The 1,153,433-nt window shown below is 36.9% G+C and overlaps 1 protein-coding gene and 1 long non-coding RNA gene across 16 annotated transcripts; one reads left to right on the top strand and one right to left on the bottom strand.

The window, feature by feature from the left end:
• Nucleotides 1-139,799: 139,799 nt before the first annotated feature.
• Nucleotides 139,800-149,840, top strand: LOC125327008. Its single transcript, XR_007204104.1, has 2 exons — nt 139,800-139,874; nt 149,412-149,840. It is a non-coding gene; the product is annotated as an uncharacterized LOC125327008 (long non-coding RNA).
• A 313,293-nt stretch (nt 149,841-463,133) lies between these two features.
• LRRC4C (leucine rich repeat containing 4C) lies at nt 463,134-961,398 on the bottom strand. 15 transcript variants are annotated; one of them, XM_048306071.1, is made up of 9 exons: nt 960,767-961,398; nt 753,332-753,421; nt 674,874-675,011; nt 566,956-567,041; nt 565,659-565,796; nt 518,480-518,612; nt 480,446-480,493; nt 469,973-470,036; nt 463,134-468,891 (listed from the first exon to the last, which is right to left on the bottom strand). In XM_048306071.1, the coding sequence occupies exon 9, from the start codon at nt 468,847-468,849 to the stop codon at nt 466,933-466,935; it is 1,917 nt and encodes a 638-aa protein (XP_048162028.1). In that variant the 5' UTR covers nt 468,850-468,891; nt 469,973-470,036; nt 480,446-480,493; nt 518,480-518,612; nt 565,659-565,796; nt 566,956-567,041; nt 674,874-675,011; nt 753,332-753,421; nt 960,767-961,398; the 3' UTR covers nt 463,134-466,932. The 15 variants fall into 15 exon arrangements, with proteins under 15 accessions (XP_048162028.1, XP_048162031.1, XP_048162030.1 ...); XM_048306074.1 differs by lacking the exon at nt 469,973-470,036; XM_048306073.1 differs by lacking the exon at nt 480,446-480,493.
• Nucleotides 961,399-1,153,433: the final 192,035 nt, after the last annotated feature.

Here is a 1,153,433-nt window from a genome sequence, read left to right as displayed (position 1 = left end):
GCATGTTGGGGATTCAACAGAAATGAGTTATGACCCATTAGGGATATCAGTCCTGCTAAAATGAATCAACACATTAATAAATGGCTAATAAATGGCAAGGACCTGAGAAAACAGTTTCCTAAAAAAGCCCAGTGAAGGATAAAACTTTAGAGATTTTCTCCTTGAATAATGAAAAGAATATCCTATGTGGGCTTAATTATTTCTACTCCCTGTCTTTATCGGTTGCCAGAAAAATTTAATTAAATCAGAATAAGAGTTCCTCCTGATATGACAACTACATAACAGCTCACAATGTTATTTTTAATGGCTTGAATATAGATGACATAGCAGAGGCAAAGCTTATTCAGCTGTACCCGGCAGTGTCCTAATGATGCCTAATGCTGGAGCTTCTAGGATCCTTTGCCTTGTAGAAAGGGCATGCATTTTTCCTGTTAAAGCAGTGGCTATGCATGCCATGGGCAAATACAGTTTAAGCAGCATTTGTAAAATTGGGATTCAATAGCTCAAAATTTGCAGCAAAAGAGAGGGACAGATGCATCTGGGGTGTCATGAATCCCTTTTTTTTCATGTTGCCAGGGTTGATAATATCCAAATAAAATAAAGTAAAAACTCAAATTCACAACGTAAATTAAAGCAAATATTTTTAACATTTGACAAACTGTACTGCTGTGAATTGGTGGTGTTGCAAGTTTAAAAACCAGATTTGTCATAACAGTTAGAAGACAAATTAGAGGATCACTTTTCTATTTAAAAAATTGCATCTCCCCAATATCTAGAAGAAGACCTGCAGTATATCAGCCATTTGATGTGTATTCAATCATACTACTTATATTTATTGCTTTAACATTCTTTTCGTTTATATTAGTGTTCTTTACATGTACCTTGATATTGCGCTGCCTGTCATACATAATACTTGGTTGCATAGTAAATTCCAGCAAATTATTTTGCTGATAGAAAAACTTTTGAAAAAGACACTTCTAAGCAGTGGAACAGAATGGTAGAAGAAAACTAGTTTGAAGTCAGTCATCATATATTCATACTGAAGTAAAATACCTTCGACACATATCCAGATATCTATTGGACAAAACAGCAAGCATGCAAACCCCTAAAGATCCTTTCCAAACCAACGGGCAAATCAGAAAAGCACAACTGAATTGATGCATTACAAATTATTTGTTGGGCTGTAATCAAATAGATTTCAAGTATGGATTATCATGTAAGAGTTCATAATCCTTTTGGTAGCTACAATCTTCATTATAAATCTGCAGGATATCTCCGGTCAAGACTGTGAGAGTTGCTTTCCTTGTACATTTTTGTTGGAAGTAATTTTACTGCTTCTGTGAATTCCAAGCTACTATGAATAATGTTTTGTATGCATGTTTTTAATTAGCTAGGAATAAGGGGAAAACATTAGAATCTAAACCAACACCTTGTCAAATATTTTCAGAGCTATCTAAGAATCCTTAATACTTTAAAACTAATGACAAGGAAAATTTAAGCTGTGTCTGCTGTGGTGGTTTAAGACATCCTTACAATGCTTAAGTACAGACTGCAACTGTATAGGATGCCCACATCAAAATGTATACGAAAACTTTCAGTAGCTAAAGCAGGTAATTGGAAGAAAAGAGTGCTAGCTTAATTATATTACTGAGTTTTCTGCTGAAGATAATTTTCTCCTAAAATGTTAAAAGCCATGGGGTTTTTTGCTTGTTCTATGCTTGAGGTCCCAGTCATGCCACAGTTTTATTATAATAACTTTGTTTTCTTTACTTCATGTAAATAGAGACAATTACAAATACTATTGTATATGTGTTAGACAATGTTTTCAGTAGTTATTATGACAAATTCAGATGCTGCAGGGCTGTGGGCAACAGAAAAACAAATCTATCTCTCAGGAGTCAGAAGGCTAAAGAGCTTTGCTAAGTTGTGTAAAGCAGCCCAATATTCTGCAGTAAAGCAACATTTATTCCCTAAAAGCAAATTTTGGTTAAAAGCTTTGACTGTCATATAAACTGAGCAGGTGCAGCTCTGATAAAGATATTCCTTGTATTGTTTTGGGTTACATAAAACTCAGATTTAGGGTTTTTTTTAACTTGGTGTCTAAGTAACATGACTGTTCTTTCCTGCACTGTGATGGCATATTAAATACCATGTGGAGTTATTCTTAGAAACTTAAGGAGTCATGCCCAGAATAACTGACAGGAGAATCGTTATCCTGATGGACCAACACTCCTCATTAGCTGTGTGTCCCCTCGTCTCCACTTCATCTTGAATTACTGAAATTGTACTAAGTAGGCTTAATGCTCATTTGGCAAGAAAATGAAATTATGGTTGCTTGTTGCATGTAGGCTTCGTACTCAGCAGCCCTGTGTTTCTGAGTCACTGATGCTCACCAGACCATAAGCAATGGTGTGAAGCTTTCTGCAAATGATGAAATGGCTTTGAAGGTTAAGAGCTTTTCTCTGAACTTGAGTAAAGTGATTCATATGCTAATTTATGCTTCTCTGGGTGCTAATTTTAAAGCATATTTGTTGGTTAAAAAAAGTGTTTTTAACTGAGTACTGAAAAATGTAAAACCATGATTGTACAATATGCAAATTTCCTCTGTGGAGAGAACCTCTGCAAGGTCTAAGCACTGACTGGTGTCTCATTGAAGCACTTTCAAATGAGTTTTGAAGCAGGACATGATAAGATTTGCGCGGGCCTCTCTTCAGTGAAACTTATTTCAGTACCTCCTCTGTACAACTCCAGGCTACAGTGAAAGGTCTAACTCCATAGATGAAAGGATAGCTCCCTGCTGGAACTACAGGAAGACAACCATGGAGGCCAGTTGTGATTCTGCCTATATGCATTCATATCCTGTCTTCTGAGACAAAGTCCTTTTCTTCTTTTGTCCCTCCACCCCACTCCCTTACCCAATTAACACGTCACTGGGTTGCATGTCTTGTCAGCCTGCACCAGTCACACTGCATTACATGGGCAGTCCAGTGCTGCAGATGTGACCTGACATAACTTACCAACTGATTTCTCAGCAGAAAAGGTAAAGATTTTTATTTTAAATTGTAATTTTTTTCATTAATACATTAATGTTTTCAATAATTTTGAGAAAGCACTATGAAACAAACCCACAGGAACTATTTTCTAAAACATTAGTGAAGAAAGCACACAATGACTTGTCTTTTAAAACCATCACCTAATATTTTGACCACTTTCTTGCTTCCAGAAGACATAAATTTTCAAATCAAGTGTATAAATATTAAGAATGCATTGACTTTTTTATTACCAAGAAAATGTATATAGAAAATATATGAGCATATCTCTTGCCAAATATAGATTATGCACATATACATTTATAAAAGAATTACAAATCCCCTTTCAGTGTATAATTTTAGATTTTTACCTATTTATTTTTTATGGTGTGTTGTTAGTTGGGTTTTTTTTCAAAAACATTGCAGTGAAATTATGTACCATTGTTAAAGTTTCCTCAATTGACCTCTGAAAAGGTTTTAAATCCAGCCAACTTTACTGACATTCTAAAGTACATTTGCAGATCTGAAGATTGCCTAAGAAGAGTAAATTTACCACTCTAACTTCTAGGTGTTATACCATTTTAATAGCTTAGGATTTTAAACTTCTCTATGAAAGATGTGAGTATTCTTACTCGCAATAGCTTGGTGTTACATCCTGATCTCAGCAGGCAGAGACAGTATATTTAGTACGCAGGACTCTTTTACATCTTTTCTGATGTAAAGTTATGTGCTGTGCTGCAGTAGAGCTGGGGTCTGAGTTTGGGGCTTGATGGCTCCATTGGTGGTATGCCTTTCTTTCCCCACTGCCTCTCCATAGCAGACTATATTCAGCTCTTGCTTTTTTTTTCTGGCTCAGCTTACTTTTTACATCAGAAAGGGGAAATAGGGGACAAATCACTGATTCAATGTGTAAGCAGAGAATTAGGAACCATAAGCAAACACCTAAAAGGAAATTTGGGCAGGAGAGAACTATTTAATTAGCAATATATGCTACAGAAGTAAGAAGATTTACTACCAGCTATATTGTATCAAACACTGAGAGATTAGTGTTATGTATTGAAACTCCATAGCATATGTAGAAATCATTCAAAGAAATTAATCCTCAGTCTCCTCCATGAGTGTCAATATTTATTGTTTCTAAGTCTGCTCTTTCTGCAACATAAGCCACAATAAAAGAAAATGTCACTGTTTTACAGAAACTGTCAAGAACTTTTCAATGATTAAGCATACTTGGAACTTCTTATTCAAAAAAGTAATGCTAAGAGGGAACTAAAAATAAAATAAAACAAAGATCTAAGTAGGGAGGAATTTAAATAAATCAGCTAACCCCAAAGTGTCAGGTTCTGTTTCTTTCTGTGCTTAGATAGCAGGTAGAATAAATTAATAAATGAACTAACAAGATTGGCACTGTTCCTGTATCATTGCTCCAGCATGCTAGGGGACATGAACGTCCTGGGTGCATTAACAGGATACATCCTAGGAAGCATAAAAATGGGATTGTGTGCTCTGCAATGGGAGTTTTTTGTAGTGGTCTCTCTTTAATTTTACTATTACCTATTCCCATTCGCAGAACCATTCAAAATCCTTCCTCATGTGGGTTTGGCAACTATTTGCTTACAGTACTTACTCTGCTTTCAACTCCTTCTAGGCCCCAGTGTTATGAATCCTAAATAAATTTATAAAAAGGGACATTTTTCTTTTTGCCAAGGAAGCAAAAACATATTAGTTGGCTATGCTAAAGATTTACACAGTGTTTATAAACCCTTTCAGCTTGAGCAGGGAGCTTACAAATTAAGGGAGAGCAAATCAGCAGTAAAGTAACTTTTGATTGGGTAAAGTAAGTTTATCATGAGAATGGGAAGTAACACTAGTAAATAACAGGCTGCTTAAAAGAAAGACATGATAATCCAAATAATACAGCAATGTGTTTGATGCAGAATAAAGGTCCAGGGAAATTAAACAAAATGTACCAGTGTTCTATAATTAAGGTAACTTCAAAATCTTTAATCTATCACATGAACAGGGGAAAAGGAGCTTTTTTCCCAATTCTTTCTCTCAGGATACAGTTATTAAATATATCTTCAGAGATGAAAAACACCAGTAGTATTAACTTTGAGGGTCAGGCTCAGTTCTGAAATCTCAATCAGGGCAACTGGTAGGAGGATTTGCAAAGGAGTTTGCGTGCAGGCAATTTTTGCCACATTAACTGTGCTTCTGGTAATTTCGTATGTGTATTTACAAACATAGGTGTATCAACTGTTCTGGTTGACACAAACAAGCAGTTTGGACTGCTAGCAATGTGCTTAGTATTGAATAGGATACAGTAACAAAACCATGATTGTGCTTCCCCAGCCTGTTTTGCTTATCCAATGATGTGATAGTCACAGCACTCATACTGTGATGCTGAAGTGTTTTGGTCTTTTTAATAGTTACAGGACTAGAGAGAGGCACTACAATCAGGAGGCAGGGTGATACAAAGTAGTTAAATAATGTAAAACAATCAGGAATTTAGGATGAATTACAGAACAAAGACACAAGCTTAACATTTCACTTCCATTTCCCTCCATTTTCCCTGAAAATAATATTTCCACAAAAGCAGGTATGTAAATCCTTAGATTAAATATACTTTGTGTATTGTATCTCAGTAATCTGAGGCAAATTTTTGTCATTCTATGGGGTTTGAAAACCAAAAAGTAATCTGATATTTTAATTGGCTCAAATATCTTCATAGTGACTCAGTGGATAGATATTCTGCTCTATTTCTTAAAACAATTTGTTTTATTTACCATGGGGAAATACCACAAATGCAATGGTTCGGAACATTAATGATTTCAGAGAAATTGCACAGTGCAATTTGTGTTGAAGAATCTGTTCAAACCAGATGAACTCAAAAGTGGGTAGAATAGAGAGATAGAAGTTCCCAATGTAATTTCCCTTGTTTTCCTGAAAAGCATGTACTTATTGACCCCAGCATTTCAGTCCTGTGTAGTACTTACATTGTATTGGAGCCACACAGGCTCTGCATCCTACTGGACTGTTGTTGTCCAGTAGGGAGGAAAATCTCTTACAGAATAACCACAGCACTTCCAGCACAATTTAGCCATGCTTCATTTTGTACACATAAAAGAGATTTAATATGTTAGAGTTTTTTTCTTAAAAAAACTGCAAAAATTCACAGAGTACTCATAGATTTGAATAAATTGCAATAATTGCCTTGCTGCATAAATTGTGATATTGTGTTAGTAAAACACTGACTAAATTCACCCACATCTGGGAATTGGCACTGTCAAACTAATCTTCAGTAAGATCTTAACCTTTTCTTTATGTTATTTCTTTCACTAGATGGCACTTTGTCTCTTCATCACACTGCTAAAATAAGAACTCCTTAGTTCAAACAAATAACCTCTTCAGATCTTAGTATTTCTGTTGACAGACATTTAATGATGTAGTAAAATCTGAAAAATAAAGTTTTTTCAAATGAAAATGCACATAGTGGGAAATCTTTGCAGTGCAGCCTACATATCGCCTGTAAAGAAATGGAGGACACCTTGACCAGGATTACATAGGAAAAATAATCATGGACAGGATTTTTTTCTCTCTCTGAAGGATTGAGGGAAGTGAGTGTATTGTCTCTAAAGGTATTTGGAGACTGGTGGTATTTCTAACAAGGGTGTTAGACAAATATTAGAGTGCAGCTAAGGCAGTCTAACACTGTCACAGTTTAACCCCAGCTGGCAACTAAGCACTGCACAGCTGCTTACTCACTCCTGCACAAGGGGATGGGGATGGGAAGAAAAGAGGTTACAAAGAAAACTTGTGAGCTGAGATAAAAAGAGTTTGATATAATCTTAATAATAATAATAGTAGCAATAATAATAATATTGTAATGAAAAGGAAAATAACAAAGAGAAAGTCAAAACTCAAGAAAAACAAGTGATGCAAACGAAAACCAAATGCTCACCATCAACTAAGTGATGCCCAGCCTATTCCTGAGCAGCAGTCCCCCAGGCACTTTACCCCTCGTTTATATGCTGAGCATGATGTCACACAGTATAAAACACTCCTTTGGCTCTGTTGTCTTCCAGCTTCTTCTGTCAGGGCAGCGTGAGAAGCTGAAAACTCTTTGACTTAGTGTAAACATTGCTTAGTAAAAACTAGAACGTCAGTGTATTCTCATAATTATTCTTGTCCATAAATCAAAAACTCAGTACTATACCGGCTACGAGGAAGAAAATTAAACTCTGTCACTTCAAAAATCAGGACAATATTCAGCCCTCACTTTATACCATTTACATCATGCCCTGGTCCCACACTTTCCAAAAGATCCCAGTTAATCACCACCACCTTTCCTGTCTTTAATTTATACCCACAGATATCACTCCTATAGTCTACAGGCCATCCCTCTAAAATGTCTGTTGAATTATTCCATAACTTACAATCATATTTTCTTTCTGGGCAGCCTCTCCAACAGCTCAGAAGGCTTTGCCTCTGCACTGCCAGTTCCTCTGCAGTCATTGCTGCAGCCACCCCCACCAGGCATTTGCCACCACTCCCAAGTCAGTACAGACCCAGAGCACTGGCCTCTGTTCTTCGTCAGCAATGTCTAAGGGCAGTTGGAGAGCATTCGCTTCTGCAAAATGGATGCAATGTTCACCAGGTTAAAAAAAAAGGCAATTACATCCAGCAAAAATAAAAATAAATTAAAAACATATTCAGTCAGAACTGTTCTTATACTTATCCTCCAGGTATTGGCAGCTACATGACTATTTTGTCCTTCATCATTTTAACTTTTGTCGTGATGCTGTAAACAACTTTCACAGAGCTTGTGGTGTCAGCAGGGAGAACCTCACTTGCATTTGCAATAAAATTAAGTTACAGTATCTGTGTAGGAAAAAAATAATTTATGTTCATAAACCATCCATTCCTCCATTTGAGGGCATTTTCCAAGAAACTGAATAATTTCTTACTATATGTGGTGCATATTGCTTTCTCAAGGGAAAGTAATTCCTTGGGATTTCTTGTAGGTTGGCATATAAGCACGAACAAACATTTCATCTTATATTACTTATTCATATGGCAGGGCAGGCAAAAGTTTGCCTGCAGAGCATTGCAAAATATCACAGGTAAATATTTTAGCCAATTATATTCAGTTATACTCCTTTTCATAACAACTATTTAAAATATCTGTGTTCTTTAAGAGCTTCTTCAGGAACAACAGGAAGGACCTGGAATTAGTATCTGTACTTACCATTTAAAAAATATACTTCCTCTACTGCTCAAATAAATAATGAGTATAACATAAGCACCATAAGAATATTTGTGTTCATATGAAACAAAATATGATTTTATAATAATCAGTGTTCTGTAAAAATTAGCATGGTAACATAAAACAAACCAATGTCTCTTCATTATTTCTGTCACATTGATTTCCTAGTGGCTTCCATATAAAGAACAGTAACTGTATTTCAAAATATTATGCTGTTGTATAACTGCTGTATGTTGGAATCTGTCAAGTCAATGAGTAAACTGTTTACCTTCCTGGTTTTTAGTCATTACTGGCTGTATACATTTGCATATATTATTACATAAAATTAGTACAGTCGTCCAAAATTTTCTTTATGGAACACTGCCAAGTTTTACACTCTAGGGATAAAATTTTCTATGACGAATGTGTATTTGTGTTGGAAAACCAGCAGTTTTTCCAGTCTTAAAATCCAAAACATTATTCTGACCAAACTGGCATTTCAAGTGGCAGATGAAATTTAGCTTGGAGTCATCTCTGTGTTAGGGATGTGTCTTTTGCTATTTCATGACAGTTTACTCCAATGTTTTATTTTGAAAGCCAGCCTTCAACAGCTGCTTCTTAGTATTTAGGAGCCAAAATTATTTCCCTGCAATTATAGTTCCATATTAAATTTCCCTGAGACAGTACTGACAATAAGAATGGGCACCAGGGCAGCATTTAGTTTAAGTCCCAAGTGTTTGGCTGGGAAGAGCAGGAATTTGAAGACAGCAATGTTAGTGTCTTATCCTGATAACACCACATGATGACATCTGTTGTCAATACACTGGGGTTTTTTAATTGTTTTATGTTTTTCAAGCCCAAAGAATTTCATATCGCATCACAGTCCTTGCAGCACAGCTCTGTGGAAAAGTGCAACTGTATAGCAAGGCTTCATTATGATGTGTGGGACCAGTGAATACAATGAGCACTCATTCTGGCAACTTTTAAATCATCAGCACTGCAACCTTAGTCTCTTTAATGTAAGGCAAGTGTTTGTATGCATAATTTGGTATAAAATGAATGAAAACTGCATATGACACTTCAGTGGTACCAGGTTGACATCCACTGAGAAGCCAATTAACATTCACGACATTCTGGAGTTAAGGAAGAGCAGATGAGTCTTTCTTAAGGGCTTTAGGACCCATTAAAAGTAAGATTTAAACTTAGCCTGAAGAGACTGCTTTTGTGCGTTTGTTTTCTGCAAGAGAAACTTTTTAAAATTTATGCATGAAATCGATTTCTCAAAGCAGTGAATCCAGTCTTTGACAGATTTGTGACACAGAATGAACATTTCAGGGGAGACTATAATCTCCTTTGGGCAAAAACTAGGCTGAACACTTCTGAGGATGTGACTGTGGAAGAACACAACCTGGAAAACAACAAAGGAACAGTTGCTGTGTCTGTGCTTCATGAGTTTGGCTAGTTATGTGGGTTTTTTAAAACTTTTATTTTTTACACATTATAACACTGTTCTACTGTGTAGCTGAGTGATGGGGGACAAAAAAAACCCCTTTTCTTTTGCTTATTTTAAATTAAATACCAGGTAATTTAATGAGGTGACCACCAGTTTTAGTCTTAAGGGAAACTGAATAGCTCTTCTCTCTTCATCTTCTCCATATCATTCATATCTCTCTTCATGCCTTTTCCAAAATGAAGAATCCTAATATATGTGGTTTGCCCCAAATCAATATAATTTTCTCCACTGTATATCTTTGTTGCTTTTTTTCTGTATTTTTCTTAGTTCAAATCAGTTCTGTTAAAATGAACTTTAGGAGCTACTAAACTTTCATAGGGTTTATAATTAGCAGTATATAAAGGATTTACGGAGTGACTTTTTTTTTGTCAACTTTTTTTGCCTACTAAGTCTCAACATCCATGTCTTTTGACTACAAATGCATATTGATTGACACTTTCAGAGAACTATCCATGAGTTCCAAATCCCTTTCCTGAGTATCAGTACATTATTCAGAGCCATAACTGTATGCATTTCATTAGAGATATTTTCTCCACATGAAGTCAATTCACACTTGATTTTATCTGCCATTTTATCACTGATTCATTAAGTGCTTTGAAATCTTCCTGCTTCACTTCATGGTCACCTCTGGGTTTGACTGTTTTAAAGTTGAAGAACAGAGGTCCCAGTGCAGATTTCTATGGGCAGTCTAATGGCTTAATTTGTTTCTTTTGTTTCTGATGATAGCCATACACAGACAAGATCCTCAGGCATGCAAGAAAACAGGAGGGACAGAATCTATGCATGGCTTTAGCTATATCCTAATGATTAGAGTTTTTATATGAGTAGAAAATTCATCCAAAATAAAAAAGTGCTAGGATTGAATCCAACAGCTGGAGCATCCCTATATATATTTTGTGTATTTGGTAGCAAGGGGGTGTGGCTGTTTCCTTCAGGACTTTGGTTATGTATCACCACCAAGAGGGCTAACAACTGAAACTTGAGCAAAAGCAGGTGATCAACACTGAAGTTCCTGAAATTGCTTGAGATGTGAAACTTTATCAGTTACTTTTGTTTAGCCATAGTCACGTAACAAATAGTTCACGGATGCTGCTGTGTTCCTCTTCTACGTTTGCTGCTGTGTTACTTTTGCTGCTCAATGCTGCATTAGTATGACAACTCACATAGTAAAGGGTTTCCAGGTAAAGAGCCTGTTTAATGTATTTGACCTCAAATCTGTTAATAAAGCCACATTAATAACATGATTATCTTTAAAACTAATACAGGAGAAATAGGAGTCCTTTTAAATGACAGACAAATACTATTCAATTAAATAGTAATAAAAAAAAGGAGATAATGAATAGCAAAATAATGCTACATGATTTTGAGAGAAGGAATTATATTTGGACTAGTCTTATGAAAATACATTTTTTCAGTTGTATTTCAATGCTTGAGACTAGTTTTCAGCCATTCTAGTGCTCAGTCTTTTTCTTCTTTTTTTTTTTTAACAACTCTTTTTCAACAGCATATTATATTAATAAGCATGATCTTGCCCTGGAGACTATGGAAAAGAGGTAAATTCCAACTTTTGTTCTCAGTTATGCAAATTCAGCTTCAATTGGTAGAGCTCCATAGCGTTATTTCTGGCACACTCTGACATATGAGAGATGTGAATATGGCATCTGTAACTCTGAATATTTGTATGTACTTATTTTCCAATTCTTGTGGAACATAAAGAGTACTCTGTATAGATGAATTTATGTAAATATATATTATGTAACATAGATTGTATGCAAAATTCTGTATAATTCTATGATTAGACTTCAAAAATCTATAAACAAGAGAGCTCAAATCATAATATAAAACACTATGCTCATGCAGGCAGACAGACATGCAGACCAAATACCACCAGTACTCCCTGCATATGTGCTGTAACACAGCACCTGAGTAAGAGACAAAACCCAGTGCTTCATGGAGACTTGCTCACACCTTGCATTTATAAAGATGTTAGTGGAAAATCCCACTGAAGCTTAGGTCACAATAACATGCACCTGTTTTCCCTTGTTAAACCTAAAGAAATTTGTTCATGGGAACTTTGTGGTGCCCCAGCTTTCAGAAGCCGTTGTTCCAATCCATATTCCTCATCCATGCCTATCCCTTAGGAAATGTGAATAGAATTGAACATAATCTGAGGAAACATAGTTACAGTATTCCCTCAGCATCAGAGAAGCTACCTGTGGGAGACATTTATGATCAGGTGTTTTCAGAATACCCATTTGAAAAATCCCATAAGATCTTGGAAATGACTTTTCTAGTCCCTGCTAGCACAGGCCAGAAGACGACAGTGGGGTCAATATCCACCTCATGACCCTTAATTACAAACAGGTGTGTGAATTAGGAAACGGGACTTCCACAGCTGCAAGCAATTAGAGAGGTCCAAGTAAAATCTCACAGTATAAAGCACATTTCACACAATAAAGCACAGAGAAATTTGGGCTAGGAAAAAAAAAAGATAGAAGCAGAATAAAAAAACCCAAATAAAATAACACATTTTTTTAAAAAAATCAAGTGTTAAATATGGGCAGGATGATTTCTAACTAGAATGATCTCTCCTAAATGATAAATTTACAGAATAAAGGTGTTCAACAATACTTCAGTTATTTAACCTTGCAGAAGCAATAGTGTAAACTGTACTTTTTGGAATACATCATTCCAATATTACTTTGTATTTATAATGAAGATACAAATATATTGTATAAACAGAAATACAAGGAAATCAACAGTTCTAAAAGGGGAGCAGCATAATCAAATGCCTGAGTAAGAAAACGAGGCACTTTATATTTTGTTGTGTTTTCCAATTTGTACAGTCAGTTAACTGCTCTCCTTTTTTCCCCCTGCCTCATCAGGATGTTAAAAATATGCAGCTGCCTGCTCAGTGGAGTTAATGAATCCCAGCACAGGTGCTCTTGATTGTATTGCATAATGGAAATCCTTTTTCTTCCTCCTATCCCTCTCTTTGTAAAAGGCTAATAAGGTTATTGTAACAGTGATGAGTTTGAAGCAGGTAAACGTTGGAGCAAACAGATTCAGAGCAGAAACTCAGTTTTGCAGATATGCTATGCTATCGTTTGCAACTTGTAATTTGAGATTTTCTAGCATGTCTGTATTTTTGGGATAAACTTTTCTGAGTCTTTGAAGCATCTTGAACATATGACATGCTAAGAACAAAATATAGAAAAGGGAATACTGAAGGTTAAAACACTGAGATCTATCATTAAAAACAAATCCTAGCCCTACTCAAGCTGTCACAAACTTCCCAGCAACTTAGATAAAGCCAGGAAATAATAAATTTGTTTTCAAGGTAGGTAGAGTTTAATTTTTTGCTCAGCTTTGCAGGACTCAGTGTTGCCATTAAATATATTCAGGATAAAAGTAATCTTTTATTGTTTGAACAAAGAAGATTCTGGTTCAGGCTCCTCTGTCAGAGAAATAAAATCTTAGGCGTTCTTTTCAAGTAATGTTGTGGTATTAGTCTCTCTGAATTTTTGGGACGTATGAACAGAATAAAAGAAATTTCAACTATATAGTGAGTCCGTACAAGGACATGTAGAAAGCTTGCTTTGTGAGAGCAGAGCATGGGTGATAAATGTCAGCAGACAAATGCTTTTTCTAGGATATGAAAAATGCATTAGAACTGACTAGGCCCTGTGCATTTGGTTGGCATCAGATCAAAGGAAAAAAAGCCAACAAATTAGAGATTGTTTTGATTTACTGTCAAGAAATGCCATTTATATGAATCAGGATTCACAGTAGAGAGTCATGCAGAAGCTCCCTGCTGTCAACACATTAACTAACAAAATGCAGCATGGAACAGCAATAAAATAGTTTAGTACCTCCCAGTTAAAAAAAACCAACCAAACAAAGAACCCACTACAAACAAACAAACAACACACAAATTTTGAAAAGCAAATAGAAAAGTTCCAGTCGAGAAGTTCCAAAAGTACATTGTCTTGTACTTTCCAGTCACAAGCTGATAACAAAGAAAAATTATTTTTATTGAAAAAGATGTGAAATTTCAGAAATGCTACATTATGATTTGTTCTGAAATGCTAACTTAATAAGACATACCAAAGGAGAGACTAGAACTAAAATTGTTGTTTAAGAGTTGGTAAAGCATCACAACGCTAGCAACTCATTCTATTGTGTGCTTCAACAGATCGAAAAAGGTCGGTTAAAAATATAAAAAAGAAGAGGGGATAAGATGGTTTAGCTAATAATTAATAATTCATAAGGAATTTTTTCTAAATGCAATTTTCCAATAGCAGGAGTTACAACTCTAATGAGATTAATATATACAAGAGAAACAAGGTGAATAAATCCTGTCCTCAGCTAATAGCTGAATGAACAATGCTCTCTCTTCAAGCTTTCATTTTCAGGTCATACCACCTGTGCTATCTATATAACATGGCAGAGGCTCACGAATCAACCAACCTCAGGTGGGTGGCATGTAGAAAAATGCCTAGGCAATGGGGAACATAGGTGACATGGGAACTGATTTAACTCTTGTAATACATTCCCAGCTTATTATTGGCATAAGAGGAATCCAGGAGCTGAATTAGATGAAAGACTTAATGCATTTAATATTCCAGAGGAAAGGCGTACTGAATAAAGTAAACTGAAAATTGAGGCAGTGGCACTGAGGCATCTTGGCTTGTTGGTTAGCCTTGTATTATTTCAGAGATACCATTATTCCAATCCATAATGTGTGATTTCTTTTGTTGCTTCACAGCATGCCAACAAGTAAAACATCTACTGTCTAATGAGTGTAATATGATAGTGCCCAGCCTTTCATATTTCTCTCCATATATCAGCACACTCTCCTACAGGTCAAGAAAAGAAAATCTGTAGGAAAAAAAAAAAATCTGTTTTTGCTTAATTTGTTATTATTCATAAATAAAGGTATCAGTTTTCCCAAAGCTCAGGAGGAACCATATCTAAGGAACAGAGTTTACAGACAAGCCCTGTGCTGAGCACTGCCAAGTTCAGTTTACTTTTCTTAGTGTCTTATTTCCCGTAGAAGGAGTCACAAGAAAACAACATGGTTTTCCTCTGGTAAATAACAGTTGCAGTGCCTCTAATGCCTGTTCCTTTCCACCCCTTCCTTTTATCTTTTTAATAGAGACTGTCTCACACAGCTCTTTGTTTGCTTATTTGTTGCTATTTGTTTGCTGCTGTCCATTACGGTATCACCAGGCTTGCCGGAAGAGCCCGGGGCAATGTTATTGTTCTGTAAGTAATTGCAATGTCCTCAAGGCTATGCAAAATAGGATGAAAATTATCTTTCTGCCCCATGACTCCTAATCATAGAAGACAGTTAAGCAGCTATTTTCTCACAAGAGCTCCTGATGCCCTCATACTGCAACTGCAAATTGAGACCTGTTCAAGAGCAGTGTTAAAATGTCTTATTGCACAGGAGTGGTAAAATAGAGCTATTATCTTCATTCTTAAAGTAAGAAGAGAATAGAAATATAACTTATATAACTTAAGCTCAGATTCCCAGATCTGATGCTGCTGTTATGTTATCTGTATGTGAGTTAGTTTTACCTGAATTAATTAGGTCATCTGATCTCAGAGAGACTTTTTAATGCATAGAGTGGCAATTTGGGAGAGTGCTAGCTGTTCAGTCTATTTTCAAATTGAGACTAAGAGGAACTACCTGCCAAATTTCATGTTTATGTCCCTATCAAAAGAGATTTTAATGTTTCAAATCAAACATAAGTACCCTAGGACTGAACGAAATGAGAACTCTGGATACATACTGTGATCATTAAGCTTAGCCACTGGCTAATCAAAGCTGTGGATTTCTGTAAATACGCAGACATACCAATTTTCATGTGCAAGAGCAGCTCAGAAATTAATGTCCACCTAAGCTTATCAGGAACAAGAGAAATCTCAGTGTCTGGAGGGAGTTCATAGTTTTCTAGCAAGCCTCATATGCACAAGTTCTTTTTACTCCCTGTGAAACCCAGTGACAGATTTCTGCTTCATTTTAAACATGTGAGTGGAAATGAAGTTACTGAGTAGTGCAGACAAGTTACATCTGTATTTCCAGGCAAATGCTTATTTTGCACAAACTCTGGAGTAGGCTTTCAGGGAAAGCATACTGAAAAGGGAACATATATTAAGATGAATGGAGCATACAATGCCAGTAACCTTGAAACATGTAAAGATCTTGCAGTTCTCTCCAGGCTAACAGTTTTAAATTCAAGAAAATCAAATATATGTGTAAAAGAAGGGAGAAAAAAAGAGCTTATATGCAATGACTGTTAATACAAATGCATATTCAGAGTAACAAAAGATTAAACTACAACCCAACAAGTATTTAGTTCCCCCCATTGCATTTTCTGATTTACATTTCTGCTGGTGAAAGTGGGTAAAGTGATTAAATTAGGAGGAGAATTCTGGAACAGTAACACCTAAGTATTCTCCCGACTCAAACAATACTCTTCCTTTTAGAAACCATTTCCATGTGCTCCCCTAGCAGTAGCTCATTTTTTGTAACCAAAGTATTCTTTTTCTCTTTATAAATTGATTTGTGTAGATGCACGAAATGAATCAACACATGCTATAAATAACTGAGCTGTTTGAACAGATCACATAGCAGACTGTTTCAGAGAATCATATATATAATTATTCTGGAAACTGAAACTGTGTTTGTAAATTGCTCTTTGCTATATAGATATTTTTAAATACCACCACTACAACATCTTTGGAGAGGAAAAGAACCCCAAAACAGTCCACCGAAATGAATGACTAAGAAAGAGTGGCTACTTCTGTATGCCCATAACTGTTGCTGTTTTTTTTAACAGCTGTAACTGAATTTGCTTGTATTTATTGTTTGCTTTAAATACTATCATATTCTCATTAATAAAAATGTCTTTTTGAAACAACCGAAAAAGCATATGAAAATTTACTGGAAATATAACTTTCCTGCTGTATTTGATTTTTCCCAATATAATTCGTAATTTTTACTGAAATTTTTAAAAATAGATGATTTTAATAATTAGAATACAATATTACATACATTAAAACCAACCTCTCATGCCTTGAATAATTTTTTTTTTTTTTGTGGGAGTAAACTAGGAATGTCAGGAAGGAGAAAGAAAAGAAATATGATCTCTTTGAACTTTTCTTTCTGCTCATGCTGGTAATGCAATGCCATGAAGTTTGTAAGATGTCTTTCCATAACACATTTCTCACAGACATTAAAGGCAGTCAATTGTGGCTGTCCCACACCAGAAGTTCTCTGTCTGTCTGCAGAGTATGAACAAGCAGTATTTCATTCACAGAGTGGCTTGCTTAAATCATTCTTCTCTGGATTTCAGTGACTGTGAAACAGATTTCCAGAGTTGAGGCTGAATGTGATTATATGAATAGTCTTATCACATCAATTTCCTATTTTGGATAAAATCACAATGAAAAGAACTGTTAAGAAGGCGTAAATTATAAAGACAATTATTAAGCTACTGTAACACAAAACAACAAATGAAAGGTTGGCTTAAAATTTGACTTTTAAATGCTTACATTTTAATGGCATTGAAGAACTTCCATTTAAAAATTAAAAAAAGAGAAAATCTGCTTTTTGTGCTAGTGTTTATGTGCAGCATTTTCTTTGCAGCAATATGCAAATTAATCTCCCATTTAAGGTTTCTCTGTGGTGGTGTAGCTTTTTATTTGATTCAGAGATTACTAGGCATTACCTGGCATTTCTCCAACAGGTATCTTCAATAAGTGATGGGGGTCCAAATTCCTTTCTGATTCTCTTGTCACCAGTCTTTCATTTTACCTGTCAAACAGAGAGCAAACCCAAGTAAGTGCAGTTATTTCGTAATAGTTGGAGCTAAGAAACTTTATGATTTCCTAAGTAGCCTTAGTTTTGTTTCCTAAATATGTTATAGCTGAGATTTTCTTCTTGAGCCTTCTTTTTCCAACACGTTTTTATTTGCATGGTATCTTGTCTGGGGGGCAGAAAAAAGGGAAAGAAGTTGTATAATTGTTTTGAGTAGGTTTTTAGTGTTAGTTCTAACTGTCTGCATAATTTATTTTCTTCCCCAAGTCAATGAATCCTGATCAATATATGAGCCTTCAACAAAATTAATGTAGTTCAACAGGCTGAATTTTTGGATGTTGACTGATGTCTTATTTTCCTTGAGGTGATTTCGGAAGGTTTCTTGAAAAATAAAAGTCTCTAAAACTCCTTTGATGGAGAGAACCACAGAATTAGAAGATGTGGCAGTCCTAGTTTTACTTGTTAATGAGATTTCATGGGTGTGTGTGAGAGAAAACCTTTGGTCTGAAGGGTTGCATGAGCTCTAGGAAAACATCTTTTCTTCCACACTTCTGTAAGATAGGTGAACCTGCATAATTTGCAAATAGTAAATTATAATTGTATTAAGAATACACAACCAATACTTAATATTGCCATGAGATGGAATATAAGTAATTGCAAAATTTAATGTCAAAAGACTGTAATTATAGTAAGAAAGCATCAGAATGGAAATCAAGCAATTAGGGACACAAACTGATGGCTGTCAAGAATTTCTGGGACTTGGAAAACTGCTTAAAAAAATGCAGAGATAATAAGTAGTTTGGGAATTAAGAAAAGAAATTATTTCAAAGCTGCAAAAAAATAATCCGGCCATCTTCTCCTCACTGTTTTCAGCCACAGGAAGAGGCTGAGCAGTCATGCCATTAGATCAGATTGCTGCAAAGCAACAAACTATTTAAAACCCTCGCTCTCCCACATCTCAGGCATCTGCTTCTCTATTAAGAAAGCTGGACATGGCGGCTCTTGAATGATTGAGTGAGAACCTTCTCTTTTCCTCTTCCATTTTTCTGTGTAGGTGGATGGAATAACTCCAGCTCAAAAGTGTTACAGAGACAGAACAGGCTGCCAACTGGCTAGAAAGGGGAGATACATTTGCCAGGCTAATGGAAGAAACCTCCAGGTTGTTGAGAGGTGTCCAAGGAATGGGCTGCACATGCTCCACAGGGAGTGGGAGCAGTGCAACTCATCAACTTAGTTCACCATTGGATTTGTTTAATTATTTAAATCCTGGGTAGGAAAGAGGCTTTTATTGACTTCCCTCCCTCTCTTAAATTTCTCCGTATTTCTTTAAACCCGTGCTGGGGTCGAGTGGGAGAAGCTCCCCAGAGTGTCATAGCAACCCACAGATATTATGCTCTGGGCCCCAGCTCAAGCAAGATCAGAAGCAGAGAAGCCAAACTATCCCAACAAAAGGATTACTTGCCTGAATGAAAGTAATGATAATTAAAATACTATAATTTTTGAGATGAAGTGGAAAACTGCAAATCAATAACATCACAATATTTCAAGCTCTGGTGTATGGATGCAGAAGGCATAGAAACAATGATGGTGAAGACCAGAATCTGGAGAGATGCTTCAGTTTTCTGAAGGTTGATTTCTTGGTTTTGTTTTGGTGTAGGTTTTTTTTTTCCTGTCATGTTTTTAACACATGAGCGTTTGTGTTGCTCATTTCTGCAAGGCACAGTAAAAATAACATCAAACTACTGGTCTCTCCATTGGATATGGAAATGGCAACTGAAGCACAACACTACACCTTTAGTCCACTGAATACAAAAAGCTTCTGGGGGAAATCCCATGGAGAATCCCCTATGTTAAAGAAAAACTGAACTCATCACAGAGATAATCATTGTCCGATATCAAATGCAATTACCGAGATGCTTTGTAAAACAGGATGAAGCTTCTCATCTATTTTTATGAGAACAGGTTGCTTTTCCCAGTCCTTGGCAACTCAGACTGCTGGCCTGCAGCAAAATTTTTACTGTGTGTATCCAGATAAATTGCATATGTGAAGTAGAGATAACACTGTTATCAGAAGTTAATCTGCATGAGTGGAATGTGCTCATTGCCTCAGACATGAAAAGTTTTATGTGTTGTAGTTGCTTTCTGTGACTGTGGGTATGGTTTATGTAGAATTGTGCCAGCGTTCAATACTTAAAAAGTGTCATCTGTAATGTCACAATGGAAGAAAGATGAAAGAGGCTCTGCTACAATCGATTTGCTGCTGGCACAGGATATGTTAGTGACGTTATGTGAACATCATATATTAAAATTGCTTTCTACACATCAGTTGAAGGCATGTTCATGTCAGTGAGAGCAGAATCTGGATGCTTCAAGCTGTCCTTCTTCCCTCCTTGCCTATTGACTGCAATGAGTATCAGTGCACAAGCAGGATTGCTACCACCTTCTAATCACGAGTTAGAATTGCTCAATTCAGGTACGAAGTCCCATTTTAAAAGAGTCACCCCTTCTTATTATGGATCAGCACATAGGTAGTCAGAAGAGGTTGGAGAATCCTGTTTGCAAGTGAAAATTCTAAGAAATTTTATACACAAGAAATTATTTAGGAATGAATACTAGCTGGATAAATGTCCTAATTGAAATGATATTCTAAAATCCCAGATTTAAGAGAAAAAATTCAAATGCAGAATCTGTAGTTAAATAGGTAATTAATACCTGACTTTACATGTAACATCTTCATGTGAAAGGTGGTCAGGCTGAGCAGAATGAGACTGAACAACCTTAATCAACTAAGACCTGGTAAGAGTACCACCACATTAGAGTGATGAGAAGTATAAGGGGGAATTTTGTAGTGTAAGGTTTGAGAGTGCATTGTGTAAGATGGAATGATGTACACAGAAATATGAGCAACAACAAAAGCATTACAATAAGACATTTATTTTCTGCCCTCCCATATTTGGCAGGTGACTTTAAGAAGAAGGGGAATGCTTTCAGATGATGGACAATTCAGTTATTCAACAAAACACCATTTCTCTCAAACAAATTAATGGAAGAAAGTAAGTTAAACACAAAATTGCTAATTTTCCTTTCATATTAATATTTGTGTTGAGACAGGGCTAGATTAAAAATGCAGTCAATTATTCACTTCAGTTACAGATTATAAATTCAGGACATTTGCACTACTGTAACCTGAAAGTTGTCCAAACCAATTCCTGCACAAACCTTCTGGGGTTTTTTGTGTTGGGTTGGGTTTTTTTTAAGCAAAATGGAAGGGTATTATATATCAGAGACCTGGTTTTTACACTGTAAAATAAGTTAGAAAAGTGAAGCAGAAGAAAATGTTTCACAGCTTGCAGTCACATTGTGTTAAGAATCACTGAGCAGAAGGATTAAGTTGAAAGCTTCAAATTGGATAAACCAGTGTGACTCACCTGTGAAGACTTTCTAAGTTGTCATGGCACCTGGTTATTCTACCTAGCAACCTTCTACTTCAGTTCAAATTTGCAGAAGTAAGGAAAAAACTATTTCCCCACTAGGCCTTTGCAAGTCTGGCATTCTTCTATATGTATAAACACAAGGGTCTACTTCTGCTTCTTTGCAAAGGTTAAAGTTGGTGATTAAACTATCTAAGGCGAAATAAAAAATAAGAATAGGTCTACTAGTGAGTCCATGGCAACTATAATTCTTTCTTTACCCTTGCCTTTGCAGCTAATCCAACCCCTCTCTACTCTGCAATTGGTGCAGAGCACGAGTGTGCACATCTGTTCCAAGGGGATTGATTCATCTTGTAGAACAGACATTACAACAGGCACTTTGATGAGGAAGAATAAACATGAGGATGTCTAAGCCACATAGTCAGTGTGACTGACTACAGCTGGAAGTCAGTTAGCAGCATTCAAGATCAGGCAATAACCTAGTGGGCCTTAAGTCTTCTGTGAAAGGGAAGGTTTATGAATAATTATAGATTTAGAGCTGTGTCTTGCAGCTATTTTTGTGTTTTTATGTTTTCACAAGAATCTGGTGATGCACATGGAAAGACTTATCAACTTGAAATTTATACTGGATTTCCACCCATGCTTTCTTGACTATTTCTTCTCAAATAAAATTAGGATTTTATTCTTAATTAAAAGACATGCAAAATTGCAAACAAGGTTGTGGTGTCTTGTCATCTTTGACAACATTGCTAATTTTCTTCAATTTTTTAAAACCAAACAGGCCTTTATCTAATACTCCTATAATACTAAGATCTGGAATATATAAGAATTCAGTTTCCTGCTCTTGTTTTTAGTTATGAAAAAGACTTACTCATTTGTTTTATGGTATTTGTTGCAATCTTCCTGCTACCTTACTGAAGGTTAGCAATTTTCCTCTTTCTGCAGCATGATAAACTCTGCGACTAGTATAACTATCAACACATTACTGTTTTGTGATAGTTGGACATCTTCTCTGAAATCTAGCACGATAGCAAACAGCACAAACATATCTGCTTTGAAAAGAAACGAAAAATAATAGTTACTAGTGTCGATGTAAATAGTAATATGGACTACTCTCAGAGTAGTAAATTTGAAAAAAACAGCTCAAATTTGAAAGTGTTTGGAAAAAGCAAAACACAAATCCAATCTGCCTCAAGTTTCCAAAGAAAAGCTGAATTAACTACTATGTGCTTGCCATTTACAGTTGTATCACCAAATATTGTACATCATGTTTTCACCTTTTGAAGAAGCCCAGTTGTCTAGAAGCCCAGAATTCTGTGCATCCTAGAACTTGACTCTGAATCCTTATGGCTAATCCATGCTGTTGATATAATACATGAGATATAAAAATATTTTAGTAATAAGCAACTAGCACTAACAGCATTTCTCACTTGCAAACTCCAGCTTCAAGCAGATCTCACTGATTCCTTTGCTGCTGATCTATTCCAAGAAAATCTCAAGTTATTCTTAGCTAAACACAGAGAAATTGTCCAGAGACGATAGCTCAGTTTGAAATCAAAGGACACTGAATAAACGATGTGAAAAAATGAAATATGGTAACTGTAATTACATTTTGGCTAGATAACTGTGGTGGGATACTGTTTTTATTTAGACATTTATGGGGTGATTAAAAAGATTTACTGTAAGTTATACTAAAAATTGAAGCGCTAACTCCAAATAAGTGTAATTGACTTTAGAATCCCACATTTCAGGGTACCTTCCCTCCTAATAAAAGAAGAAACAAATACCAAAAACCTTGCTATGATTTCCAGACAAAGAAGTAAGGTTTTGTAAAAACCCATGTGTACTGAAAACAGCAGGAATAACACATTTGGCAAAACAACTTTGCTGTATTTTCTAATGACAACATGGTAAATACCCTGTGACAAATTTTGCTGATTTCTTTTTCATTAGGTAACACAATTTTATCATTTTCAACTACCTCTCCAGGGATACAGGAGTTTTGGGAAAGATAGATTTTATATTTTAATATCTTTTTCTGAACAGCACATAAAGAGTAATTTTACCTCAATTTGAAGTGTTCTGGCAAATTCTGGCAGGTACATTTTCAGAAATTTACTTCAAAACTTGTTATTCATGGGTCTATCTGTCTATGAAAAAGAAGCTTTCTTATATTCACAGGGATTTACTTCTTCATTTTTTTTGAAGGGAAAACAAGGGAGGAAAAGTAAAATGCAATTGAAGCACACCAAAGTGCAGTATTAACAGAAGACAGGTTACATTCACTGGTTTTGCACTTCTAAGCTCTTTGGAGCAGAATGCACAGTGTTACAAAGAGTACCTAAACTCCCCAGTGTTTAAATTGCAAGCCTGCTGAGAACTACAGACAGGGTGGCAGCTTCCCTTAACCAGCTTGCTCAGCAGGGATTATACGTTTAGGGACTATCTTCAGCACAGAAAGTCTTTATACATATAAGTCCTATTGAAACAGCCAGCCTAGGATAAAAGTTCTGTTTATGAAATCCTTTGGTTTAAAAAAAGTGCTTGGACCTTCTTCGAATTCTTTATAAAGCTGAGTTTGCACTGTGTATCTCAGTGAAGCCAAAGAAAAATTGGAAGTCATTTGAGGAGACCAGGATTACCCCCTGCATATGCAGGACTTTTGGCTTGCTTAAAAGTCTGGCTGAGTTTATTTTCCTGACCAATTTTAAAGACTGTTTCTTCACCTTGCACTTCCACTTTCTGGGATATTAACCTCAGAGACTTGCTTAAAGCATTGTCTGAAACCAAGGGCTAAGGGAACCAGCTCCAGGGAAAAAGTTTTTCTAATTTACCCTAAGAAAGATGAAGCCTTGCATATGAAAACTCTTTTTTCTACTTTATGTATTCTAAAGTCCCCCATGAAAAAAACGCCAGCCTTACTCTGTCTAAAAATGACTGAGCAATCTCTTGTAGCCACATACTTGAAAGCTTTACTTAAATAAGCCTTTTGGAACTCTTGGTAAGAAATTACAGGCATATCAACAAATAAAATATTGTTACAATAATATGGATGAACAGATGTGACTGTTTGGAATTTCCCAACAAAGCATCTTTTCACTGGACACTGCAAAGTTCCTTAGGATTGAAAACTCATTAATCCTTTTGATTTTGCTAAATAGTTTTAAGCCTGCTCTAGACTTTTAAACTAAAGTTGATTCCAAAGCAGCTAGTATAGAAAATGTGCTATATTTGTTTGTGTTCAAATATCTGTTTGTGATTTAATATACTTTTGAGATCTTTCCTACATCTTATTGATTGATACATCTCATATTTTAAAAACCCATACTTTCTGTAATGGACATTGCCAAATAACCAAGTTCTTGTTTTGAGTGAGCCCTAAATTACAAGTACAGTTATATATAGAACCCAGTAAGTAGGACCATAATAAACTAAACCAATCTTTTAATTTCATTTTCTTTTAACATGATTAAAAAAACAAAAAAAAACCCAAAAAATCCAAAAAACCCCAACGCTTTGCAGTTTTAATTTTATATTTTGATTTATTTGAAAAAACCAAATGAGTTAATTGAATAATTACATTTGAAAAGTTAAAACATTAGAAAAGTTGAGACATTTCAAAACTAAATGACATTTAATATCAAAAAAGTATCCTTCTTTTAAATGGTTTTGGTTTTGAAACAGTACTGTATTTGAAAGTGTGGAAAGGACAATAGAAAACATGTTAATATGACAAAGATTTCATATATCAGAGAAAACATTTTTGAACCACAGGCATTGAAATTCATGCAGTCATTTTAATTAAATTTTGTAGGTCAAGATAAAATTATTCTCATTCCATTTTTCTACTGCCAGAGCTAGTTCTCTGGTGTTTATTGCTCTCTCCAAGGTTTATTCCTCCCCCCTGTACAATACAGCCCTCAAACTATTCCATTTTTCTGACTGCTATGTAGTACGAAGATACCAAAGTAGATTTAAATTACCTTTCTCTAATGGTAGTTATATCCTAAATGGAACGACACTACAAGTTGATTAGAACTAGATTTTAATACATTCATTAAAATAATAGTGAAGTCTAGAAGCAATAGCACCACAAATAGTTCTAATAATTCTAACTCTGCTAGACTCTCCTAGAAGGAGCTGACAAGATCTGCCAATTCAAAGCAAACATTGATGTGTGAATGCAGAAAGACTTAGGTTTACTTGTTTTAAGGTATCACCACCACTCATTCATCCTCATGGGGCTTACTGTGAGGCCAGATGCATCACACTAACACTAACAACACCAAGTGAAATCTGTACTGCTTAGAGGTAATATACCAGAAGGCTGTGCTGCCATTCAGAAGGATCTGGATAGGTTGGAGAGTGGGGCAAAAAGGAATGTAAGGAAGTTCAAGAAAGGCAAATGTAGAGCCCTGCACCTGGAGAAGAATAACCCCATGCACCAGGACAGGCTGGGGGCTGAGCTGCTGGAAATTAGCTCTGCAGAGAATGGTCCTGGTGGACAGCAGGAAAGCCATTTGTATCCTGGGACGCATTATGAAAAGCACTGCCAGCAGGTCAAGGAAGGTGATCCTGCACCTCTACTCAGCCCTGGTGAATGTTGTGTCCAGTTCTGGGCTCCTCAGTACAAGAGAGACATGGAACTTCTGGAGTGGATCCAGTGGAAGGCTACAAGGATGATTAAAGGGATGGAGCATCTCTCTTACAAGGAGCTGGACCTGTTCAGCCTCAAGAAGGGATGACTGAGCAGGGATCTTGTCAATGTACACAAATATCTGAAGGGGAGGTGTCAAGAGGATGGAGCCAGTCTCTTTTCAGAGATGCTCAGCTACAGAATAAGGGGCAGTGGGCAAAAAAAGTGTGCAGCATATGGGAAACATAGATATTTCATCTAAATATGAGGAGAAAAGTCCTTGAGGGTGACAGAGCACTGGAACAGGCTGCCCAGGGAGGTTGTGGAATCTCCTTCTCTGGAAATATTCAGTCTCACCTGGACACAATCCTGTACAACCTGTTCTAGATGAACCTGCTTTAAAAATGGGGTTGGACTAGATGGTCTCCAGAGGTACGTTCAAATCCCAGCCGTTCTGTGGTTCTGCGATAACTAAAACTGTAAAAGCTGCATGTTTCTAAGAAGAGAAACAGGGACAAGAATCTGACAGACCATAATCTACCAGACAGAATTTTTCTAGTTCCTTTGTTTTCTTTCTTTCTGTACTGTCTCCTAGGCTTTTTTTTCAGCATGCATCTCTTTGTCTCACAATAAATACTTGAAATGATGCTTAACTACAAGAATAAAGGAGAGTTTAATCTAACTAAATTGCAAATGATTTACAAAAAAGCATTTTCCCACCTTCTTTACAGTGGGAGAGAATTGCTGCTTTAACATTTAGCACATGGCATTTAGGAGTACATTAAAACCAACTACAAACCTATGTTTCAGCTGGGAAAATGGGAATAATTAGCATGCCCATACACTGATATATTTTAAGTGTCTCAGGGCATTTAAAGATGCTGGTTTTTTGGTTTTTTTTTTACTTTTACAGAGAGAATTTAAAAAAAAGGGAAAATATGACTGAGAAAGTAAGTAAAATTCTTATTTAATGATGTCTTTGGGTAGCTAGCAGCAAATTAATTACAGAGGTACAGAGGTGGGTGTTTTGTGTTTTCCCATTTACACACTTATAAAAATAAGGATTTTGTTGAGTAGCATGCAGTTCCCTTACTGGAAATTGTGTCCTAATGTATGTGAAAAAAGGAAAAAGTGGGGGTTATCATAATTTCTTCATTTCCTGATTTTAATAATTTCGATTTGTAGTCATTGGTCTTTTAAAGGCATTGTTTTGTATGAATAGCAAATATCTTACCCAGTTCTCTTGATTTATTACAAAGATAACACTTCTAATTAAACCCTATAACAGAAATCCCTTTTCTAGACATGCCAAATGCTATTCTAATCCACTCCTTAATGAGGACCATGCTTAATTTAGATCACCTAGATTTATTAATTTTTCTAACTGGAATTCTAAAACCAAACATAATTTCACTTAGCTAGTCCATATCATACCAATAAAACTGAGATTTCAACACAGGAGTTCATGGCTCCCCCTCACAAATTGCAGTGGACTAAAAGAAGACATTTATACATGAAGATAGGCGATTTCTGTGTTCTTTTTCTTTTTAACTGAAACAAAGCTGGTAATGTCACCAGTGTGGTTGTCAGCCGAGCTATGTATTTGTGAAATGAGAACCATTTGAAAGGCACAATCCTGTAAGAGGTCATTCCAATTATCTGTAGCACACAATCAGTAAATTAACATTTTCTGTTTGCAGCTGCAGTTGGTGATGATCACAAAGGCAAGGCTTTTTTACCTGATGGCCACCTCTTGTGCTGCTGACAGAGCATTTCAGTGTAGCAGCTGTTCAATGCGCAGGTTCCTAAAGTCGGTGTCTGAAGTGGTAGGAAAAAAGGTGCTCTTCATATTCTTGTTACCTAACTGTATGAACCACATTTATATATTTACTGAGCATTTAATATTAATGTACCCTTAGTTGTGGCTTATTTGGGTAAACAATTTGAAACTTCCAGGTATTATTTCATGGCTAGTATGTTATAGTAAAAACATATGGGTGCAGGTATAGCAGCCAATGACATGTGTGTATAAAATAAAATAAATATATGTATAAAAATTAACAAATTTATAATAACAAAATCCAGATAATACATATATAAATAACAGAAAAGGGATAAATAATAAATAAATTCATGTATAAAATAAATGTATGTATAAAATATATGTATGGAACAAGAGGTGAAAAAGGCAGTATTTCAATATCATGTATATTATTGTCAAAACTAATTGCAATAAGCAAAAACTGCTTTATCTTTGTATGTACTTTCCAAAATATTACAATTGTGTTTATTTTCTGGTATTCACAAATTAAATCAGTATTCGATGCTCTTACTGATCCCTTTCTAAAATAATTTGTGTCAGGTAAGAAGCATGGAAATTAGATAATTTGTGAATTTAGTGTGTACAGCACCAGTTTTTACTTTTATTATCAGCAATTCTTCATTACAAAAACTTATTGAAACTATTTACTTGGACTGTATTCTATATATTAGCATTAGGCCTGTTCTGTATCATTTAACATATTGAACATAAAACTCAGTCTTTTGCAAAGGGAGGAAAATTACCTTGGTGAGTTTAGTTAAATTAGCATGGTTTATAATGGTTTCAAGTTCCTTTGAAAATTGTTGATCTATACATGAAAGATACTAACTTTTTAACTCCTTAGCATTTGGTGAAGTATATGAATTCTGTATTCAAGAAATATCAACAGTAATATATGTAAAAATAAAATAAATATATAAGAAAATAATTAAAGACATGACCAGTGCTTACATAACTGGGAACAGTGTTTGCACATACTACCAAACTTTGAAAGTTCATGGTTGGTTTACCTTATTTAAGTTGGTATTAAATAAATGCAAACTCACAAAAATAAGTGTGCTCTCCCCCTCTCCTGCTTTAAGCCATAAGCACCAGTGCATCCAGACACAATACAATACTTTAGTAGACCTTGCCACTGAATCTTGTTAAACCACAGTCACATTTAACACTGAATTTTGTTAACACACTGGTTTATATCAATAATGTACATTGTCACTCCTCTCTCATTAGTGGAGTGCATCACTGCATTTGCAACACACCCCCTGTCTGTATGTAGCAAAGCATGTATGATTACAACAAGCCTGTCTTTTCTTTGTTATTATTTGGAGAGGGCTTTTAAAACTTGCTCCACGGATATGTCCCTTAAATAAAATTTTCTTATTTTCTCTTCAGGTGTATTTCTTCTCAGCCTCTGCGAGTCTCAGTTACCCTAATAGCACTTAACATGTCTGTTCCAGGTTGAGCTCATCTTTTTTTATTACAGTAATCACAGGTGCACACAGCCTTCCACATGAGGTCTTGCTGACGATATTGTACAACAACACTTCTGTTTTCCTATCTGTACTTTGCCTCAAGCATCTCAGAAGTAGATTGACCTTTTTCTCAGGTATATCACATTTATAACTCATAATCATCTTCTGGTAAATTAATACACCTATCTCTTTCTGCCCTTCTCTTTTTCAACTAAAGAGGCTGCAGCTTAGAATAGAACTTTTTCTGTTATCTTATAACTTGATGCATTAAATCTCTACATTTTCATTATTACAGTATTTTTTACCATTCATTTTTTGTGTAATGTTACAGCACTCTCCTGTAGCTCAGGATCATAGGTCTTAATCTTCCTTTATCCTTGGAAAAACCTCAAGCTAATAGCAAGAAGTTGAATGTTTACATGTTATTATTAGATTTTTTTCTTGTCCAAGAGAGATGTATTTGAGATTATCAGTAAGATGAATTCAGCTATAAATGGAAATGCAGACTGAAAGGTTTACCAAGAGTCTGCATCAATTGAAATGAGATGTTCAGACTGAATACAAGGAGAAACTTTCCCCATGTAGAATGTAAGAACCTTGAAACATGTTGCCCAGAGAAGTTCTGCAGCCTCTATCCTCAGAGGATTTCAGGAATTATCTGTATAAAACCCTGAGAAATTTGCTCTGACCTCATAGCTGACCCTGCTTTTAGTTGGAGGTTAAACTAGATGACATTCTGAAGTCTCTCACAGCCTGAATTATGTTATGGTCCTATGTTTTTTATCATAGAAATGTGTCTTTCTATTTTAATTTCAGTCCTGATCTACTGAGTCTCTTCTGGTTAAGTACAAATGTCACAAAAAACACCTCATGAAGCCAAGCTTTGGTAATCTACGTTCAGTCTGTTGCAATCTTCTTTAGAAACATCCTAAGGAAAGGTTTTATACTACAGGAAGGTGTAGAGAAACAGAAATGAAGGGAACAAAATGTCTCAATGAATGTGTCTAGGACAATTCTTACCATGCCAGCTGCTCCAAGGTAGAAAAATCTTGAACTCATAAAATTTTTGGTATGGATTTATATTTGAATCAGAGGGAGGATCAGATGGACAAGTCCTGAATTGAACTTTATAAGAAACGTTTACACTGGAAAAAATTTGCTTTTAATCATTCCCATAGATTAAATGTATATGGTTAATAAATATTTTCTAGCTCCCAGGCCATTTATTCAAATCTAGGGTGCTACATGGTACTAAATAAATATTTTCACACCAAATATTCTTTTGCTGCATACCTCCTTGCTTTTCTTTGTTTACTATGTTACATTGTAAGGTGCAGTCATTAATTATATTAACAAAAATGAAACATGAAGAAACATTACTTTTAAAACCAATTCATTATTTCCTGTGATTAAAAATCATCAAACAGTTTAATGTCGAGGTAGTTACTGCCTTAATGAAAATGTTCTAATCTTCATTCTTGGCTTCAAAAACTTATGTCAGGGAAATATAATTTTTTAAAATTTGGTTTGGTTCCTTTTAGTTCCATATTAAATTTTTTATACTAGGATATACCTTTTTGCTACTCTGTGAATTAAATACTCACTGAAATTGTTTACTACTCTGGGATTATAAACAGGATATATAACTTGCACTTACACCAAAGTCAGTATGCTGCTACTTGAAAGAGATAGGAAGAAATTGATTTACTTTGAATTATTTTTGTTCGAATAAGTTAATTTTGAATTCATTTGGAATAATTTCTCAGCAGCAACCTCAAAAAATAAGCTAATACCAGAAAAACTTTTTTATAAATATGCTTTGGTGTAAGGATGCCAGCAGCCACCTTGTGTTTAAAAATGAGAGCATCGGCCATGTTGAGTAAGTTGATTTTATATCCTGAGTACCAAACAGCGTCCCAGTTCACACAGCATACCCAATGGATGTTCCCCAGAGGAAAATAAATAGGAAAGATAACCCATATACATGGATATATATTTCTGCTATAAATATGAACCAAGCTTCTCTTGCAGGTCTTGTTATTCATACACGCATTTCACTGCGTCTGGTATACCCTGCAATGAAATACCATGAAACACACATTTGGAAGATTCAGGCATTTTATGAGTAGTATGCTAGGTGGATGACAAGCCTGAAATTATTCTGTTCCACAGTGATCACAACAATCAGCCACAACTCAATCAGTGTTGACCTCCAAAAAGTTAGAGGCAATATAAATATGAAAATGGTCCAAGGCTCTTATGGTTTCCAAGGGAAGGAGAACATAAGAACTGCACTAACAAGCAGAAAAACAGAAAACGAGTTCAGACTCCCAGCTGTGATCAGCATCACCATTTTAGTGAGACTCCATGGGTTTAGACTGAGATTGAGAAACTTTTCAAGGACTAAACTTTCCCATGGTTTGAGATTCTGTGAGAAATATTTAATGCAGGCCTTACTGAGAAATTTAGCTAAAAAGTTGTTTTTCTGGGTGCTCACCCAGTCTCCAAGCTGAGAAGGAAATTTTATGTTTGACTTCTTTTCTTTCCCATGTATGCTTTTTTATGTATTTACTGTATACAGCTTTATAATAGTTCTAGTTTTACAAGCATATGTTGTAAAGCATAAAGCAGTAATGTATGCATGTTTATAGTCAGCAATTTCAACTTTATCTGTGTTTTTTAATAATGCTCACATTTGTCGTTGGTGATTTTTTTGCTTAACAATTTGATGGAGCCAGGGCACTAAACTGAAGGATGATCAGGAGTCCAAATGAAGCCCACAAGCACTAACATATCAGTTCCCCCTACATTGCCATATGCACGCTGTCTCCCAGATTTTTCTGCCATCTGCATTTTTCACTCTTGAGTCTTTGATCTTCCTTCCAAAGAAAGAATCTCAGCCCATCACCCCAAGCTTCTGGCCAGCTGCAATTGCATGGACACAATGCCACTTCTCACTCAGATTGCTGCCATTTTTAGCATAGAGATTTCAATATCAAACTTATTCATTAATTCAGCCCTGCTTCTCTTTTAAAAACTTTGTAAAGGTATGTTTTTTAACAGAAAGGAATATAAGAGACTCTTAAAAAATGTGTCTGTCGATGTCTTACTATCTCATTAAAGTAAGCTTTAATAAATGCCTCTTTTTTGGCGATGAAATAAAACCTTACTTTTTGGACAGCAAAACGGATTATAAACATAACTGAGAGAGAAAAGTAATTATGGAGGGGATTCCAATTTGGCACAAGAAATGCAGCACATCCAGGGGACTGTGCCAGTGGGCAATGAAAGTACTGGTGCCAATGAATCTTGTAATGTTGTCATTAAGCCTACTTGTTATTGTTTATCTTCTGGTTGATCATCATCATTTGTCATCCAATTCCTAGCAAAGCATCACATCGCACTCCTAAGTTGATTTCTCACTGTATGATTACTCAGTGCTGGGATTGCTGAGTGCCTGTCTGCTTATGGCTGGATGCAGGCTGAAAGGTTGGCTGCTGTGTAAAGCTTTAAATAACTGCCAAAATATGTAATTACTACCAGTTTGGTCCTCATAGAGGTTTTTGAGATTTCTTTAGTTTTCACATTTGCTTGCCCTCAGGAGTCTCTTTATAGGCACCATTTTTTCTTTCTGTTTGTTTCTAGTGAAGCTTTGGCTTAAGTCAAAAGAGAGAAGTGTGACACCAGTGCTTGCTGGTGAACCATTCTATGGTTGCCTCTATGTGATACTCTCTTTCTCCTATGAGATAATGTTGCTTCTTTGCATCTATATATGTGCTCAAGTTGGTCTTATGTTTTCAGGTGAAAAAAATCCAGCCCATCCGGGAAGACGCATTGCTGTAAATGAACAGTGAACTTCTCAAAAAATTTTACAGAAGGGCAGAGAGTGACCCTTAAAAATACATTCCCTGAAAACCCCAAGCCTCCACTAGCATTCAGCCTTCACTATTGGAAGTTGTGCTTGTGAATCCCTTTAGAACTGAAAGAGAAAAGAAGGTACTTTTCCTCACGTAGTCCCTGGTAGTAAAATGTTCCACGGCTGCTGTGTTGGTCTCAGAGCTAGAGTCACTCCAGAAATGGAATGGCAATGAGTACACATACACACACACTTGCACTTAAATATATTAGTAATAAACCTAATATCACCTCTGCTTTAGAATTCCCTTTTGCACCGTGGTTCGGAAAAAACGCAGAGGATTTTCTGCTACTCCACAGATGCTCAGTTGCTATTTTTAAGTAAAAAGATGGCTGAAGCATTTCATCCATACTTACACCAATAAAAATTTGTTCTTCAGTATACATATTATAGAGGCTTCAACAGAATCCCAGAAATTAAAAATGATTAGAAGAACCACCCTGTGTAACAGTAATATTGAATTGTCTCTTCACAGGGATTGCAAAGAACAAATCAATGATTTTTGCCCCCAATAAATCAGTGACAGGTAGAGGAAAATTGCAGGAAATGGAAATGAGTACACATAGGCAAAACCCATGGTGCAGAGATAGTCCATTGACAAGAGTAGCACGATTCTAGAAAAATGGGAGGACTTTTGGAGCAAGACATAAAGCGAAATAATGAAGAGAGATGGAAAGTGTCATGGGAAACTGATGTTGGACCTAAATATTAGAGGGTTTTTTTAGGAATCATGATTGGATTTGGAAAATTTCTCATAATAATGAAGATTTCATTATATTCTCAAGATTTTTTAAAAGAAAATAAGAGTTATTTCTTGACTTCCTAGTTTGTGAGGTTTTGAAGTGTACTAGAATCAATTTTCCCAGCCTTTTAATACTACTGGCATCTGATTTTTTTTTCTTACAGCACATATGCTGATTTAAATTTATTTCGTCAGGAGTTCAAAATTGTAAAAATTGTTAGAAGAATTTTATAAAAAATTATTTACATCTTCTGATTAATTTATTCTTCTGCATTTGCAGTTAAAAATCAGTAATCTTTTCTCACCTAATTGCAAATGTATTAATTAGTTATCTTGCTTAGAGAAGTTTGTTAAATATAAATTATGAGATATAGGATTATTCTGAAAATTGTCTTTGACATAGTATTGTAGCCTGAAGTCTCAGCTTTGCATCACAAAGCATTTGTTGAGCCAATATTCCATTATCCACACACAAATAATTTTTATGAATGCTGATCTTTACAAGGACATCCAGTTCCTCTAATAATGAATTATACACATTTTGTTATCAATTGTGATTTAATTTTACAGTCATCATATTAGGACCTACTAGTTTTAGTACTCAGAGGATTGGCATTCTCTAACTGACTTCTTGTCATGTTTATGAACTTCAGAACAAATATGTTGTGTAAGAAAATTCTGCAGTTGATATATTTTTTATAATTCATTGTTAAAAAAAATATGATGCTACATTTGCAAAAAGTTGATTCCTTTCATTGAAGTGCAAGTACTTCACTGAATCACATATTCATAGGATCTTTTAGGATGGAACTAGGATTGGTAAAGTGAAAATTCTCACTTTAGATTATAATCCCAAGGGCTGTTCCATTTAAACCTGAATTAAGCCTTAAAACTAAATTTTAATTTAACATACTTCTAAGTAGAGTATGAACAAGCCATGAATATGGGGCTGCTTCCACAAAGAACGTCCATGGAGAACTCTTTTGGACAGAATTACATCCAACAAGGTTGTTTGACAAGGTAGATGATATAATGAGCTATAGACCCATAAGATGTTAAGAATGTAGCATAGTGGGGTTTTTTCATAGACACACACAATCCTCTTAACTCATCTCTGTTTGCAACTCCATTATCCTTTCTCCAAGGAGCTCGTGTTTTCTTCCTGTCATTACTAGCAAGTAAGCGGCCCCAAGGTGCCTTCTGCCTAATGGCAGAAAGATAAAGAGAAAGCACATCCACTAAATTTCATTCTCTTTTTCATGTAAAATAGGAAATATATATACAAGGGTCGGTTTTGTGTGTAGATAGATGTGCTTATGTGGAAGTCAAGAAAAAGAATAAAGAAAATAATGTCTCTTGGACATTTAATTTGCTAACTGCCTGCTAAATTCTTATAATCAATATATATGTGTTTAGGAATAACTTTTAAAACATAAAAGCTTTGTTTCTTGTCCTATTCTCTAGGTTATAAACTTTACTCATTGTACATATTATTATTCCTATAGCAGTAGTCGTAACCTGGTTCAGTAAGAATCACCTAAAATTAAGGAGAAAACGAGAGCCACTGTTCCTGTCATATATTCAGCAGGAAAGGACTGGAGTTCTCAGAAGAAAATAAGTCCACTCTAAGTTTTAATTAGAGAGACCTGTGAGGTCCAAATGGTTCAAATAAGCTGCACCAAATCCAGCTGGACTTCTAAACCAATACTAATTTGAAGACTTAATCGTCAGTAAATTACCATCCTTTTATGCTGGCTGAAGGAAAATAACATATGGATCAATGTATCATAATGTCTATCAGTATATTTAAAGAAGAGGGAAAAGGAAGGCTTATAAAACAGAATGAAAAAAGTCTTTGCCAAGCTTCTGGAGTTTCTCTCCCTCCTTTCCCTTCCTGCAATGCTTAAGAGAAAAAAAGGATTCCTTAAATCAAAGTTATTATCTTTTGAACAGCCTACTGAGTCTAGATACTTTGATGTATTATACATTTGTAGCATATTACATCATAGCATATATTTAAATGCAGCATTTTATTGTACTAGACAAAGAAGACGTGGCTATTATAGCAAATAAAATGCATTTAGTTCTGCTGTGCATTGAAGCTTGGGAACAAAGTAACACACTGCAGTGCTTTTCCTTCCCTTCTTTGTACACCTTTCCTTGCATCTACCAATACTTTATCTGGCATTTATTATCTCAAACATTCTGTATGGCATCTTCTGAGCTACTTTAATCAACAGTTTAATAAGCGTATTCAAATCCTAACATAAATAGCAGTGTGTGTGCATTATTGGTTTTCCAGTACTACATAAGCTGTCCTTATTTGCTCTTTGGATCCCATCTGACACATAAACCATAACTAGGTTGCATATATATTTAGATTTACAAGCAGGCTATAGAGTGCACAGGCATGTTGAAATTGATTTATGATCTGTTTTAAGAAATAAAATATTTATTCAAGCAGCTGGAATTAAGTTTCTCATTTATAATTTAAGCACATCACTAGCAAGACTGCTCAAAATTTCGATGGGAAGCAGAACAATTTAATGAACTATACTCCCTGATAAGTACTAGATAACTACTTTTTATGGATTTGTCTCACTATTGTGGAGGTTTCTCATTTATAAGTAGTTCCATCTCCTTACACAGCAACCTGTTGTCATTCCTGATACCTGAGATCTCCCAAATTGTTTGCTTCTTACAGGTAAGTTTTTTACCTAGAATTTTTCCCCATGTTAGTGTGACTTGCATTCCCATGGAATAGGGGGTGTATGTCACATTCTTCCTGAAACACAGTATTGTGGTTTAGGAATGGAGTTCACCAGTTTAGAGTACTTATGAAAATCAAAGGCAAACAACCATCTCATAATATCTTTGCCTTTTATTACCAGGATAGATATAACTCTGCTGAACCAGTTTCTGTGCCACTGTTATTGTGGCAGTAATGAAAAATGTGAAGTTTCCAAGTGTAATACTTGGGGGTACACCACTCCCCATCCCATTTGCTCATGGAAATTTCAGGTACTCAGAAGAAGGAGGATTTGGACAGATCTTTTTTATTCCATGGTCTACAAGGCACTTCCTTCTCTCAGGAAGCATCCAGAGTCATTTTGTGTCAGGGGAATGGTAAGAATCAGTATTAGGAAATCTTGCAAAGTCTTCTAAGCGTTGGGATGACAGCTGTTCAACTGCATGCCATAATTCCTATTTCTACAAATTCTTTTAGCTTAGAGTCAGGTACATTTAAAAACTGATTCTACTGTTCCACCACTGCTGCTTGTGATGTTCCCAAGTGCTATGACTTGCAGCAAGTGACAACCACAAAGCCCCCTCTGTCTGCAGATTTGTTATAACACATTACCTTTACATTTATCCCAAAGGATACCATGGTGTATTATACAGCAGGCACACAGAGGTCTCTTCATCTACTGGTGAATCAAACACCACTGGGGTGGAATACAGCAGATGTTTAACAGCATAAAGCAGTGTTGCACAACAGTTTTAAGACTGAAAGTGAAAAATGGCTTACCAAAATGACACTACAGAAGGAATTTAGGAAGACAGAATGTAATTAAGCTAACTGCAGTTTATACAAGAAACTGATGGTAAAATATTATTCTTGCAAAACGATGCTGTGAGATCTTCAGCAGGCAAGAGAGATAAGTTTTCACTTTTACATTTTACCTGCAAAGCCAAACATTCAGGAATGCAATGGCCCTTAATACAATGCTAGATATAGATAAATGTCAGTATTTATAAGATACAATTAATGCAATATAGCCAACTACTGAGAAGAATAAAACTAAATATCTAAAAAGATGATAATAAAATCGACCCTGATCAATAGAAGAGCCCGACACTAAACAGAGGTATCAGCACAAGTCTGGGAGAATTCTTTTAGTCTCAGTGAAATTACTGTGGATTTTAAAATTATTAATCTTGTGAACTATCCTAGAACAGAGAATGAAATACGATCTCTTACTGGAAGGAAGATTCGCAACAGTGGAGCAGAATAGTTGCAGCTTCAAATAACCTAACTCTCTGGTCAATATGATAATTTTACTTCATAGACTTGTGGGGGGAGGATAGGTATAATTAAAGGAAGTTATAACTTCAACAGATGATGCAAATGAGGAGGCCCTGTCAAATAGTCTAGTATAACTGCAGCTGCTATAACTGGAAAATATGTAGAAGCAGCCCAGGAGATCTTGTAAGGAGTCAGCCAGGAAGCCAATCATATACCCAGATGCTACACTGGAAACACAAATTTGAGAGCTTTCCATCTGGGATCTTGCATCTGCCAAATTTGTCACATAAGTGGTCACAGCAGTTAGGTTCTGTGTTCCAGATGAGAGGAAAAGGCACCAAAGGGAGCTGTTTACCACCCTGCAATCAACAAGAAAATGCTGTGCCAACTGAAAGTGTAATCATATCTACAGCAATGTGCTAATGAGCTCTGAAAATGTTTAGTAGAATAAAAGAAGCCTCTAGAATATAGAGAAATCTGACACCCTCTACACAGACATCAAATTACATGGTAATATTTATGATTAAAAATCTTCATTAGCCATAAGTTGTCTATAAAAACAATTAAATCGAGCCAATAGTAGAACTGTGCTGAATTGCTTTGCTTGATTACATATCTGTGGTTCTTTCTTCACAGGTAGCTCAATCACTAGGAAAAGCATTCACTCTTCCTGAACTGATTCCAACTCTTTCCTGAGAGAGGGTAAATATAAGTTGATTTTTATAGTTAAATATTAGAAGGTGGGTTGGTCAGCAAAAAAAACCCCAAAACCAAGCAACCAAACCGCATCTCCTTAATTAAACAGCAAAAAACCAAACGAAGCAGTCAATCAAACAAACAAATGCCTGGAACTCACAAAACAAAGAAAAACCAAAAAGAGACATTTCAACCACTTGATCATTTTGGGTTAAAAATTGTGAGTGCTTCATTCAAAAATTTTCTCCTGCAGGTTAGCAATGCAGCAAGTAAAACTGTCTTGTGTTCTGAGGGGACACTGAGCTGCATATGTACGTGGTAAGATGGAGCCTTTTCTCTGTCTTTTCCCTAGATTACAAACTGAGCTAAAGCCTGTCTCGCAGTGCTTCTGTGCAGCACCTAGTACAGTAAACATGACTACATAGCATAGAATCTACAAACAAACAAACAAACAAGCAAATAAACAAAAACGCCAGCGCAGAAACAGGGAGACCTATGGATACTATAAACTGAAAGAACAGCATGTAAACTCCAGTAGTCAGGAAACCCATTCTGCCCAAAAGTGATAGACAATCTACTGTATTTCTAAACAGCATAATTAGAAAATACAAATTATATATAAGTTTCATAGGGTGTAGCCATTTGACAAAGGTGGTAAGTAAAATGAATTTCATGGGCAAGTGAATCGGTTGAACTTGTTTTACAATTTAACAAGAAATCGAAAACAAACTGAAAAGCTTTCTCTTTGGAGGTGTCAGTTATTTGTTAGTTGTCTTTAAGGAAGACAAAGATTGCCTGAAGATATGGAGGTTCTCCTGAACTGACCCTAGTAAGCCACGAGGCACACTCTGATACAGCTAATGCATGTTAATAAGGGAGCCATGTGAATTCCATTTGTTATTCTTGGTAATGTATAGCCTTGGGAAGATAGCAAATTGGGGAAGCTACAAAGTGACAAATCATCCCACTCCTTCTGGCTGTTTGCTCCAGTAGTTCATTAATTTATATAACAAATGTGGGAAATATCAATACATCATCAATATTAATGTAGTACCACTATGAGTGTAAATATTTATCTGGGACAGCTGGTAACAATGTGCTCTCTGTCACTGTCCTTTATGTCAGTCATCTGAGCCGGAGATAATTTTTCCTCAAATAACCATGTACTTGCCTTCTTTTTCCCCTAACAACATGCTCTGCCTGTGCACTGCTCAGAGGTCTCACATGGGTACAGCATATCTTTACAGTATAAAACCCCTTCAAAACTGAGGAGGTCGATCATGCAGTACAACTGGCATAATTGCACAAGTGACTTCTGAATGTGGAGAACAAAAGTCTCCTGTGTTTCCCTGGATGAGGGACTGAAACCTGAAGTCTAGGGACTTGACAGACAGATGTCATTGAAGGGTGATACTATCCAGCCCATTTCTTTTGACAGTTTATCCAAATACTTCCTTATTTTCCATGGAGGCTATTAAATAAATGAGGCTGAATTACAATATGTTCTAACGCTAGTTATTGCTTTAAATTTCAGCTAATGAAGCAGGGCAATAATACAAGGCATGCTTCTTATTAACACACAGCGAATTACCTGTGGAAATACCATGCCTGTTTCCTACAAGGATTTTCTTTAGAAGAATATCAAGTAATAGCTAAAGAGGATGGTAACAAATCAAACCATTTCATTCTGTAATAATTGATTAATGAATAATAGATTTGACTGAGATGACTGTACACCTTCCTCTTGAATGCTCTTGAATGTCCATTTCTTTTAGACAGGACTCGTTTTACTGCATTCCATGAGTAAACTAGGCAGTCTCTTACAAAGTTCAGAGTCGTTAAATTTATTTAGGAAGATAGCAAAAATTCCACACTTCTTTGCTGAAAACAAACAGGAATTTTCCTCCATCTCTGACACCTCAGAAAGTTTTGCTTTGAACTCTTTCTCTTCCTCCTCCATCACCTTTCAAAATATAATGATCTGTAAATTAAAATGATGCACAGAAAAAAGGGGTTTACTGTTTGTTGTGTTATGCAAAGCAGTGGCTCATGCAATATTCATTTGCCAATTGCTAACAGAACTTTTTCAAGCACCAACAGATTGCAATAGGTCCATTACCTCAGAGAAATTCTTCGTAGGAGCCATGAACCAGCACTCAGCAGAAGATGAGTAAACTCTCAGTCAGAAATGTTTCAAATGTAGTTGCAAACAGATGCACGGTACTAGACATCACGATTTTGAAAAAACTCATAGGCAGGAAAAGATAACAAAGAGTTCTTCAATCTATAGCATAAATCAAAAGGTGTCATAAATATCACAAACTTGAAGAAAAATTCATCTTGTAATAGTGCAGCAGGAAGGACAACTTTAAAGAGAATGATGTGCTTGGTCTTGTAAACTGAATACATTCATAAGAAAACTGCCAGAGAGCTAGAGAAGATACTGAACATTATAGAAAAGATGTAATAGAACAGAAATGGCACTGCTCATGAGAGTCTGCATCACCCTATGTCAGAGGCTCGGAGAGGACCATTTTGGATGTTACAGAAGACATAAAGGAAAACATGAGGAAATACACTCAACGGTAATTGTGCATTAATGTGTTTGTTGGCTAATTTTTATCATATTTTTTTTCTCTAAGTAGGAGCTTATTTAACTTGGGACCTGTATATAAAGTGGAAAGGCTGTATTTTCCTCACTTAAAATCAGTGATTATTCTGGAAAGACACTGAGATAACATTTTGTGCTTGATGTGTTAAGGGTTTTCCCTAAGGAGGAATAAAGAAACACACAGTAAACTTTTATGCAAATTTTACTTTGTCTTTTGGGAGATGTTTTCTTAGATGGGCATTTGATTTTAGCTCATTATCTTGAGACGTTTGAGTTGAAACTACAGCTATTTTGAGATTGATATTCCAGGTTCTCTACATATCATTTTTTAGGAAAGGGGGAAAAAAAAAGAGCATGACCAGAGGCTTTGAACTATTTTGCAAATGAAATGAAACAACCAACTCAGAGGTCGAGGAAGTAAAAATAATATATTCAACATACAAATACTTAAATCAATACTAAAAATAGAACATAATTGCTGATGGAATCAGTAACCTGTTTACCTACAGACAAAGGAATCTGGAGTGAAATAGAGGGGGCTGGGATGAGAGGGCAATGAAGAAGAACTTTACCTAGTACAGCTGACAAAACCAGAAATGTCATAATCGTATGTAGACAGAACTGTTAAATGAAAAATGGATTCAAATCTTGATAGAAACCTTAAAAAAAAGAGTATTTCTAAGTTCATGTCTCACTTCTAAGACTGCTTCACTTGAACATCCTGTGAGTAGCATATCTTAAAATTTTACCTCTGGTCATCATTTTACAGGCACATAGAGTGACACAGAATGCTAAGGACAGGTCTTGAAAGCTTATCTTGTAATCCTAATGGGACTAAGTTCAGTGTCTGTGTGACCTACACAGATTTATATGTGAACTGCAAGATCCTTAAAAGCATTTTCTGAATATGAAAAAAATTCAAAGCTTCAAATATGGATTGAACCAAGTCCTGGCAATCCAAAGATGGAGGAATATAGGAAGTATTAAATCATCAGACTCTTATCTGAAAATTTCACATGACAGTGATGACAACAGTTTGAGATTGCTCAGTTCATAGACTGTATACTTTAAATGATGATGCAGGTGTCTGAGGAGATAGACACATCTCAGAGACTGATTAAACCATATGGGTTTTATGTATATGGACTCTAGAGTTGGTGTCAATAGTCAGTGTTTTTGAGATTAGCTGCAGAGAAAGAAATAGGAAACCTATTTTGAAGTGCTCTCATTATTTTATTGTGTAACTTGTTCAAAAAAATTCTAGCATTCAACACATTCAGGCAACAAATGAAGCAAGCCTTTGTGTAAAAAACTCGTTTTCAAATTATTTTAAACACATTGTGTTCCCTGTTTTAGTTAATTTTAATTATTTCTTAAAGCTTTTCCTTTTTTAGCCAACACAAGTTCAGTAAAAGATTCAGTCCTACACCCTAAAAGCAATTCCATGTGTGTGTGTCAACACAGGCAGCCAGACAGAACAACCACAAATCCATGCCTGAAACACAAAGAATAAATTTATTTCCATTATCTCGCTAACGTCACATCACACTGACTATTTCTGGATTATCTTTAAGGAAACCATGCTCATCAATTTGTGAGTAGGAAGAATAGAAATCATTCTTGCAGATTTTTAAGCTAATAGGAAAACTAATAAGAAGACAATTGATTTTCTTCTGTATTCTGGATGTAAAGACCTCCCAGTATTCAACCTGGAGTTGTTTTGACAATGAATGGTACAGGCACTGTTGAAAGTGGTAGAACACAGCATGCTAACATGATAGTGCAAAATTTCTAGAGCACTCAGCTCAGCAGGCAGACTCCACAGGACTGTAGTCAAAGATTCCTGAGTAACTCATCACAATGAGTAAAATTTTATAGTCAAACCCTACTGCAAATCTTATAAATATTTTTCCATTAAAACATTAAAATTATAAAATTCCTTCTACAGGAAGTCTATAAGACAATAAAAATTTTCTGGAGTCAGAAGTTCAGAACCCTTGATCATCTCTATAAAGAAATATACACTTAAATTCTTCCAAAGCTAGTGAGACTTGTCTCTATTGAGTCAAGATGAGCTGAAGAATGAATATAGAGCAAACACCAACCTGGTTACTGCAGGTGAAGAGGAAAGGTAGCATTCATTCCATTCCTTCTCTTGAAATTGTTTATTTTTGCTGTGTGCCACTTGAGGTACTCAAAGCTCCTTGTTCTGGTGTTAATTGACAGCAGCAGCACTACTGTTATGCTTAAGATCATCTCTGCCTGGAATTCAGTGACAGGCTTATTTGAGGTTGCAAACAAAAGTCAGGCCTGCTGTATTTCCCAAACTAACTTAATACAGAATCACAGAATATCCTGAATTAGAAGGGACCCACAAGGATCGAGTACAAGTCTTACCCATGCGAAGGACATTCCCAAGAGTCCTAGCATGTGCCTGAGAACACAGTCAGAACAATCCCTGAGAATCACATGGTGTGCCTGGGAGCGCTGCTATTTTATGAGAAATATGAGGTATCAAATATGATTGTACTTTCATATTATAAAGCATTGGTTGTAAAGTGGTTGTCCTATAATGATAGATTGCAAAAGCCTTTTTCAGTAAATATTCCAACACATAAACCCATTTGTGAAATATACTTCAAGATAATGCAAAGGAAAAAAAAAAATATAGCCAAAACAAAGATAGTTAATTTTGGAATAAATATTTACATAATGTTGTTAGCATAATTTTATTAAAATTAATTTATGGGGTTTTTTTCAGTATTCATAAGGAAACTATTGCTATCTGTTCACAGTGCCTATAACTTCCTAAATTAAAAGTATGGAATTCACCTAGTTATTTCCTCAGTTTCTTTAATAGAAAAACGGAAGACAAAAAGCCAGATAGGCTTTATAACATGTCTAGATTTCTAAAAAACTGAATCCCAGATCAATTAATTGATAAGGAAGTTAATTTCCAAATCGAGGACCCTCACAGATAATCTGCCAGCCACCTTGCCGTTTACAGAGAGGGCGTTAAGGTCAGGTGCCTGCTGCTGCTTGCAAGTGTCCAAGTCTTAAAACATTAGGGGATTTACAGGCTAAACCAAACAACATTCATTTAATCAGGAAACACGTACAAAACCAGTGTAGATCATACAACTTGCACTCTGAATATACAACCTATCTTTAAAATGAGGTTTTTGAAGATAAATTAGCCAGTGATGTAAAGCACTGCAACAGCAGTAACGAAGACCACAAAAATTCCATTTAAATAACCATACATTTTGTATCCAGAACAAGTTTTCTACAGAATCAAGTGTAGCTTCAGGCTTAATTTTCATTGAACAACTACCCGCTTTTAAATTTTCTTTCAGTGTTCATTTAGCAAACACTGACCACGAATTCCTCTGAAGAAATGTTATGTGGATAGTAACAAAGTTGTCATGTTGAACACCAAATACAAGTGATGTTTATTCCACTTTTCCTTAATGACCTTGCATTTCTGCTCTCTTTAACATTAATTTTTTGTATGAAATCATAAATTACATATAGTTTTTATTGTGTGTTGGATTTTTCTAAGTCTACCAAACATCATAAAGTCTAGTAATGACCTGAGAGTAAAATGAAGAAATAACAGCTCTACCTGGAGATTAAAACTCAAAATGAGGATGAACCCAGCAACAGTAAATGAAAGGGACTAGTGGCATAAATCTGACATGGTAAAGGAAGGTGGCAGTGAGAGTGGTGCCAAAATCCTCATGATGTCAGAGAAATGGTTCTGGTAGATCTTGCTTCTCTGAGGAACTGTGTAGACACAAATTCTCCTACACAGCTTTGGGTAGGGCCTGTAGGTAGTATGTACTGGTCCTGTTTGGGTGAGATGTGTAGATGTTTGTGTTTGAACAGTTGTTATTTTTTTGTTTAAAAGTGCTTTTGTGTATTATAATTTCTAATTTTAGTTCTTGGTTCCTTGACGTTAATTGTCTGAATTAGCATTTGAACTAATCTAGGCCTTATGTATGTCCCTGGCCCATTTGTACACAGTAACTGATCAGTTCTCACAACCACCCTTGTGAAACTGGTGTGTGGTGTGCTGTCTGAAGATGTAAAAGGTGTCAACATCTGCACACTGATTATTGTGCTCCAGTGCCATGGCTGTCCTGAGACAAATCAGTAAAGAATGCAGGCAGCTCCTACTTCTCTCATTGACACTTACATTTTCCTCTTCATCTCTAAAGGCAGACTTATGTACAAGAAAGGTCAAAATACAATAGCTTAGAAGGAAATAAAACAGGTTGTGCCCCATATAATCACAACGAGTCTTTGGAAGAATTTCTTGCAAAGGAATTCAAGGTGAGAAAGCCAATAAATAACATTGGGGATGGACAATGTCAAGGGTATTTTCAAGGAAAGGGTCATTACTTCACGGCAAGCACTGACTTAAGAGATGGACAAGCCAGTTCTGCCTCACATCAAGCAGCAAAAGACAAAAATTACAAAAAGGATGGCAGTAGTTATCAGAGTAGTCAGTGTTAAATATCAGTCAGACAGTGATTTTAATCACATCTGGTACTAATTCTTGCAACTGTCCTCACAGCTTTAAAACTCAATGCTCATCTTTCCTGCACAATCTATCCCTGTTAATTATGTTACATGATTTGTTGACTCCAGCATGTGCCAGCAGCCAATCCTTCTTCTTGACTGCAGCAGCCAGGCCTGTGGCACGCTGAGGTTTAGGAGGTCTCTCTTTCCAGCCTGATTGATGCAGCTGCTTTTCAAGTTTGCAGGTTCAGTCAGCAGCAAAGTTGAATGAGTGTTCCAGAAGGATACATCACACACAATCACACAACATTTAACACGCCTAGCCACACAGGCCACCACAGACAGAGCAGGGCCTTTGTCAGCACCAATGTAAACATCAGCAGCACTAACACAAACAAGTGCTGTTGTCCAGCAGGTCAGTGTCAGTATTCACTAAAGAAAACACACCTTCTCTTGCTCTCTACACTCACAAGCACACTCATGTTCACCTATGAATCCTTGCAATGTTAACACAGGCTCTAAGTCGTTAACATTTATGTTACAGAATATGCAAGGAGCACCTTACTGTTATTAAGATCCCACTTGAGGCCAAAAAGTCTACATAGTTATAAATAACACTATTTAAAATTAGTTCTCATTTCTTTCTTTTCCAGCACTGTTTGCCTTTGCAGAATGCATTCATTGTATTGCTTGTTAGATTCCACTATTTCAGTTGACAAAGTTATCTGTATTCCCTACCTAAAAAAAAAATCAGAATGTTCTTTTAATACTTATGCAAAAACTAGCTGCTGATAGATGAAAAATTTTCAAGAGTCTTCTACCTGCAGTAGAATTTAGATCAATAAATAAATTAAAAAAAAAAATGTATAAATAATTTTTCCGGTCTCGGGAATTTCTCCCTGTTTAGGCTTAATCTGCCTTGAAAGGTTTTTTCTTTTGATACTCAGTTCCTGAATAGCACCTAAATTAACTATATTATGAGATCTCATATTTTTTTTTTAATCTCCATATTTCCAAAATTCTGGTTTTTAATACTCCTTCTTATTTCAGGTGTTCATTGAGTTTATTTCATCAAAGGTTGATGAAACAAATTTTAGTTGTTTTCTGGTGCACTTTGCCCTGCATTATCTTAATCTGTTTATCCACATTCAACAATACTTATATGTTTGACACTAAACTGACTAAAGCAAGGAAGTAAGAGAGAGCTCTGATAATGTCATGTTCTGTCAGGGTCTGAAGTATGTTATTGTGATGAAATTTCATCTTCCATTTTCAGAAGACTAAACTCTGTGTCCATATTTTTCCCTTGCAATTCCATTGTAAGGAGTATCTGTTCAACTCTTTCAAGCTAGAAACAACTTCATCTAAAATGGTATCAGACATTTCAGCCAAAGAAATCCCATTGTGGGCACACCAGATACATCTACACATTTTGATGTTTGCTGCTTGGGGAATGAAGTTCCTGACAGCAAAGGCAGTTATTGTTACCTGACAATGCATTGTGTACAAACTGAGTTTCTTGGAAACCCTTTCAGCAGATCTACTTTCCAGCTTCAGGGCATAACTTCTCTTAAAACTTGGTTTTTTTATAAAGCCTTATTTTATCCAGGTCTGTTGAGCAGTAAGACATTCAGCAGTCTCTATTCAACCTGTTCCTATGAGCCTGGAACTACAGCTATATGCTACAATTTTTTCCTGAGAGCCTGAAGGCAGTTACAGGACTGTCAACAGAAATACAGAACTTGGACATACCTTTGGAAATACACAAAGTTTTGATCAAGACCAGTGACTCTCACCTGAATAGTTCTATACTGTGTTTTTACAAAATGGCAAGTTTTATGAGTAAAAGATACACAAGAAACTGATTCTGCGAACCAGAAAACTAAAAATATGTAACCTTGCACACATAATCAAACAGAAAGAAAATGTTGAATGTGTATTTCCAAATTTCTGGCAGCTGAATGATTCAATGAATTATATTAATATCTTGTATTTTGGTGCATATATGATGAAGAATATTATATTTTATGAAAATCTCACTGACATTTTATACTTTATGTCAATTATTTTCTTCGAAGGTCATTATCTGTGATCAGGGTTTTAAAACTCTTCTGAAGAATGTGTCTAACATACAAGCCAGAATAGGGATCGAATATATGCTCAGTGATTTTAATTGTACTCCTTCTGACTTTAGGATAACAGTTTTCATTGCAGTTAAAAAAATTTACTCAAAAGTTAAATAATGTAAGAGAAAAAATTCTGCAGAGGTCAGTTACTGGATGTTTTAAAAACATCTATTAGTAGTAAGTAATAATACACAATTTAAAAAAATCTAAAGCATTTTTCCTTGGAAAAGGTTGTATTTAGTTCTGTAGTGTCACAAATGGACAAATAAAATAATGATCATTGCAAACAATTGATCCCTCATTTCCAACTACTTTTAATTATACTTTCTGAGTACTACCATAGTCTGAAGAACTCTGCATAAAAATTAACTAATCATAATCAGAAACTGCTCTTTACCAGTAAATGCAGCTTATTATTATTAGCTGTGTTAACTGGTCACACAATAAGCAACATAAAAGGACCCTTGGAAACTCGTGTTAATTCAGTTGAGATAACCTTAAAAGAGTTCTTTTCAATGTGAAGGAGAGCTGGGGAAAGGGAGCTGTCTGCCACAGGCTGCAGGGGATGATAAGACGAGAAAGCATATTCTTTTTACAGGAATGGCATAAATGTAATATCAATAAGTACTAATAAGATGGTTAGGAAATTTCCAGCCTTGGAAATTTTGAAGATTATGTTAAATAAAAAGCCATCCTGAGCAGTGCAAGTAAATTTAGTTCATTCTGGGGTATAGAGGGCTATGTGACCTGCAGATTACCTTCACAACTCCCCAGAAAAAATAAAAATTATGTCAATTGAAGGTCTAACAAATCCTGCCTCTTCCTTCATTCATATAAACTGCTTCATATAAACCCTCTTATGATGAGACCTTTTCCTTCCATTCATCAGCACTAGACTAATAAAACAGCAAATGTCAAAGCTGGAATGTGCAGTCAACTAAAAGTGCTGGCATTCAGGAAATATATTGCTATTTAACAGCTCTACATTACTACTTATAAGCAAGTACAACTGTTTTCAGGAAAGATATGTGTACCTTAAATCAGGAACTGGCCTTGTCTAATCAAGACTATATTTCAACAGAAAGATTTTTAGCAATAAAAAGGATGATGTCGTTTCTCCATTCAAAGATAATAGATGTAAGGAGTTCAGAAAAAAAAAAAAAGTTAAATTTAGGTAAAAATAATATTCACAGTTTTATGTTATGTGAGTAAGTTTTAGACTTGTGTAACACATTAGTTGTTCACAGAATTATAGAATTTATCCCTAGTTGAAAAGGACCCCCAAAAATCATCAAGTCCAACTCCTGGTCCTGCACAGCACACCTCAAGAATCACAGCATGTGTCTGACAACATTGTCCAAACACTTCTTGCTTTCTGTCAGGCTTGGTGCTGTGACCACTTCCCTGGGGAGCCTGTTCCAGTGCCCAGCCACCCTCTGGGTGAAGAACCTCTTCCAAGTATCCAGCCTAAACTGCCCCTAACACAGCTTGATGTCGTTCCTTTCGCTCCTGTCGCTGGTCACCAGGGAGAAGAGATCAGTGCCCCTTGTGAGGAAGCCGTAGACCACGATGAGGTCTCCCCTCCATCTCCTCTTCTTCAGGTTGAACCAGCCAAGTGACCTCAGCTGCGTCTTGCCTGGCTTCCTCTCTAAACCCTTCACCATCTTTGTAGTTCTCTTTTGGACATTCTCTAACGCCTTTATATCATTTTTATATTGTGGCACCCAAAACTGCCCCAGCACTCGAGGTGAGGCCGCCCCAGTGCAGAGCAGAGCAGGACAGTCCCCTCCCTTGCCCAGCTGGCCATGCTGTGCCTGATGTACCCCAGGGCACGGGTGGCCCTCCTGGCTGCCAGGGCACTGCTGACTCAGATTCAACTTGCCACTGACCAGGACCCCCAGGTCCCTTTCCACAGCACTGCTCTCAGCCGCTTACTCCCCAGTCTGTCCATACATACAGGGTTGCCCTGTCCCAGGTGTAGAATCTGGCACTTTGTTGAACTTTCTATGCTTAGTATACTTTCAGGTCCTCCATCCAAGTCACTTATAAATTTGTTGAAGAGCTCATATATAGGTATATATATTTAACTGTAGATACCCCATAAAGGCTTTCACTTAATATTACTACTAGGGGAAAAGAAAAGAAAAGAAAAAAAAATTTCTTTCTTCCTTTATGAAAGCCTATCTGGATTCATGCTCATGAATTTCAAATTTCTAAGATGTAACTTAGATTCTGCAGATAATCCACACTTTGAACTAGAATTTCAGTACTCAGTATAATTGCACAATTTTCAGTTTCACGGGAAGTACTCCACATGGTTTATGAATGTTTGCGGGGGTTTTTTGTTATATGTTCTGTCTCAAAGGAAAAATGGAAACTTATTTTCTAAATGTCAGTTAATAAGTTTTACAGAAATGAATGCTCATTGAATGCTCAGGGAATTTGTCTGGGAAGAAAAAGAGAGCTCAATCTGCTACACATGCACTGAATGGGAAAACATGTAGTCGTATGGTTACACTTTCTTTCAACCCTACAAGATTTACATAGTCTAAGTGAAAGGCACAACTAGCAAGCATTTAGAACACCAGCTCTGACACGGATTCTGCATCCAGAATATCTGTAGATATGTAGAAAATATAAGAATGGGATCTATTACATAGTCTTATTGCTGCTCTCTCTTTTACCAGTGGTCAAATTCTCAATTTTCCTGCCTGCACTTGGACCTTTCTGTGCAGTCACTGAAGTATGAGAAAAGTTTGAAGAGAGGAAGAATAAAATTCTGCAGCACTGTTCACAGGTTGAGGAGGACACCTTTGCCTAGCCAAAGAAGTACCCTGGCTATACCAAAGAAGTACCTATGGATAGTTCAGGCTTTGTAAATTGAAATGACAATTTTCAATTTTTAATTATTTTGTTTTCCTTCCCTTAGTAGGGGCTTCCTGCTTTAATCATTTACTTACCTGGATTTGTAGGTGAAAATGTAGCACTCAATTAACCACTCAGGTTGTTTAAGTCATTTTCACAGGTGTTTGCGTAAGGGCTCAAAAAATATTACAAAACATCTCATAAACTGAAGTCTTGCTTTTCTTATTGTCAGTCATTGAATGTATATAACCCTATTGCCAATCAATCAAAGTGAAGGGTAATACATAAGTAACTCAATACACCTAACTGCAGTCACTGGAAGAGCTATTGTAGGAGATGAATATTTTTTAAATCTTGCTGTAGCAAGAAGATAGATGTCCCATTTTCTCTGTATGTCAGAGTGAGTCTGAACACACATTAGGATCTTTTCTCCAGAGAGAAATACAGTGTCATCTGCTGGAAAAAACTGTGATCATGTGTTTCAGGAGCAAGTTTCTTCCAAATTCTAACTTCTAATTAATAGAAGTACTTGGAGTTACAGCACGGGCATATTTTCTTTGGCATTCTGACCAGGATTTTGTTGGAATACAGTAAGCATTTTGTCATTAATAGAGTAATTATGGAATTTCCCCAACTCCAGGCATTAAAAAGGAACTGTAATAGAAGACATCTGAGGAATTTTTTTTCTGAAAATTTCATAAGGAACTCTGCCTTCAAACAAAATTTTTTATTCTTTCTTCATTGACAATATCAGACTAGTTTGTACTGGATCTTTGCTCAGCCACACAGGGATGGACAGAAGACCAGAAGTCATCTTTAACCTTCTTTCTTTTTCTGAGAAATGTACAAGTACAATCTCACAACTCTTTACTCCTAAATGCAAAAGTTTGTTTTGGGAGGGTGTGCCATCTCAGTTCTCCCTTAATAACAGATACAGACTAAAAGAGCACTTTTTCACACTGCTTATCAATTTATTTCAGCTAAAATACTAGTAAGAGATTACATTAACTAAGCTTTACACACTATTTGATTGAAGAGAAACATGGTATCAAAGATTCAAAGTCCAATTAAACCACTCTAACAGATCTTACCACTCTCTACAAGTACCTGAAAGGAGGTTGTAGCAAGGTGAGGGTTGGTCTCTTCTCCCTGGCAATGAGTGGCAGGACCAGAGAAAGTGACATCAAGTTTCACCAGGGAGTTTTAGATTAGATATTAGAAAAAAAAAATTCTTCACTGAAAGAGTGGTGAAGCATTGGAACAGGCTGCTCAGGGAAGTGATTGAGTCACCATCTCTGGAAGTGTTAAAAAATCACGTGAAAATGGCACTTGGGGGCATGGTTTAGTGATCAACATGGAAATGCGGGTTAATGATTGGACTCCCTGATCTTAAAGGTCTTTTCCAAACTTAAAAATTCTATGATTTTAGGATAAGTATTTAAATCCAATATTCTTTAAATGGAGGGATGTTTGGATTTGGAATTGGTTCCTACATAGCAGTGAATTTGAATACAGAATCAATTTTTGCAGATTTTTTTGAGAAAAACCCCCCCTACTATATTTGAAAGAAGTGTCATCAGTAATATCACGAATAGCATTTCACTGAATAGGAATTTTAAAATAATTTCAGGGGTACCCATTTCAGTGATCCTTAGATGTGTAAACTGCTCCTTTTTTGATTGAATTTCAAACATTGCAGATTAAATGCCGACAGTTTCAACTAGGATGTTATTGAAGGACCTTTTTGAAAACTGGTGTTGCTTCCTGCTTCGTAAGACACTTCTCAAATTTGTTAGTAACACATTACAGAAATAGTCTTGTCTCTCTACAGATTGTTTGTATCTGCTTTCAACATTAGCTTTGCTGTACAGGAAAGTTTCTGATTTTCGTGGGGGAAAAGTCTTTTCTGCATCAAATAATGAGAAAGGAGCTGTGTAACATTTATGCTCAGGATTTATAATGGACCATCATAGCTCATTGTTTAAACCTCAGATCGAGAAAACAGCAAAAAATTGTAATTACAATTAAGTTAAAGATCTACATGTAAAATAGCATAACCCTATGGTGAGACGAATTGTTTTAATTTGGGATTTGGACAGGGATGTCAAGTTTTATGTAATTAGCTGTTCATCATCGGAACTCACATTCCTGATATAAACATGCTGTTAGCACATGCAAGGGAAGGACGAAACAAATACAAATTCTAAATTAAAACAGCAGTGGTAACCATTACATTGCAATCATAATATGCTGCCTTCAGCTAACATGCAACATTGGCCATAGAACACTCCTCAGGAATTCACACAAAAGAATAAAAAGCAACCAGCCTTTACCAAGATGTGGAATCTTGGTGTCCTCTACAGAGTTTCAGCTGAGGAACTGTTTCACCAATGCCATAAAGAACAGTAATTTCTTTTTTCAAGAAGGAAGAAAGTAGGGGACAGTCATATGTATGTCCAATAGTGTGGTGCACCTGACCAGGTGCTAAGAAAGGGAAGAGTGCTCAGCTGAGCTGAACCAGTCACTGTGTCCCATGGCTTTAGAGAAACTCAGGCACAGCATGTGACGTTTAGTTCACACATCTGCTTCCCACATTTTGATGGCCCCTGTTCTTCATCCTTCCTGATCTTGCTTCTGTCACATAACAGCTACCCTTCATGGCATTCTAACATTTTTGGCAGTGGCACTTAAAATGTTCTGCTGCAACTAGACTATTTCTCTTTATTAGCCAACAGCTGTTAGATGTTTTAAAATAATTTTCACAGGGTTTGTGAAAGTGTGTCAGCTAATTACTTATAATTTCACTTCAATTTACTAATTTCTAGACCAACAGGATGTCCTTTTTCATAGATATGCCCAGATTGGTTTTTAATGGCCTGAACACAGCTGGCTGTTATTCCTTTCCAGCTTTCCTTACCTGTATGGGTTCTGAAAAATGCATTTAAAACAAAATAGAATGAAATTATGAACCTTTCAAAATGGTTTCAAAAAAGAAGCCTTCAATATTCTTACCTTCACCCACCCTAGAAATGGACTAAGTAGGGCACATTTAGAAGAGGTAGATTTTGAAAAGCTTTGTCTTTTTTCCCGTCATTAAACAGTTTGGAAGCTTTAGCTGTTCTACTGAATATCTCAGACCTTTTAGCCTTCATCAGCCTCAAAAGCCATTGGAGTTGATTCTGCTTTTTGATATGCTAAATCAGAATTACAGGAAGATTAATTTATGTTGCTTTCCCCAAATTAAAACAGGAATGGAACAGTTTATGGGTGTCTTAGTATGATTTTGGATATTTGAAATTTCAATTTGAGCTTTTATTTGCTGCTTGAACCTCTTCTCCATAGAGAATATTAATAAAAGTATGAGTTTGTTTACAAGAAATATTTAGGACCTAGAGAATTCACCAACTAATTTTTTATCATATTATTATTATATCTGTACTAATAGGACAGTAACACTTGGAGGCTGTAGTACCATCACATTAAATATTATATAAAACCATAAATGATCCACAAAAGAAGTCCAACCAGGCAATCATTTCCACTTTTATACAAACCTTGAATGACAACACTTTGAAATTAAAATGCTTAAACTACTTACAAGGTTCATCTCTTTCTTTCTCCTTCTCTCTTCACACTATATTAAATACATACAACTCAGTATAACATTTCAAACAAGACATTCCCTAAATTAATTAGAAACAGAAACTTTTTTTCACATTGAAAATGGAAAGCTCATACATATGGAAACCTGCCACCCGAGATTAAAGTCAGCAGTAAAAGCATCACTAATTTAGAGAGGAATAATTGTTCTCATAAAATACTAATTTCAGATTTGAGATTGTTCTTCCATGAGATGTGTTTGGGACTTCTGCTTGCCTATTTAGCTGAGTATTAGTGGGTTTTTTCCTCCAACATCAGTGTCAAATCTTCCTATTTGCAGTAACTCCTTTTAAGATTCTATTTTAATATACAATATTAAGGTAATATATAAGCGAATGTGCTACAGCTTTTTCTGAGGTGTCTCTGCAAATGCACTTGTGCATTTTACTGTTAACACATTAACACAGCAAAATGTGTATTCAAACACCAAAGCATCTATGAATTTAGAACAAGTAGTTTTACTTCCAATTGCTTTTCTTGTCCTTGTAGAGATGAGCACAAGTAAGGATTGCAGATGTGACTTCTGGTTTCCTAGCAGTATTTGGATCTAAGATTCTGATTCAAGCAAATCTTTGCTAAAAGTTTTTAATGGTTAGCAAAACCATTAAGTGCATGTTTTTGAAGTCCTCATCTCATATTTTGCTGTAAGGCATTATAGCAAATACTAAATGCATCTACTCTTTCTTTACGATTGCACCAAAGCCTTAACTAATGAAGAAATGGATGAGAAATAAATAAATACTAAATTGTGTAACTAGAATCCCTGTTTCTTGTAGACCACAGAACAAAAAGATCAAAGAAGCTGTTTCAAGAAGGTCAATCTTTTTTTATTTTAAGATATCAAGAAGCCCCCAAAATCCTCATACGGAAGAAGAACAGTAATGTCTGCTCAACCTTGTGCATTTGAAAAGTAATCAGCCCTGGTTAGTAGCAGAGCAACTTCAGTGAGGCCTGGCCTGTAAATCAATAGGCTGAATTCTCCTGGCCCTTTCCAAATTCCATTTCCAGTTCTACAGTAGGGATTAGTGTAGATTTAGCCCCGATAGACAGATAAAACTAGCAGTATGGGCAGATTTACTATTTAATAGACTGGATCTAAGGTATCAGTGGTTGCTGAAATGGACTGTCAGCTAATGTAGATAGGGAAAAGATGGGGAAAAGAGGAGAAATATCCTGCTGCCCCTTAAAGCAATAATGCCCTTTTTGTCTTCAGTCCCCAGTCAGAAGATTTCTGCTTGGTTCCTGCCTTTAATATGTACTTCACATACTAAAAAGTTTAGCAAACCTAATTACAAGAGTAGCCCATATGAAGAACGTTCACAAATTTTAAATTCTGAAGTTTTTTTTAATGAATCTGGAATCTGTTTTTTAATATTATTATTAATTTTTAATGTCCATTGTTGCAAACCTAGTTACTATTGCTTAGTGTTACTTACTGTTACTTGGCTTAAAAAAAACCAAAAATCCCCAAGCTGGAATAAACCAGTAAAAGCTGATAATACAGGAACATGTGACCAAACACTCTGGGAACAATGGTGTAGCCTTTGAACAATGAACACTGCTTGGACTTAAACTTGCTTACACAGTACTTTAAATTCTTTTATATTTAGCAGCAACAGGAGCCTTATAAATTGCAGTTCTGGGGGTACAAGTCTTTGTACTAAAATATTATCTTTTTTGAGTCAGTATAGCTGTATTTTAGGACTACATGTTCATAAATATTTTCACTCTGCCTATTTTTTTTTTAATGTCAAGAGAGTTTAGACAAATGAAATTACTTTGTCCTTTTGGGGTGTGAGCTGCCTTTTATGATGTCTTTGAGTATATCACAGAATAACCAGGGAGAATCTCCATGAGTTAATTAACATTGGACAAACATGGAAAACAAGAATATAATTATGTTATTTCTCCAACATATTCAAGGCTATTCCATTCCTTGATCTTCAAGAAAGAGGACAAATAAATATTTTTCCCTCTTTTTTTTTTTCTCATTATCAGGGAAAAAAGAAAAATTTTAAGACTGTAATAACAGTCATCATGAAATAATGATTCTGAAATTGTTAGTAGAAAAAGGAATCTATAACCTGTCATGAACAGGTTTCTCTAACATGCCTCTGAAAATCATACAAGCTTATAACTTGGTGGCATGAAGGCTGATGTAGTAAATGTGTTTACACAGTTTATATGGTATAAAATCAGTACAAAAATATTTTTAAGGAAGAGGCAAGTGAGAAGATGCTTCACGTGGTGAAAGGAATGATGGTTCATTATCCCTGTTCAGGTCTCCAGAGCTTCTACTGTTAAATAGCTTTTCATGGTCTTCTCACTCATTCATGAATTTTTCAACCTGATCTATTCAATCATTCTCCCTACAGAACATGCTAAATACTTTTGCTTAGACTTGGCATTTTCTTTAAATCCTTTGTAGCTTTACTGCACCTTTCTTGAGATACAGGAAGGGAAATTTACATATGTTTCATGGACTCAATCTATTTATCCAGCTGCATAATAATGATCTTATTTTATTTCCCTATTTCTTTCCCAATAGTTTCTAGGATTCAGTTTGTTCTGGCTGCTCACAATTGGGTATTTTCATAGAACTACTTACCATAACTGAAATGTCTCATTCCTGAGCGGTGAGACTTAGGCTTTGAGCCCATTATGATGTGTGTAAACTTAAAATTGATGGAGTGGAGAGAGGGGCACTTTGTATTTAACTACAGTCAATTTTCACATTGATATTATATTAATTAACAACTGAGTAGTGTAAGGAGATACTTCAGTTCTTCAGGTTCTGCCTCCACCCTCCCAAATAATTCAAAATCATAGGTAAATTCTGTCTCTGCTATTCACAGCATTTTTCATATTGTGAATGTGTGCCTTTCACAATATAGATCTGTTGGAAGTTCATGAGTGACCTTCACTATGGGAGCACTGTGGGATCATCATTATTCAATATGTCTTCTTTTTCTCTTTGGTAATGAGAGCCATATCAAAAGTCAACTCATACTTCAAACAGTGATATTTTTAACTGGTTTCACTTGTTCATACATTTGCTATAGTTCTTGGAAGGGACTGAAGAAGACTTATGAGACAGCTTTTAAAATCCTGATAAATCTTGCTTAGTATGCTGTTCATTTATGAGTACCCCAACTCTGTTCTTTATTATGTAGCCCATTAACTTCCTGATAGAAATATCAGCCTTTTCAGTTACACTTATTCAGACTTACAGAACCTTAGAAAAACAATTGTTTCATTTTACATAATAGTGTATCATCTATTTTATAGTCAGTTCCTTTACAGCATGGGTAAAATACTGCCTAGTCCTGGCACCCATTTATTTACTACTGTTTCTACATTTGTCTGTCTGCTCTGTAGCTGTACCTACTGACTTTATTTAGAAGGGATCAGCTAATGAGTCCTTCATGAAGACTGGCGAATCTCTTTGAAGCTCTTGAACCATAAATAAACATATAAGCAGCTCATTTGCATTTTTCTTCCACAGTAGTACATTTATTTTATATCTGGATTGTCTGCTGGCTTCACACAAACTCTCTGGAAGGCTTCTTGCTTTAACACTTGCTTTATCATATTTCAGAAAGACATTTTTATTAGGTTTTATGCTTCATCTTATTTGTTCCCCAAACAGGTTTGGGCCTGACTTTTATGTGTTTGCGTTTAACTTTTCTGAATTTAGAACAAGTTATTTGCTTCTTTGTTTGTTTAATTTAGATATTCAGTAAAGGATTTCTTCCCCACATTTTTTTTTTACTTTGCCTTGCTCTTTGGCTAAGCCACATTCCTTTGAGTTTTTTTTTTGTTGTATTTTCTCTGTATTTCCTACGTTGTTTAATACAGATCCTTAATTGCACTTGCAATTATTTATTTCTTTTTAATGCAGCTCTTACTTTTAATGCCACAAATTTACCTGCTCGTATGTAGACCCTCTCTTCAAATTAGGCAAAATAGTAATGAAACAGAGCTAAAATCTGAATGTGCTATGAAACATCCTATTAAAGAACACAACCAACTGTTAATAGAAATTGTATTAAAGAACTAGAGTAAAATAATTTATTTCATATGTAATATTTTCATTTTTAAAACATTCCACAATGAATTAATCTGCAGAATCAATTATGTGGCTGTGGATTTGAGTATTTTTATTAGCTAACATGCACAGCGTCCATGTATGCTCTGTTCTCCATATTTTTACATATAAAATTCCAGATAAGCAATGGGAGAAAAAATGAGGTTAAAATGATCAGTTTTCCAATTGAAATTGGGAAATAAGGTCAGTAGTTTCTCTGCTGCAAGCTAGCAACAGTTCCAACAAATAAACATGATTTCCACATTACCCAACAACGTGCCTTCCATCTTTGAATCCAAATCACAGCATTCTCCAAGACAATATGCTGTTAAGTAACAATTCAATTAAACAGGCAAACCATCTATCATCAGCACTCAGTGATTAAAATGTCCTTGTTATCAGCACTATCATCCACTAATTAAATGCCAGATCTGTTTCAACAGAGGAAAATCTGCAAAATGAGTTGCAGCACATTTGATAAATCAACTCCTAATTAACAAATGCTGACAGATTTCTTTTTATTTTATCCTATTTTGTTTTGCTTCAAAATCAGATCATATGGAAATGCCTGAAGATGAAAATAATAGAAAACTGGCAATAACGTGCTCACTGTTCAATTTTTAAACTTATCATCTCCTGTGGCTTGGCAATGTTAGATATACTGGCCTTTTCTTAGCATTTTGTGGAAATCTTGAGATGTGCACTTTGCCTGAGATTAAAAAATTGCTTTCTTCACTCAACTAAATCATCATGGATGTAGAAGAGCAGGCTATCTGGGAATAATACCCTAAACAGGAACAGTAGTATCCAAAACCCAGAAGACTTTTAAAGACAGTAAAATTGGTTTAGAATAGCGTCTTGAGATTTCCTCACTGCTGCAATGTACAGAAGAAACCAAGGAAGGTGCAAATCCACTGGACATAGCATCTATGAAGGGGAACAAAGTACAAGGAAAATGATTTTTTCCTTTTTTTTCACCTCCTATGTCATGACAGTCTTTTTACATTGTACACAAAGGAAAATACTTGGATGTGTAGCATAAGCTCTTTTCATACCTGTATGTAATCACAGTAAACACAGGAAAAAAGCACCCTGCAGGTTTAGAGGAAGACAGTGATGCCATCCAAGTTCATCATCTAGGACTTTTTGGGTTCTCACAGAAGTGAAAGAAAGGTTAAATTACTCAGTCTCAGTTAACATCAATTTCTGATTTGCTTTTGAAATTTTCTCTTTTTCTCAACATCAGCAATTCAGTGAGGCCAGAGAAGTCATCTTAATCAATTCAAGTTCAATAGTTGAAGATTAGAATAGAACAAACAATATCTCTATTTCCTTACACTTTTAAAGCCCCTTATTTTTCCAAATTTTTTATCAGTCTTTAGACTTTATTTTGTTTGAAGACAAGACTTTTATTTCTATCCAGAGACACACAAATAAAACTAGCAAAGTTTTTGATAAATCAGCACTCGAAATAGGAATCTATCATCAACATAAATCAAATTTTGATCAAATGATAATGATTAAATACTGTCAACTGTGTTACATGTTCCCATATTTGGACTTCTAATCTTAGATGTGGGTGTCATTTGCAGCATAATGAAAATCTAGTTCCAAAATCTTTGTCTTAATTTCCAAGTTAGCTTTGAATGTTATGGCTAGCTCACATCTAATTCAAATTAATAAGTGATTAGATGTAAGGGAGATCAGCTGCAACACTGACTTGAGTGAACTGTATTACTATGAAGACTTTTCTTGCTTTAAACAACAACAGATTTACCTGAAGAGTACTTCAAGCATACATATTTTAAAAACTTCATAAACTTCTTACACTGAATTATTATGTCGAGGAAGACAGGGCTTTGTCTTCCATGATGGATTACTTTCCACATTTGTGAACTTGTGCATAATTTTATTAAAATACATAAATAAAGCTGAAATATATGCATCCTTGCTGAATATATTTCCTGTTTAAATAAGTACATTGCCTTAATCTTGCATTTATTTAGTGTCTTAATGTCCAGGAATTTGATGTGAAATGCCTACAATTACAAGCACTTGCAAACAGATCAGGTTTTCCTTCCTAATTGCATGCTCATTACTTATCCTTACTCTAAGAGCAACTGCGTTCTACCTGAAATGCTAATAATATACCAATTATTAAAAACTCTTCTGTGAAAAAATATGTCTGTGTCTATTGATTAATGACAAAATGATGGACTTCTGCTTTTCAGTATGATCTGTAATGAGCAACCAAAACAAATTTGCCTGCCTAGGAGTTCTAGCACTGGATTTTCTTCTCCTTCCTTTCTCCATTGCTCTCTCTTTCCCTTTCCAACTATTATTTGCAGTGTCAGATAATTTTATTTCCTAACTGTAAATGACACTGAAAAGGAAGGTTCAACAAAAAGAAATTGCTCTGGCTTTGGTGGAAAGAGGATATACTCTTACAACTTCATAAATATAGGGAACTACTTCTAGTGATGTAGAATACCCTATTTCTCATTCCCACTGCCTTGACTCCCCAGGAGGCATGTCTCACATAGTTGTCATGTATGTCACTCTTACTGCAGATATCTCACTGTAGGTAGCATTTAATGTTAATCACAACATCTCCCTCTCCATTAGAGTAATTGTTTGTCTCTCCCTCCCTCCTGTGGCTGTTTATTATGCCTACAGTCTATCTACATAATTGTTATGGGTTGTAAATGAACATCTTCTCACTTGGTGGCAATTATATGTGTAATTCTTTACCTTGTTTTCATCACGCTTATGACTGGATGATGCTTTTGACCAGAAAATCTTGGTGCAAAAATAAAAAAGAAAAAAAGAAAAAGAGAAAAAGGAAAAATATTATTGATAGAAAAGTTACATCAGATACTTTGTTTGGCCTTTTGTGGTTGCTTCTGTCAAAGCAAGCAAGTTGGTCCTAGGCATGCATCCTTCCTTGGCTTATTTAATTCCTTTAGAGAAATTGTTTCAATTTATGCATATTTTATAAGAGCCTGTTTACACTTCCTTTTTCATAACATTATTAGGAAAGGGTTATATATTTTTGTTTCATTACAAATATCATTGCTACTTTATGAAAGAGACATTGTAAACTAAGACACAAATCTCTTTGATATAATCACTGATTCAAATCCATCAAGTTGAAAAGTCATAATTATAATAAAGCTATGGAATATGATTTTATGGACATTCATTAAATACTATATAAATTTCACATAAATTTTTCACATAGATGATCACATTAGTAAAAAGAAAAAAAAAAAAAATCACCTTAGCTTTAAGTGTTTGCTAGCTGGCATGTTAACAGAAGTCACAGCTAAAGAAGAAGAGAAAGCGATCAAAACACTTATCTGTAGAGAAAGAAAAACCTCCACACCTATGTAGGTACAGTTCTGTCAGAGTTTGCCAAGATTTGTAGTAATGGAAGTAATTGTAGACATAACTATGTAGAAAAATGGGACCACAAATCAAACAGAACTTTTACTATAAAGCATATTCTAATAATTAAATTTTTTGATTTTAAATAATCTGACTAGAGGCAAAGAGAGAGAAAGAAAGAACCAGTTTATAAGTAACTTAGCAATTACCTTCTGTACTCTTTCAGAATAAGTCCTTGTTTTTAAACTTGATTTCAGCCAGCTCTGACTTCCTGAGCATCAAGAACTTTTGCCCAATACTTTGGGAATTTCCTTTACATCCCTTCTGCACCCTGTCCTATTGGTTTTCTCCAAAACCTGCCTCACTATGAGCTTCAGACTTCCAGCTCCTTTATGTGAGTTATTTATTCTTACTTATGAGAGTCCTGTATCTCCAAAACTTCCCTCATCAAGATGTGCAGCTACCCTCAAAAGAAGAAGCAGAAACCCTCATTTCAGAAGTACCAATCCGACCTAACAATTCACCTTTCCAGAGGAATTTGACAATACCTTGAACAAAACACTCACCAAACAACAAAAAAAGCCCCCTTGTTCTTCACACTGGTCGAATAAGCTTTTAGATGTTAAATCTTTCTAGTTTTTTGACTAAGCAAGTTGTCCCACAATCCTTTTTTTTTTCTTAACTTTAAATTTTACCACTTCCATTTGTACACACATATGTGTGTATGGGTATATGTTTCCTTTTTACTTAAGCCCTTGCTTTATCTCTGTCCTTTAAATGCAATATTTCTTCCTTTTACAAAGTACACAGCTTTTCAATGACAAGGACTGATAGCTCAAAATATGTGACTGACATATAAAGAGGTGGTGGAACACGACATGTAGTCGCCGTTGCAGTGTTTCTGAAGAAGTCATTAGTATATAGACTGTCAATCCCACATTACATTAATTGAAAGCACGTTTAAGTAAATAAAATCTCAATTTGGTAATGTACACTGTAAATATGAAGCTAAATTAGAATTGTAGTCTGTATTTTAGATCTGTGTTCTCTAGCTAAGCTTATTTTCACTTGCAAGAGTACATAAAAATATAGAACTCGTAGTCTATGTCTCTGCTATGGAAATCTTTGCTTTGTAACCTCTCATATCCCTCTTCCATCCTACAAATTCACTAAAAACTAGTTCAGGTTCACTGCCAAAGGCATCTATAAAAAAATAATATTATTGAAAATTTTATGGGATTATGAATAGATCCATAAGGTAAGGAATATAAGACCATAATAAGAAATAAAAAAATAATGTAAATTCTACTTGTCTCTATATTGCTTTAAAAATCCCAGTTTTGCCCCCTTGATCTTGACAACATTTTTTAAAATATTAAGTTGTATTAAGGTACTTCATACTTGCAGAAGTGGTGTAGGGGGAAAAAAGAGAGGGATGGTGAAAGGAAGAAAACAACCATACCCCAAGTCTTCATTGTCAATATCGTACAATTTTTAAGGTTTGTGGAATGTAAGAGTTTGTCAGCATGAAAATATGTGCTGTATCTAATTTTACCCTTGCACATATTAGTAGTCTAAAGATAGTGCTAAAACTGAATGTGTTTAGTCAAAATTTTAAATATAAATTATTCAAATCAGCTTTTGTGTTCCAAAATGAAATCAGAATGGCATTGGTTAGAGGACCTGAAGGGGTAAGATGAAATAAAAGCATGAATTTCAGTTTTACATTCAGGAATTAGATGTTCTAGGTGAGTCGCTCCTCATTGAGACATTAAAATGGAGAACTTCAAAATAGTGCTGACATGTTGGCTTCCTTAGCTTAACAAGAATTTTCTTTTGTATTCACATATAGCAATACATACATATATAATTATTTTCCATTCTAAAACTTACTTATATATCATTAATGACAGACACATAAAGCATTTATCACGTACCATGATAGGTTTTCCACATGCTGATATTAATTAAAAGTCAAATCTGCCTAAGGAACTTCATAAATATTTTGCAGTCCTGCCTGAAAGAAAGCTCAGTGCAATACATTAGTATTGGTCTCTATATTGGAACAAAATGAGCATTCTATAAAAATAGCTGTACAAAATTATTAAAAAAAAAATATATATCAGATACCTAATTCCTCATGAACTACAAAAAGTAAGAACAAAAGACAATAATTACTTATGTAGATATTGTTGTTTTTGTTTAAAGTATTTTTGAGAAGATTAGAAAAACAATTTCTGTCTTTCATTCTATAAATTATTCTGAAGAGGAAAAAAAATATTAAATTTTACAACTTCTTATGATTTTTCATTTACAGTTGTCAGAAATGTTTAACTTTTTTCTTTGCTTCACATTATTTTATACTGAAAAAAAAAAAAAAATTGCCACAAGATGATCAGACACATATTCAAAGGCTAAAAGAATTTGGTTTGTTCAACATGGAGAAGACAAGGCTTCAGGGTAACCTTATTGTGGCCTTCCAGTACCTAAAGGGAGCCTACGAGACAGATGGAAAGAGATTATTTGCAGGAGCATGTAGAACAGGACAAGTGGGAATGGCTTTTAACTGAAAGAGGTCAGCTTTAGATTAGATATTAGGAAAAACTTTACTGTGAGGGTGGTGAGGCACTGGAACAGGTTTCCCAGATAAGTTATGGCTGCCCCATCCCTGGAAGTGTTCGAGGACACGTTGGATGGGGCCCTGAGCAACCTACTCCAGTAAAAGATGCTCCTGGCCATGGCAGGGTTTGGGAGTCTTCCAACCCAGGCCATTCTGTGATTCTATAACATTTAAGTCCAAGACTCAAAATAGCAAGCTTACAACACTGTCTGCAGTCCTGAAGAGATTAGATACCATTATCTACAAAATAATCTCCAACAGAAGTCTACCAGATCTTCATTTCCATAAAGGAAATTGTGTAGTATATTAAAGTTAATAAGAAAACTGCCACACAGAGTCTCAGATGATCCCTATCAGGCTCTGTCATTCCATATATTTTGTGATCCAGCAAAGTTTGCAAACACCTATGTTTTAAACGTGTGGAAAACTTTATAAAACAGGACACAAACAGTACTTTGTTTATGGAAATTCTCCATCCTCCTGCCCTGTGCTCTATTCAAACAAACAAGCCAATGTGTTAACAATCTTGGCTCTGACATCTGTGCAAAACTATTTAATATTCTTTTCATGTGGAAGCTGTTGTCTGATCATTAGTCATGTTTAGTTGCACCTGCAATTATTTTTTCATATATTTAATATGCCAATTTTATTGCAGTGACTGCTCTCAGGAGGTTTATAATAGTGATTAAAGCAATGTTAATTGTTGCGTTCAATTCAGGATTGCTTCAATGTCAACGTGATCAATGGTGATATTGGGAAATGTCAAAGTTTCCACAAGTTTAGAAAGCTTTAATTAGAATTTCTTAACCTTTTTAAAACTTTAATTTCCAGAATTCAGACTCTATTTTTCTCCAGGCCTCCCCAGAATATCCTTTCATTAACATCTGGTGGTTTTTTTGCAGTGTAAAAAATTTCCAAAGCTTCACATTTTGTATAGGTTTATAGGTGAGTGCATATGTCCAAGGACATTGTCTATCCTTGCTCTTACCTTGACATCTTCTCTATTTCTTTAGAAGTCTGCCTCTTTTTCACTTGCAGGTTTCTTTACTGATAACATCTGAGTGTACCCAGTGGCTGACATAGCAAAATAATTGATTGCATTTGGAACTCAGGCATCTAGTGTTGAAAAAAAAAACCATTGAGGGGAGAGTGGGATGCGAGAAAGTATTAGCTTTACACTGCATGTCGACTATTTCTCATAACATCAGAGCATCAAAGGATTTTTTTGCTTTTTCCTGAGCAGGCCTCAAACTTCTTGCCAGCTGTGTAAGTCAGCACACTTACCTTCAAAGAAAGAATCACTCGGTCTAGGTGATTGCTACAGTATATAATAGATCTCTCAAAAGTGGCATTTGAAAATGGAAACAAATATTCATGAGCACTCTTGTTCCAGGCAGGCTGCGCAGAACCATTGTTCTATAACATTTTATAATACTGTGCAGTATAGATGTGTCAGTTCACTGAGGACCTCTCTGCAATCTGTCCTGCTCTGAAACTCAAGAGTCTGATTTATAGGGGTTTTGTGGTGGCAGTCTGAATTTTATTTCAGCTTCTAACAGACAATCATTGTGCTATGGGATGATGGTCACAAGGACTTAGGAATTTCCTAAAAAGTCACTGTCCATTGCCTCAGTTAAGGGCATTTTTTGGAATTTGTGTCTAGAGCAGGTCAATATTAACGGCAGATTAATGTTCTTTCAGATTGGGCAGTTAGAATGGAAAGTGCAGAGGATGATCTCCCACATTATTTTTAGCTCTGACCAGAGAAAATGAAAGGCTTGAAAGAAATGAATTTGTTAGATTGGTAGCATAGACAGCTTTATCGCTAGTGCACAATGTAATAAAGGATAATTCTTAACAAAGTCTGTAGATAAAATGAAATTAATTATCCTAGTCATCTATTTAGGGAGCCTGATGAGGATATTTCAGTAGACCTGATTTAGTTTCTCTTTGTTTAGGTTCTTCAAGGCACAGTTTGTCTGTTTAATTGACAAATTTCACTCAATTTACATCCATATGAGAACAGCATTTATTGAATTGATTATACTTAACTGTCTTTCCCTGAAGAGGACTAAAGTCCCACAGATCCTTCATTCCCATTAGATTTTTCTCTGAGGCTAGCAAGTACCTGTGTCCAGTAAATGACTGTCTTCTGGAGTTATGATAGCAATTTTATGATCTATTTACAAAATGGTCTATTTAAAAAAATCTTGTGTGGCAAAATTTTGGCAGCAGTAAGGGCTACAGGGGTGTTTTCCATGAGAAAATGTCAGAAGCATCCACTGTGTTCAGTAGAGACAAGACCAGCCAGGACCAAGAGGAACTGGTCACTGGACAAGGCTGAGCCCAGCAGTGATGGTGGTATAAGAAGGGGATAAGTATTTAAGAAGGGGAAAAAATGCTACACAACAGCAGGCAGGAGAGAGGAGTGAGAATATGTGAAGGAAACAGCTCTGCAATCACCAACATCAATGAAGAAGGAGGTGGAGGAGGTCTCCCAGATGCCAGAGCAGAGATTGCCCTGCAGGCTGTGGGGAAGGGCATGGTGATGCAGCTGTGTCAGTGTGTCAGTGACATTGAGCCTGGGAAGAACAGAGAGATGAAGGGAAAGTGGTTTAAGATTTGTTTTTACTTCCTATTACCCTTTTCTAATATTTTTTGCAATAAATTAAATTCTCTGAGCTGAGTCTGTTTTTGCCCAATCAGTGAGTGATCTCACCCTGTCCTTATCTTGGCCCTCAAACCTTTTCTCATGGTTTCTCTCCCCTGCCCAGTTTCAGAAAGAGAATGACAGAGTAGCTTGGTGGTACCTGGAATCCAGTCAAGGTCAGCCCAGCACAATGAAAAAAAATATTTTATCTTCCTTTTAAATGTTAAAATGCATAGTGGTTTAGAAAATAAAATTTGGTTGGTAGGTTACCTGGTGTAGCTGATTTGTCCAGGTAGCTGGGACATAAAAATCCACTAAGAATCAGGAGTATTTGTTTTGTTTTTCACTCCTAAGTCTTAATATGCTTAAAATCAGATTGTATGAACTGGTTGCTTGAAAAGGCAGCCAAATGTAATCTTTCAGCCTGTTGATTCCTCTTAGATTTTATAACTATGTCAACTAACGGTGTGTCTTGTCTTGGAGATAAAAACTAGAAGTAAAGAGGATGAGTTGGAAGAATGAGAACAGGGTACAAATACGGACATGGTGGTTCAATGGTGGTTTGTATTTTGATCATGCAGACACTCTTTTCTTCATATGCTTACACACACAATGTATGAAAATTTTCTAGGAGCTCGGTGACAAGCATATGGATATCTTTGGCCAAACCACCGTGTGAAATGTAAGGAAAAGGTCTGCCTTCACCAAGAAAGGTGCAGGCCACAAAAAAATGGCTCCAGGGGTCATTGTCCTTGTAGGCATCTTCACAGCATACATCGCGTTCCCCAAGAAAGGAATGTGCTAATATTTCTTGCCAAAGGTAATTTTGAAAAAATTTATGGACTTTTAACATCTTCAAGTGCTTTTTTTTTCTTTTCGCTTATTTGGTTGGGTTTTTGTTGTTGTTGTTGTTGTTGTTGTTTTTTGGGCTTTATTTTTTGTTTATTTTTCAAGTAAATTAAATACATTTAGTGCAACATGAATATTTACTGACAGAGTTGTGTCTGACAACAAAAATTTTAACTTATAGAGATCATTCTGAATGTGAAACTACCCTAACCTGTAATCTTTTGAGGAGTCCTTATTGTAAACTAATGTAACAATTGTAAGGGAGAGAAGAAAATGTCACCATATTTTATACTGAATGTACGCATGTGTCCCTTCCCCTACAGGCTCACTGCAAACATGTTTTGAATTTAGGCTGTGAAATAGTTCCACTGGAGATGTGCTTCTGCTCCTCAGTTACCTCTTGTCTAAACTTCAGAATAGATCTTTATAGCTGACACAGAAGTATTTCTAGCTCTAAAATACTGATGATTTTAATATAGACAAATATATGATGTAATTTGAACCTTACACTTTGTCAAATTTTATCTGATTGACAACTATCTGAATACATTCAGACATATTTCTTCCATGCAAACTCCCTGACTGAAGCCAGAAATTAATTCCCTCTGAGAAATGCTAAAACTGGATATTTATAACACAGCTTTATTGAAATCCCATGCTGGTGTCAAGAAATTATTATTAAAAACCTAAAATAGGAGGTTCCCTTGGTAGTTGGGTTTGTCTCAAACACAAACAAGTCTTTTTTTTCTAGTCTCAGAAAAGCTGGTCATCTGCTCTTTAGGCTTTTATATGAACCCATAATGTCAGAGTACACTCTTAGACTGAGTAGAAATTCACTTAGCACAAGTAGAATAAATATCTTCTGGAAGCTACAACACAATAACAGGATGTACTCGATTTCCTTTTAAGCTAAGCAATGGAATCTATATTTTGGATTGTACAGAAATAATAACATAAAGAGGAAGAGTATTAAAAGTCTAATTATTTACAAATGCATGTGATGATCTTAAGTGAAGCATCTTGACCCCTTTCTGCAGTTTGCTGCTCCTTCTCTATTTTTCTGATTTCTTGTCTTCATAACAGAAAACAGCAATATTATGAGCTTAAAACTGTGACTGGACAGTAATTGCATCTGAGCAGTTAATCTATCCAGTTAATAATCCAGCAAGTTAAGGAGGTTAACTATTTTTAGCAATAAACCGAATATGATTCTCATTTTTTTTCTCATCACTGAAAGAGCAAGACTACCCTTAATTGCTCAGTTTCCCCCCCCATCCTCTTGAAGAATGACTAATTTACTGTTGTCTTCACAGGTGCTTTTAGCAGGGAAATGTATCTCATTTGCAAACTCTCTGAGGCTCTTGATGCAATGACAGTCAGCTGCCACCGTCAAACCCAGCCTTTATGGTGAGAGAGAAGTTACAGTTGCCTTCAGGCTCAGCTTCATTTAATATGAAATTTGTGATGGTGGAGGTTGGAAGAAAGTATTAGATTTGTTTTTGATTAACTCAGTAACTTTAAATTTCTGTATTTCATATTGTAATTGAACGTTTTGTTTGAGCTGGTCAGGAATGAGCAATTCTAACCTTTTGATCAAGTTCTGTATAAATACTTGATCTTAAATGAATATATACAGATAGAGGATGTCATGTTACATGTAGAAGACTCCTTGGTCTCCTTGTTAGCTTGCTTAGGGAATGAATGAATTGCAGTTCTGGAACTTTGAAGTGAGTATGGCTAGAACTCCTGGGAAACAATTATAAAATGTTGATAGCTGTCATCTATCCTTGGAATTGTATCACTGGTTAACTGAAGGTAGGTTTAAAACATCTTCAGCCTTCACTAGTTTGTTAGGGAAATTAAAGAAGACATGAAAGTTCTATAGATATTAATTTATTTGGATGGTCTTATTAAGTTTAGAAGACAAAGAAACTTGAAGAAATGCTTTAGAAAAATTCAGACTGGCCGGAGCCCTACAGAGGAAAGCTCTTAAGTCATAAATGTGTACTTTACAGGATATATGGCTCTGTAAAATATGCAGGAGGTGTAAATGCATCCTTTGATAAAATAGAACAGTTACCAACACAATACAGATTTCAGAGTTAAATAGTCTGTTTCTCAATAGTGGTGCCTGAGTTGGCCACCTAAAAACAGAGGTTAGACAAGAATAAGAGAATAAATGTATGTATTTATTTGAAGGGCCTTCAAAGGTACACCCTGGGCAGTCAAAGGGCTGCACCCAAGATGGACCCTGGGTTACGGGTTCTTCACCCTTTTATAAGGTTGGTCCATTTGCACAACAGTGTTAATTCTCCAATTATAACTTCAGCTAATGATGTAATTACCCCAAGTTTGCCCACCTCTCAGAGGCTTTTAGTTTACACGTTTTGGGGCCTGGTGCCCTTGAGGTGGAAACCTAGAGAGGCTTTGTTATGTCTAACCAGCATGAGAGAGCAGTAGTTAACAGGCCACAAGAAACTTCAGAGTTACACACTAGGCAGTGCAGGATTTGAAAAATATAAAAGTTAAAACCTAAGGCATCAATAGTGCTAATTATTTTTAAAGTTAGTTAATTTAAGTGAGTATCAGCCCAGTAAGCAGCAAAGAAAATGGATGGTATCTGGAAGAGAAAATAAAATCATAAACAGAAATATCAGGGATCATTGGCATAAGACTGTGACAAGGCCATTTATTAAATTATTAATTGTTTCTATCAATCATAGTATTGTCTGGCTCTTTGCTGTTGTCTTCTGAGTTTTTTCTTGCTACAGAACCCTCTATGATATAAAATCCATTGTCAACATTATATTTTATCACTGAGTTTCCCTTGCCATCTCTCATTGCTAGGTCCGCACAAGAAGATATCTAAAATTGTGAAGAATCCCATTTTGCTTCTAGCTTGTAAAATAATTTTTATAAGAAAATAAGTGTTCTTGCTCCTCATGACTGTCAATTGTCTTCTCAAAATCAATTTTCTTATCATACCAGGTACCTGAGAAGCATAAGCAAATGTGAACAAATTGATACAGAGGATATGCAGAAGTAATTTTATTTGTGTATGTACCTGTTGAGTTTATATAACAAATATTTTGATGGGTAATACATTAGTTTGCAAAGAGCTTTAAGAAAAAAACAGCAGAAATGCAATGTACTGTCACTGTTCAGCTGTGTTGGTATTAAAAAAGAACAGGAAAGACATGCTCAGACTCATAGCTTATCTTTGATTGTAATTGTGACTGCATTGCTCAGTATTTCCAAGAGTTTTAGCTTGCTTAGGAAATATCTGTTTCTAATAAACAATGACATACCACATAGTATATATCTTCAGCTATGCTTGATAATAACTTCTTGTCTCTGCTTGGATAATGATTAATTTATAAAAAAGAAAAGCTATAACTCAGGATTTTTGAATACTTTCACTGTAAAGCACTGTGATGAGCCCTCATTTCAAGTAAAACACCTCAGTAAGAGTCTACATGATGGCAAATATGTTTCCTCCTTTTATTTCTCCTTAGCAGTAACAATGAGTGTTAATTGTTCCTAATTTGATTTTTGATGGGTCCTTACCTAATTATCACTTAAAGAGCTTTTACAAACGTAAAAGGATACCCTTATGCAGAGACAGAAGATGACTCATTGCCATTTTTAGATATCAGCACAAAGGCTTTGTAGTAACAAAAAAATACATTTTCATATTCTTGTCTGACCTATCAAGCATTGTGATTTGCTGTATTTGAAAGCTTCATTCTTGGAACCTGATACATTGTTAATGTAAGATATGTGGTACTATTGTTCTGACTACTAATTAATCTTTATAATGATAGTATCTTTCAAATAATAATCATGATGATAAGCTGAGTAATAACAGTTGAAAGGAAAGAAGTGCCTTCATCTGCACTTTGGATTGAAAGGCCCTCACTTGATGGGCATTGGTGAAAGAGAGATATCAATTTATGATGATGGACTTATACTACAAAGAATAAAGTGTGACTTAACATGTTTTTTCTTGTTCTCTCTCCAGCTTTTTCAGTGAAAACGTGAATGCCTTATTATGACAAATCAGCTGGAGAAATTATTTTAAATTGAATTCTTGACATATACTACATGACAGTATTACTTTTCTTTCTGGAGAGAGAACAAGAAAAAGAAAAAAGTCAGTATGTCAGTAAAAAGACAGTAAAAATTCCAATAAAAAGACAGTTAGTACTAATGGTCATTCATATATCCATTTAAAATAGCAAATCCTTTTTATATCAACTACTGTGCCAGCCTATAAGGCATCAGACTTGCTTAAGTTAATTTTTTCTTTTCTTTTTCTGATGACAAGTCTATTAATTCAGGTGCTCCTGTATATCTTTGGCAGATAGTTCTGTCTCCATCCGTCCACATCATATTTAGTAATTTTCATATTTTTAAGCTTGTATTATATTTGATCAGACTGGAATTTATTCCTTACCTGAGAAACATAATTAATGTAGATTTTGGCTATTTAAGTCTTGCTAAGTACCACAGCTGAAGGCAATACTTGGAAAATTGTGTAGCTTTATCTCCAGTAACACAGTTAAGAAAGTGTGACAACTCCCCACTGTTAGACACAGATTAAGCATTGGGAAGGATTTGATACAATGTATTATGTTGCTTAAAACTTCTTCAAGTAGGGAAATAAAGTATATTTAGACTGATATAACTGAGACTGTTATATTTCATATAACTACTCAGATAATATAGATTAATGTATAATAATTTATACCTTTTAAAATGTATAAATCCCTATTGAGTCAATAAGGAATTGTAAACATGTGTGTATATATATATATACACACACACATATATGTATGTTATCGTGATCTTTCCTTTGCATTCTCCAGCCCTTAACTAATAACTATAGCAGTTGAAAATTTCTTTACATATTGGGTTTAATCTTCAGCGTTGTAAATGCTACTCAAGTTGGAACCACAACTTAGGATGAACTACAAATTCTGCTAAAGCACTCGATTTTCTGTTCTGTGTTTTGTGTTATCCTCTACATAAGGCTCCTAAAAAATGCCAGCATTTTTCTTCTCACTCATTCCAAAAGTAGTTAAAGTTTTTGGCATGAGTTTTAACTTTTGATGTTTATCTCTGTGTTTAAATGATATTTTTGTGGTGTGAAGCACTAATACTGTGCCCAAGGAAGTGAGAAGAGGGTAGGAGATAGACTTATGTAAACAGGAAAATAGCCATTCCGTTTTTCCAGGTTGCTCAGGGAAAAAAATTTAGACCTTCAGCACAGTGTACAAAACCAAAAGCTCTACAAGAGTTACCATTTTGCAGAAATTATCCAGCTTTGCAAAGAGAAGGTATCATGCTGTCTTCTGGCTTAATATTGTACACTTAAGAATACATTAAGAGACTTAAGAATACATTAGCAAGCAGTTGCACAAACTAAGGCCTGAAAGTCCCTAGTAGGACTTGTGGTCATTTATATAACCACAAATTTAAAGTGTTTAACTCCTACTGAAGGAAATTATAATGACAATTTACTTGTGGACTAAAGAAATTGAATTGCAAAACACCAGATTTCAAAACACTATTAGAAAAAGAATGCTTTTATCAAATAATAGCGATGTGAAAACTCTGAATTTATAAACTCTAGGGTTTTATGTTGCCTTTTTTGTGTTGAGCAAGGTTAGTATCAGAGACAGGAAAGATTCTTTCTTTTTTTTTTTTTAAATGCCTTACTTTAAAAAGATGTTTTCATATAACTGATTCTATTCACAGTTTGACAAAAAATGTTGGAGGTTGGGTAGTTTAAACATTTGCTGTTTCTTACAGTTTCAAAAGGTATTTCATTCTAATTGAGCTGGGTTCTTACAAATATTCACAAAAAATCCCCAACTGTCTAATGATAGCTGAAGCTGCTTAGGCATTTCATTTCTCAGTGACTCAGAGCAAACAAGTGATCTGTGGCAGTCGCCCATGTGATGTGCAATAACTTATTTTGTCACAATAATATATTGTTTGTACTCACACAAGCTACCAATAGTCTTTGTTTTAAAAAGTTGCAGTGAAAGAACAAGTAACTTTTGAATCAAGGTGCCATTTATAGAAAATTCCATGTTTGATGTTTTTCTACAGGCAATTATTTAACTATAAATGCCACAAGCATTTATTCTTCTTGAAAAAGTGAGAAAGCAACAAACTGCTGAGAAAATGAATATATGTTTCAGTTATCCTTAAGCATCTGAATCTCACTGTGTTTCCTACTTTACATTGTGCTGTTTAGTTTTTGTTCCCTATTTAAAGTTACACTTAGTTATATTATCATTCATATAATGGAGAGACATCAACTGATATGGGAAGGAGTTTCATCTATATCATAGTTTTATACTCGGTCACTTAAAACTACAATGTAATGTTTTTAGGTATCATTCTTGGCCAAGGAACATTCATTTTAATCCTAGTGGAGTCTGCCTTTTATTTTATTTCATTACTTCATCCTATTTTGGAAGATGATTTGGAATATAGTTACTTTTCAAAAGACATATAAGACAAATGTCAACAATTTTGCTATCACAACAGTTTAACATGTGTTCCTAATTAATTCTTAAGCAGATAATCAGCTACAACTATGTTGTGAAACCAGATGGTCTAAGATTTCCAAGATATCTGGCAGGAAAGACTGCTTCATTATAAATCCTGTGTTGAATCCAGGCCTGCTCATGGGCATGCAGTGTGTGTTCTAATTGAAGGTGAACTAAATAACTTTGAACATGAAAAATGGAGAAAAACAGGTTTCATTTTTCAAAGCTTTTATTCTCAAGCAGGTTGCTCTTCACTGTCTTTTTCCCTTAGATAAAGTATGAAAAGATTGCAAGGTTTTTCTAGTACGCCAAAACATTTTTACATGTGTTTTTCAGGAATGCTAAATGCATCCTCCGTAATAATAATATTCCACATATTCTGCAAATATATCCAAAGATAATATTTCTGCCTTTAAAATTTAAGAAACTGTACACACCTGGCAAATCAAAGCACAACACAACTGACAAGAAAACAATTATATCAATTTACTATAAATGAATATAAACATCTACTTGTTACTAGCTAGGAAGAAACTGGAATAGGCAAGAATTATACTTTTTTAATAGATTTCCTTTTCTCTCTTTTTTTACTATAAAAATACATCTGCATATTGAGAAAAAAAGTCTTCAGATTTTATGGGAATTGCTGACAAAAAAAGAGCAGTGAATAAGAAAAACTTGTAAAAAATAGCTATATAAAAGTGAAAGACATTTTGTTGCAGAGTAATACAGAACAATGAATGAATTCTTACTCTGCTTAACCAAAAAGAGAGGTGGAGCTATTGCTGATTTAGCATTTAAAACAATTTCTTATGTCATACTGTCTCTAATTTAAAAATCTGATATAATATATCCTCTATAAATTTACTTCCATTTGAAGTAGTCAGATAACTGAAAATGCAGCAGTATTTAACAGTTTTTAGTTTATGGGTAAAGTCTTTCTTCATGTGGTTTATTGGAAGCAGAGGTCTTTACTGGCAATTATTTTGGAGAGCAAATGAATGAAAAAAGATTAAGTGAATTTACTACAAAAATAAAATATAAATGGAGATACTGTTGTACAAATACATTATATTATTGTTACTTCTACAGCTCAATTAACTTCAATCAGTTTCATATTTAAACAAAATTACCTGTTTGCAGCTGGTGTATCACATAACTTGAACATTAAGCATTACTAATAATCTATCAGTCACAGAAGAATTAAAATAGAAACCTAAATATTCAAGAATGTGTAAGGTAAAAGGTTATATTTCAGTTCTCAAGGGCATTATGTTATGCTAAGAAAAGGCAGATTTATGTACTAAAATCTTGGTACCTCTAACAAGGTGAGTGACATGCCTAATACTTACTGAAATGGCAGGAGTGTGGGTTCCTGCAACTTGGACCTTAAACACTGTATTTAAAGAAAAGCACTCAAATTATTTCTATTTTGACTCTAATTTTACCCCAGATAAAATAAGAAGGATAATAATCAATATTTATGGAAATTGTTTCCTCATGATTATTGCATTGCATTTAATCTCACAAATGTTGAGGGTATAATTCAAAAAGAAAATCTGAGCTGGGAGCAGGTCTGTGTGTACCTTGGAATTTGCAATAGCTGAGGCATTTTGAAGTCTTTCATTTCCTAAATTAATGTTTTAATTGCAGAACTGTCCCATATGGGGATAACTGTCCTAAAGGCCTGAATACTGACATGACAAAACCATAAAATTCCATTTTGAAAATGAGGCAGCCCCAAAAGCCAACCACATCCTGGTCTGCATCAAAAGAAGTGTGGCCAGCAGCTCAAGGGAGGTGATTCTCTCCATCTACCGCCTCTCATGAGACCCCATCTGGAGTGCTGTGTCCAGCTCTGGGGTTCCCAAAACTAGAAGGATGTGGACCTGCTGGACTGAGTGCAGAGGCCAGGAAGATGATCACAGGGCTGGAGCAGCTCTCCTGTGAGGACAAGCTGAGAGAGCTGGGTGCGGTCATTCAACCTGGAGAAGAGGAGGCTCTGGGGAAACCTCACTGTGGCCTTTCAGGCTTTAAGGGGGGGCCTACAAATAAGACAGAGAGGGACTTTTTACAAGGGTGTGTAGGGGTAAGGGAGAATGGCTTTAAACTGAAGGAGGGCAGGTTTACTTTAGATGTTTGGAAGAAATTATTTACAGTGAGAGCGGGTGAAGCACTGGAACAGGTTTACCAGAGAAGTTGTAGATGTCCCGTTCCTGGAAGTGTTCAGTGACATGTTGGATGGAGCTTTGAGTGACCTGATCTAGTGGGTGGTATCCCTGTCTCTGACAGAAGACTAGAACCAGACAATCTTTAAGGTCCCTCCCAACTCAAACCATTCTTTGATTCGGTGAACTTCAGCAGCACAGTGATATAAAAGCAAATTAAAGCAGTGGTTGAGAGTTCAGACATCTGGTTCAGGCATCTGTCTGCAGGATCAGCTGCCATCTGAATGGACAGTTACTAAGTTCTAAAATGTTTTAAGACTATGTGTAGCAGCAGCTAAGAACAAAATGACATCTGAAGAAATCTGTTTATTCAGAAGAAATAAAGAAGAGAGAAACTCTAAGAGTTCCCATGCTTGCAAAACTGAAATTGCCTACAAATGCAAAAAGGGACTTGTCTCCTTCCTCAATGCTTCTCCGTGTAGTATCTGGTTTTCAATGGAAACAAGATGAGTTAGTGTATTTCCTAATATTTGTGCTGTTTGTATGAGCATCACAAATTCATCGCATTAAATAAATGTTCAGTATGGCAGTGGAAAGATACTGAGGATCACTGCTTCTCAAGACATAGGCTAAGATCCCTTTTTATGCTGTGTGTAATGTGAAGAAAATGTAAGATACTGGTTTCAGAAATATAGTCTCCACTGTGTTTCCACATCTCAAAATTTGACAGTGAAAACACTTAGCTATTCATAGGTAGAGGAAACCAGTTATTTTATCTGGCTGATTTCTGACACTGGCCAATGACAGATATTTCAGAGAAAAGCATAAATTGTAACATGTAAAATACTTGCAGTTTAAGTTTGAACAAAAAGAGAAACATTTAGTTCCCAGTCAGTTGGTAACCAGATGAAACAAGATACTGAAACTTATTGCTATGCTTTGCCATTTAAGAAGCATAATTTTAAAAGAGCTCTATTAATTCATGAATAGGAAATATAAACTGTTATATAAAACTTCTGACCATAGTTATGTGCCATATCAACAATGCAAATTTCAAGAGGAGAAGTTTTTTGTCATTAAATCTACTGATTTAAACACAAAAATAAACAATTTTCTGGTTCCTGATCTAATATTCCTTCCTTTAATTTTAATCTTGGAAAAATCACTTTGTATCATCCCTTCGTCACCAGCTGGGAAAGGGAAGTGGCTGTCCTGCTTTGCTCTGCACTGATGCCACTTCACTGTGAGTAGTGCGTGCAGTTTTGGGCACTGTAATGTAAGAAAGATATTCAACTATTAGAGACCATCCATAACAGGGGCAATGAAGATGGCGAAGGGCCTTGAGGGGAAGCTGTACAAGGAGCGGCTGGGGTCATTTGGTCTGTTCAGCCTGAGGGAGACTGACAGGAGACCTCACTGCAGTTACAACTTCCTTGTGAGGGGAAGAGGAGGGGCAGGTATTGTTCTGCGGGGTGAGCAGTGGCAGGACCCAGGGGAATGGCCTGAAGTTGTGTTAGAGCAGGTTTAGGTTGGGTATTAGAAAAAGATTCTTCACCCAGAGGGTGGCTGGGCACTGGAACAGGCTCCCCAGGGAAGTGGTCACAGCACCAGGCTGGCAGAGTTGGAGTGTTTGGACAATGCTCTCAGGCACATGGTGTGACTCCTGGGGTGTCCTGTGCAGGGCCAGGAGTTGGACTTGATGATCCTTGTGGGTCCCTTCCAACTCAGCATATTCTGGGATTCTATGTGATTCCTCTGCATCACTTGCAGAACATAAAATTATTTTGAGATTAAAGACCTATCGTGTTGATTTTTCATCCATTTTGAACATCTGCAGTACAAATTTCAAAATACCTCAAAGAAAAAACATAATGAAGAATGTTTGTCCTTGATACATATTCACAGTATGGATAATAAGGTAGGGATGATAACAGTAGTTAACTATTTATCCATTTGTCAGAGTAGAATCACCCTTTTTCAGATTTTCCAGAATCTTTTTGCCACCTTACCTTTTGCCTGTTTATACTCTGATACCTCAGTATATCCTCCAAATAAAGCCTTACCTTCATTACTTTATTCCTTTATTGCTCTGGATTCCTCAATCATGTGTTACAGTGTTGACTACAGATAATTTTTTATTCTATGATTTTTACAAGCTGCTACAGCTTTCCACAAGATTGAGGCTCAAGAACTACCTTGGCAATGAATGCACCACCTTTCTGGATTGCTGCCACTGCAGTGCATTTGTGTCACTTCAGTTCTGACAAAGATTTACAAGTACTTGACCTTTTCAGCTGGGAAAAAAACTTCCATTTCTGAATGCTTTTGCACATATGCTAATTTCAAATTCTGTTTCTTAACAGAATATGAAATTATATGACAGAAACGAATGACATTAGCAGTACTGTTTGTATGAGATGAAATCTAGACTCTAACTGAATAAATAGAGTACGATACATGAAAAAGAAAGAAATAAGCATGAACTTGTACTTTCTGACAAAATTTTTAATTTTTTGACAAAAATTAAAAAAAGGACCCCTGAGTAACTGTGACTGGAAATTACACTCTGAATACATTTGAGATATTTGTTACTTTTTTTGGTAATGAATATACAAAACACCTTTCATGCTTGCAAATGCATTTGATACATAAATATTCTCAAAAAGGCTTGGATATGCAACTGTGGTTGTGTGAAAATTTACACAATATTTAGTGTAGTGATTTTCTACTGATTTTTTTTGTATGAGTACGTAGATATCTCAGAGAGTGTATACTTATTCTCCTTCTTCTGGATTTGCTTAAAGGCAGAATTATTAACAACAAAATTATCTCAGAGGGTTACTTTTGTTCCCAACTGCACACAAGGAATTCACATAATTTCAGAAGGAAACTTTAGTATTTGGGACCTGTGGAGCTGTATAAAGTGCATGGAGGGTAAAATGCAAATGTCTGATTAAATGCAACACTGAACACAACCTCTGGATTGCTAGAAGTGTTACTCAGAGGAACAAGCAGAAGGGGTGCTGAGGCAAAATGCTGGAAGTCATCAAACTGTTTCTGCTGCAGCCACTGTTGTCATCCACAAAGAGGAGCTGGAGACCCATGACAGTGGGGTGTATATGGTGGTGTCTACCACAAGCTGCCCAAAAAAAACCAAGCAAGGTATTGTGGATATTAAAGTATTTTCTGCAGCTCTTCCTGTAACTGCAGCAGTGTTAATATCACATTATCCAAGTACAGATTATCTTCCCATACAGAGGGCATAAAGCCTTTCGAGGAATTCAGAACTGACTGCATAGGCAATAAGCCCACTCACTGTGGTAACCTGATTGAAGGAATGTTGACAGGAGTATGTTGGTTTAGAAATATTACAGCATGGCTGTGCTTCAAACTGCAGTGCAAAAAAAGTGTTTCATAAAGTTGCCCTGTCTTCCATCGCAGCTAAATCAGCTCCTCATACCCTAAGGGTGGGAATAATTTTCTCTCTGTCCCTGAACTGGGCCCTGAATTTCTTATATGAAATAAAAATAATACTATCAGAAATATTTTAGTGAAGAGATGGCTCCTTTTTCAATAGGTGAATAGATTTTTTTCCTAATCTCTTTTCCTGACTAAAGAGGAAAGAAGAAATCTCTTGCCTCATATGAGACCTAATAAAATGATATCAGCCTTGTAACTTCTTAGCTGCATCCTGAATAGATTTTTTCCTATTCTCTTTTCCTGACTAAAGAGGAAAGAAGAAATCTCTTGCCTCATATGAGACCTAATAAAATGATATCAGCCTTGTAACTTCTTAGATGCATCCTCTGATTTTTATCTTGCTTTCGTACGCCATTTGTGTGTATGTGGTAACCCCCAAAACACAGATTTTTGATGAGTAGAAAAGTGGACTTTCGTTAGTAAGAATGCTTTTTTTTTCCCTTTCAAAATACTTCCTTTCCCATCTAATAAAAATTCATGCTATATCGGTGTTCATATTATGATGATTTTATCTCCAATAACTGGTTTCTAAATGGCCAGAGATCACAAGTTTTGGAAAGAGCTGTCACACTCTCTTATTTCCTTTCATTTCAGTGTCATTGTTATTCTGAGCCTTTTGCTTGGTTAGCACACTGAATATAAGCAAATGCTCCTAAGCACAATCACACAGATTCATAGGTTAATAACAGTAATATATTAGTCTTTAGTGGTAATTACATAGTTCAAGAACTAAAATTGTTTAGCAAACATTATATTAACAATAGACTCTGCAAAACTTGCTGAGTATGAAGCATGAGACCTTTTCAGTAAAATCTACAATAATAAAATCTACAATAATGCTGAGCATTATTTGATTTTCTGTGTTGTTGTACTTAAGCTTGTAAAGAACCTGTAAATAACACTGAGTAATTCTACACAGAAATGTGAGCTAAAACAACATTTAAAATCAATTATCAATTATAAAATTCAGAAAAATTGCGGGGACTCTTGGAAGCATCTGTTATAATAGTCTTGGTATCTTTTAATCATCTGGGTCTTGAAAAGAAAGTCATAAATTGGAGGATGATCTATTTGTTTACTTAGAATATATATGAAATTATTTCATTTGTGTATAGAAAAGGTTAGCTCCATCTGGGGAAAAAAAAAATCTAAAATATTTCCTAAAATGCATGGCAGATAATTCACACCAGGATCTTTGTGAATAAGAGACTCACTTCCTACTACCTCCAAACCAGAAGATTATCTTATTTTTGGGACATAGCATTCACTATTTGTCTTTCCTACATAACTTATCTGTGAGTTACTACCAGATGCTTAATCTTCGCATTCTGCTACAACTGTGTGAGAGTTTGTTTTGAATGAATTCTGTTACTGCAGCTATAATTATCCTGTGTTCTGCTTTTTTTTCTAAGAGTCTTAATTAAGTTCTTTAGATGTAATTTTATCTCAGACAGGTGCTTCCTTCAAGAAGAGGGGGTTGTCAGTTTCTTAAAGATTCCAAATGTTTAGGAAAATTTGCAGCATCAATGTAATAGCTACAGAGGGAGAAGAAAGAGAAGAGAGGCAAAAAACTGAAGGCAGAAGAAGAGAGAAGAGGAAGGAGAGAAGACTGCAAGGGTGAGGGGAGGAAAATGCTAAGGAGAGGTTAGAATGGAAGGTTAAGAGGATGAGAGCACAGGGGAAGGGAAGGGAAAAGGGAAGAAGCTCAGTATTGACTTTCTAAATATTCCTACATTCCCTGAGTTTGATTTTGGAAATATAAAACTATTAAAAATTTGTGAAACTCAGGTGGTATACACTTGAGAAATAAACATAATGGCATTTTAAATGTTGTAAAGAATCTTATTTTTGGGAATCCTAGCTGGATTTTGACCTATCTAAAACCCATACAGCATGAAGACCAATTTGCAAACTTACCTTGCCTATCTTGGAGCTCAAAATGCCACAAAACTGATTGAGATGCCAGGTGAAATATTTTATCATATTGGCTTAAAAAAAATATTAAGATAACATTTCACAGTCTGGAGTTTCTTGAAGAAATCATATGAGCAGCATTTAGTCTCTAAACAGAAAACCCCTATTTGAAGAAGATGAAACAGACGATCACTTGGAAGATAAAACCTGCGGAAGGCGGAACCTATGAGAAAGGGGACCAGACTGGTCTCAGTTCACGGAACAGTTTCATATAAACACTGAGGATACAGAGTGGGACTTGGGGAAGAAAGAATAGAGAACTTTGGTTTTAACTACCCCCTTTGAAGATGAGTTGAATGAAACATCTCAGTCACAGGATGAGATCATCAAAGACTGTGGGTATCAGAGTCTGTTGGAAGCAAAAACCATGTAATTTTTCCAAGGCTCTATTAGTACGTTGGATTTATGTATGATTTTCAATCGTTGATCGAGTACCTGGTAAATATAAATATAAATAAATGCATGTCTAAAGTTTTAAAATTTGCTTGGTGTTTCAGTCTCCAAATACTCCCATCACAGCAGCTTCCAGTTCATGGCAGAATGATATGGCTGTAGTCTGCTGTGTTTCATTCCAGGGACAGCTGCATCCATGGCAGCTATTGTGTGGCTGCGTTTGGATTTGCGCTAGAAACGGTGTTGATAACAACACAGGGATGTTTTCATTATTGATGACCAGTGCTTGCACAGAATCAAAATCTTTTCACCTGTCCTGTCAGTGAGGACACTAGGAGGGGATGACAAGAAGCTGGGAGGGGGCACAGCCAGGACAGCTGACCCCAGCTGACCAAAGGTCCATTCCATGCCATATGGCACCATGCTCAGCATATAAAGCTGAAGGAACACGATGGAAAGAAGGACCTTAGAAGCTTTGTTGTTTGTCTTCCCAAGCAGACATTACACATTCCAGGGGATGACTGAATGCCTGCCTGCCAATGGGAAGTGGTAAATTAATTCCATATTTTACTTTGCTTGGGTGCATTTTTTCCTTTACGTATTAAACTGTCTTTATCTCAACTCATGACTTTTCTCACTTTTATTCTTCTGATTCCCTTCTGGTTCTTTCCCCCATCCCCGTGGCAGGGAGTGAGCAGGTGGCTGTGTGGAACTTCATTGTGGGCTGGGGTTAAACCACCTTGACCAATTGCTGCTTTAGACAGTTATATGCTTTAAAAATCACGTACAATTCTGATTGGAAACCATCCAGGAGAAGCCGGCCCAATAATATGGAAAAAGTCACACCATATTTTTCTCACCATATTTTTTTCTTTTATTCTTTTTACTCATTTTCTGTATCTATTAAAGCTTAGGAGGAATTCCTCAAAAGAAAAAGCTTCTTTGCTTTTATTAAAACCTAAAAAATTGGTCTCACTGTAAGTATAAAGGTTCTATTGATATTACATTTTGGGCTGCTTGAAAAGAAAAAAAAATGCTGAGATAACACAGTAGATGCTCTAGAAGCAATTAGGATTAAAATAAAAGTTAATTAAATCTGTCCTGAGATTTCCGACATCGATGAGCATCTGTTGTCGGTTCAACCATTCTGGCTGAGCAAACACAGGCCTAAATTTCTTTGGAGTATTAATTGATTTGAGATTGTAAATTTTTACCATTCTTCTTTTCTCATCCACTAGTTCTTACTTAAAAGACCCGAGCATAAGATGAGTCATTACAAAAAATGTAAACAAAAATGAGATCCTTACCAACAGTAAAAAAATCTATCAGGTTACTTGACTGAGAGCCAAATGAGTACTTAATAAGGTAATCCATGCAAGTCTTTTAGTCAGCAGTGAATATCAGTGCACAGTAGTTTCTAACTTTCATCTGAAAACCAAATCTGTTTGTCTTCTTTCCAGCTGTATTGGCACCTAATCATCTCTGACAGTGAGAGCTGAGAAACACAAAATATCTCTGCACATCTGAGCTGAGGAGGCCCAGTGCTGCCTCAGCCCATTACAGAAACAATGGCAGTATGTAAAGACTATCTGGGGACTTTACCAAATTTAGATCCAATTATCTGATTCTAGCAGTTGCATATTACCACTAATTAGATTGAAGTAAATACTGTACTGAGGGTCACGGCATATGTGTTTTATTTAACATACGTTTTCTAGCAAAGCCGAAAAGCCTGGGAAATGTGCAGAACGAAGAGAGAAGTTTTGTCTTTAAGACAGGTAAATTCCAAAACCAGCACTACAAAGAGCTGGACATGTGTCAAATAATGACCAACCATAGCCAAATTGCTCAAAAAGCAAAACACTGCAAAAGATAAAACACACTTTCTAAATTGATTTAATATTCAGCTAACATTGGAGGAAAATTTTTATTCTCATATGGCTCGCATCCCAAATGGTCTCATTACTTAATAAGATAACAGTTAATAGCAGTAGGTTGTAAAAGGACAGATTTTAGATTAATTCATGGCTAGGTAGTACTTGGCAGGAAATTGGGTCCTTTTTCTTTAGGCATTAAAGACAGCCCACTCCTTTAAAATCTGATCTTGCCATAGAGGGTATTTCACAAACTGGAGAGCAAAGTGGTCAGACTCGTCAGCTTCCCATATGATTTTGTACCAGAGAAAAATATGCCAGTTGCTACTAACTGGCATCTTTACAGGCACTGTTAGAAAAAACTAAAACTATGCCTTTTGCAGAAGCATCAAAGCTTCTTGAAGATAAAGCTTATGTTGAACAAGCCTAAGACTAGGTAACAGTGGAAAAATTTGTTACGTGGGTCCCTGAGACTTAACTGGGAGTTGGACTAATGCAGTGCAAAGATTATCCAAAAGATAATTACAGTTATATTTAAATATTTTGTTTGAACATTATGATACATACCGGTGTTTGCAACTGGAAGACTCATCAAAAGCTAAAGAGGGCTGAAAGGTATTATTTGGTGTTTATTTTGCCCTTCCAACAAAGTAAAGCTAAAATTAATGGTTTCATGATCTGTAAAATGATCTTCATCTCTAAAAAAGGCAGCAAAATGGAACATGTTGTAAAATATCTACATCCACTTGGTGAAGGACTTTAATTCCTGTTTTTGCCAATTCAGCATGTTTTAGCAGTACCAAATTAATTTGATTGCTGGGAAATTAATGAGTTAATTGATATTAAAAATTCCACTTGCAAATCCATTTCTTAATTTCCTCAATGAAAGATGCTTTCTTTTGTGCAAATCTCCAGACAGATAGCTGAGTACACTAGAAGCTATTTCCTTTTAATACATGTTTATACTGTATTAGTTTCAGATGGCTAAACAGGTAGTACAGTATTTTGAGCAGCCATTTGTGCATTTATGCATATGCTAAATTCTGTGTCCAACATAACCTAAAATAGTGTGCACATTTTTGAGCTGTCTGATCTCTTGCTTCCTGGTGCTTCTCTGTATCTTTTAAACAGGAACTGCTGATTTAGAAGAATGACACTTGCTCTTTTTAGTTGGTTCTGAAGGAATTATAGTATATTCTGGCAGTAGCAAATGATAAAAGAAAGTCTTTAGTGCACATTACAGATAAATATCACAAATTCCACAGTTTGTTCATGGCAGAGCTATCAAATCTCCTGATTTACTGACAATGGTGTTGAATTTGTTGTGCAAATTCATTCAATTTTGTATTTAAAACCAATTTTCATTTGGTAAAAGTTAGTGGCAATTATATGGTCAAATTAGTAAAATTCTGCATAAACTTATATAATTTTATTAATGAAACATGCACAGGAGGAAAAAAGCTACAGATGGTGCAGATGAGATTTTCTATACACCCTTTTTACTAGTTATTCATGCAGCAATGATTTACAATTGGACCTACTGTGCTCAGTGATGTGTTGTTATGTCACCAACACATGGTTGCAGGAATGACAAATGTATTTTATACAATGACTACATTGAACAAAGTTGTTCTGTAGAAAACTAATAAAAAACACATCTCTATGCCTGTGATAATCTGTGTAGAAGGGATGTTTCAGCTTGTCCCAAAAGTAGGGAAATGCATAGAGTTCTTAAATTTTTAGTTTACTGTATTACGTTGCTAGAAGCTACATGTACATCCCTTCTTTTACAAGTGGCAAAACACAATTTTTTTCCTCAGAAAGCTAATAGATGTCATACAAGCTAAATCCAAAAAAATACACCATTTGACACTTCCTAGACTTTTAAAGCATAATTGGATACTGCCCACAAAACTTCCAGTCATTTGTTTTAAGAGCTGCTGCTTTCCACTAAAAGTGTAAGAAGCAGCTATACATACATACCAATGATCATCCTGCTTTAAATAATGATAGATGTTCCATTTTCCATGCAAACAATCCCAGGAAGCCATGTGTCAAAAAAACCCTCAAAAATCCAAACTGTGCAGTGCTCTGTACAAGTGAGAGAGTTGGTTCTTGTACATATCTACTCTGAATATCCACCTGTTTCAAATTCCTGTCTGCAGCTTTCTCAACCACAATATATGGCTGTTGAGGAATTCTGTCACCAGTCCCAAATCAAGAACTACAAGGGCTGCAACACAGGAGAATTGTACTTCCACTTCTGTGGTTAGAGTGCCTTGCTGTGCCAAGGTCTCATGCTTATGGTGAGGAAAATAAGTGGCTCCCTGGCTTTGGACTCATGCTATCAATGCAAGGGCTGCCCCCATGTACGGCCGTACCAGCCTTGGTCAGCACTTGCTCAAGGATCTTTGTGCAGTGAAGGCATGTCCTAGTTATGATCCTATTCCAATTTTAAGCAAGCAACATTAAAGGCTAATGAGCATTTTTTGTAATGTAGATTGTTAAAATGTTAAAGCTTCAAGGCCGAGCTGTCACTAAAAGTCAGCTTCCAATTTTCCAATTTTTACTGTATCAGCCTTATCTTTCCTTGATTCTAGTGGTTCAAGCTCTTCATAAATCCAGCTAGTCTTTGGCTTTCTTTTTTGCATATGCCTAGATGGATAGGACCAGTAGGATTTTGAAGCAGTGCTGATCCCATTTTTGATGCCTTAAAAGCATTTCCATACTCTGCAAGAAATACCTTCAAGTATAAAGGGACTGTGTTCAGCAGTACGTTGGTGATGTGCTGGCTCATGTTAAAATAGAAGAATCATTGTTCTTGAGTGTCACTGTGTTTTATTCCTAGGTTTTTCTTTGGTTTTGCATTCTCTCTTCTAGTACTCATGTTGTACTTCCAGGTTTCATTTTCCTTTCTTCATTTTCGGGCTCTTCGTATTCCAGTTTCCTACCCAAGGATTTTCTCTTTCTCTTTTGTACTCTCCCCTCCAACCTAAAACCTGCTGTCCTACCACTTCTTTCTAAGAAGCTAAGATAAATTTGAAAACCTTTCAAATGAAAAAGACTTACAATTTATAATCATGTAGACACCTTATAAGTGAAGCATAACAGCTTTTATTATAATTTACCAGGATGAATTAATTATGGAGAATCAGAATAGTATTATAAAAAAACCATTTTCCTGGGAGGACAGTACCCTGAGAGCAAAGTTTCAGATTCATCATGTTAATTGCTTTTGATGTAAAAATATTGACTTTTAATTTTATGTACATGCAATATCATTTAACTCTGTGAGCTTAAGATGGTGAAGTCTGGCACTTCTAGGAAAACCCTTACCCAAAGAGCAATAATCTGTGTGTTGGGGTCCTAGCCTTTGATATAAAATTCTGTAGTACTTACATCACCTACCTGAAAGTGCCACTCACCTATATATTTTTGAGGCAACCTCACCACTAAAATAACTCCAAAGATATGTTTTATAAAGTTGTTTTGTTTAAGACCAAAGAGCAAAACCAAGAGCAGGCACCTACAGGCAATATAATATTTTCTAACAGCATGATAATTTATATAAGAAGGAGAAAAAATATTTATTACCCAAAATTGAGAGCAACTTTTGAAATTAGAAACAAATATGTGTTCAGTTATGAATATATTAATTTTATGAAATTGACTACTGTTTCTGACTTTAACAAGAAATTTAAGCTTTTCATTTTTTGATTCCTTGCTTAGAAGCAGTTTTTTTGTTTAAAAACAATTTTCAATCTCTTTTTGAAGATACTGGAATGGACTATATTCTGATCTTTACCCTAATAAGCAGATATCTATTCTGTATAACAACATAGCTGAATATTATATTACTTAATACTCCTATTAACCTCTTATTAACCTCTTTGTTTCTGAATATCTGATAATTTCTAATTATCTGTTAATCTTTCTCTGAAGGGAGTCACTTTCCAAATATTATTGACTGAAATTTGTATTTATGCTATTTGTGGGTGAAAAGACCTACAGGAAGAAAATAGTATTCTTAGAAATAAAATTGCATAGAGAAAGTTAAAAAATTAAAAAGTTAAAAATTAAAATATTGTGTAATTATTTTTAGATCAAATGGTTACCTTGTCTTAGAATGTGTCTCTAACTGGAGTCATTAGTGGATTGGGAACACTTCCTTTGAACAGAATGTATTTAATGTGATCCTTCCTCTGACGTACTAACTCCAGTTAGAGTCATAATTTTGACCTGTAAATGGATTGATGTCTTTAATAGTCAGTGGAGAACCATAGAGGATGTTTTTTCTGTGAATTTGCTAATCCCATTTTGAAATCACTTATGGTTCTGGCCTATACAAATTCCTGAAGTAATTGAATTCTTCAAAAAATTATATGTATTATAAAAAAAAAAATTCTTTGCTTTGCAACTACTTGAATTCAAATACATGCCGGGTCCATGATACAGCTGATTAACTTAAATTGAGATATGAAATCAAATATTTAAAAGTAGGGTGATTCATGAGACAACTCCTACTCCTTTCAAATACCTGCTCTATGTTTGGAATCTAGGTCTTGTAAAGTGGTCAGGAATAGTGGCTGCCTTTGAAAGATTTCGTGACTCTTCTATTCGTGCTGTTTTGTTTAATAGCCTTGGGTCCTGGCTCAGTGTTAAAGGTGGGACTATTCATCATCATACGCTGAGGCATAAGACCTTTGTAATGTAATAACTCAGAACAAAAATCATATGTACAGGAATAGGAATTGGCAGGATTTGAATCCTAATTTGTGTAAATCATGAGATTTAGTTTATATTCATATATATGATACATGAATATATTTTATTCATATGTATTACATAATTAGTTTATATTCATAAAGGTATTTAAACACTAAGTTTAACTTGATGTGAAAACGTAGATCATACTTAGATTGACTTGAATTAAAAAATACATTTTTTCTTTAGATCATGTACAGTACACAATATTGTTGACAGCAGAATTGCTGCACTACATGTCTTCTTCAACAAAAGTTTCATCAAACTTTAAGAGCTCAGTTGTTAGATACAAAGAAACGGCTGCCTGGTCTATTAAATGCATTCTCTGTAGTGCTGTAGATTTTCCTAAAGCCTTAAAAAGTCATCTGTGTGGCAAGATGCATAGAGGTTCCTCCAAATCAGTGTCAAGAATATCAGTAAGCCATAAAATACAGGAAATAATTACATATATCCTCTGAAATTATCTTAATGACCTTTTCAGCTGAGGAAACATAGCATAACAGTATTGAATAAAGGAACTGCATCTCGATGTAAGCAAATTAAGACACAGTTATCAAATTCTTGTTAATAAACCTGAACGCTTTCTAAGTTCATTAGTAACTGCAATTAGATGGAACTTTTTTCTCTTGTCCTCTTTGTTCTTTCCTTCTCCTTTGTCAACTGGCCACCTTATGAAACAAAATGGACAATCAAATGACTGCTCTTATCTCAGCATACCTTTGTAACAGATTCAGTTTTGGCTTGTTCAAACAAGCATTTCTTGCTCTTAAACAAAAAAGTTTATTCAGAAATCCAGGGTAAGATACTTAGCCCAAATTTGGCCATTTTGACATATACCTGTCAGATTTCAAAGCTACTTCAATATTGAAAACCTTTCTCTGGTCCTTGTAAAGTCATAGCTTGTGAGAGGTGTGTAGAGCTACAGATATATGTATACATAGTATAGTTCGGTATTACTTCCTCTGTTAAAGCTATCATCTGGAAAGTGGCTGGGGAAAGGTACTTACCAGAAACACACATTTGCTCAGGGCATAGATGGTCACTAAACTGGTAAAATTTTTGGAATACAGCTTAAGAAATAAATACAGCTTAAGAATAAATTTCAAAAACATGAGACATTGGGCTTAATAATTTCTAAGACGGACCTATGTTATTCTCACTCCTCATATTTTGCATACTGAAATATTTGCTCTGCAATAGTGAAACGATTGCACAAATAGTGAAATATTTTTTTCTGATCTACCAGGAAAGGCCGTACAGCAGCAGCATAAACAGAGTCTCAATATCACCTGATATATTTGTCTGTCACTGGGCCTGCTGGCACAGTTTCATTGACAGACTTGTGGACTTGATTTGTCAGAGAGGGGCTTGAAAGAAATTTCATCTGCTTAGAAATACAGCAGGCCGAGACCCAGTCTCCCTTCTGAGAACAAGCTTTAGCTTGAGCACACAACTGAGTTTGAAAGATTCAGACTAATCTCAAAAACAGGGTTCTGTTTCAGACTTATCCCATTTCCAGTTAGACTGGAAATACTGTGAGATTATACCTTTGTTCAACAGTAATCTTTTGAGTGACAGTAAATGAAAATGCAGTAACATAAGGTTCATTATAAGGATTCTGATGAGACTTTCTCACCAAGTTCTGAAAACTTAACAAACTGCAAAGGACGGTAACTTTTCAGTGAAGCCCTTAGCAAAATTAGAGTTTGCTTGTGATTAATGTGCAAATGTGCAAAAGTATCTCTGGAGTTACAATTCAGCGAATCATCTTCTTTGCTTCCTTTATTACTTGATTTTATTTTAAAAAGTATATCATCACTACTAACCTTAATAACCAGATATCTGTAACAGTTTATTATGCCTCCAAGGAAGATCACCTTTTTGACCCACAAATCTTCTCAGCACTCTTTGATAGCAATGTCATTCATGTTTCAGAATTTTAACTTTTGTTTTATCTTGAATGTCAAAGAGCAGATTATTAGCCATGCACTTCAAGAAATGAAAAGAGGGGAGGGTAAGGGAGGTGAGCAGATGAGAGAAGTATAACATATATAAAAAAAGTACTTGAGTTTCCTAATTTTACTTAAAACTTGTTTAGTTTCACAACCAGATAGGAAAGCTCTTATTCTGCATTATTCTCGTCTGTAGCCTAGCCTTATTAAAACTTTTCCCTTTATTTTTTTAAAATAAGCAATTACTGAAAGAGTTGATGCTAAATGCGATTTTTATCAGTGCAGAACTTGTAGAGATCTGTGCAATTAACTATATTTTTTCCTCTCTCATGTTGATGATGTGTACAAAGTAGAACTTGCTATTTCTGCATATTCTACATTTTTAGGCTTTTTCTTTGTTTCTGACAACGGAAACACACCAGTTTTTGTGCAGCTGATTCTTCCCCGAAAAGTGCAAAGCTTCATGGGCAGAAATGTTGAAGTATCCCTCTCCAGGCATGACCTTTTTATGATGTACTCTTCATGTAGAAAGTGATTGCTGTCCAGAACTCTTGAAAGAACATAGAATAATTAAAAACATAGGATTAACAACATATAAAAAATTATGTTTGAAATTATGAGAGAATTCCTGCAAGTGGAGCACAGATTTAATACTTTTATTCAGTTAAAATTTACATTTTAAAATACATATTCGTTGGAATAATATGTGTTATAGAGCTAGTTTCCAGGGTATTGGACAGAAATCTCTTATGGTTGATAATGACCTCTTACATCACTTTTACACCAAACAAAGAAGGGAAAAAATAATGATAAATGAGCTCTTTTAGTTGCAAAGAAAACACACACCTATTTTTGATACAAGTACAGGTCTGTCAAAAAATACTAAAACAAAATATTTGACTCTCATACTGCATAGGTGGAAGTAACAGACACTGCAAATTTTACCTTGACAAATGGTATTTTTGAAAGAAAAATGGAGACACTTCCCTTAAAGTATTAGGAAAGGATAATCACCAAGTTCTAAAGAACATGAGTAAGTGTTCAGTACACCCTGACCAATAAGACATGTTGGATTTGAATTACGGAGCATAGAATAGTATAGAAATATAAGAAAAGACATTGTGGAGTGTAAACATGGTAGTTCTACCACAATTAAGGATCATATCTTTTTCTTTTAATGAAGAGAAAGCTTTTTTCAGTATGCTGTAGAAAATGAGGGAGATGCACAATATCCAACCATTTCAACACACCACAGAGAAGAGATCAGTGTCTGCTCCTCCTCTTCCCCTCACGAGGAAGTTGTAGACTGAAATTAGGTCTCCTGTTAGTCTCCTTCTCAAGGCTGAACAAACCAAGTGACCTCAGCCATTCCTGTGGCACCTCCTCCAGACCCTTCACCATCTTTGTTGTCCTCCTTTGGACAGTCTCTATTATCTTTATATCCTTATAGCCAAAATTGCACACAGTTATGATTTTCCTGTTCCTGATTTTCACTTCAGGCAACTGATATAACCAAAAATAGCTTTGTTTAGAATCTATTTTACATCTTTTCTCTTTGATGTTTTTATCACAATGCCATGTGTTTACCAGATGCACACTCTAAAGCTTTGCTTCTGTCCAAAAGGAAAACCACAAGATATAAATATGTACAATACTCTATAGTTCTGAAACAGTGTGTCCTTAACATTTTTGGTGCTCATTCTCTTTTAATGCATAATCTAAATTTTCGGGTAAGACACAGTGTACTGCATAAAAAGAATAGGAGATGAAGCTGAGAAAAAAAAAATAAAGAAGTATGGCTAACTTACAGTTTGCGCCAAATAAAAACGCAGAAAATGAGGCAGGTAAAGCAATAGTGAATTTTGATTATAAGGAGTTGAATATTTCTTCTTGTTTATATGTTTCCTGTTTTAAATCCTCCACAGCAAAAAGATTATTTCATTTTCAAATGCCCTCCAGACATCCTTTTAACCCTCTTAGCTTTCCTGTAGGTTCTGGAAGAGCTTAGAAAGAATTAGCGGATATGGCTAATTCAGATGAAATGGAAACCAGAGGGAACTCCACCCCTTGGGAGTGGTGGTGAACCCGGCTCGGCAGGAAACAATTTCTTGGCAGTCGAATCTTATAGAAACATGTATTTCATGGGAGGATGGACTTGCTTTGCCACATTCTCAGCATCAAAAATCATCCTATATAGATTTCCAAGGGAAAGAATTAAAAAGAAAAGGTATTCTTTACATTTGCAAATTTTTAAGGGAAGGATGAAAATGAAAGTTGAAGTTTAAGAAAATGAAGGATGGCCTGAATATTCTAAAATTTTTAAATTTAAATGGAAGAGGAATTTTCTTCAAGCCAAAATTTAATATACAAGCCATGGGAAATATATTGGCTGCTGACATTCTTCTGAGACTGAATAACATGCCAGACTGTGGAGAACTGTGAAGATTTTATAAGGTCTGGAACTGCAATAAGTTCTGGTAAAGGTTTAACCATTCACATATTGATCAGTGTGGTGGAGTGGTTGACTCAAGTATCAGGTTTTGTAGACAGCGACACACTGTTTTAATTGAAGGATCTCAAAGCACATTATGAACATTCACTATTTGAGACTAAAAATACTGGGAGTTCAGAAAGCAGAATTGTCTGTCTTGAGAAATAAACTTTTCCTTCTGCAAATAAAACTTCCTTCAGTTTCCATGTCTGTATACTCCACCTGCACAACTGGATCATGCATCTCTAAATTAATTCCCATAAACCTTTTTGCTTCGGTTTCAAAATTACACAATGAAGAACATCTATTTTGGGGGGTAGGGGAGAAGATGATCATTGTCTGCAGTAATTTTGAGCTTCCTACATTTTGCTGGTTTTATCTAATCAGGTGTGAATTTTATCCACAGAACCATAATACTCATAATTCAAAATCAGAACACTGAAAAAGGATTATATACTAGGATGGAAAAATTTCTTAAAGGAAAATTAAATAAAATACAACCCCCTCGTGTTTCTTATACTTGATATACAGAGAGCTGACACAGCTTAATCTTGCTCATTTATATAGTTGGATGAGTTTTCTTCAGAGACTGTATGAAGCACAAATTGCACAATGGAATTTTGGTTTTCACAAAGCATGATAATAAAACAAAACAATGTCTCTCAGAGAGTCTTGATAGTTTTCACATGATGTTATAAAAACTTTCCATCCTTGCCTTGCCTCTTGACATATTCTTCTCTTGCTAAAGTTTGGTCTGCTATTTATATTAGTGGTCCCAAGTTTTTGTCTCTGCAAGAGAAGGCTGAGCTTTCAGAGAAGCCTTTGGAGACTAAAGGGCTTAAGAGTTTTGACAGTGACAGAATGCCCCAGGGTGCCTACAGTTCTGCCACAATAAAGAGCCTGCTACTGCAATCAGTGAGTGGCTTCATAGTTATCTATTCATTACACAGAGAAGACAGATAGTATATGTGTGCACTCATTGCTTCTTTGCTGGAGACTAAGAACCTATTCAAAAACATGGACGTGATTTTTTCTTGTTTTACTCTCCTGAGATTTGAAAAGTATAAACAGTTGACTTTTGCTCTTTTTCTCCATTTTTCCACTCTCTCCTCATCTCTCTTGTTAAAATGATTTATAAATGAGCTCATTAATTTATTTTAAAGAAAAAAGTACTTTCCTTCAGTGTTCCCCTATGAACACGTGTTGTGACTGGGATACTAATTACTATGCAATATTTATTGTGAAAGACCCCAGATAACACTACAGTTCAGAGATAGCAACAACAGGTAGGGGAAAGAAAGAGGCAGAGGCAGACTTTAAAACCCTCTAGATCCATAAAAAACTCTCATGAAGTATGGTCAGTCCTGCGGGAGATGAAGAAAATAGGCTCTGAAATGAGAGGAATGTGCTATAACTGGCAACAGCACTGAAACAGGTAAGGATGGTGGGAGGAGAAGGAAAATTCTTTTTTGTATTGGTAGTAGGACTCAATGCCAAGAAATTGATAAAACAATATGACTCAATTTAGAAAAGATGGGAGAGAAATAATACAATGCATATACAGAATAAATCAGTAGAAAAGTTATAGACTGCATAAAAAGAAGAAAGTGATAAATGCCTGCGGAGCACATAGAGATATAGATTTCAAATTCAAGGTATGAGAGTATTTACTAGACTGAAGTCTACTACTTGTGTAAAGTTCATGTTGCAGGCCTACATTTTGTGTGTTTGGTGTCTGCAAGGAAAAGGAAAGAAAGACTTTTGAAAATTTGATGATTTATGACACATAATTGTTCACTTTTATAATCTGTGAAGCCCTAGATCACTGAACCGATCCTTTACCAGAATTTCCCAAATATGAAGCACCCAAACTTGCAGATAAAGACTGATGACTTACATTTCAAATTTGATCCTGCTCATGGGAATGCTGTTTAACTCCAGCTCATGTATCTGAAGATACCCCTTTAGCTTGCAGAGGAAATTTTTGGCATCTCAAACATTTGGTATAAATGTGGGGTAGTGTTAAAAAGCCATTCAGTCAGTACTGTGACACTCTAGGAAGCCACAAAAATGCTTTAGTTTTAGAAAATTGGGTACACGTTTCAGAATCCTGTTGAGCACTCATACTTTTGGTTTTTTTCAAAAAAACAAATATTAATATTATTAAAACAATGAACATTGGCAAGATAAAGTGCAAGTAAAATCTGAGAATATTCGACCCAAGGCCTGTAAACTGGATGAACAAAACATATGGAGCAAGAAAATAGTAAAATTGAAAATTTTTGTTGAGGTACAAGGAGCAGACCCAGGAATAAGTCTCACAGTGCCCACACAAAACCTCCTTAATCAAAATATTTCAGTTTATACTTCAGCTTCTAAATAAATTTCTTCTTTTTTTTTTTCTTTTTCTTTTTCCCCATTCTACTCACTGTTCACTGATAGTGCCCTCTCCATTCTTAAGGTAATTGAAAATTCAGTCATAATGTGCAATTTGATAATAACTATTAGATGAAGCAATGGCTATAACTTCTGGTGAGGCCTGATCCTGCAGGTGACTTAAATCAAGTGAAAAGGGAAACAAATTAGCTTGTCTAACTGTTCAGTTGTCAGTAATGTGTGCAGCAAATCAAAATAGATATTCATACATATTTTGAAAGACAGTAATAACTTTATTGTCATTTGTACATCAAATGCGTATTCATGACAAAGTCCTATGAACTGTGAAGATTCCTTAACATCTGGATTTCATGAACCATTTTGTTTAAAGACAGACAAGTGGAAATTTGTTCTACCAGTTGTATCTGACCAGTCATATATGAAATTATGTAAACAGACATTACAGAATTCATCTCATAAATTATTTTGATATGATCACCTACCTTGTTTCAGCAAGTTGCTAGCAATCTTTCAAGATAGTAACACAGTACTCAAACAGTAGAAACTGGATCCTTAGAAAACCCAGGATATTTCAGCTGAAGACTGCTGATAAGTTTCTTTTCCTATAAACACAGTGTGCTGACTATCTGTGTATATGGGTGGGTGGTAGATTGGTTTGTCATTAATCAGCACAGGAAAGCTGAAGAAACTCTGTTGCAAACAGCTTTTGACATGAGAAGGCAGCAAGAAGCATGAAACCTCTGAGAACACTTAACATTCAAATATGTGAAAGCATTCTTACAGCAAATGAAAATAAATTGAAAATTTAAAATATACTCTACAGATCTGCCTGTGTGGTTTTTTGCTTCATATTTTGAAAATTGAAAAAAAAAAAAAGAAGTTTTCAAAATGCAAGGTTCTAAAGTACGTGCCCAAATATTAGTACATTCTTTTTAGGAAATAAGTTAAAAATCTAAACACATCTCTACATCAGCAAAATTTCTGTATGTGGAGGTTTTTTCAATAACATTCTCCACTGAGTGGTGAATAACTGGATGTGGAAACAGAATAATGTTCTTTGTGGCTGGTGAGAAATTCATATACTCTCCAAACAGCCTCCAGCCCTTATAGCTGATCTATATTAAATGTGCTTTGACCTACAACTGTGGCAGCAAGGATATGAGTCTTCTCTGTATCAAGCTCATTAGAAATAGAGAAAAGAATGATGCTTACCCTACAATTTATTTAAAATGTATATGTGCTGACTAAACTGACTGCTGGCAATTAATCGATATAGTGACAGGATGAAGGGTCAATCTAGTTGAGATCAAGACAGACCATTAGCACTTTATCACTGGTTGACTACTATGTTTATTTTTGCCCAACATTATCAGTGCCTTCATTCACCTGCTCCATTTGAATTTTTTGCCCACCTCCTGAATAGGATATTTAATTGAGTAATAACTGCACATCCCTAGATATATCTATTTTAGATTTTAAAATGTCCTAATAAAAACATTTCTTTCATATCTGAAATAGAGGAAGTCTTACTGGAAGAACATACCGTAGCAGCCCCAGTTCAAAAAAGAAGACAATTTTCTCCAAGGCTGCCCAGGAGCCAAGCTGCCACAAAAGAAAGGGAGAATTTGCTTAGTGTAAACTGTACATCTAAAACTGTACTTTAGTCTTCTATCAACATTTTTAGATCTGCGTTTTCTGCTTTTCCAGGAAAATTTGTGGGCTTGCTGTTACTCATGACCTTTTAAAATAAACAAATATTAATTTTGTCTGTTCCTCATTTTTTTCTTACCTAGTTGAAGGTTCTTGTGACAATTGTATCTGGAATTTTGCCATCCAAAATCAGAGATTTTAGTGGCCTTTGATTTGGCTTCTCTAAGCCATATGTTGATAGAAATTTCTGGTGAAACATCACTGAATCTGATGGTTTTCTCTTCATAAATAGACTTGTTCAGTAGGATTCTTTTTCCAAATAGTTTATATTTACAATTTGAATGTGATTGACATAGTTTTAAAAGAAAAGGAAAAAAGATTTTGCTATGGAATTAATAAGACATTTTCTTCTTTGGACTCTGAATATATATTGCAAGGAGAATAGGATTGAGTAAATGGCTGTGGAATACTTTGGTTTATGATCACTTACAGAAAAAGGGACCTGGGAAAGACAGATGTGTTTCTGATCAGATTTTGCAAATGAAATGCTGCAAGACAATTGTCCTGGTTTCAGCTGGGGTGGAATTAATTTCTTCTCAGTAGCTGTCACAGTGGTGTGGCTTGGATTTAGAAAGAGAATGATGTTGATAACACATGGACGTTTTGGCTTTTTGCTACGTCATGTTGATCCTAAGTCATTTTTTCCCTTCTTCTTTCCTATCTTTATTTTCCCTCCTTGTCTCATGCTTTGCCAAGTGAGGAGGTCCACAAAAGAAACTGGGAGAGAGTATAGCCAGGAAATGTGCCACAAACTGACCAAAGGGATATTCCAAACCACAGAGTGTCATGCCCTGTGCATAACCTGGGGAGAGTCACCCAAAATCAAGGCCAGTCTGAGTTCAGGAAGGGTGGTCTGGCATCAGTCAGCGGGTGGTGAGCAATTGCATTATACATCACTTGTTTTTTCAATAATAACAATAATAATATAGTTATTGTTTTGTTATTGTTATTGTTATTATTAACCATTATTATTATATTTTATTTTATTTTTAATTATTAAACTATTCTTATGGCAACAGATAAGTTTTACTTTGACTCTCCTCCCCATTCCACTGGGTTGCGGAGTTGTTGAGCAAGGAGGTGCACGGTGTTTTATCTCCAGCTGGGCTTAAAACTATGACAAGATGTTTGATATAAGGGACAATATGGATTTTCACCTTCCAAACAATTACAGCTGAGAGAATAATGCATGTATTTTTGGAATGAAGTAGGACACGTGGCCTTATGGTTAGTGCAGAAAGCCCACATAGTGAGGGCTCCCAGAGAAGTCATGTTCAGTTGCAATCTGCAGGAATTTTGCCATCAAGTTCAGTAAGACAAAGATTTCGTTCTAGGAACCTCAAGTCCTAAAATACCTTCTTATTTCTAATGTGATTTCTTGTGGCTGAGTTGAGTTCATAGACTTGTGATACACAAATATCTTCCTGGCTTAAAAATGATAGTTACGCACTCTTTGCATTTCCCCACTGCGGAAGTAGAAAGAACAGAAATTTTACTTTGAAATTACAATAAGCAAGAACAGTTCTGTCAGTCTGAAAGATGGCTGGGCTTTTTACTTCCTTTGATAACAAACCTGAACCCCAAGTGATTGCAAATTTTCTTATGAAAACTGGGCAGTGGACTCAAAGAAGTTGTTGATACAGTTGTCTCTCAACAGGACATCCAAGTATGACAAGATATGTAGGATCTTTTCTAGGTTTCATGTATGCATAAGCAAGGCAGATTTGTATCCTCTGTTTGCTTCAGCTTCCATTACTTACATTGAAAAATGAATGTTTATAACTTGTCCAAAGATATTTAAAAGATGCCTTCACAGGAAATGTAGGATTATTTTCAATATTTAGTTACCTATACTGAGCTAAGATTTCTAGGATTGACTTTTCTGAAATCCAAGAAAAATTATGCATGAACTGATTAACAGTTATCTAACTGTTAGAATAGAACAATTTAGAAAAAATAACATAATTCAGTGGTTTTTGCGAGTTATAAACATCTGTCGTAATCATAATTGCTATGAATTTCTGAATTTAGGATTATTCAACACTGAGCAACATTATCAGAATAGGTTTATATTTCAAATGATGGTAAATTCGGGTGTAAGCTGCTTACCAGAGTAGAGTTATAATGAGATCTACTCTGGAAAGATGCATACAGTCCTAGCACTAATAAATTCTATTTTCAGGCTTCCTATGCCAAAGAACAAACAAAACAACTGCTATCCTGCAGTGATGGAAATAAGTAGCTTTCTGCTCCATATGAGGCCATTTTCCAAAGTCAGGATGTTTTTTAGCTTATGATAGAGAAAATATTTAGTGGTTATATGCCCATATATAAGGCTGCCATGAAAGATGAAACGTAAAAACCCTCACACTAGTTACCCACACAGTCTTGACAGTGAAGAACTGCAATCACTTCTCCCTTGGTAAGTTTAATATAGAAATTTGCTGAACAGGAAGAAAATTGACAACCTTGTGAAAAAGATGGAAACAAAGACACCAAGTGATCAAGATAGATAACTGACAGCGTGAGCAGCAACAAGCAAGCATACTGTACATATTTGTATTGCTCAATAAGAAATACTATCACCCTCAAGAATAAATATCTAGAAGCTTGGCACTACATCAAAATAAGAAAATATGGCATTCACTTGTATGTGTTAAATGGAGGTATTACCAACCGCAAGCAGGTTACTCCACCTGCTCACAATAAAGCACTGCTAAGCAAGAAAGGAGGCTTGCAGGGTTTGTGCAGGGGAGATTTGTGACTTGGGTAAGGCTGCAGCTGACTGAAAACCTACTAGAAACAGAAGTGTAATACAGTAGTCTGCCTTATCATAAGGAGAAAGACCGGGCCCTTTGGTGGAATGAGGAAAGGGGGCCTTCAGAAAGGTGAGTTTCAGGCTTTCTCTGCTGTAAATCTTTACAGGCAGATGGTTTTCTATCTCTCTGGGTGTCTGCAGTGATCTATTTATATCTAAGGGAGAGAAAAGCTCTTTGAAGTTAAAGGGGAGGATTGGCAGCTTCGTCTCAGAGAAAAGTCTCTGAGGGGTAATGACACTCAGTAGGCTAAATAGTTAAAAGCCCTTGCTTTTTATCATTATACTTTTATTTTAAACTTTTATGCAAAGAGTTTGGATTTCCTTAGAATCTTTACTACCCAGGAAACTGGACTAAGAAGGAAGATCTGAGATTTCCCTTCAATTAGAGTTAATTGAGGCAGATAGATTCACACATCCTGGGGTAGCAGGTCCTGGAAGGCATTCTTCTAAGCCTCCTATGGAAATTTAGTTGGTCTAGGAGCAGTAGAAGCAAGCAGGTCATTCTTTTTTTAAGAAGTTCTTTAGAAATGCACATTTCTAGAGGGAAATCAGTCCAAAGAAGAAAATTTGTATTTTGACTAGTGATCACTTCAAAACTGCACATTGCTACTAGATCTTGTGGTATTTGCTTGCATTTTGATTGCTTCTCTGAGATACTCCATAGCATTGCATTAACTCAAAAAGAAAGAGTCCCTACAAACAGCTGAAACTGATCATACATTGTCAGTTTGCATTTTTAGTGAAAACATCTAATAACAATTCTTGCTTTCTCTTTGCTAAAATTTCATGAAGAAATGAAGGATGAGGAAACAAAAGTTGCTGATATCTATTAATTGGATAGTGACTGATGCTCCTAATCTGTCTCACCTGTGCTATAAATGCATATAATAATTTCTTTTTTTTTTTTTTTTTTTTTTCTTGCTGGATTGCCAAATGCATGTAGCTGAAACCAGAAGGTTCCTAACCTTCAAATGTGTTGTTTAGATAGCAAATTAAAAAAAACCAAACAAACAACCCTTTTTATTTTTTCATTCGTTCTATAACCTCATAAGATAGTGACTACAGGAAGCAAATATCTTCCCTTTGATCTAAGGCATGTTTTAAAGCACAGATGGACCTTTAATTTCCCTACAATGCAACAATAGTAAACACTGATAAATTATACAGCACTGGCAAAAAATAGTAAGATGTCTGACGGGACAGTGATCCATGTATATTGTTTGATCTCCAGGGATGGATTCCTAGAACATCAGCTCATCCCTGTTGGTGACATGTGCATAAAATTGTGGATTAATGCCTTATCTAGCACACTTAATGTTGTAAAGTTTGCACTTGGAGGAATAGAAAATATCTATTTTCACTGACTCTATAGAAATGTTCCTTTCATGCTCAGCAAATGGCAAAAATATTACTTGAGTTATTAAGAAGTTATTCAATACTGCTCTTTCTTATTTTCTTCCTTAATTTTCAGTGGAAAACCATAAGGAATTATTAAGCATATTTCTTGTAGATTTTAGAGTCTGTGTGTATGATTTGAAAGGAAAAGTGCATATTTGTTTACCTAAACCTTATGTGGTCTAAAGAGTTGTGCGCTTAGGTAACATTGCTCATGGGAGTCTTTTGGGGAGTGAATAGATGCTCAACCAAGTACTTTTGTAATGTTCAGGGTTATCTCTTACACCCCAATCTGCAGGATAGCCAGATGTCTTTGTAATACCGTACAGGAGTTACTGTAGTCTATAGTCATGAATCATTGTCCTCTGCTGACTCACATTCTCTCATTTAAGCACTTAAAGAGACCAAGTCTTACAAAAGAGACATTGATATTTACACAAGGACCATTTAGTTAGCTTCTTTCATCTTTGGGACCCACAGGCCAAGAATCAAATTTGATAATGGTACTGTATTTGAAGTCACTGAAAAAAAGTAGACCCACGTTAAAGACATATTAGAAACACCAAATTGTATGAAAACAGAATGCCAACAGTGTAACTGTCAGGAGAAAAGCAAGAAAAGGTGGTGGATAAAATAGTAAGCAGTACCTGAAGTATTTGAATGTCAGCACATACATGAAAAATCATGAACACTTTGTTACGTATTGCAATATTTATACTGCAACTAATACAAGTTTTCATCTGTTGGCTGGCTATTCCCTTCCACTCTGAAGTGATATTAATAGTGAATAGACTACAGACTTCTCTGGATTTTCTTAAGAAAAATCTCTCACCAAACTATTTCAAAATACCTTTGTTTAATCTATAAATTTTGAGGAGTATATAAACGCATCATCTTGACTTGGAGAAATATCAGTGGGACCTGAAATACTAGTTAAAATAGTGTAGAAAAAAAGTTTATGTGTTCATGGCTAAGTAGTTTGACTTTAAAAAAAAAAAAATTAAAAATTCTTGTTCAGATATTACATTAAGATTGATTTTTTTTAATAACAGAAAAATAATATTTTTAAACTCTTTGCAAGCTATTTGTTACTTATTTAGATTTTTTTTTTAGCTACGTTCCAATCAAATATAATAAAGAAAGTATAGAGAGCCTTCACTGACATATAACTTTATGAAAAATAATTCTGCGTCTATCGATCCTAGGTCATATACATTTGGAGGACTTCAGAGTTTAAAAAACTGTCTGACAATATCTGGGAGTAAGCCCCTAATACCTAAAGCACTATACTGGTACTTTTAGTCAACAAGAGAATTTTTAGCTACTTGTGGACTAACTGGCATCTTAAAAAGTGAAAACAAAGGATTTGTCACAACCCAAAGGCTATTTTTTTTTAGCTATGTCTAGACAGCATGTTAATTTTCTAAGACAGTTTTTCTTGTTTCACAGATATCCTTTCCTAAATCGGGATCGTTAATCAGCTGTAGCAGGACCCTTACTTTCTAAGACAAATTTTGGTAATGGAGGATTTTTAGGCATTGAATTTAAAACAAATAATAAGGTTTTAGTGAGATTGTTTTAACTAGTACATTGTTGAAAAGAGGAACCACTAAGCTCATGAGTGTGTTGAGAAATAAACTTGTTTCTTATCTCTAGTTTCTTATCTCTTAAGATAAGTTTAAGTTCTTAAACTGGATTCTTATCATTGTTTACCTGGAGAGTACCTGAAGAGTCACTGGAATTAACATAATTAATGGCTACGAAGTGAAAACAACACTGTAGATTTCTGTGGTGGACAGTGGGCCTGTGGTATCAAGGGACAAACAGTCTACTGGTGGGACAGCCTCTAGTACCAAAAGATCCTCCCCACGTTAGGGTGAACAGAAAAAGCTTCCCCCCCAGGGCGCTCTGCTTTGGTATGTTAATGTACCCCAGTTCTGCTTCCCTGGTTGGCTGTTGGTGTCCCCGCCCCTTTGTACCTTATATGTCCCTGCCCTAGAAGGTTCTCCACTCCCTGTTCCCCCATTGGCCTTTGCTCCATCGCCACTCCCCCAGAGTTTCCCTATTAGTTCCTATACTAGTCCTGCCTGTGTACCACCCCTGTGCCCTAAGATCATTGGTCCCTGATGCTCCATCCGCTCCCATACTTAAACCTGAACCCTCCATTGTTCTTCATCTTCGTGCCTGGAACCCTTCACGCGTGTGGCTGCAATAAACCTCGTCCGTGGAAGCCCATAGGAGGACCCTTCCTGGCTCTTTGTCGTTGATCCATTCCTGGAGCTATCTGTGTGTGAGTGCACGTGTGTGTGCGTGTGTACTCGCTAAGGAGACGCTTTTAGGAAGGTCACGGCACCTCGCGCTCCGGCACCGACGGGCCTTGCAGTCCGTGACAGATTTCCATGTTTGTTCATTTTCATCACCAATGTTGTGGTTTTTAAAGGGCACCAACACAAAGAGAAGTCAAAGATACACTAGTACATGTAGTGGTGCATTAAACTGAAGGTGTTAGATTAGGAAGACTCAGATCACTTAGATTCTTTCTACCTTGCAATTTGTCTTGCGGCACCCACCTGCTGTACAGAACAGTGCCCAAGTTTCAGTCATACATCTTCTTGTTCTACCAGTCAAGCCTTTGAAGCTAGTTTGTGTCATTAAACTGAATCAGAGTTGTGTCCACTAAATTAGGTATACATTGCATGGCAAATACAGTAGCTGAGATCTTAGGAAGCTGTTCATACTCATCCTCTATTTGCTAATTATTGTCATTTAACTGATAGAGTACTTTTCTATCCAGTGACAGAATAAAAGATGAGACTAGCTCTGAAATAAACTCCAGTCTTAGCTAAAGTTTGCACTTGCCTGTGAAGAGATTGTCAAAACTTGAGACTTTCTGGGTTAAAATTCAAGAAGCACATTGTTCTTCTACCATTAATTTGAAATTCCAAGAAGGTGAAGGACATGATTCTATAACTACCCTCTAGACAAAAACTTATTTGTTTTTTTGAGGGCCTAGAGTAATAAACAATCTAAAAAAGAATTTGCTTGTTTGTTTCCAGAGCTCATTGAAATGAATTAAACACTGGTTGCTAGGTCATATATGTTGTGGGATCAAAACAGAAATCTGGATACTTAATTGTTGTTTTGGTTTTTTTTTAATGTAACAGGGTGGTGCAAAGCAGAGCGATTAAGTATGCTGAAATTGCTTTTTAAAGAATCTTCCTGTCTGGTTTACAGAGGACTTGCTCAATCTAAAGGTTCTAGAACAACAGATGTGTTTCTAATTACATTCTTAAAATGAAATGCTGTTATTCAGTGTCTGCAGCACAGGAAATATCCTTCAGCGAAGGGCAACAGCTGCAAAACAATAAGATGAGCTTTAAACATTTATCCAGTGATTGGCAGGTTTTTCGCCCCCTTAGGCCTTATAAAGTTTATATTTATTCATGTAAAATGTAAAAGAGGATTTTTAGCTGCTTTAAAATACACTAAGCCATTTTGCCTATTCATGTAGTGTAAGTGGCCTGAAATGAAAGACTCTGGGTACCTGCAGTACAAGCTGTTGTGATTTAAACGAGCAGTGTATTTGCAGGTAATAAATGTCTCAGTCACCCAAATACTCCTGAAAACATATGCTGTTTTTTTGATATGCTGACATTATTTATCTGAAGAGATTCAGTGTTTCTGTATAGATAATTTAACTTTTTAATGCATCCATAGTGCTCATTGATTTTGAACAAAAAAGACAAAAATATTAGTAGAACTAGAGACTAGCCAAAAAAGTATACGCACCAAATTTACATGTGTGACTGGTTATGTAACCAAGAGAAAATCTTTTGTGCAAACTCTTGATATTTCTTGGTCATTATAATAAATACTCCCTTCCAGTTTGAGAAAATAAAGGGTTTTCTGTATCAAACAAAACACCAGTTTTCCTATCAACTATAATTTCTGCTCACTGCTTCATGGTTTTGTTTTACTCTCTTTTTCTGTGTTTTGTGAAAGGGAAAGAAACATATCTATGTGAAGGAAACATTCTCTTTCTCTATTGTTAAAACGAATAGATGCTGAACTAATTCCTTCAAGAACCAGGTTCTTACCTGTGTTCTCTGGAATGTCATTGTTTAAGGGTTGTTTAAGACACTATTTGTTGTTACTTGGGAAAGTTAAGTATTATAAACCCAGACCATGGTGATAATCTAGTCTGACGAAACACAGATTATGTAGAATCTGATATCATTTCTAATAATACTTCATTGAAGATTTGTGGCATAAAAGGTACTGGAATTATAATAGAATTATTATTAACTCTATTGAAGCAGATCACTTCTTTTCATGACGTCATAAACATTTCTCTCCCCCAGCTCAGAAGAAAGGGAGATTTTGGAGACTATTCTAAGGCAGAAATTTGCAAGACACACAAGCTGTATTTTCAGTGTTTGCAAAGCTAATTCAACTACATATGTTTTATAGCTGTACAAATTACATAGCAGCAATATCTAGTCTTAAGAATTTTCCATGCGAATGGTTTATTAACTTTCTTATGCACACGTGTGACATATACTTCCTATATTTTCCTAAATACATATTATTGAGGATTCAATGGCTACAAGACGTAGAGAGATCGCATGGTTTTTCTCATTCATGTCTTCTGCCAGGAAAGGACCACATTAATATCTTTTGTAAATTTGCCATTTCTTCATCTGTAAAGAATTCCTTCCCCTTGCAACTTCATTTGTGCTCTGCCATCAAAGGATTAGAAATGTTGGACTATTCAAAAAAATACATAAGAGATTTGTGATTTCTGCTTCAGTGGACTGAAATTATATCTTACACAATCCATTTTTGTGAAGCAGATAAAGAGTATCAACTAGTTTTATTGGGAAAAATGCGGAGAGATCAAGTGACCTACAGAAACTATTAATTCCTTTCTAAATTTAGAATATAGTGTCTGTGTTCCAAAAAATCCCTTGAAAACCCACCCACTTAATAAAAGAAGCCTGAGGAACAGATGTTGTCACTGTTTTGCAAAAAAACATAAGGAAATGGAAGAGTCTCAGTTAAAAAGGATGTAGAAAGGATGTATTCATGTTCCTCTGTAAAACTCATAATTTAAAAAAAAGATACTTTCTCAGTATCTAATTTCAAAATTTAATCTTCTGCCTGCATAGGATTACATTGGCACCAACTTTTAGGAGAGGTGGTTGGACAAATGCATGATGCTGGAGAGAAAGAAATAAAATCTGTTCTCTCCAAAGAGAATCTTAATGCCAGTGATGTCTTGCAGAAAGTACAGGATAGTCACTGGTGAATAGCTAGACCAGACACAAACTGTAGCCCAAAGCACTGGTCCCCTGTTTCTCATTCCTTTACCCTGCTCTCCTGGGTCAGAGAGTCATGGGGGCAGGTCTTGCCAATGAAAGTAATGCAAAGGAGGTGCTCAGTACCTCTGCCTTACCTGCACCCACCAACACCAGGTCCCTCTTCATTTATTAATTATCCTTAGTTTTCCTTTTGATACTGGTGTATTGGAAGAAGCCCTTCTGGCTGTCTTTGACAGCCTTGGCCAGATTTAATTCCAAATGAGTCTTTGTTTTTCTTGTCTTATTTCTACTTTGAAAACATCTCTATGTTCATTCCAAGTTGCCTGTCCCTGCTTCCACCTTCTGTGTATCTGCTGCTTGTGTTTGAGTAATGACAGGAGTGTTTCTTTTTCATCCAAACAGGTCTGTTTCCTTGTTTTACACTCCGGTGTTTCACTGATATGCAATATCATGGAATTACAAACTCCTGTGCTGGCTCACCTTTAAAGCTAACAGAGGCCTAGAAATAAATATCTGGGGGCAGGCAAAACAGAATTCTTTAAGACAGAACTATCACCAAGAAAGCAATTTGTAGAATTATCCACTGATTTCCCTCATAAGAGTTCAGGATTTTATTGACCACTATATCACAGGTGAAATTTAGCACTAAATTTTGAAGGAAGTGACTTACAGTATGTTTGGGAATATTTCTCCTTTTGTCAACATACGTAATATTATTAAGTATATGAAATCAGAGACAGTACATATACAGTGCATATACAGTCTTCCCGTGGTGCTGATTCTTTCTTTAGAAGTCACTTTAAATTATAAGGGTGAATATTAAATTTTGTTCTCTGTATTGCCTTATTAGATGCCACAAATTCCTATAATGTTTTGCAGTGATGATTCATACTATTAAATTAAAACAGGAAAAAAAAATTCTCCATTCTGCCTGGAATTCTGGTAATTTGGTTATGATATAGTCTGTTTGGCCAATGCCTATAAATGTTTATGTTTCATTGCATCCACCAAAAGATCTTTTTTTTTTTGAGACGTCACCACCTGCCATTTATTCTCAAGACATCTTTTTTCACCTCTTTTTTTATACTCAGAGAGAAGTGTCAGTGGAACCAAATAATCAGTGAGTATCATTGGTGTATTTGTGGTTTTGTGAGGCTTCTGCTCAGATCACTGCTGATGAGTTAAAATGCCATCAGCCATCTGAATAGCACAGTACATAGGAGCAGCCAGAAATTTGAGTAATCATAATTCCTTATGCAGCAGATGAATAATTTTGGTGACAAAGGGCAAAGAAGTTGGTCATAACTCCCTTCATTTTAGGCTAGTTTAAAGGGGTGACTAGAAATATTTTGAAAAAATGTGCTTGTTTTCTTGAAGGAAAAATTTCTTCAGAAGATCTAAGATTCTTTTGACTTTTTTGCTTTGGTGTCAATTCAAAAAGGGAGTTTTATTAAAATGTGTGCATTTATACATTGTAGAACAAAAATATTTCCCCATTATACTGAAAATCCAAATAAAATAATCATGACTTTGTGTAAGGATGAGAAACTGCTGATAAACAAAAATATAAAGTGATAAACAAAATGATAAAATAATAAACAAAAGAAAGAGGCTTGCCCCTTTCCACTGTCTCATCTGTGGGAGTGCTGAAGTGGGTGCAGAGGGTGAGAAGGAGAATATTCAACATCAGTATTAAAGTGCTATATTACTGTAAGCAAGTTCTCCAGAGTAATGATGATCTCACACATGATTTATAAAGCATGTTTCATCCCTATATCTCCTGTATTGCTTCTTTTTATGAGGAAAAGGACAAGAACATAATCTGCAAATGACATATAGTGAAAGGATACAAAACAGTAGTAGCAAAAAATAGTAGCTGTAAATCTTACAGTCTGTGAGCACAGTTCTTTTCTTCAAAAGAGAAATTAGAAGTTGAAAAAAACCAACTTACTTTAAATTTGTGATAACTACGGATCCTATATTTCCCCAAACTCTCCTGAAATGCATGTATGTTTTGTTTACTTTATTCTGTGTTTTAGTAACAAGTGTTCCCTCCACTTGCTCTTTTACAGTGCCATTATGTATTCTTAGGTCTTGCACCTAAGTGGTACAAGTGGAACCCAGTGGAACTAAACACCATAAAATTAAAAGGCTTGATAGGCTCAATATAGCAATCAGTGCAATTGCAAATGTGATAGAACTGACTTATCATATTTTCCTTAGGTTCAATGGTTCAAAAAATATTTCCATTCATGGGTGGCTGGACCATTGAAATGATGAAGAAAATAAAAAATATTTCCATTCCTGGGTGGCTGGACCATTGAAATTATGAAGAAAATAAAAAGTCATCACTAGTTGCAGGCAAAGGCAAGAAAATTCTCATTTTTTCAAGGAAGGTTCCTATCTTACATTTTGGAACAATTACTTGCTCAACCTCCATTTTATCTCTTTCAATTGCTGCTGGAATCCACAGATGCCCATTATTTTAGCTATCTCCCAGTAGCCTGGAAGATTAAATCCTTTTTCTTTTACAGTATAGTCCAATATATAATTTTGGGGGGTTTCCATGCCATTAACCAACCTGTGTGGGAAAAGCAGAGAATGCTAAGTCTCAGTAATCTCTTTGTACTGTCACCTATAGCTAATTTTTCTTGAACAAGCTAAAGTCAATAATTAGTGTTTCATCCTACATGTTCAAAAAGTAGTTAGCTGTTCTGGAATCCTAATTTTTTATGCCAAAATTGTGGTGTCTTCTCTAGATATGACATTCATAAAATGATTAAGATTTAGATCTTTCAAAATTGCCTCCCCATCAGCACCTCGATACTAAAGAGTGTTCATCATTTCTATTTCCTTTCCTAGTGTTTCTAAATTTCATATTTCAATGGAGTTAGAGTAACGTTAGTCATTAGCATAGGGAGGGACATGAAAAGTAATATATATTTTTGAGTTAATGAAGCAAAGTTCATCTTCTGAATACCATCTATCAACCTCAACCTCCCCTGACACAACTTCAGGCCATTCCCTCGGGTCCTGTCAGAAAAGAGAAACCATCCATTTTATTTTGAAATGTAAACGGAACAATTTTCATCAAGTGAAAATTATTTAAATTTGTTCTGATTTTGCCTATGTGTAAAAATGCGTTTTTCTTTGGGTTTATCTGAAGAACTAAACCTATCCTTATCAGAAGATTAAAAGGAGAGATGAGTCAGCTGGCAAATTCTGCATATAGGGACATAGTTATGTATGTATTTCTATGAATACACATGTATATATGTCTATGGTTATTATTTTCCTGAAAAGGTGCCAAATATTTATAAATATTCAATATTAAATAATTATTACTATATATAGTGAAAAACAAGTCTGTGAGAAATCTCATTTCTGTTTCTTCATTATCGTGTCTTGAGGTTTTTATGAGCAGGATGGAAAAGAGGAGGTTGTCATTGTAAATATTAATTATATGTAGCTCACAATTAATTAAAACTTTACTGTGTGTCTGTATGCAGGGAGATTTTTAAAGACATTTTCTTACTTTTGGGGATTATAATTAATGAAAAATATGTTATCTAATTTTTGTGTTACCTGATTTTTCATTGCAGCATTGGATCTCACTAATAATGTCTCAGCTTGCTCCAGTCATGGGAGATAATCTGTTGCTGAGTTGTGTGGAACTGGAATGTGTGGGTTCTATCCTACTGTCTCTGAGCATAAGCCCAATTTAAATGTTAACTAAATCTGTCTTCTGAATGTTATGCTTTGTAATACTTAACAGTAAATAAATATTTTTTGAAAACTCTCCTACATTATGTTAAATGACCAAGGCTCTACACAAAGTTTCATATTAAAGAGTTATATTCTGCTGTTTCAATGTAAATTTCTTCTACAGAGACCTTAATGTCAGACACAATTTTATTTCTCACTTCGAGAGAAATGTAGATGCACTTTGAATTGGTTTTGCGTAACAACAGTGTCTCGGTTTTGAAAGACAGGTGTCTGCTAAGGAAGGCAGAGGCCCCCCTTGAAGTGGCAGATATAACCCCTTTTCCCTCCAAGTTATTATATTTTGAAATCAAGGGCCTTTAGGCAAAGATGTGGGAAATAGGAATAACAGTTCTTTACTATATATATATATATGTATATAACCAGTCAAACAAAACAACAACAACTATGGCAGTAACAGCAATCACAAACCCAGTGCCAGCCTTCTCGGCTGTCAGGCTATTTCCCCTCGGGTGCAGTTCCGCTCGCAGCCGGCAGGGATCGCTGGCGGCTCCCGGTGAGCAGGGCAGGTGCGATGGTTCCCCCGCGGCTGCAGGGGGCGCTCCGGAGCGAGCTCGGGAAACCCGCGGCTCTGGTGCCCTGGGATCCTGGGAAGGGATGGAACAAAGGCTTCACAAACCGCTGGGCAGCTGATCCCGGGCTCTCAGGAACAGCAGGCTGGAATGGCAGGGACGAACGCAAATCCCGGGTGGCAGGCGAGATGTATCCAGATGGGAAAACGGAGGCCCAGGCAGGCAGGGCGAGCAGGGCTACAGCGTAGCGAAAGCTCGAAGCAGCAGCGGGGCAGGGCAGCCACAGCTCGGTCTCCAGCAGGGCAGGGAAAGCGGCTTTTGGGGTCCCGGCGTTGCTTCCAGCAGGAAGAAAGAACGGCCAAAAAGAAAGCAGCAGCAGCTCCTTTCTCTGCAGCTTCTCTCTCCGGACGCTCAGAGCGAACTGTCCCCACACCCAGGTGTAGACAAAAGAGTAGCCAGGCCCGCCCCACTCCCCTTTTTGTCTTTCTTAAGTACAGCTATTTGTCCCCTAGCAACATGCATATGGGAGAAAATTCCTTTAACAGGAAAACCTAAGACTAAACTAAAACCTCAACATTATCCACCCCGAATTTTTTCCCATACTAACATGTTACATGAAACTTAACTTTTTTTTAACCATATAAATCTATGCATTACCCAAATTATATACAAATATACATGCTGATATTGATACAAGTACAGAGCCATGGGTAGTTCACCCTAAAACAAGGTCCTCTTGAGGTAAGCATCGGGTCTCTCCATCCTTTTGCATCACCCACCAGGTGCAACCTGGTCCCTGAGCAAAAACAACCCCACGGATGGGTTTGTCTTTGCTCAAGGCAGACTTTACCCAAACAGTTTTTCCAAGCATACCTCTCATGTGCACCACTGGAACCTTATCTCCATCTGTTGTTTGTAGGGGTTCAGATTGGGCAGGGCCTGCTCGGCTGGTGGAACCTCGAGTGTTAACTAACCAGGTGGCTCTTGCTAAATGCATCTCCCAGTTTTTGAAAGTCCCCCCACCCAGTGCCTTCAAGGTGGTTTTAAGCAGTCCATTACACCGCTCAACCTTCCTAGCTGCTGGTGCATGGTAAGGGATGTGGTACACCCACTCAATGCCATGTTCTCTAGCCCAGGTGTTTATAAGGCTGTTCTTGAAATGAGTCCCATTGTCAGACTCGATTCTCTCAGGGGTGCCATGCCTCCAAAGGACTTGCTTTTCCAGGCCCAGGATGGTGTTCCGGGCAGTAGCATGAGGCACAGGGTAGGTCTCCAGCCACCCAGTGGTGGCTTCTACCATTGTGAGCACATAGCGCTTGCCTTGGCGGGTTTGAGGCAGTGTGATGTAATCAATCTGCCAGGCCTCCCCATACTTGTATTTGGACCATCGCCCGCCATACCACAGAGGCTTCACCCGCTTGGCCTGCTTGATCGCAGCGCATGTCTCACAGTCATGGATAACCTGGGAGATACTGTCCATGGTTAGATCCACCCCTCGGTCTCGTGCCCACTTATAGGTGGCATCTCTGCCCTGATGGCCTGAGGCATCATGGGCCCATCGAGCTAGGAACAGTTCTCCTTTATGTTGCCAATCCAAGTCTATCTGGGACACCTCTATTTTTGCAGCCTGATCTACCTGTTTGTTGTTACGATGTTCTTCATTAGCCCGGCTCTTGGGGATGTGAGCATCTACATGACGGACCTTCACGGATAGCTTCTCTACCCGAGTGGCAATGTCTTTCCACTCTTCAGCAGCCCAGATTGGTTTTCCTCTGCGCTGCCAGTTTGCCTTCTTCCACCTTTCCAGCCAACCCCACAGAGCATTGGCTACCATCCATGAATCGGTGTAGAGGTAGAGCTTTGGCCACTTCTCTCTTTCAGCTATGTCCAGAGCTAATTGGACAGCTTTGAGCTCAGCAAATTGGCTCGATCCACCTTCTCCTTCAGTGGCCTGTGCAACTTGTCGTGTGGGGCTCCATACAGCGGCTTTCCATTTCCGGCTAGCGCCTACAATTCGGCAGGAGCCATCAGTGAAGAGGGCGTATTGTCTTTCACTCTCTGGTAGCTCGTTATATGGTGGGGCTTCTTCGGCACGTGTCACCTGCTCCTCTTCTTCTTCAGAAGATAACCCAAAAGTCTCACCTTCTGGCCAGTTTGTAATTATTTCCAAGATCCCAGGGCGACTTGGGTTTCCAATTCGGGCGCGCTGCGTGATGAGGGCAATCCATTTGCTCCAAGTAGCGTCGGTGGCGTGATGCGTGGAGGGAACCTTTCCTTTGAACATCCACCCCAGCACCGGTAGTCGGGGTGCCAGGAGGAGTTGTGCCTCTGTGCCGATTACTTCTGAGGCAGCCTGGACTCCTTCATAAGCTGCCAGGATTTCCTTCTCGGTGGGAGTGTAGTTGGCTTCAGACCCTCTGTAGCTTCGGCTCCAGAATCCCAGTGGTCGGCCCCGAGTCTCACCAGGCACCTTCTGCCAGAGGCTCCAGGACAGACCATTGTTCCCGGCTGCAGAGTAGAGCACGTTCTTCACCTCTGGTCCTGTCCTGACTGGGCCAAGGGCTACGGCGTGAGCAATTTCCTGTTTGATCTGGGCGAAGGCTTGCTGCTGTTCAGGGCCCCAGTGGAAATCATTCTTCTTGCGGGTAACCAGGTAGAGAGGACTCACGATCTGGCTGTACTCGGGAATGTGCATCCTCCAGAAACCTATAGCACCTAGGAAAGCTTGTGTTTCCTTCTTGTTGGTCGGCGGAGACATTGCTGTGATCTTATTGATGACCTCAGTGGGAATCTGACGTCGTCCATCTTGCCACTTTACTCCCAGGAACTGGATCTCTCGGGCAGGTCCCTTGACCTTGCTCTTCTTGATGGCAAAACCAGCTTGCAGGAGAATTTGAATTATTCTCTCTCCTTTCTCAAACACTTCGGTTGCAGTGTTCCCCCACACAATGATGTCATCAATGTACTGCAGATGTTCTGGAGCCTCACTCTTTTCTAGTGCAGTCTGGATCAGTCCATGACAGATGGTGGGACTGTGCTTCCACCCCTGGGGCAGTCGGTTCCAGGTGTACTGCACGCCCCTCCAGGTGAAGGCAAACTGAGGCCTGCACTCTGCTGCCAGAGGAATGGAGAAGAATGCATTGGCAATGTCAATAGTGGTGTACCACTTTGCTGCTTTGGACTCCAGCTCATACTGGAGCTCCAACATGTCTGGCACGGCAGCGCTCAATGGTGGAGTCACTTCATTCAGGGCACGATAGTCCACAGTCAATCTCCATTCCCCGTCAGACTTGCGCACAGGCCAGATGGGGCTGTTGAAGGGTGAGTGGGTCTTGTTGACCACCCCTTGACTCTCCAGCTCGCGGATCATCTTGTGGATGGGGATCACAGCATCTCGATTTGTCCGATACTGCCGGCGGTGCACTGTCGAGGTGGCAATTGGCACTCGTTGCTCTTCCACTTTCAGGAGCCCAACTGCAGAAAGATTCTCAGATAGTCCAGGCAGGGTGTTCAATTGCCTAATGCCCTCTGCCTCCACAGCAGCAATCCCAAATGCCCACCTGAGTCCTTTTGGGTCTTTGTAGTAGCCATTCCGGAGGAAGTCTATGCCCAGAATACACGGGGCCTCTGGGCCGGTCACAATCGGATGCTTTTGCCACTCCTTCCCAGTCAGGCTCACCTCAGCTTCCAAAAGGGTCAACTGCTGTGATCCCCCGGTCACCCCAGCGATGGATACAGGTTCTGCCCCCACATGTCCCGATGGCATTAAAGTACACTGTGCCCCAGTATCAACCAATGCATCATATTTTTGTGGCTCTGATGTGCCAGGCCATCGGACCCACACCGTCCAGAAAACTCAGTTCTCCCGTGCCTCTTCCTGGCTAGAGGCAGGGCCCCTCTAGCCCTGGTTATCATTCTTTCCCTGGGCGTACATGCTCGAGGTACCTTCAAGGGGATCCGACATATCATCCTCCCTTCTGTAATACCTGGCAGCTCGGTCACGGGAGGCTGAGGCTACCTTCACCTTAGCGGAACCCCCTCGGTTAGTGCCTCCCTCCTTGAGTTCACGCACCCGCACTGCCAGGGCAGAGGTGGGTTTCCCATCCCACCTTCTCATGTCTTCCCCATGCTCACACAGGAAAAACCACAGCTCAGCTCGTGGGGTGTACCCTCTCTCTCTAGCAGGGGGACGACGGGCTCTGACTTGGGGGCCTGTGACTCGCACTGGTGCCACACTGACCCTCCTCATCTCCTCCCTCATCTCCTCCCTCATCTCCTCCCTTGTTGGGGAAGATGAAACAGGAAAGCCTTGGAAATATGATTGCCTGACAAAAGATTTTGGGAATATGAAAACTACAGGCAACATCGAAATGAAAGCCACTTTTGAAATACCAGGTCTTAGTTACTGAACAACTAGAAAACAATGGTATGGCCGACTGAAGTAATCCCCTCTTGATGGAACAATACCCTCTGCTTGCAAACAGGTCCAAGGGTCAGAGCAGACCCTACTAGCTCAGCAGAAGGGGTCCAAAGAGTAGTTTTTAGAAGTTAAGATGTAACACTCTATGGTAATATAAGAACTCTTATAGGCTGTATGTAAATGCTATAGGATTTGTATCTTGTATTAGATTGGTTAGTGACAATTAGAATATTCAGTACAGAAGATGATTTATTGTATTGTAACCAGGACTTCAGACATTCTCACTCTCTCTCTTCTTCTCATTCTCATTCTCATTCTCTCATTCTCATTCTCTCACTCTCTCTCTTCTTCTCATTCTCATTCTCAATTCTCTCTCTCTCTCTCTCTCACCCGTTCACTCTCTTGCTCTCTTGGGCCTGCTCAGAGCTGAGTCTACCAGCTCTGAGCAGTGCCCCAATACCCACGCCCTTTACAATAAACCGGCTGTGTCCCAAGACCTGCCTATAGAGATCTCTCGTCTCCATCCGTCACCGTCTACGTCCTGCCGTCCCGACTGGACCCCAGAACCCCCGCAACCTACAGTCTGGCGCCCAACGTGATTGCCGAGCCCACACCCATAACCTACAGTCTGGCGCCCAACGTGATTGCCGAACCCACACCCAGCACCTGCAGCCTGGCACACAACGTGAATGAACGCCCGGTTCAGCTTTCTCCATCTGTAGGACTTTTCTCCATGGACGGTAACTAAAAGACCAGTTATAGCCACCTAGAACGTGTCGTGAGCACGGCATACCGATGCTGCGCATCGTAATAGCTGGAGCTCTGTAATTCTGCTGAGGCAGCCTTCGAGCACGGGGTTTACCTGGAGCTCTTGGAGGGAATTGCCTGGCAGTCCTCGAGCACGGGCCGCCACTGCTGCGCAGCGGCTCCCTGGAGCTCTTTGAGGAGGTCTGCCGTATCACCCCTCGAGCACGGACACGCTGCTAAGCAGTACTGACCGGAGCTCTGCGGAGGGAAATCTGCCGCACGCCCCGAGCACAGGCGAGTAGTGCTGAGCACCGCCCGCACTGGAGCTCAGTGCGGACCCACCCGTGAGGTCCTGAGCACGGAAAGCCGTTGCCAAGCGACGCCTGAAACCGGAGCTCTGGGAAAGGACCGAAAAGCGGCGTCCTGAGTGCTGAGTGGAGTGCCTGGCCAGCCCCGCACGACAGACATCTGAGTAAGGACGCTGCTCCTGCGACATCATCTAAGTGAGTATCATACTGGTCTAAAAAATGGGACAAACCCACTCTGCCCATGACAGAGATCTCTATAAGCAACTTAAGCATTTACTTATAAGCTCTGGTCCAAGTCAGTTGCCTAAACACGAGCTAAAAAATCTTTTAGAATGGACCCGACTTAATTTCCCAAATGCTGACCGTTCAGCCGTCTTTACAAGAGACTTTTGGGACACAGTTGGAGTTAAGCTCTTTAATAATATCTCCTACCGGGATATGGCAGCTGCGCAGCTGCTCCCAGCTTGCAGAGCGCTGGTAGAGCTGTTTGCTGCGGTGGCGCCGCCCGCAGCAGTCACCCCGCCGAGCCTGGTTCCAGCTGCGAGTCCGCCCCTTGCCATCGCGAGCCCGCAGCGGAGCATGGCCCCCGCCCCTCCGCCGGACCCCGTGGCTCCGATACCCGCGGTCCGGCTGACTCGCGCCGCCCCGCCCCCCGCGCTCGCGGCCCCCGCACCCCTTACCCCGGCCCCAGCCACCCCACCGGACCCTACGGCCCCTCCCGCCATCCCCGCCATCCCGCGCGTCCCCGCTGCCCCATCCCCCGCGGCCCCCGCCCTCAGTGCCAGCGTCTCCGCGGCCCCGCCCCTTGCCCCTGCCCCCCCGTGCCCCCCCCCCGGTCCCGTCACCGCGGCTTCACCCCCCCCTGCTGCCGTCATTGCTACCCCACCCCCCGCTGCTGACATCATGGTGGCCCCGCCCCCCGGCGGTACCCCGGCGGGGCCAGCGCCTACCCCCCTGCTACCTACGGGTGTTACCCCTCCCCCAGCCGCGCCGGTTATGGCCATGGCTGCCATTATAGCCGGCCCCCCCCAAAGCCAAGCGGCGACCCTTCTTCCAGCCCCCCAGGTCCCCCCCCCCCCCCACGGCGCCGATGATAGCCATTGTTCCATCCGCGTCCGCCGCTGCTGCGTCTTCACAGTCCCCTGCCGCTCCCGAAACACTAGTGCCTACAGCGCCGGCCACGGCTGTCCTGCTGTCTCCGGCACCCCCTCTGCACGTTACCACAGGAACCCTACCCCCCCACCCTGCCGTTCAAGCGCGCACAGCACGCCCCGAGCGGTCCCCCGGCCCCGTGGCGGCACAGCAGCTGCCTGTGTCTACTCCCGCTCCTCCTGCCGTTTCTGTGCGGTTCCCCAATCCCGGCACACCATCGCTTGCGCTGGGAGGGCCCCAGCTCCGCGAGCCACTTGATGCCGGTGCCGCGCTGCCTGCACGGATGTCTGCAGTCTCCCCCGTACCTGCCCCTGCTCCAGCTACGTCTCCCGGCACTGCAGCCCCGTCTCCCGCGGCACCACCACCCACCCCAGCCCAGCCTACAAGCTTCCAGCAGCAGCACGCCGCCATCCAGCCACCAGCCCTCCTGCCTCCCGCGACCGCAGCCCCAGCCCCTGGTTCTGCAGTCCTGCCATCTTTCGCTCCGCCCGAACCGCCCGCCACACGGACTGCTGCCCTTACAGCCTACCGCGCGGACCTGATGACGCAACATACGCATGCGCAATTGCTGCAACTCCCGGACCAGTGGTATCAGTCCGCTCAGACTTCTCCAACCTCAGCACCGCTCCCGGAACCATCCGCGCATCCTCCCGCGACTCCGCCGCGCAGCTCCACCCCGCCTCCTCGCCCGCCGCCACCGAGATCGGCTGCACCACTCCCGAACTCTGCCATGCCATCATCAGCCCCACCGGGTCCCATCCCCGCGCCGCAGCCGCCCCCGCCGGGGTCCCCCGACACCGTACAGCCGTATCCCTCCGCGCAGCGCAGCCTTGCCTCAGAAGCTGCGAGCAGGGGGGGAACCGAGAGCAATAATGCAGCTCCAGTGGCAGGGGAAACGGAGAGCCCCTCTGCCGGAGCTGATGCTTTAAATCTAACACAAGTAAACTCTGAAAAGCAGCCAGATTTGTTTGCAGTAAGCCCCAGAGTCCCGCCGGCAAGCGGCGGGGATCTTGCAACCCAGAAAGAGAAAACGAGTTCTGAAAGTTTGTCAGCACTACCTTCTGAATCAAAAAATCCTCCAAAGTGCTCAGATTATTCTAAATTAACAGATTGCCATGAAATAAGACCCCAAATCTATAAAGATGAAAGTCTTAGTCTATTAACTAAGCCTGTGATAGCTAGCCAACAGCCTGACAGTCCTAAAATGTGGGCTCCCATCTCCACTCTCCAAATTAAAGAACTAAAAAGTGCTGTAAGATACAGTGGCATTTGCTCACCGTATCTTAAACAACTGCCAAAAAGTACCCTAAAAGGAACACATCAAACTTTAAAACGCATTTTAAATCAACAGAAAAGGGGAAAAGCCCAGGCTACACCTCAAAGAAGGTTGAATAAAGCCTTGTATGTTTTTAATTTCTTGAACAGCTCTGCAGAAGAGCCTGAACCCCCCATCTTCAGACATTTCTTAAACAACAAAAAAGCAAAACTGAAAGAGCACCCTCCAGTTTTAATTAAGAATTTAGCATCAGGAAAAATAGAAAGACCTTATGATCTTATAATGTGGGGAAAGGGATTTGCATGTCTCTCCACAGGTGAAGGAACCAAGTGGATTCCAGCAAAGAACGTGAAGCTGTACCACGCATCAAAGCCCACTGTCTGTTCCACACCAGCCAGTGACCCCGCGAGTAGAAGCCGAGAAGCCGGCACTGAAATGTGAACTCGGCAGAACCACTGAGAGAAGATTGTCTGCCAGAAACAGCTCGAGAAAAGAATGGAGTTTTAGCATTATTTGTGTAGATGCATGTTGCTTTTAACCTTTTGTTTTTGTTTTTATAATGAAGCTTTACCTGTAAATCAACCAAAGACAAAACCTAAGGGACCTAGCTAACCAAATTACAACAGATAACTCGTCTTGGCTAGACAGTTTGTTTGATGGTTGGAGCTTTGCACCCTGGCTAAGGGAACTCTGTAAAATAGGCTTGATTATTCTAGTAGTAATAATTATAGTTTTAGTAGCAGTACCTTGTATACTTCAGTGTGTGCAAAAAATGACGAGTAAGACTATGTCTAATATCTTAATTGTCCGTCGAAAAGGGGGAGATGTTGGGGAAGATGAAACAGGAAAGCCTTGGAAATATGATTGCCTGACAAAAGATTTTGGGAATATGAAAACTACAGGCAACATCGAAATGAAAGCCACTTTTGAAATACCAGGTCTTAGTTACTGAACAACTAGAAAACAATGGTATGGCCGACTGAAGTAATCCCCTCTTGATGGAACAATACCCTCTGCTTGCAAACAGGTCCAAGGGTCAGAGCAGACCCTACTAGCTCAGCAGAAGGGGTCCAAAGAGTAGTTTTTAGAAGTTAAGATGTAACACTCTATGGTAATATAAGAACTCTTATAGGCTGTATGTAAATGCTATAGGATTTGTATCTTGTATTAGATTGGTTAGTGACAATTAGAATATTCAGTACAGAAGATGATTTATTGTATTGTAACCAGGACTTCAGACATTCCTCACTTCCACTTCTATTCTTGCTCTTACTCTTGCTCTTACACTCTCTCTCTCTCACCCGTTTACTCTCTTGCTCTCTTGGGCCTGCTCAGAGCTGAGTCTACCAGCTCTGAGCAGTGCCCCAATACCCAAGCCTTTTACAATAAACCGGCTGTGTCCCAAGACCTGCCTATAGAGATCTCTCGTCTCCATCCGTCACCGTCTACGTCCGGCCGTCCCGACTGGACCCCCAGAACCCCCGCAACCTACACTCCCTCATTTCCTTCCTCATCTCCTTCATGTCCTCTTTGAGGTCCTGGACCACAGCAGAGACATGAGCTTTCAGCGGGCCATTGATCATGCTGTCATAATGCCTGAGCCTGTTGGCAACGGAGCCCACTGTTTCTCGGGTATTGTCAGCATCAATCGTTGCAATGAAGGTGGTGTATTGTGATGGCCCTAGCCTTGCCAGGTTCCACATCATCTGTCCTGTGCACCTGACCTTATCGGGGTCATTATCATGCTGTCCATCCTTCCCAAAGAGTACCTCTAATATTGCCACCTCTCTTAGCTGTTGGATCCCTTGCTCGAGTGTCTTCCACTGCATTCTATGATGATACTCCTGCATTCTTTCTTTGTGAATGAACCTTTCTCTCACACTCATTAAGAGCCGCTCCCAGAGAGAGAGAGGCCCTGGCTCCCTCACAAATATCTGGTCCACACCTGGGTCCTGGGTCAACGATCCCAGATACCTTGCCTCACCACTATCCAGTTGCACACTTGTGCCCATAAGGTCCCAAACCCGAAGCAGCCAGGTGGTATAAGGCTCACGCCCCCTTCGCACAATGTCGTTTCGCATAGCACGGAGACTGTCGTGCGACAGGGACTCAGTGATGACTTCTGGCTCTGGCTCTCCTGCTGGTTGTGAGGGCCCTGGTTGCCCATCATCATTAACTGGTCGTACTGATTTGGTCTTATACTTCCTCCTTTGCACAGGGGCGACTGCTGCTGGCTGTGGTTGTCCTTGTGGTTCAGCTGAAGCCTGGACGGTTGTAACATCCGTGGGTTCCACTGCTGCACCATCGGACTCACCCTCTTTGGGGCAGGGAGAGGGTTTTTCACTAGCTGAGGAGGTGTATTCCCTTAGCAATTGGCATATCTCCTGGCGCACCTGGCCCATCTCCTGGCACATCTCCTTGCGCACCTGGCCCATCTCCTGGCATATCTCCTGGCGCACCTGACCCATCTCCTGGCATATCCCCTGGCGCACCTGGCCCATCTCTTGGCACATCTCCTGCATCCCTTTTGCCAGTACCCCCACCCAATTTGGGTAGTCCATTTCTGAGGTGGACTGTTGGGCAGTATCAGTCTGTGGGGCGGGATCTCTAGTGTCTGGGGCTGTGGCAGGCTCTGGCTCTGGGGTAGGATCTCTAGTGTCTGGGGCCGTGTCAGGCTCTGGGGCAGGATCAGGCTCTGGGGTAGGAACTCTACTCTCTGGGGCCATGTCAGGTTCTGGGGCAGGATCTCTAGTCTCTGGGGCTGGTGTCCGGGTAGATATCCAAGCCAATCTCAACTTATCCTTGAATGCTAAATAGAGTAGGCCTATCAGCAGCAGATGGTTAGTATTCAGAGGGAATTTAAACCCTTCGAAAATTGATGGGGTGGGCCCAAAGAACTGGTTGAGGGGTTGGGAGAAAACTTCCCCTGGTGTCATTTCCTCACAGAAGGTACCATTGTTAACATAACCCCAAAAACATGTGCTCAGTGTGTGATAGCTGTTTATCCATGTGCCCACATTCCGGAGGAAGTTAAAAACCCATGAATTCCTCACCTTCTCGACCCATAACGCAAGCTGGATAACAGCAATGGTAGCCTTAGTCAGAGGACCCATATTCAAGTAAGGAGCTGCAAAGGGGAAGAATATAGCCACGGCTACATGCCACCCAAACCAGGGTAAACTAGACCACATAGTGCTGCCTAACAAGGTTCCAATATCCAGCACACAAAATAAAGTTATCGAGGAACTGTTATTCCTTTTTCACCTCTATCTCTTAATGCCCTCAGGCCCCACGTTGGGCGCCAAGATCTGTCTCGGTTTTGAAAGACAGGTGTCTGCTAAGGAAGGCAGAGGCCCCCCTTGAAGTGGCAGATATAACCCCTTTTCCCTCCAAGTTATTATATTTTGAAATCAAGGGCCTTTAGGCAAAGATGTGGGAAATAGGAATAACAGTTCTTTACTATATATATATATATGTATATAACCAGTCAAACAAAACAACAACAACTATGGCAGTAACAGCAATCACAAACCCAGTGCCAGCCTTCTCGGCTGTCAGGCCCTTTCCCCTCGGGTGCAGTTCCGCTCGCAGCCGGCAGGGATCGCTGGCGGCTCCCGGTGAGCAGGGCAGGTGCGATGGTTCCCCCGCGGCTGCAGGGGGCGCTCCGGAGCGAGCTCGGGAAACCCGCGGCTCTGGTGCCCTGGGATCCTGGGAAGGGATGGAACAAAGGCTTCACAAACCGCTGGGCAGCTGATCCCGGGCTCTCAGGAACAGCAGGCTGGAATGGCAGGGACGAACGCAAATCCCGGGTGGCAGGCGAGATGTATCCAGATGGGAAAACGGAGGCCCAGGCAGGCAGGGCGAGCAGGGCTACAGCGTAGCGAAAGCTCGAAGCAGCAGCGGGGCAGGGCAGCCACAGCTCGGTCTCCAGCAGGGCAGGGAAAGCGGCTTTTGGGGTCCCGGCGTTGCTTCCAGCAGGAAGAAAGAACGGCCAAAAAGAAAGCAGCAGCAGCTCCTTTCTCTGCAGCTTCTCTCTCCGGACGCTCAGAGCGAACTGTCCCCACACCCAGGTGTAGACAAAAGAGTAGCCAGGCCCGCCCCACTCCCCTTTTTGTCTTTCTTAAGTACAGCTATTTGTCCCCTAGCAACATGCATATGGGAGAAAATTCCTTTAACAGGAAAACTTAAGACTAAACTAAAACCCCAACAAACAGTCAGTGCTTTGTTACTGCTGGTGCTGCTGAAAAGACTGGATTTATTCTGTTGTTTCACCTCCTGAAGCCCTCAAGGGGTTTCTGCATTTGTTTTTAAATACCTAGCATTTATAAAACATAAACTGTAATACAAAAGAGTATTAATATGAATATAAACAAGATTCGTAGCTAAGTTCTAGAGATGAAATCACATCAGGGATTTGGAGGGGCAGTCTAACATATGGTAACTACATGAACCTCCAGGAACTGGAAAGTTTTGAAAGACCAGGAAGAGAATTTAAAAGTTCAGCACTTACAAGTGAGGTTGAATTTTGAATATATCAACTCCTGTTTCAGCATTTAGTCAGTTTTCTATAACAACTAAAGGAAAAGGTAATGAGTGAAAAGACGTTAGGCTTTGCAAACATCTCTGTCATTTCAGAAACAATTCTGTATTATATGCCCATTTCTCTCAGGATCCTGAAAAGGGCTGCTCTGGTCTAGGCATTTATTTACTTATTTATTCCCATACAAATGTGTAAGAGGGGCAGTGGAAAACTGGTGCCATGAAATAGCTATTTATTTCTTTGTTTTTACTTAGGACAGAATAAGTTACATGAAGTACTGAGGGAAAGAAGGAAAACCGTAACCAGGGCATAAGCAAGAAAGGGATGTGTGTGAGAGATAGGAAAAGGCAAGATTATAGAAAACAACCAAACCCTAGAGAGCAGGCAACATTACAGAGAATTCTCTGAAAAGCTGAAAGCCCTTCAATTGGCCATAGCTACATATTCTCAGACTGAGGATCTAACTGTATTTTTGAAGCTCTTTTTTCTCTTCTATTTTCTCCTTTTGTTTTCTCCCCCAAAAATTATGTTTAGCATCTTTTGCAAGATAAAATAAACCCTTCAATCTGTGCTTCTTGGGAAAATAAAGTTGCTCTGAATTTTAAAGACTACGCTATTTCTTATAAATGAGGCTAATAGTTTTGTGATTGTGATTTAAGTGACAAAACATTGCAAGTAGTCATCCCAGAGTATTAGGATCACCCTGTACGTTTTACCCCTGGGCCATTAGCAGAGTTTTAAAATGTTTTATCCCATAATTAAGAAACTGCATTTGAATTTCTACATATACTGGATGTATTCATTATCATATTATGCTTTTCATATACCTTTTCTTTATAAAATGCAGAGCTGATGAAAACAAGCTGCTGTTTTTTGGCTTTCCTATATACTCACTTTCTTGATCCTTTTTTTCTATTATATTTTATCTGTTTTCCAGGCTCAAATCTTATAGTCACTATATTAATACAGCTGCCCCAATTCTTACAGCTCTTGAAAAAAATGAGCAAAGAATATTAATTTTATTTCCTCTGCTCTTTATTTCTACAAGGGAAAAATTCAAGTGATCTGTTCCATTCCATTCAAAATGCTAAACTAGCTCTTACTCAAATTAAATGTCAGCAGAGATATATAACAGCTATATGTTAGAAAATTATGCTTTTGCACTTTTGTTTTGTAAGTATTTAAATATATTTTTATAAAAGATGCAATAATCTAAATAAATGAACACATATGAGATGCTGCTAAGTGTGATGGCCATACCTGCCTCTGAGTTACAAAGTTCTGTTTCATTGATGAATGAGGACCCATCCTTTCTTTTAGATTTAAACTTTTACTGTTAGGATAGATTTGTTTTATGTAACAATTTTGTTTAGCATTTTTTCTTGTGTGTGTGTGAGAACACAAGTGCTCTGAATAGAGGAAGAAAACTCCATAAAATTCCTTAATGAATGTTGTGTGTATTTTATTGAAATGTATTGCTGTACTTATTAAGTGCTCTAGTAAGTGAGTGAAACATTGCGCTGATGGCATTCAGACTTCAATTTTGGTTACTTGGCTTTATAAAACTTGTGCAAACAAATTACTGGATGCAAAGCCACGATGCATTTTATTTAAATGCTTTCTGAATTTCTGAGTTTTAGTGGTTTATGGACTCATGATGGATATTGCTGCATTATGACTGATTCTGAACCCCCAACAGCGCCTTGGCAAGAAAAAAACTCCATTCCCCATGCTCATAATGGGAGCATACTAAAAGCTAGAATCTCTTTCCTCCTCTCAGTAGAACCAGACTAATATTAAAGAAGCTGTAAGTGTTTAATAGGGAAGGAAAGCTGTTAACATCTACATCTTAAATTGTTGCTATGTTTTACTAAGGGGAAATGATCTCCCACACTCTTTGCTCTTAGTGCCTTGTCTGTCCTGCATCTGGAAAACTGTTACGGCTCGTAGGTGTCAGTGGCACAGAGAATGAAATGGAATGTACGAGAACAGAAATTAAAATAAGGAACTTTTCTAAATATTAATTCAGAGCAGAGGAGGGTCATTGTATTGCCATTTCTGGTTTCATTATTGGATTATACTTTCAGCAGTGAAATTGATTTTTATTTTTTCTGCTGTTAAGATTAGGGACAATTTGTACCTTAGTGTTCCTGTAAACAAATTTTTATTTCTATCCTGTATATGTTCTGTCCAGTACATTTCCTGTGACAATTATATTTAGTGGTATGATTTTATTTATCAAAGTTTATGGATATGATGTAATTCAAGAATGGCACTCTTATATTAGTGTGTATAATAAAGACCCAGAGAGACAAATACTGTTGTTACTAGTGCTGCAAAGTGACCTGTGTAAATGGAATAGAGAAAACCAGCTCTTTAAAGCTGGGGATTTGTATATCATTCATGTAGCCTTTGTGTCTGAATTAAATTCCGATGGATCTAGACTTTCTAAATGGATTCCGTGCACACAGTTCTGCCCACTCAGAAGCCACACCATACCATGAGAGAGTGGCAAGTGCAATGAACACAGCCAAACCCACTTGTCTGCGCAAGTTATCTGTCCTTTCCATGTGGCCTTTTGAGACAAAAAAAAAATAGCCCTTGAAGTTCTGTCTCTGTTCACATGTAAGATATTGTCATGTATTCTAAGTCATCTCCCACGCATGGTAATTTTCTTGAAAAAAGGCTGTTGGCTCTAGTCATCAGTAAGAGGAAGAACAACTTCTATTTAAAATCAATGTTCTCTTTGGAAAACCTGATAAATATATTTGAAACAAACTAGAGGAAATTAATAAGGCCCTCTGGTTGTCAGGAAAAGTAAGGAGTTTACAAGTAAGGTTTTATGTCCAGGTGGGTAGTTTGCTTTCAAACCCTACTGCCATAAATTACGAATTATCTGAATACTTTATCATAATATCTCAAGGAAACAATTGGAACTGTGAATATGTTTTTATAAACATTGAAAAATTGCCTTTTGTTAGCTCAATAGCTCCATTAAAGTGGGAATTGTGAAACTAAAGTTATTTGCTTACTCATTTACTAGCAAATGTATCAACTTAATAGCTATGATGCTTTTCCATAAGTTAAAAGACAGCTCAATTCATTTACATACTTTTCAAATCTTGATTCTGCAGTACCCATAATCAGTCTGTTATAAAACCTGTTCGGAGTCCCGAATGACATTAAGGAGTTTGTCACAAGAGAGACATATGTAATGAGCAGTATACAAGGTAGCAATTCTAATGAACTTTTTGCAAGGAGCATGTAGACATCACCAGGACATTACTGGGGAAAAAAAGAAGAAAATTTAGAGCAGCGTTTATGATTGCTCAGTAATTTAACGACAGAGGGTTTGGGGTTTTTTCTTGTTCATCATCTATTTTATATATGTGGAGGTTTGGTGCATTTCAGGATATTTTTTTTTAAGTAAATGAGATTTTATGACTAAGTGAAAGAGACAAATACCATGGTCTTCTCTTCTATCCCTACACCATACTTGTACCCTCAAAAAATTCTAGTCTGGTGGTATTGACCATGTTTACCAAAGAGAGAGGGGTTAAAAATTTATATTTCTTCAAATATGATGAAGCTGATAGCTGGTTAGATATGATGTCCAGTTCCTAAGTTCATACATAATTCTTAAGTTAGCTAAAGCACATACTTCATACTTGCATACTTGAATATGTATGAAACAAGAAGAGACAAGTAAAAACTTGTGAAGTGTATATAGGAGTGAACTGGGTGAAAAATGCTTGGCACACAGGGACACAAACCTACAGGAAAACTAAGTTTTGTTCATTCTGCTGTTGCAACAGAATGACTTCTGTGTCTTTATTTATTTATTTATTTATTTATTTAAAGAATGAAGAATACGAATAACCATCCAAACTATGCTTCAAGAAGTACCAGAGATGAGCCATATATGCATGATGGTGCTTCTAGAAGAAGGTATTATGGCAAGGTTTATCTAATTTTGCATCCCAGATTCTTTAAATAATTACTACTATGTATAAAATATTTTACTACCAATATAAGGATCAAAGTTGAGCATTTTTCTCAATATGCAGATATTGTGAGACAATTTTTATAGCTTGTATTATGTGCATATGTCCATCACTTAATGGAAAAAAACTTGCCTCATGGTATTTCCTCTGTTTTCTGACTGAAGTCTGTCTTGTGCATTCAGAAAGATTTTTAAACCTCACTTATTCCAGAAGAGAGCTTGTGCTAACAAGAAGAGTTTACATATCCAAATCTAACTGGAAATTCTAGACTTTGTGGATTTTACCTGTGGGATGAAAGCATGTTTTCTTTTTAAGCTGGTGGGTTTTTTTGGTTTTTTTTTAGTTATGTACCAACTGGACTGCATAAATGCATTCCTCCATCTTTATAACAAAGCAAGGAAGTCTGGTTGTGTTGGTTGTAAGCACAAAGTGAATTTGACATCATGGCAAGGCAGCTTACAAATTAGTCTGCTTTTATCTGTGCTAATTTTCAGTTTGCTGTTGTTTCTTCTACATTAGGCAAGTGAATCTCAGGCAAGTGAATATAGTAGGGTATAAATCATAGAGTGTTTGCTTCCCACTTGCATTTATCTTGGAAGAGCTACAATAATATTGGAGGAAGAGATTGGGACAGATTACTATTCTATTTGAGCAAGTAGGAATATCTTGCCTTTCGTGCAGAATGACTTTAATCAGGCATTAGGTGAAAAAAAAATAGATTAAGTACCTTTAAATGTAGTGAGGATCTTTGTTGCTTGTGCAGAATTTTCCTGCTATTGGCAGAAGTTTCATATTAGCCTTTGTTTCAACAATAAATCATGTTCCAGACTATCTTCCCTCCAGACAGTGCTGGAGTCTTTTGTGCTCATGCAGGAGTGCAGCTCATGGCTGGCTGTCCTTTTATCTATGACACCATCCTCTGGTTCACTGAGAACCAGGATAAGCTTTGACATTAAGTTTGTAACTCACGCAAGAGGAGGGTAAATATTTCTTTAGACAGATGTTAAGGGACCAAGAAGTCTCATTCACATGGAGATGAGAATTTAGCCAATGGCTATTTAAAACTAGAAGTGTGAGGAAAGAGGATTGTTTTCCTGTCATCAGTAATAAAGGAAATGCAGGACCAAAAGACTAGGAAAAGTGAACACAAAAACTTGAAAGACTACAGTCTAAACTCAAATACCTTTTATTTCCATTTGATTTTATATTATTAAGGTACAATGTACTGTATGAAAGCAGCCACATTGTTCCTCCATATTTTAGTTTTATTTTTCTCGTTCTTCTAAGTTCACTGTAAGAGGGAGCAAAACCTTTTGAAAATGGAGAACTATGCTGAAACAGGAAATCCTTCATTGCTTTTTTCCTGTTTTAAGCCAGCTGTTCTAGTGACAATAGAAATATGCTCAATAGATCTAGTGGGCTAATCCATGTCTTAATCCATATGTAAATTCTTAGATGAGTGTATAGTGAGAGATTTAAAAAATCATTTGAAACAAAATGTATTTACAAATATAATTTTTACTGAATTACCGTATTTTTTACCATTATTAATTTTGGTTTTTTAAGTGGATTTTTCTTTTTGGTAATGTAGAAATAGAGGGTGAGAAAATAGTTATGAAACATAGTCAAGTATATTTTGGTTTCTTTGTGTTTAGGCCTTTTACATATGCATACAGACCTATTGACTCCTGAAGATAAATTTGTTTAAGATATCATTTCATGTCACAAGGACTAAAACAAACAGTACTAGAACTTTAGTCATAAGAAAGGTTTTAAAAATATTAGCTTTTGGCTCCATTCCTCATGCACTATGAAAAGGTGAATTATCTCACAGTGCAGACACAATATTACTTTCTGGAATATAAATATATTTAGGTTAAAATGACCATTAAATCACAAATCTTGATGGATTTTGTATGGCCCTCACCAGTTACCTTTATATTACTGCGTTCAACTTTGGTGAATATGTATCATCGATTTTGAAATTCCAAGAACAGATAATTTACCTCAGAAGTTAGTTCTGATGTAATTTCACATCTATTTACTCATACAGCATGAGGTCATGACAGAACTACCTTCATCATTACAGAATTTGAAGATGTTTATTACCTTGGGATTTTGAAAGTGACAGGTATTTGTTTTTTCTTACTTATTTTATTTGAGTGGTCAGGCTGAATTGGAAATAAAAACCATCTGGAATATTCCTGGGTTTTCTCAGCCAGGGATAAAGTGAAACCGCATTTATGTGTAAAATATAAAAATATGTTTATACAATCCCTCAAAGGTTTATAACTTATTAGAGAATGTAAGCCTTCCATTTTGCCTTAACTAATTTTTAAAGCCTAGCTTCATTTTAAAAATGTCTTTGTGTTTATATTAGTTATTTATATATATATTAGTTATTGGGATTATACAATGAGAAAGCAATGAAAGCTTAGAAAGCAAAATTTGTTCTGAGCTGAAGATGACCAGCAAGAAAACTCTTTAAAACCAAAATTTAATCAGTAAGATGTCATATATTTAAAGAATTAATATTTAATAAGAAAATGAGCTGAAATGCCATTTGATGGTGTCACATTTGGAAAGTGCAGTCCTTTAGACCTTTTTGAAGCAGATTTTAATTTCTGTTAAGCTCTAAAGGATCTAAGAAATTGTATTCCAGAAAATCTTAGTTTTTATGGTTGATTTTGTTTTTTATTTCACTCACAGCTTTAAAAATGCATGAAATAAATAGGCATTACTATACCAAAGTATATTTTCACACCTACAAAGTTCTTGAATGTGGTGGGGTGACCTTGGCTGGATACCAGATGCCTACCAAACAACTCTACGACCCCTTCCTCACAGGAAGGCAGGGAGCAGAAAATAAGATGGAAAAAAACACACATGGGTCAAGATAAAGGCAGTTTAATAAAGCAAAAGCAAAGGTTGCATGCGTGAAAGGAAAACAAAAGATTTTATTCCCTACTTCTGATCAGCAGGCGATGTCCAGCCACTTTCTGGGAATTTGGGCTTCAGCACACATAGTGGTTGCTCTGGAAGAAAGACATCATAAATAATGAATATCCTCTTTCTTAGTTTTTATTGCTGAGCACATGGAATATCCCTTTGGTTGGTTTTGTGTCACATGTCCCGGCTGTGTCCCCTCCCAAGCTGTTGCCCATACTCAGCCTAGTGGTGTGTGTGAGATGAATGTTGGGAGAACAGTGCTGCTCAGGAGCAGCCAAAACACTGGGTTATTATCAACACCTTTCCAGCCAGCAACACACAACACAGCACTATGAGGGTTGCTACGGGGAAAATGAACTCCATCTCAGCCAGACCCAATACGCCAAACCAACAAAGAGGGAACATTCAACAGCAAAGCACAGAGTAGTCTGAAAGACACAATTTCCTCCATTTAGAAACTTTTGAGAAGGGAGAGAGCTGAATGTCCCTGAACAAATGGTTTCATAATTTCTGACTACTCTTTCCTGCACCTTTGCATCATTTCTTGCAGTTGGTATTTCTGCAAGCAAAATACTTGAGAAAGACATACATACACAGGAGAATCAAGAAAAACACCATTTTCTTATTGAGAAACCACATCATGATATAGGAACTTTATGGTACTGTTGGCAAGAGGTATTTGTCAAGCAGCACCAAGAATCTGGAGTATTGTTCTTTATTTTTAAAAAGCTGCTGAAATGCTATTGTGGCTCAAAGGAGCAATCACGTTAAGTACAATGTTGTTTGCCCTTGGAAATTCCAGCCTCATCTTGATGGCAAAAGGAGAGCACATAGAATGAAAGCTTGTTGAATCAAGTACTTCACTTGTCATTTGTGTATTCTCATTTCTAGAAAAGGATTCAAAAATTCCTAATCTTAATGGGCAAAGAGAGACTCTGTGACAGTATAAAATGAAGACTCATATCTCTGAGTTTAAATGAAAAGGGCAAATTGCTAAAACATATCCAAATGTCATTGAATATTAAAATTTTACAGTATTGTTGCTGGCTTGCTATAAATTCTTTTGTTTGTTTGTTTTAGCTAGATCCTTTCATCAGATTAATGACATATTTTGTATGCCATCATTTTCTTGTCTTTGAAGTCAAATTGTCAACCTGCTATAGTCCAAGATAAAAAATTATAATACCTGACTTCTGTTAAAAAAAAAAAAATGAAAACTAAATTAGTTTTCATTCTGAAAAGTGAGATTTAAGTACAGGCGGTATTTTCATCAAAACTTGTATTCTCTATAGTTCTGCATTTCTCTGATAGCATTTTCACAAGAACAAACTGAAATCTCATATGTGAAGAGCATGCCTCTGTGTCAGTAACTTCTGTTTGTGTGGGAGGAGATAATTAAAACTTGATGCATAAAATTATTAATGAGCATCCTGAAAGTTACAAAACTTTCTGTGGTCTTACATGCTGTCGTAAAGCTTCATGGTATTTTGTAGGTCCCAAAACTTGAGGTCATGTAGTGGGCAAAAAGAAAAGAAAATATCCCTGAAAATTTTAGCTTGCACTTTTTATCACAGCATTTTGAAAAACAGACATATTCTATTTCAAATAATTCTAAATCCTTGGCTACAAATAAATTAGCTTAATATATGTATTTGGACAAATTAGTGAGAGAAGGTAACATAGACATTACATTTCAGATTACAAAGCAGAAAAGAAGAATATGATAAATAAAACACTGCTGCGCTATTTTTTTAGTGATTTAATTATTGCAGTGTTGCTTAATGCTCAAGTGTCAAAGCTTTAAATTAACATGTAAAATTAAATCCAGCAAAACAAAATTCAGCAAACTGGATAAACCCTCCTCTCTTGGTAGAGATTGTTTTCCATTTTAAAGTACACAGGTTGTCAGAAAATCAAGGAGTTGGGACTTTAATTTAGTTATTCTAGCTTATTTAGTTTAGAACTTAAAGTGAAAAAAACACACTTTTGTGTCTCCAAATGGGTTTTTTGTGTGAAATAGACTTCTAATAAATTTTGATTTTGTAATTCTGACCAATAGTGTTAGCAGTGCAGAATATGCTCCCAAAACTCTCCAGCAATGCTATATGATATCAATGTTCTTCCTGTCAGAGCTATTACTCACTGCCACTGAAAAATAGTCAAGAAATTGAGAAGTGATTCCTTAAACCACTGATCTGAAAAACTTGCAGATTCTATCACCCAAAAGTCTGGCTTTCATAGAAGGACATACATTTTTCTTTTAAAAAATATTTTTCTTAGCAGGAAAATGCAGTTTTAGGTCACCAAAATGACATTCATTATGTAGATTTCTCTAGAAACCCTACGAAAGGAGGTTGGAAATTTTCCTACATTGTTTATTGATGCACTTGGTATTCCAAATTGAGATCTTAGTTGAACTAGATTTGTTTGTATCCTTGTTAAAGAGGTAGAAAAATGTCAAAAAATGCAGAAAAACACCCCAGACTTGTAAGATTTTAGAAGGACTTTCTTAACAGTCTCCTCATTTAAGCCACCAAATAGCAAATTAACCAGTGTTCCCTCAGTTGTACCTTAAATGCTTTAGAGTTTTCAGTACATTATTTTTCCAAAGCCTATGCAAATCCTGAAGGTACCTGTAAGAGAAGTAGCCCAGATCTGTATTGTAGAGCAGGGAGCAGAGAGATCAAAAAGATAATAGTCATAAATTCAGGAAATAAAAGCCATTATCTCTGGATTTCCATCACAAACATGATTTTAGCTTATACTTCCACTTTTTCTTTAGCAACTTTGTCTCAGATTTGTTTGTATTTTATTTTCTCAGCACAAAACTCGGTCCATTTTCCCAGCAGTGGTTTTTTCCCTTCCCTTTTGTACCTCCCTGTTGACAGGTTAATCAGGTTACTTACATTAGCTGTGCTAGCATTCCACCCCATTTGACTATGTTCAGCCTTCTGCAAGTACCTAAGCTGGATTTTTCAAAATTACTCAACGTCAGCCTCATTCCTCTTCTGAAACCAGCAGATAATTGCAATAGTGTGCTCAGTGGAGCAGATCTGAGCCAAAGTGCCTAGAGTTTCTGAATAAAATATTCTTGATATTGAGCAAGTCTAATGCCACATTACAAATTCTCCACTGATACATCATTTCATTTAGATCACTCTTTCCATGCCAGAAACACAATGTTGATTCTTACTCTATTTCTTTAAAAGCTCTTCCTCTCAAGATTTTGCTGATGTTTTTCCTTTCTTTCCCCTTACCACTTCTGGTACTTGTGAGAGCTTTCCAGAAGAGAACACTGTGACTGCAGCACAGCAGCAACCCTCAGAGACAATGACTGTCTTTGACAGTTTTCACTCTGCCCAACGCTTGATTGTCTGTTTCTCTAAGTATACAGCAAATTGAATCTTACTAAACCAAGCCAGTTTTACTTGGAATATCAATTCAAGAGAAAGAGCTGGAGAAGTGTGTTCGCAGGTTCTAATGTGAGGGTTATATAAAAGTAGCCTACCACTCATTTCTCTTCCTTTCAACCTTTAAGCATTGCTACTTGTAAATGAATCTAAAAACTAGACTGTAAAAATGGCATTAGAGGAAAATATTGCAGTAAATGAGAGTCATTCTTTTTACTGCTTGAATTGCAAAAGTGTGCAAAGTGTCTCAAATTGCAACTCCCAAGTATCATTCCAACCACCACTTAGCAATGGAAAACTTCCATAAATACCTGTGCTATCACACAGGTATTTGCTGCAACAAAAATCTCATATGACCTGCAACAGGAAACTTTCTAAACTTGCTTACTCTTAGAAACCTCTTTAAATTATATATATTTTATTTTATACTCACTACAGTCTTTTGGTTTCTGTAAAAATCACAGAAATTTTGGATCGTATTTAGTCCCTATTTGATCTCAGATTTTTAAAATTATGGTTAACAAAAACTTAAATGTGTAAAAAGAAAGGGTGTCTAAAGTGTTATGAAATTAAAAAAAAAAAAAAAATCACCCAAGAAGACATTTTGTTTTATGTAAAACTGAAAAACAAGGTGGGAAAGATTCAAGAAATTGAAAATATGACATGGTATTGAATGCTGTCATATTGCATTAGTATTACATAAGCATTACTGATATATTTTCATTAAAAATGATTTAATTGATTTTATTTTTAACAGATTCTGATAGAGTTAGAATTTTTAAGATTACCATTCTATTAAAAAAATTGCTTTTCAAGTTAGCAAATTTTTCAACACCTTTTTCTTTTCTTTTTATTCTTTCCCAAAGATGGGAAGAAGGATTTTTTTCTAGAATACAGTTAATAAATTTTCTAAACTGGAGAGTTAGGATTTAAATCATTTTGCTACTGAGCATTTTTTCAGAATCCAATTACAGAAAAAACTGAGAAAAATTATACTTGTTCTTGTCCAAGGGTCTCTTTTCATTCTGCAGCTTTAGCTTCTATTTTCTTTAACTTTAGTCCTGAGTTTAAATACTGTCATCTGTGTCCACAGGGCACCAGAAGACAATGACATTAAGGTAAGTAGAAAAATGCTCTTTAATTTATGAAAATGGAGATCTGGTGATTGCTAAGGAAACAAAAAAGCCCACAACTTTGACCATGCACTTGAGGCATTATCAAATCATTACAGACCAGAAAAGGAGATAAATATAAATTTTTCAGTACTATGATGGGAATTTTCCACCCTTTTCTGGAATCTTTTGTATGCACCTCTGATGGGATTTTTAATACTAAGGCCTACTTTGTGACAGAAGCATGTCTCTGGTACATAGTCACCAACTTTTTGATAAATAGCCACACAGATTTATTAGTGGATTTTTTAATGTCTCTGCCAATGTGGAGTATGTCATACTTCATTGCCAATAATAGATTTAAAGCTCATGAATATCCCATGAAACAGTGGGAGATCTATCAGAAATATTATGATGTACAACTAGAGTAAACCCCTCAGGAGAGCTGGTTTGTTTTTGTTTTGCTTTAGTTCCATCACCTCATAGAGAAATAGCAAGTAGTGAGAATTGTTCTAATTTGTAACTTTCATTCAAAGGAAATTACAGGGATGCACAGCATGTCAGCTTTGATGTTCTTTTTGGTTCTTTTTCCCCAGCTCCTAAAATGCTTCTTTCTTGCCTGCTTCAGAAATCCCTTATTAAGAACCTGATGATACTGAGTTTGTTCTCTTAAGGAAGTTTTGGATACGATTAAGCCCACTTAGCAAGGGAAAGAACTGGCTGCTAACAGTGACATACAATCCTCATTTCCTAGATAATCATCTGTAAGGGAGTTGTTTCAGAGCTATGAGGATTACAAAAGTGCACATATTTATTAACATTTATGTCAAATTAGTGAGAAGCTTGGAAGATATACCTACCTTATCAATTTTGAACACAAATTAACCATTAATATGTTCAACTAAGTTAATATTAAAAGTTACAGACTTCATGTTCAAAGTTCTTGCCACCTGTTTTGTTTTTCCCTTCAGCTCTTTGCTAGTATCTATTTCATTATTTCCAAATAATTTAATGAATTTCACATCGAATTGAAACACCTACTATGTCCTTGCTGATATTGTAGTGAAAAAGAAGCAGGCCTGACAAAACATTCTAAACATGTATGGAACACACAAAACAAGCCAAACATATAAGCCTACTGCTTTCACTTCATATTTGAAGGACCATCTCCTTATTATGGTACAAAAAATCATCAGTTTATTTTTATTATATCCATGGAACAAGAAAACTGTTGTTTTGGCGCACTCTAAAGTGTAAATACAATAAATACTTGTTAATCACTGGACCAGGTTTTAAGACTAGACCACAGGAATTGCTCTAAATCATAAAGACCTCATTAAAATACTGATTAAATAGAAGGGGAAACTGTTCCTCACAAAGGGCTCAAGTTTTCTTTTTGACCAATGACAAATGATTACACTTATTTTTTCCAAGCTTAAAAACTTAGTTTTGTGATTTTGTTAATTTTTGGTTTTGTTTTCTCTTTGTTTTCATTGCATGCAGATGTGTCTAATATTCTTCTGAACAATGAAAAAATTAAAACCTGGTCGGTGGAAGACCTGCAATATGTTGCAGATCTAATAAGCACATATACAACTTCTGTGTATGAAAAAAATCAAGTAAATCTTACAGATTACATTTCAATCAATATGAGAGGTCAAATTCTGTTACCTATATAAGATCTGCTTGTGTCAGCTGAGAAATCCTTGTTCCTGAACTGTGTTTTGGATCTACCTCAGGAAAAAAAAAGTGACCTAAAAGTGTATCAGTTTTATCAGATGAATTCAAAATTCTTTAATAATTTATGAAAAAGGGAACAAATAAAATCATATTTTAAAAAAAAGTTAAAACCTTGAAGTACACAATCTTAGTTTTTCCATTCTGCACCCTTACCTTTGTGTAGAAATAATCTAAAACTCATTGCAAAGTCATGACAATCTTTACCTCTTATTTTTTACCTCAGTCTATACTAAATAAACATACAGGTGAATGCTAGAATTTATTTTTTAATGTATTCTCCTGTGTTCCATAAACCTGAATGCATTGAAATTCCAGGCTCATATGGTGTAATCTTATCAAGAGAAATTCTGGAAGTTCATTGCACTGTTATGCTTTTTTAGATAAAAGAATTGAAATATTTTCATTTCTTTTTCTTTATTTTTATTAATTTGAGACAATAATTAAGCTGTCAATATAAACACTAAGTAATGACCCTAAATTAACAGTGCATACCACATGCAATAAAAGAATCACAGTTTACCATTTCAAATCCATTGCAGGATTGCTTAGGTCAAAGTGACCTAGAGAGGAGCTAGATTTTGATCAGGCAAATATATCAGAATGGGCTCTAAACTCAGTACTTTCACTGACCATTATGAAGACCCACTTATTCAAAAGTAATTATAAGTAGTCATTAATTAATGCAACGTAGGATACCTGCTCAGTATTTTATGAGTCATATGGTCAAACTAATCAGAAGCTTTACTATTCTTGTAGAAGTGACCAAGAAGATCAAAGACTATCTCAAAAACCAGATGGATAAGAATGAGCAGGGTAAATGTAATTATAAATAGTATAAAGAATGTAGACTAAAAAAATTATAGCATAAAATGTCAAAACAACATTAAAAAATTCAAGAGGCAACTATAAATCCTGCTAAGACACACTGGTCCCAAGTCATGTGAAAATATGGAACTTTTTGGTACATCCTGATTACTGAAAATTAAATTTAGAAAGATTTAAATAACCATTTAACATTTTGAAAGACTGTTTGGTACTATTGGGAATTAACAGGCAAAAGGGAAGAGTGAATTTTCCTATTTTTAACTTCATCTACATTCTCCAGAAGCATCTGTCTGGAGGCCAACACAATGGATGGGCAATGGGTATAATTGCTACATGAACAATGGCAGATGCCTTACAATCCAGCACTGTTTCTAGCAATGATTATTAATAGATGATTCAAAGGAGATACAAAAAATCCTATTTAATCACCACGAGTAAGTATGAGTAAAAATTTTTTAATATGACAGTTATGTGTATATATAGTGTTGGAACATACATTTGTGGAAAAAAAGGTAGAATTATATTTAAAAATAACCCATCTCCCAATGATTTAATCCCACTGATCAATTTTTTTTATTCCTGTGAACAGAAATAGGTTTAAGCAAAAAAAAAAGGTACTCTATTTCATATAGTGCAGCACTTCATTTAACTCATTTTTGTTAAAATAAAAAAATGTTACAAAGTGTATATAAGAAGAGAAATGAAAACCTGGTCCTGAGACAATGGAGGTTGTGGAGGCTTATAAAATTCAGATGAATAAATTATCCAAACAAGATTTATTTTATAAGTCATCACTGACTTATATACCAGATAAACCAGTTAAACCAATTAAAGCTTCACCGACACTTGAATCTTGGGGTCAAATGGAATTGACAGTACGTGATGGAGATAAGAATTCTCAAGATTTTAGAAAAGGTACCCCAGAATGTGCAGTGTCCCACGTGATCAGGTGAGGCTCTCAGCCTTGAGGAGCTCCCAAGGGCAGCATCCTGACCCAAGGGGAGAAGGGGAGAGTCCCCGACTGCAGCCCTGCTGCTCTGAGGAGGAACGGCACAACTGACCCCCCAGCAGGGCTCCATTCAAACACAGCCACATCTCATCTGGTGTGGTCCTGTTGGTCCCCATTTACCCAGGGGCCTGCAGACACGATGGGGTGGCCTGCACAGGGGGGTCAGCACCACACACCTGAAGCATTGGCATGGCTGGGGTCAGTCACAGATCACCCACTGGAGAGCCTTGGTCCCTGCTGGGCAGGTGGACCTGCCACAGACCACCTGCCTGTGAGGAAGGCTGCCCATCTGTACCTATGGCCTGCAAACCCTACTTCCTCTCTTTTCAAGTTCGCTACTGCTTGGCTGCTGTGCCCAAAAAAAACCAAAATAGATTTTGGAACACACTGTCCTCTCTCAGCGCTTCATGGAGCTGGGAAAGATTCTGTTGCAAATCAGCATATTACACACACACAAAATTTTACTTCAGGTAACAGTATGTTCAACATCTCCCTATTAATGTGGCTTATAGCCTTTAAAAATCAGCAGAAAGGCTTTTTCTTTTTGTTCTTTCAATGAGAAAAAATAGGAAGTCAAGGGGAAATGCAGCCATGATAATCGAATAAAATGTGCTACTGTTAAAATAAATTCTGATCCAACATGGATTAGTACAGATAAGTAGTGTTTTTGTGGTCCATGGGGATGTCTGTTGCCACCACTATCCTCACTAGCCTGTAGATTTCTGCTTTCAGTTGACTGAGCCAACTGAAAGACAAACAGCTAGCTCCTTTGGCCCTTAAAATTACAGGTGATTTGATCTAAGGAACAAAAATAATTGCTTTCCAAAACAAATAGGCTAAGCTATTCCACAGGTTTATGACAGTCTGTTTACTTTGATTTATAATCAAGATGTTCTTATTACCTTCATGCTTACTTTCTTTCTTTCTTTTATGCTCCAGTTTGGATTATGACCAAGAGTGGAAGGGAAAGATACAATGAAAGGCTAAAGCCTGAAGAAGATTGAACTATTTGATTTCCATGGATGGCAAAGAAAGAAAATGTTCTTATAAAGTGAGTGAGGCAAATGCACTGATTATTTTATTTATATTTTTTACCTATGTGTTTGTTTTGGTCAGTCCTAAATTAGGAGCAATTACACAGTAAGCCTAAGGTCACTGAAAAACAATATTATGTATTCAAAAGCATAAAGTGTTATTGTGAGCAGAACCCAAAAGAGCATAAAAGAAAAGTCATAGTGAAATTTCTTCGTGCTGTAAAGCAGAGTAGTGTAAGTGAGAAAGCCGTGCCATTTGGCTCTCTTTGCTTTGGTACTGTAGGAAAATACAGGCAAATGGCATGGAATTCAGTAGCTGTCAGGAAGGCTGGAGACCAGATATGAACGTGTACCAGATGACAACAAGGAAAGTTATAGTTCATACCGGGGATTAGAGAATAAGCTGCTATTAACACATTCCTCCTCAGGCCTACTCCTCCCCCTGAAACACCGGTGAGCTGACTGCTAATGTTGCTCTTAGCCTGTATGTAACAAGGCTAATAACATCGGGGTGCACTGCAATGTATGTTAGGTATGTGCTTACCCTGTCAACAAAATGTCACTGAGCTGGGACTTTCTGAACAGCACAGTGGTGATCAGCAATAATCAAATATTTTCAGTCCTTTGGAAAGGTGCTTTGTGTTTTAAATGTGTAAGGCAACATAAAATCATAAATCCCACCGTGTTTTCTATACAATGTCTTATTTTGAAAATAGGAAAATGCAAACAGAGGTAGAAACAAAGATATGCACACAAAGATAGAAACAAAACATTATCCCTAATATTGTAGGGCTGTATTCCCTTTCATGATCTAACCTGAAACAAGATTTATGTATCCAGCCATCATAAAAGTACAAGAAACTCATGATTATGGTGGATAAGTTGTATGCACAAAGAAAAGATGTAACAGAACACACTCCTTCCTGCAGATCACAGTGATTTTACTACTTTGAGGAAAGGCGTAATGATCATGTTATAGAAATACTGTAACTGTACCAAAATCAGAGACTGTACTCCAGTGTTCATCCCCCAAAGGGTGGACTTTCATTTCTCATGAGCAGCATAGGCTGACACTCTTGGACTGATGCCTTGAACTTATTAAGCCAAGAAAGTCAAGCTGGTGACATTCAGTTTTGCTTTGGAATCATAGAAACTAATGGATTTCACTGATTAGACATTGAGATTCTTTTTTCCACTGTTTTTTTAATACTCACTGGTATACATCCATGAGGATTTTGTTTTCTGATTTTAAATCTGGATGCCTACTAGCAAGTCTCTTAAAAGAATGGATTGATTTTGAGGGGATCTAAATACTCAGAAATTAACATAAAAAGTAAATTGCCTTTTTGAGTCATGCTCCTCTTCTTAAATAAGTATTTGAATATGATGAGGTTTTATCTATGTTTTTATGAGGTTATGTCTCTTTTAACAAGTTTGATCTTAAGTATGGGATTCTAAAAACACTCTCAAAATATAAGATAGCAAGAAAGTCTAGGTTATGCCTATTAGCTAAATTAGTTACATGACTTATGTTGGAGTATGGTTAGAAATATAGCAAACACCATATATCACAAATATTGCACTGGAAAAAGATGCAGGATCAAACCCATAAAAAAAGATGTGTGAAATTTATTAAATTTAAAAATAAAGCATAAATACATCTTTTCAATTCTGATTTTATGAAAGATACAAATACAGCAAGATGAACTAAAGGCAGTTTACAGTGACAGGCCCAATCGTGTGCCTAAAGACAGTGTTGTTCCATCAGAAAGAAGGATGAATAGAAAAACTGAAGTCACAGCAAGCTTAATGACACAAGCTCATTAACCACCATGGCTCAAATATCCCGTGTACTTCAAAGTGCTCACTCTGCCATGCACAGAAGCATTGTGAGATCAGAGAACAAACAAGTCAAGGTCTAAACCAAAAGTTTTTCCAAGAATTATGACCTGAGTGCCTGATGGGGCTCTCCTTTAAAGCTTTCTGTGTCTGGGATGATGAGAAACAGAAATGTGGTAGCATTGAGGTCCAACTTATACCATTTAGCTGAAAAGTTATCTATTAAACTTTTCTCCAGTTTATCAAAACCAAAACAATATCTACATGTAAAAACAAAGAAATTGTACATTGTTTTGGTCATAAGAGATTATATTGGTTTGTAAGAAGCAAGAAAACTACTCTCATTGTAACTGGATCAATAGCCTAATAAACAACTCAGTAACTTAGAAGGTAAATAAAGATCTTTTTAGGAATCAGCTGTTTTCTGAAAGATTACATCTGTGTACAGGAAACAATAATTGTCCATAGAATCAAAAGTGAAAAGAAATAATCCTATTTTTAATTGAAAGGACAGCAAACACAAAAATTCAAATGTAAAGTAAAAGTAGATAATTTGTAAATCTCAGATCTTTGTTCATGTTGTCTATTAATTTAATTTCCTAATTCATGTAGACATTGAAGAAAAAGTTATGTTTTTCCATCTCATTTGATTAAGAGAGGAAATCCAGGCCATTTCTAAATTGCTTGTTTTGGTGGGGGTTTTTTTTGGGGGTTGATTTTTGGTTGCTTAAGGGTTTTTTTTCTTTTGGGAAATATTGCAGCATTCTTGAAAGGATTGTAACAAGAGAAGAATATGGCTCTGATAATCACCTACATATCAAGACTGCTGTTCAATGAATAAGGTTTTCAGCTTTCCTTGCAGTTCAGCTATTTGTTAACTGCATGTGTGACATTTCCTTAAAATCTGTAAAGACACCCATTAATTCCCTTTGTTTTAATGTATGTGCTCTGGGGGGTAGAGAGGAAAGAGTAAACCTTAGATTTGTTCATTGTTTCAGGTATAAACTGAAAATTTAACTTTGAATGGAAGATACAATATTTACATTTTCAAATTCATATCTAGTTTGACACCCTCTGGGCCATGACACGTACCAGAGTCTGTCAATACAAATTACAACACTTACATAATACTATGATATACTTGAGTGAATGCAAGCATTCATCTCTACTCACTGCCTCTTACAAGGGCAACCACTTTTCACATCTGTCCTGTCCCTTCTCATATTATCACCCCCTTTGTTTAGAAAAAATAAATTATTGTATTACCTGTGAAAATCCCTTTTCTGGAATGTAGTAGACAAGTACCTTTGCTTTCTCCTAGAAGTTCTGTGTATGAAAACTCTTTATCCAGAAACTTATGGATTTTGATCCTAAAGGCGACCATGCCGAGAGAGTGGTACACTTCAGTCTTGCCTTTAGAATCCATTTATTTTACTGAGAACTTTTCCTTTTCTCTGCTTTTTCAGCCGTTTAACTCAGTAGTGCATTCTGATCATACCTATTTGCCAGAAATAATATGATGGTGTTTTGCTGGGCTTGGAATGATATACAAGAAAATAGGTACCTTTCCTTACTATTTCATTTGAAACAAAATTCAAAAGAGACTAACAGAACAAAAGGAAAAATATAAACATCAAGTGATGTAACTTTTTGCACAGTACTTTTATATTCAATTATAGATCATGAGAAGAGTACCATTAAACTATCAGCAATAATCAGGATGATGACTACGGTGGGAGGTTTTTGGCTCCCTTATGGGAGTAGTACTGAGCTCAGGTTGAATTAAATACAAGAGAGGGATAAAAAATGGAGTGACTTTCATGACAGGGTCTGGAACTTACATGTATTCTCCAACTTCTTCTTATCTTAAATAGCTAATATCAGTCCCTCCAAATGGCTTACCTTAACCAGTGCAAGACTGTCCCAAGACACTTGTTCCAAATTTTTGAAATCATTGGCCAATAAAAGAAAAACTCTGTTAAGACAGATGGTTAAATGTGCCTGAGGAATATAAGTGGAATTGAATACCATTATTTTGAAATTCATTAGTCTAAATGGCTTTGTTGGTTTGGGGGTTTTGTTTGTTTGGTTGGTTTGTTTAGATTTAATTCAAAGAAAGTGATAATAGTATATCTGAAAAATATATATTTATCTTAGGAGCCCCACCAGTACTCTGTGATAGATGTTATATAATTCCATCAGGAATTTTAAACATTAACATCAGAAGCATCTTTGAAATTATTTTTTCAATTATTCACTTTTCCTACAAGTGTATGGACATAAGACATATGCAGATAATTACTCACATGGATGCAAGATACACGCAAGCCCTGTCAACCAGGTGTTCAGCTGAAGTTTTTGGAAGCAGCTGCTAGAACTTATCTACAGCATCAGGTCCATGATAATAATGCAAATTGGGTAAGGGAAGCAGTTAGAAACTAGGATACCAAGGCTCCTCAAACAAAAGGAATAAAAATATAAAATACAGCTGCTGCTGAAGGGCAACTTTGTTCCAATATTCCCACTCTTTTGCATAAAGAACAGATGTAATTTATCGCAAATCATTCCAGGAGTGTTAAGCCCAGGTGGTTAAAGAATTCTGGTCTTAAAAACTGTTGTCAATTATGGGGAAATGAAAAAAAACTCTCTCAGTGAATAGTATTCAAAGGATAACATACAGGATTATTTTCATTTCTTTGTTTATCAAGTTTTGAATTTTTCATGTCTGTCAAATGATCTCTGGACCACTGGAGGATTTGGAAACTTGCTGCAGAACTTTCTTGTTTATGTAAGTCTGCATAAGTAGAATCACCAGTCACACCAAATATCCCTGTTGGAAACAACTCGAGCATCTTCTAGAGGCAATGTATGTTCTTCTTTAACTAGCCAGGAATACTTCATTTGGAAACTCCTCCTCAGAAATTTTTTTTCTCTCACTAGCTTTGTTGTTTTTCAATATACTTTTGTTCTGTTCACAAGTCTCTTTGGCTCTGTTTCTGTATTTCCTGTCCAGGTACAGGAAATATCCCATATTGTTTCAGGATCTTCTTACCAGTTTTGAGAAAATGTAAAGAATATGTAAGTTCTCATCTGATATGAAGTCTGAGCAGGCTATAGAAATTATTTGGGTTTTTTTTAATGGAAGCAGGTATTTTCTAACCACTTTTACATCAGCTCACTTTTACATCAATTCACATTTAATATCACCAGGAGCACACTCTGGAGCAGCATTATGGTTGAGTAATAACTCACTATAGGAGCCTTGTCTTTACTAAATTCTTTCAGTACATATTTTTTTCTTTCCTTATACTACAAGACCTATTATTGTAAAACACAAGTAATTACAGTCCAAATTCTCATGTCAAGTGCTCCCAAAGTAAATATTCATTAGTAATGGGTTCTTAACCACAAAAAAAAAAATAGTATACATAATAAAATTAATATGGGCTTATAATTTAGGCAATGGCACCTAAAATTATTGTGGTCAATTTTCATACAAGAATTGCAGACACTTAAAGTCCTCCTAAAATACAGCCTGGCAAAGACAGCACACAGTTAGCCATTAAATGGCACTCTGTAGGGCTATACAGCATAGTGGGAGACAAGTCATCCCAAAACAGTATTCAGTGCCAGTGACTTCCATCTCATTCATGGAGAGCCAAGCTTTGAAAGGGCTGAAAACCACGGAGTATCATCTTTCAGAGAGACAAACTACCACAGAATATTACCAGGAGAAACTTGTCTCTTTGAAAGGCAGCATTTCTTAGACCTGACTGTGTTTCTGTTGTCTTACAGAAACCCTGTAATCTGGAAAAGACAAAAATCAGTCTGGCAAGCTCTCTGTGAACGGTTATCAACCCCTATACTAATCTGGACACACAGAGAAAACCTGACACAAAAAAGAATGTTAACTACCTGACACTTTTTTTTGCTAAAAAAGCTGTAACGTTTGACATCAAGAACTATCATTATTTCAGATTGTTTTCTGCAGTATTATCTCCAAACATGCCTTAACTGAGACATATAAAAGTGAAAGTGAGTTAATTATAACCACCTAACTATTCACAGTATTAAATTTCTAATGTATTTTCAACATATTTGGTCACTGGTTTAATTTTTCCTGCATTCCCATTTTCTGTTTACACAGAAATATGTGTTTTAATGGCAGAAAATAAATTTGGTTGTTACATTCTAAATAGTTAGAAAGGGATATATTGGACTAATGAAAATATTTCCTTTGTGATAGTGGTTCTTTTGTATCAGCATTGGTATTCAGAGGGCGTATTTCTCCACCACCATCAATATTCTTTTCCCCTATTGATAATTGTATCATTCCTTCACCTTTTTCTGTGTAATCCACTTCAATGATATGGTCTGTGATGTTCCATATTACAGAAATTCCTCTTATTTCACATACTTAAAGTTCAGCACATCCAGTCTTTTCTTCAACACCTCCGGGAATGATGACACCACCCCCATATACCTGGGCAGCCTGCTCCAATGATTAAAAACACTTTCCATGAAGGAATTCTTCCTGATGTTCAATCTGAACTTCTAGTTGCCTGGGAGAAGAGGCCAACCCTCACTTTGCTACAACCTCCTTTCAGGTAGTTTTAGAGGGTGATAAGGTCACCCCTGAGCCTTCTTCTCTCCAGGATAAACACCCCCAGCTCCCTCACCCATTCCTCATATGACTTACTATCTAGATGCTGCAGAAGGTGGGCTCTTATTAAAAATTTGATATTAGTTTATGAATCTACATATGCCTAGTAGCTTCTTAGTTCTGCATGTTACTACTTTTTCACATACATTTGATTGTTCCTGCTTCCAAACTTCTAAAACTAAAACTAAGACTAAAAAGCTAGCCAGCTCCTATGTTTTCCCTCTGCTAATGGAAAATAAAACATATCTGAATATAGAAGATAAGAGAGTTCAAAAAACAATGAGATTATATACAGAAGTGCTTCAAACAGTCAAAATGCCAATGAAGGTCATATTTTGAGCAGAATAAATAAAAGGACAAAAATATGTCTGCAGTCTGCTTGACGGTGTCTTTCCATTTTGCAGAACATACCTGCTCAGTTCTCTTGCTCTTTTGAGATGATAAAATCCAATATGTTTGGTATTTATTTTTCTGAAGAGACTGGGAGCACTAATATTCTTAAACCTTATTATGAATCCACACTGATTTGCTGCTCAGGCCTCAGTTTCAATAGATATAAGCTGAAATCATCATTTGCATTGTACAAGAAATTTGACCATGGAGGGCTGTTTTTTTAAATATGAAGCCTAGAATTCAATGATCACTCAATTCGGTGATAACTTAAATACAGCATTAAGAATTTTAAAAGCCCATCCTACAAATCTCTATGTGTGTCTTAATAATAACATATATTCTTGCATTATTGAAGCAATATTGTGAACTCTATTGGATATCAGTTGGAAATAATGGCAAAAGAAATGGATATTTGCTTTGAAATATGAATGTGTTATCACGTGGTTTTCTGTGACAGCTCTATCTGTATCTAATATAGCTGCTATTTTAGTATCAGCATTTTCTCTACATAGTTCTGGAGGTGCAACAAGGTATTATAGTACATTCAAACACGTGCATTTCTGGTACTCTTTGGAATCATTTAATATTAAAAAACATTTGAGGTGCTAAAATCAAAGCTAGGTGTAGATCTCTCACTTCACTCTGGAAATTTTCATACATCTTGACTAAGGCTACTTTCATCCTCCTCCAGGTTAAAATTTCTAGATGTTAATCTCCTTATGTACCTTAATATGCATACCTAATAGCAACTTTGATTTAAATGGATGCATTTTGTGGAGATTAATGTCTCCAACAGCCCAATAACTTCCAAGTGTAAGCTGCTGTTTCTGCAAACAAAGGCTTAAGTCTTGTTCAGCACTATGATAAATAACTCATAAAGAGCTTGAAGAGAAAACCCACTGATTACACATTTTTCCCACTCTTTTGTGGATGACTGCTCATTCTGTTTCAGGGCAAGACATGATTATTCTGACCAAACATTTTCAGGTTTTGGCTTTACGCTGACAAGCTTTCCCAAGTTTCATTAAAGTGTAGCCAAAAGCTTATTAAAACACATGGATAACAACAATTAACTTCCGTGTGGTTTCAGGCAAGGTTGGTACTGGATTTCAATTGTGAAGCTATCAAAGCAGCTGAACTGGGAGTTGCCTATAATGCACATCAGAAATGGAAATGTGCTTCACGGAATTCTATGAAATAGCCACATTATTTGTCACATTTAATGCATTTTAAGGTCATAGAAAAATATAGCAGCAATAAAAAGTCATAAAGTGGTGAGATACAGTGCACTCTATATTGCACAGTATATTGTTCAGAATGACTCCAAGAAGCTAGCAATAAGTCATAAGGAGGAATAGGCTAAATGATCCAGAAAAATTAAGTTAGTGGTGCCCATCAACTCAAGTACTTCATTCTCAGAAACAAATGTTAAATCTTCCCAGAAGTCACTCTAAACCAAACTTTTCAGAAAGAATAAATTCTGAGTCACTTTATCAATTTTTTTCTCCCTATACTCTGAGGCATAATCTTTATTCTGCACTATGATACAAGTGTTATGCCATACCCTGAGCTGACAAACTTGAGTTTTTTCATGTGTTCCCTATCCAGATTGATTTCCTGTTGCATTTAATATTCAGAAAATGGATCCTGAAAGTAGAGATGTCACAATGCAGTATTGTGCATTCGTATTTGTTTAGTAGCCTTTAATTTGCATCACTTAGGAAAGAATAAAAGGGGTTAAACTGTATGGTAAATTTTAAAATATACAACTTTTCAATTTTATAAAAAAGCAAATTAAAGGACCAGTAATTAAAATTCCAATCCATGTTATATTTTGCAAAGCATCCAGAAGGAAAAAAAAAAACCCATCCCTATATTTTGGCAATTATCCATAGTATACTTAGGGTTTTTTTATCCATCTTCACTTAACAACCAGCAGATACACTGTTCCTCACCACTGGGTTGCTCTGTGCAGTGACTAAGACAGGGTCAGGTTGCAGCCAGACTGCAGAAACCCTTGGGGGCCAGGAGCAGTTGGGGCTCCCCACAGCAGCTGCACGGGGACTCACCTTCCAGGACCTGTCCCACTGTCATACTATAGAGAACAAGACTCTCCTAGCATAAGAATTCCAACGTGGAATATATATGCCTATAATGAGAATTCGGTATAGCAGGCTTGTTGGTAATATTTTAGAGTAATAACAGTGAATTTATTAATCTATTAAATTGTGCTTGATGTTATTTGCAGTTTATGGCAGAATCCTTGGTTCTTATTACCATGAGTACTTCTTTTATTAGCTGTAGTTAGAGGAATTATTTTTAAAATTAATATTAAGAAAACTGCAAGCAGAATGGAATTTTAATTATTTATAATTAATAGCTTGTGTAGTTAATAGTTTATACAGTTAATAATTATTAGTTAATTGTTCATAGTTTAGAGTTGGCAACATGGACAGTGGCACCCTCAGCAGGGCTGCTGACGCACCAAAGCTGTGTGGTATGGTCGACACACTGGAGGGAAGGGATGCCATCTGTGGGGACCTTGGCAGGCTGGAGAGGTGGGCTCGTGCAAACCTCGTGGAGTTCATTGAAAACTTTGTTGAAATTAAATATAGTTCTGCATTTAACCTACTGATGCTTTATTTCATTTTATTTTCAGGTACATTTCAGAATTGGGTTTCCAGCTCAAAACAAGCAGCAATGGGTGTCCTGTGATATTGTGCAGCTCATCACTGATGAGTAAATGGCAAGTTACTGAAAATAGTCATCATTGTACTCCCTTTATAGCACGCCTTTGCTTTGAATGTCATCTAGCATTCTTAGCAGGAGCATCCTGTATGTCTTGATTTAAGATAGCAGAGCTCAATTGTGCTGAATGACCTTTTGAAAATAATGATTTGCTGCTTATTCATGGTGCATGTTGCTCTTAAAATTACTGTTAATATTTGTATTGTCTCTGAGCCTCCAAAATTGCACTCATAAGTGTTCAAAGTTGTACTGAGAATATTTCTTCCTGAACTCTGGGGCACCCCAAAGTGATAGCAGATTGTGTAGGTAGAATTAGAAATAATAAAGAGAAGGTCAGAAATTCACCTGCCTCTTTTCCCTTACTTGCCACAACCAGATATTACATTCCTCTTTTTCCTGAATCAGCTACTCTTGCCCTCAGTTGATGGATACTTTTCAAAAGAAATAAAAATTTCAATCTCTTTAAAGAAAGCCAAGGAAGAGAGTCATAATATCTGTTATCTGAGAGAACTGGATGGTTTGGGAAGAAACAAAGTAAAACAAACACCTCTAAAGACCACTCCCAATGCATGCAAATCTGTATTCAGGAGAAAATTGGCCATTGTAACAGAAAATATGACCCTGATGTCCATCTTGCATGGCAGCATTTGTCAAAGATGCAATTCTCAATGATGCAATGATTTTGAAACAATATATTTTGTTGGTTTTTGTTGCTATTTTCATTCCTATTTATGACATTTTTCTGCTCTTCCTTTTTCTTCAGTAGGAGGAGTTACGTGATTCATTATACAGATGGTGGGGTGAAGTAGTGCATTAGATTTGTTTGGGATGGGAATGATTCTATTCATTCCCATTTGCATAAAACTCTTATCCCAAATGCAGACATTTTCTTCAGTGGTCAACATCAGAGTTATTTTCTCTTTAAATACAATTATATGCGCAAGGAATAAAAACTTACTATGTAACGCACATCATTTTAAATGGCACCATTTACTATTAAGACTTTGGATCTCCTGATTTAGAGAATAATATTCTACTATTCTACATAATATTATTTCATTATTGCCCCAAGGAATTTTGTTATTTGTGCTTTTGAACTTGCTTTTGTACAGTATCTTACCGCCACTTGTTAAGGTTTTACATAAGACAACATCTAGAAGATACTTCTTGGCATGGTGACTACACAAAGCAGCAATAAATTAAATGAAAATATATATCCAGAACTTTGGGGCTACCTATATATAAGTTAATGGATGAAAATCCCTATAATAAACCCCCTGAAAGGAGTTATTTCCACTGAATCAGTATTTCGAGTTTGGCCAAATGAAGAAAATGGTATATAAAGAAATACACTCAAAACTAGGTTGCAATTTGGGGGAATTCTGTGGCCTAATCTCTAAATTCATTGCTATTTCTTGGGTGATGAGTGTCTCTTTGCTTAAATCATCTTTAAGACTCAAGACTAAATTTAAATTGCCATAAGAAACTGCTCACTTTCTATCAATGTGTAATAAAAATTACAGTTTTTAAACTTTGATCCAGAAGTTTCCTTAAGCACTGTGTGTTGAATGGGACACTTCAACTTATATAAATTTAGGAACAATTTTTCTGTGTATTGAGAAATACACAGGAAAGTTCAAATTAGATGCATTCCCTTATCCAAGCAATGTTGCTCTTCCGCTCCTCTTTAAGGTTTCAGCTAAAGGAAGAAAATATGCTTGACCCCAAATTTAGGCTTTTGTAATAGGTAACAGCTCCCAGAAGCAGCCCACAGATTGCAGTGGTTTGCACAGAAGTTTCTGGGCTCTGCTTCTTTCAGATTTTCTTGAGATCTTGTCAAGATTTCTGGGCACCTTGCCTGGCATTTGGGAACTCCTGGGAATCCTCTGAGTATTTCTGCTGCTAAGGCTAAAAATAAAGTAAGGGTAGCCCTGGCAGCTTCTAATGAACTCTGTCAGCTGTCCTTGATTCAAAGCTTTGTTCCAGCTAACCCCAGACTGGGCAGGATCAAGCACTTGTATCCTGTATCAGCACCAGGCTGTTGATGCAGCAGGGTGCTTGTCAGGGTTTAACCCCAGCTGGCAGCTAAGCTGCACACAGCCTCTCACTCACTCACTCACCCACCCCTGGTGGGATGGGGGAGACAATCAGAAGGGAAAACATAGGAATGGAGATAAAGACAGTTCTACAGGTAAAGCAAAAGCCACACACACACAAGCAAAGTAAAATAAGGACTATTACTATTAACAATACTAGATGGAAAATCTGATGGTTTTCTCCCCTCAATCAATTAAGTGAAATACCTGTCACAATAATACAGGCTGTTTTGTAACAAGTCTTTTAGGGTGTTTGAATGGATTTATTACAGTCCCTTGCTTCGGTGTAACACAGAATACATAGTAAATGTCATGGGTTTCAAGTAAATGTTTTGTGAAATACTGTTCCTTGGATACTTGTAGATGGACCTGTAAATGAAAGAGAAGATAATCTGGAATTACCTGTAAGTATGGACAGTGAAATAGCATATCTTTACTTGCAGTTCCATTTCAGTGTGACTTATACCAGTGTCATTTTATACATGTGGTCTGTGTAGTGTAGACCCTTCTCTAGGGTACAGAATCAATATGGTGCATTATTGCAAATCAAGATGTCCAGGATGGTTCTGGGTTTTGCTTGAGACCATATATAAAAACGTGGAGTGACTGGCATGATAAAGTTTGGTTCTTTGTCTGTTGCATCCTCCCTCTCCCCATTTGGCTGCTACTTGAGATTATCACTTCCATTATCTGACAATAGCAATGTCTAGGAAAAAGAATGTAAGTGAACTCAGACTTCTACAGGCATTTTATCCTAACTTCACAGCTAGCATGAAAGTAGTTTCAGATAAAATGGGAATGTGTTAAGAAAATGAGGCTTGAGGCCTAAGACATCTGATATTGTAGGAAGGAGATATAAAATTATGCATTTTGCCTTATCCTTTGGTCAAAAGGAAGTCAATCACACTATTTAAAAAACTGAGTCCTAAAGAAGATAATTGTTAAATTTCTAAACCAATTTATGTGCTTGATATAATTTATTCCTGGTAATATTTAGTTGCTAGAGGCCAAAATTAGACCATTTTTAGAGTAACTTATGTAAATTTGCAGGCTTTTTAACGACATGCTCTGAGTGTACATCTGTGTGACATATTCATGAAGCACACCCAACTATCTTAATGAGCACTTGTCTTACTGTCAGCATGTCTGTATCTCTAAAGACAAGCTGATGTTGTAGATGCTGCTTCCAGGAATCCAAACCCCAATTTTAACAAGTGCAGTGAATGACTTCATGTCTTCTGAGTTGAAATTTGTGAAGCAAACCCACATCCCTAAAACACTACTTTAGTTTATAGCAAATTGGCCCTACTGTGAAATGGTAAATTCAAGTCCTCCATCTTCTGAATTCTCAATGGGCCATGTGAGTTAGATAATGGATACAAAATTGTTTTTAAGGATTCTGTTAGATGTCATCCTGCCATTCTTCCTGTTTGTTCAAAATAAACAGACTTTCAAGCAGAAGGGAAAATCTATATCTGAATCCATTTCAGAATAAACTATACTCCCTTCTATGAAAACCAACTTTTTAGTTTATTTCTAGAAACTTATATTGCTCCACAACTACTCTTAGAGAGCCTAACTACAATAACAGTTTCTTGCTATGTTTGTTTCTACATCTTTTCATTCTCTCCTTCTTTGAGTAGTTTTACTTCTTATGCCTGAAAAAAACTACTGAAAAAGGTAAATTTTAAAACAATTCAGATGATATAAAATGTTTCATAATGAAAATATAAATATAATTACTTTGAAAATATTTTTTCCAACATTATGATGAAAATAATTTCTTGATGCTTAAAATATAACCCTTAAAATAACACTCAAGACATCAGTGCTATATAGGGAGAGTATATATATGTCATTTAATCTTCTTTACCCCAAAGGGATTAAAATATTTATAACCTTAAATATATAATCTAAGAATGATTTACCACAGTTATTAAAATATTTCCTGGAGTTGAGACATTATACTGTATTCCAAATCACACTTTTAGCCAAAATGTCCATACCAAAAATGAATAAAATGTAGAAAGAAGATTTTTTTATTAATAATAATTTTCCATTTTAATAAAGTATCAACTGTTAAAAAAAAACACCAACAAACTCAAAGGCTAAACTTCTGTCTTAAGCTGTGCTCAGTCAAAACCCATCAAAATCAATGTACTATGAAGTAATTGAGACAGTCATTTTTCTTATCTGCTTATCCTTGTTTTATGAGTCTCCATTAGTTCATGTGCATGTGTTCTTCTCTGGGAAAATGTTCTAAATGTAGCACTATGGAGTGTTGATGTATTGATTAACTGAATACAAGAGGCAACATAGTTCCAGGAAGAAGGAAAGTGTGCAGGGGTATAGGAAGTACAGGCTTCATTGTTTGCTGAGACTGGGGTGCTGTGTAACCCTGGCACTCATTTGGCTGTTCCATGCCTCTTGCTCTCCTTAGCATGATCATACTTTATTATGGTTTCAAAGTTATTATAAAAAACCACCAGAACATAGAAACAGGAAATGCATTGATTTTGTTTTAGTTTTAATATAACTCTGAACCCACAGTATTTTGTCTAGTGATTGTCTTTTGATTCAGTGGTTGTAAACATGATTCTTCAAAGTTCACTGGAGAAATAATTGCCAAGGTTTTAATTTTCTTAATAGAGAGAGAAGTTCGTGAAGGCATAATTTAAATAAGTCAAAATATACACAAAAGTTCTTTCTACAGAAATTGTCATATTTATTTGATTCTTAGCTATAATATGTCATTAAGGTGGTTTATACTGAAGTTTTGGAATACTGTTAAAATTGAGGGTGCTAGATATTGTGTAAAGAGCAAGAAATTTATCTGACATCAAAAACTCTGCACACTGATGACTGATGAATTTCTAAAATTTTTGATTCTGTCTATGGTGGACTGGAAACTTGTCTGCTTAGGTCCTTCTAATGTATTATTGGAGACCAATTTTTGTCTTCATTTTTGCACAGTCATGTATCAAAACTTGATTTCATGTGAAATGTAAGTTAAACACCAAATATTTCAAGAAAGCAGTTGGCTGTTTCTTGAAGCATTAAGTTGTGCCAATAAAAAAATTATAACTTGGGCTATTGTCTTAAGATTCAGTTTCTCAGGTAAAGTAAGTACAGTTTAACAGAAGTTCTTATTCTCACTGGATGATAAATGAGACAGGCCAACATAACACATATTCACTCAGGTACTGCCAATATTTTATTCATGACTCTACAGGTTAGGGAATTGCATAATTTACTGTGTTTATTAGTAACTTAATTATGAATGTGTTTATTTAGTTGGGTGCCTAAATGTAGCACATCTAGGTGTCCTTCACTAAACCAGAATTTTATTTTTGTGGACTCCCCACCCCTTGAGGTGTTCAAGACCAGGCTGGATGGGGCTCTCAGCCATCTTGTCTGGTGAAAGGAATCCCTGTCCATGACAAGGGGGGTTGGAATTAAATTTTTTTAATTAATTTTTTAAAATTAAATTCTTTATGGCCCAGCCCAGGCCATTCTCCGGTTCTCTGATTTCATATGCTCTTCTACATATTAAAGTTACATCAGGAATAAAAAGTTCACAAAACTCTGTAGATGACAATGGTTCAAATTTCAGGTAAAAGTTAAATATTTCCTCCAGCCTTCTCTCCATGTTGCACTCAATGACTTGCTGAAAGGTGCCAGCAGAGGTTGTCAGTGCCCTGAAAGTAGGAGGGGAAAATCAGATTGCAGGGCAGGAAGGAAAAAGGAATTGTAAATGCTTTTCTTCAAAGACAGTTGACAGAGAACTTTGATCTAGTTTATACATAAATGGAGCTTTGAAGAGCTTAGATACTCCCTATTTAATTGAGTGCCAAAGTCCATTATCGTTCTTACAGTCCCTGACTATTCCAAAATTTGATATTTTTTTCCTAACGTTGATTTTTATCTAAAAAGAGCTGCAACGACTTTCCCAGAGGCAAGTTCCACCTTCTGGAGTACAAAGCATTATTTTTGATTTCTAAAAGTTGTAGAATGCAGTATCTTTTTCTCTTTGTCATTGTAAGCTTTGGGTTTGTTGTTTTATAGTTTTTATTTTTTTTTTTTTCTCTAGTGAGATATCATTTGAATTATGTTTTAAGTCTGAAATGCTAGGGGAACTACTGGGATATGATTGTGTTTGCAACGTATTTTCCACCTGAGAACGTGAGGTGGGGTGGCAAGTTGTAGTTCACAGTGTCTGCTATGGAACTTGGACTTCAGTTCTGCTATAATTGTATTAAATATAAATTAAAATTAATACCTTGTAGTTTTAGGTGTCTCTCATCTGGGGACCGCATGGAAATACCATCTCTCGTCCAAAGGCTGCAGGAGAATCTCTGCTCTGCCTGGAGCACCTCATCCCCCTTCCCACTCCTTTTCTGACCTTGGTGTTCACACTGCTTTTTCTGTCATTATTTTTTGCCTCTCTGCTTGGCTTTCTGACATTTTTGCATTTTTTTAAATATGTTCATACAGAGAGGTTTTTTCCTCCGCTCCTTTGGGAGTTGCTTTTTATTTTGCAGGCTTACAACCACAGTTATTTTCCTTGTCTTTTTTATTTCCTGAAGTTGTTTTGGGTCTTTTTTTGACATCATTCTCTTAGTTACTTATTCTTCAACCTCCACAATATTGTACCATCTTGTCCATCAGAAACTATTTTTCCCAGTCAGTTCTGACTTTATCCTCTTTCCTTTGGCCTCGTCAGTTAAAATCTAAATGCATTTCCCATATTCACCTTTTGAATTATCTTCGAGATCATCTGTGCATTTCATTCCACCAGAAATAATGTCTTCCTTTCAAATGTGCTTTCTCTTACATCTCTGTGAGGGAGGATATTCTCTGTAATACCCTGTTTGCTAACTCTCATGCTTAGTGTGTTGTTTCTACATGACACCATAAAAACTGGAGTGTGCTTCCAGACTGAACGTATAGAGACAGAGGAGGAAGACAGCCTCCAAAGCTATTGTGGTTATTCAGAAAATATCTCTGCATAACCCTATGATTATTTATAGTATTTGTTAATCTTCCATTCTGATATTCAGTCACCCCTGCCAAATAACAGCATTTCGAGAAGGCACATATAAGTCGTTTGCTCAAACTCAGACAGGACTGGAATAATATTTTAAATTTCTTATTTTGAACCAAGAAAGATGCTGTTATCTTTCAGAGTAATTTTTTGAAAACATAGAAGTAAATTAATTCAGAAAACTTGCTTGTTTCCCTAAAGTAAATATCAATGGTTGTTTAAGAAAACTTCCATTCAGGGCAAATGAGTAAACAGTCCCGTTTCAAAACTACTCATTAGTGGTTGTGATTAATTAGTGTGAGGCATAATGAGGTATCTGAACTAAGAGTACTAATAATTAAATTGATTGCATGAATTCTTGGATTAAGAAAATCCAATTATTCTCATATGTAATTGGCACAAATTTTATTTGTACCTCCTTTATAATATGTTTGCTAATTCCATCAGAAAGTAAAATAAAACAAACTAATTGTAAATTAATATGAAGTTCAATTAAACCTCCAAACCCTGCCAAGCCAGCTTTGTGTACAGATTAGTTCAAAGACCTTATTTATCCATGAATGCATTCAAAGCTAATGGACACAATACTCATTTGTGAGTGCATGACATGGAGAAATTGGAACAGCATCTTTCATGTCTGTGGAGACAGCTAGGTTTCTGGGTTTTGTAATGGTGCACATTTTCCAGGTTGTGAGATCACAAAATTTTACTTGCCATATGAGGAATTATAGTTGATTTATTGAATACATAAGATTGATTGCCAGGAGCTGAAGCCAGTTTACAATATTCCAAGAAAGCAGGGGATATTTTTATTTTGATTTCAAGAAGACTATTAAATCAATTCCCCTTCATTTCTGCCAACAGATTCTGTTTTGTTAACCATCATTGGAGAATGAGAATGATCAAGGAACATTTATAACAAGAACGGTCTGACCTAGAATGAAAAAATATCTCAAAAAATATAGATATGGAAGAGAAAACAAAAAGTCATGCTCAGCTCTCTCACTGTGATGGTAATGAAGGAAAAGGAGGATATAATGATAAGTTCTATTAAAGAGATATCTCTTCAGGAAAGAGCTGAATAATGTGTTTGAGTTTTTCTTCTAAACAACTACAAAAATTATTCACAAAGTAGGATGTGGTAATAACAGCAAATTTTAATTATAGAATATCTGATAGCAAAGCAAGGTTCAGATAACTTGAGATGATCCTGGAAAATCTTGGGATCAGCATTATCACAAGCTGTAGAAAATTATGAAAAGATTAAATATTTTATATTAAATTTTGATCAAAAGGGCTAGAATAACAGTAGAAATTATATTCAATAGTGTTTCTGGTACTATGGCTAGAAAGAAATGATGGTGAAATGAAGACAATGGAGAAAAAGTAGACCCCAAATACCTGAGGAAACTCATTGTTAGGGACATGGGACACTATTGTCAGGGATAAAGTGTTGTAGCAGACCTGACAGATATTGAAAGGAACCATATTAATTCAGCAACGGCAGACTGTCCCACATTAGGAGGGAGACAAGGGTCCTAGTAAGAGATCAATAGGGCTGCATTAGGAAATCTTGAGCTTTCTGAAGTTAAAGACTGAGAAAACACATTAAAAAAAGGGAAAAAGGGTTCAACGAAGTGACTCAGGCTTATAGGAAGGAAATAAGAAAAAAAACCTCCATCCCTAAGACATGAATTTACATCCAAGAAAGGATTTAAAATAAAAAAATAAGATGTATAGAAAATAAAGAAAATATTCCTAGGTGAGAGGATAATATACTGATGAAGAGAAGGGTTAAAAGATTCAACTCTTTCTTAACTTCATTCCTGTCAAAATATGTTAATTATAACCACAAAATTAATGGAATTAATTTTATTAGAATAATACAGGATGAAAATGCTTATTATTTTTCTTAATTTATTTGAAACTCAGGTTTTATTAACCAGTATTACAAAAATGTAGCAGCCTGTTTACAGCAAGAAAGGCTCTTCCATTTTGCAGTTTTATGGTATGTTTTATTTTTAAAAAGCCCTTTTTAAATTTGCTTTCTAACAGACTAATGCTTATGTCCTATTTGAGGGTATCCAGTTGTAGTGCACACTATTATAAACTGAATTAGGAGTTACCATTTTTTTGCATGTCGGATAAAATGCCTATTATTATGTGATTGTTTTGTTCTTATTCAGTATTTGTGTAGGTGGCAAACAATAAGGGGCTCCATTTTACCTTTCTAAACAAGAAATATCTAAACACAGTCCTCTGAAAATTTTTACTTTTTAGTCATTTGGCAAGTTCATTGCACTCATATGAATAAATACACATAAATATAAAAGTTATTGCTAAAAAACTAAGAATGAAGGAAAAAAAGAAATACCACCTTTTTTGAGATGAAGAATATAAAGACAAAAGTATACATAGGTAACTTTTCAGGTACTAGAAAACAATGCCCCTTCAGGATCTTTAAGGTTTTTTTAAAGTACTTTAAGTCAGTGTGAAATATCTGTGATTAAAAATAAAAATATCTGCTCTAAGAAACTGCATGTCCAAACTGTCTGGGACTTTTCCCAATGAACTTTGATGAAACAGCAACCACAGATGTTTTGGTCTGTTCTTGCTTTGTCTACTGCTTTATTAATCCATAGATAGTATACCATGATTTTGTTGTTTTGCCACTGCTGCTGTTCAAATAAATTCATTCCTTTTTCAGATTTACTTTCTAATATAGAAAAATAGTGAGTTTCTAAAGTTGTCACAAATACACAAGCCTTATGCCTTCCTGATCACTCAGAGTCCATGGCAAAAACCCCATAATCCTAAATAGAGATGGTCTGATACCATGCCAGAAGATATTACTGTTTCTAAGTTTAATAAAATAAGATTGACTTGCTCTCTTTATCATGATCAAGATCACATTCTTATAACAGTCCAAAATGACACACTAAAACCTGCTACTGAAATGCAGAACTTGGAGACTCAATCCTCAGGTCAGTAAAAACCCTTCTGCTGAGAGCCATTTGCTCCTCTGCTGCACTCAGAGCACAAACTTTCTTTTCCAACTCTTTGAAATAGTCCTCAGCGTAACGTCAGCATCAGAGAAAGCCCCCTTGGTTTCTTCCTGTCTGACGCTGTACCTTCAGTAATTGTGACCTTGTCTCAATTCTCCAAAGAGTCCATAGAAACTGTGCTAAAATTCCTAGAGTTTCTGAAGAAATAATATGACCAAAAAAATTACACTGATTCATGAAACCTTACCAAACCAAAGCAATGTTTATTAGTGAACTGAAATACACTGTACAAAGTCCTGCTGTTTACAGAATCAAGCCCTGCCTTAATTTGGACTCACTTAGCAAAGCTGTCTGCTTTTCTTACCAAAAATTATCTTCCTTTCTCTGTTCTTATTACTGTAAAAATTAATAGCTATGATGTTCACACTTGGATCCCAGGCTTCCAGTTGTTAAAATCATGATGTCCACTCATTGGTCCCCAAGATGGGTGGGTACCTCTTCAGCTCCATTCAGAGCAACAGAAAAACCAACATGCTATTTCTCAGTTTTTAACTTTTCTCATACTTTTAAGAAAAGGGATGCTGTCCAAGAAATATTTAAGTCATTCAGCTCAGGTAGGTAATTTTAAAGGCAGGTGAGTACATTCAGTCAAGGATCTTGTTCAGAAAAAACATTATAAAACCTCTCCATATTGCACATAAGAATTTTCATTCTCCCTACAGAAAGGAAGCAGTAAATAACCTGTGTTACAGAGAAAACTTAAAAAATGAGAGTTCTAGAAATTCAGTCATTAAAGGAGCTTCTAAAAGTTTAAAGGACACACTATATTTAACTTCTTGAAATATCTTGTAACCTGAAAAATGTCTTGGGAAATCAGGGAGATTGATTTTTTATTTTGTATCATTTTCAGTGAAAGCTGAATTTCTCATATCAAACTTGAGCACAGCTTTTAAACTTATAGAAAGTAAAAATTAACTTAAAGTCACAAATTGAATGTTGACAACATTCAGCCATTATTTCCCTCTGGTTTTTTGTTTAAGATTTACTCAGATGAGTCATACAGAAGGTTTCTCATGAAAGTTTATTCTCCTGGTGATGTATTCTTGTGGAGGCACAAAGATGTCTATGCAGCCATCTGTAACCAAAGCAATATTAATGGGACATTAGTAACACAGTACATCTGAAAAACTGAGGCAGAGTTTATCACAAGTTGCCATGAATTTGGCAAATTCTTTGTCTTCCATTTAAACGAGGTAAAAATAATTCATAGGGGCATATGATAAATAAGTAATTATTCAAAAGCCCAAAAGATTTCTTTTTTATCTGTTATTTTCCACTTACTAAAAGGAAGCTGCCTTAGGAATATATCATTTATTCATTTTAAAAACTGTTCTGATCATCTATTATACTCTCAGGTTGGCCACATATGCACAAATTCTTTCTCCCCACGCTGCAACCACTGAACTTGCAGTAGTTCTTTGAAGTTGTTATAGCTGTATAAAGCCAAGGTTTATCAGTTATAATTCATGAAGTCTCTTCTACAGTGCTGTGCTAAGGATGCAGAGTCTCAAGTAGAAAAGTATAAAGAAAACACAGTTTGCAAACAGAATGCTTTTTTTAATAAAGGATGCCAAAGATAATATACCAATGATGAGAACATCATTTTTCTACTGAAATCCTGGCCTTACACTTTTCTTGTCACTCTTCTGTTCCCAATCCATGCAGCTTTTCAATGAGCATTTGTTTAGCTCCGAACACTGAAAATAACATGCTAATTGCAGCATGCCAATTATCAGCTCCTCTTCAGTTCTAAAATCAGGATGCAAGCTCTTATCTTCAAGATCCCACTAGGACCAGCTCCATTGTGAAAAGTAGGGTTTTAAGCATTATAAGAAACCTGCTTTGTAGCTAGCATGTAACCAAAGACCGGATCTAAGTAGGCTCAATGATATTCTGGTGTTGATTTACTGTCAGAACAATAAAACTTAACATCATACACATATATAAATTAGTCATTTAGGCCGAATTTTCCACTGATATCCAGAAACAGGAATAGGGGACATATACTGTGGAACCTTTTGACAGAACCCTCAAAATATCCTATTCTGCACTGCTTATTGTATCATCATCTGCAGTGAAGTGTGACTTAAACTAGAGTCTATGGCTTAGATCACCCTTTTTTCACCAAAATCTGATCAGATAAGCCTTTTGACACATTATTGAAAACGTAGCAAATAAAATAATATTATTTTATATGCTCTAGTAATATGCTTTAAAATTAAATGCCAAGAATAACATTATTCCTCCTCCATACCTTGCTCCTTCCCTCCCACAAGCCTGCCACTTATTTTTATTTACTTATTTACACACACACAGAGACTTGATATTCCACAGAGTAGGGCTCTGCAGGAGTTACATTGCATTAAAATATCCGATAATTGCATGTTTTATTTTCTTCAGTCATTCAAGGAGTTCACAAGGTCTGATGAGAAGCACAAAAAATTTACTGTGATGTTTTGATATTAGACCAAATAACAGGAGAGAAAAAGCATTAGTTTCTAATTAGAATAGTGTTAACAGACACAAGGCAGTGGCTGAAATAGTCAGTCACCTTACAGTTACCTGTTCAGGCTACTAACCAAATGATCAAAAAGTCTCAAAATAAACAAAACGCAGACAAGGAGCCCTCTAAGACAGCTGTTATCCTGATGTCTAAATGAAACCACAGAAGTTGAAGGTTTGAGAAAATTGTGTTGTGCAATGTCTGAGTTGTTGTTAAGGGAGGCCAGAATTAGAATTTAGATTAGTGTTATCTTCTTTTGATAATACAGCAGAATGTTTGTCAAGTCGTAAACCAGACCCTGATCCTCCTACAGTAACTCTCAATTAATACTAGTGGGAGGATAGCAAGTCCATTTGTTTTCATTCAGGATAAATTGCTAAAAGGCAGATTAAAAAAAAACCAACAAAACAAGTTTTTCTGTATTTGAGATGAGATACACTTTACTCTTCTACCTGAAAGTTTCTCTTTTCTTCTTACCTAAGCTTATAAAAGTTAGAGTGAGTCATGAGGACTTTCTCTGTAAATATTCTGGTTTGGGAATATTTTTCTAGGAACTAACAGACACCAGTTCTAAACTTTCCTCATTAAGTACATATGCAGTGCTTCCCACATGATCACATCTACCTTTCCTTCCTGAAAGGGATGTTCAGTTAAAATGTAGATATGTTGGACTAAGGTACATTCACAGGATCCTGACTTAGATTTATAACTTTCAGGTTCACAAGGTTATATACAGACCTAACCTCTTAAAGCAATGACTGTGTTCCTCAAGGAGTGAAAACTCACATCTTTTATTCAAAAATTATTTTCTGTCATCATAGAATGGTTTGTGTTGGAGAAGACCTTAAATATCACTCAGTTCAACCCCTTCCATGGGCAAGGACACCTTTCACTAGACCAGGTTGCTCAAAGCCCCATCCAGCCTGGTCTTGGACACTGACAGGGATGGGGCATTTACAGCTTCCCTGGGCAACCTGTTCCAGTTCCTCACCACCCTCACAGTAAAGAATAATGAAAACAAACATGAAAACATGTTTTTTATCATGAAAACAAGCATAATGTTTTAACACATAGAGCCAGCATACAGAATGTGTGCTGTAACTACATTGGCACATATTCATAACCTATTCCATACCTTTATGTTTATGTTGGCACAGCACACTTGACAACAAAGTGAGTATTTCAAACAGAGCTGTTAACAGAATTTATGACAAGACAAAAGTTAGCAATAAGTTACTAAAATATAGCAATGAAAAGATGAAGACTTTAGCTAGATGACCTGTATAGCACTAAATCTGCAATCCCCAAATCTTCTGTCTGAGATAACAGATTCCTCTAAATCAACAGGACAGGAAAGCATGCAAACATGATGTGCATTACAACACAGACACATCCTCTCTGCTATCTTCAAATCTTCTATAAAAGGAAGGGAGGGGAAAAAAGGATCAAGCACACTAACTGCCTTTATTTCTACTTCCAGCACTTGGAACAGACATTAATATTAAAGCCCCGATGAAACATTGATGTGTTAACGCCACTATAAACTGTTCCTTATTAGCAGCATGGTCTTTCGTTACATTTCAATAAGCTTTCCAAATCAATAGTAGTCCATTGCACCAGTGGAAGTTATATTAAAATTTATCTGGTGTGTTCCTTTTACATACTGTGAAAGAACTCTGTAGTGTTTCAACAAAATCCTTTGCTTGTTTTCTGTTGAACAGATATTGGTGTCCTCTACAGAGGGGAAATCTCATATCCATCACATTGCCACAGTATGTTATTGTGGGTTAGTTCACAGCTGAATAATTCAGTAGAACTTAAACCTGTCATTTTATCCTGAGTTACCCCAAATATGCTCATCTTAAATAAATGGAGTACTGGGTGGAAAATAAGCATTTTTCCTCATCTAGTGCAGTCACAATTTCTCTAACAGCAAGGACAGGGAGACATGACATAATCTGGCACTAAAATGTATACAGCAGGTGCTTTCACCCATGCTTCTCAAAGGTGTTAGACTTTGCATTCAGTTTTTAGAGCCCATGAACACATCATTTGGAGGAATAGCACAGATCATCTTGTTACCTCTTGTACACCTATGCATAGTAGATTTCACTGTTCCCTGGAAAGGATGCAGCTGAAGTGTTCCACGGTGCTTCAGAGACATAGGGTAAGGATAATCCATACAAAATATCAAGATATTATTTAAACAGAGTATTCTAAATTACATTACCAACTACACCCTGACAGCATTTGTCTCTGAAGAGATGATATCCTATACCTGCGGTAAAAAAAACCCCCTTAGACCAGAACAGTTTTGGGGCTAATCTGTGCCCAACTCATTAATTAACTGTACCAAATTTTAGCCAAGACATCAACTATGACAAGTCTGAAAAATGGCTACGTATAGTTAAAAAGATCAGAAACATGAAGTGACCAGAATCCTGAATGACTTGTGTATGTAAAGTTATGTTGAAGTCCTTTGGGTCCCTCTGAAAGGTTTTCATGTATGATCTTCCGGGACCTCTTTCCTGTCCTTGTCTTAGTGTCTTACATTTTTTGTATTATACCATATAGATATGTAACCTAAGTTGATTACAGGATATCCCCCTTTCCTTATTACCAATTTCTGCTTGTTACTGTGCTTTCTGTTCAATTACTAGAGAAGACAGGTTCCTTTCTAGTCAATATTTGGAAGTTTAAAATGAAGGTTGTTGCTTATTGGAATCACCAACATAAAGAATATTAGGAGATTTTTGCCTATGTAGGGAAAAAGAAATTACTTCTTCACATGCAAAGTCGAAACCTTTGTTTTAACTACACAAGACTCCACCAAATAAAGACCTGACACTGGCTGATCTTTTATAGCCACTTCTGACTTTTTCACAGAAAGAATTGAAATGAATTCATTTTGCATTTTCTGTCAGGAAGAGACTATCAGCATCCAACCCACACACCAGAAAAATCTCTCAGAAAACACCAAATCTTTCATGGGGAAAGAACAGCATGGATATAAGCCAGGGGAAAATTTACTGACTATCTTGCTTCTGTCCTCTGCCATAAATCCCCATTACTTGCAGAAAGGTAAAGAGCATCTCATTTGATGTAATGAGGAGTGTTCACAGAACCATCATTCCTGAAGTGCAATCAAATACAATTGTATTTATTGCAACATTTGGCTTTACAAGTCTCTCTTCTGTTTTTTTACTGACTGTACTGTAAATCTTGGAGCCAAAAAAAAATCTTTTTTTTTTTTTTTAATTTGCTTGGTTGATAAATTTGAATTTAAAAAATGGGAATAGGAGACAAAAGAGGTGTCCGTGGGCTTTGTGCTGCTGCTGTAACTACATCCAGTTGCAGCTAAAGTATCTAAAGTATTTCCTTTGGTATATCCTAGTCATAGTATAATATTATATATATGCATAGATATATTATATAATTTATATTATCTAATAACATAACTGTATTGCTTAATTAATTAATAGATTATTATAATATGTAACACAATTGTATATATTTATATATAAAACATAAAATATAATATATGTATGTCCTGGTCATAATATAGTGTACAGACAGGGGAAAAAAAATTACCTGAGTGAAACAGTCCCTGTTTTCAGAGATTGTGAGCCTCTTCACTCCTTTTGACAATGATTGAAATTGTGATTCCTCAAGAGTCTCTGAAAATCAAAGTTTAAGCACAAGAGGAATAACTGATCTTTTACTTAGGTCTTTAACAAAAGTCCTACTAATTCCAGCAAGAGCAGAATTTGGCTTTCAATCAGCAGGTTTTGTCCATCTGTAAATAGTCCAATTCCTCCTGTTTAATACTTTCAAATAAAAGGCTAGTCATGCTCCAAAAATAATGTAAATGCAACTAAAGGTTAGTCTTCCTCTCAGGACTGCATTGCCTTAAGGTTACACATGTAATTTCTTTAAAGAAGATGTGTTCAGGCATATGTAACCTGGCTGTGCTTGGAAAAACATCTGGAAATAGTGATCCAAAGTGGGTAATGCATTATTAATTCCAGAGAATAAAATAGAAGAAATAAGGTAGCTTCCTGACAAATTAAGCTGAGACATGACTTGTCTTCTGTACTTTGTTTAAAAGATCTAAGAGAAATTGGCCAGTGATGTGTAGCTCTAGCATTTATATAGACAAAACTATCATTAAGCTACATTGTGTTCCTTGGAAACTATTCTTAATAAAGGATAAAATGTTGCTGTTCAGCTCCCAGATTGCTGCTGGAGAATTATTTATTGTTGTCACGTGTCCCCTTTACTACTTCAAAATGGCAGTTTAGCAAAACTGAAAGGGATTTGAAACCAGCTGTCATTTCTTCTTACAGTTCCTCTCTATCCACTACTGTGTGCTCAGGATTGCCTTATATACTGAGACAAGGACTTTGGTGTGAAGGAGTCTTTTCTTAAATAGTAGAAAAGGTGTCTGCAATATACCATGTAACTTTCTCACAGGGTTTCTGAAAGTTAAACATTTTTCAAAGTATTTTGAGATTCTTGACGTATAGTTTCCTTGGAACTACGGCACTTTCATTGTCACATTAAAGCCTTCATTACCTTTTGTTCCCTTGTAAATGCTTTTCTGTTATTTAAAATATTTGAGGTGGATTATGAGCACTATGTAAAACAACGTCTGTCTGTCAGTATCTGCAACTTGATAGTAATGTCTGTATCAGCTGCACAGAAAGCATTTTGCAGGTGGCTGTGTGAAATCCTGCTATCCAAAAGCGAGCAGAGTCCTCCCTGGTTTCAGTGTTCTTGCACAGCTGATTTCAGCTACACCATTTAAGCAAGGCTCACAACATCAGACCATATGTTTGATAACTGAAACATTTGCAGCAGGGCAAAGCCTGGGCGTGTGTTGATCACTTGGCTGCTGGGTTCTACATCTGCTGTAACAAAGAAAATGCACGACTAATGCTGCACCTCATCTAAAAGGAAAATTAGTACTTCTGAAGTGGTAACAGCCTGACAGATTGCCAGATATTTCAAGGGATGCTGCCAAAATCTGGTCAGCAGAGGATCAGAAGGAAGGATCAGCTTTAATGGTGTTGAAGTTCCTTGTTTTGCTGAATAGGAAAATATTGCAGCTCTGTATGTCTTTGAGCACACAAAATTGCTATAATGTTCATTTGTAAAAAAAGAGGAAGTACATGGCACATTATGAAAAAATAACAATGCTTTGCCTCTTATAGCCCCTTCCTTCTAAGAATTGAAGTACGTTTTTATGATCAATACTGAAATTTCACAATACCCTACCTGGAGTCAGGTATATAAGGAACAGAAGGAGAAGAAAGTAAAAATACTTGCAAAACTGCATCAGGGACAAAGCAAAGATACTGGGAAACCTGAATCAGCACTTTCAGGGTATAGGAGTTTGATGTTGGGTTTTTGGTTTTTGTTGTTATTTGGTTTGGTTGGTTTTTGCTGATTTTTTTAATTAGAAAAATCTTAATACAGTGCTTTTACTTTTTTCATTATTAAAACAAATAAAATAATAAAGTAAAAATGAGATTTGATTTGATTTGATGACTAGTTTTATGACTTTCTGTTCATTTTGAAATGCATGCTTTCAACAGCTTTAAGTCTTTTTCTTTTTTCTTTCTTTTTTAAGTAATTCAGATTTTGTTAATAAGGTAAATGAATCTAAACTGTACAGTTATGGCTCTTTCTTCTTTCATTTATAACAAATGCAATTGCCATGTGGACTTAAATTTTTATGATGTTCCAGAGATTCCAGAATACAAGTTCAAGCCTATTTCAATGTACTTGATTTTACTTAAATTCTCTGACACAGTAAAAGAATACTTCTGACCAGAGGATGATACTGTAAACTAGTGCTGGAAAGAACTAAGAAACACTTGCTTAAAAAGTAGAAGTACCAGTTCACACCAAGGAAAACAATTTTAAATCACTAGTTTGTTTTGCATAAGAAATAATATTGCAAACGTTATAGATAATATAATATAGGTGATATTCTTGTCTAAGATGAACAAACCCATAGCCCTTAAGGACTTTAAAAATATTAAGCACTTGATATTTTTGAACATCTACTAATTTTTCTCTGTGTCTCTAAGGAAATTGTTAGCTTAAATATGGGTTTTAAGAAAGGAAAGAAATCCCTCTCCTTCTTCAATATTACAAAGTTAGAGCACTAGGCTGGAGCAGAGTTTAGAAGCCTAGATCACTTTTTTTACCAAAGACACATTAATTTTTTGGGCTTTGTTAGATATTTGCCTAACAACTCGTAAATTTCTCCAGTCACAGTGTTTGCGTTTCTTCCAGGAATTTGTTTCCTTACTAAAAAAAAAAAAAATAGTGAACAACAACCAAACCTCCTATTAAAGACTAAGTGTAAATCTCATCATATTTACTGTGAGCTACAGCTTGCTCCCCTCTTGGCTAACAGTGGAGTGTGTGCACCTATTACATCTGTGTTTAATCTTCTCATCCTTAGGCTTAGAAGCTGCCCCTCTTTTGATCCCTCCCTGAGCATCATCCTTGCTAGACTTGTGCATCGTGTGCTCCTCTGTCCTCACTAACCCTTCTTGAAGTGCTGCTCTAAAACCAGGATTTACAGCTGAGATTTTGTGACTACTCATAGAAACTGTACTTTGTTTCAAATCGGTCACATGCTTCTTCTTTTCATGAAAAGCCCAATGCTGTGGTCAGCCTGTGGACAACAAAATCTCCTAAATTTCCCTCTTCAAGGCAGCTGCCTATTCAGCTGTTCTCATATACTGCTTCTCCTCTACACATGAGGCTTTTTACTTTGTCAGAGGAGGAAATAAGACTAATCAAATATTTGCCATCAACCATTTCCTTTTTTTGTTATGAGGAAGTGGTTTTCTTTTTAGAATGTTTGCTATGCAATTTATCAAGGGTAGCAATGCAGTACCAAGAAGGACTTACTTTTGATGAAAATTTTCCTTATGTCTATATATGAAGTCTGGTAGTACTAACACAGGCACACCACTGGTGAGCTTGAATCAACTTCCCTTTCAGGGAACACAGATCAAAATCACACACTGAAGTACCAGGTAGATGCTGCACTTGCAATGAGGGCACAAGGTCCCTCAATACCTTCAAATCTTTTCTTACTAAAATTTAATTTCTTTGTGTCTGGCATTACTTGTGCTGCTCACCATCTCTGGTGAATATGCAGCCAGTTTTGAATCTCTTCATTGCAGAACACCAAGAAAAGGGGCAGTTTGTGAAATGTTTGGCTCAAACTGCACGTCGTTCCACAAGACAGGTGACCAGTGGGATCCTATTTGGATCTGTGCTAGAATATATATTGCTCACTAAAAAGGAATAATAGTGAACTGACAAAGTTTGATGATGACAAAAAATGATTCACAATAGCCAAAACTGAAACTGTCACAAATTAGTCTTGTACTGCCTGAGGTGGCAATGAAATGGCAAGTGAAATCCAGTGTTGTAAGTGCAAAATAAGGCACACAGGTGAAAAAAATTCTGTGAAGCAGTAAAATAGTTGGATTTTTTTCACTTGCTTAAGAAAGTGATTTGATGTGTCACTCTCAGCTGAAAATTCAGCAATATTAAAAAAAAAAAAGAAAGAAACCCCAGACTGAGCATCAGCAATTACTAGCAAAGGAATTGAGAAATGAACAACAGAAGTGCACTTCTGACTGAAGCAAAATCCAGGGTATTGCTTTCAGTTCTTTCAAAACAGATAAAATACAGCCAGAAAGATATGGAAAAACCAGTAAAATGCTGAACTTATGGAAATTCTGATGTATGAATTAAGAGCTATTTAACAGATGGGAGAGAGGGAGACTAGTCATTAATAACTTGTAAAAATAATATATTTTCCCAAAACAGAAGCTGCAGGGAGAAGGGTGGAAGCATAAAAGTTTAGTGTTTCTTTTAGAAGTTTAAAGGAGTTTTGTTTTTTTCCAACAATATGTAACAGTGTTTACTGCAAATCACTGACACAAACATGGTGTTCATGCTTACATGAATGAGTTAAAAACCCCAAATAGACAATCTTCTTGAGGGAAAGTAAGTAGGGATTATGATGTGCAAGATGCACTGATGGGGATATGACCTTCCTTCAGGAAAATTCATGTGATCCATATCTCTGGCAGCTGGCAAGGTATAGAAAGTCAGTTGCACACTTTATGTACCTTTCTGAACCATCAGCTTCTGACTACTGCCAATGCCAGCACACCAGGTTAGATGGATTGTCTTTCACACAGCACTGCGTATTCATGGCTATTTTTAACTGATAGTCAAAATATTTTGTAATTTGTAGATTTCTCTAGGTAAAAAAAGAGATGATGATATTCAAGTTTTTCAGAATATTTGACTAATTAATCTTATTTGTCTGAAGGGAGTTTAATATATACAGGGGAAAAGAAAGCATGTTGCCTATTTTCATGGGAGCAATAGGCATTTGTAATGAATGATAGCATGAGACAGAAAAAGAGAAAACTCTTTCTCTAGGTTCTTCCTCCCAAAAGATGGTCTAAACCTGAATCAGGTACCCTGTATCAAGAATTTATGGCCAGATCATATACAGGTTACGATAAGCAGAAAACTGCAGGAGAATCAGAGGAAAGACATATGGGTCATATTTACCTGAGGGAAGGGAAGGAAAATGAAGGGATTCAGAAAATATTTTTGATTTTTGACATCTCCAGGTATACTGCCATAGGTACTACTGATAATAAAATTCAACCAAATGCATTTTAAGAGGGACAGTTTAATGCCTATAGAAATTCCTTAGTCTATTAATAACAAATAAATCTTATCCCAATTGCAGAAGGTCTCACATTAATGCAAAGGAAAAAAAAATGCTTTGTCCTGTCGATAGCTAACTTCTTCTCTTCTCTAATCACCTTCATATTACACATATAGTATTGGATTCATTCTGTCAGAGCAAGTGAAATATTCCCCAATTACTGCATATGTCACCAGGGCCAAGAGCAATGGTACAACTTGTCTGATGGAGCTGAAAGTGTTTTGCAGAAACCTGCTTGGCCAGCAAGAGCTCTTTCTCTCTTTATAGCTTGCTAAGCTTATTATGTAAAGATGCTGAATGATATTAAGTAAAGAAATTTAAGACTGAAACTAAGAAAAATTTCCTGTGATGATGATTTTGTTAACTTCCTGAGAGAAATATAAAATATGTACAACTGGACTAGATAAAAGATTGGTAAATGTGACACGGGAACATGTGTCCATCTCTCTGGTATTGAAAGATGATAAGATACTCTGAAGGGTCTTCTTCTCTTTTTTCTTGATCACAAGAAACCAATGGAACAATTCTCCTGAACCATTGTTCACACACCCTGAGCTACTGCAAAGTGCTTTTTTGTTATCTGAGTGAATGTTTGGTGCCCATGTTACCACACATTAATCCGTTGTTGTGGTAAATGCCAAAGGATATTAAGGCAGTTTGAGGGGAAACAAGACAGGCAGCAATAAAGCTCAGTATAAACCATGCCTGCCTGATGTGCTAAGCCCAGCCTGCTCAGGAGAGCTTCTGCATCTCCCTCTGCTCAGGAGAGGCAGCATGGCAAGAGACAGAATGGCTGTGTGGTGGTGTGAGCACAGCCTGAGTGACAGTGAGAAGAACATTTTACGGTGGAGAACGTCCACATCTTTTTCTGTCATGGTTTTGGTAGCTAAGCACTTAGCAATGAGGGACCTTTTGGAGGTAATGGATGAACTCATCGTGCCAGCTTATACATGGAAATTCCAGTGGGAATTATCTGTGGGAGAAGACCGTAGGACATGAGAGGGGTGGTCTGGAAAGTTCAGAGAGAGATTAATAAAGGGAAAGGTTTTGGTAAGGAAACTGCAAAGGAGAAGGGCTAAGTCCTCCTGTGACCATGAAATCCTTATTGTGGACATGTAACCAAGCAAGCTAAGGCTGCTGGCATCTTGTTCTAGAACCTGATAAATTATGAGATGCAAAACTTGCAGAAAATATTTTTGTTTGAGGCCTAATTTCTAAGTTGGGAGTTTATTTAATTTCATCCTTGCGATAGATGTTGTCCAAGCTTAGAATTGGCAAGGAATGAAATCCCTTTCAGCAATTTTTTATATAGTTTTTTTTCAGAGGATTAGATAGAATTCTGTCACCCTCACCCTCATACCTATTAGCATATCCTGGGAAATTAGTCTCACCAAATCTGCCCTCCCCATTATGTTTTTCCATTTCTTTGATGTAGGATTTTACCCCTTTATTCCCATGAGCAGTGTCTGCAAGGAGGTCATGGACTTCCATGAGTAATTTTTTTATTTTCTGTGCCATACATATAATCAGATCTTAGCTATCTCAAGACATCTGGTTTACTGTGGCACAGTTTTCTAATGGGTTACAGTTATGTAAATGAGAGCACACAACTTGTGTAATCTGGCTTGATTTCTTCCTCCCAGATCAGTTTAGAATAATAGAAGTAAGCTGCTCATTTTGCATCCACTAGATGCCTCATGATAAGTTAACACCAGGACTTTTTACATTTGAAATTCATTATTGTGTCAAGCAGAAGGATGCTTTTATTTAACACAGGGAAACAATTGGATGCCTGAGGGACCTGTGTTCTATTTTCTCATCTGTCATTAATTCACTATGTGTCTTAAGCAGTTCACTGAGACCAAGCTGTTTACATTCACTCAGCTAAATACACCTGAATAAACAGCATGATTTAATGATTTTTTAGTGTATCAAAAAATTACACTTCACCATTAAGTGCTTTCATATGAATTTAAATTTTTAACTTTTCACAAATTTGAAATGTTTAGAATGACAATGATTTTTCCCTTGATTTCAACATATGTTTCATGGATATGAAACATCTACATTATAGGATGCTTTAAGAAATGCTTGGCTTTCTAAGGGGATTTAATATTTTCAGATAAAAATATTATCTAGAAATAAAGTACAGTAATATTCATGGAGAGGGAAAAAAAAATAGAATGTAGGAAAATGTTGGGAATTAGTAGGAAATGTCACTGAGTTCTCTTTCTCCCTGAGCCATCTACCTCCCTCCTACAAAACCAGGAACTCATATCCTGTTTCCTAATCGCTATTATTCTCATCAGGAATCAAGCTCACCAATGATTTTTTGTTCAGCAATGTTGAATGTTGCATGAGGGCACCATGATCTGGATAATTTTCAGCCAATTCAGTTGCTTATTATGCATTTCTCCCTTATTTGCATTTGACCAATCAATATGCCTAAAATTCAGCACAAGTTACTGGGGTTTTTTAATGAAATCTAAAAATTTCTAAAACCTATTTTTGGATCAGAGAATAGGCTTTGGTCTGGGCTGAGACATGGGGTAGTATATTCAGATTCTGCTTGCAACCTCATAGTCTGCATGCATTTGAAAATATTTTCTAAGCTCAGCTATATTTTAAATGAGGATAGTAAAAGTCAAGAATATCTTTAAAGCTTGGATTCATTCTGCTGATGTTACAAAAATATGAAATAAAACCACCAAACTTGAATTACACTTGTGTCAAGAGAAGCCAGTTACTAAGTGCTGATCATACAACCTGTGCTCTGGCTACCACAAACAGATGGGATTAAAAAGCCTCTATATATACCCCAAGGAACAGATGGATATGAGCTCTCAGATCCCGTTTTCCCTGACCCATCAGCAATTTCTCATCTCCTACCATGAAATTAAACTGACACGACCTTTTGGGTTTGACCCATACGTCTGCAAGTCACTATTTGTATGCTGTGTCTTGAAAATGTTTTCTGGCATAGCAACAAGTGTTACAAAGAAAGGTGTTTCCACAGGCAGGAATTTTTAAAGCACATTTCTCTATATTATGGAAGTGTTTTTATATTGTTATATCTCCAGATGGCAAGTTAAAATAGTCTACCAAAACCTGAAACTGTAAAAAATATTTGTCCCTTTTATTTCATTTTTACATTTGCTCTAAGTTTTGTAATTTCTTTTTTATTTCTTTGAGCTAGTTTATCAAGCCTCCTAGTCCATGTATTTTATTTACAAAATCAGATTGCCCAAGACCAATATAGATATGTCAGATGTAGCTCCAGTGAAATGACTGTGAGAATCTGTTACACAAAATAATATATATATAATAATATATATATATTTAATAAAGAATATATTTTCTTCTTAATCAAACCTTGTCCAAAATCCTAACTAGGGAACTTTAATTTTATTTTGTATCTATTTCTATTTTATCTGCCACACCAAGTCTGATTTCTGTTATAAAGAGAAGAGAAAATTTAATCGTATTCTACCTGTGACCTTTAGAATAGATGTCTCAAAACCACAAGCTGCTTCTTGTCCACTGCCCATTATATTGCTTATTTCATTAGGAATCCCTTCAAGACTAATTCTTTTCCTTTTTTACAAGAACATGTCTTTTAAGTCATCAGGTGCAGGTATTTCTGTTGATTTTTTCTGAAGTCAATATTTCTCTACTTCTCAGTTTCTCTTTTCCAAAAACCTCTTTAGTCTGAACTTGTTAATCCTTCTAGGCCCATTGTGTTTGAAATATTTTCAAGTCCTTCTTAATGTAATGGTATTGTTTACATCTTCATTCATTGTTTCCTTTTTCCAAAAGCCAAATCTCCAAAAATTCCAGGAACCATAAAGCTTACCTCATATATTCCAGCCTAATAATTCCTTTGAAAACCATAATTGATCAATTAAAACCCAGAAATTTTTTAGATCAAATAAAGATCAAATAAATTAACACGTTCAGCCTTTGAATACTTAATTATGTGTAGGCATCTTTGTGGTTTTTGTTAATTTCAGTGTAGACTGAACTAGCACTTCATGTACTTGTTACATAAGTCATTTCTCTTTGATTTGGAGAATGAGGCTATTAGTCTGCTTCATTATGCAATCTGAAGAGCGTGGAAAAGAAAATTCTGAAAAAACATAAACAAAGAGTCATGATTATGCACTTAAGATATGTTGCAATATGCTATGTCAGACAAAAGGGGTTTATGTCCTGAAGTTATGTACATGTAAACTGGAGAAGTCTTACGGCTGAGCACACACCGTCCCCACTGGGGAATTCATAACTTCCATAGCGCCTTCCCAACATCAGACATGTATCACCAAGGTAAGCTTTATTGGCTTTTCATGCCTTTAAAATGATCCTTCAAAACCTCTTTTCTTCAAGTACATTCTGTTTTCCATAACAAAGGGAGACTTCTGCTGTGACTTTTCCTTTTTTCCCTTCTGATTTATAAGCTAGATGATTGCCTCTGATTTAACCCTAGCTGACCTTTAGAGTTACCCACACTCAACTGGCAACTTAGAAGTCAACCAGACAAGCACTAGAGAGATGTGTGACCTGAACATTAGCATGCAACACAGTTATCCATTTCTGCCTCTTGGTGGGTACAAATAGAGCACTAACGCTTTTGCTTCTGAGAAGCTTAGACAAAGATTTGGGAGGATTTTTTTGTTCTTGGCTACATTCCACCTAAAATTAGTCATCAATCTTTAAGGAGTATCACAAGGTATTTTATAGTAGTATACTCACAACATTTACCAGCTAATTCTAAATGTTTAGACAATTCTACAGTGGCTTCTTTATTTCTGTAATATACTGTTCCAACTGAGGCAATTTCAGTTAAAATGTCATGTAAAAAAAATGTGTTGCCTCCTAACTTTGTGAGTTAAAGCTCAGGGCTCTAAGTGGGTCACACATGGAATCTGGAGAAGGTATTGGAAACCAACCCAAGAAATCACGGCATCCATGTTGAATGACTTATTATCCTTCTATATTTCTAGTATGTTCATGTTTTGAGTGACTCTGAAATAAAAGCACTATTTCCCAATACTGCTATCTCTGGTTGGTTGAGATCATCAGGTTTATTTCCTAACTGATAATAAACCTGAAGGACATGCTCTGGCTGATACAGCATGGAGTCAGATAAGGATGAGATCAGTCAGTAGCAGCACCAGAGAAACATGAAGTTCCTCTGAAAATCTTCAGCATATTTGTATCTTGAATCTTCAGCAAAATTTTATCTTAAATCTTCAACAAATTTCTGACTTAAACTTCCTTAACCAGAAAGTTTCACATCTTTATATGGGGATATTGATATAAAACAAAAATAAAAAACCAAACAAACAAAACCCAAAGGAATTGTGCATATGTTAATAAGGCTCTGGAATGATCTCACATGAGTTTGTGAAAGGCATGATATATATATGTGGGAGGCCTAGGAAGTGCCAGATTGTTTTATGGTTTTATTTACCACACAATTAACAGCTAGTGTTTTCACTTTATAGACTTGGTTTGTTATTCTTCTGCAGTGATTACGTACTGTATAAACTGCAGGAGGAAATGATCTTTGATAGATGATTGCAATCAGGATGATAATATATAATTTTGATTAACCAAGGGAGTTTGATTAATTTTGATGTTAGAATTAGAATAATCCTATGCTAGAAGAAAGCGCTGCTTTCTGTCATTTAAGAAGAGTAATAACATAGATAGAGGTTGTTTATTTACAACTCATCCAAATAGTGAGCTGCAGCTTTCCTAAGTTTTGTCAGGAAAAGGTAAACAAGACAATGCTGTAAAGTGAATTCAATATCAGTGATGTATTTACAAGAATATACATTGTATGCATTGTCTGTTGCCTGAGATCTTCAGAATAACCCTCATTTATTTATGTGCTTCATTTCTTAAAAGAATACAGTGACAATTACGTTCAATATCTTCCTTTCTACATTTTTGCCTGTGCTACCTATGGTGCCATTCCCACAAAAGTGCAACAACACTGTGTGTTGGCCTCTTTATGATCTGTTATATTTTGTATGCATACATGAGAGTCAGTTTTAACTGGAAGTCAGTTCTCTGTATTCATTTTTGTAGGTTCTCCTTGGAATTGTTAAGGGTCATATTGCATATTTATCTGATTAATCTTTTTTTGACATAATTCCATAATATGAACTTTCTACTTCTTTAACAAATAAGATATCTACATGTAGCATGGAAGACCAGGAGAAACAGTATTGGACAATGCACACTATGTTATGATCAAAAAGATAAAGGAAAGGAACCCAAAAATTGTGGTGGGCTGCTGGCTATCCTTAAAATCAAAACAAGACCTTTGCATTCCTATTAATTTGAGAACAAGTAGTAGAATAAGTGGTTATTCAAATAAGACAGCAGAGGTCCCCAACTTTGGAGGTGACACAGATTGTGGTGGAGTAAAGGGCTACAATTTTAATTGCAGCATGTGTTAAACTCACGTTATGGATTGCCTTTGTTTCTCCTGTATTCTCCTGAATTAATTCTGTGACAATAATTAACTTTATTTAAAAGATCAATATTCCAGTGTCAAGCAGAATCACATCTACTATCCCAGAAAGACACTTATAATGAATTGCATTCTGTTTTATTGATTTAGTTGGTGTTTTCTACTGTAAATTTAAGCAGAACTGCCAGGGTTACAGAGACTAGGAAAAGTGATAAAGATACCTTTCAATCACTTTCTGTGCATGCCTGGATGGATTCAGGACACAGAGCATATGTTCTAAGCCAGATAGACACAAAGTCTATTATAAAACACAACCTAATACTCCCTTCTGGCCTCAGTGTTTGGTCTGGCATATAGACATTCTCATCTCTATTACATATAGCTGGGAAAAGTACACTGAAAATCTGTTATGGTAATATCACCATTTGCACTTGCAGCTTATTGGAAACCTGCTAAATGTTGTGCTTTAAGGTTAGCATACAGTGATAAATAGAAACATGTTTTCACTGCTATTGCTCCATACACAACCAAAGAACATTGAAGGTTAAATACAAGTTGAACCACAGACATGAGATATGAAATGCATTACAAGTTTTATTAGTACTGTAATAGCGGCGAGGAACATTCCAGTTAAAGTGGATAAGAAACACTTCAAACAGTTGAGAAGATGCTCCTAGGGATAAATTCTAAATTAATTTGCTCATAGCTCTTGGCTGCAACACCTGCATGTAAATACAGAGGCTTGCAGCAAAAAAAATGAGTCTGCATTAGAAAAATTTAAAACCTAAGTAGTAAATTGTTATTATGAATCTTTAAGTATTCTTTTGAATGCCTCTTTATGGCTCATTCTGAGGCTTGCTTACATTCCTGCCTGCCCTCGGGTGCACGATATGAGGATGGCTAAAACCAACATTCCCCTTGGAAATAAGAAGCTTGGATTGCAAGGTCTGTGTCAATGCCTTCACTCCTTAGAGTTCTGTGAACTCTCAGAGGTGCTTTTCAGTATAAGCAAACAACACAAAGCTCTAGACTGATGAACACAGCACACAGATAAACCAGAGAACAATTTTCTAATTTAGATGCAAGAAAAAGCATCTCATTTTTGTTCTGGTTCCAAAGAAAAGTTCTACAGTTCATTTTTTATAGTTTATAAAAATTAAAAGATATTTGGACCAGACTACATAAATTTAAAATGCTAAAATCAGGAGCTTAGAGACTGTGCAAACTAGAACAGTTTAAATACTTCCTAAAAGCAAACTAGAATAGTTTAAATGCTTCACAATCCAGCATAGCTATACATACTCTGAAACTGAAAAATCTCTCTTAGCTCCTTTATCAAATCAGTATAGTTTGTGAGGGAGTTAAAAGTGAACTGATTAAAGACAAATATAACCCAGTAGTAATCATACAATGAATTTGAACAACATTTCTTGAAAATTTGACCTGTAATAGCAGGAATTTTGAAGGAAAAAAAACCAACCAACCAAAACAAAATGAAGAAAAGCTGGTTTATTTTTTCCTTTTCTCTTTCCTTTTTTTTCTTAATTTTTTTTTAAACCCCCCAAACTAACAAACACACAAACAAAAAAACCAAAAGAACCCACAAAAAATGCCCCCACAAACCCAAAACCCAGGGAACACCCATATTGCTACAACTTAAAATAGAAGTATAAAGTTTTTATGGTTTAACTCTCAGTATCGTATTCCTGATTTAAGCATAGTTTAGGTATGAAATCTAAAAGTATTGTGACTGTTCTGTTCCTCAGCAATTGCTGATTCATATAAACTAAAAACCACCACAAACCACCATGCTGCCTGCATTTTCTGCCTATTCTGTTATAGCAGGAACTAAAGGCTGTTTTGGCAAGAAAATTTTCTACTGTTTGAAGAAATTTGCACATTTGAGTTTCTTTAATCTGAATGCTATCAGCGTATCATGTCTCTGAGTAGCCAAAAGACCTCATATAAAAACATTAGGAGAAAAGGTGATTTGAAGGTTTTTTAATAAAACACATCCAATCAGATTCAAGTTACTGAATTTCAAGGCGAGAGTATGTTCATTTATTCTTTCTTGCTGGTTCAACAAAGTTCTAAACTTCCATTTTTCTGTTGTGCATTTGCATGTTTTAAAGGAAAGAAAATAATTTTTATATAATATGGCACAAAAAAGGTCTAAGCTCCCTTTGCTAGTCCAATGAGCTGCCTTGAAATGTACAGAAGTCAATGCAAACATTGACAGAGACCTCCTAGGCTTATAAGCCACCCACAGAGCATGGAAAGCTTTTCTTCTAAGAATGCCCAAATGAGTTATAAAGGAATACTTTATTTTTATGTTCTCATGGGCCATTAAATCTTTTTTAAAGCAGTATTATTTTGAATGAGTAAGTTTTGAATGTATGAAAGTACAATAAGCTGCAGTTTATACTGAAAAAAGCACTTATTATTCAGATGTCTTTACTTCATAATTCATTCACTAAAGAGTATTAACCTTGGTCTTAAAACTGTGGACTATGCTTCTACAATTTATGCAGGCAAATAGACCTTTCAGGTTCTGGATGCAGTCTTTAACACAATTTATCCATGCAGGAATTGTTATTAGACTCCTGTCGTTTAATATAGTGCTGGTGAACTTTTCCTCCTTTTGCTCCATTTTTTAACACAGTTTCTGAAATGAATATATTCTTGCACTATTCTCAGTGAGAGACCACAACTGCAAACTCTGTTTTGGGTCTAAACACTGCAGAAGAAATAATTGCAGTGGAAATAATTTCAATACAGATTTACTTTTTCTGACAAAACTATTGTGGTTTTAAATCTATTACTCTTGGAAGATAACAGTGAGCTGCTCCTGACTTCCAGATCCTGCAGCACTGAGAAATCAGAATCACCTGGTTCCCACCTATTACTGAAGTCTAAATCAGCAGTAAAACCTTCTTTGTACAATTGCATAATTTTGTCACCATGAAAGTTTGCTGCTCTAGCTGAATTCAGAACAAAAAATGAGCTGTAATGACCAAATTTTTCTTCCTCATACATAGACAAGGTACCTGCAATCATCTGAAAGAGCTTCTTGTAGCAATGGCTTAAAGGTGTTATAGTAGTGGCTAAAATATTATGACATGAGACAAGCAAGAGAGCTTACATTCTAAAAAGATTTATTTGAGAAGGCACAGAAGAAATAAGTGTTATTTCTTACATGTGCTGAACCAGGGGAAAGAGTTTTAGTTAGAACCTTGCTCAGAATGACACTTTATGCTGTTAGCTAAAATTTGTGCCAGAACTGGGATGTGCAACCAGTACTCTCAAGGTCTCCTTTTGACATTTAAACCGCAAGGATAACCTTTGTTTTATTCTATACCATGCTAGAAGGAATTTATTTACTGGAAGCAAAACCTTATTCTCCTGTTAAGGCTTGGGGCAGCTAGTGTGGTTTCACATTACAGAAAAGAAGAGCAGTAGGATTTTTTCATCAAAAGGTACACACATTTTCCTCTGTACCCCAGAAGTGCAGTACAGACTTCTCATGGTATTACACTTCACTTGTAGCAGGGGTGGTCTGGGAAGGAATCAGGAGCATAATTTGTGGTGTTGCCTTGGTTGTCAGCTGAACACAGCTGGCAATGAAGCATCAAACAGACCCTTGCTCATTGCCTTCCCAGCCCTCTGCCCTTTTTGCCCCCAGCAGGATGGGGAGGAGAACTGCAAGTGCAGATGTGAGGAAAAAATTGTGGTTCAAGATAAAGACTTTTTAACTAATACAGGAAAGTGACAAAAAACAAGCGATGCAAGGGCATCGCTCACCACCTTCCACAAGCAGGCCCATGTCCAGCCAGCCTTAATGAAATGGTTCCTTTAAAAAGATTAGCCCCTATTTTTCTGCTCTAAAGATGAAAAACAAAGATCAACTACCACTAACAAGCTCTGCCACCTTCCTTGTTTTTTGGGGGTTTTAAATTTTTTTATTATTGGTATATTCATCTGCCCCCCTAATCCTTCTCCAAAGGACTTATATTAATAAAATAAAATCTGACCTTATAAATCTCGTATTCAGTTTTACAGGTCATGAGATTTGAGTTATTGAGATAATGTCAGCAGCTGTTCTTAGCATTTATTTTACCCAGTGTGAACTGACCCTGAACTGAATGCTTTTCACTAAGAAAGTTCTAATGAGTTTAGTATTCATTGTTAAAATTTTTCTTTTTGGAATTTTTTTCATACACATGCATGAGAATATTTTGCAACACAGTAACTCAGAATGCACAGGAGGGGTCAGTTTCTGTTCTATTAGCTAGTGTCATGCAAAATACTTTATTTCAGGTCCTTTTTAAGTGCAGGAAGGGTTGTAGCTGAAACAGATTTTAACTTTTGCCATCTAGGACTACTTCACCTCGTTAGTTTAGCCACTTGACGCAGGAAGCCTGAACATATTTACAGAGATCATAAAATTTAAATAAACATTCTTAGGGGTGTTTAGTGTTCTGGATTACTGACGTCTCACTTAGCCTGAGAGTTTAAACAGGCCACCTTTTCATTGTTAATTTTCTAAAAGATGGTTAAAAACCCATATACCTGAATGTATTGACAGATGTCTACCTCAGGCACGTAAGTTTTATGTTCTAAGGTTTTTATGTTCTAAAGCATTTGGTTTTAATTCGTTTCCCAAAACAGTTAGGCACATTAGAATTTTCTTGGCCTAAAACTCGTGTGACAATTTCACTTTCAAAATGCCAGTTATTAGCCTTAAGCAATAAAAATGTAGCTGTCTGTATACGCTAGATTTTAAGATACGAAACCATTATTTTATGCTTACTGGCCAAAGACTCAGGCAAGAACAGCAATTGTTTTCATAGCTTTACCTTGCAGCTGTCTGTAGGTCTCCTTTTTGTCTCTCAAAATTATGATGCAGGAGGCTTTTGCCAGGGAGCAGCAAAAGTGGCTGCTCTGGGAAGAAAATTGAGGTGGAAGCCAAGGATGAGAGACAGGAGCATTGCCCTCCCAGGTGAGGAATGCAACCCTGTGTACCTGACAAGAAGAGCAGAGCAGATCTGGAGATCACCCAACACCTCAGTGCTCAGTGGACAAATCTGCAGTGATAGAGCAAATACAAGATCAGGCACAAAGCTGAGCACAAACACACCTGCCACACGTAAGGATGACCCTTCAGAAGGGGCAAGGGCAAAGGCCTGAGTTTAATGCAGCTCTCAAACAGGACAGCATGGGAGAATGTAGACAAGGCTCCTATAGCTCTTTTGATGGAAGCATCTTCCAAGGTCTCACAGCTGCACCATATCAGACCAAGACCCAGAGGGAGGAGAGGCTGCAGGGCCTGCTGATGTGAGGGACAGTGAGTCTTACTTAGGAAGTGTAGAACTGGTGGAGGCTTCTCATCTGTTTAGGCAAATTTCAGGCTCGCTAAAGTGCTGTAGAGGATTTGGGTGGCAGAAGATGGATGAGTGAAAGTTTGAGGTAAGGTAATGTAGCTCGCAGGAGCCAGCAGTGAGATGTTCTTTACTTCTTGCACTATCTCCAGCTATTCTGCCACATTTCTTGGTCTGGGCCATTTGCTTTCATTCTGGATTTAAATATGCAACTGTGAACAATTGAAGATTTTGTGCATTGAAAATGAGCAGCACCTGGTTATGCTGCATCATTTAGCAAAGCCATTTCTACTCAAAGATTACTTTCAGTTGTAAACACATGAAGAATTCATGAAGCAAGTGTTACAGAAAAAAAATTCTTCGTGAAGATGTTATTCTGACAAGGCTCTGTGTGCAGTACCTAGTCCTTGCTTGCTTACATATAAATTCTAACTTCAAAAGATGTAAGTTCAGTGGATTTGGAGATTGTTTGCCTTTTGTTTATAAGAATCAAAGTACTACATTCTAAACAAAACCTTGCTGTATCAAATACAATGTGAACTGCATTTGGTCTAATACTCCTTTTTTTTTTTTTTTTTTTTTTTTTTGTTTAAATTCACTGCAGTGGAGTAACATTACTGCATCTTCAAATGCAGAGTAAGTTCAAAACTCTTGCCTGGACCACAGGTGGCAGTGCATGTTTAAATATGAACATATATAAGCATCTCATATCTGTACAGAAAGAAACTTGATTGTTGCTTGTTCTGGTTCAGCTAAGTGAGATCAAATATTGTATTTCTTAGACTGCGTGAAAACAAACCTGAGCTTAAAAGGTTGGAATATGTGTAGTAAAGTAACATTGCAGCATGTGAGAATGTCCTAAAGTAACTGCGATTACAAGGAATGACACTGTAGAATAGGAAAAGGTGCTGGATGTTGTCTGTTTTGAGTTCTGATTGGCTTTTTTTAGGCAGATGAATTAGTTTATCAAAGATAGACGTGGATGGATTTATGAGTGGCTACATTCCTACATATACCTGTATGAGCTCAAGTACTTTTCTCATCTGCTTTGGATTTGTTTACTTTGTTCTAGAAATAGATAGTGATTGCTAACAGCTTTTATGACAACTACCAGAGGCTGACTCAAGCTTTCAAGAGACAATTATTCTAAATTAAATTATGCTAGAAAAAGTTAGGAAGCTATCTGTGACGAATAACAAAACATTATTTTCGTCATCTGTAATACTTAAATAATATATCTGCACTAATTAAATACTTTCATTATTGTAACACCTTTTTCTACAGATGTCTGATAAATTCTGAGTTATAAAGTGGTTAAAACATTCATAGTAAAATCACAAAATTAAAAAAAAGGTGCTAAGTGAACAGCTTTTAGGCTTTATTTTTACATTTGAGATTTATCCTTCATTAGCAGCACCTAAGCATTCAGGAAGAGTGATCCATTACTTCCTTTTACCTGCTGATCTTGCTAAATGGCCAGAGAGCAGTATGGAGGGGAGAGCATTCGAAAAATTATGTAGCTACTACACTGTTATCCCATATTCTTCCAGATACTATTTACTATTTCTTTTAATATTGTCAGAAAAGAAGGGAAAAAAACGGTTATGATTACACGTATGAAAATAGCTGTAGTAAAATTTCTTGTCTCTAGAAGGAAAGGACCTTGAATTCAATTTCTGCAAAATACTTAAATATCATTTTATTGCAAAAGGTTTTGTCTTTTCAGTTATGTAAAGGGAGGCCTTTTCCAATGTAAAGAGAATATCTGGCTTGTAGATCTATTTATAAAATGCCATCATGTCACTATTTTCTGACTCCAGTGACTAGTTTACTAAAAAATTGCATTTAGAAAGAGTTTAAAGAGGTTTTGTACATTTGTTATTGAATTATGAAAGATTTTTTTCCCTGTACATTTATACAGAAAAGTCCAGTCCTCTTCTGTCTTTATTTTTCAAGGTTAACAAAAAATGAGTGATGTTTTAAATGAGCAGCTCTCCAAGGACTGTATTTAGAAGTCTTAGCATTCTCTCGATTACTTCCTTTTTCTTAAAGGTATGCATATATTATATGCTTGTGTATATAAGTATACATACATAAGTTGAATACAGTATTACATAAAAACTCCTGCCAATTCTCTGTACAATGAAATTATCAACTTACTTCCTTTGGTGAAAATATCTTACTAGAAAATGCACAGTACATCCTAGGTTTACATGTACATTCTCCATGAAGCTCAACATTCAGCCACTGATTAACCGGTATCCTCATGTTTTTTCTTTTTTTTTCTGGCTCTTTCACTTCAAATTCTTCAATTTAGCTGTAGTATCTTCAGGTGCTGAACTTTGAATGTGATATCACTACATTTTTAACCTTTGTCTCTGTAGTATCAAGTAACCTCAAAGTTAACTAATTTTGGGGGGGTTTATTGCTAGTTTTTTTTTGTTTTCCAGTAACAGTGCTCCTTCTGTTTGTAATCCTAATATATCTCAGTAGTACTCCTGGCCTTTATGCAAACGCCATTAATGAAAATGTGATTTAAAAAAAAAAAGGATATCTCCAGGTAGAAGGTAAAGATCTTGTGTGGATGGGGTGTTGAGGTGTTGTAGATGCTTAGACCCCCAAAGAAGAAGAGTAGTGTGAACTTGTATTTAGCCACACTGATATGTTGTACATAAAGTCTCCACAAATTTGTGTATACTTCAAACAGTGTATCATTAAAAACAGAAGGGGTTTTTTTTGGCACTGGGAAAGGTTAAAAAAATGTTTGAAATACCCAGTCCTACTGTTCCATCTGCAAATATCTGTGTGCAAGTTTAAGCGGCTTTGACCTCTACTTACCGTTTCCCTAATTTTCTCAGCAAACTGAAACTTCTGGCAAGGCAATATATAGAACTCCTCCATATGTGTGATAGAGATTTTATTACAGCATAAAGCCACTCTTGCAGTATAAGATCATCTCTTTTGAACACTATGTACCTGTGAAACTATTTTCCTTTTACTCCAGAGATTTCCTATGAACTAAGGAAATATTCCACATCTCCACAAATCACAGGACTTTAATATATTTTATTAGTGTAACATTCTATATTATTAAGCTATCATTAAAAATGTATGTTCAGTTTATTAATAGAAAAGGTGCAATAGGTGTAAAGCATTTGATATCACAGTTTAATTGAGAAAAGAATGGAATAGTCTGGCAATTAAAAAAATGTGTCTTTAGAGTTTGACCTAATGTTAGTAAGGGTGGTTTACAATACTGGGATTTTAGAACTTCATTAATGTTGTGCCCCACTTCAGATAGTATGAGAAAAGAATCAATAGTCTTGACTAGTGTGAAGGACTCAGACACTTGCATATATCTAAGAAGCCTGCTCCAGGGGATTCAGTCACATTTAGATTTTATTCATATTGTCACATCATCAAAGCCTAAAACGAAAAACCTTTCCATCAGCTTGAACTTACAGTCTGGAGTTGTTTTTATTATTATAGCATTTCACTTGATGATTGCAAATACAGGAGGGCTGAGAAGCCTCTACAGCCAAACAAGTAGTAGTACATCTTGAAGGGAGCTTTGATAAAAAAATTCATAATAAAGGCCCAGTAGAAGAAAATTTTATAATTGAAAAGTATCTGCCAATAATAGGATATTATTTAGTTCCTTTTATTTTTAAAATTAAATTTGAACCTAATAAACATAGAGAGAGAATTTAGGTTGGTTTAGATCTACATTTTGAAACTGTTGGATGTTCACTCAGTAGCAGTACCTTATGGTATTTCATGACTAATATTTCAGCTTCCTAATTCTGAATTATCTTCCTTTGGAAAACTAAACTAAAATTTTTTTTTCATTCATTTTACAAATGAAATATTACATAAATGCAACACACTGTAATGATGGACCACAAAATCCTGTCTTCATAGATGCTAGAAAAGCTCCTTGAGGCACCTACAAATCCACTTACATGAAACCCCAAAGCTGTCATAATCACGCAGCCTGTGCAGGTGCCTGAAATTTCAGCCTGTTGGAGCCAGAAACTGTCCATTCTTCTACTTTATTAACCTGAGAGGACTCTCAATGCCGTGTAAAGGTGGTTTGAGCATCGCTGATGATACTCCTGTGCGATTCAGTTTAGCACAAGCACTTGCCCTGTAATCAATACGTGTGCTGACCTGCGTTGCAGTCAAAGGAGCTGATGGTGGTGATTGCGGAGGTGGGGCCAGGCATCCCGCACCTCTCCGAGGGGTTGGCTGCTCCAGGGAGGAGCACAAAAACAGTGCTGGCAGCTGGCATAAACCGCAAAATGCTTGGAATTGATCTTTTAGCTGAAAATCTCCACTGAAATTAGTAAAAATTGAAATTGTAATGGCTTCTATTAATAATGAAATGATAATTACAGATATGCTTTTTCTTTCTAGAAATAATTTCTAAATGAAACCTCTTTGATTTAGTTAAGTGCCTTACACATATGGTTAAGGGCCTAAATCATTAAAATGCATGACTTCTTTCTCTACACCCATAGAGGTACTGCACGGAAGCTCTGATGTTTCACTGATTAAAAATAAAAAAGGAAAGAAAAAGAAAATGTTGGAAAAGAAAATGTTAGACTATTTCATACACAATTTTTGCTCTGTGTGCATCAGTGTTTTCCCCTGACATCCTAATTTTGAGCAACATCATTAATGTCCTATTTCTGAAGCACAAACTTGACAAAAAGCAATATAAGGTATTGAACCAGGAATACAGTTTACTGTATTATTTTTGTAACCATTTGTAAAGAGGTTATTGGTGACTGAGCTCAAACATCTCTTACACTTGTAAAAACAAAAAAATAAAACCAGAGAGCCGATGTGAAACAAAATACTTCAGGGGTCAATGCATAGGAGCTCTTCTCCTGCATGTTTTATAGTTCCCTTCATGATTCAATGAAAGAGTGAAAAAGATCAGCACAGGGGAAAAATAGGAGACTTAAATATACAGCATTCTTCTTCTCCTACTTGGTACACCTTGTTAACTTTTTGCCCTGTTGATGCTTCTGCTGATAGAAGGCACAGTTTCTCTGTGGTATCCTATTTTATTTAAAATGTACTGCATTTTAAGTTATTGTTTCCTCTGCTGAACCTTGTTACCTCTCACCCTCTCTGCCCTTCAAGTGAGAGACTGTAATTCATTAAACATAACTGTGATACACTATTATGCAAAGTAACTTCCCCTATCAGTGAAATCCCCTTCCACAGAGGTGCTTCCAGGGCAACTTTTTTTGGGTGACAGCAGAATACTCAACCAGATAGAAAAACACAGTTACATGCTGTAGCTTAACATGCAATTTTAATATAGTAACAGCTTGCAGAAGGAGTGTTGTTTTCCAAAATTAGCTGGTTTTATCACTTATTAGGATCTAATTGTACCTTCCTACCTCATGAGATTCAGATGCGGCACCCCACCACCCCACCGTATTGCCTATTATTTCTAATTCTTGATTTGAATCTCAAATACAGAGCATGGAGAATTTTATGGCTTTTAAGTCATGCTGCTTTTGAAAATGCTAACTCAGGCAACTGAACTGCACTCTCCTTTAGCTCTTCTTTCTGGGGCTGGAAGCTGATACTGAGTAAAAGCTGCATGAAGGAGAAACCATCACAGCTCTCCACTGTATTACTGACGCAAGGAACGGCAGAGCAGCTAATCACGCAATGGAAGTGATGGCACTATTCTGTAACAGCAGGCTGATGAAGCTGCTCAACTTCAAATTGCAAAAAGTAAGTCTGATCACCCCAAAACAACTTTTAATCAATTTTTAACATCAAGTGTCCTGAAAACAACAGGTGTCAGTCCGTATTTAGAATGTCAGCAATCTCCAGGGTCAGCAAACGGTGTGACAGTGAGGTGTGGGCTACTCTAACAGAGACACGACTGAATGACTGAGAATGAAGAATGGAATCAGCTGTCAGCATCCTGCCAACATGTAGCACAGAAATACTGCTGTCTACTTGTGAATTTGTATCCTGACGTCTCAGACACTGAATACAAGGTAGTGTTTTCACCATAATTCTAAAACAAGAAGGAACAAAAAGCTTTTTCTTTCCCAAATTGTCGCACAGCACCACTGCCTCTGGACAGAAAGTAATAGGGATGTGTGGTGTTTGAAATTCATACCTCTCTTTCAGGGAAGCACAAATTCTGCTCCTCACTGTTGTGGTGTCACTTAAGAGTGAAAACTTTGCAGCACATTTTGTACATTTTCACTTCCTTTAAATGATAATCAATGTCAATTGCCAGCTCATTACAAACCTTTTTCATGGATCATCGGAAATGCAGTACCTGAGGGGGGATGGCCTTTCTTATTCCACTGAAAACCAATTGTACCTGCTATTTACTTTGAGGTACAAAATGTAGTCTACAAACTAACAGACCAAAACAATGACTACATCAGACTCTAATTATTTCTGTAGGGAAATCTTACTTTCTCTATGGGCATAAAATTCTCTAATGATCTTTAGTAAGAACGAATTTAGCAATGACAGTCTATCTAAAGGAACATCATGTTTAGATTTATGGGGTTTTTTTCTTTACATCACGAAACTCAAATAAAGGAAGAACATTGCCTTCTCTTTCAAACTCATGCCATCCTCAAAAATTACAGCATGAAAATTGGACACCTTCACTATGAACAGTTTCCTGCTTAATACATTTTGCATAGGTTCATGGGTTTCTTGGTTTTGAGTGATGAATTTTTTGTTCATTTGTAGTTTTATTGTTGTTTTAGGGGATTTAAATTTGTTTATTTATTAGTTGTCTTGATGAAAATTGAGGCCAGTTCTTTAGACTGTGCCTTTGAGCAGCCAAGAAGTTCAGATGTAGTTTCAGAAAAGAAACAAAAGTGCCTTTATGAACAGTCTATGTGGTTGTCCCCATATTGTAAATCAAAACAGTTCTATGATTTACTCTGGCTTACACAGCCTAAGCCAATTCACTGTGGAGTTGTCTAGCAGTGAAGTGCTCAGTCATGGTTACAAAATACCTGCTTCAGCCTTAGGTATTTTTGAGAGATTTAGATGTTGATAGTTTGCAGTTGTTCTGCTAGTTCATTGATATATGAGGAACTGAATTGCACTGTGAGAAATTCCCAAGCTGAGGGACCTAAAACTGTTAGGGTATTTTGTGTTTTGTTTTGGTTTTTTTTCTGGTGTAAGAGCAAATCTGTGTCTCAGATACAGTACGTGTTCATTTATCACAGTGGAGGTCCGAGATTTAGGGAGCCTGGGTTCTGAGAAAGAAAATATTCCTGTTCTATGACAGTTTTGTGAGACAAGCAGGTTGTCATGCATTATTACTGAACTCTGCTTTAGTTCAACATGAACACCATAACCCAGGCCACTCACTCAAATATATCAATGGGTAGAGTTGTTGTTTTCTGACTGTCGCCCTCTTTGTGGAAATATTCCTCTTGTTACTGAGATTTTGAAGCAGAAAATAGCTGTGCTGATAACTGGAGCAGAATAGAAATTAAACAAGTAAAAATAATCATTTTCATATATTTTCCTTATTTCTTCTCCCCCCTTCCTTTAATTTATTTTCTCTCTCTCTTGAGGCAGGAAGAAAGTGAAGCTGAGTACTATTAAGCAGAGGACATAGTGGGTCCTGACAGTCAAAGGGATTAAAATTCACCCTCTGCTCTAAATATGTGACATTGCAAACACCAATCTCTTTTGCTCATTTCACAGTGTAAATTCATCCTTCTAATTACTTACCATATGTTCTTCTGCTAAGCCAGAACTGTGTATTCCTTTTATAAGAAATACACACAAATACATACATGTCAATTGAAAAATATCACCAGTGGGGGTTTTATGATCATCTTAGTTTTATTTTTGTTTGGCTTCTTTTTTTAGTGGAGGGGTGTTGGTGGTTTTGGGGATTTTGTTACTGTTCTTTTGTTTGTTCGGGGTTCTTTAAAGAAACATCCAAGTCTTAAAACTTGGATGAGAAATAAAATTTAAATTGAATAAAAACATGTGGTTGTACTTGTATGTGGAGTATAGATGTGTATGATAAAGCTTTGTTGCAAGCAGTTTTAATAGCAGTTAAATGACAAAACTGTGAAATTTATTCTTAGTTTTTTTGATCTGTGTAATGAGTGGTAATTCAATTCATGTTTTTAACCACTCAATTTTGAAGTGTTTATTCTCTAGATGTCTCTTAACAGTAGTTATGTCCTATAATTCCCCACAGATTAATAATTAAGACTTTATATGACATCATAAACCAGAGTTCAAGAAATAACAAAGGGCAGTTAAAAATCTAGAAGGCAGATATAAGGGCAACATGAAATGAACAAGCACGTATTAGTTATAGTTTTATAAAATTAAATCATATTCCATGTGATAGCAGTGACTTTTCAAAGCCTATTGCTCAAACTACCAGATAAACTGAAAATCTATAAAACCTCACTTGAATTGCTCTGTTTTTAAAGGGTACTTTTCAAGGGGACTCTCCTAATATTTCAAGCCCTGTAATGATTTTCTTCACAGTCCTCAACAAATTAGCCTGTTCTTTGATAAGTAATCAATGGTTCTTGCATTTATTGTACAAATAGAAAAAAATACTGTTTGATTACAGGAAAGGTGATCATTGTTTGGGGTTTTTTTGTTTGGGTTTTTTCATTTCCTTTTAGACTTTAAAAAAGATCCCATGATAGCAGGATTCCCTTTAGCTTATGAATTAATTCCATAACATATTAAAATATCTAGAAAAGAATCAGTTAGTATTCCCTGGGATATTTAACAGTGTTCTGCTTCCAGTAGCACCTTCACAGGTGTGCAGAACTTTGGTGCAGTCATTAGAATGTGCTGTTTGATAGATCACCTGACCTGGTTGTGCCAAAGGAGACATCTCTGGTTATACCCATCTATGAATTAGAAAATGCTTGAACACTGAACAGAGATCCCTGTGAACTCAGTGAATGTTTTCTGCTTGTTCATACAATATATTCATATTGATATGTTCTGTGTGCAATTGCAGATAACTCTTGGAAAATGAATTCTCCTCTGCTTTTTGCTTCCCACTCTTCTAATCTCACTGGGCCTCTATGTGCTCCTTCAATATATTCTTGCTTCCTGGTGACTGGAGTCTTGGCCTCTGGTCAGAACTGCAAAGCGGTGATTCTGAAACTGAATTGAATGCTACAGCCAAAGGTGATGGCATTTGCATTTTCAGATTTGATGTACCTCCTAAGATGTCCCTACCCTGCTTCCATTTCAGTTATTGCTTCTATTGTACTTGTGAGTTAAAGGAAAAAAATGAAGAAAGAGGACAATATATTCAGGAGACAAGAAAATAGTGTGAATTCTACAAAGTGTTATTGTAGCTTTTCTGTTCTTTATTTTCAATTCTACCATTAATAAGGTTTGATATTTCGTTTAGGCAACAATTTGACATAAATCAAAAGAATTTAATTACTCTAAGAGAGACGATTGATAAGAGCAACTTTTTCGTTAATTCCATGTTTGTTCATTTAGAATTTAATGCAAATTTTTATTTTAATTACCTAATGTTTAACTGGTTTTAGAGGAAGGCAATGAGAACACTAGAAATCAATATCTGTTTTACAGGTATACAACATACACAGTCTGCGAGCAATCCTTTAGCCTCATTTTGAAGTTTTTACTACATTTTTATTAGATAAAAGGTATTTAATATTTTGCCATAAATAATTTTTCTTCTTGAAGGTCAATTTGAAATGGAACTTTTGGCTTCAGTGGACCAAGTTACAAAACCTGGGACAAAACGTGAGGCCTCCTTTTCAGGTACATCTATATGCTACAATATTGTAATTAGAAAACAAAACTGTTCCTCAAACGTACAAACTGGTAAATGTGATAAGAAAACAATTTAAAACATGCACATAGCTACACACACACACATATATATGTGTATATACAGTAACACCTGATGTCTGCTGCTAAAACTATCATTGTGAGTGAGATTTGGAAACCTCCAAAAAGAGCCCACTGTGGCAGGATTATGAAATGTTCTAACTATAAAAGATTTTTAAAAAAATGTATTGGAAGTTTTTGTTAAACCTAATATTTTGTTAAGGAAATATAGTGAACATTGACCCAGAGCCACAAAGAATGTTTAATTTATGGAGGTATTGAACTGGAACTTAAGAGTTTTGGGCTTTGATTTTTGGTTTCTTAATGTAATTTTTGCTCTTTCTTCTGTACTAGACCAGTAGTTGCAGTCGTCAATATAGACAGTACTTAAGAAGGCATTGAACTATTTTCTACTTTATATTGTAGCTCTGAAAGAACTTTTATTTTTGATGTGGTTAATTCCCATGTTTTAATGATTTAATTTCATTACAGATATGACTAATGAAACTCAGGATCTTGTATTTCATATTTAGAGACAACTATCAGTTGAAATGAAAGAGTTTTTCTAGTTACTTCCACATTATATATGAGGAGCTTTATTTATCTGATAGTATTTGAGACAGTTAAAAAAAGTAATATTTTTCTGCAGGCAAAATCAGTCATGTGGCTTTTCAGCCATGGGCTAGTCAATTGGGTCAAAAAAAATTTACCAGCATTGTTGGGAAAAAAACTCAAAGGAGAAGCACTAGATGGACCATTATTCTGGCAGATATCAATAGAACCAAAAAATGATAAGGGAGAAAAAAACACATCAGGATCAACACTACCATGGAAGTCCATAGTTCATGTGGAATAGTGTAGAAAGCAAGGTTGGTTTTGAGAATGAAAGAGATTGAATATGTCCTCAAAAACTGAGTTTACAAGTAAATACCATTGGTAATTCATAGTGAAGTCACATTAACTCCAAATTAATTCATCTTGATTAATGTTGCTATGATGAATATCAAAGACATTAAAAATGATTAACCTATTTATTGCAGCATCTTGCTGACTGGAATAATGTTTTGTAGAACTGGCACTAGCGCTGTGCATCTGTCTTTGCTATTTATGTAGACCTAGATGCAGAATAATTTATAGGACAACTGCTATACTCCTAAAAATGTAGGCTTCATGAGCCTGGCTGTTTCCAGGCCTGATTGCAAATTCACTGACACATGCCAACAGGCTTAGTGAATAGCAGATGTGTTTCTGTTTCTTTGTTTTGTAAGCTTGTGGTGTTACGTATCAATATGTTTTTACTCTTGACTGCTCAAAAGTGATGGGCTTAACTTACATGCTTCAGGTTTCTTTTCCAAGAGTCATATATTTAAACAAAAATAAAAAGGTACATGGAAACCAAGAATTCCTTTATACCCATTGCTCACCATTGGACTTCAAAAGATACTTTAACCTCTTTGAAGTTATCTAACCCACTCAGTAGGATGACTAGATACAGAAGAAGTTAGATATACATACAAGTCTGCAAGAATGATGTTTGAAACCCAAAGGTACTATTTTATATGATGTCAAAAGTCTAATTATTTCCCAAAAGTTCCACTTGGGGGAGAAAAAGTTAATGTAGTTTTTCAATTGTCATAATACCTAGGAACAGCTGACACTTTTCCTTTTTGGGAGATTGTACAAATATTAAGGACTTACATCTATTAACACATTTCTAACAGAAATTAGTCCAGGAGACATGATTTTGCTAAAATAAATAGATGTGAAGATCAAAATATTTTTCTCTCTGTTCTTAAAAAAAAAAAACTTATAAGGATTTGGCATAGAAACAAACCAATCTCATTCATGAATAAAAGAATAATTCAGAATAAAGCTAACAAATGTCTGATCACTAAGCAGACGAACTCTAATAATCACAATGAAATTGTTTCTGTTGGACATCAGGAACAACATTACATATATTTTGCTTTACCATTTCTATAATTAAATGTGTTTTGGAGGTGAGGATGTAGTGCCATACGGCAGAGGAATACGTAGAAATGTGCTCTAGACAACTGTGAAAGTTGCAGGGCAAGGAGGGTTGTTTGTTCATTTGTTTCTTAATACAGGATGCTGAATTTGGCAAATATATTGTTTAAAGAAAGGATTACTTATTTTCTTCAGCTTTAACTCGAGCACATAATAATAGCATGTTAGAGATAATGTGTGTTGCATGAAACAATTACAGTACTTTGCAGTGGGAGGAGTTATATATTTACATGTTCAGTTTTAAGGATTTCTTCTGCTAGGGCCTGGTGTTTTAAATCTGCAGTCTAAATTTTTCAGGAAAAACAAATTCCTGAAAGACTGTAGAGCTCATTAGTGTCCTTGAGTGCATCCTTCCAGTATTAGGTGAATAATCCCTTCACACTACTCCCACAAACCACCCAGCACTGGATATGAGAAAGCACAGAAGACACTGAAATTTCTTTCTGTTATGACATTATTATGCCACTGAAAGAAGCATGAAGGTAATCCATGTCTCAGAGGTGTCTCGCAGCATTACTATTCATGTCGTCTCTCTAGAGCTTAGTTAGCCTCACTGTTTTGGGGGAGGCCTTTTTAGATAACTTAGCAGTAGATATTTATTTATATTCTTTTTTTGGGGGGGGGCATGGGGGGTAGGACAGGACAACGGAACATTTTAAGATTGTGAAAGGAAAGAATTCCCTTACCCACCTCAGAATCAGCTGCGCCGTAGGCACTGTGTACATGTTCAACAGCAAAAACTTTAAGTGGAAAATAAGAAACACCAAGGTTCTTTTAATTAATTTCTTTCACCTGTTAGATTGCCTTTTGGTAATTCTCACTTTGAGGAGAGGCCTATAACCCACAATTCCCCTTTCACTGATGCTTTTCTGTACTGTACGGAGGGGGAGGCACTGTGAGGAGAAGTGGGAGATGGTATAGGGCTGTCTCCAGATTTCAATAAGAGAGACCTGGCAACAAATGCTTTAATAAAATTACTCCTTTAATAAAAAAAATAATTAGAAGAATAATAAAGATAGTGAGCAAATGTTGCATTCTTCCAAAGCATAAGCATCTCCTATTTGTGCAGCATCAGGCAAATCCTGGATGAATTTTCCCAGGGTGTGCTGCACTAAGGGCATGCTTGGAGAAAAGCTGTCCCTTGCGGTTATGTGAGCTATTATACAATTACCTTACAAGAAATCTATTCCTGAATGATGTTCTTACAAGAACTTCTCGTTGCCCTTCAAAACAAAGGTAAGGCCATGGCTGGTACCAGGTGGGAGCTGCCTGCTGGCTCCTCTCTTACAACGAGCTGACTGAGGTTATTCTGCAGCCAAATCATTTGTGCAGCACATGACAGGCCTGAAAGCCACCCTGCATGTGCAGCTCAGGTTAGATTTTATGTAGATCACCAGCTCTTAAACCTGCAACAGTCTTCTAGTCAGGATCAATACTGTATCCATTGTTAAGGGAGTAAAACGTTGTCAATATCGTAAAATCAGTGAGAAAGGTGAAAATATGTGGGGTTTGGATAACTTTAAAGTTGTGCACATGGTGCTATGAAAATCTGTAGTGCTCATAGGACCTGATCTCGTTCTGAATAGGCCTGCAGTCCTGTAGAGACAGAGATAGACAAGGCTGGAGAACAATTGTGATATGTGTGTAATAATGTGTTCTAGAGTGCCTGGAGGCAGAAGAAAAAAATAAAAGCTTACTTTTCTGAGAGCATTTTTTTCTACCATCTAAAAAGGGGCTGCAAAAGGTAGTAGAAAAGAAATCCACCTGATTCATATTATATTTGTGCCATGGGACGCTGCAACTTTTCATTGACTGCTTCTCCTATTAAATCTTTCTCTAGTTTGTCTAACATGCTTTTTGGCAAGCTCTTATTGATAAAAATATGTAAACCAAAAGGGGCTTTCTTAGATAGATATAGCAGGTACAGAACTGAGGTGCAGAGCTTTCTTCTGTTTGCACAGTCCAGGATTGTTTCCTTTTCAGTCATTAGTGCTGGAGGTAGAGATGGATACACAGGCACAAGGTGTGATTCATGGGGATGTCCTCTGCAGGGCCAGGAGCTGGACTTAGTTGATCCTTGTGGGCCCCTTCCAACTCAGGATATTCTATCATTCTATGATACAGTTTACTGTTAGCAAGAATATGGGCATCTCAGGAAAACAGGCAATTACATAGAGCTTTTGCTGAGATATAAATAAAGATAGGCATTGCTTTAGAACTTGTTTCATTTTCAGTTGCTTTAATCAATGGAATCAGTGCTCTATGCAAAGTAATGCACTTTATTTTTTGTTTACTTTTGCTTCATCTTTTAATGAATCTGAATGGATTCCTGTTTGAACTGGAGTTTCTTTTAGACCACCATAACAACAACCAATTTTTCTAATAGCTAATTTGCACTTTAAACAAGGGGTGTTTTTATCTAGTCTGTACTAACCAATCTACTTTAAGTAGAACAAAGATAACCTGGTTGATAGCTACCAGATCAGGAAGCTTTCTCTTAGTTTTCATTTCCAAATTTATGTTCTTTTTAGGATGCTACAGTAGCTCCTTGAACTTCTTTTATTGTAAGGTTCTCTTCACATTACCAACATTCACTCTGATTTATTAACAACATTGCTACAGTACTAGTCAACACATGTCAAATGAGAGATTATATGTTCCCCTTAATCTTACTCAGTGTTCTCCTTTTTGCTTATTCAAGGATACAATTTTTTATTTTGGGCACAGCATAGCACTGAGAGTTCATTTATCATCTGTGAATCCTTTCCAGAATCATTGTTTCTCTCAGCAAATTTTACCATGAGAGGTTTTGTGATTATGACTTTTTTATTTTTTAAATTTCTGTTATATGACCGAAAATACGAATGTGTCATAACTTTCATTTATTAGTCTGTTTTTTTATGCTTATCTTTCCAAGACAATCTGCAGAAAGGCTCTGAGAGACAACATCCTCTAATTTAGAGCATGATCCTTGCTAATTCTCTCAATAAACAAGAAGTTCTATTCTGTATTTCTCAGGCATCATCCCAGAAACCTCTTCTGACTTCAGCCAGACTTGGTACCTGGAGCTTCAGTGCAACATTGATAGAAGCCAGAGAATCTGTTAACATATTTCTGACAATAATCCATCCCCTACATTTAAAAATCTTGTCAGCAGGTGGTATGGCCAATAAGGAAAATATTTGTAAGAATAAAATGGTTGGTGATAAGGACCTGGCATCCGTAAGGCAAGTGCTTGGGTGCAATCTATTTCAAGTTTGCTGATGTACCATGTGACTCTGATAAAGACATGCTATTTAAGAAGAAAAAAGTTCTACATTTTCCTACTTTTTCAGTAACCTGTGGATAACCATGACTATTAAAGATTTAACATTATAATAATGCAAATCTTCCCAAGATCTACCAATAATATAGACTAGAATAAATTGAGCATTCCAAAGCTTTATATCATCTTTAGGTGAATAAGTGGACCATTATTTTCTTCTTAGTTCTTTATTCTGGTTCTTACAGAATGTACACTAAATTAAGTTTAAACATTTTTTCTGAATATTTGGAGGTATTTACTTAATGTGCTTGATTCTCATATGCTGTGGACTGAGCAATAGATTTGCTAGGTGAATATTTTCACTAGTGTCTATTCCATTCAAACAACTGAAATGGTAAAAATGTCTGCAGTTTCTGTAATGAAAGATGCTAATGGCTGGGTAGCTTCTGAGCATTATAGTGTCCCCATCCTAATGTCACCTTCACATCTCTCATGCTGCTGGAAATTACTGACTGACAGGCAATCTCCATTTCTATTTGACCTTTTGGGTATTTTCATTTTTCCTTGAATCACAAGTACTAATGTTCCTCAAGCTACTCCGAGGTTTCAAGGACAGGAGTTGATCAATAGAGTTATTGCTACAATCAATCTGTGGGTTATCAAATTCATCTCCCTCTGGTAAAGTTTAGGCCTCCCACTCTCCTGCCCACTGACTGGCAGAGCTACATCTGGGATAACCTTCAATCCTGAGTGTGTGTTTGAGCTAGGAACAGTTTTTCAGCACTGAAGCAGGAGAGTTTGGGTCTCACCAGAGCTCAGCACAGGTTTGTTTTTGTTATGAGGAGGTGCACTGTAGGCATCTGTCAGACACTGGTCTTTGCATGTACAGCAGCTTTCCAGTCTAATTCTCCAAACATCTATGTAATAGAAATGCCAGGAAATCACAACGTGGCTTAAAAATAGGAATGTGGAAATACATTCATTCCTCATAAAAATGAAATATGATGGTGCCCAAGGCAGTGTTTCATTTGCAGTTTTTTTAATGTTCTCTGAGGGTGAAATTTTTCTAAGAGATCCAAGGTGCTTTTATCTTACCTTTCAACTATTTAAAGCAAAACCTACATCACCTTGCATGTGCTCTTCTATAGTCTTATATGGTGTATGGTTATTCTTCCCTAAACCCTATCTTTGTAAATTCTTCTTCGAACACACTAATTATTAGATTACATAAACCAAAATATTTCTCTAATTGCATCCATATCTGGCAAAGGTACATCACCTTCTTACAATGCTGGTGCTTGATGATGTGCTCTCATACCTCATTTCTTCTATTTCTTGCACTTTTAAAGGATGTAAATAGCATAAGTCAACAACATCATGAAACAGGGTAGGTGGAGAGAGGAAGAGGGAAGCAGTGTGACAATCTAAGACATAAAAATTTGCTAGTCCAGTGTTCTTATTCACAGAATTATACAGATCAGATTAGCATCTTATTGTGTGTCTATTTGGTGGTTGTCTTTCTCAGATCATCATTTCTGTTTTTATTTATACTACTTGTGAGCCATCATAAGCTTTGGGGAAAATTAATAACATTCAATAATATGATTATATTTTCTGTAAAATAAATTGTGCTAGCCAATTTTGAAATGTCAGGGTAGGAATTCACCTTTCCTGTTCATGTGTGTTACAGAGCATAATTCATCTCTTGAATATTTGCAGGTTTAAAAGTGTATTGTTCAAAAATAAGCTGAATTTTTATACCTCCTCCATGTTCAGTGGAGAGATATCTAATGATCTTAAATACTTGGAATGAGCTATCCTCTGGAACTACCCATTTCACATCATTAATTATAAAGGGAGACAAAGCAAATGGCTGTCCTTTATACAACTAACTTTCATATATTTGATCTCTTTTTATACTGTGAAAGGTTTTGGGCTTTTTTTTTCTTCTGAAAAACTAAATATATCATGACCTACATCAGCTGTTTTGGAGGTATATGTGTATAAGTCAGAGGATTGTAGTTTTTCAGTGTTAGAGATGCTGATTTGAGTTTATAAGTGATTTTAATTTCCTTAATTATTGTTCTAATACTTTTTTGTTTTTCATCTGAAGAAAACAGTGTTTTGAAAACCCCCAAATCTTTATAGTGCCTCTCTAGAAGAGACCTTATCCTTCTCTGGTATGGTTGGTGATTTAAGAGTGTCTGTCTCTTGTCAGCAGTGCAGAATTCACAAAGGCACAATGTACGGAAATAAAGGGCTGCTGACTCCCTCTTAAACCATTCAGATAGTATAAAATAACAAATAATTGGCTTAGCCAAATACTTGGCACCACATATACAAATGAACTATTTTATGATGTCTAGTCCTGCTATGTTTTCAGAAAAATGAATAAAAAATATTTTGAAAGCAATTATATCTTGAGGCTTAATTTCAGTATTAACTATTTTCTCTCCAAATACAAAAACTTTTTACTTTACAGTTTCTTATGAAACTGGGATGTTGTTTCATGTTGGATGCTGTTTTCTATTTAACTTCAACATCTTTACTGAATCTCATTTAAAGTATGATAATGTGAGATGAGAAAAAAAGTATTTTCCTCTTTCTTTAAAATGTTTTAGGCATATTTCTTATCACCATTTTACTATTTTTCTTGGTGCTAAACCCAGTCTTTTAAAGTGTGAAGCCAAATAAATCCAATTATTACACATGCCCAACATCAGTTACCAATAATTGAAGTCCATGTTTGTTTAACTTAGTCCTTTTCTGTGTGAGATGTTTACAGTGAATATGACAAGGCATAAATTTCTAAAGTCAGATTAATTCTCTTCACCTTTTCTAGAACTGCAGCCTTATCTGCGCAAAGTCTGATTCACTAGATTTGAACCTTTTTCAGTTCTTTAATATCCTCTTATTCTAGAAAAATATTAAGAGCATAGCCTTTGAGATCTTTTAACATTTCAAAACATTTGGGAGTGCTGTTTTGATAATAAACGAAAATTCATCCTCCTAAGTTAACCCACATCCTGAATAACCAGTGCATTTGTTATGGACTTTCTATTGCCTATTTTACTTGATAATTGACCTTGGGGTCCATTAGCACTGCTTAGCAGACCTGCATAATAGTGTGTTAATAGATAATACATAATAGTAAATTAACTGATTATGAAATAGGTGAGTTGAAGCACACTTAGAATGGCTTGAGATCAGCATTTGAATGCTTTTGGAAGTTTTGTCTTCACACCTGTTGAATATATACTGATTTCCTTAAAGTTTTAAAAATATATATCTAAGACATATATATATCTAATACTTCAAACATTTTTTCAACAAAAAGGCATCGATTATTCTAACTTTAAAACAGCCTAAAAATTCAGATAAAATTATTTAAATAAAATTTTGGGTACCATGAAGGCAAAAAAATTAGGCTTTTTGCTGAATTCCAAATTTTGGACATCTCTAGCAAGAGCCAGGAAGAGAAGTCAAGAAACCATTTTCCTACATAATTAAATAATTGTGTAATAATACTGCTGCTGCCAAACATGATCTGCCAAATCTTTTTTTTTTTCCCTAAAGCTTCTGAATGAATGGCTTGTCTCAAACAAACAAATAAACAAAAAAGTTTTTCATTCCACAGGCTACAAGAAACAGCTGTGATTAATATATCTTCTGCAGCTCCCAGTAGCTTCATATAGCATTCCAGGGAAAAATAAAAAAATCTTAATGCCTGAGGTCATGTAGAAAACAAGGTCCTTTGAGAGGAGCAAGTGAGCTCGGTAATGACTGAGGAAAGCTGTTTCTGACTGGAGTGGAAGCAACAATGTAGAGTGCAAAGATGAGAGAAAGATATTACTGATTTTCATACTGCTTTTATTCCCTTTCTGTCTGACATCCAATCCTGAGTTTGCACCTCTGTCTCTCTTGTATATATGTGTGTGTGATGGGGGGCATGTGTGATGGACTTTTTTTCATCTTTTTAAGATCAGTACATTTTTATTTTGTTGTAATGTATTTTTGGCCAGCCATCAGCTTGATGCACCAACTGGTAAAGGCCAAGTGTGAACTTGCTTGCCAACAGAGCTTATGTATTTCTGTCAATTTTTGTCTGCTGAAAACACTTCTTTCTGCAGCAGCCAGCAATAGTGAGAACAGAAGCCAAGAATCAGTGATCAGATCTTTCTTTCCAAATTGTATCATGTAGCACAGTTAGAACCTGGAGGGGAGGCAGATTATGTATCTCCATTTTTAAAAGACGCTGAGATTTATTTGAATTATTTTAGTTTTATTTCTGATTATTTCAAAATTTATAAGCAGAATACAAATTTCACTGCCATGAACATGATGGCAAACAAATCACAATCTGAACATACTAAAACATATCTTTTTCTTTGTCTCCCAATAAGCCATTCAGATGAGATTTAGAGCTTTGAAATGTCAACTTTGCAAAGTTAATAAATATTCTCATCTTCTTATCACAGAGTAGATTGAGGTACGTCCAACCTAAATGCAAAAACATAAGATGAAGTTCTGAATTTGAATGAAGCATTGTTTGAAAATACTCATGAAAAAAAAGATTTCTAAATCCATAGAAGCATTTGCACAGATTTCTGTGAATCAGGAGTTCTGTATCTGGTGTCCTCAAGAAGCCATTTTGTGTTATAATACAACACCTGTTAGAGACGTTGCTTCTTTGGAAAACTGTCTTCTAAATATGAGATGAAGAATAAATATATGTTATTTAATACTGATGACAAGAAAGTTGATAATTTTTCCCTTTATTCTGGAAAGTGGGATTTTTTGACTTTCAAGAAGACACCAAGCAGGTTAGGTCAAACCCCCTAAATCACTTACATTATCATATTGTTTGGAATATATCCATTCGATTCTAAAACAACTTAAAGAGAAGATAAAGTAGTAGTACTTTGATTTTGAAGAAAATTGTCATAAAAATTGCCCAGAAAGTATAAAATATGTGTTTATCTTCCCTTTTTTGTCTGAGATGGCTTAGAACAAAGCTTGTCTTTCTCATGAGACACTTCATCCCAGTGAGTTAAATGATGTGAGATGATGTTGGTTTCCATCCCTCCTGTTTAAACTGTGCTACAGGACAGTCAGGATTACAGGTTTCCTGGGACTCAGAGTGTGCTCATGGGAGCTGAGGTTCATAGCTAATCTGAGACCCTCCTTTGAGGGTTCTTGTCCTCTTCCTGGTTATATGTGTTTTACCTAATAACAATTTAATGCAAACACATAATTGAGACTCTAGAATTTACGGTAATCAAATGAGATTTTTACAGTTAACTTTTATAGCTCTCCATGAAAAGCCAAGCTACAGTCTAGTGCTTCCCCTGGGCCCAATTAATCTTGGTTCCCTTTTTAGCAAGTGAACAGCTCCAACAAGAGAGGTGCATATAGGTTGTTTGTAATGGTCCTCTCAGGGGAGGTAGGAGACGCAGGTTCAACTCTCTTGGGCAGGAAAGAAAACAACCTAAAAATCTGCTACATCCTACACACACTTGAACTGCCAAACAACTATAAAAAGGTCAAAACCATCACTAGCAATTTCCTTCTTAAAGAACTTACACAGCAATTGCCTGGCTTCATGATCTTGCTAATGATTACATATGAGTTTAGAACTAAGATAATTAGCCAAGTCAAAGCTACTGCAGTTAGAAGCAAGATGGAGGCATCATTGTAGGTGGTAAATCTTAATACTTACCTTAACAAGGTTTTTCAGCCTTTATATTTTATTTTATTTTTAAAATTCCATGCAGATCCTATTCTTGGCTAATTTGTATGTTTAAATCTACTCCTAATAAAAAGAAATGACGAAATGAAGTTATAATTTAACCAGCTGGACTGTTTTTAAATCAATTCCGTTTAACACATTTAAGTCTTCTGTGATTATGTTCCTTAACCTGTACACTACAATGCATATGTATGTGGAAGTTCTAAGAAAACTATGAAGTAAAATTTTTATTCTACAAGAGGAATAAAAGAAAAAATAGAAATTAAAAAAAAGAAAAAAAGAAAAATAGCAAAGGTCATCTCCTCAGTCCCAATGGAAAATGCTGCAAAGCTCAATGTTGAATATTTAAAAGTAAACCAAAATTTGGAAACTTTTGCCCTTCTCAAAACGCTCATAAGTATAAATGATTCATTAACACAATTCACTTATTAAGATTTATTTTCTAATAGAGAAAACACTTCTGCAGCATTACTAGCTGGAGGCCCACATCTAAGATTAGATGGATGTGGGATAATAACCCATAGGGCCCACTTGTTTAGGAGTTTAAAACAACATGCATCTATAAGTGACAGATACAGGAGAGCTAAGGCATGAGTAATGAGCAGAAGCAGAGTACATGCAAATGCTGTAATTTTCATAAAGATCAGATTAATAAAAATATTTTAACTGTCATTACTCTAAAAACAAACAAAAATACTGCTAAACATTTGAAGAAAGCAATTTTTAGATAAATTAACTTTCCAACTAATAGATATTATTGCTTTCTAATTTCTATTGCCAACTGCTTAGCAGCATGCTGTTTATTACTTATCATAAATAACAATATTTTACTAATAGCTTTTTAATGAGCAATAAATAATTGCTCTATTAATACAAAGTGCTATAATTTGTTCTATTCTTGGATTCATTTCTCTCCCGCTTGCTATGCAAATATTTTTTTTAAAAGTGATGTTTGTATTATTTTTAAAAATGCAAGCAGTTCTGAAACAGCTAACTGATAGATACTAGCTGACAGACTGATACTTTAAGGACATAAAGATGATGCCAAGTTCTTCTTCCAGTTTATGACTTTGCTTATGAAATTGCTTACTTTTTTTTTTTTTTTTTTTTTTTTTTTTTTTTTGATTGAATTTTATTTGCCACATTCATTTGGAGGGAAATAAAAAAAAATGGAGGCCAAAATATCTACTTATTAAGTCAGTTCTCAATGGATGCTTCACTTGAATAAAAGCTACCATTCCATGAAAATTATTACGTGTATGGGGAGAAATTGCAGATCAAAATCCATAAAATTCTGAGGTAATTACCTAGTAGTTAAAATATCTAGGAAAAGAAATTCAAGCTAAAATTACTGTTATCATAATGAAAACCACATAAAATATGCCGAGTTTATTCTTTCTTTCCCCTCCCCATTGTGTCCCTCTCCATTTTCAATCAGTCCTGCCTCCGAAACAGGGCCCAATCATTTTGCATTTTATGTACAATTCCACTAATTTTTCCTCCAGTACATGAACATATTCAGAAAGATTTTATATCCTTTAACTGCAGCTGACATACTGGCTGAGTGAAAGCTGTGAATAAATGGAATAAATACTTCAGATCCTAGTTCATGAACAGGATTTTCTCCCTAAAGTAGAGGAGAATCTGGGTGCATATTTTATGTGAGATTAAACTTGAAATTTCAGTGGTCTTAACTGGAACACAATTTTTGATTAAGCTCTATGAAGAGATAAGGCTCTTACAGGAATATATTTTAAGGTGCACTTGAGATGCAGATATAGAATTCTCTTCAGTTTTAAGCTCTGAAAACATCATATAAGATGCACGTTTGTGCTGCAGTTGCATTAATATTGTCTTGTTAAATTGGTAGATGTCCTCAGTGGTTCAGGATAATGACATGCAAAGCTTTGTGTGTATTCTTGTTGCTTTCTGATGAGATACTGTGTCTCCTATGGGAATTCATTTTCCAGTATTTTTATGCCTATAGAATTCTTTTGTCTCTAGATAAATTCTCTTTGTGACACCAAATGCCAATTTAAGAATGAATGTAAGCCTATGATGATAATTCTGGGGTTTTTTAGGAACCTTCTGTGGATGTTTTTCCCTGCTCATTTCTGGGATTTTTTAGGTTGTTGTTGTTTAAAATAATATACTATTTTCTTTTTGTTTCTAATACAATGCCCCTATCTCACCCTAAATTATATTGTTGAAATCCAACTTATTTCTTCTGCTGATTGAATTCTTCTGATCTATATTGACAAAAGTCTGTATATCTAAAACTACCCTCTCGGGTGCATAGGCATTTTGACAGATTTACAAAGTGAAGGCCCTGATTCTGCCAGCTGTTTTGTACCTCGCTCTAGCTAAATAAAAACAAAGTCCAGTGGAGGGCCACAGAGGTGACTAAGGGACTAAAGTGTCTCTCTTATGAGGAGAGATTGCAAGAGCTGGGCCTGTTTAATCTAGAGAAGACTGAGGAGGGATCTAATTAATGCATATAAATATCTCAAAGTCAGGTGCCAAGGGGATGGTGCATCCAGTTTTTGTGGTTTGAAAATCTCAGTGATGCAAATACTGACAAAGAAAGAATGCCATATATATCTGTAGATGTTATACATAAAGAAATTTGCGGGCTTTATTTCAAAATGTGGCAGTATGTGAAGAGAGATGCTCAGGGCTTAAAATATCCACTGGAATAAGGAGATCTGCAAATCCCATATATTTGAACCATGGTTTCCTATATTTTAGGTGAGTAGCCTAACCATCATTAGCTATTTCTGTTTAATTATATCCTATCAAACATTTTTTCAGCAAAAATTCTGTTCAGAGTATAAAATAAAGTGATGCAGCCCAAGAAAAATAAGGCAACCCTTAATATCCTAAAAATACTTAGTGATCAGAAAACTATTTTCTACATGTTTTCTTATCATCCTTCTTATTATTGTCCTGAGAGATGCCTTAAAAGAAAGTTGCTATAGAACATGCAATTCAAATTCTCTGTGCACACTTAGCATGGCTTTGTGATTGCCTAGGTACTGTCACAGATGGGCAAAGTGCCAGACTGCAGTGCGGGCAGCAGAGGAAGCAGTAGGAGGCCAAATATTCAGACTTATAAAGTTCAGGATATTCACTGAATTGACACCCTTTTTTTAGTGTCTCTAACTATTAAATATATAGCACCTGGAGGGGAAAAGAACATAAGTAAACTTATCAGTGTTTACCCTGGTGTCAAGAAGTGGTGTTTTTTTTGTTTAAATTTCCACACAATCTCTTTCCAATTATTTAGTTTAGATTGCTGGTGTCAATGAGTAAAATATGAGAAACTGGAGCACTATTATGTTGTTATCAGATTAATTTAGATGTTTAATGATAAATATTCAATTATATTACATCTCCACTTCCCCCCTCTTCCCATTTAATCTTGTCTTTAAGAGTAGATAAAGTAAAGTTTATTGGCATCTTACTTCTGAGACTACTCTGCAAATATAATTTCCCTCAATATAGAGTGAAATGAGATCACCCACGTGCTTCGTTGAGTATTTGACTGAGGTAATTTGATTTTAGATTGTCACTTTTAATATAGACTATATTGTTTTCTATTAAATTGTATTATTAATAAACTGTAGCACACAAACAGAATAGTGGATACAATTCCTGGATCTTCTGTGTGAAAGTGTATAATCTCAACACCTGGCATGCAGAATTCAAACTAACTTTCCCAAAGTCTTTCCTGTGACTTTTTCAGGCATTCCAAAAAAGAGCACCGTAGCTCTTTAACCAAGGTACCATATATTCTATGTATATTATCATGTTTACTCAACAATAACTGCGTTAAAATTCCAGGCATGCAAGATTCTTTAATCATCAGTTCAAACCTTTCTAATTAGAATATTCTAATTAAAATAATTAGTCCCTCTCCTCAAGGGCTCATCCATTGATCTACGTTACTTTTATGTAAAGCCTTGAACTAATGCCCTTCCCAAGATGAAGACCTATCAATAATAAAAGACCAAGAATTAAATGCTGATTAAAGAGGTTTCTAGTTCTACATGTAATTTTATTAGCAGGTGTTTGTATTAATAACATTCTGTGGTTATTGTATTTTTCATACCTATAACCTTCTCTGTGTCTGTATCTACCTAATGGTTCATGACATACCTGTTTTATTTGATGCACAGGAGTGTGTCATAATGAGAATATCTCCCATTTTCTTTCTCCTCCTCCTCCTCTTTCAAAATCCCACTAGCCTGAAGGAGAATTTCCAAAATGGAAAGTGTCAGGAGAAAATTTCAGGCTGAACAATTATTGTTTGGGAACTGAAAACTATACAGCTAATGTTAGGCAAATTTAATTAAAGACAGAGCTTGCCCTTCAGCATTTGTGTACTGTGGGCTGAGCCACCATCAAAGGTTACATTTCTACTCATTGCACATATATTAAATCAAGTAATAATGAATAAAACAACTGTAATATTGGGGGTTGGGGGTGGGTGGGTTTCTCTCTGCTTCTCCAAAAGTAGTTGAACATGAATTTTTTTCCAAAAAAAAGAGGGAATATTCAACCATGCTCAGCTCTGCTCATTGCTTTTTTACATATGAACATTAGAAAATGCTGATCTGTGCAGGCTTAACACACTTTTAACAGCATATTTATAAATGTCTTTATCTAAATGTCAACATCAATTTCAGTGAAACGTTATTGCGATTTTTAAGTCTTAACCCTGGGTGTCTGGTACATTGTGTCTATTTTTGTTTTTCTGCAGACTTGCTTCCTGGCTTGTGCTCACTCTTTTGAACAAAATATTTAGTAACATCATCTATATTCCTAAATTCTAGGGTAAGCAACTCACTGTAGAATTTCCAAAAAAACCTTACAGACCTGAATCTTCTCTAATGAACCTGGAAAATATTCTACAACTTCTTCAGGTGTCAACACTTGTAAAGGGAGAACAGTAAGGTTTTTTCTGTATTTTTCTAGTATATCATAGGACACTCCACTTTACTAAGGAAGGTAAAAAATGCTTTTATCTTTTTTGATAAACACTGGCCAGTTCCTTTTTTCTGATTATCAGTATACCTGAGGCAGATGTGTTTTTTCCGACTAAAAATTATTTTATCACAGGATTCTTTTATGCTATGAAACACACACTTTTCTTAAATTCAATACAGGGGTATTGCAAACAATAATTTCTATCAGTAAGAGCAGCCAGGACAATAGGACTCCACTATAATAAAGCAACAATTATGGAATTTGTCTTTAAAATCTAAATAATAATTCTGCTGTTTGAAAAGGAACACTGCCACCCTCTGTGCATATTAGCTAGAGAAAAAAAGCTAGTGTATTTTTCCCATACACAATCAGAAGCACACAGTAGAGGAAAAGCAGCAGAATGAAAGCAATTCAGGTCAGAGAGTGAATATAAAGAAAATATGGGGAAGTATTAAACAGGGAATTTGTACAGAAAATTCCACCATAAGCAAGAAAAGAATTAGCTTTTTTCTTTCATTCTGAATCTACTCTGCTAGTCCTTGTCTAATGACATAAACATTGTCATGTAGGTTTGCCTTGCAAAATTATGCAGAAGATTCCATGTAAATCTGCAAGAGAATTCAACAGAGAAATTCAGATTCTGTTCACCTACAGCTTCAGGTGGTAGGATTCCTTCCAGAACCAAGGAATCATCAGCACTTAAAATGTTATAGTAGCAGCTGAAACAAATTTCTTCAACTTTACTGAATTGTATTTTTTCAAACGGCATCACTCTTTACTGTTCCTTGTGTTGCAATAGCAGAAAAACATCCTGAGTGCTTTTAAAATTAATGCAAATTTCAGGCTGTGCAGAGGTTCTGTCATGCTGGTTGTACGTGGGTGATTAGTGAACAACTATCTTAAATGCACTGAGTCCAGTTATATATTTCTGATTGGAAGTGAGCAAAACAAATTAATATTTTTAATTCTGTAACAAAGTATTAACAAATCTCTGAAATGTTTAGGAGCCTAAACTTCAATTGACATGGTTAATACATGTATTATTCTTTGAATATTTGTATCTATACAGTTTAGAAGAAAAATGAAAGTTACAGATAATATTTACCTTAGACACCTTGTCATGCTCCTAAACAACCACTTGTTCTCTGATATCTCAGAATCAGTATTATGCTGCAAATATTTAGTAAGAGACATCTTTAGAAATTCCTTTCCTCATGCTGTAATACATAGTTTGCCAGTAGCCTTGCAAAAGGAAGAAGAAATCAGAATACCTTACATTAGAGCAAACGTGTGAACAAAAGAATAAAATATTTCATGTAGGAATATTTCCATATGTAGGACATTATTAAAGTCAAAACTGAAGGACACTTAGAACTATAATTCAAAATTTCTACAGACCTGAATGGGAAAAACACAAATTCATAGGATCAGTATTTTCTGGTAATTTTAAAAATTTCTTTCATGATTTCTTTTATGCACTGGTTAGATGTGTCTAGACTTTACCTTTAGAGTTATATTAGGGTAAGATTTAATTTAGAAACAAAAGTTGTTTTGAAATGAAAATTTGAAAGAAATGATTCTGAGATGAAAACACACTATATTCATGGAGATTTTTCTCGGTAAGAGTTTCATGTTATTATTGTTAAAAATTAAAATTCTTAACATAAAAGCTTGATAGAGCAAAGTTAGATTTTATTAAACATTTTATGGAAAAAAATGTTTCTTCCCTGTCATGACAATCACTAAAGAAACCCCTTGTGAATCTTTAAGACAGTTTTTCATAGAGTACACCTAGAAAAAGGTGTGCTAAATTGAATTCTTGTCTCATGTGGAAATAAAATATCTCAAAGGGGAATAAGTCTATGTAGTACACAGCATTTTTACAAGAATGAGCTGAAATCCCCTGCCATTATGAGAACAAGGCTTACATAGAACCACTTCTGCTTCAGACAGTCCAATTTTGCAAAATTTCAGAAAATATGCAGGTAACAGCAGAGCAATAGCATAACTTATAGCAACATAAAATCCAGGGCAAATATGCCTTCACTGAGATTAAAGGTGGTATTTGTGATTAGCTCTGGAGTTATGCTGCACAGAAGTATGTGTAGTCACAGCTAGAGTTCTCTTCTGTCAGGGGCACAGGCAGTGTTCTCTTACATCCTCCCACTTGGAAACTGGGACCCAGGAAGAAGGAGATGAACAGAACAAGTAAATGACTGGCTGTGTGGGGGGTGCCACACTGAGGGCTTTGGATTCTGTCATCTGGGACACACCTTAGATAGACCAGGCATGCTGACATCAGATGGGCCACGCCTGACCACGTGGGATCAGGTTGTTCTAGGTAGCAACCTGGCGGGGTTTATTAGCAGGAATCTAAGCTAGATTTGGTGAGGGAAGAGGATGTTATTGCGAGTGTCAGACAGGAACCAGGAATCAGCAGGGAAGTACCTGTAAATTGTCCCAAAGGAATTAAGAGAGGGCTCATCCCATGAGGTGAAGAGGTCGATCCCAGCTGAAGTGCCTCTACACCAGTGCACACAGAGGGTGGACTCCTGCCCAGGGCAGCTGGAACTAGGTTTTACAGGTCTCTTCCAACCCACACCACGATCCTAATCACACCATTGTAAATCTGTCTATTTATATCACTATTTCTGCAGGATTTTTCTTCTGCAGTATCACAAATATTGGAAGATCCTCAACCCATAGTTTAGCAACTGGAAAGTTGTAGTACATTAATAACTAAATTCTGTTTAGTGGTGACACTGCTGTCATTACACAGGGAAATTGTGACTCATGGTTGTCCATGACTTGGCATCTATTCTAGCAGCACATGTTCCCCAGTGTGGTAGCTCATCTCTCCTGCCTGTGTGCTGTCAGTTTATTACCATTTCAGCCTGATGAAGGCTACAAAAGACATGATTAGATGCCCTTTGTGCATCTGGGAGCAATACTATATAGCAATAATTCTGTTAATAGAACATATTTTCTATTAATTTGTTTTCATTTTTAACACATGTAACTATATTAAAAAATGACAGCAATAAAAGAGGAAGAAGAATAATTTCATGTGGGTAAAAGTGCAGCTTAGTCAGAAATTAAAACCATCATATTGAAAACATAGCTGGATAAAAGCAGTGGTTATTGCTTCCTTTATTCTAGCTTAAGTAATTTATCAGCTCTGTATCCTATTTATTGATTCTCTGAGCATGCCACAGGAAAAGGAATTGAAAATATTTGATGCACTTTTCTCCATTTTTATCAAATTCATGATATGTAATTGATTCATTATTTCAAACACTAGAAGCAAATGATGTTTGCTGCTTCTCCCTGCTGGAAAGACTACAGAGTACATCAATACATTTTTTTAGGAAACCTGGCATTCTTCAGAAGATAATTAATTTTTCAGATAAGACGTGGAATTTGTACTGTCCTTTAGCCTAGATTGAGTCTTCAGGAACATCATGAATATGTTCTGCCACAGTAGGCATGACATTGTTATTCTAAAATAGAGTTCTTTCTATATTGCAAAAGAGAAGTATTATATCTTTTTTCTTCCCTTGAGTTACCTCATTACCATTTTCTAGACCAGCAGACACAATAATGTGGAAAAAAGTATTAAAAAAACAACAAAAATCCACAGCAATTATTCCCACACTTCCTCTCTTCTGATCTTTTTAGGCTGTTTGATTCTTTCTTAGCTTTTCATAAGAGGGAGTGTGTCAGACGCTTCCCTAACAGAGGACATGCCTAATATAGTGGTGCACAGCAGATGAGATGGATCTTACTATTCTCTATTTCCTCAGCAGTGCCTTAAAGAGAATCACAGCCAATTTATCAGGTTGCTGTTTGCAACAGTTGGACTTTAACCTAACTATCTTCTTCAAAATTACATTTCAGTGTTTCTAAAGTCTCTGTTTACATTTAAGCATCTTGTCTGTCTTACTGAAAACAAGCCTCCTTCTACTATAAAACTGCATGCCTTTGCTTGGAAATGCAGCAGTGATAGAAGAATTCCCATGCAGACAAACAAAAAACTCCAGATTTAGGGACAAACGGAAAAAATTACACATTAGTTTGGTGTCTTTACGAGATTTGAACATTGATATAACAGAAAAAATATTCTTATTGTACTCACCCTTGCTAAAGTAAAAGTTTTCAGGTGGGAACTAAATCATTGGATATTATATATCAATTGCACTGATTGTAAAGGAACTACTCTGATGTACACTAGCTGGAGGTGTTATCCCAATGATTTCAACAGAAATGGGAGAGGTCTCTCATCATCACCATAGATGAGCAATTTTTCTTTTTGTGTCACAGTTTACCAAATTGGAAGAATAACAATATTGGCCATCTTACAGATAGAGTGAGACAGGTCCTAGTTACCTTTTGCAGAAGTTCCACCAGCCTTGAATACATTATGCATGTGTCACCATCACCATAACAACAGAAACAAATGAAGGCAGGTAGCAATATGGCAGTTTTCTCTGTCTGAAGGAAACACAAGGCACATTTCAGAGGATACAGCTAAAGCCTTGGTAGGCAAAAAAAAAAAAAAAATCCACATCTACTTAGAGCTTACTTTAACAAACAACAGACTCAGTTATTAGCTAAGACAAGTTTTTTGGAAGACCTGAAGAGGAAAAGTGGCTTACTTTTAAGCCATTTTATTGGTCCCCCAATACTGTAAATTGCAGCACTGTGCGTGGAGTGCCAATTTAGCTTCAAAGAAACCAGGTATCACATCAAAAGCACTGTAGTCATAGCAGCACAGCAATTGGCGCAGAAAAACCCTGGTAAGTAGCTTATATCAAGGTAAGAAGAGCACAAAGAAGTGTTTCTGTGCTTCTGTCCACTAAGGAGATGCCTCTTGGTTTGGGTCAAAACTACACCTGAGAATGTTTTCTGTAGGAGTGGGGCTCTGGTGTGTGATGGAGACTGTAACCTTTTTGTGACACCTTCTCATTCCCTTCACATACTTGACATTCTGTGTATAACATAAAAGTTGGAATTAGAGTACTTGCATTTTAAGAGCTAACGTTTCACTTCCTGGAACATTTTGGTACAGAGAGAAAAACTTCTTCTGTTAAAACCTTTTTCCTCTAGTATTTGTTATCCTATAATTTTATTGTTTAAGACTCCTCACAGCTCTAACTCAGATTTTCCATTGATAAGCACCAAATAACATATGTTGGAAGTCATTATATAAGCTTTTTCTCACCCCTAAATTATTCTTCTGAAGTGAAATTTTTCAGATATCTTCTCAAGGCGGCTTAGGTTCCTTTTACGCCTAAAAGCGCTAAGCAGCTGGGGCATGGATCAAAGACTACGTAAAAGCACATTTCTTATTGTATTGTCTAAACAATATATAAAACTTAGACATTCACATGTCCTGCAAATAAATATGTGCAGTTTTGATGTTCTCTCTTACGTATATTGTGTTAAAATTTTCTCCAGTTACATTGAAATATAAGATTTCAAGACCCATGTACAAGCTTTGGGCACTGTAGAACACTGTAGATCATATTGACTCCCCTTGGGAAGCCAGGAAAAAAAAATTCTTTCAGGTAGAATATTTTTGCTGCTATTTTATAGACTAGAAGCACTTCCGTATTTTTTTCAAATGGTTCTATCAATTCAAATTTAGATTTTCTCACAAGAAATCATAAATTTTAACTATGGAGAACTTTTCTGAAATATCCTTTTAGCCTGTCAGATGTCAAAGAAGAAAATAAATTGACATGACTTTAATTCCAGTGAGACTAAATTAAGTCAGTAGTGCGCCATCACTAAAGACTCAAATTATACATCAGATGATTTAAACATACAAATGGCAAGTCCAGCACTACTTTTCTTTTTTATTAAAAAAATCCAGAACCCAAAAAAACCCCACAAAACAAAACCAAATAAACAAAACCAAAAAAGCATATATTTTTTCATTCTTCTTTCTCATTTTCAAGGAGAAACAAAAAAAACCCCTTCCTTTACCTCCCTATACATCTTTACCATCATGGAATTGGAACAAAAACCCAATAAGAATAAAAATAAACCAAATAAAAACTACATCTATTGCTTCTCAGAGATGTCAAAGTTAGTACAAGAGTTATAGACTGAACAGAATAGTAAATGTTAACTTTAATTTTTAACTTCATTCTTTCAACTGCATTCTTTCTCCATATACTTTGTATACCTGAAGGAGGTTAGGAGAGAAACCACAGCTGTGTCTTTTTGTTAGGGACAAACCATTTTTATTCAACTTGTATGAAAAGAGAAGTAAAATCTTCATGTCACTCAAATAATTTCACTAGTCAAACTAGACGCTCATAAAAGTCAATCCTCCTGCCGAAATTTTTAAAGCACCTTTTCATTTTGTTTAATATAATTTTTGTTTTATGGAGCCTTATAACTATAAAAAGTACATGTAGTTTTTATTATTGAATCTTGAGATGTTTTAAATTAATGAATTCTTACAGCACTAACCTCTTTACAAGACTGGAAGTTTTCCTCTGTGTCAGTATGGGTTTCTTTTCTGCTTGCTTATATACTGATTTATCAAGAAATAATACTCAAGGAGCTTTTCTTGTTAATTAAAATAAATTGACACATGACTATTAGTTTCTTTTAATAAGGATGTGACTGTAAATTTTTTCAGGTGATAACATTTTGAGCAGCACAAACCTTCTAAATTAATTTCTTCATTAATAACTGAGAGAGAGGAAATGGTGTGCAGGTCTGTTAGATGTGACATTATCAACTTGCTGACTAATCTTGAGAGGCATTTACAGTGTGTTCCTGGAAACCTTTCATCCCATGAGTATTTTTTACTCAAAACTTGCTGTATTAGAAATACCCCATTTAAGAACTAGATTGCAACTGGCTCGAGTGCATTTGGGAAAAAAACAGGATCCATTGCATGAGTTAAACTAATTGGATCTTTGTGTCATAGATAAGATTGTCTTCTGTATCTTATTTGCCCCTCAGGGATTAAATATGTAAGAAGAATGAGGAGAGATGAATCTATTACTTTTAAGAGACAAAACACTGAAAGTAGTTAAGTAAGTTTTTTGTTAGTTAATTAGTTAATTTTATGTGTGGCAGAGGGTTCCAGAAGAAGTTTATTGCTATCTTAGGATTTGAGGATCATGCCCCAAGCTGCTGAATCTCAGCTATTTGCACAGAGAGAAGGTGTGCAATTAGTTATTTAATAAATATATTTAAAGCATATTGAAAACCTCAAATGAGGGATGATTCTGTTACCTTGGGTAGACAAAAATGCAATTCTCTTCACTGCTTCACTTTCTTTTTCTAACTGTAATATTTGTTGTGTGGACCATAATATTTTTAAGCATCTGGCAAATCACAGTTAGTGATTACAGTATGGTACATACATATAATTCAGCTCAAAATATTATCAACACATCTTGCCCTGTGTGAACCTTAACCTGCCAAAAAGGTTAATGCTTGTTCCATAGTTATGGCTAAGTAATTTTAGCTCATGGAAAAGGAATGTCACCTAAAATGGAAGGGTTCAGAGTGCAATGAAATCTAGGTCAATCCAATGAATGGGGTGAATTTGAGTGTTAGGTTGATCTCTGTGCTGGTACTGATGTGAGACAAAGGAGAAATGCATTTGCTACACAGGATGATTTAGCAATACACAATAAGGTTATTGGCGGTGAATATCTCAGAATGCAAGCCTCCTTCTCAGCCCCATGATGGCTCCAGCAAAGACTTTAAACTGGGACTGTTGGGTCACAGAACTCCAAGTATCTCACAGGTATCTCATATCTCGTTTACCTCAATATGGATTTTCCCCCACACCAACTCTGTCTCTTGCTTATTCTAGAATGTGTGCTATCTGCATATTTTGGTTGGAGCCTATAAAGTTTGGGAACATAAATATTTTTCTCAGAATTAATCTCAAAATTACTACACAGAAAGATGATGTTTCTCACTCTGGAAAGAAAGAGGTACATTATTTAGGAGTAGGACCTTTAAGAAAAGGGTTTTTTATGAGTCAGATGTTTCAGAATATGGTATAAGTTTCCATTTTCACAGCAATTATTCTCTCTGTAATTTTTTACCTGATCTAACTATCAGTTCGAGGTTCATTGATTACCCGTTTCATTTTGGTGTGTTTTAATTATATTGTATTTAGCATAATACTAGTTTAAATAGACAAAGATCTTTTGGCTCTTTCCCTTTATCTTTTTTAGGCATTTGGATTTAGACCTTCAATCTTGACCCATTTCAGTAAACCTTTGTTCACAGGCAAGGTGCAAATATGGCTTAGAATGAGGTCTGACATTCAAATGAAGCCAATGAAAATACTTTGAGACATGAGTAAGAGTAAATTCTTGTCATTGTGTTTCTTCATGGTTGGTTCTTTAGGTCCAAAATAGCATGGTGACTTTGTGGCAACTAAAACATAATGGACATTATTTTGCATTAAAGGAGCTGCTGGATTTTACTGTCCTCTCTGCTAAGTAATCAAGGGTAAATCATGATTGCTAAGTTCTTAGCTATAATATAGGTTCTTGCTATATACAAGAAATTAGACACATTGAGTACTTAGAAAAAAGAGGACATTAAATTAGGAGTTATGTAATTTTTAGAAAAAAGATGCCACTTTAGTCAGACATAAAAGTGCTTAAGCCAGCTCAGTTCCTCCTTGCAAGGCCTAAAGATCCCCATGCAGCAGCACTTCTGATTGTGCACAAACCAGCACAGTTTAGTTTTAACATTCCAGGCTGTAGTCAAAACACCCCTATGTTTCCTGTGCTGTATTGGAATGGGAATTTTTAATATTTTTTAGTATGGTCTTCTGGTGGTTTGATGTTGTCTGGATGCCAGGTGCCCACCAAGGCCACTCCCTCCCTCCCCTCCTCAGCTGCACGGGGGAGAGAAAATATAACAAAAGGTCCATGAGTTAAGGACAGAGATTATTCAGCAATTACCATCACAGGCAAAACTGACTCAAATTAGGGAAATTAATTGAATTTATTGCAAATCACATTAGAGCAGAATAATGAGAAACAAAAATAATAATGAAAACAAAATGTTAAAAGCACCTTCCCCCCACTGCTCCCTACTTTCCAGGCTTAACTTTATTCTAATTCTCTCTCCCGTCCCTTCAAGTGGTGCAGGGACACAGGGAATGGGTATTGCAATCAGTTCCTCACACATGATTTCTGCCACTCCTTCCTCCTCAGGGGGACAGCTCCTTCCCCTGCTTCAGAGTGCAGTTCATCCCATGAGACACAGTCCTCCATGGACTTCTCCAGCTTGGGTCCTTTCCATGGGTGCAGTCCTTCAGGAACAGGCTGCTCTAGTGCAGGTCCCACCATCGATGATGGGCTCAGGAGCAGGTCTGGCTTGGAGCCAGCTAGCATTGGCTCTGTCAGACATAGGGAGAGCTTCTTTCAGCTTCTCACAGAAGCCATTCCTGCATCTCCTGGCTGCCAAAACCTTGCCATGCAAACCAGTACTGCTTTGCATTGATTGAGTCTGTCATTCACAAAAAAATAATTGTAGATATTTGCCTTCTAGAAACCAAAAGAAGAGGAGTGTTGTAGGGAAAAGCACAACAATGTTAAAAAATTATCTTCTATTCTATAAATGCTGCAGAAGTGCTACTCCTCTGTACGTAGGAATATTATTTCTCTTATTGCTAGTAATATGTATCTAAATAACATGTCAAAAGCTGATTTTTGAATGGAAACCATTTCCCATTCAGAAGTACTTCAGAAGTAATTCCATTGCAATTAGCCAAAGCTTTTCTCTTCTCTGGGAAGTCTACAGTTGATAAAAGCCTAGATACCAGGGAAAAAATATTTTGATTTTGAAAGAAAAAGTAGTTTTAAGCAGCCACTGTGAAACAGTACAAACCGGATTGTCAGGTTTTGGGACTGCACACTTTGTGCTTTCTTGCAATTGGCAAATGACTGCTAACCCTTAGTGGCACCTCTTCAGTGAGTACCTGACACTTAGAGCTTGAAGAACCTGCACTCAATAAGCAGCTATTGGATTTCAGAAAGTATTAGAAAGTGAGGGCTGAGATTGATTTTTATTTTTATGGGAGTGTGCACGTGTTTGTGTTTATTAGAGATTATAATGACTCGAATGATTTCTGACTCGGGGAAAGCTTGTGTTGAAATTGGAAAAAAAATCAAGAGGGGCTGGAGAACTATTTTTCAGCCATATTAAATTCTTCAGAAGGACTGTCTTCCTTAGACAGCAATCAGGTTCAATGGGTTCAGCTTTTATTTTGAAAATAAAAAGCTTTTCTGGAGTAAATAATGTTTTTAAGCTACACAAGCAAGGTTAGAGTAATGCATCCAGAGCTAGCACATGTATTTTAAAGGCAGAATTTATTACAGAAATAAAAGAGGAATCCTTTAGAAAATAGGAAATAAAAATCTTACACTACTGAAGCTCTGAACTCTCCTTGGAGCTGAACATATTTTGGGCCTCTATATACTCTTCTTGGTTCTTAGGTCTTGAAAAAGCTAGAGATTGAAACTGACAGCTGTAGGTAAAGGGAAAAAAGTTTGACACCTTGTGTTCATGAAAAACAGCTTTCCTATAGTTTTCTCATTTAAAAAAGAGTGCTTTTCATTAGTGAGCATATGGTCTTACTAATGTGAGTATGGTCATGTGCTATTGTGCTCATTTTAAGTATGTTTTCATGCCAAGGTCAAAATTAACATCTTTAAATCAAATTCAACAGCCATCAGGCAGGCAGTACAGAACAGCCATAACAGCAAGACAACAATTTGCTATATAGTTTGTAAACCAGTAATACTATGTTTCAAGTATTATCACCTATTATGGAGTTGAGGAAAATGACTATAGAAGGTTTGTAGAAAAGTTTTATATCTCACAGTTCCTGATGACAGATTTTTACTAAAAAATCTATTAAATCTATTAAATATATTTAGTTACTAAACTAAATCTATTAAACTTTAGTCGCTCTGTACTCATATTCTGTTGATGGTATACCTTCAGTTCTTTGAAAAAAGAAAAAAAAAGAAAAAAATCTCAGCTACTGGATGACAAATAAATGCTCCCTCTGAAGAGATTCAGCATATATGGTCCTGAACATAGGATACAATTCTGTGCACACCCTTGTCATTCTTTTCACAAAAGTTTTTAATCAATATGCTGGTGATGATCTCCATGCCAATAGTAGCAAATTTCCAGAAAATTCACAAGAGAAAATTGTAGGTCACAACCCTGGTTCCCATGTTTTTGTCTTAAACCCATCACATAGCATGAAATATTAAAGTTGATGGAATCACAAAACCAGAAGAAGTAGAAACCAGGTCTGTGATGAGTAAAAAAATACTGTTCTGACTCTAAATAGGTCTTTTACATAACTATTAAAAAACATAGCTCCTGATGACTATAGTCTACTGTATGAGAGAGTAGATGTTTCCAGTTGTTAGTAGTGAGAAAACAGCTGTGATACAAGAGCAGGTTAGAGCAGGTTAGAGCAGGTGCAGCAGGAGGTTAAATGCAATTTAGTGGATTCTGACAAGCAATCCATAAGAACAGCACAGAAGCACAATTGGATATACACAATATATGCAAACTTGCAGGAAACTAAATTTGCAAAACTAATTTTGCTGTATAATTCTATTGCAAGAACTATCATAATGAATGTGGACAACATTTCAGTTCCTGACTGACATTCTATGGAGAAAGATACTCTGCATGAGTGATGAGGTTACAATCATGCTTTTATGAGAAAAGTGGCATCACAGCTAAAGCAACTACTAATGCTCTGTGCAGATATTCCCTTTTCATATCTACAGTAACCAGCATAAATAGTGTTAAAATATTAAAATGCACATAAGAATTTGAAATATGAAAGAGAATCTGAATCTGCTTTTTGAGAAGTTGGTGGGTACTATTCAGGTTGCTGGAACTAGAATGATTTGGTGGATTATGGAAAACAAAATGAGACACTTTGGTTTAAATAGATCCTAGCCAGTGTGATTTTAGGCTGGAGATCATGAGGATTATGCATAATTCAAAGACACAGTTCAAGCAGTGCATAGGATTCTAGCACTGTCCACAGTATCACCCAATATATCTTATATGTTGTAGAATGTTTTTAATGTTTCTGTTACATTAAAAATAAATATCCTTAACAATGAAGGCAAGATAGCAGAACTTTGAATTAAGATCAGGTTTTGCATTACCTATAAAATAGATTTAAAATTTGATTATCAGTGTTTGCTTAATCTAAAGGATTTTATTTGAATTGAAATTCAAACAAAATTACAGATCTGTACATATATTTCTGTAAGCAACAAACCAAACCAATTAATTGACTCAATTTTCAGCATGGCAAGTTATTAAGAAAAAGAAAAAGCTGAAAAGGAAAGGAAAAGGTAGCATTGGATGAAGTGGAGACCATATTTTGACTTTCATAGACATTACTTCTGTTTGAGTTTGAAATCTGTCCTGCAATTCTACCAAAAAACTCCTTGTGTTCAAACAAAACTTTGAGATGCCAAGACCATGTTTATATACTGCGTTTATTTATACATAAGAGGGCTGAACCTGACATCTGAATAGTCTGGCTATGTCCAGCTCAGCAACTGGTGCTTCACTATGTCACATTTGCTCTCATGAGCTGGGTCTTTAGATGCCCCTAGTCTTGCTGTGTGTTTTATTTTGTGCTGAGTTAAAGAAATGTGATGGCTTCCATCTGATTTTGTGGAAGACCAAACAAGGAGATAAAACCACAGGATATTATATTTCACAGACTACTGAGTCTGGCATCATAATCATCATGAACATCAAACAAAGAAAAACATCTTGCATTTCAGTAGGGTAGTGATACTTTGACAGGGCTCCATCGATCTCTAGCTCTCTTCAATACAGTCTGTGCTTTAGAAGTGAGTGTTGAGCTGATGAGGACTTCTCTCTCAAGCCTGCATTCAGATGGCTGATACCATCACGGGTTCACGTGGGTGTGCAAACAGATCTACAAGTGAGCTGGCATCTTATTAAGTCTCAGATTTACACTGCTCTTCTGCTGGCAGCATTTCCAAGGTGTGGACCTTGGCCTCAACTTGCCAAAAGCATAAAGAGAAGCAAATACACGCCCCTAAGCATGTAATGAATATTTAAAGTAGAATGTACAATAGCCATAGTGGAGGATCAGAAAGGCAGTTTCTGTCATTTGGTTCAAATGCTCAAAGGTATGATATGATTCATCTGGATAAAACTGTAAACCAAAGGTGAAGTTTGATAGACTTTTGATATACTCTTGTGAAAGTAAGTTTTCTTTGCATGTTTAGATCTAAGTCCACATTCACCCTTTACTCTGGCTTTATATCAACATTTTTGACTGTAGTAAATGCTTTAAGGGAGACCACTTTTACTTAGGTTTTGGTTGGTACTACTACAGACTACAGATAAAGACATAAAAACCTTACAGTTCTTCCATGGACATGAATCACAATTATTTTCAAAATCTGGATATATTGTAATGAATAAATATTTAATTTTGAAAAATTCTTTTAATTACCACTGTGCCAAATGTTTATTGTCACTGGCCAAAACGAATTTTAAACTGATTTAAAACAGTATTTTGAAATTTTAAATCTCAAAAACTGTTGAGTTTAAGCTACACAAATTTTGTAATAAAGAAGTTGTACCTCTGGAACTGTTTAATATTAGCATGAAGGAGAAACTTGACAAGTTACTCATGAAAAATTCCTACTTGAATAAATATTCAATAATGCTAATAATAATGAGTCAAATCTTAATTTAAAAAATATTTCTGAACTTCCTTTGATTTTTTTTTTCCTTGATGAAGTGGTGAAAGGATAATTAATTTTTGGGAAGTGTTCTTTGTTCAGTTTGTTGGTTTGGGGTATTTTCCACCCTCTTTGGAACTTACTGGCATAAGTAGTTTTGCTGCTCTCTATAAAAATTATTTGTCCTCACTTCACAAAATAGAACAGAGTGCTATTGAGAAAACAGATTTTACGAGATCACAGACTGCTATTTTATACATTCATATTAAGCTTCAGAAAAGCAAGTGGCCATTGTAAGCATCACAGTACACCTCCGTTACTTTATTCTCTATTTTTTTTTCAATGAACATAAGAAGATTGCCTTGTGCAGGGAAGATTCAAGAAGAAAATTCCTAATTAAACTACATCACCAGTGACAGTCTTTTTAAGAAAATTAGCATTGAATCATTAACTTCCATAATTTTTTCACTGTCATGTTAGTTAAATTGGCTAATATTTATTTTCAATTACCTTGGTGGCAGTAAAGAGAAAACCCTGACAGACCTGAATCTAACTAGGAGTAATTTTTGGTAAGGTTAATTTAGAGCAGAGTTTCATTTATTTTGAAGAACATGTATTGCTATCTGAATTTGCTGGTAATATTATTTATGAATTGATTTTCATCAGTAAAATTTTATTAACTGAGGTTGCCATAAAAGCAACCTCAAAGATAGGGGGTTTTTCATAAACATTTGCAATTGTTACTGCATTTTTCTTTTCTGCCTCTATTTTGCCAGCCCAAACCTGTCCCAGTGTTGTCAGAGTGATGCCTTAGGTTTTAGCTTTCATATTTTTCAAATCCTGTACTGCCTAGTGTGGAACTCTGAAGTTTCTTGTAGCCTGTTAACTTCTGCTCTCTGGTGCTAGGTAAACATAACAAAGCCTCTCCAAGCCTGCTCTCCAAGGACACTCAGACTGTCCTAGGCCCAAAATGTGTAGACCAATATCTTAAGAGGGGGGTGAGCTTGGGGAAACTACATCATTAACTGAAGCTTTAATTGGAGAATTAACCCTGATATGCAAATGAACCAAACCTATAAAAGTGTGAAGAACTTGTGACCCATCATCCATTTTGGGGTCCATCTTGGCAGTAGCCTCTGGCTATCCCAGGGGGTACCTTTGAAGGCCTTTCAAATAAATACCTACCTTTATTCCCTTTTTCTTGTCTAGTCTCTGTTTTTAGGTGGCCTCTCAAGGCATCAAGAGCACATTCAGAATTGTCTGAACTAAGACATGATAGCAGTTTTCTCCATCACAAAATGCTACATGATAGAATATACACATGGCACATACCTAAAGGGATCAAAAATCTAAAGTAAACAGTAAACAAAAGTAAACATGAAATGCCAATACCACTTACACTTAGGAAATATTCTAGAAATTGTAGTGTCAAATTAATTTCAGTACCTAAGAAAATCTGGTACTTGTTTCACTGGAAACATCAATTTGCTATGGGGAGATACTGGCTTCTGTGAAACAGACTGAGGAGCTAATCAACATATTGTCTCCATGGGACTTGCAAAATGTTGTTTTTGCAAACAAACAAACAAATTGTCTTTGCTTCCTCTGTCACAGTCAGTACATTTTCCATAGGGTTATAGTTAACTGGGTGAGTTTCTTTAAACAAGTTTTGACTAGTATTTTCTACAGAGGCTGCAATGTTTGCCATCACTACCACTGATCATGATCAGTTGAAATCCTGCCACTGAAAGAGATGAAGCCATGTCTGTCCCTGGATAGGAGAACTCGAGCTGCCACCTCCCTGTTACAGCATCTGAATACCTCTGACTGAGAATATGACATTCTTTTGTTTGGCTTGTAGGTGAATGTTTAGTTAACGGCCAAAATATACCTGGAATTGCAGATTTTTGGATGAGACATAACGAGATTTTTTTAAAAATTCCTCTCTGCTTTTCTTTTCAGAGTAGACATTTAAAACCAGTTGTCTGGCTAATTCAGGAGGTTCCACTGACCTAATATTTTTTTTCCCTTTAGAGTCTCTACCAGAATTGTCAGTAGTTAGTAACATAGTAAAGGTGCTATGTCATTTGTGGGTCCAAACTCTTAACTAATTCCTGACTTCCTGCTGTAATAAAAGCTGCATTCCAACTTGAAATGCCTGTTTAACACTAATGGTTGGAGTTATACCTAATATAGATTTGCACACAAAGTGTTTTGGCCAAATATCATAGCTGGTTATGATTCAATTTCATGTATATATTAAAAATATTAAAAATGCATTGTACTTTTATTCATTCATATTTGCAATGGAGTGCCAATGAAAAGAAGCTTAAGGAAAAAGACACTTCAGAGATTAACCAATGCAGTATAACAAATATTACATAAGAAGGTAATAAGTTTAACTCAAATACATAGCTGCTCTATTACCAGGCTGTTTTGTGACCTCCATGAAATGAAAGTCATGTTGTCCTAGTTTGGTGTCTACACCCCAGTAGTACACCAGATTTCACTAACTGGGCTCTACTTTTTGCAGGCCCAGATGATAACTTGGCTTTTACTGTAAATAACTGGCCCATTTTCTGGACATCTATAGTAAATACCTCCAGAACCAATGAGGTTTTGTTTGAAACTACAATTTGCAGTGATGTAATTTAATAGGTGTTGAGTTATTGAATAAATTATTGAATATCTGAGCAAAGCATCACACCTTGCATTGGCTCTAAATGTATAAAGGATTTAAAAAATGTTACTACTTCATAATCTTTTTTCCTTTAACCTTTATAAGTCATTTAAACAATGGCAATTGCAACTAAATACTTATTTGCTCTTGATACCAAAGTTCTATCTGTAATCCTGCTCAAAGTCTCTGGTGAGACACATTTGATATTTTCCCATGGCTCTCATCAAGTTTGAAACTTGTTCCAAACTTATGCCCTTAATGCGTTTTCGTTTTTTTTTTCTGTCATTATTCCTCTTCTCAGCCCTTGGTGCCAATGAGTAATTGGCAGGGTTTATTGGTCTCCTGCACTAGTAGTTACAGGGTTTGCTTTCCCAAAGTGCTTTATTCCTCTCTTGGCACAGGACAGTGTGTACCCTTGGCCCTTCATACAAAAGCATGGAACAGCACCAACAGCAGACGACGAGGTGATAGCAGCCGGTTTGGCACCAGGAGAGGCAGCATCAGGAGCCTCAGCAGGAGCAGAGAACACTTTTTGTGTTCTCACTGCGTCACAAAGCCAACAAGCTCGCGGCTTTCTTGTGCGAAGGAGGTTCTTCTGGTTTGATTAACTCTGTTTCAATTTCTCTCCATGGAAATTCTTATTTAAAGAAGGGAAAGAGGATGAAAGCTATTTTTTATGTCTTTTTTTAAATGTATTTGAGTCCTGCTATGCAGGTTTCTGTTACAGAAGTACTTTGTAAATGGAACCCACACACTTCTTTATATAGATCAACCACAGTAAATGAAATTAATAAAGTAGAACAGTATAAAAGCAAAAACTGGAGATGAAAATAACAGTGTAAAGTACTTAGTGCTTTCTTTTAATGAAAGAAAATATTACAGTGGTTTTTCCAAGCCACTTAAAATCTGCCAAGTGAAACAACTCATGGCATTTCCCTAGTGAGATTGTTCTGTTATTTAATAGATCTCAGGAAATGTGTATTTGATATTCACTTTGTATTTTCAGCCTCAATTTTACCATAAGGAGTGCTTTTACCAGCTAATAATGTTCCTATGTGGAGTGAACCATTTAAAAATTTAAAACATTTGCCTCATTCTTTTTAGAAAAATTATTTTATTACAGGAAAATTGAATCAAATTTTGATTGAATCAAACTCCTCCTGTAATAAATTCATATGAGTCAGAAAAATAATGAAGATGGCTGATGACATAATGCCATCAATTTGTTCAAAACAGTCGTCATTTTAAAAAAACTCAAGGAAAGTATCGCATATTATGGTTATGTTGTGAATTATTCACACAGTGATGTCTTTGGTCTTTCACCAGATCTAGATATTTTTACCTTCAGAATTCTTCAAAACAATTTCCAACACTTCTACTTCCATAAAATAAGTACACATTCATATGAGTTAAACAGTTTGAATCCAAGTGTGAAATAGCTGAAATGCCTTCAATATCTTGTCTCCCAGTTCAGTCTGAAATCACTCCTACCTATAATTAATCACAGATCTATGGCAAATGGTACTGGTTATCATGCAATTCAAACAAATAGGATGGAGTAGTATAGTAAGAATTAATAACTTTTATTGCATTTCACTATTAATAAAACTGGAAATAAAAGTCTGCCATTGATTTCCTTCATATGCTTGTATTTTCCTACAGTAGCACTTCTAACAAAAAAGACATTCCTAACAGTTTCTTTTCTAAGCAAGGAAAATTGGCTATGTAGAACGTCAGCAAATGAGAAAAAGATGGAATTATGTACATTTTACAAAGTAATTTCTCTTATGGCTTTATTGTATTATTCCTTCATTCTAGCACTGATACAGGTTGAGCAAGTTCCCATTGAGAATTTATAAGAAAAAAGCTTTATAAATCACTATAACAGAATCAAAGGTTTCTGTAAGTGAGAATAAATGAATTCTATCTCAGCATCAGCATAATTTCTACAACATTACTTAAGGTGTGTTAGGGTGTGAGAGAGGTGGCTTTTTCTCTTACAACACAAAAAGTAGTTGCCACCTGTGTCTTGCAACATATCTGTAAATAACAGATTGCAGCAATTATGTTGGTGTTCTACTGCCATGCAATAAAATGAAATGCAGCAGTGAGTATGATTTATAGCAGAAAACACCGTTTTGGTTTCCACAGCTGATAAGCAGAGAAGCATCAATTATTAAACTGTGTCTCAGCTTTATGAAGAGGCAAATAATCAGGATTTGCTTGCACAAAACAAGAAAGCAGTGGCTAATTTTATATGATGATATTTGCGTAACAAAATGATATGTTTAAAGGTCAGCTTAGTAATGGAAATAAGATTTCAAGAGAAAGGTGTTCCTTTGTCTGTGTTGTACCCGCAAATATGTAGCAGAGTATTGAGTTTTGAGCAAAATCTTACCATTATCATTTCTTAAAATATTAGTTAAAAAAAACCCCAACAAATAAATCAAACCAAACCAAAAGAATTCTTTAACATGTATTCTAGAGAAAAAGTAATTAAAAATCAACAGTTTTGGGAGGGTGACTTTGCAAAGATGACAAAAATGATAAGGAATCAGGTCATATACGAAGTCCTAAGTGTGTCTTTTAGTACTGAATTTACAAATCATAGTAAATCAGGATTGACTTCTGGTACTTCTTTTTTTTTTGTTAGGTTGAAATTAACTTAAAGAGTATCTGTATTTTGCTCCATGCTTCTGCCCTCCCCTTGCCCTGTCTTCAGTTCATTGGAAGAAAAAATCAGAGATGAGTATATATGAAAATTTCCAGAACGAAAAAAACCCTTTTTTTTTTGTCAAGACAGATGTTTTGTCTTTAACTCAGTTCCTATGGTTACAAAATTCTTCAGTACCTTCTGTACCAAACCAATATCAACTGTGAAATTCTCAAAAACAAAGTACTTGACTGAAAAGAAATAACACAGAAACATGCCTAGGGGCATATCTAGAGCTACAATTTTAGGGGAATAATTTCTTGAGGTTTACAAAATTAACCTGAAACCTCTAGGTACAGCAAGCAAAACAAATAAAGGCAAGGGGGAATAAAATCAGTGACTCTGCACCTGCTGTAAGATGTTCACTCTTGTCCTGTATTTCATCCTATAAGAATGCAGAGTGTTATCATATGAAAGCAATGAAGGATACTGGATCTAAGATGGATCGGGAAAGCTTCTCCATTTTCACAAAGCTGGTAGTAGTCTGGTCTGTACTTTCATGCTGATCCCTGGGAAAGAACTTGTCTCACCCTACTTCTTGAGGATTTCTTTGCGATTGCTTTACTGTCTGGAGCACTAGGATTTCACTGAGTTTTCTCTGTGCTTTTCCCTTCGACATTTTGTCTTTGTAAGCATCCCCAGTGCTGATGTCTCTTCCTGGAAATACCCTTGCTGAATTTCTCCTGCTTACAAAAGGTTTTTTCCCCTCTCTTATCTAATCTTGACATGTTTTTCTTTAGCATAGGGGTCATTTCATCCACTGTAAGACACTTTTAGTCAGCCTTTAATAGGAACACAACTCTTCATTCCATGTTACCATCTCCCAAGCTTTCCTTCAGTGCTATCACTTCTTTCCCTTACTCCTTTGTTTTGTCTAAGCACAAGATGATCGGTTCCTTTTTGCTTTATCAAGATCCTGAAGTTCCAAAGGAAGGAGAACACAACTATTTCAGCACTTTCACAAAGACTGCAGTCATCTTACTTAATGATGACAGCGCCAGTTCTTTCTGATGGCTTTTCACTACTTACAGAATTTGCATCAAACATTTGCAAATCTTCAGAAACAGATTTAAAATATTTACAAGGCTTTGAGTGTTTTACATTTACTGTCACCTTGTAACATTATTGATCTTGAATGTGGGTGCTTGCCTTGACTTAACAAAGCTTAAAATATTTAATGTCTATAGTTTACTTTGAGTATAACAAAATGCAAGAAAGACTCATAAAGGAATAAAGAGTAAATCAACATGTTTCTAAAGAAAAATAACTTATAGCATTTAATAGAGTCTCACATAAAGCTCACTGAATAAGCCTTTAGAAAGACTTCTTGGGGAGATAAATTCAGGAGCACAAAATGAAGGAAGGATATGTTAAGAAAGCAGAAAGTCTCTTCCAGTAAGCAATGGACAAGAGAAGTAAAATATAAAGGATGCTAAAGGGTCTTGTAGTAGTTGTGCTTTCATTAAATCAGAGTTCTTAAAGATCACAGTCATAGGCTTCCCTCATTGATTCTATTACTACTGCTTCTCTATATTTATACAGTAAGGATAAGATTGTTGCCCATGAAATATCTGCCAGACAGATACACAGGTCAGCTCTGCAGTACTGTCTGCATATGAGACACACCAGGTACTAAATCTGGAACCAGTTTGTGCATTAAGCCCTTCATAAATTGCAGAAGAGAGTAGATTAGGCTGTGGAGAGTACCTTCATCAAAGTATTCCTCTACTCTAAACCCTAGCAATTAAGGTAACCCATTGCTTCTTATTTAATTATGAATATAGGAATGAAGGTCCGAAACCTTTCATTTTGGTATTTATATGGATGTTAAAATTGAGCATCCCTGCATAATTTGGAACCTGAAACCATATTTGCTACACCAGAGCAATTGAACTTGAATACCTACACTCTCCCTCCCTTCTCCTTTCATGTCATGTGTAGACCTGAGGAAAAAGTGATCACTGCAAACAGAGAACTACCAGACCTTGGATCCCACCATAATTCAATACATGCTACTATAACACCTCCCAGTTGCATGATTTTTCACTATAGTTTTCATGTGTGGCATATACAAAGCAGAAGTTCAACTTCATAGTGCTTAAATCAATGGTTTATTATCCAGTTGTTAACAGTGATTGCAGCTGTGATGGTTTTTTTCTTCTAAATTTGGAAAACTTTGAGTTTATACCCATGATGACAAACAAAAATAATGAAAGTGGCAAAACCTTCCATGAGGTATCTCTTCCCAAATTTGATTTGTCAATCTGTCTTCTCAGGGTTCACTTGAACCTCTTAGAAAGAAATTGTAATATTTAGTGTGTGGTAAAAAACAGGCTATAAAACTAAGTAGTTAGGAAAAACTTTATTTTCTGTGAGCTTGTAGATCATTCAATTTCATTATTCCTCTCATTCTTCCAGTATCCACAAATGGTGAGCTGTGGCAACTACAGGTATGATCTTAGAACTTTTGTTATAATGTTTTCAGCATATGTTTAAAAGCACAAAACTGTAATAATAATGTTTTAAGAACATAGGCAGCTTAAAATGGTTCTTATTGTCTTTAGAATGTTATAACTTTCTGAAATGAAAATCAGGCATAAGAAAAAAGTGAACAAATAAATAAATAAATAAATGACACTACAGTTAGTACAGCCAGGATCCCAAAACTGGTGTTTTGCTATCCAGTGTATCAATCTACAACTACAGCCTAGCAGAAAGTAGCTGGATTCATATTTCCAAGTGTTTCTAAACAAGCAGGTTTGAACAAGCTGGTTTGATGAAACTTTCCTACAACAAGTTTATTAATTTCTGAGTGATAATGTATCAATTCAAACTAATCTATCATCAGAGTAGGAAGAGCTGATACTTCTTTTATCCTCTGGAAGGGTATGCATGAATCAATAATTACAAAGCATTGCTCAGCTCCTCCATTTGCTTTCATCTTGTGAAGAGATTAATAGCCATCCTTGAGATACCACCTGCTTCCCATTTATCAAAAGGATGCCAGGGGCTGGAAGTTCTGCTGGATGACTAAGGGCAAGGCAGGGTTTGATGAGCTAGCAGCACCTTTGTGCTCAGGGAGGAGGAGGAGGAGAAACAAGTGCTAGTTTGTACACCGGCTCCTCCCAGGCATTCCACCCACTCCTTGTTCAGACACAGTTTTCTTGTTATCCTTCTCAGCTTAGCTGGTTGCCCAGACCTGAGGCAAAGAGACTGTGATGTTTCAAAGAAATGTAGCTTAATTTCGTTTGAATGTCTCTCCCTTTGCTCACTTGTCACACCTCAACAAACAACAAGTAAAACTTATTGTGACTAGAGTATTGTGAGTCATGGAATTTAAATTTGGAGAGCCATTTTGCATTTCATATCTCATTTTCTATGACTGCATCAGATTCATGCATCTTTCCATTTCATTTTAGCTTTAAACATGACATACTTCTATGTCTTTGTCTTCTGTTTGAAGTCTCCCCAAAGTCAAAAAAATATTTAAGTACCGTGAGGCATTTCCTTTGGATTTTTTTTTTTAAATTTTATTTGTTGTTGATGTTTCTTTTTCACCATTTCTTCTCAAGCATGAGTAAAAGACTGAATATCTTGGGTAACATATTAAGTGATTAATCTACAGTTCATCTGTAATTTTTATTTCTCCAGACTATTGCAAAGATTGTTCTTCATTATCTTAATAGCACCTGAGAACTCTGTTCTCAGCCGCAGTGAAGATGGTGGCATTGGATCGAATAACTTAAAAATTATGAAAAAAAGATTCACACTTGCAGAATATTGAAATTACTATGGTTTACAGTCAATATTAATAATATAGATAAAAGATTTTAAAATTTACATTTACATACTAAGAGAAACCCACATGGCTTAATATGCTTGAGATTGTATTGAGTTTTCTATATATATTCAGTAAGTTGTACAAAATAATGTTTTGAATATTTTTTCCAAATTTCCCTGTTTGCATTCCTTAGTTACTTTTCAGCTACCAGGGTTGAGCACCACATAATCCTTTATATATTCCCAAAGAAGAATTTAACAATGATGGCTAAAATTTATCTTTTGAAGTTCATCTATCTCACTATTTTAATTCATTAATGGGGGAAAAGTTGAGAAAATAATGTATATGTTAACTTGATACGCAGTTAACAAAATATTATTTTCAAGTTCTTATAGTATTTTTCACAAATGAAATTTGCATTGTGTTATTCCAGTCACAGTATGAAAGGAACATTTCTCTGCACTGTGGAAACTGTTATCTGTTACTTCAACTGAAACAGAATAATTTTCAAAATATAATTACTGAATATTTTCTGCAAGCAGCCTACAGTGAAAATTACTTACAGAAATTATCTGGCAAGATAGAAAAATAGATAGTTTGTTTCATAAGATGAGAAATAATCATAAGTAGCAGAATAAGTAAAAATAATTAGTATTACACTTTTCAAGATTAGTCCAGTCCTAAAGAAACTAGCTTTTTTTTTTTTTCACATTGTAAAACTTGACATGCAATAATATCTTAAGATTCTCCAAAGGTAGGCAATTTGGAGTAGTAAAGTTTTGCAAGATTCTTTGTAAATTATTGTTGCTCCATTAAGGCCTGAACTAATATAAAGACACCTTTTATTCCAAAGGTATTATTGTGAGGTTAAGAATCTTAGGAACTAATATATGATTATCCATAAAATCATTAACATTAGAAATGCTCCTCTCTCTCTTCCATGGCATATAAGATCATTGATGTAAAGCAATATAATAGAGAGTGGGTCTCTGAAATATACCTTTTTTTCCTCCCGATGAGTAACCATATCATTAGACATGACACAGCTCTTGTTTATGTATCTTTAAATGGCTCTTAGCTGTGACAGCAAACTTAACAATAGGGAAGACTAATTTTTTTCCTATGTTCTGGTCATGCACCATTCACTGGAGGCACAGTGTATTTCTTCTAGAGCCTTCCTCATGCCAGGAGTTTTCTCATGTTGATGACTTCCAACATGTTTCACAGAGGTTTAGGTTTTAGGGTTTTTTATCTAGTATACTTTCTTCTTGGAAATAAAAAGACAAATGAGATAATAATGTATAATTTTGCTTTTATTGTTATCCATATTACATTATAGTACATCCCTGGGCAATACAAGTACTTAAGTCATGTGGATAATATTGCAATGAACTTTCCTGGGTGAAGCAGAGATATAATTTTCATTACAGTTAACGAAAATATTACAGACTAATGGTTTGGTCAGGGAAATCTGAGACAAAAGATTCCTGCTTTGAGTGAAAAAAAGTCAAAGCATAAATTTGCAGACAACTGATTTAGTGCATTTAGATTTTATCTTTTCTTGTAATATGTGGGAAAACTTCATTATTTCGTCTCCTCTTGTACACAACTACTCACAAATATTTTGTATGAAGCTGTTCCTATGAGCTGAATGAAGTAACTGCAGAGAAGTTGTATGTGCTTAATTTCCTTTGGCTATGTCTCTGGCGACTGTAACATCAATAATCTGTTTATTGGGTGTGTGGGTACTAATATTTATTTTCCTTATTTAATTCAGAGATTAGTGTTTTCAGTTTAGACACATTAAAATCACTGGTTTTGCCTCTCTTTCCAGAGTTATTAATTATTCAGATGTGCATCCCAAGCAAGAACTCCACATAAAACTAAATGTCACTGAAATCCTGAAATTTCATTTGCTCATTAATATTTAACATATTAAAATAAAAATATTTAGGGAAGAAAAGGACCTAAAGAAGAAGTGAAAAGAGATCTGGAGCCTAGATATAGAGTACCATGATCTTTTTGTGCAGTTTTCCTTCTGGACCAGATCACCAATGATGTGATCCAGACTTTGAATTTGTGTAAACTCTTGGCTTTAAAGCATTTTGAAGCACTTTATTCAACATAAAAACAGAATTTTAAAGTACAGGTGAAGAGTTAAGAGAAATTTTTCAAATTTCATTCTAAACAAAAATGACACAATAGCTGTAAAAGCAACATAGAAAAAAATCAGCATGTTGCAAAATTAGTTATTTGCTATCCTTTTGTTTCAGGTCATTTCTCTCAAAAGACAAATAAATAAGCAGTTATATCACAAATTATAAAGATTAATAGAATGTGATGATCTTTATTCAATAGACTTTGAATGCTCAATAAAAATGTCTGAAGACTGAAGAAATATTTACTGTATATCCCTAGAGGAGTTTGCAAGTAATCCTTCTACAGAGCTGATATTGTCCAATATAAAAATATATATAGTGCTTAAAATATTAATTAGGTTTCAGAAGTTAGCTAAGAAATGTAATCACTCTAACATGCAGTGATAAGATGCTCACACTGAATAAATGTGCTTTTGGTTAAACTCTCCTCTTTCTCAGAATCAGTGGAATTTGGCTTTTCATACTTGTACAGCTGCTCTTTTTGCCTTCTCGTGTCAAGGTTGCAACCACACAACATGAGCAGGATAGCACAACAATCACAAGCAATAGGTGGCTCGGCCAGATCCAAACAATGCAGGAATATTCCCCTTTTTAAATTACAAGCTCATTATTACAAGTGTATGTGATAACAGTGTGTGCCCAGTTTTGAATGAACATGATTGCCCAACTAATAGATTTTTTTGCAGGTTTCTATATGTGTAAAGACAGTCTGGCCTATGCTATTATTTTTGGGTAGTTTTTACATGTTGTTACACAATTCTAAACAAGGCCAAATTTTGTGGCCCCTACACAATAGAATGCCTTTCCCCAATAGCAAGGTCCTTTTTCTTTTCAACATTTGTAAGGGTGCAGCTTTCTAATATGTAACTAAAGGCTTCACTAGCACAGCTGAGCCAGGGATCTGTCCTTGTGGGGTGGGCTGACCTTGGATGGATGCCATGTGCCCACCAAGCTCCTCTATCATTTCCCCTCCTCAGCTGGACAGGGGAGACAAAAGAAGATTGAAAACAACTTGTAGGTTGAGATAAGGAAATATACTTTTACTATAGCAAAAGCAAAAGATTGTGTTAGATGTTAGTTTATTCTTTGAACAGTGAGTCTTTTCTGTGCACTCTTGCCTAAATATTTCTAGGTTTTTTTTTTTTCAAGTCAAATATTATATTCAGTCCAAAACACAATGTTTAAGTTTTTCATTCATGCAGGAAGAAAACAAGCCAAAGTGAGCAATGTGATTCATGTTTTATAATTTAAAATTGGTTATTTTTGAGGTTTACAATGAGTGTTCTAGTCACGTAAGTTTGATTTTGTTGGTGCTCTTACCAATTATTTTTTCATGAGGATCCTCCACAAACAGTTGCAATGACTTTGTCATGGGCAACTAAATTTCTACATTGTTCTCTCTGCCAAAGAAAAAAATCTTGACCCTATAACTAAAAATTAAATTAGTTCAGAGCTAATTAATTTTTTTTCATAGATAAGAGCTACTTATTATTTTTAATAACATTTATAAAGACTAGTTACAAAGAAGCACAGATTCTAGTGCAGTAAAACCCTTTCACGGAATTTGGGGGTGGGGAGTAACAGAACCTGTAAGTATACATTAGAGGTTCTTTCTGCACTAGGTACCAGTTAAAATCCTCTCCTGAATTTTCCAGTAGGAGGAAATTGTGATCATCAGGTTTTTGATCACATTAAAAAATTCTTCTATGGAAGGCAAGCTGAAGATGTTCATTATAGTGCCACAGAAATTGTATGGAGAGAAAAAGGAGAATTTTTTCTACATTCCCATTGAGCAGACTCTGTCTATTGATTGCAATTACTGCATTTAAGAGAGTGCAAAACCTGGTTTCGCTACTGCCCATTTCAATGATCTTGCACTTTTTTGGCATAGCAAAGCAGATACGCCCCTTTTCTGACAGATGCACTTTGTCTTTCTGACTATTCAGATATGTCAGACTTCATTTAAAAATACATTATCATATGCATATAAATTTTCCTGAGAAAAGCTTAGGAGAGGAATGCAGAATATTCTACTATGAAAAAGAGAATTTGGGGAAAAATATTCAGAGATAAAATTAATAAAAAATTACTGCTTTTTGTAAATCTCTCCTCTCTTACGGTTCTTATATCCTCATGACAATAGCAACACTTTTTTTAATTAGTAAGTTGTATGTCTCTAATTTTGCCCTTTCATAGAGAAAAGCTGGCATGTTTGTATCACTTCAATTTTGGTGATAAGAACCCTTATTGTGTGGACTTTTTCCCTTTGTTTTTCATCTTGCAGCCTTCTGGGAAATATATTAATACATGAAGCACTTGGATTAAGGCAGCTGAATTCTGTCTTTTGACTTTCTGCCAGAGTTTAAGTCCTAGAGTCCACAGAATAGCAGTCTGTCATATGAGAATAAGGCCACTATTCCAGAGGAAGGATGATTAATGTCCCTACACTGCTGCCCCAAGAAACTGACCTTTGCACGGGTGAATCCTGGTTCAGTGCAGAATGCCTAACTCATCTTTCATTGAAATTACCCCTCAAGGCCGCAGTGTGGCCACAATATTGAATGGTTAAGTGAATCACAAAATGATCATTTTATGAGTAAGTGTAAGCTCTCCATGCATAGTTTTTACAAACAGGAGCTCTGTAGGAACTGAGGCATTGTTGCTGCCTGTTTTGAGCTTCCCATCCCCCCTCCCAAAGACATGTGCTCCGAGTTCTTTTGTTCCAAGCGCGGGCAAAGCCAAATGTAACTCAGACTCTTCAGCAGTGTCTGATTGGCCGCTCACCCCGGGTCCGCCCCCAGTCATCCCCTTGCCCCTTCTCCGAATAAAAAGATGGTCGAGGGGAGGCAAAGGCCCTCTCTCAGCTCAGCTACCTTCCTGTAAACATCTCTGGTCGTCTGTCTCATTTGAAGGCTTCTAACTGCAGGGAATTGAGCGAGCAGGGAGCTATATTTCTCCCTCTTTGCTTCTGCTGATGGTATTTGCTCTGCAGCTGATTCAGGTACCGATTTTAGAGCTACTAAAGTGCTAGATCGCCCGTGCTACCTCTCAAGGCTGCTCGAGGCTTTCTAAGGCATTGAAATACAAGCGCTAGCCGGTATAAAGCTGAAAAGATACCGTTTACATTTGGCGCCCAGCGTGCTATCTCTGAACTCCGGTTCTGAGAGACTTTCAGGGTGTCCCGGCAGCTGTGTGTCTGCTGGAGTTAGCTCTGCACGTCCTGCTGTGCCAGCTCTGTGTGGCGAGGTGTTACTTTTTGTGTAACATCGAGCCCAGAGCCTCAGCCTGTACCCTCCCCCACGCCACGTGGCGAGGGAACGGCTGGAAAGCAGAAGACCCTTCTCGCGTTTTTTTTTCTCCGGACCTGCTTTCCTGTGATAAATCCAGAATTCTGGTGAGTATTTCCCTGCTGGTTTAGGGGCTCCTGTCTTAAGCTGGTGCCGGTGTAAACTTTCTCTTTTTTTCCTCCTTTTTCGTGAGTAAGGGGTTGAGGTTTCGTGTGCATTCATAATGGGATCTGAAGTTTCTGCACACCATAGAGAAATATACCACCAAGTTCAAAGTTACCTTTCTTTAACTGGGCATAAATACCCTAAAAATCTAGTTCAATCTTTTGTACAATGGCTTTTTCAGTACTTTCCTAATCTGACCTCCGAAGACATAAGATCTGCTGAATTTTGGGATAAGGTGGGGAGAAAACTCTCCTCTCTGAGGCGTGCAGGAGATGAAACAGTTTCAAAATTCTTTCCTCTCCTGTTACTAAGTTATGCTTTGCCGGAGAAAAAGGCAGTACATGAAAAGCCACTGCAAAACCCCCCTGTTAATTCCCTTATACCCTCTTCCAACCCCTGTGTCCCGGACCCCTCTTCCCCTACGCTGGAAAACACAGCTAGAGCAGACTGCTTCTCAGCACAGGAGAGCTATCGTCCTCCTGGCTCACCCGTGTTTCTTCAGCACCCTGCCTTGGATGGGAATCCGGAGCCCATCCCAGGACCTTCCCAACCCCTCTTCTCCACTCCCTTTTCCCCAGTTTCTAGCCCTCATGTTTCAAGCGCGCGAAAAAACCCCTTCTCCCCTGATCTCTTTGTTCCCAGGGACGGCCATTGCCATGTGCTCGCAGCCCGGGAAAAAACCCCTCCCCCCAACCGCTTTTCTCCCAGTTTGTTTGTCTCCAGTAATGGCGGACGCAATGGTCCTTCCTCTCCAAACTACACCTCCCACAATCCCTTTCTCCCCCATCCCACAAATCCCTTCTTGTCCCCATCCCCTCCCACTCCTGCGTCACACCCTGACCCCGCCCCCAACCCCGTCCCCACAGCATCGTGTTTCACCCCTCCCTCTGTTCCCGCCCATGGCTCAAGTGCCGCCCCTGCCTCCCACAACCCCGCCCCCGACCCCTCCCCTCCGCCGGCCGTGTCCCCGCCTCCACTCCCCGCCCCTGCCCCTCCACTCCTCGCCCCTGCCTCCCATTGTCCCGCCCCAGGTTCCCACAGTCCTGTGACTGCCCCTCTGAATCCGAGAACCCATGGCTACCAGGAAGTAACTCCAACTGCTTCTACTACACTCTCTTGTACTAGCAATGGAGCTAACCCTGACTGGAAACCCCTTTCTTATTCTGATATTAAGGATTTGTGCAAGGCAATTAAGGAGTTTGGAATGCATAGTAATTATTTTAAGAGCCTTTTAAGTGCTACTTTTGCAACTCACTTACTTGTACCTCATGATTTACTTACATTAATGCAAACTCTTCTCACACCTGGTGATTTTATGGTGTGGAAAAAGCAATGGAAAATAATTTTATCTGATTTATTGAAAATTTTGTGGCAAACTCCAGATAATTACCTGGATTTTGAAAACAATTATATCACATTAGACCTTTTATCTGGTGACAATAATATGGCAAATCCTCAAAAACAAGCAATGCTTATCCCTCGTCCAGTTCTTACTGAAATCACACGTGCTGCTGAAAAGGCCTTAACATTATTACCATCTCAAACTCCTAATTCTCATTATACCACCATTAAGCAATTGCCAAATGAAAATATTATTCACTTTTATAACCGTTTGTACGAAGCTGTCTCTTCCCAGGTCCCTAATCCTGACCTCCAACAAGCACTCCTACTCGAACTTCTCCAAGTTAATACGAATGATGCTTGCAAACAAGTCATTCTCACTCTCCCGCTGTATCCTCCTCCTACTGTTGAATCCATCCTCGAAGTCTGTACGAAGAAGGTGCAGCTGAACACAGCTGCTCCCTTTTTGAAAAAAGTGGGGATGGTTGGGGAGGTTGTGGAGAATGTTACAGGTACAGGAGAAACTCAATCGCGCGGTAACTTTGTATGCTATCGTTGTCAGAAAAAGGGACATGTAGCTCGCAATTGCAGAGCAATTATAACTGCTGATAAAAACTCTCCAAAGACTGTTTCCCCAGGTCAACAGCAGGGAAACTAGCGACTCAACGCGTCCTAACAGCTCCGCGTTCAGACATAAATAGGGCTGCAGACAAAGCAACTTGGACTTCTGGACTCAGGTTTAAGGTAACCTGTGATAAAGCACACCATTTCAACAACAACAAACAGACTGTAATACCCATTTCATTCCAGAATTTGGACCACATGCCAGAATTTACATACCTTTTTGTTATTGGGGATACTCGAGAAACACCTGCTGGGATAGAGGTTACACCCACACTCATGAAAATGGATCAGAACGGGTGTTCTAACCTAGTGGTACAATGTATATATCCACCGTACTTTATGCCAAAGGGTCAAGTCATTGCACAGGCCTTTCCACTGCCCAAATACCTGCCCACAGATGGTCATATCCCAGCCATCTGTTGGACTGAGGTTTTGGGAAATGACAAACCTGTAATAGAATGTAAGCTCCGTTACAAATCACATAAAATCAGTATCATGGGAATGTTAGACACAGGTGCTGATGTGTCTGTCATTCCATTTGATAAGTGGCCTACGCAATGGGAATTGCAATCTCAGGGCATCATACAAGGGATTGGAGGTACCCAAATTGCAAAGCAGTCCAAACACACCATCCAAATTGAAGGTCCTGAAGGACAAATAGCGACACTTCGTCCGTATGTCCTAGACACCAAATTCACCCTGTGGGGAAGGGATGCCATGTCTCAGTGGGGAACAAAAATTGATATCACCCCTAGACATCAAAATTTTCCCTTGCAGGCCACTGAAGCAGAGTGCCATCCACATAAATTAACTTGGAAAACAGATGAACCCGTGTGGGTTAACCAGTGGTCGTTAAAAAAAGAAAACTTAGAGGCACTCAAAACATTAGTAGCTGAACAATTGGCTAAAGGAAATATAGTTCCAACTAACAGCCCATGGAACACACCCGTGTTTGTAATACAAAAACCGGGAAAGAACAAATATAGGCTACTCCAAGATCTTAGAGAAGTTAATAAGGTTATTGAAGACATGGGACCCCTTCAACCAGGTATGCCATCACCTTCAATGCTCCCACAACATTGGCATTTAGCTGTTCTTGACATTAAAGATTGCTTCTTTCATATTCCACTCCACCCTGCAGATGCCCCCCGATTTGCATTTTCTGTACCATCTCTTAATCATGAAACTCCCATGGAACGTTATCATTGGCTTGTGCTTCCCCAAGGTATGAAAAATTCCCCAACTCTCTGCCAAGAGTATATTGCTAAAATTCTATCTCCCATCCGTGCCAAAGCAGAGAAAGCCATCATCCTGCATTACATGGATGATGTGCTGGTGTGTGCTCCCAATAATCAGTATCTCGAGCAGACACTTAACATGGTGGTTGAGGCCCTTGAGGCCAAGGGCTTTGAATTACAACCTGAAAAAATGCAGAGAACAAGCCCTTGGAAATACCTCGGACTCAAAATCACAGAAACCTCTATCACCCCAACACCTGTCACCATTAATAATAACCCAAAAACATTAGAGGAAGTGCAACAGATCTGTGGGACACTGAAGTATTTAAGGTCCTGGTTAGGACTCACCACAGAGGATGTAGCTCCTATTGCAAACCTAATAAAAGGGGAAGGCGGTCCAGCATCCCCTAGATCCCTGACAGAAGAGGCAAGGCAGTCTCTCAAAAAGATACAAGAGCTCATTTCCACCAGACAAGCACACAGGTATCAGCCCTCCCTACCCTTTAAGCTTGTCATTCTAGGGAAGGTACCACGCTTTCATGGCCTCATATTTCAGTGGGACAAAGAGCAGAAGGAACCCCTCATCATAATTGAATGGGTATTCCTTCCACTCCAACCTCCTAAAACCATCACACAGCCACAAGAACTAATGGCAAAAATTATCATGAAGGGTAGAGCAAGGCTCCGCACCCTGGCAGGATGTGACTTTGCATGCATCTACTTACCTGTAACAACTGACGCATTAGATCACCTGCTCCAAAATAATATAAATTTACAATTTGCATTAGATAGTTACTCAGGCCAAATCTCAAATCATTACCCAAAACATGACATGTTTAATCTGCCATTCTCTTTCATCCCTCGAGAGATTCAAAGTAGAAAACCCCTCGATGCGATTACCGTTTTTACTGATGCCTCAGGAAAAAGTAAAAAGTCCGTGGTCACATGGAAAAATCCAAAGACGCAAAAGTGGGAATCTGACATCGAGGTAATCCAGGGATCACCACAAGTAGCTGAATTAGCAGCTGTTGTTAGAGCATTTGAGAGGTTCAAAGAGCCCTTTAATTTGGTCACAGACTCAGCATATGTAGCTGGAGTAACTGTTAGAGCTGAGCATGCTCTCCTAAAAGAAATCTCAAACAAGAAAATTTATGATTTACTCTCAAAATTAATTTATCTGGTTTCCCACAGAGAGCATCCCTATTTTGTCATGCATGTGAGGTCACATACAAACCTGCCAGGATTTATTGCAGAAGGTAATCGTAGAGCTGATGCTCTGGCTATGCCAGCAGACATAGTTCTATCAGCCGACTTACCAAAGCTCCCCCAAGTTTTTGAACAAGCAAAATTGAGCCATGCCATGTACCATCAAAATATTCCCGCTCTTATCCGCATGTTCCATCTGTCGCGGACACAGGCAAAAGCAATAGTGGCAACGTGTCCCAACTGCCAGAAGCTACAGCTTCCATCACTGGGCATGGGGGTCAATCCCAGAGGTATTAATAGCGGTGAAGTGTGGCAAATGGACGTCACACATTTCCCTGAATTTGGGAGATTAAAATACGTTCATGTTTCTATTGATACCTTCTCTGGTGCTATGTATGCCTCTGCACATGCAGGTGAAAAGGCTAAGGACGTTGAAAAACATCTTGTCCAAGCTTTTGCTGTGCTCGGTATACCTGAGGAGATAAAAACTGATAATGGACCTGCCTACACCTCCCAGGAGTTTAAAAACTTTCGTCAGCAGTGGGGATTTCGACATGTTACAGGTATTCCTCACTCCCCAACTGGACAAGGCATTGTTGAACGTGCCCATCAAACCCTCAAGCGAATGCTGCTACAACAATCAGGGACCACCAAACTCAACTCACCTGTCCTCAGACTCAGCAAAGCACTGTTTACCATAAACTTCCTGAATGGCACCTTTGAGGATCCAAACCCTCCCATCTATCGTCATTTCCAGAACACCAGGAGACAGAAACTGCAGGAAAATCCAGAAGTCCTGATCCGGGACCCAGAGACTCAAAAAATCCAAGGACCGTACAAACTTGTGACTTGGGGACGTGGGTATGCCAGTGTATCTACCCCTCAAGGACTGAGATGGATCCCAGGGAAGTGGGTAAAACCTTATGTCACTTCCTCAAAAGTTAAGGAGGTTAAAACTGCCTCCTGGAAGAGACGCCGTAAAAAGAATCCTGATTTTGCACCTTCATGTAAACCCCCTACTGCAGATCTTTATGTTAATCCCTTAAGTTAAGTTGCACTGTTTCGCACTCAGGTTTTTTGCACTGTATTTTGTAAATCTTTGTCCTGATACTCCATACCATAGATGTCCTGACTAAACCCCTGAGTTTTGACTGGGGAACTAGTTTAAAGGCATCCTAGGTACTGTCGAGTTGTAGGGACGATAGATTACAATTATATTTTGCACTGTTGTTTTGTTACTGTTCTATGCACTTTTAAGTTACTAAGAGTTACAACCCAGCTTTAAAGAAAAAAAAATAGGGAATTGTTGCTGCCTGTTTTGAGCTTCCCATCCCCCCTCCCAAAGACATGTGCTCCGAGTTCTTTTGTTCCAAGCGCGGGCAAAGCCAAATGTAACTCAGACTCTTCAGCAGTGTCTGATTGGCCGCTCACCCCGGGTCCGCCCCCAGTCATCCCCTTGCCCCTTCTCCGAATAAAAAGATGGTCGAGGGGAGGCAAAGGCCCTCTCTCAGCTCAGCTACCTTCCTGTAAACATCTCTGGTCGTCTGTCTCATTTGAAGGCTTCTAACTGCAGGGAATTGAGCGAGCAGGGAGCTATATTTCTCCCTCTTTGCTTCTGCTGATGGTATTTGCTCTGCAGCTGATTCAGGTACCGATTTTAGAGCTACTAAAGTGCTAGATCGCCCGTGCTACCTCTCAAGGCTGCTCGAGGCTTTCTAAGGCATTGAAATACAAGCGCTAGCCGGTATAAAGCTGAAAAGATACCTTTACAAGGCAATGTGTGTGTGTACGAGGAGAAGAACAATGCATAATGTATGGTTATTTTTCCTTTCTCTCACAAATGTTCTTAAATTGCTCAGGTGTAATATTAGCAATTACATGAATCATGCTACTTGATTTTAACCTTCTCAGTTGTTATATAACAATAGTTTAGGAGCTTTATAAATCACTTTCTTTATGGCTTTGAAACTGTTCAATTACTCAATTTTTTAAGAACTAACTATGTTCTCGGCCTTCTTGCTATTGCTTTCAGCAAATCATGCCAGCAAATCTATCTGTCATACTCTACATCTTAACAATAATGCAATTAGAGCTTGTTAATTTTTTTTTTTTTTTAATTCTGTGTTATGTTTATACCTCATTGCCTAAGCATCCACTCTATGGACTTCCTCATAAGCAAACTCTATGTAAGCAGTTTCTGCATCCAGTATTTTCAGGAGTTATTTGTTTCTTCTGTCATTTCTGGGAAAGTTTCTATCATCTGAAGTCAATGGGGAAAAAAATTATGCAATAAAACAGCCTGTCAGGTTAGGTTAGCCTATCAGGTTTAGTCAATACCAGAACAGCCAATGGCAGAAAATATTAATGAATTTCATTGTACAAATGGAATCCCTAAAGGCAGATATGGTATCAATCAATTACTCCACATAGAATAGACATATAGAAAGGCCAGCAATTAGTAGTGAGGTTTAATTGCTACAGAGGAAACTTTTTCTCCATTCAGAAACCTCTATTTGATAAAATGGAATTTCAATATAGTGAATTTTAAGTTTCCAATTTAAGGAAGCCTTGAGTCCCTGTATTCTTATAGATATGTGTCATAATAGTCAGGCATAGAAAAGGAAGAAGCTCTATAGCTATTTAGGTTCTAAGTACTGATGGAAGCTTGCATGAATTTCTCAACTCTGTTTTCAACAGTATATTAACATTTGTATCATAATGCAAAAATAAGGGGCAAAGAATTTGCCTATTTGTATTTAGGAGAATAAAAAATATATACCAAAGTCGTTCAAACTGCATTTTTAAACTAGAACTGGGCTAACTGAAATTCCAAAGGAATAAATAAACACCTATATCAAAAAGCATGAAATCTTAAGGAACTGAAAAAGTATAGCCTCAGAAGACTTCTGAGGGAGGTCGTGCTGCTTTTTGGGACTTATATTGAAATTCTGATAGCTTTCTTTTTCTGATAAATATTCTGTAAGGTTTGCTTCTTTCTTGCTACAGGAAAGTTAGTAACTTTTTTTTCAGTACTTTTGAGTGTCATGACCACTTGTGTTCCAAACTGTAAATGTTCTTTCTAAGACGGCTGCAACAACTGTGACAGATATTTTAAATTAATTTAAATTAATTTAGATTAAAAGGAAATTGTGTGGATTTAGATTTGATATAAGGAAGAGCCTTTTTTTTGTTTGGTTTGGTTTGGTTTGGTTTTGGTTGGTTGGTTGGTTGGTTTTTTATGAGAAAATCCTTGGATATTCCATTCTTTGTCTACTTTATCTCATCCAGAGATTTTAGGAAGACACACAAGTGTTCCATCTTTTCCAGAAGGTCTACATAATCATTTACCTCATTCCATGTTGATCATTAATTAACACTAGAGTGAGCTCAAGAAAAGAGAGACATTGAAGTAAGAAGACAGATGGCTGTGCTGCTTTGCAGCTCAGAATTATGAGTTCAGTGCCTAAACTGCTGCTCTGAACTGTCCCTGGGCTTTGATTAAGTACTTAGGCTATTCACTTACTTGCTTTTCTGTAATACCTTTTTGAAAAACTGTGCCTTTGTTTCAGAAAAAATAATTTCTTCCGACAAAACATTTTTCTCAGTCTTCTTTACATAATAACTGCTTGGCTGCAGATCTATGTCAGGGTCTGTGCAGCAAGATCCATCACAGGGCAAGGACAAGGGCAAGGGCAAGGGAAGGCTGAGGATCTCCTGGGGAAGATCTGTGCACAGATCTGTGCTGGCAGAGGCTCCTGGAAAGCTGCCTTCTCAGGAGCACAGCTACACTCTCACAGCTGTACCCTCTGTCAGCAGCCAGGTCTTCAGGAGAGCAAGGATCCCTGTCAGTCACTGGAATCCCTGAAGGAATTTAGCTAGATTTCTTCTGTGTTAGTTATGTTTGAAACTAGCTTCCAACAGTTTTTGCTGAATTTCAGGTATGAAGAGAGCCAGAACCTCCTCTGAGCCAGTAAGTTCCAGCTCTGCCTTGTTATCACGCCTTCCACATCTACAAACTACACTTACTTTAGAAACCTAGTCCTTCACTGCCCCTTCTTGTTTTCTCCCAAGTTGAACAATCATTCCCTCTTTGATGAAAGAAGAAACAACAGTCATAAAATTTGGTTTGTAATTTGACATTGGTACTGACATTGTGTCTTCACATTGCAAATAATAGTACTAAATAAACTGCTTAATTAGTCACGAAAACTAAAGGTCTCTCCAGGAACTTCACTCCCTATCAATTGTTTATAGTCACATTTATTCACACTAGTCTATGTGAAATAGACAGTTACAACCATTATCCAAAACTCAGGAAGCATATTTATTTTTCAAATGAGTATTTCGTAATTTAACAGTACTCTAAAAATGAATTTAACACTCAAAAAAAGTGTTGACAGCCTTAGAAATTGATTTGTGTCTTTATCTACAGAGGCCACATCCCCAACAGAAGTACAAGTTACATCATAGTTCTCTAAAAATAAGGCAGCTGAATTATTTGCTCTGCTCCCTTACTGGTCTTTAATTAGAAAATTATACAGGAAGAAAGATTATGCAGCTTAAAGCTTCATGAAATGAGAAAGCAGAGATGGAGGGGAAGAAGGAAAGATAACTGAGAACACTTTCTTAATGATTAGATTTCATAATTATGATAAATTTTGTGGGTTTATGGATATACGAATGAGTTAATGAAATAGCTTAATGAAACACACAAGATAAAATAATTTAAACAGTCTTAAATTTTTATTTTATTTTAGTGGAACATTACTTTTGCCACTAAATGTTTTTCTTTACTGATATGGAGACAATTCCATCCATCTTGTTTACTTGCCTCTCAGGCCATCTATATTAAAATATTTTTCAGAAATCCAAGATCTGGATATTTTGACTCTGGAGACAGCACAGCATTAACTGGATATGTGTTCCCCTGAGTTTCAAACTAGCAAACTGTTGCTTTATTTTTCAATATAAACCACAGCAGACAATATAATAATTTCTATAATAGCTAAGAAAACTTTGGTCTTTACTATTAAAACCAGTGATTTGCATTGGAACAATCTAGTTGGTAGCAATGCAGTATTGAGCAGAACCCCAGCTCCAGAACTTGCATTCCGAAGGATTATCCAGTGATTGCTCTGACCATAACAGGCTGCTGTGGTAGGACAAAGTTTAAAATTTTTAAGGATGAGTCAGAGCTTCCAAGACCTATTTCCCCCAAAAACAACTTCAAAAGCCATCCAACAGTAACAGTTTTTATTCACTGCCAAGCCAAGAGTACATATTCTTAAAAAAAAATCCCAATTAATTTATTTGGCTGTAATAAATTCACTTAATGGTGAAATATAAATACACTTAGAAAAACAATTAACCATTTAGAGATCTTGCTTCACAATTTGAAATATTAAAATTACAGAATTATCCAACCAATCATTTAGGTAATTATTTTGACCTATGTAATTATTGCATTAAAAAAAGGATTTATGCAAAAATTCCTCGAGCATTTTAGTTTTAACAGTGTTACATAATAAAGTAATCAGAGATGGTAACAGCAGCAGTGACTTTTTCACTTAAAGCAAATAAAACAGACCTTTTAAAAGTATATAAAAATACATAGTTAGCATTTATGATTATGAAAAATGAATTATAGTTAAGAGTCATATAAGAATAAACATATGCTTCCAACACACATTTATCTTGTACTCCTTTAAGCCTGTGGTGGTGGTTTGAAAAATAACAGCAGTACTTCTGTGAGACATGCTGTGGGCCATGGGAAAGTTAGGACGAGTTCTGGAGTTTTGAAGGATGGGAGGTGGTAGGCTGTAATACGGGAACAGGAATTCATCTGGTTTTTTTGTGTGGTGATTATGCAAGTATAAATATAAAAGATTCACAATTTACTGTAGAAAAAAAATCTTATTAATCATTCTTTCATTGCTTAATTTTCATTTAATTGAGTTTTTTTCAAAATTAGTTCCTCTACCTCTTCTGTGAATTTTTTGATTCTGCTCCTTCTGGAGAGCAGTGGAGAACATATGACTTTAGAGCACATAGACTCATCAGAGGTCACAGAGGAAAATATTCCAATCTACACATTGTAGCTGCCCAGCAAAGTAAAGAGTAAGAGCTGAATACTGTAAAGAGCTTTGCTTTGTCCAGAAGAGTTCAGGTCTGGAAAAACAACTTTATATGTTTTGCATAAAAAAATGAATGTAAACTGTAAATGCATGTACAAATGTGGCCACAGAAAAACTACTTGGTAGAAAAGCTGTTTTGTTGTGCTGGTGAATGCAACTAATAATAGTAATTTGTTTTAGAATAAAGCTGTTGATAAAGTAGTATATTAAGGGGTCTAACTCTACCAGCTTTCTCTCAATCTCAATTTTTACTCTAATACTGATTCCTCCAGTGTCACAGTGAATAGAAACAGAATGCATTCAGAGACTGCCTTTTTTTCTATTCGTTGCAAATGCTGATACTTTCTATTTGAAGTAAAATTTCAGAGCAGCCTCTGCCATTTTCGTTTTCATACTTAGCTTTTCACTGCTAAAGTACTGTGCAAATTTATGGTAAAATCTGTTAATGTTCCCAAAAGGAAATTTTTCACTTTAGGGAAGCAAAATATTCTTCATCTAGGGACTGACTGATTGATATCTCCTGGTGCTTTATTTACGAGCTGGAAAAGACAACACTTTTCCCTCCAAAGAATCCTTGTTTTCACTTTTAAAAGTAGCCATTAACTTGTAAAAAGAGCTGTCACTGATGAAGACAAGATGTCCTACAAATATTAGGGAAGTATTTGTAGGGTATCTTGTAAAGGAATATCACAAATATTAAAGACAAAGCAAGACCTGAAACAGCAGATAAATAGCAGGAGACAGTTTCATTCAAAGTAGACTTTTCATGAGTGATGAGCTCACTTTTAGGTACAAGTCCTCATATGTAAAAAGCTCCCTTTTATTGTAACAAACAGTGGTAGCCTGTCTGCCCAGTCCATCTGAGGAAGTGGGTTCACAGGGATTTCAGATTCCAAAAGATATTGAGGTTCCCACATACCTTTGTACGGAGTGGGAAGATTTCATATAGCCTGTGCTATCTATCCTTGAGGAGTGATGACTACTCCAGACAAGACAGATTATCTCTATAAAAGTTAATTTGGGACAGTTCTCCTTTTGGAGATCCATGTCAACACAATTTGGGGACTGGGAGACAATAGAGAAGACAATAAGCTGGTTCTGGAGGGAAAAAAAACCCCAACAAATTAAAACATAAAACCAGTTCTGGTAGAAAAGCAGTCTCCTGTATAGCATACTGGGAATGATTCATAGGAAAATAGACACTGATTCTGCTAATTGATTCCATTCATATCTAGCTATACTTCCATGCACATTGCCTGTGTGCAGTCTATATAAAACCAGCTTGGCTTTTTGGGTTGCTTTTGCATTACACTCCTTACAGAAGCCACAACTGAAGATACAACTATGTGTGGGATCTCAAAGGCTGACTTGGTATCACATTTTTTAAGTCGGCAAAGGTTGAATAGTTCTGCAGAGGAGTAACCATTGAAATTGTAAGTAAACAAAGGAGGAAATGACATGGCAGACTGATTGGAGAATTGCATCACTGTTTCCATGGTTTGTGGTTTTGTAACATGAAAAGGCATGGAACGCCTTCTAGGTATGAAATAATAATCTGTTACAACATGGTTTCTGGAGTGCTTTGACTTATCTGAAGAAATGAAATATAATATAGTGCTGTGTACTTAATGACGAGCTCCTGGGGATAGAGATGTAGCTTTTTTAGATCTCTTGTGCTTTGTAATGCTATAATAAAAAAAAATCAATAGAACTAATAAAATCATGTGCTATTTTACATGATTTCATAGTCCCATATATGTAAAAAATAGAATGGCATAATTTTCTTGTCTCCCTGTTAGCTGAGAAATACATAAACTACTCTGTACTGATATATTACAAACTGTCTAGAAGAATAGGGAAACCATATTTACAATGGTTTCTGAGGCAACATAACTAATTTTTAAAGATAAGCTTAGTGATTTATTGTCTGCCCTGTCTACCTATTATGTTCAGTGCACTTCCACACCATTAACTCATTTCTTGAAAAATCTATACAAGCTCCATGTTAAAATGAATTATAACCAGTCTGCCACACAGAAAGCAATCCTGTAAACCCTTTCTGTTTTTATTTTCATTTTTAATGTATTACAAAGGAATAACAAAAATTAACAATAGTGTTTCTCCATTAGATTAAGTGAAAAGAAATATTACATTTAACCTATTATATATTTTTAAAATTTGAGAGAGTGGTATTTTGTTTTTAACCTAAGAGAAAAATAGTTTCAAAGTAGAGTTATTTTGCTTTTCATAAGTAATTTTAAAAATAATGGTAAGTATGCAAAGTGAAAGAAATCTAAGTAGGTTTGTCATGGATTGAAAACACTATTGTTTAGAACATGTTTTGTAAAGTATGTCCTTAATTGTTTGCTCTATCATAAACAAACAGCTTAGAATTCTTTTCAGTTTTTAGAGAGAATTTTCTCTGTTTCAGCAAGAAAGTAATATACTATGTGGTTTCAGAATCAATGCATCTCTGGTTGCAATTCTGAAGACCTCTGTGCTGGTTTCCATGAAGATCTTTGTACTCCAAATAAAAAATAAAAATAAAAATAAAAATAAAAATAAAAATAAAGACTATAAAGAGAATGGTAAAAGAAGAAGAATGGAGATTTATTTTTCTTTTTGCCATGGTTAAGAGTGGACATTGAAAGAGATTTGAAATTATAGGAATTCCTAGAACACCTTGACAAGATCCCCCCCTAACACACAAACACCTAGAGAATAAAATCCTGGGTATTTGCCTAGGAAGGTACAGTGGAATTAAGAAATGCGAAAAAGAATAGAAGGGACGAAGAAAAGCAGACTAGGCTTCCTCTTTCCAAAAAATACTTAAAATAGGGGAGATATGATGGAAATCCCTATAGTGAATAATAAGAAGGTAAAAGAGTTTTTACTTTTGTATTGTAAGAAATTGAAGTTACTCAGTAATGTAATATGGTTTAAAAAAAAAATTAAAAATCATTGCTTTTCTTTGTTTCTGCCTTAGAAACTCATTGCTATGGGCTCTTTGGAGTCCCAAAGTACAAACAGACACAAGGAAGGCTTAGGCAAGGCTACAAAAGGCACAAACATTGATCAGTACAAAGCAGAACAATATGGATACTATCACAGTCAAGGAATTTCTAATCAGGGATTAATGGAAGAGTATACCCTAGTAAATATGATACTTCATATGTTTTGGGGTTTTTATCTATTTAACCATCTTGTCTTCCTTGGTATAAGGTTCCAGAATAGCAGACTAGTCTGTAATGAAATTTTATTTGACTAAGAGCGTAAGTTCTAAACTTCATGTGCCTTCTACTATATTTTTCTGAGATATGACTATGCCTCGTGATTATGTGGGAAATTCCCTGAATATAAATCCACTGCTTATAACAGTTGTCTATGTCCATGATTCATTCAAATCTTTTCTTTTAAACTAATAGTGTGTGCTTCAAATACCTAAGGATTCATTTATTCAATGAGAACTGAAATTGCTGGGCACTGTACAGACAGTAACTAAGCATGGAGGTGGTGTTTCTTTTCATTCTCTTCTCAGACTCTTGGCTGGGAATCAGTACATTCAGAAGATCTCTTGTAGCCATCACACCAGAGAGGAAGTTTTCTTACATCATTGGTTTCTTACAGCAGATGCTCATGGTACTTTGTAGAGATTCTAAGAGATCTGTGGGGTATAAAGTAAACCCAAAGCGAAATTGAAGAAAATCAAGAGCCTTTCCTAAGGAAAAAAAAGGTGGCTAGATCGTTTTCTGAATAAAGAATTTGAAAAGTCTTTTCCTGTGAAGAACAGTCCTTGTCTGTAACTTCTTCAGCACTGAGGACATCCAGTAATGAGTAAGAAAAAACTAAGAGGACTTTGCTTGTAGAGTTTGCTGGTGTTTCAACATTTCCTTGTAAACAGCTAGGCTATTCATTGCATCTATCATCTGGAAAAAGCTGCAGCTGATATCTTCTGCTTTTTTTCACCTTCCGAGAGGAAGGAAGTTTGCATATACCCCTTTTGTAGAGGATGGATTTTGCCTGTGTGTTTTCTTCCTCATCTTCTAAATTTTTCCATCTGAGAAGCCCATCTACTAAAACTGCAGTTATGACTGACAGGAGAGGGACCTGCATATGCTCCTGCTGGTCTTAAATGTTGAAGGTTCTGATTTATTTTGCACACCAAACAAGTTGTTTGTAGAGCCAAAAGATGAGTAAAATGAGACCAGGCCATCACCCGGTAGTTGTTGCTCGGGTTTGAGGGAAACATGCTCCCTCAAGAAGTACAGCAGAATAAATACACAGAAGTCTGCTTCTGTATTTGTATGGGAATTTTAAACTATGCTAATTTTATACATAACAGTTGTGCCAGGCAGACTCTATTTACATTATTCCTCTAGTTAGCAAGACATTGATATTTGCTGGCAATGAGTGTTTCCAGAAGAAAACCTGCTATTGTGGTGCCTCATTCCAATGCATCAGTCATATGTTATTATGGTTTGGGAATATCAATTAAATACAAGAACTGAAATTATAACAAATTACTGATCTTTTTCATTACTTGAAGCTAGAAATTTGCAAAGAGAAGGATAAAACAAAGCATGGTAAAAGGAGCTAATACATAACATTCAGAACTTATGAGCCTGAACAGTTTACAGTGTGGCTGTTCATGATCGTAAGCTGATCTTTCTGCCACATGAAAGAGAAATGGAGACACTGATTCTACAAGTCTGATCCTTTCGAGTCCTAACAATAGACTAAATTAAAAGAAATCTTTAAAATTTATGCTACAATAACATGATGAAGAGATGGTGCTTATTCTTTATAATCAAGTCCTGGATTTGATTGCATTTGGCTCCCTGTGTTTGTCAGAGACATTCTTCTTCTGGTCCTTCATTGCACAAAGACAGTGTTTTGCAAAGTTCCTGCTACTCTTATAAAAAACTTAAGAAATTTATTAGTTCATCAATGCAGATTAAGCTATATGCAAATGTGGTGTCATTAGATACAAACAGGAAAATGCAAAAGTTCAAAAGGAAAGAATACAAAGATCACACAATAGGAGGAAAGTGTATCTGAAAGCTACAAAGAGATGTATCATGGCACCAGATTTTAGTTGTGTAGTTATATCAAGACTTGCTGACAATTTAAATCTGTGGAGTGAGACATTTTCAAAATATAATTAGGATCTCAGGTTGAATGAGTCTGGGTACTAAAATCATCATTCAGAGCTCTCATTTACACATGTGCACCACAGACCGTTTAGAGAAACACAGAATGTTAAAAGCCTATTTTATCTGAAATGGTGCAAATCTGGAATTCTTCATGAAAAAATGAAACTTCATATCCTTTTTCTTACTATTACAGGTGTGGATATACCTTTTTTTCTAGCATAGGGGTCTAACTTTTTTCATGTACAGAAGGACAAACATGCCTCTTGGCATGTTCTCACCACATTGCTAACTGCATGTTTAGCTTGGATTAACCACAGATTTCACATTTTAAAGAAAATTTTCTTTCTCTTATTTATATTTCAATACAGTTGTTCAGATTCAACCAAGAACTAGGTTTTGATCCAGAGATGAGAAAATCATTGGAGGTTTTTACCCTCAATGACTGCAACTCAACGTTCTGTGATTTTGTGATTCTGAGATTGCATTTCTGAATGGTGTTTAAAAAGCTCGCATAGAACCACTAAAGCTTCAGGACAAGCATAACCTCATTATAAGGGTTGAAAAAATGTTGAGAGTTATTAGAATTATCCAGATAAAGCAGAAGCTGGGAAGACAGTTGCTGGAACAATGGCAGGAGGGCTGAGAATTGCCTGCAGTATCTAGGCAGAGACTGGTAAAGGCAGGACAGCTTTCCCAAAGGCTATTTATCAGTTTATTCACTTAAAGAGGATTCGCTGTGGAGTAGATGGGGAATAAAAAGTCTTAGGATGCAGAAAGAAGTCAGCAGGGCTGAGCCATGGAGAATAACCAGAAGACTATTATGACACAAAGGTAGGAAGAACCATGCAGAGATTAAATATGCAGGTAGAGATATCTTGTGCACAGATGTGCGAAGATGTACCCTGGTGAATTATTCATAGGAAGAAAAAGTACTGCACAGCTTATCCGCCTTTGATATGGGGAAAATGATCCATTATTGGATCTGTGGATAATGGAATACCTCATGAGGTGAGACTGGGCATACGTGTGAGTTGTCTTCTATGAAAGTGTTTACATTTTGTCACGTGACTACAGTATTATACCAATGTTCTACACAACAGCTGTTCTAAGTACATGATATTTGCAAGACTCTACTTTTAGTACTACGAATTATATTGTTCACTCACTACTTGTTGTTAAAAGACAGTATTGTCTCAGTTTCCTTATAGTGTTTCAATAATGTACAATAGTTTCCACAAGTCACTGAAAAACAGTTCAAACAATCATTAGTAGGAAAATTGTTAGTTCAGCTAAGATGTAACCTTTTTAATATGAATTTCTAATTTGATTTAGGGAAATGGGAAGGCTACAGCTAAAAACTAAAAAAAAAATTGCATTCATTTTCTGAAAATTTAATGCAAGTACATTTATTGAGAAGACATGATGGTGTGAAAAACACCCTCCAGTTAGAATATGCAATAAACTGAGAGAGAATATTATGCCTAACTTCATTCTGAAAATTTACTCTCATGATGAGCATAATGCAGACTTTCAATAGCTAAGAGTAATTTTTGTTTATGCATATTTTGTGCATTTCTATGATACTGCTTTTATTTATTTATGAATAATCTATGTTTTCTGGCAATATTGTTAAAATACAACCAAATAAAATTCTCTCTTAGCACTTATTCTAGACTTTGGAAATAACCTGGCTGTATTTTATGAAGCTGGATAGTATTAAATTAATTGTAGTCCAGTAGATATGGCATTTTATAAAAGCAGCTTATGTAATTTTCTTTTCTTGCCACAGAGTGACTGAGTATCCTGTAATACCACTAAACTGTCCTGTGTCTCATAACAGAAAGTTAATTGTGTAGCAACTTTATACTTATTTGTACTTTAACTATTCAACTGTGAAGTGACTCAGAAAATTTCTTCAATTTAGCAATCCTCCTGTCTGACATAGAAATCTCAGCGGACAGACAAAGGGTGTAAGGTTAATTCACTTTCATATGTGAATGGGAATTCTCCCTTTATCCTCAGTGATACAGTTAAAAAGAAAACCCACATAATTTCAACAGCTGTAAATAGATGTTGTAGTTGTAACATATTCATTGAATTGTTTATAACCAAAATAACTTGCTTTAAACTCTGTGAGAGCACTTTGACAAAGGCCTCCTTGGATTTATAATAAACACATTTGCTTTCTACAACTACATTTAAAAAAATAAGTAAAATTATCTGTGATATTGAGTAAATGCCCCTAGTGTTATCTTCTTATTGGGGGACGACAGTCACTGAGGTGTCATTTCTGACTGTTTCTAAGGTGTGGTCTTATAAGGCATTTAGGAAAATATATACATGAAAAAAAAAATTCCTGAGAGTTTCTGAAACCACTGATATGTTGTGCTGAGCTCAGCTTTCTGAGGTTGCTTGCACTGACTCTACAGATTCTTTATGGCATCAGATGGCATTTGAAATGTGGTTGGAATTAATAACCATTGCAGGGATAGTTTCCATGTTCCTTACAAATTGTCTATAGTCACCAAATTTATTTTCCAGGTGACTATTTTATAGTCACCTGGAATTTATTTTTTTTAGCTGGAATCAATTAATTCATGCTGACATAAAAAAGCCAGAAATACAATTCATCTTTGGAGAAGGTATGTTCCTTTGGAAACATACAGTGTATGAAATCCTACTATTTTTCAGAGAATCTTGGTAAAAGCTCCAAGATACCTCATTCATGAACCCAAAGGGGAATGCAATTAAAGGCTGAAATTCCTATAGAATAAGGCTATCATGGGATGATGCAAGAAGCAAGAATAACTTGGGATGGCCTTTGATTGGTCTGGAGCAGACTTGGTTGTTAAAGATAGATCTTAATAACTTTTTCTCTTGCAAATTTTTTAAGTCATAATTTGCAAATACTGAGCAAAACTGTCGGGGTCTTGTGCTTGGAGACTGTGTTACTAAAGGAAATCTTTTCTTAAATCCTTGGCTGCATTTCCTAACACCTTTTAGTGGCATTTCCTCATGAATTATCAGTACTATGACTTTTTGTTGAGAAGTGCTACCTTCCAAGTACTCTCAAGTTACTGATGATCTGAGAATTATTCATCCACCAGTCCCGGATTCATTCATTCACTAATATAGACATACGACAAGGTAGCAGTTTCAAGACCTTTCATATTTATTTTTTAATTATTATTATCACTCAAGTAAACTTTTTAATTTGTTCTTCATAGTTTACCTCATGTTTCCAAGACCCAGGCAATAGGGTCTAAAGACTATGGCAGTGCTTCTTGAGTTGTTTGGAACAGCACTTCAGGCTGTCTACCATAGTCAGAAGTCCTGGAAAACATCACAGATGGAAGGGCAGATGTAGCATGCAGTCTCCTGTCCAGAGGTATTTTTCTCATGATAATGTCCACTGTATCAAGTAGAAAATCTCCAGCAGTATTAGGTGTCCATTAGCATAACCTCTGAGATAAATAAGGTAGGCTTTTACAACAAGCATGGTTTGTCCAAAGGCATAGAAATGCCCTTTCTGATGACATCTGTTTGCTGATACATTTTGCTGCATCTTCCAAGTGGGCAATATTGTCAAAATAATTATTGTTTAGGCAAAGAAGAAACTACTTCCATGCTAATCTAAGAATTATTTCATACTTTATTTTGTGGAGGCTGACTGAACTGGCCCTCAATTACCCTTAGATGGTTTGTTGATGCCCTTTCAAATCTGCAATTAGTAACTGTATCTGCTGCAAAGCATAAACTACTTCATATCATTGGTTAAGCAAGAGCTCAGCACCAGCTAAGAAATATCAGCTAAGAAACTGATATTTTGACCTCCATCTTGGAAGAAAATATGTAATACGGAAAGGTTATCACACTTAAAAAAAATTACTTAAATCAGTTTTAGTGGATTGAGACCAGCCCTGAGGAGAAGGAGAAGTTGGTTGACGAGAAGCTCAACATAATCGACAATGTCTGCTTACAGGCCAGAGAACCAACCAGACCCCAGGCTGCATCAAAAGAAGTGTAGACATGAGGTCAAGGAAGGTGACTTTACCTCTCAACTCTGCTCTTGTGAGACCTCACCTGGAGTGCTGTGTCCACCTCTGAGGCCCCCAACCGATGCAAGCCACTGTATCTGGGAGAGGACCGGTGCTGTGCCTTCCCCGAGTGTCTGCCGCAGATCTGGAGACCTCTGGAGTCCCTATCAGTGGCTGGTGACCCTCAGGAGGGGCCGTAGAGCCGCTATGCAAACACCCACAGTCCCAGGAGCGATGACAGGCCCAAATGCAGCTATTTCCAGGCTTGCACACAGAAGATGAAGAGACAGAGAGGGGTCTTTTGTATGGGTTCTGAAGGGTTTATTCCAGCAGAGGGTCCCGTGACAAAAGACATTAACAGGAGCGGGTCCAGGGGTTTTATAGGGGTGCAACTAACCAATCAGGTTTAGGCAAAGGGGAGGGGAGAGTGCAAATGGACCAACCAGATACAAGGTGGGAGGGAGCAGTGAGGGGGGAACCAATGGGGTATCGAACACCAGAGAACTTTCTAGAACTTATACATATTCAACAGGATGATGCATATTCAAGAGGTCGTACATGAAATGGGGCAGGGAAATGATGAACCAGTTGTAGCTGAGTGGTTAACAGAAGGGTCTGTGGGTGCTCACCTTAACCACCAAGGGAGATATCAGACCTCTGAGCCGGCCCACCATGAGTTTAATGCTGTGTTTCAGCCCTGTGGCTCGCCAGCAACTTGGGCAGCAGCAGCCACCACTGCAACACCCAACTTAAGAAAAACATGGACCTGTTAAGAGAGTCCAGGGAAGAGTGACAAAGGGGATCCAAGGGCTGGAGCATATCTCCTATACAGACAGGTAGAGAGAGCTGGGGTGGTTCAGCCTGGAAAAGAGAAGGCTCTATAACACCTTAGAGCAGCCTTCCAGTATCCAAAGGAGGCCCTCAAGGAATCTGGAAGGGGAATTTGCACAAGGATATGAAGTGGCAGGACAAGGGGGAATGGCTTTAAACTGAGAGTAGGTTTGTATTAGATATTAAGAAGAATTTTTTTTACTATGAGGGTGGTGAGACAATGGCATGGGTTGCCCAGAGGAAGCTGGTGATGCTCCTTCCTTGGGAGTGGGCAAGGCTGGTACTCAAGGCTTTGAGCAACCTGTCTAGTGGAAGGTATCCCTGCCCATGGCAGGGGGGTTGGAACTAGATGATATTTAAGGTCCCTTCCAACCCAAACCATTCCATGATTCTTTGATTCTAAGTCAGCTCTAAATATGACCAGGTATGTCCCAGGCATGGCCCCCTCCACAGAAAATTTTCCTCAAATTTTCCTGTCTCAAACTAAAAGCAGCACTTACAAGAAAAGCCATTGTGTAGAAGGATGCGAGCAGAGGTTGTAAAAGAAGGCATTAAGTATCTCATCCTGTTCCTCATTCTTTGTCACTATTTCCTGCCTGCCCCTTCCAGGATGGAGAGTTTTCTTAACCCTCTTTTTGTTGCTAACATATTTATAGAAACATTTTTTTGATTGTCTTTTAGGGCAGTAGCCAGATTAAGTTCCAGTATTATTAACATAATGCTTACGTTCTGCTGTCTCCAGCCCATTTGTGTCCTGGCTGGAATTTTTAACTTTTCATAATTTGATAAGTCATGATTTTTCTCATATTTGATGGTGTTGCACTTCCATTAAAATTGAATATTCTGAAAGAAGTCAGAACTGAAACTTAACAAAAAGTCTCTATCAACAAAAGCAAAGCATGCTCCTTTTTTTTTTTTTTTACATGTGATTAACTTTGAAATGGTTGTCTTTATTTTGCCTTAAGTACAAACAGAATTTTTATGATTGTTGAGACTGAGAAAGCTCAGGGACACCTACCTTAGCAAATATGCCATCTAGAGTCAGTCAGCATGCAGCTTGCAGGTGGATGTGCCCTCTTGCATTTGTAGTTGTGTTTTCTGAGCTAAGAAAATTTTTTTCTATCAATGCAAGTAGACCAGTAAATAATAGTAGGTATATTTCTTTGTAACTAGGAAGCAAGGAAGAGTTTGCAGCATCTAATCATAAGCTGTGAAATTCTTTGCTGCAAGGATTCAATAATTGACACTCATATTTTTCTCACAAAATAATTTTAATAGCATTGGGTAATTTCAGGTCTTATACAAAATGTATTTTATGCATGATTAGATAAAGATAGTCAAATTTTGTGCTTCTGGATGTAGGCAGAGCAGTGTAAGAGCTGAAAAATATACATACCTCTCTCTCCTCTCATGATAGATACCTTAGTGTCTATCACACTACTGGTGTCCCATTTTATTTTGATAAAATTAGGGTGAGGGGAAGACGGAGGGATGGATATTTCCCTCTTTCTGTATTGGGTATTGGCTTGTGGAGGAATTATTTCAGGTACTAAATTAGTTGTCAAGATATTGTGGCATATATTGTGTTAGCACTGGAAAATAAAGGCAAAAGTATAAATAAAATGACAAGTTTGATTAGGCAAAAGCTTAATACAGTACAAATAAAACACAAAAGCATAGTTTCTGACATTTGATTCTATTTTAAATATTTTAACTACTTAAAAGTCATATTGCCTTTCAACTACATTATCTTCCCTAATGTACAGGAAAAATGAGTGTCTGTCTTTTGCAATAATGGTAGGAAATCTGCCTTCTCCTCAGATTATCATATTCTAGCAGTACTTGGGGGAATGTTATCAGTAAAAGAGTGTTTAATGATCTGAATTCATCTATGTTTTCTGTTCAAATTAATGCAGTGTTGGAGGAAGCAACCAACTTAAAAAGTACCAACTCAAATCCCAGCCTGTTGTTTCTTCCTTTGAGCCCGAAGGTGTTATATGTTACTCCCCCGCTTCTTGCAGCTTCAGTGATGTGAAGAAATGTATTTTCATATAGAGAACACAGGATCCCAATTATGTCAGTCAGCTGAGGTAGTATAAAGCCTTGAGTCCGTTGCAAATAACGGATAATAACATTAAAGTCAGTTTGTCTCATTACTCCATGAACATATGATGTGTTCCCATTCTTGTAATTACATTTCTTCCTATACAATATTCCCTGAGATCTTTCAGTGGCATCCTCCTTTGACAAGATAAAACCTGCGTGGTCAGAGTATCCTAAAGTATCTTTAGACTTTTTTGCATAACTTTGTAAAACTCTTCTACTGAAAGGAAGAAAAAAAAAAGATTGTTCCAGTTTCTGTAGCTCTTACTGCTCTAATTAGAAGGCAGTGCTCCAAGACTTCTGATGCTATTGCAATTAAGGTTCTGGACTTATACTGAGGAAATCTGAGTTCATTTCTAGCTTTTCAAGGCACTCTTTCTAACCTTGTCCTCAGATTATGTCTAATTTTTTACATTTATATGGTAGAGAATGATTGCTCTTCCGAAATCTCAGATGATTCAAACTTTCATGTACTCATGCTGTTCAGACAACACTGGTTGAAGTTATAGAACATCATATCTGTTAAAAACAAAATTTATATGTTGTAGAGAAGTTTAAACAGCCTTGCGTGGTGGGAGGGTGGCGCCTAAACTGAAACCAGTATTGCCTGTTGTTTGTAATCCCAACCCTCAAAATTTCTGGGCATGTTGAGCTGTCCTCAGAATTAAGCACTTATTACCTTGTTTTACCTCTTCTACTTAACAGCCTATATATCTGACCACAGCTACAGGCTTTCCAAAATCCATAGTGAATGATAGCTTTTTTTCTCTTTGACATATGACACTCTTAGAGTTGAAACATCACTGCAGCGATGCTGAGTTTATGCATGGGGGGGATGAAGAAAGTGAAGATTATTTTTTACTATGGAAATATATGATACGTATGTGTGGCATTTAAGTAAAACCTTATAAAATGAAGGCCTTGTTGCCTTTGTAAAATTATGGCTCAGACCTGTTACTTTGGCTAGAGAAGGACTGTGAGAAAAGTCCGTGAGATGAAAAACAATTAGTTTTTACCCATGAGAATGTAGTATCAACAGAAGCATGAAAGTTAAACAGTAGAAGGAGAAAACAGCAACAGATCTGCACCTGTTACTTTTCTGAAAGCCTGAATGCTGATGCTATAGGTAGCCAATGGTAGTATATTGAAGTTAGTAATAGCCAGTGAGTCTATTGTAGTGAATATGTAACACAAATGGTAACGTACAAAAGATGTATAAAAGAGGCTGCTTTGGTTAATAAATGGCTTTTTGGCCCTTGAAAGAGGCACTGTCTCTGTGTGTCGTGATCGTCCCAACAGCGGCACATATGGAAATATATGATACAGTAAAAAGTTCACAAGACAGCCCTGTGTAAATATTCAGTTTGAAAGTACTTTTTTATAATCTTTTATCAATGCTTGATCAAGTTTCCCTTAAATACACAGTGGTATATAAAGACTCTACCAAAACTGCTCAGGATCCCAGCATCTCTGCTAAAGCAGCATTTCAAGAGAGATGGTAGCCACAGCTAGTTGATGGCTAAATGCCAGTTTGAAAATTTTATTATGAAAATGCACTTCACAGTTCATTTCATAACTGTGGACAGACATGCCTCTTGCCTCCAGAGTCAAAAAAATTTCTAGGCTAAGAAAATGGGAACTATTCTTTTAAAGGGAGATGAAAACCTTTTTTTCCTTTTTTCAATAATTATTGCTCTTATTGGTGCAAAAATCTCTACAGATAAATTTTGGAGCACCTTTATTCCACGCAGGTCTACATTACATAATATGTAGATTACAATTGCTGTAACTCCCTTTATTTAGAATACTTTTTTTTTCCCTTGTCACTTTCTCTCCCTTTTTTTCTTTGTTCTGCTTTCATTTTCTTCTTTCTTTCTTTGCTGAATATGCATACTGTTCATAATGTTGTCTATACATATGGTTTTAAAAAACAGGTTAAATGCTGCCAAAAGTCTAAACACTTACCAAAGGCTTACTGTAAGACAAGTGCTACAGATATCCCAAATCATTATGTTCATACGTACAGTTAAACATTGTAACACACAAAATTAAATGAAGTTGACGTTGAATTCCAAGTATTGTAAGAATGCTCTTTTCTATATCTGGCTTTTTCTGAAAGTATCAAGAGATGGATCACACCTAGCAAAATCCAGATCTGTTTAAATTTCATCTTAAAATTACACTAGCTCTGAGTTTCAAAGGCACAGCTGTATTTCTGTGGCAGTCAATGAATGCGTGAAGTGAGGAGAAAGAACCAGGATTTCTGTGTCTGTCATTAGAATTTCCCGTTGAAGATGGCGGGAGAAATAGAGCAGTGATTTTACTTCTTTATGCTGAAATAAAATAAATAAATAAATATAGAGAAAATAAGATGGACAGAAAGAAAGAATGAAAGTGAGCAGCTTACTCAAGAGTGAAGCTGACACTATTCTTTTTTTGCCCTCTCTAACCTTTGTTCAGCACTGTGGGAGCATTTCAGCTTTTACAGCCTGTGCCCAGGCTGCCAGCCCCAGCTCAGTTCAATGCTTCCATCTGCTAGCAGTCCGTGGGTTTTCCACATCTCTATATGTGGTACTTTTCAGCTGAGTTTTGCTACAGTGTAGCCTGCTTTTATTCTCTTTTGTGCACTGACTGAGGAGGAAAATGGGTCTGCTTAATTAATTTATTTATTTAGATTAAAAAGCAGTAGAATTAATTTATTAATTAATTATAGAATTAATTAATTAATTAGAATTTATTTATTTATTTATTTTGATTAAAAGGCAAAAGAAACCCCAAAGCTTTGACTCCTATTATTAGGTGGAAATCACCTGTGTCCTGCTCTCTACCTGGTCCTTTTATTAAGGTCAAATGAACGTCTACATCCAAGTCCTTCTGAACTTCACTCTCAGGAGGTTAGACCTCTCTCTAATAAAACCAGCTTTTTTTTTGTTTGGTTCTTTAATACACAGAAGGAGAAAATATAATCTCCTTGAATAGAAAATATCATGCTTGACAGAACTTTTTTTATGTTACAGAACAGGCTGCTGTGACTACTAAAGAAATCCAGTTTCATGTGCTGTAAGTACGGCCAAGAGAGATCCTGAAATAGGATATGCTCAATAGGGCAGTCCCACTGCACTGAATTTCTGTTGTGCCACAGTGTGTATTATCAAAAGGCTTAGTGGTTTCCTTTGAAAATATAGTAAGCCCTGCATGGGTTTCATCACTCTCATTCCTTTACAAAAAAAACCAAAAAAACCCCAAGCCCAACCCCTCCTTTCTTCTGCCATCACAGAATACTTTAGGGAAAGAAAATGCCCCTGTTATTTTCATGCACTGCAGAGTTTATTAACAAAAAAACCAATTCCTACCACCATGGCACCTTTAAAATCTTAATAAATTACAGCAATAATTTTCTGTTAGCCATGCTACTGATCCCATTTGGATTTAAAGTTATGGCTCATTATGTTTAGCATCTGCTTTATGCGCACTGTTTTCTCATTATGAATAAATCAATAAATCAATTAGGGGCAGTGAGCTTTGCAGAGGCTTGCAGTAGAAAAATTGAAGATTATGTTAGTTAACCCATGATGCATCAAGTAACCATTTTCCTACTACAGGCCTATCCAGAAAAGAGACAATACTGATAGTGTCAGGATATGGAAAATAAGGTATCCCACACAACAGGGGAAGAGTTTGGCATCCCTCTGAATTAGACTTTCAGGCTACCTGCAGGCTTAAGGTAAATATGTTTAGGGATAGGGATCCTGAGATGGTTAACTCTGTTCTAAGTCCGTGCTGCTTTCACCATTTATACGGATAAAAAAGTATGGGAAGAAGATGACATTCCCCATCCTTACAGAGTACTGATTCCCCCTTCGTTGCTATCAGATTCTCAGGATTATTCTGGCTTCTGTAGATGCCTATGTGATGGGAGAAAACTGGAGTAATAATAATAAGAATTTTTGTACTTGTCACATTTCCAGGGATACAAAATTCTCCCAAAATTAGTTTGTAAGTTGCTTCTCCCTCCTTACCTCCTACCTCACAGACAAAATTTGGGTTTTTTCCCTAAAACCCATTTACAATATCAAAGAAACACAGTTATAATTTCAGGACATTTTTATACTCATAAAATGAAATTATGTTTGAAATCCACATTAAAAAAATATCACAAATAACGCATTAAAAACCCTTATAGTTGAAATTGAACAGTCCCCTGACATTTTTCTGTACTGTCACTATCACTTCTTCCTTCTGCTCAGGTGACATTGTGTTTCCTTGGAATCAAGAAGATCAAAGCAACTTCTGACCTCGGGTGGTTCGTGTGCTGTGAATTATGGAAACAACTGCAGCTGCCTTGGAGACTTCCACGTTGCCTGGAGTTTCAGCTGTAAATTTAGCAGAATAGCAGGAACATGAGAGTCAAGGAAGGAAGAGTACTTATGGGAAGAAGGGAGGCTGTGAATTTGTAAATTGTCTAGAATGAACTAACACATTTAATAACTCATGAAAGCTTGTCCTAGAGCTAATTTTTTCTAGGTTTTTCTTTATATGAAATAAAATGTATTATGCTGTTCTTCACAGAGGGAACAAGAAAGTGAGTTGTCTAATTTCCTTCTGTTCTTCCTGTTCTGTCTTTCATGTAAAAACCAGAAAATAATTCTTTTGATGTTGGTTTTTGGTTGTCTAGAAATGTTCTTCCTACAATTTCCTGAAGTTGATAGTTGCTTCTCAACTCCTAATCTAATACATTGTATGCTCCTACCTTAGAATAATAAAGAAAAAACAGCCTACAAACAAACAAACAAACAAACAAACCCCAAAACCAAAATAAACCAAAAAAACCCCAATCCCAAATCTCAAAACATTATTTCATTTGGAAATAATTTCTCTCTATAGTATTAGGTGGTGAGCCACTGGGACAGAATGCCTGGAGAAGTTGTGGATGCCCCATCCTTGGAAGTGTTGAAGGTTGGATGGGGCTTTGAGTAACTGAGTCTGGTGGATGGTGTCCCTGTCCATGGCAGTGGGGTTAGAACAAGATGGTCTTTGAGGTCCTGTCCAACCTAAACTATTCTGTGATTATCAACAAGAATTTGGCATAATTTTTTTTTCAAACAAAAGCAAAAGTAAATAATTGAAGGCAAAGGAAACTTTACCCATGACATCTGGTTTTGCTAGAATTATTATTTTTTTATCAATGACAATCTGCCATTTTAAAATACAGTAATATTTTGCATATTCTTTGGATGTCAACCTTTGACTTCCACAAACTATGACAACTTTCTCCAGAACAATAGCTTCTCTGAAAGCTTCATTTATTGTCAAAAATATTTTGTGTAAATATGAAAGTCTCCATCTGTAATATCACTTAATTTTTACGTTTATTTGTCTTTTTGTCTTTTAGTGTTAACTTTTATTCAGGACTTACTTTGACCATGTAATAAAATATTGAGCAGAACTGGATATTTGTCAGTTCTGCTCCTTCTATTCATACACCTTAAGAATTTAGCTTCAGTTCCTCGGTGTCTTTGTGGGGGAAAAAAAAAATCTTTACACATTTTTGCAGATTTTGTGCACTTTTAAAAAAATTATTCTTAATGGTAATTAAGGTGCAGGGTCCTCAAGGCTTTGAAGATTTGGTCAGGGGCTGGACTAAAAGGTTCATTTGTAGATTTCTTCAATTAATCAAGAACAAAATCTCTTGCAGGCAAATCTCTAAAGATCATGGTTTGTTTCTAAAACAAGTTGTACACCATTGTCTTTCGTGCTCCTGAAATCAAAGCTTTAGTAGCCCAATTCAAATAAAACAGTTGAAGAACCAGAAGAGAAGTAAGACAAGTTTTGTATTAGAATGTTCTTTGGAAATATGTGGTTAATGTGTGGCCCCAAATTTAGCTGCTTTGGGATGCTATTGCTCCCAAAGCTGGGATGGCTGTGTCGAAGTGTTCCTGCTGAGATTTGTCTGTCATGTCTTTGATAGAGCCAGGCTAATATTCAAATACATTTCCTACCAGTACTAGTTCACATTTTAAGCAGTATAAATCCTAGCCATTCTTTAGTCCCAGATGTTTGCTTCTCATTGCAACTCAAACAGTTGTAGCTTCTTAGACAAGCAAAGAAAAATTTAATTATAAAACTGGAAATATTTTTAACATATTTTTGAAAACACACAAACAAACAAGCAAAACCAAAACCAAACTGCAAGCCAAAAACTTCTGACTTTCGATTGAATGATGTGCATTTGTGCTCCTGAAATGCCATTTTTTCTGCAATTTTTTTCTGAAAATTGGGAAACTCCCACGAGTGTCTGGGATTCAAAGTTTTCTCTTTGGAGGGTGAAAAAATGTATTGTCTGTCCATCTGTACTAGCAAATCTTGGACCTCTAGAGGTAAAAAGAATAAAAAGTCTTTTATTAAGACTTTCTGTTCAGACTGGAGGGATCAGACCCCCTTCCAGATTTAAGCTGCCATGGTGCAGCAGAGCTCTGTAGCAGATGACCATGAGAATTACAAAAAGAGAATCTGGTGTATGTATATATATATATATATATATATATATGTATAAAACCAATTTTCAGTGAAGTTTAGCAAAGGTGCCAGGACTACAGAGACAATTAGGAATCTGAGATATAAGTGTAACTCTGTCAAGGCTTACAGTGACATGTCAAAATTGAAGTCATCAAATTTATAAATCTTTTAGCTTTTTGGTCAGCACTAAGATGCTTTCAAAGGACAGAACCAATACAGTTAACTCCTCAATATTGCTGTTTAGAGAAAGGTAACAAAGAATTTGTTCAAGCCCAGTCAACATTTTTTAAGTAAACTCTGCCCTGCTCTCAATATATTGTGGCTAAAACTACAGATAAATGGACGCAGTCTTTTGAAAATAACAAATCCAACCATCTAATCTTTATGTAACTGTTTTGTTTTCTTGAAATGCAGCATCTTGGGAAAGAAGTGCTAATTAGGCAGGTGAGCATAACTTAGAAAAAATTCTAAGGCTCTCTCATGTGATGTTCTGTACTCTTGGCCTTCTTCAGCCTTATCTCACTTTTAAAAGCTGAGGGTATTCAGTTTTCTGAAAGACAATGCTTGGTAAAAAAGGCACCATGTCACCTATTTTCTAGTTTTATTTTTTATCAAGTACTTGAGAAATAGAACAAACAGTCCATGATGTGTCAAAAAAATTGCCCTTGAGTTTATTTTTCAAATCAATTTGCCCAAGAGATTTTGCATGAGTTAATTTGAGAAAACTTGTATAAATTTTGACACTAAGAAATAGAATGCTACTAAATTAATTGCATAAAAGTCATCTAATTTTCATACTAGAGTTATTTCACATTTTAATTTTTTCTGGGTCAGAGTTAGAGGTGGAAATCTGCTGCAAAATCTTTCTTTAATTTTTTTAAATTATTGTTCATCTTCATGGATTGCTTTGATTCACTCTTTCTGCCTGTAAAAATGTGACAGCCATATTTTTATCTGATTGTGGCTATAAAATCAAAGAAATTATATATCTCTCTGAGCAGTCTAAGTAGCATGAGAAAAATGTTATGTTTAAAATAATAATAATAATAATAATAATAATAATAATTGGCCTGGATTTTTTTTACCAATATATCTGATATGGGTTATGACTTTCTTCACTTCCATAGTCTGAGTGATACCCATGAAATATTAATCAGTAGCTCTGCGTACTGATGAATAATAATCATCTTTCCCTTAGGATATGCTCATTCATTTCTTCACGCTGTCTTGATGCTGACATGAATCAGTTTGTTTAGAAAAGAAAGGCACTACAGGAACCAACACTTCCGATTGTTGAGACACACATTCCAAATTAGTGCGTGCACTTTTCACAACAATGGCTATTAAATTTTGCAATATCTACAAAGAGAAGTAGTGGATGCAGCACCTTTTCAGGTCTTTTCAAGCCTGGATACTTTTCTGAATATTTCAGTATCAGGGACAGTTAAGTGGAAACATATTGGTCTGTGCAGTAGAAAAGTCCACAGCAGGCAATTCAGGAATTTCTTCCAGCTTTTTTTGGCAGAAAATGTGTCCTGTGCTTTATCACATGGAATTTTCATTGCCCTGTTTCATAGCCTAAATGGAATCATTGGTGAAATTCTGGCAACACTAGCATTCCTGAAGCTGAAGTCACCATATTTTTGGAATAACAATTGTTTAAGGCTTGCTGTATTTCTACTTAAAATCCTACTGTTATTCCGAATTCACTTTTGTTCCCTACATCACCAGCTCAGAAGGAATTGGAAATTCTCAAGGAAAATAAGTCTACAAACTTGCTAACCTTGTAGTCACTAAAATTTTAATAAATAGCATGACCAGAATTTAATTTCCTCCCAGAATTGTTATATACATTATTTATTTCTAAATAAATCAAGCTCAAAGTTTGTAAGAGACAAAACATTTGAAGCATCAATATTTGATATTAAACAGGACATAGACTAATAAGTTCTGACCCTTTTTGAACAGCAATGCCCACAGACCTCTTGGTTATGTCTGGAAATTTCAATATCCATTGACACCTGAGGATCTGGTAATGTTGGCTGAAACTGAATGAAAACAAGACCATTATGATATTATATGTATAACCATATTAATGTATTTATTAAGTAAATACAATTTTTAGTAATATTCTTACAAGAACATTTCCTAGATTTTTTGCTTGTTTGTTTTGCCTTTTCTTTTTGTAAAGTGCCTTACAAGATAACCTAAATTCAAGATATTCAGTATCTACTTCTTTCCCTTTTCAAGATTGTCATTACAATAATACCTCACTTTTTGGAATTGCTTGGCTCTAGTCAGCCAAGCAGAGAAGGATCTTCTCTCCATTATTTTTATTCCTTGGAATCTTAAAGCAGCCTACATAGAAATCTCAAAAATCAGAATCTTTCTTGGATCTCTAAAGTAATTCTAAATCTTTAAAATCCTCCTAACCCATTTCTCCTCTTCTTCAGGCACCATTTAGCTGTCAAGTTATTTATAGCACATCTCCTGACAGGAGCTCAGAAGCAGTTGTCTGTCATAAACCATTGGGAGACTCTCGAGAAGCTGTAGAGATTGGACTTGTAATAAAGCTTCTGTTTTGGTGACAGCAAATTTGGCTCCAACACTGAGCAGCCCGGCCAGGCTGTGACTGCTCCCATGGCTGTGCAGCCACCTCCTCCTGAGGGATCGGGGCACTGGCTGCACAAACACTCCAGCAGTGACACACAAGGGGACAGAAGGGGTCACTTCACAGCTCTGCACACAGAAGGAACAAGCCAGGCAGACACCTTCAGACTGACACCTTCTCAAGAGAACCTGGCCCTCAAAAAGTACATAAGTGTCAGTGCTACGCTGTGAATCACAGAATTCCCCTCTCCTGCTCTCTGTGAAGTCAGAAAATAGTGCTTTGCTCTGGCTTTGGCTCAGCTCAGCCAAAGGAATTTCTCATTTAAATCAAAGCAATAAGGTGCCAGTAATTGACTGCAGAAATCATGAAATAAAATTCATTGCCTCTATTGAAAACACAGGAATCAAAAAAGAAAAGTTGATTTAAAAAATATTAAAAAAGAAAAAAAAAAATCAAAGAAAAGAAAGGCACAAGTTTTTTCTCCATCTATTTCAACAAGGCATTGAATTCCATTTTCTCAATGACTGGATAGTAAAAGTGATATAGAATTAGAACCAAGAATTTGTTATTAGAATAACTGAAATCTTACAATTCTAACAAGTTACAGTTTCAAATTCAGCATTATCTTTCCCTAGGAATTATCATGGAATGAGATAGAGCCTGTTTATATATATATGAAAAGTAAATAGTTCTTTCCACATGTGCATAATTTTCTATTTATTTTCATGGTCATTTTTGATGGAAAGTTACTGTTACATTTTTATGCTTGCCCGCCTCACGTGCTTCATAATGCTTTAGCTGACATTCTGTGTAAACCTGTTTATTATACAACCCTTAGCTCTGTCACTGATGTACATTGTGCAAGCTCACTGAGAAGTAAGGCAAGTTAAAGCAAGGGAACTGCCACACTGTACATTTGCAATATGCTTCTCTTTTCTTGTGCTGATGCTGTTCAGAAAAAAACTACTCCAACACCTAAATCTGTTATTGGTCAGACTAATTTCCCATATTAATAAATATTAATTTTCCCTGAAATGAGAATGGAGTGAAAAATGGTAGTAAAACTGTTTAAATTGAACAAAACAAAAATTACATGATATCTCTGCCTGTTTTCATATACTAATTTGGTCTCTGCTTGACAAAAATTAAAAAAGAGCATGGCAACTGTTTAAGTTTAGCAGATGTGATATACACAGACACTGTTACTGAGCCTTAGGCTTGATAAGCTCAAAAAGTTCTTTTATTTTCCTTAAGACCATTTTTATGCATTTCTTAATTTCTTTCAGTCGCTCAGAAGAAGACACATAATTACAAGTCTCCTCCTCTGATTTTGATTTGGAAAGGGAACACTAGGCCTCCTGTACCACAGGAAGATTTTCTCTCCTGATAAGGAATTTTAGAGTTCACCAGGTCAGTTTTATTTGCCAAGGAAGTATTGAGGTGCTGTAGAGCAAATTACAAGAAAATTACAAGTTTAATTTATATGTGACAGAAAGCTGATTTCCACAGAAATAATTTTCATACAGTGTGACCAATGTTTAAACACTACTACATGAAAGTTTTTTTCAGTTTGATTGGAAAGACTATAATGAAATGCTCATTTCAGTAGAGCTCTACAAAGTCCAGTTATATCAATTTTTCTTGTTGCCATCAATGATTTTTTGACCTTGTAAAAACAATTCTGAAGTTCAGGAACTTATTGACTTAAAATGATACAATTTTGTAAAACTCAAGGTAAACCTTGAATTTTACAGAAAGTAAATAACCTGAGAGTGTGAAATGGGTAAGCAACAGTCATCATATAGACTAATTTTGTTGGGGTTTGAAAAAGTCTACTGAGTTTTAGCTAGTTTGTTTGTATGTTTGGATTTTTTTGCTAAATAGAGAAGCACCTATTACCTTACTGGTGCCAGCTGAACGGGAAAGCATTTAAGCTTCAGCTCCTCTGACATTTGGAAAATTAATGGAAGTTTCAACACATCATTTCTGCTGGTTTAGATGTGGTTGTTTGCATAGTCTAGATAAATTTCAGATGAGCTCCCCGATCTCTAACATCTATCAATATCTGTCAACAACCCAAACTTTCAGCATGCTTCATTTCATTTATACAGCTGTTTTGGAGCACCAGTGTTTGTTTGATCCATATGTTCTCTGAGTGTTGTAATCTATGTTTTCATCACAAGGTTGAGCATTTTATTACGTTGAACGCTCAACAGAATGGAATACTAGTGAAGTTGAAAAAGAAATGCCCTGCTGTATTACATTTGTCAAAAGAAATCTGTTTTGATGATGGAACTGAATCTATAGCCCTTGTTTGTTGTTTAGTTGACTTAATAGAGTTTTCATATGGAAGAGAGTGTGTACTGAAAAATGCTGATTTCAAAAAGACCCTCAAAATAATTTCAGGAGTGTGCTAATGGTTTTGGGTTTTTGTTTTAGTTTTTGTCCAGGGGTTTTGTTTGTTTGGTTTGGTTCAGTTTTTCGACAGTGATAAGAAGTTACTTTTGGAAATTCCCCTGGCTTCTTTGCCATGTATGTCAGCCTGAAAAAACCGGTCAACACAATCCCCAGCTCTCTCCTAATCTGCAGCCCCAGAGCGGTAAATGGCCAGAGAGTGCTGAGCTCATGGTTTAGGCTGTCCCTAAGCATTGGCATTTGAACTACTCATGTGGTGTGGCTTAGAATTAAGAAATCCAGACCTTAAAGGACTTTCACCATACTCTGGTACAGAAATAAAATTTTGAAAGACCTACAAATAGTAAATTCTTTCAGGTCCATACTGTTGCAAACCTCCTAGGGAATTCTGATGTTTGGTTGGATTTCTGTGGCAGTTGGAAAGCAAATGATGAAATCATCTTCAGTAAAGAATGAACAGCCTGTCAATTCACAAAAGATCATTGTTTAATGATGAAGCTTAAAAAACAATCTAAACCAAACACTTGTAATTTATTGTCAGCTGTAAACCAAAATCTGATTTTTTTTTTTTTAATCAGGTTTTTCAAAGTAGATATAGTGCACCGTATGGTCAGATGAAATCACAGATCTAGGAGAGGGAAACATTAAAAGCAGGAGGTATGTCCAGGAACAGCAGAGACTTTCCAAGGCAGTATATACAGTATTGTAAGAGGGCAAAGATACAAACGTAGGGAAATACAGATTTTAAGGAGAGAGAAAGTATTTTTGGGCAGAGAAAGAAAGGATGAAGAAAAGAACAAAATAAATGAGAGTTATTTCAGAATGGAGATAGGTAGATAATACTCAAAAAAAATGCCTCTAGTATTTTCCTGTGAGCTCTGTAATCCATGGGATATTATTATTTATGGAAATTCATTAAAAAGTAATCAAATGGAACACCAATTATGGATGTTAAAAGCCAAGCCCCAATAGTTCAATTGCGTTAAAATTTTCTGCAGAGTTCCTTTAAGACTTTGGACTCTCTGTATGAACTTTGGGAAATGTGGTGAAGCTGCCACTATCATCTGTTGACATTTAAAACCAAAATATTCTGTGTCAATTTGGGATTTGACAGCAACAGACTAGAAACATTAGTTATCTTAAGGAAAGCTAGATTTGACATTATTGATAATCCTCTTCTTTGAATTAATGATAGATACTATTAACTGCAGAATAAACAAACAGGAAATGGCTCATTTGGAAAAGACAAAGCTCTTCAAACACAAACATTTAATTTGCTAGAAAAGGCCAGAAAAATATCCCAAATTACCATATGACATTTGTTTGAGTGAGGAGTGTGTGTGTGTCCTGGTGCCCGTTTCATCTTCACTGTTGCATGAAAGGAGGTTGTAAAGTGTCACACCAATGGACATGTAATACAATGAAAAATAATTTTTTTTTAAATCAGTTGTACTCATTGAAGTTTCAAGACATAACAACCTTTAAAAAGAAAACAAAATAGTCTGGTCCTCCTGTCTGTTTTGTAACTTGATCCTTTTCTTCTAACTACGGAAGTTCTTGGGATCCTCTTTAGGGGATTGTCTTTAGAGGATCCCACAGTTTATTTAGCCAAAAGTCTTTGCTAAATGGTGACTCATTTCCCAAGGTACGCCACTCTTTCAGAAATTGCTGCAGGGCCATTGATTTGGCACTCAAAGCCCTTAGTATTTAGGTAAAGGAAATAGTTTTCTAACTTTGCAACCTTTAGGGCAAGCAACTGTTTTCCAGGGTACATCTGAACAACATACTCACTGTTGTGAATCAGTTCTCCAATATTATCTGACATCTACTGTGCTTGTTAAATCAGCTCTTCATCAGGAGGACAATCAATCCAACTAAAAACAAGGAGACAAAAAACAACTCTTAGAAATTAAAACAGGTAAAAATCATAGCCTTCTCTGCTTAACTTGAGGTCTAATGGAGCTGTGGGAATTGATGAGCATAAACAACACTACATGAACAAGCTACTGGTGCTGCAGAACTGCCTGCTAAAGTTTCATAGATGGAGAACGTTTTGGAGTAAAAAACCAGAGGCACACAGATGCATCTTCTTCATTTTCTTTAATTTAATTAATTTGAAGTGCTATGTTAGCTAAAAGGGATGACCTATCTTGCTGAAGTAGATGGGAAAGTAGTTAGTGCTAGGCAGAAAGACCAGGAAGCAGCTATGTGTTTAATTTTAAAGCACTAAAGTGGTTAAATAATGTGATAAAGTGTTTGGGGGGTTTATGTGTTTTCTTTTCTAATGTGAACAGTTGCAAGCATTCAAATTGGTCCAATACAAAGAAGGTAGAAACAAAAATTTTCTTGATAAATTTCAACTGATATAGGCAACTGCTAAAATTTTTGATAGCAGGTAAGCATGAAGGGGTCTGTTGTTTTGTCCAGTATGAGAATTATCCTTCCTTTCCACTTCTCAAACATTAAGGGGAATGTCTAGTGTTCTGGCCTCTGTAAGATAAGTGAAATGTTTCAATGGTATCATCACTGGCTCGGCTATACTGGACAGAGCATGGCATGTTAACATTGCCCACTGCAGAGTTAAAGGCTCGCAGCATCTGTCTGACAGGTGGAAAGGCTTTGCCAACACTGGGGGAAAGGATAAAACTGGACAGTGAGTCTGAATGGATTTTTATTTCATTTTAGGCATACTGAAGAGGTTTAACTGCATACAGCAAGTACGGCTTTCAAGAGCAAATCTTTTGGAAGAGACTCCTCCAGTCTCACCTGCAGTGACTTTTCAATGCAACAATACTGTTGCTGTTGGCAAGACAGCTGTATCAGTATTAACAATTTTGGGAGCTTTGCTAAGATGACATTTTCAGCATGCAAAGTTAAGGGGCAGAGGTTAGAAAGCAACCAGCAGGAACAGAAAGCTACTTTGACTACCAGTGGTGGTATTTACAGAGCGGGAGAACCTGCATGGTAACTTGGTTATACAAGTTGACCTATACCTGCACTTTAAATGGCCTTTATTTCAGATTATGGAATGGAAGAGCACAGGGTTGATGATTCATATAATGAATAAATTCTAGAAGTACCAAACATTGCTTCCCTGTCATAGGTGCAGGATAAAATTAGTTGGTATTCTAAATTCAGCTAGTAATGGAAAATACAATATTAAATGACTAGCAGCTGGGCTGGCAGACTCTAAACAGGTGAAAAACCTGAATGGTTAATGACAGATGAGATGTCCTTTAACTTGCTGAGTTGATTTTCAAGGTAGTCTTAAAGAAGTTTGGAGAGACATGGTGGAAACTGACTTGTCATTTTCTACTTCTTCCCTGTGGAGAGAAAGTTTTCAATCTGGCACTTTTACAAACTCTCATGTAAAAATCTTTCAAAGCTGCAGTCCTGTGACATTCCTAACTTTTTGACATTGATAAAAGGAAGCACTTTCTTAATTATTTATCCATATGTCAGAAATATGCAGAAAAGTACAGAATTATCATTTCCCGTAGAGACTGTTTTATTCCAGTGATCAAAAAAGAAAAAGATAAATAAGAATTTTTCCATCTCCTGGCACTGCAATTAGTATATAGACAAAGAGAGCACCTACCATGCCTTTACAATAGTTTTCATGCATTAGATGTTAGGCATCAGTGACAGGATGCTGCTGCCTTCTTGAGCAGGGACACTGGCAGTTGGGACAAGGCATTTTTCTTTCACAATGTTTCCCACTTTTCTTTATTCTCTTATAACATCAGATATTAACTGAATATTAAAAAATCCAGTTTAATTTCATGATGCGTGATAACACTGAAAACTTAAGATAAATGTGTTAAAAAGGACAAATGTGAATTTTTCCAAGTGCTACTGTTCAGCCTCTGGTGCTCTGAGCATAAAATTTCTTTTGAGACTCTCCCCTCTCTCTCTCTGCCTTCTTATTCTCATTCTTGCAAGCACACAATATGTTCTTCCCTGGCTAATCTACTTAAAGTGTTATCAAATTTATTCCACTTACTGTAGCTGTTTCTGCCTATTATTTGTAACATTAGAGATATATGACCCATTTTCAATGTATGGAAGTCATCTTTATTAATTTAAAATAAGTTCTTAACAATGCCTTTTGGATTTTTCTCCCCTTCAAGCTTTAATGAGAAGGAAAGGAACAGAAAGACATTGCCATCCCACTGCTCACAGAAAGCTTAAGCTGCAGAGCTGGGTGCAGGCTAAGATGGGTTTTCCAGGCGGCTGAATGAGTTCATCAGGGCCCCAGGGACACCATCAGTCCCTGCAACATCTCCCCCTGCCCCTTCTATGGACAGAGCTGCATGTGCTACCCCATGCATGTACTAAGCCATCACAGCTCAGTAAACAGCAGAACTCTGATGAGCTGGTTGAGGGAAAGCTGTGAGGAGTCTTGCTGGGGGCTGCTGCCCAGTCCCTCTCCTCCAGAGCAACACTTAGTTCACCCCTGAGTGTCATGGTGGATTTTTTGTGCCCAGCTGTGTCTCTTGCACCTTACACTGAATCACAAAACTATAGAATGGCTTTGTTGGAAGAAACAGTAAGGATCACCTGGTTCCAGCCCCGTTGCCATAGACAGGTACACCTTCTGCTAGACCAGGTTGCTCAAAGCTGGACCAGAGAAGGCTCAGGTGTGACCCCGACACTCTCTTCAACTGCCCAACAGGAGGTTGTAGCCAAGTGGAGGTGAGCCTCTTCTCCCAAGCAACCAGCAACAGGATGAGAGGATATAGTCTCAAGCTGCACCAGGAGAGATTTAGGTTGGGCATTAGGAGGAATTTCTTCGCAGAAAATGTGATTAGACAGTGCAATGGACTGCTCGAAGAGGTGGTGGAATCACTGGAATCACCATCTTTAGAGGTATTTAAGAAAAGACTGGGCACTCAATGCCATGGTCTGGTTGACGAGGTTGTGCTTGGTCACAGGCTGGCCTTCAAGATCTCAGAGGTCTTTTCCAACCTAATTGATTCTATGAAAGCTTTCTTCTTGTCCTGGGTAAGCAGGCGTCCTGTTTCCTTCTGTAGAGGGCCTCCATTTTCCCTACCCTTTCTTTTATCACCAATGTACCTATGGAAGTTTCTTGCTTTGCCCTTGACATCCTTGGCCTGATTTAATTCTGTGTTGTCCAGACATAGAAGCCATTCTACCACGTTTCTGTGATGTCAATAAGATCACAGCCCTATAGGCACACACATCTCCTACTCCTCCAATTCTCGTTTCTATGTACATCTGCATAGAGGCATTTAAGTTGGATCCCAGTGAAGCTGACTTACTGGCTGGAGTGACTGGAATTCCTTTGTTGTTTTCTTCAGATGATCTCCTGCTGACCTACAATCCCTCTCCAGGTTCTGGGCATCTCTTGCTGGCCCTGGTACCAAATCAGTAGGAGAGGGATGCATTGAGGTTTCCCTCTGCTGTCAAGTGACCCTGGGACCATCTGGGTGCTGAACTAAAGCCAAGGGTATTTGCCTGCCTCTAGCCTCAGCACTCTGCTCCAGAAAGGCTTTTCTGTATGCCTGTTTCTGGCAGCAGCAACCCCCAAGGCTGAGGCCAGAAACGATGGCAAATGAATGGCTACAGTGATGCTAGATGTGTGGAATTCCCTTTGGCAGACAAAGTCCTTGGGGACTAGTTGTGAAACCTCTGTGTCTCTGTTCTTGATGGCAGGACCTCTGGCCCTAGGTTTTGAATATCATTAGGAGGCTTGGGTTTGTTTTTTTGTTTGTGTAATTATTTATTTATTTTCCCTACAGAAGCTGTATGAGGCTCTGAAACAGAAATATTTGGTGTGCACACTAATATAAATAATAGTGCATACCACCATGCATAAATGTTATACTCCAATTGGTTAATTGCTATTCTTTACTTATATAGTGGTAATAGAAGGGTAATCTTTTTCCCCATTCAGTGATAAGGGGGAGCTGTCTGAATCCAGTGGCAAAAATAAGAGAATGGGATTTACTGTTACCAGAGGCTACTTCTGAGAGGCTGACTGTGTTTTTTTTTTTCTTATTTCTGTTTTTGCAATGTAATGGAGAACTACTGAAATGAGAGGGACACTGCTTCAAGGTCATTGTAAGAGGAGTAAACTTGATACTAATTTTGAATGTATATTGCACACATTTGAACAGTTAGGGATAACAAGCATTCAGAACTGTCTCAGCTGACAATTCACTTGACAACACAAACCACAGGTTTGTTTTGCTTCTGTGTGGCATTCTTATGGATTTTCTGATTTTGATTAGAATAGCTAGATGTGGTGTGTCACACCTTGAGCTGATATGAGTACTTGAACTGGCTACTGTTTGAAGTAACCTTTAATAGCTGACACCACCTGGTGGTTTAAAGATCTAGTCTGTGCACTTCTAGCTTTCTATGAAAATGACATGGATTATTTATTTCAAGAGACTGAAGAAAGCCATGTTCAGCCTTGGTTTTTCAAAACTATCCAGCTCTGAAGACCAGTAATGAGCTAAACCTCCATTTAAGGTCAAATTTTAAAGCTTTCCAAAGCCTTTAAAAACAGACCCATCATCTTATGATTTTTTTCTGTGTTTTGTGCTTAATTAGCTTTAAACTAGAGTCATGTAATCTTCTGGCAAAAAAAACCCCCAAAAAATAAAAAAAACCTGCAAAAAACATTATAAATGTCTGTGTCAAAAGAAGTGTTAAAGGGTAATATCTCTGTGAATGAAGGAAAATATTCTGAAATACACTTAATTATGTACACCACAAAAATATCACCATTATTGTTATCAAAGCTCAGTGAACACAAGTTTATCAAAGACCTGAATACCTCTTGCAAAGCTCAGCATAGCTACTTTTGAAATATTCTTGACAAAAATTTCTGGAGATAAAAAAATATCTCTGTCTAAAACTATCTGTTTTGCACCTGTTTTGAATTCTGATTTTACTTATTCATTTGCTTGTTTGTTGCAGAGGGTTTTTTTCTGTTTGTTTCTAAATAAATCTTAAAAAGAAGATGCATTAAAATTTTACATTTATATAATCAACCTGGAACTACAGAATTGAGGGTCAAACCCTAAAATTGCTACATCCCTATTATTTCTCAGAAAGCATTTTTTAAATTTCAAATCATTATCTTAGGTGTAGAAACTTCTTTAGCTTACTGATGCTTGGTAATACGTGGCAATGAGCTTGTTTTGGGAGTTTTAAAAAACAAAAATCACCTTTTAATCTTAAACTAATTAGCACATATGAAACACCTCCTCCAGACAGAGCCTTGATAGAGGTCACCAAACCTTTCTAGTTTGCTTGTGATAAAACTGAAAAGTATTACATTCAGTTTGGCTTTATTCCTCAGAATTACACGCTGACATTGAAATAGATATTATATATGTGTTGTTGCAAATGTATTTAGCACACAGTTTTGTGTTCAGATACATTTGTACACATATTCAGTACACTTCTGCTAGTAAAGACAAAACCATTTCTGAAATGGAGAAACAGGACTGTAACCCACAGTGCACATGCTCAGGTTATGCTTTGATTCTTATAATCATATTTCTACAACAGCCTGAAATAATGAATGTCAAAAAGGTCATTAAAAAACTACCAAGTCTTAGTTTAAATATCATGGAAAATAACTTGAATTTAATTGCTACACATATTTAATTTGAAGTATGTATTCCTAAATTTTTATTATTTTTAGAAATCAGAGATACAACAGCAACTCATAAACATATAAATAAAATTAAAGTATCTGAAAGAAGTATTGGATATATACAACTTATAGGGTGATCAGTACAACCTGAGTGAATAGAAGAACATCCCAGAATTTAAGTTAGTTTTGCACAGGAAATCAATATGGTACAGAGGATATTAAACAATATTGTTGTTGTTTTTTTGGGGGGTTTTTTGTGTATTAGATGCAGGCAAGTCCTTTAATGAAAAAGATCCAAAAGTGGGAGTGGAGAGAGAGGGAAGAGCACTTTAGTTTTTTTCCAAGCTATTGTCTTGGACTTTCTACAACTAGTTTTTCCAAATTGTGAATATTAGATTTTCTTCATTTGGTTATACCCATGCATTTGTCAGTGATAGATAGGAAACATAAACTCTGTAAACTTCAGTGAAGAAAGTTCATTGTCTCCATCCGACAAGTGTTATATTCAATGAACTAGCTAGCAAAACTCAAATTTAATGATTCACCTTAGAGATTAATTTTCCTTACAATTTCAAAAACCGTTAAACTGGATGAAGTTTTAATAGGAAGCTCTTTTCCTACAAAACATGTAATATGTTTTTGTGGTGGGTTGACCTTCAGTGGCTGTCACATGCCCACCAATCCACTCTATTACTTCCCCCTCCGCAGGGCAGGGGAGAAGAAAATAAGATGAAAATGAACTCACAGGTCAAGAAAATGGCAATTTAATAAAGAAAAGACAAAGCTGCACACAAAACAAAGGGGAAAAAAAGAAGACTTATTCTCAACTTCCCATGAGCAGGCACTGTCCAGTGACTTCATGGGAGGTAGAGCCTCAGTACATGTAACAGTTGCTCTGCAAGACAAAAGTCTTAAAAACAAATGCCCCCCCTCCTCATCCTTGCTCTCAGCTTTTATTGCTGAGCACGTTATGGCATGGAGTATTACTTTGGTCAGTTTGGATCAGCTGTTCTGGCTATGTTCCCTCCCAGCCTCTTGTCCCCCCCCCCCCAGTCTCCTGACCTTTGGAATAGAGGTGGGATGGGGAGGCAGAAGTTGGAGGGACAGCAAAGAGATGCTGTGTGAGCACTGCTCAGCAGTAGCCCAAACACTGGTTTGTTATCAATGCCTTTCTAGCTGCCAATACAAACCACAGCACTGTGAGGGCTGCTCTGGGGAAGGAAACAAGGCAGCTGATACCTTTTATTTCATACGTTTTTTATGAAACATTAGACATTCCCTTAAGATTGTGATCTGTGTGATTTAAACTATAGGATCAATACAATTCAGGAGACATACTTGGAGACTGGCTTTGTTAACAGTGATGTTTTTGTAAGCATTAAAATATTCATCTGACATTCCAAAACAAGTTAAAAAGTTCAACAGGGAACAAATGGATCCTAGAAACTAATAACACTCAATATATTCTGAAATAAGGAATGTTCAAAACTAGTATTTGCCTCTTTCCATGTGCAAGCAATTGTATTAAAGATCTAGGCTAGCAGAGGTAATGACTTGCTACACCCTAATTTGACAGCTTTCCCTTTCTGTGTGTATCTTGGTTGGTCTTCTAAAGTAGAAAGATGGTGAAGCAAACTTTTCTTGGTATTCAATTTAGTATTTTATTGAGGGCATTCCAATGAGGTTACAGTTAACAATATGAGTCAGTGATTGGTTTCAGAGCTTTGTTTTAATGTATTTTTCTCTTGCTTGTTGAAGGTTCTTATGTGCTTTCCCCTGGTTTGGGGTTTGTTTTATTAGATTTATTTATTTAGAAAGCCTTAGCCATTTATCATTTTTATACTATTTATATAGTGTAAAAATTTACCTAGAGATAGATGAGATTTCTATTTGTGTTTAGTGCTTGTATTTTCAGCCAGTACTTCAAGAATTTGAAGTGTCACCACTTCCTTGATCTTCTCATGAGACAAATTTACCTTAAAATTTATCTGAGCTTACAAATTTTCAGACTCATGAATTCTGGAGCTCACAACTGTTTTCTCTGCATTTTCTATGCATTCCATGTTTAAATATGTGTTTCATGTAAATTATTCAGTCTAAGAGTCTTCATACAAGAGTCTATGAAAGTCTTGGGTTAAGCTAATATCAAACCCTTTTGCAAAGTAAGCCAGAGGTTGTGGAAATATTGACACAGATGGATAGATTTTTATCAACTGTATTTTTAGTCCCTTAAAAATAAAAATCTGATGGGAAGAAAGCTCTTTCTAAGAATAAATTCTTGCAAAATGAGGAAGTAAAAAAAAAACCAAAACAACAAACCAAAGAAAACCCAAAAAACCCGCCCAAAAAAACCCAAAAAAACCCCAAAACAACCCACAAAAAAAACCCACAAACACACCACACACAAAAAAACTCCCAACAAAACCCAAGGTTTTTCATTAAATATGACTTTTCTGCAGATCATATAACATGTTAACTCAAATAATGAAAATTAAATACAGAGGAACAGTGCAAATATAGTGAGGACTCCCTAACCAGACATAATGGAATTAATATTTCCTGTATGGCTTGGCAGAGGCTATCTTTTGACCTTTACAAGACAGCAAAACACTTATCTATTCTTTAAAGTACTTTTTTGAAGAAGTGGCTCATGTTTTGATGGTGAAAGGACTGCTAGCTCGGGGTTTTTTTCCCGTCCTCTACTGGAACAGAAGACAAAAGTATAAATTTTTGTACTTTTGTGTATATTGTACATTTTTTGAGTGTAAGATGGTAGAAATACAATAGATCTCAGAGCTCCCTTGGATTTTTTTTTTAAAGTTTACTTTGAGACAAAATCTAATTCACAGAATCAAATGTTTAAACTGCTGCTGTTGCATTCACCTACTGTCAGCATTTATAGAGGTGCAAAGGACATATAAAAGGTTGTTATTCAGCTTTTGTTCTACATAACTTTCGTATTCACATTGTATAATGTTGTAAAAGTGAAAAAACCCATGAAAATAAACAATAGAAAGAAAATATGAAGAAAATATTTAGAAAAATACTTTTTTTATTCCTCTAACCTAGAATCAAATGTTGGACCACACTTATGAGGCAACAGAATTTCTAGTTAAATTGAATGTTTGCATTTGTTTAGTAGAGAACTTTGAAAAAAGAGTGAGAAAGCTATAGGAATATAAAGGTAATTCAGAACAACCTTCTCAGAATCACAATTTTCATCCCTGGAGTAAACAAGAGGAAAAGAATTGCCACGATACTCTTGCTCAGTAAAAATGGTTCTGAAAAAGATGTTCTATGGAAGGAGAAAAAGCAACCTCATCTGTTTAAAATAAATAAAAAATTGGTACTGTCTATTACTAGGGGCTATGAAATGACTAATCAGCCCTAAAATTTGTAGCATAGTGTTTTGCTTGATAATGCCATCTCATGTTTGCATGCATTTATTTAAAAACAACCCTCTTTTGATACAGCATTAAAATAACACTAGGTGTTATGAAGATATAGTTTGAAAAACAATATGTAATTGAAATCAGTGTTGACTCAGTGAACCTCTGTTAATGTATACATCAATTAGATAATTTATTTGCCAAGCCACTACTGCTGAGAGGGAGGGAGGGAGGGAGGAAGGGAGGAAGGAAGGAAGGAAGGAAGGAAGGAAGGAAGGAAGGAAGGAAGGAAGGAAGGAAGGAAGGAAGGAAGGAAGGAAGGAAGGAAGGAAGGAAGGAAGGAAGGAAGGAAGGAAGGAAGGAAGGAAGGGTTTCTTTAAACATTCTGAGAAAAATATTATGACTATTTTACATTTAATTATGCAATTAATTCCTTAAAGAGACAGAGACCTCCTACTGTCTGTTGGAAAGCAGGTGATTTACTACTTTAAATATTCACAATATTCATAGACAAAATTACAAATATTTCACTTAAATTCAGAGACTTGGAAAAGATATGAGTTAAGCAAAAGAGCTTGAAGAATAAATTCTCAACTGATAACCTGTAAAATACTATTCATCATTATGTGTATCTACAGTTTATGTTTCTCTTGCACGTCAGACCTTAGGGCTTAGGGACATAGGAAAGCACCAAAGCCCAAATGAAGGCTATTTCTTTCAATCTGAACTAACTATTCAACCTCCACTGAAGGCACATCCACTTAACCAGCATATTTGACTTTTTTTTTGTGGCTGAACAAGGCTCCAAAAGACAGAATAAAACTGACAGAAAAGCACTGGGTAAAATATGACCACAAGTATGTAGCAGCACCACAATTCATGAAGGCCTGAAGCTGGTGCCTCTTTGGTTTTGTATCAGTAGGAATGAATTAATATTTTCAGTTTTTAAATTCATACACACTTTTTACTGCTGAGAAATTTCCCCACCTTTATCTTTATCCAAGGGTTATGTCTTGAAAACAACAAAACAACTCTTTGGGTCACAGAGATGTGCCAATCAGAAAGACAGAATCCCTGACTCGGCTCTGTGCTCGTCTGAGGCATCCCTGATCCTTGGCAAGCCAAGTAAGTGCTGATGTACATCTGACTTCTTTCCTTCATAAAGAAAAGCATAAAGAAAAGTGGGGCCTTATTTATTTCAAGAAGGACATGTAAGAGCAAAAGACACCTTTTTGTAAAAAGACTCTGTAAAAATGGGATAGAGACATTAATAAATGTATGATGGATCAGTGAATGGAAATTTTTTATGCCAGAAATTTTACAGAAAACATTTCCACAGCAGATAAAGTGTCAAATAGCTTTACCTCATTTTCCCCCGATATATTAGTGCAGTATTTGATATGGTTTTTTTCCCTGAAAAAAAGGGCAATTAACAATTGTTAAAGAAAAAAACGATTGCTATAATCACAAGCTTCCTAGAGAAAACCAGAAAGTTTTATTTAGAATTTTTTCGTAATGAAACTAAAATAGAATTCACTAACGATAAAATATAATTATAGAAGTCTTTGTTTCACAATAAAAAATTATAGTTCTTGGTAAATATAATTTATTGATGGAGACTATATCTCATAAGAAGCCCAAACTAGCGTCTTGGAATCTCTACAGAATTCAAAAACTAAGTGTCTGACCTTAAAGAATTGCTCTTAACTTATCCAGAGTTCAAAAATCTGAACTAAACTCTGTGGGCTCTTTTAATAAGAGAAGAATTTTTTCATCTATGTTATTTTGAGTCACTTATTTTCTTTTTTGTGTGTGTGTTTTTTTTTTTTTGAACAATGCTGATGAGATAATTTTTTACATACTTCTAGTGATTCCAAATTATTGTAATAATTTGACTTGTTGTGTCCTCCAATAACATCTGTAAGGCCTAAATATACAGTCAGGTTGATCACCAGCAGCAATAAAGTATAGAAGATGCAGTCAGTGTACACTAAAAAAAAAAATTAAATTTGTATTCACATAGAATGATTACTTGGGAAGACAAACGACATCACTCCAAACACCCCCCCTTTCTCCTTCTTCTCCCCTCTTTACATACTGAGCATGATATCATGTGGACTGGAAAATCCCTTTGGTCAGTTGGGGTCACCTGTCCTGGCTGTGTCTCCTCCCAACCTCCCATGCACCCCCAACTCCCTCACCACCGTGGCAGTCTGGAAAGCAGAAAAGGCCTTGGCTCTGTGTGAGCTCTGGTCAGCAATGACAAAAACATCTTAATATTATCAGCCTTGTGTTCAGCACAAATCCAAAACACAGCCCCATACCAGTCACGGTGAAGGAAATTAACTCTACCCCAGCTGAAACTGGCATAAGCCGTTAAACTGCATCTGCTGTGAAGACCCTCAGAATTCCCATGCACATGAATAGAGGTGTCAAGGTCAAAATTTGTCCTTTAAATAGATACAGAGCTGGCAGTGTGCTTGCTGATAACAGAAGGTAGGCTTCTCATGACAATCATGTTTGAAAGTCCCAGCGTCCTACTTTGAAAATTACTTTTCTATCTGAATTTCCTTCAACTAAGAGATTTAAATGGACAGTATGATAAAAGCTTGTTTTCTAATTTCTTTTTAAAGTAAATCTTAATACGAAGAAAGTTAATCACCGCAAGTAAAAGTTACTAGTTTGAAATAATCATAAGAATCAAAGCAAGAACAAAAAGAAGTGTTGACGAGGTTCTTAGTAAATATTCTGCCATTTTCAAGGAAGTGAACTGGCTGTGGCTATTCCAGTGTGTCCAGCTTAGAGCACATTGGGCTAGAACAGGAAATGATCCTGAATGCTGTTCCATCCAACAAATCTGGAAGACTGGAATTTCCACATGTTTTTTAAAATTATTCTCTTATGACAGAAGATGGAAGAGGTTTTAGTTTTCATTGGCACTCCGGAGTATCTCACAGAAGTAGAAGTCATTTAAGGAAGACATTGATTCCTAGAAAAGTTAATACTATATAATTAAGGAAATGGCGAATGGGGGATAATTTATTAGCTACAATATTTTCATAAATGCTATCTGTAAATGAAAAGGAGTTGCCTGACAGAGTTTAAAAGGGACTTGAACAATGCTCTTAGTAATATGATTAACTTTTGCTCAGCCGTGAAGTGGTCAGGAAGTTGAAATAGATGATAGTTGTAGGTCCATTTCAACTGAAAATAAACAAATAATTAATTAAATAAATAAAATATAGAAATATTTATGTTATTTGCTTAAATTCAGTTTGGTGTGATTGAGTTCCATACTATATCTTACCCTGTTATATATACTATTTTTATACTGATTCTGATTTTTCAAGGAACAGTATCATTTACAGTGATCACCTTTTTGCCATTTTGGTTTTCTTTAGCTTCTGTGGAAAGCACCCCATTCTTCATTTAACCATATATAGATGTCTTCTTGCACACAGACCTCTTCTGTACCAACACAGCAGAATTGAAATCTTAATTTGCTTTTTTTTTAACAGATCTATATATGTCAGAATGAGAATGCCAGAGATAGAAGCCAGTCTACATAAAATGTCTTTCCAAAATCTTTTTCAGATGACCCTCACAGATTTCAAACAGTGAGGTTTCCATTGATTCACTGAAAGACAATACTACAGACTGTTAAAAGTCACCACAATAAATTAAGGATTTTATATGCTTTGTAGATTACCTTCCAAAATTGTATGTGTTTGTACCTAAATCAAAAGATGGTCTTCTCTAATGGCAATCAGATGGTTTTCTTTAGCTTTTTTATCAGAAGCCAAAATAGAGATATTAATTTTAACCACCAATTAATATGCTAACCATTTGTCAGGAAGACCTAATGACCTAATCACTGGACCATAATTCTTTAATTTATCACCTCCTTCCCTGCAGCTGTTCTCTGCAGTCGTGCAGTCTGCTAGCAAGGCACACACAGACTGCTGCCAGAGGCCGGCTCTCCGCAGCAGGGGAAGGCCCTGGGGCCAGGCACCACAGAGTTCACAGGCAGAGGACACAGTCCTCCAGACATTTCTCTAGCACTTTTGAGATTTTTTGCATGTGTGTAGTACAAAGCTCCTTATTTGCTTATATTTACACAGTGATTTGCAATGTGAGAGTTTAAAAGCATTTCATATTTTCAAGGAGTGCCCTTAGCGAGACACCTTGTATGGCTGCATTTTACAGATTTAGAATCAAAACAAAACCCAAGTGTCCTCTGCCATATCTGATTCCAAATTATGTTCCAGATTATATTTCTTAAGACCCAATACCTATTTCTGCTCTATTTAGAGTTTATTCTGATGAGGTAATAACTGTTTATGGTTCAAGGACAGAAAATTGGTGCTCCTGTTAATTTTACTGAAGTGATCTATAAAACCTAACTGGTTGTGGGCATTACTGGACTGACAAAACATACTCTACAGTATTAATATTCATTGAATGTAGATACTGGAGACTTCGGTAATGTCCAAATTATTAAGCAAATTAAAATTTATACCATCAAAAATGAAAAAAATATAAAAATGAATTGCTTTATGGTTATTGTTTTGAAGTTAAAAAATCAACAAATGAAAGAAATGTCTATCGAGAGCTATTAAACACAAAGTTGAAGACAGAGTTTGACATAAGATATTAAATTCCAGGTTGTTGGAAGTCTTAAAGTATAAATTTCTCAGTTCTGATACATTTTTTTTTCCTAAGCGTTCACAACTGTCTATTTTCAGAAACAAGATGCTAGGCTGAAGGGATTGTGAATAGCTTTTCCTTACATTCTCTGGCAGAATAAATCAGTCTTAAAGAGAAAATTTTAAGCATATCTAAAATGAAGCCTTCCCCACCATTAGCTATGCAATTGATACAATAAATGAAAGCAACTGCTTAGTTTGAATCTACAGAAGAATGTAAATGAACGTGATTTTTTTGGATTAATTCAGCCTGAGTTTTAATCAGCACATCAGATTAAAAAATATTCTTCGTCAAACACACAAACAACAGAAAAAAAAGAAGAAAGAGAAAAAAGTGTATTCTGTCCTTATCATTCCCACTTTTTTAAAATAGTATGAATGCTAAATTGCAGAGTTGTCCCCTTCTGGTGACAATAGTCATATTTTACAAGTCAATAGTCATATTTTACAAGTGAGAACATTGCAGAACAGACTCAACCTCCTTCCATTTGATAGTGGTGGTAAGAGATGATGGAGTGTGTTTATATTCTTTCCCTCTACTTTCAACCTTGCATCTTTGACAAATGTGAACATCCCAGAGGGCACACAGTTCTTGCAGACTTGCTATGATTTTCCACATAACCTAGAGCAGTAATACTCTAAATACTATGTGAAGCACTTACCAAGATTCAGAAGTGAATAATATAGGAGAGGTTATGGGATAGGAGTTGAAGAGCATAGATTCTTGGGTACCTCTGAATGATAGTACGTACATGAATATCCTGTGGCACAGGTAGAAAGTGTTTGTTAAATCCTGAATACTGCTGTAACTTAAGCTGTAGTTTTGTTCCTCATTCCCAGCAAACAATTTGCCTATTGTTGATATGGCATTCTGTTTCTTTGCAAATTTTTCCAAATGTCTTTTAAAATTTGCATGCATTGTCTTACTGACCTCGAGGTACTATTCACTTTTTGAATTAGCAAACTACAGAGATTCAATTGGCAAACCAAGGCCACATGAAATAAAAAACTCAGCTATGTCTTCTATGTTCAAGTAGTATTTAGACATCATTGCAGAACAGATCTTATCATCTATATATTGGATGAGTGGGTATCAAAAAGTATGAATTCAAAGAATTTAAACCGAGCAAAACAGCTTATCACTTTCACTCTATCATCTGTATAGTCAAAGACTACTGTGAGAAACCTTAAATGAAAACAGGAAATGCCACCTGAATTTACCACTGATGATGATGCTTTACAAATCAATCTCCACTGTTCAACTGCATAAGCTTTAGCAAGTCCAAACTTCGTTTCTTAATTAATTCAGCTCTCCTGCCAATGTAATTTGCATTGTATTCAAATATTACTTTTTTAATGTATCCTCTAAGATTTATTCTATGTTTATTATGACTGCAAATCTCATATCATTGTGATTATCTTTTGCTATACTATAAGCATATGGTTTCATAAGGAGATAGAATTTTTTTTATATTTTCCCTTTGGTTTTATGGTTTGATGATTTGTGTTTCCAAAACCCTGCTGGAATACCCTTATTCCTTTCCTCTAACCATTCTGCTTTTCAAAATGCACATTATAATCTATACTTTCCCCCTTTAAAAATGTAAAAACATCATTTTAATTCCTGTAAACAAAATTGAATTTGCACTTCGAAATGTAAACATCACAAAATCTTTCAACAAATGTTGGTTAAGAACAGCTGAATAGTGTATTTCTGAACATTTCCTTTCACTAGTCAAGTACTTAAAAGTAAACAGCTGAAAATAAGAGTTTGAAAATATTTGTTAAGTATTTGGTTAACTTATTCCTGGAACAATTTACTGTTTAACTGCTGTTATGTTTCTCTTCTCTTTTCTTTGATTACAAGCAGGCATGAAACATGGGATTTGTCTTGTCTCGTTTCAAAAGTCTTGAAGATTGTCTCAATCTAAGCTAGTTGTATAAGCTCTCATTATTGAGAGAACTAGACGTTGTAGGCAGACAATTTGTCTAAGCTGTCTCAGATGCTCATCTTCAATGAGATGAATCACTCCCTAAAGGTGTTTATTCTCTCCATTGACTAAAGAGAAGACTAGATGACTAGTTTAGATGACAACTTTTAGTTGTCTGATGTTTACTGAGACAGATCCAACACAAAGTGCCCCGAAGCATTCTGGTTTATGAGGCACTGGAGTATTACTTCTTAGAATACCAGATTTCTAACAAAAAGAGTCTACGTTTCCTGAGACAGACCAACCTCCCCCTGCATTCCTTCAAAACTGATTTTTAGAACTAAAAAAAAAAATTACAAAATGACTATGGCACAAAAAGTGGAATTTTGCACAAGAGTTTGGATTCAGTATTCTTAAGCCATGTTGTAGAGAAATGTTATGTAAATAGAAACAAATGCAAATATGATAAGAATACTGTCTCATATTATAAGAAAGTTGTCATATTTTCTTGATGATAGTCCCCTTTTGGCTCAGGGTTATGATAATACCGATTAGATCAAAACTGCCTTACTGATTTATTATTTGTCACCAACTCACACTTAATCTTAGGTTTCAGTCACCTACAAATCACCTTGTTATATGCAGCTTTTAAAGTTCACACCTCATCTTTCTTGTAAAAGTGCTGGGTTATAATATAAATCCATAGAAGTAACCAAAATTTCATTATTTTTTTGTCAGTGTTACAAGGTTTAAATATTTTTCCTGTAAGTCCTTATAATTGAGATGATATCCTCATGGACAATATCGGAGTGCAGATCCACTGCTGGCATGAGGCAGCTTCAGGAAAGCTTACATGGGTCTCTGGCAGAACACACACTTCATGATGTATGCAGGAAGTGCTGGAGGCTGATGGAACTCACAGAGCTGTTGCAAAGGGCCGCGGAACTTGAATTTCAAACGCTGTTAAAAAAACAAAAGAAAACAAAACCAACCAACCAACCAAACAAACAAAAATACTACAGAAAAAGGTCAAATGCAAACAAACCAAACCAAAACAAATCCCAATCTCTTGAGTGGTTGTTTTTATTTTAACAGGTTTCATATCTGCCTATGTTTACATTAGTGCAACTTTTCAAGTGTCAACCGCCACCTTCTATCAAGAATAAATTAACTGCACACACTGGCTCATTTGACAGAATTATTTCTCTATTCCAGATTCCAGGTCAAATCAGTTTTACCTGGTGGTCCAGTAACAGAGATTGATACACCATTATTAGTCATTTTAGATATTAATGTAAGTAAAATCATGACCTTAAATTTATCTTCTTAGGGTGTAGAAGACTCGTCCGCATCAATGTTTGTCATTTGACTCATAACAGTGTTAAATTTTGTTCCTTTTGCAGAAATACCAGAGAATGAGCTAAGGAAAATAAATGTCCCCCAGAGCAGAGCAGGGGATTGTGGCCTACAAGGAGGTTTCCTGAAATGGGGAGCTGCTGCAGAGGGACAGCCAGGGCCTGACAGGACAGCAGCCATCCCCACTCTGATAAGAGGTGTCCCTGGGGAACCTGGTGTGGCAGCTTTCATGGAAGGAGGATGGGGAGGATGCTTCTCTGAAGGTGGGGTGTTGCTTTGCCTGACTGCAGAGGCTTGAAGCACATGCAGCCCAGCAACTGGGCACTCCTCCTACCTGACCCGCAAGGCAGAATGGTGGGCACCTGACACAACTGTTAGAAGAAGTGCCTACACTATCCATCCTATTTGAGAAAGTCATAGAGTCCAGTGAAGTTCTCACTGACTGGAGAAGGGGAAATATAACCCCTATTTTAAAAAGAGAAATAAGGAAGACCAGGGTAAAGATATAGGCTGGTCAGCCTCACCTCAGTGCCTGTCAAAATCATGGAGCTGATCGCCCTGGAAACTGATCCATGATGGGGTAAACATGGCAAACTAGGTGACTGGTGACAGGCAACAGGGCTTCACTAAGGGCAAATCATGCCTGACAAAATTGGTGGTCTTCTATGACAAGGTTACAGTAATAGTGAATGAGGGAAGAAAGATTGACATCGTCTACCTGGATTTGTGCAGAGCATTTGACACTGTCCCACATGATATCCTTGCCTCTAACCTGGAGAGACATGGATTTAATAGATGGACCACCCAGTAGACAAGGAATTGCCTTGGAATTGCCTCTGGAAAAGAGTAGGGTCAATATCTCAGTGTCCAAGTGGAGATGAGTGATGAGTAGTATTCCTCAGGGATCAGGACTGGAACTGGTGCTGTTTAGCATCTTTGTCATTGACATGGACAGCGGGACTGACTGCATCCCCAGCAAGTTTGCTGACATCAAGCTGTGTGGTGTGGTCAACATGCTGGAAGGAAGCAGTGCCATCCAGATGGACCAAGATAGGCTTGAGAGTTGGGGCCATAAGAACCTGTTGAAGTAGTTAGAAGTTTTAGGAGCCTTTTCAGCTCTAGGTAATACTCTTGTGCCATTTTTTACATTGGTATTTCTGTTCGCTGGTCTGATAGGACTGAAATGAATAACATATATGTTTTGATTTCATCAATTTGTCACCTTTCTCTGAAAAGAAAATAAGCCAAAATAACCTAAATGAAGGTATCACAAGCTGAAGGCCTTCTATGCACTCCTGAAATGTTTAATATTCACCAATTATTATCAAGGTTATTGATTTTCATGCTAGTAAAAAGGCATAGCACTTTGATATAATGATGGGAAACTTGATGCATGCAGTATTAGAAAATTAAAAACAGTGTTCTTGTACATGAACTGTACTCTTATTGCATACTTCAGTTAATTGAAGGGTAGTAATGGCACTCAGAATAGCTCATTTGTTAACAAGCTACTAAATAAGTTATCAACTCTGACGACCATTCAATGTAATGTCTCAATAAAACATTGTTACTTTGATTTGGTTAATTATATAAAATCAAATTTGCAATCCAAGTCTCTGGAGGCATTCCTATTTTTTTAGGTACAGAAGGATAGAGGTTGCTATTATATTTTCCTCAGAACCCTGCAAACAGCAGTTTATCAGGACTGACCTTTAAGTTATGAGATGAAATAGATTGCACCCACTGTCATTTCAAAAGCAATATGAGCAGGTGATATTCTCTGTTATGCAACTGTAAAAAAAACCAAGTCAGCATCTCCTCAAATGCTTTAATAATTACATTTGAAGCACTTGTTTAAAAATATATATCTGTACAACATACTAAATCAAATTGTACAAGTTCTGTCTTCACCCAAAACAATGAGGTGACTCATCAGTAGTCCTATGGGTGAAAAATGTGAAAATTCATCATAACCCACAAAGATTATAAAATACAGTTCAGAAGATCACCTTTTAAGCACTATTTTTCTATTTCTATCCTCTACAGGGAAATAACTTGAGCATTATTTAATACAATTCTGAGAGATCATTTTTGGTGTCCCAGGGGAAAAAACATTCTGCAATTGAACCAAATAGATTTATTTTAGGCCTGTCATACTATATTTGGGGTGTGGCCTGTCAAGTAGGTGAAACCAACATTCTGATCAATGTTTACCTGCTGTCATGAGGTAGAATATATCTCATTTTTGCACAGGGAGATTGTTGGTTTTAAGCACTGAATACATGGCGATAACAGTGCATACATACACGCATATATGTACAGAACATCACATATGTATATGAAGGCTCACAACATAGACCTAAAACACTCTGTGATGGTGCATGCTCTTATGCATACTTGTAGAGCATTTAAAAGTCTATTTGCACAGTCCTTAGGTGAGTATGTTCCAACATTATTGCAGAATTGCAATAAAAGTCTCTGCAACAGAAAATGTTCTGCTTAAGATCCACCTCAGCCTTTCTGTACAGCTGCACTCTGGAGAGATCCTCTCCATTGTGGTGGAAAGTGGACAAAGTTTCACTTCCTTTGCGTGAAGCTGCCTGAGGAGTCTTTACCTTGTTCCCATCACAAAGCCTACAGATGCACTGACTGGATATGCAACCTTGAAAAGCACAAATGTAGCTGCTTGGTATTTAAAATTGAGTCACAGGAGAAGGAAAAGGTGGTCGTGCTTCACCGCTGTTCTTTTCTAGGGATTCTAGTAATCAGTCCAGTCTGTCACTCCAGTTCATTTATATGACATTCATATGTCTTGCCTCACTGATTAACAAGTTGCTAAAATCCTAAAATTGTGGGCTGGCTCTCCTCCCTTCAAGGGAACTTAAACCTGAAAAGGGGCCACTTGAACTCTCTTCCCAGTCACAGTGGAACACCTTCAAGAGCACAATCTAAAAGTAGTTTCAATATGTATATCTCAGTCTTTCTCTTGATCAAGCCCAGCTAGTCAGATGTGGCTTTTTTTCCCCAGAATGAAACTCTGAATAAGCATGAGTGACAAATCAGAATAAGGTGTCCCAGATAACTGTATAAAGAGGAATTTCTGTGGAGTATTATCCAGGAATAACAGAGGAGAAAAAAAATCTGAATAAAACTGCTGCTTATAGAACCGAAATTTATTTTTTTCAAGATACCTGTTATGCAGATCCACATTATAATTGCACAAACTTTAAACATTTTTGCATTCAGTCAATCAACACCCTGTGAGGTAAGGGACTATTGCTATCCTAAGTTGATAGACAAGGAAATTGAAGCTCAGAGAGGACAAATGTTTTGTTCAAGCTTACATAGCCCTGTTAGAGAGGCTCAGATCTTGAGTTTGGCTTTTTGCCATCTTCTAAATTTTCCTGATAAAGAAAAAATTACTGGTGAAACATTAGATATTCTGAAGAGTGACAGTCAAAATATTTTTCCAAATTATTCATTTTTCCCTAGAATGAGGGGCATGGGTCAATCTCTGTTATGGTAATACTGGTATACCTACATCTTCCAAAACAGTTCTTTTTTCTCCCAGAACCTGACTGCTGCTTGTCAAACTGACTTTTTTCCACTTACCAGTGAAACTCTACCAAATTTCCTCAGAAGTTTATATGTATATTTATTTTTGAAGGGCAGTAATCTTCAGAATGACAGAAATCACATTGTTTCAGCACTTGGAAAAAGGGAGACAGTCCTATCATAGTCCTTGTCATTTCTGATGATAACACGAAGTATAACATGCTGAAAGAGAGGACTGCACTATTGGCCTTTGTATCTGCTACTGTCATCCTAAATTCCTCTGAGACCACCACAGACATGATGTTTTGTATGGCTGACAATACAAGAACAGAAATATTCTGGGTATTGGAAGTCAGATATGGAGACTTTAATTTTGTTACGTTAATAATTTCAGATAAAGTTCATAGTGATTAAAATACATTATTACTTGTAGACTGCTCTTTCATCATGAAATTGGTGTATATCCATTTCTTAATAGAAAAATATTAATATAATTTGAAAAAAAAAGTCATTAAAATTGGCATTAAGTAGCCCTTTTTCATTAAATCTTTTCAAAGCTGGAATCACCATAGTAGAAAGACATGACAAATACATTTGTTCCTGACAACAGGAAAGGTTGAGGTGTTTTAACACGTCCTTAGGATACCTGGAATTGGTAATACACCTTTAATAGAATGAAAGGAAAAGAAAAAAGAATACAAAGATCCACCATGCCATCTCAAACTGTGCTTTTCATAGACACAGACTCAATTCTCCTCTTTTGAAACATAATCAATTTCTTGTTAATAGCGTGCAAATACAGTAAATACAGCTGCTAATGTGTTATTCTCAAGTCATTTGTTGCATCTGATTAGGGAGAGAAATGTAAAAGGTTAATTTTCTAATTGCATACTCCCCCTAGGTTAATTATGCATGTTATCACATCCATTGACACTCTATAATGGGCACTTTTTATTGCAGTGTGATTTTCTATGAAAATGTGTATCTTCATATGTTTTATTTTTAGTAAGCAAGAAGATGGAAGGAAGGAAAAAAGAATATCCATCCTATCAAAATTTCTTAACTCTGTCTGGAAAGCTTGCTGACAGGATATTAAAGCATACCAAAAAAAGCTCTTCTCCCTTTCTTCTCACAGCTCATTTGTAATTTCCATAAAACTGTAATAAATTGAAGAGGAAGAATGAGACCAAGCTAAAAGACACAGTAATGCTGGGTACCTCTCCATAACAGTTTTGAAAAGCAGCAACATCTGAAATGCATATTAAACAAGAATTTCCTCTGGATACAAATGCATGTCCTCCACAACAGAGCTGCCTGAACTCACCAATTATAAGATCTTTTAATTGCCAACCAGGTGCTGACCACACCTAATCTAAAAGCTTTCTTTCAGACTCCTTGTGCTTTCTAAAAAGGGTCAGTGCAATAAGATCAGTTGTCCCCCAAAGATGAAAAAAGGTTGTTTTGTTAGGTTACCTAACTTTCAATTACTATCTCAAATGGTGAAAGTGAAAAGGTGATCACTAATCATTTAAGATGTCAGCCTCGTTTCAGTCTAAAAAGAAGGAGTTTATACTTGATAACTTTTTAATGTACTAAAGAGAATAAACAGTGGGAAAAACAAACCTAAAAAGGGAGAAAAATGAGATAAAAAATTATGAAGAAGTTTCTTTGTATTTTTCCCTATCTCAGAAGTATATGTTAAAAGAGTAGAGCAAGGCAATGCTATGCTTTCATATAATTTGAGTCAAATTCAATCATAATTATATGTGTATATACATCTGAATATATAGTTATATTTTTTGTCAAAAAAAAATTTACAAGCCAAAATTGTTTCAATAAAAATGGTCAACTATCTCTAATGAACATATTAGCATAAAGTAGAAATATTTAATGATCATATGATCCAAAGCTGTATTGTTCTAAAAACTTGCTAAACAAAATCCAGAGGACTGAAAGTAATATAAAACTTTAAACTGGCAGATTAGACAGAGGAAAAAAAGCTGGAAAAGAACTTTGAATTAGTGGAGATCATGATCTAGTTTCATTCCCACTGACAATAATCCATTTTTCATGCAGCACGGGCACAGTAGCAGTTCTGTTCTCCTTCCCAGCCTCTAATATAAAGAGGGTTTATGGTCCTTTGCTGCTATGTAACCTCTGTATCTCTTCAAACTTTATCACTATGAACTGTGTCTCGTGTAGGCTGTGTACTACATCTAGTGCATGAAACTAAAGCAGAATAAACAAAGCATTTAGTGTGTCTGAAATGTAGGTACTATTAATGGATACAGAGAGCTCTACTGAAATTTAGTTGAGTTATACCAATAAAATATTTGGCCCTTTCATACTTTTAACATCAAGCTAAATCTCTGCTTTCTCTCCTTTCCCTTTTCCTCTTCAAAAAGGAATTCTGAAGAGTAAGCTCAGAAGTTTCATTTACTTTGTTTCTGCCATGTCAATTTACCATAACTTTAATACAGGAACAAAACTATTTCTTTCCAACTTTTGATATTTTATCTTGTGAAAGTCAGCCAATATCCCTCTCTCTGCCTTCTGGTGCGTAATCCTCAGAATAGTCAGCCAATGGAAAAAAGGTGATAGTTCCAAGCTAGTAATAACTGATGGAGGTAAAAGGACAGATCTCTTTAAGGTATAGTAGATCAGCAGCTCAGATGAGAAAGAAGCCAAAGGGGTTTTTGTTTGTTTTAATTAAATTAAGGTTACATGAAATGCAAGTGTCAAAGCCTAAGCGGGGCTTAATAATAAGAACTCTCTGGAGCCTGTTTAAAGGGTTATGGAATGTTTCTACTCTATGACACTTATCGGTTGTCTAATTAATCCCAGTTGAGATGAGCAGTTTTTTCATAAGTTTGGGTCTGATCCAGTCTTTCATTATATGAGCGTTCTCCTGCGAGTCCAACACATTTTGAGTCAAGCTAATACAGAAGCAAGCAGAGGTCAGGCTGCAGCTGCAAGGTAAGAGATGGCCACAGAGAACAGTCAAGACTCCAGCACATACACCTGGAGCTTTACAAGACATCCAGATGTGGAGGCAAAGAACAGTGTGGACTGCTGATGTGTCATGAAGTTGAGACAGGACAAACACACCAATCACCATCAGCTCCAAAATGGTACAAAAAGACACATCCTGTACCTGCGCATAGTCACCAACCCTAAAGTACATAGGGCATGTGAGCACAAAAAAGCTTTGTCCTTGCTGTCATTTCAATAGATCCTGGATCCCAAAAGTGAACACTGGCATTATTCTGCCTGACTGCTCCTGGAAAGACTGAATACCCCTGCCATGGCACCTGGCAGCAGGACAGACTTTTTGGATACCACACACACTTCTGGTGTTTATGAGAATGAAACAGTGAGGGAGAGCATGAGTAAGGGAAGCCTGGTTTACTTCAGTTTTAATTTCAAATAAAATCACTGTCATCTCCTTTAAGGTCTTGCCTTGATATTCACTATACTGTTGGTAAAATGCTCCAACAGTAGGTCCTATACATATATATATATATATATATATATATATTTGCACATATACGTATACATATATGTATATGTATATAACAGAAAGTTCCTGAAATGGGAACCGCATCAAAAGCTACATGGATTTATAGAATTATTAACTGAGTTAATGAGACCAAAGTCTCAGGGAAAGTTGCTTGCTTTTTAATGTTCAAGATTATTTGTTATAGTTTGGCTAGGTTGTGTGAGTTTAATACCAAAATTGTCTGATAACAGGTAAACCCAATGACGTGCATTCAAGGAAAACACTTTTTGATGGTGATAGCTCCTGTGATTATGGTTTTATTGTTCCTTTTTTGTTTCAAGAATGAAATTGGTATTGTATTTCTGAAGAAAAAAAGGCTGAAACAAAACATAAATACCTACATTTGTCCTAAGCAGTGTCAAAAAGAACACTTTACAATTACTGAATGTCTAGTTAATTCTTTATAGATCAAAATTCTCCCCGCTCCCTACCACCCTGGCCATGAAATATCTTTGTATTTCACATTTTACATCTTCCAGGAAGGAAGACACCACCATAATTTACTGCCCTTGTGCACACTCACCCACCAACTACTTTGATCCCTGGAGTAAGCACATTCATTCTAATGGAATTAGACAAAGCATGAATTTGGCCTGCGTTATTTATTCATGCAGTAAATGCTATGACTGTTCACCCATCAAATCAAACCCAATATTCATGTACCCTCCATTCTCAGTGCAAAGATTACTGAGCAGCTGGTGCAACAGTGGTGACTGAAGGCCAAGAACCTCTGATATAGCATAGTTGATATGCAGTCTCCCGTGACTTGTATAGATTAGCTAGAAAATCTTAGAAAGCAATAATCAGCTGCGGAAGATGTCACAAGAATGGGTATCAGTACAGAGGAGAAACTGATGTCTTTTTTTTTTAATCTCTTGGCATTACTTTTAAATAAATAAAAGAAATCTGGTATAATGCAAATGTGGATTGCATACAGCTAGTTGCATTGCTCTATTAGATTTCACAGTATAAGATTTATTGCTTGTATTTTACTATTAAAGATGTTTTGAAAAACTTAATGTTTGTACCAACCTATTTTAAATGGACTTTAATTCTAATAAAGCCCATTTTATGCTTGTAGCAAAGCATACCTTATAATTTACTGTTTGAAGTTAATCTAAAATGATGTAAGAAAAAAATTAATCCAAATGAGAAATAGAGGTTTTTTAATTTAGCTAAAGCTGTGGGTCACAGTAATGTAAGTTTCCAATGCTGTCTCTTCACTTAAGGTTCAGCATTTTTTTTTCATATCTAAAAAATTGTTGGGCTTTTAAAATAAGATTATATGATTATTAGTGTTGGTTTTAATTGGTATAGTCATCACTCAAAAGAATCAGAAATCAGCCTCATTCTAATGCTAATTTAATCTCTCATGAGTTTAAAATTGGCTGAGGATTTCAGATTTTGTCATCCAAAATTTAAATCTTCTCACAGGATTATATTCAGCAAATATACATTAATGATGCATCACTTTATCAAAACTGGCTTGAAACTTACTGCTCATCAGTCTTGCATAAAACTTCAACTTATGTTCTCTGGGCCATCAACCAGCATAATCATTTTGATGCTGTTAGAGTATAAGTGCAATCTGTTGAACAGTTTTAGGGTTTAAATTATTTAATTATATTTTTTTTCATTTAGGGATTTTTGTACATGAGTTGGACTGATGCACAGTAATTTTGCTTCCTTTGCATTAAAGCTTTTAGTGACTAAGCAGCGGTTCATTTCCTTGGTAACTTTGATCACATAATCATATACCTGTAAAAGCTCTAACATAGTTTGCTGCACTTAAAAAGACAAAAACTGGGCATAATTTTACACAATCCTTTTAAGACTAGATAAAAAAAAAAAAAAAAAGAAAAGGAAGAAATAATTACTTTTTTTTTTTTTCTGCAGACTTAATCAGAGTAGATGATAAAAGTGGCAACTTTCAGGAGCAAAGAGATTTACATCAGAATTTAACAAAAATTCCCAGAAATGTATAGCAATAGTAAGGAAATTTAAGCTGTGTCGTATATGTGTTTCCATTACAAGAGAAATAATTTTTGCAGTAGTACAGCACAGTGTGTTATGGTTATCAGCTGCTACATGCGCCTGGGGAAAGAAAGTTAAACTATATTGGAACTTAATGGAAAATGTGTTTAAAGACTTGTAATACTGCAGAAAGAGCAACCCTTGGATGGGCTTTTTTTTTTTAAATGAGTCATAGGCAGCTTTTGTTTAAGAAATGTTTTGGATAAGCCATGGAAAATGTTGCTGAAGTTTATTCAATACCAGAGTGATTTAAATGGCTAAATCCAACACAGTGGTCTCTTAAAACCTCTGCTGATGAATATTCTCTGGGTGGTGAATCTCCTATGCATTTGCTTTGTGTTTCTTGCCAGCTACCAGAAAGTTTTGCATCTTTCATTACTGCATGGTTATCCAAATTTGTTTGGGTTTGAAACTCAGAGGGGCAATGAGGAATACATTTCTCTTTAATTCCAACAAGCAAACATTGCTCTTTGGGATTATACAATGATGGTCAAGTAGTTATTGACATTTCAGCAGTGTTCAGTATTTTGAAGATTTTTTTTTTTTAAATTTGTGTGGAGAAAGTTGGTTGTTTATTTTATTTCCATGTTTAGAAACAAAAATTAGTATCAATTGTACTGTTTGGTTAGTGTTTGATCTAGTTCAGATTTACACCCATTTCATTCTGGAAAGGAGATCTGCTGAGCCAGAAGATACCTGAAGATATATGTCATCCCAGTTCAATCTATTTTGAAAATGAAGTAAGAGATTACACTCATTTAATAATAATCTAATTATACATTTGGCTTGATTTGTAAAATGCAAGAACAAAAATACATTGTAAATAAATTTACTAAACTTTTAAAATCCTTGAAAGTCTTCAATGTTTATTTCAACTTTTTCTTCAGACTCAGTTGACTCTGAAGCACTCCACTTACTTTCAGTCTTCTTTTAACTAAAATGCTTCCTAAATATAGAACTGCTGGCAGGAATCTCATGGTAAAATGTCCAGTATGTCTTTAAATATCATGGAGATATTCTTTGCTTAGCCCTGCCAAGTGGCTGATTGCTGGCAGCTGAAACAAGGGACAGATGGCCATCCAGCACTATCTGCACCCTATTGAGATGAATAAGTGACAATCTGCAAAACACTCAGAACTAATGTAAACTGGTTTAACCTCCAGAAACCCAAGGGCCTCTTAGGTTTCTTTGGTGATGTGCAGGCAGATTTTGTGCTTTTTGATGCGACGTACTTTGACAAAGATCTCAGAGCTCCTCACACAAATGCAGCCCACTATGGCCCGAGCACAAACACAGCAAACTGCTACGAAAAACCTGCAAGGGCATTCGGTCAGTGCCATGCAAGTGATGCTGAGCACAGTGCAGTTTGAGACTGCACCCATTCAAGGGCATTCACCAAACACATTGGTTTAAGATGGCACGGTACTGGTACCTTCTGAGGCCGTATGTGGAACCAATCCCTGAAAGTTTTCAGGCCATTTTCCTAGGTATCTCAGAAGAAGAGATGGAAGTGGAAGACCAAGGGATAACTAAAAGAAAACCCAGTGATATTAATGAGATTAGGTGTATCAAATTTGAACTCAGAATTATTTAACAAAATGCTTCTAACAATGGATTGGCATAATTCCATGCACAAATAAAGGCTGGGCCAAGAATAGATTAATAGGAGCCCTGAAGACAAGGATTTGGAGTTTTGGTGGAGGACAAGCTTGACATGACCTGGGAATCTATGCTTAGAGTCCAAAAAGCCAGCCACACCCTGGGCTGCATCAAAAAAAGCAGGACCAGCAAGTTGAGGGATGTGATTCTCCTTGTCTACTCCATGCTTGTGAGAACGGACCTGGAGTTTGGTATGATAGAGTGTACATCCGTGTTTATTTGTTTTATTACTCTTAAATCCTGCACCAGTCTGTACTCCTGAAAATGAGGCTTCTTTGCTGGTAAAGTAGGAGTATTAAATTCCAATTGACACTCTCTAAGCAATCCATACTTCTCGAAAGTATTTATCAAGACCTCCAATCCTTTACGTACTTCCAGTCTAATAGGATATTGATTTACCCTCACTGGCTTTGCTAGCAGTTTGAGTTTCCTTTTAGGTGAAGTCACATTCTCTGCTTTACCTGGTTTCTTTGAAGCCCACAGCAGGGAATTACCACATTCAACACCGCATCAGGGATATCCTTCTCAGGTTCTTCCAAGGTCTGGCCCATTGGTCAGTAGATTTGAACCTTCCGTTGGATTTCTTTTGGGATGTGTAGCTGTACAGAGTTTTCACAAGATATTTGAGAATATCACTTGCATAATAAATTCCATCTTAACAATGGAAGAGGACATTCTGGCATATATAGAATGTAGAAACTCATAAATCAGTTTAATATCTCCAATGGTACATTCTATAGGTTATAAGAATGGCTACAAAGTTCTTATTCCCATCACTGAAAAAATTGGTATTGTGTGGTATTTACTTAGTGCACCCTTACAACTATTTATTACTGGCTCTGCTATCTATATAAAAAAATAAATCTATTGTTTCATTCCCCAGCTTTATTGGAATTAGAGGTTCAACTGGGGATGCCTTCATATTTTCCCTTGGTCTTCGTCAGTCATTGTCAGAATCCTCCAGCACCATAACATTAATTTCCTCTGATTGATCCTTCCCTTCCCTACTACAGCATTAATTTTTCGAATGTCCTTGCTGCCTGCAAAGACCACATTCCTTCAGGTCAAAAGGGTCTTTCAGACCCCAAAATCTCTGTCTATCTTTTCACCTTATCTAATACCATTTTTTTTCTTCTGTGGTAAAAAAGCATTCAATATAGCCTGCATTTCCCCTCAATTAGGGTTATGAGGCGGCATGATAGTTTCCAAAAGTTGATACTTTCCTCCAGGATTCTCTCCATGTGAACCAACACGTCATTTCCAATTCAACAAGTCTGAAATAGTAAATGGAACATGTACAAAAAGTAGTCAACCCTCTGACCTCACTGCTTGGCTTAAAGGCACATGTATTTTTTCTGTGTATATACATATATGTATGTATGCATGTATATATATACACTTTATATCACACTCAGCTCCTAATTCATCAGCAAAGGTGCATGCTCGCTCAGGACTGAGCATCTAGGAAACAGGTCTTTCACCACTCAGTACACACTCTGCTCTGATGCCTCAACAAAGATACCTTTTCCCCAGATGTCATGCATCTACCTGCAAGAAAAAATTTCCTTATACCACTTTTCCTTGTGCATACCACTGATTATTTCCCATGAAAGAAATGAAATATGATACTTACCAGTCAAGGAATTCACAGCTCTTTTGTCCTTGCTCATATCTCTGGAGCACTGCACTTTTGAGTCACTTACCACCTGGACACTGGAGAGAATGAGGTGGAGTACCTGATAAACTGATTGGTGTGCTCTCAAATCCTGTCTGATCTGATTCTCCATTGCTGGGGGCAGCAAGATGATCTGGGCAAGACTTTACAGCTGTACAATCTGGGTCACCAAAACTGTTGTCCCTAAAGCAGGGTTCTTTCACATGATGTGCAAGAGCCAGTCAGCACCCTGAGTCCCTGGCAGTCTTGGTCCAGCATATTATAATATCATTTACACACACAAATTTCCCTTCAGGGTATGTTTTTTAACATTATAATGATCTAAGGTAATCCAAGGTGGTATTTTCATCCTATCAGCCACCACCAAGTGATTATCTAACCGTATACTTTATTGGAGTTTCTGCTTGAATATTTTTGAAGAATTAATCGTCAACAAAATAAAAACTTTATGTTATTTTTTTATCCTGGGACCTCTTCACTGCTCCATTGCTCCGGCACCCTTTTATCATTACTTCAAGACCAACCCATCACTGCTGTGAAACTTTTTAAGTTCTTCTGACATCAACGCCACAGGCAAAACCCACCATTAGCCATACAACTGACCAATTTATCTGTTTATACCTTGGTTTGTCAATAAAGCATTAGTACAGAAAAATCTACTTAATACATGTGGGTTGCACCATGAAAAGTTATTAGCATTGGGAATTTCAGTGAGTATAATTGAACATTTTATAAATGCCCAATTCATCATCATTGCAGAAAAAACACTTAGAATAATAATCGCTTAAAGTTTTCTGAATATATTTTGTCCTTGAACAAACTTGATCACTTGTTGCTGACAACCAACATTAGCACAAATAAAACCACAGGAAAATACACCTGAATGTGAGATAAAACATTTTTACTATAAGGGGGATTGAGCACTGAGAAAGGTCCAGGGAGGTTTTGGAATTTACATCCATGGAGATATTCTAAACTTGACTGGACAGTCTTTGGCAACATGCTGTAAATGACCCTGCTTTATCAGGGGTCTGGAAAAGATGAGTTCAAGGCGTCCCTTCCAACCTCAATCATTCTGTGTTTAGTAACAAATAATGGCCTTTTCATTGTTAGTTACACAAGCAAAAAGCTATTTGGCAAAAGAAATCATATTGGTTGCGAACTTTGACTACCAGGCTTACTCCTTAGAACTCCTTGTTCATATGAAGGGAAAAACCAAATCAATCATTTTTTTGTAGACACCTGAAATACATGGATAAGTACAAGCATTTCAGAAAGGATTCATGTTCCCAGAGCAGTAATAAAAGCTAAGGATCTTATATAATTTAGGTCATTAAGTTTCTCTAAAAACAGTGGGGAATGCTTTTAAAGTGAAATTAATGCCAATATAGATGGGATTGGAAATAGGAATAAAGGTAAATAAGTCTCCAGGTTTGCTGATCTCTGCTTGCTGTGGAAAGAGAAAAGACCAGAAAAGAGAAAATATATCATCTTTAAATTTTAATGCTTTTAGATAACAGATGGTATGTCTAAATTTTCACCCTACTGACCCCCTCCAAAATTCCTAGATGTTGCTGGGGTTTCTTTGTTGTTTGGATTTTTAATGTCTTTTAACAATTAAAAAATCAGAGCAGTCCTGATCATATTCAGGCCCTGTATAAATATAAAATTTTTATCCAAACCCTATGAGTGTGTTTTCTCCTTTAAGACTTCTATTTGTCTTAAAGGGTTTCTCAATATGATTATACAGTCTATTGTTTTTAATGTGTGGAATGCCTGGGAGTATATTCAGCCCAAACCCTTTGAATACACAAATAGCAGGGACAATATTTTTATAATCCTTCAGTACTGAAAACCACCTTTCGACTTTCTGGGAGAGTGAGTGTGCTAGTGTCTAATATTAGGGACAGGACTTCTAATACTGCTCAAAAAATGTTTTAGGTACACAAGTAGATATAAGTAGAAAAAGTATTTTTTATTAAATAATTTTGATGAAGCAAGAAGTCCCAAAATATTTCATGCATTCAGCTTGAGTTTATCCAATCATTAACATGGAAAACTAGAATGAAATTATAAAAGCTTTAAATTGTTCAAGTGTGTCATGTTAAATGGTTAGATTTTGACTAGTGTTCAAATTACTTAAGTATTGTTTTAAAGCTTTCAAGTTTGACACAGTTTCTAATTAGAAAGTCTTGGAATTGTAAGCGAAACTTTTGAGAGTTTTTTTTATTACTATTGGTATAAACATGTATTTTAGACTTTAAGTATCAAATAATGGTTTAAATAGAAATTTACCTGAAATATACTGTTTATGCAATCTCACCATCCACAACTTTACCATAATTGTCAGCAAACCTGAAATAAATATTATTTACATAGCTTTATTATTCTGGATCTTTAAGAGTCCTCTGGAAAATGCTATGATGAGTTAATTGATGATTTGCAAGGAAATGACTCGTTAAGATTTCATTTCACTTATAACAAGAGGGTAAGCGATTACATTGGTATTGCTTCTAAACAATGGATAAATGCCGTGCCTAGCATTGTGTGCAAGCTTATTCAGAGTAATTAACAGGTGTGAATTGTTGTTTGCTGGGATAAGCCTCCCACTGCGCAGCACTTTTTTTGGCTGCAGGCTGCTTGCCTGCTGTATTACTGCTTCTAAACGAGTCAATCGCACTTTAATGTAAGATTTTACATATGTAAATTCTTTGTACACTTGTCTATTTTTATAGTAGTTGAGGCAATAACAGTGAATCTTTTCAAAAAGCCTGTATTTCTGCAAGCTTCTGTTTACTTTGCATATCTCCAACCTGTTTTGTCTCTCTCTTTTCGGCAGGCTCTCATTCAATTAAAAGGAATTATTGTAGTAATTTGTAGGAATATCAGTGTGTCTCCTTAACTGTCAGACCAAAGCCTGTTCTGTGGTTTATAGAATCAAAATCTTCTGCACTGGATTCTTAACCATGAGTTATATAAGAAAATTACAGGGATTACATACAAGCCTACAGACTTCTGTATCTAGGGGCTCTCAAATGGAATTTTTAATTTTGGCTTTGAAATTCTCATACTTCTTTGCAAATTCTGATTGGGTTCATCTGTAAAGACATAAAAGTAGTCTTGAGTTGTAAAAAGTTTGATGGTTTAGAAATGGTCTCAACGTTTTTGCAGCTTTGACATGAATTATTTCTCTATAAATAATCTGTATCTTAATTCTATCCATGATTTCTTTATTTAAAACTCAGATTCAAACTTGTCCATAATGATTTTCTACTGTTTGTGTTCTAAATTTAGTTGAGGAATGGCAGGTCCAGACATAGAAATCACATGAACTAGTAACTTTCCCCACGTACCTCTTTCACATAATAATTGTCACAGAATTGTTTTAAATGGTTTTACATTTTATAATTCCATCAGAAGAAAAATTAAAGTGTCATACTAGTTGAATCTGTTTTTTCATTTAATACAACCAAGGTGACAAGTCATTGTAAAAATAACACCTTTACCATATTTTATATTTTTTGTCTTGTTAATGTAGGTCTGAACAATTCTAGAGATTATAGTTCATATGTTTATAACCAAGGAAACAGTTAGATAATCTGATCACTTTTATACCATCAACCTCAGAACTGGAAAGTTGGCCTAATTAGGAGAAGATGGGTGTAAACTTCTTTTAATGAGATCTTGAGACAACCCCTTTTCCTTGAACTTTGTGACTGGCTCATTGTGCTGATGACTTTTTCTGCCACTTTGGAAAATACAGTTTGAAACTTAGAAGTACAGATAAGAGGTATTATTTGGTTTTGGTTGTTTTTTCCTTCAAGCTAATCGAAGACCAGTAATTTATTGTGGCTGAAAGCCTGATGTTTTTGCTGATGTGTGGGCAGATCCCAGGGCATCTGTTTTCCACTAGTATCTCTGGAATCCAGGAAATACTGTTTTCCTGATTTTAAACTGTATGTGTTTTTTCTGTACTCTAGTGTAGTCAAAAGGCTTTTTCCTTTCCCCTTTCTCCACACAAGAACTCTTGTTATCTCTGTATTCTCTGAGAAATGTCAGAACAACTTAAATACATTGTCTATTCTCATATTTTATTTTAGATGTTATTATTTGCCAAGTTTTGGAAAACTAGAGCTGTTTCGTATAAGAAAGGGCAAATCTAAATTACTACTACCCTGAGATTCCTTTTTCTGGAGAGAAAAATATATTTATGACACATTATCTTTTTTCATTTTTAATGAAGTACCATTTATCAGTGGTCATCACACATTTTAGAGATACATTTGCTAGAAGACTTTAATCTGGACAAAACATCCAAAGCTCCTTAGAACGACAGTTAAAGTGTTGATCTAAATGAAGCCAAAAATATCCAATTAGGCTGTTGAACTTCACTTAAAAGAGAAAATTCTGCCTGCATAGTAAAAAGACTTTTTTTTACTATGTTTTTGTCAGATGAGTGCAATTGTATTGTTGGACTATTTAATTATTTGATAATATAGAAACTAATTTAAAAATGCATAGGATATCTGCTTCCCCATCACCTCCATTCCAGAGTTCAGTTTAGTAACTAACATTACTCTTTAGTTTTTCCTAACTACATCTCACAGTAATTCATCTATTCTTACCTGAATTCTGTGGGCAGTTATTTTGTATATTGTGTTTCAGCATTAGAAGATTAACACGTCTCAACAATTTCACACTTGCACTGGTAGCATTGAGTTATGAAAAGAGCTGTTTTTTATTTTACAGGGTTGAGATCTGTAGCAATCCACTAAGTTTGGAAAAGGGAATGCAGCAAACCTCTCTGCAGAAGCTACCAAAACCTCTGCAGGTGTTGTCCCAGCTGTGGGCTCCCAGTGTGCAGCACCAAGTCACACACCAAGGCGGGATATTTCTATTTGTAATTTCAGTTTGCACAAAGTGGGCAGCTGGGTGGGAAAATCGAAGCAGAAAATCTAAGTCAGTCTGCTACATTCTTACATTAAAGGCATCAACCAATGCTGGAGGCAGAAACTGAAGGGCTAGTCAGTTCAGGATTTTTGCTTTTTCTGGCTTCTGTGGTTTTTAATATGGCTGTCAGGTATCATGCTGATGAGTTCATTAAAGAGAGAAGGAGAGGATGAATTATTACTCTATCTACTAAAATCCCTTGACATTAGATGGAAATCTCTACTTTTCATCAAACAGCTTTACTAATATTTTTGGACAGTGAAATATAAAATCCTTATTTATAACACCAGAAAGAGCTCAACGTGTGACTGATGCTACACATGTACTCCTCACCTTTTCAAATTGCCTGGTTACTTTTTTTACTGGTTTACTGGTTCTAAATAAGAATACCCAATAAATGCAGTCACTGCTACTGTGTGAATTCTGCATGTTAGTAATCATTTTTGGAGGAAAAAGTCCTCCTTGACACCCACTGAAATGCCTTCATTATAAATTGAGAACATAACTTATGCCTTTTGCTATCTTGCTATATGGAGAAAGCAAACTTCCATGTGTTTCTGTGTCTCTTTTTGCATACATATACTCCATAATGAGCTACCTGCATGTTCTTTCAGGCCAAATGTTTTGAACTCCTGAAGGGTTTTTATACTGAATAGATTTTATAATCCCTTGAAAAGTTCTATCTTTTGAAGAATATCGATCAAAGCTTTTGTAAATGTGCCTTTAGTCCACACAGAGATTCTGTATGTAGATTTATTATTATCCTTCATTTAGTGTTAATAATACTTCATATATTTTTCAGACAATATACCCATGCTGATAATTTATACAAGCAGGGTAGAAAAAAATAGGAAAGAAAGTTATCAGAAGTATGTTTCTTCTCTTCTTTTTCACTTACCTTACTCTTTCAGTCCCTTACTTCACCTGTTTATAAATGTGAATATTACATGCCAATTATTGCAGAAGAGATTATCAATATTGGCTGATGTACATTAAAATTATTTAGTCTGTCTTGATCTGTATATTGGTTGGGATCACCATGAGGAAATATTTAATTAAATTATTTCACTGCCTGAAATATTTTGGAACAAGTCATCTGTAGTCAAAGTCATACTGAATATTCCAAAATGTTTAAGTAAACAATAATTCAATCATTAGACATTTTTTTCCAATGTGCTCTCTCTCTCACTCACTCTAATGGCAATTCCTTCTTGCTGATATTAATTACCCAAGAGAAAAACAGAACAAATACCTTTGTTTAGAGCAGAATAGATTGCTTTTACATTTATTTGTGTATTGATAAACGTTTAGGTGGTTTTGCAGGTTTTGAAAGGGAAAATGCGTGCATTGGGAAATGGATCCTCTTAGTTGTGTGTGCAAAAAATACATGTTGCATAGTAAAATACTGGCACTAAGCAAAAATATCCCGCATTTCATTGTTATCATATTGCATTATCAACATATACTATTTAATTTTAAATCTCATTCTCAATTTTTATTCTCATTTTCTCATCATGTTTTAATCCTACTGCACCCTGAAAGACAAGACAAAGGTTGCTGCCAAGTACAGTCATTAAAAGTGAGAAGGGATTGAGAAATTTTATCTTTCATTAAGAGTATTTTCCCAATATTTAATAATGTCCTTTATATCCATCATAATACATAACTTCTAAGACTGGACACATCTATTGGCAAATAGCTAATAGCTGGATTTAGAATATGATATTGAGGGAGAGTGGAAATAGGCTAGCTGGAACATATCTCTGTAAAGACTGAAAATCCTTTCAAGAAACTCAGTAAGTTACCAGCTTGTTGTCATATTTGTAAATAAACAGAATTATTTTTATAATAATTCAGCAGTGTGTGACATTTATTTTAGCTAGAGATCTGAAGAACAGCTTTAGGGCTGAGCAGTGACTATATAAATATAAACACTGAGACAAGCAGACAGATTTCCTCTCTATATCATAAGAGCACATGTTGTATCAATGCCAAACCAGCAAGCTTTATATACAAGAGAATGTCTTTTTAAAAAAAAAAAAAAAAAAAAAAAAAAAGCAGCACTGACCTTATGAGCTTCTGGCATTCTCTCTTCTCTGATGAAGAGATGTTTCCTATCTGGACTGCACAGAAGAATGTTTTATGAGTAATTGCTTGGCACACCCATTCTTTAAAGCTGCCATGTTGTGCTGGGGTAATCAAGTGTCCCATTTCAACTTAGTTGGATTTATTGGGATAAGCAGAATTATTGACTGTAGGAAGAAAAAGCTTATATTTTCCACTACTATGAATGTAAATAAATTTAATTTTAGAATGTGTTTTGAATGAAATTTTGGGTTGGGGGAGTTTTTTGTTTTCTGTATTATGGCAGGGATGTGTTCTCCAACAAATTTAATATTTCAGACCCTGAGTCCCGTAATTATTGAATTATTGAATCCTGAATACTGTGGAAAAACTCTGAACTCAGTCCTGTTTCTGGATCAGTGTATTGTTTGGACACTGGCAGAGCTAAAACGAGCTTGAGCAAATCGTAAGATGCTCGACCCATTTCTACTGTAAGATTGATTTTAATGATTATTGTTTATTAAAATATCAATGTAAGTTTTAAGAAGCACTCTTGGCTTTTATAACCATGCATAGTCATACCAGGGAAAAGTGTGTATAGTACGTTTGATATAAAGTGAGTGGTTATAAGAGTAACGGGAAAGTCGTCTAGGTGCCAAGCCCTTCATGAATAAACCTCAGAGTATACTTCAGACAGAGTGGAAGCACTTAGCAAGTTGTTGAAACTCCTAGTCTGGAACACCCCATATGTGTCTGTTATCTAGCTGTAGAACTGCTCCAGGCACATTCGCTTCCCAGGCTGACTGCTACCTTGTCAAAGCATGTAGATACCTTTATAAATTATGTCACAAAATGCTACTCCCATAGGAGAACCCTGAGGGCAGCAAAGCTTGAAAATAAAATCAAAATGTAAAGGCAGCCCCAGCATTGGAAGATCAAAATCAACATTAATGGATTTGTAGAGATCTGAACAGAATTGTTTTATGGCTTTTCTCAATCTGTTTGGTTTTGCTTTTTTTTTTGGTCTCTGTGAATGCTCACTGGTGTGTGTCTAATAAATACCTCTTGTACTCAGTCAAAAATGGGAAACAGTTTGTGACAGGATGGGCCACAATACAGCTTCTTTCTTAGGAAGGTTTATTGGTTTATTGACTCAGGACTTGCTTGATTTTTTTGCACGGGGGCAATTGATTGTTAGAAAGGCTGAAGATCTATGCTCCAGTCATATCTAGATATATTCTCTAACATAAAAGCAATCAGATAGGAAAAAAAATATGTTCATCCTGGGCCTAGAGACATACATTTCTAATCAGTATTCTGTAGCCAACATGCTCCACATAAATCGCAGGATGTCCTGGTTTCAGATGGGACAGACTTTATTTTATTCTTAGTAGCTTGTATAATGTGTTTTTTGGACTTAGTATGAAAGTAATGCTGATTACACACTGGTGTTTTGGTTGCTGCTAAGTAGTGCTTATCCTAAGTCAAGGACTATTCAGTGTCTTGTGCTCTGACAGTGAGGAGTTGCACAAAAAGCTGGGAGGCAGCACAGACAGGACAGGTGACACAAACAGGGCAAAGGGATATTCTGTAACATAAATGTCATGCCCAGTATATAGATTGGGGGAGTTACCCAAAAAGGGGAAAATTGCTGCTAGGTAGTGGACTGAGTGTCAGTCAGGGGGTGATGGGCAATTGTATTGTGCATCACTAGTTTCTCTTGGGTTCTGCTACTGTCTCTCTCTTCAGTATTACAATTATTATTGTCATTATTGGTATGATAATATTATTATTATTAATTATTATTATTGATGTTATTACATTTTGTTTCAATTATGAAACTGCTCTTCTCTCAAACCATGAGCTTTACCCTTTCTTTCCAATTCTCCTCCCCACCAGGGCAAGGGGAAGTGGAGTGAGTGAGCAGCTGCCTGGTACTTGGTTGCTGCGTGGGGTTAAAGCACGACATAAGGAAAACCCTAAGAGGAATGATTGAGTTGTGATACCAAATAGAAAGATTTAACACATGAGCAAATTTCTGTTCATACCATCTGCTGAAAAGGACCCAACAACCTCAGAATTTGCAGTAGACTCAAAACTGCTGTTCAGGAAACTGCTTTTCCATAGGACTCAGGGAGCTGAGCTAAGAACAGTGAAGCAGGATCTGTATAAAAAATTAATTACAGAGCAGCCTTGCTTTCTCTGCAGACTATAATTCCTACATACTTATAGTAATAAAAAATTAACATAAGAATGTTTCTGGTGCCTTATGATTTAAATTGGTACCCTTCTTTGGTGGGGGGAGGGAAGTATGGCACTGCTCAAAAATGTAGGATTGCTACTGCAAGGCAATGAAACTACAGTTTTGCATTTACCATATCCAGACAGCATCTAGTGACACAATTTTTTTCACGACAAAATGATTATTGGCATTAAATCTTCATAATTTAGCATAGTGACCAGAAAACCAAGCCCTTGCTTTCTACCAGAAAATAGAATTTTGAGGAGTCAACTGAACTGATGTTGTACCTCAAAAACTTGGAGTTTTTATTTGCACTGTTTGACTTGCAGTGCAGCCAAGGAGACCTATGGCATCTATCAATTGTAAGAATTTCCACTAAGGAAAAAACTACTATTAATGGGCTTTGAACCTAAATATAAGCATGCTAAAGTAGTTTTAACTAACAACTATATACAAGTACTTCATAAAACTGTCATAACATAACCAGACACAATGGATAAATGTTTTAAGTGAGCATATGAGCAGTGTAAACACCGGCAAGTGTGAATCATCAAGGACCACACATCTGGTCATATAGCACTCTATACTCCCAACTACTTCAGCATATAAATGTTTTCTAATGAATTAACTTGGTAAATTTTATTTTAAAATATGATAATAATGTGATGTATAAGTCCTCTACACTTCCACCACAGTGATATCTAATTTCCTGGTGCATACATTACCAAACATATTTGCTTGCAACAAGAATGTCACGAGACATTTTGTTCCCTGCCTCCTGTTTAAGCTACTTAATACATGAACCAGTTATCCTTATTTTCAAACCAGGAGATTAATGTGAACAGAACTTAGTTGTGGCCTTTTGGCCTGGCCTTCCCATTTCTTTATGGCAAATGGATGTTTCCATCCCTTTCAGTAACACAGTTAACTAAAATAATAGGCTTTACCAAAGCCAGAGGAGTGCAGCAAAAATTGTAGTCTCTTATCTCTCCTGCAGTGTGATGATAATAAGACAGAAAAAATTGTTAATTAGTAACGCTTCAGTCACAGGTCATCTGGGTCAGGTTAGTGGTGCTGTCAGATTTCTTCTAGAAAGGGTACCTTTGAGTAAAGGAAGAGCTTTTATTCCTGCACGTAGTAAGGGAGATGACTGTTTCTTGCATCTCTGTGTTAGCAGCTATGAATGATCACAGAGCATGAAGGCAAACAAATAGGAAAGTGACTATTTTGTAAACACTAGGGATGTGGAACACTCTCCCTCTAGAGCTGCAATTGTTTGAAAAATGTGTTTAATAAAGCCTCACACATTTTTAAACTGACTAGTATTTTAAGGCACAACTCAACAGCAAGGTCCAGATCACTGAGCTGTATGTTCAGCTTCTTAACTAAGACATCAGTTGCTTTAGAAAAGCTGTTGGAAGGCTGTATAAAACAAGAATGTACTGGTTTTGTGCCTCTTTGTCTTCCTCAAAATATGTGTATGCCTTTGTGTATCTCATTACCTTCTACTGAAGAGCATGGCCATCCTATCAATGGTATCATTTTACCACATGCTTCCTTATGACCAGTTTATTGACACTTTAAGCCTAGGCTCTGTGGTTTAAGTTTGTTATTTTGCAATATGCAGTAATCCAGTAATCCATGTTTCAGAAATGTGGCTTTCCAAGTACCCAATGGTTAAAAAAAAAAAAAAAAAAGAAGAAAAAAAAAAAAAAAAGAGGAAGAGTTCCAGGCAATTTATTCTTTCTCTTGTGATTTTCCTTAGTTAGAAAGGCCTGACATTTTTATGCTATTTGCTCTCTGCTCCCAAAACATGGGTTCTCTTTTTCGCCCCACACCACTTATCACTCTCAGTTTTTTCAGGTAGAAGTCCCACCAATTTGCAATTCATTATCTTTTCCTTTGTTTGGCAACTTTTGTCACTTGCATGCCTTCTGTATACAAATACACCTGTCTTTCTTTGCCCATTTGTTGGTCACATGCTCACAGATAACTAACAAAATGCTAATAGATTCTGCATAGCTATGCCATCACAGTGTTGCAAAATATCTTTATAGACTTATTTGCAATCTATATTTATCTTTGTGTTCAAGGTTCAGTAATACCAATATCACCCTACCTAATGCACTTCAAATTTATACGTGTCACAAGTCAGCTTTGGATGCACTCCTGAGGCCTTGTCACTTCAAAAGGTGTTAAGATGCCTAATATCTGCTGAGAGATGTATTTTAAACATATGTCTCCTGTGCTCAGTTTTTCCAATATGACTTCTTTTTTTCAAGCACTAAATGATACTATATATTTAGGTAGTTATCCTAGGATTCCTCTGGCCTAACTTTAGCTTAGATTAGATGTCTTATTTTTAGATGAATATTCCCTTATGCTTTATCCATAGTCAAGAGAAAGAGAGGCACAACAAGAAGTGATTCATCTCTTCCTAAAATAGATGTTTCAAGTAGGTGGGCTTCATCACAAGCAACCAGCACTTCAGCTGTAAAAAATTAAATCTAAATTTGATTTAAAAAAAAGAGACATGGATATCCATAAAAGGGAATTTGTAAGGTTTCTATCCCTTCCCATGCAAACCATAAAAACTATAAAATTAGACTTTGGTCATATCATTCTCTATCATTCAATGTATGCTAATGCTCAATTTTCATTTTTGCACTGAATAAATTAACTGCTATTGCAAGAAGCAGATGAATGATGCTGCTTTTTGGGGCCTATAAAATGGATCCATAATTAACCCTTACAGAAGGTATAGACAACTTGCTAGGTAAAAAGGGAATTACTATTGAACTGGTTCAAATTTCACACTAATGCAGAGATTGAAGAAGTTTGATTCTTTTGCTGTCTTGCCAGAACCGCTGTTGCTACAGCTACTGGTATTTTTGATAATCTGAAATATTTAGAAAAGGTTTCACAGGACCTCTTTTTCACTTAATGATTATCATGAAGTCTTTCTAGCATTGCATAGGGGTGACAGAAAAGGAGTATATTAATTCGTATCCAAAGTAGCTTAGGACAGATGATTCATGCTGTATCAGGATGAAAGTATTTATGCTATTACTGTCTTTTAAAACTTGAATAAGAAAAATTTGTAGGTTCTATTATCCCATCATGCAGTTTTGTAGTTCAGCTACTGCATTATAGAACCTGAATTCTGCACATTTCATATGGTATTCAGCTATCAGCATAACATATCAGAAAGAAAAGCAAATATCTAATTTTCATCTTTGGGGATGATGGCAAAACTTCAGTTATTCAGATTCTCTTTGCACTCCCTGACTACAGTCCTTTCAGATTACAACAGGAATGTTTTTCCACGCGAGAGCAAGTGAAGATTTTTTAGGTGGTACTCTGAAAGTATTGCAAGCTGCCATTTCCACATTGTGCTTTCAAACAGGAGAGAATTCTTCAGTTCTTCACAACAGTTTGACATTTTTGAGTTGTTGTTCTGTTTTACTTTTTCTAATGACAAATCCTCAGTGCATGAGAGTCTCCATTGAATCTATTTTGTGTATTGCAGGCATTTGATGATCAAGTGTGGTGACTTCCCTACCTGGTGATAAAATCCTCTTTGGGAGGTGTTTATTCTTGACTTCGATATGAATCTGTTTTGTGTATTGCAGGCATTTGATGATCAAGTGTGGTGACTTCCCTACCTGGTGATAAAATCCTCTTTGGGAGGTGTTTATTCTTGACTTTGATACGAATTTTATCCTTTTAGCTCATATTGGCATAGAGATTTGTAGTATAACCACTGGGGACAGTATGAACAGAGAACAAATTGGAATAGCAGGGCATAAAAGCACAAGGACAAATGCCAGAAGGCTTTGCTGGAACCCATGCTAACAGGGTAGTAGGGGCACAGGATATGCACAGGCAGCTCCTGAGGACATACAGTTCTAAAGAACAGGAGGGAAACCCAAAACAAGGGACAGCCTTTACTGTGCATTTTGTTTCTTTCACCTAAGAGTCTTCTCTCTGAAAGTCTCGTAAAGATTTTGAGATTATTTTTATTATTTTTATTTTTTTAAGGTGACAATTTTATTTTTCCTTCTGTTTGAATTTTTTATAGTCAGATAAGGCTTGCACTAATCCCAGACAAGCAAATTTAAAATCACATTTAAATATGAAATAAAACTAATCTTCTTTTTCTATCAGTATTATTAGCTATATTGCCTATGACTTCTCAGGAATTAATAATGACCAAATTATATATCTTGTGTCTGTATAATTACCCAAACTGCCTCAAATTCTGTGGCTTAAATATATGACCAAATTGAAAGTCCTGAAGGCAGTTTTAGAGTAATGTAACTGCATTACAGTTTTTCACAATTTCTTACTGCCATTGTAATTCATGTAGTAAAAGCTGCCTTTTTATCTCCACTGAAAAGAACCAGCAACATGAACACAATGCACACGGAGCTGACAAGTGCAGATTCAGCCTTGTCTTTTTGTTCAGGGCAAAAGCATTTAGTAGAATGAATTTGGTGGTGGTTTGAAGTGTATAAACCCTGTTTCATTTTATTTCAGTGTCTGAAATGCCAAATTTCTAATGACCTACTTGATAGTCACAAGAATATTCATTCTATTTAGAAAACAAGGGTAGTGTCCATAGTATTAGGTAGCAGAAGTGGACAAGTCAAGTAGTTTAGTCTTATATAGGCAGTGCACCTCCTACTGTTACAGAACCTGTTGATTCCAATCCAGATTCCTGTTTTATTGAGGCTGCAGAAAATTTGGAACAGTGTATATGAAGAATTCTTGGAAGGCGCTGCAAGAGTACAAATGGGTCAGTATGCTGCTAGATGGGTCTGAATTAAACTGGAGAGATCAGCTATCTCTCCCTGCCACCTACTTACCTTTTAGATGCTGAGAACACCTTCCTCAAAGCTCAGAAACTTAACGCAGAGTTTCTAGTCTCCTGTTTGAGTAGGAAGATAATCCGTGAAAAAGGATAGCATGGAGGGATTGAGAAGAGGTTCACCTACAGGCAATAGAGTGGAGGGATGGACAAATTCACATTACAAAACAAGATAAGTAGGTATGTGTCAAGTTTTTAAGCTGATGTTTACACTCATCTTATGAAAGAAGTATGAGAAGCAGAAATTATAAAAAGCTGTTTTTTTCTGACCAGAACATGATCCATATGGTGGCTCTTCCTTTGCCTTTTCTTCCAATGTTTCAGATGACTGAATACTTTCATCTTATTTTAAAATTTTGACATTTGAACAGTTCAAAACATAAAATAAAAAAAAAAAAATCTGTATTTAGTGTTTAAATAAATGTTCTTACTTATATCACTTTCTCACATAAAAAAAAAAAAAGAAAGAGAAAAAACTTTATGAAAATATTACATCCAGTTACCACAGCAACAAAAGTTGCTCAAACCATAGGAGTTTCTGTTATAATCTTAAAAATATATAATTTTTATCTCTGGCCAAGGCTCTTTACATATCAGTTTTAGTATAAAGAGATTATTCTCTCTCCAGTATTACAAGAGTAATAAACTGAGATTTACCACTAATGTGTACTGAAAAACTGAGCATACTATATAAACTTAAAGAAAAAAAAAGGAAGAAAACAAGCTACTGTGTCACAACCTCACATAAAGTGTTGGCTATCTTACCTAGTAAATGGTTTTAAATATCCCAGCAACTTTCTATAAAAATAAGAATTGGCATGCTACCAGACAGGTGTTGGAAATTTAGGCCTCATCCCCAAACCACTGACATATATTGCATTTCTGAATCATTGTTTCTAAGATCCATACAGTATTATGGCATAGCACTTTAAAAGTATATTCTAGTAAGCCTGATATTTTATTTGTTTTTACCAAAACTTTTTCCAAGACTTTGCCAAATCCTGTTTTTCAGTAATTCTCTCATAACACATATCTTTCCTATCAGGCTGAGCAACTCTACTGTCACACAAATATTTTCAGTCTAGAAAAATTTGGTATCTTTCCACAGTTTATCTCATCCAGTCTGGGACACTGAGAAGAAGATTCTGATTTTGGTTTAGTTCTTACAACAAATATTTACGATACAAATGAATTTCAGATATGCACACTAAATGCTAAGATTAGGAACATTCATAAAATGATAGGTATCACAGATGAGGATTTGCTTGCACGACAGCTTGTGGATTTGAAGTAAAAGGGAAAGAAAGAAATACTGCCTTGCAACAGCAAAGCAGAGGTAATATTGTCCTTCACATTTAGATTGCCTATCTGTCAAGTTTAGAGGTAAAAATATGAAGTGAGCTAGATGATCTACTAAAGTTTCTTCTAAACTTATTTTCTGTGATTGATCTGCTTTAAGATTTTCTTTCTGTTCTGTTCATCTAACACTTCCCTGTAAGTGTTCTACATACCTTGTTTCTTATTCCCTTGGATGTTCCAAAGGAAAAAATATAGTCTACTCAAACAAGAAGAAAAGTTACCACCCATTCAACTAAAAGTGTGGTTGAATATAAGTTAGGCAACAGGTTTTGCCCTTCTTCAGCTGAGAACAAGACATAGCTGAAAAGTTCATTACGAAATTGTCATATTAATGATGTCCTTGTTCCATGTATATTTTAAAAGCTAGAAAGACAAAACCTCTGACAACATAATTCCATCAGAAAATAGCTTAAAAGAATTTTTATCCTCCACCCACACCTCTAAGAGAATGAATCTTTCTTTACCAAAAGGGCTTGTTCTACACAGTAATATTATCTTTGTCCCCAGGGTAGTCTCTGACTTTCAGAGCCTGACAGCTTCATCAAAGTTTTCAAAATACATTTTTTTCTCTGTTTCAAAGCAGAAGATTTTTTCTAACCTCTAACCGAAATCCAGTCACCAGCAGTTCTCAGCCACTGGGCCCTGGTGCTGATGAAGTCTTTGTGCTAACCCTTCCACATCAGTATTTTGTATTGTCCTCATTTTTAAACCATATTCATTACAATAGACGTAGGTGTTTGAGTCAGAATGACTGTGTAGGCTTGGGTGGGATAAAAATGAAAACCATGTGGTTAAATAATGGTATTTGGAGAATTCACTGTTGCATATAATGTGCTAGACACAGACAAAGATGCTGCTGTTACTTTAGAGTATATGTAATAACTTCTGATTGTTTTGTGTCTGTGTGTGCATGGAAATGACACCAATATGACTAAGCCTTTCAGTGAATTTTTGGTGCTTGTGTTCCACTGCATAGACAAAATATTAAAAGATGTAATTGGAAAAAAAACTTCAGTTTTTCAAAGTCACGGAAATTAGACACACTTGGACATTGTGGCTGTTGTTTCTTGCCCAGGTAACCTGAAAGAGATATGTTGCAATTAAAGAAAAGTGTTGTGTTTTTCATGACAAAAGTCATGTGGAACAACTGCAACAGAAATTAACTTGGGTCAGACCAGGATCCATAGTCCAGAACTTGGCTGTTCCTGGAACTTAACATTAATGAAGTAAAATGGGGCAGGAGCAGAAACACCATGTCAGTCCACTTACAAGACTGTTCACACTTCCTGCCAATATCCATGACAGGTAATTTGTGCTAAACAAGCTACACATCATTAGAAAGGTTCAGAACAAACTATTACAGTACAAACCAGACAGTCTTTCATTCATGAAGAGTGTAGATATTCACGTCTTTTTTTTTTTTTTCAAGCCCCGTCTTTTGCAAGTGTTGGAAAGCTATTGTTTTCTGTCACATCTGCAGGCACAGTTAAGAAACACTTTGAATGCACAAGTCTGAACATATTCCATATGAACTTTTTCTATATTGGGCATCATTATAATATGCACGTGAAAAATAATGAAAATTACTACACACATTTACAATAAAAACCCTGTATGCTCAAAGTAGGAGGCAAATATTTGAAAATAAAACTTCTTGGTATTTGTAATAATTTTCTTCTCCTATCAATCATTAGCTATAAATTCATTCTTGTAATTCCTTTCTTAATTTCCTTCTTTGCCATCATATTAAAGTTCTCATTCTCACCTGCAAAGCTCTGCAGAATTATATGTAACCTTATATCTCAGATATCAGTATATCCCTCTTCCTTTTGTTTGTGCTGCTGTAGTTACTGATGCCAATACTCCTTATTTTCAAGTTTTCTACCATGTATTTCCATGTATAGAAAACAATCAACAAAATTCAAACTTTGCACAGAGACTCAAACTCTGTTTCAAAGATGTACAAACTCTGTTTCTACATGTAGGTATTTTAAAAGGAAAATGTGATTACTAATAAATCTCAACTCCAAGTTGACAAATGTCTCAGTGTGTTCATATTTTTTAAATTTATATCTTTTAGGTTGAATTTTTTTTGTGTAAAACGTAATATATACTTGAGAGCACATGTGTACCAATTGGAAGTTAAATTTCCATAGCTGAAAAATAAGGCCTTTTTACCAAAATGTCAAAGCCAAATTTTTGTGCATTTTACTAATACAGCAACTGGTGTGCCTGGCTTTTTAACACAGGCAGAACAGCTCTTACACATTATTGACTTATTCTTTGTGGTGACCAATGGTGAAATACAGTTTTAAAAACAGAGAACATTATGTTGTATTTTAATGTGGGAAAATATGACCACAAGAGTCTGGATGGGTGGCATGTAGAATGGTCACCCTTAGGTCATCAATTCTAATGTAAGGCAGCAGCTACCAGTGGCTAAGGGTAGGTGTTACCAAAGGACCACCACATGGACCATGTAAAACTACTTAAATCTCAACCTAGATGTTAACTGACAGGTGTCCACTTCCCCTCCCCAAAAAAACCCCAGAACTCTGCTGCTGAATTTTCCAATACTTTTCAATTGATATTCTCAGAAGATAGACCAAGGCTGAAAAGAGAAGCCCAGAAAGCATTACAATTTTTTCATTAGCAGTGCAGTACTTCAGTCAGGACTGAAACACAGTTTTGGATTCCAGTGCCCCTTACACATGTATGTGATGCAGTGGGGTATTACCTTTGTCTCTGGACCTACAGGTTGCTCCTGATTGTATAACTGCTCTTGATTTAGTGGTGTGGCTATAGGTAAAAATCACATGCTGTGGAGTTTTCTTGTGTTAAACCCAGATTAGGAGATTAATCTACATATATAATTTCTGTCATGAGTAAAAGGGAGAGTTCAAATTCAGAGTAAATAAATAAGTTTCTGGAGGGATTTAACTTTCTCTTTGCTGCAGAGGGAACATATAGCATTACCAGGCTAAAATAGACTCACTAAGTAAGGAGTTTAATATTAAAACCTTCTGATTTTCCACCAGAATTGCTATTTTAATTAATAAAGTTAACAGCTAACATATTTTCATATTTCTTTTAAACCAGATCCCACAGAATACACAGACATTCCATTCTGATAACAGTGTGTCAAAAAGGCTTTACATTGCTAGCTTTAGATTGTGAGTGGTAGCTTGTCTAAAATTAGTGCAACTGTCGCTCATAAATGTTCCAAGATTTTAGGGGAGTGGAAAAGTCAGGATGAAATTGGGTTAAGATTCAATAGGAAGTATCAATTATGTATGTCAATGGTGTCTTTTTATAAGCTGAATAAAGCTGGGCATTTATTTTAGTTCATTTGTGTGCTGTTTAGCTGGTCACAAATCAGAAGTGGTAGAACAAGAACCACCGTTCTTTTCTGCAGAGACAATAACCTCTACTTCTCCATTCTTGGAAAATGTGCATCATAATACAAAACACCAATAAATAGTAAAAAGAAACTCTAAGTCACTTTAGTTACTTATTCTTCATCCTTTCCAGAAGACCTCAAGTACCAATCCATCATCTGAATCATCAGGTGCCTTTTTCCTTTGTAGCACTAACTCAATAACTTGAAATGGTTCAGTGATCTGTAGCAGTACTTATACTATTCAGCTGCAAACACTAATTACCTCATTAGTAATGATGAAACCAAGACTAAACTGAAGTTTGGTGTGTATTCTGCTGCCAGTCCTTTATGGTATAGCAATTTGGTTGATTTCAGTCATTACAAGTAATGTAGGAGTTTACATACTTTGCCAAGCCGTTGATGTATTAGACTCAGTTTGTACCTGACCAGCTTAGCATCAGACTAGAAAGCCTGGACTATCAGAGCACACCCAGAACACAGAGCACAGTGCAGCCTGCTGGTTCCTACTTCTAGAAGTCCAGCAGAAAGTGGAGGGCACAGGCATAGAAGGAAATTATGACGATTATGTCTGCATGATGATAGGATCTGTTTCTGGCAATCAAACATGAAAACACCTGGACCACTAGGTTCAAACCCTATGGAAAACTGACAGTTTCTTACACACAGTCTTTCTGGTAAGTCTCTGAAGTTATTCCCTGCAAAAAACCCCTACCACCCTAACCCTAAACATTAATGATAAATCTGGGTGCCCCATGGCCACACCGGCTGCCCCACAACCATTCCAAGTGCCCCATAGCAGCACCCTCTATGCTATGACTATGTTGGATGTCCCACAACCATGCCAGGCGACCCACAGCAGCACTCTCTACCCCATAACCATGTCAGGTGCCCATGACAACAGCCATTCCAGGGATACACCTCTGTATAGGAAAGCAGTCTGGGGTGGGAAAAGAAACTAAACCCTTTCCACACAAATTTTCTTGTTGAAATCGTATTTTGACTTCTTCATTCATTACATGTTACACCATTTCAGGGTTGCCAGGGAAAAAAAATACCACCACAGGATTGTGATATATCCTTAATATCCAAAGGGCAATTACACATGGTATGTTTCATGTTTTTCTCACAGATAGCATCAATTGCTGTGGTGTTTTTAAAAAATCCCTGAGGTGAAAATGGATGACAGCATCATCCTTTTAACCTGTCAGAAGGAGAAAATTCAGCACATTTATGATAAGTGGATGAGAACTTTCTTATTTGTTGAGCTGTTGAAATTTGGTTTATCTAATTTCAACCATACAGTCATCAGTGGGACCAACTCATGACATTATCTGCATTGTCCTCCTGTGCCCAAAGCTGAACCCAATTAGAGAGTTTTGATTTAAGGGGCTTTTTACAGGACATTTGATTCTAGTTTCTCAGTCTCCATGTTATCAAAAAATTCATATTCAGATTAATCTGAAATTACCTCTATAGCTCTAATACTCTGGTCCCAAGAAATCTGGCAAATTTTTAAGTCGGAACTATGTATTTCAAGATTGCTAGCCTGCTACAATCATGAGTGTTGATGAGATATTAGATTAGACTAGGTGGAATGATAGATTCACTGAATTCACATTAGGTTTATGTTGCAAAAATTTTACATGCCTGCAGTACGACCATCTCATATTTTTTAATTATAAATGGTGCAATCTTTTAACTTATATATGTATTACATTATTTGCTTTTCTTATTTTTTTCTCATTCCCCTCTGCATTCTGTTGAACAAAGATCTTATCAGTCAATTTGCTTTTCTTTCTTTTGTGATTACTGTTAGTGCTGATACTAAAAGACTCAGTTGTTATGACTGACATTGACTCCTTCCTATTGTTCTCAACCAGTTTGTACATAGCTCTACAAAACAGCCCTAGAATTGATTGTGACCACTACTATTACTATGATGGGAATATTCAGCATATTTAAGATTTGTAGAGCTATAGAAGAAGTCAGTTTTGAGGGATTTTTTGTTTGGTCTTGTTGATGGTTTTGTGTGTTTGTTTGTTCATTTGTTTGTTTCTGGATTGCTGACTGAACAAGACAAACAAAAAAAGAGAAGGGGTGGAGGGGAAATGAGGGGTGTTTCAGGCAAAACAATGCAACCTGAGACTCAAATGCTTAGACTGAGCAACATGTGCTCCATGTACAATCACTGGAAACAGGTTTATTCAAAAGATGATTCATCCTACTTCTGTGAACAGCTATACAAAGATGAAAAATATTTAAGAATAAGTCTCTCACTTTTCAGTTGCTTCAGGGCTAGAAACAAAAAAGAAGTGCTCTTAGAGATGCAGACAGACTAGATATCTGAACATTATTATTTGTTTGGCCAAAGCTAAATGCAGTAAATCCCATTTTAAATACCTGCCTTAAAGGGTGTGGACATAATCTAAATTTCTAAATAAAATACTGTTTGAGTAGAAAACCATCTTTATTTTTTGGCCAAACTGATTTGATTAAAAAAACCCAAAACCAAAAACAAACCCTGAATTCATATTTTATGTGGATCAGAGGAAAATTTTATCCAACTCTACTGGTTGTTATAATTGCTGTCTTATTGCAGGTGTTCAATTTGTTCTAGCTGATTGATTGATTCTTTCAAAATAGGATTCCATTTGCTCGTATATCATTACCCTCACGACATTTACATAATAGAGCCCAAGTATTTATACATGTGTGGCAGGCTACTGAAGAAACAAAGATGGTATGTGGAATGAACAAGGTGTATGTCTGGTATAGTGCTGAATTTTCAAGACAATTTTAACCAGCACTGCTCACAAGTGTGTGAGCTATGTGTTTTTGAAAATCTGGGGTCTTATACCTGTCTTCAAAAACATTTGGAGAAAAGTAGTGCTGGTGGCAGCAGTCCATATATGGCTATTTTAAGCTATCAGAAAGCTAAGTTCTTATTTGAAAGTCCATTTCTACCTATAACAGTAATTGGACAAGGGGGATTTATGCACAGATTGCCAGGGTGGCAATAGTTTCAACAGAAGGGCTTCCCAAGTTCCAAGTATAATACCCCACAGACCAGATGCAGTTTGCCCTAGATCTCAGATACAAAGTCTCCTCAAGGCTGCTGATATATGGATGCCCAGGGAAAAAGGAAGTAAAATCAGCTTTCAGCTATAAAGCCCTATTGTCTGCCTGCACAAGAATGATAGAAAGGGTTGACATCATTGCTTTTTCAATGGCATCTACCTCTGCCTTCAAAATAGCATTGCAAAGTCTGGAAGCAAAGCACAAAGGGACCAGCAACAATACAAATGATGGTGCACAGACGACCACATGGTATTTATGCAATTTTCTCTGTACTTTGTAGTTGTTTGAACTGATAGCAGCTACCAAAACTTGGTGTTCAGCTTGGACAATCATCCAGACCAGACACAGCAACTTCAAGGCCAACTTAGTGTTTTTGGCATTGAAATACAGCAGAGGAATTAGATGGTGTCTTGGGGTGACTTTATGATGTGTATCCCATATCGCTGCCGTATGCCCAGAAATTAATTCTTGTGCTTTTCTGTGCCTTTAAACTGATGGTTTGCTTTAAAAGTATTCCACAAACTGCCTGAGCACTTCAAAGATCCCTTTTTTGTCAGAAAATATTACAGCAATAGAGAGAGAAAAATTGAAAGTGCTTAAGATAAACCTTTAGGATCTGGAAAAAGGCATTTTCCTGTGAGAATGTGCTTGCACATCTCACATTATTTTTCAAAGGAGAAAAGAAGCAACAATTAGATTACAGTATTCTAGACTGGTCTCTCATGGAGGCATCAGCATAGCTTCTGAGCTTTGGGCTCATCTTTCTAGAAAATTATGTCTATTTTAGTATTTAGGTAATTAGGACTATCATGAGCACTGACTAAGAACTAAAGAACATAATATCTTATGGAAATTAACTTGTGACAGCTTCCTCCTCATTACATTTTTCATTCTGTGTTGTCAGAGCACAAGACAAACTGCATGAATACGTTTAATCACAATCCCTGCTCCTTGCGGTTACTGGTGACCAGGTGGCAATGAACATGAGGACTTTACCAAACAGTTATAAAGAAGGAGCAAACAAGAGTCTTGAGAAAATTCTATATTCAATTACTCATATTTCCTGGACAGTTGTATTACAAGATCACAACAAAACCAGCACTCTTATGGTATTTTTATTTTCTTAAAGGGTCTGGGATATACCCTTAACAGTGGCACTATCAATGAAAGCCAGGGAAAGGCACTGGCATTGGAGCCAACTTAACTGGCTTTCTTAAAGGCGGCTCACTAAAGGTAGGAGGGTCTCTCCTAAGGCCTGAATAACTCTGCCAGCAGAATTGCTCTCAGCAATACCAGGGTTCATGATGCAAACATAAACATTTATTTACTTTTTATTCTTGAAAAAAAGCTAAAATGGTTGTTTTCTAAAGGGAGCAAAAAGCATCACAACATATCTAGTACCTAGTTTACAAGATAGAAATTATCATATTGATAAAGTATAAAGAAGCTGGAAGAACAATATGATAGAAGTAATTGCATAAGTGTATATGCAGTACAGCAAAAGCATTAAGAGAACTGTTACTGATCACAATCCTGAATAACATGGCTATGAATTATGTAAGCCAGTCCAATGTCATTGCATTTGAACTCTGTCATTGCTCAGGTACCTGCTAGAGCAGAATAGAACAGGTACATTTATCTCACCAGGCCTCAAAAAACAAAACAACTCACAGCTCTCAAAAGCAAATTTGAACAATTTGGTGATTTTTCTCTTTTTTTTACCAAGGATTTCTCCTTCCAATTCCTTTAGCTGCACAGCCAGATTCCAGAACGCACAATCCAACTTGGTTCCAAAGTAAATGTTCTATTTTCAAAGAGGTGAATTCCATAGTCTTTAGAAGCTAGTTAAGGAACTGTTCACTCTTATTATATGTAATTTGTGCTAAGTCTTTAGAAGCTAGTTAAGGAACTGTTCAGTCTTATTATATGTAATTTGTGCTAAGTAGCAAACTTAAAGCAGATTTCAGCTTTCTCTGAGTAGAGGTCAACATCCTACCTTGGTTAATTTGGTGTGATGCTGAAGACAATTAGAGTTAGGCTAGAGTTTACTTAAATTGGTGTTTCCAAGATAGAAATTTGATCCTAATATATTCTCCATAGAATTTGCTTAAGCAGGAAGATTTCATAGTATAAATGAAAATTTCTACACAAAGGAGTTGATCATGTAAATAAGAGGTTTAAGATACAGTCCTCAAACTGTAATCACCTGGTCTCTCAGAAAGAAATACTTTGTAACTGATGACCTTCTAAATTTAGAGGACTTTTTTTATCTTTTAATAATCTCCTAAGCTTTAATGAGTAAAGTATAACAAATGCCATTTTGGTTGCTATAGCGACATAATTTTTCTTATATGTTCCCAGGCTGAATGCCTTTTTCTTTTCCTTGTGCTTTGTTTTAGCAGGATAAAGGCTACAGCTATAATAAATTCAACTTCATTATTCTCTATTACAAATAAATGAAAGAAAAAGGATATATGCTCTAATAATAGAATATGTTCATACTTAATTATTGGGTGCCATTATTTTGAAGGCGTAATGTTGCTGACAAACAGAGTGGCTCACCGCTCCACAGAGTAATTAATAGCGTTGTTTATTGTACTATAGGTTTTTCTCTTTTGTCAGACACAATTTGTTAAGTAAATTAGATACTGAAATTTATGTGGATTTAAAAGATAGTGAATAATAAAATATTAGCAAGGATTTAATGATACTGAAATATCTGGAGAGAAAAGTAGTAATCTGATGCAAACAGTTTCCATGGTAATGACTTAAATCTTTCAATACTGAAGGAAAAAAATATCATCATTTAAAACCTGTGTGCTCATGTATACATTTTTTAAACAGGCATGTATCGAGCATGCATCAGCACTCTATTTCAGACAAAATCTTTCATCTTAAGAATTACTGCAGTCCAAAGCATCAGTGGACAGACACTTCTGTCACAGAAGATCTGTCACCTCTGCAAGAGCCAACATGTTTCGCTCTTCAGCAGAACTGAGACTGTTTGACTAAAATCTTTTAAATATAAGAAAAAAAATCCACTATAGGAATTTATTCTGTCTATATTAAGCCTAATTACATGTCACCACCTAGCTATAAACAGATGAATCTTTTCACAGTTTTTGCTGTCTAAATTTGTTAGCCCATCAAACCATAGCTATGAGTCATGTGAAATGCTTCTGCATCACTGACATTTTCTTCCCTTGGAGTACTTCTCAGTACACCAAACTGATAGAGAATAATTAATAATAAAAGAGACAAAGATTATAGACTTCAGCTTCCCAAATTAGGTCTTAAAATGTCTCTTCCAGTTATTAGAAAATCAGCACCTACATTTGTTACTGTTTTTGAGAATAAGTACACCCTTGACAAAATTTCTTTCCCATTTATGGCCGATTAATTTAAAAGTTTAAAAAAATATATAAGTTTTAGTTTATAAATTGTTCTTTCAGTTTGCAAGGACTGTAAACATACTGTTTACATCTTTTCTGTTTACACCTTTTCTATCCTAGATAAAACTTTGATTTTCATGTCCAAAGAATTTTGTTGTTTCAACATTCGTGTAAAAGGAAACACAACATGTTGATTCAGAAGATATTGATTATAAATACTTATGACCAGGAATATTCCTGGCTGAAATTTTGTTTCCAAAGGCTATATGGAAAAGACATTTTTCTTTTGACTAGAGACAGAAAAGTCCACCTAATGACTTAAAAAGTGTATACATGGTCTCTTGACATTTTACAACTCCTTGTGTTCCTCACACAAAGGGCATGGCAACAATTTATTCCCTTACTTTGTGGCTTTTCTTTCAAGAACAAAGCCATCCAACTATTAAGTTTCTCTGGAGAACCTCTAATTATTCAGCTGAATAAGTGGCAATGCTCATTATACAAATAAGAGAAAGCACATAAAATCCTTAATTATCTATTTTCTTTGGTCAGCAAGTGAATTTGTGATCCTTTCTATTAAAAAAAAAATATATATATATATATATATATATATATATATACATATATAGATGAAGTTGTTCTAAGCCTGCCCCAAGATCAACTACCCACCACAGCAGAAACCTCATAATGGACTAGGAACACCAGAAATGAAAAATTTAAATTGCTGCTAATAAACTAAGATTAGAACAGGGTTTACATTATGAGCTGACTCAAAATCAAAAGCCTGTGAGGTTCTGTAGACTGGATATCAAGGAAAATTAATTTTTTTTGTAATGTTGTATTTCAAATACTTTTAAATGCTAGAAACATGTAGAACTATGTGATTTTGAACAAATCAATTGTTCATTAATTTTAGCTAATGACAGTGATATCTGTTGAAACACAACTACAAATATAGAAATGTAGATTGGGGGAGGAAGGTGTTCTAACTAATCTCCAAATCAAAAACAGAGTCAAGTTTGTATTGAAATTATACTTCAGGTTATTGAAGGTGAAGATCAGGAGTCAGAAAGAATTAGACTGAGCTCAGCCATTCTGTAATTAAATTTATCATTTATACAATTTACATTGCAATGCTCTTCGGTGTAAATTATCAAATACTTATATATTACAGAAATGTTATTTCCATATGAAGAGTTGCTTTTGAAAAAATGAATTATTTCAGTCATGTATGACAGCATTAAAACATCTTCATTAAATAGATGCCTTTATAAAATAAATGAAACGAATAAAAGGGCTTTCTTTTACGTACACTGATTTGTAGAAAGGGACTTCAGCATGCAGAGGTTGAAGATCAGAGAGAGATTATGTTATGGGAACCCTCCTTCTCTGGAAGGAGGCTCTACTGTTCAGTTTTACTCCTTTTCAAGCCCTACCTTAATGAACAAGTTTAAGTAACGGAAAGGGAGTGAAAACAGAGATCTATTGATTCTCTAGGATGGCTTCTACGCCTTGTTTGCAAGTATTTACTGCAAGTGCTATATTGGCACAGTACTGAGAGGGTCTACTGCAGATCAGAGTCTTTAATGTATCCTATAAGGAAGTCTCACCCACACAGAATTCAGTCATATAGCCAAATTTGTGCAGAAATAATGAAAATAATCAAATCTTGCAGATAAATGCTCTGATAATTGCCAAGGACAAAAGGATCACAGCAGTTTTGATGCTTATTTGACTTGTGAAATGTATGAAAGTATTGAATGTATGAATGTGTAGAAGTACACTCTTTTTTAATAATCATGCCCTTTTCAGACTTACCAGTTAGACTGGGGCTAGAGAGTTTGTTGGGGATTTAGCTGATTTCTGCCAGGAAATTCACAAGAGAAGGTTTTAGCATCTAGATTATTAAAAGCTAACAGATTCTTTTCTTCTTTTACATGTTCCTGTAATTCTGTTCATCCATACCACACAAGTTTTTTTGCAACAATGAAATGTCTGCCCCGGAGAACTCATCAAATGTCAGATGCTGCATTGTACATCCTCATCTAGAAGCAAAGCAAGCCAATGTTCACATGTGCTGACTTTAGTCAACCACTGTAGCCACTGAGTTATGTGTGTAAAGCTGGATTGGCTGAGTATTTCTCCATGATGAGCCTTCAAGGCAGTTTAGAGTAATAACACCTACCAGAAGAAGATAACTCTGTCTTGGTTCATACAGAAAAAAGGCTTTCTCTTGAGGACAGGTTTCTAAATTTGCCTGCATGAAATGAGACGTACTTTTAGCAGAATAAGCCTTGGAAAAGGGAAGGAAATGGACCTGAAATTTTTGATAAATAAATAAAGATGTAAACTTCTTGATGCTATAAGTAGACAAGTTGTTCCGAATTTAGATAGCAAAAAACCAAATACCTTACATGCTTAAAGAATAGGTCTCATGTCTGATATTTATTTATGAGCTGGACCCTGCTGCTGGGTGAAAAGGGAATGAGCTGTTCTTCCCTCATTCAACCAGCCTATAAACTTCTGCATTCTATGCACTTAAGTTCAGAAGGAAACATTAGATCTCTTAGTTTCACCATAAATGATCACTTATTGTATATAGTCCAATTTATTAAGTATAAAATTTTTAATCAAGCTAGGTTTTCACTAGACAAAATATAAAGTAAACACCTGGAACACCTGTGACATTATTACCTATATTTGGTTGGTGTTATGTTAAGAAACAAACATACTTATTACCAAAAGTCACACCAACAGCTTATTTCTTTCATTTACTACAATGTTGGTTATATTTCTTATGACTCAGAGGCTTGTGCTTTCGTATTCTTAGTAGGTTGTGAGGGAAAATCAGCAGAAAAAAAGCCTGAGGTGTTCTCAAGAGATGATATCGAAACAATCATAAAAAATATGCTATATATTTTACAGAAAGATTGGAAAGTGAAAGCAAAACCAGCATTAGAAATTTATCAGTTTAATCAAGAAGGAAGTTCCTGTCTGACTCTAAATTAAGTGAACAATATAATCCTGAGCATATAAGTAAGGCAAATGAATTGACACTCTAGAGAGATTTTCATATGATATCTAAAAACTCACCTACCATATTATCGTATTTCCTTCTCTGACTTACTGAGTAAAGAACTAGCTAATGCTTCACACCATGATACAACAATATAATCAATACAACTTCATTTATTTCATCCTAGTTGCTATCTCATAGCTCATAGCCACCACTCATTGCTCTCCGAGGCAAATCACTAATACAATACATATTTGCTGTGCTCATTCAGGTTTGGCTAAAAACAAAAGAAAAAGATAAAAAAAATATGATTTTGAACAACAAAACTTTGTGGAGTTTTACTCTCTTTACTTCCGTTCTATCTTTATAGTAAACCGAGACATGACCTATTAAGAAAAAAAAAAAACAACCCTGCCAAAGTTCCAGAAACAAACACCTTATTTGGTACTCTGATTTTAAACTCCACAGAAATGCCATTGCATGTCTTTACCCCTGTGGGACTGGGTTTTGATAAACATGACATTATGTGCTTCACATACACCACACACACACACAAACACAGATGTCTGTAGGGACTATACACAGGTCCATTGTGATCTGTATTGCGTGTACCTTACGTGTGTATAGGTTATATAATGGAAATGGCCAAAATAAATTTCATCTTTCTTTTCTCAGTGCTCAAACTTAAAGGTCAATTTTTTTGACCCCAAAGCTATAAATTTTTAGGATTCAGATATTTATCTTCCTTAGAGCATATAAAACTGGCCAGAGACTATTTAAAACGTACTGAAACACAGACTTAAATCTTGGGTTTCTATCCTTTGTTACTTACTGGTTTTTTAAACAATTTTTCATTTTCTCCCTTTTATTTCTTTAGTTTCTCCACTGTCTTCGTTGCCTAAAAGAAACAGGAGGTAAAAGGTGCCTGATGTGAATAGAGATTTGTCAATCTAGTAATTTTTCCGTGACTAATCATTGTTTTAATAACATTTAAGTGATTGTTCTTTCTATAGCTACAATTATTTCTCTGTTGTATTTAATGCACTGGTTTAATAAAACTGAGATGTCTCTAGGATGAATTTAACATTCTCACTGTTCTAATGATAAATGATGGTTCCTTTTGCTTCAACAGTTGCTCATTATGTTGATTCATTCAACAGGAAAGGACAATTGTCAATGGATTCTTTGGTGACAAGCAGTGGTTAAATCACCTTTGATTAGATATATTGGTTTTAAATATTTATTCCTGTTAAATAATGTATTTCAGGTCAATTATTCAAGCTACTCTTAATGAATAATTTCATGACTGTAACACCCCTGTTTTGATAAATAAATTGTTTGAAAAGCAGCCTTGTTTAGCACCTATTTCTTATATATTTGTATGTAATCAATAAGTTGATTGAGAGTTGTTAATCAAAAGCTGTGAAATACTTTGCTGAATGCACATTAAGCAAGGTAGCATTCAGCACTTCAGATGTGCTTGGTTACTTGGGTTATGCATCTTCATTTTGGATACTTGGAACAAGTAAATACTGAATGATGAATCTCAAGTATTACATTACAGAGAGAAATTCTCAGATGAAAGGAGTCATCAAAAACTCAAAGCTCATAGTTTCATTGTATGTATTTTTCTAGACCTTAACCAAAGACTTCTCAGTAACAAATTATTATTATAAAATGAAACCAAATATTACTTAATTTAGTAGTTTTCCTAAGAAATATTCACTCAGCAGTACTTTCCCTTCATTGCAACTCAGGATTTGTACCTCTAATGTAAAATTAAAACTGATTAGGTATAAAGTGTAGGTTTATCTCAAACTTGTCCATATTTAGTACTTCTGTCAAACTGAAGAGTTGAACTTTTCTATATTGGAACTCAGCTTCTTTTATGAACATAATATTTCAAATATTTTTCTCCACCTCATCATAAAGTGTACTATGTTCATACATTCTTTATGCTGTGTTCATACATGTACATACACATAAAGTGTGTGTTCATCTATTACGACTTCTGTATTTGAACCACCTGAAGATGCCATAAATCCAGATTACTTTGCTTTAAAGTAATTTTTTTCTCTTTCTTTGTTCAGAAAAAGTTTTAAATAGCATTGGGGTCTGGCCAGGTTGCCTTCCTGGCTACTGTAATAAGGAACCCTGTCCTGACTGAAAGTAGAACAGCTATGTATGTACCTTTAAGTTGCCTGAATTTCTATGTATTGGAGGAGCATGACTGTCTTGCAAATTTCACAATTCAGCAAGACAAAAAAGTTCTCCATGGCAACCCAAGAACAGAAAATTAAAATGTTCAGGTGTGAGCTGTTAGTGCTGCAATGGGCATCCTGTTGATTGAAGTTGTATGTGAAACTTTTTGATGGCATCATGCAACAGAGGAAGTCACTTCTTTTAATCTTGGAAAGATTGCTAGGGACTAAATCAAGTAACTTAAAAGTTTCTATCTGTATTTGTCATAACACTACAGTTTTTCCATGATTCACTCTTGCCCTGATGGTGCTGGAGGGCAGATGTTGAAGTAGAACAGGTGTGGGTGGGAGATATGAACTTAGAATAAGTATAATTTACAATTTTATTGCTTCTTTTGCAGACTTTACACGTTTAGTTCCTTGAAATATGAGTAGAGGCGATAAGAGATTAAAGTGATGCATTGGAGAAACTAAACTCTGGACAAAAAAATACTCTTGTAATTCTTTCCTATGATATGAATAGCTTTATCTAGGGGGAGGGGAGGGGAAGGGAGGAAGGGAGGAAGGGAGGAAGGGAGGAAGGGAGGAAGGAAGGAAGGAAGGAAGGAAGGGAGAAAGGAATTCGGAAGGAAGGAATTCGGAAGGAAGGAATTCGGAAGGAAGGAAGGAATTCGGAAGGAAGGAATTCGGAAGGAATTTGGAAGGAAGGAAGGAATTCGGAAGGAAGGAAGGAATTCAGAAGGAAGGAATTCGGAAGGAAGGAATTCGGAAGGAAGGAAGGAATTCGGAAGGAAGGAAGGAATTCGGAAGGAAGGAAGGTTATAGTAATCTAATTTATATCAGAAATGAGGAAATGAAACAGGAAGAAAAACAAAAAATCAAGTATAAACAGATGGTGGTAATGACAGGCAAAGTCAGTGGTTCAAAGCATGTTTTCCTAGAACACAGTGATACATATATACAACCTCATTAAAGATGACGTAAGAATCAGATTATGGTTTTCAGTGCTGTTGGTAAGCCAATTATTGTTGAAAGAGCTAATAAGTAACTTCTGTTCCCAGCTCTGACTTTCACTGAGTGGATTGGGAAAAATTACTATGCTGCTTCTTGTCTTGCTAAAAACTGGATCAGTCAGAATTAGATGATAAAGATTTTATTTGCATATTTAAAACAATGAATAGATACTGTGCAAGGTTTAGGCTGAACTAAAGACCCATATTTTAAATGCAAAAGTCATATTTTTGTAGCCTGTGGTTGTGCCATGTAGATAGTAGTAAGTCCTCTTAGTTTCAGCTAGTGAACATAATAGCACTGCAGAATGCTTTTATTAAAATATAGATCAATCTTCTCAGTTTAATTTCTCTAGAACTCATTTAAACTGATTTGACTCTCATCCTTCAGGAATTACCTTAATTAAGTTCACATTTTCCAAGGAAAACATTTTGTCAAACAACCCTCCTTGTCCAAATCCAAAAACCCAAGAGTAGTGTACATTGCCAAAGATTCATTTTTTCCAACACTGCTATCTTCTTGATTAATCAAGGTAAACAAATCCCCCAAAATATTTTATTCAGCTATCTGCTCTAAAATAATTTAGAGATACAAAATAAACTGTAGTAAGGGAAAATCCTGACTGATTTTCTGACAGTAATACTAGCTGAAGTCCTATGTCAAGGAATATTTCTGCCTCTCACAGGCACAAAGATTCTTGTGTAATGAAGTAAATATCATTGAAATATATGCAATGTTTAAATCACACATTTCTGAAATAGTGGTTGTTTTTTGTACGCACACTTAATACAGTCTAGTCTGCAGCTCTGCCACTTCTGCTTCCTGTTAGTTCATAAGGCTGTCAGCCGCAGAGACTAAGAGCTAACATGATCTAGCAAAGTATTTTGTGTCATAAACATTGCTCTGACTTTCTTAAATGTCCTTGGTCCAAATCACCGAACTTTGCTGTCCACATTTTCCCTTGACCTTAATGGGACTAGTAACATTTGGGTACTTATGTGACGGAATGAATCAGCTGAAGTTACAATTAGTATACAATTGATCTGATTGTCAACAGCAGCATATGGGCTGGAGCAAAGCAGGCTTCCATGCTTCCTGAGTTAGCACTGCCTGCAGAGGATCCCTGGTTATCTGCACCTCCACAGCACACCACACCATGGATCCCATATGTACCCCTGAGCTACCTTCAACTGAACAGACATATCTATATGGTCCAATACACATTCAAACACGAAGAGCTTTCTCCAACTCCATCAAAAATGCATAGTCTTCATAAGAAGATTATTCTACCGTGTGGCTACACTGTTGGTTCCAGGGTGAGTTTGCTTGAGGTACTCTGAATGGTGATCTGCCAAGTAACACAAAGCTCTCTTCTGCCAGCTGAAATTTCCTGTTATATCTTACTGTTTCTGAACCCTATGCAGCTCCTGAGAGGGACAGAAAAATCTTAAATATGGGTTTGGTAATGTGTCACATTAGATCAAAGATCACAGCTGAATTCAGTGCAAGCTGTCTTTAATTGATAAGAAAAGGAGAGTGGATATGGCTTCGATATGAGGGTGGTGTCAACTAAAATACCTCCTCCTAGTGCACCTCTTTTCCCCTAAGGAATTTCAGACACATAATTAGTGGAAAACATAAATTGTTTAAATTGTTTGTTCCTTTAATATTTTTATTCCCCATGCTTATCTGCCAGATCTTTCCACACATAACAATAATAACAATATTGCATATATAATACAGAGGACTAGTTGATGGGAATAAAACTCCCTCCCAGAGGGGTTTGCTGCACCAAATCCCTGTTGACTATTAAATTTTCCGGTTCTCTGAAGCCCTTCAGAACAATAATCAAAGAAAAGCAAGCACGGACAGGATATGGGGAGTGAGGATCACTTTTTGTTTGTATGTCTTGTCTTGTCTTGTTTTTCCTTTATAGTGAGAGATTACTGAGCCAGAGAAAGCTATTAGGACCCAAACAGGGAGGTTTCATGTCTCCTACTTACTTGGTGGGGCCATGACTGTATCTCATTCATATTCTAGTGGATTGGCCTTTTGTGGCCTGCTGAAAAGCCATAAAGGCAATGACAGCAAGAATGACTGCATTGCAAGTGCACCCTTTCTCATTTCCATCTCTCCTCTCCTCTGAGACTGACATTATTAGAAAGTCAAATGCAATGGCTGCAGGTATTCCTGCTTCCTTTTTTCTTTCCCTTTTTTTCCTTTTAGATTTTACTTCTTTATTTCATGCCACAACCCAGGCTCACTGCATTCCTGTTCACAGTCCAACCACTCCCCAGTGGGCACACACCCATCAGTGAAGTCTGTCTCTCTTGTTTATTTTTTAATTTACATATTCAAATCTCAGCTACTTTTGTTGTATGGCATTTAAGCTTGAGAGAGATAATTCTCTAATGATCTCATTCACAAAAAAAAGCTCTAAGTTTAAAAAAAAAAAGTTAAAGAAAAAAGTGGAAAAAAATCTATAACTATCCATACATTGAATTAACTCTGATGATGACTCTAAAAATGTATTTACACACTAATGCTTTCATAAGGACTGAGGCTTAATAGAATTATAAGCTTATCAAAGGACACCACTTGACTCAGGAAGATTATTTAACACTAATTATAACATGCAACTCAAGAGTGTAATGAGAATAAGTGGACAAAACATGCAAGAGAGATCTAACACTAACAGAAACATGATTACATGAACAGATCTCATTTGAAGATTTTGAGACAAATCTTATTTTGAACATGTGTATGAAATATTAACCTAGCTCTTTAGGCACAAGACCAATGCTTCCTGACTTGTTTTCTATAATAGGTGTCACAGTAGAAATAGGGGAATAGAGGTAGTGGATAGGCTAGTTAGTGACCTTTGCTGACTGACTGGACACCTTTTATAAGAAAACAGCTAAAAAGTTCTAAAGCCGTATGTGAAAGAAATAGGTAAAAGAATGATGTGGACAATTGACATGCAAATGAAAAAGAAAATATCTCTGCACTAGAATGGTGAATGAAGAACACTGTTGGAAAGGTTGTTTCATGGTAAGCATTTAAACAGTATATAAGGAGCAAATAAATGGAATGCCATGGCATTTACTACGCTTTGGTCTTTCTATGCTGCATGGACATTAAATAGCCTACGGCAATTTCACTGTCAGCAGAATTTGTCCCTGAGTCCTTGACCAAAATTTTTCTTCGTTTCTCTTGCTGGGCTGCATGCTGATTTTCCCTGATCTGTCTGTTTGCCAATACCTATCGCAGAGCTAAATTTATTTCAATGATGTCTGTGGATACAGAGCTGTAGGACAAAATGTTATACAGAAATTATGAATGAAAATGTTATTATTATTGTTATTATTATGTTATAAATACAGAATTTGGAATTCCAGCTAGCATTACTTAAGTTTTTATATCCAGTGTCTGAGATTCAGTGTTCTTGTCCTGCTTCCTAAAGTTACCCTCTTAGTAAACAGAATCAAAGCTTTCCTATTTCCAGATGCATGGCCAACTTTCCATTGTGCAACAATTCTGATTTCTCTCCTCATTAGAAGGTAGAACATTAAAAAGAAAAAAAGTAATTTTTAATTATAGATAATAGAACTGCATTGGACCAATGCTAATTACATAAACTTGTTTAGACAATATAACATAATGGGTAATACACCACCACTGAGCAAAATCTCACTTTGTGAGAGAAGTTCCTGGCACAAAAATTATTGACCTGCAACAAGTCATATCTTCTGTGATGGTCTTTAACCATGATCTTTAATAAACACTTATCACCAGGCTTTCACTTCCCAACTCAGAAAGGTGTTTACCAGCAGGTAGTCAAAAGAATTCTTGTCAGTTTCCATGAGACTTGGTGAAACAGAGGACTTTTATTTCCTCTGTATATGTTTAGCTCCTTCTTCCATCAAAAGCCTAAAGTGGGAAAGATTCTGTCTCTGTACACTTGACTTTCAAGGTACATCAGAGCAGAGCATTGTGTCTCTTTGGGGATTTGTAGATTGTTGCTGTAAGTAGTATGACTACTGCCTGGAGACGCTGCAAACCACATCATCCTCAGCAGCGACATGCCTCTTCTCCCAGTTTCAAAAAGAGGATACTCCTGCTTCTAGGGACTCATATGGTGCATTTTATGTCTTGAGCTGGTTGCTGCCTGCACAAATGAACTCTCATGCATTTAATCCCTCTGCCTAAGGTACAAAGGTTAAAAAAGCACCTGTCCTTGTCCTCAGCACCTGTCATCATAAACTACCCCCAGCCAAAAGAAATAGCAGCGTACACACAGCCTTGCAGCCAAGGGTGTCTAACAGGTGTTGGCTCTTCAGACACAGGGAGAGCTGCTGGTGGGTGATGCTGTAGCATCCAAGCCCCAGGAGGGCTGGCTGAGTGGTTCCCTGGGCAAAGGAAGCTTCCAAAATATGCAGTAGTAGCAGCAATATCCCAGAGCTGCTGTTACCGTGGAGACAGCCAGAGAGAGAGAGAGAGAGAGCATGCAAATGTGTGGTGGGGTGGGGTGGGGGGGAGGGGGTGGATCAAGGAAGGAAAATTGGGAGGAACTACAGGAACAAGCATTTTCTGGCCTATTTTACATCTAGAGTTACCAGTTCATTCTTTACCCAGTCTTGCTGCAATTCCCCATCCTTCAAATGGGTAATGGCAACAGTTCCAGCAGTGGCTCTGTACAAAAGGTCATATTTTTACTATTTTTATTGTATTTGCCCCTTTATAAACAGATCATCATGGGGAGGTTTTAGTGCTGTCTTGCAGAGGTACTAGAAAAAGTGCAATTCAAAAGACTCACTGATTGCAGCTTAATTAGTCATTATAATTTACCAAAAGTAACTTATGATGTATTATTGTTTCACATTATATATTTATGATATAAATATTTCTGAACACTTCTTTAGCAGCTGTATGAACTCTCAGTAAAACTAAGGACTCTGCAAAGGTCGTTACTGAAGGAGGCTGAGTAGAAATTCCTCTCTGCACTGTCCTTTCACAGTTCATTTCTGTTCTTTATGTGCTGTATTCTGTCCCTGTGATGTCTTTGCCATTATGTTAAATGGATGATCTTTGTATTCAGACCTTAGAAAAGGTTAATGGTTATTACTGCTATATGGTCCAGGAGGTAGAGTTCAGAATGATAATTCCAATTCATGCCCATGCCTATTTATGTAGACGTTTGTCTGAATAACAGCTGAGTCTCAACTGCCTCCCTTTATCAACCCAGCTCAGCCCTGATTTTTCCCTGCTTGTTCATACACAGGGCTGTAATGCCACAAGACTTTTGTACCTGCTAAACCTTCCATGTTCGGGGCTTCATTGCTCTTGGTGGAAAGCAGCCAGTACATCTCCAAGGATGGACATTCTATCCCAAATACTTTCCATGTTATGGTTGTTTAATATGTCAGATTAAATCAGGATTAGCACGAAAATGTCCAAATGAAAAAAACCACATCATTCCCACCCCGTGGTTGACATACTCTTTTCCAAATATTCTAACTTTGAAAGAACTTAGATGCATTTTATATTAGAGAACTACATGGGAGACAGGTATACTAGCTGACTTAGAATGGCACAACTGGCCCTATCCAGTTATAGTTGCTCAGGAATTTATTTAGCAAAAAATCCTGTTTTCAGTTGTCAACACTATTGTTGATTTTAATATTTTGGGCTGAGAGTTTCTATTTAACATTCTGTTAACAGGCTAACTCATCTGGAACCTCATTTGAAATAAGATAATCTGGTGCTTTATGAGCATATATTTATTTTGTTCAGATAAAACACTATTCCATCTTTGAACTTGTAGTGTCTTGTTGCAGGCTTGAGAAAAACTTTCACTTTGGGGTTGGAGGTTTCTTGGCTTTTTTTGTTGTAGTTATGGCTGGGATTTTGTTATTATTGTTGGTTTTGGTTTTTTCTCAATTAGAAAAGTCTTCTTATTTTTAGAAAAATCACAAAAACCTCTGGAAAAATATTTCTTAGTAAAGCATCAATTTCTCAGAAAAAGCAGTTCTGAAAAGACATATCAAACCATTTTTAGGAACTGTGTTTGTTAGCCAGGAGGGAAAAGGAAAGTGAAAGGGAGGGAGAAACAAAAAACATAGTGAAGGGAATTCAGAAAGCTAAAATATTTCCCTCAGCTGAGAACACTGATCAACATCTTGAGATGGATTCTCCAGTACAGTCTGGTTGTATTGTCCAGGGATGCTTAAATAATGAATTTTTCTTATAGATCATCCAGTTTTAGACAGGAATATTTTCCTTTTTGCTGGGTACCTGTGACTGCAGTAATTTAAGAAGTTTTCCTTGATAGTACAGATGGATGGATCTCTTTTATCTACCACTAGATGTCATGCCCTGATACCTGTCCCAACAGCGTAGGCCAGGATTACAGATACAGACACAGAAATGTAGGAAAATTCTTCCCCTTAAGCCTTTTTCACTTTTTGCTGTAATTTAAAATATGAGAAACATGAAAACCCCATATCAATTGATTGCAGATTTTTTGGTCATATTTTCTGCTTTTCTGATATTTGAAAATTGTCTGCCCAAGTATAAATTGGCTATCTGAATTTTTATTATACAATGTCTACAAATGTTCATTGGTGATGTTCATGCTTCTGTAAGCCAGACATAAATATTATGACAAATTGGCAAGTGAGTAGAGAGAATCTTAGCGATCAGTTGGACCATTAAAACTTTTCTTTCCCTTAACATTCAACAATAGCCCAACAGCATTCTAGTTTACATCTAGCATAATTTATCCCATCTCCCACCTGCCCACATTTTACTTTAGGCTGCCTGTTTTGGTAAGATATCTCAGACATTCAGTACCAGAACTGATAAAAAAACTTCCTTCAAAGCATCTTTTCCCTAGCAGAAAATAGTTTATCCATCCCTAGAAGTACCTTTTTACTGGGAAATAAGGATTTTTTTCAGTTTCAAGCCAACTTTTTGGCAGTAAAAGGCATTTCGATTTTGCTTTTACCAAACAAAGGAAAACCAACTATTTTCAAAGTACAATTTCTACAAGAAAAGAAAATAATTCACCATATGCATGAAATCTGCATGAAGAAATAGTGTTTTGCTGATGGCTCTGCAAAAGCCTTTTGAGATAAATTCTACTGTGCCATTTTTTAATGAGGTAGAGTGATTTGCCTCAGTTCATAGAATGCCTTGGTGATAGAAGCAAAAATAGACTCCTAGCATCCAGATTCCCAGTCTTTTAGCTGATTATTCCAGGTTAAACAGGTAGCAATATAATCTTAAGGCCCCAGCTCTCTCAGTTTCTGTTTGTGATTGCCTGATAATTCCTCCTCCTAAAGATATGTGTAACACCCGGTTTAAAAACAGACTAGATGTGTGGAGAACAAGAGAAAACCATGGAAACAAGATGAGGTTAGTGGCATAAGTCCATGCACTATATATATTGAATGTTGCAGTTACTTCACTAAGCAACAGCTTAATGCAGGGTATAAAAATAAATGTTAGAACATTTTAAAATTCTAGATTAAGCCAAAATGACATATAAAAGCACAAAATCTTACTGGCAGTAACAGTACTACATTGATAAAAATCTTTGCTGCTGACAGAGTGGGACCTGATGCTGTTTGTTAGATTCTCAAGTGGCTCTAAAGGTCGTGAAAGCCTCTCTATATAACATGATTATAGCATAATAGAAAAAGGTAACAGACTCAATCCCCCAGTTACTGCTTGCTTTTATTGAATTTCTGTACTCATTTCTGCTTAATTAGAAACAAAATTAAATTTATTTCAATGCCAAGTTGTCACTGCTGTTTTTTCAAACCACATTAAAAAACAAGACGAATATTTGCAGATAATATTTATATTTTGTAAGAAAATATGTCTGCCTGGGTTTTGCTGTCTGAGAAAATTCAATAATTGGGATTGATGTCCCAATCCACTCCTGGTGAGTAATGGTGAAAATTAAATGATGTACACTTAAACTGAACAGAGGTACGCTGTGAGTTAGAGCAGACTGCGATTTTAAATGCTGTGCTACCATCTCTCACTATAAAGGAACAAATTTCTTGCTAGTAAAAATGAGGCACATCATGACACTGAGTTGAGCCATATGTGTCAGAACTAGTAGGAGAGCTGCTGAAAGGTCAAATATGCCAAGAACAGGAAAGTTTGTTAGAACTTGACAGAAATTTTTCAGCTGAAAAATCATCTGTTGGAGAATGTAGATTCCTCAAAATCAAATATTTAACAAACCACATTTCAACATTACCAAAGTCCTGACAGAAAGTCAGGAAAGCCCTGAATAAATCCTGCCTGCCAAAAACCTGTCAATTCCTGGCTGCTCTGCACTCACCCATTTCCTTGGGAGCTACTTTGGCCAGGGTGGATGGGGCTGAAGGGCTCTTTTAACCAAGCTTTAGATTTAAAACCTGGTGCCAAAAAACTGCCTTTCTGTCTAACTTCTTCCCTCAAGAGGATTGTGGTCCCTGGCTTCTCTCGCTGAAGCCTTCAGGTTCAGCAGTCCTTCCAATCAGGATTTTCGCTGCTTTTGAGGTCCTGAGCTGGAGCTCTGCTCTGCCATGCCATGCTACCCCCAAAATGCTACAGGAAGATGCTGTTTGCAAGTGCACCAGCTGGTGAACACCCGGCTGGTTTGGCACAGGAAGTGCTGCCAAAACACTGCTGCCTTTGCTCTGCTGCATTGAGCCCATGCACTCACAATGCTCTGAAGATACACCTTGGTCTGTCAGAGACACTGAAGTGATTCACTCCTTGATGAGCTTGGATAAGACAACACAGCTGTGACACATTATATGATATTTAACTTGTCACTACTGCCTTAAATGTGCTTAACCAGGCACTTTGTATGGAAAAGAGAGAAAGTCTTCCTGAGAAAGATAATTGAAGATCCTATAGCTATGTTCTTTTGAAACCTTTGAAGAGGTTTATACAAACTGAGTGATATCTAATAGATAGCTTGAAGCTGCTATCTGTAATTTAACATTCATCATCCCTGCACTTACCACAGTAACTTCATTGCATATGTAGAATAAAATAAGCCTGTTTCTAGAAAGAGAGAAAATATTTTGGTCTTGGCCTCTGACTATCTTGAAACTCTTTATTATGCAGCCCCCTCCTATCTCTGATCACCTTTCTATTAGACTCCATGAGGTCCTAAGTGTGTCCCCAAACAAGAACAGTCTCACAGGAAGAAAAACATCTGCTGTAGAGAGCAAGTAATAATTTAACATGAGATGACAGGGAAGATTTTTGGTTATGTTTCTGCAACAAATGTATTTCATTAAAGTTAATATTTATAGCTATACTCTTGTTGATAATGGTAAAAGGAAATAAAATGCTGTAGGCTAAGATTTATGCTTATGCAAAAGAGCAAGGCATGCCAGTAGGTTCTCAGCATGCTATGGAGAAACAGAACTGGAGCATCTTAGGCATAATAATATTCTGGCAAAGCCACAATTATCTCCTATTAGCATTTTTAAATTTTATTAATCCAAAAATAGTCTGTATATATTGAATTATGAGCATTATGAATGCTGAAAATTAGTTTTGATCTTAATCATTTTAGGTAGAAACAAGGAATGCTATCCCTCTTTCCTTTCATCAAATGAAACTGTTTATAAAGCTACTCTTTAAAAATTACTCTCAGTCATTAGATGTTGTATGATACCAAGGAAAGTATTAAGAAGTTATGAGGTAGAGTGCTTAGGCCACTGGCACTTTTCAGTGAGAAGTATTTGGACAGCAAGCAAAAGTGAAAATGTCATGCTTTGAAAAATAACAGTTTCTATTTTTATGGTAAAGCATTCCATCAATCTCCTCAAGTGCTAAATATTACTGTGGAGAAAGGACATATTTACTGATTACTGTATCTAGACATCTCACATTGTTCTTCTGAACTTTGTGAAAATACACTGTTTTGCTATACCTTGGTGAAGATATTGGCTAAAAGCCAAAGGAATCACGTGAAATGGGTTAAGTGAGCATAGACAATTATGGGAATAGGATATTCCAGTAAGCACTGCAGCCCTACTTAACAGGTGCCAGAGTTAAGGAAACTGCATACAAAGGCTTCTTTATTGATTGAATGACAAAATCTATAGGCATAGATAGTGCAACGGCCTCTGAACTGCAGAGGTACTGTCAACAAGCGTGAGAAGCTTTCATGATGTTTTTAGAAGTTACAAAGAAGCAGTGAGTGGATTCCTACATCTCAAATTACACATGGATATGTACCTAATTACTTGTCTTATTCTGCCGGAAATTGCAGGTGTGCTAAATTATCCATGCCTTGTGCGATTCAAGGAAGAGCCCTGACATCTACTTTCTTGCTATCGCCCCCTGGGTTTGTTGTTTTTTCTTTTTACCTTTCTAAATTTCTCCCTTAAAGGGATTGACAGCTTTGAACTATCTTCCCAGAGATCTAAAGAATCCAAAGAACAGCGGTTTCTCTAATAAATAATGTCACAGATCCCTACTGGTTTAAAGCGCTGCAGAAAGCAACCACAGAGGACTAGGGCAACTAGAATCAAAGTCACCTTGATAGCAAAGCTGTTTTTAACAGCATGAGAGCATATGGTCTTTGAAAACACATGAAGAGACAAAAGTCAATAGCTCTATCCATTTCTCTAACTTCCCTTCCTCCTTACAATTGCAGCAATGCATACGATAACTGGGCACTTTAACCTAAATTTTCAGATGTTATTGCTGTCCTTTACATTCAGCTCACATGTGGTGAAGTCACCTCTGGTCTCTGTGCTTCACAGTCTGGCTATGCTACCTGGACAACATCTTAAGATGGTGATTAACCTACAAGCTCTCCAGAATGCAAGAGAATTCAAAAATTTCCCTCTCATGCTGAGTTCTGACTGTCAATCTCTTTCTCATAAGAACTGCTAGAGGAAACATTTTCCAGATGGAGTGAATGCACCAAAATCATCTTGAACTCTGTTTACTCTCTGCTAGGAAACACCTCATGTGTAATGCTTATATTATTTTGGCTATTTGACTATAACTTTAAAAAAAAAAAGAGGCTAGATTATGAACAGAAATTATCATCGTAGCTCTACAGAAAATACAGATTTCCACTACTGAGTATATAACCTAAAAATAGTCATCTGTGATGACAGTATGTTGCTTAGAAGTACAACTTACACTTTTTTTCAAGGATAAAAGCCCAACACCATTATCATGGTCTGTATACATACATTAGATGTGCTCTTTACTGATGTTGTGATGTGCTAGCTAAGTGACAAGAACTAAGAATTCAGCTGTATGTCCCTAAAAGGCCTTCTGTCTGTGACTTTTCCTCACAGCTGCTTTATCTGAGATTAGTCTCTATGCTTGAGTAATTCCCATTGGCACAGTTGCAGGCAAAGCGTTACTGTCTGCCAAGCTTCTGAACTAATCATTGGTGAGTGTAGTACCCCAGGAGTGAGAACCTGGAGGCTGAAAATTTACATGAATCCATTTTTACTTTTCGTAGCTCTGGCACTGAGCAAAGTGCATTAGAACATGATCTGTTGCATCAGCCTTGCTTTTTAAAAAATGGAAAAAATAAAACATTTATTGTTTTCATTTCTTTCCTATAGTGTGTATTTTGTTTTTTTCCTTTTGTAGTTTAGTTGCTCCAATTGTTATTTTTCACCATTTTTTATGAAGTCTGCTATTTCATGTGAGCACTTTTGTCTGTCAATAGCTGTCTAAAAATAGATATCCCTAAATGAGTTCTGAAGTTCTCTCTCACTTCTATAGACAAACAGAACAACAGAAGAAAATGTTGCAGGCGAGTGCTGAGGGTTTCAGTGAAAGACATGGAGACTGAGCAAAGTCAGATACACCTTTCTTCACTTGATATAGTGACTATCCTGCAAAAATTAAGGCAGAAGTTTAATTTGTGTAAACCTTAGGTTTAAGAAATTGTTTATCTTACAAAAAGAATAAGCATCTTAGAATTGCTGATAGCCTGGGCTGGAGGAAGGGAGGGTTTAGGGCATCTGCCAGGGATGATTTGAAACACAGGCTGTGACTATTAGCTGAGTCAGGAAGAAGTGGGGTGAGGCAAAGGATAGCTTTAAATTCAATTGACTGCTATAATCACCAGTCCGTTCTGAAGCAGACCTGATTTCCAGCTCAGTTCCAGAAAATATTCCCATGAACACTTTGGTTCCTTTGCTGAACCTATTCTTTTCCTAGAAAAAATATTCTGAAGACAAATTTCCAGTGAGGTCTATCTAGTGTGCTTTTGCATTAGTCACTGAGTCTTAGACAGATACATGAGTAGTTTAGGGAAAGAAAACCCCACCTCTCATCCTTTTCATGGATGGAAAATAAATTGAATCTTGTAGCAGTATTAAGGAACAATGCTGAGGCATCTAGTGTCTTATATTTTTAATATGTAATTGGAATAAGAGGACTTGATCTGCATAGTAAGGCTATACAGCATCCAGTATATACTGAATATTCTTAAATGCTGTCAGATGAAGACAGAGAGATTTTATCTCTCCAGCTTCTCAGCACCTCAGATTCTGTTGACTTTACTGTATTTAATTTTGCCCCAGACCTGTCCAACATCTTGCAGAAAATGAGCTTTATTTCTTCTTTGTGCTCCCTAGCACTTTCTCCATAAGGTGATTTTTTTCAATTATTGATTTATTCTAGTTAGCTTTTCTGGAATGCCTTCTATTTTTTTGTCATTTATGTAAAGAGTGGACCATTATTTTTATGAGAATTATAATAATCTGTCTTATTAAAAATCATTCATGTACATATATTCAATTTCCTGTAAGTATCAATGAAGCTTTTGACTATCCCAGCCTTCATTGCCGAAAACAACATTTCATATTAAAAATGTTCCAAATTTCCCTCCTTATGTATTCCCAACCACTCCTCTTTATTCGGTCTACTAGACTTCCTAAACAACTCTATTGAATATTAGCAGTACCTGTTAGAAAGATTTGATATACTTCTATCAAGTGGTGTACCTGGGAGTTTGTCATGTTGCATGGACTTCCTAATTACTTTCAAAGATGGTTGATTACTTTCAAATTGTTCTCCAATAATCTATGTCTAGAAATTTCCACTAAATACATCTAAAACATGTAAAACAGCATGCCAGATGTTATGGCATGTGAAAAATATAACAAACTGAGCTGCCGAGGAGTTTCACTGAAATTGATATTGCCTCTGTAGCTCAAAGTCCCAAATTTTGAAAGCATGCACCTACACTGTAATATTTAAAATGTTTTGGTGTACTTTTTATAATAAAATTATTGTATATGAGAAGAATGTCACATTTCTAAGAACAATATTGGCAGTATTAGTCAGAAATAACCTTTTGAAACATGAAGCTTTTTCCTACGCTGTTATTCTTGATTGGAGCGCTGATACCAAACTTCAACATGACTTATTTAAAAAACAAATCCTTGTATCACTGTAAGTATAGAGACAGACATATTGTGTGTGCAAATGGGAAAATTGCAAGATCTTTTTGTCAAAAGACAGGTAGAAAACTGCCTTTTGACAAACTGTTGTTTAAAATCAGACAATAAGGTAGCAAATGAACCACAAGTAACATGCAGGGTATTTCAATAGCGTGTTCTCACCTTTAACCACTTCTTTCTTTTGATCTCTTTTGCCAGGTTTAGTTTATATTCTGTAGAAAGAAATGTTACCTTTGTTCCATTAGCACCTTGTACTTTCTTAATTGATTCTAGTGCTCTTTGACCTTTTTTTTGAGAATTTATTTTCAGTGAAAAGAACACTTGACCTTGAGATCATTGTTTTGAATTCTAGCTTCTTCTGGTAAAGTTATCAAAACACTCAGAAGAGGAAAACTTTTATGATAACATGCTAAGTACCATATTATTAGACTAATTTTGTTACCATCTAATAGGGCTTAGCTGTTTATAAACCAATGGATTCATTTCAGTGGTAAGAAATAGGTAAAGTAACAAGAACTATCATGGCAGTCCTGATAGTGGTGTCAGCAGCTGAGCTAACATTGCTCACTTGAGTGCAACTCTTGCTCTTTGGTGTTGATCTTCTGGTATGGATTGCAGGCTACCTGGCACAATTTCAGTGTGCACATGCTCCGTTTCCCTTTTGAAGAGACACTGTAAAAAACATCGCTTACAGCTTTGAGATCTTAATCATTCCTACAAGAATGATATTGGCTGGAATTTTTGTGTATGGATGGAGTTTTGAGTTTTAAAAAAGCAAAAGGTAATGCTGAAGCTTTTTCAGCTTTGCCTTACATTGAAGAAAATCCATCAAAGCCTTGGCCATAAAAAAAAGGAAGTTATTAATAAGAAAAAAATGCAATTAGTATTTTAGATAAATACTATAAAGTCAGAGTCATGAGATTGAAGTTTAATTGTCTAAAATCAATGAAAACCAAAATCCTTACCATTTGGTCCAACCCAAAGAAACATCTTTATGCAAAATACTAATATTTAATATTTTAAATATGATATTTTTGGTGGGGATGGATTTTAAGATCTTAATTCTTCACTCATAGAGGTTTACATAGGTGCTAAATTAAGCAAGATCTACATGTCTTTCTGTGCCTCAGTAAATCAAAGGAAATAATGCTTCTATTGTAACTCAGATGATCTGAGTATAAATCCACTGCTGATTATAAGAACTCAGACGCTAATATGATTAACACCTCTCATAAGCTGTTAAATACAGAAATTAATTTACAATTAATGAGTTGCCAGCTCACTCTCACAACAGTTATTGCTCCTCTTCCTTCAATTTCAGGCCCTGTCATGAAACTCTCTCAACTACCTATACAGCCTAAGGTTTAAACTTTAGATTTCTCATAAGTTCCAGTGACATTTGTTCTGTTATTGCCATCCCTACCATCTCCTATTTATGTTTATGTACGATTACCACCAGTAGACAAAGCAAACAGCGGTCAGGGCTATCTGTTAGGCCAACTGTGAGAGGCATTATTATGGTTGCTTAGCAGCCAAGAAGACAAGATAATACATAACTTTCCTACAGGGAATTAAAGAGAAAGCAAATTTAGGCAGTTAGAATATTAATAACCAGTTAAGGCCCGAGTATGAAAAGTCTGAATCATTAATTATCCTGAGAGATCAGAATAAAAACTTTGTTTCAGGTTAAAAATATCTATACACTCTGTATGAATTTTATTTCCTGCAACTATGGCTTAATTTCACAGAGGGCTTTAACATCACGACACCATGCTTTTAAGCTCTGTCCTTCCCTGGCCTCCTAGGCTCCCTAATTTATCTGCAGATGCGTAAATCTGATATCTTTACCATGTAAATTGATAGAATGCTTTCTAAAAATGAAATTGAGGAGCCACATGGATTAAAAATTATATATTGGTAAAGAATGAGCATGATTCATGTCACAAAAATCCAATGAAATTCATTGAACAAGATGATAAGCATACTGGCAAGAGACATTTAGCTGGTGTAGTCTGCTTTGATTTTCAAATAACATTTTGCAAAGTCTTTCATCCAAGCCTCTTAAAGAAATTACGCTGTCAGAATAAAAAGAAATGTTTCACATGGATAAAAATTCTGTAACATATAGGAAGTATGGTGAGAGTAGTCAGATTTTAAAGCAGAGGAACGTCTCACATGCGGCTCTGCATTGGTATCTGTGATGTTTCACATAACCACAAATTAATCAGAAAAGGAGATGAAATGAGGGAGGTGACCAAATTTTGGTAACAAATAAATCACCAAAGGAAAGAAATATGACAGTCTGCAGCGAAGTAGGACTTCATAATACTGAGTAACTTCATAATAAAAGGGCAGACAAAATTAAATATTAATAAATATTAAGCAATGCATAAAGAGAAAACCATATTCTTAGTTTACTTGTGTATAAGTGGGATCTAAACAAATTATTACTATTCATGATTGTGATATGGATTTATAATCATGACTTCCAGAAAGTATAAAGCTATGAATAATTATTGAGAAAGCAAATAGAAGGCCAGGAACTATTTCAAAAGGAACAGAAATCAAAAGAGGAAGCCTTGGCATGCCATAGTTAAATCCATGGTACATCTGAATCTTGGATACCTATTCAGCTCTATCCTTTCTATTTCAGAAGAATATGGTACAATGGAAAAGATACAGAGAAATCTGGAAGTGATGTTCAAAGATATGGTATGGCTTTTGTATGATGAAAAAATAGGTAATTTATAGCTTTCAGCCTGGATGAGAAGGATGAGCAGGGAACATGATGAAGGTCTGTAAAATTGGAGGTGGCATGGAAAAAATAAATAGGAGTCATCTCCTAAAGAAAAAAAAAGATCATCATAGAAGGTTCAAAATGAATGAATGGAAATACTCCTTGATACAACAGCTTTTTAATCTGTGCAATAGTTTAACAGTAATATTTTGAGTGCTAAAACTCTTCAAAGGCTTTTTTAAAAATTCTGGAAGGAAAACATGCACATCAAGAGCTATTTAATACAAGACAAGATTAAATTCAGGATGTCTCTGAACCTCAAATTGCTGAAGAACTGGGGAGTGTTGCTGGAAAGTAGGTGGCAATGCCCACTTCTCTAAAGTGTAGAGGCTCTCCTAGGCAGTCATAGCTGAAGACAGACTGGGTGATCCCCACATAAGGCAGAAGAATTCTTTTCCTACCCAAGAAAATGTGCAAGCATGAATTCATCCTTAGATGGTTAGCATGGTACAGACTGAGTTACTCTTGGGAGCGTTCAGAAGGAGATTTTTAGGTGCTCAAGGAACTTTACTAAAAGGAAAAGGAGATACTGTTGGTATATTAGAATATAGGCATTTGCCAGGGCCACATAGCAGCTAAACTGGGAACTGACCAATATCTCAGGTTTAGGAGCCTAAATCTTTTTGTGGGCATAGCTCAGAATATTTAATTCATGTATTATTTTAAGACATTAAATGCCTTGAATACTGAAGGTATCCATATCAAAGCAAATATTTTAATCCACCTCAATTCAATTTAAATTCTAGCATAGTAGAATGTGCCTCTTCCCCCTCCCTCCTCTGCCACCTACCCCCAATCTGGTCACATAAGAATTTCCAAAGCAAAGCAAGCATTAGGGAAAAAAAGTATTTTTAATTTTAGCTGCTGAAATCCTTACTATGTTTATGCATTTCTTTTTGGCAAATATGCAGCAAAATATATAGTAGCACAACCCTTAACAGCTTCATTGCTCCTTAATACTTTAATAAATGTTCACCATAAATCTTAGCAGCAGACTATGCACATGTCAAATACCTTTATATAGTGGTTGAGTAGATTCAAAGTCCAAAGATATTATGTTGATAGCATCACTTTGCTGGTTGTAAACAAATATAAAGAAAGGTGGGATCCATTATGAGTCTTTTCTTACTTTCCAAATCTCACCAAAAAACCCCTAAACAAACATCACCCCCCTACCCCCAAAAACCAAAACCAAAAAAACATTGATTTCTGATAAGACTGACTAAAAGTTATTTCTCTTTTTTTTTTTTAATTTTTTTTATTCATTGTCAGTTTGATCTGTCAGTCCACATCCATCCCCCCATCCCCATTTCTGGTATTATTTTTTGTGATTTAACATCAAAAAATATAGGAATATACAGAAATGTTAAATTACAGAGCCGTTTACTTCACAACACAAACATATTAACTTCCAAAAAACCTGAAGTTTTTTTAACTACTATAGCTCTCAAGACACACTTTAGACCTTAAGGATTCACCCTTCTCGAGAAAGAATTCAGTAGTTAGATAATACCATGAATACAATTAGAAGCAGATGAAAGACCCTAGAATTTAGAGGTTTAAGAGAGTTTTCCTCACTATAATTCAATGTTAAAATTTGTGTTAATTTTAAGGCGAGATGATTTTGCTCCAAACCTTCGAAGAAAAAAGTGCATTATTGTCACGTTTTACTAGTGATAGCTCTGACAAAGAAGCCATGCTATATATAGAACTGAAATTTGGCTTTCATTCTTCACATTAAGAGGCAATTTGAAAATAAAATGAAGTAATCTGGGAACTGGGCATTTGTGTACGTGGTATGAAACTCCTGGAAAAGCATATTGTGAAAGTGTTGGTTTTAAGTCTATTGCAGAACTTGTTTCTTATGTAAATTAAAAAAAAAAAAAATAGGACTTATATGGGGAAATATACCATTATAATTAGATTGGTATCATTACACCAGTGTAATTGCCTGTTAGGATTATTTTTAAACTTAATTCATTTGCATTTTTAACTGCACTAATACTGCATTAGTTATATATTACAGGGGTTAGGGGTTAGATTAAAAACTATTCTGTGCATGTGAACCCTTAAACACAGCCAGAGCCTGTTTTTGATTTCTTTTACATCAGAAAGCCGGTGTTCAACATCTGAGATTCTATCACATGAAATGACAGATAAATGTGACAAAGTTGGACTTCAAGATCAGATAGCTATGTATCTCTCTGTAGCATGCAGCACCTGAAACAGAGGTCTTGCTGACATGCATAATTTGGGTCTGATACTTGTACTCTGATCCTGGAGTCCTGGCCCTACTTTGTTGGGATTAGGGCATGAATAGTGTCTTGAAGGAGAGGTGAAGGGCACTAAGATAGTCTCCCTGTGGGACACCTGGTCCTCTGTGTTCCAGAACAATCAACCAGATCAATGTAAATCACAGATGATTAGGTTAAAATTCTTGATTCCAAAGGGAAACAGAGCAGAATTTGTACGTGACCACTTTCTCACTTCTCTTTACCCATAGTTTAATCTGAGCTGTTTGTCTTTATTCTGGAGCAGAATGGAAAAAGCTCATGCCTGCAAAAAGTGTTAATAAGGATGCACCAACACAGTATCACTTCACTCCTGCTGAGACCAGGATTATTATGCCTGCACCCACATCCCAGCCTTTCACTGACCCAAGCACTACAGAAGTAATGACAGTGAGACAGGATTAGTGCATTGGCTGTGCAAACAGGGAGTAAATTCAGGCACAAACCCAATCTCAACCCTGGTCTGAAAAAACACACTAGAAATATACAGATATTGTATGCCAATAAACACAATAAACACAATGAACACAATCAGTCCAAGGGAAAGCTGCACAATTTTTTGATTTCTGCTTTGCAGCACAGCAGTTTCAGATGAATTCTGATTGAGCTCTTGCTCTAATTAAAACCTTAAATTCAAGTTAGCAGTACAAAAAATGAGATAGAAAAAAAAAAAAAACCCAACTCTACTTACTTGAATTATTTTGCCTGCTGAACTAATTTCTGCCATAAGTATTATCAGGAGTGTCTTCCATGCTGCCTAGTGGGAAAGATGCTTAAGAATCTCTTGGTGGCCATGTAAAACACTAACTTGGGAAAACAAAACCTCTACCATTAATGTCCATATGTCTCTTCTGGCACCGATGTCATCAGACCTCAATGTGCTTTTACATCATCACAGATGCATCTTATTATTAGTTTTAATTGAACAAACACTGTATCATGGCTCAGCAATTCAGTCCTCCAGAGCAATTAAAAAAAACCATTTGGGGTGCTGGTGCCAAAGGATGACATTTTTATTGGTTGTCCTCTGCCAGCTTCAGCAATGTGCCTGATGTTCCTTCATTCCACATCTAGGTTGTGTTTCCTTTCTTCATGCTCCTTTTCCCTTCCCTTATCCTAGGGGACACAAAGCTCTAACCAACAATGTTCTCTGACAATCCCTCTTTTGTCTAAGCCTTAGTACTTTCAAGAATCCAGAGAAAGAAGAGAAGAGAAGAGAAGAGAAGAGAAGAGAAGAGAAGAGAAGAGAAGAGAAGAGAAGAGAAGAGAAGAGAAGAGAAACACAGATCTCAGCAAAGTTTAACATATTTCCCTGACTTCTGAAATAGCATTTTTTTGTAATTTTATATTTGACTGAAGATATTCTGATGCAATGTAATAATTTGGCAGTTCTACTTTCCCATAGCTCTGTCTGGGAGAAAAACACTGCTATAAAAATACACATTCAAGAGTAACAATTTACTTATCAGTTCATTTATTCATTTTTAAGAGCCAAAAATTTTAGAACTGTTTGCATTTCAGAGATACTGAAAGTTCTAATCAAATCAAGTCTTTTATTTAAAAAAAATGTCATCAATCAGCTCAAAAGGTATCTGTAGGTAGGAAAAATGAAATATTATAGGTTTGTATTTGCTTGTTTTGTTTGGTTGATTTTGTTTTTTTTCTTTCCCTGAAAGTGACGCATTCAGTAACAATACACAAAATTTAATATTACAACTGGCAGCCTGTCACCTGATGGAACATGGGTGGAAAATAGTGAATTCCCTTCCAGCAACTACCAAAAATGCTTCTGTATATTTATTAAAAACATTTCTTGTAGCAAAGTCAGATTTACAAATTCCCAATAATCTCACCCCCAACTGTTCAATCCTATCCCAGTATCACTTTATTGCCTCTTTGGCTGTTTCAAGATAACAGTTTTAAGATCCTTTACATAAACCAGATGATTCAAATCATGATCAGAATTAAATAAGCAAACACTTCTGGAGGCTTCTTTTAAACCTGGATCATTTTGTGAATCTTCTTTTCCACACAGTCCCACAAACAGTTATGCTGACACAAGTGTACAGGCTGCAATTTGTGCTGCAGAACCAGAAATAATCAACCAAGCATGAGAACTTCAGTTCCCAAAGCACTTTTTAAAAACAGGCAATTAAATTTCACGTGCTAAGACTCACAGAAAATAAGTTGGCCTCCCACTGGTAGATCTACCAATGAAACTCTGGAGTCCAAAGTTCCACTTTCCTACCCAACTAAATAATTCCTCTGAAAAGAAGTGCTTCAAAATATTTGCTAAAGGGTTTTGCATCAGTATGGAAAACTGAGCTCTCCTTTCTACCCTGAGGATCTAAATCTGAATTTAAGTACACCTTACAGTGATACTCTCTCTACTAAATAAAGTCTGTACTAAATCCTTGTCACAATAATTTCCCTTGCAAAGAATGCATCAAGAAAGAAAAATCCATATTTATATTTGTTTAAATATGTATCCCAAAGCTCAGCACAAACATTGCTCTTGGTTGCAAAGTCAGTCCACATTACCATTGTGAGATTCAACCTTCAAGCTCACAGAAAGTGTAAATGTGATCTCACCATTTGCATGTTCTGATTGGCACTAGCTACACTCAGCCTAAAATTTGGATTATTGTAGGGATGTTTGTTTCTGTTTTCCATAGTGTCTTTCTCCTGATTTATTTTCACATTGGCCTAATTTTAAATATTTTTTTCTCCATTGCTTCTAATTAAGTTGCTGCTACATCTTATGAGCTTTATTAAATTAAATTAATTAAGGAATTAATTTATATAAAAAAAGATAACCGACCTACCAAGCTTGCTTTCCCAGATGCCCACCGCTCTAATAGAAAGAAAATTAAAGGCACCTATTTTAAAATTAAGTACCTGCAGGACCATAGCATTGTGATAAAAGTATCAGAAATGCTTTACAGATTTTAGGGGTTTTTAACACTTTTTTGTCCCCTCAGTGTTTAGAGTATGACTTTAGCAATGATGGTGTAGTAGAAAGTCAGTTGCTCTAAAATGAAAGGAACTAAAGGAACTATTTTTCACCTTCTGGGTTCATAATGTGTGAGTGAGCATTTTTGTTAGAATTACCTAAGATTCATATAGGAAGAGAAATCACATAATAGTAAGGGGTGCAGAAATGATTAAATTTTCTAATATAATTAAGACAGTACTTAAGTTACAATGATGTAAACTCTGATCCCTGGGTGCTCTGTTCAGCAAAAGATTCTCAGTTTTAGCACTGTGCAGTATCCCAGTGTTAGCAAACTTCAATTCTATGCCAAAACTGGAGAACTTTTATTCCACTGTACTTTCAAGTTCTATTTCTTTGAAGTCAGGACATAATCAACTGGTTTGGAGAAAAAAAGCCGCTTCCTATATATGCCTTTCTTGGTAACAGACATCCTACAGCCAGATCTGGATTAATCATTTCCATCATAACTGCAAAAAGTTATTAAGTGTTTGCCAAACAAGCAAGATTTAATTCCTCCAGCTGGATGCTGCCAACCTCTTTACAGCACATTGCTCTTGTCACAGTGGTTGGGCATAGTTTTAAAATACATTTGCTTCAGCCTCAGGCTGGTGTGGAGCCCTTTTGCTTGTTTGCTTTTCTTTCACCTATTTTCTCCCAATACAGTGAAAGGAAGTTGTTGATGAGGAAGACCTTGATAAGCCACGTAAAACCAGCATGGTTTAAGGGTATTGATAAGAATTTATTCATCTTTCCGATTTATTTTTGAGAAATAAGGTTGGGGTTTTTTTTGGGGGGGGAAGGGTGGGTGGTGGGGTAGTGCAATAAGAGCTCATTGCCTGCACTTAGATCATTGCAGTGGACATGCACTGGGACATTAAATACCTGTGCAAACCAAACCTGGATTTCCATGCAATCCTCTCCCCAAAGCCTCTCTTAATCCCCTTCCAACAAAACTACTACCTGCCTCATAATGCCATGTGGACCAAATTGTAGTTACCTATTCTGAGCCATAAATGTGTAGCAACACATAATGCTATTAGAGAATTATAAAATTATAGAATGTCCTGAGCTGGATAAGGATCACAAAGTCCAACTCTGACAGTGGTGGTAAATTTAAGATGTTACATTAAAAATATTTCTATGAAAAGGAAAGACAAGGGAGTTAAAGTAAAATTTCCAACAAGTGAATAACAGGAAGGCTATCTCAAAAATTATGCAATATAATAGTTTCTGATATATGTACCATAACAGTTCTAACAGTTCTGATACATAATTCCCTGCATAGGTACAGTCTCATGGAAATCAGTAACACTATTTTCAGAATAAGGGAACAAATAAGGATTTTGAAATATTACATTGTGCTGCAATTAAAGGCAGAAGTAAACTGGTCAGAAAGTCTATTAAGCTCAGAGACATGATAAGCGGCTGCAAGCATTCTCTCACTTCAGAGACTGACTAAAGACTGATCTATTCATTCTTCTTTTTCTGATCAAGTTCATCTGTACTTGTTTGTTTTCATTAAATGTAATTTTAATCACAAATCATGGGCAACCTCATCTGTTCACTGTGCATTCAGCCATACACCCTGGGCAGTGTTTTCATGAGATATTAAAAATTAAGTTGGGTTGAACTAGGTCACCCCCTAGGTGTAATGAAACCCCAAATGAGAAAGAGACTGAATTATTTCTTCAGCCTACATGTCTGCTTGGAAAATAGCACTTACCTTCAGTAGAATATCTTGACATAAATAATGTAATAAAAATAAATACATAGAAAAGAAAACTTTAAAAAATCAATTACAATTTTTTATAATGACTCCATGCAACATGTACCTCAAGTTTCCTGGAAGTACACTAAAGTACACCATTTGGTTCAGATGTAAAATTGACTGTATATATTTCTTTCTCCTAATAGATTACTTTTCTATATTCTTCATAAGTGAGCAAGTGATTTCTTTAACAACCAGTTTAAAAAACAGATGGAGCATGCATAATTTGTCCCTGAGATCGCAGCTGTATACTCATTTCAGAGTCTGTTTCCTATTTTTCCACTATGTAAAGCAGCAAAACTTTAGTTCCAAGTAACTACAAGCCTGTAAATATGGGATTAGTAGTGTAAAAGTGAGAATATATCTGCAGTGACAAATAAAACAGAGCCAGGCATTATTTCCCAAAGTCCAAGTGGCACAGGCTGTATCTGTCCATGACAGAAGTTATCCCTGGGTCTGCTGTGGCTTTATTTATTATTTATGATTAGCCTTATTTTACTCTTTTAGTCTTGTAGGTGTAGTGATATAAGGGCACTGCCATTGTGCATTAACATATTTTGTAACAGCATGAGCCTAAGGGTTAGTGCTGCTTGCCACTGGTTGTGGTGTGAAGGCTTAGTGTTAGCTGGGGGAAAATTTCCAATAATATTGAATAAAATGTAAGCAAATTAATAACAAAGTAAAAAACCTGCAGTAGTCCTGTTCATACTGCCTGTTCAGAAGGCTTTGTCCTCTCAGCCATACAAAGATCCTGCCGTGAAGGGCATCACTTCACACACAGCAAAGCTACATAGAGAAGGCACTAACAAACAGTAAATAAGCACTAATACTAAATAGCTTGCTAGTACTATGCCCTATTCTCACTTATATTTCACATTTATATGAAATATGTCTATGTCCTGACCTCATGCTAGGCTAGACATGTACAAAAAATACAGCAATTATTTGAATGTAACTTTTTCCCATAAAGACCCTTTAAAATGTGACTATTCTGAAGAGTTTCCAGAACAATTTGCATGAAGTGTCACATGTCTTTTCTAAATATCTGCATTACATGCAATTTGCATAAAGTGTCACATGTCTTTTCTAAATATCTGCATTCAAACTACCAAATATTTTAATGAAGATATTGCTTATCAAGTTGTACATTTGGACTTATGACTACAATTTTTTTTCCATCAAATATCTCCTTAAAATAAATGCAAACAAGTATCTTTTACTGTCTTTACCAAATAATTTTCATGTAAATAATTGCTCAAGTGAATAACAGTTGTGGATTTGGATAATAATTAACATGTCTCTAAGAAAATGAATGTGCCTTCAACTACATCATAGAGCAATGCTTCAACATAAAGTAGAGACAAAACCCAAAGAATTAAAATATTTTATAGAAATTAGCCAAAATTATACTTCTTAATTATGGTGTTTTACAAATACAAGGACATAAATAATATTGGAATTTCTTCTCCGAATTTACAAATGTTTTTACAAACAAGTTTTGCCCACTTTGACAACAATTTGCTTACATTTTTATTCAGTGTCTGTAACCCCTACCTGGTTTATAACCTGAAGGTGAGAGCCTTTGTTGCAGAATGCAGGGTTGCAGAGTTGCAGCACTCAGAGACAATTCAAGGCTCCTTTAACTGGCAACAGGGAATCAATAGATGTCACAGCATCACAATAGCGGGTGTGATGGCATCTCCTTCAAGATGGCATTTCAGACAGTTGTCAGATAAAAAGACCATGCATACTGATGATCCTAAAGTCCCTTGGAATGATTACTATGGCTGTACTATGGAAATTGCAGGCAACCTGGGATTCAGATAGAAACTGAACCAAGGTGAGGCGGGAACCAGTAAAGCTTCAGAATGGGACTGCTTGAGGACACTTAAAGCCAATCAGTGCAATTTTTCATATCAAAGAACATTTTGGCTAAAGCCAAGAGTCTGAGCGTGTTGAAATCTCCCACCAGTAAAACAGGAATGGATGTTTATATACCTGTCTGATCCTCTACATACAAAAGACAACAGCTGCTGTAAGCACGTGTTGACCTACCAAATTAAAAATGTTCCATGTAAGTGTATTTTGAGAAAGACACCCTCTGATGATGCTTCAACAGCAATCACTAAGCATTCCTAGCACACTGGCACAAACAATGCTGACTAAACCCCTGCAACAGCCATGGAAGGAAGAGACACAGAGGCTATTCCAGCCTCTAGTCCTTAGGCTGTTAATGTAAGAGTTACAGAACAAATGCAAGACATTATTTAAAAAAAAATCTCAAGTTTGGAAACTGCTATTGTATCTCTCTGAGATTAAAACATCAAAAGCAATGATAGCACTCACTTTCCTCATAAGATTGTTATAAAATATAACTCTGCTTCCAAAGACTACAAAAACAGTAACACTTTAAACACTGTAACACCATTTTGACAGATGTCCTGTGTACATCCATCTACCTGTAGCAGAAAAACCAATATGCAGGCTTTGCAGAATGATCTGAAATTTTATTACAGTAATACCCAAAGTTATGTTCCTCTATTTTTTATTTATGCATAAATGATGTTCTAGGACAATGCAAAAATTAGACACAAAGAAATGGATTCACCAGTTCTCTCAATGACTTTTTTTCTTTAACATCATATATATTGCACTGTCAGTATCTGCCTCAGGAGTCAAACAAAGAAAAAAAAAAAAACTTGGTGGCTAATACCAGGAAGGAAATCCAACAGCTCTGGAAAGAGTAAAATCTGATAGCAAATGGTCCCAAGATGCCCATTTGTGGTTATGCAACATGACTTTTTTATTACAAAGGTTCTCAGAGTCCATATTTTTACCAGCTACTGCATATATTGCTACTTGGACTTAATAGCCAGGAAAGGTCATGCTGCCCTGGCAAGACTTTGCACTTGTTATCCACCTGTGTAGATGGATGGAGAAGCACAGGCATCAGCTGCCATGCCAGGGTGTATTGCCTGCTGCAGCACAGCTCTGCTTCATCTGCATGTTCCAAAGATTTTCAAATCTTACTTAAGCTACCAGTTCTTTAAACTCCCTAAAAGCCAAGAGTGTAGGTATTGCAGGATCCAGATCTTTGTGCGTTTGAGCTTGAAAGTGAAAATGAATGAAACATCAGCAAACCCAAAAGCTCAGTAAATCAGGCAGGGCACAAGGAGTCCCAGAAGCCCAAGACTGTTAACACAAAGATATCTACTGAGGAGGAACCCAGGCTTCACTCATATCACAGGAAGGCTGCAGTAAATTAGGAATTAATGTTCTGAAGTTAATTAATTTAATTGATTTCAAGCTGAGTAAGGGAGTTAAGGCTGGTATTCAAACAGGGAGAGAGTATTTATATTTAGCTGTCATTAGCAGGCACGCGCTGCATTCACCAAGTATCAGGAATTTTTGCTCTCATAGTATGCATTGAGGCCACTTGAAGTCTTTTACACTTTTTTTTCCTTCAGCAGAATGGGGAATAGACTCATTATTTTCAGACAAGATAACAAACTGGTAACACAAGATGTGCAATTTTAGGAAATAGAGGAGATTATTTGATTGCTCTCCACGGAATCTTATGGTATTGGTTGGGGTCGGGGAGCTGAACCACATTTTATGGCAGATCTCACGCTTTTCAAAACAGGTCTCAGTCCTGAAAAAAATTTTTCTGATACAAAACTATCTTATTTAGGACATGTATTGCTTACTGGCAGCTATGAAGGTACGATTAAACTGAATAAGAAAAGCAAAATATTTTAAGTGTATAAAATGCAAACAAAAAGAAATAAAAAGTCAGAAGAAAAGTCCTATGATAAGCAGGTGCTATTTCATATTCTTTCACTGAAACTATTTTAATGGTTGAAAGTGATTCTGTTTTTCATCTTAGACATAAAAGACTAGATAACCATATTGATTTTCCAATACAGTAATCAAACTCAAGGGCTTTTTTTCTCAACACCACTCGAAACTTCCTACTACTGTCTTTAAATGAAAATGTCATGTGGCAGAATCTGTATTTAAAAAGCTTTCTTGATATTCACTAACAGCAAACAAAAAAGGAAATTAAATAAAATTGAAGCTCTGCAGAAACATGCAACTATAGGAACTGTTAAAAATCAATGCAGTGACTAGGAAATCTCTCTTTCCAAAAGAGAGTTAATATTCATGCATTAATTTGCTTCACATTCTTCATTACATAATTTATGATTAAAAGTATAGTAAAGACAGATGAAATATTATTGATACTAATAATAAAGAACTTACATTTTATTGAAGAGAATTTAGGACTAACAGTTTACATCATTAGATTCCAGTCTTCATATGTTACAGGTTTTCTGTGAAAACTGTACCATTATAAAAAAAATAAGTGGAATCATTGAAATAACAGTGATTCTCAGCCTCAGACAGCACCTTAGAGATGCAGTGCTTTCGTGTCTGTAGAGCATTTAAAGATGTCTGAGAAAAATATACTACGTAAATGCAGACCATTCTTGATGCCCAAGCACCATGTGACAGGTATAAGACAGACAGATTTTCAAATATCAAAGAGAAGTCCTAAAAATTTAAGGATCACAAATATATTCTCTGAAATCTCCTTGCCTATTTTTTCTGTCTTTACTCACCTATGAACGCTTGTGTGAGTGATGTTTCTTTGGTTAAACTTTTGGGAACAATTTTTCTCACTTCAGTCTGTAGCATTCAAATGCACATATCAGGGTATACATGTGGCATCTGTTATTTCATCAGGAAATGCCACAATTAATTCAAAAAATGTTCAACATGCAGTTGTAGAGTAGAATTACATTTTAATCAGTCTGGTTATTTTATTGTGATTACTACTATTTTCATTTTTTTTTCATATTTCTAAAATGTAGTCTTGGATACAAGATACATCATAAGACCTGATTTAATTTCTTACATATAAACATATAATTAATGTTGTTCCCATTCCATGGGCCTTAAAATTAAATCATAAATTCAAAGAGAGAAGATGAATACCAAGAGAACTGAAGGGAAATATTATAGAACTACAGCTGAAGATACAGCTGTAGTGTAGTTTAGCTACAACTCTATACAAGATTTTGTGGCACTGTTCAGCAAGTGCTTCAAGGATAAGAATCATTCAAAAACCATGCCGAAGTCATAAGAGTAGTGCAACATAGTGAGGGCAGACTTGACTTAACCTTTAAATATCTGTTCTGTCTGTAGAGCCTGTGGTTTCACAGCTCTTACCATAAATCAGAATACCTCAAATGCACTAAGGTAGGTTTGCTGGCAGTTGAAAGCTTCCCAATAAAGAAAACTGCATATTTTAACCTACTTGAAGTTTTTGGTTCAGGATTCTATCTTTATTTGAACAGCAAAAGGATTGACAGTTGCTACATATCCACTTTCGTTGCCGTATTTTTCTGCAAAATAGTTGGAATCTGCTTTACTTTACTAATGTAATACTACTACTTTACTAATGTAATATCAAATAACTGATCTGAATATGTTGTATGCCATGATAAATTTAGAGCTTGGAAACTTTGAAAGAAAAATATTAGAAGTGTCAAAGAAACACAGAAGTCACACCTCCAGTCAGGGTGCTAGAGGAAAGGAGAGGACCTTGTAATGTCTGATCAGTTTCATTGAAGTATTTACCAACCCCCAGTTTTTCACATCCATGAAATAATGGAAGAAAAATAACCAAAGTTATCATATCAGTACAGGTATACAGTACTCAGACAAAAGATACATTAACATCAGCCGAATGAAACCAGCAGGAGGGAAAGTACTGAATAAAAAAAAAGTCAAACTCAACGGAATGAAAAGCAATGGAAATAGTGTCAAAGTTATAGATGAGGAATATGTATGATCCATATTCAAGTTGTCACTTTTCAGTTTTATTGAAGGCATAAATCCTTAGTATAAGTGATAAATCAATATTAATTCCTTTGATGGAATCATGTGAAGGAGAAACAAATGTTTTTTGGAGCTTGTAGAACTGTCATGCATAATTCCATAAGCATCATATCCCATAGTGTATATGGCATGGGCAGATGAGGCAAAAATCATAACTCACTTATCAACATCACTACTCTGATACCACAAGGGCAACTAAGCACTGTGTCTTTTTGTAAAATAAAGCTTTAATTTTCCACATTTAATATGCATTTCTGTTTGCTAGGGCTTCTGTACTGGTAGGGTGCACTTCATTTGATTTTTTAAATTAATGACTTGTAATAGCAATTGTAAATTGATATCCATAAACTAACTGTAATTTTATGTACCATATTTTGAAAACAACCTGCAGGGATTTGTATCAAGCTAATAGATTATTTCTTTACCTAAACAATAGTGATTCTAATATATTATTCCTAGTGCAGCCTTTCAAGGTTCTGTGTTAGGAAAAAGTTGATTCATAGTTTATGCCTAGCACAGATTTGTTAAGGCAGATTATACTGGATAAACCGTGGCAATGTCTAAACATGGTCTTGGATATGGATGTTAAAATGGGAGATGAAGATCCTCACGGAATTGGGGTGGGGGGTGGGGGGGGAAGTGTTACTGAAAACTCACCAGGACAACAGTTTTATCATATTTGATCCCTGGCCAGCACTATGTCAATATTTGCCTCTAGCAGGAAATTCTCCAACAGGAATGACAAAGGCACTTCATTCTCTAATTTGGTATTGTTTGGGGGATTTTACTTCCATATAGATCATATGTAGGCCAGTTAAACACTGAAAAATTTTATCATGGAAATAAATAAAAACTAACAAGTCTTTTCCCGTGTTTGATTAAAGAGAAACTTTACTGCTTGCATGGCATTAATAAAGCACAGTTTTGCTTTTACATTAATTAGTAAAATCCTCAGTGAAGTTCTGCAATTATGGAATTGTGTACAAATATATTTGTGCCTAATGTGCTGGAAAGAATTACAATGACCCTCTCAGAATAATGAGATCTTGATTTTTGCCCTCTGTCTTGAGTGCCTGGTGAAAGGGAATGAACTGATCATACCACCAGCACGCAAAAGGAAATAGACTGGAAACACCTTTCTGAAGGCACATTACAAAATCTTAAAAGAGTCTTCTCAGTCCAGATGTTTCCAAATGAAACAAGTAGTAGTGGAACATGATATCTGATTTTCCTCTTCCACTTCCTGTTCTATTATCACTTTCAGCTCTCAGAAATCCATACTTATTTTAGTAATCTGTATTTGGTTTAGTTTCTGTTCTTCCTTTCACCATGGACTAGAGCACAAGTCAGGGCTAAGCCTCCTTCCTCCCCATGTGGCAGGACAGGGACGCTCAGCAGCATTAGTGTGCAGGGTGGGGATGCACTCCTGGAATGCAATTCCCCGCTGTGTCTGCCTCCAGCCCTCCTGACAACAGTAACTCCTTGCCTTCTCTACTTGCCTGTTTGGTTAGTCTTCCTTATTTTCCCAGCATTACTGACGGAAATGATATCTTTCTCTAGTGCTGGTCCATTCCTTACCTTTTGCTCAGGTAGGTTTAGTGCATTTGAGTGGGAACAGATCTGTACATTAATCCCTAATATCAATTTACACAATTTTATTCTGAATAAACTTTATTTTTATCACTGAAGTTCAGGGCAGTTAGTCACCATTTCAACGTTCTTTCCATCCACATGCTTCTCTTAATGAAGGGGAAGGAAGATTAAAATTATTCATTTCTTTAATTATTTCATACATTTTAATTCTTTACTTTGTATTTTACCATTATTTTTTTGATTAGGAGACTGAGTAATTGGTTTGAAAAAATCTTTTTAGACTACTTGTATTTTCCTGGATACTTTCTGGGGAATTTCACATTTTTCCTACAGGAAACATGAGTGAAGAATTAATTTGTCTTATTTGCAATTAGATTGTTTTTCCCTCTAGATGTTTTGTGATTTTAATTTCTTTCTTTTTGAGCTCTCTCAACTAGTAGCTCCAATAACATAGATAAAAATCCTACAGAACTGGACCTTAGCTGTAAAAGTTAGAAAGTACCCTGGAAAAAATAAACCTGCAGCTACTTTAGGAAAATATAAAAAACTTCTAACAGACATTTCCTTGTTTTTAATGCACTGAACATCACTCATATTTGGAGTTGCTTTCATAGGGCATGAATGATCAGCATTTCAAGATACTCAAAACCCTCCAAGTATGTAAAGCTCCAGCTGGGAAAAAAAGGAAAAAAAACCTGAAAAGCTGGTGTGAAGGGCTTGTGCTGCTGCTTATCCTGCTGTCATTGTTGTCTTAAGAATCTACTGGCAGTCTTGCTTTACTTATTACTCCCCCTGTCAAAGTTCCAGTAGCATCCTCCTGCTCATATTTCCCTTTACTGCATTTACTCCTGTAGTCAGACAGAGGGACAGCACAATGGCTCTTTGCAGTATTTGTTTTCATGTATTCCTTCATTATGAAATTCATTTCAGCTGGACCTTTAAATAACTTCTAAGCCACAAGAAAGAGGCAGTACATCCATCACACAGTGAATACAAAGCATTTAATGCAGATCTCAAATCCATTCTTTTGTTCAAATGCTAATTTTTATTTATTTCCCTTCCCCAGGAGGCTTAGCAAGTAAAAATTATATTCATGCCAGTGTGGATTTATAACACAAGGAGGGAGATGAAATAAGAAAGCTGAGCATACTGTATTAGCTATTATTCATATACTATTTCTACTTGTCAGATGTTTGCTAGGAGGCTGAGAATGCAGTACTTCACCTCTCTCTCAGTTTGACCATAGCTGATAAGTTGCTTCAAGTTCACACATCACTACAGCTCAGAATAAATTCCATGACTAAAGAGACTCGTTCCTGTTTCCTGGCATATTCTGTGCCTTCCTCCTAAACAAAGTTTAGTTAGTATTCTAATGGCAGAAACCCAGACAATGTCTTCATAAACATAGAAATTTTAAAAGGAAAAAAATTACTCCCTTCTGGGATTTTGATCTTGATAGTCCTTTTTTGACGTTATTGCTATTGAGAATAAAGCAAAATGGGGCCTAGGGAGACTTCAATCTCAGTTTAGATTTCTCTGTTCCTTTTCTAAGTGAAGTCCTTTTATATTACCAAATTGATTTAATGTCAATATGCTGCCTAAAGTTAAAGTTGGGAAAAAGTGATGTCATATTTTAGAACATTCTAGGTATACTTTCATCTTTTCAAATAACAGACTTTCTCCACCACGCCCTCTTTCTTATCTTCCTCCAAGCCCTCTATCCCCATAAAAACCTCACCAAAAAAATTTGGCTCATGACAGTTTTCAGCTTTTGCCCACGAATAGACCTACACATGGTCCTATGTGTTATTTTCTGCAGACATAATTGTTTTAAAATATCAAGGCATCATAGCTTTTGGCAGTCTCATATGGTTTTTTCTCTCTGCTAGTCATTCTACACATTTTAGCATCTAAAATCTATAGATGAAATTTACATATGACACAGTCTGAAGAAGGGAAAGAGTTTTAATTTGGTTTTAGAGTAATGGTAAAAAAATGTGGGTTTTTATTGACCGTTTGATAATTATCAATCTGTGAATGTGTAAGAAGATAATATTTTGAGTTGAAAATTAGGAGAGATGTATTCCTATGTTTTCATTACTCCTCCATGGGGGTTATTGGCATTTCCAGTAAGTATTCATACCAGCTGGATCTTGAAAATATCTATGCAATAACATCCAGAGATCCTCTGATTTTTTTTAAAAAGAAAAACCTTACCAGATGTCACAATTAAAATGAGATATCAGGAAATTTGCTAATGGTAAGAATCTCTTATGTCAGTGGTTTGGCTTGAAATGTTATAGAATGTCTTTAGTCAGTGGCAGCTGAGTATCAGCTAAGCAGGTTCCAAAATGTTAATCTGTGGATGTATTTTTGACCCATTCATCTTCCACTTTCAGGATTTCCACAGAGTATAAGTGACCTGAGGACAACATATGATTTGGGGAAAAGTGTATGCCAGAAGTGTGTATTATTAACAATCAAAATCCAAGATACAGCTGTTTATATATTGCTGCTTATTGCTGTGTTTTTCTACATGTGCTTTGGAATACCTGCCTTCAGCTTTGTGATTAAAAACACAGAGATTAATCTCTTTAACTGCTCTACTTATTTTACCTAATAGTTGCAAGAGAATATTCTACAAACCACTCCAAGACTCCTAATACTTCTGAGAGAACAAAATAAGTGCAATTTGTTTGATGTTTATAGATATATACCCAGCAAGCCAGAAAACCTGCTGGCGATTACAGGTGAATATCACTGGGAAACTGAAGGAGATCCTCCCAGCTTTTTATGGAAACTGGCCTGTCTGGGAAGGACAGTGGATATAGTTGAGGATTAGGAAGCAAAACATACTTCTCACAAAATTGGCAGTCATGCTTCTGAAAGTGTCAGATTGAATTCCTCTTGTCACCCAAAAATCTGTTGGCAACTGACAATCAGAAGTGGATTCAGCCATCATGGTTTTCCACTTAATGTTACTGTCCAGCTCCTGCAAGCCAGGATTTCATCAGGAAGATAATATCTCCACTGAAAATTTCTCAAAGTTGGATTTGCTTCCTTTCATTTATTCTGTTTGTGTCAGGAGACTCAGGCATAAAACTTTGAGCACGTATCTTTAGCAAAAATACTGGCAACCCAGAAACCTGTCAGAGGTACTTTATTTGATGGCATGGTCTCAAATACTCTGGGGATGTATGTCCTGGTTATTGCTGTGTGCGCAACAGACCCCTCTAAGGGGTCAGTGTGCACCAGTTCTATGCTTAATTCAGCCTTTTCCCTTTTTCTCTCCTGAATGTGTAGAGACTTACACTCACAGCAGGGTAATAGGTATTCCCTTGGGACTGACCTGCTCAGAGAATATCTCTGGTTTTGTGAGTGAGGGTTTCATTTACCTTTCTGAAATTCAGCATGGCTAATTGTTATTGCCACTTTGGCATCTAGTACTTGTTTGCTAGAGGCAAAAGCCTAAAGCCATTTATTTTGTTGGTTTAGGGTCTGTGGGCTTTTGGGGGTTTTGTTTTGGGTTTTTTTTTTTTTTGTTTGTTTGTTTGTTTTTTGGTTTGGTTTGGGTTTTTAATTAATTAATCAGAAAAAAGAATAAGTGTTTTGAATTGATATAGTTTATACTCTGTGAAAGAGCTTTTTCTCCAGGTCATATTCTATGCAAAACAATCCATTCTGACTTAGTAGTGGGAAAACTTATTCCCTTGAGATGGAACAAGGACCCTACCTTTTATGAAGAGGCTATTTGCTGTACTCTCACGTTGAAGGCTGGAGAGCTGTGGTTTGGGATGCTCGGTGAAATAGGGCCAGGGGAACTTGTACAGTAGTTTCTGGCTGAACATTTTGGAAAAACAAAGAAACCAACAAACTCCACAGTACCACTTGTTTCAAGCCTTTGTAAGTTCTCAAAGTTTCTCTTGCTTTCTGAATAGGTTACCTCACCATCATGAAGGTGGCTTGTTCTGTCTATTCTGCAAAATAATCCCTTCCCTGCGTGGCTGGCAATCTCCCAGCAAAAATCTCAAGCTGTTTGTTTCTTGGCACTGGATGAAGATTGAAAACGTGTCTCTGTGATTGGTCCTATCACAGTAAGACAGGATCTATTAAGTCTAGAAGGGATGAAATGCATATATCTACCCTGCTTTTGACATCTTTCATAATACTCCCTTCCTAGATAGGAAAATGCTGCATTTTCATACCCACCAAAAAAACCCCAATACAAACAAAAACAAACAAAAAACCAAAACCAGCCAACCAAAAAAAAAAACACATACCAAAAAACCAAAATCAACCAAACAAAACAAAATCCCAAAACCAAAACAATGAGGCCCTGGGAAAAAGAAGCAACTTTCACTCTTCTTAAGCCTGTGTTTGTTTTCTCTCAGTTTAGAGCCAGACTACAACAAGGTGGGGTTAATCAACTATAAAACTTCACTATTCTTAATGATAATGATCACTTATCTTCCACTATCTAGAATCCACTACTTCTTTTTGACACAGACAATTTGGTTTGTTCCCTTTTTTTCCCCTTTCCAAAAAACTGCTGTCTCATCCTTATAAACAGAGATAAATTAATGAGGAGAAAAGTGGTAGATTTACCCCAAATGATGGAGTTTTGCCTCTGTGTTTCACAGTTCATTAACACTCCTGCTTCCAAGACTGCTTGTAACACTTCACCCAGTGAATGCATCAGCTGACAAGAGGGTAGCTGTTGCAAGTTTGCAAGGAAATAATATTTTTTAAGATCAGAAATTATTTTATTATACAACCACTATTTGATAATAAATATTTCCTATTTGATGATCTGCCTCTGAAAACTAGCTTTAATTTTCATGCTTTCAGGCCTGGACTTCTAGGAAGCATGGGATTCTGCCATCTTTTAGGACAGTAACATTAAGAGGGTTACCAGGGACTAGATGATCTTTAACAGCTGCTTGAGCATGAACTAGTTCACAATAGGAGCCTTTTTACTTGGAGACAGACAAGAGAACATGCATTTTTCTGCATCTGAGTGTCTGACCAGGTGCTTTTGAAGGCTTGTGATGCTCCTGCTCCTCCAACTCAGGAAGACAGTCTCAAAGCTTCAAGAATTCCTTTCCCTCACAGAAATTCACTCAGCTTTCTAGGACTTCCCAATCTGGATTTCCAGAATTGTTACCTTATTTTGTTCTTCATTTTTCTGGATATACTAAAAGTATTCTGAAGACTTGTGCACCCCAGGAGGTTTGTGTAGCTCACTATAATGCAGCAAAAGATTAGAAATGATACCAGCTGTGATGGGGCTTATTTCTTATTGAAAAAAATCAAACATGAACAATATAGTTATTTTCCTCTGCAACACTGTATCAGCTATGTTTGTAAAATAGGTGCCTATTGGTATTAGAGACGGTGGAGAAAAGAAATGAAAAATCCATATAACTGTATTCATCCATTCACATAATATGGATCCCCAATACTGGAAACTGATCACAGTCTCTCAGTGCTCACACATGTTTTAAGTCCATGCTCTCCTTACCATGTAAGGAAGGGATAAAAAAAAAAAAAGGAAAAATCAGCATGACTTCTCTAAAGTTAACTCAAATGTTTATGCAGAGTTTTACTCTATTCCCAGACTGGTAATTTCAATCACCATAGATGATTCATTCATTTGAGAGGAGGGTTGCAATCAAGGGATGAAGTCAACTGAAGAGCTGAAGGTAAATGTGTGCATCTAAACAACAGCTCTGCTGAATACAGTTGGAACAACACATTTTGAAAAGAAACTGGGGTTAATGGATGACCTTGTAAAAGCACTGGAAATATGGGACTACATAATCTGGCAGTGGTTGTACAACACCTAAATAGGTTATGCTCATCCAAGTAATATTTTTAGCTTGTTTTTCCTCTTATTCCAAATGTGCTTTTATGTATTTTTAGTCAAGCTCTCTGTCTCCTCATGCTGAAAAATTGCTGATGTTTTCACTCTGCAGAAATTGAGGACATTTCTGCTCTCTATGCCATATGAATCAGCAAATCTTCCTCTTAAAAAAATTGAACACTTTTGGAACAAAGGAGGAATAAATAGTGATCTTTCAATTATTTTTTTTCTTCTACTTTTGACTTAGCAAAAGAGAGGGGAAATTAATTCAAGAATTATATCTATAACTTCTTTCCAGATATTTCCAAAATTTTCCTTCTAAAGCTTATTCTCCCTCAATTGTTTGCATTTTTGGATTTCGTCCTATTATTATTTTTGACTTGATTATTTATATAGGGGATCAGTACAGAAAACTAAATCTTAGCTTTTGAAGGAAAAAAGCATGCATTTCAGATCCAAAGTTTTTCTGTTAGAAAAGCTTAGGAGTTTATTTTGAGCATACTTTTTCACATGCTTTCAGCATGATTTTTTTTCAGCTCACTTTTCTTCACAGCACACACTTTGGTACTCTGCCTAGTTTGGTTTAGTGTGCCATACATATAAAAGCTCCTTTTCATTTCTTGGTGTTACTTGTAACTATACAGAATGAAAGCAATTAATATTTTCCAATTTTTAGTACAACTTTTTGCTAGTTTTAGTTGTTTTGTTAAGCCAGTAACTACCAAAAAATTGTTCAATTCTTATTTTTTCACATATATATGTCACTATTTATTTGCCAGTAATTACATAAAGCACACCAATGTATAATCTGCAAGCGAACAGGGTGCTAAGACAAGCAGAGAGCAACAACTTCAACAACAAAAAAACCTATTTTTGTCATGCCTTCCTCAATATTTGGTAAAATGTCTAACAGCTCATGGGCTTCTGTGGGGCTGCTGATGAGTATTTTTCTCAAATCAAGTTGCTTTACTATGTTTCTAACTGGTCACTCGAAACATGAGTCAATAAAATTTCATTATTTCATTTGAAAGGAAGGAATCCTGAAATTTCAGTAGTATTCAAACACAGTTAGATAAAAGTCTTGGAAAAGACTAAATCCCAAACTTGTAGAAAACTGCTTTTCACCTTAGTGGAAAGTGGCATTTTGACTTTAAAACTTCAGTGACTTACAGAAGGGAAGGTGGCAGCTGGGGACTGCACAAGGAGTAAGGCTGTACAAGAGCATTATTTCATCCTGAAATTTACAAAGCTTTAACACAAAATTCGCATCTCCATTGTGAATTCTCTGCTCTTTTGACCCATCTTCTGCTTTCCCAAGCAGGAAGAAGTTAGTAAGTAGGATATGTTTATATTTTCACATACGTGAACTACTAATTGATGAACATCATAACTCATTTCACAGAATAGAGGGATTTATTTTTGCTTTGTTTTTTGGTTTTTCATTGTTTTTTTTAAAGATGGCATGGTGATATGTAGCCACTCTCTGATGGCCTGTGAGAGAAGGCCAGTAATTTCTGGGTACCACTTTTACTTTGTGTCCACCTCTGCTTCCGTTTCATAGAAGCAAATACTGTACGGGCCCTATAGCTTCCACTGCTATAAGGTCAAACTCAGTAATTTGCTGAACACCCCTAGTACCTCCTAGAGTTTTAGTGTAGCCATTTCTATCAGAGGTACATCATTTTAAGGATCAGCAAAAGAACCAGGGCTTGTATTGTATCCAAACAGGCGAATGAAAATTACATCTCGCTTGGAAAGTGAGATGCTAAATAGTCTGTGATCCTCCCCGTCAGTGGGTTGTGTTTCCTTCTATGCTCCTTGAGCACAAGCCAGAACACAGCACTAATGATGCCTGAAAGCAAGTAAGAAGATAACAGCTAGATAGCATCCTCACCAATAGCTCATCAGTCTCCTAATTCTGGTAATTTCTCCTTATTAGATTCTTTCTTCATCTACACCATTTAAATCTGCAATTCAATTGGCAGTGGAACCATTTCACTGTTGCTCTGTGTGGTAAAGGAATGAAGAATACGGCCTTTTGCAGCAACAAACTATAAAATGTGCCTCCAAGTCATTGACTAAAGTGTTGTCTCTTTTTTAGGCAACAACAATGATACAAGCTGTGGCTAAGGAAGTACAAATGCAAATATAGTCTTCTGCTTATAAAATACTACAAATAAAAATAGACATAAAAGGATGGATGTAAGAGGAAAGCGAATATTTGAAATTCTTTTATGCTTCTTTGACATGCCTCTTTTTCTCTTCTGTCAAAACACCATGGGAGAGAAGATATTAGGACTACATTTGCTGGAATTGAAGAAAAAGTGAATCCTGAAAGAATTTCAATAACAACTATAGAAACTGCATTTGAGAAATCACTAAATACATTCCAGACAAAGGGGAATAAGCAGTGAGGAGAGAGTGGGCAGTGGACAAGCAGCAGACAGCAGGAAGTATTCACAGGTGGTGTGATTAAGGCACATTCAAGATACTTGTATATTTACAATGTTAGTTATACTAACAAATGTTTTCAAGAATTTGTGTTAGGGACACATGAACTCAAGGTGCTCATATCATTAGTCTCACTCTGAACAGTTCACAGAATCACAGAATATCCTGAACTGGAAGGGATGCACAAGGATCACCAAGTCCAGATTCTGGCCCTGCACCAGACAACCCCAAGAGTCACCCAATATACCTGAGAGTATTATCTCAACATTTCTTGAACTCTGGCAGGCCTGGTGCTGTGACTACTTCCCTGGAGAGCTCTTTTCAGTGTCCAAAGCTTTGTAGTGGTGAGTGTCTGGCATAATTTATTTTCTAAAGGAATATACTTGTAATATGTATTTGCAATATATAAAACAGAAGAAGTCTCTGATTCAACTTATCACTCAGCACTTGGTTTTACTCAATTTTTGCATCAGACTGCTAGTTTGTTTTTAGATTGTGCTGTTTAATCTACTCCCTCCTCCTTTTCACTTTAAGCATTTCAGAGATTTATGATTTTTTCACCCATCTTTCTACTGTAGAAGAAAGTTTAAGCTCCTAAGATTGTTCTCATTTAACAGTCATCTTTGAGAAGCAAAGAATAATTTCACACAAAACCTCTTCCACTGTAAGTCATCCTGCACACAACATTATCTTGCTCCTGCAAAGGGTCACACATAGTGTCTTATCACATTATTGTCACAGAATATTCTGAGTTGGAAGACACCCCCAAAAATCGAGTACAACTCCTAAGTGAATGGCCTATACAGGGATCAAACCCACAACCTTTGCATTAGTAGCACTGTTCTCTAACCAACTGAACTAATCTCAGCGGCATATTTTCTCTTTGGCCTTTTTCTACTATTCACTAGAATTTAGAGTCTCTTTTTTTTATCATTTGGTGGTTACATAGTCAGGTAGCCTTCTTTTAAAAATGTCAAAAATATGCTAGCCAGTGACAATCCCAAAGCCAATCAATTGCTACCTTTTTTTTTGTAATGTGTGTGCCACTTATTCACCAAATGGCTTTTTTTTTTTTTTTTTTTTTTTGAGAGCATTAGAATGTGGTTACCCTGGGATTAGAGTTTTGTGTTTAGATTTCCACCTTTCTAAAAAAACATATAAATGCAAAAAATTGAATTATGATTGATTGTCTACCATTGCTATAGCTGTTTCTCCACAGTTCTTATATCTGAGACATATCCTGGAACTTAATTTTTTAATAGTGCTTCTTCTGTCTAGCATGATAATAATACAGATCAAGTGCACATTTTTGGTTTTGTTTCACTAGCTACTCTAGTTATTTTAAAACTTACTGTTTCTTAGGCTTAAGTTCTTCATTATCATCTTTTTCTCAAAAAAAGATTCATTATCTGATATGCCAACTTTAGCTGACATTCTTTACTTTCTAAAACAATAACAAACTTTTAAAATGTTATTTTACTTAAACACACAGTCTAGGTAATATAATAAAAAATTATTTGCCCAATACATAATCTGTTCTCTTTTTTATGTTCTGTTTCTATTTTCTCCTCATTAGTTTAACTCAGGTATTTATCATGCTGTCTCATGCCTGGTGTCCTGCTCATATGTCCCATTCAGTGAGGTCTGATTCCACTCAAGCTGCCCCTTGAACAGTTTCTAGTAGTTACATATTCCAAAAATAATTCCTCTTGCTCTTCTCTCGTGTACTCTTCTGCTGTTTTTTTCTTTCCTTTATGTGTTGTAAAAGGTTTTTCTTTCTAGGAAGCACACCTGCTTTGTACAGAGGCAGAACATTATTGTTTAGGGCTTCATGAAGAGACAAAAATCTTGTTTCAACATCTTCCATTGCTTCCCACACTTCTAGGAAGTTCAACTTGTATAACTGACTACTGTATTCTCCTCTTACTCTTCTTCTTCCCATGTTGAATTTCAAAGCATACTTTCACCTCATCTTGTTAATTACAGTGTAAGTCCTTCTCTACAAAACAGCTGTCCAGTCTCTCACTGGAGTCAATGCTGACCTAATGCAGTCAGTGTAATCTAAAAACAATTCACCCAGTCCTCAGGAAGACACCAGAACTTGACGTGATTAACCTCCCTCCAAGTTATATGACTGTTCTATTTTTCTCATCTTTTGTAACATTTTAAAATTGCTAAGGGAATATCTTCATAAACAGGAACAGTTATTAATTTGTTAATATTGTTCAATTCTCCATCCAAAATGTTCCAGTAGCTTGGAAAAACTTAATTGTCATTTTAAATTTGAGACAGTAATTTTCATAAACTCTTATGGCCGTTTCAGACTTTCAATTATAATCTAGATTTAAATTAGGAATCCTCCAGATTAATGGTTTCAAAAAATTATGAAAAACTTTTCTACAAGCCTTCTTCCCCCTTATTACCTATGAAGATGGTATTTTAAAAAGGAGAATCTTTCTGGCAGTGCAGTGTTTTCCAAACTTCTGTGTATCATTTTGATAACTGGCCTGTTCTTTCTCCTTGGCCATTAAAAATACTAGAGTTTTCATCACACAAATATTTAAAAAATGGAAGGACATAGTTCATTTTTTTCAGAAGTTCACTTAATTTCATCAAGTGATAAAATTCTCATTATTCTGTTAATATCTTTGCTTTTATTTTAGCAATTTAAACCTTATTAGAGACGGACATACTTCATTCTGGAAGCCTTCTTTTCGTCTGACATGAAACTCTTCTGCCTTTTTGCATTTTTCCTACATATAAGCCTGTAGCTTTGGCTGGGACTTTTTTCCATACAGACAAGATGACATCAGGAAGAACACAAATGAGTACCCAAATCAACAGGTAGAACTGGAGTTTTCAGGACCAACCGATGAAAACAAAGTAAGAGACAGCTTGCTGTCAGGTTATATTGTAAGTTATACACAAATATCTTTTCAGATCCAGACACTGAAGTGTAACTGTCTCAAGAGTCTTATTGACTGGGATCCATTCTTACAGCCAAAGTTTCCTGCCACAGCTGTGACAGCTTATTGCTAAAGCACAGGCCAGTAGATAAATGTTTTCCTGCTTACCAGATTCCAGCTCACAGCACAGGTAAAACCCAGATTCATAAAATTGATATTGTTCTCTTCTCAAAATTGATGTGCTAGTCCAGTTTGTTACTTCTATAGAGATTTATACAAAAGTAACATAGAGGGAGTATTTTAAAAGTTTGAGAATGTCCCAGGAAAAAACTAAAGAGGACCACAGCTAGCAGTTTAGGCTATCTTTAGTTGGGTCTAAAAAATAAAAAAATATTACCTTTGGAACTGCACAGCTATGGGATGCAGAAGGTTTTTCTATAATTCTTTCTCTTTTTAAACTCTCAATGTTCAAAAGACTGCAGCCATTAAAGATTGCAATTTCTCTGCTTCCTTGCAAACTGAACTTGGGGGCAAGGTTTCCATTTCATCTGTAGACCATAAAATCTCCCAACCATTTCTTCCTTTGCTAGCATAAAACTACTTCCAGCATTAAAGTGGAGTTATTTTAAACTTTAAACTATGATTTAAAAAAAGTCATAAAACCAAATCACACTTTCTGGCAAACTGCTGTAAGAATTTCTTTTGAAACTGCAGAGGAAGAAAAGCCAGAAACTGTTTTGATTTTAAGAGGTTTATTTTTAATCAAGCATTTTGCTGTTCATCACTGGTCTGAAATTCTCTTAGAACCTAGAGCACTGTAAATATAAAACACTGAACACTGGAGAATCTTTAAATGCCCATAAACACAGTCATTGAAATTCTTTATAAAAAAACTCCACTCTCAAAAGTATAGACTTCCTTTCTATATACCAGTAACCAGATGCTGGAATATCTCTTCTGTGGCAATAATAACTTTGCATGGTACTGAATTATTTGCATGTTCAGCAAATGAAAAAAAAAATAAATAGACTTTGGCAGATCATTGTTTTTTACCTTTCAATTTCTGTGCAGCAGGTTTTTGAGTGCTGCATTGCTGGTGCCAGTTTTGCAAACTTAAAAAATGGCAGGGGTGCATGTTCATCATGAAATAGAATGTATTCAGAAGATAGGAAGTCAAAGGTGTTTCTTATGTTGTACAGGTATGATGGACACAGGGTAGTCCTGCAAGAATTCTGATGTTGCTAGGATAGCACAGAGAAGCCCACACATCCCAGGCACAGGTTCACAGATTATTCTGAGTTGTAAGGTACCCATGAGGATCATTGAGTCCAACTCTTAAGTAAATGGCCTGTATGGGGATTGAAGCCATAACATTGATGTTATTAGCACCATGACCAATTGAGCTAATTGCAGGGAAGAGTTAGGCCTTCTGTATGGAACATCTCTGCCAGTAGGTACTCTCAGGTGTTTCAGTGCAAAATTTGAAATTGCAGAATCACATGTTGACTATTGCTTGAAACTTTTACAATAACATCAAAAGTAAATTAGCCAGAATTGTAAAAAGAATTTCATACTCATCAGCTTTTATAAATTAAGTTATGCTAGGTCAGCACTTAGAAAGAATAGACAGGGGCTTGAGGAAAAAAACACCTGAAAAAGATTCAGTTCTCAGCATGACACAATTTTTTGTGGTGGTTTTTTTGGTCTTTTTTTTTTTCTTTTTCTTTTTTTTTCTTTTCTTTTTGTCCTTAGGCATAAAGAATTTTGAAAGGTAAAGGTAGATCCTGGTAGCTTTTTGAGAACTTCTCACTCCCTCCCACATTAGTCTCCAATTTCTCTGAAGTGGAGCACAGAAAGCTATGTTAGGCATGTACTTCTCCCTGCATTATGCAAGACATCTCAAAACAAAATCAAAAGGCAATTGGATACTGAAAAGAGACACGTTTAGAACTAGCTGAGTAAAAACTGAGCCATGACCACTTTGGAAAACAAAACCCACCTGACATTCCTCCCCAGACAATTGCCTTCTAAAGCTAAAAGCTTTCAAAGATATATGAAAACGATTTTTGATATTTTAAGCATACAGCATAGGCTGAGAGAAAAGCAGAGAGAAGACAATCAAGTCCTGATATCTAGAGCTCATTCCTAGACTTGATTCTGTATTTCATATCCATGTAAAACTGCTTTTATGCAAAGCTTTGCTGAGTAGTTATTAAGAGCAAAATCTTCCCCAGTTTGAGATAAATTTGTCAGCCACAGGAATCCAACAACTTTTTTTGTGTATTGTTTGCCCAACACTGACACCACTTCAGCAAGAGAGGAGATATTTTCACGCTTTTAATAACAGCCTGCCATTGCTGAGCAGGGCTTGATTGAATGTTACTTTGGTTTCATTAGCACAACACAGAGTCTAGAGTGGCTAAACTAGAATTATTCTAAACTTCCACAAGGGAAGAATAGCAGCAAGCTAACACTGACTAACTTGGGAAAGATCTGTGGGATTAAGAGAACTGACCAAATCACTGTTGGCACAGGAAAGTCTTATTAATATGCCTCTTGTTGTACTTTAATATAATATTCAGAAATCAAGCAAACAAAAAATCCAACAAAGAGAGCTACGGGCACAGACTACTTACTACAAGAGTGTATTTCCTTAAATTTCTCATTGTAAGCTGGCCCCACACAGGTTTATCAGCTGAATGAAGCTGTAACACTAATGTAGCTAAGAAAGAATTATTTAAAGCCTATGCATTTAGTTGCTGAGAAAAATCAACTAAATGCTGAAGATAATTTCTAAATGAGGAAGGAATAAGAAATGCCAGTGCTAAGCATATTGTCTTCATGACAGCATCTAATTGCTGACCCTATAATCCTATTGTGCCAAATGACAGTGGATCTTACTGATGAACTTCCTGACTCTGGAGAGCAGAAATTAAATTAAAACCTTGGATCAGACTGCACTTGGATCAGCGTGCTTACTGATCTTGATGGGCTTCATCCTGGAAGATACTGAGTGCTGCTATGAAGCACGAATTTAGTGCATCTTCCAGCAGAGGGCTGAGCATCTTTCCATAGACCCCCAGGACCATACTGAATGAAGCTTCCTATCCAGGACTTAGAAAATAGCCTTGGGACTAATTACTGTGTATTGTCTCCTTCCTCAGTATTTAGCATTGATGTCATCTGTCTATAAACAGATCAGATCAGTTTCAAACCAAGACCCTGACAAAAACAAGCTCTAAGTGATTGCTTTTGACTGCTGCCTGAAATCTTTCATGTATATAAGACCTGCATGTCATCTGTCTTATATGCAGTGTGATGTCAACACACGTATGGGTTAAATCAGCCTTTGTTCACCTGCTCATATCTGCTGCTTCTGAGTGCACTGTGCAATGGCACTCAGTTGTGGTAATATATATGAATTTGTTAAAAACACAAAAACAATATCTACAGGGCCAGTAAGTCAACTCATTGATGTTAAATGTACCTGAACCTTAATTTTGCCAATGAAAATTAGAGATTCCCACATTCTTCGCCCAAAAATCATTAAAGGCATTAATTGGTGCGAGACAATGTCAGCTATAGTTTAGAACAGCAAGAAAAAACCAGAAAAGTGAATGTTGCTGTTGGGATTACCTGCTTTTGCTTGCTGTAGTGTGCTCCTGTGAATAGTCAGAAAAACAATGATATCTGTAAGTGAACTGAGATTTTACAATTTATACATTAGGCATACATTAGATTATGTAAATTCTCTTTTCTCTTGGCATTTTTTTTCAGGACAAAATTTGGTATCTAATGCAACACAGTTCAGTGACTTTTTCGTGCGCTTCAATTCCCTTTTGCATTTCTTTCCTTGATCTCAAATAGGAGACTGAACTGAAATTTTGCAAATATTTCAAAACTAAACATTTGATCAATTCACGCCTTACCTATTTTTTTTTATTATTATTCTCATGTTTTTAAGATGCTTCATTTGGCTTCACTTTATTTCAATTATTAATTTTCATTCAAATGAAAAACTATTTCTAAGATATGTGAAACTCTTGTTGAAATATGCAGGCTTTGCCTGCTTCAGGACTCTGTCAGAATGTTTTCTAAATGGAAAATTTATCAAAACACATTCCTGGTTTTTGATGAATATGTGTGTTCCATGAAAAAGGTGATCAAAATATTGAGCAGCTCCACTGTGAAGCTTTATTAATGTTTGATCAGCACTTTGAGAGCTTAGCTATAGAAGTGCAAATCACTCTGAATATGATAATTACAATCTCATAGCAAAATAAGGAGACAGGAAAAGTTAAAAAAAAGCAGGAAGGTGAAAGTAAAGATGACTAACTTAGAATAATTTCAGGAGTCTTGAAGAAGGTTTGTTCACAGGGTAGAATTTTGGCCTATCAGGCTCAGCAGGGGAGAAAGAAAACATGGTCAGAATTACTATAAATATAAAAATTAGATTTTAACTGTACTTCTACAAATAACTCTGGTGAACATATACGATGCAATTTAAAAAAATCAACCAGGTGTTATTAAATCCATTGTTCCCAATATCAAATAACCAAATGTCTCAAAGAACTGTTAATGGCACATGTGGATTTCCCATATGTGAAATATTAGTTCCAACTTAACCAGAACATGTCAGGAAATTTCATATAGATCAGTCATTTCTTACTCCACAGAAATTCCTTGTGCTAAGTACTTGAGGTGAGTAAAGGTTTCCTCGTATCATAGGCAACTAAGCCAGTACGGACAGAAAACATGATACCAAATCTATGAAGTGTTCCCTCACACAATCAGGTTGCAGAGATGTTGCGCTTAAAAACAGGTTTGGCTGAAATTGCTGCTTTGCAGGTGTGCAAAACACCAGCAGCACAAGAAATCGAGCACAGGTCCCTTTTGTTCACTGAAGTGACCTGGTGGTAAGAGCTACCAGCATCTCCAGACTAGCAATTCAGTTCTCCAAGCACCAAAGGCAATTGGTCTTTCGTATTCGACACCAGTGAGAAAAGGCTCAAGTTTTGGCCCTAGCTACAAGTGTTTGCCATCTCAATGCCAACTTTAATCCACAGCAGAGAGACACTGCGTTCAAACAACCCCAGCTCCTCTAAGGATTAAACCGTGTAGTATCTAAATGAAGAGCAGGCAGTAATCTCAGCAATCTCAGACATGCAGCTTTTTCAGGAGCACTGTGGTGCCTATCCTAGCAGTAGCCATGCAAGCAGTGTTTTGCAGTATATCCCATTACAGAATACTGGCTGGGTGTATACGGATTGCCAGGGAGATACTGCAGACTGATTTACCTTTCTGCTTGTCCAAATATTTGGAAACTTTTTAATAACCAGAGCAGTCTTTTTTTTTATCTAGTATCTGTGTTTTTACCCAGCATTTTTTTTATACATACAGCAAACCTCTTCCCTCTGAGCTCTGGTGTTCCACTAACAACACATTTAAAGCTAAATTGGAAACTCGTCTCCTGAAAATAACTAGATTAAAGAATTCCCAGTTCAGTTCATTTTTATTTCGTTTTCTACTTTGCCGAAAAAGAACCACAGCAGACAAAATGCTGGAGCATTTACTAACTGACTTTCCAGTAAGAATGACACAGTTTGTCCAGAAATGGCAAGTGCCCCAGTTTGTACTGTAGCTGCAAACCCTCTTTAATATTCAGAGTCTAGTGTCTGCACAGTTATCAAAGGCAGACACTTGTTTCTGTTCACTCAGGCGAAGAAATATTCCAGCTAAAAGTACAGCCTCCTTCCCCTGAGTTTTTAGAAATTCTTCCAAATAAATAAATGTTATTTAAGAAATAAATAAATAAAAAAAATCCCTTAAAAGCTTTTCTCTCTTCTATCGGACAATGCTAGATAAACGGGCTGCTTTATCTTTTTGACACGACCAAAAACATCTAAAGCCATCCTCTAACATTAATTTCTTTTTTGTGAAAAATAGAAATCTCCTCCTGATCAAACACCTGACACTTTGACTAGTGGAGGAAGAAATAAGTGAATATAGATGTCCACAGGAATGAACAAAATAAATTTGTTATCATCCCCATGCACCAATAGGATTAAAATTGCCTTATTTTATTTAAATAATATGAAGGTCAAATTTGAAAAAAGGTCATTTCCTGACCAAAAGAAAGAAGAAAAATCTAAAAATCTAACCTCTGCTGAGCACCGTATGTGATTCCTTAACTTCAGTTTCTACAGCATAAGAGGCAATGATTGTTACTGACCTCAGTGTTTCACCACATATTTATCCAGAGAATTATACTGTAGCTCTCCTGAAAATGTCTCCACGCAATAGGAATTCCTCAGTTGGTTCCCATTGCCTGTAGTTTTATGCTAGCAGTGCAGCACTGATTTTGATTGGACAGAAATGTGAATTTGAAAAATGCAGGTATTCCAGCACAACCTTTGTACATCTATTTAAAAATGGGTAAAATTAAATTATTTAAAATCTGAATATAAAACACTACATTTGTTTCAGAGACAGCTGAGGTAAAAGAATGCATTTTTGTTAATTCATGAGATATTTGGTAAGAAGGAATAACAAAAAAATCTTTTGAGATTCCACTAAGACAGTCAATTAGCTAGATGCTAAAATTCTATCCTGAAAACACTCTAAAATGTCCAGCTTTAATGTTTTTACTGAATTGGAGTACAGTGCCTTACTGAATCTAACCCACCTGTGTTCTCTGGAACTCAAGGGGGTTCAGTGCTCCAGGGATCCGTAAGACCCAGTACATTAATTAAAAATTCTGGAGCATAAATAAAGTCCATTCATACTTGAAGAAAATAAGAAAATGTGTGATAGTCTTATGTGGTCCTGTACATTTTGTCTAAGCACTTCCATGATGTATTATGCTTCTTTCCAGAACTGCATGCATCCATATCTTGATTTTGCTGTTCTTTTAGTGCCAGAAATTTGAAGAAAAACTGAGGCTAAAGAATGATCAGGTTCCAATACCTATAGTTAATCCTTTTTCCCTCTACTCACATTTTCCTGTGGGTTAACAGCTAGGATTTAACTAAGCCTTACATATAGAAAAATGCTATTCCTTTTCAAGATACTAGATTCTAGCCTCAATAAAAATGAGAATAATTGAAGATTTAGCCTATAAATATGATGCTTGTAAGCTCTCTCTTTGAGGAGTAAATTTATTTTTTCATTCATTAAAAAAAAACCCCAAAAACAACAACCAAGTAGTCTTAAGTTAAGAAGAGAGCCCCAAGGATTTTTAAATGGCTTTTGTACTACAATTCAAGATGGAAGTTCCCGAATTTAGGAGAAACAGGTTTCTTGGGAAGTTTCTTCTAATTAAGAGATGAATTACTGAATCCTTTTGGTGTTTTTCAGAGGCATTCATATAAAATGTTGTTTTTTTGCAAAACTGCAGAAAACTAGGGGTTGATAGGACCTATTTCAACCCAAGCTGCAAATACCTGTAGCTGCCAGGAGGCATTTTCCCAACCCTTTCATATTTGGAAATTACAAAATCAACTCCTTGTGGGGATGTATTTATGCTTAAAAAGCACACAATAATCATATTTCTCTCCCTTTTGTACTCAAACCACAGGAATACATTCTGCCAGACAAAGCCAATCCAAGCAGAGGAATGTAAAACTGAGCAGAGCTGCATGGTGCACCACACAGCCATCACACTTTCCTGCGTGGCATCTGAGCTGCATTACTGAATAACTACTTTTTTATTGTTTGATTTGAAATATGGTTTTTGTTTTCCAAAAAGTTGATCCTCTTTATGTTCTTTACATACAGCAAGAAAAAATGGGTCTGATTCTGATACCAGCTACATGGAAATAAGATAAGAAAGTAAGTTAAGCACTATAAGCTTGTATGTTAAGCAATTCTCTTCAGGCTTGCACAGATTTAAGTCATGTAATTCCTTGCAAGTTTAACTTGATCTTCCATATCTACACAGATACCTTGCACAAATTAGTTTTCTGGTGGGAAACACTTGAAAAGTGTTTGTGTGAATACTTGAATACACTTGAAAAAATTGTGTGAATAAGAATTTGTATAAGGAAATTATTAAACTATTTACCACTCAGCTAAGGACCAGACCTTCTTAAAGAAGACTTTTTTTAAGGGATGCTGTGTATTTTGTTTTGACTAACATCATGGCTCTAGCTTTGTATTATCTGGAAAAAATAACCTCTGAGCCTGAAAAAAACCCACAGAATCTGCCTCTTTTTCCATAAAATTAAAACACCTCGGTGATACCCATTTCAGCTTCCCTCCTGCTCATCTTTAAAATTAAACAAAGAAAACAAAAATTATATATTATTAGTTAAAAAAAAAAAACAAAGCGGATTTAGAGTTATCTCAATGCATGAGTTTCAACTAAATATATAAAATACCTACACTGAACTGGTAACCTTTGAGAATGGAGCGAAAGTAAATACTAGTACTGTACTTGATTTTAGGAACTGTTCTTGATCTCATTCATGAATATCTACTGCTCAGTAAAAATTCCCAAAGACTTCTGTTGCCATTAAGTTTATAAATTATTGGGGTTGGGCCTTATGGGGCAGTTTTAGAGTTTCTTTCTGTTTTACATTGATACATGCCAGGCTGAAGAATTCCTAAACTTTCAAGTTTAAATTTTCCCTTAATGGAAATAAAGGCTGATGTAAGGTGAAAAACAGTAATTCCTTTAATTGGGTTGAAGCACATTTTAGGGGGAAAAAAAATAAATAAACAAAAGCAAGGAGAAACTCACAATAACCAACCAAAGATATAAAGTTTATCCATTTATAACACTGGGGCTACATCTGTTACCTTTTAAAAATATACAAATAATTTTGGGGGACAATTCAGATGCTTGCAGCTTCAAAATTCTTTCACTAATGACCTTTAAAGTATAAGAAAAATCCTCCATAAAAATTATTAAGTCTTTAAAAAGCTTCCTTTGCTTTCAGACTCTCATTTCACTACTAAGTGGAAAAGCAATGAAAAAAAAACCGTCAAGGTGAAAAAAACCACAAGATTGCTACTTCTGCTTCCAAAACATACTTAAATGGTCTTTTTCCTCTGCTTGTCAAACCCTTTTGACACAAAGAGTGTAAGCTTTTATTGTTTCCTCTGATGATTGTTTATGAAATCCTTAACATTAAGGGGCGATGCATGAAGTAGGGGTTGTGCTTTGTTCCTACAGCACAATAAACAGCAACGCAGGTGGCTCAATACCTTTTCTTTTTTTCCAAAGGGTCCAGTTGGTAGCATTTAGAGTAGAACACAAAGTCTGAAGACTTTTTTGCTTTATCTCAGGCTCTTATTCAACAAGCCCACGGACTAAATCTTTGGCATTGCTTCCTGAAGTTTCTTGATTTTTTTTGTGGGTGTTGCAGTCAAATGCCAACAAAGTCCACACTTTAGTGTTCTGAGTGAATAGACTTATGTAAATTGACTGATTATTCCACCAGGAGAGATCTGCTTTCTATAGCTGAAATTTTCAATTTTTTCCTAAGGATGACTATTGCAGAACTTTATTAGTTCTCTCTGCTATACTTGTTAGAGAAGAAAAAAAATATTTAAGGCCTCAAGAATTCTTGCTATTTATTCTGAGAGATTTTTTACTTTCTTCAGCCTCAGATCAAGACAGACATCTGTTTGTCTTGGTATACTGCAGTAGTATTCACCCTGAAAATGTTGATCTCCTTTTGCAAATTTATGATTGCCTTTTGTTATTTCAGTGGTGGCTCAGCTATAATATTGAGCTGACTGGAATAAAAAGTTATAAAAATGATTTACTACAAAATACTTCTGTTGCAGGCAATGTCATCACTTTTCCTTTCTTTTCACCTACATTTACTAGACTAATTCAGAGCTTGTTTCAGTTTTAAGTCTTCTGAGCTAGTGATAAAAAAATATGTGAATCTGGAAATACTAACAGGATGAAGTGAAAAAGCTAACAATGGCAAAAAATCTTTTCTTCCCAATGACAGAATAAAAAATTTAAAAAAAAGTAAACAAAATGTTCTATTTTCACAAAACAGAATCTGGTTTTAAGTAACACATTGTTGATGTGACCCTAAAAAATAACCTTTGACAATCAGCAAAGCCAGATTATTTAATAAAACTTCACAGCTGTCCACGCAGGAGACAAAAACCCGCAGATATTTACAGTAGTTACAAACACCTACACTTCCTGAATATTGTACCACCTCCGTGAGGAGAAGGTATGAATAATAATGAGAAGGATGATTTAATATTTTCCTGAGATCTTGGCTATTTCCATTTGATAACTTAATCTAGATCTTGGTGACTAAATTTTATGGCATTTATGTTTAGTGAAGAGGAGGAGTTGCATCTTAGCCTCTAGTATTAAGATATCCACCTTACAAAAAACCAACTTGGCTTTACCACTATTACTAAAGCCTCTGCCACTGGCTGATGGAATATTTGGCAAGAAATTTGTCTTTTCTGCATCATTTCTCCCTTTAAAATAAATAGGAATAATTATTCTAAGAGAACAGCCTTGAAATGCCCAAACAGTTCCTTCAAGGAAATAATATTTTATTTTTGCCAACTCCACAGAAGGAATCCTGCTTTAATATCTAGGTGGTATTAATATCTTCCTTTGCACAGTACAACCATTCATTCATTCTCAGCACTAAAATTTCTTAACTGATATTCTACGCTGATACAGAATAATTCTGGATCTGTTTTCTCATAACCTTTTCATGATCCCTCTTCTTGTCCAGAGGTAGCTCTTACAGGCCTTTCCAAAGGCTTTAGTACAGTCTATGGCAGAAATATTTAGCTGTTCACCATAGATCAGGATTCAGTGGTGAAAGAAATTTGTATCTAATCTGTATAGCTTCTTTGGATTGGAATTAAATTTTGGGTTAAATATCTACTCTACATGTAGTGGTAAATTACTCATGCGCAGGCCTTTGATGAAAGGATGCAAAGAGCTTATCTGCTACCCTGCCTAGGATTGAACTAAGCTTGACAGCGCCTGTGTCTTCATTTTGCATGATTGTAAAGTCAGTTTTGGGACCCTCCAGCCAGCAAGATAATGAAATAAATTTACTCTGCTCTTTCAGTGGTTTTTTTGTTCGCCCTTGGTCACCTGCATGTATTGATTCACACAGTACAATTTTATATTTTACAAGACTCATGAGTTTTTGAAAAAAGAAATCCAAGTTTCAATGTAATTGCTTGCTCCTTTGTACCAATTGGTTGGGAATTTGCACCTCTTATCCAAGGACTCTCCTTGTTATAATAATAGATAAGCAATACATGCAGAGAGCACCTCCTTGAATACCAGCTATTTCAGATTTTCTTAAAACTTGTAACAACAGATGACTCTTGAAAGCTGGAAGTCCAAATTCTTTCAGAGAGAGAGCAGAATATGGGTTTCTTGGCCTCTGCATAAGTATTCCACCCACACAGCTTCTGCTTTCTTCCATAAAAGAAAGAAGGCAATCTCAATACAGAAGTTCATTAGTGGAATTAGCAATTGACTTGTAAACCAAAATTAAATCCTATATCCCAGAGAAAGACAAATTTTTAGGAAACAAGATTCTTTTTTGGTATTTCCTTATTTTAGTGTCTACTATTTTTTGTGATTCTTATGCTTAGATATGTCCCACAACACATGTGGCTTCATTATGAATGTGTACTGAAAAGTATGTTGTATAGAATTTCATGTTTTGAAACACTTCCATAGACTTAATTTTTGAGGTATCAGAAATTATTATTGTCTACAGAATTATCAGATATTTCTTGTCATTCTTACTGTTTGAACATCAAGATGTACAATGTACTGCATATATAACTCCTAAAGAAAATCTGAACATTTATGGACTGACTATACATGACTTAAATCAGAATCCAGCAAAACATTAATAATGAATTGCAGCTTCTATCAAAGATGCCATGAAAGTGTTCTAATTCTCAATAATATGAATGAGACATATTATGCAACACATAATGCAATCACAAATGCCCCTTTACAATGGTTTTTATGTGGTCCCAACACATACAGTCCTTATTTTCCAGAGAATCCTCTATCTCAAAGTGAAATTCACATTTGTGTAGACAGGCAGCATATGGCCTGTGAACTACTTATTTTAACTCAGTTACAAACCTAAATTAAAATATAATTGGAATGTAAGCATTGCATTGGTCTTGTGTTGTTTTAAAGAACAATAGTAAGTCTCACACCTTTAACTCTTTAGTAAGTGTACAGAAAGATTTTTCATGTAATTTGGCTTAGACTTGTCCCCAGTTTCTGTCTTATTATCTGCTACATTTAGGGATCAACTGAAGAAGAAATCATGAGCTGTTGAAGACAGCAATTCAGAAGACAGAAATAAGTTTTTGTTTAGTATCCTGCCAATGCTGCCATTGTGAACACTAGCAATCAGGAATCATCAGTGCCAGAGTCTGCAGTGGATTCAGTCCAGGGCTCCAGATCCAAAATCAGTCTGTCATTGACTCTTTGTTAATATATAAATCATTTGCTGAAGCATAGCCAGTCAAAACAGAATACCATTTGTGTGCACGTGAAGGTCTGGCTGTTCCTGCCAAGAGTGACTCATGTTTAAGGGGCACAAAGAAAATGAAGGCTCAAAATGCATATTTAAGATCTGATTTTTTGTTGCTTGGAACTTGCACCAGCATTTCTACCTGTGCAAAATACTGCTTGATTGTTCAGAAAGTAAAACACTTACTTACATTGAGGTAGGAATAGTACAAATTGTTAAGGAATCCTCAAGTTCACAGATTATACCATGCACGTATAAAAAAACCCCAAAAAACAACCTTATTAAAATAATTAGGATATATAGATGAGGTAAAAATGAATGATTTTTCATTATATTTTTGGTATATCATTGCAGAAAAACCAGATTTTATAAATTGACTCATATACTCATTATTTTTCCTAGATGCTGTACTAACAGAAACGGAACAGAGCAGAACAGAACTGCATTCTGTCATCACCACTTACACATTGGTAAATGCAACCCTTAGCTGTTTATTACATATAGTACTGTAATTGGCAAAAATACCTCTCAAGATCAGAGGTGTATTTGTTACAGCAGCTGTACATGCATAACAAAGACATGACCTCTCTCTGAAGGTTCATCAGCATCTTGGATGCAGATCATTACAAACAATCTTCATTTATGTTTGTAAATCATTAGTATGGCTGCAGCACTGAGAATATTCTGGGTGCTGAAGATGATTGTAAGGTTTCTGTGAATACTCCAATAACATTAAAAAGTCACAAAGTAAAAGTGCACTCTTTTCAGCTATGACACTGCATAATAAAAAAAAAAAAAAAAACAACTAGAAATCAGTTCTGGCATTCTGGCAGCAAAGGAGTGGCTGTGCTCCACTGCAGCCTCAGTGGCATTTCGTTAGCACACAGCAGCACGGACGACAGACTAGAGATGCAGCAGAGAGCAGTCAGTAAAACCACCACTGTATGTCAAGATGCCACCAGTAAATGCCCTCAGGATGATTCTATCTGGGCTGTGCTTTAGGTTAAGCCAGAGAAAATCTAGTTTGGAGTTGTAAAGAGGAAAATCAAATATAAAACCTTACATGACTCCCTATGTTACAGTGACATTAAGTCTTCCCCACCCCATCTAGTAACAATACTGTGGCTGTTCAGGAAACCTGAAATATGAATGAGACCTGCTGGTCTTGTCAACTACATTGACTCAAACTGATGTTGAGTCTTAGTCTGTTCCAAACACTAAGGAGGCAGAGCACTTTTGCAATTAGGTGGCTACAATATTTACAGTATAGATTTTTTTGTTTATCTTGAAACAAACCCTCTGTTAAATTTTAAAGTCAAAACTGGGAAGTTTTCCACAAACATTATCCTTCTTTTTGGGAAGAACAATTTATAAGATCAGTATTCTTTATCCACCTAACCTTGAGCAAATATTTTATCACACTTCAATAAAGTTCATGAGGTGAACATGGAGATACAAACACTGACAGAGAGGAATCTAAGAAAATTAATACACAATCAGTGAAAACTAGTGGTATTTTACTACAGTTTGGGCAGTGCAAGGAGGATAGCCAGTAGAAACCAGGAAGATACAGTAAAAGAATTGAGTGAAAATTACTTCAAAATTTTGTGAAGTCAAATCAAAAGGTACAATCTATTAATTCACAGTCTTAATTTTGAGAATAAAAAGACTAACAAACAAAAAAGAGAAGATGATAATTTGCAAAGATGCCCCAAGAAAGGCAGACAACTGCTACTCTACTCAAGGTTCAGTTCTGATTCTATGCTCTGTCATTAGAATTAAGACTCCCTCTTTAATCCAGAGAGGGAAAGACCTAATGCAAAACAAGACATGGTTTACTTTAAGATTTGTGGTAGAGAAACACCTCTTGAAACCATATAATTATTCTTCCGTCAAGTATCCTCAAACATTCAAACAGAGTTCAATTTAATTTTTATGACTGATTATATATCAAGTCAATTGAAACATTTTATTAATTTTTTTTTGTTTGTTTATCACTTAAGTGAACTTAATATGAAATTCAGGGAAGTGAAAAACTAAATGTGCTAATTTTCTATAATGTATCCATATCTGATTACATAGAAAATATACATATTTGTAGTATTTCCATGGTTTTAGGGTAAAAAGTAATGCAATATATTCCATGAACTCTGAAAAACTGAAACAACCTGTATTGGACTATAAAACACTGGACCTTAACACAGCACAGAACTTCCAAAGAATTATAGAATTGTGGAACGGTTTGAGTTGGAAGGGACTTTAAAGATCATTCAATTCCAACCCTCTTGCCATGGGCACAGACATCTTTCACTAGACCAGGTTGCTCAGAGCTCCACCCAACCTGGCCCTGAACACTTCCAGGAATTTACATATTACATTAACTGATTAAACAGTTCTTTATGCAAATAACTCACATTATCCAATCTTTATCAAAAATTAGTCTCTGAATAAAAACAAAATGTTCCTGAAAAAATACTTTTTCTTTTTTTTCTTTATTCCATAAAAAGAAGTCCATCATTCAATTCATGCATTTAACACCAGAAAAGACTGGTTTGCTTTGTTCAGTGTTACTATCTTAAACATTAATTTAATAAGAAAGAATTTGCCATATCCTGCTTTTAAAAAGTAGCCTTCAATTAATGCATTTTATGCTCAAGCATATCATTAAGTGTATCTCATGCACAGCTGGGCTGGTTTAGTTAAAGGTATATTAAAAGACATTTTTTGGATATTGTGAAATAACTTTTAGACAGATGAAAATATTTGAGAATGTTAGCTAAGCAGCCATGAGAGTCATAATTATATGTACTGTGCTTTATTCTGTTGTACTACGTGTGCGCTGGACATTTAGGTAGGTGAAAACATTCCTTTTCCTTCCTCCTTGCAATAAAAAGGGTGTCATTGCTAAATTCAGAAATACCATTAACAGCTTCATATGGTGATTCACTGTCAATTTTCAAACATTTGACAGCAATTCATGTTTTTAATGCAGCTTCATTTCTGACTCGAAACTACATGGACAATGGGTTGTTTCTTTTTCATAACTTGTAAGAAGCAGCTATTGAAAATATTTTGCTATTTCTATGACTTGAAGGAGGAGTGCTTGCAGAAAAAGATATATTTCCTTATAGAATAAGAAACCATTTCAAAAATAAAAAAAACAACCCAAAACCACACAACCCCTCCCCCAAGCAAACCATTAATGGTTTTCCTTACTAAAGGATATATTTATGTTATATGGGAAATTCAAAGAATTGTTGGATTAACGACTAGTACCAAGATGCTAGAAAAAAGGAAAACAAGAGATCTAAATGGATGATGGCTGATGAAATTGGAAAAAGTTTTTGCTGTTTTTTATTGGCCATCACATATTCTATATTTCTAAATTGTGTCATTTTTAATAACTCATATTTTTGAAGAATCCTATTCCTACAATCTACACCAGAATATTTTAAGATAATTGCATTTTCAGCCTTTAGGTAAATGACAACTTATAAATCTTCTTTAACCTCTTCCCAGTTCTTTGACTAATTGTGGTTCTCCAGGATTGTGTCAGTGGCAATATCTGATTGCAGTGCTACTCAGATTTTATAAGAACAATTTTAAAGTTTGTTTCTTTCTCCAAATTCCTCACCTAGGCAAGAAGAAACTCACAGGTTTTTCCAACTCCCCCAGAAGTTCCAAGGCTGCACTCTGAACTCTCACTGATAGCTCAGAACAGATCAGCACTGCAACATAGCCAAGTCCCCTGCACAAAGTCCTCACCATCAATAAAGATTTCCAGGTGCTCCTGGTAAGGTACTGAGTTCATATGAAAATGAACTGATTTGCATTATTTTTTTAAGGTACTCCCTGGTTTATTGATGGTTTTTTTCCCCCAGCTGAAAATATTATTATCTCCATTTTGAAGGACATGATAATTACTTTTGGTTTTTAATGCTTTGGTTTTTAAGCATTTTCTCTGTTTTTTCCTTTTATATATATATATGGAAATATAAAATTCTAAATTTCATATAATATTTTTAACAACTAAGTGCAGATTTAACTCTTTCAAAGCTCTAAGATTAACATTGTTTTAGTACTGTGTTTCTTTAACTTGACAGTAAAGCAAAACTTACCTCTTAGAGCTGTGCTATATTCTCAGCAGTTATGCTATTGCTCTGCAAAGATGTGCTTAGTGCATTCAGTCTTCACTTTATTCACACAGCAAATGAATTAAATGAGTAATGTATCTTAAATAAGGGGGAGGTTTTCAGCCTGTTTGGACCAGAGTGAGGGTAGCTGGTGCTCAATCATGACCTATGATGAATGCAATTTGACACACATGGGATAGTCATCTTGCCCTTTGACTCTGCCTGCTGGTATGTTTCCTTTTCTCTTTGAGTTTCTTTCCTGAGGGGAGAACAACCAAAGAATAAAAAAGACCTAAACAAACCATGAAGCAGACATTTCTAAAAAAAAAAAAAAAAGCAGTGAGCCTAAATTTAGTCTGTTTTGCAGTTCAGAGCTTCTATCTAGGGTTTATTAGCATATCATAAGATCAGGAATTCTGTTTTTGTCCTTGTTTTGCTTGAACCTTGACCTCATTTTCTGCATTGAACAGTAACAGGATTGCATAAACATCTATGACCCTTTGGTCCAATTCCGTCCAATTAAATTTACATAGTGCTAAAAAATTCTTATTTAGATTTCAGTTGTCTGTCTAAATTTAACAGCACACTTTGCCATCTTTTATGATATAAACATATATCTACTGCCTGCGTGTTGATAATATTAACATAGCAAACTCCACAATTATGTGATACACCACCTTTTTAACATCTGCAGACATTTGTGCATATATTCCACGTGACTTTAAATATGTGTGCCATTTTTTAAAAGCACTTTAAAAACTCTTGTCTCTGTTGCCATGTATTAGGTTCCAAATGGCCATGGTTCCTTACAACCATTAAATACATAACCAGTGATTCAGGTAATGTATTTATTTATTTATACATATACATATATATATATATATACACACACATTGTTATGTATTGTCTAAAACATGAAAATTCAGTATTATGACTCATCAAGAACTAAAACAGAAGGTCTATTGCAGTGGAAAACAAAAGCTCTTTCTCAAGGACAGAAAGAACAGGCACACAGTTTGTAAGTCAGTGAAGTATGCGGAACATTTTGTGATTCAAAGGTTTAAAAAGAGCCTTTAAATATGAAAGATCATCATCATCATTCATGTTCACCTACAAGAAGGGCCAGAAGGAAGATCCAGGGAGCTATAGGTCTGTCAGTCTGACTTTGGCGCTGAGAAGGCTCATGGAGCAGATCATCCTGAATGGCATCACATGGCATGTGCCGGACAGCAAGGAGGTCAGGCCCAGCCAGGATGGGCTCATGAAAGGCAGGTCCTGCTTGACCAACCTGATATCCTTCTATGACAAGGTGACCTGCTTAGTGGATGAAGGAAAAGCTGTGGATGTTTTGGAGGTTGTAGAGGTGGGTCTCTTTTCCCAAGTAACAAGTGATAGTACAAAAGGAAACAGCCTCAAGCTGAGCCAGGGACAGTTTAAACTGGATATTAGGAAAGAATTCTTCACCAAAAGGATTGTTAAGCATTGGAATAGGTTTTCCAGGGAAGTGGTTGAGTCACCATCCCTGGAGGAACTTAAAAGACACATAGACATGGTGCTTAAGGACATGGTTTATACTTTTTGGACTTGACAATCTTAAGGTTGTTTTCCAACCTAGATGATTCCATGTTTTTCTCCTTCATTCAGATAATCCATGCTGTGACTGTGTAGGACTTCAAGACCCAGAAACTAATGCTGTATTCACAGAGAGAGAGAGAGAGAGAAGCACCCTGAAAAGATCATTTTTTTACCATAGCTTTCACTAGGTTTTTGGCCTGCAACAAGTGAAATATTTTAACAATGAAAGCCACAGCAAATGACAGCGTTGGGTTTCAAACCCTCCCCACAACCCTAGAAAAACACAACCCCCTCACAAAACTACTCTCTTTGCATTCCTAGGTCATGAAACATCCATGTTTTAGTCCAATAGTAATTAATAATGGAAGTATATACCATCTAAATGTGTTCATACAAGTATTTATGTAATGTTTATGTCTCTCTTAATTTTTTCAGGATTAACATTTGGTAGATTGGAGTTTATTCTGAATAAATGCAAACCACATAATTTCTTATCACTCAATGCACTTTAGGCACTTAATAGGAACATTTAACCGTGGACGAAAATTGTGCTGTTCCATATTCCAAGGGAAGTCGGGGCAGGGGGCAACAGGGTGGGGAATGTAAACCTCTATTACATTTTAATACTTTTAGCAGATTTAACTAAATTTTTGCAGATTTTAAGCTATATCTCTATGGCTGAGAAAATCTCTGGTAGAGATAAAATTCTGCAAATGTATCTGTTTCTTAAGCAAGATATTTATCTAAACACTCAGTGCAAATATCTGTGAAATGCTAAGCTGTCTCAGGTCCCTTCCATGAAAATGAAGGATACTCAGCACCTCAGAGAATGAGCCTCAAGCTAGTACTATTGATCACCCATTTCTGCTTACATTTCAATGCAATCCTTTAGATAAAATAGAAAGAAAATCTTTAAGAAAACGTTTGGTTGATGGTTTACTGCAAATATTTATATCGAGTTCTTCATTTATCCAAAGATATCTGTACCTCACCTGCTCTTATTTGAAAAGACTAGAGTTAATTAATGATACCTCATATAGATTTCCAAATTACATTCATGTTTATGAAAACAAGAATTACCTGGAAAAAGTGGGAAAGCTAAGCATCAAACTTAAGCCTTTTCATATTCAATTATGTATTCATCTAAGAGTCAGATTTTCTAGTTTCATTATAAAAAACAAGAAAGCAAACCACAGAAACAAGTATAGGATATAATTATGCAGAAAAGAAGTCTTGACAGAAATTTCTAAATCAATAGCTCAAATCTAGGGAGAGCAGAGAGTAATATTTAAAATGAGCTCAAAGTAGTCACAGAATTATTGATTTGATTCCACTACAGCACATTTCCCGCACTTCTATTCTCTGCTAGTCTTATGGGTATAATTATTCTGTCCTTCAGGAACTATATTGGTTAAAGCAAAAATGACAAAACAGAATAAATTTTGTATTATTTTTTTTAGTACCATATTGCCCTTTAATACTGTGTAGGAAGGATTTTTTATCTGTCATTTTTACATACTTAAGAAAGAAGGAATGATTGAAAGTGGGCAGCTCTTGACAATTTTCAGGTAGGCTTATTCTTTCATAAGCTCTGCATCCAATATTCTTACATAAACCTAGTATGCTTTCTGTTGTCAGGGCATCCCCAAAAATAAAGACAACAATGACTTCATTTTCTCTTGTCAGTTTCTCTACTTATAAGAGAGGATAAAAATTATATCTACTAGCTAACAAACCAACCACACAAGATGTATGGGAGGATGAACTTGTTGACAAGCTACGTTCTGGAAGCCTAGTAAAGATCAAACATCTATTTAAATTTGCAATGCATGTAGATTTCTATAAAATTGTATACATGTCAGTCCTCAGTTATAATTTGGAATTAAATAGCTGCTCAAAGTTGAAATTCTCTATCTTTGCTAAACACAAAAGTAGAGGCTTGCATTTCAGAGCTATTGAACAGCTGTGAAAATCAGGACGCCCTGGGAGTGTGCAAGTCTGCTGCTCTATGCATCACTAACACATATTCACAGGATGCACAGTAGCTGTCAGGACATTGCTGATTATACTGCTGATGGGGTGTGCAGGAAATTACATTACTTTATGTGTGGTATACTCATCCAAGGATCGGAAGAGTGGGTTTCATTCTTTCCTTAGGCCAAACAGCACCCAGCTCACATATTTTGTTTGCAGATGCTCTAACCACGAAACTATGCAAGATGCTCTCCTCCTGCTTTAGTTAATACACTTTCCTATAGGGACATAAGATTTATCAGGCCAGTGACAGAAAATGGAAGACAGCTTACGACTACGTTTCCTCTTTAAGACCAACACAGAAGCCCTTAAAAATGTTGCAGTGTTACTCCGTGTTTCTGAGGGAGCTGTAGATTCCCTTGAGCTACACCACATGTATAAGAAGCACGAAACAGAAACGTGAAGCAAATATACAGTATAACAGCAGCAATTTTATACATTGGAAGTTCTCTGGGTTTTAATGGCTTATCCCTTGTTGTACCCCCCGGTGCTGCTTATGGAATTTTCTGCACTGTATGATTTACTGTATGCTGTAAGATTTAAAGTGCACAATACACCAGATTAAGGCAAAAACTTGGATATGTCCTCTGAAATTTTCACCTGGATCTAAGTAAACTGAAATCTCTATGTGAACCATGCTTAACAACCTTGTCAGGAATTTTATTCTCCTTGTCTGAATGAAATTGAAAAGGATTTTCAAAGCAATGTAGTGAAAGTGCAGCATTCATGCTCCTTAAAAATAAATTCTCCTTCACCAAAGTAGATCAATAAGACATAAATACTCTGTAAGATTAACTTTCATAGAAAAACTTTCAGTAATTTTCTATGTATGTGCCAAAAAAACTTAATGCATCTTGATATGTCCATATTCATAAACACATAGACATATATATATCTATTACAATACCTAAAAATCTCACAAAGGCTATATGAAACAGAATGCCATCAGGCAGGGAGCTAAAAGAGAGACTGAGATACATCCAGTAACTATTTCATCCACATAGAAATATATTCCAGTTTCCAGATTGTATTGTTTCTTATCAGCATGCTATGACTTTGTATTCTGATGCATTATAAAAATTGGCTCAGTCTGTGCAATGTGTTAAATGCATTTTAGTTTCACATTTGTAATTATACATGTGAGTATGTGATAGTAAGACTGTTCAAGCTGTCTCTGCCAATTGAGATCATTTATGCCATACATCCCCACTATTCTAGTCCTCAATAATGAAAATGTTTTGCTTTGATTTGCTATTTATATTTTCTACCAATAAAAATCATTCATCTGTCTTGGGAAATACTGATATTTTAGATGTTCTCATTTGTTCAGAAGACCTACTAAGCAGCATTTTTTATTATAGTATTTTCATATTATCTCCACTGTCCAAACCCTATTCCTCCTTAACTAACTTCAAGGATAATTAATCGATATTTCAAACAGGTTTTATTGAGAGTCATCTATGAGTTGGAAAATCACAGTTTCTATATGTTGCAAATACCCACACATTTGCATCTCCTCATTAGGAAAGATCCCAATTCTGCTCTACCTCATAAGGACATATAAAATTATTCTTACAGCAGCTCAAATCAGTTTTAATTTAATGATTCCAGAGACCTCATTTTCTCCTGAACAGTTTAAACTACCATAGATCACAGGAATCACACGCCCTTTCTCATTTATCCCACTAGATTATAAAGTTAGTAAATTATAGTAGCCTGAAATGAGAATTTGGCATGGCTTTATAAAGACAATTGAAAAAGGGGGAAAATCCAATTAGTTTAGGCCCTAATGCAAGCTTTATGAATATACAGAGAACTTCAGAAGAAATAACAATTTTACACTGCTCATAGTCAATCCTGTAATATTTAGATATTTTCAGATTTTGTTGAAGGTGTCCATACTTGCATCTTAGATGTAAGGGTTCAAGATAAATGAGGGTTTCTTCTTTGAATTCAGCATGAAAAACATAAACTTGTTTTTAGACATATCCTTTCAAAATTAATAAGAATTTTATATTCCAAAAAATGTATTTGTATAATGTGTAAAGACTTGAAACTTAGTATTTTACATTCTTATTGGCAGTATTCCCTTAGCAAGGCGTCATACATCACAAAATTCTTTTATTAAAAAATGCTTTAAAATTTAGTATGCGTATAAACTTTTAACAGAAATTACATATCGTTGTAAAGAAATTAAAGTTTTTATCCAACATCTCATGAAGGCAATACAGTATTTACATTCATAATGTGCTTGTGGTGGCTATTTGAGTACTAAAGACTGAAGAAAACTCTCTTCCTAAATTGGCTTAGATTTGCTACAATTAAATAGACAGTAGCTAATGGAGATGATTTTGAAAGAGAATGTAATTAACAAGTTTTATCAAACTTTGGCTCTTTTAGCAGTTAAATAAGTTGGATAAACAGATTTTATCTGAAGTCAGTAACAATGTATATGAGACAAAAAAAAGAACCATGCAGGAAACATTGAGGAAATTACAGTTCAGATCTGGAAAATTAAACATTAAGAATTTGGGGACTGCTTTCATTTTAAGAAAAAAAGTTCTTTTGTATGTTTATTCCAATATAAGCCTCTGAACTGGACATTAAGGGTCTATAGCCTCTTCTCAGGCTAGTAGGAAACAATAGCATACAAACATAGTTAAACTGACAGCATGTTTTAACCTTTGCCTCTGTGTGTGTCTCCATCTCTGTCTCTCCTTGTTTTTCTTATGTCTAGAAACAATAAAAACACCAGTGTAGTTATTCCTATACCTATGAGCACTAAAATGGTTGAATACATCCTTTACAATTTCCACCTGTGTCAGTTTTTTCCTTTATTTACTAGCTTCTTTAACTGGACTCAAATAAAACTGTCTGCATAAAGCTTTCTAGTGAAACCTCTGCATACCACTGCAGTAGTCTTGACCTCCATTTAGTTCCCATTCTTTTTCCTTTCCTAATTCTGCCTGTTCCCTTCTCTTGACAGCTGCTGGATATTCTGCCCTGGCTGCTGTATACTCTTACCTTCTCTCTAATTCTGCTGGAAGGCATAAATGATCATCATCTCCTTCCTACCTGCGCAGAAGAGAGCATCATGCTGGGATGAAGTTATGAAGTCCACTTTCTTCCTAGCAGCCTGTATGGTTCTGTGCCCTGCATTAATGGCTCGAACACGGTTGATAACACACATGGTTGACAACACACCTCTGAGCAGTGCTGGCACAGCAGTGATGCCTCCTGTTTCTCTCTCCACCACTTCTGCCTCACCAAGGTAAGTAGGGAGTGGGCAAGAATTTGGGAGGGAAGAGTCAGCTCAGCTGACCCCTCCTGACCAAAGGGATATTCCACTCCATTTGATATTGTGCTCAGCAGTAAACACTGAGGGAAAGATGGAGAAAGGAAGGGATATTCATGGTTATGGAATTTGTCTTCCCAAGCAGTCATTAGATGTGCTGAGGCCCTCATTGCCAGAAAGCAGATGGAGATCTGCCTGCTGATGGCGAGTAGTGAATCAATTCCTTATTTTGCTTCACTTCCACACACAATTTTTGCTTTCTTTATTAAAGTGTCATTGCCTCAACCTACAATTCCTTTTGCCCGCCTTCATTTTTTTTTTTCTTTCCCATCTCCTGGGGTAGACGAGTGACCTAAAGGCAGGGTGGGAGTTTAGCTGTTGGCAAAGGTCAACTAGCTACATGGTCTGTTGTTTATCCAGTCTGGATTAGTGTCACTTATTGACACAAATTTATCTTCTGTTTCTATATGAATTACCCCCCAGAGTTCAAGTCTTTTTTCCTGTCCAGAAAAAATCTCCAGATTTTAGTCATAAGTTTTCCTCATAGATGTCTATTTGAATATAGCTAAGGTAATTCTCTGACTCCTCCCTTCCATGAAACGTTTCTTGTTACCATCTTCCTTGAAAACTCCAAACACCTGAAATATCTGCCTTTCAGGTCCATAAAAAGAACATTGACTTTGACTACAGTGCTTCATGAATAAACTATGCCAAAATCCTGATCCTTTTCTTTTAAGAGGAATAAGATAAACCCCTTTTTGTCCATTATAACATCCATCTAAGTTGTTATTATTATGCTTCAGTTACCATCACGTCCTTTCTTCAGACCAATTCTGTCTTGACCCAGTTGTATTCATGCTGATGTGAGGATGATTTTCCAAGAAAATTTAGTGTGCACTGTTTAAACACATATAGTCTAATCTACACAAAATATATAATTAGGCAGATTATCACAATTATAACAGACATGCATTTAAGCCTTCATTCAGCAAGGTACATATAGTCAGAGAGATATTTAAGCATGTGCTTAGACAGATGGCAAGACATCAATTAATGAACTGCTGAACAATAAACAACACAATGAGAGAATATTTGCCTGTTATTTCTTCAACTGTCCTGAATGCACACTTTCATAAATAACAAATCAGAGCTATTAACTGATTTTCTGAAGAGATTGCAATATTTTAAAAAATGTCTTGCATCTCCTTCATAGTTCATTTTGATATGGGAGCACTAAGTACAAATCTAGAACCAGTAAGTTATGTGTTATGTGCAGTAAGATAAATGAAGCAGCGTGTTCAGCATGAAGAGAACCTGAGAGTGCAGCAGATAACTCTGAACACTGGACTTGGAACACTGTAAAACATAGTGTATGTATGTTTATTTAAGAGTGATTTGCTGGCTCAACCATATGACTTCTTGTTAAGTCTTATTCATGCACATTTTTGGAGGGTAGTTTTAATTCTCATAAATTTTGAAGAAAGGTTGTCTAGTATATAAGGTCTTATGTTCACAGGTGACCAAAAGCATCTGCGGCACAAAAATTCTTCCCTTGATTAAAAATACTATTATGGTACAGTCAGCAACCATAATATAACAATGATTTAGAAGATGTAGGAAAGAGCCCACAATCTTTAAATAGGATTTCTAGAGAAGAGCATATGTCACACGTCTAGGTTCCAGATAACAGATGATCTCAATGTCCACCTACTTAGAGTTTGAAAATACTTCTAGACACATAGAAGTTCCAGGAAACAGCTTACTATGGAAATAGCTTACACCTTAAATTTGTCTTCCTTTTCGTACAAGTGTAAATTGCTATATCAACAAAAATTAGTGAAGTATGTTCTCAAAGAAGGTTTTTAAAAAAGAGCTCAAATCATGTTGAAAATTCACTATGACTATTTAGTTATCTCATGTCTACAATACAATATTCTGACCCATTTTCAGTATCAACCACTTTCTCTTGTCTGTTGCCAGTCCTTAATGGAGACACAACTCAAATATTAATGGAAAAAGAAAGCTCATATATAATATGACACACATAGTCAACACTAGGTATCTTTCCTGACACAAATGTATTTCCATTGCTGTTAAATACCATTCATACACAGTTAGATGGAAGATACTTAACACTTTTATGAATCAAAGGAGTGGAAAAAGGAAAGGAATGGACTACCTTTAAGAGACCTACTAAATTTTTTACATTATCTCTGCTTTAGATATGTAAATGACTTATGATTTGAAAAATTGTTTAGAGTCAGCAGAAATTACATCTGTGCCTTGAGAGAAGAATAGGCTCGTACTGTTTATAATTGATTCATTAACCATGTGCACAATACTGTGGCCAAATGTTTAATTGCATTAGGTTGTGATGAGAGCCTGTGTCACCATTCCTTACAGTGTTTACATTTTCTTCACCTTGTACAATTAACAATGTGCTTATGTGTGCATCATGCACTTGTGGAAGGACATTTCAGGTTCAGAAGGGATTCTCTCCTGTCACATCAAACTAGAATATCAACAGCTTTCACTCCCTATTTCTCACCTGCCACCCTGCCGGGCTCTTCACACTTCCAAGGTCGACCCCCAGGATCCCCATATAATGCATGGAGTGACTTAACTAAAAAAACCCAACCCAAACCAAACAAACAAACCCCCCTTTTTTGGGGGAAATCACAGGAGTAGTTCCCTAGCACAAAATATCAAGAAAAATAACAGTTCTTTTGCCTCACTTGCTCAACCACTGAGACACTTTCTACCAGTTATTACTCATGGCCACGTCTTTACTGGAGTTAGACATCCAAACTATACATAGCCTATAAAAAGACAGCAATACTGCTGCTTCCTAAATGCTCAACTAGGTCAGAACATTAGCAGATATACACTTTTACTGAGAAGTGTCACTTCCATTGAAACTCTTCTACTTTCTAGAAAATATTTGAATATTCATTGAACCAAGGAGAATGGGGAAATGACTCTGTAGCCAATGAAGCAGCATACTTGGAAGACCTTCAGTCTGCTCCCTGCAACAGTGATTATCTACCTCACTATAACATAATCCCTGTGCTCTTTGCAAATTGTTTTTTTCACAGCTGAACTTTTATTAGAATTAGGCAACTTTCTTTTTCTCATTTACAACCTAAATGGACCATCCCAGGCCTTTTCCAATAATTTCTAGTAAGCACAAAACTCAGCAGGATTGCTTGTGTTACTCAGCAGCTTTCCAGGATAATAAACACAGAACAAGGTGTTTCTAAGACAAAACTAAATTTTTTTTAGCTATTTTTACAGAATAATTTTCCAAATGTTAAGAAGACCACAATCCTATACTAAACATCTACTGCAGAACATTCAAAGGTCCATCTCAGTCCCAAATCAGATATGTATCTGATTTGTTTTCTAAATTGCACCCCATCTATTTTCTAAATTGTGTCACATGCAGCTACCATGGACCTGAAGGAAGAGTACACAGAGATACAAAATGTCCACATTTTAATTTCAGAAACTCAGTCAAGCTAGCAACTAGAAATAAATCCTTGAAAAACTTTTACACAATTCTTCCTTACTATGAACACCCATTTTACCAAATAAATGGTTTTATGTGACCAAAAAGGAGAAAAGACAGGAATCTGGCTACATGTTTTCACCTGCTGTAAAAAACCCAGAAATATTACCAAATAAAAATATATGGGAGAATGTTACCTCTATGTGGTCACACACTGTTTTGGTGTCTGAGACAAGTAAGTAACCTGTACTTTCCTAAATCTAGTGAATCAATCTCCAAATTCATTCAGGAATGCATTTTCTCGTACAAATACAGAATTAAAACACATCACTAAAGCTTGAGACTGAGAGACACTTCTTTTTTCTGGAAAACAATAAAAGTAAAATGCAATGAGCCATGTGTAACCAAGTGATTTGGTGTAACAATGGTTTGATCTCAGTGTTTTTTATCTAAGAAGTATGTAAAATAGTGGTTTGTATCTTTTAATTTCCTATAATATATTTTAGTTTTGGGGATTGATATTACTTGTCTCTTTTATTATCTTTTTCTTTCTCAAAACTTTTCATATGTCTATAAAATCAAATACTTGTATTTGTCATTTCACATATCCATCAACAAACACCTGAAAGAAGCAGAACCTTTTGTGTATGTTGTGCAGGCATATATCATAAAGGAGGAAAAGGTCCTGACAATTCAGTGCCTTCAAAATTTAATGTTTGTCCTCTCTGAAGAAACTCATGATTCTTTGACTTCCTGTGAGATGTTTTTGGGGGCTGAAGCAGCAGTAATACAGACTGCTACACTCTGGGCTTCAGACCCAAGAGTATTATTGTTAGCTGAGACCTGAAGATGTTCTTCTCTGAAAAATACTCCAACAGGGATCACTGTTGGCAAAGATAAACCTGGAGATGCTCTCTACAAAAGACTTTGTCAACATGAATTGGCAAATGTCTTGAGGTTTCAGATACTAATAGTCTAGAAATATTTAAAAGAATTATTACTGAAGCAATAAATTTAATTATTTGTGTCATTGACAGGTTTTTGTGACATCTGAGTCACTCAAGAGCATTGATTTTAGAGAAAAAAATCTGATAACAGGAATATAAAATAATAGTCCTGCTGAGAAAGTATAAAATAGCCTTGACAGGAAGATGCATTCAATTGAACAGTGTGTATGACTGATGTTATTTCTTAACATGTACACAGTTTCTGAAACACAAATTCCTGGTAGAATATACATACATAAAAAAAAATAAATACATTTTTAAAAAAATTGAACTGCTTCTCTGCTTCTGAAGAATAAATATTCTGTAAAATAATATTAAAGTTATCAGATTTAAAGGCCTTTAATTGTTTTGAGTGTTTTAAAGAAGAGATAAAGACATATAAAAAGATTGTGTATAATGTCTAGTCCACTTGCAGCAGTCAATCCCAAAAGATATCATTAAGGCCAAAATTCAGGCTTTAAACAAAAATTAAAAATTGAAGGTTTATATAGCTGGTAATACAAATTTTAAAAGGATGGGGGAAGGGTGAGTGTGAGAGATTGATTTTCAAGGGAATATGTAGAAGTTAAGTGTTTAATTCTCCCTAAAATCTGAGCTCCAGGTTTATATATATTTTATACAGATAGAAATTAAAACTATGAAAACCCTTACAAAATTGGAAATTAAGCACTCTAAAATTAAGTGACATTTTGGAATGATGTACTATGCATAGATAATCTACAGTGTAAAGACCACTTCAAGCATGAGTGAAAAAAGAATTAAACTGAATCAGAGTTGCCACCTCTGAAACACCTAGAAAACCAAGTAGGGTGAAATGATTTCCATTATTTTTCCTTACTTCTTATCATCTCTATTCCCAATTAATAATTTTAAATGATCTAGAGGATATATTCATCTATTTTTACATTTGTGTATAAGATTTACAAAGATTCATTAAAAAAAAAATTCCTATGAGGAGGCAGAAAAAATGGAGCTAAGTTTTTTTGCTAAACTGATCATATTTGTGAATAGTAAACAGCTCACATTAAAACTTTGAAATGTAAATAGGTACTCATAATTACATTTTTAATAATTCATTAACATTCAAATCTGAAACATGAAACCCATTGGTATATGATAAAAAGGGAGGGCAGAAGGGAGGAGACGGGCTGGAAAGTCTGGGAATCATAGCTGTATGACTGCTTTTTGACTGTGGGGAAGGTGAATACTAATGTGCAGCAAACTTTTGTCTCTTAGGACCTTTAGTTAACAAGTCACTCCAACATCAGTTTGTGGAACAGGTACATTACCTGCTTTGTGGTTTTCTTGCAGTGAAGTTACCATCCATGACTTAGAATCAAATAAGCTGAAGCTCTTCATCATGACTGACAAACAAATACTATCCTACTCCCCTTCCCAATCGTATTCTTTGTTTCAAAGAAACATGTGGCATGATTAGAATTTTTCAGCTGTTTTCTAAGATCACAAAAAGAAGGTAAATTCATCCTAATATTGCTCAATACATGTGTATATCCTGGGTAGGATTTGTGATCTCCATTTTGTATTCATAGCCACTGTGAATATCCAAAAATCCACCCACTGACCCAGTTAGATGGTTAGAGTCTATATGAGGTTCATCCATGGCAATTTCCAGAGGCCTGAAGAAAAGATGTTCAGTTCTAGTGACCATAAACTTCAGCTGAAAAATGACCAGTTTCAATGTCTTACACTGATCCACTAACATCCCTCTTTCACTTGCTTCATGGTAGTTAAAAATGTTATGTGTTTTCACGAAAACGACACTCTCTGTAGGCAAATCTTTTAGGTCTGCTTTCAGTATAAGAAGTTTTTTTTTTTTTTTTTTTTGCATATACTCATTTCAATTTGCGAGAGATAATCACATTCTTATGACCCTGAAAAATACAAATAAAAAGGATGCAAAAGTTCAGGAAGGATCACCTCCAGTTACAGAGATTACCCCTTTGAACACTTTAAAATGAAGTGTAACAAGGTTTTAAATCATCCTGTCATCCCTCTGGTATTAATACAGGTTTAGCTACTCAGGGTGCCTTTTTTATTAATGCTTTCCAATTTCCCTTTGATTTGGGAGCAACACAAATATTTCCTCATTATTCACTGTTTTTTTCCATTCCTTAGATGTTGAAAAGTTTATTCTTGTCTTAAGTATCTTTGAAGACAGATTCTCTTGAACATCAGAAATGAAGCAGCCTCGAAGAGAGAGCAAGCACTGACAAATAAAGGAAATTTTCCTTTTTACTCCCTATTTGATAAGTGTTTACTGCAACTTCCGTGTGTTTCAGGTTTTTTGCCCTACCGTGTCAGCGTTACTCCCCCAGTTAAAAACAACATAATGCTCTTTTGGCTTACCACTCCTGTGTTACGTGTGGCTTGTACTATCGTTCAAACACAAAAGGGAACAAAAGCTGTGCCAGCTTGGGAAAGCCTGCTCACTGCTCTTGAGCAGACTGAGAGCACTGTCTTGAAATGATAGATCTGAGCCTGAGGAAGAAAAAAGCAGTACACTGAAGCCTGGGTTTCACACATATGAGTAGTCTAAATGACTTGTGAGGTTCTGGTGGATTGGGTGACCCTTTTATTGCTTCTATGATCAGAGATCTACTGCCACAATGCATACCACAAAGTCAATGAGACTCACCCAATAATTCCTACGTGAGGGATGAAATACCGAGCCTTGAGTGAAGAATGCAATTTTACATCCTTTTACTGCAACAGTTAGAAAATACAGACCTCACTTCAAGTCTAAACTTATAGTGTTTAGACTTCACTCTCCAGAGGCTCCATTTCTTGGTAAGTGAGAAAGCCATGAATTATTAGACAGTCCTTTCCATCACTTTGACTTTATTTTAGATGAAGAGAAAAGATCTTCTTAACTCTTTCTAGAATTCAAAACTTTCTGTAACTGCTCATGTGCACACCAAAACTGATGCTGTGTTTTCATCACAGATAGAGCAGGTCATGACAGAATCGCAGAAGTCCATAGAAATTAACATTTTAGCAAGTGCCTGAAGATTTTTAAGAAGTGCTGAATCAATTAATGAGGGCCATAATGTCTCAAGATGTGTTTTCCTTGACCATGAGAAATTGTAATGTGATCTGGTAAGTTTTATGAAAAATGAATCTGCACATCATTCAAATACAAATATAAACCGATATGCATACTTGTAGAATGATAAACTTGGCTTACAGAAATGACCATGAAATTAAAGAGACGTTTGCAAAGTAAATTCGTTCTTTAACTGAAAATTAATATTCCCAAATACTACTGTTATATTTGTCCAGCACTACTCATTATTGCCCAATGTTGATTCAGCAGTAGATTGCATCTTGATGTGATGCTATCCTGTTCAACTCAAATCTTATCTAAGAAGTTTTGCTTTTCTGTTTTCTTGCAAAGAAGTTTTTGATTATGTCACATAAACTGGAGCAATTAGTTCTATTTTAAATATTGGAGAAGAAAGAACCTCTTCAATTACACTATTGCAGATGTCCTAGGTGGACTTGCATTGTCTTTTGTTTTGCTCCCCACTTCTACCTTTTAGTTAACAATGCTTCATTTGGAAAAAGCTTCTCTCCTTTTTATTTGTGTCATTACAGTGGAATGTGCCATTGAAACTAAATGTGTGAGGCTCGCTTTTGGGATTTACATCAAAGCAGCCTATATCAGGCTCACTTTGGGGATTCATTTCTATTTATCAAAGTATTTGTTATTTTAATATACAGTTTAGTATTTTAAGCATCAGTCAGTTTCATACATGTTCATAATAAAATAAAGACAGCTCAAAAATGCTAGCAGCACCAAGGGCAAAATTTAATTTTCCAACAAGCTGAAAATTTTGGGTTGCAAAATTTTGTGGTGAAGACAGAGTAGGAGGAGAGCTGAGAGAGGTGAGCAAAGTGTGAGGGAACAGGGGGAGGACATGGGGAAAACATATGGGAAGGGCTTTTCTCTCTTTTAACATATTTCTTGTCTCATCCTATCACCACAGTTCCTGACAAAGTAAAATCTGCTGTTGTCACTGTTGGAGGAAGAACAGTGGGCTAGATAGACCTTCAGTCCCACCCAATAGAGCATTTATCATGCTCTCACTTTTTTTCTCACCAGAAATCTAGAAAAAGGAAAATTTTCTGGTAAACATGGTAAAACAGTGAGAAGTGCATACACTTAAACACACAGGTATTGCTTAGACAACTGTCATGCTCAAAGAAAAAGGGCAAATCACAAATAAAAAAGTAAAATTATCAATCAAAGCCAATGATTTATTCAAATGCCAACCTATTGCCACAATCATATTTTAACCACACAATCTATGTTCCCACAACTGTCTGTAGTCATCTCTGGTCTCCAACACAGGACTGTCATGACTGAGGAAACAGACTAAGTAAAATACGAAGGAAGTCAAAAGCAAATCCTAAACTGGAATTAGCACAACATCAGTCTGTAAGAGAACATTCTCTAACCAGCATAACAGGTATGTTTGATTTGAACCTTTTCCAATTTTCATTATTATTCCCAGCCAGCGCACAAGAATTGGATAAAGTATACCAATAGTCGTCATGGCAGCAACATACATAAATATAATCTTCTTGTATGTACTTTATCTAAACATACTGATATGCATTAGTCCTCCCAAGTATAGTTTTGGAGGAAGGCCCATGAGTCTCAGTTTAGGGCCCCCTGCCTAAAAAACACTGCTTACATTCCTGTTCTTTACAAACTCCATTATTTTTCGTAACAATAAAATATTTCATTTAGTTATGCCAATAAAGAAAGGATCCAGATGGGTTTGTGCCAGGGACATGTCTTTCTTATTACTACTTCAGAAACCTCTGTATCACTTTCAAACTTTGCCACGTATGATTTGGTGTGCCTCTTCCAAGCCATGGATATTAAATGTCACATAGGCAATGAGCAATTACTTTGTGTTCTCTCTGAAAATAGAACAACTCAGTCGGTGGTATATTTTTCAGACTTATTACCTTGCTCTTTGATGTGTGCTACATCAATTTTTTGTTATTTTTCCCTCTAAATTAAAAAGTAGTATTATACTATACTAGTACAACTGTGAAAATTCTTTACTCTTAACCAGTTTCTCAAAGATCTGTCATTGAGGGGGGATTTTTCCTTTATTTAATCCATTTTCTGTGAAGCAGTTCTATTACATTAAATGCTTTAATTTTCCTCTTTTCTTGGTTATCCCTTTCCTTCTATTTCTACTCTTAACCAATATACATTTTAAAAAATATTAGTGTTGTCAACTTTTTTTCTTTTATATAGTAAAATGGTCTTATCCCAGAGGCCTTTTGCATTTTCCTCTCTGATACTTTTTCTCTATATTATTTAGCTCACAGTTCTTTTCCATAATGAAATCATACCTAATGAAAACTTTTCCTACACTTCGGACAACCTCTTTTGACTGATGAATATGTAACCTATAATTTCTAGAAATTCTAGCAATACTAACTATTGGTAAATATTCTAGCAAGCCTCTCAGATTAAAGTGCCCTATGATAACAGAGGTGTGTCATTTTCTTTCTAAAATAACAAATATGTCCTTAGGGAGAGAGTCATCATCTTTCAGCCTCACACAGAAAGAGGCCTTTTGCATAAAATGTCTCCTGATTCTTTTCATCCACTAACACAGCGCATCACCACTGATGCTGTCATTCTAGTCATATGAATCACACCATCGAGCTTCATTAACGTCAGATTTCTCATCTCAGAGATGAGTAACTTCTCAGGCTTTGGATTACAGTCACCCCAAGAACTCCACCAGTGAATTAGGGTTCCAGTCCATATAATCTCTGTGTCAAAATTTTGAACTAAATCTTTCATCCTTCACTTTTGCATTTTGCTTCAGTGTCTTCTATCGCTGCAAAGCACTTCAGTATGAAACCACCTCTGGCAAAAAGAAGGCCCTGGGAAGCAGTACTGTGACACTCCTTTTTAATACAGTTTAAGCAATGTTTTGAAGTCTTCCTGTGTGATAATGGACTTCTCACTGGGCTTGCCCAGCACACTAAGTCCAGACTCCCCTTTCTCTTTGTTGCCCTGAACCCATATGTCATTTCAAGATTGCCAATTATATTAATCTTGTTTGGTTCCTATTGGCTTTTTTTTTTTGCTAGGATGCCTACACAGAGCAATACTAAAAGTGTGAAAGGCATCAGAAACTGTGCTAATGTAAGTAGACTCTTAAAACCATATTTTCTTCAGTTCCTTTTCTCCAAAAGTACCTTTCCTTGCTTTCATATTTGTTTTGAAGCTTAAAGTTTAACCTTTTCACACCATGGCCAAGTCAGTCTCTTTGCAGCCTATTTTTACATTTCTGAATTTATTCAACCAAAAGGACACTTGCACTCTATCCTGTAAAGTTTATGCAATCAGAGTGACAGTTTTCAACCAAAGCAGAAGAGAATTCAATCAACCAATTATATCATCCTGATCATGGCTATTCCTTTGATAAACTGTTCACTATGATGGTAAGGGGGAACAATGACCGTTTTTATGTACCTTGCCAAAGTACCTTATGATCTTAATCATAAAGCCTCTAATAATGACATAGTATGTCCTTTTCTTTTTATCTATCCATTTATATTTGGTGTAATAATTATCAATGTACTTCTATAAAAATTAAGTCAAATGCAAATTTGCCACTCTTATTAAATTTATAACTAGTGATATTCCCTAGGATGATGATAAAAACTCTGCTGATTGCCCCATTGCTCAGTGCTGGATTCAATCACCTCTTTTAGCTAAGTAATATTACATGGGATTTGTTCATGCTTAAGGCATGGAGAATACTCCTGGTGCAATATCACCATTTAAAATATCAAATGTCTTTGGTGATAATACAGTTCTAACACTCTGTCCTCTGTAGCTACAGGGATACTTGAAAAGGATGATTTGACATCATGATGTACTGAGAAAAGTGGGATCTAGATTATTAAGTCAACAACTTTTACTTTTTTTTTTTACCAGAATTTTTCAATCAATGTCTGCATTTAATAAAAAATTCGGGCTCTTAAAAGTTCTTTACCAAATTAAGGAAACAGTTTGTGAAGGACAAAGAAAAAAGCCTCCAAATCTGGAAAGAAAGAAAATTTACTGAATAGCTATTAAAGTATAGACAAAATGTCTATATTGAAGTTTGACATTGCAATAATATAGATCAGTATAGAAAATGGTCTTCAGGATCATGGGAAGCTTCCAACCATCATTGTCAGAGAAGATATGTACATCTCCTGATGCCTGCAAAAAGAAACATGGATTTGCAATAACCCATAGTAAATTAATCACAAAACACAAAATGTAATTCACTGCTCTTCTTAGTGACAAGCATCGCACCAAACTTTAACAAGTCAGTCCTTGATCCAATAAGATCCTTCCAAATTTTGATTAAGCACACCCAATGTTTAACTGGTATTATCTCTGACTACATTTTTTTAATGTGGGAGAACATGGTTGTGTGAACTTAATTGAATTTCTGTGCTTAAAAAGAAATTTCATATGATGGTGAAAAATATTTACTTTTCATATCATTCTGTCAAATGCTTTTATTTGGAGATGTAAAAAGGTGAAATAGAACAATCTCATCCAATCAGTAAGTCAGGTTATGTGACGTTGTCAGAGATCACACACTTCTTCATAATATAAAAATAGAGAATTGTCTGTCTTCATCAGACTAAAAGGAAATTCCTACTGTCCCATTCCTAATGGAATTGTACTTATTTTGCTAAGACAAGGGAATTTTAAGCACCCCTGGAGAAGAAATCGGAGAAGCTTATTCTAAGTACCCTTCATCAATTCAAAACCACACTATCTTCACACTGTTTTCTCTCTCTCCTAAACAAAACCACAATGAATAGCCACCAAGTTCCCAATCCTTCTAGACAGCTAGATTGCAGTAACTGAAGTTCACATCCAATCAATGTAAATGTTATTAAGTTGTGTGTTCCATTTTGCCTGTTCTAGCTGACTGGCTTGTTGAGTTAGTGCACAGAAGAGCAGTGTAATTTGGTTTGCTTTCAAGGACCATGGATTACCAAGTGACAGAGTCATTAAAACAATTCCTAAAGAGAAAAAAATACAATTGACACTGACATTAATCTTGGAAAAAACCCATCAAATTAAGTTGTCCAGAGGCACTGATTACATGTATTTTTAAAAATCATTATGAATAGCTCTTGGACTATTTAAAAATCATCCAGGCAGCAGAGAAGCCAAGAAGCAAAAGTCTATGTACAAATGATGGAATGCAGAAGAACGCATGCTGTATTTGGTAGAAGGTAAATCTACTGTGAAATAGTAATGCTACCCATATGGGGGCCAAACATAAAGGGAAGGGAAAGAGAAATGATTTCAACTCTTGAGAGAGGAACAGAAGACATTTTATAGGACAAGATTACAGGATTGAAAAGAGCCCCCAGTTCTACTGTGTATGAAGGAAGGAAATACAGGACAGGTTTGTATCAGACTGTGCATGGTCCAGGGTTACTTTACACCAGAGTCCAGCAAATGCGGGTTCAATGACCCATTTCAGATTTCAAGTCTATCATTTGCCCATCAGTTTTGTTTGATCCTGTGAAGTTCCATACAGTTTCCCTATGGGCCTTCCTGATGAGTTTACCATAGTCCCTTACTTAAGACCACCAGCACTAATAGGTGCACCATCCAAAAAATAAAGAGACAATCCTTATATCAACCCCTATGAAATCCTGACAGTACAACCGTCATAATGAAATAGAAACAATTGCTATTTAAAATTAAAATGAGACTCGTGGACAGCTGCTAAAAAGAATATTTGTAAATGGTACTTTCTCTTCTAGTAAGTTAATATCCAAGATCACACTGGGGATAATCCAAGATTTGAAGACAATTTTCTTTTTAATAAAAAGACAAGAATGAAATATAGCATTTGACCAGATAGTAAAAATGTCTCTGAAAAAAATTATCCACCAATAATCCAATTACGTGTTGCTTGCAGAACTTCAATCTGTTAATTATCTCCATTCATTCTGAGCAACTTCTTCATTAATGAGATTCACTACAGGTCCATTCAGGTCCCTGAAATTATTTAACACCTTTTGTGTCCAAAAAAATAAAGCATCATCAAGCTTTCAAACTTCAAAGGTAGGGTTTTGTCCTTGGATAAATTTATGCATTTCCTATTAGAGTCAAATAAATTGGAACACAATAACTGTTCCGAGAGGGCTTTACTAGTTTTTCACAGTTTAAAAGATTCTTCATGCATTTTTATTATTTCTAATATCAGCTGGAGATTAGAGACAGTTTGATGCCTGTCTACCTGAATACCTGAAAAAACCTCAAATCTAGTATCCACATACAATCAGACCTTTTTGATTTCATTACATTGGCTCCTCAGTGTGGTTCAGTACATATCCAGAACAGTTAAGTTTACGGATAAGATTTTTTTTTGAGAATGTGTATCCATGTAACTTTGTAAAGATTCAGATTTGAGTGGAGGTATTCTAACAGACCCTCAGTATGAAAACTGCACTCAAAGACTACTATCATCATTAGAACTTAAACAAAATGCAAAATTTAGCCATTGAATGTCTAGAAGAGCAGTAGGATATTTCTTGCAACACAACAATTAGGAGCAACAATCAGGCATAAAATAAATAAAATATCTATTCCCACAAAATAGCAAACTGAGCTTTTCAGGAAATATTAAGGTTTGGGAGATGCCCAGGTCTATCCTGTCAAAATCACTGAGAAGCCACAACTGGGTCTAGAAGAAGATGCTGTCTTGGGATTCACAGGAACTGAAACAAATTTAATCACTTTGACTTTGATTAGAGAAGTGAAAACAAATGGCCTTCATTTTTTAATATTTAACACAGTCATCAGGGATGAGGAAAATCAGGGTATTTATTTCGTAAAATGGCAAGTCAATGGTCTATGGGAAGCTGGATATGAGTCAGCAGCGCCCTGGCAGCCAGGAGCACCAGCTGTGTCCTGGGGAGGATCAGGGACAGCATCGCCAGCCAGGCAAGGGAGGGGATTGTCCTGCTCTACTTGTTCAGTCTGGAGAAGAGGATGGAGAAGAAGACCTCACAGCAGCCTACAGCTTCCTCACTGGTGAGGTGACCAGTGACAGGACCTGAGGAAATGTCCTGAAGTTGTGTCAGGGCAGGTTTAGGTTGGATATTAGAAAAAAGTTCAGCACCCAGAGGGTGGCTGGGCGCTTGAATGGGGTTCCCAGGGATGTGGTCACAGCACCAAGCCTGACAGAGCTCAAGAAGAGTTTGGACATCACTCTCAGGCACATGTTGTGACTCTTGGGGTTTCCCTGTGCAGGGCCAGGCATTGATGATCCTTCTGGGTCCTTCTAACTCAGAATATTCTATGATTCTATGATTTATGTGTATATTATATATGCATTTTACTATCAAAGCATGTCTTAATCCTTTCCCTGTGTTTCTGGAGCACATGCAAATCAACATACCCTTCAATGTAGCTCTAGATATTAAATACTTTGAAATACGTGTGGAAACATGTCACCAGTGGATGCATATTAACTCAAAATTGTTCATCTTAAACAGCTAAGCACTGAGAAGAACCCATCATCACCCAATTGTTGGTATGATTTTCTGAGAAGTCTAATGTTATAATCAAATTTGTCTCAGTACTAAAAGACAGATCTGAAAGCCGTTTGTTCATAACACAGATTTACTCTAACCACGGGGATAGATGTTGCATGGAAAGGTAGATGCTGTCTCCTTCACCCACGTGTTGTAAGAACACTCTTCTTTTGAGAAAGTAGACTCAGTAAAATCCCTGTAGTATCTTAGGTTCTCACTAAAGCCAAAAAAACTTTATTCATAAAGCACTCTGCAATGATTAAAATATCTCTTTACATTTTAATAATTAACTTCTTCATACACTCTATAATCTATACGTCTGGAATTGTTTAGGCAGTATAACCTACTCTCCAGTGAGATACTAACAACAATAGTGATACTGTTATTTTCTACCAAACCAACTTAGAAAAAATTTATGCAGGCAAAACAGGCTTCTTTAGTACTATAATTCTCTTACCTCCCAGCTTTTAAAAGCACTGACCCTGCTATTCCAGGTATGCCTGGATTTTTTTTAGCTAACTTATTTCACCTATTCTAGGCTACATTTGAAATAAAGAAAGCTGAATTGCCGTACTTTGTATCTTACTAACACCTATCACATTGTGTTACAGGTTAAATGAAGCCAAAATGGCTAAGACAAGTTTTGCTTTTAGAAATGCACTGCAGAAAAGGGACGTTTCTCTTGTTTACCAGTTTGTCTGCTTTATCTTAACTGACACCAGGTAAGTGGCTTTGCAATGCCCTCTGTGTATTTCAGTGTGAACCTTCTCTTACAGCCCTGCTCACAATCCTTTTTTGCCATATGGTTTTTAAGAGCTTAATAGATGGGAAAATTCATCAGAACTTTTACTACATTTCAGGAGCTCAGAAGAGAAACATTTCTGTGGGAATTTTAACTTCATTAACAAAAAGACATTTTAGAAGGTTTCCAGCTATACATTGTCTGATTCTTCCAAGATCACAATTGAAGGTTTTAGAACTAGCACCTTAGATTTCTCAAACATTAATTCTACTAGAGAAATATTATTTTTCCCATATTTTCATGTGAATTTGTTGAGAAAAATATGTGTTTTACTCTTTAGAGATCAAAGCCTTTTTTTTCCCAATATGCAAAAAGAATTATATAAGTAATAGCTGCTGAAGTATATCTTCCTTAATACTCCTCATCAATGTTACTGTAGGCTATAAGAGAACATTTTTGACTTCCCCCCACTTCCAGGAGAATAAGAAGATTTGTGTAGACATCATGGAAACAGAATTTGGCCACCGAATCTTTGTAGTCAATGAGTGGGAAACAAAACACCCAGTATGAGTAGCTGATCACAAATTACATTTGTAGACTTAAGACTCTTGAAAAAGAAACCCAACTATAATTACTCAAGAAATAAGCTAAAAAAACAGCAGATCCCTCCTTCCCTAGATATTCTTCTAGCCTACAAATTGAAGACATTTGATCTGCAAGCTTTGGAACATATTAAAAAACTTTATATGACTTCCATAGCTGTTTTTACATTTTAGAATAATTACTCTCCCTTAGTGTGCAAAGCTATCGATTACTTCTGACACTGATTTCCACAAGAACCTCAGAAAACATCCAACCCAATATGGACTCAGTCTTTCCTGCAATACTGTCACATAAAAAGCCAGAAAGTTATAAAAGAATTTAAGTGCACCAGAGATACATTCACGCTGCGTTGACAGCCACAAAGATGCCTTTCCAGGACTCTCTTGCTACAGTAAGTTAGGAGGCAGAGCTTACATTTTTCACTTACACTATGGTTTGACAGATATGATAATGGATCCTATTCCAGTGTTTATGAAAAACCTGCAACATGCCAAGGGTGTCTTACAGCTTTGGTTGCATAACAGGCAGCTATGAGCTATTAGTGTGAGCTATACAGAGTACCTTCATGGAGTTAGATAGCTTACTTTAAAAATTATTTATATGGAATAAATACTTCTTTAAGATTGAGGAACTGCTAATATCAAGATGGAAAAATGTTTACTGGAGCAAATGCATTATATTGATATGAGAACAAGCTTCTAAACTTAGGTCCTTGAAAAGGATGTAATTTCCAATAGCTGATCAAATCAAATCTATTTCAAGATATATTAGTCAGCCTTCTTGGAAGTCTGTAATTACTGAATCATTAGTTGGGTTGTCATATGCAAAATCTGATGCTAAATAGTTTGTATTTCTTACATTTAATTTTTTTTTTCTAAGTCATGCTAGGGAACACAAAATGAAATAAAGCAGTGTATGTGAAATAAAAGACTCACTAAAGTTTCAGCTCATTATTTTCAGTGCCAAGAGACAGAAACACAGAGGGTGTAATTTCCAAATGGACATGTCTATATCTATTTAGGAAGAAGGTTATGAATTCACAGGGCGGCAGTGTCAGCCAATAAAACATAGGAAGAAAACCCTATTTATCCTCTTCCAATTTTACCACAGTCCTAAACTCTTTAAGCCATCTACTTCAACGTGCACAACTGATAGCTGCAGCACAGAGATTTGATGTTTAAGTCACTGCAGGTTAAAAGGTGGTAATTAGTCTGAGGGGAACATAAAAAAGAGGGCAATGCAAGGTGTGTAAGGGGAGTTATTGTTGGAAAAGGGCCAATGTGAATTTGTTTAAACTGTATAACCTCAGAGAATGTCAGTCTGAATTTTCTTCATTTGTATGGCTGCCTTGATAAATCCAGAGAGGAAGCCTGACAGCCTCATACCAAGTTACTGGACTGAAGCTGTCCACTGAAGACAGCATAAATGAAAAGAGAAAGCAAAGTAATAAATCCAAATAAAAAATGAAGAATTTCTCAACTATATGTTAAAAAACATCTCTGGGAATCAATAAAAAGTTGAATGTTCAGTGCTAAATCCCTGCCAGAGCATGTTATCCTTGTCAATTTATTAACAGAAGAGCACCAAAGGCATGCACACGTCTACTAGTAAATATTACAAAATATTTAAAGACTCTGCTATTATAATTATAACTTCTAAGCTTATGGGGAAATGGCATTGGCTGGGAATTTTATCAACTGTTAGGTCCGTATCAGTGAAAATCATTCGTATGGGTGTTCCTAACCTTGAGTGTATCAGCAGCCTCTGGCTGTGCTCGGTTTCAAAGGTCCATTGTCCTTCAAGTTACACTTCTAAGCATGCAAAGAAAGGCTCCAGGCTCACAAGTTCCATAGCTGACACCTGAATCTAGCACGGTCACATCTACTTATCTGTTAGCAAATCCTCTCCCTGATTATTCCCAAGAAATGTTTGACCTTGCTGGCATAGATCAAACCCCACTCAGAGAATGTGTTAAAAGCTGTTCCCAGTTGTCACTTTGCATAGCAGAAACGTCATTTTTGGAACAACAAGACAGTTTAGGAATGTAGACAAGAAAAGCCATGCCATTCGACTCAGAGCCAGCAAACCCTTTCTGGACTAAGTTCAAGAAACATCTTCAAATCTGGAGCTTAGTGATTAAGATTGTCTTCTAGGAGACAGATTTTAGCTCCATCAGGCTAACTGAATTTTCATCTTGTTTAACAATTGTTACAATTACTGTTATAATAAGAAAGGTAAGAGAACATCAACTACAACTAGAAAGATTAGCTTGTATCTATGTATAAATGTTTCCTAACTGTACACCAGAAGCAGACTAGCATTTTCTTGCAGATTCCTGAGCTCTGGGGCACAATGAAAAGGAGTGGTTGAATAGGATCATAGGGTTCTGAGCATCTTGCTTAAATTTGGGATTTACTGTTAGTTTATACAGAGGCACTTAAATCTCTTCCTGTACTGTGCTCCCTTTGAATACCAAAAAATTCCTAAGACAGAGTAGGCCTTAGTATGTTTTTGTTGAGAGTCTACTCCAAAGTATTGCAAATGTATTGAATCCTTACTAAATACTGGGTTTGCCTTGAATTTGATTGTGTAGGAATTCACTTATTCAAATTCACTCACCTTGCAGCCAGTACAATTCTTTTATTAAAAAAAAAAAAAATCTATAGATTTAACAGGAAAAAAATTAATAAGATACTTTGAGTTTTTCATTAATATTAGTCTAATCTTGGAGAGTGGCAGAAATGTATTCATTTTAGATTTATAAAAGGCACACACTGGACATAGTGATCTAATTTACTTAACTGAAAAACAAACTAAGTATAAAGATCACTCTAAGCCTTGTCCTCTCATTGTGTTACCTCTGGTGCTTGAATAAAATGGAAATGATACATAAGATCTACAAGATATATCGAATGTAAGGATTAACACAGTCTTCCTTAGACCAACTAGAAAAGCTAATTCCAGCATTAGGGACTCTAAAGCGGGACACTTACAAATTATGCATACTTTCTCAGGATTAACTAATAGATTCATTTTGTTAGCATTCAGTAAAGATACAAATAAATTATGCTTCAGTGAAATTGGGCTGGCAAAAGCAAAATATGTGCAAGAGCCAGAACATACCTTGTTTTCCACTTGTAATTCAAGACTACAAGCTCTTAAACTTTGCAGTCTATGGAATATCTTTCTGCATTATCCATATCTCTGCACTACCTGTCTCTAGAGATGCTTATAAATGTGATATATGAGCTCATAAGGTGGCTGCTTCAGATCCTGTGCAGTTTAGAATCAGTGTAAATGTTGTATAAAGCAGACAGCAAGAATTTGGCGGTCACCTGCATGTGAATAATTTTTAAAATGAGGGTCAAAGGTGTAAAGTAGAAAAAAAGTTATTAGATCATAGTCTCCAACTTAGTGAGTTCTCTGTCCCTGTAACCTTCAGTCCTCAGATTGCTGAGCTGCATGAACAATGTTACTATACAGCAAAACATAATCTTCTAATTCAAATACAATATATGCAGGATATTTCAGCGTAACTAAACTTAACACAACAGGGCATGTTGGCAAACACAGAGCACCAGCTGTCAGCACCCAGAGCTGACATGGTTATTCCTTGTTCAGTTAATTATCTAGGTTGGTTCATTGCTGTATTGCAGCCTAATTAGAGTAGAAGTTATATGATCACTTCTTTCATGAATCCTCTGGCTGTTTGGGTCAAATCTTAGTTTCAGAAGAAAAATTCTCTCATTTGTATAAATTTTGAGCTCTAGATTACAGAGACAAGAACTGAGACTAATTTTCTCATTCTTGTTCATAACCGTAATGACAGAATTTTTTGGGTTTGACACTCTGTAAGACTACCACTTCATTTAAGGTCAACAAAGATATATGTGATAGAAGTGAAAATTACACCTTAGACTTCCTTCTAGAGATCCAAATGCTCTGAAATACTTAGGTCTCAGGAAAGGAGAGATTTTGTAATTGCCTTTTTGAATGTAGGGTTTTGAATGTAGCTCTCAACACAGCAATCACAGATGGGACAACCTCAAACATTTCTTTAAGAGTTTGTTCACAACTGGAATAGTATGCAACAGGCTCTTGAAATTTGACAGGGATTGGAAAGTTTTGAGTCAATAGGATTAAATGAGGTTTTGTGTTATCAAAACCCAACCCAACCCACACAGCCCATTTTTCTCTTCCTACTGAGAAGCAGTGGAAATTTCACAAGAGACTCTACTAATGAAGTAGGATAATAGTGAATATTATTTTGGAATTAAAACCAAGTTCTAATAAAAGCCAATTACATCCATATACTCTATATGAAGAATCCCATCATACATGTTGGTCATGTGGAACTATTAAAGCAAAAGACACAGATTTTTCTTAGATTTGGGCTTTAAGTAATCACTTTTCACCTTCAGATTTCTGTCATTTTGTATGGCTTTCAACACAGTACTGACTGTGTTATTTGGTCTGGAAAGCGCTGGGAAGAAAAATGAACGTGATATACGGTGAAACCACTTTTAAGAAAAGTATTTGCAAGGCACTTTCTAAAAGTATTATGAAAATTTGAATGTTGAACAGAAAGGTCATCACTTGCATCTAGTTTAGCACATGCAAAGAAATGTTACTGAGGCACCTTGGAAACTTGTGTTTGTCCTTAATGAACTAAGAAAAGGCTTTGCTACAGACACTTGTACTGAACTTCTCTCTAATGTGGCAATGCATCACACATCAAGTTGTTATCTCTTCAATTTATAATATAAAAGTCCATTTATAGCACAGAATAATGGGCATATTTTATTTCCAATTAAGATTACTCATCTGTTCACACCCACTAAGATTTCTACTGTGCTTTTAATTTATCATTGCTTACTTTAATGCACCCAGTTTAATCACACTAGCATCAGGAATCAGATCATTATAACCAGAGTTGTACTGAACTAATTTAATCTTTTTGGGGGTGAAAAAAGAGAGCATGAGAGAACATTTTGGATTCAAAGTACCTGGACTTTTCTTTTTGTAACATTACTTACCATCTCCCTCTGTATTTCAAAATTGCTTAAAATGATGAAGCTGATATGCCAGTTTGACAATGCTGACCCCAAAAAAGTGCCAGCTCTCCATCCAGAACCATACAACAGGAGGTAGATATTACAAAGAAAAAGAGTTGATTTGACATGGCGCTCATCATCAGCAAAAACAAGAATGTAAAGACAGGCATAAAGTTTGTCAAAATTCCTTAGAATGTTCATGTTTTCTTTCACACTTTCACATATTTCAAAAGCACCACAGAATTCTTTCAATGTCTATGCATTTCTGTGCAGGAGAGATCCAGATCAAGGCATTGTAGAAGATTGGGACTGAGGTGTTCTGACAAAGCTGCCTCAGGAGTATAAGAAAGTTACTTTAGAAACTTGCTCAAGCCTAGATCAAAATTATATGTTGAAAGAATAGAGAGCTCAGATAAAATTACTGCTGTTTGTGACACACAGGAGAGGTGAAGGAGTAGGAGTCCTGACATTGCAAACACATGAGGGGTTTAGGGCAGCGGTCAATCACAGTAACAGCTGAAGGATTCCCTCTCACAATTTTCTGCTACAAAGGCATTTCCAGGACTTAAGTGTCATGGTTGAAAGATACCATTTTAGAAGTAAACACAATTTAGGGTTAAAACTTTGCTGCTTGCTCATTTAACTCCACATCTTTCACTCAAGGAAACAGAGGACTCAGGCTTGTTTTCTTGGTAAGAGTTATTTTGCACTGTGTAGTAGGCATTTATTCACTATAGCAGTTAGTCAGCAAGAACTTCAATCAGCAGAGAAGAAAGAATGGTTGTTTTCCAAGGTGAATGTTTTAGGCTGTGAATACCCCCTGGCCTAAGAGATGCACTGTTTATTGTAATGAAAAACCTCTTTGCCTACAGTGTTTCAGGTAAGTCCCAGGCAAGGAGCTCAGAGCAAGGAAATACTAATATAGTTACACTTGCCACTCTATCCACTTTGAATGGCAGGCAGCATAAGCACAGCCTTCAGGAGACTAACCCGTGTAAAAATAACCACTGAAGAACAGAAAAATTGTAAACTGGCATGTGATGATGTGCTGATCTCCATCAGTAGTGAAACTGGGAAACCTTAATACAAGTACCAGATTTACTTATATGCATGTCTGTTGAAAAGTCCTAGCAAAGAAAGAAAAAATGTGAAGAAGCCACATGCATGAGCAACGTGTCTCAAAGGCACAGAAACAAAATTTCAGAAAGTGTTTTGAGTCAACAACAAAATGTGGTGTTAGAAGTGGAGATCAATACAAAAAAACCCCAAAAAATTAAGGCATGCCATAAAATGTAGAAATGCCTATTCTTAAATACTTTCAAGGGCCAGAGATAAAGCAATGTGCACAGCACTGCAGCTCATGCCAGGAAATAAGGAAAAAGTACCCATAAACAATTTTCATGAGAAGAAATTGTAGTCTATTCTCACAGGCTTTGTGGCACTAGTTGCTTGCTATATATCAGCTTGTTGCTGTACGGGCAATGAAGCTTTTCCTGTCAAACCCCGTCAGCCTTCATTACTTATGGTAATGAATGACATTGTTTTATCATTTGTCTCTTCTTAATTTCAAATGCTACTGTATAGGAAGTGATATACTTCTTTCTGTAAAGCCCCTGTAATTTTCATGCCAGCTTGAAATACTTTTTCTTGTTCATCTGAAGTAGAGGAAACTAATCTTAATTTTTTCTTGCAGGTGATTTTCAAATAGCATTCTCTTTATGGGTAAAAGGTTGTAGGAATATGGATACACATCTGTCACTCCTACAAACAGTTATCACTAGCAATAAACAAAATACCCCTAAAAATCCTCAGATTATTTCTGTATGGTTTATGGAAGATTCCAATGAACCATACACCGGATATATAAGTGAATGCACTTTCAAATATTTTCTAAAAATATGTCTACCTTCTTAGCAAATGCATGTTAGGAGAGATTTTTTTAGTCTCCTTTCCTACAAAGAAGGTAGAGTCATCATGATCTTTTCTATGTTAAATACACTGCAAGCGTTGAATAGTATCTTCCTGTGCTCCAAACCCATCATTATTCTAACAAAAGAGTTGAAACTTGAAGTTTCCAGAGATATTGTGGAAAGGGAAATCCTATCCAAACACGACAGGAAAGGACTTTGGAAGACAGAGAAAAGAATTAGAAAATAAGAAGAATTTAAATAAGGAAATTCAAGACAAATCAGCATTCTGCAATAATCAGATCCTTCTACATTAATTCTGCTTGAGGTTGGAGCACACTGGTAAGCGTAAGGGAGATATGGGTACCAGGTGGGGGGTCAGTTCAGGGCTGAATAGTGTTATGAATAAAGAGAATTTGATTCTGCAGAATTTCCAATTTGGCCTTTTCACAGAACATGAAATTAATTAAATAACAAGACCAAAGTATTTCTCAGCCTCAATTACTCCATTTTCCCCTGGAAATGATAGAATATAATTATGCTCACATATGTAAGAAGCTCCTGTAAGAAGCAAAATCTATTAATCAGTTAATCAGGCTACTCTTCAGTAGAACCTTTAATGCTGTGCATCCAGGGGTGCTTCACCAAAAGGCAAATTAGAAACTCAATTAATTATGAATTATTTTAATCAATTACATGTAAGCCTGGATTTAAAGGAGATATACATATGCTAATGCATCAAATTATCATGGGTATGGGAACCCCAAATCTAGCATGAGCTGCAGCTGGAAACATCATAGATAGAGGATGATAAGGATTGGTTTAATCTGAATCTAGAAAAAATCTGAAAACTACTGAATTTTGAGGATCCCAATAGAAATCTAACCCTGAAAGTCAAAGAGGAGAAAGAAAGTATAACATAATAACCATGCAAACTTCCTAGTGATTACCAGAATGCCAGATACTTTCAAAGTTCCAAAACTTACAATAAAAGAAAAAAAAAAAAAAAATTGGGGTTTTGTTGCAGTGGGGATACTGCAACATGCATATATCAAACCAGGAGTCCCATGGAAAGGAAATATATATGGACAGACAGATTCTTGCTAGATGTTTCAGAGATGTTTATTTCTCCAGCCGCATGGCCGGAGCTCTGCTGAGGAACTGTTCCAGTCACGGGACCAAGGGTCCTTCTGCCCACGCAGGGAACACAAACCAACCAATGGGAACGAGGCTGAGCAGGGACAGGGAAACCCCGTGTCTGTGCCCTCAGGGCCCCTCTCCCAGGGCTACACGGCAGAGGAGGGACCCCAACACCTCACCCGTTTTATTTTAATAAAAGGAGAATGAAAAACAACTGGATAAACATAACAAGAACAGTTTCAAAACAAAACAAGCCACCCTCCTGAGTCTTTAAATGTCCAAACAGATTCTGTGGAACATCTTAGGGCTGACAGAAGGGAGACAGGACTCTCTGAGCATGCTTTGTGGGGAAACTGAGGCAGGAGAGGGTTTAACTTCTTCCCTCCCCCTTTTCATCCCCCACTCGGCATTGGAAAGGGATTTTTGGGGAAACAATTGGCAAAGGCATGGTTTTGTGAGGGAAACCATGGATGAAAAAACGGATTGGGAATACACTGGGGGTAATAGGACATAGGGTAAAAAGGAAAGGTGGGATTAGGAAAGGGAGACTGTAGGGGGGGCTTACAATGGAGATATTGTCTAACATGACTATGACTTTTAGCATATATACTGCCTTTCACAGAAACACCATCAGGCCCAGTGACCTGCGATGCTTGTAACCCTTTTCTACCTCGTATAATTTTGAATTCCACTACCTCTCCATCTCCCAAGCTTGGGATGCATTTTTCAGGGTTATTCTTTTTAATAGCAGTTCTATGCACGAATATGTCTTGCTGGTTGTCACACCTTGTTATAAAACCATAATTTTGCTTAACATTATACCATTTTACTATCCCTAAGGTCTTAGTTACTATGATCTTTTCCTTTTTCTGAGTGGCTGCTGTTTTCTGTCTCGCTGCGTCTTTGCTCTCTCCTTCGGTCGCTCCCGTGTTGGAGTTGTCGGGGCTGCTGGTGCCTGCGCGCTCTTCCCGGGGTCGCGTTCGGGGCTGCGCGGGCCGGGCCGGGCCACGCCGCTCAGTTCTCCGTGCGTCGCCTCCTCTGGTCGCAGCTTCGCTGCCGATGCCGGGCGCTGCACCCACGTCTCGGCCGGGCCCCCGAGCGACGACCCCCCCGCGCCCTGCTCCAGCGCGCGTCTTGGCTGGGCGCGGCTCCGTTCCACCGCCACTGCCGCCAGCCGCCGCCCGCGTGCCGCCTCTCTCGGCCGGGCGTTCACGGGGCTCGCTCCACCACGCACTGCGTGGGGCCATTCGGGCACCACCGGGTCCCGCCGCTCCCGCCGCGCCTCGCTCCGCCACCGACACTGCGGCTCGCGTGGCTCCGCCCGCGCGCGGGAACTGCCTCGCTGCTGCTCGCAGAGCGCTCGGTGCACGTGGCCTGGGCCGCACGGTCCCTGCGCCACGCCTCCCTTCGCCAGGACACAGCTGACATTGCTCAACAGTCTCGGTAACTAAAAAATATTCACGAAAATATTCTTCCATCGGCATATATTTTGACTCCAGTATTAACTGTGTCCAAACGGTTTTCCAAAAGCCCTTGGTAAGAATTAAATCCCAAGAAACATAGAAAAAGTTCTTAAACAACCATGCCAGGAAGTGTTTCAGTTCTTTTTGAGCTTGAATCAAGCTAAAATTTACAAATCGTTGTTCAAGAATCATTTTAAGTTTAAGATAAATGTCCATATGCGGCTCTGAGAGCCAAGAGTCTTCCCACGGTTCCTCCATAGTTTAGATATGGAATAGCAAAGCAAAACCAAGAAGAGGAATCCAAAGTTTCCAGGGTTTACTCACACAAATCAGTCGCTTAGGGATCGGGGATCGTTCTGCTCTCAAATCTCCACCATTATGTTGCAGTGGGGATCCTGCAATATACATATACCAAACCAGGAGTCCCGTGGAAAGGAAATATATACGGTGGACAGACAGATTCTTGATAGCTGTTTCAGAGATGTTTATTTCTCCAGCCGCATGGCCAGAGCTCTGCCCAGGAACTGTTCCAGTCACGGGACCAAGGGTCCTTCTGCCCGCGCAGGGAACACAAACCAACCAATGGGAACGAGGCTGAGCAGGGGCAGGGAAACCCCGTGTCTGTGCCCTCAGGGCCCCTCTCCCAGGGCTACACGGCAGGGGAGGGACCCCAACAGGGTTTAATGGCTATGAAAAAGAAAATCTTACTACAGGACTGTAGCTAAGTAGGTCACCTCATCTATGCTCTGATATGTACACGAGTGAACATCCAAAACCCCTGCATCCTCCTTTCCAGCTGTGTAATAACTGTGGCACACAGGCATACCCAAAATGTGAAGCTGTTGCAGTACCACATTCCTGAGCAGGACTAATGCAGAGATTTGAATGGTGCCCACAGATTTAATAACAATTTGTTTTTACGTAAGCATACTGTGTTTTCTTCAATGAAATTTAAAAAATTTGGTTTAGACTTTCTATTGCTTGAATACTTACAATTTACTAGAAGCTTTGTTCATTTTACATGAGAAAAAAAAGAAAATTTCTAAACAGCAGTCTTCATAATTCCCTGAAGTACTCAAGAGAGCTATACAGTCAAGGCAATAAAGTATTGTACAATATCATTACTTATATGAGAAAGAAAATAATTTTACTATCTGTGGTACTTGGATATCATCAACTTTGTGTCTTTTGGTTAAATTGGCATCCTCAGCACCATACAGTCTCACTCCTGTCAGCCCTGCTTCTAGCCCTCAGTGTCTCTTAATGACTCTGACACTTTCCCAGTGCTCTACTTTGTCTGATAAGGTGGTGGAAGCAGCCCCAGGCTTGTGACCAGACTTTCAGAACGTAGGAAAGGATGACTCAGGAGATATAACACCATCTTTGGTGGGAAAAAACTGTAGAATGGAGAACAGGAAGGTGAGCAAAATCTGTGACAACTTCATATTTAGTTGGATGTCACAGAGCCATAGAGCCCTCTGTGAGTATTTCTCATCTGAAAGATTTCCAAGGGGAAAATTCTTACAGCAGCTTACATTAAAATATCAGTCTGTCATCTCTGTAGACTGTAGACTCAAGTGAAAAATTATATATTGTCCCACAGTTGTTCCATTGTTTTTGGAAAATATTTTTCCCAAATGCTTTTTTTTTTTTTTTTTTGTCTAGGTAGTTTCATAACATGACACTCCTGTGCTCAACTGAAAGATTTCAAACAATTACCAAAGTAATTGTTTTATTGTTGTAAGTCTGCTAGCCCTGGGTTGCATGTGAAACACATTTTCCTTTTCTACTTTCATTCATGTAATATGTTTTGGTTTTTACTAAGTACCTTACCAAAGGTACTTAAATTCCACTTTTCTCATTCTTTAGATTTTTATCACCAAAATTGCCCATGCAAAGTGGAAAAGATGAGTGAATTATGATCAAAAATCAGAAATAACTAGCAGGCTTTGTGAAAACAAACAGCAGTAGTCTGCTATATTGGTGCCAGCCCAGGAGAGAATTGTTGCACTGTTGGAACAATTCAAGGACTCAAGGGTAGGAGGAGAAAATGAAAACTGCTAAAGGGGTGTAGAAAGAAAACACTTTGGGCATATCAGAAAGCAAGTTACATTTGGAATTTATTATACCCAGCTAGGAAAGGCTAAAGAAGAACTTGTCTAAGTCCTGAAGATTTCCACAGCTTCATTTACAGGGCCATTAAAAGTTTAATTTACCTCAGGCAATGGTTTTTAAATTGCAAATTAGAACAAGACACTGATATTTTAAATTTGTCTCATTGCTTTGCACTCATCAAAGGTGGTGTTAAATCTCCTGAGTCCTTTGCATGGTACAAATACCACCATTTTCACAGAGTATTTTTCAGAAACTTACATGTACTTCTGGTTTGTACCTGACAACATGAAAGATATGAGGATGCATAACACAAAATGTAAACACAAACCTGGATTTCATGTAGATGTCAATCTAGCCCCAAAATCTGAAGTAAGAGTGGTTATCCACTTGAGGCATTCATACCTGGAGATAAAACTTATAGTAAGAGCCAGACTTAATAGCATATACATTATGTCAAAGCACAAAGACATTCAACAGTATGGCTTAAAATCAACAGCTAGCCAAGTTTGTTCTTTCAGAGGCCATTTCTGTCAGTTTCAACACCTGATAATCTATGGTGAACAAAGCACCATGTTAATGGAACATGTTAAAACACTCTGAAATCTCACCAATCTACTGTGAATTCTCTAATTTACTGTTCTTAGTCTGTTCTAGTTCATAAATTATGTAAATCAGCAGCTGCTAAACTGCAGTTCTAAGTCACTAGTGCTTGCAGCAAACTTTGTGCCAGGGTTTACATAATTTTGTGACATTTAGTAGTTTTATTATTTATCATTAGTATTCATTTCTTTGTAGCAGTATTTATTCTACCTTAACTATGGAGTCAGGAGATACTGTTTAAGTCAAAGACAATTATAGGAGAATAGTTACTAGTTTTATGTACAGCTCTGTCTACAAATAGATGCCTTTCCAGCTCTACGTTGATCTTGAAAGCCTAGAAGCACTCACAATCCTTCAGCCTTCTAACCTCCCATCACTGAGGTCCCCAGACACTGTGGTCCGTGCTAGAAAGATCAACATACACAGGACACTGGAACCTGATCAGCTGGTAAAATGTTTTCTGAGAACGTTTTCTCATGCACCTTTTAGCCTGACTAGCAGTCTCCCAAACAGCAAATTGTTGTCAAGTTCTTCTAGTCCCTGTTATGAATGGAGTGATGTACTTCACCCATAAGACAGAAGCAACAATATAAACTTATTTATCCTTATTGATACCAAACAGTGTCGACAAAAATCAGTGGTAAAAGTGGCAGTGGTTTAAAAAGGTACACTTGAGTATTTACTGCACAGAGGACAGGGTCAGATAAAGCTGTCAGGGAGATCAGCCCATTGAGTCACAATGTTCAGAAAGGAATCCCTTGCTTTCTAACCTCCTTTTCAGAGAGGAGCCTGGGTACAGCTGGATCCAGTCTTAGCCGCAGACTTAGTTTATGTCTAAAGACTCATATATGCACAATCAATTCTTCGTATCACCTGGATATGATTTCAAATCTAGTGTGCTACCAATCATGTCCTGACCATGAGTTGCAGCAAGGAATCTCTCAGTCTCAAGGAGTGACCTTGCAAGGTGCTCCTGCTCAAGGGAGATCCTGGCATGCAGCCTGCTGATGTTCAGGGGAGCTCGACAGGCCCTGGGCTGTCTGCTCCTTATAAAGTAAGATGATTCACTCGTATTTGCATAATGGCAAGGCATCTGGGTCGCTCATCCAGACAGCCCCTGCCTACCATGTTGCCATCCATCCTCCAAAGTCCAGAGAAAGCTGGATGCAGCAATCACCATCCTAACTGGTGGTTATGGCTTGAGAAGGGCAGTGGAAGGCAGGGAAGGCACACCATTACTGTGTCCCTCTTCCTGAAGCTGTTCCAAGGATGAATGGGGTAATTACAATTTCAATATCCCACAGAGACTCAGCAAATGAGAGATGATGAATGTGTGGGCCTATATCTGAGGAACAAGGAACTCTCAAGAGAGTGGGAAGCTCTGAACTTCTTACTGTAATTGATATTTCTTATGAAACAGTTTGATAGCTGGAAATGTCAGGAATTTTTCTGCTCTAGAGACCAATACATTAATAGTCCAGGGAAAAAAGGCAGTACAGATTCACCATGCTGCCATGGTTTAGCCCCAGCTGGCAATGGAGCCCCACACAGGCGCTTGCCCATTCCTGTCCCCCTCCAGTCCAGTGAAGGAGAGAATTGCAAGAGCAAAAGTGAGGAAACTCATGGATTTAGATAAAAACAGTTTAATAGGTAAAGGCAAGCAAAGCAAAACAAGGAATTCACTCACCACTTCTTGTGGGCAGGCAGGTTTTCAGCCATTCCCAGGAAAGGGGGATCACATGCAACAGTTCCTGGGGAAGACAGAGTACTATTGCTCTCTGTTGATCCAAGTCCATGGACTCACGTCACAAAATTGATCACAGTATTAAAAAATGAGATTAGTTTCTTTGTTTTTGATATGGTTTATGTTTTCCTCTTGTACTATGACTGTTAATATCATAAATACATTTTCTTCACACCAAAAATGATAAATTAACAAAAAGAAAAAGAAGACATTTGAGAATTAGGAGGTAATGAAAAAGTTCAGAAATTATATACAGTGCAAATAATACTTCTAAATACAGGAACAAACAAGCAGCTCAGTTCTGAAATGCATTTCTACTAAATCCAGTAATCTGAAGGATCCCTTTGGCACCTATTGAAATCAGTATGCATTGGCAAAATTCACATAATGAAAGAATGCTTAAGTAGTCTAAGATCATACTTGCTTTTACTTTACTATAGGATTAAACAGAATAATTTTATACAGTATGAATATTTACCCAAGCAAACTGGAAAGGGTTTTTTTTCTACCATTTACCTTAACTATAGTACAGTTTGGAAAATTGTCGCATGTTCTTATCTCTGCAGAAAATGGGAAATCAAAGTTGAAAAACACCTTAAAAAACCCATTTTTTTTTTCTTATTTCAATACCACAGGATTAAGCTGTGTTACTCACTGAAAATGGGAAACTTATATTCTGTTAAGAATGTAAGACAGGCTGAATATTTTTTAAAAAATCAATGTTATCCTGAATTATAAGAATCAACTTTTAAAAATTTGGAAAGAAAATTATACTTCAAAATAATATGTGATTTATGATGCATCCACACCCTCAAAACAAAGACAAAAAAGGATGTGGAAGTCTTACTCTTTGTCTGAAACACTAGATATAGGATGCTATTTTATTTTTTTGACATTACACACACACACACTCACACAAACAGGGCTAGGGTCTGGTTCCGCACAGGAAACAAAACCCTTGGCTTCTTTTTATTTAAAATGAAATAAAATGTTTTTTATATTCAGTTTTTATAGCAGTTGAAGAGAATTTGAGACTATATACAAGAAAAATAGGAATAGAATAACTAGGACTATTGTATAAAATATATTTTTTAATTTTCTGTAGTTCTATTTTTCCTATACTTTGTGAGATACATATTCTTGCTACAAGCATGGGAATTTTAATTACTTATATTTAAAAAAATATGTACTTAAAATAGCTTTTGGAAGGGAAAAAGCTATAAAAAAAGTAGATATGCAAGATTATTAAAGCAAAGTAAATGGATCCAGGCTTAACTCTTTTTAATTAATTCCTTTCTAATTGGGTGCAATCTACTTGTATTCTCTTCAGGACTGTGATTCAAGATGCATCATTACAGCCTTGCTTAGAAATAAGCACTTGTGTTACCTTCTGATGGGCAGTACAACTTGTTTTTAAAATTTCAGCTTAACTGTATATAATAAGTAATGATCATTGATACGATGATCTCTGGATGCCCATCCATTTTAAAAGCACTTGGATTTCAGAGTTCTGAAATGTCTGTTTAGCTCTTCTCTAACTTCTGAAGCCAGAAACTGGAGAACACTATTTACTTTAGAAAACTGTCTGCCCTCAGTAATGACTTCCACATCAGCGCTCCTCTGTAAAGCACAAAGATTTCTCATTGAAACTCATTACATTAAAAATGTTGTTTAACATCAGGTAATAATAAAATAAATTCACAACCCACAACTTATGTAAAATGAAAAAGATATGATTGCTAGATACAGAAGCACAAGTGCAAAACTGAACACAAAACTTAAGATAATTTTCTTAGATTCCTTGTACTTTCTGTGAGTTTTTAAGCAGAGCAGTTTTAAATTCTTGATTGATATTAAGGTGTTAAAGACATCAAATTATTCACTAATGACTTGATATTCTTTATTGTTGTATTTCTGGAAAAAAAATGAATAGGTAGCAATGAATAGAAAATCATGCTTGAAGCCATCTACTGTGTACTCATCAAAAGATCATTGTTCTAGGAAAATAATGAGAAAAAACATTTGTTCCCCATAGTGGCAGAATTAAAGCCTTTTTTATTTATTTATTTTTTAACTTCCAAGGCACTACTTATAAGCAAAGTAAATAAAGATTAGTAGAACACAGTCAGTAGGTACTTGCTTACTCAGAAACAACAGATACCTTAAAGTGTACTGTGGCTACAATCATTGCTGTCATTTCCTTCATGCGTTTCAAGAATTTTATTTCCTCTCATTCAGCTGTGGAAATTGTTCATCTTGCCTATCAAGGAATTCAATGAGTTAAGTGCTTGGCCTTAAATGTGCTTGGAACTGCAAGGATTAATACAAACTGAAATTATGTGTATACTCTAGCAGTCATACATGAAATACAGAAACACATTTCCTTCATTCTGCCTTGTCCACGATATGTTCAAAACAGATACCTTTCCCTCGAGGCAAAAATTAATACTTGCAAGGAACTGTGTCTATAATTCCGTGAAAATAGTAATTCTTTTTTATTCTACCCCCACTTTATGTGTGTGGAAAAAAAAAAATTTCAGAAGGGCATAACTAGTATAAAATCAATGAACTAGAAAGCTTGATTTGTTTTTGTAGTTTATTTTGTAGAATGTGAGAACACAGGTTCAGAGTCTATTTTTTATTTGGCAGACATAAAGCTCTTGACAATCAACAAAAAATTATTGGAAATTACTCAACTATTAAGAAATATATCAGCTTGTAAGACTAAACCAATTTCAATATTCACTAAACATGAAAGGCAAGTATTTGATTTTTTTAAAATTACTATTACCCCACAAATTTCTAATGGAAAATAATTCAATCCATACAAAACTCCCTTACCATTTCAGGGCAAACCATACCTAATCCTTTGGCTTACTAATATTTTTCTAATTTTCAGCTAACTGGTCATTCCAATGTGTATTCTGCCCCACTATAACCAAAATAAGGAAATTTTCACAAGTAATCTTAATAGAGTGGTAAAAATCAAAGGACAAAGAAACCTGGAATATACTTTAACTATCTTGGCAAAAAAGTGATGTAAGGGTGAGAAAGGATCTCTCCAACCATGGATATTAGATATCTTGTTTTTCAGAAGTTTAATCTTATAATGCAGACTTTCCAGAAGGAAAAAAAAAGCAAAAAACCAAGCAACTGCATATACACAAATACAAAACCAAAAAAAAGGCATTTGACCATGAAAATTTATGAAGACTAGATCTTTCAAAAATCATTAGTAAAAAAATCACTTGAGTTGAACTCCCATGCAGGTCTGAGTAAATCTATATTAGTACAGTCTTGATTACTTAATGCCATTAAATTCAATGAACTTTACATAGTTTTTTCACTGAACCAAGATGCATGAACTTACGTAAATGACCCTGAAACATGTTGCTTTTGATTATACTGGTATAAATCAAGATCAACTTCAGACAATTCAACACCAGGATCAACTTTAGAGAAGTCAGCATCAAATTTATGAAGCTGTTATTAAGAGCAAATTCCTTTACATTTATTGCCGTCATTCTCCATTTAATGTTTTGATGTCATTTACATGCAGAGCTGAGATGCAAGGAAGATGTTCATCACCCTCTTTTTATTATCATGTATTTAATTACCTTTGCTGACAGCTCCAGATGGATATCATAGTCGAATTAAATTTCTTTATAATGATATGGAAATGTTTAGGCCTCTAAAACGTTTAATGCCATCTGCAATTTATTGTCAAAATACATGACACATATAAGTTCAATCATTTTGTTTTCCAGGTTATAGATAGATTTCAGAATCTGTCAGTCCTCAATAAATCCTTTACTTCTCTATGAGGCTGTAAGCAACCTGGTACCAAATTTTATAGAAAAAAAAAAGCATATTTACAATGAAAATTCTGGAAAATTCTGTGAAGATCAATATTGTCCTTATCCTCTTAAGTATAAAGGATGGAAAATTGAAGGTCTCTGAGTGGTCATTTCACTTTGGCTCGTCCTTTGAGTGGTGACATCCTTGTGGGTTCTCATTCATAAATAATTTAAGTTGAATCTTTAAATCACCTTTATAACAAGAGAAAGCCTCATTCCAACCTCCTTATGGGCTAAGTTCACTCCTAGTCTGTTTATCTCCATTTATTCTAGTGCTTAAATTGTCCTTCAGTTTAAGCAGTTTTTTTTCATCTCCAATGTTTATCTTGTGAGACATAGTGAACAATCACCTCGCCTCTCAGTGTTAGTTTTACTCAGTTAAACATCACATTATTCTAGTCCATAAAACAGGTTCTCTCTTCCCTTGATTATTTTATTTGCTCTTGTCTTACCTTCTCTTCTTTGAATCCAGTAGCCATGGACACTTGCTCTGGCTGCATTCTTACTAGTGATTTGTATGGTGGTATCAATGCTTGTTTGCTGGTTCTGAAACTTTTGCTTGTTACAGTCTGAAACCGTATTTGATTTTTGAAGGCAGCTTGCTCTTGACAGATTTTAGTCTTTTCTAGCTGCATTCCCCCATGTTGGAATACACATTGTGGAACAATCTAATCTGACTATGAATTAAAAGTAATAGGTCTGAAATGGTATTAGCACGTGTTTAAATTTATGTAGTATGAAGTTGCTAAACAGATTCTTTTTAGCAGAACAATAATGTACCCAAATTAAAGTGTTTAATATCACTGAGACAAAATTTTCTCAACAAACTTGGCACAGCATGTGTCCAGCCTCAGACAAAACTTTGAGTGGACCTGTTTTTTTTATTTTTGAACGAATATTTTACAGTATTGCTCTTTCCCATAAGGTTTCAACACTTGTGTTAGCTACAGTGCTTTGGAACAAAGTACTGCAACATTTTTTAATGATTAACTGCTAACTTTAAAGGAAGCTTGAGCAATCATGATGATTTTCATTGTCTCAAATATTGTTCATGTGTAGAACATTTTTATCACTCTGCTTAAATCTATTTAAAACTGTGTTAATTCTCTACTCTGTGTGATCTCATCAGGGCTCTCTGGATAAGCTGGCAGAGCAAAACACTTGGTGCTGAGGACTCAGAATCCACAGTGACATTACAAATGGGGTTAACTTTGGGCTGGAAACATTGCAGGATGGCTTGCACAACAGGAGTGCTGCAATGGGTGGCTATAAATAGGGTTGAGGGCTTACGGGTAAGAATCGGGGGAAAGACCAGCAAGACAGGAGTCCCAGGGGGAGTCTGTTATAGACTGCCCAACCAGGATGAGAAGACAGATGAAATACTCTATAGGAAACTGGGAAAAGTCCCACAAATCACTAGCTCTTGCTCTCATGGGGGACTTCAACTTACCAAATGTCTGCTGAAAGTACAAGACAGCAGAGAGAAAGCTGTCTAGGAGGCTCCTGGTGTGTGTGGCAGTCAACTTCCTGTCAGCTGTTGAGTGAACCAATTTGGGAAGGTGTCCCGCTGGACCTGTTGTTTGTGAGCAGGGAAGGACTGCTGGGTGATGTGACAGCTGGAGGCCATCTTGGACACGGTGTTCATTAAATGATAGACTTTTTCCAGACAGCAGACCTTGTCCTGTTTATCAGACTGGCTGAGACAGTCCTTTGGGAGGCAGTCTTGAAGGGCAAAGGAGTCCAGGAAGACTGGACATGCTTCAAGAAGGATATCTTAAAGGTACAGGAGCAGGCTGTCCACACATTCCAAAAGATGAGCCAGTGGGCAAGAAGACAAACCTGTCTGAACAAAGAACTTTCGCTAGAACTCAGGGAAAAAAAAAAGAAGGTTTATAACAGTTGGAAGAAGGGACAGGCAACTCAGGAAGAGTACAAGGATGTTGTGAGGTTGTGGTTGGCCAAAGTCCATCTAGAATTTATTCTGGCTGCTTCTGTAAAGGAAAACAATTTTTTTTTAAGAATACATCAGCAGCAAAAGGAAGTCTAGGGAGAATTTCCATCCTTTATTGGATGAAGGGAAAAACATAGTGATGAAGGATGAGGAAAAGGCTGAGGTACTTAATGCCTTCTTTGCATCAGTTTTAAATAACAAAACCTATTGTCGTCAGGTTCCCAGCCTCCTGAGCTGACAACAGGGAACAGAATGAAACCCCCACAGTCCAGGAGAAAGTGATCAGCAGCCTGCTGCTCCACTTATACATGTACAAGTCTATGGGGTACCGAGGAAGCTGGGGGCAGAGCTCACCAAGCCACTTTCAATCATTTGCCAGCAGTCCTGGCTCACCAGAGAGATCCCAATCGAGTGGAAGTCAGCAAATGTGACACTCATTTACAGGAGATGTTGGAAGGAGGATCCAGGGAACTACGAGCATGTCAGTCTGATTGTGGTGCCAGGGAAGGTCATGGAGCAGATCATCCTGAGTGCCATCACATGGCATGCGCAGGACAGCCAGGAGATCAGGCCCAGCTAGTGCAGGTTTGTGAGACAGGTCCTACGTGAGCAGCCTGATCTCTTTCTTGTGAGAGGGTGACCCATTTAGTGGATGAGGGAAAGGCTGTGGATGTTGTCTACTTGGACATTAGCAAAGCCTTTGACACCATTTCCTGGAGGAAATGGCCTCTAGCTGTGCCAGGGGAAAGTTAGATCGGATATTATGAAAAAATTTCTTCACTGAAAGGGTGTCAAGGCAGTGTAACAGGCTGCCCAGGGAAGTGGTGGAATCACCATTCCTGGAAAGGTGTTTAAAAGACATGTAGATATGGCACTTAGGGACATGGTTTAGTGGTGAGTATGACAGTGCTGGGTTAATGGTTGGACTTGATGATCTTAGAGGTCTTTTCTAAAATTAACTATTCTATCATTCTGTGACCTCAACGAGCTGTATAGGAAAAACTGCAGTTTCTTCTCCACATCACAAGCCCCAGCAATATTGATGATCAATAGTGATTGATTTCAATAACTGTTAGTTAAAGCACCTACTCTGTGTGCTGCAGAAACACTCGCATGGCCTTCTTTGAATTGATTAAATATACCACTGACTCAAACAGATCAGGATCCATATCCTTTTGCCTAAGAGTTGCAGAAGAAAATAGACCTTCCTAGGGAGCCACAAAGCAGGCAAGCCAGGAGACAGGCTTTCCCTTACAAATCATTTACTTAATTTAAACCTGGGGTGAAAGTAAAGCTAATTATCACTACGCCAGCATTTTGTTTACGTGTACCTACATAAACAGATTGCAGTGTTTAATTGCACTGTACGTAATTTATTAAAAGCTTGTATAATAGAGGAACCTGGAAGGGGTTTTTTTTTCAGAGAATGGTTCTTATCTCAGGAAATACTGTCTTATATAGAGATTTATGTATAGATATGTGTGTATATACTTTTAGTATTTAGGTGTAATATATACTTTTGGTGAATATATATATTTGTAGACACACACATCTGTATTGACCCTTGATGAACTTACCATAATCTTTTACCTTATTTCAGCTTGAACTAAGAACATGTGCAGTTTAAGTCACTGACTTACAGTTCTTTTCACCTCCCAAATCTCGGTTTGTCTGTCTCTAAAACTGCATTGCAGGTAGACATGGTCTTTTCATAATAACTTATGGGGCACTTGAGATCTATTTTAGAATCTGTGTATTACTACCTATAAAACGTAGGGGTACATACATTTGAGGACATGCTTTTGGGGGAGAAAAGATTTACAAAATTGGACTGATGCATCAACCATAATAAAAACTTAGCTGAGTAGTGAAATGGCAGATTGTTACAGCCTCCTAGTTTTAACACCTATTAAGAACAATCTCTGATGAATGACAGAAAATACAGTGCAAAATACTAAGCAGTCTCCTGCCACATGAAGCTTGAGTACGAGGGCACTGTTTATTAGTGGGGTCAAGCAGCAAAAGGCAAAGATTTTTTAATAGTGTTGGTAAAACCAAAGCACTTTAAGCCACTGTGTTAACACAGAATGAGTTTGCAGACTCCAATTGCAGTGCAAATTATCACTGCTGGTACCCCTGTGAAAACTGACTTGAAAGATGCTGGCTAGAAAAGGAATTCCAGCATTTTTTCCAAGGCTTCATTCCCTCATAGATAGACAGGGAAATTACTGTAAAACCTTAGAGCCCAATTAAGTTAACAGACTCTTACTTGGAGCACGGGAAGCCGAATAAGGTGGCAGGGTTTGTTCAGAATGAGTATCTCCATAGGATATCATCAGTGGTTGCCACTGCCACGTGGGTCCTTCTGTGCTACACTGTGCCACTGCCTCTATCACCACAGTAAAGCCTGTACATGAGAAAATGGGCTAGCTAAGTAATCACAAATCTTACTAAAACATTAACAAGAAAGAAAAGTCCTGGTGCCACTTCTCAAAAGTCTTAGGCTCTGCCCATTTTATTCTACTTTTTCCTGTCAATTATGAAGCTGTCATTACATAAAGATTTGGAATGAACTAACTCTCATTTACCTCTTCCTACTTCACATTTATCTCACTGTGATGCATTTACTTTGGAAATGGTTGATTACAAATAGATAATCCTGAAACTATAAAATAAACTATCGTGGCTTTATTTTAAACACACATTTTACTTTTTCATGTTTCTAGGTACTTATTTCATAATAATTTCCTCCCTCCCTGTGTATGAATTTCCTTATGCAATTTAGAAGTCTGTTTGGTATAATAAACCCTATTAATCTAAGATAAGTGCAGATAATATCAAATCTACTGAAACAGTGAAATTGCAAGAGAAAAGAAAGAGACAGAGGATTTTTATCAGTCAAAGATGCTGAAGATTACAAGTCCACTCCCTACAAAGATCTCTGAATTCACCCAAAGGAGCCTTTGGGCTTTACAGAAATCATTCATAATTAAAAGACAACCTATCACTTGCAGAGGAGGCTGCAAGACTGAACTACTTTCTTGATCTAGTCTTTACCATTTTTCTATAGTATAGGTATAAAGTTACCAATTCTGATCTCATTGTCAGCTCCAATTTACATTAACTCACCTCAGCTTCGGTGAGAATGCTGACTTTTGCTTAAGGTTTCAGCTACTTACTGAAGGATGTCTGGCCAGCAAGACCAAGTTTGTTGATCCATCTTGTGCTTTACTGGGATGTGCTTGGTCTTTCTTAGCTTTCAGCCAGGGCTGGAGGACAGTCATCCCACAGCGGTGATTTCAGCAGCTTTGGGCAGTCACAGCAGCAGTCTGAGCCCACAGTTTATGTTTCTTGGCATTTTATACTGCTTCACAATAACATTTGTGAAGTGAAAGAAGATAATAAGTCCCTGCCACAGACATTATTTAGGTGCTGTGATATGTCTGGTTCTATAATGATTACCACCAGAAGGATAGATAGTTTGACACCGAGAAGCAGGCAACAGAGTTATTTTTGTTACAGGGTGAACTCAGTACTCTGGAGAATGGTGTCTAGTGCAGAAGAACTTCAGAATTCTGACATGAGTGCTTTAAAAGCAGATAAAGGAGCAAATGCCTAATGCATTTTAATAGGTACTTACATGTTAAATAGTGGCAGTATATTATTCTGAGACATAGCTTTGAATTTATAAATTGTTTGGATTTATATTTTTTAAAAGCTTTTTGATTCTACTTTTTTAAATTAAAGCAATGCAGCCCAAATGCATCTAATAGAAAGTGGGAGAATATGTCAACACACCTTTGGGAACATGATTGTGTGCTACTTCTTGCAGCTTTGTTTAGCCTCAGAAAATTAATGCTAACACTGATAAGCAACACTCAAAAATTCAGGTTGGATGGTGCTGCTTTGTCTCATTTGGAGAAAAAAAAATTTCAAAGACTTACTCTGCTGTGCTTAGGAGCTTAAATAACACCCAGGGCACTCAGACAATGGCCAACAGGGTTTCATCAATGAGCCATCAAATTAAGCTTTATTTTAATGCTAATTTGCATGTGCACATGAAGTTGTGGTGAGAAATGAGTACAGTTTCATTTGACACTTTGGTATCTGTAAATAACAAATGGATTTGTTTCTTGATATCAGGATTGGTGACTTTTTAAAAAAAAAAACTTTAGAACTCACAGTGAAAAATGTATAAATCTCTTATTTGTTTTCAGGCCTATAAGGAGCAGAGCACATGTTTTAAGACAAATAAATTTTGAATCACAAATGAATCTGACTGGGTAAACTCCAGAGACTTCTAACAAGATAAAGAGCATTTCACTCCTATGACACTGGTTTGAAATTAGCCCAGGTGAACAGAGAGCTGGAGTCATTTTCATCTAATGTCTGTTCAGCAGCCTACACAAAATGAGTTGCTGGGGTTTAATGTATGCATCTCCTTGGGGTCACACAGCTGCTTTTTAGAAACCAACATTAATCAGAAGTCAGCCTGAATTATGAATATGCACAGACAAACTAGCAGTAGTATGCGAAGTAATCCACATGGGAAAAGGACTACTCTAACTAAACATACACAGCAGTAGACTCCAAAGGATCTGCTGCTATTCAAGAGAAAAATCTTGATATCAGCACTGGTAATTCTTTGAAATCATCAACTTAAAGCATGAAGGTCAACAGCAATCAAAAAGGCAAACAGATGTTCAAAGTTACTTGGAAATATACAGAGAGAACAGGAAGGGCCATTGTTCCAATGATTAACATCACCACACCTGGAATACTATTTACTTTTTTCATTGCCTCATCTTAAAAATGCTGGAGATCTAGAAGGCTTCCTAAAAACATTCCTATAAAATACAAGACAGCAATGATAATCTGAAGCTTGGCACTGACTGAAAATAGAGAAAGATTAATTAGACAATTCCACAGTTTGGAGGATGGTCAATGAACAGGATATATGTTAAAAAAAGTGATATCATGGATGACATGAACAGAGAGAATAGGCATGTTTATTCCTTTTTTCCACATAAGAGAAAAACTAGGAGGCACTAAATGAAACCACTAGGAAGCAGGTATAAAATAAACCAATGCACGTTTTCATGCCATATGTAACTAAATTATGGAACACATTGCCACAGGGTGTTACAAAACCCAAATATGTTTAGAAAGTGGCTAGAGAGGTTCATGGAAGTAAAGTTCATCAAGGATAATTAACACAATGCCGTTGCAACCTCTTGTACTGGAATGCCCAAGCTGCTGATTACAAGTAGCTTAGAATATAAGCTTGGGGAAGTGCATTTCTATGCTGCCATCTTGTTTTTATGATTTCCAACAAGACATTTCTCCCAGGTATCTACCAGTAGCTCTGCCAAGAGAGGCTTCTAGGTTGAATGGTGTGGCTGTTTCTACAACAGCCTAAAAAGTACTACTTGCCTATTATTTTTGTAAATATACTCAAAGAAAACAACCAATTGTTTATTGTGGCAAATGTATTTAAAAACTATCCAGCATCTGATAAAAATGAGCATAGGAAGCAAATTATTCTTCAAGGGCAAAATACCTCTTAAGGGTTTTTTGTTGGTTGGGGTGTGGGTGCTAAATGCAGCTGTTTTTTTCATCATTAATTCAAAAGTGCTATGATAGTTGAATCTCTAAATATGCAAACTGAAAAATATTTGGTGAATTTACTAAAGCAATAACATTGAGTCCAGGAGAAAATCTGTTTAATACTTCAGGTAAAAAGGGAAATTGTCTTCAGCATCTTTGTAGTTCATAGGAAAAATATTTGTTTCAAATTTAACTCTACTAATGCTGATATTTTATAGACTCCGAAAGAATGAAAGGATTAATTTCAGATTATCTCATGTAGTATCCAGTATATTGTAATTTAGAGATGGATATTAAGTTCTATTCACACCGAAATTATCCTGTTCTTGATATAAATTGGAATTGTGTATTATAACACTTTTTTTACACTGCATTTTCAAAATGAGAGTTGTAGTCAACACAATATTTGTTATAGAGGAAGCTGCCATTTTCTGACTCTGTGGAACCAGCTATGTACATATATATTATATATTCCTTCTGTAGGTACTTTCCCATGACTTTTTAGTTTCTCAATATTAAAAACCCCAACAATTATTTTTATTTCTTTGTGTGCTTTTTTACATAAGTCTATCATATATAAAATGCAACCATCTAGCATTTTCTTCTTTTAGCTCAATAGGTTGTGTTTTAAAATAATTTTCAAGCATCTGGCATAAAAAATGTCTGCATTTTGCTTCCACAAAAAGGACACTGCAGTAAGAGTTGCATAAGGGTCAAAACAATGGCTGGAGAAACAGGACCAGTTTTGTAATTCAATCCATTCTCCAGCACCCTTCTGCATGAAGGCTGCCAACATTCATATACTACAGTTTTTCTCAAAATCTTAAAAAATGTAGAATAACAGCTCTTGTTGAACTCTCATATCCAGAGGAATATTTAACTTAAAAATGTTTAACTTTCTATAGCCAAAATTTTCAAAGGAAAAGAAGAAAAAAATATAGCAGTTTCACATGTTGGTACTAGTTATATCAGGAGAACCTGACGTTGTTGCAGTTATCAAATCTGAATGTCTGGATTATTATCACACATAATGGATGGAAAATTTTTTTAAATGTTATTTCTTTCTATTTGATCTGAAGTACTGTTATGCCTCATGAGAAAGGGTTTTTGAACCTGAAATCTGAAGTCATAAGTCACTGGGAGCTGCTTATCCAGGCCATTAAAATAATTTTTTTTTAAGTACACGCCTGGTTAAATTCAAAGCCAAAATGGAGATTTTAAATCTTCTAGCTGTCGAGAAACAAGGGAGCTTAACCATATTTATGAAAGTCCCCCAAAAAATAGAGTCTCTGTACCAAACTGAAGGCTCTTCCCATAACAATGGGTAGTCATTGACAACTGACAAAACCAATATAAGGCTTCCACACTGAGTAATGAAGTCCTAGCTCAAGGGGAGGAATAGAAACCTTATGCTGACCCCAAATAGCTTAATGAACAAATACCAACACGATAGAGAATAGTTAAACAGCACTATTCCTTCTAAAATATAGAGAGAGCTTCAGTTATCTTCCCAAACTTCTTCTGAGATTAAATTGTTTTAGAAAATGATAAGATGTACTTGAAAATTTTGTGCAATCTTCAAGGAAAAAGATCCAATCTGCTTGACTACAGTGTGAGAAATGCTTTTGAGAAGTCTGGTCACCAGAGGCTGCAGATCTTAAAAAAGAGAATGTAGATATTACTGATATTAAGATGACAGATAATTTTAACCAACGGATATCGAGTACTGAAACTATGAAGACTGTAGAAGAAAAGACCCCAAAAAAGCACATTTCTGTGTGGAATGGCTTTTTACTAAGCAATATTCTACAATCACTGCCTCTCCTTTGTGACCATGCTCTCTCCAGCAAATACACTTTTATTTGAAAACAAATCCCACTCTGTAATTACTTGTGTTCAATTAAATTGTATTTTCACTTGTGATAGGATAAACTTTTCTGGGTCTTCTATTATGATCATATTTATCTAGCAGACTAGCTGAATAATTCATATAAATAATGTAGTTTATTTTTTGTCTTTGCCTTTTTAAAGACAGAAAATATCACCTCATAGACTTCAAGAAATCATTAAGATAGAGAAATGAAATAAATAAAAACATCAGTATTCCACTCAATATATCCCTCTTTCTGGGATGCAGGGGCACTCAGTGGAGAGGGACATATAGCGACAGGACAAGGGGGAATGGCTTCAACTGAAAGATTAGATGCTGGATTTAAATTAGAAGTGTCCAAGGCTAGGTTGGATGGGGCTTTGAGCAACCTGGTGTAGTGCAAGGTGTCTCTGTCCATGGCAGGGGGGTTGGAACTGAGTGATCTTTAAGGTCCCTTCTAACCCAACCCATGCTCTGATTCTGTGATGACTGTACAGCTTTGGTTTTGAGACCTGCTTCTGAAAATGAACAATGCAGCCCAACATCTGAATGTATGACTATGGAACAGGCTGCATCAGTATGCAAGTCTTTCTATATTTCCATATTTTTTTGCCTTCAGTTAATTAAGTTCTCCCTTGAATGTCTGACTATAGCAAGATAATCTCTACTTTGCAGAGATTAACCCCATTAATACCAATTAACACATAACAAAGAAGGCTTTTAATGTTTTACAGCAGCAGGATAAGGAGGATGGTTCTGAGGAGGATTAGAGGGGATCACTTGTATCTGCAGTTTATGACATCTCATTAAATAATTTATAATAACCGTCAAACATTTTATATCAAAGAAGTTGTAAATGTTTAAGCAGTAGGATCCATTACTGCAGTGAAGAAGAGGAATTTCTCTCATACAGATTAATATGTGGGAAAAGAGGAAAAAGACATGTCCTAAAGAAAGCAAGGACTCAAAGATGGTATCATCAGCGTGTGGAGATGCTGGTCACCCTCCTACTCCTGTGACAGACAGTAACAAGTCAGGACCATATTCAGGCAGCAGCTGCATCAGCTGGGACAGGCACCAACTGCATAAACTGGGACAGGCACTGGCCTTGGCCATTTTCCCAAGGATTTTCCAGGAACTCTCATCTTCCACTGATAATACGGGCACATGATGCCATGCCAGCTCCCTGCTGGTCACACTGTCCTATGCTAAAGATGCTTATAAAACAGTTACTTTTGAGAAGTGGCAAATAAATCATCCTGATACAACTTTGTAGACATCAGATTACAAAATTTTAGAAATCCATACTTGTCATCACAGGTGTTCAGAATGAAATCTAGGTTTGTTTCCATGTTATAGAAAAAAAACCAACTCAACAACCCACAAAAAAACCACCCCCAAACAAACAGCCTGCACCCACTTTAAAATACTCCAAGTTCAATGACAATATTGGCTTTTTCCTGATTATGGATAATGACTAAACTGGCTCAGTTTCTTCTTTGCATTTAATCTTAAGAAAATCTCTGACTGTTGTCAGTGAATTTATACATCTTTCAGAATTAGAACATCAAGCACGTTGTATTTTTTCACTGAAAACCTTAAGAGTATCTTTTTAAATAAAAATAATTACATTCTTCCTAACATTCAATTCTTACAAATTTTACTTATTTAACAATAGGATTCTTCTGTACTAGGGATCTCTACAACAATAATAAGGAAGAACCCCTGCTCAGAGGCCTTTACAAGGGACATACAAAAAGCAGATATTAAAATGAGACCTTATCCTACGTTTACTGAATGAATTTGTGAACAGGAAAATTTCATATATTTTTTTCCTCAAACTCTACTGTAATTGTTTCTCTCCTCACTTTCTCATCAATATGCTCAAACTCACATTGGAAAATAACGTGATTGGACATGCTAACATCAGAATTTATTTCATAAACACCAACTGAATCAGTAGTTTGCTGGTTTTTTGGTTTTCTTCCCTTTCAGACACAGAAGTTAAAAATATTTCAATGGATGAATGCATACTAAAATCCTCGGGAAATACTCTTGATATTTTTAGTGCAGACAGAAACTGTAAAAGGATTTTTTTTCCTCTGTACAAGACAGTACCTTTATAGGGCATGAGAAAAATAGAACCTTGCATATTTGATAAGAGCCAATTAATCTTCAGTCTAATGCTCCGTTCTGTTCTGCTTTGCCACCCTCCTCTTGTACTGATATTTTATTCTTCTTCCAAAAATCTGAGAATATATTGGATACAGAAGCTGCCACTGTGGCAGGTTCATGTGAGGAGATGCTACTGTCAGACCATGTCACACTCGCAGCTATTGCATTTCAGTAACTATATTAATTTAACAGAGACACCTATATAAACACAGCAACCTATATAAAGTCTGCTTTGTTGAACTGACACTAATGCTGCCATGTATCGCCTCAGAGCCCTCCTGCTCCCCCACCTCCTTCCTGCTTGTTGCTAGGTAACCAGAAGGATTTCCTAAGCCAGCCCAAAGTGGGTTTTTGGGTTTGGGCATGAACTTCACTAATTTGCTAACTAGCAAATACAGAAATCAGAATTTGCCATCAGAACCTGCTGGCGAAATTACATCTGGAGATTGTGTGTGTTCGTGTGCCCATTGCTGGCCATCAAGGTAGCCTTTTTGTCAGAACAGAGCCATGGTGCCTTTTCCACATATTCCACAGGGATATCAAATGTAGCCATCTGCTAAAAAATTGCATTATCTCCTATCTGAACATGATGTACCTTCTCAGAATTTCAAGGGGCCATTATGAACAGTGTGCTATTCAATAACTGATATGTCAAACATGCTTTAAAACTTCAGATGTAGCAACAGAACTCTCAAGTAAGTGCATATGTTTATGTATATATCTTATTCATACTTTCATTTAAGCGTATCTCAGATTATTGTGGAAATGCAGAAATCATGCATGTGAATGTAGCTTTTCACTTCTAGCAGGATTCAGAAGCATCTTTGAGAAAAGGAAAAAAGACGTACATGTGTATATCAACCTCCCACAACAAATCTGGTTACAGCATATTTTTGCCTTCATGGTATAGCCACAAAGAGTTATAATGGCAATGTCAGAGTTTATTAATCTCTCTGTCACTACAGAAAGGGATATTTTATAGCAATTTGACTACTCAGTTGGACAAGGTATACTTGTATCATGTTCATTATCTTCTGCCTTTTCACAGAAGCACTCCCTTCAAAACTAATTTCTGACTTTTCTTCTACAGTACTTGCCATTTAACTTTCTAATTGACAGCAGTTGAAAGCCTGGAGAGTCTTGTGACTGCTCCAGTCTTCCATGATCTACTTCAGGCATTTACTTTAAAAGATAAATTTTCTAATAGACTAACATCCCAAGGTTACCCTCTTGCTCTTTCACAGAGATACGTTAGAAAATCATATGATAGTGCAAATTAGACAGCTGCCTGCAAATCAAAGATTTTCTAAGAGGTGATAAAATAACACTGTTCACCCGGTCACCTGGCTTTTGCTACATCCAATCACTTTAACATCACATCTCTTTATAAGAAATTGCCTTTGACTCCATTAGACCTCTTTCCTCTGTTCACTGAGAAGACTAGCAGTGACAGAATTCTTCCAAGCCACAAACCAGCACTCAAAACATGACACAAAAATCAGGAACTGGGAAAAAAAATAAATAATAAATGATGCTCCACCTCAGTCCTCTGCATTGTTTGTATCATGTAAATAGTAATTATGCCAAACAATAAACAAGTGCTCTGCAAGTCCTGTGCTCAGGATGACATGTTTGCTTCTAGCTGTTGAAATTGCTGTAAGGAGCTAAAATAACCTTCCTGTACAACTGAAAACAGGAAATATTTTCAACCCCCAGACTTCTGATCACCATGATTTAGCATGAAAACTTACTATTCAACATATTGCATTTTAAATATCCCATGACATGTATGATTTTATTGACCCTATCATCTTGAAGTCCTCAGTGTCTTTGAACTAAAATCAGGAACAGAATTCTCTGTTTACCTAAGAAAACAACCAACAAACAAAGACCAATTCCCCCACACACACTATATTTTCTTGTCCTTGAATATCATTTGAATTCTCTGTGTTTCAGATATGACCCTGAGTAGTAAATGCTGGTCTGGGAATAATGTAAACTATGCACTGTCTAGATGACTGCAGTTGCCAAGGGGATTGTGATGCAGAGTTCTCTTACCCTGGAGGTGTATAATTGCAGGTACTCAGAATAGACATGAATGCCTATCCAGCTTTTGATGATGCTGCATGATCTGCTTTATTATTTCATAGAAATAGAAGAACAGAGCAAAATTTAAAACAAAAATGTACAGTGGGGAGAGTGGCTAGTAATTTATCTGGAATCACACATGAGATATTTGGATTAGATCCTGAAGTGCAGCTCCTGCAAGGTAGGTAGACATACTGAAATCTGATTTTCTGAGGATCTGCACACAAAAATCTGGATCACCATCAAAATATCAGAGAGCAACAGCATAACATTTAGAAATTCCTTGTGCCAAGAACATAAGTACCCATTGCTTCATTGTGAACCGACTTGGTTATCTTTTAGTATTGCCTGTCTCACTCAGCCCAGACAAACCAAACCACCAAGCACCAAACACAGCACGTTACCCCCAGGGGAAGGTTTTGCTCAAATGACAACGTGAAGAGCGACACAAATATGGAAAGGATTATTCATGTATGTAACAAAGTGCTCTCATGTTTGGGACTCACATCAGCACAGGTGTTTCTAACTCTAATGCCGAAACCACAGAAATCAGTCAAGAGAATATGAAAAGCACTGTGTCAACATGGTAATTTCATCATAACCTGAGTTTCCATTTAAAATTTTCTTTCAAACAAAGAAAACTTGATCTAAACAGCGTCAGTGATTCTTTTTTCCAGAAAATCCACAAAGTAATGCGAATGATTGTACACCTCAGCCCAGGGTACTTCCAAAAGACATGATCAAAAAGACTCTGAATATTACATATTTGATCATCTGAAAAAAAAAATAAAAACCTGCATCTCTTTGGGCGCAAATCCCAAGTTATCCCATAATTTTATCTTTAAAACACCACATCTGTATGCTATTTCCCTTAGCAGATTTCTGGAGAAAAAGCACTAATAATTATATTTAAATCATACATCATGTGTGATGCATGAACATTGCTATGTCCACGTACTTAGATGGATATGTATACAGGAGGTGAAATTAATGACTAAATACTGGAACATATTTAAGGGATAAATTGCACATAAATTACTGAAAAAAGTAACTACTTTTAAATTAATACATAGTTCTTAGAGAACAGAATTAACCTTGAAGAGTAAGATCATTAAATCAAAAGAGAGGAGCATTTTATTTGCATGGTAAAGAACTGGAAAACCTATAAAATGGTCAAACCTTACTACAGTCGAAAAAAGACTTCCAGCAAGTTCCACTAAAACACTTGATAGTACCTTTCATAGCTAGGTGTCAAGTTTGAAAAATACTGCATGCTCAAGTACATTTTCTGAAAATGCATATATATGAGAGAAAATATTTTGAATTTCACATTAAGGGTTAAGCCCAAATAATATGTTCCTTTAAACTGAAGCCATTCACTAGTAGAATTGTACAGAAGAAAATAATGGGATTTGATTTAACAACTCGTGATAGAAAAAGCTTGAAAACTGTTCAGTGGATTGTTCAAAGATGAATAATTATTTGTAGCTCAGTGAAAGTGACATTAAGTAGTAACAGAATTTGCCATCGAAAGCAAATATTCTGGGAGACAATTTCATATGCCTCTGTTTACTTTTTTCTGGTATTGGATCCACTGAACTGTAAGAAAAAACTGTAAGAAAAACTGCTTTCCATCGACAACAAAGAAATTAAACCAAAGCAAATTAAAAACAAATAAAGCAAGCATACCACTAAAAATTCCTGATAAGCTTTAAAAGAGTCAACATGGGATGAATTTTGCATGGGGCTTAATGTTTTCCTTTATGATGTATGAAAGGGTTAGCACATCCTTCAGCATGATTCAGCTCCCATCAGGCCATTAAGATATATAAATATTACATCTATTTCATTGCTTCTCTAAGGATATTTGAAGGTACTTGCTTTCTCCCAAGAGTATGCTTTCAAAAAAGAAAAAATGAATAAGCCCAAGCTTTTTTTTTTTTTTTTTTTTATTTACACTTAAAAGTTTGAGCTCACTTAGTGATAAAGGACTACAGATTTTCCCCAAGAGCTTTATAAGCTTATTAAAAGAAAAATGTTGTTCAGTGCACATGCTGCATATGAGAGAGAAGAATGTTCATAAGACTGTTTTTGGTTTCGTTGAAGGCATTTATGAATGCAGTTTGTCACACGCATGTACGTACACCCAGCCTCCTCCCAAAGAGACTCAATCATCAACTTCAAATCAAATAAACATATATTACAAGAGATGAAATCTGTGTGAATGCTCTTAATAGAAGTACTCTTCATTGAAATACTCTAATAATTTTACTCAAACTGACAACTGAAATCAAACACTTTGAAAAGGTTTTTAAAGTCCAGTATTGTGAAAGGTAAATTTACGTTGGCAATGAAAATCATCCCGTCATTCATCTTCATTACGAAGCCAAACTTCCTAATAAGTTGTTAATCTTATGTTAAACCAAAAAGTAATGTTTTTAAATTACTTTTTTTACAACCCACTCTTCCAGTTTTAATCAGTTATGTAAAGGATACCTCACTCCTCTGGAGATCATTGGCTTCCATGTCCCTTTTATGCATCTCCAAGTTTTGGTTACTTGCTTCCTGGAAGAAGTGGAACACCTGACATGATTTCATGCTGTTGGATCTCATCACCTGCTGCAGAATTCTATGTACCCTCTCCTATATTATTACTTCATACTGCAGAAAATGGAGTTAACAAATTGCATACCTTTAAGAATTCTTGCTCGAGTATATTTTTACCCCAGCTCCTTTTCAAAGTTAGGTTAACAATCTTTCCATATTAACCAGCTGAATGCAGAAGTCCTGGCAGGGCTTCTTTCAATTTGGCTGCTGTTTCCTCTTCCTGTTTGGTTGTTACTTCCCAATATTACGCTGTTGTTCTATTTAATACATCATATCCATATTTGTTCTCATGTACTTATGGAAGCTGTGCTCTGCAGTTGACTTTCTAATTTGGGCAGCTCTAATCATAAACACTTCAAACTATTTTAGCTTCAGGAAACTAAATATGCACAAAGGCATGTATAAATGTACACGAATCCATCCATATATATATATTCTTGTATATATACATATTCTTGTATATATATATTCTTGTATGAATATGTAGTTAAACTGGAATTTGAGAGTGGGATGCATGGGAAAGAAACAAAACAACGGACACCCTAGCACCAGTAACTAAAGGAACCAGAATCTTTGTTGCATATCAAAGGTGTATGCTGCGTGGAACAACTTTCTTTCTCTTCTGTAATTCCTTATTTGCAGGGAGAACTTTAAAATTAACAAATCAAACTATTAGAGAACAAACTGTAACCTATTTTCTGCGAAGGGTTGCAATTTTCATGTCTAGCTTTGAAAAGTCCACACTCCTCAATAAAATTTATTATATGCCCTTAAAGATGAATTTTTCTAAATTCTTTGTAGGTAACATTCCCATGCCAAGTTGAACACTGGTAACCTTCCTGTAGACTACACAGCACCTGTGGAATTTCAGAACAGCCCTCATCACAGACCTGGTCTGGCACTACTTTCCTTCAAATTTCAATTGCAAACTGCTCACAGCACAGGGAGGAAAAGTAAATTGAAGACTCAGAAAGATGAAGGAGAACCATTTCAAATATACGAGGCATGCATCTTGCTGTCTGAACTTGAAAGCCACCCTGGTTTTATTACAGCCATTATAAAAGAGAAGGTATAACACTTCTGTATTCAAATAAAGGTACAGATTTAATTTACAGGATTTCAATGAGAAGTGAAAGTGGCTCTTTGCTACACAATTCAGGAACAGCATAATTCAGCTCTTTTTGGTTACAAACATTCTCTGACGGGTGAGTTACGCTCTTTCTTCCACATTGCAGTGGGATTGCTTCATTGGAAAATGGGTGCAATTTAATCACTTCTAGTCTACTTGGCTTACAGCACAAAAGAGGGTTAACAATCTTAGAAGCTTGAACACATTTTAAATACTGTTTATTCAGAAGTGAGATTTCTAGTCTCTTGGGTATTTCCTCACAATTCCTGTCTGTACCCTCAAATAATTACTGTCCAAGATATACTTGAAACTAGCTCAGTCTATTTCTTTATCTACTCTTTTTGACAGCTATTGCATCGAGGGATGCAACATAATTGTGTTATTTCAGGCAATAAAACGGTCATCCCCCACAGACAAATAATCAAGCAATTTAAAATGTGGTCATGGTTGCCTGAGCAGCCAGATTCTGATTTCAAAAGGCCTAGCTACATAGCCCTGAGTACGTTGTGCTTTTTAAGGGAAAATACTTTCACAAAATAAATATTGCCTGGGGCATGAGGGGGAAGGTATACAGAATTTATTGTTTTTGCAAACATCATGTCTGCTCTCTAAGAGCGTGAGAAACTCCTTAAACTTCAGTGTTTTTCTTCTGTCACACACAGAGTTTTCTGTCTGCTTTTCACATACCCACACACAGGTTTGGAGTATTTTTGGGTGGTTTTTTGTTTTGTTTTAGTCTAAGACTTTGAGCTGTGGACATTTTGTTAATTTATTATGATACTGTGAAAACTATGCAAAGCAGTTAATAAATCCTACAGACGAGAAAGTCTTTGGAGAAGTCTGGAAGACAGATGATAGTTACAGTAAGAGGAACATGTTCTTTATAGCATAAAACTCATTTATTCAGCTTTTACAGCCATTCCTGAGGCACTGAATCCAAATGAAATTAACTGCTGTCATAGGTACCAGTCACCAAGTTAGAATCTGCAACTTAATCTACCAAGTATTTGAGGTTCTTTGGTTAAGACTTTGTCTTCTTGAAGAGTTTAAGCCAGAGCCAGTTGTAGCAGTTAACAGGTAATAACATTTTGATTTGGACTCTTTTAAATGAAGTATCAATATCATATCAGGTAGCACAATTCTATTGAGTGTTTTAGAACATAAGACCCATAAGACAAAGGAAGAAGGGGCAGATCTCCTCCTACTCCTTTACTGTTTTCCTTTTGACCATCAAATCTGATTTCTTGCAGGCCTTTTCTCTGTGGAGAGACATATTTTCCAGCTTCCTGAGATGTGCATCCCACTACATTCCAGGACTTGCTCCTTGTGTCTTTCCCTTAAGCCACCAGATCTGCCCTCTCAGTATTCACCCCAGCGTCATTTACGCCTCAGGATACGCAGAGCTTCATTTGAAGGCAAAACCAGTGTGACCCAGCATCACAGGACTGGGCAACCACCAACAAAAGGGAAAAAAAGCAGGACCTCAGACATTCACTGAACAGCTTTGGTATTGTTACCTATCACAAACCTCAGACTGTGATTCTATTAAGGTATGAATACATTGTCCAGCACCAAGAAGTAAAAACCAGCATGAACAGCATGATTATATCAGACTGGTGCTTAATGAGATCACCTATCCCAGTAGCCTACGGCCTGCAGCCCATGACAGCTCTCTCCTTTGCATCAGACCAGCTGCACCACTTGCTCTCAAACCATTTTATAACCTATTCTCTGCAGCTTGCTCCAAGCTAAGGCTTTCCCCTCATATTTCACAGTTGTAATGAAGGCCCCTTTTCTCACAGTTCAGTAACCACAGACAACTGACAACTGCTCAGTCTTCTTCATGGACAGTTTTTCATTAAAATGGTTTTTTAATTAAAAAAAAAATATATTACATCTGAATGCTCTTAAGTCAGCAAAATCCCCAGAAAATCATAACTATAGTGAAAATAAGTCCACTGAGATAGTCTGTAAAATCACATGAAACTTTTCATTTATCTTTAAAAAGAAAGTCCTATTCTTACCCACATTTGTCATTGACATTTCTCTTAACTCACACAGCCATAGACAACAACAAAACCATACTTGCTTACATGTTATTTTTCTAGACAATCATTCATAGGGGCAAAAAAAAGTATTTTTAACCATACATCACATTTCTCCTAAATTAAGAGGCGAAACACCGATGCAAATATTTTGTTAATGACTTTTGATCTGTTCCAAAATTATTTTTCTTCTATGACATTGACCAGAAATTTTTATACTTTGCCTTGGGAAAATAACTTTAGAGCCAGAAAAACTTGTGGCACCTTGGAGAACATCACTGTCCCCCAGATTTTTCTCTGGGTTAAACTTTTTGGTTTATTTTTGGGGGATTTTGTTTGGGTTTTTTTTTTTTTTTTTTTTTTTAGTGAAATAAGGAGCTAGAGAATATAACTTCCCCTTTCCCTGCTCCTGGAAATGAACAATATTAGAAGACAATAAGTCAAATTTCCCCCTCATAACCATGTTAGATTTTTATCATATGCTGGTCTGAGAGAATAAATCATTTATTGTTTTCATGCACAAGTTTGCCTCATTATATCTTCTTGATATTAGAACAATTTGCTAATAGTAGCAATGAGACAAGGTCAATCATCAGGTAAACAAATACACTGAAAATGTTTAACCTATGCTGGTTATGCAAGATTTACTCAGTGACTCTACTGTTGATAATTATTTATTATTAAATTAGGCTTTAAAAATATTTTAAATACAAATGCTGTTCATAATCATTCATACTCTTCAGTGTTTATACTGCTCTTTTATACTTAGCCATTCTATTTTGGAAAAAAAGAAAATATAGGGTTTCTTTTTAGCTTTGCTCTTCAGGTTTCATAAACTGGAGGAATGGAGCAGTGTTTGAGTTCCTGACATTGGAAAAAGAATTCACCTTTGCCTTTGAATGCTGGAGCTAGAAAATATTTGTTTTGCTTCTGAACTCTTTATAAATTGAAAGAACAGCACTGAGTTTTAAAAATAATCATTCTACAGCATTCTGTTGATATGCAATATGTTACTATTATCTGGCAAAGAATCAGGTTGCTTAAATAAATTTGTTATAGAAATGTGTTCAAACCTGATTAAAGGAGTTGAACACCAGGCATTCAAAGAATTATGTTCAGCCTTGAAAAGTAAAATAGAATAATAAATAAACAATAAAACCATCTTTGTGGTGACATAATTTATCAATGTTGAGAGCATGAAGATTTAGTGTCAAGAATAAAGACACAAGCTTTTCCTTCTAAGTATTGATCCTTCTAACTAGTTCTTAGAAAAAATGTTAATGTTAATGCAACAGTAATCACACATTGTAGGACACTTATATAACATATACTACAGCCCAGAAGGAAGTACAGCATTCACACAGTGAGAGGGAAAAGAAGAAAGATAACTTTCTACCTGTGACACACTGTGAGTTAACCAATCTTTGCTCCAGATTGCTCTAATATCTATTACAAAATATATATCATGTTTCACGAATGGGAACCAGAGGCAGCCAGAAGAACATAACAAGGCCATTCCCCACACGGAACTTAAAGGTCTTAAAAAATTATTTTAAATACAAAAGCCAGAGTATGTATTTAAAAATATTCATATAAACTAAAATAATTTGTTTTCTGAACAGATAAAAGGAAACAGAATTGGTAGTAGAATTATTTATAAATCAATATTCTTCCCCTTGCTCACTGTGCCCTTCACTCAACTCACTGCTAGCTGCAAACTCTGCAACACCTCTAAGCTCCTAGCAAATCTGGTTTTCCATCACAGAAGGGCACAGCTCAGCCCAACATCCCTGCAGGGGCTCAGCAGGCTTGTTTCTCTTCCCATCCACGGCCTGCAAATCCCTCCCCTCACCAGGTGTACCCAAATATGTCCTGGGGAAAAGCCCTGGCAGAGGAACTCCTCCAAACCCCAGGCGTACAGCGCACTCACTTCACATTGGGAGGAAACAACACACACTTTATCCAACTCCCTCTAACAGCTGAGGAGGAGGGAAATTGGGAATAAGTATTTGTAAACTGCATGAAAGACTTCTATGGAAAGGTTTAGTGAAGCAGTAAATGACAGCAATTCCTCCTTACCCTGTCAGCATGAATATCCACTCTGTTTACAACACAGAGTTAAGTTCTAGTTTAATGTGTTGTTTCCTTTCCATAAAGGCTTTCTGCCATTTAGTTGAATCAATCTTCCTGAAGATGGAACACTTCTTAGTCCATATTTAAGATAAGATTGAAACAGATAAGGCTGAATGTACTCTTAAAGGGCAAAGGATACCCATGACGATCTGCAAAAGCTTACTTACTCAAGAGAAGCATTATTCTGTGAGCAAGAGGGAAGATAATTCCTACAACTTTTCCCGAATGAAGTACATCCCCCCAGCTCTGTGTCTCTTCTCATTGTTTCATGCGTCTGTGCCTGTACCTTTCTTTCATCCCTTCACTTCCTTCCTAGAGGATGGAATTGCTGACTGCTTTGCCCTTTCTCTCAAAGATAATGTTTGAGAGAGCTACAAGAGAAACAAGGGTGTTGAATTATTTGGTCACATCTCACTCCATATGAATGTACTGTCACTGCCTTTGGCAGTGCTGTCACAGGTGCACAACAGGCACAAACGATGCCATATCCATTAAATAATACCATCAAATTGTGTATTAGTTTTACTTGGAGACAGTGACTCATTGACTCTTCTATTTGAAATTCCCAGAGAGAAGCATTGAATGCTTGGGAAACACAAAAGAAAAGAAAAATAGTCCAACCTCAGCAAAAAGAGCAACAGCAGTAATGAACCAACATTCATACTGCTTTTCGTGTCTGTTTCCCAACACATTTTGCAAATGGGGAAACTGCTACAAAAAGTGAAATGAATAGTTTTTACGTGTTGGTTACAAAGACTACTGGCAAAACTAGAATTACTACAGAAACAGATATCCACTTCTCTCACTTTCAGATACATACACGTGAGTACCCTTTTCCACTGTTTATACATAAGGAACCATACTGTCCTGCAATAGAGCAGACCCTACAGACTCACTGCTCTGTATCCATGGGGTCAACTCTTACCTCAGGGATAGAGAGGTCTGTCCACACCAGAACTTTTGCTTTTGGTGAAAGCCTCTTTGTCTCACTTTCCTCCTCTGCCACAGATGCCAGTGAGCAGCTTAACTACCCAAAGAGAAGTGCACTGCATCTCCACTGCATCTGCATTGCTTTCCAGAGCAGACCTTCTGAAGAGCATCAAAAGTGGATTCATGTGCGTATATATATATGTGTGGGTGGGTGGGTGTCTACAGTAGAGGAAATAATGGATATTTGTTTCTAATCTTTTGTATCTTGACTGATCTATTTCTTGTAGTATTTTTTTTTTCATGGGCACTTTACTCAAATATTGTCCCTGCCTATGGCAGGGGGTTTGGAACTAGATGATCAATAGATCTAGATGATCTATAAGTTCCCTTCCAACCCAAGCCATTCTGGGATTCTATGATTATCTGGATGCACATATGTTCTTGAAGTAAAATCACCAACTTCTTTCTTCTTGCCATTACTTGTGCTATTCCTTGGAAACACCCTGAGAAATGAAATGGAATAAAAATAATTAATCGTGTCAATTAGGATTGCAGAGAAACAAGATTATTGGAAGTTTCCATAAGGGATGGAGAGAGAGCAGCTTGTATCTGAACAACAGACATAGAGTGATGACGCTTCTAATGTTGCATAACTTACCCTGCAAAGACAGGCTCTTAGCTATCAAACACTTTGCAGCTGCACTAAGATAGAGCACTTGATGGAAACTTAAATGAAGATATAGAAATTTAACCCAAGGCCAAACTCAGAAGCAAGAGGTATCAATACTTATTACCTCATGATGAACATACTGCAGCTTATTAGCAATGTGTCTGGTATGTGTCTGATAGAGTTTATATCTCAGAGAAAATGTCCAGACAGAGAACTGCATTTGTCACAGAAGACTGGTTGGAAGAGATGAACACTTCTCATGTGCTTCTGGTATACCCTTAAAATCAAAGCTGCAACACTGTCACAGCAAAGCAATGTGAAAGACGTGGTTCTCAGCCCATCAATTCTCTGAGGACTTAATTAACATTTTAAAAGAACAAAATAATTTCCCCAACTGAACCAATACAGCAACACATGTCAGATCACAACTTTAAAATTAAACTAAAGCAACAGACCACTACCAGTGGGTTAAATGTGATGAATTTGCACAAAATTCTGGCATCATTCCTAGCAATGTGCTTCCATAGTTGTGCTATCGATACTTAAAAGGCATTTAAAAAAAGACCTATAATTATCTGTGATCAGCACAAGGAAAAATCCATTTAGAAATAGGGTGATCCATTTCTTCAGTGATGTCGACTAAATGACAAGTGTTGCGGCCCCTCCACCAACCACACATGAAATATGGTTTCAGAAATCTAAACTTGCAATAGCTTTCTGATATTTTAAATAAATAAAAAACAGAAATCAAAAAAAAGACCAAAAAGCAAACCAAAACAAAGAAAAACCAGCTTTTTTTTCACTCAGGTTTTAAAGCATACTTTAGAGGAGACAGAATATTTTTTTTCTCTTCAGAGGTAACATCTTCCTGTGTTAAGATATGCGCAAGAGCTTGATTGCCTCACTCCAGTCAGGCTGTTCTGCTGACATTCTGCAGCCAAACCACAATTGCCACAGAAACCTGGAAAGTTTGAATTTACCATGTTTTGCTCCTAAGCCCTGAAACAAGTGCTGGGCAGTCATACTGTTCTGCACTTCCATTTACTATCAACACTTGGAGTTGTGTGGAGGAAAAATTCCTGGTGACTGTAGAGACTGACTCTAAATTAGAGACAAAGAGTGATATAACCAAATAATGGTGTGAGGGTACTGAATGAGACCAGATACTACCAGGAAGTTTGGGATGAAACACAGTATCCTACAACCCTGCATCATGGAGAAAATATATAATTAAAAAGACTCAGTTTTTAATTAAAAAAAATATGTTGAGTGAAAACTGAAGGTACAGAAAATGGTTGAAATTGTAAATAGAGACAAAGGAAAAGGCTCCTAATCTGAAACATAATAAAATCCATTGAATATTCATTTGACTAGTGAAGGAAAACAGCATATTCAAAACCTAAAGAATCATGAAAAAAATTATAAGAAAGACTTATTTGCGCTTCCTACCCTTTTGTGCCAGCAAATTAGAATGAAATTAAGAAAATCTTGCATGAAAATAATGATATCTTGCACCTTCCCAAATTTCATCATAGAGATAATTTTTCTATCTTATAATTTCATCCTCTTATTTTGCAAATGCAAGAAAAAGCAATTTAAACAAAACAAAACCAAAAAAGCATGTTACAAAATTACCAGGTGTTTCACAATGCATCTTTCCTTTTATTCCCCAAAATTATAACACCATTTTTATTAGACAGTCTAAAATGCTATCCCCCACTTGAGGAGATAAAGGGGAAAAAATCTACAAAAAGGCCTCTTCTTAGTTCCTAATGAAAAATATTGTATCACTAAAAATAACTTCAAAGGATAAAAACGGAAGGTTCTACTAAATGAATTATTTCATCACTGCCATCTTTGTCCATTCTGTGCATTCTAGTGCTTCTTTCAGGTTGATTTTTAGAAATCCAATTTTTAAATCAGCAGAAGTTAATGTTAAAATGATACATGGAGAAATTCCCAATTGGATTCTTCCAGAATGCAAATTTCTACTTTTTCTTTTGGGAAACAATTTTCTACTTTTAAAGTATGAACAGTTTATTTTTCAGAATTCCAACTTAAATATTTTGCTACAGTAATCTCTTAGTGTCCTAGCAGAACATCATAACAACCGAAATAGTTCCCTGTGGCTTTTTTGACCCATACAAGTTTAAGGAATGTTGCTTTTATTACTTTTAAAATAATCCCTCAAAGAGTTTCCAACGTGATTTATTTAAAATGAATTCATCAATGGGTTCGCCTATGGTCCAGCTATACCAGGAAACACAAAGCACAAAATGAGAAGGAAATAATAGCTTCACAATTTTTTTTCAACTTCCTTCATCTTTTCAATATATTTTTTCTCCTCCTGTAATGTTTGTTTTCTCAGGACTCTTCCCTCACCATTACCACTGCATTTTATTCTTCATTGCCTGGTTCAGCCCTTTATTATTTTATTGTTGTGTTAGGTGGACAAAAGCTTTTTTTGCAGTACAGAATTGATTGCTTCCCCACAGGAGCGTCAGAAATCAGCAGGGAGGTGAAAAAATAAACAACCAGAGCCAGTGTTTCTCCAGATAGAAACAGGAGGGAACAATATTTCCAACAATAATTACTCATGTCCATCTTGATGGAAACACTGCTGACATAGGAAATAGAATTTATTTAAAAAATAAAAATAGGAGAACAGAACAATCTCTGTCAAGGAAGTTTTAGCAAAAGCCATGGAAGTTGTCAATTTCTCTGTTTTATTCAGTCTGTTAAGGTCATGATGACTGTTTGTTTAGGCATTTACTTTCTAGGAATTTTAGAGCATTGTTATTTACTCTTTTTTTTTTTTAAAGTAGTTTTATACAATTTGTAATCCTTTTATAGTCTTAATATTCAAAGACCTTGATATTTTTCCCCAAGTCTTTATAATTTGATCAAATTATTGATTTTGACCTTTCTTCATCACAAAGAAAGGTATATTATATTCCAAAAGAGAAAAGAAGACATGAAAAGACCCTTTCAATGTGGAAGACAGTTAATTAACACATAGCACGTGATCAACAACCTCAATCTTATATACGATGTTCCAAACATATACATTATTCATGGCACTACTTTGCTTTATCGAATAGGAATGAGCTTAGGAGTTAGTGAACTTAAAACACCAAGTACTGCAGAGGCTCTGCTCGGAACACAACACTGACCTTTGTCTCACTGACCACTGGAATTCGCTGCCAGCACAGGCTGCACGGGTGGGTGCCCCAGGAAGGCAGCTTCAGAAAATGATAACTGGACAGCCAAACTGAAGTGGCAAGCCCAGGAGGACAAGGAAAAGGAAAACCTGATTTATACCACATGGGTACTGCCAAGAACAGAACTCAGCTTTCCACCTCCTTTTTTAGACAACTAACTGTCCTTTTAGGAATTAAATGAGCAAATTGAATCAAATTGAATTACATCTTACGGAATTAAATTAATTATAGGGATTGGATTAATTCTGTGGTCCACTAACTCCAGTTCTGTTTTACTAGATTCTCTCTTGGCTCATTTATTCTCTTTTCTTTCTTTTTTGTACATTTCTTCCTTTATTCCTTTAATCTCACCTGTAGAATCACTTTTTAAATTATATACAGACCCATCTGCATGGAGATCATGTCAAGATAGTTTATCTTTTTTAATTTTTTTTTTTTTTGTAATTTAGTTGCACTGAACTGAACTACTGTGAAAGGAACAGAAGTACTTTTTCAATTCAACAGAGTTCAAAATTTTTTACAAAAATAAAATACAATTTCAGTTTATATTTTAAATTTGATGAAAATATAACCCATGCAAAGACTTCTCCAAATGAGGATGTTAATCACATATTGCTGTAGCAGCAGAGAATAGAAGAAATTAAGGAATCTCTCACTGCACAAGTCATTTCAAGTAGATTGAAAAAAGCCTCAGAGAGTACCAGACATGCACCTCCAATAAGTGGAGTTTGGATGACTTAAGAGAATCTCCTTGCATACTCTGTGTGGGAAATAGTTACAGAGCTGAAAGCCCAGATTATATAATACATGTACCGCAAAATACAAGAAGAAAACAGAAAACTATGGATAAGACAGTTAGAATCCTTGCAGAAGCTGCATGATACACAAAAAAAGTAACTAATTTTTGAGCAAATTGTGCTGTTAGAAAATATATAAAGGTTATCTGGGATATATAACTCCCAATTCTTGCTTTAAATGTTACATCTTACTGTTCCTTTGAAGTCCAATAATACTCTAATTTATTCTGGCTCAGGTTTTTTTCTGCTAAGAATTTCTATCTTAACATAAGATTTGCTTTTCAAAGTTCTCAAAAATAATATATTATTTGTCTTTTTTATCTTACAAAAGATGACCATAAAATCATCTGATGATGTAATCATTTCAGTGTCCCCCCCTCATTCTTAAATTTCATACCTCATTGGAGTCACACTACATGAAATATTTGTCTCTTATGAAAGTCAGTCAGAGTTCACTGATTTAGCCCTTTGGAGAGCAACTCTGATTAACAGACAATCTGGATGTACATTTTAAACATGAGAGCAAGGAGTAAAACCAAGACAAACTAAACTAAATATTTTGTTACATATTTCTCACCGAAGAAAATCATGATATATTCTTATTGAAATAAATAGCATGTAACTATTAAAGTACAGATGTCGTTTGTCTCAATAGAGTTAATACTGAAAAAACTATCCTAGAGTCAATCAAACCAGCATTCGTATTTTTTCAAAGCATGACTTTGCCATTTGTGTAAAACTTGTACCGTAAATCTGTGATTTTTTTTAGTCTTCAAGTTTTCCATTGTTTAGCATACATTAAGCCTTACAACCTACTTGTGATTAAATGTGATGAACAACAAAATTTCCTCATTTCTTATAGTATACTGCACATCTGGACCTGAGCTATTAGCTATTATGCTGATTATGCTAATTATTTCTGCATCTATGCTCTTAAGTGGGAAGCAGTCAATGAAGTTATTCCCAACCCAATACTCTTCTGCCCTGCTGTGCTCTTCCAGACCCAAACGAGACACACCCACAGTGTTTTCATGGGGCACTACCATGAGTGAGGTTGCAGGCCAACAGGAATAATAGATTTACCTGGTAGGTTTCCCAGAATCTCCCCAAGCCCATCTCCTGCTCATGAACCTGTGCTGTGTCAGTAGGGGTGGCTTCATGTGTTATTTATAATACTAATATATAACATCACCTCTGTAATAAAATATCCACCACCACCTTCAGTGGTGTTAACTGCAGATCAAATTTTAGAAATGAGATTTTCTTGGCAACACCTGCACAAATGAGAAAAAGAGAAATTAAATGGTTCTACTAAGAAAAATTAAATAGTTCTACTAAGAAAAACAGAAACCCAGGCACCAAAATCTAACAGCTTTTATTACATCTAGAAGATAAGGATAAATTATTTCTTCATTTACTTCTCTTGTTATGAAATTGCATGGTAGCTCCTAACATTTCTTAGACCTTCACCTCCTGGACTTAAAAAAAAAAAACAGTGAGAATTTCAAAAATTATGTACTTAGCTCAGATAAAAAATGGGGTATAACCTTTAGAGAGGGGTGAAAAAGTTGAAGAGATCGTCTGTGCTCCTCGTTGAAAAGATACACTAATGGTCATATCTGACATATAAAAGCTTGTAATAGCTGTTATGAAACATTTTCATAAGACTATGAAGCTGGTATAACAAGGTACAATATTAATTTACTTGTCTTTTCTCTAATTCTGGGATCAACCTGTGATCATTGGGGACAGGGAATCTTGCAATGATTAAATATAATTTTTAATGTGTTAGAATATTTTAGCAAAAAATACAATTAATCTATTACTTTTCATACATTTAGCCCTTTTTGAAGGAAAATAAAATGTCCATCTTCTATGATGAATTGAATGGAACTCACTTGCTTTGCTTTTCCCATTATTTCTGCATATGGCAAGATTCACAAGACTTGATGAAAATTCCAGAAAGAAAATGCTTTGCAGTTTCTATTTGTACAGGACAGCAGATAAACATCTTCAAACTCCATCAAATGAAATGAAGAATCATTCATCACTTCTCATGAGCCCACTAGAAAGCGATGGATCATAATCAAGAACACAATTTTTTTTGCACAATTTTTTTACGTCACACACAATGTGGTCACCTGCAAGAGAAATTTCATTAGAACTTTCTGTCAGTCACATTCTGTCATACAGGAGATACAAGTTTCTTTCTTAACACTGTTGTCTCTGGAGCAGTAACAGGAGCCATTGGCATGTGATTTGAGCATCAAAACAAGAAAGCACAACACTCCTTCCACTTTATTACAGAGCTCAGTTCATAATTTAAACTGTGATCTTCTCCAACTCTAGTATTTAATTAACCTGCAAAAGTACTGAGTGCTTTGTAGAAGTAAGAATGAATCAGAAATAATATCTGTGGTTTCAAGAAAGATAGGGAACATGATGGGGAAATCATAACTAATATGGTTGACATGTAACACATATATACTTACCCAACCAACACACCCAAATCCTTTTCCGTTATGCTTATTATGAGAAAGCAGGAATATCTGCTTTTTTGATCAGCCAATACAACTGGATTAACACTCAATAAGAATGAATATATTGTTTAAAACAGTCACTGATAATATTTTTATTACTGTAAAGATCAAAGATTGTCAATGATCCAGTGTTGCACTTGACAACAACTATACCTGTTTTCTTATGGGCCTCCTCCTAACCTACTTTAGGGGTTAGTAAAAAACTGAATGTTTATAAAACCATGTTGACCATAACTGCTTTCACAAGTATTGGTTAGAGTAGCCATAATTTGTTAACATAAACCCATTAATTACAGATGGCAAATAGTCCAGATTTAGGTTTCCTGAAAGGATTTTTTTTCAATTTTCAGATGAGCATTGGCCACGGACAGAATGTTACTAGCTAGATGGGCAAAGACCTCATAGGAATGTGTAACTGCAGTAGTTTTCTACAGAATCTATCACAATGCTTAAAAAAAATCATGATGAAACATTCTATTGCTCTTTGAAGAAATAGGCAAACGCAGGAGTCACAGCTGCAATATTTTACATTCAGGTCCATCTTTGCCCTCTATTAAAATTCCCTTTGAGTAGATATTATTTTTCATGTAGCACATCAAAGGATAATGCCTTGCCAAATGTTTCTTAGAGATTGCTATAGAACTTTGGGTTTCATTCTGTATTAGACTTATCAGACTCCTTGCAGGGTGTGATTCATTGTCACCTATCTCCACTGTGTCCTCTTTAAATCAGGCCTTCATACTACAATATTCACTTGCAACCTTGAAAACTGTGCATCCAACAGGAGATGTTTACCCCCTCAACCAATCGGAATTCCATCTCAAACTTACAGAATAGAAGTATATTTTTCAGTGGGGTCTTCATCCTACATGCTGTTGCATACTAGAAAGCTCCAAAGAGATTTTGGTAAGAATATTATTCACCTGGCACAAGACCCTAAAAACTCTAAATAAGGGTGGTTAAAAAAGAAAATAGGTGAAAAGACATTCAGGAATTATATATATTTTTTCCCTAATTTAAATCATCTTAAAATGCTTTTATTCAGCTGCCAATGCATAAAGAAGTTTAATTTGGCAGAACTTTTACTTGGAAGAACACAGTGTCCTGAAGCAGGTTTTCTTATGGAAAGCCTTCCTTTTAGCTTTCAGCATGCACAGTATACATCAGTCCTATACCAATAAGCTAAATCCAGAGAATGTATATGAACAGAAAGGCAAAAGGTGTGCATTTCCCATTGGTAAATGAGTCTGAGTTTAAATCAATGTAAACAGGGTACTCTACAGGGAATCTAATTGTCATGCAAATTACAGTAACTTATAATATCCTCTGATTTGTCTGACTTTGTTCTTTCTGTTTTTTAAACCAAAATCCTCAGACTTCTTCCTGTGATTTACTCCACGAACAGCATTTTGATTTGATTTTGCACATAGGGATACAGCTCTTATTACACGTATTATAGACAGCTAAACTTCTTTCATATTTGTGCCTAGAAGTCCCGGGACTGAACTGGAAAGCACTAGCTTTGATATAAAGGTGAATTTTCTTATTGACAATTACAAATAATAAAAAAACCAGAACAAAGTTTTCAGCTTTGTCTAATAAATTCAGTGATAACAGAAGCGCCTTACAAAACTTTTCTGGCATTGTGAAAAGCATCTTGTGATATAACAGCAATAATTGCAAACACCGTTAGAAGGAATGATCTTAATCCTGCATTAGAAATCAAACACCCTTGTTTGCCTGTATGTTGTTTTCATAAACTAAAATAAAAACTGTGCTATTCTTCAGTAATGATCCAAAATGGTTTAATTATTCTCTTTAAAGCGATTGTGTTTTGGACCATCAGAGCAGAGTATCATAGGAATTTTAACAAACTTTTGATGTTTAAAGCCACATTAAGAATGAGCTATATCCGAGTACAGAAAAAAACCAATATTTTATTTATAATCTTAGTTTAGTGTTTGAACTACAAATTCTGGTTCTAGAATTGCTTAAAAGATCATGGGTTTTATAGGTTTTCAGAAGTAAATTAATTTTTTGGCTGATTTTTTTTTTTTACTTTTTTTTCCATTTTTTTCCACAGAATGGTGCTTTCGGTAAATACAGAGCAAATCATTACATGGAGAAAAAAAAGGTTTACTTGTTTGTTTTTCTCACTTGCAAAGTTACTGTTATTATTCCATTCTCTGTTGAATGATTTCAAAAAGAGCATGAGAAAACAAAAGAAAAAAGAGAAAGTGACAAAATAGACCGAATCTCACCACTAGAATTCACCATAAAAATTCCCAAAGTGTAACAGAATTCTTACAAAATTTCCTAGATCAGTTCTTTTAGGGAATCAAGATCTCCTATGAAAAATATGGCAAATGGGAGTCAGGGTAGGTTGGGCAGGAAAACGGGAACGAGGAGGGTAAATAACTGCAGCAAAAACAGGTTCTGAGGAATACACATAATTTTGTCTGCTTTAGATCACAATAGAATTTTTAATAAATAAATTTCTTTTTCTTTGTAAAGACACTTTTGAAACAGTAGATTTAGCCCAGTCATTTGTGTCATTTGTTTTATAAACCATCTTTTGTTGTCCCCCCACCCCACCCCTTAATGTCATAAATGTTTTAGATTTGAGTCTCTTGAACATTGTCTTTCGAGTTCATTCGGATCAATAACGGTTCATGCACTGAACTGTGTATTGAATTTATTGTGTTAACTGTTGTTGTGTGGTTGAAAGGAGATTTATAAGAGTTATAGTGATTTAGGTGCTCATGCTCTATTGCTGGCATGGGCAAATGACTCTCTATGGGTGTGTCACCTGTAAGCTCATCATCCACATTAATGATCTCTACAGTCCGTGTTGGAGCATGATGGTTCTGCCGATGATGCTGTTTCCTCATTTTGTAGAAAATTACCAGCATCACAGCAGCCATGAGAGTGATAGCCACAAAACAACCAATTATGATTTTGGTAGTCTTCATAACCTCATCTATTCCCGGGATCCCGTTGTTTGCGTCCGTCACAGGAATGGTGAACGTTTTTTCTGTTGATCTTGTGCTCTGTGGAGTGAGTGAGGTTGTCATGTTAATGGTTTCCCAGTTGGTAACTGGTGTGGGCCCAACCTGCTCTGTGGTCTGTGCCTCATCCTGAGAAGGTTCCACAGTCTCTACTGTGACGGTTGAAAAGTACGTGTAACCAGGGTTATCCAGGGCAGTCACATTCAGCGTGGCAGAAGCTGTGGTATTCCCAACAGAGTTACTCACCATGCATGTGTACAAACCCGTGTCTTGCACAGTTACCTTTGTAAAATTTAATGTGCCATCGCTGAGCACAGCAATCCGAACTCTGTATGCCCCATGCGTCATTACAGATCCATTTGGAGTAATCCAAGATACAGAGGTCAGGGAGGTTGATGCCCGGCATTTCATCTCTGCAGCCATGCCTTCCGTGACGTTGAGGTCTGCTGGCGGCTCCACTATGACTGGAGCATAACATGTGAAGTAATTCAGGTCCAGCTCACCAATGTACCTTCCTTTTAAACTGGGAGGTGTGTGGCAACGGGCACAGCATGCAGTATTGGAGGGTGCCTTGTCTTTAATCCACCAGCTGAGCCAAAGGATATCACAGTTGCAGTTCCAAGGATTGTGATGCAAGTGGATCCTTTCTAGGCGGAGTGGTGTGAACAGGTCATGAGGCAGTAGTGTTAAATTGTTGTGTGCCAGGTTGATCTCTACAAGTGACTGAAGGTTATCAAAAGCATTCCTTTCTATCACTTGAATCTGGGACTGTATCATCCACAATTTCTGAAGATGCATTAACCCTTGGAAAGAACCTGGCCGGATGGCAGTCAGGTGATTCCCAGAAAGATCTAACTCATCCAGTTTTACAAGCGGAGTAAGGTTAGGAATCTCTCGAAGATTGCACATGGCAAGGTTCAAATACCTCAAGTTGGACAGACCTTCAAAGGCACCTTCTGAGATGTATGAAAGCCTTTTCAATTCCCCCAAATCCAACCTCCGGAGAGAAGGGATTCTGTTAAAAGCATAAGAAGGGATGCTCTCAATGGGGTTGTTTCTCAACCACAGTTCCTTCAGTTTTGACAGGTATACAAAAGCCCCATTTGGGATAGTGGTCAGACGATTGTCAAAGAGTTCCAAAGTGTTGAGATTGGCCAGACCATTGAAAGCCCCTATTTCAATTGTTCTGATGTGATTCCTACTGAGCTGCAGGATTTCTAGGTGCCTCAGATGCTTGAAGCTATTAACTTTAATGATTTGGATCTGGTTCTCATGGAGATTGAGTAGCCGGGTGTTGGTGGAGATGCCGTCTGGCACGTCTCTCAGATTTTTCCGTACACAAATCACTTTACTGAACTGGTTGCTGCAGGAGCAGACAGAAGGGCAAGTCTGAGCCCTCACTAGACCAGCCACCACAAGAAGCTGAAGAGCCAACAGCACCACAAGCAGGGGGTCAAATAGGGCCCTGTTAAACCTAGGACCTATCATTATCTGCTGTGGATGTAAGGTCATCTTGTTCAACATTCATAATTTATTTGGTGTTGGTCCTTCTGGAGTTTGAATCGTCTGAAAGAAAGGAAGAAGGGAGAAGGAGAACATTAAATAAATCTCAAATAAAAGGCTTCTCAAGGCCTTTCAGTCAGCTCTACCAATTTCTTGAAATTTGATAGCTACAGGAGAATCTACAGTGAGAATAGCTACAGGATTTCTAATATTATTTTTCTGTACAGATATGTATATCAGCTGCAACTGGCAGTGAGATAAGAAATAACAAGACATTAACTCTTCCTGAACATTCCAATGTATAATGCACATAGGTGGATGGCAGATAAGAAGTTCAACCACAGTGAATACCTAAAAGAAATATTGTAACTCAAGGGAGAGGTAGAAGAAATGACAAGCATCTCAAAAGGCAAAAGTTAGTAACATAGGAATCTACTAAGATAGGATATCGAAGTATTCAAGGCATTAACCTTTTTTATACATTGCAAGACAAGACAACAGATAACATGAAAAGCGAGTGGAGACTCCTGTCTGATGTGGGTAAAAATCTTTGTCTATACAAACAGGATTCCTGAATCAGCGTTAAACTAGAAGTAAGTCTCTAATACTGAATGTCATGCAGATGACAGTGCAAGATCTTGCCTATAAGAATTAAAAAAAAAAAAAAAAGAAAAGCATGCAGAGCATCAACCAATTTAATGATATTTCCTCTTCAATTCTTTTGTTTGGCACCAGCATCAGAGAAATACTCATTAGCAAATGTGTATGAACACAGAAATAAGAATAGCCATTTAAGTGCTGAAAAATATCCCTGTAGCTTCAGGGTTGGCAGTTTCACCAGCACCTTGAAAAAAACCTCAAAAAATTCTTACTGCAAGGGGAAAAAAGACCCTTACACTACAAATAATCATTACCATTTTAAGAACTTCAGTACTGATTCATTTGTGGCAGTTTTTACAGTCCCCAGCCTTTGGTTCATTTTCAATCTGCTGCTCAGTTCAAGATTCCTCTGTTGCTGAGATTATTGAAATTTCTTATAAATCAGCCAAAAGTGAAATCTTAGAAATTACAGCAAGCTTTAAGCACATTTATAACCTAGAGCACCCAGATGGATAGTACATATATATTCAGTAAAACAAAATACCATAAGGCAACGGTTTTCCACTCCAGGTTCCAAATGGATTCATTTTGTGCAGAAAAAGATCTTTCTTAAAAAAAAAAAAAAAAAAAAAAAACCAGGAAAAATATATTAACTTTCATCTCACAACAATTCATTTAATGAAAGACTTTTTTTCTAATTATATATTCAGACAATGTGGTTTTGAGAATTCATTCCTGCATTTTTAAAAAACCTGCTATAAGGGTTCCGAGCTAGCAAGTGTTCTCATCTCACTTTTAATAATTTACTCCAGAGAAAGCCAATATAATGGTTAAAAAACTGTGAAGGGAACTAGAAAGTCTGGGCTGTATCTGTATGTTTGATCTCTCTGCATATTTATAAAACATCATTCTTGTTATGAAAGATTCATGAAACTAATATGTTTTGCAACCTTGAGCAAGTCACTCAGCTTTTCTCTCTGCAGCTTACACTTCTGTCCCATGTCTCTGGAGAACCCTGTGGCTGTAGTGTTAGACGTTACTGTTGCCACCCCTCCATCCCTTCCCTCTGCCAAAAACTGTACTCCGGAATATCAGCTTCATGGATTTAGGATAATGTACTAGACTAGATGAAGGGTAGCTGCTCTCCACACCTTCCTTTTTACTGCAGGCTGACAAGGTCACTTATCTCTTCAGATGTGCTGAATAGAATGTATGGAGAAACACTCTAATCACTAACATTCAAGTTTGCTTGTATCAAAAATCCAACTGTAGTAAAACTATCTTCAAAAAGCAGGTGAAAAGGCCATAGTTTCCAACTTTCTTAAACAGTTATGAAGAAAAATCTGCCATTGTGGTCAAAAGAATTATATTAGAGCCTAATATCAATTTTAGGGTCCTTAGTAAAGATCTGTCACCCATTAATTTTGCTGTTGAATAGTAATTAACCATCATCTGTGATAGTTAATGTGATTGTCTTAGCATTTTTGTCACCTTTTTTTTTTTTTTTTTTTTTGGTGCTGTAATTTTTTTTTCCTTTCTCATTTTAAAAATTCTTCTAAATCTTATCCCCTAAGGACTTGGACTGAATAATGAATTCCATTAACAAGTAATAAAACAGACACAGAAACACATCAAACCAATTATTTTACCACTGCACTGGTGCAATGTTTTTGTCTTCACTGGAACTTGGATGAGAACTCAGCTTGCTATGTCTGCCTTCAGAGTTGCCAGTTATCCTTGTACAAGGCTGGTGTGGCACAGGCAGCATGTGGGGCTTGCAGAGATGCAGGAATCTTCTTCTCAGACCCATTCACTATTAAAGGCCATCTTTGGAGGATGCCATATGGTTTCTCTACCTTTCTTTTTGTGACTTTCTGCTCTCAGTCCTGTATCCTGGATACCCCGAAGGACCAGGAAAACTATGGCATTTGAAGAACAAAAAAGTGCAGAGAAATAAGAGAGGTCATGGGAGAGCAAGAACCCTCAACATCAGACAGTGTATGCACCAAGTCCCTTCAGCTGCTCTTTTCTAGCCTCCAAAAAGCTGATGATCCCAAGCCATGCTGCAAGCACTCCAAGGCACTTTCCTCCTGTTCCAAGTACTTGAACCTGATGGTATCTCCCACAATTTCCTTTACCTAGTTCTTTATGCAGCAAATTTTCCCTTTTTCATCACTACACATACACTCCATGGGGGAAAAAACTATAATTTTAATCGAATACAGTACATCGTTACAACAAATAAATTATCCAGTTATGAGACTGATCAGCAAATATTGTCTGATCCAAACCAAAATGTTTCCATTGTCTCAGTTGCAAAAAGATTTTTGAAAGAAATGCTTTTACCTTCTTAAAATAAATTCCCTATACTCTTCTTATTTTAGGTTATTGACTGAAACAATGAATCATTCACGTAGAACAGCTTTTTCCTTGTGCTGAAGGCCAAAATTGCGTGTGTCTGTTTCATTTACTGTTCTCCCTAGTCCTGAGCTAGGGATGTCTCAATCAAACATATGCTTCAGCACCACGACCTATCAACGACCTCCAGGGAAATCTGACACTGTCAGGTTTCTGTAAAATTCAAATCTGCGCATTCTTCAAATATAAGTTTGGTTACTGACTAATTGATAGCTTCTCTGAGTCTGTAAGTTTGAAGACAGGATCACCATTTTGTGATATGTGAATACAAAGTCCTAGATATGTTTTCATGTATATTTGTATGTTTGATCTTTCTGTGTCTAAGCCATCTCTTGCTTAATATTTAAGTACAGAATATCTATATTGCCATCCCTCTGCAACATTTTCTGGGAGACAGTGAGAGAAAATCTTAGCTTCTGCAGCCACCATTTGATTTAAATATTGATTTATTTATATTACTCAATTTTTTTCCCTCCTCTTTGGCAATACAGGAAGAAAAATGCCTTTTTTAGGACAAGACCATGGTAACTGTACTTGGTGCTGCTAAAGTACAGGGGAGCTGATGATCCGAAAAAATGACCATGACCAGCAGAAAATATACTAGGCAATACCTTGTTAGTCCTCACTTCCAACCAATGAGCTTTGCATGAGGCTGACATATGGCAGTAAGATTCCTAGTGGAAGGAAGAATGTAGTAAAAAGGTCCTCTCTATTATACCAGTGGTTTTCCAGAGCTCAGAGCTTAAATATTCAGGAAGTCTTAGTGCAGATATTTCATATCAGGTTAATTTTAAATCATAAATATCTTGGAAACACCCTGGAAAGAAAACTAGCCAGCACAAAATCAAAGCGCAAAATTAATTCAAAGCCTCGAAGAATGTTATGGAAATATTTTAATGGGCTTTACATAAAGATCCAGGAGCTCTGTACTAGAGTAATTTGCTATTCAATACCTATTTATGCTAGACACACACGAAGGTTTAGCTTTACAAACCCGCACATGGAACACAGACCATCAACCAGTTTCTTTAGTCTTTGTTGACACCTCTTTGTCTTCTAAGTAATTTTTTTTTCATTTTTATAGTACAAAAATAGCAACTCTATGGTCAATTCAATAACACTAGTGCCCTCTGCTGTATAGACTAAAAATTTAGTTTAAAATGCTAAGAATTTCCTTACTGCACAGTCAGTTCCCCAGACACTACAATTATCAAATGTGTTTCCAAACATGACCTTAAGTCTGTCTGTGGCACAGCTCTAATTACTAAAGCATATATCATCTGTTATTTTACCATGGTAATGTATATTCTTTTTATGGCCATGGACACATTCCCAGACATATATGGAGAGTTGTTTGTTTTGTTTTCTATTTGCACGGAAATAAAAAATCTTTTTTTTTGAAGTTGACATTTGATACGCATGTTCTCCTCTCTATAGCTTATCTGACTCTTTGTTACTCCCGATGTACTACACATTTTCCTCTGAGCAAAAAACATTGTCCTCTTAAGATCCAGTGCGGAAGATGAAGCAAGGAATGACAGAGCTAATCTACCTCTGCAGCTATGCAGAGCACAGCTCTCCTTAGGGACAGCTTGAAGGATGCTGTAGTTACGCTACCGAAATGTAACTTTGCCAAATGTGTGCACAGAGACGCCTTCCCTATGGGCATTGTAATAGTACCCCCAATTCAATTTTGTTTTTTTCTTTTTTTTGATAATTAGGTCTTGGGCCTGATGTGCTTTGTTCTCCCTTTGCTATACTACCAGGAGAAAGTGACTATGTTCACTCTGATTGCTGAAGGATTTTTCTGTAATGGGGGGCTTTGATTACAAAAGAGAATTTCCACACCATCTCCAAAGATCTGCCTAATGAGATATGGCAGGTGGCAAAGATATTTCCCCAAGCTCCAATGACCCTTAGCTGGATCACTGGCAGTTTTGTTGCTGTTGGCAGCTCAGACTTTGCTTTCTATCTTGTCTGTGGGTCTATGAATAACTGTCTCAGCAGCAGAGCTGTGCAGTGCAAAGGCCATGGCTCTATCCCAATATATAATTTAAGATACAGTATGATCTAGCACACTTTGGTTCGTGCTGTACAGCTGCCATGAAAAAAATTGGCATGTGTTGTTACATGTACTGCATTGAAAATATAGACAGAATTTATCAAGTATAGGGTGTTTAAACCATCACAGTAAAATTAAATCATCGCAAATGCATCACAGTTAAGTCTCAGCTGAAAAACACTTAAATCACCAAAACTCTCCCTCAGCCATGTCCCAGAAAATTTCAGGATGAGAAGCATTCAAATCACTTTTTATAATTTTTTCAAGTTGACAAATATGTGGATGCATTCAGAAAATGCATCTTTGCTTCACTCTATATAGCACAGTTATGTATGCTGTACCTCACACGCTGTTAAAGAGGTTTTTTGAGAGAAAAACCCCTTGCAATGATATCTGCATTTTTTCAGAAAACAAGCCACTCTGCAGTTGCAAATTAAATAGCAGATTTCCAAACATGTGAAGAGCAGCTAGGTGCATCAAGCAGCTAATTATGCTGGGAAGTCTCTTCTGGTAGCATCAGCACCAGAGAATTGAAAATAGTCTCTGTATGGAACAGAGCTTGGAGTACAGCAATAAAAATAGGTCTAAATCCCAGGATGACCTTATACAGAAGTGACTCTTTTGACTCTCTTTTCAGGAACTCTGAATGCTCCAAGGGCCTGAGACTGATCCCCTTTTGGCAGTAACGCCAGCAGAAGCAGCCAAGGGAATTTCAGCGTAGAGACAAGCGCACAATATGTTTTAGCTCCACAAAGTACCGAAGCACACAAGGGTTAATCTTTGTCCCAGAGCAGAGACTGAACTGTGGGCAGGGAGTTCCACTGGGGTCAGAAATCCTCTACCAACATCTGCTCTGCAAATGCTCCAGCAGCCTCACATGTGTGTCCCCATATGGCTGTGCAGGGTTGGGCCGATGGAACCACATTGCCAGGGATTCACTCACCATAACCTCCTGCCCACCTCACCTCCCCCCTTTTCTCTCCTGAAATACCTTTCCACCTGGCTGAACCCTCGAGGACTAGAGCTCTCAGTTCAAGAGCAGTGCAAACAGTTTGCGTGCTGTTCCCTGACCCTGCACTGTACAATGACACTGTTCCCTTTCTCAACGAGATGCTTTTGTCAATAACAAAAGAACACATGCAATGGTCTTAACAGAGCACTGCAGTGCATCATCATGCAAAAACAGTGAAATAACAGTTTACAGTAGATCTCATATCTTCCTCTTCCTAATCTTATTTTGTATTTCTTCATGGACTGACTCCTGTCTGAGGTGTTTGGGTTTTTTAAAACAGTTTGGTTTACAACGAAACCCCATGACTGCGACTGTAGAACTGTGTAACTTTATCTACATTCTTAAAAATCAGTTTTCCCTTTTCATTGCTATAGGACTTTAAAAGTCTCAACAACAGTTAAGGGAGCCATTACAATAATCTCTAAAAACCGGGGAGGTTTCAAAGCCCAGCAGTTTTTATCCATTTGTTTTTTATTTTGTTTTTAGTTAAATACAGTGGAGGCCAAAGAAGGCTGGATAGACAGCCCTGCAATGCAAACTGACTACTCATGAGACCAGACAAATCAAAACACAATGTAAATTATTCTTTGCATGTTTCACTGTTTTGCTCTGGGACATAGTTCCGTGGCCCCTTAAAGCATTTAAGTGTAGGAGGCAGAGTGGATATTGCTGTACCCCAGATACTTCCCAGTTCTCTCCTGCAAGCCTTTTAAGACTCAGCTGAATCACTAAGACACTGATCTGAAAGACCTAAATGTGATTGGACACATTCAATCCTCCTGAATCACCATTGACTTCAGGGGAGTTCAATCAAGGATGAGTTTGACCCAGTCTGCCTTTTTCTTCTTTTCTTTCGTTATACAAAAAACAGCTTTATTTCACACACCTCATTTTCCAGCATGATTTCATGTTTTCTCTCTCATTTCTTCCTAAGGTTTAAAATTTTCTCTTTAACATCAGATAACAGATATGAACATGAAATAGATGTCTTAAAAATGAGAATTTGAGTGTACATGGGTCCAAGCAAAAATATTTGCATTTTAGCTAGAACTTAAGATATTTTACAGTGTTTGAATCTCAATCAGTCTGGTATTTCTCTTTATTTTTAAACATTATTTTACTCTTAAGCATCATTCGCAGTTTGTATCTTCAGTAAAACTAATTTCACAGGAAAATCATAGAAAACATCAGATGATATGTAAAGAATATTTCTTTAGGACAAACTTAGTTTTCTTAAGACGAATTTTATGACTTTGTTGTCCTCTCCCTAGACGTCATTCCAAGGGTGACGAGGACAAGACAATCCTAACTTCTCTGTTCAGACTGTTCACAGTGGTATGAATAGGAGCAATCTATGAACTATTCACAATGAACTAAAATTCTTTCATAAAAACCACTGCAATACAGCTTGGTTCTAGTGCACCCAGAAACATTTTAGAATTTTAATTGGAATTAACCTTTAAGTGGGTTAATTCTATTGCATTAAATCTTAGTGTGGACATTCTTATTTAGAATTTAATTTAAGCTAAATTAAATCAAGGCCACTGTAACTTCAATTAAGAGTGTCCATAAAAGGATGTAATGTAGTTTAGCTAGTCCCTTTTCAAAGTTAATTTGAATTCGTTTTCTCGAGACCCCACGTAGACATTAGGAACTTTTGTTCTGTATTGACTTGGGCTTGATTGAAACCAATTACATAAAGGTAAAAAGGTTTTTTACCTCATCACTGATCCCCCTGGGTTACTGGAGTTCCATTTTGCTTCACTAATTCAGTTGATAAAATACATTTTTTCTGACATTTTGTTGTTTGTTTCATCTCATATCTCTTTCTGGACAGAAATTTATGTAGGAAAAACATGGAACAATACAAATTTTACAATAGCCTGATAATAAAATTCTCTTAATTACAGAAGTCTGTCATGGTATCTCATGTGCCTTCCATGATATAAGGGGCTATATATATATATCTATATATCTATCTATATATATCTATATATATCTATATATACAAGCACCTTAAAGATTTCTCTCTCTTATGGCAGAAATACCTCAGTGAGCAATAATTAAACTGCATTATTTCTATAACTATGCTTTCTTAATTCTTTTTTCATTTATTATCAAACTAAAATCACAGATCTATGTTAGGGGCATCTGAGAACCACAACAAAATTAGCATAAAAACAACCTTTAATAGAAAATTATACACTGTTCTAAAATACTGGTCCAAAACATTGCAGTTTTTATTCCTGTCATGCTGGGGTCATTTTTTAAAATACTACAGTAATTTTTTTTGGTTTAACAGTGATTTAACAACATCTATTTAGACATAGTACAGTATACTTTATTTCAAAAATACTAGTTTTGGTCCAGTAGAATATTATCAATTTTTACACATGGAAACATTAAATCATAAATTAACATCCTTTTCAAAAATGTACTAGAACATTTCAAACTGGTAGGGAAAATTCTGCACTTTAAGTATATGTAAGATTAAAGTTGGTATCTGTTCAAAAATGGAAAGGCAAAAATGTGCAAGGCTCATGGAATCCAAGATGTTAGCTCTGATTCCTTCCAGAGTTTTCTAACTACTCACAAACTACAACAACAGATGTGGGAAATGCCAGGTCAGAACAGCCTAAGAATGCATATACGAACATAGCTAGTATAATGAAGAGAAATAACAAACAAAAAACAATTAGAGTATACACCTGCACTTAAGAAAGCTTCATCTGAATCTTAGAAAATTGGAATCTAACTTTTAAAGCCCAGAACATCATTTCCAAAATTACAATATTTGCACTTGTCTACTGAATGTGCTAATACTGAATATTCTTGTACCCATACACACCATCCTCCGAGCTCTTGACCTCAGTAGATGACATAAACTAGAAGACAAATATATTTTACTTTGATGAACATATAATGCAGTAGCAGTTTACTACACTTCTCTACAGTTTGGCAACAGACATGCTCTGGTGAAATCTGAAGTAACTTTGAAAGATTTTACGATTATTTTGACATTTGCAAATGTGAGAATTGTCCATTTCAGTGGCATGAAAAGATCGAGTTTGTACCATAAAAAGTGCTGTTTTTCCACATGCATTTTGTATTATGTAAAACAGAGGAGACTGAGGGATGAAAGGAAATTATATTAAAGCAGCCATGGTAAACCTGCATCAATGTTTTTTGGGGTATGATTTGAAATAGATATCTGCCTAAATACTTCTATGCCATGGTGATGCATCAAGAAGGATGTTTTCCTGTTTTCAAGTGCTGAATTATTTGATGCTGAGTTGGAGAAGTGCTGGGTAGGTATTTCATAAGCTTGATAACTATAGGCTATATTGTTAGTATGTATTATTTCAAAATACCTTCTGGGTAAAACAGACCCAGCTAACAACACACTAAAGCATCAGAGCCCATTTTGCATCATTGCATTTGTAGTGGCTAACTGAGTCCAAATTACTCCCTCATTCTGTTAATAAACAAAGCAACAAAGAGAAAGAGACATGAGTTAAAAAGTTAAGGCTGCAAATAGCCTCAAGTCTGGCAAATGATGGTTAAACTTCTTGTCCTTGTAACTATGGAAACCCCTTAAGGTAAGAGTGGAACACAGGCACTTTGTGGTCTGCAATTTACAAGCTGTTTAATTATGAAGGAATATGAAACTGTTAGGGGCAATGCAATTATCATACTGTGATAGTGTTTTGAAAGAAAAAATAGGTACAGAGAAATATAAGAAGTTAATTTTTTGGAAAATTACTTGTTTTAGGACTTCTATGAAACTGCAGCACATTGTTTTTTACTGAAATCTGTGGGGTTTTTTTTCCCCAAAGAGAGTGAGGAGCCAAAATTAGTAATATGACATTTTTCCATAATATCCCTCGGTAGATTCATAGTAATTATGTCCATTCTATGCTTCATGAACAAAACCAAGGTCAGGGTGTATTTCAATTAAACTCTAGGTGTTACCAAAGTGCAGTACAGCCAGAATAGCAAGCACATTATTACCAGATCTATCACTGCTGGGCAATGAACAGGTCACAGGTGCTCTTGCGTACAGCATTTGTACGCCTTTAAATATTACAAGTGGGAGAACGCTTCAATTCAATTTAGAAGGCAGGTAGTGAAATAAAATTAAGAGTGAAACTATGTGATGACTCAGGGGGACTATAACAACTACTTACAAGTATTTTCCTGGATCTGAACAACAAACTTGGACCTGATAGTTCTGTTATTAGGAATTGCATGAATGTAGTGACCCCAGGGCCCTCTGCATACAATGGGAGTTTTTGGCATCAATCGATCACTCATTGGATTGCCTTAATTAGATGTCAAATATAAACACACCCTCACAAGCCCTCTGGAAAAGAGACAGGTAATATTATTCTCATTCACGGCTGAAGAAACTGAGGCAATAATGGATTAAATCAGTTGCCAAAATTTAGTATGTGTATGTAAGACACTTTACAAACATGATCTTCACACTCCACACTGGCCAGATGCAACACATATATTATCAAGTATCTGCTGAAAGTTGGTGACACTATAGATGGCAAATCTGAAGAAATACTTTGGGAGTTTGAAACTAAAATTTATAACTCTATTCCTACTTGAAACTCATTGGACATCTCTTCTACCCAGAGAACAGACCACAGACATCAGTGTGGATCACTCGAGACCCAGTCCAATCCTTCCAACAACTATAATGATAAAATTACTGCAATGATAAAAACTGAAAGAAAATTCCTTCCATAGGACTGTGTATCTGGCAAAATGTGACATTCATTATAATTTGGGGTCATCCAACTAAGGAGATGTAAAGCCCTTGAAAAAGAACAACAGTTCACCTTCAGGGAACTAGCCTCAGTAGCTGAAGAAGGAAAGGGAAAACCAGCTGGATTTAACTCCATACAGCACCACTCTTTGTGCCCAGCCATCCAACCAGGTTTTTACCCAATGAAGTGTTCACCTGTCCACACCATGGGAAGGTAGTTTCTCCAGGAAAATGCTGTGGAAGATGGTGTCAAAGGCTTTACTAAAGTCCAGGAGGACAACACCCACAGCCTTTCCCTCACCCACTAAGCAGGTCACCTTGTCATAGAAGGAGATCAGGTTGGTCAAGCAAGACCCGCCTTTCTTAAACCCATCCTGGCTGGGCCTGACCCCCTGGTTGTCCTGTACATGCTGCGTGATGACACTCAAGGTAATCTGCTCCATGACCTCCCCTGGCATGAGGTCAGACTGATCTAAACTCTACAAATCAGCATTACCTATATTCTCTTATGTGTCAATTCTTGTCTAACAAATGTATGTTTCTGACCTGGTAAAGGACTGATGTTGTTTCATGTACCACAGCACTGTTCAAAGATAACATTTCAGAAACAGTTCCACTCTACTGTGACTAATTACTACTGTTTTAATTTCTAGATTCCAAGAGCAAGTTCATTAACCCCCAAACATCTTTGTATAAGGCATAATCATAGGGTCAAACATGCACATATAAGATGACATTCGGATTTTACCTTAACAGGGAATAAAGATCCTTCCCCTTTAGCTAGCTTAGTCACGCTCTGGAAGAAAAATTAAAGGTCCAGTTTTATAACTGTGTCAGCTACTTTAATGTGGCAAAATAAAATAATTATGTATTTTTATATATTGGAGCATTGTTTTACTATGTGCGCTGAAATATGACACGAGCAAAATCCCATATCATCCATCCCAATGTGTTTTCTTGAGGTATCCAAGACATAATGCATATCTTTTCAAAATATATCATCTGATTCAAGAATTGATAATATAGATCTGCCTAGAAAGTTATCATTAACAAAGAGAGCTTTGAATGCAGCTTTCTGAAAATCCAAGGCTTTAAAACAATTTGTGAGAAAATTTGGCAAATTATATGAGTTATTTCTGTCCAGACCACCTATAAATCCAAGAAACATAAATTATAAAGATAGAATAGATGCTATCTCTCTGGAACTTTATGCTACAATAAGTCTTACAGAGAAAAATAATAGATTGTTTTTCACATAGACATGGTTTTAAAATTGATGAATACACATTTATTTAATGGAATATCTTCTCTACGTAGGCTGCTTATATCCTGCTTGTCAAAATCACCAACCAAATTCAAAATATTATTACACCAATGTGAAATTCATATCAGAGCCAGGAAATCTAGCTTATAGCACTTTAGCAGAGGATAATTTACACCATAGTGCTGTATATCTGCTTCAAGTTACCAACAGGCTCTAATGCCTAGGATCAGCAGTGCTGCCTGCTTGTTCAGCTGTTCAGACTCTTAAATGCTGATACACTATCCTATATTCATCAGCTCACCACACACTTGCATTTTTACTTAGTTCCATGAGAGAAAATCATAGGTAAAAATTTACTCCTACAGAAACCAAAAGGAGTTTTGCATTTGGTTTCAGTGGAGTCAGGAGTCCATGATGTGTATCAATAAGAATTTGTTATATAGTGCCAATTGCAGATTACTGCTGATGTAAGCACTAGGGCTTTGATGACATTCTTTTAGGACAGTTTTCAGGGAGATGGAAATGTAATTTTCATTTAATTAAAAGTGTCACAGAACATAAAAGGAAAAAATAGTAACTGAGACAGCTAAAAAGAGTTCCTATATATAAAAGTGTGCTATAAAAAACCCAGTAATATAATATTTTATAACGTCAATATATTAATGCAGCTGATTTAAAGCAGCTGTCATACCTTATGGTAACAAATAGCTTCCAGAAAAGGAGAACTTTCCTGATAAAGGCCCGAGTACTGAATTCAGGTTATTTTTTTCATTCTATACACTGAAAGACACAGAGTTACTACAGGAAAAAATACTATCTGGTCAATAGTTAAAGATAGTAATAAAGCATAACACAGCTGGTGAAGCTTTCATTCAAATACATGCATTTCTACATGCATAGCTATATCTAATACACCTAAATAGACCTCAACACTATTTTAAAAAAGCTACTTATTTGTTTCCTATCAAGAAAATACTTTCTGAATTTCTGAATTCTAACTGTTGCTCTAGTCTGAGCACATAAAAACTACAGTTGAAGGACAAAATTGCTAATGCGTCCAGCTCTCTTTGCTCAAAACTCTTTCCTGGATTCGTGTCTATACTTTCTCCTCCAGAAAGATGCATGAGGACAAGGACATGAAATATTTTCAAGGAGTCATTAGCAGGCACACATGCAAGCACTCATAGTGGACATGGATAGTGCAGTCATCCTGTGAAGTATCTGAAGAATTTTTGGCGTCATCAGGCACTCTCTTCCCAGAGTATTTCACACCAGTTCCATGGGATTGTGAGCTACTAAATAAGTGCTAATGTTGCATTTAAATATCAATGATACACAGCATGTATATCCCCAACACTGCCATGCCTTGCAGACCTGCATTATGTAGTGGACTTTTTAGGCTGGAAGATTACACAATTAATTGCAGAGTGGATTTTGCTATTTGCCTATAGGCAAATATAGTTATTTGCCTATTTCCAGATGTATCCACTTGTGCAAGAATGGCTAATGGCAGCTATTACCAAGTAACTGTCTGTCAATGTCTGCCTTTGATCTGCAAGAATGGTTTTAAAACTTGGGTTCAAGCATCTTCAGAAAAGCACCTTAATTTCTTTATTCATATTGCTGTTCATATGCTCAGTACTTAAGAAAGCTCAGAAAGTGACAAGATGTAATCACAGCAACTAGAACCAGCAAAGACTACAGGGAGTTCCATCTCACATTCTTCACATAGCAGCACAGAGATTTCCTTTATTAGACCTGATTTCTGAACTGGGACCTAAATCTCAGAAGAATTTCATGGAAGACAGGACAGCTGCTGTGTATCAGAGATAAGGAATATGCACAGATTTAAGAATTTCCTTTAACACTGCAGTCATAGATCTAAATCTAAGCTATCACTAGCTGGGGGTGGGTGGGGGGGGATGATGGAAAAAAAAAATTTACAGGGAAAAGAAAGTGATATATATAACACTTTCCTGCGGCTGCTCTTTATAATTCTTTTTCCTTTCCAGTAGAGTGAAGGCAATATTTTTCTCTGTAATTCTAGGAAATTGTCTGAATTTAGTCCAATTTCCCAGATGGGATAAACTGGAGTTGTTTCATTCAAGTCACTGAAACCAGATGATTTTTATTCCAGTTGAAGTCTGTGATCCTTGGTACCCTCTAAACTAGACTTATACATTCTTGAAAAATAAGGTCTCTTGGAAGATCTTACAGCACCCTTCCAATACTTAAAGGGGCATACAAGAAAGCTGAAGAGGGACTTTTTACAAGGGCATGCAGTAATAGAACTTGAGAAAATGGCTTTTAAATGAAAGAAGGCAGATATAGATTAGATATTAGGAAGAAATTCTTTACTGTGATGGTGTTGAGGCACTGGAAAAGGTTGCTCAGAGAAGTTGTGGATGCGCCATCCCTGGAGCTGTTCAAGGCCAGGCTGGATAGGGCTCTGAGCAACCTGGTCTAGTAGAAGATGTCCCTGCCCATGGCAGAGGGGGCTGGACTGGATGATCTTTAAGGTCCCATCCAACCCAAACCATTCTATAATTTCATGGGCTTATGAATATCAAGAGGTTCAGACAGCCAACTGCTATGAAAATGGAGGTTTTATAAAATAGGCTTAAAATGGTAAAGATAAGACTAACAGTTTTAACTATGTAATAAAGAATTCTGATTGCTGAATGATGATAGGATAGTAATCACACCTTAAGAGTGGATCTAGTTTTGGTTCTCAAGAAATAAACTTCCCTTTCTCTGAATAATGAGTTATTTCCTTTCTTTTTCTCTTTTTTAATCCTTAGTGACATAAAGTATAGGGTTGCAATGGTAGTTATGAAATAAAAACAGCAGACATAATCCACATTAAAGGAAGACGGGTCCTTATCACCTCCTTTATAATGTGTTATGTCTGGTGTACATGGAATTTAAGAGGTTTTGCATTGACTAATAGATGACAATAGCTTAGAGTTATTTATTGAATTTCATGTAGGTGTTTCCTTGTGAGTTTTAAATCCTACACCAACAAACAACATACATATATATAGATATATATATATATATATCTCACAGTTACTTTATTCTCCACTGAAATCTAAGTATTTCTGGAGAGAATCATAGCAGATTTTTTATAGTTTAACATGTTATATCAAGAAATACTGAAGATTTCTATCTTCAACTGAAATCAAAGGCAAATTTTAGAAATGTGGGCTATATATCTATGCTCAAATTTGACAAAAAACAATTCGGGTAAACTTCCCTAGTGTTTTGGAAAATACATATTTGGAAAAGGATTCAAATATAAGTGGAGTGGATTTCTCATTCATTTCTCTATCATGTCAGAGAACAGTTATTTCTGCCAGAATAGCACTAGAGCACTGCTGCAGAATTAGCTTGGGAGAACAATCTGCTTTTATGAATTTGATAAAATAGCTTCTTGCAACTTTCCATTTCGTTCAGCAGATGCAATGGATCATTTTTGGGAGAGACAGAAAGCTAGGTATCCAATGGGAAGAGACTGGTACCTTACATCGTTTAGATAACAGTAAACTAAGCGTACTGATAATCTTTCTATCAGTATTTGCAGAAGCATGTGCCAGACTCTTTTCCCTCGCATTTGGTCTGAGTGAGACAGGGCATGAGAGATTACTTGGGAAACAGACATGAATTACCTTACCTCTTCCTCAGATAGTAAACCATCATTTTGTGGGATCTATTAACATCCAGTATCTGCTGTCCAGACTGCCCTGAGCAACATTTCTCACTTAGAACAGTAACAAATTAATGTTCAGTGGCAAATACTGGGATTTAAAGTCCACTCTATAGGTATCCACAAGAAGAGAGCAAAGCTGTATTACAATCTTTTCGTAATACTTTACAACTGTTTAAAGAGGGAAAGTTTTCTGCAGCTCCACAAAGCAGCCCAGCAAGACTTCAGTATATCGAAGTCAGAAAAACAGCTTAACTAGTCTCCCCTTAATGTATAAAAGTGGCATAGTAAGTCACCTTTCCGTTTAATTAAGGGTCTTATAAGAACTGAAAAAATTAATTTTTCCTTCTTAAAGAATACTAAATCCTTCTTTTAAAATTTAATTTACCTGCAGCCTGGTGTCCAAGTTGCCAGCAATTTCTTTTTTTCCTTAAGTGTAGTACAAATCGCTAAGTACGTTCAAAATTATATAGCAGCAAAAATAAAAGATTTTTTTTTCTTTTAATGGTTTGGGGTGCTTTTATTCTCTCCAGGATCCCTCACATTTATACTAAACACAGATTCATTTTTCAAAATGAAATTTAACAAGCTGTACTTAAGAGTGAGAAATGCACTTACAAGACCATATGCAATTGCTCTTCGATGTTATTCTTTATCTCCCAGTTTTTACTAAAAGGTAAAGTAAGAACATACTAGGAAATGAGAGGAATCATTTTATTAGTCACTGCTGAACAATACGAACGGACAACGCAGAAACAGCAGACAGTATACCTGGAAGCTGGTACAGAGCCACTGCTGTCTTCATGAAATTCTGATTTTCAGACTGTTGATCCAAGGATTCTGAACTGGGATTTGCTTCACCTTCCTTGCAGACTACAAGGAGCAATGATCAACTCCATTTTCAGTGCAATGATCCTTGGCCATGCCACTCTGCCCATTGTATGGTGGCACAATCATCAAAAACATGAATAAAATTCAAAGATCCATACTTCAGCTAAAATGACCTGACTTTAATCCCCTAAGAAAAAGGTCCTTTTTTTCTGAACACATGCTGAATTTTGCTATTTTTGGAATATTCTCTCAATGGGAAATTTCAATATCAATTCAGTGCATAGCGATCACTTCATTCAACACCAAATTAGTTATGGATGCTGAGCCAGTGCTCTATGTCATGAAGAATGCCTGTAGAAAGCCCTGACTGTGCTGTAATAGTGGTTACTGTCAAAAATAAAATTCACAGGCCAGATCCACAGCTTGTATAAATCAGTGTAGCTTCACTGGCACAGGCTCTGTCTCACTGCATCCATTTAAATAGTTTCTCAAACTCCTGATCCAACATTTTTATCCAAGTGCTGGTTCAGGTAACTGTGGGCCAATGTACATACACTTAAGGAAAACAACAACAACAGCAACAAAGGATACCATCTCTCTTTGTTCACTCTTAATGAGGAAGAATGAAGATTAGTCTTTTATTATTTGTCTGGTAATTAGTTAATTACATTCTCATGGAAATTATATTTAATGCAGTATTTCTCAAATATGTTTCAAACTTATCAACAGCAGGGTCATAAAGATCCTCTACAACAATTTGTGTCTCTGTCCTTTACAATGACAATTGGATTTCTGTCACAAGGAATAAACAAGGGGAGGTTCCTAGTAGATGTGGACAATGGTTAGGAGGAATTCAGTGTTTGATATGCATGAGTCTTTCCTCTGGAATGAAGACATTAAAAGGTTTAGATTATAAGTCCTTAAATTTAATTTTCACTCCTCTCCTGATGAATTATGCCTTGCCAAAGCCATGCCAAAATTAACAAACAAATTCAGAATCAAAAATCCCAAGTTCTAGCTTTCTTTTTCAGTCTAAACAATGTCATTTTCACAATAGTATCAAAAAGATATATACTTTCATCAACAGCTACTAAATAATCAGCTATTTTGAACTGCAGAAACTGAACTAACCACTTTATCTCCCCTATTTTCCCAGTCACCTCACTCAAGGGTAACTCCTGCGCCATTGACCAATCAAGTGATTAAGAGGACTTCAGAAGAGAAGTTGGAATGTTTCTATGACATTGCTGTTTCCCACTTGTCCCTTCAGGCAAATGTCGTACCCCTTAATTGTATCACATTCTCTTATGCAATATGCAAAAATATCACCTTTCTATTTAAAGTTACAGATCTATGTTAAATATGAGTTAACTATTGGAGAAGATAACAACCTTCCATTATTTTGAAAGTTTGATCTTAGTGAGGCCTCACAGCACTTCAGTTGAATTAGAAAAAAAATGCATAAACCTATCAGGACTGCATTAGACAAAAGTACCCATAATCTTTGATGCTGATTCCTTTCTTAGAAGTATGAGCTACTAATTTTTTCCTGTTACTTAAAGCAGCTGGCTGTAAAATCTGGAAAATGTAAAAAGGGTTTGCCAAGAGAATGCACTCCAAAAATTGTTCTGTAGTTTAAGATCAGTAGTTTATTGTCCAAAATGCATCCAAAAGTGCACTTTTGATATACTTTACAGTATCACTCCACATGTTGCTATAGGAAAAAAAAATTATTCTTACTCACTTTGTAGGGTAGAACTCTAGGTTTGCTGGAAATGAAAGTAGCATTTGTCCAAACAAGTCAGTCTTTCAGGGATTTCCCCCCCTATACTGCCTTGCCTACATGTAGTATCAGATTCCTGATGTATCTACAAGATCGGTCGTCACAAGTTAATCTTAAACCTGTTACAGAAAACTAGAATTAAAACTTGGCTTTTGTAAGCAGTTTAGGGATTTTTTACCCTGTCCCTTGCTCACTCACAGTAAAGCTGAGTGGTGTATGCGACATTTGCCATTAGTTGCAACTCTTAGTTGAAGAAAACTATGTCCTGTGCCACATCTAATGGGGTAATTCCTGCAATACATGTAGCAGAACTTTTGTGTTGCAGTACTAAAGATTATAAATTTACACCCTGCTGCTAAAAGATGCTGTTGGGGTCACTACTCAGTCTGAGCTAAAGCTGATTTGATCTTGAAAATCAGCAGAGTAGCTTCCTGACTCAAGATCATAGAGTCATATAGTCTTTCTCAATAAAGGGTCAGATTAAAAAAAAAATAAATGAAAAGAAATCACAGGGGGGGAAAAACCAAGAAGCTCATTTCAGCTAATTACTACCACCATATCTGGCTCATTAGTGCCACTGACTCATGTGGTGTGAAAAACCAACTGAAAAGGTTGCACACCAGCAAACTAAACATGAAAAATACTCTTTTGTAATTATAAATGAAATAGAATAATTGATTTATGGTCAATTAGTCCTCTGACCATCTGATATAACTTAAGTGATAAATAGGTAAATAATGTAAAAAACATAGGACTTGTGAGGAAAAAAATAATTAGAAAACATATCTTCTTAATAAGCTGATTTTTTAAATTTTTTTTTTACTTCATCTCCTCCCCCCATCCAAAACTACTGCCAACAGAACTTACTGAACAATAGCCTGTTATGCAATACCATGAAATGTACACAGTGGTTTTGATGATAATAAACTATTCAAAAGCCTAGAAATATTTTTTGCAGAGCCTGGGGATAAAAATCTAAAGAATTTAATTTCTACTGACTTTACAAGAGAGTTTTATCCATTCTACAAGATAACCCCCAACCACTATCTAAAAGAAATAATTTTAATTAGGTTCTGGGGAGGAAATGCTGGCCCCAGTAAAATAATTAGAAAAACACTTTCTTTCCACAAGAGGTTCATTACACTCCATATGTTTTTAGAAGAAAAGGAATGCAGTCCTGTTCAATTTTTAGAAGATCTCTATTCTTTTCATGCCTGTTAAATGCTACATCGAATCCTCTCTCACTCATATGTATTTTCTTGTGAGTCATTTAGAGATAAGCACAAATACATGGAGATTTAAAGGACTGAAGCCAGCATGCTTCATGATAATTAAATCCTTAATTCCTAAAGTAGGAGTAAGGTATCTACCTAATTTTGAGGCTCTGAGCCAGAGCTACTCTTTGCAGCTTGTTTTTGCATTGCTCATTATAATTTTCCTGGAGTTTTAAAAGCCTTCTTCTCTTGGGTTCACTTGACTAATATATAGATCACCTATTTCTAAGTTAGAAAGAGAATCATGTTGTGATGTCCTCTATCCCTAATTTAGTGTCATCCACCCCTTATTATGTTCTTACTAGTGCCTGCACTCCACATAGAGATAAGAAAAAATGATGGATCTGAGAAAGTGCAAAATTATAGTATGCAGTGGATGTTTATGCAGAGGATATGAAACCATTACCAGTCCTTTGAGACAGTCCTGAGAAACTAGGATTCAACAACCAGAATATTGTGCCATGCAAATGGAACTGAATTGCTTTTGGGGAGAGGTAATGAAATGGGAAGATGAGTGTCTTCGTTACCATTTTCTATTTCATAGAATAATCATGCCTTAAAGCTGCTAAGACCAGTTCCTCACATACTTGTTTGCAGTGTAGGGTTCCAGAGAGATCGCGACATTTACAAGTGCTGTTTCATCCTGCCCAGGATGTTAACCCAGCTGACTGTCTATTCTGTTGTTAGTTGAGAGGTGAATACATAAACATACAAAACCATATATATTTCATAGAGACACATACGTAAAAAAGAGATAGGGACTGGAATTAAGGTCTCAAAAGAGGAAATTAACTCACTTGCCTACTGACTCACCCTAGCCTAGCCTTGTTTGAGGATAGTCACGTGATCCATTAATTTGAAATCTAATTATGGTCTACTACTAAGCACAAATGCAGGGAACTGCATGTACCCAAGGAGACATTTCAAAGAGCTTTCCTCTGTGGAATGTCTGCAATACCTATTTTTAAATCAGGACCCAAGATTTTGCCTTCACTGAAATTAAGATAATCTCTGCACAGTGAACCAAAAGAGCATTCCCTTAATTAGTGGTGTCTGTATTGGGCCAGACACAAACATGAGAGAATTACATTCCAGTGCCCAGAATTACTTAAAATCTCCTTCAAATGTGTCTTGTTGAATTGGCAAATATATGTTCTTATGTGACTAAAAACCTCACTCTTTAAAAAAAACGTTGATAGCTCAGCATTTTAATTACATTAAATTTTCAGTTCTAGTTTAGCCTTTGGACTTGACGCCATAGGGAAGCAATTCTACCAACAGAGGAGCAGATCTTTGTAGTCCATATAAAAATCACCCCAACTTTTTCTAAGATAGATTCACTTGGGAAATCTTTCTTTGTTGAAGACCTGTTTCTTTTAAAAAAACAGTTCTTATGGTGCAATTGGTACCCTTATATCCTTATAAAATACTATAGGTGCTGGATTAGGTGTTTCATTTGAAAACACATGCAGCAGCATAACAGAGATGTACAGCTTACTGCAGCTGGGATTCCGCACGCACTAAGATGACCTCCTAAAACTCTCCATCACCAAAGATTTCATCTAAACATTTGTCACCCAATGTTTTAGTCCTCCTGAAACCTTGAAAATCAAATGACATTAAACAGAACATTTTAGTTATATTATCACTGTCAGCACAAACAATTCAATCAAAATTATCACAGCCAATAAAAATCAACAAAGATCACAGGTTTTAAAAATTATCTGATCACTAGAACAGGGAAATCACTATCAGTTTCTAAAAACAGCTGTGGATGGACTGTGCTTTTATAACCCATTAAAGGTATCTTAATTTTTACAGTTATCAGCGTTCCACTATTTCACATTGGTGCTTCAGAGGAGCTTTATCTGAACACAGTGTTCCATACCAGCAGCCCTGCAATCAGCAATAAAATATAATGAACCAGTGTTAACAGCACGGTGTACTAGCCTTAGCAGTATGTCAGTCAATGTTTTTTTAGTTTGGCCATGAAAATTCCAACTTGCCTGTAAATTCAGATAGAAAATACCTTTTTCACGAAGTCTGTGCTGCAGGTGTCATCTCTGGCTCTCACTACGGTTTTTTTCCCAGACCAATTAAAGACAGCTTGCCATTACTATTAAAGTGTTCCTAAGTCCAGCTCCAGACACAGAAGGGACTCATGGCTTTACAGTTTATTGTAGACGTAGCTGGGTTTTCATTCCATAGGCACCCAGAGCCAGTAAAATAAACTTTTCCCTTCTGCTGCACACAATTCTCCTGTTACATTGTTAGGTGCTTTCAGCTTCATTTGAAACATCAGGTACTGGTCATTGCTTAAAGCAAGATGCTGGATGCCGTGGTTGTGTGACCTGATCAAATATAGTAAAATCTCTCCCTGCAGGAAGCAGACATCTCTCTTGATAACTGCGGCTGCTGCCGTGGTGATCACACTGCATGCAGTGCTGTGTCTGCAGGGGGAATTTATGGGCATACACTGCAGGCAAAGGAGGCTGGAAAGCTGGGGGCAGAGCAGCCGGGGTGCAGAAACATCGTGGATGGCCAGCAGTCCCCATCGGGCTGTACCACAGCAGAAAATGAGAGTGCGAGGGAGCTGTTGACAGCCCACACACTGAATGATGGGTTTCTTTCTGAAATGAGGAAAGTAAAACAACACTCAGCAGTGATGAAAAGAAGTAAAAGAGCAGCCCTGAACTATCACTTCTTTCAGCGTTGCAGGGACTGGCTCTGTGCCCAAAGCAAAATTACATCTAGACTCTCACACGCAGCTGAGCAGCTGAGAGAGAAATGGTGGTGTGTGCAGGGACTATCTGAGTTAAGTTCCCATTTCTAATTGATCCTAAAAGAAGCTGAAGATTCCAACCTCAGGATTCAGCCTAAATGTTATGCATGTCTATTTTTTGCAGTCTTGTGCAGCCAAATGTAGAGTTGTTAAGTGATACTAGAGTGTCCCTATAGGACACATAAAAGTCCTTATTCAGGCAAGTTGCAGCTCACAGAAACACTTTCCCAGTGCTGTGCTCTCACATCTGCACTCCGCTAAAACCAAGGAACCACTACAAACACCGATATCTTCCCCAAAAAAGCAGCTGGTCTCTGCTATTCACTAAGAGGTACCACCAGGGGTAGAGGTTTATCTAGATTTAAATGTGGGGTTGAGGGGTGTTTGTTGGTATTGCAAATATCTCAAGAGGATTAAACCCACAACTTTACTGAACTGAATAAAAGAGCTACAAAGCACTGCAATTCAGAGCAGGTATTGATATATTTATTGAGATGACTTTAAAAGGAAACTTACACACAAGTTATTTTATAACTGCCATCTGTCAAGGAATTCTATATTTTCCACTAGAGCACTTGTACTGCCCGCTCTCAGGGATGGGAAAAATGGATGAAAATAATCTCTAGGTTGAGCCAGTAAGGCAGTTCCTCAACTGTCTCCCTGCATATGAGGGGACATATGAGTGAAGCCACAGATGGGCCAGCTCCAAGACAGACGGCTATTTCATTTTTTAAATGACCAGCAACAGATAAAATTGCCAGCCATCTAAAGCCATGTTGTTAGCTGTTCTTTATGCTAAGTTAGGGTCACTGCCTGTGAAATCAGCTTGTCTGAGAATAATCAACATACTGTTCTCAACTATTTCCAGGGAAAACAGAGCTGGTTTTGTTTCCTGTCATTTCAAGTTTAATTTTCTCTTCTTAATCCGAGTTTTAAAGGATCTCACAGAAGTGTCAACTCTGTGTTGCTTGATGAGGGAATTTCATTAGTCTAAGGTGACATTTTAGGTTTTGTTTAAATCATTTCTAGTGTTATTGCTTCCTGCAGAGAAGGATTCTTTTGAATTACCAACACATTGCTGTGCACAGTAGAGACCTCCTTTGGCAGGATATGAAAGAAAAATCACGTACTGATAGCTTTTCATACTCTAAAAGTGGGCAGAGAGTAATAAGGAAAAAGGCAGTCAGAGAAACTCTGAGCATGGACAATTTTTACAAAAAGAATAATTAGAGGACAAGGCATGTTCCAAAGTTGTTGACGAAAAGCTTTTCACATAAAGATGCAATTAAAACTCCCGTGACCACAGCTCAGAAATAAATCTATGGCATTTCCTTCTGCACCAGACTTAAAACTAAGTATGTATATGCATAATGATAAAATGTGTGTGAATGCCTCTTCATTTGCATCAGCAGTATCCTTTAAAAAGAATTAGAAATATTCAGCAAAATATGATATATAAAAATGTAGAAAATGATCATAAAATTCTTTAGACCACAGCTGTCAAAATCTGTCTCTATATTTTCCAACTTACCTAGCATTTCTACAAATTTACACTTACCCCAGCCAGCTTGACTTCATTAAAATCAATGCCCAGTTCCCAAATACTAAGCTATTAATTGTTCTAAAGTCGACTCTTAGAAACCAAACTCAAATACCTGAACATGCTCAAAATGTATTTTAAAGCTATTTTATTGATGGTGGCTACAAATAAGATTTAAGCATTCAAAAACGTAGCAAAGTTCAGAAATTATTGACAAAATTATTTTTTTTTATATCTGCTAGTTCCCTTTCTATTGAGCTCAAAGACAAAGCATTTTTTTTTAATTACTTGTATTCATAAATCCCTTTAACACTTAAGATCTGTTTAAAATACAGGGTTTTTCCCACATACAAAAAAAATTAAATTTTGTTTATTAGAAAGTTCTTGAAGAGCAATGCCAATCTTAATAATGAGATTATCAAAGCCACTTGACACATATTTAAATGTGAATTCTTTAGTTATTTATCTTTTCCAGTAAAGAAAGAACTATTGCAGGAATGTACTGTCAACAGAAAATTTAATTTTAACACAAGGGATTATTTGCCTCTTTTTCACCTTTTTTTTCTTTGTATTTTAACATTTTCCTGCAGAGCTATGATCACAAATAACAGCATTATGTTGGCACATGAACTGCAGAAACAAAACCTTATTGGAGCTTACTCCTTGTCCAAGCTGAAGAAAGTGCAGACTGCAAAGCACACATGCATTAGCTGTAAAAATTATGTCAGCTTTAATAATTTAAGCTATTATTAGTAACACTGTGTGAGCAGGCATGTTTCCCAGGATTCTCTATACACAAGGCAGAGTTCAAAATTCATGTATTTCCTGTGGTTAGGCTTTATTATTGCACAAAATGTAATAAATTTGCTTAGCACTTAAAAATATGAATGTTTCTATATAGACCTCCTCAAACTTAGCTGATGGTGTTTGTCCTTTCTCAGGATGCCTTAATCTTTTCTCTTTAACAGAGCCACTCCTGTTCTATTTAGGTCATGATAATGAGTTACCTGATTTGGTGAGTCCTGGTGCTGCTATTGACAATTCTTATGATTTATAATGAGGTATTATTTTTAAGAGTCAAATTATTTTACCATCCTGCAGTCAGATATGATACTTTTTGCTCTTTAAAATCACTACCGGCCACATGTATACATACTGGAATTTGCTGCAGAAATTGCTACAGTCCATGTGTAAATATTCACTGGTTTTTTCTGTTTTTTAATAAAATAAAGACAGACTTCCCTGAGAGTTAATGGCCACCTCCAAGTTTTGATTTTATGCTTAGCGGGCTGAATAATAAGACTGGTCAGGAATTTTACAAGACATTATTTTTTTCACAAAATCCTTGGCAATAAGACAAATTTGCCAGAGCTTCCAGTGGAGTGGCAAGTCCAGAAAGCGCATCAGCCCTGTTTAGAGACATTATCTAAGACCATCTCTCTCTGCCTGCTGCAGAGTGAGGGACCTGGTGGTCATGGAGCATGTTCCTTTGAAGTTCCATAAGTCTGGCTTAAGCTGATTCTCCAAAATACTTGTTGCTCATCTTTGCACTTAAGCTTATGCAAGAAGGAATGCAGGTTTCCAGTGTACTGAGGTACATGGACCTCAGGAATCTTAATGTTTTAGTTATTTTTCTCACTTTAGTTAGCTTGAAATAGTATCTTAGACTTCCTAGTAAACATGGAATTTGTGAAGTTTACTCTGCAATTCATTTCTTTTCTCTTATTATTTCTTTTTGAGGTAATGACTTTCATCATCCAGACAGTTTTACTGCAGAAAGGGATAGGCACATGTAGGAAGAATGGGATGGTCAGCGGGATGGCAAGGACAATTCAGATAAATGCATTCTGCAATGCAGGGAAACAGCTCTGCAGAGGAAGATTGTGACATAACAGTGGATAACTCTACGAAAACAATTTTATAGCAGTCAAAAAAGCGTATTAACATCAGGAATTATTAGGGAAAGAATGGAAAACAAAAGCTTTGCCATTCCCTCTTTAAATCCACTACTTCTACAAGGCTTTTGACACTGTGATATTCTCATAGGCAAGCTCAGGAAGTGTGAACTGGATGAGTAGATGGTGAGATGGTTTGAGAACTGACTGAATAGCAGATCTCAGAGGGCTGTGATCAGCAGCACAGGGTCTGGTTGGAGCCCTATCACTGGTGATGTCCCTCAGGGTTCAATACTGGGCTCAGTGTTAACTTCATCACTGACTCGGATGACGGGGAGATGCCTCCTCAGCGAGTTCCCTGCAGACACAAAGCTGGGAGGAGCAGCCCATACCCCAGAGGGCTGTGCAGCCCTTCGGCAGGCCTCAATGGCTGGAGAGATGGGCAGAGAGGGACCTTCTGAAATTCAGCCAAGGCAAGCGCAGCCTCCTGCTCCTGGGCACCAGGACAGGCTGGGGTCTGAGCTCTTGGAAAGCAGCTCTGTGGAGAAGGACCTAGGGGTCCTGGTGGAAAACAAGCCGTCCATGACCCGGAGTAGGCAAAAAGGCCAATAGTTTCCTGAGGCACATTAGGAACAGCACTGCCAGCACGCTGGGAGAGGTGATCCTGCTATTCTGCTCTGCCCTGGTGAGGCCTCACTTGGAGCACTGTGTAAAGGTTTTGCTTCATCTCTCTGTATAAGCATTAGAAAATAAAAAGTGTATGCATCAAGACACAAAAATGAATACTTTTTCAGAAAGCATGTAGTTATACAAATGGATGCTAGACAAGTATTTGGAAGAGTAAACCAATATGATTTATTAAATATAAATCTACTTCAGGCTCAGAAATGAATCTGAACTGAAAAGAGTCAGAGACTGACAAATACCTAGCCAGGGAGGATGCATAAACAGTTGACACACTCTAAGACTCGGGTGTGTTCATATAATTCCTTATAGAAGAAAGAATACCTGAGCCAGTATCACCACCCTTATGTTGGGGCACTCATCATGATAAAAGGAGTTACCTGGATGACCTTGCATCAAAAACTGAGGACACAAGCTAGCAGAATGACAAACTATCAAGAGTATCACAGAAATAGCATCCCAACAAAGTTTTAAGTTGAAAAGAAATACATTAATAATAATAATAATCTTATGTTTTCCTATAAACTTTCCTATAAATCTGCCGTGTGCTACTACAGGAAAAATATACTGAGGTACATGGACCTTTGGTCTGACTTGGAAAGATCATTCTTTTGTTCGTTAGGTAGCTGGAGACCAGGAATATTAACAATATCATACATTATAAGAAATACGTTGACCAGAATTTCCAAAGGACTAATTGTCCTACTGGAATGAAAAAGGGGGTAGCAGATTGATAGGAGAAGAAAAATGGAAAGAACCAACACAAACCAGACTTTGTTAGACATGGGGATTTGCCATTTTGCTTTTCTGCAAGAATTTGGGACTTAAATACGAAAACAAGTGTGTGACTAAAGCACAAAAAAGAAAATGGAGGACACATCCCACAAAGTGTGAGCAACGTTCAAGAAAAAACCTCTTGAAGCCTCAATCATACATTGATGGCAGTGGAGTCAAGAGAACATAGTTAATCTTGTTCTTATTGGATTGATATCTGCATTGGAGTGAGATGTTTTAATGCTAATGGTACCAGTTAGTTACATTTATAATTTCCTTTAAGTCCAATATTTGAAAAAATAAGAACCGCAAACTTCAAGAAATCTCTCTTAATTCAAGCAGTGTATAAATTTGTTGAGTCAGTGGAGGTGTTTTCCAATAAAAGAGCAAAATACTAAACAACTATACAGATTGTCTAGGAGTCTGAAAGAAAAATTCTATCAAGTTTTTCCCCTGGAACTCTACCAGACAATACACCATGCTCTACCACACTACAAGCTAAAGACCTAAGTAATAACAGGATTCCTCACTATTCACCAATAATGCAGACAGAAACACTTCATTTTTCTGGTTTTGAACAGCTTACATACTGCCAATGCTACATGGTAAAATTAGATGAATAGAAAAGAGTGAATACCTTTCCCTACTAAGAGTGCTTCAAAGTTAACATTCATGACAAGAAAACACAACAAACAGAAATATTTGACACAAGAATGCTATAAACAAATCTATTCCAACATGTGCACACATTTGTATGTACACATACAAATTCTTGTTTGTCATTCCCACACCTTCTAGATTGTTTCTCCCTCTTAAATAACTTTGAACAGATGGAAAAAAAAAAAAAAAAATGTTCTTTGTTCCTTGTTTATGTATTTGGCCAAAATTTTGGTGCCGGCATTGGAATTTGATCCATGCTTGAATCCTTGATATAGTCACTATAGCTATTAAAGAATTGACATATTAATTGCCACTGCAACTTCTTTTGCATTAAATACTAATTCTCTACTTATACCCCAAGATTCAATATAGTAGAACATCTTCCAGATGGAGAAGCTGAAGTTGCAAAGCAAAAATATAGAAGCAAAGCAAAACCTAAAGATAGGGAGAGAAGCCAATTCCTGAAAAAACTCACTTTTTTCCCCCCTAGCGTTTATTTTCATTACATGGCGTAATGTGGCCTTCTCATAATCTCACAAGCCAAGAGGAACCTTGATCCATTCTTATTCCAAATTCCACAAATTCAACAAAGTTGACGCAATTTCTGATTGTCTGAAGGGGAACTTCCATCTCTTTCCATCCCACTGTGTCAGAATTTTGCTAGTAAGGGTTTTCTAGTAAATGGTCATGGGTTTTTTGGTTTCGGTTGGGTTGTATTTTTTTCTCATTTTTGTTTTTTTACCTACTACTATTTATTACAAATTCAGAAGGATTTTATGACAGTGCTACATAAGCACGAAACTACACAAAATTTTGACTCAGTATTAGCCTAACTCTGGCGTTAGAAAAATCAATGAAGTGGGAGCAAAGACACTTTCAAATATCTTTCTCTTATTCATCATAGATATAATCAAATGATAAGTCAATTGAAAACCCTGGAGTTTACATTCATTGAACTCAATGTCTTCTATGTTTTAGAGTTCAAAGTATTTTTAGTTTCGTGCTCCAGAGTCATATAGGCATTTGTGTTTGCTCACATCTTAATTACATTGGTTTCTCCTCTTTCCTTTCTCCAGGATCTGTCACTAAGATTAAAATTGTTGTTCAAAGCACATCTAAGCAAGAAGGTGACTTTAGGGTTCATTATCTAATTGATCAAACAACCTGCTAATTAAATGTATCTGGGCCTAAACAAAGTAGAGACATAATGCAGCAACACAGTGAAACTGTCAGCGAGGTGCGTGAGACTCGCACCATCAAGGCGAATGGAGCTCACTATGCTGCTTAATTACATTAAAGCTATGATTTTCCAAGGAGTCTAGCAGAGACTTGGCTGTGTATCTTAAGTTGCTCTGCGTATGTAAGACTGTAATTTGGAAGTGCCTGAGTCTTAGCAATAAGCTCTGCTTCACATGACTGCTCTCGCCAAGCTTGCTCAGCTCCTACAGTCTTGACTCAGCACATTTGAGGCTAGTGTAAAACCTGGGCTGAATGATTCAAATGAATGGCCGCCTTCATGGTTCCATAGTCAAAGCCAGACATATAGATCTGGTATATCTCTAGTGTTCCATAAATCCCCCTTGTTTCTATTGTTTAAAAGTAATGAGCTGCAACAAGATTTACACAAACTACCTTGTGCTCTCCCTTAACTCTAAAGCCAGTAAAATTTTCTTTTTCATTAAGGCCTATCTCTATTCTGAAAATAAAAACAAATACATGACTAATTTCTATAACTCTGGTAATGACTCATCTAACAAGAAAAGAAGATCAGGGAAAACTATTCTCCACAATTTTTCCAATTATAAGAAAAAACAGCAACTGTATCCATTGAGGAAAGATTTAACAGTCTAAATTGATAACATGGTTGGAGACAGATAAACTATATTCTTAGATCTATCTGAACAATAATACATAGGTCTTACTGACTGAAGACTAGTCTCTTCAATCAAGGCTAATGTATACTTTACACTCAATGTTTCTTATGCAATGGTTAACTATGATATTTTTCATCATAGGCATTGCATATATTGCAGTAACATCTGGAAGTCCAAATCATGGTGCTAATGATGAAAGAATCTTACCCCAAAATTGACCTTAAAAGTGAGGACAGAGGCAGGATGATTTGTTTAATCCCATTTAAAAAATCAGGAGCACATCCGTGACCCAAGCTCTCCAGCATGTTTTCTGCTCTAACTTGTGGGCAAAACTCCAGCTGTTTAATGATGTGGATTAAAACTCTAAGGCATGGCTCTGCCTGGTGTCACTCCTAGTTAGTGACCAGTTGTACACTGCTGCAGTATAAATTGCCCTGGAGCCAGCACAGTTTCCCCATTATTTTATAGAGTGGCATCTTAAAAATGGAAGAAATTAGCCACTAATTATGATCACACACTGCTGCCACATATCCCCTAATTGTTTGACTATTTCCAAACTTCTCACTACTGTGAAAGATACATAGCAATAACCTCCAACTGAGAGAAATATCTTCTGCCAAAGAGGACATTTGCAGCCATTTGCCTGGGTAGAGATTTCCAGTGAAAATTCATATGGAAGTATTTCCATAAGTCCAAGTATAATGATTCTCACACTGTGCCTCTAAAGCCAAAACCAGAAACAGAAAATAGGTTTTATAAACCTGAAATAAATAAAAGTAGGTTCTAAAGTAAAGATCTAATGAAATTCACTTCAGCGTGAAGAGAACAGGAGGTAAGACTAGAAGAAAAAAGAAAAATTAAAAGCTTATATTTTTACACAGACTTTTCAGCCAAATCAGTCTTCAGGAGCGCTACCCATAATTATATTCTCAAACTTCATAATTGTTCCTGGGAAGCATCAGTTGGTTTTGAACCATCTTTCTTCTGAGATTAGTTCAATATGTTTACTACTATATCCCCAAACATGACTGACATACTCTAATTTGAATCTTAACCGTTGTGGGTATATCTAGCCCCGGTATCTGAGGTTCCTGTCAAATCCAGTGTGGTTTCATAAGCTCCAAAGGCTGTCACAGCAACAGAAATTACAACACAACCCTTTTAATTGAAAGCATTTTAGCAATCAACAAAAATTTTGATGGAAAGTTAGTGTGTATGTCAGGAAGAAAGCATGCACAAATAGTAATATGTTTGAATTCCTATATGAATTCAAATATGAAATTTCAGTTTTGTTATCAAAGGAATTTCATATCTGACTTGCAGTTTTCAGAGGCAGCAGGCCATTAATCATCAGTGCTACTCAATTCCCAGCAGCCCTTTCAGTTCTTTAGTTTTACTTTTGAGTTATTTGTACAAGGGGATGAACTGACTGGTATTGTCTAAATGCAAAAAAAAAAAAAAAAAAAAAAAAAAAAAAAAGCAACCAAAAAACCCCAAACCAACCACCCAAATCCAAAAACCGTGTCTTAAGAAGGATATACAAAAAAACTTCCAAAAAAAAAAAAAAGTTGCAGCTTTTCTCTAGGTAATAGCCTAACAAAAAGAAGCATTAGTTCAGAGACAGAAGTTGCCTGCTGTTTCAGAAGTTTAGTACAACTAGAAATTTCATTATTGGATGGTGTCAAGGGCACAGATTTGGGGAAGGAGCTTCCTTGGGTAAACCTGTAAAGTTTTAAAGCATTTAAACTGGCAGAAGCTGAGGGGCCTGATGCAGATTCAGCCAAAGGACCCTGTGAGAATTTTTCTTTACTTCACAATTAGGGCAGTCAAGGAAAATTCAAGGAATTGGAAGGGCATGTAAAATAGGCAATAGCACCACCATAAAGAGTCAATTAAGAGTCTTCATATCCTGAACCCTGAGCTACTTCTTTAGCAAGAGCAATGGCTTAACTTTCTAACGTTTTGCTACATATTGGACAGAGGAAACATCTCCATTTTTCTGAATTCTCTAGTGTGCTTCTTTAGGCACTCGGCAACTTGTTCCAGGAACCCCTTCTGCAATGTTTAAAATCTGAGGAGTTCATTAGAAAGAAGCCAAAGAGAAAAATATATTTACCTCATTGTGATTACAAAGGATTGCCATTTTGGGGTTTCTAACTCCCTACAGGCTTTTAGAATTGAATTTTATAACTTTCCTTCCAGAGATTATTTAAGAGAAAAAACATTTAAATCATCAAGTACTCCATAAATATGCTATTTATAATATTATCTTCTATAGAGTGAGAAAGGTTTTTAAAAAAAAAAAAAGAGTTAATATAGACCATGGCTGAGAACTAGCAAAGATGAAGTCTGAGCAGTTTCACTGAAGCCAACAACCTACCAAAGTCATTGTCTAATTAATAAAGACTTTTTATTTGACTTTGTCTAGACTTCCAATAACATACATGAAATCAAGAAGGCAAGAACAGGAGATTTGTCTCTTGCTCATACCCTATGTCTTCGCCAAAATGTCACCTTCCTTCCTGTTATGAAAGGAGACATCAAGCCCTCAAATTCTGTCTTTATTAGATTTTATAGCCTTCAAGTGAGCACAGGTATTTATTGCACTAACATGATAAATGTCTAGCAGCCTGCAAGTACACAGAAAAAGTACATTTACAGGAGCACAGCAATCCTCTTCATGCTTTTCTACGGAAATATGGGCACTGCAGCAGATCATTAATAGTCATATTTTAAAACATACTGGGGATGTTACAAAGGAAAATAACAATAAGAGCTCCTGGAGGTTGGAGGGAACACTTAAGTGATGGAAATAACACATTGTGACTTCAAAATTATTTACTTGGATATTCTTTTGAAAGGGGTCATTGCCTCTCCTGTTTCTAGCAAAAGCAGACCTCAAGCAGGGAAAGGTGGGATGCCTTGACACGGGCACATCAGTGGCAAAACAGGCAGAATTCAGATCTCTGACTGACAGCTCGATTTCTTTCCTCCACAGCAGATGCATTATTTACTAAACGGGGAGTTGATTCATCCAGATCAGTGAGTACTTGGACTCATCTTATTTCAGCAACCTGCATTTTACATTTTTTCACAGTTTTAACAAACACAGTGCAAAATGCCCAGCCAAATGAGAACAGTTTTCTCTCCTTTCGAAGAGCAAATGATGCCTGCATGATTTACAGTTGTTGTATTAATTATGAAAAAATCTATTTACTTACGATTTTTCTAAGCTACTCCAAAAGTAAAACCATTTAAACATTGATTCAGTTTCAGTGCCCAAGAGAACTGCCCCCAAGGGATCCCAGCCACTGAATCATTTGAAAATGCCCTTGTAAATTAGCAAGCATTGCACAAACACTGCTGGCAAATTCAATCATTTCTGTGTCATGCTGCACTGTTATCTCCTGCTCTCTTAGAGAGCTGAAGTTCATTCTGCCTTGATGCCATGTAGGCTAGTGAGATTATACGAATGATTTTGCTTAAGTAGCACTGACTCTATTAATATTTAAATACAGAGAATAATAAAACCAGAGTAGAAAGACTTAGAAATTAAACTACCAATTGCATGGTGTTTCCTCATGTTCTCTATTTTTTTAATATATATCATCTCTTTAGCAGTATTTTTTCCATTTTAAAAAATCTTTTGTATTTAATATAGAGCTATTAGAAGAAAGAAATGCAAAAGATCAAGGTTCAAGCTACAGTATTTCTAATGTCTCTCAATCCCTGCAGGCTTTCACAGAATTAACCAGGGTCAGAATTTTGAAAACAGATGCTTTTTCCTAGGCCCAGCCATCAGCACCCGTTAGAGATGTTACTATATAAGCACTTCCAGAAATCTGAGCCTTGATACAATAAAATCAATCTCTTGTTCATTCTTTGATTGATTGCTTCCTAATTTACAGAAAACTGAGAAAAATATTCAAAACTTTCATATCACATATATTCCTCCAACAACTAATGGAACTATGTGTGGCACTATCATATGAACCCCATGTCGAAAACAATTATATTCTTGCTATAAAACTGAATTACACCTGCAAGTAGCAATGTGTTAGTTGAGACTATTTAGCTAAAGGATAAAAAGCTGAATTTCAGAATTTATTCTAATCTGTTATAAAACACTTCCTAAATTCTAGACTTCATGAATTCATACTTATTTTGATCATGCTATAAACTGATCTCAGTGTTTTACATGGTTACATAAGTAAATGTTTAAAACGCCTGAGGTATTACTGCAAATTAAATATAAATATAGAAAAAAAAAAGACTGTTCTGGTTTTTCTGGGGTTTTTTCCAAGACTAGGAGACAGTTTGAAGTTCTATTAAAAAAATACTGCTACACGAGTTTTCATTTCATCAGGGTTAAAAATGTTAACTCTCAGTGGAGCAGTGAGGATATAATTAAAGTTTGCAGATGCTGTGTTTCCAATATTTGTAAAGGCATGTGAAAGACATGCCGAATAATTCTTACTATAGTATTACAAGTGTTATTCTCTGACAGTCTATTAATATTTTCCCCATTTTATTCCCTAAACTCAAGTAATGTTAATATTGTTCTCAGGCATATTAGGAAGGTTCTGCCTATTCTGTTCTTTTAGTTTCATAAGCACACATAAATTGGTGTCAACTATATTTGTATAGATAATTAAATATTATTTAATCCTTTCTTGACTGATAAATAGAAGTGATTAAGCAGTACTTGAGTAAAGAACTATAGCCTCAGTCGTCTGCCCCTCCTACAGCTAATATTTCAGCCTTAATGAAGTTAGTCATCTTACATTAGGTATAACAGTGCCAGGCAAATTGTCAGTGATGCCAATAACTTGGCAATTTTCTGCAAAGCCACTTCAGCTGTTAAATTGTCCTAGTTCTTCATTCTCATGAACTTGCTAATGGAATAATTTGAAATTAAGGCAAGCTAACAGTCTAAATAAGATATAAATAAAATGCAGTATTTTGCTCTAACACAGGATGAGGATGCCACTCTTGGGTCCTGATCTTAAAAGTACTGAGTACAGCCACATTTTTACTTATTTATGAGATGTCCCTACATTGTGAGATAAGATTCTTGTCTCATACAAAACTGGAGTAGATTTTAATATAGAAAGGAAATTGAAATGGACAATTTGCTGCAGTACTGCATCCATGTGAATCTCATGAAGTTTAACAAGGCCAAGTGGAAGCTCCTGCACTTGAGTAAGGGCAACCCCTGGTGTCAATACATGCTGGGGGATGAAAGGATTGAGAGCAACCCTGCTGAGAAGGGCTGGGGGTACTGGTGGATGAAAAGCTGAACAAGATCCAGCAATGTGCGTGCGCAGCCCAGAAAGCCAAAGATATCCTGGGCTGCATCCAGAGCACTGTGCTCAGCAGGGCAAGGAAGGGGATTCTGCCCCTCTGCTCTGCTCTGATGAGACTCCACCTGGAGTGCTGTATGGTAATATTTTACGGTACCAAACAGTATTAATAACACTCCACGTGTTCAGGCCTCTTTAAGACTCTCAGTGCAGGAAGCATCCCTCACGTGCAAACAGCACATCTTCACTGCATGCTTCTAAACTGCAGACAAGGTTGAAAGGAAAATAGTCTACATTTTTCAAGAGGATTATTTTAGAAAGACTCCAGTGGTTCATATGGAATATGAATAACAAATCTTTAAAATTCTCTTTGATACATCTATGCACAAGAAACAATCATTACATAGAGGTAGATCTGAGATGTGAAAGAACTTAGTTATGACCCATGAAAGGAAGCTCTATGTGGGGGAAGAGTAATACAAAGTAGCATTCCCAAATCCGTAAGATACTGGGTTGAAACCCAGGAAATAAAATAAATTTATTGCTATGACTATTGCATATTTATAAAGAACCTTATAAATGGGAACTTCAAAGGATTTTTCAAAGGATTAATTAACTAGATCACAATAATCCAGTGAATTAAGTATTATGGTACTCAATTTAAACACCATTAAACTTAGGCATGGGCAGCTTAAGTGGCATACTCAAGAGTGCTTGTACAAAACAGTGGTAAAAGAAAAGGTTGGGCCTCTCAGTTCCCTTGAAGACTATGGATTGAGACTTCAACTTTCTTTATGAATAAGACAGTAAGAAAAAATATATGTTCTATCTATGAAAGAGGGTTTTGACCATCACAGATTTAAAAGTAAGTGTAATAAAGGATCAAAACTCGGTGAGGAGTAATGAGCATACTGAGCCTGGAAAACATGGAAATAAATAACAAGTTCTATCTCTGAAGTGTGATTTAGTTATCAACTGAGACAACAGCCTAATGTGAACTGGAGGTGCTGTTGAATCATTACAGGAAATTACATGTATTATTTGGATTATTTTCATAGTAGACATTTGCTTGATAGCCACCTGATCACAAGAGGTAAAATGAGATGGAGATGATAACTGTAATGTAAAACAGGCAGATAAAAAGATGATATAGGTTTCAATCAATGGGAGGCTACAACAGCTGCCCAGACAAATGCTGGAATCCATTAAATTGGATTAAAAAATGTCATCAGTGCAGCAGCCAGTCAGATTCAGTTTCTAGTAGTTTGGCAAAGAGAAAAGATCATGTTTCATTAGGATTATTCCTGTTTCCTTTTAACATAGTTCCCAGAATATCATGGAAGAAGTGATATAGCGATACAGTTCCAATTTTCACAACTTGTCAGGTTTCTTCTGTGCACGCACCACTGTCATTTTAAACACTTATCTACAGCATATATTTTTGCTGCAGTTTTGCTTGCAGCAATGTAATTGCATCTCCCACACTGCATACATCACTTAAGAAAGCAGCTAAAATTTGAAAATTCCAAATCTCTAAAACCTGATTACCACAGAGCTCTTTAACAAACACTACAAATGCTCGTCTTGCTTTCTTCCACTTGCTGTCTTTCCCATTCTTTTCAGTTCTAGATATTCACCATTGAACACTTGCTGCTTACTGTCCAGATAAGTCTGGTCACAGTTTCTCTTCAAAACATCTCACATTTTGAAGACATGCATTAAAGGAAGCTACCGCTAAGATGCCAACATAAAATCAAAGTTTCCATATCAGTTTGTCTTGTGTCATCCAAAAGAAAAAAACAAGGTAAATCACAGTATTTTTAACACTACCTCTTATTTTTTTCATCATTCATCTTAGAGGCTCTAGATCCCCAACAGCCAGCTTTTTGCATGTGAGGGTCATAAGCAAAGCAGCCCTACTGATTAACTTCTCAGTTATGTACATGTCCAGGTAGTTTCTGAGCTCAGAGTGAAAGGGGCTCTATAACCAGAGGGAATGAAATGCATTTGGGAAGATTATTTCAAAATATTTTTCTACAATCTTAGTTTCAGAATGCAGCTAGCTTTTCTCATACATTTATAATATGTCAAATATTTGAGCCTTCAGACATAAAAAGTTACAGCTTGCCACACTAAGTTAGAGATCTGAATTTTGGAAAGCACTGGTCACCCTAAAGCCTCACAACTTGAAACTTAACCTAAAAGTACATAGACCCTCACAGTATCAGTTATTCTTATTACTTGAAGTGGTACAACAAAACTTCTGTGAATGCTCTGGGGGTCATAAAAAACAGGTATTTAATGGAAAGGCACATGAAGTTTTGTCAAAAATGAGGGATGTGTTGGAGTGGTACAATGCCCTGCAGGAGCTGACTTTGGTCTAAGGTTTAATCTTTCTGTCTGATTTTCTTGAGGTTTTCTCCTGTTCCCTCCAAGTTATATTGGAACACTTTTCACATCATATGGATTGTAGTAGCAGAAATTGTCAAATTCATTTGTTATGTGAACATATCATATGAATGAACACAATGACAGAAAAGAAACCAGGAAATAAAACATAAGAGAAGAAAAATCCCTTATAGTCTTTAAAACTGAGAAGGTAAATACTGTATGATTAAACTAATTTCAAATTATAGTTATATCACGTAAGTATCAAATTTTCCCCTACTATAAACGTGAAAAAAAATCAGTGAATATACCTCATTTTACTTCACTATACCAAGCCCACACTCTGATATTGAGGGATGTCTCGCAGCACCTGAAAGAGCTTAAAACTTACTAACAATTTAATTTGATAAGCAATAGCAGTAAGAACATTTGAGATGGAGCCAGATTGGGATCAGCTCCAAAAAGTTGCTGAGAAAAAAATTAAGCATGCTTTTAAACCTATATCCCTCAGTGTGTAATTTGAGTGAAAACAAAGCAAAGCAAAGCAGCTAACCAACAAAAAAAAAAAAAAAAAAGAGAGAGAAAAACTGCAGTCATTTTTGTCCACTGATGGGGAGAGTGCCCATCCTTTGTAAGTAATATGATCACAAACTCTAGATTGGAAACCAAGCCCAACAGTTTTCAGCACCTTACATCATCCCCCCCCAAATATAAAATTCCTGACAAGCCACAATCCTTACAGTGGAACAGGAGCCAGCTCCTCCTCCCACAGTAACACAGGTTTGGCACAATTTTATGAAACATATATCTCTGTCAGTAAAACCCACGGTAAAGATAGCTAAGAGCAAAAACTAGGTAAGAAGACACCATCTTTATGTCATCACTTGTCATTCCTTACTCTGAGGTTCTGTCCGATTTGATCTCATGTCCTTGGCTTCTATCTACTTGTGCCTGGTTAACTTGAACTGCTTAACAAGTTCTGTGCATGTATGGCTTCACATTCCTGCCATAAACCTCCTAGTAATACCGATACTCCAAGGTGCATTTCTCCTGATGGTGCTCCAAAGGAACAGAGGCAGAAGAGCAGATGACACATTTTATTCACAGAAAGGTGACATCTGAGACCAAGTAGGGCACTAGATTAGTACTGTTTTCTCTGACTGGGAGTCATAAATTCCTTGGAGGTCACAGCAAGATTAAAAAAGAGAGCTATCAGTGAGCAACAGCTCAGTCCCTGCAGGGCTATGAAATAAGAGACACTATTATTACTTATTCCAATTTTTACACTTCCCAGAAAACTCAAATTACCTTTAATTGCTGGAAACAGTTCATCTCCAAAATGAAGAAGTCAATAAGCACAGCTGTTTTTCACTACCCTGTCCTGGGGGGACTTGTTAATACTGACTAGTGGAGATCACTCCAAAACAGATGAGCTGAGAAGGTCTTTAACTTTCAGAAAGTTAGCTAAATGTAATCATTAAAGTAAAAGATCTGAGGAGAGATGGCAAGAGAATAGACCATTGTTCCACAGCCATTTCTCTTGGCAACTGTGTCTTTCTCAGGATGATCCTTCCTCCTGTGTCCCCAGCCATGTTTCCATCCCCTGAACACGCATTTGATTGTGCTGGTACAATTCCACTCACTGCAGAGATTTCTGGGAAAACGGGTTATAACTCTCAAGTTAATAACAAGCCTTCCTGTAAAGGCAGAATACTTTTAAAATAGATCTTTCTATTTCATCATGCAACCCCTTAAAATGTCATAGGGGCAAACAACAAGGACAGAATAAACTTAAGCAAAATGTACTACTCTATCAGGATAGAGTGGAAATAGAGCTAGAGGACGCAAGGACAAGGACTAATTAATAACTAGAACACCAGTCTGGAAGACAGAATGACAGAGGGTATATGGAAACCACTGTACACATCTGGAGTAAAGAAGGACAGGGTGAGTCAGTAACATAAGAAATAAAAAAAATCATGATTTTAATGAAGACAAAATCAATTACATGATGGCAGAATTGTTTCCAAGAAGAATTGTTTTCAGTGTTTTCCACGAGGTCTTTAGAAGAACTGAACATGATGAGGCTCTTGAAGATTGCAAGGATAAAACTACAAGACAAAGTGAATAGAGAAGCAGTGATTAAATGCAGAGTAAGAGTACATCAAAGGAGACCGAAAACACCTCATCAGAGTTGCAGAAGGAAAAAAATTGTAAAAAGTTAATCAATTTTCCTTTTAGCTTATATAAACAATACCAAGTTAAACCAAATGTCATATTATAAATGCTTACCTCTTTGTTTTGGAGAGAAACTGACAGAGTGTAAATATGCAAATAGCAGCACAAGTCAGGGCATCTGGAATATTTAGTCCTTGACATCCCTTCTTTTTTGTACTACCTACTGCCAGAGGAAAAAAATCAGGTCTAGGGAAGAACCCTCCTTTTCCAAATGCACTTCTGAGCTCAGCCCAATAGTCTGCTTCCCCTCCGTGTACAGATTGCCAGCTGTTTATACAGAGTTCTAAATATGCACTGAAAGAGTTTTAAATTCCTAATAATAGCAGGAAAAATTGTATTAAATCTAAAACACAAGAAACATGCTTTAACTAAAAAAAAAAAAAAGAGTTGCAAGGATAAGAATTCAAAAAATATCCCAAAATGTCTTTATCTGCAGTTTTCAAGTCATCCTCTGCAAAGAATGGGGCAAGGTCTGAATGGATGGTGAATGTAAGGGAAGGAATGACTAAAACATGACCACGCACTTGAGAATAGTATAACAATATTTATATTGATGCATACAGTATAACCATTCTATCCCTCCCACATTTTACTAGAAATATAAAGGATTTTCTACCATAGCAATCCTTACATATGTACTACCTTCCTTTTGAAGAGGGGAATAAAAGAAGGTGAATGGCAAATTTCTGGTTCAGTCTCAGAAAATGAAGAAAGTTAAAAGTGGAGGTGTTAATGGATTGTGCATGCATACTTTTATTGCAATTTTCATAGCAGTAACACAGCAAAAATCATAAAAAATGATTAAAATTTGAATAAAATAATAAAGCTAAGAAATTCCAATTTAACTTACCATTAATAAGTTTTACAGACCTCATAAATTTAGTTTCATTTTAATGCTCAAAATAATTAATAAAGATATATAGAGAGAAGTGTAAGGATCAGCATAGTTGTCTACATATCCAGTTCAATTCCTTACCTACACTAAATTCATAGGCATGACTAGGGAATACAGAGCCTTTTCAAGTGAAGAACATAACGTATAACAATGAGACTGGATTTGTCCTTTTCATCTGCAGGGCACTGGAGAGAATAACTGTGATGTCTTTGAAGAGACAGTATGGCAGGTGTGGTTCTAAGCACCATACGTCAACAGCTCTGAAACTTCCCTCTGAACTGACGTAATTTAATAATTTTTTTTCCAAATAAAACTTAACTATTCTAGCAAAACCCCATCTCTTCTGCATTCTAAATGAGTCCTTCCTATATTTCACTTCACTTGTTTACAACACTTTTGAAGTTTATGCTTTATCTGTAGGAATGTGGAAATCCTCAAAATCCATGCATACAATTTAATCAACACTCAAGAATTTTCAGTCCAAGCTAGCGTGAAAAAAAAAAATAAACAAAAATTCAAGTGTATATGTATCTGCATATGCCTGAATGGACAGGAAACATATTATAAAGGCAAAGCTCCAACATTCCTCTTGAAAGTCAGAGTGTCTCTTTCCATCAGAATTAAGAGGTTTCAGTTAAGGCTATATTTACTGAAGTTAATTGTTTTCTGAAAATATTCACTTTTTCCTATTCTCTTGTTTGTTCTGTGGTGACTTCAGAGATCAAAAGTAACAAATTCCTAGAAAACACACTGAAATCTGCTTCTGAGACTATAAATGGAGGCTATATCCTTCATTATATTAATAAAAAATTCTCATCTGAGTGATCCCTAAATTAGTTTTAACATGTTCCTTGATTATATTGATAGTTTGAAAATAGAGGGATGAATAACGTGATATCCTGTGAGAACCTAGAATACTTTTTTTCAGGAAGTCAGTTCTAAGTTTGATGGAACAAAGTCTCCTTGATATTCCATTCTGTAGACATCATAGCTTACAGCTTTAACTCTGAAATTCTCACCAAATTCTGCATTAGACTCTACTATAGAAAATTCTCTGTTCACGCTTCACTCAGGAAAATATGAAACTTTGGCAAGCAAGACAAGTAATGTCTAATATTCCATATCTATAAATGAAGGAAGCTGAAGAACACATTTAGCAAAGTGGAACGGAAGATGCATGCCAATAAGTTCAAGAAATAGAAGATTAGGTTTACATTTCTCACACATCAGATTAAATCCCATGAAAATCTGATTTCTCTTTTCACCTTCTAAAACCTTATTCGTATTGTGTTTTTTAATCAAGTAAAAATAGAAAATAAAAAGATAAAAAATATGCCTATTGTGAATGGCTGTACATCTGGTTTATTCACATTTTCTTATTAGCCTTCAGCTGTTGTTTGAATCTCATCAGCCTGTTATACTGGGACAGTGGAAAGGTCATTAGAAACACATTTCTGGTGGCATTTTGACTGAACAGAACCATTAGAAGGAAAAAAGCCTGGGAATGTTACAGAAGAAAATAGCAAGGAAGCCGAACTTCCCAAACATGGAGTTAAGAAAGGATGAAGCCATCATTTGATCTTGACCTACTGTCCAAGAGATTCATTAGCTACACTCTCTGATCACCTGACTCTGACACAGCAGAGGCACAGCAATGGTGTCATTACTTTGCACAAAAACATAAACCCAGTATATACTTTCTACTCTTTTGCTGCTAATCAGGTTAATAAGAATTTTGATGTAAGCAAGTGAATAACCATTGATTTCACTCTGCAACCATCCAGGATGCATAATGTTTATATGCAGTTTGAATTTGTTATTGCTAACACAGATCAATCCAATTCAGTGTGCGAGCCTCATTTTTCACTTTTTGGACCATGAAATTTTTTTTTTTTTTTTTGAAACTATATTTTTAAATGATCAGCAATTCAGTATCAAATGACAATTTCTACTTATAGAGCCCTTGTTCTTCATACTGCTAATTTTAAATTCGACTTTTAGCCGCAGTAAAGGAATAGATTATGGTGGCTCCCACATCTGTCACTAGTGGATATTTGCCAACATTAATCATTACTGTGGAACTCAGCAGCTAGTTGCAATGCTTAATACATACTTCAAATATATACTTAATATATACTTAGAAGAGATCAGGACTGGAGAAATAGGAAGATCTCTTGCTTACAACTCAAAACATAGTGAACTGTGTGGTGCCAAAACTTTAGTATTCCTAGCAAAACTAAATAGGGATACTTATGCAATTGAACAGTATTTCCTAGTTTAGCTATTAATCCCTTGCTGTAAAAAGTGCTACTTTATTTTTAAGGCAGTGTATGGGACTGGAGATAGGACCATCCTTGCCTCTCTGTAATGCCCATGACAAAGCTTTTCTCTGTTTATACATGTTAAGGTAATTTTCAATTGTAGTATCTCAGATCTTCAAAGAGCTATAACGATATGCAATAATAAACCCAAATAGACTAAATGGAGCTTTCTGTGGGGAAAATGGCCCAGGATTCCAGGTCAAAGACAGTAGGGAAGAGGTTCTACCTCCCAATTTTCTTAATGCTGCACCTGTGTCTTCTTTATAAAACTGGAAAAATGATCAAACAGAAGTTGCAAAGATAAACAAATTACCTGCTCTTTTTCACTTCTACTGCTTCTAAACATGAACTTTTGCTATAGAATCACATTTTTGAATGCAATATTCAGAGAAGTTGAGCATGTCTGTGCAGGATTACCCTCAAAATAATTTTAGGGTTTTTTTAAGTCAGTTCAAATATCTGCATGACTGAAACGAACAATGACTTAGTGGATTAAAGCAATCTTCAGACTATAGAGGCACAGAATATCCAGGTCTGCCTGGTGATGTGGGCTTCCTCTTTGCCATCTGCTTCTAAGCAGGAGGAACAGAGAACTGTTCTGCCAGAGGGAATTCCTTCCCAAAGGCTGATACTTGGCATCACAGTTTCCATAACGATGCTTAACAGAGCAGTAGGACACACTCTCAGCACTTGTGTCTCGAGGTGCAGTTCCTTTTCCACATACATATTCTTCTGACCTTTTATCTCTAGCAATGCAGACAGCCCTACCATCTCACTGGGATGCATCTTGCTCCCCAACACAAGGCAGGCCTACATAGAAAAAAGTTATACCCAGCAAAATTTGAGATTAAGACTTTAAGTAATGAAAGGAAACAGAGATTTGTGAGATAAAAATAAACCCCAAAACCCACCATAAAATGCTATTCTAATCAATGCTTACAATTCATTCACATCCCTCATGCATATTCCTTTCAATGTGCTCTGGCTCAAAGGCCTTATAGACATGATTTCTGTCCCTTCCCCTCACTGTATGAGGTTCCACAAGAATAACTTCCATCTGCAGCTACTTTGATATGGATTTAAATGCCCTGGGGAGTTCTGGCTGCAGTCAGACACCTTGCATATGTAAGGTGTATTCACTTTGCTTTGTTAATAATCATATTGCCTAATCCAGACTGTTCACTTGTCAGTTCTTCAATCTTTCAGATTTCAATAACTTCATGATAAATATTACAACAGACACTGGATATAAACTAAAGATGCTTTGCATTTGATTTCTGGTATGTTAACAATTACTCACAGAGATCTCACCTTCTACAGCAGATACAAATGTGACCTCAATAAAAAGTGATCTACTGGATGCATTTGAGAGAAAATTCTTTCCTTCCCCTTCACCCTGCTTTCATATGTTCTCTTTTGCAAGAAAAAGTTTAAAGTAGTTTGGAGCTGATTTTTTGTTATCTGTCAGTTTTATGTTGCAAAACCAACAACTAATGTTTTCCAAATCCCCAATATGTCAAGGAAATAAGGAATTTTTTTTTTTTTTTCTATTTGGTATTCAGATCAACTCTTCCACACCCAGTTTTATGCTACTGTAGTCAAAGCAAAATTTCCACTAAAGTGTTAAAAATTGCAGGACATAATTCTGGAACAGTACAGGAACCAGAATAGTCAGAGGAAGGTGCCTGAACATCCAGTCTTACAAAGAGTAAATACCACAAACTGTTCTCCTTCAGTATCAGGTGACCAGTTTTCTGCCACCTATCACAACAGAACTTGAGAAATGAAATGGGAAATCATAATTTATCAAACTAAGAGGAGCATAATTGGAAAGAAATTAAACAACAACAGAGAAAAAATAATAGAAAAAAAATGGCAGATGAACAAAGCCCAACCCTACAGAGGTAAGAAAGAGAAAGAAGTAAATTGAAAGACTGAATCATTGGCATTTTGACACACTAAGGGCATCAGCTTTTCAACCACTTTTTAATGAAAGAAGGATTTCATTTCTTTAAACAAAAATAATATGAAACATAAGAAATGTATTTTATACAGTGTTATCAGCTGTGGAGAGAGTAATTTAAATGGCATTCAGTAATGCAGGTGAAGGCTGTCTGGTAACCCACCGCTTTCATATTTGATTTCTCAGATAATTTCAGAGATCCAATGGTCTCTCCTTGTCATGTCACAGTCTTTAATGTTTTTGAGAAATACTGAAGGAATTGCTGCTGAGTTGTCCTGCCTCTATTTGAGTCTTAAGAGTTATTGACTTTGGTTTTTTCTAAGGGTTCTTTCTTCTAAGACAAAACCCTCGAGACCTCTTGGTGCCGTCTTGCCTGCTAGCAAGGGGCACTGCCAGTTTTGCATGCTCACACTTTGTGACTGTAGTCTTATTAATCTCCAGCTGTGTAGAGCTAGTTTTGCCCACACAGACATTCAAAAGACAAGCTTTGTTCTAAACATGGTTATGGGAATTGTTGTTACGTGAAAAGAACTTCTGTTTTGATTTGAATGTCTCATTTCTTCTGTTCTGTTTCAAACTCTGGGACATGCCTCATTTTTTGAATGGAGATTTTCATTATGTTTAATTAATTCTGAAGCTGTATACACTTCAGTTAATTTGAAAGGCTTGGGCTTTTCCATAAATCATGGAACACAACTGGTTTCTCAGCTGTTACAAAACAGGAAACAAAACCAAATCCTGCATTGACTACTATGACTTTACTATAAATACCCTTAAAGGGGCACAGCGATTAAAAAATCAGAACCATTCATCTTAAAATGTACCAAAAGAAAATATTGATCAAACAGACCAGCAAAATGCAGCCACTTGTAAACTGACCAGCCAAAGAAACACACAGAAAAAAGCTCTATTTGCTAGGACAATGTGAAACATTTGTCATTCACACCAGAAGCAGAATCTGGTCAGAATTCAAGGATATATACTTAGTTCTGATATCAGATCAATATCGCTAGAGTCCAATGAAGATGAAAGCCTCTTACTGAAAATATAAATTACCTTTTACCATCAAGATTTCAAGTTATATTAAAACAGCACTCTTATCTTCCCCTACCTTCAGTCAAAATGGCATTTCAAAAATAGTTCACATGAAACACAATTTAAGCAGGGAATCAGAGACTGAAACATCAATCCATTAGGCTTGCTATTTCTCAGGAAGTGTTAAGAGTGGAGAAGTTCAAACTTCACTTAATATGTTGCAGATGAAGACATCACAATGTCATCCCCTCTAATTTCAGGTTTTTTTCCATATCTGTCTTGAGGAGTTGTAACTTCTTTTCCCAGTGTAAAGCCTGAAACCCAAATGATTCTCTGTGGCATTGAGGTTGGATTCTTAGAGCCACAGAATGTCTCAAGTTGGAAGGATCAAGTCCAACTCCCTGTTTTTCACAGGATGACCTAAAACTAAATCATATGACTAACAGCATCATCCAGATGCTCCTTGAACTCTCTTGGGCTTAGGGCCATGACCATTTCTCTGGGGAAGCCTGTGCCAGTGACCAACCACCCACTGAGTGAGGAACCTCCAGTCTGAAGTTCCCCTGGTGCAGCTTTATTCCATTTCCATGTGTCCTGTTGCTGGTCACTAGAGAAAGCAGATCAGCACCTTCCCCTTTACTTCCTTGAGGAAGTTGTAGACTGCGATGGGATCACCCCCAGACTTCTCTTCTCCAAGCTGAGCAAACCAAGTGACCTTAGATGCTCCTCACAAGTCTTGCCCTCAAGACCTTTCACCACGTTCGCTGCCCTCCTGGGGACACAGTATAATAGGTGGGTGTACTTCTTTTGAGGGCCCCAAAACTGCACTCAGTACTGGAGGTGGGGCTGCAGTGTAGAGCGGGACCAACCAGCCATGCTGTGCCTCATGCACTCCAGGACACAGTTGGCCCTTCTGGTTACCAGGGCACTGCATATTCAATTTGCCAGTGACCCAGTTCCCCAGATCTCATTCTGCAGGGCTGCTTTCCAGACTCTCTTCCTCTGATTTGAACGTACAACCATATTCACCCATCCCCGGTGGAGAATCCTGCACTTGCTCTTGTGACTGAAACTGCAGACTTTTGTGGACAACTGTTGCCTGTGGGATGGACTCACAATGAAGAAGTTCATAGAGAACTGTCTCCCTTGGGAGGGACCCCGCACTGGAGCAGGGGAAGGACTCCTCTCTCTGAGCAGTGGCAGAAACGACCCAGGATAAACTGATCATAACTCCCATTCCTTGCACTGCTGGATGGGGGGAAGTAGAGCTGGGAACGAGGGAGGGATGGGGGGAGAGCATTTTTAAGATTTATTTTACCTCTCATTATCCTGCTCTGATTTTGTTAGTGAATGAGTTAAGTTAATATCCCCAGTGTGAACCTGTTTTGCCTGTTTTGATGGTATTTGGGGAGTGATCTCTCCCAGTCCTTATCTCAACCAATGAAATGTTCTTTATATTTCCTCTCTTTATCCAGTTGTGGAGGGGATTCACAGAGCCACTTTGCTGGGTGGCTGGCATCTGGCCAGGGTCAACCCCACTACACTGTTCATGCTGTGCATATTAGTATAAAGGCATTTCAAATGAGCTATGGTGTACTCAGCACATTGTTGAGCAGACTGAAGGGTCTGCTAGCACACCATCCCACAAATATTGGCATGCTACCCCAGGCTTTTCTTTAATTAGCCTAGTTTTATCCCTTTCCCCCTTCAAACCTCGTATAAAGTTCTTTCAATGACACCTGTTAAATGCTGGGCAAAGATGCTTTTCCCCCTTCAAGAAAATATTATCACTAAAGCATCAACAAAGGAACATTACAGAAGTTCCATGAGAGTCTGTCCACATTGCAGGTAGAGGAATATAGCCAAGAAGACATCTGAAACACAGTGAGGGACTGATGCTGGATCCTCTGGATCTCAGACCAGTTCCAACCATAAGCAAGCTATTCCTGTCTTTTGTTTACAGTAAAGTACCTAAGACAAATTGGTGCAATTTTTTTGTGAAGACTCCTGGGCTCTCACTAAAAAAAGCCTCACAAACTCATTTCTACTAGATAATAGAAAACCAAATTAGGTCTGGAGCAGCTAGGTTGAATTGATTAGCAACACGTTTGAGTGGAAAATTGCTGAAAAGCAGACCATAAGCTGAAAACTATCACCACACATATAAATGCAGGAGGTACGGCCTCTCTTTGCGATATCAAACCTTTCTTCTCTCACAAATCTATTTATAACTTCTCCTAAGTAAAGAAGTATTTTCTGTTCTTTTCAGAGGGGAGGGCTGGAGGACTCTCCACCACAGCTACAGGTTACACAAAGATGTAACCTTCAGTAATGTCACAAGAATGCAGATTGGTCTGTCCCCTGGTAGCTGTCAAGCCTGGGGGAGCCTGGTGAAGCATAGAAGAAATTTGTGAATTGCAGCAGTGGATTCTCTGAATGGTTTTAATGAATTAATGTCAGGGAGCTGGAGGGAGCTCAGCAGCAACAAAAAGAAAGGTATTTCCCAGACACATTTGAAAGCCTAACCTACTACTCAACCAGCCAAAACATCTATACTGAGCAAAGAAAAAATGTTTCCCCATTAAATGTTCTATGTTTTTTCAGTGTCTCATGAGGTGTAGGAATAGATCCTTAAGAAAGGTTTTGCATCAAAAATCCCTTTATATTTTATACCAGTTTGATTTTCCATTGTTATTTTTCTTGCACTCTGCATACATTAAGGCACATTAATAAAGAAAGAAGCAAGTCAGCCTGTCAGATATTTCAAAATGTACCATGGAAAATGATTGGTTTAGGATGAGTGAACAAAGCCTGTTTGTTCAGCAAACTTAATTTTAGCTGCAGACCAAGAAATGTGTGTATAGCATGGACATATAAGTTAACTGAGCTCAAAAATATACCATATAGCTGGGCTTTTGGGACAGCAGAGAAACATAACGATTTGATGCTTCATGGCTCAACTCTACCTTTTAACATGAAGGAAGAAGCATTACAGTTACTCTGAGGGATGGCAGATTTTAGTTTGCACATTCCCTTGGACTTCTGAAATGCTAGGAAGAAAAACATCCATAGTTAAGGCTTCAGGGTAAGAAGAGAGTCTCCACAAACACAGTAGCTAAGCCTGGAAGGTGAGATTGAAAGAACCCAATAAAACAAGATTACATACTTTTAAAAATCCAACTATTAGCTCTCCATGTGAAACAACATTTTACTCTTCTAAATTGTTATATGGCTTATAAGCTGGCATTTTCAGGGTTTTAATTCCTATAAGGAATGTCTTAGAAAGTTACTGTAAGCTTGTGATTTGTATTCTCTAACAGATCCACAGGAAAACAAGAAAACCCCTGTAAGATACGGCATCCAAATTCTTTCTCACACAAGGATGGGAATTGAAACTCAGCACAGTTTAAGAAGCTCTGGAAAGATATTCATGAGACTCTGTTTGAACAGACAGACAACAACAAAGGTTTGTGCTCCCCTTCCCTACCAGTTTTCTGCCATGCATTCCAGCATATCCATGGGACCTGAAAAGCTGACTTGCATAACAATATCCTAACAAGAATTACCATTACCTTTTCAGTAGGTTTACCGTCTTGGGAGGTGATGTTTCTCCTTGTTTCCCAAACTACCCCTGGACCTTCTCATCCTACTAGCCCATTGGAGACTGTTCCACAGAGCTGCCTGGACCCCCCCACAGCATCCACCCTGTGGAAGAAACAGATATTGAGAAACTATGTTGCAACAATTAAATCTTCTCAAGACATATATTGAAGACATTGAGAGAGAATAACTCTGGTAGACTAAAATATGATCTAGAGCTGTCATTACACAACCTGAGAAAGGAGGGGAATTGTAGGATTACAGTGTGCCCTCAAAGCCCTCAATGTATGTAGATATGACAGAACTGCTGAAGGCACAGTTAATTTCAAGAAGACTTTTAAAGCACTAATATAAACACAGATTTCAAAGGCAGCAATTAGTCAATAATGTGATCACCTAATCTTGCAGATGACAACCTTGCCTCACCTTTATTTTTGCACACTTAGAAGTATTAGGAAGGGGGTGGTTACTTCTGTATTTCTGTAATGAGTAGCTTCATCATATACCATACAAGGCATGGGGGTAGAAATTAGGCGTTTTCCTGTCATTAGCAACAGTGAAACGTGTCTATGGACACCTCTTGAAGGCAAGGCATTCCTTCCAGCCTTGGAAACTTCCTTCTTCTAGAGTCTTACAAGCATACCATAGTAAACATTTAAATTGGAAAAAAGTTTAGAAAAAAATTAATTTGATAAATAATTTTCTATTTATAGCGTTTATATACTTCATCAAATTTCTGTAGCAGTCAATAAATAAGTAAAGATTAGAAATAATAATCATGCTTAAAATTTCATAGCTTCAAAACATGGATAGCAATGAGATATAAAACAGGCTTTTTTTTCAAATATTTTAAAAACATTGTTCATTTACTAAAGAAAAATAAATTCTACTGTCTCTTGTTTATGACAAAAGACAATTGAGTAAATCATGACTTCAGATAACCCATAAGTCACTGATTCTGTTTTTCAAAGACCTGCCTGCTTCCTATTCCTTTGGCCTCGGCTGCCTAGCAACCTCCACAGAGCTTTCTTAGTCTATACTAATTCTGGAGAGTTTTCATTTATATATTTATTTATGAGAACGTCTATAAGGAGGATACAGAAACAAAGAGCTGTTTGTTCCTTCCTTCTAACACTTCCAACATGTCACCTCAGTGTCTCAGTGAAGGACACAGTCCTTGGTTTTGCAGAGAGGTACCTGACTCCTTGATTTTTCTTGGGAACAAGGCAAACCTCAGTTTTTATTAGAAAAAGCTTAGTCTCTTTAGGAAGCTACTGATGTAATAGGCACTGATATTTCTTGCCTTCCCTGTTGATTTGATTCATTGATAAGTTTTTTCACCCTGAAATCCTAGGTGCTTATGTAAGGTTACTGTACTCATGCAGCTTGCAGCTTTTACTTAACATGGAGACAGTTTGTGCTACTGTTCTGGGTCACCAACCGTTCCAGTATCAACCAAGCTCTAGAGGGAAATGGAGATTAAAGCTGATCTGCTGTGTCTATGACTCAAAGCAGGACAATCTGGAAGGTTTGGATGGGACTGCTTGTTATGATAAGTACTTTGAAACAGGATATGGTCTTTCCCTGAGCCAGCCATCAGCGTTGCATGGAAAAGCCTATTTCCTCAGGGGTTTTTTTGCTGGTTGGTTTTTTTTTTTTTTTTTTTTTTTTTCCTTCATTATAAGTGCAAAATTGAGGATGTCACAGAAAATATCCCTATGCTACATCAAGAAAAGGCTTATTCTCTTGCCAATTTATTCGACCAGCACTTTGCAAATACTTTATGCCCTTATCAACACAGCAATCTCCTCCAATCACAAAGAAAGGGGAAAAAAAAAAACCAAAAGAGAAAGAAAGAGATGGTCAAATGTGTGCCATGAAGAGCTTAACAGGCTTTTTCAAACGATGTGGTAAAGACATGCCAAGTATTCATAGCCTGCAGTCACATGGTGGAGATGTGGGGTTTGTGTCTCACTATTTCCAGCCCTGAACTCAGATGGAAGAGTTTGCATTTACTTCTGGATCAAACTGAAGCCAGAAACACAAAAAATCAATATATCTTAAGACATCTCAATATGCCTTAATCACTTCATTCCATTTTTTTCTGATTAAGTTGACCTTTAGCTATGTATTGTCCCTAAAGGACATGCAGGGAATCTGTGACAGAACATAAATCTGCAACCAGATCTTCTAACTTCCACTCAATTTCTTAGCAACAGAGCTATATACATAAAGATTAGGCTGTTGTAATCTTGTAGGATTATGGAAGCATTTTTAAATCTCTATGTTTACATATACTTAGGCATCAAAAACATTTACTCCAAATTCAACAGTAGGAAAAAAATATATTAAAAAAAACATCTCCAATATTGTAACAGGCAATAAAGGATATATGCTGGGTGGGATATCAGTGTCTAATGAAATAAAATAAAAGCAACAACATGAATGATAGAAATTATTCAAAACCAACCTGCTGGTTAAAAGTGTGATATTTTGTAGAGCTACTTAAAAACAGTGAAAATACCCATAGAAAATAAAATGTGCACAATGATTCAATAAACAGGAGGAAGAAATTTACTGGAAGTAAACAGAGATCTGGGATTTCTTTTTTCTATTTGTGGGCTAGCTATAAAAAATTTTCTTAGTTCTTTCCCTCTGTCATTCTACACAGTAATATAAATTTGTAGGTAGCAGCAAATGTCTCAATTTTTATTCTTCTGAGTTATTGTAACACAAATAAATTCCAAATACAATCCAAAACTCAGTTGCTTACTGAAAATGAATTTCCATACGTATGTTCATTTTTCACAGAGCATGATTACTATAGTAAAATTGGAGCATGTGGTGTTTCCTCGCCTTACAAAGTATGATCACAATTACAAATGTTTTCAAATGTTAAGTCAAACTCTGAAAATAAACCTAATGAAGAGTACCAGAAACATAGATTTACATGTCTGTTTTCTCACTTACTTTTGTGAGAAGTTTGCATTTAAGAAGTTCAAGGGCATGTAAATAGACAATAGAGGAAAAGACTTTTTCATGAATTTTTATAAAAAAATTATAATAGGGTTTTCTACAGAATGAATAAGATTCCAAAATGCCAAAGCAGCAGCAAAGGAAATTCAACCAGAGAAAATGAAGTTTCTCAAGGTATATGGAAAAATAAGTTGCAAGCAGTGCCATCCGAAATTTCAGAGACTATAATTAGGTACTAAATCTACTACATTTATGCTGGAAAACCTCACCTGCCATGCACTTAGCTCACAAAAGAAGAGTATACCAAAAAGGTTTTTTTTCAAAAAGAAGAAGAAGAAGGCAAACAAGACAAAGAAGATGAAGATGAAAAAGATGATGATGAAGAAGAAAAAGAAGAAAAAGAAGAAGAAAAAGAAGAAGGAAAAGAAGAAGGAAAAGAAGAAGAAGAAAAAGAAAAAGGAAAAGAAGAAGAAGAAGAAGAAGAAGAAGAAGAAGAAGAAGAAGAAGAAGAAGAAAAAGGAGAAAAAGAAGAAAAAGAAGAAAAAGAAGAAAAAGAAGAAAAAGAAGAAAAAGAAGAAGAAGAAAAAGAAGAAAAAGAAGAAGGAAAAGAAGAAGGAAAAGAAGAAGGAAAAGAAGAAGGAAAAGAAGAAGGAAAAGAAGAAGAAGAAGAAGAAGAAAAAGGAGAAGAAGAAGAAAAAGAAGAAAAAAAAGAAGAAAAAGAAGAAAAAGAAGAAAAAGAAGAAAAAGAAGAAAAAGAAGAAAAAGAAGAAAAAGAAGAAAAAGAAGAAAAAGAAGAAAAAGAAGAAGAAAAAGAAGAAAAGAAGAAAAGAAAAAAATGCCTTAGTTTTCTGGATAATGAAACATTAAGGAGGGTTTGGAAAAAGGTCATTACAAAGGAAATGAAGCTTTAGCAGGAAAAAGAGAGCAAGAAAATTCTCATCAATACGGAAGTATAATCTTTGGTTGAATAACTAATTCACCACAGAGAATTGCGGGAAACCTTTTGAAAACAATCAATAGTATTATTCCAACACTCAGCTCCTCATTTCAAGTGTACTGATTTTACTTCACACTTATGCCAGTAACTGACCAAAATTTGTTCTAAAATATTTAAATGCTTTCTAACAATTTATTATGGCAATAAGTAAGAAAAACCTCATTGAAGCTATAACCGGGCTTTAGTAACTGTTCTCAAAGCAGCTATATTTTTATAGATTTCAAAGGGATGAGAAGAGCTGCAGTAAAAGGAAGATTTATTAAAGAAAGACTAAACATAGTAGCATATGCTACCATGATGACATAGTGAGGAACATAAATAAGCAGAAGAGAAAGAACAGTTACACAGTTCCTGCTATTTTTAATAAATATCACTAACAGGGTAACTTTCAACTGCCAAGAGAAAGGAGGTTGTTATATTCTGTTACTACGTCTGGCCCTGAGTTGCCATTCCAGAAGAGCACAAGTTTCTTGTCGATTCCATGCTTTATCTGCCTGCTACTGAAGTCTTGGATATCCTAGGATGTGTGAAATAGCATTAGATTCTGTTATTCATGAATCTGAATCACTCGCAAGCAGTTAGTAGAAACATGTATGAGCTCTGGGTACTTACATGTTAACTAACAAGAGTAAAATCAATACAATAGAAAATTGTAGTGTACTATGACCACAAAAGACTTTCAACTCAGGGTACAAAGAGAAAATACTACTCCAAAAAGTTCCTTAAAGAAAGATATCTGTATACAAATTCTTTACTAGCAGTAAATATGAAGAACTTAGGGTTAAATCTCACCTCTGACTGCTGACTCACTGTGCAGTAAAACAAGCTACTGGTGTTTTCTTGATGGTTCAAAAAGGTGTTCTTGCCAGATTTCATTCCCTTCACTTTTTGACATATTCTGCTGTTTCAGAGCTCTATCTTATTTTACATGCTTAAGAGAACAGAACTTTTTTTAGACTTCAGAATTGGCCAAACCTCCATAAACCTTGATTATTTATGGCCAAGGTCGTAATTGCATTTTTTCCTGATCTTTTAGCTTAGTTAAACCCTGAGTAAGGATTTTTCTCCTGCATAAAACCTGTAATTTCTGTATATACTGCACTTCTCCTTTTTCTTCTTTCAAGAATGCCAGATGGAAACAAACCAAGGAATAGTTGCATGACTGGTATGCTAATGTTTTTATACCTCTGCATTTGAGTTAAGCAGATGGGGAGTAGGTAATTCTGCATGGCTACCTCTCCAAAACAAGTTCAGATAAGGTATACATTCTAGATTCTAAAATAATTTTCTCAGATTTTCTATGTGATCTGCTGCAGCAAAGATATTCACTCATGCACTATTGATTGGAAATGTTTTTGTACATCTAATCAATAAACGAGTTAATATGTGTTAAACCAATCTTCTAGACTATTTGCCTTGCTCAGCCTAACTAATACAAAGCTGTGAGTGATTCACTTCAGAGCAGCAGTACAGTGTGAAAACCAGACTGGTGTCTTTTTAATGTGAGTGTCTGTGTGTGCTTATAAACACAAAATGTCATTAAAAATATTTTCTCCTGACAATATTTCCCCCATTTTAAGATCAGTTCTATTGACTCGTAATAATGGTCTCCAGATACTCATCTGACAAATGGCTGTTTAATTTATTTTTTACTGTGAAAGATTTGACCTGGTTTGTTCATCTATAAATACATATTTTTGTGCTGTAGACACAAATATGCATTTGTTTTAGCTTTCATCCCTGCTGTGTTTGTACAACACAGTGTGATATTCACAAACAGAAAGAAAAGAGATTGAAGAACATTTGATAGTGTTGTCTAGCATTTTAAATACAGCAAAAAAAATAAATTAGTGCCCACTTCATCAAGTGCTAAATTCAGTATGTCTGAAATGAAACAGAGAGTGGGCCACAGAGAAAAAAAGTCTTCATCTTAGGTGGAAAAACAACTCATGTTGTCAACAAAGCAATAAGAGAGTGCTACTGAATTCTACTGAACTCATAATTTTAAACTTATATTCACCCTTCCTACTAGGGTATCTGATGCAGCTCCAGCTTAGCAATAATTATAAGGAATTTTGCCCTACCATAATGTAATATTGTCAAAGGAGACTGCGAGTATTTTTATCTCTACAAAAAAGGAAGATGATAGTCCTAAAAGAGCTAGAGCCCCAGAAAAATTCAGATAGCAGTTTTGAGTTCCAGAGCCCTATTTTAATCACAGTGAGACACAAATAAATTTTTTTGAAAAGCAGCTAAAACCATTATTTTTTCTTTCCAAAATGAAGGCTGTAATTCTCTGTTATTATTATTATCATCATCATTATTAATGTGAATTATTCCTATCTTCTATTCCTTTGCTGGTATATATGTTGCTTATATCAAAATTTTAGGAACCTTTTACCGACTTAATAGCATTTTGTAGAGTTTTCAATCTTTAATTAGAAGTGAATTTATGTAAACCAGCTTCAAAAACAAAGCATGGAAGACAAGCAGCTGTCACTAAATGACCCTTGAGATCTGTTCTGATCCAAAAAATTTTATAATTCTATTACATGAAAGGAATTACAGGATGCTCCTACTCACTACTTCATATAGATACTTCCTAGTCAATTCATTTCCCTTTTCAGAGAGTTTCCAAATACAGAAAATTTCAATTATATTAATAACACAAAAGAGCTACCCCTTTATTTAATCTATTTTCTGCCCTTTGTACCCTCAAGGTATTGCAAAAGAAAGTAACATCATTTCCTGGTGTTGCACATGAGAAAAACTTATTCCCTGAGTTATCAAAAAGAAAGATTTTGAAAGATTCTTGCTTTGTAACTGAAGAACTACTTTCAGAAGGATTTGAAAAAATATGATTTGTCTAATACTAATGAAGAACATGATTTGTTTTAAAGTATATGTGCATAGTCACATATCATTTTTACTCTTGAGTCAAATGTAAGGTGGAGACTGACAAGCACAGCTATGATTCCCTGAAAGATACTGAGTAGAAATAGCTGAGGCTTGCATTGCTGGAAGGTGGTCTGCACTGTTACCTGCAAAAGAGCAGGGGAAAATCCCCACATTGTTATTGAAAACTGAAGAAACCCCACCAAACAATCAGTGTAGAGCCATTAGAGCTTACAGATCAAAATATTTTCATTGAGTGCTATTTTAAGAGTGTAGTCTACTAGTACAAAGCAAAGCAGTTAAAAATATCAGTTGTTTTCCTATCTGCATATTGTTCATTAATTAGTGAGGTATTTCCCTGATGGTATTTTCAAGAATTTTCAAAAAAAAAAAAAAAATAGCTAAAAGCAATTAAAACTTATAAATTAACAGACTGATTATGTGTGATTGGTCATATAGCACAATGTTGATGGTTCAGACTGGATGATCTAACTTTAACAGATGGAAACAGGCAAAAAAAAAAAAATTTAACATCTTTGGGAAAAGAAACTGAGGCTTTAAACATGAAAAGGATATAAAAATCATATTCTCTCCTTTAAAAAGAAAATGTTTTGGAAATTACCTAACTAGTTCTCTTCCCTCTGAAGAGTGAAAAGGGAATAATCACCACATCTTTACCAGGAACATTTACTTCCTTCCTGTTACACAGATTACCAAGATGTGAAAAATACTATCAGTTCTAGCTCAATACTCCAGTTTTCCAAAACTGTCAAAACCATATTCACACAGAAGAAGTATCCACACAAGCATAATGAAACAAACTGATAGAAAATGGCACAAACATAACCACAGGCAGTGGTGCCCAGCTTATGAGTCCTCATTAAGACATACGAACTCAACTTGTAAGTTTTTCTCTCCAAAACATGCAGTGCCCATTTTCAGACTGCAAATTTGGAATCAAGTAAAGTTAGCATCTAGTAGGCCTTATAAAGTCTCATAGCAGACATAGAATTTGCAAGCTGGTTATCTGGTTCAGTGTTTTAGAAATATTTGCAAGCAGAATTTTATCAGCTCACATATTAATTTATGTAGTCTGGGAATCCCAGCTGTACCTGCATTATCTATACATTAATGCCCCCTTTTTTGATTGCAAATAAAGAACTGTGAAATTTGCAGAATTTTTTTTTCCCCTTTTTTTTTTCTACACTTAAATTTAGTCTACTTTTTTTAGATACAAAGCAATGCATGTTTAACATAAATTAAAATTCTGTTTAACATAAAAGTGTGGAGTACCCACACATCCTAGGGAAAAAACAAAAAAGGTTGGTTATTTAAAAGTCCAGGAGTGCAAACTTTCTTCTTTTGCATATAATCTAGTAGGTAAAGGACTTTCAAGGAAAGAGGGATACTCAGTTCAATTCCTGCTTCAGCTTGAACTGAAAGTCTTCCAGAAAAAAAAGTCTATTTCATAGCATTTCTAAGGTTGAAAACTACCTCTATAATCATCAAGTCTAACCATCAACAAGCACCACCAAAATGTTCAACATTAAACCATGGCCTTAGCTGCCATATCCACATGTTTTTTGAATACTTCCAGGGATGGTGACTTAACCACTTCCCTGGGCAGCCTTATCCAATGCTTGACAACCGCTTCTTTGAATAAATTTTTCTTACTATCCAATCTAAACCTCCCCTGGAACAACTTGAGGCCATTTCTTCTCTTCCTGCCACTTGTTACCTGCAAGAAATGACAAACTCCCACCTCACTACAACCTCTTTCCAGGTAGTTGTTGAAGTGATAACATAGACTTTATGCACCTGAAGCAGAGCCATGCCTGCTAGCCATGTAAATTTTCTGGGGACAGAAGGAAAAGAAGGAGCACACAAGGTGGCAATCCAGACATGGAAAGATAGTACTGGGTTCTGATTCCTTTATTTGGGATTATGGCTATAGCAACCAGACCATATAAAACGTGCCATCAAGATCAGTAATCCAAAGATGGTCTGGAAATCAATTGTAGTCTACCTTAGACATTGTTCACAAGAGTATTACAAAGATCTTAATCTATGGATATTAGATACAATATATTGATGAGTATCTTGGAATACACCCCAGAAAACAAGTTTGTTCTCCATAACAGCATACTCAAAGCATGATTACCCTTTGAACTGAGCTCAAGAGATTTAAGCTCAATGAAATCTACAGTAGACAAAACTCCTGCATGTATTCTTGGTTGCCTAGTCCTATTTCAAGAAGGATGAAGAGAAGACCTCACTGAGCCCTACCATATGTTCAGCCTCCTGAAAAGACTGTTAAAAGTTTTACCTAAATGATTGTAGTCTATAAACTTCGTCCCTTTTCAAATTTTTGTCTTGAACATTCATAACGTTTTGTATGAAGGGTTATTTTTAACCAAGATTAGGGAAATTAAAAAAGGAAGAAAAAAATAATCACACCTTGTGTGACTGCAGTTGTCCAGGGCTGGACTGCACATGAACTTGTGGGGCAGTCTCTGCACAGAACAGGGAATTGCGCTGCAGAACTGCTTAACTTGTCAAGCAGCAGCACACATTGACCAGGGGACCAAGTTCAGGACATGCGGTTTAAAATAAAACCTGGGCCATGTTTTACTCTTGTAGTCAGTAACATGAGGAAACACATAACAGTTGTACTGAACTCCGGTGGGGGGGGGGGGGGGGGGGAAGGGAAAAAAAAGAACACCAAAACGTAAAAGAACAGATCCAGAAACAAATAGTTGCAAAACTTTCCAAACATTTTAAAACACAAATTCAAATGACAATCTACATGCAGCAAAATTTCAGCAGATATCAGCAGGTATCGAAGATGGAACCTAAGTTTTGCTAAAAGAACAAACTCTATAAATGTGAAATTTGATAACATATTTTCATTATTTTCCCCTTTTCTTCAAATACTCTTCTCAAATAAAATTTAATCTTTGGTTGAGATCCAGTATAATGAATCCAACCTTCAACTTGAGAAGCAGATATTGTACCCAAGCAACAAAAAACCCCTAAGAAAACCCACAAACCCAGAAAATTATGCTGCTATCCAACTTCAGAAATTGGCACTCAGGGACCGTCATGTTTGTGACACATCTTTGTCTAAGACTGGTTTTAGTGGTTTAGAGAAATATTAAAATCTCTCATGAAGAATTTCAGACCTCCTTTTTACAGATCACTCTCCATATTTTCCCTGATTTCCCCCAGCCTGTGGCCCAAATCTCACAGCAGCTGAGTACAGCACCCAAGCTCCTGACACAGTCACATGGAGGGAGTGATTCCAACATATCCAGTTCTCCATCTATTCTCTTGGCAGGGGTTACATGTTATTGTCTCCAAAGTCTGCGTTTTCTTAAATTCAAATCACACAATAGAGTCATGAGGTGAAAACTCATATTATGTTGACATGCTAATTAAGAAAGGAGATGGAATACTTGAAACACATATTATTAAACTTTTTTTTTGTTCCTGTCAAGAACTTTAACACAATTTGTGAAAGCTTGGAAATGCTAGCTGTTGCATTTTTACTCATATTTATTCATTAGAAAAATCAAAATTAAGAAAAGAAAATTGGCATACAGTTCTGAAAGCCAGTTCTAGAATGAGATGGAAACTCACAATCCCCTTAATTTCTACGCTTAAAGAATAATCAGCGTAGAGAAAGAATACCTAATTTACAAACATTCATTCAATTCTTTGCTTATCAGCTAAGGTAGTCAACAGAAATGTCATTATACAAAACTGATGTTTGCTTCAGTAGCAGAGGGAATGAGAACAGAACATTTTATAAACACCTCCAAGGAATTGATAAGGGATGACTGTAGTTATTGGCATCAGAGATGTAGACAAGGAGCTTCTCACCCGTTGCTAATGCCACAAGCTACCAAATCACTCCATCTTTAAAGACATCCACAGGAAAATATCTGGGACCATACTCTTCATACTTCCAAAACATCCAGCACGAAGTATTTCTTCCTCTTAAATATATATTGTACAAGAGTTTCTAAGGAACTATCAAATGAATTTATATACTCATAATTCAGCGGGTTCCTGACTGCTGACTTTTTCAATGGCTTAGAGTTGCTAGTACCTAGAAAATGTATTTTACTTCGGGTGAAAGAGTTCTCTGTCTACGTAAAAGGAGGATGCAAATTCTACTTTGTATCTTATTAAGTTCCAGATGGTCACAGACAGCAGCACAGTGACAAACATAACCTTCCTGAGTAATCACAAATATGCTAATAAGTACAGCATATACAGCATACCTGGACTGTTACCTTGACTGTGTGTGAATAACTTCTTCAGAAATTAAATAGTTGTTGAGCTAGCCCATGGGTTCATTGCTTTTCTGAATCACACATGCAGCTAATGGTTCTGATTCCCATCCTAAGAAATATGCACAGCACAGGAAGATTTTGCTGTACTGCAGCCACGGCAGGGCTATTTAAGCAAATGAAAATGTCTCCTTAAGAGCTGGTTTCTTTCGGTGCTTGTTCGCAACAGAGAGAAATAGAGCTAATGCTACGCTCCTACGAGTGCTTTATGCATTCTGACAAACCAAACGAGGTTTGTCAGGAGAGGCTCTAGGCAGCATGGAAGTGCTGCAATTTTACATCTCATTGATTACCACAATGGGAATTGAAAATGGTTCTCTGCTTTCGACATGATATTAAAAATACTGCTGCAGACCTCAGAAAAATATGCAGGTCCTTCAGTGGAGGGAAAACTTTGTACAGCATTGTTTCCTCATGAATTTGAGTCAGGCCCATCTGGCCTTTACGAAGGCTAATAATAAAGCAATAAGGTGGCACGCAGTAAAGCATGTCATTCTGTGACTAGTTCTGCAAGAGGATACATGAAACAAAAGGGCAGTTCAATACCCCGAGGCTTTGGGGATCTGCTTGTTTTGTGGCATGTGCATCCTGTATACGGCTGGCATTACACAGAGTATGTGGGAACACACATGTCACAACAAACAGCGCTAAAAGAACAAGGCTTAAAAACAACTGTAAGAAAATTAAGATTTATTATTACTGTCACACTGCCTTTGTCATTGGCTGGTTTGATGCTCTGGAGAGGTTTTCTATTAAATTTTCAGAAGATTAATTATTTTTATTGCTATTATAAAAAAATCTCAAATCTTTTCTGTTCTCATGTCTTCAGCTGTTTATTTTTGCTGGATCCAGCAGTCCCCATCCACAGAACGTTACCATTTTATGAGGGATAGACTCACATTCTAAGCACAGCAAAACAACCCTAAAAAGCACAGAGAATAATCTATAGTGACAGCAGTAGAAGTTTGTTCTACTCAGAGATTGCAAATGACATATGTAGTACCATGTGCTAAGCAAGCTGTGATAGTCACTAACCCTTGGAGGTGCCTAGCAACCCTTAGCAGCATTCAGTAGGAAGAGAAGATTTTCAGCACTCAACAGAATTAAATTCCTAATAAAACTGTTTACTCAGAATCAACCTTAGCAGCCCTCAGTGGTCCCTAAAATCAGGCAGAGGAAAACACAAGACCAAGTCATTAGTTACTGCAATTGCAGCATCAAAGCCAATTTAATTTAAAAAGGAAATCTCTGTATTTAAAAATAATGTCAGTTTTATAGAACTTCCAGTGGACTGGTCAAACAAACAAACTGGGAATCAGAAGATAAAAGCTCTGAATTTCATCATATCTTTCTGATATTTTAACTATATTGTATCTATAGACAAATACCTACACCAATGCTTTACATGTACATCCAATTCAGATACACTTTTAGCACATCCGCCATATGAACAACAATTAGTATAACAGGCAACCTAATCAAAGGAGTTTGAAAAGATACAAAAATTGAAAACCAAGTTTCAGTAAGTTAATGATATCTCTGATATTTCCACCAGAAGTATCAAGTCACAGGAAGTTAGATGCAAAAATTAAACACAAGCATTTCCAGTGACTCGCATTAGAACATACTGGGATCCATGTATTGGCTAAAACTAAGTCTGCATGATAAAAAACATGCCAATCAACAAAAAAAAAGAAGAAAAAACTCAAATGGCACTCAAATGCTACCAAGTAACCAATAAGAACCAACCTATATGTGAGGACAACTGGTAGTTTGATCAGTAGCAGAACAGGAATAGAAGATCCCTCTCACAGACCAAAGGTAGGTTTTGAAAATTTACAAATATCTTGTCCCTGACTTAGAAGGATACAATAAAGGCAACAGTCTGCCTAGAAATCCAGGAAGTAATCTCAGTCATCATCTTAAGGACATAAAAGAGTAAGAATAAATATGTGTAAAAAATATTGTCTTGGATTTCTTGGTCCTTTGATACAGAGCAAGATAAAGACAAATGAAATAAATCCCAGAGAAATTACACAGTGATGGGACAAGCCTCGTGATTCCACTTGAAAAAACTGATTTTTTCAGAAGAGAAGTCATCCTGTAGCCAAACCCAGCAAACATTTAATTTTTCTGTGACAAGAAACTCTTTCATGAAAAACTTTGTGATGTGTGCACTTGCATCTGTGACAGCTGTTCTCACCTACTGGTTCCTGGCCTGCTGGAAAGGCATTAATTTGAACTTTAACACTAATGGAATCATTACCATCCTTGGGTTACCAATCACGTACTACTTCATATGGTGATGGTGCTTCATAGAACAAAACCCACGACAAACCTTTTAGTATACTGAACACATGCTTTTCTATGTTGTTTGGTTGGTTGGTTGGTTTTTGTACATGCCATATGTCTATATAAGCTAAACCTTATAATACCAACAGCAAATTAAACGTGAGACACAGAGTATTTAAAATTTAAAAAAAACCCAAACCAGAAATAAAGAAGTACCTTATAAATATCAATTAACTATGACAGATTCTAACACCAATAAAGAGTTTTAGATTGGCTATACCTCAGTATAACCGGCTTCAGCTGTTCCAGAAGGTCATCAGCTGCTACAAAGTGCCTGACCTGACGGCCATAGTCAGTGAGAGTTCCATAAAGAAAACAGTGAAATAGGAATTTCATTAGGATAGCTCTTACACAGAGCAGTGTACTGGAATACCATAGATTCACAGAATGGCTGAGGTTGGAAGGGACCTCTGTAAGTCATCTGGTACAAAATCCATGATCAAGCCTGAAGATTCAGTGACCTCTGGCCTTGCATTAGTGCAAGGGGTTGTCCTTCCTCAGGTGCAGAACTTTGCATCACTGAGTATAGAATTTCATGAGGTTCCTGTCAGCCCATTTCTCCAGCCTTTGAAAATCCCTCTGGATGGCAGCACAACACTCCAAATATGCATATATAACACATTCTTGGGTCATTTCTTTAATACACTGCTAATTTTGTGACTTCACTTTTTTTTTTCTTTATTTCCTCCTGTGAAATATAAAAAATATTAACTTTCCCCTTCTTCTTTTGCAATTTACAGAATTGATAATATATGCATTATGTGATTTTTTTTTTAGCAGAGACTGAATTTTTTTCATACTTTCTGGGAAGTATCTATCACATTGCGAATGATGCTACAAGAAAAAAACACTGCAGCTTGGGCCTATTAGCCTCACAATGCATTAAATCATGTTTTTATAAAAAAATGTGATATAATAAATGAAGCATCTGTAATCTTATCTTGGTGCTCTATTGAAAGTCTAGGGGTCTAAAGGGCTGAATTATAGCAAAGGGATTTTATTGTTTGTTTTGGCTGGTAGGGATTATTTTGAAAAAGAAAAGAAATAAACTAAGACACTAAAGTTCTGATTTCGGGTACTCAGTGCTAGAAACCTTATGGCCTGAACTTCAGGGTTACTGAAGTCCCAGTGAATTCAAAGTTAGGCATCATCAAATTTTTGTAAATTCAGAATGTGCAGGTATTTAAACTTGGTTAATTAGATACCAACACATCCACCACGGAATATTAAAACATGCATGGCAATCCACTTCTTTGAAAAATGATTATGTAATTTAAACCACCTTCTAAGAAGTGGAATGATCATAATCAGTGAAAATCAATAAAATATTTCATAAATGGAATGCTACATAATGTCTAAGTTTTATTATGCTATAATTATTTAAAGAAATGAAAATTAAATAAAGCAGGTATGAAGCTATGAATAATTTTGAAACTTTTAACTTTAAACTACATACGCATTCCTAATACAGATATACTGAATCTCATTTATGCTGCATTAGTGGCAGTCTCAGTGGAAAGAAAATCTCTAGAAGAATGTTTCGAAGTTAATTGACAAAAATACAAATTTTCCCTCGAATTTGCCTTCAGGGAAGAGGTAGATTAAATAACTGTCCTTTGCCCCAGCTCTCTTCCACTGACAAGGAATGATGGCATCTGAGGAGGAGATACTGTCAGTCACCACAGCCTTGATCATGTATATGGCTGGCACCTGAAGGAATATTGGATTCAAAGCATTATTGGATGACAAAGAAATTTCACCAGTATATTTCACATTATCTTAGTCCATCATCTCCTTCATACACCTTACAGGAGTCTGATGCAATCATGGGTGCAAAGTCGCCCTAAGTCTAGGCAATCTCATAACCAAAATAATAATGACAAGCAGGATATTCAGAGATGAAAGAGTGACCAGAAAAGCTTATTTTAGAAGGATAGATTAGTCCAACATGACTAAATTAAAAAAAAAAAAAAAGTGATTTTATGAATATCTGAAGGTTACAGATCTTGAGGAAGAAAATTTAGCACGGTACAGCAAGAACGAAATGCCAATAAAACAACAATAGTATGAAATGAAGGTAATAAGCTGAATAGTAGCAAAACACTTCATGAGACTGAAATCTATCCAATAGAGACATAATTCTGTAAGGCAGGAACATTTGGAAATAGAGTAGACAAAGCATGAGACAGTATGAAACAATTGTGTACTGATGACACAGAAGGCTAAATCATCTATATTTGCCTTTTTGTCTTTGAGATTACTTCTTCTAGTCAATCATTCTGGAGCACCACTACATTTCAACACCTCTTTCTTTCATTTTCTTTCTCCCTTCCTCTTCCTTTTGAAAGCACCATCAAAATAGATGTGACCTCATTTCCCCTCTTTTTCCTCCGGCTTTAAAGGAACAATCTGTATAATCACTATGTTTACCCAAATGTTTTCACATTTGGTTCTTTATATCTGAAAACCTATTTTAAGTAACATCTGGACACCGTGTTCAACATTCCTCCCTTAAAACGTAGTTTTCTGTAGTCACATGATTTACATAAGGTCACCTATCACGAAGGTCAGTGACCTTATAAAAAAGTAGATGAATGAGTGAGGAAAGATTTGGGCTGGAGAAAATGTTAAGTATCATGACTGTTTACCACAAGTCTACATCCATATACAAAGTTCATTCACAAAGAATAGACTAAGGCTCCTCCAAAGAGACCAAAAAGCCTAGAAGCCTGCAAGCATTTTAGAGAAAAGATTTAATATTAATACAAGTCTAGAAGGTAGTATTCAAAAGTTCTTGATGACAGAAGAAAATAAATGCTTCTCTCTCCTTGTTTAAAAATAAAAAATCAAGCCAGTTTTGGCTTTATTGGCAAACTATTTTAAATACAAGAATATCTGTACATGTTTGTTGAAATGCTCTATATTTCTAAAGCGGAAGAGTAATGAATTTCTAGGATGTTTTTAGTAATATTCAATTTTTTCCAAGAATTTTTTTTCAAACACTTTTAAATGTCAAAGGCAAAAGAAGGAAAAACACAGTTAGTCACTAGTACCCTAATAGCATATTTTTTGTCAGTAGCTGCTAATATTTTTCTTTTAAAGAAATTGTGCCTCTTATAAAATGCTTATATTATCACTTTTTCAATACAAAAATCATTATCTACTTTGAGTCCCTTGTAACAAGTATCTGAAGTATAAGATTTTTGTACCTCAATCCCCTCAACATTGTCACTATTACACTCAATGTTAAGATAAGGAAATTTCATGTCATTCAATAAAATGCCAAAGTTTTTAGTCCCAATGAAAGAAATGAAAAATAAAAAATATTAAAATTATTTTCACATTTTATTTAGTTTGATTAACTTCATTTTTATGTGTGGTCTGCAATTGGGCAATTATCCAAGAGCTTCTACTGCCTTTTGGTGGGGTACATTCAGTAGAAAAATCTTTATCTACAGAGGTGTTTAACTAACTTGATGGTGTTTGGTGTGTAAGAGCAGGATCTTTTAAAGGAAGTAAATCTGTCCCCACTTGTTTCTTCACATACAATAAAAAATGAGGCATAATTTAAACTTTTTATTTTTTTTTTAAATTCTCAGCAGCTCTTATCGTCCTTCTCCTTTCAACTCAAGGGAAAATAATACTTTTTGCTTGATAGTCTGAAAGTATGATTTAAACTCATATTTCCACACCTTCTATTAAACTAGTCTTAAATGCTGGTGAAATTCAACAGTTGGCAGAGTGCACCGAAGATGCACAAGGATGGAATAAATGGGGTTCTACATATCTGGGACCGTGTGGGAAAGACGATGTGATAGAAAAGGTTTACTAAATAAAATATTAAAACGTAAATAAATAAGTAATAAGTAAATACATAAATAAATAATAATGAAGTAAGAATAGAGTAAGACTAAAATAAATAATAAATAAATAAGTAATAACAAAGTAAAACATAAATAACCTGTGGTACTATAATCTCATGGCCCACTGATACTTTGTATATCATAGGAACTTGAGGAATGCGGGAACTCTAGGCAGAAGAACATACAAAAAGTACTTGAAATAAAATTTACCTGTGTATCCCTGAAAAACTATATATACTGAGCCAAGTTTGGAAAAAAAACATCACAAAGAATATTACTGAAGTATTGCTAGTTCCCACTAAACACTAATCTGGTTTAAATTCCAAGGAGATCTTAGAGTTTTTGTTCTCTTATTTGTAATACAATGAAAGGAAACTTTGAAATTAAAAGTCATTTCAAGAAGAAAAAAAAACAGAAAAAAAAACCCCATAACCCAACCACAATATTTGTATCCATTTCTGATGAACAGGAGAAAATGTTATGGCAGTCTATTGCAGTCAAGTAGAACCTGGTGGGTTTCTTGCCTTGGTACCCTTACCACCTCTTGGGATAGCTATTGTGAATAAGTAAATGATTGCCTTGGAAGAACAAATGATTTAGCCTAACTGGACTCAAAGTCTCTGTCATTTGTAAAGGACAGTTAAATAAGAAATTATCCCCTCCATCCAAGCTCATTTTAGGGCAATTATAAGAAGCATAATACATAGTGATATGTTATGTCTACTGTGTATAAATAAGGAGGAGTTTTTCTGAACATTCCATATTTTATTATAGGAAAAGGTTTCTATGTTATCTTTAAAGAACACTGAGAACAGCTAAAAAACCTGTTTTACAGTAAGTCCAAACCCAAAAGATTTTGGGGTTTTGTTGTTTTTTTGGTTTTTGGGGTTTTTTTTTTTTTGGATCAGGTTATTCTCAACATGTTCTGGAAACCAGGAGCCAGTCCTCTGAGCAAAATATGAGTGGCAAAACTGGAGTTATGATTGAAATCTAGCCTTGCCCTAATAGAGCTATGGAGCCAAATAACCACAGCAACACTTGGATCCTTTTGCTGCCATGTACTCAGTTCTGGCTGAAAATGGAAGTGTATCCACAGTATTTGCCTTCGATGCTTGTAGTATGATCAGTCATATCAAAATACTGTATCTTTATCATACATCTGCAAACCAGAGAAATTATGTGAGTCTACCAAGGAACACAGAGAAAAGAATATATTTTAAAAGACAGTTATTTTTTTTCTTTAATGAAAAAGTGAAGTGACCTCTAATCTCTGGAATCCAGAAAGAAGCAACCTAAACCCAGAACCATATTTTCAGATACCATTACAGAGTTAATTTCCTGAAAGGAGGGCATTTTGAGAAACTTAAGGACTGAGTCAACAGAAATATCTGAAAGATCAAGAAGTGCAAATGTCTGCAAGCAGCATGGCTCGATACAGGCATAGTGACTGTTCAAGTAGAAACTCTGAGGGATAGAACTGGGAGGTCCTACTGAATGATGCCAGGTTGAGCACAAGCATTTCCACTGAGCGCTTTGGGAGTACAAATGGTCATGATGATTTCTAATAGTCCTTTCCATACAATAATTTCCTGATTCTCTTTAATTATAAAAGTGGCAACACTTGCACAGACATATTCACAAATATTTTCTGTTAAATACACAATAAAATTAATTAACAACTTAAAATATGCAAGAATTAAGTAAGTAGAAGTTTAACAATTTTATGCAGTTTGAAGGGTTATTTTAGGCACTTGAGTTTGAAAACAAGTCCAGAAATCTTAGAAAAAAAGTAGAAAAAATAAGCTTTTTGTTATCTAAACTGCCAGCTGACAGAAACAGACATAGGGGGAAAAAAAACCAATCATGGTTTGTTTTTTGTTACATAATGGATATACTTTTATAGGTGTCATAAATTAAATTTTATTAGAGATCAAATCCAATATTATGCACAATAATTAAAATTTTAGAAGAAATAACCACTATTTTGAAGGAACAGAATACTTAGTTCTAAACCCACTTTCGTTTGTTTCCCAAGGATCTAAAAGGTGCTGAACAACCACAGCCTCTAATGAGTTTGTAATCCTATTTTGCACTTGGCTTATTATAGCAACTTGCATTTCTCTTCTATGGCTCAATCCTGCACGGTAGAGAGATCTAGTCCTGATCCGGTAAAGCATCCTGAGTGCTGCAAGCTGTATCCAGATCACACAGTCTCCAGATATTTCCTTTTCAGTAAGGATGATAGATGAAGTAGAAGGGAGACTCTTTGCCAACACAGAAGAAAGCTGAAAAAGGCTTACGTAAAAAAGGTGGTATTGCAATAAATTGTTTTCCTTATGAATCAAGGCATTGTCTGATTTGGAACTGTAACTAAATCACAATTCCCTTCCTGGGATTCTTCTTGGATATTCCTTTCCCTACTGGAGGAGTTGAACAACTGTTCAGTCTGGCTTTTCATTTACTCTCATCTGTATTGTCATCTCATGCACTATAAAATAACTTGAATTTTCAAGCTGTGTTTTTCAGATAGGTGTGAGTCTTATGTTCATAAACTAATTATACTTTTTAATATATTTTTTTGCTTTTATATTTGAGTTACCATTATTTGTTAGAGTTTGTTTTTACTCCATTTGTTATTAATTAATATGTTGCCAACCAAACAATGATCTATAATATTTACAGCTGCTAAATTTTGCTGCACTTACTCTGCCCTACACAAAAGCAAGCATAAAATAACTGCCTTTTAGGAAAAGGGCTCCATTTAATATTAATACCTCTAGGTTACTGTCTCTTGATCACTCTGGAATTCCTTCCATCCATTTTACCTCCACTACAACTCAGAACAGTGGTAGAAGCACGGAAAAAGATTTACAGGAAATGAAAATTTCTTTTAAGAATTAATGATGTATTAAATGTCTTTGGATGAAGGAGGGATGAAAGGGGCAAATGGTTCTTTTAGTGATTGAGACACTTTATTTGGACTTAGATAGGATCTAATGTATCAATAAGAACAATGAGCATAATTACTCAAAGACTTTTGATTTAATTTTCTTGGCCAGCTCTGGAACACTGCAAAAGGAACCCAGTTGTGCCTTGATTGCACATTTGATATTAAATGATGTTATATTTTCCTCAGTGCAGTGCAGAGAGTTACTAACACAGTAAGTCAGTTACTACGCATGTTCTCTGTAATACTCTGGTCTTAGCAAAATGAAAATACATTTTATAAAAGAATCAGGTAAGGAATAAAGACAACGCTCACCATGGAAATGCTGTACATGTGACTGATATACCTACAGCAGGACTGGACTTAGGATGCCTGTGTTGTATATACATAGAGACTGGATCGAGCAATAAATGCAATTGCACAGTTAAGCTAAACTACATTTATCAGTCCGATTTAATAAGTGTTTCCATAGCCTGTACCATAGCACTGTGATCATTCATCTTCCAGTCTATTCAAGTACACTGACATAATCTAACAACATAAGCTTTGAAAAAATAAACATAAAACCAAACTACACTAATTCTTTTTTATTTGAAAGATAGGTCTGATTAAAAACATGATTTACTTTATGTTAGAAGTCAACTGTTTCTAATGGTATCATAGGAGCTGAAATCCATGAGAACTGCAGCTTTTGAGGTTCTTTGACATGGCAAACTGTGTATGCAAAGTGTTCAGATATAGGTTGTTGTCTTACCCAAAGAACTGATGTTTGAGGGCTTCAGTTTATACCCTCTGCTATCACAGATAATGGTGGTAGCTAATTCCCATGCCTTCTGGAATAGCAGTGGTAAAGAAACTAGAAACACAAAGTATGTAAAATTTAAATTGAGGATTCTTTGTCCCAAGGCATTAGTATTGTGTATGCTTGTTGTTTGACGACAATTCACCCCAGACCATCACTTCTTGCTTTTTAGTCATGGTGCATAACAACTGTCTCTCATTTACTCTAGTCTCATTCACATTTATTCAAGAAGAATGAAACTAACTAGGAAGAGCTATTTACACTGTTTGGGTAAGTTTACGGGTAGCATGAGCCAAAATACAATGATCTTTAAAAGGAACTTACATTTTAGAAAATGGGATTTTTTTTTAATTTCAACTCTCAAAATATTGTAGATTAGTATTTTAAAAATATTTCTACTTTTGTACCTACTGCCTGAAGAATGAGAAATGCTCAGTTTATTTTCCAGCTGTTAAGAGGCATTTACTTCCTTCTAAAGATGACTGATGCGCTGATCACATTTCAATGCAAGAAAGTATCACCAAATAAGGCCAGAATTTTCCATTCGCTTCTGTTGTATTTAGGCAATACTTGTTCAGAAGAATGTTCTAGTTTTTCACCCATATTTAGAAAGCGTATTGTGTACCATGGTGAGATAGTCTGATTCTTGCCAGATTTGAACAAAAAGGCAACACAACGTTAGATAATTTTAGTCATAATGATACCATTCAGTGGAATCACAGTTATGCAATGCTATGTTTTCACAGCATTGTGGAGTTGTGTTAGGATACTAATTTCTTGGCATTGTAGCCCAATTATTTTCATTTATGAACTCAGAGGGTGGAGGGAAATATGCCATGCTAAAATTTGAAGCAGTCCTTTAACTTTCTACTGTGAGTCCATTGCTGCACATACTCTATTACCATAAGAGTGGAACAACTCTGCTATTACAGAAGAGGCAAATCAGACGGATTTAAAAAACAGAGGAACACTGTCAGTAATTTTTTGATGAACAGCAAAGGAGAGGAGTATAATATGTAGAAAAGTCAAGTATGAAGCAGGTCTCCTTTGTGCAATGTAAACCAAAGCAAAATGCAAAAAAAAAGTACCATCTTTTTCTCTTCATCAACTGAAGTGTATGCAGACATCTCTTAACCTAACATCCACCACAAAAATAAAGAAAAATACAGTATGTTTGGGAGACAAAAGTGTCAATTCTTTTCTTTAAATTCCTAGAAAGTCATGGCTCTGACTCATCCAATTTTCTCAGTTTAATAAAATACGACCCTGTGGGAGTAGCCTATTGTAAAATTTACCATAACTATCTTCTGTCTCCAATGTGAGAAATGAATTCTGAATATGTGGACAATTTCTCCTTTATTTGGGTAGTTAACTGTTGATGTACCTCTGTGTAACTTCTACCCTGATCATTCTCGCAACATGAAATGTACACAACGCACAAAACTTTGATAAGGACCTCTGAATTAATGTAAACTTTTCCCAGAATTTTTAAAAGAGGATGAAGTTAAGAGGGGGAGAAAAAAGAATAAGACCCATAAAAATTAGGAAATCAATAAACAATTCAGGAATTCACCAATGCTACTCCAAGTACTCCAGCACCAAAAGAAAAAGACTCTGTGTTAAACTCAATTCATAAAGGATACTTAATGTGCCAAGCAAAGGCAAGCATGCAGGTGATATCCATTTCAGTGTTTTGTGTTGTTACCTCCACAGTCAGTCATAAGGAAAAATAAAAACAAAACCAAAATTAAAAGTGAAAAGAAGAGGAAGGAACCTAACACTACATTTTTCCCTTTCCCAAAGTCTGTTAAAATTTTATTTTACTGAACTTGCAATTTATAAGCAGTAATTTATATATAGGCACAGTACACTGGAAACCTTACATTCAGCCAAACTTCTGATCTTGAAAACTCCCTCTCAAATGAACAGTTTTTTACACATCAGAGTATTTCTAATTCAGTAGCAGACATGCCTTCCTGTGCAAACTCATGGCAACTGACAATGTGAGAAATCGAGACATGACCAAGCCCTTTGGCTGTGCTGGGAGTTTCCTGGGGGTAGGTTGGTCACAGTAAATTGTCCTTAGCTGTGAATTTCACTTTCCTCCCAAGACTCTAAATCTCTTGACCTCTGAGTCACATTTCAAAGTCCACATACTCTCCATCTGTTTATTTGCAAAGAAGGGAGAGGATGAGTGTCTGCAGAACTAGAGAGTAGGTTGAAAGGAGATGATTTAGTATCAGAGATTACACCACCATTTCAATAACAATGCACAACTCCAGTTGCTGACTTTATACCTTTTCATGCATGTTTGCTATGAATCAATAAGCAAATGCTGTCATGACTAAATACCTCTGACAAAAAATAAGGTTGTCTACATCAGGTCCTAGGCCTTACCACAGCCAAAACTTTTATAGGCTTTTGCAGATATATATTATACTTGGCAATTAGCTGCCTAGATCTTTGTCATTGATTTGGTCCTAACCTTCCAGTAAGACAAAGTAAAGAAATCAGTGTCCTGGGTTCAAGGAAAAAGGGACATCTCTATATTAATGGAGTACTACAGAAACTTGTCATCCATCAGTAGGAAGTGGTTCATCTACTAAATGCATAACAAGCTGACACATCATTTCAAATGGAAGCAACCAACCTTATGAATTATGACAAAAAGAACTTTATATCTTTAGTGCTTGTGAAAATTGACAATTGGCAGAGTAGATAAAATTTCACAGTGTCCAGGGAAAAAAGAGTTTGTGTTTTTCAACCATTGTATTGTATGAACTGAAAATAAATGAATAATATTTTTGGTGTAAAATATGTAGAAATCCTGATAAGGTTTTGCTTGAATACTCCTTATTTACTTATTTAGAGCTAGAATATCAAAGCTATATTTAAATAAGCTTATGTTTGCAATTATCTACTCTTAAGAGTAAGAACTGGTAGGCTTGTGATCTTGCTTAATTTCAGGGAAGGAATTTTTTTGTTGTTGTTTTTTTGTGCAATTCAATTTATGCCCAGAGTACAGTAAGTCAGTAGGAAAAAGGTCACTAAGAGTCTAAATATAAAACAGGGCAGATCAAGAAAAACCTTTCTTAACAATTGAAATACAAGAAAAGAAATTGACCAGTGTCTCCAGAATTATTTAATGAATAGAATATTTATGATAATAGATGCATATATTTTTTTGTTTTAATCTCTTACTCTGCACTGAAACACTGGTTTATATATGGTGATACAGATTTCAATAAAAAATGTGCTTACAAAATGCCTTTTACTCAAGTACCTTTCACCCAATTTAAATCTTACATTCACAAAATCTCTTCTTAAATCCCACTCCCACTTCTTAAATTACATTAAATTTGTTTTGATGTCTGAACTATTATAAATAGATAGTGTTGGCTGCATACATTGTGGAAAAATCTGTCCTGCAATATGCGAATGCAATTTCTCTTAAGTTCCAGAGAGGTAAAAAGGAGCACATAGAGTCTGTGTGGTTTGTTTCAAACAATGAGTAAGAGGCCACAGAAAGGTCAGAGTCAAGAAATCTCTAGTGGTGCTCACTGCAGTACACAAGACTTACCATTCCACTATATTTAAATGTATCACCCAATTGCATTTTCCTTTCAAAAGGTATAATTTGAAATGATAGAGGGGAGAAAGATGTGAAACGAGCCCTGTTTTCTTGCTTTTGGGAAGGGGGGGTGATAGTTTCATTACTTGTTTTCGGAAAAACTCATTCTTAAACCTTTCTGAAAGCAGTTCTTTTTTTACCTAACTGCCATGTAATCAGTGTTGGAAACCATCTAAGATCTACATGACTAATGTGTGCAGATTTATATCCCACTCCTACCAAAAAAAATACATATATGGAAGCTGGTGCTTTGCTAAAGTTATATAAAAAATACTATTTCCCTGCTACTTTTCTACAATGCAACCAGAGTTGCAAAGAATCATCACTTTAATATGTCATAAGGCCAAATACACTCCAAAAGTTTCAAGAGCAATCTATCCACTTAAACACACATACATACACTTACAGAAATATATAGCTTTAGCAGTGAAAGTAGTTCAGCTCATACCAGTGAAATTAAGCTGACAGCTGCTCTAGTACATTTTTGCCTCAATATAGAATCTGTTTTAGTTTCAGTGAGGTTTCATTTTGGTCCATAGCTCCATCTGCATAGAAAAGCTGACAAGAACAGTGTTGTATCCTATCCTAGGAGCTTTTAAATTTTCATTAAAAAGAGCTACAGAAATGTTCAAATTCGGGCAACAGTTTGCTTTCCCCCAGTCTCCTCAGACACCTCTCCCCAGTGCCATGATCATTCAATGATAGTTCTAGTCTTCCAGAGACCTCTGGCAGCAAAGTACTCTTTGGAAGCACAACATGAGAGAAAGAGCTTCGGAACTCTGCTCCCACTGGGAGGAGATGAGCTGTTGACAGACAATATTCATAAGTAACTCTAGTCAAGAACTGAGGAGCAGTCCTATCAAAGTTAGATTTCCTAGGAAGTAATCCAAGTCCATGTTGGCCTCTGTAACCACGAGGCTGGTCCCAAGCTAGGTCAATGGTTTGAGAAGCAGTTACAAGAACCTCTGACAAGAGAATTTGGAGAAGGGACTGGGAGGGAAGTAAGAGAAAAGGACCATCCCAAACAGGATTTCAGTAGTAAGGAAATTTACTGTTTCTGTTGTAAGGAAGCAGTAAAGGATATTTAGCCACCTTCCTTGAAAATCCAGGACTACAATATATGGAACACATGTTGCAATAATGCATAAGGATTAAGATGGGGTATGAATTTTCAAACTGCTGATTACTACGCTGGCTACCTAGACAGATATTCTCAGTCATTATTAACAGTGCTTTTGGATAATATAACCTACCATGCACTAGCTATGCCAGCAATCTTAGTGCAAGCTCAGTGCAGTTTAGTGTTTTATACTCATGTGATGCACACTGTTTTCTCCTATAAACAAGCACATGACAACACCTAATTTGTTTTTATAATTCCTGCAGAAGTAGTGTTATCTATCCAAATGCAGGGTGCAGTAAAGGGTGTGAAAAAGGAGAACAGTACAGAAAAGAGTATCATGGTTAGAAGTATAACTTTGTCTCTAACCTCACCCAGAGCTTCCTAATATTAGGAATGCCCTTTGTTACCTCAGAGAATATGTTCCCACATTCCACTACCTTTTGGACTAGCTACACTCAGCCATAACAATGAAATTGTACACTACTCCAGGAAGGCTCATGAATGGAGGAAACCCAATTTATATGAAAAAATTGACTTGGACTAAAGAATTCTAAACAGAGAATGTGAACACCTATCTCACCAGTAAGTATGAAATATGTATATTGACTTTAGATTTCCATCAGCAATTTTTTTCAGAAGTGTTTAGAACAGTGTCCAAGGAAGGTGAAGAGTAACTAGAAATATGAGAAGATAGCCCATTGAGACTGCATGTAATTTCAACCTACACTACCAGAGGCTTTTATGCAGAGACGCAAGGGAAAGTTCACTTAATTCTTTCTTCCTCTCTGTCTTCCCAAACCTAAGACACGAATTAGCAAAAGAAATAAGTAAAATAAATAAAGTCCACAAATGGAATTATTTTATGAAGACAGAAAAACACGTTTCTAGTCTGAAATGCTTAGCAGCTATTCACAGCAAGAAAAGGATGTGTTCAAAGCAATCTTTAGTGTCCTTAAGCAGAGAGCATGTTGAATATACCAGCTTTGATACCTCTTTATTTAGTCCATTTCAGACTATTTCTATTGCAAAATAGATACTATCTGACCAACTATTGCAGAAGTTCATGTCTGGATTCATATCAGAAGCCTAAGCTGGATACAAGCTCAGAGACAATAATTTTGGTTGGTTTTGATTTAGATGTTGAACACCTGGATCAGCCTAAACAAATGGACCTCTTCAGGCTGGAGGCTCAGGTTGTTGTAAAGACAGTGTTTCAGAAGTACAACACCTAAATGCTTGCTAACTTCTAAATTATGAAGAGAACTCCAAAGGAGGTAGAAGCTTAGTCACATAAGTTAGTGGATTGGGTACCAAGCGAACAAGTAAATACACACATTTGTTCACCCTCAGCACAGCCTTCAAAATTCATCATTATGGAACACTTCAGATTTGACAAATTCACAGACTTCAAAGGACATTTTTCCAGTCAAGCTAAAGTCTGAGGTACTGAGTCAGAGTACTGTCATAAAGATGACCGAAAACCTTCTTTGGTGTTCTGATAGCAATCTCAGCAGAGAGGGAATGATGGACTGCAGAGTGGAATCCTTTGGGGTCTTTTGCTCATAGCAAGCTACACATACTTGTGGACGACAGGACTGGAAACCTAGTTATAGATGCCCAGGTTCCTTTTACTGGCAGATCACAGGCTGAGGGTACAGGGACCTCAGAATCATCTACTCTGCCTTTCTGAATTATCAAAATATACAAAACACTATAAGGCATATTTCACTACAACTGTCTTCCACAAAGAGAACTCCAAGAGACAGAGAAAATAACTCTCCACTAATTTAAAAAATGGTAAATTATTTTCAACATTAAAATTATCCTGTAATTTCTAATATGAATTTATGAGACCTCAGGTTTCATCTATTGTTTCTTCTTAGAATTTTATTTGCTATATTACATAATATTTAAACATGCATTTTTTTCCTTTTAAACTAATCACATCAATTCTTGAGTTTCTTAATGAATAGATTAACGTTCAAGTACTAATTATTTTCCTTTTTATTCAGCACTGAATATTTTTGTGGATCAATTATTTTCAACAAAATTTTTAAAATGTGGACAAATTCAAATGCAAACAGCATTCCAGTTTTCTCACTGACATTGTTAGAATCATTATTCTGTTCCTCTGGCATGACATAATATTTTTTAACACTATCAGTGTGGGAGCTCATGTGGAAATTCTTGCCTGTTGTGATCTCAAATCCTTTTCAGAGTTCGTTTTACAGATGAGTGTCCCTCATTCAGAATTTGTTCTTCTTATACGTAACATTTTGCATCCAATATCACTCAGTATGCCTGTCTTATTTATCATGCTGCCTCACTTGGTCTCAAGGAAAAACTTCTCAATTCATGTGATTGAAATCACATCACTATAGCCAATGGCATTTAATTAACTGGCACTCACTGCCAGCTCAGGATCAACAATACAACAATAAACCACCATACTAGATACTTATAAAACAGCAATAAATACCAAAAAAAATTTAAAAACCTTCCTATGATCAATCCCATAAAGCAACATCACTCAGATATCCTCACAGGCCATGCTGGTTATGAGCAGGCTCACTCTGCCTCTCGACACATGGGTTTCCAACTCTGGGTGGTCCCATACTATCGAACAAAATCCATACTATCTCCCAGTTCATTCCTGCTCTTACTAGGTGCAGATCACCCTGTGCAGTCACTCCACCAGATGGATGTTGGCTCCTCACAGTGCCCAGAGCAGCTGGGTCAGACCAAACCAAAGGCTGCAATGAAAGGGGTCAATGTCTGGCAGCATCAAAAAAGTTTTTTTGCCCTATTTCTCTAACCTGTCCAGCCATTCATGTTTAAAAGCCTCATGCTTCTCTTAGACACTTATTCAAGCTTCGTTTTGCGTTTGTTTGTTCGGTTGGTAGGTTTTTTTAATTATTATTATTGGAGGGGTATTTGTGCTTTTTCCTACTTTACGGGTTTGGTTTTGTTTTCAATTCTCCTCTTTAGCATCATCAGTTTTGGGAAATGTCGTCTCAGCTCACTTAATCTTATTCACCCAGTTTACCTGACATACCCATCCTAACAGCTGTTCTTATCTAGGTCATCTTGCTAACTGTAGGCTCTACGTTTACATTAAGTGATATTTTCTGTCAATGATTTGTCTAGAACATTGGTACAATTATTGTAAAAAGAATCACAACATCTTTATAATACATTAAAAAATATTTCCTCACAATACTTACTTTTAAACATCTTACAAGTGCTTGTAAGCTACTTAAGAATCCTATGCTTTTTAAAGTCTGAGTGTACTTTATTTCCATGGTAACTTCTATCTACCAGCCAGCCAGTATAAAAGGGTCAAATGGTTTGCTTGATAGAGAATACTTCCCATAATACCATACTATTGACACTAAACTTCTACCTGCCTTAAGTTTCTACCAGTTGAATTCTGAATTGGATTTTCAGTTACTTTGCCTAAAATTTATGTCAGGGGAAATGGTAAATGGTTACCAAGTCTTTGCAAGTTTCACTTGTATCATTATAATGTTTTCTAGATACATACTCGGGACAATTTTTTGAAAAAGTAAAACAGAACTGTTGATTTAAGAATATTTGTCCCCTAATAAATATTCCTTGAAATCCTTTCATGATAAAATTTTTTAATAGTTTTTTTTTTCCAGATACAGAATAGAAATATTAATTGAATTATTCTGACAGTTATGCATCACTACTGCCAATAGCTCTTCACAGGATGTGGCCAACAAAAACAACGGCAATACTCCCTTATTTCTGGTGTATTCTAAGACTACCACACAATCACAACAATTCTCTCCTATGACATCAATTGTACTCCTCTTATACCTTATTTTTTTATAGAGATTGTTCTATGATTTCCTCTTTTTTCCCTACTATGTACTAGTTTATTTTGATATTGGTTTTCGTTTAATTATTAAACTTTTACTTCCTTTTCCTTGTATCAGACGGACTCAAAGTTATAATTTGGATTTTTTCTATGGCAAAACAATATATTCCTAGAAAATGACCAGTTTATATTCACAGCCTTCTGTTTATATATCCTTTCCAATCACTTTTTCTCATAATTTTCCCCGGGTTTAGAAGACAGGTATTTCTAAAGCAGCAACATTGACTGATTTTCATCTTTGATTTGCCATAGGCAATCATCAGCTTCATCTTTCTTTGCCACAAAAAAAATCTTATCTAGATGATACTTTAAATTAGATGCAATACCTTTTGTGATAGGAATTTATTATCTATACTTCTTTGCAACTTGTAATGACATTCTACTACTTGCTGCATGACATTTTCATATATATACCCAAACCTGAAATTTCCCATTAAAAAATGCAATTATTTTTTCCACATGTTATGCAAAGTTACCTAAGGACTAAGCCATCCTCCACTATGGTTTGATTCAGTAGTCTTTAACAGATACCTCCAGGCCTTTACTTAATGTATGTAACTCAATCTTCAGGGCCAGACTACTCAGGAAAATGTACATTACAGAAAGAGGGGTATCAACATGAGCATTCACGGAAGGTGAGGCTTTCTGACCTCCTTCTGGTTCAAAGGACAAATCCATTATGGTTTTAATTCCCTGCACCATATACAGTCAAAATTCACAAAGGCGTTAAATGCAATAAAACTCTTATTGAAGTAGTAGACTGTGCACTGCATATGAGCAACCTGAAAGGTTAATGGGGTCACCATCCTTCCCCTCTAGTAGCTGTGTCATCAACAACCTTAGCAAAAATGAACCTCAGTTCTTTAAAGGATGTTACAAATGTAAAAGCTTTCCTCCGGAAAAATAATGTATAACCACTTGTAGAAGAATCTGCCTGGCCAATAAGGGCTCACAAACTGAGTAGGGACAAAGAAAATCCTTGTAAAACCAAACAGCTAAGTGAAGAACCCTTAACACAGCATATATGCCCTTTGGCAAAGAAGCTCATGGAATTCAATATATTTTTGCACACTTCATTTGAAACTTGCATGCATTGAGGGACAAAAAAGTATGATTCCTTAACCTTCTTCTTTCTGTCCATGTAAAGACTCTTCTAGATTTTAAAAGGAAAACGAGCATTTTTGTTAAACTGATTATAACGTGTCACAATATTCAGTTATTGACTTAAGTAGTCAATACACAGATTACACCATCCTAAGCACCAAGAACTCAGACCTAAAATATGTAATTTTAAAAACAGCTGGTTTTGTTAACATAAGGTGAGGTATTGCTGTGGCAGTGAGATTAATTCATCAATTATTACATTACACACTGATAAAAAAAATGCACTAACACCTGGAATGTCAGCAGGGGTGGCAAAGGAACATGGAACCTTTGGAAATTTGGAAGTTTGCAGCATATTAACTCAAAATGGTATTCAGATCATCTTTTTATATCTGTAAATATAAATACTTATTCTGTTATTTATCTCTGGAAATAAAGAAAAAACAGAACAAAACCCTACAGAGCAAGATCAGTCCTGCTGAAGTAATTACTAAATATCCAATTGAGATCACTTGGAGCAAAACTGGGTTTGTCTTCTCACAATAACAGAAGAAAAAGGAATGTAAAATGAATTAAACTGGTTGCATGGAAGAGCTGCTACAGAATCAGCTCATAACATTACAATGCTGAATTAAGACCAAAAAATGAGCATTAGTGAATAAGAAACCTCAATCCTTTCCATTAATTCCTGCAAGACAGAAGTCTCACTTATACCAGTTCATGGAGAGATTGTCATCCTCTTGTCTTATATGAATGGTCCACTAATAGCTGCTTTTGGAGATTAACAAGAAAGTAAAATGTTAGTATATAGGTGATGAAGATCCAATATGATGAAACTTTTATCCTCTACTCCCTGCCATAAGTTCCAATAGAAACAACCAAAATCTGGTGAACTTCAGTAATTTGATGAGTGGGCACAGCACATGAGAAGTGAGGTGAGTGCCCCCCATCCCGGTCACAGATGGCCACCTTTTTCCCATTGCAAAGATTCTGGGGTAAATTCAAAGTACATGAACAGAGTTAGTGTGCTTAAGGTCTTAAGATAGTCTTTATCTAAAGACCATGACTAAGGTGCAATGATAAGCAGTGTGAGGAAACCTGCACTGTTATGACTCATGCTGCTACCCCACATCGATAACCCGGCTCTTTATGTGCTTGGCTTTATTTCCCACATAACATGGCAAGTGGGGGAAGAGATTATTGCCATGAAAGTGAAGAAGGGCTTGTAAGCAAAATCAAAATGTGCTGCAGATCTGAAGACCACTAATACTTTCTGAAACTTACTACCACTGTTTTTCAGCATCAGGTCAGATCCTTTGGGCAATCATTCTGATATATGTATGGTGAAGTAAAAGCACCAACTCCTGGGCCTTCTAGAAGTAAGGTCATACAATACTGTCTATACAAATATGAAAGGAAATCACATCCATGTTTCTGAGAATTATTTTAATGCACAGGACTGTCTGAATCCCATAATCCCGTAGCTGTCAAATAACTGATTCCTCAAACACAAAGAGCATTAATGAATGCTCTGAATTGCTTCTGGTTTGCAGAGAAAATATCATTTATTTAACTTATTTTGCTGTGATACTTCTGAGTAAGCTTTACCTAGTTGCAAGTGAAATAATTGTTGATGGAATCTTTTGCTTTGTTTTGGGGTTAGTTCATTTCCTTTTTAATTCTTCTGGTTCCTGGTTATATTGCTCCCCCACAGTCCTGACATAACAAGTACAAACTTGGCAGCAAATCTACAGTAGATTTTATTCAGTGATCTGATGCTGCCTCTCTCCCTTTCACAAGCAGCAAAGGTAAATCTTGTCTTAGCACTGTGGAAAGAGAATTTCAAGAATTACAGTGGTGTTAGTATTTAAATTTACACAAGCTATGGTATATACCTGAAATGCATTTTAATATGCCCAAGGAATAGATTCAGTCCTGGAAAATTCATTGTTGTTTCTAATTGTCAGCGACTGCTACACTTTGCTTGCCTGCAGCCATCCAATTAACATATCACCACTACAGAAAGTATTGTAATATGCTCAATGTCCTAACAACAAGTCTCACACTGCACTTCTATCCAACAATTTCCTCCTAATTTGGTTTCTAACATATTAGAAAATATCAGTGAAGAGCATACAGACCAATATGCCATCAGATAATGCAGCCTGCAAACACCTTTTCCTATTGCTGTGCAAAGTTCTGCTGTGGAGGTATTCCTGGTAGTTTAGAATATTGAGAGAGATAGAGAGAGAGGGAGAGAAGGAAAGCTCAACTCCAGAAGTGGAAAACATGTAACTTGTGCCCTGAGATATCGCTATGGCAACATTTAAACAATGAACAGAAAGCCCTGCAGGATTCTGCTCTCGCTTCCTTGGATACCAAATGTAAATCCTGATCCTCTTTTATTGTGTGCATGCACAAGCGTCTGATTTTTGCCTTTTCTGCTAACAGATAGCGAAGTATCCAGACCCCCTACCAGGAACTGCACGTTAATTCACTTCCATGCATTGCAGCTTGTGAATATGCAACTAAAACACACCACTGGCATAATCATCTCTCCCCTCTTGTGTCCCCATTTCTACCCTCTAGGAGAAAAAAATGACCACGATAGTACAGCTAAATAACAGGTACCCTTTTTTTTCTGAATGGAATCATTAAATAAACCACTCTAAGGAGTCACAAGTCAATCCCCAATGTCTTCTGCCATGAGAGGAAGTAGAGCCAGGATCCTTTCCAAGGGCAGCTCCTTGTCCGAGCTGCTAGATTCAAGCATGCTGCAAGGCTGCCTTCCAGATCAGCATGGATGCTGCTGTTCCTAAATCCTTCTCATCTGGGTTGTCCTGTGGGGGCTGAAGGAGGATTGCTTTTCATTATGATTTTCACAGAGCAGCTGGCAATGCTGAAAAGCCCCTGAGAATAGTAACCCGAAATCCAGTCAGCTTGACTACTCTAGAAAATACTTGGTAGGTGCCAATTGCATATCTTCAAAGTAATTTTCATCCCAGACTGAAAACAGTAATTCCAGCACCCTTCCCTCTCCCCTTGTTCCCTCACTAGCCATCAGAAACAAAGGCACATCTCCAAGCCAACACGAAGCCACTGTGGCAAGAAACCGAGATGGAGGCTCTCTCTCTCTCTCGCAGTGCTGCTGTGCACAGTGCACTCCTTCAGGGAATATACTGCAACTTGGATAGCCTGGCTTGGGAATTTTCACCAGCACCAAGCTCTCTTAAAATGTGCTAAAATCCTGTCCTGAGCCCCATCCAAAATATTCCTGCCTCATATTGCACCAGCAAGAATCTTCATGCCAAATGTGAGACAGCTTTTTAGGTCACAGGCAAATAATTTTAAAGCCTACGTATAGGAAGCCATAGCAACACCTCTGGAATCCCTTTGTTTTTCTCCAGTCCCACTCAATTGCTTGTACTGGCTCACATCTACAGCATGTTTTCTTGGGTCTCACCTAATCTAAAAGCCTGTTTTTCACTTGTCAGAGGTATCAGGCTGGGAGATATAGTGACACAGTTGACTCCGGCAAACTGAACCTGCTTCAACTCTAGATCAGTGCAAATCATTCCTGACATGAGAAAAGACACAGATCAGCCACCCCTTTGCATTAATAACTTACACTTTGACTGAAGTTCGAGGTATGTGATCTCTGACCTTCTGGAAAACAATTAGAACAAACAGAGCAAGACCTTCCAATACAGCTTTATCTTTCCTCCTGTACAAGCATTTAAGGCTTAAATATACACATAATGATTCCTTGTACAGTTCCAAAATCCCAGATGCCTGGGGTCACTACCAAAAATATCCATGGCTTGAAGAGGAGACAACCCTCAGGACCAGCATATGCTACTGAATGACACACCTGTGCTCAGACACTTGCAAGGGAAGTAGCAGAGACAACCAGCTCCAGCCTCTGGTTGAGCAGATATATTGCTTCTCACTTAACTGGATGCTTGGATGATGGTTTTAGCTATGTATTTTATGCCCTTTGGGCTCTGGATCAGCCTCAGCACAAATGCTGAGAAATGCTATACTCATTCCCACTTTGATATCGAATGAGTTAAACTCTGGGCTGTTCCATGTGTCTTTTGGCTACTGTATTAAGTGAATGATTCACTGAAGTGTGAAACTGTTGCCTCTTTGGAAGCAGACACACATCCCTAGCTTTTTAATGTTGACAAGGTTTGCCTATTTCAGCCCAAACTGGTGACTAAATTTTCCCAGTGCTTCCTTATCACATCAAGAAAATACTCCTGCTAGTTATTGTACAAAATGAATGGGGAACTTATGACAGCTTTCTATTGTCAAAAACTGGAGTTGCTCTATCAAATTTTCTGTTTATGTGTTCACTTGACAGCAATCCAGGGAAAAGCTTGGAGATGCCTTTTCCTTAGCCAGCTTCTTTTTCCTTCAGTAATTACTGAGCAGCAGCTTAACATAAATTTAGCTTTTCTGTTACTGCAACTGCTGATGTAAGTGTAGCCCACAATAGGGCACAGACTTATCATGATACATGAAGGAATAAACAAGAGAGAGTTTTGCACTTATTTTCAGATGCTGACAAACTTATTACCCATTTAATGTCCCAGCAGGAAACATGGGCCCAGAGAAAAAAAAGGAGGCTAAAGTGCTTCATACTAAAACGATTTAGCTATACTGAGAAGAATGAGAGTAATTGGAGCTGGAAGGAACAATTTTTGCTGTGCCTGCTTCCTTCTTTTTCTGAACACAACTACACAAAGGGTCGGATTAGTTCGCGTGGCCAAACAAAAACTCCAAGAGATTTCCTTAGGAGCAGAATTGAACCCTAAATCTTAATCCTTTTCAAGTAGCCAATGTTTAAGAGGCATGACCTCCAAACAGAAGCACATGGGACACATTTGAGAGGGAAAAGTTCTCCTTTCCATTATGCCAAAATATTCAGGACATTTACATGAAGTAACAGTAGTGATGTAAGTGAATGGAGAAGGGGGGGAAAAAGGACGAGGCTAATACTAATTTGTGTATTTATCCAGGGAAGTTACAGTTCTGTTTTGTGTTGTTTCATGCAGGCAGCTTGTGAAGTGAGAAACGCTGCTAGAAAATAAAAGAGCTAAAATCTGGATCTATCAACACTTCTTTCCCTCCTGACTGCTTTCCCCTTCTCCAGAGTATTGCTGCTAGAGAAAAGTAAACTGAGTGGCAAAGGTAGTTCTGCACCTTGCCTGCCAAAAAAAAGAAATACCCATTCCTATTCAATGGCTCATTGAATTAGTTGTTTCTCCCTCTCATTCTGCACCAGTTCTGGCCTAACACCTTCAGCTGGAGCCTTAACATGTGAAGGCCAAGGCTGAAGAGGGTAGAGGTGAGGGAGGACAGAAGGGGAAGAAAAAGAAAGAAAACTCTCAACCCACGAGCTATGCAGTTATGCCAGGAGAGGGGACGGAAGTAGCACTCTTCCCCACAGGAAAACATGGACCTCTATTTTAAACATCATGTTATCCTCCCTTTATTCCACACTCCCACACGACATGTCTTCAGGAAGGGAGAGATATTTACTGGTCTGTCACACATCATTGCTAATTTGTGAACCCCACCATCTACAAGCCACTTTTTAATTATTTTCATTTATCAGCATAATAATAAAAAAAATCTCTCAACACCTCAGTATCCTCTCACTGCTTGTCAATCAAAGTAAATCTCTTTCAACTGCCACGAAAGTCTGAGGGGACTCTGGAGGATTCACCACAAAATCACAAAGAATTTCCGAGGAGACCTGGAGGGCATGGGTGGCTAGTACAGCAGTTTCCTAAACTCCCCTTCAACAGAAGAATGTCCTCTCACTGCCTGTCACTGTCCTTTCTTAGCAAAGGAGAGTAAAACATGCCATTTCTCTCCGAGCTGCATCTTTAAAATCCATTAAAAGCCCCTGCCCCAAACCCCCCCACTCCCGCCAAAAGCCACCCTTTACCTCCCTGCTTGATTATAAAATGTTCCTGATAATACACCATATTGATCTGCAGTGTCAGACTGGACACCAGCATTCCAATTAGAGCCTTGAACTATTTTAAACACTTACTAAATAAATAAACCTCCTCTGTGCATCTAATTCTATGCAACTTGCATCCGTTTGTAGAGACTGGGCAATCAGGCAGCACCCCCCACTCACTGCAAAGGCTTTCTCAAAAGATTTCTTTGCTAGTGAACATTTACAAACGCTATAGAGACACACAGGCAGGTGTCTGCAACATCCTACCAAGGCTCGAGTTTTAGAAATTTGAGCTACTGTGAGAATTCAGTTCTATCCTCATTCCTTCCCTTCTCTCTTCCCAACCACCCCCCTCCAGCCATTATCAAAATATAGTCAGGTTCTTTATTCAGGTGGGGGGAAAGACTGAGAAAAGAGGAATAAGGATGAAAGAAGAGAGGCAATGGGGCACATTTCCTTTTCCAAAAAATAATAAAATGGAAAGTGTACTCACTGTATCCTCAAAGACTATCCAGCTGGAAATCCGAGTGATTATGAAAAACCAGGGTGGGGGAGGGGTTAGAAAACTATTTCATTTCAGCAACCAAACCAAAATTAAAAACAAGAAAGGAAATAAAAAAAAGGATATCCAATTGCAATTTCCCAGCAATTTCAGTCCATACAGGTGCCAATCCAACCCAACACTGCTGAACTCTCCCCTTCTGGCAATTTTGTTTTCTTCTTCTCTGTCCTTTATTTTCTCTGTGGCTTTCAACTTTTCTGCTTAAAATTTCTGTAGTGGTAATGTTGATGGTTGCCTTCACTGAAGGATAGCGGTTTAAAATAACAGGAGAAAAACAAAAATCCTTGCAGAGGATGAATGGTCCTTTTCCTTTCTGAAACTTTTCATTCCACTGTGGATCGTTTGCCTAGTTTCCTTTTTCTGAGGTTTTCTGCCTCTCTGGCTCCACTGCTCCCCATTGCTCTCTATTTGTTTTTTCTCTGGAGAGCAGAAATAACTGTATTTCCTTTTAAGCAATCCTCCATCTGTATTCTTTTAATGTAATTTTGTTGTGACACTTAAGATCCAGGTCTTGTCAGGCAATTTTCTTTTTCCCCCTTCTTTGCTGCACTATCAATTATCCAATCCATGTGTCTCCACATTAGAATGGGGAATCCCATTCTTCTTTTTCTCTATTCCCCCACACTCCTTTAGAAAAGAATCTCCTTTAGCATTTAATTTTTTATTCCTGTCTGTCAAAACAATAAACTTTTAGTCCTTCTCCCCCCTCTCGAAAGATCTGATTAGATTTCCAATCACAACCCAGTGCGCAATTGGATTTTTGATTTCGGCAAGAAGCCAGCAATCCACAGCATCAGCACCCTCTCCTTGTTTCAAACTCCACGTTATATCCTTTTGCCTTCCCTCCAACTCCTCTGCAATTTCATAATTTCACATTAAATGAAATGAAGGAGGGAGGGAGTAGAGAAAAATTCAAGGTTCCCACCAGCTGTCAAGAATAAATCCATCACCTCATTATTTTTTAAACACTTGGGATGGGTATTTTTAACGCCCACTCTCGCCTTTGCCCCCCCCACGTCTCAAAATCCTTCAGACATTAAAACTCCCCCGATGGGGCACAAAGAAACCCGGGACGATGTGATTTGTCCTCTTAGCTGTAAATTTCAGAAGCACCCTTTGCTTTTCATTTTAGCTTCCTCTCCATCTTTTGTCCAGCAGCTATACGAATCCAGAAGCACCGAGACCAATAAACTTCTATTTCTTCTTTGAGGAGAGAGAGGGAAAGAGAGACAGGAAGAAGGATAAAAGCTCTCCCGTCTCTGCCTCCCTTTTCCTCTCTTTCTGTGTTTCAATGCAGGTCTGATCTCATTTCCAAGCTGAGCCTGGTGTATTTCAGATGTACAAGTTGGATTTCCCTTCTGCACAGCAGTGAGTTAGTCTCCCATCTTCTTCCACATGCCAGTTATCTTCCCCCTTTTCTTCCTTCCTTCCTGCCTCCCTCCCTTCCAAGATGACACAGTCCCAGGAGCGCAGCCGCTTCTTTCAGCTTTTAGTTTCATCCCTGACATGCATAGCCCTTTGCACAGCCGAGACGCTTCCTTCCTCCTACGAGCTTCAGCTTGAATTCTCCCTGTGTGTGCATGTAGGGACGCATGTATGTGTATATCCAGCTCCTGACAGCTGCTGTTGTTGCTGGGAGTAGCTCCGCTTTTCAGTCGCTCTGGCTTTCTGTTACTCCCCACCTTTCAGTGGCACCCTAGGATTTGCAATTGTCCCAGGGCCGGTCTCTCTGGCTACACACCTCCTTCTCCCTTTCCGTTCTCTCCCCCTGTTGTGATTGTTTTGGTGTTTTTTTTTTTTTTTTTTTTTTCTTTTCTTCCCCCCCCCTCCCCTGTTCTTCTTTCCCCCCCTTCCCCTTTTCTCTGCTTGTGATCAGTAAAATACAATTACCCAATTACCTCCCATCATCTTAGCACTGATTGGTCAATTGCATTAACACTTGATGTCAGGGAAAGGGACCGGGAGCTGCTCCGACGTGGCATTGCTGCCACCTGCTTGACAGACTGGGAACAAACTCTGGGTAACCTTAAGAAATCTCCAAGTCAGAAAGCAGCAATTGAAAAACAAGGGATCATCTAAAGGAAAGGAATGTCAAAACTCATTTTCTTAAAAGCCTGCCTGATTCTGACAGTTCAACCAGTATTCGTAGGTTCCAGTCTAGCCGCTGAGGCAGAGTAAATGACAGCAAAATGAAATGAGGTATAAAGTTGTCTTTGCAAAAGGAGTACAGAGCGACCAGTATTCCCAGGTACCAGCTCGGGCCACAGATGCAAAGGCACGATAGTAATATGAAATAAGGTATAAAGTTACCTTTTTAAAAACTTTAATAGTGAAAATAATTTGCTTTGAAAGACAATCTGTTTTCCTATTATAGAAAGCAATGCTTGTTTGAAACTTGTATGCACATACAAACTACCTAAAACTCCATTTTGGCAGTTGTTCAAGGGCAAAAGCCCTTTGAATGGCTTCAAGGTTTCAGTGAGTTTAAGTTCTGCCTTCAGTGAGCTGTGACAGCCACGCAACAGTGCAGTATCTAGGCTCACCTATCAAATCTGCCACAGTTTGATTAGAATGACTTCTGACACACATTCTGGAGTTTTCTGAACTGGCTCCCTAATTTGGGTTACTGAAGTACTCACATGGATGTTATGCTCTTACCTGCCTACCCAGGTATGTTAGATGTAGTTATCTATGTTACCTAAAATGCTCAGAACTGGGCTTGTGCTGTGTTTCTCTCGAGGATCTAAGTTCAATGTAAATTTTACAGAATATTTTACATGTATAAGGTCAGATACTCTACTCGCTTCATGGAAACAGAATACGGATGATGTACGTGCTGGCATTTATCTCTCTCAAAATCAGAAAGATATTATTTATAGATCTAACTCCTCCACACAACCCCCAAAAAAGAATTAGTCAGGTGCTTTAATGGTAATTATAGCAAACTTCAATATTAAGCAGTAACTGAGTTATTCCATGCACATAATAATATACCTAGCTCTTTGCTCAGTTCTCTCTCAAATAGTCAAGACATGTTTGGCATCCTTACTCAGGCTTCAGCTTTCATGTGAAATTGACATACTTGAAAATAAAATAAAATAAGTTGTATGTCATATTAGAAGTTTTTCCAGAATTATAAAATCCATACGCTAGCTGATTGAGTTAAGTAACACTTACTGAATAATTAACATTGACTTTCAGATTTATTCTACTGACTCAACAGGCTTTCTGGTGAGAAAGTTCTACTAGATTTAAGTTAAGCAACTGAAACCAGGCCCATTTAGCATCTGATCTTACTATGCCTGAAATCAATGTCAAACAAAAATTACCTGGAATGGGTAAAGGGCTGAGTGTGTAGAAATAATAAATAACCCAAACCTAGAGGTCTTTCAAAAATGCTAAAAAAGTCTCTGGGGTTTTTTGGGGAAGGTTATAAATGTGGTAGGAGATGAAGCTGCTGACAAGTAACAATCTTTTTCTCAGTTGGTGAGCTTATTTTGTTCCTGTCTTATTCACTGATGCTGCTGGTATATTTGGGGTCTACAAACATCTTATAAGAGCCTTTTTCTTTTTACTACACAAAATCCAAAAAACTACAAGGTTGTTCCTATTCCCAGAAGGATAAAAACATCACAGTCTAATAAGTTTTCTCCACTGTCTTTTTAAAAAGTTCCTGAACAATTTCCTGCTGCTATTAAAGAACCAGTGAGTGAAAGTGAAGGCTTCTACAACTGAATTAAACACATCTGTAAGCATCAGGTACAGAAGATACACAACTTTTGGGCATCCAGTCAGAATCTAAGACACAAACATCTGCTACAGCTACAGAACCTCTGTTGATACAAAGTCATACTTATGATCAAAATGTGCACATTTTCAAATGACATCAAAATACCCATTTCTAACAGATACAAATAGATTACACATCTCTCTATATACAAAGATAGTATATTTGCTGGCATAGATGTGACTGAACAAAAAAATGTATCAAAACTGCAATACTCTCTACGTTTGATATGATGTCTCAAAGTTTGTTATCTTTAATACATCAATTAGGCTTTATCACCTAATAAACATAGAAGATAGTATGATTAGCTTCTTAGAACATAACTTTGAAGCAATCTAGTTTGCAATATTTATAAGATGACGTTCCACGCTGCATGAAAAAGTAAATATCCTTACAATAAACAAAATAAAAAAATATAATTGCATTATCTGTTTTACAAGCATATATGTCACATATGCCATTTAAAACCTATTTAAACCTATTTAAAACAAATATTTTGGTACCATCACAATTACTCAAATTAATCCAATGTTAAAAGGCTATCATTAGTTCTGGAGAGAATAGTTATGTTTTTCCTGTAGCACATTATATCTTGTTGCCTTCGAACACTATTGGTTTATATTGCCTTTAATCTTGCCCAATCCTGAGTATGGGAGGATAACAAAACTCAAATGTATGTACTGGCAAATCTTCACATAATAAACGTGAACAACAGATTGTTATAAAACACCTTTTCCTTTCTGACGGACAAGGCAAGTTATAGAACTGTAGTTCTATGCATCACTAACACTGGAAGAGAGCACTGGAAAAGACCAAATATTCACAGTGCTCAGTCACTTGGTAGAAGAGAAACATGGCTAAAGCCTAAGAGAAGAGGATTCTGACCCCAAATGAAGGAGAAGTATTATAATTGAATAAACATAACCAAATTTTGAGAAGAAAACAGTGAAACCAGACCACTTTACAGACAAAGTGAAAAGCAATGGCAACATTTTCCTAAGTTAGTTGACAGCCCCACCTTCCTTTTAAATAAACATGAAGAAATCATAAAGGAAACTGTGGAACATAATATTCTTTCTATTTTATTTATCTTTGCTGACAGGAATCTGTTTGAATATGGAGAGAGTACTTGAATTCTCTTACAGCTAAGTACTTCCAAAAGGAAATAAAAATTGCTGACAAACATACTTTTGACTGCACAGATCTAGGATCAAGCTCACTAATCAATTTATGACTTCAATGGAAATCCTAAAAATCTCAGATTATATAAAATGTATCATACATAATCTCACAGGAAGACTGTGAATTTTCTATTGCAATTGGAGCCCACGATACATAATTTCCTGTTTATGTGATTTCACTGATTATTGTTCAATTCTTTAAATACAACAAGCACTAAAATCACATTCATGACTGTCAGAATTAACAGCTGATGGATACTGCCTCATTTATTAATTTTCATGGGGAGGGGGGTCAGTTCTAGTGAGAAATTTTGTTTTGCAGGTAATTTCTACTGCATCATAGCAGCTTGGAAGAAATAAGAGAAAATATATCCTCCTTCCAGGAAAATCTGAGTAAAACCACAGCACATGATTTTGGCACATGGATGTGAACATGACTGTTCAATAAACTCATCTCTTCATAATATTATAACACCAATTGTTTCTGGTAAAGATGGAGCTGAATGGTGGGCTTTGTTGTTTGTATTTGAAGGGAACCATGTTCTCAAAACTTCTGTATGTTTATTGCATGTTCCTTGTGCAGCTGGGTTAATAGGACAAATTTAGAATTGTTGTACATTTGTGCAAATTTTCATCTTCCATGCTAACCATCCATCAGTGAAAAAAGCTTGCTGTTTAGAGAGGCTTTCTAGAATTTCTCCTTATGGAACTGAGTTGTAGATACAAAAATGCTGCTAGCAAGGATTTTCTTGCTATTTTCTAAGTCTTTGAGAGACTTTTCTCTCTCACAGAAGAGGTGGCAGAGTTACGTAAACAACCAAGCTGCCTGCAACCTTGAAAAGTCTTGTTTATGGTACAGTAGAAAAATATTTTGACAATGGATGTTTTAGGATTTTAGCCAATCACCCCCAAAGGGTGGCTGACCTTTGGTCCAATTAGACTATGAAGAAAAAGTCTATAAAAGAGTTTGTAAAATAATTAAATAAATCAATCTTGCTGCACAATTCCTGCCTGCTGGATCTTCTCTCCTCCTCCTCCCTACAGCTCTGGGACATGGTAATATACCCTAGGGCCCAGGCCTGCGGTAATACTGAGTCACATATTGTCAAAGTAAGGCAGAAGAAAAACAAATTCCCCAAGCTGATCATACAACATGCCCTTGCTGCAAAGAGACCTAATGGTATCCTGGGCTGCACCAGGCAAAGCATTGCCAACAGGTTGAGAGAGGTGATCCCTCTGCTCAGCCCCAGAGAGATTATACCTGCAGTCCTGTGTCCAGTTTTGGGCTGCTGAGTACAGGAGAGAGGTGGACAGACTGGAGAGAATCCAACAAAGCAGCATGAACAGATCAGAGCATCTTTCCAATGGGGAAAGGCTGAAAGAACTGAGGCTGCTTAGCCTGGAGGAGGCTTGGAGGAAACTTATTAATGTCTACATGTACATGGAGGGAGGGTGCAAAGAAGAAGGAGTTGGTGGTGCCCAGCTGCAGAACCAGAGGCAGTGGGCACACACTGAAACACCACAGGTTCCCTCTGAATATCATGAAATGATTTTTTATTATGACAGTAAGAGCACTGGCACAGGTTTCCCAGGGATGTTGTGGAGTCTTCCCCCCTTGGAGACATTCAGAAGCCATCCAGACATGGTCCTATGCAATTTGCTCTAAGTGAACCTGCTTGAGCAGTGGGGTTGAACTAGGGGACCTTAGAAGGTCCCTTCCACCCTCAGGTGTTCTATGATTCTGCAATTCAACAGTCCGTAGAAGTATTTACATAAAAGGAAAATAGGAAACCTCATACTTAACTGGTAAAAATATTTTTTCTAAAGTGCTCTTAGTTTCTCTTATTCACTGTGGGCTTAGGAGAATTATGTGCTTAGCATTCAACGCAGCAATAGCAGACAGTCTTTCTTTTCTAAAATGAGTGATGTTTTGAGGAAAAGAAAAATGAGGAAAAAAAACTACTAACAGAAAAGGCTAAACTTTTCCTAATTTTTCTTTTGGAATTGTTTTGCAATATATATATATATATATATATATATATATGTATGCCCTAGTCAGAATTGCAACACAATATTTTTACTTTTATATATATTTTAATATATAAAAATAGCTAATGTTAGAACTTCTATGAAATTATGCCCCTACCAAGAGCTTACTCTTTAGGGTTGATAATAACTTTTAAGTTTGTTGCAGCATGACTTTAGGGTACCTAGCATTTAATAGAGTTAGGGTAGTAATCCTTTTACACATGTTTACAAAAGTAATCACATAATAAAATAACAGCAAAAGTTTCCTTTGTACTCAGAATTTTGGTTCCACTGAGGCCAATGACAAAATTTCTGCTGGTTTAAATAATACCACAATTTTGCAGAGCATCTTTTTCCATGTGACTTCAAACTTTGACTTCGATTCCAAAGTCTGTCTTAGACTTCGACCTCTTGAAAACCATCGTTAATCTTTACTCTAAGTTTTTTTTTTTTTTTTGCTGTAGTTATTTCCAAAATATGGAAGGACAAATATTTTGAGTCCCAAAGCTCCTCACTACATGCACGCACCCAAATGTGTTTGTTCAAAAACAGTTAACTTATGTTCATTTTGTTAGAAATAGATTGTGGACATGTTCCCTGAAATCAGAGTACATTGCATCTCTAATAGTAGCCACGTGGCCCTTCAGTACAATTTTTTCACATTCCATTCCAAGTTTTTCTTAAACTAATTTCTCCAGATAAGGAAGAAGTGCATGAGCAACGCCCTATCCTATGACAAAATTTATTATTATTATTATTATTATTAAAGAATAAGGAGAAGCAGCAGCAGCAGAAGTATGGCTTTGTATTTTTCTCTTCCAATTTCCAGTTTTTGGAAATGGGCATATTTTTCAACTCCTTAAAAAATGTGAGTGCCTTTGACTGAAATGAACTACTGTATTCAACATTAAAAAATCTGAATCACAAAATGGCTTAGAACAAAATTTCAAGTGTTTTCACTCTACAACCTGACAATAGTATGCAAATCCTGTCATTTTCCTATGCCACTAATTTCAGGCTTAGAATTCAGACCTAGATGAATTCTCTCCTTTCCAGGACTGAGCGCCATTAACATTAAGCTGTTGTGAATTCACTCCATAGGGAGGAATAACTCCTTTGATTTCAATGGAGCATCTCCAGATTAATGCAGGTGTAAATGAGAATAGAGCACAGCCCTTCATTTTATATTCATGCCCCATTTAATATGTGTTTGGTTTTGTAAATCACAGAATTACAAATTCATTGGGGTTGGAAAATGTTAGTAGAGTGAAAAAGAAGGACTGTTTCTCTTAAACTGAATTTTTAAGAATGTAAAAATTAAGAATACAGACAACTAGACTTGGGCAGGAATGATGCATGAATTTGAAAATAATATCTTTATTGTGTGACAGCCTTTTTTCCCTCAATGAATATTAAATAGCAAAAATATGATACTTTGACACAGAGATGAATCTATCAGACATCCTAATTTCTTCTCCTGTTGAGTTATTGTGACTGGAAAATACAATTTCCACACATTGAGAATTAAATCTTAACCACATATGCTTCAAAACATTAATGAGAGACAACCTAACAGCCATATTTTCCTACCTCATCCTCATGTTTAACATACATTTAAAGTGAAATTCTGATACAAGGAAAAGATTTAAAATTTAACTTCTGATCCAAAGAAAAAGTAACATTCAAGACTTCTAAATTTTCATCACAAAAAACATAATGGTTTGCTTTAACCATGCAAAGAAAGTTACAGCTTTCAATAAATTGGGAAGGAAAAGAAATGTTGCATAGAGAGGACAAATTGTCAAAAAGGAAAAAAGAAGAAAATTTCATGGGATAAATAACATTTGTCAAGAGGATAACTTTAATTGTCAAGATCTCTTTTCAGGTACATATAAAATAATTTACTTCAACTAAATATCTTCAGCATCTTCTATTTCTATGTCCAACATTGTGGAATCACCTTACATAACAAACAAACTTTCAATTCATCCTCATTTGTCAATATGAAAAGAAACCCTGTTTGTTCAAAGTGATTTTTTTCTACTCACTTCTTTTTAATTTTTTTTCCCTTGAATTGATGCCATGAAGATTTTTTGCCTTTTCTTTTATACCCCTGTTATACCTTTTTACAACTTCTGTATTCTTAGTGCTTTCCCCTACATTCTTGGACTTGTTTGTCAAGCTAAGAGACTCAACATTTTAGAAGCTTCGTACCTAGAGATCAGTGTGCCCCAGACCCCAAGGTCCTCTCCAGAACACATTCTGTAAACCAAGATAGAACCATCCAGGGGAAGGCTCCTTGGGGAGGGGGGCTCACTTGAGCCTCTCATTGGGGAATCTTTGATAGATATGCTAATTAGTAAAACCTATAATGTTGTGCCAGATCTTTTGGGGCATATATTCAGCGGGGTGCATCCCGATGCATATGACCTGGATGTGTGCACCTAAGGATCCTTAAAATAAATACCAAGGTAAAATCCCTTTTCCCCTTCTAACCGTGTATGACTCTTGATTTCAAGACCAGGAAAAGGCATCAGAATCACTAATGGCTCATCCTTGGCCACCAGAAAAAAACATAAACTTTTTTTTTTCAGATTTATCTAAATTCAAATGGATTTAATTATATACTATAATGCATATAATGTATATAAGGACCTGATTTCTTACCTTTGGTGCTTGTAGGACTGCAGCTAGTGATATGGGCATCAAAAGTGTTATAGCCAGGACTCACTGGAATTGTATTTCCAGAGTCTTTGCATGATCTCAAGATGGACTATTTGATTCTCTGCACGCCTGCCACTCCACCTGTAAAATGGAAATAATACTTACAGTATGTGTTAAACAGGAAGGAGTCACTGTTATTGGGACCAGGGAGAGTAAAGCTTCCCAGTATTGTCAGTGCCTGGTGTGACACTGTTATCACCACATGATGTGCACTACACCAGGCAAGGCAATTGGAACATATAAGGTAGCAAATAGGGTAAAACCCCACCCCTCTAAATAATTGTAATTCTTTTCTGTACCCTAACAGTCAATGCCTGATATCAAATAATTTAAGATTCTTGAGCGTGTTGTAATATAAATGTACTTTGACAGATGTTGACTTAAACTACATGGATGAAAATTCAGGGAACAGTTTAGGACCTAGAAATGAACGAAGGCAAGAAGCACTGTATTTATACTCACAAATGTTCTGAACTATGGTACAGCATACTTAAAAAATTACTCCTCAACCTTGATTTCTCTGCATTTTCTCAACAAGTGCTCAGCTCTCCCTTCTATCTCCACAGACATTCAAACTCTACATCATTTCAAGAGCAGATGAAATACCTAATCATCTTTCAGTATCATCTTAAAGAGATGGATGAAAAACTACAAGACAATGATGAGCCTCTTGAAACTCTTTTGGAATTTACCGGGTTACTGCCACTCCAGAACAGACCAATAGTCTGTCTAGCCACTGTAGTATCATTTCTAAAAAGAATACAAGATTACTCCATAACAGGTCATTCCATAACTTCCATTTCAAAAAGCAGTGTAAGTGGGAGTACAGCCAAGACCAATTTTCACTGGATTTGCACTTAAGGCCTGGAAATGTTACAAGTGGAAAAGGTAACTCTATAGATTTGGAGTCAATGAGAGGAAATGGGTTTAATATGAATAAACATTTTTGTCCCCATCAGGGCAGGATCTTTTGAAAATTCTAAAAAAGAACTGTGGTTGAGAACTTTTCTCGTTCTTTACTGAGCCCATGTTAGAAATCCTGATAAAAAGTTAAGAAATGCTGTCAGTCACAAGTGGTGAAAATGATGGCAAGAATAATGATTATTTAAGAGTTTTTTGGGTTTTTTGTTTTGTGTTTTCTTTTTTTTTTTTATTCAAAGATACTTTAGGCTAAGTTTTCCTACAAACTCTCTGAATTTCATTCCCAGGTGGAATGGTACAGTATTAAATCAAAACTCACCTTACTGAATCAGATCTTATCTTCAAGGTCTAGGGAAGAGTTTCTTGTTAAAGAGACTATTTCTGGTGATGAACAGGATAAAACACCTGTAAGGGATGAAGCATTGTTTTAAGAAGCTACACATCATGATTATAATATTGTTTGAGTGCAGGAAAAAAAGCAGACACAGAAGAGGTGATGCACAAAAGTCTGGATTTTATCCACAGTTGTACTGGATGTTTTTTGGTTTTTCAGACCTTCTCTTTCCTTGCACTTTTCTCCTAGCTTATATTGAGACTGCATATCCGTTAAATTGTATTTGCTTTACTCTCCTTTGTGCATGTAGGTGGAAATATAAAATATAAAAAATCTATAATTTAAGACATAAGGAGCACTATTGGCTTCAAAAATCACAGTATTGATAGTCTTTGAACAGTAAGGGCTAATAATAAGAAATTTAGAATAAGAGGCTGCTGACAAATTTTCCAAAAGTTCTTCAAAACTTAATGGAAAATATATTTTGTAAAAATCAGGAGATCAAGGGATATGACCTTTCACTTAAATTGTTTCAAGTGGGCCTTATTTTCAAAAGTAGCACAGCAATATTTGCTAAATCCAGCTCCATTTATAATGTGCTCTCCAAAGATGAGCCAACTACAATGAGTCATCACTTTTGGAAAACACATTTAATAACTCCATATATGAAGACACAGATCTGGAAGCAGGAATTAACCATCTGTAATCCTAAAGCACACACAGTACATTTTACTAGAATTTCTTTTCTGGAAGAGAAATTTAGAAGAAAATATTAGGTTCAAAGAACATGTTTAATGTAATCTCTCAAAAAATTATGGTTGTAAAGCTGTTTCAATTTAATATTAAAAAGTTTCTGCAGAAATATGATTATTAAAGACAAATTACTTTGGGTTTTTTTTATTTAATGCTCCTGCCCTCAGTTTTCTTAGGAAAATAAATACAAACAAAATAGAAATCTATCAATTGATATTTATTGATATTAAAAGAAACAATAAATAAATGGTTCCAAAATGATCTTTTTTACAGAATTATTTTCCCTTAGTATTTCTCCAAGAATTCATATAGATGTTGAAAATTGCAGAATTGTATGAAAATTGCTGTTTCTTTTCCTGCAGGAGTACTGCAGACAGAGGAATCAAAAAGATTGGTTTGTTTCTGCCTTTTATAGAGACAGATAATCTATGTGCATGCATGTTTATCATGACAAATGGTAATGTTTAAATGCAATTGGCATGGGGGTTTTATGGTCATAAATATTTAAACAAATAGACATTTATATAAAAAACATTTCAAAAATCTAGCAAATATTTGACAAAATTTAGATATATATTCTAAAATAAACTAGCTTTTAGATATTGGAAAATATATACTTTTATAGAGATAGAGGCAGATTGGTCCTTGAACTTGATAATTTAGGATTTTCTGCTTGTTTGTAGGCAGAGCAGCATTGGCATTATTCACATTAAATTAATGTGTTTAAGATCAGATATTCTTATTGTTGACACAAGAATTTGTGCTTGCTGAATTTCTTCAATTTAAACTTTTCTTAACAATCTCAGAACATCACAAAACCTGACTTTATTCTACAAACAAAACCTCTAAGAGGGATTTTAAAAGGTGCTTAAACATGTGGATTTGGAAAATTCTGAGATTTACCGATTTTATCTAAGTACATTAATCAGCTAACTCCCATATGTTTTCATGTTTAAAAGCCTTCCAGAAAAGCACACCATTTTTTTTACTTGCTAATATAACAGAAATTAAGAGGTGATAAATGTTTAAGGTCCATGTGTAACCTTGCAGGGGTAAGGAGTATGTCTTACAGGTAGTCAGCACCATCCATGTCAGTTTAATCATACTGATATTGATGACTATCCCATTTTTTGAAAGACTTAATTTCTATTCCTTATTTCTTTTTAACAGAAGAAAACGAGCAGCTTGTCACTATGGTATTAGGTGGGAGGCAGTGCATAGCAGGATATGAGTCAGTCATTAAGCCTGCTGGTCAGTCAAAAAAAACCCAAAAAAACTCAAAACAAACTACAACTTGTCGTAATGACTGGGGCTATTCTATGCAGAGGGAATATGCATTAGACAGTTTATTCACAGATATGAATTTATTTCCAGAATATGCTAATACTAAGACAGGGAAAACATTTGAGATGCCTCTTTCATACCTTGCTGCAGAAACCTTCAAACATCTGCATCATATACAGTCCTACTTTAACAAACTGATTGATGTTTTCTCTGGGGTAGTTCTGTATTATACCCATGCCCATCTTTGGGATTTGATTCTCTGAGGTATTTAAGTGGGATACTTACAGGGCAACCATGCTGATGAAGACCTAGCATGCTAAGCTTTAGAACGACAAGACTTTCTGCTTTAGTTAAATGAGAGCAAGTATATAAATATATCTCAGCCCTTTGTCACAAAACTGTGTGGGAGAGGCACATTAGGCAAGGTGCTAGAAGTGAGGGAAGCTCTAACTACTTGCAGCTATGACACATTATTATTCATTGCATGGTGTGTCACTCAGACTGTCATAATGCACAGCAGAGAGCATGCACATTATCAGTGCTGAACAGCACCGAGAGGGACTGCAGGTCATCTGGGGAAAACACCTCTGTAACAATCCAGGCATAAGTTTCCTGCTCTTTGTGAAATGGATCTGGCAGCACAAGCAAGAGGATCATCAACTGGTTACTAATGACCAACAAAATCCATCCATTACAAATGAAGACATATCTAAAAGGGCTTCCTGAGGTGGAGTCAGAATTCTGTATGTAAAATAGTCACTAAATATTATCCAACAAGATATATCAGTCTTGGAGAAAGTGATCTGAACAAAGAACAGGTCAAATGCTCAAAGAGTTGCATGGGGTATGAGTGTCAGCACAGTACTTTGCACTGAGGAAAAAAGGCCAGTCAAGAGAAGGTAGAATCTGCAGGGTCAGAGTAGGCACAAATAGAAAAACCTAAAATCACCCAGGAAGACTGAAAATAAATAAGTCAGCAAAATAAGGTAATCAGATACAAGCATCAGGTTCAAACATACACAAAACAATGTCTAATTTTTGTGAATGAGACAAAAAAGGCAGTCTGAATTCCTTGAATATGAAATCATCAAGTTATAGATATTTAAAAAATCAAACCTAGTTTTTATATATTTGAAAATTAGCTTATATGAACAAAAATTTATGGGTTTTCTCCCAAAAAATTTGCTTCCTTGAGTATTTGCAGACAATGAAATCACAATGGGAAAATTTATTTTCCACCCCCATCTTTAAAATGATTGCATGATTGCAATATTGAGATAACATCTACAATTTTTCTGCTTCCCTCTGTTTTCTTTCCCCATATACAGCAGCACTCTCTGTTTAAAGTCAAGAGAAACCAAAATCGCTAAAGTCAGGCTTTAGCAGAAATTCAGAGAAATAATTCTCCAACAGACTTACCATGTCAGAAAGCATTACACTAGCACCATTGCAACCAGCCCTGAGTGAGACCTTCAGGCAGCTGCTATCAGCACTTCCAAGCCTATCTATACCTCACTCACGGTAATATATTTCTTTTGGAGTACATTGGATAATATGATAAAAATCTCACGATAATCTTCCTTGTTAGACCATGAGTTTGAGCAGTCATGACTGAGGTGCAGAGCATTTCCTAGGAAACTACTAAGAGGAGCTAATTATCATACTCTATCAAGAATATAATAGTAACATTATAAAATTTATCTATGTATCTGTAAAACCCTGTAAACTTATTACCTTTCAATTAACAAAACACCCACACATTAAGTTGTGCTTATGCAGGTCTTTCCATCATGGTGTGTCTACAATCAGTGTATAAGAAACATCTTACAGACCCACAAAATGTACCAGGCTCATAACTTCTGGTAGGTGATCCACAGTAGTGCCACACAGAATTTTCACATCAAGAGCAAGAATTGGGATTTGTGTTCAATTTCTTTTAAAATTGTAGTAGGCAGAAGGCAATAATGTCACTGTTATGTCATCATCATGTTCTATCATTATTCAAAAGACACTGACATCAAAGGACCTGAACAAAACTTTCTAACTCTATTGGGAATTTAATGGTCTAAGCAGTACAAAGCGCATTCCTCATTGTGTGATCATTTCTTAACTCACTGAACGATTTGAGAACAGTAAGCAAGCAATTTAGAACAGCGTGGCTGAGGGCAAAGGTGATATGGGAAGGTCAGGATGAACATAAAAGTGAAAGCTAGAAAGGATTTATATATTCATATCTTGATTAAAAAGTCAATTTCTTTCAATACGTGCTGCACCATGTATGATTAATTTTTCATAAGATTCAGAATTGTTATCTGTCGACTTCCAGCAAAATTTGTTATAAAAAATCCCTCATCTTTACACATTTTTTACGGAACAATCAAGCAAGTTAAAGACAAATAAAGGAGAGAGGAAATATACTATTGCAGTATGTGATGCACATTCTAGAACATTGTTTTGGGTTTTGACAGTGTTTTGCTTGTTTCTTTTTCCTTTTCATTAATATTTACAAGGGACAAATTAAATTACAGACTCATAACTTTGGAAGGGAAGGAGTCATCCAGTCCAGTCTTCTGCTCAAAACAGATCTGATCAGAGCAAGTATCTCAAGGCACATCCAGCAGAGACATACAACACCTACAAGAGCCCACAATCTCTCTGGCAAAACTTACCTGCTTTTTAACCACCCCAGAGTTTTGGGTTTTTTCCCCTTTTATTGACATGAAAGCTGGGAGCTACAGTGAGAGAGGAATGCCTCAGGAATGCTGCCTTTGCTGTCCTGGGCACTGAATTCACCATTGCAATGCTGGTAATCAAAGTCTATTGAATAGGAAGCTACTACATGATGTCAGAGGAATAAACAGCACCAGCTATGCTAATCTATGCACTAGAAATGCTTCACGAGGAACAAAATGTTATACTTTTAAATGTAGAATGAAAATACTGAAAAGGCAACTTCAAATCAGAAGAGTGGGATTGAGGAATTAAACATGAAGAGAGAACATCTTCATATCCAGTACCGCAACAAGTTTATTAGCTAAAGAAGTGATGGTCTTTACACAAAATTGTAAATTGGGCATTGTGGGATATCTGATTTTATTCTGAGTTTTATTGATATCCTGCTGTTCCTTGTGATTCTCTGGTGTCCTGGACACATTCACTACTGAAAATTAGGTTAGAAGGAATTATCCAACATAGAAATGTTCATCTCAAATCCCAGTCTTTCAAATACACAAAGTATAACTGGTACAGTATAACTATTACCCAAATGTGTCAGAAACAGTATTTTCCATTTCAAATTACAGTGGATCATTCCAGATGAAACTGGTCTACTTTAGTCCTCATAGACTTATACTGTTATTACATATGGCATATGTTTCTGAATTATTAGAAGTCAGGTTAAAAAGGCATTCCATGAAAGACAAAATGCAGCAAGTTTTAAAATCTTGATAAAAAGTATGTGAGGTTTTTCTAATAAACTGATATGTAAGCTGAAAGTAAAATATTTAATCCAAGTAAAATTATATCAAATACAAGACTCAGTCGTAGGTAATTTTAGGATATGAATATACTATGAAAGAGATTTACTGAGATTATAAAAAGATTCTGCTTTTGAATGGTACTTGAAAAAACTGAGAAAGCTTTAGATAGTCTGTGGTCAAACATGGTGCATGTCAATTGAAATAGGAGGCCAAATGTGTACCAAGGATTTATTCTCAGGTTTTTCTAACTATTACCAGCCAGCTCCTACTGGACCTGCTGAAGCAAGTATACACTATGACTTTGTCAGAATTACCTTCATAAGAAAAGTGGAATTGCAGGTCCAGAAGCTGGACTTCAGTGATCCCTGTGGGCCCCTTCCAACTCAGGATATTCTATGATTTCATATTATTTGTTCACCTATATAAAATGACTGTCAGCTATACTTGTACACATATGTATGTGTGATGCATACACTTTGCTCCATACAAGCAGAGAAAAAATAATTTTCTGTGCAAATATAGCTCTAAATATTAACCTGGAGAAAATAACTTGGAGATACCGATAAAAATTAACAGGTATGGTATGAGGAAAGAGAAAACTAAAATATCAGAAGACATGAAAAATCAACTAGGGATCTGCATATAAATTGAGGTATGACAACTGTCATTCTTATGCCAAAGTTCAGACAAGCAATGGAGATATCTTACTCTGACAGTCTCTCTCTGCTGCCTGCCAGTGCTATCAAAGCGTCAAGGCCTCTGAAAAAAACCCAGCAGGTTAAAAAGTTAAAGTGAAAGGAGACCAAATTGTTTCCTTTCTTATTACCCCATTACCTGTTTGCAAGAACAACTGTGTGTTGTGAAGGAGATTTATGTAACACTGCTTCATCAAGGAACTTACTCTGTACCTGTTTCAATAAAGGTGAGACTGATGCAGCAAAATACACTTCTGGCTACAGAAACCCTTTTATTTCATGTATATAAGACATGACCACTGACTTGTGAAAGACTAGCTAGGAGATTGCAGCGGATTTTTTTCATTTATGTCTACTGGGTTGCACATGAATGACACTAAATAGCTTATTTAAAGAGTTACAATGTGTCAACAATAAATCTTAAAGTATCTGTAAATAATACTAATTCATGTGAAGTCTTAAAGAAAAAAAGAGTGATTTCTAATTATGTTCCCCCCCCTTCCCCCCCCCCCAAATGATAATATTTAAAGGCAGTACCTCCTCCAGGACACAGCTGGTGAGAGAAAATAAGCAAGACTAACTTATGCACTTATTATTATTATTATAAATAATTCTTGACACCTGCATGAGTTAGAGCAAAAATTCAGCTTAATTCCCAGCAACAGAAGAAAACTGCAGGAACAGGGGCAAAAAGCTTTCTAGCTTTAAGAATATGCAACCACAACCTTCTTCAAACTGCACAGTAACCTTGATTGTAATTATAGCTCCAAAATGTTCAAATCACCTAACAGAAATAACTTATATGGTCCCCATTCCAGGTAAATTCAGCAATACAGGAGTCAACCGTTGATTTTCTCCTTGCCCTCAATAACCACTCAAATGACACTCAAGTCTTTTGGTATGTAATGTTGCTTTACAGGAAAAAGTGGTTGCACACAGACTTCTCCAAACTTTTTGTATTTGTATGACCTTAAATTACAAAGCCCATGTTTTATGCCTGCATTTTCCAGCCTTATTTTAAATCCTGGTACATGCAAATCAATTCATCCTTGAATAATTTTCAAGTTACTAGAAAAGAACAAGGCAAAATGAAGAAATTCTAATGTCACTTGAATTTTCCACAAATAGACACCTTGCCACTAGAATTGGAGAAAAACCTCTGATTTGCACACATCTACTTGTTGGACTTGCCATGTTTTAGTGATGTGTATGAAGCAAGTACCAGGGGAAAAAATAAATTCATTTTCCTTAGCAAAACTCTCAGAATATTTATCTCAGAGTGTTTTTGTCATATTCTTGCACTTGATTCTCATCGACCAGCTCCCACATAACCATAAATGGTTTGTTTTCCTCTTGAAAGACATCAACATTGCTTTAAGCCACCAGTTTAATTAATTATTTTTATTATAGTTTCTGTTAGAGAAAAACAACTCATTCCTGAAATCTATGGGAAAATCACTGCTGTTTTATATTCTGAAAGTCTGAAGAGAGGCTGTAAATAGCAGAAATATATTATGAATATTTTCAAGTGAGAGAGGTGGTACAAACCAGTCTGTTCAGCATTTCAAAACTAAGAACAGGTTTGTACTTTGAATGTCAATACAAAAGAAACACTAAAATTTAGAAATAAAGTAATTTTATGAGGTTTGAGTGTAAAAATAAACTTTACCTTGAATCTTGAGACCATCTATCCCATTTTATATTTAGAAAATTAGTACCTTTAAGCAGGTAATTTTTTCACTACTCTACCTCTCTCACAAGGTAGACTATCATACTTTTTGATAAGCACTCTACATTTTTAGGAGAAATTTAGTAACATATATTCTACTACCTTATGGTCCAATATTTCAATGTCTATATTAGAATGTGATTTCCAATAACAACATAGAAAAATCTGCTACAGTATAAACCCATATCCTACATAAACCATATCCTATATTAACAAATATATCCTGCCCACACTCATCAAGGACTGCCCTTGTTTCCAACAACTTTTCATGTGCTGAGAACTTTTATTGTTCTCCTACTTCCATACCTCATTCTTCTCTTCTTTTCAATGCTACTTGTTTCAGTTCTTTCTGAAATGCCAGTTTTCTAAGCCTTCTTTTTCCTCATTGCCAAGATATGTAAGAGCTCATTTTTGAAGTTAAATTTCAAATTTCATTAAAACTCTCAGAAATCCAAAGCAAAATACAGCACTGCATACAAGATAAAAAAATGTGCCTTTTGTTCTGAAATTACTTTTTTAAAATTGGTTTTAGTAGAAAGAAAACGAGGGAAAATTTTATTTTGACACCAGTATACTTTCTGATTTTGTATTTAAAAGGAATAGCTGGAAGAACATAACACATGCCTGCATTCATAATTTTTGTCTTTCAAAATGAAGACATTTTACACAAACTCAAAAGTTAAAATGCAAAGTCTTTCAATAAAATCCTCATTTTTAACAGATACACAATCTGCCCTTACGAAATAACTTATTCATAAAAAATTGTTTTGCCAAGATTCCCATGTACATATTTAAAAACTACTTATGAAAATGTCAATCAGTTTATATTCTGCATTGCTTTGTGAGATTCAGTGTTAAGTGGTTCCCAAATCATTCTAGTAACACAGCTATTATTTTGTTATTCAGATGGTTCTGTCTGTACTTAACATTATGATTTTTCATCCAGCTTTTCTTTGTTTGTCTTCATTTTTCCCATTTGAAGCTTCTATATTAAACACAGTACTGTGTCTTACAAGGATGAAAGACCCTATACCACCACTGTAATCACACTTGCTTAAATTCACATCTGAGCAATGCATTCCAGATACCCATATTTCTAGATATTTGTAATTTAGATCAGAAATTTAAGACAGAGATAAATAAACAATAAATATTACAGAAAAAAGTGAAGATGGAAAAATGTCACTGTATGTGACTCAGTGTGAGGATTTTCAACTGTTCATTCTACATTTGAAATGAGACAACGTTGATGCATATGAGGTACAAACAATCCTTGCATGCAACAATATCCCTGTCATTCCCACAAAAATGCCTGTGTGGGTTTTATTAGGAGAGAAAAACTACCTTCTGAAAATATCTTTAAGTATATTGCTGGGTTTAATAAGAGCATTAGTGCTGAGTATCATCCTACAGTGCTTTTTCAGCACTTGCAATACATGCCTTTTTTAATCTTAAATAGAATGAAGACCACATACTCTCTATAACTGAATTTTAATGACTAAAATGTCTGTGGAGAGAAAGTAAAAACTAAAAATACTGTTACTCAACTCATCACATCATCATTGATCATAAAACAACTCAAAAGCCGGAGTTTATCATTTAGGCCATTTTATCTGAATAGGCATGGATAGAAAAATTCTGTCCCATTCAATTGGCATCACACTTTAATATTATCAGTTAAGGAAGACACATCTCTGCTTATCTAGGACTGAACTCTAAACTGTTTTCCATTTTTTAGATTTAAGAATGAATTAATGAAAACAAGTATACCCTTGTAAACTTAATTATTCTAGGCTGTTCTGGGAAGTTACAAAAAGATTCTGACATGGGCACATGCTGAATGCTGAGACATAAGAAAGAAGTAAGGACTACTTCCTGAAAAAGTACAGAGGAAAAGAATTCTGAATATTTTATGTTCTCTGCAATTCTCAAACCCACTAGTTTTTAGACAGTAACTTTTGGTACCTATTATCCTAACCAATAAATTCACTGCAAAACAACTGAATTCATCTCAATGACTTTTTGAATAATATTTGTAACCAGTAGTTAAGACTTTGTAGATGGCAGCTCATAAATCAAAGGTCAGTCAGGGTACTGAGAGCTGTGGTGTCCAAAAATACCCCACAACTTTGCATCCAAGGCTTGTGCTTGGATACCCTTCAGTGTCCTACTAAATCCCAGATTTCTTGAACTGCTTGAATGAATCATTTAGCTTTGTAAGGGTTCAGTCCCTACTCCTGTTGATGGACTTTTAACTGTAAATAAATTCTTTAAAGATTTCTGTTTCTTCAGTTAATGCAGTAATGTTAATATGACAGAAGTTTTTTTAACTAAGAAGGAAAGTTTTTCTTCTGCTGTTAGAAACCTTATTCTAAGTTTTACATTTTCTTGCATTTTATATACAATTAAACTATTTCACTGCAAAGTTTTAATGCTGTGTGAGTCATACCTAATTGCAAATGTACACTCACTTTTGGAAGATCCAGTCCAAATGCAATAAGACACTTACTTACAATCAGAGCAGCTCTGTTTCATATTGAAAAAGATTTATATGGAAAATATTCACATTAGCTGCATTTCTGCACCAAAAAATACCCCATAAAACACCAATAAACCTATCCACCCCTCTCCAAAAAAACACAAAACCAAAAAACTCCAAACAAAAAAGCCCAACCAACCAAAAAAAAAAACAAACCAAAAAGCCCCGCAATCCTTAGGAGGATAATTAATAATATCAGTGAAAAGTACTTAGATTCTGAAGCTCTAAAATAATTTGTATGAGAATTTGCTAATTCTCTAGTTTTAGCATGATCTGCTTTCTCTCTAATTTGAACACCAGAGTAATGAAGACAACTCTCTGCCAAGTGCTGAAAACAACTGTGTGCTGGACACAGTTTGTATTTCAATAACGACACGATACTCCTACTATCAAAGATCCTCAGTTATAGGGATAAATATACAATATACAGCAGTGTAGAAACCCACCAGAAGGCCTAGCAACCATGTACAAACCATTTATATTTCACTTGAGAATTTAAATAGTCTATAGCTCTTGTGTGAAACTTTGTACAGTGACTACTTCATCTGCTAAGATAAAGCAGACTTCCTATTGATAAGTTAGCAGCAAGCTGTATGTGGAATAATTCCTATATCCAAGTGTACATTGACTAATTATAGTCTAATACTTATGACCACACCTAGAACACCTCATCAGGCAAGGGATGTTTATGTTTTTCACAATCACCTTTCTGAAGCTCCACATCAGCCAGGCCTTCATCACCTGACTCTCAGGACAGTTTTCTGACCTTGCACGTGCATTGCTGTGTATCAGAAGCACTGTGTTTCAGCTTCGCTGGAGTGTGACAAGCATGGCCATGAATAAACACCAACTAACTCTCACTATGGAACTGTAATCTCCACACAGCCTGCAACATTTCAACAAGTAAGTCAGAAAGCCAAATTTACTATCTTAACATGTAATAATTTCACTCTTCAGCCCCTTGAAAACCACCTCTAAGTAGACAAAATAAGCAGTGATAAGCTTGGGGCGCAGAAAAATCAAATTGTTAATAAAATTTTATTACTTTAACTTAATCTATTAACTGGGCAACTTGAGGCATTTTTATTTTCTTCTTTAATTAGGAAATATTATGTTCTATACAATGAAGAGATTAATATTTAAAGCAGTACTGCTTATGAAAATAATAGGAGAACTGAAACAGCATTGTTTTAAGAAGAGTTTGAGTCAATTTATCTACAAAATTGCTGAAGTATTCCAGAGGCTTTAAATACTGAATTGAAGAATCCAGTTGCCTTCATGAACATCTACCTGAAGTATCTTATGTCCACTAAAGTTTTCTTTAGTGAATTATGTTGACATGCTTTCTATGTTACTAATTAGCTGATGGATAGCAGGAAAAACAGCAAATAGCAGAGGAAGAGATTCAAGAAATTTCTACATTTACAAAGGCAAAAAAAAAAAAAGGCATCAAGCTCTGGCAATAGCTGTTATGAAATGTAGCATCAAGACAAAAATTAAAAGTGAAAGGTATTTTTTCTATTCAGTACTCAAAGAAAAAATGAGTCAGCATTAAAACCCAATTCTTGTTGCTGCATCTGCATGCATAAGAGTGAATATTACTCACTCATCATTAAAGTACAGATAAACAGACCATCATGAAGTGATTTTGTTAAACTTTGTGAAATGTATCTCAGTAAACATTAATAATAACTACTAGGAATATTTACTGGGGATCATTGGGTCACAGAGGGCATGATAAACATAGGGACACGTTCTTGGCACAACTGAGAAATGAGTTTTGGCCTGGTTGAGGTCTCCCATATGTGTCTTGTAAGCCCAGCTAATGAGGCAGGACAATCATTAAACTTGGGCGAATTAATATGACATGAATAGGAGAATCCACAGATGCAGTGACAGAGATGAAAGTAGGTCACATTCTCACAATTTAAATAGAAACAGTCTAGACAGCATTAGCATGAGCCTTGTAAGAGCTGTGCTGAAACCCTCGGCACAAATCTGTAACATCTATTATGACTGACAATAAATATAAGAATAGAACAACTAAGAAAAAATCATAGATATACATAAAATGAGAAAAAAAGAAAAACTGCTTTGGCTTTAGCTGGCATTCAAGGGATTAAAAATGTTTACAGCATACCCAATAAATAAGATAAAAAACAACCAATATAACAATTATTTTGAAATAACGTTCTTCAAATACTGGTGATTGCAACAAAAAATATACATCTCCCTGTTATTTTACATGAATATTGAAAAGGCTTGTTTTCTCTAAAGCTCTTGGCAGAACACAACTTAAAAAAAGTAAAAAAGCCTCAAATAGTCCACCAAAAGCTATTGTACAAAGGAGTAAAGCAGCAATGACATAATGAAGACAAACAACTGAATGCCTACTGTGAAAAACTGAGATAGGAAAAAATGTTCTCAATTTAAATAAATGGAAAAAAAAAAATTTACACAAAAATAACAACAGATTATCATACAACACTTATATAATATGTGGTCTGACCAGTTCCCAGGTGAGGCTTCTATTCAAAATTTTTCGGAACCACAGAAACTTTTTCTGGGTTGTGCAGATCCCTCTACCATGAAATAGAATGATACAACAACCAAATAATTTTCAAAGTCGTGGATATTTTGTAATGTGTTGTAATCAGAGGATATTTCTGCAGTAACAAGCAGGTTATCTTTTTAGTGCTTGCTTATCTGTGTCCCAGCAGTAGAAGTACTTACTAATAAAAAGGTTCTTTTCAAACTGTAGTACCTTCTACAAGAAAAGGTGTTAAGCTTCATTCTGTGGTCATGTTGCCATTTTGAGTAGTTATATTCCACCAAAAACCTGTACTAGGCTACCCCAACTTTTGTTCTTTCTCCCTCCAACATTTTTTATAAAACAAATAAGATAGAGTGTAATGGTTACTATTTACATTTATTAGAATTTGTCCTTGATTTTTACATCTTCAAGAAACATAAGTCTGGGTACCTTATGTATAGTAGGTGAGTACAGAAATACCATAGGACTCAAATTTTTAGCATATAAGCAAAAGAATATATTTGGATCATGCAGCATTGTGTAATTTAATCCATAGCCACACATATTTCAAATACATTTTAAGAAAACTCACATTATATATATATACACTTGCATGTGTGTGCATATATATATAAGAAAAAGTATTCATTTACCCACCAATTAAGTTCTATAGTTGCTTTAAGCATAGAATAGATGAATTTTCCTTTCATTCCCAAACAAATAGTTATGCTGTTTTCAAAGAGGTAGAAGTCCCTTTGTAACACAATTAAGAAAACAAAAATTGTTCTAAAATGGCAAAGGGAAATATTTCAGTCTAGAAACAAGGGAAATGTTTCTGCTTTAATGTTTGTTTCTGGGGTTTTTTTTTGGTTTTTTGTTTTTATTTTCTGAGAACTACCATTAGAAAGGTAACAGTAACACTAAATATTGTCTGGGGTTTTTTCCAATGTTCATATTGTTTCTTATTAGAAATATGTTCAGTGTATTTAGCCAAGTACATGTATATATACCAGCTTTTAACTATCCTTTCAAGACATATTCATAGTTTTGTTTTCCACAACTACAAGTGTTGAAGCAGCAAGACTCAAATGTGAAAAAAAATGATGCTATAAATCTTGTGTCTTGAAGATCTCAAGATGAAACACAGAAATAAGTAATGTCTTCAAACACTTCTTGGGCTCAGGAGAGCCCAAATTACTTGGAGAGTTCTGAGAAGTAGACTGACTTTATTATACACATCAATATCAAATGTTACGCAAGTTGAAAGGCATCTGCCTTGGACATATCTTTATATGATTCTTAGTCATGGATTTAAACCAAGATTCTCCCTGGGAGATTAAACAGCTTAACAGCCAGATGCTGCAGAGCAGTATTTGGCATATGTAGAGCTGATAAAGTTACCAACTCTGAAGTGAACAGAAGAGACTGCAAATGTTCCCAATCCTTACAATCAAAACAGCAGAATGTATAGGTAAAAACTTTTAGCTGAGTAGTGTGTGGCTTAAAGCAGAAGTAAATACCAACTGGTACATGGACATTTACACTAAATGGGTTATCTTGATATCCAGCTACTCCACTTCCAATTATTCCAAGTTATACCAGAGTAGACAGAAAAGTAAACTTCTGCATTTAGGAAGAGTTGTTACTTCTTGTTCTGAAAGTCCTGAGAGCTCTCTAGATGGGCCACTAATAAAGCTTTCCAATTTTACTGAAAAGTATTCTAAGTATATAGGAAGTTGATTCATCTAGTCTCATAGACTGCCTTGATTCAAGCAGCACCATAAGGATGGCCCAAATTGTTACTGGTGTCAATAATGTTTTTAAAAATTATAATATTGAATGTAAAATATTCTATTTTTATGAATTCTAATTAATATTCTATTCTGGTGAATAATAATGCCTCAGAGAGAAGGATCCTCCCAGATTTCCAGGGTCAGTGGCTGCACGACATGAACAGAGAAATTATTTCTCAGACACTGCTACATTAACTTTGCAGATAACATAACATTATTTTGGTTTTCATTGTAAAGTAACTTTCTGGATGCATCTTTGCTATGGATAAGTGACATGAGTAATGTCCCGATTTCCTTCATCAAAATACCTCATTTTGTACTCAACAGTGCAGCCTGTAAAAATGCATCCTTCTTCATTTTCAGGAGCAGAAAATTTCAGCAAAACAAGGCCAGCTATATTTCAAAAGTCTGCATTTGAAAAACCTCACCTGTGGTAGCTGGTAAATACTGCTGATTATTCTCAGTTCAGCAGTGCAGAATTTAATTAAAAACAAATCCAGAAAAATTATTCCTGGAACACTCCCACTACCTTTAACAAAATTTCAGGGAGCTGTAAGCTGCCTGCAGACAAAGACCTATATGTTATTCTATTATTTTCTTACAAGTCACCTGCAGCAAATAGGACAGCACTCACTTCTCCCCTCAGAATCACAATATCACTAGTACTTTTTTCCCAAGCAAGTTACAGTAGGGACTAGCAGGCCAACAATTATGATTTCATAGATGACGATATATTATATGCACTGCTGTAGTGACAACACTATAGAAAATCCTCTACTATTAAGCCAGTGGGAGGAAACACTCCATCTATCCTAGCTAGGAGACAGCATTCTTTATTGTCTATATGAAATAGATTAGCATGTTTATCTTACCTCTCAAGGAAAAGATGCCAATGTCATAGCCTACATCAAGTTTAGAGCACTGGCCAGCATTTTTGCAGCAAGACACAGACTGTGACGCCCATAGAGAAAAAGGTTATGGTTCAACTCCTAGAAGCAATCCCTCTGGAGACCTCTTACAGGGTTTACTGAATGTCAGAAGGTTTTGCTGTTCCTGTCTGCTAGACTTGTGCTGCAGATAGACAGCAGGATTTCAGCATACAGTTTGCCTCTTTCCATCAGCTTCTAAATTCTATTAAAAGTGCCTATGGCACTCCTCTGCTAGGAAACATTTAGCACTGTCACAGACACTCATTCCGAGAAGTCATTTCAAGGCATCAGAGTGCTTTTTAAAACCTCTGCTGTGTGTGCATGAGCACTAGAGTCTACAAGTACCTGCACACAGACACTACCCGAAAAAAGTTACTAATGACCTCCATACACTAACCTAGAAGTGAAAACAGAAATGAAACCATACCCTCAGCTATTTTGGTTACAGTTCTGTTATTCTGAGAGAGCACTTCTGGCCGTGTTCACATTTTACACAAGACACTTTTTCTCCTAAGTTTGTTTTTTTCCCTATATATGCACTTGGGTCTTTACAAGAGAAGGGAACAGTCATACATTCTACTCTGGCAGTAAGGTCTCCCATGAACATACAACTAAAACCTACCTGATAGCTATTTCAATTCCAAAGACTCATCTTGTCACTTCATCTACTGACATATAAGCAAACCCATGTTCATACCAAACCAAACAAAATCCATGGATTTTGTGATACAGTAAAGACCTTCAACCACTGGTGCATAACAGTGCCATTCTGCTTGCCCCATATCCCCATTGTTTCCCCAGAAGAAACAGGTCATCTAGAGATTCTCCAAACAAGTGAATTACAAGTTTTCTGAGTCAGGGCAAGGCAGTGAGACTAAAGGTATGAAATTTATGTGAAGCTCAAATCTTTACACTGGGAATATATACATATATATGTGTGCATATATATAAAACACACAAATAATAAGATTCCAATGAGATGAAAATTATCTTTTGTTGAATATTGTTGTCATTACACCATATCATTTTTATATGAAAATAGTGGCTTCAATTTCTTTCCTAAATTGAATACAAACAATACCTTTCCAGTAGGTCCACTAAGTAGTTATTTGTCAGAGCTCCATGTTGAGATGATAGAAGTAAAATTGCAATTCTGATGTGTAGGTGGAAGCTTTACAAGATTTATCCATATTCTACCTTTATTTCCACTCAGAAAAGTTCATAGGGACTAAAGAGTCTTCATATTTTTCCCACTGAAATTATTATTTTAATTGGCAACAGAAGCTACAATTTAGACTTTAATTAAAGGCAAAGAAATAACAAAAATCTACCATAAACATTTCATCCCTCAAAACTTAATCAAGTAAAGCCAGAGTGGGACTGAGCAGTAGATGTGCAAAATATAAACATTCATTTAGTTAACTCACTGGAAGGTGTTTTCCTGGTTTCATTCATAACCACCAGTCAGGTTGGAAGTTAAATTACTACCTGCTGGTGACAGTTTAGTAATTTACATCAAAAGAGGTGAAGATCTCAACGTCATGGTTTCCAAATTGTTTTGAGAGGTGTCTACTATTTAGACAATTCAGGAAAGAAGCCAGTGACAGGGATTCCTTCTGACTCAGTTACATCAGTAGAGAAGAAAGTTTTCTTTAGTTTGTAGTTTTCCACTCCAGTAGGTTTTAAAATAGCTCCTATGATTCACATAAAGAAACGTAGAGAAGAACAATAATGCAAGATGCAGAAATGGTTGAAACCACTGAGATTGTTGAAAGGGAAAACAGTAGTACATAACCCTCTTTTTCTTTTCCTTTTTTCTTTCAAGAAGAATGTTTTTTATGATTGGAGTGGAATTGAATAAGGTTATAATAGAAAACTCTGACCAACAGCCATATTTAATTACCATACTGAAAATCTTGCAGAATTACCCTGACAATCACACAAACATCCTCCAACTATTTTTCTGTAATGGTTATCTGCACAATTCATATTTAAATGTATGATTGAGAGGATTAAGAAGATAAATGCAGTTTCAGACTATGAGAGCATTCTAGTCAATAGATTAATTTTACTTAGAAGACAAATTTGTTCCCAGGTGAAAAATGTTTATATCTTGCAGTAGTCTTAAGTCAATTACATTATGTCTCTTAGAAAAAAAACCCCACACTGGTAAAAAAGGAAGTTTATTAGGTAGAGACAAGTTTTAAAAGATAACCTTTTTGCACTGTTTCTAATTAGTCTATCCTTCTTACACGATCTAAAAAGCAGGATGTTCAAGTAAATGAAAGCTACTGTATTTACAAGTTCAAGAGGAATCCCAGCACTCCTCCATCCTTTCATGTGTAATCACTGCTTGTGGAAGCAACTATTGAAGGCTGTGGCTATGCTGAAGGCACCTGGCTGCGTTCCTAAATGCACTCAGATGAAATGAGGCAGAGATGAGAATTACTGAAAGTGAAACCTCTACTATGTTCTTCCTGAGTGTTATTTTGCTTTCTCTCATAAATCAAAGCTAAAAAGCTTCTCTGATTTTTTGGTGGTTGCCAATAGAAACTATTAGCCACTCATACCAGGTGGGAGGCCAATATGTAATAGGGTGTAAGCAAGAATACTATTTTCCTAGAAACAACCTGACATCTAGAAGAGAAAAAATAATTTCTTCCTGCTCCAAACACTCTTTCTAACTTCATGAAAGAATGGGGGCAAACTTTTAGACCCAGGACCTGAGATATGCAATATTCCTGTCCCACTACAATTATGCAGGAGGCTCACATTAGTAGTTTGTAGTGACAGCACAGACGCTCACATGCCGGGGGAATGTGGGCCTAAAGAAAAGAGGAATCAGTTAACTCATTTAAATCAATCCCTTTGTGCTCTCCACTCAGCTCCTGAACGCTGCCAGCCGCAGAGCTGAGAGACAGTCTGCTGTTCAGGCTTCCACAACTGCCTGACCTTTCCTCTAAGCATATTAGCCTACAGCAGATCCAGCCTCAGCAGCCCTTTGGGGCCATGGACTTTGCAGAGTTTTATCCGACAATCAGTGTTCTGAGCCCCAGGTAAATCCTTCAGTGCTGCTCTTCTTATCACAAAGTAATTACCTGGCCTTTCATATGGCCGGTTTGAATTCATGGGTTGAACTCACTGAAAAGGTTACAGAGTCAAAAAAATAAAATTAGAACTTCTTTTCAGTCAGTTTTCCTGACTTCATACCAGATGGAGTCAGCAACTTGAGAAGTCTGACAGGCAACTTGACTGAGTCTATCAGATGGTCAACTGATATCTTTCATGTTTGCCAAAACATTTAGGGATAAAAAACAGAAGCATATTCTATTGACATTCAAAGACATAGACTAGAGACAGATTTCTGAAATGACACAGTAAACCACTCTGGAGTGGGAGGATTTTTTGCATAAGAATTACAGACTTTCTCTCTAAAAGCAGAGTGACTGTTGTCTAGGAACATTGAAGAGTTTCATGTGGAGTTTTAGTCAGGGCAAGTACTTTGTGAAACAAAAGAAGACATTTCTCTGATGAGCTGATTTATTTGCTTTCCAAAAGACAGTATTTAATTAATTAGCTAGAGAAGCATGGACTAAGTCCTGGAATATCTGTATGCTATGCTTTGTCTTGTTCCAAGCATACTTTTGTTCATACCAAGCTGGACTAACACTGAAATCTGTGACATTTGCAGATCACAACTGGATTAATTAAAAATAGGTTCATGTTCCTGGACTACCTGAATTTATTCATTTGAGATGCTGTCATACCCAATACAGATCCAATAGGATCCTCAGCAGCTTTTCATTGAGGGCCATCCTGCCCTCACCTTTCCTCTTACTAGACAAGAAACTTAGAAAGATATACTAAGCTAAATACTGCCAATAATCTTTTTGTTAAATATATCGCAACTCGCTAACATTTCCAGATAATACAGTACGAAGCTATGTAGTAAAGATGATAAATATTACTTTGGATGCATTGATATTTATCCCATTTCACATTAAATGGATTTAAATTTAAAGATCAATGGCAACCGTCCCTGCCCATCTCAATGGGCATATATCATATATCTCAAATTCTAAGATGTAAAAGAAGATCAAAACTTAATCTTTTGTTCTTGGGAAAAAAAACCCTTCATATTAATTGTGAAGGACGTTTTCTGAAAATGTTATTTTAGTTAAAGTTATAGTAATTCCTATTAGTGGATGAAGATAACGTGCAAATAATTGAAGAAATACTGTGCATTTCATCTCCACCCATGTAGTTTGTGTATCCAGAATTAGTCAGGAATATTACCTATAAAGTGTTTTAATTTCCATTTTTCATAACGGGCTCTATGTTATCTTAATAGTCTGATTAAGGTTTAAAATTGTGTAACACTGCTTGTTATATTTATGACTGAGGGAAGCAGATTTACTTCTGAAAGCAAAAGCCCTCAAGAACAAAACATTTAAACATAGGCAGTTTTTTAAATTCCTCCATCATTACATGTAGCCCATATGTTGCAATTCACACACAGTCTCTGTATGTACATATATATATTGACTATATATTGTGATGCATGTAGCGTTGCCAGCATAATACATTTTCCATTTATACAAAAAGAAGCAGGTATGACCACTTATTTTAGCACACTAATGTTAAAGTTTGCCTCTCAGATTTTCCCACTTAAACAATTTTTTTTTAATAAGCTAATTCAATATCATATTTTTATACATCAAGCCACAGTTCCCTTCCCCCTCCTCTGTAATATGTACTTTTTTGGATGAATTTATGTAGATTTAATACTGTATCTATGCTATATAAGTAAATAATTTTAATTTGGCCATTTGCCCTGGAAAATGCTTCTGTATAATACATCTCCAAGGCCATACTCAGGGTTGCACTCAGAGGCATGAGGGAGGATATCTAATGAAAGTTTATGAGGGCAGCAGATGTTCATTCCTACTGTTCGTCGTTGGTGAGATCTGGAACTTTACCATGAAGAAATCCAAGAATAGAAGAAGTCACAAGAGCAACATGCAAGCTCACTGAAAACACACTACTGATCAGATCAGTATTAAAACTGGGAGGAATTAATGTTCAGGCAGTTCCAGGAGCTTCTTTAGTAGTTTAGCCCTCTTTGGTATATTTCCTTCTCTTACTTGTAAACAGAACTCAGAACTCACCATCAGTCATGCCCATTTCAGAAAGCTGTGCAAGGCTTTGGAGGCTTTGAGGTCTCAATATAATCAGAGTCTTCTTACCATGAAGTATCTTCAACTAGAATACAGGAATTTATTTAACTGCTTATGCCTGTTGGACCTAAAATTTACTGTGTAGAATGGTTATTTCATTCATATAAAGTGTTTTTTTAAAAAAAATTAAAATTACACACGTATCTTTATCACAGATTCAATAAGTGATACCAGAAAATTTTGTGTCTGTCTTTTAGCAATGAAACAGCATAAAAATATTCAAGTGCTTAAATTATTTATAAGCATAAACTTTGCTTTCCATAGCATAAGTGGCTCTCACAGACCTAAAACTAATTGGTTTTCAATAGGTTTCTGGTTTCTATTTGTGCAATTAATTAAAGATTATGAGAATTAGGCTCCTAAGTCACCTAACAACTGTTAACAAATTTCTATTAATGAATAATTAAATTCAAAAATATTAAATGAACAATTATGTGACAGCTACACCAAGGGATGAAAAATTATTAGCAAGGATTGCTCGTAGTTGTCTGTTGATACACTTCCATTCTGGTCTCTGAACCATTATTTTCATACAGAATATTCCCAAGTACTAACCTTTCTAGGAATAAATATGAACCTATCATATGTACATAATTTAAGACTACCTGCTATTGACCTTATTGCTAGGGCTTTTTCTTTGGAGTGGAGAAAGAAGATACAGGTAGGGCAGTTTCAATGAAGGAAACTAGAGATTTAACTAAGACCCATATAGATCAAAATATACAGCAAGAACCCCTATCAACAGGTAAAATATTTTAGTCACTAGATTTTTACCACATGTATAAAAAAGTATCATTGGTTTCCATTATACAAGTGACTGTAACCAGAAAGACAAATGGAAAAAAGACTTCCACACTCTTCACTGGGATTTAGATTAAGTTTTTAGTGACCAACAGATCAGAGAAAGAATAGAATTCGTTATGTTAAAAATTCAGGCTCCTGCAACAATTATCCAATGTGAAAATATATTCACACAGTATTCTCAAAACTTCCTTTTCCATAGGTCACTTCAAAGGACATGTACATATGTGCATTTTAAAAGGTTACATTAAATGGGAAACACAGTTGAGAGAGAAAAATTTCCTAACTATATTTTTCTAAGGAAATATGGAGCTTCCTCCACAATCCAAAGTGTTCAGTTGGAATATCATTCTATGTGAAGAGAAAATGAAACACACAGCAGAATCATGGCATTCCTAGAGGTGACAGTAATAATTACAGAAGTTAAAATTCCCTTCCTTTTACATATTCCCCCTTCTATGCATTTACATCTTATTTTCAAAATAATGTGGTTTCTAGTAAAATACTTCCCGTATTTTCAAGTTTTCATTTTTGTAGTGTTATGACTTATTGTGGGCAATGCAGCAGTAAAACTAAGTGAAAAACCAACCTCCAGATAGATATGTGCAAAATCAACCTCATTTCCATGGAGTCATTTCTTTTTGTCTTAGACATTTTCTCCCTTATTTGAGCTGTTATGCTTTGTGTTTAGTACAGCATGATTGAATGGGCAAATCACTGCAGACCAGAAATGTTCTTTCCCATACCCAGATCCTAATTAGCCACTTTGAAATGCATTTATTTTTTTAAAAAACAAAAGAAAAAGACTGTGATATTATTAAAAGTAGAATCTGCCCAGAACATTGTTTATCTATTATAGTTCTTGTCTATCTGTTCCCCTTAACTTTATTCAGCAATGCATTTTCTGAAAACTGTTTTGCTGTGTTGTGTGAATTAAAAGGGGTACAGACACTGTTAACAAGTCATGCCTCTTAATTTTTCTTGATTAATTATATTCTGATTCCCTGCCCTGACTTTATTAGAATCCAAATGGACAGAAACAGCCTTATTGCCATAATTAAGTATTACTGGCTAGATAAATGCAACGTTGATAGTGAAAAACTAGCTAAACCAAAAAAATCACTCTTTTAATTCACACATTCAAGCCTTAGTTATTCAATCTTCTAGAAAAATCTCTAAATCAACCCATTTGAAATTTTATCTGAGAAATGCTATAATGCAACAGAATTACCTTTTGGCTAAACAGCTGCTAAACATCTCCTAAACAACGGCATCAAAATACCATCTTCCAGGAGAAACCATGTACCTGTGCTCTGGCATTTAGTGACTAAAAGTCAAATGAATACATGGATTAGATAAAACTATGTTAAGGATAAATTAAGTATTGATAAACTTGATAAAACATGATATTACTTTCGTGTGCCACAACACAGAATGACATATGGCAGAACCAAATGTCAATTTAAAATGCTGTAATGTGCTACAGACTTGAATCAGAGTTTTGATATGACAAGAATCTTAAATAACAAAAAAAAAAAAAAAAAAAGTAAAAGTAGTGAAAACTTTCAGCTTATAGTTCTAGTTTAGCCAAATATAAGACTACAGAAAAAAAAAAAGCCCCCAACACACCAAAACCAAACCCACAACCCTGTAAATGTGATTACTATCTTTTCAGTTAATCTTTATACCAATAAAAAGACTTCTATATTTAAATAGTTGAACACTTGCTAGGAATGGGGCTCAGGACAAATTTCAAAGGAAGACTAGTAACCAACATTAAAATTGTTAATTTCACTGTTAAGATCAGTGTCACTGGTTCACTCAGGAAGACCAGCCATTAAGAAATCTCATGTATGAATGTACATATAAACAATAAGGGAAGTTTTCTGCTTTGGATACTATACAAGAATAAGAACATTCTACCAAGATTTTAAAATCCTGTACCCGTAGTACTGTCTTGGTCCATTTACACATCCTATTTCCTAATGCACTGGATGTTTGTATATTGACAATTACAACAGTCCTTTAGTCCTATAAAGGGTTTTATTCTACAAACAAACCATGATCCTTTCTTAAATATTTTTTTACCTCAAAAGAGGTAAAATTTAATCAAAATTAAATTAATACTTTTTGAATTATGTGTACAATTTCTCTGCTTCTAGCAGAAAAATAAGACCCATCAGAAACATGGTAGAAGCAGATATGACGTATGGTTAACAGAGTAACACAACCATTTCAAAAATCATATGGTGTAGTTGTCATACACATTTTCACTTTCATGAGAGCAGAACTATGCCTTCTACCATAATCTACAATCTTCACAAATTGTCAGGTTTTGACAAGGGACTCATCTAGGAAAGCATCAGAAAAAGAAAAAAAATAATTATTTGTTCCATGTAAGCACTTGGAATCTGGATCTCAGTTGAAACACTGAGAAATGAAGGCATCCGCACTACAGAGGTAGTATGAGTTTCCATCTCACAGAGAGCAAAGAGCAAGTAGGTGAAAAAGGATATTTAAAAGAAATTAAAATAAAAAATCATTAATAAGCCTGACTTCTACAGAAACAAAAAGGTGGTGGTTAGTGTATGTAATGCTATCTCAACTGGCTGCCCTGGAGACTGATACAACTTTCTTTAGCCAGAATGCAGTGTCTCACAAGCTTTCCAATGAACTAAAACATGTAAGAACCATTTAAAGAGATGACAAGACATTAATTAATTTAAAAGCTCCTGAAAAGCCTGTTAGGAAGAACACTATATGAACAGAATTTTTATTGGAGCTATAACAGATATATAACAGATATATAACAGATTTTTCACATTAGTTCCTCTATTTTACACAGTTCTCCCAGCATTAACTTACAACCACTTGCAAGCATTTCACTGCATGACATCAGAGACTGCCCCAGGCTCTAAAATATAGAATGGGACACAAAAATCCACCAACCAACAAGGTCCTTACTATTCTGATAGTGGGTAAAAATTCCTCATTAACCTCAATCACTAAATAATGATTGCTATAGTCCTGATGCAATTGATCGCAGATTTATAGCTATCACAAGCCATACTTTTTCCACACATTTTAGTCCAGCCATTTTTTTTTTTTTAATTCAAAGAAAGGAAAAGACACTATTTACTGTGTTCCTCCCACTTAAGACACCAGGTTAAAAAGCATGTCTGTAGGGATATAATATTTATAATTTATGCTTAGGACCAAATAAACATAATGAAGACACTCTGAATAGACAACAATCACATCTTCTAAAAGATATCAGCAGATCAAACTTTTATCAACTTAATATGACCTTAGAAGACCAGAAGAAATTAAAAACTATGAAAAAGTTTGGACCAGAAAAAGGCCCAAGCATGTTTTTTTTGAAAAAGAGAATCAGGTTTTGTGAGATTTCATATGACCTACCTATCAGGCAAGGGATCCTGTGAAGTCTAGGAGAGGGTTTTTAGAATGGGCTAGAGAAATATATGTCAGGAATTGGTTACTATCTTCATCTTATTTTTGAAGATGCAGATAGTCTAGTCTAGACTAGGTAGTCTAGTCCTGTTTAGGTCTCTTTCAATAGAGCCCCACTCATCCTGGAGTGTACCACTCAGAGTAGGTTTTCTTGCTGTATAACACAGAAAAAACCTATTGAGAAAGAGTTATTATCTTTTAAAATGCTGATTGGAGAAAAAAACTATGAAGTAGCTAAGGGAAGGCATTATTCTGAATCAGTGGAAATAAAGATCTTGGATAACCACTACTGAGTTTCATAACTTAGGTAAGATTAATATTATACTCAGTTTTGGCTACTAGACGTGAAATGTAACTGTATTGGCCATTTCCTGGTATATGGTTCTAGACATGCACTGTGATGGCACAGCAGAAAATAAAATGCTTCACATCCTATTTAACTAACAAGTAATACATAACCTATTTCCACAGCCTTGATGTCAATTTACACTATTGGCATTAGAGTTAATTGAATAAGATTCAGGGCAAAATAAGTGAACTTCTTCATCATTTTGGAGTCACCTGAAGCTTCAGTTCCAGTTGTCATATGTTAATGTAAATATTAAATTAACATTTCTACAGTAACAAAATAGCAAATCCTCTTAAACATATTTCCAAAATCTTTGATATTATAGCGAAAATAATTCACCTAGACAAGAAGCAGCATGAGGGACATTATTATTTCTAGCTGAATGAGACTGAGTTAGAGGCAAGCAACTGTAGAAAACCTACCAGCTATGTATCTCTTTTCTTTTAAATGGCAGTACAAAAGAATGGATGGGTTCAAAATAGATATTGGACAACTAGAATATAGAAAAACATGGAGATCTGCTACCAGCCATCTGGAATCAGTTTCTTCTTACTTGCCTGAGGATCATGTTTTAAGAATTCAAGCTGCAAACACATTGAAGTAACCCAAAAATCATTTAACAACTTGACATATAGAGAGAGAAAGAGCTGAGGCAGGAGCAATGTATGTGGTTCCCAGGAGTATAATCCACCTGAGTTATAACATTTCCAAATGTGCTGCATAATGTAAGTATTAATAGGACACAGGTGCCTTTGCTGTTGCATAGAAACAGGTGCACTGAGGCGAATCAAGTTATTTTTAATAAAGTAATTTCCATTTTAGACAACGTAAGGTGGAGATCCTAGAAACAGCTTCCAAATTCTGAAATGCCTGTTGCTGCCCACTAACACACATGAATCTCCATGCTTTGCAAAAACACATTACCATGTTGGATTAAACATCAGAACTGGAGATAGGATAAAACCTTGGTGCCAAAAATTAATCCAGGAAACACTACCATTCAAGCATTTCTTCCAAGATAAAGGTCTAAAAAAAGCAAAGAAATATGCCACTGGAAGTTTAAGTGGCATGCAGATTAACCAAATTAAATCAATGTCATAAACAGGAAGAGGGAAAAAAAAGATAAATAGATATGCTATAATATTATCCTTAGCTTGCACTGCAGCTTAAAACCTAAATAATTTTGTAAAAACAATATGCTACCTTTACTGCAGACTTCTGTAATAGTATTGTAATGCAGGCTCAGTCTGATTGTAAAACAATGGTAGAGCAGGATTATCTGTACTTAGAAACATCACAAAGCACATGGGGCATTTCTAAACCCAGTGTCAGCCACAGCTAGCCAGGTTGGAATCCTTTTTTCAAAGAAGCAATCTAAGCCAGCATCTAAGCTTGGCATGTAAAACCTCTGATGAGCACAACCCTTTCATCTCAGGTTCTTTACTAGCCCCATGGAGTTATTGAAATGGCACACCTTAGGAGAAAATCTGGCTACCATTGGTTCTAGAGTCTTCAGAACTAATCACAGTCTGAGGAGATTACCTGCATTTGCAGCAGGTTCTTCTCTGTTTCCTCACTTAAACTATTCTGAAACATTGTTCAGTGTTAAGAAACAGCTGTAGTATTCCAATACAGAAATAGTTCATCTAACTGCTAAGCACATGATAAATAATTTCAATTATTTGCAGTCCAAAGGGGCAATGTTTTATGCTGATTAAGGTTTGGTACCTTAAAGGCAGAAGTATTTGCCCTAATAGCGTTTTGGCTGCAGAATATGGCCACCTTCTTGTACTAGATTTGTACCATACAGTCCAATTCCTGGGATAAGCCTCCCTATTTCTTCAGGATCCAGCAGCATGCCCATTTCAGCCCCAGTATATCTCCAGTCCAAATGTATGCAAAGCTTTTTAGGAGACTCAGAAGGTAAAAGATTTCTTAAAAGAAATCATAGCCACAGCCTATAAAACAGTATACCCTACAGATAAAGGAGAAATGGAGATGAAAATGAGGATACAGATGGGTAACTAATTTTTTTTTACATCTGTTATTACAAACCAAGACCTGCATTAACCCTGACCATAGGGGAAAAAAATATAACAATGCTGAAAAGCATGAGAACCTTCCATATATAGTAAAATACTAGATGAAACCTACATCATGCAGTTAAATACTGAAAATGGCTTTCAGAACCAGTGTTAAGAAATAGAAGACTTAAGGGATAGGAAATTTCAGGGTCATTTCTCATTTTCTGATTGAAAAAAATCCATATTTGTGAAAAAAAAAAAAAAGAAATCAGCTCACATGGTTTTTCTTAGTTAGTAATTATTAAAATAATTTGAAAAGGTAGCTTTAAGAAAACAACAACAATCTAATCCTCAAGAAGGGAACCCTGATAATTATATGAGACCTTCATTTTTCTATGTATCAACAGCTTGTTAAGGTTTCTGGAAAGTCTCTGCACAAGATTCTTACTTCAGATAACACATCTTTCTTACAATGAATGGGCGATTTTATATTAAACAAACCGAGAGACTCATTTATGTTTCTAAGTCTGCTATTGACTTCCTGTGTAATTTTGAATTTAATTTCACTCTACATTTCCCCATCTGTTTTGAGAATTCTATGATACTACAATAATGACCATGTAAGATACCAGACATATGTACTGCAGCCTTCCTCAGCAATAAAAAACTCGTGATGTTTTTCTCCTTGGGAAGATAATAACGGATGTGCAATCTTAACATCCTGAGAAGAGCTATTTTTATCAGGGACAGTGTATCTTGATTTAATGCATATCTTTAGTATAAAAGCAAATGTCAGGGGCATTAGGTGAGAGTTTTTAGCTTTCTTTAGTTCAAAACTCATAATCCAAAATTGTTAGAGTATTATATATTAAAAAAATTAAATATGTGTGTGTATAGAGAGACTACACAAATAATTCTCATACATAGAAAAGACTTTTGTAAGAAGTATATTCTCAAATTACATCCATCATACTTTTGTGTACCATCTGCACCTAGCAATGTATGTCCCAATGGGATTAAATTCTTGAGATCACAGAGATTAATTTGTTGATATTCTTGAAAAAAGACTGATGATGTTAAAACATTTTGACCAAGATCAATCTAACTTCTTAATTCCATCAGTTTTTGCAATCTTTATCACTAGCCCTTTGCTTAATTCTATTCTGCACCCATCAGCAAGACCTCTAAAACTGCTTTCTCCAAAATTCCTTGAGACGTTTTTTTTCATTTCCTGCAAACACAATATGAAGGAAGATATTTATACACTCTCTAAGGAAGGAATACAGAATGAAATTAAGAGACTCATAAAAGACAATTGACTGAATGTTGAAAAGTGCAAACTGAGTAAAAAGAAAATCTAAATATTCCAGAGTTAACTACTTTTCCTTTTACTTCAGGAATTTACAGTGATCAGTTTCTTTACTTTGTTTTCTCAAAAACTGAATAATAAAAGCAGGACAATAAATGTATCCAATTATTTATATAAAATATAGTTCTTCCAACAAAAAGACCAAGACCAGTATTTTGTATGTTTTTCCATTTGCTTAACTCAGCCTGAACTGAATGAATCTTTCAGCATGTTGAATGGATGTTACTTTAAAGCACTAAGAGCACCTACATTCTCAGAGATCCCGGTGTTAGAAAAAGCAGGTTTAAAGAGGGCAGAGGTCATTCTCTTGGTCATTACCATTCTCAGATGCCAGCCTGTTGCTCAGTAGGATAGCATTCATGGAAACTACACTCAGCAGTGTCAGCTCTTTGATAGATGGCTCCCTCTGTTCAAGAAGGGCAGGCTCTTTGAGAAAGACTTTTCTCCTCATTTCTTCTGCCTAAGACAGGAGCAGATGAAGGTACCTCTCCAAACACAGGGGAGGACTTGAACCTTGGTCTTTGAAATAGTTTTATCCCCTGTATATGAGACTCTGAATGATTTTTTGGCACAGTGAGCAAGATAAACTATAGATTTATACTTTTCTTTAGGGTAGACCAAGGTATTTCAGGGGAAATAATTATATCCTTGTACTCGGCAGTTAATACAACATAATATCGTTACTAATGTTAGGCAAATATTAGTGCCTTAGGACTTTTCAGTGTTCACCCCCCCAACTTGTTTGTTTTTAACTCAGCTCATTTCAGTTGTTTTTGTCTTTTTTCCTCTGGACGTAGTCTTGTAAATAAGCTCATTACAAGAGATCTTTCTCAGAAATTACTGAGACTAAATATCTGCAGCAGAATATTTTCAATTCATCCTATATATTTATTCAGAGCAGAAGCTGAAGTCGGAGACTTATAAAATAATTTCTTTCATATTTAAAGATTCAAAAACACACATTAAGTTGCTGCTTATTGAACTACAGAAGAATTATTACTGTAATTTAAACACCAAATATTTGCAAAAAACCAATACATTGAAGAAGATACCAATCTGATTTCAGACAAGTGAAAATGTGTCGAAAATAAAGCATTACTTACCTACTCAGAGTAATCACATTTTATCCATCTATTATAAGTGTGCAGAGAAAATCACAGAAGCGAAACATAAATAAGTCCTGTATGAAGAGGTTTATTATTGCAGCTTGTGGAAAAAAACATTAGTGTTTATTTCAGCAGGTGAGTCTGGGTCTTCCAATCGTGAATTAATTTGGAGGAGAATCTGAGTTACACAGTGAAATATAACCTGACTAATTCTTAATTTCCATAAATTTAAACTTCAACTCTTTTCTTTCAAAACATTAGTAAAAATTTAAGATGAAACTTCATCCAGTACAGTACAAGAAGAAACAATATTTTTAACTATATGAATTCATTAACTTTTTCTACCTTTTATTTTCCTGTGTGGGTCTCATACCCTGTCACTAACTACCTTTCAAAGTGAGCAAAAATGCACAGACAGAAAGAAAATTTTTTCCAAGTCTCGTAAGTCAAGATACATGATTTTTAATGACTGTGAGAAAAAAATAAGTGAAGTCAAATGTTTATCTCTTGGCATTATCAGTAAAGGCATTTTAACTAATTTTCATTCTACTCTATTGTAAAACTGGTCCCAGTCAGACAAGGCATGTGAGCAGATGTGCAGTATCATTACATGCAAAAACACTGCTTGTGTTCTTCATGCTAAGCAAGGGCCAGTGATTTTTGGATTGAAGCCAACAGCACAAATATTCTTGTTAATACTTGAGACTAGAAATGCAGAAGGGCAGAGACTCGAGATATTCTACAAGTCATATGCACAAGCAATCACCCGGAATTCACAATCAATTCTTTCAAGGCAAATTACAATACTCAAACATTAGGAAAAAAAAATTAGTTCAGTCTATTCATCCAAACAAATATTACAGACAAATAAAGTTGACTAATAATCTTTTTTTTTAAATCCTGAATAAAGAGGAATATGGAAAAATAAGTTTTTGCCATAGAAGTTTTGCAGTCTGTAAACTACTTTGTAAATAAACAGGAATTACTTATGTTCTTAGAGTATGTGGTCTTGTGGGAAATGAATATGCAAGGTGAATATAGAGTGATGCAAGTTTTATCATCAGCATCCCTAGATTTTGGAAATTTGGGAAGATTGTCTCCACTTTTCCAGGGACAACAGGAAAGAAGATTATGAGACAAGATTAGACATGATCTTTCAAATAATGCCTTAAAACAGCTTCCTTTAACACCTGCAATACTGAATAGTTTACACACGTACAAGACTGTGATAGGATTGCAACTTGCACGCTCATGTGGTTCATGGAAGTTCTGTAAGACTTTTCAAACCCAAAATATTTCACAAAGGACAGGGAAAATAAAAACTTACATAAAAAATAAATCTCTGTCTGAACAGTGATTTAAAAGACTTAGTAAAATCTAATTTTTCCTCCCATCTGAATAGGAGCCATCATTACTACCTAGAAGACAACTATGTTGTATTAGTTAATCCAGATATTGTCCTAATGCTGGCAACATTGCGACATAAAATATTGCAAATTACAAATTTCAGACTCCTGCCTCTGGATAGATGAAGGGATCAATATCAGTTGTTTATTCCTTATTCCTGGAAAGGTGTGCACATGGAATTAAAGACACACTTAAGATGATGGATTTCAATAGTTTTATATTTTTGCCACTTCTTTGCAAATGGTCTTTTATCCCACCAATCATCTCAGATTATGACTTGATGTGTGTACAACTTTGATACAGCTACTTTCAAAACAGAAACATCTGCTATAGATAGAAAGACAGACATTGTCACAGAGTTTTCAGATACTGTGAAGATGCTGAGACCAACCATGTACTTAATCAAGAGTAAAAAATAACAAAACCAAACCACAATCACCACCTCATAATCCACACAATTAGATAATTAGAGTGATTGCTGAAAATGCTGCAACACATGATAAACTCGGGGATTTTAGTGGAGGCAAACCCCAAGCCTATCATATTGATTTTCCTGTTTGTCAGCATTTGGAAACAGCCTATATATTTTCATTTCAACTTTCCCTTGAGGTATTTAAATTCCTTTGTTTGATTGAGGTGTGCAGCATTTATTTCTTGATTTCTTAACGGCTAAACTAATTCTTCGGGAATGAACCATTTCAGCATGTTAGATCTAAGGAAGCCACTACAACTCATCAATTTAAGGAAAACTGGTCTTTCATTTTTATTAGACTTCTTCTCTTTCTACCAAAATAAATACAAGTAGTAGAGATTGACTGCAAAAAGTATTTCTGCATTAGTGTGAAGGGAAAAAGGAGAAGAAAACAGGTGGAGAGACAGAGGAGTGCAAGAAAATAATTCAAACTTGTTAGCAACTAAAATTACATAGATTATTAACGATTATTTAAGATTATTTTTATTTTAAGAATAAAATTAAAACAGAACTGTTAGTAAACACTACTTTTATAGCTTTACTTTAACACATGGGAACAATTCCATTGTGTAAACCCAATTATTACAGAGAATACAGTAATAAAAAAAGCCAATTAATTAGCCAGACAAAATAAAAATTATGGTTGTCTTACAATTCAACAGGGATTAAAAATATTGGACTGTCAAATTAATGTTTAAAGAAGATACACCAAAGTTTATTAAGCTCTTGGAATTAAAAAGAAATTTCTTTAAAAATCATTTTCAAGCTAAGGTTCCAAAGGATTTCTTGAAATCAATGTTCTTTAAAAAATATATATACTGTAAAACATGACATAAGTTTCTAGTCATTATTCAGTGAGGGGAGCCAAGGTTCAGATAAACACAAAGTACTTGAAGGTGGAAGAGGCCTCTGGAGATCATCTCATCTAAGCTCTCCGCTCAAAGTAGGGTCAACCAGAGCAATTTGCCCAGAATAATACTCCACAACCTCTCCAACCAATGTGTTTCACTTTGTAACTATCCTGACAGTGTTGTTTTTTTTTTTCTTTCCAATGTATAAATGATATTTTGCAGAGGTAAAAACATGCTGTAGGGCAGAAAGAAGAAGAAAATGGGTCTTGATGGCTTTCAAGGGCTTCAGAAAATGTGAAGAAAGATGAAATGTTCAGTTCAAATAGTAGTCAAATTCAAGATGAAAAACTGACAGTTTTGGGGGATATTTAGGAAAACGGTGTTTGAATAGTTTTTATAGCAGGTATGGAAAAGGCTTTGAACCTGAAAGTTGACATAAAACTTCTGCACAAAAAATCTGGAATACTGAATTGAGATTTGGTCCTTGACTCAGTAATGCCCAGTTCTAAAGGATGTAATAAATCAGTTCATCACAATTATGTTCCACTGTCAGGCTATTTGGCAGTGGTACTTACCCACAATTTTCAGAGTTAAATTGTTCTGGCATTTGGGCCTGATTGTGCCTGCTTCACAATACAGAATGGCAGAAGAGTTGTCTATATTCAAGGAAGCCAGTGCAAGTAAATCAAAAAATTACTTGTTGTTCCCCATATCATCATTTGATACCAGGGTGAACAGAACTGCCTTCTTTTCCTAAAAGACAGGATAACTTTTTTCTTTCTATATCCTGAGCTCTGAAAATATCTGCACTGTCCACATTGAGTCTGTGACTGATTAGCCTGATTCAGCCACTGCAGTTTATATCCTTTAGAGGTGGTTATCTTGCTCTCCCTTTGATGCTTCTTCCAAAATTCAATTCATTCTGCTAAACTATATACTACATATTGGGCTCAGTTAATCTTTACTTGTAAATTAATCCTCTGACCTCTAATCATTCTTGTAGCTCTTATCCACACCTTAAAAATGTTTATTCTTTGATCCTACCACCTCTGTGATTTTAAGGTCAGATACTGATAAAGTTCAACATATGGGGAAGTATGTCACCAGAGTGAAGAAGAACACCAAAAAAATTGCATAAATGTAAGGAGAGATTGCCTCTCACCACTGCCACCATCTGCTTTGAGAATGACACCTAATCATAATAACACAGAAAATCAAACAGAATAACAAGAGGGTAGAATTAAAAAAACCCCAACAAATTAGCCCTTTTTGAATTCTCTAATTTGCAGTAGAAAATATGGATTGTCATTTAATTTTTATAGTTGCTACGAAAAAGCCACCTGATACATATCAATAAAATCTACATGAGATCTCCTTCCTCTGCAATCTGGTTAATACCTGCATTCCATTTGCAATCTAGCTTGTATCTCCTACTGATTAGAAGTTGCAGAGTGTCGTGAGGAGAGACTAATTTAACCTCAATTCATGACCTTTCAAGATGTTTTAAAAACCTCAGCAAATTTACGTCTATTAGATCTCACAAGAGTTGATATATTTAAAAACATATCTTGTAGAATTATTGTTAGTAACACACTAGAAGCAAAAAATAATGATTAGCATACCTTGCCATTATCTATTTTTTAAAAATAGATAAGCTGAGTCACAAAGTGCCAAATGTATTTTTACATTACCAAAGTAATTTGTAAAAAGAGATTTGTTCCTATGTACCATGTGGGTACTTTACACTCAGATCCTACACAAATGAGATTTACCACAGAGATGAAGAGGCATGAAGATATGATAGGCCCTACAAAAACTGTCCACAATGTCATCTGGCTGAGTGCAGGCTGTAACTTTTACAAAATAAAGCAACATTGTAAAGATAAAAGCTGATTTTTCAAAATAAGTGAGCTATTAAGAGGCAATCAAGCTTGCCTAATGACATCTTTCAGTAGGCCCAATTCCAGCACAGAGGCCATACAGTGTCGTTATTAAAGACAAACATGGGTAATTTAGACTAATACAGACAGAAAGTAAATATTTCAAGGAAATTTTGCAAGATATCGTTTCCTGAAATAGCTCCTCCCTTCAAAATATGATGAAAGTAACTTTAAAGGTTTTGTTAGCTCTTTTAGGAAAGGTTAATAATTATAAAAGACTACAGGAATTTGCAAAATATCTGCTCTAGAGACTGAGAGCCTCTAGCCACAAGGAAAGATAAAGGAAGATTTGTTCACTTTCACCTGACATTCCTTAGACAATTTCGGAATAAAATAAACTCAGCTTGAAGGAGAGAGATTGAAAAAACTGCTCAGCTGCCAGTCATAACAGCAGCTGAAAATCTTTTTCCTTGCCCATGAAAAACACTGAGTATGTAAATGTTGGGTTACTAGGAACAGTCACACAAAGGAACAGAAAAATTCTAAAAACAGAAAAACTGTTAAGCACACAAAGAAATTCTTCAGAAGTCAGAGAAGAGAATAACATGAACTCAATTGTCAACCACTTTGACTTGTAAAGAACTTAATGTAAAAGATCATGCTTTGATTTGATAGTAATTATTTTTCTGTAATAGATGTGATGAACAAGGCATTCTTGATGTGACTTTCAGAAAATGAGAACTGGGAATTCTTATTATATTTGAAGAAACAAATTCAAAGAGTAAGGATGTTTTATGATACAGTATTTTGATATGATATTTTAATCATACTTCAGTTATTTCATTTTTTAATCTTTTTCCAAATTTCTTGCTGATATCTTAAATCAATTTTTAACATACAGCCTTTTGCAAAATAAATTTATACATTTCTGTAATAGCTTAGAGAAAATTGCTACAGAATATGTCAGGATTAATTTCAAAGAGAAAAAACCACAGCTTTTATAATAAAAAATCCTGTTAAAATAACTTTTAATCTATCTGTTGCTTTAATTTCAGGAAAACTTCCTTCAAATGCATAAAAACCTCATCCATTTTTTGTATGTTCTCCCTCAAACATGTTTTTTCCTGACAAAAGAACACAAGATTAGAAATTGTCTATGTTACGATTAGATGTTTTTGTTTGTTTCTTCAGTCTTGTACATATCTACCCATAGTAATGAAAGGGCTGAAACCCAGCACAGGCAGCAAATCCATTTTCATAGTGTACAGAGATAATAATAAATCATCTTAAGGTCCAAGTGTATTAGAAATGACTGAAATACATTATAGGGCAGCAATAACTTCAATGGTTGGTTTGCCAACCAGTGGTGTGGAATTAAAAATGCATTAAAATTTATAGAAAGGAAAGTAAATAGCAGAGACTTTAGATTGGTTTTGACATAGTTAAATGAAGCATTATTTCTCTTTGTGTGGTTAATAAAATAAAACTCTACAGAATGCAAGAAACATTCTCTTTTCAAAGCTGAAAGGTGGAAAAAAAATCCATTATTAATTAAATTTAATGCTTATTCCCTCCACTGCATGTCAATGATGCATTTCAGAAGAGAAGTGCAATGAAAGGTTCTTCTCTTTTCTCCCCTAGAAGCCACTTCTACAGATTTTAACAAATGTGTTCTGTTCAAACGTTTTAGGCACAAGTGTAAACACACATATTTGCACAGGAAGACCTACTGTGCTACTACAAATAATAATAACATCTCACACCTATACAGTTAACCTGACTCCTACAAGTTTCACAAAGCTTGCCAGACCGTTGCCCAAACTTTTCCAGAGGTGCAGGAAACAATAAGAATGGAGACAGAGGAAGTACCTGCTTAAGATATCCTTCCTGTATAAGAAAAACTTTTAGGGAGCCCTGGGGGTGGTACTTCATTTTCTAAGGGCTCAGTTGCCCCAGTGAAACAGAGACTGGCAGTGAGGCTGAACAGCTGTGCAGCTGTTGAGCACAGCACAGGATTTTCAGAGCTCATAGAACCACACATTTTTTCAGTTTCTATAGGAACAGGTAAAAACACCACTTAAAGTCTGTTTTGTCCCATGCTAATGCTTTAGGAAGATACTAAACTCTTTTCATACAGTCTGGCCTACATCCTAGAGGTGGCATAAGCCAACACACCACGTGCCTAAGTAAGAGGCACTGATGAGAACAAGCTATCAAAATGTACCCTTTTTTCAACCAAGACTCCAAACATGGCAAAAGCATGTAAATCCCTTTAATTTTCAGGACAACGTCACCTATTTCTGATTACAGCCGTCTTCATTATTTTTTAAACTACAAAGATATTTCTATCAGATAGGGCAAAACAAGGGAAAAAATCTCTACTGGTCTAACTGGGAATCTTTTATACTGGCTTTGAATTGACAAAGCAGACTGCTTGGAGGGAAAGAATGCAAAGGAAGAAAGGTCTCTCATTGTAACCAACGGAGAAAGAAGAATAAAATTTCAGAAGTGAAATATAATTAACCAAATTGTATTTGATTATCACACAGAGGTTATCAACCTGACATTCATAGTGTCAGAGTTTTATTTCATAGCTTTAACACTGAGCATGGTCAAGACCTTCTCTATCTGTATGTCTAGAAGCCCTAAATAAAACATCCTGGAAACATTCCAGAAATATCCTCAGAAATATTCTGAGAAATATCCCTACAACTTTCCCACCCCACCTCGCTGTTGACACATGTTTTTTTCACCTATTTTCCAGGTTCTTCCTGCTCAGCTTCATGTTCTCATTAGTCCATTCATACTATAGAAAAATGATTGTAGTTGACTCTGTAGAAGCCACACCAACAAAGAACATCAGCTTTTACTATTCTGTAGACTGGCCTCTATCCCAGCTTACTGTGGGAAAGTAAGATCTGTGTATTTTTCTTTTTTTGTTGCACAACATGCAACTGAAATTCTTGGCAATATCTCTGATTTCAAGCAAGAGAACTTGTATAAATAATTAACTTTTTTACCAGTTCCAGTGCTTTCTTTTGGCAAGTAAGTCATTTGGAAAAAATCCCTCATGGAACAAGTTCCTAACTCTACTCTCACGGAAATAAAGGAAATAACATTTAAAGGTACAACAAATATGTGAACACAGGACTGAAAGACAAGTGATTTTTATCTAAATAAAAGAAAATAAAAGCCTTTTCTCAATTAAAAATGCATATATCTATGAACAGACGTCAGATACATCAGATACATCATCATTAATATGTAATGAGAAATGCCCCATGCATCTTTAGAATAAATCCAGATTTAGTCTACAAAAATATAGATACCATTATAAAACTATCATCATAGTTGCACCAAAATTTTACAGATTTGTTAAAGATTTGAAAATGTAAGGGTTTTTTTTTTTAATTTTACTGCATACACTGCAGTAATAATACTCTTAAGAGAGCTGTGTATGTACTTAAATATGCAATGTGTAGTCAACCTGTGTGAGTTGGAGTACTGATCTCTCATGATTCAGGAATTCAAATTACTAATTTCTGCTTGTCATAAAGAAGACTCTTAGAACAGGAGTAGGTATTAGAACTACACATCTTGCAGTGATAGATGCTGGATTGCTTGAATCTTATCTTCATCTGAAAAAAAAAAACCCAAACCAAAACCCGCCAAAAATCCCCCAAAACACAAACCCCAAGAAAATGCCAAAACACTTTGGATTTTTAAGACGTGATGTCGGTCATCAGATTGGTAAGAAATCTAAGGATGAAGAAATCTAAGGATAGCTTAGATTATATCAGGTTTTATCATCAATTTCCATCCAGGCAAATGTCATGATTTTTCTTTCATTTTTTCTTAATTGGTACAGTATTTCATAGGACTAAAGGAATTATGGATAGGCATCCATAGCACAATGCTATGTATAATCACCACAAACAAAGCAGGATGTATCTGTCCTCATTTTTTTAAAAGACAAGGTGAAATGTGAGACGTGCAGATTTACTGTACCAATATTCTAGTATCTCTAAGCAAGGTCAGATTCTCACTTGCCTCTGTATTCCCTCAATTTCTCAAGGTTTCCAAGAAAAATGAACATTTACCCTTTGATATTAAATACAAGGTCAGACAGAATAAGTGGTTGCAAATGTCCATTACTTTCCTGTCATCTGCTCAATTAAGGTTTCCAGCTGTCAGTATCTAACGTTGCCGCACCATTAAAAATAAAGGGACATTCAGATGCATTGATCTGTATCAAAAGCACTTTAACAGGAAAGAAAAAAAAAAAAACCCAGAAACGATAATTTTCTTAAAGAGTCAAACTATTAGATGAAAATGTCAGAAGGAAGAAACAAACAGAAAACTCTTTCAGAATTGCCCAGATGTCAATTGGTGCAAATAAGTTAATTGGTGCTGCACTCACCATTACTCCTCACCTTTGACCAGGCACCTCTTATTTGTTCAGAAAGGTAGGAGATTTCAGAATACACAAAGGGTGTGTATATATAGATTTTCCAGGCAAATATGTTTTCATTTTTATTTGACGCTTCTGAAATAAAACTGACAAGGTGTGTATTGAGGAATAAAAATATGTCAAATATACCAGAACCAAGGGCCATAGCACAGAATCAAATATTGTGATGGTAAAATATTCTGCATATAATGGCATTTGATTAACATTTTATTCTCTTCTATTTTGGAAATTTTCCAATCAATTGCAAAAAAATTACTTTTTTATTTTCTTTTATCACATCTGGAAAAGTCTATTATTTACCAGGCACTAATATAATCAGTCTTAAATAAAAATGTTACCTCTTTGCAAACAACTTACTCTTTTCCATTTTCCTATATCACTTTTGATGGGTTTTTTTTTTGCTCTGCTTCCTATTTTTTAGTCTTTTAGAGTCTCTTTTTACAATTTAATTTATAAATGACTAATTTTTTCTATACTAAGAAAATGTTTAATATAAGTCTGTCTTTAAGAAGTAAATTGTGTTTGAAAGGCAATAGCCAACATAAAAATGTAAACCATAATTTCTTGTACCCGAAACATAACTATAAAAGAGAGAATAATGAACAACAGATTCATATGTTAGACACACTTGTAAGTGCTAAGCCAATAGAAATTATATGTTCAATATATTTTTTGCAAACTCAACGTAGCTATAACTTCTTGTTTCCTTAAAGCTGTTTCCTTAAGCTCATACTAGTTCAAGTTCATGGCAGGTTTACAGAAGATACAAAACAACTAACACCTCTAAGACCTTGATGAAATAAATAAGATTGATTCTTGACTAATACTCTTTTCCTGGGTGCCAAAAAATATGTGCATATCTTCCGCGTTGTTTTTAAAAACTGGAAACCTTTGGAAACTGAAATATTATTTCATTTGTCACCTCCAAAGAAGGAGCAGCTACACAAGAGGAGAGTCTGCTTGCATTATGTAGTGAGGTGTGTGCACCCTTCATGCCCAGTTCAGAGCAGAGAAGTAATACCTGCAGTAAGTTATGCAAACCAAGAGAACAGCCTTTGGGTTTCTCGACTATTGGATCAGATATTCACCCTGACGACAAGCACTAAATATTTGATTTTGCTCTTAAATGACAGATACAGTGGAAATCTGCTCTTATACAGTCACTGAAAGTTTCTGTTGGGATTTTTTTCAAGGTGAGATGAGGGTATTTGGGATAAAATCACTTTTAGATAATGGTTTGGAGACTTTTAAATCATGTTGAAAGTGTGTGTATGTATATATATATATATATAATATTTATAGAAATACTTAAAGCAATATTGTATTCACTGTGATAATCACTACCTACCTCCTGCATTAGGAGATTTTCTTTAAACATGTCTGGTTTTTAAACTGAATATAGTGTTTTCAGAAACACAAGTAAGACAATTTTGAGTACAAAAACATCTTGTGAGTAGGACATACCGTTTATATATTTCATTTAGGCAACTCATCTAATACTGAACAACTCAGTTCTTCTTGCCAGATAATTAAAGGCTTGGAAACCATTCAGATGAAGCTGTAAGACATTATTAGTGATAGTAAAATGCATAAAGATAGTGAAATGCTACTGATAAAACCAAGAGTAGTAAAATGTTAAATGAAGCTGCAGAGTTAACATCAAATTTTCTATTAGTCCCAAGTTTAGATGCATGACATCTAAGGAATGAAAGATACCTGAACTCCACTTTCTGCTTCTGTGGTGTGGTGGGGTTTTTTTTGTGACGCAGTCTGGTGATATCCCTTCTGGTATGGGAGGTAGCCCTTACAGAAGGAACACAAAAAAAAAGACTAATACTTGTTGATACAGTTCCAGAAAAAAATGTCAAACAAGACCTGTCTCAAACTAGAAACAGGAACTGAACCTCACTCTGTTGCAGAGACAGGAACTGAACTGAAGCCATCCAAGCCTCACAATGCTGCTGGTCCTGTCCTATGGTTCCCGACCTCAGGCAGCACCCTTAGCCACTGGATAGATATTTACATGGATCACCTTGGATCAATGGTGCTCCACGAATGCAAATTACCATGAACATATAGCCCAGAAAGCACTCTGCTGTGTAATGAGTACACCTGGTATTGCTGCTGTTTGTCTTCTCTATTCACTCAGAGGCAAAGCTGGCTCATTGTTCTCACCTACTGCACAACATGCTCAACTTGCCATTTCAGTTCTCTTGTTTTCCAAGGTGCAATGGAAACAACAGACAACTGTATTACTGTATTGTAATGCACTGTTTCGTATTCCCTTCCCTTCTGCTGAAGATAAATGGATAGTTAGAACAGCTGACATGACACTGGCTGTCTCAGTAGCAGTATCTCCCCACAATTTCCCCCAAGTAAATTCAAAGAATCAATTGCATGATGCAGATATCTCGCTTTTAATCAATGTACTGACTATAAAGATTTCTCATTATTTAATGAAGATTTATGTCCTGTGGGTAATAGAAGGAGTAGTGCTACCTTTCCATTGGAGGCAAAAAATACTCTGATTTAAACACTACTTTAAAGGAGGCAGGAAAAGGATGTTTCTAAGGTTATCTTTAAAGGTCATTTCAAAATAGCAATTTGGTGGCATAACAATTAAGTTTTATGTATATTGTACCCAGTACAAAATACATTCTGCTTTTACTATCTACAGGGAAATACATGGATACTCAGGAAGTCAGAAACTAAAGCCAGAATTAGCTCAGTACAGACACAAAGAGACAAGAAATACTTTTAATACTTTAAACTTTGGCGTCTTTAGGGAGAAATTCACTCTTATTTGAGGGCAGGTATAGAAAAACTATCCTCTTAAATCCTGACTGATTTCTTAGTTGGTGCACTAATTTTGTACTGATGCTGTGTTTAAGAAAAAATGAGGTACAGAAGTACACAGTCAATCAACAAAGCAGGTATAATAATGGCTCTCAGGAGTACTATGAGATGTACTTTGCTAAGTGTTAATGATCTGGATATCCATATATAGTAATATCTGTCTAAATGTCAAGTATAATCCTTTAAAATGAAGGCTTTACTATTGGTGTCCCTCAAACCTGGAGTCTGGATACACTGTCCCACTGGGAAAGGGGTTGAGAACTGGAATCACAAAAAATCCTCTTCCCTTTCCTCTTGGATTGGGAGCAAATATCACTCCATCTGAATAGCAGAACCAACATTTCCAAAGCTCTATCCTAAAATATACGGTTGTGTGGTGAGGTAGCAAGGGGGGTTTGTAGTGACTGATGGTGATCGTGCTCTCAGTACACAAACACTGATGGTGTAAATGGCAAAGCAGAGGAACAGACTAACTACATGAAGGGGGATGGCTGGGTACAGAATAGAGTAAACAGAGTTGAACCACAAACTGTTGCTGATTTATTCATTATTATTTTCAGTGAATACCCAACCTTCTATTATTGTGCAGAAACTGCATATTTTCTGCTTTGCAAAAGAAAACCCTACACACTGACAATAACCACTTTGAACCCCTTAAGGCTTGAAGCTAGCAGGAGAATCCATTCTCCTTATAATAGTCTGGTACTGGGTTATTAGTTCATGTTATCACTGCTCAAGCAAGGGTCACTATATTTTACCATCACTGTGGCCTTCTATGGCCTTTTTAAAATTGACAGTGAGATGAGCTTGAGTGCTCAGTGCAGCATTATGGGAGTCTGATTCTTTTCCCATTTTTATAAAAAGCAGAGGTAGATACTTGAAGCAGGAAGCTCTGTTTGTTGGCATGATGAGAAAGTTGATTAATTTAGTTGCTCATTCACTACAGTGATTTTCTACCAGACTTTTCTTTCCCCAGCATGGGCATGAGTACTAAACTACAGAGCTCTGTAGTACTTTGGAAAAAATTCAGAGTTTAGAAGGGGCTGATCTGACATAGTCACCACAACCAGAAAGAGAGTGCAGACAGATCACACAGGCAATTGAAAGAGCTAGAGTAATGGAATCTGGCTTCTAGCTATGCCTTATGGATACCGGCTTGAAACTGTAGCATCCATAAAAATAATCCATATTCTATTAAGGGGGCTAAGCATTGCTGGGCAGCCTAGTTTTGTCCCTGTCAGAGACTGAACCATTGGTCTTCCACATGACCATTAATTTAGAAGAAATGATCATTAAGAGTTTCTAATCAGCATAAACTCCAGGCAGTAAGATAAACTTTAGTTATAGTCAATATATAAATTTCCAGCCATTCAAATAACATTTTATAATTTAGGTAAATGGCTTTTGTCACGGTTGACTGCATACTTGACCCTGATGCTCCTCCTGTCCCACATTTTTCCTGATTGCTGTACACTGACCTCTCATGATTTTTACAGTTCTGCAAGGTGGTGAAGAAAAGATGAAAACTCATTTACACTGTCAAAGACAGAACTTGTCAGGGTCATAGGGCATATATTATCCTCGCTTCTCTGGGACCCTCACAACTTAAGTCTGCCCTCACAGTCAGCTAGAAAAGTGAATATTTCAAAATGAGACAGTGCTATCATTCAACAGTTATTCATGATAGAATACAAGCTAAACGAATCAGATTAGATATAAAATACTATCAAATTGTATTATATTACTGTAGATCACATCCAGATTTTCTTTTTTAAAGTTTTCATTTCAACTTGCTTCAAATGACTTAATAAAGTACAGAGCAAGACATCAAAGATTGTTGTATTGGTCATGAAATAAAGACAAAATTTTAGTACACAAAGAAACATTGCAAAGCAATTACAAGTCCAAAAAAAAAAAAAAGAAAAGAAACACTCTGATTTGAAAAAATATAGTAAAAAGTACTTAAAAATTAGAATACAGTTATAAGCTTCATTTGAATTTGAACAGAATTTACCATAATTTATAACAAAAAACACTACATAAATTTTGTGGAAATATCAATGAACACAAGTAACTCCTACTCCTTACAAAACCTTGGTTTTAAATTTCATCTAGAATTAATATAATACTTTCTATTAGTTTTAAAAGCAATCTCAGAAAAACACCAGACAGGTATTTTCTCAGTAATATGGCATATCAGGTATCAAAATAGTTTAACCCTACAGAAGACTATGAATCTTTTACAGCATCTGCTGCAGTAACAGGATGAATTGAATCAGAAATAGATTAACTGCCTCAACTTCCCAAAACAAAACCCAACCAAAAACAAAACATAAAAAATACCTGGAAATCCATAGCCATATGTTGTAAGAAAACATCCAGACCCATCAATCACCATTGAGCTCTATTTACACACGATTTTAATGGGCAAATTCAGTGTAACCATGCAGCAGACTAGCAGCATATGCTACCCAACTGCTACCACCTTCATGCCATTATAGGAAGCAGCATGTGTACACACATGCAAGCTGTGCCTGATCTACAGATCAATATGGGCATCAAATGATCCTCTGATTAAAGCCACAGGATATCCCAAAGAACAAGCTCATCAGTTTTATGGAAACTGGATCCAAATACTTTTAACTACTTTTCACTACCTTCTACAAAAAAAAAAAAAAAAAAAAAAAGGGATGAAAATCCTCTTAATTTATTCTTTAACCCTCAATATATAAAGGAGCATAGAAGATGCATTTTCATGAAAAGAAAGATCTATACCTTTAATAGATTCGGTCTTTTGATATGAGAAAACACAGTACTTTGGAACCTGGTTTTATAGTCAACTTACATCATTATTAACGAACCTAAAATTTTCTGAACATTCTTATTTCTATAGAAATGTATTCTCCTGGCCAAATAATCTATTTTCTGCTTCTTCGGCACTGCAAAAATATCTGATTCAAGGACAACACCGAATCAATAACAAGTTCAGCAACAACTATATCTTACATGTCACCATATTAAAATGAAAAGATATGGGAAGTCTGCATTGTCCGATTTTGAAGCATAGATTTTCAGTGGAAATCTAAGTGAAGAGAAACCTCCTGGCTAATCACCCATGCAAAAGGAAAAAAATGAAGGAGAGTCACATTGTTGCACCCCACATCCATTAAAGTGGATTAATCCAATCTTTAATTTACAGAAAATCTTTACTTATGGAACAAGAATATTCTACTTCCGATGTCAAACAGGCTGTCTCAGCTGCATTTTCCTATGCTCCTCCAGCAAGAAATGCCTTCGCAAGTGAACAATATTTCCTTAAAACTTGCTGTATTGGAAAAATGAGATGGTGACATACTGTGTCCCTCAAGCAGAGGATAGATAAAGTAAAACTGAAGCATTGCCTACAGTGTCCCACAAACCAAATTACAATCCTAGAAAAAAAGCAATTTAATTTAATTCTAAATAAAACCCATTTTCAGGTGCAGGAATGGAAGGGGAAGAGTGGAGCACCTTTCTAACGAGCCACAAAATCTGAGGCTTTGAGTTCAGGCTAACTACATTTCAGAAGGATCTTACTTCTTATATGATGTTCACAATGACTCCAAAGACTTACCAAGTAGCTGGTGAGCTTTGGGAGCAGTTTATAAGCAGGATATATTAATGGCCCACTTATTTTATTACAAGATGTCATTGGGCTGAGAATATATTGGAAGGGCACCAAGGGAATGTTCATCACTAGCATCCTCTAGCTGGTATGTTGGTTTTCTACCCTGTAGCTGAAATTGCTCAAAAGTCGTGTCTCTCTTGTGCACCCATAAACTCATTATCTCATGTAATAGAAGGCTTTCATCTTCGTGAGTTTCGCAGGAAATCTTTTGGTTCCAGTCTGATGGCACTGGCAAAAAGGAAAGTAAACTGTTGTCTAATCACTGTTCCCTACCATTCACTCCTCAGGCAGTAAATGCTATGTTTAAAAATCCATCCAAAGTTTCCATTATCTGTATGTAGAACTTGCTTTCAAAAGCTCTTCTTTGCACAATACCAGTGTTTTATTCAAAATCTGTAATTGAAATATGAAGAGCACATCTGTACTTGTGGGGTGCTTTTGGTCTGTGCTGACAAATTCATTTTATCTGCAAATTTAAAGCAATGCAGTGATAAATATTAATAGCACTGTTACTATGTAAAGGCAGCACTGATACTGATGGATGGCTAAAAGCACAGAATAAAAAGAAGGGATATTCCCTCTCTTCAGCTGAGGCCATCTCTCCACTCCCTGATCCCCTTGTCCCACACTGCCTCTCATAAGGTGTGACTATTTTTTATAAATTTCTGAAGAAGTAGGTACTTATTTAGTCTTCATAAAATTTTCCAGTACTAGAGCTAATGTTTAAGCTTGTTTTTTGTCTTCTTTCACAGGGCAGGTAGAACTTAAGGAGGAAGATGAGCAATTAAGACCATGTGTTGTATCCTGTAGCAGATGTCACGAATAACTGGGGTGGTGTGTTTCCCCACACCCTCAGGCTGCTCTAAAGTCTCAGGAATTCTCTTTAGTCCTCAGCTTTGAGTAATGAGTTAGGCAGTGTCTCTTCCCTTGACCTGATCAAAAATTCATATCTAGTAAGTAATAGAGTGAACCTTGCCATCAAACTTTGTCCTGCTATTGCAAATTTGTATTAAACTGACTTTTGCTGATACCTTTGCCAGCGCTTCTTTAAGTGACCTAAAGCAATCATTCATGACATTTATGTAAGAATCTATTATGAAGTAATGATTACAAATATATTACACTGTATTATTTAAGGAATTTCCTAACATGAAAGATTAAATGCATTTTGGTAAAAAGCACTTTTCCTTTAAAAGAAAATGTGATCTATATCTATCCTCCAGACTGTCATTTCATATAATCACCAAAATTTCAGTAGTTTAAATAAAAATGCATGATCAACTGCCATTCCCCATCTATCTGGGAAAATACACCATGTTTTGTTAAGTATGTTTCTATTAACTCTGCATTACAAGTTTTTCCTTTAGAAGAAGGCGAAAAAGATAAACATGTCAAGTTCTTATAGTTCCAGACATTCCAGGATCTTCCTAATCCACATAAACCTTAACGATGTGCTCTGGAATAATTTCAAGCAGATGCAGACGATAGCTTCATATTTCAATGTCTGCAAAGAATCACTAACTGAATCTGGTTTGTTATTAGTCATAAGGTAAATGATGAAAATGAATGTGAGAAATTAATAGCAAGCCCAGACAGATATCATCCTAAAACTGTCATAGCTATGACATACCAATATGACTTTTTCAGCTGCCATGTAACTTCTCTCCTGGGAAATGTGCAAATATATCTAAAATCTAACAGGCACAGAGCCTGGTGTCCTTTATCTAAATTGAATATCTTAAAATTGAATATCCATCAGTACCTTGGAAGGCCATGGCTGCATTACCTCCTCCCACAGCCACATTTTAAAAAGACAACAGCTGTAGCTGATCCAGATTGCAACCCCATTCTATAGATTCAGAAAGTTTCATTAACCTGGCTTTAACTTGACCAAACTGGTTACAAGTTTCTTTTTACTGAGGCACAGGCAAAGCAAGTGTAACTGTCCTGAAACACTCCTGAAATAAATATAAGAAGACCCAAAGACAACAGCGAACTGTTATGGTCATAAATGTCAACACTTTACAGTTGGCAATCAAATCCACACCAATCATGAAAGAGGCCCATAGTTTCTAATGACTAAGTCTTCCCAGGCACACATAATAAGGAATGCAAAATTTCTCTTACAGTGTCTTCAGTAAGTTCAAAGTGATATCCAGAACCTGAGTATTAGAAATGCCATGTGAACCCAGAAGTAGCTAGTCTATCTTTAAAAGAAAAAGCAGCCAATAATTTGATCAAATTTGCTAGCCTGTAATTTAACATCTATTTTTATGGCAAACTAATTTCCCATCCAAAATTAAGATCTTTTTCAGATAAAAGAGCTGGTTATGTCCCTTGGAAATTTATTTAGAATATATCTTGCTTTCATCAACACAAGTTTGCAGTAAAATTTACACAAATCACTATTGCCATTTCTGCCAGTCATGTTCAATTTCCCACACTCTGTCAACATGTGTCAGGAAGAAAGCATTATGCCTTGTTAAATTATATTACAAATAGAACCTTCATCACAAACTGAAAGGGAAATTAATTTTAAAATAGCACTGGCTAATAACTTCCTGTGGCTTTTCAAAATCCTGTCTGTTCTACAGAATCTAAAGTTCATTGTTTTTACAGGTACTCAGGGAGAGAGTAACTAAATTTCTGAGTTCTCAGGCACAAGAGTGTGGTCTAAAAGGCTGTTGGTGTAAAAGAGACTCTGGATAGCACAACATCTCTGTTTATGTGTATCCTAATTAAAAATAGTCAGAATACTCTCAGATACAACAGTGTACTTGAGTGTTTGTTTTATAGTCATGCCTTAAGTGAATAAGGCTTTCGAGCAGCTGATAGCACACCAAGATACAACTTAAGAAAAGGAGGAGAAATTCATTAAAAATACCTCAAAAAGCATAACTAGATTCCCATTACAAAACACACTGTATGTGGTGATTTAAAAAAAATCTGGGAATTAAACTCCAATTAAACTGCAGGTGCTGCTTTTATGGCTCATACACTCCAATGGGGAGTCGTGCTTTTAAGTGCATTATCTAAGTGCAAAAACTTTTGAGCAAGCTTTAAACAGCTGGTAAAATGGGATTTACTGGAGAATCCTAAGGACCCTCCCTACCTCAAGTTTCAAAGGTATATAGACTACCATCATGCTAATCAAGTAAGTAAAATCTCAGCTAGAGAGGTAAATTTAGGTGCAGATCCTCAGCCACACAGACACATCTACTTAGATTCTTGAACTAAGCATTAACCTAGTTGTGTCTGAGGCACATTCTTGCTCATTAAGGCTTTAGGAAAATGAACCTCTTTCCATTTGGTTGCCCATTTTGCATATATTGCCCTGTACATTAAAAAGAAAACAAGCATATGGCATTAATCTCCTCTGAGAAGTATAGGGACAAAAGTTGAAAGCAATAAATACAGCATCTTTTAAATTTTTGTGTGTTAAGCAAATTAGTATTTTAAACTGATTTCAGTTAGTATATCTGACAGAGAAGACTAGAGTGGAAATGTAACTCAAGCAGCTGAAAAAAATTCTTTAAAAGGGTTATTTTAAAAGAAAGGAAGAAGTTGATTTGTCATCTGTCCAAGCTTTTTAATTTTTTCTTAGGTAAGAATAGTACTTTTTTTTTTGTTTGGGTTGGGTTATTTTATTACCTCCCAGAGACAAATTCCTCTAGAGTTTGTGAAATTGCTTTGCATTTACATTTTTGCTACAACTGTTTTTGCCAGCATTTCTGTGGTTATACTTCTGTGTAACAGTTCAGAAAACAAACTGTAGATCTGAAATCATAAGCAAAGTTTTCTAAATAAATTTTGGATAGTCTTTATGCTTACTCTCCTGTTAGGTGGAGCATCATTTACAACAATTTTTTCTCTGAGGAGTCAGACATGGTTCTCATAGATTTGGGAAGTCACCTACCTTCTACGTCATATAAGGTTATTTTATTTCTGTGTAGAGCATTTGTTGCTTTTCTCCCACTAACTCACTTCACATCTATCTCATCTCCATTGTAGCTCTTTCAAGTTAAAGCCCTGAAAGTGTCATGTTTAATTTACTTAATGAATATATGATAATTTATGTCTGTTCTGCTGCTTGATGGTGCATAAATGTTCAGCTAGATTCTTTATCTTCAATTTGCTTTCAAGGAAAAGATATCCTAAACTTGCTCGGGTTGATGTAAATGACAGCACTTTGAAGAGCAAAGATTGTCCAAAGGGTGGAGACACATCATCTGCTTTGTGACCTAATTCTCTAGTTTACTTGAACAAGTAGCTTCATAAAAAGGAAATATTCTCTCTTCTAACTACTAAATTGTTTGTAGCATTTTAGTAGCATTTTGAAGAGTCATTTTGTTTGTAGTATTTTACTGGACAATGATAAAAAACCCCTCAAATTTAACTCAAGACTGATTTTCTTAATTTTTCTGTTCTAAGAAATTCTGTAAATAGTAACAATTTAAAATTTCTGTTCTTGGTTATAGAGAAGGGGAATCTATTATGGACATCATCCAGAGCTTGCTCTGGAGTTCAAAGTGTGAAAATAAATCATTTCTTTTTTTATTATTACTTTAATTTTTTTTTTTTTTTAGGGCAAGCCCTGCTGTCATTTACACTGATAAGAACCTTAATATTTGGAACAAGTCTTTCTGTCTCCTTGGTGCCAAACATTCTACATCTTTTCCCTCACTCGCCATCTTTAACTAAAGAGTTAAAACAAGATTTTCACAATATCTCATAAAGGTATATTCTAGCAACAACCAAGCTGGTAGACTTCCTAAAGCAGAAAGTCACTGAAAGATGAGACATCACGTAGAGGACCATAAAACTCATCTTACTGGCAAAAAGTTTTCCACAAAGGTGGTGTGAATTCATCTTGGACATGAAAATTATACTAATGGACCAGTGACAAAAATGGATATGTAACTACTGCTAATACTGTGGCTTGGTCTGTGAAGAAGTCAGGATCAGTAGTGCACAGCTGAAGGGTTTTCTGGCAACTCATTTGCAGAAAGTTCTGCTCTCTGAGCAGCTGTTACAGCCCTGACAATCAACATGCTCTGCTGAGGATGGCTGCTATGCAAATACTCACAACATACACACACACAACGTACTCCATTGGCTGTTAAGTGGCAAACAAACCAGCTTGGGAATTCCTATGCAAAGAGTTGTCCTGCTAATACTGGAGAAAGCTGGTTCTAATCCCAGTTTTACAAGCCACACTTCATAATTAAAAATCAACATGAAGTGCTGTGGGGAAGATTTTAATTTTTTATATGGACTCATTTACTTGGCTCCAAATGTATAGTAAATGACAGAGAACTGCATAAGGTATAATCTTCTGTGCAAAGTCCTTTAAAGATCTCTACTCAGAGGAAAGTAAATCAGAACTTACTGCATTAGCATATGGAAAAGCTGATAGCTTTGCAAACACATGTCCCCAAAAAGATAACCAAGTCAGGAAGCAAAAAGCAAAGTATGTTCCCAATGACAGTGGCAGGTGCCACACCAAATGGGCATGCTAGACACATAAAGATCAGAAACATGCACGAGTCATTCTTTGGGTTCAAGACACGTTCTCTTCCTGAAGCTATGGCAGATGGGCCATAATGAACAGATTCCTCAAGTGGGAAAAACAGAAGCTGGAGGTGGGCAAACGAAGTACAGAATAAAAGACTTGAATATTATTTGAATGTAAAGGTGGTAAAGGCCTAAATCTATATTTATACAGTTTTTTCTACCTTCAAGAACCACAAGGAACTTTATAATAAATGTACCCCAGTTATGTGTATAGAAAAGTAGTTTTATGGAAAGCCAAGGTATATATCTCTAAAAGAGGGAACAATTAAGATTTTGATGTTTTAGGGTTGTTTTGGAGTTTTTGGCAGAAAAGAGGGTGGTGGAAGAGTTAGGTGTTTGGTTGTGGTTTTTGCCATTTTAGTATAACAATAGAGAGCTGTCAGACATAGGATACAAAGTACAATCATCAGGATTCAGAAGGAGGCTAAAATCTGAGGTTAATACCAGATTTCTTGAAAATCTGCTGGTCAAATCTGTTCTATCAGGATTGTAAACAGTCATGATTTTCCAGCTGCTAAATCCTCAAAATGATAAGCAACAGCTATTGAGACTCAACTTCTTAAAGTATCTGAAATCAATGTTCCTTTTGAAATATCCTTAATGATAAAAAATAACTGTCCCTCTAATATGACAGGACACATTATAATACTGTTCTTACAAGAAGGATTTTTTTTGTCAAGGACTTTTTTTAAGTACTAATACCTAAACATCCAAATTATTATATTCAAGTGAGCTCTCTTCTGCTTATGGTCGATCATATCAAATATCTCATAGTTACAGTCAATGGTTGATGTCCAAGTGGATGAGTGATGGTCTCCAAGTGCTCCTGAAGCGTTCCCCTGGGCTTGGCATTGGGACCAGAACTGTTTAACATTTTTGTTGGTGACATGGACAGTGGCACTGAGCCCATCCTCAGCAGGTTTGACGATGACACCAAGCTGTGTGGTGCAGTCGACACCCTGGAGGGAAGGGATGCCATCCATAGGGACATTAACAGGCTTCAGGCCCATATGAACCTCAACAAGGCCAAGTGGGAGATCCCACTCCTAGATCAGGACAATCCCAATACAGGCTGGTATGAGAATGGATTGAGAGCAGCCCTGAGGACTTGGGGTGTTGATGACTGAGAGGCTGGACATGACCCAGCAATGTGCGCTCACAGTTCAAAAAGCCAAACGTATCCCGGGCTGCATCAAAAGCAGTGTGGCCAACAGATTAGAGGAGGTGAATCTCCCCTTCTACTCTGCTCTTGTGAGACCTCACCTGGAGTAACACATCCAGTTCTGATGTTCCCAACATAAGAAGGACCTATTGGATGGGGTGTGTCCAGCAGACACACTGATGTTGACCAGAGGGATGGAGCACCTCTCCTACAAAGACAAGCAAAGAGAGTTGAAGTTATTTAGCCGGAAGAAGAGAAGGCTCTTGGGAGGCCTCAGTGTGGCCTTCCTGTAACTAAAGAGGGCCTAAAAGAAAGATGGAGGGAGACTTTTCATAAGGGTGTGTAGTGACAGGACAAGGAGGAATGGCTTTAAATTGAAAGAAAATAGGACTAGATGAGATAGTAGGAAGAAATTCTTTACTGTGAGGGTGGTGAGGCACTGAAACAGGTTGTCCAGAGAAGCTGTAAATGTCCCATTCCTGAAAGTGTTCAAAGCCAGGTTGGATGAGACTTTGAACAACCAGGGGTAGGGGAAAGTGTCCCTGTCCATGGCAGGGGCATTTAGAACTAGATGATTTTTAAGGTCCTTGTCAACCCAAACCATTTTATGATTATATGGTTCTATAATTTCTAAGATAAAAAATGAAACATTATGATTCTTAAATGTTAGATTTAAAGAAAAATAATTTATCTTCAACTGTTCCATATAGTTTCTCATTAGAACAACACCAAGTTCAATATTAGGTACAAAGTATCTTGTGAGAGCACGGTGGTCATAGTTCAAATCTTCCATTCAGAAAGTTAATTTAAATAATGAGCTTCTGTAGAATGTCAGCAGTCTTAAGAACACCCACATAAATTCCCCAAGATTATGTGTTATTATACAGAATATAAAAAGGATTATCACACCTAATTAAATATTGCAAATACAAAGAGCTTTGTTTTGACCTTATGGCAGCCTTTGAGTTTTGAAGCTTATCTTCAAACTAGCTATTTATATCAATAAACGAATAAGGTCTGATTCTTCACCATAGAAATTTCAGACCTTTTTTTTCAAACTGTTGTAATCATCACAGACAGAAAGAACAAAATGTATGTGCAAGCTCAGCTACAAATGCAAGGTAGTAAAGAATTTGATTTTTGCAGTATTAAATACTCTATTTGCATTTGTTTTCCTTGTATATACTGTAACACAATATTTAGGGGAAAGCAAATTTGGATTAAGTATGATCTAAATCCAGCTCCCAAAAATACCAAAACTTCCAGGTTCAGAAAATTTTTAAACATAAAACTTACTGAGCACATATAAATTCTTTCTGTTCTGTTTTTATCATATCATTTAACTGGCATCCTAGACTTCTCAGTATGACCTGTGATTTGCTGTTTGCTAGTTTCACCCTTGCATTAGAGCCCAATACTACACTGAAACAATTCTTTTTAATCAAAACAAGAGGCACAGACTCAAATACCTAAGGGGGACAAGTTTGGTGTTTTAGCCAGCTGTGTGTAATTGAATGATTTATGTCATTCACAGAGGAGGTGTTGTCTGTCACTGCCTACCTTGGTTTATATTCAAACCACCTGTAGCTATCTCACTGAATAAATACTTTTGTTAGCTACTCATTTCAGAGCGCCACATCTACTCTAGAAAGAATTTCTTCCAGACTCTTTCTGCCAGAGCTTCATTTCTTGAGAACTTTCTAGTAATAAGCACCACAGGTATTCTGTAAACATGTGTTTCTGGGACAGCTATACACTGATATTTATATAATCTTACTAGATACACCAGATGGCTTAATTATAAAAACAAGATTTGCCAAATAAACATTACTGCTTGTTTTATACATGCATTTTCCTGTCAATAACTTGTCTTTCCAAGTAAAACACTGTTGTGTAAAAGCTTATTATATTCCCTGAGAAACAAGTAATCCTTTAACCCTGTGGCATTTGGGCCACCATTATTTATCAACTACATATACTAAAACAGACCAAATACCCTTCTGGAAAACCAAAAGAGAAAAATATACTTTTAAACTACAGAAAAGCACATGTAGTATACACATTATTTGTTATTTATGAAGATCTTCCATTTTTAAGTCACACAAAGTGACTGAAAGCAGTGAATGTTATGCATGACACAATTTAGGCTGTGAAGTCTGCCCCCATGCAATTCATGGAAAAGGAGCAGTTAATTTCTTACTATGTAGTGACCTCCCACAGTGTGTGGCTACAGAATATATTAATTTTAGCTTTGAGTAGCCTTTTACTCCTTGATATGTTTTTCTAGGTATAACTTTTAAAGTAATCTCCAATGTATATACAGTACAAGATAAACCAGAAAAAATACTATTCCAAAGCATTAGAGAAGGCTTTTCACTATGAAAAAAAGGACCCTACCCTGAAATGTTTCCTGTCCACAAAACACAGATATATTGGTCACACAAAAAATGTACCATCTCATCTGTTTTACCTAAAGGACTAGAAGCTGGACCTGACCTGGGTGGGATTTCAGTCTACGGATATATTTGCATTGACTCTCTGCTGATATTCACATCTCTTTACACACATCTGACCTCTAACATCCACACAGTAAAGGGAAATTAGTTACCAGATTTACAATAACGAAACCAAACATTTACTTTTTTATTTTTTCCTTCATATTATCCACAGTCTTTAAAATATGGAGCTTAAACAAAATACAAATCCATTATTACAGAAGAGACATGTGCTTTGCAAGTCACAAATTTAGTCCAGAGCCGAAGGTGTCCAAAACTTGACTTAGTACCTTCATTCCCTTTAAGTACCTTCACACAGCCTTTAAGCCCACAGCATCACAACTTTTATCTATGTTTTTACACACCTACTCAGCTACTCCTTTTGTTTTTCCTTTTTACTTTCTTCTTAAGGAAAAGATAACCATTAATCAGAAAACCCTAAATATATTTTTTCTGAATTTGAATAGTGAGATATGATGCAGCTAACTTCCAACACCTCATTGCTTAGAGGACTTTTATAGGCAAGAAACAAATATATGGAGAAACAGTCAGCCCAGAAGAGATACGCATTCTCAAAATATTTGGGGGAACTTTGCTTTCTCAGACACTCTCCCTGTGCCATACATCTCATTGCATTCACTGGAGCATGGAAGCTGCCACAAATGTGTTTTTATCTAGTAAAGCTGTTTTTAAATCACCCTCACCTTCCTTTCAGTTTTTATCTGGCTATTACATGAACATAAGCCTTTCTGCATCACTTGCCTTAAACATGTATTTCATCCTAGGTGCAAAGCAATCTTTAGAACTCCCCTACTGAGGCTTAGGTTGTACCCAACAAATACCACAACCAAAGATACAGTCTTCATGAGAATCTTGATGTGTCTTACTGTCTGAAGGCAAAAAATGGTGTGAGTTAATCACAGACAGCTGAATTACCTGGATGATACATACAGAGAAGTTTTGTTCTGCTTGTGGGGAAAAAAAAAATCAACACAAAACAACAGCAAACCCTGTTAACATATTACTTCTCCCCACCTCCCTTCCCATCTTAACTTTTAAAAGGAATTTGTACCCTGCCTCATACATACAATTTTGATGAAATCTGGAGCATGAATGAGAAAGGAATGGAATACAACCACACAAGGAACATAACAAAGACAATATGCAAATTTTGAATTCACAATTAAAATTCCTGAACTCCCAAACAACATTTTCACAGTGTTACAACACATCTAAATATAGTCTAATCATGATTTGGACTTTGGTAACATGCTCGTGCCTGCTTCCCAGGAGGGCACACAGGTGTACTGCTACCAAGTCATTCAGGACAGGTGAGGTTTCACCTGGTAAACAGAATCAAAGAGTAATATGTTACTGTGTTCACCAGACCTCTCTTGCTCTCAGCATGCTCTACAGCAGAGCATTTCACTGTGCTCTGCTGCACAGAGTGCTGGCACTGCACTGTAGCTCTGACCCAGCATCATGCTTAAACATGTTCTTAATCTTACGTATCAGAGACATCACAGAATGCATGAACAGATTGTGAAGGGAGGCCCAGAGTGCAGCCTGAAGGGCAAAGCAGTCACCTGCCAGCATTGCTCACTCAAGAAAAACCTACAGGGCTGACCTGGCATATACATATTTGTATTTAAAGGAAGAAACAGTAGCTAGTCCAAATTCTCACTCCAAAGTACACAAACCAAATGCTGTGCACCCTCTAGCAAAGCTCTCTGCTTTTGCAGCAGTAAGTTCAGGACAAAAAAAAGACCGTTTCTACTCATCAAAGGTCTTTCTTATACTGAATTCTAAAAGAATTCTTAGGTCCCAAAATACAATTAATGATCAGGTTTGAAGTAATATCATTTCAGTATTAGGCATAGGCTGCTTGAAAAGACAGATTTTGGTACTAAAAAGTGTCTGAAGCACAGATTATGCAGTTGTGTTGATTTTAGTAGTATCATTCCTGTATACATGGTATATATATCCTGTATATGTTCACAAATTGTATTGTATAATGTTTCTAAAGTCACGCTGATGAGGTTCTGTAGGAAATATACTCCCCCACCCCCTCCCTGAACACACTGAACCAAGTGGAATCAGCGTCATGGTTCTTAGTCGTGTAACAGTTTCATGTGTGCACTGGGAGCAAACATATTGTGGGAATGACATCAACACTGCAGAAAGGTTAACAAAATATTACCAAAGACAGACACTTCTTCAAAACCCTTAAAGATTCACACAGACTTCCAATGAATCTATTCATATTTTTGAAAAATTCGCACATTGATAAAACATTCAGCCTACCCTAAATAATTCCTGTCATTTCATTTGGAGGTAGGATTCTTCTCCCTTTTCCCTGTATTCTCTGTAGTAACTTCTCACTAAATAAAAGTTTCTGTCTCAGCCTCATATAGTCTCCAACATTTTTGCACAGTTTTGCTTAAAAAACCAAAATCGTTTCACCTGCATGTTTCTTAGCCAGTCTGTTTCCTTCCAAATAACCTCCTTCCAAACACAGATTTTGCAGAACAAGAAGCTGTTCAAACCAGAGCAAAGAAACAAAGAAAAAAATCTCTAAATCATGAATTGAGAATCCTTCTCAGTCCACACAATTACTTCACTAATTGATTTAGCCATCAACAAGGGGGTGGGGATGGGACAAGTCTTACTTGAGATCTTGTGAGCCCTTCCCTGACAAGACCTACCAACAAAGATTAAACATGCAGGTATGAAAGCACTGGCCACATGAGCAAAGACTTTATGAGGAGTTGTTACTGTTATCATTATGTACCATGGCATCTTAAAACAAAATATCTCACCCAGTGTTTTTGGGCTACAGTCCTATTTCAGCTCTAGTTTGTACTTTAACAGAATATTTTCATTTTAGAAGTTGTTGATAGTCACCACATCTGTAGGTACCTCTCACTGTTGTTTACCAGTTCAGATTAAAAAGATTGTCCTACCTCTACCTACAATACCTCTACCTAGAATATCTAAACACTCGGGTACCTACATGTGTGTAGTCTTGATTTCCAGAGCTGTTAAGCCTTGTTATTTAAGGAAAATATGACAGTTCAGTACTGAGCACTTAAAATCTAAATCAAGACATCCAAGGATTCTAGATTTCACTACAAACCGTCAAGCAAATGTAAGTGGAAGCTTGTGAAGTAGTCATGGAATCTTAGATCATTCTGTTTAGTGACTCAGCTGGAGGCTGACAAGGTGGTAGGTAAGCATCTCAGACTATATTAAAACATGCTAGAAGAGTCAGGATTATTATCATTTTCCAGTGCATTATGGTCAAAAAGTGATGCCAAGTCTCACAATCACCATTTTAGGAAGAAGTGCAACTAGAGACTAAGGTTAAAAACCCATCAAACATGAATGATTCACAGACATAGCTGTGGGCAAAAGAGTTTTTTCCTTTATATATTGAGAACATGAATTTGATTGATGAGCAGCACTCAATCATAACTCCTCCATCTCAAAAAAACACCCCTAAAAATTGTTTTAAGTATGATCATGTGAACTTACTAAACGGCAAGACATTTCTTCTCTCCCTGAGGGAACTCTGGGGTAGGTTAGACCAGGTCTAACCCAGAGTCTGACCCAGAGTATCCTGCCTTCTTAGAGAGGCTACATCATCTGTGAGACATCAGACCCAAGAGCATAACACTGTTCACACTTCTTTCACTTCAACCCCCTTCCTCCCACTTACAGCCCTGTTCTAGGCATTGTTTTTCACACATGAATGTCAGAAGCATTATAAAACTCTTTCTAGAAACATCAACGATTTTAAAAAAGTGTCTCATTCTTCCCACATAGGAGGTATGAAAATGGAATTAATGTGATACTCATTCTAAGACAGCAAGCCTTCCTGAGAGCCAACGTACGCTGACAGCAGTTTGGGCTCAACATCACACTGAGTTCACTTGCTTCCAATTAATACAAATACAATGAGCTTTCTTTTGTCAGCCTGCAATGTCACACATACCTATTTGATTTTAAGTGTAGCAATGGATTCTGAAACCAGAAGTTTGTCACTGCCACTTTCTGTCAACATTTCCAAGGTATTTTAGGCTACTTTACCTTAGGTTCAAAGCAAGAATAACAGTAATTTCTTTCATTCTCAGTACTAATTCAATACTTCATGTCAGAGGGTACAATTGTGATGACTTTAACACTGATGTTCCCCTGCTATAGATCCATCTATTAAAATTTCCAAGTAGAGATGAGATGAAATTGAAAAACACATCCAAAATAAAACTATTTACAAAAACATGCTATTTACAAAAACTATTTGCAAGAAAACTCCAGATTTCATGAATGTATTTGTTATTCAAATAATTATGGTTTTATTCCTGCAACATTAGCTCACTGCAAATTATTTTCACAGTGCTTGGTTATCATACAATTGATTATGCAATTGTGAAGTGTTTTCTTGGAAGGATTTTTTTTTTTATCAGTTTGTGTTACTTACACACTCTGTTTCCTTCCATTACAAGACAGTTTTGTTTTCTGTCACCTACTGGGAACTATGAAGTGTCAAAAAATGACTGTTAGCTAGAATATACATATTTTTTTATCATGCAGAATAATAAATATTTTTATCATTGTTATCATGCTTTCACTTATCCACTTATTGCGTTTTCTAGTATGGATTTTGAAACCATTAATATAGAATTCAAAGAATATTACAAACAAAGTTTTTATTTTTTATCTCTCTCCAATTTAAACATAGTCAGAAGTGGAAAATATTTTCAACTGGGGAATACTTTTCTTTAAGCTCCTTCAGGCCTTTATACTTCAGTGAAACATGATGGTTATTAAGTGTTCTGCAAAAGGTATTGGCAACTACCTAAATCCTTTTTCCTCCTAATAACATAACTCTCAACCAGGATAAAAAGGTTCTTTTTTTTCTTGGTTTGTTTTTTTTTTTTTTTTAATGTAGTTGTATTTAGTAGATGTTATTTTAGAAGCTAACATACTTGGATTAACACTGTATTTTTGCTTTTTAAAAAACTTGCTAGTGCATCATATTAGCAAACTCTTACTGTAGATGAAATATAGGAATGTAAAAATCAAGATGATATAAAACTTTCAAAATACAAAAAACCCTTATTTAAAAGTAAATATTTTTATTTGCTGTGAAAACTGCTTGTTTATTGGATTCTCAGACTTAAAGAACAGAATCACTTCTTCATAATACAATGTGTTTGGTTGCTTAAGACTGGCATTAAGGATTGGCTTAAGAATATAAGTAAAATACTACCCAGTTTTAAAGTAGATCTTAATATAAAATTACTTCTTATCTTATGCAAGTCAGATATTATGGGTTTTTTTATTCTGACATAATTTAAATGCTCTAAATCAACTTTTGGATACACTTAACTGACTCCAGAGACTACATTAGGACTTAAATTTTAATACCTAATACATTAAAGTCTATTAATTAGATGCCTGAGTAACCTAAAATTGATGGCAAGGATATACCCCTGAATATCAATTCGCCTCAATATGAAGAAATGAAAGCAACTTTTTTTTTTTTTTTTTTAAGTTTGCTGAATTAGGAAAAAAAAGGAAAAAAAGTTCAAACTTGAGAATCTGAAAAATATTATCACACATTAAGGACAATTATCAGTGTATTACATAGGCATTAAGCAAAAATGCATATTCATGCAATGAGGACATTACACTAATAAAATGAAGAAATAGCGTATTTAATCAAGCTTAAAACTAACTCTCTAGACCACAAATTTGAGTAATTCTGTAGGCAAAGGTATGCAGCATGTAGTGACAAAAAGCACACTTACCTAGCTCCCATTATTCCACACTGAAGTTAATAGAATTGCTTCTCTACCTTACTGAGGCCAAAAACCCCCGAAAATCACTCAAACTACTCTTCAACAAAGCACTCTGATATTCAATACAAAGGCAATATCAGACAAAAATTCCTATGAGTAAATATAAATCTTAATGAAGTTCACCCTTAATTCATCTGCTATTGGAAGAATAACACTAGGGTGTGATTAACGTGAATAAGACAAAAATCATAATCATGGAATTACTTGACTGTAAGGGACCTTAAAGTCCATCTTGTTCCAACCCCTTCCCTCCCGTGAGCAAGGTCACTTTTCACTAGACCAGGTTTCTCAGAGCCCCATCCAGTTGGCCTTGAACAATTCCAGGAGTGGGGCATTCACAACTTCTTTGTGCAACCTGTTCCAGCGCCTCACCACCCTCAATAAAGAATTTCTTCCTAATACCTAATCTAAACCTACTCTCTTTCAGCTTAAAACCATTCCTCCTTGCCATCACTTCATGCTCTTGTAAATAGTTCCTCTCCACCTTTGCTGTATGTGAATATTTACCGTATTATGCTATTCCGCAAATTATTTCAAGGTCATCTTTACTATGAAGACTCCTCATTGTTAAAGTGACCTCTACTGAAGTGTTGTTGATAGTCTTCATTCCTGTATCACAAAGTGAAGAGCAGGATAACTTACAACATTCCAAGTGCCTGCAAGGGCTCTTTTCTGAGAGAACTTTCAGAAACTCCACTGATCAGGAGGTCACTTGTAAACATACCATGACTGTGGTATGCATCTCATGCTTCTGTTTTATACATGTCTGTACAGGACTTGGAAGTAGAGGAAGACAGGGTCTTAGTGGGTGTTAGTTTTTCCACCCTCTTACCTTCAGTTTCCAGTGACTGTGAGGGAATCACTCTTATCTTGGTACAATATGGTGCAATGTCTTCTGTCCAGCTCTCGGGAAGTCTGAGAAACTTGCAGAGAAGTGATGGTGTAGCATTGGAAACCCAAATGGTAACCAGGCTCCAGCAGGTTAGGTAGGGAGCAATAATCTTTCCCAAGATGAAGCCACATTTTTAGTTCTATGATCATTCTGCAGCTCTTTAGTCAATGATGTATTTACTACAGTGATCCAACTCAAATCAATTTAGATCAAATATATGAACTGTTATTAGCTAGGACTAAAATAGAACCACAACAGCTTCACGTACAGCTGAATTTAAACTAGAACTGATGAATCTGCTTTGTTTGATTCCCTAAAAATGAGTTATTTCATAATCTACCTCTAATTTAGATCATGAAGCTCACACGGAGAAATTTGGTAGCAAGCAGGTGTGAATAAAGGATGTAGAAAATTATCCATCATCTAGTCTCACAATCTGGATGTCATCTCTAACTGAGCCTTCATAGCAGCAAACTGCTTTAATGCTTTTATAACGAATGCTAGGGCTTTTAAAACACTTCCACACAAATGGAGAAGGGAGGTTATCAAGATTTTGTGGTTCTCTTTTGAGAACACAGGCATGACATGTCAGAAAACTATGGTCAAGTCCAGCTCCACCTGAATTGGGGCATACACCACTCCAGATCACTTCAAATCGGGCAGGACAGCATCTTTATCTCATCCCCACTTTAAATCCCTAGGGTTTTTACTATATATTTTTGCCTTCTATATGAAAGTTTCATTAAAACCAATTTTGTTCCAATTCAGATTTTGGCTGCAGTGAAAGAATACTTAGACATGAATTCTATGGGCAGAAATGTGCTGACCTGACAAAGCACTTCATCAGGAATCAGTCTACTTTTCCCTTTGCAGTTTACTGAAGATGTGGTCGTTTGTGCCTGTACAGAGCGGTAAAGCTCTTATTGAAGCTCTTTTGTTTCATCTCTCTTGATCACTGAATTCTTCCGTCCTGGTCCCTTGACCTTATGGAACTTAAATATGGACATTCTTTCAAATCTCACTCACATAGCCTTTTGTCATGCTTACCTTTCCATTTTACCTCCAATCCCATCATTACACAGAATTAAACAAATTTTTCTTTCTCACATTAGAGCACCTAAAGTTCTTTCAACATCGGAAGTTTTCTTTCTATATTCCCCTGATCTTTGCCCAGTGATGCTTTGTACATTCACGCTTCCCACAGATAACTTCCAGAGCATTTTAAAATTGTATATACGCACACATATATTTAGTGCCATCTTATAAATTTAAAAACCATATATAACCTGCCTTACCCATAGTCCTGAGAGGCCACTAACCTCTGGCATCAGTCAGGTGAGTAGTACCTGTTGCCTCAGAAACCACTGCTACCAGTAATCATGAATTCCTCATGTGCTAAGAATGTAACCTCAACCTTTTGCCTCTTTCCTATTTAGTCTCTTATAATTTTATTTAAAGCTCTGACTGGGAGTTCTTTTGGGGAGGGAACACCTTTGTTCTCTATCTATCTACCCAGTACATAGTATAATGAAGCCTTTTTTTGAATTTGACTCTTCCATCAGTGAAATAGTAATAATGATGCTCCTAATTTCATGTTGCTGACAGATGATTGCCTCATTCCAAATCATACTCAGGCACTTGTGAAGGTGCCTGATCACAAGGGCCCATAATATGGTCTCAGGTGTGATGCAACAATTCTGCCTGACCACCAGCACCAGAGGCTCAAAAATGACTATTAAAGACTGTTCTTTGAAGAAGCTTTAGAATGCACTCACACCTCACACTTACACTTATTTCCTGTTTCAGTAGGAACTGTAGAGAAACAGTGAATTATCTTGCTTTAGTTTGTCGTAAAAGTAGCTGAGCATCAAATGTGGAACCATACTGAAGACCTTCCTTTAGGGCTAGTTTATAACTCTTGTTTAAAGAAATGATTTTCTATTTTTATTGCAACATTTTTCCAAGTATAATTCAAATAATTTCTTGTGTTTGCCCAGGAGTTTTACATGCTCAATTTTGTAGCAGAAACTGCTGAAACTTCTGGACATCCTGGAAACATCTGCTGTACTTGTAGTTATCTAATCCACAATTCATTCATAAGGATTTCAATGTTAATTGGCAAATCAGATTATTAGGTTTCTTTCTGTCTTGGAGCTATCCAAGAAAACAGTATTTTTTTAAACAATCTGGAGTAGCTAAATCCCACAAACCAATGAAAAAAAAGTACTAGGTGTCAAATTACATGTTAGCACAGTAGTTGTGCTGTGTCCAGTGATACAGACTACAAATGAATTTTGCTGAAACAGACACAGAAAGAATCTTTTGATTGGAAACAACAGTTGTAAACCTACGTACTTCTGTTATAATAAGATATAGGCAAAGAGAAAGAAACTAAATTAAATCTTCACATAGGAAAGCACTGCTCAATAACACAACATTGTAGATGCATTTTTCTCCATTCCTTTCATCAGTGTTTTGCCAAACTCCCACAGGTCTCCCAGTAGTTATTAGATAAAACATTCATCTGCCTTTTCAGCACTCTTACAGCCAGAGGCATCACCTTAAATAAGCTAGAATTGAACATGACATTTAATGTCAAGCTCAGAGCTGCTAATGCGATCACAATTGTCTCTAGAACAACCTGTAGCATGACCCCTTTCTGACGTATGCAAGCTGTGCATCCTTCTTTCTGTCCTATTCAAAACTCCTCACCCAGACTTTCTACACAGCTGATACTGAGTATCTTTTTTTGCTCCATTTCATCTCCAAAGTAAGTTGTTAGTGCCATTTCCTCAACACAACTATCTCTTCCTCCAGTACTTAACACACCCACACCTGCAATCTCACATGAGAACATAACAGCCAGTCAAAGTTTTCTTTTTTGTGGTCAATGAGTGGTGTTGTTTGGGGCTTTTTATTTTATGAGGGGAAATAAAGAAATTTTATGCCCTTCTGCATGAATGCTTAAAAAAATATGACCACACTTTGTCAGGCAATAGCAAAAAGGGTCCATACAGCAGATGAGTTACATCAAGGCAGGGAAAAGCAAGAAGACACTCAATTGCAACAATTCTACAATTTTTGTTTCACGAGGACAAAAAAAAAAAAAAAAAAAAAAAAAGCCTTTTTGAAAGGTTTATTGGCATAAGATGTATTTCTGTCAAATTATGAATTTATAACCTACTGCATTGCAGATGATAACAAAGGGAAACTGCACAGCACTCTGTTGAAAGCCTGCCACAGAAAATCTGCTTTTGGGTTACCTGGTTTAGTCATAGCTCACCATCCTTAAATATTGGTGTCCTGGAAAAAGTTCTTACTATTTATAGATCTGCAGTAATGATCAAGTTCAAAGAAACCCATTAGAGTTCATTAAAAATAACACTGATTTTGCGGAGAAGGAATAGAATTCTATTCCCATTTCCAAGAAACAAATGCAAGACAGAAAACAAAAAAGACAGCTTGAAACTTTTTACAAACTGTGCACAGAAGGATAAGGTAGAGTCCAGGCAGGTAAGTTAATACCTGTCAATAATGTTGCTTCATAGCTTAAAAAAAGGTGGAAATCTCTCTTGGGATAACAGTTTGGCTTGTTGTGACAAGGACAGTGTTCATCATGGGGACATGATTGTAACAGTTGGGGTGTCTGGTTTTCATTTCTCCATGCAAGGGACATTTCAGATGGTTCTGTCAAAATAAGTATAAAAACTTCAAGAAATGTGGGTAGCCATTGTAAATAGTCCTTTGTGTGATTTGCTGTTTTTCTAGGGATGAGTGTCTTGGTAAACATAGTTTAGAGACAGAAAACAAGTTGCTAAAAATATACACATGCTTTGGCCAATAGCAAAATATACTCAGAAACCTGATGAAACAATTCTCACTTACAGATGGCAGCAAACTAGTAGCCAGCACCTTCTATAATAACTTAGACCTTTACAGGGGGATTATTTCTTCACTCTATTTAAATATCATTTGGTGATTAACCTCTGATTTAGCACTTCACTTGCCAGTGGAATTAAACAGATTTCACACTATTCGCTCATGTTTTGATGTCTCATGAAACAATATAAAGAAATTTGATTAATCAAGATAATGCATTAATTCCACCAAGGACAAAACCTTACTCTTATGCAACTATTTTGGTATTTTATATTGTCACCATTAACCACCAAGGGCTTTAAACAGAAAAATCAATACCTACAGCAAAATCCCAGCATAGCTATAATATTGTTTATCCTGCCGTAGGTTAAAACTCAGTTTGAAGGGATAATGCAGTGAGGTTAAGACAGAAATGGTGGCTCTTTTTTTTTTTTTTTTTCTTTTTCTTGTCTTTATCAGCAGTGCTGGATGGATAACTTAGAATAGAAAGGACAAGAATTGTTTTTTTCCAAAATATAATGGCAGACTGAATTTGTCTGGACTTCAGTGGAAGCCAAACCTCTGACTACAAACATCTCTTGCATAGTGGTTCACAGGGGCACCAAAGAGAAACCTAGAGGGCCAAATCTGGGCTTCGATGCAATGAATATTGATTACTCTTAGGAACAAAGGATACGATGGATACGACTTAGTAGAGTTTGTATCTTAACCTGGAGGGAGTCTCAAAAATTTTAAAAGCCTAATATAAAGCATAAAAGTTACCATAATTGACGGTGTACCAAAGCTTTCATCTAAGCTTACCAAGGAATAAAATGGGAAGCTTGAATTTCAATACCTTCAATTAAGGGGGACTCTGACTTATGTGAAAGCTAGGGACAACAGTTTGTTTTCTTATTTGTGTTTTCTGTTTTTACCAGCATCTTACGTGTTTCCTCAATTTAAGCCAACTGCTATTCTTCAAGAAACTCACTTCTCGTAAGCATTCTGTTTTGTCCTTAGTCACAACAAGTTATTGAATATATTTGTTGGATAATTTGGTCCAGTTCAGTGAACTACAGCATATTCCCAATGGCCACTGGTTTGAAGCAATTCTTTTCTTACTTTCCCCAATTCTTTATTTATTTTGTCTCATAAACTTTTCTTCAAGTCAGTCTGTTTTGTTTTTAAAACAACTGCCCTTTTTCCTACATCCCTTATCTACAATCCTTTTAACAACATTGCTAAATGTACCACCAGTAATTGCGTGAATTACCAGGTTGGGGGTTCTTTAACCTTAGCTTCCAGGTACTTTATAATATTATTTTATTTACAAGTTATGGTGGGAGTAGCCTACAAGAAAGCTGGAGAGGGCCTGTTCACAAGGGCATGTAGTTTTAAGACAAGATGGAATGGCTTTAAAATGAATGAGGGTGGGTTTAGATTAGACATGAGGAAGAAACTCTTTACTGTGAGGGTGGTGGAGCACTGGAACAGGTTGCCCAGAGAAGCTGTGGATGCTCCATCCCAAGAAATATTCAAGGACAATTTGGATGAGGTTTTGAACAACCAGGTGCAGTGGAAGGTATCCCCACCCATGGCAGGGAAGGTGGAACTAGATCCTTTAAAGGTCCCTTCCAACCGAAACCATTCTAAGATTCTATGACTCTAAGATCCTAAATCAAGCAGCAGCGCATAACTGTGATATATATGATTTCTGAATGCTAGCATATAAAGCATCCAGTATTAGATAAGTGGTCTCACTGGAACTTAGCAACAGCAAACTATGACACCTGCCAGAAAAGTTGGGCTGCAAAATGATCATTTCAGAAGCTATTTTTAAGCAGGCTCAACACTCAAGACAACACCACTTCCCCTCCACCCCCGAGAGATGGAGAAAATGAGATGTCAGCAATCAACAGAGTCAATACAGATTCAGTGCAGCATCTGACAACATTTATGTTAATAGCACTTTCTTGTCCCATGGTCCAAAGAAACATGCTGTCAAAGCTCCACATGCAACTGGGACATCTCACTATGGTTGTCTCATCATCAGATGAGAATCTCCTGACAAAAATTTGAACATACAGTTAAGCTTTCTTGTTTACCAGTGACTTCAGTGTTTGAGGAATCTATGATCCAAACTTAAGTCAGAGTAAAGAATAGTTTCCTTCAACTTTTTTGAGCCAGTTGGACATATGATGTTCTATTAAAATTTCCTAACAGCTGATCTGAGGCGTTTAAGGAGGTCTGATCCCATTCTGTTTCACTGAGCATTAAACATTATATTTCTAGCCTCCTCAAAAGAAGTTTGTATTTCATGAAAGATATTTTAAGCCAACATCAAAAGATGAACAGACAAAAAAAATATTTCCACTTACTTCAAAGTCTTTCACTAAAATGCCATAATTAGATGTCCAAATTATTGCAGTATTATTTCTGCTTACCTTGTACAATGGTATCAATTTTTTTTGCCAGGGAACAAATTTCTGTGGGGTTAATCAACACACAAATGTCTCCATTATATTAAATATAGGAAGCATGATGAGTTATGTTAAGCAATTCCTCTTCAATGTGTGACTTTAAATATCACAGTACATTCTTTTTAAGAGAAGGAAAGAGAATGAGAAGATCTGTCATTTAATATTTTTTTATTTGGACACTATATTAATTTGGGAGGAGAGAAGAGGTATATTCATGTGAAAGTCAGTTGCTAATTTTTATTTAAAAATATAAAAGAAATGCTTGGAAAAAGGTATTTTTCAGGCTCAGATTACAAACAGTTCTTATTTTGAAATTATTTTCTATAGGAATTTGCCTACATTTAAGTTCTAAAAAGACAAGAAACATCTGGAAAGCAAAGTGAAAAAATTCAAGGCTGTTTTTATTCTGATTTTCAGTTTGTCAAGAAGGCCAAAATCAGGAGTACTGAGTAATTCAGATTTGCAATTTTATTTAGATGCTATATGATAGAAAGCGCAGACCCTTTCACTGTCAGAATCTCCTACAAGAACGTTGTGTCAAGCACTTGAAACACCAAATCAGTGTTTACACTAACACTTGGAAGTTGTTTTAAATGTGTACTTCAGGATATCAGTATGCCTAAATTACATCATATATTTTTAATATAATCTATACCTAAATGAATGCATTAATGTTTGCCACCCCTGTAATAGGCAGCTGCTTCACTTTCCAGGTCTAGAGGGTCATTTTCTTCCCATGGATCTTAGCCCACCTCCTTCAACAGTACTGGATCATCTTGTTAAGGAGGAACTGCAAGAACTGAATGGGATTTTTTTTTTCCTACTAATATATTACTTTTCTCACTTCAAAAGAATTTTAAACACACAGTCAGGAATTTCTCAACAGGCTCAGCTGGGGACAGCTAAAATATTTCATTTTGCAACCTTGATCTTATTTTTTTAATTTTTTTGAGCTAAATTTGCCAGTATTTCAAACTAAAAATCTGCTATTTAAAAAGAAAATAATTTTGAAACAAGACATTTCAACACTTTTAGAAATCTTCTCCTTTCCATTATTTCTATTATTTTGAGTTGATTGGTCAATCAAAACTATTTCTGGTGTAAAGAATTTAGTTTCAGCAAAACAAAAAACAAAAACAATTTTGGCAAAGATGTAAAATGAGAGTAATTTTCTGTTTTTAAGAATAAACTTCTCACCTCTAAGAAATTTAATCATAAAACCTACTTGTCCATATGAAACAAGCAGTATCAGGGGCTGTTTCTAAGGAAATTTCTATGCACCATGTGAAGTACCAAGATTAGCCTCTTACACTTATCCATATTGCAGATAGCCACAACCAATAACTGTTCTATAGTTTTAAACGATTTTGAAACTTAGCATGGCTACACACACAGGATTATGAGGGAGCATTTAACATTTGGGAATACAGACACCATGCTTAACAATAGAAGTAGTGCTGCATCTGCAAAACTGCTGCCTACCATCTGCATTTTGAGAAGATCAGACCCTGGGTTTAGAAATTAAAGCATTTATTAAAGTCTTTATTTAATGCCCTTTTGCGTCTTCCAGATGACATGGCCACCTAACATGGCCATGGCAACTGATGACAGACAATATCCATGATGTGTCTACTGGGCAAACAGACTGAGACAGCCTGCTAGAATATATACCATTAGTTATTCATCTAGAAAGGATTTATTCTAGTGACTAAAAAAAATAGCCGCTTCTACAACTCTCCAAGACACCACTCCCTAATATTATGCTATTCTGGAACTGCCTCACAGTAGGATTCTAACTAAATAGAGTAGTATTCCTTTCCAGATTAATATTTTCAGGAGGAATCAAACTGCTGGAAGCATGAAGGTTTTGTGTATGTCTGCCTTTCATCTGAGTTTTGCCTTAAAACATAAGAGGGCAGGAGGTAGGCTAAAGGATTTTCTCTCAGGTTTATGTAACTACATTAGCACACCTCACTCCATGCAAATTCCCAGTGACTGCTGAACCACTCACTAATGAATACAAGTAGAAGTAATTACATGACAAGTTGTTTGAGTCTAGACTGTCTGCTTCAGCACAGCCAGTGTGAACATTAACCACTGTTTTACTCTTCTACCCTAAGAGGAAAGGTCTTTCAAAAACGCCGTGTCCTTTCACACATTAATGACTACCTACACTGCATACATTTACAAACTATGATAGCTTGTGATATAGCAAAAGAGCAGTAGAGATGTTGTGTGTAGTAGTGTGGAATCTGTTTCTCAAGTAAATAGTCTATATGTAATACTAAATAAAGTGGCAATAAGTTTATAAACACACCATATATGGTTGGAACAGGGAGTAGAAGATCCTGTAAAATTATATATATTTGTTTCTTTTGTCTTTGCACCTTAGCTTTAATAGGGTTTGGAGGGAAAAAGAGGAACAGACTGACTTCCTATACAAGAACACACAACCTTGAAGTTATTTAAAAATAAGAAAGCTATTAAATTTTAAAATCATTAGCACACAGAATAAAAAAGCTGTCTTTTACCAGAAGAGAACAAAGCACAAAAATACTTGAAATGTTACTTCATTTCCAGTAAGTAAGATTTGCCAGGATCTGTGAGGTCTCATTGAGCTCTGAAAGGAAGACAAGCAGAGAGAGAAGGAAGCCTGGAAGTGATTCTTTGGAAGGTTAGTCTAAGATCCTTATACAAGTGGTCAGATACCTATAGGCAAATAAGGTATAAGAGTTCAAAATACACCTTTTTATAAATACTTTTACATTAAACAAACATAGCTTTGCCATGGTGAAATTATTTTATTATAGACTATTCACAGTCATAATTTCCATGGTGAAATTATTTTATTATAGACTATCACAATCATAATTCAAGGAGGAGAAGAATTGTAAAGAGAACTCAAATCAAACCTGCTGAATAATCTAAGCTGAAAAACACAACTACATTCTGTGAACTGTTTCCACCACACACACACCACATATTATCAGAGTGCTGAACTTGAGACTTTACAGATATAATGAAAATATCTATTCCAAGACTGCATACAGTTTATGAACTTAGCAACCCCAGGAAAACTAAGTAAAACAATTCTGTATTATTCTATGAATTCATTCCATGGCTGTAGAACCCATGAATGAAACGAAGGCAAAAAATGCAAAGGTCTCAAAACTATAACTCACTCCCTTAAAGATTTTCTTAATTTTCTCTTGTGTAAACTGCCCTTTGTTTTGGGTTTAGGTTGCTCTGTTGGCTTTGAGCAGCCAATAGGACAGCTCATGTAAGACAGTAAAAGAAGGAACCAAGCACATCTGTATTTATTTCCCTGAAGTACATTAAAGCAATTTAATTTCTGTTGGGTTTTTTTTCCCTCAACTCAGTATATTTATAAGGCAACACAGAAATGGTCTCTGACAGTTTACCCTGCTTTTTCAGGGAGAATAAGATACAAGAGGCCACTGTCTCAGTAGAGCACTCAGATTTCATTAGTGAAAAGGACAGGCATGTACAAAGAGCTGCCCTTACATAAACTTCAGCCATTTGAAATTATGGCTTATGTTGGGAACAGTAACTTCCGAACCCAGAGACTAGATTACAAGAGTACCAGCAGTGATCTGGGTTCAGTGGAGAGTGTTTACTGTTTACATTTCAGTTTCCCTGCACCAGAGGCACAAGACAGATGCAGGGAAAAACAGCAGCTTTGCCATCCCACGTGTCTTTGCAATCAGCCTCATCATTGATTTACTTGTAATTTCCTTGTAAACTTCTTCAGAAATCATTTATTCATTTTGCAAGCATGCCTTCCAATGTAACATATACAACCTGAATACAAAAGAGCATTTTAATTCTAAAACTATGGCAAGAATTTTCTACTTACCCTACTATTAATATAGATCAGAAACACATAGACCTTGAAGCCAGTACTGAAATTATATATCCTGCACAAAGCTTTAATGAAAGCATGAACCATAAATACATTGTTTAGATAAGTTCAATGCCACAGAAGTGCATGATGACAGGTGTTTTATACTTTCTTTAGGTGACAGAAGCTTTATTTGCAAATTATTGTAATCTCGGTGCTGCATTGATCTTTACATTGGGTTTAAGTGAATATTTGGTAAATAAAGCTGGTCAGTAAAGATATTTTTGATAACAATCTGGAAAAACTCCAAGTGCATCAGACCACAATATTTTTCTTTAGTACTGATTAAATCAATACCAGCTAAATCATTTGGATATGAAGGAAGATTTTGAGTGTGTAAACTTTGTATTGAAAAGTATCGCACAGAATTAGTTATCTTAATTTCAACTAAGTCAAAAACAAAAGGGAGAGAAAAACATAAGAAAAGTGCTTTGGAAAAACAATGAATAAGAAATTTAAATATTAGTTTTTCTTTGGATGAGTAAAAAAGTAATAGTTACAAATTAAATTTCTTATTAGGATACTAATGATATCCTGTGAAATCTGATTTTCTTCCTACAAACAAATAACACTGAATCTTAAACAAAACCACTGAGTACTGCACACAAATAAGTCTCCCAGGATAGCCAGTACTTCAGATTGATTCGCTGATAATTTTTATGGAGTCCATCACAGTCATGAATATAGTTTTACCCCTTTATATTTCAAAAACAAGGCTACCATTAATTTCCATGTGGTACTTTGGTTTTATCCAAGCTCTGCAGTGCACAGTCCTGTCTTCTAAGACTGAATTACTATGACAAAACAAAGTTTTAACTTGCTTGTTTTGCCCTTGCTTAAAAAAAAAAAGTAAAAAGAATTGCTCTTACATGCTATTTATTCTTACCAATGAACATGACATTTTAAAAAAAAACCTAGACCCATAAAACTAAATGGATACTGATTACCTGTTATGCCCTATACTATGATAAAAATTTCTACTGTCTACTAAAAATTAGAGAACACAAAAAAATTAAATAGAGCATAGTGTAAGAACACATATATACAGACCTCTTAGGAACTTATCTGCAGATAAAACAGTACCAACATCACCTTCAGGGTCGCTCAGCCTCTGTAAACTGAGTACTCAGCACCACAAAATTGGATTTCTAGAAACACCAATGGGGTTTCTAGAAACAGCCTGTCCCAGTGAGGTTCTCCAGTCAGAGTAAAATAGAAGAACTCGCTACTCTCATGAGAGCGGAAGGAGATCCCAATGCTTAAGGAGAAGTCAAGTAATATTTTGCATGGAAATGCAGCCTATTTTTGTATGAAGAGACTGTTGGATTCCCAGTAAAGAACTGAGTGTACCAAAAAAAATAGCCAAAAATTCCAGAATTGTCAAACTATTACACCATCTTTTGATGTACTACACTCCAATGTGCTACCTACCTTCAGCAAATGTTCTCTCATTTTCAAATTGTTATTGCGAAGGACTCTGGAGACCTCCAGTCAAACACCCTTGTGTTTGACTCTATCTATACATACAGATATAGAAATACACACACACAAACACATGAAGGTTTACACATGTGTGTGTACATATATATATATATATAAAGGTTTCTACAGTTTCTGGTTGCGTACCTCAGAAAAAATATCAGTTTTTACTTGGTTGTAGAGAGAAAGTTCTAACCATCCTTTGCTCTTAAGACAACACAAGGAAGGTTGAGGAAACAATCACATCACCTTTTTTCAGGAAAATCTCAGCAAGGCTGTGCAATTGTCCATTAACAGCTGAGCTATTTCAGAGTAATAGCTATACCTCTGAAATCTTTTCTCAGCTTCTCACCCGCCTTTAAAAGGCATTACACTTGAAATCCATATCACTCCACTCTGATTCAGAACAGCTCTGCAGCCAATAAAGTTATTTTTGTTTCAATATTTCTGCAGTGGAAATATGATACCTACTCTGTAACAGTTATTCAGCTTAGTTACTCATGGAATATTTGAATGGCAATTTAATGACAAACCATTAACCCTCACAAATAGTTTGACTATTTCTTTGATTGCAAGTGCTTACTTAGCATCCAGATTTCTTATAAGGAGATACTCTGCTGTGTTTTGGTTTTCAAAGAAAGTGTAGAAACTGCTCTAGGATAAGCAGGTACAGCTACACATAATTACCAATTTTTATTCTTACTATCTTTCCCTCTTTTACCTTAGTTTAGGTTTTCCAGAACCTTACAGATGCTTTTTCTTATATATGAAGGTTTTCCCCAGGATTTTGAGAAAACATTATGCAAGAGAGGAATTGCTGGCACTAAAACTACCTGAGACCCATGCCTGACCCATATGGATATAGATAATCTCTTTGTCATAAGTTATACTCATACACTGTAGCAGGTCCACCTTATAAAACCATTAAAATGTTCCCCAGGCAATATTAATTTTAATGCAAGTGTACTTACAAACACACACAGCTTCTTTTGCAGTCTTGGAGATGTCTGAACATCTTACACCCACAGTTTTGTCAGTATCCTGTATCACATCATCCATCACAGACACATAAAGCTACTAAGACAACTAACGAAAAAGGCACCAGGAGCATTGCTGGAGGCTGTGCATTTACTAGCTCAAGCTTTTTGGTTGTTCACTGAACTCGTATACCTTTCATGGTTGATTTGTTTGGACAACTACCTATGGAAATTAAAAGAAAATTTAGGGAAAAAAAATGGGCTTTGTAGGAGATGAATAGATAAAACACCTACTGTGTCTCCAGCCACTTATTACACCTCAACACTTTAAGGTTTACCCTCTTCTTCCTTTCCCTGCATTTCAATATACACAGTTCCACTCTCAATAATATATCATCTATTAAGCAAGCTCCCCTGATACTCATACACTTTTTGGAAGGTCTGTGCATCATCTAGGGTGCAATTTCTCATTTTCAGAGCAGAATCCAATATATGGCTATACTGTTCTATTTTCTATTTCTGAAATACTTATTTGACTATGGTATGATACAGTCTTTAAAAGACAGATGATTGCTCCTGCTATGATAATGGATCAATATTTTGCCTTAATTGTACTGATTCCAATGGAGTCCCGAGTGTTCTTGGTTGAGAAGTTAGACTGTTGAGGCCTCATTAAATAAAATTGACACCTCAAAAAAGGCTTCAGTAGTGTCAGTCACTTCATTATTACCTTCATTTGCTCTAGCTCAGTTATATTTAGATAACCTCAAAATTACAAGGTGTTAAGCTATGTATAAACTTAAAATGCAATAGAAGTCCTGACATGGAATGACTTAACACCACGGAAAACAGACTATTCTTAATTTTTTTTTTTTTTTACAAGCATGGAGTACAGAAAGTACATAAATTAGATTACTTCTTTATGAGGAAAATCACAGATCTGTGGCAGAGATACACCATTACCTGGTTACTTGACAAGGGCACTAATCACTCTGTACACATCTTCTGTCAGTAAAGGATGTAACCCATTCTTCCTGCTTATTACGCTTCATCTAGTAATCAAAAATTCACACACTGTAACATCCACTCTTTTGCTAATTAGACTCAGGTCCTGCTGATGGGAGCTGGAATTACCCTTTCCAAAATTAATTTCTATGCTACTGCATGATGAAGTCAAAGAAATATATTTTCTGAGCTTTCTGCCCCACAGCTCTAGATTTCATCCAGAAAAAGTTCTGTCTGAGCTACATCAATTACTGATTTAGTCAATTCAGTGCTGACAACCTTAATTTTATATCTAAATAGAATAAGAAAACTTAGGCTATGGTACAGAAACCTCATATATGAAATCAACAGAAACACTCTTTTAAGGTTGAATATCTTACAGCAATTCCATATTTACAGCTGGCAGTGCTAATGTCGTTCCCTGAGGAGAAAAGAGACATGGCACAAAGCCATGGGATATAAGTCTTTTCCCCCATCATCTTTTTTTTTCTTTTCACTTTAGATGTACAACAGGTTCTTGTAGGAAAACCACAATTCTAACCTAATCATGCTCACTGAGATAAAATGCTAAGAGACAACTCTGGGGGGAGAATGACAAAACACATTTGCATAGTTTGCACTACAGATTTTATTTAATTTAGAAAGAAAGGCCTGTGAGGCTTACTGCAGTGTCAAAAACTGTAAATAGAAAGTGCCTTTGGTATTTCCTAAAGTGCTAAGTAAAAGATCCTTTGGATTCAGAGTCTAAGTTGGACTGATGAAATCAGTCTTCATAGTCTTTTGAGCTGATCTTTGGAGGGTAAATATGGTATGGGTAAACTAAATTACCTTGAAAAGATTATGAGTATGTTCATTGGAAGTACATCTCTTTCAGCTCTGGACTTCCTGACTACAACCACAGAAGACTTGTTTGTAAATTCTAAAGTAAATACGCACACAAAATAATAATAATTTTTGCCCTTCAATGAAAAGTCCTAAGTGTTAACAAAAAGCACTAGATTACCACAAATACCTTCTTCCAAATCTCTAATGTATTACAATGTATTACATCCATATAACATACCTGTGAAATAGTTCATTCAGTGTTTTCTCATAGTGTTTGAGAAAACACCATGCAAGGAAGGAATTGTTGGCATTAAAACTACCTGAGACCCATGTCTTACCCATAGGAATGATATGGGTGTTATGATAATCTCTTTATCATAAGTAAAGTTAAACTCATGGTTGATCCCAGTATCTCACTTCAATATGTATTTAAAGAGCTTTCTAGAATATGCACGATTTAATCATCAAATTATCTAAATGCTTTCTAGAACAAACAGATTAACATGGATACTATCCAGAGCTGACACAATTCCTAGACTCACTAAAAATAACTATTCATCAAAAAAGAAATGGAATAAAACAGCTTCAGAAGGGAGGCTATAAAGTATGAAGGGTGTTTACCTCATATGGGAAAGGATGGATTACAGTCTCCTTTTCTTGTACATACTCCCAGAGTATACTTACACAAAGGCAGAGACAAAAAATGAAGTGAAACAAGATGTGCCTGCTAGCTCTCTACTAGCAACACAAAACATCTTCATTTGTGCAGGAAAGAAAAGTGCCCTTTGGTGCAACTGTCAGGTGGGTCTAGATCCTGTGTTAAAATATAAAATCTGTCTTGGAATATAGTCCTTCAGGAGCAAAAATGCTTATTTACGAGTTGAAACTTCTTTTAGAGGCATTTCTGTATACAATAAGATTTTCAGCTACGCAATGAATAAACTTGACTTCATAAAATTTTCTTCTGTTTCAAATAGATTTCAAAAGCCTAGTCTAGAGATTTATCCTTTGTTCTGGCAACTCAATTTAAGAGAAATTTTAATTTTACCAGAAATATTTTGTAAAGGACCCATTTCTTTATCTGCATACTTGAAGTAGTTTTTTGTGCTAACTGAAAATCCATTACTTTTTTTTCATTTGAGACTTGGAGAGGTTTCATTTTGAATGTAATAGACAATGAAAAGCTGAAGCTTTTTTCTTTTTAAGTCTATGAGAAACAGACATAGATGCATGAACTATAAACCATGAAGATAAGTGGCTCTATAGCTCAGAAACTAGAGGTGCAAGACCCAAAATGTGCTGCATCATTTTACAACTCATGTTCTAATCTCAATATTCTCATTTGTCTTCTTATGATATTTTCCAAGGGTATATTTCAGCTACTAGAAAATAAATGTAATAAACAGAAGTGTAAAAAACTGATAAAATTGTACCCTTGAGCTTTGGAATTTTTTACCCTAAAAACATACAGTCAACACTTCCAGCTAATATGTTATGCAATATGATTTAATCAGCTTACTGTACCTGCTCTCTCAAACACAGTATAGGCATAATACCATTCTGATGAGCAATGCTATACCTGAGTGATTAATGCACATGCATTCACAAGCTGCTTTCAGATGTCTTTACTTATTTAAATGTGTAGCTATCTAATGAAAACCAGTACCTACGCTACTCAGTTGTTAATTTCCAACAGAATATTTTGCTGATTTCATTATTGAGCATTTTAACATGGTCTTATTTAGACATTGGCTGTATCGGAGGATCTTCAGAAGCATTTAGGACAAATTATTTGAAAGAGGAAAGGAAGGAATAAGAAACATTGTCCTTCTCCTTCTAAAGGCATTTTAAAATCCAAACCATACTGAACTGACACAACATGAAATCTAAAACAACACCATTACTGCCTCTTCTACAATATTTCAACTTCAGGACACATCATACCCTAGCTTTTGGTGATGGACAGCCTTCAATCCATGCTTCCAAACTTAGCATAGAACATAACAGAAAATACAACTATCTTAATTATACCAAGTTAGAAAGGATTGTCAGTGATAATCTCACCAGTAAGAGTCTTATCGCTTTTGTAAAGGGAAAATAAATAAACACCAAAAACTTAGAATACGAAAATACTATAAATAGTTTTGAGACATACTTGTCTGACCAAGTGGATAAAGCAATTGTGTGCCAGCCAGAACAACTACTGGACAACTGAGAAATTTTATGGTCTTCTCTGATTTAGGAAGGTGTATATCTTTAACATATATCTTACCACAGATACTGTGCCATGAATATAGGTCACATGCATATTTTCAACCAAAGTCTGTTTTTCTAGAACCAGAGAATTGGTGGTTGACAGATACTGTGAGGTCAACGACTACAGTAGCCATTAGCAAGAGCAGTAAGGGAGAGCAAGACAAGTCCTGTCTGCAGAATACCCAAAAGGGCCTTGCCATGAGATCCACTCTGACAAGAGCAAGAAAATCTCAGCAAGTGCTCCCACCAACAAGTGACTACAATTTCAAGAACTCTTCTCCCCAAATTCATAATCATTCTACCAGACAGGTAAACAAAGTTTTAGCATTTCTTTTACCCACCAGATTTCCATTTACCTATCTACATTCCAGTGCAGGATTTGGCACTAGCTAATACAGGTCTTATAACTAGTAGTGAGGATGATGGGATTCTTTCCAGTAACTAGATCCAGGAACTACTCCCGATGGGATTCTTTCCAGTAACTAGATCCAGGAACTACTCCCGGTGACATTCTCCAAATCTGAATAAAACAATTGCCTAGCTGGCTTGGATACACTTGTGCAAGACCAACAATTTGTGGAAATGGTATTTGGTACTGGCTGGTCTCATATCTGGTGTGGTAAGCCAAAATTATTTCCATAGTAAAGCATTCCTGAGGATAGTCAGACTCAATACACAGAGAACAGATTCAACACAACAGCCAAGAGAATGACAGCAATTGATGATCTCCCTTTAGTCCATACTTGTCTCTTTTTCTAGTAACTGCAATTTGTCTCCTGGTGGTGACCTGGTGGTCACAAAAATACTTTATGAAAATTTTGTTCCACAAGACAGGCCACTATTTATGGGTATTTTAAAAAACTACTTACAAGTCAGCTGCCAATTTGCAGCCCAGCTTCCAAAATTAGAATGTCTTCCAAGACCAGTTTTGTTTTCAATCAAATTCTAAGCATCCTAACACAGCCCCACTTAATTTCTGTGGCTACTTTCAGAACTGAACTTTTCTTTTCTGCTTATGTATTATGTCTGGCATGGTGGAGAGGATACCACTTAAACATAAAGGATGGTTTCCCAATATTCTAAGGAGGGTTCCAAAAGATTTTAAAGTATTTTAAACTCTTTGCTTTCTCACTCTCTATTTGACCATCATGTCACAAAGCATGATGAGCCAGCTTTCAGAAATAGTACTTCTCCTATCATTCCTCATCACAGATCTGAACCCAGAATGATCATCTAACAAGGGTTAGCTGCTCCTTAAGAGATGAGAAGACAGAAGTCAAATGAGATAAAAAGGTTTGCAAGGCAGATCCCCCCACTGAGAGGTAGCAGAGATTATGGCGAGCTTCAACCAAGAGTGCAAATCAGCAGGAGGGTTCATAGCCATTAGGCAGGATCCAGACCAAACCAGGAAAATAATCTTTGGGTCAGAAGCAATTAAGGGTGATCAGGGTGAGATGTTGTCCAGAGATCAGTGAGCAGGTTCAGAGGCACAGAACAGGTCAAGCTAGGAGGTCAGTCCATGGGCTAGGACCCAGGACAACAGGACTTGTGTCTAGGCACACAAATGGCTGAGTCAGCCAGCAACCAACACTGCCAGCGCAGCTCAGACAGAGGCTGAAGACTCGAGAGTGAGCCAACACAGAGCTCTTTGACTTATGGGCAGAGATGTGGATGGAGTCCACGGGTGAGGCTGGTCTTGGCCACTAGAGCTATTAGAGCACTCAAGGCCCTGACACGGATGATCTCGGCCACCTGCTCATGATTTTGAGATAACCTAACAATCTGTGGCGATTACAGTTATATGGACAATGCAAAAGAGATACTTTTTTCCATACCCTGGCAACTCACACTGGGAGAATTTCCCTGGAGATTCTTATATTTACCACTCAAAGAAGAAGAGGACAATACTCAATTTAAGCCAAAAGTAGGATTTTTTTTTTAGATTTTTTTTTTTTTTTAGTTTAAAACAAAGCACCTTTAATGTATAGTTTTAGCTGTGCTAAGATAGCACAGAAAATGAGATTAATAGAATTCAGATAAGCATTAGACTTAATAGGCTTAATGAGAACATGTGAAATGGAATAATTTTAGAGAGAGAGAAACCCTCAAGCACCAAGGCATATTTCAACCAGGAAACGAGAGAAGGTAAAAAGTTCATTCCATTATGATTCACCTTTCAGAATAGGCATGATTGGAAATGAGCACTTGAAAAACAAAGAAAACAAACAGCCCTCTTCAGTTTGTAAAAGGAGCAACTTATATGCAATACAAGCTGTTCTCACACTGGAGAGCTTTTATAGTTCCCCTCTCCTACTTACTGTTATAACTATGGATGCTTTTCAGATAGCACAAATATATAAACCCTACTGTGCAGATGCCTAATTTCATGGATAGTCCAAGAGTCAGGAACTTCTCTTTATGGATCTAGCCTTCAGCCTGTCTTATTTCCCCATTTGTGAAACAGCATTAATAACATCTTTCTAGTTCACAGTATAATGAATATTTTAACAATTGCAATAGATAAAGATATTGAAAAATTTAGGGTAGATGATAAATAAGGCTTGGATTAGGATTCACCAAAACACATGCAGACCACCAATGATCAACTTTTAACCATTATCTTACTCTCCCCCGTCCACCTACAAAACAGAAAATCTTATAATTTTCAACAAGGTTTTAAGATTGGGGAATCATGAAATATTCAACCTTAGGAAGATACAAGGGATGACACTAAGCTGAGTGGGAGCACTGATTGGCTGGAGGTGGGAAGATTCTGCAGAGGGATGTGGAAAGGCTGGGTAAATGGGTCAAGACCAATTGTATGAGGTTCTACAAGGTGAAGTTCTGTGTCCTGCACTTCAGTCACAACAATCCCAGGCACCGCTACAGGCTTGCAGAAGAGTGGCTGAAAAGATGCCCAGCAGAAAAGGACCTGGGGGTGCTGATCAACAGCAGCTGAACAAGAGCTAGTAGTGCCCAGGTGGACAAGAAGGTCCATAGCATCCTGGCTTGTAGGAAGAATATTGTGGCCAGCAGGACCAGGCTGTACTGGGCACTGGTGATGCTGCACCTCAATTCCTGTGTTCAGTTTCAGGCCCCTCACTACAAGAAAGACACTGAGGTGCTGGTGTGTATTCAGAGAAGGGCAACTGAGTTGGGGAAGGGTTTGGAGCACAAGTCTCATGAGGAGCAGCTGAGGGAGCTGGGGTTGCTTAGCCTGGAGAAAAGGAGGCTCAGGGGAGACCTTATAACTCTCTACAGTCCCTGAAAGGAGCTTGTAGTCAGGTACGGATTGGTCTCTTTTGCCAGGCAACTAATGACAGAAGAGAGGTCATAGCCTCGATTTGCACCAGGGGGGGCTTAGGCTGGACATCAGGAATAATTTCTTCACAGAAGGGGTTAAGCATTGGAATGGACAGGCCAGGGAGATGGGGGAGTCCCCATCACTGGAGGTGTTCAAGAAATGACTGGATATGGCACTTAGTGCTATTGTCTAGTTAACAAGGTGGTTGGACTGTTGATTCTAGAGATCTTTTCCATCATAAAAGATTCATGTGATTGATTTTGTGTGTGATTGGACTGCAAAATGCCTTAAGAAACTGGTCTTGATCCTGTGTTGACTTCATCAACACCCTACATGGATAGCCTTTTCATCAGTTCCTTGACTTATTTCATGATGCAAACTCCTGCAGGAATACATCTCACTCTTTCCTGGCACACTTCTCATAAGCTGTTGAAATAGATAGTTCCAATGATTAGATTTTATCTGGCATTAGATTTAATTTATGCTTCCCTACTTGGAGGTACGCTTTCTTAAAACCGGCCTCTTAGCTGTAAGAAACAAGAAGATTCTTTCATTGCAATGCATTTGCACAAAGCGCCCCTTAATGGTCTGACAGCCTCCACACTAAACTGATAGTCTTATTTGCATAAAGAGAGAAGCAGGAAGTGCATGGAGACAGATGGGTGAATATTAATTAATGCTTATAAGGCTGAGGAAAATAAGTAATTTGAAATTTGTAATACCCTCTTCCCAAACGACCTTGTCTTATTTACATTATAATATAATACTTGAAGATAGAACGTACTAAATAAGGAGCTACAAGCTTTAAGTTAAGTATTTCTTGAAAGATAAGGACAGGAAGATGCACAGCTAAGACTATTCCAGCTCAGCTCCTCTAGACACTGGCAGAGAGCAAAAGTAATTTCTTACACGCTAGAAATATCTTATAAACAGAAAACTATGTTATTTAAACTTACTGTTAGGTGGAGATCCCAACCAAAATTCACCATATAATAGAATTGTAATACTGAAAATCAGATCTGATTGCTGATGAGATATCACAGATGGAGCTATGAATAGTAAAGCCCAGGATGTCAATATAAAGTCTTGTTGTCCATGGCTTCCACGTATACTATCTTTCTGGCAAACAGTTACTGTGAAGCTCTTTCTCACTGTCAAATTAAGCACAGTACAGCAGCTGTGATGCTGAACGTGTGCCATATGTTATCTCAGAACCAAGCTGATCAGGTACAACCAAACATCACGTCTACTTCAGCTCTGAAAACTGGGCCGTGTGTCCCCTGCACATAACCAGCATGTCATCGAATGTATCGTGCAAGGAATGTGGCTGCACTTCCCCTACAAAGCCAGTGCATATGCTGAAAGACTACACTCATTCTGTCCATAAAGAGCATCTACTGTGCTAGTGTATGCACTAGGTATTCACACACTAATGTTTTGCTGATATTACTGCATTCTTGTACAATTTTTTTGATAAGTCTTCATCAAATACCTATTCATCGTACTTCAGTATGAAAAGGGCAGCTTTTGCATGATTTGAAGATGATAGCAGTATAATAAGTTAGACGAAAGAACAGCCTTGAAATGAGAATAATTTTTTCATAATTTCGAGGCTTCATTTCTTTTTCGGCAGGAAGAACAGAATCTAAAATTGCATAACTGTATAAAAAAGCTATATCACTAATATACAATAGGATGTTATTTTATTCACACCCAATAGCAACTCAATGGACCTGTTCACATGTAGATGAGTAAAGTAGAAAGTGCTATAAATTTTGCTTTGAATTAATTCACAATGTGCCTGCAATGAGTCCAAAAAGTTGAAAAATTGGAATTGTCCCTTCCAACTCAGCATATTCTATGATTCTAAGATTAAGTGTCCACACCATTTCTACTGCACAGACCTTCCATTGCTACTAAAAAGGTAAAATCAAGCCTTAAAAAAGAAATGGGGGAAAAAAAAAAAAGTAAGAGGGAAAAATAAGGAAAAAAGCTTAAATGGATTTAAAAAACCAAGACAGGGAAGAAGGAGAATAAAAGTTTGCATAATATTTTAGTCAGGTGGGTCCTTAACCTCAAGGAAATTGAGATATTTCTATTGAATAGGCAGCAACCATTTTAAAAATTGGAATTCTATCTGTATGTCATATTTACTGCTCTTGACAAAATAATGACATACAAATTTTTTTAGAAATACATTATTTCTTTCCTTTTAATTATGATCATTAGTTTTTTCATTACACTAAAACTGTTGTTCCCCTTAAAAAGAATAAAGAATTGTTTTTTCTGGCAAGAATGTATAGAGACATAAAAATTATATATTTATGTGTGTGTGTGCCTGGTATAAGCCAACAACCTATAGGCTTATACTCAAGGTTCAATTAGAAATAAATCAACAAAAAATATTTAGACATGAAGCACAATAGATTACCTGACATCTCATGAAAGTCTTTGTCAAAGTGGAAAACTTTATCAAGCTTCATCCCCCACTTTAGTCAAGAAGCAGATGAGGTAGAGCTCCTAGACAACTGCATAGCTTCCCGTTCTACACAACAGTCTGCTCCCCACACTCCTGGGAAAATGCGGAGAACTGGTTACCCAGAACTATGCACCAAGGAAACAAGGCCCCTGAGAAATGGCACAAAAATTGTTGGCTGTGATCTCTTGAAAGTTCATTGACCTGAAGGTGATTTCATGACGCATTTTCAATTTCAATCTACAGAGGTTCCCAACAGAAAATGGTGACAGAAGCTTGGATGGATGCCACTAGTTTAAACACCCAGATTTTCCTGAGTTCTAGGTCCATGGGTGCTGGTTCACAGTATAAAATCTCAGATCGAAAAGGAAAGGACAAATAGATTTCTTGAAGATTTTCTAACACTAAGCATCTTTAAGCTTTAAAAGACATAGAGCTTTTACTTGACCAAATGAAATACTAACTTACGTATCATTTCTTGTCTTGGATTCCCTAGTGCCATTTAGCTATCTACAGTATTATGGTAGTCATCCTTACTTCATTCACACATTCTCAGGCTAAGAATTTGTAAAATTCTTTCTAAAATTTATAGGCTTCATTTTTAGTTGTATTTAATCCTTCTTAAATACATCTCCTTCCCTCCCTTTTTTTATTTTTTTTTTCCTCTGGCCTACCTCAGAAAACTTTCTCTATTGGACTTTTAGGGCCTTACATCAACAACTCATCTCTCCACTTTTTGAAAGACTCTTTTACTCCCTTAAAACAGTAATTCTCTGCATCTAGAAAATTAGTCTGAATAAAAAGAGTTGACATATAGCCATGTTATTTTTCAATTTAGAAAACAGTCTTCCAAACTCCAGATCACATAACCTGTTTAATGTCTTCTGAATACAAGACATAAGGAGCAAATATGACAAAATAATAATACAGGATTGACATATAATCACAGCAATAATTCACAGACTGTTCACAGATTGACTCCCAAGCCTATGCCTCAATATAGAAACAGAGTGATGCAGACAAAAACATTAGTATATTTTTGTACTTTTGCTTTATATGGAGAAAAAAAAAAAAAAAAAAACAAGAAAATTTCAGACTGTTTAAAGCTGTTGTACTTATTGTAAAGGTTACATGCAAGACTCATTTAGACTTTATCCAACTTTACGACCCTCAGAAGATAACAGCTAAGCTATATACCCTCCTCAGAATAGCTGGTTAGTGTTAAAATGGACTCCAATAACAATCACCCCAAAAGTACTAGCAATCAGGTTTTTATGTGAACTTTTTCTAATACTATAGAAAAGACAGAGATTTTACATAGTGGGCAGAAAAACTAGAGCGAAGAGTGGAGGTGGCAAAGGAAAAGCATAAGCGATAGGAATAAATTTCAAGTTGTTAGGTAGTCACTGGAGCACAAATGCAGCTCACCTAGTATCAGGAAAATGATCAGGCATTTATCTGTCTTAAATGTCATAAATTATACATAAAAGAATGTTTTGATTTGCCTCAGAAGACACTGCAGTCGAATGGATCCCCTAGCAGCTGTAGCTCATGTGAGTATAAACCACAAGATGCCCAGTAAAATTAGGATTTTAAATTAAGCTGGAACAGTTCAGAAAAGAAGTCTAGTCAGCTCTCAGCTGTTTTAATGTGCATGAGTAGCATGGGGGAAGAGGAGGGAGGAGGAATAAAAAAGATTTATCCAAACCACACAGAGAGGAGCTGCTTTTCCCTCTATATTCCTTGATAATAAGCTTAGAAGAAGATTTTGTTTAAAAGTACTGCTGTACTTTTATAACCATTGAATGTGGGTACCTATTTTAAGCCTTCATTCAGATTGCTCCCTGTATGATTAACAGAGAAGCTGGAGAATTTGAGCTCATCAGTTGACAAAATAGCTTGAAATAAGAACTACTGGATCATGTTTCAACATTTATCACAAGTGCTAGACAATCACATATATAAATTTAAAAAATTTGAGAGTGTTCAGACTTAAACTACAGCCATGTACATTTTAATGGTTTGATATCTCTGAGAGGCATCTGTTAAACAAACACAGGTAATGTTGAGAAAAAAGAACATGCACTGCTAACAGGGTTTTGAAGACAAGCTTATTAACATATAGAAAATATGAGAAGGTCCTGAGATGAAAGCTGCAACAGGAAAACAAAAAATTATTTTCTATAAAATTCCCCATTATATGCTGAGTCTGCAGATTCTGGTGCTGGCATAACTTGCACATGGCTTTAAGAACAGCTTGCACCATTTGCTTTCTCCCAACAGAGGCAATCTAAAGAACTGTCATCCTGAAAGAGCAGAAAAATTTGAGCCTTTAAGCATTCCACTTTGTTCCAGTCTAGAGCTGAATGCATATTTAAAGGTAAAATAATAAATGTTGTACACAACAACCCTACAGTACCCTCAAGGAATAAAAGGTTGTATGTAAAAATAAAGGATTGTTTTGCTTGTTTGAAATGAGCTAAGAAAGATAATGACTGGTCCCATTTAGACAATGAGATGAGAAACACTTGAGAGGGACTTTGGATCATGAGAGTTCTAATGCTTCTACTATTACATTCTGTTATTATTGAATCACTACTGTTTGATGAAGCATTTACTCCTAAATGACGCTGTTGAAGACACTAATGAAGCAGGAGACCTAGTGAGTTAAATTAGCATTTTTAACTTTCCAAAGCTATCATCATTAATATTAATTATGACACAGAAACCATAATACCTAACACAAAACTATCTAGAATAGCGCAAAATTTCGTGGTTGTCCATTTAAATGACAGGGAGGCAAAGAAATATTGTGAAAAAATCTCTTTTCTCTGCCCAGGCAATTTGCATGATAGCAAATTTTAGTCACTCATCCATTCCAAAATCAGCCGTCGCAACTTGCTCAACCTGATTGAAAGGGTTGGTCCTGAGAAAGCTCTTGTTTACGTAAAATTGTTAAAATGAAAGGTTTTTGAAGCCTCTGTTCAAACACGTACACAAACTGTTATTAAGTTTAATGATAAAAATAAACACAGGATTATATTAAAACCCAAAATTATTATGAACACCTGATTAAATTCTTACACAGATAAGTTATAATTAACTTTCATTCTCCTAATGGCCACTTGTTTATTTCATGGATTAAATAGAATTTCATCTCCTTTTTTGCCAACACTTGCTTTTATGTGTAGCCAGTGTTGCACCTCATCCAAAGTACCTCTAAAGAATGAAAATGCATATGAATTTTTCAAAGAATTGACAGAAGTTAATGTCCTTGCATTCTAAATCCAATCTAGACAACTGTCATTTCAAAATTATGAATGAAAATATTCACCAATAATAAACAACTGAAATCAGTATTTATTTGTCCAACTACTTTAACACCTTATCCCATTTAACAAATGATACCACAAAACTACAAACACTTGGGAAATCATGCCTGTTACACAGCATTAGCAATTTAAGACCACGGTAGATCAGAATGGGAGGACAGGTTGCTACACTCATATTTGCTTATATAATTTTTACACTTCTATCACATGCTATGTGTTAAATACATACGACAGAACTGTTGCCATTAACTACAAAAGTTTTGCATGCCTGGAAAATTAAAATAATCTGATATTCGAAGTCAGAGATTATAGTGAGTCAATGAAAATTTATTTTAATACAGAGATATCTTTGCTATATTTAAAAATGTTCTCACATTATACTTTGAAGATGTATAAACTAAAGATGGAATATATTATTTGATTGCTTCTAAATTTTGAAGAGGATACCATGCAGAGTTCAAGCTAAAAACCAAAAAATTATTTTACCTGTAAAAGATTCTAGACCAGTTCTATATAATAAATGTCAGTCATATAAATGTGAGAAATTTTAGAAACTATCAGTATATTTGATTCATTGTGTGGTGATAAGATTTTTTTTTCTGCTCTTCTCTGAACTTTAGATTTCATTTGGCATACTCTGCCTATTCCATTCTACAGTCCTAATTATTAGATATTTTTAGCACATAGGAGACTTGAATTCACTCCCATGACTGTGACACTAAGGAAAATCAATAAATACCCCAAGATTTTCAAGATGAGAAATTTCACAAGATACAGTATGACTGCCACAAAGCAAATCCTTATCCTGACCACACTAGATTTTCTTCAGCCTTATGTCCCTGAAGTAGTCAAAAGCAAGCAAAAGCACCTACAAGGCCAAAAAACTGCTGTAAAGCTGATGCTGCCACACTGTCCCCAAACTTGCCGTGCCCCATACACTGATGTTATCCATTCACATTGCAGTACCTACACACACACTGCTCATGACATCCTGTACAAACCTAAACTTTTCTGCCTTAAATGGGGTGATCAATGCTCTCCAACTTTTAAGTGAGCAATGAAATTATAAATTGATGGTAAAATCCAAAAGCATTGCAGCCAAAATGATCACCGTCCATGCCCAAAGGCCTTCACTCCCACTACATCTACTCATCTTGACAAATTGCTTTCTCTGCTTAAGTAAACCACAGATTTCATTTTTGTTGGAACATTCAGTTAACATTCAAGTCCTTTATTCATTTCCCCATCCCCTCCTGATTACAAGATTACCATTTTTAGTTTCAAGACTACTCATTTGTGTGAGCATACTACTTAAATGTTAGCTTCATGTCCCCTTCAGGTTACTGCAACTCTATCAAAACTCCAGCACATCTTCCAGTTGGCGTACAGTACAAGGATCTCATACACAGCTTTTACCCCAGTCCATTCTCACTCCTTTTATGTCCCTACCATTGCCTCTTGGGAGACATTTCTAAGCCAAACCAACTGCTGCTTACCAGACTACAAAACCCTAAGTAATCCCCTTCCATTTGAGCAGGAAGAATTCTCAGGGAGAAGTGAAATTCAGTTCTGATACACAAATAATATTGAAAACCAAGAATATCTAGACTATGCGATTATAGAAGCAGAAAACTTTGCACATACAAGCAGCTGTTACTCTTTGTATATACAGATTATAAAGAAGAGCTCCATAAAGTGTAGTGCCCAAAAGAAGCCCATGAAAATTATGAGGGCCTATAGGGGAAGTCATAGGAAGAATGGCTGAGGTCCCTTGAGGCCACTCCTTCAGCCTAGAGGAGACTAACAGAAGACCTCATTACAGTCTACCATTTCCTCATGAGGGAATAGGAGGGACAGACACTGCTCTCTTTGTGGTGACTGGTTTTGATAAGAACCAAGGGAACGGCATGAAGCTGTGTCATGGGGAGGTTTAAGTTGGGTACTAGGAAAAGGTTCTTCACCCAGACAGCGGCTGGGCACTGGAACAGGCTCCCCAAGGAAGTGGTATCAGCATCAAATCTATCAGAATTTAAGAAGCATTTGGACAATGCACTCAAGCACATGGTGAAGTTCTTGGGGCTGTCCTGTGTAAGACTAGGAGTTGGACTTGATCCTTGTAGGTTCCTTCCGACTCAGGATATTCAAGCACAATTGTTATCTGCTTTGTCTACTGGCATGAGTTGGTCCTGAGAACCAACCAACCATGAAGAGCCACAGATATTCTGAAAGTGAAATAGTTTCTCTGAGCTTTACAGTTTTTCATCTTTCTTTGAGGTTCTTGAAAGAACATTTCTCACAGAGTTCTTCATTTCATGCTGGCCCTTCACATGGTCTCATACAACTGCCATTTTACTTTGTACAGACAAAAGGGAGAGAACCTATTTTGTCTTCATCCAATTACATTTCTCCCAGTGAAGAATTAATACTGTAGAAAATTCCTCCAGCAGCTTTTAAGTCCACATATACTAAAAAATCAATGCTATATTGTAAAAAAGGGGGCGGTTTTGTCAAAATTATTTCTCAGTGATTTCTGTAATTCTTTGCTAAGGTTGTTTGGCCATCCATGTGTAACACAGCAAGAGATCAAATTCCACAACTATAATGAGCCACAGAAAGAGAACAGAAGACATCAAAGACAATTGTAATAGCATATCCTATGATGAATGATAGCAAGGAATTCCTTTCATACAATTTCCAGATCACCCCAGAAAATGGAGCTATACATCCCTGGAAATGAGAAGAAAAGAAATCCTCAAAATACCATCACAATTTCAAAAAGGATGGAACAAAGAAAAGACAGATATACCAACATACGAACCTGATAGCCATACTAACTTGAACGGATGAGATTAAATTTCATCCTGATCCTAAAAATGGAGAATAACTTAAACCTAAATACATTAGAAGGATACACCAACAAAAATGAGAATTCAACTCCATTGTGACTTGTTACCTTATCACCTCCCCTTGAGTTTTAGTTCTAGTCATTTAAAAACTGAATTCTGCAACTGCAGAAGAGAAAGAAGGGAAAAAAAAATCACCTTATTGACCTCAATAAATGACCAGGAAAGCTTTGAAGTATAAAATTAACACAAATACAAGTACAAATTAGAGGCTGCCAAGACTTCTTTCAACATCCTTTAGATAAAATGGAACATCCGATATCAATATGTTCCTACTTCTTATGGCAGGAATTTTTGGACGTATTTACATAACCCTTATTTCAAACCTCACCTTAAAACCATATATTTCTCTGACTCTACTTAGAAATCATTTTAGAACCTTGCTTCATGTCTTATTGCAGACTTTCTTCAATTTATGATTTGTTAATAATAATTTATACAGTTTAAATATTATCTTTTAACATAGTTAGTCTCCCTCTCCAATATGCTTAGAGAAAAGAATCTTCTCTAAACTTCAGCTGGACTACACTACACTGACCATGTTGTCTCATGGTTTCTAAACTGTAATATATCTCTCTCTGCTCTGAACATATTCGAAATCCCATTATTTCTTCTTAGTATAAGCATCTGATATGTCACCCTACATATTGCTTATTAAAAAAATGACACTAGTATTCCTCTAAGGCTGATAATAATTCCCTATGAATGCCTTCTAGAACCTGCTTTGTCATTCCCCTGTTACTTAACAGTGTCAGCAGATAGTCATTCCCTGACCAATATGTTCAGACTCTGCCCTTCTCCCACCACTTCCAACTGGTAAATCCCCAGATTATACCTTAGTTCCTAGCAGAGGTGTCCTCATGCCAGACTTTATTATTGGATTTCAATCTAGAGCAATTATTCAGAACAAGATCTCTCCCTGGTTTTCACTGTTGAATGATACCATCAATCTGTCTCCAATTACATCTCTCACACTTTTGAATACATCCTTGTCTACGAAATAATTTATTGTATTAAAAAAAAGATATTCAGTCATATTTTCACCTTTACTTCTGAATCAGAAAAAAAAGTGCAAGTTTTATGTTTATTGCCATTATTTATCTGCCCTTTACTAACAAATCATGGTTCTTTCTTACTAGAACTACTTGCACATCCATATATATGTATTTGTCTATACTTATATATATTTTGAAATACCCATCACATTAAAAAATACAGAGCTTACAACTTGAAGACAGAACATAGGTGTTTAACACCCTCCTATAAAACTTTAAAAAAGTGTCTCCAAATGATATTTTAAAATCAAAATTACTGTAGAGGAAAGCATGCTTTCTAGCATTAAAATGTATTAGAAATTTAAACAATGAAAAAATGCATAAAGTATTTTTAAGCAGTATAAAATATTGTTTTCACCTTACTGAGTTTGTAATCAATGTCTTTTTTGTTCATTTAAGTATCTGGGGAATTATTAGGGAGTCATCAAAATGTTCTGTATCATTCACCAAATACCAGATCAGCCTCAAGCTAGAAAATTCAATAAACATTTTCATAACATTTCCAATAAAAATTAATGCAAAAAGTATATCTATGGAAAACGCTGAAACAAAAATAAAATGCCAAAAGCAGCAGTTCTTTTCAAAAGTGTTATTTGTATTAATGACCTTTTTTCTATGAAAAAAATCCTTTCGAAAGCAATCAGCTCTACAAACTATTTAACAGAAATGCATTTAGAATGACTGGGATCTAATCAATCAGTCTGAGCGCACAGAAAAATGACATGCTACATGATTTTGACAGAGATGACATCACTTTGCAAACAAAAACATTCAATGGGCTTAGTCCAGCCAATGAAATTGGGAGAGTGGTTGCTTTTCTATCTGGCACTTGTCCAAAGAAGGACTATATTCCTATGACATTTACTGAAGAGCCACTGCAAGTTCTTTATTCAGAAGTACACAGGAATGAAAACTAAATTTCCAGAACTGTTATATGCATGATCTGAAAATCCTATGGTTATTTTGTACCAGATTTCCTGTGCACTTCACATCCTCTCCTAACAAATCAGGTTCATAATACATAATTTATTATTACTCTCAAGAGTCTTACCAAATAGGGTATGATGTTTGAATCAAAGTGGGGTGCTGAACATGTGCCAAGGAAGGCAGCAAAAGAACTACTTCATCATTTCAGCACTTCAGCCTTCTATTATGATTGCATTGGCACCTTTCCTAATGTATAAGTGAATTTAATCTGCAGCAGTGCTATACGAAAGGTGTGCTGTACGAACCTTGAATTTTAATGTACAACATTCTGGATAATTTTCCACACACTATATGGAAATTAGTGAAGTTCACACACTTGGTTGCCTCTAAATCTGAAAATGTCACAGATCTGCACAAAGAGTTGAGCAATTCTGAAAATTAATGACTGTCACATATGGCCATAAGATATTCCTAGTGAGTTAGTGACTTCAGGTTAGTGATTTCAGCTATAGGAGATATTTAACTCTGCAGTAAACTTGCACTTTTTCTTTTCAAAGTTACCTAACACCCAGTGCTCAATAGAAGGAATACAGCATAAATACAAATGCAAGATTATTCCACCTTCCCTTACTTAATCCACTGTTTTTTCAACAAAATGACCAATGGAACATTAAGTCTTAAGGCCGCTGGCTTAACTCTGACTTGCCTCTGTTAGACTCTGTATGACCTGTTTCAGCTTTGCCCTCTCTTCTTATGGAGACTAGGAGAGCCTCTAAGGGTAAGGGAAAATTAGCACTTCAAAAGATGTAATACAATTACATGGTTGTAATCACTCTCATTTTACAATTTCCATAATTTTCTTTCTAGACCTCTGCCCCCATCACATTCCTCCTTATTTTCTCTGCTAGACTGTCTCACTCCTCTGTATCACAGTTAGGTTGTCATCTATGTTACAAGACACATGATAGCTCCATGAATAGAAAATATTTAAAAATACTTTAGATGACACTTAAAATGCATAGAGGTCCCAACTTTCTATCCCAGCACCCTAGCTCACATCATCCTAAAGCTAGTAAGTGTTATTAACTGGTAAGTTGATGTAATAACAAATAAATAGAAAGCCATGTAAAATTAAATCTGGTAGGCTTCTGTAATTAAATGGTTTCACTACACCCCAGACCAACAACTTCACTGCTGTTTTGGTCTCCAGTTGCTCTGTCACCACAGCCCCTCTGCCCATGCCACATAGCTGAGCTATTCACATTCCTTTCAAACTGCCACACGACCAGTTTTGCAAAAGAGTTCATCACAATTTGCAGTGGGCTGCAGCACTTAGGAACCCTCTCCTGGCTGGAGGCTCAGTGGGTATCTCAGACCACAGTTTTATCTCCAGAAATGGAAGATCAGAGGAGTGGCTTGTTTAACAGTCTTAGTTCCCAAGGCAAATCTTTCACTAGAAACTCCCCAAAACAGAACTACATACACAGCAGAGGTACATCCCTCCTGTAATTCTTCTCACCCTAAACAAAATTCAGTCCTGATATGACTCAACTTGCATAGAAGACAGCGAGTATAATGCTTGAGCTACCTTATGGCCTGTTAGGATCCAGCCTGATGGGTCAGCTGTATCATTTCACAAGCACATCATTAAATATTTCATCAGCAAAGGAAAAGAAAAATTAAAAATGGAAAGATTTTTGTTGTTTAGGTAGATCTCTTTTTTATTTTTCCCTACATTGAAGAACCAGCATTTTAACAAAAGAAGCCAGTACTGAAATGTGTGTATGTGTCTGTACATAAAGAAAGCAAATCATAGGTTATCAGCTTGGATATGCCACGCTTCATCTGATCATTGCTAGATGTGAGCAATGAAAACAGAGTTAATGTTCCATAGAGAAAGCAGAAGTGACAGTAATGCCCAGGAATGGACTTTTATACAAAGAACTCACTGGAAAAGCTCAAATGTCAAGTGCAACAGAAGTTTACATTACTTCAGGTTTTTGACTTATAGCCCATGCTTCCCTTTTTTCTACCCATACAAACGTACACAGTAACACAACTTAAAATCTGGTTTTAACGTGGCACTTTGTTTTTAATCATTATCCACAGAGTGAATAATCAGGACTCCCAAAGTGTGTGAAAATTCCTTGGAGCAAATAACTCTTATTCTCCCACCTTCACAGGCAGAATGTGCCTCGAGGATGGACAGATCATAGCACAGGCAAAATTCAATTGGATCTGATATTGTTAATGCTACTTGCCTGAACTAGAAAGAGGATAAATTCCAAAGTCGTTTTCTAGCCTTTGCCTACTCCCTACTGGAAAAGAATTTGTATTTGAAGCTTCAGCAGATCCCTGCAGCAAAGCTGTACTCAGTTTCCCCAAACACTTCATAGATATTACCCAGCCTGTCCCATCTGCCCTATTGCACCACTTCTTTATGAAATGCATTAATTAAAATACTGGGATTTGTCAACAACATGGTGGATCATAACACAGAAAATATATCTGGAAGCAAATATGTTTTCATAATTAAACTAGAATGAGAAAAGAAAAACCAAAAAAAACAAAACCACAAAAAAACCAACACAAAAACCGAAACCGGGATTCTCCATATGCTGAATTATATCTGTTTACCACACACAACTCTGTAACTATGGCTAAGGTGGAGGGTTCAAAGGCTGTAAAATACAGCAGAATTGAATCCTTCTTTTATAAATTCCTATGACCTATTAGAAATCACGGGCCTGATTTTCAGAGATACTGAGCCTGTCTCTTTCATTTACTTTATCCTGAGATGTGTGTGCTCAGTCAACTCTCCTGGAAATCAAAATCCAGTAACTTTACATGATATTAATGGGCAGATTCTCGGCCTTCAAAGGAAGTACACTGATATATATTGGCTGAGGCTGTTTCTCATACTGTGTTTTTGGATATTACAGCCTCTCTGCTTACAGTAAAACAGTTAGAAGATAAACAAAAAATACAGAGATAAGATAGAAAAATAAGATAAATTAAACAATATATTAAAATAGACATATTAGACTATCACAGGACTGCTCCCTCCCACAGACTCCTCTCCCTCCTCTCCTGAAGTTCATGCTGCTGCCTTCTTCATTTGCCTTTGGCAAGCTGCCACTGCCAACTCCTTCTTTCTCCCTAGTTTCCAAATGCAGTCAGCCTGACTGGACACAAGATGACTGCAGGACATTCAAAGCCTTTGCACTGAAATTCTCAGTTCCTTGATCTAGACGCACATACGCAGACTGGCAGTAAACAGAATCAGCTAAATCAGCTATACTGTATCACAAAATTTATTACTTGAGCTCATGATACTAAAACACCAGATTTTCGAAGGTCACTGTTCATGTAAATCTTCCTAATGTTCAGCCAATTTATACGAGAAGAATGTTTCCCTGTCTCACATGGTTTGAATATAAACAGCAATTTTTCCTTTTGGAGTTACACACCCTATTGGTACTTAGTAGTTTTACCTCTTGACCTATGAAAATTTGCCTCAAAACAATATAGCATGATGTGGAAACAATTAAGATTGTCCACTCAATATCTACAAAGGTTTTCCAGCATCTGATAATGAGCTGACATGATTGAATGGTTGCAAGAGATATTAAGGACATGCAATTTTGATGCGATATACATGGATCTGAGACTGAGAGTGTGAAAAATTCCCCACAGCACCAGAAAGGACACTATGGTGTACACATGACCCCTTGCAAAACTCATTTCTCTATTTGTATGAACTTTATAAATCAAGAATATACAGCATTGAATTCTGGAAAGAAGAAGTTTCAGTTGTGTAGGTAGGAATTCTTAATCCTAGTTCAAATGTTTTGTATTGAAGTGAGACAGATGCAGACACAAATTCCTGCAAATCTATGCCAGGAAAAGCTGTTTCTCCTGCAATTCAGGATATGAGTGTGCTTGTACACTAGTGTGAGATTTGTTTTTATTGGTCAAGCATTCACTTATTCCACTAGATTGGTTCTGCAAGGGCACGGAGGAGTTGTGTGTGGCACATGAAGCTCCTCTGTACAAAGAATGCTTTTAGACTGCATATCTATATTTCAATGAAGGAAAAAGAGAAGATGTAGTGTTTTCTGTTTTCCCTTACTTTACATTACTTGTCAAAAAAAAAAAAAATCTCACTTTATCAAGTCTGTAAACTGTTTCCCCCTCAACTGTAAAGAAGATACAGAATTAGAAGAATTCCATGTCCAACAAACCAAGTCCAGATTCTGTGTCTCTTCTCTGTTAGACTTATCTCTCATCCATGAAGAGGGAGAGTCCAACTTTCAGAGAGGTTCCTGCCTCAACTTGCTGACACACTCATATTGCCCAGCTCCTCTAGAAATGCTGGTTGTTACAGATTTTAGTTTCCAGTCACCACTTCCCACTTGAGCTGCTAAAATGATCTTCAAATAATATTAGTAACCAGTAGCTGGACATCAGAACAGTTTTAATTTTTCACTGTGCAGATCTTATACCTGCTATCATCCACCTCCAGTATACCCACCTCGTTTATTTAACACCTAGCTTCTATCTATGTCCAATTTCTCTTCATTATCTCATTTAACAGGATTTCACTACCTACAGTGAATGCTTCTATACATAAGGATTTAAATTGGCTGAATTAACTCAGCTAATTTCTGTTTGGTACCACCCATTTAATTTACCTCACACAGCTGTAAAATGAATTTATTCTGTATTTTAACTACATAAATAAGAACAAAGCAAAAAAACAAAAAAAAACAAAAAACCATTAAAACAGAATTTTGGTTTGGTTCCTTCAGTGTTATATAAACAGACAGGGTTTTTACTTATATGCTATATGAAATTATAAAACTAATTGTCAATGGATTTAACGATTTTATTTCCATGTTAAAGACTTTAGCCCCAAATTAATCTCAAAAAATGACTTAACCCTTTTTTAGGTTGGCAGACCTAGAAATTTTAACAACTTGTATCTACAGACTTGAGAAGATATCTCTTTTCAGCATGGATATACTTATAGACATGTGAGTTTTAGCAGTTGGTCTTTAGTGCTGTTTCAGTTGATGATTCATTTATTCTGTAGGTAGAAATAAGTATAGCTAATGAGATCACAGAAACATTCTGACAGCTTTGATGTGAATACAATCCCTATATTAAGAGCAGTGTGTGGAGGAGTAAAGGGTGGGATGTTCTCACTTGTAATTTGAAATAAGTTTGGTGGATCTCAGCACAGTGCATAGCAGACTGATGTTCAGAAAAATCACCAGTCAAACTAAAATTGGCACCATTCTTAGCAACAGCAGCAAAAAATAATGATTAAAGGGGCACAGTAAGATCAAAACAGAGTTGCCGTGTATTTGATGAAGGGAAAGTGTCTTCGGAAATTTGATGCCAATCCCATCTGTACAATGAAACTATGGTCAAGCCAACATCCTTAAGAAGAAATCATTTTAGTTTTTAAAATATAAGTAATAAATGTTCAGATGGCTTAAATCTGTCCTTCTCCATTGACTTCAGGAAAGCTGTGCTATTTTCCAGAAAGTTTTAGAAAAATATTAGCAGTTACCTACCACCTTAATATTTTATTTCTTCCTATATGGCTATGCTAATTGAATGGTTTTTTTTTCCTCAGAGGAAAACCCCTAAGAAGCTGTTATGGTCCTCCACCACCTATTAACTCCTTTGCTAATGCCAGTTTTTTAAGATATGCAGTATACATCTTGCAGCTCTCAGACAGAGGAAGATTTTGGCCCTGGTGGTACCAGGATCAGAAATTTTGTGATCCTTTTTATAGAATAAAATAAAACATACATTTTATGTAACCACTATCATCCACCACGACATAAGTGAGCAGCACAGTGGCTGTATGAAAGGTCCTTCTCATATCTGAAGGCAAGGGAGACTAAAGGTAGAAAAATGTATTACAGTTTTGCTCTCCACACTCTTCAAAAAACCCAGTAACAACATGAAAATTTTTAATGTGATGCAAACATTTCATAAATTAGTTAGTATTAAAGGGAATTTCCTTCTCTAATCTTATCATGGTTCCAACTTTCTACAGAGTAGCACTGGAGAGAGGAGAGATACTATGTTTTCTTGTGTGCAGAATCTAGGGGTTTCTAAAATCATTGTTCATTTTTCTTTATCTGTACACAGGAACAATGAGTCTAAAATACTGTACATCTTCAGCACGAAGCTAGGAGGAAAACACCTTCTAAGCTCTCTCTGGAATGACAGAAATGGGAATAGGACTGAAGACACTTTGGGGAAATGAAATAAAGAAACTGATCAGCCTGAATAAAGAAATAAAGAAACTGATCAACTACCCTTGTCTCTCTCCTCCTTGCATTTGTATCCACTTTGCTAGTATGACATCTAAAAGCCATTACCACAGTCCACACCATGACAAAACTTGCAGTTTTGTTATCGTCCTCTCATGCTTTGTCTTTTCCTGTAGAAAACCCTGATTCCCTATTATTCTAAATATAGGAACCTTTCAACTGCCAACGAATTGCATAAAACTCCAGTGACACTGGTCTAAACTCACCCTGGATAGGAGATCTAACCTGCCTTTGTGATCTCAAAAAAAAAAAAAAAAAAAAAAAAAGAGATAAAAAGAAAAAGGTAAAGCCTTCAGTTTTAGGGAAGTGTAATGAACCTAAATCATTGTAAAATCATTTAGGAAGCAGAGGTTGTTTATTAAGCTAAGGTTCCATAACGCCAATCATTAATTTACATCTACAAAATGTTTACATATCTAACACAGCAGAGCATGCAAATGCAAAAGCTGAACAAAAGCATTCATTTCTTCCCCATGATCCCACCTGCTTGTTACTCTAAAAGGAGTTCTAATGTTAAAAAGCTGCACACAGCCTCCCAGTAATTAGACTCAGTTTCGCAGCCAGTCTTAATTTCCTTGTATCACCAGAGGCTAAAGGATTGAAGGTGGTAGTCTAATTCAATGAGAGGGCAATTCCTCAGAGCACTAAAAAGATAAACATTAAAGACTACTGGCTTGAACTAAGTCCACACACTATCTTTATACACCTCATACATCTCTTATGAAGGACAGACAGAGAGCAAGGAGCTGGATGCCATATGATCAAATGTGAGTGAATACAGTGCTACATCTGACAAAACCACAGTGAAACGACTTTCCTTCATTCTTCTCTCCCCTCTGCTATTTTAGATTTTTATTGTTTTGTTATATAAGGTATGCACTTTACTAGATCTATAGCTCTGTATAATTGCTGGAATAATCTCATGAGTGATTTTCCAAGTCATACTGGCAGTAATCCAGAAAAAGCACTACAGCAAACATTATGGTTTTAGCTTCCCTATTTATTTTCACAAACATTTTTACAAAAGCAAAGTTCTTATGGCCAAATCTCTAAAGCTACAAGAATCTGAGAATTTCCTGTTAATGCAATTGATAGAGAAACATAGACTTATCTAATGCCATCAACTATTGCTAACATAGAATCCTAACCATACTGAGCAAGCTATTTGTCACAAAATAGGAGGAACCAGATTGATAATAATACTAAAATATAATAGAGTACTGTATTTTGATATTAGCATGAAATAAAAGACCATATTCTAAGGATTTCTCAAGTAATCTGGTACAGATTGTTTAGACATAAAAAGTGTAGTGGATTAAAACCTTATATCTGGAAACAGGACAAATATATTAGTAAAAAAATAAAATATTTCTATAGAATTCAGTACTTTTACAGGCATACAAATGTCACTGAATTAAAATCAGTAATTTGTTATTTTTTAATTCAATTTGTTGTTGTTATCCATATGTCTAAAAAAAAACCCCTGGAATTTTCATGTATGAGTCCCATAGTGCAAAAATTCATCATAAAGCCTGATGGACAGGTGAGTTATACTGGATAGTTAAACTGTTCAGTGAATTAAAATTAGTTAAACCATGTAGAGTTTTGAATTAAAGCATTGACAAACTTATCTATCATAAGTCATCAAATTTCCCAAATCAATGCAGTTTATATAAAAATTAGAAATACAAAAATCTCTATCAGCAGTGAACAATGAACAATGACACTAATTCTGGTGACAGCCATGGTAAGAAGTTGTTCCTGTAGTGCAGGTGCAGATAAGAGCTGCATCATGCTAATTTTTTACAAATACAGATGAACTGGACAGTAAATGCTGAGGAAGAAGAACACAGCAATATGGCAGACAAAGAACAGGAAGTTACCAATCTAGAGAACAATTGATCTCTACACCAGCAGCTTGCACATGAAAGAAAACCATTCCATGTAACGTGAAAAGAAAAGCTGTAAAGAGACCTTTTGAAGAAGTCAGCTATAAAGACATTTGTGACAAATTCATTGAAAACATAAAGGTTGGTCTGGGAGGAAAAATCTGTGTGGGACAAAAAAAACCCCAAGAAGCAACTTCACGCTAACAAAAAAAACTTGTATTTTCAAATGCAGTCTACTATGTTTGGTAAGGTAGGGGTAAATTTTTTCAAGCACAGACAAGCAGATGTCTGATAGAGATACACAATACAGACACAATAACTGAATTCCAAAGGTTAGTACGGCAAATCAAATATTTTGCCAGTATTATTATTACATTCAGTCTTCAAACTGTTTTTTTCTGGAAATCTCTGCGTACCACCAACATTCTCATATTTCTCTATACAGTTGCACGTGTTACACATCAATTAATACATATTTCTGAAGTCAATTACAACAGAGAGATAAGTTAGTGGGTCAATAAGTGTTAGACTAGCAAAGACATAATTGAAAATCTGAATTCCTCCACGTGCAAAATAGTTAATAGTCACGGTATACTATACTTTCTTCTGCTTACATGCCTTAACACTTATCCAGTTGCATCCCTCTTTCTGAACATAGTCCTAAAAAGTTAAGTACATACCAGCTGCACTTAGAGCTAACTTGTTGACAAAAATATCTTTTGCCATATGAATATCCATCATTCAGAAGCTGGAGTAATCACCACTAACATTAAAAAAAAAAAAATATATATATATAAAATTATTTTTCATAATTCTTTATCTGACATGAACAGAATAATCTAGAAGGAAAAAAGTAAGCTTCTGGTTACTTCAATCATTCACTTCTTAATACAGAACTTTCTTAAATATATGTTAACTTGAAATATACTTTTATATAGTATGTGAAATATACAGAAATACATATTATTTATCCATAACACTATCTATATATAAAAATATAGGAACTGATTTCCTGAAACGCTTACTGCCTTAGCTTCTACTGACTTTGGATTTTCAGGAAATCAACAGAGCTGGAACTCAGGTCAATGGCTCCAATGCATAACCTCCTAAAACTAAAATATCCTCCTAGAAGAAACAGCCATTGGCTCAGGGTACGAAGGAGTATTTTCTCTACTTCACTCACAAGCCCTTATACTCCCTGATCCAAATTGAATTGGTTTTTTTACAGTTAAAGAAATACATGAGCCTACTGAGGTTTTATTGACCCAGTAGGCTCTAAAAAAATCCCATATGCTTTCTTGGCACTTGCTATCACTTGTGACCTTTATTTTCTAAGAGGGATTATTATTACCTCCTTGCACTCTACATTTCCCTACAGGATATCACCAGCCATATGTCAGCCTTGCTCAGGGGGTTCTCATATACAACTCAAACAATTTTACACGTTTTTTCTAGTGTTCACTGAAAATTATGCCCATTTCTTTCTGTATTAATTCCTATTGTTTCAATTGAATGTGAACTTCTAACACAAAATAACTTATATAAAATACAGAGACCTGCTGGTATCAGTAATTTAAGAGTACTTAATTTTCATTAAATCACACACATGAAGCCAGGTGTGTGAATCAAGACAGTGGGAGATAATTTTTTTTAAAGACCCTTCTAGCCTTGCAATATTTTGATTATATACTATTTTGTGTGATATTCCTATGATAATGCACTTAACCATGAAGCTTTGATCTTCACTCATACCCTCCACTTTGCTCATTAATTCACCTTCACAGTCTATAATATTGTCTCATAAGCCATGACAGTGACTCATATTCTTTATATTTATTTCAGTAATCTTCAGTCCTATGATGTGGGAAATTTTCACTCCTGAATCTCTAAGTTTTGGTATCCCATAATTTTGCAGCATTGGAAATATGAGGGTTTGTGGGGCAAAAAAAAAGAGAAGAAGTAAAAGAGATGTATATATGAAAGAGAAAGAAGTTGTCCATTCAAATGTTTTGATATCATGGATCTCAAATTTCAAAACATCTATATGCAGACCAGTAAGAGAAACAATAGTCATAAGATTATTCTGCTACTTATTTATGTTACACTCCAAGATGGTGCCCGTTATCATAACTAAGTTGAATCACATGGCTAGCTTTTTATTGGCTTGTTTTGGTTTGGTTTTTTAAACTGTGGTGAGGGAGTTGTGAATTAAAGAAATGAGGTATTATTAAGAACTGTAAATGTTCTTAACTTATTTTAGTATATTCAAGAGCTTTAGCAGTACTGATCATTTTCCTAAGCAATGTTATTTTTTTCCTGGCAAACGCAAACTTGAGAGGAGTCTTCCATAATAACAGTGCTATGTCCTTCCACAAAGAATTTAGATGGTAGGAGATTCTAAGTGCAATGTTTGATCAGCAACATAATGATGTAGCTTCACATAAAAACTACCTGGGATGGCAACAGGAAGAGTGAAGAGGAACAGTCATTTGAGTCACAAAGTTATTGTCACAACACGGGCAGTGTAGTGCACAGTACAGTCCAGGCAGTACAGTCCACACCTTGAATCAGAAGTAGAGCTGGCCACAAACTTCCTATGCCTTAGGGAAGGCACAATACCCACAGATTTATGCTAAATATTTTAGACACTGTGAGAAATGAGAAACGTGATTCTTGTGTATTTCAACTGGGATTGTGATCAAATTTTCACTTGTGAAAACGTCCTCCTTGAGTACATTAAAAATACAATATAATGAAAATAAGATAGATGAAAAGTACTGATGCTTGCAATATTTCCATCACTCTAGTTATTTTCTTTCAAAATAATTAATTTTAGTTCTTATATCTTTTAATCCAACATAATTTTGTATATTGAAAAGCATTCCTGTCATCTTTTAAATACAACTATTACAGCCCCATTTTTAATTTAAAATGATATGAAGTTAAAAATTCAAATACCCTGGAACATTTCAGGATTCCTCTGCTTTCACATTTCATTACAATTCAAATACAGTCCAAGCTTTCTAGAGATTTTCAAACCATATTGAGAGACATGGATTCAGTGGCAAACGATATCTCTGAAAGGGAGATAAGTTTGTGTGGCAAAAGTTTTAACCAGAAATAAAGGATGTTTTGTGGACCAGAATGAAGTTTTACTGTTCTCGAGTATCACTAAGAAAGTGAGAGTTCAAGAGAACACAATCCCATCAGTGAAATGTGCCAGCAGAAGCAGTGAGCCACCCCCCAAGCAGAAAGCAGATTCACCTTTCTGCAGATGAACAGTAAGAAGCAGGTGTCATCAGCTACTGGCTGCAAGAATTTATATTATGTTCCAAAATACCTTTACCTGTTGAAGGCAGGTCAGCTCCTTGAGGACTAACTGAGCATTTTCAGCCAGTTCTTCACATTCTGGAATAACTACTGGAGTAATATTCCTCTTGAATGTCACATAAGGTGACACAAAAGTGTTTCACATATTTTAAAATATATTTGCTTTAGCTTTTTGCTTTTGACATTTGGACTTCTGTCCTTTGCTACTTTTTGCCCTCCTGCTTTGGTCACACAGCAATTAATTTCTTCCCACTTCTAAGTAAGAGAAGCTGAAGAGTAGCAGTAACCACTAAAACTGAAGTTTTTAACATTTCTCACCTAAGAATAGACTCTGTTACTAAAATAGCTGTTGCTTTGAAATTTAGCCAGTTAGAAAACCTTATGCAGGAAGGACTATTTCCCAAGAAGTTGGGAATATATGGATTTATGATTGCAAGGCTACCATTGCACAGATTTTTCAAGCATCGGTCTTTAAGCATAGTACATTCGTGGTCAATCTGATCCTTCTGGAGCACATTAAAGCCTAAATATTGACAATACTTTTCATTATTTTATAGCAGAGGATTTGAGGCCTATACAATCTGGATTACAAGGTCACAAAGTTGCAAAGTATTGAGCCATTATTTTGAATTGCTGTTTTGTACATAAAGCCTGCTGAAACTTCAAGCATAATATTGGTTCTCATCCTTTTCCTTGGGAAAACCTCCAAGGAAATTTTGCTGATGCAGATGACAAACTGTGAGAGGACAAAGGTACAGCAGGTCCAATTCATTACCCAATGTGAGTACGAAATTTTGAAAATAAATGCTATTGATACGTCATCTGTTGATGGTTTATGACAGCCATGTTTGCCTTCTTCCCCCAAAAAAGGTTAGTTGTCTAGACTTTGAGATGCAATGTGGAATTTGACCCATAATAGTAAAATTACTAAGGCACCTCTATTTATCTCCTTAAGTGATGGAAGGTATTGCTCAGCCTAAGGGCTTTCTGAGACGTATTTGAAAAGATCTGCTCCATTGTAAATAAATTTTAGATGGGCCAAGCCATTCAGAAAGGAGATTAGTTTTACATAAGTCCATTGCTGTTCAAAAGATGGAAAATTTTTCAACCTTGTGATTCCTCAAGTTACACCAGCTGAAGAAGATAAAGTTACTTTTTGCTGTTAAGACTTTTATAAAGGAATTGTTTCTGAAGCACATATAACATACCTGAAATTTTTTGCATTAAAATCTGTCATAAATTCCAATTTTTGTGTCCATCACAACAAAATATGTTTAAACACTGACATCATTTAAAGTTAAGACACCCATGAAAAAAAATGGCAATATCATAACAAGTGTATTTAGCGCACAGTATTTTAAATACTATAGGCTTGTGCAATTTATGTTCAGTATTAGGTAACAGGTTTTGTTGATCCAGAAAAGCCTGCAAACCTACCATTTGAAATGGAGAGGGGGAAAAAAAGATTACTGCTGTAATACATCCCTGCATTATGACAAGCTGTGGTGGGTTGGATACCAGCTGTCTCTGAAGCCTTTCTATCCCTCCTCAGCTGGACAGGTGGATCTGCTGCACCATGGGCCGCAGCAGCACAGCTGCCTCCACCACAGGCTGCACCATGGGCTGGAGGGAAATCTCTGCTCTGGCGCCTGAACACCTCCTCCTTCTCATTCTTTACTGACCTTGGTGTCTGCTGAGCTGTTTCCTTCACATATTCTTTCTTGTCACTGTTGCTGCCTGCTGTGCAGGTGGGTTTTTTCATCCCTTTCTTAAAGATGTTATCTCAGAGGCACTACCACCATCGCTGATGGGTCAGTGGCACGTCTGTCCTGGAGCCTGATGGCATCAGCTCCATCAGACACAGCAGGAGCTTCTGGCAGCTTCCCACAGAAGCTCCCCCTCTAGCCCTTCCACTACCAAAACCTTACTGTGCAAACCCAAAACACAAGGCTGTAAATTTCTAAGTGTATTCAGAAGATAAAAGTATGGGTAATTAACATATAAACACCATGCATGCCATTTGTGCTTTCTCAAGCATAAAAACCAATACATTTCAAGTAGAGGTCTGTGGAATGTTAATTTTATTCTATACACAACAGTTCTCTTCTGCAGTGCAACAAAGCAATCCCAAAATGTATTTTAAAAAATATTTCTTTAAGACTGACAGTGGTACTTTCTATCCAGACATATGATTTGAGTAATTTTATATATTAACCAAAAAAGTTCCTGGTATGACTACTCAGCAAATAGTATACAAAAAAAAAAAAACAATTCCAAAACACAACAACAAGGAAAAGCCAAAAAAACCCACCCCAAAAATAACCCAACCAACCTCAAAACAAAAAACCAAAACCCAACCAACAAACCAAAAATACCCACCAAACAACCAAACATCTGAAGCTCTAAGACATATATAAATAAATAAGCAGAATTCCACCCTGCAGGTGGTAAACAGGTTGGAGATAGGAATTCTCGCAGACAAGTGGCAATAATAGAACAAATATCTAGAGTGCTACGATAGTTTTAACTCTTTTTTCTTCAACAGGGAAGAGAAAGAAGGACTAAATACCTATTCAGACAGGTCTACATCCACTATGCTTTCACATTTATTTTGAAAATTTTAGAGTTTCTATTTTTTTTTTTTTAATTTGCCTCTAAATGAACACCAACCAATGCAGATATATTCTAATTTAGGTCATCACCAGCATTACAAGTTCTCCAATTGTACTGCATCAACATATCCAAAACTTTCTCAAAACACTTCTCAGCAGTCTCCAAAACATGACAACTGTCATTGCCCATTAATTTCTACTAGCGTTATGACAAAATATAGTAACGTTCTACTGTAAGGCATACTAAAAACTGCTCTTAGGTGAAGTGATTTTCTACACATTTGAAAATACCAAAAAGAAAATAAGTTATTCTTTAAAAGAAAAGAGTGTTCTTTCTTGAATTATACAGACTGTCTTTGGAGGAAAAAAAAAAAAAAAAAACAACCTGAAAAAAATCCTGATATTTTTATAATATCATTATTTCTAATTTTGTTAGGTTTGAGGGTTTTTTAAATCTTGAAAGCTTTTTTAAGACCTGGATGGTTATGGAACTCAAAACACAAAATAATTCTCACTTAATAGCATACTTGCTTGTAGGACAAAGTCTCAAAAAACTGCTAATACAAGAAAAAAAGAAAAATCAAAACTGATTCTTAACCTCCAAAAGGATTCACAATCTATTTAACTATATGAAAAACAAAAAGGTAAAATTCCCATTGCAGTGCTGGTAGCCATCAGAATTCCCTTTTCACAATAATGATTGTACAAAAAGGCAACAAAGTTAAAAATCAGACTGAAAGATCGTCTGTACCCTAGATTTCTCTCATAATTCAGTATTCCTCTGTACAAATACAAAATACAAGACTCTGCTCCCATCAACACACACTGATGTTCTAATAAAAGGCTCCATGCTTATTATAGCCCAAATTCTTTAGACTGCACACAGACTTTTCTGACTATTAAAGATTAATACTTAGCTTGCTTTATGCATTAAGCACAAACAAACTTGACTACAAGACTGACACAGATGAGTCACAGCAAATTCATTCCCTAAAATTTGTGTCTGCTGTCAGTGAAGAGCCTAGAGTTACAAACGTAAAAGCCATTGCGTTCTGTCGTAAACATTGATCACCAATCACCCATTTATCCACTTTTTTCTTATAAAACCTTGTGTGAATATAAGAAAAGTTATAAATGAACAGGCAAGAACAAAGTTTGGAAAGAAGGTAATAGCAGGCCTTAGTAGACACATTATATTAATGAATGAAAGAATAGAAGGAAAGTAAATTTTAGTTTACCTGTCCTCAGTAATTCATGGCACTATTAATTGTCCTTCGTGTCAAAGTCTAGTGTATTTATTTTATCAAAAGGTACACTGTGTCTTAGGATATGTCCATATTAACAATCTCCATTGCACATTCCTTTTTTCTGGCAACCTGTGTGCATTGAGGGGAAAAAAGAAAACATTTAATGGTGTGGTGTGTCTCATACTGACAGAGCATGAGATTATCATGTGCTTTAGAATAAGCATAAAAATCTTGTAATTAATTATGAAACAGAAACAGCTCTAAAGTGCAAGCAGTTGAAATTTCTTAGGCAGACCACCTAAAACATACAATCTATAAACAAAGAAAATGAAAGAGAATTCATCTGGTTTTTACTAGAGGTTATATTCTGTTCTGCTTCTCTTAATCAACAGTAATTTGAATAATAATGTGGAACTTGTTCTTGAGACACCACAAAGTGGATAGTCTATGCTACAGTCATCCCATTTACCAGACAAAATATTTGCCAATTCACACCAGAACTCAATGACAAAGAAAAATCATTATCCTTTTCTGAACTGCATTTATTGAAATTCAGCCAGTAATTTTATTGTGGGTTGGGTTTTTCCAATGTTTGTAACATTTTATAGCATTTGGCAGGAGCTGTACATTCACCAAGGCCAAGTGTACAATGCTGGGGAGCACCTGGGAACTTGGGTATTCTTTGTGCACAGACTGTCTCTGACAGTAGAGCCACTTCCTGACAGGAGCTAAAGGCTGGGTATCATCACCATGACAGACATACATCTTCCCTACCAGCTGCAGATCGGAACAGTACTTTTTTTTTTTATTCCCTAGGCCAAGCTTTTCATCATTCTGATTCCATTCCAATTTTATATATGTACGACAGTCATTAATGGTTACTTATATATTTTATTAATCTGGAGCTACATTACGTTACTCTGCCGAGGAAAACTAAATTCTAAGGCAGGTGTATATCATGCTTGTTTTGCACAATGTAGCTATTCAAATACTTGGAAATGTAATTTCCCCTTTGAAGTAAAAAATATCTGGTAGTAAACAGGGTGATCCCTAATTAATCAACAGATCTCAGACATATGATATCTGACAAGTTTATGCCAAACATCAAATACTTCCACAGAAAAGATTAAATCACTTGAATTCCAGAAGACTCTGGAATTCTGTGTTCCAAGGCAATGTGTGAAGGAAAACTCAGGGGCAAAAATACAGTAACATTCCTTTATAACTAATACTAAGCTTAATTTGAGATATTGCAATATTGGCAGTTTCTGTTATGTATCATAATATCAGCTACATATATAACACTTCTGAATTACTGAAAATGAGGTATCTAGTTAATAGGCGGTGTGGAAATAAAATGTTTTGAACATTTTCATCTTGTTTTCTCCTAAGAGTGATTTTCTATCCCAAAGACACATTATCACTTGTCTTTATTAGCTTACTTTGATCCAGTGGGTTTATTAATTAACTGTAATTAAATTACTCTATGGTCAGCTTCCTGTCTCTGCTGAATGCTTTCTATGTGCATAAGAAAAATTAGCTTCAGTATCTGGAAAAGCAAAATCATTATTTAAAACTTAACTGGAGGGGTCTAATAGTTTCTTATCATCTGAAAGAATTTCTATTTGGGCACAGATGTTAAAAATACATTCTTCCTCAAATTTATGAAATATAAAAATAGAAATAGAAGCATACTGAATCTTATACAGAAAATATATTAATACAATATATAGGAAATAGAATATAAAAGTTAAAATTGTTATTCTTTAAAGCGTGAAAAAAATGTTTTATGCATACACCTACACCACTGATATATTATTCATCTTCCATAATAAATGAGAACAATCAGGGGACAAAAATAGATACAAGAGAGAAAAACCCATCAGACACATTCACAGTCACAGATTAAACCATAGCTTAATTTATGATTACATAAGGGAAAACTAAAAAGATTACAACTGTTCTGAAACTTAATCACCAGGACCACTTGAAAACTTTCCTGCAAAAAGTGATTTTTCTTTTGTGCTGCATGAAGATCAGAATTTGGCCTAATTGTACCATTAAAACTGAGAACCACTCTGCCAAAAACCAGGAGGTACATATATGTCGTCTTACAAATTACTACTACAAATTACTAGATTTTAAATTAACCTCAAATATTTTGCCTCCCATCAGAAGTTTATCCTTCCCAAGGATGACATGAATCACCTTTGGCAACAGTAGATCAGATGACATTCCAGTCTGAAAACTAAATCACTGACTTTTCTTTGTACAGAGACAGTGAATATTATTCTGTAACTACAGAAGTAACAACCACTTCATAGTAAACTGTTAAGGTATTTCTTCAATTAAAAAAATTTTCTTAATCTCTTTTATCTTAATATATGACAGAATCAGTTAGCACCTAATATTAATCCAATTTTACCAGTAGTTAGTTGAGGTATTTTAACAAGCACTCAGAGTTCACACCCACGTATGCACTGTGTGTGCTGGTGACTATCATCAGTCAGCTCCTCTTCTGCTTTCAAACACAGTTCAGGGGAATGGATGTTGGAACAGGTACCTGGTGACAGAGGGACTCTGACTGCAGAGGTTCAGTTTCTAATTCCCATATGTTTAAAATAGGTCACCAAGGGTGGTAATAGGCATTATGCTTAGAAAAGCACTGAGTATAAGGATTTGATCTTTTGGCCTATGTTTCCAATCTGTAAAATGGCAGTAGTAATTCATTGTATACTTTATATTTGTATGTGTAAACAATAGATAGAACTATTTATAAAATGCATATAACAATGATAACAACCTCATACAGATGTTTTCATAATAAAAGTAGTAACAGCACTAATCAATAATCCTTCTATTGTTAAACAAGAACTATAACTGCCATTGAGGAACTGCCTGGAGTATAAATAAAATTACTTATAATGATTAATTACAGAATTATTTTCATTCTGTGTTTGGGAATCACCGAGAATCTCTGAAGTTGGAAAGGATCTATGAAGACCATCTAATCCAAGGTTTCAAGGACATCTATGTTTTGAGGATTTGCTAAAGTGAGCATTAGTTTGTTTGTTTCTCATCCTGCCTGTAACATCACAGAATCCTATTTCCTGATCATGTTCCTACAGTACAATGGCCACTGAAGAAAACGCTGATTTTCATCCACTAGCAGCACAGAAAACTTCAGCAACCTGCTAGTGTCTCAAAACCTTAAATTCATTTTCAACCCTTTAATTTCAAATTCTGATTAGGTTTTGCTTTCTGGTAGTTTGACAGTGTACATATCGCTACATTCCATTTTCTCTTTTAAAAATACTATTTCTCAGTCTGATGTAAATTCTCTGTTTCCACAGCAAAGATTACATGGTTGTGGAAGGACAAATTCTCTCATCTGTCACCATATTGTATTTAAATAAAGCCTTACTTTCACAGTTCTTCTTGTCCCCCACAGAAAAAGCAAGGTCAAATTATTTCACATTAAAAACATGGAAATTAGAAAAATCCATGGTATTACTGTTCCCTGATGAGTGATGACTAAGACTGAATTATTTGGATTCTCTTTCCCATTACATAATGCTATGAAACAAAATGCATTCTTCAGGCTCATACAATTACCCTGAGTTTCCTAGAGGATGTAAATTTTCAGTACCTCGTTCCAGGCAATTTCCTTGTTTTATGATGGTTCCATGTTGAAAAGAATCTCACTCCCAAATAGATTAAGTCAACATACCACATTTTAGGAGTCTTGGTTGGATTTGTACTTGGGATTTTATGGAAGTGACTCAATTGTTCCTACTAAGCCAATAAATCCTACAACTTGTTGGCATAGTCAAAATGTGACGTAAAATGTGCACATCCATTTCTCTTACTTATTGCCTAAGGAAAATAAATTAAAATGTTTTCTATACCCTAATTCTGAGCGAGACTTCTAGGACACTCAGTGAAGTAAGTTGACTCAGAACTCAGCCATAACTGTTTTAAATGAAGATTATTGTTTTCTTTCTTAAAAAAAAAATTCATGTATCACACAGAAAAATTCCTTTCATGCATGAATCACCATGCAGATTTTAGATATATAGTTTCCAGACATGTAAAATGGATTCATTAAAGACAGGCTGATAAACCATTTCTTTACCATTACGTAAGAATAAGCCACACTTTAAGCACCTTTTATAAAGATGTTTTCTTATTCTGTCATTGCCTTAAACTGCCTGTTTTCTTTTGATGGCGTATTTCCCCCTTCCCAATGATAATTTCATTTCCTTCCTCTGTAAAATCATCTCTACTTCTCCATTCCTAACAAAATAAAAAGTTCAATCAACACAATGGCAAATAACTGCTACTGCCATGAACCACCTTTTTAAACTCATTCCCTGGTGTCTGGCTCTGGATGGAGTCTGTAACACCTGTGCAGAATTAATATTACACAAGGCACATGGCAAGCAAATCAGAGTACAAAAGTTTTATCCCTATCTCATGCAGGTATGGAAGATTACATGTGCTGCAAAGCAGAGTGAAAATAGCTATACTTAATTGTGGGGATATTCAATCACAGCCCAGGATGCATTTGCTTCCAAAAGATAACAGGAGGAGAGCCTCCTCCTCATCCTTGCAAAGGAAGCTGCATGGTCCAAAAAAAAACCAGGAAGGAGCACCACCAGCTGATTCAGAGTGCCCTCTCCCAGGTACAAAAGGTTCCCTGAGAGGAAAGTCTTCTCACATCATGTTCAAATGTGTCTCTTCAACTCCTAATTGTAACAGAAACAGCTTGAGGTGCGATAGATTTGAGATAGACTAGGAAATGGGACAGTGCAGTGGAAGTTTTTACTGGTTGTAAAGCTTTTAAATGATGTCTTATGTATACAGTTTGCATGAAATTTCAGTGTAAATACTACCGATATTTTAAGCCTCTGTGTAAACATTCCTCACTTTAACAATGCATTATATTGATTTAAGTAATTTTTAGCTGTCTTAAACTAAATCAAGACATGACACATTCTGGAACATGAATGTCTACACTGGGGCTTACACTGAAAGAACTGAAGATATGAGTCATTACAGGGTTTCAGCACAAATTATATCTGGACTTCAGTCATCTTCATATACTCTGTGACAGATGCTATTCAGTTAGGAAAGTCAATATAGAATTTCCTTACCACAAAGAGGAAAAGAAACTTCTGGACATAGTGAATAGCCGTATCATAATTAGTATTTATGTAGGCAGATACTGAAACTATTTTCCACACCAAGATTGGCAAATTCCAATGATTTATCAAGACAGGACAATATTTAGCTTCAATCAGAAAAGTAAAGGTTGCTAAACCAGAAACAATTTATATTTATGTTGTTTTTTAAAAAAAAGCTTCATGTTTATTAATCAGCAATTGAAAAATTTAAATCATAGACTTTATTTGTATACACCTAGAATACACAGATATCTAAACAGATATCTAAAAACCTTAGTCCATACCTAATTAATGTAAAAAAAGGGCTATCCTATTCTCATAAATACATGGATATAGATAATTGCTATATAAATAAGCAGCATCCTACAATCAGATTAGCATGAGTTTATGGAATTGGTATTACATTTTACAAATACCTTGGAAACAGAATTTGAGCCTCACAGTAGGATGATACTGTAAAAAGTATCTTATTATCCCTTCCTTACTGTGTGCTCAGATTTAAAGACAAGCTGATACACATTCTGCAATTTATGAATGTAAGACAGTTTCTTATCCCTGAGAAAGTCAAAATAAACCATGCCACCATTACTACTTAAATATGACTGAAATGAAAAATGAAACAAGCAAGCAAGCAAACAGAAAAATACCTGAAAACCTGTAACCTAAACTTTTACAGAAATATATATTTCTTATTGTCCTTTGCAGGTTAACAGATTTAGTTCTTGGTATTGTCTAGTGAAATTAATCCACATGTACTAGAAATAGCATAGATCAAGCAAACACCAGTGTAAATACTAATTTTCTCAAAAACCCTTGATCCAAACAGAGGTCTCTAACCTGATAGAGTCTTATATATATCTTATATATATATATATATATATATCTTATCTTCTCTATGATCCTTTCATGGGCAGCATTATATAGAGAGTTGCCATGTGGTTCTGTTTATGTTCAGTATAGTTTGATTTATTTAATAATATGCAGTTCAGAATGCTATGTCAAGGCACTTCTTGCAAATACTTCTTTAGGTCATTTCACCCTTCAGAGATTAATTTCAATTCAAAGACAATTTTCACACCATAAAATGATAGCAAACACTTCTGCTGAAAGACCCAAGTTGGGGTTTTGTTAGTAGTATTTATTATTTCAGTATAAGGCATGCCTGGAGACTACATACTAAGGTAAACTGAAGACAAAAGCTTGGGTTTTTTCCTGAAAACTGGAAAAACTACTGATTTACTGCTTCTTCCATCTCTGCCCAGATCCATCTATGAACAGAACCTGCCCTCTAAATGCATGAAAACGCATATATGACCTACTTTAATAAATTAAAAAAGAACCAAAAAACTAGACCAATAAAAATAAAACAAAAATTAGCATACAAACCATAACATCTATTACAATAGTTTCATAAGGGAGAGATGAAAGTTTTTATCACTCCTTTGTCCGTGATTTTCCCCGTGTGTGAATTATTATTTCAACACTTGCAAGGTATTAATCCTAAGTTATGACCTATTACTATGACACAGATGAAATGAAGTGTGCTGGTTTTGGCTGGGATAGGGCTAATTTTTTTCACAGTACCTCTATGGGGCTGGGTTTGGATTTGTGCAGGAAAGTTTGGTAACACAGGGATGTTTTTGTTACTGCTGAGCAGTACTTACAGTCAAGGGCTTTTCTGCTCCTCATCCCACCTCACCGAGGAGGCACAGCCAGGACAGCTGTCCCCAACTGATCAGAGGGACATTCCACACCATATGGCATGAGCTCAGTTTAAAAGGGTAGAAGAAGGAAGGGGACTGGGTGGGGAACATGATCAGAGTGACAGTGTTTGTCTTCCCAAGTAAGGTTTATGCATGATAGAATCCCAGGAAGTGGTGAATGAATTCCTTACTTTGGTTTCCTTGAATGCATGGTTTTTGCTTTATCTATTAAACTGTCTATGTCAACCCAAAAGTCACTGTTGAGATTCTCTTCCCATCCCACTGCAGCCAAGTGGGTGAGGGAGTGTGTGAGCAGTGCCATGGTGCTTAGCTGCTGGCTGGGGTTAAACCACTCTATGAGGATTACACATAACTGCCCTTGGAAAAGTGAACCTGAGAAAAAGATCAGCACACACTGCATTGATCCCTGCAGCAATCAGCAGAAAATGAACACACATTGACCAATGAGTGGAATAATGACTTTGTTGACAATCTCAGTGAAGTTCAACTTCTGCAACTAAGTGGATAGAGAGATAAAAAGAAAGACATGATAAAAAAAATATCTCTCTATCTTCCCTGTTTGCTGCTTTATATGATCATCCCCCATCACTCACATACATGTCCAGACGGCCACAGATCAAGGATCGTATGTCACTTCTGATCACAGTAGTTTCTTTGCCCTTCTGTCCACAAATAATATGAAAATATTCCACTCATCAGAAAAATATTTCTAATTTTAAAATGTTAAAATAGCTTATTGTAATAATTAACATTATTCATGCCTCTTCACATCTTAATTAAATTCAGGAGAAGTCAGCAAATCCACAGTGGACTTATGGTCCCAATTTATACTTGCAAATATTGTAAGGTCCCATGAGTATTATATAACCGATGATACACCACTTGCACATGACTTCTCTAAATGCATACATTGCATAAGAAGGAAAACAAAAGAAGAATAAATCACTATCTGAGAAGCATGCAAAGATGCACATCAAGAAAGTATTACATATCCATCTAGAGACTAGACGGAGAAAGAGAAAAACATTATTTTTTTCCTGTTTAAGTAAACTTGAATTAACCATAAAGTTAACCTTGGTAGGGCATTAGAAATTTTATGAACTGTATTAAAACATAGCAACTCTGAAAGAAAATAAAATCAGCCACTTTTATTATTTTTAAAAATCTATAACAAACAATCAATAATGCAGCAACTTGATCTTTAAATCACTGTAGTATTGAAAAAATAAGTGTGGAGATGTGTTTACAACAGTGGAAAGGAAAATAGTCCCATAGAGAGAGAAAAATTTTAACTATACATTGCTTCTTTGCATAGAGTCCATTAATCAGACATGTAGATGTCAGGGATATTTGGCATTGAAGCGGCTGGGCTGTGCAGCCTGGATATCCAGCATTATCATTTGATGCCAAGAAATAAGATTATTCTATTCTCTTCATTCAGAATTTTTAGGAATTTAAGTAGATTCAGCTGGAAAACAACTTTCTTTTGTGATAATTGCTATGATTTCTGATTTGAACATAGCAAAAGCCAAAGTCTCAGAAAAATAAAGAGGAAAAGAAGGAAGATCAAAGATCTTTATACAATTTATTAGCAAAGACATATATATATACACATATATGTGTGTACACGTATACATATATATACATAGACACATGTATGCATGTATATGAATATATATATGCGCACATATGTACATATACTACATATGTATGATTATATTTGATGATAGATGAATAAATATTAAAGTTACTCAAAAGCAGTGGGAACAATGCTCCCAAGAACTGCAGATCTGAGAAATTTCAGAGAAAAATCATAAGATAAAAGTAATCCAAGCTTCAGCTACAGGTACAATGTAATGCAATGCAATGTAGTTTGACTGAAGGTACATTATCTATCTCTAACCTGACAAATATTTTTAACAAGAAAATACCTGGGGTTTTTTCATGCTTATAAAATCTGATTATTTTATCTGTCTTTAATCAAGCCTCTGAAAATGGGGAAATGAAATTGGATGACATTTACTGGTACATTCAAGGTCTCTCACTGAGTAAAAAGGATTTACATTAAACAGTGCAATCTTATAAACTGTATAGGGAAGGACTAAGGTGAAAAGTTTAATGCTACTAGAAGTTACTGGACAACCAAGAGAACACGACCATAGTGAATCAGCTGGTATTGTTCCACTTTTAATGTAACTGTACAAAACCTAATCTGGACTTCAGTAGATCACAATGCATGTGCAAGGAATATTAATTCAAGCTGTAGAAGATAACAGGATCATCATCAAAAGCACAGAATCCAATTTATAAGAGGACTTGGAAAATGCTCAGCTCATTCACTTTAGAAATATGAAGGTTAAGAGAAGATACAAATACAGTCTATAAATGTATTGGCTTGTTAAAATTAGAAAGTCACAGGGAAATTTCAATGTAAAGGGCAGTGTCATAAAATCAAATGTGCATACCCTAATGCATTTCTTAATAAAAACAGAAGAACACTTCTGAACATTAAGATGGTGCATTTTCTGTAATAGTCTTACACTCCGAGAAGTGGGAACAATTATCCTTTCTAATCTACAGCCCACTAAATTCAGGGAATTTTGTTTCTTAAGACAGGCTGAATTGATTTTAAGAAAGGAAATACATGATCTGGTGGTCTTGTAGAAGAGAGACACAGTCTCAGTAAGGTGTATTACAACAACAAAATCAGTTTTAATTGGTTTTAGTCTCTGGTCAGCTGTATTCTCACACAGGAATTATCTTGACCATATTCACATACTTGTTGTCCATAAACAATTTCAACAAATACACATTTCTTCAGTTTGAAAATCAGTCAGTGACATAAGCTACTTAGCATATTCTGATGCCCACATGATTACCCTTAAAATACAGTATTTGCTTTGGAAATCAAAAATCTTTATGACACCTACCTTTCAGAAGAAAAACAATGGTGGTACTTTAGGCATATTTAGGCACATATAAAATATAACAGGTCTCAAAACCAGCCAGAAATCCATGCAAAAATTGAGTTCTACAATTATTCCTACTTGTATGACTGTTTACTTCAGTAGCTCCTACCATTAATCATTCCTCATCACCCCGGCTTTACTGACGGATTTGTTATGGGTGGATGCAATGATATGCATGCACATTGAGTAGGTGTTGCAATATTACAGACATTTTCTTTTACTGATTACACGGCAAACAGTGAAAGGTGAACACAGAAACAAATTCTTACTAGAATTTGGTTATTGAGGCTTCGTTTTCTCCTCTTCTTTTTCTTATAAATGTTTCTAAATAGTGGTGCAGCTGAAATATATGAGCAATTCCAACACAAAATGAAAAGGACACCAATATTAGCATTCTCCAGAACAACAAATGGGTTGAGGGGAAAAACAGAATGGGGTTTGGAAACCTAATCAGATCTGCAGTCAAACCTTGGTGAGCACTAGATATAGACAAGCTACAGAGTCAACATTCAAAGACGGTGTTTACTGATTTATCCAGCTAAATACTTCTGCTCAGATAAAATTGTGAAGGCCGTATTAGTAATTTCTCAGAGACAACATACAAATAGAAATAAGAGTCCTATTCCCCTTCCTCCCATGGAAGTATTTTATATTCCATATCAGGACTTCATCTTATTGATTTTGCAAAAGTAAATACCTGCTCCTGTCTGAATCGAATACCCAAAGGAGAGAGAACTTTTGATTTATATAATTGGGAAGAGAATATAAAAACTTTGTTTTGGGAAAAAAACCTCCAGGTTAAATGAAAACACATATATTCAACTAAATGAGAAATAACTCACTTTTAAGCATTAATGAGATTTGACACCGAAGCACAGCAACACTGTCAAATGCCTCTATTTCTTAAGCCTTCATTTCTTCAGCTGTACAGGGCCTGTATCTTGGTTAAATCCTACATTGGAAAGAGTTGTTTGGAGCAGATTACTCAAAAATACAGTATATTCACTTTCTGAATCTTTATATTGATTGCTGTTGGCAAAAGAAGAGAGGTGATAAAGTGTCTCAAGACTCTTCATGTCACGGAAGACTACGTAAACAAGAATGTGAACTAGAATGGTAGGATGGCAGAGTCTGTAGACCTCCGAGGAATGAAACACGCTGAGGTGTCAAAAAGTCCTGCTGTGTCAAGGATAGCTGAATTAAAGTTTTGTCACTGTTCCAACAAATACTGAAACAACAGTCTCTGGAAACAGTTGCATTACAAGACCACCATTTCCAGTTATTTGACAACAAAAAGCCAACAGCAATAAGAAAAATCTCTCTTTGCCAGTACAGAAATAAAAGGTAAAAATAACCCAGATCAGATCTTTTGTTTATAATTTATAACCCTGTTTGGGGAAAACTAAAACAGCTTATAGATAACAATTCCAGAAATTCAAATGAAAAAATATAATTGCATGTTTGTTTTTCCTCCTAAAGAGCAAAACTGGGAAAAGAAAGTGTGTCAGCTTTTTTACCATGCGAGTTTCTCACCCATTTTTCTGAAATGCGATTGCAGGAGAGTATGGATATTATCCTAAAGAAAGAGTATGCTATAAACACCTGTGTAACAGCTAAACCATTCATTTGATCCATTTCCCTAGTACAGGTAGAAATATTCATTCCCATTAAATACTCCTACTAAGTTTCTGAAGTATACATTCATGACATGATATTAACATCAGATACCTTTCTTTGACAGCTAACTCTTAGACCTCTTCACTAGCAGAAATATGCTCATTGTTTTGATGGGCTTTTACTATGTTAACCCTAAATCAGAAGTCTCTCCTCTTAGTCTCAGAATTTCTGAAATGACCATGTACCTGCCCTTAACAAGATTTCTCTATAGAGTGAAGTGAAAGTCAAACCAATTTTGTATTCAAAACTTACTCTGCCTACCAAGTCAGCTCAGAGATATGATGGGAACAGTTTCGAACATTGTTTTGTGATATTGATGCCTGACACACACAGTGGGACAGGTCATGCCAACTCAATATGCTTTTTAACATTTAATTAATAACAAGTTGTTGTAGGTATATTATGAATTTTTTTTTAAAAGACAGAAATACACTATCAAGAGGAAGTTTAAATTATCATCAACATAGTAAAGAAAGATAAGTACTAAATGGATTAGTATGGTAAATGGATGTTACAATTCTTATTCAAAAATAATCTCCTAAATTTGTAGTGGAATCCAAATCTAAAATCTAAGTATGTCAGATTGTATATGCTCAGATTTTAATTCATCTGTAGGTATCACATATTTCTGTATGCTGATGTACAATGGACAAAAATCTTTGAAACTTAAAAAAGATGTGGAGGACTTCTACAAGATTTCAAGGCTTGCACGCGAAGAAGGTTTGTGAGGCACAATTTTCTGATTTCAAGAAATACACACAATGTGCTAAACAGTAAGAGAGAAGCATCTAATACAGTTTATTCTCCCTTATTGCTTTCTAACATATTCCACTGGGGAAAAAAAAACAAACAAACAACAAACAACTGATAACAAGCTTTTCCACATACTACTGAGTACACTCATCAGTGTTTAGCATTTTAAATTCTCAGCATCAATGCTGACAATATCACTGAGTCAAATATTATGGCTAGATATATAAATGCTGAATAACTGCATGACTAAATACATCTGTGTTCATTAAGGCTAAATCAATGATAATCAAAATTCTTGTTTGTGCAGCAAACAAACTGCTACTAGAATTATGGAGAATTTTAGATCTTCACAAGTTCTTCTGTTTTCATACAGCATTATGTGTTATCAGTTCCGTTGCAGGACTTGTTTTGAGACATTAGATATGATGAGTGGAACTGACTCAGACTGAGACATGAATCTGTGTCTGAAATGGCAACCACACACTCTTGCAATATTTTCTTTGTGGGATCTTTTTTTTTTTTTTTTAAATATGAAGATAATGAGCAGAATTTAAAGTCTAATTACCTAAACTTGAATCACTAGTTTTACATATCTAGAAATATTGTTACAAAAAGACACAAAGACAAAAAAGCATAACAAGTGCATCTCCAGTGTCACACTGAAACACTTTGGCTAGATCTAACCTATTATCTATTTATTGCACATATCCTTATGTATCACAGAATGACTCACAGAGCTAAAATAATAATTTTAAAAATATCTGAATTTCATGCTGGCTTGACAGCCCTGGAGACTTAAATTTTCTCCTCATCCACAGTGTAGAAACAGTGTCAGTAACTGTACTACTAGCTCGTTCTCTAGCTCGTTCTCATCACCACCCACTTGGAAGAGACTATTGTTAAAGGTAAAAAGATTTCTTAACTTTACATGATAATGCCTACAGCTTTGAGTCATATATGGCCTCTTTTGAAGGGTTGATAAGCACCTGCATTTCAAACTGACTTTCAAAGAAATTAAAGGCAACTTGAATCTATGGAAAGCGGATAGACAAAGTGTACTGAAGTGATGCACCTCAGATTCTAAGATCCTAAATTAGCAGTCATCTTGCAAATAAAAATAAATTTTTTATTTCTTAAATAATATCGCAAAACAAATTCAGTCAAGTATTGCTATTAAATACATTATACTCCAAACAGGGAGGAAAACATTGTAAGATTTTTTTAAAGTATATTTCAATAAGAAGAAACTGATTATATAAACTTTGTAATTATGTGAAAGGAGACTTAAATACTAGAATATCTATTTTATCAGTTAGTTCAACTAATGAATCACCTAGATTGATTATTTAACATGTGGGCAATTTCTTGCTCACTGTTAAGTGAATAGGACACTGTGGATCAAAACTTTACTGAGGATTTCAGTGAGACCAAGAGAAGCATAAGAAAATAATACAGTGAAACCAAGTTGAAGCCCAAATTCAATCACCTAATGCAACAAAGACTCATAAGTTTTCTGTAATTTTAACCATACAGATTGAAGCTTCCTCTCTTTTGCAACTATGCTAAAGTCAACACACCATTCAGTTAAGCAAATGATCTGGCACCACTCTTAAAATTGTGGACAAAAAATAATTTGAAGAAAAATATCTTTCCTCTATCTCAAGAACAGGAATTGCATTACTACTAAAATTTCCATAGAGAAAATACTGCTGTATTTATCAATTTTAAAATTAGACTTTGATTAATAGAAGTATTTCAAAAGTATACACGTATATAAATGCAAAGATATATGGCATTACTGTTCTGTGAAAAGGCCTTATTAAGATGGTAATTATTCCTGTGTAAATGTGAAATGATTTAATTATAATACAAATAATCTAAATTGAATAGTTTCTGTTTCAAAGACTCACTTCCATGGTGCTAAGAATTTCAGTAATTTCAATTAGAAATAATACACAGCTGTCATGCTCTTTTTCTGAAACACACTATTATAATGAAGTTCTTAGATTATTTTCCTGCAGGGCATTATTAGCATCACATATCATACAAAAGAAAAGCTTAGAACAGTCTTAAAGATCTACTTACTTTTTACCATGTTTTTAGACATTTAGTCTCAAATAAAAGAATCATTAATGGAAGCACGATAATGCCTTAACTATATTCAAAACAAAAGAACTTATGATAAAAAAGAAGAAACAAGCAATAATTATTAAAAATCAAAAACTGTCAGCAGATACATAAATGCCAACAATCCAGAGGAACGTTCCTACAAAACAAAAATTGAATCTATAATGATTTTCTGGCAAGAGTTGACATTTTTATGATGACCACTGTACATAAACAGGATTCATTTAACGTCAAAGCACTTTAGCAGCCTAAATTCATTGTGCATTATTTATATAAGACTTTAAGCTAGACTCATGCCTCACAGAAAAGAAATTCAGTCTTCCTGTAACAATTATGTCTATATTAGCTCATGTTCACATGCCTACAGAAATGTGGTTTTATGTATACAAGTTTGCATTACACTGACAGAGAAGTCTGTGAGATCTTGATCACTTCTAGTGGTTAAGCCTCTGAAGCAGAAGTGAAAAAGACATGAGAACATTAACTCACCAAATATTGCCATATGTTTGTATTTAAAGTTGCACCTCGACTCAGAAAAACTCACGTCAATTTTATGTGTTGATACACAGCTTAGGAAGGTCAAAGAAGATCTGACAACTCAATGGTACCTGTTTGGAACCTCCAAGTTGTAACTTGGAAGTGCAAGATCATTCCTTTTAGACTCCAGATGCCAAATGCAGCTGACTGGTTGCTTTGTGATAGCACTCAAAACAGTGCCAATAGAAATGCACAGAATTCCCATGAGCAGCTTTGCACAATCATCTTCTGAGGGGACAGAGGGATATTTGTTAGCAGAAGGGCAGGGATATTTGTTACCAACAGAAGGGCTTATCATCCAGTGAAGAAAATAGAAAATATAAAAATTATGATTAAGAAACTTGCTAGACAAATGAGACAGAAACACATCAACATAGTTACTTGAGTCAGAGATGCTCAGAACTGCTTTGGGGCACAGGACTAAGAGAATATTCAGGCCCCAGTCCATGCTTACACTTCAGTGGAAGGAGCAAGAGGCAGGGAAAGACAGGCACACACAGGCAAAAGCAAACTTCATCTGCAACATGCTGTTAATCTTTATTGACATTATCGTTGTGACACAGTCTTGAATAATCAAATAACCACAGCCATCTGGGGTCAAGGTGTATGAGGCATTGCTCTATCACAGCCTCAATGTTTGATTCATAAATGATATGTAGAGGGAAGAGCACCACTTACTGAATCACATGTCTTACTAGCAAATAAATTTTAGTTCTCTGTAAAGTTTCATCATCCGATGGGGTTCAGTTTTTTGCAAAAGCTACCAATACACAATTTATTTTGTTCCAAAACAGACATGAAATTTGATCTTGTTCAGGTCAGGCAACTGAGTGCACAGCATTTTCTTTATAGTCCTTTCACTTCCTGTTTGTGTCCCTGTTGTTCCTGCATTCTGTTAACCATTTTTGCATGGAGGAAAATTCAGATACCATGGATGCTGGTATGACTTTTGTTTCATTTTAAAAGTCGATATGATGATTTTATAAACTTCTCAGCAAAATTAATCTGACATGTAAGTCTAGGGAGTGGGCTTGTCCAGCCATGAGTTTACAACAGAGCAGTAAAGCTCTGGATGTGCAAATAAACCTCTCAATATATTAAGAAGAAAGACAGGTGATGCTGGAGATACCTACAGCATATATTCCACTTTCACAACTGTTCAGCTGAACCAGCTGTGAAAATGAAGCATGAAACAAAGACTTTTTCTTTTGGCAGGAAGTAGAGCAACGTCACTCAAGTCCTGGTTTCCTCTCCTTATATCCTTGGATCAGTCCTCTGTGAAACTGTTGACCAAGCACTTTATTAATGCAATGTTTATGAGGAGGACATTGAGGGACTCATGGAGTCCTGCAGCTGTTTGTAACAAGCTTAGGGAAAAATATTTCTGGAAGGATTCCAAAGGGGGAGGGTGGTTTTTTTTTTTCCCCCCATGCAGACACATTAGAGTCAACACATTAGAAGGAAGAGCTTTACACTGTGACAAGCAGGTCATGGCTGGATGAGAGACTGAATAGTTTTGCATCCTCCTACAAACTCAGTGGTTAATCTCCCAGTCCCCTCTCTTCAACCAATTCTTTCAATTCCTGGTACTGGTTCAAAGTTGAGGGGGAAGGGTATGATAAGGAATTTTGAAAAAAACACTCAATGGATGAGATGTGTAGAGTTGAAAATGAAAGACAAGGAAAAGACTGATCTGTTTGGCAACCTTATCACTGCACTTGTTAAAGCACTCTGGAAATCAGAAGGGAAACATGCAAAACGGAAGTCTTATGTTTCATCCTGGTCAGCCCAACTGCAAACCTCTGTTTATAAATGTATCAACTCATTTCTACTATAACTTAAGTTTATGCCCATGTTATTTTCCTCTGACTCTTCAAGAATCTAAAATGTTTGTGGAATCCTGCCTCTAAAAATTGGGTTAGCTTTCGGGAAAAAAGGTCACCTTTTTTCTTGGTTAAAAAAGTTACAAAATGTACATCTAAAAAAAAAATACCCACATCATCTCTGAACAAGCAGTGTTACATATTAAATATGTATCAAAATAAAACCACTATTATTAATTTAAAATGCAGTTAGGCAGAGTAATTGCTGAAAAGTCTCAGGAATTAACATTTAGAGACTGAAGAGGAAACTTTACACCTCCTTAATTCAACAGTAACACTAATATTGACTTAATAGAATCAAGACCACTTCAAGTTCGAGCTGCAGATCAGCCCCTGAAGTTAAAAAATAGATCTCTGTTTCTCTCTGGAGGAGTCCATTTTTCTGTAACTCCATACCAGTTTTGACTAGTGCATAACATTGGCTAAGATTTTTAAGAAACCCACTATCTTACAGGATGGAGCTCTGACAAACTACAGAGCCTGTAGTCAAGTGAGACATGAAAGGTAAAACAGCAGAGGTAAAACAGAGAAGAAAAGAACTGTGAGGCAGCTCAGGATTCAAGAGAAAAAACACAGACGTTACAAAATGTATGAATATCTAAAGAAGAAAACAGCTAGACCATGGCAATAGAGGAACATCACAGACCATCCCATTCCAAAGAGCAGCAGCGGCTGACCCTTCCCCATCCCTAAGTGCCTCATTGAGGGTGATGAAGCATGCTAGTGGTTAGCCTAAGCTCATTGCTAGTTCTAGTTACTTCTTTCATGTCTCAGTCAACAAATTATTGATTTTTACTTTTAAATGGAGCATATCCTGCTTGCCCTCTCTTTGTGTAGAGCAAAAACCATCCAGACTGGTCCAGAGAGCGAGAAACTATCTTCAATGGACCTTTACCTGTTCTCGTGTCACAAATTATACCAATCTCTCTATGACATGTCTCACATGGCAAACATTTTAATCACTCATCATTCCACCATAACTCCATCATAATTCAGTCCCAATTTTTTACAGTAACTGTGCTATATTTGATGAAAATTGTAGCATAATTTTTGCAGAATAATTAAGTTATTGTAGGGTAAATACCTAATGAAACTGATTTTCGTTATTTGAGCCAATACAACCTCAGTGGTGCAACACTAAACTTACAAATATAAAAATGTAAAAATCTAAGACATTCTTCTACAACTACATTGTTTATTTTCTTTTTGGCTTGAATTACTAAAGGAACACTTGGAAAGGAGTAACAAAGATGGATGTTTGCTTTTACTCCAAAGCATATAATTCAAAAATATTTTTTAAAGTTTGCATCTCTATACTTTGCATGCTATTCTTCTTTTTCACTAACAAAAGACATTATGAAAACCCAAATATGAATCACTTATTTGGATAAAGCACATATTTAAATGGTCAGTAATTCTCTTCCACTGTCAGAAGACAAAGGCTTACAATTTTCTTCCGTGTAATACCTTTTGAATTGTGAGAATGTCATCATGCTCTTTAAAGGGCAGGAGAGAAAGGGCTGGGGAGAAGCACATAATTCCAGTGCTATATCGCAGCACTAAAATGGATTGCTGACAACTGTAAACATACTTAATTCATGTCTTATTATAAGAGAAAATGAAGGCCAGTTGTTAGATACATTTATGGTACCATACAAATGTTGGCAGCATTTTATAGTGCTGTCATATTCAGAAACGTGGTAACAGAAAATATGACATTTAATACAATTGCTCCCCTTCCAATCTACAGAGAAATATCTCAATCACTTTTAACAGTAATTTTCTGATTCTGTGAACTTTGCATAGCAAATATCAGTACTGGAGAGTAAAGTCTGTTGTACTAAGCTTCCTCTCCTGAAATCATCCACGCTATTGTCAACCAAGTTGTGAAAACAGTTCTGTGCAGAATGGTGGGATGGGGGCTCGCAGGGAGAAGTGAACATTAAGGAAACATGATCTGATAACTCCAAGTGATGAAACATTAGTACTTCCACAATATATAGAACAGAAACAAGAATTAGACAATGATTCATGAGTTTGAACACTCATTTTAAACTTCAGTCAAAATATATGAAAATGTCTAATGGTATTTTGCAGAAATTCTAGCTAAGTATAAACAATCTCCTTTTTTTTTTTTTTTTCTTTCCCCAACTTCAAATTATAACCTAAATTAACACTGCGTAGGAATCTTCCCAGGAGTTTGATCAATTCTACAAATGACAGAAATCCACCTAGCTCATCTATGTAGCTCTTGGTCACCATTTAAGGCCAATACAAAAAAAAAACTGTGCTGGTTTTGGCTGGGGTGGAGGTAATTTTCCTCCTGGTGGCTGGTATGGGGTTTTGGATCTGTGCTGAACAGAGGGTTGGTAATACAGAGATTATTTTGTTATTGCTGAGCAGGGCTCACACAGTTTCAAGGCCTTTTCTGCTTCTCCCCAGCAAGGAGGCTGGGGCTGCATAAGAAGCTGGGAGGGGACACAGCTGGAAGAGCTGACTCCAAACTGATGACAGGGACAATTCCAGATCACTTGGTGTCATGCTCGGCACATAAATCTGGGGAAAGAGGGAGGTAGTGGAAGGATGTTTGGAATTATGTTCCTTGTTTTCCCCAGTAGTCTTTGCACGTAATGGGGCCCTGCTTTCCTGGGTACGGCTGAACACCTGCCTGCCCATGGGAAACAGTGAATTAAGTCCTTGCTTTGCTTTGCTTATGAGGACAGCTCTGCTTTATTTACTGTCTTTATCTCAACCCACAAGCTTATTCTTTTACTCGTCTGAATCTCTCCTACAACTCCTTGCGTAGGGCTTAGTTGCCAGCTGGACCTGAACAACCACCCAAACAAGCAAAAAACCCCAAATAACAACAACAATAAAAACCCAACCAAGAAAAAACAAACAAGCACTAATGAATTGCCATTGTCTGCTGTTAATAACCATTGACCACAACTACTCACTTCTAAATGAATCTGCTGTTCAAGGAATGCATATTTTTTGTGCTGGAGCCTTCAGGTTTTATTAAATGTAACAACAGAAAAATCAGCAGCATCCCTGATAATAATGTCACTGAAATCACAAGTAAAACATGTATTATAAAGTACTTAGTACCTTCACAGACCAACACACTTCACGATGATCTGAAAAGTCCCTACTGACATTTTTACTGAAATCAGTGTTTCTTTTTTTCAGCCTATATAAATAATTTGTTAATCATAATTTGGAAACTGCAAATATACTTCCTTTCTTCCAGGATCAAGCCATTTCCTCTAATTTTGCTCCAGGAACAATAATTATGTTATTATATCTATATATAATGTGTAGCCCAGACTGTGTTCTAATGGACAACCTCTCTTTAATGGGAAAAACAAAATATTGCATCAGTCAAAGGAAGAGATAGACTCTAACTTGCCTGTCCCATGTAATACTGGACAAAATTTCTCCATAAGAAAAATTCTGTACTCCATAGGGATTTATTTGTTTTTTTTAATCTCAAGTGATTTAGGGATAAATACTGTATAGAAAGGACATTCCACCAACAAAAAAACCTTAATCTTGACATGAACTTAGATTATGAAAATTCAATAAAATAATTTGGACTTTTTGGCATATTGGCAGTTTTCAGGATCAAATATTCTGCTAAAAAAGACAAGAAAATTATTCATCAATGTGAACAAATGCATTTTTTTGAATAACAACACGACTATGTTTTTATAAGAATAAGCAAAGTGATGATTTCCCTATAACAAAATGATTTAATTAAACTAGGATTAATTTTAATTTAATGTTTTTGAAAGTTGCAGTACTTTCTGCTGGCCACATAAACACTTCAAGGAGATGAGATCCTATACAGCTTTTCTTGTCTTTCTTTCAAGGTAAGAATGAATTCAATTGCAATAAGCAAGACCATACCATATATGGTCAGAATTGTGCCATTTCTTTCATTAACTCATATTCTCAGAAATGTTGTGATGGTGGGCTACTCCCTTCACTGTGCAATGTGGAGTTTCATTTCAATGCAAACTTGCATCTCACATCAAATGCCTCATTAAGCATATATGATTCATAATTTTGCTTACCATTTTAATAAGCACCAGCTCTCTGTACAAATTAGTGTGCCAACAGCAGGATAAACCAGCAGTTAGCTATACTAAAAATTTTACTCGCTATTTTGAAATCTGTTTCATCATCCTGCTTCTGACTCATCAGTTTATACCATCAGATGGTAATTCACTAACATTAACAGACGTAAAGATCTTACAAGCTTCAATTTTTCATTTGGATCTTTCCATGTCCTTTCTGTGAAATAAGTTTGCATACATTGTATCCTCTCTTCCATTTATGTTCTTCTTTTTTTCTTCCATTCATACTTCCCAAATCTCTTTTTCAGTTTGAATGGAGTGATTTTTGCAGCCTTTTTCAGTAGAGCTCAAATACAGCCCCTTGAACTTGAGCACAAGTTCAGTATCTTACAACTTTGGGAAGCTGGCAGTCTAACTCTGCACAAAGGTTATTGTCTCTTATGAAAACTGCACTGCATCTCTTGCTCAATAACATCCCAACAAAAAACATCCCTAGGAAGACATTGTACATCAAAATAATGTTTAGCAGCAGAAAAGTGACTTTTCCTTAATGGACAATGTGTAACTAAAATATATCATTTCATTATCTTTGAATGAAAGGGACTTTTTGACTTTTTCATTAGCACTGTTTTAGCAAATGCAACTCACTGCAAAGTACTTTCAGAAACCTGCTAATCTTGACAAGTCATCTTTTATATAATTTGCTTTAAAATCGATCAAATACCTTGCTAAAAAAAATCATTTTTTTTCTTCTTTTTTTAATATAGGCAGGCAGGTAAAAGGGAAAGAAAAAAAAAAAAGCAAGCCACACATGATACATACAACTCATCAATGAACAATATTCTTACTGGTGTGGCAATTAAAAATACTCATTTGGAAGCAAACACTGATAAAAGACTGCAGGACGTAAACTGTGCCGAACTATTCATACATTGTATTTGACATGATAGTCACCAGTTTAACATATGATTGGCAATAGGAAGAAGAAAAAAGCAAGAGGGAAAGAAGGAAAGGAACAACTAACACATTTTTATGAAGGTTGATTATTTTAATAAGAAGACACAAATTGATGATTAGAGAGGGATTTTAAAACTGTACCGGAAAAGCCAGTGGAGAAATGTGTTTACTAAAGGGTGTTTTCTATATTTGAAAAAAAAAAAAAGCCAAACCACAAATTCAATGTCTGACTTAAAAAATATCTTTTTCACAGCTGACTTCAGTTTCCCAGTTTGGAAAAAGTGCAAAGAAGTATTTAGATTTAAGAGATTGAACACTGACTCCATTTCAATCCAAGGCAGAGCTTCTACTGAGAATAATATTTCTGTCAAGTTTAAATATTCTGAAAGACCTTAATCAAGCTTTCTTCTACTTCAGAGCATTCACAATATGTTTTTTTTTTTTTTTCAGAGACTAACAGAGACTAAACAGAGACTAAGAACTGTCTTCTAAATCTGGCTTGCAAAACATAAGTAAAGACCATTAAAATGTTTCAATGTTTGTCTAAGTAGGTAAGAAGCATGTTCAGGATCAAAATTGTCAGTTGTTAAAAGTCTTATTTTGTGAGTAGACACTTTAACTTCCAGATTAAATACTCTGCATGACATGAATATACTCTTTATCTCATTATGTACCTAAGTTCATGAAAACATTAGGTTTGCTGGGGATGAATCACTTCTGTTCAGCTGTGACATCAATTAAGTTAGGCTGAGTGGGGCAACAGCTTCTTTGCTTGAGGTTAAAATGGTTGCAAAACATCCATTCAAAATAAAACTGGCAACATTAATGCAATCAGAGACTCCTTTTATTTAGTGCTTCTTTTGTTTCAATATGTAAAACCAATAAATGCAAAAGAAGAAATAGAAGTACTAATGAAAAACATATGGCATAGTATTTGTTTGTGGCAAAAGTGATGCTTATTAATCTCCTATTAGTCACTATTACCAGTATAACACATCTGTAAAATGACTTGGATTTTGATGAAAAAGCATACCCTTAGAAATGAAATAGCATGATAATTAATCTAGATCAGAAAAAGTCACTGATCTAGTCAGATCAGTCTGCAAATATTCACCTCAGGACTCAATCTTCACAGTGCAAATAGTTTTAGAGATACCTAAAATTACAGATACAATTGCCTAAACATGTCATGGTACTTAGGTGTGAACCTACTTTTTAATTTAAATCAGAAGAGGTTGAAATCTGGCTTTGGTCTAATAATGCAAAAAGCCCTATGACTGTGTATCTTTCTGTTTTCTACCCTAACAACCTCCCTGCTACAGCTTTTCACCTCACAACAGAAGTAACGTGTAGGTACTGCTCCTCCACTGCCAGTGCAAACTGCTGCATGGAAGCATATAGTGTGTTTTAACTCAAACCCACACAAACTACATTACACTGCTTCTGAGATTAACTGAATAATCTGTCCTATGGCCCAAGAGACGGGAAGGCACAGAATGGTTAAAAATACAGTTTAAAGCAGGAGCACCTTAAGTCCATGTCAGTTTCTGCAGCAATCACTAGGCCACCATCCACTTGTCTTTATGATCTAGTAATAACTTTGGTCAACCATTATACACCGTACGATAACTACATACAGCAAAACAATTAAAAATGTATTAGATTTTACTATCAGATATTCTTTACATATTCACTTACTATTTATGTTACTTAAATAACAATGTACAAAATAATATAATTTACATGAAAACCTTAAACAATCAATTACACCATTTATATTATTTATCATAATTAATATTAGTTGATAATATTTAAAGAAAATTATTTACACATGATGGAGAGATCCATAGAAAAACCTGAGTGAAAAGAGACTTACAAGGATCATCAGGTTCAACTCCTGGCCCTGCACAGTACACCCCCAACAGTCACACCATGTGCCTGTGAGTATTACCCAAATTCTTCTTGAACTCTGTCAGACTGGTGCTGTGGCCACTTCCCTGGGGAGCCTCTTCCAGTGCCCAAACACCCTCTGGGTGGAAAACCATTTCCTGGTATCCAAACTAAACCTCCCCTGACACAGCTTATTGTGACATTCCCTCCCTCACCCTGGTCACCAGAGAGAACAGATCAGTGTCTGCCCCTCCGATTTCCCTTGTGAGGAAGATTCAGGCTACAATGAAGTCTCCCCTTAATCTCTTTTTCTCCAGGCTGAACAGACCAAGTGATCTCAACCTCCTCATATGTTTTCTCCTCCAGGCCCTTCACCGTCATTCAAGTTACCAGACACTAAAAATTATCTCTGATACATAAGGCAAGGACATCAGTTAGTTGACACCATGTCACCTATTGTTAATACTACTTTGCATAGCTTTTTCTCTTCAAAACTCTTTTGGCATTATGCAAAATGTTTGATTAATGATTGAGGGATTCAGCCCTGCAAGCAAATGTCATGCAACAAACCTTGCTAGTGTAAGTTCTCCAATTCAGATACAATAAAAGTAATATATTAGACATTGTGTGCAGTAAATAAGTTTCATTCTTCAAGGTAAGGCATTGTACTTTTCCTAAGGTTTGATATGTAATAATGCAGTTACCAAATCAAGTGCACATTTTCATATGCACGTATAATTTTCATATGGGTACACTTCAACAAAGTGCTATAATGTCACATGACACAACATTTTTAGTCCCACTTAAAAACAATGCATTAATTAATTATAATACATTTTAAAAACAGCAAAAAATATAACATCACTCAAGAGTAAAATCACTACAGTCAATATAGAAGAATTATTTCCACCAGCTTTAAAAAATATCTATTATCTCATGAAACACAGTGCATAGAGATACAAAATTCAATACAGTTATATACCAATGTGACATATATCTTCAGTATATAGAGGAAATTATAATGCACAAGAGAGGTAGCCAGGAGTGAGTTATAAGTCTCTTGATAAACAAAGATTAATGTCACAAAGCTAAGCTAACATGTAGTATAATGATATAAAAATAACAATAGTTCCTACTGCTATGCTGTCTTTTATCTGTGAAGCTCAGAGCACTTCACAAACACTAATTGAAACAACATCCCTGCAAGGTGGGTACATTTTATTGTCTGGGTTCTACAAATTGGAAAATGAAGGCACAAATAATTAAAACAGCTTGCTCCAGGTCGCAGACAAGCCATCAGCTAAACCAGAAACACAACTTTCAAATTGAAGTTCCCAGTTTTAATTCTTCTTTAATCCTGTGTGCATAACAGTAATACAAATTAAAACTCCTAAAAAAGCACATATTCTGTCATTGAAATCAATAGCAATACTGCTGCTTTCATTGGTGGAAGTTCAACTGCATCAGCAAACAACACCAAAGCTATGCTAACATCTTAACATGTAAGATGGACAATCTCCAGATGGCTCCTGAAAATCTCCTAAGAGGGAGACTCCATGACCTCCTTTTCCACTATTTCAACTTATTCCAGTACTTCAACCTATCCCAGTGCTGTTTCTGGTGTTCTATGGGGACTTCCTGTGTTCCAGTTTGTGCCCATTGACTCTGGTCCTCTTGCTGGGCAATGCTGAAAAGAGAATGTCTTTGTCTCTCTTACACTCTCCTTTAAGGTATTAATAGGCATTAATGAATTTCCCTCCCAAAGCTTGTGTTCTCCAGGCTAAACAGTCCCAACTCTCGCAGCCTTGGATCATTTTAACCATTTTTTTCCTGGGGAAATGGGTGCATGAATAATCTAAAACTCAAAACTGCAGAGGCAAAGGACTAGATCCTAAACCCAAGGATAAAGGAATTAGGCATATAATATATTCTAGAAATAATTAAATGTCTAAATAATTCCAATTATCTGAATGCAAACTATTTAGACAATATCAAAGTATCCCCACTATTTCCACCCATCATTAGATAATCCAGCCTAACTTCTTCCAAAATTTTACATGACAGCAGAGTAGCTGTCTACCACATATTAAGCAGAAGATTTATTCTCTTTGGAGTATGGAATGGGTTATTATTATTTTACAGCCACATTGAAAAAATGCTCATAGAAATATTTATTTCAAAGGCTTCTAGTGTTTTACTAATACAAGCTTGGTTTTGCCTTCTCACAACCATATTTTCTTCACGTGTTCACTGCAAAAATGATAGAACGTCTAAGAATATTTTCAATAAAGTTAAAAAGGAATCCTTGTGTAATTTTTGGCTGAGTCATCCTTTATTTATCCTGAGAAACAAAACTAATTATTCATACAACCCAGCTGCTGTCTTGAAGCACATGTGTTAATATACCAGTAAACATAGGGTACTTTGGATTTTTTTTTTTTCCTAAATAAAATATTTTAGAAGTGGTTAAGAGGAAAAACTATCAGAAATGTTTTACAGAAAATGATCATTGTAGCATAAAGGAAATTAGGGGAACAGGGAAGACTAAGGCACCTCTGCCTACAGAATCTTTTCCTATGGTCTAATATTGAGCTATTTCATCCTGATTATTCCAATCAGTTCTGATTATTTCAACTCCTACATGTCAAGCATCAGCAGTCCAGAGTATAACAGGAATAGCATACAGCTAAAAGCAAGAGACAGGACTGAAAAAACCACCAAGCTATTTCTTTGCTACAAGGAAAAGCATTTACTGTACTGGAAAACACAGAAGTGCCTGTGAATAGATATGCCCATTAAATCAGTCAGTCAGCAAGATACCTTTCGAAAGAGCAACATGGAAAACATCTTCTCAGGTTTTACTTAACTTTCTGTTCAAAGGATGGATGTTGAGCCTCAGGGATCAGCTGGTGACATGAAAATCTATCTTCCAAATCACTCGGGTGTTTTTCAGTAATGAGTTCCCACTTCCCTATCCCTGAAAGGCATGGCAAATAGAGTCATAGATCAAAGCAGCACATAGCCGAGTGAGTACAGCTATGGAAGCTGAAATGGCAAGGGCTGCTGTGTGGTAATGAAAAAGGCCATCACTAAAGATTTACTCTAGAATTCAAAACTGTCACTTTCAATTTGAAACAAGGGATCCATTAGCTTAGTGCACTTTTTATTGTTATTGATTTGCAATCTTTTACTTTCTTTTAATTTCAAACTGTCATTGAATGCACAACTGTTTTTTACTTCACAGAATAAGCCTTGATGATTTTGCTTTCAAATTATTATTCTCAAACCACATTTTTTTCCTGCATCAGTTTCTTAATGAGTTTCATTAATATAGGTTTCCATTTACCTTAATTATATTTTTGGCAGATTTGCTTTTAGCCACGTCTCACCTTACCACGGTAGTGTTTTGTCAAATCATCTGGTTAAGCCAGAGTGGCCCTGAACAATTACTTCTACTAAAGTGTGTGTGTGGGCAGGGGACTAAAGTGCATGGACACTTTTATTCATATCTGATTAAAAAAGCCAAACAACCTGCCATTCTCTCATCTAACTTAAGTAAGTTGCAAGGAAATCATCTACTTTCCCTCTTGGTAAGGAGAAACTATTCAAAACAATACAACTAAAAGCAGGAGAGGAATTCCAGAACTGCAAGCCCCAAATATCAAAACTATGACAATAATCTGAGCCAAATGTCATACTGAATTATATTTACACAGGACCTGACCAAACAGCAGTAACACTGATATTTGATTGACACCTTTGCCCTGGTGCACTCAGCTCAGCAAAACAATACATATTTTTATCCCAGTCCAGGGAAGGTCTCACATATACAGCTAAATTTCAATTAAAAACTAATATGAGAAGGTTATTCATATAAATTAAATAAATCCTTACAGACTTCACTAGATCAGGATCATAGCTCCCTGCAAGACTGAAGCCAATGACACTAAACCTTAATCTGAGAAATCAACTCAGCATTGCTGGAGATAAAAATATAGACATCTTAAATGGATTACGACCATTCACTAGCATTAATAACAGTAGAATGATACTGATATAATCACAGAATCACAGAAGGTGTCAGATTGGAAGTGATCACAGTGGGTCATCTGGTCCAACCTCCCTGCTCAGGCAGGGTTATCCTAGAGCACATGGCACAGGATTGTGTCCAGATGGTTCTAGACTATCTTCATTGAGAGGGACTTCATACCCTCTCTGGGCAATCTGTTCCAGTGCTCAGTCACCCACACAGTAAAGACATTCTTCCTCATTTTCACTTGGAACTTCCTGTATATCAGTTTCTGCCCATTGTCTCATCCTGTCGCTTGGCATCACTGAGAACTGCCTCATTCCACTCTCTTGACACCCTCCCTTCAGATACTGATAGACATTGATGTGGTCTACTCTCAGTCTTTTCTTCTTGAGGCTGAATGGGTCCACTTCTCTCAGCCTTTCCTTGTAAGAGAGATGCTCCAGTCCCTTAATCATCTTTGTTGTCCTCCACTGGACCTGTTCCAGGAGCACCAAGCACCACTCTTGTCCTGAGGAGCCCAGAACTGGACACAGAACTCCAGATGTGCCTCACTCACCAGGTCTGGGTAGAGGGGCAGGATCACCTCCCATGACCTGCTAGCAATGCTCTTCCTAATGCAGTCCACTATCCCACTGGCCTTCTTGGCCACGGCTGGCACAGAGACAGCTTGTTTTCCACCAGGACCCCCAGGTCCTTCTCTGCAGAGCTGCTTTCCAAGAGCTCAGCCCCCAGCCTGTGGTGATGCCTGGGGTTATTCCCCACCAGGTGCAGGACCCTGCACTTGCCTTTGTTGAATTTCAGACGGTTCTTTGCCCATCTCTCCAGCCTGTAAAGGTCCTTCTGAAGGGCTGTAGAGCCCTCTGGGACATCAGTCACTCCTCCCAGCTCTGTGTCAGCAGGGAACTCTGCCCCTTCTTCCACGTCAGTGATGATTAGTTAAACAGTGGGCCCAGTATTGAACCCTGGGGGTCACCACCAGTGACAGGGCTCCCACCATACACTGTGCTATTGATTACGTCCTTCTGGGATCTGCCACTCAGCCAGTTCTCAATCCACCTCATTATCCACTCATGCAGACCACACTTCCTGAGTTTGCCTACAAGGATGTTGTGAGAGACAGTGTCAACAGCCCTGCTGAAGTTGAGACCAACAATATCCACTACTCTCCCCTCATCCATCCAGGTAGCTATTTCATTGTAGAAGGCAATTAGATTGATCAAGCATGATTTAGCTTTAATAAATCCATGCTGACTACTCTCGATCACCTTCTTGCCATCCATGTGGTTAGAGATGGCCTCCGGGATGAGCTGCTCCATCATTTGGTCCAGGGATTGAAGTCAGACTGACTGGCCAGTAGTTCCCTGAGTCCTCCTTCTTTCCAGTTTTGAAGACTGGGGCAACATTTGCTCATTTCCAGTCCTCAGACACCTCTCTTGATCGCCATGACGTCTCAAAGATGACCGTAAGTGTCCTCATTACTGTTCTCTCAGCACTAATGGATGCCTCCCCACAAAGCCCATGGACTTGGGAGTGACAAATTTGCCTAGATGTCCTCTAACCCAATCCTCTTTTACCAAGGGAAAGTCTTCTAACATTCCTTTACCCTTCTAGGTCAGAAATTCCCAAGGGCTGATCTTGTCAATGAAGACCAATGCAAAGAAGGCATTCAGTAATCGTCCCTTCTCTGCATCCTTTGTCAGCAGTCCCCCCCTCCATTTAGCAATGGGTCCACATTATCCCTAGTTTTCCTTTTGTTATTGATGTATTTGAAGCAGCCCTCTTGCTGTCATTGACATCTTTGGCCTGATTTAATTCCATATGGGCCTTGGCCTTATTTCATTTATACTTTCTCTGAAAACCTTTCTATATTCATCCTAGTGGCCCCACCATGTTTCCAACTCCTGTGTATTTCCTGCTCCTACTTGAGGAGTGACAGAAGTTCTTTATTCATCCATGCAGGTCTCTTGCCCCTTTGCCCAATTTCTTGCTTATTAGGATGCATTGTTCTTGAGCCTGGAGGAAGTGATCCTTGAATGTCAACTAACTCTCTTGGACCCCTCTTCCCTCCACAACTTGTTTTCATGTGATTCTTCCAAGAAGATCCCTAAAGAGGCTAAAATTAGCTCTCCTGAACTCCATGGTTGCAATCTTCCTTGTTGCCCTGTTTCCTCCTTGCTCTATAGTGAAGTCTACAATGTCACGGTCACTACAGCTGAGGCTCTTCCCAACATTTATAATATTAAATTCTGTTTACTTGACTTGTAAATATGTTTTATGCTGTAGTAATGTATGAATCTTTTCCCTTTAAAGCTAAACTAACAAACCAAACCCAAAAGTATTTTGCAATATTGTAGCTCTTTCTGTATCATCACAATATGCCTGCAGCACCAGTTAATTAGTTGTGGCCAAACATCCAAACAGTTAAGCAGAACAGTTTGGTTTTGCTTCCTAAGTTCTCTTGTACTGGGTTTCCACAGCTGAAAGTATTTGGATACAGAAATTCCTGTCAAAAAATGCAAAATACTTTATCTGCAGATAAAGAACAACTTCGTTGTTCTGCAAATTCTGAAGTCCGTGTATTTCCAATGCACAACTTTTATGTTGATAAGACAGATGCAACCTGAAACCTGTAAAATTACCTTAAACCTGGTGCTGATCACAAACAGAAGTTCTAGTTCAGACAGAATTTCTGGATTCCTGATCCTGAACAACCATAAAAGTTCCCATCCCTGGAATTGTTCAAGGTCAGGTTGGACGGGGATCTGAGCAACATGATCAGGTTGAAGATATTCCTGCTCATTACATCAAAGTTGGACCAGAGGTTCTTTAGAAGTCCCTTCAAACCCAAACCATTCTAGGATTCTATCAAACTCACTGACACCTTTAGACTTTAAATATTTCACTGTGTTCCTATCTTTTACCTTATTTAGACACTTAACTGAAACATGAATATGCAGGTTCACTTTATAATCCACAGAAGAGAGATACTTCAGCAGATCTCAAAAAATGATTTTATAAAATTAATTCTCCCAAAGAAACATACCACTAAATGTTCCCCTCAAAAAAGGTAACAGTTATTTTTCTAAAGATTGTGATTCTGTAAGAAAAAAAATAAACAACACCCAAGAAAGTACTATAGAAGTACCTGATTTTGTCAAATAAGTAACATTTCTCTGTTGTAATATAACTCTTATTCAATTAACTTATTCAATAAATTCAACTTTTTAATTTCTAGTTGTAACCAATTTTCCATTATATTTTAGACTCAGGATGACTGCATTATTTCTATTTCTCTAGCATGAAAGCTACCTCTGTAAAAACTCTAGCCAGTTTTATGTCTTTGGACCATACCAAACTATCTTTTCCTTATGTTTACTTTTTTCATGTTCTCTCTCTCCCCTTCACTGTAATCGGTATTTTTAGATGAGGAACTATATTTGAGTATAGATATTGCAATGACAGCAGATCAAACACAATCAGCCACATAAGTTTTCTTTTTATTTGTTCTCTAGTAAACTAGAATAATTGAGGTAGACAATCTTTCATGAAAATATTCCAATTAGGAGTTAAATGAGGACTGCTGAATTTTTGCACAGAGTTTTCTCATATGATTCATTTGATAAATTATTTTTTCTGTCTTTCATTTTCAGCACTTCCTTTAAACATATCTAAACCCAAACAAAAGGAATCCTAGATTAAAAACAATCATTAGGAATGCACATTTTATAAATAACTGAGCCAATGAGGTGAAATGCGTTATACAAAAAATTATTTTACAAAAATATGCATATTACCCTCTGATTTACCAGAAACCATAAAAAGAGTAAAATAAAAAATCCCGTCTCAAAGCATTTCTGTGTTTTCTTCAAAGCTGAAAACTGAATTCACTTATGTGAAAAATAACAGAAGTAAAACAAAGCAAGCAAGATGCCTCAAATTCTTCCAAATTAACTTTTTTCTCTATCAAGTATTAGTTTAAAACCCCAGACAGGTAATGTCTGGGATCACACTTTATCAGAAAATTGAAGATGAATCAGCTGACAAAGCTGGCAAAAATCTCAGGCCTTGACACTTAATCCAACAAAGTTTAAAAAACAAAACAAAACAAAAACCAAGTAAGTATTAACTGAGTAATTTATGCTTCTGCACCTAAGGATGTTCAGGTATCTTTTCCTTTGTATGCCAAAGACATTTTAATGCACATTCCAGAGCATAAGACCTAGTTTTAAGAGATTACCTATCTATGTAAAATGGTACAGTTCAAAAACTCATCTGCATTCACTGCTTAGTAAATATACCCCTGATGATTCTCTCTAATGATTTCCAGTGCCCAAATGTCCTTCTGAATCTCCTCACGCTTTCTGTCCTTAATTATCGCAAATAGATTTTCCAGTCATACATCCTCCGCCAGTTAGTAAACAGTAGTCAGCAAGCTCCAATATACTCTAGTAAATCAAAAATATTCTTTCAAAACCTTCAGATGCTTGGCTAGTCTTGGACTTACACAACATTACATTCGGCATGGATTGGAGACATGGATCCTTCCCCCAAAATATGAGAGACTCATGTACCAGAACTTCTGATTCTACAGTCAGGGCAAACCTATGAAACACCTTCAAAGACATAGAACAGAAACTAAAATTCATACAGACTCACTAGAGGAGCTTAATTTTATGGAACATTATAGTTTCTTCCCACTCAAGAACCCCTTTTTGTGCCCTAGGTTTTTCTCCTACACAGATAACCACATTTTCCTAGCAGATGGCCTAAAATGAAGTTAAACTTGGACTACTTGGTTTTGATTTGTATTTAACTTTCTTGCTTTTAATGGCCAGGATACTGTGCATTTCACTTCATTTAGACTTGAACCTATGAAGCAGTTGACACCAGGTGCTTCCATGTACAGAAAAGATTTTTAGAAAACATGTCAACAGTTGACAAGTCTGCTTTCTACAAACATTTTACAAATTTCTAAATGCCACCAGTACATAAACAGATTTTATAGTATAGCTATAGTCAACTGCACGGCATTCCTTTTTGGCAGATGATCTGTTCCATGTGCATAAGTGGGCCTTTGTGGACTGTATTTGACCATCATGAATCTGATTTCTACAGCTGCAATTATTTGTCCTCCCAACTTACACTAAAATTCATCCATGCAATCTTATCTGAATTCACCGGAATTCACAGCTCACGACAAATATTTTATGAAAGTTTATTTGTGGGGGAAAAGCTCCTAAAACAAGAAATGACACCAAACTGACAAATATTCTTTTCATCATTCAAGAAATGTGCACTACATTTTTTGCTGCACAGAGGAATAACAGAACTAATACAGACATACAAAATAACCGTTTTGGCAACTGTTTATGTTTTCCAGTTCCTTATTAAATGAAGAATTTCGACATCAGCAATAAACCAAGAAGTTTACAGTTTCTTTGCCTTCCCTTTCTGGCAATAATTCCAGCACTGGAAGAGAAACTCCTCTTCATGACACTGTAACTCTTGTGCTGACAAACACAGAGAAGGCAAGCACTGGCTCAAAGTCACAGCTCCCAAGCCTGCTTTACAAAGATATAGTTAGGTCTGAACTTAGCATTCTAGGAAGGACAGTGCATGTTAGGTAAAAGAAATGCACTAGCTTCATATGTTCATCTTATTTTCTCAACAGGTCTTCTCAATTACCTCAGCTCTATACAATCTTATTCCTTAGGTACAGATCTGAGAGAGAAAAGAGTTCTTTTAAAAAGCAGCAATGCTAACGAGATGGACTCTTAGCAGCTATTACCACCTGCTCTTATGTGGTTTGCACATAAAAGAGGCTGGAATATATTTTAGGATCAGAAAGCTCTACTGTGGATCTAATTCCTGTTCCTACCTTGGTCTAGATTGTTCTTAAAAGTGTATTTTTTATTACTATATCCAAAATGCTTTTAACTAAACCTAGATACTAGGCTTTGTCTACTTTCTTTAATGCATATATCCTGAAAATTGATTTGTTTCAGTTTCAAGAAGCTGTTTAGAAGTCTCCTTAATGTTTATAATATAAAATGTAAACATAATGTGTATGTGTTTCTCTCATTACAGAGTGTACAATTAAGGCATAAGCAAAATCACTAGACCTTAATATTTAACCAAGAGTCATGCTTTCACTTCATCCTCTGCAGTAGTTCTTTTAAATAAATATACTGGATATATGAGTAACAACTGGCTCTAGGTAAAGATATTAATATAAATCTTTAGTAGTGATAGCCAAACGTTTCATTTAAAGGATAATCTTGCTTAGAAGTATTTCACGTTTAAATTATTGTTACAAAAAATACAAAAATAGCTAGTCATATACAACATATTACAACAAAACCAATTCTTTATCTTTGAATTGAAATTATTTTAAAGTCTATTTAGTAACAGTTAAGTTTATTATTCAAAATGATTAATGTTGTGTAAAACATATCTACAGCAGTTAAGTTTTAGAGTAACTTAACTATCCATCAACTTGGATAAGTACCATGTCATGCAAGGCAAAGGGTGCTGTTTGCAGAAGAGGAATACCCACATAAAAACACTCCAAGACATAGAAGGTTAAATCATAATTTCACCTGTCAGAGAGCTTTCTAAATACCATTTTCTGGGAGCATAATAGATGTGTCATTAGCACAACCATTACTTCTTGCTCTGTTTCAAGTTTTCATGCAATTTAGGAATTAATTTCAAAAACTCCCCTGATTTAAAAAAAAAAAAAAAAAACCACACAAAAAAACCCCTCTGAATTTAAGCATTTCTCATGCATCCATTAAAGCTGATATGACAAAAGAAAAGTTTTTTTGTTGGAAAAACCCAAACCTATTTAATGTATGTTTAATTTCAGTTTGGCTACTGAACAAAGAATTAAATTATGTGAATAAATTATCTGCAAAGCTCAACATGTTATTGAGTCAAAATGTGAGCAAATGTAAAGCAATCCTCAATTGGCTGCAGTCAATCTATGCCAACAGTTGAATACCATAATATAAAATACTATTGCATAAAAAAGATTTTAGAGTTGAGAATCATTTCAATTGAGCTGAATAAACCAGTAGTTTATTTTTCAAGAGCAGGAAATAGCTACTTAATAATATATAATCAAATTTGTTAATAACTAATCAAAATGAACAAACAAGATAGTTTGCCGCTTGGCAGCAAACAAAGCAGGTTTAAATTCTGTTAAACTTTCCCTTTAGGATCTCACAAGCTTACAAGTGCTATAAGTATTTGGAAGAAAAGTAAGTCCATTTCTAATTTTGACTAATAAACTAACAGATTAACAAGTTAAATGTTTGTTGCGCTTGCTACCTTTTGAAAGTAATTCCATGAGAACAAGAACTGAAAAAGCAGAAAGACATTTTTGGTTGATTCCAACCAAATGTATGAGTCTATGAAGTACTGAGTCTGTAACTTAAGCATAAGAAGAAGTCAAGAAAATATTGATGGACCTCATGATTTTGAAAACAACTTTTTATATGCAAACTTGATATAAGGTCGCGTTGCAAAGAATGGCCTGAAAAGATGGCAAATATGCCTCAGAGAAAAGATGTTTTTCCATTCATCTCAATGGAGATGTTCACTTTAACAATCAGAGTCAGTTTTAATAAGTTACTGGAAAAATATGATATGGAAGTCACAAGGCTATCTTCACACTTCATTGATGGTAAGAATAAGAACCTTGCACAGAACAGAAGTAGTAAGGAGTAGAAGGTTCTTTATTTTTCATGTTTCTATGCTCTTCTTTCTTTATTTTGATTTCAATGTTAAATTAGTACATTTTCAAAAGTGTATAAAATAATCAGGCATTGAAAGAAAACATAGGGGGAAAGCTCTGAAAAGTTTGGGGAAGTTTACTTTCTTCCAGCAAACCTGTTGGTTTCCTGCCAAACAATTAAAAGTCACTGTTCAGTTGTAAAGAAAACCTTTCAGAGTAGACAGGAAATGATCATTCTCTAGGCTCCTTGCTAGTCAGAGGAAAACTCAGAAATATACAGCTTCATAGCTCACTGATCCTAACACGGAGGTTATCATCTCTGAGAAACGGTCAGCAAAAAGAGTAAAACATCACAATCTGGATATATAAATACGATCATATATCCTGTGCTTTCTTGAGGGGACGCATGTCTCTCTTAAAAAAGGAGGGGGTTTATCTCTGTGGACATCTGTGTTGGCAGCCAGAAGAAAAGTCAAGACATTCTGATATATTTTAAGTAAAACAGAAGAGCAGTACCGAAAGGAACTATTCAGTTGTCTAAGGCAGGTCTGCAGTCTTGGAGCCCTAAGAACCTGGTTCATGTCATTCCTGATTGTGCTTTCACTCTGTACAAGTTTTATAAGAAAACTGCTTTGAGATGGCTTTCTCAGAATTCACACTAGCACAGAAAGACTCAAAAATGCCATCTAATGTATCATTTATCTTTCATTAAAATGAAAATTAATTAGATATAACGACCAAATTCACCAATCACTTTGGAGAAGATCGATTGTTTGACAAGAGCTTTACATCATTGTAATGCTACAAGTCCTGTTGTTTTAGCATATTTTGTTATGCTGGGTTTATCTTTAAAGCACTACTCCAAGAATGAACCTATTTTGCAAAACCTTAATTTTCATGGTTTTCTCAGGCACCAGATTTTAATGCTGCACATATAAAAAGGTGAAAGAAAACAAAAAACACCAATCCCCCACAAAGAATACCCCCCATAAAAACAAAAAGCCAAACAACCAAAACAACCATAAAACTTCTAATATCCAAATACTTAGAGATTCAGAAAACAAGGGAACAGAGGTTTAGTAACTGATTCAGGGTTCTAAATGCTTTAAATTGTGAGAATGTTCAACTGTGCTAATTAAGTTGAGCACAGACTGTAACGTTCTGCATACTCAAATAACATCTAAAGAATGTTATCTTACGCCAGGAAGGAGTACTTGCAACAGTTTAATATATATTCTGACATGTTTAATTACTGAAATACTTTGCCACTGTTATCTCTAGAATCAACAGTGGTTTTTTTGCATAAATTATCACAAAGAACATAGTTTATAATAGCTTATTTTTCAGCAGTGACTTAATTCCTATTACTCTAAATAAGCTTCATTAAACTAATTGACTTAGCTGGAACCACTCACAGTAGTTAAGGTTTGCAGAATTGCAAGAATTAGCTGTACTGCGAAAGTTGAGAATAACACAAGTATTTCTGCCTATAGTGAATAAAATTCCTGAGTTATTTAAGTTATGATGTATCAAACAAATAAATTAGCTGAAAGACTATAACTGGCACAGCTTTTATAATGACAGCTCATACAGAATAAGAATATCAAGATTTATATTTTCTGAGCCTTCTAAAGAAAAACTGATGGGGAGCTGCGTGGTAGCCTAAAAGGGGCCCAGAGATCTAGCCATGGTCCCGTCCACGCTACAGCAGTCACACGCCCACAAGTAAAGCAGGCTCACGGAGCTGAACTCCTCACCCGAGGGAGCTTCCCTCTAAACTGGTCAAGTAAGCGCACAGTAGCAGAGGCAAAGAAGTAAAGAGAGGAGACTCTCCGTATGTGTTCCACAGAGGCTTCTCCCGCTGAAAAGGCAGGTACAAAGAGCCTAATTGGTAGGAGGGTCCAGGGATTTTATAGTGGGTACAAGATAGGCAGGGAGAGGGATCACAACCAATGGGATAGGGGCAAGCAGGTGGGGTTGACAGCAAGGGAACCAATGGAAACAACACATAGGCGGGACTTAGGGAAGGATCCAATGGGGCATCAAGGAACAAAGAACATTCTAGAACCGATACATATTAAAGAAGGGAAATAAATATACGTAACTTCATATGTAAAACAGGGAGGGGAAAACATTAACCAATTGGGAGAAAACATGCAAAAGGAAGAACAAGGGAATCATGGGTTCTCTCCAGGACTGCAAAGTTACATGCTAAACTTGGATTGCTGACCACCACAGCTGGTTGTCTGAGTTCTCCTCAGGAGACAGAGTGGCTGGAGCCACTTGCACCGCAACAAAAAAAGCAATAAGTGTATTTGTGACATTTCCATTTTCTTATCTAAAACCAGCAACAAAACAGATGTGTTTCTACCCAGGACCATTACTTGCAAGGAAGAAGGATGATCTTGTGCTTGTGGTCCAGTCATAAAACTCTTCCACATCTGTATTTCAGACTACTCATGCAAACTTAGGCAAATGTCTTCATTATACGGGGGCTCAGTTTCCTCAAATCCTCTCCATGTGAAAACTGGAATTTGCCTCTGCAAGAATTTCACTGCGTTTGTGTGGCTGAGCATTATAGAGCAACATCAATATAGCACAGCTGCTCAATATATGTAGGCTAAATACACAATTGGGTTTTCAAAAGGTCTATGAAACTAGTATTTGAAATATAATAATAAATAATCATAAATAATAAAAGAAATATACAGCCATTAAGGCCTGTCTACTCAAGTTTCATCTCAGTTATTTCTGAGTAAACAGATGTAACAGTATTTTATTAAATCCTAACTTCATTTTGAGGATAAATTTCCTAACTTTGGGTGACACACTCCAGTACGAAGTAGGAAAGAAATAACAGAAAAGTCAGCCCTTTCACGGATAAGACAGCTTCTCTGAATAGATTTTCTTTCAAGGTTTAATTTCAATTACCATTAAACCAGGCTTCAGATTTTCCATCAAAATTCACTACTTTGACATCATCATTTGCTCATGTAGTTGTAAACACAAAACGGATATCACAGTTATGGGATAAGACAAACCCTGAATCTGTTCAAAGTGGTCTGCCTTGCATGAGGATAAATAGGATATGTCAACCAAAATTCAGAAAAGCCCATCTCTGATTCTTCATCAGAGGAATATCCTTGATAATAATCAGTTTCTAAAGAAATGTCATCCAAACTTAGTGACAATGCCCCTGCCATCTGCTACTTTCATTTTGAAGGACTTGTGAGTGCCATCAGCAGGAAATCACCTTTCTTTGTTTGCCAAAACTGCTTTATACCCTCTGTATGTCCCTTTACGTCTCCTTTTTCTTGTATGACTGATTCATGATCTATCTCCTTCAGAGGCAGCTCCAGCCTCATTAAAACTGACTCCTGTTGCCTTGGCTGATTGTGGCTTCAATGGGGAAGCAACATCTGAGTACACTGGTTGACCTGAAACTTACTCTTTAACTCCAGCCCAATCAGCTGTCAGAATTTTATCAAAAATGAAACGCCCTGTAAAAAGGGAAAGCTTTATCCACACTACTTAATTAGATATGTTTTAATAAAGACATGACCTACTGCCTCTCTTCCCACCTGCAAGCATTACAATTAAAGTTTCTCTAACAGAATGGCAAGCTATTTTTGTTCTCTTGCCATTTTTAAAAATTCAGTACAATTCTGCAGGAACATGAGGAGTGAAAAACGAAAATATGTCAATCCTAGTACTATGGTAAATCTCTATTTTTTTTTTTGTGGATCCACTGTTAAATACTTAAAACAGTAAACAAACAAAGGTAGCAGGTATTCTAGAATTTCTGGTTGGCACCTTGGCCATTTCCTCTAGTCAGTAGGAACATTTATTGTGTAGAAGCACTGAAAATCAACACACATTTGTTTATTTAACTACATACAGGTACTCAAGGTCCTTAGCATCAAAACCATCTGGACTTTTGCAAGGTGTAAACACCCAATGCCTCTTACTTATGTCAATGCATATGTAAAAAAAAAAAAACATACACATGATTCAGTGATGGTTTTCGGTATTAATCTGTGTGTATGGACCTGTATGAACTGACAAAACAACTAACATGAAAAATCCCCAAACCTCTAAATGAATGTGAATTTTATTTAAATGGCGGCAAACCCAACTACCACATTTTGTAGTGTTTCTATTCTGGGAAATAACTACCAATGAATAACATTTAGAAAATGTAAAATGTTATGAAACTCATATTCCAACTTTGAAAATGATAGAAGAAATAAATTCTCAAAATTGATTTTGTTTACCAAATTCCACACAGGATTGATAAATCCTTAAAACACGATGTTGGGAGAATAATCCATTCACAAACACAGACAAAACAAAATGAATGAGCAACCTTATCCTAAAACTGAGAATCTCTGCTGTTGTTTATAGTTGACATGAAAGGGACATGAATTATGTATATGAGAGTTCACAAGCATAAGTTAGTGAAATCCAAATGAGTATATATACAGGGATTACATTTCATGTTTCCTTTTCCACAGGCTTGCTGACAGAGTAAAACAAAAACTAATGTCTCTAGGAGGCTGATAAGTTTAATTCCAGACAGGCTTTAGTTTAATCTTCGTGTTATTTGAGAAGACTAAAAGTCAATGGGTTTCAAAGAATGAGTTTGAACTTCATATACATTTACTGACACACTACATGAAAGACAATGATGAGATCAAGACAACCAAAAAAGACATGTTATGAAAAGCCACGGGCAGGTTGATACTCTCAGCACATTCAAGGAAAAACATCCCTAAGTCAGTGAGTGAAGGTGTTTCAAATGAAGTGCTGTAAGACAGTGTGCCTTAGCAGACTGCCTCAAAAGGCTCAGCACAAAGCCAGCATTCATAGCAGCAGCCAATGTGCCACTAAGTAAAACAGTTCCTGGTAACTGAAGTACTTTATGGATAGTAAGCTTAAAATCTCACATGCAGAAGAACTGTTGAGACTTTCATCACATTTCTAAGCATAAAACCTAACCTTATCCAGATGTACCAACAGATTTTTAAAAAGTATTTCCTATAGTTAAATAATTGCAACTGAACTTACTGACCTGTAAAGGTCACTGGAAAATGGAATATTGCAGGTCAGAAAGTGACCTCAACTCAGAATAAGCAGGCTTAATGAAAAAAGTAATTATGAAACCTTAAAGCATAGACTAGAAATTGTCTGTGAGACAAAGGAAATTGTATTTTTAGTCTACTCTGCCCTGGAAAAGGTTTCAAATCAAAATTATCTCCGTAATGGGAAGTCACACTTCTAGACAGCGAACATTGATCTAGAATCTGTACTCTGTGAAAACAAATGAAAGAAACAGCTGTTATCCAGTTTAGAGAAGACATGACTGAGGGATGTAAAAGACCATAGCAAAGAGACTAAACTATTCTCCATTAAGCATTCTGGGTAGCTCAACAAGAAATATTATGTAATTACCACAAAGATAATGCATTTTAGGGTAATTTCTACAAGCAAGCGCTAGAACACATACCACACTCTGGATCACTAGTGTTTTAAAATTCAGTTAGATTATGTTTCAGGAAGCGCAGGTGTTGTCTTCTAGAGGAGGACGACAGAGAGATGCCCAAAGACGGGCTGGAGGACCTTCTGGTATCCTTCTGAACTTTTTTGTACATCAGAGAGAATTTTCTGATGGTTAAAATCTTATTTAAATGGTAATTTTTTTGGACTATATATCATTTTCAGCAGTCTCAGACAGAAAGTGAAATTTGAAACAATCATCAGTGCAATTTTTTCCTCTGTCTCCTTCTCTGTTACTCTACTATCTTATAAAAGGCCCCTCACTTTTGATGAAATTATACTATTAATTCTGAAAAGTATACATTTCTTTTAATAATCTTGTCCTTTGAAAAAATAATTAGGGCTTTTAAGTAATGTTTTCACTTCTTCAATCTCTGAAAAATGTGTAAGAAATTCAGGATTTCTTACTGCATTAAAGCTTTATTTCATCTTTAGATTTATTTAGTCCAACTATAACAACAAATGGGCAGAACATTAAATGCAGAGCTTGTGTATGAGATCTGTACAAGGTGTGGCTGCCTTTATCCTTCCCTGCTAACCTTGCTCTTCTCCATTTCTCAGGAAAGAGAAGCACTTGCATTAGTGCGCTATTGCTATTGATTTATATTCAGTAATATCCCTTCTAAGTATTTGACAGCATTACAAGAGGAAAGAAACACAGCTTCTCTTACAAGTAATGAAAACAGTGATGCATCCCTAGTAATGAAGTAACACTACCTTTGAAAAGTAGCCAGGGGAAGCCTATCCAAAGCAATGAACTATCCCTGCAAACGATTTTGTCTCATGAAACAGCTGGATGCTCATATGGCTCTATCTCAGAATAATGCTTTACAATGGAAAAAATATAAGACAGAGCAAAACCAGCACCATTTCAAAGGGTTCTCCCATTCCAAGAGCAACATAACACTGTCCTCTGTACAGCAAAACGCACAATAGGAAAGTTCACAGTCAATCCCTCAAGGGGTAGCACAATTTACTATGTTAAACAGAGATACTAGTTCAGACTCTGAATGAGTGAATCAGTTTTAGAACAGGGAGGTAAAAAGTTACATGAATTCATATTTATATATTGGATTATTTTAGACCTCCAAACATATCCAGAAGACAATAATCATATTGGCTGTAAAAATCGAAATCAAATCCAAATCCAATATCGACCTTCAGCACAGCTAGCAATTGCTGTGTTACACAGCTAGTATAGTCATTTGTCGTGATAAAATGTTTGGTGTTGTCAGTATCACAGGTCAAAATAGGCATTCTTTTACTGAGCTTCCTCCTGCGCTTCCTGCTACAGCTGGTCCCTTGCAAAGCAAGAAACAGCGATGTTCCCAAATAACTGCAGTTAGAATTCTCGCCAAATAAAAATGTCAAATTTTTTCCTTGCAATTATCCACTTTTTCACTCAATGTCTTTTTGAACATTAGGTTGTCAGCTACAGGTCCCTGAAATATTTCAATTGCTGTTTGAGTAGCAACTTGTGGAAACTCACATTTTAGTGTTTAGTCTAGCCTCCTAGCTATGATTTGTTGTGAGGGGCCATCCTTCATCACCAAGGTTTAGTTTTGTGTCATGAGTTAGGATGTATGAGTGAAATAACTACAAACCAGTAATTCTTTAAAGCAACCTTGAGAATTCACACATAAGTACCGTAATAGGAAGACATTGGCATCAAGGTGGTCTCATCTTCTTTACTATTGTAAACTCTAAATGACAGTGGTGGGGTGACCCTGACCGCATGACAGGTGCCCAGCAGGCTGTTCTATCACTCCCCCCTCCTCATGGACAGGAGACAGTAAATGTAACAAAAGACTCATGAGTCAAGCTAAGGACAGGGGGAGATCACTCACAGTTACCATCACAGGCAAGACAAACTCAACTCTGAGAATTAATTTAATTTATTCCCAATGAAATCAATGCAGGATGATGAGAAATAAAAACTAAACCTTCAAACATCCTCCTCTCACTCCCTCCTTGTTCATGGGCTCAGTCTCACTCCCACAATTTTCTCTACATTCTCCCATGACAATGCCACAGAGGGACAGAGAATGGGGATTACAGTCGGTTCAACACACGTCTCCCCAATCCTTCCTCCTCACAGGGAGGACTCCTCACACTCTTCCCTTGCTTCAGCATGGGGTACCTCCCACAGGAGGTGTTCCTGTGGAGTCAAGTTCTGCAGAAGCCTACTCCAATGTAGGTCTCCCACGAGTCCCCAGGTCCTGCCAGGAGACTGCGCCAGTGTGGGCTTCCCACAGGGTCCCAGCCTCCTTTGCACATCCATGGGCTGAAAGTAGATATTTCCCCCACCATGGACCTCCGTGGGCTGCAGGGGCACAGCTGCCTCACCATGGGCTGCATCACAGGCTGCCGGGGAATCTCCGCTCTGGCACCTGGAGCACCTCCTGCCCCTCCTTCTGCACTGACTTTGGTGCCTGTTCCTCTCACATATTCTCACTCTAGCTGCTCTTCTGCAACAAGGATTTCTCCCCTTATTTTTTAATAAGATATTACAGGGGTACTACCACTATTGCTGGTGGGCTCAGCTTTGGTCAGTGTCTCTAAAGGACATACGGGAAGGCTCCATCAGCTTCTTACAGAAGATATCCCTGTACTCTCCCAGGGTAATCTAAAAAACCTTGCCACTGTAACCCAATACAATGATTCTCATCATTAATTTCTATCAGATTAGCCATTGAGACCATGAAGGAGGTAGCATTTATTTTCCCTAGTGTGCACTATTGTTTAGCACATTCACTGAAAGAGAGAAGAATAGCAAATAGTTCAACTTGTGAGACCTTCAGGCAAAGCACGAGCTCTCTTTGTACCATGATTAGTCCTGAAAACAGGCCATAGGCCTGGTACTGTATCATTGTTAATTGTGTTTAGCAACCTTTAAACATTACTACAAAGCAAACAGTTTCATCTAGAGGGCACAAAAGGTACTCTGTTGGCATCATTCTCTTATGATTTTGTATTTTCTAAGCAGATTCACGTGCTGTTTAAAGTAATGGGTTGCTTTCATTTATGGGACACATTCAATAAGAAAGTATCAGCTTCTATCACAGAAAATGATGCCTTCTATCCATGAAAATGTCTAACCATAGAGTATTTTCGTTATACTTGGAAAACCCTCCTTCCTTAACACTCATATTGCCATAGAGAAACATTAGAACAACAGTGACGTGTCAGGCCGTGTTTTTCAGCATCCATAGCAAACACACTGTCACTCCTAACTGAAAGCCAGCTATGGAAAAGAGGGCTTCCTTAGCCACCATGAAAATGTGTCATGTCTCTGTAATGTACAGTCACGTTCTTGCTGATGGGTTATCCTATCCAGGTATTCTCAGGAGAGTAAAATTTTCTTTCACTGTATTTGAATGAAGATACAATAACACTTATTTTTAGCACACAGCAAGAAGCAGCAACTTTTATCCACTACTATTATCCACGGGTTTTGTCTTTGAAACTAAATACACTTGAAAATAAACAAGTTTCATAGAACAAGTTGAGCACATTGTACAACATTCCCATGCATTTTTTTTAACCATGCATATTTTACCCAGGTCTTTCATTTTTAACTCTGAATAGTATTATTTACTAATTTTTGGTGGATAGTGTGTATATATATATATCATGGCATCATTACTGATAACATCTTAATGCATTTCAAAACATTGCAAAACTTCCTGCTGTCACACTTCTAAAGAAGAAAACTTTATAAGAATAGCAACAAAACTGAAGATTTCTTTTCCATCTCTGAGCTAGACTCCACAGAGAACATAACATCCCTTTAAAAGACACAGTGAAAACTACCAGCATTTCTTGACAATTTTCATTTTTGGTAAATACAAGAAAGACAAGATACTGCAGCAGACAGAGGAGTTGAAATTCTACTGCTAAGGATGACACACACTGTGATGAATGGGAGAGCAGAAATTATTACAAAGACATGAAAAGATAAGCAATATCTAAAAAGGTATTACCAAAAACATTAGAAAAGTTTATTAGATTAGATTTTATTATAGCACAAAGACCTGTAATGCAACAAAAAATAGCAATTTCAGCACCATTAAAAAATATATATATGGGGATTGAATATTTATTGAACATAAGTATTTTTTCAAAAGGAAAGTGACAATTAGGAAATATAGCAATCTATATTTTATTTTAATATATCATTTAGTAAACATAAAGGGGTTGAAGATAACAGCTCATAACTAGAGGATTCTCAACAGTTTAAAAACAGATCCATGGCATCTATGCTGTAATGTTTTATATATCTCAGAGCGAAGGGACTTTTTAGTGCAAATTATCTTTTTCAAATACTCAAGGAGACAAAAAAATAAAGATTTTCTGGTGATGTACTCGTAAAAATTTCTGTATTGTTGCTTGAAATGGCTTAAAACCTGTATTCTCTAAAATCTCTTCTTTCTCCAAGTGGAACCACATCAATTTCTCCACAAACCTCTCCCACATCTAAATTCTGAGGCAGGATATGTCCTATCTGGGCTTCTGAACATAGTTTGGCAATTGAGAATATCAAGTATACAAAGTTATTATCTTCATAAATACATTTAATCTATGCTGACTAGCCAGCTTTTAACTTTCTGTTGAACTGTGTGTGACTCTACACAAACTGTAAATACATCATTTCTCACGTGCTTGTGTAAGTGAAACAACAGGCAGCCTCAGAAATTATCACTGGCAGTGATATGAAACGTATGAAAATTGACATCCTTAAGCAGTAATATATATAGAAAAATAGAGGAAGTAGAAAGCTCAGTGATTTGGCCAAGGCCAGATATGATGAAGCAGTAAAGTGAGTTTGATTTATAGCAATCAAAAAAAGCTTTGTCATATATTTAAGCTGGATGTTCACTACCTTTATCTTTTTACTCATCTTTCATTGATTGGGTAAACTGGAGATAAGATTTTTTTTTATGAATTACTCTATTACTATATGCCACATGCTATTATACTACCAAAAATCATCTCAAAATAAGCAATTAGACCAAATAAAACCCTTACCTTAAATTTTCTCATCACCATCTTTCTCTCACAGTCCCATCTTCAACAATTGTTTCAAATGTAAACAAAGTCCTAAAGTCAAGATGTACTTGAGTTGCTGTCTTCGTTTTGCAGATTCAGTAAAGCTAAAGAGATCAGCAGGTATTTTGTCTCTGTAGGATTTATGTAACTAAACTCCAACCCTTTAGAGCTGTTTCAAGCTCAATCTCTTTCTGCTCTTTTCCAGAGCAAAATAATCTCAAATGGTTTTCCCAGGGTAAGTGAGGAGAAGTAGATTATTGAAGCCACTTAGAGACATTATCACCTTCATCCCAAACAGGGCAATTCAACAGGGTGATAGGCCTGTATTCCATTGAGCCTCTAGTGTGTCCTTTGAGAAAGAAGAAGAGATTGCATTTTCTGTCAAATACACTTTATTGCAAGAGATAAGTGAGGGGAGATGTTAGGCCATTTGGAGGGTTCTGAAAGCAGTATAACACATTCAGTCAAAGAAAGAAAACTTGACCCTGCAATGACCCTAATGCTTACTCTAGTCAGTGCAATAATATTTGCCACAATTCACCTGATAAGTCATCAGGCAAAGTAAGGAAAAGAACAGCTTTTCTTAATGTCACTCAGGTGATTGGTCTATCTTGTAATTCCTTTTGACACTAAAATGAACAGATTAAACAGCAAGAAATGACACAGCAGCCAAATTCCAAACACCTGCTGCCCATTTCAGCTGGATTGCTGAACCCCTCCAGGATCACATCTGCAATATATGCAATGTCCAAAGAATCACTGGTTAAAATTTGTTTTACCTGATATGCTACTATGAGGTTGGGGCTTTTTTTCCCTAAAGGAAAAACTAAACCTTTAGCAAAATAAAGAATCAGATACACACTCATGCAGGAATTTTAGGGCCAATGTGCAAACAGATCTCAGATCCCTTTTCTCTACAAAATTATCTCTAAGGAAAGTCCTCCCTAACTCTAGCAGTACAAGGCCTATAAGGTGTAGCCAAGCAGTGTCAATTTATCTTGATAAATTTATGATATATATATATACCATTTAACTCGAAAGCAGTAGGAAAACACTCATATTATTACTGTGTTTTCCACAGTGGTTAACTTGTGGCTAAAATAAGAATTTAACACTCTGTAAAGCTGTATTTATAAGTTTATTAGAAAAATAACTTTCAGATAATAAGCTAGAAGAGCTCCATTGGGAATGATAGTAATTGAGTATAAAGAAGGCAAACCAATCACCAAGTTATGATACACCTGCATATCTACTGGAAAAAAAACATAGATATGATTTTTACAATGTTCTTTTACATATATTTCAGGTTCTAGAATAGAAATTGTTTTTTTAAAAACAATTATATCAAATACATAAGATAGAAAAATCTTTATCAACAACAGATAGTCTATTTCTAGATATTCTTTGCATTATCTGCTAAGTTTAAAATGTAGGTTTCATCTCTAAGTCATATTCTATAATGCATTCACATTTAGCATGCCTCTTGGCAGGCTAGCCAGACTTCTCCTTGTACAGCACTTCCTATACTTCAGCTTGAAATGTCATGACCTATATTTTACAGCATTCCAGTACACTACATACTTTGAGTTTATACACAATGTACCATCTTCCCTGGTGGCTTAGATTTCCAGGCTGAATGACAGAAGAACAGTACTGATTAGAGGAGACTGCAAAAAACAGTGGAGATGATGTTCAGTGAAATACCAGAGTCACAGGTTTTTTACTGCTGAAACCTTTTAACTTTCCACTCCCTCCGCACAACCCAAGGATTTCCGCTGAGCTTTACTCACTACAGTTTCTGTCACTCTTAGCGTCACACAGAAGATTGTTACTGAAATGTCAGAGAAGCTAGTAAAAATAGTAGTGACAGCATAGGAGGCAGTAAGATTTTCACTGCTTCAAACTCATATTCTATGTCCTATAGTAAAAGCATGAAGAAAACCTGAGGTAAAGGGATAGTTTGTGTGCAATTAAATAGAGGAAATGAAATTTAGAAGCAATAGGTATGCATTTTTCATGGAAAGCATAGGGTTTGAGCTTGAAATAAAGGATATTTCTTATAATTTTTGTTTAAAAGCCATAGAAAATAGATTAAGGGAGAGGAAATTCTTGCATTTCTTAGTATTTTTAATCTGTCAAACTACCTGTTTGGAAGATTAACACTGCCCTAGAATACACACAGGGAAGGCATAATAGTATTTTAGCTTGGCGACTAAACTGCTCAAGTCTACCTATGTGCTCCTCTTCACCTTCTAAAGATCCTTCACCTTCCTAAATGATCTTTAAGGTCCCTTCCAACCCAAACCATTCCATGATGTTCATGAGGGTTTTTTGGTGTTTTTTTGGGTTTTTATTTGAGATGAATACAATGATATTTGGATTCCATAATTCAATTCACAGAGCACTTCTACAGAATATGCTCACCAGGATAAAGAAAATGTCATCACCAAGTTTTATCATTCCTGATGGCTGATCTCACAGATCTTAAATCGCATTGAAGGAAGAATGTGAATCTTCAAACTTCTTTCCAGGTGTGGTGGGGGTAGGGCATGTCTTTCCTTTGACATTTTAAGACATAGCAACAGATTACTCTCCTCAAAACCCTACAAAAAATTGATTTACTTAAGCAATTTATGACCACCAAACTCCACAAAGAAAGAAAACCCTAGGGCAAGAAGCCTCCAAGTACATGTGAACATAACTATACATTTGAGTGGCACTATTAAAACCAGCAGTCCTAGAACTAAGGATAAAAGTAAAGGATGAAGGGACATTTGCAGTGCACAGAGTGAGAATTCATAAGGGTGTTCCTATACTTTCTGTATGTGGGTGTATATGGGGGAAGTGTGTTTTATTTAAATGCATAGTGACAGTGAAAATGTAGCAAAAACATTTACATGTGCTTTTGGAAACATTTTTGTAATTTCTAATTATTTTCAAAGAAAGCAAATACATAGGACTATATTAAATCCCAAGGGAGTAATGTAAGCATTACCTCCTGGTTATCCCTCACATGAAAAGCCAATTATGTGAGAGAGTATTTATCCCTGCATGAGGCAGGTAGTAGAAACAATCTAACGCTTTACCAGAAATGTGTTGCTTGCAAATATTTGCTTTCCCAGGCTGGAAAGCTAAAATACAGATGTTCTAAGAAAACAGTTGGTGCCTAACATCAGGCTTAGTTTTAGAAATTAAGCTGTTCAGATTTTCAGTCACTGTTGGTTTATTTTAGTGCTAGGTATACAATCTCCTTTTTCAGCCTTATGTGTATATGCAACAAACAACAGTCTTAAATTGGGAAATTTCTACTTGATTTAATTTACTGCTAATTAATGCTTACTATTGATCACCAAGTGAGGCATGGGGCAGAAAAAGAATGCAATCAAGCAAACACTTGGACGTTAGGGTCATGTACACAACATTTTCTCTCAAACGCTTTTTGCTTCTTCTTGCTTTATTCTCCCACACTTTGCTTCTTGCCCCTTTTCTCAGATGTTCTTTGCTCCTTAAGGTTTTCCTGCAGCTCTCATTCTCAGCATCCTTGCTGCAGCCACAGCCCTTCAAGGCTGTTCCTGCTCAATGTGCTGCCTCCTTTCAAGATCATGTTTCCAGTCAGATGCTCCTACACCCTCAGCTGCCTCTTTCTTTCTTAAACATTTTTCTGCATGGTGCCAGCACAACAGATAACACTGTGGTCACTTTTGTGTCACCAAAGCAACATTTATATGTTGTTATTTACTTAAAAGAGTAGGAGAAATCATGTGTTCTGTTTTCTCTCTGGTGCATTGCAACTGTTGCTACCACTAGGAATGATGAGAGACTGCTGGAATGACCAGTCCACGTTTCTTGTGATGCTTTGCACAGGAGAACCGCAAAAAAAGGGATCTCAACATATTGTTGTGGGATTTACTGAAATAAGTGCAAAATAGATTTCTACAAGTAAAGCCAGAGTGGTGACAGAAAGACACTTTTCAGAGCTATAGGGAACCTAAAGTCCATATGGCTTAGCAAGAAGATTGAGAGAATGGAATTATGATCCCACTCTAGTTTTCACTCAGTAGGGTTATTGCCACCTTCAAGCAGAATTTAAGTCCAAATTTACAGGGAAAAAAATAATTTTCAGACATTCAAAACTATTCATTTGATGCAAATTGTCAGTCTAAAAAGACACTGTGTACCTAGTCATTTCCAGATGAGGGGGAACAAAATCATTAAAAATGCCTATTGAATGCTGTATGTGCATTTTGTAATCAAAAATGTGCATATGTTATGACAAACCAGTGATGACACTTGTGGGCTTTGTAGCTAGTAGTGCCTTTGGGGTTTTTTTGCATTAATCTCAGGATTCCAGCTAAACTGTGACCCGTACTACACACACTGTTAAAATCTTTTCATAACCAGCAGTTCTCAGTATTTTAACTTGGAATCAGGGAAGAGGAGGCCTATTCAAAATTCACACACACATGTTTTCCTTTATGTTTGTCAAGAGATTTTGAAATGGCTTTTTCTAACTGAAAGAACAGCTAGAAATATACTTGACATTTCACTTATTTTCGAGTATTTTTAACCTTGGTGCAAATGTTTCATCTCTTATCTTGTATACTGGGATGCAGTTCATGAAAAATTTATCTTCCATGTGGCATCCAATATTTGGAGATTATACCACCTGGAATCTATTTATTCAAACACACCTGGTGCTGTCTTCTCTTTTTAGACTGTATTACAACTTACCCTTGCCGCTACCATGAATCATAATTTCTGGGCTGTAAAGAAGCCTGTTTACTTCTTTCCCAATAAGTTCCATACATTTTGGAAAATGGCTGAAAATTCATGAATTCCCAGTGCCATTCTACTGGAGTTTCTCTACCAGTTTTTTATTTTATAATTTTTTTATGTTCATTTAATAAATGCCAACAATGGAGAAAAGGACTAGGCCCTTTCAGTATCAGAAACCAAACTTTTGTTACCCCTGAGCGTATTTATTGCTTTGTTTTTTGTTTAGCTTCACTGTTCTCCAAACAACTCTGCATCAGTGCATTCCCTGAAGAAGCCACAAGCCCTGAAATAAGAAGGATTTTTTTCTACAATTACGTGACAGAAGGTACTCAAAACCCTGTGCACCTTAATGCAAGTCTTACTTTGGCAGTTCATAGAAATTCCCTCTGCTAGGGCCTGAACATCAAAAGAAATATTTTAAATTAGTTCACAGTAGATCCTTCACATGAATTAAATTATCTTTTGAAAGCCAAATACCATAAAAATTGCAAACCTCATAGAGCTAACTATAATGTAAATCATTAGAAGCAACATTAATCCATTTCATCTTTATCCTTCATTTTACAATGGAAAACAATCTGTGATTCTTTTCCAATATTCTGGCTTTGTAAAGATGATGCTACAATATTTTATCAGCCCACTTTTGCCTAGCCAATTTATTTCTCAGATCACTGGGTAAAGAAGCAAGTTTATTGCAAAACTGTCAGATATTTATATAAAATAAGAGGCCAAGGAATAAAAATACCCTCACTGCTACTGTCCAAAAATAAACCTTTTACACACTATTTTTTAATCAATCTCTCTGTAATTTGCTTCTAATTGTTATGCTGTCCCCTCTGCCTCTCTGCTATTGGTTTGTCTTGAAAAGAAATTTAAAATCCTGAAAATTCTGTCCTTTTTTTGGTTCATGAAGAATTTAAAAAAAAAGTAATAGGCGTTTCTTGATCATCTGCCTTGAAGCAAATACAGGATGTTTTTGGCCTGGGATATTCCATTAATGGTTTGGGTGGGCGGTTTTCTTTCTCCCCTCCATATAAATAATGGGGTTCCAAAGCAATTTGTGGGAACATTTCAATGTTAGTTATTTGGGGCTAGCCTTCCCAAAATACCTCTGTTCTCATTTATCCTATATTTTTATATCTTTTAGTAAAAACAACAAAAAAGCCCAAAAAAAGTCTAGTAAAGAAATAGTTAGTGACAATCAAGATTCTAGCACCAATCACCAGCACTCACCTACAGTATCATCAAACTCCCTATGTAAAGTCTCAGTACCAACCTACAGTGTTTTAGCATCTGTTTTCTCAGTGTGCGTGACTGCCACACAATACAAGCATGGTGAGTTACCATAATTTAACACCCAGAATTCCGTGGTTACTTCTCCCATCAGGCTTTACAAGTCTGACCATTTCTTCCTTATTTGGCCCTAGCAGGTCTACTCAATCATCTTCCCTGGTCAGCTTCCTTATTGCCTGTATCAAGAGCTGCCCTTGATGCTCACAAGAGAGCTGGACTGTAAAGGTGTCTTTGCAGAAGATGTTCAAGTGCCCACTAAAGATTAATGCCTCTAATACTGATGCTTTCTCTAGTTCTCCAGAAAGAGGCTTGATCTACTTTTTCTTCTTGACCAGGTTTTCTATAGCAAATGCCCACCAAAATGCCACACTTGCTGATCTGGTCCTTGCTCTTAAGTTCCCAAATGGCTCCTCCTCTTTCCTACAGGCTGCTCAATGGACAAAGCACATCTCCTCTTCCTTACTGCCCTGATCCTTTCCCTTAGCATGTACCTATCCAAAGAAGCCTACTAATTATGTAACCTATCCTTACCACTCTGTGATTCCAATGAGATCATAGCTCTGTGACTGCACACCGACTTCTCATTCTTCCTTTGAGATTCCCGTGCTGCAGGCATTCATGCACAGCATAAATGAAGCTTAATAAATGAAAATGCAAACTCTTTGCATTTTTTTATTTACAATAAAACAACCTGTGCAACAGGACAGGCTAGGCTTTTTTTGGAAAGAAAGAAGCCTAACAGCAATATATCCTTGTGGTAAAGATGACTTAAACCATACTGGGCTATATGCAGTAATAGAGCTTGTGGTCAGCAAGTTAACACAAGGGATTATTGCCCGCTGTTCTGTGTCTTTGAGACTACATCTTCAATACTGTACTTTAATTTTGAGATCGAGTATAAGAAAGATAGTGCCATACCAGAATGGGTAACCATCCCTGTAAATTCAGCAAGATGTCTGGGGTACTGGAGAACCCAATGTGCCAGAAGATGCTAAGATAACTGGTTTTGTTCAATCCGTCAAAGAAAGAAATCTGATGTGGGATCTTATTGCCAAAATAAGCTACTCAGTGAGAAGGTAAAGACAGATCAAGAATTATCTTGGAGGTACACAGTGCCAGGGTGAGAGGCAACAGACACAAGATGCTTGAAGGGAAATTCTAATTAGATATAAGGAAAAAACCCTTTTCGCAGTGAGAGCGATAAAATACTGAAACAGGTGCCCAGAGAAACGGAAGAATTTACATCCTTAGAGATGTTTAGAGTTTAACTGAACAAGCTTTGAGAACAGCTTCATCTAGCTAAGCTGGTTCTGCTTCAAGTGTGCAGCCAGACAAAACAACCTCCAGAGGCCCCTTCCAACCTAAATTATTCTTGGATGATATCACTACTGAGGTCACTAAAACATGTCAGATAGAAAGACTATTTTTTCTCATTTTTAGTTTTGTGAAAAGCGTTGAATTTCTTTCCTGCAAAAGAGTGAAAAAGGCACCCAAATTTCCTGAAGTTCCTATGCAAAGACATACAATGCTGCATTAATTCTTCATCTGCCTAAATATTAAAAGTAGTAACAAAATTAGGAGATGAAACCTAAAAAAAAAAATTCAAGTGAATATATTTCCTTGCTATTGAAATACCTATTGTGTATTTCTCAAAAAAAGGTGACTGGATAATTCTCAGTGTAACACTTCCTCCTCAGGATTTCTGTTACCTGTAAAGCTAAAAAGTGGTAACAATGATAATGCAAATAACAACATATAGTTTCATTTTATTTTTCCTTTTTTTAAGAATGTAAAATGGTTGGGATATTTACCTATTTGGCAAGCAGTCACAAAATATTATACGTCCTGACAGACCTCAAAGCACTTCACAACTCTATAATAATAGACTAATTCCATTTACTACTGAAGTGCAGCCAACTATGAGACAGAACACAGCAGTGGTTTAACAGCACAGATGAACGCTGTCAGCCCTTTAGATTAGTAGGTAGATGTAAATATCTTATCCATTTAAAAACCATAGGGTGCTTTGAGACAGACAGAGTAGAATTAGCCAAACTTCTAAATAGCAAAGAAACCAGAAGTAATATCACTGTTCTTCTGTTTTTTGGAGGTGTATTACTTTTTTTTCTTTTTGTATTTCCATTCTGCTTTTCTTGTTTGGTGGGCCTGCAGTTAAATCCTGACTCACAAAGAACTAAAACACTGAATTTGTTCTGATCCCAGCTCAGAAATACTTTACTTTTCCACAATGCTCCTTGAAGTCCCTCAGTAAAGCTTAATGACATATACTCTTGGTATTTAAACATACAGGGCTCAATCTGTTGCTTAAATATAAATGTCTAATGCTATTTGTCATGCTCCAGAATTATGCGAGACATTGTCAGGAGTCTGGCAGATGTAACAGGATCTATGAGAGACTCATGCCCATCTGGAAAGGCAGCTGGAGGCTAGATATAGGCAACTAAATCAAGACTCCATTGCAAATTTTAAAAGCAGCAAGCTGGTGCTACATACACCACTCTTTCTACAGTTTCTGCCTATTTTATCTGGTGATACCAATTACCATGGAAGTGCCAGAACGAAAATTTCTTTTGTTTTTAGAAACTGTAATGGCATTCTACAAGTGTATCAGTTAAAAATTACAAATTTCACTGGCAAAGAAAGTGTGTCTGGTTCTGATTAGAAAGTGTGTCCTTAACAAATTAAATCACCAGAATCTGAGGTTGCATTATTATTATTATTAGCAAGACAGAGTTCTATAATTAGTAGGAATAGTTTAATATTGCACCTAAATTTGTCATGTAACAGAGGTTATGAGCTTTAGTTGGTTAACTAATCTGGCCAGTGTCACTATTCGGAATTGAATGAACGAGACTGAAGACATGTTTGACTGTAGTCATAAGGACCAATATTTCAATTTTTCAATTTTTTCATTCTGCAAAGGTCGAAGATTAATTTTAACAAATAGAAGAAATACAATTAATATTCTCTTATTTCAGACAGTTTAACATGTTCAAGAGTTAAATGTTTCTAATCTGAAGACAATATGTACTGGAGAAGTATTAGCAGTCAGTTGTTCAGCCTTATAGCCTGTCCTTAGGTTAAATATGGTGTGAAGAATGAAAGAAAAAGTAGTTTAATATTGCTTGCTATGAAAGATATTTTTTTGCTTCCTTTTCATCATCTTAGAAGAGCCAATTTGTCTGAGTCATTCAGCCATATTTCTCTCTGATTTCTTCTTTTCTATCTCTTCATCTTTTCCCTAATTTCAGCAAGTATTTAATGAACCCTGACATATTGATAAGAAGGTCAAGAGGTCTGCCTCCAGCTCATTTAAATATGTAAAAGAAAATACTGTTACAGAAAGTCCAAATGACACAATAAAAACTTCTTGCCATGAACTCTATCTATAAAAACTAGTTTTAGTAAGTCAGACTTTAGATGCGACTTTTTTTTTTAATGTGGGTATAAAATAATTTCATACTTGTTTAATGTGCCATCTTTGAGGCAGTTTGACCTGAGAAAGTTACCTAAGATTTTGGGCTTGATTTTTACCTTACTCTTAGGCAGACATACAAACAAAAAACCCAAAGTATATTTTCATTCATATACGTGAGTGTATCTGGTAATTTTATACAGGGTATTAGCAACCAAAGATTATATCCATTCCCTATACAAGCTCTTATCAAGTACCTCAGCATCACAGCATCTCAACTGTGCTATTTGTAAATGAAAGGAACAATGATGTTAAACTATTTTATTAACTTTAGATATTATTTTAAGTGCAAAATGTTTCAAATTGACCACAAATGTAATGCAGCAACTATTCATGTTTCCTATCTTGTTGTTCAATATCTCCTGTTCTTGTTTCTAGTGAAGACATGTACAACCAAGTTACCTGGGCTGCCTTTTGTAGAAGGCAACACATCACAAACACATCACATTTTTAGGATGCAACACAGCACAGACTCAAAAACTCAGAGCAGATTTTTTTCCATTTCAGACATGAATATTGTATCATGCTCTTTAATACTGAGCACAGAAACTTCGGCTAAATTTGATGTGGTGCAGAGACTAAAACAACAGCTAAGCAAGTAAACCAAAACAACAACCTACCATCAAAGAAAAATTTTCTGGTGTGGGTAAATTTTTAATTAGGAGAGACTTCAGAGAGATCTCAGTGCTGGAGCTGGACACCAGCAGAGTGCAGAATACAGAGCCCTATAAAAATTTCCCGATAAACTGCAAATTTTTCAGTAAAGACCTGCTGTGGTAGAGCAGCAGGAGAGTTGATTCATCCATTCACTGATTCCCCTCAAAGCAGTGTGCACTGTTCAGTGGAGCCACAAAACCTCTTGTTCGCTAAGAATTGCATCTGTGTTTCTGATTTTATCCTTCTGCACAAACACAGACACAAAGAGTAAATCTTCCTACAATCAGTCCCTGTTCTAGAAGGGTTAATTAGTTTCTAAATAAAACTTAGTGTTACTTTTTTAAATTGCTTGTTGCAGCTTGTCTTCAGATAAACATAAAATCACCGAAAATATTTACCATTTAGAAACTTATTCTTCTGCAGAAATAGTGTATTGACTATTAGGTTATTTGCTCTACAAACTATTTATGCTGCACTGCTTTTTCTTTTTCGTAAAGGAATTGAATGTTGTGGTTTTATTAGTAGTAATTTGCAAGGCCTTTCCCTCTTGCTACAGTATTAATGCAGAAAAGAAAGTGCTGCTTTGTGTATAAACTGTTTTCAAGGTCTAAAGTACATTTCAGAATTAGATGAAAAAATGTGATCTTTTCACTTTAAAAAAAAAAAAAAGCTGGCTAAAATATCTTTAAGCACAATTCTTTCTGCACTGGGCCATGACTAGCTTTTTAATCATTAATTTTTATAATTTTGTGAGCATTCAAAATAACAAAAACATTACTTGAAATGCAGCAGTCAGCCACTATGACTGACAGTATAACACTGCTTTACCAGTGATATTTTGGTATCTTTGAATTTTCCTGTTTGAACTCAGATAACATAAGATGTAAATTCAACTACAATGCAAACCAGTACAATAGATATATAAATGTTGTATACCAACATGAGATCTGTTTTTAATTTGAATCGGTTTCAACATTTTGGATAGTTGGACATAGCACAAATTTACTAGGGTCAAGGATGTGTGCATGTGTGTGCATGTTGTTTAAACCAACAAAGTCCACAACAAAATCAGATTTGGTGAAAGGCCAAAAGCTAAACTTAGTTCAACTCTCAAAAGAACAGTGCAAATTGTCAAGAACAGTAAAGTAGTATTAAAAGAATATAATCAATTCACTGAAGAGCTCTAGGCAGTCTATCACCTGTTTACCTCTTGGTTTCCTTATTTATATGGAACAAGCCAATTCAACCATATGGTGATGGCAGTGCTGCTTTAATAGAAGAATCAGAAGGATGAAGAATGTCTATAAACACTTCAGTGAATAGCTTATGGAAGCAGAGCTTCTCCAGTTTATAAACAAGGTTTCAATGGGTGAGGCTTGAGGTGCACTGACAGTTTCAAAACCTGCATTGCATTTGTATACTCTATACCTAATCTCCAGTAAAGGAGATCATAATCTTCAGGGCTGTCGATTGATACCTGTCACCACCACAGAAGTCATCATAAAAGAAAGGAAGGACAATTACAGAACTACTGAACCTAACGAAAGAGAGAGAACTGGAAAGAGCACCCATCTGTGGCCGTGACTAAAGCATGAACAGAGGCCATGTTGTGATGCGTGTTGTGAGCAAGAACAGAGGCCATCTCCTTCCTCTGCACCAAGCAGCCTGTTCTGCATGCTCCAGTATTTCAAGGGCCTAAACAGAGGATTTTCTTTTTTTGCAATCACAGAGAAACTACTATGGAAAGACCTTTGTTTGATATATGACATCTGTTTGGTTTATCTTTGTTTCTGCCTTCCCAAATTAGATAAAAACAGTAAAAATTTTCGTTCTTGGGTACTGCTGAATTCAAACAATTTTTTTTAGCAGATTTCAAATTAGTTGAATTTTGCTAAAAATAAGCAAGGCAGAATATGAAATTTTCTCCATATAGAATCTGCTCTTACACATCCAATATTCCAGCATTCCAAGGGAAATACCAACAAGGATAGCCATAATACACACCGCTGACACTCAAAATGTCCTTTTCCTCTTCAAAATTCCAACAATTCAATAGCTCTCAAAAGAGTTATCGACAAAGACTAAAATTAGCTGTAAAAGTTCATCCCATCACAGGCCTTTTCAAGTGTATTCTAGACAGAATTACAGCAGAATTTGAATGTCACCATTTGTAAAATAATTCGGCCCTGTGAACAATGGGGTTCTCTGAGGATTTCTTCAGTTTTTCTTATTAACCTCTGCCAGTAGAAGTAAAGAAAAAAAATTATTGCGTCATCTGAAAGTTTTTCCCTTTTATATACTTACTGCAGTGGTGACCATATGGTTACAATCCTGTCCTTTTAATCTCTTTTTACTCTCCAGTGTTTGTGTGTGTTATTGAACAGCTGCCATACTTCATCCCAGAGGAAGGCTGGTGTCTCAGTTTTGGATAATGGATTTGCTGCAGCATAATAGTTTTTTTACAGTGATTTACCTTATCAGCAAAGCCCTTAAAGACTGACCCCTTCTGAAATTCAATACTTTTACATGGTATCAGCTTGTTACATCCATTTCTCTTCAGTTTAATAGTCTCACTTAATGTAAGTTGAACATCAAGAATAAAAGAAAGCTGTTAAAATGTGATACTCACTGGATGGTGCCTATATGGAATAGAGATCCAGTGTTCCACAAGCTTCACCATATTCCTTTTTCAAACCATTCCCTGTTGGCCAAACCCACAGAGATCTTTACATAAAGACCTTTTACATTTGCATACAGCCTGACTACCAAGGCCTTCTCCTGGAATCATGAGACACATTTTGAAGTTGGTCCCAACTGCTCTGCTATTTTCAATGGGAGCACTCAGCAGAACAGCTGGTTTTACTCATGTTTAATCTTTTGCAGTTCTCCTAGGCAAGACACACTGACTGAAAGAAATGAAAAAAAATCTTTTCTCTCAGAAAAGTATATAGACATCCAAAGACAGAAGAGAAGATTTTGCATACTGAGATGCCAGGGGTTGGAGGAAGGGATAAAAATTGACAACAAAAATATACCTGAGAATTCAGAGGTCACTGTATCCAACTTCTTGCTGCCAAGCACAGTCATAATTATCAGAAGCTGTCAAGCACTGTGATAAGAATTCTCCCTTTTCCCAGAAAGTTAGCTCTTTTCTAGCTAGACTACACAACTCCTTTATAAAATACTCCACCAAAATGTATTCATGGCTAATTTCTCTATTTACCTCTCTGCTAGCACTGGATTTTAATAGATTCTTCCTGCTCTGGCACTTACTTGTATCTTCATGCATTTAGAGAAAATAAACACAATCCCCTCTTACTTCTCATTTTTCTACACTAATTATGTCATCCTCTTCCAGATCTCCCTCATAAAGGAAGCCACTATTCTTCTGAGTATTGTAGATGCTATTGTTTACTGTAATTTGAAATCATCACCTGAATATGGAACACATAAAAGAGACCTTTGCAGTATAAATTTACTACGGAATTTTTATTTTCTCTACCTCTACTGGAAATTCCTCCTTCACTGCCCAGAATATTTTAAGATTCAATTTTTCTCTGGTGATCTTGTAATTATTGAGACCCACTCAAGGAAATGACAATTTTCAAAGCTGCCACTCTATTATACATGCTGACATTAGCCATGAAAAAAAAGAAGCAATAAAAAAAACAAACAACAAAAAAGTAACAAATAAGACTGTAAGAAAACGGTAGAATTTCAAAACATTTATGCCCTTATAAACCATAAATAGCCATACTCAAGTATATAACTTTAATGCTGATTTCTGGAAAAGTATGTCTGGACTTTTCTGTATATCAAGCAATGTATTCATACTTCAGATGGCAATATAATCTTTGCCTACCTCTACAATAAGTGAAGAATAATCTGATAAATGAAAAAGAAATATTGGATAACAATTACCTAGTATAGCTAATATTCAAAAGATGACTCTTTCTAAGAATATCCCTAAATGAGGATTGCATAAATGATTTAAATTGCATAATAAAAATTTATTGCACTATGAAGTAGAAGTTCTATTCAGCAAAGAGAGGAAAGTTTGTCAGCTACTGTAACCTACAGCCAATATAAGTTGTAAAAGAAAAAGCACATGATTGAGAAATTAGGAAGAGAGATGTGAGTCACTAGACCACTGCTCTTTAGATCTATTTTGGCTAAAGGAAGATATTTTTATGCATTTTTAGCTGCTTTTGTGAAATGTCTTCTAGGGCAGCATGAACTTTCCCAATGGACAATGGATATTTGAGTAAGATGACCACCAAAAAGCATATCACAAACAACAAAGGTTCAATTTCTTGTCTGTGCAAACATAACAAAAAGCGAAAACCAGAAATGCATTTATGTAAAACTTCTCCAATTACAAAACCTTCACCACAGTTAAGCACCTCTGACATAAAGTGGTTGGGAAAGCATGAAGCCATGCTTTGCATGTCTCCAGGGCTCCCCCCCAAACAACCTTAAATGCAAACAAATAAAAGTAGCCCCTTGGAGGAAAAAGCAGGTACAATCTCAGGTAAATAATGCAATCATGATGAAAGTAGAGAATATTTATGAGCTATCTCAGAAATTCCTTCCTCAATTTTTTTAATTGTGTAAGGTTTTTTGATTCCTGTACTTCGTAAGTTCATAGTTTTGTTAACAAAACAAAGCCAAATGTTACACAGAACCATGTGAGTAGCACCAACAGATGACACTGAAAGCAGATTCAAACCCAACCTGACAAGCATTTAAATAAAACTTAAATCTGATCATGCCATCGTTCAAGTGTTCTTTGCACACCTCACAAGTATTGCACCATGGACAAGGGCAGTCTCCCCTCTCTAGTCTGCATGGGAGACAGCAAGAAACAAGGTGCAGGAAGCCACTGGGAAGCTGCCAGATCTCTGCCATTGTAGCAGCAGTTTTCCTTTGAATCGACATAAGGTTTTTGTATGTTCCAGTTTTGCTTGGAAAAGGGAAGATGGAATGAGTATTTCTCTGATCAAGTCTTTCAAGTGAAAGACAAAGTGGGTTGGTCAAAGAAGGCTGCTGGTGATCTGAAAATGAAAGTAAGAGGAATATACTTCCGTAACCTGTAAATGGCATACAAATAACTCTTATACTGTTTTCTGGTTAAAACCAAAGGAACTGAACTGTCAGTGGCTCCATTTTTTTTGTCTTATGCATCCACATGGTCTTACAACTGTAGTTCTTGTTTTCAGAGCCACAAAAAACTATGTGAAACACAACAAAGCTATTTCAAAGAACATACAATTAATATTATATGACTTCTCATTTTCCCTGCACTTTTTCTCCTCCTCCAGTAAAAAGAAGTATCAGCAAACCATATATATATTAAAACTGCAACTCGTCATCAGATTATATATCACTGATATGTTTCTTTGCCTGATGTTTGACAAATTAAGGAGTGCTGATTCCAGAAAGAAACCTTTTCTGAGAAATAATATTCAGGAGAATGATCTGGAACTACATTACCAGCTTTGACAGAGAGCAATACACTCCATGATATATTCCTGCTTGTTCAGAAGCAAAACCATGTCTCATTTAAATTCTGAAAGTAAGATATACTGCTTTTCCTTTTGTAAGTCATTTCCAGTTGCGTAATCAAGTACCTTCACAGCACTGAATGGTTTCAACATGGTCCACCAGGCACAGAGAAGTTTCTTTCCCTCAGGGAGCGGCAAATCTACATTGAAGTATTTTGCAGGCACATTTCCAGACTGCTTGCTATCCAAAGCCTGTTTTGGATCTCTCAAGTGCTAACAGTATTTCCTTCCTGACCTTGAAACTACTCAGTCACTCCTGACTGAGAAGCACCCACGGTAAATTTTGTGTGACAGAGGACCACCATTCCCCAGCAGTACTAGCTGGTGCCTCAGATCATCTGGAGAGTGAAACACCAATACAGTTATAGCCTCATCATCTTCCTGCTGCTGTTCTACAACTTTGCTTTGCCAGCTACTGACACAAAGCAAGATATTTCTTCAAAGCTGTTTAATGAGTGATGAGAGTTGATAATAGAAATAATTGTTATGTATACTGCTCCAAAACTGACAGAAGAAACACCTACGAGTATTATAATCCTATACTCTTTTCCAGAAAAAAGAGATATAGAAGAAGGTTGTTTGACTGTGCACAACTATCATCTTCCTTTCAGCATAATAATGGTTGTGTATCTCTATAATTAAAGATAATTATAGACCATAAAATTTGTACAGCGATTAACCAAAAACAAGATGATGCTCTGTGCTGCCAAGACAAAGACATCCATCATTTAAGTTTCTCCCTCTCATATTTGGAATTTACCCCCATTCTATTTCTGCTCCCTTCAGCATTACAGTGTATCTGTAACTTCAAAAAAAATCCCTGATTTTGAAAGTGGCATATTAAATCTGAGTTGCTCCATTATTTTAACCTTAATAGAACAGTGAAATGAGACTTTTACAATTATACTTTAACCAAAGAAGCACATTTATCTCTAATACCTAGAATGTGTTCAATGTACATCCTGTAATAATAAATACTATAATCCTTACAGATATGCTCTTCACTAATGCCATTGCAGGTACTCTCATTATTAACTCTACATGCTTAATCCCTTTCTGAATACCTGATTTCTGTAATTTCTATAATTATATAGATTACTCAGGTTATCTACGCACCAAACATAATGGTATTTCCTTCTTAATGTTATTTCTCCATTCGCTTTAACAACCATTACTAATATGGCACATTTATTTCTTCTGATATGAGACTTTTGAGATTTTGGAGATATTCCTTTGAAGAAAAGAACACTAGACTTACTATCAAGATTTTCCATGTAGTGACAAGGACATGTACAAATTAGCTTACTATTTAACAAGGAATAACTTGGAACCCTGAATATCTGCTCTATGTTAAATACCTGTACCTATACATACTTTACGTCTGCAAAGAGATAAAATATAAAGCCCAAGGTACCAAAAGAAAGATTTCAGAAAGCAACAAAAGATGCAAACACATTTAAACTGTATTTCCACTCTAATTCCTATGTATTTTTGTTGAATGAAATTCAATGCAGTTTGTCTTTTTTTTTTGATAACTCTAAAATGTGCATTTCAAGTACACCTGGTTGAAAAGTAAAAGCAGCATATCATGAAGTGAGGCTAGAAAAATCAATAGTTACCTTGTCTTCTGTTTGTATTGAGGGTTAAAATCCATGACCTACTATTGGTTTGCATGTAATCAAACACCACTTCCACTGCATAACGTAACCACAGATATGCAACTGTCTTCATGGGTTTCAATTTGGAATCATATTTGTTTTTCTTTGGCAGGAAGCATTAGGAATTTCTCATTTTCTCTAGAGCTGTTTGGCCTATATTCAAAGGATTTTTTGGATGCACTGTCATCATGAAAGTGCTTTATTTATATTTAAATTTCCAGCCCGTCCATGGAGAATGCTACTGAACATTTCATTGCCTTTCATTCATTCCATTTTCACTGGAAAAGTGCACACTGCTTGTTTTTCTTCTCTATGACTGGAATAGAAAAAGGACACTTTTTAGTGATTTATCTATTTTCTTTACAGATTTGTTGAAAAACTTTTATCTAATGGGTCAGTCAGCATTTTCTATTCCTGGTATTTTGTGGGTTCCTCCTTAGGTACACATGACTGACTGCATAGGTCTTATGGCACTGCATCCTCATCGAAATAATAAGAGCAGAAAGAATTCTAATTTCAGCACAGGAATTATTTATTAACACCCCGTGGCTACTTTGTTAAAGCAAACTTTGTTTTTAATTTTTCAGCAGTATTAATCTGAAGGGATCAGAAATACCAGTGAAACACATGAGCAAACTGCACGTGCAATAAATACTTTTGGTGACATGGTTACCCATTTTGACTGCCAGAAAAAAAATCAGTGGATTATGTTACTCAAAACATTTTTAATGGAATAAAATTCCATTTACTTTCACTTTGTCTGAAGAAAGGAAGAGAAAATGCTAAGTTTATCCTGAAATGGAGCAACCTGGTCATTTTCATGGTTTTTTTCAAGATGAAGGATGAAAAGGGTCACTCATTTCACACTGCTATCTCTTGAACTTCTCAAAAATAAAACAAATGTGGCTGCAGTCCAAGAAGCTCAAGCAGTCATCCAAGAAACTGACAGTATCTTTCGGGAATGAAAAATGACTGTCAGCATGAGAGACAGTTCTTAGTTTGCCTGTCATTATTTACTTCTAAGGTCTGACTAGTTTGGGGAGATGTCAAGGGAGCAGCTGTCAGACTGAAGGCAACAGAACTGGGAAAACAACCTAAACTTATACTTGAATCATGATTGATCATAACCTGTACTATGCAATCAGATAAGCACAATAAGAAGACAAAACAAAAAGAAGTAGTTGCTCTCTCAGTTAAAATATTAGCAGTAGTATAAACTAATAGTTTAATTTATAGTTGCTTGGAAATATTCTACAGAAATGAAGTCTCACTAAAAAATAATGATTTGCTGAATTCCAGGTCTCTTCAAGCATATAACAAAAAGTAAAAAAAACTTACTTATATTCATAACTGGTTTGGTTTTTTGCACTTTTTGCCAAAGAGGAGCAAAGCTCAAGAATTACTTGAAACATACATACCAATTTTCCTTCTTCTCCACAATTTTTCATCTCAAAGCATCTAACAATCAGTGAGTATAACATTCATTTTTAAAGCTGAGGGAAGGAAGGGACTCGTGTAACAAATATCACAAACCCACTAACAAAATCCTCTGGTGAGCTGAGAAAGTGTTGAGCTTTTCTAGCTCACAGTCTAGGAGCGGACTATGCCTTTGTCCTGGGCTGACTGATACTCTATTCCCTATCGTCTGCCCTATGCCCAGACCTGAATCCTGTGTCTTTAGGTACCTTTAAGAGAGTGGGGAGAGCCAGTGGAATCCCTTTGGCGCTGTGTTCAAGAACAGAGAGAAACTTGCTGGCTGCTTCTGCCCAGCTGCTCCATTTCTGCAGCAGGGAAGAGTTACATTCCTTTTGCTTTTCGCTAGCTTCTCATTCATTAGCTGAGGAAAGAGGTTTTCCTGGGACTTTGGTTTCTTCTTCTTCTCTTCTGGACTGATCAACAACAGCAGAGAGCTTACACCTCGGCCAGGAGAGCTTACACCTCAGCCCACGCCGAACGCCGAATTCTCAGAGAGAAGAAAGCCACACCCAAAAAGGACTCTGAAATCTCTCCACAGCAAGAGATTTCATTATTTAGCATTATTCTTTTTTTCTCCTGTGCCTGTGTGCACTTTGCTTGTTAAATAAATAGGGTTGGTTTTTTTTTCTCACATTCCTCTGAGGAAAACTCTTTCCGTACCTGGTGGTGGAGGGGCGGCTGTAACCTGCCTTCTATCAGACAACATTCATTTCCGACGTTCCTCCGAATTTGTCTCAAACCAGGACGGCCCTTTATTCTGATTATTTGTGCCTGAGCTATCAGTTAATGATGTATCACTTCCTTCAGAATGGAGCTGAATTCAGTATATCAACTTAGTTGATTTCTGCCATCTAAAGCTGATCAGTTTATTATTTTGTTTTTTAAAGGGATGGCTAATTCAAATAGTGCACAGATCAAGAATTTTGTATTCCTAAAATAAGTGTGGCATATTAAAAACTTGTTTTTTGAACATGCACAAAAGACATGTAGGCTTTTTAAAAGAGAAGATCTTTAGAGCCATGATACAACTGTTGAATGATTTTTTTCTTTTCAGCACTATAATCTTGAAGCATTTATATTTGACAACTTTTTGCACCACTGAAGAATTTTAAGTAAAGTAGAATTATTCATTTGTAAACATCATGATTTCTTTTTTCATTGCATTAGCAAAACATTTCATCTTTGAAATGTTCATGAAAATGTCTTCTGAAATTAAGTGTCAATATCTCAAAGCTTTGCAAAAAAATCTAAATTAAGAAACAAAAAGAAAAGAAAGAAATTATAAAAATGCACATCATGATTTACCTGTTCCTGTGTCTTATCACCTACCACTATTCTAACTGCTACTTTTTGCTGCAATAGGCCCTTCTCTCTCTCTCTAAAGGAGTATACACCCCTTTCTTTTTCTTGTTTCACAAGAATATATGCAGGCTACATTGCCAGAATGTCAGACAATTTTTCACCTTTATAAATGCTCAATGTAAGGGGGATACAGCTTTATTGATACACTGCAAGTGTTACTGAGTATGTACAAACAGGTTTACTAGTCACAAATTTTTTAACAAAATTGCTGTTATATATAGTAAGTTCTGCTGTTTTTGGCTGGGGTAGAGCCAATTTTTTAGCAGCATATTTGGATAATATGGGGCTGCTTTAGATTTCTACAACAAAAGTACAGCTTGTTATTACCAGACCCAGCTTGTTATTGACAGAACCATTCTGATCTTTCACCATTTCACTGCAATAAGCCAGTAGCCACCAGTTTTCAGTTCCTTCAGAAATTATTTTTGAAATCACAAGGTATACATAAGCATTGAAAAGTTTATCCTATCAGTAGAAAAAGCAGTATTATTGTTTTCACTTAATTTCTACAGCAGGTTTTGGTGTAATTTTGAAGGTTGTCTTACAATTGACCTATAACAGATTGTTGAAGATAACTTGCCTACAACTACCAAATAAGGAAAATAAATATTTAATATTCAGACAGTTTATCAATGAAACAACCAACAAACAGCAGCTCTCAGTATTGTTCTAACCATTAAATACTGTCATCTCTATCAGATTAGTCTTGGTAGCATAACCAACATTAAGGCAAGTAATTCATCTAGCAAACGCGTTAGGATAAATCACTTGGAACGTATCAGAAATGAAAAATTATCTCAGAAAATCTAGCTGAATGTTCCCAGGGATTAAAATGTATTAGAAAACATCCTAAATCTTTGGTATTAACACTGATGTTTTACTTCCTGTGTGTTTCAGGCTCCAGTTTAAAAGGAATCATTCCTATCACTGTAAGCTTTCAGAAAGACAAAGCAATAACAAATGAGAAATTACTTTAGTATTTTTTTGCCTTAAAACCTTAGAGTGCAAAGCACTGCACATACACAGTTCACCAGCGGGACTGGGAAGAATCTTTCTCCTCAGAATCTGCCAGCCACTCAAAAATCTATACTATGCTGAAGCTGTTCTCTTCTTTATTTATTTATTCTGCTTAATTTTACAGTGAAACAACTCTGATTTGCCAATGGTACCTAGTTTTTACTTTTCTTCTGTTCAGATTACTTTGCCTTAATCTCTATGATCTTTCAGTGAGGCTTTGACTGACATTACCCCTTTTCATTTTACTCTCCTCGACCTAAAAAGTAGCATTATTGAAGTTTACTAGAACGTCTGTATTCAGTAAAATAGTTGTTCTTATTTGATCAGAAGCTACACACAAGGCAGCACAAGAGAAAAGTTCTCAAGAGGGAAAAAATGAACTTTATGGATTTTTCCCTGCAGTAGCAAACAAGCCTTACACCTGTCCTGTGAAAAATCAGGCTCCCCTTCAATTGCCTCTGTCTGAGAAACAAGAGTTCTCCTAAGGGTAGGACTCTGGAGCTCAGCAAGTCTTATCAGGGAAGAAACTCTACTGTCAGCTCTTCCTTCAATTTTTCATTTCAAAAGTAGTATTATCCCTCTCGGTAAAAACAAAACACAAGGAAAAACTGCAAAGCATTTGTCATACACTATTTCTTCAGAGCCAGATAACATGTTCTACAAAAAATCTTTGTTACTATTTCCTTTCTTGTTGTAGTCTTCAAGCTTTCATTTGAAGTTTTATTTCTGCAATCTTCTGTAAGTATTATTTCTGTAAGTTTATTTTTTGGTGAAGGTCCTCTGCATGCATCCAGATCCAAAAAATTCAAGAGATGGGATAGTCTAATCTATTAGTACATATAATGATCTTTCTATTGCTGTAGGATTTCATCCATGAATTTGCCAATTTGTCAATATGTTGCAGATAGCAATTGTTGCCCTTAAATATATTTAATTGCTTCTATCATCCTGTTCATTAGATTTCTTTGAACCTTTCTGTTCATGTGGCAGACCTCTCTGAGTTTGCAGCCTCCTACTTCAACTTTGACTTTCTATATTTTCTCCTTTTTTCTTTTTTTAATCTCTGAAAGAACGTCCATGTCTCAGTTCACTGTGTTATCTCGATGCAGTATATTTAAGCAGGTATGAAGATTTCCTTTAGTAAAGGAATATTATACATATGATTGATGATGCATCTCTTGCCCTATGCTGTATACAAGCAAATGCTTGGGGCGGTTTTCTGCCAGCAGAAGTCAAAACATTTGAGGAATGGAATTTTGACTGTGTTCTGGAGAACAGGAGTGATCCCTTTTCAGATTCATGATGTGCAACAGCAGGAACATTTAAAGCTACTCTGCTGCTCTGATTCATCTCTGCTGTTCTGATTCATCTCATACACTAGCTGTATTTTTCACATTGCCCAATACAGAATCAGGGTGTTCCATCTGCAGTCCTTCTTTGCCGTAAACCACCACCTAACTCTAACAGAATTGCCAACTGTGAGCTGAACAATCATAGAACCATTTAGATTGGAAAAGTCCAACTGCAACAAGACCAACAAGCCACATTTACACTCAACAGGTACTAATTCTGATTATAGAGAAGCACACATGTAGTCTATTTCATGTTCAAAAAGAACATCTGAATGCTTTTAAAGGTGTTTTTTGGGGTTTTATTCTATGTAAAGGAATCACTTTCTGTGTTTTAGCAGCAATAGAATATACAGAACAAAACAGCAAAAGATAAATCCTATAATGCCATAATGGCAAGAAGCAGAATGGTTCCTTTGGATAATATCAAGCATCTGATAATGTTTAACAAATAATTATCATCTGGGGAGTATTACACAAAACAGGAATAATTATCAGTAAAGATACGGAGCTAACACTCTATAAAGCGTGTCAATTTGTTCTATAAAGCTTAAATATTTTTCAGGAATGTGTTTTTGGGTTTTGTTTTCTAAAGAGAGTAAATATAGCGCAGATCTAAACATCAATTACTCCATTCATACAGAAAAAACGGTTAAGTGAAAACACAACACATACGTGTTTATCTCCATATATATTGTTTATCTCCATATATATTGTATATATATGTATAATACATCTCCATCATCACTGTAATAACAGAATTTTGTCTTTCTGAGTGGTCTACCACCACTTAGTGTCACTGGATAGACTTTTTCAGTCTATTTTATGTGTCTGACATGCCTTCTGGCTATACGTATCAGAAAGAGAGACTTTTGCACTTTGTTGGTCATTCAAACAGCTGCTTATGAAAATGAAAGATAATTGAAAAAAGGAATGTTCAGAATACCATAAGAGAATTTCTATGAGATGGAGGAGGAGTTAATGACATTGAAATTGAGTCAGTATGGTACCAAAGCTGCTTTGTACTGTTCTTTAAAGTAGCTTTAGGGCCTAGGAGGACAATAACATAAGGAAAATAGAAGGCATAATGGAAGAATTATAAAAACTATGACTCTGTCTCACCCTGAATGACATCCTTCTATATCTGTCCTCCTTTTGCTGCTGATTCATAACATGCACTGAGGAGTAACAAATATACATTTGCTCTGGCTTGGCAGAAAGGGCACAGAAAGTGCAGGAAGTCAGAGCTTGCTGCTCATATTTCTGATCTCGCTTCCATGTCTCTGGATAAACGCTTCCGTGGAAGCTTGAAAAGTGGCTCAAAATGGACTAATACAGTGAAAGGGAAACAAAAGGTGTTTACTTTCATATTTTCTATTTTTCATATAGGGAATATAAATTAAGTATTCACCATTTTTATGCCAGTATTTTTACCAATTATTTTACTAAGGTAGTAGCACTAAAGGACATGTACAGTAATTGGAGTATGAAACTTGGGCATTTATCCAAGTTAACAGCATTTTAAATAGAAAATCATCTAAGTACTTTCTAATAAAGATGCTGGGAGTATGAATCTTGTAGAAAATCCCATCTTTTGGTAAGTTGTAGCTTTGTCTCACAGGACTCTAAAATAGAACTATTCCTTTAGGAAAAATCACAGCATCTTCAAATAGATTTCTTTGGCACCAATTTTTCTGAAGTTACTTAAAATTTTTGACTTTTTTTTCTGAAATAAAACCACCCAAAACTCACAGAAACATGGTTGTCTCAAGTTGCAAAAAAAACAAGGGAGGGATATAAGAATACCTAATACCTATCATCTAGGATTATACCTGCATTCAGCTGTCTAGGTCCCATAATTCAGGTCAGGACAGTAGAACAGACTAGTCTGTATCTCCAGAACTGTTAAAATAATAGTTTTGATCAGCTCTTCCACTTGATGCAGCTCTCCACACCCAAAAGGGTGTCCCTACCAACTATGTCCTAAGTGAAAATGTGTAGTCTGTCCTTGCATTATTACTGACTCACTCAAAGCTCACAGGCTGATTGAAAAGGGCTGCTGCAGACCCTTACAGCAAGTGCTACCAAGGTTTACTACTCTGGGCTCAGCCAAGGAGCTTTTCAAGAATTACACAGAGCCATGAGACAGCTTGTGGAAGCACTCCTGTTCTGTTGGTGAGACATTTTGACTGCGTTCTGGAGAACAGGAGTGATCCATTTTCAGGTTCATGATGTGCAACAGCAGGAACATTTAAAGCTACTCTGCTGCCCTGATTCATCTCAGATGTGTTTAGGGTAACAGTAGCTGTATTTTTCACATTGCCTGATAGCATTCATAGATTACTCTAGCCACAGATCCCCCCTGACTTAAGACCTGCAACATATCAAGTAGAAAACAATGCAGAGTTTAATGTGATCTAAGCTTATATAGGTGCCAGCAACAGAGCTGGGGTGACTGTTTAATAAAATTTCTGCGTAATAAAAAAATTCATAGCATTTAATTCTTTTGTGCTGATCACCTTGTGAAATTTCAGGTACTTCCTATTTTAATGCACCTTTGCCTTTCTCTCACAGTGTATTTACACTATGTATTTATGGAGATAAGTGCAAGAAGATAAGCTAGAGAAATGTGTGCTTTATTTATCAATCATACTCATTATTCGCACTCGTATTCATCTGCCAACTGTTGGTGATTTACCAGGTATTTTTAGTTTATTACCTAGTAAAGAAAATTTCTTCACCAGAACTTATTTTACTGTTTCAAGTGACATTAAGTAGCTGATATTTCTCATAACATGCATTTTCACTAGCTCTTATTTTCTTCTCCTACTATCCTCATTACAGTGGGAGTCGATGAAAGTGTGTGGCTTCTTTAGGTAGAAGTATGTGGTCGTATCCATAGTATAATTAACAGCATTGTTTTCTCAAATCAAAAGGCGTGTTGCCTTAAAAAAATTACAATATAGACATACACAGACCACCAGCATGAACGAGAATGAATTAATACAGACATTTTTGATTGTGAACAGTACCTAGCCTCCAAAAGAACAAAATAGAATTAAGTAGCAAACAGGAGTGAGTGACTATGTGTATGGTGGACAGGATATTGGTAAATTAATATTGCAGAACTTTGAATAGATTTGGAATTTAATTTAGTGAAGAAATTAGTTTTATTTTAGCAAAACAGCATTATCCAAACTTAATTACTCTTTCCCAATGCTTGAAGTATTTCCACTTACAGAAGTGACAATTCTCTAACAAAACTGGCAATGAATACCAGAACTGAAGTGATACATCTTCTCTATGGCATCGATATTTAGATTATTTAGACAGACATATAGATAAATCACAGCCTGGCATCTTATCTTTGAGGAAAGCAGACCTGTTAGAAAAACAAGTGTGCATAGCAAGTGTAAAACTACACTACCATATATTAGCCTTAATTTTGTATTAGGTAAATATTAGAAATATATACTATAACACAAATGCATACAACTACAACATAAATGCATACAAAGAGCTGGAATTTATTCTCAGGTATAATGCAGTTCTCAGAAAAAAAAAAAAAAAAAAGAGTTTAAATTTTTGATATCCATTTTTCACACCACAGATACAGCTTTACCATATCAATTCTACTCCTTTTCTCAACAACAAATTCAGAATATACTTCATAAGGATCACTAGAGTATCTGGCTTTTCTTTTAATAAAGCAGTTTGGAACATTTATCAAACAGAAGACTTGTACTTCAACAAAGACAAGGACTGTCAAGATGCCAGTAAAACAGCAGCAACAAAGAAGCACCCAACAGTGGTTTTGATTTCAATGCCTCAAAACTGGGGAATTTCAAACACCACTTTTTAGTACTGGGGAGAAGTTTGACTCTTACATCTCTTTAGTGTACAAAGTTCAAAGTACTGTAAGACTTCTATCAAAATTTTCCTTCAAAACAAGATCATTTCATCACATATCTGGTCTTGGCACGCACCTCGCTTCCAAACCCGACTGCAACCTTTCAGCTAGCACATGGTGCACGGACAGCTGCTCCCTGTGTTAGGGCCAAGCTGCCAGCTGTGTGACAGCAGCCCTGCACCTCTGCAGCAGCCAGAGCAAATAACAACTCTGGAAGCAAGGGAAAACTCTCTAGCAAAGCAGCATCCCTGAGTCTGTACCAAGGAAACGTCTCTCAGTCTAGCAGAAAAAGAATCCATAACGAGTATATACAAAACCATAGTATTTTCCTATTTTTCAGTCACCTATGAGAGCTTTCAATTCTTTGGCCTAAAAGATCACAGGGCCCTGTAACAAAAAGGGTTAAAAGCTAAATAGTCCTTCAAGCCTTTCTGCAAAACCAAGAACACTCCAGTTTGGGCAAATTCAAATCTAGAATTGTTGTTCTGGCATTTAAAAGGACAGTCATAGAGAATAACAGCAGATAACATGTTTGTTTAATTTTTTTAATCTCGGAAGCTGTTTATATGTAAATATATCAAGGCTCTAAGGACACTAGGGGGGAAAAATCCAAACATTTGTTGACATTTAGGGATAACTTAAGAAGCTTCAGCTAACTGATCAGTATCAACCATGCCACATTTACCAGAAATATTTTAAATGCCAAGACCATAAACTGGTGATGCACAGGACATAATCTTATTTCTATTCCAAAGGGACTTTCAAATTGGTGACAAAACAAATTTTGTAGTAATTTCACTGTCAGCCTGTAGCATGATGACTGAAACCCTTCAAGTGAGTCAGTAGAGTTTTCATTTTGGGGAATAAGGTGGTATTTAACATGTAATATATGGTATAAATAACACTCACTGTACTAAGTTGCTAAAGATGACAGTATCTAAGAAATACAAATGTTTAATTAATAGAAATGAAGTAAATGTAATTTAAACACATAAACAACTGTGTTTAATATACATAAAAGTTTATGAAAACTAGCTTGAAGTGCACGTGGTCTTGATGTACTCTAATCAAAGCCGCCTTTTTATTCTTTCACTTTCTGCCCTGGGTGTGTGGAAGCGGCTCAGATACCTAATAATATTAGCTATATTTCCTTGCAGACATTAATGCTTGAAACGTTTCAAATCCATTTTTTATAAGCCCAGTATATTCACAGTCTGAAAAAGACTGAAAAAACAATGACTGTTCTCAAAACAACTAAGGTGTGTGCAGGAGGGGGCCGACCACGGTCAGCAAAGGTGGAATGGTGCTCTGCCCCACAGCCCATCCCCTTTGCAGCCTCTAGTGCAGCTGTCAGTCACTGGCTCACTGGAAGCAATGTCCCACCCCTGCCCTGGAGATCCAGTACAGCCCCAGAGTGGCTATCAGAGCAGAAGCCCCACATGGGGGGGGAAGGGGGGGTGAGGGGGTGGCCACAGGAGGCCAGAGCAGATAAAAACCACTGCATAAAGACACACCTCGTCATGTCCTTTATTCTTGGGGCGTTGGAGGAAGAATTTTCCTGATTTTTCCATCATAACCTGGCCTTTGTGTGATTTAACCAGAAAAAGAGCTTCTTGGGGCTGGACACTGGTCCATATGGAGGCCCTAAAGCTGCTGGGTTTTGAGGGAGGAATATATCAAGCTCTTGGCCCCATTCATCCAGAGGACCCTTTGCAGGCTGAGTGGGGTTTTTGTGTCCATGGGCTGTCAATTCTTGTGGCAGCATGGACCAGAGGATCCCACTCATACAATCCAATTTTACTCACGCAGCTTTAAGGATGTAGAAAAGCAAGACACTGTATGGGAAAAGGGTTTGTTTGCGGTGAAATCAGCCCTACAAGAAGCAGCAAGATTTTAAGACAGCAGACAATAACTGAGAGACCCCTTTAAGGTCCTCAAGACAAGAATTTTGGGTGCAACACTCATTATCAGGGTAGCACAAAGGGAGAGTGTCAGGAAGCGGTATGCACTGATAGAGCGTTATAGCCACATTCACAGAGGGGAGTTGTTTACTCTCCCCTCTTCAAAAGGGTATTTTTAAAAGGGGATATTAAGGAACTAAGAATTTCTAGACTAAAAGCAGCAGAAGAAACTAAGAAATGTTACTAAATTAGCAGTAATTTCTCAACATCTTTGACAGTAAGTCTTTTGTTCTTCAAGCTGGCCCTAGAAACCAAAAAGATAACCACAGTCGCTGATAAAAAGCCTTCCTATACCAGCGTCTTTTTCTGTATCACAAAAAATGTCTGCTGGAATGTAGCTGCATAAAGATGTACAGTTGAGACTCTAATAGCAGCCTAACCTATATGAGAGTTCTGCTATGAAAAATGCACACAGAAATGTTTGCTTGGGTGCACACACTCCAAATTCCTCACCCTCAGACAGTAGTTGAAACTGATGAAACATCAAAGATTTATAACTCCTTGAAACATCACCACTTTTGCCCCAAAGGAAAAAGTTAACCTCAGGCCTCCAACCCTCCAAATTAATAACCAGTGCTTAGAACTTAAGGTCTTTATTAGGTCTTCAAATTTAGTCTTCTTACTGTAGCTCCTACAGTTCCCTCACAAATTTGCTTAAATGTGAAGAATTCCTTAATCCCTAACAATGAACTTAGACCAAAAATAAAAGAACAACATTATGCAAATTTGCAAGTATGCGTCAATACATTAGCAGCAAGGAAACATATTATTATTACAAAATGCATGCCTGAAATCACAAGGCTTCAAAAGCATTTTTATTTCAAATCAGTTTTTAAAGAGTATGATTTGTCTAAAGTGTTATTAGGACCTCTTCAGATGAAAGGAGAAAAATGGATTAATAACAAAGGGCATACTGATTGAAATCTAATTTCTATTATCACAGCTAAATGATGTTTTTGCATGCAAGCTGAAGCTGTGTATTTTGTGATACACAGTCCCCTAACACAATGTCACTCATTTCTCTGCTCTTAGAGCCATTTTCTGTTGAATTGAAAATAACAGTGCCTCATGTAACTACACAGTATAAAATGCTTCCAGTTAAAAGCCAAGTCTCTAACCAGAGAAAAGAATTAAATCAATCATTCCCAAACAGTGTTTTCAGCTGAAGAATAATATCCACATAAAACCCTTTTAAAATAATGTGTACCTGGATTATTATCAACAGTACTCAGATGATTAATTTTTCACCCCCAAATCACACAACAATAAAATTCCTAACAGAATTTCTATTCCATGAAATAATGATACTTTGTAAAAACACAGAACAAACTAAATCATGAAGAACTCTAGCAAATGAAAGATATTAAAGACAGCACAGAAACAAAAGAAACATATCATGAGATGCCCCAGATTCACAGATCCTTAATGTACTGTCAAGTACTCAAAAATTCCATATACCGATCCAGAGGGTGGGAGTTAATTTAACCCCAGAAGTGAAGCCCCCTGAGCCAGACAAGATTTTTCAAAGCACAGAGAGCTCCAGCTCTAATCCCAACCCCATCCTCCAGGGTTCCTAAGAGCTACTTCTAGCACCAAAACACCCCAGCTAGGAGCACAGCCTGACTTCTACTTTCCAGGCTTTGTGGCAGACTACTTCTGTAAGGGAACCATGTTTAATTAGCTTCTACTGGAAGAGCACTGTTATTCCTGAACGTAATCAGTTGGGATGAAAGACTGACTGAGGACACACATTTTAGTTTCCCCTAATCTGCATTTTCTGATCTGAAAAAAAGTTCTTGCAAAATGTAGATCAGTTCTCACCAGTACTGACACCACCCTGTGGCTGCTAGAATACCTTTGATTGCTGAATGTGCTGAAAATCAAACACCTGCAGCACGTGTGTTTAGCTATCTTGTTAGCTGCTAGACTAAGGGATGTGTAAATAAATCAGTATTGTGTGCAGCACATCTTTTGCTAACCTTTTACAACAACAAGGACTAGGAGTCTCTTCCAAAAAGCAGGGAGAACAACTGGGCATCGTAAAACTGTAAGTGCTGTAATAGCAGAAAATGTAAATTATGGGATGTCATATATGGAAAGCTGAGGCTTCCGGATCAGCTACAGCCAATAGCTACAGTCATTTTAGGCCAACTGCAACCTAACTTTTAGCCTAGATAATAAAATGGTACTAAGACATTTCACTTTTTGTTTCAAATGGATGGCTTCTATCAGAAAATCTAATGAGCATATCAAAGAAAAGAATTCATCTTCACAATGCGATAATGGAAAAACAATTTTCTTTCCCTAACAATGAAAAACTTGATCTTAAATCCTCTGATCATGACACTGAAAATATTTATGAACCAGAAAAAAATAACTATCTAGATGTTGATAAAGGGATGCCCAGTGATTTTATTTTTCTACCAGTCTAATTCTGCAGGAAGCTACAAACATCTTTGTCAACTGTCCAGCTAAAACAATAATTTTGACACCACACCTCCAGCCTTTTTGTCCATAGGACCCATTTTGCAGTTTCTTGTTTTCAGTCTTTCAGCAGAGAACACAGACACGCTGCAGTTTCCACTTCATAGCTTTTATATCCCAGTTCGAGAATCCCCACCTACAGTTGAACAGATTCAATCTATTCTTTCCTTCAACTGATAATTTATTTGAAAAAACACCATTTTTTATTAAGTAATTTATTTTTTAGAGTTGTTGGAAAATTCACCTGACCAAAGACAAGTTGACTGGCTGTGTGTCAAACCTCACGTTTAAGTTCTGGCTAGTCACTATATACGGCACATCTCCTCAGCCAGTGACATCACTTCTACCCGTGGACTAGAGCTCTTCTAAAAACAGTGACAGAAATCGTGCTGAAAACACTGAAAACCAGGATGCTCAAAATCCTCTTTCTGTGCGAGTGCATGACTGCTTGGATGACAGATATTCAGTCTCGGAACACTGGAGCCCATGAATTGTCCCCGCAAATGTCTGTGCACAGACAAGACCGAAACAACACCATGAACAAAGATGAATCAATTAGCCTTTCAAAAGTCAAACGAATAACAGAGATCCAACCTCAAGAACTGTGTATTTTTCAAGCAGGAAATGCTCATGGCAATGAAATCAAACATCAACAGAAGAAAAGTTAAGAGTGTTGTTCCACTAGCAATACCAGAAACAATGCTGCTACTGAGTAGTGACAATGCTCTGCACACATTGCCAGGGGAAATAACAAATGCCCTTTTTAGCCTCCCTTTCTGTACTAGCACATTAAGTCAGAGAAGGTAATTAATATTATTTAATGTCTCCTCCAAACTGAAAATTTTAATCAGAGTTTACACTTCTGTCGGGCACTGCGTAGTTGTGTTTTTGCAGTTTCTACCATAAAAAAATACTGCTATTTTTGGGGGAAGTTAACTAATAAAGGTATTTATCAAGTGCCAGGTCATTTTCCTGACCAAGTAGGCCCTGTATAAATTTTTTTTTTTTTAGAGCTTCACTTATCTGTTAGGATTAATTTTAAGTTGTGCTGCTATGAACCTTCCTATCTGAAGCGTACGAATGATTAATAGCACCGGATGAATATTAATGTGCAAAGTAAAACAAGGGGATAAAAATATCTTCCAAAAAGTGTTACCTCAGACAATCTACCACTGTACCTTATCTGCTGCTGTGGAAAAAAAATAAATTAAGAAACATCTCTAACCAAAGGTTTCTTTGTTAAAATCAAATCATAATCACTACCTAAACTGAAGACATGACAACTTACATGTTGTTCAGAACACCCAAGAGAATATCAGTCCGTTTTCTTTCTGAATCAATAAATAACCATGATTTCTTGCAATAAAGGAATTCATTTCTGAAAGACAAAAGAAAAACCAAACAAAAAAACCCCACGAGGTTAAATTATACGCAGGTTTTTTTAGTAGCCGCATTGTGATAATACGTGAAAATACATAACCATAGCTGGGAAATTTACAGGAACATGCTACAATTTCGTTAAAAAACCTGCATAATTAAATCTTTACTTGTAAGTGTAAGCATACTATTAAGATATTGTAATACTCAAAATATGTTTCATGTATAGGTTAACGTTACTTGAGCTACAAGGAGTTTAGTATTTCTGGTTTATTTTGTACCACCAGAAAAAAACGTTTTATTTTCAGGAAGCAAGCATTCTCAATTTCAACCAAAAATGCCTTTCACAAAGAGTCTAACAGAAAACAGAATCTTGTCCAAAAAACCCCTAACATTGTTCCTATTAAAAAAAAAAAAAAAAAAAAAAAAAAAAAAAAAAAAAAAAAAAATCAGATTTTCCTTGAAAATTAATGGCAAAAAGATTTGAAGAAAATCTTGCCCATTACATCCCAGAGTACCTCCCTTTATCTCTTTTCAATATGTATTAATGAGAGAATCCATGAAGAAAAGATCAGGTAGGCTGAATAATAAACTCTTGTAGCGAAATCAGTTTAAGAGGGGAATAGGCTGGCAAGAAAATGAAGACTACTCTATACATACACACGTGTATATATATGGTCTATATACAGTTTATTTCTACTGCTCTGACAGAAGTTTAATAGAGCATAACATTCCCTCTAGTAGGAAATTAAACTGATTTTAAAAATTTTGCCTCGTGCAGCTGTAAAAAAATCCTAGTTAGCAAGTCTTGTCTCTTATCCTAAAAAAAAAAAAAAAAAAAAACATGGTAAGATTTCCATTAGTATTGTGGAATGTTCCTTGCTGTCAACAGAGAATTTCAAGCAGTTTTGATTAGTGAATGTATTTCTGCAGATGCCTGAATATTTTTTTTAAATTGTTAGCTAAATTATTTAAACCTTTTTTTCCTTACTGTTTGTGACCCCTGTGAACCAGTTTTCAGCCATCCTACAGACGAGGAAGCTAAGCACTGAGAAAAAAATTACTTAGAAGCTTTTAGTAATGTTTAACCTTTCAAGACTGAGAGAAAATATAACTGAGGGTGAGCTGCAGTGAGACAATATGTTAGGTTATGCCTAATAAGTCCACTCATCATCTAAAGCTTCATCAAATTCTTACAAAGAAACAAGTGATGGCATGCAGGTGCTCATGGAATGAGTGCTGGTAGCATGATACACCTTTCCAGTTTTGTCAGCCTTTCATGGAACTGTGATTCTGACATCCTGCATTTATCTAGCCATAAAGAAATACAGACTGGATACAAACAACTTGATTAAGTGGAAGGTGTCCCTGCCCAAAGCAGAGTGGTTGAACCAGATGACCTTTAAAAGGGTCCTTCTGAGTCAACCTATTCTATGGTTCTTTAATTCCCAATAACCTCTTGCCTGGTTCGATGCCTTCCAGTTGTCCAAAAGTTATATGGGTTCACAGAGAGTAGAAAAATGCATAAAACATGGTAAAATGATCTTTACATTTCTAAGTTAAGTATCTGCAGCCTTTCCCTCACCAAACTATGTCTCTTACAAGAAAAAATTTCCAAGGATTCATTCATATGCAGCTCACCTGCTCTGACTCTCATAGAAGTGTCTCCACAGGAGCAGTTAAAAGACAACTGATTCCTGCCTAAGAATGCAGCAGTTCAATGCAGCCTCTGTGCCTTGGATAACAGTGAAGTTTGTTTCCCACTCACATACATGGCCACATAATATTAAGACTGCCACCTAAGCGTATAGGTGGGTTTAGGGCTTGCAGTGACTACATGGAAATATCTAGTCCCTGGTATCATCTGCTTATTGTGAATATAAGGGGTATGGAAGCAAAGATCATTAGAGTAAAAATATTGCAAATTTGAGTAAGAAAAAATAAAATGAAACCAGAGAAATATAAAATCTGGGGGGAAAAGTCCATTTACTGACGTTTAAGAAGACATCCATATGGCACATCACAGAAACGAGTTCAGGGAAGAAGAGTATAATGGTTTTATGTAAAATTAGGACTATGAAGTCCTTCAAAATATTTTGTCTCACAGCCCATTATCACATAGTGACCAAAAGTGTCACTACTAAACATAAAGAGCTGAAACCAATTATCTTCTCATGTACAAACATTTTATATTTTAATAAGCACTACTGAAAGTTTAGCATTATGAGTTTAAGGGAGGAAAAGTAATAAGAGAAGAAAGTAAATTAAGGTGAGATAATCTAAATATGAAAACGCATTTAATCAGCATGATGCAATTTTGATGTAATTACAAAATTTTACACAAACTTTAGTCAAGGCTGTTATAATTAGTGTTGTCTAGACCGCAGAGGGTCTCAAGCTTGAAAAGCTGTAGCTAAGAGAATGATAATGATTACACATGGCAAGTTTAAAGACAGCAAAACGTGTAAGATGTTTTCAACATCCACATCCCCAGAGTAGTGTCACTTACATTTATTTATTAATATCCTCCAAATGCAGCACTTCAGAAGAATTCAACTAATCAGCTAGCACACACACTATTTTACAGAAATAGAATCAAGGATCTTCAGACAGACTTCTGCCTACTTGCCCTTTAGTTACTTAGAGAAACTATTAGCAAAAAACATTTGTGACAGTATTTTTCCATTGTTCTGTTATTCTTAATATCATATTCCCTGTGTTTAAAACTAGGAAATAAAAAACACAACTCCTTGTCTCACCTGCAGTGAGAATGAAAACAACTGATCTCAGTCTTCAGTGTAAAAACCCACGCTACAAACCTTTGGGAATTTCACCAGCTTTTTTTTCCTACTATCAGAATTTTTGAATTTATCAAATCTTCTCCAGATACAAACAAAATACCCCATCCACAGTTAAGTGAAGTGGAAATATTACTATGTCATACATACATTTCTATTGCATTTGTACTTTTGTTTATTTTAACTTGCCACTTCAGCAGCAGGATAATGTATTAAATGTACTTACTATATAGTCCTCTATAAGCCTCAGCTAGGTGCAATGCTGACCCTTTTCAAGCTGTCTGTCCTGCTAGTTCTCCCACACTAACAGTTTCCAGTTACTTAACTACTTCCAGGATATCAGGATACAATAAATAAACAACTTATATTCATCTGTGTTAATGTGGTTTCAATTTTAATTTATTTGTATTTTAATTTATATGTATTTTAATTTATTATTAAAAATAGGCTTGTAATTACTTTCTTGTGAAGATTCACGGAATAACTCATCTTCTTTTCAGGTATTTGTTATATGCTCACCTACCCCAATAATATCATACAACACCGTTAATATTTTCTTAAATCTAATGTTTTTTATAAAACCCTCCCCTTATAAAGTCTTATAACCCTTTCTGTAGTTATAAGTCACATTTTGACCCAACCTTTCCAAATTTATCCTTATACAGACATTTCTTCTCCATGTAATTACATCTCTGTGTTACTTTCCTACCATGCATTTTAATTTGGTTTGATTTTGGTTTTTGGGGGGGTTTTCCACAAAGGCAACCCATAGCACTACCATTCAAAGTAAATGAAGTTTTCTGGAAGATGGAAAGAACAGCAGAGTTGACGCAAGGCCAACCAATTAGCCCACAACAAAATGTGTTCAGTGCTAGTCAGTCTCTTTAAATTAACTTAGAGGAGCATAAGGTAATAGTGTAGAGGGGGCTAAAACAGTGCTTATAATGAGCAAAATGGGGAGAAAATGTAACAACAGAACTTTTTTTTTTAAAAGAAAAAAAAAAAAAAGACTGAATTATGTCTAATTTCAGTAGTGTTGGGTAAACAGAAGGGCCAATTAAGGACTTTGCTTCAGGTTCAATTTTCATCTTGAAAATGGGTTAGCATACCTAAAGCTTATATAACATTGCTGTTACATTTCAAATTATTTCTTTCCCTTAAAAACATTAGAATGCAAATACAGTGGTGTCACAAGCAACTACTCAATCAAAATCCCTCCGAGACTTCAAAACACAACTGTCTAAGAGCCAACACAAGTGCAGTACAAAACAATTCAAGTCAGCGCTGGTGTTAATAAAACAGAAATTTCAGAAGTTATACAGCTACACAGAATTAACTGTAAGAGCTCAGGTTTTGGTCAACAGTTCTACTGCTCAAAAGCTAAGCAGCAGATAATGTAACTACTACAGGAAAGCTTGGGTTTAGTTTTATACTTTATCCATAAGGAAAGGTGATAGCTTCAAGCTATCTTTCTAAGGCACTGGTTCAATACAGAGCCATTAAGGTACAGTAGTGCCTACAATTCAACAAGTTTCTGTCCTTACAGCTTTGTTTGTTTGTTTTACAGCTGCGGCACAAGGAACAGTCAGTGAAGGCTGCTCATAGGAAGTGAATTACTTTGAGCTTCCAGGAGTGATACAGAGCTTGTCAGAAATTACTCAATTTGTTGCAAGAAGTTCTGCAGCTGCAGGAACCTTCACAACATCAGGTGATGTTGCTTTGGGGTTTAACAGTTGCCCTACATCTCACAACTAAATTACAAAGACTTTGAAATTTTTCTTTTGCAACACCACTACAGAGACTTACTCTTTCCTAGTGTAACATCCTGCCCTCTTTCCTTCCTAAAATAAATGCATTGAACAATGCCAAGTACTGCCCAGACAAGACATTATTGTAATCAACCTGTTTTCCCAATTTATTAACATTATGAAAAAATGCAGAATTTTTCAGAACCCAGAACAAGTCTATTGCCTCCCAGGAAGAAAGAAGAAATATGCTGTAGGCATTAGATTAGCTAGTGTTTTCTCTGTTTTAGCCAAATGCTTTACAATTCTATTTTGAAAATTATTCCTGTATTTCCCATACAGTGCAGGATCAAATCTCTGGAGGAAGAAAGAATTCACAGAAAGCAAATTCTACATCATTTCTGGTAGTCCGTGTGTTACTGGGGGGAAAACATCCACAAAGAATCAGGCATGGTATTTGTGAATCCTGGTTGCTCACAGAACTGAGCTGTTTGAAATCAATGGATTTTAAGGTGTCCTGATAAGGAGCACTCAAAATTTACAGGTTACTACATGCAAGACTTACTTCATTTTCCGTATCTTCCTTGTGAACTTTGCCATGTTACTTCATCTTCAAATGTAGTGAGGGGGAAGTAAAAGTTTCTTGAGATTACTGATGGAAAAGAGGTAGACAGCTCAGAAAGGATAAGGTCAGAGCATACATAAGTTTAAACAGGATTTACATGCTTTCAGGCCTGAACTTGAAGCTCTGCACGTAAAGAAGATAAAGTCAGTCTGGTTGCTGTATTTTTACATGCTCAAAAGCAAGTAGAGAAGGGACCATATCAGTTAAAACAGAACTGAGAAAACAATTCATGTTACATTTGAATTCTGATACTGTCTCATAATTAAAATGTAAGATGTTACTTAACCTTCTTTATTGTGTTTATAAACATGTAATCCACTTATTGGCAATTTCTTAGCATTTTGTGAATGTGGCAAAGTGCCTCTTTTCCAACAGGTGTTCAAACATGGATTGTCTGCTTAAAATCAAAACGCTTCCATGAAGCCACAAACATCATCAAAACAGTGGGCAACCTAAAAGCAGTCCAGACAATGCCATGGGAACCCAATGCCATTCATGTAGATTTGATGGAGTATTTAGAAAAACAGAAACATAATGCAGGAACTGCAATAAAGTAATAAAAAACTGTCAGTCATAATAAAAACAGAAATCATAAGAGAGACAGCAGGTCATAACACTGATTTCTTACCAGACCTCATGGGGTGGTGGTTCCCATGTGACTATTGTTAAACACATGGTTAAGAAAAATACAGAATATTTTCAAAAGTTCCTTCCAGTTGCTAACACAGATGCTTCTCAATATAATATCTAAAAGGCTATAACATTCATGAAAACAATTAGCAAACAGTGATTATGTTCTATTATACAATATTTACAACCATTTGACTTATTTATACTCATGTCCCTGCCTGTACATATGACATTTTTTTTCATAATGGAACATAAACGTTTGCTAAAGTCAAAATTTATCCTAAGATATAATTGAAATGTTGCTTATAGTCACTGCTTTTAAACAGAATTAAAATCTTCATGTTCTGTTCAGAATATAAATGGTCTTATGAATAGGCATAAGAGATTTCTGTATCAGTTATATAAAAAGAACCAGAGGAAAAGCACACTGTTGTACTGAAACAGGAATCCTAGGTGGCTTCCCAAAGCAGAGAAGGGTTACATATGAGAATAAATGCTTTCTGAAGATTGTCATATTTATTTTCAAATGTTGATTTGCCTTCATTTAAATATTCCCTTAGTCCTTTTATTTAAATTGGTATTGGCCAAATTATACCTTATTTTTGAGGGGGTTTTAAATCAATATTATCAGGAAAGAAACTAGTCACTATGAATAAATCCAAAAGCAAATATTAGAATATGTAGTGACGTAAATTGAAAATCACATGGAAAATATAAAGAAGTTAAGTGACATCAACACACCTCCAATAATACAAAGTTCAAAATCTTCAGTGGCATTGACTAGTTGTATAACCTTTCAATAGAAAAATAAAACTACGGAGATAATTGAAACTAACCAAAATTTAACAAGTGTTAGCTATAAGCTTGAAAGTAGTTGTGAATTGTCTATAGATGAACTGTTAAGAACATGAAATAAATTCATATTAATAATACTATCATTAGGAGATTATCAACTTAGCAATCAAAAATGAGTTCATATTTTTTGACTTACATATTTAAAGAGCTAATTATTAATCTGTAGTTTCAGAAAACTACACTGTTCATTACAAAACACTGCATAAAACCTTGTAGCAGAATCCTGACTAATCCAGTCCAACAGCCAAACAAATAAAACAAATAAAATAACACTTATTACCATACTTTTGTCATCATCTTTTAATTTAGAGTTTAAACAAGAATCAGTTTATTGCTAACTGAAGTCGCAACAGCTGGAGAGCAACCCACACTGTAAGTCTCTGAAAAAGAGTCTGTAAGGAAAGCTTGGAAGATAACCAGAAGAAAGGAAAGTTAATGCAAGATAGAGGTCATTCCAAGTGCTGAAAGAAGCAGGAGAGAAGGTATGGAGCTGAAAGTGAAAAAATGAAGGAAGGAAATTAGGTGTAGAATTGAATGAATATCACTTTTTAAACTCAGTAAGCAGCTAAACACACACAACTGCCTGCTTACTTTTCTCCCTGCTGTGTGAGAAAGAATTTCAATGCTAAAACTGTGAAAACTCACGTGTTGAAATAGTTTAATAAGACAAAAAATAAAAAGGTAGATGCCTTTTCTACCCCCTACAAAAAATAAATAAAACAAACTCAAGAACAAGTAATTAAAAAATCCAGCAAAACTCATTGCTCACCACCAACTGATCAGTGTTCAGCCAGTCCCCAAGCAAGGGCAGTCCCTGCAGATTTTCTCCCCTTCACAGTTTTCATTGCTGAGCATGACACATTATGATCTGTAATATCCCTTTGGATGGTTGGCCTCAGCTGTCCTGGCTGTGTCCCCTCCCAACTCCTTGTGCAGCTCCAGCCTATTCACTGGTGGGACAGCAGGGGATGAAGAGCAAGTTTTGATTTTGTGTAAGCACTGCTCAGCAATAACAAAAACATCCGTCGTCATGTTACCAACACTGTTTTCTGCACAAATCCACACAAGCTACTCTGAAGAAAATTAATGCTATTCCATCCAAAATGGGTACAAAATCTTCAGAGGGTAAGACCTAAAAGACCTCAGCACGGAAACAAAAAGGAAGTTAAGAATTGCAAAGGACTCTGAAGGTGAACTTCAGGTTGTATAAGGCTAGCGATCAGAGGGGAATGGAGACAGATGTGTGAGGTGAATTTAGTAAAACAATAAGGGAAGTGATTCCAGTATATACCCTGGAGAGATCTACTAGTTATGAAGGGAATTGGCTAACAATACACTAGGAGAATATCAATTAATATCATCATTTTTATAGAATGCAGCTAATATGTCAGGAAGACACCTTGCTTTTTGTTCTGATTTCTGTCCATAATTCTTGCACATCAAAGAGTCTTTTTGCAAATCTCAGATTCACTTAGAAGTGCTCCCACCCTTCTCTCTTGCTCTGCTACTAAGGCATCATGGCCATTCTCTTTTTGTATTATCTTTTCTGAGTCATGATCCCATGCTGAATAACATAGTCCATTCCCCCTTCCACTTAAGATGACATTAAAGTAGTTTTAGGAATATATCTATGTAAAATTATAGAGAATTCTATATAAAATAACATTCTCTCAGGTTTGAAATCTCATTCTATTTGAAGCAGGTTGCTCTTGTTGCAGAGAAGTGTAGGCCCTTAGAGCAAGATTTACTTAGAGAAATATTCAATTCTTTTCTGCATTTACACTTTCTAAGAAGCAACTTATTGTGTCAAAGTAATTTAATGACCATTACTTCATATATTTGTTCTCCTTTGCTAATATCAACAAATACTGGCCACCTTTCTCTTTTCTGCTTAAACATTCTTATGAAAATATTTATTAACTCTAGTCTCACAACTGGGATTATGACTTTTCAAGCCAGCTTCCTTAGACAAAGAGAACACCTGAAGGTAAGGGTGAGAGATAAAAAGACTGTGTCATGAGTAAGGGAGCACCTTTCTCCTGGTTCTCAGTTCCCAGGCAACATCCATCTCAAGATGAGACCTTGAAGTGACAGAAACACAGACCCAGAAAACTATTTCACATCAATACCTAAAACTCACTTATATTTTATTTTCCTCTGTCCTTTGAAGGAGCTGAGACAAGCTTTCAGACAAATAAGATACTTTTAAAATACATCTAATAGGCATATTTTGAAAGGGGAAAGTGCAATATAGATTCCAGAATTATAATGATGATGATCATTAAATGAAATAACAACTCAAATGAAGGACTCAAATAATGCTGATCACTTAAGGCAGGAGAATAGAAATGAACAAGTATTTTTTTTAATAATTGGTTTAAAATTAAAGAAACACTTAAATCAGAAGCTTTTATGGTTATTAGTGTTGATGATTAGTTTCTTATGGTGGGTGATGAGGGGAACCCCGAAAATTAAGTAAGTTTGATATGCTTAAAATTAAAGGAAAAAATAAAGCCGTGAAACAGAGCTCCGATCTCCCCATACCCATAGCACTCTATACTGAACACCTGAAAGATGAGAGAAGCATTAAGAATACTTTTAGGAAATAATTGTATCTCCCCAACATATATCAATTTCTCTACCCTATTTCTTTTCCTTCTTACTTCCTCAAGGGGAAAGACTGGAGCAAAACGAGTGAAAATAATGGGAATTTACAGCATATTTGGAGACTGTAAATTAGTGTCAGTTGTGTTTTCTCAGGAGTCAGACATTGAACCAATTCAGGTTTGAATATTACTTTCTTACAACCATGGTTGTTATGATGACAGTAGCAAATGTCAGGCCATGAATCTACTAACAATGCAATAATTGTAGCATGAGGACTCAGACAAATGTTTTAAATTCTGCACAGCTTTAAGGTTACAGTATGTTGGTAATTCTCAGTGCCAGCACTGCAAGGGTAGGAATTGTCTATTCTTAGGAACGTTTTTACAGTGACTAACCTGTATTCCTAACAGTAGCAACCCACAAAAGAAAACTGTGATTTCCTAAGCCATGCTCAGTCAAACTCCTTGAGTAGCAGTAGTCAGCAAGAAGACCTTGATCAGGAGCATCCTAATTCAAAGGTCAGGTACCATGGCACAGCACAAAGGCTTTAAACACATTTGTGACTAAATTGCCATGCACACTAGAGCTCCAAATGTGCCGTAAGCAGTTGGTATGTACAACATGGTCAATCCCAACACTTTCCTTTCCTACCTCATCCTTGGAGCTAGTCTTTTAAAAGCCTACCCGGAAGATCAATGCTGTACCGTCGTCTCTCCCTGATCACTACAAAAGCACTCCCTCTTCCAGTATGAAGTCTGAGAGTTTTAGGTACTGAGAAGAGACAGCAAGATGTGCATGGCTGATAGGTGCTGTGTGGTCCCAAATATGACCGCTGCACACTTGCCCCATCAGGCTGTCATCAGTGCTGTTCTTACAGATTTGCTGGAGCATAGATGCAAACCCAGCCAAGATCCTGAGTCTCTGGTTTGGGAAGGCTAGTCTTTTGCTAAATTCTCCCTATTTATGTTTGATTCCAGCTTTGCGTATGTTTTACTGCCATCTCATTCTGTTGGTTTCCTAAATCCACGTTTATATGTTTACTTTTTTTTTTTTTTGTAGATTATAGACAGAATATACAAGTCACACAGAGAAAATACATTGCATAACAACTACCTCAACTTTCCAGTGTTTTTAATTTCTAAATTCTCAAGTTACTCTAAATTTTAGGGCAGAAGACCATATTGGAGTCATCTGGTCTGAGTACATCACAGGGTGCCTTCATAGTCAGGCTTTTGCTAAGAATACTTTGTAACAGAATGTATTTCTTTTGAAGGAAAATGAAAAAGTTCAGGATCTCATTTATTCCTGCAAATACAGAAAATATAACTTTTATACCTGCGTACTCAGACCTGAAAACAGCAAAGTATGTAAAAAGCTCCTTCCTAAAAACATAGAATTTGCAGCTTCAGGCAAGCACACAGAAAACTGATGAATGCTTAGTCAAACTACCAAAGACTACATTGAGCAGGCATTTAAATATAGCAGTGATCAGAGGAGCATAACTTCCTTTTCTCCTCCTGCCTGGCACATGACTTATTTCAGCAATTGAAAGCATAAAACATTGAGAAGAAAACTCTCCACAACAGCCAGTGGAAGATGGCCACTAGATGCTTTGGAAGCAAATAAGAGCCAAATAATGTGCCCACACTTTCAGTAGAAATGTGTTTATTTTCTTGCACTAAGAATCATGATATAAAGAGAGACCAGACATTTCTAAAAATAGGTCTTTGTAAAGTTATAATAGAAGCTTGTGGCAAGTATCAAAGAATGTAATAAAAGACCAAAAACTTCATGTTTCAAGACTGATCTAATATTTAATTTCTAATGGCAAGGGAGACAGCTAAGATCTCTGGGAAAGAGCACATCATTAACAGCCTTTCTTGAATGTTAGTTTTGAGAACCTTTACCTGACCACTTTCAAACTTCTGATGGATTCTGTACCAAATAAATGACCAGGCAATATTCTGAAGAATCAATTTGGGGCATCATAAATATGCATTAGTCAAAATAAAAAGTTTCTGTGATTTTCTAGATAAATATGAAAAACAACTGCAATTTTATATCAAAATACCTCATTTACCAGGATTTCAATTTAAATAATCATAATAAACTCCTTAAGCAAAATCAAAACAAAAACACCTAAAAGCAAAAATATTCCACAATCTCTTTAGTCAACACAACTGGGCACAGGAGCAGGAAATGGAGATGTTTCATTTTGGGAGGGATGATTTACATGCTGCAGCGCAGCTGGATGGCACAGTGGGGAGGTTATTACTCCAGCAAATTGACTGAACTTTTCCAGTATTCAGAGACCCCACATATAAGATGGCTTACACTGCTGGCATGAGCAATGCAGCAACAGGCAATTCATTACAGAAGATTAGGACATAGATACACAAGGTCAACAGATTAATTCAACCTCTGTGCTTCTATTTTATTTTTGGTCAATGTTGTCTCTAAGAATATATTTTCTTGTCTATTGACCAGTGCAGTGTTAGGACAAATATGAAAGTTATGAGAAATTTCAGTGTCCTGTAACCTAATAACTCTCACCATTGCTAAGATTGTTCTTGAGTCTACCTAAATTTATCATTTTTTAATTTATTTCTACAAAATACATCAACTGCATTTTTACTGGAAGCTAGCCTGTTTGAAGGTCAGGAAAAAAGATTCTTTCAGTTTAATTTTATATGTCCTAGAAACAGTTTCTTAGCCAGCTACAATGTTGATGGAAATTGGCAATTTTCAGAAAGATGAATTTTCACTTCTGCAGCACTCTGTGAAACACCTTCTAATGTAAAGATTAATTGGACCAGAAATAGCTCTGACTATACCATTTTAGCTCCTGTCAAAACTATTTTGTCAGAGAATTTGAAAGAATGCCCCCCAAAATGCATATGATTTAGAATTAATATAGTGGTATGGGAACAGGATATATTATTAAGAACATTTCTGAACATGCCACATCTCTAAGGGAATCCATAAAAAGGATTTTAAGAAGGGAAAAAAGATGAGGGCTTCTCTGAAAGCGAAAAGGGGGAAAAAAGGCATAGCATGAGAAGCAGGAGAGAAAATACTTCCAGGATGCTGGTAAATTTTGATGCTTTGAAGATGTCCTGAACAACAAAGACATGGTATCTGGCATACAGAGAGCCAGAGAGGGGAGTGTCTGGATGAGGGTCAGTTTACTCTTGGGTCGGCAAAGAAGAGCAGACAGTCACTGCTGTAAACAAAATCTTAATACAAAAACAGAGGGAAAAAAATCTAAGTAATCTGGAATGTGGAGTTTGTCAAAGACAATGCAAAAAGAAGCTTAATCCAAGAAAGACTGAAAGCTGCTGAAAGTTGTTTTATCTCTTATATACTGAAGAGTGATTATGTCACCTCAATGTTGTACACTAAATGCTAAATCTCTACTGTCAAAACCCGTGTTTTTCATTCCACAGCAGAGGTCCAAACTATACAATTCGAGGCAATAAATATGCAGAGGAAAAGTTTCTACTTATTTTCCTATAATTAGCATAGATATATAATTTTATTTTGTTTAAACCTTAGAAGTTAAGTAAAAATTGCTCATGAAATTACAGAGCAGAAGCTGTTGAAAATGTATGACAGTTTCTGAGTAGGGGAGAAAAAGCAGTTAAAGAAAGAAGTAGTGGAAGAAAACAGCACCCTGTGTATTCTGTGTCTGTGGAACACAGTAACACAGTCATTTTTCAACACAGAGGTACACTTATTTAAAAACTACAGTTGTGCCACTGAACTGCATTTTCACTCACTTGATATAAGCAGCTCAGCAGATCCACTCTGTGTCTTTTCCACCTGCTAGGTAATTACAACAATGCAGTTATAGGAAGAAAAAAATTCCTTTATTAGACATTTTTCTGTGCAGCTTTAAGAAAGGCTGAGTTTTTTCACTAACATGAACATGGTTATATAACCCCAAGTCATACCCCAAGGTATGGAGGGAGGAAATAAACTCTAGCAGAGGTTATCACTCAAGCACAGCCAATTTCCTTGAATGAGGGTAGAAAACTACAGTTAAGATTTAAGGTAGATATCACAATGTCAGCCTACTGAAAGTGGAACAGAAACAGTATTCAGGAGTATACCATTAGCAATTAAATACCAATACAGGAAAATTATCAGTAAATTCTGCTCTAAGACTGGATTTTTAAATACAGAAACTGCTTAAAGGTGAAATACTGTGGCACATCACAGTGCACAATAATTAAGGTGCAAGTCTGATATTTCAAAATGCTTTCTTCTTGGCTGTAGTATGTATTCACCATGCACAGTAATTCTCTGTCATCAAAAGTTAAAGACAACACTAGAAAGATTTACCTTTTTTTTTTTTTTAAGCACTCAAGGGAATTAGGAACTTCAGTGGCTTTTAATGCAAAATATCCTGAAGTCATATAAGTACATTATTAAATTTAAAACAGGGAAAAAGAAAAATAAACAGAAACTTCATTTTGATGCTTCTAAAACTATTTTTCTAGAAAAAAAATTAACAAAATTGACTCAATTTTATTTGAATGTCACTTTGTATTTCAAGAGAAAATTGCTCTGCCAAGGGAATGCATGGACAAAGAGAAAGGTTTGATTTGGGAAGGAAAAAAACAAAAACCAAAACAAACACCTTCCTTTGTGAGTTGTTCAATTTATATTGTCTCAGTTTGACTGACTATAAGGCACTTTGTATTACATGAATTACATGCAAGACAGGAATAAAATTAAATCCTTCTCCTGAAGACTCTATAAAGCAATGCAGCAGCCTGCTGAACTCAAAATACCTATTGCTAAGACTATCATCAGATGTGCTGGAAGTATTGAAGTAGGTGGCTGGATGTGAACATCTTTAAGGAGGAGGCAATCAAACTCTCTCCCTGAAGTCACAGCAGCTAAAAGAATTTTATCTAAAAGGATGCACCACTTTATCATTACCCACCCCACAACATATTTCACACTATAGTGGAGCAAACTTGAAATAGATAGTACAAACTGGCAAAAAAATCAGCTATGAGGACAAAAGCATAGAAGACCAAATTCAAAAGCAGTACTGTCTGCTTTTGAATAATGTGTTGGTCACTTTGACAACTGACATCCCTCAGTGGGAAGCTAAGTAACACCATACCAATGGTGACTTTAGCTCAGCTTTGGAAAAACTTGTCCATACTATGTTTTCTGGAACAGAACAGGGACAAAAAATACAGCAGACTACAATGCACAGTTCAGATTTTCATCATGTTTTTATGTATAAAACATTGTTAATTAAATTCAATTACGATAAACTTCCAGTAAAGACTAAGTAGAGTTTTGCGATATCCTTGCATGAATACGACGATTTCTCAGGGGTAGAGGTCTCAGTTTAATAAACCAATGAACTTTTCAGTTCAATGTAGAATATCACACAAATATTCTTAATTTCTTAGCAGTTTAGGAGGAGAAGATAGACGTTTATCATCAAAGCTGTTGGAGGAAGAGTTTTATTGTTGCTATGGTAATAAGTACGTATTTTTTACTTTATTTTGTCATACCATACAATTAACAGGCTTTAAGCATTCAGACTGGACAATCAGGCTTCCTCTCCTGTGCATCAACAACTTGCCATAAAGAAGGGGGGAAAAAAAGGGCTGTAATCACATAAAAATAAATTTGCATGAAACTAAGAATGTTTTAAGCTTTCACAGGGCAAACCACAGTAGCTGATTGGATCACAGAAGGATGTGTTTCTGCAGTCTCGAGTAAATAAAAATTGTGATCCAAATAGTCTCTAAAGAAAAATTTCCTTACCCTAAGGAAAAACAAAGTAGCACATATTGGGATTTCCAGTGGAGAGAAGGGTGAAGTTTTTCTCTGTTGCCCCTTTTTATATTCCATTCTGATATCTCCCATTAAATCTGAGAAGAGGCAAACTGCCAAGTCTGGCAGGAAGCCTTATAACCCTACTGAGAAGCAGTGTATTCCCAAAGAATTGGGAGACAAAACTCAAAATATAGTTAAAAGAGGACTTTTACACAAAAGCTGATTTTTAGCTTTTAATTACTGAAAAAAACCCACATTCTTTTCTTTATCAATACAAAAAAAAGACAAGAATAAGCAGAAGCAAGTCCAATGAAGGGCCACTGAAATGGTCAGGGTCAGATTCACTTGTCCTGTGAGGAGAAAGTGAGGGAGCCGGGATTGTTCAGAACAAATAACTTGGGGGGCTGAGAGGTGGCAGGGACAGTTTCTACAGGAGGATATCTTCACAGTGGTGTAAGGGAGAAAGTCAAGAAAGAATGCACAAGTTGAAACAAGACAGGTTCTGGCTTCTCTGTCATGAGAAAAATCAAGCTTCAAATGAGGCTGCCCACAGAAACTCCTGTCTTGGTGTCCCTGGAGGTTTTCAAGACTCCTCTGGGTAAGGTCATGACCAACCTAGTCTGTGCCCAAGCTGTCCTGGCTTTGAGCAGGAGGCTTGCCTAGCAGTGGTCCCTTTCAACTTCAACTACCCTATAATGCTTTATACATATGGAAAAATTCCATATTAAGTATATTAATACATGAGTATTATAAGTTATAAAAATCCATTCTCTTAATGGTTTAGCTGAAGCAATCTGAGAGATTTCCATGTCCCCTTTCAGAAGTAGGCAGATTTTAAGCTAGGATGAAGGATTCTTTAGTTTTTGGAGACAGATTCACTACTTACAGGGTTTTTTTCTTCTCTCTTAAATAGTGGGTTCTGCTCTAAAACTTTATCCAGTAACAACTGCATTACCCATGCTTAATGTGTGTGTGAGATCGCATTCTATTTCAGCCTTAAAGACCTGTTAGTTTTCTCTAGGTGCAAGCGCCCCCCCTTCAGCTTACAGCTACAAGACAACATGATTTTTTTTCCTAGGAAGTCTCTTTCACTTTCATATTAACGTGAATAATCCTTTGTAGTAGATTCTACCAATTCTTTCAAGCCTAGCTTACTTCTGAGAAGTTGGAATCTTCCCAACCAGTAGTAGTCCTACTTCAGTTGATTTAAAAAATTTCTGAAAACACTTTTTTTTTAAACTTTGAAGTTTGTGGTAATAATTAGAATATCCTGCATATTACACTGATGTCTTCTCTTAATGAGTTCTGCTATATTATCTCCTGAATACTTATTAAACATTGTCTTAAATGAAAATTTAAGCTGCTGGCAAGGACTGAAATCTTGCTACTGAAGCACTCTTTCATCTGCATTGCAAATTAGCAGCTAAGAACATGTCTACCTGGAAGTTATGCAGCATAGGTATGGAAATCTTACAAGATCTAGGATGAGGTTATTCTTCCATAAAATCCATGAACCTGAGGCATAAGCATAGCTTTAGTCCACAATAATATTCTCATTACTTTCACAGGCTTACTAAATATTATATGACATTAAAAGAATATATTTCAAGGCCCGAGTCTCATTCCATTTTTGAAACTGTGTCCATGGTGCTTTATAACTGCAAATTAAATAAGATTTCAGTGATAAAATGGGCCTAAGTATCGAGGGGCTATTAGAATTCACATGCAGAAATACAGGACCAAGCTCAGAAACCACCTTAGTTACATCACAGGTCATCTCTATTGTTTCTCTTTCCAGACAAAAAAACCCTGTAACAGCTTGTTTGAATCAAATACCTATTTTTGAATTAAGAATACATTTTTAAAAACATGCTTAAAATTGACTATAACTGCTTTTGTTAAACACTGTTTTCAAAAAAAAAAAAAAATCAATAATATATTTAGACAAAAATTGGCCTCAACACGGTAAAACAAACAACTACAAAAAATTCTAGTAAGAAAATCTTTATTTCCCTACACTTAGTGCTAGCTTGACTAAATCAGTCACTAAACTGCCTAAACAAAGTTACTATTCTGTTCTAGCTACTGAAATTAGTTTGGCATTTGTGCTGCAGTTTCTGTTGTGTTGTGGTAATCAGTCTGGATGACAACTCTGCCATTGGTAAGGTGGACAAGTAATGATGACAAACAACTATTTTTTCCACTACCATGTAGGATTCACAAAATACAACATGATCATGTCTTGTATTGGCTGCATGCACCATGCTTCTAAATGTCATCAAGCCAAACCAGCTACCCCCCTGGATATTTGCTTTTTCACCTTCTCACAGCAGTAATGGCTGAACAGAGCAGTAAGATTGCCAGCATATCCCCATCCAATTTTTGGGGTTTTTATTTGTTAAAAAGGCTGCAGCTTCAAATCTGACAAAACAAATTAGTTTGGTGGCTGCAATTCAGACCTCATTCACGTAGCAACAGAGTCAATAAAACCACCCAAATTCAGAAAGGTGGTGTTTTCCTTATAAAACTGCATTAAGTAAACAGAAAAAGAAGGTACTTGCCCTCCTGCTGCAGTTTCTTCACTTCACATCATTATAACACATCAATAAATCTGTCTGAGCACCTGCCTGTTGTTATTGGCTATAAATCCCACAGTATTACTAGACTCCAATTTCATTTTAGCAAACGTCTGTTACTGATTTAATGCTCTATGTTTCAAAGAGCTGCATCTTCAGTTGAAGATGTATAGAAACAGTAAGGCTAACAAAGCAGGTTCTGAAAAGGATTAGAGACAGTTGTCATCTTGAAAGCACTACTTTACATTCAGTAAGGTTATTGATATCCTCAAAACATAATAATTGTCGTAACTGGGAGACTGGAATCAGTGGGACTTCCATGCAAAGTCTTAAGACCTTGGAGTGAACAGCACTAGTAAAGAAAGATGTTCTATTGTGCTGTGTTATATTACATGGTTTTTTCAGTTTTTATTTCTAAATAAATAGAATTGTTTCATATACGAACAGTGAGGCCACATTTGCAACTTTGATAAAGAACAATCTATGTGGAATCTCTTCCTTAAGAACATACTTGAAAGCTATTACAAGATCATCTCTCAATCAACACTTTGATAAATTTAACAGACTGAATTTCTCAAGTCTTTCAGCGGTAATGGTTCCCAGATTACAGGCCTTTCTTTAATGTCTTCTCTGAATTCATCTCAGCAATTTACATTTGCATAACAGGACAGCCAATTTGGACAGTAATGTATGGAGCAGTTCCATTGATGTACAGAAAAACAGTATCACCCTTTACGATCTTGCTTGATGTTTGCCTTCTAACTCAACATTATTTTTGGGATAGAGGGTATTTAAATGCTCCTGAGAAACCAGCACAAGATCCCATGAAGTAAAACATGAGGCAAAATACTTTCAACTACTCATATATTTCTAGCTAAAATCAAGAGTTCAGACATTAACATGCTTTATATTTTCTGCTTCATCTAATGCTGGAACATACAAAACTCGTTTAACTATTCACTGCAGCACTTTGTGACTGTTTCTACCAGGGATCTTCTAACTCTACTTATACTGTCAATTAACAAAAGTACATGATGTACATTATCATCTTCACTATTATCTTTTTGTTTAAATTTGGCAGACTTAAAAATGTCATGACAGAAGTTTGCTATTAGAGTAAAATTGTGATTAAGTACAATGTTGTTGCCTGCCTGTTTTCAATATATTAAATATGAAGAGTGGAAGACTGGCCATACACTAAGTAGAGACAGTCTCACAAATACTGTTATTAGGTGACTTGCATTAAATTCTAGTATTTCCTCAGCAATTACTACATGTAATCATTCACAGAGTGTACGTTTTATCTAAACAGAGTTTTATCTTGACCCTATTTTTCAAAGGTATGAGTCTTTCTTCTCTTCAATTATCTTTGCTGTTTGGGGTTTATATTCACCTATGAGGTTCCACTTAAATGCCATTCACTTGACTGCTTTCCTCCACCTCCCCCCTGCATCTCTCTGGTAAATTTTTTTTAATTTCCTATGGAGTATCTGACACATGTAGTGTTAATTACCTCTACCTTCACAGAATGTACATTGATGTCTTGATTACAATTGGATGCTTCTGTTTCCTCCTTTAAGGCTTTTATCTGACGAGGTCCCTTATGTAAAACGCTATTCAATTAACAAATGTCTCTGCAATACAAATATCTACTGAATTTCAAGTCTGACTTAGCTTGACTTGCCACATTAATTGAATTAAAGTGGTTTCCTGGAAGGACATTGCTTATTGATGAGATGACCTAATCAAAATTATCTTGGCAGGTATCCACAGTCAATATGGAGCCATATAGAATCTGGGGTGGAAAAGCAATCAGATTGAAATTTGCTTTCCAGTTTCTTTTGAAATTAGGGCATTTCAAGTCTTAAAGCATCCCTCATACAACTACATGAAGTTCTGGGAGATGCTGTGTCATTTAGAAGCTGTATCTGAAAAATTTCCTCTAAAGCAATTGACTTGTTTTGGTGAATATTAAAAAAAACATGCAGATACTGTTATTGCCTGAGACTTCTCTAAGAAAACAAAATATGTCTATAAAGAACATATATATAAAGTGGTTTAAGGGTTGATATAATCAGATTTTGGGTTTTCAGTACTTTCAGGCAAATGTACATAGCTCACGGAGAAAGCAGATGCAAAGACAATGTGTGCTTGGGCCGAGGAAGGTCCAGAAAGGCTCGTCTTTTGACCACAGGATGTATTTCATGGCAACATAATACAGCCCCGAGAGATTAAAAAGTATTTTGCTTACAAAATTACAGGTCTCTTCATGACTGAGGGGAGACAGTAACAGAAACTCATAGAGGGGCAGAAAAATTATGGTTAACCGTAAAAATTTATGAAGTAGAAGAACCACAGCAAGGAACAAAAGAGGGTCCCTGACTATGCATGACAAGCATCTAAACTGACCACATGATAATCTAAGTATTGTAAATGGGTACACATCTATAGCAGGACCTAGTCACATCATATAAATATGAAAATTAGGTAAACAGAAAGAATTTGTCATCGTGATAATTAAGAAATTTAACTAAATAGCTGTCTATTGGGAAAAAATATTGTATGAAGTAGACTGCTCAGCAGCATATACAGTGTCCTATGACAATTTTCTGACACTTGGCATGTTCTTTTATGACAGTATTTCTACACAGCACAGAGGTGGAACCAGAGGACAGAAACTTTCAACCCTTGGGAACAAAACACAGCTGGCGAGTTTCGAGGGTTTTAACTAAATTTAAGTTCTCGGGAAAATACTGGGAGAAAAAAAATGCCATCAAAACAATCAAATGAGTAACCACTAACAATTTCTTTCTACAACAACATAAAAGTCTTTATGAAGGTTTCCTATACTAGCACATGAATTCAAGGTTTTGACACTGCCCCATTCGATATAAACAGGAGGAAATGCACAACATAGAGGAAAACAGATTATCACAGAGGCAAAGTGGCTCAGAGAAAATTCTCAAAAAGTATTATCAATGCCATTTTGTCAAATGAAACAAATACATCTTTTGAAGATTCCTCTTGATTCAGGCCCACTCAATGTTTTCATTAATGACGAGGATCCTGAAAGATAAAACATAACTTTAAATTCTAGGCTTCCAACTGGTTGTCATCTTGACAATGTGTAACTGTGATTTAAAAAATTGAACCAAGCAAAATTATCCTTAAATATGGACAATATTTTGAATCTAGGGTCATCACCCTCCTACAAAAATATTGCGGAAGTGTGGAAAAATGGCTTCACAGAAAAGGATTTGGAGGCTTTTACGGTTCAGGAGCTAAACCTAATTTTATGCTGTTGTAAAAGCAGTAAATTGTATTTGGGATGTACCTGCTAATACACAGCCTTGAAAATGCTGGAAATTATCCTCTACCATACTTATCAAGGATAAAGACTTACACAGACTATCATGTCAAATTTCAGACATTTCAATGAAGATTAGGGTCAACTGCAGATAGTCCAGAGGAAACAAGAAAAATTACAAAGAGATTAAGAGCTGTGAAAAATGAGGAGGAGAGAAAATTATAAAGGGGTAATAGAAGGTTATGATAAGTTTCCAAATACCTAAAGAGCTGCTGCAAAGAGGATAGCATGAATTCATTTTCCATGCCTAGGGATTACATGACCAAGAGTAACAGATTTAAACTGCATCAAAAGGAAGAACCAAGTTAGTCCTAAGGAAAAAAACCAACCTATCCATGTGGAAGATAATACAATAAAACATAATATGGAAATTGTGATGCCTCTGTCCCTGCAAACAATCTCTTCAGAGGCACTTTGGCTTTCCACAGACATGGGCTGACAGAGACCTAATGAAGTCTGACAAGGGCAACTGCAAAGTCCTGCCGCTGGGATGGAGTAACCCACGCCAGCTGCACACAGGGCTCCATCAGCAAAGTGACAGCCAGCAGATTGAGGAAAATTATTATTTCCCTCTACAGCACTTGTGAGACTCAACTGCTGTCCATGGGTACTTCTGGTATAAAACACAGATTACAAGACATGTTGATGTACTGAACTGCAGCCAGCGTGAGTTAGAGCCTGGTGAACATGATGGATAAGGAGGACTGAAAAATGAGGCTGGTTAGTATTCAGAAGGGAAAGTTCATGGGCCATCTTACTGTAATGTCTAATGGGAAGCTGTCAAGAATAGAGAGTGAGCATAAGACCCTCCTCAACAGTGACTGTGATACATGAAAGGAGATTAACACAAACTGCAACAAGGGTAATCTGCTTAAATGCAAATAAGAACAAAAATCACCATGAAGATTGTCAAATATTCAGCTGGCTTCTCAGAAAGATGTGTATGTCCATCTTTGGAAATACTAAAAACCTGGGTGAGCAAAGTTCTCAGCTACCTGATCTTATCTGGCCATACACTAAGTAGCAGCTGCACCAAATAATCTCCACAGCTACTGTCCATGAAATCAAATCCTCCTGAAAAAGAAGTATCAGGAATGACATAAGCATACTTGATGGTATCCTATGTGGCAAAGATGACTGCATCACCTTGAGCTATTCTGTCAGTTCTATAACCCTAGAATTTTCCATCTTGTGGGGGTATTTTGAGGACATGTCAGTTGACAACAGAGGATCTATCAGCAGACAATTTCACAGAATGACAGAATAGTTGAAGCTGGAAGGGACCTCTGAAGATCACCCAATCCCAGTCTTTGTCTCAAAACACAGTCAATTAGAGCAGTTGGCTCAGGCCCAGGTGTATCTGGATAGAGGTAATAGCAAGAAAAGAAGACTGCTGGTGACCAGTTTAGCTTCCTATTTTGAAAGTTTGGGTCTCACCCAGTAAGTCAAGTTTGCATGGCACATATTCCTATCAGACCCACAGACATTTGAAGATGCCATATAAAAGTGTCACTGGAAAAATGAACCCACCCGTAAATCAGAAAAATGCTTGCAACAGCCTTCATACATTTTTATTGCCTTATTTTTACCATCATCAGCATCACTTACAAGAATAGTGCAGGGAATCTGCTATCTTTCCTCAACACAGCTGGAAAATTTAACTCAATTTTGCCTTACACCACCCCTTTCCCATGTACTCTGTATGCAGTTATTTGTCATGAACAAATAAATTAGCCTTAACTGTTATGAGCAAGCAGAATGCTCTCAATTAGAGGTAGCACCTTCAGACTCCGTTCACTCAGCAGCAGGAGGACAGGAAAATGTTTCTGTTATTGAACTCCTTGGCACTGTCTTGCTCGAGGATATTTATTTTAATAAACACAAGGTCGTTATGCTGGCATGAGGACACCACAGGTTCTCCCTAAGTGTTACACTCTGATTGCATGCTATCTGTCTTGCTGTTGTATCTATAGCTGAGTTCTGTCAGCCTCATCTGAGCAGCTCCTGTTAAAATTAGAAAAAACCTCAAGGGAAGGCAGCCTCATAAACAGAGGGCTCTACTTCTGGACAGTTAGCAGACAGCTCCATATGCAGGAGCAGCTCCAGCTCCTTTGCACTGCTTGCTCAATCGAGCACCTGTCACTTCACAGTATTGCATCTATCTCTGCATACTAAGGACAAGCTTGTTGATGTCTTATTCACCTGGTTTATTTTGTATACACAATGGAATGTAGCAATGGAAGTGCTGATCATTAAGAAGCTTTTTTAAGTTAGAGATGTTAGATTATTATCCTGACCAGATCTAGAACAAACAATTGCATACTCTGTTTGACGCTTCTCTGTTGTAGATGAATTATACTGTCGGACCAGCTAACGCCACCAGTTTTATGGATGTTTTAGTCCGTTTCTGCTGCCTCAAAGCACCAATTTGCCACAGCACAGAACAGCAAAAACAGTGTGATGAAAACTCACTCATGGCCCTAAAAAATCTTTTTTAAAAGATCAGTGTGCCTCCAGTGAGAACAGTCTCATTGTTACTTCTTGTCTGCAACAATGAATGGAGAACTAAATGCTCTTACAAAATATTTGAGAGATGTAGTACTGTTCTCTGTTAGTGGTGAAATTACCAAATAGCCTTAGCTAATATTTGGAATGAAGAAGGAAAAGAATTAAAAGATCATTGAAGGGGGAGGGACCAAAAAACCCAAACTCTCAAGCATTCACTTCCATTAACACATCACTTGTCAGAGATTGAGCTTTTCCTGAATCAAAATATAGAGACCACACTCTACCCTCTGTCATTCTATACATTGAAAAATGCAAGGAAAACACCTTGTTGGGATTCTGTTGACCTAACAGATACAGCAGTGACTGGGGATTATTTGAATGAGGAGGGGCGCAGAGGAAATTTCTTTTTTTACTTATTCTAACCCAAGGAAAGTTTGGAAAAGAAATTATTTCAAGCGAAAACAAAATATATCATGCACTATATGTCTCAATTGCAATAATAGAAAAGGATGCCTATTTTAAAGACTTCAGTTATTAATTGGAGTGTTTTTTTCTAATATCAGAATGAAACTTCAAATGTTCATAGCAAACATATAACTTAGAAAGTTGCATCTATGGCTTACTATTGAGTTTGAAAATCATATATACACTGTGTGTCCATTTTCTCAGGTTCAGAGAATGGCAAAAACATTCTCAACAGTCATAGTAATGTATAAGAGTGGAAGTACTTCTGTTCTTCCTTCAAAAATGGATAAAAATTTGGCAGCTGCTAAGAGCACTTAATCTTCCTGCTAACTCTGCCATTTATAACAAAACCTGTAATTTGAGAAGCATTTTTAATTATCTTACACTTTCAGGCTGTCAGCCACTATGGTGATGCATTATATATTCTTTATTAGCAATGATCTCCAGGATATCTGATTTCTTAAACACTTTCTAGCAGTTGAATTCTCTCAAGATAAATAACTTGCTCTGTATTTTGGCGAAGAGAAGCAACCAAGTTCCCATTTTCAAATGCCATCATTTTTCCTACACACGCTCTTCGAAAAAAATCATAGTCTTCTACACCTGGAAGATTTAATGACAATGGACAATTCAGCCACAAAAAGAATTTCTCAGAGCTCTGTGTTCAAAAGATGCTTATAAAAAAGGTTCAGTGCATTTCTTTCAGTACTGAACATGACCATTTAACTATGCTTGCTGGAATACTTTGCAGTGCCCAAAGCATCAGCCAGAGCAAATGCAATCTTGTGTCATGTTTGCCATCAACTATTACTTCCACCTGGTACATCGATTTAGTTCCCTTTCTAAACTTTAGGCACCCTAGGTACAAACTGTCTTCTCAGTAACCCTAACCACACAAACTGTTTTACAGCTTGCCTTTTTAAAATTTACTGTGTTGTGAATATTCTTCTTTCTGATATTATTCATTATTAAACATCTCTTCTGACTCACTACACGTGGTAAAGCACAATTGCGTTAGCTTTCTGTGTCTTTTTGTGCCTATTTTGCATGCACTCCATCTCTGCTACATATTACTATGCACATCCAGATCCATTCAATCCATTATCATCCTTGCAGTTCCCACAGGTGATTCAATGTTTGTAAAACAGATGCTAGAACCATATAATCATAACTATTATTATATGTTATTATTGTTGCTGCTGTTATGATTATTATTACAGCAATAATGAAAGGAAGGAAGCATTGATGTAAAAGCTGAGTTTTTAGATGCAAACATATCTCTTCCTTGGTTTGTTGTAGGCTTTACTGTAAACCATTTGCTACACAGATGCTGAACATGTCTGGAATCAAACATCCTTCTTGCAGAACTGCTGCTTGGCAGCTGAAATTTCCCCCAATGCATTTGTCCTTCAACAAGTAAGCATCCTGCTTTGAGTTCTGATTACTCTTTGTGGGGAGGGGAGTAGGGAATGGAAGATCTGAATAGTAACTCTTAACATACTGGTGTACTACACAAAGATAATAAGAAACATAATCAGGATTATAAATTAGAAGAAAGCGTTAAACTGTTCAATGTCTGTTCAGGAAAACATTGTAAATTTTTTTTTTCAATTCATTAATAACCTATAAGAAATTACTTAATATTTGCAGAAGAGATAAAAATTTCTTGCTTGATTTCAGACCACAATATTCAAATGTGGGATTCAGACCTGACAATGCCATTGTTGAAGTGCATCTCTCTTTGCACCGAAAATCTCCTTCTCAAAATTAAGTATTCTTCTTTTGTCCACCCTCCTATTGTACAGCATCACTCAGTCTTAACTAATGTCCATGCTTAGTCACTGATATCACACCTTTGCTTTGAGCAGATTTGCCCCAGGGATTAATTTAACTGAATTTGGAGAATACTTTAGCATCTTCTAACACAAGATGTTGCATAAAGGGAGGAAGGGGGACACCTATTGTTTAATACAAGTTAGAGATTTAATAAAGAAATCCTCTGAGTAATCACGTATTCCTGAATACTGCTGTGCGTTTTCATTTAGTAGCTCCAAAACTAATTATTATGTAGCTACCTCAGTGTTTTGAAAAACATAACATGCAGTTATTTTGTGATTGCATGTTATTTTTTCATATCAACCTTGTCACTTCAAGAGGCCTTAAAACATAATTAAAATATCAGAGATCCTGTGATTAAGCTGAAGAGAGGCTTGTGCTTTGAAAATTCATCATTCAGCTACACTGTTTAATAGCTCTTCAGAAAATTCTAGCTTAAAAGACGTTTAATAATATGTATTTAATCAAGCAGCAAAAAGAACAGTTCCCATTTCTTTTATAAGGTATGTCATTGCATTCAGCCATCACCTCTTTTTGGGCTGCTCTGTAAGCTGTAGTAAAGGGTAATTCAATAAACAAAAAAAAAAAAAAAAAAAAAATTCCAAAAAACCAACAAAATAAAAAAAATAAAAAAAATAAAAAAAATAAAATAAAAAAAAAAAAAAACAAAAAACAAAAAAACACCCAAACAAACACGAAGCTGGACATTTCCTGCAAGTGGGGCAACCCAGTACCAACTCATTCACAAAAACAAGGAAGAAGCCTCGAGCAAACTGTCTATTCATCAGGCCATTCATTGTTCTCCCACAGAAAGGACTTGCAGACACAATGCATACAGCAAGAAGCAGCTCAAAATTAGGATTTCACCAAAAAGTCTAGGTGATACATATATGCTCACATAAACATAAAAGATAGTTATTCTGTGATTCTAACCCATACACTTTTTCTAAGTTATATATTCCAATGTACAATGATAACAAAGTCTACATTAAAGTGGTAGAACGACTACACTAATTTTGAATCGCACTGGCCAGGATAAGAAAATATTATGTCAAAATAAATGTGGCCTGGAGCTGGAATCCACTTTTCTTTTTCCCAGACATACAAATCTCCAGTAAAATCCACCCTAAGCTTCTCTACTATAATGCAATATCAAATCAGTAACCAAAAAATAAGGTGGCTTCAACTCAGAGTCGTATTTTTTCATTAATTATCAGCAGTGTTGAAAAGTAAGAATTTCAGGACTGAACTACAGGCCTTTGGAAAACACTAAATAAATTATTCATCTCAGCACTTCTCCATCAAGATGCTGTTGTCTACTATTCAAGTTCAGATGTTTACGGGAGCATCTTTTCAAGCTATTGAATTTTTATAGCCTTAAAGCTCACTTGATAGGACAGTAAGGAGGTCTTCAAGCTTCATGTCAATAAAGACATCCCTATCATCCAAGAACATGTAATCATAGAATATCCTCAGCTGGAAGGGACCCACAAGGGTCATCAAGTCCAACTCCTGGCTTGGCACAGGACAGCCCCAAAAATCAAACCATGTGCCTGAGAACATTGTCCAAGCACTTCTTAAGGCTTTGTGCTGTGACCACTTCCCTGGGAGCCTGTTCCAGTGCCCAAACACCTTTTGGGTGACGAATCACTTCCTGATATCCAACCTAAACCTTCCCTGATAGAGCTTTGTGCCACTGCCTCAGGTCCTGTCACTAGAGGAGAAGAGATCAGTGTCTGCCCCTCCACTTCCCCTCATAAGGATGCTGTAGACTCCAAGGAAGTCTCCCCTCAGTAATAATTGTGTGTGAATTATATTAGAGAATCCCACCAAAACAACCCAATACAAACATGGTCAGATTTCTAATATTTAGGGGGTCTTAACAGAATATTATGTGTTGAAATCTAACATTCTCGGCAAGAAAGAAGAAAGGCAACAATCCACTTTAAAGATCAAAGAGTCAGAAAATGCACATCTAATGACCTGAAGTTTTACATTAATAACTTTAGTGTGTTTTACACCTATGAATAACCAGCATCTTCTATTCCAAAATCATTTCCCTTCCTAGAATCACATTATGGACATTCTCACATATGATTTTAAATATTTGAACTTTTCAGTAGGATAGGATCATCCTAAGCAGTTAGAAACTGACAGCTGAATTGCAAAGATACTGCTAATTTCCATAGAGAGAAAATATAATCTTGATGCTCAAGATTCAAGCTGCTTGTAGGTTTAAAAAATAATAAATACTGTAACAAAAAGAATGGATTATACAGCTTTAGATTTACTATGTTCTTACCACAGCTGCTGGCTGAAAACTGTCAAGAGTAAAACAGGAAGTGAGAATTTACTGGATACCAAGTAGCCTATAACTATGGACCCATTCAACCTGGACTACTCAGCTTCTGAAGGTTAATTTTCTAGCCATCTTTCTATTTTTTAGTTATCTGTAATAGAAAGGAAAACACACAGCAATTAGATCTTTTAAAATATCTCAGATTATGGAAGATATTGCAGAATCAATACAGGAATGTAAGAAAATACTATAAACCAAACATATTCATTGGTCCCACTGGGAACTGTAGATTGTTAATTTCTCTTAAAAATCCAGCAGCTATATAAAATAACTAGCACATAGCATTCTCAGTCTGAAGACTTGTGTGTGATTGGAGACATGGAGAACTTCTGGTTAGCTTGCTCAAGACATTTTTTCAGATCTAATGTTTGCTAAAATGAACACTAATTTGTGAACCAAAGCTCAAATAGCAACATCTTTAGGTGGCCAAAACAATAACTGTCAGAGGAAGGGGGGAGTAGTTTCTTAAGATTTCTGCCGAATGCATGGAGACATGAGTGGGGATTTCCAATTGCATGCTACAGAATCCATGGATTTCACAAATTGTTTTCATTATTTCCATATGCCCCATTTGATACACCATCATAACTTTTGTCTTCCTACACTCATAAAGACTAGATCAGAATTTAAACCTGTTTTCCCTATCGATGAAAATATTTCTATTTCCTTGACTTGACTGAGTTTTACTTGTCCTGACTGCTTCCACAAATGCCTAATTTAACTCAGAGGAGAAAATATTACAAATTTGTCTAATTCAAGCATTTAGAAGTTAAGGGAGACCTTAAAATGATTTGAAATTAATTTGCTGAAGCAAAAGAAGAGCTAAGGTACAGGAACTCTTTGGTCAGTTTCACCTTCATTTTGTGAAACCAGAATTTCACACATCTGAAAACTGTATTGGTAGAAAATGTCAAATCTATCACCCAAACTGAACTGACATTAATCAGAAGTGGGATGATAGTGCTCATAACCTTCTTATCAGCCTCCTCTAACAGGAGACAGATAATGAGCTCGAAGTTAGAATGCCATATAACAGTGGGAGAGGACAATTAACTGTGGATGCAAAATCCAGTGAATCAGTGTGGACATGTAAAATGAACAATATAAAATCAGAAAGATATTATTCATGGACAACCTTGAGCTGTAACTCTGGCTGTCAGAAACTGACCCTCACTATGTGAAATGTTACTGATGTTAACTAGCAAGGCTACAAAAGTCTTTATGCTGTAAGGAAGCACCATTGTCACTTTAAACTTGTAAAACTGAGCAACAGCAGATTAGAATCTGGGTATAGCAATATCAGTATGTATGCACCACAGAAATCAAGTGAAAAATTAATACATGCTCTTAAAGTCAATAGAGCTACCAAGGAGAGTTCTGGCTGTCTACAGAAGAGAAAAGATCATACATTCAAAAGATGCCATGTAAAAAGTGACCAGTTTCATTTGACTTATTTACAAGGTCTGAGGTAAAGAGAAGAGCAGAGATCTTCTGTAGCCAGAGGTATGAATCACTGCAAGGACAAGAGGACACCCGTGGTGCTACAGACAACTTGAATGAAGGGAGCCCAGATGGCTTTGAAGTAAATACAAGTTCATTTCTGGCTACCCCAGCTTACTTATCAATAAGGCATAGAGGAGTGAGCAAGCCTACTGCACATCCATCATTAACATTTCTCCATTTCATTATAGACAGAAAATGCACTTGCAGCATGTCAAGCTGAAATAGCTCTTGGCATGAGTCAGAGAAGAAAAACCATAAAAGATCAGCCAGGAGGAAATGCAAAATTGTTTAAAACTGGTGAAGTGTTTGTTTCTCCCAGCGTCTGGAAAAGGAAACTGCTTTATTTTTCAGAAAACCTACTCAATAAAAAAGAACAATACAGAATTTCTTATTTCCTGATTATTGTTAAAAAATAATTTTTTAGATTCCATTCCTCCCTATTAGGTGTTCAAGAGAAAGACAGAAACACAGACAAAAAAGCTATTTTCTAGAATATATCCTCTCCTTTTTCCTTCCATGCCTTTATTTTTTTTTCCAGGATTACCATAGTTTACTTACACCAAAGACATTAAGGATAAGACAGTATTTTAAAAATACCATTTAATATATTTACTGGGTTTAGTCATCCTTTACTATGTGTAGAGGTTGAGGCACATAAAGGCTTTGCCTACACTGCCTGCTAAAAGTGCTCTAATATCCTGAAATTCTGCTCCCCTAGCTGTTTTGAGCACCAGTGAAGAATTCTGGTGCTCTTTTTCTGCCTACACACTACTGCCTCCTTCTGATGGAAAATCAACACACTAGTCTTCTTTCACAATCCAGATAGAGGCAAATTCAGTCACCCTCCCATTGCTGAAACCATGTTCTGTAGTCATCAGATGATAAAATGAACTTGAGAAATCTCAATGCAATAATTTTATCCTTTCTTTATCACTTCACCTCTGCTTTAATCAAAGGACTGTCAAATAATGTTATCAAGGACAAGCAAAGCATTCAGTAGTTAATAACCATGAGCATTTAATAGATAACATAAATCAAAAGCCAGAAAAAAACACAGAATCAAGAAATTAACCATTCTGAGGGTAATGAGGGAACGTAAAAAAGTTGAAAACTAAAACTTTCTGTGCAATACAACTACAACATGGACAACAGCAGTTCATACTTTCTCTAATGTTGCTGCTCACAGTAAGTGCCTGTCTCACAGGCACCAACTCTAACTACTCACAAATATACCCACTGCTTTAGGTATCAGATCAAATGATCACAGAACTGATCCACTCTTAAAAGGTATATAAACCATATATATATAGTACTACAGATTATAATAATAATATATAAAGAAATAATAAATTGACAGCCTACTGAACATGAGCTAGCAGTGGGCCCAAGTGACCAAGAAGGCCAGTGGCATCCTGGCCTACATCAGGAATAGTGTGGCCAGCAGGACTTGAATCCTAAGGAAACCTGGTGTGACTGTGTGAGTGTGGGGTGTGCAGCTGTGAAAGAGCCTCAGCCCCAGCTCAGGTGGGGCAAGTGTGACTGCCAGAGTGGCCCCTGGATGATCAGGCAGAGAAGTTTCCTTAACAGAGACCTTATCACTCTCTACAACTGCCTGAAAGGAGGTTGTTGCGAGGTGGGGCTTGGTCTCTTCTCCCAGGTGATAAGTAGCAGGACAAGAGGAAATGGCCTCAGGTTCTGCTAAAAGAGGCTTAGATTGGATGTTAAGAAAAAAATTCTTACTGAAAGGGTTATTAAGCATTAAGACAGGCTTCCCAGGGAAGTGGTGGAACCACTGTCCTTGGAAGAGTGGAAAAATATGTAGAAGTGGTGCTTAGGGGCATGGTTTAGTAGTAGAGCTGGCAGTGTCAGGTTAGAGGTTGGATGATGTGGTTAATGGCTGATGGATGATCTTAGAGAGATTTTTCAACCTTAGCGATTCTATGAAATTTAATTAAAAAAATATACCTGACTCAATAACAGTTTTGTTATCTATTTCATTCTATTACCATATTTTATGCATACCATGTATAGTGTCCCTCATGGTTTTTTTAAGTGTCATCCTTGGTTTTAAGGCACATCAAATAATTCAAAGATCTCATCAGTACAAACATTTTTAATCCAATGAATTAAGCAACCACTACTCTAACAGTCGAATGCTAATTTCTACTACCTGTCAGGAGGGTACCTGCACCCAGCCCTTCCATATCCCTCCCATATAAAAAGGAAGGGAGAATAGGCAATAATCCAGTCACTAGAGTACTAATAAAAATATGAGTACAACATTGGTAGGCTTCTCTTAGGCTTTTTCCATGGAAAGCCCCATTACTCATTCTGTGTGTTAAAAATTAAAAAAAAAATTTTAAATGTCCAAAGTAAACCATAAAGTGTGTAGCACCCTATATCCACAAAATATTAGTTCAAAGTTCACAAGCTATGAAACATCCCAGCTCATAGGTGTCTCCTGAATTCTGCTTACATACAAAACCAGATAGATAAGCAGCAACCCACAAAAAAGGTTTTTCGTCTCTCTCTGCCTGAAGAAGTGTGTGCCAGGCACGCGTCAGATGTTAGTCACTACTGCTTAAGGCACATGTATATAGACTATGAGGAGAGAATATTCCATCAGACTGAAAAAGTCAAGTTTCTGGATTGGTCAACATATCCCCAAACTCTCAAACTGAATTCAGATAAAATAAAACCTTAGGAAACAAACAAACAAAAAAATGTTTTTGCATGCTTTGGAATTTTACATTAAGGTTTTTTTTTTTAGAAAGCTCATGGTCATACCCTTTCTCACAAGCAGAAGCTTGTACCCGTGGTGAATTAGCACACAACCATTGCATATATTGTAACACAGAATTATTAATCTTCTTCCTCCTTTCCTTACAGAAAAAAAAATAATTTTAGTATTTTATCTTAAATTTGATATTTTCATTTCTTAATACAATGTTTGTTACTGCTAAGCTCTTATAAGATTTTTCCTTCCTATTCCAGATGAGCGGACAGAGGAAGACAATAGGAACACTATTGGAAAAAACCCCAGATATCTGCTATTTGGTTGTTTCTCACACACAGAATCAATCAAGTGAGAAAACTACATCTCTGAAGAATGCAAACCAAAGGAAGAAACAGCATGATTTACATGCACAAAGACAGCTCTGCAAAAATATTTTCTTATCCCAAGGACTTGATCCCATGCTCAGTAAAACTGAAAGTTCAGTCACAACCATTCTGGAGGGATTAAGAATTCTGACTGGTAGTTGCAGTCACAAGGAGCAGACCCAGAAGAAGAAAAATAAATTAGGAAAGTCGAATAAATCTGGTACTGACCATATGGGACACAAGGACTCAGTCATCTGTTGTTTGTTTTGAGAGAGTTTAAAAGGACTGGCAAGAGCCCACAGTGAACCTGTGGCACACACAGGCCAGGTTCAGACACAAGACATAGTGCTTAAAGTGTGTTGCAGTTCAATAAATGACCCACTTACAATCCATCTTATCACAGTGAAAAGTAATTTTACTTAATGAGTGGAGTACTATTTTAATGTTTTAGATTAATCTGAGGAAATGAGAAATCATCCCATTTTCCCTACTTTTTTTCCTAACCTCAGCCACATTTGACCAAGTATGTTTTTTATGCAGGGGGCAAAAAAATTAAGATTGCAACCAATTACACATTTTGATATGCAATGCTCCATGTGTTCATGAAAAAGTTATGCAGTCCAAATTATGGATGTATATGGGAAAAATACTTTCTTGTAAGAATTGGTGAAAACTAAGGAAACAGTTTTCCATCAGAAAATGCATCATTTTACAGGAAAGTTATAGACAGAATTTCAGAGAGAACAATGTCAAAATTAATCACTATACATTCCCATTTAATTTCAATAATGCTAAAATATTGCTTTGGTGACGCAAATATTAATCCCTAATATATCCTTTGTTTTGAACTAGAACATAATCAATATTATTGGAACGGTACGCACTAACATCTTTTGAAATTATCAAAACAAATTCTTTAAGAAACAAGAAATTCAGTTTTTCATTTCAATTTAGAAGTGAAATAAAGAAATGCCAATTTTTTGAGATTTCCCATTGGAAAGATAATTCAAGGTTGTTTGTAACTTCAAAGGGTCATTTGTTGCCAAATACATTCCACATTAAGAGACCTAAGAAAATTACTATTTTGAGCATGTATGAACACAAAACATGGATATTTCACTACTTTTGTGGTCACTAATAAAACCTTTGCAGTTTCAGTGGTGGTCAGTATCCAAAGAATTTAAGATCATGATCTGATCACTAAGAAATGTTATCAACTGTAGTGCAAGGTGACTTATTTTTTTAGATATGTTGTTTATATGTTCTTGGCATACATAGCTCACTATTTTCCTATTTCAAAGTCCCAGTCTTTTATGTATATAGGTGTTCATTGCCAAAGCTCTTTCTTATAAGAAACTCACAACTGGATTTTCAGGAGGACAGAAGAGCATATTAACATTGCCTAATATTAGAAAATGACGTTGGGAGACTTGTCTCCCTTGGGCCCTGCATAACCCACAGTGAGCAAGAGAATTCTTCAGAGAACAACTCAGACCTCTTCTGTCAGACTTCTGCTCACAGTCACCTGATGAAAGGTCCTCTTTGTCCTCTTTAGATACAGAAGACTCCTTAGACATTAAACTGACATACCTTTAAGAAATGAACATTCTCACCTAAAACAAAGAAGCACAAATATTCTTTCCTTCCTCCCAGTTTAAACAATGTTCAAATTCATACTTGTAAAAGACAAAGATCAGTACAAGAATTGGAAGCCAAGACTCAGTCATCAGAATTAGACTTAAGAAACCCTCATCTAGTACAAAAGTATCAGTTCACTACCTAGTCGTATTTCTAAATTGGTCATTGATTTGCTATCACATGGAAAGCAACTCCTTTGAATTCTTCAAACATGATTTCAAACATAGCAAAAGACCTCATTTTGGTTTGTTTCTCCAAGTGTAAGTGGACATCTTTGGGTTTAGGTTATATCTGTCACTATGACATCTATATAAAGGCATAGAAGCACACCCAAGTGGCGTTCACACTAATTGCTTAATAATGGAAAAGCACCTTCAGGATATGAAGTATTAAGTGTTGCAAGCTCCAACCTCTTTTCAAAAGAAAGTTACTAGTGCTTGCAAAAGCAAAAATGACTCCATGTAATTAAACAACCAAGACCCCTGCTAACTCTGCAGTGTACAGCCCTGTACCCCAGTCAGAAGCCAGCACACTCAGGACCAATCCTGCTGAGCTGTCCTCATTACAACAGGGCGAACGAAGATGTTTTCTTTATATTCTCTCAATAATTACATTTGATCTGCCTCACTGAGGATCTCCTGCTAGCAATGAAATGTATGAAGTGTTTCAATGGGTCAGTCTCTAGCTGTTTTATTTTCATTTCAAACATAGCAGAGACTACCTATTTATAATTTCCAAGGCAATAACCAGTGTACTTTCCCATCTTAAGCCTTTCCAGTGACGATGAGCCAATTACACATCAACTGCAAGCTCAGCTAGCATTTTATCCTAATTTGCCAATGAGCACAAAGTAAAATGGGCTTTTTCTAAGACTTCGGATGTTCTGTAACCATTATACCCAGAAACACTTTGAAGGTTCATCAAAGTTACTTCAATGATTTATAGGTTTTTTTCTTCCTGCTCAATTTCCAATATACCTTTGCTTCAGAAACTGGTTGATTGAAAATATTAAGGCCTATCGCTTAAGATGGATGCAAAAATAAATCCTTAACATGAGCTCATATGGACTTAACACACAATAACTTTACCAAGCACTGTGCCCAGTTACTTGCTCTGAAAAATCAGAATAAATTGTTACTGAATGTAAAATACTTTCAAATACAGAATTTATCTAAGCAATTTTTCATACAGTAAAAGCTCTACAGATTAAAGAACAAATCGTCCCTCTTAAGTTCACACAGAGGGTCTGGATAGGAGAAAAGCAACCCAGGTTTGTCAAGACCTGGAACTTATTCCACGTGTGATTTCTGATATAATTATGCAACTCTGCTGCAAAACAAACTACAAATACTATAAAAAGAAAAACATAAATTAGGACAGAAATCTATTTCTGAAACAAAAAGCTTTTGCTACAATTTATTACATTCTAATTCCTCAGATAAGGAGGGTACTGACATTTCAAAATATAATCTTTTTAGTAAAAAAACCTAAAAACTATTGAGAAGACTTGTAAATTGCATTGCCTGGTATTGCATAAGGACATATAATACAGTTTATGAAGACTCTGATACCCAAATCCTCTTCAAAAAGAATGAGCAAAATAGAAATTTGAGGAAATTATGTGGAAAAAAAGACATTAACAGAATTTTATTTTTCACACACCAAATTTTAGACCATACAACAATAATCACTGTTGCCTTTGTACAAGTGGGAAGGCAAAATAATTCCCAGTACATCACATCACATCAGTTATTTGAAACTATAGATTTAAAGTGAAAACAGATAAATCTCAGATTTCAATATTCTTTCTGAGCTCCCTGTTGACAATCTGCTGAGTCCTCCCAGCAGGGATCTCTAGCTGAAGAAGGTTAAGTTCATTGCAAGATAAAACATTAAACTTGAGGCCAGAAGACAGCAAACAGGGTTTTCCAAAGCACATTCAAAGTAAGGTAAGACAAAATGATTAGGGAGGTAATTTCATTGCTTCCTGTAAGAATTAGTGAAGACTCATAGAGCTTGTTTAAACTACATCTAAACAATCATTTCATAGCCTTTTAGTACAGTTTCCAGCTTAATATGACCCAGCATACTTGAATCCTTGCCTGTTCAATGTCTTCCCTAGACAGTTCCAGGAACTGAGCCTTAGCTTAGATTCCAGTGATCATATTTCAGCAATGGGATGAGCACCCCTGAGTGCACACACTGTCCAAGAGTACTGTCATAAATGAAACTTTCCCTACCAGCATTAATCACTTAAGGCTCATCCTGTACGCTTACAGCCAATGAAGGCTGGCTTTGAGAAGCGATAAGGCAATACATCTCAGAGCAAATGTTGCCTAAGCAGAAATGCACAGAATAATACCTCTTTCTTCCCCCACCACAGGCAGAGACAGATCGCAAGGCATGGTGAAAACATCTCTACCCACCGAGCCTTTGGCATCACATCAGCAAAGAAAGTTACCACCACCACAAGTGTGCATTTGACCTTGAGAAAAGCGTAGTGTTAACTGGTAGCAAAGGGATTAGGAAATGAACAATTTTTCCAACACAGTTTTCAATTACTTTGATGAGCAATTAAAATGTTAATTAAAAAACAATCCAAAACTCAGTACTCAGAAGGTTATGAAATAATAAGCTCTTGTACACTTGCTGCATTGAAAACACTAAGAAGGTCACAATGCAGCTGGAGCAGAGAGGTGTAAAAGAGAGGGACTGTATTATACTTCGGGTTGTTTGCTTACTTAAAGAGAAAAGGATACTTTAGAAAAAACATTGCTAGATGTATCTAAGTGCTGAGTTAGACCAAAGATTTATATAAATTATAACTAGGCAGATAGTGGCTTCAGGCAGAAATAATCACTCACCTAGGACAGGAAAAGAAGCATCTGCCCACTATTGTCACATCAAGAAGTTCAGAGTTTATGAGTCAAATTCTAAAATAATCATGAATTGTTCAAATAATTAGGAGATTTTTTTTTTTACATGGCTAAAATTTGGGCTTACTTCCTTTCAGCTATTATGTTCTGCCATCAAAAGAATTAGTAACTTGCTTCTATTTCAACTTCCTGCTGTGATTCTCATACAACTGTAGAAATTTAGAACTTGGCATATGAGGAAACTTGATTACCGTGAGTCACAAAAAAAAAATTTTGAAACCTAGTAATACTGTCTCCTTCACTATGCAGCAGTTAAGACCGGTTCAGGAGGAGGAAGTGGCTCACCTGCTCCTCCAAAGCTACTGAGATCTTATGCATTTACCAAGTCATGTTTTCCATCATATCTATAAATATTTGCTAGAAAAAAAAACAAACAAAAAAAACCCAACAACAACAACAAAACAATAACCCAAACCAACCAACAAACCTCAGAGTTTTGTTGGTTTTGTTTTTTTTTTAATGCTGCCAAGTTGCATTTAATGCAAGGCAGGAAACCAACCTCCTTGTCACTGTGCACTGACTCTATCACAGATGCTGTAATAAAGTGATTTTCCCTTAAATAATGCACTTTATGTCATTGAGACTATCGTTAAAATTAAAACAAAACAGCAAGGTAACCTCAGCCTTCTAGCATCCTCAAAAGTCACTGTGATTCACTAAAAGCAAACAAAAAAGTCTCTTAAAAACAGAGGTTCTTGCCATCTATTCAATAGCTGTTTTGCCATGTGACTGATATCTAATATTTGAGGTTAGAGATGGAGATCTTTTGCATTCTTGGAAACAACTGTAAGTTCTCCTCTGAAACAGTATTAATTTGCTTTTCTATTCTATAAAAGCATACTTACAGAACCACGCAGAATAAATTGCCCATATCTTACACATCAGTTTATCCATCGGTATTTAAAAACAAATAACAGAAGAAATATTATCAGGGAGTCAAACAGCGGAAGGCACAAGAAAAATATTTATACCACAAAATATAACTCAGATCTTATCTCAGAACTTAAGTTCTTGTTCTAGTGATATAGGTTCTGAAACTGCACTGGAGTGCATGGTTACACAGACCCAGACACAAGGCCAGAAAAAATAATTGCATAAGTAGTCTCACTGAAGTAATCCATATACTAGATTCCAAAAGCAGTTTAATCTAACCCCACTGCCTAGAGCATGTTGGTAAAAAAAAAAAAAAAAAAGGCAGAAATTCTTTGCCTTACAGACTGAAAGCCATAATAAGTTATTACTGAAAGGTTTATTTTTTCCTATTAATAACATTAATCTACAAAATAACCTGAAAATTAAAATTTAAATCCTTGAATTACACCTTCCACTTCAGTGTATTACTAATATTCTTTCTGATTAATAAATCTCCAGGGCTGTACATGACAGCTGTTAAGAGAATCTAGTAATGCTGCAGGAAAGAAATAAAACAATTATTTTTATTGGAAACTGCCAGGTGAAACTTGATCTACTCACTGTAATTAACATGAGTGGATTTTGGCCAAGACCTTGTGAAGATTAATACCTCAAATAATGATATAGATCAAATTAACATTTCAAAGAAACATTACTATAACAATACCATTAATTTTATTTGGATTCATCTTCTGAAAAAAAGTCTACTTTTCAATATTATTAAAAAATGTTTTACTAAACAGTGAAATGTTCAAGTGAGTGGTATCAACAAAAAGAAAACATGGCTGCAATGATTTTTAGGGTGAAAAAAGTCACTAAGGTGTTAGCTTTCCGTTTATTTCATTATAAATCCCCTTAAGTCTGCTAATCCAACTTGATTTCTCCAGCACCATTTACATTTTGCATGTGAATTGCCCAGCAGGTTCTGGCAGTTCCAGGTTTTTGACTCAGTAGAGAGTCAGAGGATCCCTACATTTTTTCTATGCCAGAAAATCCTTGTAATGCCACCTAATTAGTATTGTGGTATATGCTAGAAATAACACATTTCTTAGGTGACAAAGTGGACATAGTCTTACCCTAATGCAAGAGAATCAAACATAAAATATTATATTATTAGCATATTTAAGGAAAGTTAGTGGTTTCACCAATGTTGATAGAGTGTGACTTCCTAATACTAGTGCCAATAAAGAGCATAGAAGAAATTCACTGAAGGAACTGACCAATACTCACATTTTTAATATATGTTTTCATTACATATATTAAGGAATGAGAGCCCTGAAGATGAACAGGGGAGTGGAGCATCTCCCCTTTCCTATGAGGAAAGTCTTAGAGAAATAGGGTTGTTTGGCCTGGAGAAGAGAGTACTCAGAGGAGAACTTAGAGCACCTTCTGGTACCTAAAGGGGAGCCACAGGAAGGCTGGGGAGGGTCTTTTTACAAGTGGCAGGATAAGGAGGCATGGCTTTAAACTGAAAGACGTTTAGATTAGATATTAGGAAGAATTTCTTTACTGTGAGGGTTGTGAGGCACTGGAACAGGTTTCCCAGAGAAGCTGTGGATGCCCCATCCCTGGAAGTGTTCAAGGCCATGTTGGATAGGCCTTTGAGCAACCTGGTCTAGTGAAAGGCTCCCTGCCCAAGGCGGGAGGGTTGAAACTTGATAATGTTTAAGGGTTCTTCCGATGCAAAACATTTTTCTATCACATTATTCAAGACAGCAGTCATTTGTGGCACTGAGGTAAAATACGGAATATAAACTGCTTGACAGTACTAAGACTTGAACTGATTCAAGTTCAACTGATTCAATTTGGCTACAGAAGTCAAATTCCATAAAACTTAAGCTAAACAAGGAACTGTACCAATAGCTTTCAGTAATTTAATACCAAAAAACCAACAATGAACAGTTTGTGTTTCGACAGAGCCAGGAGCAGTTTCTGTCTAAATACAGCTATTTTGTTAACCACAGTTTATTTAGGTTTCCATTAAATATAAAAACACCAAGCTATTTCTCTTAAGATCCACAGCTAGTTTAAGGGTGCTGCAAATGTGTTCACCTTTTCTCTAGTTTTGTCTACCGTTTCTTTGTACTAACATGGAATTAGTCATCCCTTTCAATTATCATCACAAAAACAGAACAAATTTTTGATATGTAGATTCTTATGAATTGCATCTCTCAACCTAGGCCCACAGTTTCAAAGGCACTTCATCTGAAACAGGACAAGAATAATTCATGGAAGGGGAGAGGAACAATCACAACACAAATAAAAAGAGTAGTTATGGAACCCATAAATCTGACAGAACTGAAAGGTTTTCAGAACAGACTATAAAGCAGCAGATATCAGAGAAGAGGAAGGGACAGGGGTTTCTTCCCCTTTCAAAATGTTAAACTGAGTAACTCTTTACTCTTAGAGATGGGTTCAAATTGACTTTTCTACAGACTGCTACTAATGTTTTTTTAGTTGCTTTGTGTTACGATAAAGAAAACATTTCTGATATAGTTGCTATTTAATCTTGATTTTAGATATAGACCACAATTCATACTGCAAGCCATATCTATATGGTCTATATGGTTGAAATTCAGAGGCCTGATGCTGGGGTTTAAAGCCTACAGTTGTCATGTGGATTAGTGTTACACTATGTTCATTATGTACATTAATGTTACATAATTTTTTTTTTTCTTTCCCTACTATCAATATCCCAAAGGTTCTGCTGAGATATCCTGAACACAAAATGACAGTTTGTTTGGGGTTCTTTGAATAAAAAAAAGCAGAAGGAGAGGAGTCACAGCAGAAAAGTAAACCCACTTACCTCCAGAAAAGAGATGAGAAGAGGAAAAACTAGTTGGAGGTGGAAAAAAAAAAAAAAGGAAGGAATCATGACAGTATGGTTCCAGTAATTCACTTTTCCTGCTTCCTTTTTACTATAGAAAAATAACTCTGGCAAATAAAACACAGGAATTTCTATCTGCTGGGGCAGATTTACTTTCCTGCTCTATTTACGTCAGCTGATTGCTCTTCTCATTCAAAATTGCTTCGTTCTGGGAATACATAACTTGACTCCTTTCCTCCATGTGCCATTTTAACTTGTATTCCCTTTGGTTTTCTCTTCTCCCCTCCCAAGAAATTTCTTTTTCTTTCCCTCCTAACATTCTCCTCAGTATAATTCTGTTTCATTTGCTGGTATTTTTATATTGGATTCTGAGAGCCAGACTGTAGTTTTACAGCCAAAATATTTCAGTTAACAGTATAAAAGACAGATGGCAGAATTTGCAGTGTTTTAGTAGTGATGGTCTTTTACTGACAGTCAGTACAAGGAGAAAAAAAAAAAAAGGTTGCCAAAACTTTTTCCCATAAACTTTTGGAAGTATGTGGAAACACTGGGAAATCATGGAAAGTGTTTGGAAACTCCCTTGTTGAAAAACTCAAAGATGCAGATAGAGTTCTTGAAATTGCACATTCATGAAAAGAGGCAACAAGTCTCCTTTAGGCCAGGGGGTAATACCTGGGAGGGTAAATGCCTCCGTTACATCTATTGGCAGTAACTCCAGAACCCACTACTTCTTTTCTACAAGAGAATGTCCTGGTAAAAAGTTGCTCTTTTTTTAAAACTTGAAGGCCATTCCCACATGTTTTTACTACTTTACTACCATTTCTGATTAAGTGGAGAAAGAAGGGATATAAAATTTAGCTGTGTTTTGTAGGACATAAATAAAAAGATGCAATGCTCAAGGGAAGAGAGATTTGAAAGTTAACCAAATCAAAGTATTTGCAGGAACTACAGCTTGCAGAGGATAGCCTGACAAATTGTTTTTCTTACAGCTCCATCCTCCCAAATACTCCTTCTCTCAGGAGTTTGAAAGTATGAAGGCAGGAAAAAATGAGGATAAGAACCACATGGTATCACCATAAGGAGAGTAGGTGGAAATATTAAAATGGGGACATTTATTTTATAATGTGTATTTCCCCACTGCACCTCCCAGATTCACCCACCTTTTCATTATAATATTTCTGTGCAGCCACCCACCTAATTTGTGGGTTTAATTTATTGTTGTGTTTTTCAGTGCATAAATGAAGCCTCCAGTTTGGAAATGAAGAGCACAATTATACCAGAAATTGCATGCTGACCCATAATTTAATGTGAACCTTCACATAAATAGTAAACTTCGCTGCTGCTACTGCCTCTTTTGGAGCTTCCCAAGCTTTAAAAAGAAAAAAACATAAGATTAAAAAAAATAATAATAAAAACCAATCTTGTGCTAATTTGGCATGGGTTAGTAATTTTCAGTGAGCTTGACACAATTACTTATAAACTGCATGTAGTGGGGTTTGAACCTTTTGCATTGCAATGAGCTTCTGCCACCTGTCTCAGACTCCTTGCTACAGGGACATAGGAAGTTTCAATGAAAACAGACAAAAAAAATTAAAAAGAAAGAATAAAGGAAAGCATTAAGCACTGAATTTTCTGTTTTATCCAGCAGTCTTCTTCCCTTCTACTTCCCAGGACTGAGCAGCATGCAAACACCCAGCCAAAGATGTGAGGGGAGTCACAGTTCCTTTTGTGGGTAAGCACATGGCTGCAGGTCCAGCAGGGGGAAGGAAATCCCTCACTCTGCATTTTGGTAGAAAAGTGGAAGCTCACTTCCCAGCTAATCCCAGCTTCACAGTTACAACATGGAACATGTCAGGAGCAGTAGCAGCAGATCCTGTCACATCTCTGCATATGGTTTCCTCTCCACAAGGCAATGGTCTGTACAACTCTCCAGAGAATGTCACTATGCACAAACTCATCTTGTTATCAGAAATATTCTCTCTAAATTAGACCTATTTTAGTTTTACCAATAGCCTTCTGCTATTCAGTCACATTTGCTAGTTTCAATTAACATCTGAAAATCTTCTCTATTCACATTCCAGAGCTTTAAAATGGCTTAATATCCCATTAGCTTTTACACACATAAATTTAACATTAAAGTAAAAAAAAAAAATTAAATTGCTGGGATGCTGGAAAGGAGACAAAAGTGCAAGACTGCTTCAAATGCAAATGAAATCTCACTAAGACATTCACCTTTAACATTGCTATCTATCAAAATAATAGGAATATGGATGAAAGATGCAGATCAAAGCAACCTTTCAAAATTGTCGATTAACAGGGCTACTGCAGGACATCATTTTTTATGCTTCTTTGTGCTGTCTATAAATTACGTATAGTTACTACTTGCATAGTAGTAATTTTATTTAGATCTTATTTCCCTAGTTTGCCTCTGAATGTCATGGGCTTTTATTCCTTTAATTTTTTGTTCAATTACTGATTTTTTTCTCAAAAGGCATCTGATGATGCAATACTGATCTCTATTTCCTATCTTTCCTCCACAGGGGCGAAGGAATCATTTATCATTTTGCCTTTAACATAATGTCTCTCAAATCACCAGAAAGCTGTTATGTTTTAAGTTAGAGTTCCAGGAGGCCTATAGAAGTGGTGCTCTCTGTTATACATCTTAGTGCCAGCAGAAGAAAAGAAAAAAAATCTCTTCCCATTTCTAAATCCAAGACATATACTACCAAGCCTTGCATTTATCATATTCCAGATAAAGTAAATTAACAGACTTAGTAAACAAGGAACCAGTAAGTCCAGCCCTCATTTTCTTAACAAATATATAGTAAATGATAGCATCAGGGAAAACATAAGACAGGGAAGGTAGAAGATCAATCACAGAAGATCTATTTTATATAGGTATTCTTGATATGATTTAGCAGCACTGCATGAACTAGTGCAAATCCACTAGACATAAACTGCAAACTCAGATGTTAAAGTAAATCTCCATAGTCCAAAACGTGAGTTCTTGTCACTGTGTAGGACTCCCTTGGTGGAAGGGCTGCCCTGCACACACTTCTCCCAATCATAACTCCTCTCCTCCTCAGAAGTGATTTCCCCTACCACTTATCTGCCACTGCAGAACTGTGCACCTCCAGGTTTTTTACATTTGCATTTAAACTGGATGACTTAAAGAATTTTATGTTAATAAAAATTAAGAGAAAAATGCTAGAAATCAGAATCAGACTTAGCTCTAGATCACCATTCTCAAAATTAAAAATTCATCATTATAGACACTACAAATTTTCAGTCATCTATTATAAAATAATATGTTATGTACAGACCAGCTATACCCCAAGCAGTGAATAACAAGTAACTGAAGCAAATAAGTTGCTCATTTTCAATGGTTCATTTCATGCCATTAGTTGTTGAAAATCATTTGCTAAAAATAGCAGATATTTATGAATGACTATGACAATCACAGAAATAGGGATGTATTAAAAGGTAAGGAGAAGAAGTGACTGCATTTGTAATTAATAGCACTGATAATTAATACTTTACTTAGTCTCATCTGTCATGCATTTTATTCCAAGTGACCAGACTTGCTGAGTCTGAAATTATCTGAAATTATGATTTCATGCCTTACAGTACAAAATGAAAACAGATCAGGAAACAGCAGCTTTTACAGGGCATGAAGAAGATTCTAGTGTTTTCAACCATCTAATATGAAAGGTGTGCAGAGGTGACAGACTGGTCCCAGTCCTCTTGTTATTCACGTTACGCTTGACTTCTTCATTCCTTTGTTCACACAGGAAGTACAGCTAAAGAAAAGTGTTGTTGCTCTAAACCTGATGTTACTGCTACATGTTGTTTTCTTGATGCCTATTAGCAAACCAGCTGCACACTGGATCAAAAAACTCCTTCTGGAAAAGCATCAGTTTTTTTGGTCAGTACTCTGCAGTTTCTAAATAGGCAGATCTCAGCAGATACCTGGTGAAACTTCTGACCTTCCCTTCTGCCCTGCTTTCAAAGTGCTGGGCACTTCAAAGGATGTTTTCTCTTAGTGCAATGGAGACACCAAAAGCATGATGTTAAAAACGATGAAAAAAATGACAAAATAGGAAATAAAAATAGCTTTTTTAACTATCTGCATGGCCACAAACTAGAATAAAACTCTTCTAGATCTGAGGCAAAATTTGATGAGTAAAACATAGTAATTTTTTAGACATGGCCCTTTGTGAGAAAAGTCCCCAAATCCAAGATACTAAATGCTATTGTGTGTGAATGTGAAGTGCTAAAGAATAGACAAAGCACATATGCTAAAGAGAAACTAATTTTCTCGTGGACAGCAGAAATAAAAGTCAGATGATGTGATATTTTATTTTACTGTACCATAAGAGAAAATTGTAAGACTCGTCATATTGTTTCATCCCAAATTCTCCGTCTGAGTTCAGGCAGTAGCCAAAAGTTGCTCTCATCATAATGCAAGTGATGAGCAATCATGTTATATCTCCCAACCTCTAGGCATTCATATCTACATGTGAAGATATTATTTAATTAATATGAGGATAAAATACCCAAGATAAAGGTAAACCTTGGATTTACACAGTGACCCAAGTTATCGGTTTTCTAATAACTTCTTTTAGTTAGTTTTTGTTTTGGTTTTTTTTTCTATTTCTTTTGATTTTCTACCAGGTACTAAATCAATACCTTTATGGACTTTTTGCTGTATAACCTCACAAATCTTCCTTCTGACCACTAAAACTCATCTCAGCTTTCTTCATTTCATATATTATATCAAAATTTACATTATTTGTGTGGAAAATTTAACCTTTACCTACACCAAATTTCATTTGCCACTTTATTATGCAGCTGCTGGGTTGCATAAGATCCTCCTTCAGTTCTTCAATTTAACTTTAGTATTTCCATTTACAGCCATCAATAAGCTTTCTTACTCTACCAGGTGCACATTATTCCATCTGCTAGATAGCACCTGTCCCAGCACAAATATCTTTCAGCTCCGCTGGTGATTTCGGAAGCTGATCATTTGTTCCTTCCCCTGTGTTTCCCATGTTTAAATCACTGATTCACCCATTCGAGGACTTCCCTTCTTATTCCCCTGCTCATTGCTTTGTACAGAGGGATTCACTTTACAGAAGTTATGCTGACCTTTCCTCCATGTATTTATCCACAAGGCCTTTTGCTTTTTGTACAGATTTTAGCAATTTGCCATGTACAGTTCTCCAAATCTTCCTGAAGCCCTCTTTAGAACTTATATTTTTCACCTTGCAAGTATCTGGGCAGCAGGAAGCAAGAGGACACAAACTACATTTATTGGTTATGTGTAGTGTAGTTTTACTAATTCATCCTCACTTTCCTTTGGAATTCTTTTCTGGTCCTGGCCTATCCATTTCATCTCTTGGTTGCACAGCCTCTACTGCTGACAATGTTTAGTCTCTGAAATGACATTGATCCAGTGTAAGACCTCAAAAGCTGTCATTAATGTGGGCAAACCAAGCAAGGAAACATTGCCTGCCCTCTGTAACCCCATTTTTATATTGCTTTATCGTAAGCATTTTAAACTGATCACATCATGCCCTGAAATATGAACAAAAGCTTCCCCACAGGGACAGAGTGTCAGTAATTGGTGTTTCTCTTTTCAGATTCACATGTCAAAAGTTCTTCAATTATGTTTTGTATAGACTATAGAGTTGCTAATGAAGCCAGAAAGATCCAGAAGGACACTCATTCTCAGCAAATTTTTTTATGGACAGGACAGGAAAAAAGAAAACCAAAAAACCAAAAACAACAAAAATCAATCTTATTCATCTGTACTTCTTCCATAAAATTTTTAACTACTTATTTTAATATTCAGTATAATAATTTTGTTTCATGTACTTTAGTTTTAGCATTTCATATATTTGCGTATGTGTGACTCAGATATGCATTGCTCAGAACTGAAAAAAAACCCCAACCTAAAAAAAGAGAAGCCTCAAACACCCAAGAAAATATTTCATTGGTCTGAATAGTTTTCTGGATAGCTGTTGTATATCTGTTCTGATCTATGGGAAATTCAGGCACAGAATATAAAACTGATCTGGAATTCAAATTCCTTTGAGGTGGATGCAAGAGGGTGTTCTAACATGCACTGAACAGCCTGCTTTGAAGGACTGATAAAAATTCAGATTCATAATTATACCCATTCCTTTATAGACCACCTTTCCAGAGCTGAAATAGAATAGACCTTACTGAAAAAAAAAGCTAAGCTGAATCATTAGCAGAACTAGCAAAACATCTTTGCAGATATGAAAAGCCAAGAATTTACATGGACAAAATCACTCACAGAGAGGCAGTTTCCTGTTACTACTCCAATGCTCTCAGGTCTGTTGGATGTCAGCTGCTTAATCTACATGTTTCTTCTCACATCTACCCTTCCTGATTTTCTGTTGTCTCTTGAAATTCAAAGTACAGCACAGAATAAATACAATCTTACACATTATTACCCTGTCCCTTTCATGTAAAAGAACACATTTTGGCAAATATTACTAGACCTTCCAGTATTCCACTCCTCCTACACTCAGTGGTAGGATAAATACTTCACATTAATCCTTAATATAATAGAAGCTGTTTGAATGGTTTATGGCCTTGGAGCCAGGACATACATTTCACATTGAAAATAAAATGCTGACCCAAGAGAGAAGACTACAGATTTCACATTGTGGGAAAGGAGGAAATCAAGGAAGAGAAAGGGACATAATTTAACAAGCTAGATGACTAAATCCATCCCTAAAATAGCTCTGCTGAAAGCAAAGGGGCTATTTCCAGCAAGGGTGAATTCATGCCAGAAATATCAGTTATTGGATTGCATTAGCAAACAGAGTTTTATAGCAGCGAAAATTCCTTGGATCCATAGCAGTGAGTAGAAATAAAGCAAATGTCTTTCAAGGCCACTGCCTCAGCCTTCTCTGATGAACTTGGGGTATATTATGCCTACAGTGTTTCTGCTGGAGTCATTCCCATCACCCATCTGGGTAAACAAAGGAAGGGAAAGGACAAAGTGTATTATAAAGAAATTAAGTGATAGAATTAGGAGACACATGGGAAAAAATTGAGAACTCCTAGCTAGGCAATCCAAAATACAGCAGATCAGTTAAAAACTCAGGTAAACACATTGCCCTTCTCCCCAGTTACACCAGGATGTGGTGAGAACACAGACGAGTTGCCACATTCAAGGAATAATAAAGAAAGTGCTCCAAAAAAAATCACAAAAATTCAGTATATGTTACGTAACTCCTCACTGCAATGTCCCAGTAAGTCCAACAGTAATTGTATCAACTGCATGAATGTATGAAGTTCAACTCCATAGTAGGAATATATCTCCAATAAATGCCCTGGTAAAACTACATTGAAAAGTATGATTTATCATTACCATTTTTAAGGATCTAAAAACACTTGTTGCACAGAGCAAAGATGAATACATGCTCTAGACTGACAACCTTGAAAGCATATAGACATTAAACAGTAATTAGAGTGGAATACAATTTCAAAGAAATATCACATACAGGAACAGTAACCCAATAGCCACCAAATCCTACATAAAGTCAAATTAGAATAATATCTAATTATTTTGGAAAACAGCTCTTCAATTAAGAACCAGAGACCAAAATAGATAACTACTCTTTGATACAAATCTAAAAACTCACAAATTAAAATTTTGTCACTAAAAGATAAACCCCTAAAAGACAGAAGATAACTGCTGCTAATAACACTTACCATTAGTTAGAAGCAGCAGGCAGTAAGAAGTCCTAGGTAGCACTGAAAGTATTATGCTTTTATTTAGTATCAAAAGTTATGTCCTTTTTGACTGCACCAGATAGAAACACTTTAAAAACAAAACAATTAGCATTTTAAATATTTGATGTTTTCTAGGCATTCACTGATACCCATGGCCTTATGCTGCGTAATCTCTACATAATTTGTAAACCCAATGTGAAATATACTACCAATATACATATACAATATAAATGTAACAGTTACTCAGGGGAATGACAAAAAGCAGGTATTGAGCATAAAAGTGGTTTTACATACAATTCAGTACACAACTATCATTCTCCAGCGTGTTCCAGGTTTTTTTTTGGTCCATAATTCTTGTAATAGATACTTGTAAATCCATGCATCTTGCTACATTTCTCTGTTTGTTTTCATTGAAACCTCTGGAAAGTATCTCTAAGAACTCTCTAATGTTAAATTGGGTCAACCCCACTACATTCACACAAGGTAACACTTGTAAATGAGAAAACAAGGCACACAATGCCTTTTAAATTTAGACAACACTTTAGTGCCCTTTAGGCATCTTACAGGCTAGAGCACAGAAATGCAGCTGCATGGTTTTATTTAAAAGTCAGCTTTCCCGTTGTATACTTGCACACCTTACATCATGCTGCAGCCAGTAGTGTCCTCCTTTGAACCTGGCCAGGTTGCATATTGTGACCTAATGAACTGCTCAAGGACAAGGCTGAGGACAAACTCATGAAAGGGACTGGACTGTACCCACCCCAGTTCAGTCTTCTCACCAAACCTCAGCCACATTTTGTACAGGCAGGCTCAGCTAATCATTCTCTCGTGCGTATTTATTGCAAGCAGACAACTTAATGTGGGTCTCCACCAAGTATGTGATCTAGGGAGGGCTTTCAGCTCCTACTGCATGGTGGGGTGTCCTGGCCACAGGGAATCAGGACATGGATGCAGTGTTGTACCCAACAGAGTTAAGCATTACTGGGTTCAGCCACTTAGACCACTGGGTAATTGAAGGGACTCTGATTTAGGAGGAAGAGTAAAATGAACCCTTGTAGCTAGTACTCTGAGCACATTGTAGGACTTTACCCTAGAAAAGCAGGCTGCTTATTTAGTGTCTAAACCAGAGTAATAAGCCAACACTAATGGTTGTTACTAATTAGACTTTTAAAGAGCTCACTGGGAATTTGTAGCTAAATATTACTCTGCCAAACCCCAAAGAACTGGCCATATTTTAACTGCTTGACTGTGGCTGAAGCAGACAGAAATAGTCTTAAAAGGTGGCATAGTTATTCAGCTGCATTACCAGCTAGTAGCCAATGTTAATAATGCATTAAAAGCTAAGACTGTTATTTATGACTGTCCAGGGTAATATTTATTTATGATGACTACTCAGGCTTTTTGACAGAAGGCTGTTTTACATTTGCTCCATAATTCAGGAGCAGGAAAGAAGTTCCCAGATTTCATTTCATATATGTGGCACTCATCTCTTCCTGTATGCTAAATGTAAGCAGCCACCCAAACTCATTTTTTGATTTAAAATATAATCAACAACCAATTAAAAGAGCAAGTTGACATATAAATCTGCTATGCAACTGACACCAACTTTAAACACTCCTAACTAAGAAAAGAGTATGTATGAAATATCTCCAACACCTTCCCCCTCACTGAGTTTCACAAAGTTACATGGTGCTCCACAATGAATTCAATGCAGCAATCAATCAACACATCTTCTCACAAGGTGATTTCACAAAAGACAGGGCTTTAACAAACCAAAACAGTTTAAAAAAAAAAAAAAAAAAATCAAACTCATCTAAGAATTATTCCAGATCACCATAAGCCATAGCTAACCAATAGCTAAATTTCTTTTTCCTGGATTTAGGAAACTCCCTTGAATGTAAATCACATAGGTTTTGCTACAATGAAAACCTGCTAAGACCTGCTTTCCAGCCCACACTAACACAGTAACAGACAACAATACCAATTAAGTAGCACAAATTCTATATGATGCTTGCTCTGGTGAACTAAGGTCAGACGGAAGAATAATGGCTTAACATGTGGCAAAGTCTATTGGCTAATTTTGAAATTAGATTTAACACAATGTTATTCCAGGAGGCAGAGAAGGAGAGAACCTAAAGATTACAAAGACTAACAAATGTGAATATTTGAGAGCAAATATATTCAATGCCATATTCAAGGACACGGCATCAAAATTATTAACACATAGTAACCTGGAAGCAGAAAAGTTTGGGCAGGAAGTATGAAGGCTGGAACTATATAAAATACAATTGTAAAATGGCCCAATTGTACTCACTACTAAATTTCTATACATCCTTTCAAGACCAGATAGCTTATGAATAATTTAGAATAAATGCAAATTAACTAAAAATAGATCATTAGATATGTTCTGCACAGGAAAGGAACAGATTTAAATCAGAATTCAAATGGTTTCAGATTTATGCAGACCACTACTTTTGAACTTAGGAAATCCAAGAAATAGGCTTTCAAAAGAAAACAACAAACCCCTGTTTCTTTTTGTTTTGCCATAAACGGACCCAATGTAGAATTGAAATACTCCTGATTTTCAACCAGTTCTCAGTTACAAGTGTTCCTGATAATTCCTCCATTATTCAGCCATGCTTATCCTTGTCTACTCCTACAGGACACATACACTGGAGGAATAACTACAGCTATTTGTGAAGTTCCTGATACAAAATCAGTAGAGAAGAGGGCACCATATCCCTCCCTCCCTTTCCTTCAACACAAAACTCTGTACTTTAACATTCTTAAAATCCATTCTCATCTTAGTGCCTCTACCTCTGGATACCTTTCACTGTGAGGATGGGTTAATGACCTGTCAAAGAGCAATGAACTACTGCAGTGCACTGCACTGTTCTGGTGCTCCAGACTTTACTGAAAGAATACCCAGATTTGGGTTTGCTAAGGCTATTCTGAAAGGATAGGGAAAAGTTTATACTCTATCCTTTTTTTTTTTTCCTCATGTTGCTGTTTTCATGATTAATATAACCTTTGCCTCTATCTTATTGAGAAACCTTCTTAGCAGACCTCTCTAACCTCTATTTTTTTTTTTCATGGACAGGCAAAGTGACTGTGATGGGACAGCTGAGACAGTGTTCTCCTATTTTTTCATGCCAAAATATAAATTGTAAGGACTCAAACTGAGCAGCTTGCAATACAGAAGGAAATATATTATTGCATCAAACCCTATCATGAAGTAAGCAGATTAGGAATGCTGGAAAATAAGCCAACTTGAAATTCTTGCTGGCTATTTCATTTCCCACAGGATTTTAAAGGCAGTTCAGATGAAGCTGCCATCCTTGCAGTCTGGAAAACCAATCCCTGTAATAATTTTCTTCTCATGAAGATTAGCAAGTTCTTGCTAATAATAATTTAAACCTCCCTGAAGAATCACAGCCTCTCATCTGTCCCACCCCAGCCTGCATTCACTGCATGCATGCCCTCTTTTTCATGTTTAAATGAAATACTCTTTTGCTCCATGCACAGATTCACAGGAAAGATTTCAGTGTCATTTGCATACTACAAAAAGGGAGTGATACCATCTCCAAATGAGATATTGTGAACTTACAAAAAATAAGGATGTAAAAAATTTGAATCTGAATATGAAATGGTATGATAAATGCAACCTGCATACCCAGTTAAGAACTCAGCTTTGAATAGGGGCTGCAAATGAAATACTCATTAGATACAGCTGGAACTTTGAATGGTCAGCCTCATAAGCCAAACTCAAAGACGTTTAAAATAAAAGTCACTAAAATGTCAATAGAACTGTGCTATCCAACACGTGTGCTGACACTAACAGAGATGGGTAACTGTCAGTACCACACACACCATTGACATCAGGTAATGTAAGAATATAAAGTCATTCAAAAAGCCTTCCAAATGTACTCTTTTAAAAAAGCAGGCTTCCAAACTGAAAGCATCTGCCATAGGGAACTGAATTATTTTTTCCACTTTGAAAGATGTAAAAGATGCAAAACATTAAGATTAAAATACTCTTGCACTTGGATTTTCTCTCCCCACTCTTTTGGATTGCAAATGTGGTCAAAAGGCACAAAACATTACTCCACCACTAGCCCTATAAAACTTTTATGTTAGCAATAATATACAAATCACTGCATTAATATTACCACCGATTTATGCAAGTTACAACTGTGCTTCACCAGACATTCAAATTCTAATTCACAAACATTGGTAGATTTAATTCTAACGCTTGGCTAATCCTCCTGCTCACACTTTAAGTGGAAACAACTGTTCCTATATTTCCAGAGGTCTCCTTGAATTTTTCCAAGGCTGGACATGATCAAAAATCTTTTGGTCCTACAAATAGGACAACAAACATACACAAGTGTAGGACAAATTACATCTTTGCATCAAAACAGTGGTGAAGCATACCAATTGTGCATCACCGAGCATAAACCCATTATGGTTTGAGAGATGCTCAAAAATTATATACTTGACAAACACTTTCAGAGAAATCATACATTCACCATTTCTGAAAGCCAAGTTCATTTAACACAGTGGTCCCTGGACATGCTCCCTGCATCCTGGCACTTCAGCTCTCTGTCCTGGTATTTTCCATGTACAAAGCCACAGAACCTCCCTTCCCAAATGATACAGGATAAGCAATATGGGTCCATATGGAAAAAATGAAAGGGCCTTAACTCTGTCAATGCAATCATTGGTTTCCTTTTCCTGTGTTCTGTGTGTATCCTTATACCACCTGTGTAAACAAAAGATATCATAACTTTCTAGCCTTTTGTTCATGATGGAGGAAGCCCCCAATTTCTGTAAGCCCTCCATATTTCTCTGCAGATATCCTGTTCTCCACTCTCTCCAGAGCCTGTTTATTTTTACCCTTAGCCATCACAGCACTGATGATCCCACTAATGTCCCTTTTTCGCAAAACAGGAATAACCTCCATCCCCAAAATGCAAGCAGATGCACCAGTTTCTCAGTTTGTCCACTGGTGCACTTCTCACTTCCCTTTTTCATTCCCCACTACACAATCTTCACACTGTTCATTTCTGAATTGTCACAGTCTTCGTCTCAGTTTTCCCATTAACTGACTCCCAGTCCCTAATAGGGGTCTCTGTGGTTTCCTGTTCCCTTCGCTACCCTTACGGTCCCTTAAATATCAGAACAGCAGAGTCTCTATTCCCCATGGTAGATTCTGCACTGTTCTGCAAGGCTTTCTGAGCACAATGCCAGTCCTCTCTTTCCTAATTCTTATTATTAGCTGTCAGGAAACTAAAACATTCAGTTGTCAAATAAAAGTTTTAGAGAATAAGCAGAAAAAATTAGCAGGAATGTTGTAATGGTCACCAAGAACTGCTTAACTCCAAGCAAACACTAAAGTGATTTAGCAGATAACTGCTTTGATGACAATAATTTCTCTTCTATTTTCTGTGACTTCATTTTCTAGGTTTTTAGTTAAGTTTTGGATATGAGGAAACATGAAATTTTTAGTTTTCTGATATGAGGAAATATATTCCGTGGTTAAAAGGATATGAAAATATCTGATAATGCTCTAAAAATCAATCTATATGTAAATACTCAAGGAACTAAACAGAGGAAGAGTGGGTAAGGTAACTTTCTATGAAAGAGACAAATGTTTATTTTACAATTATCTCCAAAGGACATGATAAAAATTAACATCAAGATGCTGAAGTAACCCGGAGAGTTTCTCAAGGGTTAAAAACAGGTTGTGGCAGGGGGCCATAGCTTGATTGAAGCTCCACTGACCTAAGCACTACCATCACCACTACCCTAAGCCTAACCTCATCACCAGGGGTGGTCCAGATCAGATAAAATGTAGGAGCAGCAATACTGGGGCCTTGCTGGGATTGCCTTGGCATGCCTTTTCCAGCCCCAGTGTTCCTGGAGCTGTAGGCTCTTTGACTCTCTCAACCCTAACCCTAACCCTAACCACAAACAACATTTACAATACAAATAGGTCACTCAGAAACAAAGGGGAAAAAACTACAGTCCATTGATAATCTAGAGGTATATTTCCTCTTCCTTCACAGAAGGAAAGCAACTGTTACTAAGCACATCCTCCTGGAAAGGAAAGTTAGTCAAGAGAGCAGCAACAAGGGGACTAGGGTTGACAGCAGAGCAACACAGTTTATAGCACAGGGCTTACACCAACTGTTCTTCCTGTTGTAATTCAGAAATATATTAACCAACTGTATTTTAATGATAAGTAGACAAGCTTTATAGAGCTGGCTTGCTAAATGTTCTCTCCCAATGTCTCACCATCAGCTGTCTTCACTTGTTATCATATTAAACCTGTTCAAAATTATTAAATTAACAGTCATACAGAAATATAAATATTTTTCATCTAATGCATGACTCCTCAAATCCAATTCTAACAGAGTAGCCTTCTTATTCATATTGGGATTCTATTCCTCATTGCAACATATCTCTTCTCTATAAAACTCAAACTCTAACTTGCAAAATGCTGATTTCAATGAGCAGAAGCTCTCCAGGCCCTATCCCAGACCTCTTAAGCCCTAGATCCAGGAGGGACAGACACCACTTCCACCAAATCTGTCCTAGAAAACTCACAGATTCTAGTCTTGGCCTCGAAACTTTGTGAATTATGACAAAGGGATATCCCCTTTGTCATATATATGGGGATTTATAATATATGAGGATTTTTTTTGCTCAATTACATCCTTTAAATTCAGGCAAACTGATGAACTTAGTAAGGCAGTACCAAAAAACACCTCAAACTCATTTGAATTAAATTTCTACAGGGATGGTGAGAGAAGAATGTATTGGGGCACTTAGCCAGGTCATCCTTAATTTTTTTTTCCTTCAGAATTTCAGTACTTATCTAAACAATATTATTTCTGTACAACAGGATATTTTGTATTCTCCAAAATCCTCCTGAAGGTCTTTCCACTCAGAGGTTTGGGGTTTTTTGGGTTTTTTTAAGCACAAAGTTGGTCATTACCTCTTGATCAGTTTTCCAAAACTAATGCACAGATTAAATGGATTACAAAAACATAAAAAGCAAGAACAAGCTGATTTTTTTATCATAACAGTGGTGCCTATGATTCTAACAGGAATAGCCTTTTCCCTAAACACAGGCATTACCATATTAAAGACAGGCTAGATAGGACACAAACGATTGTGCTTTGTCCTACCTAGTGAATTAACTAACAATCCAGTCATTAATTCCTGGTAACTACCTTGTTACTAAGGATTACTGCTGTACAAATCTTTTGTCATAAACCATATAGCAGTTAGACATAGCACTACACTTTTGCTACGATGAGATGTTCATATCATGACACTAATAACGCCTTGCATTTATGAAGCCTTGTACAGAAAGAGCCCAGACCCCACGGTATATGATGCCATTGGCATCTCCTCACACACATGCTGACTTTTTGGTTCCATTCACATGCATACATTCATCACCTCGGGACAACAACAAACTTCTGCCAACACAAGTAAGTGGTTATGCTTAGGTGTCTGAGAAAACCAGTGGAAACCAATTATTGTTATTTAAAATAAGCAAAGGTTGTTTACAGAGGAAGAACAAAAACGTTTAGGAATGTTTCAGGGCTCAATGTGAGTCAATAAATAGAAAATTAATTTTTTCAAGGGCACAAAATAAATCACAGAGATTGAAACTCACACACCACATTCACGGTAGCTTTTCTGTCCTTGACCTTTGTTATTTAACATTAAAAATGTTAAGCACTGTTTCTAGAAAAAGACACATTACAAGAGCAATCAAAAGTACTTATAGGTCCTTTATGACAGGACAGGATACTGAGTCACAGCTTTCATCAAACTGCCTGGGTCAAAGAATCCAGTAATTTTGGATGTTCAGAAGCTGTAATATGGAATTTTCTATGTTGTTCCTTCCCACACCCTTGAAAGAACTAATGAGTGTTTTGGGGTTGGTTGTTTTATAAAAAAAATTATTGAGAAAGGGAAGGAAAAAACGACAAAGCCAGCCTATAGTGTCTTGCATCAAAGTCTGACTTGCAACAACAAAGAAACTGAAGCACTGAAAATTCTTCAGAAAATAATGACAAAAGAGTTCATTCTGAAGATCGACCCCTAAATGTAACCCAAATAAACAAAATGAAAACAACAGGCCACATACTACAGACAAAATACAATCCAAATCAGATAGGCTGTGTGAGACATTGAGCTTTCCATGAGAGCTAAAAAAGCACTACATACCTTCTGGGAGCACAGCTAAGCAGTCAGAGAGCTCGTGTATTTTGGCCAGCAAATAGATAGGTGCTGACAGGGAAGCCAGATGGCATCCACCTAGTCCAAGTGGCTGGCTGCCTCTTGGCTGGCCACCTCATGGTGCTTCTATCCCTACAGCAGATATGCTGGCCTGCAGGTTAGTTGCAAGATTCTGTCTTGGAGCCTTGATTCATTTAGTGGGGAGGCAATGGCAGACAACATGTCGAGGGAAAAGGAAAAAATTGGAAGTCTGGGGAGACACAATTTGATTTAGGGAACAAGGCAGGACAAATGGAGAGGGAAACGAGCTACAGGAGAAAGGTAAAGCCTGTCACCTAGATCGGCTGGAGTATTTAGCAGCTCACCTCAGCATTTGAGATGGAAACTTTGACAACAGAGGCTACATTGACATTACAGCTCTTAATGGCTCTACCAAGTGCATTTAGACTATGACACTTGACAAGGAAACAGGTAATTCTCTCGCCTGTCCATTCCCTGAAACTACCAGAACTAAAGCTGTCATTCCTAAGCAGTCAGTAAAACAAGACCTTTTTAAAAGGTTTTCTAGTATCAGATCAGGACACAAATCCTTTTTTTTTTTTTTTTTTTTTTTTTCAGTTCACAGTTGTAGCTCTTTTCCAGTTCTCAGTGGGGAATCAAACAACTAGATAATCTTGGAGACTAATTTAAAGACCTGTGATTGGTACAAAATGTACTCTGGTGGCTTGCAAAAGAAGTGTGATAAATAGACACTGGGTAGGAAAATCTCATCCTGTCTACTACTTCACCTCTCACAAGGTGATCACAAGAAACCATAGCCATGGCATTCTTGTTTTGAATATGATGATGATTAATTGCTTAAAATATTCTTTGCTTTCATTTTTAGGATTAGTGATATTAAGTATTACTCCTTACTTTTAAAAAGCTACACCACTTCCCAATACCCAGTAAAAGCAAGCTGGTTGCACTGCTTCCTGCTCTCCCATGAGGGTAAGCCAACAGAGATTACCTCACCGCCACCACCACTTGAGCTAAAAATACACACCTCTGGTAGACTATATTCTGTAAGGACCACCAGCCCTACTGCCTCTAAATGAAGTTTTCTGGTTTGACTTAGATCATTCAACACCATACACCAGAGACCATCAAAAAACAGTTCTGTCAACTCAGCTGAGAAACTACTGAGCAACCGCTAGAGAAAACACAACTACGCTGAGAAATAGCACTGGCATTTGCTTCACGGAGTGACTATCACAAGAGTAAAGAGCAAAGTAAGGCCAAGAATATAGCTCTTCCTTTCTTCCCTCAAATGGTAATGTCAGGCAGTTTTGGAGTTCAAATCTAGCTAAACTCTCACAACAGATACATACAGAGTACCCTGACAATGGTGAGTTTGAAAATGCCACTTCGTGCCCTGACCTCAGCAGACTTGTATTCATCCTGCAGCCTGGATACCTTTTCTTTTCTACTTTCTGACAAGACACAGCCTGTGTTTCAACTGTTTTTCATGCATAAAAACGTGAACCAAGAGTACATTAAAATTTATCTTCATTATAGCTCCTTTCCCAAATTGGTTATTTCATATTACCGGGGTTTTTCTCTCTCAGTTGAAGAGACCAGGAGTTTCACAGTACTTTTAGCATTGTACCCATCTCAGTTCATACAGTGAATATTGACTCAATGGTGGCCTTATACTTCATTGTTCTAAGTTTCTCAAGAAATTTTTTTGATCACAGCTGATGAGAACCTGCAAAGTTCTCCCACTCAGGATTTGCCTCAGCACTATGCTCTCTGTGACTCAGTTTATTGGCTTCGCATCCAAGTTGTTCTGGTTTAACCATACTGGTCAGGCTCCCAAATGAAGTATCTTCCATTGACCTGGTGTAGCACCCCTAATATTCTTTTCTGTTCCTATGATAACTCTATAAATGCACAGTTTAATACTCAGGTTTATTTTTTCCTTAAAGCAAACTTATTAAAAATTCTTTATCTTCTTATGCTGTGCACACAAAACAAAAACATAGCTTCTGTTACATATTTGATCAAGATTTAATCACTTGGACAGTAACGGGAAAACACAGAAAATACTTCCACAATGTTAAAATTTACCCGTGAATACTCATCTGAAACACTGTGATTCTGTTTTTAAAAGTTTGTCTTTGTACTAAATTCCTCTCAAACCCTCACTTTCTGGCAAAGCTGCTATGACTCCAGTTTCATTAAAACCAAACCCTATATGGTTGTAGGAGGTGTCAGGATGGGATAAAAAAAAAAAGGAGTGAAGTACTTTAGTAGCATATGTGACAACCACTTCAAAGCCATAAATCCTACAAAAGTACCTCAGAGAATAATGATCAGTCAAGACTTTAATCATTGGCAAAAGTGAGTTGAGAGAATAAGGAGGGCCCTAAGGGTAATAGCTGTAAAATGAAAGTGTCCATCGAGCGCATTTTTTTCATTACAGACAATTGAGCCATTTCTCAACCTTGTTTATCTTTAGCTTTTCCTGTTAGACCAGAGGGAGAGTAAGGGATATTATACCCAGCTTCTTCCAGTGAAGAAGAAAGAAAAACGCCAGAAATGTTTTAAGACAAACAATGCTACTTTCACAGATTTGGTTATGTGCCCTTTTGGGGGCAGGCTTTCAGGCTGAGTTCCAGCCCCTGGTCCCTTGAGTATCCAGCATCTGGTTGAAATCCAGACTCTGTTCTTGGCCCAGGATACACAGCATACTTTGGGTATCCTAGCATGAATTTCTGAGTACTGAGACACATAATTCCATTATTCACATTACCCCAAACAATCCCATTGTCCCCTGAGCCTTCATCTGATCCTTCACGCAGTCTTCTGACTTAAATTCACCCAGTCCCAGAAGACCTGGGAGATGTGACAGACATGTAAATTTCTGTAATATGGATAATTTTTGCCCCAGCTTTGAAAATCTTATCACTCTTTACTTGGCACTAGGTAGAGATAGAAAGTCGAAAAAGATCATCTGGAGATTTACTTTTCACTGGAGCCTGAAATTCTACCTGAAACAACTGAGCAGCATTTGGTTTTCTTTCTTTTTCCTGACAGTTTTTGCATCATAAACGCCCTTGAATTTTTTCTCTAAGTTATGCAAAAGTCAAACAGCTAACATTACAATATCCACATCTTTAGCAAAATGATCAGAACCACAAATACAAGCAAGAGCTTTTATAAACCAATAGATTAAAATTTTCGTTTAAGTTGCTTGACTATTAGTTTGTATTTATAAGTTGAATTAATGTCTAGAAAACCAATTCAATTCATTTAAACTCTGTCCATTTATTGATTGCAAACATAAAAGACCAAAACTGATCAACAACCTGGAAGCATATATTACCAACATTGCATGGAATCTCAGAATATTCTGAATTGGAAAGGACCCACAAGGATTGTTTGATGTGTTAGAGTTTAATAGCAGCTGAAAAGATCAGTATACAGCCTATGGCTACACCATAGTTGTATTTCTGGGATGTGTTTTAATGCCATTTACTTATCTTCAAGATAAAGACATGCAAAGCACAAAGCAAAATTATATTATTATAGCTTCCTAATACTCAAGAAGAAAAAAAACCCCAAAACATTATAAACTCTTTCTGAATGAATACAAGACTTCTTTCTGTGGTTTAAGTAAATTGCAAAGCCAAAGGCCAGTATAAATTTAAGCTACTCTTCTGACGGTAGAACCCAAACACAAGAAGTGACTGAAACATTCCTAAAGAGGTAAGATTAAAATAGATACCTAATTAAGCATCCCTGGCTAATGTAAAATAGCCTGGGAATAGCTATAACTTTTCAATCATCTTGCTGTACTACTGCCATGTGAAGATGTTGGGAAGTGCACACTTACATCAGATTCCAGGTTAAATTAATTTTCCACACTTCTGTAAGTTCGGACACAAATGGAGTTGGTACTCAATCTGTAAGGAACTGAATTCATTGTAGAAACTACTGTCCTACTCTCTATCAAGCTTCACCAAAACAACCCAGCTCTGACGTGGAAAAATATGGAATCTATTATTGTAACTTCCATTTCACCCCAAAATAATCAAAGAAAAAATTGGTGGTTTTTTTTCCCCTAAGGAATCATATTCGGATCTTGCAGGTACCCCATAAGATGAACTATGTCACTTCCCCCCATAAGGAAAGGCTGAGGTAAAATTCCTCTATATACTGAATTTCCTAAAGACAAAAGAAGTCCACCTTATTCTGTAGGGAAAGAAAACCCACAAACAAAAGATTAGCTATTAACAATTGACCAAAAAAGCCAGTTGGAAAACAAAAGCAAACTGGTATAATTTCAACATTTTATTTTTATTTTCTTTCCCTCATATTTCAGGGGGTTTTAAGTGCAAATTTAGTTAAACTACAGAATATAAGATCATGCCTTTTAAAAAGTATGAAATGAAGAGAATAGGATACTTGCATAGCAAACCATTTCATTATTAATTTTTTCAGTAAAATAAGTATTGATTGAAAAAACTAATAAGAGCTGATTATAGTCCTATGCCTTCTGAAAATATTGTTTGCAATACTAGAAAATGTACATTTACTGCTATAGCACACACTTAGCAGTTAGCTTTGGAGCAATGAAGGATCTCAGTGGAATTATAAACTTCCCAGCATCACTGAAAAATAAGACAGGAAGCAGAAAAAAACAAACTAAAATATTAATACAGGTTTTTTTAACCACAACTTTCTAGTCCATCCACAACGGGTCACTGTGGGAAGCTCCTCCTTCTCCTACCAGTTGCATATCCCTGTTATGAATGACCCTGCAAAGCTTTCCATTTCTTCAGGTGTGTGAAGTGATCAGTTTACAAGATTGTGACCTATTAATACATAGAAAACCATGTGGTGGAAACGTCACCTGCATCAGGATATGAGTGAGTTGCTGAAAAAGAAGCAAGGGAGCTATAGGACTACTTAAATTATAAACCAGTTATACTTGGTAAAAATGGCGGATCACAAGCACTCCACCATTTAACATCCCATTCAAAATTAGCCCCTGGGAAATCATCTTGCCCAAGAGAACTCTTCCCAGATTTTGAAAATCCAAAGAGTTGCATCTTCCAAGAAGAGAGAAAAATTGGTAATTTTTTTAAAGCCTCAATTCTCTCATAGGTTTTCCACTTCCTTTTGCTGTCTTCCCTTGCACAACATACAGAAAACTCAATTCTCTAAGTGACAAACTATTGCAGTTTATAGAACATTAGGTAAAATGCAACAGAAGCATAAGAGCATTCAAAGTAATTTAGATGTAGGAAAAAAATTGAGAAGGGCTTGAGAAGTGTTTTTTCAGGTGTGAAGAACTCAGAAACATTTTGCAACCATCCTGGTTTTGACATGTGATAGAAGTCTTCAGGGATCATGCCTCTCAGATCATATTCTGCCATCTAGCCAGGCTTCAGATATATCTAGGTCACATACAACACTCCATCCAACCCCCCATACACCTCGGCTGGCCTGGCAACTGTAAATATTTTATCACAGAGCTTTAAGTCCTGGCCTATTTCTTCAGGATATTTAGAACATTAAATAATCATTTGGCAGTAAACAACTTGTAATAAACATTTTTCCCCCTCGCTCTAGCACTGTTGGCTGTTTCAGGGCAGAATATTGAATCTTCTTCCTGTCTCTGGGCCAAATAGAGGATTTCCTAATTTTAAAAGGTCTGTTTCCTCCCTGCTACTAAGCAAGCTATCGAAAGTAATTGACGAATCCCACTGGCTACCAAATATTCTCTTAGCAGCATTCATTTACTTTTTTCATTCACAGTATGTTTACCTTTGATTTCAAAGATTCAACTCCTGACAAAGCATTCAGTTCAAAGTACCTACAACCACTGGTCCATCAGGTTGCCCAGCTGGCCACATGTCCCACTAGAGAGCTCAGCCTAGAGCAGTGCACTTGCAGCACATCATGCCCTTTTATGTGCCAGTCAGGGAAGCTGCAGGTGACCCTGCCACGGCAGAACCACGCAGGGAAAAGACACTGTAAACTAGAGTGTGGAGGGGAAGAGCACAAATCCAAACTTTCTCCTCTAGTAATTAGTCACAGAAAGAGCAAATCAAATACTTCAGGTGTATGTATTCTCAAGATACTTGATTTGAATATGATTTTTAGCCAGTGATCCTTGTGGGTGTGAGAATTCACCTTCATGAGAGTAGGAAAAACACTCAGCTCAGAGAACTCAATGGAAACATTTAAGATACACCCCATTCACACAGCAGATGGAGGATTTCCTAAAAATGATGAAGTGACCTTCAGATTATTCATATTATTATTCATATACAAATTGCAGCAGAAAATTTCCTTCCAAGACGTTGGTGTACACATAATGGCTATTTAAGGAACGGTACAAAATTCCTATGCAACTATTTACATATCCAACACATTCCCTTGTGTTTCAGCTGATGGGTACACATTAAACCAAGAGGATAGATTTATTTCCTTCTGTAGTGCAAGGCACCTATCAAACATTGAAGATGACAAGATCCACAAATCATTCCCTATGTGGGAAAAAAAAGAACAAACTGGAGCGTAAGAAAAAAAAAAGCTCATCATTATGAGGGATGTTTTATTCCTTATTTCTTGTTTATTTTTTCTTTTCTTTCTCTTTCGTGTCCAAAGAAAGTACCAGATGCAAATGATGTAGCAAATTATGATCACGAAGAAGCTGCATAAAAAGAAATTTGAAGAAAGAGGTTTTTACTCCCTTCATGAGCTGGGTAATATTTTAGGCAAGGCAAAAAAATCCATAAGGTTGCGTGCAAAATAAAGGAATAAAACATGTTGCTGGTGTAACCAGAGGGTCACATCACTGTCTTGTAGCAAGAAGAGACTGAAATTCTTGTCTCCATCTACTGCTTCATCATACAGATGGCTAATAAACTCAAGGGGCAGTCGTTACAAGCAGCGCCCTGGGTAGAGCCTGTCTGTCACCTGAACAGGCATGAAAGCAGGCAGAACCTCTCTTTCTAATGCCCCAGATTTCTTTTGCCTGCAGGGCAAAGCTGAGAGAAAACTGAGAAATCTCAGTGTTGTGATACTCACAGAATAGAGATGAGCTCAGAAACAGACCTTCAGTTTTTGTAAGTGTTCACTTAACTTGAAGCACAATAGAACACAGAACTATCAAGAAATAGGAAATTTTCTGTCAACATGGCTATATAATTGAGTTTTAAAATATAGGGAACCTGAACCTCAAAAGAAAGAGAAATTCATTGTCATATTGAAGGCTGGCAAGAAGCCCTCTTTGCCCTCCTTAAGGCGCCCTCTTCTCTCACCACAAGGTGGTGTCAGTGAAAGCTGCAGAAACTTTGAAACTACAGATGAGGTTCACGTTAGGGCTGAAAAATGCTGCCTTATCCTTCCTCACAGTCTGGAATAGCTTTCTACAGGAAACTTAATTATCTGCATGGCTGCTATGGCAATGCTTCCCTAACACACAAACATCCATAGAAGAAGAAATTGTTAGAGGATGAGAAATATTTAGTCAGTAAGTCTTTGATTATACTCCTAGTTTATAAATAAAAGACCAAATAAAAGGCAGTTTCACTTCTTCTTATAAAATCAGATACAGATGCATAGCATTATAATAGCATATGTTTCATTCCTAACATCTATATTCCAGAGATTCTCCTATACTTCTTAAGATGGCCTGTTTTGAAAGAAAACAAATTTCCCCCTCAAAGGAAAAATAATATGATATCACATTATTCACTAGATCACATGTAGTCCAGATAGAACTGGCCTTCCTTGGTGATGCAAGGGAAACAAGATTAAATAAAAAAGAACCTGTTAAAGGAAGAAAAACCTTGATCAACCTTGATATCACTTGGCAGATATGAACACAGTTTTTACTGCTATCAGGATGAATGGGGTGGGAAGGAGAGAAGGGTATTTGGAATTTTTTTGTGAGTTTGTGCGTTTTATTGGGGTTTTTGGTGGGGGCGGAGGTTATGTTGCTGTTTTGGTTTCTTTTAATTCCACTGCTGTTACTCAGAGAGATTGACAATCTAATAAGATCTGCCTAAAACTGGATTGTAAGTTTACATTACACAGCATGTGTTCTATCATTATTACACTGTATGGTAGGATAATGGTCTTAATACATAGTGCCAGAGGCAGAAGAGGCTTCTGAAAATCACTTAGGAATCAACACTGCAGAAAATAATCTGATTTTTTTTTACTATTATGACTTACAAAAATACAAATTCAAAATTATTATTATATAATGAGAGAAGCTATAACCAGCAGCATCCTGATCCAGGAACATCTGGAAATGAGTCAGAGCAACAAGCTGCTGCTTCAAAAATACAGCATATCAATCCATTAAGAAGGCATTAAATTCAAGGCAAATAAAAAATATGAGTCAAAGCTCATATCCATTATCTAGAGGTGGTGACATAATACTCCTCAGGTCTCAAAGTGAAGCCATTTTCACTTATGATGAGAAAACTGTGTGAAATAAATTCCAACACAAAGACTAGAATGAGTGAAACCAGGACTCATAAAAGATAAACAAAAAAAGTACCTGAAATTAGGAGAAAAAAAAAAAAGACTCATTTGCTTTTAGGAAGGGAATCTGTTTTAACAGGGCCAAACTTTTAGAACACATGAGACACTAATAAAAATTTGCTTTATGTTAAAGATCTGATTTCTGCTAATGAAAAAATAGCATTGAAAAGGGAGGGAATATGGAAGGTATATCCACAAAATTGTTTATCTTTGATTCTTTAACTAAAAGTCATGCTCAGCACCACAGAAACAAATGATTAAACATACCACACCAATTTTAAGTATCGGCCACCTAAAAGAAAAGAATGTATATGTTCATTCAAAAAGTATATTGGTGCCATAGTTGCAACATTATTCTAGCTTTACGGAACATTTACCAGGCATTGATATGCCTAGGAACAGGAGAAGTCTAGCTCTCTACACTCCAGCACCCCAAATTCTAAATGAGGGGGCAAGTACAGGAGAAGGGGCCACTGAAAGCATCCAGGTTTGGGGGTGCTCTTCCTGTAACTCTCCCCCTCCCCAGGGCTCTCATGAACCATTTCAGAGACAGAATATTAGGCCACATTGACCACTGCTCTTCTGGCCCAGAGGACATTTACTGTGATTCTCCCATCCCATAACTAGCTTTTACTTTGTTTTTAGGCAATTGCAGTAAAGCCTCCCAGCCACAAGAACAAGAGAATATGTAACTTACGGAAAACTTGCCTGGTTTCTGTGATACAACACAGCTTGTCTTGTCTGACTGTTGGCTTTGAGCTAACAAGGTGCCTTCTGTAGCTACTGTATTTCCCTCATGCACTTCCACATCAGAAACACTGGTGCTTACAGAAGTAGGAGGAAAGAAATAATTCCTCTAACCTTCCCCAGGTGTGCTGTAAATTTAATTTCAACTGCCTACCCACTCAATCTGCTTGAAAACCTAATGCAGCTGGAAACTACTCAGTCACTGCGGGAGATAACGACATTGACCTCTCAACAGAGCATCATTATAAAGTCTAGTGTAAGATTCATATCAAATTCCAGTCAAATCTTCAAAAATAAGTTTACATGTCTTCCTAATGTTCAACCACAGAGTGAGTTTTCAATACTGTATTTGATAGTGCTTTTCATAAATTTCTTAGCTCGATTTCATTAAACAAATCCACTTCATTTGAACAGTTTACTCTCAAGAAAACATAAAATAAAGTTGACTAGCAAAATTACACTAATTGGTTTTATATTGGGTTCTGCCAGTAAGAACATTCCTTGCCATTCCCTTTTCCGAAATAATCACTGTTAGAAAACCTCAGACAGCAACTCTCATTTAATTTATAATATCTGGCTTGATCCTAGACATTATATTGTTTAAAGAGCACATACTGGAAATTACATGTAATTGATTATGGCTGACTGTAATCAACTTAAATGTTTCGATAAAACCAAAGATGTCATCATTGTTGTGCACCAAACATGGAATTGCATTTTTCTCCCTCTAATATCAGAATAATAAAAAGAACTAATCATTCAGGAGAAAATTCATCCAAAACTTCTGAAAAGAAAGCAACAGTTATCAATGTTGTTCTGAAGATGGAAATATTTAGCATCTGTTGGCTCTGGAATTTAGATCCCTTCAAAACAAGCCAGCATGTTGAGGAGTATAATGCATCTAATAGTACATAGAAGTGGCATGTACAAGGTGTGATAGAATTACTGTGAATTAATGTTGCAATTTTCAAGGTAAGACCTAATTATATCAGAAATGTATCACAGAATACAAAATGCAACACTGCTAATTAATTTCCCTAATTAATGTTTTGCCTGCTTGCCTGAGCTATCTTCCTTGTTCTTTCCACAGGTAGTAAAGCAAAAAGTTTTAAAATTTTCATTAGAAAAAACATGTTAAAAAGTAGCTATATGGGGCTCAAGTTCACTTGTCTTGTAAGAATGAAAGGTTAAGCTTACAAGGACTTCAAATTTATCTAATACAAAAAAGCCCTACAACTTCAGCCAAGTATTCGATTAAAACCAATACAGATACACTGATGCATGCCAGTGAATTACTAATCACTGAGAAGTCGGTATATGTGGTTCAAAGCTTTTGGATTTAGAACATTAAACAGCTGAACAGTTTCCCACAGTTTATCAAAGTAACACACATGAGCTCTTCTTGTCTAAGAAAAGGGTGGGTAGTGCAGGGATAGCATAGTACTAAGCTTCTGGAAAGAGATAATGCATATTATGTTACCATCATCCTTTCCTTAGATCCTGTTAGCTTCAGGGCTTCCTGAATCACTAATTCCTGTTAATAGTCAGTCTGCTGTCACTGAAACTGGTACTGCCATCAAATCCACCAGTTTTACTTCAAGATAATATCATGTTCTCACACTCAGTGCTATTGATCTGTGCTTTAGACACAACCCGGAGCAGAAACCAGTTCTGCCCTGCTCAAGTAGCACATGGTAGAGTTGGGTTAATATTTCCACAATCTCACAGTTGACTAACACAGTTTTAGGAGATTTCAACTCAACTGCAGTGTAAACTCTTAAACAAATATTCATTTCTGAAAATACTTGAAAGTAAAAATATGCAAAATTTTGGGGGAATGGGAATGAGAGAGTGCACGACAGCAGAATTCAACTGAATTTGCCAACAAAAAAATAAATTCTGTGATTCCAGTGTACTACTACTATTCTAATAAAAAATAAACCAGGAAAATTCCAAGTGCAGTGAAACTCTTTGCCAGCAGATATAAGCAAGCAATGTTAATTACAAACAAGGCCTCACTCTAATTCAAAAACGTCAAACCCAAGGTTCATATTCCATGCATTTCTTTCCAGCTAGGTATTCTGCTGAATGAGTTTATTCCTGAAAACATTTGCCAAGATTATGTTTGAACTCTTTTAATTAAAGTTTGCAAAGTGCTCTATGATCTATCAGCAGAGTCTTGCTACAGCAATAAAGTATTATTTCAGGTCTAGAAAAATAGGAACTTACACATTCATCAACTGAATGAGGTTTCTCTCACTGATTTCAATAGGCTTTGAATAAGATCTAATTTCCCACAAGTATTATATTTTGCTTAGAAACCACATAAGTAAACACTACTCCACCCTATACCTACCACTAACTTAATTACAATGCCAGCTGAGAAATCTCTCCTTTTGTATATGGATTTAAAGATCTCTGTTGTTTTCATATGCAAGTCAAAGATCGCCTTCAAAGTATTAAGACTTCATACTAGCTTAAGACTCTTTCTGTTATCTTAGCAGAGATAATTGATTTTCTTACTTCCTTTTACAGAAAGGATTCAGTATGATAATGAATTCCCAAGGAATTCCCCTGCCAAAATTAGAATTATTGAAAAATAATGGAGAGATGGCTTATTTTTCTGAAACACAGTGTTATAATTTAGAGTTCAGTGGGCCTTTCTAAATGCATACAGACAATGTGACATGGCCTAAATTGACAGCATCAAAGCCTAATAGAAAGAGCTACTAGTCTAAAAAAGAGCATGCAATTACACTCGGAAGATAGGTGGACTCAGTTCTCTGGAATTACAGATCTCAGCTGCTACTAGATCAGTAAGTACTAAAGAAGCCATGTACTGGGACCAATCCTCCCGCTGGTCCACTTGGATTTGAACCTCATGGTATTTGAACAGCATAGCCTGCTTAAGGAATAACGAGGGTCGTTGTTTTTTTTTTTTTTTTCTTTCCTTGTTTCTTAGGAGGCAAGGAGCCTTTCAAACAGCTGTGTTTATACCTGCTAGATAGAATCCTCACAAATAAATCTCTACTTTTATCCTGAATTTCTTCCTCATACAGGATTTTCTTAACCTCCTATTTCAAACCTAATGCCTTTGTTTCTCAGCCCTCATTATCATTATTCCCTGTCCCTTCTGCCAATCTCTCTGTGAGTGCACACAAAATTTTCATTTCCTTCTCATATCCTTCCTAGTAAATTCTCCTTCAATTTAACATTTTGCAAACTCTACCTCTGTACTGTATTTAATACCACCTCATTTCTGCACTTCATTTGCTTACCACCACATTTAATATAGGACTAAATATATAATAAACCATCTTCATAGCTATAAAACCCATCCTTTGAAATAGATTCTCAACAATGAGGCAAAAAGAAAAAATTGGCAAATACTTTCTAGAAGAAAGAAGAGAGGGACTGACTGCAAAACAGAGCTACAATACAGATAGCTTTAAAAGTCTAAGAATGTTTAGATATTTTTAAGCTACTTCCACTAATTCAACATGAAATTTTGACAAACGTGAAAGGTACGCAATATTTCGTAAACGCATTTTTACCTGTCCCCTATGTACACTAAAATTGTGTTCTTTCTTCCATTCCTGAATATATGTAAAACATACATATAAATCCATCTACAGAATTTACCTTTTCCAGCTTCAACTATTTTGTGATTCTGTGAAATGTTATTATTTAAAAGTTATTTAAAAGCCATATTTTACACAGTAAGCAATATTAAAAATAGATGGGATTTGCCTTCATACCAAATGATTTAAACCCCCACCACACACATAATGTTTCATGGAATCATAGAATATCCTGAGTTGGAAGGGACCCATCAGGATCATAGAGGCTCTGCACAGGACACCCCAAGAGTGTCACCATGTGCCTGAGAGCATTGCCCAAACACTTCTAGGACTCTGTCAGGCTTGGTGCTGTGACCACTTCCCTGGGGAGCCTGTTCCAGTGCCTGATCACCCTCTGGATAAAACACCTTTTCCTGATGCCCAGCCTAAACCTCCCCTGATTTGGCTTCATGCCCTTTCCTCAAGTCCTGTCACTGGTCACCCCAGAGAAGAGATCAGTCTCTACCACTCTGCTTCCCCTCATGAGGAAGTTGCAACTGCAATGAGGTCTCCCCTCAGTATCCTCTTCTGCAGGCTGAACAGACCAAGTGACCTTAGCCACTCCTCATACAGCTTGCCCTCCAGATCCTTCAGCATCCTCATGGCCCTTCTCTAATGCCTTTATATCATTTTTGTATTGTGGCACCCAAAACTGCCCCAGCACTCGAGGTGAGGCCGCCCCAGTGCAGAGCAGAGCAGGACAATCCCCTCGCTTGCCCAGCTGGCCATGCTGTGCCTGATGTACCCCGGGGCACGGGTGGTCCTCCTGGCTGCCAGGGCCCTGCTGACTCAGATTCAACTTGCCAGTGAGCAGGACCCCCAGGTCCCTTTCCACAGCACTGCTCCAGCTTCTCATTCCCTAGTCTACGCACACAACCACATCTGATCTTAAATCAATTTGGTAATTTGTTCTATGCTCTTAAGCAGTCACTAGGGAGATTTGAAAATATATGAGGTTTAGTTCTCAGTCCTCAAGGTTCTTTTTCAAAAGGGTCTACCTTCTTATAATTGGACATTTTATTATAAGACTCAATACAGAATATTACCTTAAAATGCAAATCCTACTCTCTGGGAACTGAGATCATGTTTATACACCTGGATCAGAGAGTAATGGTATTCTGTGTGTGGGAGAAGTTGGAATGTTTAAAAGATACAAGGTAATTCTTCACTGAAAATTAAACAGAGTAAATTACTCTTTTAATTGGAAATTGCACAAATAGAAAATTGCAGGGTGGTGGCATTTTTTTGTTTCCTGGGCTTCAGAGACATGCTCATATCTGCCTTTACCCAGATAAAACCATTACTATGTAGCCTATGGCATTAAACAGACAAAATTGTTTCACCAACAGTACTATATTAGTATATTACTTTTTTGTGATGACCAAGTTACTAGTGAGGAGACCTTGTTCCAGAAACGCAAGGTAAACTCACTCCGTTTCAGAAATAGGGAGTTATAACAAAGTTTCATTTCTCCACATGTGTACACACAATTTCTAATCTTCCACAGAAATTCCAATAAAGATTTCAAATCCATTTGTACAACCTTCAGGAACTGCATGATTTATTATAAACGTCAAAGACCGTTCACCTTAAACACTCAAAGGAAAAGTACAAAAGCCTCAACTTTTTTTTTTTTTAGTATCTTGCAATGTATTTTCCTTGTGAAGAAATCATAATTATATAATCACTTATCCATTTAATGTTCCAAAATGATTTTTCACTTGGTATGTGTAGTACTCATAAACAGATGTCTGCAGAAAATCCTCAAGTTAAAGGTATAACCTACTAGGCAGACCAAAATACACAGTTCTTCAGATAATGTTGAATTAGGACACAGGAGGTGGTCTTTGTGCCCTTAAGCAGCCATTTGTACATACTAATGTGAGAATTAACACATTATTTTTAATAGGTAAATTACATTGAGAACATCATTTAGTAGACTCCTTTAAACGAACATTTCATTGTCAAAAAACTGATAAAGTGTTAGACATTTTTAAAGCACTTCTGGCAAGTGGCATAAAAACATGGACTCCATTCATAATCTTGAATAGGACTTTACAGGACTACACAATACTCATTCAAAAAATGAATCCAAAAATAAAAATAAGCTTTCTTTTTTTCATAAGTACAACCATTTACATGTTTTCAGGGGTGCAGCATGACCTTACCTTACAGAATAAGACCAGGAAAACTGAGAAAAGTTAATTTCTATTAAAAAAAGGAAGGGCCTTCTCAAAATCATAATCAGTTTTACCTGAAAACTTGAATATCTGTTGTGATTACCCTTTCACTTATCTTCTAGGTTAGACAAGAAAAGCAAAATACACAATAATATAACAGAAGTATATTGCATTCTTCAAAGATTTTGTTCACATTCTGGCAAGAGTTGTGGTTACCACTTTATTTCAATGAAAAGTGCCATGGTATCCACTCTGACCTACTTTAGCATTTAGCTGGTTTTCAGAGATCAGATTCCTTTGAAGGTTGAAGCTAAGTATCAAGTGATGATCAACAGATTTACCATTCAATTTTTGATCTGTACATTGTTTTCCAGAACATGGGTGATTAGGAATGCACTAAAGTATTGACTGCTTTGTTAAATCTTTCAGATTCTTTTTTAGCATTATTGATCCTAGGCTGAGAATAGTACATAGACCTTGGCAACATGACCAAAAACAGGGACTAGAGGCTACTGAGCACAAGATGAACACCTACTGCCTGAACTGCTTCTAGTGGTGAATTAATACAAGGTTTCACCATGAGGATAACTGATGTCTCCAAGTGGTTCTGAAAATAGTACTATGTCCAATTTTCTGAAGTTTAATGTATATACATGGAAGCTCTGCCTTTCCAGAGGAGTACAGATACTACTCAGTATGGAACAGATAACAGTTGGTGTAAGTGCTACCAAGTGCAAGAAATACTGAAGCAAAAATATGAAGGGTAACTACTAAACTCCCATTCTTTACATTTTTAATGGATGCAAGAATTCTGAAGGACAGCAAAACAATAACTACTAACAATATATTTGTAACATGCTAATCAACTACACATGTACAAAGAAAGGGAAAAGCAGTCCTCTCTGTTATCTCTTGAGGGCTATCAAGGGAACACAAAATGTAAATATCCAATTCTAACAGATGCCAGACATCATAAATATATCAATTTTCATCCCTGAACAGATATTTTTAACAGCCCAGTGGGAGCGTACACATTTCAATAAACATCCACGTTCCAAAACTAGGAACATTTCTTATTTGTAAGAGGACCACTACATTAGAAATATTATGACAAGAAAATACTCACGGGACAAGTCAAGCTTTCCTTTGTAATTAAACTTTATTTGAAACTGAAACAAAAGACTTCCTAAAAGAGAGGCTTCTAAAATTCTCAGAACAGTTTTCACTCCTAACAGTCATGCAAGATTTAGCAAACATTTATAATATTTGACTTTGTTCAAAACCAGAGAACTATCTTGGTTCCTCCTTTCCAGAAAAAAAAAAAAAAAAAAATCAGTGTAATAAGGCAAAAAATAGCAAAAACACTCCCCATATTAGAAATGGGGTGGGCTTTTGCTCTCACTCGTGAGCTACCATCTTTCCCCCATTCTGTCCACAAAGAAGTTCTTAAAGAAAAGGTAAAAATTCTTCTTTGTGTATTATCAAAGAGGTTTATAGCCAAAAAACAGCAATACAATACATCAAATTTCTTTTTGTTCTGGATGGCAGTTTTCATGAACCTCTTCTCAAAAGATATTGCTTCTAATAATACTCTTCCTATGAACTCACAATTGTTTGTGTGCAACATACAAATTCAGAAAATTCTCAAACAGTTCTAACATTCCAAATTCTTTTTCCTAAATTTATCACAACTCCCTCTGAACTTGTTTTGCAGGGGTAAAAAGTATTTCTAGAATTTCTGATTTTTTCCCTATTTTCAGCCCACAAACATTTGAAAATTTTTTCCAAAGCAAGACTTAAGAATTCTTTTCATGGATAGAGTAACTTGCTGCTCAAGGGAAAACTGACAGAGGAAGAATAATCAAATGAAACAGATGAAAAGAAAACTCCAACCCAGTGGGAAAAAGGTAGAGAAGATCTTTTTCAAACTTATAGAGAAAATCCAAAAAAGAAAAAAGATTAATCTAAAGGAGAGAGAGCAACACAATTTCAGTCTCAGTACTTGAACTTGAGCCAGCTGTGAGAGACAGTAAAATGCCAAAAGACCACAAAAAGAAAGCACTTGCTATAGTTACCATTTCACTTCTGAAGACCTCATTAGGGAATCAGAAGTGCTTTAAATGAGAAATGATTGTAAGAAGAAAGATTTGTGGATCTCTCTGCCTGTTGTAATATCATGACCTAGTTAAGAAGAAATATGAAAAATGTGATACCAAGGACTTCTGTTCTAATCTCCTGTTAAGGTCTAGCCAAAGTAAAAGAACTTTTTTTTATTCATGCTATAAAGTCAGCAGAAAAAAGTTATCTAAGAAACAAAGGAAAAGCAGTGGGAGACAAAATAATTTCTCATTAGCAGATGAAAACTCAATTAAACAAAATTAACATTACAAAGCAAGAAAATTATTCATATAATAAAATTCTCAAGGAGAAAAGAGAAAATGCTTAAACTCAAATATTTTGTGTTTAAACAGACTCAACATCAGCACAAAACTTGGAACAAAAATGTCAATTGTGAAATTAAGATGATATATGAATAATGGTCTGGAGACCTACCTGGATATGTAATAAGGATTAGATTCAGTTTGGTCATGATATGAAAAGAAAAAAAAAAGAAAAACATCATCTGACACATAGTGCAATATTGCAAGTCCTTTCTGGATTCATCTGTCACCTTTGAAAATTTCACCCTAAATCTCCCATTCCCTGCTAAGTGAGAATTCATTCATTCTATCTGAGCAACATTTACAGGCACAGAAATATCCCACAGGTACACACAATGAGAAATCATAGGCCAGATATATCCAGCTGCCATCCCAAAGAATGCTCTCCAAGAACCACACAAATATCCAAATTTCCACTTTATATGCTCAATTGGAAATCTGAAATTTAGCAACTTGAGTAAAATACAGCTGGCAGGCAAAGAGTAGCAGACAAAGGTAATTTCTACTAACACAACAACTAGTGAAAGGAAAACTTTCAAAGTCAAAAATTAGACAAAATATTCAATGAATTCTAAATTTATATATGGAATTCCATTTCATGTGGCAAATATTGACCATACAGAATCTAGAACAGCTCCTTCAGGAGCCAAGACCTAATTTACATCATTTAAAAGCTGGAAGATATTAAAGTTAAGGAGCAAAACTTTCCTTATAACTCACCATCTACTCCCACATGTGAAACATGATTACTGCAAGCAAAAACTATCAGTTTCCAGTACAATTCAAAGTAAGTGTAAGAATTCCTAAAGAAGAAAAATTACCTCACACAGGAAAAATATTTTGGGAAATGAACTTCACTGCAGAAAGGGACAGTGTGCAAACTAAAGAGAGACTAGTGAGGACTTTGGAATTTGACTTGAAATTGCTTGCAGCTGAAATAAATGAACAAGCCTATTAGGAGACAAATTTTTTCAGAATCTGAAGAAACAGTAGAGAATAGAAAACGAAGAAAGGAAGAATAAGGATATTAAAGATATACTGGAACCTTTCTTTTGTTATTCTACTCTCTCCTTCCAGCCACACACAAAAAGAACTGACCATTTCAGCAGAAGAAACTAAAGCAAAACAAAATTTTCCCTCATAGTTTGCAGAAACACTCAAATATTGGCAGTTTCAGTGAATCTTCTTTACTGCTCCTCTAGCTGCAAAAAGGAGGGCCAAAAAGGAAGAAACTGCTCTGAAAACAATGGCAATTTTTTTTTTCTGATGGAGGAATATAGACAAAACTGCGTGCTCTCAAATCTCAAAACCTAACCTCAAGTTATAAATGTTTCCTAAAATTTGCACTTTTTTGCCCAAGCCAAAAAAATTCCATAATTAGCATTTTAAATGGGTCACTTTGATTTACTGCAAAGCTCATTAGACCTTTGGCTTAATTAGTGCCCATATACACACATCCCTTTTGAGTTCACCTGGTTTTTGTTAACATAATTCTAAGCCTCGTGAACACTGAAAATGGCTTTAAATTTTAAACCAATCTGACTGATGCAGAAATATATGATAAAAGCTTGAAGTAAATGTCAGACATCAGGATTTATTCTTCTCAGGGACTTTAAAAAATCCTGAATTGGTTTTGACATTTCCAATTTAATTTCAATTTCAATATTTAGCTTCATTTTTCTTAATGCCATTCAATACTGATTCAACTGCTATTAATTACAGAAAAACAAGAGAAAAGCTAACCTTGCACTAGTCACAGATGTGAGCAGTGGATAACAGATGTGTGTACCACTTTTCTTATCAAGATATGACTCCCTTTACAGCAGCATTTTCTTACAGTGATATACGAAGTCTGTTAACCAGAATGCGTGAATGGCTCGGTGATTTTTTTTTTAAATCATATACCAACATATATCTACCCAAATGTGCAGATGCAGAAATGCACACATGTATGAATTCAAACACACTGAGAATCTTTCTACTCTTCAGAACAGTATTTCTTGCATATGAAGGCGAAAAATAAACATAACAAAAAGCATCTTTTCCATATATGTGGGAAGAAATGCAAAAATAAGAATTAAACTCACTCAGTAAACACCAAAACAAAAGCCAGGATTAAAATGTAGATATCTACCATCTCACAACAGTCCAATACATTCATTTTTCTGTGCTGGTCTGACTTCTGAGCTTTCTTTTGTTTTCCCTATAGCCTTAGGTTATACCATGCACCTGTACAAGAGATGGCAAAGCCGTGGGCCACTGCATGAAAGACTCAGCACAGGGACCTGCAGCCTTCTCCAGACATCTGTATAATTAGCAAGGGAATTTCCACCAAAAACCTAGGAACCAATTGTCTAACTCTCTGAAAAGGGGCATTTTTTTAGTATTTTTTCAGCGGAAGATGAAGAAAAAAATTGTAGTTTCATTGATCATCTTAGAAAAAAAATTGGGACACTTAACAGTGATGCATTTTCTGTGGGTACTTTGGCAAGAATAACTTCACAAAGGAAAACAATTAGAAGCAAGTGATACAAGATAAACACATGGCAGGTCCAGATCACACAAGGGATAACAAAAGAATCTAGTAAAGAAAAACTGTAAATCTTATACTGGTCTCATATCACTTTTTAATGCATCTCTATTTATTTGAATTTTCTTATAATTCATGAAACTTTGAATTATTCTGATTCAATTCAAAGAGAAACCAGAAATTTATATATAATTTTCCATTTTTTTAAGGTTTTCCACAGAATAGACCTACCCCTTTACTGGGTCTCACTTGACAAAGTAGCCATATTTCAGCAACAGCTCAATCCAAACCTGTTATGATACCAGCTAGTGATTCTGTGGCACATTTTGTCTCCAAGTAAAAAAATGCTTACAGGCTGACAACTTTGTGCTTCTATACTTACAACAGGTGAAAAGGCAGAACAATAAAAAGCTGTTCAAAGATGAAGACACAGACAGAGATTTGCTTGCATATGGTATTTACCAGGAGATCTCTCAGTAAAATGTAATAAACCAAACATGTCCATTTTTATTTCTACAACTTGTGAGGTTAAAAGATTGCTGATTCCATTACATCCTCTAACATCTTTTCAAAGGTTCAGTGTTTGTGGGAACCCAGATCTGTTCTGAGAAGAACATAGAATTGCTATTAGAAAGCCAAAATCTATGATACTGAGCATTTTAAACCAATGTTTTCTAGCATCAAAAATAAACATTTATCCCAAAATTCCATTGACCATTCTCATTGGAAAAACATAACATTTTTGCCTATTTTAATTTTCCTTCGTATGTTTCTTCTTTCTTTGCTTACTGCTCTACATTACATGAAAAAATGTGAAAAGAGAAGCCAGATGAAAAGAAACTGCAGCAGTAGAAAAAGGAGCAAACACACCAAAAAATATCTCTCTTTTTTAAATTTCCTTCTCATTAAGAGAAAATCTACAGAAAATTGGAGCAAAACAAAATTCAGTTCATATTTTGTAGCTTAAAATACTATTTCTATAAGCATTACTACAGGCCATAGTAACAAGTTAAATCAGTTCAAACTGTGCTGAAGCACCAGTAGAGAATTAAACAAGGCTCAGAAAAACTGTACAATTATCATTATTTTAACACTTAATACTCAAAAGAAGACTTACCTTTTTCTCAGTGTTGCTTACAATTAGAGATAGAACACCAGACAAAGCTTGTAACATTATTAATGACTAAATACCTTAAAGGGGAACTTTTGAAATCAGTGACACAGACCTCCAAAAAGGTCTATAAAAAAGAAACTTCAAATTAATTGATCAGTATGTTAAATCATTTTTCTAGACACTCTCAGGATTCATGACTTTGCATAACAACACGATAACACCCAGGCAAGGAGGAAGAAAAACTGAAATGAAGCATACAAAGAAGCTTCTTTTATATCAGACATTAGGTACAGACAGAAAAAATCAAATACTGCAAAAATGAGTACAGAAAAGATACAGGCTTTCTCCTACAGACAGTATTTCCTCACATAACCAGATGCTCTGAAGCCCCCAAAACTGAGCACCAGTAAGGTTTTTCTTTATTATTTGTACAAATAATTATCTATTAAGCAACTGCACCTACATTCTAGAAATACAGTATTTTGACATCACCTCCAAAATAAAACGTTCTACAGGAATGTACCACCTATATCCCATATCCAACCCATACTGTCTACAATCAAGGCTATCCAAATAAATTTGGTATTAAGAAGCAATCTGCTTAGTGACTCAACAAGCTGGGGGAAGGTGAAGTTGTCTGAGTCACAGAAAAGATTCAACACTGTGCAGGCAGATTTTGTTTTATTAACTAGAACTGTGTAGGACTTAATGATCTGAATGAGCCCTCTCTTTATGAGATGAACTCAAAAATCTTCCCAAAGTGAGAAGATACACACATCTGTCAATAGATTATCAGGAGAGGACATGTACTGCATATATGCACATATGCTTAAGGTGCCTGTATTCTGACAAGTAACAAAAAAATCCAAAAGCTATGAACATGGATCCATAGGGTGGAGGATCCAGTGGTGTACTCGTCCTGGCTTAAGATATATCAAGCCAGAAAAAAATAGTATAAAGAGAGCATACAAAAAAATAGAGGGGATGAGCACAACAGGGTGCTTGCTATCACTTTAGCATCGCTGGATTGAAACAGGTAGAGAGGAAGAAAGATGTTCCATTTCACTGAAGAGATACAATTCAAGACATTTTAAAAAGAGTAGTGCTGTATTCTTCATGGATACAATTTCTGTGACCTTGGGAAAGCTAAGGCTAAGTTCCAGAATTATTTCTCTGTGCTAATTGCGAAGATGTTAAAAACAAGTCTGGTTATTTCTAAGCTGGACAAAGTCCTCACAGCTACATGCAGGGTCTTCCCCCCTCCCCAAAGCATCTCTCTTTCAGAGAAAGTAATAATTAAAATAATTTGGTGGTTTTAATCAATTAAACAGTTACAACATTCACTTAAAAATTACAGTTCTAGACTTGACATTGATGTCAAATTCATGATTCATTGATGAAAGTATATAGAGGACTGCTGTGGGTTTCTCATCAAATCTTAATGATAAACTGCACCTCTTGCCCAAAACCACATTTTCAGTATAGCAGTTACTCATAATACAAAAACACCAAGGATACTATGGTTTGACACGGAAAGCTGGAGAAGCAGGGCAAGAAAACCCATTGCAGCAAAAAAGAAATTCTTCCAATTACAATGATGGACTGAGTCTCAAAACTTAACTCCGCACAGGATTTGTTCCCTATGCCCCTGCCCACTGTCCTCAACAGTTGTTCTGTGCTTGTTCCTAACCATGGAGAAAGAGTAATACTTCTCTCATTAGTTGTCTCCAGCTCATAAGATCTTGGAGAGAGTGATCAAAAATGAAATGGATTTCTTGAGTACAGTCATAACCTTCTCTAGTGGCCCAATGCATCAGAGAAATGATACTTCTTTTAACATAGTGTAGCCTAGTACCACACAAAACATTCTCTCAGTTCTTTTCACAAAAGAATAAAGGATTAAAACCTACCCATAGTTCACATTTAATTGCACAACAGTTCCCACAATGAGGGACAGAGAATAACAATAATAAAGCCTACATCAGCTGGGACATGCAAGACTACCTACATTTCTCCAGATTCCCTAATAGGCTGAATTTGACTCTGGTAACTTCAACCATATTACAGCCACTCAGAGTTTGTTACTATTTGACTTTTGCCTAAAATGCCAACAGCTTTTGACATAAAACTTCTGTCACTTCTGAGAGACCTATCTGGAAATAAACACCTTTGCTCCACCCATGTAAAACAAAGGATGCAAGAATAAACAGCTAAAAAATTTATGTTAAAATACATTACCAATGATTACTTACACTGTCATAATGTTCAGTAACTTAACATTTCAAAAGAAAATTAATATAAAATCAATAGAAGTCAAGAAACAGATACAAAATATTAAAGATATGGCAAAACTCTTATAAGAAAATGTAATTTAAAAGTATGGATGAAAGAGATTACTAATCTTCTACTTCCAGTAGAAGATTAATAATGAGCAGTTACACTAGCAGCCTTCCTCCTTCCTTCCTCCAAATCACTCTTGCACTGGCAAGAGATCTAGTGCACATTGATTAGGTCATTTAAACAAGGCAGGTACTACCCTGAACAGTCCTGCCACTCTGAGTTGTGTCAATTTCAGCAAGCAGGGAAAATGTAAATGTAGGAAACATGTAAATGGCTACTCTTCTACTTACTGTGAGACAATAGCAATAAGCATACAAACCAACACACACTATAGATTTATCTGACAGTATAATTTTCTTTCTTAGTGCAGATGCATGATCCAAGTCACACAAAACCATAGCACTCATTAGCATTTCATGGTGGTATGTTCTTTTTAAATTATGTGTGTGGAACAATAATAGCAGTGAAAGCATTTTTCTTAGCAGAGGAAAAAAATGTAATGTGAGTATGCACCCATCTTTCTTTAGGGAAAAAGTTACTATTTATGTGGGAGAAGTATAACAGCCTTATGGTTCTTTTGCACCTCAAAGAAAGAGAAACACATTGCAAGAAAAGCTTCACTGTAGCTTCTCTGCAGAATGAGCAAACCAATCCTTCGTGCTCCATAGGTAGCATGTTAATCACCTGCTGTAAGCTAAGGCTGAGCAGCTCTGGTCCATGCCTCTGGAGAGCACACTCGCAAGCAAGGACAGCACTAGAAGATGTGCTATAGCATTGCTCATGGGTTGCTCCAAGGCACATTTTCAAGACTCAAAATCCCAACTATTTCTCTTTATGAGACTGGTTTACAAGAAGGGAAATAGAAAAACAATAAAGGCAGAACAAAGGATGAATGAAGCAATTATTACCGAGCAAAAAACGATGACTCAGATTAGCTTGTTGATGAATGACAAAAACTAAACTCATTGTGTCTTTACTTTGTTCAATGAATTTGTAGTAGTTCAGGGGCTGTTCAGCCCAAATCAATTTGTTAGGAAATGAACTTTAATTATTTGTTTAAAATCAATGCAACTGCAAAGCTGATTCTAACAGCTTTTCAGTATACTACTGAGAAAAAGATGGAAATCTCTATATTGCTAATAGGCCTACTAACTCTCAAATCACAAATATACAGAGAGATTTAAAAAAATATGTATTTCTGGAAGTCCCCAGATAATTTCTCTGTGAGACACTGGGATATGTGAGAGAATTACATAAGCATCCACAAACTCAAGGTAACATTAATAGAAACAGTTACATTTTCAAGTCCAGGATCGAGCATAAGTTGTCAAAGCCCATACCTGCCAATAAAAGGGCTCAGTTGGAAAGTTCTGGAGAAGCAGACCTTAAAAGTGTAACAACAGGTTAAAAGTTGACCAACAGGTCAACTAAGATACAAGGTAGAATCCATTTCCAAAAGTATCAGTAACCCACTGAAAATGTCCCTTGAAAACAATGAGACTTGCAACAGGTGCTGAGAGGAAGTTGTAGCTGCCCCAAAACCACACCAAGTCCAGAAACAGCTTGCCACAAAATATTGGGGTTTTTTCCCTGGTTCCTCTGAGTACAAGGATTAAGAACTTCTGCCTATTTATGCTTGTTAGTCAAGGAGACTCTTAAAACTCCGTTTGTAAACCCATTTTATTTCTGTACTCTGGATCCAGTTATATCCACCAATTTTGTGTCCTCACAACATTCATCTTTCACTTTGTCCTCTGTTTCACAAAAAAACTTCTGCTTGTAATAACTCTAAACTTCATCTCTGAAGTAATACTTAGCTTGCTAAAGGACAGCAGCTTTGGAAATGAACACCGCAGTGCTTGCAAATAAGTTCAGCTGAAACATAAAAGACTAAGGATCTTTTTCTTGTGCTTCTTGGCACCAATGAAAAATTAATTCATAGTTCTCTTCCTGGGAATATGAATAATCAAAGTTAAAGGACAGAAAATCTTTGACAAAGCATCCCCTCAATTTAACCTCTGTTCAAGTTTGTAATGGAAATAAGTTTGCTTAAAAAACTACTAGAGTTTTCATGAAGCCTCCACCCATCACACTGAAGGAGAAAAATGTAATTGCAAAGGAAGAAGTAAAAATATTTTTTTTACCTTCCTTCCAAATTGAACTTCCAATAACAATAACTTCTTCGTTACTAAACCTTTTCTAAATAGCAGCTGAAAAATATCCCTCCTCCTCTCCCATCTTGCCTCCATCATTTTCTCCATCTCATAATGCAGTTATTCTACATGATTCATAGCTATCCTGTGATTATTTTAACATCTAAGAGAACTGAGTTGCACTGAGAAGCTGTCCACTTAAAAGAGATATGTTTTTTGCTGTCTACTATTTCCTGTGTAATTTTGTCTTTCACAGAATTAGGAGTGCCCAAGCAGAACATGAACCTCTAAGTAGGTTTGAAAAAAGTAGTTGATATCTTAACTCTATCCATGCAGAGTCATTGTTCTTTTTACATAACTCCTTTCCCTGTACATATAAAGGAAAAAGTGTTTTGAAAGATTTACTACTGTCAGATATCATTGTCCTCTGCTGAATTTTGGCCATAAAGCTCCTCCTCTGTCCCAGATTGGTAGATAGCACATAACACATCAGTGGGCAAGAGGTTTGTGCCTAAGAAATTAATAGTATTTTAAAAGTATTCATCAGATTTTATGCTACCCTGGAGAAGAATTTCACATTTCACAGATGGGGAAATCAAGAATGACTGATTGAGTCACTTGTCCAAAGTAACTCAGTGGCAAATTCAAGAACAGAATACAAATTCTTTACTATATCCATTAGGCAGTACGTTTCATATCAACAGTCAGTATCAACAGAAACTCCTTTTGCTACTTTTCCTGTTTAATGAATCTTTCTGATCAAGCCTGATATTAAGATGTCCATCACAGAAAGAACAGATTATCTCTTCTGTGCTAATCAAATACACAGAAATGACAGTACTTCATGAATAGTCAGGGTTTGGATTGTTTGCCATCTGTTCATTTATGCATTATTTCAAAGGGAAAATCAAAAACTAATGTAAATGAAGAATTTTGTGATTTGAGCTCTGTAGGTGATTTACCTCTGAAGATTTAAGATACTTTGGCTATAGTAACTACCACATTTTTATTATCAAATGCACAATATAAGGAAATTTCGTCTTCAATACAAAGTTTCAAATACTAAGAACCACAGACACTTTTCCAGATGCTAAATATCTGCTGCTCCCACTGATTTCACAGGAGCAGTGAGTAGTAAAATTCTTTTGACTTTTTAGAAAGACAAAAATAACAGCAACAAATCAAGTAACAGTCTGGCAAGCCAATGAGCTGCTCAGGAATTTGTGAGGTCACTAGTATGTATTTTTTGGAATTTTACTTGCCCACTTGTTTATTCCATTTATTATCTGGTTCTAGGATGTTGTATTTTTGCTATAGGCACTATTCAGAGAGATTTAAAAATAAGAAAAGAAGTGATAAATATATTCTATTTGCTCTACTCTGATATTCTGGTTTTTTCTGTGGGAACTCATGCCTTCTGATCAGTGGATCAATATGATTACGCAGAAGTGTCTTTTTGGTTAAAATACCCGTGTTCACACATCTCACAACTTTAACATAATACCTTACTTATGCACTTTGCTTACTTATGCATTCTATCTACTTATATATTCCACTTGCTTATCTTATACTACTTATACATATCACTCATACATTTTACAACTTATCCATAATACACTACTTATGCATTTTGCAACTGCTGTGCATGAGATCTCACATTGATTGATTGGTTTCTCTATTTTGTCCATGAGCTCCACACGCACTTTTCTGATCATATGATTGGTTTTAATCTAGTGCAGCACAGCCCTTTTTTTATCTATTCCTTGCTGTCTTGGTATTTAGTTTTTCAGCTTCTTCTTTCCCAATTTAGCACAGTTTACCTTTCAGTCCTTGATGAATTCCTGAGGGTTCTAACAGGTGGGGTTCTTGATCCAGGCAAGCAGCATTGAGATGATGACAGCAACAAAACCCATCCAGTGATCAGCAGCCAAGTTAGTCCAGGAAATCCAAACAACAAGCCAGCAAAGGACAGGGAGCAGATATGAGCCCGTCCTGCTTCTCCCCTTAAACCTTCAGACTGGAGCTTAAAAACCCTCTTGGGGCTGATGTGCTGCAGCTGAAGGTGGAAAGGCCAGGTGAAGCCAGTGAGGGTAATTCCAGCCTGGTCCCACTCTGAGGGCTCTGGTAAAAATAACTAAAAATGGTTTGGCTGGGGCACACTATCAAGGTTCAAATACTTTACAACATTTTTCACCCTTGTTTCGTGAGTTACAAGAGTAACTTTTTTGAAGGCAAGACATGAAACAGCTACTATTTGAAAAAGTTTCCTGAAAAAGGACACTTCTTGTGAGTGTTCAGATAGTATAGGCAGTCCAACATATACTGATTCTGACTTTACTAATGGAAGCTCTGAAACATAATTGCAATAGTTAGAGAACAGTAGGATAGTGTTATTCTCCTGGAACCTGCCACCATTAGTAGGTCGTGATTCTAACAGGAAAAAGCTCGGGCAGTATGAAATATTACACATTTATTGATACCTCTTGGTTTATCAATCCACTTTGAATAAGAGATGTCAAAGTGGCACTTATTCAGCAATCACTAAAATCTAAAGCAAAGTTACTGACCAAAGGGAAATTTAGTCTTGGGAGAAAAATCCTGTAGCTTTCAGTTCTAAATCTCTAGAACCAAGTATTCTTTAGATTAAAAGGCCCAAAGAAAGATAGCAACACGGTAAGAGTAAATCCAGCACTAATATTTTGATCTGCCTATAGGAAATTAAAATACAGGAGTCTTAAACCAAGGATTCAATCTCGAACTGATCAGCACAGCAGCAGTTAGGATGCTTCACTTTGTTCTGTTTCAAAATTTAGTTCCAGAAAATTAAGTGGCAGTCAAGAATTTAGTAGAGCCAGAGAAATCTAATTACTGTGTTGGAAAAAGAAGGAAGATATTAAGTAAAAGTATTTGGAATTCCAAGTGATCAAGGAATTCATTGTAGCTTCCTGGACTGGTGTAAAATGATGGGAATTTGTACTTCTAACAAGTTTGACAATTAGCTCACCTCTGTGAAACTGTGATTTTGTATCTGAATGTCAGGACCTTGCTTAGTGACTCTGGATAGTGAGCTAAGCTTTCTATCCTGAAAAAGGGAGCCACATAAAAAATCACAATGGAAATTGCTTCCTTAGTCAGCATATTAGTATGCTAAGGCTGAAGCATGCCACAGAGTAAACAACAGGTCTTTCACACAGGTTTTGGATTTAGCCTAGGCTGGTCAGAGTTCAATCATGCTGCCCAGAAACTGAAATTCAGACATACCTACATCTGGTGGTTTAATTCAGAACTAACTCAGCTCACAAAATCAGAGATAATATAGAAATAAAGTCTGGAAATCAATTGGCAATCAAGGTAAAATGAAAAGGGCATGCAGGCAGTTTCATTTCATGGAGAGAATGAAGGGATATCTTGTTTAATAGGGTTTCTGTTTTCTCTTTACCTTAGGAGTCCTAACCTAGAAGCTTACTGAAAAATTCATTATATTTTCACTTTATTATTATAGCCTGACATCTTTGACCATTAAAAAGCATTTATCATTATGAATTGTGAAATGATGCAAAATGAAGCAATAGATCCATTTCCAGCTTGATAACCAGAACAGCTGAAAGAAATAATGATGGTCAGACTGCAGTCTTTCATGATCAAAGGAGAATGTTACTCCCTTTAACTGGGCTTTCTATTCTTTTCTTTGGGTAGTTCTATGAGCTACTCTTTTGAGCACTCAAGAGTATATTGGATCCACTTATGTAAAACAGCCAACACACAAATTTGCTACTTAACCTCACTCTTCAAAACACACTCTGTTACCTCCCTGCTTTTCTTTGAGAAACAAGACAAAAGCATAGTTCTTTCAGTGCTTTGATACTTAAGCTTATTTATAAAACTGAAACGTGTATTTCAGAGTTCAAACATCCAAATGGAGGAAAGCAGAGGAAGTTTCCTTCTTCAGAGAAAGAAATGTGTTCAAACATACATTCAAATTCTGACACACCTCCCTGAACTGAAAGTACTGTGGAGAAACTGCCCATTCTCTCATACACTATAATGCTTTTTAATGTGAGCTTTCCCTCATCCTCACCTATCTCTGCTTTCTTCTTTCACCCTCCCAAATCAGTAACCAGATCCATGTTAATAAGAAAACCGTTATGTAACTATTTTAATTACTTTTTAAATTAAACACTCTGGATATATTATAATGGACAATGAGAACAAAGTGAAATAAGCATTCACTTTCCATACTTCTTATGTATGTACAAGTCTAGGTTATTTTCCTCACACTTATTCTAATTCTAATTAAGTCCTCTCAAAATTCCTGCTTCCTAACCATTCATTTCCTTTCTTTCCAAGCTTTCTAAGCAGAACACTTAATTCAAGTGACACCCATGTATCTCAGTTCTTTTAATTTTTATTGTTTTTTGACACAAGCAGTACTGGATTCTAAATAAAGTGACATAAAGGCATGCAACATCATATTACAGTTGTTTGCATATGTTATCTGCATTTCATTTAAAGCTATGGAGCATTAGCATCTACATTAATTTTCAATTGATATAAAGCTGTTGCTAAGAAAGCAGGATTTCTGGCAACTCAACAGGACATGGTCTTCTCAATATCCAAACAGTTTCTACTGAGGGAAACATATTTTAGCTTTTATCAGTATACTGGAGGTTTTTCCTCTATGTATTTCTTTCAAGACCACACTGCACCCATTACCACCTGTGACATATTTCCTTAGAGTGTGAATCGCTACTGAAATCCAAGTAACATTTTAAAGAGTGAACAAAAACTTCCAAAGCATGTTCCTTACACGGGCATCTACCCAATATATCTTTTACAGGGTGTCATCCTGCAGGAAGGCAGCCACTGGCAATTTTGCCAGTTAAATGAGAAATGTAGTGTCTAGAGTTCACAGAGAGAGAAAGATGTACATGCCTTCCTGCTTCTTCTTAGCATTATACAATACAATACAGCAGGGAAGGATAGGATTTTTTTGTCAGGGACACACCATAACTCATCCTTTCTCTTCACAAACTTCCAACATTATGTTCCAGATCAGCCAGTAGCATTTTCAGGCTAGGGATAGGAAACTCTTCCCAGAATGAGACTTCTAGAACTACCAAGCAATCCAAACAGGATTGCCTGTCTCGACTAGAGACTACCTCTTCGTCAGCATAGACAGTAGTCTTGGTAAAAGAAATCATTATACAATTCCTCGGTCTCTGACAGGAGACCACAACTGGGATACTCTAAAGGGAACCTTCCTGAAATTAATCAGATTTAAGGAACTGATAAAAACAGTTTTTTTCTTTGGATACAGTACCCTCTTCTGATGTCAAGGGCATCATATAGTAAGTTTAGACTAGTCTTAACTTGGGAAAATGAGGTATAAGACATCAAACTACAAGGTTTACAGAAATTACTTTGAGTAGGTGGAATAAGCATTTTCTAAAGATCACAATGTGGAGACTGCATACTGTGGGTGTAGTATTTGCTTACTTGATTATTAATTTACTTCTAAGCTAGTAATGGTTTTCACATTTCACCTTCTACCTCCTCAGAAAAATACCCCACATTTTAATAACTATGCTATAGCCAAGTAGCTTCCAGAATGCTTTACCCAATAGAATTTGTTTTTTGTCAAGTCATGAGTGTTATTCAGGACAGATTATCATAGAATCACAGAAACACTGAGGTTGGTAAGCACTTCCAGGGATGGTAACTCAGCCACTAACCCTGGGCAGCCTGTTCTTGGGCAGCCTCAGCTCTCAGCCAGGCTTGGCACTCCATGAGGGTTTCCCAGCTCAGGAAACCTCTCCATAGGCTGTGATCCCCCCACTCCGTTGCAGGACAGGTTGGCACTGGCAGAGTTCAACTGGCTGAGTGAAGGTATTGACAAAGGATCTTCCTGAACCGGCAAATACTTAGGCATCTTCTGGTTTTTAATGTAAGATGTCATGACAATACACTAATGAACATACAATGAGAATATGATTTGCTTGACTTAAAGAATTTCAAAATAGTTTAAAAACTCCAGTTATTAAGGCAACTCGAAAGAAAAAGGTCAACTTTTTAATTTAACTTTCTGTATGTGATACTTGTCTTCCTCATTTCTGGGGGAAAGAACTCACCCGAAAGTAGAATCCAGATACCCAAATTCTGTCAGTTATTAGAATTAGAGCAGACACTTCACTTGCTGGCAAAGAAAGTCTTTCAACTTTCATGGCAGAGACACAAAATATTGGACTGTTGTCACTTTATGTTATTTCTTCCCAATGATTTAAGCTAGTTTATAAGCTCCTTAGATCAGGATTTGTAGCTTTAGTATCAAATGTCACACAGAATTATAGTCTGACATACAAATGTTAATATAACAACAATTGACCCTGTAGGCATCTACAAATTCTGATCTATCAATGGCTGTCAACACAAGTCAGTACTAACAGCACACTTGGCATAAGAAATATTTTACAATTTTTTGAACAGGTTGAAAAATATTGCTTTTCCCCTTTCTCTTCTTTTTAACAGCTCTATGTTCCTTCATCCTATTTACACCTAATTTTAGAAAGGGTCTACAGAGATTTCTTCTAGAATTTCTAAGCCTCCTTATTCCCATGGGTAAGTTTCATCCAGTTTTGCACTGAAGTAAGTCTGTATAAATTGTTGTATACTGAGGTCTTATGTAGCCACACATCTCTATGGCAATGCTCACAAACAGAAAGCAAATTCTTCTCAACAAGTCCAGGTGATAGTTTTAGCAAATAGCAAATACTTGCCAAACTAAAGTACCAACCTTGCTATATTAAAACCAGGAAAAATTAATAGTAATGAATTTGCCAGACAGAGTTTAAAAGGTCTTGCTTATGAGCACATAAGCTTTCTGCAGGTCTATTCCAATTATCTAAACTGTGTATTATCCCCTCCATCCAAAAAGCCAGTAGGAATTCCCCATCAAGTTGAAAAATCAGCTTGGGGCTTTCCTATGTGAAAAACAAAATACTTTTGAAAATGACCAGAGAGTGCTTCAATCAAAATAAACTCTTCAAAAGCCAGGCTAGCAGATATGGTTGATATACCCCCTATATTTCAGTAGAAGAAAACCTTTGATGTGAGAATTTCAGGCCAAAAAGTGCAATTATTCTTGGAGATGGTTTTGCATTAGTTATATATTTAAGAAAAAGAAAAAACTTTAGAGGACCAGTAGCATCAGAAAAACAAAGCTATTTCAAGTACAAAGTTTTTATAGGATAATATATTTCTACTGCACTTTACACTATATTTATTCTACTTTCTGGATGTGTAGAAAAGTTTATACTTTTTTCATTAAATACATTCTCTCTCAGTGACAAAGTGTTAGGAATGGAGAATGAATTTTTCATGAGAAAACACTGCTGAGGCTATGACAGGGTCAAACTCTTTCCCTTGAGCTCTGCCAATGTACCTTAAAATTTTCCTTGAAGCTCTATCCCTTGGAGTCAAATTGTGCAGAAATATTCAAACTGTTCCTCAAACGTTCTTCCCTGATGAATGTTGAGAAAGTTCTAGTTATGTGTGCAGGAACAGAACCAAACATCTTTAAATGCTCTACAATATCTGTCAAGCAATCTCCTTTTTTTGTCATTATTTCTTTACTGATATGTTCTGAAAGCCTCAAAAAAAGTTTGACTATCCCAACAAGTACTTAATTCTCTTAAAAGCATCTGAAGGGAAAAAATCATAAACCTTTTACCTAAATCGCTGGGGCTTTTTCAGTGCCAAAGATCCAGAGGAGATATTTAGATATGTCAGAAGCAAAGAGATAAACATATCTTGCTTCAGGCTTTTGGACAGCTTACAAATTTTTACTCTCTAATATATACTTTTTAAATAGATTTGAAGTCAAGCCTGCCTTCTAGCAGGAACTATTCAAGATTTATATTACTTATTAAAGACATTGCAATTACTAAAGACTGTCTAAGAGGTGAATGATGGCCTTTAGACCATTTCATAACATGCAAATACATTCCCCACTGGTGATTTCAGCAGTGAGCCCAAGGACTCCATTTACCACTGACCTGGGTACCAGTTCTTTTCCAGGTCAGCACAAAATATCTCATTGTGGCATAGATAAAGGAATTTTTTCAGCTATGTTTCTGGGCAATCTTTTCCTGCTAAAATCTTAGAATGATTAAGAGAAAACCTCATCCTGCTTGGTCTGCCAGCCCCTTAAAGCTTTTTTGTCCAAACTTTCGCATCCTTCTTTCTTTTAGCCCTATTGATTCAGAATTCCTGTTCTCCTTTCACAGTATTCTATTTCTTCAGCAAGTTGTCATTCACCTACACAGTGTTCACTACGATATTTGTAGACACTTTATCCATAAGCAAAAACCGTTGTCTACTTCTATTTCAAATTTGACTTCTCTCCAAGATTAAATCTTGGCCAGTCTGCATAATGTGTGAAAGGATGACTAACAAATGGAGGTCAACACAACTAAAGTTAATTTTCTTTCTCCACATTACCTGAAGTCTCTCCTCCGGGCCCTTCAGATTACCAGACCTCTCTCTAAAGCTGGAAGCAGACATCATGAAAACACAACTGTTATGCAGACATGAGGCCAGTGATTTGTCATATAACCAGTAGCACATATGGCCACATGGTTAATGTTCATCATCTTTCCTCTCTGGTTTCATGTGCCATGAAGAGGCTGTCTCCCTACTAGAACTGACCAAATTTATCACTTTTCTACCTGTGCCTATTAATAATTTTTCCTGTGTTGTCCTCCCTTTTGGAGAATATGCATCAGAAACATTCCCTACATCCCTGTGAGTGTTCACGGCCAGGCTGGATATAGATCTGAGCAACCTGTTCTAGTGGAAGGTGTCCCTGCCCATGGCAGATGGGTTGGAACTAGATGATCTTTAAGGTCACTTCCAACCCAGGCCATTCTATGAGTCTATGATAGCAGACAAGAGTATACTTATATATAATGGACAGCACAACAGCAATTAGTACTTTCTCTGTTTTTCATCACAAGTAATAACATTTGTAGTATAAAATCTTCATGCCAAGGACAAACCAATTTTGTAATGGGCTGTTTTGTAAAGGGGCTATGAATTTGGCCCCTTTAGACATATATGGAAGACAGATTAGCTATTTCATACAAGAAAATACTTTAAAGATGGTAGTAGCAGTAGTAGCGCTTGTAGTAGTAGTAAAAGATTTCCTGTATCTGATAAAAATAACTGTATGCCATTATTTCATCTCTAATACAAGAGACTGGACTCTACATAATCAAAATGTTCAGTTTCAATTTTTTTTTTTAAACTTTTTCAGGTTACATCACCCCTCAATTTACTCAAGTAAGCACTGAGCTGTAAGAGGTGGCACTGTTAAATTATTTCTTTCTGCCCACTTGCTGGCTATAAATACATAGCCATGTAACTTGCACACCAAATGCAACTTCAGCTTTTGACCCCAATGGTCAAGTAGCTTAAACCCTGCTACAGTCTTGTGATTGTGGCATTTCCTTTAATCTTAATTATGCTATAAGATAGAGATTTGCTGATAAGCAGCACATCTATTAATGAGTTTAGAAACTGAAACTCTGATCCAGATACAAAGAATTTTTTTGCTAAGCTACTTTTATAAGTAAAAATAAAAATGTAACTCAACATAAATTATGGTTTTCAGTCATTCGTCTTTTAAACACTCCATCATTACACAATCAAATTAGAAAGCTAATCAGACTGACCACCTCCCATTAGAGCTGTTCCTGGATATACTGAGCCTGGCTGAGGAGTCCATTTTCCCCATATCAGACCCCACAGTGTTGTGCTGTGCCTTGGTAGCTGGAAGGGCGTTGGTAACACCCCACTGTTTTGACTATTTCTGGGCAGCGCTGGCTCAGCATCAGTGCTGTTCTCCAACACTCTGCCCCCCATCAGGAGGTTGGGGCTGAGCAAGGTCTTGGGAGGAGACAAAATGAGGACAGCTGAGCCAAATTGACCAGGAGATTCCATAGCATATGGTGTCAGCTCAAAAAAAGCTAAGAAAAGAAGGAAGAAGAGGGGGCATTTGTCAGTTTACTTGCCTTCCAGAGCAACCACTACACATACTTCCCGGGAAGTGGACAGACACTGCTTGCTGATTGCAAATAGAGAATAAAATATTTGGGTTCTTTTTTTAGCTTTGCTTGTGCATGCACATAGTCTTTCACTTTTGCTTTAGTAAACTGCCTTAACTCAACTTAGGATTTGTTTTGGCTTATTTTCTCTCCCCTATCCAGATGAGGAATGAGAGCAATAGGGCGGCTTGGTGGGCACACGGCATCCAGTCAAGGTTTGCCCACCACAGTGGATCTCACTATTTAAAGAAAAAGTAGCTAAAAATCCAACTGTAACTCTGGTTTTATCAGTTTATTAAATATCAATAATATTATCTGAACTCTGCATCTTCTGTCTCCTTTGCACAGCAGATGTTTTGCACATCTTGCTCATGATTTATACTACAGGAAGCCCACACCACATTTAAATTGGTGGTTTATCGTCCTTCCTATCTCAAAATATCAAACTGTCTTTGCTTTCTTGCAAAAATGAGTAAAATTCACATCTATACAGTTACTTCTGTTGAGTAGTAGTTTTTTCCTCAAGTAGTTTCATTTATAACTAGAACAGCATTATTATCTGTAACACTTTCTTATTTTCAGTTTTTTGGTGAAATTCCTGAAGGATAAGGCAAAAGCAATGCATAAATCACAGGACTCTAGGTAAAGATAAATAGCACAACATGAACAAATACTCAGGAAAGGCACTCAAATAAGTCACCATGTTTACAAGATGGCTTAGACCCATTATAATCCTGCTCAGGTCTCGTGACTCCTCATTTTACCCTGAGTGAAAGCAGCCATTCAGGCAATAAGACAAGTTTGCTTGACTGCAGCCTCCACTGCATGTTTCACATTGCGTTCCCAGCTCTCAAGGCAGATCCTAAAATGGTCCTGTGAAAGTCCATCCTGGGAGTGCAACAATGATGAAAGAGTCAAGAGCATAATTCTCAAAGCCGTGTGCTACTTTATCATCAACAGTGCATCACAAAGTGGACAGAAATGAAGTTTTGTGGAGCTGTTGGGAAGTACTTAACTATTCTGGCTCAGCACCATCCTTTCAGCATCTATTTTCTCTCTTGAGCATTTTGTATTCTTTTGCTTCTAGCTTCAGCCCCAGAAAAAGCAAACTCATTTCAGACTCCCCAGAGCCAAGTGAAAGGCTTTTGTAGCTTAATCCCCTTCCAACCAGTAAAGACAAATGGTATTGGCTTGTTTGTCATACATACATTCACATTTTGGAGTTATCAGGTAATAATGCAATCCTCAGAAAACACAGAGAAGGGGAAACAAGGAAAAAAATTAATTAGAAAATTATTAATAGCTTTCTTTCAGGTGCCAGGGCATTTCATGGTTCAATTAACATCAGCAGAACTTTTGAAAATTCAGCACTTTAAAAAGGCAATAAAATATTTAATGGTAATTGAAAACTTGTCTACCTCTATGTGGCCAGCATAGATGGATTCCTAATCAGTTTACTGAATTCAATCTTTTTTAATGGAAAGTGCAAAGACCTTTTTACACTTTTTGTAAATTTATGTAAGGAAAGGAAGCTTTGCAGAAAGAAATGTAAGGACATATCAAATACTTTTGATTATGCTTCTGTCTATGCTGTGGATTGAGTGCACAACGCTTTGTAACATGTATAAACATAAATTTTTAAAGCTTTGGCATGAGGGTACAAAGCAGCTCCAGTTGTATACAACAAAAGTTATGATGCTCAAGAATTCTGAATCCCTGACTCCTTTTTGTTCTTAATAAGATATGACATAGTCCAGTGAGAAATGCCATAGGAAAGTCTGTACCTAGAAGAGGCAAAAAAGAATGACAATTTTAGGACTTTCAGGAGACAATTCTCTGAGTTGTAAATTCAACCTATGGGAACAAAGTTAGTCTTGAGCAAAGATGAAGCAAAAAAGAGAAACAGCAAAAAGAAAATAAGGACAAAGAGGATGACTTTTGGAAGTAAGATAATTGCAGAATTGAATATATTAACTTCTGTCATTAATACACAAAAGGTCCATACAGAAAACTTAATTCCTTTTATTGGGGTGGAAGGGGGGTTAATGTGCAAATGAAATCACTCAGTAAGCATGTACAGCACAAGCTGCAGCAATTTTTAACACCAGCTGTAAATAAATAAGAGTTTTCCTATTAATTTAATGACAATTATAGGTACTAGGTTGGCAGCATTAAGATAACCTATGGTAGGCACAGCCTGGCTAATGGCAGGATAATCTGAAATGTCAGAAAACAATGTGTTACATATTCCAGCAATTTAAACCACTGTGAGGTACCTGTTCACTGCTGTTAAAAGTAATTTTCATAGATGTGATTCCTCTGTCTTCTACTTGATTTGTAAAGAAATTCTGACATGAAAAATTGGGGATTTTTAGTACACTCCACAGCAGAGATTCCCTTCCTAACCTCCTCTTTTTGATTCTCATTATCACCCTGTATGCTAGAGATTTGCTGATAAGCAGAATATCTATTAAAAAAAAAGTCTTGGAGAAAAAAGGTTAATCTGAATTCAATTTATAAGTATGCATTTCAAAACTCAATTAATATTTTGAGATAAAAAGGAACATTTCAAATACTGATTAATGTCTTCTTTACAAAAAACTGTCAGACACCATACTATTTTGCATTGAGAATTTTTTTGAGTTTTTAAATAATGTATTTCATTCAAAACAACTTTTTTGAAAATTACCCTATTTAAAAGGAAAAATAGTTAAATTGAGCAGTTAAAAATATTTTTGAGAATGAATTGACACAATGTGTCTCAATTCAGGTGTTAGGGCACAACAGTTTTGGCTGATCCTGAAACGATCCTTTCCTTTCCATTATTTTTCAGTTCTGCCTTCAAACTGAATGCATTTTTTTCTTCCTCTTCCACTATATTATCTGATTTTCCAAACTGCAACACGGGAGCTACCCAGAGAATATTTATTTGAGCGAGCTATTAGGCAAAGAGAAGAAAATTGTAAAAAGCTGAAATAAATCCAGACACAACAAAATTATGCTGTTATTCCTGCCCATGGATTTTTAAATTTCATATCAATAGTTTCTTAAAAGTAGTAATTATCTCTCTCAGCTAACAATGGGAATGCTACACATAAATAAATTTTAAAATCTGCTTCTATTGTATCTAAGCATGGTAGCAGATGCCCCTTATTTCAGCCATCAGATTTCCTGATCAGAGAGTTGTTCCACCACATTTCCCATGCACATTTCCTGTATAGAAGAGTTTTAACGGGATTGACATATCTTCAGTGCACTGAAATCACTGTGCACACATGGTAGAGCTGATTTGCGTACATACACAATCAGAAATTATTTTCAGAAAAAGTAGCAGACTATTATATATGAAAGCTGGAGAGCTGATATTGTTGCTTGTGAGGAATCACACTTTTAGCAGGACTTGTTAAGAGTCATCCAGAATGATTGTGGTAGACACGCTCTACAGCACAGTTAATTAGAATCAAAATCATACCCTTTGGCTGTTCTCATTACTGAATACCAAGAGCAAAGGACTGCCTGAAAGAAGGGCTGGATGGGGTGAGGAGTCCTGACAGACAATAATGCTTCTATATGGCCCAGGCAGCTGAAGAGCATTAAACAGTGTTAAAGCCAGGCAGTAAGGACTGTGAAACCAACTGTGAGTTGTGCACTTAACGTAAAAAGCAGGAAAGGGAATGTGAAGTTTATATGAAAGAATCAAAAATATGGCAGTTTGTAAATTATATAAGCATAAAGACCAACGTTACTATTTTCAAAAACTGAGATTATCTTAACATACTAGATTATAACTGCAATCTGAGAATAAAAAATCAGGAAGAAACTGTTGAAAAAGTACTTAATAAGCAATCAGGAAGCCAATAGGAATCTGCTAAGTAGAGAAAGTTGCCCAATAGCAACTGTAACTTACACAGGATAGATTACAATCTGTCATGATAGAGAAATCAAAATGATGCTAGAATAACACCTAGACAGAAAATTTGTGAAGCCCAGAAGTCAAAGTCCATACAAATAGCACATGGAACTACACATGCTATGGCAATGCCAACAAAACCAATGCTTTTCTGTGCAAAAGCAGACAACCCACTCACCTTGTGCTTGATAAACATTATTCCCACCCCCATCACTCAGACATAAGAGCCCTAAACCAGCATGTGTCATCAAACCCCTTTTCATTGATCTTCCAAGGAATATCTACCTCCTCCTCTAAATCTGTTTTCTCATCTCTGTCTTGCCAACAGTCACACAAAAAATATTTCTTATCTACTTCATGAATCTCAATCGTTTTATGGTAAATATACTGTTTTAATTTTCTCTTAAAATTGCACCCTTTCAGTAAGTTCAACTCACACAATTCCCCACAAATTGAACATCTTTTGTATTATGGTTATCTTGGTAATTGTAACTGCACAAGGACCAACAGCCTGTCAGCCAAATACACAGGAGAAAACTTTATTGTGCTTATGGTTAAAACTATGCAATCAAGATTTATTTTGTAATAAGTCATTACCATGCCTATCACTTTTATATATGAAATGAGACTCAGCTCCAGTGTACACTCAAAAACATTAAGTCATGGAAACCAGTCAGCTTGACAGAGCAAGAAGAAATTCACAATTTGCAAAACACTGTGCTCCAGTTTGGACACAAGGAAAGGTCCACTTGAATAACTGGCTATGTTTTTAAGGAAAAAAATCCCAATGATATTGTACAGATATCTGTCATAAAGGTGACATAAAACTTGGAGGGTGGAATACATATGGAAAGAGCTCTTGCCCCAGGGGTATAACACATCACTGAATGCTTTCTGGACATGGAGAAAAATCCTTTCCGGGAGCCCTCCACAAATACCTTATCCACTTGATCCCACAGGAAATGAAAGTCTTAAAGTTAAATATTTTTCCTTTAAATTTCTTTATATAAATGCATTGTTTTAAAAAATTCTACCAGTCTGTGGTTTTTATGGTGTTTACTTTCACGATAAAACAACCTTGCAGTCTCAGGGAATAGAGCAAAATGTCTTAAAATCCATAATATTTTTCTACACAGCAATCTACTGAACAGGGCATGTTTGTGATGTTTGTAAGCTTCTCTTATGCATCCCTTGTGTCCAACACCAAAACAGTTTTAATTCCTAGGGATACTTAAGATAATATGAAGCATTCCCTTTTTCTTTTATTTCAATTTCTTTACTTAAAAAGAGGAAAAGTAGAAAACTTTTTAAATTATTTACTTCCTTTTCCATCAGGAATACATTCAGCTTTTTAGGTCACTATCAAAGTATTAGAGCAAACAGTATCCTCCAAAAGAATTGTAAGGTCATGAGTGGAATGGGGGTAATATTAGAGATGACAATCTGTCCCCTCAGTCCCCACAGCAACTTTTACTGCAATATCCTGGCAAAAGCATCATATTCCATGTCACTTTAGTTTCTAGGAAGCACACTAGGTAAAATTGCAATGATAGACATAAATTTATATCAATCAGTCTAATCATGTTAAAAAATAGAACTCTAAGCACACACAAGCATATAAACCCACAAGTTCTCATAAATACAATTCATGTGAAACCATTCTCAAAATCCATCTGTAATCAAAATTCTTCAAAATAGTCTAATGTCTCCTATGGTACAGTTACAGAAATTTAAAAAAAAAAAAAGAAGCCATGTATGAGAACCTTTAAAATAGATTTCCCTCTTTGAGAGGGGGAAACATAATTAAGCCATACTTCCTACATGCCAGAATCAAAAACTGATGTACAATTTCTTTACTTGTATTCAGGTTTCATGCCTTAGCATTCCCAGGTGTACTAAATTTTAGGTTACAGAAATCACTATTTCTCCACTTTTCCTACTGCTAATCTGTTATTCTTGCCCTGGTCCAGCAGCTCATAAAAGCAGCTGCCACTTTCCAGGCTGAGATTGTACTTCTACCATTTTTCTTCCTAAAGTCCATTAGAAAATCACAAATATACTAACTCTGTTCAACAGGTTGACTTCTAAACCGAAACTAAGGATAGGCAGCAAATTTTCTAGTAGGTACTAACACCTTGAGAAGGAATACATTACTGCTGTTTCTCCAGACTTGGTGAAACAATTCAGTCCATAACTGAAATCCTGAGAGTCTCAGTGAGGACCGCGTGATTACAGGCAAGTCCCCTGGACACAAAGGGTTTAGCAAGGAAAACACAAAACCCCCGGTTCTAAACACACTATATGATACACAAATGTATGCCACACATTGAGTGTGACACATATGTGACACTAGTGGTGTTTTGTGGCTTATAGTACAAACAATATTATGATCATTCAGCCTACTCCAGATCAACCAAATGCAGACAGAGAAGCAAACTCCTAATAACTAGCTTTGCAGGTAATCATCCTTAGATGTTTACAGTGCATAGCCTATGATAAAACTCATTAATTCCATTCAGTGAAGACATGCTCTGTGAAACAAGGACACACCAATGTCAGAAAATCCCCAAGAAAAAGACTGTTAAAATACCGGTTCTAACACTCTTTTCTGAGTAAACAGCTAGCAGAAGATAAGCCTCTGTAGATGAGCACTGTGACAAGAGACAGAGAAATGTGACATTTGAATGTCTTCTCAAAGTTCATTCAGACTATGCAAACCCCTTCTATTTAAATAGTTTGTTCCAAAGTGAACTTCACCACAGACAAGGTGTCTGGCAAACAAGACCTTCCATTTTCTTTGCCCACAATTAATTAGATTTTAGTAACAAATAAATTGCAGTGAGCGCTTTCAAAATTTAGAGGACTTGCACTAATCATGGAATCCTAAATAAAAGATATAAAAGATAAAGGAAAATTTCTCTCTTAAAAGATTTATGGCCTTTTTTCTTTAGTTTAGGGTACAGGTCTAAAAGCAGTTGCATCGCTCAGTTGAGTAAAACAACCTGTAGTTGTTGGTAAAGAGAATTAAGACCTTGAGGCACGTCAGGATTATATATTTGTATCAGTAAAAGATAGCTAAAAAAACTTTTCTAAATGAATGGTGAATCTGGTAGCAATAAATTCAATAAATTCTTCCCAAGTCATTTTTACCAGTTGCTGGAGAGCTACCCAAATCAGAACTGTGAAGTAATCTGTCTTGTTGGGGTTTTTTGTTTTTTAATAAAGGCTCATACCTGTCCTGGTTACAGCTAGGATAGAGTAAATTTGCTTCCTAGCGGCAGGTAGAGTGCTGGGTTTTTTGCATTTAGTATGAGAATAATGCTGAAAACACACTGATGTTTTAGTTGTTGCTAAAGAGTGCTCACCTTAAGTCAAGGACTTTTCAGACTCCTAATGCAAAAAACTGGGAGGGACAACAGTGAGGCAGCTGACTCTACCCAAAGGAACAATCCATAACACAGAATATCATGCTCAGTATATCAGCTCGGAGGAATTGGCTGGGAGTTTGCATGTTTTAGAAATATTATGATAGAATCATAGAATGGTTTGTATTGGAAAGAAACTTTAATGATCATCTATCTAGCACATTCTCCTGGAAGCCCAACAGCAGGAAATATTTGGTACTGCCTTTTTCTAAAGAGAGAAGACCATGGTCAAAACCATGCCTTTAATCAGTATTATGGAAAATAAATCCATGAAAATATAAATAATTTGTTATGTTTTTCCATTTCCTGAGTTGTCTTTCTTTCAAAAGGCTGAAGCTGTATCTACAGACATCCTTTACCTCCTATAAAACTTGCTTCCATTTTGTTAGAATAAATCACAAACAGCCAGCATATGAGATAATAAGACCTTTCCAATGACTGACAGCTAAAAAAATTAGTTAATAGAAAACTAGTTACACAAATCATTATTCAGTGTATCTCTTCATTCTTTAAGCTAAGACAGAACATGCTGATAAGCAGCTTTTCTTCTCTCCTATTAATATGGATAGTGGTACAATATTTAACTTTTCATTAGCCCAATACTGTATTCTGTAATAGGATCTACAGCATAAATCAGATTTGACATGCTACATGTTTATAGTTCGGTTTTGGGATTTTTTCTTTAAGCAAGTTAAATTCTATGGTGAAAAAAATCCACACAGGAGCTTTTAAGGCAGAAAAGAAAATTAACCTTAAATCAAGCTCTGAAATCCACAATTAAGGTACCTAAAAAACCCTTGAGTTTCATAACAGTGAGGAGTACTAAGTCATTATGGTAGCAGCTATTAAGTTTCAAATGCTAGGCCAAATACTCACCTGTCCAAAAAGGGATGTTAGGAAACTATTTTTAAAATCTTTGTCACATTGCAATACCATTAATTACCATCCACTTGCATAGACATTCTTCATTAAACTAGAAAACTGATTACCCATACTTTCTCAACATTAGTTATCTGTCCAAAGGAAAATGAATACAGATCCCATGTTAGCATCTTACTGAACACAAACTGTATGCTGTCAACACCCATCCTCACTAAAGATATGAGAAGCAACAAACAAATAACAGTTTAAGGTGTTATCAATCATACAATCCCATATATGCATTCTTGGGGATAGGGAAAATAATTTTTTTTCTCTAAGGTGAAATTTCAAAGATGGAACAGTCCTTACCAATTATTAATCAGGCAGTATAAAAATATTCTAGGTCAAACGAACATTATTCATATCACCATGTTAAATTTCAAATTTAAGAATAGTAATATCTAAGAGGAATTTATTTTTATTAATAAGAACTCTCTACAACAGGCAAGATTGACAGAAACTGAAGCCCAGGCTGGCAGACACCTGGTGATCCAGAAAACCATCCAGTTACCAAACTGCTCAAGGAGCTATTCTTTTATCTCAATATTTTGAGATATTGTTGGAACTAAAAAGAGCCATAAGTGGTAGTAATGGCAGATTTTTAGAGAATTCTGTTTTCATTATTATATCTCAGTGTTTTCATATAGCCAGAATTTAAATGTACTGTATGACACTGTTTTTGCAGCTCCATTCTTGTCCTATATCAAGAAAGTACTGTGCAGATCTCTGTTTTAAATCATTAACTTTATTTGAATGAAAATATCTTAAAACCTTAATCTCTCCCCTATTTTCTATTCCATTCAGGTCTAACCCTTCCTTATTTCCAAGATACCATTAATATGCTTTGCTATAAGTTCTTCATACTCCAAACACATTTCTCTACAAGTTGCCTGCATCTCTCCACTGCACTGCCAACAAGAGGATTTTATGAGGCCCCATTCCCATCAGTGCCAGATGAAGCCCAACTGCCCCATAACTCTTCCATAAACACCAACAGATTTGACTATCCTGCGACAGCAAAATAATTCTTGTTTTTCTATAGAATTTTGTCTCCTGAAACTCCCTATATGCTTTTAAATGCTGCACTGCTTAATCACTTATATATATTTTTATCTATGTGTGTGTTTTCCTTTACTTGTAGCACTTTCAATTTATCTTCACACAATTTTGTATGTTTACTTCTGAGGTCATTTCTCCCCAGGAGTCATGAAGATGTTACATTCAAATACCATCTTCCCAAGCATCCAACAGTCCTCCCAAGGCATTGTCATGTACAAATATATTCATTATAACTTCACACACATTCTTAATGAAAACACCAAGTCAAAGGAATAAGAAATCTGTCTGCTTCTTTAATTGCCAGTAATAAACTTTTTACCACCATGTTGACTAGGCACAAAGAACACAAATTAGTGTCTCACTGTGGTAAACACTATGCAACAAACCAGCAGCCCTTGGAAGAAAGCATTTGTTGATAGATATACACCAAGAGAACAAATGGATACAGATCAACAGGCAAAAAAGATATTTGAAAGTATAATTACTTTTTTTTGTATCTCAGCACATCTGAGATAACAGAATTCACACATACAGAACAGAAAACCAGGAGAACCCATTGTGCGAATTTGCAGGATAAGTGTTGCCAAAGTGCATTGGCCTATATATACACTACCCTTTTTTTGTGGAAAAACTTCTAAGGAAATCTGCTTTATATTCATAAGTGGAGAATTCAGGTGGGAGACTGAGACCCAGTAGTTATGTAACAGAAATAAAAACATATTTTGTGTGACAGAGGGCACATCTCTGCTGACGCAGATACACCTGAGTCTGTGAGGCACAAACATCACACTGATGGACAGATATTGCATAATATGTTATCCTGTAGGTGGCCATACACTCTTTTGCCTCTGGTCAATTCAAATTCACCATAGTAAGGCTGTTGTTCATGACACCTGAAATGTCATAGGAAAGTCTGTGCACGTGGTGATGTTTATATATAAACCCAAGTTACACTTCCGTTTCCAGCACAGAAACTGCTGCTGGAGAGAGAAGTACCATAAATCAAATTCAGAACAGTGAGAAATTATTCCCAGTACCTGAGTGTACATATTTCAGCCACATACAAGCTCATAACAACACAGTAGGTTTCATAGATTCAAAAGATAGAATCTTTATAACCTGCTAGACTTACAGCATATGATGCAAAGAAAGAGGGATTTTTTTCCCCTTTGCAGGAGAAGAAAACACAAACCAAAAAACCCTATTCAAAGTTCTTTACTATCTGACAATTAAAGCCTATGATCACATTTAACGTATCGTATTATGGTTTTATTTCTTATGGTTTTGTTTGTTGGTGGTTTTCTGTGCGTGTTTGTGTTGTTTGCTTGGTGGTTTTTTTCTCTTGGTTTGTGGGGTTGGGGTTTTTTGCTTGCTTTTTAAGTATTCCCAGTGATAACTCAACAGGCAGACTGAAAACACTCAGAAGCACAAAATTGTTGAGGCTGGAAGTCACCTCTGGATATCACCTAAATTCAACTGCCCTGCTCAAGGGGGATCACATCCAGGTGGTTTTCCAGTATCTCCAAGAATATTATACAACCTCTCTGAGCAACATGTTGGGGAATCAATCACCACACAGTTAGAAGCTTTTCCTTTAGCAAAAATAGAAATTCCAGTTTTTCAAATTTGTGCCCTTTTCATCTAGTCCTTTCACGGGGCACTACTTGGAAGATTTTGATTAGTCTGTTTTCCCTCCCATCAAGTATTTACATGTATTGGTAAGATGCTGCTGTCAAGGAACTGTTGAAAAATGTGACAATTTTGAGTGCAAGAGTGATGTACAGAAAAAAACACAGCACAGCAGGCTTATTAAAAAAAAACAAAACCAAACATTGCCCCCGTAATGATTTTCTATTCTCAATTACAGATTATAAAACTAATTTCAATAAATAAAAAGTTCAGTGTTTGACATTGTGTTCAGTGCTTATAAAACCAGACTCTTCCTGCAAGGTCCCTTCTTTATAAAAAGCTGCATTATGTTCAGGTGGCTGGTTGTTTGGGTGTTGTTTTGGGGTTTTTTTGGCTCATTTGAGCTTTATATGATAGAAACACTGGAGGAGTATTAAAAAAAAAAATCATATGTTTTTTTCCTCCATATTACCAAGTACACCCACATGAAGCAATTTTAACACATTTTCCTAAGCAGGTCTGTGTGACTTGAGGATCTCTGTGAGAGATCTGATCAGATGAAAGAGGAAATGTCCAGCACCTGTGTTGGCTTTAGGTTGTGTAGCACTGACCCTTCTCACACAATGAGATGTGTGAACGGTGCAGATACACGAGGTAGGTACAGGGCTATTACAGCCCGCAAAATTAGCCGTTTTAGATACTAAAATACATACAGGAGATCCCGTTCCTTCATCCAGCACCTCTGATAATCTCGTGTTTCAAGAGATGATCCCAGCATGACACCTAGTGGCAGCAGCATTTTTAACCCTGTCAGTGCCTTTTCAGAAGGTTCCTTACTGCTTCCAAAAGATAAAACACCTATTTTTAAGTTTGTTCTAATGTACCTAAAACATCTTCAATTCACAAAAGAATTGAAAGCCAGAGTATTCTAAAAATCATGAGATTGCTTTGTTTTCTCACCTCCAAGCCAGAGTTTACTGAGACATATCAGGACCCCTTGTAAACTACTGGTAACTGGAGACCACCAAGTATCCAGTCACTATTTATTTCTTCATAACTTTTTAAAATTCTGCTTCTGATAAAACTCTCAGGAACAGGAATTGCTCAACTAAATGGTCTTAATAAGGCTGTAAGACTCTTTTCATGTTGAGGTTTAATAGTAAAAAGTTACAGGTTTTCTTCCATAATGAGAGGAAATGAGGCCTATGAAAATATTTAAGCAACTAACTCCCGCTGTCTCAGTCAGGAGATCTTGACATGCAGCCTGAAATACATCACACTGCTATAGGTATATAAACTATAATTTATAGAGATGGGTGTTATAGGTGTTGGGTCTAGCAAAATATGTGTTAGAGAGATTAATGATAATGGCCAGATTATACACACACACTCAAGGTTGTAACCTTTTAAACAACAGTAATAATATTGCTTCGTATGGTCCAAAATCTGCTGTTCCCCAACTAGTATTTTGATATTAATTTTTAATCCTGACATTGAAAAATAATTTATAGAACCAATATGACAGTGCTCATCTCTAAGATTAGTTTAAGTTCAGAATGACCACAAATGATAAGAAGGGAAATAAAGTTTTACCCAAAAATGGTAGACCACTATTATTTGACATAAAGAGCTGTGCTGCCTAATTGTGTTGCTGCTTGTATTGGATTTACATGGCAAGGTTTTGGTAGAGAGGGAACTACAGGGATGGCTTCTGTGGGAAGCTGCCAGCAGCTTCCCCCATGCCTGACAGAATCAACTCCAGCCAGATCCAAGATGGACTGGCAGGATCTGGCTTGGACACTGCTGGCCAAGGCTGAGCCCAATGGCTACAGTGGTAGCATCACTGTGATAACACATTTCAAGGAGGAGAAAAAAAACAGAGCAGAGAGAAGTGAACATATGTGAGACAAAGAGCTCTGCAGACACCTAGGGCAGTGAATAAGGAGAGAAAGAAGGTGCTCCAGGCACCGGAACATAGACTCCTGTGCAGTCCATGGAGGTCCAAGGTGGAGCACATGGATGCCCAAAGGAGGCTGGGACCTCATGGGAAGCTCGTGCTCAAGCAAGCTCCTGGCAGGACTTCTGACCTGTGGGGAACCCATATTGGAACAGCAGGATGCACCCCTTGGAAGGGATCCAAACAGGAGCACCTGCAGCCTGTGGGAAGGACTCTTGTTGGAGACATTGAGGGAGGACTGCCTCCTGTGGGAGGGAACCCAGGCTGGAGCAGGGAAGTGTGAGGAGTCCTCCCTTTGAGGAGTAAGGGGAAGGAGAGACAAGTGCTGAACTGACCTCTGCCCCCATTCCCTGTCTCCCTGCACTGCAGGAGGGGAGAAGGCAATCTATTTAAGAAAAATGTTAAGACCATGAAAAAGGGATAGGTGGGGGGAAGGTGTTTTAAGATTTTATTTTATTTCTCATTACCCCACTCTGAATTTGATTGGCAATAAATTCAGTTAATGTCCCCAAGTCAAGTCTGTTCTGCTTATGACAGTAATTTGTAAGTGATCTCTCCCTGTCCTTAACTCAACTCAACTCATGAGCCTTTCATTATATTTTCTCTCCCCTGTACAGCTGAAGAGGGGAGTGACAGGGTGACATTGAGAACACTCCTGTCAGAGTCAATGCCCCACACCTGGGATCGGAGCAATGTTGCTCCCCTCAGTTATATGAACAAGCAAAAGACTATTACAGAAATAATTTCCTTGTCCTTCAAATAAAATTTAAAAAAAATAATTTTTAAAAGGACAACAGTAACAACAACAAAAACAACAACCCCACAAAAAACTCCAACAAACCACAGCAGCACTAAAGCAAGACTCTTTAATTTCATTAAATTTCCAGGTAAGAAGAGGATCTCATAATATCACTCACTCTACAGCACGCCAGGACTTAATATAGAAAAACAATTTAAAATAACACATTTTCAAATTTGGGGAAATGCACTTTCAGATTGCAGTTTTATCCTTAAGGCTTAGTGTTCCTTATTAATATATGCAAATAGGCTTACAGAGTAAAAGAAAAAATAAACTAAAAATATTTCTTAAAAAAACAGCACTTTGGTATATTCTTTATTATTCTTTATCAAGCCCCCAAATACCAAACCACTAAATCCACAAGATAAACCTCTTTTTTTTGCTGGGATTTTTTTGTTTTGTTTTTGTTTGAAGGTAATGGGGGAGCAGAGTGTGGGTATGTGGAGGTGGTGGGGTTTGTTTTTTTTTTTTTTTTAGAACATTAGAATTACAAATCTCTTACCCATATCAGCACACAAATGCCTGTAACAGCTTTATTTATCCTAATTTGTGACATATAGGAGTAACAGGTTCAGAGGAACCCTGTGCCTCATCAGACTGGTTGGATTCTGGAGTTAATGTGGCTTCAATGTCTAGGTAGTGAAGAAGAGTGTTGCCTTCCAGGGCATCTCATCCACAGACACACACCTTTCTACATTCTTTGAGAAAAGCAGGAACATAGTTTGGTAATGGTCTTGTGATGCACAAAACCAGAAAACACTTGGTATTATAAAGACTTTTCAGTCTAACAAAGAAAGGCACAAAAACCCTCAACAGCTGGAAGTAGTAGTCAACAAAATTCTAACATTAAAAAAAGTAACAATGCAAATTGGTGGCAGCAGCAATTTGTAGTAGTGAAACTACACTGAGATGAGTTACTGGGGAAAAAAAAAAAATCCTTCCCAATGAGTCTTTAAGGGAAGATTGGCTGTCCTTCTAAATAAGTTGCTGCAATGTTAGGCATAAAATATACAATCATTAAAAAATTCTATAAACTGCAAAAAGGATGGGATTTCAAAAATCTGTTTTAATCATGAGAGAAATGTATTCTAGAACAGACCTTCAGCAGGAAGACTGAAGCCTCATCTTTTTATTTGATACAGATACAAAAATTACTTTCAAGCAAGCTGATTATCCAAGACCAAGACCTGATCTTCCTGACTCAAAAGATCCCTTTCTTGTCATATACCAATCATTTTAAATTTATTCATTTCCTTTTCTTGAGAAATTACAGAAAGCAGTAATTATTAGGAAGGTTTAATTTTGCTGTTACGAATATTGAAAAAATTCCTTGAGGCTTAAACAAGTATCAAAACCCCCAGTGTGAACTTCTCTTCACAAGCAGCATCTGCTTTGAAAGTATACAGACTATCTTAAAAAAAAATAATAATTAGCAGGAACTGAGAGAAGAAACACATAAATCAGGAGTACAAAACAGCAATAAAAATCTTTTGCTTTAGGTCACATATTAAGAATATAAGAACAGTTATATATACTCTTTGTCCTGTCTCCTAACAGTGACCAGTAACCAACATCTAAAGAAAAAAAACCCAAAAACTTGAATGCTTGTCCCCCTGTATGTTCATTGCCTCCAACAGAGAAAATGGAAAGAAGAAGCAGACCCCCAAATATTTTCATTTTTGATCCAGCACTATAAAGAACAAGATCTGCATGGTGCACAATGGGTTTTGGCTTTTTTTTTAAAAGATCAAGTATGTATCTGTAGAAAAAGTCATATATAGAATATTTTAATTTTGGCAAGACAAAAATGCTAAAATGGGATAATTAATGAAAAAATAATTTTCAAGAAATTGGCTATTACCACCATTTAAGACTATTTTTAGTTCAGTACTTGAGCTGGTTAACTCTTTAATAAGCTCACCTAATTTCTTTAATTGTCTATTTTTAAATTATCCTTTTAGCAAACTACTGAGCTGGCAAAGAGATACCTATTCAGATCAATTCCTTTTACTTCAAGTTAATGCCAAGTCATTTTACCATTTGAACATTTACCTCTAACAAATGAGTCACCACCACCAAAATACTTAATTGGTGTCACATGAAGAATTGCTTGAAGAGCAAAATAAATGTCAGTTTTTCACAAGTCTCTAAGCATGATATGAGCAGGAAGTACCATTTTCAAAAGGCACTGTTCATCTCAGTTAATTGAAGCTTAAAAGCATAGGCACATATTTTAAGTATGATAAACTTAATGAACTACCACATTTGAGCTGTCAGAGTAACTAATAAAACTCACGTTCTTAAAACCAGCCAAGAGACTTCTCTCCAACCTATCTGGACTCATAATAGACTTTCAGAAGATTCCATTAATGTCCCTTACCATCAGCCAGCAATTAGCAGCTTCACAACTCAGACAGTTAAATACAGCAGGACAACATTTTAACTGCTTCAGATCCCTAACACTCCAAACCATATTACTTGACTGTTTAAGCTAAAATGACCAACTTCCAGTTCAGTGGATAAGGACCCCTCCCCTAAATGATGTTCTGCTGACTGTGATTTTGGGGTGCAGCACCTACCAGAATTTCAGAACAGAGAGTGTGAGGCTCTACTAGTACCTGCTCCAGCCATGGAAGAGTGAACTTACCTCAAAAGCCCATCAGCACTGACAAAACTTCTTCAATTAAGTAACATATCAAAATGTATTTTAGGTGCCAAAGAATATGATCTTTGATTTCAAACCTAAGAACTGAGTAAAAAGAAAATCAATTTTATTTGCTTTCATATACTTTACAGATACTATCTACGAGAAAGTGTAAAAAAAGTTTGAGACAATCAAATTAATTATTTCAGTATACTTAATACAGGCACAATGCAGTTGAATTTTCACGCTTCACAACAGAAACTAAACATGAGCTTCAGAAAGAAATTTTTCCAAGATGAATAATTCCCTGTCTTGGAGTGGTCTGTACATTTTGCAAAACACCAAATACAGTTTGGCCTCAAGAAAAGATGGTAGATATGTCACTAGTCTGACAAAATAGGGCAGTTCCTAGATATGATCCTAACTTAAATCTGGTTGAGTGACCATAAACAGGAGGGGACTTGCCACTGTTTCTTTCTCCCACTTGCCTTGGGCAGCATGGAACAGGGGAAGGAGTTAGTGATGAGATTTTTTTTGAGGTAAGCTTGTTTCAATCAAATTTCACTGTTGTTACCTTATAGAGCTTCAGTAAACAGAATTTGCTGATCTCATTTATGAGTGACTTTTCAGATCATGGAGGATACCATTGTTGGCACAGTGACAAAGGAAGATCGAATTGTTATAGCCACGTTAAATCTGGCTTTAAGATAAAAGAGTCATCACCAAATCCCACTGAGGTGACTTTGTACATGTTACTGCACCGTAAATGCAGGCCTGGATCATTTGGATGTGACATTGTATAAGCCATCCATTAAAGTTCTGCATGTTCTACAATATATGGCTGTTAACAGTAAGAGCCAAGCTTTGCAAACACTCTTAAAAGCCAGACTGGTATTTTCTATCTTTATAGACAGCAACAACGAAATTACCATTTTCTTAAAGTGTTTTCATTGCTCATGTAAAGAACTGAGGCAACATTAAAGACAAAACCTTAATAGAAGTAATTATTAATAATGAGATATAAACATTTTAAAGTCAGCATTTTGATCCATGTAATATAGTAGTCATTAATAGATAGGAATGAAATAATTAGCTTAATTTATTAGCATCTTTAATGAGATTATTTTTCTGACTTGAGATAGCAGATACACATTAAAACACTTCAAAGGTGAATTGTTTTGCTACGATCATTTGCTCAGAGTAGGAGGTTTATTAAGTTGGAATAGCATATGCTGTGAAGATAGTGTACAAACTCTGTTAAAAAGTTCAGATATGACAAAGTGGAGAATTAAGAGTGAGTGTGAATTGGAACAACTTTGGCCAGTTGTGACATTTAATCTGAAATTTCAATATTATCCTCCTCTTTGGGTTTAATATCTACTGAAACTAGAGAATATTTTATATTTTAAACCCAGAATTGGGATAACCTCAGAGCTATAAAGAGATTAAAATCCCAGAGCTCATGAAAAAGATGCTGGAACCACTGGGTTCCAGCCACTCCTTACTAAGGACCTGAGACCCTGGGCTATGGGGAATCTCTCCATGCTTCTAGTCCTGCCAGATGACAGGACCATGAGGACCCAGACTCTGGACTGCCAGAGAACATGCTGCAGAAGCAAGATCCAGGATTCCTGCTCGCAGCTGAATTCTGAGGCCACTGGGTGCACCTGCCAGTGCAACAAGTCCCAGACCAGAAAAGGCTTGATAGTAAGAAATGAGAAAACACGTAATACTACATTAAGGGACCTGGCTTTATGGTTTTCTCACCACCAGTGTTCTAAATATCCTAGTGTCCATCTGAGACCTTAAAAGCCTTGAAGGACCATACATGGATTTCCAGGCTAAAGAGTCCTGACATCTCAACAGAATAATTTCTTTGTTTTAGTCCTTCCCTCAACCCAGAAATACTGAAGTCTGGCAAGTTCCAGAGCTGGAATCAGTCCAGACAGCAGAACTGCCTGCACCTTCTGACCCTGCTCTTTACCAGGTGGGAGGCAAACCAAACAGGTCTCGTGGCATTATTTAAATTATAAATTCAACAAACTCTGTATTTCTATGAAATACAAGAATCTGTAGCTTCTTTCTAAAAGCCTTAACAGTGGAAAATTCTTAAATTCAATAGCAACCCATTAAAAATCAGCATTCAGAAAAGATCAACAAAACGACAATGAAAATTGGAGTGAAATTCCCAATTCAACTGAATAGGAACAAAAACAATTCGGACAGGATACTTTTGGAGGAGAAGCTAAAGGAACATCTAGTTCCTGTCACTGCCTCAGGAAGGACAAAATGATCTGGGGACAAGTTGCAGGAAACCTCACAGCTTGAAGAGGGTCTGGAAATACTCCAGGCCTACAGATGGGGACCTAGAAGCTACAGGGTTAACTCTAGAAGCAAAAGCCAGCCTCACAGCCTACAGAAGCTACATTGAGAGAGTGACCTAATTTTGCTAAAAAAAAAGGAAGCCAAAGATCCAAGATAGATGTCTAGAACTTTTGAAGACACAGGGGTAGTCTCTTGTAAAAATAATTGTTATGTCCCTACATTTGGATAAAGGACATATAAGAGAAAAGATTGGATACCAAAGATGTCGTCCTCCCTGGAAATGTCAGCCAGGACTGTACTCTGAGTTTAATTTTAGACTACCTGCACCATGCCCCACCAAGTACTCATGCTTTCTGTGCTTACAATCTGAAAGAACTATTTAACATCTGTGTCCAGAACAGTAAGATCCAGATTAAAATACAGGTAAATAATTTCATCCAAATAAATTTTTTTCACATCACCATTCAATATTCTACTACTGAATTTATTCTTTCTTTGTTTTCTTTTCTGACAAGTAGCTGCATGTCTGGATTTCAGTCAGAACTGTGTGGGTTTTCATACAGGATTCATCACTATAGTAACCAAGAACAAATCACCAAGTGTGAGGGGTTTTCTGTTTCTCTCTTTTTTCTGTTTTTGGGGGTTTTTTTACCTTTTAAACTGACAGTGAAGTGGGACACAGTGAGATGGTTGATATTCTCAGAAGGTTCCACAGATTTCCAGTGACATTTGGGTTTATAAGCCCTCTAGAATTCACCAGAAATCCCTGCATAAATAAAATTATATAGGAACTTTCTGCAGTGTTTTAAACCCATGACTACAATAAGAGTAAATGTTGTTCATAATAATTTTATTAATAGGAAGCACAGGGTAGATGAAAGATTTCACTCGTGAGTTTTCTAGCCTCATCTTCCAGATGAAAATATGGAAGATTTTGAGGTAAGTCAAAAAGCATATCAAGTACCATTGATCACTGGTTAAACAGATTATAAAAAGCCTGAGCCAAACAATTTGAATAAAATCCTGGGATAAATACTGCCTGTCCTTTGTAATCATTTCAAGAAAACATTTTAAGCAAAACAGGAGCTCTTTTTTCCACAGAAATATTCCTAAATGCAATGTTCCTCAAAGCATATGCATAACTAAGCCACTGAAAACAGTATTCAAGAAAAGGTATTAACTGAAAAATCCTATTTTGTATGTGTATGTATGTCTATAAATAAATTTGTAATAAGATTCATCAAGATCTCAGGCTCCTCTGCAAATATCAGCTGAAAGCAACTGCCTAAGTTTCTCTGTGTTACCACAGAAAACTTTTATTTAGCATTTGTATTTATCTGCCAGCAGTGTTCCTTATTTTGATTCTGTTGCTCTAAAAAAGAACTATGAACATGAAAATCCTGTAAAATTATTGTAGAATGTACAATATAATGAACAGAGCTCTTGTTTCACTTCCTTGCTAATCTCCTAATAACATACATAATACATTGCACTGAAGTGTTGGAGCAGGTATCAGGAGTTTGCTGCAATCAGACACAGATTTCTAACTGTGGAATGCAGCTTTAGGAACATTTGACATAATGTAGTCCAAGAACTGAATGACCAAAACTATGCTTAACAAACAACCCCCTGAGAATGACTCATTGAAATCAATTCAAAAAATTAAAAACAGCATAGATGAAATGGGTGTCTGATGATCAAATTTCAGTCAGCAACTATTATCAGCTAACACTGCATATACACAGGTGTAGGGAAACGACATTTGAACAGTCATAATGACTACATTTCATCCTGAATGAAAGTTAAATTGAACCCACCCATATAGTCATTAAACATAGCGGTTTAAAATGCAAACATCACAAACTGCTTAATCCCGTTATACAATTTCCACCCTTTACAAATTAGAATGTTTTCCTCCTGTCCTCCAGCACAGGAAAAATGTAGCAGTGTAGGAAGACTTGTACATTCACTTGTGCAGGCAAGTAAATCCAAACCAAGATGACTGCATTAGTACAAAGTATCATAAATAGAGATAGAGCAGTTCAGGTTCAGCTAATCTAGTCCAGTACTTTACCAAGCAACAAAATATTTTAGGAATTTCACTACTATTAGCTCACTCATAATGAAGTTACTTTGCCATATCTGGTTGCTTGAAGAAAGCAGCTATTTGTATCGTGAAAAAATCATCACATTCAACACCAGGTCCTGTTTGCAGGAATGAGATCTCAAGTGGAATGACAGGATTCAGGAAAAACAGGACATACAGGGCCCCAATGAAGTGACAGCATAGCAATAAAGCTACCATGCTGCTTGTTCACAGCCTACAGGTGTGCATTAAGGAGTTGCTACAGAAATGTGGAGATAGAGTCCTACATTCAACTCCAGCACTTTACTCTCATTTGTCACAAGTTTTTACACAAGTTAACAATGAAAACTATTATACAAAAATACTATTTATGGTCAGTTTCATTTGGTGAATTATGTAATAAATAGAAGGGAAAGGAGGGAAAGCTGCACTGTTATTGATTTATTAAAGCTGAGGATGAAGTTCGCATTCTGCATAATCCAACTTCTGCCTGTCAGTACTTTGCCTTTACACTGAACTCATTAATTTGCTTTTAGTGAAAGTTTAACTTGTATTTGGCTAAGGCATATTTTTTAAAAGTGATAGAAATGACATCAAAAGATAAGAAAATATACCTTCCATGACAGTTTATTTTAGCGGTTCATCATGTTCATTCATGTTAAAAAGTACTCATTTCTAGTTTAAATTTGGCTGGCCTCAACCTTCTAGGGTAATTATCTCATTTTACTTCCATATAAAATGAGAAAGCAGTTGTTCTCTTTGCCAGATTGCTTAGAAAGCCCTACAGTATTTTGCAACAAGACATTTCTAACTAAAGGATAGTTCAGGATTAGTTTTTCCCCTTGTAGTGAATATTTCTGACTATCAACATACTGACTCTACTAACCAAAAAAGAGATACAAAAGACTGAAACATAACAAAATTACAAAAAGAATGAAGAATGATGAGGGACTCAAAATACACCCAAATATCACACACTTGTCCAGCTGGCCAAGATAATTAACCACGAGCCAAATAAACTCTTCTTGGAATGAGCAGATAAAGGGGAAATTTAGCATCTAGAGGTTCCATGAGATGGGCTCAGTCCTAAAAATGTCCCTTAAGAGAGTGTTTGAGAAGTAAAAAATAAGCAGCATATGAATAAATTTCAGAGCGCATGAGGACATGAAGACAGAATAACCACTACTTCCCTACTAAGAAATCTGTACACTTGTTGAAATGCCTTGCAAAGAACTGCTGAAAAAAGCAGAGTTAAGAGTCTGCATTCAGTTCCCCAAAGGCAGCAATTGGCTAAGATGACACTGGCTGATTAAAATGGATTCTCTACTTTATGCATAGTGGAGCTACAGAAAGAGGAGATTAGGGTGTAAGACTAATGGCACAGAACAGCTAGAGTTATGAAAAAACTGTACAGCTGAATCATCACCCCACCCCAAGGACCAGCCCATAAGGATGAAGAGTCTGGGCACATAAAAAGTCTGTACTCTGTTGTATGACTTTACCACCTTGTATTTGTGGAAAATATACCATCAGTATTTGTGGAATTAGAAACAAAAAACCAACTTATTTTCCTTAGTAGCGTCTTGGGGGGAAAAAAAAAAAAAAGTCTTTACTTAGCATTAGAATATATAACAAGAAGAAGTTAATGAAAACATTGACTCCATTAACAGCCATCCTATTCTTGTAAATAAGAATTGCACAAGAAAATCTCTCACGTATGGAAAATGTCAGATTAATAACCACCACCTCCTGAAAGAAAGCACCTAACTAATGAGGATAGATCTAATTTATGTCCACATTGACATTTGTCTTAGATTCATGGATTCCCGATAACATTCTTTCAAACCAGTTTCCGTAGCAACTGTCACCCCATACTCCTTTCCCGAAGGCACAAAACATCTAATAAAATAATAATAATAGCAACAATAATAACAATACTATCTACTTCCACAATGTCTATCAGGAGAATAGGTTACATTTCTGCTAAGAAACAGGGTTGACTCTTACAGTGGAGATTCAATCTATTGCAAACACATTATAATGTATTTTTTATTATTTATTTTGTTTTGTGAAATGGAAAACACAAATATACAACTCTCTAGAATCAGAGTGAACTGTCTTTTCATTCGAACCATTTGCTGCTGGTGGTAATGAATTTCGGGAGGGAAAGCAGAGAAACATATAAAAGAGAAAAAGGAAACACAGCAAGAACAATCAAATAAGCTATAATTTTAACTTATTGGTCAGGTTCTGTCCATTATGAATTGATTTAGGTGCTCTTCCTGACAGGTGTTGAAAAAAGTGGGAAAACCTGTTAACTTTTCAAGTAAGTGATGCCCACTATCAAGATCAGTGACATCTATTCTTTCTTTGGTAGCAGTGATAAAGGAGAGTAGTATTTTCTGGCTCTCAGAAAATTCCAGGAGAGTTGTAAAAGCAGATTTTTTGCTACAACTATTCCAACAGAGCATGAGAATTTAACCAAGTAGTGCATCTGGTATAAAGCCAAGCAGAAATACTAGTATATGATAACATAATAGTACCTTATATATCCTCTCTCTATTCCCTCATGGATTGTGCATGACTCATATATGCTTCATGATGACTATAAAATTGCTGAAAATCTATGCAATTATTCTTTCACAGTAGATAGATTAAACAGATTTACACATCTTATAACATACCTGTTAGTGAGCAGATATTCTTGAGTTATTCCAGAATCTGGTATTTTGATTATTGAACCTATTACAAAAAGGTATTTTCAAATATATTCTCAGGACAACATGCAGACGAACTGAATAGCAGTAATGAGAACAGATACATTTACACAGAAATCTAAACGTCAAAATTCAATAGACAACCTCCATACACATCCATACTTTTTAATACAACTTAGCATTAGACAATGGGTTCAAATTTCTGATGAGCAGCGTAGTTTGCCTTGAAGCTGTAGACTCACATTTAGGGTCACCATATCTTGAGTGTGCAAAAGAAGCCTAGTAAGTGTGGAAGTGATCTTAGTACTACACAGTACTACTGTTTGGCCAGCACTGCTCGTATTCAATCCATTTAATCCAAAGGCAGGCTGAGTAGTTTCAGATCTCTGTAGATAGATTTATACATTGAAAACACACACTGACATAGAGGTTTTCTGTTTTTATTAGCAAAGCATAACTGAAAAAAAATGAAGTCTTGAAACAAATTTCAATTTCCTACAAATAAGGGAACCAACAGTGAAATGGTCTAAAAGGTGAAGAAAAAGAGTCCCACCATTTCCTGTCCCCAAAATGCAGGTACTTAACCATCATGCTGTGAAATATGCTTTCTGGAAAGAGTTCGCAATTTGTTTTTGAGAGAGAAAAATGCATATGCAGAGTAGTCTCTTCCATGCTTGTGATCAGTGAATTAGTTCTTGAATATCTCCAGTAAGGGAGACTCCACAACCCCTCTGGACAGCCTGTTCTGGTGATAGGTCATACGCACAGTGAAAGTTCTTCTTCCTATTCAGGTAGAACTTCCTGTGCATCAGTTTCTGCCCATTGCCTCTTGTCCTATTGCTTGGCACCACTAGAAGAGCCTGGATCCTACTTCTTGAAACTATCCCTTTAGATACTTATAGACATTTGTGAGGTCCCCTCTCGGTCTTTTGTATACTGAACAGGCACAGCTCCCTCAACTTTTCCTCATAAGAGAGATGTTCCGGTCCCTTAATCATTTTTGTCACCCTCCACTGGACCTGTTCTAGGAGCTCCATGTCTCTCTTGTCCTGAGGAGCCCAGAACTGGACACAGCACTCCAGCTGAGGCCTCACCAGGGCTGAGTAGAGAAGCAGGATCACATCCTGTGACCTGCTGGCAATGTTCTTCCCAATGCACCCCAGGATACCTTTGGCCTTCTTAATCAGACGTTCTGATCCTAATCCCTTCCTACTTTAAACCATACAACTTCTTTGAAATACCACACAGTTAAAGCAGTACAACATGTGATGCAAACCCTTAAGTAACTTTCCACAGAGGCAGCCCAGATAACACTAAGGCTAAAATATAACATTGTAAATTTTCTACTTAATCAGGTGCAGAGAAGAAAATTAAAGAGAGCAGTGATAGAGTAGCAGTGAGGGAGATGCAGTGTGAGGGAGTAAACTTGCAAGCCTAAAACAGCACCCCTCTATGCGATTCCCTGCACACTGTGACCATTTAAAAATTCAGAGGACCAAACTTGCATGTATAGCCAAGGAAGCAACAATAAACGAGTATTACAGTGATCCTGTTCCTTAGGAAAAGTGCAAGCATGTCTAAAGCAGAATGCTTCAGCTGGCAGACCGACTGCATCAGTGTGTTACTTGCTTTGAGGGCACAGTTAACATTTTGTTTCAACAGGATGCAGCTATGGCTTTCTGACACTCAGTGCCATTCCAGGAGGGTAAGTGTAGGCTAGACATCTACAGCACAACTACTTTTAGAGAGCAGATGCTGTGCTGAGGTTCTGCTTGTCCCTTTCCTTCTCCATCACTGACAACAGCACATATGCATGATTACACACAGACAAATACAATAAACATGAGCTGCACTTTAACCTGCACTTCCTGTTGGTATTGAGGCTTCTCATGATGTTGCATTTTTTCTCCCTGAAACTGCACTCGTTCCTCATGTTACATCTATGCAAACTTAACACCGGTATCTGTGCAGCCTGAGTAAGTTTTGAAGTTACTAATCCTCTCCCTCCCTTAATTACTGTGCAAAAAAGAAAAGAAGAGACTGAGATTACAAGAAACAGGTTGTTTAAGGATTCACTTTCCAGACATTCGCCAGCCTCTCTATACAAAAACACTAACGGCGCCTGGATGCTCGCCTGTTCTTTCTCCAACACTGCTTTATTATAAAACCCTGGGTAATTTACATCCCTGTGACTTCTGCTGTCTCCAAAATGCAATGGTAAGGCTTATATTAATGTTAATATTAAATGTTAATCCTCAATTCATACTAATATTAGTGCTTATATTAAAACTAACACACTTTTCTAATAAAAATTTACTTATCGGCTGTGAAGATATTTTAGTGTAATAATGATTAAGACAACAAAACTTTGCTCTAAAATAGACAAAATTTGCAACAAATGATAATATAGACTTCTTTTGTTATCTTTCTTTCACTTGAACATCTTATTAAGAAAATAAGATAAAGTTCACAGTGTCTTTTTTATAGTTCAGATACAATAAGAGAACAATAAAATTAACAACAGGCAGTAGTGCCATTTTACTCCATTTTAACACCAAAGCAATAATCTGTTCCAAGATCATTGTTATTTCTTCTTGAATAGATTCATTATCTCAGTTGTCCCATCAGCTACGGCAGAAGGTTATTGCTTTTAAAGAAAGAAAGGCAGAAAAAATTTCCCTGTGCGGTTCATGGGAGACACTGGATTTTATTTTAAAGCTCGTGCAGAAGGAAATACAAGTGAGAGAACAAACTCGTGGCTGCTCCGTGTGCCATTTCAGCTAGAAAAGATGCATGACAGCTCTGTGCAGCTCCAGCCCCGTGTGGTGCATGTTCTCCTAATTGAAGGGAGCATCTCTCCAAGCTCCCGTGGCAGGCTGCCTAGCCAGGCGTGAGGCTGGCTCCTGGCAGGTGACAAAGTGCTCTCACTCCCCGGCTCACCAGGCTGCGAGGGCACTGCTGCTGCCGCGGGAGCCAGGGAAAAGCGGGGGGAGCCCCGAAGAGAGCAGGAGGAAGAGCAAAATTCCAGCTGCACTTGCTCACATAAGAGCTCCCTGTTAACAGCCTTGGAAACAGCCACGGCACCAAGTTCAGAGGAAGCCTGCGCAGTGCCAAGTTGGCACCTGCTGGGGAGGGAAGGAAGCTGCTGGGGAAAAATAACTAGAAAGATAAAAGAGTGAGGAGTCACTAGAAAGATGTTAAATATTTAAAAGAAGTACGGAAAATGGGTATTAGGTGCTGCTTTTGCCCTAAAACTACAGTTTGGTAGGGAAACCTAGATTACATAAAAAAGCTGAGAAAAGTACAGCCACTACTGTCTCAGGTATTTGTCTTGCTGAAGTAAGAGAGCTGGGCAAAGCACAATTTGGTGGGCTGCTATGCAAGGCAGATGGAAGGTTAAATTAAATTTCAGGAAACCATGCAAAGATGAACATGGTGTACTCCACTTCATAAAAGAAAGTAATTTCACTGGGAAATTTATCTTTTGGTATGGGTATAAGACAGAATTAAAACTCTTCCTATTTATTAAAATGTTTAAGATGTCTTCCCTAGTGCCCTAAGCCAATTTAAGCACTGCTACTGCAATTTGCCTACTGAAAATTCACCAGTGATTACATGAGTGTAGAGTACTTCTGGTTCTGCAATCTCAGAGGTAACTCACATTACAAGAACTATATCGCAATGGTTTTTACTCTGGTACCCAAAAGCTTTATAATCATTAAAATTAAATACTAACGTGCCACCACACACAAAAAAGTTGTTTTAAAAAATGTTTTTCTACAATTATTTGAGCTAAGTAAATGCTACCTACTTTTTAAATAATGTAAAACACACACCACAATTATCAAGACTTGCCACCTGCAACAAACCCATTGTAGGACAGAATAGGAGAAGAGGTTATACTAATGGGGTCAGCAGAAAATTACAGTGTCAAGCTATGCCTCTAAACCTTAGGAGCCCCTTGTTTAAGAACTTGAAGCTGTATTCTAAGTATTACACAATCACCATAATTTAGCCACCATGATCATTTGGACATTTTGCTAATTTGATCTGTGGGGATTTTTAGCCAACCTTGAAGCAGAGGAAACTTCTGATCTTTGGTGGATACAGCCACAAAACCCTGATTTTAAGTAGAAAATAAAACATGTTCTTTTTGGTCATTTTATTCTGCCCCCCAGGATGCCTTTTCAATTATTTTGCTGGAGTTTCCTAAATATTCTCCCTGCTTGGAGGCTTCTATCTGCTTGTTACCACTATGAACAAAATTGCTAATATAGATTAATGTAAAAAAAGTATGAACTTATGGTAATAGAAAATTTCTCTGAGGAGTTATTTAAAAATAGCGTTACTATGCAGCCAAGACAGGCAATTTTGCTTGCATAAAGGGGCAGTAAAGAATAGAGAAAAGGAGGGACTGGGAGTTACAAAGGAACCACAAATGCAGACATAAGCATCAAGTAAGTTGCAGGTAAGTGTTGTCTGAGTACACAGAAATCAAACAGCTAGGTATTGACTACTTTTGAGAATTCAATCTCATTTTCTCTTTACCTGAAAGATGTTATAACAGTGAAACAGGGACACTTGCTAAAACACCTAATGAATCATAAGCTTAATCAAGTTAGGAAAAAATTTTGCCTTAGTGAAAAAAACATCCACACAATTTTTCATGCAAAAATGGTCTATATCACAGCAGAAATTAAGGGAATATAAATAGAGTGGTGAAATGGCTGCTGCTGAGATGGAGGATCTGGTGGGAGAGGAGAAAGCACAAGAGGAATTTGGCATTGTTCTCATCGCCCAAGCTATCCGGTAATTTCATAGCAACAACAAAAACCACTTGAAATGGTGGGAGGAAAGGTCCCTTAGTTTTGTAGAAGGAAAGGAGGTGGGAAGAAAGGGACACTTCCTTCATTCAGGATCTCAGAATTGCTTTGTAGGAAATGCACAATTCAAATTACTTGCAACTGAAGGTCAAACTTGGTGCCATGCATAAGCACAGTGTTCATGAAAACCTTTCATTGCTTTCAACAATGAAAAAATTTAAAATTAATATATCTACTGAATTAAACCTGATGTAGTTTAAAAAATGGGATCCAGTCTGTTTTCAATGTAATCATTCATTGCTCCTATTTTATTACACCAAAAGACAGAACAAGCTTAAAATGCATTAACTTAGTTAAACAAAGCCTGATTTTATGATGCAAATGTCAGTTTCACAGTTCAGTAAGTTCTTTTACATGTTATATGACTTGTCTACATTACCTCAGCTGACAGGTTTTTTTATAGCTCTTTTTTCAGTATGTATCAGGGTCCCTGATTCTACCACCCACAGCCATGCTGATCCAAACATTATCTGAAATTATGCATGGTTATTTCACAAGCAGCTTCTACTCTGCAGGATGACACATGGTAGCCTTCATGTTCACAGGAGAAATCCTGTCCAGCCCTCATGGAGAGCACATTTTATTCCTCATACATACACACTAAGCAGCTACAACCAAGTACCTACATTCTAAGTTGTTATATATGTCAACAGCTCCGTGTGTTTTGTTTCCTGTTTGGGAAGTAAGGCACCATGAATTAGATCACCTCTTCCTTTCTTTACTAGCTGAGGTTAAAAAAAAGCTTCATAAGTAGATTAATTTGCCTGGTTTTTCACCGGCTCAAAAAAAGCAAGCTAATGAATTAATCAATGTTAGGAAAAAAAATCTTTTTAAATTACTGGGAGAATATATTTAAACAATGAAGAAATGAATTATTCAAAGGTAGTGAGTCATATGAACCAAATACTGTATGTTAAAGACACTGTCACAGGAACTAAGAGTCAAACACTTCAGGCAGATATACAAAACCAGGTATTGGTAAGGGAACCGAAAAAACTGCCCCATTGAAATCCTGATAATCCCTGTGAGAATGTATTTAAAGTAGCTCCTAATTAAGAGAATTCATCCACTTTCAGCCACACCAGAGCAGTTTAACCCTTTAACACAGAGAAATCTTATTCAGTAACAGAATCATTAAATTAATTTTTCTTTTGCTGCAAGAAAAGCAGAGGGATTTAACTTTGCTATAACACAAGTAATAAAAGAGGAGACTATACTAAATAATGTCAGCGTGAAGCAAGACTCAATGCCTTAGCTATGCCACACTCCAGCATAAGCAACCAGCAAATAGATTATTTTAAATCACAGCACACAAATAAAAAATTTCTTTAAAGATGCAGTATACAAAAACTAGGAAGGTCTGATGTCCATCTTGGATATCAGTCAAGAAGAACAATTAATTATTGGTCACATGAAGCAAAAAGTAATGTCTTGTTTTCAAGCTATGCATGGAAGTGTATCGTAAATGGCTAACAATGATAGTACAGTTGTGAAATGAAAAAACAAGATATGCATTAGCAACGATAAGGGAGCTTCTTTCCAAGGAGAGGAAAGAAGCTTCCTGGGCTATGCTCCTGGGGAAGTGCTGCTTCTAGGTGGCTGGGGGATGGGCAATCTGGTGTGCCACAACCTTCTCAGAAAGAGTGTTCTGCAAGGAACAACTCGTCCAGGAGTGGTGGCCGGCTTCCTTGGGCAACAAGTGATTTCAGCAAGTGTAGTGATTTCTCAGCTACAAGTGATTCCAGCTCTTGTGAAATCACCCAAGGTGAACTCGGGGACAGAGAGACAGGAGCCTTGGATAGCAGTTCCACAGTCCTGTGAAGGGGTGGCCAGGGACAAGGCTCCCTACATCAGGGCTAGAGGGCAGAGGTTATATGGGGTAGGCAGGGCGTGAGGTAGAAACCAACTAGCCAGCTGGGTACTGGGTATTACCCTATAGAAACAAGGCATGCTGGGGGTGGTTCACTTTCTCGACAGGACCCAAAGGAAGGTTGCTTATCTCTGGGGAAGATCATCTTGCCCTCAGGCCTCTCTTCTCCACGGGAGAGCAGAAGGCTCTTGTGCCAAGGGCTCCCAGCCCTCCACAGGGAAAGATTCCCTTTTTTCTCTCTCTGTAAGTCTACCTTCTCTTGCTCAAGTCCCCTCAGAAAGGCTATGTAAATCATAGAGTACTAATAGTAATACAAACATAATTAGGATACAATATACATTAGACTAAGCTATACATAAATGACACATGTGCATAGTTTTTCCACCAGAAATTGAAGAAAATCATGTAATGAATTGTTTTGTTAGAATTCAGAGACTAGTTCAAAGATAAAACTTTGAGGTTGCAGTTCCCTCCTGGCCTATTTATTCAATCTTGAGTTTGGCAGCTTTGGAAAATTGTTTGTAACAATCACCTCCAACACTCTGTGGAGTGGAGCTATCTGTCACTACATGCAACTAAAGATGGAGTACAGATGGGCAATAACTTTATTATGATGGGAAATAAATATTAAGTAAATTCCATAATAACATCATTAAATAAACTTACAAGTATTTTAAACAAGAACACAGAGAAAATAAAAATTATACGACTTCCAAGAAAGCGTAAAACTTCCATCACTCCTTCCCATTTGAGTGGCCTTTTCTTGAGTGCAGAGAGCATAATTACCATTAACACTTTTCACAAGGCAAATCACTACAAAACCATTACTGACCAGGGATGCTTGTTACCAGAGGGACAGGTAGGTCTACTTCCACCGTAACTTCAATGCCTTCAGCCTTTGTTCTATTTCCCTCCTGCACTGAGCATAGACAATATGAACCTTAGCACCAAGCAGAGCCCCGCAGCAATGCCAGAGGAGGAAGCACAGCGCGGGGCCGGATGCGCGCTGCATCTGTGGCACAGCCCTCGCACGGGGATCCATCCCCTCCAGCAACACTGCATTGCAGCTGCCACTGCCAATTATGTCTGCTTCCCATACGGAAAAATTCTTGTCCTGGGTGAAATTAATCCTAGGTTTACCAAGTCTTTACATTTCAAACACATGATGTGGCCACGTTTCTTAAAAAATTGCTCCAATCCTATTCTTTCTTTTTCTAACTTACAGCCATCCCATCATTAAAAGAAATTAATCTAAAGTGTTACATTTAATCTGAAAGTTTCTCATCTCAAAACATCAGCTAAGATTTTCAAATAGCTATAGTAGATGTTTATTGCTTTTGGAGGTTCAAAACTTTACAAATATTATGTATAATTAGCATGGTGCTAATTACTCGTTCTCAGTTCTGACTTTCTTGGTACAGTAATGCCTTAAATTATCCAGAAAGCCTACTAACTGATAAAAATCCAAAACAAAACCCCAAAAAAACCCTCAAAGCAGATTAAAAGTAATAATTTCTATTCTCTGAGAAAATCCAACATTTCAAATTACATTTTCATTTTCCATCAGGATTACTATTAACATACAGACATAATGTCTTAGACTTCCAGGACAAAGATTCTTTGATGAAAACAAAGATTTTCCCATTCCCAAGCAGCACCACTTTGTCAGCCTGATTTTGGACTGTAGGGAGTCTACCTGAGTCTCTGTAGTGCCCTATAATTTGTTCCCCTCTGCTGGCCATCCTGCCTTTGAGCTGTTTGTCCTCAAATACGACAAACTTGTTCATTCAAAGGTTTAACTGGCACAAATAAATCTGGATGTCAGAAAGTCTAGCCCATGCACATATTCCTTTAAGGCATCATAGCAGTTTAGAGGAAACAAATCAGAAAACCAACCCCGTTAATTCCAATTCAATTAAATTAAAATGTTGTGATTCAGGTCTACTATACCCATAATTGCTTTCACTTTTTCTCAGTGGAGGAGAGGAGGAAAGGAAGTGTACTAAGTTATTTCTATCACCCATGGTAACAATACATCAAATCACCTACTAAAGCTTTCATCTAGAAAAGCTAAGCAGCAATTCAACAACTTAGTATTTTCATTCAATACTTGTAGAACCACAGATATTATAATAGGAATCTTGTGCAGCATCTGACACTCAAGTATGTTGTAATCAAAGCTGTATCCTTCCTGAAATATATATTTTCATCAAATAATGTATTTTGGTTAAAATATATGTGATCAGACTTACAGAAGCAAGAGGGTAAATTGAATAACATGTAGACATTCATATCAGATGCAGCACTGCATAGGTTTTTGCACATTATGTTTTTAACTCCTGAAGAATATGATAATTTTTGTGTTTCTTAAGTAGATCTTTTATCTAATGCATACAATGGGATATTTTTTGGAAGCAGAGTGGAGGCTAGCTGCAACTCTTCACCTCAATAGCATCACTGGAAAGCATCCCCATCTTCAACATGGAAAGCTAATAAATTATATTTAAACACCAAGCAATTATCTATATTACTGTCATCAACCTTGAAATTTTGAAGCCATGGTTTTTAAATTTCTCAAATCACTCTAAGCAGATAAAGCAGCCTGAATATCTTATCATTAAAGAAACAGATTAAAAACTACATAGAAAAATTTTATTCTCATATATATATATATATATCTAGTAGCTAAGAATCTCCTCAAAGTGCAGGAAGTTACCTCAATGATACCCTACTAGGAGGACATTAGGATGGATAATACAATGAATGTTGGAGTGAAGCAAAAAGCACAGACTGTTTTTCAAGCTAAATCTACTACTAAGCAGCCTAGCATGTTTAAAGCAGTCTTCCTTATGCTGAGGCTAACTGAAATTGCCAGTCTTCTTACACTAGTGAGTAAAAAAAAAAAAATTACAGCATTATAGCAGGAGAAGATAATGTGGAAGCCCAAAATTAACTGTATTTCTGTAGAACTGCAGCAATTCATTTCAACACAGAGTTCTATAAAATAAGCAAAGTAGTAACAGAAATGCAAGGTTTATCAGAATAGTATATGGCTTTTTAACACTTACTGTGTTTCCCTTAAAAGGTTTTACTCTAGATATTCATCACTCAGACCTAACAGAAACAGCAAAGAAATGTCAGACATTTGCACTGGAAAAACACACTGTGATTCTGAAGAACCTCAAACATTCCCTCTGGGATGTGCCCACCACACATAGTCCATCACCAGCTTTCTGCGTTGACTGTTTTTTATCCCTTTCTCTTAGCATAAAGATACTACTCTTTAGGGCCCCTTTTCAAACTCTTTGCTAATGACGTGTACTGGCTTCATATAGCACAGGTAGTGGGAGACATTGAGGTCAGACAATTCTTTCTATGCCATCACCTAATGAGTACCAAACAGTTTGAGCGGCACTGAAAATTCCTAATCACTGCCATTGAGTTTGTAAACATATTCATTGCAGACAAAATGAGCTCTTGTGACTTAGGAGCCTGTGAAAAAGGGAGTCCTTATGAGCTCATTTGCTGTATATTCTGAGTTCCACTGATATACCCCTTCTTTCCTTAAGTGGCATCTTGCATAAATAAAATTGTTATATTCATATTTATGCCACAGAACTAGAGGTCAGCTCAAGCATAGTTCCATCATCACTATCCGAAACATAGGCTAGAGAATTTTATGTGGCAATTTTTCACTGTATTATCTCATAGCAAACACAAAAGGAACGAGAGATATTTCTTTAAAAAAATTTTATCTCCCAAGAAAGCTCATGCCCAAATAGTGAAAAGTAAGTGTTGGAAGAAAGCAATCTGACAGCCACTGACTCTGCGTAACAAATATGCCAGTGCACTTGAAACACTGCTGTGAAAATCTTTATGACATTTGTAAGGAAGGTTTCTAAATACACACTGAAAAACATTGAGCTGCTGTTTATCTGCCAATTTATTAGATGTGCTCATTAGTAGGAAGCTATCATAACTTAAACGATCCAAAATAGCTCACTTAAAAATATTTTCCACAATCCACTAAATATTCTACATTAGTATCTACCCATGAAGGTAACATTACGGACAAAACACCTATCTGTCAAAAGGATGGTTTATAGTTCATAAAGACTACCGTAAGAATTATCTACCTAAAGATTACAACCAATTTTCAAAGGCATGAGAGATAGAATGATAAAAGTACAGGTCCAACTGTGTCTGAACAGGTTGACAAAGAAGGAAGAGACTCATGAGCCTGTAAAAACACAGAAAACAAAATGAGGCATAGTAGAAGAACAAGAATATTCATTTGCAGAAGGCACAAGCATCTTAAAATAGCTTAAATGCTTTGGGCATAAATCCCAAGCTGAACTTGTTTGGCCAGGCTAAAGGGAAGCTGAGCAGAAATTTAACAGCAGCCTACAACTATTTGAATGGGAGTTAAAATTTATGTCAGTCAGAGACGCTTCTCTCCATACTGAGTAATGCCACAACTATAACCTGTTATCATTGCTCTCAGGTAGAAAAGGTCTGATTAGAGAAAAGTTAATCAGGAAGGTGAGGCAGCTAAGGGACAGCTGATGAAACCTCCACCCTCAGGTTTTAAGCAGAGCAGCAGCACTGATTTAGAAGAGATTGAAAGAGATCCCTTTTAAACCAAGTTTTCAGCAATCTACAAAACACAGGAAGAATAGGAATGATAGAAAGCAAGTACAGCTTATGTGTATATGTGCAATAGTGCTAAGATATAAATTTTAAAATATAAAAATGTTGTTTCCATATATCAATGACCTGACAAATGACAGAAAGGTTCACAATAAGTCTAGTATATACTTGCTGTCATAAGCAAAATGTTAGAAATTCTTAAAATTAATAAATTCAGTGTTCTTGAACTAATTTCTAGTTTCAGCACTTCATTTACTGACGCTTGGAAAAAAAAATGAGTTTAAAGAAACCAAAACTTTACTTGGGGTCTCTTCTTTATCATGTATATGAAACTAAATAACTTTCCCATCCCATTTCCATAACTGGATTCTTTCCCCTCTGACACTAAAATGCCAATCTAAAGAAGAATTTCCAAAAAAAAAGCATGAACTGAAGAAAGCTATGAAATATTATGACAAGCATGTTCCTTCTCATCAATAAAGAAATGGAGGTGGGAAAACGCCAGTGAAAGTGTTTTAATTTTAAAGGACGCCATGAAATATTTGCTGTTACAAATAATATGAATGGCCTAACATCAGTATTGACCTAAGAGACTTGATTTCATTGGGTTTAATGACCCATTACACACAGTAGCCCAGAGCTTTGCTCTATGCAATCAAATCTAATAGAAGCATTCTATCCATCATTTAGTGTTCAGAATCTATTTGCTGTTGACTTTCTGAAGTTTATTCTTAAAATTCAGCTTTACATACTAAGTATCCTTCATGAGACATCCCTAATCCCAGAATACGTGCTAGTTGAACAGGGAAGGTTGGTTCCAGAGCACATTGTCTCACTGGCACACCAGTGCACTACTAAGGTGTGACCTTGGCTCATTCTTGCTGAAAATGTTATTTTGACATGTGAGGAAGTGCATGAGCCAAGACCACGAAAGACTTCAAAAAGTCAAAGCAAAGATAATACAATATTGGCCTGTTTCAAGGAAAAATAAAGGCTGGCTTCTTCATATCCCTGAGGGTTGCTGACCAGAAAAGGCTTATCAGCTGTCCCATCAGGGTAAGTAAATCCAATAATGCTGCCTATTGATTGTTCCTGTTAACCAATACATATTTGCTGACATTTTATATGTCCTGTCCCTTTCCCAGTGATAAAAAGGATATTACCAAGAGTGACATGAACAGGAAGGGGGTTACATCAGAATACACTGACATTTCGAAAGCCACATGGATGTGCCCATAGGAGCTGCAGTTGCTTGTTGCCCTCCAGAAGACATACGTGAGGACCAGTCTCAATACAAAATAACTTTACAAAATTAGTCTATTAGGCATCCAAACAAAAGACTCTTGTGAGAGAACATAAAAAAAAATGGTAGGAAAATGATTTAAACTGATTTAGACTATTCAACAGTTAAATGATAAAGTCCTTGAGTTCAAAGCATGACCTTTCTTATTGCGTATTTTCTCACTTAAAGTGTGATTAACAAGATTCAAGCATTTCACCTCTAAAAGACAGAGGACATGTCTTCACTCTCAGTATTCATACAAAGAATAAAGGCTGTAATACCTGAGTGCATGTACACAAAATCAGAAAAGTTATCATGTTTAGAGTGAAATTCAAATACAATTAAGGCATAAAAGCAAGTAAGGTCCTAGTATGAGTAGCTTTATACTTAGAATCATTAACATCTAATTCCAGATATGTCTGGTAATTCCCATTTCATACAGCACTATTTGGAAGGATTTGGTACAAAGAGAAAAGAAATGGGCCTAGATAAGGAGGCTGGAGGTCTGCCTCAGTGCTCCAGGTCTTTGCACATTTGCAGGCAACAGTCAGGAACAGCTTATTCAGAAGGGTTTCAGAAGCTCCCAGTACTTAAACCTTGTCTCAAGCAAACCTTTCAGGGCCACATCTTCCCACCCTCTGGGAACTAGGCCACTCAGAAAGCCAGTTTCCTATAGATCAGAGAAAATTAAATTATGCTTTAAGTACTTGTTCCACAAAACAGGCACATAGTCAATTTTGAACTCTTTCCACCTAAGCCTAGATGCCCATTCACAGGTATCCCACACTAATCTCTAATGATGATTGTTTGTAACTATCATCACCTTTTTGTCAAGCCTGCATATACAATATTAGTTTGATGTTCCTGAAAACTCCTGAAGATACAGAGTTCAGGCTTTCTCTTCATGGAGTTTGAGCTGACACACAGAAAATACTGTAATCACAATCCACTTTTAAATTGACATCCCACCATGGCATTGGCAGTCTTATTTACCCCTGGCACTTCAGAAGTTCTTTCATTTAATAAAAATTCTTTACCATAGACTCTCTAATTCAGAAATCTAAGAGTAACATAGGAATATCAATTAGACTTTAAAACATGAATAAAGTATAATTGCTCCAAGTCATTATTCCTGCCACAGGTCAGCTTGTGATGTAAGAAATATGGATCTATCAGAATTAACTGAGCTCCTTATAAGCATATGACAAAGTCAACATTCACTGAGTGCCTATAGCTTTTTGAGAACATGCTGAGAGCAGTTTAGTTCTTTAAATTCATACAAGTAAGTCAGTACAGCTGCTGCTTCTCAGCTGCAGCAATCATAGGCAACTGCTTTTGTAAGATTTTCACACCCAAAATCTTTCTTTATACTCTGCTTGTTGAATTTAATGCTAGCATTCTCAATTTACAGATGCTAATTTGGTCTTTGACTTCTCTCAGCAAAAGTATGACTTAGGAGGGAGAAAAATAAAGTGTCTGGCTCCTAGTAATGGAATAGTTGTGCATGTAAGCTGACTTCCACCTTATATAGCCTTGGACTGATTAATCAATTGCTAAGCAGGAGTTCAGGTACCATGTCCTTGAAATTATATGTAGCAAACCATTCATCTGTGAAAATTAAAGGTTAGGGATAATGGTTATATTCAGGGATAATGGTTATATCTAGAAAAAAGGAAAAGCTAAATTCCCCAAAAGTACTTCTTACTGTACTAGAACCATATTTGCTGAATAGAACCAGGGACAGAAAGAAAGAGATCTTCCATATTCTGCTGTTAGAAACAGGCGAATTCTTGCCTACCAAATATGAAACCTGCCATACCCTACATGAACATTTTATTAAGTGTCATTCATTGGATTAATCAATCAGCTATAAATCTAAGCATGTATTTATCCCAGATTATTAAACTGTAAAAACAACCATGGGAGACAAAAAATAAAATGCTGAAAAGGAGGGATGGACATTTGGAATAGACAGAATTAAATGGACATTCTGAAAAGGTGGGATATTCTGGATAATTATTCCAGTCTTGCAGTTCTGTTATCAGGGCTCTCAACTTCAGACTTGCTTTAATTTTCATACCTGTTTTTCTTCTACAGACACTCTCCTTATTTACAAATTCAGAGATTCAGCCCATATTATTCTTCTGTGCAAAAGTAGCTATACATTACAAAATTCTATGTTAAGAGAAAAGTTGTTTGCTATTTTATCCCATTACCAATATTAATAAATGAAATTAGAGCCTACCTTTAAAATTCAAAAATAACATTAAGATCATATTCAAACACACATTCAAAGTACAAAAAACCTGGCACCTATCACAGCAGGAATATACTAATGTTCTTTATCAACTTATGAAAATTCTGCCTATTTTTGAAAATGGGAATATTTTCCTTTCTCATTGAAATTGAGAATTTACATGTGGCTGACATCAGGAGCCTTTTTTCCTTGCAACACAAGCAATACATTGTCTAAGAACAACCTTCATAGTCTGCTCATTCAAACCAATCACTTTTGTCAGCAGTAGCAGTGATGTGTACTAAATTACCTGGCAGAGCAAAGAATCAGTGCTGAACATTAAATTGCAAACATCACTGACAATGGGAATTTGAAAGGGTAAAATGAGCATTTATTTCTGTGAAATGGAAGAGACAGAAAACAGTAGTTTCTGTCTGATGCAGGACCAGGGTGTGCGATGACACCAACTGTTGCATTCAAACTCCACAAGGAAAACAAGAAGATGATGTTGGTGTCCCACTCCATCTCCATGGCTGTACCCAGCAATCCTGAAGCAGGATCAGACTCCACTTCACCTCACCAAGCCTGATCCTAAACCTCACCCAAGGGCCAGCATCGTGGCCCAACCCTGGCCTGTCCCATGAAGCTGCCTGATGCCCTGGGGCTGGGGCTGCCCCCAGCCAGTGCCCCAGTCCCACTCCCTGGACAGGAAGGCCCCACAGACTGCAGCAATTTCCTCATAAGAGGAACCAGGTGATCTGGCTGATACTCAGATACAGTAGAAATCTCACAACTCATTCTTTCATTAGGAATACTAAACAAGTTCCTCCAACGTTTGACTCAAATACAGGCCTTTTGGAGAAGTTTTTCTCAAGTAATAAAGGGGTTTTGATAAAAATCATCCTCAGCTTTTTCTCACCAAGTACCCTCAAAACATTAGCTGTTTTCATCACCTATTACTCTGCTGAAAACAAAATAAACACAAAAAAACATAAGCCCATTGGCCTTAAGTAGCTTGTGAGGATGTTTTTCTTTCACATTAATAAATTTAATTAGTGCTGTCGGTGGCAGACTCCACAGTCTTTACTGGGGAGAGTCTTTACTCTCTACCTTCTTCCTCTTTTAAAAATTACCCAACGGCAATACAAACTGTACCTTTAAGAAGTGCTCTACTCTTCAGAAAAGACAGACATATGGTCCAAGGCAGTCATTCAAAAAATGGGTAAAGCCCTGTGACCACGTAAGTCAACCTATGTAATTGTAATGCATAAAAAGTCTGGAGTCAGCTGTAGTACCCCATTAGATATCTTGGGAACACTATGCTGTTTATTCCTGCTTTAAAGTTAAAAAGAGTTACTGACAGTTGAGAACATTATTAGAGAAATAAAAAAGGACCTCTTTTGGCACAGTGCTTTTCATTTTATATCAGCATGAAAAGTCATTGTCTTCTCTATTTGATTTTTTCTAAGCAGCTGCATTCACTGCAGAAGCATTAACCAAGCTTATGCTACCCAAAAAGGCAAAAAATTAAACTGTCTACAGTAGGATTGCTTACGCTTGTATCGACTGTGTGGCACCTTTTATTCCTCCCATGATTTCATACAGAACCTCCCTAGATGATTTATATTGTTAATTATTCTAACTATAGATAAAAAATTAGTTCTCTATTCATAGTTCACAAGGAAAAGAGCTCTTTTTCTCTGATATTTTAGCCACAACACATCTGGAGATTTTTTAACCAGATGTAACATGGACCTAAACTTGATCTCAAGAGCCACTACACATGCCTTGTGCTGACTTGTACATAAAAGTCAGCCTAGAGGTACAGTCATGCTTCTCTGAGATTGTGCCACATGAACATGTAATTTAAACATTCCTAGAAAAGCTGCAGTATCTTGTAAGGGAAAAGATAATTCTATAAAATTGGAGCAATAGGTGTATTCATATGCATCTTTGTGCTATATAAAAAATAATCTAAATAGAAAGTGAACCTACCACTTCCAATCCTACTGACAAATCCTTGGCCAGTCAAAGAACAGAAGCTCTAAGTGAGGGTGAAAAGCGCTACAGGATTTCAGGCAGAAAAGGCTTTAATAGGAATGATCAACTGACTATTGCAAAGAACACAGAGGAACATATCTCCATAAGACATCCCTCTGGTGAGATACAGATCTTGATTTATATCTTATCATCTTTGGAATAAACAGTAGAGTTGTTTGGGTTTTTGTTTGTATACAGCTATATATACACGTATGTATTTCTAAAGTTAGCATAACAAATTAGGCCAAAGACCAAAGCCCATTCAAGACACCCCCAAAAGCCATAAATTCAGTTGTAATTTCAATCTTTAACTTTTGTGTGCCTAATGCACACATTTCTTGACTGCTACATGAAAACCAAGTTTGGGCTTCCTGAATTTACAACGCTTGGATTGCCTACCTTTGTTTGATCAGAACTGATTTTGCCATTAAGTTTTCCTTTCTCCTTTCCTTACTGACATGAACATAAGAACATAAAAATAAATGACGAAAAGTCTTAAGCAAGACAAAAGGCCTTGCAACATCAGTCATTAGTGAATTGATTCCTCTATAGTTATTCCCTGACTGGGGTGGGTAAAGTCCCTACCAACCCAATCCATTTTATGATTCTATAATGATAAATATTTTCTGTAACAGTTGATATTGCAGGCATTTCCAATAATGTCTCACAATCTGAGCAGCATTGAAGCTAGCTCCACAGATTATGCCACTTTTAAATAACGAACAGATTGGTCAGCCCAGGAGATTAAATTGCAAGATACTCAAAAATATCTGCTCTGAATGCCACTTTGTTTGTAGGGCCTTAGTCATACCTTAAGTGCAACATGGACATTTCATAGACAGTGGAAGTTTTTCAAGACAATAGCAATTAAGATCTCATTAAATTTATTCACTCAATCTTAACAGCCATGATTTCACGTCATGATTTCAGAGCTTTTTTCCTACTTGACTATCTTGAGAAACAACTCTCCCATGTCCTGAAAAACTGACCACAGTGAGAGCATACTACACCAACAAGGTTTTGCTCCACTGGATGCAGTGACCTCCAGCAGTGGCTGCACGCTTGCCTGGGGAGAAAAGTTCAATGACAGTGTAGAACATATTTCCACTCAATATGCTCCCAACTCTGTGCTAATTTCACCTCAGACAGTTCCTGAAATTAATATGCTGCCAATATACCAAATAGTCTTCATTTAACTATCTTCCATGAACTCATTCAATCTACAACTGAATTTCATTATATTATTATATAATCACAAACCAGGCAGAGCTGACCCCAAATGAAACCAATGAGACAATTTGACAGCAACCATGCAGAGTGTGTTTGCCTTGGAATGGAAATACAGATGTTGGAAACTCATCAAATCCTTGACTTTTTTCAGATTTTAAAGATGCCTCTTTTCATGGAAGTCAAGTGAGGATTTATAATTGGTCCTAGGACCTCTGCCTTCCAGACTGAAAATATCTGCAGTATTGTTTCCCCCTTAGGGATCATAAGCTTTGTGATAGCAGAAAACACACAAGTGTCCATAGAGAAACAAAATCTGACTCAACTGTCCACAGATTTGGGTAGTAAGAATCACCATAGCTTATTTACCAGATAAGCCATTAACATTTTGCAGACTTTTTTTCTGCATGCTAATAAACACACCCTGCTAAATCCACAATATTTGAAGGCTACAAATAAGGGCAGTATAAAACAAGGAGAAAAGTTACACTTTCAGTAACATTTGAATATAGTTTGGAAACTTTTTTTTGAGACAGATCTTTTTAAATAAATACCTCCTTCTCAAAAATAACGACTGCCCCAGAAGACAGCACATAAGTTGTTGTGGTGGCTAAGTCCACTTTACACCCCTCAAGTTACCCTAAAACTGGTCTCTCCTTACAACACTGTGCTAGAAAGTTCTCCCTTGGTCTAGATTCTGCTGGTCACTGGCCCTCTCCCCCTCCCATCCCTTTTCCCATTGGCCCCTGTTATGTCACTCAACCTTGCCTCTGCCCCCCAGCCCTCAGACTATTGGTTTTGGATGCTCTGCCCGCCTTTGGGAGCTTTTGGGATAAAACTGGCATGGGCTTTCAGTTCTGGGTTCTTCTTGCCTCTGCCACCGTTGGGTGTGTTGCCATTAAACACCTCGGACTTGCCTGCAGAGAACCCCTCTCCCTTCTCTGTCTCTGGTTCGTGCACAGACTGTGTGTGAGCGGCTGTTTGCAACCACCTGCGAAGGTGAGACTGTGTGCATGTGTAGGTGCTGGCAGAGTGCTGCCTGAGCGTGTCCACGAGGGACCCTGTGGAATAAACACAGCATCGATCCACTGAAGCTCTCATTCAATAATAAGCCTTGCTTCCACAGACAGTAAAAAGTGTATTCTGTAACTGTAGACTATACTCCTGGTTTACCGTAATTCTGCAGTCCTTCCCTCTGCTTTCCAAGCCCACTCCATAAAGAAAATAGATAGATTATAAAATCTTAGAATACTCAACCTCAAAAGAGGGATCCAGTAGGAAAGGAAGCACTAGTGAGCAACTACAGAATCCACCAGTCCAGCTAGATATAAAGAGGCTAGAGCCAATAATGTACATGATGCTGCCAAAGGCCTTTGCCTTCTCAGAATAACCCAGTTTATCTTCAAGTGAATCCAGAAGAGGTACAAGAAATCTATGAATAGGTTTTTCAAAAACAATCCAAACCAATAATAAAAATCTTCAACCTGATACAATGATTAGAAAATGATGGGGTGTTTCAGTCCATTCAAATAACTAAGGATTACATTAAGATTAAAGACATGCAAACTCACTGTTCTTCAGTATATTATCTGGACATAGCATATATTGCGCAATAAAGTAATACCCAAAGTAAATATAATGCTATTGTTGAGGAAATTAAGCTGTTAAAAAAAATTCAATCACAGAGCTGGAGAGGAAGAAATCTATTCAATGCTCTTGTTTCTGATCTGTTAATGGTTAGGTCATGGTTGACTTTGCTTCTAAAATTCAGTTTTTCATTCACAAGATCAATATAAAACGTTAAAAGAGATTTTTTCTCATGCAGCTGTGTATCTCTGTTTTGTCATTTCACATCATGTAGAAGTGCTGAATGCTGTTTGTTTTTTACATGTAACATTACCTTCAAAACGTTTTATTTGTTGTATATTAAAGTAAGTACCAACATTATCAGAGTAGCTTTCCTACACCTATGGGATCGCCATACATTTTTATGTAAGCTGTTCATCAGCACTTTTATGCTTAGGCAAAATGCTCCAAGTAACTAATAAGAGAAAAAAATACGTTATCACATATCTTGATTTTACATTTCTTAATGATGCTCTGTTGTGTAAAGAGAAAAAAAGAAATGGGGAGAGATCAAAGTGATAATACCAAGATGATTCTCAAAGAGCAATGGTGACACAAAACTGTTCTCATTTGTTAATGTTTTCTCTTTAGCTTTCCTTCTATTGACTAACCAGCAGAACCAAGTTTTTAGAAATGCATGATTGTGATAAATCAACTTGGCATCAAATTTTAAGCTTCAGGGTGCACTAGGCAGAACACAATGAGTCACTACAGAAAAGCAAAAGCAGAGAAAAAATTGTAAAATGGAATCTGAGCTCAGACAGGGAGGAGAGAATAAGGATAAGAGTTTGAAATCATTATAATAATGTAATTTCTAAGCTAGATATGTAGCTTGGTCTTTATTGTACCATAGTCTAGAAATTTCTTTACAAAGCTGAAGGATTCCAGACATACCTGAAAGAAAAACACAAGTTCTGGAAATAGTGCAATTTATTGGCAGAGAGGCACTATTGCAACAAAACAAGTGAACGATCAAAATTAAAGTGGTGTATTTCTAAGTATTCTCACAGGTTTTATACACTGCCCTGGGAATAAACCAAAAGGCCTCCACAAAGTGATAAAACTTAAGCCTCCAGCATTACTGAGTATTATAGATCTGACTGAAGTGAATGTCGACTGCCTCCTTTAAGTCATAAGGTCTTAAGAAGAAATTGAATAGTGAATTTCTGCTAGTATCACACACACACTGTCCTCTCTGATTCACTGCTTTCATTCATCTCACTGTCCTCAAATTTATAAAGATGCAGAGAAAGTATAAATATTCATGCCATATATGAAAACAAACCATGCAGCTTTCCTTCTTAGGAAAGTATCAAATGTGAAATACTGCTACAGACAAGTTCTGAAAATGATACACTTGACACATCAGTGAAAGCTAAAATAACAAATGGTGCATTTAAATCCTGGAAATGAACCTCATGACTTGTACAGAAACAAAACATGATAAAACCACTTCGATTAATTCCCTGAAAACTCTTACACTTGGGAGAGGTAAATAACATTACTAATCTTAAGAGCAGCTAAACACTTCACAGGGTCAGATCCTAGGAAGCTGCAAATTCATATGTCATAAGGCAGTAGGAGATATATAGAATTTTCTGTAAAATAACAATGAATAATCAAGAACTCTGACTATGTTTCTTAACAACTACCATTAAGCTGTGATGAATTAGATAGCTGATAAATATCTGCCTTTAGAAAACATCATTAAAAGGCCTGTAATACTAGGGGAAGAAGTATCATAAAAACCTAAAGATGCATCTTGAGCTTGTCAACAGAGGTCTCACTTACACCGATCCTTGAAATGAAGGTATAGCAGAAATATAGTGATCAAAATGCAGTGTTTACATGCTAATCTGGATTTGATAGTGTTTAAAACCGCTCAAAATTTTCCAACACAAACTCTTAATTCTAGCTTTGCCTAAGAATTCGAAGAGAGGAAAAGAGTCTCATTCAAATCATAACTACAGTTATTGTCCACTCTAAATAAAATTAGATTGACTTGCCTAAGCTTAACTTTTCTTGAAAATTCTCTTTGAACTCTAGAACTTCCGACTTTCAGGATTCTCTTCGGGTCTCTATCTCACACTAGTGACCAGCACTCAAGGTCATGACTGGTGCAGCCCATTTCACTGACTAATTTTAAAAAATACTTTGTTTGGGGTTTCTTTAGCTGGTTAGTTGTGGGGTTGGTTTGGGATTTTTCTGTTGTATTGTTGGGGAGAAGTTGGGGGTTTTTTTGGGTTTTGTTGTTGGGGTTTTTTAAATATAGAAAGAAAAAATATCAAAACTTGTCTAAATAAAACTTTCTAGATATTTTTTCTTAAAGATACTACATATCTTTGGCAAATTCACCACTGAGTCTGTCAGAAAACGAATTAAACCCAAGATTGACCCAAGAAGGTTGCATCACATGTATAAAATTAAAGAACCTGTTCTGAGTAGGAAGACTTGATTAAATGCATTCCAACTCAATGTATAGTCTTCAAAGTCAGACACAGAAATATCTAGTAAATAAATTACATGAGAAGCAGCCTTGCACCTGGCTTATCCAAATAGTCTAAAAACCATTCTTGACACCTTATCAAACATAATCACCTCCACTGAGAAACATATATAAAAACTCAAATCTCTCTATTGCAAGGCAAACAATTTCTTAAAATCATGTAAGAAGTATTGTAGAAGAACGCATCTGAAGATGCATTACACATTAAACTAGCTCCCAGTAAAGAAGTATTTGGAAGAAATCAGGATTTTGGAAGTGAAAACTCAGATTAAACTTTCTGGCTTCCTTATATTACCTCCCATCACTAAGACATCAGTTAAAGCCACTTGGAAATCTTTCCAAAATTAACACTCAAATGTTTATTTCATTCTGTAGTTTAAAACATTGAGAAAACAAGTGCATACAAAAAATAGCAGGATTGGTTTTGCTAATGTTTTACTTCTGTTTGTTCATTACACAAAACTATTTCCCCCCTTCCCTTTCACATCTACTGAGACATTTACCTTTTCTGTTCCCCTCCACTCAGTTTCATTGCTCAACAGATCATTCTTCATTCCCTCTCTCATTCCAGTTACATGATTTTCAGACTGCTTCCTTTTTGCAATTACTGTTCCAAGCCTTTAACTGGTGGCTTAAGAACTCACATATCTTGTAATTTAAATACTTCTGTAGTAAGAAATATTTATAGAATTAAAACCAAAAGCACAACAGGCTTTATATAAATTTATTAAAGGCAGGGTTTCTCATACCAGCATATCATAATCTGCATTACAAAAAACACATTTGAGATCTTCTGGGATCTTTCCATTAGGCTTTTTAGATCTAAGTGTGTCCAAGTGTGACTCCTTTCACTCAGTGAGATATCTACATATATATACACATGTAGATATATATATGATCAGCATTTGGTATGATAGTCCCCTCTGCAAAACTGATTTTCTCATGGTTTGTATCAAAATTTCCTGCATTTCTTTTCCTAGTTTAATATAAAGATAGACGTGTGGGCAGGAATATAAATATATATGTACATAACAGATGCCTATTTAGGAAGTGAGCAGACTTTGACTTCCTTTGCTCTGTCACATATACTCACTGTCTGTTTTTAAGCACACACTGCTGTTAGCAGAGACAAGTAAGTTAAATTGATTACATTACTGGGACTCAAGTATTTCTACCTCTATACTCTGTTAGTCCTCAGTTATATTATTTCCCTTCTGCATGAATTACACACCCAGTGCTTATACGCCTTTTATTTTACTTCCCCCAGATAAAAAATATGCAAACCTTTTTTTTCACTGTACAATAGCGATTCAATTCCTTTTCCAAGGCCTGCAAAGTGATTTTGCTAAGGACCCCTAGGAAGGAAGAACAAATCATCTCTGTGCCTTCTGGCATTTGTTACCATCTTTACAAGCAACCCAGGGAATGAGATCTACCAGTATCCTAAGATAAGAATGACATGGAAGACAGACCAAGGAGGTGCTAGTGCCCTGAGCTGGAGGACCATGACTGTGAGACTGATCAACTCCCAGTTGACCCTGAACTTGTACAGGATCTACTACTCCAGCTGGATCCCTAGAAATCTATGCGGCCTGATGGGATTCATCTAAGAATCCTCAAGGCGCTAGTTAATATCTTCACAAAGTCTCTCTCAACGATTCCCGTCTTGGGAATCTGCAGAGATCCCAGCTGACTGGAAGCTGGCCAATATTGTCCTGGTTCTTGAGAAGAGCAATATGGAGGTCCGCAGAAAATACAGGCCTGTCAGTCTCACTTCAGTGCCTGGTAAAAGTGTGGAAAATACTATTCTGGGAGGTATTGAAAAACACCTTGAGGACAACACAGCCATTGGGCACAGCCAGCACAACTTCATGAGAGGAAAGTCCTACTTGTTGAACCTGATTTTCCTTAGGACAGGATAACTCACCCAGCTGATCTAGGAAAGCCAGTAGATGTAATCTCTTTGGACTTCAGCAGAGCTTTTGGTACTCTCACAGTATCCTTCTGGACAAAACATCCAGCACACAGCTGGATAAACGCATCATGGGATGGGCAAGCAACTGGCTCTCACAGGTCAGGCACAAAGACTTATAGGGAATGAGATGACATCAGACTGGCATTTGGTCACCGATGGGGTTCCACAGGGCTCCATCTCTGGCCCAGTTCTCCTCACCATCTTCATTAAGACCTGGATTGGGGGACTCAAAGAAATACTAAGTTTGCTGACAACACTAAATTAGGGGGAGCTGTCAACTCCCTTGAAGGCAGAGAGGCCCTGCAGAGAAACCTGACAGATTAGAAAGATGGGCATTCACCAACCATATGAAGTTTCACAAGGCAAAGTGCCAGATTCTGCACCTGGGATGGGGCAACCCTGGGTGTGTGGACAGACTGGGGAACAAGAGGCTGGAGAGCAGAGCCACAGGAAAGGGACATGGGGGTCCTGGTTGACAGAAAGTGGATTATGAGTCAGCAGTGCCCTGGCAGCCAGGAGGGCCAAGCGTGTCCTGGGGGGCATCAGGCACAGCATCGCCAGCTGGGCAAGGGAGGGGATTGTCCCGCTCTGCTCTGCGCTGGGGCAGCCTCACCTCGAGTGCTGGGGGCTGTTTTGGGTGCCACAATATAAAAAAGACAAAGCTATTAGAGAGTGTCCAAAGGAGGGCCATGAGGATGGTGAAAGGTCTGGAGGGGAAGCCATATGAGGAGTGGCTGAGGTCACTTGGTCTATCCACCCTGCAGAAGAGGAGACTGAAGAGAGACCTCACTGTGGTCCTCAACATGCTCACAAGGGGAAGCAGAGGGGCAGATACTGATCTTTTCACTCTCATGCCCAGTGACAGAACTCAAGGAAATAGCATGATATTTAGGTTGGATATCAGGAAAACCCAGAGAGTGTTTGGGCACTGGAACAGGCTCCCCATGGAAGTCACAGCACCAAGCCTATGTGAGTTCAAGAAGTATTTGGACAATGCTCTCAAGGACGTGGTGGAATTCTTGGGAAAGTCCTGGGCCGAGCTAGGGGTTGGACTCAATCATCCTGATGGGTCCCTTCCAATACAGCATATTCTATGATCCTAGGATTTTAAGACGGGAAAACAAGATGGGTTGTCACAGAAGAACGGAACATCTCAGAAACTGGTAAGGACCAGCAACAAGTTCACCTGTAGTCCAGGCTGAAGTCCAGCATTTAGATATCCCTGTAAGGAGTGCTCAGTGAGTTTATATTTCTGAAATACATATCATAGCATCCTCTCACTAAAGCAAAAACAACTGAAATGCAAAGTGCCTCAGAACTATTATTAGAATCCAATATACTTTTCAATTAAAATCAATTTATAATAGCCAGATTAGATGACAAGTTCTTTAAATCTTTGAGTTATCCTCCTGTTCCTGGGGAGTTTAAAGATTCACCCAGTGAATCTTTTAGCCTTGTCATCGTTTTATTTAGATTAATAGCTGCATTTGTTTTGGTTTTAGTACCAAGTATTATTCAGAAAATAAAATACAAGGAGAGGGACACCTACCACAGGGATTTTTTATTTGTGCCAAACAAGGAAAAGTCCACAGCATTCCTGCTCAATTTTCATTTTAACACGTATTCCCCTCTCACAAGTGCAGATACCTACAGGCCCCTACTCTTGGATAAACTGCCACCTGCCCAATTTAAATCTGCCTTGCCTTAGAGTCAGCAAGAAGGAAGCAGCAGAAGGACAGTAGTTATATACATGGTCTTATAGTAGCCTGCTGCCCATCCAGATCACACAGGATGTTCTTTAGGTAAGGTCAAACAGACTTCAGGTATTCAGATCCATTACATTTCACATCAGCAATAGCTCAGTCACAGGGGTCATTCTTTCCCTTACACTGTAGCAATCTCAGTGGTGTGTACTGAAAAAGAGATTGAGTTCCAATGCCAGATTAAAGTTATAAGCCTAAAAGTCACTATTTATGGTCCTATCACTGCAGCCTGCTTTTTCACTTTGGACAAGTCAGGAAAAATTTGTCTGTTCAGTCAATTAACCATTTGAAGCAGCTATTTCTACTTCTACACATGGAAGTATAAGATTGTGTTGCAAAAAGAGACAGACTTTTCCAAATTACAAAAGATAGTTTAATAACACAAATTAGACTAGATCAATACCCCATCTGATCACTTGTTAATGAAAGTCATGAGGCCACCTTCAGTCAGGTGGAAAAACAATAAAACACTACATGATGTAAAAAGAACACACAAAAAACCAAAAACAAACCAAAACACCCACCCACAAAGAAGATATGTTCATATGGGAACGATTAAGTTTAGACTCAAAGAAAAACTAACACTCTTCCACTTTTAATATCAATACTTTTTTCTGTTATATGTAATATATTTTGTCAAATGCTTCTGCTGTTAATCATATGAATGCTATTTTCCAACACACCTCTCCTCCACCTTTTTTAATAGTAGAGGCTACAGTGTTTCATTTTTCATTTGCACTTGTGTGTGTCCGCGGCAACCAAACACAACACACAAAAGCACAGCATAATCCATGGATATTTACTGTGGTACATGCTCTGCTATTTATTCTAATATAATTACTACAGCACAGAATAGAATCAACAAGGTTGAAGGTAATTGAGCTGATATGTCATTGTGTACTAATTTTTAAAGGGTATTTGTAGTGGTGAATAGTTCATTCAAGAGGCTCATATCTGAATCTTCTACAAGAGACTAATAATTGAAGATCTTCAATTATGAAGATCTGGGCTGTTTTGGAAGTTGTTGCACTTGGGATAAATGGGGGAGTGTCTCCCACCAATTTTTAAAGAGAGGCTGACTCATGAGATAGGTTTATTTTTCTGGCCATAGAAGCACAAACTGCTACTTGTTCCAAAACAAGATCTCTCAAGATTGACAAATGGCTTAACCTTTGACACAGTCTACTCCTCAGTAAACCAGAGACAAAACTGAGCATCACCTAGTTATGAAGAATCAGTAACCAGCACATATGCTAAACACTATGAATATAAAAAATATAGTTACCTAATTATTTGTCATGATTTAACCCCAGTCAGCAGTCAAGTACCACATAGCCACTCACTCACTCCCCCACTCCCAGTGCGATCATGGAGAGAATCAGAAGGATAAAAGCTGGAAAACACTTCAGTTGAGAAAAAAGACAGTTTAATAGGGAAAGCAAAAGCCACACACACAAGCAAAGCAAACCAAGGAATTTATTAATTAATTCATTGCTTCCCATGGGCAGGCAGGTGTTCAGCCATCCCCAGGAGAGCAGGGCCCCATCACATGTAACTGTTACTTGGGAAGACAAACACCATTATTCCAAACATCCCCTACTTCCTCTTTCTTACCCCCACTGTACTTACTGAACATGATGCCACATGGTCTGGAATATCCCTTTGGTCAGTTGGGGTCACCTGTCCTGGCTGTGTCTCCTCCCAACCTCCCATGCACCCCCAACTCCCTCACCACCGTGGCAGCATGGAAAGCAGAAAAGGCCTTGGTTCTGTGTGAGCCCTGCTCAGCAATAACAAAAACATCTCTGTATTATCAACCTTGTGTTCAGCACAAATCCAAAACACAGGCCCATACCAGTCACTTTGAAAGACTCTAATTCTATCCCAGCTGAAACCAGCACCTTACCATGTATTATGACACTAAGAAATATTCCTAGTTAAATGACACCTAAAATATTGTGGGTTTTGTGATTTTAAGAACAACTCTATAAGGAATGAGTTGTCAGAGACTTACCAGAAACTTGATAACACTAGAGTCATCACTTTGTTTTCTTCCCTCTTCTCCTCCTTTCTAGAATATTCAGTTCTAAATTCCACTTTTCCAATCTGATTTCCTTGCACTTGGAGGAGCTACTGCCAAAATGAGTGGCTTGTGTCTAATATTGATCAGCAGGGACAGGAAAATGTGAAGTATGGCACTTGTGTGGCATAGTCCATTACTGTTTTGAGGATATCCATCAAATCCAAAACATAAGTTAAATATCTCTTTTAAAAATCATATTAAAACAGAAAACCATTCAAAATATTTTGATACCATTTGTGGAACACTAATGTGCAAGTGGAGGAAGCAACTCAATTTAATATTATGCTGTAATAATTTGTGCAACACTAAGAATGGTGGTAAAAAATGAAATGAGAAATTTATGCTCTTGCCTCATAGAAGTCTATCACATAAAAGACATCCCACTGCTATATTCATAATCTTGGTCAAACAACCTACAGAAAAGGCAGTTACTCTCTTGATTCTCACCATGATTAATTTTAATAAATTATCATAGTTTGTGTAAACCCCATTTGTTCTACTCCTGCTCAGCTCCTCAAAGCTTTCCAGTAACACTAATGTGGGTTTTTAAACAGAAAAAGTCAGTAATTTGTTTTACATCATCAATGCTGCAACCACTGTCTTCAAATTCTGTTCCAAAGATACACATGCTGCCTAGAGAGATCCACTATTTTGTTATCATAACTTTGGTCTCTTCTTTCTGTGAGAAAATCCAGTAAATAAATTATTTAGAGATGAGAATTAATTTAAGAAGAATACATGTCCCAAGACCAAGCTGCAATGCAGGCTTTTAAAACAGACTAAATGTGTTTGTTCTTCGGCTTTAACAAGAGTAACTACACTTGTAAGTTCCCAATAATTTGATATTTAAACATGTTCAGAGCCAATCAAACAATGGTTTATCCTCAAGGAGAACCGCTGCTCTGCCAAGGAAATGAAGCAAATCAAACCTTTCAAAGGCAGGTGCATTTTAGAGGGCACAGAGCAAGGGCAACTGGCACCCTCACATACGAGCAGAGGTGTGGAAGGCTGACATTGCAGAAAAATCCTGAGATTTTATTTAACCAAAAACTAAAGCCCATCAGATTCTGTTTGCAAACTGAAAGCATCTTGTTAAAAAACACAACACGTCCAAGGCTCTATGAAAACATTTTCTTGTATTTGCAGCAAGGACAAGTCAAGTTATCTCAGATTCCCCTCTGTTGAATGAACCAAGTCATTAAACTGGCATTTGCATTGAAAGGCTTTTCACAGGGTTTTCTGTCAGGCCTTTCAAACAGGGATGAAATGAATGAGGGCCAGCTTACAAATGATGCATTGTTGAATGTATGTGGGAGCAAACAGCCACCATTGTGAGTGCAGGTGGGAAAGAAAAATGAATAGACAAGGAAGTTCATGGAGACGAAGACTCATTATTGATGGGCTGTGTGCATGTCTTTAATGAAGCTTACCCAATAAAAGATAGATTTTCCCCTTATCCACCTCTTTAAAAATTAATTCCCCTGAAAATATACAATGGTTAAACATCTCAGATTATACATGCTTTTCTTTTATCATTACACTACTAATTTATATCTAGAAATATCTTCCTAAAAGTATCTCACGGGATTTAGGTATTTCAAAACTCAATTTTTTACAGAAATATGATCATGGCCTTTTATTCAGATGAGGAAACTGAGGCAGGTTACCAACAGGATGCAAAAATGACAACTTAAAATGTAGCACTTTCTAACTCCTATCCTTTAGCTAAGGAATTAAACATCAGCTTTCATTTTATCCTTCCTCAAGCAGGATGCAACCACATTCCCTAATGCCAAACAAGAACAAAACCAGAAGCACAGATGCTTCAATGACACTGCATAGAAAATATTATCTTCCTGTTACAACCTTTTTCTCTGTAAATAGTCTCAAATAGTCTTCTGCTATATTTTTAACAGCTGCTTCATTAGTTTTCTCTCCTGTTGCCTGGTGGCAGCTTTCATCCATGTTTTCCTCATTGAAAAGACACTTCAAGTCTTATTTGAAAAGATTTCTTTGCCATTCTGTTGTCTTCCTCCAGCTTTTATTTTACAGTAGAACATGCTTAGGTAGTACTTCTGTGCTGTCATTTCTGGATCATTACAGTCTCTCAACATTTAATTTTGCAAGTTGTTTCTATTTACAGTGGAAATGCTTAATTCTACTAATTTTCAACTCACAAACTGTATCTTGGTTTCTTAAGAATATCATTACCTTCACAAGATCCTTGAAAACTGCTTATTTTACTCCATGTCACCAGAGATCTTAACCACTGTATAGTTTTTCTCCACGTTAATAACATTAAACAGTGTGGGGGCAGGAACAGATCCCCAAGGGACTTTAGTAGAAATACATCTGTAATACCAAGACCCCTGAGCAACTGCCATCAGAGAACCAAAAGTACCATCTTTACTACATCAACTACATCCTGCAAGGGGAAATAAACACTTTACAGAACTTTTACTTCCAATATAAGAACGTACTGATCCTTGAACTTAAAGGTCTAACCCAAAACTGAAGTCAAGAAGGGAGCACAGGTTGTGAATCCCAACCTCACTCCCCTAGGGTCTCTAAAATGCTAGGATTCAGGCACAGCTCTGCATACCTTGCACAGCTCTTTGTGTTAATTGCGAATCTCACTTGCTGCAGATCATCATGCATTCCAGAGAGATTATGCAACACTCATCTGGGACTAATGAGTGAGTATGAGATTTTTGAACTGAAAAGGTTCTAACTTAGACTAATATCAAATACACTTGGAATTTAATTAAAAATAGAAAGCTAGCCTGATTATGCTTTTTAAAAATTATTTTACTGATTAGAAGTAATTGTATTATTTTTTACATTTAAAATGCAGGTCTTAAATTGAACATTCATCCATTCTTTGTTCTTTTTAATTATTGATACCACACTATCAACTGTCTTCTGGAATTTCCCTAATGCTCCAATATTTAGGCTATACCAATGTTACAGATGACTTGTCCAGATAAGTCTTAAAGTATCTCCCAGAAGTTCAATCCAAATATCTTGATAGAAATCAAAGATTAAAAATATCTTGCTTCAATAAATACTACTAGCAAAATAGAAAAGAATTATTGGTTAGCTAGATAAGTTAGTACTTTTCCAAAACAAAAAAATTAATCTTCCTGAATTATTGGTAGTACCACTGGTTCTATGTTGTTAGATTTATATCTTCTTATATACCCTTTTTTCCCCAAGACATACATGCTTGTTTATAAAAATATGAAATGTATTTTATTAATATAATACCCATATTTTAAACAATTTCTATACATCATCCTTTTGTCTATTACCCTGAGGTACCTCACTGTGTCATTTTATGTTTCCATTTGTAGTTACTTAAAGTACAAGTACTTTAAGATAAATTTTACCTTTTTAAAGTTTCATTTTCTCTACAAACTTTGTTTTGACCCATGAAGCACACTTTTTAAGATCATAAGCATAAAACATTCTGAAAACATTTCCCAGGCATCAGTTATTCTTCTCTCCAAATCCCCTCTCCTAGTTCAGGAGTCTCATCTGTTTTCAACTGTACCTGGCTGCATCGAGAATCCAGCATGTTTTCTATTGGTTTGGAGCTTTCCTTTTGCACATAAGTCAAAATCCCATTATAACACATACCTTTTGGTTCAGTCATGTTTTATTCTGTCTGATTTATGCTCACTATAAAACTCTTTACGTTGTATGTAAGGGTTTTGAACATGGAATTTGTAGTCTATACAAGTGCTAAAGTTATTTGAGCTGGGAGGGCGGGGGACACCACACACCACTGGCAACGTTACATCTCTAACATATGACATGGAAGTTGAAACCATCTATGGCAAAGCATTTTCCCCCCATCAGTTTATAGATGGCAAATAATTGAATAGTCCATTTTCTTGTGTGATTTGGCAACTAATAGGAAATAGTAATTATGTTTACATTTTTATTGTGAACATGCAAGTATTCTAGATCATTTGCTCCTACTTATCAGGAATCTGGAAAGTAACATCATTTTATGTGACTGCAACTTCATTTCTTTTTCACCTACTTAGTTTTTCTTAATGAGATCATAAATATTTATTTTAACATTTCAAATCCAGGGACTGAAATAGCCATATTTTAGTTACCACTTAGTCAAGTTTAAATTTAGAAATGAGCAATTCCAATTAATCTTAAAAATAGGAAGAAGAATAATTGGGCTTCTAACACTGAGTTTAGCAGTTACATGATTTCTTTTCATATTCTGTCAGGCTGATGATTGCCTTTCTTGCTTTTGACTCTGTGTTCTAGCCCAATCCATACATCTTCAGCACTTTAGTCATGATTTTAAAGAGGTTCTGATGTATCTAGAAGACTCATTCTTTGAACACAATTTCCCTCTATGCTTGGCAAAAATCACAAGTTGTACAGCACCATTCTTCCACAAAAGAGGAACCAAAATATATTAGCACCCTGTGTGCACCTGTTTTGTCAGTGATTCACATCAAGTGTCATCCTCTATTCATTGAGCAGAAAAGAAATTCAGACTATTTGGGACAATTTTCACATTTCCTCTGGGGTCTCTTGAGTGATCCATTTGTCTATAAACGTTGGGGGTGGGGGACTGTTGAGTTTTTTGAGGGTTATTTAGCTTTTTACCACTGTTCATTAACTCTCACCTACAAGTCACAGGCAGTCTCTGTTCTCTGAGAAAGCTGCGCTTTACACCCATCGGAGCAATTTCTCCTATCACCACTCTCTTGGAAAAGACTTATTTTATCTACTTAAACATAAAAATTCAAGTATTATGAATCTTCTGGACATATATCCTGGCATAGTAGGTCTGAAATTGGAAGCCTGTATACAATACCACTATACAGTACATCAATTATTAGACTAGCCTCTATTCCTGAAAAAAAAAAATTTAAAAAACCAAAACCTGTCACAACTACCCACATTCCCCACAAAACAACAAGAAATATTGCACAAATTGCAAACAGAAGTCATTCCTTTAATTTATGCTGCAACTCTACTGAGCACAAGCCTGCATTCAAACAAGCCTCTCAGACCTTCCAAACATTCTTCAACCTTCTTCCCTGCAAATCCTGTTGGCTAGCTACATTCACCTAGAAGCTGCACTCAAAAACAACCACTTCAGTACACCTAGTTTCAGCCAACACTGTTGGCACCAAGATGTAAACAGTACTGTTTTGTCTGTACTTTGTAAGGTCAGTAAGTCTTCAGCAAGGTCCAGCTTCAAAAACTGAATATTTAACACTTTGTAAATCAGATGCAATATTTTAATATCCAAATCAGTATCTGATAAAAGTTTGCTGAAAAAATAATGAAGTTCATTTTAATGAAAACACATCAGAACTTCTGAGCTCTTCAGTTCCAAGCTCATAAATAGCCCTGTTTTCTTGCCATTGAAATATTATGCATTTCAGAAAGACATGACTCACAGATTGTATTACACTCCTTCAGATCATGTACACACACGCATCCCCTTTATCTACAACCTCTGTGGTCAGGAATTCACTACGAATTATTTGTTTGATACTACAGCTTAAATGAAAAGTATTATTTCATTTCTATTCACAGTCCAGATTGTAAAAAAAATAATAATCTTAAAATCTTTAATATGCATATCATAAGATCTTTAATGTATGCCTCCCACCTCAGAATCACAGGGAGAAGCTCAGAAAAAGCAAGATTGAATTACTAAATGAAATGTTGAGCACTCTTGTCAGATTAACAAGCAGCTAAACTAAACTGTGAAGATCCAACAGCACAAGAATGTGGAGCTCCTCTTCAACACAAGTTAACAAGAAGTATATGGAAGTGACACTCAGGAACCCATAAACTTGACAGTAGGTGACAAAAAATAGAAAGGACTTTGTTATCAAGTCTGCCATCTGTTTTTATAGCTTCCTACGTCATTTACATAAGAAGTAGATAAGAGATTTAAATGAGAAATTCATTAGACTGCATGTTAGTGATATACCAGGCACTCATCATATTGGTGATATCAGTCACTCACTGAGATGAAGTACCTGGCATTAGGTGAGGGTAGTAAGGCAGCAGTTGAACAACAACAGCTCTTTGTCAGCCCTAGGACCAAAAGCTATTACCTCTACCTAGGTGTAGCCATCCCTTACAAAGCCTGCATCTCAAAATTAAAACAGAAGTGAGACGCAAGCTGTCTTTAAAAATGGGTTTATGATTACCTGAGATCAACAAATCATATTTAGTAGGTTAGTACTTAGATGCAAGGTAAAGATTAACAATGCAGAGACATGGCAAGTTCAGTTTGCTGCAAAGTAATCCACTACTGGATTAGCAAATAATTTGATTATTTTGTGCTGCTACATGAACTAAAAAACCAAACATCACCACCCCACACACAAACATACACAAAAGACCAACAGTAGAAACAGGTAAAAGCAAAGGACAAAGCAGGCCTGCCCTTCAGCTGCATGTCAGTCTTAACTCAGGTGTGCAAGCACTGTAGTTCATTGCTTCAAGGTGACATAAAACCTGTCAAGTAGCAATCAACCCATTGCTTCTACCCTACCAATTCCTGTGCATCTTTCAGATGCTGGAACAAATCCATCTGAGTTAACCAAGCAAAACAAAATGTTTTATGTGCCACGTGTGTTCCCTAATCTTGTTCAACAAGGGGACACACAGCTCCCCTTCCTTGCAGGCTGAGGGGCTCACAAGGATTCATTAATTTTCTACTCACTTATTCTCCTTCCATTTCTTTTACCACGTGAACACAAAAAATTTCAGACAGCACTGAAGAACTCCAGCATCAAGCCATCCTGGTGGTTCTTATGGGGAGCCACTATATCGAGTTTGCCATAAATACAGCACAATAGTTTGGAAAAAAACAAAACAAAACCACAAAAAACCCTACCGTAATATCAACAAAAAAGAAGAACACTTCTTTTATGACCTTCCTTCCTGAACATTTTGAATATATTTGTCTTCTGAATGGGATGTTTTTAGTGTTGTATACACTATGGTTCATTAGAGTTTCCGTGATCCCCGCCCCATAATTAACCTCAGTTACATTTCCACTACGCATGATTGATCATTGTTTTTGGTAAAGAAGCCTGTTGTTATTCAGGATAATATAAGGCTACCGTAGTAACTGAAAAACAGTAATGTCTCCGTATAACATTTTTCCATCACATCTATATCATTTGTTTCAAAGGTTGTTTCAGAATTTGTCCTTGTCAGTATACAAAGTGAGATAAGGATCATTCCAGCTAATGTAACAAGGCATTTCAGAGGATGAAAATAGAGCCAGACACCAATAATGCACATGGAAGTACAAAGTAAGCTGAGTTGTGCTAAACATTTTTTATCGTCATTATTATCTACTTAGACTTTAGAAAAAGTTATCCAGCCTTTTGTTTTGTACTTTTCTATTCTGAACCAAAAAAAAATTCATAAGAACATACAACATATTTCTTTATACCAGACTGACAAAATTCAACACAGTTTAACAGCAAAAGTAATAATTTTTAAAACCCCACACCTTTTAAAATATAAGGTATTTGCTCTGAACTTTGCTTTGAATTCCTATTTTTCAGTGATTGAATGCAGCTGATTCTCTAAGTTCTTCAACTTAAATTCACTACCACAAGTACACCACTTGATATCCCTGGGACCAATCAATTGCAAATTCAGTCACAGCAATTTTGTGGAGAATGAAGTTATCTGCAACATTACACTGTTATGCTACAAGTGCTAAGTTTCTTGCTGATGGAAATGGCCACTTCACTAGCACTCACATAGAACAGTAGTTCTGAGACTCATTTGCACGTACTAAAAGATGGCAAAGCAGTCACTGGTTTTTGACCTGCTTAGGTTTGTAAAATTTTTTTGTATTTAAACATACAGCTTAAGCTGAACAATTTGTCACACATTCTGAAATACCAAAACATCAGCATCATGCTCCAACTATTCCTTTTCTGCTTAAATTACTATATTTAAAAGAGCAGTTCTGTGTTCCAAGGAAGATGGAGATTAGAATAATTTCACAGTTTTCTATGATTCTTTGCAGCATTTACTCTTGAATAAGCAGAAGAGGCAACATACAGAAGGACCTGGAAATGACTACATTACACCACTTTCACCGAGTGGAAGAGAAAGTAAATTCATCACATGGGGTCATCTGCCTCATTAGCACTACAGTTTTTCTGGGTTTATTCCATCTGGAGTACAGCAATTCCTGCTTCTTTCCTATTCTGCAACGTATTAGCAATGTCTATATTATGTTGTTAGACATATGCAGGTGGCTGTCATTGCTATCAGCAGACAAGTTTTCATCCAAGGGAAACACTGATTTTGATGAACAGCAAATAAACTACATTCTTTGTTCTTAATTGAGCAGACAGGTGTGGCTTTCATCAGCATTCAGTAAGACCTACCTTGCAAAATATAAGCAGAATAAATTTCATAAAAAGAACACATACAAGCTTACGCTTCATTTATGTACAGGAACAAGCGGAAAAAGCAAAGCAATCACCAGAACTGCTGCTTCCAGCTTCAGTGAGATTCTCAATTGATGCAAACTGCAGTAAGTCCAGCTAAGTCAAAGCAATTATTTGCTCAGTGCAGCAACAGAAGCTTACTGCAGCTGTTAATATGACCATTTATCATGTCCTTTGAAGTTGGTTAATAGTACTTTCAAAAAAATATCTAAAGTACAATTAAAGGAGTGTGTTTGTTATTTTTTGTATGTTACACTGGCATTGGCAAAAATTCAGATCCACCAGCATGGCTGAGAAAGAAAGATGAGTCAAAATGAAGAAGCAGTATATCAGGACTTGCAGATCTGTAAGTACACAGCTGTGGGGTAGACAGGTGAGTTACGGGGTAAATGACCTGGCAAAGCCTGAAGTTACTGCTGCCTTTTAGAAATCAATTGTTGATCTGAAAGCACTTTAACTTTTTGAATCCCCCAAAATATCTACCAAAAAAGGCTTCCCGTATCTCTCCAACTACTGTGTCACAGACACACAAGCCTGAACACAGAACACAGCCTGACACACAGAAGAATTCCATAAAAGCTCTCAATACTAGACCAACATATGACTTGCCCATCTATCGCAGCTGGATAGGACAGGCACTGGACTACAGAAGAGCACTGCCCTCTGGGCAGGAGAGATCAAGCAGGTTGTCAAGGTGGGAGGTACATTATAGCAAAGACTTTGTAAAATAATATTAATCTGGGTTAGGAACTTTTGCCATCATTAAGAAGTGCTTGAGAGGAACTCAATTTGCCAGTATGAATTTTGCCCTGGAAAAATCTAATCTGCAAAAAGCACACAAATTCCATGTCTTCCCCACTTCTGAGGGTGGAGGCTTGCATTTGTTAACAGCAGAAGACCAGAGTTCAGTCACTTCTGTATTACAACTGCAACTCCACAAGGATTTGTAAATACAGGGTTTAAATACAGCTTAAAAAAACAAAAACAGAAACAAGAACTTGCCCTTTTTATGTGCTGTTCAAGTTATTTACTAAATCTTGCTTAAGCTCTCATAGAGATAACACTCAAGACTTGCAAAGCGTAAACCGAAAAATCTGACTAGTCTGCTTATGTTTTGCATATCAAAAGTTAGTAGTCTGTACTCAGACTCAGAATGTATCTACACACATACCAGCAGAATAGCATCACATGCTCAGATTATAGCAAGGGCATGAAATCCACTGCATACAGCAACCTTGTCAGCATGCAGATCCCAAGGATTATTTATGACTGCAGAGGCCAAGAGTAGAAGGAGCTAAAGTGGACTATTTAATCAGGTCAAAAGCAAGACCTCATTCAATTATACAGATACACACACAACACCACCTTTTCCTCTCCCTCCACCTTGCTTATTCTTTTTCATGAAATCATATTCTGGGAGAATACAGTATGTTCACTCCATGATATATGCACCAATTGCTTTTTTTTTTTTTTTTTTTAGAAGCTTGGATAATCTTTATGGATTTTCCAATAAATCAGCAGTTGCATTGCAGAAGATGCCTGTATTCAGCATGTCTCAAAACATAACAGAGCCTCACCAAACCACAGGCTACACTCCCACCCAACTCTTGCCGGCACCAGATATACTCAGAAGTCATGGGTAGATGCATTCCATTGCTATATCATGGATTAGAGAAGATAATCTGTTGCCAATTCCTTCACTAAACCATAATGACAACAAAACCAGGATCCATCTAGATTGCTACATTGAAATTCAGGGAATTTCTTGCCTTTACAACTGGAACATCAGTGTTTTGTTACTGCTTTTTTAGTTTTTCCCTTCTCCTACAGGTAAATTTTGTGGTCAAAAAATTGTAATCTGAACATATGTTCAGCTAAGAATGGGCCATAATAAAGGCAAAGACCATCTAATATAACCTTAACCTTTTCACAGTTCTTTTAACATATACAAAAATGCAATCTGATATTCCAACCTTGACTAGATTTGGCTATTTTATGTTGCTGCCTGCTCTGAGCTTCCCCTCCCCCTCCCAAAGACACTTGCTCCTGCCCATGTGCTTTGAGCTCCTTTGTTCTAAGTGCGGGCAAAACCAAATGTAACTCAGACTCTTTAGCAGTGTCTGATTGGCCGCTCACCCCGGGCCCGCCCCCAGTCCTCCCCTTTCCCCTTCTCCGAATAAAAGAGATGGTTGAGGGAGGGTCCCGCCCTCTCTTGGCTCAGCTACCTTCCTGTGAACATCTCTTGTTGTCTGTCTCATTTGAAAGCTTGTAACTGCAGGGAATTGAGCGGGCAGGGAGCTATATTTCTCCCTCTTTGCTTCTGCTGATGGTATTTGCTTTGCAGCTGATACAGGTGCCGATTTTAGAGCTACTAAAGTGCTAGATCGCCCGTGCTACCTCTCAAGGCTGCTCGAGGCTTTCTAAGGCATTAAACCACTAGCCTAGCTGGTAAAAAGCTGAAAAGATACCTTCCACAATTTTATTGCCACAGTGTAGTCCCAGCATGAAGTTTGTCCATGTAAATTTCCCTTTCCTCATACTTCCACTATCCTTACTTTTGGTACTCCTTAACAGTAGACCCAGCAAGTCCTGCCCATCCCAAGTCTAGCATACAAATGTTTCAAATGCAAAATGCAGCATATACCTGATACCTGCTTTGTTATCTGCACTCCATTCTTAATAGATGCAAGAAAATGTCAATATGAATCCAGATGAAAAGTGATGCACACCATTTCCCCTCCCCAGATCCACAAATTATTCCTCATTTTCCAAGGAAAACGAGGGAAGGAGGGAAGGCTACAATAACAGCTTATAGAATTAAAACACAGTTTACATGTTGCTCTTGGTACTACCATCACAAGCAAGCAGACTTCTCACTGATTCATAGAAAGAGGAAGGGAGATAATAAGTTTACAGCAAGTTTAGTGTTGCAGGAACAAGGAATATACTCCTTTTCGTCAAGGCAGAAGATTTTATTTTTGGACTAGAGGTTTTCTGCCTCCCTTGAATTATCTTTTTTGGTTTTCCACACCATTGCTGCCCATACCACTAAAAAATGCAGAACTCCATTCTGCAAAGCTTCCTCATCAATTTTTTTTTACAGGGAAGTCCCTTGCTCTTCTCCTCCTCTCCTAAATACTCATGTCATTGATTTGGCCTCATCTATTTTAATGTCTCTAGTAGATACCAACAGAGTAGTGGGTTTATACTTTGCATTAACCATCCAGAAGGAAAAAAAAAAAAAAAAAAGTAAGACTTTTAAAATTACCTATTCCAATTGCTTAACACTACCTCCTCTAGAACCACCACAGTAAAGAACCAGCCCCCCAATTAGGCTGGCAAAATGAAAAAAAAAAGTAAGTAAAAAGGGAAACAAAAGAGAAAGAAAAAAATCTTTGATAAAATTGAACACTCAATAAAATTAACTACTGTGTAGTATGAAGTAGGGCTAAAACACCAACAACCTTTAGAGGTTGGCCAAAACATACTGAACAGAATAGCAAATACCAAAGTCCTTCCTGTTTTGACTGCCATATTCAGGAGCCATCCTTCTAATCAAACTTGCATTGGTTATCTTCTTTATACTTAATGCAAAATAGGGAAATCAGACCTTGTATCCTATTCATCCAGCTGCTGAGATAATTGAGCAAAGACAGTCAAGTGATGAACAGGAAGCAGTGTCAACAGTTACATTTTGTCCTGTGCTATTTATGCAAGGAATAGATATTAGCAAAATGAGTATTTTTCTGTCCTCACTGGAGGAACAAAAGTGATGTGATGAGAAGTCAATGAGCAACTCATTAGGGTTCATAATATGCTTTAAACAGCACTGCATCGAGCATTATGATCCATTCTTTGGATTAATTCAAAGTCCAAGAGAAGGTTTGAATATAAAAGGAAAAAAAAACCTAAAAAATGGATGTTCTTAGCCAGCACAGTCTCCACTAATGAATTTGTTGACAAAAGCATCTATCGGTTTCATTGCTGTTAGTTCTATAGTCAAGTGAGCCAGCTGGACTCTGTTCTGACTCATGCAGCTTCATATCTAATTAAGTTTCATTTATGGAATCAAACTCCTCCAGTGGTCATAACCTTGCTGGAGACAGAAGGTCATTAGCTTGCAAAAAAACTTTTTATGTGTATTTGTGATAAAGAAAAATACCTACTTTTACTGTCACTTTTCAAAGCAAATATGCAATACTAGGTTATTCAACACAGTCATTCTGTGATCTGAATTATTCCTTAATGTTTATATAGCTCCTATATAGCTCTTTCCCAGATATTTATTTTGGCACCATCATTGGCCCTTGCTTTATATATTCAGCAGCTGCTATTCAGATAATCGAAGAGCTAATGGAAGCCTTTCATGAGAGAAGTAGAGGTGCATTCATTTGCTGAAATCCTGTGAAAGGGTCCTAGTTCTCAATTCAACAGAAATAAAAAGGCAAAAATTTATATATATTAGCACTATAATCTGTACAAATTAGCTGTCACTTACATTTCTGGAGTCATTATTGAAAAAGTTTTAAATTCTAACTGGAAACTTTTATTTGTCCATTTGTGACCACAAGCAAACTAATATATTTCTAATGAAAACAGTCTTATGTTTTTTCAAATAAGTGAATGATAATCACAATAATAACACAACATTTGATAACTTTTTAATTCTCATTCCTGAATTTCTTAGCCAGGAAACAGAAGAAAAATAATTGATGGCTAAATTTGCACATAATTTTCTGTAAAAATAAATTAGTTCTGGTATCTCTCGAAAGGAAGAAAAAGAAGCAGGTGATAAGAAATGGTAAAAAGTCACTGAGATCTCATATTTTTAAATAAATTTTATCAAGTTATCCACAATCTCTGGTGTGCTGCCATTTTCAATACTGCATTTGGAAAATTAAATGATGAAAAACTGCAGTTTCTAGAATTATCAACTGAGGAAGATGGAGAGGGAAAAAAAAAAGAGAAAAAGAGAGAAAAGGAAGAAAGAAAAAAAAGAAAAGAAAACCATAAAAAACAAGTTCACCATGGCTTTAACTTAAAGCCTGCTCTAAATTCTTTTGTCCTCAAGATCATTAACTAAGTCAACTATCAAATATTTTGATTTTTAATAAATTTCAACAGTATTTTAAAAAATGCTAAGAATAATTGCTAAATTTTGATCCTTCCAATGCCCTTGCAGACAAAGTTTTTCACAAGTAAAATATTTCACTTCTTTTCATTTCACCAGCTTCAAAATTAAGGTGCCTACCCTAAAGCACAACTGTTAGGAAGCCATATTAATCTACAAAGAATTTCAGAGATCCGATGTTCACATTCCTCTTGAAACATCTTGCTAGGTTATTTTACCATCCTTTCCTAAGTATGTGTCAAATTTAAAAATACTATAGATACTGGAAGGAATTTTGATAAAGGATAAGTTTTTTTATTATTAATTCCTTCCAGAGTATTAGCTGAAGATCAAATATAATTTGTGGCAATAAGAGGACTTAATCTCAAAACCATATACTTACTTTACATTTTATCAGCATAATCCTTTTATATCCCAGGCTATACATAGACATTAAAGTCATCTACTAATTAATCACAGATTAATGACAACATGCATCTCTGAGCTGAAAAACAGCCAATATAGTCATACATTCTTTATCACCTTTTCATAGTCAGTTCCAGGTAACACAGGCTCTTGCTAAGATATAGAAAAATTTAATATAAAAGCTACATCTTATGACTGACAAGTGAAAATACTACACCCAAATGTATAAATTTTTTTGATAAGATTTAGATGAGTCATGGCATTATATGTCTTCATGCAAGAAGTATGAACTGAATCAGGAATGCAAGAAGTATAAACCGAATCAGGAATCTGGAGTACACCTGGGTTGTATGTATTTTTATTTTAATTAATTATTATTATCACCATTACACATCATTTCCTCTGAAGGTAACATGTCCCTCTTTGGTCTTAATAAATTCCTACTGTTTGATGCAGACTAATTAGACCAAGTACCTACTTCAATCTTCAAATAAGCAGCTACATCTTATGGTTTAGTGATAAGAAATATCCAGAGGCACTAAAAATGTTCTTACAATTGCAACAGAGCTGTTTGTACGAGCACCAATTTACCTTGCTTCTCTCATGTCTCTGAACAAGTCTCCTTTTTGTTTCACGATTTTTCCCTTTTATTGCAAGCTCTTCATTCTCTACAAGGTACAACATTAGAAAAATACCTTTTTTTAATGTGTATTTAAACTATGAGTACTATCAGCAGCTTACTTCCTTTAAAATACAGTGTTGAACAAACTTTGTCTTAAATCGTATACTATAACGGCAGAAATTAGAAAGCATAGCACAGTACAGGTATTAGGGTGAGAAATACATCTACCAGGAAATGTTAGCAATAGATTAGCTACAGAAAGAAGACATGATCTAACTAGAGATAGGGACTACAAAGATCTGTATTTAATGGCACAGCTGCTTTGAAGATAATTTAGCCATGAACTGACACAGTTTGAACTTTGAGAAATTGCTTTTAGATAGAATCACTGACACCAAGAATAGTCCAAAAATACTCTTGGTACACAGTGCTCTCAGGAGACGACTGTGTTCAGCCCAGACTGCTGTGAGAGCTGCATGGGCTCCTTCTAACCATCCAGGAACCAAGTGGCTGAAGAGTCCAACAGCTGCAGCTTGGGGACTTGGCTTAGCTAGATGAGAAGCTAGAAGTACAGAGGATTCTGCATTTGGGAAGGGACCTGAGCATTATCACCAGCAGAACACAGAGGGCTCTGGTGTGTACATTTTTCAAGAGACCTATAGGCTGACAAGGAGGGAAGCATTGCTCAAGTTACTGCTAGAAGAGGGTCCATCAAAAGCACCAGCCATGAGGATTGCTGGGTGAGGCCAGGTTCTTCACTAGCTCATTATGTTACAATTGTCAGAAGACACTGGCACTCAGTTTTAGTCTTTAGTATAAAAAAGTTTATTCCTACTTAACCAAGAGAACAAAGTAGCTGACATGGTGAGGCTGAAGCAATTCCTCCAAATTTATTACAGGCCAAGGCACGGAATTACTAATAGTAGGTATATTTTAAGAAGGAACCAACTGTTGAAGTTGCAATCCTGTAGTGTTGAAAGTCAGGTTTTACCCAGACCACCTGCATTGGCACTGCTGTCGGAGATTCTGCATTCCAGAAACTGTAGAATGGTACCATTCATATTTCCATATTCCCCATCGTTTTGGATGGTAACAAGTTAGTTACCCATATGGTAGCAGCAGTAACCACTTAAATAACCTACTGATGAGAGAAGGGATGGTGACTTATTGACCAAGTCATCATACACTAAAAATCATCAGATAAGGTTTTTTAGAAAGGCAATAGAGTTTCCCCAATTAAGGCATCTTAACTTATTTCTGATAGTCAGAGGCAACATTCCAAATGAGGAATCCCACAGCACTCTGTCTGATCTGTTTACACCACCAAATGAGACAGAAGAATAAATAAGCAACATTGACATCTGTGTCACAAATGTAAACACTTCAAAAGACTGTTTTTGCCAGCACCAGCAGAGAGCCATTGGTGCTTCTCAAGCAGAAGCAGAAACCTGTTGCACTCAAAGTAAAATCAAACTCAGCAAGACATAATTAATATTCAAATGCCTTGAGCACAAGCATAAGCAAACTAAAACAGCACAACCAGCAAGAACTGATAAGTACCGTGTGACATTGTTACACCACTAATTACATAACCAGCACCCAGCATTTCTAACCAAGCTAAACATAAATAGAATTAATTGCAAAGGGGCAAACAGAGACTTATTATGGAGTTACACAAACAAGATAGAGTAAGACATGCAAGTAGCAAAATCTGCAAGGTAACAAAAGATGTCAGACAGGAAAGACGTTCTGCTGAACTATTTTGGATTTCCTATACAAATGGCAAAGATGTTTAGTGAGGCTAGCCAATGAGACCATATCCTCATTTTGGGAAGGGTGTTAAAACTGATCTAGCCATTCCCACTGTGGCATTGTGACATACACATTCTCAACACCAGAACTGTTTTAATGCAGAAATTCCTGATAAAGTGTGAACTTCTTAATGAAGAAGCACAGCAACAAAAAGCATGAAATTGAATGGAAAAGAAGCAGTTAAAGAGAGTTAAGAAATCATTTATTCTGGACTGGAAAACATCCATCTTTATTTGTGCCATCAAGTGATCCAGCATAAAGGAAAAATACACATTCCATTGCCTGACAGATGTTAAAAGTCCATGATCAGGCTGTGGCAGATCCATATTCAAAGTGCTGCTTTGTCTCAATCAGATCAGAGATTGCCTAGATATTCTCAGATATCCCAAGCCAATAAACTACTCAATAGACTATGAAAACACAGACTTTGTATTCCTCTCAAAGCTGTTGACAAAGTAAAAAAAAAAAAAAAAAAAAAAAACAAAAAACAACCACACTCCATCAGAACATTTTACTTAACCAAAAAGTTTTATAGAAAAAATTCATGCAATTTGTAAATGAAGGCAGAAGCATTAAGTACTCTCCACTAAAGAGAAAGGTAACAGATTTAGAGTGGTTACTCAGTGCAAATTGGTAGAGAGAAAAAGCTTCACACCACTTACAGTATGAGTTTTCCTAAACTGAAGCTTTTCTCATCCAAAGTCTGTGCAGTATATTTAGTGTGCTTGATACTTAGTGTATATCCTATAAATAGCTATATACTGAGATATAATTAGGCAGATAGTTTACTCTGATTTTTTTAATTCAGAAGTAATCAGAATTTAACAATCTCTCATGACAACCACACAAATTAACTTAAATGTGAAAAGCCCTTTCTCATCGTTTCCATATACAGTATTTTCAATTAGCCCAAAACAGAATCAATATTGAAAAGGAATAAAGTGAGAATTAGTACTGAAAATGGAAAAAGTTCTTATAAAAGATGAAACTGTATTGAAATGTGAAAAAACCCCTTTTTTTCCGTTACTATGAACTGAATTTTATGAACTGACCTTGCCTAAACCTTGAGTAATAGGACTTAACAAAACATATCAACCAGATCATCAAACCACACCTCTCACTCGAGTGAGAGAAATTGTCCTGAATCTCAACACAGGATAACTAAGGCAGTGAAGCTGCATCCATATACAAGGATAACTTATGATTTTAAAATTATTAACCCACATTAAACAGACTGGAACACTAAGGGGTTGGTTATTTTCTTCTATAAATTTTGCAAGGACAAGACACTTTGGGGCCCTTGTTTAGAATATGTTTTTTTTAAGGCAAAAACATCACACAGTGAACATATCAAGCCACTGGGGCTGCCAACATCCATGCTCATCTCTCATCAGGTACAGTATGGAGGGAAACCAATAAGCAGACATTGGTGAAGAAAACCCTTGTGTGCTTCAATGAATATTCATTACATCCTCTAATTTATTATCATGTTTACAGCCAAAACTGCAGAGCAAATTGCATTCTACATAAGGTCCCGAGGGGGTTTTCATTTCCACAGCTTGGACTGGTACCAAAATAAAGCACATTAGAGAGAAATTGCAAAGAGAGCCATTAATATTTAATGGACTACTAACAGCAGTGCTCCTCATGACAAAGTCACAGGGCAGAGGAGGAAAGGATCATTCAGAACTTTGCTCCACAAAAGTCTTCTCATTAAGCAAACTGAATTCAAACAGACAAACAGGTGGTTTTCTAAACAAAAACAAAAAAAAAAGGCAAACCACAAGAAATTTCCTCCACCCCCAACAATAACAAAAAAAAACCCCACAGAACAAAAAAAATGAAAGAACAACCACTCAAGTAGAAATAAACAGCAAAAATTGGACCCATGAGATAACAGACAGCACAAAGGAGAAATTAGCTTATTATAAGAGCAGAGCAAGTTTTGAAACTGCCTATGCACAGAGAGGAAGTATCATATGGAGAAAGCCCAAAATAATCAGTGGCTGGAAAATGTAAACAAGTCAATGAACATGACAACTCTGAAATTTCCATTTCCTAGCAGAGGAAAAGCTTCAAACTGCCCATCCAAGAGAATGGAATTAAAACACAGGGAAAAGCAAGTGCCCGGCAGCCCGCAGAACTTTTACAGCATTAGCACAGATGGTGTAAACTTGTAACACCTCTCTAGTGTTTCAAGTAGGATGGCTGCAGCCCACAGTCACTACAGATGGCATGACAGATAGGGATACTCAGACTGGTCTAATTTAATTTTCAAAACTGAAAGCAGGTACAGTAAGGTCACTTAATCCAGCTGTTTGTTCTCTCCTGCACGTCACAGCCAATGAGGAAATCCCAATTACTGTTCCTCTAACACCTGGTAAAGTAGTAGTCATGCAAATACAGTTGTGCTTTCAGATTTCAGCTAAAGCTCCGATGTAGCCTCTGAGCACTGATCAACGACTACTGTTTATCACCCACTGGACAACCTTCGTTTCCATAGAAAAATTCTTTGCCCTATTCCATTACTCCTGCACTGGATATTTTAAATAGCTTGATCCTTCTGACTGCCTGACCCTGCAAAAACAGACTCAGGCATGCTTTTTTCATACCTGCTTAATTCAATCTCCCAATTATTCTATTCAAATGGCTTTTAAGATATCATTACCAGTTTTCGTCAACAGTTCCTTATCTCTTTCCATCTACTTTTTACCTTTCTGTGGAAAGAATGAGACTGGGAACAACAGAAAGCATTCTAAATTGAGTCAGTCTAAATAGCAATTAATTTAAGTGAAAATATCTTCTAGGCACAGATCAGAATTTACACCATGTTTCTGTCTTAGATTTTTAATATTTTCTCTAGGATGCAGTTTTCCAAACGACATTTGGTTTAGGTACCAACTGGTACAGCTGCCAGGGGAACTAACAAAGATAGCTACAAAATAAAGACACAGAAGTCACTACCACTTAAGCAGTGTAAATCCTTGTCTTTTTTGTCATACCTTCTTCTGATCATACAATTAAACCATAACTTGTATGAAAGAGCATTAACTATGAGAGCATTTGTTACATTAACTTTTTCATTGAATGTTCTAGAGCATCATTATGCTATTTTGTGCCTGAATTGTTCTTCCAGAAGGCAGTTAATCTCAAATGTATTTCAATTCTGACCTATGTTTGGTAAAAATAACAGAATAAATCCCAAAACAACACGTTGAGGCTTTTTAGTCACATTAAAAAAGTGTGGTTTATTCTGGAAAATAATTGCTCTTAAAAGAAAATAAAATAAATAGCAAAATAAATGTAAAATCAATTGAATTCAGTTTTAGATTTACAAAAAACACTGGGTGGATTCAGAAGTAGAAGTCCTATCAACCTTCATCACTGAGGTACTAACAGAGGCTTTATCAGGTCCCCAAAATTCTGGCTTTCAATTTTTATATTTCAGTGGCCTTGCATTGAACCCTACCTTTATTATCAACTTTGGGCCCATAAGGGCCTTTTACTGAGGCTACTTTTATAGCAATTTCTCAGTTGGACCTGTCTTTTTTCACCCAAGCCCCAGAAGTCAAAGAATGTTTCTCTGGCCAGAGAAACTAATACAGACCAGAGTCTGAAGAGCTGCTAACTCAAGCAGAAACAAGAAAAAAACCCAGTTCAAAATACAAAGAAAGGTGTTTTACTTCAGAAGAGCTGGGAGAAAATGAGCAATTTTGCCAAGCAGGAATGCTTTAGCATTAACAGACAAGAGGTGACAGACAAAATTAGTTCATCCCTAGGCAGAGGAGATTAAACTCCCCAAGTTCCCTGGGGTTTATAGACACCAGGCAGCAGAGCTGCCTGTGTTCATTCCAATTTAGAAAACTTCTTTGCTCCACAGACTTTAAAAGCACATGATATGGAGCCAATGAAAAGATACAAGAGACTCAAAGTTGCAAGTCCCCTAAATCACGAGCTGGAGAATAGGTGCACACCTAAGATATTCTCCTGGAAAGAAACAGGTGGCAGTGGACAGACAGCAGCCAGCATGGGAATCAGCATTCAGCTTGTGCTTCCTCCACCCAGCCAAAAAATATGAATAATGCAGGAAAATGAGAAAATTCAAGACAGCGGATTAGACCATTTATCTTCAACCTTGTAATTATCATTCCTTCTGAATAATAATTTTTGGAAGGGGAAAGAGCTAGCGAATAAGTACGCAGAGCTCCTCACCTAGCCTAACATAAGTGAGATGCAAGTAACTAACTTAAAACTTGGAGAATGATCTCTGTGTAAATGCAAAGTTGTGATGAAGATAAGCTAATGTCAGTAGAAGAGGTATGAGATGTCATCATTGGATCCGATTTGAACTGATTATTAGAGCAAGTTACAAGGAACATGACGACTTTTAGAAATAAACTGGTTTCCCATTAAAATACTAGTATGTCAAATTCTCAGATTATAACTGATCAGCAGTAAGTTAATATATAGAAATGTAACCCTTCAGGGAGAATCTCATTTGCCATTCACTTTAGATAAGTATAGCACGCATGAGGAATGTTCGTGTATAAGGTGTTGTTCTTGGATGAACAAATTCTTGGGAGAGCTACACAAATCTAGGTCAAGGTTAAGAGTTGGAAAAGTGTTTGAAAAGAGATACAGAATAGAGATGTTTTCTAGCTCCACATTTCACTGTGATTGAAAACAGTCTGATGTAGCCTGACTGCTGATACAGAGGGGGACACACTGAGTAGAATTTGATATTGAATCACAGATAGCTGTACAGGGAAAGCTCAGGGTGTTCAACCCCAGCTGAGTACGTGTGGAGGACAAACTCTGATTAATGTCCAAAGTCAAAGATGACAGCAGCTATTACAGAGTGGATTACACAGCAACCTAACGTAATATTGCCAGACATCACCCTCAATCAAGCCTCTCTCCTGAACAAAGTGATCAACACTAATCCTATTGCCATGCTATTATATTAGCAGACTCATAAGCTTTCCATTCCCCCACACCACGTACAAAGATGATGGCTTCTGGCCATTTGGAACTCCAAAAGTTCAGACTTGCCTGAACATTGCTAAAGATTCTAAAGATTCATTCTCTTGGAAAAGTCTTAGCTAACAATATAACCCTCAACACCTACAGCTGAGAAACCGTGTAGACATCAGCAATGGACACCCTGAGCTAGCACACCCTTGTGCATCAACGTGACAACTGCATTATAAACACTATTTTTTATATCACACATGCTTAAGCAAGCAAAATGATTACAGATTACAGCCACTTCACTCAATTGGCTAAATCTAAAGGAGAATTAATGCAAATGAGCTTTGGCAAAGAGATTTTATTCTGAACTCCCAAATGGAAGTTTTATTATTTTGTCTGGTCATATGCCAAAACACGTCACAAAACATATATAAAACACATGGAAAATGTTCTGTAGCTAATACTGCCTAATAAGAACTTGAATCAAATATACCCACTCTCCAAATGCAGAACATCTATAGCTCATAGACTTGTTTTGCTGATGTTTTTCCTCTTTTGAGCTGTTTTTAACCATAAGATTACCATTTCAATTATATTTAAGTATACTAAAGAAGCAGCATTTACTAAGATCAAAACCTTTTCCTTGTTTTTCTTCAGTTGTTTAAGCCACAATCAAGCCTGGAATTCTTTAATTTTTTTTTTTTTTTCAACTTTTCAGATTTGTTTTGGCTTTTAAAATCACCCAGTAAAAATTAGAAAATTAAATTAAGAATTATTTTTGTGATGCATTTCAGAAAAAAAAGGGAAGAGGTTAATACCAAACAGTTAATAGGTCCCATACTAGACATTTATGTTCATATTTTTACAAAACCAACTGCAAGACACCAGTTGGCCTGCATATAAAGATCAATTTAGAATCATTTAACTTTATTAGGTTAGACAACTAAATTTTCCAATGTACTTTAACTAATCAATTTAAGGAAATATCTGCTGCCACAAATATGATTCACCATACTCTAAATTTAGATGTGTAAAAGAACTAAATAGTATAAATTATTTGAGAGAAGCAATCTTTTCCTTGCCTTGACTCTATAGGAATAGGAGAAGGGCTGGCACTACGGTTTAGGCCAGATGCTAAACTTTGAGCTAGACACATTAAATGGTACAAATCACATCTTGTACAGTAATGATTTCAGTACTGATTGGCATCTTCAGTCTTCAGATCTTGTGCATCACAACCACCATGTCATATGTGTGTAATATTATCTGCAGGGTTAAAGTAGTTCAGTCACATAAGCAAGGTACAGCAAGTTTGAAATGAACCTAACTGAAGTAAACAGCTTAAGTAACTAGCACTTATTTCAAGGATTTATTCCTAACTGCATTAAGGAAAACAGTGAGAGGCATTAACACATTCTCTGCCATAAGTACTTCAGAAAAACGCTTGTGATGTATCAGCTGTGCTGAATATGCACTTAAATCAGTCCTTTACAGCGTAGTTACTCCATAACATCACCAGGCACAAGAACTTCTTTGTCACAGTAATTTATCAGCTTCCAGCAGACCCCTCCTTCCCAAGACAGCAAAGCCCAGAGCCCAAACTGCTGCCAAGTGCACAAGCACCTGCCTCAGCTGGGCTCTCCATGCCAGGCTCAGCCCTCGTTCAGGCTGAGCGTCAGTTTGCCAAATGGATCCTGACATCTTGCCAGAGGGGAGGGCTCCTACATGCTCACTTACATGCGTCTCTTCTCCTGCATCTGCAGAACCTGCAGCTAGCCTAATGTCTCCAGCCGCCCCTACCTTTACTCCTCTCACCAGCACTCGAGCACCCAGAGGGCACGGGCTATGTCTGAACATATTTAATCAGAGCAAGTTCAGTTCAAGCTGCTGCAACAGAAATGCATTCAAAACTGATTGATTTCCAACAGATATTGGATAGTCATTATGAAATGGAGAAAAAGCTAGAAGTAACAGCAGTCTGCTATCCATATTCTCACACTACCACATCTCCTCGGAGTAAAAGTCCTTGGGGCTTTTATACCACGTCTACCACTATTTTTAGAGCCTACAATAACTGGATATCCTTAAAATCCTAGTAAAGGCTAGATATCCCTCTAACACAATCCTGCAAGTGTTCTGTATGCTATCCAAAATTAAGTTCCTCTTGTTAGTTTCCCTTAATTTATTACAAGGCAGTTTCTACTGTTTTGGGACCCTTACAGTTCATGGTTTCCTAACCATTCACTAGGTTCCCCAAAGCAGTTTCCATAAGCATTCCCATATTGTCACCAACAGTATAACATGGGAAAAAAGTAGACGATACTGTTCCACAGACAAGGAGGAGTGAATATAGTAAAGATCTGCTATTCCAATTCATGATATTGGTGCATCTTTACAGTTTTAAATCCTTACAGTTTTAACAATGAATGGCAGGACACATATCAAAGTAGTGTTTTGTACTGTGAGAATTTAGTTCATTCAGACTATGAGGAATGTTGACCCACACTCTCACTTCACATGTCACAAGAGAGTGCTTGCTGCTCACATGTGGCTAGGATTGAGACCTCTACAGCAGCACTCCAGTTATTTTCTCTACCTTCAGCACTGCAGAAAGGAATTTCTATAAAGTTGCATTGATTAGGCCAAAGGGTATGTTTGGACAAACTTTCCTCAGCTGTCAAGCATGGATGGGTATAAATATTTATGAGGGCAGAAAAGCATATCAAAACCTAGTAGAGCTTTGGGACAAGCTTAAACAATGCCATTTATAAAGCATCAACATAGGTTGTGCTTTCTCAACTCAGTAGGCACAAAAAGCTACAAGAACTAGTATAATTTCACTGTGGTGAAACAAAAGTGTCAGAAAAAGTTAATATTAGTTACATAAGCATCCTTACTGGAAGGTTTAAAATACGTGTAAGTAGAGACATTGCCCCAGGGCATTTCATTTTGTTTCAGTAGAGATGAAAATGGTACTGCAACTATCTCTGTGTTCTTTATACACAGATCCACCAGCTGGTGCTAGAAAGTTATACAAAAGCTGTATATAACAAGAACTGTGTTCAAGGGGGATTCTGTTATTTCATGGTGGCATAAATAACTTGCTAAGGAATACACTTAGCATTCTGGTTTTCCTCCAGAAATTGCCCAGACTTGGCAAAATATTTAAACAGGACCACAAACAAGTTTCACCCATACTCTAAATATGATAAATTTCAAAAAGAAAATCTGAAAATATTTAGGGCATACAAGTACTCAAGATTACAAGTAAATTTAAAAAAAAAAATCATTCATAGGTACTATATGAAAAAATTCAAGGTGAAAGGATCAAGTCATTCAAGATTCTAATTTGACCATATGCTGACTATCTAAATTAAAAGGGAATATCAGAGCAGATAGAGCCCTTTTTAGTAATTGCAAGAAGCAAGCAAAGAGTTTCAGATCAAATTAATTTTTTCTCAACATGAGATGAAACCTAGTTAAACCTTTAAAAATTTTAAGATCTTCCCAGTGTTTCTAAGAAGGGTTAAAAGAAATCAGGTTGTTTCATATAAAAAAAGAGCACTTATGCATATGTGAGAGCACTGGACCAACATCTTCAAAATAGTCTTAAGTGTGTTTGCTTTCTACTTTCTAAAGTAGAGCAAACATGATAAAACAGTGTGCTGCTGCTGAGCATCCCTTTTAATAACTAAAAGTTGTGGCTGGTTTTGTTAAATTGATACTTTAAAACAAGAAAACTTTTCAAATCATCTTCTTTTCACATCACATTCACAAAAAATTTTAGTGCCAGAGTAACACGATATTGTTCAACCCTGAAGAATTCTGGCAAAAAGGCCTCGTATGAAAAATACTTTGCACAGTATGTTACACTAACTTGACCAGTTCCTGCTTAGCTTACAAGAATTTATGGAAATAGTGCTCAGTACTGTGGCTGCTGAAGTCAAAGTATTCTTTCAAAAAAAAGAAGATTATTCCATTTGGGTGCCTCACCCTAAATGTTTTTGATTCTCCAGCAGTCTCACTTCTATGGGATTACTACAGAGATGCAGAGTAGCTGCTTCCTTAACCTTCCTAGCTCAGCTGGTTTTATGACTTTCTGGTGCTGATACCCTAACAAAATGCAGAAACCATCAGAGATTATCCACCTGCAAATTATAAGTAAACCCAGTTCTATATTCACTCAAATATTAGAAGCAGATGGGCTTGGGGGATTAGTCTCCCCATTGACCAAAGTATTAGAGAATATACCAGAAAAAAAATTGCTATCTTAAATTCACCTAAGTAAGCTAGGCTAATATTAAGGTTCTCTGCTATGGTTTAATAGCATTGTATCAACATTGAAAATACTCAAAACACATATTTGAAGAGGGGAAATCAATTGCCAGGATTTTTCCCTCAAAGTTGCAGCCACATATCTAATTAAGAGGGAAATAGTCAATTAAAATTGCATGAAAAAAACATTGAAGAACAACAGGAAAACTGTTGGCATCAGTGGGACAAAAGGAAACGTGAGTGGCAATTCAGCAATCAGGAACAGTAAAAATAAAATAGAAGTGAAAATCAGATCTTTGCCAATTAAAAAAAAAAGCAAATCCAAAGCATTACACAACTTGGAGAAAAACACCTTCCATCCACACATTACAAAAACAGATGTGAAGTGATCATTAGGTCAAGCACTCGAGTCAGACAGACACACTATTAAAATTGTCTGTTCAAATCTAACTCACCCCTAGTTATCGTCATATTTTTTGCTACAGGAGTCAGTAACCTACAGCTTTTGTGCCAAAAGCTACGGCTGTGCTGGCAAATAGTTGTGCCAAGCAGGAGCTGCAGTCCAGCAGGAGCAACTCAGGATTCAAATTGTACATGTGCTGAGGATGTACTTCTGACTGTCCCCAGTCTGAGCCCATGAACTGAGCACTCATTCAGTGCTGGAACACAGGAGATATGCCTTTGCCTTGGATAGGCTCATCTAAAAGTCAGGTTTTGTACTCCACAACCAATTTATGAGATAAGCCAAAGCAAGGCAAGCACAAAGACTGGGGCAATAATATCAAAATCACAGTCCTGATGTAAACCAGCTCAATGGTGTAAACCCATCCCTTGCAGAAAGCATGGGTGCAGCTTCTGACTGATACCTGGCCAGTTTATGCAGGGCTAGATGTCAGAGCATCACAAAAGGGATGCTTTCCAGAGCCAATGGCTTTGCACATGCAAGTTACCAGCAGTATCTTAGATTCCTCATCTACTGGAATATCAAATTACACAGGTATGGTCTGCTTCAGGAATAAATGACTAAATAAATCTGACTTAGCAGTGCTAATACATGTAGTGACCACATCCATTGTGTAACTGCCTTTATAAGGTTAGTTTTCTATGGGTTCCCCCCTACCCCAGAAAAAAAGCCTCATTAAGTCAACAATATGACCAGAAAACTTTTTATTAGCTAAGTATTTTTTCTATTAAGCTATGTCCAAATTTTCTATTCTGGACTTCTCAATTACACACCTTAAGTTCCATTATTCCATTTCCCAGAAGACATCTGCACTACTCAGTGCACACAGTCCTATGGCTTATCAGTGAATGTCACAGATTACAGTCTTTCAAATTTGTCATTCGTCATATCTCACAGAAGCTGGATTTTTACATTTATACAGTGCTGCCCTTCAGAGCTACTGCAACCACCAACACCACCTCTGATTTTATAACCACAAAACTGCTTCCTCTCCCCTTCCTCATACTTCCTCCACTGCTTCTTACTTTTTACTATTTTTTACCATTCAGAAGGTAGTATCTATCACATGCCACAAGGCTGTTAAAATTCAAAATACAAGGGAAGAGGATCAATGAAAGGGTACTCAAAATCATCTGAAAAGAAGGATTTCTGTTATTGTGTTCAAGCAGTCAAATGTGAAGTTATCTAGGCCAAGGAGAAATGTTTTATTGAAGAGGCAATAGAAAAGCTGGAGAAGTATATGAGCAATAACTTAGGTAACAATCTAAATGTTTTCTCTGATTGCCTAGAACCTGGTGTTATTTACGGAAACCAGGAACAAAGCAGTTGCAATGAAATTACTACAATAGTGCCTAGCAATAATGATATTAAATCCATGTTGTTCTAATTATTCGCAGTGTGTAATTTGGTTCTCTCCTCAGTCTTGCTGTCTAAAAGCAGCTGGGCTTCCTTCATTCCAGCAGAGCAGAGCATGAAGACAGAAGTCCCCTGTCATTTCTCTTTGTCATTCACTAGGTCACTGAACAGGAGGATACCTTTGGGCACAAAGGGAGAAGGAGTCACAAGGCAAATACTTTGCCTGTGTGAGTCTAAAAAACAATTTTGAAGCATTACCTGCAGCATTGTGCCACAATGAGCACAGCAACGACACACAGGAAAAGCTTAGCAAGAAAACAAGGCAGCTGAACTAGTGAAAAGAGAACGCTGAAGTCACCAAGGCAAGCAAACTGACACGTTAATGGATTTAACAAAATATTCTGTGACAGAGCACTCTTACAGATTCAAAACAGTTCAATACACACAAAAAACCCTCACAGAATATCAGGATGCCTATCTCTAATAACTCCCAAGCTTTGATCAAAACTTCCCCTCCCAGAAATACAGAAATGGTTATACATTTTGTGGTGAGATTACTTTTGCATAATATGTTATATGTCCATCAATACTCAAGTTTTTCTTCAGTTTGAATTTACTTGTACATCTGTCCACTCATTTCAATTTAAAAAATTCTATTAACTAATACCTTTGATCTTCCTTGCCCTCTATATTCAATTAATACCAGTGGTGACCAACTGAATGACTAAAAAGTTAGAGACGCATAGGCAGGGGAAGGAAAAGTGTGCTTACCCTAGGAAACCAGGCTTAAGAAAAATTGCAATTAATTCCCTTTTAAGAAGTTCATTGAGACAAAGTTGAACCACTTTGTTTTAAGTCTGACTAGTGGCAGAAAATGTCCAAGTAACCACAAGGAGAAAACAGAGCAATGGATTCCGTGCTCCATTTTCCTCATAAAGCAAGACAACATGCAGCAGGGTTGGAGGAGAAATGGACCCAAAACTCACATACAGGAAACAAATGTTGAGGAATGGTAGTGGAACTGAGAATGGAACTCAGAAAAACATATATGGAGGAGAAAAAAAAAAAAAAAATATGGGGAACATGATTTAAAAAAACAAAAAGAAATGGCTATTGTTGGCTCATAAATCAATGCTGTGCTTAGCATGTTCTTGATGGGGCAAGAAATATGACTTCCACAAAAAAACCCTATATGGAACTCCAATTAGCTATACCATAAGTAGAAAGAAATTTGATAAAAATAATAAGGAAGGCTACAGGTCCACAAAGAGAGTTCCTTACTTCAACATATGGCCACATATTACGATGTAAATGACCCCCCCCCCCCCCCCCCCATTCTGTAAGTAGGCTGCATTTATTTTACCATTACAAATTTCCTCTAAAACACAACACTTTCCAATTTGTACATTAATTTGCACTACTTGCCCTCTTCACAAAAAAAAAAATTCTATAGAAAGTTCAAAAATAGAAGGAATTATAGGTGCTGAGCTGAGCACCTCTATCTGGACTTGCATGCTTTCCAACTTTCAGTAATTTATTTCTCTGAGGTTAACTTCTCCATTAATACAAATATTTGAAGTGAAAGGCACTTTTTTATGAGTTTCAGTATATATTCCCTAAAATAAACCCCATGGTTTATCACTTAACTTTACAATTTTACTTGGTTCTGCCAGAAGACTATTGGGGCTAAATACTCTCCCTGAACTAGAAAGTGTTAAGGAACAGACCTTCAATAATTTAAACTTTATCATGAGCAAGTAAATACAGAATATGAAGGATGTATACAGCATTCTATGCTGCCCAATGTAACAGACTGTTCAAGATTATAGCAACTCTTACAACAGTAAGGATCCATTTCTATTTCATTTTGATGCAATTATTTAGTGGCTTGAACATTCTGAAAGGATTGCCTCTTCAGCTTCCAGGCAGAGACCCCCCAGGTGCTTAACTTCTCAGGCACTTTTTAAAAAGCAATCAGTGTTTAATTCCTATAAAGCAGAGATAGCGTTTCAAGAGACAAAATAGTAAATGTATCCTCTTCCTTTAAGCATGGTATGTTTAGTAATTGCATCTCCCTGATGGCTACCCTTGGATCTTTCTTGCAAACTAACTTCAAGCATTACTCTAAACAAAGAAATAAATCTGAGGAATAAAAGTCACCATAAATCAATTTGGTAGCCTAGAGATCCAGTCTCATCCATTGTTTTGTACATTGATCAGCTTCAGATAAGAGATGGTGCTTCAGGAAAAGTATTTCACACAAGATGTCTTAGCAGCATACAAAAACATCTATCAAACCTCACACCATTAAGTTTAAATTTCTAGCATCTGAGCTTTATAAGCCTAATGTTTTAATCAAACAAATTGAACAAGACTTGGAAGGATTACTGGTGTCACTTTTCAGGCTGAACCCGTCTTTCCTGAACAACGACTGGAGCAGAAGTTGACTGTGGGAGAGGTACCATTGAAGCAACCAGCACTAATATCTGTGAATATCATCTAGAAAAACACTCTGTACTTGAAAATTTCAACTTGCCAGATGTCTATTGGAAATACAACACAGCAGAGAGGAAGCAGTCTAGGAGGTTCTCAGAGTATGTGGAAGACAACTTCCTAACACAACTGATAAATGAGCCTACCAGGGTCCCTTGCTAGAGCTGTTGTAGAACATTGATTGGCAGAGTCCCTTGGGAGTCAGTCCTGAAGGACAAAGGAGTCCAGGAAAGCTGGATGTGCTTTAAAAAAGAATTGTTAAATATTCAGGAGCAGGCTGTCCCCAGGTATAGAAAGACAAGTTGTCAGGGAAAAAAGACCAGCCAGGTTAAACCGAGAACTTAGATTGGAGATTAAGGAAAAAAAAAAGCATCCCTCACCCCTGGAAGGAAGGTCAGGTAATTTGGTAGGCGTATAAGGATATCATAAGATCACTTCAAATTGCAGGTTCTGCAAAGGGTCACCCATATCAGGTAGCTGCAGATATCTCCCACTGCAGACAACCTCATGGTACCCCCAATTAAAGAGCGTAATTGGGGTCTCTCAAGCCTGAATGGGCAGGAAAGTTACTTCTCAGCATGATGTACATCTGCTGGATGTACATCATCCTCCTGACATAAACATTCTAAATAGACTCCACAAAATTTTTCTGGCTATGCTCAAGAACAAATTCTAAATTCATCCTATTCCTATGGATATACTTGTACTTTTCTTTTGGGTAAGATACCAAGATAGTGCAGGGTAGCAGAATAAGGCCACAACAGTTCTGACTCGATAATGGCTATTGTCTAACATTAATCTGTCAACTAAATGATCATGAACATAGCTAAAGAGACTCACACTGGTTTTCATCAAAGTTGATGCTTTCAACAATGCATGCCAGATAAATGGTTGTTCTCTAAGTTAAAAATTATGACTTTAGAGGTCATCTTACCATTTGGTTCAGTTAAACCAAGTATGATTTAGAAAAAGCACATACAAAGAACATGCCATCACATATGTACCAGTGAATTTTGTGTGCCAGCTTCAAGGAGGTTAAAGAAACATTTTTTTAAAAATCCAACAGCTACTGTCCTCTGATCTTTGCTTCTTAAGCTCTAACATCGCCTTCACATAACTCATTTATGGACTGTAAGCATAAATAATTCATTAACTGTAAATACTATTTACTTTCACCTGGGTTAATCTCTAAGCTAATTTTTATTCATGAAATCATATGCAGAATATATGCATCTAGCAACTACAATGAGCAAAAAATATTTTAAAATCTCAAGTGACTGTACATGTTATCGTATTTTCACAATGATCAACACACAGCATTTGCTCATTGACAGACATGGCAAGTAGGTTTCAGAAAACCATATAATTGTGAGTCCAGAGAAAATATCTAGATATAGGTGAATTGATGTCAAAAGCTGATAGGATTCACAGGAAGTTCTCTTTATAAATCATTCAGTGGAAAGAGTATGTCTTTCTAGCCTATTTCGGTGCAGTAATAAAAATATGGGAAGGATCATGTGCCTGTGAACAAAAGCTTTTATGAATGATATGTACATAACTTCACCAAGACCTTTAAAAAAGTAAAAGTCCAAAGAATTACCATTTTAGTAGGAAAAAATAAAAATAAATAAAAACTTTGTGACAGGTTACTGGGGCAGGGAAAACACAGTAAAACAATTAGCACCCAAAAATATACTGGAAAGTTTAATTATTTCTCTCTAGCTGCCACCCACAATGTTGAACCCTGAGCAGGCATATACATATCACACATGCAGAGGGACAATTAATTGGAAACACTAATTTCCTAGAATACAACAGTTAACACTGAGTGTTATTTTGAACATCTCTAATTGTGCTAAGTACCAACATAAATACTTCAGTCAACTAAAATATATTTTTAAAATTAGCATGTGTCATATCATATGTCATATTGTGTTCATAACCAGAAACATTTTAATGTAGGCTTATGAACTTCTGAGTTATGCAAATGTGCACCAATAATAAAGAGCAAAACTTGTTTGTTTTTCTAGTGTTTTCTTGCATTTTGAGGTTGCATTTTTCTAAACATGTTATTAGGGATCTATACAGAATTTCTGGTTCCATCTTATTCCATCAGACCTCCTTTAGAACTCTGATCTATTGTGTTCTCTCTGAGTTCCCCAGTCCTTCCCAGATGTGGGGGGAAAAAAAAAAAAAAAAAAAAGTGAAAATCCCTTCTAAATAGTCTGGGGTAATAAAAAAAATACTTGACAATGATGGCAGAAATAGTCATATAGCAGGAAAGAATTCAAAAATTTTATAGCAACCCTGCAGAGAATTCCTTTTTCTCTATGGGAGTGTGTTTTGTTTTTTTTTTTTTTTTTTTGCTTTGCACATTCATGCTCTTTCCCAGTTTAGGATTTTTCTTTGAGTGGGGTGTATTTGTGAGTACTACTTCCATAGTACTGAAGTACAGACACTGGTAAAATTCATGTATAAAAGCACCAAAAACATATTGCCATTCTTTGTCATGGATGTATCATTGGACAAAAAAAAAATTATATACAGCCCCCCATGGGTATCAACAAGTGAAAAGTGACACCCAAAAACAAATTGTAATTTGCCATTATAATGTTTGACATACAAATATCAACATATATATACTGAAACTCATAAAAAATTGAATAAAGTATCAATTTTATTCAAAATAAAAGAAAATTCTAACTTAACAAAATATTTCTGATTAATCTAACCATTAGCACATCCTTACTAAGATTATTACATCATCTTCACAATACTTCTTTGGGAAGGGAATATTCTCCCAGAAGCTGAGAAAAAAAAATTGGTGGAGTAGAAAGAATCAAAGTTATCAGTTATTCTGATGAAACAACAGTCTTCTTGCAAATGTAATCCATTCTAATGACCTTTCCTTCAACTGTTTAGTGCTTTTCCTCTACATAGTTTGTGCCAAGTACTAAATACCAAGGAAGATTAAAACCTGTTCCTACCTAAAGATCTACTATCCTATTCAACAATCTTAACAGAGAAGTCTATAATATTTTTTTCATCCCAGCACTGAACTAATTAGTTAAATCAGTCCCAAAGAGCCTTTACAGGACAACCTGTAGATATACCAGGTGAATTCAGAAGCTTGAACTACTGTTGCTTTTGCAGATCAAAAAGAGAGAAGAATTCAAGATTCAGGGTTTTCAACATTTTCAGGACAAATATTTTTCAAAGAGAAAGGGGGGGGGGGGGGGGGGGGGGAATCCCAAAGACAAATGAGAATATTTTAACTAAAAAATCCCAAGGATATAAGTACCTGCAACAGTTACAGTGCCCATAAGTGAAAGAAACTCTGCCACTGTCAAAACAAAAAGACAGCAAACCAGACAACACAAAAAAAAAAAACCCACTATATTTGCTATCTGTGAAATCATACTGCTAACACTGGAAAGAAAATAAATGTTCTCACACTTCATATTCAAGAAAACTTTAACAGAGATTGATACTGCTGACATAGTCCATTTTCAGTCATTTCAACACCTATAATACACACAGCAGAAACTCACAGTTACCCAGTACCCTGAAGACCACAATCCTTAGGCAAACAGCCAGTGCACACTCCTGCAGTGTGCTATACTCATTATAGAGAATAATGGAGCACATTATTTCCTAAATTCTGTTGCCTCAGGCCACTCGTATCATAAACCATAGGAGTTGTGTCACTAATGCCTGAAAGAGAAATGAAGCCATAATTTATGCATATTTTAAGACACAGGAGCCCCTCTTTTCACTTTACAATCTTTTAAAAAGCACTACAGTTCTAAGATACCCCAGTATGTTCTGTAGTATGTTTTCTTCAGTATTTTATGTACAGGGCTGTCCCCTTTTTTGAGGTCATGACACAACAGTTAAAGATATATAAATGAGGCAAATGATATTAGACAAAAATTATATATGTAATATAAGTAATCATCACCATAATCACTGATGTGTATGATGTGACTTCACCTGTTCCAAGAATAAGGCCCTTTAGATTAAAGCACAGGTGGGTTGCAGATCTTCAGGTGCCTTCCTTTAGGAAAGGTGTCTTCCTACATTCAATAGTCAGCAGTTAGCACGCATTTGAAAGCACAAAAATTGGTATGGCACTGCTTTCTTATAACAAGGACTGAGGAAGTCCTATCTTCATTATAAAAAGCCTCTTGATTTTCTCTAGTTCTCCAATTTCAAGAAAGTTGACTTAGTCTCATTTATTCTGTTTGAGAAGAGTGGCAAGTGAGAAAGAAACAAGGTATTTCTTTCCCACCCATTTTCTTTATTTTCTTTTTATTGTTCACAGGAAAAGGTTCAGAGAGAAAACATGAGATCCCCTATTTATGCACCAAGAGCAAATAAAACTAGTTTTTCCACAAGTGCTGCTTGAAAAAGCTATTTTTTCCACTGTCTTCATTTAATAAACATGTTATCCCTACTTGTCCAAAAGCAGAAATCAATACATCCAGATGACACAGTCTTTATTATCTAACTTCTCTTAATTTTGTAATATCTTAAGGACTCTCACAAGCCTAGTGTTCTTGTCATCTTTATTCTTCCCTATTTAAAAGGTTCATCACAGCTCCCCCACAAAAGCCCTGCTGGTATACTCTTGCAGTCAATGAAAACTTTTCCACTAAGACCAGAGAAAAACCCACTTTTTTATTTCTTTGTAATATTTTATTCCTAGCCCTGCCCCTCTCTGTTCTTTCTTCTCCAAAATGAAGAAAAAGGACAAACAAAAAAGCACTTTACATATCCTCTGCTAAAACAGCAACACCATATTTCTAGTATATTCCCTTTCTTAATCAAAAACTATTGTTAAGTGTAATTTTTAATCCTTTTGACCGTAGCTGAGCGCAAAGCAACTATTTTCAGTAATCCAATAACAAAGCCAACTGTGTGAAAGAAGAGCAGCATTTAACTTAGAACCCATCAATGGGTTTGAACATTTCAAACTGCTTTCTAGAATTTGTTACCTTGCACTTCACTGTATTGAATTAGCTTTGTAACAACTACATAAGCTCTTTAAAAGTCACTTTGAACTTAAAAAAATACTCAAATGTAACAATTGTTCTATCCTTTAAATCTTTGCCAATTCAGATGCCTTTTGTCACCCTATGTACGTCCTTTTGTCCATTTTCCTCATTCAGAATATCTCAACAACATAGCAAGAAAAGAGCTTGGCTTTGCTTTCTTGAGTTCTGTAAGTTCTTTCTGAAAATTGAAGTCTCAGTTTTAATTTTTTTTCTATTTTCCAACATTCAGGAGTGAGAGAAATAATTAGAAATAACTATTAATGCATCCATGGCAGCTTGTTGAACTAGGGGTATGATTCTCACATAGGGTAAATGAAGTCTCAGGTTCAAATCCTGGATGAGCCCAAGTTTAAGGCCTGTCAAGCTGACTTCAATGCCAGGAAAAGTCACAGAGCAGATCATCTTGGGTGCAGCACAGCTAGGGAATAAGGCCCAGACAGCATGAGCCTGGGAAAGACAGATCCTGCATGACTGACTTGATCTCCTATGACAAGGCAACCCATTTAACAGATAAGGCTGTGGATATTTTCTACCTGCACTTCAGTAAAGCCTTTGAAACAGCATCCCACACTATTCTCCTGGAGAACTTGGCTTCCCATGGTGTGGTGGTGGTGTGTACTCTGGGTAAAATCTGGCTGGATTTCTGGGCCCAGAGCATGGAGGTGAATGGCCTTAAATTCAGCTGGTGGCCAGTCACAGGTGGTGTTTCCCTGGGGCTCAGTACTGGGGCCAGTCCTGCTTTATATCTTTATCAATTACCTGGACAAGGGGATTGAGTACACCTTCTGTCACATTCACAGACAACACCAAGCTGGATGGGAGTGCTGATCTGCTGGAGGGCTGGAAGGCTCTGCAGAGAGATCTGGACAGGCTGGATTGTTGGGCTGAGGCCAATTGTGTGAAGTTCAACAAGGCCAAGTGCCAGGTCCTGCCCTTGGGTCAAAACAATGCCGTGCAGCACTACAGGCTGGGGAAGAGTGGCTGAGAAACTGCCTGGCACAAAAAGGACCTGGAGGTGCGCGTTGTCAGTGGCTGAACATGAGCCAGCATGTGGCCAGGTGGCCAAGAAGACCAGTGGCATCCTGGCCAGAAATAGTGTGGCCAGCAGGACCAGAGCAGTGATTGTCCCTCAGTACTCAGCACTGGTGGGGCCACACCTCAAGTCTTGTGTCCAGTTTTGGGCCCATCATGACAAGAAGGGCTTTGAGATGCTGGAGCGTGTCCAGAGAAGTGCAATGTAGCTGGGGAAGGGGTCTGGAGCACAAGTCCTGTGAGAAATGCTTGAGGGAGCTAGGGGTGTTTAGCCTGGAGAAAAGGAGGTTCAAGGCAAAGCTTATCACTTCGACAACTACCTGAAAGGAGGGTGTAGCCAGGTGGGGCTTAGTTTCTTCTCCCAGGTAACAAGTGACAGGATAAGAGGAAAAGGCCTTGAGTTGTGCCAGGGGAGGTTCAGATGGAATATTAGGAAAAATTTATTCACCAAAAGGGTTATCAAGTACTGGAACACACTGGCCAAGGAAGTGGTTGAGTCACCATCCCTGGAAGTGTTCAAAGAGAACGTGTGGCTGAGGCACTTGGTTGCATCATTTAGTGAACACAGTGGTGCTGGGTTAATGGTTGGATTCAATGATCTTAGAATTCTTTTCAAAAATTAATGATTCTGACTTAAGTAACATGCCTCATTATATTACATGATTCAGAGACAAGATTCTGCCAGCTGCTTTTTCTTGGTTTATGGAAAATTCATTAATTGCAAACATTCTCTCAATCAGCTCTGATCAACATACTTTCCATATGTAAGTAATTTACTTCCCCTAATAAGCCTTTATAGAAAACATATTGTAAAGAAATATAATCCAAAATATAACACCCAGTTCTGCTTTCATTAGTGTATTGTTTCTGATAGGAACATTATAATGGGCTTTCTAAAATGTTTTCTTAACAGAAACCATACCAGTTAATTAGGATCAGGTTCAACTAATACAACACCTTTACATCCCCCAAAGGTTTATAAAAGATGTTGGTGGTCAACAAAGGTATCAGTGCTCTCTGAGAAATAAAGAAACTGTGCTTTGCTCTTCTGTTGTACTACAGGAGACTTTTACAAACTTTGCTGACCTTAAGCACACAAATTCAGTTGTGCACAAGAAGTCACCTTTTAATATTTAGAAATAAGTCATCACAGCAACAAAAAGAAAGATTAAGAGACAAAAAAAAAATCAGTTAGAACTCTGAAATCTTTACAAAGGTAAGAAAAGAATATAGTCTGAAATTGTCCATAGCAACTTTAACCAATAGTTTCTACAAATTCTTCAGCATACTGAAGGAACAGGCAGCAGAGTCTAATAAACTAACACCTTTGTAACACCTAGTTAGGATATATAATGCCAGGAACACACGTTATTTTTGAGGTTTCTGTAGCTTTAACTTGATTGAAACTTCTGTGCATTTCGACTTTCCAATGCAATGAAACAGAACCCTATGGAGAGAGCCAGCATCAAGCCTACCTTAAGCTCACTTAGGTCTTGATCAGAAGACTTCCCTGCAAACATGTGCTCATATATACGCACATTTAAAGTACTTAAGTGGGATTAAATTTACCATATACAAAAGTACATTTCTCTATCAGTGTTAGAAGGGAAACAGCAGAAGTAAAGCTCTTTATATTATTCTTGTAATGCCTAGAAGGAGCAAAAGAAAATTTCAATATGCACTCTGACCTCCTGCAATTTCAGACAAAATTACATTTGAGAAGTGTTAGATAAATTTTGGGAGGCAATTCTGTTTGTCAGAAAAAAGAAAACAAAAAGGTACAGCCATCTCAGCAAGAGGCCACTGGTGAGATTTGTGGCACAATGTTCAGGTCTGAGTCCTTGTTTTGCCTAATTGAGGCCAGCAGCTTTCATCTGCCAAATTACTTTGCAGGAGTCAAAACAGGAACCTGCATCCCAAGCTCCCACACTCTACAGCAATACACACATGGACAGCAAGAAAAAGGTACAAACATTTCATGGTAGGCTTTGCTTTTATTGTAAAATGCTGTATCTTAGATTTTCTGTTGGTCAGGTCTACGCAATACCTTCAGTTATCTACACAAAAGCTTAGATTGGATTCTTTGTTGAGGTACCAACATTAATGTATGTAGGAAAGTAACACACTGCATATGGGGGCGTGTACTGGAACTAGAACATGAAAGTTATAGTATATTGTAAATGAAAAAAAATTGTCTTTAGGGTGACAAGCTATCCTTCAAGAGGAAAAACCAGGTAATTTGTGTCTGCAGAGGTACTGTAAGGCTCATATTTTAGCAGACAATTTCTCACCATAATATAGCTGAAGCCCAAAGGATCTATTCATCCTTTGTGTACTCCACTATTGTTTATTCACCCAAAAAAAGTGGAATAAAACATTAATGTGATTTTCTCACTCAAGGTTTTTTCATTCGAAAAATTAAGGAGCTCTAGTGATCAGATAGAGCATTGAGAGACTGGGAGAACAGATGGTGGACATGCAGTGAATAATTTTTGCATCAAGCAAACCTTCACTGTTCAGCACAATCTATGCAGAAGAACATGCTCCTTTTCAAGCATCCCACTGGGCAGGTAAGAGCAAAGGATCAGAGTCAATTAAACAAATCTGCTTTCTATTGGCATCCAAGAAGTTATGTCTACTCCATCACCAGCCATAAAGGCTGAGCTAAGTGTATATCACTGAATACAAAAGGCCCATTTCCATCTCCGAACTGGGTCAGTGTAACACAGGTGAGCACCAACTGGAGGAAACAGACCACAATATGCTATCTTTGAAAAATCCTCTTGTTTCCATGTGTTGATATCCTTAGAGTTGGAAAGGTTAAAGGAGGTCACACATCTTGCTCAAAAACAAGGCAAGTCTCCATTGTCAAATTAAGGAATGATGGTTTTGCTCCAGCTCTTTACACAACTAAAGGTCTGCAAAATGCTATGGGATTTGCGTTAACCTCAGAAGTGTTGCATTTACATCAGCCTTCCTGAGTTGTAAGAAATCACTTCAGTGCTGAAGCTTAAGACTAAAAACATTGTGTAGGATGACTATTGTTAAAATTCCTCTTCCAAAAGTTATTATTATGTCTTTCTCTAAAACTTCTTTAAGATTCTGTTTTTGCTTTTGGAAGTGTTTAGAAAAAGCCAACCATTCACAAATGGCTTATTTTGCTGAAATTAGAACAGCATTTTCATAAAACAAAACCCTTAGAGCTACCTAACTTGCCTTCCAAGCTCTCTAAATGCCATGGGACCTTTCTACAAGGACACTGGTATGACACAGCCTGTAGGAAACTGTTCAGCAGTTTGAATCCAGATTTGTCTCCATCATAAGATGTGAAGGTGGCTGTGAGTTTTAGAATCAACCAAGTGAGCCACTTTTGAATACTTTCCCATTTTTCAGTCACACTGCAGTAAGGTCATAGGAAACAGTGCACTAACAGCACAATCCATAATAAAGGTAGCTCTAGATTTAAAAGCAACTACCACCAGGATGTCCTCTGTCTGCCACATGTTAAAAACAACCTGCTGACAGTTGTTCCAAGTATTTAACTACAGAAACCATATTCTTGAAATGAGAAAAAATACATGAGTTGACTACAGCCCTGGATGACTAGAAAGCAATCTTCTTTCCTGAGGTAAGAAATTGACTTCATAATCACTCTGCTCTATTGAGTGTCCGGCCCTTACAGCAGGGCACTCTACAGTGGTCAGTGACCAAATGGAGTTTTTAAAAAGAAACGTATCTATACATACACACATATATATGTAAGTTCTAGCAGTTTTGCGGTCTCAAAAATAATAACCCCAATCCCCCATTAAACCCCATATACCTATTTCTAAAACTTAAAATCAGTTAGGCCTTCTATTCACCATGCAACAGGAACAGAGTATTTTAAAACAAAATCTATTTTACATCAATTTTACATTCACTTGTTTCTGGTTGTGAAGGATTAAATATCATACTACTGTTTGTGTTTTTCAAAGGAAGCAGTCTGAGATTATACCTAACCATTGAGAAGCAGCAGAAGAAGAAAACAACAAGCAACCAGTCTCATTTCCTAGACACACAAATTTACTATGACAAAGCCAAGGAAACATATTTGAATGATTCTCAGCGATTTTTTTTTTCTGCAAGACGAATGTCTCCACACTATTATTGCTCCAGTAAAACATGGGAGGGAAACAAACAAAAAAATGTATAATAACTACTCAGAAAAAATATGCTAGACAGTGACAAATAACTGATTAAATTTAAATTGGACAGCTCTGGTTTTTGGCAGAAACTTGAAGGCATTTTTGTTTTTAAACACAGAACCAGTGGCAGCATTGTCAGAATACAAGTTTTAACTAAAATGGACTTCTAGGCTGTGTCAGTCAGTGTTTGGGTTTGTTACACTGCTCACTTCCCTTGACCTCCAGTGTGCTTATTTGATGTGTAAAAGAGGATCAAACAGAGCATTGCCAAAAGGGACATTATGGTTGCCTGAGCTCTTAACCTATTGTAAGCGCCTCTCCTTCAAAGCCAAGCTACGAATACATATACAGCACTTCTGTAGCACTGATAAAAGATTCCTGGTGCATCATAAAGATGAAAAATTATTCTCAGTCAAGAGGGAAATTGCCAGAGGTGTCAAAAGACATGTTGCAGTGACGCAAACAGTGACACAGACATTAATTTCAATAATTTGATGGTGAAACAGTGCATACCTGAGCTGCCTAATTCTTTACAATCTTCCTTTTTTCACAAAAAGATTTGGTCATTTAGGTTCTTCAAAAGCTGTATCTCTCTATCTTTCCCTAAGCTCCTTTCCCCATCCCCCCCATCAAAAAAAAAAGCACATAGACATTTCACTTCAGCAGGAAGATTTTCATTACTTATACTAAATAGAGCAGTGAAAGGTCATACCAGCCTTTCAGCATGCCCTCTCTCCCAGCTAAGTACTTCTCAGCTACAATTGATTACCTTGTCTTTTGGGCTTCCATCATTCCATCAACAGCAGCAGGTGTGGCATCAATAGCATTACTGATATTGTGATAAGCCACATCCCAGCCTGAAATGGCCTCCATCACACATTCAAGGTGCTAATTCTAGCAGAGGTTGAAGCCTTTAGAGTGACACCCTGGAAGGGAAGAGGTGGTACTGGGGAGAACTAGCACAATAGTGGGTATTCCCATGACTCAATGATGTGGTATAAGAAAGAGTACCCCTCAATGAGGGCTAATTGCTCCCTCACCAAGTTTCTTTTATTATGTGCTTTGAATCCTTGTTGATGTATGCCACCTTGTTTAAAAAAAACAACACAACAAACTAAGTTACTAAAATGTAGTAGTCAACAGTGTTTCTTGGAAGTGTCCTTTGCTCGTCTGCTTTAAGAGGAAGGAGCCCCACGTGAAAGATTCACATGCTGATCTGTGAAGAAAGCCACATGCTTGCTTTAGCATACATGCTCACTCTCTTATTCAACAGTAGTGAGATCTTTCAAACTGCTGGAGCTATCCCAACACATTTTCTATGCATTTTATCAGATCTCCAACTACTAGAAACTGGTTCTTGTACAGGCCACTTGTATGGTATTACCTGTGACAACAGTTCCCTACCTGGTACCACCCCAAAACCTCCCTGTTGTATATCTGCCCAAAACAGTCGCCCATTTGTCCATGACTATTTCCCATATCAAACATGCAGTAAACTACTGACTTGGAGGAGGAGAAAAAAAAAGGAAGGCATGTGGGTGTCTGTATACAGTAGACAGCCAAAGGTTTAGCTCTCCCTCACTGCTGGGTTAGCAGGGGACACAGACAGATGGTCACCTTGTGCTGAGACAGCTCAGAAAATGCTTTTTCAAGTGTAAATATAAATTGGTCTTGTCACCTTTAAAGTCTGAAGTATTCCACTGGCACCAGTTCAGCTGCCTCTTCGTTGAGAGATTTTTGTACAATAAATGCATCTGCAAAAGTGCTAGGTCAAAAAAAAGCCAAACCCAGTCAGCTCCTTCTGCCCCCATTTCTCTCATCATTACAATGCGCTCTTGGAACTTTCAACTTCAGGGAAATGCAAATTCTTCAACGATGAATTATGCAAGAGGAACGAAATACATGTGGGTATAGATATGACAGAAAAATCTTTTGCAGCACATACGCGTTGACAAGGTACAGAGACAGTGCTCCTCATTCTTCTGCAACTGAAGAGTGAATAGTTAAACTATACCTGTAGTGAGGTTTTATACACAGCCTTGAGCAACTCCACTTACAGCATCAACACTGCAGAAAGGGACACGTGACTCCCGAGACCTTGGTTACAGGATGACAGAAATCAACCTGGATACACGGATACAAATCCCACTTAAGGTTACGTTTGCCCTTTGCTGCAGACCCTACCAGTCTGCTATGTCCTACTTCACACTTGGTGAAACACATACACTTGTACCCTGCCTGTTCAATACCCAACATAAATCAAGTCACTAATTGTCACCAGAGCTGTTTGTTTCGACCAGGCTTTGTACCACTGGCACACACCAGACTGCAAAATTGTTCTTTGCTCTGCAGAGTGTAAAGTCATGAGCAAGGGGCAAAAGGTGGTGGATATTGAAACAGCAGAAAATATTGCAGACCAAAATAATAATCAAACACCTATAGAAATGCAAAATATTACATAAAAGCATAAGCATAAAATGCAAAGTACATAAGAGACAAGGTACTTCAGCTGGAAGGTGTAAAACCAGAGGAGATGCAGTACCTGGCAACATCCTACAGTACTGCTGGCATTAGAGATTCACATCCTCATCTTTATTATGAATATTCCAGCACACCCACAACATTTCACAAGCATTTTTCACAGAAGGTACACAGGTTGATAGTAACGACTCAAGTTTTACCCTGGGTCACACTATTATGATAAAAATTAGCATTAAAAAAAAAGAGTGCTCACAGATTCTGCCAGAGTATAGAGGAAAACTTGCTTTTGCACTATTAAGAACTTGGCCTGAAGGTAAAAGGAAAACAAGCAAGCCACGCAAAGCAACTTATTTACTCTCACTGTTCTTCAGTTGCAGCAGCTCCCTCAGGATGAAGATACTGCAATAGAGTTATACAAGAAAATTGGAAGGACAAAGAAGCCCTGCTGAGAATTTATTGCAAGTGTGACACAAAACAGCAGCCACACGGCTAAGGTACATACAGCATGCCAAAAGAAAACGAGGTCAGAAAGTGGCACCGAGTAAAGCCGCCGGTTAGCGCTCACCGCGGTGCAGCTGCGGTGCCGGTCTCATTCTTTGCCGAGGATACAGAGGGAAAAAGGAGCTGTTTGTTTCCCTGCCGTTACCACTAGGGACTCCAGAGCTGCGCTCCGGCTGCCGGCAGCGGCCGGGAAGCTGACAGCCGGGAGGGGGCCCGCTGCCGAGCAGCGAGTGCCGCAGCGCCCGGGAGCGGGGCCGCGGGGCAGCCGCCGCGGCGGGAGCGCCGAGCGGCATCCCCAGGGCGGCCGGCACCGCTCTGCTCCTGCAGGCGAGCGGCGAGGCAGGAAAGGGCTTTGTGGCAGGTAATTTGCACAATAAGGGCCACTAAGGAACCTGCTCTTTGATCTTCCTTATCCTCTCCATCCCTTTTCGCTCAAAGAGCACCTTCTCAGGGAGCTGATTGCTAGATCACATCAGGTGCTGCAGTTTTAATGTATCTCTTAGAAAGGTGTGCAAAGAACTATAAATAGATAGCCTGACTCCAAAAATAGATTTTTTTTTTTTTGCCTACATCGTATTTGATGTATTAAGAACCTTTCACACACTATAATTTCTTCTCTGTGTCTGAACAATCCTTGACCCCCAGCTCACACAAGAAAGCACAGACTCTTGCAGGGAGAAATCACCTCTCTCTTCATTTGCACAGCTTATAGCACAATAGAAACACATTCTGGAGAGCCTAAGAACCAATGTAACAAAATAGCAAGTTAAAAATCAGTTAACACATGATATGTGAAACAGCCAACTCAACAGTCCTTATAAAAATAAGGATTCAGGAGAGGGGAAAGGAATACTTTCGATTATATTTTTAAAAATCCAAACAAAAAATTCTGGGGAAAACATTTGTATTAACTAGACTTCACATCACAAAAAACCCACAGCTGGATGATAAGAAATAAAATTTAAAACTTTAATAGCGACACACAAAGTAAACATGACAATGTTTTGTACTATAACTGCATACCTATGTCTCCAACCACTTTAAAACCAACAAACATATCTCCAGACAGACAGACTAGTGAATGTTTTATTTCCAGAGACAGCTTTACAGAAAGTTGTTTCAGGTTTCAAGTTTTTTTCCTGTTGCTGGGTGGTGACTTTGTGACAAAAACCTACTCACAAATCAGTAACACACCAAAATTTCCATTTCTAGCCCCAGACTAAGACCACTGGACTGCATTTCTCCCCACAGGCAAAGTTTCAACACTGACTTGGTTCATCTTAGGGGCAATTACACCAATACAGTGCTCTAAAAAGGAAAGCTGATCAACATGCAGTCACATTATGCAGACTTCATAAATCTTAGCAAGCAAGCACCACAAGCAGCTAAACACATATGGGAGATAAAACCGGACAGAGCACTTGGAGAAATAAACAAGGAGACTGCTTAGCTCCAGATGCTTGAGCAAGGCTTGTTTTTCACAACTGGTATGATTCCCACCTTGTCCCATCTCTGTTTCTACTCCTGGTCACTCAGTACTCTGAGACTGACTCTAGCCATAGGAGACCAGATTTTTACTACATCCTCCCACCCAGCTGCTTCATAGGTCAACAGCTCTGCCATTGTTTTTTTGTCTTTAGAGCAGAGGGAGGACTTGCCTGCAGCTGAAAGCAAAGTAGCAAAAGCAGCATGAGAAGGTATGAGCTGAATCTGAAATGCTAAGTATGCAAAGAGAGCTGAGAGCATGCTTATGCACAGTATTCTTTGATTCACTTCCCCCTCTCAAGCAACTTCTTTAGCTGTTTTCCTCTGATAACGACAGTGCCATCTGCTCTTACCATTTATCTGGTATCCTTACCTTTAAGGTATGGAAACATCCCTACTCGTATAAAGCATTATCAAATCAATTATGTTCTGTTTATGAAAACATACTCAGTCGCTGCAGGGAAGATCACATAGTTATAAGCAAAGTGACTCCAGATAGCAAACCACAAGGTACTAGCAAGAAAAAAAACCCTACATTTTTCTTCACATGACTGCCCTTAGCAGCTGTCTCTTTACTCAATCAGGTTCCAGAACAAATGCCTGCCATCTCCCCAGAACCAGTCCCAAGTAAAACCAAACCCCCAGGTTTCCAGGAATAGTCTGGCAGAATACACAAAGTACACTGGGCCTGGAAAAGTTAATCTCTGGCAGAATTTGCCATGCTCTAGTTAGAGGACTGTAATCTGTGAAGTCATCCAGCACATGCTGATGGCAATAAGGAAAAATATATTGGTGTACAGATGAGGGCCCTGACTGCATTAATATTAACAGTTGTATTTATAATATTGAAACTCTACAGCCAACTTCTCAATGACAGCTCACTACCTTCATGTAAAGGACAAATGTGCCTAGGGAGCCTGTATAGTCTTCATCATTGGAGGTCTCTAAAAAGACATTAGACATCTGCCAAAAATTATACAAGTACAGATGATCATTCTGTGGACAGACACCATTGACATCCTTCCAAACTCACACCTACAGAAACTTATCCTTTAATCTATCCTAATTTGTAGCCTCAAAGTGGATTGATCTCTCCCTTCATTAACTCCATTTCACCAGAAATCATTCCCAAAGTGAATATAACACCTAATAATATGAGACATCACAAAAAAAGGTAAGTAGACAGAAATCCTAAAAAGCACACCCAGAAGTTTTGTGTATTTAAGGATTGTGAATTACCCCAAGAATGCTAATTAGCCAAAAATGCTAATCAGGGTCAGTTTGGACAATTCCATCAAAAGAGAGGCTGTAAAGTGGGGACTTAGGCTCACAGGAAGTTAGCAAACCAACAGAAAGGTGAATGATCTTCTCTATAGCCATTTATCGGTACCTCAGGGCTTGAAAGAAAAACACCTGGCCAGCTAAAAACTCAGCCCAGAGAGACAGGGACTATGATTTTCCAGCAATGTCAGCAATCAACCAGAGTCTTGTGATCATCAGCAGTGTTTTGTCCAGAACTGTGGGTATATAAAATGGGGAGTGAGAGGGTGTAAAGCTCAAATATGATAACTGACTCTAAACAGCACCAGAAAGAACAAAGGCCTGAATTTTTAAAAGCTCAATTCTGATTCATGTGTCCAAATAAGTGTCAGATTATGAAGAGTCAACTACTACACATGCAAGCCTTCTGAAACAAATATGGATATTAATGCCACAATAAGAATTAGTAACCGTGGAGAACTTTTCAAAGTGAGTTCTGCTTGTTTATGCAGAAGGGACACACAAGATCTAAGAAAATCCATTTTTGAGATCTCTTGATAACTGCTCTCAAGTATAAAAGGCTCAAATGTGTCACATGGTTTCAAGCGCAGTACAGCTGTTCTGAGCATACTTCAGTTAACTAGGAATAATAATCAGCTAAACATTATTTCATAATTCTTTCCAGTGATGTATATAAATGCCCAAACAGCAAATTACATGGTTTATGATGCTTTGAAATTGATGCATTGAAATTCAGTTGCTATCACCTTCCTCCAAATCATAAGAGGAATTTATGTAGATATTTCTTTCTACCACAAACTAGCAGGATGACCAATACAAAATACTTCCACAGACACAATGTTCTCTCAAAAACTTTGGGAAAAGAGCTTTGCACTTCCAGTATCTCTTCAGCTACATTATGATTGCTAGTTTCATGTGTCATGCACATGAAATACAGAGGTCAGATATTGTCTCCTTCTGCCAGGTACTTTCAACACGGAGTCAGCTGGTAAAATGTGTGCTTTCTTTTCCTAACATATGGCCCAATTACCATTTAGGCTACTATGCAGCAAGCTTTTTATCAATTAGCACAAATAGTCATTAGAGCCTGGCCTCAAGAACTTATGTTTAAATATCTGCCCAGAATAAAGTACAATATACTCAATGTAGTACACGAGTCTCATGTTTATTTCACATCCCATGCTTGGCTAGCTAAGAAACATTTGAAGACACATGACAATTCTGTTAAGCCCAAGTAATCTGCTTTGTTTCATTTTCCTTTGCAGAACAACCATCACCTTGTGTGAAAAAAAGAGATCCCAGATAAAAATTAAAGGACTGTAAGATTCAGTAGTGCAACTTGTGGATCATGTTGCTTGAGTTGGAAATATTGCACAATTGTAACTCCAAAACTCAGTTTATTTCATTTTCCCAAGATTCCTGGAAGTTCTTGTAGCAGTTTCCAGCACCTTCAGTATGGAGGTCCACTACTGCCTCACCTTGATTTCAGAGCCACATCTGTGCTGTCCTGTCTTACCAGAGAAGAAAAGTTTTATATGGTTTGACTCAATGATAGTCGAGGTCTTTTCCAACCTTAATGATAGTTACTGAATGCCCATAGGATATATGGAAATGTGAAGCCATGTCCAGAAGTCCCAAGCAAAACTTCAGCAAAAGACTCATACCTCAACTACAAGGGCCATGTCTCTATCTCTTGCCTGTTAGTATGAACCCAAACATTCACAAAATGTACACCATAAACAAAGAAGCAGTTATTAACTTCACCTCCACCAAGGGACCTACAGATAGCCTCTGATGCACTTAATTAGTCCATATCTGTAAGCACTTTGATGATGAAAAGCAACGTAATGCACCAAGTACTCCTATTGAGTAACCAGCAGCTCAAAAGCATCTTGCCAAAGAACAGGAATAAGCTTGTCCTTTTAAACCTGTTCATAATAATTATAGCTGTTAACAACAGATATTGTTCAGCTGAATGAACATGGTGAGACTTCAGCAAACAGCTCTCATCAATCTGACATTCTTACAAACATCCCTTGCTAAATGTCAAGTGAGATTTCCAGAGGGAAAGAAAAGTGTCTTTCTTCCCAGAAAAGGATGAAGTTTACACAGATAAGAACAGAAAGTGAGACAGAAGTGGAAGCAAATAACTGTTTTCAAAAGAGCTCTAAAATTACTGGCAACTATACAAAGTATTAATAAAGGTCTGGTTCTAAGCAGGAGGAAGAATCATTTACAGGGCAGAAAGCTGCTTCTTTTGGACACTGGTATTACTCTTCATACCTAAAGAAGAAACCAAGAAAACAGTGATTATTTTTTTTTTTTACTTCACATGTCTGTTCTAGTCGTTTGAAGAGTTATTTGGAAGTAGCTTGCCATGTGTTAAGCTGTTCATTCATTCTTTAACATCCTAAATAAAAAGATTAATACCTTAACTTGGGGCACAGAATAAACCATGACATATGTCATTATAATTTTATTGTATTTGCACAATTTCAATATGCAAGTGGATTTTTCTGAAGGAACATTTATAATATCTTGCTGATGTTATACCCAGTGTTGCACTGGACTTCCACCAACAGAATACCCCAATATGCTGGCCCATATGAAACATAATGAATGAGTGAGCATTAGCTAAGTAGCAAGATGCTCCTAAAGTGCTACCCCAAGATAAATACACCAAAATTATCAATACTTCCGTATCATTTTCTGTTTGGAAAATGGCCATTTTACTGGTTTGGTTTTTTTAATCCAAAGGATGCTGAAACATTTTTAAATGGTTATAAAGTGCTTTAAACAGATAGATCTCTAGCATGCCTTACTATGAGCGCCTGACTTCCACACGTGTATATTAGAATTAGAATAATTTCCATCATGTGAATGTACCTTATTACCAGTAACATATGTGTTATAGTCCTCTACAAGTGTTTGATTTGTGCTATAGCTTTCACATATACATGTAAAGTCCTAGAATCAGCTGTCGTTTAACAAGCTGCCGCAAGGACTAATGTTTTCAGAAATACAAAGGCTGGTGATTCTCAAGATTTTGATAGTTGAAAGAAACACAGAAGAATAGCCCAACTTTCACAATGTTTTTCAAAATAGCCCTGAAAGAGTTCAAGGACTGGTCTTTCTCCAGGCTTACAAAACTTCATGGGCAATTCCATTTAACAGACGCAGATTTTTTTTTTTTTTTTTTTTTTTTTTAATGGGGAAAGAAAAAAAAAGAGACCACTTTGTATTTCCAGGTTGAATCTAAAATTAATCATGCTTATACACTTAGAGTAAGTAGAATTAAAAGATTTTTTTCCCAACTGATGGATTCCTAAGTATTAACGACATATGAAATCACTTAGCCCGTCTGTAAATCAAGCCACTAAATTTCCTACTGCAAGACTAGTTCTACACAGCAAGCAAGAAAAAAAGTATTATACTTCAAGAGTCAAGTGGATGAACAAAAATTGAAATAACACTTATTTGAATTCAGTCACACACTGTTATACTGGTAGTGAGGTTGACTATAGATATGGGATCACTTTCCAAGTCATTAGACTCTGAACATGACTGGTTTTCTGACAGAGTCATAGGTTTAATTTTTATAGTCATAACTCCTATTAAGGCCAATTTCAAATTGAGATAATTAAAGGAAACTTCAGTATTTTGCAGCTTTGGACTTTGCACAAATTTTAGCCCTTGGCCATAGCACTTTGCTGAAAAGCTTTCATCTAGGGTAGAACTGATGATCTCACATCTTCCAAATTCAGATTTGATGTGACTTAAAAACTACCTTAAAAAGCATGACTCAGGTAAAAGTAATGTGATTATGCACACCTACATCTACATGAATCATTAAACAAGAGTTCTGAACACTTTATATTTGTCTGAATGGGATTTTACTCTGATTCCTAAAGATAATTCTAACCCTACCAGCTATTCTAGCACATAAGCAGCCAGATAGTCTTTCTTTCAAGGGAAGATATTCATTATTCATTTAGGAACTAAATAGATCCAAAGTACTGTCATTTACTTTCTGACACTCCACACTACCAAATCCAACCTGGCAAAAGGACCCTGTGGCAGAGAAATAAAAAATTAAAAATATAAAGGGGAGGGGTATGGAGCATTTGTGTTCTTCCAGCTAGGAAAGAAATGGATTTTATAAAATTTTTGTTGTTCCAAGGTGCAAACAATCACTATTCATTATAGTTACAAGATTGTTTTAGTCTCCTTCATCAAACCAAGTACTTTATACAGCAACCTCCACATCCCTGACCGGGCAGAGATGTCTCAATGACTAGTGGTCACATTAGCCAGTCCAGTTCCATACAAAAAAAAAAACCCAAAAGGATCAGAGGGAGTGATCAAAATTCATACACCACAAACAAAAGGCACCCATTTCTTACTCTAAACATTAAGGCTTTCTTTTTTTTTTTTTTTTTTTTTTTTTAACTGAGCAGTGTCTGAAGTAAGCTTAGGTCATTGTTCTGTTGCTCAATTCCTTCATGTCTCAGTGAACTGATTCAGAAAAGTTATTGTCATCAACATCTCTTCTTAACACAGTACTTCATGCCCTGAACCTTAGCTAGCTTTTCAGGTCAAAAGCAGGTAACAAATAAATTATATACCTGTATCAGAGAAGATACTGTCATGAGAAAAGGGAGGGGGGAGATTGGGAGAGGTAATAAGGCCATTTCACCTCATTTTTATTGGATTTACATGCTTGCCTGTAAGCATATCAAGCCACAACCATACCTGCAGCTAATAAACTAATGAGTTGTTAGCACCACCTCCGCCTGCTCGCTGGGCGGCACGATGCTTTAACGCGGTCAGCCCTGCTGTCTCCCCACTCCGCTCTTTCCCTTCTCGGTGCAATTAGGCAGAAAAAGCAGCTGGAGCAGTGCTCCACGAGCCCTGCTGGCGGCTGCTCCCAAGTCTGGAGCTGCACCATAATACACTGAATTTAGAAGAGGCGCTTCTTTAGGAGCTACATATAAAGCAGCTCCAGGTCACCAAGAAAACAAACCGATTTTTAAACTACTTTCAATCGTGATAAAACTCAGTAAGGAGTTCGGAAAAAACCAGCAAAGAGAAAAGATTAAAAGATTTAATGTAGAGATAGGGCTCACTTAAATGGTCTTTTAATGCTGGGCTCCAGATACAGTCTTTCTAAAGGCTTGCGGAGGAAGCACTATGGAGGAAGCTACTACGGGGGAGGAGGCAAATGGCTGTGGTTAGCGAAACATGCAGCTAATGTTTGGAGGCAAGGCGGGGTGGACACTACTTCCAACTCCAGCTGAAACTTAATCTTCCCACAGGCTAAAACAAAAAGGCCATCTACAAAGTTTCTGATAGTTGTTCACCTCACAAGTACAGGAAGTTTTGGTGGTTTGGACAGAAAATAAGCTTCTGTTGTAGCAGAAGTGATTATGACAAAAGCACTTGAAACTTCTAAAATAATAGATGTGTGTATATGCTCATACACACTATTTCTAGCTGTATAAACAAGAATTGGAATGGACTGCTCAATAGATACTGTGTTACTCTCTAAACAAAGCCTGAAAATACTAGTGTCATGCAGTGTTTAAGAGAACGATGAAGGCAGCAGAGACAAGGAGTATCTGTATTTATGGAGATTTGAAGTCAAAAGGCAAGGTCAATTCAAGTTATTTCATAACGGAAATTAGCCCAAAGTATTTTGATACAGACACAGCCTTGTTGATGGTGACAAAACATCATAACAAAGCTAAAGTGTTACTAAATGTATTCTTTAAATCATAGTTGTATTTATGCAGAGGATGGTAGGGACTGTCTCAAAGGACTCAGTGCTTTTTCTTGTTCAGATTTGGAATTTTAAATTATTTTTAAGCTTTCTAGGGTAAGACTATACATACATAGTAATAAATATAAACATTGTTTAAATTTTCTCTCTGTCATATCCAAGAACTGAAAACGTTAAACCCCACATAGTTTCATCACCTCTTATGAATTTGCAAGTTCTTAATGCATTAATTTCCAAAACCAGAACTCAAAGCCACCATCTTTATGAACCATTTTAAACAAATCTTCTGTACCACAACAGATGAGAAGGGGTCAAATGTTACAGTGCTGTTCTGTGCTTCAACAGTAAATAAAAGCCTAAACTTAAATATACTTGCTCTGTAAAGAAATACATACCAAGGTGGGTAAGGGTGAAAGTCTGCTTTTTATTAATAATTTTCTATTTTTGGATCCTCCAGTCAAGTTCAATAGAAAGTAACAACCCAAACCTTAAATGCTATGGGATAATTCAACAAGTGCAACAGGAATATGTTGCATTAATGTTTTATTATAGTTCGTAAATTTAAGCGTAATCATCACAGTCATATTACTTTTTGATGGAAGCCTATAATCATCATATTCATTAAATGCCATATGGATCATCTTCAGGGAGCAGAGATTCCTCTAAATTTGTGACTATAAGCTTCAAGGCACCATAATCTTAACTTTGTTAAAACTCTTGCTACAGGTGTTATTCTACCGAACACTGCAATCAGAGCCTTTGCTGGGATCAGCTGGCTGGACTGCTGTAGGGTCTCTAAGTCCCAGAGCTGCTGCAAGGTCCAGCTCTTCTGGGTTCTAGCAGTCAGTGTCCTCAGAGCTATATCTGTCCTCAAGTTTCCCTATGCAGCTACAAAGCAATTAAAGCAGCTCAACACCTGTATGGGTTTTGTAATATTCATCTCTATTATTCAAACTGATCTCATAGTCCTACTTTGTTGTTTCTACCCTTGGGGGAAACAACCAACCTTCAACCTCTGCAATTCCAGAGCAAGGTTTGTAACACGATGTATGAGCATAAGCTGCTCTACAGACTGTGGCTGGATCTTCACACCCACTGTGAGCAGGAGCTATGCAAAACAATGGAAAGCAAGACACAGCCTCCAATACAGCAAGTCAGAACTTCATGGTTGATTTAGTGACTCAACTCGTGCTTAATACTTCTCAAATTATTCTTGAGCCGGTGTGAAAGAGAATGAGTCAGAAGTTGCTTGCATATTTCATGTCCATCCTTACCGGCAAAGGGCAAGCAAAGTACAAGAATGAATTAACAATGGCAGTATTTACAAACAAAGCCAAAACTAACCTTGCTAATGACACAAAAGCTGCCCACTATCCTGACATAGTGATCCACTTTTATTGCCCTCATCCAATGTGAATAGCAGTTGCATAAGTTCTAGTTAGAGCTTGTTGCAGGTAGTTCAGATGCAGGCATCTCCAGGGTGATCCCTTTCTCCATCTGTCCTACACTACTGCAGTGCAGCTTTAAACCTATTTAGCCAATGAAGGTAATGCAAAAGGCAGTAACAAGGTAACACTAGTGTACTGATCCTCACTCCTGCCTGGGGAGCAGCAGCTTAAATAGAATAATTTTATCTTTAAAGGTCACAGGTAGCAAAAGACCAAATATCTGAACCATAGCCTTGATCCTTACGATAATGCATTGGCTGGGCATCCCATTTTGTTCCAGTTCTGCCAATTTAAATAGTATGATCTCTAAAGGGAAGTATTGCTTTATCTCACAAAACAACTGCATTTTAACAGCCATTCAACAACAAATTCAAAAAAATTACTGCTTGCTGAGTGCCTGCAAGTAGAAATTGAAAGCCCAAGCCAGTAAAAGCATTTCCTCATTTTATGAAACTTGGGGCATCATATGTATAATGAAATGCCATTAAAGATATTTGTTACTGTAATACAGAGAAAGCAAGTTATTCAGAAAAAGCACAAGTGTCAGAAGTACACAAGGTGGTGGCAGGGAAGCTTCTCATTTTTGTCCTGAGGGGTAGCAGCCATGCACTGGGGGAACAATTTACCAGTATAATGCATATAGCTCAATAACAGTTTTAGTAGTCTATACAGTACATAAATCTACACACTCTTTACTCTACAGGAAAACTGGTCACAGAGAAAGCAAAAGCAAGTAAGACAGATCACAAAGTAGCTGCATACGCCTATAGTACATCAAGTATAAGACTATTCTTTTTGACCGTACCTACCTGGACTTTGTTAATGTCAACAAGTAGAGGAAAAAAGCCTGCTCCCTCCAAAAGGGCCAGAGCACTACTCTAGATTTAAAGGCAGTGCATATTTCCAGTACTATTGGGGATTATCATGTCTAATGGATAGATCGTATATAATGAGACAACTGATTAGGTGTATTATTTTCTTTTGTCTACTAAAACAACAGAATTCAACAGACTTCCAATCTGGGATGAAAGCAAGGACAAAACACATTAGTTTCATCTCATATCACCCACACATCAACTCCTTCTCAATAATAACATCAAATCATAAAAATGAAATTGAGGCTCTAGAGAACTGGAAAAAAAAAATCAACAGCTCAACTAGCAGCCTTTAAGATGTGATGTTAAAAGAAAAACCAAAATGCCATAGTATTACACTAGTAGTCTTGCTCAAAACATTTTTAGTGTAGGAGCATGTTCATGATTTGTTTTAGAAAAGGAAACAATTAAAACATTTCTTTAGCTTTGTAATATTAAAAATTCAAACAGTATTACACTAACAAAAGGCAATTTCCAGTCCTATTACTAACAATGGTAAAAAACCCATGTAACCTTAAATTCTTAATGTTTTCTAGTGTCTGTGTTATCCTACTAAAATCAAATGGAACATCAAGGCCTTTTGTAGAAGACAAGCTCTTCTTGCACCGGTGACCTTTTCTCCACTGCTTCTTGTAGTGCTCACCGCTAGGCTTAAATAATTAAGCACTGAAGTGACTTCGGAAATGCACCTACACTTGAACAGTACTATTTAGACAACAATTTGTAGAACAACTGGAGATCAAATGTTTATTCTCATAAACTGATATCCTTATTGGAAGTACCTACTCATTTACATTGCCCAAGGGCCTGGACAAGATCATGAAAGCAGCCTTCTAGTACACCAATTAGAGTTAAACAATATGGAAAGAAAGAATTATCAGCAACATTCAGAAGTAAAAGAATTTAAGTGTTAAAAGCTCAGGCATGGTTTCTGCTTAAAAAAGGAGACCACTCTCATTGTATAATAGATATTAAAACTAGGACAAAATAACCTTAGGAAATAATTAGTCATGTTACATTTAGAAATGAATGTTATTTTTCCAAATATTCACAGATTTAGAAAGCACATTTTGTCAAGTCATGACTTCTCTCCTCCCTTAATAAAAACAAAATTCATTTCTACCAGCAAAGTAATCATTTATGAATATCAGAGCAGTAACTGTATCCATCTTTACTTCCTCTGTATCCTCAAGGCCATGACTTTGTATGGTTTCCTATATTCTCCTTCATTCTCCTACAATTTACCCTCCCGTATCCAAAAGCATAAAGAGAAGGGTGATTTTGGGGAAGCTTGTTTCCTGCTGACACCAACAAACATTCAAGTTGGCTCATTCCAAGACCAAGAAGTAGGTTTATGTCACAGAGATAAGAGATGTTGAAGTAAGCTGATCTTCTCCACTCCTAGACCTCAGAATCTTCCATTACATTCCAGATGGAAAAATCATTGAAATCTTCATAATTCAAAAAATCTTTGTTTTCAAATAGGAAATTACATTACATAAATATACGTTTTTTGGACAGACAATTTACATAGATTTTCCTGCCTTTCTACATTCTGTAAACATGTCTAGTAGAACATATAAATCATAAAATATCACATAAAAATATAATGTTCAATGAGACAGGTGTGGAATTTCTCTATTCATGTAAATTAAAAGAAAGATTTTGCATCTCCGCCTACTTCAGAAAAAGAATATAATAACAAGAATTAAGGCAGATTAAGAGACTCTTTTAGGCATCTTAAGACCCTTAAGCACACACTCCCAAGCTAAGTATTTATAATACAAGAAGTCTCCTAGTTACCTCTCTCAACTGTCACTGTTGCACGTATTTCATAAAGCTGCTTAAACTATAAAGCTGACTGTCAAGGGAATCCCAGTCTGAGGGGATCTTTTGTGGTCTGAAAGGGTTGTGACTTTTGTAAAAGGAGGGCATCGGGTTACTGCAGCAAGCCTTGAATATCAATGACAAAGGAGGAAAAGGAAAGCTCACAAGTCAGGCTATACTCTTTCTGCCTTACCACTCACCTAAATCACATGGTAGTTGCATGGCAGGACAGAGCCAAGGAGGACCAGGGCAATCCTTGCTCCCCGAGGCCACTTTGCTCTCCAGTAAAGAGCACAGACACTCTCCTGCAGGTCACAGGAAAACAAGAAGTGCCTCTGAGCAATGCTACCCTACACAGCCCACTCCACTGCAAGCACCCACCGAAATTTCAGAGGCAAAAAACCATGTGGAACTGGTGTGATATGAAACATGAGGAGGAGAAAGAAAACTGTTTACTTCCTGATGGCACAGGTTACATTAATCCAGCCATACATTAACTTAGCCAAATCCCTCTGCATATTCTAGAGCTGATAATATAAATCTATTCATAATTTTTTAGTTGCTGAAGATGGTCAAAAGTTACACAATTTTGGCTTATATTTTTCATGGAAGATATGCCTGATTACATAAAAACTGCCATTGTCAAATATTCTGAGATCTAGTTCATGATCTCCAGAAATCATAACATTTTCTTTTCCAGTAATGAAAATACCTACCCATTCAGTTCTATTACATGATACAAATGTTCAATGTATCACTTGATTTGAACCTATTTCTGGCTACTTAGGCTCTTGCATACCTACATAGTAAATTACCTCTTCTGCATGCCTCAGTTTGCTTCAGGCTTTCTGAATTCAACTGATCCTAACATTAACTATTTTTAGTTAATGAGAAGAATGATTGCATAGCTGAACAGATAAAGAACATGACTTTCATATTTACAACCTAATTTAAATACAATAACTGAAGAGTCTTTAGTGGAGCAGTACTTCCACAAAGTTCTGTCCTGACTTGTTTTATTTTTACTTAATATATATTCCTTTATTTAAGGAACTGTATTTCAGATTTCCTAGACAATCCAAGCCTTAACTTTTCAAAGCTTTTTTCAAGAGAGTTCCAAATCCCTTATGGAGTTTTCATAATGCCACTCCTGTTATTAACCTTATTCAAAATAAAAATGGAAACTTGAGACTTGACTTATTTCTGAAGCATATGCTTGAGATGCTTAAAAGAACACTCTACAACCCATTTTCTCCCAGCCAAACTACCCTTTCCATGCAAAATGAAACTTTCTTCCACATGCAATCTGAACAATGCAATTCCTATTTGTACTCTTGCAAGAATAGAAAACAGTTTTTTCCTTTGGGGTAATCTCTGAGTTCACCTTATTCCACCCTTTTCTCTCCAGTTTTTCCTATTGAACTTTCTGCTTTCCAGAAGGCAGGTACTCCTGCAGGTTTTAAGTAGGTAGATCATTTAATTTCAAAGTGCATAATTTTCTTCCTGAAATAACCAAAGGTATAGTGAAGATTTATAGATTTGCATGAAATGCAGAGTTATCACGAGTGGCTGCAGAGAAAATGAAAAATAGGTTGAAAAAAATGCAGCCCTAACATGAAGCCTTTGGAAAAAGACCTAACCCTCAGAACACTCACCTTTGCTTTGTCTCTTCAGCTAGAAGCTACTACTGATGCTTTCAACAATGCTTAACTGATGAACAATAAGTGGTGAGGGAGAAATCACACAGACAAAGAAGTGCCATCCCTTTGTTTACATAATTATACCAAAATGATGTCTTTAATGTGTTTAATAAGCTAGTGGTGCACCACTTCTAGTATAGAAGCATTGCTTTTCTTTCTCATTTGCCAGTTTATTGCTGGGACACCGGAAAATACAGTAAAGTTCATATACTGGTTGGGATATTTGAAAAAGCAAGCCAAGATTCTACAAAAAGTATACCCACTTCTTGATGGCCCCGTGTTGCACTGACAGCATTTTCTCCTACAACTAAACAAGAGAAAGGGGAGGCCCTCTATTGCTCCCACAGGAAGTTAAATGAACTTAAGCAAACATTTCCAAAAAAAGAGTTACTACCCTCCCACCTCACTTGCCATCTTTCCTTCACACCAAATCAGCTGTTTCAGAGAAGCTAAACAGACTGATAAAAGTCTGTTCTTACTCTTGTAAACAGGACAAACAATGGGACTGGAACTTATTCTGTAGTTACTAGTACATGGTGGACTTCATGATTCCTTGACATAAATTTAACCTACCTAAACAACATCTAAAATTACCATAGAGGTTATGGAAAATGCTGTTGGCCAAGAGTTGCAAGTTCAAAGATATGCAAAAAATGCAGGAAGAGAAACCCTTCATGTCTGCAGTTATGAGCTTCATTTAAGCATGCTTTTGTTTCACACCTTTCTGTTAGCCTCTGCAAGGCACCAAGAATACTTACCACTGATGGCCAGTTGAGTAAAGAAATTTTGGCAAATGACAAAATGATTGTCTGTGCAAAAAGCTTCAATACACACTGGGAAGAGACCTAGATTTCTTGCTACAGTTCTGCCTCTGCAGTATCTGTTCTGAGAAAGAAAGTCTCCAGTTTCTGAAGAAATCTCTGCCCACCACCCTCCCCCAGGATCAATAGGATTCTACCTTATGTAACCACTCTAAGTTTGGCAGCAAGAGCTCTTACATGGCAGCATCTTGCAGATTCTGAGAACACCAAAACACTAAGTTTCCTGCTTAGCAATATGAAATGGCTGTAGAAAACTCAGCATACCACTGGGTCATTTGATCTTAACTTTGCAAATTTCACCACCACTATTTTAGCAATCTGAAAAGTAACAGCCTCTAGATATGGGCAGATACCCACCTATACATATACCATGCTCTCAACACTACTCTTTTGGACCACTCCTGAAAGCTACAATATCTAAATAAACATATTCTCCCATTTTTAAAATTTTTCTTATACAACTCAAAAGTACATGAACTTCTGCACTAACTTGATAAAAATATAAGGAACTCTTACTATTAAAGGATGCCTTCCTAGCTACCTCAATCTGTGAAAAGCCAAATAATAAGTAGCACCACAATTGGTGTCTTCCCTAAACAACCCAATTAACTGTCTTTTTGACAAGCTAAGAAATTAAGCAAATCTCCCAAACAAACTCCACTTTCACACTTCTAACTAGGAATACTGAAATTGGTTTTAGAAATTAAAGTTAACTGGCTTTAGATTCAAGACTCTTAAGCAGCATATTATCTACCACGTTTGCTTGTTAGCCCAGGAACAGGAATTTGGAGCCTCCTTCACTCCTAAACTTTATCTTTTGACACAGAATGAAAAGAAATGGGAAGGTGAGTAATCCAGAAAGAGAGGGGGGAATGCAATTTACTTCATTCACCTGACTTGTCATTTCAAAGGATGTATTTTTGTAATTTCATTTTCCTTTAAGTGGCAAAAAGTAAATTTTACTTACTATTAATTCTTTTAAAGAGTTAAGAACCTTAAGTCCACCTGCATGAATTTCCAGTGATCAGACCATTTGTCAAAGAGGTACATGTTTGTAAGCAATGTGTTCCTGATAAACTACTCTTTCCTGCTTCCTTATTTCAAAACCAGGCCAGTGTCACCACATTAGTGTAAGATAATATTGCAGACCAACACAATGAGTCAGCAATCAAAATGACGTATTCTGCCATCCCACGGAGCTTGTTCTTTTGGTTTAAGTCCTGGAATTGCTGGTACATCTCCCTCTTTCCCAGTCTCCCCTTACTTCTATTCCACTGCACTGCTTCAAGATTGCCTTACCAGTTGTCAGCCCAGCTTGTTTCAGAAGAAAGAATTCATGTGTAAAGTACCCTGGGTCTTAGAAACACAGAAACATGTGCTGGAGAAGGTTAGTGCCTGGTTGGCTGACTTCAGCAACAAGAAAAGGAAGCTGCTCAATTAACTGGAACTAAGTGAAAAAGAAATTTCAGTTATCTTCCACTTATTCTTCAAACAATGTTTAGACAATTCAGCTCATGAGAATCTCATTGTACCCATATTCCTACTGAGACACTTTACCTATGACACACTTACTGCAAGACCCAAGCAGGCCTTCCTGTCATATTCCAGCAAGATGCACAAAGCATCTTGTGGATAGTGGATTGAGCTCACACAAGCAGCCAAAGAGCACAGAGTAGAATGGATTTTACACATTAGGTGAGACTGAAGCTATATGGGGCATTACATTATGAGATGCAATTGAAATTCTAAGGGTCACTAAAATGAAACACTTAATATTCTTTTTACAGATTAACTACTGGTTTGGGTTTTTTAAAAAACAAAAAACCCCCACACAGTCCAACTGGTGCTAAAGTCTGTTCCCACATAAAACCTGCTAACTGAGTATTATTCATTTCCATTCTTACCATTAGAATAACAATGGTATTAAAAAACAAAATTGATCCTGTGATACCATGTTACATTACATACCATATAATATATAAGAGATGCAAAAAAAACCCCCAAAATAGCAAGTGTGACAGTATAATTAAGAAATCTGAATCAAAATCCCAGGAAAGTTCTAATGAAAACCTACTAAACCAACACAACTGGGGGAACACGAGAAGAGAAGCACAAGGTTTCCTCTTCAGTGAGCCTGTTAAAATACCAAATAACCACCATTTGCTTTAGTCTGCAATATAAGAAGATAACGAAAAAACATGACTACATGAAAAAACAGATGATTAGTAACAGCTAGACACCATAAAGAGTGATGACATGCTTCTTTTCCAGCATACAGGTGACTGCTCTTCCACTCAGTTTAAGGCAACACTACTAAATTTATATTCCATACATCAGAATACATAGAAATGGAAGTGAAGAAAAATGTGTTGTCTTTTTCGCTGGAACATGAAAGTTTCATCTCCAGACAGAACATTTGTCCCCTGCTTTCATCCAGTCAACATCTCTGCTTTGATAGCCTCATTCTATACTTCAATTCTAAAGTCAGGGTAAAGCTCTAAAAATCATCAGTTGTCATTTCTTCATTTCTTCTCACACACACACTTTTTTTTTTTTTAGCCCTCATTACACAGAAACTGTTCCCCATAGTTAAAAGAGAACATAGCTCATTGCCTGGTGAAATAAGATTGCTGTGCTACATGCAATCAGGGCTTGAGGAAAGTACAATGAGGGAAAACTATGGCAAACTGCATCCTGCCCAGAAAGAGATCTGTTTGTCATAATCATATACAGTAAATGCACATGCAATACAGAAGCATCACTTCCAGAAAATGAGGGGAAACACACCTATAACCAGTTCTCCTTTCTTCCTTAATCCATCTTTAAAGCTGTTATGCAAAACCAGTGGGAAATAGAGGGACTGACTGACAGGATGCAATAATATAAAGTGATTTGATTACTGTGAAGCAGAGCCTTTTCATTAAGTTTTTAGCTTTACAACACAGGATCTGTTACAAGAAGGGTCATTATACTTCTTTGTACCAAATAGATCACCCTATTTGATGTGTCCTTGTATTTACAAATCTGATGTAATTCCCCTTTTCTTTGCATACATTATATATGTATACATACTTATAGAAGCCCCTCAGCATCTGGTTATTCAGTAGAACTATATTTTGATCCTTGTCTATTTACACTATGTGTCCAGCTATGCAGTATTTCAAAGAGATACCATATTCTTCCATATTACTCATTCATATTCATATAATTGAAAAGGCATGAGTACCTAGCAATTGCACTTGGAGAACGAAGCATCTTTGAAATGTATTTACAGATGGTTTGTTTGCCTCCTTGGGAATGCTAAGTACTAAAAGTGCAGCAATTAAAAAAAAAAAAAAGCTCAACTACAAGACCTCTGATTCTATTGCAGTGCCATGGTATTTTATTTCTATTATTTAACAGAACGATAGGAAAGGCTACAACAGTCATACTGTTACAGTAGAAACTGCACTGGTGGAAGGGGGTGCAGGGGGAGGAAAAGTGCCAGGTTGAAATACTGAGTAGCACCAGAGCAATACAACTGATAGATCTCCAGAAATTCTGTAGTGCCATGAGCCATGCTGGATGAGGCATTTACTTTGTTCACCTGAGTGCTTAATAGCACCCCCATACCAAAAATTAATGGCCCACAAGACCCCATTTGTGATTGGCACTTTATACCATAAGAGTTATTACTGTTAGGTCCTACATATTGTATAAATTCTGTAGCCAAAAAAAAACCCAAAAAAATGAAAGCAGCATTCAAAAGGTTAAGTAGAAGCAAACAGATGAACTTCATGTAAGTGGATGCACAAATCCACAAATTTCTATTCTGCTACCTTCTCCTTTGGCAGCAGAAACAGCTTTGTACTTACATATTCATCATTCCAGAGCTGACTGAAATGCAGAGAAAAAACTAGACAAGATTTATGAAAATATGGAGGCTTCTACTGAAGATACTGTATAAACTACATTTCTTGCCCATTCTAGATACTTTCCAAATATTTTAGCTTGTTTAATTAAAAGATTTCTCGTCCTAGAAATTCTACTATCTTTGAAATACAAGGAGCTTTATAGTGCTATTTAACTAACATTTTCCAGAAGCCCTATAGATTATTATTTTGCAAGCATCTTTACTGTGCAAATGGCAGGAGAAGGAGGAAAAAAAAAAAAAAAAAAAAAAAAAAAAAAAAAAAAAAACAGAAAAGGAAGTAAAAAGGGGATGCAAATTACAAGCACAGACTTTACAAACACCACACTCCGTATGCACCCAGTACCAATGTTTTAGCCTTTTTTCCCTACTTTAAGCAAGCAAGCAGGAAACAAACAAGGAAACCGAAGGGGTAGACAATCCCCTGGACTTACCTTTAGAACAGTCCCTCTATAAACTTCTCACAAAGAAATTTAAATTCCTCCAAGTGGATTTAATTCTTTTAGCTTTTTTCTTTCTCGAGTCACACACAAGCAAAACAATTAGTTTTCAGAGGTTCCATTTACTGCTCTTCCATCCCCAGCAAAATGCGTCCAGGAGTCTATGCCAAAAGTAAGCCCAGAACTCAAAGGCAATTGGAAAGGGAGCGTAGGGGGCTGCTGAAGGACCAGATTGTGAAATTCGGTAGCTTGAGCACAAAAATATCCTACTGTACAATATACCTGGCTTCTTGCTCACCAAAAAACTGTAGTGCAAACTGTCAGTAGTAGCCTCCAATAGCTGCTGTGTGTGCTGCAGATGGTATGTCTCACTGTTACCTTCCCAGATGGGTAGAGGATTCAGAGAGCAGAAAACCAGGGGGTCGCCTCCAAACCAGGTGGATTGCCAGCCACTCATTCACTCAGTCCAATTAATCAAGACAAGAACAGCTCAGTCACCGGAGGTATCTCCTTCCAGGGTGCACAGGATTATGGCAAGGTTATTAATCTTGCTTTGCTGCATCCCCCCCACCCCCTACATTCAGCAGCCTGCACCGAGATGATTGCCAGCTCTGTCTCTGTCCCTGTTCTACTGCATTTTGCTCAGCCCTCTGTTGCTGCAAGTGAAACACAGAGGAGGGAGGAATACTAATAAGGTGGTTAGCTACAGTTTCTTTAAGGCATTCTACATATTGCATGTGTGTGTGTATGTACGTGCATGTGTGTGTGCATTTTCCATGGGGCAATCTGGATTTCTTGGCAGCTGAAATAGGACTTGTTTCTACATCAAAGTCTGAATTAATCTGGATTATCACCTAATGAATATCAGAGCCAGCAGTTGTATTTTACTTAGGATAAGAGGAGGGTACTAAATGGTCTAGAAGATTAGGACAGCAGCAGTGGTTATAGGGAGAGGGAGTGGGGGGGGTTGGTAGTGTAGAAACCACACTATACCCAAAAGAGCATAATCACTTTAAAAAATTGTTCCAAAGGGATCATTTTAGCAATGTTTTAAAAGTCATTCTTATGTCCTGTACCAGTTGGGATTTTAAAATCAGCACTATATTATCCATCTTTAGATTAGGCAGCAATATGCAGAGTCAAGTAAATATTTTTAGAAAAGAAAAGATTTCTGGCAGGAAAAGAAAAAATTAGAATGTCAGTGGAGGCAGACATCCAGCACTGCATTTATGAAGGTGCCTGAAATTCCCTCCTTTACTGAGAATTGCTCTGCCAAAACCTTTCACTTATGAAATGAGTTTAGAGTTCTCAGTCCAAGAGCCAAAACAGGTTTTCCATGTATCACCTAAATAGCTGACCTGCACTGGTTCATGAACCTGAGTGTTCTGCTGTGGTAAGTGCAAGTCCTAGCTGTAATTCACTCATAAAATATGAAAACAGTCATATTGCCTTTGGTTTCCCACAGGTAATTCAGATCCTCTGCATCAGGTTCAGGATGCAAACGCTGCTGTCTCACTTGTCATCCATAATTTCAGCTTTTTGCAGCAGATGACACTTCAGACTCCTTCAGGAGACTGAAGACTGAGACTCCTTCAAAAACATGAAAGCAAAAATAAACCATTCCTCAGAAGAAGTTCTGGGATTACTACAGTAAATTATAACTATGTGGGGCTGTTAAGGAGCCAGTTCATAGGTCTGAGCAACCAGATACACTTGACAGAGCTCCCTAAAGAATGAGCTACATTAAATGAATCTGGTGCTTCATATCACAGAAAGAGCTACCACCACAAGTTTCAGCAACCAAACTGTGACTGAACACAGTGGGAATGCTTTGGGGAGTTTTAGATACACCAACCATAGGATAGCTGTCAAGGAAGCCTGGATGCACTGACCCTGGCAGTTGTTACTGCTACTGTAGCACAAAGGACTGCAACGTACCATGGCACTGTCCATAAGTACTGTGGCCACAATATTTAATACTGACATGGAGTAAAACTCTTCTACTGTTAAGTAAACCCTGCAGTCTTAACAGCCAGTGAACTTGCAAAGCCACACAGCATGAGAAGGAGGGTGTGGTATCTTGAAAGAGAAATGTAGGATGCAGTTTCAGAAGATGGAACACCTGCACTGTTTCACAAATCACACATCGCCACTTGGGCTTTTGTTCACTTTTTCGGCTAAAATTGCTGTATAATTTAAATCTAAAACGATTTATTTATATAAAAGTCCACTGAACCAATAGGAGAATTTGTAAATGGTAACTGTTTTCTTTACTGCAATTATTTCGCTTCTCTACATTATCCTTTCTTCACCCTCCATCCTATTCTCAAACACTGCATGACATCTTATGTTGCTGTTTTCTTCACTTGTGGATCTTAGAGAGGGTTCTCACTCATCCACAAATAGAAACATGCTTATCCACATAGGAATATGAGTAGCCACAGTAGTTTGGACTGAAGATCCATCTAGCCAAAGTTTTGCCTGTGTTGGTCACTGTCACAGGCAACCATCAGATCAAGGGAAGCAAATAGTGGTATTTCCCAAGTACACTGTGCCAGCCTTTAATTATCTGTGCCACAAGGAGTTGCAAAGTCAGAGACAGGAATGCTCTGCACGCTTTAGTATTACACTCACAGATTCATAGCCTTCTGTCATAAGCAGCCTGGACTTATTTCCTCATGCTGAGAAGCCCTGATGCCTTTAGCTGCCCTTTGTATTGACTTTGCTCTGTTCAGTCAAACACTCTTGCAGTGACCAAAATCCCATGGGCATGCCCCAAGAGTATAGTACTACATTGTCACTTTCTACTTTGAGAACATATCATCCCAGAGCACATACTGATGAAGCTAATGGCATGTTCTGCTTTCTAAGACAGTGGCATAAGTTATTTTGCTACTCTCAGATTAACAACTTCATCAGTGATATAACATTTATAGTTCTAACTAGTCAGCTAAGTTTTTATAAAGAAGACCTCCTGTCTAGACCAAAGTCCACTGTGGACAGCTTTTTCCATGACCTTTTTCTAGGTGCAGCCAAAATTGCTTGAGTATATTAAAAAAAAAAGAGACTCCAAAGCTAATTAAATCTATTCATAAATCTAATATTTACAATCCATGGGACTAGAACAACAGCAAAAGTAATTAAACTGACTTGCATTCTAATTTCCATTTCCATGACACAATACATGTTAAAGAAGGGGGGGGGGGGGGGGGGGGGGAGGGGGAAGAAAGATTAAATGTTGTGCAAGCATAAGTTACTGTTGGTATTTTCCAAATATTCTTCTTCATAATCCCAAAGGCACAGGCAAGGACTTTTGTCCTACCTCACCTGCCTTTATGTGATTTTTAAAACCATACTGCCTGCTAATTACTTTAATATTAATCAAAAGGAAAAAATATTCTTTGCACTTCCAGGGATTTTTGCTTTTTGAATTTGGTGTTTTCTCCAAAACAGGCTGCACTTTGGCAATCTCATCACTCCCCTGATTACTACAGTCTTACAAGCATCTTTGTTCATGTTCCCACATTATGGTTAAAACAAAGGCAGTTTACAGTGCAATATAAACCAGGCAGATATATCACTCCCTTCCCCCATCCCACCTCCCAAGGGGGGAGGAAAAAAAAAAAAGAAACTTGACTTCAGCTCCCTCTCACTCTGGCCCTCACCTCATTCAGCTGAATTTGATGACCTGTCAGTTGATATCAATATCACTCCTCTGAAAACTTCAGAAATTCAGCACAAGTGAAGCACACAAGCTTATTGCTCAGCAAAGCCCTCAGCAGAGAAAGTACTGACCCAGCACACATGCTCCCACACAAGAAACCTCCAAAAGTCCCTCAAATATTTTTGCAATGTTTCACGTTTTTTATTATATTGACATCATTTGATTTAGTGAACCCCAAATTCCATATGCTATTTGCAACCAGTTCCCTTGTTTCCTCTTAATTTTCAGTTTATTTATGAAGTAATAGGCATATTTATGAGTATGATTTCCACACCAAGAAAGCATTAGCAAGACCATAGCAGGGGTGAACAATGACCCAAGAGGCTCCTGTAGACAGGCTGAGGCTGTCAGCCAGTATGACCAGACACCTCTGGCTGATGAAGTTTGAAGAGTTACAGCTGCTGGAGTGCATACTACCCACGATGAGCACCCTGGTGACAATCATCAGAAGAAAATATACACCAGTTTCTCATCCACCACTTTGCTTAGTGCAGTCCTAACTTCAAGCCAGGATCAGTGGATGCTGTAAATTTATACACTGGCCTCAAAACTACAGGGACTGTGAAGCAGCACATGCAACTTCTACTGCCTCTGCTAGAGGGCAGTGGCAGCTGTTCCCAGAGAAGCCCAGACCCACTGCCGCTGTTGGACCTGAGACAACCTCCGAGCTGAACTGAACAATATTGAGGTTTTTGGAAAAGTGATCACAATGATCTTTCTCCTGGGAGTTGTGAAGCCTATTATTAACCACAAAGATTTTCAGGAGACAAACAACAATGAAAGAAACAAAAGTGGAAGAGCAAACAAACAAAAGAACATATTATCTGGAGACATGAAAAATTAATGGCCACCTAACTTGTGAAATTTTTGCAAAGTTTATATTCAAGACCAGGGGTAAACAGATTTCTACTGTTACAAGAATTTTGTAAAAAGTATTCTGCCAGGGTGTATGCATTACTGTTGCAATAGATATATAAGTAATGGTAATTCTTTCATCCTAAACCTCTCCTCCAGAGAAAAAGCACAACAGCAAAACTGCAGCAAACAGATTCGTCATGTTCTTTATATCTTAAAACTCATAGTCGTAGTCTAGGAGCAACACAAGCAAGTTCCTCAGAGTTTGAGGAACATACTAGGTACTATCTTTCACTATTTACTGCCCTAAAGTAAGGACAGGCTTTTCATATAGCAGCAGTTTGTTTTTAACCAACTACTTTGAAAAATTGAGTAATTTATAGTGAGGGTATTTTTAGTTCCAACAGAGACTTACCATCAGATTCCAACCTTCTACCTAAAAAACTTTAATTCAGTGCCTCAAGCCTGTAATTCAAATTAATTCTGCAATGCTGAAATTCAAATCATAATCACCTTGATTTTGTGCTATTTGGATGCTATTATTTGAAGAAAGATTTCCCAACCCTAATATCTTAGGCAAAAAACCAATTTGATAAAAAGTCCGAAGTAAAAAATAAGTGCATGTTTGCTTACCTTTCTTCCTTCAGAGAAAAGAAAGAAGTTTAAAGCCTTGTTTGAAAGCATGAAAAAGAAAGGCTGTTTTAGAAGTTCAGCTCATGACCATTACATATATATTTCTGTTGGGGTTTTAGTTTAGTCTTAGGTTTTCCTGTTAAAGGAATTTTCTCCCATATGCATGTTGCTAGGGGACAAATAGCTGTACTTAAGAAAGACAAAAAGGGGAGTGGGGCGGGCCTGGCTACTCTTTTGTCTACACCTGGGTGTGGGGACAGTTCGCTCTGAGCGTCCGGAGAGAGAAGCTGCAGAGAAAGGAGCTGCTGCTTCTTTCTTTTTGGCCGTTCTTTCTTCCTGCTGGAAGCAACGCCGGGACCCCAAAAGCCGCTTTCCCTGCCCTGCTGGAGACCGAGCTGTGGCTGCCCTGCTCCGCTGCTGCTTCGAGTTTTCGCTACGCTGTAGCCCTGCTCGCCCTGCCTGCCTGGGCCTCCGTGGTTTTTTTTTCCCATCTGGATACATCTCGTCTGCCACCCGGGATTTGCCGTTCGTCCCTGCCGTTTCAGCCTGCTGTTCCTGAGAGCCCGGGATCAGCTGCCCAGCGGTTTGTGAAGCCTTTGTTCCATCCTTCCCGGGATCCCAGGGCACCAGAGCCGCGGGTTTCCCGAGCTCGCTCCGGAGCGCCCCCTGCAGCCGCGGGGGAACCATCGCACCTGCCCTGCTCACCGGGAGCCGCCAGCGCCCCTGCCGGCTGCGAGCGGAACTGCACCCGAGGGGAAAGGGCCCGACAGCCGAGAAGGCTGGCACTGGGTTTGTGATTGCTGTTACTGCCAGAGTTGTTGTTGTTTTGTTTGACTGGTTATATACATATATATATATAGTAAAGAACTGTTATTCCTATTTCCCACATCTTCGCCTAAAGGCTCTTGATTTCAAAATATAATAACTTGGAGGGAAAAGGGGTTATATCTGCCACTTCAAGGGGGGCCTCTGCCTTCCTTAGCAGACACCTGTCTTTTCAAAACCGAGACAGATCTTGGCGCCCAACGTGGGGCCTGAGGGCATTAAGAGATAGAGGTGAAAAAGGAATAACAGTTCCTCGATAACTTTATTTTGTGTGCTGGATATTGGAACCTTGTTAGGCAGCACTATGTGGTCTAGTTTACCCTGGTTTGGGTGGCATGTAGCCGTGGCTATATTCTTCCCCTTTGCAGCTCCTTATTTGAATATGGGTCCTCTGACTAAGGCTACCATTGCTGTTATCCAGCTTGCGTTATGGGTCGAGAAGGTGAGGAATTCATGGGTTTTTAACTTCCTCCGGAATGTGGGCTCATGGATAAACAGCTATCACACACTGAGCACATGTTTTTGGGGTTATGTTAACAATGGTACCTTCTGTGAGGAAATGACACCAGGGGAAGTTTTCTCCCAACCCCTCAACCAGTTCTTTGGGCCCACCCCATCAATTTTCGAAGGGTTTAAATTCCCTCTGAATACTAACCATCTGCTGCTGATAGGCCTACTCTATTTAGCATTCAAGGATAAGTTGAGATTGGCTTGGATATCTACTCGGACACCAGCCCCAGAGACTAGAGATCCTGCCCCAGAACCTGACATGGCCCCAGAGAGTAGAGTTCCTACCCCAGAGCCTGATCCTGCCCCAGAGCCTGACACGGCCCCAGACACTAGAGATCCTACCCCAGAGCCAGAGCCTGCCACAGCCCCAGACACTAGAGATCCTACCCCAGAACCTGACACGGCCCCAGACACTAGAGATCCTACCCCAGAGCCAGAGCCTGCCACAGCCCCAGACACTAGAGATCCCGCCCCACAGACTGATACTGCCCAACAGTCCACCTCAGAAATGGACTACCCAAACTGGGTGGGGGTACTGGCAAAAGGGATGCAGGAGATGTGCCAAGAGATGGGTCAGGTGCGCCAGGAGATATGCCAGGAGATGGGCCAGGTGCGCAAGGAGATGTGCCAGGAGATGGGCCAGGTGCGCCAGGAGATATGCCAATTGCTAAGGGAATACACCTCCTCAGCTAGTGAAAAACCCTCTCCCTGCCCCAAAGAGGGTGAGTCCGATGGTGCAGCAGTGGAACCCACGGATGTTACAACCGTCCAGGCTTCAGCTGAACCACAAGGACAACCACAGCCAGCAGCAGTCGCCCCTGTGCAAAGGAGGAAGTATAAGACCAAATCAGTACGACCAGTTAATGATGATGGGCAACCAGGACCCTCACAACCAGCAGGAGAGCCAGAGCCAGAAGTCATCACTGAGTCCCTGTCGCACGACAGTCTCCGTGCTATGCGAAACGACATTGTGCGAAGGGGGCGTGAGCCTTATACCACCTGGCTGCTTCGGGTTTGGGACCTTATGGGCACAAGTGTGCAACTGGATAGTGGTGAGGCAAGGTATCTGGGATCGTTGACCCAGGACCCAGGTGTGGACCAGATATTTGTGAGGGAGCCAGGGCCTCTCTCTCTTTGGGAGCGGCTCTTAATGAGTGTGAGAGAAAGGTTCATTCACAAAGAAAGAATGCAGGAGTATCATCATAGAATGCAGTGGAAGACACTCGAGCAAGGGATCCAACAGCTAAGAGAGGTGGCAATATTAGAGGTACTCTTTGGGAAGGATGGACAGCATGATAATGACCCCGATAAGGTCAGGTGCACAGGACAGATGATGTGGAACCTGGCAAGGCTAGGGCCATCACAATACACCACCTTCATTGCAACGATTGATGCTGACAATACCCGAGAAACAGTGGGCTCTGTTGCCAACAGGCTCAGGCATTATGACAGCATGATCAATGGCCCGCTGAAAGCTCATGTCTCTGCTGTGGTCCAGGACCTCAAAGAGGACATGAAGGAGATGAGGAAGGAAATGAGGGAGGAGATGAGGGAGGAGATGAGGAGGGTCAGTGTGGCACCAGTGCGAGTCACAGGCCCCCAAGTCAGAGCCCGTCGTCCCCCTGCTAGAGAGAGAGGGTACACCCCACGAGCTGAGCTGTGGTTTTTCCTGTGTGAGCATGGGGAAGACATGAGAAGGTGGGATGGGAAACCCACCTCTGCCCTGGCAGCGCGGGTGCGTGAACTCAAGGAGGGAGGCACTAACCGAGGGGGTTCCGCTAAGGTGAAGGTAGCCTCAGCCTCCCGTGACCGAGCTGCCAGGCATTACAGAAGGGAGGATGATATGTCAGATCCCCTTGAAGGTACCTCGAGCATGTACGCCCAGGGAAAGAATGATAACCAGGGCTAGAGGGGCCCTGCCTCTAGCCAGGAAGAGGCACGGGAGAACCGAGTTTTCTGGACGGTGTGGATCCGATGGCCTGGCACATCAGAGCCACAAAAATATGATGCGTTGGTTGATACTGGGGCACAGTGTACTTTAATGCCATCGGGACATGTGGGGGCAGAACCTGTATCCATCGCTGGGGTGACCGGGGGATCACAGCAGTTGACCCTTTTGGAAGCTGAGGTGAGCCTGACTGGGAAGGAGTGGCAAAAGCATCCGATTGTGACCGGCCCAGAGGCCCCGTGTATTCTGGGCATAGACTTCCTCCGGAATGGCTACTACAAAGACCCAAAAGGACTCAGGTGGGCATTTGGGATTGCTGCTGTGGAGGCAGAGGGCATTAGGCAATTGAACACCCTGCCTGGACTATCTGAGAATCCTTCTGCAGTTGGGCTCCTGAAAGTGGAAGAGCAACGAGTGCCAATTGCCACCTCGACAGTGCACCGCCGGCAGTATCGGACAAATCGAGATGCTGTGATCCCCATCCACAAGATGATCCGCGAGCTGGAGAGTCAAGGGGTGGTCAGCAAGACCCACTCACCCTTCAACAGCCCCATCTGGCCTGTGCGCAAGTCTGACGGGGAATGGAGATTGACTGTGGACTATCGTGCCCTGAATGAAGTGACTCCACCGCTGAGCGCTGCCGTGCCAGACATGTTGGAGCTCCAGTACGAGCTGGAGTCCAAAGCAGCGAAGTGGTACGCCACTATTGACATTGCCAATGCCTTCTTCTCCATTCCTCTGGCAGCAGAGTGCAGGCCCCAGTTTGCCTTCACCTGGAGGGGCGTGCAGTACACCTGGAACCGACTGCCCCAGGGGTGGAAGCACAGTCCCACCATCTGTCATGGACTGATCCAGACTGCACTAGAAAAGAGTGAGGCTCCAGAACATCTGCAGTACATTGATGACATCATTGTGTGGGGGAACACCGCAACCGAAGTGTTTGAGAAAGGAGAGAGAATAATTCAAATTCTCCTGCAAGCTGGTTTTGCCATCAAGAAGAGCAAGGTCAAGGGACCTGCCCGAGAGATCCAGTTCCTGGGAGTAAAGTGGCAAGATGGACGACGTCAGATTCCCACTGAGGTCATCAATAAGATCACAGCAATGTCTCCACCGACCAACAAGAAGGAAACACAAGCTTTCCTAGGCGCTATAGGTTTCTGGAGGATGCACATTCCCGAGTACAGCCAGATCGTGAGTCCTCTCTACCTGGTTACCCGCAAGAAGAATGATTTCCACTGGGGCCCTGAACAGCAGCAAGCCTTCACTCAGATCAAACAGGAAATTGCTCACGCCGTAGCCCTTGGCCCAGTCAGGACAGGACCAGAGGTGAAGAACGTGCTCTACTCTGCAGCCGGGAACAATGGTCTGTCCTGGAGCCTCTGGCAGAAGGTGCCTGGTGAGACTCGGGGCCGACCACTGGGATTCTGGAGCCGAAGCTACAGAGGGTCTGAAGCCAACTACACTCCCACAGAGAAGGAAATCCTGGCAGCTTATGAAGGAGTCCAGGCTGCCTCAGAAGTAATCGGCACAGAGGCACAACTCCTCCTGGCACCCCGACTACCGGTGCTGGGGTGGATGTTCAAAGGAAAGGTTCCCTCCACGCATCACGCCACCGACGCTACTTGGAGCAAATGGATTGCCCTCATCACGCAGCGCGCCCGAATTGGAAACCCAAGTCGCCCTGGGATCTTGGAAATAATTACAAACTGGCCGGAAGGTGAGACTTTTGGGTTATCTTCTGAAGAAGAAGAGGAGCAGGTGACACGTGCCGAAGAAGCCCCACCATATAACGAGCTACCAGAGAGTGAAAGACAATACGCCCTCTTCACTGATGGTTCCTGCCGAATTGTAGGCGCTAGCCGGAAATGGAAAGCCGCTGTATGGAGCCCCACACGACAAGTTGCACAGGCTACTGAAGGAGAAGGTGGATCGAGCCAATTTGCTGAGCTCAAAGCTGTCCAATTAGCTCTGGACATAGCTGAAAGAGAGAAGTGGCCAAAGCTCTACCTCTACACTGATTCATGGATGGTAGCCAATGCTCTGTGGGGTTGGCTGGAAAGGTGGAATAAGGCAAACTGGCAGCGCAGAGGAAAACCAATCTGGGCTGCTGAAGAGTGGAAAGACATTGCCACTCGGGTAGAGAAGCTATCCGTGAAGGTCCGTCATGTAGATGCTCACATCCCCAAGAGCCGGGCTAATGAAGAACATCGTAACAACAAACAGGTAGATCAGGCTGCGAAAATAGAGGTGTCCCAGATAGACTTGGATTGGCAACATAAAGGAGAACTGTTCCTAGCTCGATGGGCCCATGATGCCTCAGGTCATCAGGGCAGAGATGCCACCTATAAGTGGGCACGAGACCGAGGGGTGGATCTAACCATGGACAGTATCTCCCAGGTTATCCATGACTGTGAGACATGCGCTGCGATCAAGCAGGCCAAGCGGGTGAAGCCTCTGTGGTATGGTGGGCGATGGTCCAAATACAAGTATGGGGAGGCCTGGCAGATTGATTACATCACACTGCCTCAAACCCGCCAAGGCAAGCGCTATGTGCTCACAATGGTAGAAGCCACCACTGGGTGGCTGGAGACCTACCCTGTGCCTCACGCTACTGCCCGGAACACCATCCTGGGCCTGGAAAAGCAAGTCCTTTGGAGGCATGGCACCCCTGAGAGAATCGAGTCTGACAATGGGACTCATTTCAAGAACAGCCTTATAAACACCTGGGCTAGAGAACATGGCATTGAGTGGGTGTACCACATCCCTTACCATGCACCAGCAGCTGGGAAGGTTGAGCGGTGTAATGGACTGCTTAAAACCACCTTGAAGGCACTGGGTGGGGGGACTTTCAAAAACTGGGAGATGCATTTAGCAAGAGCCACCTGGTTAGTTAACACTCGAGGTTCCACCAGCCGAGCAGGCCCTGCCCAATCCGAACCCCTACAAACAACAGATGGAGATAAGGTTCCAGTGGTGCACATGAGAGGTATGCTTGGAAAAACTGTTTGGGTAAAGTCTGCCTTGAGCAAAGACAAACCCATCTGTGGGGTTGTTTTTGCTCAGGGACCAGGCTGCACCTGGTGGGTGATGCAAAAGGATGGAGAGACCCGATGCTTACCTCAAGAGGACCTTGTTTTAGGGTGAACTACCCATGGCTCTGTATTTGTATCAGTATCAGCATGTATATTTGTATATAATTTGGGTAATGCATAGATTTATATGGTTAAAAAAAAGTTAAGTTTCATGTAACATGTTAGTATGGGAAAAAATTCGGGGTGGATAATGTTGGGGTTTTAGTTTAGTCTTAGGTTTTCCTGTTAAAGGAATTTTCTCCCATATGCATGTTGCTAGGGGACAAATAGCTGTACTTAAGAAAGACAAAAAGGGGAGTGGGGCGGGCCTGGCTACTCTTTTGTCTACACCTGGGTGTGGGGACAGTTCGCTCTGAGCGTCCGGAGAGAGAAGCTGCAGAGAAAGGAGCTGCTGCTTCTTTCTTTTTGGCCGTTCTTTCTTCCTGCTGGAAGCAACGCCGGGACCCCAAAAGCCGCTTTCCCTGCCCTGCTGGAGACCGAGCTGTGGCTGCCCTGCTCCGCTGCTGCTTCGAGTTTTCGCTACGCTGTAGCCCTGCTCGCCCTGCCTGCCTGGGCCTCCGTGGTTTTTTTTTCCCATCTGGATACATCTCGTCTGCCACCCGGGATTTGCCGTTCGTCCCTGCCGTTTCAGCCTGCTGTTCCTGAGAGCCCGGGATCAGCTGCCCAGCGGTTTGTGAAGCCTTTGTTCCATCCTTCCCGGGATCCCAGGGCACCAGAGCCGCGGGTTTCCCGAGCTCGCTCCGGAGCGCCCCCTGCAGCCGCGGGGGAACCATCGCACCTGCCCTGCTCACCGGGAGCCGCCAGCGCCCCTGCCGGCTGCGAGCGGAACTGCACCCGAGGGGAAAGGGCCCGACAGCCGAGAAGGCTGGCACTGGGTTTGTGATTGCTGTTACTGCCAGAGTTGTTGTTGTTTTGTTTGACTGGTTATATACATATATATATATAGTAAAGAACTGTTATTCCTATTTCCCACATCTTCGCCTAAAGGCTCTTGATTTCAAAATATAATAACTTGGAGGGAAAAGGGGTTATATCTGCCACTTCAAGGGGGGCCTCTGCCTTCCTTAGCAGACACCTGTCTTTTCAAAACCGAGACAATTTCTCAAAAACCTGTGCCCACAGACTCCAAACCCTAAAAGCTTACATAGCTGTTATATTCTGATACATACCTGTTCCCCCACAACACTCCCACCCCATCCCCTTTCTAAAGGAAATAACATTTTTCCCCCCTCTCTGGTCAACAGAACAGATAAGTACTTTTTTTTTCTCCTCCTTTCTGCCTTTCAGCAGCTACTGCTGCCAGGAGAATACTCCAATACACAGACCCTCAGCCTGAGCTAAAATGAGCATTCTTTTTACATTTGTTTGCATTTCTCTGTGACCATTATGTCTCTTCCTCCCTCTAGAGAGATGGGTTGCAAGAATTAAAGTGCACTGTATGTCTTTTACTGAAAAGAGACTTAAAGTAATTGTCTAGATTTTATTCTCACATCATCTAGCACTTGGCAAAAACATCTGGATTGTTGGCATATACACGTCGCCTTAAATACTGATCGCTGTTAAAGAAACAAGATGAAAGTTACTAAGCTAAACACCTTGGATTTATTTATCCTGTACTAAAGAAACGCTGATATCAAAAAGATCAGGGTATTGCACTAATATATTTCAGTTCCCTAGAAGATTTTTCTTTTCTAAACAGGAAGAATATTTTAATTTGATTTTTTGAGTTGTTCATAAATCTTTTCACAACCTTTAACTTCACATATATTCAGGTTAAAAAAAATTAAAACAGAAAAATTGGAAGCTGTATATCTTGAACCAGTATTTCAAGTCTCAAATGCTTTAATTGTCCAGGAGTTTTAACTAACTTCTCTGTGTCACTTTTGCCCATCAGCAGTTTTTTATTTACACTGACTCAAGTTATCTAACTTCAATTAAGAATGCTTGAGGTATGGTTTCATCAATATTCCTGCTCTCCAGGGACTGCCATTTTCCCTCTAGCCCCAACTTCAAGTTTCTTTTCAAGGCACTCACTTGTCTGCGCAGGAATTCAGCAAACCAGCTTGAGCAGTAGTGGGACTAGCATTGCTAAACAAGGCGAAAGATCAGGATGAGTGTAAAATTTGTTCTCTTTGGTCACAAAGGTGTTCTTTCAATGTTTATCAGAACACTGTAGCAGATTACCAGGATGATTGGGAGAGTTCAAAATGTCTTCTGGTAGGTTTCTGGCTGTGCAGTATTTTGGAAAGTTGCTTTAGAATATTTACAAAGTTGCAAGCTGACACTTCAGTCATTAAAATTTGTTTGCATGCAGAAACAACCTATAGTGAATCAAAACAAAAAAAAACCACCAAACAATTTCAGGATTCAAAGAAAGGACAAATACCTCAGCCATTGGGAGTTTTACTTACATTCAGAAGAGTTTTGTGACAACAAGCCTTTTTCAAAATATGGTATTTTAGCCCTTTCTAGCTTAACCCAAGCTGGGCCTGAAATAAGGCATTTCACTTCACAATAGAGACAAAGGCTCTTGAGCACTTAAGAGATCTACAGCTACTGCAAAATTTGCAAAATAAAAGCTACTTTCACTTCAAAACAGAGGGGCTAAAACTACTGATATAGAAATGAATAAAACCTTGTATTGCTTGCAAGACTTTAAGGGTTAGTACTGTGCTCCATGACAAATGAAGCTGGCACATTCATGTGGAAAATCTAAAGAAGAAAATTGTGTTTAGGCTGATCAAGGAATTAGATCTATTATGTCCTTCTCTCTCAACCAAGTTAACCTCTGAGTTACTGCTCTCTAATATACATTCACCAGCTTGCAGTCTAATTTTAAAGTTTGAACAATGGGGTCTCCATTACTTTTCAAGCAAGACTGTTCCAGAGCCTAACAGATCTCAGAGTTAATGCTGCATAGAGCCACTGCATGAGCACTGAGTTCTATTCCCTCAAAAATGCATATGCTGGTAGGGGCTGTTAGACTTAGATGACTCATTTTCCCATTAATCAATTTTCATCAGCCATTACAACCACGTCCCTCGTGTGCAGTGAAACATTTTTTGCACAAGATTTTCCTTTCCTCTCCTTACTAACACCTACATATCACTATGGGCAACAGACAGCAAAAGATAGCTTTTCTTTGCTAAATTTTAAGCTTACAGATAAGAGCAGATCATTCTGGACTTAAGGCTAGCTTGTTTTTTTCTTTCTTATTGGTCTCAGAAAAAATAGCATTTAACTACCCTTAAAGACAGCAGTCCTTTCACTTGTGGTTTTACACCTACACACAACTTTGTTCTCTCAGACTGCCTTTATAGTCACCATTAGTAAGAGTTCATACCTCAGGGCACTATAATTTCTTTTGGTTTAGGTAACTGTATTTGGGAGTAGAAGACCAAACCCTCCCAGGCACAGAAGTGCTTGAGTGAGTAGTTCAGACAGATTAATTTCATGCAGGTGCCTGTGTTTGGGGTTAGCAGATTGTTAACAATGATTAAACTGCAATCACATTACACAAAGTACCCTGCCACACATTGTCATGTAAATAGATAAGCTCCATATAAAATCTGAAGTGTTCAATGACCTGTCAGTGACTACCACAAGAAAAAAAAAATCTTTGAAGTTCAACCTTAGAAAAAAGTGTTGTAAAATGTTAATTGCCTGTTCTTGTTAATGCTACCTCCATGTTCTTTGCAAGTCTTAGAGCAGGAACATGATGTGTTCTGCTGGACAATTTTTGCTCTGTACGTACTTGGCCTGGATGATACGGAGATAAAGGTTTCCCTGTACTGCAGTCAACACAAAGACTCATATCCCATTTCTGCCTTGATCTCCAGCTTGCCCTGGAGTCAACTGCAAATACTGAAAACATAACTAGGAGAGCCTGAAAGAGTCCATCAAATATATTTTGGAGATGTAGTGAAAACTGATGGAATTGGGTATGAGCTACCTCCTAGATGCCATTTTGGTGAACCTGTTCTCTCTGCCATGGGTGAGAGAGAAAATGAAAAGAGCAATGGGTGGGAAAAAGGAGGCTGTTAGAGAAAAACTTCTACCCAGTTTCTGTGAATAAAAGGAATGGTATCTTTGACTGAACACAAAAAACAGCAGAAGGTATTGACCGAAGTGGTAGTGTAGGACAGAAAAACAAAAGGGGAAAATGTTGGGGCAGGGGAGCAGGGAGGAGGGGAATAAGGGGTGGGGGGGGGGGGGAGGTAGTGCAGGGAAAGACTGGACAAGCCTGAAAATTTGTGACTAAAAGTGAAACCTGTATAAAACTAAAACAAATACTGCTTTCACATGAATAGAATGCTGAAGGGTTAAGCAAGAGATAAAGTACAATTAAAGACTTCACAAGTTACAAGACTTGTAAAAAAAGAGAGGAAGTAAACATGTTAGAGAAAACTTTTAGAAATAACCTTGTTTAGAATACCTCAAAACACTCCAAGAAAAACTCACGTCCTTCAACAGTACACTACTCCATGTAATAACGTTCATCTAAAACAACTCACAGTCATTCTAAGACTCAGTAGAGTCCAGTGGTTGCCACTGGCAGTTTGTTACAGAACTTGGCTCAAGAACAAATATATACAATCTAGTCACAATTTAATCCAAACTGCAAATAATTTTTGTGAGACAAAACATGTGCTACATTTCCTGAACTAATTAAAGAGTAAGAAGAGAAACCTTGTTAAATTTTAACTTGATTTATATCGTTTTGATGGAAACAAAAGACTAGCAGGAAACATAGCTCTTAGAAGCATATGTAAACATACAGAAGGAAAAGAAACACCCTGACTTCTAACCAGGAGCTGAAAGTTATTCTACATAATAAAGAAGCTTTCACTAAGAAATGTTAGATGAAATTGAAGTAAATAAGAGTTTAGAATGTAAAACAGAAAACCATGCATGATTAGCAGATCATTTTCAGCTTTGGAAATGTCATTCAGAGGAAACAGCATAAGTCCTAGCATAGGTCTTACTTCGAAAGAAACCAGACAAAGTACAATAATGAATAATCTTACACAGAGAGTGAGGGGCATTAGGTGACCTAATGAACAAACTCTTTTCCATTGCTCGCTTCCATGAGCCAATGGAGTAAACCCAAACAGCTGATGGGGTTTTTCATAAAGACATGATTTAAGAAGAGAAATAAGGATTTTGTTGCCACATGGAGTATTAAAAAGACTCCAACAAGAAAGCGTTCATTTTTATTTTCCTTTTCAAAAGGACTATGCAAAAAACTATTAAAAAGGTGCTGATTTTGCCATGCATAATAAAGATTGATTATGATATCCACTCTAAGCAAAAATAAAAAAACCTTAAATATACTTTCTCATTGACAGTTGAGAACTTTACAGAACTGTAGCACTTCTGGATTATACATCTCCTGTCTGGTACCTTCTTCATGCTAAATATTTCAGAAAAGTTAATTCAAAAACTTCAGAAAGCAAAAATTACAGTAAAAATACTTTGATTTGCTAAGCACAGTATAACAGCTAATCAACTGAATTTTTCTAGCATACTTGGACTTCAGAATAAGATTTTTTTATTTAGCAAGCAGCTCTCCCCAGCATCAGAAGATTTCTGTCCGCATTTTGAAAGCGCTGAGAACTTGTAAGACAAACACGCAAAACCTAAATGCCCCCCGTTCACACCCATTCAGCAGAGCGTTACTATGAGCTGGCAGCCGGGCCACCAAAGGGTGTAGGTCAAAATGGTTGAAATACAGGGAGGCGAGAAGAACCAAAGATTGCGGGAACATAAAGCTGAATTTGCACTAAACGATAAAAAAGAAATAAACTGTAAACGTCAGAAAAATCCAAGGGGCCAGAATGCGCTTCAAAGAATTACAGAAGGCAGCCAACTCACAGCTAGGAAGAGCCCAGCTTCCCCACCGCCCAAATGATTAACCCAGACAGTGTCTTCATACAGAAAATAGCACGTGTTTTCTCGTGTGGCATTTCCACACCATTATTTTGGGTAGCCCATTGTAGCAAAGCAAGTACCTTCTCCAGAAGCAGAAGTCTTTCCTCAGAAATATAACCCACTAGTAGGGGTCCAAACAGGACAGAACTCCACAAATACAAAGGAAAAAAAACCCAAAAACATTCTATGCTACCTCAAGCCCCTTTTATCACTGCAAGCTCCTAAGACTCCTCCCAGGCTGCACCTGAAAAGTTGCACCTACCCCCACCCAGCTGGGCAGTGATTGCTGCAAGTACCGGCAAATAGTTGTGCTCCACCAGCCTAGCCCTGAACCCTCACAGCTGCTGGTAGTTAGGATGTGCCAAAGAGCATTAAATCCAAAATCCTGGTCTCCTTGAATCGTGGCTCTGATTTCTTAATCTGAAATGTTCTGAACTTCTGTTCCATGTGTAAAATGGGGATCATATTACCTCCTTATAAGAGAAGAACAGTGGAATATTAATATTCATTAAGCTCTCAGATAGTTTAAGGATAAACCCTATAGAAAAGTCTATTGCTTAATAACTCTGTTCCCAGGAAGTCCCTTGAAACGGTTGCAGTGAATAAGGTGCAAGGTCAGACCCAGCAAAACCACAAATCTAGCAGCATTTAGAATAAAAACGAATCATGCAGTCACCAGCATAAAAACACTCAAAGGTTATTCCTTCAGCTCCAGCTAAACCACAAGGAAATATGTAAAGGCCTGGAGCACTAGAGCTACTCATCACTTGTGGCTTAATGGGCAAGCTTTTTGTGCCCGTTGTTTCCACCATTACGTGGTGTTAAGAAGTCATCAAAACTTGTATGTGCTTCAGTTATACAGATGTTACCTGGCACTAATGAGGTATTCTTAGAAGTTGTATTTCTGTTCGTTTAGGAAATCAGCATTTGAATGATCTCACTACCGAGTTTAGGGAATTTGCCAGTGAAACTTTTTTGTTTCTGCTATTTGTGCACACACAAACCTGCACTGGTTCCCTGTATGAGACATATGATGCTGTAAGAAAGCCATAGTGATAAGCTGGTGTAAGCTTTTATTTGTCTCTAATATTTAGTGACATAAAATTATATTTATCAGCTGTTTCTGTGAACCTACATATAAACACATTCATTCCCACACATCTGGAGCCATGTAAGATTAAACTACATTAGCTTGGTTGTTATCCTATAAATACGAGCACCTGGACTGAGGTGCTCGTATCAGGCAGCCACAGAGGGCTTAGGCTTGTGAGGGTTTTGCCACATTTTAATGACTCCCTCAGTGCAGCTGAGCAGAAATATCTTAGCCCCTTGCAAATGAAAGGTAAAATACTTCAGCCCAAATAACTTCTACAGACAGTTATGCGAAAAGAATTTATTTTTGCATCCACTGTCTTCTGCTAAGCCACAATACAGTTGTGCATACCTGAGTCCAGTACAGCACTGAGGGCAAATTGTCTTTGAAAAAAATGTAGTCTCAGTTCAAGAATTCTCTTCAGAAAAATTTTCATAATCAAAATGTCACTGTAGAAATCAGTGTAATCTATAAAATCTTAGGACTTTTGGAGGGTTTTATACAGAAAGTGAGGGAAGGAATGTACTTTCACACATCAAAGGATTTAATTGAAGAATATTTCTGAATCCAAAAGTATTAGTGTAACTTTTTTTGGTCTGTAATCCAAGAAAGGGTATTTATTCATTGCCACATATTGCAAAATGAAAAGAAAATCTTTGCATAAATTCTAAAAGTAGGATAGCAACTGGGAAGAAGGGGAACCCTATACATCCAGTTGAAAAGTTCAAGTTCCGAAAGATTGTGTTTCTCATTAACAAGAGAAATATGTTTATCATTTCACAGAAGAAAAATACTGGTTATATATGTTTCACTCAGGCTTTTAAAATAGCCATTTCAGCAAGCTGTTGTCTTGTACATAATGACTTTGATCCTGATCCTAGCATCTCCTTTGTCTTCATTAGGATGTTAGGCTTTATGTCCAAATTTACTTTTGTGATGGGCAATGCAACTCAAGTAGCAGTTTTGAAAAAGAAATGAGGAAGAACAAAAAGGAACCAAATCTTCTGAGTAAACATTGCCACCTGAGCTGCAGCTATGACTTCCACCACTCTTACTCTCAAAAAATCCAAAATGAGATCTTTAACAAGATATTATCTTGCTGTCACAACCTATATCCATCTGGGAAGCTGGACCTCCCATTGCACACCTAAACTCCTTTCCATGCACTAATGCAAAAAGAATCTCGCTATTAACAAGTGACTGAAACTTTTTGCTGCTGTACCCACATGTTGTTTGAAGAGCTCTCATACCAACTCAGAGTCACTCACCCTCTTTCTCATATATGACAGAGTAATCTTTTAGGACATTTCATGATCCCTTCTCAGTGTTTTGCTGTTGTTTAGCTAAGCAGGGATTTAATTTCCTGATTAAATTTTCTGCAATTCTACCAGATGGCTGTAAAACAACCCAAAACGAAAACCACCTGCAAAAAAAAGGTGTCAGTTCCTGTTAAAGTCTAGAAGAGCGTGTTGTGCCTGAACTGGTTTAAGTAGTAGGAGCTGCAGCACTGCCCAGAGGAGGACATGAACTGTCCCAGGCCAGTCACAACCAATTCCAGATGGCTTCAGTGCTGGTGTAAGCAACTTACTGACCCCAAAACCTCAGCAGTGGGCAACCCACCCTGGGGCAGAAACAGCCCTGAGGGACCTCAGCTGTGGATCATGAGAGGAGAAGAAGATAGGAATGGTTCTGTGCTAACCCTGGACCCTGTGCCTCCCATCTGCTCTCCAAAGGAATGGGGGAGGACTGGGTGCTACAGGTGATCAAAACTGAGGGAAGTTGAGTGTAGGAAGTGGGGTGGAGAGGTGTTTGACTTAAGCTGAACATGGGGAAAGCAAGGGCCAAGTTTTTTCCTCAGAGTTTGGTTTGTTGTGCACATTTTCCTTCTCTCTGAATACTCAAATCAACAGCAAGAAAATTTGTTTAGTTGGCAACAAGATGCAGCAAAAATTCTTCAAGTTGATTCTGTTTTGCTCATGAGAGAATCTATAACACTGTATATACCTCACTATTAGCTAAACTAATCCATCTGCACCTTGCTGGTAGTTGGCCACTGGGATCACAGCTCACATAGTGCATCAACTACATGAATTGTATAGACAATATATTCTTGGAAAAAGAAACACGGAGGCAGTTCTTTCTGAGAAAGCTCATGATTTGCATTTTTTAAACCTGCATTTACTGGATTTTTACTGGATTTACTAAAATTAAGCAATCACTGGCATTTCTGAAATTAGTGAACACCTACAGTTCAATGGCTTCATTGAGCTAGTCCAGGTTTAAAAGAGGGAGCTGATTTCTCATCTGTCACTCATCATCACCATTAAATTCTATTTGAGCACCTTCATTGATTCCATATCTGCAATTTTGCATACTAAGTAAATTTTATTATACAATCAGGTTCTGCTCCCCAGTGTAACCATGAGAAAATAGCACAAAAGAGGCAAGGAAACCATTTTAGCTGTATAACTCACTTCTGTAATAAAATTCAAAATCTTACAGACTTCTTGGGGAATTACTGTTTAGACCAAGTGTGTTTTGGCAGCCTTGTACATCTAAACACCCCCAAAAAACCCGAAATCTCCATTCGAATACACTTCTCACTATCTGGAGCCAGAAATAGGAGACAAAAAGAAAATTTCAAAGATTCATTTTCAGTCTGGACTTGTGGAATACAGTATAGAGGATACTTGTATTACTGAGACAAAGACATTTGGATAGTCATGAAAGCAATCTTTACTGTACCTTATCCCAAGAAACTGTTTTGCTTCCCTTCTTAATCAAGAAGAATGTACGTGTGCACGGTATAGAAATTAAATGGAGATCTATAAAACACATTGTTGTCTGCACCTATTTTTCACCTTTCTTTTAATTTGTAGTTATCTGGTCCTCTACTTCCACAAACATCTTGAAAATGTTGCCCTTATTTTGTCTTGAAAAGAGAGAGGTGTTGGTAAATGAAAGTGGCTAGAGAAGAACTGAGATCTGCTGAGCTTGAGTAACTTCACTAAGTTGCAGAGAGTACTTTGTAGGGCATTTAAAAAGAAAAAGTCTTGGACAATCTAAGGTCCGATTCTTTGCATATGCACAAAACCATCCACATTGTAACTTCACTCTGCTGCAGTACTATCAGCAGCATAGCATCTGTTCACAGAAACAAGGGCCTGCCTTATCAAAGGTTTTCAGGCACATACCTTCTAATTAGTTGTCTAACTCTCAATGAAATTAATAGGATATAAACACCTAAAGAATATAAGGTACTTTACCTACAGCCCACTCCCTAAAGAATCTGAGTACAAAGAACAGTCATTATAACTACCAGTCAAATGATGAATGCCCAGGTAAGAAACACGGAGTAAATTAATTCCTTTAAGTACACTTTATGTGAGTGAAGGAAATGCACATATGTTGCAGTAAAGTGTAGCCACAGCTATAAAAACTTTCCTCTTTAACGTATGATTGAAAGCAACCTGATTTAACACTGTAATAGCAAACAGTGTCTAGGCTCTCCTATGTCTGCCAGCCACCTTGCCCCTATCTTCATTCATTAGGGACACAGTACTGTATTAGGAGGATCCTTTGGCCTGAACAAGCACACCTATTCTTGGGTTCTGTGTTTTGTTTTGGTATTTGACACTCCAGTCTATATGGACATTCCTACCCACTTCAGAGGCTACACCTAAGGTCCAAAGGAGAGTTTGCTTAATGCAGATTTCAGCAGTGACAGGCATTTAGGGCATGAGATTTCCAGAAGAAGTTGACTGAAAGACTCTAAGGTACACTGCCGTATTTATTATTATTATTACAGCTAACACTGAACTGTTGTGGTTAACTTTGATTAAGTTCCAAGTCATCTTATAAAGGATCCCAGCATTCAGCCTTACACTGCATTTTTTGCCAATGTTTTTCATGAATCTCTGTAACACCTGCCTTTGCAGACACCAAATTGTATTTTGGCCTCTATATTTCTCCCCTGTCGAAAGCTTCTCATTTACAAATGGCAAACTCTCTACAAGGCAGCAGGCTCAAGCTTGGCAAATTGTCATCATTTAGGTTATCCTCCACTTTTTGACACTAAGTTCTTACCTTCATCAGAGAGCTTTCAGTTCCCTCCTTACTTATGGGAGATAAAAGCCCTTATATTCCTCCCAACAACAGGTTTTCATCTTCTTTATGTTCACAATAGATTTCAGCTTTCTTCCCCCAGCCCTCCCAGTTTCCCTACTTATCTGTAAGTGGTGCCAAGAGTTCCCACATCTATCAAGCCGTAGCATCACTCCGTAGTCACTGTCACAGTTTAGCATCACTGCATCAGCTACCTGCACTCCAAACAGTTTTACAGCACTGACATGGGGAACTGCCTCTCACAGCCAAGTGTATCACAAATAACCCTCTTTCTTCTCTTTCTAAGCAGCTCCTGCTTGTCACTTCCAGCTGTCCTTTGCTGATGTCATAGTCCTGGTACTGCAGAATTGATTTCTACACTCCTCATACTGTTGGTATGAAATATCATTCACACAGTTTAACAAATCTTGATAATTTCAAGACATGTTTCTCCATTCTTTTCTTCAGTGTTACTTTCTACTTGCTGCACAAATTCTGTTGCATCTTGTAATCAGAATGATTATAAAAAGTCACAGTACCTATATAAAAGCTACAGGTGAATTTGAAACACCCTCCTACCCCTAGCCTATTAATTTGATGTATTATTCAGACAAGCATTTACCTGTATGCCTTTAGTGTACACACACTGTGAATGATGGAGGCAGGAGGTGTAAAGAGTCCCTGCAAATCCCTGGAATAACTCTTGTACATAAAGTTACTCATGGATGTAATGATTTGTGGAAAGAAGACCATATTTTATAGATTAGGACTGTTCCATAGAATGCCTGGAACTGTTTTGAACCACGGGATATTAAACTATATCAATATGCTGTTGTTTTTTAAGGAGTTGAAAAGAGAAGAAAATTACTGTAAATCAAATAAAATGTTTCTGAAGGCCATTATTTTAAACTCATTTGACCACTGAATCAGATAATTCTGCCAGGATGTTGAGTAGGAAGCTTTCATTTTCAGGCTGTCCTTAATGTTTCACTGCTATTTCTAAGTAAATTGTTTTAAATAACCAAATGTAGTTTCCCCAAGATAAACAGTGATTTTTATTATTCAAGATGGTCAATAAAAAATGGTGAGTTACATTTAGTGAAGTCTTTGCTATTTCTCTTATACTCTTCTGCAAACAGAACTCCAACTTTGCTCTATCCTGCTGCATTTAGTTCTCTCAGTACTCTTCTAATACTAGAAGTGTTTACTGATTTCTGTATAGTGCCTCAAGGTCTTAAAATGGATGTGATTTATGACTTGGCAACGTGTCTGAGGTACATGACATAAGACTGAAAATATTTTTCAGTTCTATTCACAGTATTATTAAATCAGAGTGTATAACTTAAGTATCTCTTCTACTTTTGACTTTTCCCAGTCATATTTTACTTCAGTGGGTTGATAATAGAGTTAATTCTTTAAGCCTTAATCCAAAGCCCGGGGAATTCTGTGGAAAGACTTCATTCAACTTCAGTGTGTATTCAGTGGATACAATGCTTTCTTAAAAGTGTTTTGACATCCTTTAGTTGACAAATGATATTTAAACAAAAAATATTTTCATTTATTTGTTTTCCCTTACTTTGTTATTGATGTTTCATGCTATATATCAAAGAATGAACTCACATAACAAAGGAATTTTTTTTTTTAAAAAAAAAGCAAGGACAAGACTAGAATCTATTGCTTTCTCTATACATGTCAGCATTAAATCACAGAGGAAATACAGCAATTATATTAGCAAAGGACAGATCCTGTTTTTTTACACACCAAACATCTTGATAGCTTGACAGTTAGCTTTGCATTGTCCATGGACCATTCCAATATTTACTTAAATATTAAGTAAATATTTAGCTAACTCAGAATAATTTTTATTATATCAGAATCAGAAAACACTGAGAAAATATTTAGGCAAAAGAATTCTGTATTGTATGCTAAGAAGTAGTCTGACATCAATAACTCCCAAAACAGTCATCCTTCTTGGGAGTTTCATAATGCAGCATTTGCAACGGGGAAACTGACACATGGATAAATGTAACTAGGACTAATTTAAATGCATGTGTTTTTTAAATAGTATCATCAAACACAGCCAAGTGTCAGAGTTAGGGTTAGGGGCAAGAGGCCAGGTCGCAAGAGGCTCATTCAAAGGGAACTGAGTTCAATCCCCACCTGCAGCTTTACACACACAGTATGGGAATAAACAGGAGTAATTAGAGATCTGTGTGAGGTCGCAGGGCCACGATCTCATTGCAGTTACAGAGGCATGGTGGGATAGCTCACATGACTGGAATGCTGCCATGGATGGTTTTATACTTTTTAGGAAAGACACACTAGAAATGTGAGGTGGTGGAACTGCTCTTTATGTGAGAACAACTGGGATGTATCGAGCTCTGCCTAAGGGTAGATGAAGAAAGAGTCAAGAGCTGATGGGTAAGAATTCAGGGACAGGCAACGTGTGTGACACTGCTGTGGGTGTTTGCTACAGGCCACCCTGTCCAGAAGAGGAAAGTGGACTTCTACAGTCAGCTGGAAGAAGCTGATAATAACTTTTTTGCATAGTTGGTGGAGCAGCCAGAGTGTAGAGGTGTGCTGCTGGACCTTGTACTGACAAACAAGGAAGGACTGGTTGGAGGTGTAAAGGTTGGGGCCAGCCTTGGCTGCAGTGACAGTGAGATGATGGAGTTCGAGATCCTGCATGGAGGAAGCTGGGCAATAAGTAGGATCACAAGCCTGGACTTCAGCTGAGATAACTCTGGCCTCTTCAAGGACATACATAGAGGAATCCCAGACGTTAGGGCTCTAGATGGTAGGGGCCCTCAAGAGCACTGGGGCCCTCAAGCATCACTTCCTCCAGGCCTGAGATCAGTGCAACTGTACAAGGAAGATACTTGCATGGATGAGCAAGAAGCTTCTGACAAAACTCAAACAGAAGAAGTAAGTTCACAAAATGTGGAAAAATTAATGTAAACTGGCTTCTGCAGCAGAGCAGGCCTAGCAACATGCATCTTAGCTTGGGCTAAGCACCCAAACATTAAGCCAGCTTGGATAATTTTAAAGCGCTGATTTCTCTGCTTGCACAGCTAAAGTGGCCATCAGTACCAAAGCAAGTGTCCTCAATTCTAACACAGGGTTGTTATTGCTGGATGGCATTTACAGGAGTACACAACCATTTGTGATTCTTTCTTAATGCAGGACTAGGAGGTAGTTCTTACAGTTTATTTTGTTGGCTCAGATTATCCCTCAGTCTGTAATGTTTTGGGGCTTCTTGGTCATTTCATTGCCACCTTCTCCTTGACTAGCCTAAAAACGAAATTCATGACCTGTCACGGATGAGTGCCAAACATCTTCGTAGGCCCCATAGCTGTGAGCCACAGCTATTCAGAATATTCCTGAGGAGTCCTCTCATCTCTGGTTTCTGCCTCTAAAATTCCACTGCGCATGCATTTGGGTATTTCTTGAAATAGAAATAGCTGCACAGCTTCATAGCCACGCCCATCTGTATTTGGATTAGGACAGCACCCCCTTCTGGACGCCATCCAGACAGGTCTTGGCAGACTTGAGAGTTGGGCCTGTGCAAACCTCAAGAAGTTCAACTAGACCAAGTGCAAGGTCCTGCACCTGAGTCAGGGCAATCCTAAACATGGATACATGAAAGAAACCCTGAGAAGAAAGACTGACTGGCGGGTCAATGGTTCATGTGAAGCTCACCCAGTAATATCAGCCCAGAAACAACCATGTCCTTGGCTGCATCAAAGCAGCACAGCCAGCAGGGCAAGGAGAGGGGTTGTCTCCCTGTTCACTGCTCTCCTGAGACCCCATCTGGAGTGATGCATCCAGCTCTGGGGTCCCCAACATAAGAAGGATGGGGGCCTGCTGAAGTGAGCCCAAAGGAAGCCATAAAGGTGATCAGAGGGCTGGAGCACCTCTGCTGTGAAGACAGGACAGGCTGAGAGATGTTGTTGGGGTTGTTCAACCTGGATACAAGAAAGCTCCAGGGAGGCCATACAGAGTCTTCCAGTACCTAAAGGGGACCTAAAAGAGAGCTGGAGAGGGACTTTTCACAAGGGCATGTAGTGATAGGACAAGGGGGAATGGCTTTAAGATGGAGGAGGGTAGAGTTAAATTAGATATTAGGAAGAAATCCTTTACTGTGAGGATGGTGAGACGCTGGAACAGATTGCCCAGAGATGTGGCTGATACCCCATTCCTGGAATTGTTGAAGGCCAGGCTGGATGGAACCTGGTCTGGTGGAAAGTTCCCTGCCCATGGCAACTGGGTTGGAACGGGTGATCTTTAAGGCTCCTTCCAACCTAAACCATTCTATGGCTCTATAATTCTGTGATTTCTTCCTGTCATACAGCTTTCAAAGTGCCTTCAGACTTTTCTCTCTGACTGTGAAATTTCTGCAGTTGGGAAATAATCTTTTTATTTCTGGAGAAACTGCTACTTTAGGTTTTATAAACACCAGAGTCCCATATATTCTCTGTGGTGAATATTTCTTCTAAAAGCAGAAGCTTTTGACATGACAGCTGCACTAAAAAAAAAAGTAGCTACTTGAATTCTATTGCTCAATGAGAAAAATATCATTATTGCTTGATAGACAAAACTGTAAAAATTCAGATTTTGTGGTCTTTTACCTTTGGAGAAAACACTTATTTAGCATTGAATATTTCATTGATATCGTCCTTTTTATTTGCAGATGCCATGAACTGATCATAGATAGAATCAAACAACAGACAATATATTTGCTCCCTTTTTCAAAGCAAGAGCTTTCAGAAGTTCTTTTACTTTATCACTTGACCTTTTCTGGGCCAGAATACAATCCTTCTATTACTCTGTCCATGGCTCTTTGCTGCGTTTTCTGTTTGCTTCACCCTATGACTGTTACAGCATCACCAAAGGGCATCAAAAGTCTCCTTTTATGTGCAGTTTATTATACAGAAAAGAAGAACAGATATTCTCTATATTCTCATATAAACTTTTAGTACTTTGTCTATGTTTAAATGCCACAAAACCCTTGGGTTTTCAGTTTTCAAGAGTTTTCACTAAACTTGTGTTCAACTCAACTTATTGTTCATTAAATCTACATAGAAGGCAGGTGCTTTTCTAGCTCTTAAAATATTCTACCTCTTGTGTAGGCTCTTGATGGGGTTACAAACCTGGGCCTATTCCAAAGACCTAGATGCTAAAGGAAAAATTAAGTTTCCACTGTTACTTAATTCTATCTACTAGAATTTTTACTCACTATGATTTATTTCCCTGAGGTAGCTTTTCCAGTTATTCAGTGTCTTGTGACATTAGAGCATTTTTACAAAATGTTTCCTGATATATTATTCAAGCCTTAACCATATAATGACTGGGGTTTTTTAACCTTCTTTTAATTTCACTTACTGTTTTTATACCTAGCACCTTTCGTTTCATTTTCTCTGAAATATGTCTTTTATTTACCCTCCTGACAAAATTATGTTCTGCTGCCAGTTTCCTGAAAATGGGGTGTTAATGTAATTTTTCAATGTTTCTCTAGCCATGGAACAAATTGGAAGTTTTTTGTTGTTTTGTTTTTGGTTTTTTTTAACTACTATGTCAATTTTTAAGATTATAGGTGCAGTGCTACAGAGATAGGCAAAGGCAGACAGAAACATTTTTGGGATTTAACACTAGTCTGATATTTTTCTCAAAGTGATGTTGTAAGTTTAGAACATTAAAAAGTCATTTTAGAAGTAGAAAAGGTATTAAGCTTGAATTTGGGAGGATGGGTTTGTTTTTCCATAAATTTGTCTCTGTCACTGAGTTTCACAAGTCTACAATATGATTAGGGCATTCATGGAGCATTATTCACTGTCAAGACTCTGGATTAGAGCTCTGCTCCAATTTTCAGAAAAAAAGAAGATGAAATTTCAACCTTAGTTTCACATGAGATTAGAATGTTTACTTCTAGACACAGGGAAGATACAGTACTTTGAAAATTCAAGAATGAGGTAAACATTAATTTCAGTAAAACCTCTACATAATAAAGAAATTGAAAATTCCCTTTGCATGTAAATGTTTCTCTTGTATTACATATTTTCTATTAAGGAATACGGGGCCTGTAAAGGAAGAGGTGCAAAACCAAGAGATATTATTGCAGTATTGTTTTGTATGATCTCCATGATACAAACCATACATATGAGCTGAACAAATGTTTCTGATGTTCAGTCTATATCCTAATTCTTTAAAATCTTGATTGACACAAAGTAAGAACAGAATTTTCTCTGCTCTTTTCTGGAACATCTTTAATAATTTGCAAATTTTAGTTGGATCTTATCACATTTCTCTTATTGCACCTCTTCGTGAAAACTTATAAAAGGAAAAAGAGTTTGCTGTGTTTTTAAAATGGATCCATATGTGCACTTACTACAGCCAAATACATAAATTTCTACCAGTCTTTTTAAGGTAAAGGCAAGGGATATTATCTTATACATGGAGATGATAATGGAAACTCCTATTAAAACAACCTAAGAGTGTTCATTCTTGCCCATTACTATGACTCATGAAACCATAAGATGTCTAGTTCGGTGGTCAATTAGAGGAGAAAGAGTTCTTTACTACTTTCCATGGGTCATTGGAATAACAACGTCGAATACAACTGCTCTGTCACTGTTACATACCATAGGCTCTTATTTTTTTGGTGTCCCTATTTTTCAGAGCAACTTTATAACACTGGGAATAACAAAAAGCACAGCTAGCAAAAAAAAAAAAAATGCATGAGGCAAGGGCTCAGAAAAGGAACAAAAGGGTTTGTTTCCAGGGCTGTTGATCTGACCATTATCTACAAAACATCTACATTGTAGCATCTGCAGTTCTGCTCATTCCCACCAGAGGGGGGACCGAAGCTGCACCATTTCAATATATTTGCATGTAAAAGCTTGTGTGATGTGCTGTGAAGGGGGAAGAGAGAGTTGGTTAGAATAAAAATTCAGGCCTGGGGCATGAAATTCCTGTATTTGCATTTTTCCATATATAATTTGTCTTAGCTGAAAGGAAAATATTATAACTTTGGTCAAGTGTGCACAGAACTGAAGAGCTGGCATATACACCTAGGAACATGAAATAAGCATTTTAAAGCTACTAGCAGAAATTAATTGCTTGTGAATACTGAGCAGGCATGAAGTTCTACTGAGCTATGCACAAGTATTTTATCCATGTATGTATTTTTTTCTGACAATACGGTTCCAAATTTTTTCTTTTCCCCTTTTCAAATATAAATTCTCTTGCATCACACGTAAGAAGTCTTTAGTCTTAGGCTAAAGTCTTTCTGTAATCCAATCAAATCATAACATCCATTGCTTTCATATTTTCTCCCTTTCAAATCCATTAGCCCTTCAACAGCACTCCTTTACTTCCTCCCAGGCCCAGGATACCTCAAGGTATTAATCAGAAAATGTGTCGGGTTGGAAGTGACCACAGTGGGTCATCTGATCCAACCTCCCTTCTCAAACAAGGTCACGCTAGGCCTCATTGCACAGGACTGTGTCCAGATGGTTTCTGAATTTTTCCAGTGAGGAAGACTCCACACCCTCTCTGGGCAACCATCACCGTGTGCATGGTCATCCACACAGTAAATAAGTTTTTCTTCATATTCAGGTGGAATTTCCTGTGTATCAGTTACTGTCCATTGCCTCTTGTCCTATTGCTTGGCACCACTGAGAAGAGCCTGGCTCCATCCTCTGACATCCTCCCTTCATACAGACATTGATGAGGTCCCCTCTCACTCGTCTCTTCTGGAGGCTGAACAAGCACAGCTCCCTCAGGCTGTCCCCCTAAGTGAGATGCTCTAGTCCCCTCATCATCTTCGTAGCCCTCCACTGGACCCACTCCAGGATCTCCATGTCTGTCTTGTCCTGAGGAGCCCAGAACTGGACATAGCACTCCAGCTGAGGCCTCACCAGGGCTGAGTAGAGGGACAGGATCACCTCCCTTGTACTGCTAGCAATGTTCTTCCCAATGCACCCCAGGATCCCATTGGCCTTGGCCGCAGGGGCGCTGCTGGTCATGGACAGCTTGTTGTCACCAGGATGCCCAGATCCTTCTCCACAGAGCTGCATTCAGCAGGTTCCCCCCAGCCTGTGCGGGTGCCTGGAGTTATTCCTCCTCAGATGCAGGACTCTGCGCTTGCCTTTGTTGAGTTTCAGAAGGTCCCTCTCTGCCCACCTCTCCAGACTGTTGGGGTCATTCTGAAGGGCTTCACAGCCCTCTGGGGTATTGGCCACTTATCCTGGCTTTGTGTTTTTAGCAATATTCATTCCAAGTGGGCTGACCCTACTTTCATCTCCTGTGTATTTCCTGCTTATGCTTGAGTAATGACAAGAGTGGTGAGGATCTCCTCTCTCCCTACCAACCGTCAGTAAACAGGGTCCCATGCTTAAAGAAACCAACCCTCTGTTGCCAACACCAGAAATGTAGCCAGTCATTTATTTGGGAAATCAGTTTTCCTCTCAACATTCACCCTAACTGGCAGCAACAAGGAGAAAACTACCACAGACCTTTGACCACTGTTCCCCGAGCTCTGAAACCATGCATGATGGTTTCAAATTTACACTTGTTACCATCAATGACTACATGAAGGACCTACGGGGGTAATAGCCAGATGCGTTGAGAAGCCTTGGCAGTCTTTCTGTGACTTCTCTGATTCGAGTCCCTGGCAGGCAACAAACTTATCAGGACAGCTGATTAGGTGGGCAGATGGGTACCCCTGTCCCCTGCAGTGGGAAGTCACCTGCTGCTATTGCTGCTTGCTACTTCTTCCAGATGATCCTGTGTGGCTCAGAGTCTGGTGGTTCAGGTCTCTTAGATGGTGCTCATCTTCCCTGCCTCTAGGAACTCCCTGCCCAGCTAATTCTAGTGCTCAGAACTTACTATAGTCACTGCTGTAGTTGTTCCTGTCGCCCTTGTCACCACTTGCCTCACTGACTGACTCTAATTCTTCAAATCCTTTTATCAAGCATTGTTATTTAGGTTTTAAATTCCCAAAGTCTATTCTCAGCACATAGTGGGACCTGTGCAAAAGCTTCCAGAAGAATAATTCAAGGAGGCTCCCTGAGCTATATATAATTTTTGAATAGAAGAAGAAAAGTATGTCTCTGATTCCAGGTCTGTAATAACTTTAATGTTCAAGACAAATAAATTGGTCTTATATTTTCATCTTTTCTTTTTGCTCAATCACAATTATGTTCTGTGTTTTCTCTGTGCCATGATTTAATTCTAAATATGAAATACTGTAGCAAAATTTCCACTGTTCCATTCCCACTCCCTGAGCAAGCACAAAAGGTTATTCCAAACAAAATACATGATGCAACATTTGTGTTTTGGCAACCAGAGTCTGATAAGACTGTCTTTAGAGAGCCATGAACCATGTGTGTTCACATAAGCTCTCCTAAACACACCTGGGTTAATGCATTGAAATCAAGGTCAATGCATTGAATTCCTGACCTTTAACAAGATTAAAAATATCATATTGAAGTTCAATTTGAAGACTTAGAGTCAGATGACTAAAGAGAAAATGTGCCATGATTTTTAATGTTTCTTAGGTATAGAGACATTTTGTATTCTCTAAACTAAGGGAAATATTTCATTTTTGATAACCAGATGATACCCATCTGAGCACATAAATAAATTCAAGTTTCTGTACCTGGTCTCCCGGCAAACCTTAAATGCATACATGCACATGACACCACACAGCCTGAAAAGTCAGCCACTTTTAATGTTTTCAGCAGGGTTCACTCCAGGGACCCTGAAAGGTAAATTGGCTCCCCATTCCCTTCCAGAACTCCTGCTATTCTTCAAGCAAGTTCAAGGCCTCATACTGACAAAAGGCAATTGTCACATATGGTAACACCTATTATCTCTCCAACATCCATATGAGTATACTCACCTTTTACAAGGTGAAGTAAGTGTCTAAAACAGAATGAGAGAAAAACATATACCCTCTTCTAAGCTAAAGAAAAATGAAAATATATGGGACAGCAACAGTTTGTTCTTAAAAATACTGATCATTTAAGCAGGTAACAGCTTTGTCTCCCTCCTAGTCTCTCTAACAAAACCTCTTCTAATTTTTTGATGGAGTCTTTTTCTTCAGTTTCTAGTTAGTACCTGTATCTGGGGGTTTAATCACAAGATTCTTTCCTTCTTAGCTGAGTCTTTGGGTTACAGTCCTGTGATACCTGTTTGTGTCAAGCTCAGCAGGTCTGAGTTTATTTGTCCTCTGAAAACCTGTTCCCTTCAGGACCATGCAATAGTAAGCAATGGCTAAATTGTCCCCACAGTAGGTAAAATATTTTTTGCTTAGAACAAAAGCATTTCTGGGGATAAAAAATAAAAACCTCTACAATATACTGTCTAGACAATGAAGAGTACCATCCTTTGGATACAGGAGTCTGAAATTCTTTAGATTTTCTCTGCAAAATTTGTCTTGGTCAGCATGTTTTTCAGACAGTATCTAATATCTCACCTCATTTCATAGAGCTTGTGGCTCTTTAGCATTCAACAGAGAGCTGTTCTCAGGCTTGGAAAGCAAACCAGCAATGGCATTTTCACTGAAAGTTGGAAGGTACGATTGTGGCCGTTTTGACTTCTCACAGCTTCTCAAAATGACAGGTCAATAAACAGTCACAGAATATACAATATACAGTAAATTCCTTCTCTTATGCAGTTACACAAAGCCAAAAATGCTCATAAAAATTGCTGCCTCTCAGTATTCTTAATGTTATTACATATATCTCTGACAAGTATATGTGTATATTCCATTGCCTCGAGGCAGAACCTTTGGTGTGCACCAGGTGGCTCCTTTAATTTCAGGTAGTTTGAATTACTCAGTAGAGCAGAGATCATAAGGAACAAATATTAATATTTTTTAGTAGTATCTAAAATAAGCAAGCAAACAGAAAAGCTTCTGGGTTTTCTAATCTTCTTGCAAATGGTAAGTTATCCTGTCACTGTCCTTTCTAAGGAACTCATTTTACCATTCATTTTCATGGTATGGATATAGTGGGGTAAGTCTCGCATCCCACAGAATCACACTGGAAATCTCTCTACGTTTGCATCCCTCTATGCTTTCTCATATCCTTAAGCGCTAAGATACCTTATGCCAATCTTCTCACTGAACATTTGGCATATGAAATCATCCCAACTTTTTCTGGATAACTTCTCTGTCATCAGGCTGGGTTACTTGAGAAAAGAGTAATCTAAGTCCTTACTTGCAAGGGCTATGGAGCAGGTCTGAATTCATTATTTATATGAATTATATATTTCCTTCCTAAATTTATATTTCCTTCCTAAATTTGTATTTAATTCCTAAAGGCTGTATCCATTATGAGGAATACTACGTACGCAGAGTTAATATGATCCCATCAGCAACTTTTGTCTCTGTTCTAGAAAAACAACACACTAGCAGCTCTGTTCACCTTCCAGTGGCTCTTAGAATAAATATTATAGTTGGGAGGTATAACACCTCCCCTCCTTACCCTCCTTAAGGCTGTACATTTCCACATCCTAGTATCTGTGGTTTCACCACAGAAAGCCATGAAGTGCCTCCCTGATTGTGTTGCTGAGATTGTGCAGCCTGGTAGTGGGAACATCACCAAACAGCATCGTATGAACACCAATGTGGATGCTCACGTAGTTATTTCTTCATGTAATGATGAACGTCTCGTAAGACTGGTGAGGAAGGGCACTGTGTTCGTGCCAAAAAACTCCTTGCAATGGGGCCCAAAGGCAAGTCATACCATTTGTTAAAATTTGTTTGTCCTCAGGTGCAGTGCAGACATGCTAAAGGCAAAATAAAATCTATGGTGTGGCCACATCTTATACATGACACTCTGTAAACTGAATTTGGAAAGAATTTTCAGACAGGCAGCTGTATTGCCCAAATTTAGCTGCTTAGCTTCAAACTCCCATGCCTGAACATGCTCAATGTTATCATACTTTTGTAATACTTTGATACAACTAGAACTGGAGAAAGACAGGCAGAATCTGACCCAGTGCATGCATTGAACAGATCTCAGGAAGATAATAACCAGACTTGGTCTATGAGGGTTTAAAAATTGAAACAGCTTTCATTTTCATTGACATCTGGCCTGTCTGGTTCTTTTTGGGAAGAGGTGATGAGCTAATATGGATGAAACCTAATTTCTTCCCTCTCAGAACTTCTAACATAAACCACACATATAGAATTGCACTAGAATTTATTATTTTTCACATAATCTTTAAAGAAAGAGGCTATTTTGCAGTTTTTAATTTCAAGAAAGTTAAGATTCTGAAAGCTGTTTTTTTATTACAGTTGAGTTACATTATTTAAAGCCTTCCAAAAAATTAAAGGCACGCAATACTATACTGAATTGCAGAAATAAAGGTGCTTTCCCCATTGGATCACTGCAAGGTCAAGGATGGCTCTCACCTTTTGAGACAATGCAACTCCCTGCTGTATTGAGGTCAGATGATCTTAATAACCCAACATGGCTCTCTAGGGATCCAAAGTCCACCAGTATGGAGGACAACTGATGTTCAACAAAAGCACATAATCTCTAACATCTTTAGAGATTTTCATCTCAGTCTTCCAAAAAATATGAAAAACAGTTTAACTGAAACATAATGAAACAGACTGGAACAGTCTGGAATGTAAGCAATCTTTGCAATGGATCAGTGGTCCCTGTCTTTCAGCACATAATCGCTACTGTAAATGGGACCAGCTACCAACCAAGAGCAATTAGTGGAATACAGGATGCAAATATTGGTAATACCTATTTCTTGGTATAAAGCATCTAGCAAATGTACAATTTTTCTCTAGCTAAACCCTGCAAGCAAAACAAATGTTATTATGCCAGTGTTTATACAACAGTTCCAAATAGTATTAGCTTAGAATTGTAATAAAACACATTACCCTTCACAATAATCTTTAAAGAAATAGGTTTTTAAATGAAAGTATTTAATACTAGAACATTAAATTTTGAAATGTGTTTTCTTTGGTGGAATTAAGGAGAATGTTTTCATCCTTTAAAATTAAATGCACAAAAAAATCTTAATTTTAGGACCACCAACTGGGATCATGTTAACAGCAATGGAAATGATGAAATAAGTTACATAATTTCAATTCATGACCCTACCTTTTGTCCTTCAATTTCCCTGCTGCACTCTTAAGTGGGTAAAACCTTTTACAGATACTTCCATGACATTTGTTTCCTGGATAACCAGCCCTACAGTGTCCTTTTATGATACTTGTAGGTACACCACTGCTGGCAAAAACCTGCAAAGAGATTTAATAAAATATGCAGCATAACTAGCTACTGGGGAGAATTTCAAATTGTATTTCTGTGCATTTTTAGAATTGTTTATCAAGTTTGTATACATATAGAAAGACCAATTAACTTAGACACTCCAAGTCCATGAGAATACCCTATGCAAATATAATGAATGAATTCCGTAAGCAAATGTCTCTGAAATAAATTATTCAACTGTTTTGGCAGACAGATTGTCCTTTATCCAATGCTTCAGTGGAAAGCAGAAGAAAATGCAACTGGAGTAGCCTTGTAACATAACACATGTAAATCTTTTCTGAGCTATTTGGTGGCAATTTAAATGCCCTTAAGCATGCAGGCTGATGGTCTTGGTAATTGTTTTCCCAGTCATTTGGGAATCTTCTAATCATTCCTTAAATTTTGCATCAGTTACACCTGTACTCTTCCATCAGCTCACACTTCTGTGCTGCTTTTGGGACTGTGGGCAGAACTAGCTGCTGATGTAACTCCAAATTTCACTGCAAAAAACATGTACGCAGACAGTCCTTGATCCAGTGGAGATGTTATCTATGTGTGAACAATGAATATTAACAAGTCTCTTCCTGCTGTGCAGATTTAGGTTGAGTTGCTTTGTAGTGCTAAAGAAATGTCAGTGCTTTCTGTCCCTCGTTTATATATCCATTGAGTAAATCTGGATGGTACTTAGAGAATACACATTTGGATGAAAGGAGCTATAGAACTTGAGCTAATGCAGTGAAACTAAGTACAAATTAATTCATTTATCATGATACAGGTATTTGAAGAGGTGAGTATTTTCCTATATCCTACTCAGCCTCCTTTCACATATTGCTATTGTTATAAGAGACAAGATAAATCCCAGAAACTTTATCAGTTGGCAAACTTTCTTTTCTCCATGTGAGTGACAAAGAGAGAATCAATTGTTTTGTAAAGCTCTTTTGAACAGTCTGCAGCCTTCCAGCTGTTTTATTCATGTGTATGAGCATCAGCCAACTATGGCCCTTTTGTTATTAATACGATTTAATTACATTTCAGTGTGTGTTTTTTCAATTTATACATGCAATACTATAGAAATGACCACCACTATACATTCACCCATTTCATCACAGATTAGCCACACTCATACAACTAGTATCTTCAACACTGTCAGATCTGGAATCAGTTTAGAAGGAATGGACCCAGTGGCTCGTTGACTACAGCAAAGCTGTCACTGACTACATAGAAACAGATCTAACCTTCCATTAGGGAAAGTTTTATTGGCTTTTGTCTGTGGGATACATTCAAGATGTTGCAGTCTGTACGCTTTGGATAAGTGGCTGCAGCAGATCAGCACAAAAGTTCATCTACCCCGGCACCCTGCTGTGAGAGATGGCTGTATGTGAGTGCCTGCCTAGAGGTCACACAGTGGTGACTCTCTGATATCCATTCCCAGCTGCAGGGGTTTGTGGCTTAGTGATTTCCTGAACCAAAAATATTGTCCCTGTATTTAATAACACCCTCATGGATCTATTTTCCATTCTAATTTGTCTAATTGCTTTTTGACACTATGTAAATGTTTAAGCATCCACAGTGCCCTGTTGTGAGCAATGCTTCAGCTTAATTACACATTGTGGGAACACAGAACATCTGATCTGCAAAGGGCAGACTTAGCTCCTGAAAGACTGCGCAGTTAGCCTGGCCATTGGAGAGGATTTAGGATAAATTTACTGTAATGGGCCCTTAATGATTAGAAATGGTGTCTTGTATGTTATCTGGGGCTTTTGTCAGAAAGTTTGTCTGCAAACTTTCTGAAATGAGAGCTGTGGAGCATAAATATGCTCCTGCACTGGATTTAGGTTCTACCTTAATGGACAGTCTAGGTGAAGTGAAGAACCACCAAGAGCAAGGGATGCCTGTGGCTGAACAGAGGGCAAAGTATGGGAAGCAGAACCTGAGCTGGCAATGTTATCTGTGAAAACTAAAATTGAACTTGGCTTCAGACTGTGGACAAGTATTAACCATCTGTGAGGTGTGGTAAAAGCTACCAGCATGCAAACTGTAATGGGAACAAACCTTGTACTTGTTGTTATTCATGGAAGTTTGACACCTTTTTCTCTTCTTCTTTTTTTTTTTTTTTTCCCACTGAAAAGACTATGTAAGGTAATGAGTGTCTGCCTCACAGAAGAGCCAGAAATAATGATCTCATATAAATGGATTAATGTAATGTATGTAAAAATGAAAAGGATTAAGCTCTTTCTAAATTATATGTCTTCTTATGAATATACAAGCAAGCATAGACAGAGTTTTTCCTTTTATTTTTTACTTGAAGATTGATTGTCTTTTAAGAAAAAGAAAGAAAAAAAGCCCATATCAAATAAGGATGAAATTGAAATCCTTCTCCTTTATTTAACTAAACCGTCATTCTGTAAACAAATTCGACCCTTGTTTTGCATGGACTGCATTAAAGATGTTGATTTCTGCATTCAGCCCCAGACATGTTTTCACCTGGGTTACAAGAAATGAGACTGGAACTTGTCCTCGGATAAAAATCTGAGGAGATTCAAACTGCGATTTAAACACACTGTAAGGATGCCTGGATTTTCACACAGACACAGCTGAGAGCCACCGTTAGATCACCAGTGCTTCTATAAAGGCCATTCACGCTGAGACAGTGACAGGTGCATATATTAACTGTTGGGGAAGATGAAACAGGAAAGCCTTATAAATATGATTGCCTGACAAAAGATTTTGGGAATATGAAAACTACAGGCGACATCGAAATGAAAGCCACTTTTGAAATACCAAATCTTAGTTACTGAACAACTGGAAAACAATAGTATGGCCGACTGAAGGTAATCCCCTCTTGATTGAACAATACCCTCTGCTTGCAGGCAGGTCCAAGGGTCAGAGCAGACCCCACTAGCTCAGCAGAAGGGGTCCAAAGAGTAGTTTTTAGAAGTTAAGATGTAACACTCTATGGTAATATAAGAACTCTTATAGGCTGTATGTAAATGCTATAGGATTTGTATCTTGTATTAGATTGGTTAGTGACAATTAGAATATTCAGTACAGAAGATGATTTATTGTATTGTAACCAGGACTTCAGACACTCTTCGCACACTCTTACACTCTCTTACTCTTACTCTTACTCTTACTCTTACTCACACTCTTACTACACTCTCCACTCTTACTCTTACTACACTCTCTCTCACTTCTTCTTCACTCTCATTCCTCTCGCTCTCTCTCTTTACTTCCCGCTTATTCTCTTGCTCTCTTGGGCCTGCTCAGAGCTGCAGTTGGCAGCTCTAAGCAGTGCCCCTATACCTACGCCCTTTGCAATAAACCGCATGTTCCAAGATCTGACTTCAGAGATCTCTCGTCTCCGTCCGTCCCGACCGTCTGACCCACCCCAAAGCTCCCTACATTAACACATCCCAAGCTCATAGTTAAGATCTGAGTCTGAAGAATTTCAGACTGAGTGATGTATAAATATATCACAAGAAAAATAGAAGGGCTGTGACAACCAAAATTATGTTTGGAAAGGGTTTCTTTCTAACTCCATGCTTCAACCACTCAAACCCCTCAAATACTAAATCCACTGATTGAAATATTCCTAATTTTAGCAGCTTTAACATAACAGTTGAAGTATCCACATGGGACCTAGTCAGCCTGTTAGGATATAGGGTGAATAGGAAAGTGAAAAGAAATTTCATGCAATTTAGCCATGATAAAAAGATTATTTCATTGTTCTTCTGACCCGTTTAAATGATGAAGCATCAGTATTTATAAAGATGAAATACAGAGAAATAACTTTCACTGAATATTCATTCATATGTGTTCTAATTTAAATCCATACAACAGAAAACAGACCAAAAATTTTCTTAAATGGCACACACACAAAACATCAATATGGTACAACCTGACATCTTCTAACAAAAAATGTTCCATTTTAACCAGCATTTTATATGTTGATTTTCTCTATCATAAATTGCAACAGTTCTGGGCAATATTATTTTGGTACCAGATAAAGATGTCAAAGAACCTCCTACACTGCCATTCCTATATGTTATTTCAGAAATATAACTTACAACTCATACTACATCTGACACAGAGCAAGAGAAATTCTGAGATATTTACTCTATACTCCAAGAGATAAGTCTTAGGTTCTCTTGCTACAACCAATCAACCCTCCATGCAGTCTTACCTGAAGACAGCTAAGATACTGAGCTAGACAGATAACAACTTCAGCTCCATTCATTGACAATGGATGGAAAACAAGTGGTCCAGAAGCAAGTGATCCAAATACTCAGTGTTTGTTTTGACACATAAATTGTGTCAATTTTTTGATCAGACAAGACATGAAAATTACAAATATTTTCATGTAGTGACTGGAAATAAAAAGCAACTATTCTTGCATAACAAGTACTATCCAAACTCCAGCAGGTAGAGTTTTAGAAACCCTAAGTCTTGCAAGAAATTTTATAAAGTCTCAAAGCCTAAGGACTTATCGGTTTTCCTCATTTCATTTTCTCTGTCAATTAGTGGAAATGTAAACTTCAAACCTCAATGAAACTATCAAAATTTGACCAGTTATTCTAGTCCAGCTCCAGTGTGTGGTATTTCTGATCTAAATCCTGCTCCTCATGAAACCAAATTTATGCTGGAATATTTTGGCTTACCACTGCATCATACTGTGGGTATGTAAAAAGGGAATGCTTCAGCACATCAGCCAGCCAAGTAGAATACATATTGTCCTGTATAGCTGTTTCAGGAAAATAAACCATTGTGAGGATATAATACAATCTCCATCCTGGAGGTCTCCCAGAGCTAAATGAACAAAACCTTAAGGAGCATGGTTTATGCCCAGTGTTAAACTGCTCTGAACAGAAGGCTTGACTTGAGACCTCAGGAGGTCCCTTCCAACTCAAAGGAGTGCCTGATTCTGAAAACTTGAGGCTCATGATTTTGAATATAGGGGAAAAAAAAGGGATTCACTTAACTTTGTCTTTTAAATACTACAGAAACATATATAACAGAAGCTGATTTGAACTCAGAAATGAAATTTTTCTTTTCAGTGGATGAAGAAAGTAGTGTCAAGACCAGCTCTCTTGAAATCAATGGCATGAATTCCTATGAGTAATATCAGAGTTAAGACTTCAGTGTATCTGTGACTTTGATAAGCAATCACCATAGAAGTGCAAGCTGTTCCTATTCAAATACTAAACATCATGGTGCATCAAAAGATTGTTAGAACTAAGCTACCAAGTTGAAAAGGAAATAGGTTCTCATCCATAGCACTGACTTTCGAGCTATGGGGAAACCAAGAAACTCTGTTTAGCCACCAGAACTTTAGATCCCTCAATTCAGAAATATTTGTCCTACGCTGAGATTCAATTTAGGGATTTGCAAAATAACCATATTATGAAGGCTACAGAAATAATTGTCAAACACAGATGTTATATAACATTGTAAGACTCATCTTTACAACATTTCTAGTCTTCACATTGTATATGGAACATCAGAGTGCAATTTCTTAATAAGGATGATGCTGGAAAAAGAGAGGAGTATTGACCTTTTTCTAACTTCTCCTATTAGAGTCCACCATGGGCACAGGTTTGTGTTTTTTCTGGAAAACTGAATACAGGAATTCAGTCTGAAACTACTAAACAATTATATGATTTTTGATGGTCACCTATTCTAAAATAAAATACCATCAGATTTTCCCTAGAATATATATCAGCAAATTGTCATCAAATTAGAAACTGACCTTCAAATTTTTCAAGCTGAAACTAGGAATTTTTCTGCAATTATGTTTGCTGTTGTCTTAGTATAAATTTCAGTTTGACTGCATTTGAAATGCCTTCAAATATTCTCTGTGTTTCAGGTCCTCATGCTCTGCTATCACAAATGTTATGAAAAGACATTTGAAGTCTGAATAACTATATTGTGTTTAAAAGAAAATGTAAATGAGATTTTCATAAACTCATTTTAAAAGCAACAGTTCACATACATTAAATCAGTCTGACTCATTCAACAGAGAAATAACGTCTTGTATGAATTTTTGAATGGGATACCCAACAAGAGATATGCCATCATTCGTTTCTAATTCAGTTTACAATTTTCATTGATATTTTCAATTATTATTGTTTACCTATATTTGAAAAATCATCTGGTGAATATTATTCGCAATTATGAGAACATCAATGAGCAAATTATTTTCCAGCATGAAAAATGTGTGAAAACTTATTCAGATAAACATAATTAAGCATTTTGCTCTCTCTTAAAACAACCCATTAAAAGATAGCAACCATTCTTTATTTAGCTATTACATTATTTTGATTGTACAGCTGTTTTTAGGGAAATTATATAAAGAGGCTACAAAAAAAAATAGTATTCTCTTTGGACAATGCTGCTTCATATGAAAAACTATTTTGCAATAATGTGAACATGCTGGAAAAGTTTCAAAACATTTTCTTAAAAAATTCAGTTATGATGCAGGATTGAATTCAGTATCGTTTCATCCTATGCTGACTTCTCATCTGTTTATATAAATTGCTGTGTTTTGTCTACACAATTGAAACAAAGTACTTCAATTTTTGGGTTGGTTTTTTTTTCTTTCTTTGAAAAAACCCAAAAACCTGTCTATTAAATGTTTTGAAATCTCAGCTGTTCCACTTGGTTGAAGATGAAAATTATTTTCAAAATGTGAGAACTTTCAGACAAGTAGAATTTCTGGTTTCCTGCCAAAGCTAGCTATGAAGTCTAGTGTTCACAGCAGTTTAAGATGTTAATGTTGGGGGGTTTTCTACTCGTTCTTCTATGCTCTCATGACCTGGAACTGATCAGTAATCACTTTAGCTGACAGTAAATGTCTCAAATGAGCAGAAGCCGTCCAAGGGTGGGCAAAGGAAGTTTCTAGACATCATCTTTTCTACAGATCCAAATGGTTAGAACTTCCTTGAAAAAAATTTTGTATCACTAAGTTCCACCCCCTCCCCCTCGCCAGCATTTCTAGTTTTACCTCACCAAAATCTTTAAACATATTTTTTCCTCCTTATTTTTTTTTTTCTTGGAATTCATCTAATAATTTTTTTCCTGGAACTTCTCTAATAATTTTTTTAATGTATTCCATTCCTATTTCTGCCACCAGGTTACTACATATCAGCTGTCAAGTCTCTTTTCCTTGAAAGTGTTTGCACTGTGTCTTATTGGCAATGCCAGGAACAGTCAGAAGAAAGTAATAAATTCAGTGAAATAATTAATTTGCTGCTTTTTCTATTAGAAAATATTCCCTAACAGAACTTGATTCCTGAAATAACATCCCTTATTTTATTGGTTTGCTCACATACCCTATGGATGTTGGCATTCTATAGTCTTAGTCTAATGATTTTTCCCTATTTTCTTGTATGCAATTTTTTGATCCCATGTTATGTACAAGATATAAAAAAAAAAAGGGACTACGAAGGACTTGTTTCTTAAGTTCTGGCAGCATTGCACAAAACAGAAAAAGTGTCTAACATCTTCAAGGCAGTTTCTCACAATCTATAGGTGTTTCTGTGAATCCTGTACTTTCCCTGATGCTTTCACCTCCTGGTTACATTTAAGAGACAAGGTAACAATGACTCCTGGCTCCATTCACGTTCAAAGCTCATACTTAGTAAAAAGATGCATTATTTGGTAAAGTTCAGGCCTTTTGTGATACTTAGAAGGCATTTCTTAGAACAGGAATGAATAATTTGCCTTGCAGCATTTAATAGCAAAATTTATTCCTTGTTTGTAAAAATAACACAGTTACAGAAAAAATTAATGGCACATACAGTTTATTTTTTTTCCACTTTCTTACTTCTTTTTCCTAAATTTCTTCCCTTTCTCCTAACTTTTAGGTACCACAATAGTCCAAGCTCATTCTAAATCAAACTCAAATATTATGCTCTTTTTCTCCAGCCCATGTGTTCAGTTATGTGTCCTTTCTTGTTTCAGCAATGCTGCCTGTCTAATCATGAATGTTTTTTAATAGACTGGCAGAAGCCTGCAAAGAGAAAGCAGGAATGCTCTTCTATGTGAGACACAGAAGGATGGTGCTGCCAGGCCAGCTTTTCTCAGAAAAGGCTGCTGTGGAAACATCACACAAAGTTGGACATATTTTCACTAATATATACAAACACTTTAAAAGAATTGTAGTCTGTAGAGAGACATCTTGACTATTTTATTTATTAAAAAAAATAAGCTCTATCGAGATTTTATCCCAAATAAAAGAGGAGATTTAAAAGTTGTACTTCATTTCAAACTCATATATTTCACTAGCACATTTTTGGGTTTTACTCATCATGAGTAAATAATCCATGTAGAAGTTGTAATAGAAAGTTCTGAGAAGCTTTTTGAAAAATTAATAGCAATCTATTGAATTAGCAAGAGCTTAAAGTGCTTACAAAATGGAGTACACTGAGACTTTATTTAGAGAAGTTTACTCTTCTTTTTCCAAGTTCTCTCAGTGGTTACCCAGTGTTGTTATTGGATATTTCAGAGGGAAGAAAAAATCTAAACCCAACTAGATATGTTGCTTAAACACAGAGCATTCATTGTACAGGCTAACCACCTAGAAGCCATGAAAAATGATTTTTTCCATGTTTCATATGGACCAATAACTGATATGGAGGATTGTTATAATGCAGTTAAAATTGAAGTTAGGTGTTATCTCAACCAAGCCAACAAAGCCAGCCAAAATACATGGGAGGACCTCATCTTAAGAATCAGATAAACATAGAAAGAGTCAGAGCAGTCTAGCAACTCAAGACAAGCTTCCAGCATGCAGTTTTGTCAGACTGGATATTAAGATCCTTGGAAAAATGAACAGGTTGTAGTGAAGATACATACAGAAAAAGTATGTTTGCATGTGACTGATAAAATGAAAACCAGAAAATTGCACGTATTCAGATTCTCACACATTTAGAGGATCTTAAAAAAGTTTAAAGGGTGGAGAAAATACCCTCAGAAATTACACAAGGATAACAGAAATGTTTTACCTTGACTATGTTAAAAAATTCAATCTCTTTATCTTATCAAACAAAGGTGAGGAGATGACTCAATGATAATGTACTATCATATATAGATAGAAGTACTTTTTGATTAGTGACAGAATATAAGTATCTTTTTAACCATCTTTTTCATTCAGTCACTAATACATATCTTCGACAAATTTACAATTCTTCCACAGATTTACAAATCTTCCACATTTGTAGCCATTTGCACAGCCTTGCTAGTAGTCTACAGGCCAGATATAAAAAATTCAGAAGAGATGTTTTCCATTTGGATATTTCTTTACCACTAGACTGTTAATGATGCTGTTCCTTGGCCTCTGAAAAAAAACTCAGACTGACAGTTTGAGGAAGACAGGGACAGTTTCAATGACAGCCCTGAAAGGGTAAGGAATTAATGACATGGGTAAACCTAATTTGTATTTCTATTTTTAAAGTTTTCCATTAGACTATCTCGGGAAAATGTGTAATTAACAGCAGCACAGTGATCAGGATTTGAAATCACTTATAGCAAATGACTAAAAAGACCAATTTCTCATCATAGCAAGCAGTCATTTCAGAACTACTGTAAACTGTTCTGCTTCAGATTGATTTATATTTTAACTGCACAAGCCTAATAGGCTGCACTCATGCTGATGCTAGAAACTGTATAGTTACTCAGTGGTTCTAATGTGGAAGCTTTTTTTTGAGGCCTTCTTTGTGGTTTCTTTGCATTGCTGATACATAAAAAAAAAATTTTATTAATTAATATCCTGTCAAGGCTTGTTAGACATATTTTTATATTTGACAGGCTTCACCTTCATTTCTCTAAAACCTGCCTGTAAATCTGATGCATTTTTTTAGAAGACTTTATCTAGATTTTGCAAACACCATCTATCTCATATTCAGCTTGAAACACAGTTTTGTGAAATGTGCAGGCTAAATTATCTGCTGTTTTGCCATTTGTAATCTCCCTCTATACAGACTATATATGATTTTTCTAGAGGCAGAACAACTGTATTTCATATCTACTTCTCACTTGCTCATTGCAAATAAAGGTGTAAAGTAATAGAGAATTAAACTCTACGTGATCCAAGTAAGAATCCTAGCAGAATTTGTGTAACTCACTGTTTCCTCCAGTACTCCCCCAAGATGTACTTCTGTGGTGAAAACTTGCACAGCTGAATTGTTTCAAAGAATGGAACTGTTGTGATATCCTAGTGTCTGGCTTGCCTGTGTTTTCAGTGCAGTTATTCTGCAATTTTTTCATTGCAGCAACATTTCCATTAATTTGCCTGAAACAAAGAAAACATGAGGGAGCAGATTGAATAAGTTTTCCATGTAGGAAAAAGAGATTGAATAAGTTTTCCATGTAGGAAAAAGCTCTGACCCCAAGGTGAAGCAGTGCCATGTTTCAGAGTAACGTTCAAGACACCTTGGAAGAAGCAGATATGAAATTTGTGCTCATTCATGTTGACTTACATTCCAAAGCATTAAAAAAACTATAACCATGTCAACAACATTTTATTCCAAACCTCTGCCTCTTTAATTTTGGAACACGTCATTTTTTTCAGTATAGGAAGAAAAATGAATATCACCCACAAGATCAGAGGAACTGACCGTAGCCTTTTAAAAACAAATGCAGAACATGCCTGTTGCATTCCAATTTCATTCAGCAATATGCAATACACAAAATGTAAGCTTTCAATAAGATCTTTAGTACAAGACTGGGTACAGATGGGCAGTAATTATAAAGTAGCTCCCACGTTGGTAGTGAAATCACCTCAGCATAAAGTAGGCCATGATGTGACAAGCACCTTTTAGACATATTTTAAACAGGAGCTGGGTGAGACCCAGAAATGCCAGGCAGAGGTCGTTTATGACTTGAATCAAAGTGCTTGTGAGAGAGAAATTAGCATTCTTCACATCAATAGACCAGAGCTTCACTTCCTAAAAACCAAAATACAAAAAAAGAAAGGTAAAAGCCCTCAAACTCCCTCAGATTTGGACCATACTCCTTTACATCACTTCATCCAGCTAACATGCTTGAAGCAGAGGGGTTGTGTGGAGCACCAGTTAGGGATTTCACTGATAGAGGTAGCACCTTGTGAAAGAAATACGGCTGTTGGTACTTAGCCAATGCATTCACTTGGCTTTGGCAGCATTAGCAAAATTGTAAAGAGGAGTTGTCAACTGAAATGTTGTCAGTGGTGATAAGACAAAAAAGGAAAGGAAGCAAAAAAAAACCCTGATACCAAAAGAGACATTTCAACTGCAATATTTACCTACTATTTTATTAGAAAAATATGGGAACAGTAAAATTACAGTGATTCAAATCCCTCTTTAAAAAACGCCATTTAAATTTAAGGGTGAATCAACAATGAACAGAGAGTCACAAGACAATCCACAACAGCTTGATTTAGATAAGTATATTAAACTTTGTCTGAATGTCTCAGCAGCTTCATTAAATTGGCATGGGATTCTCCTAACTGCAGGTTTTCTGCTAAGGCATGTGTATTTGTCTGCTGCAGTATTCACAGCAGCCCTTCAGAGATAATTTTGATAGGGCTCTTGTACATATTTTCAGAAGTAAAGATACCATTCTTATTTCATACAGTGGGAAATGACAAGTAACCTTCTTGAGTCTCCATGAATTCTACTGATGTCAAACTTGCAGTAGAACAGATTGGATGTCTATAAAGAAAATTTAATACACAATAAAAAAGAATAGGTGTTTGGCAACATCAGAATGTCCGTTGCTGATCTAGAGTCAAATCAGATATAGTTCTCAACGTACTTCTGTTAAAGAAGTTTTTCTTAGTGATGTTTAACATTTAGTAAGCAGATTTTCTGTGAACTAATGCCACTTTATGAAGATTTATTTCTAAATGTATATTTTGATTTATTTTAAAAAAAGTCCCTAAAGGTGAGTTTATTTTGCAATTAGATTCCAGTCAATATCATACTGCTAGCAACTGCCTGCAAAGGAAAGGAATGTAAATTTATAACTGCAAGCCCATGGTATAACAACATAAACACAAGGATAACATCCAACATATTATATTAGGAAGGCTATAAACAAAACCTCCTCGCAGCTAATGTGCAACCATCAAAAGGCTGAATGAACAGATGGGCTTTCCATAGCCCCACAGAGGTTAGCACAGTATGAAGCTCTTGTTGGGATTTGGAAAGGCCAGACACTGGCAACATCTTACCACAAAATCTCCTCTGGAAAGCACTCAGGCAGAGAAGAGAAACATAATTTACCCCAAGATCACCTAAACACTGGTGTATAATAACTGAGGTGGTCGTACACAGCGGTAGCCTTGGTATGTAAGGCTTGTTGCTGAAATACAGCTTCTGTTAAGATATTCTGTTAAGAATATCTTCTGTTGTAATATTTCCTGTTTGTCCATCCAACAGTTGCAATTCTGAAATGTGAAATTTAATTATCAGTCTTCCCACAGTTTTTATCCACAAACTTTGGAAAACAGAGAACTATCTCTTTAAGGGAGACTTCATCCCTCAGATTCCATGTATGAAGATGGGCACAACTGTAATATTGAAAGTCAATTTTCTCTTTGCCAGTACTGCCTATAACTGGATGAGGCACAGTATTTTCTGGAAAGTCTTATCACAAAACTAAGAGTTTTGGCATTTGACCCCAAGTCATTGCCCCACATGCCTGAATGCTCCAGTAGCAAGCTGCTGGAAAAGTGTTCATTTGAACTGTTCATTAGGCATGTTTTCTACTGGGACCATAGCTGAGCAAAATTACTTTAATGCTATGCGTTGGGGGAGAATCAAGTGACACAAATGCAAATAATGAAGCCTTTAGAGGTTAAAATACAAATTCAGTGCCAGAAATTTTATATATATATATATATATATATATGTGTGTGTGTGTGTGTGTGTGTGTGTGTGTGTATATGTGTGTGTGTATATATATATATATGCATATATATATATGTATATAAAATATAGGATCATGTCTTTCCTAGTTAAGCCCTTCTGTGGTCTGAGGGACTGTCCTGGGTTGCAGTGTATTCTATTACCATCTTCATGAGCTGTTGAAACCAGGTGGGGCAGTGTTTGCTTGCTTCATCCCTCCTGGACTATTTTTCTGATTGATGGGCCATCAATGCCATGCCGCATGACTCAGAGATAACTCCCTGCAGACTGTCTTCTGTTAATGAGCCCATTAACACCTTGCCTCATGACTAATCATCCCATTGTGAGACGCTCCGCCCAGAAGGAGGAACCAAGCATTCCATCCTGGATATAATCTGAGATTCTGAACACCACAGACACCCTTTCCACTGGATTCCCAGAGGACAGGAGCTACATAGCTACCACTGGACCTCCCGGGGAAGAGCAGCTCCTTTCTACAGGATCACTGCTTCAACAGAACCGTCACGCCTGCCCTGCTCACCGGGAGCCGCCAGCGCCTCTGCTGGCTGCGACAGTAACTGCACCAAAAGGGAAAGGGCCTGACAGCCGAGAAGGCTGGCACTGGGTTTGTGGCTCTGTTACGGCCGCAGTTATTGTTGCTTGTTTGCCTTGTAATACAGATACATATATATATAAGTAAAGAACTGATATTCCTATTCCTATCTTTGCCTGAAAGCCCCTTAATTTCAAAATTATAATAATTTGGAGGGAAGGGGGTTGCATTTTCCATTTCAAGGGAGGCTCCTGCCTTCGTTGACAGACACCTGTCTTTCAAACCAAGACAGGGACAGAAAACAGCCAGCTCGTTATTCCCCACTGAAGTACAGTCTCCCAGTAATTTGGTTACAGTGTAAGAGTGTGTGATCAAATTTAGAAAAAGAAAACAAACAAATTACTATTTTTTTAAATGAATTTTTAAAAGGTCTTAATTCCCCAGCTTTCAAAAGATTACAGTCTGACCCTTTCATACTGTGGTCAAGTATTTCTGATGGATTATAACACTTTAATTAATAAGCAGCTTGCATTAGGCAGAATTGTGAAACTCTGCATGCTCTATTGTCTTTTGGCTTCTTACAGATTCCCAACAAATAAAGCTGGAAGGTGGTCCATTTTGTCCATTATCAGTCATAAAGAAGACACCCTGCAAACTATTTTTCACAGGTCATGATGGGAGTTATAAACCATTCACTACATTTGAATAGACTGGGCATCTAAAACCTTGTCTCCTTTAGGAGAGTAAAATTCCTGCCTCAGAGTTGAAAAATACCTTCTAGTAGCGAACAATAATTCTTTAGTCAAACAATAATCTCCATTTTCTTTAGTCTTTGCTTCATTGTACTGCTGTGTCTATAGGAGTTTCCTTGCCAGGATAGAGTCAAATAAAAGAAACCCACCAAATATCAAGACCTCAAACCTCGCATTCCTCCTGATCATTTATCTTGATTTTATAGGAAGGAAGTGCTGGAAGACTCTAGTGTTTTTGTCATGGAATTTATAACTATAATTCCTAAGGCTTTGAAGTACACAGGGATCGATACGGTTATAGGGACAAAAAATGTTCAGTCTCCAAACTTGAAATCCCACATAGTTAATGGAAGATGCTTTTTGCAACCAAAACAAAGGCAGGGAGGAAATCCATTCGTATTGCACACATTCCCATACCATGGCTATGAGTAAGATGTCATATAGAAATGCAGGGAGGGGGGCAGGGAAAGACTGCAGTATTTTAATGCTGCCTTTTAATTTATTTGTATTATACTGAAATATTTAAATATATATAAACAATTCCGATATTTTTCAGCATTTTACAACAAAGTGTAAGGTTCAAAGACTAATGCTAATTATTAAAAAATAACAAACTTTTAACATTGCAGACTCATAAACAAAGTAAAGATTCTAACCCAGCAAAAATATTCCCTAGACTCAGTAGGACCAGTGAGAATGTAAGTACTGTGCCCAAAACCAACAGTTTACAGATCTGGGTGAAGTCAAAATAGATGTTTGACACCAAAACTAAATTAGTCACATAATATATTCCGAGCATCTTTGAGATATACATATAAATCATAATATGTTCAGTTCTGCTGTACCCACAAACTGAAACCAGAGCATTTGAACAGTTCATCATATTAAGAGAAAGATGTATTCATTGTTTTACTTTCTTGTTTCCAAGAATTTAAAAAATGCATTTTTAGTCTTTTTTTTTTTTTTTTTTGCTGTTAATGGAATTACACTCCTTTCAATATACGTAAAGGCAAAATAAATACCAAAGAACACAGAGCCCTAAAGTCTTCATGCCAATGACCTGATTATTTAAAAACTCATAGAAACACATGTCTCTAAAACAACATTAAAAAAATTCCTGCTATAACATGCAAAAGACTTCAAATGAGTTTCAGGTCCTATACTGGCTCCAAGTCCCACTGAAAATCTCATTAACTATATTTTTCAATGAATTTGATCCATGAAGTCTGTCATAAATAGGCCCAGCAAAGTCATTTTCAGATGAAAGTGTTTCTCTTGATGTGATTAATTTTTAAGATGGGTCTCTGTAAGTGCAAAGCTTTCAAGTTACCAGAATCTTCTACAGCACACAATCCACTCCACATTTCCAAAGATTTATTTATTTTAAATTCTTTTTCCTTTCTTCCTAGCTGGTTATATTTTCTTCTCTAAAAGCTACTTTAAAGTCATACTTAAAAGTGTCAAAGTCCTGTCTTTTCAGTGACTTTTTCTTTCTAACATACTGTATTAAGCAGCACACTGGGAACACCTCAAATTGTTTTGGAACACAGAAATCATTTTGTCATTGAGGAGTTAACACTGTTTAAGTCTTTACTAGAAAATAAAAAAGAGTCAAAATTCTTTACCTAACCCCAAAATTTTTCCTTAAGTACTCAAAAGCGCCTTTCTTATGTCTTTTCTAATGATTATGTTAATTATATTGTAATCACTCAATTTTCTTCTGGTTTCTATAATTACAATATGAATAAATTAATTCTAGAGTTTGACACATATAATCTAATCTTAATTACAATGTGTTTAGAAATATGCTGACAGATATTTTGCACTTATAGCAATTAGCAAATTTGTCTTTATTGAAGACCTCCCCACACCAACATTTTCATCCTCTGCTCACCATTGAATTACATTTCTTCCTGAATTTTACCCTGCTCTATTCAGTCCCACAGTGTCTCACAGCAATACCAAGCAGCCTTTCTAAGTCCGGACACACTCTCTTTCCAGCCATCTGAATCTAAAGAAAAGGAGGGCTTTGACTCAATAAAACCAACATCAGGTAGAACTATAGAAAAGTGGTGATATTTACATTCTGTCTCTACCCTTCACTTTTAATGAGGAAATGCTCTCAGGGTAAAGCCTGTGACAAGCCTTTGTGGACACATACAGAGCAGGAGTTATTTTAACTTGTCTCTTGTATGACTGTTGAGAAGATGTTGCTCCTTCCCATGGCAGGACACTCACTGTTAATTGTCTAGCTTGTTACGATGCAGCCAAAGGCTACATACAAAACTTACTTTTCCTCAAGCTTCTCTTCTCCACCAAGTCTTTCCATAATGAAGCAGCCTCCCTCACTCCTGCCAGCTACAACCGCCTCTGGACTGAACACAGGGGACCCTTGCTTTGCTGCACAAACAACTTTGGTGCTTTTTCAACTAGTACTTTAAAACCTTTCTGCCTGTTCTGTCTGACATTTACATTCACTCTTCATGAAATAGGAGTGAACCTGTGCAGAAAATGTGCAGAGAAATATCCTCCCTCTCTGAAAAGTACATGCATGGAAAATGTGCATGCCTGTAATCTCAGCAATGTGTACACTCAGGAAAAAGGAAGATCTGCTTTAGAGAGAAGGAAATCTACCTAGAAGATGCATAGGTGCTCCCTATTCTTCTTGAGTCCAGATAAGCCAGAATGGGAGAGAATACCTCTAAATTTTAGTAAACACTGTACTGCTATACCTTCTCTGAGGGGGTTGAAGGGGATAGCTATGATTTATCAAGGTTCTCTCCTCTGCTGCCAGCTTTGGCATCCAACACCAATGTCTGCATGTGCCTAATTGAGAAACATGAGGAAACAAAGGGACTTCATGGTACATATGGTTTTCTGTAGGCAGAAAGAAACCATATGGCAGCCACTTCAATGGCCCTTACAGTCTGTAAGTCTATACAATACATGTTTTTGGGTAGCTGAACTCTTTCAAGCTGTTTCAAGCTGCTTCTCTCTGAGAAGAGAATGACCAGAAAAATTGCTTTTAGTGAGGCTGGGAAGGCCTGCATTATTTGAAAGAAGGAAAAAGAGCTCCAAACCTTGAATAATAAGCTTGAAAAGCAAATAGTACAGAAAAACCTTCAGTTTTTATATTACTACCTCAAGGGGTTTTCTGGTTTTTTATGACAAACTAATAAACGGATCTATTTCCTTTGTTCCACAATTTTTGCTCAATATATGTAGCCAGAGATCTCTAATCTGAAAGTATAAACAATAGATAGGTGTTATTTGATCCACTCAGGTATGACTTATTCTCTTCTTTGTCTCTTCAAGAAAATTCAGTTTCTTGACCTGGGCTGCGGACTCCAGGTTTGCCCCAGCAATTAAGGAGTTATAAAAATCAAAGACTTTTCATTTTGGAGACTGGTTTCACTAAGCAGTTAGTCACTATGAGTCAAGTCAGAAACCCTTTTAGAGAGAGATGGCAGACTTTTGCTGCTAGGCTGACTGTCCACTTGCAGAGAAGAAAGAAGTGTCTCATCTCCTTATACTCCTCAGGTGGTAAGTTACCACTGAGAGGATGTGTAGAGATCAAAGTCTACTTTCCTGATCTTTGGCTTTATTCAGGATACAGATGAAGAAGAAGAGCTACAGCAAAACTTCATAAATCATACATAAGTCCCTTCATAAAGGTCAAGGAACAAAATATGAAGGGGGTAAAAGTGAGGGGATTGAGTGGAGTTCTAATGTTTCCTCAGAAGACTGAACTCAGTGGTAGCAAGATTATGGCACAGCATGTACTGTTGTACTTTTACATTAAAAATAGAAGGAAGTCATTCTGGATGTGTGAGGAAGGACGGATATTAGTGATGTGTTTCCCTCCAAAACAATCTCAGTTTAATTGTTAAACTCAGGTCTGAGAGTTTCTTTTTTCACCATCACTGCTTGTGTTCACATAAACAATCTTTAAATAAAACTTACTATTAACTTTAAAAATTTGAAAGGTTATTTAAATCATTAAATTCTGTACAAAAGTTTAATCGATTTCTAAATAATAAATCAACTCTGGGTGCTCTTAATAATCTTGGTGTAACACATTTCAATCTGAAGTACTACACACTATTTATTTTTAATGAATAATAAATGAGACGTTGGTATTGACTGAACAAATGATTAAATATTCAATCAGTAAGAGAACATGGGAATAATTTTTAATTATTAATAAACTACAGATTTTGCTTGTCAAGTGCTATCATCTTTTTACTTGAATGACTTCTCTTAGCTGTCATCATAGGGCAGATGAATACAGGAGCTCTTATTGGACACCATCTCTCTCTGAGAAAGAGTTGTTTCACAAGATACTGGGGGTCTTACAAACTCTTTTTTTCTCAGTGGAGTCTTTGGTTCTGAAATCCTGCTCTACTACCTATTCATATTTGTTAGCAAAAGACAGTCACTGGGAGCCATGAAAACTGACGGTCAGCTGGCCAGCCTGACAGAAATTTTCATCTGCTTGGTTTCTTCGGCAGCTTTTTCACTGGCTGAAGTTCTTATGGTTCCCTAGAGAGTTTTTCACAGTAAGATTTCATGAGAAGTTCTGAAATTGCCTGAAAAATGACTATCACCAAAAATGTCCCTGAATAAGGTTTTTTTCTCCTCTACTGGCTACCCTGAGGCCTATAAAGTCACTCATGAGCTACTTGAGTAGAGCACTGTGGTCTTTGTCTATATTTAAACCAATGGACCTTTTGCAATAGCCTATCTTCCTGTTCTCCCAAAGCTATACTGTGGCACCACTAAGTCCAAAATCCACACTGGCATTAGTGTCTGCCCAAAGAAAAGGGTTTTGTATTTAGGCAAGAAAAAAAACCTCTGCATGCCCTAGCCCAGACCGACACCTTCAGCTGTGGATGAGCAAAGGCTCAGCACTATGACCTGTGCCATAATACACAGCTGCCCCTCGATGCACATGGGTCCCTAATGGGCCATGGAAAATCTCTGCTCACTGCAAAAAGAGTTTGTATGTGCCTGCTCATAACTTGCTGTCACTTTCACTCAGTTATAGCAAGTAATGAATACTTTACATTTGTTCCTTTATATCATGGTGCAGAGTGTCATGTAGCACAATCTGAGAACTGTACAAAAATCACCATCTGAAATGAGATTGTTCTGACACCCCCAGTCTACAGCAACCTTTTGTGCTCAGCTAGAACTGATAAGAGTGCTGTAACAGGTAGCTGTCCTGGAGAGTAGTTTGAAAGTATATTTATGGTCAAAAACAAGCCTTAAAAAGCAGCTATTCCTTATCTATGTACATACTTTCTAGGGTACGTTTGAATGATCTGACTTTGTGGCTGAAAAAGTTTCCTTCTGTTAGATTTGAAGGGCACTGCCACTAAGCTACAATTAACTGGGTCTTATTTTACCTCATGAATTATTGAATTTTCTACCCATGTCTCAAACACAAAATCTTCATTAGAACTCGTGAAACCATTTTTTTTTCTTCTAGAAAACACTTTCTTTGTTAAAAAACCCCAACCTTTAACACGAATATGCCAATTTGACTGGCACTTTCTTAAAGCAAAGTGAAAAAACATTCTTCATAAGGGAAATTGTTTCATTCTAATCTTTTTGGAACAAGAGTTTTCTCTTTTTTTTTTTTTAATATTGAAGTGACCTTTCATTTTAAAGTTTAATGTTAAGAGAAGTAAAAAGAAAACAAACTTCATAATGAAAAATGTCTTTCAAAATGATTTTTTTTTCTGTTTCTTACAATTAGTAATGGAAGACAGATTACCAAAAGAGAAAAAAAGTGTATCACATACTTCTAGCACTCTATTCTACTTATAATTACAATCTGAAAGGTCTCACCCACTGTTGCTTGAACACCAAAAGCCTGAGAACACTACAGAGCATGCAAGGGAAGGTGATATTGTCACAGGGATCACACATGGGAAAATTTGGTTCTGTTCCCAGGCCCATCATTGTCTCTGAGCCTGACTATAGGGAGGACAGATGACTTCCTACATTTCCACAAATCCAACACAGAATTACTGATATTACTCTACTTCTAAGAAATATTTTTACTTTATACATATGACAGACTTCTAATAAGTCTGCTGTGAATTTTATCAAATGAGATGCATTAAAATTCGTATTACTTACCAAGTGTGATTTAGTTAAGTATCCACAATTAAGCACTGTACCAAGAGGCATGATACATAGTATCTTTGAGGATTTGTGCTGAAATAATTATGAGTTATGGGGCTGATGACATTCTGGAATTCACTTGTAGTTATACAGAATAGAGGTAAAAGAAAGAAGGTCATCACATCTCAGAAACCCTAAGAATTGTTTGGGATTTTTATGTCAACACTACAGACTGGGAAAAGCTACACAGAAAGAGGCATTAAAAATGAATCTTCACCTCATTTTCATTCTTCTAGGAGTTTTCATAAAACTCACTCCATTGAACTTGTGCCAGAAAAATGGATTCATGAAACTAGAGTCTCATTTTAAATCCTCATTTTTAAGGATTTATTTTTCTATACTTGTGTAAATGTAGAACCAACAAGGGTGAAGAACTGAACTTAAACTCTTCTTTGAAGTGTCAATCACAGAAAATGTGGGCCAGTGAGCTTCCAAGCTGATTCTTCCCACAGTTTCAGATCAATGGGACCAGTTCAAAAGTCAAGAGCTATTCCTTTACGTATGTAGAAGATGAAGGCCACAAGAGCTACCTCTCCTTGCTTGTCTCTCTTTAACTCTCCAAATTTACAGAGTACCCTAAAGACATCAGGGTGGACTTGATGGGGGGGAAGTGTCAGCCTGACAACACACTTCAAATCATTCAGCAAATGTGGTTGTTTTCCTTGGTAAAGTGAAATTCTAGAAGCCCTTTTACAGAGTTCTGTTCTAAGAAGGAACTCAGTCAAACAAAATGGAGCTTCCTTTATCTGCTCAGGGCAAATAAAGCAAAGAGGAGCTTAATATTTTTTGTGCAGCCACATTGGATCTGCGTGTCTGATACGTATTTAAAACTTCCTTGGTGTATCTACTGGAACTACATATGGCCTCAAAAAGCACAAGGAATGATTCTGTTGTAGCCAATGTTTTGGTAGCCAATCTCCTGATGATCTATCATAATCTTTCTGCAACAGTAACACACTGGAATTAATATGGGAATACCGAGAGGAAAAAAAATTGAATGCATTAATCAGGAAAAATTAAGTTCAATCATTAAATACGTCATAATGTTGCCTTTGATAAGCTTTCTGAAAATTAAAATTAGGAAACAGAGGTCTAGAAATGTAGTAATATTTTGCCAGCATTGATTTCTCATATATACATTTCAAATCAACTGAGTATATCAGTCAATGACTGCAAAAGACAACAGGTTATATATACAACTATATGTAACACTTAAAAAGCTAGAAAAGACACTACTTCCATAAAGTTTATCTCCACAGATTTTATCTTTGCTCATACTGTGTTTCTATATTTGAAAAATATAACCTGAGAAATACATTTCCATGGCTGAACTAAATGTTTGTAGCAGTCCAGTTCTTTCCTAATAATATCCATGGTCTTTTGGTTTGGTTAGGCTTTACAGAAACAAGGTGACTTAGTTATTTTATTCATGACTTGCAATTTCAGCTTGAAAAAATTAATTAACAGAATATCAAGTTTTCTAACAAATGCAATAGTTTGAGCGAAGAGCAATTTTTTCTACACAAAGTGTCTGCTACAGAAATTACCTTTTTTTCATGATAACTTTCTGGATTAGTTCTATTTATCAAATAAAATATTAGAAGGTGTTCTGTCAGATGATCCTGAGGTTAAAGAAAAAATTTTGACACCAGTCTCACGTATTTTAATTATTTTAAAATTTTATATTATTTTAAGATAATAATAAAAGGTAAACTGTCAAACTTTTCAGCATTTGAGAAAAGAAAAAAAAAACCCAAAACCAGAGCTGGAGTACAAAAAAGACAAATTCTAGGAAATTACATAAATTGTAATAGGGTCATAAAGAAAGGATTGCTAAAAGATAAATATAAAGTTGATGAAAGGAGAAATTTTTTAAACATGATACGTCATTAACCTTTGGAACTTGCTGCCACAGGATATAATTGAGGTTAAGAGCTTAAATGGAATTAATAAAGAATTATACATTTACATGGATAATGAGAACTTAGACATGATAAAAATATACTAGAATATAAACCTTCATACCTCAGGGCAGAAGTTAACTGCTAAAAGGTAGCAGCCTGAATGCTTCTTACAATGTTTTATGACAAATATATTCTGATTAAAACCTAGGTTTTTATCTTGCTAATTCTACTGGTATACTACACTGACTTTCCTTTGTATTTGTCTGCACTTTTATTCTGCTGCTTGTGCCATTGATTTCCAGGGAGTGGTAAACCTTCAGTTATCCTACTTTCTCCTAATATCCCTCTTGGTATGCAGGGAAAGAGAGAACTCATTATAATAGACGCTTTCAAATCTAATTTGTGGCACTTTTGGAGTCCCAGCTGTACCATTATAGTGATATCTAAATCTAATGCACACTTGAGAAAGGAGGTGTAAGGAGCTGATAACAGCAGTGGGCAAGGTGGAACCATGACATGGCCAGACAAAAGACAGAACTGGAAAGCGACGAAAATGGCACAGAAATGCTATTTTTGGACAAGGGGAGCTAAAGGAGTGGGGACAAAATTGAATGGATACTGGCAAAAAAGGAAACCTATGTGAAGTTTTGGAGTCATGGATGTCTCAAAAGCTATCAGACTAAATGAAAGAAGATGGGAATAACTGCAGACAAAAACCTGAACAGTGAAAAGATGAAAAATTTTAAAGCTGTTAGTTCCTCCCCCAAAAATATTTGTATGAAAGCATTACTAAAGCTGCACAGACCAGATACTACCCTTGTTTAGTCAAAAGATATAGTCTGCAAGATGCATTCACTGACAGGCTTTGGGCTGTTGGTATTGCTAAAATAAAGTAGAAAATCAATACATTTGTTTGCCCAGACAAAAACTGAGAACCTACATGATATAAAAAAAAGAGGTCCTTTGCCAAGACCTCGATGGATCTGGAGAAGCAGATCCTAGAATATGTCTGTGCTCTGTGAAAGAGAATTGTATGTCATGTAGTGATGGTTCCTGGAAGACTTGCAGATGAAAATTTACATTAGTGTTCTCTGGAGACATGGCAAATATTAGGAGCTACATTGTTAAAGTTCTCATTGCTAGCGTGACAACTACATGTGGTCATCAAGCAAACTTACTTTGTAGAGATTTTTCTAAATAAACTCAAATCTGCTTCATCTCTATGCAACATATTAAAGAGAGTTCAATGAGAGGAGGATGAAGACCTCACTGATAGACCTGTGACCAGAAATACTGCATGTTTATAAAGCAAAGGAGTTGGGATGAAAGGAAGACTCTGAACACCTTACTGGAGAATTAAGGACTCCAACCATGGTGAATCCAATACAGCTCAGCCATGGCTGCTGGGCAGGGGTGTGTCCAGAGGGAGTTAGCCGGTGCCTGAAACATCTGGCTGGGAGAGTACTTCATTACAAAGGGGAAGATGTCCTGTAGAGGTTTGGGAACTGAGTATTGAAAAAATGTCTGCAATGCAGAATATTAGTATTTAAAGATGTTATCTGCATTTATCACATTTGTCACTTGCCATTAATTTAAATTCCCTTTATACATCTGTTCAGGAAATAATTAGGATTTTATGCTGCAGTAAATATGCTTGTTCATCCATTAGTGCAAAACAGAAGATTAATTGCAGTACAATGGGAATCAGGACTACCATATTCGGAGCAATAGCAACAAGGGTGACAGCTGTGCTGCCCACATACTTTGCCTCAGTAAGGTTCAAAGCTTCAAACCCAAGTATGGATGAGAAAATAATTTAACTCCTGACAAGGCAGAGCTATCCCTGTACCTGTGCTGTGTAACCAGACAGACAACCAGCAGAACAACAGAAGATCACACGGAAACTAATGAAATAACGCTGTCCCAAAAGTCCTGTTAATCAGTTATTCAGCTATTTTTATACACATAGCTTTATATACAGAGATTTATAGTTTGTATGAATCATTACATTTTATAGAAAACTAACCTGAACTCTCTTTAAATACCGGTGGTAAAATTCCAAAATGTACTAAGATATCGTAAGGCTATATTAATTTGGCAATAAAACTCTAGAAGGCTGAAAAAAAATTTTAACTGCCACTAGCTGAAAATGACACTGTAAAATTAGAGCCAAGACCAAAGATAATGAGTTGGAGAAAAGAGATGTAGGCAGCAGAAAAACACCGTAAAACTTGCCCTGCCTCACTGTGTCTGGCTCAAGACAAAGGAACAGTGTGGTGATGGACCGACCCCCACACCACTCTTCAGTCCTAAGCCGTTTATGAACATTGCCCTTGGTATACAAACCAAAGAAACATGAGATTACTTCTCTCCCCAAAGAAAACATCAATCACTTACCCAAAAGCATCCCCTAAATGAGGATCTTTGTACTGGCATTTGTTCGTGGGGATTGACTAAACCCACTGATAAATGCAGGAAAAATATTTAATTCCAACAAACCAATCATATGTGATTAGCCAGGGGAAGTTGTACAATTAAAAACCCAGTTTTGTAACTGGATGATTCATATCATTCTAGTGCATTATATCAAATAAGCTACTGATGAGGTGAGTTTTGGCTTATTAAAAGTTAGGAATTTTAGGGATACTTTGTGATATTCATAATGAGTAAAAATCAAATATAAATTGGCAAGATTCTTACAAGTTTGGCAACTGTAAATCAGCTGTTAGATTCAAAGTACATTTAGTCTTTTGTCACTGCTCAGTGGCCCCATTGCCCTGACTAAAGATAAAGCATTTTTACTGCCACAACTTGCTTGAATAATTTTTTGCAGAGAGTGCAAAATTCTCTTTATTTAAATTTGTTGGTTGACTCACTTTGTGGCATGTAGATGAGGACAAGAGCAAAGAAGGTACTGCGCAAATTCAAAACCAGGCATTTGCCTTGCTTTTAGAGGGGATGAATGTTTCAGAGATGGATGAAACTGTCAATAGGATATTCAAGTTATTTCATGCCTAAAATTTCTCTGGTTTATTTTTATTTAAGGATGGTATATACTTGAAACATTTGTCTATGCTACTAATTTAGTGCAATTATCAGAGACAAAAAAACAAACAAAAAAAAGAAATATATAAAAAGATCACTGAAATTACCTAATCCAATTAACTTTGGTGTGGTAAATTCAAATCTAAACAAGAATTTATTTTATGTGAATCAAAGACCCTAGATTTGGATTGGTATGAAGAACACGCACAACAGAATGTGAAAAATGTGATCCTAACAAAAGTATTTCATGCCTAGAACAGCAAAACAATTTACAAATGAAATCACAGAAGAATAAGTCATTGGCTATCAGGGCACATAGCCTGGAAACCAAACTTGACTCTCATGATGAAGACTGGTATTACAGATACCCGCTGAACTTATGGGTAACAAGATCTGCCCCAAAAGGACATCTGGCCTTTCCAGATTGTACACTAAGGTATTTTTTATTCCTGTCCTGTAGTTGCTCATCCATTCTGTGAACTATGCTTTGCCATAGCTCATCTTCAATAACTGCTATCAGAAAAATGGATTTTCTTTTCCAGGGTGTGTTGCAGTGTTTAAATCTCTTTGGTCAATCTCTGTATTATTATTCAGGATGTTAATATTGGCTGGTCTTTCTCTATTTGATTATCTTTATAAGTCATCTCTCTCCCCCTCTTCCAAGGAATGAAATTAGGAATGCCTTTTTTCTCCTATAACCATTTATGAGCATCACAGATAGATTTCTGTGGGGCTTAAGTAGAAGCAATCTTTTGCACCCATATGCAGCGCCTCCCACCCCAGATTTGTGTTACCACGTGTAACTTCTTATACTGTTTCTAAAGTAGCCATGCAAAAAGAAGGGTGAGGAGACAAGAGTACATCCATTTAAAACAGAGAGCTCTTTTGTATTGCAAATAGAGTTCTCTAACAGATCCGTTGGCATGAAAATGCACCACAATTCCATGTGTTTTGTGGGAAGATGCAGCCTGGAGGAATGTTATTAGAAGCAAATATTGTGGTTTCACACATGAAGTGCTCAGCACTTTACCCTTCCCACAACTCCCTCCCCCCTAATGTTGCCAGAGTAAAGCTGTGAACTAATAAGGACTGCCCACAAACTGTGGATCTAGTGACTGAAAACACTGCACTTAATTCCAGTACACTAGGTTTGGCTGCAAATAACTATTTCCAGGAGCAATCCAGAACTGTTATGTGTAATGATGAAATAGATATGATGACAAGTCCCAAAGTTGTGACCATATGGAGACAGGCAGAAGAAGCAGCAGAAGAGAATGTTCCTTTTGCACTACGTTATTCTGACACTCCTTCTTGCTATGAAGATTCATTATAACACAGAAAAATCAGATTTGCATGATTAGTTTTCTTTGTGATACTTAGGGCTTAAAATTACAACCCTTTTATTGATTTTTAAGGTCAGTAAAATACAGTTTTATCATCTGAATTCTACCTCCTGTCTAACAGACCATAGAATTCCATCCAGTCAGTCTTGATCACAGGATCATAATTTGTACCTTCATCGAAGAGGTGAAGGATGGGCTATTTTCCTAAGTAATATTTTGCAATGGTTAATTACCCTCAGAGCTGAAGATGCAGGCTATATCTCCAATTTTAATTCTTAAAATTATAGACATAATTTCTTGCTATATATGTCTGCACTACTATACTGTAGATCTTCTTCAATATCTAATATTTTTCTGTTAGTGAAGGTGCTATATAATTTTTTTCTCTTATTTTTTCCCTAATAAGATATACAAATGAACACATTAACTATCTCTATTCCTTTCATTCTTCAACTTCTGTATTTCCTTCACTCTTCATAACTACCTTTTGTTTTAAAATATATATTTAATATTACTTTCATGAGCTATAAGCACTTATAAGTAGCAAAAGAATTAATTTTCCCCAATTAATTACTCTTTCTTACATATCCAAAATTTTTGTTTTCCCTTTTGTGCAATAACCTTACCGTAAGAAACATTCTAAAAGCCAAAACAAATTTAAATTGCTGATTTTGGTCACTATTTGTACGAACAGTTTTAGATATTGTCACATATTGTCACAACCTCCATCACATATTAAACTCTTTTGAGTGTGCAGAAAAGGACCAAAAATAATTAGAGAGAGAGTATTGGCTAAAATACCATAATAGCACTAAACTGTGCTTTTTATGAGTAACCAGCAGGATATCTGGCACTGCTCAAAGTGTCTTTGATGATTTCTACTGCAGAAATTGAGGAAAAAAAAAAAAAAAGATAAATTTATTGCATAACAGTATTTTTGCTGGAAATTATTCTTGTTTCACAAATTTACATGTGACCCTGATAGGAATGTTCTCTACAAAATTGTTTTCTGAAAAGCTGACTGATAAAGCTGATTTGTTTTCTTTGATTTCATTTTCATCACAGGGAGTATTGGCTACTAATGGAAAGAAAATATGTATGTCCAGTCACGGGCTGTGATTCCCATGGGAAAATTGTTGTATGGAAGAATTGTTAGCATCCCTAAAATAAAATACATACAGACTGCTAGAAGAGTAGGCTGTGGTTTTATTTTAATGTTTTGTTCATTTGTTTGAGCAAAGTTATTAAGAAATATGTCTCAAAATAAACCTGTGGGACTTCACTGTATTATGGAAGAGGGCCTGAGCTTGCTGAAGTGTTCTGAACAACCCAGTTCTCTGTAACTCACAAATATATCATCTGACCAGTGTTATAAATAAAGTATGTAATTCATGCTGTTATGTATAAAATTGGAATGTAATCAGACCATGTAGAGACAGAGTTTCAAAATCCCTTCACCAGCCTGGCTGAGAGAAAAATTTCACAACACTAAAAGAAGTTCTCTCACAATTGAGGAGCGGAAAGAACTCCACTACTAAATAAGTAGTAAAGTAGGTATGTTTTATTCCAGCGCTGGGACGCACGGGGGATCGCTCCTCCAAAATCATGCGCGCCGACAGCTGCATTCAGCTCGGTATTTATCGGGTTACTGGTTCCATATTCATTAAGTTTCTCAACACGCTTATACATATTCATAACCTAGCCCCGCCCAGCCTCGCTTCATATTATAATGAACCCAAAAGTCATTTACATCTGCGTTGCGCTTGCGCAGTGTTGTTTGGTGGTTATGGTAGGGATCTTCCGAGGGTCTTTTTGATGAAGTCAAGAGTCTTCTTCGTCCTCAACTTTTCACCTCTCTTCCCTGTGCATGCTCTTTTGTACCCCTGGCCTTTGAGACTGGTTTGAGCTAGTTCGCAGGATATCTGTCTGAGACTCCCCCTGGTTTTATCAGAGGTCTCTTACCTTTTTTTCCTGCCCTGGTATGCTGACCAAGCTAGATGCATTGTTCTTAACAAACTAATTCTCCTGCTTCCCATCCCCCTGATTCACAATATGTGAGGATTCCACCTAGGTGGGGTTGGATCTTATCACCGGGACATTGTCACCATGACGACTTGATCACCACACTCTGATATCTACATTGCATCTGACAAGGAATCGGACATACGGGGAACTAAAAATAACTGTTCCAGGAACCAGAGATGGCCCATCCATCAGCAGAGATGGCCCTTCCATCACCAGAAATGGCCCACTCATCACCCAGGATGGACAATTCATCAGACCCAGGAAAGGCTTTGTGCAGCCCAACTCCGGGACAAGAAAACTTCATGAATATGCTAAAATTACGAGAAGAATAGAATTAATTTGGACTCTACCCAAAAACTGTATAAGAAGGGACCAGCCGAAGCAGCATTCATGAACTTGGGAGGTCTGGTGCAATAGAGATCAGATCTATGCGTGTTCATCCAGCTCCGACCCCGGGCTCGGTGCCGCTTTTCTCTATCATGGCTTTTGAAACCGATATTTCGGTCCCATAATAAATGTTATTTCTTTATAAATTTTGATTGGGCAATTTTGTTTACCTTACCAGCAATATATTTTAGTATGCTTTCCTCTTCTCTTGCTTTTTCTTTATTTTCTGCTCCCTACTTATTGTTCAGCGTTCTCCCCACCTTCATGATGTGGGGGTTTTTGTCACTATGTATGGGAAATTCACCAGCCAAGCCCACTCCTGTCTCTGAACTACATGGAGAAATGCCTCCAGTCGCTCTTCTAGCCAGCTCTCATGAATGAGTCATTCCTAGTTCCAAAGTAGCCTGAACTGACATGAGGAAATTATAATTTATTGACTGATACAACTAAAATGTAGCATCTAGTCTGTGAGTCTTTCCTTGTCTCCATCTTCTATCCCATTACTTCCATAGGTACAGTTCAGCACCTTGTCTAATGGGTTTACTTTTGCCTTGTTGAATTCAAGATCAGATTAAGATGACTGTTCTCTACTGTTGCTGCCAGCCCCCGACGTGCAGCACCACCCCGGGACTGGCCAGACAAGTCCAGACTTGTTTTAACCATGTGCTTTGAATCCCCTTTGTTCTAAGCGCGGGTAAAACTTCAGGTAACACTGACTTCCCTGAAACAGAGTCTGACTGGCTGGTTATCCCGGGTCCACCCCTAGCTCTCTCCTTTCCCTTCCCCTGAGTAAAAGGTGACCAAAGCGGGCTCCGCCTTCTCTTGCCCTGGCCCCTCTTCTGTGAAGAGCTGTTCCTGTCTCTCTCTCTCAGGACAGGAGGAATAAACAGACAGGACTGAGGCACAGAGTTTGAGCTGTATTTCTACCTCTTTGCTTCTGCTATTGACATTGGCTTTACAGCTATCACTTGCAGCATTTCGGAGCCACCGAGTCGCTGGATTGCCCATGCTGTCTCTCGAGGCAGCTCGGGGATTTCTAAGGCACAAACCAGTGAGCTGAACGACTGAGCAAGCGGAGAACATCTCCACACTCTACATAGGGAAACACCTATTAATGTTATACAAAGCCTAACTGATTGTGAAAGAGTTTCAGGATCTGCACAGCTCATGCACTAAATTGTGCTCAGGTATTCAGTTTTGGTTAACATGATGCCATAGAGTTGCCATTTACATCAGGCCTCAAAGTCCATAATTACAAATCCCACATTATAGCACTGCATTTATCTGGTGCCTTATATACACTACAGCAGGAAGGTCTACCATTAAATATCACTGTAGCAATTTTGAAAAAAGAATTCTGAGGTAGATGCAAAATCATTTTTATAATTGACTGCTCACTAACACAGTATTACAGTTAATGTGTTTGCAATCCTCCTTATTAAAGGCAGGAGTTCACCCCTTCTATAGATTGGTATTATATCTTCTGTTTCAGAGGCTCTCAGTGCCAAGAAGAGAGAAGAATGGGATTAGGGGATATTTATCTCCTGTCTCTGTTGCCTTGTGTTCTGGCATGGTGCTTCAGTCCCAGTCAAGGCCAAGACAGTTTCCAATCTCACATGTAATTCTGATGGATTGTAATGCTGCAGGAAATATTACATTACCAATAATGGTTCCTGTAAAAGTTTATTTGAGGATTTTTAATTTCAAACATTAAAACGGGTTACGATAAAGTTAAGTGTCATTCTCCATACTATATTTAGAGCCACTAGATGGTGGTATGCACTAGACCTAAGAAAGAGTACACAAAGGGACTGATTAATGTGTTCTTCCACTGTCTGAACAGGAGATTTTTCATGCCTCACTTTCCAGTTTTTTTCCAGCCAACCTTTTTCCTATCAGTTATTAATTTAGAAGGGTGATTGTGACAATTATAAATCTCAGTTGAAGTTTTTCCCCAGCTTATTGACTGTGTTTACATGACAATAAGATCTCATTTTGAGATAAACCTAAAAAGCCAAGAAGATGATGATGGATCAGAGACAGCTCACATGCATGCAGTGAAAAAAATAAGAAATAATTATGTACAGCTTGGCTTATGAAAACTTTAGTAAGTGTCATTAGATGTAAATGTTTTCTACAGTTTTCATGATAAAAACTGTATATTAAGTACAGATGATCCAGTGATCCATCTTGTTTAATTAATAGGGTAGGACCAACCAATATATTTAGCATTTCAAGAATTTATGTTTACAACCTTCTTCAAATTTGGCTTGTATGTTTCTTCATACTAAGTTAAGATAGACAAAACTATCTACAGCTGGCTAATATAGCTTTCATGTGGGACATGGATTTTGGTCACCTCTCCTCCAGTCTGAATTGTAAGGGAGATATATAAAATTAAAATCTAGGATCCTTTTTCACCACCACCAGTTAGAGTTTAGGACATTTACACAGCAAATCGATGGTAGAATAAGAAATTTCAGGACTGAATCCCCAGCTACCACAGCTACATGGTGATGTTATGTTTCTTCAGCCCTTATTTGTCTTTTCCTGCTGTCTATTTTTCCTTGTTCTATCTTTGTTTCTGTCAGCCTTCATCTAGGTGTCTTGGATCTGCTATTTTGCTCTGCCAACCTGTGTAACATTTCTATGCAGCTTAGCAGAAGACCCCAAGTTAGAAGTCTGAGCTGCAGAGGAAAGCTGTATGCTACCACAGCAGTATAAGAAAATACAGAGATCCACAGTATAATTCACTTTCAATTTCAGACAGCCATAACACAAGATAAGATGCTGAGAAAAATGAAATAAATCATCATTCTATTTTTAGAAAATGTAATGATAGAAATTCAATAATACATTGAAGCCCATTTAGACAAATGTCTTGTAATAGTAATCCTGTTAAAGAATAAGTGTCATTTATGCAACTATTTTTAATTATTATTTTCAATCTCAGATGAACTATTTCGAATTAGCAAGATACAAATCAATTGTTGCAAACGACATTTGAAAAATGAGGAGCAAGTCTCAATGGTAACAAAAAGCTTTTATATTAATATAATGATGATTAAGGCTCTTAACTTATTCCACACTATTTGTAGGAGAAAATGCATGTTTGGCATTCAGCCGCAAACTATAACTTGTGTGTGACACGTCTTCCAGAAAATGGAAGATAGAAGAAAGCTCAGCATGGGAAGAAAGAAAACAGTTTTTGTGATGTTGTTGCAGCATAAGTGATGAACTTTCTTGAACCTTTGCTACCTGTATATTCTTTGGCATAGATTTCTTTTCCCAGCTCTCCATTTTAATGATGAGCACTGCCTGCCTGTATAACTGTATTTTGACAGCTATTGATTTGTGGGAAACTGATGGAGGGTTGTAGCAACAAGGTAGCAAAGTTCAATAAGCAACACCATAGCAGGAGAGGATAATTTCATTTTTGTATCAAAACTGATTTCACTAACTACCATAGACATATTTATACTTACATACTTCCAGCACTACACGTGTATCCAAGTAGCTTTACCAGCAATCATGAAACCAAGATTTTATCCAAGTGATCTTTACAGAATTACTTGCGGTAGAACAGGTGACAGTGGATGTCTACTAGTAAAACAATCTCTTCTGCTCTTTTTTAGGTTAGTTTCTCCCTCATTAAGGGGCCATTAATCTCACTGCTGCTATGAGTCATCATCATTCTCCACCTGCCTTTCCCCAACCCTCTCCTACCCCTTCCTGTGCTGGCATCCTGATAACTGCTAATGTTAGGACTATCAACACTTGCTACTCCTGTTAGCTTCTCCCTGCCAGTGTTTCCTTCAGCACCTTCCACAGTCACCCATTCTTCATACTTATTTAATTCTTCTGTTACAGTTGTCCTTAGAACAGGCTGCCAGGACGCTGACAGAAAGGAGTGACAAAGAGCAGCAATAACACACACAGACGTGTTAAGGCTGATGGAAAGTTCTTAATGGACATCAGTTCATCCTAATCTTCATGGAGAACAACTGTTTTCCTTAGGTGAATCAGAGGCCTAGGAGAATTGTGGCAGAGCTACGAGGCTTGGTGCAACCTCTTGCAATATCAAGAGTGCAAACTCTCACAAATCTCAAAATGTGAGTTGATTGAGCTTTTACCACTCCTAGGAAAGAGTCATGGGTATAATTAACTACAGTGGAATGGTGTATAAAAGCTATCTTTTTAAAAATAAATGTATTTGTACAGTTTCAGTGTATAATCCCTTTAACACAAACCCTCTGTAGTTTTATACTGAATGCCGCATATAATGATTCACATTTCTTTTCAGTGTTCCTTAATGGGAAGAAGGAGTTGGCCTGTCATTGGACCCCAATGAGTAGTTGTATAACCCTCACATTGCTCCTCTGTAAGAAACCTTATTCCACAATAAATATGACAAGAATTCACTGTTTTCCTGTCCTGGAAATCTCTACTGAATTCACAGTTATTTCAAATGCCATAAAAATATGGGTTTGGATTAGGTTTTCTCCTTCAAGTGTCAGAATATGCCATGAGTAGCAAAAATGAATCTATCTACCCTTCTTCTCTTGCACCATGCTTAACATCACATAATTAAACCACTATATAATGAGGAACAAAGGGTCAGCCAGGACACATCAATGAGCTCTATTTACAGCACCAGGATACTATACATGGTAGAGTAGTAATCTCAGACCTTTAACCAGCTACCATGCTTCCCTTGTTCAAAACAAATTATGACACATCTGTAATGCCAGTTACAGCATGACAATGAGTATTTAATTCTAAAAGACAAGTAGTGTTGTTCAGTAGTCAAACTAGGGAGATTGGGACTGGGTTTAGCAAGATTTGTCACCTGAAATATTTCTTCTGCACCTATGAAATAGAGAGAGAGATCTTTCAGGTTTTATTATGGGAGAACATGGATGAAGTAGTGTGTATATTTTGCATATTGCTGATGATTAGACTCAGATGACAAGTGGTTTCACACTCTCTCTTTGTTTATATGAGCATACAAAAATAAATAAAGGCTTAAGGAAACTAAAAAGGTAATTTTCAACAGTGTGAATTAAGGAGGAAAGAATAAAATTTTCAAGTAGGTACTGGGGCAAATCATGGAAAAAATTAAGTTCCAATGAATTACAGCAGTTACAATTAGGAGTTAGCTTGAATGGTTAATAAATCAAATTATAATCTCTAGGATGAGGATGCACTTCTCCTCAAGGAACTGGTTCTGTTGACCCATACAGAAAGCTAAATATTCAGAAAGCTCGAAGTGTACATTTACAAGTCCTTTTGGAACCCTTTGTCACTGTCCCCACTTCCTCATCTCAACTAATGGCATGGAGGAATGGCATGAATTATTAAATTGGAATTTGGCTTGCTAAGTAATTGTGTTGTGTTTTTTTTGTTTTTATCTCATTTTGTGAATGTTTCCCTAGAGTCCTTATTTGGGGGATGTATTTTTGAAAGACTTTTATGCTCAGTCAAGCTGTGGAAGGCATTTTAATTAAACATAAATCACTTTTGCTTGTATGTATTTGTATCAGCTGTGTAGACAAAGATCTGTGTGTGTCAAAACAAGTAGAGAAAAAGCATCATAAAGTAGGGAGGCTTATCCACTTAGCATTGTCTGACAAGGTGCTACTTCACTACCTCTTCAGGGGAAATCTGATTAGCTCCTCAAAATTGTTCACTCATTGCCAAGGTCACCAAGGTTGGAGGGCAATTGCAGTAGCAAAAGGGCAGCAGTTGAAAACAACACAACAACAATTCAGGAAAAATAGGAAGCAAATGAGCTGCTAGGGTCAGGATTAATATGAAATACTGAAGTCAACCAGTATGCTACATGTGCAGTGCAGAGTGGATAGGACAAAATTTTTTGTAAACTCAAGCACCAAGACACCTTGAAAACACTTGTAGAAATGAGAAATCAACACTAATATCACATAATCTGATACATTGAGAATTGTTTCCTATAACTTTATAGCTGCTAATTTGTCCTGGCTACTTGTGAATGTCCAGCCCAGGTCCACGAGTGCCCCCCCGGACTATAGACTTTCTTACAGTCTAAGAAAACTAAGAGTGTAATTTTTCGATTAAATACATCCTAATTTTTATTCCCTTTATTTTCAACCCAGTAGTTCAAGCTAATATTCCTGTGTTGATCTCTATTGATAGTCAGGGTTTGTCTTTACCTTTATCCAAGTTATAGATTCATTTTTGTTCTTTTGCATTGAAAATTTTTCAGGCAGCTAGCTGTTTCTGTTTTTATGAAGATATGGACACTAAAAGGTACAATCTATCAGCAAGCATCTGTCAGAAACAAACACCTTTGTAACACAGACCAATAGTAATGGTTCCAATTTCACAGCAAAAAGGTTTTCTCTCCTTGAGTGTGCACATTCTTTTCAGCCAACTAAATGCTACCTGTTCTAGCTTAACAACATAACGTCAGCTTTTAATTTTACATTCAGTTTTCAGATAAAACATAGATTTTGCAACCACAGCATTTAAATCCTATTTCATGTGATATGGGTGGCTTACAGAAAGTCAAGAGGTAAACACACTGGAACAAAATCAAACTTTCTTGACATTAGGACTTTCAAACCTCTTTGTCCTTCCTAGAATTTTTGCAGAAGTTACAAAACTCAGCCATCTAATCTAAATTGCAATCGTTAGTCCCAAATAATTGAGGTTCAAAGAGATATTAAAAAGGTGTTGGTTAAATGTTACATGTGTTTTCAAATTTTATGGCCCCTTAAGAAAGAAAGATGTAGTACAGTCATATCTGCTACCTGCACCACAGCCTGTCAATAGCAGTAATTCAGGTAATTTAGATAGCAGGTTGACTGGATTTCTATTATTAATACATGTTCATATCTCACCTGTAAATGGTAAAAGACTGCTTAACTAATTCATATTATTTTACTAATTTACGCAAAATAAAAAATATTGTTTTCACCTCCTTCAGAGACTTGCTTTCTTCTGATTTTATTTCTCAACATTGTATTTAGGCACAGTCAGGTTCCCTCTTCCCTTAAAAACCCTTAAAATCATGCTAATCTGTCCATGTGTTTTCTTTATTTCTCTCTCATTTTTCACAAAGGATCTATACTATGACTCAGAACTTAGGGGTTCATCTTCCATTCTGCTTTTCAGGGAATAGACAGCATTTGACAGTGGGACATGTTTCTATGTCTAAAGCCCTTCTCTTTAAACTTCACCTTCTCATTATAACTCCCAAATTCTGCTGATTTGAGATACACAGGAGAAATTTCAGAAGCATTAAAGATCTATTCCTACAATTTAAAAATAAAGTAATCTCTGCTGTATCTTTCTGTGATACAGAAAGGAAGAGTAAGAAAGAAGTTTCCTTAAGAGACTGATGAGAGAGGGGTGAGAATGGAAAAAAAGAGAAGCAAATCTGTTAACAATTTATGTAAGATCTCTAGTAATCAAATTCAGTGAAGTCACCCTACATATAGTTGCATGCAAATTTTCATTAAATAAAGATGATATTCATTATGTTTGGCTTCTTAAACAACATTTCCCTGTAATTTACTGTTACTTAGTTTAATTAAACTGTAAACCTTTTATAAAGATACTTGAAAAAGTGAGATCTAGCCGACAACTGCTCTGGTTTTCCAGCAAATTAGTTGGTGACTTTGTTTGGTCAAAGTTTTTTGATGCCTGTCAAGAAGACCAGAGTTACCTCACTGAAAAGAAAATTAAGAATATAAAATGAGAAGGTGAGAGCCATTAGTTAGACAGTTTTTTTGATGACTGAAGCATAGATAAAGGGGTAAGGAGATCTGGTTTTATGCTTGGCTGAGCTAACAGTTTCCCATAAGCCCTAGAAAATATTATTTAAAGAAGCTTTCTATTTCTTGGGCATTATGAGATTAAGTTCATCAGGGATTGCAGTGCCTTTTGAGATCATATGATTTATAACTTTATAAAAGTTATATAATAATAATTAGAACTTCCAATGATTTTTGAAGTGAAAATAAAGCACCTTTCCTCATGCTAAGCCTTTTGACTATGAATTTGAAATGTTCAGTGTTATGGATGCAGCTTCACCAGGTACTTGCAGGATTAGATCCAACCTCAATGTACTTTAATGGGGATACCTCTTTTTTCCCATGGTTTACATTTCTGTAAGGTTATATATGCTGACATTTCTAACCAGTTAGCAGAGACTGCTTGAACTGAGGCTGTTCATCCAATGATTCCATTTTATCTAGTAAACCTTGAGAAAAATAATGTTTGTTACAATTATGACAATATTCACATAGCTTTCTCTTGGGCAAACATAGATGTGCCTCTCCCTACTCTAAAATACCCAGCTCATACTTCTGTCTCCAAACAGAAGATTTTTAACACAAATTTATATCGCATTTCTGTGGCTTCTGTAAATATACTGGGCTTCTATTAAAAGAAAAATCACCTTGAACTACAACTACAGGTCCAGTTCAGAATCAGCCTTGCTTAAAGCATTCCACCCTGTCAAAGGCAGTGCACTGAGTAATTATGCTGGGGAAAATTACTGGAAAGGGTTTACTTAAGCTTTTAATCATACAGTCAATTGCAGCCAAGTTCTCCAGTTTTTCTAATCCCTCCAGTTCTGCTTGCATAGTGCATTCATATGCTTGGGATATTGCCTCTGTGATCTGAAAGTATGCCATCCCTTGTGTGTGCATGCATGCAAGCGTGTTCTGGCTTCTTGTTCTAAACATTTTGGCAAGATCATCAGTGTTAATATTGCATGAGCAGTAGTAGGCTTGGAGGCTGATGACTATTGCAGGGCAAAAGCAGGTGGAGTAGGAAAAAGCCTTTATGTACATAGCAGGTGATAAATAATAAAATACAACAAAAAATTGTAGGAATACTTCATGAAACATTAATGCTTCTTCCTCTTCCTTCTCCCAAATCTGCAAGCCCCTATGGGCAAATCCAGTCAAGTAAGCTTGGCATTGCCATTGAAGTCCCCTCTGACCTCTCCCACAAGAAGTATCCTAATTACAATAATTTTTACAGCTGAAGAAAATCTCTGCTATGTGCAGCTCTCTTAAAACATTATCTCCATTTGAACTACTGAAAGCAAGGACAACTGATGCTGTCCCAGAGTCAAATGGGTTCCTCTTCTTAATCACTGGGTGATATATTAATTGTTTTATTTACCATTTTTTCAATTTTTTTCCCCATATGTATATTCACTAAAAAAAATAACCTGAACTTCTCTGGAAATCATAATATTTGAAAATTTCTTGGGTTTATACACATTAAAATAAAAGCACTGTTTAGTAATTGTTGACATTGAGAATGTCAATGTTGACTTTCAAAATCCTTCCTGATATTTGAATGAAGTGTAGAGCAGTTCCCACAAATAATTTCAGCAGCTAATTGCCCTAGAGGATGACTTCTGAGAGGAAGAATGGATTAAAATATTGCTTCGCATTCTTCATTTAGAGCTTTCACCTAGAGCCAAATGACCATTCAGAAACTGAGTGAGGAAATAACCTGAGGTAAACACCTTTCCAGAAACAACTGAACACCTACCTGCCTTGTGCTGCAGATCAGATTAATCATATGAAACACAGCTTTTGATAGAAACTGCAGGAGAGTCAGAGAGGGAGAGGAAGGCAGACACCAGCACTAGAGAAAAGAGATTTAGGAAAGTACTGCAGTAAATGTGCTGGGCGGCTGCCGGGAGTCTGGCAAAATGGCATTTTTGCTCAGCACTGTTGCTTCTCTGTCCAGATGACCAATAAATGCCACTTTGCATAAGAATATATAATGCCCAGATGATATCCAAATGTCTGTGAATGCTTCTGTTTTCTTTGGAGAGCTTGGAGGGATCACCAAATTCAGGAGCGCAGGTCTAGGAGCTCTATAAAGTTATAGTTGAACCAGGGTAACTCAGGGAGATGTTGAACAGTTTGTGACTAGAACTAAACACAGAGAGGTGCAAGTCTGTGACAGTCCATGATGGGCAGGAGAAAATAGTCATCTCATATCTGCCTTTGGCTTCATGATCATTCTTGGATTCTATGGGTGAGTTCCTCAGGAAGCCTGATAATAAATCTAGGACAGCTTCACTTTAGGGCTTTTTTTTCTGGACACACTGACCTTTTACAGAATGAACCTGCACATTAATTTCATCATTACGACACAGTGAGGAGAGTCATAAGGGAAATCAGTGCCAGTCAGGAAAAAATGCATTATTACTTAGCTGCAGTTCTATTCCTCTGTTGCTTCTTGCCAATTTCTGAAATGCAAATCCAATTTAACTGTTTTTCCAGTTAGAGAAAGAAACTAGTACTTTAACCTTTAAGCTAAATATTTTTTTTCTTCAGACAATTCCAGACTAACAATATCAAAAACTGAACGTGCCTGAGCACCTAGAACTCAGTGTCAAACCTAGGGGAGGACTGATCATCAAGTAGAATAGTACAGCAAGTCTTACTTTTCTTATGATTGATTATACACCTTTCTCAGTAATAATATTCTAGTCATAGACCAGGTGCAGTCTGCCAGAGAACACATGCATTTTATAAATTAAGTGGTCAGTCTTGAAGAAATGAAAGCAAAGCGTGATTTAAAAAAAATTTAAATCAGGGTAAGAGGTAAGATTTATTTCCCATCACACACTGAAACCCAAATGTGTATTGAGAAATGCAATGCACTCTCATGGTAGTACACAAAACAATGCAGACTGATAATTTCATTGTAGATATCTATGATTTGTAACTTTTGGTTTTAAGGGTGGGCAGCCACAAAATTGCACATCGCAGTTTTTCTTCCACCTCTGTCAGGAATACTAACAAATTACACCTTTCTGTCTACAAGTTTTAGTTAGGTCTGTAAGGAGCAGATATGTGGACACAAAATGGGAAAGAAGATGGGATGAAGGATTTCCCATCTATTTAGCCCCTTCATTTCTTCCATTTTTAATGTGTTGTTAATGTGGGAATTCAAATCCTGAGGTCCTAGGAGAGATGATCTTACGTTGAGAGTGTTCCTGACTGGGTTGTTGGTGGACTAATTGACCTCTAGAGGCCCCTTTTAACAAGTATTTCCCCGATCCTGTGATGCAATTCTGTAATTGACTTTCCAGGATATATTTTCTTATCAAAATTGCAAGTAAGCAGGCATTGCTTACAGTAAGTCCTATTTAAAAGGATTAAATTACTACAATTATTCCATAAACAAGAAACTTAGGAATGTATTTTTTTTCACACTTCTTGAAATAATTCACCTTCTGTTTAAAGTTGTTTTGGATGAGAAGTCCTGGGCAAAAGAACTAAGAGAAACAGATCATCAGTGTCAGTTAATCATTGCCACATGACTGACCGCCAGCAGAAAGAGTGCTGGCAAGTGGCCACTTAGAAGATGAAAAGAGAAAATAAGGGAACTTCAGCTGAGATGCAGAATTGCATCAGTGGATAACTTGAAATACCTAGTGAGACATAGTTGTAGCAAAACTACTGTAAATATTTTTAAAAGAATACATATAGTCCAAATATTTTCTAAAAGCTTTTAGAAAGTTGGGGTTAAGTGTTTATTCTAGAGTCCAGAAAGAGCAGGGTGGGTACACACCTGTTTAGTTTGCTCTTGCACTGAGCTCACTGATGGTGGGCTGAATCAGAGGCCATCCTTGATGGATCAGTTAGCTGAAGGTATGTTAGAGAATAAATCATCATCTAATCTGCTGCAGGGCATGAAAATAGGGGTTGAGAGGGCTCACAGAGAGGGACCAGCGTTTGCTCAGAGGGCTGCATAAGAAGGGCTGTGCATCTTGTAGATCCACAGCCCAGGGAAGTGCTCTATTCTCTGCCAGGATGGTGGGCACTTGTGTTAGAGGAAAAAACAGTGTTTCTACAGAGAAAGCCCCTGAGATGTCTGATGTGTCCACCCACACTGAACTGGTGAGGAAGGATAATTCAGTACAGATGGCAGGTTGCAATGAATCTTTGGTCCCTTTTCCTGGAGAAAATATCTACTTGGGAAAGATGTGCACAGGTTGATGATCTGTTTCAGGATCTGTTTAAATGCTGCCCAGCATTAGAGCAGCTAAGGATATGGATCAGTGGTTACAGAACTTTGCTCCTGTGGCAGACACCACAGAGAATGAGGTACTTTAGACCCTGGTGACCCACAAAATCAGGACTGTTCTTTAGTCTTCACCCTCCAGCATCACAACCAAAACCGTATCTGAAGCTTTAACAGCCACAGACACCCACAAACAAGGACTGCAAGGACAAACTGTACCGGCAGCTCTCAGTGGATACAGCAGGAAGAAACAAGGAATGCTGGCAGTGGGTGACTGTTAAGGGACACTGAGGTGCCCATGTACCACCCTGATAGCATTGGCAAAGGTGCTATCCTTGGGGAGCTGAGGCTGTGATGTTGCTGAGAGGGTGTCACACATTGCCAAGATCACAGACTGCTCTCCACTGCTACTCCTTGCTGTGGGCAGAAATGACACTCACTGCAAGCCAGAATCTGGGCAGAATCAAGGAAGGTTACAAAGCCCTGGGGGTTCAAGTGAAAGATGCTGGTGTCCAAGTTATTTTTTCTTCCGTTTTACCAGTCAGAGGAAAGGGTGCAGCCAGAAACTGATGTATAATGTAAATCAACTTCTGGCTTTGTGGCTTGTGCCATCATGAGAGTTTTGTATTCTATGTTTCTATGAAAATGAGTGGGATCAGAATATTCCCTTTTCTTGCATAATAGAGTTCTACAGCCTCAAAGATAGGTGTTAGAATAGGTCTGATTTTGTCATAAGCCGCTGGTTTTTTGCTCTTATCTGGACAATTTACATTTAGAACACCTTTAGTTCTCACACAAAAGAATTTATTTGTTCATTTAAGTGTATCCTTCATGTTTTGGACTTAATGATTCTGAGTTTAAAATATTATAGGCCCATTCATGAAGTTTAGCTGTCATGAGCATAGTTCATGTTTGTCCTCAGAATCATTACAGGTGCTTCCTGTATAGATCATTGCATTTGTCCTTTAAATGGCACATGGGGAAGAGTAATCCCTGTAGTCCATTCTATGCATGTAGACCCTTTCTAAGTTTCTGTTGTATTTTATTGAGATAGAGGAACAGAAGAAAGCAGAGCAAGATGAATCTTCCTACTCGTGTTTAGTCATTTAATGTATTATCTCCCATTCTGTTATTAATATACTAATTCAGAATATACTGAGGAAGTTAAATGGAAAAAACCCCACAAAAAGTTAAAGTTGGAGAAGGAGCATGCATTACTAAAATTAATAGCAATTTTTCTATTTCTTTTGATACTTAATCTTCAGTTTCTTTCTGAGATTGTTCTTTTTGTTCACCAGATAACACCTGGAAAAAAGCTTCATGGTGTTGTCTTTTTGCTTAAATAAGAAAATTAACAGTTAGAGTACCTGATTGATGAGACTACAATAATTATTAATACATTTTAAATGCTCTTGAAAACATGAGGTAGAAGAAAGAAGTGTTTTGAACAGCCATAAAGAAAACCTAACAAATTTGCAGAGGTTTTCTTTGTTGCCCTGCAACTAACTCTGCATTTGAGTGTACAAGTGTGCTACTGCAAGGGAGATGATCATTCTATTATTTCATTAAAGGATCAGGCAGAGGGAGAGAACTTCAGACATAGCAAGAGTTTCAACATTTCAGATTTTAGATATTTCGTTTCAGACATCTTATGCCCAGTTTTACCATTATTCTAATTTCCCTAATACTTTAAATCTTCTCTTAGGTATTTCTTGGCATTTTCCTGTAAGCAAGGTTATGTGAACTGAAGTGCTGGAAAAATCTCTCAAGTACCTCTTCTGGGGGAAGACTTATACCAAATAATGATTTTATGTATGAATCTCTGGGTCGGGTCTCTTTCCACCCTTGCAAAATGCCCTTTGGTATTTTCCAAGAAGATTTAGATTGTCCTTAGATCACAGCCTGTGGTCATGATTTAGTGAGATAGAATCTCAACCACTTATTCTCAAAGATGCTAAAGAAAATGAAGATCAAGGTGAAAGTTAACTATGCTATCTTTTAAAAAAAACAATATTACAAAGGCTGCAGGGAAGTGGAGTCACCTATACACCTTTCCCTTCATTAGAAACAGTTTATAATATCTCTGAAGCAGCCCAATACAGAATTCTTAGCTACAATATGCAGTGCCATATGCCATGAAAAGAAAGAACAAAATAAATTGCAAGTATAGGAACATGCTACAGTTTAAAGGGTTTCTTGCCTAGGCATTTATGGACTTACAAGTCTCTCTTCATATTACTACACAGAGCACAAAAGTGGAAAGCAATTGAGTTATCTATGAAGTTATTTAAATTTGTACAAGAAATGAAGAGTTCCCAAGTTAGCCTTTAATACCTTTTCCTCTACTCTGGTAGACAACTTACTGTGTATGGTGCCTTGTGATCAGTCCCTGGAGAGGTTCTGAAAGCCCTGATGTGACAGTGCCCAGGAAGCAGTACAGTGCACTGTGGTGAAGTGAGTGCCACAGCTGTGAGCAGCAGTGGTGAGGGAAGTGGTGAAAACTCTGTCCTGCTTCCTTTTGAGAAGAGGTCTCTGCAAATTCATTATTTGACTGGAAATGTTTCCTTGTCTGTTGCATGTCAAGGAAGCGACAATGCTGTTGAATAAAGGGTAAGATGAGAGTCCTGAGCATGTTGTTCTTAGGAGAAATAGCTCAAGTCTTTTGTCCCTCTATCCCACAGGGTTTAACTAGAAGGTTTTTATACGGCTTCACAAACATGATTGAATTTTTTTCTGTATGAAAAATATCCAAACTGAGCAAAACCAAGGGGATACAAATATCTTTTTTTAAAACTATACAGCAAAGCTAGATCCTGAAAATTTGTTTATGTATTCATGCATATATATATATATATATGCACACTTGTACACACATGAAAAAAGCTCAAAATAGCCCTAGGTTTATAATGAATTTTAGGAGGTTGTGTCCTCTAACCACTTAACTAATTGCTGTGCAACTCTACAGTAAGAAAGATTTTTAATATATTAAAGAGGTAAAGCAAGAGCTACAGGAGTCTTACAGGGAAGTCCAGACACCTCCATGGGTCAGAGCTTCAACTAAGTTGTAGAACATTCCAGTTTGGAAAAATAATTCTGTAACTTGGTTTGCAGCTGTGCAAAGGCAAACTTACTTTTTTTCTCTATTTTTTCCAAGCAGAGGTTTCAGCTGAGATCAAAGAGCTGCCAGATTAACACCCAGTTTCAGAGCACTCTGAAAGTTTATTATCCAAGTTTGCAATTTTCCACCAAAGCTTGCTACACATAGGAATTTGTAGATGCTTATCCAACTCCATAGCATCCATCAACTTATATAACTGTTATGAATGTTTTGGATGTCTTAAAAGTGGCAGACCAATCTTTTGCGTAACCATATCTTGCATAAAATTAATTATATAATTTGGTTTGTGGCAATTTTTAAATTGCAAATTAATTAGCTCCATCTGGTCTGTAATTTTCCACTTAGCAGGTAATAACTTTTAAAGCATCTGTTGCTCCTGAAACAGATAAGACAGTATTGAGTATAGCAATTCTTATCTGTCAAAATTATCTGGTTAGACAGTGGTGATCTTGATTTTTTGAGAGTTTTTTTTATATGAGATCTCCACTGTACTGAATTCTAAATGTCTTCATTTTCTGTAAGTGCTTCTGGCTCATTACTTTCTGCTCTACTTGCTGTTGATTAATGCAGGACATTTTTGAAGCTGGAGATGTGTGATTATTACATCTTTAATCTAAAACTGACTGGCTGATAAACCTGCTTAATACATATATTTCCTGTTGATGAAGAATCACTACTACTGTACCTGATGTTGAGGCACAGTTGAAGGGGAAAAGACCCTGTATTTCCTAAATACAAAGGTATTCATTCACAAACAGGAAAGTTAAACTTTACAGCAAGGCCTCATGAAGGACTTGGTAGAGCTCCTGAAGAAAAGGCAAAGTTTTATGGAAATGTAGAGAAAACAGGCTTCTCCTTTGACTTTAGTAACGTACGTATCTTCAAGGCTCTGAGACAAATTCCAATCTTCAGTGATCAAGTTTGTCAATTCTTTCCAAAACCATGTCTTGATTTCCTGTGGTTTAGATGTAGCTTGCTTTTACATCTCTTTTGTAACTGTATTGAAAACTACATCCTAGTAAAATAGTTAATGTTGTTATATATGACTGTTGTGGTTTAGGAATGGTACTCCTCAATTTAGTGCTTCCACTGAGATGCCCTAAGCTACACTCGCTCCCCTCCCTCCCCCTGTGAGTGGCCTAAGAGGAGAATTGGAGGCACAAAAGGTAAAGATCATGAGGTGAGATAAGAACAGTTTATTGGAAACAGCAGTGAGATAAGAAAATGAACCGCAACCATAATGACAGGGTACAAGAGAGAGGTGGGTGAATCACACGTAACACCCCTGACAATAGACAACTCCTGAGTGCTTCCTCCTCCACACCATGCTGAAGAGACCCCTTCCCTTCAGAGGAGACTCCCTTCCCGCTGCCCTTAGCAGTGATGTCAGGCAGTACAGAATAACCTCTGTCCTGGCTGTGCCCCCTCCTGGCTATTGCAAAAATTAACTATGCCCTGGCCAGAACCAGGACAAAGGCAGCACATCCTTTGGCTGGAAATTCTGCAAAATGTTATGGCTCCATATTTGTTGTAGTCTAATCTGGGTGTAGATTAATTTTATAATTTTAAATGTAGATTTTTGAACAGATGTTTTGCTGTTCTTCCCAAGGCATACTAAAACTTGAATTTATGGAGGTATATCTTCTACATGTCTGGTGAATATCCCTAATTTCTGTTGCTGTCACATGTATTTTTTAACACTTATTTGATCATATTTTCAAATACACCTCAAATTAGTTCATTCTAACAACCGTTCCTATTCACAAAGATGGTTTATTTTTTCTTGAGGTTTGAGACACTAGAATCAATTGGTTTACCTGATGGCTTCTCTCTTGCAAAGAAAATAACTTTCCCAAATTGCCATTTCTACCAAGATGAAAGTGTTCTTTCTGTTTTTTGAATATCAGTGGCTGGCATTATCCTGGCCCTAATGAAATGTCTCATAAAACTCCAGTGCTTTGACATATAACAACAGAGGGATTAATTTATGTCTGAGCTCACTGTCTGGTATAAAGAACCTTGGGAATCCAGACTGACAATTTAGGTGTCAAATAACCAAGTTTCCTATTTACACGTGTACAAGACTTAGTTAAGAGATGCACACTTGGTGCACTGCAATAGAAGGTGCCACCAGAGAAATTGATTTTATTTTTCTGACAAATTCCTTCAGAGGTGGCTTGATTTCCACCTTTACCATAGAGTTCTTTTCTGATGCCTTATCAGAAGTTTAGTCAGAAGCAAAACTGTATTTAATCTCACAAATTTGAACTGGATCCCCTATACAGAGTATGTTTTTGTCACAAGGAAGTCCTTAGTAGGCACTGACCCTTGTGGACACTCTTATCACTCAATTTTCATCTCACAAATCTAAACAAAAGTGTGCTGGATCCAAATACTCATGCTAGGGACACCTTTGTCTTAACTAGCATTACTTGTTTTCTCTAACATAATTAATTAATATAATTTAGAATTAAAATCACATTCGATTCCTTTCACATCTTGTGAAATAGTTTCTACCTGCACAGGGCAAAGCACTTTGGAAAAGCTCATGCTTTAGTTTCTCATGCTGTTTGCTTTGACCTTATTAATACTCCTGAAGCAGTTACAGTTCAGCACAGAGAGAATGTAGCCCATGTCAGATCTTCAGTTTAGCAGCATTTTAAAGACAGTCTGGACATTTTTCTCTAATATGCGTCACTGCTCTTTCCATCAAAAACCTTTAGCTCCCGTAAGATTCCTAGAGCTAGTTTGTAGTGAGCTGGATGATGTTGGTATCCAATACTGCCACCTTAAGCATGGATAAAGCTCAGTTTAGGTATTTGTGATTCTTTTTTAGAGCAGTCTGACTCTTGCAAAGATGATGGAAAATTTTACCAGTATTGAGAGCTGATGAAGACCTACTTTCCCCCATTTGGTGAAAACCCTGGAGCACAAAAACCAATACCGTTTCCTGTCTCGTATGTATCTAATGAACTGTTGGTTAAAATATATCACGTGTGAGAAATCACGCTTTATGAAAAAGAAAAGACTACATGAATGTCACAGAACAAATTATTTCCATTAAGTAATACAATTTATTTTGTCAGTACTATGTGCAGCTGAGCAACTGATTTCCAGAAAAAAGTACGTGTGAAATCAGAATCCAAACAGAATCACGATATGAGAGATTCATGCAAAACTGTAAGGGTGGGGTTTTTCGCATTGGGAAAAAAAATCACAACCACTCAACCCACCCAAAAACAAGCAAGCAAGCAAACAAACAAACAAAAACAAAAAAATTCACACAAATGAAAAAACCAAACCAAAGCAAAAAACCTGAACCCAATAAAAACCCACACTTTCTGGCCAGGAAATATTACATTATGGGTTTGAATGCAAACATTTCAGCTAGGAACTTTCCTGCCCAGGTAATTGCTCTGAATGTATAGGATTCTCAGAGCTCAAAACTCAGATTGCTTATCTTACCAAACAGCTGTAGGAGTCCCTTAGTTTTAGTGAAAGTAATACATGGAGCAATATTCACTCAGCTAATTCAAAAATGCTCTCCAAACCACTCCTATTTCCATGCTGTCTAGGCAGGTAGAAAGGGGATCTGTTAAAGACCATTTCCTAACAGTAAGAATTATCTACCTGAAATATGGTGGAAGTGCCCACAGAAAACATTTACTCGATGCATTTAGACAAAATGTTTCTAGACTTGCTAAAATCTGAAAAAGAACTTAAAATAGTTCCAGAAAGACTTTTTTTCAATTCAACTACTTGTAACCAGAACAGGAAAAAAACCTTCTATTTGTGAATCATTTGCAGATAAAAATAGGAAATGGGAAAAGCAACATTTTTGCAAAGGCAAGAAAAAGTTTAGTTCCTTTAGAAATACTCATAAATCAGCCTTTGTCAGGGGAAAACCAATAATCATAATTTCTATGTTAATGTACATGTGGGAAGTACCTGAAATGAAAGGAAATTTGTATCTTGCCTCTCAAGAGATAATTGACTAATGCGTGTGGGGGAAAAACAAAAAACACCTTTTTTTTCTGGGGAATGTTGTTTATAAAGACAATGTGACAGACATTCAGTTATTATGTTTTGGGGTTTTTTTAATTTTTTAAGATGACTCTGTTTTTCACGTCTTCTTGGATAAATCACATTATCTCACACTTGTAAACATTACTCTTCCTCCTCCAATTGGCTGCTCTATTGACTTCTGTTATTTTTGTTGTATGATGTGTGAAAACAGGCTTCAGCCTGTCCCTGGAAGCACAACCAGTTCCTTGGGATTCAGTTGGATTCACACTTTAGGACAAAACCACATCCTTCCAGCTGCACTTTCAAATGTGTTTTGGGTGCTGTTTTGTTGACTGAAAGTATACAGTTGGCTCTAAAGAAATAAGAGCATGTAAGAGTGAATAAAGCTAGACTCCTTAAACAGCAATATTATTTTCTTTCTGTAGAAGCAAGAGGCCTGGCTTTTCACCGGACTGAATTAGGAAAGTAGGATCTCATTTTCTGCTGATGAACTCAACTACCAGGGAAGTTACCAGTAAACTTGACTGCTGGATCTTCTTTTTATTCAATTTAAATCTCCCCTTCTATTCCCAGTTAATATTTTTACTGCCTTTACCAATGTTCTTTTCCTTTACCTTCGGACCCTGCAAAGGCTCCAGTCTCTCCTTTTGAGGGTTTTTTTTGTTAAAAGAGAGACAGCCTTAGCCACTCTAGGATTTTAGCTCCTTTTGAAGTACACTATCTTCAGCTCTCTTAATACCTCTGGCTGAATGACTGAGAAATTTGTCATGTCTCATGTAATGATTGCTCATACTGAACACATGGTAACACTGCACTGAGCTCTTAAACAAAAATTCAACTAGCAGGCATATCCTGCATTTCAAGCTGTGATATTCAGAAGACCTTGAGGCTAATGTATTCATAACTGATTATTTTCTGGTGTATATTGGATGTCCAAAATGTCCTGAGCAAACCTGGAGGCTGCCAGATTGGAAGGTGAGGTAGCTGGATGACATGTTCAGGGTGCAGTTCAGCATGCACTCCTGAGATGAAGGCAAGGGACTCCAGTTATTACACAAAGAAGCTGTTACTGTTGGGAATGAATATCTCTTCAAGTCACAGGTAATAGTTAGAAAACTGAACATTTACATTCAATCCATTAGATCAGGATTTCTTTAAAGAACAGTTTTATCTTAGATAGAACTGACCACCATGGCTGGTAGATTTTCTGCTGTGAACCAGTCCACAAAATAGTACAAACCCTAAGGTAGGTTGTAAGACTGCATTCCATAAATACTGAAAAGGTTTATCATGTAAGTTTTGAGGTTCAATAAAGCAACTGCAGTTCTTGTAGCTCTGCTTAAAGGCCGAATTCTTACAGAATCTGAGGGTATCTCAGCAGAGGCACACTGTACTATGCAAGTCTATTTAAAGCCCATGGTAAAATCCTGAGTTCCTTCTCTGAGTGTGTAAAAACATTGTGATCTGAGGTCTGCCTCAAAACAGTACATCCTTTTGAAGACAAAGACACCTTGAAACAGTCTGAGATGCTTATCCTTCCAAACCATTTCTCTGAGCACTGAAATGCTTTGCTTCAGGAAAACTGGCAGAGGTGACAAATCTGTCTCTTATGCCAGTTTCCCTCTCAGATTAGATGAGATGATGAGCAGAATGCTTCTCTACTTTGATTTTCTGCATGAAAAGGTCTTTTTTCCTCTGGAATTTAGCAGAACACAAATGCTGGGTGCCTGTCCCTCAAGGTATTTGGCACTAGGATTAGTTCACAACTATCACCATTCTGCCTCCTGTCCAGTTAGAGCAAAGGCTCAAGGAGCATTAGCTTCAGAGGTCAATTCAGATGGAATAGGCAAGGGGCATGAGGTGTAGGATTAAGCCGTAGACATGAGAAGCAGCTTTTTGAACATCATGGATAAAGCAGCTGTGGTAGCCCAAAGAGACAGAATAGAACAGGAAAAGATCTCATGAGTGAAGGCAAAACAAAACCGACTCACTCATAAGCAGGGGAAAGAAAAAAAAAAAAAGAAAGGAGAAGAGTTTGATGCAAAGGGGAAGGAGTTAAGGGAAGAATACAAAGAGACTAAAAAAATTAACCTAGAAACTGTGTATTAGAAAGATTATCACTAGTATTTATGTCAAGGAAACAGGTGAGAAGTTGAAAGTAAGCTGGGATAAAAGATGAAGGTGATCTGGCAAGACAGTGGAACTTCATCATCACAAAAAAAAAATTAATCTATACACATTCTTCTTTCTGAGGTCTTCCACATAAGAATCCTAAATTTGTTTCACTTCTGAGAAGAATGCTTTTTGCTGTCAACAAAGGCAGTTTCACACTTCTCCTTAAACAAATGCAGAGAAAATGTATTGACTCCACAGTACACAACAGAACATGTCATTGAAAAGAGGCACCATTGTTTCCAAGGTGAAAATTTCTTCCATTTAGTTAGCATACTGGAGATGGGGAAGGAGAGCACATTTCAAGAACTAAAGAAAACTTTGGGTTTCTTTCAAATCTGCTTCCAGTCCTCCAACATTAAGACTGTGTGCAAGTCAGTCACAAATAAAAAGCTGCTCTGAAAATCCCCAGAACCCAAAGGTGACTTAAGGAAACCGACATTCAGCAAAAACAAAACAACTCAGTTGTCCCCTTTGATCACTCCAGCCAGCTGCCCTAGGCGAGTCTGGAGCTGTATGAAGCTGCCTGGAGACCTCAACCAATACACCAGATGTCACCCAGAGACAGAAGAGAGAAGATAGATGGGGGAGGAGAGAAATTTTCAAGCTGAATTTTTGAGGCTGACATTCTACAGAGGAACATCGAAGGGTATAAACTCTTCATCTTTGCCTATAGGAACAGAAAGTGAAGGAAGGAAAAAGGGACAAAGCATTCACAGAGACAGCTGAGAGCCTCAAGAGAAAGACAATTTCTGCAAATAGCCCCTTAATGCTTGGTTTATGTCTAGGTCAGGAGAGTAACCATAAAATGTCACCTTGTCAGCATCTACAGTCATCACAGAAGTTGTAAGGGAGTATTTGGACCCATTCACAATTGCCCTGCTCCCCTCCTATGCAAGATTTACTGTTCTTTTTACTCACATTTTATTTTCTCTTTCCTGCATTAGTTTAATTTCAGTGTCACTACATTTGTTCTCTACCATCCACTTTCCTCACTAATTAATTCCTCATATCCCACTGCCTTGTAGCTACAGCCACAGCCGTTTGGTTGGGAAACAAAATCAGGTAATTATGAAAAACACAACATTGTCTATGAAAAATAAAAGAACAAATACTTCTAATATAAATTCCTAGGAGACAGATAGACTCAGAACTGTTATTTTCCCACTCTCTTCCTATATCTCTTTCTTCAGAAAAAGTTTTCATAGCATGTGTCATGATCTAAAAGCAAAAGCAAACTTAAATGTCATGGCTGTAAATGACATTTCAAAGAACTAACACTTGCACTGGAACAATTTCTACCATCTCTAATGTGTTTGATTTAAAGTTTAGGATAATCTATATCTAGAAACTGATGTCTAAGATTGTTAAGTGTATTTACAGATGACAGCTGTATAGAGAATACTATAACTTCCTATGCTTCGTGGCTGAGATGATGTGAAATACATGATGTCTCCCCTCCCTACCAAGACCAAACAGAAGGTCCAGAAATTGCTTTGGTAGGTGGCTTAGAAAGGGACTAAAAGGAGCAAATTAGGGCAAGGAGTCTTCATGCAGGGAGTTCTAGAATTCAGCACTGTGAACATCTCCTGCCAATTTAGATGCTGCCATCACATCATCAAACTGGTCCTTGGCTGCCCTAGAATTGGAGGGAAGCAAGATTATCTCTTTCTTTCCCATGTCTCTACAATAGAATATCCACTCGATTCTTCCTGTATTCAGCCTTGAAACTGCAGCAAACCTGGGCTCTTAAAGCTATTTATTAGTTTTACAGTCAAGAAAGTGACAGTTGTGAAATACTTCTAATGCTTCTTCAATCCAAAAAAAGAGACTAAATAAAATTCAGCTTTTGATAAGTCACACTTAGATATGTAGAAAAATATTAGATCGTCACCAGTCCTAAATGACATCTCTGTTATCTGATTATCAAAATTCCCACCAGTATGGCTTGGCCAAGCTGAAGCTTCTGTTTTCTAATTATAAGATATTTCACAGGAGATCTATTTTTCTATCTGGATAAAGCTTTTACCAGTGAAGTTGCAGAAAACTTTTGTTAAAGGTATAAACTCATGCCCCACTTCATTGCTGTGCATGTTGGATTATTTGATCTTACTTGTCCTTATATGTTATTTTAACCAGATAGCAGCCACAGCAGCAGCCACAGCAACGTGATTTCAGGAGCAGACTCTTGCTGGTATGTCATCTCAGTGAGTGGGCTATTAGGCTGGCTCGTTGAGAAGTGCTGGTACTGTCTATGAGTATGTGTTGCTTTCTAATTCCCCCCCATGGGACTCCAGCAATGAGCAAGCACTTAGATTTCCCTCTCTGATCCCCAAAGGCACTGTGTGGATGATGCAGTGTTTAAAAGTACCCTGATGATGCTAATTGCTAATCCCACTAGATTTTCTTATTGAACTTGCAACAAAGGATTTTCTACTTATGCTTCATAATTAAAGACAGCATGGGAGAAATAATCTTTTGTTTCCAGACCCTGTCTGACTCTGTTCCATCCCCCAAACTGTCATTTTGGTTTAATGGCTTTAGATTTGTGTTTCCATGCTAGCCTAAATCAGAGTGTTGATTGGTTTACATTTTTAAAAAAGTGATGTGACCTATAAAACAGGTCCAATTTCTTCTTACAAAGGATTACAACAATAGCCTGATGTGACTGGCAATTCATATTGCCAGCCTTATTGCTAAGTGGCTTGAGCAAAAATGAGTCTGTTGCTGGAGTTTCTGTTCCTGTTCACTGGAGTCTGCAAGAAGGGATTTATAGAGGGCAGAGTAAAAGGAGGGGCAGAAAATCCAAGAGGGAGAGCAAACTCCTCATTTCTGCAATTTTATGAGTTTTCTTTAAAAATTTTGATTTTAATTGTTCTGATGGTCACTTTGTCTCCTCCCATATCTCTGCCCCTAACTTCCTTCTACTGCTCTCAGCTTTTTGCTCTTCTCTAGCTTCTCACTTAGCAGTGCTTCCTCAGCCTCTGGAAACTCTTGAGTCTAAAACACATGTAAGCTTCAACAGAGCCTTTAATTTCTGATATAGAAAGCAGAGCTCACTGTAGACAGTGTGTGCCCAAACAGGCCACTTTATTTAAATACTGCTTTCAGGTCACACACATAGCCTTTCAACAGTCCTAACTTATCTGAGTTCCCAAGTTATCAGCTCCTACCCACAGCAAAGGCATATAAGTCCTGAAAGTATTGATGCCTGGGTGGAAAAAGAGAGAAAGTTAGAAATGTAGTCATAACAGTTCTGTCCTGGAGTCATTGAATCTTGTTAAAATAGGTTTTCTGGGATTCACTGTGTCAATTTGAATTGAGAAGTGCCCTCTTTCACTTCTTTATTATGCCATCCATCTTACAGGCAGTGATGTGTAGTCACATGATGTAATATATACTTCCAGCAAGATTTCAAAAGCATGGCTTTGCTTTTCCCACAAAGAACCACAGTAGCTGTACCAGCCTGTGTCATGTGTAGCATAATTTAACAGAATGATCTTCATGGAGGAAAATTCATTTTCATACAGAGGAAAGCTGTCTTGGGGATGACCATAGACCAGACAACACAAAACTGATGATTGTGATTGGCCAAGTTCACCTGTCTTGGCATGAGCCACATTTGTGTTTGTTCTTTACTTTTATCTACACTTATATCAAGAGGGTGTGTGTAGACAGTAGAAGCCATTTGGCTGCTGTTCCCTGTAAGGAAGTTCACCTCAGTCTCTTGATTTTGGAGGAACGGTGATGGAATATGCTTCGAGCTATAATCTTCATTAGAGGCAATCACATGGAGAACAAATGTGTCTGTATGCCATAGCTTCTGTGAAGCTCTTTTGTGTGAAATGGATAGAATGACAATGCACATAATAGCTTTCAGCTATTTTCTAATCTAAACTGTTCCTTACAGACACTTCACATTTCTTAATTTTTCATTCTACCTAACTACCTTCTATTGTTATTTCCTACCACTGTCAAAAAACAGGTGTTCTTAGCAAATTTAAGAGTAGCACAGCATTATGTCTTTTCTCCCACTCTTTCTCGGTAATCACTCCCTTCATGGTGGTTTTCCAGTGCCAGGTGGCAAATCAGCTGAGCATTTTGAAGTGAGGTATATGTGACTCTTTCAATGATACACTCCACCAAGCCAGCACCATTTCATCACAATTGATGTACGAGCTCATACAAGAAAACAAACAGTCAGTTTAAACTTTTTTATTGAATCTGCAGTTTTCTTTCTAAGAAGTATTTTTAAACTAAGAGAAATTAAAAACTCCCCTGTATCTTACACTGCCTCCTTTCAGCTGCCAGGACTATGTCCAAGACCATCTAAGAAATATTTTCTTTATTGCTGTAAGAAATGTGATACTAAATTAACCTCTTGCATTTACACACAATCTTCTATCTTGTTAGGAGGCCAAAGTACACTGAAAAAAATATAGGGACTTCATTTTGGACTTGTGGGAGCCTGGCACTTCAGAATATTAAAGTTACACTCTCCCTCTTGTTCTCAGAGAAAACTTCCGTGTAGCAGACAATGAAAAAGGGATCTGGAGAGAGTGAGTAGGTGGAACATATGACTGCATTCACTAATGCAATGCAGCCTTTTAATATGGCAGGCAGAAAACAGCTGCTGTTTAATTTCTTGCAACTACTCTGAGCAGCTGATTAGAATGGGAAGTGACTAAGTCTCATGTATCTGGCCAAATGAAGGTTTATGTAAAAAGAATGCAACTGCCCAGTGGTTTGCCTGGATGAGGGTTTGACACTGCTACTTGTGTACAAAATCACTTATTGTCTTTAAAGTTTTTGTATAGGATGAGTGTTGATGCTGCTTTTCATCACCAAGTCTATAAAATACAAACGATAGATTATATGCTGATGCTTGAGGCTCTGCTTTCAGTGAAGAATTGATCATTGCTAAAAATGGGAAATAGTGATAGCTGAGGCAATTGGAGGAATTTACTGAAAAGTTGTCTGCATTACGCAGATGTTACCAGCTTGACACATTGCTATTTCAGCCATGATATGCATAATAAGGTAACTAGCACACAGCTTAATTTACAAGGCCAGTATTTAATAGGTCATATATGCTACTGGTAACTACTAGCATTTGTAATGGTTAGCATAATTTCAGGTGGCGCAGTTTCTTTTGAACTGTTCTACTCTTCTGTAAGAGGAATGGCATAAGAGAGTTTGAGTCTTGTCTTGGGGAATTTTGTACTACTGGGATTGTCTGTTTGATAATTCAAGGCCATTTTTGATACAGAGCCAGGAGCACCAGTAGCTAGACAAATATGTGAGTCTAAACTCTCAATTGAAATGACAGTTGCAAAAATTAAACTGTCACCATCATTTATATAAATTTCCCACTTAGTTTCTTATCTTGCATCTTTGCTAATGACACAATTAACTGAAAAAAAAAAAACAACCCAAACCCAAAAACTTAACATCTGACATATGTAGAAGTTTTTAAACTCCTTAGAGTCTTAAATTTACCAAAATGTCATCCTATCTACCTGGTTCTTTGCAAGGTCTGCTTCATTTATTGATCATGTGTTCACACACATACACTGTATAAATTGTTGTATATATAATGCCATCTTTTGAAAGATATTGTTGACACTAAGAAACCCATAAACTCAAGATAATTTTGTGCTATAGTTGGTAATTAAGATTTAGAATGACATTGAGCATTGCAAATAGGAATAAGGCACAAAATACACAATTACAGCTAAATTTCCTTAAGGTTTTGATCACAGATCACTCCTTTTCAACATTAAAAGAATTCACAGTTGCAGTTAGAATTAATAGAATGAAAATTTTCATACTTATCAACTGTGAGACTTGATGTCAGAGCAGGGACATTAAAAGATCATTTTTACTTTCTTCTTCTGGTCTAGAGGCAGCTTCTAGCTCAGGAAATGGGGCTGGGAACTCTGTTTTGATGGATGGCTCATACAGCTGTGCTGTGTGTTACTCCCTAAATACTCTGAAATAAATGTTCTGCTGGTCTTTCTCTGAGATAAGACCCTGGTATAGGCCCAGTATGGCAACCTATGCTCTTCTGAAGGATTTGGCATTAGGAGGTGCAGAGAATGAAATAGCAGGAACCATCAGTTTGTTTGACAATACTTTTGTTATTATCATGGAAGGTGTGAGAGCAAAACAAAATAAACTGCTTTTGTATGGAAGACTCTATAATGTGTTTACAACACTGTTTGTTAATAAAAAACATCCTGAAATTACATATGGAAAACACTACTAAATAATTCTATTTGTTATTCTACCAATATAGTGTTTATCTCCAAAGTGTTTCCTCATTGAAATAACCTTATGAAACACATCTGCTTTTCACAAAAAATATATTTCGGAATATTTTTTCTGCTCTGGTGTGCAATTAAAGTCCCAAGGGATGAGGCTTCTGCTTCTTCCCCTCACAGTCAAGAATGTTTCCCTTTCAGGAAAATTCTGCAATTATTCAGCTTAGATTTTTCTTTTCTCAATCTATTATCTGCACTTAGACACCCAGACATTTATAACTCATTTTCTTTGTTGTTCTTTATACTATTGAAATACTTGCAGCTGGCTCCCTCCAGAAGGAACCTGGAAGCAGACTGGTGTATGTGCAGAAGAGACAATATGGGCAACAAGGCTCTGGACTGAGAAGGGAGGAGAAATACACTGACAGCACAAACACATTTTCTGCTTAACACTGGACTCATCACTGTACCATCTGAGCTAAACATTAATTCTAAAGCAAACTAAAGGCCAACAGCCCGTTGCCTATACCCAGCTTGTAGCTTCATTTATTCTGTTTATAAGCTGTAGTCTCATGGTTCACAAGCAGACAATGTGTTAAATAAGCCTGATCTGGTTTCCATTTTTCTACCACTCAGAAAAGCTTTTTATTAAAACAAAGAAGCAAACTACTCACTTCACTTTGGATTATATTTTCAAGTAAATACAATAGTCATGCAGAAGCATCTTTAAAAGAAACTATTTAGCATCGCTATGGCCAGATTGAAAGTCAACAGTGATATGTTTGTGTTTCTCAGGATAAAGAACTTTCCTGCTAACCTGGTGTCTGATTGAATTTGTCATGAGACACTGAAGAAGAATCATTAATGATCAGTGCAGCAAAAAGGAAACCGTTTGTGGTTACAAAACAAAAAACCTTTTTCTAATGAACTCAAATCCTGAACACCTCCAGAGTGCCCCAAGCAGTTCCTGGAAGAAATGAGTGTCACCTGAAAAGCCAGGATATATGGCCACTTAGCTAGACTGAACTCTGAGACACTTCAGCTGAGCAGTCTGAGAATACTTTGCTATCTTTTTTCACTACCTTGAGGCTTCTTTCAATAAAAAATTGATTTCAGTTTTTAAGTCTGTCAGCATATAGTTCTTTTAGTTAGCAATGAAATGCACATAGTGATCTTTAAACTATTCTCATAACAAGTTGGGGATCTCACAGGCCTAAGTGTCTCTCTGTTAAAGAAAAAGAGAATCCTGAAGTTATAAATTGTATTTTTACAGTGTCAGATGGAATCTTTATTATTACTAGAAACAGTAAGTATTACGAACCAGTTGGAAATCACTTATCTCCGCAGTCTACTGCTGGTAAAACAGCAAAAAAGCTGTTAATTTGTAACTGTACTACATAAATACAGAGTATATTTATATACTAAATATTTTTTTCCTTGGTGTTAAGTATCCTTTTTCTTTCTTTAATCTGTTGTTCCTCATTACACAAAATAATTCCTCAGAAGGAAGGTTCCAATTTTTATGTGTATTTGGAGAGATGATGATTACAGTTAAATAAAGTTGATAGCAATAGCTGGAGGTAATACTTCTGAAGTGAGAAATTCAGAGAGGGCTATCCTGGAGCCACGTACAGCTCTGCTGAAACCCTTCATGCTAAACAAGGCCATGTAGTGTCTTACTTTATATTTCAACTATGATTAAACCTTGTGCATTTCAGTAAAGAATCCTCTGACTAAAATAACCGTTCCAGGTATTAGAAGACTTTGATTTTCTTTCTTTTACTAATGCTCCATTAACCTCCAACATCTGTTCTCTCTGTGCACAGTCAGCAGGTCCACTAATATCTGCCTTTTCTTCTCTTCTAGCAGGAGCAGTCATTTTTAATAAAGTTGTTATCCTCTCTCTCCGTCTCTCCCCTCTACAACACTATCCTGGTGTATGAGTGCATACCATGCCACAGGGAATCAGTAGTGCTGCCTAGGCATTGCTTTCACTTTGTTTCAGCACTTCTTGACACTGAATTAGTGCACTACAGGTCCATTAGAAACTTTCAGTGTGAACTGATGCCTCCAGCACTGCACGTGAAAAGCTTTGGTGCAGCCTAACGCCATGGTCGTGGATATCTGGCCGAATTTGTCACTAAGTGGTAGTAGAAGCCAGAGAATTAGAAGCTCTGAAAAGTACTTTGTCTCATAAGTGGCATATTTTTTTCCTGATGGTTCCTAGGCTGCTGACAAAGCCATGCAAAAGTATTACATCATCTGCTACCTAAGTAGTTTTTCCTTGAAGCATAAGGCAACAGTTAACAGTTCACGGCACCACAGCACACTGCAAGAGAAATTGAAAGACATAATGCAGTCTATGTGCTGGCAAATCCCAGATCTTTTGCATTTGTGTGAGAAACAAGAGGCCTGGCTATGCTATTTTTCATGCTTTGTTGTTGCTATTTCTAGATCTGTATAATCTATTGATGGTTTTAATTGCCTGTACTACTGTAATGATGAGTGCACTACAAATACAATTGATTATTTCTACTAATGAAACTACACAGCATCCATGGAAAGCATACTTGTAAAAGTTGCATTTTCCTAAGTTTAGAGGTAGGTCATTCCCCAGGGATAGAAGCACAAACCACTCAGAAGAAGAATTTCATTATTTCTGGTAAAATTTAACTTCATGTTCTTGCTGGCCTGCCGTCATGACCTGCCATAAAAACCACATTTCCTTAATGCCTATGAGAACTTAGGACTGTCTTTTAACATCTCATCTGATATCATCAAGGGGAATACAGACCTAAAAAGACTTTCCTGCAACTCTATTCTTTCCAATGTCTTTTTCCTCATGGTCTTATACAAACATCTTCAGTTATTTTTTTGGGATGGTTGTCTATTAGCTATAAACTAGATTTCAGCAACTGTTGACCGCAGGTATATCCAATTGCCTGTACTCCCTGGATGATTTAGAGAGAAGATGAGATACCAGTGTAGGATTTTCTGAAGAGGCAATAAAAGAGAAATTAATCTGCCAGATGAATATTCTTTGTTGTCAGCATTTCTCTGAACTGAAGGATTAAACATATGCTGAATTCTAAATGGAAAATATGTTTACACAGTGCTGTGATTAACAGCCACAGCACTGCTCCATGCTGTGTGCAGCTATGTGCAGTAGGCTATTTCTAAATGATTTCAATAACCCTAGGCAACCCAGAGTTCAAATCTGACATCCAAACTTTGGGGTCCTTTGAGATCCATATATAAAACAAATCTATATTCTTTAAAGGTCTTCTCTTTTTATAAGAGATTGAAAAATGTGTGTGTGTTCTTGTAGGTAAAGCACAGTACTCTGAGTCCAGTCACTTGGAATTTATTTCTGTTTCCTCTACAAAATTTCTGGATTACCTAAGGCAAATAATTTCTGTGTTCCAGCTTCCTAATGGTTAAAACAAGAAGATAACAGCTCTGTTTAATAGATGCCTTCTGAGATACTGTATCACTACACAGGCTGTATGCTGTTGTTATCCAGGGCAGCAGTGACTGCCGTTGGATTCAGCCACACTCCAGGTGCACACGGAGAAGGCAGCTTTGGCCAGTCAGCCAGCACCCAGTTGTTGGGCAAGGAAGACTCTGTGCTGTGCTGCTGGAGACCACTTCAGAGAGGGCTGTTGCCTGGAAATACCCACATGCCTGGACTACTGTGCGAGATCAACATGCTGATCCTGCTTAGGGCACACCGTGCAACAGCCATAATTGCTACATGGATAATCCACCTAGAACTAGCTCCTAACACAAAAACAAGGACCAGTTCCAAATATACCTTGTAGTTTTAATATAACCTTAGTGTTAAATAGGCAGATTCACAAACTGAAGGTACATTGACTGCGAGACTTCTTTAAGTAAGACAGGAAGGTGAACAACATCCATGTATGTGAAGATTGGCAATGAGTCAGTCAGTGTTTAGCAGCTGATGAATCAGTCCAGGTATAACCTCTGGCATGGATGGAGGATGATTAGGATTTTTGATGTGTCTTCAGTATTTGATACAGTATTCCCACAAAAATTCAACTGTCTTTGAACTTGTTCCTTCTAAAGCCGTGGAAGTATTTCTCTGGGAAGATGTTCCTGTAACTCAAAACAGTCTTAATGTGGGCATGTTCTTTTGCCAGATGGGGCACTGATACTGCTCTGACTGATCCTGCTGAGGTCCTCAACAGATCTGCACCACACATAGCCAGCTGACAGCATCAATGTAAATCTGGATCATGCTTTCTGCAATAAGTGCTGTAGTGGTTTTGTTGATTGCTACAGTCTTCATGCATCCTGCACTGAAGGAGCAAGAGGAAAAAAGCTCCCAACTATGCATTGCACACTGGAAAACAGTAAGACTATGAGAAGTTTCTAAATTAATTTGGTGACAATTTCCAACTTAGTAAAAATTATTGTAAATTCTTCATAGTTTTTCACTATTTACTTAACGTTCAGTCACCATCTTTTTAGGTGTAAGTGAAGTGCCTGGTGAAGCACACTTGATACAACCAGCTGATTATTGCTAACTGCTGGTCACTGACCAAATAGACCAAATAAAGCTCACTGCACAAATTGAATCACTTCCCTTTTTCCTCTCCTTGCCAGTCTCCCTACAATTATAACTAGCTGTTCTGAGACCAGGCATTCTTGTCTTGTCACCCCCATTCCTGAAACACAGATCTATAAGCAGCACTGGCTTACACATGTCTTGTAGTTCCTCATGTAGATGAAACAGCCAATAGCCATAGCCAAAGCACAGGTTGGAAAAGACAGTTTGTTCCTTAGCCCTAACCTGTGACCTAGAGGATGAGAGTCCAGGAGACAGTGAGCGGCTTCCCCTTACACGTCAGAGGGCTGCCTGTGCATCCTGAGCACAGGGCTGCTCTTGCCTTTCACTCCCTGCACCACCACTGACCCACTCTTGGGCATGTGACTGTCTTACAGCTCTGCCAGGAAACCCTTTCACTTGCAGCTGAAAAATTGTGATGTCCACAGTTTGTCTTTGGGCTTTGAGAGAGGACACAGGGAATTGTGTTTCACAGCCTTGTCAAAAAACCTCCAGGGATGGTCTTGAAGTTATTCTGAACCACCACTTTTTTTAGGATTTATTAAGGATTTTCCATGGTGGGAAAATTTCAGAAAGAAAAGTACTATTTTTTAGGAGGAGCTGTGAAAATAATTGATTTTTTAATTCAGTAGCTAAACTTAAAAAACTCCACAACTTTTGATCTGAACCAAATGTGGCGTGTTTATCTTATTTTCACTTAGACAGCTCCTGCCCTCTCTGCTGTTAGGAATTCTAGTCAATTTAGAATAAAAATATTTTATATTTACTGTTGGCAAAACAACCAAAATCCAAACACTTCCAATTTCATTACTATATCCTCCATTAGCATTACTTAGTAATCAGATCAAATGACACAGGGGAACTCATTTTGACATTGCAAATAGTCTGGGGATGCTGAGTCCAGAAAGTTTACTATTTCCAAAAAAAGAGAAAAAAACCAAGATAAAACAACCCCCCAAATCACTTAGCTCTTTTTAGAGTAAAATCTGTGAAATGCCTTTGCTGTACAGAGGAGGAAAAGAAAGAAGCTGCAAATAAGTCTCAAGGATGAGCCTGTATGTCTGTCCTGTATGCCCTCATCAAAATGCTGATGGTATGCTCCAGATATGAATCCTTTTCCTTCAAAAGAATGCAAGTTCTGAAGACAGAGAATAGATCTGAATCATCAGGGGATACGTGTGGTGGGAAAACTGGGAATAAACCAACTTTTTAAAGTTTTCTCTATCTCATCTCAGTAGCATTTTTAAGTCAGAATAGTCAGAAGAAAATTTCACATTGTTTTTAATAAAGCTTCCCCCAGAAACCTGCTTGTTTTCAAGGAACTAAGCAAAGCAATAGCAGTGATGAAAATTGGCTCCAGTAGTCTGATATATCATAGCTCCTTTTATTTGTTCAGAATGAAGAAATTAAGCACTAACAGGAAATTCCTGCTTCCCACTCCCAATTCCTGGAAGTGGTTCTGCTCTTCCATCTGTAACAGTAGGTGTTTTCTGCTTGTTAATTTATGGAGAGTACCTGACACAGGGCTCTTGGCAGCGATGCCTGGGAAATGGAGTTGACCAAGAGTCTCTGTAGCTGCTGAGGGATTGGAGTGCACAATGCAGATCAGAGGCAATGGTGAGCTACAATCAGCAAAATGACTGAGCACCAGGGGTCTAATTCTGCCTTTGCACATCTCTTATGCTTTTCTCCAATACTGCCTGTGGTGTAAATTTTTAATTTAGAAAGCTGGAATAATAAGCCTGGCAAATCCATGTACTAGATTCTTCAGAATCTTTTTTCCTTGAGAAAGAGGAGTTTTCCAGAAAATGAAAATTAGTCTGTTAATCACCATCCTTTACTTAAAAATATGCTTTTATTACTAAGTTACCTCAAAACTCATTAATTACTCTGGTATTGTAAAAAAAAATTCAACAAAAAATTATTTCCAGTAATCAAGATCTTTCCTCATGCCCTGAAAACACCTGTCATAACCAAGTAAGACACAAGTGATAGGTGAAGCAGCAGAATTCAGAAAGAAAGGGTGTTTCATCATTTTCCATAAGAGATTTCTGTTCCTTTTTTTTAAGTTTCTCAGGAACAAAGTGAGCAGTTGGACTCTAGGAAATTATAAATACCTTCCAGGAAGAACTGCTTATTCAAGTAAATAGCTAATATTCTTCAGCATAAACAGCTGAATTGGTTACTGAATGTGCATTTCTTAGGAGAACAACATAGGAAACATTTATTGCCCAAACCAGAAACATTCCATGGCACACAGCATGGAAAAACCACTGTCCTGCACACATGGTGATCCAACATAATGTAACACAGAAATTAGAGAATGAATGAGTCTGTAATTCAACTATACGTAGATCCAAAGGCAAATCACTTCAGTCACTTGCCTTCTCCTTCTTTTGTCACTGTATGACTGATTGCTATTGCTTATAAGAGGATTACCATTTGGAGACATTGCTACTAGTAATCATTAACAAAAAACCACTAAAACTTTCCAGCAATATTGCCATTATCATTCTCAAAGTCAAGCAAAACAGGGAAACAACATTTACAAGAGGTTTTTAAAGAAACTTCAAAACCTGAGGGATTAAAAACATATATAAAAATTAAAAGGAAGGGGAGGGGAGAATCTGTTCCTATTTTTATTGTTCATCTGATTTCAGGGCTTCACTGCATTTACAGGGCATCTGAATTTTGTCCTATAAGTTTCTAGGAGCACTCTAATATTATGATTCCTCTTCTGCTTGAAAAAATATGCATATTTTTGGGGTTTTTTCCCCTAAATATATATATATATAAAATAAATATAAATAAAATAGTATCAGAAATTCCTCCTGGAAAGGCCCAAGTTGAATTTTGATTCAGTATAGTTGATAAAATTTTTCACATTCCACATTCTGTTTTGAAACTACCAAACTTAAGAGTTGGACTGTTGGACACAAGGATCCTTGTGGGTCCCTTCCAACTCATAATATTCTGTGATTCTGTGGACTGGCCAAAACATAAGTTTCTAAAAAGTTGCTGATTAATTTTTTTTTTAAAGTTATGGAAATAATATAGATTTTTCTTACCAGTTTTCCACTTGAAAAATCTCTTTATGATGAATTAGTATTTAGATAAATACACTATTCATTTCCTTTCCCTGATCTTCAGCTGGCAAAAAATTATCTAATTAGAGTAAGGTCAGATTAAACTTGCAGAGGATGCTGCTCTTGTCTGTAAACAGTTTAGCCCACAGATCTCTCCTCAGTCCTGTTGGATGTAGGTACAAGTATGCCTGTGATGCAAACAGCAGGAGGGAGATACAAGCACTTCAGCTGCACAAAGCATGAGAAGAATTCTCAAAGTGTTCTGCACTACTTCTTTTAGAGAGAGAGGAGAAACAGGGAACAGAAAAATGTTTAGTTATTTCACATTTAATTAAAAACAATGTGATTTAACTTTTGATTGACTGTTCAGACAAGTTCCTGTTTCCCAACCACTCTCACCTATTCACAGCAAATCAGCTTCTGGCCTCTGTCCACATGAGGCCCCTCTGAAGTCAGTGTCAGGCTCTCTGTTGACTGTGCTGGATTTTCTCATGTATACCTGAAAGAAGCTGGTTTGTTTGAATCTTTGAAGGTTGCCATTCTTTGCAAGACAAAATATGAATGTCATAATGGGACAACCTCCCTCATTTCTAAAATGAGAGACTGATAATATATGCTTCCAGAGTTGACTGCTGGTAAGGCATCTAAAACCAAGAATAAAGTCAGGGAAGATTTTGTTTTCATTCCTTTTATTTATTCTTGAGTGACAGAAAGAAATCCTTCAGCCTTTGAAAAGATCAGGGCAGAGTGACGGAACAGGACTGAGGTAATACTTCCTGAATATGAAAAACAATGTTTGAACTGTTCTCTGGAGGGTATATTGTAAATGCTTAAAAATTAAGCACTTTTTTGAAGAATGATCTTAAAAGTTTATCTTCATCTTTCTTTCTTCTCATAATCTACTGTCTATTTTTCATGCTTAGACTGAATCCCAAGGGCTTACTATACATATTCAGCTCACAGGAAATCTCATTATCTTTCAATGCTAGGCATCCCATCCCATCATTGTGCCAGCAACGCAGGCTACTTCTGTAAGATTCTATACAGTATGTTATTTCCTACTGCTGGATGTGCATGAATCATTCAAACAGGAGAATATAGCAGTTCCTCCTGCGGCTCATTTATTTACAGAAGTCAAAGTTTTGTATACCAGCAATACAGTGTATTATGGGCCTGGGAAAAAATCTTGGCAGAAGCAAATTACAAACACTATCCAAACCAGGGAAGTTTCTGTTCAGCTTTTTGAAATGTGAACTCTCTGTGATCTACTCAATTTGTTCCAAGACTGAAATGCTTTCAAATGAAAAAACTGCAAATGGAGCTCCGATCACTGTAAGTGGCAGCAGAGAATCATTAAGAATGACAAGTGGTGTATTTTACACTATACTTAGAGAGTTCTTGAACACATACAATACTTCTCAACCTTCTTTATCTCCCATATAACTGCCAAGTCTTGCTGATGAGATTGCATGCTTTGCTATTCCTTCCCTAGTGGTACTTTGAATGAAACAGCTTGAAACCCTTTCTTCTACTCTAAATGTTGCCTGGGTCATGAATGGAGCAGCAGCAGAGCTGTGACTACTGGGCAAACACTGAAAGGCACTTAGCTGGACACTGGAGTTTCTCATCTGCTCACATGGGTCACATATGTCAGTACTGTATTACCATGATTAAGCTAAAGTGAGCTTCCTTGGGATCTTCATGGAATAACTAACTGGATAGGCAGCAGCGAGTGAGCTCCTGTGAAGCCTGGGATTGTGCACTGAACTACGGTACTGGGCAATAGACCTAACAGACTATTTGTTAAGGTAGCACACTATGACAGGATGTCACACAAGAAGACTGAGAAAGTTGCAGTAAAATGCACACCAGCCACAAAACAGACATTAATAAGATTATATGACCTGTAGGACTGCTAGACAGTAACACTTGAAAAGGTGTTCATGGTACAGTAGTTTACCATTGTAAATCCATGTAAAAAGCAAATACGCAAGAGAGCTATATGCACTTACAAAAAAAAAATTTAAAAAAGAGAAAGAAAAAAGGGAGAATCTGTTAATATAGTATCTCTCATAATTTGATCTGTGTAACATTCTGTAGATGGCAGTGTTGGTAAACCATCTCTGAATTTGTAATATTGCAGTGCTTTGCTTCTGTGCATATATGACAGCAATAGCTAAGCCAGCACAGACAGACTTTGTCAGTAAGAAAACACAGGGCATTTTTGGAAACAGAAATCAACGCAGCATTCATATGGGAAAGACCTCCTGGGACATATATGCTTTTTAAACTCCAGCTAGTTTAGATCCCCGTTCTCACTTTCCCTTTTACGAATCATGACAAACCTAATTTTGAGGTTTCTGGGATACACCTGAAATTAATACTTGTACTTCTATAATGGCTCACAGTGTTGCACAATGCTTTAATTGTAGAATGGTTACTGATAGCTGCTACTCCATTCCCATTGCTTGGGATCAAATTCAAGGCACAGCTCCTGAACTAAAAGCCTCTTTGCATTTCTGATCTTGGGAATTTTCAGCCCCAGCTCATGGCCAGAGATCAGGTCCTCTCTTAGCAGCTGATTTCCAGACACATTCAGGGGATTCCTAGCCATACAGTTGGTGGGTCAGCCTAGACTCGACCAGTTCCAGTACAGAAAAACCTAGTTTTTGTTGGGTTTCTTTTCAGAACTATTCCAAGATCCTAAAGTATTGCCCTGCACTGCTTTCATTGCTGTACTAGGTTTAAAACTGACTTGACAAAATGAAGAAGCCTGGTGCACGCCATATATACAGACAGACATCAGGAGTCTGAAGTGTATGCTTTAAAACCCCTTTTTGTAATGCATTTGTATGTTTCGATAAACATAGGTGTTTTGAAAAGGCTAGAGACATTTAAGCCTATCATCAAAATACATATTTGAGACAGAGAACAAGGGCTTATTCTTAATTTCTTTCATCTGCCAAGTACGAACCCTCATATATTTTGGGAGCAGCACTGTTGGTCCTAATCTTTAAAGATTATGAACATCTCTGATATATTTGGGGTCCAGACCAGGAGTCCAGGACCAGGCAGTGGCCCAGCCGTGAGGTAGTGGGAATGGGATCTTCAGTGGGCTTTAGCACTAGACCCTCATCCTAGGAGAGCTACCATGGGATGGGGGTCAGCTCTGTGCCAGGCCTCATTACAGTGCTGCTGTGGAGCCTCACCCCAAAACCTCAAGCAGCAAGGGAGCAGCTCTGGGCTGTGTTGGCCTGGGCCCTGTTGCCAGGCCCCCAGGAGCAGGTGGATGGCTCAGGGCCCTGCCCCTCAGGTACATTTCTGGAAGAAGTCAATCCTATATAAGGTGGTCCTTATTTTAAATTAGTGCTGACCTGATGTTGATTTATCAATGCGAGCAATAATTCTGATCCACCAAGCCATCATTGATGGAATTCAGACAGTGTAAAACATCCTCTCTTGCAATATAAACACAGACCATCAAATCCTTTTAAAGGAGAACCCATCCATAACATGCAGTATGTGTGCCTGAAATTATCTATAATATTTAGCGATGATGATTAATTTCTACCCAGAGGCAAGAGACAATTCATCAGTTTTTTATCACCTTATGTAGCATCTCCATCCTATTCATGTCAAATTGTCAGACAGAATAAAAATGAGAACTTTTGGTGCTTGAAAGATAGAAATACTTTTCATTGCCAGGATACCATTTTCTTTACAGATTATTTTTTAAAATGGGCAAGTTCATATATTTAAAATGAAAAGGTGAGCTGAGCATTTTGAACTTTAGCAAATGGAATAGCTACTAGAACTAGCATATGCTACCTACAAAAGTAGGATGCAGGTTCCCCAAGAGTCTTAACCTGAGACATGGGGTTTTTGCTCTTATCTCATCTTGTGAAAAACATTAAGGTGACAACACAACCCAGACTTCAACTTTCCATTTTGATTTAAAGTTGGAATATTCATCGACCCAATGTACCTTGTGCATTTATCCCTCACTGACATTCATTTCATTCTAAGGAAATTATACATTTCACAAAACTCAAACCAGATCCACCAACACTTCACATAGGATTTGCCTTTACTACACAAAATCTGCATCCAAAGTGGACCTCAGTTACAAAGGATTCTTGGGAGGTCAAACTTACTTGTTTCATGGGGAATGAACATAGCTTTCTCCTGTAGTTCTACTGTATTTGAATTTAGCTGCTAGATTTCTACGGTTTATTGAATTAAAACTCACAAATATCACAGGCATTTTTTTTTATTGTTGGTGGTATTTAATTTTTGTGGTAAGCAATCATCTAATAAAAAATATCAACCTAGAAAAAAAATGAAGTGCAGAGGAGAAAAAGGTTATAACTTGTCTCGAGTTATTTATTAATCCTTAATATCCAGCAGCAAATATTTCTAAGTATGTTTAACTCAGAACACAAGCCTACTCAATGGGATATTTTAAAATAAAGAAATGTGGATCTATACACGTAGCAACCCTTTCCTGCTAGGAATTCATTATATGAAATGTTTATCAGAACATCCATTCCTTCTTCTGTATTATTTACCCACAATTCATCTACCCACTATTCTTCCTTCAGCAAACTTCCTAGCTCTATTCTACAAAATTTTTATACTTCTTCTTTAAAAAAATTCTCTGGTTTATCTAGGTGTTTATTTGGTTACTAGATATCTAATCTCTCACCCCTTCATATCTCCCTGACCACAGGGAGTTTTGCATAGGGGAAGTACCAAAGCAGAGACTAGCTGGAGGGAGGGTCTGCTGACCACTTTGTATTGGTTATGTCATGCAGAGGCGTCCCCTCCTCTCACTTCAGCTCATGTCAGATTGGTCAGAGGCATACTTGTACTCTCCCTGCTTTAATTCCAGGTAGGGTTGCCTCAGAGAGCTAATAACAGACTAAATTCAAAGTAGGTTTGCTCTTCAGCACACACCTGTTCAGAGGGAAGATGTGTAATGGTATGAATCCCTAACACTAGGAGAAGGCTTAGGTCAAACATGTTTGTCATGCCTCTGTTCATTTAAAAATAAGTAGAAATTAGGAATACAATTAATTTTGCAAGACCATGCTCAGAACTTAACTCAGCAGAAAAATATTGCAGATATCTTAGTAAAGTCTTTTTGTCATTCCTTCTGACCATCAAGATCTGTATCTCCATACTTAAGCACACTGTTTGTGTTTCCTTGGCTGTAACTAACACGCAGCTCACAGACCCTGAAGCTGGCTCCTGGTAAGCATTGAAAAAAAAAACCAAAACTTTTTTTTCTGTATTCAGATTAGATTTTAGTCTTGGTGTCTTCAATTTTCTAATAGCCATCTGCTCATATTACTTGTTGCTGAAATTGTTGGGCCAATCATAAATGCAACAAACAGGTGGGGTATTTTTTAAAGATAGAAAAAAAATCTGTAAACTGCCAGTGGAATAAGATTTGCACTGACCTTCTCTTTATTTTCTGTAAAGAAAGGAATTTTAATGACACCTGCTAAGGCTCTATGCCAGAGTTAATCAATACTAAATATACAAGTAGAAAACAGAAGCAGGTCCTAAAATTTTCAGTTAACATTATGTGACTGTGTAAAGTGAACAGAAGACTTATTTCCTTATTTTAAAGCTGAAAGTTAATGATGTCTGACTATACTGATTTTTAAAGACTGGGTAATATCCATGAGTTCTCCAGATTCCCAGTGAAAATATCAAATTAATTAGCTAGTTTTGATGTGATAAATAATGACTTTGGAAAGTAGTACTATAGAGTTTTTTCCCAAATTAAACAACAGAATTTATCAGAACAAAACTTGCTGTCATCTAGTGGCATTCCTTTTATATTCAAATATTTATGCCAACTGCCTTGAAGTTTCTACTGACTTTGAGAAGGAGTGGGGATGTGGTCTCACCATCCTTTATCTAGTCTAACTGTATTTAATGGTGTTTTTTTAGCACAATTACTGAAAGAGTGGGTGTAATTAAAATAATTATACGTACACAGAATGTGTATATTTTAAAAACAGATTTTGTTTTTCTTTACAGTAAAGATTTTATTGGCTTTTGAAACATGGTAATGATATGATATATAAAACTGTTATGAATGAGTATTTGGGATTGCTTAAAAAAATCACCAGTGAGGGCATCAGTAAAAACCAGATGTAATATAAAGCAACAGCATGACAAATTTCATTGACAAGGCTCACTCTACTGCTTACTAGGTGGTTAAGGCACACCAAGGCAAAAAAACAAACTACAAACAAAATCCAGTCAATCAATCCAAACTGAAATATACCAAGAACTATCTATGTGTGTGTGTGCAACAGGATAGAAATGGCAAGGATAGAAAGGAATACAGCCTAAAGGCTTAAAAGCACTCGAATGTAACAGTACTTAAACTTATATCTTAAATGTAACAATTTAGCAAAGGAACAAGACTTACCAGCATTTCGCTTAGCTTATAACTTAAATTAAATTTACTTACAGGCCTAACTTACTTAGATATCTGAAGTAGTTAAACCTCTAAGAGAGCAGCATTTCTCCCATATTTGCCATAGCATTTGCACACTTTTATGCACACAGACATAAAGAATCAGTGCAAGGTACCTGTGAAAAGCTCCCCTGGAAGGCAGTGAAATGCTCACCTTGGATGCCTTTGTGTCTCCTCAAGCGGTGAAGGTTGAGCCTCGAGCAATGGGGGTGCTGGCCCAGGATCCATCGTCATTTGGTGACCTCTGAGTGGAGCCAACTCCAGAGCTCGCTGGCTCTGGGAGGTGCCCCCCTCAGAGGGTGCTGGTCACACTCACTGCAGTCCAGGAGAGCTCCAGGGATCTCATTTTGGATCACAGCTTATTGGCCGCAAGCGAGTGGGCTTTAGTCACAACAATGTTTCATCCTGGCCAGGGTTTGGGCAACTTTCTTTGAAAGTGTGAGAACAAGGATGTTATGCCATTCAGGCAAGAAAAGTAGTTTCCAAGGCTATTCATAAAAAAAAAGCAGGAGCTCGTTAGGCAGCAGCAGTTTCTGGGAGCAGACGGTGTTTCTGAGGAGCTCCAGAGGAGCCGAGCCCAGGTGCTGCTCATCAAGGCCGAGGCCTAACAAGCATTTCTGAGATCATGGTGCGGCCTGGGGTGGGGGGAAATGCACCACCACAAAAACTAAACCTTCAGTAGTCATGCCTTTTTCTGGTCTTAAAATCAAGAATCAAACACAGTTAGAAGGGAAAAAGGGATTTTACCTTGGTATTTATTTTAAGGATCCTTAGGTGCACTACGTCCAGGTCGAATGCACTGAAATGCACACCACAATGCACCCCCATGAAAGATCTGGTATAACATTATAGGTTTTACTAATTAGCATATCTATCAAGGATTCCCCAATGAGAGGCTTGAATGAACCCCCTCCCCAAGGAACCTTCCCCCGGATGGTCCTATCTCAGTTTACAGAATGTGTTCTGGAGAGGACCTTGGGGTCTGGGGCTTTCTGATCCCTAACTATGAGGCTTCTAAGATGTTTAGTCTCCTAGCTTGACAAATAAGTCTAAGAATGTAGGCTAAAAAACGCTAAGAATACAAAAGCTATAAAAAGGTATATAAAAGGGGTATAAAAGAAAAGGCAAAAAATCGTCATGGCATCGGTAGCAAGTTGCAAATATGTCTGACTGAAGTTTATTTCTAGTTATTTACACTAAGTTTTGTGTTAGTTTAGCTGCCTTTTACTGTTTACATTTGAAGAAAACAAGTCTAGATTGTTGGGGGGGGGGGGGGGATATGTGATTGAAAGTACCTGGAAAATTATATATTAAACTTCTATGACTGTAGTAAAAATTTGAATTTTACTTATATTTCTCCTGATTGATTTACAGGAAAAATAGTTCAGAGATGCATGTTTATATTACTTAGACATCTGCATGCTCTAAGTTTTTAAATTAATACATGAATACTCTCCCCAGGTAGGTTGAAATCCATTCTAAAATGACTTCTATTAACAAATAGTTCCTCTTCTTTCTTTTGTTCTCTGTAAATAGTTCTTTCATAATGGCAAAGACTATATGATTGATTTTGATAAACCATTAAATCTAGAGCCTACATAGAGGGTAGCCCTGTGATAAAATCTGGATTTACTCAGCAGGGCTTCAGATTTTTAATCAGGATACAGGTTCTCTATAAACTTGTAAACAAGTGAAAAATCAGCACATCCGACTTGCATATAAACTGGAAATTGGTTCTAAAACAATTGCTTCTCACTTGTCTTGTAGAGTCATGTATTTTTTTGGAAGAAGTCTGGAAATCCATCTAAGTACTACTAGTGACCAGAAAAGTCAAGGCTTTGGACCAGCCTGACCCTACTTTCATACATCAAAGAGGCAATAGATAATTAAGGTTCAAACATGCCAACAAATGATTGAATAACTTGCCCTTCTGTGGTAAAGCTGGGATAAACTCCACAGTACTTCTCACACAGTAAAAAATATTTTTCTTCCAAGATTATATCATTAAGCCTTATTGAACAATTTAATTTCTCATTCACAGCAAGTTGTATTTGGTAAATACAGTACAAGACATATTCCATACAGCCATTTCCTCTGGTTCAATCTTCTGCTATCTTTTAGTCCAGAATGATAACAATTGTTTTACATCAACTAAAAGAAATACACCTCTTATGCATATCCAGTATACATATTACCCATGCAGGGCTGGCCCTTCCTGAGTTAGTCTTGCAATTTATATCATGTTTTGTTTCACAAATAACATCTTCCATCAAGCTGACAAGTCCTTTTCTTTAACTTTCTTCCATAATAAATATCCCACCTCTTGAATGTGTTTTCATTAGCAAAGACATGGGTGAAACAGAAAAGGCTTCTATGTGGGCAGAAGACACTTTCATTTGCTTTAGTTATTATTCAATGTTTTTATTTGTGTTTTTACATCACTTCAGCATAATGCGTCTTATTATGACTGACAGGACTGTAATGGGATTTTTTGCTGTTTTCATCAGGTTTCAGAAAAAATAGAAGTTTTACTTGTTTTGACCTGTAAGCATTTGTCAACACTGGACTTAGAAATTATTGTATATCTTTCAGCTATCAGTTTCTTGCCAAACATAAGTAACAATTGCCTACCTTGTAAATGATCCATTTTGGATTTTTCACTTTTCTGAAATTATTTTATCTGTTTAGCTCTTTAGTGCAATCCCTGCTCATCTGCCTGGAAATTTCCACTTACACAAGGAGTATGGCGCAAGGATTGTTTTAACTAACTCCAGGCTTTACTTTCTTTTAAATTACATGGTAATGTTCTGCCTTCTAGCTTTTCATGTCTTCAAGCAGAAAACAATGTATTAAGTATTAGACAAAGGTATTTTAAAGTTTTATATTGAATTAATAGAGCTGACAAAATAGTGAAAAAAAACAAGACCTTTTGCTTTAAACAGTGTAATTAAAAGTTAATTACCTGACAAATAGTAAGTGATATCAAAGAATAATAATACATTAAATGTGAAAGCACAATATCCAATTATTCGGAAGCTGTTAAACCCCTTACATAATAATCCTAATCAAATAAACATACATGTGGTCAATCAGCCAATAAAAAAACAAATGAAAAAAACCCACACAGAGGTTAATTTCAAACACTATCTCGAAAGACTACATTTTGCAGACTGGAGCGAAAAAGCCGGTTGACATACACTGCACTGAAAGGTGTCATGGTAAATACACAAGCAGCAGGCTGTATTCCATACAGAACATTTCAAGTGAGTAGATGTGAAATCAGCTGGGAAAGAGCCGAGTATACAATGCATTTCCAAAAAGATAAAAATATCAAAATTCTTGCATTTTTGTCAAAAGTGACAAAAAAAACCCCCACACTTTTCTTTTACTGGAGAAAGATAAAGCAGAGAACAGGTACACTTAATACTACTTTATTTAGTTTCTTCAATATGAGCTAAAACCCTTCAGATTGGTTTTGGATTAGATTTTGCCAGCAAAAGAAGAATGCACAAGTATTTGAGCAGCTTTTCATGCAAAAGAAACAGGATTCCTTAGCATCAACTATTTGGTCAATATTTTGTAAGTCAGGCTACTCTAATGCTTCAAAAAAAAGCAAATCTGCCTGTCATCAAGACCTGATATCAGGCTGAGAAACTGTCCAGACCCTCTTAGAGAGCCACTGCTAATGGCAGTGGGATTACAACTGCAACCCGCTTCCACTTTCTCTCCCTAGAAATCTACATTTATTGTTGTGTATGAGTCTGCATGTTCATTTTCAGGCACTAATGACTTCTGAAACAAAGCTAAGATTTTGCATACAGTTGATATTTGTAGTTTTGTTCAAGAGGAGAAAAAATATTTACAAAGAAACCTTGACCCACCTAAAAATTCACAAGGTGATTGTTTGGATGGGTAAATTCACGCAAGAATTTAAGGGTTTGAAAGGAAATTCAATTTTTTAGGCATATGATATAATGTAAATGGTTTGTATATGGTTGTTCTATAAAAATATGCTCATATAAATGTTTCTTCCTTACTTTTGACAACGGTTAGTTTCATAATCCCCACAAAGGCTTTTTTAAGGCAACTTTGTATGCACAGAACAGACTTCAATGAGGCTGACATGCAGAGTGGAAGACTCCTGTAGCTTACAGGTAACAGTACAGGTATAATCATAAGATTGAAAAGCTTTCTGTTATAGCCCTTAGATTAGAAAAGATTTCAAATTAAAGTAGAATATTAAGGTTACTTGTTTCCACCAAAAAAACACAAACAAACAAACAAAAAACCCATCAGTACATGTGTCTTTTCCATACCATCTCATTCCCAGTTCATTCCAGTAAAAATTTATTTCTGGATAAACTTACTGAACTGGTAGCTTCAGCTGACTGCAATTAAAACATCAAAGATGAATAGAGATGCTAGGAACTAATTTAATAAATGATTATAGAAGATAAAACCTTACTTCATGGTACATGTTTAGTATTTTCAAAATAACAGTCAAACAAGCAGGATGTGGGATTATCTGAGGGAAGCCACAATTAACATTCAGTGTTAACATTGTTAAATGAGAAGTGTTTGTCTCCTCCATTTTTCCTACAACTCAAAAACTTTTATAGCTCATGTAACATTCAATTAGACATCAAAACACAACAGTTTGTGCTGTATTTTGAAATCACTTACTTCAAATACTTTGATAATGTATTATGTCATATGATGGTGCAAAGAGTCTGAAACTATTTTTGTCAGGAGCAAAGAATTGTAAATTTTTATTTTATTTTATTACAGAAAATTTTGAAATTATTTAACTTTCACACAAGTATGACTTCTTCTGTGGAATGGAATTCCACCCCCTCACAGCTTTTATCCCCTGACTGATGAACCTTAGGGATGTTATTTTAGCATGTGTTGTTCCATCTGACTGGTCAGTTTTTAACTAAGTTCAGAACAGTTTTGCTCATACCAGCTGCCTACCTATCATTGCTGAATAAATAAACACTAGAAAGACATATATAATCCAAAAGTGGCTGGCTGATTACCACTTTAAGCTCCTTGTTTAGAAAGACAAATCCATTTCCACCTGGATGTGCTGACTGACATAAAGCTGGCTTCTGAAACATTTAACAAACTTAATTATTATTTCTGATCAGTGTTGCAGTTGTGACCAAATCTTACAAGCATCTTGCAACTCATGACAAAACTGCATGAATTACAACTTAGACTTTAACCTAGGACTACAAAATCAGATGTATAAAATCTTCTGTCAATTCAGATTATTTTTCTTCATATGGCATAAAACCTCCCTTTCCCAGGGAATTCTGTCAAACCAGGAATGTGAAAAACTATTTTGTACTGTTTAATTATAGATTTGATCCTTCACTAAGTTATTCCTTAATTAAAATGGATAAAATCCTTTTATGTAGGTTTCTGTAAAATTTACATGACAAGCTTGACAAAACTCAAGATGAATTTGCAAGCTATTTCAGTGTTGTTAAAGCTCTCCTGAGGGAGCTGCCAGGAGCTGGCAGCTCATGCAACAGTGGCTGATGAGACCTGGGCAGAACCAAGAATGGTAGCAACCATGTGCTCTCACAGAGCTAAAAGGAGCCCGTAGGCAGCATTAGTGATGTGTATTAAATCCAGCTGGCAGATGGCCACAATGGTGTTCCCTGGGGCTCAGTACTGGGGCCAATCCTGTTTAACATCTTTATCAATTATCTAGACAAGAGAATTGTGTGCACCATCAGTCAGTTCACAGAAGACACCAAGTGGGGCAGGAGTGTGGATCTGCTGGAGGGCAGGAAGGCTCTGCAGAGGGATCTGGACAGGCTATATTGTTGGGCTGAGGCCAAGGGTGTGAGGTTCAACAAGGTCAAGTTCCAGGTCCTGCACTTGGGTCACAACAACGCCGTGCAGCACTACAGGCTGGGGAAGAGTGGCTGGAAAAGGACCTGGGGGTACTGGTCCACAGTCAGCTGAACATGAGCCAGCATGCGGCCAGGTGGCCAAGAAGGCCAATGGCATCCTGGCCAGAAGTAGTGTGGCCAGCAGGACCAGGGCAGGGATTGTCCCCCTGTACTCAGCACTGGTGAGGCTGCACCTAAAGTCTTGTGTCCAGTTTTGGGCCCCTTATGACAGGAAGGACATTGAAGTGGTGAAGCATGTCCAGAGAAGCGCAGTGAAGCTGGGGAAGGGTCTGGAGCACAAGTCTTGGGAGAACCAGCTGAAGCAAGGGGTGTTTAAACCAGGAAAAAGGAGGCTGAGGGGAGACCTTATCACTCTGTAACTGCCTGAAAGGATGTTGTGGTGAGGTGGGGGTTGGTCTCTTTTCCCAGGTAAAAAATTATAGGACAAGAGAAAATGGTTTCAAGTTGCACCAGGGGAGATTTAGATTGGACAATAGGAAAAAAATCTTCAAGGAAAGGGTTGTCAAGTATTGGTACAGGCTGCCCAGGGAAGTGGTTGAGTCACCATTCCTGGAGGTATTCAAAAGACTTGCAGATGTGGCACTTAGAGACATGATTTAGTGGTGGACTTGTCAGTGTTGGGCTAATGGTTGCACTTGATTATTTTACAGGTATTTTCCAACCTAAATGATAAGATTTGTTCAGGAATACATTTAATGCAGGTAGGCCTCAGTGTGCTTAGACTGTATACATTACAAGAGGGTATACAATCCCAGGGATTCCTTTTTTCGAGGCCCCTCCTCAGAGGTGTCAGCTCAAGCTGTTTCTGTGTTACTGCACTGTGAATAAAATGCTTTAAGGAATGGGATGTCTGAGACTCTATTATGGGAAACCAAAGGCCGAGCTGGTAAGGAAATCTTGTCTGACTGCATGAGCATGTGATGTGCAGGGAGGGAAGCAAGTGGGGCTCCTGTCAGGTCATTGGAGTCACTTGCTGCGAAGGGTCTTTAGTCCCAGCAGTGAATGTGTCTGGTGTGGGAGTGTGACTGCCAGAGTGCTCCTGAATGGTCAGATGGAGGAAATTCCTTCATAGATTCTATGATGTAGGTCCAATACCTCGCTTAATTCTATTCTTAGAGTGATTCTCTTAAGCATATATAGCCTATGTAACCTAGTACAGTTTTGATCTTACGAAACTTCCTGCTCTGTTCCAAAGCTGAAGGTTATTTTAAACTCAGGAATGCTTCACACTCCTCCAGGAGCAACACAGGAGTGTTGCATTTTCTCACAGAGGTTATACTTTCACCATTGTCACACTTGTAGTGCTTAAACTGAAATAAATATGATCTGTTTGAAAACACAGGTGGAAATCATGGCAATATACCAAGGTAGATTAGGATAACACATAATAAAAGGGAGCTAGGAGCAGTGTCTGTCATTCATTGGAGCACTGAACATTGAAACACCCATTAAATTCACACTGCATCATGACAGCAGGTGGCCTTCCTTGGTAAATCTTGGTCTTCCTTCTTTTCTCAGTTAACACGCTTTTTGTTTCTCCTACTTCATTAAGTCATTCAGGAAGACAGGGGAAGTAAAATTCTAACTGGTTTCATTCAAGATATACAAAACTCAATCAGAAGACTTAGAAACTATTTGCAGTTTAAATAAATTGTCTTGTGTATTTTTTTTTAGAAAGCCACTTTTTTAGAAGCCACCTTTACCATTTCTAGAATTTGGAAGTCTCTACCTTTTCTTGTTTTTAACCTGAGATATCTTTAAGAGAATTTTTTTGGAACTTGCCTGAGTTTTCTTCCAGTTGCCAATGTTCCCCTGCCTCCAAAATGAACAGCCACATAACCTCCACATAGGTTTTCTTTAACCATTGTTTTCTGGATTTGTCAATCAATAAATGAATAAACATCCATAAAGCCTTTATGTGGGAGGTGTTCTATAAAAATGCAGCAATACATATCTGTTTTCTTCAGTGGCTAGTGAAAGGTATGATCATAAACATTAACATTCAGCTAAGATGCAGATAAACTAATAGAACATCCTAATTTTGTACACAAAAATGGAACAGTTCTGGAAAATTTTCCTGGCATTGGGTTATTAACTTAATATAGAAATTATTCACACTTTAATAAGATGGTAATTATTTTCAAGCAGAATCATGTTGCTACGTAACAATTCTTCATACAAACAATCTTGCAAAAAAATACATTATTATTTCTGTCAACTCTTCTGCAGAACAAGGGTAGTAATTACTTTTTATCTATAGTGATCCACAGAAACATGAAAATTAATGACTTTTAATTTTGATATTTACTTTGAAAACTCTATAAAATTGCAAAGATTACAGGACATTTTTGCTCTGCAACAGAATCTGAAATCTGCTTTTCCCAAGGACCACTTACTGTTTCTGTTTAATACGGGATGGGAAGAACAAAGCATCACAAATAATTTTTTGTTCTTTTTTTTTTTCAAAAGCATTTGACTCATGTTCTTAATGTAAATTGACACTTTTAACTTGCTTCATGTTGCAATTATGTCAGCACTTTCATCATAACAAATGCTTACCAATGTATTGGAAATAGCTCTCCAGGTTTTAGCAAACCAGCTGGCAGCTGCTGCATGTGTGGTTCTGACTGATTACCAGGTCCCTGCATTCGCCCAAGCCAGATGCAAGCAACAATAAACAGGTGGAGTAGGTGGCCACCAGAGAGAGGGAAATATGGGACTTGTTTTGATATTTCTGCTGGAATTCTGCTGTGAAATTCTTCTGGGGCACCTAACAGAAAGGCTCTGGTTTTTCAGTCCCCAGAAGCTGTGTGCACACGTGCATTCACATATCTGAGGTGGAACAGTGAAGTGCAAGAAGGGAATTTGACTGACGTTCCCCTTGGGAAAGCTAACATGTTCTATGATAGCTGTCAGGCTTTGAGAACTCCAGGATGTCACTTACAGAGTGTCATTACAAGAGTAATTGCAATTACTGGCACACAAAATAAGGTCTTCAGAAAAGAAGCACAAAAATCTAAATGCTTGTCTGAAAGATGATGGTAGGTCTTTCACATCTGTGGAGAAATTTGCTACAGATGAACATGGTTGCAACACCTTTTTTGTGTGTGTGTGTGATGCCGTGGTGACTTATTGCCTTTTCTTTTATACCCCTGTTCCGGTTTGGCCAAATTTAGAAATATATATATACTCTGAGAGAAGGCACAACCACCCCTCCCCCCACCAGGTTCGGGAAAAAAAAATAAATTTTCCTCGAAGGAAAGTGAAGAAGATAAAACTATTTATTTAACAAGCACACGGGAAAGGAAAATAATGTTAAATGGTAAAATCTTTCGCTGTAGAGGAAAAACCTGGGAAAGTGTTCGAGTCCTCCCTTGGGTCTCCTCGGAGCTGGGGCTTGGCCCAGGGCCAGGCCCTCTGTGCCCGGTGGAAAGTCCTCCCGATGTGCTCTGATGTTACAGCAATCAGGCAGTCCAGTAGAAAAGGGAGAAAATCCGAAATTCCAGAGAAGGAAAAGTTCAGCTCTCAGCCTCTCTCCAGAGAACAAGGAACTGCAAAAAAACTGGCCAAAAGCTGACTGGAAAAGCTGCCAGCCGGGTGCTTCCTCGCTCCCCCCTGCCCCAGCTGGAAAAAAAAACCTGCTATCTTTATGTGACCTTGAACAAGTTTCAAACTGCTTTGAGAAAGTTTTGCTCAGTTTTTTCTTCCCCCTCTCAGGCTCAGTTCAGAGGCATAGAAAGGCCAATAATTAATTTCTGGGCATAGGCAGCGATATGGGATACACATCATAAGGTCACCCCAAGACATTCCACCCCTTATCCCATATTGTTGGCTCAATGTCCAAACTAAGATATTCTAATTCTCCACACACATTAATACATATGTAAATATATATATGCAGCTATGTACAAACAGTGACAGTGACAATCAGCAAGCAGGGGTATACTGGCATTTCACACTACAGGTGGTTTTCACACAACAATCAGATCTCCCTGTGGTACACAACATGTTGTGCCATCTTTCTGCATTACCCACCATGTGCAACCAGGTCCCTGAGCAAAGACAACCCCATGGATGGGTTTGTCTGTACTCGAGGCAGAATTTATCCACACAGTCTTTCCTAACAGACCTCTGACATGCACTACTGGGACCTTATCTCCATCTGTTGTATGCAGGGATTCAGATTGGGCTGGACCAGCTCTATTGGTGGAACCTCGGGTGTTAACTAACCAGGTGGCCTTTGCTAGATTCTGTTCCCAATTTTTGAAAGTTCCCCCACCCAGTGCCTTCAAAGTGGTTTTCAACAATCCATTGCACCGTTCCACTTTGCCTGCAGCTGGTGCATGGTAAGGGATGTGGTACACCCACTCTATGCCATGTTCTCTAGCCCAGGTATTAATAAGGCTATTCTTAAAATGAGTCCCATTGTCAGACTCGATTCTCTCAGGGGTGCCATGCCTCCAAAGGACTTGCTTTTCAAGGCCCAGGATGGTGTTCCGGGCAGTAGCGTGAGGCACAGGGTAGGTCTCCAGCCATCCAGTGGTGGCTTCTACCATTGTGAGCACATAGCGCTTGCCTTGGCAGGTCTGAGGCAGTGTGATGTAATCAATCTGCCAGGCCTCTCCATACTTGTATTTGGACCATCGCCCACCGTACCACAGGGGCTTCACCCGCTTGGCCTGCTTGATCGCAGCGCATGTCTCACAGTCATGGATAACCTGGGAGATACTGTCCATGGTTATATCCACCCCTCGGTCTCGTGCCCACTTATAGGTGGCATCTCTGCCCTGATGGCCTGAGGCATCATGGGCCCATCGAGCTAGGAACAACTCTCCCTTGTGTTTCCAGTCCAAGTCTACCTGTGACACTTCTATCTTTGCAGCCTGATCTACCTGCTTGTTGTTTTGGTGTTCCTCATTAGCCCTACTCTTGGGGACGTGAGCATCTACATGGCGGACTCTCACAACCAGCTTTCTTACTCGGGCAGCGATGTCTTTCCACTCTTCAGCAGCCCAGATTGGTTTTCCCCTACGCTGCCAATTAGCTTTTTCCCACTTTTCTAACCATCCCCACAGAGCACTGGCTACCATCCATGAATCAGTGTAGAGGTAGAGCTTTGGCCACTTCTCCCTTTCAGCAATGTCCAGGGCTAGTTGAACAGCTTTGAGTTCAGCAAGTTGGCTTGATCCACTTTCTCCTTCAGTAGCTTCTGCAACCTGTCGTGTGGGGCTCCATATGGCTGCTTTCCACTTTCGTTTCATCCCTACGATGCGACAAGAACCATCGGTGAAAAGAGCGTAGCGTGTGTCTTCTGATGGCAGTTGGTTGTACGGTGGAGCTTCTCCAGCACGTGTCACTTGTTCTTCATCAGCAAGACCAAAGTTTTCACCTTCAGGCCAGTTGGTAATTATTTCCAAAATCCCAGGGCGATTCAGTTTTCCGATTCGGGCGCGCTGTGTGATGAGAGCAATCCATTTGCTCCATGTGGCATTGGTGGCATGGTGGGTAGAGGGAACCTCTGCTTTGAACATCCACCCCAGCACCGGTAGTCGGGGTGCCAGGAGGAGTTGTGCCTCAGTGCCAATTACCTCTGAGACGGCTTGGATTCCTTCATAGGCTGCCAAGATCTCCTTTTCTGTTGGGGTGTAGTTGGCCTCAGACCCTCTGTAGCTTCGGCTCCAGAATCCCAGTGGTCGGCCCCGAGTCTCACCAGGCACCTTCTGCCAGAGGCTCCAGGACAGGCCATGGCTTCCGGCTGCAGAATAGAGCACGTTCTTCACTTCGGGTCCTGTCCTAACTGGGCCAAGGGCTACCACATGAGCGATTTCCTGCTTGATTTGGGCAAAAGCTTGTTGCTGTTCAGGGCCCCAATGGAAATCGTTCTTCTTGCGGGTAACCAGGTAAAGAGGACTCACAATCTGGCTGTACTCGGGAATGTGCATCCTCCAGAAACCTATAGTGCCTAGGAAAGCTTGTGTTTCCTTCTTGTTGGTTGGTGGAGACATTACTGTGATCTTATTGATGACCTCAGTGGGAATCTGACGCCGTCCATCTTGCCACTTCACTCCCAGGAACTGGATCTCTCGGGCAGGTCCCTTGACTTTGCTCTTCTTAATGGCGAAACCAGCTTCCAGGAGAATCCAGATAACTTCCTCTCCTTTCTCAAACACTTCTGTTGCAGTGTTCCCCCACACAATGATGTCATCAATGTACTGCAAATGTTCTGGAGCCTCACCCTTTTCTAGTGCAGTCTGGATCAGTCCATGGCAGATGGTGGGACTGTGCTTCCACCCCTGGGGCAGTCGGTTCCAGGTGTACTGCACCCCCCTCCAGGTGAAGGCAAACTGAGGCCTGCACTCTGCTGCCAGAGGAATGGAGAAAAATGCATTGGCAATGTCAACAGTGGTGTACCACTTTGCTGCTTTGGACTCCAGCTCATACTGGAGCTCCAACATGTCCGGCACAGCAGCACTCAGCGGTGGAGTCACTTCATTCAAGGCACGATAGTCCACAGTCAATCTCCATTCTCCTTCCGATTTGCGCACAGGCCAGATGGGGCTGTTGAAGGGTGAGTGGGTCTTGCTGACCACCCCTTGGGTCTCCAGCTCACGGATCATCTTGTGGATGGGAATCACAGCATCTCGAGTTGTCCGGTACTGTCGGCGATGCACTGTCGAGGTGGCAATTGGTACTCTTTGTTCTTCCACCTTCAGAAGGCCGACTGCAGACGGGTTCTCTGATAGCCCAGGCAAAGTGTTCAATTGCTTAATGCCCTCTGTCTCCACAGCAGCTATTCCAAAAGCCCACCTGAGTCCCTTTGGGTCTCTAAAATACCCGTTCCGGAGGAAGTCTATGCCCAAAATGCACGGGGCCTCTGGGCCAGTCACAATGAGATGTCTCTTCCACTCATTTCTAGTCAGGCTCACCTCAGCTTCCACCAAGGTCAAATTTTGTGATCCACCTGTTACACCAGAAATAGAAACAGATTCTACCCCCACATGCTGCGATGGAATTATTGTACACTGCACACCAGTGTCAACCAAGGCATCATATTTTTGTGGTTCTGATGTACCAGGCCAACGAATCCACACAGTCCAAAAAACACGGTTTTCCCTGACCTCTACCTGGCTAGAGGCAGGGCCCCTCTATGCCTGGTTATCCTTCTTTCCCTGGGCCTGTATCTTAGAGGTTCCTTCATGGGAATTGGACATGCCGTCGTCTTTTCCATCATTTCCGGCAATTTGGCTACAGGCAACTGGAGCTACTTCCTTTTTGGTAGATCCTCCTTTCTGAGACTTGCGCTCCTTCAATTCACTCACTCGTGCTGCCAGAGCAGAAGTGGGTTGTCCACCCCACTTCCTCATGTTTTCCCCACTGTCACACAGGAAATTCCACACCTCACTTCGTGGGATGTACCTTCTCTCTGGGGAACGTCCGCGGAGAAGGCACTCTTTAATCTCCTGGTGATTCCTTTCCATCTTATCTTCCATTTTCTGCATACGTGTTTCCACAGCTGCAATTCTTGCATGTGTTGGGCCATGCACAGAGTCTGCATATGCTCGGAGCTTCACTGCCATATCTTTCACAGTCTCATTTGCACCGTAGTCTGGTTTCATTATTGCTAAAGCAGAAGCGTATTCTGGTGGCCCAAGCTGTATGAGTTTTCGCCACATGTATGGAATAACTCTGGCCCGGTCTGGACTCCTCAATCCTGGGTCATGTGTGAAGACAACCTCTACCACCCCTAGTTCTCTCAGGAGTTGGATCCCTTGTTCTATGGTCTTCCACGGGGTTTGCTGCATGTAGAGATCATCTCCACACATATATCTTTCCATCACGCCTGTCAAAACTCGTCTCCAGAGACTGGTAGAGTTAGCCTCCCTTTTCATCTCTTGGTCGATCACTGGATCTTGTGACAGGGATCCCAAATGCCTCGCTTCAGCACCGTCCAGCATCACATCATCACCTGCCGCATCCCAAATACGGACCATCCAACTTATTATGGATTCATCGGACCGTCGGGTGTAATCCTTTCTTAGGCTGTGAAGGTCCTTTATGGACATGGACTCAGTAATGGTTTCTGTGCCTGAGTCCGCTGGTGGTTTTGAGGTTCCTTCCCCTGCATCTTTTGAGGTTCCTTCCCCTGCATCTGTTTTGGGCTGGCTGTCTGGTTTATCTGCAGCCTGAGTGACTGGGGTGTCTGCAGGCTTTGCTGATTGATCTTCTTGCCTCTCTACCTTTACTTGCTGCTGCAGTGTGCGATAGGCATATGCCAAAGCCCAACATATTGCAAGGAGCTTGTTCTCATTAGAATTGTCATTGTATCTCTCTTTCAGATATTTTCCCACCTCAGCTGGTTTCTGAATTTGTTCAGATGGGAAATCCCAAACTATCGGGTCAGAGAATTTCTTTAGGGTTTGGCCGATGTCCTCCCATTCCCCACACCACTCAGGATTTTCCACCTCTGGGTCAGGTGTCTCAGCAGTCACCCTGGAAATCTGAGCTCTTATTCTAGAGAAGCTGTGAATCATGTAGAGGAAGATTACCAGATTAAATACCAGGAGGGTGGTCTCTTTAACATCCAGGGGATACTGAACATTCTCAAAAGATAACCTATCAAATTTAAAGGCAAGGGAAACCCCATCTCCTCCTCCTCTAACAATCTGGGTGCAATTACTAATAAATTCCCAAAACAGGCTACTGAAGCTAGGACTGGGGTTAGGACGGAGAAACCACTTATCATACACACGTCGAACAGCTGCCTGTACCTCTATCAACTTCTTATAAATCATTATCACTGAACACAGCAAAATAGAAATCCTGATTCGTCACCCTTCTCTGTAAAATTTACATATCAAGGACAAGATTGGAGCAAGTTGTGGATAGGCAAACAACCCTAGGGACCAAAAAAGCACTAGTACCTCAATGAAGCCTAAGGACCAGAAAGACATGAGTACATCGAGCCAGAGAGACATTATGAGCTCAGCCAGCATGGTGACTATTTTACTCCAACACAGAATAAGTAAATTCAACCCAAAATGTAATTAGCACAAGTTTTTTCACTTTCCTTCGAGCCACACAGTTGGGCGCCACTAAATTTGTTCCGGTTTGGCCAAATTTAGAAATATATATATACTCTGAGAGAAGGCACAACCACCCCTCCCCCCACCAGGTTCGGGAAAAAAAAATAAATTTTCCTCGAAGGAAAGTGAAGAAGATAAAACTATTTATTTAACAAGCACACGGGAAAGGAAAATAATGTTAAATGGTAAAATCTTTCGCTGTAGAGGAAAAACCTGGGAAAGTGTTCGAGTCCTCCCTTTGGTCTCCTCGGAGCTGGGGCTTGGCCCAGGGCCAGGCCCTCTGTGCCCGGTGGAAAGTCCTCCCGATGTGCTCTGATGTTACAGCAATCAGGCAGTCCAGTAGAAAAGGGAGAAAATCCGAAATTCCAGAGAAGGAAAAGTTCAGCTCTCAGCCTCTCTCCAAAGAACAAGGAACTGGAAAAAAACTGGCCAAAAGCTGACTGGAAAAGCTGCCAGCCGGGTGCTTCCTCGCTCCCCCCTGCCCCAGCTGGAAAAAAAACCTGCTATCTTTATGTGACCTTGAACAAGTTTCAAACTGCTTTGAGAAAGTTTTGCTCAGTTTTTTCTTCCCCCTCTCAGGCTCAGTTCAGAGGCATAGAAAGGCCAATAATTAATTTCTGGGCATAGGCAGCGATATGGGATACACATCATAAGGTCATCCCAAGACAACCCCTTTTATACCTTTTGATAACTTCTGTATTCTTAGTGCTTTTTAGCCTACAATCTTAGACTTATTTGTCAAATAAGACTAAACATTTTAGAAGCTTTGTACTTAGGGATGAGAAAGCCCCAGACACCAAGGTCCTCTCCAGAACACATTCTGTAAACTAAGATAGGACCATCCAGGGGAAGGTTCCTTGGGGAGGGGGTTCATTCAAGCCTCTCATTGGGGAATTTTTGATAGATATGCTAATTAGTAAAACCTATAATGTTATGCCAGATCTTTTAGGGGTGTGCATTGTTGTGTGCATTTCGGTGCATTCCACCTGGACATAGTGCACCTAAGGATCCTTAAAATAAATACCAAGGTAAAATCCCTTTTTCCCTTCTAACTGTGTTTGATTCTTGATTTTAAGACCAGAAAAAGGCATCATGTGTTTTCTAACATTGCTTTTTATTTACATAAATTCTTCATTAATAGATGAAAAAAACAGTTAACAAAAGCATAAGATGTACTGTTGTGTTTTCACCTTTTCTGTTTTACAGACATGCAACTTGCAGCACAAGGTGTTAAAAATAAAATTCTCAAAGATCCTAGCAGGAATGTCCTACAACATGAACTGGGCATCAAGCAGAGGCTCTAAATTGGTGCCAAATGAACTGGTCTGAGTACACTAACTAGTAACAGAGGCCTCAAAAACTCCTCTCTAAGACACAGAGCTAATTAACATGGAGTTACAGTGCTTCAAGGCTGTAGGGGTTTCTCTGTATGGTCTCATATTGTGGTTTGCTTCATGTTGACTATACCACAGATAACTCAGGTGCATACAGACCATAGTACTGCACTGTGCTATGTGGACATATTTTTAGATATATCTTTTGACACTAAGTTCATCAACAATAGAAACAAATAAACAGGAACCCCCTGTGCAAGAGGAAGTGAGGCTTTCAGTTCTCTATGAAAATTTGGCCTTTGATGTTTGTAGTGGGTTGAACCTGAGTTGATGGACAGTCTTTTACACTAATGACACTTCTCACAATTTACATATTCAAACAGCACGGAAAGGCAGGAATTGCCTTTTCTTCTAGCTCACCTGCTGGAAGGTGGAGGGGGCCTTGGAGCCTCCGGGCTCTGCCGGCCCGGGGCGGGCCGGGGCCCCTACCCCCTCCCCTTTTCCAACGCCACAGCATAGACCCTGGGCTGCTGGGGGGGGCGAACTATTCCAGAGCCACAGTCAGCTAAAACCAGCCATGGACTGCTACACAGCTAAACCCATCTGGCGCGGTTTCCTGGGACCGGCGGGTCCTTATCCTCTCCTCTCCATACAGAGCTGGCGGAGCCAACAGGAGCCGGCATAGCCTCCTGTCTGCAGCCAGCACACTTTGCGCTGAACTGAAGAAGACAGCAGCACAAAGGGAGCGAGGCTTTCTCCACCATAAAGCCTGAACAAGAACACTCTTCAACATGGCGGTCTCAGAGTCAGAGAGAAAGAGAAAGTGAGTCACGTGAGACGGAGCTGAGCATGGTGACGGGAGAAAAGAGGGCGGTGCCGCGATTCTCGCGCATAGCTTAAAAACCTTCTTGCATGCCGTGGTAAGAAACTGTAATACCACAAACTGTTTGTCTCTTTAATCCATTTGAAGTACATGGGGGGATGAAAAATTCACGTGTGGCCTGTGGAAATTGTGAAGAGTGCCTATGCCAGGCTATATAGAAGCATTGAAAGGCTTTTTAGAGACTTGTGGCGAAGAAAGCCTTTGTATTCAGGCCAAAATAACTCATCCTTAAAAAGATTAATAACCCCATGTGATAGCCTATGTTTGGCAGTGTGAAGGAACTGTGAGATTTTCATGGAAGAGATGTTTTACACCACAGCAGATTGTTTCTTTCCGGGTGGGTCTGCTGTTGGTGGCAGTTTGAGAACTATGTGCAGCTGAAGAAAACCCTTTTTTCCTTAAGCATATGAAAGAGACTTATCAAGAACTGCAACACTAACTAAAATCCCATGTTCTGTTACCCTTTGTGTGAGTTGGGTAAAAGGAGGAAAGTGCTGGAAAGGGGGAGGGGGTTTGCTTTAATTTCTTGTTATTTCTCTTTACTTTTAATTCTATTAGTAATACAACTCTTTCTTTGTACTGCAACTGTTTAAGTTTTCTGCCTGCTTTGCTTTCTCCTAATTTTTATCTCACAGAAGGAAAATAAGTAAGTAATAGATATTTTGAACCAAACCACTACACTTAATTAGTGTTTCTGCCCAGTTTCTAAACTAAACCCACTACAGTGTTTTACAGTATCCCTTTAAATGTTTGTTATTTGAAATGCACCGAATTTTAAGCCTAAGACCTTAAGAAACTTTAAATTATTTAACACTCATCAAAAATTCTTACCCAGATGAGAAAAGAAACCCCATAGTTTTACTCCCTTACAAAGTTAAATGGTAAATGAAAAAGCCTTTAATGTTCAGAAATAATGATAATTAGCACTTTCCTGACCCTTACATGCAAACCTTTATACTTATATGTAGCTCCCTTAGTACACACAAGTTCAGTCACGTGACTCAGTAGCCTCTGAAAAACATCAGTACTAAGCATGTAATCATAATGTGCACATTCTGTCTGTGACACAGCTTATCGGAGGTTTGCTTTACAACACCTGACTACCTGTATACATCTAGATGTACATACATTTGCATGAACACTATTATACTTAGAGCTTCCAGGTGTATGAAAAAAGATGTTTGACAAATCATGTGCAAAAAAGAATAGGAGGGAGCATATGTTCTCTTGTAAATAATTCATGGATTTTCTTGCTCCTGTTCTTCAGCTAATTTGGAGTGCTTTGGAGGATTTTCCTTCCTATTGAAAATGTACAAATGCCTTGCAAATCATCTCAGATATTACAGTACCCAGTACCATGCCAAAGGATCACAAAGTAAAGTTCATCTGCCTGCTGATTCAATAATCTTGGGATAAAGATGATAGGAAATCAAGGATTACACATAATAGTCTTTTGGCATCTTGTCTTGCTCAGGGATATCAGCTAATGGGCTGAGATTCTTAATTCCACAGATCACAGAGTCTGTGATTGGTGGATAAAGTTAGAAACGGTTAATTACTACAGAACATCTTATTGAGAGCTCACAACCACAGAATTTTCATGGCATGAGCCCAAGGGATCTACCACATTGCTTCTTGCGCTTGCTTCTCAGCACATAAATTTATCAGTCCCTATCAAGTACTAAAAGCCTCAGTGCTTTCAGGACTGTTTGGATAATGCTACATAAGAGGCAGGATGCAAGCAGTTCTCCTGTTTGTTGTGAGTGTAGTAACAGCAGAGGACACCTACACTTTTCAGTTGTGGTTACCACCCTTTAACACTGCAAAGTAAAATGTTAAGCTCAGAAAAACAGGAAAGTGTGGGAGAGAGCATGGAAGAGGCTCCTTTCTGTGCTCCTGCAAAGTGAAGACAATTCGATTGATTGAGAGAATTCAAATATAACTATAAATAATTTATGCAGCAAAGGAGAAGTGGCTAAACCCCAGGACCAGGCCCGACTATTACCAGGGCCTGTCATTACCCAGGTTAAAGGAGCTGCAGAGAGAGCACTTTTGTTAATGCCTTCCAAAGCCCCAAAAATTAATTACACAACTATTAAGCAATCTCCCCAAAAACCTTTTATAGATTTTGTGGAGAGGCTCTGGCAAGCTATTGGGAAGCAAGTGACCAGCCAGGAAACACAGAAAGGACAATTAACAGAGGTAACCCAAACTAATGCAAACGACATCTACAAGAGGATTATTCTTGGGCTTCCCTTCAATCCGCCTCCCACATTGGACTTGATGGTTGAGGCCTGTACAAAGCTTGCAATTTTGGAGCCCGAGGTAAAAACAAACAGGGAGTTACAGGGGCGGCTGAGACTGTGGTGGTGGCAGGGGACACAAGACCTAAAAGAGAACTCATTTGTCACCACTGTGGGAGGAAAGGCCATTGGGCCAGGGACTGCAGGGCACCAGCCCCAGTTAATAATGAACGAATGGAGATTGTTTCCCCAGGACCATCCCAGTAGGGAAACTGCAGAGGCAGTGCAGAACAGCCCCACGCATGGACACAAATGAGGTTGTTCCTACACCGGACATTTGGACTCCTGGACAAAGCTTGGAGGTGACCAGCAACCACACACAGCACTTTGAAACAACCAGCTGGCAGGTAGTTGTGGTAACCCTCCAACACAAAAATACCAACCCGGATATGGACACTTACATTCTTGTTTTAGGGGACACTAAATGAACACCTCCAGAAATTGAAGTCTCTTCCGAGATTACTAAGACCGATCCAGAGGGAGGCTTCAGTTTGCTGGCGCAATGTGTCCACCCCCATTCTTCCTACTAACAGGGCAGTGCCATCACCCAGGCCATTCCAATGCCTTGTGCCCTGCCCAGAGACAGGAAAACACTTGCCGTATACTGGACAAAGGTGGTAGGAAGAGGAAAACCCCTGATGGAGTGCAAACTCCATCAGGGCGAAGATAACGTCTGTATCACAGGGATGGTGGACACAGGGGCAGACATGACCATCATTCCCAGCACCGAATGGCTGTCACAATGGGAGCTGCAGCCTGTTAAGGGCGTTGTCACCGGTATAGAAGGGCCCATATTGGCTAAACAAAGTAAGAGAGTCATTCAGATTGAGGGACCAGATGGGCAATTGGCCTCAGTACGCCCGTTTGTGTTAGACATTGGCTTCACCCGATGGGGAAGGGATCTCATGTCCCAATGGGGAGCTAGGGTTGAAATTCCCCGAAAGCCCCAGGTTTTTAACTGCAGCTACTGTGGAGAGCCCCACTCAGGCACTAAATTGGAAAACTGATTCACAAGTTTGGGTGGATCTGTGGCCGCTATATAGGGAGAAATTAAAGGCGCTCAATGCACTTGTGGAGAAGCAATTGACAAAAGCGAACATTGTGCCAACCAACAGCCCTTGGAATTCCCCGGGGACGGACAGGTGGTGCCTCCTCCATGACCTGCAGAAAATAAATGATGTGATAGAGGACATGGGACCTCTTCAACCAGGGATGCCTTCCCCATCAATGCTCCCCCAAAATTGGAATCTGGCTGTCATTGATACAAAGGACTGTTTTTTCCAAATTCCCCTACAACTGGACAACGCCCCGCGCTTTGCGTTCTCAGTTCCCTCCATCAACCGGGAAGCTCCCATGCGGCGTCACCATTGGCAGGCGTTGCCACAAGGCATGAAGAACAGCTCAACCATCTGCCAGTGGTACGTCGCCAGTATTCTGTCCCCCATCCACAAACAGGCCAGCAAAGCCATCATCCATCATTTATATGGATGATGTGTTGATCTGTGCCCCAAACAAGGAATATCTGGACTGGACGTTACACATCCTATCAAGGCCCTAGGAAATCAAGGCTTTGAATTGCAACCAGAAAAGGTACAAAGAGTGAGCCGTGGAGATACCTTGGCCTTAAGATTACAGAGCACTCCATCACACCTCAGCCATTGGCCATCAGTAATAACCCCAAGACCCTACAGGAGCTACACCAACTGTGTGGGTCTCTTAACTGGGTAAGGCTATGGCTGGGCATCACAACAGAAGACCTCGCCCCTCTTTTTAATCTTTTGAGGGGGAATGACGAACTGACCTCCCCGAGGATCCTCACAGATGAGGCCAAAGTATCAATCAGAAAAGCACAGGATGCTTTATCTTCAGAACAGGCTCACCAGAATAGGTTCACCAAGTCTTCCTTTCCAGCTCGCCATCCTGGGAAAGGTGCCACACCTACATGGCCTCATGTTCCAGTGGGACAAAGGGCAGAAGGACTCCCTCATAATCATTGAGTGGGTGTTCCTTCCACACCAACTGTCCAAGAGGATCACCACACCACAAGAACTAATGGTGCAGCTTATTATGAAGCTCGGCTCCACACCCTGGCAGGGTGTAATCTTACATGCATTTACTTACCAATCACAAATGAATCATTGGAATACCTCATACAAAATAATACAAATTTGCAATTCGCATTGGACAGTTACCCTGGACAAATTTCGGTCCATTACCCTAAACACAAATTGTTCAATTCGACATTCAATTTATTTCCAAAAGAAATCCAAAGCTGCAAACCTCTCAGTACTATGACTATTTTACAGATGGTTCAGGGAGATCCTACAAGTCAGTTGTGACTTGGAGGGATCCCCAGACACAGAAGCGGGAGTCTGATGTCGAGGTGGTTCATGGATCACCACAAGGTGCTGAGCTAGCAGCCGTTGTCAGAGCACTTGAGAGATTTAAGGGACCTTTCAATCTGGTTACTGATTCGGCCTATGTTGCCAGGGTAACTGCAAGAGCTGAGAATGCTCTTCTAAAAGAAGTATCCAATAAAAAAATATTGCCAAAATCTGTTCCGTTCCAGAAAACCCATCAGCCATCCAGTAAATGGAATTCACAGGACCTCAAAAGTATACATCCTGGCTTGTTACAGCAATAGTGTGGCCAGCAGGACCAGGGCAGTGATCATCCTGGCACTGGTAAGGCCACACCTCAACTGATGTGTCCAGTTTTAGACCCGACAAGATGGACATTGAGGCGTTGGAGCAACAAGCTGATGAAGGATCTAGAGCACAAGTCTTATGAGGAGTGCTTGAGGGAGCTGGAACTGTTTCACCTAAAGAAAAGGAATCTCAGTGGAAACCTGAAAGGAAGGTGTATCCAGGTGGGAGTTGGTCTTTCTCCCAAGTAACAAGTGACAGGAGAGAGGAAATGTCCTCAAGTTGCACCAGGGAAGGTTTAGATTGCATATTAAGAAAAAATGCATCACTGGAAAGGTTATCAAGTGTTGGAACAGGCTGCCCAGGGAAGTGGCTGAGTCCTCATTCCTGAAGGTATTTAAAAACATGTAGGTGTGGCACTTTGGGGACACGGTTTAGTAGTGGACTTGGCAGTGCTAGGTTAACAGTTGACTTATGATAATCTTAGAGGTCTTTTCCAACCTAAACAATTCCATGATTTGCTGGAATTTTTTTTTGTTTTTTAAGAAAAACTTGAGAGCAATGCAAATTTAATAATAAAAATGTGAAGCAATAGAATGAGAAGAGATAGCTACAGAGCAGTGAAAGGAATGAAAAAGTATAGCATATTTTAATTGGGAAGAACAGGAGTGAAGCTGTCTGCTTCTATCTACCAGCAGCAAACAAATTGGTAGAGTCCCCAAAGCTCACAGGGGCATGTAAGGAAGAGCCTTCTCTTCCCAGAAAAGAAAATTTCAGGCCATGCAATTGAATTAAGCAAATAATGAGAAAGCAAGTAAGTGCTCAGGAGTTCAACACAGCTCCAACAGGAGGAAATACTTAATTGAACAAAGGATGCCTCTGCATCACAGCTCCTTAAGCGGTTACTGTGTTCAGCTCACTGTCAGCTAGTACTGTCTGAGCTGGCCCCAGGGTGTGTGAAGGCACCGCAAACTGGCAAGCTGAGCTGCACTTGGCATAGCAAAAAGACAGGTCTTCAACAGATGGGGAAAAAATTGTGAGAGATAGAAAACCCAAAGTATAAATATTAATAGCACAACACTGGCTCTTTTTCTGCATAGCCTGCAAGAATTTCACTACTAAACTTGGATCTGAAGTGTAGCTGCTGACCAAGTCTTCATGAGACAGGAGCTGGAAAAATTTTGCATCTACTGGCAAAACAGGCACGATGTGTCCTATTTGAATAGCATTGTCAGCATGGCATCAATGTCACCATGGTGCTGTCATTTTACTACAGCAGAAAGAACACAAGATATATAGGTTGTTATGAGTCACAACAGTAAGCCTGAACGCTGATCCCTTCAAAACACATAATCTAACCCTGCATAATCTGTATACTTTGGTTTTACCTATTTGATTAATGAGGAAAATAATATTTATTTGCTTGACACATAGGGCCACTGAGACTAAAGGTTAGATTTGAGATACTTTATTTCATTAAAGTCACTCCCAAGGGGAGACTGTTTCAACCAATTAATCTTTCACTCCCTTAACTCTGGTGAAAATGGGCCCGCCTTGTCTCATCACCTCTGCTTCAGCCCTCAGAGCCACCCAAAGGTGGATTTCACAACTCCACTGTACATCACAAGAAATGGTTCCCTGTCCTCATGGGGCTCTGAATGATGGTGATAAAAGACATGTTAGAACAGGCAGTCATACATTGGGATACCTAAGCTAGCTGTCCCTGCTGTAACAAAAGGAGAGTGAAAAAGCAGGCTAACAACTACCAGAGAGTTTTCTCTCTTTGATGTCCAGCAGCGTTAGGACACATTAATTGTTGCCTTATATTTCCCCAGATGCTGGCTTAGCATTCCAATTAACTTGCCTCAAGTTTTAATGATTGTGTCATATGACAGAATGTAAACTCTAGTCATGTTGTTTTGAGCTGTCTCAAAACCTTGGGGATGGGTGCAAAAACTCAAGCTTTTTTGTCCCTTTATGACTTTATTTCTCTCTGTAGCAAGATGGTTTAGATTACAGTCCATTATTTCATAAGCAGCACTGTTTCAGGGTTCAAATACCTTTCCTGGAGCACTAGTGAGAAAGGCTTGTGGCACTCAGAGTCATTTCTCTTTCAGATATTAGAAACTGCACCATTCTCTCGCTCCTATTGGACTGAATGTCATTGATTTTGTTCAGTTTCTGCCTCTAATCTTTGTACATCCACATATTTTAGTGATATGCCAAAAAAGTTCCCAGCAGGATATGGAACTGTGCCTCCTTACAGAGCTTTCAATAAACTTTTCATCTGTAAAGAAACTCCAAGATAAATGTAGGAAGAGAAGACAATAAGGACAAAATTTAGGCTCTACAAGATAACTACACAATAAAGCTGTTTATCGCTGGTATCCACTAGGCATCTTATCAACTCAATTGGCTTCTATCCTTGCTAATCTTTTACCCTGAAATGATAGGATTTTTCAAAGCTAAATAGTAAAAAAATCCTGGCTGTTTCTGTCCTTGACATTTTTGGTAAAGGACTTCCTTTATAGATAGATGCTCCTGTGCTCCAGATCTATTCACTTATGCTCTGTGGAAGAGGGAAGAAGAAAGAGGCCAGTTGTTTGTCTGAATTGCTGTAACATTCAATTTTACTGTGCATATTAGGATTCTTTCAAGATGCCGGTATTTTGGATCAGAGTCTGTGCAGCAGGGAGGACGCAAGCTGTTGTCTTGGCACCTGTGCTCAGATACTCTTTAGTGAGAACATAGAAGACAATTTCTTCAAGCTATGCATGAATCCTATTACCATGGTCAGTTGACTATACTGATGTTAAATCAGCAATTAAGTCTGACAAACAGTGACAGTATCTGTATTGTCAAGGCAGTCCTCCTAATGGAAAAAAGATGCTATTTTTTGTCAAAGTGGAACGGCATTTGTTAAGGACAACCTAACATAAACTAGAATATCCAAAGCAACGCTGCTACACTTTTGTGGGCTTCTTGTAAAGCCAGTAGAAATGGGTGCAAATCCACATAAGCCTTTAATTGATGTAAATAAAATATAGGTTATAATTGAAATAAATGTGTAAATGCCTAGAATAACTGCACATGTTAACCCCTTCAGAGGGGCTAACTTTATGTTTATAGAACTAAATAAGAACTTGCCAGGTATTTCACACCCAGCTGATGCATATTCATTCCTGTGACCAAGGCAGTCCCCGGGTTTCAATAATAGTTATACTCTCTGGCACAGAAGAGCACTGGAATTGGAGCTGTGAAAAGGTGCTAAAAGCACCGATTTACACATCTTAGTTTACCATACTCCCAAATTCTGGCCCCTTCTGTAGTGAAATGGGGTTAACTTTTAGTGTAAGAAAATTTCTCATGTTTTTTAACTTTCAAAAGCAATATACTGAAAAGGGCTGCAACTGAGAAGCTGATCTATTAGTTCGTGAACTGTGCTGTGCTTAAACCATCCACATTTGGAAGCCTTCTTTTTGTCATGTTTGCATAGATATGACAGAATTTACAAAATCCATTTATACGCCATTTGTCCTGCAGTGCGGTCTTTACACTTTGTTTTGACTGACAGTCAAAAAAAAAAAGTATATCGTTGTGGAGCAAAAGAGAAGGAAAATCTTTTCATGAAATGAATGAATAATATGACCTACTTTCTAAGTGTACAAAAATGGGGAGATTAACATTTTCCCACCTTCCTGAGGTGTTCTCAGGTTTTATAAATCAAGAACGTGCTATGGAAATATAAAATATTATGTGGGATTCTGCAACCTAGATAAAGCTACCCTGCCAGTTATAGGTATCTGTGGACTCTTACGTTTCTTTATCTGAGAGTTTCTGAGATTTTTGTATCTGAAGCAAAAATCTGTCCACCTATGGCTTCTACAAAGCCAGTGAGACCTTACAGAAGTGAATGAACTATTCTTGAAAATTTTTTCTTTCACAAATGCAAGGCTTTGTCACTTAAAAAAACACAGGGGTTTTTTTTTTTAACCTCTGGAATTGACATATGTGAGGTAAAAACACACTAAAGACAATACACTTTAGTTTTCCCAGAAAGTAAAATCACCAAGGTCTATAGATAGAAGTAAAAAACAAATCTATATTAACAGAAAAGATAAGCTCTAAGCCTCCTATTTGAGAAAATTTTACACTGGAGTAAAATGCCATTGAAAGTACCTTCATCATAACCTTGAAGAGTCAATGTTTGTATTATTTAGAGATGTTGACTAACTGTTCAGCTATGTACATCCAGAGGCTAATGCCCATAAATCGTGGGTGAATACAAAAGATCTATTTAAAAATCAAATTTGAGTTACAGAATATCCAGAAAGACCAACACAACTATTAGTTTTTAAAACCATCATTTAAATGGCTTGAGATCAACTTAGTTGTAGTAGGACACAACTTGAGGAATAAAGACTTTGAGCTTATTACTGTTCTTATCATTAAATTTTCTGAGGAAATATTGATAGATTTGAGTAGTCTTAACATACCTGTAAATTGAGGCTCTTTACTTACATGTGCTTTTTCCATGAAAGGGCTCACTTGGAAGCCCTGCAGAAAAAGAAAATTAATCTTGCCACTTTCCCAGTTCTTCAGTAGGATACTATTTACTTTGGAGTGCAAGAGAAAAGTTCTTATTTAAAAACTTCTAATTATGAGCTCTCGTTTGTCAAACCATGTTAGTTAGTGTTTAATGCTGGGGTCAAAGATAAGCCCAAGAATGCTTTGCTGACTAGGAGTTTGCACTCAGACCTGAGTCATACCATCTGCTGGCCAGTTACTCTTGTGGCAAATATGTACATTCCATCTAGCTGTGTAGATATGTGTATTCCTACTTTCTATTAGGAAAAAAAAAAAACTCAGAAACTCTTAAGTTGTGCAACAGGAAAATTAGGCATACACTCAAATCTCAGACTGAAATAGCTCATTGAGGACATTCGACTGTTCTGCAAAAAAGGCTTGTTATTGAAATAGACTGATAGAATCTGTGCAGTCAATAGTTTCCTTTCCAGGTAATTGATTACCTGCATCAAGCTTCCTGAATTCCTCATAGACCAAAGGCCTTGGAGAATCCATTTAACTGTTGTGCATATTTTAGTTTCCTGGTCTATTGACCAGTACAGTAGCATTAATTTGCCTCTGCAGTTTTCTCTTGACTTGATCCACAGCTGCCTTGTAACCCCTGAAAAGAAGTCTTTTTTTAATGAAGATAAGACATCATCAATTTTCTAAAGAGCAGAGTTAAATTCTTCCAAGATTCACTTCTTTATTTTCTGTATCAGCACCCATTTAGAGAACTATTTTTAACTCTTCCAGGATTGATCTATAGTAATCTCCTTAGTACACCTTAATTCAGAGAACTTTCTGACTGTGTCCAAAAGGCTAAATCAAAACTAAAGGCTTTCAGATGTGTCTTACCATTATCAAAGTACAAACAAACCCAAATCCTACCTTTAGTCCTCAGTCCATTTAGGTTATTTTCCTTTCCCTCCCCTTTAAACCTTCCAGGCCTTGCGAAGACAGCTAGGAATACTGCTAGAAGAAAAGGAAGAAAGGAGAAAAGCTTTGTTACATCCCTCTTTGCCCAAAGACTTATAATGTAATTATTTGGGTTGGAATGGACCTTAAGGATCATCTAGTTTCAATTCCTCTGCCATGGGCAGGGACACTTTCTACTAGAGTTTGATCATTTTAAAATAATGAATAATAAAACCTCCCCAATTCTTGCTGTCACTCCTGGTAGTGGCTCTAAAGCTTTTTTCACCTAATACTGTAGTGTTAGTTATCAGGCTTTAGTGGTATCAGTCTTTAGCGTGGCACCTCAAAGGGTGACTCTAGTAGTTCCTATTTATAGCATCCTTTCAACGACTGAAAGGGTAGCGACTCAGGCATTTTATGAAGACTTATTAGGCAACCTACAACAGATAACAGCAGTAGAACAATTAGCTACATTCATCAAGATCACCTGAACAAGGAACAGCATGTCAGACACATTTGTATCCACTTCAAAAGAGAATATAAATCTCAATATGTAAGTTTAGAAGACTTATTAGACTTTCATGCCTTGACAAGTGTTTCATTTTATTCTACACAGCAATGAGTTACTGACATGCAGTTATTTCTTTCAGTCATGGAAACGAGCCAGGTTTTTTTCAGTCCTGTGTCTCCTGGCCTAGCGTTAGAAAAGAGGATTCATATAACAGTGTGTAGAAAGGGGTAAAAAATGCAGGTACACTGAAAAGAAACAGTTGCACACAGGACCTGACAGAGATCAGTTCAGAAAGTCTGTTATTTATTAATGTTGTGAGTCTCCAGATTTTCCTCCCTTTCTGAAAAACATGGTTAGGAAGACAAGATTAGCACCAGCATTTCCAAGCTACAGTTCATCCTGTAAGATTAAAAAAATTAACCACTTTTGCATCACACCCAATTAAAGGTAGATTAATAAATTGGAATACACTAAATGCTAGAGGCAATTTTTTAAGGACACCTGCACTTACTGAAGTGAGACACTGAGATAAAGAAGTATTATGCAACCTATGTTGAGGTCCTTGTTCATCACAAATTACCTGAAAGACTGAGGAAATCACTTTGAACAGGCATTGATTCCAAGAGCATTTATTCTGTAAGGTAGCTGAGCAAGCTTGAAGTAGGATGCTCAACTATTCCATTGGGTTTAGTATGATTTGTAGTAATAATGTAAACATCTCAAAGCTCAGTCTCAGTAGGCTTTTTTAGCAATGTTGAATATCCAAAGCTACCAATTCAAGTAGCAGTTACTTGTCATAAACTTGCACAGATCACTTACCAAACCAGTGTCAGAAATGAGAAAATAGTTCAAAGATCACTGATCTTACTATAGTCTAGTAATATTTCATTAAAAAGACTAAACATTACAAAGCTACACAAGCAAATAAAGGGCACAGATATCTTCCTTATCAAAAGGGAGAAACAGGTGACAAGAAACATCAATCTGAAATGAAGAAAGCACCACAGAGACATTTATGTGTGCCATTTACTTTAATTAGTAAGCGGCTATCTGCTGCTCTAACAAAAAAGACACTTCAACAAAACAGAATGAACCTGCATGACTCCCTTGGGAAATGCAGAGCAAAATAACTTTCCTATTAAAAGGATATAAAATTCAGCAGAAAAAAGACAAAGACAGAAAGGATAAAAAATGCACCCTCAACAAAATATTCAAGTAAACTACAAGATTAATACTGTACAAATGTAATAATTTGAGAATACAAACACTTTCTCCACATAATCATCACAATCACACCTGGGAAGTGCTTGTTAATGTTGCAGCAGATGACATAATTTCTATTAAAATTTTTAAAATAGTTTTAAATATTTTAAATGGCAAAGAAATCTATTAAAAGAAAAACTGTTTTTCTTGCTAAGAACTTCAAGTAATTTTACTGGACATCTAATTTAATTATCTGAAAATTATTAATTTTTCTTTTTTCTCAGTATCTTTCCTTATGATTTTGTCATATGGGAAGAATCATACTGCTGGGGGAATTACTGCTCTACCTATGTACTGAACAGCACCAATTCCAGTGTAGCCACAGCTCACTGACTTCCTTTTAGTATGGAACTTGCACCTGCCAGTGCAAGACACACCAATTTTAAGACTTTGGCCTTGCTTTTTCCAGCACCGCATCAAGAGAAGTGCTAACTCACTTGCTTTTGAACTTCTCACTTATACATTCTGGTTTTAGTCTTTGCTTTTCTCAGTCTTGGAGTCAAGTAAGAATGCCAGCACTTCAGTTCATATTTCTGTAGGGAATGTTAACATCCTTTTACCTTTTTTTCTTGATTGGTTATCTTTTAAACCATAAACATGTACTACAATACAAATTACTCTCTCGTTACCCACAGTAGATTGTTTGTGCTTGGATAAAACAACAAAATCAGGGCTGTTATCTCCCTAGAGAGTGTAGTCCAAATGTTCAAATTTCAATGAGGCGTCTGTAGTCATCCGTTTGATGTAAGCCCTCGAACTTCATCCAGGAGTTACAAAGGGGAGAGATGAGCAGAGAAGTTGAGGGGAGCAGTCACTGGGGACTGGGGATACTCTTTACTGAGTTACATGATTTACTTATATACACGTAGGTCCCTGTCAGTAGGATCAGAGACCTCTCTGAGGCAGCACTTGGGAAGAACTGGTCAGGAAAACCTGAAAAATCCCCAAGCCAACCACATAAAAAAAAAAAAAAAAAACCAAAAAAAAAAAAAAAACCAAAAAACCCCCAAAAACAAAACAAAAAAAAGAAAAAAAAAAGAAAAAAAAAAAACAAAAACAAAACAAAAAAAAAAAACGAGGAAAAAAAAAAGTTGACTCCAGACTGACTCATGCAATTTTCCAAATTTTAAGCAAAACTGAAGTACTGAGTAGGTCTAATGAAACTGAAAACAAATGGATACAATTGCACTCCTTCTTTTAGGATGAGGGAGAAGTTCCTCCCTCATTCCAGAGGAAATAAGAGACTGTAATAATGCCTTAGTGGCAAAAGTTCCCCCAAAGCCTTATCACAGCAGGGATGGTGGTGAGGAGTCAATTGTCTTAATCTGGCTTGAATTAATTCTATAATGAGTATATCATTTCACCCTCCTGCAGTACAAAACATATTAATTATGAGTACAAGAACACAAAAAATAAAATGAAAGCAAAATAAGAATGTAATTTCTTTTCCTTCAAGTGCTAAATACAGAAGTGAAAATAAGGCAGTAGCTCATAGCTCTCTAACTGGTGCCTGATTAAAAAGAAGCCATACAAACATCCCGGCATAATTAGCTAAGCATACAGCACATTAATTTTTCTCATTTAGGCCTTTTCTAGTTCCTTGTGTTGTTTTTTTTCTGGATACAGATTTCATTATCTCAAAAATCTCACATTTCCCCCCTTGCAGAAAATGTCAATCATTCTTCAAGGCAAAAAAAGTAATGAGAGGCAAAGGGCTGTATACATACAGAGACATTGGAGAGGAGATATTGCAGGATTAAAACATTTTACAAGTGTTTGTTATTTTGCCACAGTTTAAAAGGAGACAATAGACTTGGCTTGAATGAATCTTCCAGATGTAGAGAAAAGAACCTTGAAGCATCATATTCTTACTGAATTTCTTAAGCCCAGATTGCTAGCAAAGATCAAATATAGGTACTTTATCCAGATGACTGGTATGACCAGTAACATCAGTCTCTTGAATTAACATCTGTCCAGATGCTATAGTATACTTCCTTTTTCACCCACCCATTGTCTATGCCCAAGAAAATACTATTCTCCTCTTCCTCTTCCCCTTTAGATATAAACAAGGATGTTTATATCTTGGACAATATAGTAAGCATGGGTTCTGTTGGAATGGATCACTGATTCTCCTGTGCAGCTCTATGAATAATTTCCTACAAATGATGTATATATATATATATTTAAATGCATTGTATTATTACTAACTAATAAATGTCACCTGAAATATCACCCAGGAAGCGGAACACCTTTCTTGCACAGTCATTTGTCAGCCTGCACAATACTGTGACAAAGCTCTGGTCACCTAAGTAGCAATTCAAGTCTCTGCAGTAACAACTGCAACAGAAATTAACCTTTCCCAAACCAGTTTACCCGTGTCAATGCTAACACCTGTCACATCATAGCTATTTTTTGACCAGCACAATCCTCCTCCTTCACTGTGCTCCAAAAGTGAAGAGACTGTACTAATTTTCAGTGAAAGAGATTTATGATAGGCAGCCCCACATTTCAGTTCAGCAAAAAAAGCAGAATACACAAACTTGCCAGTTTGTCCCAACTTGCTGTTTATTCTAGCAATAGTGCTGAAAAATATTGAAAAAACACTGACATAAGTTAAATCAAAAATATAAACACTCATCACAAGTTTTTATTTCCTGAAAGCGACAAATCTCTTTGGAACTTTCACTTTGCCATTATGAAAAGAAAAATAATACTCCTTTCCTCACAGTTACGCTGCTTTACTTTTGACCTAGGGACATTATGCTGTCAAGAATTGCAGAGGATGACATTACAGCACTTTGCCTCTTTTGTATCTGGAGAGTGGAAAAGGGAAAGGCGGAAAGAAGAGAATGTATGCATGAAAGCAAAAATGCAGATGTAGCTAGGAAAGCACTTACAAATGGCTTATTGCATCTGCAAGGCTTGTGTTGCTACTGTCCGAAAATTTGATTCTGTTTGTTGGGTTGTGGTAAGGGAAGAGGTGAGTGCCATGCTTGTTTTTTCAGAACATTCACCACACAATAGCAGACACTCCTGTCACCTAGTATGGGATATATTGAATCCAAATGACACAGCTGACAAAAAGAGTTATGTAGCTCCATGAGCTTGTGTACTTTATTGCTTACATTAGCTCCTGGAAGAGAAGAAGGGATCTCAATGGGCTGTAAATCTTCACTGTAGCTCCTCATGACGTTGTCTCCTTGCATTAGGGAAAGTGAAGGTGACATGTGGTACCTGCCTGTCATGAGTATGGCCAGCATGAGATGTTTCTGATGCTCAGCTGTCTGACACATTTCACAGCAAACAGCCAGAATCCAAGCATGGACTGAAGGGAATAAAATTGCCAATATATCTTCTTAGAGACAAGTTTCACTTCTCATTATCCACATGGCTGTAGGAAGTCTTCAGAGAAAGATTTAAAATTCTTTGCAGATTCATATAAAAAACAAAATATTTGTACTGAAAAAAACATCAAAATACTTACCTTATTGTTCTTCTCTTTGATAAAGCAATCTGTAAAGGTTGCTGACAAAACCTTACAATATTTAATTTGCTGTGCAGTTGCAGACCTAACAGCTGCCAAGTCACAGCACTGCCTCCTACCAGCTGTCTTGCTGTCAATGAGTGAGAAGGTGTAACTTAGGGTAGTTTAGTCACAATGGGGCCATCAGGGAAGCATCCAGCTACCAGTATGATAAGACTTGTGGCTAGACTGGGCAAGTTAGCAGGAAGAAAAACACTGCTGGTTTTTAGCCCACTTAGTCACAATTAATAGTCTGCATCTGGATGGTTTTCATATTTTCTGATTTCCTTTGGTACTCCTGCAGTCTGATGCCATCAATCCCAGCTGACTAAAAAACTTAAGCAAATTGAAAAAACCAACAAGAATTAAATACAAAAAGCACACTTCACCATCAGTAAGTTCTGACCATTATCTGTCACAGGCCACTCTGATGGCACAGAAGATAATTTTGCCTCTGTATCCACATCTGACAGATCATCATAGCTCTATTTGTGGTCTCTGGTGTCCTGACTTATAGTGTGTTAGCTTAGAATCACTCAGACCGAGTAACTGTGGTATTACTCAAACTCCTTTTCACAGCTACCAATGTCAGCATCCTCCTGTTATCTTGTAGATCTGAGGGGAATAAGGCTTTTTCTTCCTTGCTAAAGAAAAGACATCAAAACATGTCATTCTTCTTATGATGATGCATGCTTTTACTGGTAAGACTTAGATAAACAGGAAATTAAGAGGGCAAAAACTGTGTAGCCCTGTTCTGTCATGTGAGATGGCATTGATTTAAAACGATTGGCCTCTTGCACATTCCTCTTACCAATTTTGTTATTTCCACTTCATGATGTCTGACTGCTGTGTTACTAATGGCATTAGTTCTGCTGCTGGAGCATGCTGCCATGCATGTCATAAACTTTCATACATGTATGGCATTACAAGCATGACAATTTGACATCTGCTCAGTTTAAAGCATATTTACAAGAGATTACGCAAACAAGAAGAGTTTATCCATCTTTCTTTCAGAGATTAGCTTTGGTAGGCAAATGCAAAAATAAACATGTCCTAGGGATAGGGAAAGACTGTCACTTGTTTCAGCAAGTCAGCATAAGAGTTGTTTCCTGACAGCACTCTCTGTTTAAGCTGTGGCTGTATAAAGCTGCTGAAGACAAAGCTGGCTCATATATATCTGTGTGCACTGCAGTGTTCTCATCTAGAACATAGAGTATCAAAGTAAGAGCAGCTCTGTATTTACTTAACTAAGTTTTGGCATGATAATGAAGCCAAGGTGAACAGTGCACAATATTCCTTTGCTCCATTCATACTCATAAATTAATCTTTCCCCAAGAGACAGTCACATACATTATGTCGTTCTAATTCTCACCACAGCTTGGAGTACTTGGTAGTTTTCAGGAAAGTCCTTGCCGCGGATTACACAGAGCTAAGTATGTTTTGAGCTTGATCTGAGATTTGAAATATGACAGAGCATATTGGAGGCATCCTTTCAACAGACTCATCCAAGCTTTGCTTTGTACAGTTACTGCATGTATATTTTATGTACATATATAGATATGTAGTGGTGAATAATTCAAAGAGAAAGGTACATTTAGTACACAGGAGACATGATGTGCTCATTTGATCTGCTTTGGTAAAGTTGTTTTCCATCACAAAATTTGCAGGAATGATGTTCACTTAAATATTTAGCAGTATGCAGAGACATCAGCATGTATTTTCCTTTGAAAAATACTTAATTATATTAGTTTTAAATGATGACACTAAAGCTAAAGTTATTTAAATTAGTTTTAACATGGGTAAGGAAGTTTTTGCAAAAGTTAATGCTTTTTCATCATCCTGCAAACATTATGCACTATTTGCACTTTTAAGTTCAAAGCCCCGTTATAAAACCCAGTCCATAAAAATAGCATCATGAAGCTTTGTTTCGCCAAAGTGCCTGTGTACAATTTAGTTGAATTTAGAAGTCAGAAGATTTGGATAGACATGCATACATACACAGATACTATAACTAACTTCGCTGCAAAGGGCTTGTAAGGTGTGTGCACATGTGAATTCTTTCTATTTGCATTTCCAGTTGGCTAATGTGAATCAACACTGGTCCAGAAGCCACATACAGCCATATTATCAGAACACTGTGGCCAGAGTATGCATTTCCTCTGCTGCGTTCTAATAGGGTCCTTAAAGATTGTAAATAAGATATTTGCTCAGACACTTTACTACATAAAACTCCTTCATGAGAGTCAGGTTACACCTATTCACTTTGGTGTTTGAGCAGAAGAAAATAATGTAAGTGTATTTGTCAATGTAAATCTGCATAGAATTTCATATGACCAAATCAAAAGAATCATTATATTGCTTTAATATGACTGCATAACACAGGAAACAGAGTTTTAGAAAGTGTTTGCTACTTCATTCATGTAGCTTTTGGGTGTGTGATAAGGAATCTTTCTGGGATGCTATCCAGTTTTGGTCTAAAAAAGGAAAAAACGAGTCTATAACAGAAATCAAAAGAAAAATCTCCTCCCTATGTCTAAGTGTAACAAAAGTTACAAGTGCTTTTGAGAGAAGTTATCATAGAAGGCACTATTCTTGATCAGATTCTCTACCATCACAGTAAATACCAGATCCATGCACCTGGTACTTGATAGAATTTGACAAGCAATCCTGACTGTTCACACGATCCCTGGCATCTACAAGACTTCCACTGTACCTTTTATGTCTTAACCTGTGCTGTGTAAGCACAAACCCTTCCTTTCTTCCCAGCTATTGCAACCCCAGTAAAACTGTGTATCAGAACACATGAAATCTTAGAATAGAGTGCAGCTGAGTGAAATGGCTGCAGACTCATGGCAGCAGTCCAGTAAACTCATGAACAGCCCTCTAGTACATTGGGTTACCAACACTCCAGTACCCCTAGCCCAGGACACTCATGAACAGTGCCCTTGAAAATTACCACACACTTGGAAATAACCTAAAATGAAACACAAAACATGTTGTTAAAGAATGTATCATTTTTCCTAAGCATACAAAGAAGTTGTTCCAAAAATTAGTGTCTATTGTTAACTGATTTTAAAAGGGCACAGAGACAAAGACCTTAAAGTTTTCAACAGCCAAAAAATTTCTATGATTAGGAAGGTTACTTGATACACCAGCTAGATCTTTATCCTAAGTATCTATTACTGCTAGCAAAACCTCATTAAACCACAATAGATAATTCTTCATCTATTTCAGTGTACAAAGTATTTGTACATAGCTTATCTTTTAAACAGTCCATTTGTTATAGTGTCCTTTTATCTTTCTTCCTCAATCTCATGCTACCATTCCACATTTTCTGTTCAACACCAACAGAACAGGCCACAATTGAAAAGTATTTCTATTGATGTAACTGGCATGAGGTTCAGGTGCATGATTTTCCTCAGCAAATATAAAACAACTACACTTTTCTGACACTCTAATCCATTTTCCAGCTGAGAGCTCCAAAATGATTGTTCTTTACTGAAGAACGTGTGGGAAAGGTCATCAAAAAAACAAGTCCTCTATGGGATGCTTCCACTTTGCCTCATAATTAAATCCATTGAGTTCTGATACTTCATTGAAATTAATGTTCAAAAAAAATTAGACCTTTATGCTTAGCTTAAAAAAAATAAAAAAAATCAGTATCTTACTTTGTTATTCAAGAAGTGCAGACAACACACTTTTGCAAATTGACACTCACTGTCAAACACCATTCTCCTGAGGCGAGATCAAAACAATACAGCTAGGTATATGTACCTGAGCTGCAAATGGAGTTTGCGTATCCAGGCACTGTATAGATAAAGAAAGCAATCACTAAGTAGCAGAATGTCATATGAAACCTTGGAAATCATTACAGTTTATCCCTTCCCTCCAGGAAAAAAAAATTGTTTCTGAAACAATAAAGTACCAAGTTGGAATACATTTGTCTCTAGGAGAGGAGCACTGTAAAACCTACATCGCCCAAGTGTTTGGTTAAGGAATCCAGAGGAGCTGGCAACGAACACAGCTGCCCAAAGCCAGGGTTCTTCCCTGCTCCCCTTGGTCTCTGCACTGCCCTGGACCCCATGCAGCCCCAGCAAGGCAGCGACCCAAGTCTGGCCCCACTCCCCACTGGGCCCTCACCCTCACCCACCCTGGTCCCTGCTGGGAGCAGCACAGCCTGTGACCCAGTGAGGTGACTGGGCACAGCTCTGGTGCAGTCACAGGGCTGGTAGTGACAGTGTCCAAGGCCCTGAAACCTTCTACTCTTTGTTCCTACCCCAGTTAATGCTGGGCCTCAGCTGGCCTCGGAACCTTGGGCAAGTTGCTATCATTAATTAGCAAACCAAAAATTGCCCGTACTCTGTTGTATGTTAATAAACTCCTGGGTAAAAGTCCTTTCTTCATGATACTGTCTTTTTATTACAGTACCAGACATTTAAATTTCATTTCTCTCTCCACGCATATATAATTCAGCCACTTCTGGTGCAAAGAAGAGAATGATTCCACAAGTAGTGAAAAACCAATTAGGTAAAAAGTAGCTGGAAAGGACCCCACTAGCTCTAGGCCAAAAAGAAAAAAAAAAAAAAAAGGCTAAGAAAAGGTTTCAAAATCCAGATCCTAATTTTCCTGCTATAATCTGCCAGAGCTGATACTTACTTTAGTCTTTCATCATCATTCTGGTGGGCTGAGAACCTTGAATCTCTTCTTATCTCTACATTTAACATTATAGGTGAAAATAATCAAAGTGTATGAGTAAAAATATTACTGAACAAAGTTAATTAACATCTCTTCTACCATTAAAATTCTCTGTGTGAATGAAAAATATGGCAGAAAGTTATTTCGTATGATTTCTCTTGCCTGAGTCTTCTAATGACCACATAGGACATAGTCAACTACTCCCTCAGTACATCTGTGGGATAAAATATATCCATTATTTCTGCCTCATAAAACTGCACAGAATTTATTCTGTAGAAATGTGGGGTAATTATGTTTGGTGATTCCTGGTTGTGAGGTCATTCCTTTCACAATTTCATAATGCATGCCCTGTGACACAGCCTGCATCTCCACAGCACGACCTATGTTAGCAGCTGGAAAGCTGGTCAAAAATCTACACTTCCTTTCCAGGTCATTAATGAGGCCTCTGTCCTGGCCTTGCATAATATTGCTGGAAAAATAGCAATTTCAAAAGCATCAAATTGTGCAGAACCATTGGAAAGATTCCAGTCAGCTGGAATAACAAATTTCATGGGACTGAAAGATGCTGCATCAGACCCTCACAACATGACAGGGTCAATTTTCATATTTTATTTTTCATTTATGCAGGTAAAGAAAGCACTATCCTGAGGGAAATGTGTAGTTAAATAAGGTACATTCAGTAAAAATTTTAGAAGCACCAGATGGAGAAGAACCAGAAGGTACCAGTCACTCAAAAGTATTGCAGAATAGGACATATCTTGTTCTAAACTGCCCCACCAGCGGTTTTATTCCCAAGATGATTGAGGCAACTCCACAAGAAATGAGATGATGGAAGCTTTTTACTAACATGGTTTTGGCAGATGAAAGAGTGCCACTTTAAATTTCAAGAAAAGTGTAGTGTGGGTTTTTTGTATTATTTTAGCAGAATGTTAAGAAGAAATAAGGCAGCCAAGAAGGAGAGAAGAATTTGATGCCCAATGAAAGAAACAGTTGGGGGAGAATACTGGGGGTCAGAAAACCATTCCATAACTGAGACTTCCATCCCTGTAAGTGAAAAATCAGGCATCAAACATAAATACATCAACTGAAAAACAGACATGGGGAGTGTAAGATTAAATTTTTTCCTAGGCTCCATCACCAAATTTGCACATCTGTGCAGAAGAGAGAAGCTCTTGAGAGTATGGAGAAAAAAAAGGAAAGAGGAACAATTCATTTCTAAAGAGCTATTTACCACTGGCAAGAAAAAAGCAACAAGTACAGGTATCTTGGTCACAGAAGAACTCAGAGCTACAGTACATTTTTTTTTTGGTGACAGGTAACCAAGAAGGATAATTAAACCTCAGAGGCATTTTTTTGTCTTGTGCAATTTTTCTTTGAGTAGAAAACAAGCTTTGAGCCTGCCCCAAGACACTCTTAGGTTTGCTATAGCCACAAATGCAGACAACAAATGAAGACATTGCATTGATTTGCTCCTCTGTTTCATGAGAGAAGGCACCTTAATATTCACTAGGGACAAAGCACTGACAAAAAAAGAAAAGAAAAAGGAAAGAAAATCCTGCCAATTCTATACTTAATGGAGCAAGAAAGAATATTTTCAGGAAATGCAGGGGTTTATTTTAAGTCATCAGCTGAAACAGCCTGTCCTGCCCATGAACAAGTGCATTTGCATGAATAGCAGCTGCTTGCTAGCTTTCATATGAGGAAAAAAATAGAAGAAAGGTAAGTTATGTGTAATTTTTTTTTTTAAATGCTGTAAATGCTTGATTCTGAAATCAGCAGCAGTACAACAGAAGTGTTTTCTTGTATAGAGTTAATGCTGGTATAACTTGTGTGCATTTGGGGTGGTCATCACACCTCACAGTTTACAAGGCCTTCCAAGAACCTACAGCAAAGTGACTTTCACGTACTTAAGTCCCACATTGTAAAGCCTTTATTGTTACACAGACATCCTTCTATATCCAAGAATTATATAGCTAGTTAGGGAGGCACACACACTTCTCTCATGGAGGGTAGCAACTGCTAAGCTGGTTTTAACCACACAATGTTTCACTTTAGCAGGTGCCTTCTGCAGCCAGAATAAAACACTGGCCCCATTTAGGCCAGTGCTGTGTTGTAGCACTGTGGCCTTTGGGGGCTGGGATTTCACACTTTGAGTCCCTCCAAGGACACTACAGTCTTTCCAGCCTAGAGTTTCTGTGAGTGCTTCATGGCAAGGCAGTCTGGGATCATGTCTCAACCACTTCCCAAATCTTTGTTAGAAGGGGCCTGTGGTGGTTTAAACCAGTACAAAATTAAACTCCAAATAAACCACTCCCCTTCCCATCGCCCCTGCCAGCAAGAGAGGGACAAAGGCAGAGACTCTGGGTTGGGATAACAATTTCCTGAAAACAAACACCAATGGAATGATGAATGCACAGTAACTGCAACAGTATTAAGAACAAAAGCATACAGTAAGAAAAGGTGCTTTCCCCACAAAAAGTTGGTCATCACTTCAACTTAGTTCCATGTGGTGACCAGGACAAAGACAAGATGGTGGCCATTCCTGCCACTAGTGTTTCCCATCCCCAAGCCTGAGACACAGAAAAACAACACCTTTGGACATGAATCCTGCCCTTTTTCTTTTAGCAGCTGTTTGAACGTTTCTGGAAATGGTGATAAATAGTATCAGTTTTGAAGTCAAGACAAATGGCAGATTTGAAAAGGTCTCTGTCTTTGCAACACTAAAAGGGATTTTATACAAAATATTTTTGATTTTCAAAGATGTCAAGCAAATCAAAACCTGTCTTCAGAAAGAGCCATGTGGATTCAGAATTTCAGGAAAGCAGACTTTATATTATTTGAATAATAAGTCCTGGATTTTTAAGTGTTTCATGGTTATCTTCAGGGCTTTAGTGTAATTATACACAGCTAAAAGAGAATCTGTGGGCCAATATTCTCCATTTGTTAATCTCTTGTAACATTTAAGCTATCTTTTATACTTTTGTTACAGCCAAATGAATGCAGTAATTAAGGTTACTCTTGGTTTTGGTGCATGTTTTGTTTATTAATTCTTAGTTAGTTAGTTAGTTTTCTCCAGGAAGCAGTATACCAACTTTGTGAAGTACAGAGGTAGCCTGGGGGTTCTTTCAGCTGTGCACAACCCCAGAATCAAAAGGATATTATCATAGAATAAAGTTGCCAGGAGGCAAATACTATTTATGAATCCTCTGGTCCTATAGTGCTGTAATGATAAGAAATGTCACTGTGGCATATTGTGCTGAATAATAAACATTCCTTACCTACCCACTTTAAGAGTGCAGGGACCTGAGGCTGCTGTTATCATTAGAAAGGGAAAATATATTTTGGTTTTCTTCTTGAAAATGCACAAAAAACTTTCCTGTTAATTATGTCTGTGGTGAAGCAAAGAGTGGGAAGTTCTGAAAATATCTACATTAGACACATGAAATATTTTTAATTAAAAAAGTCCTAAATATAACTAACTTTAATGTCAGAGAATAATTAAAAATATAATTAGTTAACATTGCTGTGTGATATCATTCACTAAATTGTTCATGTAAAAATGCATGAGGATACTTGGTGTGTTTACTGGGATCTTCGTATGATGTTAATGATGAAGAATACAATGTTGTTCTGTGTGCAAATAAACATACTCACTGGAAAACCTTTGGACATTTTGAGAGTTGTATTGCTTATGCAAAAGGTTACAAAAACATAAAGAATGGGGACAATAAAGGCCTTGAGTTAACTTGATAAAACTCTTGCTTCTTCTAGTATGTCTTTTTTTTTTCCAGTTTGACTTGCCTTAGTTTGAGAAAATCCTTAGCTGAACTGACATGAAGTGCCTGTACAGAGGGCAAAACCAGCTGTGAGTGACCCACTGATACTACAGTGGGGTCACAGTTCTGGGTCTATACAATGTGAAATTAGGCCATATTAAATAGCTGCTGATATCATCACACCAGTCACTGCATCACACATTCAAGCCTTGTGCCTGTAATAGAAGTCCTGTGCTATCATCTCATGAGTGTTTTATGATTTTGCTAATTCTGTTCCTTTTCACTGGTCTGAATTGTGACTTCACCCCTGTCCCTTACATGTGTTTCTGCACTGAGCTATGATCTGCCTAATACCTCTACTCTAGCAGTGCTTCTCTCCCTGCCCAGGAAACAGCTGGTGGATTTGAAGAGGGTAATGGGTTTTAGGACTTCACATGGAGAATGGAGAAGAGACATTTCAAAGCTGCCTCACAATGGGGTTGGATGGAGTTCAATTACGTCAGTTTAACATCTCCTAAATACAAACTCTGGATTCAGTTACAGAACCACAGAGTATTCCGAGTGGAAGAGGCCCACAAGGATCATTAGTACCCATTCTTAACTGAATGTCCCGGCACAGGGATCAAACCCGACCCTGTGGCATTTTTAGCACCACATTCTAACCCCCTGAGAAAATCTCAGTTGCTGCCAGTATCCATCTTTTTCTATTGTTTTTTTTTCTCATTTGCCTTTTTACATTTGTCCAAAGACAGCACCATAGAGCAAGGACTTCTTATTAAGTTTAGTCATACTGATGACTTTCCCTGGTCTTAAAATCAAGACCAAACACAGTTAGAAGGGAAAAAGGGATTTTACCTTGGTATTTATTTTAAGGACCCTTAGGTGCACTATGTCCAGGTCGAATGCACCGAAATGCCCACCGCAATGCACACCCCTAAAAGATCTGGTATAACATTATAGCTCTTACTAATTAGCATATCTATCAAAGATTCCCCAATGAGAGGCTTGAATGAACCCCCTCCCCAAGGAACCTTCCCCTGGATGGTTCTATCTTAGTTTACAGAATGTGTTCTGGAAAGGACCTTGGGGTCTGGGGCACACTGATCCCTAACTACAAAGCTTCTAAAATGTTTAGTCTCTCAGCTTGACAAACAAGTCCAAGAAAGTAGGGAAAAAGCACTAAGAATACAGAAGTTGTAAAAAGGTATAAAAGGGGTATAAAGAAAAGGCAAAAAAATCACCATGGCATCATACAAATTCATTTTTCTACACGCATGATATGAAAGCTACAGAACACAGAGAAAAAATAATCAGTGGTGTATATATGTAAAATGAAGATACATTCATTGCTCTTTGCAATATGGTAGCTCATTCTGCTCAGAGATAATACAAGCATTTGTACAAGGAAGTACCTCCACAGTCAACGCAATCCTCTGCTTCTATACATTGTTGTATGCACAACTTGGAAATTAACATTTCTTCCATTTAATTACACAAATGTATGCAGAAGTGAGTTCAAGAGGAGAAAGCACATGAATATATGAATCCATCTGAAAATATGAATGAAAATTTGTGGGAAATTTTTATGCATTATTATTGAGAAAATCATCATAACTCTGTGAGGAAGTGTACTATCCCAGTGGATAGATGGTTCATTATTTGAGTGCCTAGCATAGGTGAAAAAAACTTTGGAATTCTTTTAATTGGTCAGGGAACATATTAAAACTAAGAACAGAAGAAAAAGTAGAGAAAACTAAGAACCTTGCAAAGGCAAAAATATAACCAAGAAACTGGTATTCCTAGAGAAAAACATAATTGATAAGAATTATTCTGTCCAAAAGCAAATTTAGGATATTTGAATGGACGTGAACAGATGGTCTCAGAGGTTCCTTTTAAACTAAACAATTCTTTGATTCTGCAACTTTAATCCTTCTCTGTGGACATGCATTTCGCTTGCCAGATTCAGTAGGACATACCACTGTATCATGGAGAATGAGTTATATTATAATCATGTAGTCACAGGGAGAATTAAACACTAACATATATCTCTATCTAACTGCTCATGCATGAAAGAAGACTATAGCCACCAAAGAATTAAAGTCAGAACTTAGGTGAATATTAAGCAATACTTAAATTTATGACAGAAATAAAAGTCACAGTAGGTCATTTTATTTTCCCTTGTTTCTAGGGGTAAATATATGCATGAAGCATAGGAAGTTGCTGATTTGGGTTTATTGCCCATCTTTTTAAGCACTCAAACTACATTTTGACATACATTTGAGATATCAAAGCACTGGGTCCACCAACAGGGTCTAATTGCCCTGACCAACCTCTATGCACCTTCCTTTTCAGTCCTCTTGTGCAACCTCTCCCTTCTTCCATCACAGTCCTTGGGGTCTGCCCTGCTACAGTGCACCTTGAGCCAGGCTTCTGTGAAAACAGCTAAACTGTGAGAAAAAGCTGAGAGATGTCCCACCCTGAGCCTCCATGTGTGCACCCTACCCTCTTTGGCTCCAGAGCCACACCTGAGCTCATGTCCTGGCCCCTGGTCCTTGACTGAGCTGCGCTATGGGTGTGCCATGCCTGCCTTGCACCTTGCCAGTCCTGACCTTTCGTTCTTGACTCCCTGGCTTGACTCTGGACCCCTGTGGGATGGAGCCCTTGTCAGAGAGATCCCTGTACTGCCTTGCCGTCAGCTCACCTTCCCTCAAGGGGCAGCCCCCTTGCTGCTCACTTGGTAGTTTTGTACTGAAAACATAGAAGGCAAAAAAAATCTAGGACCATGTGGAAGGTATCTTTTCAGCTTTTTACCAGCTAGGCTAGTGGTTTAATGCCTTAGAAAGCTTCGAGCAGCCTAGAGAGGTAGCACGGGCGATCTAGCACTTTAGTAGCTCTAAAATCGGCACCTGTATCAGCTGCAAAGCAAATACCATCAGCAGAAGCAAAGAGGGAGAAATACAGCTCTCTGCTCGCTCAATTCCCTGCAGTTAGAAGCTTTCAAAAGAAGCAGACAACAAGAGATGTTCACAGGAAGGCAGCTGAGCCAAGAGAGGGCGAGATCTCCCTTGATCGTCTCTTTTATTCGGAGAAGGGGAAAGGGGAGGACTGGGGGCGGGCCCGGGGTGAGCGGCCAATCAGACACTGCTAAAGAGTTTGAGTTAGATTTGGTTTTGCCCGCACTTAGAACAAAGGAGCTCAGAGCACATGGCAGAGGCAAGTGTCTTGGGGAGGGGGAAAGGAAGCTCAGAACAGGCAGCAACAGGACCTAGGCACCTGTGTTTTGAAAAACATGCATTTCCCTAACAGTTAAGGTTCATTGAACACTTAAGGTTCACTGCTCTTAATAGTGTTGTCCAAAGTCAGGTGCTTCAATTCCAAATTTTTAGCCAATGATTTCAAAATAGGGAGATATTTTCTTCCATTCCTGTTCCATGCTATAACCCATATTCTTTCCAGCTAAACAGATGGTGCTTTTATGTTTTTGCAAATTCTAGTCGGGGCCTAAAATAACTTATCATAGCATCGCAGGATCACAGAATATTTGGCATTGGAAGGTACCTTTAAAATTCCTCTGGTCCATCCCCTCTGCAAAGAACAGGGACATCTTCAACTAGAACAGGTTGTTCAGAGCCCTGTCCAACCTGACACTGAATGTTCCCAGAGATGGGACATCCACCACCTCTCTGAGCAACCTGTGCCAATGTTTCACCACTCTTGTTGTAAAAAACTAGTATCTAAACTAAATCTTTTCTCTTTTAATTTAAAACCATTTCTCCTTGTCCTATTGCAGCAGGTCCTGCTAAAAGGTTTTTCTCCATTTTTCTTATAGGGTCCCTTTAAGTACTGAATAACTGCAATAAATTATCCTCAGAGCCTTCTTTTCTCCAGGCTGAACAATCCCAACTCTCTCAGTCTATCTTTGTAAGAGGGGTGCTCCAGCTTTCTGACTATCTTCATGGGCATCCTCTGGACTGCTCCAGGAGGTCCAGGTTCTTATATTCGGGATACTAGAGCTGGATGCAGCACTTCAGGTGGGGTCTCACCAGAGCAGAATAGAGAAGCAGAATCACCTCCCTCGATCTGCTGGCCATGCTGCTTTTGACGTGTCTGGCTTTCTGGCCTGCAAGTGCACATGACCAGGTCATGTCCAGCCTCTCATCCACCAACACCCCCAAATCCTTCACAGCAGGGCTGCTCTTGATCTGTTCATCCCCCAGCCCGTATTGACATGTGGGGTTGCCCTGGACCAGGTGCAGCACTTTGCACCTGGTGTTGTTAAATCTCATGATGGTCCCACTTCTTGTTCAGGTTCCTCTGGATGGCATTGTATCCCTCAGGTGTGCCAACACCACCACTCAGGTTGGTGTCATCTTCATGGAAAGTAAGTAAACATCTTCAATGTCCATAGAGTCAAAAAGAAATCATATAAGTGGAATGTACATCATTATCACAGCCACTAAATAACTATGTAGAAGGTTCACAGATTCATCTGCTTTTTCAAGAAACCTGAAGACATTCCTTCTAAACTTGACTGACTATTTTAATTATGTATTACTCTGAGAGGTTTTATTATTTCTGATGTATTTTAACTGCACAGTTGTGAAGTAATTAGAAGGTTTTGTTGAACAACAACATAAAAATTAAATTAGCTTTTATTAAATTGTTACCTCTAGTGCTATCTACTAAAAGATTGATTGGATCTTTTCATGAATCTCCCTGTAGGCTTCTAATTGAAAATGAATCACAGTGCTGTTTCTTCTGCAAACTTCTATTGCTTTGTAGCAGGTATTGTTGTGGTCATCACACTCCTATGAATAAACCGCCAGCTTTAGAAAATAGTAATGCTTTGTTGTATCATACCTTTCATGGTGGTATGGAAACTCGTAGAGTCTCTCTTACTACTCAGTTCTGAAGTTTAATTATTCTAAGGGTTTGGGGGATTTTTACTGTAAAATAAGTCACAAACAGGATGTAGGCATACTGTAGGGAGAATGAGGAACTGAGTTTAATGACCATCATCCCTATAGAGTTTAAAAGCATTAAAAACCACTGCTCCCACATTCAGAGTTATATCATTTTTTTCTGACACTTCTTTAAATAGAAAATTTAATGCATGAAACATACACATATATATATATCAGTATTTAGAAATATTCCTCGAATATGAGCAACTTCCAATTTTATTTGCTGAGACACAAAAGAGAAGCTGTTTGTAAGAATGGTAAATAAAAGTCCTTTGAGATGACTGTCTTCTGGGAAGAAAATATTCACATAATTTCTCTTTTGGTGTTTCTTCCTGTCATCCTGTCAGCAAGGCAAAATTTTCTTTCTCCCAAGGAAATGTACATGGTATCAATCCACCACACAACCTGCAGGTCCTTACAGGTAGCTCCTGTCATTTTATGTGCAGGTCTCTTGCCTTTTGTGTTCTCTGTTTCCACAGCTGCCTATGTTTGCTGCCTTTGAAGGCTTTGGTCTGTTCTCTATCTTTCTTCAAATTGATTCTTCTTACATTGCAAAAGACCACAAGATCAGGGTGAAATACAGAACATTTGGTGCTCATTTTGGTTCAAACCAGCATGCGAAAGAAAGGTTTTCCTTCAATGTCTTGCCTACATGTCATTACAATGCAGACAACTACTACAGCCTCCTGGCACCTGTGGGCCAAATCAACTGTATCCATAAGCAACTCATAAATAAAATTACACACTTGCTAAAGAGCAAAGTATATTTTGTGGGTTTATTTACCCACAATTAAGATAGCAAATGCAAATGCACTGACTTGTGATACTAGAAAAAGACAACATAAGAAAATGCTATATGAAATTATCTGTTCTGTTTCTGGCAGAGTTTTAATCAGCTTGGTTCTATAGAGAAAGTGCATCCCTATATGCACGTGTACTGTCTGTTTTCCTATGATCACCTTCTAGGGAAGAGCTAGATTTGTCCTCTGAATCTCTCTTGGAGCAAAGGTAGAAGGTATTTGGACCTGATATGCCTTCTGTGTGGTGCATAATACACCATGTAGATAAAGAAATACCATTTGAGTAATAAAAATAAAATAGACTAATGGCAAGAGAAATAGAACCACTAGAAAAGAAGTTGATTCAAATTTTCCAGGTGTAACACTAACTAGGTAGCAAGGTCTCTCAAACCTGGTAAATCATAGCCTGGAATGTTTATTGGTGGGCAAAGGGTAACTATACAACTATTCATTAAATTTTAATGTTTTCAGATCTAATAATTCCTACTAATCTGTTGTCCTCTCCCCTCTGCTGTCTGTAAATGTCTTGTTACTATGCCTGTTCTGAAAGAGCAAGTCTCTAGATATTAGCATATGAAAGCACACTCTGATTGATACTACCTGTTGCATGGAAATGAAATTGCTTGATTAAGGAAATTTATGGATTTGGCCAAATTTAGCTGCTCTGCTGTATATACCTGACACAGAGGTGATCACCCTCATCCTCCCCTTCCTTCCCATGTTTAAATGCAAGATGGATGGAAATTATATAGAAAAAGAGTGCTAATCCCTCACATGAAAGTAAAGAGATTCCAGGGGACCACTGATAAATTAAACTTGTACCTACAAGGATTCACTCTGCTCCTTGCTCCTTACAACAGTGCTAGAAGTGATTCAATGAGATTTAGTTTTTGTAATAAGAAACCTTGTCATTCAGTAAACCATCATCAGTTGTGCTCACTAGAATATAGAGATATTTTCATACCCTTGATATATTCTGTATGATACCTCTGAATCCTCTAATTTTTGGTCTGAACCTTTCTGATGCATTGTAAGCAAACATTGTGCTTAACATAATCAAGAACAGGGTTTTTGTTTGTTTCTCTTCTGAGAGGACCAAAACCCTGAAAATTATCTGTAGGGAGGAAATTAAATCCCCCTGTTCTCAGACTAAATCCGAACCTCATGTCGTCCTCAAATATTCATGCATGTAATGCAATGGGCTCACTCATGATGTAGTACAAGCAGCATTATCTCTAAGATATTACATACAAAAGTTAAATAGAAGAAGGATTATCATAGACATAGTTTTAGAAATAAAGAAACTGAAACAGAGGTGTGATCATCTAACCAGGTGGTAAAAGTAGAATTCATGTTTCCTGAGCAGAGGTGGTTGAATGGTTGTCTGCCTTCAAAGAAAAGTCTATCTTCTAGGAAAAAAAAGCTGTCTTAGTTTTGAAAAAAATAGAAAAACATGTAAGAGTTTCTAAATATGGAGAAATAAAATTCAAAACAAAATTATAGAAATGTTGCACTTTGCTTAAACAAAGGAATGAAGGAATCCAAAGCCTAAGAACTCCAATCTCAACTAAAACTCCCAGTTCTTCTAATTTCCAAGCTACTCCTCATACCTGATGGTAGACAAAAGGAACAAAAGCCCTGCAACAAGTCTTGAGATGGTAGTTGAGTTACAAATGAGCTAAAACATTTTAAAATCTTGAGTTACCAGATCCAGAGTGAGACACATGCTAGCTGCCCATGCCAAGATATAGCTCAGGTCACAAAGGCAGAAAGCCTGGAAAAACTACATAACCTGCAGAGCCTCACCTTAGGCAGATCTCTGACCACTTCTAGATGCTTTGTCAAGGACTCTGGACCCCTAGCCCATACCTACAGCTTAAGTTTTGCAGATGGACATGGGAGCCACAGGCTACAGAATCCCAAATGGAGCAGCAACCAGGCAATCATGTAAATATGCAGGAACCAAGCAGTGTTTTTTCAACTGACCTTTTTATTTTTTCAAATAAAAATTTCTAATTAAGATGCAGTTGGTCATAAAAGAACTAGCTATATTTATGCTTGATTTGTAGTTCTTTAGATATTGAAGCACCATTTACATGGTCTTAAATGTGAAGACTAACAGTGTTTAGTGGTTTTTGATATAGACTTCACTGAGGAGGGTCTAAATTTACTAAATTGTACTTGGTAGTATCATTTAAACTGCCTTGGTGGCAAAATCCTCACTACATATGAAAAAGTCTCTCTCTCTCTCCTCACCTACCCCATTTCCTTCCTTCATGTAACACTACTTTGGGATCATACTAAGTATGACAGAAAAACAGTTGGGGGTAGAGGACATTGGCAGGGCTTTGTCCATCTTATAGGGTTCTAAAAGCAGTATCTGATTTTACTGAAGGAGAACTGTATAAAGACAAAGGGATCTACAAAGACACAAGAGACCTCCAGGAGCAGAAACTTTCTTTGTGAAGGCTGCTTTAAACAGAGTTTTAATACACCATTAAAATGGTGAGTCATGTTCAGAAATCATGGGATAAGCTTAAAAGTTAGAACTAAAACTTATTTTGATACCTTGTCACTTAATTTCAAGTGTTTTGAAGTCAACTATGACATCCTATCCACCTGTGCCTCTCAAACTAATCTTTAAAATCAAGGGAATGAGTAAGCTCTTTTTGCTTTAACAAATAATAAGTCTTCTTTTTAAATGGTTAATTACTCATGTATTCAGTTGACTGGACTTCCTAGAGGCAAAATATTAATATAATAAACAACAAAGATCATAATAAAATAGCAAGAGTTGAGAGTATATAAATTATTTTGACTCAGAAGTATCTGTTCTTAATTGATTGGAAGATTATGGAATTGGGAGAGAAGTTCTTGATTTTAATTATTTTTTTATTTTCTCAACTGATAGAAGTCCACTGAAAAAACATCCTGTCACTGATTGCTTTCCAGAGGAGAAATATAACAGTTCATACTTACTTTTCTTTCACAGTATATAGGAATGGTGCCTAAAGTTGATGTACAATAAATGAAAAATTAAGAAAAAATTTCTCTTCATCTACACACTTTTCAATATTAACAGTAATCCCCTTTCTTGATGCTTTGGTTTTTTGTGGGAGCTTTTTCTTTGTTTTTTGTTTGTTTGTTTGTTTGTTTAGCTAAGCAGAAGGCTTTCTATTTTTATTGCCTATATCCAGTTTCAAGTTCATTCTGCACTTGGCCCACAGAGGCCTTAGGCAAAAATCTTTGTACCAACTAATAAAGGAATAGGAGCCTTGGCTTCCTGCTGTATATGCCAATGTCCTAGCTAGTGGATAACATAAATATCTACCTATTTTTGACAATATAACACCAAAGCTTTGGTTCTGAATAGATATTTTAGCATAATTCTGCTTTTTGCAAACATTTTCAAAATCTTTCTTCACAGTTCTGCTATGGAACAAAGGAAATAAAATTGAAGACATTGTCACAAAATGAAATTGTCAGCTTTGGTTAACAGATGTATGTTTCATCTCCTTGTTCCCATCATTAGTAGCTCTTTGTAGGAGTAGGAAATGAGCCTCTATTCACATGGCACTTTGGAAATGTGTAAATGTTATCTTTTATGGGAATAAAAAGAGTTTCTGAGTCCAGTTTAAAATGAACACACTATTGTTATGAAAAAAGACTTCAGTAGTGGGGACATAATGACTGTAAGTCCAGAGCAAATTTATCATTATGAAAAAATGCACCCACTTTTCCCAATAATTCTCTTTCATTAAAGCAATCTTTGGCTGCTTTACCATTGTGAATCTACTTAGGTTTCCCACTTTCACAAATCTTGCTTCCCCAAGACATCTCTGTAATGAGAGTGAAATGTTTTTATTATTGCTTTTGTTAATCATGCTTCCTGCATCCTGCAAAGTGCTTCTTATTCTAAACTGTGCCAGAATTATTGGGGAATTAATCAATACTTGTTACCAGTCATGATCACAGCTGTTAATCACAGCTGTAATTACCAATTGATTAATTAGTGCAGCCCTGTTCGAAGTCAGGAGTCATTAAATTTCCAGTACACATAACTTTAAATTCAGCCCAATCTCCACAAAGTGCCACAATTACATTTCAACACACCATAATTTATTAAAAAATGCTTTTTATTAATAACTTTTAATTATTATAGTATTTGCCCATAATCCAAACTGAATTCTTCATCTATATATAGTTTCTCATTGCATACCTACTCTAAATATAATAATTCAATGAAAACCCAACCTGCACATGTTTAGGGACCTTGTTTTGAATTACTCTTTCCTTCTGACATGCGTTAGCTAAAGAACAACATTTGGGCATATTCCGGAGGCTGGTACACTGAAATTATTTACTTTCTTCTGCTAGTGAATGCAATTTATATTATCAAAACAGCATTTCATTGTATTAACTTAAGTACTGGCTGATTTTTACTGGACACTGTATATCATCTAACTCATAATTCCTTGACCCTTTTTCTCCATAACACCAGGTAGAAGAATCTGAAACCATTGCTTGAAGTTTTAACAGAGTAAAAGCAGGTAAATTGCCTGTTACAAGACAAACATATTTCCTTATGCTTTCTTGTTACTTAGAAAATTTATAATATTTTCTGGTAAATTCACCAGTCTGCCTTTGCTCTCAATACTCCATTAAAATAACTTTGATTAAAATTCAAAGGTCAGTCCTAGATTTAAAACACACGCTGTTCTTCATTTGAAAGAGTACAAACCCCAGGCAGCTGTAAGAATACTAAACATAATCTACTTCCCTTGTCTCATAACTTGTGTTTGTATTTGAATTTTGGAATGCAGTTTTGTTTGGCAGCATGTGCTCACCCCACTGCTTTTCTGCCAATGACATCTATCTACTCCTCAGTCAGTTTTTCTTTCTCCTGTTTCCTCTTCCTGTCCTCCTCTCTCCTTTATAATCAGCAACTGCTTACTGTCATCGGATACAATCAGTGATCTTTTACCTGGTTGCCATATTCTGGTAAGGTTTAGACATGAGAAACTGATGTACCACTGGTAATGATAATCTTTTTCTGAAAGAATGTGGTATTTGAATGTACCATCACCTGTTACACATCTCATATTTTATTATTCTCCAGAAAAGCACAAGGATTTTTCCTATCAACTCCTATGAATTTTCAGTGACAGACAAGAACATTGGGGGGAAATTAGTCCCCAATAAATTAGTGCCACCAATCATACCCAGTGATCAAGTGAAAATAATACCCTGCATATAGACATATCTGCCTGCCTTAATCACCCCAAGAAATCAAAAAGGGTTCAGCTAATAAGTAAGTACAAAACATTTTCATGGAATATATTGCTGTAAAAAATTTAAAAATCTCTTAAATGGCACCAGGAAAAAATACATTTAAGTTTTATTTCATATGCTGTACATTTCTAATATGTTAAATACTATTTCACCATCTAATGAACACCAATATGAAATAAATTTGCTTTAAGAATATTAGTAATACTTAAGTATTTTAGCTAGAGAAAAACACTTATATATTTTAGCTTGATTTAGATATATTTAACTGTAGCTAGACTTTATCTTTCTATATGCATCTGCTTGTATAAAAATATACCTACTGACTGACATGCTGTACCACTGTGCCAGAGGTAGTGATATTTTTGTTCCAGATGTAGTTACATTACCACACAGCATGGTTTTCTCTTACCTCTCAACTAGATAAAGCATAGTAGCAAAAATAGAAAGTATTGAAAACATAATGGCTGGATCCCTTGGATTTCTTGATGGTGTTACACGTTATATCCATATTAAAAGCAAACAGCTTTAGCAAGGATAATGATGTCTTACAAAGAATATCCAAGGAATTAGAGGCTATAACCCCGTGAGTGAACAGCTCTGTAATATCTCTACAAGTTCTGAAGCTGGGCTGTGTCTACCCTTCCCACTGGATGTCTATTGCTGCTACTGATGTCCGTCCTAAGTGCTGTCATTACAGCTTGCAACTTGCTAAGCCACACAAATTCAATGCTCCTGGGAGCAGAATAATAAAGGTTATGCATTGTTAAATGCATCGCTGATTCAACTCCCATTTCCCTCAGCACAATTTTATAGTGGATGCCCATTCAGCCTCACAGGGACAAATAAAAGGGGGTGTTTTCAAGCAATATCCATCTAAAGGATGAGGTGTCATGATCCCTTGGCAAGTGACTACTTTGATGGCAGAGCAGTTTGATTTGCAACAGTTATAAAACAGCTATTTCTGACCCTAGAGCATAGCAGAGTTAATTACGGTAGTAAGCTGTTTGGAGCAACTAATTTATATTGTGATGCCTTGGCTGGCACAAGAAAGAAGAGATTTGTCAAAATATACTAAGACAGTTCCCCAAACCCTACTTTGTTTTGTAACTAAACAGTAAAAATCTTGTTTTGTTATGACAGAGACAGAATATAACCAAGGCAAGATGCGTCTTCCTTGTCTTTAAGGCCATATTTTCAGTTCCAAAGAGTGTTAGCTGACAGGCCAAACATGTTGTGCAGAGTCTTTCAAAAAAAGAAAAATGTTGGGGTTTTTCTTGTTTTCTCAAGAATTACAAGTTACAGAATGACAGCCTTTTGGCTAGTCTAGAGAAAACTTTCAAGGCTAACTGTGTAACAAATGAGGCACCCAGTCTTTTACCTGCTGCTTACTTCATCTCTTGTCATCCGTCTGTAGAGGTACTAGTGACTTAAGACAGCTTTTTCCATCGTTCTCAGGCTGGTAACCCTCTTGAATAGTTAAATAAGAAGGAAATGTCATTGACAAGAATGCACAATTCGTGTGTTTATGCTTTAAAATGGATTATTAGCGAAAATTGAATCTTGAAGAGCAGAGAAGAACAACAAATACTGGGTTCTAGCAAAATTTTCAGCAACTCACTTTCTCCAGCCCTGTTTCCACTTCACAGTTCCCACAGGAGCTGTTATCCACAAGCTGAGAAAAGTAACCTGAGCTGTATTAAGACATCATTAGGCTGAATCTGTGTGGTGTTTATTAGGACTTTGCCTGGATTTTTCCACTCTGCATCTTCAATTAACTCCTTCAAATTTGGATGGATCATTATCTATTGTCTGTGTCTTCATTTGGTACCCATCTGACAGATAAGCAAAGAAAAAGAGTATTGGGGACTGTGAACTAAATATGTTTCCATCAGGCCACTACTATAAGATTAAATAACTTAATATGGGAGATGGGAAACTAATTCTCTTTTTGTTCTCTATTTGTTAACTCTTCTTCTTCCCTCTCTTCTGTGCCACAAGTCTACAGGCACTGTTCTTCTGGACCTCACCTACTCCTCACAGTACCATGTTGTGCATGATCTTGGCTCTAAGAAGCAGAGTGATGATTTCTGCACATACATTATCAAGAGGTCTCAAGGCACCGTGCAATTTTTACCAGTGAATAAAGCATCATAAACTTCAGTTTATGAACCAAGCTTCCCTGTTGGTCTTGTGTGATGTCTGCCTAGTGGAGTAAGTTATGGGAGAGAAAAACGACCTTTCTCACTTTCCTGTTTAATGGCTTTTTTCTTCCAGAACAGTGGAATATCAATAAAAAGTAAAGTTATTTTATCACTGTTATTTACCAGAGCATGGCACTTTATGCTTTGCTAATCTCTAAGACTCAGTTTTGATACAGCTTGTCATCTCTCTTTTATAAACAAGGTGGAGAATCTCACAGATTTCACCATAGAGAATAAAGGATCCAGATGCCAAATTCTTAACCCCAGTTAGTGGGAAAAAAGTAATTATTAATAAACAAAAATTAGGGCACAGACTTTGCCTCCATTTGAGTCTAAGCAATGTATGTATAGATTTAACATAACTCTGATCATCTTCCTTTCGCATCAATTCCAAATGATTAATTGGATCTGTGAAAATGAGGCAAAAGGTCACCCCTCTTGCAACTAAGCTGTCAAAGTCACTAACTACTTTGATAAATATGGGCTCTGATGTCTTCCTGAGGCTGTCTTCAGCTCATCAGATATTCTTATACATATTTAAAAATTTAATTTAACTTCTAATATACTTTATTTTTAGTCTTGTCTGTTCCTACAAACAGGAGGCTGTAAACAGAGTCAGAAAGGAGTATTTTAGAATTAAAGTCACAAAATTTAATATCACAGAAGATTTTTCATGTCATGGTTTTAAAAAATCAGAGAGGTTGAGAAGGATTTGCATGCAAGAATCTGAAATTTTAGAACATGTGGTTTGATTTTCTGGCCTGGTTTTGGTTGGGAGAGAGTTAATTTTCTTTTTAGTAGCTGGTATTTTATATTATATATATTATATTATATTATATTATATTTTAGTACAATATTTTGGATTTAGTATGACAATAATATTGACAACACACTGAGGTTTTGGTTGTAAGTAGTGCTTATTCTAAGTCAAGAACTTTTCCATTTCTCAGGCTCTGACAAGAAGAAGTTGCACAAGAAGCTAGGAGGGACCATAGCCAGGACATCTGAGTTGAACTGGCCAAAGGGATTTTCCATACCATAGAACGTCATGCCCAGTATGTAAGCTGGGGAATTTTTCTGGAAGGTGTGGTTGCTGCTCAGGGACACTCAGCAGGTGATGAGCAACTGCGTTGTGCACCACTTGTTTCTCTCGGGTGTTATTTCTCTCTTTGTCTCATTTCCATTAAAAATTACTATTATTATTGTAATTGTAATATTTAACTTTGTTTCAATTACTAAACTATTCTTATCTCAATGCACAAGACTTCCATTCTTCCATTTCTTCTCCGTGCCAGGGGACAGTGTCATTGTCTCGGCCGACAACTAAGTGCCTGTATTGTACTTAGTTGTCAGCTGAGACAATGACACTGTCCTAAGGTGAGAAAAGGAATTTTTATTAAGTCTGTTGCAGTTTCACAGACCCACAGAAGTAAAAGACATACAGTGGTTAGATTTGGAATAAATGATGGAACACATCATTAATATAATTTTGCTCTGATAAATGTTGCAATATCTGTACTGTCAGATATCTTTCATCTGCAAGGATGTGCTTTGTATTCACACTATTGTGATTTATCTCACAGGAATAAAAATTGTACTGCTTGATTCCTGGAAAATTATTTCAGTGATCTTTAGAAGCAGAATACTCAGACATATGCAATCAGTGTACTGTAAGCATAACTTAGAGGCTGACTAAAGAAATAAACAAAATCACTCCCATAAAACCTTCACAAGGATTAAATCATGACCAGGTAAGCAAACCAGGTCATAATTATGTAACCCTTTTCCCTTAGTAGGGTTTCTAAGACACTCTAATGCATGAAAGGCTCAGTGGATGTGCTTTTTTCTCAATCTGATGGTAAAAATGGTTTCCAAGCCACAGGCATGGAAAACTGAGCATTATGTGTGCCTTGGTATGCTATCATACTATCCTCCAGAATGATCTCCCATAACATGGCTCTGTTCAACTGCTTTCTGACAGAAGACACTTGAGCAGAGAGGACAAATAGTCTTTATGGGTTTTAACTTACAGAAGGCAAAAAAATATTATGGTGGAATGACTATAACCATCTTACTAAACTACACCAAAACTGTAAAATTTGTGAGTACAAAACACGACGCTTATTTCCTGTGAGAAACTGAAGTTGGAGTTATTTGTACAAGGTGTGCTTGCCTCTCAGCAGCTTCTGCTCTCTTCTCCATGCACATGCTGTCATGCCAAAGCCTGGCCAATTAATGATGTCTCTGGGACAGGGAGAGTGGTCTTCTCTGTAAAAAAGAGCCTTTTCTGTAAAAAATTGGCAAGTACATCCCTCCTAGGAGAGACCCATCTGGCACCTAAAGGCTTGTAGTAAGTATCAAAGCAGGCTGTTGCAAATTTCTAAGGGATATGACATTATTAAATGAGACTGCAGAACCCAATGTCCTATGAACTTCTATGCATGACATAGCTGTCAAGAGCTTCCTTAGAAATGTTCTTATATATTCTGCAAAACTCCCCATAGAAGAACTGAGTGCTGTGTCTGCCACAGAGATTCTACTTGTGAAAAAAAAGGCGGCAATATAGAATGCAGGAAGCATGTTTATTGCTAAAAAGTTTTGCTTTAAAATCCAAAAAGCACCAGAAAGCTAGTTTCTGCAACAAATGCAATCAAAACTTATTATAATGAAGTAAAGCCTGAACTCTATAAACTCCTATGAGGAATCAATACCTCCTGGGGGAAAAAAAAAGTATTGGCAATATATCACTATATCAGTGCAGAAAATGGATTATTGGCCAAATATTTAATACCCACTAGCTGAGACAAAAGTTTCCCATGTCTCTGTGCAGCTGTACCAACAAGAGGAATCTGATCTTGTTGTATTCATTTTTACAGTTTTGGTACAGGTAGCAACTTCCATTTCCTGTTGTGTCTTGGTTGTGTCTTCTCTATGTGCTGGCCACTGGAAATGGGGAGGCCTGAATAGGTGAATATGTTATATCTGATAAAATAAATTGAAGTAAGGTAAGGAATGAGAGCCTCTCATCCTTCACTCTCTTTCTGAAGTACAATTGACTTGCTGACAGTGTAGGGAACTAAGGGAACTGCAACCTCCCTCACCTGTATTTTCCACAATAAGCTGCTGTTGAAAAGTAATTTATGACCTTCGTGGTTCATAGTCTCTCTTGTGACAGGTCCATGAAATTTCCTGGATAAGGCTGAGCAATGCTGTCTCTACAGGTCAGTACTGTACGGTTCTTAGAACAGCCTGTGCCATCCAGTTCAGCTGCATTTTGCAGTTTTTTGGGTACTCCAGGGAAATGTATTAGGATGACAGTCTGCTAACACTGAAAAATGACACTTAGAAGAGAGAAGTGACTTGATTTCAGTCATGGAACTTGAAATGATCTCTTTCTCATGCAAAATGATATTAAAGACTGTAACAGAATTTATTGGGAAAAAAATAATAGGCAGTATAGACTTTATCAGGATGTGGACATCAGAAAAGTATAAAAGACATTTTTAATCTTCAAAGTTGAAGTATAAAATGTGCCTTCCTCTTTCTGGGTAGGCAGTTGGCAAGCTACAGCTGAAATATCTTGCAGAGCCTGTCCTCAGGAAAAAAGAGATAGCTGTAGAAACATGGCAGCCCATGAACTTCCACTCTTGTCTGATATCTGCTGGTTCAGTCTTTCAGAATCAGAAATGGTGATGAATATGTGTGACTGACTTGCCATCTGCTTTTGATCCAGCATGTGACATATTGTTTCGTCAGAGACTCATGAGAAGCCTTCTTCCTCTGCATGTTTCCCAGCAAGTGCTACAATCCGATCCCCTAGAAAAGCCCGTCACACTTGCAGCTTGCTTATCATATGAACACATGCTCTAAAGCTTCACTGTTTGTGCTGCCCAAGTCACTTCCTGAGATATGGCCATTCTACACAAAGAAAGCAGCTATCTCTGATAATAAGAGGCAAAGTATTAATGCTTCTTTTATTATTCACTATCCCATCATTAATCACAATGAAAAGTCCTTAGACATCATTCATGTTCAGTTACTAGTATTAAGCCTATGGGAGAAAGATTGGTGACGCTTAGTATATGTGTATTTTTTAAGGTTCCCCCCCGAAAAATGCATATCACACACAGTCTGCCTAGTTAAGGAAAGAGGAAGAGATGATAGTACAGAAAATCCTAGGGCAAGTGCTAATCCAATATTCAAAAGCAACCTCTCATTCTTGCTTGTCCATCGTAAAAATCCTCCAGTCAAATGAACTGTTCAACACGCAGAGATACTACAAGTTTTACTCTATTAATGTCACCCTCATTTCTCAGTTTGCTCACCTGTAGAACAACCATAATACGTTTCCAAGTGTCCTGCAGTCAGTGGGATTGGTGAGCTCTCTATCTGAATGATAGTGGGTTTCTTGTGCCATCACACTATCCCATCCTCTTTGAAAGAAATGACAAGCCCTTAGGGCTAAACAAGTCACCTAGGGCATATTCTACATCTTTACATAATCCTCTGTATCTGAATGCACATATACTTAGCAGTTAGGTGTTCTGCTGCTTAAAGATGAAAGTACATGGCTCTTTTTATATACAGGGCTCCCTGCAATTCCACATTAGTCAATGGAAAGGATATAACTGAATGATAAAGGAGCAGCAGTCACTGCTCAAATTATTTATAAGCCATTCATTCATCTTTATGTATAGAGCCGTCAGGTTTTTTCCACTCACTTAGAAGAAAAAAATAAAAAAGACCAAGGAACTCTGCAAACATTAACTAAAACCAGGTGGAAAATAATGATAGAAAGGCCACACAAAAATTAAGTTTTAATGCAGCTTTAAATACAGCTTGTTAAAAAGGAAGTGTAAGAACATTAGAAAGAAATTTGCACCACAATCCTCAACACGTTATCATTTACTCTCCTACAAAGTGAGTGTAAATGTATATGAGGAACACGCATTTGATCCGGCGGAATTATGCTCACCATTTCCATTGGTGTAAAGTAGCAAAGGATTAGAAAATATTGAGACCAGGTTATTAAAGACAACATTCTGAGAGATATGGTGAGTAGAAACACCATTTCTAAGAGCCATAAAATTGAGCTGGATAACTTTCTAGTGCCTAATACCTAAAAAAAAGTAGGAATCCATAAAAGAAAAGGTAGTTAGTACCTTCATTTCCTCTTGTTTACAAACTCAAGCTGTAGCAGAAGAGCTTGTAAGCAGCATTTTTTAAAATAAAAAGCCCAAGATACATGAAAGAACCACTGACTATTAAGAAACACAAAGTCTCCATCTTCAAAGACAAGTCAGAGAACAGGAGGAATATGCAGGATGCCATATGTCTCTGTTGTATTACTATATTTTCCCTAATTATTTTGGTGAAAGCACATCTGGAACCAACTTGGACCTTGTGGAATCATTATAATAATTCCAAAATCTAACATAAAAAAAAAAAACCCTAAAAAAAAACCCTAAACAACACTAACCAAAAAAAACCAATAAACCTAAACCTAGACATAACACCAAAACTAAAAGTAGCACTAAACTAAACCATAACCCTAAATCCTAAACTGAAATCAAACCCTAACCCGAACAATCAATCAAAATTAAAACCTAAATGTGACCCTAACAAAAAACCAAAACCTACCTATAACCCTAAACTTAACACTAACACTTAACCTAATCGTAACCCTAAACATAAAAAAACCTAACTATAAAATAATAAGTAGAAAAAAACATGCCCTAAACATAACTCTAATCATAAAATTAATCTAACCCAAACCCTAACCCTAAACATAAATATAAATGTAATCAGAAATAAAATCTAACCCTGACCCTAACACAAAAATTAACCACTATCCCAGAAAAAACCCTACTACTTACCCTAACTCAAAAAACAAAAGCATTAAATAGACCGTAAACCAAACAGGAAAGGCTAAACCTAATAAAAATCCTAAGGACAAACCTAAACACAATAATAAACCCTAACACTAACCCCAGCCGTAACAGTAATCCCAAAAGCGAATCCTAACCCGAACACAACAGTAATACAACTAATCCAAAACCTCAAACTAAACGTAAACCTAAACCTAGCCCTAACCCTAATCCTAACCCTAGTCCAAAACCTAAACCTAACACTAAAGTTTACCCAAACTTTAACCCTAACTCGAACCCTAAACCAACAGCAACCCTAAACATAATCCATAACCTAACATTAAACCTAACCATAAAACTAAAACGACCCTAAAACTGAAGATAAAGTTAACTGTAATCCAACTCCCAACCATAAACCTAAATTAAACTCTAACCCTAAGTGTGATCCAAGCCCTAACCAAAACTTAACCCTAACACTAACCGTAATGATAACCCTAATCCTAACCCTTATAATAATGATAACCAAACCTATACCTATAAACTAAATCTATACCTAAACATGACCATAAACCGAGACCTAACCCTAACCCTAGCCCTAACCGTTACCCTAACCATAACCCTAGGAAGAGCCGGAAATCAGTCACGGGGTTAAGGCAAGGGTCAAAAGAGAAGAGGTGGGAGCAAGGTTGGGGCACTGCCGTGCTCCCCTTGGCATGCCTTTGACATGGTCAGTGTCTCTGGAGCTCCTGGCTTTGTGGTTTTCTGAACCCTAACCCTAGGCATAACCCTAACCCTATCCTTACCCTAAAGCTAGGAGGAGCCAAAAATCAAGCATTGGGCTGAGGCGAGTTCCAAGTGGAAAGTAGAGGAGGGAGCAAGGTTGGGGCAGTGTCGCGCTCCCTTTGTCAAGCCTTTGCATGGTCAGTGTCCCTGTAGCTCTGGGCTTTGTGGTTTTCTCAACCCAAACCCTAGGCATTACTCTAATCCTAACACTAGGCACAGCCTAAAATCAAGCTTTGGGCTGAGGCGAGTTCCAAGTGGAAAGTAGAGGAGGGAGCAAGGTTGGGGCTGTGCTGCTCTCCCCTTGGCATGGCTTGGGCATGGTCAGTGTCCCTGGAGCTCCTGGCTTTGTGGTTTTCTGAACCCTAACCGTAGGCATAAACCTAACCCTAAACCTAACGCTAGGTGGAGCCGAAAATCAAGCATTGGGCTGAGGTGAGTTCCAAGTGGAAAGTAGAGGAGGGAGCAAGGTTGAGGAAGTGCCGTGCTCCCCTTGGCATGCCTTTGACATGGTCAGTGTCCCTGGAGCCCCGGGCTTCTTGGTTTTCTGAACCCTAACCCTAGGCATAACCCTAACCCTATCCTTAACCCTAACCCTAGGTTGAGCTGAAAATCAAGCATTGGGCTGAGGCGAGATCCAAGTGGAAAGTAGAGGAGGGAGCAAGGTTGGGGCAGTGCTGCTCTCCCCTTGGCATGTCTTTAGCATGGTCAGTGTCCCTGGAGCTCCTGGCTTTGTGATTTTGTGAACCCAAACCCTAGGAATAACCCTAACCCTAACCCTAGTCTGTTCCGAAAATCAAGCATTGGGCTGAGGCGAGTTCCAAGCTGCTGCTGCTTCTTCTTCTTTCTTCTTCTTCTTTCTTCTTCTTTCTTCTTCTTCTTTCTTCTTCTTCTTCTTCTACTTCTTCTTCTTCTTCTTCTTCTTCTTCTTCTTCTTCTTCTTCTTCTTCTTCTTCTACTACTACTACTACTACTACTACTACTACTACTACTACAAAATTCCACAGTTCCTAGCCATGCTACTGAATAATTGGTAGGAAAGTGAAAATAATACACATTTTTAGTAACCATTGGATAAATTATCTTTAAAAGGCAGTGTAAATCTTGATAATTAGACTTTTCTCCTGCATTCTCTGCTCTGTGTTATGCTTGGGCCATGCTAGTGACTCTGTTTCTCGGATAAGACGTAATAAACAACTATCTGGCAGCAGTGAAACTCCAGGAAAAGCCTCCATTTGTCTCTTGCACTAACTCCTCGCAAGAATTTTAAAAAGTTCACCCATCAGGAGAGATTTGATCTACAGCACAGTTCAGTGTCACTTCCCCAACCCTAAACGCATCCGAAACCTTAACAAAACCCTCATGGTAATTTTAAACAAAATCCTAAGCATGGCCCTAGCCCTTGCCCGAACCGTAACACAAACCCAACACTTAACCTGACCTTAAATCAAATCCTCACCATAATCAAAACCTTAATCCTAAACATTACACCAATTTTAATCAAACCTTTACACTAACCCCAATCCTAACCTAACCCCAAAATTTATATTAACCCAAAACCTAGATCTAATGCTAAACCTAACACAAGCCTAATCGCAATCTTAACCCTAATCATATCCCTAACCCTAACCTGTTGAAAAAGTCCAGCGACTTTGACGGGGGGAGACATTGCAGAACAACCGATATGATTTATAAAAGCAAGCTCTGTTTATTAGCAATCCAGAGGCACTTACATAGTATACCAGCTTGTTAACTCTTAATTGACTCAAACCTATCAAAGCGCATTTCTGCTTCTACATAATTAGACTACATTGGCAAGCTTCTACTAGTTAGGTTATGATTAAAGAATTCAGAGTTCACCCACCCTTCTCCTGGTCAGTACATATTATCTGCACAGCTGCACATCCTAAAAACTCCCTTCTTGTTCCCAGGCTTGTTTCTCACACAAAAGATATCTCATGCAGGCAGTTTCTCACACTAGCTTTTGCTTGCAGGCCTTTTTGCTTGTACAGTTCTTTTATTGATCCCATAATTCTATCAATGACCCATGCCCCTGATCCTCTAACCATTCTTCAACACTAACCCTAACCCCTAACCTTAATAATAAACCCTAACCCTAACGCTAACTGTAACCCTAACCCTAACCCTTATACTAGTTCTAACCCTAACCCTAACTCCAACCATAACCCTTACCCTAACCCTAACTGTTAGCCTACCCCTAACACCTAACGCTAAGCGCTATTTTGCAATGTGTTCAAATTTTCTATGATTTTTTTTTCTTTGGACCAAGACAAGGTGGAATCTATCTCTGAAGTATCTGGAGCATCTTCTCATCAATAAAACTGTTTCGATAACATGCCATAATTTATCTTCAGATTCTTGAATTTTGAAAGTGTGATTCTGGCTTTAAGTCCACTTGGCTGCTCGGGCCATCATTTGTTAGAAAAAAAATATCTGGAGACAAAACCTTGGCTGTCAGGGAGACTTTCTCTGCTGTGTGCTTAGCAGTACTGGGAAAAATTTACAGCTTTGCACAACTTCTCAGTACCAGACAGACTCTCAAGGTACTCCAGGGAAGCTGTTGAGTTTATTAATATTGCATCATTGACAAAGACACATAAACCTCTTTCATTCTTTTCTATTTTTGGCAACTAATTTAGAGTACCATCTTCCAACACTATGAATCAAGCCTTCAAATATATTTCAAATATACATCCACCTGTATAGAAGAGGAAAGGGGATCTCTGGCAGCAGGCTGGCTAACTTGGTGAAGCAGGCTTTAAACTGAAGGACTCTGAGTAGGGCGTCCAAAGAGACAATGTTTACTGCATCACATCTAACTGGGGAATAAGCCAGGCCAACCAGAGCAGTGACAAACATTCCTTATCTGCCTCCCAAGATGAGATCCAGAAGGCAAACCACTTCGAGGGTGTGTATGGCTGTGGAGCCTATTGCACCCTTGCTGGGAAATCTGCACACTTGATTACCTCTCTGAAATGCCTGTACACCAACACACACAGCATGGAGAATAAACAGGAATAATTAGAGATCTGTGTGAGGTCGCAGGGCCACGATCTCATTGCAGTTACAGAGGCATGGTGGGATAGCTCACATGACTGGAATGCTGCCATGGATGATTTTATTCTTTTTAGGAAAGACACACTAGAAATGTGAGGTGGTGGAACTGCTCTTTATGTGAGAACAACTGGGATGTATCGAGCTCTGCCTAAGGGTAGATGAAGAAGGAGTCAAGAGCTGATGGGTAAGAATTCAGGGACAGGCAATGTGTGACACTGCTGTGAGTGTTTGCTACAGGCCACCTTGTCAGGAAGAGGAAGTCAGATTTTTACAGTCAGCTGGAAGGAGCCTCTCTCACAGGCCCTGGTGTTCATGGGGAGCTTCACTGTTTTCTACTGAAAGACAGCCAGGCACACACCGCCCAGGAGGTTCTTGCAGAGCATGGATGATAAATGACTTGGCTGCAGGACTTGAAGGTATACTAAGTAAATGTACCAACAAAAATAAATTGGAATGAGATGTTGACTCTCTTGAAGGCAGAGAGACCTTGACGAATTAGAGACCTGGGCAATCAAAAACCATGTAAAATTTAACAAAGACAAGTGCCAGATTCTGCACCTGGGACAGGGCAACCCTGTATGTATGGACAGACTATGGAACTAGAGGCTGGAGAGTAGCCCTGTAGAAAGGGACATAGGGTTCCTGGTCAATGGCAAATTAAGTATAAGTCAGCAGTGCCCTGGCAGCCAGGAGGGCCAATTATGTCCTGGGGGCATCAGGCACAGAATTTTCAGCCGGGCAAGGGAGGGAGGGGATTGTCGTTCTCTACTTTCTGCTGGTGTGGCCTTACCTCAAGTCCTGGGGGCAGTTTTGGGCACTACGACATAAAAGGGACATAAAACTATTGGAGAGGGTCTGAAGAAGGGCAATGAAGATGGTGAAGGGCCTTGAGGGAAAGCCATACAAGGACCAGCTGAGGTCACTTGGTCTGTCCAGCCTGGAGAAAAGGAGACTGAGGGGAGACCTCATCACAGTCTACAGTTCCTCACAGGGGGAAGCAAGGGGATAGGCACTGATCACTTTTCTCTGGTGACCAGTGACAGGGCCTGAGGGAATGGCATGAGGCTGTGTCAGGGGAGGTTTGGGCTGGATGTTAGAAAAAGATTTTTCACCCAAAGGATGTTTGGGCAATATAACAGGCTCCCCAGGGAAGGGGTCACAGCACAGCAACAAGCCTGACGGAATTCAAGAAGCATTTGGACAATGCTCTCAGGCACATGGTGATTCTTGGGCTCAGTCTTTGACAGGGTCAGGAGTTGGACTTCAATGACTCCTTGTGGATCCCTTCCAACTCAGGATATCATATGATTCTGTGATGAGTATTCTTCTTAAAGTTAAATATTTCAAATAATTTTATTTCTGAAAGTTAAATAAAACAGTGCAGAGGATGCCACAAAACTGAGAAGCTAAAAATGCTATTTTCAGAAATGCGGCTACCGGGTGCATGTTCTCTGTTCAAAAGAAAACTGTCACTGTTTAATGCAACTGTTTAAATAGCCCGTCCTAAATAGAGCAGAAGAGTCAGCAAACTTATGGTTTCACAAGGCTCAGTCAGGCAAATGTCTGCAGCACATCTTTTATTTAACAAAGAAAGGTAGAACCATTCTACCATGTTCTGACTGTACAGATACGTGCCACAAGTGTTACAAGGCCCATTGCGAATTACTATTTCCACATTCATATCATCTTCTATTATATCTGCTCAGTCACTGTGAGGCAGCCTAATCTATTCCTCACCATGCAGACAATTTTTTTTCTAACCACTAAATAGCATTTCCCATTTGGATTCTGATACCCAGCAATGGGCTCATTTGTTTAAAGACAGTTTCTACATACCCTACTAAAAAATGTCATTTTGCAGCCAGGAAGTTGAAATGCTTTGCCAACCTGGAAGTTTAACCCATTGGTTGTGTGTGTAGGTGCTTACGTATACATAAAATTGTTATTTAAGTCAATGGCGTAAATGACAATTACAAAGCATTGCAGAGACTGTACGATGAATTGTCATAATAATGACTTTAAGATTCTTTTTACTGCTGAACTACTAGTAAAAATCCATTTATGAGGCCTAAGTTGGAAAGCACTTACACAGCTGCTTAACACCAAGCAGTAGGTATTCAGTGGGAATGATCAAGAGCCAACCTACTTTTACATTAGTATTAGATAGTGGCGAGGTAGTGATGGCTACCATGGTTTTCCCTCATATGAGGCCATAAGAATTATGTGAGAACACCTGGAAAATTGTCTGTAAAAGAAAAAGTCCAACTATCACTTGTAGTAATGAGTTGAATGAATAAAGGGACTGTCTTACTTCTTATGATATACACTGAGGCTTTTTGATAATTTGTACTTGCAGGTGTTAGTTAATTTGTCTTGTGCATCATCTCTCATTGACATCTGACTTTGCACCTCATTTTCAAACATGTCTGCAGCCTGTTTGGTTGCTCCTAAATCAACATGTAGTACCTTGCATGGATATACAAATGTAAACATAGAAACAAGCTTGTAAGGGGATCATATAGAATGATTACTTCCTCAGATCAGAACAGATACTTACTATAAATATAAGGAATGGCCAGTTTTCCCTAACAACAATGATTTCATGGAAAATGTAGGCCTCCACAAGATGATAACATTTACTGTAAAATTTGGGAACTGATCACTTCTTGATCAGGAAAAGCAAACCATAATATTTGTTTCGGGGATGGTCTACCTTGAGACTGTTTATTGATCTAAGTAGTCACAGCACCCCTGGGAAATCTCTCTATTTCTGATCCCATTTCCATACCTCTCTGAAGAAGGATTTCCAGTTAGACTAACACGGCCACTCAGCTTAATGTTATGGGAAAAGGGATATATTAATAATATCAATTCAAAATATAAATTCTATAATTCCATGTAATTCTATGTTTCACAAGAAACTCTGGTATATCAGCTAGATTTTTGATGAAAACGAATGTGAAAAATCAAAATTTCCCATGGGAAAGAGAGAATTTAAAATTTTGTTTCTTACCCGTCCTTAGCTGACTTAAACACGAAGGGAACATTTGAAGACGTGATTTAGATTTAAGTCCTGTGCTGGCCACAAAATGAAAACCTACTCTAACACTGGGCATGATCAGCCTACATCTCATAGGTTATATGAATTATATGATGGTACAGAAGGTCAACTACGTCTACTTACCTGGCCCTCCACCTGCTCTTGAACACCATTTTTCTTGAGATGGCCTTCTGGCAAAAGTCTTTAGGCAAGATAAATTATTCTGGTGGTGACAGGCTGCTCCTGGTTGCCTTTTTCATCATTCTGAGCTGCGTTGCTCATGTGCTACACACTTTAAAGTTTTTTGATAAGTCTCTAGGAAAAATGGTGGTGAAGAACAGGCCGATTATCACTGTCAGAACCAGGAATCCATGAATCCTTCTGCCAGACTTTCAAATTGCCTGTGGGCCAGGGAATAGCTGGAAGTGCAAACCATCCCTGTTGGAGGAAAACACTAGTTTCCTTTTTCCTGGGACAGTTATGGCTATTTGTGTTCCAGCATTTAGGTATAGGAGGTTCTTAAGCCTAACCTGAAAGGAGGTTGTAACAAAGTGAGGATTGGTCTCTTCTCCCAGATAACAAGTGACAGGAAATGGACTCAAGTTGTGCCAGGGGATGTTTAAATTAGACATGGGGAAAAAATTCTTCTCTGAAAGGGCAGTTAGGCATTGGAACAGGCTGCCCAGGGCAGTGGTTGAGTCACCATCTCTGGAAGTGTTCAAAAACCAAGTAGATGTGGCACTTGGGGACATAGTTGAGTGGTGGACTTGATTTGACTTTACTCAAAAACTTTACTGCACATATTGCATAATGAGACTTTTGCAGCTAAAATGAGTAGTAGAAGATTGGAATGTTAAGGCTTCATCAATGGAGCTGTACAGTATTTTTCAACAAATAAATCTATTTCCATTAACTGAAGCCTAAACAAAAGCTATTTATGAGTTTCCAGTTTTGCCTTGTAATTTTTTACAAGGAATTAAAAGTCAAATTAATTGCATTACAAAGACAGTATTGGCAAAGTGTGTGTGTCTTGCATATGTCACCTTGCTATCAGATAAGTCCGTAAATCCAGGACTGAAAACCTTTTCAAGCAAGGTATCAGCCAATGTAGAAAAGTGACATCTGATTCTAGATGACCCTGGAGCTCAGGACATGGCAATACTTCTCTCATATTACAGCAGTTGCTTTCCTGGCAACAATCTTAACACCAGGAAGTGACGAGATACTCCTTTTCACTTTTTTTAGCATAATATCTTCCTTAGATGTTATTAAATGTATGGTAAGTTCACCACCATAATCGAAATCATTAATTTCAAGCCATTATTTGGTCTTTCCAGGTGGATCATACATTAGAAAGGACTGTTTAATTTGAAAGATAGGTTTTTAGTAACAGGTATATGTTTTCAATCGCATTGTCCATAAATCATTTTATAGTAATAATTGAGCAAACAGAAAATCCATCTTGCTTTTTTAATTAAAATTTCTTTGAAGACTGTAGGAGATCACCTGCCCAAGGGTGCAGTGACTGATTTTGATTCCTTTTTGATGAGTTGAGAGTGAATGAACTGACATACTCTCCCAAGAAACAAGACTTTCTGAGCAAATGTTCTTGTGTAGAGAAGATGATTTGCAAAAACCAATGATCCACCTAAAACTCCTCCAGTTTGAAAATACTTTTAAAATATTTATCATCACAGAAAGCTTTTTTTTAACTGTATTTCAGTCTTCCATTAGTTTTCCAGCTTTACATGATACTGTGTCAATAGTATCTCCCACATGTCAAAATACTCCCCCTGAAAGGACTTTTCTTCTGATATTTTATGCCTTGTTTGTAAAGTCAAGTACAAAAGAGAAGTAGACCTGATAAAATAATCAAAATAAACAATGACAATGCTCAAAAGGACACCTGCAGGACATCAGAGTTACCAATTCTTGGAGATGAAAGGAGCAAGTACGTGCCACTGCACAGGTCAGATTGGGCTGACTCAGGCATGGTCAGCTGTGCTTTCTGAGGCTTTGGCATGCAACCCAGAGGCCCACTGGCCTTGACCTTTAGTAACAAATAAAAGGAAACACAATCTGCTAAAACATGGCCTGGAATTGTATTTTAAAAAATTGCAAGTTACTGTTTTAAAAACAGGGAAAGGGAAGCCTGATAGGAGACAGATGAAATTGTGCATCAGTTTACGGGTGAACTGCTGAATTGGTTATGTGAAGGGAAAAAGAAGACTTATCTTCCCTTTTCACAAAATTGTCTTTCTCTAGGAAGATGAAATTATTTTTGAAAGCCCCAAATGTTGATAGCCCCTTTTTGGAGTGCTGTGGTGATAAGCTCATTGGAATACATGTTCTTGTGAGCACTGGACAGAGACACAGCTGATTTGGTTTTTTCAGAGCAGTGCAAAGTCACAAAGTGTTAATGAAGCATTGTGATGGGCATCTCCTTTTTATTTGGCATGTGCTACAATGTGAATCACAGTATTCATACTGGATTCCTCAAAGTAGAATGTGAGGGTTTCAGGCACTGATTCATGCTCATACCTGAAAGCATTGCAATAACAACTTCATGTCAGCTTGAGTCCCAAGAGGGCTGGAGGTTCAGCAAAAGCACGGAAGCCCCAGTCAAAAAGCTGTAGAAAGAAACAGGAAAGAAATAAGAAACAGCTGGAAAAAGGCAAGCAGCACTTCTGCCTTAAAAAGGGTTTAAAAAGATAGTCAAGGACTTCTGTGCTTCTCAAAATATCTCTTTCATTCAAGTGACAAAAACTGAAGTAATCAAAGAGAAAGTTAGCAGTGTAAAAATCATTCCATGACATATTTAAAAAAAAAAAACCTGTTGCATTTCCTTTGGTAAATGCTATGTTCAGAAATAGCTTGAAACAACTGGTACAAGTAGAAATGAATAATTTTGCCTAGGCCACAGTAAATGTTTGTTGTATGAGTACATAAAGAAAAGATTAGAGACAAATTTTATAATGTAGCAGAACAATTTATCTGCCTTGCAGACTCACGACTATGAATTGAGCTTTTGTGACTGAGGAAGCAGTCTGTAATCTCAATCTCCTGTTATTTCTTTCAGGAACTGCTGAGTTTTCATGCTTGCTTCCATAAGGAAGTAAATCTGTTAAGAATTTTATTCTTATATGAAAAATATATACATTTAATGAGCAAAAGACATGAAGCAGAATTTGGATTTTATCCTGAGACAAAACTGTGAGACAAGATCTCCAAATGTGGAGTGCTCTTGTATCTGAATTACCATGGGGTTTCTCTTACATGCCATGAATACTTTAAGCTGCTTACCTGTTGCCATAACAAAAGTGAAAGGAAGAGAGACAGAAAGAGAGAAAGAGGAAAGGCAAGCAGGAGGACACCCGACCCTATATATAGTAACGGCAATGGAAAGTGATCCAACATTTGGGGTGCTTACTTGAATGAGCTATCAGTGCTCTGAATTAAATAGATCATTGAATTCCCTGAAAAACTGAGAGCTGTAGTCTTTGGCACAATGATTTACAACATATTCAGGCTAAAAAATTGAATTCTATCATATGCATAATGCAACCTATGAAGTTATAAATACATCTGCATGAATACTGTGTAGTTGAGGAAGGTGGGAGGTTCTCAACAGAGAAAAATAGCTGCTAGAGCTAGAGCAATCTGATTCTGAGTTAGAAGTTAATTTTGAGGGTAAGTGAGGTGCTAGGCTTGTATTTTCTTAAATGAAAATGAGAGGAGGTGAACTACAGAAATACATTAGCAAATGTCCTTATAGAGTCCATTTTTCCTATAACAGCTATTTAGAAAATATAAAAGGAAATAAGTCTAGTCTGATGTTTTCTGTTATCACTGGATTAAATTTTTCCTTTATCTGAAAATAAGATCCTTCAGCATTTTAACCTCATCCTCTTACTTTTAATCCACATTTTTCAAAGTTTTAACATGGAGGTAATTGCCTGTCACTGCTGAGTAGAGTAACATACAGAAAGAAAAAATAGGCTCCCCTTTTGGCCAGAAAGTACCAGTGTTGGGAATGGACAATTTAACAATTATTTTTTAGGCTTAAAGTTAACACCCTGCTGAGGCATATTTCTCTGGGCACTTGAACAGAAAGACATTGCTGCAGCAGGTTATAACTGGCTTACAAAATAAAGGTTTTCTTTTGCAGTCTGCGGCCTTGAGATTTCACTGTTGTAATCAAACAACCAAAAGCAACTCTGACTACTCGATTCTGCACCACAGGACAGCCTCCAAAAACAACCAGTTCCCCAGACTGCCTTTCACCAGCCTATTTTGATGAACACAGACAGACTAAAAAAAAAAAAAACAAAACATGGAAAAAGAGGAAGGTGCTTTTATTTTTCACAGATTGTAAGCCAGTAGAGAAACCAAAGTGTACTCAACATAAATATTTACTGTAGCCGATATTTTGCTAGAAATTAACAACTTTATGAGAGGTGACAGCACCTGTATTACAATAATACGAGTTGCCAGATCATGTGATTTAGGTCACAAAATAATACATTTTTATTGAAACATCTTTACAATAACCACACTGCCTATAAAATCTGAACTGTATACCATAGAACACTTCAGCAAAACCTTTGAAAATGCTGGAAACTTCTGTCCAGATCTTCAGTTATTCATAGCATCATGTTAATTAATGCTTTGAGCAGGACAAATCTATGCCACACAGGAACATGGCTGCTGAAATCTTTGACTGCAGAAGTCCTCATATTTCTCCTATTCGAAGTGATAATTTTCTTACCACATTCTACAGAAGGCAAAGTCATGCACTGTTGTGCTTGAAAAGCCATTAATATGGTTCTTCTGGAGTGTAATTAGAAAGTGCTAATACCAATGAGGATACTCCCAGATGTTCAGAAGGCCATTTTTCTTTATATTCATATATATATAAATATGTATAGATTTATACATCATAATAAAGGATTCAAAGAAACAGATGAGTTTCTCTTTATTTTTCCTTTTTTTGACTTACACATTTTGAAATTATGCTAAAATATAGCAAGAATCAAGAAGGTGAAAATAATAATCTCTTTATCTATCCAGAAAACCTGTGATTTGGCGTTCTAATCATACAACTAAAAGTTGACTTTCATTATGATTAATTTTAGAATGGATATTTTGATAAAAGAATTAGCAATGAATTAAGTGGAAGATTTGTTCCATCTCCAAACAAAATTTTCAGGTGAGTTACCCCTAGATGTGTTATAATTTCAAATTGAGTTTTGGGAATCTATATTTGCAAGTATTTTTCACTATCTCTTCTTCCTACCCCATTTGGATGCATTTGGATCACACTTGAAATGTCAAACTACAAAGATTACAATTTTTAATATTTGTGTACATCACTGAAGTTTTTAGACAAATGCTAACCATATTCCTTTTCAATGAGCTAATATTTGGTATGGCAGAGGTAAACGCACTTTAGCACAGAAACCCTGATCAAATCCTAACTGTAACACTAATGCAAGGCTGTCTGAATGGGCTGACAAGAGTTACCTATGTCACACTGCTGTTGCTTTCAGCAGTAGAACAGATTCTTCTCGGGATGGATTAGAAACGGAAAGAGACCAATCTGTCCTAAGCAGATCCCTTCTGTTTTAGTGTGTATTCAGACATGGAAATACAGTCAGTCCTCTCTATCCTCTCTCTTAGGCTTCTTTTCCCATGTTTTTGGAACAGCATCTTTATGTTTATGGATCTTTAAGAATCCAGTAACCCAAGGAAGTACAGTAACTTCCTCTTAGTGGGAAGGGAACTTCAGCACAATCTCACAATGGGCCTATCTCCACAGGCCCTCTATGACAGACCACTGTCAGCCTCATTTATAATGCCTCTTTAAAAGCAAAATCTTCTAAAAAATTAGTATTGGTAGGTGATACCAGTGATGAATCAATGCATAAAAATTGTCAGAGAAAAATATAGGGTTTGTTGTTTAATGATAATTGAATAACATTAACTGATTAAAAGAGCAGATTCATAGTGGACAGCATTAAATTTGAATAGCGTAAGTGAGGCTTACTTGTACTGACAGCAGTTAGGTTTTGCTAATAAAGACTACTTGTTTTCTCCCAATTTGAAATATATCTCAGAAGTTTTACTTTGGTTTTCTTTTTCAGTTTAGAAAGCTCCAAACAGTGAGGGTATTTATTGGATACTATCAGCTTGCTCTCAAGAGAGCTGGTCAGTCTTTCCCTATTTGCACATTCTATTTACATCCATGCTGGCACATTTTAACACAACAGAGAGAAAAAACCCCAGCATTTTGTTTTAAAGCAGAGCTACAAGAGAAAATCATTGCCTATTATTTTACCTATAATATTTCTATCTGGGATTTTTTTTTCTTTTTTTTATTTTTAATGAGAGAAAATAAACAAAAGATAATGCCACATATTTCAAACTGTAAGCTTTTAAAAGGCATCATTATCTTGGGTTTTTTTTCTTCAGTTACAGGAGCAGAACAGCCCACAGGTGCTGTGTAGGGTATTTTGTAGCCTCATTTATTTAGAAATTAATCTCACCTGGCAAAGTAAAAACTATTTGCTATTCCCAGCAGTGATGGCCTAAAAAGTCAGCATTAAACATTATTTGTTAGACATTTTATAATGTAATCAGGCCTCTTTATTGATGCTTGCTGCTGAGAAGGGCATAAAGGTTCTCCCAGAGAAAGTAGTGGAAACTCAGTTTCAGCAAATCACTTAAGCAGGTGCTTATTTAAATATGTGTTCCAATTTAAGCAGGTGCTTACATTCCATCAAAGTAAACTAGTCTCAAAAATGTACTTCAGTGCTCTGCTAAAGCTGGGCTAGCACCTCGATTAAAGATTAAATTTGCAAACACATTTCTGGATTTCTCTAAAGTTCTTTGAGAATTTCAGAGCCCCAGCTTAGGTGTTATGCATCTGCAATGAACAAGATATGAAATCACACTGGCTGATGAAGAAAACATAGTTTAACATTAAAAAAGATAAATCAGAAGTAAAACCTTATCTTTTCCGTATTAAAAAATGCTAGGTCAAAATGAGCTTTCATTCCTCTAGCAAGGTGAATAACCATGCTTTTGAGGAAGAACAGTTGTCTAGAAATGCAGTGTTCTTACCACTGAGTCACAACTGAGCCTGAAAACAGATTCCCCACTTCTTGGGATCTGTAAAGGCCCCTCAACCTGTCTGTAGGAGCCTGTGTCTCAGTCACATACCTTGCCCAGATGTCACTGTCAGTAGCCACTGATAAAACAGCCCATTTCTTCAGTCATTTCAATCTAGAAAAATAGCTTGTTTATATAGTTTCTTAACCTCTGTGCTGGCTCAGGGTTACCGTATTTCATAACATGAAGAAAGTGTGTTTAATAAATTCCCATTTCTGAATGTTTCAGATAAAGTGATGGGAGTTATCCCTGCATGGTAATGGTAGAATTAATACTGGTAAAAGCATATAACAAATATATATACTGAGCCATGCGTCTGCTACAAGGAGTTTTGTATATTTGCATGTGAGTAACTGGGTAAAGGAAAATCATATTTATGAAAAAAATGCAAAGAGGAAGGAAGGAAAAGAACTGTCACTACAAAGTATAATTCTTTGAACATTTTTGTTCCAATAAAGCAGTGTTTGAGGGTTTGGACATATGGTTTGCACACTTGGTTTTCTTCCTGATGTCTAAATGATTTTTTCCATTTGAGTAATTTAACTTCCAAAGATCAATGTATGCTTCTGGATAAAGTCTGCAGGGTCATCAGATGCATAGATGTTAAAAAAGCAATACTCTTTCTGTCTCAGACCTCCTTCATCAAGGATTTGCATATACCCAGAAAGACCAAATTTCTAATTTGTAGAGTATTTGGGGATTTTTGGAGATGAAAGGCACCATTCAAATGTTAGCTATTACCATTGCAGGAGGCAATCTTTACCGTCACAGTAGGGGTAACTGCTAAAATTAGTGCCAGATAGCGTTGCTACTGTTTTTCATTTATATTACTGACAGTTCTGAAATTATCTTGTGGGAAAAGCAGAAATTATTTGAGAACCTATTCCTGACTCTGATCCCTAATTAATTGAATGTATTATCCCTTAGAGATATACTCTTTTACCTGAAATATTACAGTAGTTAATGTTAGCATGAATGACAGTATATTGCTCTTTATGTGCCATGGGACACTGAATATGATATCATACAATTTTAACCTTTTACTTTCCTTTGAGCTTCCAGGTTCAAGCTGCTAATCATCCACAACTATGTTTCTGATCTGCTGAGCAAGGTGTGTTGATTCATGTAGCAGTCATTATTAGTGAAACATAATTGAGAGGCTTGAAAATATTTAATGTCATTTCATAAACTCAGTTTGGTCTTTCATGTCTTTTTTTTTTCAAAACACTGGTGTTTATGACTTTTTTACTTGTATATTAAACTTAGCATTACTGTGTTTCTTTACCTGCCCTTTACAATACACAATTTATTTTAATACCAGAAATGCTCACCATGCTGAAGGAAAATTTCCTTCACTAAATCACTGAAAAAAACTCAGTATGACATAGACAACCAGTAACAGAACGGCAGTAAAATTAGTGTAACTGGCAGCTTAAGGTTTTCTCATGTTTGTAGAGAACATTCAACACATTCAGTAAATACATTATTTACTGTGAAAAACAGTAACAGGCTCTTACAGTCAACTGTTTTTGATAACTTGTAAGAATAAAATCCTGTGGGCACCTTCCCATCTCTTGGAGCTATCACTAGCAGCAGTTGAACTATTTTGGCAGCAGCCCAGCACCAGGTACTTATGATCTGTAAGAAACATCTGGTTTTCATTGAATCATAGAATGGCCTGGGTTAGGAGGAACCTTAAAGATCATTTAGTTCCAAACTCCCTACCATGGACAGGGACATCTTTCTGTAGACCAGGGTGCTCAGACTCCCATCCAACCTGGCTTTGAACACTTCCATATTAACATTCCTGAGCAGCATATGGATCAGTGTTAGGCTTAGTATGCACTGCACCGTAATGACAGCACAGATCCAAGACAAAGGAATATCTCAGGTGAAACTTTCCTATGAAATATGTGACTATTTCCTATTGAATTTCTGACAAATCATTTAAACTGCTCTGATACTTGCCACACAGTATTTTAAGATACAACTCTTTTCAATTTTATGAAAATTGAAAATACAAGTGTGTGTGTGGCTTGTTTCAGAGAAGTTTGAAAAACCCATACTTTATCATTAATATGTTTAACATACCAGATACTGGTAGGAACTTGATACTGATGGTTATAAATATTGATAATATTTATGGAAGCTGGGGAAGTTCTTTCTGTAATTCCATGTTAATCCACAGAGCTATCTTTACATCTTGAAGGACAGTTGCTTTCCCACCATTATTTGTCAAATTTAGCTTTCCCTATGCCAGATAATATAACTGTCCTATTTTCTCATAAAAGGTATTTTCCCATGTCAAGAAACTTTTTTGTCAAGGCCTTAGACCATATATTCATACAGAACACCCAAGTTAACCATCACTTCCAATACTTCTGTGACTGACACGGAGACTGGCCATTTCTCATTCAAAAGGACTAATGTAAATTTACCCATTTACTCATTTACTTTTTATATTTCAGACATGGATAAGACAATCCTGGCTCTGTGATCTTTTTGTATGGTTGCTTGATTTTGCACTTCTGCAGATTCCCTAAAACAATTTGCTTAACTTTTAGTTTTGTATTCAGGCTATGACTTAACATGCAAGTATCATATCCATTTTTCCAAATCATTTACTCCACCATGACTCTGATGGTGTGCACATATTGAAGGTAGGGATCTTATGACACCATAGACTTGTAGATAGAAATGTTTCTGTGGTTGGATACATAGATACATGTAGTATTCATATATACTGAGTTGTAGGATACATATATACATGTAGCCAAAATACATCAGAAATCTACCCGTATTGCATTATAAAGTAATTTTCAACAGGCTCTTCTATCACACTCTACTGTTTAAGGGTTATGATTGTCAGGCTTTTCTCTCCAACTGAAGCCACGTTTTTGGATGTCTTTCATATGCATGCTATATTTATGTATGTCTCAGGAATTTTTAAACTTCAGTTCATTATGCAGTGAAGATAGCAAAATTGTAGCACATGCATTTCACAGACTGATTCTAAATTAAATTTTCATTCCTATTCCTAGGCTTTCCAGGTGTCTTAATATACTTTGAGATGGCTTGCAACTTCACAAAGTCATCAATAGCAGAGAATTTCATTAATAATGTTACCCTTTGGTTCCGGTTATTAATGAGGATGTTTAATAAGAACAGGCACAAGATCCTGCACTACCCTGTTATTAATGACAATAATATATTCAATACTTGGAAACCACTCTGCTTTTTTTTATGACATACTATATCTTCTCCATTAGACTGCTGTACTTCTGTTGTGCAGCAAGCAATTGAATTTGGTACTGCATATTTTGATTTGTGCTAACACCCCTATACACTAATTTTACTAATATGCCTTACATCTATTTATGTCATAAATCAAGTTGCACATGCATCTTTACTTTTTTGCAAAATATATTCATATGTCCTTGCTTCTGTATCATGAGTGGAGATTCATTTTGGGTTGATTTTTCTGCTGGCCTGGAAAAATTATATTTTTTGCAAGGTACTGTAAACATCTTCTTTCATGACATATCCCTTATGAAAAATGTTAAAAAACTTTGCTATGAAGTTTACCTAATTTTTAATGCAATTTTATTACGTACACTGTTCTCTGGAACTCTCTAACACTTAAAAGTATCTGGTAAGTTCTGTAACAGCCAGTCTAACACCCACATGGACAGCCAAACGTCCTTCCTTTTGCATTTAATATTGCAACTGCAGTTTAAATCGGAGCTCTGTGTAATTCTGAGAACAGTTAAATATGCCTGATTTCCATCCACACTCCATTAGCATGGGAGTAAACCGAAACTCAAAGTGATTGAGAGCAGCCCAGCAGAGTAGTACTTGGACTTTGTGGTGGTTGATGAAAAACTCACCATGAGCCAGCACTGGGCACTCACAGCCCAGAAAGCCAAACCATCTGAAGCAGCATGGCCAACAGGACAAAGGAGGTGATTGTCCTCCTCTATTCTGCTCTTGTGAGACTCCACTTGGAGTCTGCATCTAGTGCTGGTGTCCCCAACGTAAGAAGGACATGGAACTGTTGGAGCAATTCCAGAGGAGGCCACGAAGTTGGTAAGAGGACTGGAGCACCTCCCCTACAAAGACAGGCTGAGAAAGTTTGGGCTGTTCAGCCTAGAGAAGAAAAGATTGCAGGGAGACCTCATAGCAACTTTCCAGTATCTGAAGGGAGCCTACAGGGAAACCAAAGAGGGACTCTGTCAGGAAATTACAAGGAGTAATGTGGATGAACTGAAAGAGGGAAAATTTAAGTTAGATAGTCAGAAGGCATTCTTTACTTTGAGAGTGGTGAGACACTGGAACAGGTTGCCCAGGGAGGTTGTGGATGCCCCAACCCTGGCAGTGTTCAAAGTCAGATTGGATAAGGCCTTGAATGACCTGGTCTAGTGGGAGGTGTTCCTTCCCATCGTGGGGGTGATTGGGACTGTATGAACTTTATGAACCATTCCAGCCCTTTACATCCTATGATTCTATGATACTGGGTAATGTGCCAAGAATCCTGCAGTGAGCTAGTAGTAAATCTGCTAAACTGAGAAATCCCCTCAGGTACACACTTCTGTGTTAAGCATCTTCTGATCTTAGCTGCTTAATCTGTTACAATGTTACTCCAGCTATTAAGATTCATCCAACAAAACTTGTCTGTATATGACGCATTTAAGCATGTTATACTAATATACTCTAATTATTCATTATGATTAAATGTTTTAAATTTTACAAGTATTTCTTTTGTGCAGTTATTTTAACCACTTGCTCGGTGACCAAAAGTTCTTAGTATTTACCTTTGTAGGCTATGATTTTCCAGAAAGTACAGCAATAGTTGACTTCCGTGTAGCCATGTGATTTGTACTGTAGCACTGGTATGAGCAAAAAGGAAGTAAGAAAGGCCAAAAGAATACATTTATTTGTGCCATTCTTTGTAGATGATTTAAGCCACTGCTTGAAAGAAGTTTATTCTCTCTCTGTATTAATGCTGCAGAGCACTAGCTGTGCATGTGGTGGTGTTTGTATGATGCAGCAAAGGTCACAGGATTGCTTCCACTCTTGAGTTTCTAGACTGTCAGCTAATCCAAAAAGGCTCAGAAACAGGTAAAAAAATGCCATTGGGTAGCAGAGATGCTGGAAATGTTTCCAAAAGTAGCTAGCAAGCCATGAGTATGAGCATGCTGTGCAATGACTTCTACCTCTCTGCTAGGAGCTCTGTCTGTCATGGGAGGCTCTGCCAGCTCACCCAGTGGGTGGTTCAGCACCAATGGTTGTCTCCTGTTGGGGGTTGGTCTGCAATTCTCTGCCATTTTAGGTATCAGCAACTGATTTCTGTCTTGCCAGAGCTAAAGAGTCCCATCAGCTATTCAGTTGAAGGATTTCATGCTGGTAGCTATTTACTTGCAGAGTACTGAGACATTTGGAGCTGACTGTGAGAATATTTCTCTCCTTTAATGCTCTGAAGAGTCTGACTGTCACACACTGCAAATCCAGAACACTCATGCAAGCTGAGAGACCACCTTGGCATGAATATAGCACAGGCTCACTTGTCGATGCTATGGAATAAAATTAAACATTTTGTTTCAATTTTGTATATGAAAAACTGTAATGATGACAAAGTGAAAACATGTTTAAGTAATGCCATTAAACTCATACCTACTACATCTGGAATAAAATCTATCAATAAAAATCTATATTTCAAATTATTATAAGGCCTTTTGCTATTTGGTATTATATGTTTACAAGTTCAGTATTAATTTTACTAAGGAAATGGATGGCATTTTTCTTAATGACTGTGCAATACCTGAAATATCTCTGCTTCTCAGAGATTCAAAAGGTAATAACCCTCTATATTAGTCTCTCAAAAAATCAACACCCTACATTTAAGAAACCTTCAGCTCACATACAACAAAAAAACATACGGAAGCAATTTTTAGGAATAACATTGATTGTATATTCCCTTGTCTTTTTATAGCACATTAAGGTTAAAAGTGATCAGTTTAATTTCTCTCTACTGAATATTAATTAAGTAGTTCTAATGCCTATGGGAAATACAGAATTCAGTCTGACAACTGGGTTATCCAATGGAAACCTCATCTGCAAACAAGTAAAAAATCAGAATAGCTAAAAAGAGCTGTATTATAGAATAAGAAACTGCACTTGGGGAAAAGAGGTCTAAGATTATATGTTCCAGTAGAAGAGATTTCCTCTCTTATTACTCCTCTTCAACCAAACTCAGTTAATTCCCTATTGTTTCCTCATCACAAAACCTGAAAATCACTAAGTACCTTTTTTCATAGTCGTGAATCTCTATCTTTTGAAAATAAAAGCAAGATACAATATTCTGAAAACAAAATCTGTCTGATTTCAAAACATTCTAAGCCTTTTTCTAAAGCAACTCAAAACAGATAAAAAGATAACACTTTAAACATTGTTATAAAGGCCCATCATTCCTTAGTCTGCATAGGAATCATTAACATCAACAAAGTTTTTGTTCTTTTCAGGATCAAGGCTTTACTTTGTCTGACATTTTCAAATATTTTTGTGACATGACTACAGAGAGAAGTTCTCTCCCAGTTTCTTTTTCTGGGGTTGTTTTGTTGGTGTGTGCTACAGGTTCAGTTTCATGGCTGATTGGGATTAGTGAACACCAGCCTTCTGAGAGGGGCTTTAGGAACATCCTGCAAACTGAGTGGCAGATGGGAAAACATTTTTTGGCAGCACTGGCTTTCTAATTACTGCAAGAAGAACCCAGCATCATGTCTCTGCCCCAAGCAGCTGTACTTTAATTTGCAATGGAAAAAATCCAATCAGATCTGGTTTTCCCCCTCTCTTGACTCAATCCTGTCTTGTTTTATTTTTTAAAGTGATCACGGTATTTATTTGGTTTAATATTTTAAACTCACTTTCCCTGGGTTTTTTTCAAGGACTGATTGCCAAGAATTTCCCTGTGATGGGATTAGATAGACATTAGCCACTGCCAAGAACTTTCCTTTAGTATGATAAGATTATTTAGGGAACAAACTGTTGTCATGTTCCATCATCAAGAATTGGGATTCCAGGGGCAGACCAAACTGTTCAAGCTGTAAAGTTACAAGTGTTCCAGGGAAGACTCAAAGTGAGGGCAACAAGCGAGAAACTGATATTTCAGGGTAGTCAGTATGTAAAAGTATCTACTGTCTAGGCAGAAAGCTGTCATCAAACTCTCCAATTTATCATTTCAGATGTAAGTTAATGTACATATAAAAGGAATCAGAAAGCTTAGGTCTGTGGCAAGTAGACAGGCTGATGATTCCTTTTCCCAGTTCTAGCAACCACCAGAGTTCCCATGATCTTAATTTGGTTTCTTTTAGACATATCATGCAGTCAGACAGCAGTTACATTCATAGCATCCTCATGCATCCAAAAGCATCACTTGCAATTAAAAATGGCTCTTGACATTTTCATATTAACCATGTGTGCTACTACCTCCTTGTCCTGGGTCCAGCCAGGACAGGCTCAATTTTTGCAGTAGCCAGGAGAAGGCATGGTCAGGACATGGAGGTTACTCTGTACTACCTCATGTCACTGCCAGTGCTGGGCTTCCCATGATGACCGAATTATATATATGTGTGGTTTTGGGAAAGAACCACAAGAGTTTCATTTAGGTACAGCAGCAGTTGCAGTTGTTATGTGTAAAGGGCCAATCAGAACAACACGTTAAGTGCAAATTTTCTTAGTATATTATATTGCAGAAGTAGAATTTATTGTATAGACTCTATGTCTTTACCACTTGTTATATCCACATCAATTCACAAAAGGCCAGATTCTAAGCACCCATCAGCTGCGTAAACAAGCCCAGCAGACTTGTGATGTAAATGCTCACATTAAACTGAAGTTAAAACTCATTTTCTCTTAGACGATAAGAATTTTAGAATTTTCTCTTAGATTTAATATTATGAGTTCTCAATTATTATTTCACATTTTATTATTAGTTCATAAGGAGGCATATGCCCTCACAAAAGCTATTTTCTACTAGAAAAGTTGGCTGTAAACCAAAGAGAATGTGGTGAATAAATTTTGTGTGCCCTACAAAACGGCATACAGTTTAACTTTTAATTAGACGAAATTTATGTATGTTTTTTACTGCCTTTTCTTTTTCAAACAATTATGGAAATACAACACTTTTAAGACATCAGAGAAAGAAGATGGATGAATCCTGCTATCCATTCTGGGTTCCATTCTACTTTCCTAGCTCTTTCACCAAACTGATTTAATGCTGTCCACGTCATTAATTGTTGTCTTCCCTGATGGGGGAGATGTGTAGATTCTTTTGCCAGGAGAAAAAAGGAGGCGAATGGGACTTCATGCTTCTCAGTCTCCAGATAGGTGTTTATTAATTCTTATGTAAGGAGTACAAGCCACTGGCATGGCCTAGACATAGCACAGAGCAGAGAATGCAGCAAGAAGACAACTTATCAAGATTTCCCAGCCTTTTTAAAGGTAAATTACCCAATGAAAGCTTAAAACGCAAGATCTTTTCACTTTTTTACCAATGTCCAACAAGTTCCTAAATCACGTAGACAGGAACTGCGGAATTCTGTATCCAATCATCCCAAACTACTTCTACTGCAGAATATGGAGTAGTAGAAGAAGAAAAAGAAGAAGGTTTAGAGAACAACAGCAATCCTCTATTTTGATGTTTTTTGCTTTTATCTATTTACTATGCAAATAGGCCTAAAAAGTCCAAATTTTTCACCCTGTGATAATCTCACATAGTATTCTATAATCTAATTCACACCATTGTAGATTCAAATTCTTCCCAGAGGCTAGGCAAATTTTCCCATGGACAAAGGCCAAAAACAGTACTGTCCAGGGGGGTAAAACCTTTCAAAACAGGCATTCTGGGTTCCCACACTGATTTTTATTAAAATACAATATTTCATCAAAAGCAGTTTCTCTACACTGTTTTTTGACTTAGAAGGACAGCAAGAACTGTCATTGTTTAAGATATATTAATATATCTAAGCCTTGAATAGCTTTGTTATTGCAATACCCAGGTAGTTCTGAAGCAAAGGTTCACCCATTCTGACCTACATATTAAATAAACCTATACAAGCACTGATTGAAAGATAACAAGTATTTCACATATTGATTCTCTAGTAAGAAGTTTATATTAACTGAACAAAAAGCATTTTTAGGGCTTATGTCTTAAAAGGTTGTTTGGTTGGTTTTTTACTAAAATGTTAGACTAGAGATAGAGATTTTATTTAAACTTATCATTAGTTTTGGACCACCTCATTCACTATTATTGTCCTGTTTTACTAAATGAAAAATTACTTCATTAAAGACAAAGCCAGGATACAATTAATCTACAAAAAAGCTGAAATCTGAAGTCCTGAAATACAGACTCAAGCATAGGCTAAAAAAAAACTTAAAGTGTCCAAACCAATCTTGTGCAAAGTCACAGCTGATGGGTTAATATCTTCTCAGTACAAACAATAAGAGTGCCTAATTTTCACCACCATTCCTAAATCCATATGTCCCCTTCCCTACATCAGCTAAATTGCTAATAGGAATGGCTAATAGGTAGATTATATTTTTTCACACAAGAAGTGTGTTTACTAATAGGGAGCATCATAAACATCATAGGAAAAACATTATGAGTAACTGAAAGTTAAGACAACTCATAGTCTCTCATAAACAGAATTTTGCTGTTTAAGAACCCATTAGGAAATAATTTTTTAAAATACGAATTCTTTTTCACAAATAATGTGGTTGATGTCAGTAACATTGCCTCTGTTGTTACCACTAAAATCAATGTATTTTCAAAGCACATTCTGACAAGACAGTAAAAAAAAATTACTGTTATGTATTGTACCATAACACCCTTCCAGCTGTAAGCGATTAGGCCTAAAACTGCATTATACTTTGTTTTAAACCCTTGCTTGATGAACTTTCAAACAGTGTCAAAATGCAGCCCAAGGCAATGATTTGCCTATGTGAGGCAGCAGTTTTTCTGTTTCCTGCTCAGATTTGGTATTTTGCTTTATTTGAAAGTTCTCAGCAGTAGTAAATGGGAGCAGGTGTGTGCTCATCTTACTAGTTCTCTAAATATTTGGGATGTGTGATGACTGTTTAGCTTCATAGAGAGTGAAACAAATTTAAATATTAAAGAAAATAAAAAATCTGTTTTAGCTCTGGCTTTTATGGTCTCTTTATGGTCTAAATATAAATATATACTGACCTTGAATCTAAGATTCCTGAGTGATGGAATAGTATTTTCCTGAGAGCATACACAACACTCTGTTCCATTCTCATGACATTGACCACTCATCACTGGTGAGGAAAAGGTTAAAGTATGTTGTTGATGTTTATCTGTTAACATCTGTTATATCTACGTTATATGGAAGAATAAAAGATACAGCCTATATCAATTCTGCCCAATCTTTTATGAGATCATTCCATCACTCATTCAGCATATGTTGGATGCAGCATACAGTGCACCCAATATGTTATAGCTGTATAACAGGTGAAAAGCACATTTACAGAGTCTGACTAACAGAAGAATCATACGCTGCCCTCCTAGAAAACTAAGATTAACCAGGATTATACAGGATCAGGTGCAACATGCCCCTAGGAAAATATAGCATAATAAATGGCAGCCTCTGAGGTACCTGAAACTCATATTTGACAAGCATTGATTTACACAGAACTGTGAACCACATAGATTTCCATCTGGCAATTACTGACTGTTATCTCTCCCTCTGTGCCAGAGATATCTATCAAAAAACCTGATAAGACAGTAGGAAGACTAAGGGAAAAAATGGTGTTGACTCCACAAATGACACTATGGACCACAGATAATTGTACTAAAAATCTCAAAACAAAGGAATAGTCTAAACCAAGTACTACCCACACTACAGTAATTCTAAATTTGCACTGCGTACTCATGGATTAAACTCAATGGGAAGAGTCCCTGATCTCTAAATCAGCATGTTTGTGTGAGTGTGATTGCACCTGCTTCAAGACCAACATGTGATCACTCTACAAAGTCATCAAGCCAAAGTGCAATTGAAACTGTCACACAGCAAGGCATGTATTATATATATGAAATGCTACATGGAACTTCAAATTTTCAAATCGCTAACAACTTAAGAAAAACAAAAAGC

This window comes from Corvus hawaiiensis, chromosome 6, assembly GCF_020740725.1.
Source record: "Corvus hawaiiensis isolate bCorHaw1 chromosome 6, bCorHaw1.pri.cur, whole genome shotgun sequence".
In the NCBI taxonomy this organism is placed as follows: domain Eukaryota; kingdom Metazoa; phylum Chordata; class Aves; order Passeriformes; family Corvidae; genus Corvus; species Corvus hawaiiensis.
This window is presented reverse-complemented; position numbering and strand designations above follow the sequence as displayed.

Coding starts and splice junctions, on each gene's coding strand:
- LRRC4C (XM_048306071.1), bottom strand. CDS start 468,849: ATGTTGAACAAGATGACCTTACATCCACAGCAGATAATGATAGGTCCT.